Here is a 1,153,433-nt window from a genome sequence, read left to right as displayed (position 1 = left end):
AAGCCTTATGAGGAACGTTTAAGGGAGCTGGGTATATATTTAGCCTGGAGAAGACTGAGAGGCCTTTGGCCAAGGCACAGTCTGACCCCCTCCTTTGGTAGTCCTCATAGAGCTCTGGCCCAATGGTTGCCATTAATTTGATTCTGATTTGATTTTAAAATGAATTGATTTAGAATGCTGTGTTACTTTTATGGTTGTTGGCTGCTCTGAGCCCGGCTTCGGCTGGGGAGAGCAGGATATAAATAATTTATTTATTTATTTATTTATTTATTATTATTATTATTAGTAGTAGTATTCTTCCAGTATCTGAACGGCTGCCACATGGAAGATGGAGGGAGCTTGTTTTCTGCTCCCCCAGAGGGTGAGACCCAAACCAAGGGATTCAAATGACAAGAAAGGAGATTCTGCCTAAACCTTAGGAAAAACATTCTGACGGTAAGAGCTATTGGACAGTGGAACAGACTCTCACGAGAGGTGATGGACTCTCCTTCCTTGGAGGTTTTTAAAGAGAGGTTGGATGGCCATCTCTGCTTTAGCTGAGATTCCTGCATTGCAGGGGGTTGGACTAGGGATTCAAGCTACACAGCTGCAAATAAAACGTTTTAAATGTGTTGCAAAGTGCAATATACAAATGTGACACAAGATGGCGACAGTGAGCTATGCAAAATTCAATGTATTCTTCAAAACATTTTAAAATAAAACATTTTCACAGCATTTTTAAAATATGTGTGTAGCTTCCACCTAGATTCCATTCTATGATTCTATGACAGATGGCCACCCAACCTCTGTTTAAAAACCTCCAGTGAAGGGGAGTCCGTCACCTCTCATGGGAGTCTGTTCCACTGCTGAAGTGCTCTCCCTGTCAGAAAGTTTTTCCAAATGTTTAGTCGGAATCTCTTTTGCAACCTGAAGCCATTGATACCCTCTGTCAGGCGGCAGTGGATCCAATCCCCACGGCAGGTCACCAGGAACAGATAAGACAAGGAAAAGTTCTTACCAACTGCTTTTTATTCAATATTCACAGAGAGAGGCCCGGAAATGAAGCCTCTTGGAATAATGGTGTTGCCCCGAGTGAGTCTCCACCCTCTCCCTCTTTCCCTTCATGCATCATCCCTATCAGTGTTGATAAGTGCGCTCTGCCTCTGAACTCTCTGCTCTCCTACTTTCAATGCTCGACAGGTTCTGCGAGAGGTGGGTCTGGAATGCTTTCTAAAGACACTGTGTCCATCAGCTTTCCTCCCTCTGGTGCTTCTCTCCCATTATTTCCCAGTTTCCCCCCTCATCTGCCTCTGAGCTGTGATCTTCCTCACGCCCCTGTTGTAGTTCTGTACTGTTTTCTTCTTCTCTGGAAGGGTCAGGTTGGGGAGGTGGTCTCCACCAATCCTCCTCTCTCCAGTCCCAGAGCAGGAGGGATTATTTAGCTGGTGTAGTGGTTAAGAGTGGAGCCAGCATGGTGTAGTTGTTAAGAGTGGTGGACTCGTAATCTGGTGAACCGGGTTCGCTTCCCCGCTTCTCCACATGCAGCTGCTGGGTGACCTTGGGCTAGTCACACTTCTCTGAAGTCTCTCAGCCCCACTCACCCCACTCACTCGCCCCACTCACCTCACAGAGTGTTTGTTGTGGGGGAGGAAGGGAAAGGAGAATGTTAGCCGCTTTGAGACTCCTTCGGGTAGTGATAAAGCGGGATATCAAATCCAAAGCCCTGCTTGTTATGTGGTCCTAGTATGGTGGCAACTCAGGGCTTATCTACATTGCAGACTCTCAATAAGCATTGCATCTCCCTCAGGGACCACCAGAACAGAAGCTTGCTGAGAGGGACTAGGGATCTTTCCCAGAGAATTCCCAGCACATCCTCAGCAAACTACAATTCCCAATATGCTCTGAGGGGAAACAAAGGAAAGTTAAAACACTTACAAAGTTGGCATAGCATGCACCTGGAAGCTTAATTTGGATTTCCTGCACGTGCCAGCAAATGTCCGCATGACACTGTCCTCACCAAAATGCCATCCCATAATTCAGTTCAGAGGGATTCCTTCCTCATAATTTATTTATTAATCAGAATTTCTGCTGAAATAATAAATCCAGATTTAAACACATGCAGACTATACATTTAAAACACCACCCAAAAGAATCCTTGGAAGTATGGTTTGTTAGGTGTGCTGGGAAATGTAGCGCTGTGAGGGGTAAACTACAGTTCCCATGATTCTATTTTCGGGGTGGGGTGTGTGCTTTAAATGTATGGTGTTTATGCAGCCCCTATGGGTAAATAATATGGGTGGCATCTCTAGGTAAGGGTAGGGATATCCCCTATCTGAAACCCTATAGAGCTGCTGCCAGTCAGTGCAGACAGTACTGACCAATGGCCTGACTCTGTAAAAGGCAGCACCTTGTGTTTCTGTCTCCCAACTTCAGTTTCTCACATCCCCAAAATGTGGAATTGTGGGAATGAACATAACCAACCTACCTTACAGGGTTGTTGTAATGATTACTTAGATGACCAGTGCTCTCATTCCCTGCTTTAGAGCTTTGCAGAAGACTCTGGCTCTCTTCCAGATGTTCAGGTCAGGTCTTTTGGCCTGATTCTGGAAGGCAGCATCTTACAACCATAAGGATAATGTGGTTCAAAAGTGACAAGGGGCATTGAGCATGCAGAAACTGATCTTTCATTTTTGGATGCACTAAAGATTTTTATTTTTTAATCCAGAAAAAAAAATATTGAAAAAGGTTCAAGTAAACTATATTCCACTTTTGCTAGATGCAAATCTCTGGAAAACACTGTTATTCACCCAGTGGGATTTTTAAAAGAAAAAGAAAGAAGGGGGGGTTGGAGCCCCTAAGGTTGGTTTTACATAAAAGTTAACCTGTCAAATCAATCAGCGTTGCAAAAATAATTATGATGATGCTGTGCGACTCCAGCAGTGGGGGTTTGGCTTAATCATCTTTCCGTTCCAACTGCACCATTCCAGTTCTGCATGAGTAAGGCAGCAGACTGCTCAGTAACGAGCATTATTATCTCCCTTCCCCACCACTGGGGCTGAGGGAGCCTTGCAAGGCCGGCAAATGGCTGTTTCCAAAAGGGCGAAGGCTGAAATCCAAACCCCGGGCATGTGACGGAGCTCTCTCAAATGCCAAGCAGGCAGAGGCCCCCTCGAGGGTGGAAAATCCTGCTCTCAGAAACATTCGGATGCTTTTGCCTCAGCCCAGAGAGCCTGGCGTGCTCTCCGTCGCTCCCCCAGGAGCAAGCAGCCCGCTTTGTGGCATGGGGCAGGGAGAACATGGCACACATGCCTGCAGCTCCCATTCCTGCAGAAAATCAACCTAGGGAACATGCACACCTCATACATTTAAAGCACGTGGCTTTCCCCGCCAGAGAATCCTGGGGAGTTGTAGTTCATTCAGGGTGCTGGGAACTGTAGCTCTGTGTTGGTTGGGTACTGGGAGGACAGGATGCTGGGCTAGATAGGCCATTGGCCTGATCCAGGAGCCAGGCTGTTTTTCAGTTCTTATGGTCTGACTCTGTTTAAGGCGGCTCCCCCTGTTCCAGTGCAAAGTATACCTCGCGGAATCATGTACACAGAAGTTTCTGGGGCTCACCCAGGTCACACGAGGACACTTTCTCTTTGCCTTTTTAGGGCAGCAGAAAGACAAGGTCTGGCCTTGTCCAGCTCAAACTGAATCCTGAAATCCAGCGCTTTCATCTTGCCATTGCCTTCGGCCTTTGCCAGAGACTTTGAGATAACATAGGTAGGCTGAGCATTGCCGCCCCCTTCTCTGCACATGTGCACAGCCTTGCTCTTTGCACAAAGAGAGGCCTCACAGAGGGGTACAGTTTCAGAGTCAGCCTCCAGAAGCTTTGAAGAGGCAGGGTGGGGACGGAGTGTGTTGCATTTGCAGGGGGGGCGTTTTCACTGGCATCTTGGGATGGGCAAATCTCGCAATTTCAGTTCCTTCTTTTTCCATTCTTAAGTTCCATTCTCTACATTTCCTCCTCAGTTTGTGAATCTTTTGTCGTCGTTGAGGTTACCAAGAAAATTCACCGGCATTTTAGTGCAAATTTCTTCTGATACGTACAGGTTTTTGCACACACTTTTGCCCAATACATTATGACAAAGGAATTGTCCCCGGTACGTTGCATTTTGCATATGTTGTTTTCACTAATCTATGCATTTAGGTGCACACTTTATCCCCAGACTATGCATTTTTGTAAACAGTACAGTGGTACCTCAGGTTAAGTACTTAATTTGTTCCGGAGGTCCGTACTTAACCTGAAACTGTTCTTAACCTAAAGCACCACTTTAGCTAATCGGCAGCTGCTGTGCCGCTGGAGCACGATTTCTGTTCTCATCCTGAAGCAAAGTTCTTAACCTGAAGCACTATTTCTGGGTTAGCGGAGTCTGTAACCTGAAGTGTATGTAACCTGAAACATATGTAACCCGAGGTACCACTGTACTTGGCTGGAGAACTGCATTGCAAAATTCAGAGAAGTGCAAATCTTGAAAGATGGCTGCGTTTCGGTTCACATCTTGCTTCAGAAAAGTTTCAGATATGAATGAATTTTATTATTTCGGTCACAGACCAGCTCCAGCCCACATACAATATCAAGGAAGTCATAAAACACGATAGGGATACATTTGAATTTGCAATTAGGTATAACAGCCAGCTCCCTTGGCCAATAAAGCGAGATGAGCGCCACAACCCCAGAGTCGGTCACGACTGGACCTAATGGTCAGGGTTCCCTTTACCTTTACCTTTACCTATAACAGGGACAGACAATATTTCACCCGAGCTTCTTAAGGCCAATGTTGATTGGTGGGCCCCAGTGCTTGCTGCCTTGTTCACAAGCATAGATCAATCGGCTACCATCCCAGAGGATTGGGGACTAGCAATCATCATCCCAATATACAAGAAAGGGAGCAGATCAGACCCTGCTAATTACAGGCCAATTAGTCTCCTAAGCATTATCAGTAAACTATATGCTGCCCACTTATGTAATAAACCTGAGGATTGGATGGAGCGAGAACATGTCCTTAAAGAAGGACAAACTGGTTTCAGGGCAAATCGGTCAACTTTAGACCAAGGCCTAGTACTACAACATCTTGCAGAGAAATATACCTCAAGAAAAGGAGGATCTCTCTACGCAGCTTTCATAGACAGATAAGATCACCTTCATGGGCAAACTGCATCAAGAGACAGCTTCTGCTCGTGACGACCCAACGCAGCCAGCGGCAGCTCCACTCCCAGGTCAGGTGTGACCCAGAGGTGCACCGGGCTCCCTCCATGCCCTGCTCCCCTTGGGGGGGGCTCCTCATGTACCAACCCCAGGCGGTGGTAGCATATGCTCCACTACTGGTTAAAGTTTTGGACTATGACCATGGAGACCAGTGTTCAAACCCCCTCAGCCATGAAGTTCACTGGGTGACCTTGGGCCAATCACTCACTCTCAGACTGACCTACCTCATAGGGTTTGTTGTGAGGATAAAATGAGAAGTATACACACCACACTGAACTCCTTGGAGGAAAGGTTATACAGTGGTACCTCGGGTTGCATACGCTTCAGGTTACATACGCTTCAGGTTACAGACTCTGCTAACCCAGAAATAGTACCTCGGGTTAAGAACTTTGCTTCAGGATGAGAACAGAAATCATGCTCCGGCGGCGCGGTGGCAGCAGGAGGCCCCATTAGCTAAAGTGGTGCCTCAGGTTAAGAACAGTTTCAGGTTAAGAACGGACCTACGGAACGAATTAAGTACTTAACTCGAGGCACCACTGTATAAACCGTCTGTCGCCCACCCTCTCCCTTTATAACAGGGTTGCAATGGCTATGTTGTTGCTGGATCAATGTTGTTTGATCAACGTCTTCACTCATGTAGCCGCGTGGGGCACCTGCTGTGCCCTTGATCAGTGTTTTGCCTATGTACCGACCTGAGCATTAAAGAGTTCAGTAGAAAATGCACCTTGAGCTTGTTAGCTCAGAGATGGAAAGAAGATAAAGTACCTACCAGAGAAGAATGGCAAATGAGGTTGTTGGATTATGCCGAAATGACAAAAACTGACCGGAAAGCTCAGGAACCAGGAAGACCAAAACTTTAACAGGGATTGGGGGGAATTTACAATCTACCTTTAAGACCACTGTAAGCAGCTGAAAACATTAGCAGGATTGCAATGACACTTGTAATGTAACAATAACTGTGGATACAATGGAGTTATTAAAAAAAAATGGGTTTGTTTTTAAAAAGATGCAGTTGAAAAAGGTTTAATAACTGAACCCATCGAGGGGAAGGTGGGAAGTCCAGAGATTGGGGAGGACGTTGTAACTATGGATGTGTGGTGGTAGGATTGTAAACTTAAATATGTAAAACCAAATGAAAGTTATTATGGGGAAAAAATGCACCTTGAGTTTGAGTTCTTCATTGAATGGGAGCCGGGACACAAGGCTGCCCTTGCAAAACCTGGCAGGGAGGACAATGGAGATCTTCTAGATGGTTCTACTTGGCATTGGTGCTGCCTGCATTTTCTGTTGGGTCTCCCTGCGCTTCACCCAGCCAATCCTGAGAGGCCCCACCAGGCACCACTACTCAGAAACAAGTGAAAACTGTTGGTCCAGGCAGAGGTGGTTTTTTTTTTTTTTTTTTGCAAAGCCTTCTACGGTTATGACGCAAACTAATCATTTCCCTCTCTGTAATTATCTTATTGCGTTGATCCAAGCCGCATGACAATTATATATTCTCCAACAGGGCCAGCCCTACTATTTGGGAGAGTGAACCTGCTGCCTCAGTCGGCAGTAATCTGACCTCCACCCACCCCCCACAGTTGTGTCCCATAAGCTAGCTTGCTGCTCTCAGGTACAGTGGGGTATACTGCCCTACAACTGGCATTCAAGTACTGTAAGATTAAACTGCAAGTCTGGTCAGATTCTGTACACGGAATGTGAAAGGTCGCTATCTTGGCTTTCACCTCAGGCAGGAAAATGCCTTGGCTCTGCTCTGCTCTCTGAAGCCATTTTGACTCTTGTTAAGATAAAATGGATTTCTTTTGGACCCAAACTGGGGTCACATCCGCACCTTACATTAAAAGTCGTATTCTACGACTTTAAAAGTCATGGTCCCCCCCCCCTAATATTATGGGAACTGTAGTTTGTTAAGGGAGCTAAGACTTGTGAGGAGACCCCAATTCCCCTCACAGAGCTACAATTTCCAGAGCTCCCTTGGGAGAGGGATTGATTGTTAAACCACTCTAGGAATTGTATTTTTCTGAGGGAAAAGGGAGCTCTCCTAACAAGTCTACCCCTCTAACAAACTATAGTTCTCGTGGTGTTTGAGGGAAACATGGCTGTTTAAAGTGGCCGGATAGTGCTTTAAATGTAAAGTGTGGACGTAGCCTGAGAGTCCGTGGTCCTTACTAGTTCCCTAGTATTTGGAATACAGTGCATGATGTGCCAAGTCTTTGGGCTCAACATCTCAGGACGCCATGCATGATAAAGCATGTTACATGCATGTCAAAGTATGACATGCAATCAAGGGCACATACAGGGCCGGTAACACTGGGGAATGTCACTGCATGGCCCTCAGAGACCCAGAGCTGGGTTTACAAGTCCTGCTTTTGCTTCCTTGCCATCAAAGGGGAATCGAGGTTTGTGGCTGTGCAAGTCGGGACTTGGCAGAGTGTGTTTTCGTTTATATTTCACAAGAAGTATGGGAGGTTAGAAGGGCATTCTTTTTCTTTTAAAAATCAGATGTGCTTTTGAAATCGGATGCTTATTTTTGTTAGAATGATCTGCCAGGGGCGTGGGGGTGGTTGGTTGGGAGGCGGGACCCCACCCCCCCAATTGCAGAGGATGTGAGAAGGGAAGTGTTTTTCTTATTGCCTTTCTATGCAGGAATGGAGGTGGTTGGATACATCGGACACACCAAAAAGAAAAAAAGGAAAGAGAGAGTTTGTGTTTTGCTATGATGAAGAAGCTCTTTTTTCCTTGAACGCACAAATGCAGTCTCCTCCCATAGCACTGAGATCCTGCAGTGGTGTGCACTGTTACTGCACTGTTTCTTCATGGGTGAAACCTATTTTATTATTTTTTTAATTGCTTCTTTAATGGTATTTCTATACTGCTTACATGGGGGGCGGGGGGCGGAATCTGAGGTATACATAAGTAAAAATACACACTGGGCAACATCAGGCTGTCACTATTTTACACAGGGAGTTCAAGTACGTACCTTAACTTTAGTATTCCCCCATTCAGTGTAGATGAAAGCGTCCAGTCGTCCTAGAGCAACGAATCCACTCCCCCCCTTCCCCGCTTTTTTCTTTATTTTTAAAAAAGCTTCCAAACCCTGGAGCTGTTCCAACAACAGCAACAGCATTACATTCCAAACTTCCAGAAATTGCATTGCCTTTTTTAAAAAAAATGCAATTAAGAAAATAAGCACACTGGGTTTTTTTGTTTTCTGTTTTCCTCACTCACCTCTCTAGGGTTCCCAAGCTCAAAACAAACTCCTGTGATGTGATTAAACTTAGCAACCTGGAAATAGGGAGAGTATCAGAGCGACCTTTTGTTATGACACAGTGCTGATGATCTGAAAGCTCATCACCCTGAAAGTGGCCAACCAGAAGCCTACAGGAAGCTTACAAGTGGAATAACAACAATAACAACAACGACAACAACAACAATAGTAATAACTTTATTATTTATGCCCTGCCCATCTGGCTGGGTTTCCCTAGCTCCTCTGGGCAGCACCAGCCACTCTAGGAATGTATTCTAAGTGACTGGTTGGGAGGCAAAGGGGCTTTGATCCTGGAGGTGACATGTAGCCACTGCTTTGTTTCTGGGGGGGTGGCGCATTTGTGAATCTAACGGGAGAAGAAACTATTGTGAATCTAACATTTTGTGAATCTAACGGGAGAAGAAACTATTTTTTAAGAATTGTTAGTTTCTTCTCTAGCACGGTGAATCGTCAAAATGAGAGCACACCTAAACATTTTTATTTTTTAGAAAAAAGAGCACTACCAGCAAAGCGCCTGCTTTGGCCTTCAAAGCCTTAAAGTATCAGGACCTCAATACCTCAAGGACCAGGACCAGGACCCTGTGGTCATCACCTGAAGCCCTTCTTTGCATGCCTCCTTCATGAGAGGTCCAAAGGGTTGCAGCATGAGAATGGGCCTTTTCTGTGGTGGCTCCCCTTTGTGGAATGCTCTCCCCAGGGATGCTCATCAGGCGCCTTCCTCACATATCTTTAGGCACCAGGCAAAAATGTTTCTCTATGATAGGGGTGCCATATGCCCAGAATTTCCAGGACATAGCCAATATTAAGCCCTCGTAAACAGTGTCCCAAGTATCTCCTTCTCACTCATGGATGGCTGCCTGCTGCGTTTGTGGTCTCTGCTGGCACCAGGTATGAAACCTCTACTCCTCTGACCTCCACACAGGTCCCCCTGTTTGCATTTCCCTCAGTGAAGGTTGCTTTCAAGGGGTCCTTGTTTAACACACCTTGCCCTCTGGAGCTTCGGGCTCAGGGGACAGTCAAGGACCAAGAACACCCACTTGCTGGTGAGCAGTATCAAAAGACTCCCTGTGGAGATTTTGCTCTAAGGAACACCTTAGATTCAACCCACATTTAAAGACGAGCCTCCTAATTTGCACTTTACAGAACAACATGTGAGCAAAAGAACAACAATTCTTCAAAATTCGCACTTCTCCAAATTTTGCAATGCAGTTCTCTTGCCAAGTGATGTGAACCAGAATGCATATATTAGGGTACGTGTGCATAAAAACGCATGTGTGAAAAACACGTAACAAAAATGTGTTATATTAAGGGAAATTGGTTGGGGGTGGGGAATGTGCGTATTAGGAAAAATCACCTACAAATGTGTTTATCAGGAGAAATTTGCACTAAAAATCTGATGAATTTTCATGAAGAGAGAGAGCACGCAAACTGATGTGGAAATGTGGAGAAGTGAATTTAAGATTGGAAAAATGAGAAGCTGAAACTGATAACTTGAGGGAGGCTTACATGCCTGTGGAGTAGAATTCAGCTGGAGACCTTCCAATAGGCGCTGTGTGGGCCTCTTGTCAGGAACCTTGAAGAATCTCCTGAAAACCCAAGAAAGCTGCTGGGTACGTTTACAGAACTATCCAGACCAGCCTTCTTAAATCCAGCAGTGCTCCCCTCAGCTCCATCGCCTCTGTGAATATAAGAGATTGCTGGTGGAATGCACCCTTTGCTCTAATGGGCTAATCTGCACTCTATGGGCTAGGCAGTAAATGTGCACACACACACTTTTGTACATATGCATGTGTACATATATCCATGTACATCTGTTTTACTTCAAGGATGAAGACACAAAATCCACCATTCAGCTCATGCTTGCATCTTGGGTTTCATTTCCGCAGCTGTTGGATAATCCCCAGCCTGGGAGACTGAAGACTGGAGCAGCCCTAGCAGATATCCTGCCCTTAAGCAGCAAAATCATCCTCTCACTCTTATCAAGGGATACCTTCCTCCCCATTTCTCTGCTGCTCTGTTTCTCTAAACGGCACTGCCAAGGCTGGCAAAACCAATGTTCGATTCCAGAGATTAGCAATGTACCCTCCAACCGTCCCAATTTTCCTGGGATGGTCCCAGAATTACAAAATGCTGCCTTCTGATTAGACCCCCAAATGCCCCAATTTCCCCCTCCAGCGCCACTGCTGAGCTTGGGGAAGAGGATGAGCCAGTGCGGCTGCTGCTGCAAAGGAACATCCCATTGCCTCTCCATGGTCACCTCTGGCCTCCTCCCTTAGGCAGCTCGACCTCCCTGCAAAAAACCCACAGACTCCAGAAAGAGTTGACATGGGTGTGCGATTCTTTTCCTAAGCAACGCAGGAGCAGACCTCACAGCCAACCCGAAACTACAAATCCCAGCAGCCTATGCGAAAGTGGAGTTTCCCGTTTCCAACTACACTTCCCAGCAGGAGGGTGGGGACCAGGCGTGAAGACGATAATAAATAATACCCAGGAATATAATGTATTATGCACATTTCTTCTCAAATTCCGTCAATTTCATTTATATTTTGAAAGTGCTATACAGACATATCTTGGATCTCAAATGCCTTGGCTCCTGAACAAATCGGCTCCCGAATGATCGAAACCCGGAAGTGAGTGTTCCGGTTTTCGAACAATTTTCAGAAGCTGAACATCCGACATGGCTTACGCGGCTTCCAATTGGCTGCAGGACATATTCAGGCCAATACAGTAAGACCTGATGATGAGGGAATAAACATTGTGTGTGTGTGTGCACATGCAAAATGGATCTTCAGTGGAGAGTGTGTGTGTGTAACAAAGCTGCAACTGGTGTTCTTGTATGGGTGTGATGGAGCTGCAGCTGGAAAATGTATGTGTTTACGTGTCTATGATCACATGCACACTATGTTGAGGATGGTGTGGGAGATTAAAATGGCATCTCCTAGATACCTGGAAGAAGAAGAAGAAGAAGAAGAAGAAGAAGAAGAAGAAGAAGAGGAGGAGGAGGAGGAGGAGGAGGAGGAGGAGGAGGAGGTGGTGGTGTTTGGACTTGATATTCCACCTTTCACTCCCCTTAAGGAGTCTCAAAGCAACTAACATTCTCCTTTCCCTTCCTCCCCCACAACAAACATTCTGTGAGGTGAGTGAGGCAGAGACTTCAGAGAAGTGTGACTAGCCCAAGGTCACCCAGCAGCTGCATGAGGAGGAGCGGGGGAGCGAACCCGGTTCACCAGATTACGAGTCCACCGCTCTTAACCACTACACTATGCTGGAGCGAAAAGGGTGACTGGGAGCAGACCAGGTCACTGCGACATGCTGACATTAGACTTGAAGCCAGTTCCCCACTTCCACACCATGCAATTAAAGCACATGGATGCCACTTTAATAGCTTCCCCAATGGATCCTGGGAACTACAGTTTACCCCGCACAGAGCTACAATTCCCAGCATCCTTAACAGACTACAGTCATTTACTTTAAACGTGCTTAAATGCACATAGCATGGATGTGACCTGTGTGTGTGAAATGATGCTGCAATGGAGGCAGGAGGGGCACATCCACAATATACATCCAACACACATTTAAAGAACATGAATCACCTCAAAGAAGTGTGGGAACTGTAGTTCATTAAGGGCTGCTGGAAATGGTAGCTGTGTGAAGGAGAAACTAAAGTTCTCAGGATTCTGAGGGGGACGAGTCATGTGCTTTAAATGTATTCCTTCGTTGTGCAACATTTGAATTCCTCCATCCACTAAGCACAAGGGGTCCTGCTTTAGCAGACTGAGAATGTTGGATGTGCGCTTATTTCTGGAGGGTATTTTGGTTCTCGTATCTCACTAAAGTAGCAAACGGCAAAGAGATAAAGAGATCAGCAAAAATTCTTCCTTTGTTTGACAGGCATAAATATAACAGAAAAATGCCTCCGAGCTCATGCATAGTTGTTGCATTAAATGTACATTTATGAGTCAAAATAAGTTTGATTTAATTTACATGTAATATCCTCCTTTTGCAGGAAGTACAAGTGTTGGGGGGGGCAGGGGGGCGGGAGGTGAAGGGGTTGACAAATTAATGTATTTTGGATCAGCCACTCCTTGGAATTTATCTTGGCTGCTTCTTTCCTGTTTGGCAGGCAAGAGGGAGAAACGCCAAGAGATCTCTGATGAATCCCAGGGCCGTTTGTCTCACGGACATATGCAAATTGTTACAGCAGCCGTGTTGCAACTCACCCACGCAGGCAAACAGATTTTACTCACCACCTGATGAAGCCAGAATGAGTCACAGGTGGCTCTTTTCAACAATACCTGCCGGATGGGCCTCTGAACATATGGCTCAAATACCATTATTAATAGCAGAAATCAGAGGTTTCCCATTAGTCACATGGGAAAGAACCAGACGGAACAGGGGGGAAACACACCTTTGCTGAAAAATACCTGATACACACCAGCCCCCATGATTCACCTGAAATCAGGACACTGCACCCCTGCTTCAACTTTCTTGCTCAGTTATGAGGCTAAAGTTGTTTTTTCCTTTGCAAAGGCTGGGCTGGACAAAGGCCAGGCCATAGGCTCACCAGAGCCAAGTTCCTGTCGGGCATGCCTGGAGGCTACAGGTAGGGGAGGAGGCACGTTTTCATGCTCCTTTAGCTTCAGGGCCAGTCCTGCCATTAGGCAGAGTGAGCAAGCCTCCTCAGGCTGCCGTTGCTAAGAGAGTGGCAGAGGGATTCTGAAGGAGAGGATGGTGTGCCTGGGCCACTTTAGTAGCATCTCAGAATTGTAGAGTTGGAAGGAACCCTGAGGGTCATCTCGTCCAACCCCCCTGCAACAATATTTTGCCCAATGTGGGGCTCCAACCCACAACCCTGTGATTAAGAGTCCCGTGTGTTACCGACTGAGCTAGAAGGGTGGTAGGTGGGTGGGTGGGTTGCTGTCTTGGCCTTTGGATTGGGCAGCAAAATGCATTGGATGAGCCTTAGGTCTGAAGGTACATTCAGACATGGGAAGTACTGTGTTGGTTTCCCCGATTATAACACTGGTGCCACTATCCCATTTCCTGTTGTTGCTTTCTCGCTGCAGTGCCTGTTGCATTATGGAACTGTAGCTTTTGGGCTGACCTACCAGCAGATTGCATTAAATTTCATGCACACCAGTGGGGTGGGGTGTGACGCAACAATGAACATCACTGGACAGGGTTGCTACTCCCCAACTCTTTCTGCACGTGCCTGTTTCCTGGTATGATTCCCCTAAAAAAACAGAAGGGAAGAACTGTATGTCAGTATCCAGCTCCAGATTTTGTCACTTTACTCCCACAATTGCCCAGGTAAAAAGGTCTGTAAACGGATTTTTTTCCTGGAACCAACTGACGTGGAAACAAGTTCTAAACTTCTAAACTAATTCCATTAGTTTTCCAGAAGTGACTTTTACGTCAACTGAAAGCTCAAACTAATGCAGAATCAACACTTAGGAAAATGGAATAAACGGCTGTGTGAATTCAGCCTTAGATAGCATTTTTCACATGTCGCTCCTATGAAGGGGCAAAACATGGAGGAAGGTTCTTCAGCAGGCAGGGCACAGGGGCACTGGATCTGAGCTGCAGGAAAGATCTTCGTCTCTTTCCCCCATCCCTTGCTGGCGACGTTTGACAGGCCATTCACCTGTCAATCGCTTGACGTCACAATGATGTCAGATGACTCTTTATCCCTGAACTTGTCTTGAGAAACCCCTTATAAAGCACTCTGCAAGACGCTCTTGAGATGCCCCTTGAGAAGCACTTGCAAAACCTCCTTGAGAAGAACTGCAAGACCTCCTTGAGAAGACCCTTGAAAAGCACTCTGCAAGACCCACTTGAGAAGCACTCTGCAAGACAGCTTATTAAGGCCCGACAACCAGCTCATCATTACCTTGCTCAGCATTACCTCAGTGCTTTCAGGGAGAGGGGTTTTCAGACCCTACCCATCAGCTGATTGGCAATGTCTGGAAAATGCCTTTAGGTGGAGCTAGGTTTGTACCTGCCCCACACCTGATGTGCTGCCTCACACTTGTGCTATGCCATCTATTTATTTGTTATTACTTTTAGATCCAATTCCCCCCCCCCCCCAGAGAGCTCAAGGCTCTCCCCCTCCTCATTTAATTCTCTCAGCAACCCTGTGAGGTAGGTTAGACTGAGAGGCCCTGACCGTCCTAAAGTCACCCAGAGAGCCATATGATTCAATGGGGATTTGAACCCTAGTCTCCCAGGTCCTAGTCAGACACTAACCACTAGACTGTGCTGGTCATTGGGGCACAGCTTAGTCAAAAGGGGTTTAACAAGGTAAAAATGCAACTTTAAAATTTAAAATCACTTAAAACCATGGTTCAAAACTGACTCGGTAATGGAGCTCACTAGGGGACCTTAGGCTGCTCACCGATTCTCAACCGAACCTACGCACAGGGTTATTGTGAGAATGAAATGTGAAGTGGGAAACACTTGGTAGGGACACAGGAGAGAGCCTTCTCGGGAGCTGCTCCCATACATTGGAGCTCCCTCCCTAGAGAAGCTAGACTGTCTCCTTCCTTGCCATAGCTGCCAACTTTTCCCTTTTCTTGCGAGGAATCCTATTGGGAATGAGGGAATTTCCCTTAAAAAAAGGGGAAAGTTGACAGCTATGCTCCTTGCTGCCCTTCTGACGGCAGGTGAACACTTTCCTGTTCTAACAGGCTTTGGGAAACCGACTGCTTTTGATGTAAAGGCTGGTGCTGTGTTGTTTTTATTGTAATCATTCGTATGGTTTTAATAGATTTTATATATGCATGTAGTTCAAATTTTATCTCGGTTTACTTGTTTTTTAATGTTTCTCCCCCCCCCCCCGTTTTTACCAGTTCTTAATTTTATCTGTAAGCCACCTGGAGTCTTGTCAGGGAAAAAGGAGAGTTATACATAAATTTATAATATAAAATAATAATAATGAGGAGGAGGAGGAGGAGAACCATGGATACCACCTTGAGCTCCTCGGAGGAAGGGTGGCAAATGATAACAACAAGAAGAATGTCTTAGAAACATGTATCTCAAGTGCCAGAGGCAAAAAGAGATTGGGGATCTTTTGTTACCAGTCATCTACAGATGAACCGGAAGTGAGTCAAGTCTCTCCTAATAAACTGAGGCCTCTCTGCTGCTCTGAGCTGGCTTTGGCCTCAGCTGGCGATGCCTCATGACGGACTCCACCGAGAGGGGCAAGGCGTGAGCAATTGTGTTTGCTCAGGATAACTGACAGTGTAAACAAGGCCTCAGTCACCGGCTTCCTCTCCTATCCCCGCCATCCCTACACACTTCCTACATCTCAAAGGCTTCCCTTATTATTCTCTCCAATGATAACCGCATATTTTGCCCCCTGGGGTCCTGGGTAAGAGATCAAAGCAGCAGCAGGAGCAACGATGGGAGGTTGGGGCAGCGGGGATGTTTCACGCAAAAGCAAACCCCGGAGCTGGGCCAAGGAGGGAGGAAGGAACAGCCCGCTGTCTTCAGCAAGCTGGGGCTGGACATCAAACAGGCCGTCAGGGTGGAGAGTCCTGCCGGAATCTTGCTTGCAACAAGCCTGCGCATCACACTCTTTCTTATCTTCTCCATCCAAGTGGATGCCGAGAAGTGGACAGTCTCATGAGCAATTTTCAGCTGGCTGGGCATTTCTTTCCTCCCCGTGGGACAAGACCCGAGATCTGTATCAGCTGGTTTTCAGATGTTAAGGAGGATGCATGCCTTATGCAGAGTCAGAAGCTGCAATAGATTTGAGTCAGACCGTTGTTCCATCTGGCTCAACGTTGTCTACGGGGTAGACTTTATACCAGGGGTCAGCAACCTTTTTCAGCCATGGGCCGGTCCACCATCCCTCAGACCATGTGGTGGGCTGGACTATATTTTTTTTGGGGGGGGGAGGAATGAACGAATTCCTATGCCCCACAAATAATCCAGAGATGCATTTTAAATAAAAGCACACATTCTACTCATGTAAAAACACGCTTATTCACTGACCGTCTGCAGGCTGGATTGAGAAGGTGCGGGCCTTAGGTTGCCTACCCCTGCTTTACACTGATCAGCAGCAGCTCTCCTGCCCCCCCCCCAAATAAACAAATGAATGTTCTGGGAATCTGGGATGTCTTCTTATTTAGCAGAGGTCCCCGATTCTCACTGCTCTGCCATGGGGGCAGAGAGGGCAGCCAATAACCCCAACCTCCCAGGAGAACAGAAGGTCTATCTAGCCCTGCTTCCTGGTCTCATGGTAGCAAACCAGATGCATGTGGGAAGCCTGTAAGGTGGATGTGAAGCAATCCGCACTCTGCCTGCCTGCATTTCCCACCAGCAACTGGTCTCCACAGGATCTGACAGTGGAGCCCAAGCGTAGCCATTCTGGCTAGTTGCCATTGTTTGCATTGCCCTCTACGGATTAGTCCAAACCTCTTTTCATGCCATCCAAGTTGTTGGCCATTACTCCCTCCTGCAGGGGTGAGTCCCATCGTTTAACTGTGCATCAGCTAGGGTTGTTGCCCCGCAATTTATTTATTTGCAAAAGTGGTTCCTTGGCGGGGGGGCGGGGCGGGGTATATATTCATATTGGGTTGCCATATGTCCGGAATTTTCCCCAGACATAGCTGGTATTCAGCCCTGTTAAGCAGCGTCTGGGCAGAAATTGCTGAAATGTATGGGAAAATCTGGACATATGGCAGCCCATGTCAGTTGTGTAGATTTTGTCAATTTTCATTAAAAATAGCTCAATTTTTTGTTGTATACAGATATACCTACAAGTAATATATAAAAAAAAATTGTGTCTTTTTCTTCTGTCAAATTAATGAGAATTATAGTTACCTTTTCTTCTTATTCTCTTATTATATAGGGAGTTTTATTCTATTTTATTTTATGCACAGCATGAGGAATGGTTTTCTTTTATCTGCCTGGAATCTTCCAACATCCAGCTACATTAAATGTCTATGAGTTCTAGTGTTGTGAGAGAGGGAGAAAACCTTTCCTGCATCTATTTTCTCTTTGCTGTGCATAGCCAGGGGCATTTTACCCATAGAGGCTAGTGGCGCGGGGCACCAGGGCGCCAAGTTCTGGAGGGCACCAGGGAAGAGGTGGAGGCTGGACGTGGTGCCTCCCGGCATCAGCTTGCCACCCTTGTCCGCCATGCCGTGCTGCAGCAGCGCTTCACCCGGAGCCTCCGTCTGCCGTGGCCATTGCGGCACAAAGCGGCCAGCTGAAGCAGGAGGCGCCGCGTCCAGCCACTGCCCCTTCCCCACCGAACCACTGACAGCACTGTCCTCCTAAAAAAAGGTTGACAACTCTGGGAAATGGGGGGGGGGGAGCTTTGCACCACAGCGCTGAATATGCTTAAGATGGCCCTGTGCATAACTTTATAATCTTCTATCATGTCACCCCTTACTCACATTTTCTCTTAATGAAAACTCCTAAATGCTGCAACCTTCCTTCATCATAGCGTATTCGCTCCATCCCTTTAATCATTTTGGTTGCTCTTTTCTATGCACTGTGAGAAGATTGGTCGTGGTGGGTAAGCTGAGTTCCAGGGATGCTTACCATCCAGTTAACTGTTCTCAAGGTGCGATTTAGTTTGAACACCATTGATCAGTGTCATCCAAGAGAAAACAAGAAGACAGGCGGACATCAGCTTCGGTGTGGATTCCAACCCTGGCAAGTATGGATGGAGGACCAATTTGGGTTGGTTCGCACTGTAATGTGAAACCTACCTCATTCATGCTTCCCAAACCGACCCAGGAACCAATAACACAGCTATCCTTTGAAACTTGCACTTCTCCAAATTTTGTGATACAGTTATTCAATCAGAAAATGTGCAGAAAAATGCAAATATTATGAAAAAGCATGTTCAATATGTACACATTGAAAAACAGCATACAAAGCTGAGTTGAGTTTGGTAAAATTGCTTAGAAAAATGTGTATAATAGGATAAAGGCACACTTAAACACTAGTGGATTTTCATGAGGATTCCAGAAATAAAAATTGCAATCTGAGGTAGAAATGAGGAACTGAAAGAAACTGAAATTTACAATTCATCCATTCACTCTGAACACACAGATACTTCTGAACAGATATCAACAGGTATGTTTCAACAGTAAGGTGAGCATCTTACTATCACCTCAAAGAGTGAGTTACCTTCCAGGGAAAACTGGCTGGGATGGTTATCTGTAAGCAAAGCAGCAACAGTGCAAACTTCCATCCCCCAAAATAACCATAATAACAAACGGGGGGAAAACCCTTCCAAAATAACAGATGCTTTTGTTCTTTTAAGTCTTTGTGCACCCTCTTGTGGCAATGGAAGTACATTGCTGAGATGCATTTCTATACGAAAACACTGAAAGGTTGTGCAGCTGCTCAGGATCCAAACATCCCTTGATTGCCATGTATTTACTGTGATAGATGCAGACGTCTTTTCCTCACATACCTCTTCTCTTGCAGGAAAGTCACATTTCCCAATGAAAACCCCACTACTGTATTTTCAGGTTTGCTTTGTGTCAGCGAGAGGTTTGGTGCCCTCTGAGCATCTGTCGCATTGCCGGAACAGGGGCATTTACTAGCCATTGTTAAATTAAGCCTGGCTGGCATTATGATGAGCCGATGGAGTGGGGAGAACAGGCTTGTTCTTTTCCAGCAGCAGCTTCACACACAAAGACCATCCACCCTGCTGGATTGTGTACCACACACATCCCCATGATGGTATGGAGAAAGTGGGTAGAGAAAGTTCTTGTTCCTCTTTCATAACACTAGAACTCACCTGCATCTTATGAAGTTGAAGGCTGGAAGATTCAGGATGGAGAAAGCAAAGTCCTTCTTCACACAGCGCATAGCTGAACGATAGAACTTGCTCCCACACGAGGCAGCGATGGTCATCGACTTGGATGGCTTTGAAAGAGGATTAGACAAATTCATGGAGGAGAGGGCTATTGATGGCTACTAGTCATGATGGCACGATGCTCTGCCTCCACAGTCAAAGGCAGTAATGTTTCTGGGTACCAGTTGCTGGAAACCACTAGAGGGAGAGGGCTCTTGTGCTTGCAGATTATCCACGGGCATCTAATGAGCCACTGTGAGAACAGGATCCCAGGCTAGACTTGGCTTGATCCAGCCGGGCTCTTCTGATGTTTCTACTATTATACAGACAGTGCCGTCTGTCTATAAGTCTGATTTTGTTGTTGGGTATCACTTTCACAACCATAATTATTTGAGTGTGTGTGTGTTTTTAAAAAGTAAGCTTGCATACCCTCCAACATTCCTCAGGAGAAAATAGGGACAAGGCTCACTCCCACCCCTCAACTGACCCTCCTCAATGCTCCCATTTTGGGTCCGTCTCCCCAAAGCATGTGGGGGGGGGGTGAGTGCTGCCACCACCACCTCACCAACAGCACACAGCACACATGCCCCCCACCGTCCTCAGAAAACCCTTAAATCCTGATTTTATTTTATTCTTTGGTAGATTTATAGAAAAGAAAAAAACACACCAATAACTAAATTTTGGAAAGCGGCAAGATTAGACATGGAAGCAACAAAGCATTAAAATAAAATAAAATCAAGACCCCTTGTGCTCTGCTCTGCTTCCCCTTTCTTCCCACCCAGGGCTTTCTGTGGGACATTTCTCCTGTGACTTTAACAGCAGCTTGAGCTGCAAACATTAGCAAGTGAGCATGCTTATCTTTTTCTGGGCAGTTGGCAACCCTTCCCACAAGGAGGAATGACGTTAGTGCAGCCATGTGGGGATGTCCCACAGGTCTCTTCAGCTCTGCTTTTAAGAGAGGATGTGTTCCCTCATCTGTGGAAAGTAAATGAGGGACAAACTCTGCTAACATTCCCCACGGAAACGTCAGAGCAGAGGAATGCCTTCGTTTTTAAAAGAGGTGCCCATATTCCTCAGACTGGAACCAATGCTGCTGTAAGTGTGAGCAGCACCAGCAGGAATGGCCCAAGACCTTTTGCTGGTGAGCTGCTGCCAGTCAGTGTAGACAATACTGAGGTAGTTGGGCTAATGGTCTGACTCAGTGTAACACAGATTCCTATGTTCGTATGTAAGGATGGTGTCCTCCACTGTTCCTGAGGCCAGTACGCTAGCTCAGGAGACGTAGGGCATCCCGCAACTCTGATTTCCAACCCCTCATTGCCATTCCCCCCAGCATCTGAGATAGGTGGTGCATTCTGTCTAATGGTACGGCCTGCCTTGAGCACCAACCTTAGTTTAAATCAGAGGGACCAATCCAGCAGATGTTGTTGCACTCCAGCTCCCATCATCCCAGATCATAGGTCATGCTGGCTGGGGCTGATGGAAGTTAGGCTCCAGCAACATCTACCAGGCACCATGTAGGCTACGTTTAAATTCTTTGGAGCCCAAATGGAGATGTCTCAGGAAGCAAGGGTTACCAGTATATGTTGGAAGCTGCCCAGAGTGGCTGGGGCAACCCAGTCAAATGGGTGGGATATAAATAATAAAATTATGATGGGATGTCCCTATTTTCATCAGAGAAGGGTTGGAGGGTATGGGACTGTAAAGTATGCTAAAGCAGCCCCCCGCGACCCTCTCCCGGCTGGAGAGGTGAGGCGCGCCTATGGAGGCTCCTGCCATAGGCGCGCGTCACCTCTCCACCTCTCCAGCCGGGAGAGGGTCGCGGGGGGCTGCTTTAGCCCCGCGCGCGCTCTCCCGGGTGGAGAGGTGACGCGCGCCTATGGAGGCTCCTGCCATAGGCGCGCGTCACCTCTCCACCTCTCCAGCCGGGAGAGGGTCGCGGGGGGCTGCTTTAGCCCCGCGCGCGCTCTCCCGGGTGGAGAGGTGACGCGCGCCTATGGAGGCTCCTGCCATAGGCGCGCGTCACCTCTCCACCCGGGAGAGGGTCGCGGGGGGCTGCTTTAGCCCCGCGCGCGCTCTCCCGGGTGGAGAGGTGACGCGCGCCTATGGAGGCTCCTGCCATAGGCGCGCGTCACCTCTCCAGCCGGGAGAGGGTCGCGGGGGACTGCTTTAGCCCCCCGCGCGCTCTCCCGGGTGGAGAGGTGACGCGCGCCTATGGAGGCTCCTGCCATAGGCGCGCGTCACCTCTCCACCCGGGAGAGGGTCGTGGGGGGTTGCTTTAGCCCCGCGCACGCTCTCCCGGGTGGAGAGGTAACGCGCGGCTATGGAGGCTCCTGCCATAGCTGCGCGTCACCTCTCCACCCGGGAGAGGGTTGCAGGGCTATGGCGTCTTCGCTCCATAGGACGCACACACATTTCCCCTTCATTTTTGAAGGGGAAAAAGTGCGTCCTATAGAGCGAAAAATATGGTAATTCTGGATGCCATGGAAGAGGATGCTCAAGTACGGGTGCCAGAAAGGTGCCTCTGCAGCGGCTTGCTTTCCAACACAATTAAACCAATCGACTACTTATTTCCTTTCTTAAAAAACAAAACCCCGTCCGCACATCTGTTCTTGATTTCCAATGTGGCGTTGCTGGGCTGGTTGTGAGCAGCAGGTGCTGTGAGTATCTGGTGAACATTAGGGAAGAGTCAGTTCGGAGGCAGAGGCGGCGCCAGGAAAGGCTGCCGATTGGACAGATGTTAGTTCATTACTGCTAACTTGGAGCCTCGGATATTTCAGGGAACAGTTGTTTGTTGGGGAAACACAGCTGTCAACGGGGGGCGATTTTGACAGAGGGGGAAAAAAGAAAAGCAAATTTCTTCTGCTGGCCAAAGGACACAGAAAGGCAAAGCTATGAAGGACACACACACAAACACACACACAGTGCCCTCACAAAATCAAATGGGCATTCCCTGCACCCCCAAGAAGCACAAATTAGGCAAAAGGTAAAGGTAAAAGGACCCCCTGACAGTTGTCCAGTCGTGAACGACTCTGGGGTTGCGGCACTCATCTTGCTTTACAGGCCGAGGGAGCCGGAGTTTGTCCGCAGACAGTTTCTGGGTCATGTGGCTGGCATGACTAAACCACTTCTGGTGAACTAGAGCAGTGCACGGAAACGCCATTTACCTTCACGCCACAGCGGTACCTATTTATCTACTTGACTTTGATGTGCTTTTGAACTGCTAGGTTGGCAGGAGCTGGGACTGAACAATGGGAGCTCACCCCGTCGCGGGGATTTGAACCGCTGGCTTTTGATCGGCAAATCCAGGCAGCACAGTGGTTTAACCCACAGCACCACCCGCATCTCTACAAATTAGGTAGGTTCCCGTTAAACTGTGACTTTTCTCCCTTGTCCTGTGACTTTTCTCCCTTGTCCTGAATGCACATTCTTTAAACATCTGTGTCCGTGCATCTGGGAAACCTTTAAAGTCACATTTTCACAGGATGTCCTTCAAAGGCAGTTTGGTGCTACTGCTGTGATTTTTGAATCTCAATTTCTGGACTTCACATTTTCACAAAACTGTAGAGTTGGAAGGGACACCCCAAAAGTCATCTAGTCCGATCCCCTGCAATGCAGGAATGCACACATGCATCACATCCACACTTGAAGCGATTGCTGTTGAAAATGCTCAGGATACAGCACTGGCAACATGTCTCAGGGTCGAGGAGACAAATTTTGGTACCTGCTCCACCTGGCACCCTGTGGGAAAGGTGGGACAGGGTGGCCCACTCCAATGCTCCAACTGCACTGGGAGCAAACTATCACGACCTGCCTCCTCAGTGATCTGCTCATGATGTAACTGGGAACTTTTGATACCTGGGATTTGCTTTCCTTCTTTTTGCAACATACCATATTTTTTGCTCTATAAGACTCACTTTTTCCCTCCTAAAAAGTAAGGGGAAATGTGTGTGCGTCTTACAGAGCGAATGCAGGCTGCGCAGCTATCCGAGAAGCCAGAACAGCAAGAGGGACTGCTGCTTTCACTGCGCAGCGATCCCTCTTGCTGTTCTGGCTTCTGAGATTCAGAATATTTTTTTCTTGTTTTCCTCCTCCAAAAACTAGGTGCGTTTTGTGGTCTGGTGCATCTTATAGAGCGAAAAATACGGTACTAGGTAGATTGGAAGCTTGCAGGCAGAACATACGTTGTGCGTTTGTGCTTTAAAATAGCTTATTGCAAAGTTTTACAGTTTTAGTTATTATCCTGAAATTTGTGTACAGCACCTGAAATATTTCAGGCACTTTATAAATTTGTATGTAGGCAGGAAGTTACTTAACTTCTCATTCATGGTAGATATTTCCCAGTGATGGAGAGACTGACAGCAGGAGCGTAACAGGATGTCCTTCAAAGGCAGTTTGATGCTATTGCTGTGATTTTTGTATCTCAGTTTCTGGACTTCACTGGCTGATCTTGCCTGCTGGTTTGGATCACCAAAGGATGGAACGGGGTGGAACGATTATGAAGGATGGGCAATCAGGTGTGCTGACCCCATTAGGGAATCTGTCAGTTTTGATTTCTCTCTCATTATTCTAGTCTTGTGTTCAGTTTGCCACATTTCCACATCAATCTACTTAAAAAAAAAAAGTCATCATGAAACCTGGATTTATATATTTATTTTAACAGGATTTATATACCACTTCATTCTCAAAACCTCTAAGTGGTATACATAGTATGTTTTAGTGTGCCTTTCTCATAAAATGTGGATTTTTGTATGCAAGTTTGCCTAATATACACATTTTTGCAAACTATGTTCCCCGATACAATGTGTTTCTAATATGTAATTTTCAGTATATTATTATTTATATCTATGAGTCACCTGACGTATAAGGAGTCTCCAAGCAACTTACAAAATGCAAAATAATTGCATTTTACGTGCAATTTCCTTTAACATATGCTTTTTTTGGTACATATTATTTGGTTGCTGAAATTGTATGACAAAATTCAGAGAAGTGCAACTTTCTAACTCTAGCCACAAGAGCAAATTGGGTAGGTTTGCATTAAATTGTGAACTGAACCCAACTCCTTCACCATTCCTACCTGATATTTGCCTTCTGGAAGCGGCCTTAGATACTCTTTAGTGAGCATTGTTTCTCAGTTTGAAACAGGACCAGCAAGCCTGTATATTGTACAAGGATGAGAATTCGGAACACAGGCTTTATGAGATACCTCCTCTTGAATTTAAACTTGAGACCTGCTCTATCAAAAGCCAAGAGTTCTGAGCTGCTACCTTCAGAGGTGGTAGGCAAAGATCTCCACAGCCTTTAGTGGAACTGCTAGATATAAATATATATTGGTAAGTTAAGCAAAATTAAAGAAATGTTAAGAATTAACTAAGGGCAAGCAAGACTGAACGGATAATAAGATACCTCCGGATGTTCATCATAGTGGATTTCCAGACAGTTAAATTGTTTAATGTGTTTCCTTTGGTTCGCCTATCAATCTCCCGGCCTGTCTGAAAGGCCCTCCTAATATTCTTCCCCCTTTGACGTGATTATCGCTTAAATGCCTCAGTGGCACAACAGCGGTGGCTCTCCCACCAGGTAGGGCCTGTGATTCATTGATGGCACTCGGGTGTGGAAAATTGATTGCTAGCTATTGTCAGCAGGCTCCGATTAACTCGCCAGGGTTGTCTCTGCGACACAAATTAATAGTGGGGAGAATAAAAGCTGGGAGAATAATTTTATTAATTAATCACTTCCTGTAAATAAATGAATCGAGATTTTTGGTAAAAAAAAAAACTTTACATATTAAAAAGTCAAACCATTCAGTTTGTTTCTAAAAATGGGAGCACCCTCCCTCTGGGGCCCACCACATGTTCGCATAAGAAAGGAGCTGGAGGAAATATGAATGTTGAAGGCACGATATTCTTTTCAAAACTTTCAAAACAAGTAAAGACGAGGTCCAGCTCTGAGGGCCTTTTGTCGGTTCCCTCGCTGCGAGAAGAGAGGTTACAGGGAACCAGGCAGAGGGCCTTCTCGGTAGTGGCACCTGCCCTGTGGAACGCCCTCCCCCAGGCAGATGTTGAGGCAATAAACAACTATTTTACTTTTAAAAGACAACTGAAGGCTTCCCTGTTTAGGGAAGTTTTTAATGTCTGATGCTGTATTGTTTTTAATATTCGGTTGGAAGCCGCCCAGAGTGGCTGGGGAAACCCAGCCAGATGGGCGGGGTATAAATAATAATTATATTATATTATATTATATTATATTATATTATATTATATTATATTATTATATTATATTATATTATATTATATTATATTATATTATATTATATTATATTATATTATTATATATCAAGTCACCCTGAGTCGATCAAGAGATTATTCCAGTAGCCTTTGAGAACCAGTGAAAACGTACGATGGTGGGGCTGATGGAAGCTGTATTCCAAAACATCTGGAGGACACCAGGCTGGTGAAATCTGCTGTGGGGCACTGCTTGTGCTCTGACATCATGTGTTCCTATATTCTGCCATCCATTTTGCTTAATGTGAAGATAAATTCTAAGTGACCCATTTCCAAATGATTGATTGATTGATTGATTGATTAAATATCCCACCCTTCCTTCAAGGAGCTCAAGGTGGCATGATGTCATGGACTGGTTGGACGTAGAGAAATGGCGGGAAGAACAGGCTGGGGAAGCACCAAGGCAGGAAGGCTCAGAGCCTGGGGATTGGTGGTGGGACAATGATGAGTGGTCAGAGGGAGCAGACTGGAAAGTGTCAAAAGCTGAAGGGGTAGAATAACAGAATCTTAGAGTTGGAAGGGACCCAAGGGTCATCTAGTCCAACCCCTGCAATGCAGGAATCTTAACTAAAGCATCCACAACAGATGGCCATCCAACCTCTGCTTAAAAAACGGCCAAGTCCACCACTACAAAACAAAGGCCAGGGAAAAACCAATGCTGTCCAGGGTTGTAAAGACTGCAGAGAGAATAAGTGGGTGCATTCTTCCCACCTTAGATCAAACCTATGCTGTCAGGTGCCGTAAGAAAGCTGCAGAGATAGTGCAGGATAGTACGAACCCCGGAAATGATCTCTTTCAGCTTCTGCCTTCTGGAAGAAGGTATAGGGTTATAAAGACCAGGACTAGCCACCTGAGAAACAGTTTCTACACAAATGCAGTTCTGGTTCTAAACGCAGCTTGTATTTTAAAATGGGGTTTCAGAATTTTTAGGGGGTTTTGAATGTTTTATGTAGATTTTCAATTTCATTGTTCTGTATGGGACAATGACAATAAAGATATCGAAATCGAGATCGAAATCGAAATCGAAACCTTTCGTGGGAGTCTGTTCCACTGCCAAACAGCTCTTACTGCCAGAAAGTTTTTCCAAATGTTTAGTCGGGATCTCCTGTCTTGTAACTTGAAGCCATTGCCTCTAGTCCTACCCTCAAGAGGAGGAGAAAACAAGCATGCTCCCTCTTCCTTGTGACAGCCCTCAAGATGTCTGAAGATGTCTATCCTCTCAGTCTCCTCTTTTCCAGGCTAGTTACCAGACCCTTGATCATCTTGGTTGCCCTCTTCTGCACACATTCCAGCTTGCCAACATCCTTCTTATATTGTGGTGCTCAGAATTGGACACAGTATTCCAGGTGTGGTCTGACCAAGGCAGAATAGAGTGGTGTTATTACTTCCCTTGATCTGGACACTATACGTCTGCTGATGCAGCCTAGAATAGCATTAGCTTTTTTTTTGCTGCTGCATCGCACTGTTGACTCATGTTAAGCTTGTGGTCCACCAAGACCCCATTACTTACATGTATATCTGTATATGTGACTATATGAATATATTATTCCCCAAACCACTTCAGTCCTTTTACAAATAAATAAATTCAGTTGACTATATAGCATCACTTTAAATAATAATAATAATAATAATAATAATAATAATAATAATAATAGTAATAACAATTTATTATTTACACCCCGCCCATATGGCTGGGCTTCCCCAGCCACTCTGGGCGGCTTCCAACAAAATATTAAAATACCGCAATACATCAAACATTAAAAGCTTCCCTAAACAGGGCTGCCTTCAGATGTCTTCTAAAAGTCTGGTAGTTGTTGCTCTCCTTGACATCTGGTGGGAGGGCGTTCCACAGGGCGGGTGCCACTACCGAGAACGCCCTCTGTCTGGTTCCCTGTAACTTGGCTTCTCGCAGTGAGGAAACCACCAGAAGGCCCTCGGTGCTGGACCAACTTTACATGTTTTCAGATGTTTTCAATTGTTTTTTCAATTGTGTTTTTTATTTTTAATTGTATAGATTTTTCACGGATGTGTTTGCTGCCCTGGGCTCCTTTGGGAGGAAGGGTGAGATATATATTTAATCCATCAATCAAGTGAAAACCCTTTAGCAGTGGAGTGGGGTGGATTTTGGGATGACACACTTTGCGGGAACTCCAATATTGTTAGACCAGAATTCTAAGTTCCAATGGGGCCTCATTTTGCATTACTGAAACTCTCTGTTCAGGCCTACAGTCCCTCCACCAGGATCTTGCTGCAGTTGGACAACAGAAACCCACTTGCAGCGTTTGTCTGTAGAAGAGTGCTCTGAGCAGGACAAAGAATCTTTTTTGTAAGTTCTGGAAACAGCCTATTGTGCTCTCTCTCTCTTTCTGTTTCCAAGTTGTGCGCCTGAACCTGAACCTGGTCTTTTCCAAGTCTTGAGGCTCCAGGCAATCTCCGATTGATCGTTGAGACAAGAAAATTAAATTTGCATTTTAAACTGACAGCAGCTGTTCCTCTAGTAATGTTTCAAAAATGCCTTGGAGGGCAGATTATCCCAGGCAAAAAAATGCACACTTGTGGGGTTTCTTTCTGTCTGTTGGACTCTGTGGCACAGCACACCCTCGGCACACAGGCACACCTATGCCTGCACGCTGCTTGGAAAGGGTGGCCATTTGACCTTGACACACTTCCTCCGTCCTCTAGCCCATTCCGGGGCAAATGGTTGCTGGAGGCCAGGGTGGTGAATCCATTTTGGGTAGAAATAAAGAAAGGGGTAGAAGAAGAAACCACATTCCATTTCCAATGCAGCCCCAACCCAGATCAGGGATGAGGAGTTAAAAAGAGGGAGAGGGAGAGGGAGAGGGAGAGGGAGAGGGAGAGGGAGAGGGGGAGAGAGAGAGAGAGAGAGAGAGAGAGAGAGAGAGAGAGAGAACTAGTTCTAAGTAGGGGAACCATTCTCAGCCCAAGAAGAACATTCCCCTTTGGGCAACCTTCTGGCAGTCACATGACATTGGTGGGCGGGACCAGAGGAGAACATCAGCAGAGTAATGCATGTAAATTTTACCTTTGTAAAGGTAAAGGGACCCCTGACCGTAGGTCCAGTCGCGGACAACTCTGGGGTTGCGGCGCTCATCTTGCTTTATTGGCCAAGGGAGCCGGCGTACAGCTTCCGGGTCATGTGGCCAGCATGACTAAGCCGCTTCTGGCGAACCAGCGCAGCGCATGGAAACGCCGTTTACCTTCCAGCCGGAGCGGTACCTATTTATTTACTTGCACTTTGATGTGCTTTCGAGTTAGAGTTCTTTAAGAGTGACAGCAAGCCTGTAGATAGAAGAGATGTACCGTATTTTTTGCTCTATAACACGCACCCGACCATAACTCACACGTAGTTTTTAGAGGAGGGAAAAAAAATATATATTCTAAACGAAACAGTGGATGTATGATTTTTGTGGTTCATGCTGTGGCCACAGACATGCGATCTGACAGTGAGTTTGGAGTAGCCCAATACAAAAATCCTGAGGATCCATGTGGATCCGTGCTTTGTAACCACGTTTTAAGTGGGGAGGGAAGGAAAAGCACTCAAGGGACAAGGAGCACGCGTGGGGTGTGTGGAGAAGGATGCTGTTAATAATGCAGAAGAGGGGTTTAAGGGGAGAAGGAACACACGTGGGGTGTGTGGAGAAGGATGGTGCTAATAATGCAGAAGAGGGGTTTAAGGGGAGAAGGAACACGCGTGGGGTGGGTGAAGAAGGATGCTGCTAATAATGCAGGAGAGGGGTTTAAGGGGAGAAGGAACACGCGTGGGGTGGGTGAAGAAGGATGCTGCTAATAATGCAGAAGAGGGGTTTAAGGGGAGAAGGAGCACGCATGGGGTGGGTGGAGAAGGATGCTGCTAATAATAATGAAGAAGAGGGGGAGAAGGGGAGAAGGCTCCTCTCCTCTCCCACTTTGCTCCTTTAAAGCAAGCAGGCTCTCTGTCCCTCTCTCCTCCCCACTCAGTGGCTCTTCTCCCGCTTTGCTGTTTCAAAGCGAGCCACGGAGGAGGGAAGGAAGGGGAACCATGGATCCTCTGCTCACGACTGCAGCAGATCCCCCCCGCCACCCGTAGGCATTCCCTCCATAACATGCACAGACATTTCCCCTTACTTTCTAGGAGGAAAAAAGTGAGTGTTATGGTGCAAAAAATACAGTAGTTTACATTATGCACTTGGACTTTTGAAAAGCTTTTGACGTGGAACATCACCAAGGACTCGTGAGCAAGCATAGCAGTCATGGGATAAGAGGAGAAGCCAGGACCAGGAACTCATTATGAAAAGAAAACAGAGAGTAGGACTAAATGGACAGTTCCCCCAATGAAAGGATGTAGAAAGTGGAATCCCTCAAGGATCAGCATTGGGACTTGTACTTTTTAACATGTTCATAAACAGTCTAGAGTTAGAGGCAAGCAGCCAGGTGGCCAAGTATGCTGGCGATGCTCTGTTGTTCAAGGTGGTTAAAACAATAAACGGATTGCTAAGAGCTCCAGAAAGGCATCTCCAAACTGAGTGAAAGGTGGTACATTGATAAATGCAATTCAGTGTAAGCAAGTATAAAGTGATGCATGTCAGGGCAAAAATAATCTTAATTTCGCATATATACTCATGAGGTCTCAGCTGGCAGTGACTAACCAGGAACAAGACCTTGGAGTCGTAGCAGATGGCTCAATGAAGATGCTGACCCAGTGAATTCTACACTAGAGATCACAGGACATAAATTGACATTAAAACTGCCAACATCATAATGTCATTATGCCAATTTATGGTGCAATTTCACTCGTGTGTTCTGGTTTGGAGCCTCACCTCAAAAAAGATATTGTAGAGTTGGAAAGGTTTCAGAAAATGGCAACAAAAATGATCAAGGGGATGCAGTGACCCCTCCTATGAAGAAAGGTTGCAGCATTTGAGACTTTTTGATTTAGAGAAAAAGTGAGCAAGCTGTGTATAAATTTATGCAAGGTGTGAAGGAAGTAGATAGGTAAATTTTTCTTCTGCCAGGGCTTCCAACAAACCTGAATGCTGGACAGATTCAGGACAGACGAAAGAAATAACTTTTTCACATGTTGCTGAATTCTGGAATTTGCTCCCATGGAAGGTAGCGATGGCCAACAACTTGGATGGCTTGAAAAGGGGATTAGACAAATTCATGGAGAATAAGGCTTTGCTGTGGCTCCACTTTTAGAGGCAGGAATGTGTCTGAATACCAGGAGGAGAGGAGAGTGCTGTTGCACTTAGGTCCTGCTTGCCCCCTTCCCAAAAGCTTCTGGTCAGCCACTGTGAGAATAGGATACCAGACTAGATTGGACATTTGCCTGATCCAGTAGGTTGTTCTTATATTCTTGTGAATGGAATAGCAGCTTTCCACACTTCTTGATCCCAGCAACTGGCATTCAGAGGCATCCTGCCTTTGACAGAAACCTGACATCTAGCTCCCCATCTTCAGCTTGCTCCACCTCCCTTGGTTTTGCTAGTACAGAGGTACCTTGTGTTACAGATGCTTCAGGTTACAGACTCTGCTAACCCAGAAATAGTACCTCGGGTTAAGAACTTTGCTTCAGGATGAGAACAGAAATCGTGCGGAGTGAGGCCCCATTAGCTAAAGTGGTACCTCAGGTTAAGAACAGTTTCAGGTTAAGAACAGACCTCCAGAATGAATTAAGTTCTTAACCCGAGGTACCACTGTACTCAATTTGGCAAGGCAATCTCTCCAGGACTCCAGTCCAGCCATGGTCAGTTCCTTATTGGAGAGCCCCTCTCACCTGATCGTTGTAATATTTGCTTCACCTTATCATTTCAGATCACAGATATTCCTTTTGACTTTCACATGGTGATGCTGAGTTTCTTATCACACCAGATCTATGTTTGTAAAGTTTACAAGTTCCCCGACATTTATGGTAAATAACTGGGCACATGGAGATGTCTTCAAAGGAATGCCAACCATCAGAATCCAAAAGGGCAACTTTGTTCTGTCAGAAACCACACATGAATTTCTGCTCGGGAAAGGTTTTGGCCCACACCAAATCCAGTATGAAATGGAAAATGGGTTGGACTTTAATATAAATACAGAACATTAAAGATGCATCTCCTGGTCATCAATAAATAACCTAGAGCGGAAAAACAAACAAGATTTGTCACCGAACGGGAGTATGTTACAAACAACGAAAGTTTCCAAAATTAATTTTCCTCATTTTAGTTTATTAAAATTGCTTTCATCCATCTCCCATGTTAAATATTTTATTTTTCCATATTAATGGCTGCAATTTCGACCGTGGCTTCCTTCTGTCATTAACACTGTACAAACTTAATATCATTAGTAGTTTTTTCCTTTAATTATGTGACTGGAAGAAGAAAAACATCAAAGTTTCCGTGAAATTGGAATAGTATATCTAAATTGCCTCATGTTTATTTTAACATTAACAGTAAATGAAGCTAATGGGCTTCTATATTATTAAAAGCAGCCATTTGTGTCCTGCCTGCTTTAAAAGATGTTAAATAATTAGTTATTTAATAGAGAGGTGCAAAATAAATCAAACAAGCAGAAAAACTTCCATGTGAGCCGTGGTGCTCCTTCCTTCCGGAGCCCTTGGAGAGGGTGTGCAGATTGAAGACGGCGCCCCAAGCAATGTCCCCCCACACCCTACTGCGAATCTGATAGCTCTAATTTAATAACAAGCCCTGAGGGCCTCCCTGCCACCTCTGAGATGTAAAGGAGCTGCATATCTGGAAATGATCTCTGGAAATCATTTAATGAGTTTTGATTGGGTTCCTTCGCTCCTCCAGTTCCTTCACTCAGCAGCAGGAAAGTGCTGACCCACAGTCCCAGCTCAGCACCCGAGCTGGATGTGTTGGTTGGGGACGACGGGTACTGTAGTTTGAAGCAGCTGGAGAGGGCACCAGGTTGGGGAAGGCTCCTGCGTGAGTCATGAGCAAAGGAAAAGGTAAAGGGACCCCTGACCATTAGGTCCAGTTGTGGCCGACTCTGGAGTTGCGGCGCTCATCTCGCTTTATTGGTTGAGGGAGCCGCGTACAGCTTCCGGGTCATGTGGCCAGCATGACTAAGCCGCTTCTGGCGAACCAGAGCAGCGCACGGAAATGCCGTTTACCTTCCTGCCAGAGCAGTACCTATTTATCTACTTGCACTTTGAGGTGCTTTCAGACTGCTAGGTTGGCAGGAGCAGGGACCGAGCAACGGGAGCTCACCCCATCGCAGGGATTCGAACCACTGACCTTCTGATTGGCAAGTCCTAGGCTCTGTGGTTTAACCCACAGTGCCACCCGCGTCCCACCTGAGCAAAGGTAGCAACCCCATTGTCCCTGATCTGTTCCCAACAGGGTCTCTCGGTTACAGAGATGGCAGGACGGCAGGCCACCTTTGCTCTCCCAGCACTGCAAACGCCTGCCAGTTTCATACCACATTAGCAGTCGCGGCTTGCCCCAGAGCATCCTGGGAACTGTAGTTTGGGAGGGCATTTGGAATCAGTTTGGAGGGAAATGGAGCTACCCAGAATTAATGGCTTTTACAGGTTCAGGAGATTCCCTAGGTAGCTGAAGTTCCATAAGTTTATACATTAAAAGAATCAATTTTCAAATAGGCTAACTAGACCTGTGAGATCGCAAGACATAAGGACACTCCTGATGACCTGTTTATTGAGCATTCATCCTGATTTGCTTGCACAAAGTTTATGCAGAGGTCTGCTCATATCCTGTCTTCACTAAGCAGGATGGCTGCATGATAATAAGCATCGATCCTAATTTGCTTGCACATCTTCCCCTTAGTAATTCATTCACCCCTCACTATTCAGTGCCTTTCCCATTGCTTTCCAAAGTTCCAGAGACAAGAAATTCTGGAGTGACTCACCTCAATGTCTGGAGATGGCGCTCCCAGATTCATGGGGCTCCTGGCTCATCTGCGATGTTCTGCTTGTGTGTAGCGCAGGGGGGATAATCTTCTGTCCGCTCAGAGCTGTGTTAACATCTTTCATTAACCTCCTGTTTTCTGTGGGCAGTTTCGCCTTCTGCCCTGCAGTGAGAAAATAAGCAGGGACCAGGAATCGGGTGGAGTCTGTAAATCTGAAAATTCAGTCTCTGAAGAGTAGTAGAGACACAGAGAATGCTAAGGTTTCAGTTGAGGGTGGGGAGTAAGAATAAAGGAAATTCGGAAGCAGGAGAAGGGAGGGGATTGAACCACTCAAGCCCCTAACCTAACACAGTCTTCTACAATGTGGTGCCCTTTGAGTGTTTTAGACTACAACTGCCATCAGGCCAGGGAGTTACTTTTACGTATTTCTTCCCTGAGTTGGCGAAGTTCATCTGACAACGAGAAACTGAGCCTTTAGTGTCATCGACCCGATCTTGTGGAACACTCTGCCACAAGAGATTGAACACGTCCACCTTCTGTTTCAACTTTAAACACCTGCTGAAAACTTCTTCTTTAGTCTACCAGGCCTGTGTGGGCTATTAAGAATGCATCCTTCCACAATGGTTAATTAATGTCCATTTTAAACTTTTTGTGTGTGTGTGTGTGGCAAAGGTGATTTTATTTATTTATTGAGCGGCTCGACCGGAATGGTGAGGGAGAATGCACTGCAGGTTGATAACAGGTTGAGAGGAATGTGGAATCCGGAACAAGCCTCCCCAACTCTGCACCCCGTCCCCCAACCCCAAACACTGCAAACCGGCTGTAGACCTTCCTCCTTGTTGCAATGCATCGTTTCAGTTCCAAAGGAAAAAGCCCCACACTTCCATGAGGCAAGGGGGAGAGAAGACAGATCACCCTGTTCAGTCCAGCGTCCCTCAGAAGTGGCCAACAGCTCAAGGGACAGAGAGCGGGGAGGAAATCGGTTAGGGGGTCTCACAAGAGGAGGCAGGGAGGGAGAGATCTGGTTCTTGGCAGCAGGTAGAGGAAGACTGTCACGGCTGTAAATTGGGAGGTCCAGAAAAGATCCCACAGTTCCCTGAGAGGAGGATTGGTGGCGGCGGTTGGAAAAGCATCCCATCTTCTCCCCATTAACCTCCAAGTCGAATGCTCTGGATAATCTGGAAGATGGCTGATCCGCAGATCACAAAGACGAAGAGGACCAGGAGCCAGGGGCCAATGGGAGATTTTTCCTCTTGGGGTATCGGGGCCCGATGGAGGCCCCCCTCTGAGTGATGCTCTTGATGTGCCTCACATTGGCCACTTTCATACATTGCACCCCAGACATGGCGGCGAGTTGGGGGAGCTGGTCAAGGTGGGGGTGGGTGGGTACCGACCACCACCTCTGGAGCAGCTGCTGCTGTTGCCATGGCACCTTTGGTGGGGTGCCGCCTCCTTTCCCGCCCCCACCCCCCACATCGGCTCCTCTCCATTTTTAACTTTTAATAGTTTTTATTGTTGTGTGGTTTTATGTTTTTATTGCTGTAAACTGCTTTGCTATATATATATATATTTAATGACACAGCAGTACACAAGCAATTTTTATAAATAAATTAATAATAATAAAAGATTCCTAAGCTGGGACACAGGAAAGGGGCTCTTTAAATATACCCCTGGTACTGGTGGAGCCATTTGCCCTTATTCTTTGCTTGGCTGCTCATTCTTATGCATGTGCCAGAATACAAGGCAATGGCAAGGAGTGGGCAGCCAAGGATGAGTGAGCAGCCAAAGTGTCTGGGCTCGAGTGACTGTGCCCAAGCCTCTTTTACTGTTCCTATCGAGGGTGGAAAGGGGTTAAAGAGCCCTTTATCTGAGATGACTTCTTCACTCTGCCTAATATATGACCTCCTCTGCCTGCCTTCTCAGACATTTGTTTTACCTCTGCCCAGAATCCAAGACAGCTAAATGTAACTTCTAAAAGCTGACAGTTTTTGAGAGAAGGGGCCTCTCACTCGCTCAAGTTCCAGGGCCATAGTAATTGTAATTAGTAATAATACTATTATTACTAATACTAATATACCAGAATCCACATTTTTGTTTTTGGGTTCCATATGATAATGGTCGCTTGAAGCCTTGGATGGGAAGTAGAAAAAAATTAATTTTAGCCCATCCTGCTTGCCAGTGTTGTACCCCCCAAAAAAACCCACCCCCAGCACACACACACACACACACACACACACACACACACACATCCAATTCTATACCAGAAGAGGCCTCTGAAGCCTGAACACACACAATCCTAGCTGGGTGAAGCATCCTCAAGTTAAGAAGGGGAAAGTAGGTAAGGAAGCCACTGGATATGATGATCTAGGCCAGCTGCAGGGAACCTTAATCAGCCCAAGGGCCACATTCCAACCTTCTGGGGGCCATGGCTAGAGGCTCTCTGAATCTCTCTCCAGCTTGCTGCTTTTTCCTCTAGGTTGCCAAATCCTAACTGTAAACTCAGGTTTTGTCCTTCTAACTATCTCTGAGCTGTTGTCTCACAAAGAGTACCCTTTCCTTCATTCTCCTAATGGCCCATCACCCAGGTGATCACCTCAACATAGGAAGCTAGCCTGGCTTATATTTTAACACCCGCTCCAGGGGTTAGAAGGCTCCTGCATAGAGCCTGCCCACCAAACTCATAACAATATCAAGCTTTCATCTGGGGCTGTCCTTGAGCACTTTTATGTCCAAAATTAATGGGATTTTTAAAAGCTTTACATTCATGCCCTTTATTCTTTTTTTCACAAGAACAACAACAGCAGCATCTTCCGAAGAGGTGCATGAAGTAGTGTCCGATTCAATATTGGACAGCAAAGCTACATTTGATAATAGTTGGGAAGAGGTTGGTGATGCCCCTTCTCTTGTGATAGGAGAAACTGTGCCAGTCCTTGCTATTAAAAAACCACCAAGCGGAGGGGGCTGTGCCCTGCAATGACCAACTGAGGTTTCTCAGACTTGATTGGAGGAAACAGTAAAGGCTTCTAGTGCCTTTAAGGGAGTCTGAATGATCACTCCCATTTCTGTCTGCGAATTATTATTTAAAAATGCGACTGAGGCTGCATGGAACGACTGTCAGATGTGCAATAAGGAGATTCAGAAGGCATCCAGAAATCGCCAAATACCTTGTCAGAATCCAGCTCTTTGAATATCCATCACGCAGTCCTTAAGACATATTAAAGCGGATTTAAAAGACATGCGTTTTCTCTCTTTAAAGGAATACATTACTGCTACGTAGGCCTTTGTTTTAATTAAAATAGGTATTGAAATCCTCGACGCAGCTCTAGCAGGATTGTTAAAAGGGGACCAATCCATTTGCTTATCTGCAGCACAGCCAAAAAATATCCTTGTAATTGTCATTTTCCAATGCAGCAGAAGGCTTAATTTAGTTCAATCAAATCAAAAAAGCAGCTTTAATTTACGGAGCAATAAAATCCACAAGCATCACTTTCGATCAAAGAACTAAAAAACAGTCCAGAGCGCAAGTGGAATGTTTATTTTGTACAATGGCCCATAACTGCATTTATGTGATTTAAAAGCTTTTTGAACCATAGGGTAATATTACATGCATATAGAATTGAGCACTTGTTATGGCTCATTTCTCCCCGCAGAGACCAAAAATCATTTGCTACTCGATTCCTACCTAAAATATTTCTTTTTACATATAATTCTCACCGCTTACTTTAAATGGGATCTTTGTATTAAGAATTCCAACCCCACTCCCCTCACAGCAGATACAAAGTCAGTTAGCGAAAGGGTGCTTAATGTCTCTCAAAATATTGGCCAACATTTCCATGTGGTCTGGAAAACAGACATAAGAACGTAAGATGAGCCTGCTGGATCAGGCCAATGGCCCATCTAGGCCAGCATCCTGTTCTCACAGTAGCCACCCAGATCCTTGTGGGAAACCCACAAACAGGAGCAGTGCACAAGAGCTGTTTCTCCTCACATGTTTTCCAGCAACTGGTACTATAGTCAGAAGCATTACTGCCTCCTGATCATGGATCACCTTCTCCTCCATGAATTTGTCCTTTAAAGCCATCCAAGTTGGTGGCCATCTCTGTTTTCTGTGGGAGCGAGTTTCTTTTCTCTGCCCTGAGTCTTCCACCATTCAGCTTAATGGAGTTCTAGAATTAGGAGAAAGGAAGAAAAAACTTGTTTCTATCCACTTTCTCTGTGCCCGGCATAATTTCAAACACTTATACACATGTCCTCCAATACTTTGAAGCCAAAATCTGGGACACCATCTTCCCGTTCGTTATTGTGAGAACACAATGGCCATTTTAGCTTTCATGACCTCACGCAATTTCGCACTGCAGTTCCCCGCCTCCAAAAAGCACTTTTTATCAGGTGCAACACCCAAAAACATGCATTTTGGGCACCGTGTGAACTCACCGCTCTGAAAAAAAATGCTTTTTCAGGGCGGAATCAAATGGAGAAATCATGAGAGATAACAGCAACCAAAATGGCTGCTATTCTCTCTCAATAAAAAAATGGGATGTCTTGGTTTTTCCCTGGAAACTTTCAGGATATATTATATCATGTCACCTCACAAAGCTGCAATTTTGGGTTCAACAGAAGCTTCCTAAGGGAACCACCCCTTGGCCTAGCATGGACTGAAACATACCTTCACCCCATTTCTCTCAGCAATGAGGATTCAGGGGTGCAGGGTGTAGGCAGGTTTCAAAATTCATTTGAATCACCTCAACAAAAGGATATTGTAGGGTTGGATTCAGAAGCTCAGAAAAGGGCAACTGAAATGATAAAGGCGCTGGACAACTCCCCCATGAAGAAAAGTTGCAGCGCTTGGGACTTTCTAGTTTTGAGAAAAAGCAAGGAAGAGGTGAAACGATAGCGGATTACAGAATGGATGGATTTGAAAGAGGATTGGGCAAATTCATGGAGGCGAAGGCTACCCATTACTTGTAGCCATGATGACTACGCTGTGCCTTCACTGCCAGAGGTAGCAGTGCTTCTGAATACCAGTTTCTGGAAAATGCAAGAGGAGCCGGTGCTCTTGCGCTCGGGACCTGCTTGCTCCTTTCCTACAGGCATCTGGTTGGCCCCTGTGAGAACAGGATTGTGGGTGCGATGGGCCATGGGCCTGATCCAGCAGGGTCTTCTGAGGATCTTCTGAGGTCCCTGGAGATTTACGGGCATTTTTGCAAGAAGATCCCTGTTTATTTACAAACATTCAGGCTGAGCATAGGCAAGAGGTACGCAATGTCACACAGTCACATATGTCTCTTAGTTCACCACTCCCCTCAACAGATTTTGAGGAGTGAGGGATGAGAAACTGGTGCCATTTGACTCTTGCAAATTGCATGTGTATCTCCCAGTCTGGTTCCAATCTAAACTGAAGCCTGAGTGTTACACCTAGGCCTTGGATTGCAAGGCTACTTAGCACGGAGGGAAAAGAGGCCTCCTGTTCAGAGGTTTGCTGGCCATCAGTTTACTATATTTATGTTATTTATCCTATTATATTTATTAGTCAATTCCTCACCCCCGCCGCGAAAAGTAAAACACAAAGCACACAAACACACACCCGCAAAAGGAACTGGCACTGTTATAGGTGCCATGTAATATTTGTTCTGCACTTGTAAGAACTCGATATTTTAATGTGACAGCACCTACACTTTGGAACTCCCTGCCCCATAACATAAGGCAGGTGCCTTCACTGTACTTTTTTTGGCCCCTGCTAAAAACATGTTTGTTTAGGCAAACCTATCCAGGTATGGAGAGTGTTGACATGGTTTTTAGCTCATTGCTGATTTTAATTATTTTTTTGAATGTTTTAAATGGTTGTTTTAAACACCTTTTACTGAAAATTTAACTACTTTATTCTTTTTTGTAAACTTTTTGGGGGTTTTGTTTTAAAGAAGAAATCAACCAGTGTATAATTTTTTAACGATAATAATAAAAAAAGCCTGCCAATGGATGTAGTTGGGTGGAACCCGCTGGCTAGGTTTCAATTCTCCCTCCTAGAATTCAGAACGATTAGGTTGAAAGGGACTCTGCAAGGTCATTCAGACCAACCCCATCCCCGTCTCATAACAATGTATGCACACCTGAGCAACAACCAATATAGGTGCTGCTCTCCACTGCAGAAAGAAAAGAAATAATAAAAATCAAGGTTGCTTAATATTCTCCATGCTGGTTCAGCTTGGTATCAGCCTCGGAAGTCAGCACGCTGAGACTCTCAGGCCCCGCTTGATATAATATTTAAATATGTTTTGTGAATCAACAACTGAACCAATAGGCTTGTAGTCTTCTTGGGCATGGTGAAGAAGCATATAAAATATATGGGCAGCAAGATCTTCAATGGACTTGGGGCCAGGGCTTGCATGCTCTCCTTCAGTGGAGGTTTTTAAAGAGCAGTTGAGTGGCCATCTCTTAGGGCTTCTTTAGTTGCGCTTCCTGGACTAGAAGACTCTTTGGGTCCCTTCCAATCCTACAGTTCTATGATTTTATGCACAGATCTTGCTCCTCCCCAGGACTATCTGAAGCAGGAGAGATTGGGCAAAGCAGCAGTGGGCACCACTCCATTTGGGCAGATGGGGCACTGTTTCACTCTCCACAGCCTGCCCTCAGCCAGCTACCAGCTGCCTGCCTTTTTACTTAAAACCAGGGGGTGGCCCTGAGATAGCTAGCTAACTAGCTAGATATAGATATCTCAAAAAAATCTATACTGCCCTTCATCCAATGGTTAAATTCTGTTTCAGAAAGAGTTTTGCCAAGGGCTACAGAACCAAAAGCTTGTTGCCATGATTCTACACAAAGCAAGCACACTATACGGCAAGGACCCTTTTGTGGCTTGAGGGCCACATGACCTTCCGAACATTTTTCCGGGGGCCACCTGCCAGGGATTGGCAGGACCAGGGGCAAAAGTGGGCAGAGCAACCCGTGCAAATGTTGCCTTTGTCCAGCAGGTTAGTTCTGACATGGCCTTGCAACGCCCCTCTCCACCCTCCACCCAGAGAAGCCAATTTCTCTGTGGAGGGGCATGGATGGGGAGAGTGCCGAGGGCCAGGGAAAGAGGCTACATTTGGCTCCTGGGCTTCAGTTTCCAAACCTCTGCTGGATGCAAAGGAGCTCATTAGACGCTTGAAACCTCTCCTTGTGGACCCTTTATAAGCTGGGCTGCAGTGGGAGCTCCTCCTCCGGCGGGTCTGCGTCGAATAAGGCCTCAGCTTGTGCCACTGCAGCCAGCCCCCTCCTCCTCCTCCTCCTCCTTATTTTGAAAAGCCGCCAGGATCCGGGCAGCCTCTTTTCTCCCTCCCCAGCCCGGTCCCCCTCCTGTCCCAATTGTTTCCGAATCTGCTCTTTTCCTTGTTGCTTTTGAAGATGGCTTTATAGAGAAAGGGAAGCTTCAATAGCAGCAGATGGCAGATAAGTAGGAATGGTAAATAGTTTTAATTACTGCATAATGTAAGTGAGACAATAAAGGGGAAGAGTGTTGGAGCAAGCTGCTGCTGCCACGGAGCGCGATAGAAGTGTTACGGGACCCAATTTGTCTGGGAGGCAGCATGTGTTGCTCCGAGTCTTTGGAGGGCTTTAAAAGAGAACGCCGAAAGAAATATTAATTGCACGGTTGGTCTGCCCATCCATCTTCCCCACCGAAAGTCGCAGGCTTCCTTTAATTTCAGGGGAATGGTTTTCAAATGGGAATCATGCAAATGAGTATCTTAGCTATTCATTTGTTTTACTGCAAGCGTTTTGTGAGCAAATGGCCTACAGCCTGCAATGAATTAAAAGACACTGGCACTGGAGACCGATTTTTAATACAAAGTCCTGACACGAAGACGACCCCGACCGACTGTGCCGAAAATGTTGGCATAGCAACTTTGGGCATTTTCATGCAAATTGGCTCCTATATAGATGATACGAGTGCAATGATTTCCTTCAACTAATCATCATAAAATTAGTTTCACTATATTTAAATGCCTCTACTTAATGCATTATATCCATATGCATGAAATTGCCTTGGCTAATGCAGTACATAAAATGCCAAAGACACAATGAATAGCCAAATTGCAAACAGTTATGCTCTCTCCCATTAAAAAAAACAACAACAACCCTCCTTTTTGCCCAATTTTTTTGGGGAGGAAAGGCGGGGGAGTGTTGTTATTGAATGCGTGGTTCCCCAAAGGCATCTATCACCCATTGCTAACAACGCGCACAAACACTCAGCCTTCGTTTAAGTAACGATAAGGTTGGAACAAAATCCAGCCTAACCCAAGGAAGACACTGAAGAATGCTGCTATTTCAATCCCTAGATATTGGCGAGAACAGAGACAAGGCATTTGGGAGGTGCGTCCTTGACGTGGAACCTGGCAGGCTGAGTAGAAATCGCACGAATCTCAGTGTTCCATTTTTAACAGAAGAAGGTGAGTCTGGGGCTAATCAAAAGATCATTGCCTGCACCAACACATCTGATCCAAAATTGGTCTTGCCAGACACATCATTGTAGCCTTGGCCAGATATGGCCAATAATGGCAGAAGGGTCATCACTATCCATGACCATCACCTCCACAAGGACCACCTCCTTCCATATGAACCTACCTGGACCCTGAGATCATCTTCTGAGGCCCTTCTTTGTGTGCCTGCTCCACATGAGGTCCAGAAGGTGGCGACACAAGAATGGGTCTTCTCTGCAGTGGCTCTCCATTTGTGGAATGCTTTCCCCAGGGAGGCTCACCTGCAGTGGCGGAGCTTCATGCTCTGGCACTGGGGACAGAGAGTAGGTGGGGGTGGGGCTGGCACGCGTTCTGGGGGCGTGGTGTGCCGCCTGCGGGGGCGTGGTGCCCAGCGTGGGTGGGGCAGGGGTAGCTGCGATGGCACCCTAGGGATCGCACTGCTGGGGGCAGTGCGCTCCCCCCCACTCCTCTTCCTCCACCAGTGCTCACCTGGCGCCTTCATTATACACCTTTAGGCGCCAGGCAAAAACATTCATCTTTAACCAGGCCTTTGGCTGATTGACATCTAATGCCCTTTTAAAATGTGTTTGGGGGAGGGGGTTATTGGGTTGGTTTTGTTTTTATTTTGATTATGTATTTCGTGTTTCTATATTCTGATTTTATCCTGTAAACTGCCCTGAAGCCTGCAGGTATAGGGTGGTATAGAAATTTAATAAATAATAAGATTACCGTATTTTTCGCTCTATAAGACGCACCAGACCACAAGACGCACCTAGTTTTTGGAGGAGGAAAACAAGAAAAAAAATATTCTGAATCTCAGAAGCCAGAACAGCCAGAGGGATCGCTGCGCAGTGAAAGCAGCAATTCCTCTCGCTGTTCTGGCTTCTGGGATAGCTGCGCAGCCTGCATTCGCTCCATAAGACGCACACACATTTCCTCTTACTTTTTAGGAAGGAAAAAGTGAGTCTTATAGAGCAAAAAATACAGTAATCATCACTGTATTTGCAAGTGGTGACCATTTGCACAGCAAAGGAACACCCATTATACAGAAAAGAAAGGATTAGACACATTCGTGGAGGGTAGGTCTAGCCATGGCAGATAAAAATGGAACTTCTGTGCTCAGAACAGTACAGCTCAGACACCCTGATACTGGAGGGCGACAACTAAAACGGTTCCCACACTGCTGAAGTAAAGAAAACTTATGGGAGTGGGGGACCAGGTGTGGATTTTTTTGTGGATGAACTGTGTATGATCAGGGACACCTTGTTCTTTGATTCTAAGCTTAGGTCTGCCTGTGGGTGTCACTGTTTCACACTTGGACCTAGATTGGTTGGCCTTCCAGATGTTGCTGAACTACAACTCCCATCAGCTTTGACCACTGGCCATGGTGGCTGAGGCTGATGGGAGCTGTAGTTCAGCAGTATCTGGAGGGCCACAGATTGCCCATCCCCGACCTAAGGTTCTTATTTAAACAAAGAAGATTGTGTAGAGTCTGAAATCTGCTCATCCAAGCAGTCAGCGGTTATCTCTATCTAATCCTGGTGGAAATTTGGCAGATGACACTAGGAAGCTGCAGAAGTTGTCAGGAGCAGCCGAGATCCCATGCAGCTACTGAGAACATCGAAAGCTACCTTATACTGAGTTGCACCATTGGTCCATGCAGGTAAGTAGCATCTACACTGACTTGCAGCAACTCTACAGGGTTTCCAGCAGGGGTCTTCCCCAGCCCTATTTGCTGAGGATTGAACCTGGGACCTTCTGCATGCAAACAGGCACTCTACAACCCTTCCCCATTTAAGAAGATTTACAGGAGGCAGATGTCATGTATAATTGACCATTGCAACACTAGCAGGATGCAGAAGAAAGCAAAAGAGGAACAATGGAGGATGGTCCATTTGAATGAATGGGTCACTGCCATATTACTCACAGCCTGCCTTCATCCAGCCATCACCTGCCTGCCTGTCCAGAGGGTGGTGGCAGGGGCCATCAGCTTCCTCCCCCTTAGACTCATTGCTACCACTGTATAAACTTAGCACAGAGGAGGTTGGGAACAAAACTAGACTGAGTTGGCTCTGTCTGCCATTGGCTGTGGTGCCATCTACTGTTGGCCTCCCTCCTTCCCACCCTACCAGTTCTGATGGGCATCAAACACGGCTGAAAAGGAATGGTGGTGGTGTTTGTGTGTGTGTGTGTTATATCCCCCAGAGGTGAGGAAGGCGCTGAGCTTTTTTTCAAACTGTGTAGACTCCATAACACCACCTCCCCACCCGCTAGGATTGCCCAGATTTGCCATGCAAACTCCCGGGGAGTCATCATGAGCCTAGGCTCCAAGGATCATAGTTTTACCCAGCAACACTCAAGGTTAGACAGGAAGCCCATCAAGAACTTACCCCGCTCTTTCACCAGCAGCAAAACAACAGCAATTGATGGGTGGCCCACAACTGCCCAAGCAAGTTGCGTTCCACCACTACGACGGGGTCTTCCATAGCTGTAATCTTAAAAGCTGGTGCATCTTGAGACATGAAATGATTTCTAATGGAGGGCCATTAAACACTCCTTGAGATTAAGCTTGCAATGCAATGCCACATAGTACATGCCCACTGAGTATCGGTGCCAAGAAATTCAAGAAATGTGTAGAACAAACACAGGCTTTCTGGGAAGAAGGGCTCTTGGGCGTGTTTTGCAAAAAAAAATAAAATAAATCCTCATATGAAAGGCTCTTGGTCTTCCTCAGATCTGCTTCCACAAGCAAGGCCAGCCAGGTCTGCCATAACGACACAAACCGCAACTCAGATGCTGGCTGGCCTCCTCCTCTCAGCAATGTCTCTTGAGCAAAGGCAACCGAGTCAAAGTTCTCATTGTGTTCAAATTATGTTCTTATTGTGTTTTTGTGGGTGTGTTATAAGTTTGTTTCTGCCCCACAACGTCAGCTATAGATACCAGAGCTTCCTTTTCTACATGGCTAAGTGTGGAAGGAGAGGCTGCGTTCTCTGGTCACTTTAAACCAGTGTTTCCTGAATGTCAGAAGGGAGCCGGTCTGGCTTCTCCATGCAGGGAGTTAGAGTCTGGGAGCAGCCACCAAGAAGGCCCTTTCCTGCATTTATATTGAGCGTTTGATAACGAGAGCATTGTTCTCTGCTCAGTTCACAGCATAAAACAATTAAATGCAATTAAAATCTCAACATTCTAACGTAAAAGTTTCCCGTCAAAGTGAAGAATAAGGGCAGGCAGCAAATATGCTTGAAACAGCGGTTCACAACACTAAAAGTAGCAATTTTTTTTAAAAAAAGGACTTGCAGAAGAAAAGTGTTCACTTGGTGCTGAAACGACCCTAAAGAAGGCTCCAGGAGGGCCTCTCTGTGGGGGATGGTCTATAACCTGAGGGGCCACTGCAGGGCAGGCGCTGTCCATGGTAATAAACCTTTTCACTTCACTTAGCAGGAAACCTCTGAAGAGGATCTCAGGCTATATAAGGGGATATTTTCTAGATATATAGAGATTGTTAAATCCAGCACTTTGAGGGAGGCCCAGAAACATCATTTGGTCAGAACGTTCTTAAAAATGAAGGGAATGCATTCTACATTTAGATGCAAAACATTTTATGACGAGGGTGTTGAAGGGTATCTGCCCCCTGAGGAGTCTATTTTACCCCTTGTGGGTCAGTGTTCTGAGCAAACTTCCTGACTAGAAGGAGGCCAGCCCACAGCAGTGGCTCATACAGAGAGACAGCGGGGCAGGCTCCTACGGGAGCAGGTAATTTTGCTTCCATCTCAGGAGGTATCAATTCTTCCTTGATGCAAAGAGATGGCTGGAGCACAACTCTGCTGCAGAGGCAGACTGGAAGGAGGCCAAGCCAGAGCAGTAAATCATACAGAGAGGCACTGAGCAGCCTCCTTCTTCGGGAGTGGGGGCTTGGGTTCCCAAGAGACCATCCTTTTTATGTTGCCATTTGTCACAGGCACCTTGCAGCTTGGGAGCAAGAGGTGTAAGCAAAAGAAACTCAAGCAGGCAGCCACTCACGTTAACATTTTTTTCTTTGCTCTTGCGAATCTTCTTGGCGGCTTGATTCCAAGGATGGCAAAAGGTCCATAACTCATCTCTCAAATACTAATTGCAAAACTACTTAATTAAGGCAGACTCTATTCCCCCCATGTTAGCTGTATTTTTCTATTGCTCTAGCCGGAGTAATTTGCTGAAATGAAGAGTTTGCAAGTTACTGCAAAGTCGCACAGGTGCAACTGAACAGAACCTGACTCAGCTCCAGGAAGGAAGCGGCAGTGGAAGAGATGAAAGCATCTGCAACAAAAACTGCATCGCAGCACGTGCCTCCCTCCTTCCGCTCCATGTATGCAATATCAGTGCAAATAGGAGCACAGGGAACTAACTTGTACCAAGTCTGACTCCTGGTCCATCCAGGGCTGGCCCAAGACATTTTGCTGCCTGAGGCAAAATAATAAAATGGCGCACACATACATGGGAATTGTAGCTGAGCAGCAGCAGCAGGCAAGTCCCTTGCCTGGCTCTGGGGGGAACAACCCCACAGAAGTGCAGTAAAAAGGGGGGGGACAGCAACTCCAGTTGATGCCAAGCCACGCTTTCCGAATACCTGACTAGAGGACCTGCTGTGAACACTGACATCCTGACTGAAGGATGGCGAATATTGGCTGTACCATATTAAAAAAAAAGAAAGTCAAGAAAATTTGTGGTTATCTGTAATTTCAGAATGAATATTTTATGCCTTTATATTGTATTCCCTATTTTCAAGTTCAGCTCTGTTGACACGTAATGTTCTGCAAGCACAGGATAGCTCCCAGAATGATTCCTGGGGGTGAATTCATGCGGAAACAGAGGGAGGTGTCTCTTGGCTCTCAGCACAAGGGACACAGCTTTTGTCCTGTAAGCAAGAGGCACAAGGTTTGAGAGCTGTAGACTGAGCTAGCAGCTGGCTTACATGTAAGTTCCCACTGATAGCTTGCTCTTGCAAGAGGCAGCGATGGCCACCATCTTGGATGAGGGTAAGACAAATTCATGGAGGCGAAGGCTATCAATGGCTGCTGATCATGATACCTATTTCCTCCCTCCACCGTCAATGTGCTTCTGAATATCAGTTACTGCAAACCACAGAATGGGAAAGCGCTCTTATGCTCAGGTCCTGCTTGTGGGCTTCCCTTTGGGGAATCTGGTTGGCCATTGTGAAAACAAGTTATTGGGCTAGACGGGCCACTGGCTGTGCCTAGAAGGGCTCCTCTTATGCTCTGACCTGCACTGCTCTGGCACTGATATTCCTAAATTGACTACCAGACCAAACTCCCTCCCAGACAACCTGTTTATTGAGCATTCGACCTGATTCGTCTGTACAAAGTTTGCACACAGCCGTTTGCTAACACCAACTATTTATTGAGCATTCATTCTGATTTGTTTGCAGGGAGGTTAGATGGTGGTTGTGACAAAGCAAGGGTTATCCCACACTTTTCGGTGCATTTCCCCATTACTAACCTTATCATTAAAAAATACCAGTTTTGCAGGGGGGTGGGTATTTTTGTGCAGGAGACCAAATCAACTTTAACTGCACAACCTGAACTTGCCAGTCTGCGATCGAATCCCACCTGAAAATGGTGACAGTCTGAATGCACCCTGAGATATTTGCTTACTCTGGTATATAACACAACCTTAATCCAAGGATCTCTGGCATCATGCATGTGAACCCTGCTGAGATCCACAGGTATAGGGCAGTATACAAATTTAATTAATAAATAATAATAATAATGCATGGTTGGTCCTTCTTTTCACCTTCTCCCATTTGATCTGCTCAAGAACCTTGCAAGGTATTGCAGCCCACCCAATCACTTGCTGGTTTTGAGCAAGCCACTCTTCCCTCAGCCCTCATTCTCCCACCTGCAACATGGGGATAATAATACTGACTTGCCTTATGGGGTTGTTGTGTGGACAGCAAATAAATAATGCTCCGGACACTTGAAAGGGCTTCCCACCCTGGGCCAGCAGAGGGATACTGTAGATAGTTTTCACTCAGGTCCACATATGCAAATAAGGAATTGAAAGTGATGTTCAGTGATTGGATAGTTACAGAAAGTGGTTACAGTTGCGTTGTAGTGGAGCTCTAGATAAGCAGGCTGGCTGAACCCTTCAGTTCAGTTCTGTTCTGGCCTGTGAATAAACAAGAGCTGCTTGAAGAATCGCTGTGTTGTCTGATATGTTCACCCACAACTTAACACTTACCAAATGTTCAGCAGGATGCAGTGGTGGTGATGGGCCAGGGAGATGCCTCCAATTCTTCTAGAACGGGGATGGAAAAACTGTTTCAGCTTGTGGGGCCACCTTCCCTTCTGGGAAACTTCTGAAGGCCATGTGGCAGTGGTTGGTAGGCCCAGAGGCAAAAGTGGGGGTAAAATTGTACAGCAGACTGATTTCTACAGGCACTCACACATCCCTCTCTATCTTCCATCCATGTAACCAGAGGCATTTGGGAGTTCAAGGATGCATTTCAGTCAGGCAAAAGCAGCAAAAAAGCACCAGTGAAGGTTGTGGCCTAGGAAGTGTTCTGAACGCCAGGTAGCGATATCTGAAAGGTCCAGTATCTGTCCCCGGGGCCTGAGATTCCACCTGTCCCCTTGCCTCACAGCAAAGAGATTTGGACTTCACTCGTTTTTGCTGAGAGATGGAAGCGGGAGCCAAGTTTCTTGCGGGTGCTCAGCAGGAGCCCTCTCCCTTTTCTGAGCTGCCTGCCCACAAACCACGGCCCTGTCACGGAGGAAATAATCCGAACATTTACAACATTGCTCTCTTCCCCTCGCCGACAATTTTTCAAGCTGTTAATTCACTTCATCTTACTATTCAGGAGGCAGTGCCTGCGAGATATTGGCAATCATAATTTTTATGACTTGTTATTGTAACGCTGGAGTCAAATTTGTCTCCATGTCACCCCAGAGAATAACAGAGCATCAAATTAGCATGGTAAGCAAAGTGGGGGAGAGGGAGAGAGAGAAAGAGAGAGAGAGAGAGAGAGAAAGAGAGAGAGAGAGAGAGAGAGAGAGAGAGAGAGAGAGAGAGCACGCATCGTGGTGGGTGGGTGGGAGTCACAAACACAGTTTGAGGAAAGAGCCCTTTAGACATCTGGTGTGGCTGAAAACCAACACTTAGACTTTGGTCACACTGGGTGTCAGCAAGAGTCAATATGTCTCTGTTTTCTTTCTAATTGGAAGGGTGGTGGAGCTCAGTGGGTGTTTGCCAAGGAGGAAGGGCCACAGCTCAGTGGTAGAGCATCTGCCTTGCATGCTGAAGGTCCAGTTTCAATCCCCAGCATCTATGTCTGCAATCCTGGAGAGCCGCTTCCAGACAGTGCAGATAATCCAGGGCTAGACAGACCACTGATTGAACTCACCATAAGGCAGCTTCCTTTGTTCCCGAGTATCGTGGGATCTTCATCGCTTGATGACATTGCACCGGTGGAGTCATCACTTGGTGACGGCAGAAGCAGGGGTCAAGTTGGATGTGCGAATGAGAAGACCCTCATATTATCTCAGAGATCAAGCAGAATAAATTTGCTACTGATAGTTAGGGAAGACACAGAAAGAGGCAAGATGGTAGCTGGGCAGCTATCGTGAAGCTGTGTGGCTTGAGAACTAGGCCAGGCCTCCCCAACCTGGTGCCTTCCAGATGTTTTTTTACTATAAAAACAGCCAGCACAGCCATATGATGCTGGGGCTGATGGGGTTTTTTTTAGTCTGAAACAGCTGGAGGGAACCTGGCTGGGGAAGGCAAACCTAGTAGAATCTGTGTCCTTAGTGTGTCTGAGACTTTGAGACCCACCAGGGCCACCGTACCAAGCTGATCTGCTTTGGTCAATTTGTGCCTGCCTTGGCTGATCCTCTCATTTCAAATGCAACTGTGCTTGTTTCCTTTCTTTTCCTTGGGCCTCAACCCTCCAGAAAATTAACCCTTCACTACTTCATCTTCAGTCTACTTTCAGTTCTAGCGATGGGTAAACAGAGATGAGTATTTGTGAAGAAGCAAGCTACTACTGCAGCCTTCAGCAGCCTGGCACCTTTCCGGAGTTCTGGGCTACAACTCCCATCAGGCCCAGCATCATTAGTGGGTGGGGCTGATGGGAGTTGTAGTCCAAAACATTTGGAGGGCACCAGGTTGGCAAAAGCTGCCCTATGGATTCCTGCAGCCACATTATCATCCGGCCCTACGGAACATCTTGCCAAGCCAAGAGAATAAATCCTAAGTCCACCTTCCACCTTCCCCCCCCTTCCCACCCAGTTTTTGGCTAGCCACAGAAATTGTTAAATTTCCCAAACCAAGTGGCAGGACAATGCATGTAGCCAGCTTGTCAAGCAACTATGAGCACACTGTGGTTAGTTACCACTCAGCAAATGGCAGTTTTATCCTTTCATTCTGATGAAAGTTAAAGAATTAAGCCCCCTCACCCTACTGCCAGATAGTGAATATTTCTGCCTTATAGCGTTACTTAAGGCAAATTCTATATCTAGTACTTCATTAATTTCTTTTCTTTTCTCCCTGCCCCCTTTGAAAATCAAAATGGAAGTCATTTGTGCTTATCTTCTGCTAAACAATCTGGGTCATAAAAGGTAAAACCATGGGTAGCAGAATGTAAACACACACATTTTTCCTCAATAAACATGCTAATTTCTAGCTATAATATTCACAAGTAAAATATCCATCACACAGACCCTATTTGGCAAAGGCAGAAGCCCTCATCAGTCAATGAAGGAGGTTCCTGCCAGTTCACCGCAGGAGGCAAATAGTACAACTTAACTCACTTGATGATGCCCTCGAGGGAAAAACATGAGCCTCATAAATGAGTCTGGAAATGTGATAAAAGGATAATCTTGCATAAATGAGACTATATCATCATTACCTGCACAAACATAACTAAAAAAAAAAAGGAAAAAGGAAGCATTATTTGAACTACGTATTCAGTATAAATTAAAACAGAGGGAAAGGCAAAGAGATGGATCTGCACTGGTGAAGTGAGTTGACTTCTAGCCCAGAACAGCTGAGAAAGTCACAGAATAATACTCATCCCCAGGGAGGGACGAACTAGTCCATTTCAGTTTTTCCTTTCATCACATTTCCATCTCCTTTTGCGATTTTTTTTTTAAAGCCAGCACCAAAAAAATGCAGCAATTTTCATGCACAATACTCTAAATTGTAGATGATTTCCTACCAGTCTTTGTGTTTTTGTGCACACCTTCTGGGAAGTGCAAATCTGGTTTGTCCTGCTTGTGGGTTTCTCATAAGGGACATCTGGTTGGCCACTGTGAGAGCAGGATACTGGATTAGAGGGCCCCCCTTTGGCCAGATCCTGTGGGTTCCTCTTATGTCAGTGTTCAGTAAAGTCTGGACATAGTCTAGCCTCCACCAAAGCTTTGTGCAAGCAGATCAGGATGAATGATGCTCAGTAAACAGGTCATCGAGGGGAGCCCCTAGCTAGTGTCAGTCCTGAACTGTTTTTTTGGATCTGTGTGGACATATAGGCCTCATCTCCAATTATTTTACATTCTGCTAAGATAAATTAGGGTCCTAATTGGAATTTTTGATTTAGTAAACCTTCCTATCCCTCACCCCCCCCCCCCCGCCCTGCCTACTTTCCTGTCTAAACATCCCACACCGCTTATCTCCTCCCCTTACGCAAACCTCATTATATTTTCCCACCAAGGGAATATTTATCATAATTTTATCCCATCTGTCAAATGAATCCTCCTTGAGGAAATCGGGTTATTCGGAGACTTGATATGCAGAAGGTCCTTCACTTTCTCCTTTGATACTGACTTCCTCCAGCCTCTGGTGGGACAGCATTAGGCCCCGAGGGTAAAGAGACACAGTTGCTCTCTAGCATTTGACGGGAAATGCAAAATCTCTATTAATTACCATGCAAATCACTGGGTGAAAAGAGTGCTGCCCTCCCTCTCTCTCTGAGCGGGACAGAAACTCAGTCTGGATCCAAGCTGGGGGTGGGAGAGATAACTCACAATCTGCGTTTGCCTCATAGTTTTGGCAAAGGGCCCTTGTAACTTAGCCAGCCCCCGCCAAGGGATTGCAAACTTCCTCCTGCCTCACACAAAAAGCCATTCCTGACTATGTTGCAGGTTCCACAGCCAGGGTGGGGAATCTCAGACCTATGGCCCTTGGGGCCTCTTTGCCTGGCCCTCAATACTGTTTCCCTAGGTCCAGTGCTTTTCCCCCTGGAGGTACGCAGGGGTACGCATACCCCTAAACATTATGTGAATCTAAGTCTGGCCTCAATGAGGGGCAGTATTTCAATATGAGTAGGAAAATGAGAGTACCCCTAAACATTTTCTAAGGGAAAAAAGCACTGCCTAGGCCACACCCCTTTCCAGCCCTGTTTCTAACATCCTCGGAGGAGCATCTTTTCTTGGTCCTATCAACACCATGGGCATGGTTGGTGGTCACATGACACGGGGCCTTTTCTGTGGCTGCTCCTGTATTGTGGAACTCCCTCCCAAGAGAGGTCAGACTGGCTCCCTCTTTGCTTTCCTTTTGCCAACAGACTAAGACCTTCCTGTTCAGGCAGACCTTTGGAAACTAAGGTGCAGATAAGGCTGATCACGGGGCTGCCATCGTGGCAGACTGAATTTTCAATCAATATTATCGTGCTCACAAATCAGCCACCAACTGTATTTAATTGCTGGTTCTAAATGTGTTCTGATGTATTTTAATTATTGTTTTTAACTGGTTTGTTTTCATTGCTCTGTATTTTATAACGTTGTTATTAAATGTCATAAGCCGCCTTAAATCCCAACTTGGGAGAAAGGCAGGATATAAATGCTTCAATAATAATAATAATAATAATAATAATAATAAGGCTGCACGGCTTGGCCTTTTCGAAAGGAGGCAAAACACAAAGGATTTCCAAGGTGGGCTGTCAGTGGAGGCTTTTGGGTGGCAGCCAACTCAATCGCAGCTGGAGAAAAAGAAAAGGAATTTACCTAATGACGTCCTTTGACCTGCGCCTCTCCCATCATTGTTACAAATAAAACTGTTCTTGTGTTGCTTAAATACTCTGCTGTCAGAAAAATGGGATGATGGCAGAACAGGAATGACCTCCAAGAGACACAGACCCGGCTGGAAAAATCTTGGCCTGAGTCCTGGGCGTAATTAATGGTCCTGTTCCCAGGGAGAGACAATGATGGATCTCTGTATGCGCCAGGCCGCCAGGCCGGGTCTAATTCAACACTTGTCACCCGCACTTCGGGCTGTATCAACAAGCCCCCTGGACTAATGAGCTAAGCTCAAACAGAAAATGACCTCATGTGGGCTGGGATTCCAGCCACAAATCTCCTCGGCAGTGTTTCGACAGCCTCACTTTTGACATGTTGCGGTTCGGCCTGGGCGTCACAATTGTTTGGGGTTCTGCAGGCTGCCACTCGGGGCATCTGTTTGCTTATTGAGCAGCCAGGCTGGCCCAGGGCTGGAGGTCCACACGGCTGGGAGCAGAGGAGCACTTGCAAAAACAAAATGCCTCTAATTGCATTATGGAAACGCGGAGAAATGCAAGAGGGCAATGGCGAAAGATGCTTGCCTTTATAACAGCGGAATGCTCAGGAACAGAACTGACATGCATGGTCTCACCAGCTATACTTTGCTCATTTGCCTACCCTGGTTTTCCCAAGGCTGAACACAATAACCAACATTTGCTTGTCTAAAGTAAAGGTAAAGGTAAAGGGACCCCTGACCATTAGGTCCAGTCGTGACCGACTCTGGGGTTGCGGCACTCATCTCGCTTTATTGGGCGAGGGAGCCGGCGTACAGCTTCCGGGTCATGTGGCCAGCATGACTAAGCCACTTCTGGCGAACCAGAGCAGCGCACGGAAACGCCGTTTACCTTCCCGCCAGAGCGGTACCTATTTATCTACTTGCACTTTGATGTGCTTTCGAACTGCAAGGTTGGCAGGAGCAGGGACTGAGCAACGGGAGCTCATTCAGTCGCAGGGATTCGAACCACCGACCTTCTGATCAGCAAGTCCTAGGCTCTGTGGTTTAACCCACAGCGCCACCCGCGTCCCCCCTGTCTAAAGTAGTGGTTCCCAAATTTGGGGGGGCCACTGCCCTCTTGGTTCTATAAGCTCATCCCCATTGCCCACTACCCCACCCTATAAAAACAGAAAACCTGACCCACGAAGGAAGATAACAACACAATACAATTCAAAACAGTAACAAATAATTTCACATTTATTCAAAATCCAATTAAAGCAATTTAGTTTGATTAATTCAACCAAATTGTTGAGCTTGATCCAGTATTACCAGCTTTACAATGTCATTCAGCACCTCCAGCCCCACATCACCCCCTTGCCTCTCAGTAGCCCCCCTAGGTAATCCCACTGACCCTCAGGGGGTAGTACCACCCTCTTTGGGAACCACTGGTCTATAAGATCTGGGTTGATGTGAGTGGAAGGCTCAGGGTAGTTTTTCAGGCCTTTGGCCGACACATGTTGCAACTGTAGAAAGACAGGTGCTTTTTATGTTAAGGTGGAACACCAACTTTAAAAAAATTAATTAGATAGGAATATAGGGAGCTGACGTATATCAAGTCAGGCAATTGGTTCCTCAAGCTCAACATTGTCTGCACTGACTGGCAGTGGCTCTCCAGGATTTCAGGTGGGGGACACTTCCCAGCCCTGCCTGGAGATACTGGGGATTGAACCTGGGACCATCTACGTGTAAAGCAGATGCTCTACCACTGAGCTATGGTGATAGCCAAGGGAGTAGAGAATCAAGTGAGTAATACATAAGCAAAAATATGTCATTGATTGGCTGGTGGGTGGCTTACAGAAAGTTAAAAGTGTGATAAAAGAAAAGAAAAGAAAAACCCCATTAGAATACCACAATGCAAAGTAAAAATATAAAAACAGAAATAAATACAAAATAGCATAAATACAATTCACAGAGGCCTAAGAATTTTGGAGAAATAAAAAGACGACATCAAGATTGGCCCAGGTAAGCCTTCCTTGGGAGAGCATTCTACAACTGCAGGTGCCACCTGCATTTACCTAATGACGTCCTTTGACCTGCGCCTCTCCCATCATTGTTACAAATAAAACTGTTCATGGCAGCCAGTGTGGTGTAGTGGTTAAGAGCGGTGGACTCGTAATCTGGGGAACTGGGTTCGCTTCCCTGCTCCTCCACATGCAGCTGCTGGGTGACCTTGGGCCAGTCACACTTCTTTGAAGTCTCTCAACCCCACTCACCTCACAGAGTGTTTGTTGTGGGGGAGGAAGGGAAAGGAGAATGTTAGCCGCTTTAAGACTCCTTCGGGTAGTGATAAAGTGGGATATCAAATCCAAACTACTCCTCCTCCTCCTCTACCACTAAGTGGGTCCTTTCCCATTACAGCTCAGATTATATGGGCATCCCTGTTGAACATGGGGAGATAGTTGGTCCTTCAGGGATGTTGGTCCCAGATTGTGAAGGGCTTCGAAGGTCAAACATTGCATCTGACTAGGTCAAATATTCCTTCTTTCATTGGGACTGTTATAAGTCTCTCCTCATAGGCATAAAAGCATAAGAAGAGTCAGGTCTAATGGGGCCCATCTAGTCCTGTTCTCACGTTGTCCATCCAGATTGCTGTTTCCAGCAACGGGTATCAAAAGCACTACTATCTCTGAGAGTGGAGGCAGAGCATAGCCATCATGGCTAGGAGCCATTGCTATCTCTCTCCTCCATGAATTCGTCTCATCCTCTTTGGTCATCACTGCCTCTTGTGGGAGCAAGTTCCACAGTTTAACTATGTGCCATTTGAAGAAGTCATTCCCTTTCTGCGTCCTGAATCTTTCAACATTCAGCTTCATTAGAGGTCCCCAAGTTACGTGTTACGAGAGAGGGAGAGAAGCGTTTCTCTATCCACCTCACAGGAAAGAGGCTGATTCCTGGCTCCACTGCTCATGTTAATCAGATCTCTCCCTTGAGGGATGAGCTCCACGCATGCAGTGGAGTGTGTGAGCCACTTTAGTTCAAGGAATTATACCAATCAGAGTAAATCTTGGAGACTGCTGGCCAGTTCCCTTCAAGGGAAATTTTGCCTGGTTCACTTCTTCATGAAGGATCTGCAAAATTCATTCCAAGACTCTCCTTCCCTCGGCAACTGAAAATAGGATTTCTTGGAAGAAGCAACCCTGCCATTATGTGTGATGCCTTTTCCTCTCTCCCAGGCCCTCACTTATAATCTGAGTGCTCCAGATGAAAATGACAGACCCTGCCCAAAAGGGAACTCATTTCTGCTACGCCGGCCCTCTGTTAAAGGAGTCAAGGGTGATGGTTTTGGCTTGGAAGGACTAGGGGTTTTTCGCATCAAAAATCCGATAAGTGATATAGTTTCAGGACTCTCAAAAACACCCCCTTAGATGTTCAGACGGGCTGTAATTTAAGCCACCAGGCGCTGACTTTTTGACCAAGAGAATGTGCAACTTAGCTGGATGCTCCGTGGAGACGGAACATTCCACGATCTTTGTAGCCAAGCCCATAATAACCAGCCCCTGTTTCTTCTCCAGGCCATTCCAGTCAGTCTAAATCAGGCATCCCCAACCTTCGGCCCTCCAGATGTTTAGGACTACAGTTCCCACCATCCCTGACCACTGGTCCTGTTATCTAGGGATCATGGGAGTTGAAGGCCAAAACACCTGGAGGGCCGCAGGTGGGGGATGCCTGGTCTAAATGGTATGGCTCAAGGAGAGGTGGGTTCTGCTCCTCTTTGTAACACTTAAGCTAAAGTAGCCATTTATTCTGTTTCTATTTTGTCCATTTTTCTGTTTATACAGAAATGAGTTTCTATAACCAGTTTTGTATGCACAACGCAGTTCCCACAGGTCTCTGCTCTGGAGAGTTCAGAGTGCTTCACCTACCTTATCTCAGTAAACCCTACAGCAATCCTGCAAAGTAGGTCTTTCCTCTTCCTCTTCCTCTTCCTCTTCCTCTTCCTCTCTCTGCTGAAGGACAAATAAGCTTCTGACCAGTTTATGGAGTACAGTGGTACCTCACGTTATAGGCACTTCAGGTTACAGACACTTCAGGTTACAGACTCCGCTAACCCAGAAATAGTACCTTGGGTTAAGAACTTTGCTTCAGGATGAGAACAGAAATTGCATGGCAGCGGCGCAGCGGCAGTGGGAGGCCCCATTAGCTAAAGTGGTGCCTCAGTTGCAGAACAGCTTCAGGTTAAGAATGGACCTCCAGAACAAATTAAGTTCTTAACCCGAGGTTGTTGTTGTTTAGTCGTTTAGTCGTGTCCGACTCTTTGTGACCCCATGGACCAGAGCACGCCAGGCACTCCTGTCTTCCACTGCCTCCCACAGTTTGGTCAGACTCATGTTTGTAACTTCGAGAACACTGTCCAACCATCTCGTCCTCTGTCGTCCCCTTCTCCTTGTGCCTTCCATCTTTCCCAACATCAGGGTCTTTTCCAGGGAGTCTTCTCTTCTCATGAGGTGGCCAAAGTATTGGAGCCTCAGCTTCACGATCTGTCCTTCCAGTGAGCACTCAGGGCTGATTTCCTTAAGAATGGATACATTTGATCTTCTTGCAGTCCATGGGACTCTCAAGAGTCTCCTCCAGCACCATAATTCAAAAGCATCAATTCTTCAGCGATCAGCCTTCTTTATGGTCCAGCTCTCACTTCCATACATCACTACTGGGAAAACCATGGCTTTAACTACCGTATTTTTCGCTCGATAACACGCACCTGACCATAACACGCACATCGTTTTTAGAGGAGGAAAACAAGGGAAAAAACATTCTGAATGAAACAGTGGATGTATCATTTTTGTGCTTCATGCTGTGGCCACAGACATGTGATCTGATGGTGAATTTGGGGTGACCCAATGCAAAAATCCTGAGAATCCCTGTGGATCCATGCTTTGTAACCACGTTTTTGCACCATTGCAGCCCCAGGCAACAGTGGGTGTGTGATTTTGGGGGGGGCAGGCTGTAGCCATGGACATGCTATGTGCTCTGATGGTGAATTTGGGGTGACCCAATGCAAAGATCCTGAGGATCCATGTTTTGTAACCACGTTTTTGCACCATTGCAGCCCCAGGCAACAGTGGGTGCGTGATTTTGGGGGGGGCAGGCTGTAGCCATGGACATGCTATGTGCTCTGATGGTGAATTTGGGGTGACCCAATGCAAAGATCCTGAGGATCCATGTTTTGTAACCACGTTTTTGCACCATTGCAGCCCCAGGCAACAGTGGGTGCGTGATTTGGGGGGGGCAGGCTGTAGCCATGGACATGCTATGTGCTCTGATGGTGAATTTGGGGTGACCCAATGCAAAGATCCTGAGGATCCATGTGGATCCATGCTTTTTAACCACATTTTTGCACCATTGCAGCCCCAGGCAACAGTGCGTGTGTGATTTTTGGGGGGCAGGCTGTAGCCATGGACATGCTATGTGATCTGATGGTGAATTTGGGGTGACCCAATGCAAAGATCCTGAGGATCCATGTGGATCCATGCTTTTTAACCACATTTTAAGTGGGGAAGGAAGGAAAAATACAGAATGGACAAGGAGCACGAGAGGGGTGTGCAGAGAAGCAGCTGGCTAAGAATGCAGGAGAGGGGTATAACGGGAGGGAGGAAAGGAAGGCAAAAGTTTTCCCTCACCTACCCACCCAAGCCAGCCAGCTCTCTCTCTCTCTCTCTCTCTCTCTCTCTCTCTCTCCCTCCTGCATGTTTTCAGCAGCACGGGAGCACAGAGACGACACTCTGCTTGCCTGGAGGGGAGGGGCTTTCTCTACTCTTTGTTCCGTTTGAGCAAACACAGCAAGGAAACAGAGGAGGGTGGGCAGTAAGACCCTGAGGCAGAATGCAGGAAAGCAGCCACTTCCTCTTTTCAGGTTTCCCTTCTCCGAGACGCGCGATTTGATTTTTGCCTGATTTTTTTTGCCATTTGGCTCCAGGGACCACACATTCGCTCAATAACACGCACAGACATTTCCCCTTCCTTTTTAGGAGAAAAAATCTGCGTGTTATAGAGGGAAAAATACGGTATATGGACCTTTGTTGGCAAGGTGATGTCTCTGCTTTTTAAGATGCTGTCTAGGTTTGCCATCGCCTTTCTCCCAAGGAGCAGTTGCCTTTTAATTTCGTGACTGCTTTCACCATCTGCAGAGATCATGGAGCCCAAGAAAGTAAAATCTCTCACTGCCTCCATTTCTTCCCCTTCTGTTTGCCAGGAGGTGATGGGCCCAGTGGCCATGATCTTCGTTTTTTTGATGTTGAGCTTCAGACCATATTTTGCGCTCTCCTCTTTCACCCTCATTAAAAGGTTCTTTAATTCCTCCTCACTTTCTGCCATCAAGGTTGTGTCATCTGCATATCTGAGGTTGTTCTTCCTGTGATCCTAATTCCGGCTTGGGATTCATCTAGCCCAGCCTTTCGAATGATGAGAATTCATCATGCGAAAGGCTGGGCTGGATGAATCCCAAGCCGGAATTAACCTGAGGTACTACTGTATAAAAACCAAGTGCACAGACTTTAAAACTATTTCATTAAAACATTAAATATAAACATCCATCCTTAAAATAAACAATAAAACAATCCCATAAAAACCATTAATTACCCCCATATTGGTGGGATGGAGGGCTGAAAATAAGAAGCAGAGCGTGGAAGAAGCTTTGGAAAGTATCATTTCCAAATGGGTCCATCTAGCTCAGTATAGTCTACACCAACTGGCAGCAGCACTCCAAGGTAGGGGTAGGGGATAAATTCGAATGAGTTTGCTTTTAAAGCTTAACCTAATCAAACCCACACATTCCAAACCAATACATGTACCAAAACATAGCCATCCTTAAAAATTATCTGAATATTGTTATTTTGTCAATTATAATTACTACTAATACTACTACTATTATTACAATTTATTACTCACGCGTCACCCTAAGGTCCAAAGGTGGGGTACAATAATTGTTTTTCCAGACAATGTACCAATTGCCAAGTGGTTTGCTTCTGCTCTGATCATTAATGAAAATAATGCATTGTATTAGAGGGGAATGCTTGGGGGAAAATGTGCAAGGCAAAATTGCCCAGGAAAATGTGTTGATTAGGATAAATTTGCACTAAATATTGATGAAAGTTCCTGAGTATTATTTAAAGAAATAAAAATCACAACTTGCCACAGTAATGTGGAGAACTGAATTTAAGATTGGAAAATGTCCACAAGGAAATGCAGCCTGGGCTAAAAAAAAAAATGTTATCCACCCTGATCTAGCCACCCAGGCACTCCTGCAGAGCTCCCCTAGTTTATCCTAAATTACCGCAAACATTCCAGAATGACCCACAAAAGCATTTGACAGTGCTTGAAACTGATCAGAGCAGAAGCAAACCACTTGGCAATGGGTACATTGTCTGGAAGAAGAGCTGCTTGTTCGCCTGTACTAGCAAAAACAGTCAAGAGCCTTTTCATCATAAAGTTCAGCACAAACAAGAACCACCACAAGGATACTACCATAGTCTTCCACAGCTCCTGCTCATGTGAATAGGTTACTCAAGAGTAAGCCCATTGACTTGATTAACTTAAGTCCACTGATGTCAATGGCTCTACTCCAGGGATCAGGGAAAAATTAGGTTCAGATCATATTTTAAAGCAAACTTCCCTCATTCACGCTCCCCAAAACAATAACACCAGCCCAAATAGAACCATGATTCAGAAAGCTCACTTCTCTGAATTTTGCAATTCAGTTCTATGTCCAAAAACTGTACAAAAGTGTTATGATGATGAAATTTAATACCTGTCCTTCACGCGCAGGTTTTAGGGCAGGTGGAAAAAAAATTCAATTCAGTGTTAAAAACAAATTACAGTCACAGGGATGGGGTGGGTCCTGAAAACACACATCTCAATTGTCAAAAGCCAGGAGAAAGTAAAGCCTAGATGAATTGGAATAAGGGGAGAAATTGAATCCAGTTTACATGTTAAAAGTAAACCAGCCTATGTAATTGGCACTTTCCAAAACAATATGCGAAGCAAAACACAGCTATCCACCAAAATTGGCACTTCTCTGAATTTTGCAGAGTAGTTCTCCAACCAAGTGACATATACAAAAATGCATCTACCAGGACAAAGTCTGCATAAAATGCATACATTGGTGGAAATTACAAAAAGACATTATATTTGGTGAAATTGATTGCAAAAAAGTGTTTATTAGGGGAAACGGCATACAAAAGTGTGCATATTAAGTGCAATGTGTACTACAATACTGATGAATTTTCATGAAGGTTTTTTTTGTTTCAAATCAGACTGAAGGAGAGAAATGAAGAGACCCTGAAATTGTCACATTCTTCCCCTCTTACTTCTAGTCTCAGGATGATTTAGTTGGATACACCCCAAAGAGATTTGCACAGGAGAGCGCCCTCATGGCTTGTGTGCTTGCAAATTGCTCACGGCACAAGTTTCTATAGGCAAAATAGGTCTGCTTCATTTGGCAGCAAATGAATAGGAGACAGGTGAGGAGATTTGTTGTTATCATGGCCACAGTTTCTGGTTAAAAGCACCAAAAGCATTGAATGACAGGCTAAAATATATTTCTCGTAATTGCTCCTCTAGCTCCACCTCTGTAACGCCACTAGATGGCAGAGGCCATTGCAAAATGCTGTGCTATGCAGATGATGTTGGCACATATCAGTGGCAGCACAAATGGGGCTCCATGCTGCTGGGTTCGGGTCTGAGAAGCAGCAGGGCACTGGGAGAGCACACTGAGGAGCTTCTGGGGTGGGGTGGGGATCCTGCCTAAAGAGACACACATCACAGTCATCAACAAGCCTACTCTCTATTTACTCTGCAGTCGGTTTGTTTTGCCAGTTCCATAATGTGGGGTTAGTTATGGCGGCTAATGACAGGGTGGGTCCGGTTTGTGCCTTCCAACTCTTGCAAGATGAAGGCAAATAGTTTGCAACTCAGAAAGGAGAAATCGAAATCGAGAGGCCAGGCAACCTTTTGGCCCTTCGTCACATCTGGAGGTGTGGGTTTGCGCCTATGGTTGCGAGCATACACCCGTGAGCATCTGGGGTGTGAGTTGGTGTGGTCCACTGCACTTCCATGCTTGAACTGTGACATCCAAATGGCACTTTCACGGCTGCTCAGTCCCATGAGGCACAAACTACTGAGAAACTGTGTGGATTTGGACGGGGGGGGGGTATCATAGAGCTGAATCACTGAACCCGGGGCCTGTCTTGCACTCTTTCTCCATTATGCCAATTCCATTGCAGCAAGCATCCTAGCAGCAACAGATGTTCACTTGCGGACACATGGGAAGCATGGAGGCAAACTTTGAAATTCTCTCTAGTCAGAGGTACTGACTCCTGGGGACAGAGGAACTTTGCCCTCTCCCCCAGTTTTTAAGGAGTGGGCTGAACTCCCTCAATATCCAGTGGAGACGTCACAAAGTTGCACGATGATGCACAAGGGACGTCACAATATTGCGCACAACGGTGGCCTGGCCAGGGCAAAGGCCCCTTAGATTTAGAGGCCCGAGTTGCCCTGCCCTCGCATGAAGTCTTGGGTTTTCAATTTTGGGAGAGGGGAGGTTTCCCACTGGGGAGTGGGTGGGCTGGTGAGGCCTCCTCGATTTAGAGGCCCGAGTTGCCCTGCCCTGGCATGAAGTCTTGGGTTTGCAATTTTGGGAGAGGGGAGACTGCGGCACTAGGGAGCAGACAGGCTGGCGAGGCCTCCTCGATTTAGAGGCCCTAGGCTTCAGCCTACTTAGCCTATACATAAATCCGGCACTGCATGGTGCTTACCTCCTCCCTGTGAAAATTTTTACCTGGCTATTTCTACAGATTAAGGAGATTTCCAAGGCACAGGGTCAGAATTGTCATGGCGCTGTCAGGCATGGAATGTCCAGAGTGAGGAATTAACTCTTTGTTGTCAAAAGTACACTTACATGTTAGGGAAAGGCATGTGCATCGGTCCTATGTCTCTCAACTACTCCTAGGTGTTCACCCAATGAGGCAGTTGCTGCAACAGAGAGGCCTCACCCTTGACCGCAGCTTATGTATCTCCTCTACCCGAGCTGCGTGCAAGCACGTGAATACTCTGCCTGCATGTAACCTGTTTCTGCTCCTCCTGCTTCAATCCTCTTCTGGTCCTGGGAGACAAGAGAGCAGGAAAGGTGGGGCCAGGAGGAGGAGGTGTGGAAGTCCTTGACTGTACACCACTGTCCTTCTCCTGCCTCTGTCTCTCGTCTCCTGGCTGTTACAGGTTCCCCTAGTTCACTGACCCCTTCTTCCAAGTCAGCCTCCAACCTCCACTTCTCCCGCTGCCCACTCCTTTCCTCAGTATCCAGCCAGCCCCGGACAAGATTAGGCTGGGTATTTTTCCTGGTCATTTGGCAACTTTGTAGGTAACAGACTACTAAACCCAATGTAGCATCCTCCCCTGCGTAGGCATCTTTCATGGGCATTGCAAAATGCTTTGCATTCTTTACTCACTGGTATATCGCTTAATGTAAGGTAATATACAAGCAGGAAAATGCTATATAATTTATGGCAAGCTGCGAGCTCGAGGGACCACTCAGGTTTACATTTGATGTCAAGCAAACTAGCCGTGGATGTATTGCTAATGTCAGAGAAAGCTACACACCCACTTCCTCTTTGAGCTGTGCCAAATGTGTGCTCATCTGAAAATAAGCTGCATTCTTAATGGAGAAAAGTCAGGAGATTCTGGGCCCACTCTGCGGAGCATCTAAAAGGTAAAGTTATAGTAACAGAGGGATGCAAATGACGGCTGCCTCCAATGTGAGGTGTGTGTTTTTTAAGTTGACTCATCACCAGCTTTTTAACTTTTACATTTGCATACATTTGCATGTCATCAAAACCTCCACAGAGGTGTGTTTCTGATTATCCCATTTGACTCTATATTTAGGGTCAGATTATCCGTTTCACATACCAGTGGGAAACCTCTGGCACTAGGGCAAGCTTCCTCAACCTTGGACCTCCAGATGTTTTGAGACTACAATTCCCAGCATCCCTGACCACTGGTCCTGTTAGCTAGGGATCAAGGGAGTTGTAGGCCAAAAACATCTGGAGGGCCAAGATTGAGGAAGCCTGCACTAGGGCCACATATGGCCCTCTGAACCCCTCTATGTGGCCCTTGGGATTGTCATCCAGCCAGCAGACCAGCCCTGCTTCACACCCTTCTGGAGTGCTTTTGCCTAGCTGGAATTTGTCCTTGAGCTCTTGCTTATCTTTTTCTTGGGCTGCAGCATGTCAAGGTGTCCGTGGGGTGGGTGGCTTGCATGCTTGACTACTTCCTCATGAAGCAAACCAGCAAACAAAAGCAAAAGTCTTAACTAAATCCATCTTTATCTGGCATTGGTCAGAAACCATCAGGTTGGTTTGTCTTTCAGAGTGGTTCACTCGCACATTCTTTCTGATTTTGTTGGGGCGCTCCCATGTTGGGATAGGGGAGACATTTGATTAGGTTTGCATTTAAAAGACAAACTTATTTACTCTTTTTGAAACAATACGTGAACCAAAACAAAGCCATTCTTCAGAATTCTCACCTCCCCAAATTTTGCAATGCACCTCTTCAGCCGAGGTGCAATGAAAATGCACAACACTTACAAAAAAGGTGTTAGATTAGAGGAAATCTATTCTCAGAAATTGCGCACATCAGGCAGAATTGCATAGGAAAATGTGCCCTTTAGGAGAAATTCGCACTAAAATGCTGCTGAGTTTTCAACAAGAAAAAATGAGAAAATGAGAGAAATCGAAATTGACATATTTGCTCATCCTCATTCCCATATCACAGTGCATCCCTAGAGAACCTTAAAGCACCTGGAGATGTCAGGAAACAGTTTATTCACCCTTGTTCACATATGAGGTGAAACAGACTTGCACGGAATATCTATAGACAAGATGATGTAGATTAATTATAGGGTCTCCCATCTTTTTAAATGTTTGTAAAAACAGCAAAAGCGGGGTAGATGCCTGAAATTAGGAGAGGGGGCTTACCTCTTTCCCCTTGGATCTTTTCTGTGTTCCAAAGGAAATTCTCCCACAAAAGACCTGATAATTTGCCTGTTCATGAAGGTACCGTATTTTTCGCTCTATAGGATGCACTTTTTCCCCTCCAAAAATTAAGGGGAAATGTGTGTGCGTCCTATGGAGCGAATGCAGGCTCCTTGGCTTCAGCGATAGCAACACGAAGCCTCCGAAGCGCAGAGGGAGAGCTTCCTCCGCACTCCGGAGGCTTTGCGTTGGTTTCGCTGAAGCCTGGAGAGCGAGAGGGGTCGGTGTGCACCGACCCCTCTCGCTCTCCAGGCTTCAGGGATAGCCGCCTGAAGCCTCCAGAGCGCAGCAGGAGGTCCCACTGTGCTCCGGAGGCTTTGGGTTCCTTTTGCTGAAGCCAGAAGAGCAAGACTCTCCTGGCTTCAGCAGAGAGGTAGAGCTGCGCAGCGCCCCTTCAGCGAAGCGGTAGGAGAAATGGAAGGGGCTCCGTTTCTCCTGCCATTTCGCTGAAGGGGCGCTGAGCAGAGAGGGGGAGAATTTTTTTCCCCTTGTTCTCCCCCTCTAAAACAAGGTGCGTCCTATGGTCGGGTGCGTCCTATAGAGCGAAAAATACAGTAACTCATGATATCATACCAGGTGAACCAATAGCAAGGGGCAGAGCAAGCCTTGCAGGTTATGATGTGATTGTCATGGGGGTTATTGTTTTCCTTTGTTCCTATAGGATGCGATTGGCGCTTCGGTCTAAACCACTGAGCCTCTTGGACTTGCCGATCAGAAGGTTGGTGGTTTAAATCCCTGCAATGGGGGGAGCTCCCCTATGTTATGTAATTTTGTATTTGTACATTGTAAACCACCCTGTGGTCCTCGGATGAAGGGCAGTATAGAAATTTAATAAAGGACAACATTCATTTGCAACATTACGCATGAGGTGAGTGCACCATTGCAGTAACAACATTACCCCAACAGAAGCTTCTTCAGAGGATTGAACAGAAGTCAGGAGAGGAGCCTTAGCTGTCAGCAGGTTTTTTTTACACCACAGGAAAGCAGTATAAAAGAGCCATAGAGTTGGAAGGGTACCTGTGCGGTCATCTAGCCTAACCTCCCCTGCTCAATGAAGGATCTGCAATGCAGGGATCTCGCAACTGCTGCAAGGCTGATAGGCATCCGCCCAGCCTCTTCTTAAGACAATTCCAGCAAAGGAGAGCTCCTACTATTTGCACGATGCGGGCGCCATAAAAGCATGCAATAGTATGGATGTTTGCTGAAGATTCTCCTGCAGGCTTAGGTCAATCCTGAGCCACACACCAAATGTCCCTGCAGGCGCCGAAGAGCAGATGGACCTGCAATCTCCAAGCTGGGAGCCACTCGGCTTCCTGCCTGTTTTCACTTTGTTTAACAGCTGCCCTTTGTTCTCTCGCTTCTTTGCAGACAGCAGATGGATGGAGACGTTTCATGGACCGTCCCCAAATCTTCAAACTTGCTTTCCTCTGTTTCAAAGCACCTTGGCTGAGAAAAGGCACCAGAGCCAGCAGGAATGTCCTCAAGCCACAAATGTTATTTTTATTTTAATGTTATTACAATTATAGGCCACCTTTCCTTCATGGAGCTTATGGTGGCATACCTGGTTCTCCTCACAACAGCCCTGTGAGGTAGGCTGGGCTGAGAGACAGTGACTGGTCCAAGATCAGCCAGACTGTGTACGCACCATGTATATTTAAAGCACATGGCTTCCACCAAAGAATCATGGGAACTATAGTTTGTTAAGGGTGCCGGGAGTTATAGTCCTGTGAGGGGAAGACTTCAGTTCCTGGGATTCCTTTGGGTTTTAGGTATTTGTGGCCTTTTCTAGTGGGGTGAGATGGGCTAGACCTGGCTTTTTCTATCTGTTTGGATGTGTTTCTATTCTGTTGGGAGTTTTACACTTGGTTTTAACCTTTGCACCATTTACTAAGTTATATTGGGTCACTTTTTGTGAAAAAGTGACTATTAAGTGCAATTATTACAGTGGTACCTCGGGTTACATATGCTTCAGGTTACAGCCTCCGCTAACTCTGAAATAGTGCTTCAGGTTAAGAACTTTGCTTCAGGATGAGAACAGAAATTGTGCTCCGGCGGCGCAGCAGCAGCAGGAGGCCACATTAGCTAAAGTGGTGCTTCAGGTTAAGAACAGTTTCAGGTTAAGTACAGACCTCCGGAACGAATTAAGTACTTAACCCGAGGTACCACTGTATTATTAAGAGTAGTGATAATAATAAGGTAAAGGTAAATGACCCCTGGACAGTTAAAGTCCAATCAAAGGTGACTATCTCAGAGCTCAAAGCTCATCTCTGCTTTCAGGCCAAGGGAGCAGGCATTTGTCCACAGACAGCTTTCTGGGTCATGTGGCCAGCATGACTAAACCACTTCTGGCACAATGGGACACCGTGATGGAAGCAAGAGAGCACATGGAAATGTCATTTACCTTCCCACCGCAGTGGTACCTATTTATCTACTTGCACTGGTGTGATTTTGAACTGCTAGGTTGGCAGAAGCTGGGACAGAGCAACGGGAGCTCACCCCACCGTGGGGATTCAAACCACTGACCTTCATATCAGCAAGCCCAAGAGGCTTAGTGGTTTAGCAGCCTGTTCTCCAGCAGAATAGAGCCAGGGTCCCAGTGGGAAATGGTTTGCTTAGCATATTTCTGTACTGAATTCCCCACCGGTTATTCATTGACGTTCCTTTGTGTTCCTTTGTAACTTTCCGTTTTCATCTTCATTTATTGCGTTTGTTGCCTGCCTTTTCTCCCAGGAGCTCAAAGTGGCTCTCCTCTCCCTCATTTTTTTTATCCTCAGCACAACCCTGTGAGGTAGCTCAGACGGAGAGACTGTGATTGGATCGCACATTGAGCTTCATGGCCAAGTCAGGATTTGAACCCAGGTCATGCAAGTCCTAGTGCCACTGCCACACCTTCTGATACTGAAGGAAAATTCCTTTTCCTCCTCAAATCGATGCCTGCGCTCAGACAGTACTCAATGTGTATTTGCCCAGTATTTATTTGCACCTCATCCATGGAAGCAATCTCTCACAAGTAGCAAATTTATGTTGCCTTGTCAGTAGCCAGAACCCAGGCTTAGGCACCAGGATTGAAGAGTGGGAAATAAAGGAAACTGGATTCATTAACACCTGTCAGGCGAGTGCCCAACGACTTCCTTATTGTCCGTTCGCAATCGTTTGAAGTCCCAGCGGTTGGCAGCCTTCCAGTGTGTTGCAGCAGAGTCCCTCCTCTGTCCCCTGCAACATGCCTCTGTTACTCATCGGGGTTGTCTGATAGACCCATCCTTGCTGGCCTCCATCCTTATGGACCCAGAAAGAGTAAGAGAAGAGACACTGGGGCTTTGCACCGTGAGAAATCCACCGTGGTTAAGAGCTCTGTTCGCCTGACACGTGTAGACAGTCATTCTTGCCTTCTGAAAGAGCACACGGCTTGAGCAGAGTAGAGCAGGGGGAGCCCACACAGGGCCCCCAGATGTTTTGGACTATGATATCCACCAGCCCCAGTTGCTGGAGAAGGCAGAGGGCCCATCTGGATGAGCCCCACAGCTGGACAGAGCTCAAATCACTGTTCCCTCTATGGGAGAATACTAGAGCGGTAGTTGAGAAGCAGGAGGATTCTCAGGCTCATCGTAATATCTGCCTGGCATTGCCCAATGATGAGGCTCACCCATATTTATATCACATCTAGAGCAGGGTTGGGGAAACTTTTCAAGCCTGGGGGGCTAATTCATTTCTGGGCAGCCTTCCAGGGGTCACATGCCAGTGGAGGACAGGGCCAGAGGAAAATGGGGCAATCATCATCATCATCATCATAAATTTCTTGTGCCCTGCCCATCTGGCTGGGTTGCCCCAGCCACTCTGGGTGGCTTCCAACAAAATATAAAGGAAAACAATGAAACATTAAGCATTAATAGCTTCCCCAAACAGGGCTGCCTTCAGATGTCTACGAAAATTGATGTGATTGTTTATCTCTTTGACATCTGATGTGGAGGGTGTTCCACAAGGTGGGGGCCACTACCATGAAGGCCCTCTGCTTGGTTCCCTATAACTTTACTTCTTGCCATGAGGGAACAGCCAGAAGGCCCTCGGGGCTGGATCTCAGAATAATGGGGCTGGAGGTACACAAGACTGAAGCCGTTTGGGGCTTTAAAGGTCAGCACTAACACTTTGAATTGTGGTCGGAAACGTACTTGGAAAAGGTGAATTTTACCTTTGGGCAGTAGGCTGGTTTCTACGTACACTCCTCATTCGCCTCCATCCAGGGAAGCAAGAGGCTTTGTCGGAGTTCAAGGATACATCCCATTCAGGCTGAAGCCCCCAAAGAGGTATTAAAGCATGTCCAGTGAAGGGCAAGGGCTGGGGAGAGTCTTGAGGACCAGATACAAAGGCCGAGTGTTGATTCCTGCATTGCAAGGGCTTGGATAGGATGACCCTTTGGGTCCCTTCCAGCTCTTCTATATGAAAACCATTTAGATATGCTGTTTTATTATAACACAGTTTGCTCTGTAGGGTTTTCCGATGCTGATTCTACGGTGATTAAATGATACCCCTCAATCGCACAGAGAGTTCTGGAGAGATACATTTCGCACCTAGGACTGAGGTTCCCCACTCCTGGCTCAGAGGAAGCCAGACAAGAACTTGGTTCTCGTTCCTAAACATAATCTGAATAGCGGCAGGAAACTCTGGACTCCACCCAGATACAACTCAGTCTAGTGCCACCTAGTGGCCTAGCCCTGTAATGACACTACATAGGCAACCATTGACTTGAAATTGTCCTTTGGTTCTTGGCGTAGAGAAACGATTTGTTTTGGTTCGGACTTGGAAATAAAAGCGCTTTCTGAGCTGTGTTATATGAACCCGAGACCTCAGACTGGTAGCCAGAGACAGGTCCTTCCTTCCAAAATCAGAGATTTAAACAGACGTGAATGCTGGACTCTGTTCTTTCTGGTGGGTTGAAAGGATTGGGATGGGATGAAGCTAGCTCGGTGCAAGATTGGGTCCAGAACGGTAGCCAGGAATGTTCTGGAGGGGCTGGCTGGCTGGAGAGTTGTGGGAGAGGTCAGAAAGCCAAGAGCTGGGAGAGAAAGCCAAAGTGGAAATGGAAGGCTGGGAGGAATTGCGCTGCAAGGCCCGTGGAGTTCCGGACGAAGGAAGGCAGGAAACCATTTCACCAGGGCCAAAAGGCAGGAAGGAGAGGAAGAGGAGAGTGGGAGGTAGGTCAGGAAAGGATCTAGAGAAGGAAGGAACAAAAGCAAATAAGTCAAGATTGCATGTGTCCCAAAAGGAAGCCCAATATGGCCATGGCGGGATCCTACGCACAGCCCCGTTTCTATCAGTGGTCATCAGATAATCAGACTGGGTGCAAAAACTGACATTCCCAACATGCTCCATTCTCAGGGACCCAACCCTAGTTCTTGAGAATGTGGTTGCAGACCAATTCTATGTCTTCAAAGCAGTTTCAGAAGCTGGAACAAAATGAAACTAGGGACTAGCTGCGGGGAGATGCATCCCTGTTGGTTCTGTATTGCTCAGTATTGTCTACACTGACTGGCAGTAGCTCTCCAAGGTTTCGGTGGAAATGCTAGGTCGTGGGCCTTAGAGCTTCTGCGTGACACCATTGGTTCAAGGATTGCCCACAGATTTAGGAACAAAACAAGCTGCCTTGTTTTGACTCTTCTAGCTGTGTATTCTTGACACTGACTGGCAGCTGCTCTCCAGAGTTTCAGGCAGGGGGCATTTCCTGCCTGGCCTGGAGATGCTGCGGTTTGGACCTGGAACCGTCCACATGCTCTTCTGCAGAGCGATAGTCCTCCAACCTCTGTGACTCTATCCCAAAACATTGTGCGATGTGCTGAGGGCTTTGCAGAAAGCCAGAAAAGAGGCCACCGGCCTTCATTTCAGTGCCGGAGAACAAACATTTGACATGCTTTCCCCTAGCTCATTCCCATGGAACAACACACTGCCGATTGTTCCCCAAACAAGACGGTCAGTGTTCAGGTTCTCTGACATTTCCAAGTGGGATTTGGATTTTCTTTTAGTGGCACCCCTTGGGCGCCTCGTCCGATACTGGGTGGCATTGTCGCCGGCGGGACATGGCTAGCGGACAGGCCCCTGTTACATCACTGCATGTGTGCGGCAGAGGCATCTGAACCAATCCGAGATGGAAAAAGGCCTCTCTTTGGAGCCTGTTATCAGGCCGCAGACCTCCTGTCGCCAAGCTGGGAGAGCATGTTGCCAGGCAGGGTGAGCGTGGGGACGAGCCGAGGAAGGAGCGAGGCCTCAATGCCCTTCGGAAAGAAAGACGTGCCCACAAGTCTGCCTGTGAGAAGGGGCTGACAAGGCCTCCATAGAACCTCTTGTTCCCGAGCATAACAGCTCCGTTCAGTGTGTGTGTGTGTGTGTGTGTGTGTGTGTGTGTGTGTGTGTGTGCAGGAGGGGAGAAGCCCTTTGCGAAGAGCTCCAGTTAACAGATTAAACTGTTCCCTTTTTTTTTTTTTTTTAGTGGGGAGGGAGGTTATTATGCACCAAGATAAAACTGGCGACAGCTGTTGATAAAGCGTCTGGCACCGTCGTTTTTGGCACTCGGTGGCTGCTTCTGTCTCAAGCCATTCCCAACGGGGGAGAGAATGACCCCAGAATTTAAAGGGAAACATTCTCTAGATGTTTGTATCTTGTGAGGCTACGGCAGGGAGGCTGGTGGAAGGAACAATCGCTCTCCTCTGTGGATGCTGAAACCTAAGTCCTAGGTTCATCCGACCTTCCCCAGCAGTATTCGAAGCACATTTTGAAAAACGGCCGCCTCAGATGTCTCAATGGAGACGTTTTGAAACCAAACCGCATTTCTTCTGGTCTTTTTCCAGGAAGACCCCCTTCCCGCTAATCTGGATCTGCCACTTGTGGCCACATCCACAACTTGTGGCGTCCAGGTTTGTTTATAGGTCCAGTTCAAGGAGCTCACATTAGTGTTTGAAGGCCTAAATTACCTAGGCCCCAAATATCCAAAAAGGCCATCTCCATCCCTACTGACCTGTTGTTGTCGTTTAGTCGTTTAGTCGTGTCCGACTCTTCGTGACCCCATGGACCAGAGCACGCCAGGCACTCCTATCTTCCACTGCCTCCCGCAGTTTGGTCAAACTCATGCTGGTAGCTTCGAGAACACTGTCCAACCATCTCGTCCTCTGTCGTCCCCTTCCCCTTGTGCCCTCCATCTTTCCCAACATCAGGGTCTTTTCCAGGGAGTCTTCTGTTCTCATGAGGTGGCGAAAGTATTGGAGCCTCAGCTTCACGATCTGTCCTTCCAGTGAGCACTCAGGGCTGATTTCCTTAAGAATGGATAGGTTTGATCTTCTTGCAGGCCATGGGACTCTCAAGAGTTTCCTCCAGCACCATAATTCAAAAGCATCAATTCTTCGGCGATCAGCCTTCTTTATGGTCCAGCTCTCACTTCCATACATCACTACTGGGAAAACCACAGCTTTAACTATACGGACCTTTGTTGGCAAGGTGATGTCTCTGCTTTTTAACATGCTGTCTAGGTTTGTCATTGCTTTTCTCCCAAGAGAAAAGGTCAAGAAACAGTGCTTTCTTTGGTAGTTCCACCACCCTCAGAAGAGAATGGCAGCCTAGGTGGAGATGGTTTTCACAGGGGCAGCCCCTAAACTGTGGGACTCCCTCTTCCACAGAAGACTCTTGTACAGCTTTCACTGTATGCCAAAGAATAAGGCTGCTGGATGTCAGGCAAAAATGGAAAAGGAAGAGGAAGAGGAAGAGGAAGAAGAAGAGGAACAAGAGGAGGAGGAGGAGGAGGAGTTTGGATTTGATATCCTGCTTTATAGTGAGTCTCAAAGTGGCTAACAATCTCCTTTCCCTTCCTCCCCCACAACAAACACTGTGAGGTGAGTGAGGCTGAGAGACTTCAGAGAAGTGTGACTAGCCCAAGGTCACCCAGCAGCTGCATGTGGAGGAGCGGAGATGCGAAAAGGAAGGGGAAATTGTTGCAGTTTCAAATTGTTGAAATTGTAGTGAGGAATGGAAATGTCAAGTGAATATAACTGGTATTTTTTTTAGTTTGCAGATGACACATAATTAATTACTTTTGTACATTGTTTTGACATTCTTTACATTGACATGAGTGTAAGTTAGGTAAGTTAGGTAAATAGTTAGATAACATGTAACTTAACATAAATTAGCGCACAGCGAGACAATTAGTAGCATTTGGCAGAAAGAGAACGGCAGGTCAGGATGGAAATTGCTGCCTTCTTGCATCCCTGCTGAAGACACACATCTTGTTCTGGCCCTTGAGACCTAAGATATTTTGTTTTGTGGGGCCCACCTCTTTTGGTAAAGTTATTTTAATCTCTTCCACTTGGAACAGTTTTACTTAAAGAAAAAAAATCATTGTATGAGTTTTATCTGCTTTTATAACAGTACTAGGGACTCCCACTCTGCTAACCAACTCTGCCTCCCCACCAACTGTTTGTTTGTTTGTTTATGAAACCAGAGGTCTCAGGGCGTTTCACAGAAAAGATTACAATATATAAAATCAAATAAGAACAATGACCCAATAACACTGCCCCCCCAAGAGCCACATTTTAAAAGGGTATAGGATGTTGGATGTCAATCTGGTCAACCAAAGGCCTGGTTAAAAAGGAACGTTTTTGCCTGGTGCCTAAAGGCATATAATGAAGGTGCCAGGCGAACTTCTCTGGGGAGAGCATTCCACAGATAGGGAGCCACTGCAGAGAAGGCCCCGTTCTTGTGTTGCCACCCTCAGGACCTCTCGAGGAGCAGGCACACTAAGGAGGGCCTCAGAAGGTGATCTCGGGGTCTGGGTAGGTTCATATGGAAAGAACCCCATCACAGGTCACTTCACCCTCCCTCATTTTTTTTTCATAAGATTTTTATTGAAGTTTTACAAAAAAGAAAAGTAGAAATTCACAGAATAAAAACCATAGATTACAGAAAAAAGAAACACACAAGAGAAAAAAAATACAGAAAGAAAAACACAACTAATTAAAAAAGATTAAATTTAAACAAAGAAAAAATAAAACCAATCCATTTTTCCAATAACCTCAATTTCATATGCTTATGTTCTTGACCTCCTCACACCTTCCCCTTTTTGTATTCCCATTCAAATATTTAATTCAGCAAATTCTTACCCTTTATCAAATGTTTAAACTTTATACCATAACATATACTATGTCCATATTTTCAACCAATTATCATACCTTTTTTGCATAATCTTAATAACTTTTATCACTAATTACCACTTATTACCAATCCAAGCACAATTTTAACACTCATTAATTTTATAGTATTTCTGAAGATAGTCTTTGAATTTCTTCCAGTCTTCTTCCACCAACTCTTCTCCCAGGTCTCGGATTCTGCCAGTCATTTCCGCCAGTTCCATATAGTCTATCAGCTTCATCTGCCATTCTTCCAGGGTGGGTAGCTCTTGTGTCTTCCAATACTTTGCGATAAGAGTTCTTGCTGCTGTTGTTGCATACATAAAGAAATTTCTGTCTTTCTTTGGCACCAATTGGCCCACTTCACCCTCCCTCATAGCTCCCCCCAGCTCCTCTCCTTGACAGCTCTCCCCAAACCACCCCCTTCCCTCACAGCTGCCCCCAGCCCTCGCCCCTTTAAAGGAGGAGGAGAGGCGCTTCAGAAACTGATTAAGCAAACTGCTCTCTGAAGCACCTCCTTTAAATGCCATAGCAGCTTTGGCTTGGAGGTGCAAGTCCCACAACCTCAGCTATCTGTTGAAAGTTCAGAGGTTAGATTATTCCAGGGGAGTGCAAAAGACCAAGCCTCTACAGCTGTGGCCTTGAGCCTCTTTCCTGGGATCTCTTAAACGAGGTCTGCCAGGGACCAAACTTGAGGCCTTTCAATTGCAGGGCAGGGACTACATATACCAGGGAGAGCCCAGCCTTTCAGAGTGTTGGTTTCCAGCTCCCAGAAGGCTTGACCCCTGGCTATGATGCATGAGACCGAGGGAAATTGTAGTCCAGTGGGTTCAGGAGAGCACCACGCTCTCTGCTACTGGGCTGTACTGCGCAATGGGCCTTCCTGTGCCCACCCTGACAGCCCAGGTCATGTGGGAGAAGCCCAGGGCATTGCTCCATCTTACTTGCACTCCTTTGGAATTGCCCCTTTGAAATGCTGCCTGTGATTTTTGTGCCTCCAATAAATCATATTCAAAGCAGCCAGGGAGCTGAAAGACGCCCCTCTGCTCCACTCCCTGCAGGAAAGCAGGCTGCAATGGAAGCAATTAATGGTTGACAAACACCTTTTCTAAACAAGCAGGGCATGGCAAGCCTTAAAAACAGCTACCTCCATCTGGCTGCTCAGGCCCTCCTTGCAGTTCATTCGAGGTCACCCCAAATTTATGGCCAGTATGGTCTTAAGAGCCACTTTATAGAGTGTGAGAAGCTGGCGGGCTGTCACTGCAGCTCCTCTGAAATGGCATATTCTGGGATTAATATTGTTTTACGTCCCTTTCTGCAGAGTGGCAGGAAGCTGGGGCTGCCTAATGCCAGCTTCTTTGAGAAAAGAGGGGCAGTTGAGCATTACAGCATCTTTCTGGTAATCCATTTAATCTACTTTTAAAAAAAAATGTTGAGAAGCAGCAACCAGCTTTTGAGCGTCACTAAAGCCCACCTTTTGCTTGATGAAGAGTCTTGTGAAATTTAAAAGCCTGCACACTCCAAAGTTGGTATCAGGTAAAATATTTTAGTTCTTCTGTATCTCTTAAAAACATTGCACTGACAGCTATATGCACACACGGGCAAAGCCAGGGAAATTCCATTGCTCCACTTACCCTAATGGCCAAACAAGCAACATAAGACATTTTACATATTCTTTAGCAGTGATTTCTGCACTGCAGGGGTTAGACTAGATGACCCACTGTGGTCCCTTCGAACTCTACCATTCTATGACTCTATATCCAGGTTAGTGGTAAAACAGGTCACTGGCTGGTTTTGGAAGGAACAGGAGGAGGATTGAAAGGGGGAGGGAGGAAAGGACCTACAATAAGAAAGGACTGCAAGGGGAAAGAAACCTCGTATTGTCAAGAGTGACCTAATCTGGCCTGACAGCAATTCCTCCCAATTATTTCTAATCCTTCTCAAACTTAAGTGGCAGGAACGGAACTCAAAAATGTACAAACAAGAGGGGGGAATTTGGCAGAAGAGAAGCGAGCGAGCCGGAGAAGGCAGGGGGAGCAGCAGATCGAGCAAGTGGCGGAAGGCACTGCAAGGAGAATCATGGAGGACTGTAGAGTTGGAAGGGACCCCAAGGGCCATCTAGTCCAGCCCCCTGCAATGCAGGAACCACAGCTAAAGAATTCATAGCAGCTGGCCATCCAAACTCTGCTTAAAAACCTCCCATGAAGGAGAGCCCCACGACCTTCTGAGGCTGTCAATCAGCTCTTAGGGCTCATCCATACTTCTGCTTCTCCTGTGCTGAGAAAGCACAAAATGGAGTGATTTTCTGCTTATCCCATGTTTTCTAGGGATGGGTCTGAGCGGTTTATAGAAGTATAATCAATCGTAAAAGGTAAAGGGACCCCTGACCATTAGGTCCAGTCGTGGCCGACTCTGGAGTTGCAGCGCTCATCTTGCTTTACTGGCTGAGGGAGCCGGCGTACAGCTTCCGGGTCATGTGGCCAGCATGAATAAGCCTCTTCTGGCAAACCAGAGCAGTGCACGGAAATGCCGTTTACCCTCCCACCAGAGCAGTACCTATTTATCTACTTGCACTTTGATGTGCTTTCGAACTGCTAGGTTGGCAGGAGCAGGGACCGAGCAACAGGAGCTCACCCCGTTGCGGGGATTAGAAGCACCGACCTTCTGATCGGCAAGTCCTAGGCTCTGTGGTTTAACCCACAGCGCCACCCACGTCCCATAATCAATTGTACCAACAGGCTAAAAAACAGTTTCTATCCGTGGGCTGTTAGGCTGCTGAACGAAAAATAATATAGTGCAACTGACTTTCGGGGTTGGTGTGTTGTGCAACAAGCACACAGAGTGCAATGAGATTGAGTGTTTGTGGGGGAGAGAGGCTCAGTTCATTTCATTGTACACAGGTTGTACATTGATAATAAAGGTATTATTATTATTATTATTATTATTATTATTATTATTATCATCATCATCATCATTTCCGGATTGCACCTTCACTTTCCCCAGGAAGGTTTTTCTTAGTCTTTAGTCAGAATCTCCTTTCTTGGAATTGAATCCATTGGTTCAGGTCCCACCCTCTGGAGCAAGAGAAAACATCTTCCATGGGACATGGAATCAATCTGCCAGCTGCCATGAACACCACCCTGTTCACAGGATGATGGCAATTTGAACACTGCACGGTGGTGCCCTTTACATTCCTTCAAAGCCCATCCTCAAAACCTCCTTTCCCCAAAACGCCGTTGGAACAGGACCCACCCACCCCCCACCTTAAGAAGGTGGACCCTATGAATGACAGACCTGACCTGAAAGCCCTTTCTTTCCCCCTTCCCCATCACCTCTTTGCTCCTCCTTGGGATAAGACCCACTTGGGGATGCTCAATGGTAGAGTGTCTGCCTTGCATGTTGGAGGTCCCTGGTTGAATCGCCAATGGCATATCCAGGTAGGAGTGGGAGAGCATCCCTGTCTAAAACTCTCTCTAGGTAGCCCTGGGAGAGAATGCATCTCTGAAATCCTGGTGAACAGTGTGGACAATACTGAGATAGATGGACCAATGGCCTGATTCAGTGTAAGGCAGCTTCCTGTGCTCCTATTCCCCTTCCACTCCTTGTTTATATATCACATTTTTTTGGACCATAAAGTCCTTTGGGACAGAGGCTTCTTTCTGTTGTTGTCCTTCATCTGTAAAGTGCCATCTACACTGGTGGTGCTAAATCCATAAACATTACTAGCAATATCGGCTCGCGATCAAATTGCGTGTTTGCATTCCCCTTTGCTCCCCCGAGTTTGCACAGAAAGATGGAGGTGGGGAGACACCGCTTTAAGCACCACCATTTAAGAAGGATGTTGGCAATCTGGAATGCGTGCAGAGGAGGGCAACCAAGATGATCAAACTAAGCTTTGTGAGGAACAGTCGAAGAAGCTGGGTATGTTTAGACTGGGGGAAAAAGGAGACTGAGAGGAGCCATCTTCAAATATCTCAAGGGACATGGAAGATGGAGCGAGGCTGGTTTCTACTGCTCTGGAGGGTAGGACTCACACCAATGGCTTCAAGTTACAAGAAAGGAGATTCCCACTAAACATAGGGAAGAACTTTCTGGCAGTAAGAGCTGTTCAACAGTGGAACAGTCTCCCTCAGGAGGTGGTGGACTCTCTTTCCTCCCTTTCAAGCAGAGGTTAGATAGCCATCTATCTGTCTTGGATGCTTTAGCTGAGATCCCAGCAGTGCAGGGGGTTGGACTAGATGACTCTACAATTCCATGATTCTATGTTTTTCACTGTAATTGTTTTTAAAATATTTCAATCTCAGTTTTATAACGTTTTTGCTTTTTTATTTTTAAATTGTATGTCTGTTTCCCACCCTGAGTTCCTTAGGGAAGAAGGACGGGATATAAACTCAGTTAATAATAGTAAATATCATCATCATAATCATCATCCTTATATGACTTAGGGATTTTTAATTATTAAGTGGTTCAGAAATGTCAGAAATGCCTTATCTAGTGGTTCCCAGTTAGCTAAGTACTGCAGACCCCGTTTGTCAAAAGCCAAGCAATGGACCACCTACTTTTGAAAATGTTGATATATCTGTCGTAGTTTTTGTTATGCGAATGGTGCCACGGACACCCTGGGTTGGTTACAGGGACCTCTTGGGGTCTGGGGACCACCAGTTGGAAATCACTGCCTTAAATAAAGAAAGAATACTGCAAGGAGACAGCTGCAGGAGAACCAGTGCAGTGCAGTGTAGTGGTTAGAGTGCTAGACTAAGGCCTGGGGTTCTAGCCAGCACTCAGCCATGAAGCTCACTGGGTGACCTTGGGGCAATCATAGTCTCTCAGCCTCACCTACCTCACAGGGTTGTTGTGAGGATGAAACAGAAAGGGGGGATAACTATGCATGACAGCTTGAGTTCTCTGGGGGAAAGGTGGTATATAAGTGTATTAAATATTGGCTCCTGGTGCGATTTAGGGCCTAATTCAAGATACTGGCTTTGACCTGTAATCGTTCAGGGAGCATGTGGTCCCTCGCAAACCTCTGAGGCCAACCAGCAGAGCCTGGATTCAAATTGCAAACTTATTTTCAAGCTGGATTAACTTCTACAAGTTAGAAGGGGGCTCCCCCACCCCCACAGGGAGACTTCTCCAGCAGCTTCGTCCTCATGGCATTCTGTAAACAGGCAAAGACAAGTTTTTGTTTCATTGTGCTTTTTGGGCGTTTGCCATTGTTGTGTTTCACATTCTCCCCTCCAGCCCAGCTTCTTCTGCAGAAAAAAAAGCTTGGTTATTTTGTGTTATTTCTTTTCAAACAGATTGCTGTCGTTTCAGCGACACCTTTCATTGTTTCGCACGGTAAGTTTGTACTCCGCTTGGAGAGGAGCAGCTGAGAGGAGCAGCCCCGAATTTCTGCAAATAAGGAAAAGCAAAAAGGAAAGGAGGAATGTCAGAAACCATAATGGGGCAGAAACATTTCCTGAGGTTCCTTTTTGGCTTGAAATGTGGAACCTATTAGTGGCTAAATCCACCCCTTCCACACACTCCAGCAGCCCTAATTGTGCTTTTCACTAGCATTTAACACACAGAAGAAAGCTTTGTTGGATGTCACTCCCCCATGCTAGTATCTCTTACCCACAGGAAATTAAATAAAGTAGCCTTTTCAAATGGCTGTCAAAACAAGCAAGGCTGCTGTGCTTTCCATGACTTCACTTCTAAGCCCTTATTTTTACTTCTGGGCTAACTTTGATCTAATTTAATCCAGAGTCAGGGTTCTCCAGACAGATGGCCGCTATGCTTTGCGGTAAAACTCTGCAGATGTATGGCGGTGTGTCCTCTCCCATTAGGAGCACGGGGGAAGACAAAACTGGGGTGCTGTGAGCATCGCATGAGAAGGAGGCTTCGGAGTTGATTGGAATCATATCCCTTTGTGTCTTATAAGGGGCATAAAAAAAGGATTTTGTTCTGTTCACTTGACTGTCCCATGTCCAACCCAAGCCTCTGGGATTGGGCAGGGTGCAGGTTTAAACAGAGGGGGGTGGGAAACGACTCACCATTCTGATCCTGTTGCTTAAATGACACAGGAGGGAACCTGAGGTTTCGTTTCAGGTGGAGTGCAACACTCAGTTCGTGTTCAGATGCACGCGGACAAATGAGGCTGCTAGGAAAGGGAGGGCACTGAGATTCAGTTCACATTTAAAGGTGAATCTATCTACCTGCTCCCTACATCAATATAAGAACTGTATCGCCACCATCCTTTGAAATTGACTCTTCTCTAAATTTTGCAGTACAGGTTTCCAACCAAGTAAAGCGCAATGTAATGAGCCAGTGTAGTGTGGTGGTTAGAGTAGTGGACTAGGATCTGGGAGACCAGGGTTCAAGTCTCTCTCTGCAGCCATGAAGCTTGCTGGGAAATCTTGGGCTGGTCTCAGTCTCTCAGCCTAACCTACCTCACAGGGTTGTTGTGAAGATAAAATGGAGAAGAAGCAAACTCATGTATGCCACCTTGAACTCCTTGGACGAAGGTGGGCTATAAATGTAAATAATAATAATAATAATGCACAAATATGCATATATTAGGTAAAAGTGTGTATACAAATGCATATATTAATGAAAATAACATACAAAAATGCATTAGATTGGGGAGAATGGCTTACAAAAACCCACATACTGTATTAGTTAAAAGTGCATACAATATTGTTCTCCGATATCAGGAGAAATTTCCATTGAAATGCTGGCAGCTTTTCATGAGAATTTTTAATAATGACTAATTGCTGCAGAAATGTGGAGAATTGAATGTAAGACTGGAACGGATGGATTCATCCAGCCTTATTTACACCAAAGCCACAACTGACCTGGGAATGCATTTTAGAAACCACAAATCCGAAATTTTGACTGAAAAGTGGCACAATGGTTTACTAAACCGTTCGGTTCTGAGAACCGTAGCTTGCCAAGACTTTTCCATATGGCAAAAGACATGCCCACTGTTTGTGCTATGTTAGCAATGAGGGAGACCTTCTGCATGTCCACACTGGTCACATGGACACCACATGGCCTGGAGGGTAGGACCAACTTCGCTGAGCTTCACGAAAGCCCTTCTGAACACTCCATCCTCATAGCTCTATAGCTGCCACCTTGGAAACAGCATCTGATGGAGCTGAAAGCCGAAGCATTATGCCACCTGAATAAAAATCTGTTTTGTTAATCACAGAATGTAAGAACATAAAAAGAGCCTGCTGGATTAAGCCAATGGCCCACCAGCATCTTGTTCTCACAGTGGCCACCCAGATGCTTGTGGGAAACCAGCAAGCAGGATTCGAGCACAAGAGCCCTCTCTCCTCTTGCAGTTTCCAGCAACTGGGATTCAGAACATGGCTAAGACCATGGAGGAAGAGCACAACCATCACGACTGGTAGCTGCCGCTAGCCCTCCCCTTCATGAATTTGTCTAATCCCATTGCTCGGTCCCTGCTCCTGCCAACCTAGCAGTTCAAAAGCACATCAAAAGTGCAAGTAGATAAATAGGTACCACTCCAGCGGGAAGGTAAACAGCGTTTCCGTGCGCTGCTCTGGTTTTGGTGTTCCGCTGCGTCAGAAGCAGCTTAGTCATGCTGGCCACATGACCCGGAAGCTGTACGCCGATAAAGAGAGATGAGCGCTGCAACCCCAGAGTCGGTCATTCAATTTCATTGGATGTCTGTGAGTCCTAATGTTATGAGACAGAGACAGAGACAGAGACAGAGACAGAGAGAGAGAGAGAGAGAGAGAGAGAGAGAGAGAGATTTCTCTATCACAGTGAGGGCTGTGTGTACACACATATGAATGAAATCTCAGTTGACAAGTTCTGGCCAATTGCTACTGAAACCAAAGGAAGGACAGGAGAAGGACAATCCTCTGGCCAAGCCCGAGGCCAGATAAGCAGTCGTTCACAGAGGCTGGGCTTTTTTGTGAGCCAGTCATTGTGAAATGGGAACACTTTTCGGTTTCCTTTCCAAGCTATCTGTATTTACCTTGGGAGCTAAACCACCATATCCTGTTTGAAAGGAGAAGGGTCAACAGGATTTCAAGGCAAACATTACCACGGGCCAAGTACCTCATCAAAAAACAAAAAACAGAAAAGGCATGCTTGCACTTAACACTCTCCCCTGACTCTGGATACTGCTAATTTGCTCCTGCCATGGCAAAGACCACCCAGGAGGGATGTTCAGCCTCCTCTGTCATCAAGAGAACTGCTTCCTGGCCTGGCTTTCAAACCTCCCAAACCCACCACTCCCTTTGTTATCAGGGTATTTATCTCCTGAAAGACCTGAAATACCACCTCCTTCCCTATAGACCCTCCTGAGTGTTAAGGTCAACAGAGGGATGCCCTCTTGGTAGTTTGGGGGGTGGGATGCCCAGGAGAGGACATTCTCTGTGGCAGCCCCTAAGTTGTGGGACTCCTTACCCACCAAAGTGCATCTGGTTGTTTACAGTTTTAGGTGAATGCTGAACATTTGCCTCTTTCCCCCGACTTTTGACACCCGAGAGATGTGTTTACAGAGCCCACCCTTTTCCTTTGATCGGTTTTGATAGGTCTTGAATTTTTAATTGTTGTAAGCCACCCTGGGAGCTGCTGGTGAAAGGTGGGTACTAAACTGAATGATCACCATTGTCTTAGAACTGTCAACGAATTATTTCCCACTGCCTCCACTTCCCACCGTCCCCAAACGCATGAGTGACCTTGGACCAGCCACTGCCTCTCAGCCTAACCTCCCCCTCCTCCTCCTCCTCCTCCTCCTCCTCCTCCTCCTCCTCCTCCTCCTCCTCCTCCTTTGGCAATCACTCGTAGCCAAGTGAGATTGTCTTCCATAAACACAGTTTATGTGACTGTGGAGGCCAATTCTGGATTCACACTTCCTTCCACAGTGTGGACATAGATTTCCGGGCTGGAGTTGATCATTGTGAACGTTTGTTAGCATGCCTTCTTCCTCTTAGCACGTTTGTCTCTTTCATCCTGAGTTCAAGCGCCTTCAAAGCCTATGACACCTTTGGTAAAGGCTGCTCTCCAACTGGAGTGCTCACAGGCCAATGTTTCCCAGTTGTCGGTGTTCATACTACATTTCTTTAGAATTGCTTTGAGAGAGTTTTTAAGCCTCTTTTGTTGACCACCAGCATTATGCTTTCCATTTTTAAGTTCAGAATACTGTAGAGTAGTTGCTTTGGAAGATGATAATCAGGCATCCACACAACATGACCAGTCCAACGAAGTTGATGTTGAAGAATCATTGCCTTGACACTGGTGACCTTTGCTTCTTTCAGTACACTGGCATTAGATCGCCTGTCTTCCCAAGTGATATGTAAAAATTTTCAGAGACACCATTTTGAGGAGTTGGAGACGATGTTTATAAGTGGTCCATGTTTCACAAGCATACAATAATGTTGGTAATACAATAGCTTTGTAAACAAGCTAACCTACATTACAGGGTTGTTATGCAGGTAAAATCAAAAGGGAGCATAAATGCCACCTTAAGCTCCTTGCAGGAAAGGTAGGATATAGAAAAGTTCGCTTTTCACCTTGCTCAATGTACATCAAGGGTGTGCTGGTTGAAGCACAGGGCACTGGTACCCAATTGATGCTCCAGTCACTTCCAGAAGAGATGGGGATGCAGTTTTTGCCTGTTCTCCCTCCCCGCTTAAAGCACCCCCAAAAAAATCTGTTCTGGAGGTTTGGGAGATCCTCCAGGATGGCGTTCTAAGGAGCTCTGGGACCTGTTGCGAGAGGAAGGATAACTGGCAAACACTTCCTCCCCTGAGCGAAGGGCACCTTCCAGTAGCTCATAAGGCCTTGCAGTGGCACCAATTGACTCTCTCTCACCCTCAGTCCCTTGAAGTCCAAGCTTCTTATGTGTTGGACTGCCATACATCCGGATTTTCCCGGACATTACAGCAGGGATTTAAAAGTGTGATCCAGGAGGAATTTCTGGAATGAGGCTGTTTGTCTTAAAAAAGTTGCCTTTCCTTAAAAAAAGCGCTCCACAATTTTTGGGGTGTCCTGGTTTTGTACTTTATGAAATATGGCGACCTTGCTATGGGCACCTAGTGCTTCCTCATTCATGCAGGGCCTCATTCATGCATCACATTTTCCAGCGGCAGAAAACTCTGCTGTGCGCCGCATCGTTTTCATTTCAGCAGCCTGCTAAATCTATGCAAAAGCCTGGGTCAGAGAGAAGCTTGAAAGAGATGACATCATGCACATTACCACTAAACCTGAGTTGAATATTATCCAGGAGTGAGTAATTTTTAATGAGGCCTTCTGGTATGTCTTGTTTAAACTTGCACATATCTTCAACTTGGAGCCTGCCGAAAAGAAAAACAATACCATTTGGCTCTGTAATTTTTTTAAAAAATTTTTAAAGCACACCAGAAAAGTGCTAAGAGCCTCATATCTTACCTCTTTTTATCCTCAGGTTTACTCAGTCGACGTGCAAACAGAAAAGGCCAGGGGATTGTTACATTAGGACGCACCTAAGAATAACTTTAGCATTCCTCCAGCAAGTTATCTCAGGAACGTTTCAGCATCCCTGGTGGCGGTTGGAGGATGCCCTTCAGATAAGGGCTGTGGCCGCCTCCCCACCATAAGTACAAATTCCATCGGGTGTAAAGAGGATCCTATTTCATCAAGGGGTATTAATGAGCTCTTAAAGAAAGTGGCATGCCGCATTCTGGGGTCCCCCCCCCCAAGGCCATGAGAGATGGCTAGATTGTTTGTCTGAAAAGAAAGCATTTTAGAAACAGATGCTAAAGGTCTGCACTGGAAATGTAATGGGTCACCGAGGGAGGAAGCACAGATTTGTGCCCTCTTATTAATTAATTAATTGCAGGGATGTGATGTTGATTGGTATTACTTCATGTGTCTTGCAAGCAGAAGGTCCGAGATGTTGGAAGTGCAACAGCAGTGTTCATTCAGTTTGCAAGTTAAGCGTTAACTCTGTTAGTATTAAGGTCAGTTAACCAAGAGGGGTGTGTGTGTGTGTGTGTGTGTGTGGAGGTGTTGCTTAGCAACCAGTCAAAATGCCATGATCCTCACAGAGTATCAAGTGCTCTGATTGACTGTGTAGTTCTGAGGGAGCTTCTCTTCTGAATGTATGGTTGAATGTCTCCCCGCTGTATACAAGGCCCAAACTAAGGAAGACAAAAGCTCTCTTCGTTCTTCCTCAGGTTATACACTGTTTTGTTCAGTTTTGCTTAGTAAAGTGTCATCAAGACTTTTGTCTCTGAACTTTGGTGTTACTCGAGAGATTTTGCTAACACCAGGTTCATTCCCCAGAATTTCTAAGCAGGGCTGGGAAAGAGACCCCTGCCTGAAACCACAGTGAGCCCTGTCAGTCATTGTAGACAATACTGCACTTAGATGGACCAGTGAGTCTGACTTGTAGAAAGCTTATTGTTGGCATCCATGTGTCTCAAGCGACAAAGGAGTGTGCCTCTGGGGTTAAGTCAAACCACTGTGTTAGCAGCACTGAAGTGACCTGTGTATGGAGGTTCTGGGCTGCCCAGATGACATCGCTGATGTCATCCAAAGGAAAGCAAGATGTTTGGCACCACCTTGGCTGCAGGAGTTGTCAAAAGGAGGCGTACAAGGCACCATCAAACCATCTTAGGGACTCTACTCCGGATTGGGGTAGGGTTTACTCCTTAGCCTTTTCTTCTCCCAAATATATTTCATGAAGCAGCAGAGGTTAGGATCAGAGTTTTCCTTCACCTACATGGGCTACCTTCCCAGGCTGATGAGCCCCATCTGCCCCTCACTTCCCTCTACAGTAGATGCAGAAACTGCCTTCTTGACCATTGGAGCCACTACTGGTCTCATACACTCAATCTGCTGGAGCCTGTTTTCACATGCAGAGGAAGTCCCTAACTTACTGATGGTTTTATACCCATTGGCTACCCTCATCTGGTTGAGTTGGCCAGTCGAAGCCATTCCCTGGTGTGGCTGCTGTCGCTTGCTGACAGCTTCTAGGAGCCACAGGTGACAACTGAGTGCAGAGTGGGGACCAGATGTGGACAAGCTACCCCAGAAGGAGCACAATGTGTCCCCCACCAGAGGTACCCCCCTCCCCTAAACCCCCGCACACCACTGGTATACAGAAGCTTTCTATATAATTATTTTTAAATGAATTTGCATGCTATGCAAACCTCCACTGTTTTGAGAGACTGAAGAAAGGGCAAGATAATGTTCCTTTTAAGGACCAAAGGAAGAATGTCCTGGCTGGGGCTGCAGGTCTAGATGTACTCACCTTGTGGGAATGTAAAAAAGTGAAAAAGTTATGGGAAATGATATGGGAAAAGATGTTGAAAGATACATTTATTAAGAAACCAGAAGCATTTTTACTTGGCATTGTAGGAGATGGTGTTAATAGGCAGGATTGCAAGTTGTTTTTATATGCAATGACAGCAGCAAGAATATTATTGGCATAAAAATGGAAGCAAGAAGAATTACTGACGAAAGAAGAATGGCAGACGAAATTGCTGGACTATACTGAATTTGATAAATTAACAGGAAGGATTCGAAACCTGCGGGACCAGAGATTCTTAGAAGATTGGCGTAAATATATGAACTATATGAAAAGTAATGGTAATGAACAGATCACACTAGTAGGATTGCAAGAAGCTTTGTAAGGAGGACTATTTGAAATACTGCAAGAAAGACTTTGACAAGAATTGTTAGTTAATGATAATTAAGAGTAATAGAGAAATTAAGAAATGCAGAATAAGTGATAAAGAATGAAAAATCATCAGAGGTGTTGACGGAAGTCTAAAATATTGTATAAGATAAGAAGTTACGTTATATGATTGTTGGAAATGATATGTTAAAAAAACCAATAAGGTAAAGATAAAGGGACCCCTGACCATTAGGTCCAGTCGTGGCCGACTCTGGGGTTGCGGCACTCATCTCGCTTTATTGGCCGAGGGAGCTGGCATACAGCTTCTGGGTCATGTGGCCAGCATGACTAAGCCGCTTCTGGCGAACCAGAGCAGCGCACGGAAACGCCGTTTACCTTCCCGCTGGAGCAGTACCTATTTATCTACTTGCACTTTGATGTGTTTTCGAACTACCATGTTGGCAGGAGGAGGGACCAAGCAACAGGAGCTCACCCCATTGCGGGGATTCGAACTGCCAACCTTCTGATCGGCAAGTCCTAGGCTCTGTGGTTTAACCTGCGTCCCTAAAAACCCCCAATAAAAATGTAAAAAAAAAATGTACTCACCTTGGTCTGATCCAGTTATGGGGCTCCTCTTATGTCCTGAGGAGCTTTCAAAGACCGCACAGATGCTTTCCAATTCCATAGGCCAAGAATAACTCAAAACTTCAGACAGTGTATACTCATCACGTGAGACAGAGTTCAGAAACACTATCTGGATTAGGCTATCAGAGAAGCCGTATCTCTGAGAAAGCTTAAATTAGCAGGACTTTATTCAGGGAATTCTTTGCAAGGCAGGAACAAGAGGCCACTGTTATTGCAAAGATTGCTTTGCATTACCTCTTTCACTTTTAGTCTGCCCCTGAAAAGTAGATAGGGACACAGTGAAAACAGCCTCGAGGAGAGGACCAAGCTTCGACACAGATCAAAGTTGTGTACTAATTTCTCCCTGAATTTCTCTCTGTGTGTTTGATAATGAAAAGCAGCCACAGGAGGCTACATGCTTGTTGTTGTTTAGTCGTTTAGTCGTGTCCGACTCTTCGTGACCCCATGGACCAGAGCACGCCAGGCACTTCTGTCTTCCACTGCCTCCCGCAGTTTGGTCAAACTCGTTTTAGTAGCTTCGAGAACACTGTCCAACCTATTTGGCTATTTCGCAGTTCAGAATGGACTCCTGTGGCTGCAGAAGATGAAAGAAGTTGTGGTTTCGGTGACTGGTGGTTTAATGTGTTGTTTGACCATGAGAGTTTAAAGTGTATTGGCTTTCTTAAACCTGTTGCCACAGAGCGAGCAGGACCCATTCTTTTGGGTCAGGATGGTTCTGGGCATTTTGCAGCGGGGCGGGGGCTACGGAACAATAGGGTTGCCATATTGTGGACTTGCAAATTCTGGTGCCTGGGTGGTGTCAGAAGATGGAGACCAGAGCAGATCTGGTGTGGAGCTAAAAGAGCCAAGCCTAGTAGGTCATGGCAGCTCCTAGACTGCGGCACTGTGGTCTACACCACTAAGCCTCTTGGGCTTGCCGATTGGAAGGTCGGCGATTTTAATCCTGTGACGGAGTGAGCTCCCATTGCTCTGTCCCACCTCCTGCCAACCTAGCAGTTCGAAAGCACACCAGTGCAAGTAGATAAATAGGTACCACTCCGGTGGAAAGGTAAATGGCATTTCCATGTGCTCTGGCTTCCGTCACGGTGTTCCATTGCACCAGAAGCAGTTTAGCCTTGCTGGCCACATGACCCGGAAAGCTGTCCATGGACAAACGCTGGCTCCCTCAGCCTGAAGCAAGAGGAGCACCCCATAGTCGCCTTTGACTGGACTTAACCGTCCAGGGGTCCATCACCTTTTACCTTTTACCTTATTTACCCAGTATGTACAGCAGTAATATAATGGAGCTGGAAGGGGCAGGAATGAAATACCATCACTTATTTCACAGGTACTTTATATCAAGTAGATAATTCCATTCAAGCAGGGATTCCATTCCAAAAATGCACAAAAATTGTATATACCAAACCCTTGGAACTGCCCTATAGCTGGCGGGTGAGGAGAAGAAAGAGGGAATCCCCAGTACTTCCAGAGCCCACATGCTGAGCAGGCCTTGTCCCCCAACCAAGTCAGAGAGCTTTAAAGCTTTTTCCATCCTCGGTAGGCTCATGCACAAAAAGAGCTTTTAATCTGTCTGCCTCACCTGGATTTAAGCTGCACATTTTCAAGCAGTCTGCCTTCAACCGAGCATGGTTGAAATTGTGCAATATACAAAAGATGCAATCATACTGTATCACAAAACGGAACACTTCCTCAGGCTGGGTGCTAAGCAAAATGGCAGGGTGTGTGGAAGAAGAAGAAGAGGAGGAGGAGGAGGAGGAGGAGGAGGAGGAGGAGGAGGAGGAGGAGGAGGAGGAGGAAGCCAGCTTGATATTGAAGCCAAAAGGTCTTCACTGGTCAAAAATGCATTTTTGTCTCGCCAGATACACCTCTCTGGGGAGGGAGTTCCACAACGTGATAAAAATGAGCCATTTCCCTCCCCCATGTCCCAGATCAGCCTTTCCCAACCCCGTGCCCTCCAGATGTTTTGGAGCATCGTCCCCATCAGCATGGCTGTGCTGGCTGGGCCTGATCGGGGTTGTAGTCTCTAACATCTGGAGCACACGAGGCTGGGGGAAGTCTGTTGTAAGGTAAAAGGTTATTATGAAGCAGCTATAATCATTTTAAGAAATGAATTATCTGCTGGTGCAGATAAGAGCATTACATAAGCGAGATATCGCGAGCTGCCAGTACGAGGAGAGTTGGCAAAAAGATTTGGCCCGGGGCAATTTGCCGATCGGATCCCATCTGTAGTGCCAGAAGAAGAAGAAAATCGTTTCCTAATGAATTTGAATGGAATTCCACAACAGTGGCAGCGCTCCAAAGCTAATAGGTTGATCGCTTGGTTTGAATAATGTACGTAAAGGAGCACCTGCCATTCTAATTTGGGAATAGGGCATGGCTGGTGGAGGAAATGAACATGAGAATGAAACATGGGAGAAGCCCTGCTGAATCAGGCCAGAGGCCCATTAGTCCAGCATCCTGTTCTCACTGTGGCCAGCCAGATGTGCATGGGAAGCCCGCAAGCAGAGCATGAGCACGAGCACAGCAGCACTGTGAATACGAGTATCTGTGATATTCAGAGGCAGAGTATAGCCATTGTGGCTAGCAGTCATGGACAGCTGTGTCCTCCTTGAATTTGTCCAATCATCTTTTAAGCTATTGAAGTCGGTGGCCATGACTGCCTCTTGTGTACGAGCAAAGTCCATCATTTATACATGGCGTGAAGAAGTACCTTATTTCGTCTGTCCTGTATCTTCCAGATCTAACCTGAATCATGTTCTGATTCTACCCACACTCTCCAGGCATAATTTTATAAACTTCTATCATGTCACCATCTAGACAGCATCTTAAAAAGTAGAGACATCACCTTGCCAACAAAGGTCCGTATAGTTAAAGCTATGGTTTTCCCAGTAGTGATGTATGGAAGTGAGACCTGGACCATAAAGAAGGCTGATCGCCGAAGAATTGATGCTTTTGAATTATGGTGCTGGAGGAGACTCTTGAGTCCCATGGACTGCAAGAAGATCAAACCTATCCATTCTTAAGGAAATCAGCCCTGAGTGCTCACTGGAAGGACAGATCCTGAAGCTGAGGCTCTAGTACTTTGGCCACCTCATGAGAAGAGAAGACTCCCTGGAAAAGACCCTGATGTTGGGAAAGATGGAGGGCACAAGGAGAAGGGGATGACAGAGGACGAGATGGTTGGACAGTGTTCTCGAAGCTACCAGCATGAGTTTGACCAAGCTGCAGGAGGCAGTGGAAGACAGGGGTGCCTGGCGTGCTCTGGTCCATGGGGTCAGGAAGAGTCGGACACGACTAAACAACTAAACAACAACAACAACATCATGTCTCCTCTTCCTTGCCTTTTCACTAGACTAAAACCTCCCAGATGCTGCAGCCTTTCATTGCCCTTCTCTGCATCTTTTCCAACTTTACAATATCCTTTCTGAGCCGAGGTGACCAAAATGGTACACCGTATTCCAAATGCACCCTAGATTTGTATAACAGCCTTGGGAAAGGGGCAGTTTTACTTTCAGTCCTTTTCTTAACCACCCCTAGCATGGATTCGCCTTTTCCACCGCTGTTGCAAACTGAGTCAAAGCTTCATGAATGCATGACCCCGAAATTCTGCATCCCCCTCAAACTGATGCCAAAGCTTAGTGATAGCTTTGTGCTGTTTTGTGCCACAAACCCTGCGTTTCGTGCCACCCCCTCCCAAAGTGAGTAATTGATGTAGCAAATCAGGGTCACAAGTTAATGCCAAAAAATCCAACCTCGTCCGATTAACTATGGGTCACCATTTTCCTTGAACTATCTGCTGTGGCCCCAAGGTCTTGTTCCCCACCAGTGTTCCTAGTCAGTATGGATAATAGTACAGATGAGAGAGTATCTGGAAGATACCGTCCTATGACAGGTCCATTCCACACTATTTTGGAACGGGGCCTTTACTGTGATGGCCCCCACACTTCCGAACTCCCTCCATTGCACACCAGACAAGCACCTTCTCTGCCGTCTTCTTTGGCATGTGCTCACGACATTCCTCTCTCCACAAGCCTTTAAAATCTTTAACCCAGTTGGTATCTGTCCCGGATCTGAACTGATTTAATGTATATGCTGCTGTTGCTTTAAAACTGTTTTCATATATGTAATCGTTATATATTAAAATGTTGTTGTCAATCGCTTTGGGAAGTGATTCATAAATAACAGCAGCTACATTTACGTGATCCTATTGCAAGTGGATGTCAGCTTGGTTGAAAGTAGGCATAGGCTGAGCAGGTTAATTTCATCTAGTTTTAGTATCTCTGGTGCTCTGTCCCAAGTCTCTCTCAGCCCTTCTAAAATATTTATCCCATTTAGTATCTGTCTTGGATTTGAACTGATTTTATGCACCAGCTGGTGTTGTTTTAAACTGTTTTTATATTTATAGTTGGTTCCTTAAAACTGTTTTTATATATGTAATTGTTTTAACTGTTCACTTTGAGATACGCCACACGGAAAATGATTCCTAAATGAAACAAAGTTATTATTATTATTATTATTGCTACTACTGCTACTATTATTATTTTTTAAAAAACTGTGTGTGCCACCATCCTGCTTGCTTTGAGTTGGGCTGAAATTGCCGAAAGGAGAGCCTCAGGCCTTCTCTACCATGTTAGCCTGTCTTTGTATTTCTGGCCACAAACCTTGGCTGGAAGTCGGATGTGGAGAATCTGTACCAAGGAACAGGCGACGCCATTTGCTGAACTTTTGCTAACCCCCCCAAAAGGAGAGCAAAGGGGGATTCCGCTCTTCCTTCCTTGTCCGGCCTTCTGCGTTGCCTATCCCTAATTAGTATCTCAGAGGTATCCATGTCAGTATTTTGTAACCTTATTAGAACAGGGAGAGCTTAGCCAGAAGTTCTCGGTGTTCCAGAAATTTTATCGTTTACTCTCCCATCCTGTCCGTAACACAACTGCCTTCTGAGCCAAGCTGCCTGGGTGTTCTGAGGAGAAGGGGCCAAACTCCATTCTCTGGAGTTATACAGACATAACCCACTTTAAAAGTTGGCCTATGAAGACACAGAGGAAAGCGCCTGAAGGTGTTGGTGTTTTTGGGTGGGGTGAGGGGATGACTACGTAGCCTAAACTGGCTATAAGCAATGGTGGCTGCTGCCCATTGAGACTCCATCATAGCACACAGAAAGTGGATTAAGATTTTCCTCTCTCTCTCTCAACACAAGAACCTGGGGACATTCAGTGAAGCCAAATTACAGATTAAAAAAGAAAGGACTTATTCACATAGTGCCTCATTAAACTATGGAACTCACTCCCACAACAGATATGGCCACTAACCTGGATGGCTTGAAAAGAGCAAATTCAGGGAGGAAAAGGATATCACTGGCTGCTAGTGACTACGGTGATTGTGTTCTGCCTCCGTGGCTGGAGGCTGGATTCATGCTTCTGAATACCAGTTGCTGGTAGCTCAGTTAGTGAGAGCATGGTGCTGGTAACACAAAGGTTGCAGGTTTGACCCCCATATGGGACAGGTGCATATTCCTGCATTGCAGGGGGTGATCCTCAGGGTCCCTTCCAACTCCATGATTCTATGGTATCTATGCGGCAGCCAGACTGGTGACTGGGAGCGGTCCTTAAAGACCGGTCCTTAAAGACCTTCATTGGCTCCCAGTACATTTCCAAGCACAATTCAAAGTGTTGGTGCTGACCTTTAAAGCCCTAAACGGCCTCGGCCCAGTATACCTGAAGGAGGTCTCCACCACCATTGTTCAACCCAGACACTGAGATCCAGCTCCAAGGGCCTTCTGGTGGTTCCCTCACTGCGAGAAGTGAGATTACAGGGAACCAGGCAGAGGGCCTTGTCAGTAGTGGCATCCACCCTGTGGAACGTCCTCCCATCATATGTCAAGGAAATAAACAACTACCTGACTTTTAGAAGACATCTGAAGGCAGCCCTGTTTAGGGAAGTTTTTTAAGTTTTATGGTGGTACCTCAGGTTACAGACACTTCAGGTTACAGACTCCACTAACCCAGAAGTACTACCTCAGGTTAAGAACTTTACTTCAAGATGAGAACAGAAATCACGCGGTGGCGGTGCAGCAGCAGCAGGAGGCCCTATTAGCTAAAGTGGTACCTCAAGTTAAGAACAGTTTCAGGTTAAGAACGGACCTCAGGAACAAATTAAGTTCTTAACCCGAGGTACCACTGTATTCTGTTTTTAGTGTTCTGTTGGAAGCTGCCCAGAGTGACTTGGGAAACCCAGCCAGATGGGCGGGGTATACATATTACTACTACTACTACTACTACTATTATTATTATTATTATTATTATTATTATTATTATTATTATTAAACCACAGGCATTGGAGAGTGCTCTTGTGCTCGAGTTCTGTTTGTGGCATTCCCACAGGTATCTGGCTGGCTACTGTGAGAACAAGGTGCTGGACAGAATGGGCCAAACCTTGATCCAACAGGCTCTTCTTAGGTTCTTGGGCTCTTACTGGTAGAGTGGAAGGAAAGGAGACCCACAGTAGGCAGAGCCAGGGCAAGTGACAGGTTGACTCAGAACTGTCAGGGACTGGGCAGAGGAGAAACGGTGGAGACTGCCTCCCCATCCTGACCCTTCCAGGGAGGAGGAGCAGGAAGACAGTATGGATTTACAACAGGGGTTTGAGGGAGGTAGCAGCTCAAAGGCAGATGAGGGGAAAAGCTGTGAAATCATGGGAGAGCCAGGACAACGCCCAGCATTCCAGACCGCCCCATCTCCCAGAACCCTGCAAGCCTTAAAAGTAGGAGAGCAAAGAGCTCAAAGGCAGAGGGCACGTAGCAGCTCCTGTAGAAGTGTCGATTGAGGAAGTGGGAGATGGTGGGAGTAGAGATTCACTCGGGACAACGCCATTATCCAAGAGGCTGGGTTCTATAGCCTCTCTCTGTAATATTGAAATAAAAAAGGGCAGTAAGAAACTTTTTTTTTTTTAATAATATTTTTATTTTTTCCATATACACACAACACAACAAACATAAACATACAAAGACAAAAACAGAACAAAAAACATGTATCATTTCATATCCTAATTTCATATACCTTTCTTCCCCGACTTCCTCATGCCTCCCCTTTCTGTATTCCAAATTCTTATCGATTGTTCAGCAAATCTTCCCTTATTTTAATTTAAATTTAGACTATTCTTCCTTATTCTCCTTGTCTTAACCATTGCTAATAGTAACCATTTACTTTCCAGTCCAACATCATTCTAACTTTCATTAACTTTGTAATATTTCTTTAAATAGTCCTTGAATTTTTTCCATTCTTCTTGCGCTGCCTCTCTTCCCTGGTTTCGGATTCTGCTCGTCATTTCTGCCAAGCCCATGTAGTCTATCACCTTCATCTGCCATTCTTCCAGTGTGGGTAGCTCTTGCGTCTTCCAGTACTTCGCAATGAGTATTCTAGCTGCTGTTGTAGCATACATAAAGAAAGTTATATCCGTCTTTAACACCCCTTGGCCGACAATACCCAAGAGAAAGGCCTCTGGTTTCTTGGGGAAAGTATATTTAAATACCTTTTTAAGTTCATTATAGATCATTTCCCAGAATGCCTTAATCTTCGGGCAAGTCCACCAAAGATGAAAAAATGTACCTTCAGTTTCTTTACATTTCCAACATTTATTGTCAGGCACATGGTAAATCTTTGCAAGCTTGACTGGGGTTATGTACCACCTATATATCATTTTCATAATGTTTTCTCTTAAGGCATTACATGCCGTAAATTTCATCCCGGTGGTCCACAACTTTTCCCAATCAGCAAACAAAATATTATGACCAATGTCCTGAGCCCATTTAATCATGACCGATTTAACCGTTTCATCTTGTGTATTCCATTTCAGCAGTAAATTGTACATTTTAGACAAATTCTTAGTACTGGGTTCTAACAATTCTGTCTCTAATTTTGATTTTTCCACCTGGAAGCCAATTTTACTGTCCAATTTAAATGCTTCGTTTATTTGGTGATAGTGCAACCAATCTCTCACCTTCCCTTTTAATTTCTCAAAACTCTGCAATCTCAGTTTGTCCCCCTCCTTTTCCAAGATTTCCCAGTATCTTGGCCACTTGGACTCCATATTTAACTTTTTAACTGCCTTAGCTTCCATTGGCGACAGCCACCTTGGAGTTTTATTTTCCAGCAAGTCTTTATATCTGACCCAGACATTTAATAGTGCTTTTCTGACAATATGATTTTTGAAACTTTTATGTGCTTTAACCTTGTCATACCACAAATATGCATGCCACCCAAAAATGTTATTAAAACCTTCCAAATCCAAAATGTCTGTGTTTTCAAGAAGTAGCCATTCTTTCAGCCAGCAGAAAGCTGCCGCTTCATAGTAAAGTTTAAAGTCTGGCAGGGCAAACCCCCCTCTTTCCTTTGAATCCGTTAATATCTTAAATTTAATTCTGGGCTTTTTGCCCTGCCAGACAAATTTAGATATGTCTTTTTGCCACCTCTTGAAACAATCCATTTTATCAATTATTTGCAATGCTTGGAACAAAAACAACATTCTTGGCAATACATTCATCTTTATAGCTGCAATACGGCCTAACAAGGAAAGCTTTAAGTTGGACCAAATCTCCAAATCTTTTTTCACTTCTCTCCAAGTTTTTTCATAATTATCTTTAAACAAATTCACATTTTTAGCTGTCATATTTATACCCAAGTATTTCACTTTTTTAACCACAGTTAACCCTGTCTCATTCTGAAACCTTTCCTTTTCTATCTGTGTCAAATTTTTCTCCAAAACCTTTGTCTTAGACTTATTCAATTTAAATCCTGCCATTTGACCAAACTCTTGAATTATTTCCAAAACTCTTTTCGTGCTAGCTTCTGGCTCTTGTAATGTAAGTACTAAGTCATCTGCAAATGCTCTCAGTCGCAAATGCTCTCAGTAGCACGTAGCAGCTCCTGTAGAAGTGTCGATTGAGGAAGTGGGAGATGGTGGGAGTAGAGATTCACTCGGGACAACGCCATTATCCAAGAGGCTGGGTTCTATAGCCTCTCTCTGTAATATTGAAATAAAAAAGGGCAGTAAGAAACTTTTCCTTGTCTTTATACTTTCATGGGCAACCAGCCGGCAGCCACTGAAAGCATCCTGAAAAGAACCAAAGAGAGATGGAGCGGGGTAATTTTACTCCCCGCCCCCCCATCCGCCTCCTTGTGGAGTACCAGCACTAAGGCAATGCCCAAACTAAGAAGCTGATAGACAGTGCTACCCTTCTCCCTGCTTCCTCCTCCTCCATCTCAGGCAGGATGAGGACAAAAAGACATACCGCTTTGTAAGCAGTTTCCTGGAAAGAGGGCTTGATTGGTAAACCACCCTGGCAAGGGCATAGGGGTCTCCTAACAACTCTTAGCACCCTGAAAGAACTACACTTCCCAGGATTCTTTGGGGGGAGGCCATGGTACAATAGAACGTTACAGTAGAACCCTTGAAAATGCATGGATGTGTGCGAGTTCCACTGAAATGAATGGAAGCAGTGCACCAACGCAGCTCAATGCAATTGTGCAAGGTCCATCCATTTCAGCAGACCTCATGCCAGAGGGATTCCTAGGGGATTGCATCCAACAAAAGTGGTAACTTCAGGCTAAAGCCAAAGAACAGCCACAACACTTGTGGCAAACGACTCCAGAATTTCCCAGGCTGCACCTGATATCCTGAGATCCCTGGTCATCATCCCATCATGTTTCATATTAAGCCCAAGTGTGGATTACCCTGTCATAAAAAAAAAGGATCTCTGCAATTGTTACAGTGGACCAGCTGGTTTTTAGCTCTCTTTTTTTCCACGTGTGATCTACTGTTCAGCTAAGCTCCTGGCTCACAGTCTTTCTTTTTTGCTTGTAACTGATGGACAGACTGCTTTGAGAATAATAACTCCATAAATCAGACTGACACATCCTCCATTTCACAATAAATCTTAAAATAATTCAGAATCGAGGGAAGAAGGCGGCCATGGTGAGAGTTTGGTGATGAAGAAGAAGATTATAAATCGTTAAATATATATATATAAATAAATTAGACTCTTGCATAATCCACAAGGGGTCACTCACTCTCTTGGCAGAAATAATCTCATTGAAACAGATTTTAAAAAAACAACAACGTTAAACCAGGATTCATCTCAATGGTTTTAGAGAGAAGTAAGTACATTTCTGGCCTCAGAGCGCTTGGATTAATCTTAAAGCCAAACATCCCGCCTCCAGGACCAAGAACGAAACTCCTGTTTCATGTGCAAAAATAAAAACTAAGCAGCTCAGGTTTAATGGGACGCAACACCCAGGCCACCCGGTATAAAGATATCATGGCAAAAAGATCTCCAGAGAATAGCAATTCAGACACAGTAGGTATTTTAATAACCTTGGTCTCAGTGTTGGAACTAAAATTAACAGAAGCTTATGGGTTCTCAAAATGTTGAATTAAAAAAACAAACAAACCTTTGGCTACTCTATTGGATGCCTCCCAAATAATTTTAATGCCCTGGGTTTATTTCCTGGCCATTTTATTTCAGCCTTGATTATTATCCCCCTGTTGCTGACGGGATCTGAGGCAGAGATAGCAGCTTACCTTCAGCCACTACTGCAGGGGTCACCAATGTTTTTAGACCTGTGGGCATCTTTGGATTTTGGAGCAAGTGCCATAGCTAGTCTCCATCCCCCGATTACCCTGCAATTCACTGGAGAAATAGTGGAGAGTATGCCACCCTAGTGACTTCTCTCCCCCAAACAAGAGGGGGCAGATACACTTTGCTTTTCCAAGGGATCTGGGTAAAAGTCAAACCCAGTAGAATCAATCTGAGCCTTGGAAAGCCCATAGAGCTGAAAAGGAAGTGGGGAAGAGCGGCCACTCTTTCAACTTCCTGCTTCTGCTCTATATATTTCTCATGACCAAGGGAGCAACTGAGTAGTGCTGGTGAATTCAGAGGCTTCTCTGGCACCAGGGGAAGACCTTGGTGGCACCATTGAGCCCCAGAGCACCACACTGAAAACCTCTGCACATGGTTGTGGTGAGATTGGAACCATGGATCTCTCCGTTAGCTGCTGCCCGGTCTCAAAAGTGGGGCAGTTTCATGCCTAGAGAGGGAGGTACTTCCCCTTCCCTGCCTCTCTTTTTCAGGGTCTGATGAAAGACTAGAGCCAAAATAAGGTAGTGGCAGACAAATGAGCTTGCATTCCCAGGCAGGGTGGGGCTGAGGAACGATCCCTGATGCTTCTTTCAACTCCCAACATGAAAAAAAACAACAAAAAAGGGCTTACAAACATTGGGTGAAATACGGGATTTGCCTTGGTAAAGAATTGTCAGCATTGTCAAGGTGGAAGTCTTTGAAGCCCTTCTCCTTGCTGGACAAAGACATTGAAAAGGGAAGCAAGCTTTTAAGTTCTTGATTTAGCAAAGCATCTTTGCAATTAGCCTGGTTCTATGATGTATGAAACTGCAAACATGAGTAAGAGACATGCAGACAAAAGTTTTCCAGGTTACCTTGGAGGGATCACAGTTATCTCTTCGCTTCATCTTCACCTTATGTTTACTGAAATGGTTTGTCGCAGAACTGACTCAATGTTTCCCTCCACTGAGTCAGCCTGGGACTGTTGCCCAGCCTTTGACAACCTGGTATCTTCCAGGTGTTTTGAACTACAATCAGCCCCAGCCAACACTCCTGTTCTGGCTGGAGCTGTATTCCAAAACATCTGGAGGGCACCCGGTTGGCAAAGTTTAAATAAGAGGAGGGTTTGGCCAAGTCAGACCCCTCAACCACTATCATGGACTGGCTGGGCACAGAGGAATGGTGGGGGACACCAGCTGGGGAACCCCCATGGGACAAAGGCTCAGAGCCTGGGGATTGGTGGTGGGATGACAAGAATGGTCAGAGGCAGAGGAGGAAGAAGCCTGGGAGGAGGATGTGTCAGAAGCTAAAGAGATAACAGGTTTGGGTGAGCAAGGAGAGTCTGAGGCAGAGAGAAGTTCAGAATCAGAGATGGAAGCAGGAGAAGAGGGAGGCCAAGCAGTAGAGATGAGTCAAGCTGGGGAGGGAACTGACCATTGCAAATGCTTAGGCCAGCCTTCAGCAGCAAGTTATGCCCCACATGTTTTGGACTCTAATGCCCATCTGCACCAACCATCATGGCAGCCAATATGAAACCTTCCAGATCATAGCTGCCAACCGTCCCTTATTTGGCGGGAAACTCCCTTATCCTAGTGCCGTGTCCCGCTGCTGTCCCTTACCTAATGATGTCCCTTAAATTTCCCGGGTTTCAAAGGAAGCAGCTCCTCTCCCTCCCTCCCTGCCGGCCAGTGTTGCTTGGCTGCGTTGCTCACCCAATAAGGAGTCTAAGAACGACCGGTGGGTGGAGCTTGCATGCCTTGTGCCGATCAAATCGGCTGCGTTGCCTGGGGACTCGCCTTTGCTCAGCACTTCCCAGCGGAGAGGTGATGGTGGTTTTGCTTGCTGCATCCCCTTTGCTAGGTTGCTGCGCTGTGGGAACCACGAAGCTTGAGGCTTCGTTTGGCTGCTGGCTGGGCTTTCTGCCTTTGGCTCGGAGGGGCTCAGAAGTTGAACATACCTGTGCCCGGAAAATCCCTTATTTTGGCTGCTGATCCCTTATTTTCGAGGCTGCTGGTCCCTTATTTTCAAATCTGTAAGTTGACAGCTATGTTCCAGGTGTCGTTGGACAGAGGTTGCCATTATCCCTGACCTAGGGTGGATGTACTGTGAAGCTAACGAAGCTTAAGCTTCAGGGTCCCTAATCTTGGAGGCGACCCAGAAACAACTTTTGTCTACATTGCTTTAAAAAAAAAAAATGGGTCGAGTAGATGCTATTTGAGTTACACTGTTCAAATTGGCGGTATATTTTTCAACAGCCCCAAAGTTTTGAGAGTCAGTAGCACAGATGTTGGAAAGATGTGGTGATCTGTCTTGGAACAACACTGTTGAAGAAGATAACCTTGGTTACCCAGACCTTGTTGCTGGTTGCAAAGGGGCTCCCATGACAGTTCAAGCTTCAGGGGCCCCCAAATGTAGGTTTGACGTTGCCCTGACCATTGGCGATGCTGGCTGGGGCTGACGGGAACTGGAGGCCAGCAACATTGGGAGGGCACCACATTACTTATCCCTAGATTAAAGAATTGTGGGAGGAGTAAATTGGTCATAGAAGTATAGAATTGTAGAGTTGGAAGGGACCCAACGGGTCATCTAGCTCAACCCCAGCAATGGTGGGTTTAAAAACAAAACAAAACAAGAGTACCTTTCATGACAGGCAGAAATCCAACAGGCACAGAACTTGAAGGATGAGGGGGGAAACTGCTTTTGCCACTGTGGCTGTGTGCAGTTTTTTTCAGCAAACAGGTTCAGAATGCCTGCTTTCTTAATATTCTCCAGCATTCGGCTCTCAACTGTCACCCCCGATTACCAGTTTTGCCTCTAAGTCCATTTCCAGGGGCAGCCATGCTGAGAGGCACTTCTTATCTTATGAACTTGACACTGAGCAAACCAGCGGAGGGGTATGAGCAAGCTAAACATATGGACTTGGGGGTCCCTGTTCATTTTTGCAGGCAGCTAGGATTGCCTGGGGTAAGGTGGGCAACTCTGGGCGACTTTGATCACAGAGGTCCACGTTGTGCAGCTCTTTTAAGGAAACGGCGATACGCTGCACAACACAGATTTGATGGAAGGGCGGAAGTGATGCAATGACCTTCAGGCTGTGAGGCACTGCTTGATACTTAAAACTGGGGTGTGCGGAGGTTTTTGTGCGTGACACTTCCCAATGTTCCTGTATTGTTGCTCTCTGGACAGGCACTGTTATGCTATAGTGCAGCTAAAGCAGGGCAATAGCACTACCATCCTAAAACATTGCAGGGGTGGACTAGAGGACCCTTGGGGGGGCCTCCCCCAGCCAACTCTCTGATTTAGGATATAAAAAGTTACAGGGCAGAAAGTTATGGGAAATGCACTGATTGGAAATGAAGCAGTGAGAGCCCCTCCAGACATCCTTTCTATTGCATTTTCATGAGGAACTGTGTTCATGATGCTGTTTCAGGGGTTGAACATAATTCCGCTTTCGATATTGCAAAAGTTTGGGGCTGGTCACGTCCTTTCTTTTTCTTCTTTCTTTCTTTCTTTTTAAAATAATTTTTATTACGTTTTACATTTTTATCATAGTAACCACATATCAAATAACAAAAAGGAAGTCCAACCCCCCAATTTTCCCCTCCCCCCCGACTTCCCTCAATTTCCTCTTTTGGTTTTTTACATATTAACTTCTCCTGCTTGCTTTATTATATCTTAATACAGTGGTACCTTGGGTTACATACGCTTCAGGTTACACCCTCCGCTAACCTAGAAATAGTGCTTCAGGTTAAGAACTTTGCTTCAGGATAAGAACAGAAATCGGGCTCCAGTGGCGTGGTGGCAGCAGGAGGCCCCATTAGCTAAAGTGGTGCTTCAGGTTAAGAACAGTTTCAGGTTAAGTACAGACCTCCGGAACGAATTAAGTACTTAACCCGAGGTACCACTGTATTCAATTCTTTATATTAAATGCTGTTATGTTCTTATCATTTTAACATCCTCCTTGTAATTTCCATATTTGTTCTGTTAATTGTAAGTGTTTACTCAAACCCTGCTAGTGAGTCCATTTCTTTACACTGCTTCTGTAGGTACAACATAAGTTGTTCCCAATCTTTTTTAAAGTCTCTATTGCCTTTTTCTCTAAGTCTTTCTGTTAGCTTCACCATTTCAGCATATTTCATCAGTTTTTCTTGCCATTCTTCTTTAGTTGGTATTTCATCGCTTTTCCATCAATATCCTAGCTGCAGTTGTAGCATACATAAAAAGTTTAATCTTTTCTTTTGGCAAGTCTTGACCTGTAATGCTGAATAAAAAAGCTTCTGGTCTTTTAACAAAGGTTATCTTAAGCATTTTTTGGATTCCATTATAAATGGTCACTTCATTTCTAATCAGGGCATACCACATAACTTCCTGCTGAAATCCCATTAACTTTTTATATACCACAAATGTTCTGGTTTATTTTTTGTCCTGCTTTCATTGCACTACAGCCGCTCCGGACAGCAATAGTGTGATATCATTGGAGAAACATAAAAAAACTAACTAAAACGTATTAAATCTGCTACTGGTGTACTCTTTTTGTTACAATAACATGTTGCCGAGTACACCCCGATAAAACACCAGTCTGGAGGGGAATGTCCGCCCTGCAGGATTGAAAGTAAGATCGTGTATAACTGCCCTGATACCAACATGAAAACAAAGAATCACAAATGCACAATGAAAAAAGAACATCACCCTGAAGGGGGCTCGAATTGCACTGGGCAAACCCAAGTTACACACCAAGAGAGGGTCCCAGGAGCAAAATTCAAACCCCATTAAGGGGTTCCTTTAGTCTCCGTTGCTCAGTGCACATCAGAAGCAAATTGGTTGATGAAATGGGATCCTGGATCTTGCAGAATCAGGCTCCTTTCTACACATTTCGGAAGACAGCATCTCCCTCACTGCTTCCATAAATCGGCAGTTTTCTTCATCTTGACAACAACATGCCTTTGGGGTAATAACTCACAGTTAAGGGGACTCCAAGCCTACCCATAATTTCAAAAAACCTGATGTGTTCAAATTCAGCTGTGTACACACCAGACGTTTAAAACTCACGCACCCTAAGACTCCTGGAAGCTGCAGTCTATTAAGGGTGCTGGGAACTGTAGCTCTGTGAGAGATAAACTACAACTCCTGGGATTATTTGGGTGGGTGTGCTTTAAATGCATTGTGTGTATGTGGTCTGGCGGCAGCTGATGTCTCTGTGATACTAGCAGTTCGAAAGCACCCCCGGGTGCAAGTAGATAAATAGGAACCGCTTACCAGCGGGAAGGTAAACGGCGTTCCGTGTGCTGCGCTGGCTCGCCAGATGCAGCTTGTCATGCTGGCCACGTGACCCGGAAGTGTCTGCGGACAGCGCTGGCTCCCGGCCTATAGAGTGAGATGAGCGCACAACCCTAGAGTCTGGCAAGACTGGCCCGTACGGGCAGGGGTACCTTTACCTTACCTAATTGCCTTCTTGGTGCAGGGCAAAAAAAGAGAGAAGAAACAGAGTTCTGGGCACCACAATTTAAGAAGGATATTGATAAGCTGTGCAGGGGAAGGGATCAAGGGTCTGGAAACCAAGCCTTATGAGGAATGGTGGAGAGAGTTTGGGGTGTTTAGCCTGGAGAAGAGAAGGCTGAGAGATGGTATGATAGCTGTCTTCAAATATCTGAACGGCTGCCACATGGAAGATGGAGCGAGCTTGTTTTCTGCTGTTGCACAGGGCGGGACCCAAACCAATGGATTCAAAGGACAAGAAAGAAGATTCAGACTAAGTATTTAGAAGAACATCCTGACAGTAAGAGCGGAACGGATTCGCTTGGACAGTGGTGGACACCAGAGGTTTTTAAGCAGAGGTTGGATGGCCGTCTGTTGGGGGTTGGACTAGATGACCCTTGGTGTCCAATTTATTTCTGCAATGCTATGATTCCAGGAAGGAAGCCTATTTTTAGAAAGCTGATCTATCTCCCTCTGCCCTCTGGCAAATCCAGAAAGGAGTTCTCATTCCCTTACAAATGATCTGGTGTGCAACCTTCATAACTGGGTTGCGGTTTCCACACGAAAGCAAACTTTCACTACAGTATCAAATAGCCCTCAAACCCCACGAAGCAACGGAGTGTGCATGTTTGCTCCGGGGTGGGAGAGGAGGGGGAGAGGCACGAAGCCCAAAAGCTTTCAAATGTTGCACATGGACCAGCCAGAGAAGCTCAGTTCTTCTGATTGGGCAGCGAGACAAAAATTTCTCAGCCATCCTCTTAGAAATGTGATTTTGACAGAGTCATGCTCACAAACGAAATGTGGCAACCAAACAAAATGATTTTCTGGTGTGTGGTGAAAGTCCAAGGGGATTTCTCTTAAAACTGAACACCAGGCCCCCTCTCATTGACCTCCCCCCCATCATTAAAATGTCATGACTTACAGATATATTACAACCCAGTGGACATAAGACAAGCATGCTGAATAAGCAAATAAATCTTCAGTCTGGGCCAAGACATCCCAAACTACATTGCAAGAGGAGCAGAGAAAATTATGCAGATTAAGCAAATGTATAACGTTTCCAACAGAGCTGGGTCAAGACATATTGCTGCTGAAGGCAAATATGGCACTTCCACCCCTTTCTCCATCTGGTGGAATCTTAATTCCCCTGCCACCACACCACCTCGAGCATCGCCTCCTGAGGCCATCACTTCAATCTGCCTTAGGGTAGGGCCGGCCCTGGATTTCCCGCCCATAACTATGCAGTGTTTGCAATTTTGCATAATATATTCTGCTCCTCCTCCTAATTGTAGAGAAGGGAGAGGCCTACACAAGCACCTTGCGGGGGCTAAACATATTATTCTGCAGCTCCTCTGGATTTAGAAGAAGAAAAAGAAGAGTTTGGATTTGATATTCTGCTTTATCATTACCCGAAGGAGTCTCAAAGCGGCTAACATTCTCCTTTCCCTTCCTCCCCCACAACAAACACTCTGTGAGGTGAGTGGGGCTGAGAGACTTCAAAGAAGTGTGACTCGCCCAAGGTCACTCAGCAGCTGCATGTGGAGGAGCGGGGACACGAACCCGGTTCACCAGATTACGAGTCCACCCCTCTTAACCACTACACCACGCTGGCTTAGCAAGGTTACCAGGCAGAACCATGCCCATTAAGGACTAGAAACTTGTCTTTCGATTTAAAAAGAAAGCTGATATTATTGGGAGGCAGAATTCTGCCCCGAGTGCTACATTTTGCAGCTTTCCTGTTTATTCGTTTGGCACACGCAGCTCTATGAATCGTAGGGGTGGGAAGACACCCCCCCATCCCTATGATCCCCCCCCCACACTTTCGATTTTCAACCCTATCTCAAGTAACGACTATTCATCTGTAAGTTATGGCATGAACTGAACTGAGCTCCCTTGAAAGGTGGTGGACTCTCCTCCACTGGAGGATTTTAAAAAGAGAGGTTGGATGGCCACCTGTCAACCCAAATTACATTGCAGGAGAAGCAGAAAAATAATAATATGCAGATTAAGCAAATCTTCTTTAGCTGTGATTCCCGCATTGCAAGGGGCTGGGCTCTATGATTCTGTGGTTTCCAGCAACTCGCATTCGGAAGCGTTCTTGCCTCCGACCGTGGAGTCACCCGCACGATGCCAAGACTCTTGCCTTCGGTTTAGCTTCTTCCTTCTAATCCCAAAGTTATGTAGCCTGGGTCTCATTTTATTATTTAAGTAGCCGAGCAAAATAGAAGTTAGAAAGTAAGCTGGTGAGTCATATTTCCTCAAGGATTCTGGGAAATGCCAGGCTGCTCCTTAATGAGCAGGAGGGTTTTGCTAAGGCCGTCCCCAGCCAAACTAATAAAAATGGGAAGGAGAGTTTTAAAAATTAAATTAAATAAAAAGCATTCAAACGGTCGATGAAGAGAGGTAGAGGATCTCCTGTGTTTACTATCATCTTGAGTGTGAGGGAAGATCTGGAAAGGACCAGCCTGGGAAAGAAAAGAGTTGTGTGTATTTATATTACACAAATCAAAGCCCATGCAGTTCTGGGGAATACACACTTTAAAAGAGTCTGCCAAATATGCTTGTCCCCCCCCCCCTTTCGTTTTATTAAAAAAAGGACTTGGCTTCACAAAGGCACAACTGTAAGAAAGCTTGTAATTTGCCCAAATAAAACTTAATTCGAGCCATGAAATAGCTGTGGTTTATTGTGTAATATATGTGCTATGTATTTTAATTTAATCGAACCCAATATAATTGGAAGCCAGTGGTTTTTTTTATTATTATTTTAATTTATTCTTCTTCTGCAGAGCAACCCCAAAGCTGTTCCCACAGCAGAAGGCACTGTGTTTGCAAAGCGGACAGCTCAGAGTGAAGCGTAAATCAAGTCGCAAAACTCGAGATTGGCAAGCGATGTGTGAAATGACTTAGGAGAGATTCCTGCATTGCAGGGGGTTGGACTAGACAGCCCTTGGGGGTCCCTTTCAACTATACAATTCCATGATTCCATGACTCTCACACAGGTCAACAGGAGCCTGGAACAGTCCCTAAAGGGCTGCAGAGATTCTCAGCCTAGGACCCAGAAAGGTGCTGAGCAGTGCTGAATTATCCAGTTGGCAGACTAAGCAAGTGCTTAAGGCACCTGCAAAGGGCACAAAAAGAAAATAGGGTTTTTTGGTTAAAGAATTTGATTTAAAAAAGAGGAAAAGTATTGAGGCATTTGGGTAGGACCCGACCCAATGGATTCAAATTACAAGAGAAGAGATTCCAACTAAACATTAGGAATCACTTTCTGAGGGTAAGATCTGCTTGAAAGAAGAAGAGGAGGAGTTTGGATTTGATATCCCGCTTTATCACTAGCCTAAGGAGTCTCAAAGCGGCTAACAATCTCCTTTCCCTCCCTCCCCCACAACAAACACTCTGTGAGGTGAGTGGCGCTGAGTGACTTCAAAGAAGTGTGACTGGCCCAAGGTCACCTAGCAGCTGCATGTGGAGGAGCGGAGATGCGAACCCGGTTTACCAGATTATGAGTCCACCGCTCTTAACCACTACACCACACTGGCAAGTGTGTTGGACAAGGGGTTGGACTAGATGACCCTACAACTCTACAATTCTAAGATCAAAGTAGTCCGCATGGGATAAATCAGAACTTACACTCTACACTCTCTCCCCATTCTTATTGTCTTTTCTTATTACTTATCCCCAGCTCAACCAGGAGACATCCTATTAATGTAGATCAAAATCATAGGAGGACAGCAGAACCTGCCATGCGTTGCACATGGCAGACAAACATGTCCATTTGGGCACACATGTAAATTTTGTGACATTTGGGGGGGAAACCCATTGTTTAGGGTTTAGTCTTGTTTTTATTTTGCACCATATATGGGGGTACCATGATCTTTTCAGCGCTTAGGCTGGCCTCCAAAGGTCTGGCCCTGGAGTTGAGGAAGGGATGTCGAGCTGGATGAAGAGGGTTGTAGCACCAACAGAGGCAGAAACACGAGAGGCTCCTTCATGGAGACACTAGGGAGTTCTTTCATCCAGGGACAGGCAATGTGACACCTTCCAAATGGCGTTAAGACTCCAACTCCCATCAGCCCCAGCCAGCACGACCAATGGATAGGGATGATGGGAGTTGCAGAAGAAGAAAAAGAGTTTGGATTTGATATCCCGCTTTATCACTACCCGAAGGAGTCTCAAAGCGGTTAACGTTCTCCTTTCCCTTCCTCCCCCACAACAAACACTCTGTGAGGTGAGTGGGGCTGAGAGACTTCAGAGGAGTGTGACTAGCCCAAGGTCACCCAGCAGCTGCGTGTGGAGGAGCGGAGACGCGAACCCGGTTCACCAGATTATGAGTCTATCGCTCCTAACCACTACACCACACTGGCTCTCAGTTGTAGTCCAGCAACACTTGGGGAGGCCACCACTTGGCTGGTCCAGGCCTCGCACTCCAACTTGGCTTTGATGGGTTTTTACCTTGCAGCCTCCCCTGGGGTCTCTGCCACGGGAGGGCCGTGGCTCTGTGGCAGCGCCCTCACCTAGCCTGTCAAAATATCCGAGTTCAGTCTCCAGCACCTCCAGTCAAAAGGATTAGGGGATGGCACAAACCTCTCAGCCACACACTCGGAGACAGCAATGGCCAATGGTGGCACCCTCTGGGTTTCATTATACTACAACTCCCGTCGTACCTGACCTTTGGCCGTGTTGGCTGGGGCTGAAGGGAGATGGGAGTCCAAAACATTGAGATGATGCTATGCGGCTGTGGCTCTCCATGATTTCGCACCAGGGCCTTTGGGCAGCCTTACGTGGAGAGCTGCTGCTTGTTACAGGAGAATATGGCAAGAGGGACCAGCGTGATGATGCAACAGAAGGGACGCTACTTGCTTCGTGTTAGGGACTTGAACGCTGTTTGCTTCAGCTGCAGAGAAACACAGGCTATTGCCTTACACGGAGTCAGACTACTGGTCTGTCTAGCTCAGTACTGTCGGCACTAACTGGCAGCAGCTCTTAAGGGTTTCAGGCAGGGGGCATCCTGAACTACAGCCCTTCCAAGAGGAACAAGTATCTGAGCAGAAAGTGGTACCTGGATGGGAGATCCTTCTTACCAGAGTAGTGTAAGGGGACCTCGCTTTCTGCAACCCATCTGGCTGCACAATTATGTAGCGAGTAGAACAGAAAAGGCATCGTTTAAGAACATAAGGAGAGCCTGCTGGATCAGGCCAATGGCCCATCAGGGCCAGCATCCTGTCCTCACAGTGGCCAGCCGGATACCCATTCTGGGAACCCCACAAGCAGGACCCAAGCCCAAGCACCCTCCCCTCCTGTGGTTTCCAGCAACTGGTATTCAGCAACATTTCTGCCTTCAACCCTGGAGCCAGATCGTAGCCGTGGTGGCTAGCAGCCCTCTCTCCTCCTCGAGAGTTGCTTCTTGAATTGCAGCATTCCAAAGAGGAGTGCTGTGTGCCCTCTCCGTCAAATAGGTTGCTATAAACAAGCAGCTGGGATTAGCATCTCCACGGAGCGCCTTGGAAGTTCAGGATTTGGTAATGTGTTTCAGATGCTGCGTTAAAGCCTTCATTAAAAGGGGATTTGGTGGACTCGCTCATGGAAGTGGTAGGGGTGGGGGGTTTGCAGGGAGAGAGAGAAATGCTGCCTTTTGTAATTAAATTTTTTTCTAAGGCTGGACCAAGGTTGGGGGATGGGGGGGAAGAGGGAGGGAGCCTGCAGAACCAGTCAGGCAAAAGAGGGTGACATTCTTGATAGTTGATGACCCAGAACAGGAAGCATGGGGGTGTGGGAGGGGAAGAGAGAGAGCGCACTAATTGTTTAAAATGAGAGCGCGGGGAAATACAAATGCTGGTAATGCTAGACCCAAGTTCACCTACCAGTTCAGCGGCGTTTATCCAGAACAGCTGCTGTCCAGCACAGCCTGCTTCATTAGCTATCGCAAGAAAATACAGGTGCTGGGTTTTCTGGGCTCGCCTACCAATTTTGTAGCACTTTCCACACAGCTCCTGTCTTGCAAAGGCTGCTTCCTTGGCTACAATGTCAAAATGCAGTTGCCAGCAGTGCTGGCATCTGTGAACTCGCTTGCTCCAAAGCAAGAAACATACACAAAAATCCAACGGCCAGGGAGAAAGCTTGGCACTAAGCCCCTCCTTCATTGGTTCTTGTTTTCATTTTCGGTTGTCTCATTGTTACCCAAATGAGCACCATAAGCCCCCCCCAAAAAAAGCAAACCGACAACAAAAAAACAAACCGTTGTGTTGTCTGTACAGTCATACCTTGGGTTACAGATGCTTCAGGTTGTGTTTTTTCGGATTATGGACCCGCTGAAACCCAGAAGTACTGGAACAGGTTACTTCTGGGTTTGGAGGTTTTGCGCATGCACAGAAGTGCTAAATCTCGCTTTGCGCATGCACACCAAATTGCAACCTGCACATGCGCAGATGCGCCACTGCGGGTTGCGAACATACATCCCGCACTGATCACGTTCGCAACCCGAACGTCCACTGTACAGTGGTACCTCAGGTTATATACGCTTCAGGTTATATACGCTTCAGGTTACAGACTCCGCTAACCCAGATACAGTGCTTCAGGTTAAGAACTTTGCTTTGGGATGAGAACAGAAATCGTGCTCCGGCGGCGCGGCAGCAGTAGGAGGCCCCATTAGCTAAAGTGGTTCTTCAGATTAAGAACAGTTTCAGGTTAAGAACGGACCTCCGAAACGAATTAAGTACTTAACCCGAGGTACCACTGTATAGGCTTTTCTCAAGTAGAAATTTGCTTACCTACGAAGCTGGCTCAATATAAATATTTGCAGTTTCTTTGAATGGAGATAATGTAAGGCCCCCCGCAAGGATCCTGAAATCATAGAGGCGAGTCCTCGCAAGAAACGTCTAGACCAGTCCCTGCCCAAAGGAACATGCCCTCCTGAAACCCCACTCCACATGCAAATCTATGCAAAAGCACTTACAGAGCAAAGGGCTGGATACCCACATCCCAGAATCCTTGGTAGTTTTTTTATCTTGGCAAAACTCTGTATTAGGGGGAGTCATTCAGAAGTTCATCACACCGAAAAGAAAACTACCCTGCAGTGTCTTTTATCCAGGACTGTTGTCCCTTTCCTGCAGTTGTGCAATTTTGCCCTGAGTGGTCAGTTGAACTCCTTGGGAGTCTTGCATTTAAAAAGAGAGAGAAAAGAGATATGTAGTCCTTAAGGCTGTAAGACTAAGCTGGAGTGTGTGTGTGCATGTAAAAAGCTGTAGATGGCAGGAAGCTCAGAGTGCCTAACAGATCTTGCTGCCTTTCCCCACAGCCATGAAAGGTAGAATTAACAATGCACAGTGCTGAAAGATATGCTGATTGGCTGCATATTATGGCTTCCCCCCACTGCTCCTGTTTAGCAAAGGCTGGTTCTTTAGCTGTGGTGACAAAAGTGAAAATTTGTGCCATAAGTCCTCTTGAGTCACTTGAGAACAAACACTTGGGAGAGGCTCATTTTGGCACATTTAAAAACATTTAAGGGAAATTTTACGGAAGGGCTGTGTGGATCAGTGGTAAGCAGCTGTTCTGCATGCAAAAAGCCTCAGGTTTAATCGCCAGGCAGAGCTGGGAGAAACTCTTGCCTGAAGCCTGGGAGAGCAGCTTAGTATCAACAGCACTGAGCTAATGATCTGGCATGATATGACACAACTACCTATTTAAATCAGCCCCTTAATTTCAAACCATGTGGACTACAGCCTTACTTTATTTAGAGGGGGAAACCAAAGCTCAGTGGTGGACCACATGGTTTAACATGCAAAAAGTCCCAGGTTTAGGCCCCAGTGTGGGAGGGACCCTGCCTGAAACCCTGGGGAGCTGCTGCCAGCCAGTGTAGACAATACTGAGCTACACCAACCAATGGTCTGAGTAGGTATATGGTACCTTTTACCTACTGGGAAAATCCATGATCTGTAGCAGGGGTAGGCAACCTAAGGCCCGTGGGCCGGATGAGGCCCAATCGCCTTCTTAATCCAGCCTGCCGACGATCCGGGAATCAGCGTGTTTTTACATGAGTAGAATGTGTGCTTTTATTTAAAATGCAGCTCTGCGTTATTTGTGGGGCACAGGAATTCGTTCATTATTTTTTTCAAAATATAGTCCGGCCCCCCACATGGTCTGAGGGACAGTGGACCGGCCCACGGCTGAAAAAGATTGCTGACCCCTGATCTGCAGGCTGCAACACGACAAGAGGCTGGGTTCTGTATGACTGTATACAGCAAAATTGTCCGTGTTCTTGATTATCATTGTTTAAGGGTAACTAAGGCCACCCAGGTAAAACAACTGTTAGGTTTGGGGAGTGGAGAGAGAAAACTTGCAGGCGCAAACTTCTCAGCTCCATTTTGGACTTCAAAATCCCTTTTTGTTCATATCCTAGAAGTACGTTTCCTTACATATTCTTCCTTTGTTTTAAAAATTAGACACTTTGGGGCAGGGGGGCAAAACCTATAATGCAAATACTTTATTATCAACGAGTGTCTGGTATTAGCTTTTTTTTTTTCCTGGGTATTACTATTTTTTTTAATATAAAAAACTATACAGCCCAAACATGGCGCTACTTCCAATTTTTGCTGTATAATTTTTTTCCTCCTTAAAAACAAACACAACTGTATTGAAAGACCTCTAAGCCAAAGTGCATTTTCCTTTTTTTGTCCATATACACATTGCACCATACATAAATAATTACATTGTAAAAATGACTCCATAATTACAAGTATAATATATATTTTCATATAATATATAAAACTTTATATTAAATCTAGGTAGATGATATTTGGGGATAAGTCTCGTGTCCCGCTCGGCTCTCCTCCTCCTCCTCCTCCTCCTCCAAGGCTGGAGCGGCTATCTGTGGTTGTTGAGCAAAATCTCCAGCCAGCAAGGGCAGGAGGTGATGAACTGTCTGGAGTAGGAAGGGCCCCAGCCTTTTGCAAAGCTGATCCGGACACTGTTAGGGTCGAAAGGCCCGTCGGGGTACCCCAAGTCCGTGGCGTGCTGCAAGAGGCAAGACTTCTCGTAGTCGAAGACCTTGATCGAGTAGCCGGGCATCACTTTGCGCACGATGAGAGTCCGGCAATTGGGAATGTCCAGTGTCGGGGAGTTGATGAAGATGGGGTGCTCGCTGCGGTTGTAGGCCCACACGCCGTCCTGCTCCTTGCTGAGCAAAATCCCATATCCAATCTTACTTCGAGTCCGGCGGACAGTCTCGTTCCTGTTCTCCAGCTGCAGCTGTCCCAGGCAGAAGCCGTTTCCTTGAGGTAGGTCATAGAAAATACTGACGGACTGTTCGTACACGGTGTAGAGGCGCCCGACGCGCGTCCGGTGCTCCCAGTAGGCGACGTTGCACCAATGGCTTTGCTTAATGGCGTCAGGGGACATGCTGGCATCTAAGGAGAAGAGGAGATGCAGAAAGGGCAGGTTAGTTTCCAAAGCAGCAAACCTCATGTTGCGTGTTCAACTGGCGTCAGAAGTGGACCTCCGTCACCCAAATGCAGCTTATCCCAAAGGCGCTCGGGATTTTGTGTGTGCGATTTGCAAACCAGTTCAACTGGACTTTCAACAGGGCTGCGTTAGTGACATAGTGACAATCAAAGATTTAGGGCTTAGAAAGGAGCATCGGGAAAATCCCCCCCCCCCAGTTCCTTTCCCTGCCCCTATTCCACGGCCCCAGGAAACAGGCAGAGCGATAACCCAAGGGTTGCCTCCCGTTGCCCCACTTGCAAAACTGTGCAGCCCAGGAATTGACATCCTTGAAAGGGGCCCTGGAAAGGTGAAGCTGCTTTCAAAACATGTAATCTGGAGAGCTCAGCAGGCTCTTTTCCAAAAAAAACCATTCGGGGGATTCCAAGGATGACCGTAAAATAAACAGAAAGTCCTCCTGCAAGCACCCTATCTGCGTCAATTCCCTGGCTGCCCCGCCTTTCGCTCGGCTCTTTTCTGCTGCCACAGCTGAACCACACTCAAGTTCTGCACACGCCCAGCATCTCCTGCCTCTCAAGTGCTCAGAGGATTTATTTCCCCGACTCTGTTAAGGAGGCTTAAGGCTGCCCACCCCCACTCCACCCCCCTGTGCCAAACATTGCAGTTCCTAGCTCAGGAAGAGCCACGCAGATAAGTCACAGCATCTCCAGCTAGGACTGAGAAATATCCCTTGTCTGGGAATCCCAGAGAGCTTCTGCCAGTGTAGACAATGCTGAACTAGATGGACTCAGTAAAAGGCAGCTTCTTGTGTTCCTCTGTGTCCAAGAGTCTGCAAGCTTGTAGATGCCACAAGAAGCTTACTCTAGTCAGCAGTGAAAACTTGGAAGACAGGAGACCTGGCTCCATTAACCAGGTGTGGGTGGAAGTCCAGCACAATCCAGAGGTTTTACATGGCTAGCCACTGCAGTGGTCAATATTGCACACATCTTCATAGCCCCAAGACAGCTCAGTTGGAACTTAATCTTAGGGTCAGGGGTTTGAGCTCCACGTTGGGCAAAAAGGTCCCTACATTGCAGAGGGTTGGACTAGATGGCCCTTAAAGTCCCTTCCAACTCTACAACTCTACTTTGATTCATTCTTTGCTCCCCATGCTTGATCTGGAGTGTGGGAGAACACCTATACTGTTCCAGGGCAGTTACTGTACATACACAGAATCCCAGGCTCTGTGCCCCACAGCCCTGGGTAACCCAGTTCGTAAATGGGATCCCTTTTTTTTTCTTTTGTTCTTCTTCAGAGAATGGCAGTGTTGGAAGGGTTCCAAAGGATCATCCAGCCAACCCCCTGCGATGCAGGAATCACAGCTAATCCCAAGAGTCTTCAGGCATCCAACCTGGTGGGCACAAGGCTGGCAAAGATTGATCCAAGGTCCTTGGTACCTTCCAGATGTTTTGGAATCTGCCTCCCACCAGCCCCAGCCAGGATAGCTGTCAAGCGCTGACCAAGGCTGATGTGAGGCAGATTCCAAAACATCTGGATGGCACTAGGCTGGAAGGAGAGTCTGCCAGAGGGCAGTGGAAGGGCCAAGGCAAGTTCAAGCCACCATGACTCCTCTCGAGTCTCAAAGATTCTCACCCACTGCCACCAAAGTTCAGTGAAAATCCACAATCCCCGTCACTTTCTTCCCCGACCAAAAGAGCTGGATGTCGCCTTCTATTCTGCTTCAAACTACAGTTCAGAAAGAATGCCAGAGATAACCCTGGAGTCTGATAAATATTCCAACCCAAACGTTTTGGAGGATTCCTATGGAAACATTTTCCCGGAACTCTCCAAAATGCTTTCCCTCCTCCTCCAAGGAACTCTGTCGAAGAGATGGGAGCCCCTTCCTTTCTGAAAGCGTCCCCCCCCCCGCCATTTCCCTGGCCAAATGGGGCTCAGCCACTTAGAAATGTCAGGCTTCGATTGGTAAGCAAACAGAGAATCAGAAGGCAAACAATGATTCTCTGCCTGCTCCTGCGTGTGGGGACTGGTCTCTCCAGCTCTGGCCGGACTTGGCTCCACCACTGTGGCTGTGCAGCACCAGGCCAGGATTCTCGGTTCAGGGCGGAGCTACGGACCTGGCAAGGAGCTGGTATTCAGCTCCCTGACAATCTATCATGAGACGGCGGCCTCCTGACCCCTCTGCCTTCATACCTTCAAGTCCGATTAACTCGCACACAGGCTGATGCCATCATTTTGCTTGAGAGATTCCATTGACTCACCGGATTTCAAAAACAGGGGCCTAGTGCCCCTGCCCCGCCCCACTCCACACTGCCCCCACCTTCCCCTTTCATTCTCAAATTTCACTGGCAGGGGAAATATAGACCCCGCTTGCCTGGAGAACAATCTCTGGAACTGTGCAGCTTTGTTAAAAGAGAGTTTTAACTTGAGAGTTGTAACTCTACAATTTTAAAAGGGGAGAAAGGGAAGGGGGGTGGAGATAAGGCTGCTTTCCCCACCTCTCAGCCAGACAATGCAACAGGCTTAATAATCCGGCTGGTGCAAGAAAATGGTTTCATGTTTTGTCAATCAACCAAGCCCTTGGGGATTCTCAAGAGTAGCAGTCGCAGGGGGGGAAATGCTCTTTTTTTTTTTTTAAGTGCATACATGAAAACAGCTTTTCTTCTTTGGCTCATTTGCTTGTGTTAATAATTTCCCAATCGTCTGGTAGATCAGTTTGCCCTGAGCTGTGATCCCTTTGACGTGGGATTTATTTGGACAGTTTATGATAAACAAGTGAAACAACAACAAACAAATGGAACACAAAGAAAAATGGAAAATGATTTTGTGGGGGTGGGGAACTGCAGAAACACAACAAAGCAGGCTTGGCAGCAACTCCCAAAATTAAATGCATTTAAAAGACAGAGGCTTGGGTGACCTAATTGATTAAAAAGACCTGGGTGACCAGAAAGGGTGAACGAAAAGATGGAAAGTTGGCCCCAGGAGAACCTCCCTGCACAGGCTATTCCAACTGGGGTGCCATTGCTGACGGTTGCCCAGCTGGCTTCATTTGGTGGGGGCACCCAAAGGTTTGGGTAGCCTAACTATGGCAGAAAGTGACTTTGGCCTGCTCCCAAGTTACCAACAGCAGTGGTTCTCTAAGTGGGTGGTACTGCTCCCTGAGGGGTAGGGTACTGAGGACGGCACTAAGATGCAAGGGGCTGGCAGGGGGGCACCGGGGGTGTAAATGACTACCAAGACTTCTAAAAGCTGGCATCACTGGACCAAGTTCAACCACGTTGTTGGATTAATTCAATTAAATAGTTTTAACTGGATTTTGAATAAATGCGCAATTCACTGCTGCTGTTTTGAATGTTATTGTGTTGTTATCTTCCTTAGTGAGTCGTGCAGACCACTATTGTGAATAATGCTCTTTATAGGGTACAGCGGCAGACAGTGGGGATGGGTTTAGGGAACCAAGCATTTGAGAACCACTGGCTTATAGCTTTAAATGAGATAAAGCCAGCACTTTAAAATGATGAGCTGGAAACAGACTGAGGTGGTGACGGGGAGAGAGCAGAGCTGGCGAAACACAGGTGCTATAAGGTCGACCCACTTAATCTCACATCCCTGCTCTGGACCCCTTGCAGTCTCCGGACCTTTCTTAAAGGCTGCCCCATGTATAATGCAACAGTCTAAACGGGACGTTATCAGAACATGAGGAATAGGAGCCAAGGTATCACCATCCAGGTAAGATGACAGCTTGCAGATCAGCTGATAAAAGCCACGCTGAGCCACAGAGGTCACTTGAGCTACTAATTCCGTTGCTGTATCAATAAACACCTCAAGATGGCAAAGCCAATGTTTTTTGGGGGGGGAATGCAACCCCCATCTAGAACAGGCTGTTCACCTGTATATGTGCGCATATATATATATATATATATATATATATATATATATCTGTGTGCATGTGTTGATAGATATAATTGTGGAATCTAGAGGTAATAAAAATATATTCTTTCTAGAAGGAAGGAAAACAAAAGCACCTCAGATTTCAGATTTTCCAGTTTTCCAAAGGAGGTGTCCCTTTGAGACCCAGCACTTAGCCTCCGCTCTGAGGGGAAGGATTCAAAAACCCGAAGGCAGCTTAATTGCCCAACCTTGTGGAGGAAGATGCAGTTCCTGTTGAACTCTGAAACCCATTCAAGGGAAATAACATTGACTGGAGGGATGGGGTGGGGGCGGCGGAAGAGACATGGATGTCACGTAACTTAGGGCTTCCAGCCAGACCCCTGGAACTCAGCCACCTGCCTCCAACCGGTTTGCTTGGGCCCAGAAAGCAACAAGTGGCTTTGTGGTCCTTGCAAAAAATTCCACGGGCAACTTCCTTGTGGGGGGAAAAGGATGTCATTCAGAGTCACCTGATGATAATAAATGCTGAGACTGTTGGCCAAAAAAAAGGGGGCTTCTCTCCACTTTGACAAACGGTAGCCTTTTCATCCCTGAAAACTGTGCAGGATATAAGGGTTGCTTGCAACCTGCCTGGAATAGGACAACTCCCTCGCTCAACTGACAGGAAGATCTGGGATGAAGGACATGACTTCCCAGTGTTGTGTAGTTGCTACAGTGCTCTACTAGGACCAGAGTTTATATCTCCACTCTGCCATGAAGCTCACTGGCTGGCCTCGGGCCAGACACCCGCTCTCAACCTAACCGAAGAAGAAGAAGAAGAAGAAGAAGAAGAAGAAGAAGAAGAAGAAGAAGAAATTATTTATACCCTGCCCTCCCCAGCCAAGACCGGGAAGAAGAAGAAGAAGAAGAAGAAGAAGAAGAAGAAGAAGAAGAAGAAGAAGAAGAAGAAGAAGAAGAAATTATTTATACCCCGCCCTCCCCAGCCAAGACCAGGCTCAGGGCGGCTAACAGTCAATAATAAAAACAAGTTGATTAAAATAAAATTTAAAAGACTAAGATACAACATTAAAACATTAGGATGCAGCCTCTTCACAGGAGGAGAAAGGAAAAAGAAAGAAAGGGAGGGAATCAAACTTATTCTAAGCCAAAGGCCAGGTGGAACAACTCTGTCTTATAGGCCCTGCAGAAAGAAATCAGATCCCGCAGGGCCCTGGTCTCATGAGACAGAGCGTTCCAGCAGGCTGGAGCCAGTGTTGAGAAGGCCCAATACGGATGGCATTAAAGGAAGTTTGGACAAATTCATTGAGGAGGAGGCTATCAATGGCTACCAGCCACGATGGCTCTATGCTCTGCACCAGGGATAGTAATGTTTATGAATACCTGTTGCTGGAAACCACAGGGGCAGAGGGTGTTCCTGTGTTCAGGTTCTGCTTGCGTGTTTCCCACAGCTATCTGGCTGGCCACCGTGAGAACAGGATGCTGGACTAGCTCAGCCTTGGTCTAAATCCAGCAAGGCTCTTCTTATGTTCTTACTGTTTTTAAAAATAGTAGAGCAGCTCTCAGAGGTATCCTCCAGATTGGACTTCTTACTGTCCGACTCCCCTTTTAATTGACACCACGCACAATCCTTGCTTCTTTATTTAATTTTACCCTGCATTTAGACAACTCCAATTCTCCGCAAAGGTAAGTGGGATTCTGGGAACGACTGAGACCCACACACAGATTACTCAGGTGGAGCAAATCTGAATGCTTTGCCTTTCCCTGACCTATTCTGCGTTTCTTTAAACTACAAAACTTTTGCACAGTGTATTCTGATTTTGCTCGCCATAGGGTGAATCAAGGGACTATGCAGGGCATCACATCCCTGAATCCAACCACTCCGAAATTTGTTCTGTGACCCTTCTTTTGCTCTAGAGACCATGCTGCATATTTTCTCATTCATAAGGCTCAGCCCACGACGAATATTCTCAGTAAGAAGTAGCTGAGTAAGGGAGAAGTAAAATTCCCCCTGCAGAAAATGGTACTTTAAAGCCAGAAAATGTAGTCGTCAACCTCCGCTGCCCCCCTCCCGCATCCTGCCCCAACACTGCTTCGAATCATTTTCATCAAGCCAGTATACTTAAAATACCTCAGCCTTACAAGTTTCAGCTGGAATGCATCACTATAAAACAGAGCTAAACCCTGCCTCCAGAACTATCCCATTACATTAAGAGCTCCAATGGAGAACAAGGGACTTATCTGGTGGTGGAAAACTTGCAAGAGGCATGGCCTGCAACCAACTCCGCCAGCTCCCTCCCTCCCTCCTCAAAAGCTTTCCCTCCCTCTTTATTTCATTATTATGCAGGAGGCGAGATTGGCGGGTCCCAAGACAGGCGATCCGTGACAGGTTGGGGGGGGCATTGTTGGAGCAGCGCTTTCACAGCCCCAAACTGCTTGTTTGTACAAGCCAACTCTTCAGAGACATACCTTCGGAGTTAAGTCAGCCGTCAGCTCGCTTTACTCCCTACACCCCTCCCTCGAAAGACCCCTCCCCGCCTCTTTATGTTGCTCCTTGAGGTTGAGTGCATGGGCGGAGGACACACACAGAGAGGGCCCACGGCAAATCGTGGTTTCCGTAAGAGCTGCCCCCCGAATTTTGTCAAAAGAAGAAAGTCAAAAGGACTTTAGAGGTACCTCTTGTGGGGCGGGGGGGAAACTCAGGGATTATAGGGAAGCCAGAAAGCAAATCTCCTGGGGGTAGGGCTGTCCACACACCCCTAGTTTCAGAAGTGTGGTTACAGGATGGTTTGGCAATGCTGAGAGGGTTTGCAAGGCTTCGCATCACTATTCCATTTAAGATCATTGGGGCTTCCACCAAGAGACCAGCGCTCTGACAGTACAGAGACAAGCAACATGTGACTAGAACAGCCTTCACCAACCTGGTGCCCTCCAGTCTATAACTTCCATCATCCCCAGCCAGCTGTATGGCACGGGAACTGATGGGAACAGAGCCACATTGGCCCCTGGGGGCTGATGGGAGTTGTAGTCTGAGACATCCAGGTGATATCATCTTGGCGAAGGTTGGATTAAACTGTGAGCCTCGGCTGATTGCAGAGGACCCCTTAGCCACAGGAGGGTGTCCCCGACACAATGGATCTCTGCAAACGTTTTATCCTCTGGCCTCAGAGCCGAAGTGCAAAATAACATGCAGCGGTTCTGCAAAAACTAAGCACTGCCGTGCTATTTCATTTTTAAAAGACAGAACTCACCAGCTCCTTTTTTAAATGCCCTTCTTAGAAAAGCATTCCCCTGCCTGCCCCCTTTTGCTGGCTTTATCTCTCCCTGATCCTTGGAGCGTGGCCCAAAGCCAGCGCTGGTTATTAATTAATCTTGAGGGTGCAAGTTACATTCCTGGCAAGTCTCACCACTTCCTGCACTGGCTGAGGCAGTGGGCATCGGTTGCCCTGCGCTTCTGATAGTAATGCAACCGCAAGACCTAGCTGAGAACGTTCACAGCTTGTTACCCACAACAAAGAAACCCCAAACTCTACAGACGTTTTTTCCCCCCTTTTGCATTTTCTGATGGAAAGCACACAGTTAAAAACAGGGGAAGGGGGAGAAGCCTTGAAGAGAGGCGTGAGGTTTTACCAGGAATGCCAAAATGTCCTGTGACCACCTGGCGCCCCCCAGACGGTTTAAACTACAACTCCCATAAGTCCCAGTCTGTTTGGGAGCTATAGCCCTAAACATCTGGGAGGCATCACGTGGAGTAAGGCTGGCCTTGAGAGGTTAGAACAGGATGAGGGAAGACAGAGCCTGGAATCAAATCTCCTTTTGGCTGTGGATCTCTCCGGAGGATACAAGCAACACTCTTAGGCAGGGGTCAGCAACCTTTTTCAGCTGTGGGCCGGTCCACTGTCCCTCAGACCATGTGGTGGGCCAGACTATATTTTGGAAAAAAATATGAACAATTTCCTATGCCCCCCACATAACCCAGAGATGCATTTTAAATAAACGGACACATTCTGCTCATGTAAAAACACGCCAATTCCCGGACCCTCCATGGGCCAGATTGAGAAGGCGATTGGGCCGCATCCGGCCCACGGGCCTTAGGTTGCCTACCCCTGCTCTTAGGCTTTATACTACACCGGCTCACCCTGGAAAATAGCCCACTATTACAAAAATCCCATCTTCTGCTTGACTGGCTTTTTGCCTCTGGTCCTGTCCACTGCTATTCACATGCGGCCCCCAGAAACTTGCCTGCAAGGGAGTGCGGCCCTCAGGCTGACAGAAGTTCCCCGCCCCCGTAACAGACAAAACACCTCCACAGGCAACCCAGCAAACAGGGAGCCAAGCCACCCCACTGCCAGGATGAAGCTGGGTAGCTGAGATTGTCCAAAAAACTGGCACAACCATCATTACTGAAAAGGTAGACAGACAACATGGAAGCTTGCTGCTCTGAAGAGCTTGTGACATGGTTGTGAGAGGCAGCTAGGATTTCAATAGCCCCGTAGTCTTGAAAGATCTACATCTGTGGTACAAGACTTTGGCTACTGCGGAAAAAGTAACACATAAACTGCACATCTCCAGAGAGATGAAGGATCCAGGCTGCTTTTATGTCATCCGGTGGGCAATGTTAGAAACTCAGGTATATAAGCTAGGTGCCAAATGGCAGCTCAAATCTCGGTTACAATCGCCACACAACGGAATGCCTATTCGCCAGGCGGTTTGACTAAATGACCCCTGGGATCCCTTTCCAAAGCTACAATTCTGAGATTCTATTATCTCAGCCACATTGTTTGAGTGTAACTTGCTCTTACAATAATTCACTTGTCCCAGTATGCAAGGAGAAACACACACACAGTGGAGGTGGAAATGGTATAGACTAAGGCAGAGGTTTTTAAACTGTGGTTGCCAACCTGGTGCCCAGAAAGCTCCACCAAGTCGTAACTGGACCTGTGTTAGTAGCAGCGGGAGCGGGAGGCCCCATTAGCTAAAGTGGTGCTTCAGGTTAAGAACAGTTTCAGGTTAAGAACGAACCTCCAGAATGAATTAAGTACTTAACCAGAGGTACCACTGTAATGGCGATTAAAGAAATTTTAAAAAGGAATGACGACGACAACAACAACAACAATGCAGTGCTATTTTGGATGAGGGCTTTTGCAGGGCTGTGATCCTGTGACCTCAGTGCAGCCTTTGGCAGAGGAAGAGGGGTGAGCCAAAGGCCTAAGTAAAACAATCCCCTCCCGCACCAAAACCAACACCAGAGGCAGAGGAAAATCAGAAAAGGGGTGTGTGAGAGATCTGATCCGTTTGGCCATTACAAATCGGCAGGGTACATAAAGATCTGTGACGGCATATGTCAAAGTTCTTATTCTCTAAGGTTTATTTCCTTAAGAGGTCCTATCAAATTTTTTTTGGGGGGGGAGCAAGAGAAGAGAAGCTAGGCAGGACGTGACAGCCACTTTCTCCCCCCGCACACGGACAGAGTTGGTGGCGGCCATCGCAACACTGTTAGGAACAAAACAAAGCCGGAAACAAAACTGCACGGTTCACATTTTTTAAAAACAGTGCAAGAGGGGGGGGGGGAAGCACACACAAACATGGGATTAAATCAGCCCATCTCTAAACTGGCACCCTCCAGATGTTTTGGGCTGTGATTCCCATCAACCCCCTCAACATCACGGCAGTGGTGGCAGCGGGGGCTGATGGGAGTCGTGGTCTGAAACATCAGGAGGGCACCAGCTTGGGGAAGGTCTGCGTCGAGTCAACATCTGCAAAAGATATCCCCGCCGAACCAAAGAGCAGGATTTCATTAAGTAAATTGCAACTTGGCACAAATTCTGAAAGAAAAAAAGGGGTGGGGGGAAGCCACAGTCAAGCCTGTAATTTAAGCCCCGCTTTCAGGGTGATGGCATGACTGCAACAGACTCCGGCTTCCAAGCTGACTTGAAATAAAATAACCGCCTGCCGCCCCCCCCCCCCCTGGCTCCTGCAAGCTCCACCTCAACGAACCACAATGTTTGCAGGTAATTATAACATTAGGAAGAGCCTCCCTGCTGGGGAGATAAAAAAGAGAGACCGGAAAGCAAAGAGAGAGGATGGAGGTCCCGTCTCTCCAAAGCCGCCATTGTCATCTGAAACAAATTTACCAAGTGACCAGGAGTGTAACTCTCTGGGGAGAAGCTTTTGACCACAGGGGTGAGCTCCAGAGTTGCTCAGCTCAGCAGCCTGCCGTGCTGGCACACCTACCCAAAGCACACAAAAACTGAGTGTGCAAAAGAGAGTCAGCAAGGGCTGAAACGGTAGTCCAGGAGCCAGAAGCAGGTGTGCAAACAGGACATTGAAGCCCAGGTTCAATTACTCTCCTCAAGCCCCAACCACACTGGAAACAGAATTAGTTTGCTGCAAGCCGAGAAGGCAGTTTGATAATGCTTTCCATCAGTCTGGTTGCTTCTTTCAAGGCAGTTGTGCGAAAACTGGATGCAATCCGTTCCAGTGACTCAGCAGTGTGCAAATGCTCCCCACCAAAGGACCAGGAGGAACCTCACCAAAGGAAAATCACACACACAAACACACAAAACAATGCCACCTAAAAATAAACCAACTCGCTATCAGCTCGCTGCCTGCTGCTCATGGGCATGCTTTTTTGCTTCAACCCTGGCAGAAGATTTCAGCTCTCCCAAAGTTAACAAAAACAACCTTCCAACTTTCTGAGTTAAATGCAAAATTGGTAGGGGAAAAAGAAGGAGCAGCAGCAGCCCACATCACCAATTATTTGCTTAGACTGGGCTTGGCTTCTTGCAATTTTCCTGGCACTTAAGACTACAGTCTGTTATTTTGGAAGGCTCTCCACTGTATACAGAGCTCAGAAACCAGCAAGCTGACTTCCTCCGTGGTCTAAACATCCGCATGCCGTCCCTAGCTGGATAAAACTGTGCACTTCAGGAAACAGCACAAGAACCCTCAGTAATTCTGTGTGTGGAGAACAAACAGGCATCACCAAGAAAGCAAAAAAGCAAAAGCAAGATTTCTAAAGCAGAGCCTTTCTGTGATCCAATCAACGGGGGGTTGTGATTGCAACACAAGCCATTTTATCCGGCTTCCATAATATTATCTAATGCACCCACTAGATGCCTGAGGATCTCAGCATCACTCCTCAAATGAACAAGCACCTGACCCTTATGATTGCAGAGATGAGCTTGTCAGGTGGGGTGGCCCAAGGAGCCTGAGTCCTGGATCTTTTGCTCTGGGCCCTAGATGTGTTGCCTCTTCCTACTTTCGGGAGGGGGGGGAGCCTCTACCTAAACATCTTATTGGGACATCCAATGAAGCTGAATGTTGGAAGATTCAGAGCATAGAGAAAGGGGGGGGGGACTTCATCACACAGAGCATAGCTCAGCTATGGAACTTGCTCCCAAAGGAGGCAATGAAGGCCACACCTTGCACTGCTTGAAAACAGGGTTAGATGGATTCTCAGAGGATAAGGGAATCAATGGTTACTAGCCATGGTGTCTATGCTCTCCCTTCACTATCTGAGGAGGTGTGCCTCTGAATGCCAGTTCCTGGGAAATTCAGGTGGGGAGAGTGGCTGTTGCACTCAGGTCCCGCTTGCAAGCTTCTCACTGGAGTATTGGGTTGGCCATTGTGTGAACAGGATGCTGGACTAGACAGGCCATTGGCCTGATACCGCAGGGGTCCCCTTACGTTCTTAAAGGCTACTGGGTAACCCACACAGCTCAATCACAGAGCCCATACTTTGCAGAGTCCCCTTTTAATTTGCATTCTCTTCCATTTCCTAAGGAAATTAGAAGGCAATTTCAAACATTTACAGGACTCACGGCTTGAACCGGACTTTTGGAGATTCATCCAAGGGACCGATGATTCTTCTCTTTTAACAGCTTTTCCTCTCCTTCTTAGACTCATCAGCCCATCATTATCCTCCAAATTCCCCTCCTCTTCTTCTGATGTGCCACTTTGCAACAGAAGGTGTTCTCCATAAATCAATAAAGTGCTAACGTTTTCCGCCAATGCCAAATGAGATCTTAAGTCTAATAAAACACAGCTGAGTGTTTTATTTGATCTGACCAATTTCTCCACACTTGCTCTTGTGGAAAGTAATGTTCAGGGTTACTAAATTTTGGGTTGGTACTGATGAAACTATTGCCCCTGGCTGGGGCTGGTGGGAGTTCTGGTGCAAAACATCTGGAGGGCACTAGGTTGGGAGATGCTGTTGTGACAGGAAAGAATGGAGCATGCTTAATGGATAGGGAAAATGGAGACCATTTCATAAAGCGAAGAGAAGAGAACTCTTAACTCCTAATCTGAATTTGCATGGTACAAGTCCAAATACAGTGGTACCTCGGGTTACAGACGCTTCAGGTTACGTGATTTCGAGTTGCACACCGCGCTGAACCTGGAAGTACCAGAATGGGTTACTTCTGGGTTTCAGTGCTCACGCAGAAGCACTAAATCGCGCTTTGCGCGTGCACAGAAGCGCCGAATCGCAGCCTGCTCGTGCGCAGATGCGGTGCTGTGGTCTGCAAACGTGCCTCCCATACGGATCACGTTCGCAACCTGAGGTTCTACTGTATGCAACGTGCAGCTGACTGAGCATCATTCATGGAACAGATCTTTGGTGATAGGCAATCTGCAAGTATGAAGGATCCTTTTGCCTATAAATGTGAAAGGCAAAGCCTGTTTGGATGTTCCTTTTTTGCTCTGTGACCTTAAAAAACAAACCCTCTCATCAGGGCTAATACTATGTTCTGTCACTAGATGTCACTATTCTTAGTTTATAATTTGTCTACGCTTTTCTCTAGCACAGAAACAGAAGGAAAATGTACAGCAAAGCCTTGATACACTAGCATAAATTTATTCCATTTGCAGAAATTCTGCAGGTAGCAGAATTTGGACTTTGGTATGGATTGAGAGAATATTTAATAAGCAGGGATAACTGAATGGAAAAATCAGACTCTTATTTCAATGGTCCTTTAATTTTTACATTCCGTGTTGTGTTTGCCCTCACAACTAGCCCTGTGAGGTAGGTCATGGCTACTTGGGTTCCCCATCCCCCAATAAGGAACTGATGCTAAAATATACAGTGACCTGCGTAAAGCCACATAGCAAGACTACTGCGGGTGTAAGACTTGCATTGCAGTCTGTCAGATGTGTCCATCACATCAGGGTACTGGCCAGCTATCATTTTCTGCCTGGTTGATAAACAGTGTGAGTCCCAATTTAGGTCCAACGTTTCTCAAGTCACTCAACCTATTTCTTTGTGAGCTTGCCAGAGGCATCTGGTTGGCCACTGTGGGAACAGGGTGCCGGACTAGATGAGTCTTTGGCCTGATTCAGCAACCAGCCTCTTATGTTCATTTATACCACCATCTGAGAGGGCAGGAATTGGGTCCTCTGTTTGCAGAGCAATTTCAACAGGACTGGAAAATGTAACTGGCTGTTTGCAAAGGAAAACACCCACCCACACCCACACACCCGCACACCGCACAGCCTCTTCCTCCAACTCAGACTAGAGAACCTCTGAATGTCCCAAAACAGTTTCCAAAACCGGGTAGCTTCCAAAGAAAACCATTCAGATGCAGCAGGGGGCATGAGGTTACCACAATATATTAAAAATAACAACAACTAGCAGTGCCCTGAGAAATGCAAGGAATGCAGGAACATTGGAATGATTTAGCAGGAGAAAACATTATGGGAGTGCAGGACTTAAATGCAGCCTTCCCTCCGCAGAGCCCATGCGTTTGAAATGGCTTCCAAATCGCCACTTACATTCCTCATGCACCATCATCTCACAGCGATACAAAGTCATATTCTGCAGGGCAAATAAACACGTTTCCTCTCTCCCCTCAACCCCTTTCCTCAATCTCAGCTTTTAAAATAAAATAAAAAGGCTCATTTCTTAAGCTTTATGACTCTGCTCCACTTGCAAGAAAGGAACAGTCCTTGGTGCCCCTGCTCAGAACTGCTGACATTTCAGGGGAATGAAGTGACCGAGCAAATTACTGCGAAGTCCCCAGGGCTTTCCAGATGGAAACTGCACTCGTTGCCGACGTGTTTGGAGGTGCAGAGTCTTTTTTCCCGTTTGACGCAAGCGAGGGCTCCCGGTAATGGAAAAAAGGAGTCCGGTCTGTCACTTCGTCACTTCACGGTCCTGTGGCAAAGTGCAGGGGGGCTGTGGCCACCTAGGGCTGGTGGGGAAGGAGAGGGGCACTGGAAATTGCCTGAAACCAATTCCTGCACAAGGAAACTTCCAGAGGGGGCGAGAGCTGTGTGTCAAATATAATGAAGGGGCTTGCAAGCACACGTTCCTTGAGCACTTTGGCCTGGCAAAATGCGTCCTTGGAAAGTGAAAATGCCTCTCATTTTCCTGGATGGAAGTTGGAGAGGTGTGTTTGTGGCTTGTGCAGAAAGCACTGGCCTTTGCGTGCCTGCAATCCAGCCTATTATGCAAAGGGCAGGGGGCACATCCATGGATAAACCCACTTTCGCCAATGACATGTCGCCCCCCAAAAGTTCCCTATGAAGAGATGTGGCCCTTCCCGTCCCCTGGGAGATGCTTTCATGGTGCCCAGAGTCCAGTTCAGCAGCTGCAACGCTTACACAGAAGGTAACTTAAAACGTACGGAGACCCCAAACCCCACCACTGCCGGGTCAAAGGCAGCACAGCTATGGAAGGGTGAAGGGGAACCAGTGGAGTTTATTCCCTGTGAACTCCAGTAAGCAATGGCAGAGGCACTGGGCTGGGCTGGTGGGGCAGAAGACAGGGAGCCTGCGAGTAGGTAGCACCAGAGCAACTAAGTCCAGTTTTGTCCTCACTGTTAAAATCTACAAGTGCGACACCTGGAATGAAGAGGGAGGAACAGGGCTGAGCGATATCAGGTTTTCAATGTTGTGAAGCATCACCAGCTAATCATTGCAATACATCACCATGTTGAAAAGGAAAGAACACTTCCGCTGGCCTTGAAAGGCACCAGGGTGAAGTCACTGCTGCCAACGCTTGGCACAGGGATGAAGGAGGCAGCTCGCCCACTCGGTCGGAGAAGCTAAGGCAACAGCTGGCAAGTCCCACTCGCAATATACTGCTGGGTCAAAATACCATTGCGATCTGGCCCTCAAACCTGGATGATGTATCAATACATTGCCCAAGCCTAGGGAGGAAACTGGCAGACAGGGCCACCCCCTGGTCAGTAAGTGAGTGGCTGGCTGAGGGCAGGCTGAGGTCAGTGGGGCAGGGCCCCCATTTGCCCCAGTGGACCTGCCTCCACGATGCACAGTGAATATGCGAGCACAAGAGTTCCCTGCCAAATGTTAGCACAAGCTAATCAAGAGCACCAGACCCCTGGAGTCCTTATGGCCTTGAGGCAGGCCTCTCCAAGGTTGCTTTGTCCCAATACGGGCAAGAAAGGTTCTCAGAGAATGTGTAGTCTATTGGGTCCAAAATTAGCCTCTGGAAAGATCTGTGTTTGGGTTGTTCCCAAAACTACTCAGCCTGTCCTGAAAAGATAGCTGAGCTAACAGCTCCGACCATGACTGAAGGCCTACCAAGTGCGTTTGTATAAATTTCAGGAAGTACTTTAAACATTTACACAACAAGTCATTTAAAGAGAAACCTGTTATGTCTCAAAAATGCAACCGCTAATCATTCTGGAGTTACCATCGGTCATTTCAGGCTTGCTTCCCCCGGAATATCTCCTTTTCAAGGACAGAAAATAAAGAATTGCTAAGGAATCTTCCTTTCTGGGCTTGAAACCTAACAATCTATATTCACAATGAGCCCTATAGGAGCCTCCAAGACAGATTTTGCCAACCTGTTGCCCTCTATGTGTTTTGGATGACACCTCCCATCACAACAACAGCTGGGTCTGGTGGAAGCTGTGGTCCAGAACATCTGGAAGGCACCAGAGTGCTAAGAACAGCTGCTCCTTGGAATCAAGAAACATCAAAACCTGCTTGTGGGTTCCTGTTTCTCTGGCCCCGGAGACTATATCAGAGAAGGGCATTCATCCATTCTTGCACGCTTTATAGAATTCGCAACCTATTCAATCTCCTGCTTCTTTCCACAGGAGGGGAGCAGCCTGGGATGCTGCAATTTGACCAGAATACTGCAAAGAAAAGAAGATGGACAGAGAGGAGGACCAACGGTCTGGATGCTGGGTAAAGGCAAAAAATAGCCCCGTTTTACGATTTCCTTAGAAACTAAGAAACGTATGTGGCTGCAGGTTCCAAGCTTCTAGCAGGGCCCAATGTGTGGCAAGAGAATGTGAGAAAAGCCTTAGTGCTGGATCAGGCCAAGAACCCCTTCACAGTCCAGCATCCTGTTCTCACAGTGGCCAACTAGGTGCCCCAATGGGAAGCCCCCACTGTACTTTCCAGAACCTCCAGGCCTGCCGGTTACTGGGCCTAGCAGAGTCTGACTGGGCAAGGAATGGGCTCTCCTCTTTGGGGTCACGACTTCCTATCTGCTAGGCCCATCTGTCCTGACAGTGGAGGTACAGCCACCGATGATAAAATTTTGTTTCATCCTTTAAAGCTATTCCCATTTGCTACCATCACTACAACATCCAGGAGTGAATTCTGTACATAGCATAACAACCAATTTACTAGGATCTACTGACAGTCATCGAGTAGATGTTTATAGGATGAATTCCACCGGGAAACCCCATTAAGCCTTAACCAGAGAGCTTCAGCTGGCCGTAATGCAACCTTCAGCTTTTAACAGGGAATACGGAGCATCTCGCAAAGTGGTGCCGCCAAGGAAATGGCTAGACCTGAAGTAAGAACCTCATCAAAGAAAAGGAAATGCGTGCCCAGCCTCTGCTTGATGATTTGCCTAACTCTCTTGACTTCCACCTGCAGTACTCTTCCCAAAAAAATGAGCAAAACTTGAAAGCCTCCGCATCACATCATCGTAAAAGGAAGAAATCTGATTTCCACCAGGGGGGAAACTAAGCAATTCTCAAAATAATCATCTGCACCCCAACTTTTAGGCAGCTGTTCTGCTTCCTCCATCAGGCTGTGTCTCAGGACAGTGTTCATTAACAGGGTGCCCTTCACGTGCAGAACCAACCAAAATGTCACAAAGTAAGTGAGCATGCTTTTGAGATCTCCAGAACCCTTCATCAGGCCGGATTCTGAACAAAGCAGTTTTCAGTATCAAAACTGGTGAAATAGGGGTGGGTGGGTCCCAAAGCAAGTTTTTAGTATTTAAAAGAGGAGCAAGAGTGATGACAGCGAAACGAACTACCTCGCAAGGTAGCCGGGCTCTCCTTCATTGGAGGTTTTTAAACAGAGGCTGGACAGCCATTTGTCAGGGATTCTTCAGCTGTGATTCCTGTATTGCAGGGGGTTGGACTAGATGACCTTTGGGGGTCCCCCTCCATCTCTTACGATTCCTAGTTTCCACTACCGGAAGACAGGACACAAATCAACCAAGGAAACAAACATTTCTGCATAAAGCAACTTGTCATCCAGGAGTGCCGTCTCCCAAAATGATGCTAAGGAATTTTAGCATCTCATTGCTCCACCGGGGCTTGCTCTTCAAAATCTGGTGCCACTTCTAAATATTTCAGATATTCTTCCAGCCATGGAAATTAGGGTTGTTGATGGAGGTGCCAGACTTGGGGTGGGGGGAGAGCATACAAACACCAACTCAGCATGCCAACATACAAATAACGCACCCTGGACCTTACAGATTTCCCGTTAAAAATATGAACCAAATCTTTGGACACAGAGATGCTGGGGGGCTGGCTATACTCCAGCCCCACCAATATACGCCCAATGTTTATGATGTGCAACAGGGAAATGGAAAGACCCACAGAGAGTTCACGTTATCAATGCACAGCCAAAAACATGAGACAGGTAATCCTCTTCTGATGAACGAAGCTCGATTAGAGATAATGAAATATAGAAACGCACATCCTCCTCCAAGTATTACATCACCATCGATTTCTAGATAGCTGGAATCTCCCGCTGATGGATTCATAGCCAGCTCCTCCCTACCAATCAATTTACAACTGCTGCAAGGTTGCTGAAACGCTGCCTCGTTTCTACTTTTTTTTCCCCTTTTATGAAGCCAGGATGGCTGCTCGTATATGCAAATGCGGTGCCGAAATCCACAAAAGATTCCAGCGCGCGCAAAATACCGCTTTGGGAATTCACGTTACGCCCCAGGCAACATGTGTTTACATTAATGTGAATGGGGGAAAGGCGCTCACAGAGGGGAGGGAGGGGAGGAGAGAGCATGAAAACAGTGAGCATTTCAAAAGCAACAGACCCAGGAGCAGAGAGCCGAGGAGGCTAGGAGCGCCGAAAAAGGCCGCCGGGCAGCATTAAGGAACAAGCGAGGAACATGCAGCAGCAGAAACAAATGCCAATTCCAACTCCGCCAGGCCCCTCTCTGCGCGCAGAGTTTTGCTCCTGCCTTCGAGGGGAAAACTCATTTTCATAACCAGCTGTTTTTAATTGTGCATTCTTCGCAGCATGCCTAAATAAGTTGGGGGGGGAATGGAAAGAACGCAGGGCTGACGGGGGTTTGCAGGGTTGGCGGGAGGGTGGGGGAAGAAGAAAGATCAGGGCTTTAAATAATTCTGGGCCGACTTAGACAAAAGTTGAGTGGGCTAGAACGACGCAGAATTTGCCACTCCGGCCCTGTGAAAAGAAATATCCCATTCTGCAAGCTCCTTTCTGGCAGTCTTGGCACAATTATCCTCACTTAAGAAGAAGAGAGGGCTCAGCGTCAGCATATTTAAGAACATGAGCAGCAACACAGTTATAGGACTCAACTCACTCCCTCCAGAGCCCCAGAACACAAAATGGCTGCCACTGGAGGAGCAGAAGGTCTTGCCCATGGGTAGGCAAACTAAGGCCCAGGGGCCGGATCTGGCCCAATCGCCTTCTAAATCCGGCCTGCAGATGGTCCAGTGTGTTTTCACATGAGTAGAATGTGCCCTTTTATTTAAAATGCATCTCTGGGTTATTTGTGGGGCATAGTTTATTCCCCCCCCAAAAAAAAATATAGTCCGGCCCCCACAAGGTCCCCTGCTGAAAAAGTTTGCTGACCCCTGGTCTTGCCAATACTGGCTGCCTCCTATACCCAAGAGAAAAGGACAACCGAATTGATCAAGAGGATTGTGAGACTGTCCTATGAGGAAAGGTTGCAGTATTCGGGACTTTTTTACTTTAGAGAAAAACATGAGGAAGACACAACACAAGCTTACAAAATTATACCTGGTATGGCGAAAGTGGGCCGAGAAAATTTTTGTCCCTCTCTCCTAACGTTTCATTACATTACACAACATTACAGCTCATGAGAATCCAATGAAGCTAAATGTTGGACAATCCAGGGCAGGAAAAAGATCGTTAAACTATGGAACTCTCTCCCACAAGAGGCAAGGATGGCCACCAGCTTGGATGGCTTTAAAAAAGGAGTAGGCAAATTCATGGAGGACAAGACTATCAATGGCTGCCAATAACAATATGGCTGCCAATAACAATATGGCTATGCTTTGCCTTCACAGTCAGAGGCAGCATTGCTTCTGAATCCCAGTAGCTGGAAACGCCAGGAGGAGAAAGCTCAGGTCCTGCTTGCGAGTTTCACATAGACATCTGGTTGGCCGCTGTAAGAACAGGATGCTGGACTAGAAGGGCCACTGGCCAGGTCCAGAAGGCTCTTCTCATGTACAGTGGTACCTCAGGTTACAGACGCTTCAGGTTACAGACTCCGCTAACCCAGAAATAGTACCTCAGGTTAAGAACTTTGCTTCAGGATGAGAACAGAAATAGTGCAGCGGCAACAGCAAGAGGCCCCATTAGCTAAAGTGGTGCCTCAGGTTAAGAACAGTTTCAGGTTAAGAACGGACCTCCAGAACGAATTAAGTTCTTAACCCGAGGTACCACTGTACTTATGACTTTGCACCAATCCATTAGCAACAAGAACCGGGAAGAACCACAGAGGGCACGTAACAGTCTGAGTCACATTTCTTAGAGCTAATGGCTCCCAGTTGTGGCATCTGGTTGGAGTAGGGGGAAAATAACCAACAACTTGATGACAGGAGTCACCAGGAAGTCAGAACATCCTGGCCAATAACATTATTTTATTTTGTACATTTATCACCCACCTATCTAATGTCAAGAAACCCCCCCCCCTGGGGGGGGAGGTGAGCCCATGGGGTTGCCCATCCAACCACTGAGCAGGCCCAGACCTGCTTAGCTTCACCAAGGTGGTGGCTTCATGAGCCTTCAGACCACATCCTGGGGCTCTATCCTAGGGTGGGGGAGCAAAGAAGCAAGGAGTTTGGAAAGGGTTTCAGTCCAGAGACTGGCCAGCTAACAAAAATAATGCTGGATGATTTCAAAATGGATCCCTATGTTTTCTTAGACACTCATAAATCTTTCGGTATCTGCCGCCAAAGCCACCTCCTTTGGGATAATCTCAACTTCCCTGAGAAGAGATGTGAGTGGCTAACCCAGATTTCACCAACCTGGCACCTTTCCTGATGTTGCTGAACTACAATTCCCATCAGCCCCAGCCAGCACAGCCAATGGCCAGGGGTGATGGGAGTTGTAGTCCAAAACTGCCTGGCGAGCACCAGATTTGTCGCCTGCATAACAGTGATTTGCGAAAGGCCAGTTTGTGAACCCACAACCCAAGATAGCCTTCACAAGGAACAACTCTTAAGAACATAGAAGCCCTACGTCTTGGAAGCAAGAAGGAGCACCTCTCTCAAGCCACGGAGGCTCTTGCACAAATCTAGCCAGTCGAGCGCCAGGCACCTCTGCCCAGATTGCTTTGCATTCAAATAGGAGCCTTGGCTGTTCCAAGCACAGCTGAATCCAATTTCAGATCACCAGATTCATATCGGTGGCGCTGAAATGGAAAACACTAAGGGCATTCTCAAGTATGTGTGGCTGCAACAATCTGAAAACTTTTATATATATATAAAGGGGGGGGGGACGTATCCAGAGGAATTGCATGAAATGTTTATACCAATAAACAAGCCAAGTACTTTCGCATACCTCTGTTGAGGTTGGCCTTTGGTGACAGGGAGAAGGCTGAGAGAGACATGGGAGGGGGGACACACTTAGAATGGGGGTCTTGGAAAATAAATCCGAACAGCTGGAAGGCATCGATGCAAAGGATTCTGCACTTCCAAAACCCACGCAAATGCACTTGTTGCAGAATTCCAGAAAAGCACCTCCGCTGTCCTTTTCTGAGTTTTCTAATGACTGAAAAGAACATGCTTCTAGATGTTGTTCCTACATGTGCAAAGGACACATTAAAACAGGGGTCGGGAAGGTTTACCTCGCCTGGGCCGGTTCACTCCTGCAGAGATCACTCTGTGGGTCGGAGCGCGTCTGTGCAGATGCAATTTCTGGAGCTGTGGAGGAGAGTCCCTGCTCCACGCTGCACCACTTTAACACAGCACACGGGGACTCACTTTAGCACAGCGCACAGGGACTCGGCTTGGGGGCAGCTCATGGGCCATTTAAACGACCCCCATGGGCCGGTGGGCCGCAGGTTGCCGACCCCTGCATTAAAACCTCAGAAGCAAAAGTTTAACGATTTCTTCGTAGCTCTAGTTGGAGGCTCCCCAAGTTCCGCTCTACCCATAACTCCCACTACTCAGCACCCCTCCCAAGACTGAAGAACAGAAGATGTGCCTGCTGGATCTAGTCCATCATCCTGTTCTTGTAGTGGCCTTCCAGATGCCCATTATGGGAAACCTACAAGCAGACCTGAGTACAAGAGGAGTCTCCCCTCCTGCTCTTCCCAGCAGCTGGTATTCAGAAGCATTCCTGATTTTAAGCACTGGCAGCAGAGCATAGTCTTCATGGCTAGTAGCCATCGATAACCTTCTCCTCAATGAATTTGTCTAATCCTCTTTGAAAGCCACCCAAGTTGCTGGCCCTCTCACTGCCTCCTTTGGGAGTGAATACCGTAGTTTATAACTATGTGCTGCAGGAAGTACAGTGGTGCCTCGCAAGACGAAATTAATTCGTTCCGCAAGTTTTTTCTTCTTGCGAGTTTTTCGTCTTGCGAAGCACAGTTTCCCATAGGAATGCATTGCAAATCAATTAATGCGTTCCTATGGAGACCGCCTTCAGACCAGGTCCGAGGACAGTCTGTCCCCGGACCTCTTCTGAAGGCTGGCGGGGGGAGAAGGACTTTTCTCCCCACCGCCATCCTTCAGAACAGCCTTCTGAAGGCTGGCGGTGGGAAGAAAAGCCCTTCTCCCGCCGCCAGCCTTCAGAAGAGTTCCCGCAGGGCTGCCTAGGCTGCGGATAGCAGCCTGCTGCCCGGCGCGAGGGGCGCTCTGAAGCAGAGCGCCCCTCGCGCGGGGCAGACATTCGCAGCTTGGGGAGCCCTGCAGGACTTCCCTTTCGTCTTGCGGGTTTTTCGTTTAGCGAGGCATTCGTCTTACGGGGCACCACTGTGGTCATTTCTGAAACTTCCAACTTTGCTGGATGTCCACTTCCCAGCCTGATCCACAGTTTCCTTTCACTTAACCCCTGCACTCACTGGCAAAGGACACATGACCCTAGGTGGATTGGGCAACACAGTCAAGATAGGTGGGGTACAAATATGATGACGAGACCCCAAGTACTGTAATCAGGAGAAAGCTGAGTGTTTTTTGATTTCCCCTTTTAATTTTTGCAATTCTATACTACAGTTACCAGATTTTTTTCAATGAATTCAGGGACACTTTTCAATTTCAATAGGAATGATAGGATTTTGTCAGGGGACTGATTTGTAAATCTGGGGACTGTCCCCAGGAAACAGGGATGTCTGGTAACCTTATTCTATAAAGCCTATCTGGGATGTAAAATTGGGGGTGTCTTAACAGGGAATGCTTAATCAGTGTTTCCAAGGAAAATACTGTGACTGTTTTCAGACAAGTGCCATTTGTGTCGCGATACCCATAACAACTGTGGTGCTTAACAGTGCTTTCACTGCTGTCCGTGAGCTACCAGTGGTCCACAAACAGGAAACAAGGGGCGAGGGGACACCAGTGGAGAAGAGCAAGAAGGGAAGACACCGAGACATCAAAGTCTGGAGAGAAGCATAAGTTAGGCAAACATTCCTCATGCCTTATCTAAGAGACCTTTGTTGAGAATGACATCCATCCAACTCTGGAGGAAGAACCATCCATACCTTTGCATGCAGAAACCTTTTGGAACCTCCAGGCAGGGCTGGGAATACTACTTGCCTGAACCCACCAAAGTTAATGCCGGCCAGCTAATGGGGTGCCCTCCAGTTCTTATTGGACTACAACTCCCATCATCCCTGACCATGCTGGCTAAGGCTGATGGGAGTTGTAGTCCAACAATATCTGGAGGGTGCAATGTTGGCTACCTCTGCTGTAGACAATATTGTGCTAGGTGCTTTGTATGAAGAAGTCCTCAGGTCAGTACCAAGCATCTTCTGGTATGCTGGGATCCATTTCATCTGAAAGTCTGCTTCCAGTCAGCATGGACTTTATTCAGCTAGATGGACCAATGGCCTGCCTTGATATAAGGCAGCTCTCTAGGTTCCTAGCTCTAAGGGCAGCTCTTGCCCCAACCATGTCATGGGCATGGTGGCATGGGGATACAGAAATTGCATGTGCTGTCACCCGGGGATAAGGAAGATCCGAGTCTTGGAAACCATTCCTGGAAAACAGTGAGCCCATTGCCCCCAACATTTTCCACAACAATGGCGTTTGCTAAATAAAAAAGCAAACCGAAAGGGGAAAACACACCCTGCTCTGAGGCGGAAAGGCAAGCTACAGCCAACAGCATTTCCCAACTGTAAAACAAGGTTCACTTTATTTATTATTTTGAAAACACAAATTACTTCCAAAAGCAAGAAAGCGGAAGGACACAGCCTGCCGGAGCTGGCCAATTGGCCGGCGCTGGGCCAATCCCATAAATGTTTGGCAGTCAGCAGAATACAGAGCCCTCTTCTATTGAAAAGGGGGCTAGTGACTGCTATCCTCCTCTCCCCCCCGCTTTGCATTCCCAGCGGATTCATAAAACACTTTTCAGATTTCAGAATGCACTTCCTCAGCCTGTCCAAGTTTGAAAGCAAAGCCTGGAGGAAGTGGTTGGTCTTAACCTTTTTTTGCTATGGAGAGAGGTTGGGGGGGGGGTTGAACTTCTTCCACCAGCTATCACAGAATCTCATTGGAAAGCATCTTCAGACTGGGCATGAAACTCTAACCAACAGGGTGAAGGTCCGTAGCTCAGTGGTGGGGCATCAGCCTTGCATGCAAAAGGTCCCAGATTCCACCCCACACAGCATCTCCAGGTAGGGCTGGGAAAGACTAAGGACTGAAAACCCTGGAGAGTTGCTGCTGGTCAAAACTGACAACAGCAACTACAGGGATCCATGGTCTGACTGGTGCCTCTGTCCACACTAGACACTTAAAGCATTATTATACCACATTAAACCATGGTGTCTTCCACCAAAGCTTCCACCCAGGAGCTGTAGTTTGCTAAGGGGTAGTTAGGAGACTTAGTCCTCTCCCAGAGCTAAAATTCCCAGGAGGAGGATTGATCGCTATACCACTCGGGGAATCATAGCTTGGTGAGGGGCTCTCCTAACAGCTCTCCGCACCCCTAACCAATTACAGTTCCCAGGATTCCTTGGGGGAAGCCATAACTGTTTCAAGTGGTATGATGTAAAGTGCAGATGGGACCCAAGCAGAGGGCAGCTTCTTATGTTCCTAACACCAGGAGTTTCCACCCATGCTTTTCTGGGCACAACCCTCCCTTTTGCTCATCTGCAGCTTCCGCCATTTCCTACATAAAGATGTAGATTTCTACGCCTAACTTAAGAGCCCCAGGTGTGCACCAAGGTAAGCTTGCCAATGGAAGGAGTCACTCCCTTGCACATCCCTTTCATCAGTTGAATCAAAACTGCCCACAGCAAAAAAAATTTGCTTTCAAGTGAGATGTGTTAGAAGGGTGCAAGCAGTGGCCTGGCTCACACTTATGGCTTTCTCCTCTTGGAGAGTCAATAAAGTTGAGGTGCATAACATCCAGGGACTACAAGGTTGGTGAAGGCTGCATTCAACTGTGTGCCAGGGAGGCAAGTGTGCAACGCAACCCAATGTATGTGCCCTCAGACCACATGACAGGATGCCGGGGGGCAAGTGCCTGTGTGCCATGTTTAAGGTTTTGATTTATTTTTCATAAAATTTATACACCATTTGATTGTTTAAAGAAAAGAAACATGACAGTGGTTTACAAAAAGAATAAAGCAATAATATTATCAGCAAAGGCAGTTAAAAGCAATAATTTAAAACATTTATGTGTGTAGAATTTTGTAAGTGTGTATATATATATATAGATATATATAGATATATATATATAGATATATATATATAGATATATATATATAAAATTAAAAGCAACTTTGAAGAGCAATGAAAACGCAAGTCTACATTCTACGTATCTGGGTAAGTTATGGGTAAATAAGATAGGCTGCCACCGCTCAAGAGATGCCAAGGGGAGTGTGGATCCAGGACAGGTGGACAGAGGGTTCTTGGCTGAATAAGGCTCAAGATCTGAACACAAGCCCAGCCTCTGGGCCTTCAGAGGCAGGGTTCCATTGGTTGCCAAACCAGCTAAAAACAAAGAGCCACGGGAAAGACTACAGCCAGCCACTGTGCCAACATCATCCCAAACTTGATGCAAATTCTCCTTGATGCAAATTAGGCATGAACCATCTGCCTCCAGATCTTGGGCCTGGCTTGGCACACTGCCACTTCTAATACCCGGGTGTGCCAAAATGCCACGGACTTCAAAGTCCTTGCTTCAAAGTCCAAGTGGCAAACCCAGCCAAGACAACAGGAGGCATGGCGAAAGTCGCGGAAGGCAAACAGCCCCCTTGAGCTCGATTGAGGTGGCCAATGCATCGCATTCCTCCAAATCCCATCAGCACCAGCCAGCATGGCCAATGGGAAGGGATATTGGGAGGTGCAGTCCAAACATCTGGAGGGCACAAGAATTGTAGAATTTTAGAGTCATCTAGTCCAGCCACCCTGTAACGCAGGAACCTTTTTGCCCAACATGGGGTTCAAACCCATGAGATTAAGAGTCTCATAGTTGTGGGGAAGGCTGACCTAGATGGACCAATCGTCTGACTTGGTCTAAGGCAGCTTCCTTCATAACTTCCACAATGGCTGCATTCCTTCCTCTGAATCAAATCCAGGAAAGCAATGCACAGTACAGCATCTCAGCACAGTACGACCAGACATTACATGGGGGGGGTGTTTCCGTTCCAAGTGTTCTATATATACACAAAAACGCGCATACTCAAAGGCCTAGTAACCCAAACCCCATGCAAACATCTGGGGGCTTTCGGAACTGGCACACCGGCTCCAGAAACCCTAGGATGCTCTTGTGAAATTGCACAGGGCTGCCCACATCCATGCAAAATTTTGCAGGAGCATCCCAAACCCAGCAAGAGGTGAGAGAGCAAAGCCATCTCCATGGACTGGCTGGTCGTGGGATTTCAAGCAGCCTTCAACTGCGCAAGTGGAATGAGTGTAAGACGTCATGGTAAAACATGGTAAAACTTCTTTGCATTACCAATGGGCACGCAAAAATGCTTGTTTCCCAAACAAGAGACTGCTATGGCCATTCAGATCCAGACATTTGTAAGAGGGCGGGGAGGGAGTCTAAGAAAGGCTTTCTATGCAAAGTACTTTTGTCCTGACACAAAAGCTAAACATCAGTTTGACACATTTCTATCCATCAAACCACCACCCTCAGAACTGGAATTTTTCCTCATCTGGAAAAGGTTAAAGCAGACCTCCCTCCTTCTCATGCTCTCTTTAGGTATATACCTTTTTTCAGATGAGCCATTCTCTGATTCTTTATTTAAAAAACTGAAATAACGAAGTGTGTGTGTGTGAATACAGCCAATGGAAATGCAGGGTTGATGGTGGGCTGGTGTCCTGGGGTCTGGCTGAAGGCTGTGTTCCTCCATCTATATATTCTTCCCTTCCTTTTATCACAACAAATCTGACCGTCCCCATAAATCTGCAAAATGCAAATGGCAGGTTGCTCTGTACATTTTATAGATTTGCATAACACATTTCTAGCTTGGAAATGCAAATTATCTCATTGCAAACACTTCAGCTTCTTTGTGTTTCCTCTCTCTCTGAAGGGCTGTCATGAGGAGTATGGGGCAAGCTTGTTTTCTGCTACTCTGGAGGGCAGGAACCAAAACAACGAATTCAAATGGAAAGATAGGAGATTCCAACTCAACCTTAGGAGGAGCTTTCTGATAGTAGGAGCTGTTCCAATAGTGGAATGGACTCTCTCAGGATTCCTTAGCTGCGATTCCTACATTGCTGGGGTTGGACTAGATGACCCTTGGACCCTTTTCCAACTCTTGTGATTTCCTATTCTATGGTTTTACATCTGATTAGAAAGGAGGGGGGATGAGAAAAGAATCGGAACAGTTTCAGGCCAGGTTCCAGAATAGTTCAAAGCTGTCGGCAGCTGAACCAGGAACGGCCAACGCTGTATTCTCAAGAGCCGAATCGACACAAATGCCCAGTGTTCCAGGGCAGCAGGATTCAACCGCCAGAAATTCTTTGAAATTATGGGTGTTTCTCTGAAGTTCTCTCCCTTCAGTTTGTTTTGGGAGGGTTTTGATTTTCTGCCTTTTTTTTTTAAAGGTATTCTTCCGCCATCTCTGACTCTCCAACCAGGGGGCCCCCTCCTCCCTTCTGAGACCCAAGCTTTCTCCAAAAAAGCAAATTGCTGAGTTTGGATTTGGCACCTCCAGGAAGAGGAGGCACCTTTGATGAATACCAAGCGGGCAGACTTCAATCGCTTCAATGAGAGCCGTGCGTTTAATAAGTTATTTCCGTGGAAAAACCTTGGTCACAAAGTTTGGAGGGAAGGCTTATAAACGCCTCCCCCTCATCAAAGCGGCAAAGGGATGGGGCGGAATGGGGGGGGGAGGAGAGTTACTGTAACTCTAAATAACTTCTCTCCACAGGTTTCCAGAAGAACTCAAGAGTTTCTCCTATATTACTGACCTGGTTCTTAAGCACTATAAAAGAAAACAAACTTGGACCAGCAAACACGTATATACCCCTAGGACAAGGGTGGAGGGACCTCAGATGCAGGAACTGAATGTGGTCCCCAGGCATTTCTATCTGGCCCTCGGAACTTCCGTCATGCCACCCCCTCACTGTGACCCCACTTTTCACCCTGGGTGCTTTGTCCTAGCAGAATATACGTCCTTCAGCTCCCATATTGCCCATTGGTTGTCCGGATGGAGAAGAGAGGAATGACTGTGTGTACAATCACAGAAGTAGAATAACAGAAACACAGAATTGTAGAATTGGAAGGGACTTCAAAGGTCATCAAGCTCAACCCCTTGTGATGCAGGACTCTTTCACCCAACATGGGGCACGAACCCACAACCCTGAGATTGGAAGTCTCTTGTTCCGTTGTCTGCTCCAAGCACTTTAGCCTCTGGCTCTACTCACTACTAGCTTGCATGTGGCCCCTGGAAGGCTGGCCAGAAAGGAACGTTCCCCAGCCTTTACTTGCCTAAAAGCATGGGGTAGGGAGTTGGCCTGGGACGGCACCATTTATTCTACTAAAGTTTTTTTTTTTTAGTATTTCTCATAGTCTGCTCAAGCTTCTAGTCCTCAAGGACGTGGGATCCATGATTAATGAAAGCACCTTTTAACACACTCTCTTGGCAAAGGGCCTCTCCTAGCCCTCCTATGCGGTGATCTTGCCAGCTAGCATGGATTTGACTGCTGATTGGTTTATGCTGAGGTTTTAAGATGCAGTTCACTGGCTTTGGGATTATGGGGTCAGCAGAAGCTGCACTATGCTGAATCAGGCCCATTGGTTATCAGCTCTGCCAAGTTTCAGACAAGGGGTAATTCCCAGATCCACCTGAAGGTGGCAGAGGTCCTTCTGCATGCAAAACAGATGCTCCAGCCATGAGCTGCAGCCCTTACTGCTTGGAGAGCCTTCAGACAAAAAAATCAGTGTAGAAACAGGCTTTTGCCATCATCATCATCATTCTCCCCCACCCCAAAAAGCAAACCAATGTGGTTCCAGGCAAATTCATCTTCCCAAGTGACCACCTTTATAAACTACCTTTCTGATAGGAGATTGATCCACTTCATAAGCAAAAGCATGATCCCCTATTGTGGGTGGTGGCCTCCCCTGCTGGTCCAATTCACCAATGCATCACCACCCCCAGCCCCCAAACCTGGTGCCCTCCGGATGGGCCTGATCCAGCCGGGCTCTTGTAATGTTCTTAGGGTATGTTCCAAAGCCCCCTGCCTCATCAGTGGAGCTTGGAGCACAACATCTAAGAGAGGGTCCAGTGGCGGCTCTACCTCCTAGGTCTGCCTTCCCCAACCTGGTGCCTGGAGGACACACAGCCAAGAGAACGCTATTCTAGGGCAAGTCACATTTGGCTTTTTGCTCTAGACCAGCTCTTCATTGTTGATGGGACAGGAGTTCCGGACACTGAGATCCAGCGCCAAACACTGAGATCCAGTGCTGAGGGCCTTCTAGCTGTTCCCTCATTGCGAGAAGTGAGGTTACTGAGAACCAGACAGAGGGCCTTCTCGGTAGTGGTGCCTGCCCTGTCAAACGCCCTCCTAGCAGATGTCAAGGAAATAAACAACTATTTTACCTTTCAAATACAACTGAAGGTAGCCCTGTTTAGGGAAGTTTTTAATGTCTGACGCTGCATTGTTTTTAACACTCGACTGGGAGCCGCCCAGAGTGGTTGGGGAAACTCAGCCAGATGGGCGGGGTATAAATAATATATTATTATATCATCATCATCATCATCATCATTATCATCATCATCAATCCCAGACAGCTCTGGGTTGATGGGATGCTGCCATCCACCAACATCTTGAAGGCCGCAGGTAAGCCCACGTGTGGCCCAGACAATCTTTTGTTGTTCTTGCTTGAGAAGGAAGTGTGCAAACATCGTCTGATCATGGAGGAGAGGTGGACTATTGACTACTTGCCACGATGGCTCCACAATCGGAGGCAACCGAATACCAGTTGCCAGAAACTTCAGGAGGGGAGAGGGCTCTACTGCTCGGGTCCTGTTTGCAGGTTTCCTACAGGTATCTGGTTGGCCACTGTGAGAACAGGATGTTGGACTAGATGGGCCACTGGTCTGGTCCAGCAGGAACATCTTATGTTCTTCTGGCTCCACACTTTTCAGGATTCTGGGAAAGCTTACACCACAATAACAGATTTTTGTTTTTGTTTTGAACCGCAAGAATAAAAACAGCAACCCTCTTGGAAATTAACACTTTTCCCCACTGCCTTGGTTGAATTTTTTTCTCACCAGGGAGAAAAGACTTTGGAGGTCTGAGAAGTCACTTTTGCCCGGAGCTCCAAAGAGGGTTAAAAGTTCTGTGAAAACAAAGGGAAGGAATGTATTCTTGGAGGGGAGGGGAAGGAGATTCTCCCCCTCCTTTATTATTATTTTTTATAAAGCAACAAAATTGCTCAGTCATGCTGTCGCTCTACGATTTTCATCCAAAAAGGTTTATGGAATCGTTCGGGCCATATGGGGAAAGCGCCCACAAGGGGCAAAGAATTTTTACTTTTTTTGGAAGCGTACTGGAAAAGAAATGCCCTTTTATTTCCCATCGGCAAAATAGGTCCATAGAGGGAAAAATGTTTAATATAAAAACATCTGAACGAAGTATCCCCAGCTACTTTCTTTGCTTACTCTTCCCTCTTCCCCCACCACCATGCCTTTTTTTTTTTTTGCTTCTAAGTACTACTTTTTGGCAACGGACACGTTACCTTGTCAAGAAGACTTTTTAGCCTGATTGTAACAGGGCACGCAGAGAGAGAAAGGCCAAATAACATGAAATGAAGGGGAAGCCCAAGGAGGGAAATCTACATCCTTTAAATGAGCATCGGGCAGAGATGCAACCGCTTGTAACAAAGAGGCCTCCTTCCTCCTCTCATAAAGGCCCTTTCATATTGTGTCATCGTTACGGGACTTCTCCTTTTGAGACAGGGGCTTCTATGTGATTGATTTATTTAACTTATTTATTAAATTTGTCAGTTCTGCTTTGCCACCCAAAGCGACTTACATTACAACCATACATCAACGGACAATAAACCCCACAGACATACATTAAAACCAAGAGGAAAGAGAAGTACTTTAAAAGCATCCCATCCACTGGAACATCTATGAAACGAGCTCCCTCCCTCTTATAATATGTGGTTGGCACAGCTGTTATTCAACGCCAGTTAAAGACATACAGTGGTACCTCTGGTTATGGACAGGATCCATTCTGGAGGCCCGGCCGTATCATGAAAAGTCTGTAACCAGAGGCGCCCTTCTGCGCATGCGCGCACGGCAAAACCCAGAAGTATACACTTCCGGGTTTGCCACGTTCGCAACCCAAAGTTTACGTATCCAGGGATACATAAGCAGAGGTACGACTGTATTTATTTATCTGACCAGGCTTTCGGAAGGGGTCGACAGGAGGGGGCCTGCTGCACATGGATTAACACAAGAACAGCCCTGCTGGATCACACCAGTCCAGCATCCTGATCTCCCAGTAGCCAACCAGATGTCTGTGGGGAACCTGCAGGCAGCATCTAAGAGTAAGAGCCCTATCCCCTCCTGTGGTTTCCAGAAGTTGGGTTGATGGTCATTCTGCTGCAGCACTGTGCTCTGGTTTCGTACAGTTCCTTTTTCAATCATTTTCATATTCATGCTATTGCTGTGAGCTGCCTGAACCAATAGAGCAGTTGTTCTCGACCAGTGGGTCCCCAGATGTTGTTGGACTACAACTCCCATCATCCCTGAGCTCTGGCCTTGCTAGCTAGGGGTGATGGGAGTTGTAGTTCAACAACATCTGGGGACCCACAAGTTGAGAAAGGCTGCAATAGAGGATAGGCCAGAAATCTATATAATAGGTCATGTTCTTTGGAATGGAACCTTGGGCCTGGGTTCTGAATGTGGCCCTCAACGCCATTCCATCTGGCCCTCAGAACTCTTTGGGGGGCCACACACCCTCCCCAGCCTTGTATCACACCATCCTTAACTGCTTTTTCCCAGGCTGGAATGTGTCCTACAGGCGAAAATTTACATCCATAGCCCCACCCACTTTGCCACTCCCCCCCCCCACCGGCATGTGATTTCTCCATGCCTGAAGCATGCCCAGAAGAGAATGCACCTCTCAGGCTTAAAAAGGCTCCCCTCTCCCTCAATCTGGTTTGGGAACGCATGACCTTGCTGAACTTAAACCAGTGCTTGGATGGAGGACCTGCTAGCAGCCTGTCCCGCCTGAAAGCCAGTAGTTGGGAGTGTCAAGACTAGGACACAGAGGATTGGGGTTCAAATCCCCACCATGCCAGGAAGCTCACTGGGCGTGACCCCTAAGGTCACTGCCTCTCAACCTAACCTACCTCGTAGGGTTGTTGCGGGGATTAAATGAGGAGGGAGGGGAAGAAATCACGTGCACCACTGTGAGCTCCTGGGAGAAAAGGTGAAATTATAAATGCAACCAACAACTAATAATAACAATAATTTATTATTTATACCCCACCCATATGGCTGGGTTTCCCCAGCCACTCTGGGCGGCTTCCAAAATAGTACTAAAATACAGTAGTCTAAAAGCTTCCCTAAACAGGGCTGCCTTCAGATGTCTTCTAAAAGTCTGCTAGTTGTTCTTTCTCTTTGACATCTGGTGGGAGGGCGTTCCACAGGGAGGGTGCCACTACCAAGAAGGCCCTCTGCCTGGTTCCCTGTAACTTGGCTTCTCGCAGTGAGGGAACCACCAGAAGGCCCTCGGCGCTAGACCTCAGTGTCCGGGTAGAACGATGGGGGTGGAGACACTCCAAATAAATAAATAAATTCATTGGATTTCATGATGCCATGCTATTGTTGGGGCTACTAGCCACGATGGCTATTGCTCTGCCTCCACAGTTAGAGGCAGCAATGTTTATGAATACCGGTTGCTGGAAACCACAGGTGGGGAGAGGGATCTTGGGCTCAGATTCTGCCTGTGGGCTTCCTTTTCGGGCTTCTGGTCAGCCACTGTGAGAACAGGATGCTGGACTAGATGGGCCACTAGCCTGATCCCACAGGGCTTGTATCCCAAGTTCTTAAAGGGGCATCCACGGGGCCACACCAGGCCAGGCACTCCTGCCAGAGACTGAACTCCACTGACGTTGCTCAAGTATGGCACGCTCAGGGTTAACTTCAGCTTGTCTCTTATCCTATATATATGTAATCCTCCCCACTGGGGAAAAGATAAATAGCCCACATTACACTCTTATGAAGAGTTGCGCCACTTGAAATTCCACAGTAGGAGATGGGAATATCCAGTTACACTACAATCTTGGTCACAAAGTGATCGTTATTTTGTTCCCAAAGAAAAGTTTAAACCCGCTTTCTTCTCCCGTCAACAACGCAGGGCTCAGATACCACAGAATCTAATCCACCACCTTCCCCCTGGAAGCTCACAGCTATTGTGTGTTTTCATCTGCGGTTTATTTAAAGAGGGGGCTGTATGTGGAAATGGATCATTCCAAGACATTATTTTAGAACTGAAAGCGCTGAAGTTTTCATGCTGAAAATTCATATGAGAGCCTTTGGCCCGGTGGTCAGAAGCTATATTTACTGAAGTTCCACATCTGAGTCACAAGCCAATATAGGCCAAGCCCCGATCCAAATGCCAGCTCTCCTTCCTGGGTTGTGGGGCTGGAGAAATATCTCAAATTCCTGCATGTCAGAATCAAATTTGTCCGTGCTCTCCCAACACTTCCTCCCCGCTCTCAGATTTAGCATCAAGAGGACAAAGAGGGCAGAGGGAAACCCTGGATTTCCTGGGTTGTTTCCTGACAGAATCATAGAATAGGAAGGGACCCAAGGGTCATCTAGTCCAACCCCCTGCAGTGCAGGAATCGCAGCTAAAGAATCCCTAGCAGATGACTATTCAACCTCTACTTAAAAACTTCCAATGAAGGAGTGTCCACCATTTTCTCACGGAGTCCGTTCCACTGTCGAACAGCTCTCACCCTCAGAAAGCTCTTCCAAAGTTTATTCAGAATCTCCTTTGTGGTCATTTGAATCCCTCTGGAGCAGCGGAAAACAAGCTTGCTCCATCTTCTACATGACAGTCCTTTAGGGTATTCGAAGATGGCTGTCGTATCCTATACTGCTGAATCATGAGGGAACCGCGCAAGTGAAACCTTAGTCGGTTCCATCTTCAGGTTTTCTCCTTGTCCAGAATAGGCCTCAAACTCTGCCAGCAGCAAGGTGGGTGTGGTGGGGCAGAGGCACTTTCCTGATGCTGGCAATGTGGCTCCTGACCTAGATGGTGCCAAGGAGGTCAGTACTGCGGTGTCGGGAGTCATCCAGTGCTCCAACTGGTGTACCCACACAGCCCCTAACTCACTGCCACCCTGCCTAGCCCAGGGAAGTAATGGTAACACTGGTGTCCGGAAGACAGCTCCATCCCACAGCATGGATGCCTGAGACCTTTTGCTCTAACATAGTGATTCCCAAATTGGGTGGCACTCCCCCCGAGGCAGGGTTTACCTAGCAGGGCACTAAGAGGCAAGGAGGTGGCAGGGGGGCTCTGGAGGTACAAATGACCACCAGACTTTGAAAAGCTGATATAGCATTGGATCAAGTTATTAATTTTGCTGGCCTAGTTAAGCAAACTAAATAGTTAATCGGACTTCGAATAAATGTGCAATTATTTGTTACTGCTTTGCATTTCATTGTGCTGTTATCTTCCTTAGTGGATTGTGCAAACCACTATTCTGAAAGCTTTTTTATAGGGTAGAGCAGGGAACCAAGGGGGTGGTGGCCCCAAAAAGGTAAAGGGACCCCAGACCATTAGGTCCAGTCGTGACAAACTCTGGGGTTGCGGCGCTCATCTCGCTTTACTGGCCGAGGGAGCCGGCGTACAGCTTCCGGGTCATGCGGCCAGCATGACTAAGCCGCTTCTGGCGAAACCAGAGCAGTGTACGGAAACGCCGTTTACCTTCCCGCCGGAGCAGTACCTATTTATCTACTTGCACTTTGACGTGCTTTCGAACTGCTAGGTTGGCAGGAGCAGGGACCGAGCAACGGGAGCTCACCCCGTCACAGGGATTCGAACCGCTGACCTTCTGATTGGCAAGTCCTAGGCTCTGTGGTTTAACCCACAGCGCCACCCGCGTCCCTTGATCTAACAGGTTACAAAGCGGCAATTGGAAGTCTCAAGTCTAGCCAAATCTGCTTCACAAGTAACAAGATGTCAGTTACTCAACCACAGCTTTGAGGGGGACACAGCTGAAAAACAGCCACAACACCAGCAGCATTTGAGGAGAGGACATTTGCCACCATCAAGCCCCTCTCTGCAAAACATCTTCAAGTCACTACTGTCCCTGGTCAAGGTTCCTTGCATGTTTCAAAAGGAAGATGGAGGAGAAGTCGAAATTTTCAACCCCAGCTATGGGGTTCATTGAATTGTGTTAATTGCTTTGACCAATTTGACGCTGTCATTTGCTTTACTTACATGCTACTGTGTTTAATATCATAGTGATTGCCTTGCTTGTTGCTGTTTTAATGCCACCGTGGTTGTTGCAAGTTCAACACTTGTTGTTGGAAAAGCAGAACACAAACATTAAATCAAACCAAACCAAAATTAAACCAGTTGGGTATTCGACAACAAGCCACAGTAGCCAGGAGAAGGTCCGTGGCCAGTGAGTAAAACCTGGCCATAAGGACTGCCATTTGTCAACTACTCGGATGTGATTATCATCTTTTTTCTGCCTGCCTTGAGAGAAAGCAGGATGTGCGCATTTCTGAATAAACAAATCTTCAGAAGAAAATGATGGGAGTCTTCCAAAAAGCCCACTGTTGTCAATCTGGTCTGATTACAACCATGCCACCATGGCCACCCTATTTTCCTTTGCTTCTTTCGAAACAGGTCTCTAAATCATGCTCCCTCAGCTTGGTGCCCTCCATATACTTTGGTCTGCAGCTGCCACGAGTCCCACCCAGCACAGACAACTGTCAGGGATACAAGGAGTTGTAGCCTAAAACATCTGTAGGGCATCAGGCTGGAAGAAGGCAAACTCCCACCTACCACATTAGGAAGGCAACCAAGAAATACTATACTTCCTGGTCTCAGCAAACTTGTTTATGGCTTGCTGTTGGCTCAAAAAACTATGGGAAATTGAAAGAGTGGGCAATGTATGAAGCACATTTTCAAAAGCAGTAGCCAGGACTAATTAAAACGTGAAACTTGGAGTTCCACAACAAATAGCAAGAGGAGTATGAGAACTTGATTATCCAAGTTTCCCTTGGGCAAACCAAGTCCTGCAAAACAGGAGAGATCATTTGCAAAGGGAACAACCAGTTGCCTGATGGAGCAGACAGACTGTCCCAGAGACCGCATGTTCTCTTTCTTCTTTTCCCCCAAGCCAGCAATATGGTGCAAGAGAAACTTTCAACTGACACCAAATTAGGAAAATATAACAGCAATTCACATGGCAGGGACATTTTTTTTGTTACAGCAACACAGAACTCCATCGTGCTCCATGGAAAACTAGATCATTTCCACTTTAAAATTCGAGCCAAGATTAGTTCCCAATATTTATGACAATTTTTTTGAAGAAACAGATAATCAGATAAATGGAAACATACACACAAAGCTCCATTTGCAGAGATACTTGGAGGGCATGCACTGATTATGAAACAAAACTGGGTAGATAAAGGATTCTCAACTCTAGATTAACTGCCCCACCCCCAGTAAATACTCATATTAGCAACTCTGTGGCCTTCCATGTGTGATTAGAACCAGCTGCACAAATATAAGATGGGGGACACCTGGATTGCCAATAGTACTTATGAAAAGGATCTAGGGATCTTAGTGGACCACAACCGTAACATGAGCCAGCAGTGTGATGCAGCAGCGGAAAAAGCTAATGCTATTCTGGGTTGCATCAACAGATGCATAGTGTCCAGATCAAGGAAAGTCGTAGTCCTGGCTCTGGTCTGCCTTGGTCAGACTTCACTTGGAGTACTGAGTCCAGTTCTGGGCACTACAATTTTAAAAGGATATGGACAATCTGGAACGTGTGCAGAGATGGGTGACCAAGATGATCAAGGGTCTGGAAACTAAGCCTTATGAGGAACCACTGAGGGAGTTGGGCATGTTTAGCCTGAAAATGAGTAGACTGAGGGAGATAACGATAGCAGTCTTCAAATATCTAAAGGGCTGTCACATGGAGAATGGAGCAAGCTTGTTTTCTCCTGCTCCAAAGGCTAGGACCCAAACCAAGGTCTTCAAGTTACACTAAAGGAGATTCTCTAAACATCAGGGAAAACTTTCTGATACTAAGAACTGTTCGACAGTGGAACAGACTCTCTTGGAAGGCAGTGAAAGGAGGAAGACCTCCTTGGAGGTTTTTAAGCAGAGGCTGGATGACCATCTGCCATGTATGATCTAACTGAGATTTCTGCACTGCAGAGGGTCAGACTAGATGAACCTTGGGATCCCTTCCAACTCTACAATTCTGTAATTCTATAGGATGGCCAATGGTCAGAAATAATGCAAATGGCCCAGCAACAGCTGGAGGGCCACAGGTTCACGGACACTGGCCTACACTGCAAGAGTAAACTGCTTTTAAACCATTTTAAGTGCCACAACATCCCATAGGGAGCCCCGGGGCCAGAGGTTTAGTGATGGGGTTCAAACCCATATTAAAGAGATCCTGAGCCGCCGCCCCCATAACTGCAATTCATGGAGCCTCCTACACTACTTTTAGGTGTGTACCATACCTACGCCTTAATTTTCTCTTTCTATTCCATGGCAAGCAAAACCATTACCGAATATCTTGGATAAAAGTCTGAGGCTACGAAGCCCTGGGAAAGGTCCCTTTGATATACACGACCATTACCCCTTTGTTTCCCATATTCAAATGAGCATTTCAACTTCCTGGATTATATTTCCCAGGAGAGAGTCAGTTTCTAACACTGAGTCTGACAAAGTTGTCCCAAAGAGTCCCTGGATTTCAACATACTGAAAAATCTGCTAACCTGAAAATTCTCCAGGGGTGACATTGGGCGAGTTTGTAGCCTCTGTTTCAGTGTACGACAAGGTGGAATCTGAAAGATCTAGAAGCAAAAGTAAGAGAGAAGACAAGGGTTATTTCCTAGAAGACAGGCATCGTATTTGCAAAGACTCTGAAACCCAAGTTGCTGCTCACTCAAAACACAAAATACGCTGGCACACAAAAAAACTTTCATTTAAAAACCAAATCCTTATCGCCCTTTAAAGTCCTGCCATGCCCTTTCTAGGGGGTCAATGTACATGTTGCCCTCTTGGTGAAGCCACACAAGCAAGCAAATCCCACTACACAACCCACCTGGAGCAAAAATGGAGAAGGTTCCTTGCGCAGGCCGGGGCTGGAAGGTGGAGACGGATGACCAGTTTGCTCCAGAGAAATCAGTCCCCAAGCGGGAAAGGTGAAAGAGGGGTTAAGGGACAAGTGGAAAATGGCAACAACAACTGGGAAGCATGGAGTTAGGAGGTTGTTCTTGGGAGCACTCGATAGGATGGCTTGCTGGATCAAGGAAGCTGGCTCAAATCTCCCAGAATGTTGAAAAGCAGACTGGTTAAGCACGCTGGAACGGGATATGGCAGGAATTGGGAAACATAGGGGCAAATGAGGCCCCCAGGCCTCTCTCATTGGTCCTCAGAACTCTCCCTAGGCCACACCCCCTCGCTCAGGCCACGCCCCTCAGCAGCACAGCTCCACAACCCATTATTTTGCCCTTGAACTGAGATGATGGAGAAGTAGAGAGAGCCTGCTTAGCCAGAAGCCCTAATGGGAGATGCACAAACAGGACCTGAGCGCAAGGACCCCTCCTGTGGTTTCCAGCAACCATAGGAGCCAACTCCTAGGCGCCGAGGTCCCTTCAGCCCTCCCCATAAAATGTTTGAGGGGGCTGCCCCCCCTAGTTGATGGACATTGCCATTCAATTGGGGGGAGTGTGCCACGTCTTGTGATCAATTATGCGGGGCAGGGCTTACCAATGCCACCGCCCCATAGTTTATTCAAGCTGCCACCCCTGCCAGCATTCGGAAGCAATAATGTAAAGGCAGAAAATTGCCATCATAGCTAGTAGCTACTGATAGCCTTCCCCTCCATGAATATGCCCAATCCCCTTTTCAAGCCATTCAAGTTGGTTTGCCATCACAGCCTCCTGTGGAAGAGAGTTCCATAGGTTACCTATGTGCTGTGGTTGGCCCCTGTGAGAACAGGATGCTGTACTAGATGGGCCATTGGCCTGATTCAGGAGGCCTCTTCTTATGTTCTTATATTCTCCATGAATTTGTCTAAGAGGCACCCACGTTGGTGACCCTCCCTACCATAAACCTTTTCATCAACTAAAAAAAGAAATCTGGCTGTGCCAGAGGTTGAACCTGTGGGATCTTCTGCTTCCAAGGCCTCTTGAGATATGGTGGCCCCTCACCAAACTTCACACTAGCCCAATTTCCCTTTGTTTCATGTCCTTGCAGATCCAAGCGCCATTCACTGCTCCCCTTCCCTTTCCTGAAACACCGAAACTGCCCTCAAAAATAACCCAAGGTTGAGTGGATCAAATCAAACAAGTAGGAACTTGGGAGCGCCGCGGATAAGGTTACACTAAGCCTCCAAACAATTCATCGTTACTATACTTAATTATCACTATTAAAATTCTTGAAGCTGTTTATTCTTGTTTCCTTCCTCCCTTCCTTCCTCCCCTGCTGAAACCAAGGAAACTTTGTTTTAACAAGTTAAAAGTCTTTGTTGATCTTTCTCCCTCTCTCCTCCACCCACCCCCACTTTGCTTGCACCCCTTTAATTAAAAAGGTGCTCTAAATGTTTGCTCCAAGATCAACTCCGTGTGTGCGTCTCCCTCCCCCATCCCTTTTCTTTTCAGTCAAACCAGCTTGAAAAGCAAAGCTTCACTTCGCGTTGTGTCACTCAAAGTTCTCCGTCTAGGGAACGCAACTCAACTTGGTGCACTGCGTAGGTGCTCTGAACTACAACTCCCATCAGCCGCAGTCAGCACCTGGAGGGCACCAGGTTGGGGAAGGTATGAAGAAATTATGACACCTCCAGTGCAGAAATATGCAGGTGGCCCATATGAGGATAGAACCCACAACCTTGGCATTATCAGCACCACGCTCTAAACAACTGAGCTAGTTCTCCTCCATCTCATTTAATCCTCACAACAACCCTGTGAGGTGGGTTAGGCTGAGAGGCAGTGACTGGTCCAAGGTCTCCCAATGAGCTTCATGGTCAAGTGGAGATTTGAACTCTGGTCTGCCAGATCCTAGCCCAATACAGTGGTACCTTGGGTTAAGTACTTAATTTGTTCCGGAGGTATGTTCTCAACCTGAAACTGTTCTTAACCTGAAGCACCACTTTAGCTAATGGGGCCTCCCGCTGCCGCCGCGCCACCGGAACACAATTTCTGTTCTCATCCTGAAGCAAAGTTCTTAACCCGAGGTACTATTTCTGGGTTAGCGGAGTCTGTAACCTGAAGCGTATGTAACCCGAGGTACCACTGTACTCTAACCACTACACCACACTGGCTCTCATACTTCCTTTAAGCAACTGATGTGCATTGTTATAGTTTTATTGCTTTTGTTATTGTATTCCATAATATGTACTATGCAACAAATCTTTAAAATAATCAGTTAATTATTTTTTTAAGTCTAAACAGTGCTACCTCAGGTTAAGTATTTAATTCGTTCCGGAGGTCCGTACTTAATCTGAAACTGTTCTTAACCTGAAACACTATTTCTGGGTTAGCGGAGTCTGTAAACTGAAGCGTATGTAACCTGATGCATATGTAACCTGAGGTACCACTGTATTGGTCAAATACACATTTTCCTTGTTATGTTCTTAGGAGGGTTCTCGTGAAGAGCCCTGAACTTTAAAATGTACCACTATACCATTGCATTTGGTGACTGCTTATTGGCAAGGGGTGTGGGGTGGGCTGCACATGACCCGAATTCATGATTCTTGACTTTGCATTCCCACCTAACTGACCAGCCTACCAACCCCAAAAAGCCAGAGGCAGAATCGGGCACTCCATCCACTGAGGTCTGTGCTTTAATTCCTCAGAGGCAATATATACTTTGGAAGGCCACTCCTTTTGGATTTCACCAGCTTTTAAAGTAGGTCAATTTCTTCCCCCAGTTCCCAGCTTCTTTGACAATTTTTCCTTTGCTTGATTTAGGGGAAGAGGGAACAAGGAGAGAAATTAAATCCAAAGCATCTCACATTGCTGTGTTTAAGGGAGGCTTGTCACCTTTGCTGTGGCCAGATTCTTTTAGCAGACTCAGTTTTCCCTTAGTCGACAGAGCACGAGACTCTATCAATCTCAGAGTCGTGGGTTTGAGCTCTATGTTGGGCAAAAGATTCCTGCATCGCTGGTGGCTGGTCTAGATGATCCTCAGGGTCCCTTCCAACTCTACAATTCTATGATTCCCCTACTGCTGCACTGATCTGCGGGTGGCAGACAGACAAAAGGCAACCCGCCTGCAACTGCTGGACTTTCTGGCTACTGTACGGTTGCCAATAGCTCAGGTGCCCTATCAGTGAAAAATGTGGTAACCAAAGATTATAAAGAGAGGTTGGGGCGGGGGGAGGACATTAGCTCAGTAGCAGAACGTCTGCTTTGCATGCAGAAGGTCCCACACAGTTTCAATCTCCAGAATCTCAAAGCAGGGCTAAGAATGCTCTTTGTCTGAAACCCCGAAGAGTCTCTGTCCCTGTACATCCCCAAAAGCGTTCCTGGGATCTTCTAGGGAAGCACTTGGCCCAGAAGCACAACTCATGCCAACAAGTCATTGTGCCTTCAGGGTGCGACCCTGTGGAACTTCCTCCCACCAGAAGTCAGAAAGGCACAGTCCCTGCTGAGTTTCAAAAGCCTGGTTAGAACAATTTCATTTCAGGAGGCCTTTGCACCACAGACGCTTCCCTTTTGTCCCAAAACATTCTGACGCTCTTTTTCGTTTCTGAGATTTTAAATTTAGGGAGTTTCGTCTGTGTTTGGGATTTTGTCAATCGTCTTTTTGTTGTTGTTGCAAGCCACACTTTGTGAGGCCTAAATGGCGGAAAGCAGGATTTAAAAGAAATGAATGAGATGGGCTTGGCCTGCAGCAGCTTTTGAACGTTTCGCGTGAAATCACAGCGAGACACACAAGTCCAGGATTCCAGCAATGTGCAGGGAAAAAGAGAGATACTTACCCAGTGGCTTTTGCTCGTCATTTGGAGACAGCCGGGAGTAAGGAGGGGGTGGAGATTCTGAAAAGCAAGGAAGACACTGATTAACAACCCCTGGAAGTTTAGGTTACAGAAACATTTGCCCCCACACCAAGGAAGGAACCATTTGGCTGAACTTATGGTGGAAATCTCTCTCTCTCCTTGTTTTTATGGAGACACTGGGCACCATTACTCACTCCTAAAACCATAGGCAGGCAAACTAAGGCCAAGGGGCCGGATCCGGCCCAATTGCCTTTTAAATCCGGCCCGCGGATGGTCCAGGAATCAGCGTGTTTTTGCATGAGTAGAATGTGTCCTTTTATTTAAAATGCATCTCTGGGTTATTTGTGGGGTATAGGAATTCGTTCATCCCCCCCCCAATATAGTCCAGCCCCCCAGGGACAGTAGACCAGCCCCCTGCTGAAAAAGTTTGCTGACCCCTGCCTAAGACAAAGCATTCATAAGCACATCACAAAGTATAGTTATTTAGCAACACATTACCCTTCAAGGTGCTGGGTGTATGCTATAAAATGGGGAGAAGTGCTTTCATGGACCACAATGAACTAGAATTGGGTCTTAAGGAAGCCACTGGCTACAGTCCTTAATCCAATTTACTCTGCTGTAGTCCCATCAAAGACAAGGAGGGTACTCTGGCCAGGTTCACTGGGAATACGATGCACTTCGTGGCTAGCAAACTCCTGCTCCTAAAAAGGCACAAAACGCCTGTTTGCTTGGGAATAGGCATCACTGCTTTTTCAAGTTCCAGAACTTCCTCATTAGGGCTGGCCGATATATCGTCCAAAAGTTTGACGTTCACATCGTGATAATTGTTTCATAATATTTTAGCTGGCAATATATCGCGAATCACAATGTGTGTAGGGGCTAGGTCAGGCATCCCCAGCCTTCAGCCCTCCAGATGTTTTGGACTACAATTCCCATCATCCCTGACCACTGGTCCTGTTAGCTAGGGATCATTTAAAAGAAATGAATGAGATGGGCTTGGCCTGCAGCAGCTTTTGAAGGTAGACTGGGGATGCCTGGGCTAGGTGATAGGTGGTTTTTCAACATTGCAATAACTCACTTATCACGTGCTAAATGTCGCCATCTACCACAATGTCTGAAATAAGGATAGAACTATACAGAGGTGAACAGGACAATGTCCTGGCAACTGCTACTACTTAGGGGTCTAAAACGGATAAATGACAATAGTACTAATACTCAAACACTCGGTTTCATCAGAAGGCATGCAAAAATGCATCCCAACAGGACTTTGGGTTTTGGGCTTGGCTACCAAATGGTGGTATACAGGACAATCCAAAGTACAGCGATGAGTCATAGTGAATACATATAATCTGGGGCTGCGAAACTGCCAGCAGGCCTACTAGGTGGCAGAAGCGGCAGTGGCAGAAACAGCTTGCCATGACCGCGGTACGTGGCAGCAGCAGCGACAACCTGCAAGGCGTGGTGAGACAATCAGTGGCAGCCTGCAAGTCCTCGTGGCGGTGATGGGAGTTGGTGGCAGTAGCAGTAGCAGCTTGCAAGGCCTCATGACAGCAGCACAAACAGTAGTAGCAGTTACCAGGATATTGTCCTGTTCGCCTCTGTATATTTCCTTTCTTATTTCAGATATTGTGATATATTGATATATCGTGATGCTTAGCTGGTGATATATCGCGATACAGTGGTACCTCAGGTTACATACGCTTCAGGTTACATACTCTGCTAACTGAGAAATATTACCTCGGGTTAAGAACTTTGCTTCAGGATGAGAACAGAAACCGTGCGGCAGCGGCGCAGCAGCAGCAGGAGGCCCCATTGGCTAAAGTGGTCTTCAGGTTAAGAACAGTTTCAGGTTAAGAACGGACCTCAGGAATGAATTAAGTACTTAACCCGAGGTACCACTGTACTGAAAACCCATTACTGTATTGTCCAGCCCTATTCCTTATCAGTGTACAATGAGAACTGAGTGTTTACTTGAAATTTCAGGGCAACTAACTCTCAACATTGGTGCTCCAAACAAGACTGCAAGCTGAGGGAACCAAACTATGGAAGGGCATCAACACTTCAAATTTTTAAAAGAAATTTTCAACCAGTTTATTTCAGTTTCAACTCATCCTACCAGCCCAAAGGAAACCTGGGAACTATAGTTTTCAGAGGTGCCTGAAAATACCCTGTTCCAAGATCCAAAGGGTGAGAAATTATGGGGTTTCTCTAGGAGTCAAGAAAGTCATCTGTAGAGTTTTGACACTGCTGTGGAAAGAATCCAGAACAACACTGTCACATTTTTTTAAAAGCTGCATTTTGGGGGTTCTCTTTCTTGGGAGGTGTTCAACAACGGCTGCTTCCATCCAAAACCCTCGACACAAAGTCAGTGCACATTTGTTACAAAGAACACGGTACTCCGTGTTCCAGGGATATTGGAGAGAATATTCGAGAGAAAGAAATTCCATCACTCCCTGTAGGAAAGATCCAAAGTGAATGGGGATTGCAAAACAAAGAGAATTAAGGAAATTAAGGAAAGCTGACTTGCCAAAAAAAGGGGGGAGATTCCCCGCTCCCCTTGCAGCAACACAACAGAATTAAGAGAGAGCAAAGCGCACACACAGAGATAGAGAGACTCCTGTCAACCAAAGAACAAGATCTAGGATCCTTTTCCAAGTCAAGTTTCTTAGACAATTTAATTTCTACGTGAACTGAATTCTATAGTTAGGGCAACAGAAAATTCAGGTTCGTAGAGCTGGTTTTTCCTTCTCTTAAGGAGTTTCAACAGGAAGGCAGGTTTTGCTGCTTTTTAAAAAAATGGAAAAAACCCAACTTGCAATAATAATAAAAAAACCCCAGAAGTTAGGAAAAGGGGCACTGCAGCTTTAAGAGAGGCAGTCAGATAAATTGCCAGTCAGGCTGGCGCCAGCAAAATGCAAACTGCATATTATCACCACTTCTTCACCTAAATAGCAAGAGGGGGGAACCTGCTAAGGAAAAGAAGGGAGGGAGGGGGGAAGGAAGGGGGTGCTTTTTAAGAACAACTTGAAACTGATCTCGGTTGAAAGGGGATAATGCCAGGCCAAAAGAAAAAGAGACTTGTGTGTTTGTGCATTTCTCTTTAACTCCCATTTTCTTTTGCCTGAAGAAAACCAGTGATTTTCTATACATCCCCTCCAAAAAGGTTAAGTCTCCTTCGGCATTGCCGAAAGGGCAGTAATTTTGTGGATACGGTTACTACCACCGAAAACAAAAAATGCAAAAACAGGCAAGGCAAAATTTGCCTTTCTAAAGAGAAGGAGCCTGCGAGTTAAGCACACTTCCTTGTGTGGTGGCTCTTACTCCTGTGCAAATTTACTTAGGGCTGTCTTGGGAAAACAAGTCCAAAGCCTTTTCTTCCCACAGAGTTTTGCTTAATTTAACACGTGTTCGTGGAAGCCCCTCTGGGAATCAAACTCAAACAAAGTGGATCTATATTTTTTTTAAAATGCCACCAAGCTGTTTGTTTGCTTTTGCTGGTCTTGATTTCTACATTTCCAGCGCCTGCTGTCAAGAGCAGAGGAATGAGATAAGGGAGAATCTTGGATGTCCTTCTTCCCAAATGCTTTGGTGAACACTTAACTATTCCTCTGATGGAAGCAGAAATGGATGGTGGCGTTTGTGTGTGAATTTGGTCCAATGGCAACAGAAGAGGGGAAAGGATCCTGGATGTTAAAAACAACAACACTGATGGTAACTGTACTTCAAAACATCTGGGGGGGGGCACCAGGTTGTAGAAGGTGCCATCCTGCCAAACTTTGTCTAACACGGCCCTTTTCAAAAACACACAGTAAGAATGTGCAGAAGATGGTGTTTAGGGATGAAGGGAGAAATCTCATTTGTACTACTCTGTATTAAGTTACAGGGAGTACAAGGGCTGCCTACTGTTACTTCACCCTCCTGGCATCCTATAGACCCCATGGCCACAGGGAGTGAAGGGGGCCAGCCAAGGGAAGCCAGCCTCTCTTTCCCCCCCCCAACCCCACCTCAAATTGCAGCCCCTGATGCAAAACGTTAACCCCCTTGCTGCCTGGAGCACACCACCCATTGACGTGCTCTGCTGGGATCAACAGGTGTTGCTGGTGTTAAGCGGTGGGGAAATCTGCACTCTCTTGATGCCTCAAGACTTCCACTAAAGGAAACTGGGAGAACTGTGCAAAGGTGAGGGTGACCGCAGCCTGCTTCATCTGGGATACCCAGGAACCCACCCTGGGGTGCAGGTAAAAATATGGGCATAGGAAACGGCCTCAAACCAGTCAGACCACTGATCCGTCTAGCTCAGTACAGTGGTACCTCAGGTTAAGAACTTAATTAGTCCTGGAGGTCCGTACTTAACCTGAAACTGTTCTTAACCTGAGGTACCACTTTAGCTAATGGGGCCTCCCGCTGCCACATGATTTCTGTTCTCATCCTGAAGCAAAGTTCTTAACCCAAGGTACTATTTCTGGATTAGCAGAGTCTGTAACCTGAAGCGTCTGTAACCCGAGGTACCACTGTAATGTCTACTCTGACTGGCAGGGAATCACCAGGGTTACAAATATGGGTCTTTCCCAGTCCTACCTGGAGATAGCGAGGAGTGAACCTGGGACTTCCAGCTGCTAAGCTAGTGTTCAGCCACTAAGGTACAGACAGCCCACCTCACAGCCCACGAAGCAGAAGAATGGGTTACTGTCTCCTGCCTTGAAGGAAATTAATACCATGTTTTGTCTAGCTGATTGTCCAGATTTTCTATGATTTTTATTACATTTACATCCCATCCTTCCTCCAAGGAGCTCACGGTGATATATAGTGGTACCTCGGGTTAAGTACTTAATTCGTTCCGGAGGTCCATACTTAACCTGAAACTGTTCTTAACCTGAAGCACCACTTTAGCTAATGGGGCCTCCTGCTGCTGCCGTGCTGCCAGACCACGATTTCTGTTCTCATCCTGAAGTAAAGTTCTTAACCTGAAGCACTATTTCTGGGTTAGCGGAGTCTGTAACCTGAAGCGTATGTAACCTGAGGTACCACTGTACATGGCTCTTGCAGTCGTCCTCACAACCACTCTGCGAGGTAGGTTACACTGACAGATAGTGACTGGCCCAAGGTCACCCAGTGAGCTTCACAGGCAAAAGTGAATGTGAACCCTGGTCTCCCAGGTCCTATTCCAACACCCCACTTGCACTCATTCTGCATTAGTGGCAAGAGGGTTCCCACACCTGGGGCTTCACAGAAAAGGCGCGGAATTTGGGTCTGGATGCAGAATTCAGCATCCGTGTTTCTGACCCTGAACACTCTGAAAATAATAATCATAAACAGCACGTCTATTCTCTGGAGCTCCATCCATTGCCATGTTATAATCCTCACGACAACCCTGTAGGGTAGGCCTCCATTTGCATTTTACAGTTCTGAGGCTGACAAGAGAAGAACTTGCCAGGTGCAGAATTCATAGCAGGAGGGATCTGAATGGAGACTGGATTCATTGGTTACACTAGCTTGACAGTTTGTAGAGGACCATACTGGGAAATGTCTGCAGCCAGATGGGGGGCTGAACAGGATTCCCGTCAGCTGTTTGACACAGCATCTGCTTTGCATGCGGAAGGTTGCAGGTTCAATCCCCCAACAGCATCTCCAGTTAGGACTGGGAGAGAACCCTTCCTTAAACCCTGGAGAGCCATTGCTGCCAATCAGTGCAGACAATATAGAGCTTGGTGGACTAATGTGTCTGATAGCTTCCCTACGTCAGGTCACAATTCCTTGTTTAGAGTCAAGCAATGAGTGGAGCATTGATCGGGATGACAGCGATCTTGAGAGGAGAGGAAAACGCCTCACTTCCTCCAGGTCAAATATCACTGTGACCAACATCACTGTGACCAACATTACCTCTTGTCACACAGGGAAGGGTCCAGGAGAGCCCTCATCCCTAATACAACCATGAAGATGTAGGCAGGCTTCAATTTTCACCATACATTTTTGAGCTATTCTTACCCCTTGTGAAATACAGTGGTACCTCGGGTTAAGTACTTAATTCGTTCCAGAGGTCCGTTCTTAACCTGAAACTGTTCTTAACCTGAAGCACCACTTTAGCTAATGGGGTCTCCCATTGCTGCTGCGCCACCGCCACACTATTTCTGTTCTCATCCTGAAACAAAGTTCTTAACCTGAGGTACTATTTCTGGGTTAGCGGAGTCTGTAACCTGAAGCGTATGTAACCTGAAGCGTATGTAACCTGAGGTACCACTGTAAACTTTGTCCCAGTTTTTGTAAAAAGGAGGTGAGGAGGTAGACCTTAATTGCACCACTTTAGAGTGGAGGTTTACCATACAAAATGATCCTTGCGTTTGGTTTACATGCAGAAGGTCCTAGGTTCAATCTCTCTAGGTAGGGCCGGAAATGTCCCTAACCTGAACCATGAAAAGCAGCTGCCAGTCAGTGTAGACAATACTGAACTAGATGGACCAATGGCCTGACCCAGTACAAGGCAGCAATTTTCTTTGTTCCTTAACAAAAAAAAAACATAGACTCTGTTATGTACTGAGTTGAATAGGATCCAAACTGCAGCAGTCTGATTGGTCCTAGAACAATAGGATCCAAAAGGCAGCAGTCTGATTGGTCCTAGAACAATAGGATTCAGAATGCAGCAGTCTGATTGGTCCTAGAACAATGCAGCAGTATGATTGGTTGGCAGGAACCACCCAATCATGCTCCAGATAGAAGTGAATCCACAACCTGATTGGCTTACAGTAGAATTCCGGAATTAGCCAATCATGTGCAGCCCATTGTGTAAATAATGTATATAATGCAGGTGCTTTGAGGGGACATCCATTCATTCCTCCTCATCACTATGAGCTGAATAAAGAGCATGAAATCACTTTGCGACTCTGAGTATATTTCAGACTCCCTGGAGATACAAAGGAAGCCAAGACGGGAACTCTTTCCCCTGACATCTAGGGTTTTTTTGTGGGCAAGGAATCTTTTTTTTCAATCATGCAAGCCCCACCCTGCAATCTGAGGAGGGACAACTCTTACCAAGCTCATCAGCTGCTTGTGAGAACGAAGTCTCCCTTGCAACCGGATAACCAATGCCGATTTCATTCGTCACTTTGAATACGGCCACTGAGTGGCAAGATATGCATTTCATACATGCAATAACTATAAGTAACATATAAAGTTTAAACTGAGCAAACAGGTTTCCAGTGCAGCCTTTGATCCAGGGAGATGATGCAGCTTTCTAAGTGGGCCAAGAATCAGGTGTCCTGTGCGTGCGCATGTGAATGGGCGACCCAGGGACTTTTTCATCTACTCAGATACAAGGCTTCACACGAAATCTGCCCGAGTCAGCAAATGCACAGCAAAGATGCATGAATCAGAGAAGTCAAGGGATGCACATGCATGTGTGAAACAGCCCTCACTCGAACAATGCTTGACATCAGTCTTCAGCAAACCCTTGAGGAAGACAGAGCCCAGAACAAACACTACACTAGGGTGCTATTCAATAAAGGCCTGTGTTTTAGTACGGCATTACCACCTGCTGTCCAACACACCTGGTTTTAGACATGCGTAAAGTAAAGCAGTATTTTAATTTAAGAAAACAAGAATGTGCCAAATGTGTGTCCGTGTGTGTATAATACTATATAAGAGATCCCTGTGTATATAAATAGACCCTGAGTGCTTTCCCTAATTTAAGCTACGATCTATTCCAAAAGAGGGAGGAATTGAAATATGAGCAAAGGTGCTCTGTTGCCAGTTTTGCTTTGCTCCAGGGCTTTTTGGCTGTAGACCTTAAAGCATCTCTGCATTTATATATATATTTTTAAAAGCCCCAGCTAGCATGGCCAATGGTCAGGGATGGTGAGAGTTGTAGTTGAAAACATCTGGAACATTGAGCCCAACCCACTTCCCTCCTTGGTACTCACAACAGGAGGAACCAACCACAATCCCTGGCTTTAGTGTGATGGCAGAACTTGGGACCATGGTTTGTTGTACCCCAGGCAAACCATAATGATAAACCAAAGTTTGCTCTTGCCATACCAGTCATGGTTTACTTGAGCTAAACAAACTATGATCCCTGTGAGAAGAGGATGCTGGACTAGATGGGCCATTGGCCTGATCCAGCAGGCTCTTCATATGTTCTTACAGTTCAGATGTAGTTTCAGGAATCATGCTTTGTTTCCTTCCAACATGAATGGGGAGGATCAGAGCAGGCACAATGTTCTTGTGTAAACCTAGGTTTCCAGCTAAACATGATGTGTCACCTTGGCCACCATCTTCAGCTGGCCTTTTCCCCTAGTAACGTGTTTGGTATCGTTGAAGTGGATTGTCCTCCTATATTCTCAAGGAGCGTCTCCACCCCCATTGTTCAGCCCGGACACTGAGGTCCAGCACCGAGGGCCTTCTGGCGGTTCCCTCGCTGCGGGAAGTGAGGTTATAGAGAACCAGGCAGAGGGCCTTTTTGGTAGTGGCACCTGCCCTGTGCAACGCCCTCCCAGCAGATGTCAAGGCAATAAACAACTATTTTACTTTTAAAAGACAACTGAAGGCGGCCCTGTTTACGGAAGTTTTTAATGTCTGATGCTGTATTGTTTTTAATATTTGGTTGGAAGCAGCCCGGAGTGGCTGGGGAAACACAGCCAGATGGGTGGGGTATAAATATTAAATTATTATTATTATTATTATTATTATTATTATTATTAGGCTGGCCACCAACATGGATGGCTTTAAAAGAGGATTAGACAAATTCATGGAGTTTGAGGCTATCAGTGAATGTCAAAGGTAGTTTGCCTCTGTATGCCACTTGCTGGAATCACAGATGGGGAGAATGCTGTTGTGGGCTTTCCACAGGTATCTGGTTGGCCACTGTGAGAGCAGGATGCTATGTTAGATGGGCCTCTGGCCTGATCAAACAGGGCTATACTTATGTTTTTATCTCTCACTCTCAAAAGTTGGGATACGGGCCTGGGCACAGCATGACGTCTCTGGCTTAAATTCTTTAACTATGTTGGACCAAAAATACTCTAACCAGTGCGCTTTCCACACTGCGCCTGTCAAAATTGCACAACAGCCCTGTCAACACTGAAAAGGAAAATCAGTTCAACTTCCAAGGGCCGAGCACCAAACATCAACAGATCTGGGCCACACAGAACCTGCAAGCTGCTCTGCTCTGGTAGTAAATAGCCACTTGCCACAGGTGGTGCAATAAATAAGGACCACTTCAGACAAGCATGTACATCACTTGATTTCTCAACACTGGATCACCCTCAGCTGGAATACTGGAAGCTGAAGATGCCCACTGACTTCCGCAAGCCTCTGGCGAAATTTTACAGTTCTCTTGAGGGCCCCTGGAACTGTGATGGTGCATCCACACATGCCGGTTGTTTTATCTGATGCCTGCGGTTTCTAAGTGAACCAGGTCTTGATGAGTGGCAGTGGGATGTGTCCACCAACTTGGTATGGGAAGCCCTGGGTCTGAGGGGAACAGGAAGCTCCTGTGATGCTTCCTTCACGGATGCAGGCCACCGTTGGGTGCTGCAGTTTTCAAGTGCAGGACCTGCACATGTGAATCAGCCCTAGGGTGGGAAGGCGGAGAGGTCTCTGGTTCCATGCATTTGCGTGAACCATCACCATTCCAAACCTATCATCCCCAAAGTGGCCTGCAACTTGTACTGCTCATGCAGTGGACAAAATAAGTTAGGATCAACATTCCTGGCTTAAGAAGGAAATGGCTAGAAGTTGTTAACCATAAACAGAGAGGTACTGTGTGGCTCTAGGCGTCCTGGAGGTCACACCCTATGACTTCAACACGATGCACCAGAATCCCAGAATCCATTCTGCACATGCTCAGATATGCAGGGGAGGGCTGTAGCTCAGTGATAAAGTATCTGCTTTGCACGCAGGTCCCATGTTTAATCTCCAGGTAGGGCAGGGAGAAAGACTGAAATCATGGAGAACCACTGCCAGCCAGTGTAGACAGTAGTGAGCTAGAGGAACCAGTTTGCGATGTTCCTTCCTATGCTGCTACGATTAGCTACATATACAAGATTATCACTAGACATGGCACTTTGCAGAGTTTCTCACACACAAAAATCCAGGTCCTTGCCCCAAGGAGGTTCCCATCATGTCATATGTGCCAAGCCTGAGATCTGGCACTGAAAACTTGTTTTCAAAGCAGGCTGAGCACCTCTCAAATAAACAGGGTGAGAAAGAGATACAAAGGCACCAGAATTCTGCAGCACCTTCCAAGACTAACAAGGATTCTTGTGCACCAACTTCCACAGGACAGTCGTTACATCTGGCAGTTTGAGCCAACAGCCGTCGTCATGCTCTCCAAATGCTGTCAGACCCAAACTCCAATCATCCCTGACCCTGACCACTGGGCATGCTGGCTGGGAGTTGTAGTTCAACAACCATAGCCCTATGAAAGGGATGGAGCTCAGGGGTAGAACACCTGTTTTGCATGCAGAAGGTTCCAGGCCCAATCCCTGGCATCTCCAGGAAGCCAGGTGTTGTTGGACAACAGCTCTCATCATCCCTGGCCACTGGAACTGATGGGAGTTGTAGTACACCAGCATCTGGAGGGGACCACATGGGCTACACTGAGGCAGATGGACACAGGTCTAACTCAGAAGAAGGGAGCTTCCTATGTACATCTGAAGGGCATCAAACTACATCTGCTCACCTTTGAGATGCCTCCTATGACAAACTATTCTGGAAGTTGCTTCTGCCACTCCAGGCAAACTTTTACACTTGCAAAAACATCATTCCCTCTTGGTTCAGACCAAAGATTCATCTGACTTAGAGATGGGGAACCGCTGGTCTTGCAGACACTGTTCAACTGCAGATCCTGTGATCCATGGGAGCGGGGAACCCAACAGCATCTAAGGGCCACAGGTCCCCTATCTCTGATCTAGGCCAGCATTATGGATCCCATAATGCAGCAATCCCCTTGATTTCTGCCACACAGGTGATAAGATTCTCCCCATGTCGTTTGCCCCCAGCAACTGAATTCAGAAATACAGTGGCTCTATCTATGGTGCTCCTATTCAGCCACCATGGTCAAAGTGAGAGAATTTTCACCAAGATGCCTGTGCATGTTGATTTTCAGCACTGAATACTTCAAATGGGAGGGGGTGTAACTGTGGATTCTTTATGAAGATGCACCTTCCCCAATACTCGAGTCCCCCTCCCTGAATTGCCTCAGGACATCCCAGCTGCCCAGCCCTCCCGTGCTCCAGGTGGCCCCGAGGCAATCGACGGTGCTACTAACCTGGCCCGCACAGCCTGCTGAAGTGATAGGGGTTGCAGCACACCGTGGGGCCGTCGGGGAGGCCGAAGCTGCCGCACTCGCACAGGGGCTTCAGCTCGGCCGGGTGCTGGAGGTCCGGCCAGCGGAAGAGCTTCCCCAGCAGGAGGTGCGGAGGCGCCGCTTGACCGCCCAGGCGCACCTCGGCGCGGGAGACGAGGACACAGTCACTGGGCATCCCGCCGCGGGACTCGACGGCTTCGAGGAGGCTGTCGAGGGAGCGCTCCTTGAGGCGCTTCAGGAGTGAGTACGTGACGGCCTTGAGCTCCTGCTCCAGCAGAGAGAGCCTGGAGCGCCCTTCCCGGGCTGGCAGCTCCCGGGGCCGGGGCGAGACGGCGTCAGCGTCGGCGTCCCTCTCCTTGAAGAGGCAGCAGGTGACGGTCATGCCGTCGCTCTCCTGCGCCCACCACGGGCTGTCCCTTTCGAGGCCGCCGTCGGAGCCGCCATCCTCGGCGTCCTCCCGCGCTGCTGCTACGGCCGCTGCCTCCTCTTCCACCTCGGGGGGCGCCGGAGGGTCGCCCTCGCCGTGCGCCATGGACCTCTCCAAAGCGCACGGCTCCTCGACGGCGCCTCCGCCGGTCACCGCTCGCCTGCCGCTCGCAGGGGGCTTCTCCGGGCTCCTGCCGTCGCTGCCCCCTCGCTCATGGCTCTTCCTGAGGCTGCCGGTGCTACTGCCGGTGGAGCCGCCGCCACCACCATCTCCTCCTCCTCCCCCTCCTCCGACGCCTTCTCTGTCGGGGAGGACCCGGCTTCTCCAAAGTCGCCGCACAAGCCCTGCCCGTTTGGACCTGAACATACGCTTCGCCCGGCCGCGGAGCTGCTGGCCTTTCCTGGCTCCGGGTCAGATCCTCCCAAACGAGGGCCGCATGAAGGAGACCCAGCAACGACGGCAGCGGCGCCGGCGCCCGGAGCAACCGCGGGGGCTCCTCGCCCGCCCGGCCCAGCCACTCGCCCAGAAGCGCCGGCCGGGCAGCCACATGGGGGAAGGAGGCAGCAATGGCATAGAGCGGAGCCCCGCAGGCCGGCGTCCTGGCGAGCGGGGGATCAGCCGCAGCCCGCCCCCTCGGCCCTACATGGAGCCCCGAGAGCCAGGAGGGGACGGGGAAGGCTTGCCGGCCCCCCTCCTTGCGAGGGAGTCCTTCCACGAACAAGCGCGCAAGCAAACAAAACAACAAAACTCCCCCAGGCTTTTTCCTCTTCGCCCTGGCAAACCCTCGACGCCGCGGTCCTTCCTTTGCGTCTGGCTGGGGCGCCTTTTAAAAAGTTGCCCCGACGCCTTCCCAAGTTAGAGGCTGGCCGCCCCCCGGGGCAAGGAGCAGGCTGGCGGCGCCGCGCATGGCTTGGCTCGGTACTCAAGATCCCAGCCCGAGAGAAACGCGGCGGCGGCGGCAGTAGAGGCAGCACTGCAGCAGGCGCATGAGAAGAAGCGCCGTCGTCGCCGCCGCCGCTCGGGGAGAAAAGGCGCCCCAAATCCTCCTCGGCGGTCCGGAGCAGCCTCAGCAAATCCACGCCAAGCGAAGCCCTCGGTGCTTGCAGAAGGGCCGGCGAGGCTCCTGGGGGCAGAGGCGTCCACCCAGGGTAGAGCCCCCCGACTTCACTCCTCCTTCTTCTTCCGCCCCCCGGGCTTGGGGGGCCGCCGAGATCTGCCTCCCGAGCAGCGGAGACCCTCGTCGCCTCTCCCTCCCTCTCTCTGTCCCCCCCACTTCTTCCCTCTCTCTCTTTTTTGTTCTTCTAAAACACACACGCAGGGCCCCCTAGGAGAGCGCTGGAGTCATTGGCTCCCTCCCATCATGTGCCAGTCTAGACACTTTGGCGGCGCGGAGCTGCACTGATGGTTGCGCAAACAAGGTTTCAAGTTTCTTAACTCTTAAAGGAAAACGCCTCCCGGTTCTCGCTCGCCTCTCCTGGCTTCTCGCTCCCCCTTCGCTCTCTCCCTCCGCGCTCCTGGTTTTGGGGCACCCTCTTGGCCCCCACCCCTAAAATAATAATTAAGGGAAGGGAAGGAGCTTCTGTGAGGAAGACGATTCGCAAAAGAACTAATAAGAACAACAATAAAAAGAGGCTGGGAAATGGGAGCGAATTATAATAAGTTCCCGTGCCCTTTTGCTTCCTATCTGCTGTGTGCAAATGGCCAAAGTGTTTATTTGTTTATTGGAGGCATTTTTTATCCCACCTCTTCCAAGGAGCTCCAGGTGGGGTCCACGGGTCTCCCCCTCCTCATTTAATCCCACAACAACAACCCTGTGAGGTAGGTTAGTGGGCCAAGAGGCAGTGATTCTAAGAATGTCCTCTTTTATTCAGTAATAATATTGATAACAATAATATTAATGAACTGGCTGATTCTACAGCAAGTCTTCATTGACCTCCAGCATTTGAAGCCCCATAGAATGTTCATCCTTTTTCAATAAATCCCATGGTGATGAGTGAGACCTAGTCCCAAGTAAGCATGCAAAATTAATAACCGCAGTGGGAGTTAACTTCTGGGCAGACCTGCATGAGATCAGGCTACAAGTGCACTAAGTGGGTGTCTACCAGGATGGGGAACCTGCTCCCATCAGTCCCTTCTGGACTTGTATTCTGCTCATGCTCTCAAGTGCAGTATGTCAGTTGTGGCAACTCAATCCCCTGTCTAGTAGGTACCAGTATAAATGTTATATTTTGCGCCCCCTTGGTTCAGTTCCTTTTGTGGAGGAAATGCCCACACTGCCCTAATTCCAGCACTGGTGGGAGTTGTAGTTCAGTAAGATCTGGAAGGCTGCAAGTTCTACATCCTTGGGACACAGCCTTCAAGGCTGCCCAAAACACTGAAGCTGCATGGCAGGTTCTGGGAAACATATACCTCGGGAAGAAAGTGTGCAGATTTGCAAGGGGTGCTGGGGTATAGCTTCCAAATTGCATTTTCCTGCATGGGATCCCAGCCACTGCACACTGCAAGGCAGGGACCCTGGCACATACCTCTTGGGTTGCATACTCCACTGGCGCCCCCAAGCAGCATCACCTTGTGATGTAGGCGGCTGTTCGTCCCATTTTAACACAGGGGAAAACTGAAGCCGAAAATTAGCATCTCACATAGGTTTGGCTGGGACATTGAGGCTGCAGTAGGGCAACTTCTTACCCATTGGTTACCTGCAGTTTAGGGCAAGTTTCTACACTACACCTGATCTTAGCAAAAAGGCCAAGAAGCAAGTTTCATTCTTAAGGAAAGTGCTGGGACAGAAAACACCTGCTTGCAAATTGTTTGGGTGCAAACAGTTCAGAAGGAATCTGAATCCCCATTGCAGAAGTAGATGCAACCACAGGCTCACCTTTAATTATTTAGCGAAAGTCCAAGAAGAGCAGGGGATAAAGCTAAACATGGCTGCCACATTTGGAATCACAATTTCCTTTAAAAGAACAGAAGGGCTGAAGCTCAGAGATAGAGCATATGCCTTGCATACAGAAGATCTCCCATTTTACTCCCCAGCATCTTGAGGTATGGCTGGGAGAAACCCCTGCCCGAAACCCTGAAGAGGCAAGCTGCTGCCAGTCAGTGTAGACAATACTGAGCTAGATGGACCAGTGGCCTGACTCAGTATTAGGCCGTTTCCTGTGTTTGCTAGCTGATAAAGACTATGGAAGGGCATTTCTGTCCTCCAAGAATCACACCCTTAATTCAACTCCCTAGATCTCCCTGGGACACACACATCACAACACCACACCCCTTGTTTTGCAAAGACTCATCTGCACACCCCAAACTGCCCTGCAGCAGTGTACAGTGGCTGCAGTTCTCCCTGTGCTTCATCTCATTAATGCAGGGTTGCTGTATGTTTTTTAATAGCAGCACCCACAACATATCATTTCAAAGATTGCCTTTTGTTGTGTGTTGTTGGTTTTTTTTAAAAAAGTCTGCTCCACGAGGCCCATCTTCATAAAAAATTGAGGCCCTGGACTGCATGAAACGAGAAGCTAAAGGGCACTATCACCAATGTCCCGTAACACAAAGTTTAAGTACAGAAATAATCTCGAAATGCAAATTTGGGGGTTTAGATTGCTCCAGAAAGGAGTTGCTTTCGCTTTGTTTTTGAAGCTGTTACCTTGTTTGGATGCAAACTCTCCCAAGCCCAACCCTGCTTGACTCTGAACCCAGGACAGAAGTGTCTGCCGCATTGTTGGGGCTAAATAATGCTGGACAGTGCTCATAATATGCAACAGTGCTTGGTATTTCCAAGATTATCTGATGTGCACAGAATAGTCTTATCAAATGCATCGGGGATATTTGCTGTATAAACACACATACATTTCTTTCTGTTTGTTGTGTCCTCCTTAGTTTATTATATAAAATAATAAAATTGTTATTGTATAAATTTCTCAAATGCCAAAGAAATTGTGGGTTTGCAGGAGACCCAAGCATTGTACTTTCAGAGGTAGTAAGGACCAGATGGGTTTCCAGGAGAATCCTCAAGCCTTGCTTGTGAAATTTGCAGAGATATTCAATTAGTTGCTGGGTATGTGGACTTTTTATCTTATTCATTCTTTCCTCCATCATATCTTGCAAAGTTGTTCTACAGTTGCACGAGTATGGAAGAGAGAGAAAGGATGAGGTCTTGAAATCTCTGGATGGGCTGACAGTTCTCCCCCCTCCTGCTCCCTAGCTTCTAATACCAGGGTAGCCAACTGACCATGATGACCACAAATACCTGCTCCTGTCAGCTGGCTCTGCAGAAAGCAAGCAGTGAAGCCTTTCACAGTATTCAGATTAACTGTTCTTTTAAGGCACAGGAACAGGACCCAGCAAACATATTTGGCAACGCCATTCAGCATCAGCAATTACCCTAAGCAAGTGAAGATATTTCCTGGCTTGTCTATAAGCGTGCTGGGAATCGCTTCGCCTGCTTTATTTATCCCGCCGCCGCCGCCGCCCCCCCCCCCGCCTGCTGTTCAAGACAGAGGAGCAGGGCCAAGGCAGGCAAGTTGGCAACCCCCTGCTTTAAAAGGGTAGGCTTTGGAAAGACGTTCTCCTCCGGTGCGCCAAGGGTTAACGCGCCTCTCCTCCGCCGGAGTCAGAGAGGCTGGGCCACGCCTCCGGGATGTATTAACTTGTTCAGGGTGGCAAAAGTTCAGGCTCCGAAAGCCCTGGTTGGCCTTTGGCAGAGGGACACCCCGCCTCCGCAGCGCGTCCATTGGCTCGGCTGGCCGGGGGGGTCTCCGCCTCCTCCAGATCACAGATTGTCCCTGAATGAAATAAATTCCGTTGCTCTCATTGGCTGCTCGCCGCAATATTTATGCAACATTCCTTTCTCTCCCTGTCGGCCGCTGTTTTGAATGAAGTGGCTGCGCAGGCAGCCGAGGCAGCGCCGCCCTGCGCGGCTCAGCTTTTGCCTGCGTGGGGCTTACTCCCAAGTAAAGCGACCCGAGCAGCGATGCGACCCGAGCCTCCGTGCACGTTTACGCTGCAGGAGAAGATGCGTTTTGGGAAAGGCCATAGCTCAGCGGTAGAGCAGTTGCCTTGCATACTGTTGAAATCCTGCCAGTCCGTGCAAACAATATAGAGCTAGATAGGCCCTTGGTCAGACTGTATAAGATCATTTCCGTGCATAGGATCAAACCCCTGTTCCATGCCCTTCAGGCAGAGTTCCCGAAATTCCTGACAGATGAGCCCTACCTTTTTTTGAAAAGTCTGATGATTCGTACACCCCAATGTAAAAACTATTTCTTTGAGGGTGGGTAGGTTTACCCAATCCCCCAGAGAGCGTAACCACCAGAGCTGGCCCACCCGTGAGGAGAGGGGGGTGTCTGCTGGCTGAGGAAGTGGCGGGAGCGGGGATGTCACATCTGAAAGCGTTGTTGATCAGGGATTGGGAGATGTGTCTCGACCAGCAATTCATTCAGAGATATAGTGGGAAGTTGCCTCTTCTGAGGTTGAGTGATTCTGTTGCAACCCTGCAATGGGAGCAGTTGGATAATTCAATCGCATGGTAGAATGGTTCACCGCCCCCCCCCCCAAATGTGGACTGGAGCAAGCAAGGCTAGAGTAGGGAATCATGGAGAGAGGCTGGAGACAGCCTCCTCTCTGTTTGGCTGCTTTGGATTTTCATTAATTGGGTAGCACAATCAATGTATAACTTTCACGGTAAGAGATTTAGGGTGAATTAGTACCATTTATGTTTTTTGACAGATACGCAAACAAAGCATAGTACAGTGGTACCTCGGGTTAAGTACTTAATTCGTTCCGGAGGTCCGTTCTTAACCTGAAACTGTTCTTAACCTAAAGCACCACTTTAGCTAATGGGGCCTCCTGCTGCTGCTGCGCCGCCGAGCACAATTTCTGTTCTCATCCTGAAGCAAAGTTCTTAACCTGAAGCACTATTTCTGGGTTAGCGGAGTCTGTAACCTGAAGCGTATGTAACCTGAAGCGTATGTAACCCGAGGTACCACTGTACAAAGAAATAAGCACTGGCAACAGGTAGCACAACCAGGGATCCTGCCTCAGTTTTCCAGAAAGTCACTTTTCTACACATGCACCCAGTGCATTTTTTTCCTAAAAAAATGTTTAGGGGTACTCTCACTTTGACTTAAGAAAGCCACCATTTTATAGTTCGAATCGGGGAAAATAAATACAGTAAATGGACAAAGTACATAGATTCACAAAATGTTTAGGGGTATGCGTCCCCCCCCAGAAAAAAAGCACTACATGTAATTCAGTGTTGCACACCAGTTTTACTTTTTACAAAGATCTATGTCCACCTCTCTAAACTTAAACTGCAAAACTGTTTCCTATCCCACTAACTGAAGGGTCTAAACTTCCTTAGCTCTGATGGGACAGTGCTTTCCAAAGGCTGGAAAGCGATTCCCAGCTATCAAGATACATCTGAAGGCAGCCCTGTTCAGGGAAGTTTTTAATATTTAGCGCTGTACTGTTTTTAACACTTGACTGGGAGCCGCCCAGAGTGGCTGGGGAAACTCAGCCAGATGGGTGGGGTATAAATAATAAATATTATTATTATTATTATTATTATTATTATTATTATTATCACAGTTCTTTTGTTAAAATCTGAAATCGGTTGCCCATTCAGATTAATTAGACAGCCAAAACCCAAACCACCCATTTACACTTCAACCACCCTCTGTTTAAAACTGGTTCCAGCTGAGCTTTTATGTGGAGAACTACAGCTATGTAAATGTATGATAAATACCAGTGATACATTGAATTACTAGACTGCAATTTAGTAATCTATTGTAATGACTATGCAGGGATAATCAACATGGTGCATTCTGGAAGGGTTTGGACTACAACTCCCATCACCCCTGACCATTGGCCATGCTGGCTGGGGCTGATGGGAGTTGGAGTCTACAACATCTGGATGGCGATCCCTGGGTTACAGCTTTTGTCTATGTGAGATGGGCAAGTTCTGCATTACCATCTCTGCTCGCTAGGAGGTAGATGAGCAGCTCATCCTCATACAATGTTTTTGAGGAATCCTCGAAATGTGTTTTAAAACCTTTGATACAAATGTCTTTTTCTAAACAACAACTACAACCATCCCAAACTAAATTTGATACTTAAAGCCATCAAGGCTTGCATAAAATTTAAGCAATTTGTTCCACACAAGCAACAGGGAAATCAAACACTTGATTTTCGCCCCCCTCAGTTGTGTAACATTTTGTACTATTGATTATAAGATTCTATCAGACACTTGAGCAACAGACATTGACGGTTTCCTTTGCAAGATTTCCCTCAAAAACCAGAAAGACAAGCTAGTGTTACGGAAGTAGAAATAGCTTGCCTAATTTTAAAAAAAATGTTATATCGATAACTTGACATATTTCCTGGCAGCACTTTAAAGACTTGTGGGCTGATTTTCTTTCATTTTTAAAATCAAACTTGAGACACATACATAGGAAGAAGGCATGCCAGAACTAGCTATCCACATAAAATTGGTTTGTTAAGTTAAATTTATATCCCACCCTTCCTCCCAAAGGAGCAGCAAACATCAAATGATTAAAATCAAATGCCTGGTTAAAGTGGAATACCGGGGAGGGCACTCCACAAACAGAACCACCACCAAGAAGGCCCTGTGTACTGTGCAGTGGTTAGAGTGCTGTACTAGGATCTGGGAGACCAGGGTTCAAATCCCCACTCAGTCATGAAGCTCACTGGGTGTCCTTGGGCTAGTCGCTGCCTCTTAGCCTAACTCACCCCACAGGGTTGTTATGGGGATTAAATGAGCAGGGAGAACCATATACACCACCTGAAGCTCCTTGGAGAAAGAGGTGCAATATAAATGCAATAAATAATAGAATTGTGGAATTGGAAGGGACCCTGAGGATCATCCAATCCAGCCCCCTGCAATATGCAGCTGTCCCAAACAGGGATTGAACCTGCAACCTTGGCGTTATCAGCACCACGCTCTAACCAATTGAGCTATCCAATAAATAAAATAAAGAAACAAATCAAGCAGCAGTCAGAGGCACCCCACCCATCAGGGCCTCCTCTGCTGTTTGTAGGGCGTGAGATATGGTTTGGGGATTGAATAAATGTATCTGACCCAAAAGGGATCTAAAGTCGTAACTGGTGTGATCAGTGATGCTGAGCATCACGGACGATCAGCTGTGGTGACTGAAAACACTTCCTCACACTTCCCAGGTGGCAGGAGGTTCCAAGAGCTGCCTTTCAGTTTCGTGCAGAAACAGTGCTATGTAGAGGGGCCACAGCCCAGTGGTAGAGCATCTGTCTTGCATGCAGAAGGCTCCAGACTGAGTCCCTGGCATCTGCAGGGAGAACTGCGAATGCACCCTGCCTGACACCCTGGAGAGCCACTGCCGGTCAGTGTAGACCATGGGTCGACAAACTAAGGCCCGGGGGCCGGATCCAGCCCAATTGCCTTCTGGATCCAGCCCACAGATGGTCCGGGAATCGCCACGTAGATTGGCATGGGGATTCTGATTGTTTGGGCTCCCTCACACACACCGCAGTGGCGCCTCCTCCCTCCCTCCTCCTGGATTCTCCCTGCCGTGCCTAGAGGAGGAAGGGGGCTGGGCTTTGTTGAGCCATGGTTGGCTGAGCGCCATTTTAAGCAGCCCTTCTCCGGAGCCAGCCCTTTTGCGCCACTCATTGTCCCGCCACCACCGCCAGCCCCTGCCACTCGCAAGGCCACTCGCAAGGTAAGCAGCCACCAGGGCTCATCCGGTGCAGTGGAGAAGGGAGGGGAGAGTCAGTGGGGGGATTTCCCCCCCAAAAAAATATAGTCCGGCCCCCCACAAGGTCTGAGGGACAGTGGACCAGCCCCCTGCGAGAAAGGTTGCTGACCTCTGGTGTAGACCATACTGAGTTAGATGGACCAGTGATTTGACAGTGTAAGGCAGCATCCTACTTGAATCTGCTGGCCCTAACCATGTATTTGCAGGGGCCGAGGGTTGGAATATGAACCAAGGGCCTTGTTTAAATAAATTATCTGTTATTGTTTTGGCAGGCAAAGCATAAAGCTTCTTCAACACCGTATAATCACCCAGCATGCAAGAAGGCATTGTGGAAGACAATGGAGCTTTCATAGCAATGCAGGCCCACTATCACAGTTAGAAGAGATACGCTATGCAGAAGATGTCCTAGAGATGTGCAACTCTATATAAAGCATCCCAGGACAAAATCAGGATATATTTAAAGGATCTAGCAGAGGATATATTTAAAATGAATCTTAACTCTTACAGATGCATTTTGAATTCAGTAACATTTAGTGCCAATTTGCCAAATTAATTATTACACCCTTGTTTGTGGGTTGGTTTTTCCACTTCGCCTCTAAGGCTGCTATCCTGTGCAACCTTACGGTACTTGGGAAGAACCCCAACTGAAACACGGTGCAACTTATTTCCCAGTAATCATCAAGCATAGGATCGGGTTGCCCAGAGACAGCCATTATGTGGGGGAGGTCAGGGCAACTTAGAGGCATCAGATTAGAATGCAAGTTCCCATTTTTGCAAGCAAAAGCAATGTGCAAGAATGTCTCACACAAATTAATTTTGTCTCCTGCAGAAATGTCCCTCTGTCTTCTTAACGTAAAAGCTTATTCATGCATTATGATGGAATTTGCTTAGAGGAGCTGATCGGAGCCAGCTATAGCAGGCATGCTTTGTAGAAAAAAGAAAAAAACAATTCCTCCCTTGGAAAATACAAAGGCAGGCAGACAGGCTGGCCTGGCGGCTTCCCTCCCTCCTTTGCCTCTCATATCAGCTGCCTTGGGCAATAAGTTCTGTTGTGGCAGCTCTCGCTGAAGAGGTTGGCGTCTGGTACATTTCAGAGCAGACGCCAGTCACTCCAAGCGAGAGCCACTTATACCAACTCAGTAAATATTTTGTGCAGTGCTGTTGCTGCTGCAGTCTTAAAGGGAGGGAGGAAGGGGTTGGGGTCGCAGTGGGGGTTGCTTCACAACAGGGAATCTCCTGGAGCAGAGAGCACCTTGATAAGGCAGGTGCTGGGAAAAGCTGTACTCAGCAAAGCAGGGTGGGCGAGTCGCAGAAGCTCAAGATCGATTTCTCCGCCCTCCTGGACTGCAAACTTTTTGTATGACCTTGGGCAAGGTCACACGGGCCTCAGAGTATTCAGAGAGGAGCACATGTCAGCAGCACATATGGCTTCGGTGCTGCTCAGGGGATAGACGGGTAATAGCACCAATCCTAGGCATAGCTTGTCAGAAGCAAGTGCTTCCAAGTTCTGCGGCACGTACTCCTGAGAAAACATGCATAATAGGAGCCCTACCAAAAGGCTCTGTCATAGCTTCTGTGGTGCAACTAGGAATGGGCAAATGTTGGTGGCTCTCATTTTGTAATCTGAAGTTCAGTTGTCTACATTTCCATATCAGTTTGTGAATTTTTATTAAAACTCACCAGGGTTCTAGCGCAAAGTTCCCCTAATACAGTGGTACCTCTGGTTAAAAACTTAATTCGTTTCTGAGGTCCATTCTTAACCTGAAACTGTTCTTAACCTGAGATACCACTTTAGCTAATGGGGCCTTCCACTGCTGCCGCGCAATTTCTGTTCTCATCCTGAAGTAAAGTTCTTAACCCGAGGTACTACTTCCGGGTTAGCGGAGTCTGTAACCTGATGTGTTTGTAACCCAAAGCATTTGTAACCCGAGGTAGCACTGTATACACATTTTTGTAATGTGTTTTGGCATGTTATTTTCACAAATACATGCATCTTCATGCCCCCTCTTGCCTCATTATGTGCATCTCTCTACATGTGACTTGGCTGGAGAATTGCAACATTGAAGAAGCCGGTTTCGCTTTCTGCCCTGTTACAGGAAATGCGAATTAGATAGGTTTGCCTTCCAATGAGGACTGGATTGATTTCTCCCCCTAGCCCTTAGGTGTGACTATGTTGGAATAAGCTGCATCATATGGTAATGAGGGATTTCAAGATGTCACTACGGGTGGATTATGCCTGGTATTAAGAACATGATTGAGCAGGACAGAAGGTATCAAGCATCATCAGCATAAACCCTGTTCACCCAGGGTGGTGAGGGGAGAAGAAGAAACCAATACAAGCTGACGAAGGCAAAAAAGGGACCTATCCCCCTTTTCAGTTTCCAGCCCAAGAGCCACTTTCCAGGGGCCATATGCTGGGAAGTGCCAGCAGCAAAATCAGTTGTTCGGGGGATGCAACTCTCTATTATTTTGCTCTAGGCTGCATTCCAGCAAAAGTCAAAGGTCCCTACACACTGACTCCCCAAGTATCTTTCCATCCAGAGAAGCAACGCTGTGGTCACACACCAGGCCTGAGGCACCCCTGCTTTATGCCATAAGGCAAGGAATGGGGAATCTCAGGTTCAGGGACCAAACACAACCTTCTAAAGCCTCTCCATTTTGACCCATAGAACTCTCCTATGGGACGCCCCCTCCCCTGGCCACCAACCCCTGAGTGCCTTAGCCTGGCTGAAATGTGTGTGTGTACATAAAATACAATAAGAATCAAAATAATAATCAAAATATTTATACCCTGCCCATCTGGCTGGGTTTCCCCAGCCACTCTGAGTGGCTTCTACATATAAAAAAATAATAAAACATCAGACATTAAAAACTACCTAATACAGGGCTGCCTTCAGGTGTCTTCTAAAGGTTTTGTAGTTCTTTATCTCCTTGACATCTTGATGGGAGGGCATTCCACAGGGCAAGTACCGCTGCTGGCTCCCTGTAACCTTACTTCTCTCAGTGAGGGAACTGCCAGAAGACCCTCAGGGGAGGACCCCAGTGTCTGGGCTGAACGATGGGGGTGGAGACGCTCCTTCAGGTATACTGGGCTGAGGCAGTTTAGGGCTTTAAAGGTCAGCACCAACCTAGTCTACAGAACAAGACTAATAAAAAGAAAAAACCCAAAAATAAGGAGAGAAAGAGAGAGAATATAACCATAAAACCCTTTATCATACAGTGGTACCTCGGGTTAAGAACTGGAGGTCTGTTCTTAACCTGAAACTGTTCTTAACCTGAAGCACCACTTTAGCTAATGGGGCCTCCTCCTGCTGCTGCTGCGCCGCTGGAGCCCGATTTCTGTTCTCATCCTGAAGCAAAGTTCTTTACCCGAGGTACTATTTCTGGGTTAGCAGAGTCTGTAACCTGAAGCATCTGTAAACTGAAGTGTCTGTAACCCGAGGTACCACTGTATTTACCGTATTTGTCGCCCTATAGGACGCTCTTTTCCCCCTCCAAAAATGAAGGGGAAATGTGTGTGCGTCCTATGGGGCGAATGCAGGCTTTCGCTGAAGCCTGGAGAGCAAGAGGGGTCGGTACACACTGACCTCTATCGCTCTCCAGGCTTCAGGAAGCTATCCGCAAGCCTTGGGAGCCTGCGGGAGTTCCCGTCGGTCTCCCAAGGCTTGCGGAGAGCTGCCTGCACCCCGAAGCCCGGGGCGCGCTGAGAAGTGCGTCCCGGGCTTCGGGCAGCTCTCCGCAAGCCGTGGGAGACCCTAGGCTTGCGGATAGCAGCCTGTTCTGGGGGCTGGGGTCAGGGAAAGCTCGGGCTTCCCCAGCCCCACGCCTGGGCGGGAATTTTTTTTCTTTATTCCCCCCCCCCAAAAAAAAACTAGGTGCGCCCTATGGGCCGGTGCGCCCTATGGGGCGAAAAATACGGTATATCTCATATATCCTATCCTTTATCCACACACGGTGAAGTAGACCCTCCCATCTTCCACCTAGGAGCTTACTTCTTCTTCAAGTTTCTCACCCAGGGAGACTCTTTTTGCCCTGCCTTTTATGCAGGGGCCTTCCTCCTCCGACTGTCCCCTTCCTGCCTGTGAACTCCTCAATCCAAGATAAAGGACTGCTCAAATGTCTGACGATGTCTCTCACTCGCCCGGACGGAGAGGTGTGTCTGTGTGCAAACCTCTGACTTCCATACGGCTGGAATGCAGCCCATTGTAAGAGTCACGCACATGGTTCCACCCACAGTTGGCATGTGGCCTCTGGAAGCTTGTCCGTGAGGGAATGCGGCCCTCGGGCTGAATAAGTTTCCCCACCTGAGCCATAAAGGAAGGGGAGTGCCCGCCTTTCTCTTCTTCTTCTCAGTCTTCATAACGTTGCTGGCATTGTCCGCTGTCAAAATTCAGCTTGTAAGCTCCTGAGGGCAGGAAGTAATCTCACCTTTCCTTACATTGTTCTGCAAAGCTCCAGCTATATCAACGCTACTATAGAAAGTTGATTAGGATGATTAATAATAATAATAATTGTAGTGCCAACAGAAACAGAGCAAACGTGTTTTACGTGAGGCCTGTCCGTGGCGGGGCCTCTCCGGTTTCATGTGACGCCAGACACCTGCAGAGTTCCTCATTCACACAAACGTATTCATCGCTTGATAGCTGCAGCATCGTGGCTTGGACCGTGTCTGCTACCTATCTTCTTGGTCACCCCAAATGCAGGTCTCTTTCCACAGTCTGTTTACACCAGCTTTTGCCAACCCAGGGCCCACCAGAAGTTTTAGACTACGACTCCCATCAGCCCTGCCCCAGTCAGGGCTGCCATACAATGCTGGGGCTGATGGGAGTTGTGGTCCAAAACATCTGAACCCCTGGAGATCTCCTGCCACTTAGTACAAAGATACAGTGGTACCTCGGGTTACATACGCTTCAGTTTACATACACTTCAGGTTACAGACTCCGCTAACCCAGAAATATTACCTCAGGTTAAGAGTTTTGCTTCAGGATGAGAGCAGAAATTGTGCTCCGGTGGCGCAGCGGCAGCAGGAGGCCCCATTAGCTAAAATGGTGCTTCAGGTTAAGAACAGTTTCAGGTTAAGAACAGACCTCCGGAACGAATTAAGTACTTATCCCGAGGTACCACTGTACTGAGCATGGGGTTAGTCAACTAAATGTGTGCCTCAGAATGCTGAGCGCTGCTCCCTCCACGGAGTTACAATTCCCAGAGTTCCCTGGGAAGAGGGACTGATGGTGAAACCGCTCTGAAAATTGTAGTTCTGTGCGGGGGAAAGGGGCCTCCTCAGCACCTTTAACAAACCCGAGTTCCCAGGATTATTTGGGGGGAGCCATGTGAGCTAAAGTGGTATGATACTGCTTTAAATGTAAAACGCAGGTGAGGCCTAAAGCAGGTTCCTAGAAAGCAAGGAGAAAACTGAGTGGTGTGTGTATCAATACCGATATTGTTATTGATATCTTGGAGGCACAGCTGGATTGCTCAGTCGATAGAGCATGAGACTTAATCTCAGGGCTGTGGGTTCAAGCTCCACTTTGGGCAAAAGATTCCTGCATTGTAGGGGGTTGGACTAGATGATCCTTGAGGTCCCAACTCTACAATTCTATGATTCAATTATTCTATACTGTGGTACCTCGGGTTAAGTACTTAATTCGTTCTGGAGGTCCGTACTTAACCTGAATCTGTTCTTAACCTGAAGCACCACTTTAGCTAATGGGGCCTCCTGCTGCTGCCGCGCCACCAGAGCACGATTTCTGTTCTCATCCTGAAGCAAAGTTCTTAACCTGAAGCACTATTTCTGGGTTAGCGGAGTCTGTAACCTGAAGCGTATGTAACCTGAAGTGTATGTAACCTGAGGTACCACTGTATCTGTGATTCTTGTATTGCAGGACTAGATGACCCTTTAGGTCACTTCCAACTCTACAACACACACACACACACATTCATGCTTGAACCAGTCCAGTACTGGACATCAAGCAGACATTTCTTCATCCACCTCCATCTTCACTCTCCCCTCTTGTTAACCCAAGGCCAGCCTGTTGCAAAGAGCTAAAGTCTCATCGTCTGCCTGTTTGACTTTCTCTCCACATGTCAGCGCCTGCCCTTTATTTAGTCGATTGAGCCTGTCCGAGGGATGGAGACAGGCTGGGTTAGTCACTCTGACCACGGGTCGCCAGCCACTGAGAACCGCCTTAGGTCATTTCCAAAATGCACCACTCACAATGAGAGGGAATCGAGCCCCAGGAGACCTGCAGGAAATGGAGTGGAGATGGAAGAGACAGATACCGTCCTTCACAAAGGAACACAGAAAGAATGTCCCCCGTGTGTTTCGTCGGGCAAAAGAGTTTCTTCCTCACCAGGGCCGCTCCATCTATTTTAAGTTTGTTTGCAGACCAAAAATGGTCATTCAAAGTGCTGAGTGGTTCTCGATCCAAGAGCCATCCAAGGAAATGCAACCCCTTTCGGCTGACTTTTGTGAGTGGAATTCCTTTCAGCAGTTCCTGGTTGCAGAAGGAAATGGTTTGCGACGACCTTTTTTTGTCCGCTTGGCACTCAAGTCGGGCTGGAGGGGCTCTGGCCCGGGACGGCAGGAAACTGAATGAGAGCTGGTGATTTGCGCCAGCCGAAGCTCTGGGGTGGCTCTGAGGCCTCAACGCACTTCTTCGTGCAGCAGGCGAAGAGAAGGGAAGGACTCAAGTTCTCTGACAGGGATGGGGGAATTGTAGGCATGTGGACCAAATTTGGCCCTCTGCAATTCTCTATCTGGCCTGCAGGACTCTTCCCAAGCCCCTCCCTTCCCCAGACCACACCCCTCACTTGCCATGCTCCCCGCTCTCCTTGAGGGCTCTTGTTTGGCTGGAAAGAGTCCTTGAGCTGTGCCCATGCTTTTTGCTTGCCCAGAAGGAGGGCAGTGAGCTATGTACATGTGCATACCCTCTAACATTCTCCAATGTAAATAGGGACGTCCCATTCCACCACCATCATCATTTTATTATTTATACCCCGCTCATCTGACTGGGGGATGCGGGTGGCGCTGTGGGTTAAACCACAGAGCCTAGGACTTGCCGATCAGAAGATCGGCGGTTTGAATCCCCGTGATGGGGTGAGCTCCCGTTGCTTGGTCCCTGCTCTTGCCAACCTAGCAGTTCGAAAGCACATCAAAGTGCAAGTAGATAAATAGGTACCGCTCTGGCGGGAAGGTAAACGGCGTTTCCGTGCGCTGCTGTGGTTCGCCAGAAGCGGCTTAGTCATGCTGGCCACATGACCCAGAAGCTGTACGCCGGCTCCCTCGGCCAATAAAGCAAGATGAGCACTGCAACCCCAGAGTCGGTAACGACTGGACCTAGTGGTCAGGGGTCCCTTTACCTTTATCATCTGACTGGGTTGCTCCAGCCACTCTGGGCGGCTTCCAACATATATAAAAACATAATGAAACATTAAAGATTTAAAAAACTTCTCTATACAGGAACTGCCTTCAGATGTCTTCTAAAGGTTGTATAGATACTTATCTCCTTGACTTGGGGGGCTCGCAACATTTCTCCGATGAAAATAGGCATGTCCTGTAGAAACCTCGGCCTTTTGTTTGGCTGGAAGGCAGTCTATTCTGCAAGTCACCTCCATTGCTCAGCCCTTTTTTTGCCTCTGGTCCCCCCTACCACCAGCATGTGGCCCCTGCAGGGTTGCCCACAAGGGATTGTGGCCCTCAGACTGAAAATGGTCCCCTGCCTCTCTGAGGGATCCTGCTGCTGATGCCAAATGAAAAGGGAAGTCCCAGCTCACACTTTAAAACAGAGGTTCTTAACCTGTGGTCCATGGACCACTGGGGGGGCGTGTCTGTGGATGGGGCTTGAGGGTTCATGAACCAGACCAGGGTGGGGAATGTTTTTTTCTTTGATTTCCTTCCTGTTACTTTGACAACTGTCTTTTGGGGGGGGGGGATTCTGAGAAGGGGGTCCAAAGCTTTCATCAGATTCTGAAAGGAGTCTGCGACCCTGCTTTATTTAATTTTTTATTTTTATTTTTTAACAGCAGACACAATCATTTTTACTTCCAAGCCAAACAGACACACACACACACACACACACACACACACACACCCTTAAACCACTTTCAAAGCTACTCTTCCAGCAACCAAGTTCACTACACTGTCATTTAGCTCCAAGCAGCTCAATTTCTGTGCCTTATATATCCCCAGTTCAAGGAAGCGCAGAATGGTTCCCAGACATTCTAAGCGTAATGGCTCTCGCTCATTCGCTGTCACAAATTATTGGCTCCTTTTCCATGAGTGAGAGCTTGTTGTTAAAATAAGGGAAGATTTGCTGAGTAATTGATAAGAATTTGGAATACAGAAAAGGGAGGCATGAGGAAGTCGGGGAAGAAAGGTATAAGAAATTAAGATATGAAATGGTACATGTTTTTTGTTTTGTTTTTGTTTTTGTCTGTTTATGTATTTGTTATATGTTTGTTATTGTTATAAAAACCTTTAATAAAAAATTATTTAAAAAAAAAAAAGAGAGAGAGAGCTTGTTGAACCAATCTAGAAGTATTCGTCTTTAGAAAGACATTTATAAGGCAAACCTCAAAACTCAGATTTTTTAAAAAATATTATTATTTCACTTTAATATGTCACAAAAAATGGGAAATACAAAAATAAACAAATATCCATCACCACCAAACATCAACAAAAAAACCAACACATTAAATCCTGCTTTAAAAGATGGCAGAACGACCATTTGGATGCAACCACCTAACACTGGCAACATTCACCATATATTTAAAGCGCTATGATACCACTTTAAGGAGACATGGCTTCTCCCCACAAAGTTCTGGGAGATGTAGTTTGCAAACAGTGCTGAGAGTTGTTAGAATACTACTGTTCCCGGAGTGGTTTAGCAATCAATCTCTCTTCCCAAAGGAACTCTGAGAATTGCCGCTCTGAGACAGGAACAGGGGGATCTCAGGACCCTTAACAAACTACAGTTCCCATAATTCTTTGGGGGGAGCCATGAGTGTTTAAAGTGGTATAATACTGCTTTAAATGTACGGCTATTGAGATGCAGCCAACAGCTTGCTGTAAACCGTCCAAAAAGTCAGGAGCAAGATGAGATGAGCCCTATAGAACCAGCCAGGATTTGTGATGTGTACAACTGCTAGCCGTTTGCCTAAGATTGCGGCTGGATCGAGGTCACCGACTGAGAGAGAAGGAAAAAATAGTGGACTTGTACCCGTAGAACACATTGCCCTCCGTTTGAAAAGCCACAGAGCTGCAATGAAATGCTCACTCCAGGAACATCAGTGCCGTTTGGTGTGTGGGTACATTCCAGGGTTTTACAGTGTGCAGAGAAATGGCTGAGTGGGTCAGGATTAGGAGTCCCTCCACCACCCTGCTGCTCTTTAATATCTGATGGAAAGATCACTCTAGCGTGTCGTTTTGCTCCAGCCACGGACTGAAAAACGTCTCTCTTCTGGAGCAGTTTTCTGTAGCTTTCCTTTGCTGGCCTGGGCAGGGAGGGGTGGAGGAGCTGTAAGCACAGGACAAACTGGCTATTGACTTCAGTTTGGGTGCGTGTATTAAAAAGCTGTACATTCTGATGCTCATTTTTTGCTCAGGGTAGAAGGGAGGGGGGAAATCTACAACCCTAAAAGCAGAGGTGCAAGGAAGGGACACACCAACAAGCAGGGTGGCCTGGCAGATAAAGAGGTTTAGTCCTGGAACTAAGGTGAGATTGAGGACAACCATCTTATTTGCTGCACTACGGAATGGGTGCAATTGCCTGATTACCCTGCTGTCAACATTCTCAGTTACACACATCCTCTGTTAAACTTCGCAGATCTTTGTACTATATATTTAAAGCAATATTCTACCACTTTGCAGTCATGCCTTCACCCAGACAACCATGGGAACTATAGTTTGTTGAGAGTTGTTTGTTGTTGTTGTTTAGTCGTGTCCGACTCTTCGTGACCCCATGGACCAGAGCACGCCAGGCACTCCTGTCTTCCAATGCCTCCCGCAGTTGGGTCAAACTCATGCTGGTAGCTTCGAGAATACTGTCCAACCATCTCGTCCTCTGTTATCCCCTTCTCCTTGTGCCCTCCATCTTTCCCAACATCAGGGTCTTTTCCAGGGAGTCTTCTTCTCTTCTCATGAGGTGGCCAAAGTATTGGAGCCTCAGCTTCACGACCTGTCCTTCCAGTGAGCACTCAGGGCTGATTTCCTTAAGAATGGAGAGGTTTGATCTTCTTGCAGTCAATGGGACTCTCAAGAGTCTCCTCCAGCACCATAATTCAAAAGCATCAATTCTTCAGCGATCAGCCTTCTTTATGGTCCAGCTCTCACTTCCATACATCACTACTGGGAAAACCATAGCTTTAACTATACGGACCTTTGTTGGCAAGGTGATGTCTCTGCTTTTTAGGATGCTGTCTAGGTTTGTCTGAGAGTTGTTAGGAAACCCCTATTCCCCTGACAGAGCTACAATTCCCAGAGTGGTTTAACAATTAGTTCCTCTTCCCTGGGAACTGTAGCTCTGGGAGGGGAATGGGGGTCTCCTAACAACTCTCCGCACCCTTAAGAAACTAAAGTTTCCCACCCAGTATTCTTTGCGGAAGCTGTGACTGTGAAAGTGGTCTCATGGCACTTTAAATGTATGGTGTGCTTGTAGCCGCAGCAAAGGCACCTGCCTGAAGTCAACTGCAGCATGTTCAGGCATTTCCCTGGGAAGATGGGTTGATTGTTGAAACACTCTGGGATGGGGCCATAGTTGTAGAAATAGGCATAACACCAGCCTGGTTCATCCATAACACTAAGCAATGGTTTGTTTAGCAAAAGTGTAGTTTGTGTGAATGTCTGAATTTAGTCCAACAGACTAACCATGGCTTGTTTTATGGGAACAGATCGTGATATTGGCCTATAAACTGTGGCTTGTTTTAACTCTGGTTTGGTTTCAACCTTGGTTTGTTTGAGGCCGATGACCTTGCTTACCCATGAAACCATGGCCACCCCAGAAGTTTGCCAAGCTAGAAAAGCCTTGAGGAGCAAGCTGATGAAAGCCAAGCCAAGCTTCGGAGGAAACAACCGTGGTTTGTTTGCTTATCGGTGAGGCAACTGCTGGGTTGTTGGACAAACCATGGGTTAGTGTCATGTGCAAATGCAGACACTGTAGATGTATGGGCAAAATAAAACCCAGCCCCACATCTCAGAGTGGCAACCAACAGAATAACTTGCATGACTTTTATAGTTGCTTTTGTTGGCACAAGATTCTGATTTTAAGTACAATGGACGCTCGGGTTGTGAACGTGATCTGTGTGGGATGCACGTTCGCAACCCACAGCATTTGCAACCTGCGTCTGCGCACATGCGGGTTGCGATTCGGCGCTTCTGCGCATGCACAAAGCGCGATTTAGTGCTTCTATGCATGCGCGACCGCTGAAACCCGGAAGTAACCCGTTCCGGTACTTCTGGGTTTCTGCGGTCCGTAACCTGAAAAAACACAACCTGAAGTCTCTGTAACCTCAGGTATGACTGTACTTTTAAAGCCCTGTTTAATCAAGCCAGGAAAGCTCTACTGAATTCAACATACTGTTTCCAACAAAGTTCCAGCAGCAGTTTTGCACAGGTATGCATGTGAAGGCAACAGCCCTTTGCTTATTATCCACTGCCAGCTTCTGGTATACTGCTTCTTTATCTGGAGGTTCAACTGAGTTATCAGAACTAATAACTCTTGATAGGCCTACTCTTTATTTATTTGTCCATTCCTTCTTGAAAACCATCTCAATTCCTGGCATAAAAGGAGCCTTGCGAATGAGAGCAAATGCCCATTCATTCCAGCATCCTGTTCTCACAGGGGCAACTAGATGCCTATGAGAAGACCACAATCAGGACATCTGTGTGATAGCACCATCACTAGCTCTTGTGGTAGTGAGCTTCATAAGCTAGTCATGGCCCGTGTAAATGTGTTTGTGGATGTTTCTGTACAGAGCACATTCTCTTTGCATGTCAAAAGAGGCTTTGCAAATGTTCTGAGTCCTGGTAGAGCTTCATTTCCCCCCACTTAAAATCATTTCGTCTGTCATCACAATAATTAATTCCTCTGCACAATTGTTGGCATGTAGATAGTCTATTGAAACAGCAACAATAACAAATAGAGGAAGGCCTCTTTTTGCAAGAGAAAGGATAAGGAAGAACAAGACATAATTATAGAATGAGCACATCACAATGGAGAGAGAGAAAGTTAGGAGATAATTCCTTAATTGCCGCGGTTGCTCATTCTTCTGGTGCTGGTTTTATCCATTCGAAACAAGGAACTTTAAATTATTATTTTTAAATTATTATTATCTATTTATAGCCTATTTATATAAAAGGGAAATCAAAACATGTCGTCTCTTTTTACAGTGGATTCAACCATATCTCTGGCAACACATTTTCTTGAACTTTGCTGCATCAGTAATACATAACAAACACACTCCATTTTTCTATATAAAGATGATTTGTCTTCCCACCCATAGCCAAAACATATTAAGTTTATTTCACCATGTATACTGTATCCCAAACCTTTAACATCTGGTCCTCGGAAGCTGAGTTTTTACTCCCCCTCCCCCAATTTGAACTCACTGCCATTTATTTGCACAGCGGTCAAAAGACGGAACATTGCTTTCCTCCTTTCAGGTAAAACAGGTAAATCTAACAAATAACTAGCAGTAGCCATATCCTGTTATTATTTCAATTTTAGCTAATACCCCAAAAATATTATTTTAGGACAGCTTCTGTCTTTTAATTTACAGCTTTAGTTAATTTGAAGAGGGTGGTTTGTTGATTTGCCTTGAGGGCTAGCCCTTACTGATCTGCCACTGACTTAGTAGGAATTCATGAAAGGCTTTCTCAAATAATTCTGGGAGCTGTAGTTTGTTAAGGGTGCTGAGAGCTGTCAGGAGACACCCTCCCCTTCCCCTCCCAGCACTACAATTCCCAGAGTGGTTTAACTGCCAATCCCTCTTCCCAGGAAACTCTGGGAATTGTAGCTCTGGGAGGGGAACTTGCAGCGCCCTTAATTCTTTGAGGGCAGCCATGTCTCCTAAAAACAGCATCACAGCACTTCAAATGTATGGGGTGAAGGAGTGCATGCAGGAGAGTCCTCTGCAGTTTCACCAAGGGGCTTTTCCAGCAAAGGAAGGGATTAAATGCTCGCCACTGTTCTGGATCTCCCTTTGCTTGTGCATTTATGCTCAGTTCTTGCTCAAGAGAAGCAGTTAACAGGATCCTGGGAAAAATAAGCTTGTGCTGCTTGCAACTGGGGCAGATTCTGAAGCGGGGCAGTGGGGTGGAATAGGCGCAGGGTTGAATGCCTTGAAGTCGCAACCATATATTATACATTCCATTATCCCCTCCTTGGTTCCACTGGATGTCTGCGAGAAACCACGGCCAGAAACCAGCAGAGGTCACCCCTTTGGAGACGAAGGGTTTGCTGTGTGAAAGGAGTGTAACTTTGGGTGCCTTATCTGCTGCTGGCTGGTTTGACGAAGAGGGTTGGCGTCTGTCTGGTTAAGCTCGATGGCTCCCATTTAACCCCGGCAAAGGCTGCATCAGCGGAATGCAGGGGGAGATAGCTGGGCCTGCTATCTAATCGCAGGCCTTTCTAGCATTCAGGAGGGCCTCTGGCTTTCCGTTTTGCCAGGCTGGCAGTTCCAGACTCCCCGAATTTTCACAGGGAGGGAAAAACAACAACACCAAACACCCTGTCAACAGCTACCCTTTCAAGACTTCCCCAGCCAGCGGTGAAAATCAAGATGGGCAGTGAGGCATTTTATCAACCAAACTGGCAGACTTCTGTTCTCCGGCTTCCAGGTATTGGGCCGGCCAACCTCAACTCCCTTCTGAAGCCCCTGCGAGCGAGACATCGAGGAGACCTTTTTGAGATAACAGCTTTCCCCTTGGCTCTCTCTTTTCCACACAGTCCCTCACGAGGACAGCCCCTTCCATGGGAGCCTCATTTCCCAGCTGGCTCCGTCTGAGTAGTTTTAACTTTCCCAAGAATGAAGGAGGCCTGCCTCCACAGAGATTGCAAATTTCAAGGCACTGCAGGGTTTTGCAAACAAGCCGGTGAAAATTCAAAGCACAGAACAATGAAATGTGACCTTCAGAGATTTCCTAACCAGGTCTCTCATACTTGTTCTAAAGATCCCATTTCCTCTGTCAGGTTCAAGGACCAGCTATAGCAAGGACCATGGCTCAGTGGGAGAGCACCTGACTTTCATGCAGAGCTGCTGACAGTCAGTGTAGACAATACTGTTCTAGACAGACCAATGGTCTGGCTCAGCGTAAGACAGCTTCCCATGTTCCTTTGCTCTTCAATAACTCCAGCTGTGTGGCAGATTAGCAGATAAACCTAACAAATGCCTATTCTTGCTAGTTAGCATTAGAAGGGACTAATACCACAGAGCTGTACTGCTGATAGGCAGATACTCAGACCAGAGAAATATAATTGGCAGAGAGGGCTCTGTGTGATGTCATTTCCCCTCCTCTGCTGGAGAGGAAGGAATATATAGTATTTCCTGTTCCTCTCTCTCTTCCTTTGACCAGCATTGGATGCAGACGTTCCTTCACTTTCTCCAGCTTTAGGCACACGCCTGAAGTTGTTATACTCCAAATATAAGCATGGTTTTTACTACTGCCATTGCTGTGAACCAATGAAGGATTATAAGTAAAAAAAATTAACTTCCTTCCCAAGTTCTTGCCTGATATTTTGTTAATTGGGGAAGAAAGGAAGAGTCACCTTACTTCATAGCTAGACTTGCTCAAAACAAAGCTTTGCAGCCTAATTCCTATGCTTTTAATTTTGCTGCCAAGGATGGTATTTTGAAACTCTGTTCAACCCACACAGGTGGCTGCCTGGAGGAATAAAATGCAAACCCACCCACTAGTTGCACCCTCTTTAGAAACCTAGGAAGCTGCTTAATCTGGAGTCTGACCCCTGATCCACCTTGTTCAGTAATTTTTACAACAGGGACAGTCAGCAAAAGGGCCCTCCCGATGTTCTTGAAATACAACTCCCATCATCCTTGCTGGCCATGCTGGCTGGGGCTGATGGGACTTGCAGGGAAGCAAAGTGTCAACACCCAGTGCTGCCTCAATACAGCTGTGTGCTTCCGTCGCTGCGGTTCATTGAAAACGGCTTCTCCGTGCAAACCAGGAAGTGACCTCTCAAGATAACAGAATGACTCTTCTTATCTTTGCGGCTGCAATCTCCTGATGTCAAGGACTGGGCAGAGGAGGAATGGTGGAGACAGCCTCCCCAGCCTGACCCTTCCAGAGAAGACAGTTCAGAATTACAACAGGGGTTGGAGGGAGGTCACAGCTCAGAGGAAGATGAGGGGGAAAGCTGGGAAATAATGGGAGAGGAGGAAGCACCAGCAGGGCGACAGCTGATGGACACAGTGTCTTTAGAAAGCATTGCAGACCCCACCCGCTCTCCCAGAACCCGGCGAGCCTTGAAAGTAGTAGAGCAAAGAGCTCAGAAGCAAAGGGCCCTCAGCACCACCCATAAGGGAGATGATGACAATGACGAATGAGGAAGTGGGAGAAAGGGGGGTGGAGAGTCACTCTGGACAATGCCATTATCCCAAGAGCCTGTGTTCCAATCCTCTCTCTCTAAATATTGAATAAAAAGCAGATGGTAAGAAGTTTTCCTTGTCTTACACGTTCCTGGCAACCGGCCTTGGGAGGTGCTTACTGCCACCTGACACCTGGGTGATGCAGACGCTGTTAGGCAGTTGAATGCACATGTGCACTCTGTCTGTTTCCCTCCCTCCCACCCTCATGTGGCCCCGGGAGCTGGCAACCCACGCTACACCACTGGGACAGACAACCGAAAGTACCTCTCCATGCAGCGCATAGTTTTATAGATTATGGAGTGACATCCCTCCTCTTTCTCTCTACACATTTTTTTTTCATACTGACCCTCCTGCCTCTGCTGTTGACAACAACAAGGAGTGCTGAATATTTCCATTCTTGTTGCAGCCACTATCGTTGCCATTCCAACATCAGCTGCAAGCACTTCTAGAGTCAAAGAATTCAAATTATGTTTTCAGATGGTGTTCTCGCCAACAGTGGGAAAGTCCCTTAAAGCGCACGCAAAGACAGCAAGTTGGCTCCGGAGTGCCACTGATAATTTGCCTGGTGCAGTTTCTGCCCGTTTGCAGGGCAGAGGGGAAAGGAGGAGGGCATTAAGTTACACAAACGTATTATCTGGAGAAATTGGGAGAACAAAGTGTTCAATGATTGTGCCAGTCTGTTCCACGGTGTGCCAATTACAGAGCCAAAGTATTTAAAACATCCTGACAGTGCAGCAAGAAAATAACCTATACAAACTTGAGCACACTGGTGAAAAACATTTCTTTCTACCACAAGAAACCAACAATGGAGCACATTCTGTGACTTGCCTTACGTATAAACCCCCTCGTTTATAAATTAATGAGTACTTTATATAGATATATGTATAGGAACTCTCCCTTTCAGTGCTTCTCTAATTAATTTGCTCTCCCGCTGCCACAACCAAAGAGCTATAGAGTATTTTATTTCTTCTCTGAAGTATCTTAAATAATGCTGTGCATATATGAAGCTTTGCAAGAGTTCATCTCCCAGATCAAGCATGTTAAGCTTTGCAAGAGCGAATCTGCCAGGTCAAGCAAGAACGAAATTTGTGAATAGTGGCTACATTCACACTATACTACTTCAAACAGTCACAGCTACAGAGCTACAATTCTCAGAGTTCCCCTGGGAAGGGGCATTGATTCTGCAAATTATAACTCTGTGAGGGGTGTAGAGGTCGCATATCAGCTCTTACCACCCTTTCCAAACTACAGCTCCTAGGACCATTTGGGAGAAGCCATGACGGTTTAAAGTGCTATCATAGTGCATTAAATATATAGTGTGAATGTGGCCAGTTACTGTACATAAGCAAACATGAGGTTGTACTGTCTTTTTTTTAACTACGGCTCCCTAATAAATAAATAACACATACATTCAAGCCAGCTTAAAAACAAAACAGAGAGAAATCTAAAACTTACAGGTCTTTCCAGTGCTATTTTTCTACAAGAAGGTGTCAGAACTCACCATGCCTCCCTTGTTGTCTTATAAGAGGTGCTGGAACTGAGTTCTGGTGAGTAGTTGAAAAAAAGCCCTGGGTCTTTTTAAAAGGCAATATGAAAACATTACACCCACTGAAGGAGGCTTTTGGCTGACCCCTAAAGATAAGTACAGCGGTACCTCGATTTTCGAGCATCTTGGAAGCTGAACATTTCAGTTTTTGAACGCTGAAAAGCCGGAAGAATAGCTTCCATTTTTGAATGCGCCTCGGAAGTTGAACGGCTTCCACTGCGTGTTTTTCCATTTTTCCAATTGAATTTGCAGCCGGCCCTTGCACCTCGGTTTTCGAATGTTTCGGAAGTTGAACGGTTTTCTGCAACGGATTACGTTCGAGAACCGAGGTACCACTGTAATGATGATGCCACACATATCTCTCTGGGGAGAACATTCCACAGTCAGGCGAGTCTCCCCAAGGAGAGCATTCCACAAGCAGGGAGCCACCCCTGAAAAGGCCCGTTCTCATGTTGCCACCCTCTGGAGGGGGCACAGGGGGAAGGGCCTCAGAAAACAATCACAGGGTCACATGATGAAGAGTTCTGGAGAACTTGAAAGCTTGCACACCTTTTGGTGATATTTTAGCTGGCTGGGTAAAGGTTTTGCCCTTATATAAATTCTATTCTGGGCAAAGGCAGCTACCTGGGCTTTCTGTCTGAGTGCCCTTGCTCCTGATCCCAGCCGTGTGAGTGACTTCTCTGCTCCATGTGTGTGGTTTTGGCTGGTTCAGCGTGACTGGAGGTTCCTCCTCCTTGAATTGTTCTCTTCAACTCCAATGAAAACACCTCTCTCTCTTTTTTTCACTCCTCCTAATGTGCCGCAGTCCTGCCTCGCATTCCAAGGGCAACAAATTAGAGCATTTGCAAAAGCTGGAAAGATGCTTTCAATGCTGGGACAAGCATTGCTTTAAAAAGCCTCACGTGGACTCTAGGCTTTGTTGGAAAGGAATTTGTAAGGGCTACTGTCATTTCTTCTTCTTCTTAATTTGCAGGCAACTTCAGTTGGGAAAGGAGCCTAGAAACCTCCACCCTGCTGCTGCATTTAGGATGATTCGAGGGCAACTCATTCTGTATAACAATGAACTAGAGGACAACACAGTGGAAGAACGTGGGTACAAACCACTAGGGGAGACTTCCCCCACCCTGGCACTGTTTTGGACCGCAACTCCCATGCTGGCTGGGGCTGATGGGATCTGTAGTCCAAAGCATCTGGGCAGCACCATGAATGGGGGAGCCTGCACCAGAAAGTTCTCAAGGTAAGACCCACTAAAGAAAAGACTGAGAGGTGATCAGATAGCCACCTGCAAATGCCTGTCACATGGAAGGTGCAACAAGCTTGTTTTCTGGTGCTCCAGAGGGCAGGACCCAAACCGATGAATTCAAATTACAAGAAAGGGATTCCTTCATTGCAGGTTTTTAAACAGGGTTTGAATGGCCATCTGTCAAGGCTTCTTTAGCTGTGATTCCTGCACTGCAGGGGGTTGGCCTTTCTCAACCTGTGGGTCCCCAGATGTTGATGAACTACAACTCCCATCACCCCTAGCTAGCAAGGCCAGAGCTCAGGGATGATGGGAGTTGTAGTCCAACAGCATCTGGGAACCCACAGGTTGAGAACCGCTGGCCTAGATGATCCTTTGGATTCCTTCCAACTCTACAATTCTATGAAATAAATGGGAGGCACAAGATAATTTCATTTGTATAGGGAGCACTTTTGGGTGGACTGTGCCCTTTTGTGCCCAAGAGAGCCCTGCAGGATCACGCCAATGGCCCAACTAGGCCAGCATCCTTTCTTGCAGTGGCCAACCAGATGCCTGGAGAAACCTGCAAGCGGGTCCTGAGTACCACAACTCTCTCCCGACTTGTGATTCCCAGCAACTAGTAGTGAGAGACAATACTGCCTCAGACATTGGAGTTTGTACACAGGCATCATGCCTATAGCCATTGAGAGCCTCATTCTCCATGACTTTGCCTAACACCCTTCTAAAGCCGTCCAAAATAAACCTGCTTGTTTTGCCAAGGCAGGACAGCTGCTTTGAAAGCTTTATTTGGGGGGGGGCAGATTTTCCCCAGCTCTGATTCAAGTTATGGGTTGGATGCCCTAAAGGGGGAATCTCTTGGTTTTATGGCTGGAGTACATAAGGCATGCCTTGACCACTTGGAAGGGTGAATCTGTCAATTTAAGTTTCTCTGTTTCTAATTTTTCCAATCCTAAATTCATTTCTTCACATTTACACATCAGTTTGTGTTTTTTTGTGTGTGTTTCTTTAAGGAAAAGTCCTTTTAGTCCACCTGCAACTTTTCCCTAATATGCACATCTTTTATGCAATTTCGCCTAACTTTTTTTGTTTTTTTGCAAGCAATTACCCCAACTATTGTGCTTTTTTTTTGTAGTTTAACTAGTCTGTGCTTTTTGAAACACATTTTTTTTGTACTAACCATCTTGACCAAAAAACAGCTGGTGAGACCTTGTGGTGATTCCACTATCAGGGACAGAGACCCATGAAACATAGGGCATGTCATTTTAAGGGGTGAAATTTCTATGCAATTTTACACACATTTTACTTACCAAGCAAACCTGAATTATATTACAGTAATTTAACCAAAATATCCTTTGAATTTGAGAGCCAGCATGGTGTAATGGTTAAGAGCGGTGGACTCGTAATCTGGTGAACCTGCTCCTCCACATGCAGCTGCTGGGTGACCTTGGGCTAGTCACACTTCTCTGAAGTCTCAGCCTCACTCACCTCACAGAGTGTTTGTTGTGAGGGAGGAAGGGAAAGGAGATTGTTAGCCGTTTTGAGACTCCTTAAGGGGAGTGAAAGGTGGGATATTAAGTCCAAACTCCTCCTCCTCCTCCTCTTCTTCTTCTTTGAATTCCCAACTCACATTACACCTTTTTATCACCTCTCATTTTTGTAATTTGAAAGTTGGAAAAGTCAACATTCACTACTATGATAGGGCCTCTTCAGTGGTAGTTCCCTGGTTGTGAAATGCCCTCCCACACGAGATGCATCTGTCTGTCTCCATCTTTATGCACTTTCAGGAAGAATTTGAAAGCATTCTGGTTTAACCAGGCATTGGTGGCAACCCCAAGATGGAAGTATCTTTTAACTGTAATTGCTTTTAGTTGTTTTTAATTGTATTTGTTTCTAGAATCTTTTAATCTGTTTTAGAATCTTATTGTTTTTACATTGTTTGCTGCCCTGGACTCCCTGTGAAGGAAGGGATATAAATTCAATAAATAAACAAATTCAGTAAATAAATAACTTGCAGGGCCAAATTTTGAATTGTGAATGTAAAAGCATGGCTGCTTTATTTTGTGTATTGTTTTGGGACAGGCAAATCACCTTTAAATGTGAACGGAACCAAATTTCTTCTCGTTCCTTCTTTACAGATGTTATGGATTACAACTCCTATCATTCATTGGAAGTGTCGGGTATGGCTGATGGGAGTTGGAGTTGTAGTCTACAACATCTGGAGGTCACCACATTATTTACCCCAGATTTAAGACCAGATTCAATGCTTGTAATATTCCCCTGATACGTCTCTATATCTAGGAACCAGGCTGTTTCAGTGTACCTTTTCTGTAGCCCCAAAGCGTTGCCTAGAACAAAGCCAAACAATTTCTTTGCCGCAAGGATGTCTTCCATTCTTCCAGATTCTCTCGCCTCTGGCCCCGCCTGTACACACTTTCTGAGTCTATTTTTTCGGTACAGCTGCCAAAAGGTTCAGCTCAGCATGCCACTAAAAATGCAGACTTCTGAATTCCAAACTTTCGCTTGAAGAATAATTTATGTTTGGGTGGTGGAAAGTACATTTTCCCACTGCCAATGGAGACAAAAAGAATATCTTTGCAAAAATACATTGGGAGCGCAAGAGAGCCTGCAAGTCCTGCGCCTGTTGTTATTTTCATAGGACAGGAATCTTGGCCCTGGGCTAGTTTAACAATGTGAATACAATGATATGGGACTATTTTCTGGAAATCCAGTGAGCTCATTCAGGGCATCAGATTCCCAATCTCACACGGGTTTCCTGATCCACCTGTCGCGCAAATGAAGATGTGTCAGTCCTATGTTCATGGACTGCATTAGGACTTCATACATTATCCAAACTGCCCCTGCCATTGTACAATGAATTATTTCAGAAGCTCTTGTGTAAAGACCGGACTGGTTGGCTGCTAACTGTCCACTGTTTAGTGGTGGTTAGAGCATCTAACTACTACACACTAGAGAAGGGTCTTAGCTCAGTGGTAGAGTATCTGCCTTGCAAGCAGAAGGCCCAGTTCCCAGCAGCATATCCAAGTAGGGTCAGGGGTGATTCCCTGCCTGAAATCTTAGGAAAGCCACCCCAGACAATACTGAGCTGAATAGACCAAAGGTCTAACTCCTTATAAGGTAACCTCCTATGTTTCTAGTGTTGGACTACAACATGGGAGACCATGGTTTGAATCTCCACTTGGCCACTAGGTGACCTTGGGCCAGTCACTGCCTCTCAGCCTAGCCTACCTAACAGGGTTGTTGTGGGGATTCAATGAGGAAGTGGGGAGAACCGTGCATGTCACCTTGAGCTCCCTGGAGAGAAAGGTGGGATATAAAAGTTTGGGTATTCTCCCTGCCTATGCAGAAAATAAAGTGAGAATTAGGAACAGAGCCTGGGCTTCATCAACAAAGCTCAGGCTTGTCAAGAATTTATTGATATGTATAGACTGATTTCACAAAGTTAAGTTAAGCTAAGCTAAGCTAAGCAGATATATAAGACTGAATGTTTACTGCAATACCAGGTTGATGCATGGAGTGGATGGAGCAAGCCCCTGTTTAATTATTAAGATACAAAATTACAATCTCAATAAGAAAGTTACAAAATAATAACAAGGAAGTCACGCACGGGTGGAGGGAAGACACAGGGCAAGAAATAAGAAATGGATAAATGTCGGTATATAATGAAATGTGAAAATGTGAATTTACGAATATAATGTATATGTATCAATATGTAAAGATTTCATATATGTATTGCAACATTAATAATAAATAAATTAAGTGCAAAAATTAAAAAAAGAAAAAGAAAAAGGCAAAGCTCAGGCTTAACTCCCAGTCACTGAAATAGGATTCCCCAATAGATCGCACCCAGAGAAGGAATAAATAATATTTAACAGATAACATGCTGCATAATCTTCGGAACTCTCTCCCACAGGAGGCAGCGATGGCCGCCAGCTTTAAAAGAGGAGTGGACAAATTCATGGAGGGGAGGGCTAACAGTGGCTTCCAGCCACAGTGGGCATCCTCTGCCTTCATAGCTGGAGGCAGTGGTGTTCCTGAATCCCAGTTGCTGGAAACCACAGGAAGGGGGGGTGCTCTTGTGCTCGGATAAAGCTTGTGGGCTTCCCATTGGGGCATCTGGTTGGCCACTGGGAGAACAGGATGCTGGACTAGATGGGCCATGGGCCAGATGCAAAAGACTCTTCTTTACTGGTATTAAGAAACCAAATTCAGGGATGGCCATCCAAACAAACAGAAGTGCAAGTGGGAGAAAGAGGACCTTGCTGGTGTCTGACGTCAGCCTGGTTCTCTGGCTGATGAGGAATAAAAGTGGAAACAACGGGGAAGGAAAAAGGAAAAAAACACACACACACAAAGGGGGAGGGGGTGGAATCAGAAGTCAGAATCTTAAACAGGAAAAGCCCGGCGTCAGGACTGGCTGGCGATAACAGGGAACTCCACCGAATACACAAACAAACAGGGTTTCAGCAGAGGCGACCTGGCAAAAGCAGCCCTTGCACGGATGCAACCAAGAACACAGAGCATCGGAAGCTTATACAGAATCAGGCCATTGATCCATTCAGCTCACTACTGTCTACACGGACTGGCAGTGGCTTTCCAGAGTCTTTAGCAGGATTCTCTCCCAGTCTTAACTGAGACGCCCTTCAGGTGGAGCTAAATGGAGGCAACCCTTCTGAAGTCGGATTGCAGCCATCATGCCCATGCCACTAAGTTTAAAAGGGAGGTTGGGATGTGGTTATGTGTTTGGCATCCCCAGCTCCAACCGAAGACTATTCTCCCATCCATCCAGGAAGAAGTTAAATGCTTCTGCCCAGCTAAAATTTCAACAAATACTGAAAGCTTCCTTGCTTCACTGCCCGACATCACTGCAACATCCATGCTGTAATCAAAAGCACATTTTTATTTTATTTTTTGCAATTGTGAGGACATTTTGCCAAACCAACAAAAAGCATCAAACTCTACCAACTCGTCCAAAAATAACCGATGTGTAATTTATGCAAAATCAGCAAAACTCATCTTTTACCCATCCACCCCCCCCCACCGGCCACTTCAAAGCGGGGGCCTTGAAGAAGGGCAAATGTGAAAAGTTCAGAAGGAGAGGCAAAGTCTGTTCTGCAAAGTCCCGTTTGTGAGAGTGAAACAGACAAGCATTACCCAGTGCCATTTCTGACTACAGGTGAGCATATTCTAAGGAAACAAACAAACAAACAAAAATAATAATTTGCCTCTTTCCCACTGGGAAAAGTAGATTAACTATTTTGGCCGTTGCAGCAAATTAAACCAAGATTCAAAGTTGGGAGGATGCATGAAGCCAGATTCACACTTGCACATGAGTAACTATGATCTGGGAGATGTGTACTCAGCCATGAAGCGCATTGGGTGACCTAGGGCCAGTCACTGTCTCTTAGCCCACAGGGTTGTTGTGGAGATTAAATGAGGGGAGCCATGTACACTATCTTGAGCACCTTAGAGGGAAAGGTGAGATATAAATGAAATAAATAAATCAACAAATATTGGCAAGTATCCAAAGAAAGGATGCGAAGAGGGAATGGCACACACAGATGGGTCTGGATTTTGCTGTACAATACTAATTCCTCCGGGATGCGGGTGGTGCTGTGGGTTAAACCACAGAGCCTAGGACTTGCTAATCAGAAGGTCGGCAGTTTGAATCCCCGCGACGGGGTGAGCTCCCGTTGCTCGGTCCCTGCTCCTGCCAACCTAGCAGTTCGAAAGCACGTCAAAGTGCAAGTAGATAAATAGGTACCGCTCCGGCGGGAAGGTAAACGCCGTTTCCGTGCACTGCTCTGGTTCACCAGAAGCGGCTTAGTCATGCTGGCCACATGACTCGGAACCTGTAATCCGGCTCCCTCGGCCAATAAAGCGAGATGAGAGCCGCAACCCCAGAGTCGGTCACGACTGGACCTAATGGTCAGGGGTCCCTTTACCCTTTACCTTTACTAATTCCTCCAGCCAAGGAGGCAAGCCTCTTTACAAACTGAGCATTGCCTTGCCTCTTCTTCCACAGCAAATTCTGTTGCAGAGAAATCAAAAGGCCACGAGCACATTCGTCCTTTGGAGCTCAGCCGCAGGCTACCATAAAACACCAATCCTGTCAAAATAATGAGAATTTACTCAGGATCGCGCCCAAGGAGTCCTATGGCACCTTAAGGATGAATACAGCTCAGGGGTTGCCAAGAAGGGACCCTCCAGAAGTCCAGCCCCCATCGGCCCCAGCCTGCCAGGCCAGTGCACAGGAATGAGGAGGGCTATCTTCCAATGTGGTGGGCACCACGTTGACTATGTGGCTGTGCACCTGTTTCCAATCCTTACACACCAGAGTCTGCTTCATCGAATGGAAATGCAATTGCCACTGGATTCTGTTTCCCCAGCCCAGACCCCTAAGCATGCTCCAAAGTATGCATGGTGGTTTTGAAGAACACCAGCTATTCTGCTCAGTTTCAGCATAGGCAACATATCCTTGCGCATGGGCCCATGCCCATCTCTTTCCTCTGGTTGGTGGGGTTTGCTGCATACACTCATCAGAACTCCTTCACCCGTATAATTTGGAGCACTGTTTTCTTTTGAGCAATTTCCTGGGGCTTGTGTTTTCTTCCCTCCCCCTTGCCCCCGCTGCAGCTGACTTAGCTGCTGGAATGAACAGGGACCAAACTATGCATCTGCAGCAGATGCTATAAAACAGATCAACCAAGAGCCCATGGAAAACCCAACTTTCTACTCTTCTGCAGTCAGGTCTTGCTTGTACCCTTCCTAGCTGGCTAGCTCCACTGTGAAGGGCAGGAAGCTGGACTACATGGGCCTCTGGCCTGATCCAGCAGCCAGGTTCTTCTTATGGACTAGAGCAACTCCCAGAGGGAACGCTGCTTTAGGACACAGGAAACTGACCTATGACGAGTCCATATAGCTCAGGATTACTGCTGTATGCCAGTTCCTGGGAATCATCACAGGGGCAAAAGCACTGTTGCACTGTGGTCCTTCTTTTGGGCTTCTCATTACGGCATGTGGTTGGCCACTGCAAACAGGATGCCGGACTAGATGGGCCCCCTTTGGGATGGACCCCCTCTAGCCGGCCTCTTCTTATATTGACACGATCCTTGCTGAGCTCCAAAACAGCAAACGAGAAAATGTTTGGGATCTCCACGGCCAAGAGTCCCGCCTTTCCCAGCCCGAAGAAGAACATTTTTAATTAGAAGTTCCAGCATTTGGTTTTAATTCAGCCCAGTGAACAGGATGGTTTATTTCCACACACAGCATATTTTCATAGACTCATGAAACACTGTGCCACTAGGAGGTCGTTACGGGCTGTGATTATAGCTTTTTACATTAAGTAATTACGGCGGGAGGAGCAAAATGTTGACTTGATCTGCTTCAGGAGAATGGATCTATCATCCGTGTGCAGTTAATTAAGCATTCCTGGCACAAGTCAATTAGCGAGCAGATGAAACAAAACAATAACACCAATAATATATGCAGTGGTATATATTATTGGTGTTTGCTTTGCTTTGGGCATATTGAGCACAAGAAATACACATTCTGCTGATGTTACGGACAGAACAGAAGTTAATGCGGAAAGCCTTTTAATGGCATGTCTAGTGGATAGGACGACGGACAGTTTTGCATATTAGGTAGGGGGCAAAAAAACCCTGTTTGCTTCCAATGATACATCCAATGCCACGGAGCAGCTGGTGAAGGATATCTCTGTACAAGGTCTACTGTCAGAGACAGGATGCCCCTGAATATCAGTAGCTTAAGAACCATTAGCGGGTGGAGGGCTTTTGCATTAAAATCCTGCTCGTGGGCTTCATATTAGGGCATCTGGTTGGTCGCTGTGAGTACAGGATGCTGGAGTAGATGGCCTGATCCAGTAGGGCTCTTCTTATGGTCTTGTAGAATACAACAACACAACACCCATGGTTTACTGTTTACTGTTTTTCTCTTTACTGTTTTTCATATATATATATATATATATATATATATATATGTGTGTGTGTGTGTGTGTGTGTGTGTGTGTGTATATATATATATATATATATACACACGGTATATGTTTTTTAACATATCATTTTCAACAGTAACTAAACATACTTTTACATCTTATACATTTTTTTGACTTCCATCAATCCTGTCTGAAAATTTTCCAATCTAATCTCTTAATAAACATCTCTTACTTCCCCTATTACATTTAAATCTCATAACTGATATCTTTTTCTACTTTGTAACATTTCATATTTTTCTCCTTACAGAACTTCTTGTAGTCCTACTAGCGTAATTTGTTGATTACAATTGCTCTTCAAATAGTTTGTACACTTCTTCCAATCTTCTGTAAATCTCTGGTCCCGCAGGTTTCGAATCCTTCCTGTCATTTTGTCCAGTTCTGCATAGTCCATTAATTTTATCTGCCATTCTTCTTTCGCCGGAATTTCCTCTTTACTGTTTTTCATTCCCCAATGCCATCAGATGCTTGGGGCCATAAAGCCCACTAGCTGTGGCTCTCATGGCCAATGGTCAGGGTGATGAGAGTTCTTGTCCCAAACTTCTGGAAGGCACCCAGCCAGGGGAGGCTGCCCTTTACCAATCATGCATAACCTCAAAAATAATCAGTACACTATAAGTGATTATAATTTCCTTTCAGCAATTAAAATGGACTCCAAGTGATTAATTGGTTGACTAATCTACCAATTAGGGACGCGGGTGGCGCTGTGGGTTAAACCACAGAGCCTAGGACTTACTGATCAAAAGGTCGGCGGTTCGAATCCCCCCAACGGGGTGAGCTCCCATTGCTCGGTCCCTGCTCCTGCCAACCTAGCAGTTTGAAAGCACGTCGAAGTGCAAGTAGATAAATAGGTACCGCTCTGGCGGGAAGGTAAACGGCGTTTCCGTGTGCTGCTCTGGTTCGCCAGAAGCAGCTAAGTCATGCTGGCCACATGACTCGGAAGCTGTACGCCGGCTCCCTCGGCCAATAAAGCGAGATGAGCGCCGCAACCCCAGAGTCGGTCATGACTGGACCTAATGGTCAGGGGTCCCTTTACCTTTTAATCTACCAATTGCAGGTTACAGCCCTAGTGAAATGAAACCAATGTAGTGTTCTTGGGCTCGGGGGAGTACAGTTGGGGAATCTGTTTACACACATGGATTTGCAAATGGATCTGGAAGGAGGTGGGAACATAGGAAGCTCCCTTATACATCTAGCTCAGTATCGTCTTCACTGATCGGCAGCAGCACTCTCCAGGATTTCAGGCATGGGGATGTCTCTCCCAGCCTTCCCTGGAGATGCCAAGGATTGGACCCAAAACCTTCTACATGCAAAGCAGATGCTCTACCACTGAGCTATGGCCCTTTCCTAGACTACGCAGGCATAAATTCTATTTGCAGAGAAAGCAACTGGGTTTTGGCCACAAAATGCCAGCATTTTAGGCACAGATGACTTTCTAGGTGGCCTTTCAAGATTGTTTATCCTGGCTATGCCCTCACTCCCCCTGGCTTCTTGTACCAGCAGCCTCCACTGTGTGCAAGAACAGCAGCCTCCACTGCTGACGCAGCCTGCTTGCTCACGGGCAATCTTAACTCCATTCCTCCTCCACCCCCCCTCCCCAAAGGTCTTTGTCCCGTCTTGGGCCTTATACTGTCAAAACAACGTCACCAGGAAGATAAGAGAGCTCCAGATATTAAGAGGCTCCTTCCTGCAAACCGCCGTCTATCTCCAAGAAACTCTCATCTCGGAAGGGCAACAGACACACATGGAAACCGGGATGTGTGTGTCTTCCAGTTGCATTGCCAGAAATATTCCGAACCACTCTTGACCTCCAGATTTTCATTTTCTGCTGGTTTTTTTGGTTTTGGGTTTTTTTTTTTTGGGTGGTGGTTGAAGCACAGCAACACAATTTTCACGTACAGAAGAATCTGTGTTTTCCAGGAGTCACTGAGGCTGGTCTCCCATTGGGGAGAGGACAGTCATCCAGGAAAACACACATTCTTTGGGGCTGGTTTTATCTCTGCCTTTTTGTTTTTTTGGCATCCACCCCCACCCCACCCCTGCTCTCCCCCCAGCCTAGTTAGGATCCCTGGAGCCTCCTCCTCCTGAATCGAATTAATCTGAGGCTTTGGACTCGGCCCAAAACCTGCCCCACACAGATATCCAAGAGGAAATAAGATTATAAAGGGATGTGATTCGTTTCGTTAAGTTTCCCCTTTTCAATTACTAAGCTCTTCCTTTGAGAAAAGTCATCTTCAGTCCAGAGCGAGCAAGTAATTTATTTATTTCCCAGTGTGTGTGTGGGAGGGGTGTTGGTGGAAAATTCAGAAGCCTCCCCCTGGTAGCTTTAGCATTTGATTGAACGAAAAATGGGGAATTGCTTTATTTTATATTTATTTATTATATTTGTATCCTGCCCTTGCTATCAAAGGAGCCGACGTTAAAACAGAACAATGTAAAATAAAAGAAAAACACGTTTAAAACATTTTTAAAAACAATTTGAAAAATATGAACTTTTAAAAACAATCACATACTCTCACTGTTATTACTTTCAGTTACCATGGCCAGTCTCTATCAGCCATCAAATGCCTAGGTAAATAGGAATGTTTTGAAGTTTCTGCTGAAAGTGAGCAATGAGGGAGACAGGAACTCCTCACCAGGGAGGGCATAGGGGCTCCTCTGTTGCCCCCTCCCAATTTTGATTCCCCCCTAAACCTCCAAAGCCATTGTCCAATCTTTCTCCCCACTTCCGCCAGCATTTTCCACTGAGTGAGAGGCTTCCTAGATGAATCTGCCCGTCTCCTCTGCTTAGTCAATCAAAATATAATTATTTACTAGTAGGTCCCATCCATGTCTCCAGTATCTCCCTCCCAGACAAATGGCTTAGGCAGGGTGGTGAAGTATTCTGCTCATTTCCCTATCATTTTTCTTTCTCCATAAGCAGAAAAGGCTTTTATTTTTCCAGCTGGAACTCGCTGGAACTCAGTTCCAGCACCTCACAGGTGGGCGCCACTGCCATTATAACAGAACAAGGGATGTGTTCGTGGTAAGTTCCGGCATCTCTTTTTTCTAGAAAAATACTACTGTCTGTAAGAATCCGTGGAGAGAAAGTGGGTTGGGGGGACAAGTTAAGGTTTAGAAGGAGGTGGGATTGGGGTGGGGGACACTGGTAGCCCTACCTGTCAATTAGTTCACGCTAAGCCAATCAGAACCATGCATTCTTCCTGAGGCATCTTCTTCAGGTCTGCAGTTTATGCCACAAAGAGAGAGAGAGATTTTTTACTCATAGCAGGAGCCTTGTTTACTGATAGTTTTCTAATCTGCAGTATATAAATTACCTAACACTTACGATGTCTTCAAAAATGTGCTACTATCTTTTCTGGTTTTTCAAGATGTTGCTTTATCTGGTATTATAGTTTTTCAGTTTCCTATAGAAATAAATATAGATATAGATATGAAAAATTGCAATATATGTACAACTACAATATTTTATACTTATATACATATGGTGTCACTTTTGTAAACTGCTTAGAGACACTCTATCTATTAAGCAGTACATAAATATATGAAACAAATAAACATGAAACTATTTTTTTAAAAGGTGACTATTTCTGCATTTACAACTATAAATATAAACTGGCAAATGCAAAATTGTACCCTCTTTAAGCTGAGGCTGAAGCGTCCGCCCTGCGTACTGAGCAGAGGAGAGATAAAAATTAGGAACATAGATGGGTTCATATCCAACGTAGTGTTCAGTCTCTTGTTCCACTGGAACTAGAATTTATCATTGCACAGCAGAACTCATCCCCCTCCTTTCCCTGCCCCCCTAAATTTGTTCTGGGGGCTCTACAACCCCCATCAACCATGCTGGCTGGGGCCAAGGATGGGGCAAAAAATTGATTCAGTTTCTCTTTAAGGGCAAACCTACCTAATTCACACTTTCTGAACCAAAACATGGCCATCCTTCAAAATTTGCATTTCTCCGAATTTTGCAGTTCAGTTCTGCACCCAAGTAATGTGTACATAAATGAATTTACTAGGGTAATGTGTGCATAAAAAGGAATATATTCATGACAATAACATGCAGAGACACATTATGTTGAGGAAAATATAAACATTAGGGAGCAAATGCTTTGCCAAAAAGGATGTGCATATTCGGTACAATTGCATACAAAATTGTGGATATTAGGAGGGATTCGCAGTAAAGTACAGATGTGTTTTCCCGAGGACCATCAACATTATTTTCAAAAGTTGCAAAAGAACATGGAAATGTAGAGAACTGAACAAGAACCCAAGAGAAACAAAAATTGGCATGTTTTCCCATCCCTGGCCAGGGCTAACGAAAATTGCAGTTTGAAACATCTGGAGGGCACCAGGTTAGGGAAGGCTGATCTGCAGGAATCCTACATGCATAAGAACATGGGGACCAGAATCCAGCTCCCCCTCTTCCGCTTTGCAACAGTTTCTTGAGAGCAGCGCATCCCTCGCCCCTTGAGATTAACCCGGCTTTGGAGATCTGGGTCTGGGATCCCAGGCCTTGTTCTTGGTGACTTTCCCTCCCGGCACCTCTTTGTTAAGGCCGGGCGGGCCTCCCTTTCCCATGCCAGGGAGAGATTTGCCTGGTGCCGGCCAGCTCTTTGTCCCAGAGCGCAATTGATACAGCTTCCCCCAGATAAACACAAGCTTGTTTAACTATGTCTGTTGATAAGTCCCAGCAAGACTTGATAATGTGGCCGGTCGGATGTTGTCAGGACGAAGGAGTCAGACATGCTGGCAACAACCTTTTCCCTTTCAAAGCACATATGTTTAGAGAAGAGAAGGGGCCGAGGCTGGTGCCTCTGAAGCACCACTGGAGGCTATCAGAAGCATCAAAACACAGAGCGGAATGCTGTCGCCCAGCCTGTGAGCGCAGTCACCCCTTCCCTCCCAGGCCCGGATCATGAAATAAAGATCACACACTTACAAAAACGAACAGGTCTCGGTGAAATGGCTCGTGGGCACATAAGGGGGTGCGGGCTGCATCCCACGTAGTGCTGCGCGAAAATTCTGTCGGTGCAGGATTCCTGCGTGTGCACTGGAACATAAGAAGAGCCTGCTGGTCAGGCCAGCGGCCCATCTAGCCCAGCACCCTGTTCTCACAGTGGCCACCAAGATCCCCTAAAGCAGCGTTTCCCAACCTGTGGGTCCCCAGATGTTGATGGACTACAACTCCCATCATCCCTGGCCTTGCTAGCTAGGGGTGATGGGAGTTGTAGTTCAACAACATCTGGGGACCCACAGGTTGAGAAAGGCTGCCTTAAAGGGAAGCCTACAACTCCCATCACCCCTAGCTAGCAAGGCCAGAGCTCAGGGATGATGGGAGTTGTAGTCCAACAACATCTGGGGACCCACAGGTTGAGAACCACTGCCCTAAAGGGAAGCCCATTAGCAGGATCTGAGCACAAGAGCACTTCCTCCCTGCCTCAGTTTCCAGCAGATGGTATCACTCTGTACACTAACGACACAACCCCTAAATCTGTTCTAGGGGTTTCCCCAACACTCTGGAGAAGATTTGGGGAGGGCACACACACACACACACACACAAAGGGAGAAGCCCCATTGTGCCAGCAGAAATCCTTACACTGATGGGGCAAGTTCACTGAATACCACTCCAGGTATGCAGCACTGTGCATGTGTGTTTGTATGCAAATATGTGTCTGTGTGCACATTCAACAGTTCTCTGGATATAATATGTTGGCTGTTCAGGCCATTGCTGCTTTCTAGCGCTGCACTGACAAATTTTATCTTCTGCCTCCTCCCAATCGTTCTCAATCGTGTACTAAGAGAAGAAGTTGCATTCGAAAATTATCAAAGGGGAGAGGAAAATTGGTAAAATGTTTGTGTGCAGACTTTTTGTTGTGCTTTCCTTACTTTTGAGGTGGTGTTTATGGGACTGTCCTGTATTTCATTCTACAAATAATCTCGCCAGTGGTCTGCACTCTACAGCCTTCCCTGGCTTCCCGCCCATCAATCAAAGCCCAGGGGAAGATGTTGTGATGCAACTCTTCCCCCGGGGCTTTTTTTGGACCAGGAAATGTGGACAGCCAGGGAGGCTGGATAAATGTTTACTGGAAAGAAGGGAAACACACACATGCATACAACCCATAGGCACTTCACAGGAACAAGGTAAGCTCAAAACCCCAGACCTTCTTAAATTCTTAAAACCACAATCTAAAGGGTCCTAAGCATGAAGTCAAAAATGGAAGCCTCTTTTGCATAGGAGGCAACCCTGCAAGGAACTGCAGGACAGATCTGGGCAAAACAATGCTGTTGTGTTGGATCCTCAACCTACTTACAGCGATTTCATGACTGATTCATCTGGTTTTCATCATTGCAATAACATGTATGTGCAATGCTCTATTTTCCTTTGTTTGATGCCTACACACTGGGGCCAAATGGTAGGGCATTTATGGTGCTCAGAACTGGTCGTCACTACTTGCTGTGGACCCTCCATTGCAACCTATTGAATCTGTGCATTTCTAAAGCAAGGGTAGGGGAACCTGTGGCCCTCCAGATGTTGCAGGACTACAACTCCCATCGTCCCTGACCATCAGTCATTTGGGTCGGGATTGATGGCAGCTAGAATCCGACCCGCATGTGCGAATGGACGACCACCACAGCAAACTTCACTGTCACCTTTGGTGGACCCAGATCACACATTCGGCCTGCAAGGGTGCCTGTCTCTGGGATGCAGCCACATGTTTTCCCACCCCTGTTCTAAAGAAAGACCTTTGTGGGTAAGGGCTGTAGCTCAGTGGCCTTGCATGCAGAAAGTCCAGGAATATCCCAATGGCATCTCCGGGTAGGGCTGGCAGAGGACCCTGGAAAGATGCTGCCAGTCAGTGCAGACAATACTGAGTAAGATGGACCAATAGTCTGATTCAGTATAAATGGCTCACATATGTTGACTTATTAAAGGACCATGATGGAAAATGGAAATTTAGAGATTATGATGACATCAAAGACCACTTTCAGAGTTGGTTGCATTATCGACAATTATATGAAACACATAAAGAAGACAGAAAGAAAGGATTTAGTTATACAAGATCTAGGTTTCAAATGGAAGTGATTGAAGGGAAAGGGAAATTATTGAAGGCCGCATATAGCATACTATTAGAATGGGAGACGAAAGATGAAGAGGTAAAATCAGTTATGATTAAATGGGCACAAGATGTAGGTCACAACATTATGATGGAAGATTGGGAAAAATAATGGAAACTGATTTACGGGACAAGGATAACTGTGACTTTAAAGATGAATGGGAACCCTTTACAAAGTATTTGAAGACGCAACAAAGCGAACTGGACTCCTTAGCTGGCTTTGAATAAACATTCACAAACATTTTATTGATAATAATCAGCTAAATAGTTTTATACAACTGTGTAACATGCAGAAAACAGCATTCTTAGAGAAATCAAAGACTGGAACTGAGGGAAGTTGGGGGGTGGGGGGTTGTGTGGGAGGGTGGGGGGAGGGAGGAAAAATGGGTGGGGGGAAATAAGGATGATATGTTTCTGGATAATATGTTTTGTTTTAATTTTGAATAAAAAAGTTTAAAAAATAATAATAGTCTGATTCAGTATAAGACATCTTCCTATGCTTCCCTCTCTTCTCTCTGTCTTAAAGGGAGTCCAGTCTGAAAAAGCTCAGAGCCCTTGCAAAGTCTCCACGAATAAAATCAGAGAGCATTGAACCTGACAAACAGGATCTGTGCACGGAAAGACCCCATGCTGGATTCCAAGCCAAGCGGCCTGCCAGAGGCATCCACCCGCCTGTCATCCCTCTCTTGAGATGGAAAACTTTCCTGGCCAAAGGGAACTCTTCCCTTTGATACACTCTCTCTTCCAGTGTTGAGGAAGAACCCACAACACAACCGGCACCTGAAAAGAAAGGCACTCTCATGCCAGGAGGCACGTCTGTCTTTTCTTATTTCAAACGTTTGGTGTTTTAGAGTGTAATGAACAGATTAAACAAGCTCACACCTACAATTTGCAGCAGATGCGGTCAGCGGTAGCACCGAAGTTACGAAATTTAAAACCCTGTGAACGACGTACCAAAAAAACCCCAGCAACAACACCCGCAAAGCAGGACCGCACCTGACACTGAACAAAGGGGGAAATAGTGCAGACAACTTTCCCTGGACTGGGCTGGTGAAAGCGGGTTAAGCAAGCTGCCCTGAGGACAGCATTCCAGAGACAGGCTGGCAGCTGCATGTATGAACTGACACCACTGGAGGTGACAAGAAAGTTTGCTGTGGGAGGGAAGGTCTGCAGTAGTGGCCCAAATGCTGCAGCTATCAAGCAGTGAGTATGGTGGACATGGGAGACTGTTTGATTGATTTTTATACCACCCTTCATCAAAAGATCTCTGGGTGGTTCACAATACAAAAGACATGAGATAAAAGCACAAATACAGTGGCAAAGGTAAAGGTAAAGGTACCCCTGCCCGTACGGGCCAGTCGTGTCCGACTCTAGGGTTGCGTGCCCATCTCGCTTAAGAGGCCGGGGACCAGCGCTGTCCGAAGACACTTCCGGGTCACGAGGCCAGCGTGACGAAGCTGCATCTGGCGAGCCAGCGCAGCACACGGAAACGCCGTTTACCTTCCCGCTAGTAAGCGGTCCCTATTTATCTACTTGCACCCGGGGGTGCTTTCGAACTGCTAGGTTGGCAGGCGCTGGGACCGAGCAACGGGAGCTCACCCCGCCGCGGGGATTCGAACCGTCGACCTGACGATCGGCAAGTCCTAGGCGCTGAGGTTTTACCCACAGCGCCACCCGCGTCCCCTAAAGGTAAAGGTAAAGGTACCCCTGACCGTACGGGCCAGTTGTGTCCGACTCTGGGGTTGTGCACCCATCTCGCTTAAGAGGCCGGGGGCCAGCGCTGTCTGAAGACACTTCTGGGTCACTTCTGGCGAGCCAGTGCAGCACACGGAAACGCCGTTTAACTTCCCGCTAGTAAGCGGTCCCTATTTATGTACCTCAGGTTAAGTACTTAATTCGTTACGGAGGTTCATTCTTAACCTGAAACTGTTCTTAACCTGAAGCACCACTTCAGCTAATGGGGCCTCCAGCTGCTGCCGCGCCGCAGGAACACGATTTCTGTTCTCATCCTGAAGCAAAGTTCTTAACCTGAAGCACTATTTCTCGGTTAGCGGAGTCTGTAACCTGAAGCATATGTAACCCGAGGTACCACTGTAAATAGCTAAAACAGATTTCAGGACCACCACGGAATGCAACTCTTTGGATGCTGACACTATATTCCCATTATAAAAAGACGAACTTTGCTGAACCTGAACTGCAGGAAAGTTCTTGTAAGACCTGGGTTGCTTTGCAAGCTAGGTGGCCCCATTAAAAGTGAGCTGCCTGATGACAAGCTGACGAGGTTTCCTTCCCCAGCAGACTTAATCAGCGAGAGTCAAAGGGCCAAACCTAACGGGATGGTAAACGCATTATTGCTACTCCTGTCAGAGCTTTTAAAATTAATAGCAGGCATGGTGAGGGGGGGGGGTGGTGGTACTGATTTTCATCAAGAGCATAGCATACAGAGGAGGGGAGGTTTAAGCAATGGAAGCTTTGCTCCCAGGTCTCCTAGTAACTTGGAGGGGGGCAATTTTCATTAGGAGTTAGGAAGGGTTTAACATTCCTACTTGACAGGGATAACAGATATATGGGGCGGAAGGGGCTCCAGTCATCCCCCCGCCCAATATTTTGGGGCAGGAGGCTGTCCCCCCAATATTGAGGGGGTTACCACCTCCCGCCACCGGGCATCCTCTGCATGCCCCAACTCCAGCCTCCTCCCGGCAGCCAGGAGGCAGCTGGGACAAGCGAGGGCCATCAGCTGGGATGAGCAGAGGCATTGTCAGCCCACAAATCTGAAATCCAAGATGCTCCGTTGTGGACTTTTAAAGCTTCCAAAAATATACTTGGATTCGGGGCCAAGGTCAATACAATCTTCCTTCACATCCACACACCAGTTTAAAACCCACACAAAAATATGGCAATCTGCCCTTCCCTCTTTTTTCTCACAGGGAAGCTCACAAGCAGTCTTTCTTTTTATCACTTCAAAAGGTTAGCATTTATAACCACATCAGCTCCCAAGTAAACCTCTTAGTTATTACAAGAAACGACTTAGGAGAGGTCTGTAGGTTTATGCAAAAGGTTGTACATCAAGGAGCCCGCCTTTAGATTTAAATTCTTTGCGAGTTCTCTTCTCTTAGGTATTTTAAAAACATCTTTAATAGAATCCCATTATTTTGACCGACTTTATCCTCCCAAATCAAGCAGGTCCTGTTTAAAATCTGGAGAAATCTGCCTCTAACTATCCAGAACCCAAGAGTTCTGGGCTCATTTTTTATATTAAAAAATATATATAGCTGCCCATCCAACTGAGTTCTAAGTTGTAAACACCTGAAGTAATTATTTCCATAAGCTGAGCCACTGTGGGCCTCACTTGCTCATCACACATAAATCTTCAGAAGTATCTTTATGATGCGCAACTGTGTAAACACGTGTGAGCCAATGAAGCACCAGAGCTTTAATTGCAGAAGAAGAAGAAGAAGAGGAGGAGGAGGAGGAGGAGGAGGAGGAGGAGGGGACGTTAATGGCACAGACTTCAAATCCACCAGGGTGCAATTCTTTCTAGCTCTGCTATTCTCAAGCCATTGCAACCAAACACATATAGGACTTCTTGTAAGGTGGGGCAAATTTTCATAGACGGAAGGAAAGCTATACCTGAATATAGTCATGGGAATAAGAACAGTACTCAGCATTTAATCGAATCTTCGCCAGCCTGCTGCCTTTCAGATGCTTTGGACTACAATTTCCATCAACCCTAGCCAGCATAAGGTTCCCAAAAGCCATTGCTTTTTGAGTGTTTTAAAAAAATTATTTATGATTTTCAGTTGTATACATTTCAACAGTTTTACAGTAATTCTAACATTTCAAAACTTGACTTCCTTCCTCCTCTTTCTGCAGTTCCTTAAATTTATTTTTATCATTTACTGCATATTCTAAATTAACTTATTCTTTTATTCACCTACTTTAATCATATACTCTTATGAAACTGCAGGTTATTACAATAATCCTGCCAATGTCCTTATCTGTTTACAATTTGTTTCAATAAACCATTTCCATTCTTTTATTAAAAGTTCTTATTTTTCCAGTAAAATTCACCATTTCTGCATAGTTCATAAGTTTTTGTATCCATTCTTCTTTCATCAGGACTTCTTTTTCCTTCCATTTTTGAGCAAATAACATTCTTGCCGCTGTAGTCACATACTGTACATGAATAAATTTCTATACCATTTAGGTAGTTCTACCCCTATAATTCCTAGAAGGAAAGCTCCTAGGTTGTTTTTTTTACAAATGTTATTTTAAACGTCTTTTTCCATTCATTATATATCATTTCTCAGTAAGCTTTAACCCTACTACAAGACCACCACAGGCTTCAAACATATCTCAAAAATCCTCTGACACCCAGGTTGAGGGGGAGACTGCTGCCACATTGCAGATGTTGACAGAATGGCTGTTGGAAATGCAGCAGGAGGGATCATCCACATTGTTACTTAAGAGTTAATTCTATTCACATTGAAGTCAAGTAGCCAAGAGGAGAATGGGTGGAGGTGTTGCTTAGCAACCAGGCAGTTACATGATCTTCACTTAGATAGCACATGCACTGATTGACCGTGTGGTTCTAAGTTTTCCTTTGTATATCTCTGTGCTATGTACAAGGCCTGAACTAAGAAAAACAAAACCTCTCTGTTTCTTTCTCCTCAAATTATGCACTGTTTTTGTTCAGTTTGGTCAGTCCAGTGTTAACAGGACTTTTCTTTTTTATTATTATTAAATCGTTATTGGTTTAAAATACAAAGATACAAACATACAACAAAGGTAAGTATTTCAGATTTAAATACAAAAAAGAAAAAAGAAAAGAAAGGGGGGGGAGAAGAATTTTGAAACAAAGACCAAAAAAATGATATAAAGAAAAAAGAAAAGACCAAAGATTTATACAACATTATATCTATCATATACATTTTTTTTGCAAAAAACTTCCAATCTTTCTCGTTATACTTTTTCTGTTGTCTCAATATTATCGTGCAGTTTTGTTTTATATCCCTTTTCATAAATTCCACTATAATGTTTATATAATTTATCTATTATTCGCAAGTATCATTCCAATTCTGCTAAGGGGAGTTTTAAACCAGAAAACATACAGAGAATGGAAAATATTTAAAGAATATATAAGATTATATTGCAAAAAAAAAATTGTTAACAGGACTTTTCTGCCTGGACTCCATCTGCATTATTTGAGTAACTGAGACTACACTCTCTAACAGGACTAACCAGGAAGTCCTGTGGGAATGGAACATGCTACATGACAAGAGAGAGAGAGAGAGAGAGAGACGGGGTGGGGTGGGGGGAACAGACAACTTTCCTTCCCTCAAGCACTGTGCCAAATTGGCATTAACTTGCTTAAGCTGCCAGCTACCAGGCATAGTTCATTAACATTCTGCCCATTTGCCATGGCGTTACTATCGTGTTGATCTGCTTGAGATATTTTTTTAACAAACCTCAGCTTCATCCAGGCAGCCAATTAAGAGGGCTCTTTGAACTCACACTAATGAATGCATTATGGTATCATTCGAGGCTCATAGCAAGAGGAGGCATGTTTGGCAAGAGAAGACCAACCCCTCTTTCCACCCCTCTCAAACGCAGACACACAAGCACACAAGCGTTTCACAAAACAGGAGGTGTGGCTGGGTCAAATCCCACAAGATGGTACCCTGAGCCACCTCTGGGGAGACTGATCTTGTTCTCGGGTCCTGCTTGTGGACTTCCCATTGGGGCACCTGGGTAGCCCACTGTGGGAAGAGGATGCTAGACTAGATGGACCATTGGCTTGATCCAGCAGGCTCGTCTTTTGTTGTTAGTCTGAAATGTCAATGACCAAACAGCCAAGACTTGAGCTGCTTCTGCGCCTGATAGTCTTATCTTGTGCGCCGCCATTGCCAAGGCTCTCAGTCAAGCCGTTCAGTCAAGCAACCTGTGATGGTCGTGCAAGTTGCAATTTGTTTATAAGCTCGTGTTTGTAATGAATCATGCAAGGAAGTGTTCACCGCATGGAGACAAAAGTCTGGAGTTGCTAAATCAAAAGGGAAATGTAACGACGCAGTTTGCCTCTCCCCTTGGCACAGAATATCTTTCAGGGTTTTAAAAAAACCACGCATACATACACGTGTGTGTGTGTGTGTGTGTGATTTTCTGCTTATTTCAGCTGTTTCTTTTTGTCTCGTTTTTATATAGCAAAAACTAGGCACGGTATCTGATTTTAAATAAGAAAGGCTTCGGACATTTTTTTAAAAAATTGTACACTTATTCAGAGTGGAAAGAACAGCCCAGTTCCCCTCTGGAACTCCTTTTCAATGCTAAAATCTCTCTTTTTTTTACAGAAATAAGTAAGCAACAATGTAGAACAGAGTTTGGAGAGGGAAAACTTCCATACTGCAGTTGTTTGCAAATCAAGAGGAGGGGAGGATTCTCAGCAACTCACAGGCAAAGAATCAACATTCCCATCCTATCCACCACTAATAAAATTATTAAAATAAGTACACAGATTCAGGGCGCCTCCCTCGACTGGGGAGCTGCGGGGCTGTTGCAGGGGTGAGCAACCAGGTCACTTCCAGATGTTGCTGGACTACAACTCCCATCATTCCTATCCATTGGTCATGATGGGTGGAGCTGATGGAAATTGGAGCCCAACCACATCTGGGTGTTAGGGGTTTAAATCATTGATTACTCAGAACTACAAAGGGGCCACAGCTCACAAACAACCCACCACTCCCCAATCCTGTAGGTGGGATTATTAAGCATGAGAATAATCAACCACAGTGTAACCAGGAGGGTGGGGGCTTCCAGCAGTATTATTACCCTCCTAATGGTATTTCCCTTTTAAAAAAAAACTTTCAAGGCCACCCAGCCCCTAAGAATCCTAGTATAGTCCAAGGCAGAGCCATGACTTGCTGAATGCTAGGAGTGGACAAGAGAGGATGGAGTGCTCGCTTGGTGCCCTCTGCTGTAATCCCAAAGCATGAAAGGCTAGAAGTTGGAAAACGAGGAGCTGAAGGAAGGGCCAGAGGTGAGATACAGCAGGGAGCTTGGGTGAATCGGTCAATTTCAGTTTCTTAGTTTCCAGTTTACCACACTTCCACATCAGTTTGCATCTTTAAAAAAAATAGGACTCATGAAAATGCACAAGCATTTTGGTGCAGATTTCTCCTTAAATTCGCATTTTTGCAAAGCAATTTCCCCTACTATAATGTGTTTCTGTATGCCATTTTCACTAATATAGGTAAAGGTAAAGAGACCCCTGACCATTAGGTCCAGTCGTGACCGACTCGGGGGTTGCAGCGCTCATCTCGCTTTACTGGCCGAGGGAGCCGGTGTACAGCTTCTGGGTCATGTGGCCAGCATGACTAAGCAGCTTCTGGCGAACCAGAGCAGCGCACGGAAATGCCGTTTACCTTCCCGCCAGAGTGGTACCTATTTATCTACTTGCACTTTGGCGTGCTTTCGAACTGCTAGTGGGCATGAGCTGGGACTGAGCAAAGGGAGCTCACCCCGTCACAGGGATTCGAACCGCCGACCTTCTGATTGGCAAGTCCTAGGCTCTGTGGTTTAACCCACAGCGCCACCCGCGTTTGGCGTTTCATTAATATAGGTACGTTTTAATGCACACTTCACCCTAGCACATGCATTTGTGTGCGCATTGCTTGGCTGGAGAGCTGCACTGCAAAATTCAGAGAAGTGTGGATTTTGAGGGATGGCTGTGCTCATGTATAGTTTCATAAAGTGTGGATTAGGGAGGCTCACCATTAAATGCAGACTGGATCAAATTCCATTCGTAATGCCACACATTGCGTTTTGCATGTGTGTTGCTGCAGGTTGAGATCATGGAGATATTTTCACATCACAACCTGGCTTCTTGCATGCCAGGCTGTCCCTGGGAAGTTGTCAACAAGCTGCTTAGTGATTGGTTGGCGGTGTCGCCATGGAAACGGGGGGGGGGTACAGTTGGTGTGGTTGTTCCATTCTGTGCTTTGGGCTTTTTTGTGTGCTGGGGGGTGCCTAGGATCCTGACTAAATTGTGCCAAAAGGAATGAGTTGCCAACTTGCCAAACTACAGGGATTGCTCAGTTACTCTGCCCAGCTAATAGACAGGTTTCCTCTAAGACAGCCTTCCCCAACCAATCAGTTGCAGTCATCACAGCCCACAGTCAGGGATGATGGGAGTTGTAGTTGAAATCATCTGGAGGGCACTAGCTTGGGGAAGACTGCCCCACCATAGAAAAATAAAAATTCAGCCCTGGAGAAATATATACCACCAAAGAGCATAAACCACAAGGGGGTTAGATGTGGCATGACTCAAGTCCTTGAAGATGAAAGATTGGCATTTATCAAAATGTGACAGTATAAATATCTTAATTACATTAGGGCAACTGCCAGAACGTAATTGCCTGAATGGTACAGACAAGTATGCTAAATCTTCTCCAAGTGGTAGCCAGGTAAGGATGATTATGCATCATTACACTTTTATCTCTGCAAAAGCAGTTGGGGGGGGCCTGCTTCTTCTTTTTGTGATCTCTTGGGTACAATTAAGTGTTTGCTTCTTCTCCAGGAGAAGACTGAGAAGGTGAGACAGGAGGGGGAGTCATCCTGCTCCAAGTTGTGAGGGGTGGAATCTCTCACTCTTGCCAGCAGTGAGGCTGACATATTCCCATCAGCTTCTTTTAATCATCCTGCCCCCAGAAACCTTTGCAAGGCAAGGCAGGAGAACAGCAAGCTGCCATTTATGCTTGTTTGACACGTGTGTGTCCCGAACCAATGGATTCAAATGACAAGAAATGAGATAAGGAAGAACTTATTGATGGTAAGAGCTGTTCAGCCACGGAAGGGACAACCTGGGAAGGTGATGGACTCTCCTTCACTGGAGGTTCTTCAACACAGGTTGGATGACCATCATTCAAGGATTCTTTGGCTGTGATTTCTGAATTGCAGGAGGTTGTACCAGATAACGTTCGGGCACCTTCCAACTCTACAGTTCTATGATTTTATGACATCTTTTTCTGTTCAAGTAAGTTTCTAGATTGGGAATGACTGGAGCAACCTATCTCTGTCCCATTTCATTTTCACTGGTGCTCAACTATAAATCCATTTCATCTCACTTTGTGTGGATCTTCTTCTTTTTTTAATAGCAGACAGATTCCCAGTCTGTAAATTGTACATATTTAATGGACTTTTGATGTATGGCAGTGAGAGCTGGACCATAAAGAAGGCTGATCACCGAATAATTGATGCTTTTGAATTATGGTGCTGGAGGAGACTCTTGAGAGTCCCATGGACTGCAAGGAGATCAAACCTATCCATTCTGAAGGAAATCACCCCAGAGTGCTCACTGGAAGGACAGATCCTGAAGCTGAGGCTCTAGTACTTTGGCCACCTCATGAGAAGAGAAGACTCCCTGGAAAAGACCCTGATGTTGGGAAAGATTGGGGGCACAAGGAGAAGGGGACGTCAGAGGACGAGATGGTTGGACAGTGTTCTCGAAGCTACCAGCATGAGTCTCACCAAACTGCGGGAGGCAGTGGAAGACAGGAGTGCCTGGCGTGCTCTGGTCCATGGGGTCATGAAGAGTCGGACACGACTAAACAACAACAACAACAAATGGACTTTTTGCATCAAAACCACAATTTTTTCATACCTTTTATGTATGCATTTTTCTGTGAAATGTGCATATTTTTAATATAAAATATGTACTTTTCTGTGCACTTTCTGCACACCCAAATGACGCTGCAAGATCTGCAGCACAGTGGAATCAGACTAGGAGTTTCATTCTGATCTGCAAGCAACCAATGGCACTTCAGACAAAAAAGGAGTGTCTTGGTCTAGTTCAACAGTTGTGGAATCCAAAGTTTAGAGAAGCTCTTAATTTACCCAGCTACGTAGGAAAATGCCCCAAAGATCTTGGTCCCCACAAGCAAAACTAGCTCACCCATATTCCAAATAGTCAGGACACAATATACAAAGTGAAATTTGTAACGCAAGTATGCAAGAACACCCATTAAACTTTTGAAATGCAGACCTCATTGGGGCAGACACAACAAAGGGTTAACATGCAGCATGGCCATGAGGTCAGGAGTCCCCTTTGCATTGCTTGAAATCCTTAAGCTCTCTCATAAGATCACCCACAGGCTGCGTCAGACCCTCAAGAAGATCAGATTTGCCTGCTGTTGCAACACATTTGTCCGCACGCCAGGTCTCCATTCACTACCATAAACCAAATCTCTAACCCTTCCCCCTCCATGCTCCATATTTTCTGATAATCCTTCATTCATCCTAACTGCAACATTTCATTGGACAGAGAATCATTCTGGGGCAAAGCACCGAAAGGCACTTACCAAGCCCTGACCAACAGCTAATGGTTTGTGGGGTTTGGAAACCACCCGCAGAGCGGGGGTTTGCAATCACAAAATCATAGAAATGTAGAGTTGGAAGGAACCCCAAGGGTCATCTTGTCCAACCCCCTGAGATGCAGGAATCTTAACTAAAGCATCCACGACAAGGAAGGAGAGTTCACCACCTCTCGTGCAAGTCCGTTCCACTGCCAAACAGCTCTTATGGAAGATGTTTTCACCAGATTGCACAAGTCCACTGGCAATGGGAAGACCAATACCCTTCCCCCAATGGGTCTGCAAGAAGACTGGAGCATAAGAGGTGGCCTTATTTGGAACCAGACCCATTGAGCCACCTACGTAGCTTACTATTGTCTACATTGGAAGACAATGGCACTGCAGGGTTTCAGTCTGAATTTCTCCCAGCCTTACCTGGAGATGCAGAGGATTGGACACGGGGCCTTCTGCATGCCACGCAAATGCTCTAACCACTCAGCCTCGATCCTTACCTAAGGGGAGGAGAAGTGCATTTGTTTTTTCCCCCACCTCCCGTGAACTCTGAAGTTCTCTAATTTTCACTCCTCTGTCTAATCCCCTCCCTCCAGCCTGCACTCTCAGAAAGTTGCAAATAATATAAAACCATAATAATTCTTATGCATGTCATGGCATAAAAGAAAGGAGATTTGCAGAGGCCTGATGAAAGCAGAGAGTTCAGCCAGCAAACTCTGAGAGATTGTTGGCAAATTTGTGAATTGGCCTCTCCCCATCTTCTACAACCCGTAGAAAGTAGCTGCACTCAGGATATAAACAGAGCAGTAAGGCCACTTCATGGTGCCTCAGCACTAGCCAGGAGTTTGGGCAGGTGGCGAGGAGCAGGGGCCGTCAGAAAGGTGACAGAATATCCAGCCCATGTCTTTGTGTAGTGTCTGACACACGTTGAGGATTATCGCATTCAGAAATACAAAGCAGTTCCAACATCTGAAGTGCCAAAAGCAACCTCGGCTAATGGAAAACTTTGCAGGGTATTTAACAACTGTTGTGTTTGTCCAGGCTTTTTTACATGTTAGTGAAGGAAGTCGGCTTTTAACACTGACACTTTGGTTGCTCTGTCCTTTCGTAACTATTCGCGGATTTTGGGATGTTGTTGCTTTTGAATTTTTTCCTGGAAACTCTCTGGACTGAGGAGCGGGATGCATTCCAAGCAAATAATTAATAGGCAAACTTGGCACTGACCTTTCAGCAAGCAATCGCCAGTGATTTCAGCCTCTGGGTTTTGTGGCTGCACTTAAGTTAGTCAGTTCAATTCATTTCATATTTAAAGGTGACCCTACCTAATATGTGAACTGTGGGGGAAAGCCACCCTTTGGAATTCACACTTCTCTGAATTTTGCAATGAAGTTTTCCAGTTAAGTCATGTTTACAGATATGCATACATATGCATATATTAGTGAAAACAACATACAAAAATGTGTTATATTGGGGGAAATTGTCTATATTAGGCAATACTGAATGCAAACATGTGCATATTAGGATAAATTCACAGTAAAATGCTGGTGAATATTCATGAGGACTTAAGAAAACTGATGTGGAAAACTTAAGGCTGGAAATTTTAGAAAATGAGAGAAACCAAAATTGAAGGATTTACCCATCCTTCGCTTTCATGCATTACAATGCCATTGGCAACTTTAAGTAAAGCACTGGGCTGATTTGGGCAATTATAGCTGAATAAGCCAAGATATGAACATGCCTCTGGGGTGCCTGTGCCACCCCCGTGCTTCTTCCTTTGTGCTGGGAGCAAAGGAACCAGAAAGTTTTCTGTAGAGTTTTTTGTTCCATCCAAACCAAGAAACTATGTTTAACGTAACACAGGATATTAAGCAAACTTCATCATCCATAATCACTTCACATATTAGGTTTTTTTTTAAGCCATTAAACCATAGTTTCCTGGTCTGGATTAAATTGGAAACTGTAGTTAATGAGAAACCTCCTGGTTTCTTAGCTCACTTGCACAAATGGAGGAGGGAAGCAGCTGCAAGCTCCACCCAGAAGTTTGCTCATAGCCTACTGAGCTGAGAATGAACATCAAAATGCAGCCATGTTCACTCACTGCAACCCCCACCCCCAATCTGCCACAGAGGGATAATATAATATATATCTTTGCACCCTGTTTGCAAAGATTACAGGGTGAATATATGAAATGCATTGAGGTCTCAGGAAGAGCCAGTGTGGTGTAGCGATTAGAGTGTTCAAATCCCCACTTGTCCATGAAGTTCACTGGGCGACCTTGAACCAGTTACTGCCTCTCGGCCTCACCTACCTCACTGGGTTGTTGTGGGGATTAAATGAGGAGGGGGAGAACCATGTCCACCACCTCGAGCTCATTGGAGAATATGGTGGGATACAACTGCAAGAAATAAATAGGTACACTTCATGAAATCTAAAGGGCTCTTACCAAACTTTTCACAGAGGAATTGTTTTTCTTCCTGTTGCTTTTTCATTTTCAAATTAAAACAACAACATACTTGAAGTTCGAACCTTAACATCACTTCTCATCTCTTTCAATAGCCAGTGGATGAAGTCACGAGAGGGAATACAGGTCTTTTATCCATCAAAAAGATTGGCACCTCAGTCAAACTAGAACACCCTCCCAGTGGCGCTGCCCCATCAATCATGCTGCCCCCTCACCTCTTTCCTCTCCATTTCCAGTAGGAAATTTTGCACCTTTTACAAGCAGTAGCTCCTCCAGAATCTCAGCAAGTTGGTTAGGAGCCTGGTATACTCATGTCATCCTGCCTGGCTCTCGTCCCATCCTGGCTTTATTTATCGAGACCCTTTGCTTCTCGTTCTGAATTCACAACAAAGGTGTCAGAAGGTGGTGCATACACATCATCAGGTGAACAGGACATTTGATGCATCAGAGTTAGGTGCACTTTTCGCTTCTGCTTTACTGTGCCAGTATGGCCAATGATCATGGAAATTAAGAGTTGTACTTGAACGGCTTCTAGAGAGCCACAGGTTAGCTACTCATTTTTATCCTGCTCTTCAGGCAAAAGAAAAAGGGGGGAGGGCTTCCAAAGATCAGTACTGAAAAAAGTACCTGCCTGCAGACTTATGTTTTTGAAGACGTGGCACGCAAGAAAAGGAAGATGGGGAGGGAGGAGGAAAAAAGCAAGCTCAGACACCAACATTGTGTGGAACCACCCTTGTTTCTCAAGTGTCTTGTTGTGGCTACGTGGTTATTATAACTTAGCACCTGTATTTGCTGTTTGAATATGTATGAAAACAAGCAAATAGTTTGTATCAGTTCTTAATTCCTTTCTGTGTCTGTGAAAACAAATCTCTAAAGCCACACACACATCACTCTTTTTTTTTTTTAAGAAACCTGGGCAGCAAAAGTGAAGGAATCACCTCAAGACATTCCTCAGCAGCTCTTATCTGATGAAAGATCTCTGCAAATGCGCCCAGGCAGCAAAAGAAACGCTCCTTTGTTAGGCCTTAACATTACCTCATAATCCAGGCTGGACTGCTTACGGAAGTCCAGATGGTCCATTTAAAATAAAATAAAAAATGAGCATGTTGCCCCTTCTGGTTCGCCCAGTTTGAGGAAGAAGCCATTTGCTGCTAGAAGTTATTGCGACACCGAAACACGATTCATGCCTCCCTGATCTCCCACTCATTCCATAGGCTTCAGAGCAGACGGCAAACTGGGGGAGCGAGAGGAAAAGGCAACAGAAAGAGCCCCACATCGCAGCTCAAGTTTTAGCAATATCCTTCAGCAGGGCTGTAATTAGATAGCGCACTGCATTAATCTGCCACATTGCCTGCAGGCCGCTGTTGGCCTCCAGCAAAACCTCCCTTAATGAGAGAAGATTCCAAAGATTCCAGGATGGGAAACGGTACATGAGAAACCCTGGGCCCTTCTGGGTTCTCCTCCCAGTCAGCTAACCCAGGAGTTGGCTAACTGACTGAGATGCATCAACCGGCAGGTCATGAGGAGGCCTATGTCAAAAGTAAAAGGAGGGATCCAGTTCAGTTTGTATCTTAAGGTGAACCCACCCGACTCACGTTTCCTGGAGCAATACAGTGGTACTTCAGGTTACAGACGCTTCAGGTTACAGGCACTTCAGGTTACAGACTCCACTAACCCAGAAATAGTACCTCGGGTTAAGAACTTTGCTTCAGGATAAGAACAGAAATCGTGCAGCAGCAGCGGGAGGCCCCATTAGTTAAAGTGGTACCTCAGGTTAAGAACAGCTTCAGGTTAAGAATTAAGTTCTGAGGTACCACTGTACGCAAAATCAAAGCACCACCACCCTTCAAAATCTGCACGGATCTGAATTTCGCAATGTGGTTCTCCTACCGAAAGGAATGCATGAAATTATGTATATTTATTTTGTTTACAAATTTGTACACCACTTGGTTGTTTTTAATATTAAAAAGTCCTCAAAGCAATTCAGGACAGATTGAAAGGAAGGACTTAATTCATGCAGCACATGGTTAAACTATGGAAACTCGCTCCCACAGGAGGCAGAGATGGCCAACTTGGATGGCTTTCAAAGAGGATGAAACACATTCATGGAGGAGAGGGCTACTAGATGACTATGCTGTGCCTGTACAGCTGGAGGCAGCGCTTCTGAATCCCAGTGGCTGGAAGCCACAGGAAGGGAGAAGGCTCTTGTGTTTACATGCTGCTTGCTGGTTTCCACAGAGGCATCTGGTTGGCCACTCTGAGAACAGGAGGATTAGATGGGCCACCAGCAGGTTCTTCTTATGTATGGAGAAAATACCTATACACAGAGAGACAGACAGAGCTTTTTCTCCCTCTCAAATAATAATAGAACCTGGGGAACTCTCTCATCAGGGAGTCAGGCCTGGCACCATCACCACCAGTGTTTTTGGCACCAGCCTCAGGCGTTTCAGTTTCCTGAAGATTTTTTGGCTCTTAATCATGGATCCGACCTCAGCAGGATTCTGGCTTCTGTTCATTGTTTAGTGAGGTGGAGTCAGATTTTATAGGAGGACTAGATCAGCACAGCGGGAATTTTGCTAGCTTTGTTTTGTTTGTTTTTCTTGCTGTTTGTTTTTTAACTGATTTTAGCTGTCTTTGTATTTTATTGGGTTGAAAGTCATTTTGACGCTCTTTTATTGTATAAAGCCACAGATAAAGGACCGGCAAAGCAACCTGTAATTAGCTGGCGGAATGCACAGCATTTCAACTCACTAAAAAGCACTGAAAAATGCATATTTTGCATCAATCGTGCGTGCAAAAATCCCTACTTTATGCAAAAAGCGCATACGAAATGTGTATAATTTAAATGTAATTTTTTCATGCTATTCTGAAAAACCCACATAAAGTGAGATGAAATTGACCTGTAACTGAGCACCAGCAAAACTGAAACAGGATGGAATTTGGCCACTCAGCCCATCATACCTGCCAGCATTCATCCCTTCAAGAGGTCTGTTGCCTTTGCTAGTTCTCGGTTGTTGTTTGTACTGATTAAGACTCTCACGCTCTACTGACTGAGCTATGTGAATTAATACGTGCGTTTTAAGTAAGCAAGTCAGAGCATCTGGTGCTAGTAACCCACCTCCCCAGAAAGAACGCCTTTAAAAAGTACCTATAAACTGCAAGTTTGCTTTTCATTAGAAGCAGAAAATGCGCCCAAGCCAAAGGGATTCCCTCCATCAACCTAACTGGAGTGGCTTATCTTGAAAATCAAGCCCAAATTCTCCAAGGCAGGACCAGGGCTTTGAAACCTGATCCTCAGATGCCTCAAAGAGGGCCAAGGCACCTTGCTCTGAGCCCCAGAGCCTCTAACCAAGACTCCAATCGAATCGGCTGGGGGGGGGGTCAGAGGTGGGGGGGTGTATCACTCTGTTGCAAGACATTTTGGCACCTGAGGCAAACCACAAAATGGCACCCCACCCCTCCCCACCAGGGAAGAAGAGATGAGTGCAGAACTACATCAGGAACAAGGGGGGAATGAAGATCTACATTGGGATCTGCTGACCCAGTCGATCCTGCCGTCTGAGGCAGTCGCCTCACGGGAAAAATAAGTCTCAGCAATGAAGTGCTTATTGGTGACAATTTAAACAAGAAAGAGAGGCCAAAGAAGAAACATCTTGGATGTTATGCTTAGGTTTTGCTCCCCAAGACCCAGAATAAATCTAAGCAAGGGTTTTAAAAGGAGGGTGAGATGATGCAGTTGCATCTTCCTTTGTGACAAAAATCAGCTTCCAAAGGTGATGTGTCCCTTGGATGTCTATGAGGAAAGGTGTTGATGATCATTTTACTTTATGTTATTTTTTTATCCAACTTAATGCATTCTGTTTTATTCTATCATACACATTTGAATAATGTGTTTTATGCGCTTCCTATTTCGTCTCCCTGGTGCTGGTCAGTGAAGGTTTGCTTTCTTGAAGCAGCAACACTTAGCTGAGGACATGAATAAATACTGCACCGCTGTCAGGAGGTGCTCACATTGGCACCTGAGAGCACAGTGAAGTAGTGCATTTCACAACAGTCTCTCTCTCTCCCCCCCCCCCCGCTATTCCCCATCAGCACAGCTTCATTCATGTCAGAACCAAATTCCCGACCAAGATTTATTGGGTTTTCCTTGAAGCAGGGAGTGTGAGGATTTCAGAGCCCACGTGGTATGAAAATCCTAACGACATATATGAATTCCTTGGTGTGATCAGCATGTGCTTCTCCACCATGCTTGGTGGTCACACAATGCCAGCAAATGTGTCCTGCCATCGTTCTTTCACTCTCTATCAACTCTGCCAGCCCTCCAGTTTGCAGAAAGTTGCATGCTTTGCATGCAGGAGGTCCCAGGTACAATTCCCTGTAGATCTGGGACAAAGTCCTCCCTGACACCCTAGGGAGCTGCTGCCAGTCAGTGCAGACAATACTGCACTAGATAGACCAAGGGCCAAACTCTGGATAAAGTAGCTTCCTATGTTCCTGTAAAGCTACCATTTCCTTGCAACCCCCGTGGCTTCATCCTCTGTTTTCCGTCTTCCTTTGCAGGCTGAGGAATGCAGAGCAATGAGGGGGGTGGGGAATCCTCAGGAACATGCCCTGGAGAAGTTCTCTGTTGGGACAAGCGTCCCTCAGCCTTCCTTGTCTCCCACCTGTGCCCACGTCTCGGAGCCAGATTTCCTGGGAGATCCTTGTAGCTGATATGCCAGGGTGTTGCTGCTTATCAGTCAACGGCAAAGCAGGAGGAGTGAGATGGAGCCTCTCCTTTTTATACCCATCTCACATTCGCCTTTAGGACAAAGTGTTATCTAAATAATACTGTGTGCCAAGCTATCTTTCTTTCTCCAGAAATTGCACGTATTCCTCTGGTTCAGAACGGTCCCTCTTTGAATGGCCTTCTAGCAGAAGCAGTGCATCCCACATGCCTGAGTTCTGTGGGAAGGAGCCTCCTGCCTTCGCTTGAGGCCTTGAACACCAGGCACCTCTGCTCTTTCTGCAGAGAAACACTTTCCACGGGGTCCCAAACATCTTAAGAACGTAAGAAGAGCCTGCTGGATCAGACCAATGGCCCATCTAGTCTAGCATCCCATTCTCACAGTGGCTAACCAGGTGCCCATGGGAAAACCACAAGCAGGACCCAAACACAAGAGCACTTTCCCCTCCTGTAGTTTCCATCCTAAAAAGCAGAGATCCTAAAAAGCAGAGACATCACCTTGCCAACAAAGGTCCGTATAGTTAAAGCTATGGTTTTCCCAGTAGTGATGTATGGAAGTGAGAGCTGGACCATCAAGAAGGCTGATTGCCGAAGAATTGATGCTTTTGAATTATGGTGTTGGAGGAGACTCTTGAGAGTCCCATGGACTGCAAGAAGATCAAACCTCTCCATTCTTAAGGAAATCAGCCCTGAGTGCTCACTGGAAGGACAGATCCTGAAGCTGAGGCTCCAGTACTTTGGCCACCTCATGAGAAGACACCCTGGAAAAGACCCTGATGTTGGGAAAGATGGGGGGCACAAGGAGAAGGGGACGACAGAGGAAGAGATGGTTGGACAGTGTTCTCGAAGCTACCAGCATGAGTTTGACCAAACTGCGGGAGGCAGTGGAAGACAGGAGTGCCTGGCGTGCTCTGGTCCATGGGGTCACGAAGAGTCGGACACGACTAAACGACTAAACAACAACAACAAAGTTTCCAGCAGCTGGCATTACTGCCTTTGACAATAGAGGCAGAACATAGCCATAGTAGCCACTGGCAGCCTTATTCTCTTTGAATCTGTCCAGTCCTCTTTCATAGCCATCTAATCTGGTGGCCATCACTGCCTCCTCTGGAAGCAAGTTCCATAGTTTAAATATGTGATGTGTAAAGATGTCCATGAATTCTAGTGTAATGAGAGAGGAAAAAAAATCTCCATCCACTCTCTCCATGCCATGCAGAAATGTATAAACTTCGATCATGTTGCCTCTTACTCACATTTTGCCTCTTACTCACATTTTCCAAGGGATGCGGGTGGAGCTGTGGGTTAAACCACAGAGCCTAGGACTTGCCGATCAGAAGGTCTGTGGTTCGAATCCCCATGACGGGGTGAGCTTCTGTTGCTTGGTCCCTGCTCCTGCCAACCTAGCAGTTTGAAAGCACATCAAAAAGCAAGTAGATAAATAGGTACCGCTCCGGCGGGAAGGTAAATGGCATTTCCATGCGCTGCTCTGGTTTGCCAGAAGTGGCTTAGTCATGCTGGCCACATGACCCAACCCAGAAGCTGTACACCAGCTCCCTTGGCCAATAAAGCGAGATGAGCGCCGCAACCCCAGAGTTGGCCACAACTGGACCTAATGGTCAGGGGTCCCTTTACCTTTACCTTTACCTTTAAACAGCTCCAAATGCTCCAACCCTTTTCTTATTGGGCTTTCGCTCCAACCCCTTGATCATTTTGGCTGCCTTTTTGCCTTTTTGATCCTGAAAGCAAGGGCTCCAATTCAGGACACCCTATACCTTGTACATTATACTTGGGGTCATCAATTGGACGCCTGTGGGCAAATGGCGCCCTCGAGAACTTCCCTTGGTGCTCAGGAAGCTTCTGAACTGCCCCTGCCATGATCACAGCTTGCTTTGTCAAGAGGGGGTGAGCATGGCTACCTTTTCCTTCCTTGAAAAGCACTTAAAAGTGAAAGGGGAAGTTGAAAGAGTGACACTCTTTCCCACTTCCTCTTGCCACTCTGTGTGCTTTCCAAGGCTCCGATTGGCACCTGAGCATCTGAACAGAAAGTGGAGTGACTGAGAGAGTATGAAGGGAAGGGGAGAGATCTGGGAGGCTGAGGGAGGAAAACAGAGCAAAGTGGGGGTGGAGGGCGCAGAAGTCAGGAGAGAGAATGCCAGAAAGAGAAGTTGTGTGCTCTCACACACAGGCTGAATCCAGTAAAATGGGTGCTCTTGAAATTACGTATTTATTTAATGGGTTCTCCCATGTCCCCAGCCACTATCAAATCACAGATCTCATCTGTCTGCATTGCCTCAGCTGCAAAAAAAGTGGACCCAGTGTTTTCCAGCACTGCCATAGCACAAAAGGATGGATTTTTATGGATTCACATTTCCTCCGCCCACAAGAGATCCCTTCGAAATCACCATCAAATCATAGGTAGCATCTGTGCTCACAGTTGTGTTCTGTGATTTGTGGTTGTCATCCTTTTTTAAAAAAACAAAAACCACCATGATGATCTGTGCCTTGGTGCTGGCAAGCTCCAGATCTATCGTTTTTATTGTTCAGCCATACAGCAACATACAGTTTAATTTGATGGTAGTTTTTTGGGTGGACCTCATGTAAAGCTCTGCAAATTCAATATGGATCTGTTCAAATTCTGCCCAGGCCTGTAGAAAAATGAAGTCCTGGTGCCTAAGTACTGGAAAGGTAAACAAATACCCACCAGGGAAGAATACTTATGCAAACTTTGCGAATACATGGAACTAACAATGCTGATGGACATTATAAGACATAAACCAAAAAATACAGATAAGAAGGAATGGGACTGTCTGAATGAGTATTTTGAAAGACAAGGTTCAAGGGTAAAAATCTGGCTGTGCTTAGAATGATCTCATGAATGGAAAGGAAAATGTACACACACACACACACACACACACACACACACAAAGATATGACTAATAATGAAATACAGATAGGCATATTAAGTACGAAAGGAAGTGCTGTGAGATTGGTGGAAGTCTATTATTTATTATTTATGTAAAAAAAGGTGTTAAGGGTTTTTGAAGTATTTTTTCTTTATTCATTTCTCTATTTTTTATCTCTTTTCTACTTTCTTTTTTTACCTTCATTACTTTTTTCTTTCTTTCTTCATCTTTTATTCATTTCTATGCATTATCTGTTATTATTTTTTATGTATTGCTTTGTTTCAATGTAGTTACTTTGTAAGAAAAATAAAAATTATAAAAAGAAAAAAATGAAGTTTGTGTGGCCCCAAAGAGTAGGTGACCACTGATGCTTCCTTAAAGCAGGGAGTGCTGCTGATATAAGTCCATCTTGAGGACTGACGCCTTGCAAAGATGGCTCACACACCCACCCTGGATATTTTAGGCTTAAAACCCAAACACGTAAAGCGGGAAAAGGAGTTCTCTCCAAAAGACCACAGTCTGAAAACGAAATGAAATCACATGAGCTGTATGGAGTTCAAGGCATCTTGGGAGCCAATGGTTTCTTATCAGCCAGATAAATGTGAGGAAGGAGAAGCCTGATGGCAGGAGGCAATTGTACAGCTGAACACTGCATATGGATACAACAAAGCGCATTTTTGAGCCACGGTGCCCCAGAATAATAAAGGCAGTGTTGACAGGCGGATCGGACGTTGGTCTTCTGTAGTGAAAGAGGGATGGGATTCCAGTGGCAACCTTGCACCTCCTTTAGAGAAGTCTGAGTCCAACTAGCTGGAGCAGACACATCAAAAGCCAGTATAAAAAAGGGTTCTCTGTGGCACATGGAAGAATTATTTAGTTTTATCAGTTATTTGTTCTCAGTGTTCTGTCCTGGACCCATTGTTGTTCAACATCTTTATACAGTTGGACCTTGGAAGTCGAACGGAATCCGTTTCGGAAGTCTGTTCGACTTCCAAAACGTTCGGAAACCAAAGCACGGCTTCTGATTGGCTGCAGGAAGCTCCGTCGGACGTTTGGCTTCCAAAAATAGTTTGCAAACCAGAACAGTCACTTCTGGGTTTGCAGCGTTCAGGAGCCAAAACGTTTGGGAACCAAGCTGTTCCAAAACCAAGGTATGACTGTACTGTAAATGACTTGGATGAAGGTATTGAGGGGATGCTTATTTAATCTGTAGATGACACCAAACTGGGAGGGGTGGCCAGTGCCACTGAACTGGGATTCAATATGACCTTAACAGATTGGAGAACTGAGTTCCAGTTGAAAAAAAGCCCTGGCTTCAGGAATCACAGCTGCCGTCAGGGGTGCTGGCTGGGGTATCTAGGAGCTGTGGAAGAGCCCCAGATAGGTTAAGTCCAATGCATGGCAAGTTAAATTCAAGGGTCATGGAAAAAAGACTTTTGGGATGAAGACTCAGGAGCCAACTGTCAGCCCACCACTGCAAGATATGAACAAATTACAGCCTTCACCACTACTACAGAAAGGCCACACCTACTCTCTTCACAGCCATCCTCTGTTTGGGTGTTTTTGCCAGGTTGGACTGTGCCTTTGCACACTGAGAGTGCCTCTTGCTTGTCTGGATGGAGGCTAGAGACCAGTGTGTGAATGTGTGTAAAAACTAGCCTACAGTAAAAAGGTACAATTTGTTGATCCACCCACTTTGCCTTTGGCCACACCCATCACTGGCATATGGCCCTTGGGAGGTTGCCCAGAAGAGAACATGGCCTTCAGGTGGAAAATAGTTCCCCAGCTCTGCCAAGGTGGAAGATAGAGAGAGGTGTGCTTGCGTAGAAACTCCCCTACTGTCCAAAGGTTAAATTTGCATTTGTTGCTCCACCCACCTTTACCTCTGGCCCCTCCCACCACTGGCACCATGCAGCCCCTGGGAGGTTGCCCAGAGGGGAATTTGGCCATCAGACTGAAAAATGGTTTTCTGCCCGAGATGTAAGTGAAGCCAGTTGGCAAAACAAAGCACATACTCTCAACACCTATCTACTGCCCTCCATGTGACATCTAAGAAAGCCATCCAAATACAGAATTTTGCCCCGTTCCTCCACGGTCATGCCACCCAGATTTCTAGGTTGGCTGGCCATCATACCATTTTATTTAGGCTAAGATACCGAAACCACAAGGACGGCCCTCCAGTGGAGGGAGCCCTGTTGCATAAACAATACTTTCGAGAGAATAAGCAAGGTTCTGTGTTGCCGTGACCCACTCCAGAGCCAATAAATTACATCTACGCTAATAAATCGCTCAAGAAAGAACACTCTTGTTCCATTAGAAGAATGGCGCTCAACTCTGACCCCAAAAGGAGTAATCGTATTACAGTATTAATAAAACAAACTCCATCCGATATGTTATTTTCCTTCCAGGAGAACATGCACTCTCGGTCCTTCACGGAGGGGAGGAAGGAGTAACAATTCCCCAGTTAGCCGCGTCAGGAAAAATGCATAAAATGCACCACTACAGCTGACAGGGAGAGCAGAGAAAATGATTTATAGGGTAAACTCGTAACGCTTTCAAGTCACATTCCTCCTGCCCACACAGCCCTGCTCTCCTTGCTGCAAGAGAGCCCGTTTCTCAGGGTGTACGATGAAATTTAAGATTACTTTTAATTACAGAGGGTGTGGGAGAATGTTTTCATGGGAGACAAATGCATCTTCTGCTTCTGAACTCTGTTGATTTAAGAGGCTCACAGCAAAACACAAATAAACCAATTTATTGGCATGGGGGCATAACACAGCAGACGGCCTCAGCGCTTCAGATTTACATATATTTTCTTTAGGAGTTTGGCCTCTGGGCTCATTATAATTGGGCACTGTGGAGTGCTTGTAGAAGAAAGGTTATTTTGACTTTTCTCCTTCGAAACCCCGGTTTATGGATCCGACACTGCAAATGGGATGCAGGTGAGATGGCCAACTTGCCTTTCCCCATTCCACAAGCTGACAGAAGATCCAGGGCCCCTCCAGACATCCTCTTTACGGCCCATTCATGTTGATTTCTGCTCACGGTGCTCTTGAGGCAGTCAAACAAGACCCCCTTTTCAACACTGTTTGCCCTTGCAAAAGTTCTGGGGTGGTCGCATAACTTCCTGCTGAAATCCTGTAACTTTTTGTACTGTGCATGTTCTGGTTTAGTTTTGTCCGGATAGCAGTAATGTGACAGAAGTGGGGCAGCATCACAGGACAATGAATAAAGCAGTATAAGCCCACCAGTTTATTGCATCAAGACTGTTATGTACTGAAGTTCTCACCCTGGGCCAGCAGGGGGATACTGTAGATAGTTTTCACTCAGGTCCACATATGCAAATAACGGATTGAAAGTGATGTTCAGTGATTGGATAGTTACAGAAAGTTGTTCCTGTTGCGTTGTAGTGGAGCTCTATATAAGCAGGCTGGCTGAACCCTTCAGTTCAGTTCTGTTCTGGGTCTGTGAATAAATAAGAGCTGTTTGAAGAATCGCTGTGTCGTCTGATATGTTCACCCACAACTTAACAAAGACTATGTTGAATAAACTAATGGAAGAGCCCTCCCTGTACACATCCTTCTTTGATAGTGGTAGAGCACCTTCTTTGCATGCAGAAGGTCCCAGGTCCAATCCCCAGCATCTCCAGGTAAAGTTGGGAGAGACCCCAGTCTGACACCCAGGAGGCCTGCTGCCAGTCAGTGTGGACAGTACTGATTAGCTAAGAAGAAGGCCTAGCTAAGAATAAGGCAGCTTCCTATGTCCCACTTACAGAGCAACAGAAAAGAGGAAGCACATCACCAGGTACAGGTCTGTATAACATTTTCATATGCTAATGTATGTGCAAATATAGATATATAGCTATATATCTGAAAGCAACATAAATAAATAATACAAATAAGGACTATCATTGAGATAGAAATACCAAAAATACGTCAGCAGGGTGTGGAGGCAGACTTTAACCAGATGATGTGTCTGCTGCCCAAGTGGCCACTGTTCACTGTATGCAATGCTGTTTCTGTTCTGCTGCAGTTCATCTCTCACCAAAAACTATGCCATCCGTCTCGCTTCTCACTGTGGCAAAATTACATTGTTTGTATAATTTACGTTTATCGGGACATGGGATGAATAAGCGAGCGTTGGCAATTGCTGCTCCCATTTCCCCTTCCACAGGGAATTCTCTGACCTCTCCGTCACTGATAACAACTTCAAACCCACACCCACCTCTCTGCTGGTCTCCCTTCTTAATGTTCATTGTCCTTGAAGTGGGCTTGGACCACACACTTTGGAGTACAGTGGTACCTCGGGTTACAGACACTTCAGGTTACAGACTCCACTAACCCAGAAATAGTACCTCGGGTTAAGAACTTTGCTTCAGGGTGAGAACAGAAATCGCACGGCAGTGGCACGGCGCAGCAGCAGCGGGAGGCCCCATTAGCTAAAGTTGTACCTCAGGTTAAGAACAGTTTCAGGTTAAGAATGGACCTCCTGAACGAATTAAGTTCTTAACCCGAGGTACCACTGTATATGGAACAAATCCTCCTTGGTGTTCTTCCTGCTTGCCTTCTCCAGAGTGACCCTGGGAGCCAATCCTCCAAGGCTGAATCCCCTCTTTTCACTCAGATTGGCTCCAATCAGCACAAAGGGCAAGAAGACTTCTTCTTAGTCTTCTGCTGATTGAGTGACTCTAGGATGCTGGATGACAAGAGACCCTGCTGCAGAAATAGTAATAGGTGTCTGCTCCCCACCCCCGTATCCTTGGGCCACTAAATATTGGGTACTGGACCACCCAGGTTTGGTATTTGTTCCTTACAAATGGCATTCTGGTGTTCTCTTGAACAAAGGCTCCATGCCATGGAAACATTGCTTCCCTTGTTCTTCTTAAGGCCAAGTTCATCTACAAGTCAGGGTGAAGGCGGCTTTGGCCATCGAAAGCCAAGACACTCTGACGATGCTCTGGATGACCCAAAGGACCTTCTCTTCCTTGCCAAACAACCTGCCAAGTCAACACCACATCTCTGTGAGAAAGCTGCCATTTCCCATGATATACAGGCAACGATTCTCTCTCTTACTGGCAAGATCACTGGAAAATTGCAAAACATTTTCACTTAAAAGAGGCGTTTCAGCCTGCTTCTTTACAGGAATGTGTGGGGGAAAGACCCAAAAAAACAGCTGGAAAGATTCCGTGGACCTTTTGTGTTCATAATGCCATTTAAAAAAGGAAGATATATCTAAAGTATAAGGAGATAAGGAAGAGGCACAGTTACATTCTAATGTGATCTGCATAAGTAGGGAAAGTGGGAGCTTTCAGGACCTTAAGGGGGGCGGGAATCCCTGGCCACAGTCAAATGAGTGGGAGCTGCATTAAAGCACTGACACTCAGGGATTGTTTATTATTTCCCTTGCGCAATCAGCATGCATGACAGAATGATAAGGGAAGGACACAGATTCCCTGCCTCAGGGACCTTACAATCAAAATCTCAGCAGAAAGGAAGGCAAAGGGAAGAAAGGAAGAGGCAAGGGTATAAAGGGCAGGTCAATATGTACCAATCCAGCTTCAGCCAGCATGGCCCAGCGGTCAGGTACAACAGGGACTGCGGTGCAGCAACATGTCATGGGGAACAGATTGGGTATCCCTGCACGAGCCCATGACAAGTTGGCCATGTGCACACAACAATTTGTTGATGGTGTGTGAGAAAGGTCGTGAGTGGCAGAAAGGCACGGCAAAGAGTGTGTGTGTAATAAGGAAGCCGCAGAAGGCGGCTCACATTATAAGTCTTGTACATTTTTATATCAGCTTAACTGTTGTGCATTCTCCCAAAGGATCCTGGGAACTGTCATTTGGCAAAGGTGCCGAGAATTTATCTGCTGGCGATCCCTGGCTTCCCTCCGCTTTGGAGAACTACAGCTCCCAGGGTGCCCTGGGGTGGCCATTAAAGCCTGTGAGCCAGTGTGGTGTAGTGGTTAAGAGCGGTAGTCTTGTAATCTGGGGGACTGGGTTCGCGTCTCCGCTCCTCCACATGCAGCTGCTGGGTGACCTTGGGCTAGTCACACTTCTCTGAAGTCTCTCAGCCTCACTCACCTCACAGAGTGTTTGTTGTGGGGGAGGAAGGGAAAGGAGAATGTTAGCCGCTTTGAGACTCCTTCAGGTAGTGATAAAGCGGGATATCAAATCCAAACTCTTCTTCTTCTCTTCTTAAGTAGTGCTATGCAGATATGCCCATGAAAGTGTTACACACAGAGAGAGACACACACACACACACACACTGGATCTGTAGAGTGGAAGGTGCCAGCTGGCCACCCTCCAGATTCTTACAACGCAAAGCCCTTTAAATTGTGCTTGGCTGTGGTTTTTAGGAGGGTGCCTTGTCTTGAACAATCAGAGGATGGTGAAGGATCCACCATCCCTCTTGGCAGCCTTCCCCCTCTCCTCCAGGACTTATCACCCGTGTATGATTAATTGTGTTTTCTTTTTATGTCTGATTTGCATTTTTCCAACTTTGACTTCCTGCCGTGGTTGATCCCGCCCCGCCCAAGGGTAGGCCTCTCACTGATCAGGTGTAAACCTTAAGAGTGTTAAGAAAAAGAAGTCCCTGCTTATAATAGCATGTTACTTCTGCTGGGGACGAGCTGGATGGATCATACATGATGACTAGGCATTTAAGCTTAAATCTAAGCTACAAACTGATTTCAGTTTTAATTCAGTGTCATTTTCACGGCTTCCCCTAAAGCATCCTGGATACTGTCATTAAAGAATGATAAAGAGCAATACATAGTAAAAAGGCTTGACAGTGATAGCTACCATATTTTTCTGTGTATAAGACACCCTCATATATAAGATGCCCATTTTTTTAAAATCAAAATTAAGAAAATGCACTATGCACTATCCATGTATAAGACAACACCTTATTTTAAACTTCAAAAATTTAGGAAAAAATATAGTCTTATACACTGAAAAATAAAGCATATGGCTAGTGTGAGTTTTGGGGCTTTGTTCACAGACACAAATGGAGGACTCAGTGCATTCAACAACATCCAAGTGTTGGCAGAAATTGTTCTCTCCACCTCAGAAAGACTTGTTTGTAACTATCACAACAAACTGGGTGAAGTCATGCCAAAGTCACATTTCGGTTTGCCTTCTTGGTTCAAAATGGCAACTGGAATCCCAATGTCAATGAACACTGCTGTCCGCACCTTGGAAACTCTTGTGCCAAGTTTGAAACTGGAACAGTTTGGATCCGTCACACCAAAAATTGGACAACATCATGCTAAAGTCACGTTTCAGAGCACCATCTTGATTCAAAATGGCAGCCAGCATCCCAACATCAATGAAAACCGCCACCTCCCATTTCAGGAACCGCTGTGCCAAGTTTGGTGATGATATCCTGAGACACATCCAAATGCAGAGCGAACGATCGGTTTCTCAAAATAAACAGTCGATTTTGAGGGGTCAGCAAGAAGAAGACTGATGGCATTTCCCCAGTCTTTACTTCCCATTTGCCTTATCTGCCGGGGGGGGGGGGAGAACACCCTATCTTTTGCATGTCCTCAACATGCTACCTTTCCTCTTTATGGTTTTTTCCGCAGGTGTTTTGTGGCTCTCAACAGATCATTAACAAAGTCATCTCACTTGATAACGTCAAGAGCCAGCCAGATCAAAGCCGCAGCTGATCTTGCAACCAGTAAACTTGACTTTCTCCACTGTAATTTCTCTAATGGCTCAGCAAGAAGCTCCGAGGGTTGATTGCTTTCCAGCCGTGGCGCCAGATTCTGAGCCCTCATTAACTTCTGCACCAAGGTTTGTGCAACCCAGGAGTTAATAATGACTCTGAATTAACATGGGCTTGGCATTGCTCCAGGTGAGATGTTGCGGTGTGATGGGCTGCACCCAGCCACACAATGGCTGCAGTGCATTTTTAAAGGAATCTTCTGAATGCCCTGCAAGCCCCACCCTAACCCCTTTGGCCATCCTGCAATTGCAGGGTGATTTGGAGTTATCCCTAAGCAGGGCAATAGAATCTGCACCAGGTTTCCCCCTGGTGGCTTGGAAGGAGGCGAGAGATTCCTGTGCGGAAATCCAAAGCACATTTTAAAAATAAATGCAGATGTTTGTCTGAAGTTTCCCCCATGCAAGTTTTTACGCAGCTTTTCATTCTTGGAGCTGCTTTTGTATGCTGCTTTTTGGGCTGGAGGAAGGGGAGTTCGTGCTTTTATTCTAGGCTGTATCTGCATTTTATTGCTTATGCAAACCACTCAAAATATATGGCTGGATGAGGGTGTGTGTATATATAACTGTAGTAAACAAATTTGACTCGTGGCACCACACCCTACAGGAGGAATGGGGAACCTCTGGCCTTCCAGAAAGGTTCTGAACTCCATCCCCCATCAGTCCCAGCAGGCATGGCCAATGGCAAGGGATGATGGGATCTGCAGTCTTCCAACTTCTGGAGGGCCAAAGATTACCTCAACCCATGCCCTACAGAATATCACAGGGCGACAATCTGAAAATGGGTATTTTCTGCTATTACATTGGTATCTTAGGTTACCAACTTCAGAGAAGAAGAAGAAGAAGAAGAAGAAGAAGAAGAAGAAGAAGAAGAGGAGGAGGAGGAGGAGGAGTTTGGATTTGATATCCCGCCTTTCACTCCCCTTCAGGAGTCTCAAAGCGGCTAACATTCTCCTTTCCCTTCCTCCCCCACAACAAACTCTCTGTGAGGTGAGTGGGGCTGAGAGACTTCAAAGAAGTGTGACTGGCCCAAGGTCACCCAGCAGCTGCAGGTGGAGGAGCGGAGACGCGAACCCAGTCCCCCAGATTACAAGACTACCGCTCTTAACCACTACACCACACAGAGGAGGGATTTGCTCAGAAGTTGACCAGCCAAGTGGGGCAGAGGCATCATGCTAGCTTCCAGGCAGGTGAGCAGCTGTTGCTTCCTGAGATGGTGAGGGATGACACCACATGGGAGGTCAGCATGGTACAAACAAGCCAACAGGAGCACCATGCTGGCTACGCTGCTGAGTTTGCACTGCACCAACCTCCTCACCACAACGCCCCTCCCTTCTCCCTCCCAGTGAGCAGCAGTGACCTGCCTGCTGAGAAGCAAGAGCAGCATACTGGGAAGTGTAGTTTGTTAAGGGTACTGAGAGTTGTTCTTCACAGAGCTACAATTCCCAGAGTGATTTAACAGTCATTTCTTGTTGTAGGGCAATGTAGCTATGCAAAGGGAATAGGAATGTCTTAACAACTCTACACCCTTAAACTATACTTCCTAGGAAGGCATGACTGTTCAAAGTGTTGTAATAGTGCTTTAAGTTTATGGTGCAGACGGGGCCCAAGGTATTGGCACCCATTGTCGCGCACCAGCTTTCCTCATGACTTCTTGACAACGGGTGCTCTCACCAGCCCTTTGCGGCCCTGCCAGGGTGGCGGTGGTGCCCGCTGCCTCTTTATTTGGGGCGAGGCTGACTCCGAGGGCAGTGCTCTGTTTCCTCAGCTGGAGAGAGCATTGTGTGGAAAATGTCACACAACCGCTCTCCTGCGCAACCGAGCAAGCGGCGGCTTCATTAAGATCCATGCGTAATGAGCACATCGTTCCCGTAGGACCTGCCCAACGTAGGAGAGGCTGCCAGGCAAAACCCTCCTTGAAGGAAACCAGACTTGACTGTAATTTAATGGAGTAGCAGCTTTGCATTCTTGGAGCGTTAAATAACCAGGAGAAATGATCATAAATTGATCAAGCCGGAGTGTGTAGATTTTCCCCTCCCCTTTTAAGCGCTTTATGGTGCCAGAGCTGCTTATAGAGTGAGCAGAACAAGATCTCCGGGAATGGTAGAATGCAGCGAAGCCCAGGAGTTTACATAATCCTAAATGTCAGATGGAAAATCAGTTAAAGGAGGAGGGACCCTCCGCCTCACACATGCAAGCGCGCGCGCACACACACACACACACACACACACACACACAGTGGAGATTCCATTTGGCCCAACTACCACTCCTTTTAAGGAATGTATGGGAGGCAATAGCCCTGGGGCAAGGTATCAAGGCTACAAGTGCGAGCTGGAAAGGCCCCACTTCAAATTTCTTCTCAGGCCATAAACTCACTAGGTTTCAGATGGGAAACCTAAGCCCCAGGGGCCATTTATGACCCTCCATGCCTCTCATCCCTCTTCCCAGACACACCCACTTTTCACAGGCTGCCCCCTCACTAGCCCTGCTTTGTACTTCAAGTATTGCTTGCCTGGATGGAGGACAGAGAGGGTGTGTTGTGTGTTTGTTTAAAAAACTCTGGCGTGTGGGCTGGAATTGTTGGGATGCGATTAGATGCTCAGACAGGATATGTTTATTAGATGTTATCTTTCCTCCCTCAGGTTTGCGAGTCCAGCAGAGTGCATCCCTTTGCAGCTTAAAATGGAAGCTAAGATAGGCTAGTTTCGTTTATCCAGGATGTTTTCGGACAGACTGTATTTTCCTGGTATTCCTCATCCCCCCCCCCCGTAAAATAATAACCAACAACCAGAATTGTTAAAAGGTAAAAATAACATATACTCACTCACAATGCTTCTTGAAGAGTAACAGAAGCAGCAGCTGTGTTCAGACAGGCTTAAAACATTAATTCGGTTACAAAGACTTACTTAAGTCTGGCTTAAAAATGAAGTTTGGGCCTGGAGCTCAGACACATAGATGCATCCACACTGCTAGCATGGTGCATAAGAGCAGAAAAAGGATGTGCTCAGGCAGGAAGAAGCATATATAGTGACAATCACTTCCTGTCAGGGCAACGAGGGGAGTGTTCTCATCGGGTTCTCTCTAGGAAGCTTACAGGAAAACTCTGTGAGCCTCAGCCCCTTAATGCACCTATCTGGCAAAACATGAATTGTTGGTTTGACTGCCTTTAAACATCCCACAGGAATGTGACCTACTGTACCAAGGCAAACAGAACTTCACTCTGTCCCCTTTTCTTCCAGCCCCACCCACAACTGGCATGTGGCCCCCAGAAGGGAGGGAATGTGGCCTTTGAACAGAAAATGGATCCCCAACTTGGAATTTCAAGGGCCACTTGGGCAAATTGGTTAACCTTTCCTGGAGTTTAACCACCCTTTTGTTTGTTGACTTACAAAAACCCTAGCATTATTATTATTATTATTATTATTTGTTACATTTATATACTGTCCTTCATCATTAGATCTCAGGGCGGTTCACAGAAGAACATACAAAATTAAAAAAAAATCAATTAAATAATTAGAATAAAACAGCAAAGCAATAACCACCACCACCCTTCCCACTCACACATTTAAAAGGTTGTAGAATTTTAATCAGCCAAAGGCCTGGTTGAAGAGGAATGCTTTTGCCCGGCGCCTAAAAATATATAATGAAGGCACCAGGTGAACCTCCCTGGAGAGAGCATTCCACAAATGGGGAGCCACTGCAGAAAAGGCCCGTTCTTTGGTTGCTATCTTCATGTGAAGGGCCTCAAATGATGAACGCAGAGTCCAGGGCGGTTTGTATGGGAGAGTGGTCCTTGAGGGAGGGAGATCAGACGCTACCTGGCTTCCCTCCCTGCCCCACCTCTCCTGTTTCTTTGTAGATGGAGGAATAGTTTTCCATAATCTGAAGTAAATGGCAAGCAGTTTGTATCATGGTGTGTGTGTGTCAGAGGGGTGAGAGTGCATGTAGAAACGAGATCACCCTACAAAAGGTCGCATTCACACTCATTGTTCTGTCCATTTTTTGCCTCTGCCCCCACCCTCCACTGGAAAGCAACCTGTCCAAAAGGAATGCAAGCCCACAACCTGGGGTGTGGGGAGATTCCTCACATCTGGCTTCCTGGAAGGTGAAGGAAGGAGCAGCTGCAGCAATCAGAGGACGAGCAGATGGCTGTTTATTGCCTCTATCTAGGTAGGTCTGCATATATATTTACAGGGAACTGTATTCAAATTTGAACATTTGCATGATTTGAAATGGTGCGGGCAGGTTTGCTTTGCACAAACTTTTGCATTTTCTTTCTGCACGATGTACAGAATGAGCATACTGCCGTTGAATGTTGTCTGAATGCGCTTGGCATCCCACACGTCTGAATTTGCATGGTGTCCTCAGCAGTGCCAAAGCCTGAAGAATATGCCTCTTTTCCCCATTTTGAAACTTAATGGCCTGTGGACTGTGTTTTCTCCAAAGGAGAGCATCCATCGCAGCGCACTAAATCTCTGCCACACAACTGGAAAGCTGCCTTTCGCTCAAGCCTGGCTCTAGAATGGGAATTATTTAGGTCAAAGTCAAAGTGTATTTTAACTTGCTAACTCTATTTCTTCCTTAATTAGTGGCAAGAGCCATGCTGATCCAAAGCAATAAACTTCTCTCCCATGGTTTATCTATCCCAAATACATCTCCTTCCCATTTTTATGGGTGCTCTGTTGCACGTGTGAAGCTGAAGAGGGAACGGAGTATTCCCTTCTGGCCATTAATGGAAGACACTAAATATCCTTTTCAGCCTGATTTCAACAGTTTTGCAGTCCATTTGCATGGTAAATTTTGCCAGCGTTAAGAACATTCTTGCTTCAAAGAGCTGGGACTGGAGAAAGATACAGTCTATATACTTCATTTGGTGGATGTAATGACACTTCTCCCCCATTTCCCCACAACTTTGAGAATGCTCAGAGGCATTTTGTGGTTTGCCTTCTGGGACTCAAGAGTGGTTCACACAACCCACTTCTTTTGTTTTGGGTTAGAATAATAGAATTGTAGCGCTGGAAGGGACCCCAAGGGTCATCTAGTCCAATGCCCTGCAATGCAGGAATCTCAGCTAAAGCATCCATGGCAGATGGCCATCTAACCTCTGCTTAAAAACCTCCAAAGAAGGAGAGTCCATAACCTCCCGAATGAGTCCGTTCCACTGTCAAACAGTTCTTGCAGTCAGAAAGTTCTTCCTGAGGTTTAGTCAGAATCTCCTTTCTTTGTAACTTGAAGCCTTCTATTGTTTTAAAAGGTTGGATCATTCTCCCTGCAACTTTGCACCCTCCAGATCTTTTGGACTACAAATCCCATCAGTACTAGCCAGCAAGTACAGGTCATCACATTTGCACATCAGCTTGTGTGCGTGTGTGTTATGTACTGAGCTGAATCCTAGAACAATAGGATCCATAATGCAGCAGTCTGATTTGTCCGCAGGAGCCACCCAATCCAGCTGCAGGTGGAAGTGAATCAGCAACCTGACTGGCCTACAGGAGCAGCCCGGAATTAGCCAATCACGCGGGGCCCATTGTGTAAATAATGTATATATAACTAGAAGTTTTGGGGAAAGTTTCATTCATTGCTACTATGAGCTGAATAAAGAGCATAAAATTCACACTCGACTCCGAGTATATTTCAGTGTGTTTTAAGTCCTCACATTCTGTCTGATTTACCATTTGGCCTTTAAGCTTATTTCCTGATCAAGTCCCTCCTTTTTTGCAAACAGTTTCCCCTAATATAATGCAGTTCATATGTTATTTTCACTACCACGTGGTATTTTGGCTTTGTCCTAATATATACATTTTTGCACACGTCTCAAAATTCAGAGAAACGCAAATTTTGAAGGGCAGCTTTCTTTCAATTTTGTACATATTGTTCTCAGCATTGTAAAATGAGGCAGTTTGCGAATTGAACTAAATTGCCTCCCCATCAGTGCACAAGAATCTACCCCATGAAGTATAAGAACTGGTCTGCCTGAAGGAAAGGAAAAAAGCACTGCTGTGAAGTTGTTGGGAGATGGGGAAAGCAGGTCACTGATCTCCCTGAATTAAACAGTTGATTATCCACAACAAGAACCAGTGTGGTGTGGTGGTTAGAGTGTCAGACTAGGACTTGCAAGATCTGGCTTCAAATCCCTCCTTGACCATGAAGTTGCTGGGTAACCTTGAGCCGATCGCTGCCTAATCTACCTCACAGGGTTGTTTTGGGGATTAAGTGAGGAGGGAGAGAACCCTGTAGGCCACCTTAAGCTCCTTGGAGGAACGGTGGGATAGAAATACAGTGAAATGAATAAAGGCAGTGAAATTAACCAGAGGACTCATCTCTATGTGGCAGTCAGATAGAGCTATGAGCAGATATCAAAAGAGAGTTCTCTTTTTCCTATGAAGAAGTGGGGCGGTGGCTGGGGGAGGTAAAACTTTAAAATGTGAAGCCAGAACTTGACCTCAGAAGGCAAGACGGTAAGGAAACATCACATTATGTGGAAAGAAAACCTCCCCTCTGCTGACGTTAAAGCCACTCAGTATTTATCACCAAGTTGCCGTGTCATAGCAACTTGCAAAAGACAACACATCATGCAGGGTGACTTTTCCCCCCTTTGAAATAATTAATGAGCGGAGAGCCGTCATCTTGGTGTCCTGATTCAAGGAGGAGAGAAGTCATAATTCAGAAGGAGGGCAAACTGGATATATACAGTTCCCTTCACTCACTGCTGACATCCATAAATGACAGCATTAATTGCTCATCAAACATACAGAATATCTTACTGTGTGCATTTTGGACAGCCCTCAGCTGTCAGAAATTGACACCTGCCAGGATTGGTTCCCTGAACTCCATGCTTATTTTTTTCCTGAGGTGACAGGAGTCCGTGAAATTGACTAAGCCGGGCTGATGGTTATACATGAGAATGGAATGCTCTGAACAGAGGATGGTGTGTGATAGGTAACAGGTTGCAATTGCCACATAACTTTGGAACTCCCTTCCTGAAGAAGTTAAGCCGTCAGGTGATGACATTTCTATTCCGACAGGCCTTTGGGAACTGACAGTTTTTGAGGAAAGGGCTGGTGCTGTGATGCTTTAATTGCTATTGTCTGTGTTTTAAATGGACCTTCTAAATATTATTTTAATTCTATTAGTGTTTAATTACATTTTAATCATGGGCTTTTCTATGTTTTTAGCTCGTTCTATTTTATCTGTGTAAGCCGCCTTGAGTCCTGGACTGGGGACAGGGCAGCATATAAATAATATAAATATAAATATAAATATAAATATAAATATAAATATAAATATAAATATAAATATAAATATACTGTAATAGAAGTTTTGGGTGGTTAACCAAATAAAGTGAGAATTGGCAAAAGGTATAGCTTAAAATATAACGTAAGAATAGCCCTGCTGGGTCAGGCCAGTGGCCCATCTAGGCCAGCATCCTGTTCTCACAGTGACCAACCAGATGGCTGAGCACAGTTTCTCTACTTGTGATTCACAGCAACTGGAATTCACAGACATACTGCTTCTGACAGTGTAGGTTAGAGTTACCAGACGTCCCCAGTTCCCGGGGACAGTCCCTGGATTCACCAATCTGTCCCTGGACAAAATCTGTCCCCGGAATGTCCCCGGATTTATGCCTGGGGACCTCCGGCGAGGCAACATGGTGGGCGCCATGGCTGTGAGCAGCACCGGATGTCCCGGCCACGTCAAAGTTCCAGCCAGCCAGTCCACTGGCTGGGGGGGGGGGCTATTTAAACCGAGGCACAAGCCAGAGAGCTTCTTTCTGGCTCGCTTCCTCAATCAACGCTCACCCGAAACTCGTGCAGAGCTGCCCGCAGCAGAAGAGCCCATGTTTGTGTGTTTGTAAATGGGGTTCTCCACCTGCCTTGTGTCGAGGTGTGCACCTGACAACCTTTGGGTTCCCCCCACCTAAAAAAAGGTCAAGAACTCTGAAATATACTCAGAGTCGAGTGTGGATTTCATGCTCTTTATTCAGCTCATAGTGATGAGGAGGTAAGACCAATCAGACAGCTGCATTTTGGATCCTATTGTTCTAGAACCAATAAAACTGCTGCATTTTGGATCCTATTCAACTCAGTACATAACAGCAACCCTTTCCTAAAATAAAGCATGAAATCCCCCCCCACCTCCAAAAAAGTGTCCCCAGATTCCTTGAAAAAAATCTGCTAACCATAGTGTAGGTACAACATCCTCCATGATTCTAAAGCTCCTTTAAAGCCATCCAAGTTGATGGCCATCACTGCTTATCATGGGAGCAGATTTTCAAAGTTCCCTGTGAAGAGGGATCAAATATCAAACCACTTTGAGAATTGTAGCTCTGAGAGGTGAACAGGAGTCTCTTGGCACCTTTAACAAACTACAGCTCCGAGGATTATTTGGGGGAAGCTATGACTCTTAAGTGGTATAACAGTGCTTTAAACATATGGCTTGGAGGGTCTCTAGCTAAATTGCTCTTGGATTGTTTTACAGCCTTAATTAATGTGCTATACCAGCTTACTTAACGGTGCTCTGAGGATTGGTTTTGCAAATATCAAAGGGCATCTAGCAAACTCAGAAGACTGTATGGGAGCATTCCCAGGGAAGTCAGATTTTGTTCCTTGATTGGCCTGAATTAACTCTCCTCTTCCCACTCCTAACTCCCAGATTATCACTCACTCTTCTTTTTTCTTTGATAAATGGTGTCCCCTGCTGGTTTGATAAAACATATATAAATCACTAGACTCCTGGGGACTTTCTGCAGGATCCTGAAAGTGCACTGCTACTGGCTGCCTAGGGGGCACCTGTTTTGTAGAACCCACCTTCAGTCCCAACCTTCAAAAAAGGAACATAGTTTTCTTTCCTGCTACTCCTTTTTCTTTCTCATACAGCTGACCTTGGTAGTACATTGTGCAGCTGCCTCGCAAACAGCTACATCCATTTTAGACCCCCCGTTCTTATAATTCCTTCTAGATCTTTATTCTTTTCATTGTTTGCATCCCTCACAATCGGCAACAAATGGTGGCAGAAGTATGGGTTACATAAGGTTACCACCTCATGGAATCGTAGAGTCATCTCATCCAACCCTCTTTAATGCAGGAATCACAGCTAAAGAATCCCGGAGCGATGACCACCCAACCTCTTTTTTAAAAACCTGCAATGAAGGAGAGTCCACCATCTGTTCCATCTCACCCCATATAAAAGGTAAGGGGACCCCTGACCATTAGGTCCAGTCGTGGCCAACTCTGGGGTTGCGGCGCTCATCTCGCTTTATTGGCCGAGGGAGCCAGTGTACAGCTTCCAGGTCATGTGGCCAGCATGACTAAGCCACTTCTGGCGAACCAGAGCAGTGCACAGAAACACCGTTTACCTTCCTGCTGGAGCGGTACCTATTTATCTACTTGCACTTTGACGTGTTTTCGAACTGCTAGGTTGGCAGGAGCAGGGACTGAGCAACGGGAGCTCACCCGGTCGCAGGGATTCGAACTGCCAATCTTCTGATCGGCAAGTCCTAGGCTCTGTGGTTTAACCCACAGCGCCACCCACGTCCCTTTTCACCCCATATAACCCTGCCCAAAAACTGTGCTCCTCAGATGTGACAGTGCTAAGGGATGCACTAGGAACCGGTCATTTAACTGTTATAGCTGCAGCACTCTGGAATTAGTTGCCAATTGAACTTAGACTAGCATCTTTATTGAATACAGTCATACCTCAGGTTACAGATGCTTCAGGTTGTGCGTTTTTGGGTTGTGCACCGCGCCGAACCTGGAAGTACCGGAACGGGTTACTTCCGGGTTTCAGCGCTTGCGCATGTACAGAAACACCAAATCACAACCCCGTGTGCGCAGATGCGGCGCTGCGGGTTGCGAACTTGCCTCCTGCACTGATCATGTTCGCAACCCAAGTGTCCACTGCAGTTAGTTAGTTATTTTCTATACTGCCCTTCATCCAAGGATCATGGGGCAGTTTACAATATGAAAACACATAACACAGCAACAAACTAAACAATACCCTCCCCGCAGTTTAAAAGGCCATAGAGATTGTTGAATTAGCCAAGACCTGGGAGAAGAGGAAAGTTTTTGCCTGGTGCCTAAAAATATGTAAGACTCCAGGTGAGCCTCCCCGGGGAGAGCATTCCTCAAGCAGGGAGCCACCACAGAAAAGACCCGTTCTCGTGCTGCCACCCTCCGGACCTCTTATGGAGGAGGCACATGAAGAAAGCCCTCCAACGATGATTGCAGGGTCTGGGGCAGTTCATATGGAGAGAGGTGGCCCTTGAGGAAGTGCAGTCCTGAACTGTTTATAGCTATTAAAGCCATTTTACCTGAAAGACTGTCTTCCTGAGAGCCAATGTGGTGTAGTGGTTAAGAGCAGTGGACTCGTAATCTGGTGAACTGGGTTCGCGTCTCCGCTCCTCCACATGCAGCTGCTGGGTGACCTTGGGCTAGTCACACTTCTCTGAAGTCTCTCAGCCCCACTCACCTCACAGAGTGTTTGTTGTTGGGGAGGAAGGGAAAGGAGATTGTTAGCTGCTTTGAGACTCCTTAGGGTAGTGATAAAGCGGGATATCAAGTCCAGACGCTGCTGCTGCTGCTGCTGCTTCTTCTTCTTCTTCTTCCTTTCCACTACCTGGTAACAAGTGGATGATTATGATTATCAGGTGCCTTTTTCACTGGTAGCACCAAGGTTGTGGAATGCTCTCTCTGCTGAAATACAAAAGGCGCCATTGGTATTAGTGTTCTGCCAGTTCTTAAAGATGCACTTGTTTAGGCAAGCATTCCCCTGATCTTCTGACCCCAACCTCCTGTTTTAATGCCTGTTTTAATTGCTGTTTTAATTGTGCTCTTTTAATGGCCTTGTTTTATGGCACATTTTAATTGTGGATGTTTATTTTCATGTTTCAACAGAATTTTGATTTATTGTGTATTTTAATTATGTGTATTTTTTTCTCGTAATTGGATTTATACTTGTAAATTGCTCAGAAGCCACTTTGGAAATTAAGAACCAAATAAATTTAACAATCACCACTGTCATATTTTTTGGTTCAAGAAGAATTTCCCTGAAGTGTGACTCGGTCATGTTATGGAATAACAATTGTACAGTTGTAGAAATTGTTTTTTTGGTTTCAGTTTACTGAGTTTGTAACCTTTTAAAATTTAGTTTAATTGTATTGCACTCTGTGTCAGTAACCTTTGGTGGTGAAGTGGTTTATAAATCCGCAACCGAATCAATAAAATAAGTGTGTTCCATCTTAGGTTAGGCTGAGATACTCTGATGGACACCTACCAGCTGATGGCCATTATGCAAGCACATTTTAAAACATTTCACAGTACCACCACCCTACACAAGTGACTTTTCAGATAAATAGCACACAACAGGTAAACAGCTAGGGCAAGTAGCCTTGTTCAGGGGGCAGGAAACATGTTGCTGTTCTCTAGAATGCCACATGACACTATGTAGTAGTCAAAACTGCATACAAACAATCTGTATTTTGGGAGAAATTCACACAAAAATGCTGATAAGGATTTTTAAATTTTATTTTAAAACAACAAGATTAAAAATCGCAAATGTGAAGAACCAACGTTAAGACTGTAAAAATGGGAAACTTCAGTTGACAGATTTGTCCATCCGTCATTGCCATGTGGAATAAGCTCTAATAGTTAACATTTTCCACACAGTTACGTTCTCAGGTTTGCAGTTGTGGAGAGAAAGGGCTGTTTATACATGTGAACTGTGAGGAAATTCAGGGTTCTCTTACTTGTAAAAGGAACGTGTAGGGAATGTGTGGACCTCAATCCAAGAGGCAAACGTAGATGTAGTGATTCTGTTGAAAACTTTCTTCCGCCCCATTCAAAGGAGGCCCACTTCAGAAACCAGTTTGGCAGGAATGCTGGCGAGGAAAGATCAAGCAGTCCTGCAAACATGTTTGATTTCCTCCAAGTAAATCCATCTGGGATAGAATCTTAGGTGGAGGGTTTTTTGCTTAGATCTTGTTCTTAAGCCATTTTGCTTCTCAGATCATTCTCATTTATCAAATTGCAACAGAACCCCCTCCAAAGAATCCCAGAGAAAGTCCTGGGTGCAGATTCCCAAAGACAATAATAGTTCAAAACTGTAATGTGGATTTTTAAATCTCTCATCAGGCTCAGGGACATTACTCAATGATTGCAACCACTTTCCAGAAACAGTTGGGAGACATTTTTGTTCCAACCAGTTCCCCAGATGAATGACTATATCTGTGCTGTGGGTGTCCATTTTCTGTTTTTGAATTAGTTCAGTGAATTAGTGAATCTGTTCACTCCAAGCACTGCATTTATTATACAGGTCACATTAAGGAAAGACATAACAGGAGTCTTTTGAAGAGGTACTACTGGATAATAATTTATCCCGAAAGGGAAGTTGGGAGCAAAAAAAGAGAGAGAGAGGCAGGCAGGAAGTAGCCCAGCATTCAAGCTGGTTCACCCGGCCAAAGTCCTCTGCCTTTTCAGCAACGCCAAAGTCCCCCTCGAAAAGCCATTCACGTTAATTAGAGTTTTGTAAAAGGAGAAATCCCCACCCCCCAAAAAAGATGTCAAATTTTATCTGGAGTGTTAGTGATGGATGGATGGAGTGAGGCTTTTGGGCCTCTTAATTGGGCCTGTTTGCTCAAGCGCCACAAACGCTTTTGACACGAAATGTTCTAATAACCCGGCAGCACAGGTGGCCCACGTTCCTGACAGGCCCGGTCTTCATGTCTGTTCCGTTCAGGGTCCGCACGACTGAACAGACGGCTTTGGGCCTTACAGTCATTAACCCTCATGTTCTCAGCCGGTCGCCTAGCAACCAATTTAAGTAGCCGGGATCTGTTAACATCCGTACCAGAAATCCACACAAATAAAAAAGCGGTTCTGGGGTAGACTGGATTTTATCGACATAGATCTCATGAGGGTTTGGTGTGGCTTTTTTTCTTCCTGATTAACAATGTGGGCTGAGTAAGAGACAGTCAGCAAAAACCTCCCACTTTTGACACACATTCAAACACTACTGAAGATCTCTGCACATGTTTCTAGAAGTTCAGTTTGGTTTAGCTGGTCTAAACATCAAGAATGCAGTGTAAAGGTTATCAGGGCAACCTTTAAAACAAAGATACCCACAATTTGCATTCACACAAGTTGTGGTGCTTTCATTTTTTTTTTTTTACTTCATAAAATTTGTGTGCTGCTTGATTGTATAATACACAAAAAAAAATCTAAGCAGTTTACAAAAAAGATAAAACAATAAAAGTATCGCTAAGAGAAATCAACAACAATAACTGGGTCATTCCATATCAAGTGATCCAACTTTTTTTACCCCATGTCATCCAATTTTCTTAATATTTTGTACACTTGTTGAATGATCAAAACTAAGTTTAAATCTGAATTTTTTATCTCATCCTGTTTGTGAGTTATGAGGATTTGAAATTTTTAAAAATTTGACAATTTTGTCCTCGCCAGAGTAAATAAATACCTTAAAAGCTCAGCCCAGAATTGAGATACGTCAAAACTAAAGACACCAATTTCTTCTGAACTTCATGGGCTTTAATATTATATGCCAAATTTTAAAATTTAAGTTACAAAATTTAAAAAGTGATTTTTTAAAAATGTATTGATTATTTAATATTTCTAAGAGCTATCTGCAAAATTTCATCTTGGAATCTCAATAGAATCACATTTTTAAAACATATTTTGTACATACACGTCTGCCTTATTGGGTTCTATTTAGGATAAATGGGTCTTCTTGGAGTAAAATAGAATAAACAAGACTTCAAACTATAATATCAGTTACTTCAGGCATTTCTTCAAAAAGTCCTTCAAACGTATCTGAAAAGCTAGTCAGGCTTTTCTTTCAAAAATGTGTTCCAAAGCCGAGTGATAGCTTGCTACTGCATGTTAAAATTAATGCTTTGAAATAATTATTGTTAATCTACCTATTACCTCATGAACATTACAACAAAATACATATCAAACAAAAGTATGACACTGCAGAAACTCTTTAACTGGTGCCAAGATAACATCCTTTCTATCCAGTTCTTATTTTCAACAAATTTGGAGTACAAAAAAGAAGAGGGAAAGTGATGAAGGGAAAACAAGGATTTCAATGCTTTGTTCCATTTAAAGGTAAAGGGACCCCTGACCATCAGGTCCAGTCGTGGCCGACTCTGGGGTTGCGGCGCTCATCTCCCTTTACTAGCCGAGGGAGCCGGCGTACAGCTTCCGGGTCATGTGGCCAGCATGACTAAGCCGCTTCTGGTGAACCAGAGCAGTGCACAGAAATGCTGTTTACCTTCCCGCCGGAGCGGTGCCTATTTATCTACTTGCACTTTGATGTGCTTTTGAACTCGTAGGTTGGCAGGAGCTGGGGCTGAGCAACGGGAGCTCACCCCATTGCGGGAATTTGAACCACCAACCTTCTGATCGCCAAGTCCTAGGCTCTGTGGTTTAACCCACAGCACCACCCACGTCCCCTTGTTCCATCTACAGCCATTCTAACAGAAAATGTGATCATTTCCTACCTCCCCACTCCTATAAACCTCAGCCTCTTGAAGACATGGGGTCGACTTAGTAGAGACAGCTTTGCTGCATGCCTTCCACGTGCAACCTCTCAGGACCTGCAAGGCTTCCTCTCATTGTCTTTGGCTCTCCTCAAAGCAAGGGAGAGATGATTGATGGTTCGGAGACATTTCCATGTTATGTATTATTGACACTTTTAAACCTTGGCTTTATTGCTAACTCTTAAATTGTAGTTGTTTTTCGTTGGCCGTGCAATAAACGAGAAGGCAAAGCAGCGAGATCGCACCGATTAGGAGCAGATAGCAGCTTGTATTACACATGCAAATAGGGGTGTTAATCGTTCATTAAGCAACCCTAAATTAAATATATATTTATTTTGTTGGGACAAGCTGTACCCTGAATTGCAAAAGAAGCGAGCGAGATAACAATCTTGGAACAGCATCTGGAAGGGGGGAGGGGAGGGAAGAAAGTTGCTGTTTTATCTAATCTGATGTTTTGCAACCTGTTACCTCACTCGCTGCCAAAGCTGGCTGCTCATAGAAAGCAGGCAATTAATCATCCAGGGCTGATTGTTTCTGAATAGCAGTCTCTGATGCTTTGGGAAATGAGGAAAGCCCGCTTGTGAATTTGTCACCTTTGTAACCCAGCTATTTCTTCACCAAGCATTGGTGATTGGGATGTTGCTGCACTTCATTCTGACAACAAGCCTGAGAGGTAGGCTAGGCTTGGAGATGATGATTGGCCAACATCACCCCAGGGCCGGGCCAGGAGCACTTAGAACTACAAATGATTAATTGGTATATAAAGGATCGAAATAAAATAAATAAAATAAAGAGGCAAATGTCAAGATAACATCCCCACTCCCAAACCTGAGGAGCAGCTGAACCTTCCTTCAACACGGAGGACAGAATATCTTCCACTGTACCTGAGAACTACAGGCTAGTTAGAAGGTGCATGATAGGGTATTTATTACAGTGGTACCTCGGGTTAAGAACTTAATTTGTTCTGGAGGTCTGAAACTGTTCTTAACCCGAAGCACCACTTTAGCTAATGAGGCCTCCCGCTGCCGCCGCGCAATTTCTGTTCTCATCCTGAAGCAAAGTTCTTAACGCGAGGTACTATTTCTGGGTTAGCAGAGTCTGTAACCTGAAGCGTCTGTAACATGAAGCGTCTGTAACCTGAGGTACCACTGTATTATAAATCAGGGGTCAGCAAACTTTTTCAGCAGGGGGCCGCTCCACTGTCCCTCAGACCTTGTGGGGGGCCGGACTAGATTTTGGAAAAAAATAATGAACGAATTCCTATGCCCCACAAATAACCCAGAGATGTATTTTAAATAAAAGCACACATTCTACTCATGTAAAAACACCAGGCAGGCCCCACAAATAACCCAGAGATGCATTTTAAATAAAATGACACATCCTACCCATGTAAAAACACGCTGATTCCCGGAACGTCCGCAGGCTGGATTTAGGAGGCGACTGGGCTGGATCCGGCCCCCGGGCCTTAGTTTGCCTACCCATGTTATAAATAATAAAGCTGGATAATGAAGCTGGATAATGAAGTCCCTCACCCCTGCTCTACAATGACTATTGCTCCAACTCCTGGGAAAGTGAGGACTTTTAACTAACTGCCTTCTTTTCCCACTAACATTCAAGGCCGGACCTATCATTAAGCAGAGTGAAGCAACTGCCTCAGGTGGCAGATGCTCAGGGGCAGCCCCTGACTCTTCCTCCTGAGCCCCCGGTAATTGCCTTCTGATGCCAGATGGCCTCTTCTACACCCTCCCCCCCAATTCAGCCTGCTGCCTCCAGTGTTTTGGAGGATGTTACCATATCACAAGCATTAGATTCAACAGCTGGCCCAGGCAGCTTCTGTGTGTAGACTTGGTAAGGAGCACTGTAAGTAGGTCCTTAAATTTTGCTCCATGGAGCTACTGTTGGCAAGTGGAAACAGACCAGAGTCGCATCAGAAGTAAAATAAAGTGGAAGATTTGTTTAAATTGAAACAAAGAAATGGTGAAAATATATAATCTCTTCCATTACTAAAAAAAAAACATTAAAAAATGCATGAATGAAATGTAAGAGTGCATATTATAAATGGAAAATGAGATCAGATTGGCGAATAAAAATAATTAACCCTTAAGTAAGTAAGTAACCCAACAGTTGCCAATAAAGCATGCATATTCCTAAGCCCTAAATTGCATCCTCCAAAAACTTCCACCAGTCCAAACTAGTTGAAAGCTTACTAAATTCCAGCCTTATAGCAATTTAACAAAGATCAGGAGTGGGAGTGGATTATAACTGCCAATCCAAGCAGGGATCTGAGGAACTGGCTTCTGTGGGCTCAAAGGGAAAGTTGGGAATGAATCATCCAGGATCCATTGTAAAGGATCCAGAAGGATCCGAGAGGAAAATAAGTTCAGTTTAAAAATAAGGAGAAATGTTTAAAACTGGATGTCTGAACCTCAGAAGGGAATAAACAGAAAGTAAAATGGAAAAATTAAAAATGATTTTAGGGTTTAAAAATATATAAAATTTCAAAACTGAATCAATTCAAAACGGTTCATGAGCCAAATATCCAGACCCGAAAAAGCTGGCTCAAAGCAGCTTCAAAAGCTGAAGGAGAGACATGCTCAAAGCATATTCTCTCAAAGGAAAGACAAAAAGGCATGTCACATTCAAAAAGCCCCCAAAACAAGCATTAATCTGTTAGCAAAACTTGGAGCTAAACATTTTTTAAAAAATGCAAAGCACATGTGAGTTCTAGCACTGAGAGCAGTCTTTTTTTGGCACTCCAAATTTCCTACATTCTGATTTGTCCTTTTTTCTCACCCCACATTTTTCTCACCAAAATTCAGTTTTGTATTTTTAAACATTGAACACCAGTAGAAACCGTATAATTCCAAGCTGTATGGGGGTACGAAGAACACTGCTAGCGGCCACACATGGAATAACAAATCCTGTGTCTTCTTCACACAGATGCATGGTCTTGACTTGACAATGGCCTTATCTGCCTCTCACATTCCAGACAGAAAAGCATTTCTGCCCTCAAGACAGGCATTCAGGACTACTACAGCCATGAGCCAAAGCTTCTTGGTTCAACATTTCTCTTCCATTCTACTCCACAGCTTTGTAGGGTGATTATCTTCACCCCGTGTGCAGATTCCCCCCCAAAACTGACCTCCCTGAAAGGCTCCACCTCCTCATTTGTCTCAGGTAACAAAATGTCCTGGGCCAGCCCTCTTGACACGGCACCTGGGACAGTATCTCAGTGTCCTTCATTCAGTCCCATCAAGGTGAATTGAACACACACTTTGCTCTCTTCATCGGAAACTAACAGGACTTAAAAGTGGACAAATGAAACTTTTTTTATTCTCTCTCTCTCTCTCTCTCTGTTATGTATTTAAGTTCTCACCCTGGCCATCAGGGGTATTGTGTATATAGTTTTCACTCAGGTCCATGTCAGTTAAATTAGGCGGGAAACCCTGGGATGTTGTTGTTACAGTGTTGACAGCCGGTGTTATGTACTGAGTTGAATAGGATCCAAAATGCAGCAGTCCGATTGGTCCTAGAACAATAGGATTCAGAATGCAGCAGTCTGATTGGTCCTAGAACAATAGGATCCAGAATGCAGCAGTCTGATTGGTCCACAGGAGCCACCCAATCCAGCTCCAGGTGGAAGTGAATCCGCAACCTGATTGGCCTACAAGTGAATCCCGGAATTAGCCAGTCACGTGGGGCCCATTGTGTAAATAATGTATATAAAACAGACATTCTGGGGGAACTTCCATTCCTCCTCACCACTATGAGCTGAATAAAGAGCATGAAATCCACTCTCGACTCCGAGTATATTTCAGCCGGCTGCCTATAAAAGCAGGCCGGCTGAGCTGTTCAGTTCAGTTCCAGCTCACTATAAAGAACCACTTGGAGAAATCTCTGTGTCATCTGCTTTGTCAACCCACTACCTAATACCCTCATAACCCTAGAACTCATGGACATCCAATGAAGCTGAATGTTGGAAGATTCAGGACAGACAAAAGGAAGTACTTCTTCATTGAACTGTGTAATTGAACTGTGGAACTCATTTCCACAGGAGGCAGTGATGGCCACCAACCTAGATGGCTTTAAAAGTGGATTGGAAAATTTAATGAAGAAGAGGGCCGTCGATGGCTACCAGCCACAATGGTCACAGTTAGAGGCAGCAGTGCTCCTGAATACCAGCTTCTGGAAGCTACAGGAGGGGAGAGAGCTCTTGTGCTGCTTGCTGGTTTCCCACAGGCATGTGGTCGGCTGCTGTGAAAAGAGGGTGCTGGATTAGATGAGCCATTGGCCTGATCCAGCTGCCTCATCATATGGTCTTTTCTTCCTATAATATTGTTAATAGAAGCCAAAAAAACTTTGCAGCCAGGAACTAAAGGCAGTTTACTCTCCAAAACCCAGAGAAAGGCTTTAGCCGAAACATGGCAGGGTTAGCGGAGCGAGTGCCTGCAAAGTCACGCGTTAAATAAAGCTGTTCCTTTTCATTCAAGGTAGCTAGTGTCTAACAGTACATAATTAATATCGACTTGAAAGGCAGACTTCCCAAGGGAACCTAAACAAGTGCTGATGCTACACGCCGATAAAAGGAACAATCTGGGTATCTGATGGTCTGTTTATGCCATAACCTAAATGAATATTTGTCAGTTCCAGTTGGAATCTCAGTTCTGTCTTCTGCACAAACTCTTGGCCTTGGAATAAGGGGGAACCTATGGAAGATGGAACAGGAAACTCTGCTGGGTTGGAACAAATCCAGCCCACAGAAGAAACAGATGGTACCTGCTATTAAACCTTTGTCTTATTTATTGATAGTATTTCTATACCATTTTTCATAGGAAAGTTTGCACAATGGTTTACAAGCAAGGTGCGGTGTCAAATCAACAAAATTAACAGTACAAAACTGCACCAGATGAAAACGTCGTAAAACATCAAAACCTATGCAACAGAACAGCATAATCTTCCCATAATTCAGAGTAGGGTAACTAAAGGTACCCTAAGCCTGGCAGAGTAAAAATGTAAAGATGTCTTAGCAATGATGCAACCAAGTATCCCAAATGGTATATGTACCAAATTGCCCAATAACAGGGAAGGAGAAAAGATGATGGGCAAGTCCACTGGAGAACATAAGAATGCAAAGTAAAGAAAAGCTTTGATTATCAGCCTTGATCATAAAATGAAGAATGTTATTATGTCTTATTGTTTTCATTTTTAGCTTTGTAAAACTAGAGAATCCAATAAAAATATTTAATATGAATAAAATGGATAATGGCTACAGAGCAACTTTGAACTGCACTGTTGTAAGGTGCATGAAGTCCCTATTTGGGCTGACAGAGAAATTGGCAGTGGAATGCCTGCTGCAAGGGGGGGCTGGTCAGGAGCCCAGCAACTCTGAACACCAGCACCCCACAACAACCAGGGTCATTCCTCCTTCCAGGGAAGTCTAAGAAATATACTGGGTGAGGAAAACACAATGGACCTCTAACAGAAATCTCATCACTTCATCAGTCTCAGAGGTAGTCATAGGAGCTATGTAAAGGGGTACAAAGTAAAGCTATGTTTACAGGGTAAAGAGGATCTGAAACTCAGTAGGTAACAGTGCAGGAATCCTGTTGACTTCACAAACCCAGCCAAATGAGGAAAGAACATGTTTTAATTAGCTGTCGGCTGTAACGATAACAATGGAATCAAGTAAATGTTCTTAATTCCTAGCTTTTAATAAATTTAAATACAAAATTTACATGTTGCATCGCTGGCTAGCAAGCAAACTGGCGGAGCATTAAAGGGTTACAAATTTAGCTGGAATGAGCACAAATCCGATTTTTTTTTGTTTTATGATTACAGCTAAGTAATAATCCCACAGGAGACAAAGTTCTTTTCTTCAAACTATGCCAACAAAGTTAGCTGGAGAAAACACACACACACACACACACACACACACACACACACATGCGAGCCCTTAAGAAACTTAAGAATATATTTGAAATTTTAAGTATTCTTTTTTTTAAATAATAATAATAATAATGAATTCACCCCACGACACAGGAAACAATAATCAGATGACCTCAGCTCCAAAAATATTCCACTGTAGTGGCTATGCCAGGTTGGAGAGTTCATGTGGAAAATAAAAAGCTTTTTAATGTCTCCAAGTATCAGTCATCACTTCCAGATACCTCTAAATACAGCCATTCATTTCACGCTGCAGGATATTGTATCGAAAAGCAAGGCAAGGCACAGCCAATCGAGCACCTTCCACTGCTAACTCACACACACACAGCACACACAAGGACCTCTGGCTAAGTGTGTTTTTCCTATTTGGAACAGGGCTTCTTCAGTGCTGGAGAAAGATTTGTGGAGCGAGCGCTCCTCTTGGATAGGGAAATTATTCACAGCCCTCTGCAATGCAGTCCTAACATTCCATGAGAGCTACATGGCAGAGATGCTCCTAGTGATTCAGCAACCGCTTCCTTCTGTGATATGCATCAATCTTTTATGGATCAAAGCGATGCATAGCAATAGAGCCGGCCCTACCATTAGGCAGAGTGAGGAAGATGCTAGGGAGAAGGGCATGGCAGCAAGGTGTTGGGAAACAGAGCGGTGTGTGCCAGCACTCCCTAGGCTAGTGTGCTGCCCCCACAGGTGCAGTGGAAAACACTGACCCCCCCCCAGGGTAAAATATAATTCAGTAGAGAGGGGGGAGGTATTTGATTCAGTTCACATTTAAAGGCAAAACTACCAAATTCATACTTTCTTGAAACAATGCAGTTCTCTAGCTAAGCAATGTGTACAAAAAATGCTCAGCTCTCACCTGTGGCTCCTAGAAGCTGTCAGCAGGTGACAGCAGCCACATCCCAGGAACGGCTATGACTGGCTGGCTAAACCAGGAGAGGCTAGTTGATGGGTCTCAAACCCTCAGTGAGTTAGGGACTTCCACTGCATGTGAAGACAGGCTCTGGCAGATTGAGGCAACGGTCCAACGGTCAAGGTCAAGGTAGCCCATCTAGGAGAAGGAGAACTCTGGTCCTAAACCTTGAAGGATATATTCGGGAGAAGAAACGGAGTGGAGACCCTAAGATGGTTGGATGGTGCTTTGCATGCCTCCTTCCGGCAACTCCTGCAGCCAAGCTGGTTCCAAACGTATTGCTCGGCTTTCCTTTGGACCACATCAGCAAGTTTGAGGGTGTGGTTTTGTCATCTGGGCAGCCCAGGACCTCCATACACACTCAGACCCTCCAAGTGCCCCTATTTTCCAAGGACGTCCCTGATTTAGAGAAGCCGCCCCAGTTTCTGATTTGATCCCGTAATGTCCCACTTTTCCTTAGGATGTCCCTATTTTCACTGGAGAAATGTTGGAGGGTATTGTAGAATGTCCCTATTTTCATCGGAGAAATGTTGGAGGGTATGCATACTGCCCAGGTTTTCACCTCAGGGAGGTCACTTCACTGCTGCTAACACCCTGGCGTTCGACTTCACCACCAGAGGCGCACTCCATTGTCTTTCAAGACAGACAAATGCCAACAACATAAGGAGCGTGAGGCATGGCAATGGTTGGGACATCTTCACTGCTTCCATTCAGTCCTGCAGCTCTTGTACCTTGGAATCACTGTACTGCCATTAGCCTGAAAAAAGATCTCTTCTTTTGGGACATGAGAGTGGCAGGAACTTCTGGCCGGTGGGCCAGTACTGGTCCAGCAGGAGTTCTGATTTGGCACATGAAGTTTTGTTAAACCATGTCCACCTGTCAGTTAGAGGTGTGCGCACCTTGATGGGCCGGTTTGATATGCACAATGGAGCCCTGCCCTGAGCAGGATTGAACCCCAGCTTACCACCTGACGGGTAGGAAATTGAGTCCTGCTTTCGGCTGCATGTGCAGCTGATCCCTTCACTGAGCAGGACTGAACTCTCCTCACCCATCAGCTGAGCCCAAGGCAGTTCTTTCCTGCCTTGGTTTGGCTGCATGTGCCAGTTCTCCATAGGGAACTGGCTCACATAGTCAATCCCTGCGCCAAACAGGGCCAATCAATCCCTGTGCATGCCAGTCAATTTCTGCAGAAAGCACAACTGAACTCCCGCTCAGCTGATGCACAGAGAATTTAATACTGCTCAGTTTAGCTGCGGGCACAATGAAAAATGTTGGAAGGCGTGCTCATCTTCCTCAGCCCCCCATGCGCATTGGGACAAGAACAATTGTGGCCTACTTTACAAGGCTGCTATTAAGGGTTGCTGCAAAAATGTGTGCGAGGCACTTTGAACTCTCCCCAAACACTATATAAACTACCCCCCCTCCACTAGGTAATAAAATCCAGCCACCGAAATCCAAATCTTTGGGAAAGGTGCTGAGTTGCAGATGTTTGCTTCCTCCGTGACATAAATGCTCATGTTTTAAAGTCTAGTTTACACAAGATAAGAGAGCGAACTTGGGCTGATGTCGCCGAATTGTTGCCTGAGGCGCTGCGTGGATGTCAGAGCGCTACCAACTAGCCCTGGAAGCATTAGTTGATTACTCAGTGTGATTAACCAATTAATAGCTTGATTACAGAGTAAATATACAGCTCTGGCTAATTGGAACTGACAACCCACTGGGGGTCTTCGACTTCCACTGCTGGGGCTGACATGTTGCTTAATGCTCCACTTTCGTACTGTGCTGCCTCCCACAGCCCGACTTGCACCCCTAACCTTTCTCCACCCCCTAATGAATAATTGTTTGTCTCCTAACATCTCTGAACATTCTTCACTGTAGCCTGCCTTGCTTCCACTAACGCCACTCTTTGGTTTCCGGAGTTTGTGAGCATGGAAGGGTTGAACAAGAAGCCTCAACAGTCAGGAAAGTATAACGTCAAGACCAAATATCACCAGATAATCTCACCTGACCACACTGGCCTAATTTGAGCCTTGATTTTCCCTGTCTTTTAAGAAAGGCAGCTCAGAGCTTGCACTAGAGGAACGAAAAGAGGAAGGCAAGTGGAAGTGTTATTCTAATGCTGCCATCTTGTGGGGGGAATGGAACATGGAACCGCCTGGCATCTGTGGTTTGTCTTCTTGCGAATTTTAGTGCCTGGTTGCTGCAAAAGTGTCTCTATCACTACAGTTTTGCCTGAAGGGGCTGCTCATCAGAGTCGGGGATTTGCAAAAGAACCGTAATGGCATTTTAATGGCTGTGAAAGTTACCCAAGGGCAATTCACCTGTGGTGTGTGTATCAGATGAAGCTATCTGTGCCCTACAGATGGGCTACTCCAAAGCCCTGTCTGTGTGGCTGCCTTCACTGCGTTGGGCCCAGGAGGCAGGGCTCTCTTCAAATTCTGTTGTGAATAGATTTGACTTTTGTAAAAGGTAGTGGGTGGCTGGATGGGTAGTGAGAGAGCATCAACTGGTGCAATTATCCAAAGCTCTAACAACACTCAGCTTATGCTGGCTCTGGTCTTATCAAATGCTGATGATGGCCTAGCTTAAATTGAGATGCGTTCTGGGTGGATAGTGGAGATGATGTCACCATTTGAATTCAATTGTTTGGAGGCCAGTCATCAAGCATTAGAGCAGCAACTATTAATTTTAAGGAGAGAATGCCAATATTTGAAAAGTGAACTACTCACTAAAAAACTTCCTCGCCAGTCGTCATACTCCAAGTTGAAAACTCTGAGTTTTGGGATAACCTCATTCCTTCTTGCTTTGATATGTGATCTCCTCATTCTGTCCTCATTCTGATCAGTTTCATGGGATTCCCCCTCCCCATTGGGTGCTTCCAGATGAGTGTTGATTGAGGAAAGGCAGCTTCTCAAGCATGTAATTTTTTTTTGCAGAGCCTGTATTCCCCCCTCCCTTTGCAAAATCTCAGCGACCCATTTGCAATTTAAGCTTGCACCTGGAAACACTCATTAGTAGTCAATAAAATTCTTCAGTAGGTGCTCTTGCTCAATTGAAAGATGAAAAACTGCTTTTGCTGGACAGCTCTTGTCATGTCCTTTGCATTGCACTTGGCAAAACCGCTTTTTGCGGTCCAACAAGTTTCTTGCAGAACCCCCCAGGAAATGAACAAAGCCTTGGCAGAAAGAGCATGAAAGTGACCAAGTCCCATTTGGTTCAAGGAAGATTCCACACTAAAAATTCCCACGGATGGTGATGGGGCTCATCCTTCATTATGAAGCTGTGCTTACCAAGTCCTTTGCGAAAAAGAAAAAAAAGGAGGCGAAGGGGAAACTATTTGTATAGTTAAGCTAAATCCTTTGCTGCACCAATGGCTGCAGACAAAATAGAAGGATTGTTCTGTATTGTTGTAGGGCGTTTTTTTGTTGCTGTCGTTCTTGTTTTAACCAATAGAACATAGATGGGGAGGCGCTCTACCTAGAAGTTTCTACCATATGTATGAGGCAATCTGTAAAGTAATGTAAAGGTGAATTTGTTGTTCATGCTCTGGTAGTTTTCCAGCTGCGATGTGAAAGCCTCCCCCCATCAGAGCACCACGCAAGGAAAACTAGCAGGTAAGAGCAAGCAAAGAGAACAGTAACTGAATGAGGGGGGCAGTGGCTATTTTAATTAGCAGGTAGTATATAAGGTTATTTATAAATATGCCTCCAGATCAAGTGAGTACAAGAGTGTGTCATTATAAATCAGAATTTTCAGACTGACTCTCACACATCTTAGCACTGATTGATTGATTGATTGATTGATTGATTTAATCTAAAATTTTGTGCCTTTTTTGGAAGGAAAAAAAAATCTGGTGGGCTGGGAAATGTGGCTAATGTGGCTGTTCGTTTTGGGACTTGTTTCCAAACAGGTAGATTTAGTTCGGGGCTGGAGATAACAGCAAATGAACCAATGTTGCCAAAATCCAGTGCCAAAAATGTTCAATGTGCCAACCCTCATAAACGCAAGCTTGAGAATACTTTGACATAAACAGCTAAAGATTTTCTTTAAAACATCTCTTTCTCAAATACCTTTTTCCTTTCTCTCTCCTCCCCCTTCTGCAGAGCACACCAGAAACTGTAATAACCTAAGCCAGATTAAAGAATTGGGCACAAACATGCCAGTGCACATAAGGGAATTATTGAGCAACTACAATACGCTGCATAGACAGAGAGCAGTTCCCTGGGCGTCAATATAAACAGCAGTTTGCTATCTGATTGTGGTTTCATACATGCCATCCATTTGAAGAACGTGACTTCCCCCAAAGAATCCTGGGAACTGTAGTTTAACCCTCACAGAGCTACCATTCCCAGCACCCTTACCAAACTACAGTTCCCAGAATTCTTTGGGGGAAGTCATGTACACCATGGGGGAAATGTGCTATAAATAGAAATGAAATAGTTTGGTGGGACTCCTGTTTGCTGACTTGTTTTTTTCCTGTGCTCATTTGTCGATATCTTCAGGGTTCCTCTGGGGCGTTGGCAGTTCTGCCTGCCAAACCGAAGGCGCCTGGGACAAGGATGGAAAAGGCCCAAGTATCTGGGACTCTTTCTGGCACCAAGCAGGGAAGGTCTTTATGAACCACACAGCAGATTTGTCATGCAAAGGCTACTATACTGTTAAAGTAAGATTCCTCCCCAACCCTCCAAATTTTCAGGACTGAATTCAGTAAGCAGGATGCTGTTGGATGGCTCACTAACCTAACTCAGCCTTGCAAATCTCCAATTTGTAGCAAGACCTGTAGGATGTTTTTAAAGACGTGAGCAAAACTAATTTATTTCACCCTCTTTTCCCCTCTGCTTGTAAGATGACATTCAGCTATTGAAAGAACTGAAGGTTAATCACTACTTGTTCTCAATTTCCTGGCCTCGTATTTTGCCCACAGGGATTAGATGTAAGCCTAATGTTTTGGGGTTACACATCAATATTTTCCTACAATATGGCAACTAACTGATGGTGTGGGATTTGGTGGTGATCCCCCCTCTCCATACATGTATCGTACTAGACCAAGAGGGAGCTTTCAGTTTTTGTTTTTGCTGCATGATAAACCACTCTTGAAACTGAAAGAAGTTTCAGGAATACAGTGGTACCTCGGGTTAAGTACTTAACTCGTTCCGGACGTCCGTTCTTAACCTGAAACTGTTCTTAACCTGAGACACCACTTTAGCTAATGGGGCCTCCTGCTGCCCCATTTCTGCCACGCGATTTCTGTTCTCATCCTGAAGCAAAGTTCTTAACCCGAGGTACTATTTCTGGGTTAGCAGAGTCTGTAACCTGAAGCGTCTGTAACCTGAAGCGTATGTAAGCCAAGGTACCACGGTAGTTTGTGATAGAACATGTAAGTTTTTGTTTTGTTTTGTTTTGAAAGCAATTTAACACATTCCATTGGGTGACTGCAAACACTTATGTGGGCCAAAAAAGTTCTTCTGCCCCATATATCAGGGTCAGTTTATGTATTTTCCCCTGAATTACACCTTAATATTGAGATCCTCTCTTATTCTCCCCCACCCCATCCCACCTATTCACAGCTCAAGTGAATGAGAAAGGCATACACTTCTACAATGATACCATCAATGCACTCTTGGAAAACAGGATTGTTCCCTTTGTAACACTCTACTACTGGGATCTGCCTCAGGTTTGAAGGAGGATACTTTGATAATGTGGGTTGGGTTGGGGAATGACAACTAACATTTAAAAATGTATTTTTTTATTGACCCATCCCAGTGAATTGTAAGTTATATAAAGGAAAAATAAAAGTACTGTACATGGGTATATAAAAGCATCTTGGAGTTTACTGTTGCAATTATTTTCCCCATTTCTTTGCAAATGCATTTGTTACTTGCTTATTAATAAATTGATGGTGGTGGTGGTAATAATAATAATAATAATAATAATAATAATAATAATAATAATAATTTAATTATTACCAACCATTCAACCCTGAGGTCCCAGATAAGTTACAGCATTAAAAACAAAAGCAACGTACAACCCTAAGGATAAGATGGGTCCCAAAAACATGCCCTCCCATCAGATGTCAAAGAAATAAACAACTACAGTGGTACCTCGGGTTAAGAACTTAATTCGTTCTGGAGGTCCGTTCTTAACCTGAAACTGTTCTTAACCTGAGGTACCACTTTAGCTAATGGGGCCTCCCGCTGCCGCTATGTGATTTCTCTTCTCATCCTGAAGCAAACTTCTTAACCTGAAGCACTATTTCTGGGTTAGTGGAGTGTGTAACCTGAAGCATATGTAACCTGAAGCGTATGTAACCTGAGGTACCACTGTATTAATCTTGCATTTATTAAATCAAGAGAGAATGTTGGACACTTTCAAAACTTTTAGCGATTAAAAAATTTCTTGCACACATGCAGGTACTTCAAGAAAAACACGGAGGGTGGCAGAATGCGAGCATGGCAAGTTATTTTAAGGATTATGCAGATTTGTGTTTTGAGAGTTTTCGGGACCGGGTGAAGCACTGGATTACTTTTAACAACCCCATGGTAAGTGCCAACTTCATCCAGAAAGAATGCTACGTTAAAGCCAAACATCTGTATAACACTGAAACTTAAGACAAGGATCCAAAGATCCACACAACCAGTGCAGTGCCGTAGCAGCAAGGATGGAGGTTTCTCTGACAGCAATATGGGGCATAATGGCCAGAGCTTGGAGACAGAGGAGAGCTTAAACATTGTGGCATCAAGTTTTCTGAGTGTGAAGAAGTTTGTGGCTTTTTTAAATAAATAAATAAGGTTAATATTTCACTAGGACTCAAAGATTATAGATGCATAGTTGTTAAGTGCACCTCAATCTCTGAGCGCTAAGCGATCGCAGAGGTCTCTGGGCATATGGTCTCTTGGGTTATGGTTTCCTTAGAATGATCACTGGAAGCTTGTGGTGGTCTTTGTGATACATGGCTTTATTTGTACATGCATACAGGCTGAGCTGAAGGTGAAAGGTCTCCACAGATCTTGCTTCCCCCTCAAACCATTCCTTTATGCCTCTTCCAATCCCACTTCAACACTGCCTGTTCTTTGTTCTCTTTCAAACACAAAGACCTTGATACCACCTTCAGCCAGGGAAGGGGAAAGGAATAGCTTCCCTTCTGCATATCTCATGTAATTCCCATGGCCACCACTTACGTGTATTCCTTACAGTTGCAAAGAGACCATCTTAAGCCATTAACCTGCAGTACTTTTTCTCTGCAGGAAACCCTGAAACCCTAAAGCTATAACATCACAGGCTCGGAGGTGACGAGTTTCCCAATGTAAAGGCTGCAGTCTTAAGCACATATATATGTGATTAAAGCTAAGTGAATACAGTGGAGCTTTCCTTCAGAGTAAATATGCAGAATGTTATATAGAGAAGCGAAAACATATTGTGTGTGGGCTATGTGGCCAATTACTGGCCAGGGCGCAGTTTAATTTGACAGTGCCAGTTCTTATGTACTTTCCCTGCCTCTGCACCCTAAGTGAAACAAATGTTGTGTTTCCAGGCAATCGCAGTGGAAGGCTATGAGACAGGACAGCATGCGCCAGGCCTCAAACTAGGCTCGGATGGAGCTTACAAAGCAGCGCATCATATAATTAAGGTAAGATGGGCAGAACACTGAATCCAATTCATGTTAGTATTGGATTCCTGTGTGACCAGAACAGTGAAGACACCACTTTCCCCCTTCTCCTCAACTTCATATCATTCCAGTCACATTTATAAACACACCCAAGAGCCTTGTTAGATCAGAGTGTCCCGTTTTCACAGTGGCCAGCTTGGTATCTCTGGGACATGAATGCAAAGGCGCTATCCCTGCTTGCAATTCCTACCAACTTCGCTGTGAGTCCCAGAAGATCTGCTCCCTGCCTTGCAGGCCTTTTCCTACTTGGCCTGGGAGGATGGGGGCCCTGGCTGACTCAGCTACAAAAGTTGAGACTGCTGAACAGACTCTTGGACTGGGATATTGTTGCTGCTGGTCTTTTGTATCTTTATGTTAGATCCTGTTGGGATTTATGTAGAAATTGTTCAGTTTGGTTTTGTGTGTTTTAATGGTTTTTAAAAAAATTTCTTGACTACTTTTGTTTGAACTGTTGAAAGGTGGCTTACCAAAAAAAATTATGTATGTATATATACTGGTATTCAGAGGCACAATACAGCCATCATGACTAGTAGCCATGGGTAGAATTTGTCTAATCCTTTGTCTGGCTCACAGCTTTGCCCATCTTTGCCTTCATCTGCCCCACCTAAAATAAAACATGTCTCTCCCAAACCAGTCTCTACAGCCATAGAGCTGTAACTCTCAAAACAGTTTGACTTTATCCCCAAAGGTGTTCTCTTTCATTGTCTCTTGAGACAGATGAATGCCAACAAGTAGCTCCAGCAACTTCTGGAGGATACTATATTCCCACCTGTGCTTGCAAATATAACATCCCTGATATAGACTCAGACCTTAGCAGAGCTGCTTCTTTTCACCAAAGGCTCATGCAGAGGTGTGACATTCTTACAACAAGAAATGGCGCGGGGAACAGAGAGGTAATAAGCAGAGCTGCTATAAATAAACAGCTATTTGGAGGTATGAGTCCTAGAGGCTAGAGAATAACTGCAGCACTGTCCCTTCTCTTTTAAGGCACTGTTGCTGTTAACTAGCACCTGGGGCGAACCTATAGATTTAAGCAAAAAGAAAGATACAGAAGCAGCTGAGAGGTACCTGCAGTTTTCTCCGGGATGGTTTGCCAACCCAATTTACCATGGAGACTACCCTGAAATTATGAAGGATTACACTGGTAAGTCACACTGGTTCACTTTTTACCTTACTTATTTTCACAAAGTGAATTTTGGGAGGCTTGCCCATGTGATGTATTTAAGCTCAGTGTTAACTACCAATTGGGAGGTTCCTACAGTGACAGGTGAACCAAATAGAAACCCGGACCTTTTTCTCCAAATCCAACTATTTTACCCCTTTAATGATTCTCATACCAAATTTGCTGCTGCTTTAACCAGTGTTTCTGATGGCAGCCAAGGCAAGAGAGGCATCCTGGTGAAGGAGCTCATGCCATCTGCTCCTGAAGAGACCAAGCAGTCATAATAACACTGCCTTATTATAATTAGTCTTTTGTTTCTTTTAAAGTATTTGCAAACCACCTTGAGGGTAGTGTGATACAGTGGCTACAGTATCAGACTAGGACCTAAACCAGGGTGCAAATCCCCACATGGCCAGGAAGCTCACTGCTGACCCTGGACTACCCACTGCCTCTCAGCCTAGCTTACCTCACAGGGTTGTTGTGGGGCTTGAGGAGGGGGAGAACCTTGCACACCACCTTGAACTGCCTGGAGGACAAGGTGGGACATAAATGCAATGAATATACAGCAGTGGAGCCTGGTCCATTAAGATGAACAGGCCACTCCCCCACCTGCCTGCCTCATTACATGGAGTGGCTTTGCCAGCTTCTTCCTCCTTGGTCTCCATTCTGCCCTTGCAGAAGACAGCAGGGAGGAAGATGGGGACTAAACTGTGTTGGCTCTTCTTTTCCTATCGGTCCCAGGCACCAACTACTAGAGATACAGTTGGCGTGGATGCAATGAGCTGTATTGCATCCATTAATATCACTTCATTTCATAATTTCAACTCTGAATAGGATTGGCATTGGCTACAACCTAATGCACTTCTATTGAGCTTATCCCACTGTAATCAGGAAGAGGGTCTAATTGAGGCATTAATGATTACAGAAATACAGCCAGAGACTGCTAAAGAGAGCTTCACTGCTTGGATGTTGTAGCCAGCATATGTGCTCTTTCTAAAACAGGCAAAGGTAAGAAAGCTTCAGTCCTACACATACCTACACAGACTGCTTTTCCTTCTTCATGCTTGCCTTGAAAGGTAGAAAAAGTGCCAAGCAAGGACTGGCATCAAGACTGCCAGTTTTCTCAGCACAAGAGAAGAGCTACATTAAGGGTGCAGCAGACTTCCTAGGAATAAGCCATTTCACCACCCATTACATTTCACAAAAGAACTATCCGTCGGAAGAGCTAAGTTATTTCACTGACAGAGATTTGATTGAATTGGTGGATCCCAAGTGGCCAAATGTAGGGTCCCAGTGGGTATATGCTGTGCCTTGGGGCTTCCGAAGACTACTCAACTTTATCAAGGTAATGTGTGCTTCCTTAAAGAGTCTTCCTTTTTGCAAGATGTGTGTTATTCTATCAAGTTGGGAGCACTGTAAAACATTATAAGCACATCAGAGTTTGTCTTTTGCTGGTTCACATGTGCATGTATGACCTCCAGCATCAACTGATTTGCATCAGAGAACAAGAATCACCAGGTCACTAAAAACAACTTTTCTATCAAGATAAACGCAATGCTTTTCAACTGAAAGAGCTCCCTAGAGTCAGCTGCAAGTTATCCAGTGTGATGAAATCAAGAAATTACATATACCTATGTGAAAGCTAGGGATGCAGGTGGCGCTGTGGGTTGAACCACAGAGCCTAGGACTTGCCGATCAGAAGGTTGGCGGTTCAAATCCCTGCGACGGGGTGAGCTCCCATTGCTTGGTCCCACCTCCTGCCAACCTAGCAGTTCATTTCCGTGCGCTGCTCTCGCGGTTCGCCAGAAGCGGCTTAGTCATGCTGGCCACATGACCCGGAAGCTGTCTGTGGACAAACGCTGGCTCCCTCGGCCTATAGAGCGAGATGAGCGGTCAACCCCAGAGTCGGTCATGACTGGACCAAATGGTCAGGGGTCTTTTATGTGAAAGCTAACTACCAAACAATGGATGAATGCATACAGGCATGACATTTGGTTTACACCAGGGATGGAGAATCCCTGCCCTCCGAGTGTTCTTAGGAATACAACTCCCATTATCCTTAGCTGTGTGCTAGCTAAAACTGATGGAAGCTAGTCCAACGTCTACATGGCCACAGGTTCACTATCCCTGGGTTTTTAATAAACCTTAACTGGAACTAGCTGCAGCTAGAAGTGCCATTGTATCAAACAAGGGTTTAAAGGAGACCCCATGGGTATGTGTTGGTTTGGGCTCCAGTGCTCAACAGAACTTGCAATCAAATAGTTTCCAGCCTTTTAACATACTAGCACTGCATTCTATAACCACAAATATTTGAATTATCTTGGATCACTCCAGCTACCCTTAAAATATGTACGTTGGCTGTTGGTTTTTGTTGCCTTAGGAACCCAGCTCCAATTTCAGTGCAGCAAAATGTACCCATGGCTCTTGGAACAAGGGCAGCTCTGCCTTTGATATACATATCAATGAAGACTTTCTCTTTTTGTTTATAGGCACAATATGGAAACCCACTCATTTATGTGACTGAGAATGGCATTTCAGAAAAGCTACTGTACGCTCAGCTGTGTGATGAATGGAGAATCAATTATCTTAAGGGGTATATTAATGAGATGCTAAAAGGTGAAGTTTAAGTCAAATAATCACGTAAAGCAAATCAAGAACAGGTATCAAGTCTCACACTTAACAAAACCATGTGGTCCTTTCTTTTAGCTACTAAGGATGGTGTTAACATACAAGGTTACACTGTCTGGTCTCTACTGGATAAATTCGAATGGGAACAAGGTTATTCTGAGAGATTTGGACTCTACTATGTTGACTTTCAATATCAGAACAAACCTCGGTACCCAAAAGCTTCAGTTCACTATTATAAGGCAATAGTTGAAGCACATGGATTTCCTAACCCAAGGGAGGTAAGGCCACTTTCTGCTAATTTTTGCTTCATGGGGAAAGGCAAAATTGATCAGATCTGAAGCATCAAACAAGCATCACTTGGCTTGGAGTTTGGCAACCATGTTTCTTTCTAAGGAAAGAGCATAAGAGCACTGCTGGATCAAACAAAAAACCTTTTATGTTCCAAAAAGAATGAAGTCTCAAGGCTGCTCTCCAGTGTGATGTAGGGAACTTCATCTGCTTAACTTTGGTTTTTTGTTGGGACTCCCATCAGCCCCAGCCAGCATGGCCAATTGTCGTATGTAAGAGCTGGAGTCCCAGCAAACACCCAGAGGGCCAACAGTTCCCCATCCCTCACTTGGGCAGACTAAGAACGTTTCCCTGTATCACAATGGAGAGCAGCCTTGAGTATTGCCTTTTCACACATCACAGCAGGGAGAGCCAATGTTGTACACTCCAGACTTTTGGACTACATTTCCTGACATTCCATGCAGGATGAGGATGGTGGAATTTGTAGTCCAAAACCTTTGTAGACCTCCATCCATGCTGGTTATTCTCTGCACTCATGGTTTCCTTCAGTGTTAGAAACTGAGATATGAAAGCTAGGAGCTAAATGGCACCTTAAACCTAGGTTATGGATGCAGCAATGGAATGTCTAGGAACACTTTTTTATAACAAGAATACAAAGCTGAAAATGAACTGCAGCTAAAACCTTTTACTCATTTTTCACATGGTCTAGTCCTCATCTGAAGACTGCAAAAAACAAAGCCTTACGTCCCCTGCCTGCCCCCCTAATATTCTTATAAGGGTCCCTCAAAACGGTGCCTTTCTATAAGGCCGGCTGAGAGGCATAACCTTTTAGTTTGCCTGATGCTGTGGTGATTTCTTGGAAGTTGAGCAGGGAGGAATTTCTCCTCCCACACCCTCAGCACCAGCAGTGGCAGTTTTAATCTGGAATCTTAAGTGCGGTACTGTGCCCCATGCTCAGAAATTGCTTGCACTATTGAAATTCCCAGTCGCAAAATGAGCCTAGAACAATGGGAGTTTCGAACACTGGTTTCCTTCAAGCACAGTAGTTAGTTCCTCACCTAGCAGGTGTTTTTTTATAGCACATTGATGTGGACTAATCTTTAAAGAGCACACTGCTCCTTTCCAGCTCTATTACTTTATAGCTAACAGCAATTTGATTTGGCAGGTGGAGAACTGGCACCAGAAGGCCACTTAAGTCTGCTCAGTCATGAACCAACTCCTTAGTGCAGGTAACTCGTTTGAACTGCCCAATGATTATTCTTCCAGATCACAAAGACTGAGTTGTAGCAGTAAAGGTAAAGGTACCCCTGCCCATATGGGCCAGTCGTGTCCGACTCTAGGGTTGTGCGCCCATCTCACTTAAGAGGCCGGGGGCCAGCGCTGTCTGGAGACACTTCCGGGTCACGTGGCCAGCGTGACGAAGCTGCTCTGGCGAGCCAGCACCAGCGCAGCACACGGAAACGCCGTTTACCTTCTTCCAGATCACAAAGTCTGAGTTGTAGCAGTAATATAGATCAATACACTTAAGTTTCAGTTTTGCCATTAGAACTTTGCTCACTTCAGAAATTATAACATATGTTTAAGAGAGTCTTAAGTCTCTTAAGTCAAGTAGGGAAATACAATGTAGAATGATTGTGGTTGTGCACTCTTACCTTTAAGGGCTAGTACAGAAAAAGTCATGGGTGCAGCCGTCTTGGTGTAACATTTTTTCCTCGCTAGAGACACATCACACAGCACTATGGAAGCTGCCTCCCAGCACTGAGCAGGCACGGCTTGAGGATAATTAGTAGTGATGGGGGAGAGGATGCTCTGCTATGTGTGCACCAGAATGGCAAATGGTGAAGCTGCTTCAAAGATTGACAACTCTTTCTTTCCCTTTCTTTAAAAATTAAGAGTAACAGCAGAATACTGTTGCTAATATACTCGGACTAATTCACAGTAATGGGCACAACCCATTTTTGTTATCATCTGAGCATTAACATGCTTGTAGATTCTGTTAAAAGGGGGAAAGACAGGAATCTAGAATTGGGCTTCCTTTTGTTTCAAAGTTCTTATGGGAGTTGTTGACATTTGCTCATAATTCTAACTTAGTGCAGAATGACAGCAATGCTGCTCAAAAGTAGTTTTTGATGAAAATGCACAGCTGTACTTATCTAGCCCCCACTCTTTCCTCAAATTTCAGAGCCTTTGACAACTCATTTGGAAATGGTGACTGAGATTGTTGTGCCAACAGTTTTCACTCTCTGCATTCTCATAAGTGCTGTTCTGCTGCTGATTCTACTCAGGAAACATCATTAACAAGCTTTTCATAAAACATCTTCATTTGAAAAATGTTCCTACCCATTTACTTCTCCATCTATTGGCTAACCAAAGTTCATCTTTTTGCTGACTTTATCAGTCATCTTTTAAATCAACACTTCCTTTGGGTCAATCGCGAGCGAAATAGCTGTACCCATTAATTCAGTGAGAACACTTTATAACAAAGTAGCAAATTTTTATTTGACATTCATAACCTATCTTTTTTCCAATATGGAACTCAAGCACCTTTGGCAAGGTGGCTGCATCATGTGCCTTCAGACTATGCTGTGGGACTTAACTAGGCACAGCAATCTCTGATCTAAATTAGGAGAGGAATTTAGCATATCATTTGTCTGCTTCTGAAGTAAAAAGTGGCCTTCAAAAATTAAGAAAGGCTACATAAAAATGGCCCTTCTGGAATATATAAATAATATCCAAGAAGAGTTCAATGTTGAAAATCCCACACTAAACCTCACTTGCTGCTGCCCAAAATTTCAGCTTGTAAAAGAAAGAACTTGGCTTGAATTTTAACATCAATTAGACTGATTGGATGACAGTTGTTGGGTTGTTGTTTTTAAACCTTTCTTAGAGATCAGGACAATACTTGTGGTCCAATCCTGTGATAGGCTTCTGGAATGATGTAAAATTTGAAAAGTGCAACAAACACTGGGATCCACCAGCCTAAAGTCTTTTCTGATTAATTTAGCAAAATTACAACCCTTTGCTGAGGCTTTCATTAAGAAAATGTTATTTGAATTATAGAGAATGAGGTGTCAACTGGTTCAGGGTTACTCAATAGCTAAAATGAGCATTTTTTTAAGTAGGTTACCTGTCAATAGAAGTGTCTTGCTTTTCAATACAGTCCTCACTACCTCATTTTTCACTGCCACTCTCCCCGACATCCCCACTTTTCCTTTGCTAGCCCACAACCCTCCTCACTTCCTCTCAGTCCCATCTACCTAACATAAATTCCAAGTATTGTGGACAAATGAGTATATTAACTTCTGGCACACTGTAGACACTACATAAATGTTTACCAGGAGCAAAGAATAAACCTTAAACTTTAAGGCTGCAGCTCTGCTTCGTGTATTGACTTTGGTACAAAGCTGGAGTGGAGTCCAACAGTCCACTTATCAGGAACATCATCACCATCATTTATTTATTATTTCTACCCTGCCCATCTGGCTGGGTTTCCCCAGCCACTCTGGTGGAGGGCTTCCAATAAAAGATTAAAAATACATTAAAACATCAGGCACTAAAAGCTTCCCTAAACATAAGGAAGTTGTCTTATATAGAGTCAGAATGTACTATCTCAGTACTATCTACAAATCTTCAATGGATCTATTGGCGGTTACTAGACATAAGCACAATTTCAGTGTCAAGAGGCCTGCGACTACTAAATTTCAGGAACACAGAAAGCTGCCTGGTTCTGGGGTCAGATTATTGATCCATCTAGCTCAGCATTATCTATACTGATTAGCAGTAATCTCTCTCAAAACTTTCTGCATGCAAAATAGATCTTCCTCCTGCTATCTGCTCAACTGCATTTTTACTATTATATTGGTTTTAATAACTGTCTTATGTAGATTTTATATTTGGCTATCGTTAGATGCCCTAGGTTCTTATGGGAAGAACAGGAAATACTGCCAATATTTTATGTAAAGTACACCTGAGAGCAGTCGGTGAAGGTAATAAAAGACATTTCTTTACTGCCACCATCTTCAGTATCATCCAGAAGACCTGCAAGACCAAAGAAAAGTGGTGACAGGTAGAGAAACCACAACAAGTGGATCATGAGGTGCTACACTGGGTGTTAAGAGCAAAACATTGGACTTATCCATTAAGCTTTTTCTGGTTAAGTAAAAGTGAAGGCTTCTGTGTTTTCCATGGGGGGGGGGGGGAGAAACTTTCTCAGGTTTGAAGCTCCCACAGTGAAGGAATAAGCTGAACTATGCAATTCAAGAAACCCGGAAACTCACTGACATGGAACACTTTCTTGCACAGAAAAAGAGGACAGAAGCCCATCCACAGGATCTTAGACAAAAACACATAGTCCCTAGGTAGAATGTGGAGATCTGGTTTACCTAGGATGTTCTTTCCAGTAGCAAAACATCCAATGTTTTTTCAGAGAATCTCTGAACAGTTTGGGATGAAATCTGGATCTGACATCTACATTCTGGTGCTAACCTTCATCTTAACATCTGACCTCCACTACATCAACCATAGCTGGAAGTGGAAAGGTGGTATTTCTCCCTTTCTGAAGACCTCAAAGCAAAGCCATCAAAATTAATCAACCCATCAGCTGCATGGCCCTGACTGTAACCAATAAGGAACTTGTTTCCAAACTCACTGAAAAACTATAATGCCTCTCTACAAACTAGTTTGGGGAGTTATTTAAGCCAGCGCCCTTGTTGTTTACCTTTCCTCAGTATCACACACATACTTCATAGAAGAAACCCATCTTCTTCTCTTTCTAGAAACCGACACTCCTGTAAGCTACACCCCAGAAATTCCCTTCATTTTTGGAGGCCAAAAGGAACTGTAATCAGTGATCTCTCGTACATATAAATAGCCTCTCCCTTGCTGATATGCAAGCCTTCACACATGCCTCAGGTCTACCCATTTAAACCAGATGTAAGATGCATATGCATTGGCAATCACCAGTCTGCCATCAGCTCCAGTACTGGAAAATATGATTCCCAATAATAAGACATTTACAAGGCAGGCTACAGGAAGTGGAAGGAGGCAGAGTGCGGAGGGACAAAGAAGCAAATACAAACACTGAAATTCAGATCATAGAGACCCACTCACCTACACTGCTTGAGTTCATGTGTTCAGCTGGCACTGTGGTGCTCAGTTGCCATATTGTTTTCACTTTTTTCTCTCCTTGCCCACTGCTGATTTCCACTCTCCATACTTGAGGATTCGCACTGAAGGACAGTCAAGAAGAAAGCCAATTATAAGATAAGTTAACGCTTATCTTATAAATTTAAATTCCAGGGTTCAAATACTGAGGCCTAGCTTACTTTTGGTAGAACTCCTTCACAAAAGTTGTCCTGACTGGTAGCTGAAATACATTATTTTCATTCAGGGGGTTTTCCTTGTAGTAATTTATACAGGACCTAGGAAAAGAGAATTTTTTTGAATATCAGCACCCTGAAGAGATACCCAGGGAATGTTAACTATTGATCCCTACAAAGTAATTCCAAACCAGCCACATCCTTAATCTTTACAGTGATCAGCTGGCAAAAAGGTATGAGATACACTCAGGCAAAGCACAACCTATTTGGAAGGTATTTTCATAAGTGCCAGAGTGAACAGGAGTTGTGCAAAGAGCTCATTCATGCTGAAAAACTGAGGGGCCTTTACAGGAAATAGCAAAATCCCTTCAAGTGATTTTTGATTTCTTAAATAGGAGCAGAGAGACACTTTAATTTAGAGCTGTGGTTCTCAAAGTGGCTAGTACTGTCCTCTAGAGGGCGCTAAAAGGCAAGGGGGCAGCAGGGGGCCAGCGGAAGCGTAAATGGTCACCAGACTTTGAAAAGCTGGTATCCTCAATATAGTTGAATTAACTGAACTAAATCGTTTTATTGGATTTTGAATAAATGTGCAATTAATTGTTATTGTTTTGAATTTTATTGTGCTGTTATCTTCCTTAGTAGGTTGTACAAGCCACTATTCCGAATAATGGTTTTTATAGAGTAGGCGGCACTGGGTATTAATTTATGTAAACATGGTGTTGGTGGCATGAAAAAAAATTGGTAGCCACTGATTTAGAGCTTAGCTGTTAAGAATTAAACAGTACTCCCCTCCCCCTTAGAAGTATATTCTATGGCCAAAAACTTGACACACAGCAACTTGGGTGTCCAAGAGTAAGAGCTCAATAATCCAATCATTATTATATATTTGTCCCCAAATTGTATTTTTGTGAAAGCTGCACTTCTCTTAAAACCACTTACAAATGGAGAAAGGAGTTAGCAGCAGTACACACTATGATACACAGGAAAATAAAAGAAGGGTATTATTATTATTATTATTATTATTATTATTATTATTATTATTATTTATTTCTACCCCATCCATAGTGGGGATTGGGATTACAGTCTCCACCCTCAATTAAGATGGCTATTTTCCCTTTCCACATATCGGTATTCCAGAGAATTCACTTGTCCTTGCTATTGAGATTTGCTGGTAAACAATTACTGTGTCAAGAAGATGAGGTTCTCTTGCTCAAGTTTAAGAAGTTCTACACAATTGTCCACGATCTCTAGCATATGGTGGAGTTTCTGGATGCGCTGAACCTGCTCCTGCAGATCTACTGAAGTTGACATGAAGTAGTCCTTTAAGACAAAGAGGCGGCAAAGAACAAAAACCAATAGCTTTTAAGAGAGACACCAAATATATATAAGTTGCTGGGTTAAGACAGAATGCAATGCAAATACTTCAATACCTGCAAGACAGTGCTCACCCCTACTTTACTCAAGAAAGACTAAGCCAAAAGAATTGCTGCAGTTCCGCTCATAAAAGGTCTAGTTTGCTCATCATAGTAAACCATAGTTAATGGTTTACTGTGAACAGGTGCTTTGCTCCCCCCGTTATCATGTGGAAACAAACCATGATTCTTGGCCTAGTGTTCTGTCCAAACTAGGGATCATGGTCTGCCCCACTCCCTTAAACCCCTGAACTATAAGCAACATTTGTTTTTGGCTCACTGACTATAGTCTGTTGGGAATGAAACAAACCACCATCTCCTGTTTGGAAACTATGCTAATCCGGGGATTATGGTTTACTGCTTCTTGATAAAGCACAAGGGGAAACAAAATAGCCAAGATCAGCAAGTTGTATCAAATGCTAGTTCTGCTCAGAGCAGACCCATTGAAATGGATGGAAATGACTAACATAGGTCCATTAATTCCAGTTGGTTTACTCAGAGTAGAACTAGCACTGTGCAGGCTGGGCCAGTCACTGACTACTGTTTTGAACAGAGGAAAATTGGAAGTCTCTTACCAAGTGAGTACGGGTTGCAAATTCCTTGCCTGAAACAAAGATAGTTCTACTTAGCATAATTTTAAATACAAGGGAAATTTTCATTTATATAAAAAAACCGAATGGGGATATTACACAGAAAGTCACAAGCCTTCCTCCAAGTTTGCTCTGCAAAGAACCCAAGACTAATGAGAAAACTTGAGATGAAACCCAGATGAGTAAGAGACCTTGCAAGTTGGCCACAGCAGAGTTTTAACTTCTTAACAAATTAAAAACACTTTTTTTTTTATCCCAGCATTTGGTTGACTTCTTACTGGAGAATTCTACTGGATCTCTGTGTTTTGTTGCTGTTTAAAAGTTCTATTTGCTAATATAATTTATGCTTTATTGTGCTTATTATATTGTACCCCACTCTGGGATTATTTTTTATTGAAGAGTGGTTCAGAAAACTTTTTTTAAAAGAGGGCAGTTTTGCAACCACTAATATTTACAGGCAGCAGAAGGCTCCTGTCTTAGTGGCACTGCTATATACAATGTATTGATAATATCAATTAGGTCAGCAAAATAACCCCTGAATAAATGGATCTAGGAGCATGACTATGAGTCTAGACCACCAAGTGCAATCAGAGAGTCATTAAGGTATGTAAACAATGTAGAAGGAAATTGGTACTAAAACTATTGCCTAGTAACACATATAAAAAGACAGATGTACAGTGGCAAAAATGTTGGTTCAACCAATAATTTTAGTTGCTAAATATGCTAATATAATGCTAATTTTAGTTGGGGAAAATAATAAATTCCATCTGTAAGATTCTAGTGCATAAATTGCATGTTATTAACAAATATGGGAAGGAACATTAGATTTTTTTTGCAAAGTTTCCCTTAAATCTTGGCACACATTCATATTTCATTAGTAGTAGTAGTAGTAGTAGTAGTAGTAGTAGTAGTAATAATAATAATAATAATAATAATAATAATAATGTATTAATTATATGCCGCCCATCTGACTGTTACCCCAGCCACTCTGGATGGCTTCCAAAACAAACAAGGACAGTAAGACATAATAGTGTAATAAAGCCAAACATTTGGGTCAATAGCTCTCTGTATGGGAGGTGATTTAATAAATGTGCTGAAGGCAATATTGAAAACTTAGTTTGTACATAAACGGTACTCATCATTGTACCCCCTTCCAATGGATCTCTAACGATTCTCTCTCTTCTCTCTTCTTTGTACTTTGTTTTAAATGCAAACCTCCTCCTCATTCATTTATTTATATTCCACCATTCCCACTGAAAGGGACTTATGAACACTTTCTGCTCCTAAAAAATTATCTGCAACCCCCCCCCAAAATAAGTCTTTTTAAAAGAGAAATCTTCTAAATATTATGTGAAGATAATGTAGAAAAGCAACGTAAGGACAAGGACCATCTGGAAAACTCAGCTGATAGTTTGTTGAGTAAGACAGTCACTTTTGTTGGTTTATATCCAAAAGTAGCATTCATGGAAACAGTCCTAACATGTAATTAAGTAATTTGCCCAATAGAACTTCAAATCCTTTTTCATGACATGCCCGTCTAGATTTTTTAATTGAAAGAGATTGATTTCAAAAGTGATGGATTGTTTGGACGCAGTCACCCAATATCATGATGGCTGTGCAAAACAGACTTACCTACAAAATAGCTAACATAATCTCTCTTCATCTTATCCACACCAATTTCTAGGAGCATTTGAATTGGAGTATCTCCACTAAGAGAAAGTGATTCTATGCTTCCATTATAAGATTGCTTAATCAGTTTGCTCAGTAAGCTGTTACTTCCTTGATGAACCTACAGAGACATAATCCGTATAAATAAATGTACACATCCTGTCTACTGATAAGATATAGTGAAGTACAATTACAGCACAATGAGTAGTTTTAAGAGAGCCCATTTCTGAAGGCTATACGAGTCAGTTCATCCCTAATCATTCAACCAAATACATTCACTGATACTCATTCCCTCAATTAGGCAAAGTCAGGTAGTAGAATACCTCTTAGTTTGGAAATAAAGCAGGGTCACTCAAAAGTAATAATAGTGGTTTCATAGTTGGGCCTATATAGTGCCCTCCAGATGTTAGTGGACTACAACTCCCATCAGACCCAACCAGCACCGCAAATTGTCAGATTTGTTGTAACCCAGCAACATCTGCAGAGCAACCCCTGCCCTGGGTACAAAGAAATACAATAGTTTGTAAATTAATTTATTATTATTAAATTCACAGAGAGCATGACATGCAAGTTTCCAGCATTTATGGAATATTGAGGGGTATAATTATAGTTAAAGTTATGGTTTTCCCAGTAGTGATGTATGGAAGTGAGAGCTGGACCATAAAGAAGGCTGATCGCCGAAGAATTGATGCTTTCGAATTATGGTGCTGGAGGAGACTCTTGAGAGTCCCATGGACTGCAAGAAGATCAAACCTATCCATGCTGAAGGAAATCAGCCCTGAGTGCTCACTGGAAGGACAGATCCTGAAGCTGAGGCTCCAATACTTTGGCCACCTCATGAGAAGAGAAGATTCCCTGGAAAAGACCCTGATGTTGGGAAAGATGGAGGGCACAAGGAGAAGGGGACGACAGAGGACGAGATGGTTGGGCAGTGTTCTCAAAGCTACCAGCATGAGTTTGACCAAACTGCGGGAGGCAGTGGAAGACAGGAGTGCCTGGCGTGCTCTGGTCCATGGGCTCACGAAGAGTTGGACATGACTAAAAAACAACAAATAAAGGGAAATTGTGGGGTGGGGGAGAAAACTGGCCTCTGCAAACCCCTAAGATAGTTAGTAACCTGACAGAAAGGGATTAAGGTGGGGGCAGGTGTATGACATGAAATTAAAAAGCCCACCTACCTTCTCTGCACTGTATTTCAGGAGCAAGGAAAGGAAAACACAGATTTTCTCTTTCCCATTCTCCAGAACCCTCCCACCATGCTGGCTACTTAGGTTTCAGATGCTTGGTTTCATGGGTACCAGCCTTAAAACAGAGCCCACTGAGAATATAAGAAGCTGCTTTTTACCACAACAGGCTGTTTGTCTGTCTCACCCACTGTTGCCTAATTTTGACTGGCAGTGTTATTTCAGAGAATCGGGCAGAGATATACCATATGGATGCATTATCTTATCGTCAGCACAGCTGGGAAAGGTATCATAGGGGTGGGGGGGAAAAATAGGTGGTCTATTTATTCTCCGTGAAACTCTGCCTGCCCCTACCCGCACTCACAAAGCCTGAATAGGACTGGCTGAACTAAAGCATTCCTCTTAGGGGCTGGAAGCACACCTGCCATAAAGAAGTTTCCTGGTCACCACTGGCAACTAGAAATTGCTGCCAGGCAACCAGGCAGTGACTCAAGACTCCTCAATATGCAGCACATTCCCTAGCACGAGCCTAGTCCTTAAAAAAAACAAAGTAAATTCACTGGATATGCTCCGTTCAGTGCCAATTATATCAAACTAGAACTTTGTCCCAGAAGCCTCCTGCGTGACTTTGCGGGGAGCACTGTCATTTCACGATCAAGACTCCATAAGCTGAGATGAAGACTAAGGGTGAGCAGATTGTTCATGGTCTTTGGAAGGATCTTTAGCACCTTCTGTTTGCTTTTGCCTTGAGGCTGATTCATTAGGAAGGTGTAAAGAGAGCTCCAATAAGCCATTTACTTTTGTAGAAGCTGCAGCTGCCTTAAAATAACATGGAAACTGCTTTGATAGGAATTCTGCAAGGGCTATACAAGACTGCTTACAGTTACTCAGCAAGTAAAGAAAAAACATATCACTTAATCTATGGTTTCTAGGCATTAGTTACGTCAACCTGTTTGTGAGCTGAGTCCTGGCAGTAAAAAACAAACTTTGGTCCAAGTTCTAGTGAACACCAACTCAAATTGAAAATGAGATCTGCCAGAGAGGTGCACCTGCAGTTGTGTTGTAAAGAGGTGCCGGTTTGGGGCAGCGGGGGAGATTTCTTTTGCTTTGTCTGCCCAGCAAGGAGAAGTTCCTCTGCAACTCTGTCCAATATTTTAAGAACAATATTCCTGTGCTCCTTTGGAGATTCATCAAGGTAAATCCAAAACCAAAACCACCTTCTCTATTTCCCCCCTCGAGTTTTCTTTGTCTTGAGACTTTACTTCTGTAATTCCAGAGCAGCTGGTTTAAAAACAAAGCAAACCGGCCCCCCCTTCTCTTAAATCTGAGGTGAGAGAATTGACAAGAAGTGCTTTAAAAAAAGACTCACATCAATATGGAAGGAATTAAAATACAATGAGCCAGAGGCAAGGGAAAGAGGGATTCTAATCTATGTACTCAGCATTTAATTAAAAAGGTATTTATTTCCCACCCACTTTAGCAGGTAGCCCCCTGGAGAGCTGGCTAAGGGTCAATGAGGTCCTCGGCCTGAAAAAGGTTAGCCACTGCTGACTTAAGGGAACAATCCTATATTGTAGTTCCTCTGGCAGGGGGTTTACAAGATTTGGTGGAAGCCCAGCATGAAAAATGGCTGCAATGTAGGCATCCTCTCCAAAGCAGCCCGATTGGTGGACTGTAGCACCAAGGAATGCCGAGGGAGCTAGTCATTTTTTTAGCTATCTGGTTGTGCTTCTCCCCATCCCAGTCCCAGACCAAATACTCCCAGGATACCTCAGCTGCTCAGCTAGCCTAGTAGCTGTGCATCTTGTCTCCCTGCCTACTTCCCAGTAACATAATTACTATACAGCAGGGGTGGTCAGAAGGTGGACTGGGATCTACTGGTAGATCTCTGGGAGATTTGCAGTAGATTAACAATTGGGAATGAAATTCTTGGTGAACAATAGAAAAACCTTCTTGTTTTCCAAAACGAAACAAAGAAAGTGGTGGGCTGGAGGAATGGATTTTTCAACAGAACAAAAACGAGCTCAGGTTCTGGCATTGAAAACAAATTCCTGGGCACCAACGTATGCCCTGTTCCTTAACTCTAAGGATATACCTGCTCCACTTTCTAAGACAGTACTTTGCACATGGTTCCAGTTTGCAGACAGCAGGATTACAGGAAAAAAGCAGATCCCACAAGCTTGAAGTCTGACCATCCCTAGATAGGATTGGTTTGCCCAAGATGTAAGCTTTATTAATCATTACATACCCAGGTCTTCAATTCACCATGCTGGAGAGCTTTCATTATCAATGTGAAACACTTCACCAATTCTTCATATGAAGTAACATCTTTGGGGGAGGGGGAGCAAAGCATTAAATAAAACCAGTGTTAATTAAAAGTGGCTCAAATGAAAAACAAACAAATAAACAGGACAGTGCATAAACCTTCAGCCATTTCTCTTACAGGCTAAAAATCTTAAAATAAAAGATACCTAGGGTCATCTAGAAGCATACTTACTCTTCCATATTTTAGACCAGAACTGCTCAACAAAATCAATGTCTCTTCTCCTGCTAAAATGAGTTTTCATGGTGCCATAAACTGCAGCAGTGTCATCCTGGAGATTCGGAAAATAATTTTTAAAATCATCCTTCAAAATAAAGGCATGGATTTAATATTATTTTAGTTATTTATATGTTGCTCTTCAAATAAATCTATCACTGTGCATTTACAATAAAAAAGCAAAAAACACTACACCTTTTTTTAACCAAGAGCAGTAGCAAATAAAAAGGTCAAATAGTTAAATATGGAAGAGTTCCTTTGGATCACACAATGTTAGGTTGGTAATGGCACCAGGTTGGAGAAGGCTGAACAAAGGGAATCAACAGGAGCAGACATGCCACCCCAAACCCATCAGACTCTGTGTTAGACTAGTTTAATAGGTCCCCATCACTGAAATGAGCTGCACTAGTGCACCCCAGGACCTGAGAAACTGCCCCAATATAGACCTGTAAGGTAACTTTGATCATCTGGAGAAATTCTACTCATTGCATCACGCTCTATTATATTTTTACCATAGGGTGGTGACCTGAAAACATGCATTTCTGCCACTGCCCATTCGGTGGCATGCCTTTTTCTGTTTGCCCCATGTGAGAGCAGCAGCCATCATATGCTTCTGATGTCTTGTAGAGACATCTTTTTGCCCAGGCTTTTCTTGACCCAGAAGATCAGACTCTTGTTTTATGTGTTCGAATCCCCCAATTCCTATTGTATGTTTTATATGCTTTTATATTGCTCTTTTATCTTATTTAGTCTGCATTTTAAATGACATTTAAAAATAATTGCACACCACTTAGTGAGCACTTTTAAATAAATAAATGGAAGTGGCCGGTGCCAATCTGAATTGCAACAGGATATGACCCAACCATAACAAGGGACTGCTTCAGTATTTTATAAATATAAAGGTATTTAAGTTTAAAAAGTAACAAAAAGCAGTTGCACTGGAAGAGAGTTTGAATAGCACAGTCCCTCCTATACACACCTATGAGGCATAAAATCATGTTACCAAACAATGAACAGCCAACACATATCCAGCAACTACAGATTGAAACTGCCCTGGCAATGATGAACAATGAAAAATTTCACAGCTCTGAATACCTCAGCATCACTACTGTTTGGCATCTTCAAACCGTCCATCATGTCCTTTAAATCTAAAGTGGGAGAGAGGATGACAGTACAGATCTATTGGCAAGGTACACATAGCAGAGTATCAATACATAATGCAAATACCATTGATGTAATGCAAATAGTTTTGCTAAAAAGTTTGGCTGCAATGGACATTTACTGAGCACAACAAATTTACCTCTACTTCTATTGGAAGCACAAGAAGTTGCCTTACGACAAGTCTGACAATTGGGTCTATCTAGCTCAGTATTGTCTACACTGACTGGCAGAGGCTCGCCAGGGTTTCAGGTAGAGGGCATTCCCAGCTCTACCTGCAAATGTCATAGTTTGAACATGGGACCTTCTGTATGCAAAACAAATGCTCTACAACTGAGCTATGGTCATGTCCAGCTTTTCACAGCAAACATTTCCAGAATACTACAAAGTTACCTTTCAAAAGTTTCTGTACTAGTTCAACAGCTGGTTTCCCCCCCACAAGTTTAGGCCAGTCAGCCATGCCAGTCTTCAAGCTCTCAGCCAAACTCTTGACAGCGCCGTGTAAACAAAACAAAAAGATCACTATTCAAGAGCTTTGTATTGGTTATGGTAGAGTACACAGGAGTTAAGTTTATTTTTGGGGGAACCACTGTTTTAAATGTATAGTGGATCCGTCTCTAGAAAAAACATGTGTAAATTCTGCCAAAAAAATGTACTCAGGGTAGGATATGGGTCCAACTAAGAATCAGTTATGTTTAATCAGACAAGACCCACTGAGATCATTGACCTTACTCCTTGGTAAGTGCGCTTAGGATTGCACTTGGGACTTCATACTTTGTTCCATTTCTTAAGAAAGAAAAGAAAAGAATTACCACTCGAACTACCATGATCTTTACTGAGTGAGCTGACTATCAAAACATTTTTTTAAAATTTGAAGTATTCTTACAAATATTAATTTGATTTAAGGCAGCTGTTTAAAACCGCACAACCATCCTTGTTACTATATGGCCAATAGTTCTCTTCTGAAATGCGATTTTCATAGCTATACTTACAAGAAGGAACTGCAGTTCCCTATTCAGTTCATACACAGAACTCAAGGGGCTCCCAGTTGCCATCTGAATCTTCTGAAAGTTCAAAAAAAAGCATAATTCTTGATGTGGATCCTTGCTAGAGCCCAGGAAGACTAATAAATCATTTAATGCACTATCACTAGTTAAACTACCTAACATTAGTTTGTCAGTTTACACTATTCATAGTTAAGTCAGCACAGTTTTACTCTGCTACAATAATATGTTAAGAGAAGTGATTTCCTTACCAGTGTGGCAGTAGAAGTCAGGGGAGGGGCCTCCACCATCTTCTTTACAGAGTTCCAAGAAAAATCAGCGAATATATTTCTCTCCAATGGAATAAGGGTGTCCTCCAGTGAGAGGGAGTCTAATGAAGTAGTTTCAAGCAACTTGTAACGGGCAAAACCCTTTATTGTCAACTATAATGATAATAATGATAATGATAATGATAATAATAAAATTATTTATACCCTGCCCAACTGGCTGGGTTTCCCTGGCCATTCTGGGCAACTCCCAACAAAACACTAAAAACAGAATAAAACATCAGACATTAAAAACTTCCCTAAACAGGGCTGCCTTCAGATGTCTTCTAAAAGTCAGATAGTTGTTTATTTCCTTGACATCTGATGGGAGGGCATTCCACAGGGCAGGTGCCACTAGCAAGAAGGCCCTCTGCCTGGTTCCCTGTAACCTCACTTCTCACAGTGAGGGAGCCACCAGAAGGCCCTTGGCGCTGGACCTCAGTGTCCGGGCTGAACGATTGGGTGGAGATGCTGCTTCAGGTATACTGGGCCGAGGCCGTTAACTAGAATTAACAGTTTACAGTTGCAGAATGCTGTTGCAAAGGTGACCTTCCAGAGCATATTTCTGAGGGAGAAGGAACCTGGGGGGGCAGGTAAGGAAGCTTATCTAACATTGGATGTCACCCATAGTTTAGAAGAAGACAAACACCGAATTAAAAAGTGGTTAACATAAAAATCCCATACAAGAACTAGACCCAGATTGTTTAGGCTCTAGCCCTACAGAGGCCATGTCCTAAGACTAAATATCAGTATTTTAGGGGTCTAGGCAGTAAGGGACTTGAGGTTTCACCAGTTGTGTGCATTTGAAAATTAAAGTAGTTCCAATATTTGTATAGGTGTGAATAATAATAATAATAATAATAATAATAATAATAAACTAGAGAAACCTACGTCAGAAGAGTGATTCCTCATTCTGTGAGTATCTTTTAGTTCTTGCAAGTCTGCTGAATAATTTTTATTTGATATTGGACCTGAATAAAAAAACACCTGAATTTAGTAGACAATTTCTAACTTTTGAAGAACAACATGTCAGTTTCCTCTTGGAATTTGCTTGCATCAGAAGATTCCCCTCATATCAGTATCCTACTGCCTCTCCCAACATTGAGAAGCTATGAAAAGAATCTAGATTATGGGTTTCTCCAAGACAAAAATTATTACTGGCAACCAGTAATACACACCCGCTTGTCCACATCTCTTTAAAACAGCAAGTAAAGTACACCCCCCCCCCCGACCATCAAGATTAAATAGGTACTTTTCCAGGTAATACCACCTGAATTAAGAAAAACCCAACTTGTTTACTGTACTACATGCTGTATTAACCAATATAGTCAACAACCACTTTCTGAAAAACATCTTCGGGACTAGAGGTGATGAAACTAAGACTTTGATTATGGACCAGAAATGCACTTTAAAGACTAAAAAACAACAACGAGGGGGTTGAAGAGGTTGCTGACAAGTAAGGTATCCAGGGAAAATCTTACCATTGCAGGTAACTGTATATAGATGGATCCCTGTAATCTTGTTTCCAGTGCAGAAAGGTTCAGCTCCTAGCCAGACAGTTTGTTTGGGGTCGGAGTGATCACATCGCACCCACAGTGGAGGAAGCGGTGCTGACTCGTTTATGTTGGGGTGGGCCATATTTGGATTTTGAGACATTGTGTAGAATGAAATCAACTGCCTGGAAACAAACTTAAAGACATCAGAAATGTTCAATAACTGTCAGGAGTGTATTATGAGGGGGATAATGCTTAATTCCTTTCTATGCCACAGTGGCCTGATTTAGAAGATAACCTCTTCAGTTAATAAACCAAGAAATGCACGTGCTATCCTAAGAAAACACAACGGTGGTGTACAATAAAAGCATTAAAACGCCACAGAGTACAGAATAAATGATAAACACTGACTCAAATTAATTCTATGAAAATGCTTAGCGAAGCAGAACTGTTTTCAGCAGGTGATGAAACATCAAAACTGCAGGTGCCTGACTTGATAGGAAGGAACATCTGCTCTGTTCCTGGCTCAACCCTTCTTCCTTTTTGCTGGCATGCTGTGGCACATCTTAAATTAACTGCAGTTTCCTGCAATGTCCAAACTGAGAAGCTATAATTACCGGTATGACTACCAGATTCAGAATGAGCAAGCATCTTAAACCAACTTCAAACCATGAAATGTAATTACAGTTGCCTTGTTCAGACATCATTGGAAATGATGATTAACTGAAGACTTCCTGGCTAATCACATTGCACCGAGAAAGAGGAGCATAAGGATGGGGTTGACAGGGGAAGTCTAGTACACATCTCATCTTAAGAAGTTGAGCTACGACAATCCAAACCAAGCCACTAGCTTCTGGGCTGGATCGTTTGATCTTACAATTCAGCATGCAATAGCAAGCTATCCCAAATCAAAGAAAGCTAATTTATGTCTCACATGTAATAAAAGCTATTATCTTCATGCAAATTTAACATAGGCTCCTCTTAGAGGAGTTACAGGTGGCTGCCTGCCTACTAAGGCCATCATGAAACATTTGTTTCCAGCATTTCTCAGAAGTTTACACATTCAATTACAGTAGTTGACTTGCATAATAAACAATTAGTCTTCTGTTAGTGGTTAAGAAAGTGCATTCTTTTCAATAAAAATATAAAAATTAGGATTCACACACCTTGCTCTTGGAAGGGGTAAAGCAAGTGCTGAAGAATTCTCTTTCGGGAAAGTCCTAGAAATAGAAGGGTCATCTATCTGCTGCTCTTCCAGTTCTGGCATTTCTTCACAAGGTCTCTATAAGAATAAGCAATTGTGTTAGAATGATTACCACTCAGACAAAAGCAAGCTCAATGTTTGTTTTAAAATAAAGACAGTAAACATACTACTTTCTCCATGATGAACATTGTATCACTCCTGTCCCAGAAGCTCTCCAAGGGATTTATACATCCTTCCTGAATCAAATAGACTTGCACATCAGCCTGGAAGAACAAACAGTTTAATTTCTGCAGCACAGCTTTGGGAAGCATTTAAATGACACTTGAGGAATGGAACATTATCCGCTATAATAAATTTAGAGCATCAATACATGAAGCAAATCTATATGAAGTGACACTAAGAATGAGTTTTCTTCTGTCAATTTCCATCTCCCCTGACTAAAAGCTAATCTCCAGATCACAGGCATACCCCCCCCATCTCTTCAGTGGTGATCCAGAGTTGGACTTTTCACATTTGATTAAGGTTATCTCCTACTGAACTACATTGCAGCCTTAATCTACATAGCAGCATACACATACTTAAAAAATTAGGCTGATCAATGTCAAGGAAGCATCTCTTTAAGGCAAAAGCACCAAAGCTACATCAAAAATCTTGAGATAAGGGTCTACGATATGGCAAAAATGAGATCTCTATATTTTCCTTACAAAAAAACTGTTAAGAGTTCGTTACAACATCTCAACTTCCAAGGCACAGAATGAAATTTACTCAATAGCTGTTCTTATAGCATGAGTTGATTTGCCATTTCAAATCAATCAGATGAATTTCTCAGATTCAGAAATACTACAATTTTAAAGTTTGTCAATCAGATTAATCCACAGATTTCTCCTCCTCCTCCTTTTCTGAATGTAGATCTAAATTAGGACCCCCACAAGTGCAGAACTATACATTTTCATCTACTGTTGTAAAACACAATGGGTGTTTTTGGGAGAAATTATACATTCTTACCTCAAAGGTAAGTGGTCCTTGATTGATATTCTTTTTTCCTTCCTCATATACTCTGTAACATAAGTAATTTATAGTATTTGGTTTTCTGAATTAATGAACAGACTTCAACGGAAATATTTTGCAGGCCAACCCTAATAATCTTCTGGTAACACTGTCAGTAAACTGTACAAATACTGCTAAAATCACCATCTGTCCTAAGGTTGCTATTCCACTCCCACCTCCAATCATTAAACATTAATTAAGCAGCAGTACAAAAATGCTCACATCCATTTAATTTTTGCCTGCCAAGCTGTTACTAAAAGTTCAGGACAAGACTCCTTGCCAACAGTGTCCCCAAGCGAGTGCAGCATTTTGCAGTTTCCCTTAAGCCAGAATGGCACCCATCCACTGCAGGAGAAAATAAAAAGAAACCTTTGGCACAGTTAAACTATGGAACTCACTCCCACAGGAGGCAGTGAGGGCCAGCAATCTATAAGGCTACCAACGGCTACTAGCCACAATGGCTATGTTCTACCTCCATTCACGGTAGAACCTCCACAAAATACCTCTGAATGCCAGTTGCTGAGAATTGCTGTTGAGCTCATATTCAGCTTGTGGGTTCCCCATAGGCATCTGGGTGGCCACTGTGAAACCAGGATATTGGACTAGATGGGTCATTGGCCTGATCCAGCAGGTTCTTCTTATGTTCTCATGGCAGCATTATGTGGGCTCCCACTGATTAAGAATCAAGCCTGTTTTGCACAGCCTTATCCCTTTGTGGGCCTGACCCCAACCTGTGCCTTGTATCTTGGTTAATTAGGGGCAAGCAGGAGGTAGAAAGAGCCAAACGTTAATTTCTAGGGAACCACCTGCAGGTTCCAAGGAACTGTCACAGGTATCCCAGAAGGCCCATTCCACAGAAGGAACTTGCAACAAAATTAAATGCTGTAAGCTTATTTGATAAGTTGCAGACCTGGTAGCAATATATAAATAGATACATTTTTATTAAACAGTGTACTGTATCATCCTTGGTGCATGATTATGAAGACAAAGCCTTGACACCTGCCCATGCCTGCTCTTCTTCCACCCTTGTCCTAGTGCTGGACTTTAGCCAGAGAGCTCAAGGTTCCAATTCTCTCTCATTGCTTGACCCAAAACCACCACTCTGGAGCAGATTCACCTGTTCCTTATTTAACTTGCAAGATGCACCATAACTGCAAGAGGCAAATTTTTAACACGTAATGCGTTACCAGGGCATTATATTTCATTATTTTTAAAACCCAAAGTTTCTGCACCATTTGACATTAAGAAATGCACCGCAGTAGCCCCAAAATGGAAAATGAGTGAGGTCTCAACTAAAGAAAAATGGCAACTTAAACCGATGGAATATGTGCAACGTGCGGACCTAACATATAGAATAAGAACAAGAAGAACATACGTTTAAAGAAGACTGGAAAATGTTTATTGAATATATGGGGGGAAATTCTGCACACTTGAAAATGTTGCCAGCATTAGGATAAATTCAACAGTGTAAACAAGTTTTGAGGAATGTATTAATGGAATACTGAATGGTTTAGTTTATGTAAAATATACAGGGATTTACAATATCCAAATTGAACCATGGAAAGAGAAGAATGGAAGTCACTGACATTTAAGGTTGTTTAATGAATATTTTAAATTGTAAAATAGAAAACTTAAAAATTATACACACAAAAAAAGAAATGCACCACAGCATGACATGAGAACATTCAATTATTTATTGCACCCCCACCTTTCCTCCAAAGAGAGATACTGGATTCTTGTCTCATTACATATGCTAAAGCTATTTTTGGTCATCCTGCATACCATCCCTTGCTTTTTCCTGTAGGACTAAATGCTGTAGTCGTCAACAGGTTTACCATACCCATTGAGTCACCCACCCCTCTCCTACTACCCTTCTGAGAAAAACCCCATCCCACTCTCCAACTATATATATATATATACACACACACACACACACACACATATATATATATATATATATATATATATATATATATGGGTCTGGTGACTTCAGTATACAGTGGTACCTCGGGTTACGTACTTAATTCGTTCCGGAGGTCCGTACTTAACCTGAAACTGTTCTTAACCTGAAGCACCACTTTAGCTAATGGGGCCTCCTGCTGCTGCCGCGCCGCCGGAGCCCGATTTCTGTTCTTATCCTGAAGCAAAGTTCTTAACCTGAAGCACTATTTCTGGGTTAGCGGAGTCTGTAACCTGAAGCGTATGTAACCTGAAGCGTATGTAACCTGAGGTACCACTGCATCTGAAGAAGTGTGCATGCACACGAAAGCTTATACCCAGAACAAACTTAGTTGGTCTCTAAAGTGCTACTGGACAATTCTTTATTTTTCCCCCAAGGTGAAGCACATTACATAGCTCTCTTTCTCCCCATTTCCTCCTCGCTCCTGCGAGAGACTGTGGTTGGCCAGCAGACTTCATAGTTGTTTCCTCGCGAATGGTGCAAAAGCGAATTACAACAACTGAACAAAGTGTCCCCATAACGAGTAGCACTAAGATCACCACGCGTTCCTTGTGCTGGAAACTATTACTCAGCAGCAGCCCTACCTTACAGGGTTGTTGTGAAGGTAAGTGGCGAAGGCACCCCGCCCTCCAGACACTTGCAGCGTGTCATGAGGGGCAGTGGGGGGAGAGAGAAGTCAAAGGAAAAAGGTGTGAAGAGGAAAACACTGACTCACCGCAGGAGGAGGCTGTGGAACCGAAGGAGCGACTCCTGCCTCTGCCGGGAGCCCATCGCCGGTTCTCCCGGGCTACTCCCGCAAATGTGCAGCAGCTCCCGCCGCTTCCTTTCACTCGAGCGACAAACGAACTGCGCGCCAGAACTTCTTCCTTACAAATCGGCCTCGAAAAAGTCTCCGGTAGGAATCCCTCCGCCGAAGTGAGGAGGTTTCCTCTCCGCCGCCCACACACACACACACAAAAATAATCCGTAGCATTTCTGAGGCGAACTCATGCCAAGAAAGGGAATCGGAGACGCTCTTTCCTCGGTTAGTTTTCATCAAAGAAAGCGGAAGAAAAAAGAGGGCGCTGTGCGCGCGCGCCGAGAGTTCAATCCGCTGGGCGGGGAGGAGGGGGAGAGGAGGGCGGAGCTGTGAGCGGAAAGGTGCGCAAGAAGCAAAAGAGGAGCGGCCGCGAGCAGTCCTTCCTTTTCCGGCTGGGGCCGAGTTGGTGAGAGAAGCCAGCGTGAGGGGCTCCTCCGCTAGTCGCCATCATGGTGAGCAGGGAAGGGGCCGGGGGCTCTGCTGGAGGTGAGGTTGGGGAGGCAGAGTGGTCGCGGGGAGGCCGCCATGGCGGGGGGAAAGGAGGAGGAAGAGAAGGAGAATGGGAATAAGCCGGGCTGTGCGGAGGGGAGAAACGGCGTTACAGGCCGGCCGGGCGCCATTTTGGAGCGGAGAAGCCGCCGCGTGGAGGCCTGGCTGACTGGGGAGGGCAGGCCCAGTGCCCGCTCCGGTGGCTGCCTGGCTCGCTTGTCTTTCTCCCCGCTCGCACCGACCGCGACCTGAGGGAGGGCCTTTAGCTACGAAAGGGGGACGCAGCCTGGAGCCGATAGCGCTGGGGATGCGGAGATTCCCCCCCCCCTTGGCTCCTCGTTTTTCCCTCTCCCATCCACCGCTCATTGGATTGAGTGACTTTAATTTTAAGTCACACAAAGGAAGAGTCAGTGGCCGGCCTAGTCCGGCATCCTGTTCCCACAGCGGAAAACTCGCGATCAGCACCCGAGTTCAAGAGACATGGCTTTCATCGCTTAAAGATGCGCGGCAAGGCGGGTCTACGGCAGCAGAAGAGGGTCGTGCTGGAGTCCTTTCCTGACTATTCACCACGTTGGCTGGGATTTGGGGCCCGGCGGCAACTGGAGAGGGACACATTCCGCCCCCTCCCGTCTGCTGTAGACCTATATACAGTATTTCTAGTCCCAAGATGCTTCTGAGCTCCCCAAAGGTGCTGCCGTCTTCGTGAGAGGGGTGTTTCAGTAATGCATTTTTTTAACTCTCTGAAATTTCTGGGTTTTATATCAATTTACAATCACCACCCGCCTCTCAGATGACAAGTTATCCTATGCTTGTAGGATAGAGTGCAGCATTGAGTATTTTGCTGGAAATTTGCATTTACCAAGCCAGCATGTTTATACTTGGGCTTTCATTCTATACGTGCTTACCTGTGAGTAAACTGCACTAAATCCAATAAATATGCATAGAATTGCTACATGCTTTCATTATAAATATTTCAAAAAGCGTATAAAATTAATTGCACTGAGTTACATATGATACATTGTAGCTGAAACAGTAAAATAAGTATTGCCTATTTTCCAGTTTTCCCCAAAATTTTCCATTTTTCTAACTTTCCCATTGGCCTCGTGTCTAGAAACCATACACGTAACTTACAATGATGTAAATATTTATTAAAATGGTTAATAGCAACAGTAGTATAGAACTTCCAAGTGCAGCTGATGTTGAGAGTGTTGCAGCTTCCCTAAGACTACTTAGTGAGTTGAGAGCAGAAACAAGATTTGCACCAGGACTCTATAGTTCAGTCTCTTTGCTGCTGCTCTACATTACTTGTTAGAGGCTAAAAGACTTATAGGCTTATCAATGCTGTGTGTTAAATACCTATATTCTTGATGGCTAAATTGAACATGTTCAGACAGAATATGTCTGAATACCAGTTGCATGTGGCAGGGCAGGATAAAAAGTGCAGTAGCTGTTTTTTAACTTTGTTTGTCAGGCTTTCAGAGGCATGCATTTGGCAACTGAGGGAAACTGGATGCTGAAATTATAATAGAAAACTTTTTAAAAAGATTAAAAACAAACCACAAATCGTCTAAAACTACAAAATGATTATATCATAAATAACCTTTAAAAATCAGATGAGAAAACAAGATGATCCATGGCAGCTTGACTTTTGTTTGTTCAAAGTAGTATATGTATTTGGAATGTGGAGGAAAGCTGCCTACAGACAGTGGTCAGCAGATTCAACAGTTTCATGGCAGTGCAGTAGAAGACCTGAGTAGCGGACAGGAATTGCATTGTATGGACGATATAGAGGGCTGCAGGTTCTCAATCCCTGACATCTGAGAGTCTAAAAAATAAGCCAAAATACTTATATTGTATGTTCATTCTTTATTTAACGTAACAATCATTTTTATGTTAGGTGCAAGAATGCATTACATTGCATGAGTGCACATATTGCTGTGATGTTGTAATTTGCGTCCTATCCGGTCTTCAGGGGCAGTAGCCTGCTGTCCACTTGCTGTTGCCGTTGAGCTGACGAATTTCTGAAACTGAGCAATATTTGTGCTGTCGCTGAACTGCAATAACACCAGTTGCCTTGTATTTGAGAATTTGCTTCTCTCCCCATCCCCAGGCTTGTACTCGTCCTTTGGTTTCGGTATATTCCGAAAAGGGGGAAGTTTCGGGTAAAAATGTCACTATGCCTGCTGTGTTCAAAGCTCCAATTCGTCCAGATATTGTGAACTTTGTTCATACCAACTTGCGGAAAAACAACAGGCAACCCTATGCTGTCAGCGAACTTGCAGGTAAGAGTTGTGCCAGTACCACTGGAATTACTTATGGATTGAAAAAAGTTTTTGGGATATAATTTCTGAAAACCTGACTGAATAAAAGTCTTGGCTTGTTACTTCAAGTCAGTTTAAAAAGTCATCTGTATAGCATAAAAATAAATATATACCTTGCTGAAATGATGAAATTCCACTTCATTGGTCCGTGTTTTTGAGCTCTGTGATATTAGTGGAAGTTCTGATCTTGGCTTGGCTGTTAACACCTTCAGGAAAATGACATCGAACATGATGATCAGTAATTATTTAATGGCATGCTTCTTTTCTTTTCAGGTCATCAGACCAGTGCTGAATCTTGGGGTACTGGAAGAGCTGTTGCTCGTATCCCAAGGGTTCGTGGAGGTGGAACTCATCGATCTGGCCAGGGTGCTTTTGGCAATGTATCCTTGACTCTGGCTGCCCTTTCTGATTATGTCCTTAAGAGCAAAGCTAATCAATTGAAATACAGTGGTACCTCGGATTAAGAACTTAATTCGTTCTGGGGGTCCATTCTTAACCTGAAACTGTTCTTAACTTGAAGTACCACTTTAGCTAATGGGGCCTCCTGCGCCGCTGGAGCACGATTTCTGTTTTCATTCTGAAGCAAAGTTCTTAACCTGAGGTCATATTTATGGGTTAGCAGAGTCTGTAACCTGAAGCGTATGTAACCTGAGGTACCACTGTATAATGATTTATTACCAGCATTGTGATAGTATGTATTGTGTGTCTAGAAACTGGTTAGAAATAGAGGGATCGTACTTGCCATGATGTCGTAATTTGCGCCTTACTCTGTATACAGTGACAGTTGCCTGCTGTCATTAGGCTGGTACAGATGGTTGATGATCAGCTAACTCTGAGCAAGACTGAAAAAGGGGGTGGATCTTCCACAAGAATATACTTTGGTTCCATCCTTTACACTTGACAAATAGATGTGTCGTGGAGGTCGCATGTTTGCCCCAACCAAGACTTGGCGACGCTGGCATCGTAGGGTGAACGTACCTCAGAAGCGCTATGCCATCTGCTCTGCTCTGGCAGCTTCATCCCTTCCGGCACTTGTTCTGTCCAAAGGCAAGTATGTTGTTTTATGTAGGGCCATTCGTATACTTATTAAATGTGACATAGTTGTAATTGTGGGACAGTTTGTATTTGTAGCCCACGTTTATAGGAAGTAGAGCACCTTTTACAGAGCCTGTGACTCCAGATGTTGCAGACCAACTCCGGTCGGCCTCAGCCAGCACAGCCAGTGGTCAGGAATGATGACTTGTAGTCCAACAACTTTTGCAGTTTAACCACCCTGGGAATAGAAGGTGACTGATGAGTCTGGAGGACAGTTTAGAGTACTTACGGAGACATTGGGGTGTTATAAGTGGGTTTTCAGGTGAACAGGCTTAGAGTGCAGGTTTTTTGCTATCCTGGTGTTCGTTAATGAACCCAGACATTTAGTGGTGCTGGTTGTTTATTTGCCATTGTAGTCAGTGTGCACTAAAATCTAAAATGTGCTATCTTAACAGGCCATCGCATTGAGGAGATTCCAGAACTTCCTCTAGTGGTTGAAGACAAAGTTGAGGGCTACAAGAAAACAAAGGAAGCTGTTCTACTGCTTAAGAAGCTGAAGGCCTGGAATGATATCAAAAAGGTGTGCTGAGTATTGACTGCAAAAATCAGGAGTGGTAGATGAGTGTGTGTGTGTTTAACTAATCCAAGAACTTTTTTTAAAGCTTCATATAGATAAAAGCATTCAGCAATCTGATTACTGTTGCTTCTGCAAAATGATGAATTTTTCACTGGTCCGTGTTTCAGATGAACACTGATGATTGTGAAGTTCTGAGTTGCAGAAGCACAGTTGTTAACCCTGAAAGTGGTTACTTGGTTTTTACACAAAATGTTTGTTTCCACCCAGGTCTATGCCTCCCAGCGTATGCGTGCAGGCAAGGGAAAAATGAGGAACCGCCGCCGCATCCAGCGCAGGGGACCCTGCATTATTTACAATGAGGACAATGGCATCATAAAAGCTTTCAGGAACATCCCAGGTAGCTTTTGAATTACAGTGCAAGATGCATGAGGGAGGTTATAGGCTGGAGGGGTGTAAAAAATGATGATATTCCACTTCATTGGTCCGTGTTTATGAAACACATGATTTGGTGGAGGTTCTGACTAAATACCCAGATTGGGGTGAATGTTTAGGTGGGAATATGGTTAAGAGCCACATCGTGTTCCCTTTTATCTTCTAGGTCCAATGTTTTAGGCAGTAAGAAAGCAATTCATTAATCGGAATAGTGAACATGTGTACTTAAAACACGTACACTGTGCTTTTATCTAACAGGGATTACCCTTCTTGATGTCAACAAGTTGAACCTTTTAAGACTTGCTCCTGGTGGCCATGTTGGACGTTTCTGCATTTGGACTGAAAGTGCTTTCCGCAAGTTGGATGACTTGTATGGCACCTGGCGTAAGCCAGCCACCCTGAAGAGTAACTACAAGTAAGCTTGTTTTTAGGTTCTGGTTGGGTTTGCTTTAGCCTCACTAGTGGTTAGAAGTATTGCTTGCCCTACAAATAAATTGGGAGTTTCAAGTATTGTAGTAGGTTTGGTGACTGTTCAGTATGCTCACTGGAAAATCCCATAATAGTTGCCATTCCTCCTTAATGCCTCCTTTTCAGGCTGAAAAACACCTTATCAAGGAGGAGAGGGTGGCAGACAGTGGATGGCTCCCACTTCTCCAAGGCATTGGCTTGAGTGAGGAAGGGCTGTAGGAAATAGTGGAGATGGGTTCAAATCCCAGTTGGGACAGGGGATGGTAGAAGCATGGTTGTGCATGACTGAGGTTGCCCTATTTGAATGAGAAATTGTCACATTTTGTACTCTGCCATTTGGAATTCTGCCCAGGCCTACTTAATGACAAATGGAAGGGTGCTCATGCAAATAATGAGTACTACTTGTAATATCTACTCATCAATAACTAAAAGGAGATGAAATGTATTTGTGTGAGAGAGTTCAGTGCTAAAACTGTAACATGCCTGTATTTCAATGCAGCCTGCCAATGCACAAGATGACCAATACAGATCTTGGAAGAATCTTGAAAAGCCAAGAGATCCAGAAGGCCCTCCGTGCACCAAAGTTAGTGTTTGTTTTAAATTTTCAACTTAAAATAGTAGTCCTTAAGTAGTGCTGTAAGTGAGATACACTGGATGTGTTCTGGAACAGAGATAAGGGGAAATGAAGCTTCAAGAGGGAATTTTAGATTTGAATCTTGAATTTCTGTCATATTGTGTAGCAGTATTTTTCTAGTTGTGCACAGATTCTCTCCCTAGTATCTGTGTTTGACATCCTAACAGAGCTTAGGAATTCCTTTTTTCTTTTTCTTCTTTTTGTTGTTGTTATTGAGCTGTATATAATCTAACCCATCTGCACTGCATGATGGTGATGACTAGGCTATAAATAAAAGGGCTATGTACTCATACAACTACCTTTTGCAGGAAAAAGATTCACCGCAGAGTTCTTAAGAAGAATCCACTGAAGAATTTGAGAGTTATGATTAAACTGAATCCATATGCCAAGACTATGAGACGCAACACCATTTTGCGCCATGCTAAGAATGTAAGTGGGGTAAAGATTGGATTGAAATTAGATTTCCTGTTTTCAAAACATTGCGGAGTATAACCATCTTAATTTTTCCCTACAGCACAAGCTCAGAGAAGAGAAAGCGGCAAAGGGCAAAGCAAAGGTTGAGGCTGCAGCTGCAGCTAAAAAGACAGAAATTGCAGCTAAAAAGAAGGAAACTGCAGCTAAAAAGACGGAAACTGCAGCTAAAAAGAAGGAAACTGCAGCATAAATAAGACAAGCATTGGCACTTCTCTGCTTCAGTGCTGAAAAGGGCTGTACTGTGGATTACAGTTAATAAAAAACAAATCTATCCAGAGTGCTGTCTTTACTAATCATTTGCACTGATGCCCTTCAGTCCTGAAAGAATGGAATGGAAATTCAGGAGCCAGTAAATACATTTTTATGGAATGGTTTAGCCAGAGGCCTAAGATTATTTGCATGTGTTATAAAGACATATCAAAGCATATTTTTTGGATACCATGTTATTTATAGTACCCCATAAACTACTCTGAAGTGGAGTGATAGAACTTGTGAGTTACTCTTCAGAAGAATTCTGACACACAAAACCAAGTTAGAACAGATAGAATTTGGAGTCGGAACAAAATTAGAGGGGAAGGAGAGATGTTTTGAGGTGATGGATTTAATTAGGATGCAAACTCATTAAAACTTTCATCAGTAATGTGGAATGGGCATTGGAGGGAGTTCTAGGGATAAAATATTGAAAAGGGCTTTTAAATGGGCATAAGTGGAAATACAACTTGCAGTTAATGTGATATCACAAAACACTTGACTAAAGACTGCTTTCAAAGTTGCTGATTCTGCATCAGATTTCCTTTTATGTACATGATGCAGAGCGGGTTGCAGTTGACATGCAGTTGTGATTCTGCATGTTCTGGGAATAATTGTAGATGGCCCCTGGCCACTGAATATATAGAATGGAAGGATGGCCTATAAATCCTTTTTAAAGTTAAGTGAGGAGAGCTCATTGCTATAGAAATAGTACCAATAGTAAATATGAAGGAATACACAAAGTAGTTAAGCACTCAGCCAGTTCTGGGATTTTTTTTCTAGTAGAGGTTCAGTTTGCAACTTCTGACATGTCCAATCTTTTGAACTGCTGCTTAGAAAGTGTAGGAGGGTAGCTGTGCAGTCCCAGCAAAAGGAAGCCTGTACCTTAAGCCAAGAGGCAGTGCTCAGCTATGAAAACTTGTGTCTACAGAATGGAGGTGGTGCAGTGGGGTAGGAGAGCTGAAAATAATGCCAATATATTTCACATATGGCATCGAGGTGTAGTTTGGTCAGAATTGAGTATACACTAAATACATTACATCTGGTAAAAACCACCATAGCCACTAGAGGGGCATGGAAAATTGTGCCGGGATTTTTAGACTACCCAAGTACTATCTGAAACCAAAGGAGCACATTGGTTGCCAGATGTGAAATAAATTGGCAATATATTGAGCTCTTCTACCCCACTAGCAGACCCTGAGCTACATAAGGGCTACTACAACTGCAGGTTTGCTGTTTTAAATACGAGAAAGGATAGCAGAATTGGAAACATTCTAGCTAAATCTGTTCCGCTATGCGCCACTTCTCATCCTGACGCAGGAGAGGATCCAGAAAAGAAATTTCTTTCCCTCGCTTCCCTTTGCAATGAGAAATTATGCCGCTGCAATGGGTAAACCGGTCCGCTAAAGTAGAAGCAGGCGTAACTCCCTGCCCGCGCCCTCCCCGAAATGCAGAATGGGAGATCCCGTAGGCGGGCCTCCCCTTTCTGTCGGAAAGCGGAGCGGCCAATAGAAAGGGGTCGGCGAAAAGGATTGCCGCGCCAGCCATCCGGCGGAACTTTGAGCACTTCCGCCCTCAAGCAAGATGGCGCTACCTCCTTCCGGGTAGGCGAGCGGCCGCGACAAAGGTAGCGTCATCACTCCACGCGGCCTGAAGTGGTGGCGGCGGCGGCAGCAGAAGCAGGATGCTGAGCCGCCTGCAGGAGCTGCGCAAGGAGGAGGAGACGCTGCTGCGGGTCAAGGCGGCACTGCACGATCAGCTCAACCGGCTCAAGGTCCGCGGGCGGGGGGGGGCGGTTTGAAAGAACATGAGCTGGAGGGGGGAGAGGAGAGAGGCTTTCTGGGCCCGTCTCTATGGATGGGGTGGGGAAGGGGGTTCATTTGCATATGCAATTTAGGCCGTTGGGTGTGTGCGTCTGCAGGTGCACGTGTGCACGCGTTTCCTCAACCCGTGTTTGAGTTGCGCTTGGTGCAAACGCCTGGCGAGTGCAGCCCGTCAGCAGGGGTGGAGGGACGTGCTGTCAGCGAGTTCAGGGCGGTGGGTTTCTTGATCCCCTCCCATGCAAAATGAGGCTTATTTGGGGACCACGGCTGTGGGTTTGCTGGCAGAACCCAGGCTTTGGTTGCAACGGGTCAGCGCCGTGGTAGAGAATCTGCCTTGCAGCGTCCTTTATTACCCTTGGGTGCAGCCCATCAGGCCCAGAAATTCGAATTCATTTAATGTAGCCAGGTGTTCTCTTAACACCTCTTTTCCTATCTTGAGCTGCAGCTCCCTCCTTAACATTGCTCATTTGGTCATCACCAGGTTAGGCACTGCTTTCCTTTTGGGTGAAAATATATTAGATTTTATTATGCATCTTATTGGAATTATTTCAGGTACAGGGTGGGGAATATGTAGCCCTCCCAGATGCTGGATGTCCCCATCAGCACCACCCAATGGTCAGGGATGATGTGAGGTGAAGGCTGATGTCAGCTGGAGGGTTGCAGTTCTCCATCCCTAGGACAGACAGTACAGTACTGAGCTGGGATCCCATGCTTGAGAAAGTTGCAGTCTACACAACTGGAGGGCACCAGATTGGCATATGCTGGGTTAGGTGGAGGTTCTTTGACTAACACAGGAGGGCTCTTTATATGTTTTTATGTGGGTCCATTTTATGTTCCTGGATGCTCTCATTTGCCTCTGTAGCACGCATGTGTTTATGCAAGTAAGGACATATCCACACCATAGATTTCAGGTACATGGCTTCCCCCAAAGAATTCTGGGAATTTACAGAGCTACAATTCCTAGCGCCCTTAAACTATAGTTCCCAAGAATATTTGGGAGAAGTCATGTGCTTGAAATGTACGGTATGGATGTGACTTAAGAATCAAACCCTTTCCTTCCTCTTCTCTTTATTCAGCTGTTTTCACAATAGTAGGCCTCTATTTTTTCCTCATTTCAATAGAGCCCTTAGGCCTGCCTTCTCCTCAGCTCTTGTGCACTATCCATCCTCTTCCTGCAACAATTCCTTTTTGTCATACTCAAGAGTAGACCCATTGAAATGAATGAACTTGAGTTCCTTAAGTTTACTGATTTCTGTGGCTTTATTTTGTGTACAGCTCACATTGAATATCACTCATTCTCTCTCCCACCTGAAGCTCACTCTTCAAAGAAAATTCCCGTATTGCTCAATATGACTTGCTAGGCAATATTTGAATGGGTCCTATCCAACATTACACCTATTCACAGCAGACCACACTTAGCCTGAGTGTGACTCAACTGGAGATCACCCAATATGAAAAGGTAACAGCCATATCAGAAAGCTGTATTGGCATACATAATTTAGACATTTACATATTTATATCCTGTCTTTGAGTCTCTCAAAGAGCCCCAAAAGGGCAGGGGGGTGGAGGAAGAAAGAGAAACAGTAATATTCATCTTGAAGCTCCCCCAAAGAAGAAATCCCATAAGGAAGTTACTGTAAATTAGGCAGCCTTGCTCCTTACAGTAACCAACCTAACATCAAAAGTTAGGGGGAACTTGGATCACAGCTTCCCTTAAAGCTCTGAACACACAGCTTTGTGTGCGTAGCCCTGGAGTAAGGAAGCTTTGGCTCTCCAGATGTTCCTGGGGGGAAGCGCCATAGCTTTGTGGTAGAATTTTGCATTCAGGTTCAATCCCCAGTATCTCCAGGTAGGACTGAGAGAGACTCCTGGCTATTGGCCATGCTAGCCAGGGCTGGTGGGAGTTGTCATCCAACAGCAGCTGGAGGGCTACAGGTTTCCCCAAACCTGGTGTAGTCTTTTAAGCCCCTTGAGCTTTTCCTCAATCTTCCAAACAAAGGTCAGATGAAGAGTTCTTATTCAAAGGTGCAATTTCTCCATAGACCAAGCAGTTTGCTTCCTCTTCTGCAACTTGTAGCTATAAAAGGGTCGGCCAGTGTTGCACCAGAGCAGTTGTTTGCAGTGTTTTGCTTTAAATGCCACAAGGTTTTGGGAGCATTAGTACAACTTTCAGCTGAGTGCTAAGGCTCTGGTATGGAGAAGGGAAAAAACAACACACACACACACACACACACACGGCAGTGTTATAAATAGAGTGCTAGGGAATGCACTTTCCGGAAGAGATTAGAGCTTAAGCTTCCTGGCATGTGCAGAGTGCTAGATGCTATGCTGATGCTTGCTCGCCATTGTTTTGGCACCGACAGAGCTGGCTTCATTCCATGTGCCTCGTAAGCATGGAATTCAGCTTTCTTTTAAAAGTAGTTATTTTAAAAAAATCCCTTCCAACACTACAATTCTACGACCCTAAATTTCTAATCCTTGTGATGCGATCATTTTGTAAATCTGGGCAATGCTGTCTCCGCATCCATCCCTGTGGACTTTTTTTTTTTAAAAAAATGAAACTCTAATGCTTTTGAAGTGGGAATTTTAATTTTGTTTACAGCTACCCGTCTTCCTGTTATCTCAGTTCGTTCCTGTCCAAGCTCTTTCTCTCCACCTGCTGAAACCCACTACTTCTGTTCTTCATTCTAACATGTCAATATGACTTTATATTCAAAAGAGCAGGACTAACTAACTCCGTGCACCTGAATATGTTTGCTGTAAGGTGTTTCTTGTTCTGCTGTTTCTTGACAATCCTACCTTCTAGTGAATCCAGTCAAGTTTTTTTTTATTGGGGTGGGGAATTGCATAACTTACCCACAAGGAAATGTGCTGGATCTCACTGGTAGAACATCTGCTTTGCATGCAGAAGGTTCCAGGTACAGCTGGGAAAGACTCCTTACCTGAAATTCTGGAGAGCCGCTGCCATTCCGTGTAGGCAATACTGAGCTAGGTGGACCAATGGTCTGACTTGGTGTACGGCAGCTTTTTACACTCCCAAGAGCTTAGAGGATTTGAATTTTGGTGTTCATAGAATCATAGATTTGTAGAGTTGGAAGGGACCACAAGGGCCATCTAGTCCAACCCCCTGCAATGCAGGAATCTTTTGGCTAATGTGTGGTTTGAACCCACAACCCTGAAATTAGGAGTCTCATGCTCTACCGACTGAGCTATTTCACCAGCATCATGCTAATTTCCCCTGACATTGGGTGGTGAACGAGAACAGACTTTGCCATCCTGGTGCCCTCCAGATGTTTTGGACTGCCAACTTCTATTGGTGCCAGCTGAAGAGCGCACCAGGTTGCCGAAGGGTGAACTTGTCAGTTTTAACATTTTGGCTGTGCTGCTTTAACTGTTCTTTAAAACGTTTCTAGGTGGAAGAGTTGGCCCTTCAATCCATGATCAGCGCCAGGGAAGGAAAAATGACCGTACCTCCTGATACCGAGATGGAGGAACATCAGAACGTAAGTTCCCGCTCCCCGCTGTTCTCTTTTGGGAGGAAGGCAGTGTCAGGTTGCCAAGAGAGACAACTGGCCCTGATCGAATGCTGGTGAGGAGGTGCAACATACCATCCGCTAATCCTTTTAGTGTTTATTTCCCCCTGCCTGGAAAGGAGGCTGTCTCCTGTGCCAAAATGGATTTGAGCCAGCTGAATGGTCCCTGTAGCATTGCTGACACGCTAAGAGTGGGGGGTGGGGAGTAGCACCAGGAGAGAGGCAGGAAAAAACATGTCTTTTTCTTTAAAGAACTGTCCCTTTTCAATTTCGGCCATCGCCTGGTGACCCCAGGGAGTCAAAGGTAGTCATTGCTGCCACACAAAACAAGTGTGGAACGAGTATTTTGTGGCACCAGTGTCTGTTCCACAAATCGAAACAGCCAAGCAGGAAGCTATGAGCTTTGGCAACCCTGCAAGTAAACTGGAAAGATGTATCTGGGGGTGTTTATGCACGTTGTTGCATCTCTCAAATAGGAGGGTGCTTCTGGTTTACGTTCTTTGTCCTGAAGTAACTGGGGTTTTTATTTTATGCATGCTGACGGGACAGATGGACAACGAAGCTGCTATCAATCAAACTAAATTGCAGTTGCAAATGCATGTCAGTGAAGAGGAAGAGGAGGAGGAGGAAGAGGAGGAGGAATCTGATTCATGAAGTGGAGCATGCAGCAGCCTGACAGCCTTTTCCTCCCAAACTCAGGAACCTCCCTGTCCACCACCATTCAAGCAAATTACTTCATTGGACTTTGCTTGGTGCTACAGAGACCAAACAGTATTCACAAGTGCATCTGGGTTTCCCAAAGGCTTCCAGAGGTGGTGATGAACTGTGGCGGGTGTTGGGAGAATGCAGTGTCGATGCATCACTATGTAGCATGATTCCTTTTAAACACAAACACACTCTTTGAGCCAAGTAGCATTTGGGAAAAGTCCAACACGCAACTCCTCCCAAAGCAATAATCTACCCTTGGCAGCATCTGCTGCTGGTGAAAATAAGATGAAAAAGCATCAAGTCTAAGCCAATGGCACTATCCAACCTCAAATACTACAAACGGAAACGGTACTTTGGGACTTTTCTTGCATGTAGCATTTGCTGTGGCATTCACAAAAAGCAACAATTTCCTTTGATTCCAACCCATGGTATGAAACTTTGAACATTTTATGTATTGTCTACAAGTAATAATGGGGAACATTTTGAGACAGGAGCTTTTACTTCTGAAGTGGGCATATGGAACGGTGTTCCTTTCAGCAAAAGTCAGCGGATCGTATTTGTGTACAAAATAGAGAGGAGTCTGTTGATCGTCCTAAAATCAGGGGTTTCTTGCCTTGAATGAGGTGCCCAGGTATCCCTCCCCCTTACTGCTTAGTTTAGCTACCACAGGCTTGATTGCAACAAGCCCATCTTCTGGAGTGTGTCTAAAATACCTTGGGCTTCTACCTAAGGGTTTTTAAGATAGGTCCTGCTGGAAACAAGTGCTGTACTTGTGATCAAGGGTGCTGAGTGCCTGCAGTGGCTGCTGGTCCTCAGAGCTGAAGTGCTTCTCTTTCTAGCCTCCCTTAGCTCTGTGCTGCTATGGCAGAAGAAGCTGATTCTTCTTACCTGCCAACCCAGCAGTGCTGCTTCCTCTTAGGGAAGTGAAGCTGGTTGTGCTCCTGGATGTTTTTCTTCTAAGTCCTTTTCAGCCCCAGGTGCTTTCCCCTGCTCTTCCTCTTCCCAGGTGCAGGCAAAAAAGTGGGCTTAGGCAAGACCAGTGAGGGGCCTGAGGGGTTTTGGTTCTCTGTTTCATGTGTCTGTGATCCAGTGTCAGGATTTCACATGTGCTGGTTTACGGTGCAATAGCTGAACATCACCCAAGGGAGTGGGGCTAAACCCAGATGTATGACCATACAGATGTGTGCAAACAGCTGGGGGGTCTCCTTATCTGTCACAGGCTTTGAGGTGGAGTGAACAACTCAAGCCGCACATATACTCCCAACTAATAGTCGGGTGGGTGGGTGTGTAGCTTTATAAATTGCCCCACTCTCCCCACTTGCAATTGCTAGTCACTGGCATGCACGGATACTGGGAGTTGTAATATATTACCATTGTGGCTGATAAGACATTGATAGCCTTATCCTACATGAATTTGTCTAGTCCTCTTTTCAAGCCACCCAAGTCAGTGGTGATTGCTACACCTTGCGGTAGCGAATTCTATCGCTTAGCTATGTGCTGAAGAGGTTAGCTTGATGTGCCACAAGGAAGAATGGAAGGAAATCTACAAATTGAATGCGTGACAATGTGCCCAGGAGGAGGAGGGTGTGCAGATCTCAAAGGGCAGCATTGGAGTAGCAAACCTCTCCTTCCCCCCCCCCCCTTTGCCCAAACGCCTTGAATCCGTCTTGATACCAACAAACCACAACTAATAACCCACTCCCTGAAGTAATTTCATGACATTTATTAGTGTAAGATGAAACACCTGAAATAATAAAAATGATTAAAAGAATTTTCAAACACTTAAGTATGCACAATTTGTCATATCAAACATCAGCTGACCTAGAAGGGAAACCATTCTGATGTGTATTATTATTATCATTTATTACTCATTCTTCAAAAAGTCTTTGATTCTGGCTGAGAGCAATAGTTCTTTCATCACCTGTTCTCAAAATACAGATGCAGGCAGCCCACCCATTTACACGGGGGTTATGTTCCGAGGCACCGTGCGCATCAGTGAAATTGCGCATAATCGAAACCCATTGAAAAAGCCCACAAACACCGTTCTGCCCTTTTAAAATGATGTTTCAGTGGTGTCTTTAGGACATTTCCAGGTCACTTCCAGGTTTGGTCTCACACATATTGAATGTGCATAAACGGGCAGCTGCCTGTACCAAATTAACCGGAAGGGGACAGATGTATACCACTAAGCAAATCCCAAACATATGCAACAAGACACTTAAAAATAAATAGAAGTGCCAACAGATTTCTATGTGTTGACCTGGGGGAGGGTGGCAGCAGTCTACGGCACGGGGTCCTACTCACATTTACCAAGAGTCTGTTATACAAACCAAAATATCAGAGCCATTATTCATAACTTCAATCTCAGATTAGCAGCAGCAAAGACATGCTTCAGGGGAGGCTGGACTTGGGGCATCTCTGAACTGTTCTGCCCGCAACACTGGCTAAGCAAGGCTTGGGGGAAAGTACCACCAAAGTCACAAAAGGCTCACGGTCAAAACAACCCAGCAGAGGTGAGAAGGAAGCAGCTCCAGCAGGATTTCCTACTTGTTGAAAGGATATCCCAACATCCAGTGCCAAATTTGCCATATCGCTATCACTTAAAGCATCACATGTTTGGTCAGTTAACAAATAAGGAATCAAACACAACAGCTGTTAATTTAGAACCCTAAAGAGGAAATAAAAGAGACGGGGAGTGGGGGAGAGAATTTGGCACATGCTAAAATTAGGGAGACACTTTTAAAGGGGAAGTTTATGGGCTGGGGAATAGACTTCTTTTTTAGTAGACAGAAGCTCTGAGAAACAGGACCAAAACAGCTTTAAACAGTTGGAACAGGAAGTAGCTTGGAACACAAATCCACCAGGCGCCATTCCAGTTTGCTTTCAGTGGGTCTTGCAGGGGGAAGTCCTGGTCAGACTCCACTTGGAATGAAGGTGGCGCGGGAAGAGCAGGAGCAGAAGGAATCGGCCGCAGGAGCTCTTGGTGTGTTGTTTGCCCTGGAGACTCCAAATTCAGACTCCTCCCATGTGGGTCGGGGTGCTAGGCTGGTTAAGGCCTATGGTGGCACACAGCCAGCCTGCAAAATCCACTTCCTCGGCTTCTGATCTCTTTATGAATGTGTGGACCTAGAGGATGCAAAAGGGGGGGCGGGTTACAACAAAGAAAGCCCAACTTTGAGGCTTCCATGGGGGTTGTTACATAATTAGCATGGAGCAGATTAAGGCAGGAAAATGTATTTTCATTGCACGGGTAGAGGCCAGAGGGGACTCTTTTTATACCAGCTTCCCTAAGACCGTGACTTCGATCCAACCTCCAGATATCAAAAGCTGGCAGAAGGCATCTTGGAAAGCCCCAGAATACTGTTAGCAGAGAAAGGAGTTTCCACTCACCACCAGCTGCTTCAGATCTGCCCTCTCTGCTGGATTCTTGACCAAGCTGCATAAAAGGAAAGAGTGTCATACTCCTCTTGCCACTTCAATACACTCTGCATCGCAGAACGGACAATGCCAATCATTGCTAACCATTTGGCCGGCTTTAGATGGTGATACGGCACCGAATGACAACTCTTGTGTGGATCCTGAATATTTCAACAGGGCTTGTGCAAGAGAACTTCACCCTGGCTTGTGCTGTGGGCTGAATCTGGGGTGGGGAACTGGATCCTGACCAGTGGAGCAGATCCTTCACACACCCACAGGCCAGGCTTGACAACTGGGAGTCAAATGACCTGTTTTTGCCACGCTGCTGGAAACCAAACCGTGAGGGCAAAGAAGTATGTACAGCATTTCCCTTCTGCCGACAATCAGCTGACTGCTAGCGCTAGGTTCTGTGTGCAGCTCTACCCAAGCAGCAACAATCAGCTGATAGCCAGCGCTTGGGAAACATGGTGCAAAGTGCTTTGCAGCCACAGCTGAATACAGGCATTGCCTAAGTCCTTTTTGTCCATGCCCTGCCTTTACCGGTCCAACAGCTGATGTCATATACGGTGGCAGGGGGGTATGGTTTGGCCAAAATGGCCTCATTGAGTCAAATGTGGGTGGGGCTTGGGAGGGCCTCATTAGGCCTACAGCCAGAGGTTCCCCACCCATGTTAAATTAAGGAGAATGAGGACTGGCATTTGGGAGACCCAGAAGCATTTTCACCCTGTCTGCTTAGGATCCTTTCCAAAAAGCAAAACCACACTTTTCATTTACTAGTGTACCCCAAACAGACTTTGAAAAACACACGTAAAAAACATTTCCTCTGAAAATAAGCTGCTCAAGAACTGAACTCACCACTTGTTCACAAAGTCCTGGAATTCTGGACTGAAGACTCCACTGGGAAGCTTTGGAGGAGGCTGGGGGTGTGTGGCAAAGAGATGAAAGCAAAAAAGAATAAACATTGCAACAGTATAACTCCCAAAACTTGCAGTTTATTTAATGGTTCTTTAGGAAGGCATAAAAAGGATGCAATTGAGTTGAAGGGGTTTTAAGCACTCTCTTGACAAATAAGGCATTCACGTGTGACATCAGAGAAAGGTCCAAGCGGCATTTTGCGTGGTGTGAAGGGGCTGACAAAATCAGTTTGTTCAAAACTCCACCCACATACAAACATTAGCTGCCTTTTGAGACCGGAAGCACAGATTTAGTGTTGGCAGGCAAACGGGGGTGGTGTTTTTTTTGGGGGGGGGGCGTGTAGACATGTTGACAATGTCAAAGGATATGATCATGGCAGCAAGTGTCTAAAAGACAGGGTTTTACTTTTAAATTGCACACAAGAGCACATTTGTGAGTCACCAAAAGAAGTGCATAAAAGCTTTGTGTGCATCATGCAATGTGTACAGTGACTCCAAGCCCCAGAGTATCAGGGCTGGAAATCAGGACTCTGAAAGGGGGAATAAAACACCGATCCTAATGCAGTGGTGCTTTTGCATGACAAGGTATTAAAACAAGAGAGGGCAATGTACAGCCCTCTCGCATTTGCAATCCCTGGGATGGTCTCTCTTGGATGCTGCATCCTGGGAAGGCAGTGTTTCAATATCTTGCAGCCCTTGCTTTGTTTCAGGCTTGCCAAATGATTGTGGGTCCAAAAGTGCAATCTTTTAGGCTCCACATGACTCAAGCATGTTAGGCTTGGGATTGGCGCCCTCCCCTCTTCCCCAGGGGAAAGGGAAGAGCACCACAACTGGAGGAGGATGGAGGATCAGGTGAGAGCCTTCCTGGAGGGGGTGCTGCAAGGGGTTCCCTCTCGGCCCCCAAATTGGCACAGATTGCAGGGAAGAAGCCCCCGCAAGCAGCTTGTCTCGCTTGAGTTAGCTGGATTCTAAAGCAGGGGTGGGGAAAGCTGTTCAGCCAGAGGGCCACATTCACTTCTGGGCAATCTCCTGAGGGCCACACTAGAGTGAAGGGCAGGGCAAAAGTGGGCAGAGCAACAGATGTGGATTTTGCCCAGGTATGGGTAGGCAAACGAGAAGCATAATTGGAGTTCAAGGACACATCCCAGCAGGGCAAGAACACCCAGCATGTGAAGTAGAGCCCAGATATGAGTGGTGCCTATGGCCTGGAGAGTTCCAAGGGCCAGATAGAATGGCCAGGGGACCACATCTGGCCCCTGAGCCTGAGCTTCCCCCCTTCTTGTCCTAACACGTTCTTGAACTGTGTGCAGTACAGGGGAGTTTGCACCCACTGCACCAACATCCAGGGTGAGGCAAGCTACCTTTACATTTTGAAGGATCCATATGCTGGAATGGGGCGAGGTCTAAACCCTCCTTACAGCACATTTCCAGGCACATTTCCTCCTTGCAAAACTCGCCAAAACGCAAAATACAGAGTGATAGCAGCTGGCTTACCTCGTTGACAATATAGTCTAGGAGTTCAAATATAGCCATTGGTGGTCTGCTGTCTGAGCCATAAGCTGAAAAGTCACAACAGAGGTTGGAAGTTAATGAGACAACTCATTTCTCATTCTAACTTTTTGTTCTTGTTCCTACTTTTTCTAGTAAGTTCTGTTACCCCCAAAGCCATCTCCAAATGGTGGTTTTCAAATGCTCGCATGAAGTCCAGATATTCACATGCTTACAAAATGAGCACTGAGGTTTTGTTATTCATTGCTGCTTTGTTTCTTTTTAAAAAAATGCTGTCTGGCAGAAACATTTGGCAGTAGCTAGGTACCTCATTTCCTTAATTCAGCCTTCTCCAACCTGGTGCTTTGCAGCTTTTTTGGAACTACAACTCCCAACAACCCCAGCCAGCATTTGCTGGCTGAGAACGATGGGTGTTGTAGCCCAAAACAGCTGGAGGGCACCAGGTTGGAGAAGGCTGCTTTAGTTACAGTGAGCCCCTTGTGAAATGGGATGCAGTCAGGAAAAGATTCCATCAATAATCTGAAAATAACCATGTCTGCAGAAGCAGCTCTGAATTGGAAAAAAGTATTCCAAGCGCCTCATTTTGTCATAATTACTCTTGAGGAGAAGTTTTTGCAGCCTCAATTTATTTATTTATGTCTATTTCTCTAACAAGGTTTATATACAGCTTGGACGACTAAAACCAGCTTAACATGAAGCAATGCAAAATACTGATTAAAAAAAATACTGATAAAAACCCAGTGTTAAGAACAAGCAGGCATAAAATTTATCTAAGTAAATAGATAAACACCAGCAGTTTTTAAAATAAAATATATACATACATACATAATAATGGGTAGGTTTGCCTTAAAAGGGGGGGCAGGCGCTGAAAATAATAAGGCACCGAGCTAGGAAGCTGCATGATGACGGATTGCTGAACCACCATCCAGCAGAAGAAAATTATTCCCCAAAGGTGTATTCAATTCACCATTGCACAAATGGCTACTTTATAAATGAGTCTCAACTCCTACCCTCAGGAGAGTATAATTACACTTTGGGGAAGGGCCATAGCTCAGTGGCAGAGCATTTGCCTTGCATGCAGAAGGTCCCAGGTTCAATCCCAAATGGCAGCTCCAGGCAGGACTGGGAAGTGTCCCCACCTGCAGTCCTGGAGAGCCACTGCCAGTCAGTGTAGACTGAGTTAACTGGACCCATGGTCTGATGCGGTATAAGCAGCTTCCTTTATTCCTAGGTATATTGTCTTCATCAACCCCAAGAAGGCCTCCGTACAGAGACCAGCCCTGGGACGGCATCATACGTCTTCGCTGACATGGTCCTCCTCCCTGTGTTAAACTGGGCAACCTACACCGTGGGCACGAAGAGGGCAAGTTTGCTACAGAAAGCAGGATTTTGGGTTTAGAGAGGAAAAGACAGCATAAATGACACCGACTTGCTGACCACAAGACTGCCGCAATGTGGACTCGCCTGTTGCCTTTGTAGAGCTTTCCCTGTAGGCAGCAGAACCTTGGGATTTGGGTGGGTTTAGGCAGATTTCCAGGCCTTGGGCACAAAATGCATCAGCCAATACAGTGGTACCTCTAGTTGCGGACATGATCCGTTCTGGGGAGCCGTTTGCACCCCGAAAAGTCCGCAACTAGAGCGGCACTTCTGTGCAAGCATAGAGCACTTCTGCGCATGTGCGGAGCGCACAGAACGCTTCTGCGCATGTGGCGATCACAACCCAAAAAGCCACAACATGAAGCAAACGCAACAAGAGGTATGGCTATTATCTTACCGCTCATCGGCCGGCTGGGTGTTCTTTGCCTTGGGGATGCCTCAGAGACAGGTGAGTCGCCCCCTATGGGGCAGCCAAACATGAGTTCCAGCTCCTTCGAATCAGGTGGGGGGATTGGATACCTGCCGATGGCCATCTCGACCAGGGAGAGCCCCATGCTCCAGATGTCTGACTGGACCGAATAGTGAGTCCCTTGTAGTCTTTCTGGCTACATGCACAAAAAACCACAAAAGATAGAACAGAAATAAATCTAAAGGCCCGAGACAGCGGAAATTTGCAATGTAAAAGAGAGCAAACCCCTGGCGAGTGTGGCGAAGAAAACAAAATGGAGGAAGGCGGTTTAATTCTGCTTAGTCCAAGGAGTGTGGTGGAGTCTCCTTCTTTGGAGGTCTTTAAGCAGAGGCTTGACAACCATATGTCAGGAGTGCTCTGATGGTGTTTCCTGCTTGGCAGGGGGTTGGACTCGATGACCCTTGTGGTCTCTTCCAACTCTATGATTCTATGATTCTATGATTCTAGTCAGGCAGACCCCTTTTCTTTTTGCTTTCCTTTCCCCTACAGCAGGAGAACTTGGAAGCCTGTGGGACCTTCAGAAGCCTTCAGGAATGCTGCACTGCTGAAGCCTTCATAAATATCAAAGAGAACTGCCAATTTTTAGTTGTAGTTTGTGCTGCTCGGCCTGCGACCTGTTGTTAAGCCTCTGTGCCACAGGAAATTACGTGACGCTCAACTTGAAACGAGCACGACTCCTCCACTAGCCCTCTCTGAAGCTGATCCTGGGAATAACACCAGCCACCAGTAATGAGAGAGGCAAGTCAGGTCCGGCTCTGAGGAAAGGGTCAAGTTCCTAATCTCCTGCCTCAACTGCATCTGAAGTTCATGAGCCACAAAATCCTGGCCAGGTTTGATTCTAGCAATGTCTGTCGTAACTGCATCCCTTTCCAGTAATGCAAATGGCTCACACGTAATTCTGTGGCACGTACACAACTGCAAAGCACACCAACGTGCAACTGTCACACATGGGAAAAAGCACACCAAACGAGGACATGGAGGCACTCTCAGCACATGGCCATTTTGTCCTGAGTAAACTGGACCATCACAGTTTCATCATCATCATCGTCGTCGTCTGTACTTACGGACATGTAGGACCTTGTGCCCACAAAGGAGTTAGCCATTGAATCTATCAGCTGTCCACTGACACCAAAATCACAAAGCTTGATCTCCCCTCTAGAGTTTACCAAAATGTTGGATGGTTTAACATCTGGGAGGGGGAAAAAAAAGATGAATGGACGATATTTTAATTACTTGTTTTCATTCAGGCATTTCTGCCTTGCTTTTTTAATCTCTGGTGCTCAGTATGTATTAAAATGAAATGAGAGGGTGGTTCGAAAACAGATCATGAAAGTAACAAACCAAAAAGTGAAAGGGAGAAATGCTTCCTTAATACAGTCCTTTCCTTTTTATAGCGCAACAGGAAAAATTAATAATAATTCCTTTGGTAGGCCTTCTATTTACCTCATGACATACAGGAGACAAGATACTTTGACCTTCCACACCAGCCTTCCCCAACCGGGTGCCCTCCAGATGTTTTGGACAACAATTCCTGTCAGCCCCAGCTCACATGTCTATGCCAGCTGGGACCGTTGGGAGTTGTAGCCCAAGTCTTCTGGAGGGCACCAGGTTGGTGAAACACCAGCTGTGGTTGCAAGTTGTCCAATTCAGAGTTCACTGGCCTGTCCAATTCAGAGTTCACTCGCATTCCATTCTGGGCAACCTTCCAGGGGCCGCAAGGCAGTGGTGGGCAGGGCCAGAAGCAACAGTGGGCGAGGCAACCAATGACATTTTACCTTTGTACTGTACAGTGGTACCTCGGGTTAAGTACTTAATTCGTTCCAGAGGTCTGTGCTTAACCTGAAACTGTTCTTAACCTGAAGCACCACTTTAGCTAATGGGGCCTCCTGCTGCTGCCGTGCCCCCGGAGTACGATTTCTGTTCTCATCCTGAAGCAAAGTTCTTAACCCGAGGTACTATTTCTGGGTTAGCAAAGTCTGTAACCTGAAGCGTATGTAGCCTGAAGTGTATGTAACCTGAGGTACCACTGTAGTTTCATTTCTACATGCACTCACAACACCCATCTCATCCTTCATCCAGACAAGCAAGAGGCATCATCACATTTCAAGGGCACTTTCCAGTCAGGCAAAAAGAGGGCCAAGTGTCTTGGGGGCAGTTCCAAGGGCTGGATAGAGAGCCCTGAAGCCCCCCATTTGGCTGGCAGGTCTGAGTTTTCCCTTCCCTGCTTTACATGGTCAGGAGTTTTGCTACAGACCAAGAATCGTTCCTGGGGTGGTGCAAGCTGATCTGGTCCAAACATATCCCAAACTCAGTCCAATGATGCAATACAGGCTCCTTGTGGATTGCTCCCCAAGGATGACTGAACCCAACAGCTTGTTCATGTAAAGAAGAAACACGACTTTGAAAAGAGTGTCCTGTGGCACATTGCAGACCAACAGTCAGATCACAAAGGACTTGGCTTCTACAGAATTTTATCTGTTTATCTAAATTTGCACTGTCCAATCAGAGCAGAGAGGAAGATGCTTTCCCTGGTCCTGGGACTTGACAGCCTTTGTATGGGAGATCCCAAAGGCTGAGCAGAGGGGGTCTTCTGCAAACAATGCCAAGTGTTCCACACAAACACTACACACACACACACACACACACACACACACACACACACACACACAGAGTGAGTGAGTCCCGGACTCTCTGCCCATGGCACCCCGCTGACATAAGCATTTGCAAGCTACAGCTGCTTAGACAGATGGCACAGTCAGGACACAGAATACGTCCTCCGAAACGCCAGCCTCACTGCCTGTTCTCTGCCTGTCAACAGACTTCCTCTACTCATGAGGCTTCACATGTTTTCATTCCCTCCCAAACAGTTTCCTTGGATCAAAAGCAAGAATTCCCAGCTGAATTCCTACAGTCTTTTATCACGCAGGCATGCATGGGGGGGGGACGGGGGACAAGGCTCTTTGATTTCACAACCCCAGAGTGGTGTTATGGGACAAAAGTCACAACCTCAGAGTATCACTCAACTGGGGTTCACAACCCTGTTGAGCCACACAGCTTCTCTCTTTCTCTCTGTCTAAGCTACCCCACAAGGATGCTGTGAAAGGACTAAGGGAGAGAAATTATGAGTGCTTGCCTTAGGTCTTTGGAGGAAAGCTGGGATTAAAAAACAGGGTTGTATTCAACCAGATGGGTGGGATATAAATAATGAAATTATTGATAATATCATAAGTCACTAGATGAGCCGAACGGCTTCCCATGAGTTCAATGTAACTCCTTTCTCTCTTCTTTCTGGATGCTCCCCAAATCTGTTCTAGGGGTTCCTCCAACCCTCTGGGGCAGATTTGGGATTCTGTTGCACTTTTGGAAGCCGTTCCACACATGCAGAAATCAATAAAGCAGTGACTGTTTGCAAACCAACAGGCAGGTGGCGAGATTATGGTCAACCACCTCCCACTTCAAATTCAGTCTTGATCTACCTTTCAACATACACAAAGCATCAAAAATAGAGGAAACTACACCCTGATCTACCTGGCATATGGATGGCTGAGTCAACAGCGGTAGTAAATAAATGTCAGGTGGACTCTGGAAAACTTGCCCCCCCCCCACTGCACAAATAAGTGATAAAACTTTTGCAAAAGACCAAGTTATGGGATGAAAAAGCAAAACTTGATTGTGCAAAGGGATCCAAAGCAAGAAGCTCTTCAAACCATCATCTTTGGACAAAAATCAGAAAACATGGTGGCTGCTGGAGCCCATCGCTCATCGGACCACTTTGATCCACCACACTTTTCCAACAAAACCATAAGAACCAAAAGCAATCAGTGAGTCTTTGGTTTTGCAGAAATCAAGGCTCGCTGGAGAAAAACGTGGTTGTCTGAACCAAGCCACCACCAGCTTACATATGCAGCCCTGCTTCCTTAAATAAAGGCTGTCTGTAACTAGGCAACTGAAAACTATTTATGAATGCTCAGGCACTGGAAGCGATTCTTTTCTGCTGTAGGCGGAGGACACCACTGTAGAATAGAGCACTTATCCAGTCATTAGCAATGCATTAAGCCTTATGAAATAAGCAGGCATCTCTGCAATCAATTCTTCTGCTAAGGAGGAAAAATGGAGCAGCTGAAAAGTGGTGGAGGTTCAAGGAAGCAGCAGCAGCAGCAGCCTTTCACGATTTCTACTTGCAGGGTGGGGAAAGTCAAGAGCCCAGAGTTCCTTCCTCACTACTTCTTTTAAGAAACCTTACAGTGGATAAGAGAAAACATCACTGATGTTTCCAGTGGGTTAGCTGTGCTAAGTCTTTTGCATCTACTGGGCTTCTATGGTGGATAGGTAAACAGTAAATCTCCTGAGTCAAAGCCCATCTCCGTGGTATAGATGCCGCATAGGAATATCTAAGTATGTTAAACCTATGTGGATGTTCATACTTGTTGAGTGGTGGGAGACTGGGATCATGCCAGCTCACCCTGATCCCTTTGGCGCACCATCAAACCTTTAATCCTCAACTAATTTGCACATTTCAGCACAGAAGACTCCCACCCTCATTGGACATCAATGTCTCGTGCTACCATTATCTAGTGCTGAGTAACACACTTCCAGGGCAGTGTAGAGGGGTGTGTGTGTGTGTGTGTGTGTGTGTGTGTGTGTGTTCTTCTGCTATGGCCTCACTCCCTGTGACATAGGAGCACAAAGGATGGAAGGAGGAGTTTCCACATGCCTCCAGCACTTCCAACAGCCTCACCTGCCACCTGGAGTTCTGAGAGCCAGAACATCATTTGCCGAAGGAGCCCCTCAAGAAAGGGTGCAGATGAAAACCGACCTGCATGTTTTGCACACCTTGGGTGATGCTCAGAGCAGAAATCAATAGATGCAAGTCCATTCGTTTCAGTGGATCTAATCAGAGTACTGGCTGCACAGGCTATCGCTCCTTGAGTTTTCAGGGCACAGATAGCTGATTTGCTCCCTGAGACATATAGGACTTATACAAACGGTAACTCTAAGATGTGAAGCACAGATGAAGCCGGTGGTGGGGTGGGTGCCCGATATGGCTGGGCTGGCTTGGTCCATTCCCTTACTGTACAGGAAGATGCTGTATCAGCCTGCTTCATCATAATATTGTGGTTCTCCATGACACCACTGCATGTTCCTGCAGAGTTCTGGCACCAGAATGGAGACTTCCCACAATGGAGCAGTAGGGCCAAACCATCATGTGGGAAGACTTAAAAATTATGCGACCTCTGAGCCAAGGAGATAAGTAGCTATACAACCTTTAGAAGACATCTGAAGGCAGCCCTGCATAGGGAAGTTTTTTAATGTTTCATTATGTTTTTATATATGTTGTAAGCTGCCCAGAGTTGCTGGGGCAATCCAGTCAGATGGGCAAGGTAAAAATATATTATTATTATTATTATTACTACTACTACTATGGAATAGGTCGTCCCTATTTTCATCGGATAAATGTTGGAGGGTATGGTAGAATGTTTGATGTGTATAGCAGCTCTCACCCTCAGCTTTCAAAGGAATCTCTGGAGGCACCCAGCTGCAATCTCTTATCTCCACTGGTCTGGTACGTGTTGAAGCTTTCATTTGAATGGTCATTACAGCCAAGAGAAGAGGCAGCCCTCTTGATCATGGTAGATCTTCACCGGTACAGTCTGCATCTACGCCTTCCCGGATGAAATATTTAGCACCTGCTTCTCTGAACCTCACATCCCTGCATCTTGGCTGCCATAACAACCCAGTGCTTTACAGCTGCAGGAGGAGCCAGCTAAGAGCCTAAGTAAATGCAGTCAATTAGACTAATGCAAGGGTACAGTGCTAGTTCTTTATCACTCCCCTGCCAGCACCAGGACCCAAAGGCTCTTCAGCATATTTAAGTCAGGATCTCCAGTCCTCTGCCGTGCCTTTCCCTTTGCGGGGCTGGGCAAGTCATTCCCCCCCTAAGGGGAGAGCCATACTTTGTGGTAGAGAGTCTGTTTTGCATGCAGAAGGTCTCAAGTTTGATCCCCAGCATCTCCAAGTAGGACTGGAAAAGACTCCTGTCTGAAAGTCTAGAGCAGGGCTTCCCAAACTTGGGTCTGCAGCTGTTTTTGGACTATAAGACCCATCATGCCTAGCTAGCAGGACCAGCCGTCAGGAATGATGTGAACTGTAGTCCAAAACCAGCTGGAGACCCAAGTTTGGACTAGAGTCACTGTCGGTCAGAGTGAATGATACTGAGCAAAATGGACCAATAGGCTGACTCTGAATTAGGCAGCTTCTAATGTTCACCTTTTTGCTTTCATGTTAGGAGGTGTCTGAGTGAAACACACCACACTTAGAAAATGTGAACTGTATTATCCTATATTCTAGGATATCGAAATGAGTGTCTTGCCCCTTATATTCATAACTGGGCTCTATAGGATACCATCTCACCAGGAGGTCCACGCAGTTCCATACAATGCAGGAACTGGACCTTTAATGGGGTGGCACCTCCCTTCTGAAACTCCCTCCCATTAAAAGGTAAGAAGGTAAAGGACCCCTGGATGGTTAAGTCCAGTCAAACTGGTTAAGTCCAGTTATTGTCTTTTCAGTGCCTACTGAAGTCTTCCAGTGTCGACTGCTAGGAGCTTGTAGCCCAACAACATCCAGAGGGCAAAAGGTTGGCCAAGGCTGGGTTTCCTGCACCATCACCCAGTGCTTGTAACAAGGCAAAAGGAAAACAGAATAAAAACCTACAAATTCCAGTTTCTTTGGGGGCAGAATGCACAGAATCACCTCCCCCCCCCCCCGCCAGCTGGGTATGTGTCCTGCATGGGCAGCCTAATCCACAGGAAAGGAGATACACAAGTGCACTTTTCAACTTGAAGCATTCAACTTCAACCAGGCCTTTGGCTGACTGACATCCTGCATCCTTTTAAATGTGTTTGTGGGGAGATGGAAGGAAGAAAGAATCCCTACCAGAGAGGAATGGCAAATCAAGCTCTTGAACTACGCCAAAATGGCAAAACTGACCGGAAAGCTCAGGGACCAAGAAGACAAAAACTTCAAGAAAGAAGTAAGCAGATGAAAACACTAGCAGGATTTTAATCTCACTTGTAATGTAACAAATACTTTGCACAATATGGATAGATATAAAATATAGGCTATGATATGATATGCAGCTGAAAACATTGACATTAGGACCCATGGAGGGGATGGGGGAAGACTTGAGAGTCAGAGAAATTTCTTTATATTGATATGTATTTGGTTTTGTTATAAATTTATATCTGTAAAATCAAATAAAAATGATTAAATAATAATAATGTGTTTGCGGGGGGAAGGGGAGTTATTGATGTTTTTGTTTTGTTCTTGTTTTTATTACATATTTTGTGTTTTTATCTTGTATTTTTATTCTGTGAACCGCCCTGAGATATTTGGATGACGGGTGGCATACAAATTTAATAAGTAAATAAATGCAAAGATCATCTCAGGGTAAAGATGATCAGGGTAAAGGCCCTGCTGACCAGAATCAAGCAGCCCAACATGACTGTTCTAGCAGTTTCATACAATTCTTTTTTCTTAGCCTTTTAATCTCCTATTTATCTGAGCTCTCTGGTTTTATTGATTTCCACCGCCCGAACATCCAATAATGTCTGTCAGGAAGAGAATAAGTTGACACAAACACACCTTTGGAATATTGGCTTTTGAAAACAGCCTCCTCCAGGTTTATAAACCCCCCAGGGGTGATTGGCTGCAGAGGATCTATGGAAGGAGGGGTTATGTTGGGACACGGACACTATTAAGGAACTGGGGAGCTGACAAAGGAGGCAAAATTCACACTGCATTTGAAGGTGAGAATTGGTTTTTTAAAATGCGTACAATGTACAGTAGGTACCTTTTTAACCTTGAAAGGATGAAGCAGCAAGTTGGCCTTGGAAATAATAAAATGATCCAAAGCCCCAGTCTCCTCACCCTCTCCACTGACCATGCGAACAACTCTGCAAACAAGTGTTTCTGGAACAATCCGCACTATGCATTTAAATCACTATCATAGAGACTTCAAACAGTCATGCTTCCCTCCAAAGAATGATGGGTGGGAATGGTAGTTTGCTAAGGGTGTAAGAGTTGGTTCAGAGACCCCTCAAAGAGCAGCAATTCCCAGAGTTCCCTGGGAAGAGGGATTGATTGTTGAACCACTCTAAGAATGGTAGCTCTGTGAGGGGAGTTAGGTAAAGGTAAAGGGACCCCTGACAGGTCCAGTCGCAGACGGCTCTGGGGTTGCGCGCTCATCTCGCTCTATAGGACGAGGGAGCCGGCGTTTGTCCACAGACAGCTTCCGGGTCATGTGGCCAGCATGACTAAGCCGCTTCTGGTGAACCAGAGAAGCACGAAAACACCGTTTACCTTCCCGCCAGAGTCGTAACTATTTATCTACTTGCACTTGACGGGCTTTCAAACTACTAGGTGGGCAGGAGCAGGGACCGAACAATGGGAGCTCATCCCATCGCGGGGATTTGAACTGCCGACCGTCCAATCGGCAAGCCCTAGGCTCTGTGGTTTAGACCACAGCGCCACCCGCATGAGGGAATCATGTCTGCCAGCAGATCTAATAATGGTCACTGATTGCATTACCTGGGCAATCTGGCCATTCTTTTGTGAAGGTTAATACTTTAGTTCCTGAATCCAGGTCACAGGCTCATCCTATTCATACACAAAAACGCCCTTAAAGACAGGATTTGAAAGCGAAAAGACAATGGGAAGGCTTTCCATATTTGCCTCTCTTACTGCAGAGGAATATTTGAGGTTATTGGGAGAGTCAAAATGGCTTCAGGATTGCTCTCCCATACTATTTCAGACACATGGTTCATATATTTAGATATGTGTGCGCTTATGAATATTTATTCTATATTTGAGAGACCTTAAAATTCTTTTAACACTCCACCGAATGGGCTGAGCTCAACGCTAGTTGTCCTCAGAGTAGACCCACTGAAAATTAATGGGCCTAACTTAGTCATGTTCATTAATTTCAGTGGGTCTTCTCTTAGACGAGTATCATCCTATGAGCTGACCTCACAGACACCTACAGGGAAAGGCAGCTAAAATTCATAGACAAAGGAATGCAGAATATGCTTGATCATGAAGAAGCAAGATTGCATCCTTACCTCTGTGCATGATCTTATGCTTCTCTCTCAAGTATGTTAGACCTTTTATGACCTGCATCCAAAACCAAAAGTTTAAATTAAAACAAAAAAAAAATAGCAAAGGAAATGAAAAGCCATATATTGCATAAAATACAAGGGGAAATGGCCTTATTTCTCCTTGATTGGGGAGCAGCAATGCTCTTCCTCCATGTACGAATTGTGCTTTAAATGAATTTAGAATTGCAAGACAACTCCTCAAATTTGGCTCCACTTGCTTGTAGAATACAGCAGAATTTAATTTTAAAATTTAACTTAATTTTTTAAAAAGCAACACGCACGCCCCAATTTAAAATCACACAAGTTAAGAAGCAGTTAAAAACCAGCTGAAAGCATTTTAAACAAGTAGGGCAATAATAATAGCAATGGAACCTCCTAAACAATACCACAACCCAAAAATCTGTTCAGCCACCTTGGCTTTCGTAGATTAAATCAGTCAGGGCCCTGCCCTCCCAGGCCAGGTGGAATGGGAGCAGGGAGCAAGTGGTCTTTGGATGAAGGGCGATATACAAATTTAATTAATAAATAAGAATAAGCAAAATAAACTTTAGGGAGGTTTGGGAAGCTGTTTTATTAAGTGGGTTGGTAACATCCAAGGTTGAAGCAGAGGAGACAGATGCAGAGACAGCAAGGAGCAAGGGGAGAGTCTCTCCTTGCATCACATACTTCTCTCTCTCTCCCATCTGCCTGCCCTCTGACCCCAAGTTGCATCACATGCTGGGGAAGAGGAAGGACATACTAGACCACAACAAATGAGTTCTCTGTGGGTGACTGTAGTGGCTGTCCCACCCAAAAGCTGCTGCAGTCAACTAAAGGCTTCTGGTGACAATGGGACTTCTATATGGGCTATATTTCCTGTGCCAAGTGTGTCTTTCTAAAGACAGTCTATTTAAAAGGGGGAGAGCAATACATTTAGAAGCACGAGTCATAGCTGTCCATCTCATTTCAGTTTGCCTCAAGCAGAAACTTTCAACCAGCTGTCTCTGCCTTCTGGACTTGACCTGCCATCACCAACTACATTTCGATTCCACTTGCTTGAATGCCAAAGCAACATACTTACAGCAATGCTAACTTTGCCCAGAATCTGTTCGGGGATTCTGCCAGCCTTTTTCAGGACTTGATCCAAGGAGCCGCCGTCCTATTAAGAAAAAAAAATGTTTAAACATTCAGAGCGTTAATCATGTTTATCCTCAAAGTGTCAAAGACACTCTGAAAGGCCCGAAGGGGGCAGGAAAAAAGGCAGCTTGACATCTGATAGCAGAAAAGGAACAGCTGGACCATGTTTTTGATGAAATCAAATGGCAAATCGTTCTGCAAAAGGAGAGAACAAAGGAAGGCCACACAGAGCAATTTCTTACCCACAACTTGAGGACGTAAAGGGCACACAACTTCCTGTAACTCATCCCATTAACCCCTGAATTCAGATGACACATTTAAGGTTCATAAGTGGTGATGGCAAGCTGAGAAACCCCTTCCCACCAGCATGTTTCTGTGCCATGAAGCCATTATTTACCCAAGTGTGGACATTGGCAGGTGTGTCCCTCTTGTTACCCGCACACCCTCTAGAATTTGCACTGCATAAGATTACAGCTGAATTAACAACACATTATCTTACTTCCACATTTCAAAACAAATTAATCAGCAGGTTACTGGTCATCACACAGCTTGAGAATGCAAGAGCCCTGCCGAATCAAAATGGGGCAGGGGCCTAACATCCTCTAACATCCTTTTCCCAACGGCATGCCAGCCTGTTGGGTTTTCCAGAGGCAGGGGCACCGACTTGCCCCCCCACCCCTGAGGTGGTGCCATCGCGCTTGCTTGTCCCAGCCCTGGGTCGGCTCCTGAGTTGCCAGGCGGGGGCTGTGGCATGTGGAAGGATGCCCAGCGGCAGTGGTTGAGGGGTTGGCCCCCGCAAAATAGGGGGGTCAGCCCCCTGCCCCCAAATATTGGGGGACTGGAGCCCCTTGAGCCCCATAGACCTGGCACCCCTGTCCAGAGGTCCAAGCAGGTCACAAAAGCAGGAGCCCTTCCCCACTGGTCCTCAGCATTTCCAGGGTATACTGCCTTTGAACATGGAAGTTCTATACAGCTGTGAGCAGAGCACACCTTTTTCCGTCAGGCAGAATTAGTTAGGTAAGGAGTGGGACACCCATGACCTGACAAAACATGGGGGGTTTTTTGGGGGGGGGGTGGAGCAAGGAAGGCAAGCAAGACATAACCAAGCAGCACAGAAAGCCTGCTACCCTTAGACATCAGTCTTTAAAAGAAAATATCTTCCCTTGCTTATTGGGGCCTGTTACAGAACACAAACACACCCTTTCCAAGTTAAATATATACTGCTGTTGCTAAGAGCTGGAGGCAGAAGGGGAGAGGAACGGTGTAAGTCACATTAATTTATTTATTTTTTGCAAAGCACAACCACTTTGAGGAAAGAACAGGCTTTAAAAAGAGCCCACCTCTCTTCCAAAACACAAAAAAACCCCAATCAAAATCTTTATTTTAATTGTTTTCACAAATAGAGCCGGGAAGCGTCTGTTTCCAGGGTGGTGGAGAGGTTCGTGCTGTTCCAGACTTCCTGAAATGCTTGATTAACAAGGGACAAACAGTCTCTGCAGTTAATTTATTTACTAAGCCTCTAACTTTCCTCTAAGGAAGAGACAGTGTGGGTGAGACGCAGGGATAAAAAAAAGCTGCCCAAGCAAGGAGCAAGCTGGGTGGTCTGGGACACTTTAAAGTTCCTCATCTGGATAGTGTCATTGTGAACGGAATGGTAAAGTTATTTCATAGAAGAGGATCACAGAATTGTAGAGTTGGAAGGGACCCCATCATCATCATCATCATCATCATCATTATTATTCTGCAATACTAGATATGCTTTTTATATCGTTTTGATTTCATGGCTAGTTTAATTACTTAAGCTTTTTATGTTTTTAGCTATGTTTATTTCATGTGTATTTGTTTTAATTTTTGTAAGCCCACTTGAGTTCTGGCTCTGGGGAAAAAGGTAGGATATAGATAAGGCCAGGGTTTTCTAAACTTGGGTCTCCAGCTGTTTTTGGACTACAGTTCCCACCATCCCTGACCGCTGCTCCTGCTAGCTAAGGGATGATGGGAGTTGTAGTCCAATGACAGCTGGAGACTCATGTTTGGGAAACCCTAAGTAGATAGGTAGCTGTAGGATACATCTGCAACCCCCCCCCAAAAAAACCCCCAAACCCCACCAGCCTGAAAGGGTCCTTTTTACCTCCTGCCCTCTTTCTCATATACCTCTACAGTGGTACCTCTGGATGCGAATGGGATCCGTTCCGGATCCCCGTTTGCATCCTGAGTGGGAAGCAACACGCGACTGCACATTTGCGCGTTTCGCCGCTTCTGCGCATGCGCGTGACGTCATTTTGAGCGTCTACGCATGCGCAAGCGGCAAAACCCAGAAGTAACGCGTTCCGTTACTTCCGGGTCGCCGCGGAGTGTAACCTGAAAACGCTCAACCTGAAGCATATTTTAACCCAAGGTATGACTGTATTTTAAGTTATTCACTGCTCTTCCTGTACATTTTCTGTGAATATAGAATTAAAAAAACCCCTCATGTCCTTCTCATTTCATAAGAAACATTAGCAACAGAAAGGGCAAATAAAACAAAGACTTCTGTTAAGAATAGGACAGAAATAATGATGCATCATGGTGCTCAGAATGCCAGCTATTTTTGTAGGCACCATTTCATTTAGCCCCAAAGCTGGGACTTTGGTTTTTTGGGGGAGGGAGGGGGGGTATTGCACAACAACATTTGGCCACACATGTGAAATTGTTCAACGCCTCCGCTGGGGTTGAAGAAAGGGAGGGTTTTGACTGACCTTTAATTGGGGGGGGGAACTAGTGCTCTAAAACTAGGGGTTCCATCTGGCTCGACAAAGGCTGACAGATGTCGAGAGCAAAGTGTCATATTTTTCTATCAGAGTGAAAATAAATGTTAAATCATGTTAAACCTGAAACATTAGGGGGAGAGAGGGAGGGAGGGAGGGAGGGAGGGAGGGAGGGAGAGAGAGGGGGAGAGAGAGAGAGAGAGAGAGAGAGAGAGAGAGAGAGAGAGAGAATGAATGGAGGGAGAACTTTCTAGTTTTGTTAAAAAATGGAAGACGGGAGCAACCCCAGGCAGCCCATAAAGGTAAAGGGACCCCTGACCATTAGGTCCAGTCGTGACCGACTCTGGGGTTGCGGCGCTCATCCCACTTAATTGGCCAAGGGAGCCGGCGTACAGCTTCCAGGTCATGTGGCCAGCATGACTAAGCCGCTTCTGGCGAACCAGAGAAGCGCACGGAAACGCTGTTTACCTTCCCGCCAGAGTGGTCCCTATTTATCTACTTGCACTTTGACCTGCTTTCGAACTTCTAGGTTGGCAGGAGCAGGGACCGAACAACAGGCGCTCACCCCGTGGCGCGGATTCGAACCGCCGACCTTCGGATTGGCAAGTCCTAGGCTCTGTGGTTTAACCCACAGCGCCACCTGCGTCCCCAGGCAGCCCATGCTCACTGTTTATTTCCCTATAGGTGAGAATGGCAAATGCAGCAGTGAATACCAAATAAAAATACGAGGTGAAGTGGAGCAGTATGGAAGAGATACTACGTAGATTTGTATTTAGGGTGAAGCTCATACTTTATATTTTTCTGTTTGGGTAGGGTACATGCAAGGAAGAACTCGTCTTAAAAAGAGCAGTAAATCCTACAACTGTCTCTACAGGTGTGGCCATAGCTCAGTAACAGAGCACTTGCGCTGCATGCAGAAGGCTCCAGGTTCAATCCCCAGGGAGGACAGGAGAAGACTCATGTCTGAAATTCTGGAGAATAGCTGCCAATCAGAGCTGACAAGAGTGAGGTAAGAAGGACCAATGGCCTGAGTCAGATTCCTGTACAGTGGTACCTCGGGTTAAGTACTTAATTCGTTCCGGAGGTCCGTACTTAACCTGAAACTGTTCTTAACCTGAAGCACCACTTTAGCTAATGGGGCCTCCTGCTGCTGCCGCGCCGCCAGAGTCTCATTTCTGTTCTCATCCTGAAGCAAAGTTCTTAACCTGAGGTACTATTTCTGAGTTAGCGGAGTCTGTAACCTGAAGCGTATGTAACCTGAAGCGTATATAACCCGAGGTACCACTGTATTTCTACCTCTTAGTCACAGGTCCGTCCATATACAAGCTGTGCTTCTGTCTAATAGCCACCAAGAGATCTGATGAAGCTCTTGAGCAGGACACACAGTTAAAGCACTCCTTGGATGACTATCAGAAGTAATTAGACAAATCCATGGAAGAGGAAGCTTTAGGGATTCACCCAGTGCTAGTCCTACTCAAGAGCAGATCCTGACATTCATCCCCCCCCCCCACGTTTGTCATGTTAATTCATTTCAATGGGTCTATGCTGAGTAGGTTTAGAAGTGGATATGGCCTACAAGTCATGATGGCTCTGTTCCGTCTCTACTGTCAGAAGCATACACCAAATGCTGGCATTCACAAGTTGGGGAAATGCTGTTGCACTTGGATCCTGTTTGTCTGCTTCGCTTTGGGGTATCTGGTTGACCACTGCAAGAACTGGATTCTGGGCTATGTGAGCCTCCTTGGACCTGATCCAGCAGGGCTGTTCTTACCTGCCTCTGATTAACCAAAGCCGTTCGGTGTTCGGTGTAAATGAGTTCTATGAGTTAATCACTCAAAGCACCATGTTGTGTGCCTTAACCTTGACTCGTGAGGACCCAAAATTCTGGTACTTTGAGAATGCACAAAGAGCTTTTCGGTATTCCACCTCATGGAATTGTACAGTTGGAAGGGACCATGAGGGTCATTCAAGTCCAATGCCCTGCAATGTAGGAATCTTTCGCCCAATGTGGGGCTCAAACCCACGACCCTGAGCTTAAAGAGTCTCATGCTTTACCAACTGAGCTATCCACCTCTCCATGAAGACACACAATGGGGAAGCCATAATCAAGGAACAAACCCAAAGGCAGGGAGTGGGGGGAGGAGAAAAGGCATACTTACCATGTGTTCCATGCAGATGCTGATCTCGCCATCGCTGTAAAATGCTCCATAAAAGCCCACAATATAGGGAGAATTACATTCATGCAAGACTTGTAGCTCACGAATGATCTGGTTCCGGATTGCCGGCTTGATCTCCAGGTGAATTAACTGCAAAATGATAATTGCCATAAGTTTCAGGGGCGTTTAAAAGAAAATAGGCATACCCCAGATGCAGGGTGTGCTGCACGAAGGCAGAAAAGTCATGACATACGAAACACAGATTGACCCTAAGAGCTACAAAGCTGCGTTTCATGGAGGAATCCCTTGCGAAGTCCGAATGTTAGAAGCCACAGACAATAACACCTGTGATCTGAACATCCTCCTCCCAGAATTATGGGCTGTACTGACTGATCTCTGTGGATGCGTACCAAAAACATACTAGACTTTTACTCAAGAATTTTCCAGCTGGTAGAAACTGGCTATGGCAACTGAAAAATAAGTAACTATGTGGGTATTTGATTGCTTTTTACATGCATTTATTTTAAGTTTGTACTGAACAACAACAACAACAATAATAAATGTTTTGATATATTGCTGTCCCAGGCTCCTTTGGGATTCCTAGTTTTTATTTGTTTCATTTCCCCAAATTCCCGATTTTATTTGGTTTAAACTAAATTTGTACTACTCTTTTACTGGTTTTATGTTGTATTTTTGTTTTAGTCATACTGTTTATTGTTTTTATACGTTACTTAGAGATTTTTAAATATTAATCAGTTTATACGTAGGTGCTTTTAAATAAAATAAATTATAAATAAGACTACAGAATGGATCAACAGGGAGAGACACAGGGCAAATTTGTCAATGAGAAGCTAGCCAAAACAGCTTTCCTCATCCTGTGCTGGATATGCTGGGACTGATGGGAGTTGTAGTCCAAAAACAGCTGGAGGGCACCAGGTTGGGGAAGGGCTAGCCTATAAGGTCAGTAACAATGCTCACCTTCCTTGCCATAATGAGGCCAGAAGGTTTGTGCGAGACTTTGAAGACCACCCCGCCATTTCCTGCACCCAGCTCACTTATTTTCTCAAAATCATCGTCCTTTAGCTCCCCAACTTTTTGTTTCTGGGTAAGGAAGGCCTCAAGGCGTTTTCGCTGCTGCTCATCAAGTTCTAACTCTTCCAACTTTTTTTGGAGGGCTTCCAAATTTGTCCTGGAAGGAGAAAGAGAGAGAAAGCAAAGAAATAGCCATTAACTGAACTCGAGTCACCTTCACAGACACTGCTAAATGAGAAAGTGGAGAAGGAGGAGCCAACGCAATTCAGCAGGGCCAGCTCTACCATTAGGAAGAGTGAGGCAATTGCCTCTAGTGGCAGTTGCTGTAGAACAGAAGCATTAGCAGTACCCCCTGATCTGTGGCTCAGAACCAATCCCACTCCTCCTTAGCACAGTATTGCAAAATATACACTGCACCAGTCTCAGAATGGCTCAGGGAAATGCTGAGGTTGGGACTTGGATGAATCCTCATCTCAAGGGAAAGACACTCCACAATTGTGGCACAGCCACAGAGAAGGCATTCCACGAGCCCTTGGAACAAGGTATGCAGGGCTCCAACTGTTTAGGATTCTAAGTCAAAATGAGAGCTGTGTAGATTCCTTGCCAGAAACATCAACATTCTAAGCCAGGTCATCTGAATTCTGCACCACAGGAAGTGCAATTCTGTTTCTCTCGTCATGTGTGCCATGGAAATCGGCACAATTTCTCTGATTTTATACATTTGTTACTCAGTTTTACTGTTTTGCAGAATGTATTGTGATTTTGCTAGTCACAGGGAGGGGCAAATATCTTAGTGGGATACTGAAAACACACACATTCTAGAAATCCTCTTTAGTCACCTCACTCCCTGCAAGTTTCAGAGATTTCGGAAGCTCTTGCCAACGCGCTTCCAAGCACCTATCTGCAACCATAAGACCCGGAGACTTTACCTCTCTTTTTAACCGAAAGTTGAAATTGTCAGGAATCTGAAAACCAGCTGAACCCAATACCGCATTCTGCTTGCCTCCTTTCCCCTCCCCAGAACTGGAGCACATGCAGAACTTGCATGTTTGGTGGTGGTGGATGCAACATGAACAGGAAAAGGAAATGTCTGTGCATAAGAACATCTAGCTGGATTCAAGCCCTTTGGGACAGGAAACCAAGTTAATCTTTGACTCAACACTTCCATTGTCCATGTGGCCCCATTGACTCAGCAGTGCTAACTCATGTTCCAGTGAGCAATCACTACCTCTGCAGAAAGGATTCCCGGATTGAGTGAGGGGGACGGCTAGAACGTGCAATCATACCCTGCAGAGCTTGTGTAAATATTTCAGATGCATATCTGTGCCAATTCAAAGGCAATTACATAACCATGGGCACGCTGCATGGAAGCTTCTTGCTTGCGCTTCTCCCTCGCACACCCTTCCCACATAAATAAAACGTGTCTGTTCACTGAAAGGAAAGGAAAACCAAGGAAACACGAGAGGGCAGCTTCCCTTCCAGAGTCCACACCGATTGCTGATACCTCTGGTTGCTTCAAGTCATTTCCTGCCGAATTTGAACTGACTCCCTTTTACCAAGTACAACACTGATCTAAAAGCCACTTGATTTGCTAAGCAGCCAAGTGAGTCCTACCAGCAACGAAACAGCGGCCAGCTTGCATTTCCCTTCCTCCATGAAGTTTGGAGGATGTATCAACAAAGAACTATGCTCAAATGAAGAGGATGTGGCTAAGCAAGGGCTGAATCTGTCTACACGTGCGGAACTATCAGTGTTAGAAACTCAGATATATAAGCTAATTGCCAAAAGGCATCTTAAACCTGGGTTATGGCCACCAGAATGGAATGTCTAGGCGCCATTTATTTTTACAATGAAATATGATTGTTCTTGTTGTTGTTTTATTATTATTATTATTATTATTATTGTTATTATTAATTTCATTTCTATACCGCTTTATGTTTTAAAGAAAAAATCTCAAAGTGGTTTACAACACACTAAAACATCAGATAAAACAATCCAGAATAAAACAAATTCCAGCTTCAAGGAAAATATTTCAGATCCTTCTCTAAGTGACATTTTGTTTTCCCCATATTTCATTACCTACTTAATTTATATAGCTGCTCCATAGCAAAAGTACTATGGGAAGCCAATGTGGTGTAGTGGTTAGAGTGTTGGACTAGGACCTGGGAGATCAGGGTTCAAATCCCCATTCAGGAAGCTCACTGGGTGGCCTTGGAGTCAGTCACAGCCTCTTAATCTACCTTCTAGATCAAGCCAAAGCCCATCTAGTCCAGCATCCTGTTCCTACAGTGGCCAACCAGATGCCCCAATGGGAGAAACCTGCAGGCAGGACCAGAGTCCAACAGCATTCTCCCCAATTGTGAAACCCAGCAAATGGGCTTCCTCACTGTGGTCTGCAAGAGAGCTTCTCCTTTTTGTAAGCTGCTTTGAGGTTTTATTACAGGTTGTGAAATAAAATAAATAAATAAAAGTCCCAAAGATCTCAGAAACCCGATCCACAATAACTCCGAGCAGGGCTTTCAGTGTGGCTGTCCCTGTTCAGTTGTCGTGACTAGCTAACTTCTGGTCAGAAGCATAGCTGTCAACCGTCCCTTATTTGGCGAGAAAGTCCCTTATCCCAGCGCCATGTCCCGCTGCTGTCCCTTATTGATGATGTCCCTTAATTTCCCCGGGTTTCATGCTCGCCCAGCTCGGGAGGGAAGCAGCGGCTTGGGGTCCTCCGCCGCGTGAGAGCGCGCGCGCACGAGCTGCCGCGTCTCTGTCTCTGCCTTTCCCCCCTCAGAGTGCATCGTGAGGAGCCCGGTAAGCAAAATCCCTTATTTGGGCTGCTGATCCCTTATTTTCAAATCTGTAAGTTGACAGCTATGGTCAGAAGTGAACCCAGTAGCGGCAAATCGGTTGTAAGCTACAACGGCCAACATGTGTTTCCCAAGTTTGCAGACCAGCACATTTCACAAACAAAAAGGGAGTAACTGCATTCTACGCAATAGCATAGAATGGTAGGGTTTATACAACATATATGAAATGCCTATAATAGCCTTGTTCCACCTGCCACATGCTTCTCCTCCTGTTACAACAGAAAGACGGGAAACCGAACATCTCCTGAAACAGGAAATCTGCATCTGTTTCAGGCCTGGGACACAAAGAATGCAAGAGGATTGTGTTTTCCTAGCCAGCCAAACCCCCCCCCCCCATTAAAACAAAGAAACAGAGTTCCTCTCTCACAGCCCCTGCAAAACAACTGATCAGCTAAAAACAAGAAGAGGCACAGGTGGAAACAGCTGCCTTCTGCCCCTTTATGCCAACAGTCAGAAAACAAAATTAGAAGCTGCTCTCATTAAGAGGAGGAGCAGAGCACTTGCCTTATCGCAGGGCAGTAAATATTTGCATGTCAGTGCAATCTGATTATTCACTTCCTGCCCTGGAAGTTTTCTGACAGGGCAGGAGAGCAGAATAAGCAGCTCACGCTTCTGAAAGAGCATCTGCTGGCAGGGCCCACCTGGTCAGCTGAACTCCTTGGCTCAGAGCCAGCTGAGCTAGGACCCGGGAGCTTCCACAGCAAAAGATCAGGTGGTGCCAGAGACAGAATATCCTGGACAAATGACAAGAGCCATGCAAGAAAAACTGCCAGCACCATTCGCAATTCCAGGTCAGAATGTGAATTTATTTACAGATAATATGTGCACTCATGAAATCAAACAAACTGTAAGTTATTGGGGGGGGGGGGAACAGCCACGTGGTTCTTGTGCTGAACCTGCATTCCACAAATTCCGCAATTAAACAAACCCTTCTAAGGGCCTAAGCAGATTACTGCCCACCCGCTCCAGATAAGAAGCAAAACAGGCCTTTCCCATTAATGCCTTTGTTATTCAACAGTTAGAACAACATGCTAGGCCATGGGTGGGGACCCTCAGGGATCAAATCCTGGTCCCTAGAACTCTCTCTGGACCACACTTCTCCCTAACCACAAACCCTTTCCCCTGGCTTCCATAAGATACCCCCCTTGAGTGGCCATACAAGCAGGTGGCCATCACTGCCTCTTGTGGTCAATTTTACATCATGCCTGCAGTTTGCTCTTTAAAGATACGGTATATATAACCATTGTCATGGTTAATTGCATGAATCGTATCATGTCTAGCTGCGTTTCACATCTACTGACACAGATTCGGGGGTACAGGTGCAAAGGCACGAGTGCTCATCTAAAGCACCTACGCACCTGTCTGTTTTTGAAAAGGTAGGAGGTGTTTGACAGTACAATTTGCATGAACAATTGCAACTGGGGGAATTGCTGGTGCGGGAGAGTGAAAACTGAAATTCTGCAGACAGCTCCATACATCTTGAAAAGCAATACATGCTCACTTCCACATGGTGGCTGAAACAAGAGGGTAAAGTAATTTTTTTAATTGCTTTTCAAGAGCAGCATCCCAAGAAATAACAGAAGGCAGCTCAGCCTTGAGGAGCCTGGGAAACTCCTTTATACCAGGGTACTATCTGACTGGCAGCAGCCCTCAAGGATCTCAGACACAGATGGATCTTTCGCTTCCTAGTCCTCTTCACTGGCATTCCTGGCACCCTTGACAAGGAGCTGTACTGGCACCACTACCTGAAAAAAAATCACTTTACAGAATAGCCACCAGCTGAGCAAGTCCCACATAAGCACCAAAGCTCTGCTGGGACCACCTCCTCCTCCTCCAGGGTCCTCTCCCCCCATCCATCTGGGTGCACACAGCAGCAACGCAGCCCCCTAGGCTGTGCTATCACCTAGAAGCAAGCAGGGGCAGGCAGGCAGGCAAGCAGGGCCTACTCAGGCTCTGACATTTTTGATGCTAGTGCAGTACAGTGGTACCTCAGGTTAAGTACTTAATTCGTTCCAGAGGTCCGTTCTTAACCAGAAACTGTTCTTAACCTGAAGCACCACTTTAGCTAATGGGGCCTCCTGCTGCCGCCGCGCCGCCAGAGCACGATTTTTGTTCTTATCCTGATGCAAAGTTCTTAACCTATTTCTGGGTACTATTTCTGGGTTAACGGATTCTGTAACCTGAAGCGTATGTAACCTGAAGCGTATGTAACCCGAGGTACCACTGTATTGTTGAACACATTGATGGGTTTAAAGACTGTCTCAAGGCAAATCTTAAAAAATGTAGTATAAACACCGACAACTGGGAAAAACTCGCCTGCGAGTGCTCCAGTTGGAAAACAGCCTTTACCAAAGGTGTCATGGACTTTGAAGACACTCAAACTCAGAACGCAAGGGAGAAATGTGCTAAGAGGAAGGCATGCTTGGCAAATCCACACCGTGATCAACTCCCACCTGGAAACCAATGTCCCTACTGTGGAAGGACGTGTGGGTCCAGAATTGGCCTCCACAGTCACTTATGGACTCATTGTTAAAACCGTGTTTATGGAAGACAATCTTACTCAGCTACAAGTAATCACCAAAGAAGAAGAAGAAGACCACCTGTAAAAAGACTGTGTGAAAGGATATTGTTAGGAGAATCTGCTTATTGTAAGTGTCAAGAAGGTTTGTGCAGGAAAAATCTCAGGCTTGGACCAGCTTGATAGAAAGCAGACACTGAATTCTTTCTGCTGAATCAGGCACCCAAGCTCTGATAATGCAGGCATGCTTTCCCTCCAAGAATATTGCTTAATTTCTACACCTGCATCAAGCTAAGGCAAGGGAATGGAATGCCTCTATATGAGCCTTTATAAATTATAGGCCTGTGGACTCAACTCTTGTTGATTCCCCAGCAACCACTGTTGCGACCAAATAAAAGCTGTCTTGAACATTACCATCTGGACAGCTCCGTTGGTTAGAGCGTGGTGCTGATAACGCCAAGGTTGCAGGTTCGGTCCCGGCTGCATATTCCTACATTGCCGGGGACTGGACTAGACAGTCCTCAGGATCCCTTCCAACTCTACAATTCTATCACAACTGTAGTGTTTAACTGCAGAAAATCCACTACACTAGCATGTAAGCATTTAAATGTCTTCTCTGACGATATACAGCTGACTCTTTAACGTTTTCATTTTGGTTCCTAGGAATTTGAAGCATTTCCCGCCCCCCCCCCAAGACCTGTTTCGCAGGAGAATCTCCTCCAGAGATTGAAGATTAAGCTAATCAGCTTCCTGGAGCCCTCCTTGCCCCTGACATTAGTGCGTGCGCACACACACTCCTGATGGAATGTCTAAGAAGTGATGAAATCTCTCAGAGAGGCCATAAATCGTGTCACAGTCACTGAGGAATGCCAGCCAACAACGTTCCAAAGGAATTTGCTCTTTTCCTGTTCAGACAGGGATGTGAGTAGGAGAGAGACCTTCCGTCCATCCGAGAGCAGATGTTTGCTAAGAATTTCTGAGCGGCAAATGGTCCGTTTCACCCTTCGAACAGCTGCTGCTTTGCTGCAGGGTAACAGCCAGCAAAGACTTTTGGCATGCGGTTCTCGGAGTCAACGTGTCCTCGGATGCAACCCTTTTGCGGCTGGGGTGAGGAAGGAAGGGGAATTTGCCCGCTTGGAAGGCAGGGGGAAAGTTCACCATTCAGTTCCAATAATAACATTAATCGGAAAGCACTTGCACAAGGAATGATTCCCTTCCTGACAGACTCAGCCAAAGTCTTTGGTGCTGCCTTTTGCCAACCTGGTACCCCCCAGGTGTTTGGGATTCCAACTTCCATCAGCCCCAAACATCTGAGGGGCACCAGGTTGGCAAGGCTGCCTTAGCATATCAATAAAAACGGAACGGAATCTTCTGGAGCTGACAGAAGCCAGAAGGGGTTTTGCCAAAGGAAAGTGGTTTCTGACCAGAGAAATTAGCCACAAGAGAAACCACTGTATACCAGATGTCAGGAAAATACCACCAGCAATGGGGAGGTTGCTGCTTTGGGGTCCTGCTGTGAAGTTTCCAGAAACATCTGTCTGTCTGCTGTCAGGAGTGGAAGAGAATCCTGGACCTACCACTCTCTCTCTCTCTCTCTCTCTCTCTCTCTCTCTCTCTCTGTGTGTGTGTGTGTGTGTGTGTGTGTGTGTGAGAGAGAGAGAGAGAGAGAGAGAGAGATGTGTGAGTAAAAGAAAAATGACAACAAAGACACATACTGCAGGATTGCACTTGCAACTTTCTGCAGCTCCCCACACTTGCAACACTCTTTAAAAACTCCAAATGTGCCCTCACATCCCTGGAGGGTCAGCTGACCCCTGCTCTTTGCACTGCCTCTTCCTGAGTCAAACTGTTTTGCTACCTGGCCCAGCACTGCCTACACTGGCCCTTCAAGGGTTCAGACCTTCCCAGTCCTACCTGGAGATACTGGGGTGAAATCTCACGAATGCAAAGCATGTGCTATATCAGGATGCTGTGACGCTTCCTAAAAGGTCCTCTGCAATGTTCAAAACTCCCATTGTTCTAGGCGTATTTTGCGACAGGCAATTTCATTAGCTTGAGTAGTTTCTGAGCTCAGGGCGCAGTACTGCACCTAAGATTTCAGATTAAGACTGCAGAGTGGAAGGAAAGGAGGATTTTTTTCTGCTCCCCATTTCCAGCTACTCTCTGAAGACTGGAGAAGGGACCCTCATAATATTATAAGGGGGTGGGGCAGGGGAAGAACTAGACCATGTGAAAAATGAACATAATATTTCAGTTGCAGTTCATTCATTTTCAGCTTTGCATTCTTGTTATAAAAAAGGTGTGCCTAGACATTCCGTTGCTGCACCCATAACCTAGGTTTAAGGTGCCATTTAGCTCCTAGCTTTCATATCTCAGTTTCTAACACTGGTCCTCTGTATCTAAAAATGTGCACTTTTCTCCCATCAGTGGATTTCCTTCCAGTGCAATTTAACAACATGAAAACACATCAAAATGGTTCGTGTTATCACACAGCATCATTTTATATCCAAATATCAAAACACAAATCTTTTCTCAGTCTGTACAGCGTGAGACACTTAATCTCAGGGTCATGGGTTCGAGCCCTGGGTAAAAGATTCCTGCACTGCAGGGGGTTGGACTAGATGACCCTTGTGGTCCCTTCCAAATCTACAATTCAATTATTCCATGAATGGCCTTGCCTGCAGGTTGAACACAGGAACCCTTGCACCCAAGGGAAGCAACATGCTCCCAGAATCCAGAACTTGTCTTAGAGGTTACCTTGGTGAATGATGCCTGGAGGTGATTACCCCTCCTTTTTTCTTTTCTTTTCTTTTTTTGCATCATCACCAACATACAGTAATTAATTGCTTATAAATTTCATTTTTAAAGACTCTCATGTGGCAACACATACAAGGCTTAAGAAACGCTGCCTACACACTTTCCCTTGTACATTTCTACCTAGCTCTTTATAATTAAAATGGACACTGATGAGAGTATTTTATTTCTCCTGGGGGTAGATTGGAAAGCTGGCCTGTCAATCTGTGCTTGGAACTGAATAGGGATTTAAGGTGGATTTGAAAAGTGCATTTAATAACAAACAGTTCCACCATTAGCTTGGAATTATGCTAAATTCATAATGCCCTGCTCGCAAAGTACACCCTTTCACAACCAGGGTGGACTGGTTAACATATTATCAGTAGGGAAGGGAAAAGGAGACTGTTTTAAACAAACTAGATGGATTTCCCCCCCAAAGCAATAAGCACTTAGAAGACAAAAACGTAAGTGAGGCCATTTTAGAGACAGGAGATGTAAAAAGAGAGAGACTGTCATTTTACTAAATGGACTCATTTGGCACCTGAAGAATTAACCAATGTATTATAAGCATAAGCTTTCTATGAACTAAAGTACATTCTATCAGATGCACGGTGTGTTAACCTCAGGTCAGGTATCTCTCTCTCTCTCTCTCTCTCTCTCTCTTTCTCTCTTTCTCTCTTTCTCTCTTTCTCTCTCTACTCTCCCCTCACTAGGGATTAAGAAGACCCATGTTCACACAGCCACAAAGCCCACTAAGCAGCTATAGCAGCTATGGGTGGATCACAATCTCTCAGCATGTCCAGCCTCACAGGGGTGTTGTGAGGATAAAAAGCTAAGGGAACCTTATAGCTTCTTCTTCTTTTTTTAAAAAAACAACAACTGTGTTGATGCTACTTAGGAGGATTTGTATGCTGGCATAAATAACTGTGATAAAATGATTTGTACTTTTCTGGAGGAAAGACACAATATAAATGAAAGATACACATGCATACATAATTGCCTATATATATCGTTATCCGTGCACAAAAGGACAGGTCAGTGCCCCAAGGGGATTACAGTCTAGAAACAGACACAACGGACAAAACAGGGAGGAAATGGAGGCAGGGCATAAACAGAGTGAGAATGTGTGGCTATTGCAGTTATACAGGCTTTGTTACAGTATGAGGGGTGATGCCCAAGGCTTTGCACACAAACGTGGGTTTTCAGGGTAGATTTGAAGAAAGTGAAATTGACAGCCTGAGAGAGGCATTCCAGAGGGGGAGCTGCATTAATAGATCATTGGAACAATGCTTTATGCCGAAGTAGCCAAAGCTGTGTTCACTAGATGTAACTCAATCGCGATTCCCATCAGCACCAGCCACCTTCCCAGGGGCAGGAGCTAACCCACAGCTCAGTGACAGAGTGTCTGCTTTGCAAGCAGAAGGTCCCAGGTTCAATCCTCACCATTTCCAGATAAAGCTGGGAGTGTCTCCTGCCTGAAACCCTGGAGAGATGCTGCCAGTCAGTGTGTATGTTACTGAGCTAGATCAGGTACCGTATCACCAACCTTTTCATACCCAGGACCCACTTTTAACCCATATCTTAATCTTCTACCATGTACTCACGGGGAGGTAGTGTGCTCTTGTGGTGATCTGGCTGGGAACAAGTTGCAACCAATGTTTTAAATTAGCCAGGTGATGGGTGACTAACATGGGTCCAGTTGCAACCATGTGGAGATCTCTGGATGCCAGGTTTGCGACTGACATCTCCATCTGGCTGGCCACTCCCACCTTCTTAAGCAGGTAAACAGAGTAGCTTATTTATTGCATTGATAGCCCACCTTTTTTTCCAAGGAGTACATGGTTCACCCCCCTCCTCAGTTAATCCCTACAACGACCCTTTGAGGTAGGTTAAGGGACTGTGACTGACTCCAAGGTCACCCAGTGAGCTTCCAGACTGAGTGGGGATTTGAACCCTGATCTCCCAGGTCCTAGTACGACACACTAACCACTACACCACATTGGCTTCCCATTGCACTTCTGCTATGGGGCAGCTATATAAATTAAGTAGGTAACAAAATATGGGGAAAGCAAAATGTCATTTAGAGAAGGATCTGAAATATTTTCCTTGAACCTTGAATTTGTTTTGTTCTGGATTGTTTCATTTGATGTTTCAATGTGTTGTGAACCACTTTGAGATGTTTTTCTTTAAAGTATAAAGCAGTACATAAATGAAATAAATAAATATAAAAAATTTCATTGTAAAAATAAATGGCGCCTAGACATTCTGCTTTGGCAAATGTAACCCAGGTTTAAGGTGCCTTTTGGCAATTAGCTTATATATCTGAGTTTCTAACACTGATTGCAACCAACTAGTGGGTCCAGACCCACCAGCTGAAGACCAATGAGCTAGACTGATCAGTGATCTGACCTGGCAGAAAACAACTTCTTATAGTCCTATGTACCATGGTTAGTAGGGACACGGGTGGTGCTGTGGGTTAAACCACAGAGCCTAGGACTTGCTGATCAGAAGGTCGGCGGTTCAAATCCCTGCGATGGGGTGAGCTCCCGTTGCTCGGTCCCTGCTCCTGCCAACCTAGCAGTTCGAAAGCACATCAAAGTGCAAGTAGATAAATAGGTACCGCTCTGGCGGGAAGGTAAACGGCGTTTCCGTGCGCTGCTCTGGTTCGCCAGAAGCGGCTTAGTCATGCTGGCCACATGACCCAGAAGCTGTACGCCGACTCCCTCGGCCAATAAAGCGAGATGAGCGCCACAACCCCAGAGTCGGCCACGACTGGACCTAATGGTCAGGGGTCCCTTTACCTTTACCTTACCATGGTTAGTGGTCCAGGATGCTTGGAATTGCAGTCCAATTACATCTGGAAGGCACCAGGTTGGCCACCTTGCTTACACCCAAGTCCCCTGCCCTTCGCCGGAAGCACAAGGCCTCTTCTAAAGCAATAGCTGCCTCTCTGAGAGCTGCTTGCAAGGCACATACTTCCCATCTAAGACAAAATTATATTTATGGTGGAACAGAAGAACAGACGTGCATAGCAAAAGCATTAAGAACAAAATGATGTTGAGAGCAACAACGAAAAGGTTATATAATAGAGCAGTACCAACACAGAAAGGAGACGTTAGGAGCTGGCCTCGTTTTATCTCTGGCGTTACCAACTCTGAGTTGCATAATTAAAGCTCTCCAAATAAAATCAACATATTCCTATCCAATGTCTACACTAAGCAGCCTTCCCCAACCTGGTGCCCTTCAGACGTTTTGGACTACAACTCCCAGCACCCACTGCACACCAGATTGGGAAAGGCTGGTTTAAAGAACGAAAAATACTTTCTTTCCCTCCTGAATGAAGCATACGATGAAAATGATTTTTAAAAGGCAGCATTGGTGTGGCGGTCACAAATTTGGCAAGTTAAAATGCAGGGCCAGCCCTCCAACATCTTCACACCAGAAGCAAAAAAGCATTTACCTCCTCTGATTGTTAACCTGGCGCTGGCTAATTTTATCAGCTAGGAAAGGTAGGGATCCAACAAGCAAGCATGATGTCTCAACCCTCTAAGCAACTTATCAACATCCTCAGGCTGTTCAAGCTAAAAATAATTCATAACAGGGCCAGACAGTGTTCTAGCTGTATCTTTCTCAGATTCTGTCAAAACTATGCCAGAGCTGACATGAATGATCTCATCTGCAGAAGGCACCTATGGGCCTTTGAGAGTTAAACAGGTTGATCCATTGGGCCTCTGCAGCACAGGCCTTTCACCACTGAGAAGAGCTGCATTTGCTGGCATTGTGCAGAATCAATGGTGGTGGTGAAGTGAGCTTTCTTCACAACAGTAGTATAAGCTCTAAAATGGGCTCCAATCTATGCTTGATCATATTCCCTTTGAGTTTTCCACCATCTGCTCTCCAACAGTCAACCTTGCAGTTTCATTGATATGGTGCAGAGCTAAAACCCAAAAAGCTAAATTGACTCTATGGCTTGGCCAATAACATTAGGAAGCAGTCATCTCAATGGCCCAGGTCACCTCCTGATTCAGGGGTAGGCTACAGCCTCGGTAAAACTGCTGGCCCAATCTGTGGGAAGTTCTGAGGGTCTACCAGTCGTCTTCAAGGTCAAACTATCAAAACTGGTCCTCCACATCTATGGAGCTTAATTGCAGCAGACAGCCCAGACCTGATCTAATAGTGATTTGTCCATGACAACAGTCATTACTAGTACCCACAGACTGCCACGCCTGGTAGGGACGCGGAAAAGGGCTTTCTTGGTGGCTGCTCCCAGACTCTGGAACTAGAGAGTCCTGCAAAAGCTAGACTGGCTCCCTCCTTGTTCTCCTTCCACCAGCAAGTGAAAACCCCCTTGTTCCCACAGACTTTTGGAATTGACTGCTTTTAATGAAACGGCTTCTGACGTGCTATTTTTATTGTAACCGTTTGTAAGTTCTAATCACAATTTTATATATGTACGGTATATAGTTTTAATTCTGTTATTAATTACTTTTTAATTATTGTTTTCCTATGTTTTTAGTGACTCTACCTTTTATCCCCCCATCAGGGGGAAAGGTGGGGTACAAATAAATATGTAACAACGACGACAGTTACAGACACTCAGAACCAAACAATTCCTGAAGTGGGTATCCAACAAAGGAGATGGGCTACAGAAACCCCACCTCTTCAACACTCAAACAAAGGCTCATGTGGCACCCCAATCTGAGAGGCTCAGCCTGAACCCCTTAAACAAACCAGGTCTCTGTTATACATTCTGCACCAGCATTTTCCAGGTAGACATAACACATTATATGAAGAATTTTTTAAAAAGATACTATATATCAGCAATGTCCAACCGGTTGGCCGCAATCAACAGGTAGATCGCAGGATATTTGAAAGTGTTCACCCGGTTGCTCCTGAGCGATCTCCACCACCACCACCACCACCCCAACCCTAATTAGCATCGCTGCTGAGACAGCTTATTTCCTTGGTCAACATGTGTGGTATTCCCCTCCTTAAAAAAACTCAACAACTCTGGTCCCCCCCCCCCAAAAAAAGCTCAAGAACTATTGGCAATGACAATGGGTAGATCACTGCCAGTTTTACTACACTGGGAGTAGATTGCATTCTCTAGAGAGTTGGACGTGCCTGCTATATATGCTATATATCATTTGCACTGGGTGGCTAAAAGTTCTAAAGTTCTGAGAAATTGAGAAAAGTGTTTCTCTATCCACTCCATGTATCTACCTAGTCTATCCTACGCAATACATCATTTTATAAACCTCTCTTATTACTTCTGTTTAGTTTCCCCCCAAATTAATATGTCCAACATTATTTAGCCCTTCTGCACTGGAAAAGTGCTCCAACCTCTTGATGGTGTTGGCTGCCCTCTTTTCCACCTTTTTCTAGAACTAAGGTACCCCTTTTGAGAGCAGGCAACCAGAACTGAACACAGAATTCCGAACACAGCTGCGCCATAGATTTACATCAAGGCAGAGTGACACCGGGTGTGTTTTCATCCCGCTTCCTAATACTTCCGAGCACAGAATTTGTCTCACTCATTTCAGCTGGGTACCAAATTGACACTCACACTGAGCTATCCACCGTGTCCCCAATATATCTTTCAAGGTCAGGCACCACCAGAGCCCATCAGTGTATCTGAACGCGCATCACTTTGCAATTAACTTACACTTAACCTCATTTGCCATTTTGTTACCCACTCATACAATATAGGCAGATCATCCTGGAGCTTTCCAGATTCCGCTTGGGTTTTCACCATCCTGAACAATTTGCTGACATTTGCAAACTTGGCCATCCCAAACACCTCCCATGACTACAGACCATTTAAGAATGTTAAATTAGCACCAGCTTCTTACAGAAGCTCAGCACTTCCTTCCTTCATTGTGAAACCTACTTTTGCCTTCTACTTCCTCATCCTACCCTAGCAACTAACTGATAAGAAGTCCTAGCCTTTTTACCTCAGGTCTGCTAAGCTTACTTAGCAGCCTGAGTCTGCACACAGGTTGAGTCAGAACCTATGTTCAATTCTCAATAGCATTTAACCATTTCCAGAAGACTGATTCATTGTTCCATTGACCTTAGCACAATTTTTGCCACTGCGATTGCTTGTGGAAGTATTCTGAAGGGGGAATTGGCACACCAGAAAAGGTCTATCCATCCATCCATGTGGATTTTTAGAGGAAATATTGTTATTTGCAGCAGTTTAATTTTTATTTTGAATAGCCAGTCACCTTGATGAATCTCTCTCTCTCTTATTTTAAAATGGTATTGTATGTTTTCACATTGAAAAATGCTTGGGTAGTTTATGATATGGTGATACAAATAAATAAGAAATTAAAAAAATCTACCCTGCCTTTTTGAGGGGAGCCTCTCACTTCAAAGAGTCGTGTGGATATCCAATGGAAAACATTTTTCTACATATACAGGAATCATAAAAAAAATGGACTCGTGAACGTAAAAACATTATGTGGGTGGTTATGACCAACAACAATTCATCTACACGTATGAAAAACGGAAAAGGATTACAGGACCCTGACAAACCAACAGCAGAACTCTCACTTTAGGAAAGGAAGAATCAATCCATTTCTGGGCAGTGTCACTTTTGCATGGTTCTGTTGTGTACGGTTTCTACATCAATCTGCGATTAAGAAAAACTAAAGGAAAACTGTATAAAAGTACATACTTTCAAAATTGCGTTTTTACTTTTAACCTTGCATTTCTAAATGTAGGTTCATAAGCTTTTTGACCCTGGGACTATGAGAGAGCATTCCGAAAGTACAAAAGTCAGCTGATAAATTCCAATTAGCACTCCCCCAAAAATTTCCTGTCGGTTCTGAAAGTGTCAGTTTGTATCTGACTTTGGAAATACAATATCGGATTCCATGAATTCCATCGTGTACATCTCAGCATTGCAATGGAGAGGAAATTAGGGACCTGCTTGTACTATTCATCCCCCCACCCTTCACTAGGCAGAAGGCTTCAATATAGAACTTTCCAGGCACTTAGAGTTGTCAATTCACAGGTAATCCTGACAATCAAAGGCAATCATTTTGATTAATGCAAACATCTTGGTACCATTTCAAATGAGAGCCTAAGGCAATGAGCTGCTTGCTGTTTCATCCCGCACTCCACCCTTCATCCCCAGCGCCCAGACTGTGATGTGCAAACAGAAGAACATCTTCAGTTCTGTTATCTGGAGATGTCAGAGAACATCCACTTTGCTGGAATAGCCTGTAGTCAGCATAGCAACAGCACAGTATGGCGATTCTGTGGGGTTATGCAAACATGTTATTGCAGGTGTCTTACTTGCGTGTTTAAGTAGCATTTCCTGCAAACAATTAATGCAGTTTTGGCAGCCACAAAACTGTCACTGCAGACTGGAGCCGGAGGGTGCGGAAAGGCTCTGCCAACTCACAAATAATTTTTTTAAAGTGTCTCTTTTTCACAGGCGCTGCTTTTAGCGATGCAGCAGCTACAAAACATTCGGGGAAGTCCTCTACAACGGTCTTCAGCAGAGAAACCTGTAGCTAGCGAGTCCTTGCACTAGGGCAGTTTACAACTTAACCTCCAGCCATAATTTTATCTTTGGCGGGGAGAAGTGGTTTAATAAGCGCAGATTCCGAGTCTCAGTAGTCCATTCACTCATTTCCTCCCTTTCTTTGTAAATATCCCTACACACGAGCCTGAACCCACAAGAATATTCCTGTGCTCTTCAGCTACAGTTTCGAACAACCACTTTAAAAGCAACTAAGAATGCGAAGAATTGATGCTTTTGAATTATGGTGCTGGAGGAGACTCTTGAGAGTCCCATGGACTGCAAGAAGATCAAACCTATCCATTCTGAAGGAAATCAGCCCTGAGTGCTCACTGGAAGCACAGATCGTGAAGCTGAGGCTCTAGTACTTTGGCCACCTCATGAGAAGAGAAGACTCCCTGGAAAAGACCCTGATGCTGGGAAAGATTGAGGACACAAGGAGAAGGGGACGACAGAGGACGAGATGGTTGGGCAGTGTTCTCGAAGCTACCAGCATGAGTTTGACCAAGCTGTGGGAGGCAGTGGAAGACAGGAGTGCCTGGCGTGCTCTGGTCCATGGAGTCAAGAAGAGTCGGACACGACTAAACGACTAAACAACAACAACAACAAAGGGAAACGAGGGGCTCCGTCTTTTCCCACCCCTCCAAGTCCCCCCCGCGCCCCCATCTTCCCCCGAAGTCCGGGGAAAGAAGTCCTGCGCTCCGAGGGCAGGAAAGCGCCAGGGCGGCCCGGCGAGGGACCCCAGCCCGGCCCCGCTCCGTTTGCCTCCCCCTCCGTCCCCACAGCCTGACTCACTCGGCCGCGCTGGTCCCGTTGATGGCGGAGCCGTCGGGCGCGGGGTGGAGCTGGATGGGCATGGGCTTCTTCTTCGGCATGGTCTCTCTGGCGCGCTCCGAGGAGGCTGCCCGCCAAAGCGCCGCGCTGCCTCCGCCCGCCGAGCCCCGCGCTCTGCCCTCTAGTCCTGCGGCGCTGGGCGCGCTCCCTCCTCGAAGCTCGGAAGCCGAGCGGAGGAGCCCGGGGCGAAGCAGGCGCCGGCTCGCTTTGCGCCTTCCGGGCTTCGCCTGGGCGCTCCGCCACCTTCTGGGCGGCGTTTACTGCGGCCGCTGCTTCTGCTCCTGTGCCGAGGCGAGCTCTCGCCTCCTGCGCGCTTTAAAGAACAAGGCGGGGAGAGAAGCGCCTCAGCGGCGCGAAAGGGCGGAGGGTCCTCCCCCAACAAGCGAAGGGGTCCGGCTTAGCGCAGGGCGCATGTGCTCAGAACCGCGCGCATGGACGTTGTGGAGGGGTGAAGCCTCCGCCAAGCTGCCCTGCCCTTACTTTGCCCGGAATGCGTGGGAAATTGCGGCAGGGAGGGGCCGCGAAAGGCGCGCTCCGGGGCCAGAGCAGCCCGGGAAGAGCCGGTGCAGCTGAGCGGCAGATCTCGCATGCAAAATGGGGCACAGGTTCAATTCCCTCCCCATCCCCATCTCCTGGGGTGCTTCCTATCGTTCCAGGAATCAGCGTTGACAATACTGAGTTAATGAATGAATGAATGTATACTGAGTTACAAGCAACTTGTTTCGGGGACAAGAACAGCGGCACAAAGTCTCAGGTTCAATCCCCGGCGTGCCCAGGAAGGGTTTGGAAAACCCTCGTGCCTGAAACCCTAGAGCAGCGGTTCTCAACCTGTGGGCCCCCCCCCCCCGATGTTGTTGGACTACAACTCCCATCATTCCTGAGCTCTGGCCTTGCTAGCTAGCAGTGATGGGAGTTGTAGTTCGACAAGATCTGGGGACCCGCAGGTTGAGAAAGGCTGCCCTAGAGTTATCTGCCAGCCAGTCTAGACAGTACTGCGCTGTATGGACCACTGATCTGGCTCGTTTCTCAGGCAGATTCTTGGGTTCCTATAATTTCCTTTATTATAGAAGACTTAAAGGAAGGCGCATCAGCTGTGCTTCTTTGCTGTTGTGTCGTCTTCGGTGGCACAAATTGACTTGGCACCACTCACAGCTCCAGAACATTACTGTACATGGACTCAGGGCCAGATTTAGATGAAGAAAGGCCACTTGTGAGGCTCCTCCCCATCCCCCACCCTCACAACTAGAAGAAAATGGAAGAGTGTTATGAACAAAATTGAGTGAAGCCAAGGATGAGGACGGGTGTTTAAAATTCTACAATTCACAATTTCTCCTCTAAAGGACATAAAATATTATTGTTAAATACCCTGGGCAGGCCGCAGGCCAGGTCGTCCTCTTATATACCTGCTGGGATTGACAAGGCATCTGACCCTCACCTGAATCTCATTAGCATCACATGTCATGTTCATGGAAGTTGCCGAACCAATTAATCAACTTGAAGGATTACTGTTAATAGCACCAGTTTTCCTATAACTTGATATTGCTGGATAGTTTTTATGAACTGCAAAAGCATTTTTAGTTTGCTTTCTGTTGCCACCCTGGAACTTTTCTTTATTAGTGCCACTTTGTTTTGTACGATTCCTTGCAAATGAAGGAAAACAACTTTTCTCCCTCCTTGTGTTATCCTCACAAAAATTCTGTAAAGTAGATTAGGATGAGAGACAGTCACCGGCCCAAGGCCAGCCAGTGAACTTCATAACCAAATGGAGATTGAACCCTGGTCTCCCAAGTCCTAGTCCAACACTCTTAACCAGTATATTGCTGTAAGCTGCCTTGACCCTATAGGATACAGCAATGTGTGTGCACCTGAACGTATAGGACAGAGTGTGTGTAGATATGTAAGAGTGGGTGCTCTTACATATACTTCTTTTTCCAGTACTTCTTTTTCCAATGTTTTCTAACGTGAAACTTTTTGTTTAATATTTGGTATACAGTGGTACCTCGGGTTATGTTTCAGGTTACATACGCTTCACGTTACAGACTCCGCTAACCCAGAAATAGTACCTTGGGTTAAGAACTTTGCTTCAGGATGAGAACAGAAATCGTGCTCTGGCAGCGCAGCGGCAGCTAGAGACCCCATTAGCTAAAGTGGTGCTTCAGTTTAAGAACAGTTTCAGGTTAAGAACAGACCTCTGGAACAAATTAAGTACTTAACCCGAGGTACCACTGGACCTACTTTTTAACTACAAAAAGCATAATGAACTGCAGAAATTTGATATAAGATTTAGGATGAGCATTGCTTTTCTATTTTCTAGATTAATCTTGACAATAAATAAAGGTCCCATAAAAGCATCAACCTAATTAAATTAAAAACATTGCACAAATGCTAGAAGCAAATTGTGATTGCCGTGGAAGTTTTGCAGTAGCGTCCTATCCAGAGCCAAATGTCATGCCAGAACAATTAAGAAGGAAGAGAAGTAATGAAAGTAGCTGGGAGAACCTCAAAGGAACAAATTCAGACTGCGTGCGTATTTCTGTTTACTCTGCATCCAGTGTGCTCCCACTGCTGGTCTGGAAAGTGGTGCACACATTATATAAGCTACAATCCGTGTCTATATTGCATCCTGTTCTCTTGGGGTTTGTTTTTGTTTTTTTTAATATATACCAGTATACTGCATTTTGCTGCATTTCCCCCTCAAACCAGCTTCCTAGTTCTGCTGGATCTCTCAGCGGCCTTTGATACAATCGACCATAACATCCTTCTGGACCGTCTAGAGGGGCTGGGAGCTGGGGGCACTGTTATGCAGTGGTTTCGCTCCTTCCTCCTGGGCCGTGTTCAGAAAGTGGTGGTGGGGGATGAGTGTTCAGACCCCTGGGCCCTCACTTGTGGGGTGCCTCAGGGTTCCGTCCTCTCCCCCATGCTTTTTAACATCTATATGAAGCCACTGGGAGAGATCATCAGGGGGTTTGGACTGGGTGTCCATCAATATGCAGATGATACCCAGCTCTACCTCTCTTTCAAATCAGAACCAGTGAAGGCGGTGAAGGTTCTGTGTGAGTGCCTGGAGGCAGTTGGAGGATGGATGGCGGCTAATGGATTGAGGCTGAATCCTGACAAGACAGAAGTACTGTTCTTGGGGGACAGGGGGCGGGCTGGTGTGGAGGACTCCCTGGTCCTGAATAGGGTAACTGTGCCCCTGAAGGACCAGGTGCGCAGCCTGGGAGTCATTTTGGACTCACAGCTGTCCATGGAGGCGCAGGTCAATTCTGTGTCCAGGGCAGCTGTCTACCAACTCCACCTGGTACGCAGGCTGAGACCCTACCTGCCCGCGGACTGTCTCGCCAGAGTGGTGCATGCTCTGGTTATCTCCTGCTTGGACTACTGCAATGCGCTCTACGTGGGGCTACCTTTGAAGGTGACTCGGAAACTACAACTAATCCAGAATGCGGCAGCTAGACTGGTGACTGGGGGCGGCCGCCGAGACCACATAACACCGGTCTTGAAAGACCTACATTGGCTCCCAGTAAGTTTCCGAGCACAATTCAAAGTGCTGGTGTTGACCTTTAAAGCCCTAAACGGCCTCGGCCCAGTATACCTGAAGGAGCGTCTCCACCCCCATCGTTCTGCCCGGATGCTGAGGTCCAGCGCCGAGGGCCTTCTGGCGGTTCCCTCATTGCGAGAAGCAAAGCTACAGGGAACCAGGCAGAGGGCCTTCTCGGTAGTGGCGCCTGCCCTGTGGAACACCCTCCCATCAGATGTCAAAGCGATAAATAACTACCTGACATTCAGAAGACATCTTAAGGCAGCCCTGTTCAGGGAAGTTTTTAATCTGTGATATTTTAGTGTATTTTTGGTTTCTATGGAAGCCGCCCAGAGTGGCTGGGGAAACCCAGCCAGATGGGCGGGGTACAAATAATAAATTATTATTATTATTATTCAATCCAAATTGAGGAAAAAGAGCAACCTAGCTAGCTGAGTTTTAACCTGGTAATGTGTATAAAGCCAGTGTAATAAGGAATACAGTATAGGCACTTGTCTCTCATGGTATAATTCACTTTGCACTCTGGAGGCCAAATTGGGTGAACAGATTCTTGGAATGATTGCTCCTCTTGAGTCGTGCTGATCCTGAATCTTGTCGTAGATAATTTCTGCCTGCCATGGACTTTTTAAAAGACACAAGCTCCCTGCCAATAAAAGGGGGGGGGGAGTAGAAACTGTGTGTTGTATTTACTCCAAGTAAAAGAGGTGCGACAGAGCAAAAGTGAGGACTTGTGGGTCAGAAATGGCAGTCCCTTGACTTGCACAGCTTGAGCCCAAAGCGTACAGTCTGACAGCCGCAATCCTAACACCACTTACACGTAAGTAAACCACAACAAATAAAGTAAGATTTGCTTCTGCACTCAGCACTTAGGTAAACTACAGAATTTGCTTGGATGGTATTAAGAAGATTAGACAAATTCATGGGGAATAAGGTTATCAATAGCCATGAGCCATTATTACATTTATATCTCATACTTCTTTCCACTTTTTGTTTTTATTTTATTATTATTATTATTATTATTATTATTATTATTATTATTATTATTTGTATACTGCCCTATACCTGCAGGTCTCAGTTTTACAACATAAAATCACAATATAAAAACACAAAATACATAATAATAATAAAAACAACCTGCTAAACCCCCCTCCTCAACCCAACACATTTTAAAAGGGTATTGGAGGTAGGTTGGGCTGAGATGCAGTGGCTGGTCCAAAAACACCCTGTGAGCTTCGTGGCTGAGTGGGGATTCGAACCCTGGTCTCCCAGGTCCTAGCCCAGCACTCTAACCACTACAGAACATACCTCCGCTGTTATATATGTGCTCCGGGATCTTCTGCAACATTCTTGAAAGGCAATAAGGCTATCAATGGCTATTGTACTTCTCTTGTCTGAATGCCAGACGCTGGGAAACACAGATGAGGAGAGGGCTGTCGCATAGGGCTGAGCAATGTCTGGTTTTCAACATCGTGATATATCACAATATATTGATAATTCATGATGTCTGAAATAAGGATGGAACGATGTAGAGTGAACAGGGTAATGCCCTGGCAACTGCCACTACTTTGGGATCTTAAAAGAAAACATTTTTACTTATATTTTCCATATTGTTATAACTGTTGCTTTATAGTACAGAACAACGGGGATGGCAGGAATCTTCACAGACGCGATGACCAGCTTCACAGGTTTTCCCACATCACAATTTTTTACATAGCACACATACACATCACAATTCTCGATATAGCACCACGTCGAATATTAGGAAACCGTGACCATGGTGTGGATTTCAAACCGATTTTGGACGATGTATCGATACATCACCCAGCCCGGCTGTTGTGCTCATGTGCCGCTTTTGACTAAATGGGCCTTTGCCCTGGTCTAATGGGGCCCTTGTTATGTTCTGAGGATTCTGGGGCACAAATTCAAGACTGCACAACACACCCATGCAATGGGAAGTACAGTGGAACCTTGGTTCTCAAAAGGCTTAGTTGACTAACAAATCGGCTCCTGAACAAAAACCCGAAAGTAAGTGTTCTAGTTTTCAAACATTCTTCAGAAGTCAAATGTCTGATGCGACTGTCGGCTATTGCTTCTTGGGCACCTGCGCCAATCGGAAGCCACGCCTTGTTTTTTGAACGTTTCAGTAGGTGAACGGACTTCCAGAATGGATTACATTCGGGAACCAAGGTACCACTGTATCAAAATACTTACTGTAATCCAGGGCAAAGCCCTCACACTGAAATCTGAACCCCTACCTATGCCATTTATTTAATTACTTGTTACGTTCATCATACCTGGTCTCCATCCACTCCTGTTTTATCCTCACAACAACCCTATGAGGTAGGTTAAACTGAAAAAATGGCTGGTCCAATTCAGCCAGTGAGCTTCATGGCTGTGTGGAAATTTGAACCCTGGTCTCCTAACTAACCACTACACCACACTGGCTTTCATATTGTTCAATTTTCTAGTGTTCATTACAAGATATAATGATTATTCATTAAATTTGCGTGTCACTTAGCACACAAAGGTAAGCGACTTACATATATGTGTATGTGTATACTTCAATCAACTTATATTGTTTAAATGTAGCTATCCTTTTCCATATATTAAGAATGGAAATTTTTATTATATTTATGAACAATGTCATCCTGTAAAAGATTATCTAAAAGAAAATAACAATACTTCAAATAATATAATGCATATAAATATCTGGACATCAGATGGCACAATTTATACTGTGGGGGGGGGGTTAGAGGAGAAAGGGTTGGTGCAACTGTGTTCAGGTTACAATTATTCTTATTTTTTGACTATTAGTTTCCTCTCAGGCACAGTTTACCACTAGTTGGCCACTGGGGTAAAAGCGTGCTCCAAGCAACTGCCTAGCAACAACAGAAAGGGGCCAAAGTAACAGGTATTAAAGAATCCAAATGAGGCGACCAAGTATGTGTGTGCAGACAAATGGGTAGGGTGGAGCAAAGCAAGTACCGTTACTCAGTACAGGAGATATTGTGGGTTCATTTCCAGACCACTGCAATTAAGCAAATAATCGCAGTAAATTAAGTCACACTTTTTTTTTGTTTCAGAGTGCATATAAAACTTACGTTAACACTATACTGTAGTCTACTAAGTGTGCAATACAGTGGTACCTCGGGTTAAGTACTTAATTCGTTCTGGAAGTCCGTACTTAACCTGAATCTGTTCTTAACCTGAAGCACCACTTTAGCTAATGGGGCCTCCTGCTCCCGCCGCGCCACCGGAGTACGATTTCTGTTCTCATCCTGAAGCAAAGTTCTTAACCTGAAGCACTATTTCTGGGTTAGCAGAGTCTGTAACCTGAAGCGTATGTAACCTGAAGCGTATGTAACCTGAGGTACCACTGTAGTGTGTGTTTTTTAAAAAAAATCAAACAAACATCAATGTACATACCTTAATTAAAAAATACTTTATTGCTAAAAAATGCTAACCATCATCTGAGCCTTCAGTGAGTCGTAATCTTTTTGGTGATGGAGGGTCATGCCTCAATGTTGATGGTTGCTGACGGATCACCTTGGTGATCACTGAAGCCTGGGGTGGCTGTGGCAATTTCTTAAAATAAGACAACAGTGAAGTTTGCCGCATTGATTGTCTCTTCCTTTCACGAAAGATTTCTCTGTAGCATCCAATGCTGTTTGATAGCATCTTACGCACGGTGGAACTTCTTTCAAAACTGGGGTCAATCCTCTCAAAGCCTGCTGCTGCTTTATCAACTAAGTTTATGTAATATTCTAAATCCTTTGTTGTCATTTCAGCAATGTTCACAGCATCTTTGCCAGGGGGAGATTTCATCTCAAGGAACCCCTTTCTTTGCTCACCCGTAAGGAGCAACTCCTGTTGTTTGGCGTCACGACCTCCATCCATAATCTTAGCTAGAACGTCTGGATAGCTTGCTGCAACCTCTACATCAGCACTTGGTGTTTCATCTTGCCCTTTTGTGTTATGGAGGCGGCTTCTTTCCTTAAACCTCATGAACCAACCTCTGCTAGCTTCAAACTTGTCTTCCGCAGCTTCCTCGCCTCTCTCGGCCTTCATGGAATTGAAGAGAGCGAGGGCTTTGCTCTGGATTAGGTTTTGGCTTAAGCAAACGTTGCGGCGGGTTTGATCTTCTATCCAGACCACTAAGACTTTCTCCATATCAGCAATAAGGCTGTTCCGCTTCCTTATCACTCGTGTGTTCACCGGGGTAGCACTTTGAATTTCCTTCAGGAACTTCTCCTTTGCATTCACAACTTGGCTGACCGTTTGGCGCAAGAGGCCTAGCCTTCGGCCGATCTCAGCTTTCGACATGCCTTCCTCGCTCAGCTTAATCATTTCTAGCTTTTGGTGCAAAGTGAGGGACGTGCGACTCTTCCTTTCACTTGAATGCTTGGAGGCCATCATAGGGCTATTAAGTGATTTCAATATTGTGGTGTCTCAGGGAACTCAAACTCCCAAGGAAAGGACGGAAGAGGGTCTAGGGGCTTAGTCCATCCCCTGGCCCTCTTGGCTGCAGGGGCAAGAGGGGGGAAACCCGGCTCCAGCCCTAGCCAGCTCCACCAGGGCTGCACCCACGTCCAGGCTCCTGCAGCCTCATCTGCAACCCAGCAGCAGCAGCAGCTCCTGCAGTTCTTCACATTGTCAAAAACGCAATATATGCGAAGCGCAACAAAGCGAAGCGCAACAAAGCGAGCCGTGACGTTTACAGTCCTGTGTCGCAATAGGGGAAAAGTAGAGGCGTGGAAAAGAAGGAGGGAAGCGAGAACACAGAGCTAGGACCTCAAGAGGCAGCACATCGCTTCGCTTGTGTTATAGGCGATTTTCGGGTTCAGATAAAAAAAAAAGATATTTTAAAGTGCCGCTTTCGGATGGAAGAAGTAAAACCTAGGCGGAGAAATAAACATGGAAATTCAAGGTAATTGGAAGTTGGGCGCAGACTGCTCCCCCGCCCCTCAGAACAGAAGGGCACCAAGAAATCGAGAAGTCCTTGTTTTCTAACTCTTGCTTCTTTTGAAACATTTGATTTCTACTCAGATGGAAGCCTCGTCGAGTTTAATGGGACTTATTTCTGAGCAGAGGCATGCACAGAATTGCATTGCTAATTAGCTCCTGAAGCGTGTGTGTTTTTTTAAAATAGCTTAACCTATGCAAAATGTCAGTGCCGATATGCTCTACTATCTTCCACAATGGAAACTGGGGCAGTTGAAGAGAGAAGAGAGTTGAGTTCTCAGCCAGGGGCGAGCACGATCGAGCCGGGATTTTTATTGGGGGGGGGGCAGGTTTTTTTTTTAAGGAAATCAAAGTTGTTTCTTAGGAAATTAAAGTTGGGGAGGCTTCTGCTGGGGGTGGCAGAACCTTAGATTATTTAGAGCTTTAAATGTTTTTGGAAAATATTTGTGGATTCCCCCAACCCCACACCTCCATGCCATCGACTTCCTTCTTCAGAACCGGGTTGCGCTGTAATGTTGCACGTGGAGGCCGGGTCAGGCTCAAGTGGTGGTTTTACAACAGCCTTGCAGCCCCCCGATGCCGAGGAGAGTCTCACACTACACTCTCGCCATGGGAGCCACCGCCGCCCATACTTCATGCCAAAGAGCGCTTGGGTCTCCCATCCCCAAATACCCCAGGTAAATCTATTTTTTTATCCATACCAAGTATGTCTTATCATCAATCTTTTTTCTTTTCTTTTTCATTTGGTGAAAACGAAACAAAAAAATGAACCCGGAAACTGCCTCTGCCACCTTCTGCCTGTTAGGTCTACTGTGGTCTGAAGTCTATGGGAGAGGAGCGCGTGTCGCTGCTCTCGCGAGATGACGCGGCTTCCGCCTCCAAACCCCAAACCCCTCCCCCCGCAGCGCTTTGGCGCGTTTTCTGCTCGGCGGGAGCGGAGGGCCGGTTTCTGAGGGAAGTTGTCCCTGAGGTAAGCGAAGCCATTCCGTTGGTATTGTCCGGTAGGGAGGGGGCTTCCTCTCCTCGGAGGGTGTGCGTGGAGGCGGCTCGAGGCCCAGGTTGGCTGGACTAGGAAGAGGAGCGGCGGTGGCTCCCCTTCACCTGCCCTGCAGGAGGACCTGGGCGAGGCCCAGAAAAGGGCTCCCAAAATCATGGTCAAGGGGATGAAGGAACAGCTTTTCCCCTCTGAGGGGAGGTTGCAGCTTTCAGAAGGAGGGAGGGTAAGAGACGACATGAAATCACTCGAGGTGGGGGGAAAGCGGAAAGGAATAATAATAATAATAATAATAATAATAATATTTACACCCCGCCCATCTGGCTGGGTTTCTCCAGCCACTCTGGGCGGCTTCCAGCAAAATATTAAAATACAATAAAACATCAAATATTAAAAGCTTCCCTCCACAGGGGAAAGAGGCTCCCCCCCCAAAAAAAACCTCTGAAGCTCAGGGACATCCCATAAAGTTGAGTGTTGGAAGATTCGGGGCAGATAAATAAAAAGGAAATCCTTTCGCTCAGCGCATCGTGAAGCTGTGGAACTCCCTCCCACAGGAGGTTTTTTAATGGCCACCAACTTGGGACGGTTTTAAAAGAGGATAGGGTAAATTCATGGAGGAGAGGGGCTATCCATGGCTGTGAGCGAGGAGGGTTATTTTATTTATTGCCTGCCTTTTGCCCTAAGGTCCCAGGGTGGGTTACAACAGCATTAAAAGCCGTATTTATAACAAACTTGGATGGTTATGCTCTCCCTTCACACTTGGAGGCGATGATGCTTTTGGTTACCAGTTGCTGGAAACCCGAGAGGGTGGAGAGCGATCTTGCTCTCAAATACTAAGTGGACACCTATAGTCTATTCATCCTGCTGGGAAAGCTCTCTTCAGAACAGAAAAAAACCCCCACGTCTTCAGTTGTTTCTGCAAAGTGAAGATAGTGTGGTATCTCGACAGGAATGCCGTTCCATTGAACAGGGATGACTGCACTGAAAGCCCTGCTTGGAGTTACTGTGGAGCAGGGTTTCTGAGATCTTTTCTGAGATCCTTTCATTTATTTATTTTTTTGCAACATGTAATAAGTACCTCTGAAGCCCGGTTGCTGGGTTTCCAAGTGGGAAGAGTGCTGTTGCACTCTGGTCCTGCCTTGGGGCTTCTGGTTGGCCACTGTAGGAAAAGGATGCTGGACTAGATGGGCTTTTCACTTGATTCAGCAGGGCTTTTATTAAGTTCAGCCAGAATGATCATGGGGGCTGGAGCACCTTCCCTATGAGGAAAGGTTACAGTGCAGTGTTCTCAGGAATATGAGGTGATAATGCACAACCTTCTGAATGAAAGCTGTGTTGCTCTATACTTGATTCCAAGACAGGCGTGTCATTTTCTAACATATAAAACTTATAACGTATAACTTTTATAATCTGTCTTTTTTGTTGTTGTTACCTCATCTGCCCTTTGTCTGAACGTTATCCATGACTACCTTATCCCTTCTTCATCTTTTAACCAAAATTTCACAATTTTGCATTGCTACTTTTCCAGGATAGAGTGCTTTGGATCGCAAGATGATAGATCCAATAGATGGCAATTTGTTTGATCTTCCTGAATATGAACAAATCCAGGATGAGACGTTTCTACCTCTACCACCTCCAGACTCTCCAGGAGATGTTGAAGGCAACTTAGTGAATGGAGGTGACTGTTCACTTGAACTAAATGTTCTCATTTTGAACCCTGATAGCACATTCTATGCACGTTTACTTGGATGTAAATCCCACTGTGTTCAGGGTTTTACTCTGAGGTAAGTGTGCATAGCTTTGCGCCTTGAATCCATGAAACTACATTTGCTTCTAATACTAGACTTTACGAGGAGAGAATTTATTTTATGCCCATAGTAGGTTTTTTTAAACAACAACAACAACCCCTATTTAAATTATATCTGGTTTGGTTTTTTTTTTTAAAAAAGACTGGTTGAAAGTTACTTTGCACACTTACTCCTTAAGGTGGTTTAGCTTTGATACAACAGGCTGTAACATATAGCATGTGGACTATAGCCTCAGGGTTCTCCCTAGGCCATGCCCCTCTCCCAAAGCCATGCCCCTTGCCTGCTTTGCTCCAAAGCACTCATTGGGTGCTTTTACCTCACTGGAATGTGCCCTTGAACTGTAATAGCCACTTATCTGCCAGGATGGGGTCTGGCATGGCAGGAATGTAACCCATCATTCAAAGGTAAGACTCCTAACTGTTGCCCCTCCCAATTTATGTTATGAATTTGCCACTACTGTCATGTACCCCTGGAGGTTTGCCCATGAGGGAATGTGGCCTTGAGGCTGAAGGTTTCCTATCCCTGTTTAGCAGCAGGGGGATAGGACACCAAATATAAGACACCATTGCATGAATAAATACCTTTCCTGGAATATGCCTGTATGACTGTTACAGCATTCATATATGTTATATAAAAATATATGGGAATGTTTATTACTATGGATGTTTCACTCAGTAAATCTAATCCCATTCTCAGTTTTAGCATATGTTGTTTTTCATTTGTCAGAATCAGAAGAAAACAAATTGTCACAAGCCAAGGATTCTTCTAGGACTACAAGGCGATCTGTTAAAAGGCCGGTGCCTAAACTAGATGCTGACAGGTATTTAGAAAAAAATTCCTAACCCTATGTGTGCCTCTATTTACTCTGTTGCATATTATTGCTCTTAATCCTTTTAATTGATGCCAAACTTCTAGAATTTGGATCTTTGAGATGCATCCCAATATACATAAGTTTTTACCTTTTGTTGACCTGTATGGTGTTCTCTTATGGTTACTAGAGTGGAACTTCCTTAGAGATCCTCTTTCACATAGAGGTCCAGTTGGCTAGGACATGGGACAGTGTCCTTTCAGTTACAGTGTCCAGGTCATGGAACTCTATTTTCAGGACCCCAGGGTGGGTTCCAACCATAAATACATAATCCCTTCTTTACCGGCACTTCAACATGCTGCCAAAACCTTTTTGTCCCACCATAGCTTTGGTTTGGTTTGGTTTAGTTTCCCATTGTCTCTTCAGTGACTTTAGTATCTGGCTTCTGGTATTTAGCCCCAGTTTTAGGAAATTTATATTATGTTAATCATGTGAGCCATCTTATGATGACTGTTGTGAGGGGCCCAAAGGCAGGACATATGAATATTTAAATAAATGAATAAATTGGTGATTTTGTAGATCAGCCTAGGCAATGGGTTGTGCTATACCTTTGCCATTGTTGTGTTGCAGTGTCACATCATTTGCTTGGCAGTGAGTGAGAAGAATAAAATGCAACTGAGCAGAAAACATTTGGAGACTTGCTTAATCAAGGGGCCTCTTCCCAACACAGTACTCAAATGGGTGCCAAAACCCATCCAAATAATGGCTTGGCAACTCTATTTGTAAATGGTTTGTTTTAAGGAGGTTCAATTCAGTTTTGTTGGCTTAAGAAATATGTGTATACTATTGTATATATGTGTGTTTGTGTAGGTATATGTATATATGTATTATAGATTCTGCTGGAACAAATTGTCTATAGCATGGATAGCCAATATCATGTCCTCCAGACTACAGCTCCCATCACCCCTGACTATTGGTGGTACTGACTCGAGCTGAAGGGAATTGTAGTACAAGAACACTATGTTGGCTATCCCTGAAGAGTTTGATAGCATTTTGATACCTCTTCAGAACTGGAAACATTTTCTTACATGAAAATTATGTGCATCATCAAAAGCCATAACAGACTGTATACCATGCCTCTTGTACACATTGGCATCGTATTTCAGAGTTTTGGGTGGAATACCTGTTATTGAAAAAGAAAATTTCAAGTAACTGGAGACACTTCTAACATTCACAGGTTAGTTTCAGAGCGAGGACTTCCAGCTTTGCGGAATATGTTTGATAATGTAAAATTCAAAGGTAAAGGTTATGAGGTAAGCAATGCTGAGAAGTCTTCTCTTGATTTTTGTGGCCATTGTATGCATATTATGTATTCTGTGGAACTGTGTAAGCTGTGTGGAACATACGAACATGAAGTTTTTCAGCAAAGGATTAGATTAAATGTTAGGGGTTCTAATACTAACATGTTTAGTTTTGTTGATCAGTTGTGAATTGCCACTCTGTCATGATGATAATGGCACAAAATTGACTATTTTGGGTAATTTACGTTTAACATTAGCCTTCCTTAATAGTATAAGGGAAGCCAAAGCAAGGAGAAAGATTTGCCTCATTGTTGAAAAGATAGTTGTGTAGGCTCACTTAACTAATACATTCATCAAAACAAACCCTTTCCAGACAAGATACTGTTTTACAATATCTTAAAGACTGGAGGGGAGAAGCAATGCAAGTACAATTAAAAACCAGTAGGAATATTTAATGTGATGGATATGCCATCTCCAGTCTTCAACCACAAATCCACACCTGAATGGACGATCTCAGTTGGTGGAGCTCCTGTTCTTAAACCTCTGGAGACACAAGACTGAGTAACACTGGTCTACAGTGGCTCTCCAGGATTTTAGACAGGGAACAGTCTCTGCCTTAACCTGGAGATGTAGGTGTTTGGGATTTTTTTTGCATGCAGAACAAATGCTCTATAACTGAGCCACAGCAACTCCCCAAGCATCTTCAAGAAAGGGCCTTTAATCTGTTTTTTTTAAAGCTAATAACAATTACTTTTGTCAGTTGGATACACTTTTACACCCCAAATGTACAACTTCAGTATTTAAGGCTTTGTAAAATAAAGCTTCAAATACTTTCTCAATGTGAGCATGCCCAATGTTTAAATTGTATCTTGTTCTTTATGTTCAGGAAGCAGACCTGAAGGCACTTGTGAGGCATATGGAGCACTGGGCTCACAGGCTATTCCCTAAACTTCCATTTGAGGATTTTGTTGACAAAGTAGAGAGTTTAGGAGGTAAACAACCAGTCCAGGTAAGTGTCAACCAATCTGAGTAAAAGTAATGCTTAACTGAAAGCAACAAATACAACTCGGATCTGTAACATATGGCACATCTTCTCATTCTAGGCATGCTTGAAGCGAATTAGACTTGACCTGCCCATGTTGCATGAAGAATTCACAAGTAATGAAGGCATGTATGCATTGAAAATATTAGCACTGCATCCTTTTCTCTTTTGATGGTCAGACATTTAGGTGCTACTGAGAACTGACAGCAAAATTGATGTCCCTTAGGATTGAGCTGACCATAGAATCATAGAGTTGGAAGAGATCACAAGGGCCATCGAGTCCAACCCCCTGCCAAGCAGGAAACACCATCAGAGCACTCCTGACATATGGTTGTCAAGCCTCTGCTTAAAGACCTCCAAAGAAGGAGACTCCACCACACTCCTTAGCAGCAAATTCCACTGTCGAACAGCTCTTGCTGTCAGGAAGTTCTTCCTAATGTTTAGGTAGAATCTTCTTTCTTGTAGTTTGGATCCATTGCTCCGTGTCCGCTTCTCTGGAGCAGCAGAAAACAACCTTTCTCCCTCCTCTATGTGACATCCTTTTATATATTTGAACATGGCTATCATATCACCCCTTAACCTCCTCTTCTCCAGGCTAAACATGCCCAGCTCCCTTAGCCGTTCCTCATAAGGCATCATTTCTAGGCCTTTGACCATTTTGGTTGCCCTCCTCTGGATACGTTCCAGTTTGTCAGTGTCCTTCTTGAACTTTGGTGCCCAGAACTGGACACAGTACTCCAGGTGAGGTCTGACCAGAGCAGAATACAGTGGCACTATTACTTCCCTTGATCTAGATGCTATACTCCTATTGATGCAGCCCAGAATTGCATTGGCTTTTTTAGCTGCCGCGTCACACTGTTGGCTCATGTCAAGTTTGTGGTCAACCAAGACTCCTAGATCCTTTTCACATGTACTGCTCTCAAGCCAGGTGTCACCCATCTTATATTTGTGCCTCTCATTTTTTGACCAGTCTTGCATGGTCTCATTTTAAAAACTTGAATCCATGTGTCTGCTGCTAAAATGACAATGCCATAGTGCATCGCAGGAAGTCTTTAACAGTTGAGGGATAACTTGTTGGTATTGAGTGCTCCTGAACTTGCACTTTTGCTTAAAGACATAAGAAGTGCCTTTCTAGATCTAAAGAGCTACCTAAACAAGCACTCTGTGCAGCAGATTCCAGTAGCAGGTCCTAGACGCACTGGAAATTAGCTAGAGAACTACTATGTACTTTCAGCTCCTCCCTAGAACAATGTATTTAATCTTTTTTTAAAAAAATAAGGAACATATGTCAGTTCCATAAGTTTGTGTATTTGTTGGTATCCATCTGGATTGCACATTGTGCTTAGGACACAATAAATTTAGTTTCCAGAATACAGGATTTAATCTGAACAGTCTCCCTAAGTTCTGTGCATTTTGCTAAGCCCTTTGATTATACATTAATTGTAAACTTTTGTGGTGTCTTGGGAAGCTTGGACTCATAGAGGAGCTAGGTAGAAATTTTGGCAATTGCTGCAACAGTGCTGAAGTTTAATGACAATCTTTCCTAAAAGATTAGCAGAAAGCTACCACTGACTTGACTTTAAAAGTGTAAACCATTAATATGCTGTTTTGCCTTCCTCTCCTGGGATATCAGAACAATTAGATAATTGTGGATGCAATGAATATTGGTTGCATTTGTTAGCTATACAATGCAGCCCTAGGCAGCCACATATATTAACAAAATGGATCCTGCCGACAGCCTCTGTCCAGTTACCAGATTTCTGTGCGATGGTTCCATACATATATGTTGAGTGGCAGACAACACAGTTTTGGTTTAAGGAAATATGAATGGCATTTTTGTTTCAGGAATTAGATACCTTTTTGATTTTGACTGCTTTCTAATTAATAAGACACAGGAATTAACACTTCTGTATCATTGGACAAATAGCTTTCCTTCTATAATTTGCTACACTGTTGAATGAGGGAATATTATTGTAGTTCCAGCAATATGATGATAAATCTGTTTACTTTTTTTAAAGCAGCCTAGCTTAGTGTAGATTTTGCCTGGAAACTTCTGATAGCCTTTTCCATTCAATATAGGTGAGGATGGGGGAAGCAATGGACCTAATCCAGCCACTGAAGAATTAGATTTATTTTCTGAAATCCAAAATGCACGAGAAGACTTTGGTTTGCCCCCAAATAGCACACTAACAGAGGAGCAGCTGCAGAGAATTGAAAGGAATAGACAACTAGCCATGGAAAGAAGACAAGCAAAAACACAGTTCAACAGTCAGTCACAAGAAGGTAAATTCTAAAGTATGAATAGAGGCTATTCATGGTGATACTTTGGGATACTTGAATTCAAACATCCTGCTAAAAATCAGCATCTGGTTCTGTTTTGACAATTGCAAATATAAAAATTGAGGTTTTCTTTAAATTTGTTTGTAAATGATTTCTTCCCCTTCAAAATAGTTTCCCTCTCAATAGGTGAGCTGTGGTGTGCAAGGTATAAGGGAATCAAATCTACATGGGGGTTAGGTTCCAAAGCCTGTGCATTAGGCAAAATTCATGTATAATCCAATTTACCTTAAATTACCTCCCCAGTCTGGCTTCAAGGCATCTGAGGAGTCTCCTTTGGTCCCTGTGCTTTCCCTGAGGAGTTGGATCAGTGGAGGTGGAAGAGGGGCTTTCCAACCTTCTCCATGCTTGTTGCTGGCCAGCAGGACTGCCTTTCCCCAAATGGCAGGAGGGAGGGGGGCAGACAGGCAGGCAGGCAAAAGGAAAGGGAGGCAGAAAGAGAAAAAAGCTAGAACGAATCTTTACAGTTGCAGATGGGGTCCTAGTAGCAGCTTTTGCAGGAGCTTGCTGCCAATCTATAATTGAATTTGTGTTATTTGTGTGTGTGTGTGTGTGTGTGTGTGTGTGATGTGATTCCATTATACTTTCAGATTAGCAGGAAGTTCATGTGATGACTGGTTTATTGCTAGTTCTATATATGCACTGCCCTTTTACACTAAAACCTTCCAACTTGACATAAACAGGGAAATTAAATCAAACAGCTGGTCTTTGTCTTCACCTGAACAAGATTCAGGTTACCTTGTTACTAGGTGGATGAGCTACCAAGGATTGCCATAAGAGCGGAATAGTTATTAGCAGGAATTTTTCTTCTCCACCCCCCTTCTTCAACTTAGTAGTGAGACTTATTGTGGTGGAGATTCACCAAGTGGCCTGAACCACGTTTCTTCATGAAGGTGTACCACACTATGACAAAACCAAAGAGAAGGAGAGTTTATGTAGGAACAAATGTCACAATTTGTTCTTTCCATACATTTGATGACTGAACTAAAGTGTTTTTGGCTCTATTACAATATTCTGTGGAAAGCTAGCAGCCAGAACATTCCTCTCCTTGCATTTCGAATTCATGTTTTTCAGTTTTAAATTTAACTATTTCCTTCAGATTGACCCCTGCCTTGTGATAATTGCTTCATTTTTCTTACTAATAAAAGTTTGGTTTAAAGAAATTGATTGCTTCTCTCACCTCATAAAACTTCAAGTTATTGACTGGGCTAGGGAGTATGAGCCTAAGCAATTACATTAGAGGAAATGAGTTAATGCAAGAATGGTGACAGCCAGTATTTTTTTTGTTTCTAATAGAGCTGCAAGTGACCCAGGCAGATTAAGAATGTAACATTGTTGTGGCTCAGGAACAAGATGACCTGCCTATGGTGGAAGGAGGAAATGTACCTTTTCAGACTGTCGAGAAGAAGGAAATTGGAAGTATAGAAGTCAAATGACCTTTAACTTTTGTATCAAGTGACCAAGGACCAACATCTTGAATTATACGTCACATATTCCTGTTATTTCTTCCTCTTGAAAGTGGTTTTTTTAATGGATTTTTTTTCCTACTGGAACAACTGATCATTCTTCCCAGTTCCACTGGTCTTACTTACATGTAAAGATGAGCAAAACCATGGCTAGGCATGAATGAGCAAGTGTCCTGTTAAGAGGTGGAAACTGTGGCTGCTTGACTCCACCCCTGTAGTGCTATCCATGGTTTGTCTTAATGTTCTGTGCAAACCTAGACTTGTGGTTTGTCTTCTCCGATCAAACCATGAGCAGTAAGCTAAGAACAAGCTTTAGTTACAGCTTGCGGCTTGTTTCTAGTGAGACATACAAGTCTAGGAGCAAATGGGTTAGTGCTGTAGCAGGACTCAGGGAGGAGTAAAGTGGCTGTGATTTTCACTCTGTGCCACTATGCTTGCTTGCTCACGCTAAGCTATAGTTTGGCTTAATGTTGCATGCTAACTTGGCCTTTCAGTGAGAGGTCTGTAATTCAGATTTTTTTCTCCTTTATCCACCACTTTGGAAATGATGTTTCTCAGTTTAAAGTGAGACGAGTTGAAGCTTGAATTAAAAGTAATGGCTGCTAATCCTTCAATGAGAAAGCACCATTCTCACAGTAGATGTTATAAAATGTTACATATAGAAAGCAGACCAAAGCAATGATAGTTCTGCCATTAAAATCTTTTATAGCTTTCACATTGTGAAATACTTGTGCTATGTGTCCATATTTTACACTGGAAATGAAGATGTTGGAAATCTGCTGTGAAACAGGAGATTTTGGTCTGCTACCAGAAGCAGCAACTAATATACTGCATAGGTAAATATTGTATAGGTTGATCTTGCAGAACAGAGGTAATGTTCAGTGGCATAGCATGCAAATTAGGGGATATCTATGTGCAAGCTTTTAGACACGCTACTTATAAAAGTAGTGCTCATTAAAGGAGCATGGTTTGGGATATCTGGAAGGTTACTTTGCAGTGTAACAAAATGGCACGATCCAGTGTTAGAATGAGAACTGAGTTGATTCAGATAAGCCTTTCCTGCCACCTTATCCCATCCTGAATTCCTGCACAGAGCTTGGATGGTTTCCACATGGCAGGTAGGAAACCCTAGTCTGAACTGAGAGGCTGAAGAAAGAAAAATACAAAATCTCAACTAAACTTAGTTCTTATATGCTTCATTGCTAAAGTTGTTACTCAAGAGTTTTGATAATGGTTTCGTAATTCGGAGGTACATTTGAGTACAACTCAATGGTGGTGAAAACCAAAACAACCCAAATGCTAAATACTGGATATAAATTGATGGGAAGCGCTTAACATTCTTTTGCTGTATAGTCACTTCCATTATCAGAGAGTAAAATTTTAAAGAGCTACTTGGTTGTCATATCAAATTATTGTTTATTCCCTGAGGTGCTTGAAATATTTGCCATTTTATGTACTCAATTCACAGAAGGCAAAGTGCTATTTCATTACCGTCCATGACTACAAGTGTGTTTTACTGTATAGCTGCCTATTTTCATAGAGATACTGTATTATACCATGTTTTACCAAAAGCCGAGCCAACTGAAATAATGTAACACATTTAGAAATATTACAAATTTTTTTTTAGGACAGGCCAAAGGAACAGCACTTGCACGAGAGCTTTCATGCTCCACTATCTGCAGATACATCCAATAAGGCCAATTCCTTGATTTCCTCCAACAAGTGATACAGGCTCACACCCTGAGTCTGGCGATACTCCTCATATTCTTCCTCTATCATCTTTGTTTTGGCCTTGTCATGAGCAAGCTGGGCCTCCTCCACAGTCTTCGTTACTTCCCGTACCAAATCTGTTCTAGATATGTGGGGACTTTGAGACAGTTCCAACTCTGGTGTCTTGTAAGGTTTGCAGCTTGTTATATGCAACTGAATGCGATCGGTATGGCAACGAGAACTCTGTACGGAAATTTTTACCTGTGGGTGGAAAAAGCACACAGTAAGATTCTATTTTGCCTCCTTGTGTTACAGGAGAGTAATTTCAATGCAGATACGTTACATACCGCCACATGGTCAAACAGGTTCAGAGTAACAGAATCCTCAGCTGTGGGAGCAGAGATAATTTTGCTAGGAAAGCGCTGGAGACAACCAGGTTTCCATTTGCAGCTCCCATCGGCTTGACAAGAGAGGACCAACCCTTCCTTATTTTTCAGATAGGCTGCCCCTTTAATTCCATACCTGTGACAGAAAGAGATTAGGTTCCCAAAAAAATATCCAGTTGCTAGTGAACTTTATCGTTGAAAAAGCCTGAGGCAATTAATTGATTAAAGTAAGTACCTCTTTTTAGAAAAGTCTATAAAACTATTAGTAAAAAACAAAAATAAATGTAAAATAAGTATCAATTAGTATTACAAAACATGCTTTTTTAACAAACGGGAAGACTGGGCAGTCTCTGTTACAGGAGAACTTATTCAGAGGAGCTCTGTCCCACCCTATGCCAGAGTCTCAAATCATTGTCACATGGGGGCTGTAAGTAGTGAATAGGCTCTGAACAGAGAAGGTCCCAGGTTCAATCCAGCATCTCCAATTGGATCTGGGAAAAACTCCTGTCTGAAACGTTGGAGAGCTGCTACCAACATTTGGTTAGAAAGACAAGTGGTTTGACTGAATAGGGCAGCTTCCTAGGTTCCCGAATTCAAATTCCCCTCCTCCCAACTTCATTTGAGAAAAATGTCCCTACCAAATCCCACAGGGTTAAAAGCTGCTATGCTGTAATCCTTCCCATGTGTTCTAGATTGCCCAGAAATAGGCAACTTGCCATGTGGACTTGCTTGTCTGGCTTCAAGCTACAGTTGCCTTACCTTGGCACAAAGACAAGCACGCCATTCGTTCGGATTGAATAGATAATCCCATCTGCTGTGCACTGCTCATCTCCATCAAGACTCTTATCTCTGAAGTACATACACTGGAAAAGTTCGGTGGACTGCTTCTGGGCATGCTGAGCAGCCTATCCAAAGAAAGCCATTTAGATTAGAAATGAGGGATTCCACTATGTTGGTGCCACTACCAAAAAGGCCCTGCCTATGATGTTTTGATATCTGGTCAACCAGACAGCATAGCTCAAGACAATGACCTTAAAACCTATGTAGGTTCATATGGATGGAGGCAGTTCTTCAGGCAGCCGGGTCCCAGAACATTTAAGGTTGGAAATGATTTCCTGTCTTGTCCATTCTCTTCCTTTTCTTTATGTTCTTTAGGTTAATGTACCGTATTTTTCGCTCGATAACACGCACCTGACCATAACACGCACATAGTTTTTAGAGGAGGAAAACAAGAAAAAAAATTCTGAATGAAACAGTGGATGTATCATTTTTGTGCTTCATGCTGCGGCCACAGACATGTGATTTGACGGTGAGTTTGGGGTAGCCCAATGCAAAGATCCTGAGGATCCATGTGGATCCATGCTTTGTAACCACGTTTTTGCACCATTGCAGCCCCAGGCAAGAGTGGGTGCGTGATTTTTTTGGTGCAGGCTGTAGCCATGGACATGCTATGTGATCTGATGGTGAATTTGGGGTGACCCAATGCAAAGATCCTGAGGATCCATGTGGATCCGTGCTTTGTAACCACGTTTTTGCACCATTGCAGCCCCAGGCAACAGTGGGTGCGTGATTTTTTTGGTGCAGGCTGTAGCCATGGACATGCTATGTGATCTGATGGTGAATTTGGGGTGACCCAATGCAAAGATCCTGAGGATCCATGTGGATCCATGCTTTGTAACCACGTTTTTGCACCATTGCAGCCCCAGGCAACAGTGGGTGCGTGATTTTTTTGGTGCAGGCTGTAGCCATGGACATGCTATGTGATCTGATGGTGAATTTGGGGTGACCCAATGCAAAGATCCTGAGGATCCATGTGGATCCGTGCTTTGTAACCATGTTTTTGCACCATTGCAGCCCTGTTTTTGCATCAGATCATTGCTATGTGATCTGATGGTGAATTTGGGGTGACTCAATGCAAAGATCCTGAGGATCCATGTGGATCCGTGATTGGAACCACATTTTAAGTAGGGAGGGAAGGAAAAACATAGAAGCGACAAGGAGAGGGGTGTGCAGAGAAGCAGCTGGCTAAGAATGCAGGAGAGGGGTTTTACCGGAGGGAGGAAAGGAAGGCAAAAGTCCCCCCCCCCACAAGCCAGCCAGCTCTCTCTCCCCCCCCCCCCAACCTGCATGTTGCCTTCGAGTCCCAGACGCACGGAGAGGAGCTTTCCACTCTGCTTGCCTGGAGGGGAGGGGTTTTCTCTGCTCTTTGTTCCGTTTGAGCAAACACAGTAAGGAAACAGAAGCGGGTGGGCAGTAAGACCCTGAGGCAGAATGCAGGAAAGCAGCAACTTCCTCCTTTCCTCCCTTCTCCGGACGATTTGATATTTGCCTGATTTTTGCCTTCACTCCCGCTTGTCAGCTCCAGGGACCACACATTCGCTCGATAACACGCACAGACATTTCCCCTTACTTTTTAGGAGAAAAAATCTGCGTGTAATAGAGGGAAAAATACGGTAATTAAATATTTGCATAAATTGTGATTTATTTGCACTGGCTGCTTCCAAAGCAAGTGGGATGACGAACCTCCCCCAAAATAACTTCCCATCTTCACTGCAGTGAATCAACCTTCACAGTAAGTCCACATTCATACTACACATTTAAAGCACTCATCATGATTTCCCCAAAGGAGTCTAGGAGCTGCCTTTTGTGATGGGTGTTAAGAATTGTTCACAGACCCCTAATCCCATCCCACTGCTACAATTCCCAGAGTTCCCTGTGAAGAGGGATAGTTTTTAAATTACTCTGAGAGGGGAATAGGCACCTCCGAACAACTCTCTGCACCCTTAACAAACCACAGCTCCCATAATTCTTAGGGGGAAAGCCATGATTTTTTAAAAAGCGGTATCATAGTGTTTTAAATGTATGGCGGCCTAAGTCAAATGTGCCTCTCTGAGAATCTATTGCATAAACACACCCAAATGCAGGCTCACTAGTCGCCTTACCCTGTTTCTGTTGTTGATGTGTCTACATAGCTCTTCAAGTTCTTTGTTGCTAAGCAAGTTCTCCTTGGTGCCTGATTTATCTCCTTTCGAAGTGGCCACCAACAGCAGCCGGTGGACTATTATATCAGCATATCTTCTAATTGGTGAAGTGAAGTGGGTGTATTTATCCAGAGCAAGACCTGCCGCAAAATAGGATGCAAGAATGGACACAAAGGCCATGAAGACAATCGTGGAGGAGTTGGAGCTGGGATTTTAAAAACACACAAAGAAAGAAACAACAGCAGTTACCATAGTGAAAGAACTCTTCTTTGGGGCAAGAGCCAGTTGAAAAATACAAGGCGTTAGACATTGCCTGTGTGGCCATAGATCTCAGCAGCCTGTTCACCAGAGGATCAGATGGGTCAACTGCCTTATCCAGGGAGTCAGCTAATGCTTTGTTCGACCTATCAAAATGAATAGATTAATGATAACAGAAAATCAATTTATTTGAACTTTTCAGTAATGTAGATGTTTCTTGTTACAACTTTCACAAATGAACCTACGCCACCAACCTATCCTAAAACTAGTCTTGGACTTACCTGAACAGACAAACTCGGAGGAATTCCAGTTCTACACCAGTTGTTAAGGGGTCTAGCTCTAAGTTTTTAAAGATGCAGTGGATAGCGGATGGAGAATAGTTTCCAAGCCACTCTCCTCCCCTACCTTTGAAACTGCACTTCCGTCCAAAACTCAAGTTGCTGCAACAGACCTCTTCTATGGCAAGCTCCATCTGGCTGCCTTCTAACCCTGCAACCAGACTACTCTGAATACAGAGGGGTAGAGCAGCTGGAGAGATCGTAATAGCCTTTTTCCTAGCCCAAAGTGCCTTATCTGTAAATATACAACAATGAAAATGCTGCCAGAAGATAACTCAGGTTCTGGAGTAGCATATCAATGCCATAATTGTAAAATACGTTCTTAATGTTTCTATATTGCCCTGGAATCTTTTGATAAACGGTGGTATATAAATATATAAATTAATTAAATAAACAACGCATAAGCCCAGCCTGTTTCTGAAAATGCAGATAATTTGGGCATCCAGAGCCGCATTGTACTTTGAGATATTTTGGAAAACAACTACTCTGCAGCTTAAAGAAGGCCTGGACTGGTAAGCCCCGATTCTACTTGCCGTGTATCTATGAAGAAGCCTTTTGTTCCAGCACATTCTCGGAGCTCTGAAAAAAACTCCTGCCGTGGGGGTGGGTGTTGGCGCAGGAGGGCTTGGTGAGGGAAAGTCTCCCATATCTTCTTGGCCACCCAATGGTTTGCAAGAATCATACATTCGGCAATTGTTTCGTGGACTTCCAGCGGCTGCCGAGGGATGAGGTCATCGATGTTCTTTTTGTCATCCAGTAGCACTCTGACCTCGACCCCTTCCAATTCCAGGGCTCCGCAGCTGTCCCTCTTAGCTCGAATATGCCGGGCGACATCGGTCAGCTTCCCTATGGCCCAGGTCAGCTGGTCTAACTTCTGCTTCCTCGTATCTTCGCCCATATCTTTGAGCTCCAGAATTTCATCGGCCACTGTCAAGTCTCCATCCAGCAATGCCTGGGCCGCCTCATAAAACAGTTTGTAGGAAGAGCGAATGATGGTTCTGTGGTACCAAACCTCCTTTATTTCATAGGAAGTTTTTTCAAGTTCCCAAATGACACTCACAGCATACCTTGAAAATAAAACAACATTGCCGATTTATAAATGGCAACGCTGACCATCATGTAGCCTCTTTCCATATGAACCTACCTGTACTCAGACACTGAGATCATCTTCTGAGGCCCTTCTTCGTATGCCTGCTCCTCGAGAGGTCCGGAGGGTGGCAACACGAGAACAGGCCTTCTCTGCAGTGGCTCCTCGTCTGTGGAATGCTCTCCCCAGGGAAGTCCACCTGACGCCTTCATTATACACCTTTAGGCGCCAGGCAGAAACATTTTTAACCAGGCCTTTGGTTGATCTGATTATGCCCTTTTGAATATTTTTTTGGGGGGGCTATTGGGTTTTTGTTTTTATTTTTATTATGTATTTTGTGGTTTTATATCTTGATTTTATTCTGTGAACCGCCTGAGACCCCCAGGTATAGGGAGATATATAACTTCAATAAATAATAATGGTTTCGAGCAAGAGAGAAACAGAGTTCAGTTGGTTTGACATTCATAACATGGGTTGCTTTTATGAATCATAAACAGCTGTGTTAGCAAAATCCACTTGTTAGTCATTGGAAAAAACATGAAGTTCACCCCTAGTTTCCACCCTTTCAATTTTCAGTACAGGGGAGAAAAGACAATGGCTAATGACAGAGAAATTGATTTAATACGGTAGTTATATTTTAAGTACGTGCAGTTTAATAGATTCTAATAATGGCCAAACTTCTGTGCTTGCAAAACACGCTAGAATGTTTTGTGTATGAAACTTTTCTCATAAACTGAGAAAAATTGCAGAATATTAGAATGCTACAAGAGGTTATTTTTGTCTCCCAAAGAGCCAGGGCTAGGAAGAAGCAAAACACCAAGAACTTGTCTTAATACCTGAGATACTAGGGTAAGTCAGTGCTAAGAGCTCACCTGTCAACATTCCCAAGAAGAGAACATAAGTTGGCACTCAAGACGGCTGGCAGCATGTCGTAACGCCGATCTGCTAAGTAGTAAGTAGTAGCCCTGAGAAATTGGAGAAATGATTATTATAATGCTCCTACTGCACATCTTTAAAGTTTCAGAACATTTGGACGCATATTGCAACACGGTTGGTTTATCTAATGCGAATGCTAAACAATTTAGGACGGGCCATTTATAATGTAGACAAGAGACATTTGTTTCAGTGACACTAGTATATGCGTAAAATAGCCATCCTTTAATCCCTTTTGCTGTGGGGCGACTTATATTGATATCTACTGTTAATTCAGAATAAGAGCAGTTGGCAGCTGTAAGAAACAAACACCCCAAGCATACATGTTAAGATTAGTTTCAGCCTAAAACAGCAGCAAAAATATTAAAATCAATTTTGGGCAATTGTACATCTAAATAGAGCTTTCACAGTTACAAGAAAAGATTTCCCTCTGATGACACGAGTGACTGATTCTGCCATCTCCTATGCAGCAGTATTTAGTCACTACTGTTCGTTACATTCTTGGTATTGGTTATTGAAATCACTATCAAAAGAACAATCATTCATTTCCCCCCCTTGCAGATAATACAATATACAGGTCCATACCATACATTTATAGCACTTTAACAGTCATGACCTCCCCTTCATGGAAAGTAGTTTGTTAAGTCTGCTGGGAACTGCAGCTCAGCAAGGGGTAAACTATAATTCCCAGGACTCTTTGGGGGAAGCTATGACTGTCAAAGTGCTTTAATTCTATGTTGTGGATGTGATCATAATGAAGTACTATTATTATGCTTCACAATCTTGTTTTCAAATTGATTTTCCTATGTTATTTTATATAACCTTGTTCACTTAGGTACTTTGTTTTAACTGGTTTATATATACAGTGGTACATCTACTTACGTGCCCCTCTTGTTATGTATATGAAGTATCTTTCCGGTTTTGCCGCATGCGCAGAAGCGCTCTATCACACTGTGTGCATGCGCAGAACAGGCACCTCTAGTTGTGGAAACTTCGGGATCCGACCGGAGCTCCGGAACAGATCCCATCTGCAACCAGAGGTACCACTGTATTACGACAATAAATATTAAAGCTTCCAGCTTCTACCCCAGAATCAAACCCACCTTGCTCTTGCCTCAATATCCGTGTAAGAATTTGCAGCCACAAAGTGAGTCACGTCTGCAATGTGAACCCCTAGCTCCAGGTTTCCATTAGGCAGGGTTCTAATGGACAGGGCGTCGTCCACATCTTCACAGCCTTTTGGATCAATGCTGAAGACTAAGTGGGTATCCCTCAGATCCACACGCTTGAGCTCTTCTTCTGGAGCCACTTTCCATGGCTTCTCTGGGATAACAACTGGCATCTCACACATCTGCAGGAGGAAAGTCCTGCCCGTCACAGATTTTAGATTGAAAAAAATAACATTTCATTTGTATTCTCTCTAAGAGTCAGCGGGTAAAATCTGCTGGAGGCAGCTTTGCCCCCTGTTTATACTGAAATCACAGTACAGTGTGGTGTAGTGGTTAAGAGCGGTAGTCTCATAATCTGGTGAACCGGGTTTGATTCCCCGCTCCTCCACCTGCAGCTGCTGGGTGACCTTGGGCTAGTCACACTTCTCTGAAGTCTCTCAGCCCCACTCACCTCACAGAGTTGTTGTGGGGGAGGAAGGGAAAGGAGAATGTTAGCTGCTTTGAGACTCCTTCGGGTAGTGATAAAGCAGGATATCAAATCCAAACAACTCTTCTTCTTCTCCTTCTCCTTCTTCTTCTACATCAGACCCCTTCAGTGCAAGGGGCAGAGTTTGCTTTTCTAACATGACACCTTAAATTCACTGCTCTAACACAACTCTGCAGTGCTTACTACAGTCGTACCTCGGAAGTTGAATGGAATCCGTTTCGGAAGTCCATTCAACTTCCAAAACGTTTGGAAACCAAGGCGTGGCTTCCAATTGGCTGCAGGAAGGTCCTGCAGTCAATCGGAAGCCATGGCGGATGTTCGGGTTCCAAAAAGCATTCACAAACTGGAACACTCACTTCTGGGTTTGCGGCATTCGGGAGCCAAAAGGCAGGAGTGCCAAGGCGTTCATCAACCAAGGTATGACTGTACTGTATAATAATAATAATTGTATTATTTGTACCCCACCCATTTGACTGGGTTGCCCCAGTCCCTCTGGGTGGCTATAGCTGTTATAGTGTCTGACTAGGACCCTGGAGACCAGGGTTCAAATCCCCACTCAGCCAGGAAGGTCATTGGGTGACCTTGAGCCAGTCATCATCTCTCAGCCTAACCTACCCTGTGAGGATAAAATGGAGAGGAGGAGAACCACATATGTCACCTTTCCAAGAGGAAAGCCAGGATATATGTATAATAAACAAATAAATAAAAGCTGCTTTTACCTCAAACCGCTAAAAGCAAGAGAGCCATAAACAGGCCTGCTACATCAAGCAAATGTGGAACTTGCAGAATTCAGCACCCTGAGAGCATAGAGTTTTATTTATTGATTTTAAAAGCAGGTTTCCAGCCCTCAGCTGTAGCGATAGGTTTGAAAGGGAGCAGGCGAAACCTGTTGAATGCCAGCTGGTAGTGGTTAGGCAGCACTGGCAAAGGTCTTGCAGACCTTTTTGAGCCTCTCCATGCCAGGTTCAGTTATAGTTTACTTCTATGCCACTTTTCATCACAGGTCAGCTCCCGAAGGTTAAAACACAAAGACATCATTCAAACAATACAATAAAATGTAATTTACAGCAAATTAATTTGAAACAGACATGCATCAATCACATCTATTTAACAGTGTGTGAATTCTTGGGAAGAGGTCTGTCTTTGTTTGGTGGGCAATCCTTAAGCTGCAAAGCCTCTCTCAAGAATCTCCACTTTCACTACGAAATACATTCCGCTGTAGAGCTCTTGCAAATTCCATGACTAACAGAAGCAGAACAGTTTCCCCCTCCCAAAAAATAAGCAAATAATAATAATAATAATAATAATAATAATAATAATAATAATAAAAAACATTCGCATAGACCATCACCCACAGTATCTATTACCTGAAATAGTATGGCATTTCTCCAGTACACCTAGTACGTGTTTCATGCAATTGAACAGACTACACTGTACCAATTGATGTTATTACCAAACCACTGGGAACAAGTATACAATTACCACTTACCAGCTGAAGTATTAAAAGCAAATGCAGACCAACCTGCGCTTCGGAGAAAGGGCTCACAGAGATGCTGTTTTCCACCAGGATAGTCTGAATTTCTCCCTCAAGATCTCCTATCCGCCCTAAAACACGAACAAAATGCCCATTTGGATACACCGATGTCGACTCCCAAGAATCGATACGCACGATAACCCGGAAGTCCTGTTGTGAAATACCAAGTCAACAGAAAACTCATGATTAGCAAATGCAGATTGGAACTTGGTTGATATTTATGCACCAAGGAACCGTTTTACCTGTAGAGCCTCAGCTTGCTGCGTGCTAATTCTGATCTTGGGGATTCTGTAATCCCAAGGTGTCACAAGGACTTTCTGTGCATTTTTGCCGTGTGACTGGCTCTCTTCTTTGGATGGAAAAGTGACCACATAATCACGCCAGTTCTTCTGTACGATGCCAACGACTTTACCTTTGAAAGTGGAATAATGCTGTGATTATACATCAATCCTTGGAAGCAGAAGCAAAGCGCATGATAAGGAAGATATTATAGATAAATCCATTTACAGGAAGATCTATCATGCCCAAGAGGCAATAAGGGAATTGATAAAATGATACAGTAGGTCTGCAAAGTGTTCTTACAGGACTAGCCTGCCACTTTACAATGCTACAGTGCATTTCAGACAAGATCAATAATTTCTTCTTCTTAAATATGAGCTTGTTTTTACAATGGCCCTTCCTAGCAAGATTGGAATAACAATCTCAGGCCCAAGGGACACCACTACGATTTACAAACTTCAACACACCCCAAGTAAACCAAATACAACTAAAAAGTTGTCAGCTGAGCAGCCGCTAAAGCTTGAACAGGGTAGCAATGCGTATTAACATGATGTCAGTGACAACTTGCTCAGAATTTGTTCTGCAAAGCACAAACCATGGAAATGTAGGGGGAAATGCCTGTTTCCAGGTCACAGCCCTATGATGTTCTGTAGGGTGCGATGTCACAGGTAGAATTTCCCCAGGTGACTAAAGTGCTTTTACACGTCTTTACAGAGGCAAACAGTCTTTCAGGTAACTTGCTCTCTACACTTACCTGTGGGCATAGGTTCACCGTAAACCTCCCCAGAAGTCTTCTCTTCGGTCTCGTTCTCACAAAGGGCGGCAGTCCGTCCCTTCCACTCACTCTTGGGGAGTAATTCAACCGCTACCACATCACCATGAATTGCTCTGTTCCGAGCTTTGGTGCCGTAAATGAGGACATCATTTTTGAGATCTGGGTGCAAAGAAAGGAGGAATGACTCAGTGGAACCTAGAGCAAACAGCAGATTCCTATTTCTCGAAGTCCAGTTCTTTTTTTTTTTTTGGCATTTTCTTATATAAAAAGGGGTGGGGTGGGACTTAGCTGGCCTCACAGATAAATAAATTTTAAGAATGCACACAGCTTCCAAGCCACACTGCCTGTTTCCTAATCACTGCTGTTCATCTATATACAAGATGAACCTCTGAAACTCATAAAGCCACTCTCATAACTAAATGTGAAAAACCACATATAAAGATTTATAGGGCCAAACTCCACCATGTAAAAAGATGTATACATAAATTCTATGTCAAGAGAATAACTGGATTACTATACATAATATGATGGTTGCCAAGTGTCCTTTACTTTCAAAGAACTGTCCCATATTGCAGGACATCCCCTTATTCATTTTGAGCACAATCCAATCCTTTCCTGTTGAAATATTGATCTGATCATTTAAGGGGGAATCATTTGAAGGGGGCTTTCCTGGCAAAGGGAGAACCCTAGGAAATAAATCACATTATTTATTTCCTCTCCCCACTGTTCTGTGGCAAGTGGTAAATAGATCTAGCCCTGAGAATCTGTAAAACCTGATTGCAGAGGACAGCTGAAACCCAAGAGAAGACCTCCTCTAAAGCAGAATTGCAGCAGTGTGAGGGATGAAGAAATTACTCAGTATGAGGTAGCTACTGCCCTTTAGTCAGCTCTCATTATGAGGCAACCTGTTCAGTCTAGACCAGACACAGGCAAACTCAGCTCTCCAGAAGTTTTGGGACTACAACTCCCATCATCCCTGACCACTGGTCCTGTTAGCTAGGGGTGATGGGAGTTGTAGTCCCAAAACATCTGGAGGGTCGAGTTTGCCTATTCCTGGTCTAGACCATGAGGAACCTCAGAGAGAGAGAGGATTCCAGAAAAGTAATTGCCTGCATGGCAAAGTAGACCCAGATGACTCAGCAAAGTAAGCCAAGCGGTACTTTGCAGAAGGAAAAACATAGCAAAACCCAGTTTACTAGCCAAACTGAAAGCATGGAATCTGTTCTCACCTTTCTCTTTGTTGCTGGCTCCGTGAAGTCGCACAAATGCTTCAACCTGCGCTCTGTGCTTATTCACATTCAGGACCCCCTAGAATAAATTAAAATTCACAACCAATACAAATATACAAGGCTATGTTAAATTTGGCTCTGTAGTACAGTAACTTGCTAATGACACCCAGCTCTCTCTCTCTCTGCTCCCTGCCTACACTTTCTATATAGTTCCAGGGAGACAGGAGAAAGTTTGAACCGTTGTCTGGAATCAGTGAGCCCAGGATGTTGGCTAATAAACTGAAACTTAACCTGGACAAGACAGAGGTGTTCCTGCCCAGAAAGAACGCCAACCATGAGAATTGCTGCTGCCTGTTTTGGATGGAGTTGCACTCCATCTAAAAAATCCTTTTTAAAGTTTGGGAGTGCTCTTGGAGCCAGAATTGCTGCTTGAGGTTCCAGGTGGTGGATGTAGTTTGGAATGCCTTCGCCCAGTCAAGTTAACCTGCCAGATTATGCCTGGAGAAGGTGGATTTGGTCATAGTGATGCTCACTTTAGTTATCTCTTGTCTGGATTAGCTTAACGCACCACCTGTGGAACTGTCCCAAGAAAGCGTTCAGAAACCTCCCTGGCTCAAAACGCTGCTGCAAAAGTTCTGACGGGGACCATCTTGCTGGGCCATGCGGCTGTCCTGTTGTTTTGGCTGCAATGCCTACCACGTTGTCCAGGTTATCAGCATCAAAGCTCTGTTTGTTTAGGGACTTGGAAACTTTTTAAGGGCTACCAATTCCTTGAAGAGCCTGCCAATCCCGTTAACGCAGTGGAAGAAACTCTCTAGGGTCTTTTTACACCAGAAGAAACATTTGGATTTTTGAGCAAGTGCTGTGGGCATTAACCCCTCTGATCACTTTTCTCGCCACACTCCCAGATCAGCACCCAAGAGACAGGAAAAGAGAAAGTGCATATGCACACACTTCACTTTTTCGGGGCACACTGTTAAAAGTCAGATCCAATGGGATTAATCTGAGCCTTGAAAAATGCATAGAGCTGAAAGAGGAAGTGGCAAGGAGGGTCACTCTTCCCACTTTCTTTTTCAGCTCTGTGTACTTTTCAATGGAGAAAAAAGTCATCGTTCTCACCACCTCAGGACCAAGGGGGCAGTGAGCGAGGCAGGGCAGGGGGGAGCTCAAAGGCCTGAAGGGAAGACCTCAAGGGTGCCATTTCACCCATGGGTGCCACAATGGGAACTCCAGCTCTAGTGTATTCTGCCTATGTCCAAGGCACAGTATGTGGGAAGATGGGGAAGCTGTCTTGGTGGGAGTACAGTGGTACCTCGGGTTAAGTACTTAATTCATTCCGGAGGTCCGTTCTTAACCTGCAACTGGTCTTAACCTGAAGACCACTTTAGCTAATGGGGCCTCCCGCTGCCACTGCGCAATTTCTGTTCTCATCCTGAAGCAAAGTTCTTAACCCGAGGTACTATTTCTGGGTTAACGGAGTCTGTAACCTGAAGCGTATGTAACCCGAGGTACCACTGTACCTGGGTTACAGAACTCACCTACCCCAGGAGATCCATTTGGATCCTTGTTAGCAACTTTTTGTCACTTCCTGGACTTGTTTGCTCTAGCAAATATATGTACAGCCATCTGGCTGGGTTATTACTATTTTCTTCTTCTTTAAAATTTGTAACATTCTGTCCACTGTGCTCATTTTATTAACAATGTGATTCTGAGTGTTTTTATATTTTGTCTTGTTAGCTGCTCTGGCATCTTTGATGCGGAGAGCAGGATTCAAATTAACTGAAATAAATACTTTCTGTACACAATGCCAGATCTTGCAACTGATCTTGCTTCTTTCCCCATCAACACTGTAATGAGCTATAAAGGCCACTGCCGACATTTCAGCAAAAGACTCCAGTCTATCTTTTCCCACAGAGACACTGTCCATTATGGGGCAAAAGGGCAAGGGGGAAACCATGCCAACTGATATCGAAGGGAGCTTATTTGCAGGAACAAAGTTTCCCAGTGTTGTCTGTTTTATATCCCTACTCTAATCATTATCCTCTGAACATTTTACAGAAATGTTATGAAAACTGACCTCCTTGCTTGCTGTTTCACTGTTCCAGCGTCAATTTTGGATTTAGTACCTTTTTGTGACAGAAACAGCCCATAAAACTTTCCATTTCAAAGTCCAGCCTCCAAACTTTTAAAAACGTTGTGTTAGAAATATTGCAAAATTGCTTATTATTCTTATTGCTATTACTGCAGCGTGTACAATTTGCTTCATCTATTTTTCTTCTCGTATCCCTGGGTGCTTTCACCCTGCCAAGATCACATGGGGCAACTTCAAAAAGATGGAAAGTTCTGAGTGTTTGAGCTCACACCATTGGAGGCAATGTTCTGCCACCATACTGGCAAGCAGTACGCTATGATTACCAGTTGCTGGGAAAGCACAGGAGCTCTTGTGCTCAGGTTCTGCTTGTGGGTTTCCCAGAAGCATCTGGTTGGTGTGATAGGAATTTTGAGGTCTTAGATATATGGTAATGTTCATAAGCGTACCAACCAAGCACGTACATAGATCAGCACAGGAATACCGACCCAGAACCATTTTGATTCCTAAACTCAGCAAATGTTTTCTCTGCAAGGTCAAAGTGGGAAACCTCCCCATTGTCTCTTTCCTTACAAATCCTGTCTTAAGGGCACATTTAAGATATGAAAAGGGTGTGAGCCTGTGACCTGGCTCAGGAACTAAGTATTTATCATTACAAAAGACTGGCCAGGCTCCCCAGGCAATCCAATCAAGTAACCTGCCAGACAGGAGATAAACAATGACAGGAGAAAAACAACATTCAAATTTCTGTTTTAGATCACCTTTTTTGTGATGTAGGTGTGATGTATCTGGAGGGTGGTCTTAGGTTACACCCCTTCTGTGATGTATGTATGATGTTTCTGGGGGTGGTCTTGATCTACAGGGTGGCAATTTCAAAAGTCTTTATAAGGCATTGCATGCCATTTTTCTAGGTTCCTCCTCCTCTCCTGCGGGTGAGGGGAGCATCCTGTTGCAACAGATCAATAAAGATCAAGCTTACTAGCTGCTTTGCTTTTCAATATTCTCTGGTTGGCCTCTGTTATTTTCTCCTACCAATAGGGAACCTATGTAAGGACTCTATATGGGCTCTTGGATACCCCATAAGGGAAAAGGGCAATTTTTCTTTACAACATTGGTCATTGTGAAAATAGGATGCTGCACTAGATGAGTCACTGGCCTGATCCAGTAGGCTCTTCTTATGTTCGCTAAGTGTTGTGTTGGTGGAGTTAACAGCCATGAAACCAACTGTCCATCAGACTGATCTGGAAAGGTTTTGGCTCCGCGAAAAAATACTCAGTTATTTAATGGCAGGCTTTCATTTTCCTATGCACATCTCCCTAGCCTGCTCGCTTAGATCTGTGGATGAAGATCTCTTGCTGGTGCCTCTGCAGTAAAGCATGGTGGGACTCAGGCATGTGCTTTGAGCAAGTAGGCACCAGTTCTCTTAAATTCTCTTCCATTAGAAGTGAAACAAGCCCCAACATTGCTCCATTTTCTATGACTGCTGAGAACTTTTCTTCTCAAATCAGCCTATTTCAAATCTGCAGATTTTAACTCTTGTTGGCTTTTATGCCTTAAAGCTGGTTTTTATGATCTGCCTTATGTTTGATATTAATACACTCTTCTTTTCATACTGGTTTATTGTTTAGCTGTACCATATTCTGTATTTTCATGTTTTACTGTCATGCGAACTTGTTTTTTTTATTGGCGATTGTATGCTGCCTTGTGAAGGAAGTTCCTCAAAAAGCAGGGAATACTTTAAAAAATGAAATAAAGAAATAAAACAGAACCTGTATGTATCTCCCTGATTTGATCCCTGCTTCCAGCATTTCCACAGGGACATGTTCAGGATACTCCCTTCCGTGATTCTCTTGACTTTCATTCTCCCGTTCGCGCCGTGAGTGGACTATAGACTCAAAAAGCTCGTGAGCAGCTTTCAAGTCAGGCCAAAAGTTGTCCAGATAATTCTGTGCGCAGACAGACAAAGAGGAAGGAGATTATTCCTGTAATTCGTAAACGGGCAATTCATAACAGGACCAGTCCATGTTGGAAGCCCTAATAAATAAGGCAGAAATAGTAATCCTAAAGTGAAATTAGTGAAATTACTGGGTCATCCTGCTGCTCCATGTTCAGCCTTAACCATGTACCACAATGGATCTCTCAATAAAGACGGCAACTGTACCTGCTAAAATACAGGGATGCAAAGAGCTAAGTCATCCCTCTGAAGAGCCACATACATAGTATTTGCCAATCCCAAGAAATGGAGCAGGAGCAAGATGAAATAATTTGGTCTCTTAAAGGTATGTGACTATATAAGGCTTTAGGAAGAACTAAGCTGTGTTAAGAGAACATTTATGTCCATCTCTTTGGAAGGAACGTTTACTTTTCCATGCCTTGTGTGTTACTGAACAGTTCTGATGTTTTACTACAAAACGGGTCCATTCCATCCATGTCGCTTTAATGCAAACAAGCGAATAAAAGGCACAGAGGCATTTCTGCAGGCAAACATCAAGGACATCAGAGTACTGAACTGTTTCATTTGCCATTACAGTACAGAAAGATTACCTTGAATGAAATCACAAAAACACCTTCCGTTTCACTTCCAAGTTGCTGGATGGAATCTTCATCATCTGTTACCATGACGATGGGCATCTGACCCGCAAAGTGATTATAGTACCAAACGGATGCATTGTAAATACTCCTAGGAGAGCAAACCTTCACAATTACCACTCCATGTCCTGTTACATTTTTGCCTTGACTTCATAAATGTATAACACCGAGTCATTATAAGGGCTTTTTATTTTAGTGTAATTAACAAGCTTGTTATAGGTCAGTCACCCACTGGCCAGGGCTGAACCTCAAGGGTGGAGAGTTGCTGAACACAGTTTTTTTTTTTAAAAAATAACTTTTATTCAAAATTAAAACAAAACATATTATCCAGAAACATATCATCCTTATTTTCCCATTTTTCCTCCCTCCCCCTCCCTCCCCCCACAGAACCCCCCCACCCCCCGACTTCCCTCAGTTCCAGTCTTTGATTTCTCTAAAAATGCTATTTTCTGCATGTTACACAGTTGTATAAATCCTCAAACTATTTAGCTGATTATTATCAATAAAAAAGTTTGTGAATGTTTATTCAAAACCAGCCAAGGAGTCCAGTTCGCTTTGTTGTGTCTTCAAATACTTTGTAAAGGGTTCCATTCATTTTTAAAGTTACAGTTATCCTTGTCCTGTAGCTGGACACAGTTTTCTAATAATTTTACTGATGCTTTTAAACTGCCGACACAACCTCATATTCAGCACATACCTTGTCTGCCACTTCTCCAAAGATTCTCCCCTCTCTCTTGGCAAGTAAGAAAGCAGCTGGAATTCATTAAAAAACATAATGCAATCATGGCGGGCATCCCTCACCAAATTTCGCAGTTTATTGTACTGTCTGTGAAAGAAAGAAGTAAAATGTCACTCTGCCAAAGCATTACAGCTCTATTATTTATAAATGGTAACATTCATTTTAACAAAGGATCATTAATCCACAGACCGTCTTGTGCATGTAGTTAGCACCCAGAGGTAGTCCTATTGCTGCCAAACAACTCATTGTTAAGTATCTAAATATTCATCCATATTGTATTCTAATTTAGTACTACTGTAACAATACCATTATAACTTTTATGTGATCAGAAAATTTTATATCCATTATAGTATAAATTAAGAAAATATCTCTATTTTTATTATTGGTACGTTTTATTAAAGGGTGGGTAAGGAATCAAATAAATACAATTTTCTTTCTTTCTTCATTCCTCCCCGCTCCTTTTCTATTGTGCTTTTTACATTCTGATCCTGTGGGGCAGGGAATGTATGATATTTTAATCTACGCACCGTGTTTAGAAAGTTATAGGTCCTTTAAAAGCAGTAACTCACAATAACATTGACGATGAATCAACTTTTCAATCTGATCCAATCTTTAAATGCATCCCTATACAATTAATATCCACTAAAATGATTTAAACAAAAGTGCAATTTATGTTTATTAATTTTAAAATTATAATGAATTATGAATTGTTACAATTTAAAATACACGGCTTGGGCAGCCCACAGTATGATCCTTTAAAAACATTTCCTTTTAAGAGCGTGTATAAAAACTGCCATTCCATGCATAACTGAGTCCTTATCAAAACTTAACAAAAATGAAATTAATGGATTAAAAAATGGATGGATTTATTTATTTTATTTTTAAAAATCCTCTTCTTTATGTTTAATGATTAACCACCAACCCCCTCTGTGTTAGACTTATTGCTCTACCAAACAGGGCCAATGCAAGGACATGCACAGAGAGATTTCAGACTCTGGAGTTGCCTCCTTACCCTGCAAATACAAGAAGCTGCTGATGAGGAGAGTACCAGGGACCAGGAATCAGATTCCTCTTCACTGGGTGATCAAGGGAGGATTCTGAACCAGAAGGGGAGGGGGAGGCAGGGCCAGCCCTGGAAGTACTGCTATCTGAAGAAAATGCATAATGCTTTTTTTGCCGCAGCCTGAGGATGTGGCACTGCTCTGACTCAGAGGACTCCATTGCAGAAGACCCAGGAAAGCCTGAGACTCACCTTACTTAGGTCGCAGTAGGAGACTATTGGAGAAGGCTGGGCCCCTTTTAAGTCAATAATCATCTTGCAGCACAGGGGGTGCTAACCATCAGGCAGCACTGCCTGCTATTACAGTTTAAAGACTTAATTTCAGCTTTTCCCTCGCTGGGGCAACTTCAGAGCATTGTGTTCCCAACAGCACTGCCTGAGCTGCGCCTGAGCTGTCCAGCCTGTTTGCTGCTTTCCCTTATTGCAATGCAGAGCAGGATAGAATGGGGTGATCCAGAGACAGAATCATAGAACTGCAGAGCTGGAAGGGACCAGGAGGGTCATTCTGTCCAACCCCCTGCAATGCAGGAATTATTATGATATGTTAAATTTGTATACTGTCCTATACCCGCAGTGCACAGGAATCACAGCTAAAGAATCCCTGACAGATAGCCATTCAACCTCAGCTTAAAAACCTCCAAGGAAGGAGAGTGCACCACCAAGATTCACATGTAAGGTAAAGGTAAAGGGACCCCTGACCGTTAGGTCCAGTCATGGCCGACTCTGGGGTTGCGGCACTCATCTCGCTTTATTGGCCGAGGGAGCCGGCGTACAGCTTCCGGGTCATGTGGCCAGCATGACTAAGCCGCTTCTGGCGAACCAGAGCAGCGCATGGAAACGCTGTTTACCTTCCCGCCATTACCTTCCCTATTTATCTTCTTGCACTTTGACATGCTTTCGAACTGCTAGGTTGGCAGGAGCAGGTACCAAGCAATGGGAGCTCACCCCGTTGCGGGGATTCGAACCACCAACCTTCTGATCAGCAAGTCCTAGGCTCTGTGGTTTAACCCACAGCGCCACCCACGTCCCAGTAGATTCATATGTACTGCTCTGCTTATGCCCCCATGTTCTATACCCCTTCGGGAAAGACTCAAAACAAATGTGTCCCCTTCCTATCCCTACTGATCATTTAAGGAAGAAACTGCACCATTCCTGCTATACTTCCCGACATCTGAATTGGGCCGTACAACTCTATCAGTAAAAAATATGATGAATATGATCACAGATCCTAGCCACAGATCTATATATCAAGCCTCACAAAAGTGCAATGCTGAAAACAAAGCCTGCAATGTTGGGGGGGTGGAGGTGAAACTTGAAGCATTAAACATTGAAAAATATGCATAACCATTGGTATAATAAAGGTGGCAGCTAAGTAATTAATGCACAATGAAGAAATGGCTGGCTGGGATTTAAAAAATGAATAGCCACTCTGCAGATATGTGAACCTCATCTCGCGGATGCCAAATTAGCTCCATCAAATAAAGTGACTGATGTTGGACCAGCAGCTTGTAGGCTGCAGCTTTCCCCCCCACCTAAGACCCCCGCCCCCTCTCAAATCCCAGAATTTAAAAAAGGCCATGCAGAAAGACAAGGGCCAGACCCTGTGTCACAATCAGAAATATTTTTAAAAGAGACCCACATGAAAACTTTATCTCAACCTGGGGAGTGGCCGAAGGTCAAAAAAATAGAATAAAAAATGCTGGCGGGAAGAAAGCATTATGTATTTTCATTAAATTGCCTTGTTATGACTGAGGATTAGAATACTGCCATTACCTCTGAAATATATTCATAGATAATAATGCTATAATTAATGTCAGTGAGAGAAATCCCTGATTAACCTTTGGGGTCCCAAGGGCATCTGAAATACAGATGTGCTCACAAAATTGCTGTAGCATAATATTAACCTTTGTAAGTCTAAAAAAAGGAAGGGGAGTAAAAGACATTTCACAGTTCGGTTCTATTATTTCTTGGCATTTACAGTGTCATTGTGAAGCTGAAATAAATCTGCCATATGTATTGTTTATAGAGAGCCATCTAAGGATATGGCGCTTTTGACAAAAAAAGAGGCATGGCCAATCTCTACCCAAAGGGCTCGCCATCTAAGAAAGACACAGGAGGCTGTATCCAATGTAGCACTTAGTTAAAGTTATTTAGTGGAACGCTGGTTCCACTGGAGAAATGTTTTGTGCCAATGGATGGTTGTCGCACAAGAGAATGTATAAGCAGTTCAGCTTTGTTGTGCAACGGGTTGCACAATGCAGAGTCTGTTGGGTGCTGAGTTTCCACCAGTGCAACAGGACCCTCCAACAGATCTCTACCCCATCACTGACCACAAAGAGCCATTGGATTCACCCATCTCCAACACAGAACCAGGGGAAACAGTGATCCAGGCAGCAATTTCATGTGCTAGCTGCAAATAAGGCTACTCGGGAAGACAGAGAAATATGGGAGAATCACCTGCCCAGGTCAGGACCTGGCTGAGAGCCAGGAAGGAGAGGAGCCTGCAGTTCCTATAAAAGTAACAGTGCTCCTCTTAAGATTATCTGCCGAGTCTTCCTGGCCTGGGGTAATGCAGAGCAGGACTGAATGCTCAAATATTTATCATTTTATTTTTGGAGGAACCTGAAGCATGCAGGAGGCTCCGTGAAAAATCAAGATACCTGCGCCCTCTCTGATGCTGCATTGCTTGACATGCTGTTTGCATGAAAACAATCCCCCTGAGTTCCAGGAACTCCAGTATCTCCAGATAATCCTGGACAACCTTCCAGTCAGGTACAACATAGTGGGTCAGATCGTCGGACAATAATTTCTCACCTGAAACAGAATTCAAAGTGTTACTGTTTGCTTATTTATTTATGGCCTCTAAGAATTATGGTGCTGGAGGAGACTCTTGAGAGTCCTATGGACTGCAAGAAGATCAAACCTCTCCATTCTGAAGGAAATCAGCCCTAAGTGCTCACTGGAAGGACAGATCCTGAAGCTGAGGCTCCAATACTTTGGCCACCTTATGAGAAGAGAAGACTCCCTGGAAAAGACCCTGATGTTGGGAAGGATGGAGGGCACAAGGAGAAGGGGACAACAGAGGACGAGATGGTTGGACGGTGTTCTCGAAGCTACCAGCATGAGTCTGACCAAACTGCGGGAGGCAGTGGAAAACAGGAGTGCCTGGAGTGCTCTGGTCCATGGGGTCACGAAGAGTCGGACACAATTAAACGACTAAACAACAACAACAAGACTGTGTTGTGCTTTACAGAGCACGTGTCCCCACACTGAGGAGCGTACAGTCTTGTAGACTATAGGGGAAAACCTACAATGGAGAGGGGTGGAGTATGGGAAACAAGGGAACAACATGCGTTCATATTTCAGTTATACCTGCGTACTGCAGATTACAGCTTTAGTTGCAGTAGGCAAGGTGGAGAGGGGGAAGCTGGTGCCTTTCAGATGTTGCCCTCCAACTCCCATGAGCCCCAGCCAGGAGGACAAGGGTCACATGTTATGGGATTTATAGTTCAAAAGCATCTAGAGGTCGGACAAGGTGGGTTTTCTGAAAGGATTGGAAAGAAGGGAGGAAAAAAATAGTGCTGGCTCACTAATTTTACTCTGTACCACCCTTGGTCCACCTCTTGGCCTCCAGATTTTTGGATTACAATTCCCAGCAGGCTGATGAGGGTTGCAGTTCAAAACATCTGGACACCAACAGGTTGGCGAAAGCTGCTCTGTACATACTAAAAATTATACGGTCCCAGAGAGCCTCAAATCCATCCTTCTAATGGACAGATAGTCCTAGATGGCATTAAGTCTTTCTCACTTTATGAATGGTGATTGAGGTCAAAAAGAGGGCACATTGCAGTAACAACCTGGCAACAAGGACAGAAACCTTATTTGAATAGTAAAGGCATATGCTACTTCAAAGTAAAGGCTACCAATCAATTTACTTTCAGGAGAAAGGGCAAAAGGGTTTATTCTACTTGGTATAAACCATTTGACCTTAAATTCTGATGGAAAATAATGTAAGAGAGATGTTGGAGCTTCTGTGCATTTCTGCACAGCATTTCTGATTTTCCAACACCCACTTGCTACAACAAAGTTAGCAACGAGCCTCAAAAAATATACGAGAATTCCTAAATTCGTACTGGAAGAGTTTTATTCTTGGAACATCCAATGATTCATTCCTATGATAAAAATTACAATGGGCAGATAGGTACAGTCTGATTCAATCAATGGATTGTGTTTGTACAGAAACGTAATCAGACAAGATGGAAATACTGTGGGAGAGAAAATCTGTTGATCTGGAGGGAGCTGTGTGCCCAGTACTGGATAGGGATGCATTCCCCCAGAAAGACCAAGTCTGAACTTTGGGCTGGGGTGTCCTCCTGGATCTAGTGCTATCACTAGAGACATAGGTGCTATCTGCTACCAGCAGTGCTTTTTATCACCTTTGCCTGATTTGCCAGCTTCAGTCCTATCTCAAGAAAGCAAACCTTGCATCATTCATGCCCTGGTTATGTCTAGATTAGACTACTACTGTATAATGCACTCTACATGGGACTGCATTTGAAGATGGTTCAGAAGCTAAAACAGGTGTAAAATTCAGCTGCCCAGATATTTTGAGGGCCAAGCAGCTGGAGCGCCTAATACTCATTCTGTACCAGCTACACTGGGCGCTTACGCATTTCTGGGCCCAATTTAAAGTGCTGGTGGTTACCCTTTAAAGCTCCAGAAGTTTGGAAGCAGTTATTCAAAGGACTGCCTGCAGTTGTGTGAATCTGCCTGGGCTTGAAGTTCATCCACAGGGGCCCCATTTGGAAGCCCTGCCATTAAGCTCAAGCAAATTCCCAGGCACAAAAGACAGAGCCTTTTCTGTGTTGCCCCTCTCCCAGTCTTGGTGGTATGTACAATTGGTTTCCTTTCTAGTGGATACTAACAGATCTTATTGCTGCTTTTAAATGCTGGACCAGGCGTGGAGTTTTAAAACAATCATTGCTTTGGGTTTTCTCTTTGATGATCTGGCTTGGGGTTTTTTGTTTGTTTATTGCTGCCTTGTTTGATGTTTGTTTTTATGAAGATTCTTTATGCTGTTGTTTAGTAAATGTATTTAGTAAATATAACCACCTTGGTAATATTTGTGAACTACTTTGCATTGCCTGGAGAAGCAGGATACAAATAAATAAACAAATCCTTCCTCCTGCTTGTTTGGGCCCTGCTTCTTTAGCACCAACATGAAATCCAAAACCAATCCCACTGAAAGGCACAGGAGCTGCTTCAGAGTGCTACTACAGTTGATGTGAGGAGTCACAATGGCTCCATGGAACATCCATGGACAAGGGGTCCAGTTTGTCTGTAGACTTCCCAAAGGCATTTCCCGGTCATTACAGAAAGCAGGATGTTGGAGGAGATGGGCCTTCTGACCCAATCCTGCAGGATGGTTCTTATGTTCTCCTTACTAGGATAGCCAATGTGGTGCCCTCCCGATTCTAGAATATGCCAACGTGGCAATAGTCAGAGATCCTGGGAGCTGTAGTTCAAAACATCCAGAGGCCACCACATCAGCTGCCCCTGTTCTAGTAGTATAATTTTGTGTGTATATGTTGACAATCATGCTCCTCTCCTCCTGAGTTGTCCTCATCCCGGACAACAACCACATCCCCAGTTATGTACTCACGAGTTCTGTTGGAATTGGCAGTCTACAGCTTCCTAAAAGAAATGAAATAAAGCACCACAGACACTTTCCTCCCACCCTAGTGAATGCCCACAGAAGGACAACTAAGCCATGTGCATGGAACTGAAATATACCAATGCAGGAAGATTATACCAAGTCAGGTATCTGGTCAATCTAGCTCAGTACGGCCCACACTGACTCTTTCAAGTTTCAGACAGGAAGCCTTTCCCAAAGCTACTTGGAGATGCCAGGCCCTCAACCAGGGAGCTCTGGCCATTCATGTATGTACATGTAGAATAAGCAATTGTGTGTCTTACACAGAAGCACCCCCACTCCTTTTCCCATTCACATCTACTAAAGTTGAACCCTTCCTAAGTAATAATAATTTTATATAATACCCTGCCTATCTGGCTGGATTGCCCCAGCCACTCTGGGCAGCTTCCAACACATATAAAAATAAAATGCCAAACACTTTCCTGCTCTGCTCAATAGGGAGCAAGGAAAACACTTTGCATATGCCCGGTGACCTCTTTTCCTGCATTAGCCAGTTTGGCGTAGTTTAGGAGGACAGGGTTCAAATTCCTGCTCAGCCATGAAACTCACTGTGTCTCTCAGCAAAAACCTGCCTCACAGGGTTGCTGTTAGGACAAAATGGGGAGGGAGAGACTCATGCAGACCACCCAGAGCTCCACCCAGACCACGCTCCGCCCCAATGGCCAAGCCCCACCTCCTTTAAGCTTACAGACCGGTGCCCCGCCCACCCTCCTTCGCACCGCCCACCTACCGCGGGGACAGTCCGCCCGGCAGAGGGCGCTGCCGCAAGGCACGTCGGGCCTCAGGTAATGCTCGCGCACCACCCGCACGGAGCGGCCCAGTAGGCCCCGCAGCTGGAGCACCTTCTCCGTCCGCTGCATCTGGAGAGGGAGGGAGGGGCGCGCGCGCGCGAGAGAGAGAGAGCCTGCGGGGAGCGGGCTCGAGCGGGAAAGCCACACCTCCAAACGACCGCGCTCCGCCGTCCCACCGCTCTGATTCGTCGCCGCCGCCGCCCGTCCTGAGAGGAACGTGGAGGCGTGCTAGGGGCAAACGGGGAGGCTGGAAAGAAGAGGCGGGGCCACCTCTGAGAGAAACAGGGAGGCGGGGCCGCGGCGCGAGACCAGAAAGGGGCGGAGCCGCCTTAAAATGGCGGGCATGATTTCCTGCGGGGAGAAATTCCCTGAGGGGATGAGGCCGTTTGCTTTGGTGAGGGGGCAGGCGAAGGAACCTCGTAAGGGTGGATCTGCGTCCATTCGTTTTTCCACCCTCACGGTTACAGGCCTTGGGCAGTTTAGTAAATCCCATCGTCAGAATAGAATAATAATAATAATAATAATAATAATAATAATAATAATAATATAGTTATACCCCCGCCCATCTGGCTGGCTTTCCCCAGCCACTCTGGGCGGCTCCCAGTAGAAGAAGAATAATTAAAAAATGTGATAAAATATCAAACTTTAAAAACTTCCCTAAAGAGGGCTTCCTGTTAATTGGCATGGTTAATTTCTCCCCATTTCTCCTCATGGCTCTACTCTGAGAATAATTAAGTTACATCACATTACGTTTCTACCAAGCCTTTTCTTTAAGGGACTGAAAGTGACCTACTCAGTTCTCCCACGACTTAAATTTCAACAACCACCCTGTGTGGCGGGTTAGGCTGAGAGACGGTGACTGGTATTTTGCCAGCCTTGCGTTTCTCTGCAAAAATCAAGGCCTCTGAGGTGGCAGGCAATGATAATAAAGCAAGCTATTGAGCAAAAAAAAAAAAAAAAGGTGGTGGGGAAAACGGGATTAAAAATTAATGTGTAAATCAAGACATAAATTTATAAATCCAATGCAGTGCACAAAACCAAAGCGACTAAAAGCCAGAGGCAGCAGTTCTGGTCTATTTAAATAAAGAAGAAATCCATTAACATGCAATCTCTTTATTAGGAGCATCTGAAAATAAGTTTTCCAAGTTCATTGGATTCTGTTAGGCAAACAGAGTTCAAAAGGGAAAGAATTGAAGACTGTGATTTGGTCCCCTGGCAGAGGTGGTTTTAGGAGTGATCTTGTCCCAACCCATCAGGAGTAACTTGAGAATTGGATCTGTTAGTTGTTGAAAAATGGAAGCAGGAGACTGACATTGCAGCTAGCTGTCCGGCTCAGAGGAGACGGGAATAGACAAAACGCTGTCATTTGTTACTTGATTAGTATCTTGATTTTGGATGGCATGCCAGAGCCGTTATCAATTATTAAATAAAGAAGAGAAATAAATTGACAGAGATATACACAACACCGCTTTCCCACATAAATACAGCTGTAATGTATCATCTTTTGACATTTTAATGACAACTCTGTTGCACTTTATGTCATCCACGTATTACAGAAGTTCCCCTCCCAACCTCTCTCCATCAGGCAAGACTAATGCCTTTCATCACATATGGAAAATTAAAACAACCAAATGCAGCTAGTCTCCAGAAACGTGTTGCCAATGGCAAAAGGAACTGCTCTAGTTGGTTTCAGGGTTGAAACGACAATCTTAGGAATTGTGCAATGCAATCCTATGAATGTTCATTCAGGAGTAAGCCCCACTGGGTTTAGTGAGGCTTGCTCCAAGTTAAGTGTTTTAGGATTTCAGCCAAAGATTCACCAAACCCCAATTCTGGAAATCCAAGAACCCTTTGCTCTGAAGATAATTTAGCAGAATGTCCTGGTGCCTGTCTGCAAGTCATCATGGTGCATTTTCCATTTTTGTCGCTAGGAGTCACTGTTTCACTAATACAGTAAAGATAAGCTATATGATGGGGAGTTTCCTTTGCCCAGATGCAACAGACACAAATCCACTCAAGTCCGTGATAACAACATAAGCAGATTGTCTTCAAAATAAACAAGAAATTAAGTGTTTCCCTACAAAACAACAACGTAAACAAATCCCTCAATTTATTGGAAGGATTCAAGTAGTGGAACATGAAATTACAAGAGCAGCTTATGAACATTACTGGTTGTATAGAAATATTTTGCTTGCCATAGCTCTTTGTTTTTGCTGCCATGTGTTTAAGAGTCAACTTTACACTTTATCTCTGGATTAAATTGTTTTACTGTCAAACCAAGCTGCATATTACTTTCATTTTAATTGCAGCCTGACCCTGACACATGCTTAAGCCCTTGGAAATCAATGGTCTTGGGCATAGGTAAGTCTGCCTAGAATTGCAGCCTTAAGCTCCAGTTCTATGCATATGTGCTAGAGGATAAACCCCATTGCATTAAATAGGACCTACTTCTGAGTAAACTGTCTGGAACTGAGCTGTTGATTTTTTTAAATTTTAGTTTCCCAAACTGCCATTAAGATCAGGAAGTTTGATAGATGGTTTAATATTACTTTCTTCTATTACCAACAGCAAATCAGAATGTTGGAGGCACTGCATGGATGGAGCTTTTATTTTTATAGGATTTTTTAAAAAAATCTCTTTCTCCTAAGTAGTCCAGGGTAGTTTATGTGGTTCTAATCCCCTCATTTATTCTGCACAACAACCTTGTTTGGTAGATTTGGCTCAGAGAAGGTGCTTGGTCCAAGATTGCCCTGTGAGCATTGGGGCTGAGCAGGAAATGGAACCAGAATCTTTCCTGTTCTAGTCAAACTACTATGTCCCACTGGCCCTCACAGCCTTTGTACCTCAGTTGTTCCAAACACAGCAGCCAACAACTCGGGTGGATGGACTGGCTATAATATGGGAAATGAATCCAGATAGTGTGCTTTAACTCATGTATCTCCTCACAAGGGCCTTTACCTTTTTCCAGGCAATGCCTGACTATTCATGTAAACCACTTCAGAATTAGGTCCACCTTAGTTAGGAGGAGAAAGTGCTGGTTGATTATCACACCCGCCCCCCTGGGACCTTTCTCTCTTGAATTTTAATGCACATCCTTGAGCCTCTAAGGAAAACGCTTCTTATCTCATTTGTACCGCAAATGACAACTGGAAAGAGTTCAATGGAGGTCGATTGCCTCCTCATTTAATTTCTCATGATCGGTGGCTAAAAAGGAATCCATCAATTTCACCTCAACATCACAGCTCAAGAATGTGAGGGCAAGGGAGCATTCTTCCATTTGTAGGTGGACTTTTATATACTCAGCAAAGCAACCAAACCTATTCGGGAAACAGCCATGGCCCAGCCTGTCAGGAATGGGTGTGCAGACCTTTAAATTTTGGAACTTCTCCGTTGTACTGTTGGTCAAATATGGGCCTATCTGAACTAGATGTGAAACCCAGATTCCCCCTCTTCTGCTGATGTTTTGGTAATGAGCACAATGAAACACTCCTCAGATTTCAGTACAAGGCTACCCTCTCCTTCCAAGTTACAGCCTTTTTTAAATGCTGTCCTTAATACCTTAGAAGCTATAACTTGCTTTTATGGGAAACCATAGTGAAATGAGCATTATAAACTACAGGAGCAAATAAAATAAAATCTGAATGGCAGGTGATATTCATGCCTCTTTATCTAAGACTATAGAAATAGAAAAAATATTTCATGGACCCTAGAAAAAAAAGAGAGAAAGCAATGAGCAAGCTTTTAAAATAAAATAATTTATAACAGCTATAACACATAAATCACTCTTGGTTGGCATGGAATAGTTGTTAAATTGTGGTGGCTTGGTGTAAAATGGAGAGTGAATGGGGAATTGCATTTGTGTGATTTCTTATTTTTTAAAAATGCAACACCTGAAGGCTCTTAGCTGACTAAACATGTAACTATGGGTAGGGGTGGGGACAACTCCCATGCACTGTTGGTTATGTGTGTGAACTGCTGCTTTTTCCATGGTGTGGTTAATGCACTGTGCTTCAGCACCCTGGATAGTTCATTATACCTCTGCTAATGCTGGCTGCTGTTCCTCCTTTGCCTCACCTATTCCAAGTTGTATCCAGTGTTAGTCATACTCAGAGTAGACCCATTGAAATTAAAGACCATTACTTACTTTGGTCCATGAACTTTAATGGGTGTACTTTAAGCAGAGGCGGTTGGCTAGAACCTTATATCTATCTCATCTCTTTTCTAAGCCCATTCTAAACCATCTCCCAATTCCTTTCAAAACCCGCTTCTTGGATAAATAGTAAGTTATGCAAAACAAATGCATGTCAATATGACTAATTCTACATGTGCATCTCATTTCCAGAATTTGGATTTTCGTGGTGAATATTTTTTTATTTTTGCACAGTACATACAGCCTCCATCTGTTCTTTGTGTTTTCTTCCAGAGAGGCATAAAAACATAGTTTATGCTGACAAACCTCTAAGCATGCCGGTGAAAACTATGATGCAGTCACCCATCACGAGGATGAAGCTTACAGAAGCAAGTTGATAGATTTATTTGCTGATCACTCAAGAAAAGGAAGGAATGAACTGTGTCATCCTGCTTGCATTTTTACAGAAGGCGTTTGCTCATGCAGAAAGACGATCGGCATTACACCAAGGTGCTCTGCGTTTTTTTGTTCTGTTTTTTTGCAGACTCCTGGTTGAACTGGCAAAGGCACATGAAGGTCAAATGACTTGCCGGAGGTTATCCATTGATCTGAGTGTTTTGGGCAGGATGGCAGCCAAATCTTCATGCTCATCCTGGTGCATTGCCCATCAGCTGTCAGTGCAGGATTCTGTTCTCTTCAGTCTGTATTTCATTTGTAAAACAAAATGGGCTTCACACCATTTGGTAATAATTTAATAGACTGCACATTAAAAATCCAGAGGACATGTGTTTGATTGCTTTACAGCACATCAGCAAAATGCCACTATCATGCACAGGAAATGCAGTGTTTGGAGTAAAGCTGAGATTCAACACATTCATTCAAGCATCAATCTCAAGCAGAGGCAAGGCAGAACAAGCAGAGGCAAGACAGTTCCTTGGACAGCTCCATGCAGGGCTCAGGGACTGCTCAGATGTTGCTTCAGCACCAGTTATTTAGATTAAGCCTCAGACTGCAGCTCCCTCTCAGTAGTTAGCTCTGCCTTCACTTCAAGGGGCCTAGATTTCTCTAGCAACCTTTGAATCCGACAAGGTGAGTGAGACTCTGGGACTCCTGTGATGGAGCCCTTTGAGTCAGATGAGGGTCTTCAGGTCAGAGGGGAACTGGGTCCACAGATTTTACTTGCAGAAGTGATTTCAGTAGGTTAGGGGCTTCTGGAACTGATCAGAGGGCAGTTCCCTCTCCCACTCTGAATCCCATTTCCCAAAGAAGGTGAATCTGACCCCAAGGTCAGATTTCATCCTCTTGAAAAGCTATTTCTTCTTTCATTGTCGTCGTCTTCTTTGGTGATCACTCATAGCTGAGTAAGATTCTAGAAACTTCTATAAACACGGTTTTAACAGTGGGTTCGTAAGTGACTGTGGAGGCCAATTCTGGATCCACACGTCCTTCCACAGTGGGAACATAGGTTTCTGGATGGGAGTTGATCATGGTGAGGGTTTGCCTAGCGTGCCTTCCTCTTATCGCGTCTCTCCCCTTAATCCTGAGTTTGAGCATCTTCAAAGCCCATGACACCTTCCATAAACATGTTGAAAACAGAGGTATGAGCATCCTTCCTTTTATTACAGTTTAATTATGCTGAATAAAAACACTGTTTGTGATCATAACCTGTCAGTGGCCAACAACTAACTGAAAGGGTGGTATTTATACTGGAGTAATGATATCAAGATGAAACAATTAATTAAATCAACTAAGGAGTGATTTAATTCTGAACAGAACATAAATTATTTTAAACAAAGAAACAGAAGTGTGAAATCCTCAGCTCTCTGTACATCCTGCTGCACAAGTCCTGTTGAAATAAATGGGAGCTGTGCAAGAGTCCTGCTTTCCAAATATATTTTGCTTGCCTTTTTCACTCTGTGGCTTATCTTCCAAGGATTTTAAGAACGTTCCTCCATCTTTTGTTTCCCTTCATCCTATTGAGTTGTCTTTTTCTCCTCCCCACTCACCCTGTTCTCCACCGCGTGGCTCCCCATGTGTCAGATAATTAAAAAAAATGGAAATTGCAAAACACAAGGCTGGAGAAGGTAGCAGAAATCCATACTGGTTGAGGCCCTCTTGAATATTAAAATGACTTTACTTTTGAGAGCATAGCAAATTCCAGCCTTGACAATTTCATTTTCAAAACTGTTTATGCTCACAAAAGTCCATAACAACAACATTTCCATTATGTTCTTGCAGGATTTTCTTGTGGTCTTTACTTTTGTGAGTCAGCTTTTATTATTGTTCAGCACTGATGTCGAGCAATGCAAATGCAAAACAGGAAGAGCTTTGCGGTAAAGATATTGCTGTTTTCTCAAAGTACAAAGGTGTCTCTCGGCCTGCAGCCCTGATGTTTTCTCCTCCCGACCTGCCTCAATAATGCAAACTAACAGCAGTGGAATTTATTCTCCTGAGACCGTAATCTTCATTTACCTGCTACCAAGGTACTCTACCTGACTATATTTAGATTTCTTTTGAATGTTATCTCAAGAGTCTAGAGCAGATTATAGTATATCATCATCTCTTTTTATCTTCACAAAGGCTGTGGGAGGGAGAGGTAGTGGTTTGCCAGAATCCATGCAAATCAGCTGCATCTCCCATGTCCAGACTAGCCAGGGCACCACAATGTCTCTGCAGGGCAATTAGTGAATTCCCATCTCTGATTTCTGTCCCTCTCTTTGGACTTTCTCTGTAGAAGCTGGGTGCATTCAAACAATCTCCCCCTCCATTGATCTTGCATTAGGAACAGCTATTTTCATTTAAACAGCTGCGGGGAGTCTGGAACACTGACCTAAAAGGAAGTCAAATTTATTTGAGGCTGATTTTGTTCTCATGCTTTATTGTCCCATTGAACATTAAGTGGAAGGGATACATGCAGGCATGCATGCACGGACACACACATTCTGCCATTGGGATAAGTAATGCAAATGAATTATATAAACAATTTTTCATACGTAGAATAATTTATCATTTCCCCAAGATCTAGGTTTTCAAATAATTTAGGCCTTTTGGAAGGAAATAAGGTAGGCAAAATTACACCACAGGGTCTGAAAACAAGGAGAATGCAGAAAAGGCAAGGACCTATGAGAAGGAGAGGGCTTTTTCTGTGGCAGCTCCTAAACTGTGGAACCTCCACTCCACAAAGATGCACCTAGCACTTTTGTTACCCACTTTCCACTGTGTGCTTTCTAACCTGACGTTTGACGGTAAAGGTATTATTGGGCGACCCACCTCTTCTGTTTTGCTTAGCTTATATTGTGCTGCATTTGTTTGGAATTGCTTTACTTGTTTTTAATTTTACGATTATGAAACCCATCTTATGGTGAAATAAGAAATCTAATAAATAAATATGAGACCACCAACAGGAAGGTGCCATATACTGAAAGACACCATTGTCCCTCTAACTCAGTGTATTGTCCACACTGGCAGTGGCTATCTAGGGTTTTAGGCAGGGTACTTTCCTTCCTGGAGATGCCTGGGATTGTACCTGGAACCCCCTGCATGCACGGTGAATACTCTCTTACCGCTGAGCCACAGCACTTCCCCTTAAGCTGCAGCCTTTCCACCGAGCCTATAGGGCAGGCATGGCCAAACTTGGCCCTCCAGCTGCTTTGGGACTACAACTCCCATCATCCCTAGCTAACAGGACCAGTGGTCAGGGATGATGGGAATTGTAGTCCTAAAACAGCTGGAGGGCCAAGGTTGGCCATGCCTGCTCTAGGGCTTACCAATCAAGGTTGGCAGTTCGAAACCCTGTGACGAGGTGAGCTCCCATTGCTCCGTCCCAGCTCCTGCCAACCTAGCAGTTCGAAAGCATGCTAGTGCAAGTAGATAAATAGGTACCACTGTGGAGGGAAGGTAAACGGCATTTCCATGTGCTCTGGCTTCCATCACAACGTTCCATTGTGCCAGAAGTGGTTTAGTTATGCTGGCCACATGATGCAGAAAGCTGTCTGCAGACAAACGCCGACTGAAAGCAAGATGAGCGCCGCAACTCCATAGTTGCCTTTGGCTGCACTTAACCGTCCAGGGGTCCTTTACCTTTACACTTCCAGATCACCTGAAATCCTCTTCACCTCCCTTGCTGTAAACTCCGTGATAATTTTGCATACAGTTAGAACAATCTCCCCACCCCCCACCCCCCATGTAGATCTTTTTTTCCAGTGGCATATTCTTCTACAGAGGAAAAGCACGACACTGGAATCCATTGCACTTCTTAATGAAGACAGATGGTTTACCTGGCAGCTCCCCTTCGCGCCTTCTGTCTCAGGGCAAGCAGATTGAAAGGGAGGAGGGGCAGAACCAGGGGGTCACATGGAACCCACAGTCGGACCGAAGATCCACAGAGGATGGCGCCCTGGAGGAGCAAAAATAAAATAAAGAGAAGAAAAAAGAACTTACCAGAAATAAAGGTAACCATGAACCATTGTTCTGACACAGGCAGCCTCAGACTATTCTCACATGCTTCTTCTTTTCAAGCAACCTGTCTGCTTTCAAGAGCAGGCAATCTGCTCTTCTCTCTGTGTGTAGGAGGAGGAAGCATGCTTCGAAACCGTCTAAATGCAGCTGCTTCTTATATAAAACTCAAAACATGCAGTTTAAAGACTTTGACAAAAGTGACAACGTAAGTAGAGCAGCAGTGTTCCCGAGAGAGGGGGAAGTGAACCCCAAAATGTCCCAGTTGACTAACTGCCAGGGGACCCTTGTTCCTTTAGCTGCCACAAAAAATGTGAAATTCTCCTGCCTTTCCCCCACTTTGTTTGCATTTGCTGAGACCGGGGGTCACATGGAAACCTACGCCTGGAAAGTGGAGCTGGAGACAGATGCAGAGCATAGTTTCAAGAAGGTGGAGACCCTCTGAAGCAGAATCAGTTCTACTCAGTTGATTAGGCATTAGCATCAGGCCTGGCCCATCCAGCAATTGCACCCCACTGAATTCCCTTCTGTGCCTGAAGAGGACCCTGAGGCCTGACCAGTTCTGCAAGTTTCCAACTCCAGGAATGAATCTTCATGCTAGACAGTGAGTAAAACTACTGTTATTTTCAGGGCATGACTTGAACATTTTCAACTGCCATGGCTTTGCTCAGGGAGTCTGTCAGAGTCTTAATCTGAGGCAGGCTGGTTTTTATTGGGGGGGGGGTGGGTTGTTGGCTGAAACACTGAGGTCAGACTCAAAAGGCTAAAAGGTTTCTCAGGAAGTCAGAGACACACAGATATCCATCCTCACAAAAAGCATAAAGTGCACCTCCAGAAAGAAAGTGTCACACCTCTGTCCTGCGCATGGGCCTCCCCCATAGGCATCAAGTTGGTCACTGTGCGAAGAGCAGGCTGGACTACATAGGTATTTAGCAGAACTCTTCTTAGGACACCTTTGCATAAGATTTGCTTATGCTGATTTATAAGAGCAGATAGGGAACAAGACTGTGACCAGGTGTCAGCTAGATTGGTAAAGAAAAAGTGTTTTATATGTGTTGTATGTGCGATATAACACTTTTGACACTAGATGGCGCTGTGGAGTCCTGCCTTTCCCTACCGGATTTCCCTTTATGAGTTCGCAACATGTAACTGAATCTCTCCTTTGACGTGTCTAGATCCAGCCCTGGTGATCTGTGTGCCTGCTTAGTCTGCTGTCAGGTGCTAATTAAATGGGAAACTCCTGCTCTCCCTTCTTAGGGCTTTTAAATCTTTAAACTGGGCAGCCTTCAAATTTATATTTCTTCAAAATAGTATTAAGTAGTAGAACCAGGAGGCAGGGGGCGGCTGCTACCTTTCTGCATATCACTGAATCTATTATTCAGGTTGAGAACTTCCAAGATGCTGAAGCAGGTGTATTCCTAATCCTTTGCTCTGGATAACAACCTTCCCACGGGGACTTTCTTCAAGGGCATCTCTCTCTTAGACCTCAGCAGCTGGCCTTCTTTGATTCTCCTCTATACTTTCAACAATCACTCTTCACAGCCACCGTTCTCTGTTACCTGTTCCGAGTGCTTCAGAGGGAAGAAAGTCTCACTTATGCTCACACTCAACAAGAGAGCATGAACAGTATCTGGAAAGGCAGCCAGGTAGGTAGAATGAGAACATAAGATGAGCCTGCTGGATCAGGCCAATGGCCCATCTAGTCCAGCATCCTGTTTTCACAATGGCCAACCAGATGCCTGTGGGAATTACTAATAGCTTCCTCTTACATTTCCCCCGTGGCGGCTTGTACCTGCACAACTGGCAGGGTGGAAAGCGGAGACGGGTGGGTAGTCAAAGCCAGAGCCAGTAATGGGCGGAGCCACTGCCTGGCTGCTTGTAAGAAGGCAGGCAGGTGGGGACTAACTGGGAGCTTTTTGAGATGGGTGGGGCAATGCCCAGTTCACCCTAATGAACAAGCCTCAACTGCCATTTCCTATGCTCATTCATGTACTTAATCTCCACAGCACATGGTCCTGACTGTGCACCTTTGGTCTGAAATATACAGATGAAGACCTTGTTTTTTTGCTTGAGCAAAAACTCTGCGTAAAGTCAGCCACAGTGTGTTTGAAAGGGGGACAGCGTTTTATTTTGTTTCCTTTGGTCTCAGCGCCTAAATCTAATATATGTTATTTGATTTGGATCCTTTGGATTAGTAAAAGGGGATTGGCTATAAAGGGGGCCGGCATCATTATTCAGCGTTATTAATGATGTTGTCAACCCTTAGATTTCCCCAAACTAGAAAACTCATAAATTTTACTTATGGGGGGAGTGGGTGGAATCTCAGAATGATCTAACAAATATATAAATTCTTTAAAGTATTTAATATGTGTTAAGAGGACAGCATGATAAATTCAGTATTGAAAACCAATATCAGGTTTACAATTATTTGCCATTTATCATCCCTGATTGCGCAGACAGTATCTTATTGAAAAGAATAAAGTGATTCATAAAGAGAGTTCTATTACAGAAGAAAGGAACCAAAAAGAGAGACGGGAGGAACAGTCAAAAATATCTTGTTTTCCTCTCCTACCATTATTGTCAGCTGCTATTTGCTCTTTTGAGAAAGGAACCGTGTGAGCTTAATCGCCTGCACTTTGATATTAGAGATACGATAAATTTATAAAGGGAGGAACCATCTCATTTTCTGAACAGCATTCTGACAGCACATTTTTCTTTAAATATCTGATTTTCTACTTACGGAGGAAAACAGACAGCTCTGTGCCATCTTTGTCTTTACAAGCTTGAGTTATTTGAAGTTTAGTACATTTGTGGGGGGCCTTGTTTCCCTTCCCCGCCTGCCCCATGAGATTGTCATTCTGTTACTGGTGGAATATGTGGAAGAAACCAAACTCCAGCAGTTAAATCACACATGATAAGACAAGAGAGGGTACCATTGGGGGAGGGCAGGGCACCCCATCCTTGTGTTTCAGAGACCACATCTGGTAATTTCTGGAGTACAGCTATTGCCTACTGTCTCACTGATCTACACTTTGGATGAATGCTAACAATGGCATTGGCCTATGCACCAGGTATGTATGCCAAAGGTGTAAACACCTTCCCTTCATATATTAAGATTTGCAGAGGGGGCATTGTGTATGTAATGGTGCCCAGGAGAGGACTTTCTCTGTGGCACCCCTTAAATTGTCAAACTTCCTCCCCACAGTGCTGTGTCTAGCAGCTTTCAACACATTGTTTGTTATGTGTTGGGGTGCCAGAGTTTTGTGGGTGCAAGGCACCCATAATCCTTAGAATTCATAAAAGTCAGAATTAATCAAGGTTTGATTAAATGGTGCCAAGCACAGAAATTCCTGGGTTTAGCTTCTGCTAACGAGCCAGACTAGCCTAGACACAGAGCATGGCTTTTTGCTGTTCTTTGAATCCAGTGCTATGCTTACATAGGAGGGCAAACCCCCTTGAAATGTGAATGTTCTGAATTCTCCCCATCTAGGTTCAGGTTATCTATCTGTGTAAATAAACCATGTACCATAAAGATACAACAGTTTCTGCTGTGCCTTATTCCCAAAAGGAAACACAGGCCCTGGGTAAGCACCCAGAACCCCTGAAGTCTCTTGCATCACCCTTTGGAGATTGGGGCGGCTTATAACAATATGCTGAACAGCGAAAGGTGGACAACATGGCTCCTTCTATTGGCCAGAGAAGGAGCAGCTGCAAAGAGCTTGCTTTTTCCTACCCCACCTGCCTGAATGACCACTCAGTTACCTCTGGCTGTTGCCCTGGGACTGCAGAAACAATACACAAATAAATAATGCACCCTGCCATAGTCCCTATTCAAAGGTAGTGGGCTGTTAGGAAGGTCCCCCTGTGAGAGCAGGACTCAATTCTGTATTCCAGGTGAGAGCAGGCTACAATTTGGGGCATGATTTATTGGTCCTGAAAGAAGTGATTCTGCGCAGGTGAGATCTGGGCTCACAAGCAGAATGTGTTTGGAGACAGTGAATAATTGCGTGTAATTTTTTTTGCTGCAGTTAATATGTTTTGCTCTTTGGCAGTTTAAATTAGGGTTATCAGCTCTAACACTCCTGGTACTGCAGGCCTTTAAATAGGAAATTGATTTGAAACCTTTTGAAACCTTTTCTGTCTTAATTCTGCTATTAGCAAGCGTTCTATCATTTGTTGGTTAGTGCATGTCTCTATGGCAGTATGGATGGAGGTGTCCCAGTTGTCAGCGTAAGTGGTAGGGTATGTTACAGTGATGGGAGGATGATGTTCAGAATAGATACTTAAGAATTTCCCTCCTCTCATCTAAGGGAACCTCAGTTGCCCTGTCAATGGACCACTGAAATTGCTGCTGCTAAATGACAGGTCAGTGAAAGGGAAATGTAGCTTCCAGGACTTGTTCCTGAATCGGGACCAACCTGGTCTACATAATTAAGATATGGTACAGTGAGACTGGCAGGTAGGCTCGTCCCTAGACATTTTGCTGACTGAGGTGAACGACAGGATGGCATCCACTTCCACATTCCACTTAAAGAAGTAGACTGGATTGGCAACTGAAGATTGCTTCAATGTGTGCCTCTAGCACACCTGAGAACAGCAAACTCTTTTAGGAGATGCAAGGCAAGTTGTGTGGCACATGCAGTTTTGTCCCCCAATAGTTGGGAACACCTAGAGACTCAGGAGGAACAACCAGAAGACTGCCACCGTCTTCAGCATCTGCCACCTGAGGCAGTCGCTTCACTCTGTCTAATGGTAGGGCCAGGCCTGCAGGAAGGGTTGGCCTGTCTCAGTCATAGTTTTTCAGTGTCCTGTCAGCACAGCATCAGCATAGGTAGGGAGTCAAGGAAGCAGAGTTTCTGTCTTTTATCTGAGCTCCATCTTCTACAGGTTCAGCATGGATCCAATTTTAAGAGACCGTGTTGTACCTCCTACCCTGCTTCCTAACAGACTTCCCTGCCTAAGCAGGTGGAGGAGGTCTTGAAGATCTTCAAGCCTTCAGTGTTGGGCAATTAAAACATCAGTGGTAGAGCATTTCGTGCTACCTGTATGGTGGACCACGTGCTTGACATGCTGGCACATGTGTGGGTGAAAATTCCCTTACCAGGAAGAGCTAGACTTAAGCTTATACAGGCTTCTCTGCAGCCATAGGGGATCAATTAACCACTAGAGGGTGGAAGTGTCATCAATATATTGATAACACCCATCTCTATTTCTCTTTTCTAACTTAACCAGGTAAGGAAGCTGACACTCTGAACAGGTATTTGTGATCAGTAGTGGACTGGGTGAGGAGGCTAGCAAACCAAAGCGAATTCCGGACAATATGGCGTTCTCGCTGGTTGGCAGCTCAGTTGATCCTGGAGTTAATGTCTGGCAGCATTTGAAATCGAGTTTGTATTAATTGGTGTACTTTGGTAGTATGATATGTATACTGATACGTTGCAACCTGTCCTGTGACCATGTGGTGAAGGGTGGGAAATAAATAAATAAATGAAATTACCACTGCAATCAAATTCCCTCCCTCCACAAGCTAGGACTTCCCTCTGACGGTCCCAAAGTAGTAAAATAAGAAGCTGCATTTTACTAAGCCAAACAGTGGTCCATGTAGCTCAGTGTTGTTGAAGCTCAGGATGTTTTGAACTCCTATCAGCCCCAGCCAGAATTTTGAATGGTCAGGGATGACCTGAGTTGCAGTTCAACACATCTGAAGGGCAACAGGTGGGCGAAGGCTGCTGTGCATTGACTGGCAGCACCTCTCCAGAGTCTTTCCCTGTCCTACTTGGAGATGCTGAGGATTGAACCTGGGACCTGTGCATGAATAAGCTGATGTCCTGATCATGGAGCTGGATGAATCATGGCTCTCCTAAGATGTGTGGCTAAGATGTGTAGTCAGTGTGTAGCTGACTCTTTGATATGCCTTTTAATGAGTGCCATTGTGTGTTTGTTTGATCCCCTGCTTCTTTATTTTTAATGGGTCTTTTATGGTTTGGTGGGGTTTTTAAAAATGATTTCAAGAGTTTTTATTATTTGGAACTGATTTTGTTTGCCAAAATCATTGGATCTCTTTCTTAGTGGAAAGGCATAATATAAACACTTAAATAATTAAAAACAAACAAACAAACAAACAAACAGCATCCTCCCTGCCTTGGTGGTGGTCATCTTCTTCTAGGGCAGGATGTAAGTAACTTAAGACGGAAATACACAAATCACGAGTTTGTTGTTGCTGTAGGTCTTCCTTTGTTTTTAATATTCTTAAGCAAATAATAAAAAAGCAATTAAGTTTATTCTTATTTATTCAATAAAGCCATTGCTAAATTTCAATCAATATGCAATGGCGTTCAATCATCCCCTAATTTAATCAACAATTGCTAATTTATTATTAATGTTGTGAGTTAATAAGAGGTTTGTAAAAAAAAAAAAAAGGAGAAAATAATTAAAAATAGACCGGCGTGCTGAGCATAAAACTGATGTGAGAATGCACCACCCCCGTGCTGAAATGTACGGGGCAGTTGCAGTGTTAGGCAGATACGTGGCAGAGGTTGCTGCAACCTTGCGTGATGAGGAAGGCAGGGAAATAGTTTTCTGTAGTGACAAAGGGATTATGGAAATGGGTTTTCATAGAAAAGTGGACCAGAAGCCAGCAGCAGCTGCAAACGTGCATATAATCCTCTGCTCTTGTCTTGACGCAAGTGGTTGATAGCAAATTCAGGTAATGCTGACTGCTGAATTTGTATCCTATTTATTTAGTAGATTAATATCCTGCCTTTTCGTCTGTCATGCAATTGAAAGTTGGCAGATATGGTGGCTTTCCAAGCAGCCCTCCATCCAGGGTGCTGGTTAGGGCCAGACCTTGCTGAATACACACACACACACACACATATATACACACAGTTACAGTTTCCTGCACCCCGAACAAAACTACAATTCCCTGGATTCTTTAGGGTAAAAAATGTGCTTTAAATGAATTACATGTACACAGTCTGGTGGGCTTGTTTGTTTAACAAAATTTATATACTGCTTGATTGCAAGAAAAGATCTTACTAGTTTACAAAAATATGGAATAAACCATTGAAATTCTTGTTTTAAAAACTACTAAAAAGCAAGTGTTTAAAAACACCGAAAAGATGATAAAAACCAACAGTAGCTAGCAAGAGATGAAATAGGTTTAACATGCTTGCCTAAACAAAATTGCTTACAGCAGGACCCAGAAAGAATGAGTGGAGGTGCCTGCTTAATAGGCAGGGAGTTCCAAAGTGTAGCTGCCGCCACCCTAAAATGTTCATTACAAGTGCAGAAAAAGTGCTGTGTGGCACCTGCAACAGTATTGGTTCAGACTGAAGAGGCATCCAAGGGGTAAAGGCTGCATCCAACATTACTTCTACTCAGAGTAGACCCAGTGAAATGAATGGATGCAAGTGCAATTCTAACCCTGCTTACCTGGGCATAAGCTTCGTTGAATGCAACAGGACTTCCTTTCGAGTAGACTGGTCAGGACTGCATACCCATTGATTTCAATTGGTCTACTTTGAGTAGGCCAAGCGTTGGCTACAACCCAATATAGTCTTACTGGGGTGGAGGCGGCTGTTTGGATGGGGATGCGTATTGCTTTACCTCCTCCAAAATTTGGTCCCCTAGCCCTGCTGTGTATAGTGTGGGTCCTGCTTGTTCCGATGAACGGGGTCATGGACTTCTGACCCCAAAGTCCTGCCCTGACGGCACCCCCTCGCCCCGTTTCCAACAGAGCCGGCCAGGTGCCCCGCTTTCCCCAGCAGTACCTGAAATTCTGGGGTAGACTGCCCCTTTCCGAGGAGGCTTCATACATATCCAAGCTGCATTTAGCTACCACGTGAACCTTGACACGTGCAGGAAAGATGCTGACACACACACACCCCGGGAAAAAAAAACATGGGCCGCGTTTCTGCTCGGTCGGTAGAGTGGACCTCTCGTCATTCTGAGGCCCTGCCCGAGAGGTTTACATTAGCATCATCATCAGGGTTGTGCTGCGAGGTTACTGCCCAGCGGGACCGGAAATGCACTCTGCACATGCTCAGAGGCGCCCCGCTTTCTCTTCTCGACTCCCAACGGAGAAGCAGCCAGCAGGCGGGGACCCAGCCAACGTCTAAGAATATCCCGCCGCCGATCCCAGAAGGTTTTGCTGTGGGGGTTGCTGGCCGGTTGGGAGAAAGAGGCGCTCTGCACTTGCTCAGAGGCGCCGGAGCCTGGCGTCCCCTCGCCTCCCGCGGGGGCGGGGCGGGGCGGAGGGGAGGTCCGGCTCTGAGTCTCCGCCCTCCGGGCCGCCCCGTCTTGCTGAGAGGCGGGTTTAAGGCGCTCGTGCGGCCGCGGCAACTTTCCCAACAGAGCCAAAGAGCCGCCGGGAAGGAGCGCGGAGCCCCGGCCAGCCAGCGAGCCAGCGAGCCGGTCCCAGCCCGGGCTGCGGCTCCTCTCTCCCGGCCGCCTCCTCCGCTCCAGGCAGACGCTCTCTTCTCCTCAGGTAGGTGCCGCCGAGGCGGGCTTGGCGTCGCTGCTGCTCCGCTCCGGCACCCGGCGAAGGAGGACGCGAACAACAAGCGTGCTCCTGAGCGCATGCAGACTTCCGTTCCTCTCGCCTCCTCTCTGCGTGCGCTGGGCAGGCTAGGCGCCATGGCTGCCTCCGGGTGGTCGCTCGGCGTTTGAGGGGCGAGTGGAGCAGTTGCTGGATGTCAACGGCTGTGTGGGGGGTGGCCGTGGGTCCTTCGTTGCGTCCCCCTCCCCTCACCCCAGGGACAATAGGGTTATATGGAGAAATACTTTGTGGAGAAATACTAACCCTAACCCGAGTTAGCGAGTCCCGCCCCCAACTGGTTTCCAAGTTCCTAGCCCCTATGAGGGCTGCTTTTATTGCAAGCTGTTTGTGTGACTGACCGCGAGCAAGAAGCCAAAAATCTTTTCCCTTGCCCCCCCCCTCTCTCTTTGGAAGCGTACGTGGCCAACAGGATAACTCGTCGGTCGATGGTGCAGGGCGAGCGCCTCTCACTAGGCAGCACGTTTTCTGCACTAGGGTCTTCGTTTCGTGTGCGGGAATGTAATCCTGTTTACCAGGAATTCGAGGATGGAGTTGGCTATTTCTCCTGTGGCATACCCCCCAACCCTAAGCATAACATAAGGATGCAAAGTGTGTGTGGGGGGGAGAGAGAAGCCCCTCTTTTCTCCCATCCAGAAGACCGCTCCCCTATTCCATTCATCCCAGTCCTAGGTCTGCTCCCAAGGACCCCCCCCCAAAAAAAACCCAGCTTTGGGGATATGTGTGAGATGGGTTTTAGCTTTCCAGAAAATTGTGTCTTTCCCTGTATGCAAAAGAACAGTTTCAACGACCCCCCTTTGCATCTCACAATATTCTTGCTGCTAGTTAAAGATCAACTTCTGATCTCTCACACCCCCCCTCCGCCACTCCAACATGCTCCAAAGCCCTGCAGTTTTTCCCTGCTCCACATTCACTCCACGAATCAGCCCTAGCGCTTGATGAATGGGGTTTCCCTGGGGGTGACTGAGTAGGAGGGACATTGCGGGCCAGGCCTGTGGTGGGGAGGGGGGAATTGGGTGGCAATACTGATGGAAAAGGGGAGGAGGAGGTGGGGGTCTTGGCAAATTGGAGCTTGCTGGCTGGAGCCTGTCCAAACCCAGCCTGCTGCCTCTTCAAGCCTGCAGAGCATAGCTCATATCTGGGAGGAACGATAGCCTCTCTCTTTGGGTGGTTTTTTCCCTTCCCTTTTGCAGTAGTTGATTGCAATAATCTATTAACGTGTTACTTGCGAGGTGGCAGCTGAGAGAGAGCGAAGCCGGTTTTGAGGGAGAGGAGGGCTGTTGACGTAGCAAGAGAGGGGATCCATTTCGAAACTGATCCCCCCCCCTTTAACGAGGCTCTCCTTGAAGTCTGCTCTGGAGCTGTGGTGGAGGATGATGCAAAAGGATTTCTCGAGGCAGCCAGCCAAAGATGTAAGGAAACTCTTGATTTAACTTTTTTTCACCCTGCTGCCCCTTTGCTTTTGACAGCTGTAGGAAGGCAGCTGTTTGCATCCTGAACTCTTGAAGGGGGAAAAGATCACCAGCCCAGTTCCCAAAGCTGGAGGTAGAGTGGGGAGAGTTGCACTTAGAAGTGAACTAGGTCAGCGAAATCACTTGAGCCTGCATGTCTGTGCCTTTGGTTTGCTTCCAGCAAGGATAGTCCCGCAAATGTAGACGGAACTCCCACGGACTTCCCTAGATGTCCCAGGAAGAGCGCTAACTTGAGGCTTAATTCCTTGCAGTGAAACCTCTTGGCACAAAGGAGATGGTATGCTTTCGTTGGTTTGCTGTTTCTTTGGGGGGGGGGAGATAAGAGTGCCTACTCAAGATCACACAAACCTTTGCCCCCGCCACCCGCACTCAATCCCTGTTGTATGATAGTCGGGCTTGATTTGCCCATCTCTGGATATGGAGCTGTATTTTACTTTCAGTGACTAGATGATGCTAGTTAGATGAAGCTTGCGATCTTATGCATGGGGCATGTTTAAGTCTTCTTATGGGACTGTATCACCATCAAAAGTGTATATTAGCGGAGAAATCAATGGAGCGAATGCATCGACGGAAGCTTCGTCGTATTGAGTTGGAAGGAATGTGTTGCATGTTGAGTGCCGTTCACCTGCTGTGTAGTTGGATATTAGCACGGATAAGTAATTTATGGAGCAGACGATTCTGGTGGTAGGCAGGTGAAAGTGGGGTCTATTATGTACCTCTGAGGTTTTTCTTCCTCCTTGCATCTCTCCTGGATATAAGAGGCTGTACTTCAAAATGCAAGTTTCATTTACCCCCTCCCCACCCCAAAAAAGCACTCCCTACTAACTTTTTCGCAAAGGTGCTTTGTGAAAGTTGTTTGCTCATCTTCTGTTCACATTCAGAGATTAACTTTGCAAATAGATTGGAGGAGGCAATTTTTGTCTCCCTATATTTCAGAATGGAATGGAATGTGATGGTTTTGATTGCCCCGGGGAAAATCAGATAGCTGAATGCTGTTTTATAAATTTAAATAAGTTTTAAGAGATTTTGCTGATACAAAGGTGGAAAGCAAATAATAGTTTTTCTTTTCTTTTTCTGAACACCCACCTGCTTCACTCGGGGACATTTTCAGCTACTTCTAAAACAAAAGCCACATGCACAAAGCCCAAATGGGCTTGTTGTACAAATTTGTCTTCATTGTGCTTTAAGCGACCATTATCGTTCTATGTCTTAAAGCAAATGTGCTACTCAGCAAAATTATGATTCCTTGAAACTAGGCAGTTCCTAATGGAATTCTGAATCGAGCTTTTAAAAGCCGTTTGCACAAACTGCCGTTCTCTGTTAGGAGCACAGCTCCTCCTAACCTCTCATCTAAATGTGTGAAATTGTTCCCATGCCTTTGCTGCTACAAAATGAGTGTCTGGCTGTGGCTTGAGCTGCTGTTTTTAAATATAATATTTAGAGTGCTCCTAGGTTGCTTTGAAAAAAAGAAGAAGTCAGGAGGAGGCAAAAGGGTGTGGGAGAAAGGCTGCTTGCTGAATATTCCTACATAATTGCTACTTCTGGCTTCAGAGCTCTCAAAATCTCTGGGGCGGCTTCTCAAATGGTAGCAGTCCTGTATAGCTCAGTTGCTTCTTATAGCTGGGCTAGTTCGTATGATGAAAGCTGTGAGTTGGGTACACTTTCCCTGTGTGTGTTTGGCCAGAATACCAGAGCTTTAAATACAGTGATACCTCAGGTTAAGTACTTAATTCGTTTCGGAGGTCCGTTCTTAACCTGAAACTGTTCTTAACCTGAAGCACCACTTTAGCTAATGGGGCCTCCTGCTGCCACCGTGCCGCCAGAGCCCGATTTCTGTTCTTATCCTGAAGCAAAGTTCTTAACCTGAAGCACTATTTCTGGGTTAGCGGAGTCTGTAACCTGAAGTGTATGTAACCTGAAGCGTATGTAACCCGAGGTACCACTGTAGTGTGGAATTACAAAGTGAGCAGGTACCTCCAGGCTTCCTTGTAGTGTGGGCAAGCCAGAACTTCACTGCACCACGCCAGCCATGGACTATGATGGTTAAGGCATGATGGGCACCCCCGCTCCGGAAACTTTTCCTTCTGTTGTCTTGTACTGTAGGTCAGAAGGTTGATGGACATCTCTGGTTGATCTGCAGTAGATTTCTGACTCCCAGTTGTCTAACAATAGCATCAGCTAAAAAGTTCCTGAAATTCACATGGAAGAATGTTCGTTTTTGGTTGCTGGTGCTGATCACGGACTCCTGAGCAGACCCTGTGCCTGGATTCTTATTGTAAGTCTGCCCTGCTTGAGCTGCTATTTTGCACCTGGCTCAGGCTGGTGGACTTTATGGTATAAAAAAGAGAGAAGCTGGTCCTGCAAGCCTGAAGTCTGCCCTCTCTGCATGCATGTGAGGCATGTGGTGGACCTGACCATAGGCTTTCGGTAGCCCCTTATGCAAAAGGTACAGTGGTACCTCGGGTTACATACGCTTCAGGTTACAGACTCTGCTAACCCAGAAATAGTGCCTCAGATTAAGAACTTTGCTTCAGGATAAGAACAGAAATCGTGCTCCGGCGGTGCAGTGACAGCGGGAGGCCCCATTAGCTAAAGTGGTGCTTCAGGTTAAGAACAGTTTCAGGTTAAGAACAGACCTCCAGAACGAATTAAGTACTTAACCTGAGGTACCACTGTACTTTGGAGCACCCTCTTGCAGACAGTCTTCCCATCAAATCCAGATTAAATTTGAAAGTTATTGCATCCTTGCATGCAGGGGGAGGAGCTAGCTGGGGCCACAGCTAGAGGAACCTGGTTGCCTTGGAAGTCTCTCCAGCTTCTTCTCAGCTTCTCTCTGGTCCTTGCAATTCCAGGTGTGGAAGTACAAACTTGTTTCTCAGTTGCTTCCTGTTTTTCAGGTCAATTTGTTGCAAGCTATCTGGCGTGGCCGATGAACACTAAGACATCTGCCGCATTTTAAAGCTCTATCAAATGTAATGAATTAAACCACTTTTCCATTGTAATTAGATTATTACTATTTAGGCTGCGTTGACTTTGCCGAGGCCCCTCCCATGTATCCGTTTCTTCACCCCCTCCTTCCCAGTTTCATACTGCGAGTGCAGAACAGGAAAATGTGTGGCTCTCCACATGTTTGATGAGCTTCATCTCCCCATCAGCCTTGACCGCTGCTCTGAATGCAGAGTCCAGCAACAACTAGAAAGCTACAAGCTCCTCACCTGTAGAGAGGACTCTGCATAAGGTCTGAGTAGCTTCCAGCCATGTGACGGGCAACTTTTCCTGCTAAAGTGTCTGAATTAATCACAGCCTGCAATTTGAACAGTCCTTGGAGCTGTGTCCTTAGTTCAGATTTGCTGTTCGTAGAGCCTCCTTGCCGGTGTTAGAAACTCAGATATTTAAGCTAGATGCCAAATGGCACCTTAAACCTAGGTTTGCGGTTGCCATGGAAGAATGTCTATTCACCGGGGAGTTGGGCTAGAGTTGCGCTATGAAAGAATGTATATTCACCAGGGAGTTGCGCTACAATACTATGATCTCAACTACATTTCTTGACTGTAGCTTGCTCTTAACTATTCACTTATCCCAGTATGCGAGGAGGAGAAGCACACACAGTGGAAAGGGAATTAACTATGGACTATGGCAGAGGTTTTCAAAGTGTGGTTGCCCGTGTGGTGCCCAGAAATCTCCACGTAGTTGCAGTTGGACCTGCTCCGGTAGCAAAATGCACCTTGCACCCAGGTAATTTTGAACTTCTCCTTGCTACCATGCTGTGGCCTCTCATTTTGGGGTCCAGGATGGTGTAGGGCTGTACTTGATGGTAGAGCGCTTGGTATTTCTCGGCACCGGGGGACAGACAATGCTCTTGTCTGAAGCCCTGGAGAGCTGCTGCCAGTCAGTGTAGACCGTACTGAGCTTGATTGACCAATGGTTTGATGGATGTGTGAAGGATGTCCCCCTACATTCCCAATGCTTCTTGACTTGCCAGAGGATTTGGGGTATGTGCGAGAGGGTCTCATGTTGTGCTCAGCTTTGGGGTGGCCAGAAATCTCTCTGAAGTGCAGGGTAGCCTTAAATGCTTTTTTATAGTTAGTTATCTCCTGAAGCTTCCTAAAAACGGTGACTGGCCCAATCTCATTTGCAGAGATTAAACATGTTGCTGTATGCTGAGTGCCATAGAGAATGGATGGTGTAGGAATGTAACTGACTAATACTTTTAGCAGAAGACAGGGGTGTCAGGGAGAGAGGAAATGTTGGCATGTGCTTAATCTTGAATGGAAATCTGGGATGGGGAAGTGAAATCCTCTGCTTCCAAGGCAGATAACTCTAAAGGGCACTGACCTTGTCAAGGTCATTGAGTCTGTGGGTGGTCTAGTGGATGTGCCATTCCTTATCAGTGTGAATTCAAAAGCCCTCTTTCTGTCATTTGCCAACCTGGTGCCCTCCAGATGCTTCGGACTGCAGCTTTGGTCAGCCCCATGGGAGTGGCTTTCCAAAACCTTGGGAGGGAACCAGGTTGGTTAAAGTTGCCCTAGTCTCCTTTCCACCTGTGTTCTGCAATCATCACTGCGGTCTAATTCAGAGGTGTACCTAGGGTTCCTTACACCCCTGGCAAGGAGCTGTATCAATTCCTACCCCCGAAGAAAAAGTACATTTTATGTGACCCAAGTACTTAAAGCATCCAGAGTGAGCTTGAGGCATGAAGGAAGGGCAAAAAATAAAAATAAAAATTGCATGCCTTGGTGCCATGGTACAAGAAGGAAGGGCAGCTTCTGTGTTTGATCTCACGACGACAGCAGTCGCAATCACATCATACATTCCATAGTTCTAGAGGTGGTTTTTGCACATATACACACTGGCCTGTGCTCCCGGTGGGGTCTGGTGTCGCCAATCCCTGAGTACACCTCTGGTATGCAAGGATAAGAGCTTCTTTCCAAAGGATGCTATGCCCATCTCGGTGTGATTGGCATTGGGGATTCCACTAGAATGTTGACTAAACTGAGATGGGCCCCTTCTAGGTACCAGAGCAGAACATCTATTTGGATCTGCATCGTGGTCTAAACTCTCTTCATGCTGTTTTCAAATGGAAGTAGAGGCACCTTTTAGTCTTTCCTTAGTTCTGTGCTGGTGGCTTTCCCTTTTGTGCTGGACTTTGAGATCTAGAAACATTCCAAATTTATTTCTAAGATGGTGTGGGGGCACAGCCATTGCTCTTTTTCTGTCAGGTACACATGGAATTGCAGTTGACTTTCCACGCTGTGGGTTTTTGCCTTTTTTATTTTTTAAAGGTGTTCTGTTCATCCCACTGGGTGGTACATGTGGACAGGGAAGTTACAATTCACACTCCAGCCATTTTTAAAACACTTCTTTGTATCAGTTGAAGGTAACTTAAGTCAAGCTTTTTTAAAAGTATAAAATATCATCATTTCCCACTACTGTACATCACATGTTTTATGAACTATTGCTCAATTGCTTTATGTACAAAAAGTCAAACAGTTTTAGGGACATCTTTGAAAAGAATAATAGAAATTTGTTTTGTTTAATTGCTCAGCATATTAAAATTAAATGATATAATAAAAGCCACATGCAAAAAGTGAATACAGAGTCTTTCTAAAGCAATTAAGAATAGGATAGACTGAAAGGTTTATGGCTGACAAGGCTGTCTATAACTGATGACATGTTGATGACTTGCCACATTTTTTAGCATTCATACTTAACCTGTTTTCACAAAGTTTGTGCAGAGGTTAAACAATGCCTGATGTTTACGGAGCATTCATTCTGAATTGTTTGCGCAAAGGTTATACTATACCATGTCAAGCAATTCTTCTTCCACGTTTTCTGGTACATTTCCCCATTACTTTCCTTACAGAAAGAAGACTGGTTGGTTTTTTTGTGTGGAAGTGGGATTGTTTTGCAAGAGGACCACATTCACTTTAATTGTACAACCCAAATGCATTGATACATCACTAAATTTCATCTGTAAAATAGCAGCAGCCTGGAAGTGGCTGAGTTCAATCCTGAGTTACTTAAGCCTGAAGAAGAACCATGTTTCTAGGAAAATCTGTAGATCCGATAAAAACAAACAAACATTAATTGCTGCCACCAGAAAGGGTGATAGCTAGTAGTAAATCATTTTTAAAAAACAGCCTATGGGGGCTATTATACAAATGTGTTAATAAAAGCATAGCCAAAAAAGCATTCTAACTTTAATTAAAAGAGTGGGGTTTTTGTTTAATGGTACCAAGCGAAAAGCTAATAGTGACGACCTGTCAGTGATTCTAGCTTCACCTACCTGACAACTTGCTGCATATATAAAATCCTGCCTTTTGAAAAAAAGATAAAGGATAATGTGAAGAGGTTTTACACCTGTGGAGATTGTGCTACTCTTCCCTAAAAATTAAAAATAAATAAATGGAGGTTTGAAAAGGAATCATTTTAGGGAAAATAGCAGGACGATGGGGATTTGGGTGATCATGTTGTTGCCCTGTAGAAAGCAGGTGAATGAAGTGTGACAGTTATTTCTGTGTTAAATACCTGGTGTTTGTGAAATTCCTGGAAGTGGGGTAGAATGTTGCCGAAGGTATGTGAGCATAATATGGGCACAAAGGCAGCAAAATATACATAGACAAACACACTACACCAGGGGTGCCCAAACTTTTTCCAAAGACGGCCAGATTTTTTAAAGGATTTAACCCCAAGGCTGTTGGGCTTTTTTTAGGGTTTTACCCCAGAACATATACTGCTACGGGGGCTGGATTAAATCCCCGAAACGGACTTTTGACATGCCTGCGCTACACACTGGAATTGATTGGTATTTCAAATAGTGTTAGGCTTGTCATTCCCCGGTTGAGCCTCAGTGGGTGTTTTTTTAAATAAAAAATAAATTGTTCAAATTGTTAAGATCAGGTACAAGAAAAATCCTTCACAGACCATCCAAACATTAACAAAGAAGAGAAATGAAATGAAAGAAAATGTATTAAACCCGAAATGTATTTGCCTGTGTTTGTTCCAGAGTCCTCCGATAAGTGCCACTTGAATGTAATTTATGCTTTGACGTAAGTGCTGTAGTTGGCTTACCAACTTTAAAAATCCAGCTAAAACAATGATAAGAAATCTCGGGTGATATCCAGCATCCTTCATATTTAGAGCAGACCCATTGTAGCTTAAGCCTAGTGAGCCTCCTCTGAATATATGCAATAATTCTGGAAAATCTCCCACTGATAGTGGGAGTCTAGAAAATAGGATTTCACAAGTGATGGTTTGCAAATAACGTATCTCGACGGAATTGCTTGCACTGCATGTCAAAGGTAGAAATTTGCCTGAAAATGAAACTTGCAGCATAAATTTAATCTCTCTTCCCTCCTGCCACCCCCCACCCCAGTAGCCTGTGGGGTCTTGTGAGGAGAAACACAAGATGTCACAGCGTGGAGAGTGAGATGGTTAATGATTTAATAACTTGGGGTTTTCATCTTAAGTCATTGCGATAAGAAGGTGGGAGGTGAATTATTTAGTAAGGTTGAAGACCATTAACTTGATCAGTTTAAGGTGGATTATTCTTTGTTGTTGGAATGGATTGTTTATACTTTGGGAGTAGCTTACCTTTGGTGGTGGTGGGGAGAAGGAAGCAGAAATAAATATGAGGTAACCTTCATAAAAATGCTGGCAGCCAAGGAAAACACCCTATACACAAAAATGGGATGTGCCTTGATTTGGCACCCTGGACACCTTTTTCAAGAATTATTTATTCCAAAGAGCTCAAGGGAGTGTACATGGTTTCCCCCCTCATCGCTTAATCCCCATAACAACCCTGTGAGGTAGGTTAGATGGAGAGGCAGTGACTGGCCCAGGTCACCCACTGAGTGACTGAGTGGGGATTTGAGCTCTGGTCTCCCAGCTCCTAACCACTCTAACCACTACACTGTTAAGTTGTGGGTGAACATATCAGACGACACAGCAATTCTTCAAACAGCTCTGGTTTATTCACAGGCCAGAACTGAACTGAACTGAAGGGTTCAGCCAGCCTGCTTATATAGAGCTCCACTACAACGCAACAGTAACCACTTTCTGTAACTATCCAATCACTGAACGTCACTTTCAATCCCTTATTTGCATATGTGGACCTGAGTGAAAACTATCTACAGTATCCCCCTGCTGGCCCAGGGTGAGAACTTCAGTACATAACATACACCACACTGCCTTTTCTGCTGCGCCTCTTCCTTCTGCAAGGTGTGGTGCAGGAGATTGACTCAACTTCTGCCTTGCTGTGAATCCAGAAGAAAGGGGAATGGCTTTTCATCTCCAGTTCTGCCTTGTCCTATGAGGAGAGACTGGGGCGGCCCCAAGATTTCCGTAGATTCTGGTGTGTTTTAGAATTTTCTGTATACTGTGTACAGCCAAAGACATTTTGCTACCTGAGGCAAGGGACTCGCCAGGCCCTCAGTTCAGCCTACAAAAGCTGGCCGTTGAAGCAGCGCTTCACTTTGCCTATTGGTAGGGCTGGCAACAGTTGTACCCCTGGCCGTTTTGCCAAATGCATTTTAAGCATGCAGCTAAAAGTGAGACAAATGTACATTTTGTAAAGCTTGTCCAATTGACTGTCTGTAGTTCTGCTGGGTGTAGAATAAACAGTGTGGGCAGCTTGGGCTTATCTTTGTCATGAAATGGCATGAAATGGTCTCTGGTTTAGCAGGTGATGGGGCCCTTGCTGTGGCCGAGGCAGGTAGAGGCAACCTCTTTCCTTGGCATTGTGGCACAGCACATCCTTTGTTTTTTGTTTGCTCAGCATGTCTTGGGTTCAGTCCCCCATGTTTGTAGGCAGGGCTGGGCCTATCCTCTGTCTGGAACCCTGAGAGCCATTGCCAGCCAGGGTAGGCTCTGACCTATCTGGGTCAACAGTCTGACTCTGTATAAGTTTGCTTCCTGTGTTCATGGGGTTGACTGGCCAAGACAGGACTCAGTGTCCATCCTAGATGGAAAGGATAAAAAAAAAGGATAGCAAGCTGGGTTTTGTTTTGTTTTTTAATTTCATTGCATCTGTAGTTGGACTTAAATAAAGTGCCCACGGCTGTGGTTTGCTGAAATAAAAATATTTGGATTGCTTTGAGGAACTTGGTTTTTGGTGCCTACAGATGGAAGTCACAGCAAAAGGTGTCAGCATGGAGTACTCCTGTTCAGGCTTCTACTCAGCCAGCCATACCCTCTCCTGAACACTCCATTCCACTCCTCCTCCAACAGCCAGTCAGCATTCCTTGCTCACCAAGCATGTTGAGTCGTCCTTGCACTGGTTTTTTTTTTGTTTGTTTGTTTTGCAGCGGTGTGTGTGAAATTTTGTAAACCTTAGAATTCCCCTAAAGATCTCCTTTCGGAGAACTGGGTTCACTGGTAATATATAGAGCAGGGGTAGGCAACCTAAGGCCCTTGGGCCAGATGCGGCCCAATCGCCTTCTCAATCCGGCCCGTGGACGGTCTGGGAATCAGCATGTTTTTACATGAGTAGAGTGTGTGCTTTTATTTAAAATGCATCTCTGGATTATTTGTGGGGCATAGGAATTCATTCTCTCCCCCCCAAAAAAATATAGTCCAGCCCACCACATGGTCTGAGGGATGGTGGACTGGCCCACGGCTGAAAAAGGTTGCTGACCCCTGATATAGAGAATGCCAAAGGATGCCGTATTATAGCTCTTGGAGTTTGTGAAAGTCTACAGCTCCCCAGAGAATCTTCCGTTGTATTTCGGGGTGGGGGAGAAAGAGAGAGAGAGGGCATTTCACTTAATCACTTGCTCCTAAAAACTCTCGGATGAGGTCTCGGCGTAATTTCCAGTCACGTTAAGGGAGCTGTCCATGTGCATTAAGAGGAAAATAGACTCATTGACGTCTGGTGTCAAGTAATGGCAAAACTATCAATGCTCTCAGACAAAGACGGCCTGTCAAAACAGGATATGTTTGCATCTTGGGATTGAAAGGGCTTTTTTATCTGTTCGCTACAGCTAGCTTACCATGTAGTCAAATTAAGACAATGCTGTAGCATTGTAGCAGTAAATGTAGCATTAATTAGTCTTTTGATTGCCTTTATCTTAAAATGCAAGAGATGTAAAATATCTCACTTTTAAGAAATGTGTGGGCAATTAATTTTAAATTGCATGTACCCTCCACTTGTAGAAGATAAGGATGATCAAAAACTGTGATTAGATCTACATTTTCTCTCTGCCCGCCCTCCCCAGATGGGAAGGAAACTAACCAAAGTATTCATGTTCTTTCTCCTCCAATCTGTGTTCTCTTTCTTCCTTCCCCTCCCAGGTCAGATGGACCTTTGGCAGGGAAGGTTTGAGGGGGATAGGAAAAAGGAATAGCCTGATTCTGCAAGGGATCCAATACAGCTCAGCACCTTTTGAAAACCTGGGCATAGCAGGCATCAGCACAGAAAAGTTTTCTACACTGCTTTTAGTTTTATGAAAAGGAATACCAGACAGATATGACACCAGGGAACCTGTGGCCCTTCGAATGCTGCTGGAATACAGTTCCCATCATCCTTTGCCACTGGTCCTGCTGGCAGGGACTGATGGGATTTGGAGTCCAACAACACCTGGAGAGCCCCAGGAACTCCATCCTGGCACTATAATAAAACATAGCAATATCCCACTCAAGGTCTCCTCCCTTTTCCTGTGTTTCAGGACCAGGCATTTATTTCCAAAGCCGCCTCCTCCTCCAGCTTCTCACAGCTTCACATCTCACAGAACATCCGAATCGTAAATATCCCATAAAACCAACCATCAGTAAAATCAGAGAAATCATCACTGCTGTCGAGCACACCAGGAGCTTGTATTAATATTACATCCTATAATAATGCTAATAATGTTACCATTAATTAATGTTAATTATTAATAATGAAGCCATTAGTAAAAGGGTCGGGGACAGCCTGGATGAACAGGTGGTACATCTTGAATTGCAGGGGTTGGGGCTTGCCTGACCTCAACGTGAGAGGTCACCAGGCCAGTCACTCACAGGATAGTGAAAAGAATTGTGCCTCCTTAATTCTCTAGTGGGGCAACGGTGGTGGTGCAGGATCCACCCTTACAAAATGAAGTTTACTTTTTTTAAAAAATAGTCAAACGCTATACAAATTTCATGAAATAATGAAATGAGTACGTAAGTGTCTAAAGACTGGCAGAATCCTGGATCTGCTTTCTGCCCTCCAAACTCCATAACGCTGGACTCAGGGCTTGGAGTGTGAAAAATGGGGGGGGGGGAGTCAGTGGGAGGGCTCACCTTTTTTTGTATGAGAATTTTGTACCTTCACAACAGAGAATCTCCTCTTGCCCTTTCCAGACTGAAAGAAAGCGACTTCTTCTTTTCAGTTTAGATTCTTCACTGAAGATGCCAGGAGAGGGTTTTGTTTTTGAAAGATATTATGGATATTGGGAGGGAATACCGTATTTTTTGCTCTATAAGACTCACCTTTTCCCTCCTAAAAAGTAAGGGGAAATGTGTGTGCGTCTTATGGAGCGAATACAGGCTGCGCAGCTATCCCAGAAGCCAGAACAGAAAGAGGGATCGCTGCTTTCGCTGCGCAGTGATCCCTCTTGTTTTTTCTGGCTTCTGAGATTCAGAATATTTTTTTTCTTCTTTTCCTCCTCCAAAAACTAGGTGCGTCTTATGGTCTGATGCGTCTTATAGAGCAAAAAATATGGTGATTTACTGCTTGTGAGCTTAGTCTCTGCAAGCTTGGTGCCCTCCAGATGTTTTGGACAATGTCTGTAGGGCACCAGGTTGGTGAAGGCTGGTTTGGATTTTGTACTGTCATTCTGTCCTGTGCAAGACCATCCAAGGCACTCTGGCGATGAAGGTATTTTTAAACCAATGTTGCCTGAACAAAGAACGTTACCAAGCCTTTTCTTTCTTTTTTTTCTTTTCTTCTTTTTTTTGTAGATGCTTTTCGGAATAATTCTTGCAGAGTGCCTATCCATCAAGGCTGACTTTGCTGCAAGAGGCAGTTAAAACGCTGGCTTGTAAAATGCTCATTCACTTAACCCAGAAACTGATCATCTATAGAACATTGTGACTCCACTTAATCGGAAATGGAGTTTTGAAAATAGCATTCTCCTGGCCCATGGAGCCTCGGGTTCCTCTGTGTTGGAAGAGGAGGAACTTTTTGTTAATTGAGTTTCCCAAATTTCTCTATTTGAGGCTTTCAGAAGATGCAAAATAATATTAAGAGTAATAATAATTGTGCTTATGTGTGGGGGATTTGCTATTGTGAAAGCAGGGAGTAGAAACTAATAAAAAACCCAGCACTAAGATGAGGTCCGTTCGTTCAGCTCTTGCTAAAACTTAATGGGGTGTGAAATTCTGCTGTATCTCAGAAGGGTGGGTCTTGGCAAATTTATTTAGGAATATATATTTTGGGGATTAAAGTTTGCTTCTGTAAGTAGGATGTATAAAGGGACTTTATTGCTAAGCCCCAAGAGAAGGAGCAAGGGATTCCCTCTTATTGAGGTCTCCTGGCCCCTGCATCTTAAATGATCCCAGGGCCAAATCCAAACCCCTGAAGAGCATTGGCTGATTCCCAGGTTACAAATGTGGAAACCAGAAGCGAGAAGTGGGAGGAGAACAAGGGTGGCAGATTTCAGGCCCTGGGGACAAATTCTGTGTTCCAGGCCTCCCTGTTCAGTGCTTGGTACTCTCAGGAGGAGAAAACCTCCTTTGATGCTCTCTCTGCGTTCCTTTGGACGTGGGTGATGCTGTGGGTTAAACCACAGAGCCTAGGACTTGCTGATCAGAAGGTCGGCGGTTCGAATCCCCACGACGGGGTGAGCTCCCGTTACTCGGTCCCTGCTCCTGCCCACCTAGCAGTTCAAAAGCACATCAAAGTGCAAGTAGATAAATAGGTACCGCTCCGGCGGGAAGGTAAACGGCATTTCCGTGCGCTGCTCTGGTTCGCCAGAAGCGGCTTAGTCATGCTGGCCACATGACCCGGAAGCTGTACGCCGGCTCCCTCAGCCAAGAAAGCGAGATGAATGCCGCAACCCCAGAGTCAGTCACGACTAGACCTAATGGTCAGAGGTCCCTTTACCTTTACCTGAGTTCCTTTGCCTGACTGGAATGTGCCCCTGAACTCTGATAAGGCCTCTTGCATGGAGAGAGGTGCAACATGCCTTTTCTTTTCACACCAAAACACAGGATCAGTTTTTAAGCACAGCATTGGTGAGAGCAGAAGGTTCAGTGGGTACCCAGGCCCCAAGCAGTCGGGGCTTGAAAGCTACTTGGTCATTCTCCTCCATCAACCTGTCTTGAAGTGTCTTGCCTGTCCTCAGTCTTGGGGGACTTGCCTCCTTCCTGCTAGTGGGAGACCTGGAACTGGGTTTTGCTTGAGCTGCTGCTCCCTCTTGCCATGATTCCCCAGCCCACCCAGACAGGCCGTTCCCCCCCACTTCATGACCTCTGGTGTGCCTGTCCCTGCCCCCTGGTGGGGAGCCCTCTGAAGGCATGCAGTCTCGCGGCGAGTTGTACTGAGGAAGCGAGAAGCAGAAACAGGCTCCAGCTTGCAATGTTTTGGCTGCTGTTTGTGCATCTCCAACCTTCTCTGGGCAGGATTTCAAGGGAGTAAATGAGAGACAGAGTACGAGACCCTGCCAAGGACTTGGCACTGTCTTGCTTTTTTACGCTGGTGTTCCTGTCTTCTCCTGGGTGGGAACAAACTGAGCTGTTTGTTCCAGTTTTTCCTTTCCCCTTTTTGCTTCTACCCAGGTAGTGACTTCTTAAAACAGGGTTGGGGAACTGGATCTGACCAGTGAGCCCAGGTCCTTCTTCCCCTGCCCCGCCTGGAGCCAGGTTTGATAAGTGGGTGGTGCCACCTGACTGCCAATCACCTGATGTCACAATGTTAATAGGTGACTCCTTTGCAAATCTACACTTGGAAAGGCATTTTCACAGGACTTTGCGGTCACAGCTGGCAGGTGCTGCCTGCAAATCCCCTTATGTCCAAGCCCTACTTTTGCCTACCCTATGCCAGGAATCATAATTCATTTATATGTTTATTAATTAGTTATATTTGTTGCTTTTCTCACAGATTGACCCAAAAGTGACTTGCATTAAAATTAATTAAGAGCAACCAAGTAAAAACCTAAAATGACAGCTAAACAGATGAAAGAAGCCTTTGCTTTGGTGCCCAAAACCAGATAGAGATGGTGCCAGGCATTGCCTCCATTCCACAAATGGGGAGCCACCACTGAAAAGGCCAGTTCTCATGTGTTTATGAGTATGACTTACCCAAAATGTCCTCACGGGCCAAATGGGGAGGCCTGGTTAGGGCCCATGGGATGGAGGTTCCTTACCCCTGCTTTAGAAAAGATCTCCATCTCCATTTCCTGACTTTGTTCTGCAGATCTCAGGACACGGGGGCCAGAAATGTGGCTCTGTTGCTGCTGGTAGGAGTTTGCAGGATGCTTAAATAAAATTGCAGTGCCCATCACTTTCAGCTGTAAAAATGGGAAAAGGAAGAAGTAGTTCACTGGGTGGTTGTTAGAACTGACTTTAGTTCTGTATTGAGTTTATTTGGGGAAAAGAGAGGTAACTCTGCAAATCCCTAGGATGGATTTACATAGTAATTGATTTGGATTCATTCGACACAATATCTATACCATGTGGGACAGCTGGGAAATAAGATGCAAAAGACTTCACAGAAGAAATATACTTAGCAGACCAAACACAGTTTGCAAATAACAGGACATGTTCTTGTATGTTGCAGACTCCCAAGACACACAAATGTTCTCTGCAATCCTGTGCATATGCTGTGTAGCATAAAAAAATAAATCTGCTTGCAGGTAATTCAAATTCTGCAACCTGTATAAAATATGCTTTTCTAAGCATGTGGGCAAAGCCTTCTCAACTTTTGGAAGCCTGTGATGTGCCGCTGAGTAAGGCTCCCAGTGGTTGGGGAGCAGAGTGTAAGTCCCTGTGCAGATCTCTTTATCCTTTCTCCATGCAAGAAATTGTTCAAATTCGCATCATTTATACATGCTGCAGAATTGAGGTAGTTGCACAGCTTGGATTTCAAGTTTGGTTTTGTGGGGAGTATGCACACCCCAGAAGCTTACCGTGCGTTGTTGGAAACTGTGTATGCACACAAGCCCTCTGTGGCTATTCTGTGGGAAGCTTTGCCTAAGTTGCAAAGGTGATTCTCAAGGAATGAGCTAAGCCCCTTCTGCTGGAGATTCAGAGCATCTGTTCCGCCAAAGCATTCATGGGCCGCAGGGCGAGGAGTGAATCTCAAATGCCTGCTTAGTTCAAATCCCACTCTGGCAAATGCTGAATTAGAAGCATTGATCCTTCCCCCAAACAGGGTGGTGCGCGGGAAGCCTGTTGTTTGGCGAGTCCTTTTAAAGCCGCAGCTCTTGGGGTAGGCAGGCTCATTCCACTCCTTTCCCAGAGCTGAAGATGCTCCATTGCATACAGCCAAAACTGTGTAAATTGATAAGCATTGTGTCCAAATGCTGCGAAGGGGTCTGTCCAAGGGCTACAAGTAGTGGGTCACTGGGCTTACCCAATGCCACCGTTCCCTCTAGGTGGGAATAAGATGGATTTGGCATAATTGCACACAGACAGTGTTTAATCTGGGAAAGGCCATAGCTCAGTGGCAGAGCATCTGCCTTGCATGCAGAACATCACAGGTTCAATCCCCAACATCTCCAGACTGAGCTATGCCAAAAACTGCCAGCTAGATAGACCGATACCTTGACTTGGAGAAAGGCAGTTTTCTCTGTTTCCCTAAAAGCCCTGCCTGAGTAACAGAAGGTGTCTAAAAATGAACAGGGATGGCTGGGACCGAACCTCTGTTGGCAAGGAGTTCCACAGGCTGCCTGCCACACTAAAGGCTTGGTCCTTGGCAAAGGTTTGCTGAATATCAGGGGTGTGGCGAACCCCCAAGGCTTGCCATCAGAAGGCCTCTGAGCTCATAAGGAGGAGCACAAAGAATCTTAAGGGCTTTGTGAATTAAATTGTGTAGGGCTTTGTGATGAACCTTGGACGTGACCTGGTAGCAGAATTAGTAACCAGCATTTCTGCTCTCAGGAGCCGTCATAGAGTGACGAAGTCAGAAGTCCATCATAGTTGTAGCCATGCGCTTCTAAGATTTCACATATTTTTTTAAGATTATGCAGCAATAATTAGGGATTCATCACAATGATTAGTGCAGATCTCCATGTGTTGTCTTTCAGCTAGATGTAAAAAAATGGATCAGGAGGGTTTATCTTCTTTTGGAGTGACTTAACTGTCCCATTGTGCATAGCAGAACTTGCGTATCGTTCTCTTGAAAAGGAAGCAGCTTGTGTATTCTGGTGTTCCTAAGTGCTTCACTTCCGGCCACGCAGTGGTCCCCTTTCATGCTGTTTGGGCAGCTCTTGGGTGCTGGAGATCCAGCTGCAGAAGTAGGAACAGCATTAGAAACTCATATATAAGCTAGGTGCCAAATGGCTCCTTAAATTCAGTTGCCAAAATGGAATGTCTAGTTGCCATTTTGGGGGCAAGACGACTCCAAAGTCTTATTTTTCAAATGATGGACTGGCTGTGAATGATTCCCAGTTAAACATCTGGCTAGTTCAGATGACAACCTTGAGCTAGGTTAAGTGTTTTGAGAACTTAAGAAAAGTCTCTTGATCCAGGGACAGTCCACATATGTATTGGCCCATTTCGACCTCTTTTTTGTAATGGTGACTACTCCTGCTCAGTCTGCGCAGAAGAAGCATCTTGGCTCCTGAAATTCATTCTGATTGTGCCGATAAAATATAACTGAAAGAATTCTACAGGATGGCGTTATTACTGTGTGAAAGCAGTCCAGATCCAATGATCCCCAGATGGTGGAGATATCAGGTGCCATCCTAGTCTCAGGCATCTTTGATTGGATGCAAGGGGTTGAAAGCTAGGTGCAAAATGTGCCTGGCACTTGGCTAGTTTCAAACACCGAATAGAAATGGGTCTTTGATTCCCCACAACCCTGGACTGCTACTCTGCTTCTCAGAGGAGGATTAACATGTTGCCAGTAACCTGCTCCTGTGAGCTGTCTGGCTATTTGTGGTTAAAAGCAAGCGGGAGGCACCAGGCTGGCAGAGGCTGGCATATTGTGTATTGCTGCTAAGAGGCTACGAGCGTTGAAGCTGCCTTATAGCCAGGCTTGGTTTTGTTTGAGTGCCCTTTTGCTTATTCCTGACAGGCTGCAGCTTCCTCCACAGTCTTTCCCCCTGCTCTTTATATTGGAAATGCTGGGGATGAAACCTGGCACTTTTATATATGCTGAGCACCTGTGCTACCAACCGAGCTGCGGTCCCTTCCCTAGCGAAAGAAGATTGCTGGGCACTAAAAAGTGCATCTACAGTGTGTCGTCTTAATTATTGTCTTCCACTCTGGCTCTTTCCAGCCCTCTGGTTCCCCCCACCCCTCGTTGATCCCCAAGATTGCCACGGAAGAAATCAAAGCAACCTAATTGCCATTCCCGAATCCATTTTTCAACGGTGCCAATTAGGAGTAGTTTATTAGCGACCGGCTTGAAAAGCGTCAGGGAGGCTAATTTACCATAGGAGGCTTTTCATGCACTTTGAAATCCAGGCTCTGTATCCAGGTTCCAAATGAGATCAGCAGAGGAATGAACCTGCTATTTAAAAGCTAATTTGTACACAGGAAATTTAAGTTCTTGAATATTCCTAGTGATGAAAAATGCATTATTTGGTCTTGTTAAGGCGCCTGGCTGCTTTTTGTGTGTGTGTGTGTGTGTGTGTGTGTGTGTGTGAAAATGAAGCCCTGATCTTAGTCTTTGCACTAAAAATATAAGCAGTGGGCTATTAAGTGGGGAGGAGGTTTGGGTCAATGGGGGCATGTTTTCCCCCTCCTACACTAGTGGCTATATAAGAAACACCAACATCTCAAGCTGAGGAGTTGAGGTCAACACAAGAGGCTTTGTCCAGAGCTCAGTGGCTTGTCTTTGAACCAAGTGCTCTCCTGCTGGGACCTGGGCATTCTGAGGCAGGCTGGGTATAGGATCTCCCCCATATCCTGATACTGCTGACCCCAACCCCAAATCACTGTAGCAGCTTTCCCAGAACAGGATGCTTGGGTCACTGGCCTCATCCAGCAATGCTCTTACATTCTGTAAGTCTGTGGGTTTTGTGCATGTGAATAATTTTGCTTCTATTAGTTGCTTGCTCTACTTATGGCTATGAAGAAACCCTAAAAAACTAGACACCCCCCTTCTTCTGAGTATTGTCATACATTTTAGAACCCCACAAGGAGTAGAAACCTAGATTCCACACACCTCTTTCTTCACGGGCCCATTTAGAGCGATAAGCTGTGGCTTCCCCATGAAAATCTTGCAACGTGACAATCCAGTTTCAGGTTCCCTGCTGGAGACTGGAATTTCGTACCATTTGACACCAGCATTTTAGTTCTATAGATTGTGTTTAATGAGCCATTTTTTCTCTGAGAGGTTCTGGCCCACTGTTTATTTGCCAGAGTTTTATATGCCTTGTTGTTTAGTTACAGTGCCAAGGCAACAATGCTAAATTAAATCTTTATGTTGACAGCCCGTCATATTCTGCAGCAAGGGTACATTAGCAGAAACCGAGTTGCTTAGAACCTCACATTAAAATACTCCTGGTACTTTGGACCATTTCGGTACACTTTTAAACATTGGTTTCATTGTAATGCAGAGGGCTTTTTTCTGTTGCTGCTGTTCTGTTTTGCTTTAGGAACCATCACTGCAAGAATGAAAGAAAGCTCTTAGCTTAATTGAACCGGGTGTCTTAATACAGCAACTCATCAGTCAACAGCCAGAGTTCGTTCCTTCTGTTATGGTTAATTGTATTTCTCTCTGGGGGCTTTGCAAGATCAATGCTTCTGATAGAAGATGCTCAGCATTCTGTCTTCCCCCCGCCCCCGCCCCAGTAGTTATGCAGATAAACAATTGGTCATAATAAACTGCTTAAGAACAGTAAGAATACATATTTTGAGAGGTGTGGAAGAAAACAGCCTTCTGGTGCATGGCATCAGTGACTCGTGAGTTGGTAGGAAGCTGCGCCTTTGAACGTGGAAAGGGCCACACTGGAAGAAAAGGAGGGGCCATTGGTAGCCAATCAAATGCCTCTCTGTAGCTCACCATCTGGACATGAAGGCAATGACCATTCCTGTCGCTTAATTAGGTGGGTTCTGCAGGAAACCGGCACACAGGAACAGCACTCCTCCGACAATCAGCACCATGGTCAGTGGCAGGGGCGGCTGCTTTGCATGCAGAAAGTCCCAGATTCATTCCCCTGCATCTCCAGGTAGTGCCTGCTAGCAGCTTTCCAAGGTTTCGGTCAGTGTAGACGATATTGAGCCAGGTGAGGCAATGGTTTGACTGTATAGAACAGCTTTTTATGCTCATCACCCCTTTGCTCAGAACCCGGAGGCCAGAGATCTATCTTCATTTTTACATCATGAGCTGCAGTTGTAGTGCTTTGCACGCAGAAGGTCCCATTCTCTGGGATCTCCAGATGGAGCTGGGAACATCCCTTTCAGAAACCTGGAGAGCTGCTGCCAGTCAGGGTCAGCAGGACTGAGCTAGATGACCCAACAGTCTGACTTAAGGCAACTTCCTGTGTTCCTATATAATGCTGGCCTGGAAGCATTCTAGTGCTGTGCTGCTTTTTAAAAATCAAGGCATCTTGTGTAGGATGTTGAAAGCAGGTGGTGTTGGGCTGTGAGATACAGCTTGAAAGGCTGTGTGGCGTAGTGGCTAGAGCTTCAGACTAGGACCTGGAAGACCAGGGTTCAAATCCTCATTTGGCCATGAATTTTCACAGGGTGGCCTTGGGCCACTTGCTATCTTGCATCATAAACCCTACCTCACAGGGTTGTTGTGAAGATTAAAACCATATACACTACCTTGAGCTGCTTGGAGAAAAGGGTGGGATATAAATGCAAGTAATAATAACAACTTCATAGCAAGTGAGCTCAATCCAGCACAAATGAACCACTTTTGTTCCATTTGTTTCTGTGCATGAACTTGCACCGTCTTCCTTGTAATTGATGCAACTTTGACTTCCCTTTGGGCTGCTCTGCTTTTGCTGGAGCGGGTCTAAAGCACTAAAGATATTGACTTTCCTTTTGGGTGGCACAGAATCCTGGATTTCTTCTCTGGGACAGCCTGCCAAGTTGGGGGGGGGGGAGAGACACCACTTGTTCTTCACTGCAGATTGAGTCACCAAGGATGTCTGTGCCTTGCCAAGCCAAGAGAGCATCACTTGGTGTTTGAAAACAACCTGCGTCATCTTCTGTCAATTTATCCTAAGCAGAACTGTGTTGGGGAAATATTAGAGGCAGGTTTCGGACGAATACAGTAATGCTTGATTCAATATGGGCAAAGCAAGCCAATTCCACCTGAAGCCTAGCACTGATTTTAGTGATGGGAAAGACCAGGGTGTGACGCTTGGTCTTACATATTTAAAACCATTTAATACATTTCTAAAAAGCTCCTTAAGAGGTGAACATCCTATATATGTGAGAAAACAGATTTGGGGGATTCATACATGTCAACCAAAGGGACACGGGTAGTGCTGTGGATTAAACCACAGAGCCTAGAACTTGCCGATCATTCATTTCCCCCCCTTGCAGATAATACAATATACAGGTCCCTACCATATATTTGGGGATGCGGGTGGCGCTGTGGGTTAAACCACAGAGCCTAGGACTTGCTGATCAGAAGGTCGGCGGTTCGAATCCCTGTGATGGGGTGAGCTGCCGTTGCTCGGTCCCTGCTCCTGCCAACCTAGCAGTTCGAAAGCACCTCAAAGTGCAGGTAGATAAATAGGTACCACTCTGGCAGGATGGTAAACGGTGTTTCCGTGCGCTGCTCTGGTTCGCCAGAAGCGGCTTAGTCATGCTGGCCACTTGACCTGGAAGCTGTACGCCGGCTCCCTTGGCCAATAAAGCGAGCTGAGCGCCGCAACCCCAGAGTCGGTCACGACTGGACCTAATGGTCAGGGGTCCCTTTACCTTTACTTTACATGTCAACCAGGGTCCAATCTGATGGGTTGGGGAAGGGCCACGGGAGAGCCCTTGCTTTGCATGCAGAAGGTCCGGGGTTCAATCTCTGGCAGCATCTCCAGCTAGAGCCGCAGCAGCTCCTTATCTGAAAGCCCAAGAGTCTCTACCAGTCAGTGTAGACAGTGCTGAGCTAGATGGACTGATGGCCTGACTTGGCGTAAGGCAGTGTCTTGTGTTTCTATGTCAGAGAAATCCGGGGTGTGAAAAATGTAGTTATTGAATGCATTTATATCCCTCCTATTTCTCCAGGCATCTCAGGGTGGCCTTCATGGTTCTGACCCCTCCATATTTAATCCCCACAACAACCTTCTGAAGTAGGTTAGGCAGAGAGGCTGTGACTGGCCCAAGGTCCTACCTTAGTGGGAATTTGAACCCTGGTCTCCCAGGTCATAGTCTGATGGTTGCTGCTTTGCGTATGGCAGAGGCCATCTGCAGACTATTTGCCTATGCTCCCTGTGTGGTGTGTGTGTGTGTGTGTGTGTGTGTGTGTGTGTGTGTGTCTGGAGAAGGCAGGGCTAGGCTTATGACTGAATGTAAAATAGGAAAGCTGCCTTATACTCAGCCAGATGATGGGTCCATCTATGTCAGTATTGTCTGCCCTGGCTGGCAGCAGCTTTCCAGGGTTTCAGGCAGGGAGTCCTTCCCAGCCCTATTTGAAGATACTACGCTAAACCTGGGTCCTTCTGTGCACCTTTATGATACAGGGGCAGGTGACTATTCTGGTAACCAAGTCCTGAGTTGATTCAGGCCTTTATATGTTAAACGCTATGCATTTCATCCAGAGCAATTTGGATGAAGGGCAATGATAAAAGAGAATAAATCTCCTTGGACCTCTTACACTTCTGCCTGTTTCTGCACTTTTTCTGTCTCGTTATGCCTCCCTATTAATCTCTCTCTTGCAATATTTTAGCTCTCATTTAACCTCTTTTAGGATCACTCCTTGTGACCTTGTGTGGGGATCTGTTACAGATGAGAGAGTATCCATTGCCCAGGCATTGCGGGGAGCCTTGGTGCTGTCTCCGTTGGAAAAGGAAATTATATTTAAATGGGAATATTAAAGCCCTTGTTAAACTGACTTCAGGTCTTGCAAACGTCACTTTGGGGAAAAAAGAAGAAAAACGACTCCCTTGCTCTGTTGCAAAGATTAAACTGAGTGTAAAGCACAGCTCTGATATATCAGGGTTTTGGGCTCTGGTATGTGAAGTAAGCCCAAATAAGGGCCCTTTTGTGCATGGACAGAATGCTTTTTTATATTAGCACAGAGGAGTCTCACCAGCTGCGAGTTGTCTCTGATGGTGGCAAGGGACTTTGTCAGTTACAGGTGGTTGAACTGCCACTGACTGGCTTTCTGCATGGCTATACAGGTGAAACAGCCAGAACTTCTCAAGCAGAGCTCAGTCATGGATCTCTCAAGTTTACATGAAATCCATCCTTTGGTTTCCGTTTTCCTACATTGCTGTAGTCAGTCATTTGGGACCATGGACAGCTCCTTTTTCTAAGTGATGAGGACTGGACTGATGAATCAATTCTATGGCTCTCTGTGTGGACATATGAACAGATAAGGGGTTGGAAGGTGGGGAGATGTGGCTGGAGCTAGGGTTGCCATACGTCCGCAGTTTTGCAGACATCGCCGGTATTTGGTTCTAGTAAACAGCATCTGGGCGGAAAACGATGAAATGTCCGGGGAAATTTTGACGTTTTAACACTCACAAAACACCCCTTGGCTCTCCAAAAAATGCTCAGCAACTTTTGTGTTCGGATTTTCACTTTTTGAAATTTGGCAAGCCTGCTGGAGCATCATGCCCAAGTCCCTCCCCAAAACCTCACCCCATGCCTGCCATAAAAGGGTAGATGCAGGCTGATAGTCTAAAGGCAAGTGGCAATAAGGGGAGTAGGGTTCAGTTTTACAGTTCAGGGTTCTCACTTCTGGGCTGCAGTGGGGGGCAGCCTGCTGATCTTGCATTGGTTGCAATTCATGCTTCACAGCAACTTTGCCTCTCTCCAGCCACGGCCCTGAGCGAGAGCCGGCGATGCTCGATGGCTGCACATTAATGCGCCAGAGCAGCCGCAGCTTGTGGTGAAAAGGCCGATTTGTCTATTGTGCTCCCTGAAGATGGGAAGCAGGAAGTGGCAGGACAGAGCGATGAATGTTGCCTTCCCAAATGGGCTGCTTTTGATCTCGGGAGCCTTTGCCGATTGGGCTTTTCATTAGCTGCCTTTTTGGCCTCCCCCAACTGCAGCGTCTCCTCTGAGCCTTTTTTGTGCGTTCCGGTGAATGATCCTCTTGTTTGCAGCGGAAAAGCATGGCTGTCTGGGGACTTTTGGAAAAGCTTCAGGAATGCATCTGGGGCAGAGTTCACACCTCTGAAAACGACAGTTCCAAGCAGGGGGTTAGCCAAGGGACTTCCGTGTGGCCCCTGTGAGGCTGGTTTTACATGATCCGGGGTTTACTCCCTCACTTTGTGGCTGAAATCCTTTCCAGCTGTTTGAAAGTATCCTATGGTAGGTTGGCTATGGACCGTGTAGCCATCTCTAACAACAGCCCCATTAAGATGGGCAGAGAAGCAGCGGCATAGGAAGCTACCTTAAGCCCAGTTGGACCAGTAATCTGCCTGGCTTAATGTTGTTGACACCAGCCTTCCTTCTGCACAGCCTGATGGTTGGGATTACAATAGGGCTGGGCAATATACCAATACATCGCCAAAGCTGGTTTGAAATCTATATCGTTATATCTGTTTCAAAAATTTTGACCTGGCAATATATTGCAAATTGTGATGTGCGTGCTATGCAAAAATCACAATGTAGGAAAAACCATGCAGCCAACCAATGCTTCTCTTGATTGCTGCAGTCCCTGTTAACTCTGCTGGCTCAGCTCTCCCTTGCCTCATATGGGGGGCAGCAGATCACAAGAGCAGGCGCCAGCAAAAATCACGATGCAGGAAAAACCGTGAAGCCAACCAATGCCTCTACATAGCTCCATCCTTATTTCAGATATTGTGATATACTGGTATATCGCAATGTTTAAAGGTAAAGGTACCCCTGACTGTTAGGTCCAGTCATGGACGACTCTGGGGTTGCGTGCTCATCTTCCTCTATAGGCTGAGGGAGCCGTCGTTTGTCCGCAGACAGCTTTTGGGTCATGTGCCCAGCATGACTAAGCCGCTTCTCGCGAACCAGAGCAGCACACAGAAATGCCGTTTACCTTCCCGCCAGAGCGGTATCTATTTATCTACTTGCACTTGACATGCTTTCGAACTGCTAGGTGGGCAAGAGCAGGGACCGAGCAACGGGAGCTCACCCCATCGCGGGGATTTGAACCGCCAACCTTCCTATTGGCAAGCCCTAGGCTGTGTGGTTTAGACCACAGCGCCACCCGCGTCCCCTATCACAATGTTTAGCTGGTGATATATCACAATGCTGAAAAACCAGATATCGCCTAGCCTAGACTACAACTGCCCTAGGCAGCACACTCAATTGTCAGGGTGTTGTAATCCAAAACAGCTGGAGGTCACCAGGTAGGGCAGGACTGGTCCATACTGAATGGCAGTGCCTTTCCAGGGTTTCAGAAAGGGGGCTATTTTGCAGCCCTTCCTGGAGATGCCAGGGATTGAAACCAGTACCTTCTGCATGCAAAACAGGTGCCCTATGTCTGAGTGCTTTCCAAGCAGTTTGGGACATAGGAAGCTGGCTTATACCCCATCAGCCCATTGGTCCATTGAGCTCAGTACTGTTTACTCGGATGGGCAGTAGTTTTTTTCCTAGCCCTATGGGGAGATGTTGGGATTTGAACCTGGGACCTTCTGCATGTGAGGCAGATGCTCTGCCACTGAACCTTTTGCCGCATGCCAGCTTTCAATCAACAGAAGCTCAACCCCTTTTTAAAGATTTCAACTCCAAAGCAAAGTAGCCTTCTGCCTATTTTGTTTTTCCATCTTTCAGCGGCACCAACAAAGCACCTATTCCCTAAAGCTATTTCGAGGAGGCCGCATTATTTTATGTAATAAAATTGCTGCTCGTGGACCGCGTGTGCTGGTATTCCTGGCCTTGAGAATCAATGAAGTTAATTAGCAGTGATTAATGAGAGAGTGCTGATTGTTGACTGTAGCCATTAGGGTCGCAAGCGGTCAAGCCATTGGCAAGGAGGTGCCGGCAGTCCCGCTGCAAAGCCAATTTAGACTTTTATATTTTCTGCACTGTTTGCAGCTTGGTGTTTAAATATAACCCACTCCAAATGAAAACGGGAGGAAAACACCGGGGGGGGGGGCAGGAAGAAAAGGGGAATTCTCTTTGGTTCCAGATCTATAAACTCTCTCCCATCCAACAGAGTCAGAGTTTGTTCTCTGGTACCGGAATTGTAGGACGCGGGTGGCGCTGTGGGTTAAACCACAGAGCCTAGGACTTGCTGATCAGAAGGTCGGCGGTTCGAATCCCCGTGTCGGGTTCAGCTCCTGTTGCTTGGTCCCTGCTCCTGCCAACCTAGCAGTTCTAAAGCACGTCGAAGTGCAAGTAGCTAAATAGGTACCACTCCGGTGGGAAGGTAAATGGCGTTTCTGTGTGCTGCTCTGGTTCGCCAGAAGTGGCTTAGTCATGCTGGCCACATGACCTGGAAGCTGTATGCCGGCTCCCTCGGCCAATAAAGCAAGATGAGCGATGCAACCCCAGAGTCGGCCACGACTGGACCTAATGGTCAGGGGTCCCTTTACGTACTGGAATTGTACAGAAAGCTACATTATCCCACATCAGACCATGGGTCCATCTAGCCCCACATTGTTTACACTGATTGAGAGAGGCTCTCCAGGGGTTCAGGCAGGGGACGTTCCCCCAGCCCTACCTGGAGATGCTGAGGATTGAACCTGTGACCTTCTGCATTCAAAGCTGATGCTCTACCACTGAGCTACAGCTCTTCCCCAGATACGTATCCAAGAAAGAACCTGACACAGGGATTTAGGAAGCTCCTGTATATGAATTGGTCCACCCACTCAGCGTCTTCTACACTGGTCAGAGGCTGCACTTCCTGAGCTGAAAAAGCCCCAAGGCAGGAGTGAGAATGTCAGAAGAGCTGGCATTGATCAGGCCAGTGGCTCACCTAGTCTAGCATCCTGTCCTCACAGTGGCCAACCAGAAGCTTGTGGGAAACCACCAAGCAGGAGTAACCACATGATCTCTTCCCCTGGGCTCTAATTGAAGTGTGGGCACCCAGGAAGGCAGACCCCTGGTGTGAATGAAAAAAATAACAGTCACAAAAACACCCCATGGCCACCTCAAAAGTAAGGTAAGCACCCACCTTGTGCTCCACCAAAATGTTTTCTCCCCCTTGATGGTATTCAAATGCAATTTATTTTCTCATTTGTTCATTCATGGAGAATGGGAGGAATCTTTGGTGGGACCCTTGCTCATACTGATACATCTGCCCACATCCTCCTTCAGCTTCCAGGGCTGAATTTCCTTGCAGAAGTTGGTCAGAGGCCCAGGAACTCCTGGAGTCATCAACCCTCTCTCCTTTTATTATTTTGTTCCTCCTGAGTCAGCTCTTAATTGCTCTTCAGGTTAACCAGGTCTCCTATATATTCTCCCACCTTAATTATCCTTGCGTTCTCCTCTCTCCGCTGCACATTATTTAAATTCAGCTTGCTAAGTGTGGATGTCGACAATGAACATTGAACTGCTGTCAACAGTTTTTGTGCGTGTGTTGGGGACTCGGCCGCTCAGCCTTGTAAGCACTCAAGTCTGCCCAGAGAGTGCCTCTCTGTTCCCTTATTGTTCAGGCCAACACAGCACCTGTGGGCCCTGAGATACCACCAGAGCTCCTTTTGGCACCCAGGGAAGACCCCTGCCAGTGTGGTGTAGTGGTTAGCGTGTCTCACTATGACCTGGGAAAGCAGGGTTTGAATCCCCTGCTTCATGAATAAATAAATAATGAAATAAATCTTGGGGTGTGATTGAGCCAGTTCAGTTAGGGGTTTTTATGTGTGTGTGGCTTTGCATGGTGATGGATGTGTTTCTTGGAGCATTGGCTATTTTCCTTCTGTGAAATGGGTGCCTTTTTGGGGTCTGTGTGCACTAATGTGCAGGTCAGTATCTGAGGCTCAGACCCAACATTTATTTACTACATGTATATCCCATCTTTCCTCCAAGAAGCTCATACTTCTCCTCCCCAACAACTCTGTGAGGTAGATTAGACTGAGAATGAATGATTGACCCAAGGTCACTCAGTGAACTTCACGGCCAGGTGGGTATTTGAGCCCTGATCTCCCTGTGACAAGGTGGGTGATCTTGGCAGTATTTCTGAGATTTGGCTGGCCCTTTCTGGCAGCCATTTTGTGGTGGTGCCCACAGCAGGGTTCCAACTCCTCCCCCCCAATTTCCAAATGTGCCCCTGGACCAAAAAAAGGTTGGAGATGTGAACCCTGTCTTTTTCTAAGGGAAAATTCTTATGTACAAATCCCCCCACCTCAGTATAGCTTGTAAATGGCAACAAGCCATGAATGCAGTGAGATACAACTTTGTATGGTGCACCCTGATGTCTCCCAGCCTGCTCCCCTCCATATGCTTTGGACTAAATGGTTGTGTTGGTTGTGGGGTATGGGAGTTGGAGTCCATAACACCTGGCGGGCATCAGCTTGAGGAAGGTTAGTGAAGAAGAAGAAGAAGAACAAGAAGAGTTTGGATTTGAAATCCCACTTTATCACTACCCAAAGGAGTCTCAAAGCGGCTAACATTCTCCTTTCCCTTCCTCCCCCACAACAAACACTCTGTGAGGTGAGTGGGGCTGAGAGACTTCAAAGAAGTGTGACTGGCCCAAGGTAACCCAGCAGCTGCATGTGGAGGAGCGGGGACGCGAACCCGGTTCCCCAGATTATGAGTCTACCGCTCTTAACCGCTACACCACACTGGCTCTGCATACCACCACCACCAACCTTTCTCAAGCCCACTTGAGTGGCTTTTGCAGTCTCCTTGCATTCCTAAGGACTGGAAATCACACAAGCTCTCCTCCTCCTTTAATGTACAAGTGGGGGACCAAAATATGGACCTCCAGCTCTCTCTCTCTCTGGGTCTTGGGTCTCTTCCTAGGCCACTCCCCTCCTTGACCACACCCACGCTCCTGGCCACACCCCTCACCAGCTCTACTCCTCCCTCTCTCCTTGAGTATGAAATGTGTCTCTTAGACTCTGGTAATGCAGAGAACAGACTGACTGTGTGTGCAGAAACCACCTCACTGTATGAAGATGAAATGATCATTCGTTTCTCCACCCACTTTTCCCTCAAGGCAGAATGTGGCCCTCAGTTTGAAAAGTGCTACCTGCTTCTGCTTTGAATGCTAAAGCTTTCGGTATGCCACCAGCTTCCACGTGGAATAAGTGACATTGTGGAAAGTAAGCTCTAGCGTGGTTTGACTCTATGGAATCATAGAAATGTAGAGTTGGAAGGGACCTTGGGGGTCATCTAGTCCAGCCCCCTGCAATGCAGTGATCTCAGCTAAAACACCCATGACAGATGGCAATCCAACCTCTGCTTGAAAACCTCCATGGAAGGAGATTCCACAACCTCCCGAGGGAGACTGTTCCACTGTTGAGCAGCTTTTACTGTCAGAAAGCTGTTTCTGATGTTTAGCCGGAATCTCCTTTCCTGTAACTTGAAGCCATTGGTTCGGGTCCTGCCCTCCGGGGCAGCAGAAGTTTGCCCCGTCATCCACATGGCAACCCTTCAGATATTGAAGATGCCTCTCAGTTTTCTCTTCTGCAGGCTGAACATACACAACTTCCTCAAATGTTCCTCATAAGGCTTGGTTTCCAAAATGACTGCTTTTCATTTTGGTTGCCTTCCTCTGCACACTACAGTGGTACTACAGTGGTACTTAATCTGTCTGGGAGTCCATTTGACTCCTGAAACGGTTCCAAAACCAAGGCGCGGCTTCCGATGGGTTGCAGGAACTTCCTGCACTCAATTGGAAGCCACAGAAGCAGCGTTGGATGTTCGGTTTCCTAAAAATGTTCGCAAACCAGAACACTTACTTCTGGGTTTGCGGCGTTCGGGAGCTGATTTGTTCGGGAGCCAAGCTGTTCAAGTACCAAGGTGTACTTGGATGAAGTCGTCGCGGTGTTAGACAGTCATCATATTGCATTGCTCAGGAATCCCAGTGATAGCCTGGTCGACTGTTGTATACACAGCCGCCGGCTTCTGGGCCAGCCATGTGGACCTCGCAAATTTCAAGCGCTCCATTTCTCGGGGAATGTTCTCTTGCAAATAACCTTGTATTCTTTTCAGCCTGGCTTTCTCTCTCTCTTAGCAGAGTGTATAATGCCATGGCACGAATTGCAGGCTATTGAATCTCTACTACCAGCACCCGCATTTAGCCTTTGGCTTCCTTTTAAAGTGTGGAGTAGGAACCAGAGAACAAAACCCGACACAAATGCAAGGAATGTCTCCTCCTGGCAGGGGCGGCTATTAACGGGCTCTGCGTCGGGCCGAGCCTTTTTTTGACTCAACGGCTCGGCAGTTCTTTTATGCACCCAACAGAGGGCTTTTTCTTCTTCGTTTGTTCACCACGCTTTCCTGCATATAAACAAGAAAATGAATAAACTTGCGCTCGCATGATGAGGCTCAAGACTCTTCCCCCCCCCCTTTTTTTTCTTTTCAATGGAGTCTCGGCACTCCTGGTGGGTCGTGCACAGTCAAACCTCCCTAATTGAGAGCAGATTGCTGGGCCACATTCAAGCACATGGATGAAGCCAAATGGCTTGTTTTCTGCTCCTGATGTGCCTCCAGGGAGAAGAATATGTGTGTGTGGGGGGATTGACCAAGTTAAAAACCACATGCCTTGAGATCTTCTCTTTTCCAGGAATCTTTGCTTAGACGGAGATCATATCCGTGCCATACATTTACAGCACATTTAATAAACATCTAAAGAACATGGTGCCTCAAAGAATGCTGGGAACCGTAGTTTATTCCTTGCAGAACTACAGTTCCCAGCATCCTTCACAAACTACAGTTCCCAGAAATCTTTGGGGGAAGCTGTGTGCCTTAAATAGATGGTGTGGATATGTGACCTGAGTGAGTTCTTCTGCCACAGGTCTGAGGAGAACCTGGTACACACACAGACAAAGCCTCAACCAGCCTGGCAAGAACTTCCCCATTCTTTCTGCATTAAGCTCTTGAGTACACAGGGACTACTTTCCACTGAAATGATTGCAGAACCCCATAATAATTAATAAGGAGAATAATTTATTTTTAGTACCCCACCCATCTGACTGGGTTGCCCCAGCCACTCTGGGCAGATTCCAACAGGCAATGCTTTTTTCCTAAAAAAAATGTTTAGGGGTGCTTTCATTTTCCTACTCACATTGAAATACTGCCCCTCAATGAGGCCAAACTTAGATTCACAAAATGTTTAGGGGTATGCGTACTCCTGCGTCACCCCAACAGGGTGCCAACAGGGTATACAAAACAACAACATCACACAATAAAGTGTCCCATGGCCAGGAAAGCTCCACTTTCCCTTGGTATTTCTACAGAGCTCTGAGAGTGTCACATAGTCAAAGGGCAGCTATTCATAGACTTTGTAGTGAGCTTTCCTGAGATGAGACATCTGAGGTCCTGCTAACACAAGTTGAGGTTGTGATGTTGATGCTCTGGAGTGTCTTTCTCAAAAGGCCTGCCATACATCCAGATTTTTCTGGACATTACTGGGATTTCAAAGGCGGAATTGCCATCCGGGGGGAATTTCCAAAAGTCGGCACGTTGTCCTGGATCTTAGGCAAGTCAGTCGAAAAATTGCATTCTTTTGGTGGTTTTTAGGGGGTTTCCTAAAAAATACCCTCAAGTTTTGTGGTGTCCTGGTTTTTACTTTTTGAAACATGGCAACCCTACTTATGACCCCATCACTGTATGTGGTGCCAACACAAATTAGGCCCTGTCCCTGGTCAATTACGCGGTTCAATCCCTTATAAACTAACCCAACATATTTAATTCCCCACTCTGCCAGGCATCTTGACCACCAGCTTCTTTACATGGTCTGTTAGCGTGACTAATTTTTTTTTGGGGGGGTGAGGCATTTACCCCACCACTACTATATATTGAGTTGGTGGGGCTAACCAACAGAGACGAAGTTTCTTTCTTATGAAGTGAATCCTGTGCTCTTGAGTCCAGGTGTCGAAACAATGGTCAAAGGGTATTCCCCCTGCTACGTTCCACCTCTGCACTCTGCGTAAATATCATGCATTTTTAATGGCTTAAAAGGTCACTGGACTCCTCTCTGTGCTCCTCCCTGCTCTTCTCCCCCTTCCCCAACTGTCCACAAAGGATGTATACAGTCTGCTTGGAAAATATTATGCAAATTTTGCCCATCTGCATTATCTTTTTATTCTGTTCAATATCATTAGATAGATAGATAGATAGATAGATAGATAGATAGATGATAGATAGATGGATGTGTGTGTGTGTGTGTGGTGATTAAGTACGTGTGGAATAGCAGTTTGGATCCTTCTTCAAATAGATTCTGGGCTGGCTGGATTTCTTGGTGGAATTGACTTTTCTTGCCTTCTTTTTTTTAAAGGATTGTAAGTAAATGACATTTAATCTTTGGTGCAATAGACCTTGTCTGAAACTGTTCTCTAAGTTTTTATAATAAATTAATTAAAGTGGACATTTTTAAACTAATCAATTTTGATGTAATTATTGTGGTGGGGTTCAGTGTTTAGTGACGAGAACAATGAATCTTAAGCAGTACAGCCCCCGCCCCAGCCATCCCACCCCCACACTTTGTTTGCCAATATCTTATCCAGGGAGGCAGCCAGTCCCAGGGGCTGGGTGGTTCATTTCTGTCGCAGGAGACCTTTGCAAACTCCCTCTGTGACCTTCATGTCTCTCCCCTGCCCAGCTCCACTTTCTGCTTTATTCCTGGGAGTTTGCTTGCAGGTTATTTGGCTGAATCTTGTTTTGGAACTGGTCTGGAGTCTTAACCTTGAAAAACTGTTATGGCTTTATTTTGCCTTATAAGCAGCGGTCTGAAAGTATTTTTAAATAAAGAGTTAATCCTTTCTAAGGCTTTGCAAAGGAATCCACAACACTCATTAGTCCATCTGCCCACAAGGGTGTGGGAAAAGCATGAGAAAAAGCCCCCTGGTTTTTTAAAATGCTTCTGGTCAAAATGTTACCCCAACAGGTATGGGCGTATATGTCAACATCAGTGCCTCATTTTCCACACCTTAAGTCCTGTTATGCAAACTGCTAGCAAACTTTGCTAAGCAGAGTCTGGTATGGTTTGAGATTGGATAGGGGACCGTGTGTTGAGATTCCTGCACTGCAGGGGGTTGGACTGGATGACCCTCAGGGTCCCTTCCAGTTCTATGATTCATATTCTGCTGCAGTTTCAAGTTTTTTTTTAGTTCCTCATGAAACTTTTTGGCATTTTAATGTGTGTTCTACTGTACATATTTTGCTATGAAATATTGCCATATACATAGATATACAGTATTTTTTATTGTTATTTTCACTGATGCATGCACTTACGCCCACTTTACCCTAGTGTATACATTTTTGTACACATTACTTACTTGCTTGGAGAACTGCAGTGCAAATTAAGTGCAGCTTTTGAAGGATAGTTGTGCTCAGCTTGGGTATTGTTTCGGAAAGCGTGAATTGTGTAGGCTTGCCTTTAAAAGCGAACTGAATCGAGTTTCTCCTCTATTCCTAACTTCAACATTGGTTGGGGGCAGGGAGAGAGCATCCTTCTGCCACACGTGAGGATAGCTAACTTAAGGCCACGTGTACACTATACCTCTAAGGTGCTATCATACCACTTCAAGCTGAACAAAATAACACAGCACAATGGCCAATAACAATGGCACTAAACACTATGTAATACAAATGATCAGAAATTACAACCAAAGTCTCTAGATCTTCTTTACCAGTCATGGTAGAATAATTCAAAAGCTCAATATTTACATAATCTGTCACCAAATATCAGTAACTACAGTATCATATGAGCACTGATCCAGAGCATATTTTCTACAGCGTTTATATTTACTTACATCTTGTTAAGAAACTGAGCTGCATCCTTCTCATATCAGTTCTTACAAGTCTGGCTGATGAAGAATTGATCAAGATTGGCTGATGAAGCATTGAACGAAACAGATTGGTTATCCGGAAACTCTGTTCTGGCGATATTTGGTGATAGATTATGTATATATTGAACTTTTGAATTATTCTACCGTGACTGGTGAAGAAGATCTAGAGACTTTGGTTGTAATTTCTGATCATTTGTATTACATAGTGTTTAGTGCCATTGTTATTGGCCATCGTGTTGTGTTATTTTGTTCAGCTTGTCTATTTTGCAACACAGGGATCATACCACTTCAAGCAGTCATGGCTTCCACCAGAGAACCCTGGGAGTTGTAGTTTGTTAGGGGTCCTGAGAGATGACCTCTATTCTCCTCACAGAGTTACAGTTCCCAGAGTGGTTTAACTGTTAGGCCCTCTTCCCAGGGAACGGTAGCTGGTAGGGGTCTCCTCCCAGCTCCCAGCACTTTTAACAAATGACAGTACCCAGGATGCTTTGGGGAAAGCCATGACACTTTAAAGTGGTAAAATATTGCTTCGAATGTATGTTGTGGTTGTCACATAACTTAGGTGGCTTAGGGCAGGCTCTGCCATCTAGCACTTTGGCATTCATCATCTTCAGCTGCCTCACTCTGCCCAATGAGAAGACAGGTGGCTTTTGAAATTAGACCAAGGGCCACAGGTTGTACTACCTGTCCTCTAGGCTTTTGTTTAGTTAATAAGCCACCTCTTTTTTGCTTCACTTGACCGATAATACTGTAAAGCTGCGTGCAAGTGAAATAAACAGTGTTCAGTGGCAAAGGTTCACAGAATGTTAGAGACTTTCCCAGCTTTGACTGCTTCTAATCAGATCAGTAGAGACATCACCTTGCCAACAAAGGTCCATATAGTAAAAGCTATGGTTTTCCCAGTAGTGATGTATGGAAGTGAGAGCTTGGACCATAAAGAAGGCTGATCGCCGAAGAATTGATGCTTTTGAATTCTGGTGCTGGAGGAGACTCTTGAGAGTCCCATGGACTGCAAGGAGATCAAACGTATCCATTCTTAAGGAAATCAGCCCTGAGTGCTCACTGGAAGCACAGATTGTGAAGCTGAGGCTCCAATACTTTGGCCACCTCATGGGAAGAGAAGACTCCCTGGAAAAGACCCTGATGTTGGGAAAGATGAAGGGCACAAGGAGAAGGGGACGGCAGAGGACGAGATGGTTGGATAGTGTTCTCGAAGCTACCAGCATGAGTTTGACCAAACTGCGGGAGGCAGTGGAAGACAGGAGTGCCTGGCGTGCTCTGGTCCATGGGGTCATGAAAAGTGGGACACGACTAAACAACTAAACAACAACAATCAGATCAGGCAGATCCAAAGCACATTGAATGCACATTTAAAGCCCATGACTTCAATCTGAGTAGTTCTGGGGAACTGTAGTTGAGCTCTGCCATGGGGAAACAATAGTTCCCGAGATTCTTCCAGGGAAGTTGCATGCTTTAAGTGTGCATTGAATGGGCTTTAATTGTACAGGCTGGGTCTGCCCTCGGGCATGGCGATTGCTTGGAAGACATCCCATCCCATGCTAAAAGCATTTTTTCCCTGTCTGCCTACCACCACCGAGAAATCGTTTTTCAAGTTCAGATGAAGATTTTTGGTTTTCCTCTGTGAGGGATGCGGATGAGCTTTCCCCCTTCCTGCAAAGCTCAAAGCTCAATGCTGTTTTGACAGAATTATGCATGGGAATCTGAGGTTTCCCGGAACACCTGAATCACCTGTCAGGGAGCCATGATTAGGTGTATTCCCCTCTGACACACACACACACACACACACACACACACGAAACATGCAACATGCATCCTCGGTTTTGCTGATGCGTAATGTGCAAAGCAGCCTTTGGTCTGCCTGCTATATTCTCTGTGCGTGCGGAAGGGCTGACTTCGCTCCTGTGGCAGTGGGCCAGACTTGCTAAATAAAGAAAATGGAAAAAGAAAAGAAAAGAAAAAGACTGTAAGCTGTTGGCTGGCAGCAAATTCTGCTGACCCAGGAAAATGGTGTTGCAGAAACTCTTGACTTTCGAGGGAGGGTGCAAAAGAAAAAGTGTCGGGGCTCCCCGTTGTTGTGAATTAATCTAGACATCGCTGAGCTGGTGGTGTTGCTGGCCTCCAAATCCTTTTTTTTTTTCCAGAGGAAGCCGACATAAGACGGTGTGAATGGCAAATGCCTTTGAAAAGGGGATTTGGAGAAGAAATTGACTCAGCTGCGATAAAAGGGAAACCTAGTTAGATCTGATAGAGAGCAGTGAGTAGGGAGATTCTGAAATGCTTTTTGATTTAAAAAGACAGCTTCATTAAAATGGTTTGGGTTTAAAATTTTGGTTTTTGATCTGCAACAAAATGCTACAGCGTGGTCCTTTCTGTTCTGGATCCCAACTGTTCCATTCCATTCCCCCCTCGGTTTCCTATTCCCCCTCTCCAATAGTTCATCAGCATTCCACACCCACAGGGCATGCTCAGTCTTCATTGACTTTTGGTTTCTTTTGCCAACTCCAAAGATCACCTGTTTCCACTCTGCCCTAAACTTGCTGTGTCCTCCCTGCTCCTGTGTATAGGTGGTGCTGTTTGGACTACAGAAGGATTCTTCAGACCTGAGGTAATTACTAGTAAGGTTGGGGGAGCTGGGGATGTTTAGCCTGGAAAAGAGAAGGCTGAGAGGTGATATCTGAAGGAAGATGGAAGATGGAGCAAGCTTGTTTTCTGCTGCTCCAGAGGGTAGCACCAGAACCAATGGATTCAAATGACAAGAAAGGGAATTCCAACTAAGCATTAGGAAGAACTTTCTGACGGTAAGAGCTGTCCAACAGTGGAACACACTGGAGTGCAGATTTACAGCACCTGACTTCCCCCAAAGAATTCTGGGAACTGTAGGTTACTCCTCAGAGAGCTACAATTCCCAGCAGCCTTAAGAAACTGCAGCTTCCAGGACTCATTGGGGCAAGTTGGGTACTTATAATGTGCCTTGGGTGTGCTTGAAATGCATGTTGCAGACCTGCCCCGGCCTGGCCTCAGTTCACAGTACGGTCCACTTGTTGCTCTGTGCCTGATCTGCAGACTTGCAGAAATTGCTTCCCTTAACATGCCGTTGCTACGTTTGAACCTTGCTTAGCCGCTCAAACGAGCGCATGGCATGGCATAAACCTCGGGTGAAAAGGGATCAGAAAGTGAGTGAGGGGTTTGGGTTTTTAACTTGGTAATTTTTTTCAGTCGGAGGCAGCAGAAGCGTAGCTTGTAAAACTGGCGTCCAGGGTTTTCCCCGTGACTCTGAATCATTTTCTTTTCCTGTCTTCCTTATCACCTCTTGGGAAAAGCACAAAGAGAAATGCCCAGCCTGTTTTTCGAGAGAGTGATTCATGTGTTGCTGGGGTTATAATTTTGACTCCTTTTATGGGTCAGAAGAGATCTGTTCCTGGAGCGTGGTTTTCTCCCCCCCCCACCTCCAGGCTACTCTTTCTAATGTTTAGGGAGGGCAAGAAAATGTACTTGCAGTCAGTGCAGCTGTTATAACTGTGTTCAGCGTTGGTGGTCTGAGGTTTTTGTGGGATATAATAGCTGTTCCTGTTGTTACTCTTCCTGCTGTTATTATTACACTTGTGGTAGCCCACAAATTTCCTTCAAGGGAATATGACCTTTGACCTAAAAGAAGGTTGCCCACCCATGGCCTACACTGGCTGGCAGCAGCTCTTGAGAGTTTCAGCCAGTGGTCTTTCCCAGTCCCACCTGGTGATGCTGGTTATCAGATATGGGATCTTCATCATGTAGAGCATGTGTTCCTGCCTTTGGAACTGCAACCCTTCCATCCCTCCATCTTAAGGACTAGAAACTTATTTAAAAAGCGGAGACCATCACAAATCTGACAATTTTTAGGTCCCTAGATGAACTGGATGTTGCAAGAACAGCTTCCTTCCCTGCCATTTTGTTCTTTGCCATGCGAAGAGATGCCATGGTGCTGAAAGAGCCAGCCCACATTCTGTCGCTGCCCATCTGCCTCTTACCCTTCCTCTCAAGGGCAGTTTTATCCTACGCATCCAAGTGCGAATGGATTTTTCTTCTCCCCTGGGTCTGTTTTGAAAACCAAATTCTGCAAACAGTGTTGAAGGGGGGTGACAGAATCCTGCCACTGCGTAATCATTTATGGATCTGGTAGCGATTTCCCCCCTGTTCTGTGACTTAATGACATCTCTGTGCTCTGGGGAGCTGAGCTCCCTTTGTCAAATATTGCTGATACACCCACTTACGTCTGCCAATGCTGATCAAAGCTAACTGCCTTATTTTATATGTACCCGAGTCGCTCAGTTTGCAAAGGAATTAGGAAGTGTTGCACAAGGCACTTCTGCTGTCCTCTTCTTCTTCTTCTTTTTATATTGCAAAAGTGAATAAGGACTGCAGCTGGTATATGGGGTTGGTGGGTAGTTTGCTAGCTGAATCTTCCTTGGAGCTGCAGTTAGAAGAAGAGTGAGGTGATGGGGCTCATTCCTGCATGTAGCCAAGATGACACACCCATGACTGAATGGGCCACTGGTGGGGTCAAGTACCGTATTTTTCACTCTATAGGGCGCACCTAGTTTTTTTTTGGGGGGTGAAATAAAGGAAAAAAAATTATTTCCCCCCCCCAGGCGCGGGGCTGGGGCAAGGGAAGCCCGAGCTTCCCCCGACCCCAGCCCCCAGAACAGGCTGCTATCCGCAAGCCTTGGGAGCCCGGCGGGAGTTCCCGCCGGGCTCCCAAGGCTTGCTGAGAGCTTCCTGAAGCCTGGAGAGCGAGAGGGGTCGGTGCGCACCGACCCCTCTCGCTCTCCAGGCTTCAGCAAAAGCCTGCATTCGCCCCATAGGACACACACACATTTCCCCTTCATTTTTGGAGGGGAAAAAGAGCGTCCTATAGGGCGACAAATATGGTACTTCATCCAGAGGGTGATATTCAACTTGGTCCTACTTTGAGTAGACCCATTAAGAACTTACGTCAGATCAGGCCATTGCCCCATATCTAGTCCAGCATCCTGTTCTCACAGTGGCCACCCAGATGCCTCAATGGGAAGCTCCAGAACAGGATCTTAGCACAACAACACTTTCCCCACTTTTGATTCCCCACCAACTTTCTCTGACGGTGGGCCAGAGTGGCTTCTGAGTGTGACTCACAATGGATATTGTGTGTACGTGTGTCTGATGCTTGTTCTGTGTCTTAAGCAATGAAATGTTTTTAGGCAGCTAACCCTTTCATGTAGGTAGATATAAAGAAAGAAAGAACACTGAATTTTTTTATTGAGAGAGCAATGATGGGCAAGAGATTCGTTGGTGTTGTGTCATGCAGTATTCTTCAGTCATCATCTTCAATTGTACGAAATAGGTTTATTGGATAATTAGACTGTCCGTATCATGGAGATGTAATTAAAATCCTAAGGAAGCTAATTAATTTCCGCAAAAATAAGTTTCTTTGAAACCACATTATAGTTGCTTAAAATAGGTTTCTTTTATTATTATTTTAAAAAAGCAAGGAGCTATTCCTGGGCACTGACTTTCCCCTCGCATATATAAAATAGCTTAAAAAACAGTGTTTTGCCCATTATTCATTTTTTGCAAGCCCTGGTCTTTATTTTCCTGTTGCCTCCCACAGTGTTGATGCAAAGCATTAAAAGTTCTTATTCATCACATCATTGCACTGGCTAATTGTTTTCTGATTACCCAGAGAATGTGGGAGAGAACCCGTTCTATCCAGCCTTTTCAGTTGCCTGTGGCTGAGGACAAGGGCTTGTGTGGGCAACTTTTGGTCCCCCAGATGTTGCTGAACTACAACTCCCATAAACCCCAGCAAGCCAACAGTCAGGGATGATGAGAGTTGTAGTTCAGCAACATCTGGAAGGCCAAAGGTTCTCCTTACCTGGAGGGATGGTGCCCTCTTCCTGTTCTACATTGTCCCTCTTCCTGTTCCACCTTAGAAGGGGCTTGGGGCCGGCCCTAAGATTAGGCAGAGTAGGGTAGCTGCCTCAGCCGGCAGATGCTGGGAGACAGCAAAAAGTGATGGAGAAGTATAGGGGAACAGAGCTGTGTGTATATGCTATACAGCCTGCCTTGGACCTCCTAAGATAGCCTGATGTTCACAAGTGGGCTGCAGGAAGCTGTCTTCTTGCCAGCATTGTATTAAAACCAGCTGCTAGTCAATGCCCCTGTACTTCTCCATCACTTTTTGCTGCCTCCCAGCATTTGCTGGCTGAGGCAGCTGCCTCACTGCCTAATCTTAGGGCCGGCTCCGAGTCACTTCTAAGGTTTGGTGGATGCAAGCTTCCAGCAGTGCAAGCTTCTTGGCTCTTTTCTAAATTTCTTTCTAATGCTGATTTTGGGAGAAGAGCTGAAACCAGCACCTTTTACCTATAACTGCAAAAGCCAGGCAGCTTTGAGAACAATCTGACCTCCACGAACAGTGCCTAACCCAATCAACAGACACGGATCTGTCTGGGATGGCTCAGCAGAGCCTCCACATGCAGGAGCAGTATACCTGTGAATGATGAGAAACAACACAGACTTATTGTCCCCATACCCAGCTGGTGGGGATCCTTTTCAGCCCAAGAGCTGCAGTTCTTCATAGGCGACCATGCTGGGGGTGGGGGCTGCCTGCCAGTTGATGGGGAGGCAGAGGCAGAAGTGGGTAGAGGAAAGGATACAATGCTTACCTTTGCACAGGAGACTCCATCACAGCCATGCAGATGCTTGAGGTTTCTACACATACTACACCCCTCCAACCCCCCCTCCCTCCCTCTCCTCCTCTCTTTCTCGCTTCTGACTATGAAGGCAGAGCATGGCAGTGAAGGCCAGCAGCTGTTGATAAGTCTTCTCCATGAATTTATCAAATCCTCTTTTAAAGCCATCCAAGTTGGTGGCCATCGCTGCCTCCTGCAGCAGAGAGTTCCATAGTTTAACAACATGCCTGTTTTTACACACACCTAGAACAAGACTTCTGGGACGCGGGTGGCGCTGTGGGTTAAACCACTGAGCCTAGGACTTGCCGATCAGAAGGTCGGCGGTTCGAATCCCCGCGACGGGGTGAGCTCCCGTTGCTGGGTCCCTGCTCCTGCCAACCTAACAGTTTGAAAGCACGCCAAAGTGCAAGTAGATAAATAGGTACTGCTCCGGCGGGAAGGTAAACAGCATTTCTGTGCGCTGCTCTGGTTCGTCAGAAGCGGCTTAGTCATGCTGGCCACATGACCCAGAAGCTGTACGCCAGCTCCCTCAGCCAGTAAAGCGAGATGAGCGCCACAACCCCGGAGTCGGTCACAACTGGACCTAATGGTCAGGGGTCCCTTTACCTTTACCTAGAACAAGACTTAGCCTCAGGAGCTTGCCCTTAAATATATTTTGGGCACACACACACACACACACACACACACTTCGGTGGGGAATATATAATTGACAGTGTGACTTGGGAGAGAATGCATGCTTACAAAATGTGTGGGGAAAGGCGTATGTTACGGGGGGAACAGCAAATACAGATTTTTGTTGGAAAGTAACTGTTAACTCATAAGGGGATATTGCCGGGTTGACAAGCTGTAAATAGTCACTGCTGGTGGAATTTAATATCCTCCTGACTTCTGACAGAGATGTTTCGATGAGTCTCCTGCCATCTCTGCAGCCGCTCAGAGCTGCTCTGTCTCCGACTGCCTTGTCAGATTCCTCCTTTAGCCAAGGCAGGGAACAAGTCCCTCCACAACCCCCTTTTGTTTCCAGGAAGGAGAGAGCCTTGCAGAAGAACTCCCTCTTTTCTCCCTTATTTCTCAAGGTTCTTCTCCCTCTTCATAAACCTCTTGGCTGTCATGGTTTATGACATCAGCCCAGCCGCCCGCATGAATTACGGTTGCGTTCAGTTCAGCGTTGCTGGATTTACAAGGTGAAGGTATTAAGGGGAAAGTCTGCGTTAAATTAGCAGACTTTGGGTTTTGTTGAAATTGTTGCTACCACACGGTGCATCTCAAGGACCCTATTCAGACCCCAGAACGCTGAATGGAACTCTGAGGGTTGGTTGGTTTAAAGCAATCTAGGGCTCTCCGGAGAGTTTGAACTATAACTCCCATCAGCGCCTGGCCGTCTTGAGTGACTTGTAAAAAAAAAAAAAAATCAGAGATCCGGTGCTGACCAGCATTTCTTTGACACAAAGACATGGATCTGAGACAGGGATCCTTGTATGTTTTGTTAAGGGATCCCCTCAAAAGCACCATCAAATCATAGGTCGTCTTTGTCCACAGATGCATTCTGTGATTTGTTGCTGGTTTAGTTGTCCTTTGTAAAAAAATAAAGATCATGAATATCCATGAGGATCTGTGCCTTGGAGCAATGTATTTTGTGACTACCCCCCTTTCTTTGTGTGCAGTCTACCCGATGTATGCTTGAATTTGATGGTGATATATAGAGAGGAGGGAGGCAGTGTAGAATTGTGTAAATTCAAGAGGACCAGTTTTTCTTACCCAAAGAAAAGCAAAGTGTGTGTTGTGTGTATGCAGTGCACACACATGCTTTCTCTCTGTCTGTCACGCCCCTTGGCACATGCCCAAATTAAAAAAAAAACCCAAATTCCACATGGGTTCATGGGCTCTGAAAGGTTGATGACCCCTCAAACACAACAGAACTCGGGCATGGTATAAGGCAGCTTTCTACACTTGAGTCAGACTATTGGTCCATCTAGCTTAGTGTTGTCTACACTGGCTAGCAGCAGCAGCAGCAGCAGCAGCAGCAGCAGCAGCAGCAGCAGCACTCCAGTGCTGCAGACAGGGCTCTTTCCCAGCCCTACCACAAAATGCCAGGGATGGAACCTGCGATTTTCTGCATGCAAAGCAGATTCTTTGCCACTGCAATGAGAGCATGGAAGTGGCGAAACCTGAGGAAGCTTCTTTCTGTCTCCCAGGATGGTCAGCTGCTGACCTGAAGGTGACCAGAGGTCAAGAAAGAAAACTTCAGAGTTGAGACTCCAGCATGAAATGCATCACTAAATTAGATTCTGTTCAGTATGGACCTAATTGGGATTGTGGGTGTCTTTCCCACTACAGTTATTAAGATACGATGCCTACAACGGCTGTTGGGAATGTGTTACTTTGTTTTTACAGTATTCTGCTTAGACCAGGCATCCCCAACCTTCGGCCCTCCAGATGTTTTGGACTACAGTTCCCATCATCCCTGACCACTGGTCCTGTTAGCTAGGGATCATGGGAGTTGTAGGCCAAAACATCTGGAGGGCCACAGGTTGGGGATGCCTGGCTTAGAGCATGGTGCGGACAACACCAAGGTTACAGTCTGAGCCCCATATGGTACAGCTGCATTGCAGGGGGTTGGACTAGATGATCCTCAGGGTCTCTTCCCACTCTGCAATTCTATGGTTCTATGAAGTTATTTGCTGGTGCAGGGGGGTATGTAAAAATATCACGGACTTATTAAAAATGCCTTGCATTTTGTAGAATTCTGCTCCCACTGCAAATTAAGTTTTGTATTCCTTTGTGTCTGTGTGCGTGTTTATAGATAATACGTATTTGCCAACAGAGACTGGCTTCCTCTGCGTCTTCTGAAGTGGGCTGTGAAGTTTTCAAGGTGCTGCAAGGCTCTTTCTCCCTCCCTCCCTCCCTCCCTCCCACTTGCTAATTTGTTCTGGGGCTGTTTTAGCATGGAGATTTGCAGTGTGATCAAACACTATGTAGATTTCCAGCCTCCCCGGATAAAAATCTTGACAGGAACTGAGATGCATTTGGGAAAAGCTGCTGTAACAGGACAAAAGTAGTTGGGGGGGGAGGGAGGGGAGCTGTGGGTTATTAGAACAGACTTTGTCACGTCAGTGAACCTGGAAATCTGCATCTCTCGGCTTGTCACTATTACTTTGTGACCTTATGGATCTTAATGTTGCCCATCTGTTATTGGTGAAGCCGCCGATGTGTCATGCCGTTAATAGGGTAGCTTATTCAGCAAGAGCGCTTGACCCGTAATCAATGGTGGAGGCCAGGGGCTGTAAATTAAACAACATCTGACTATTGCCTGATATGCTTTTGGTGCAGTCCTGGGACTGAGAGTTGCAAGCGCCGGTGAAGGGCACCTCCCTGATGAAGGGCCTTCGCTCAGTGCCAGAGCACCTGCCTTGCATGCAGAAGGTCCCAGGCTCAGTCCTCAGGTGGCATCTCCAGGTGGGGCTGCGGGGAAAGGCCCCGGACCTGAAAGCTTGGAGAGATGCTGCCAGCCAGTGTGGGCAGTACAGTGGTACCTCGGACTATGAGCAGTCCTGCTAACGAACACTGCGGACAGCGACCTCCGCAAAATCGAAAGTAGGTGTTCTGGTTAGCGCACTTTGCCCTAGAAGACGAATGGAAGACGAAAACCCACGGCGGGAGGTGTCATTAGGGAAAGCGTGTGCCTCTGTTTAAAAGCGCTTTGGTCTAAGAATGGACCTCTGGAATGGATTAAGATCGAAACCCGAGGTACCACTGTACTGAGCTAAATGGATCCAGTGGTCTGGCTCAGGAGAAGGCAGCTCCCTATGTTCCTATTTCAACCAGCTCTTTCATTCAGAAACATGAGGACCTGAATCTCGGGGAAGGGGCATCGCTAAGTGGTAGAAGCATCTGCTTTGCATGTAGAAGGTCCCAATTCCCAGCACCATCTCCGGGTAGGGATGTGGAAGAGACCCCTGCCTGAAACCCTGGAGAGATGCTGCCAGCCAGTGTGGGCAATACTGAGCTAGATGGACCCAATGGTCTGACTCAAGAGATGGCACCTTCATCCTCATCTCTGCACATGAAGGCACAGGGACTATGTGTTTATGCCATTTTCTGGAATGTGTGGGGGGAATGATTTTTACATACTCTCCAACATTTCTGCGATGAAAATAGGGATGTCCTGTTTAATAAAAATAATAGTAATAGTAGTAGTAGTAGTAGTAGTAGTATGTAGTAGTAGTAGTAATACCCCACCTATCTGACTGGGTTTCTCCAGCCACTCTCAGAGGCTTCCAACATGTATAGAAACATAAGTAAATATTAAACATTAAAAAACTATACAGGGCTACCTTCAAATGTGTTCTAAAGGATGTACAGTGGTACCTCGGGTTACATACGCTTCAGGTTACATACGCTTCAGGTTACAGACTCCACTAACCCAGAAATAGTACCTCGGATTAAGAACTTTGCTTCAGGATGAGAACAGAAATTGTGCTCCGGCGGCGCGGTGACAGCGGGAGGCCCCATTAGCTAAAGTGGTGCTTCAGGTTAAGAACAGTTTCAGGTTAAGAACGGACCTCCGGAACAAATTAAGTTCTTAACCTGAGGTACCACTGTATCTCCTTGACTTGGGGGGACGTCCCATAACTCCACACCCTCCAACATTTCTCAGATAAAAATAGGGATGTCCTCTGTTCCTGCATTGCAGTGGGTTGGACTGGATGACCCTTGAGGTCCCTTCCAACTTATGATTCTATGTTACCATACCCTCCACCATAAATCTGATGAAAACAGGACGTCGTAAGGAAAAGCAGGGCGTTCTGGGATCAGATCAGAAAACAGGAGTGCTTTTGTAAATCTGGGACTGTCCGTGGGAAATAGGGACACTTGGAGGGTCTGCTTTTAAAGCAGCCTTCGCCAACTTGGTGCCCTCCAGGTGTTTTGGACAGCAACCCCCGCCTACTCAAACCACCGCAGGTGTGGATGCTGTACCAGAGCAGGCTTGGGGGGGGGCTTCATCCGTCCAAGTGTTGCTCGACTCTCCGCTGCCATCATCCCCCCCACCCCGACCCAACCAGTGTGACCAGTTTTCAGGGATGCTGGAAAAGTTGGAGTCCAGCTGCACCTGCAGGGCCACAGGTTTCCCATCCCTGCTGCAGAGGCTCAGGTGTTGTGCCAGGCTTGCATCTTGAAAGTAAGCCCAGGAGCGTATGATTTTTAGCGGGCCTTTTCTGACACATCTGCGCTCCCAGATGGCTCAAAAGCCATCCCGTGGGCATCTCTGCATGGAAATGAGTCATTCAACTTTTTCTGGAGCTGCATCTGTTACCAGGAGCAGTCAGAACTCTAGGAACTTGCTCACTCGGGGTTTGCGTGGGAAGTACTAGCACATGGCCCACATGGGGGGGGGGGCGGGATTAGCTATGTTAGGAACAGAGGAAGCTGCCTTATTCCAAGTCAGATCCTTGGGTCCATCCAGCTCAGTGTTGTCTATTCATCTGCAGCAGCAATCCAGGGTCTTCAGGGTCTTCTATCTGGAGATGCTGAGGATTGAACCAGGGACCTTCTGGATGCAAAGCAGATGCTCTGCCACTGAGCCCACAGCCCCATCCTCTTGCAACCTCATGACTAATAGCTGATGAAAGGAACAGAGGAAGCTGCCTTGTACAGATTCAGACCACTGGTCAATCTCACTCAGGGTTTTCTACACCAGAGTTTCCCAAGCTTGGGTCTCCAGCTGTTGTTGGACTACAACCTCCCATGATGCCTAGCTATCAAGACCAGTGGTTGGGGATGATGAGAACAGCTGGGGGCCCAAGTCTGAGAAACATTGGTTTATACAGTCAGGCAGCAGCTCTCCAGGGTTTCAGATATGGGACAATTCCAGCCGTACCTGGAGATCCCTGGGATCAAAACTTGGACCTTCTGCTTGCAAAGCTGATGTTCTGCTGCTAAGCTACGGCCCTTTGCCTATGTTGAATAATAGAATCAGAGAATCTTAAGAGTTGGAGGGGACCCCAAGAGTCATCTAGTCCAACCCCCTGCAATGCAGGAATCTTCTCCCCAACATGGGACTAGAAGCCACAACCCTGAGATTAAGCACATTAGTATTTAGGAAGTATGAGAACAATCTGGGAAGGTAGACTGGTATTGCCGTCTTAGTATTCCAGAGAGCGGCTCTCAATTGGAGCTGTGCTCTTAGTCCCCATGCTGCCCCAGCTCAGGACCGGGACTGACTTAGGGTGGTGCTTATGGGAAGGTGGGCATCCTTTAGCATCCTGCTGATCTATGCGCCTTACCCCACTGCTATCTTGTTGCTTACCTTAATTGCTTTCATTAAGCTGGCAAAATTCATTACAGCACTCCAGATTTCTTGGCTTTCCATGCTTTGAGTGTCGGGGGTGGGGGTGGGGGAGCCATTCAGACTCGTCAATAGTAAATCTTATTAATGTTCTTGTCATCTGTTAGGATGTGCCTTAATGAAAATATAATGTGCATTTGAGAGAGCTAGCAGAAGTCTTTGCATCTGCTACCCTAAACAATTGGTGCAAGAGAGTTTCTTCCCCCACCCGTTTTCTGCCAGCCGCTCCTCTTGTGCTTCTGATCATTCCCAGCTTATTAGTTCAAGGAGCTTTAAGCAAACATACTGGGTAGCAGCAGCTCCTGCCTGTGGGACCCTCCAGGCTGCTGCTATTTTGCTGGTGTCTTCTGCAGCATGTCACGGGCACAATAATAGCGTATTAGTGCTGGATTTATATATGACCTTCTACACTTCATTCTGCTTTATTAGTTGTTCTGCGATGCTTCTGCAATGTTAACGCCTGATTGCTGTCTACAGGGGCACTTTTATGCTATAGCTCAACAAAAGTGTGTGCGTGGGGGAACACCCAGAATATCTGCGGCATGGCAAGTTGCAGGATTTCAGCGGGAAGTTTCTTATAGTATTGGCTACCAACTTGGATGGGTTTAAAAGATGGGTCAATTTATGGAAGAGAAAGCTATCAGTGGTTGTTAGCTGCCTCCACTGACAGAGGCATTATGCCTCTAAATCACTGTTACAAACTCAGATATACATATAAACTGGGTGCCAAATGGCTCCTTAAACCAGGATTACAGTCACCAAAACGGAACTCCTAGTTGCTATTTTTGAGCCAGATGGCTTGGAAGTCTTATTTTTCAAAGGAAGAGCTGACTGTGAATGATTCTCAGTTAAACGTCTGGCTAGTTCATATGACAGGGATGCGGGTAGCACTGTGGGTTAAACCACAGAGTCTAGCACTTGCCGATCAGAAGGTCGGCGGTTCGAATCCCCGCAACGGGGTGAGTTCCTGTTGTTCGGTCCCTGCTTTTGCCAACCTAGCAGTTTGAAAGCACATCAAAAGTGCAAGTAGATAAATAGGTACCGCTCTGGCGGAAAGGTAAACGGCGTTTCCGTGCGCTGCTCTGGTTCGCCAGAAGAGGCTTAGTCATGCTGGCCACATGACCCGGAAGCTGTACGCCAGCTCCCTCGACCAGTAAAGCGAGATGAGCACCGCAACCCCAGAGTCGGTCAAGACTGGACCTAATGGTCAGGGGTCCCTTTACCTTTACCTAGTTCATATGGCAACCTTGAGCTAGGTTAAGAAGATTGAAAATTTTTTGGTTCCTGAAATTCGTTCTGATTGTGCAGATAAAATATAATGGAGAGAATTCCATGGGATGTGTTGCTAGTGTGTGAAAACAGGCAAGACCCAAGGATCCCCAAGCATGCACCTCCAGATGGTAGAGACATCAGCTGCCCTCCTGGCACCTGGGCATCTTCACTTGGTTGCAAGTGAACAATAGCCAGGTGCAAAGTGCAAAGTGAATTCTGAATACCAGCTGCTGCAAATCACAGATGGGCAGAGTGCAGTTGAGCGCTGGTCCTGCTTCTGGGTCTCTTGGACTAGATGGGCCATGGGCCCGATCCTGCAGGCCCTCCTTACGTTCTTATTGTCAGGAATAATTTTCACGGTCAGCCTCTTGGTGACTGTATTGCTGGACCTCTGCCTTTCTGCTGCAAGTGCCAGTGTTTTCCAGCTCTGAGTACCGTGGCTGGATTATCTCGGTCTGCTCTGTTTTGGGCTCTAACATTGTGGGAGTTCTTCCCTCCATCCTCGGTCCTGTTCCGCGCCCCCCCCCCCATGAGCCCTGCTAGGTGCCCTGCTGGCTCCTTGCGCTGTTGAGAGAGGCTCTTTTGCCCTGCCTGCCCGCAGTGATTACTCGGCATGGCTTGTGGTGATGTGCTAATGGCAGTTCAATTAATATGATAAGATCTTAATTGGCTGTGTAGAATATTGTCCTTTCTAATCTATGCAGAAACTCCATGGCTACCAAGAGTGAGGCTCTTGTAATTCTCCCTGAGTCATAATAAAATGGGGACATCAAAGCTCCTGTCTGCCTGGTGATGAACACCAGGGTGGAGTGAACAGAAGGTTGATTGCCAGTGTCACTCACTGGGTTCTTAATTCTTCTTGCCTGAGATTGCAGCAGTACTTGCTGTCCAGCGGTAAGGGTTGTTGGATAGGAGTGAGTCTCTATACAACTTGAGTCCAGGTCTCAGGAAAAGGTGGGATATAGCTAAATAGCTAAATAATTTCCATTTTTTTAAACATTTCCATTTTTAAAAAAATGGCGTCATTGAAATTCATCAGTAGTATTTTTTTAATTCAGTTTTGCCTGATAGACCCATTTTTGCAAAGCAGTTTTGCTTAATTTAATGCATTTTTGGATGTTCACTAATATATATACGATTTGGGTGGTAGTCAACTAAGTTCTTGTCCTTGAAATGAGCAAGCATGACTGAGTTAGGTCTAGCCTCAGACTCTAAATACCTTCTATGAAATGTAGTAGATAGAGGCTACTAGCAAACATGTCTGGCTTAGAGGACACGGCAGGCAGGCAGCTGGCCAATGGCTTTATTGTCTCCAGCAGCAGGACTCTGCTCCCTCTGCCTAAGTACAACTAAGTCTACTACCACCTAGTGGCTAAATGATATATGACACTATCCACCCAGCTTTCATTCTCAGCTCAATATATGGTGCATCATTTTTTATACTTAATTGTCGTATGAAAGCCATCTATTTCTAAGAGAACAAAGAGGGGAAACAGTCCTTTTAATCATCTTCAACATATGTTCCCTCTGTGAGAGAGACATTCTGTCTTCATTCTGCCATCCTCCTTTCTGCTTTGCTTCCTTTAGAAGAAGACTGGTAATCTCTTTTCGCACCATACTTCGCAGCGACAGTGGAGTTCTGTTTTGGGGGCTGGAATCTGAACAGAATGGAATCTAAGTTTCCTTTTGGATATATATTTAAAATTTTTGGTCGATGTACTTCATTTGACAACCTGAAATAACTTCTAACTGTGATTTATGTCTCTCTTCCCCGCAAAGCTTTGGCTCATCTGATTGAATGGCAACAGAAAGACAACTAATTCTTTAATAAAAAAGATTGAGGCAACTTGCCTGGCATATGCAGCTGTTGAATTTTGTGTGGGTGGGTGGCAGGGAGCAGGGATAAGGCATTTGCTAGATGCCAAATAAACACTTCAAATGAGGGATGGGGCAAGAAGTCCTTTCAGCTTAGAGTACACAAAAATGCATTCTGTTACTGGAAATCAGCTAGCAGAAATGCATGTTCCATTATTGCTATTTATTTGATTTATATTTCACTTCCTCCTGAAGGATCCCAGGGTGGCAAAGCTGCAGACAGAAGTGTGTGCATTGGGAGAAATGCACACACAAATTAGTACAAATGCAGCTTTTGTGTAAGCTTGCCATGGACTGAAGTGTCCTCCTTCACAGACTCCTGGCCCCATACTGCTGGAGGATGATAGTGATGAAACAGGAGTACTGACCAAAGAATGGGTGTTTGGTGCCAGTGCTAGAATCATAGAACATTTGGAACTGGGTGCTTGATGAACAGCTCTGCTTCCTGCTTTGTCTTTTTGAAAAGCAAGTGGCCAGTCCTTCACACGGGGCAAAGAAGAAAAAGAAGAGTTTGGATTTGATATCCCGCTTTATCACTACCCGAAGGAGTCTCAAAGCGGCCAACAATCTCCTTTCCCTTCCTCCCCCACAACAAACACTCTGTGAGGTGAGTGGGGCTGAGAGACTTCAGAGAGAAGTGTGAGTCACCAAGGTCACCCAGCAGCTGCATGTGGAAGAGCAGAGACACGAACCCGTTTCACCAGATTACGAGTCCACCGCTCTTAACCACTACACCACACTGGAAGCAGTGATGGCCACCAACCTAGATGGTTTTAAAAGAAGATTAGACAAATTCGTGGAGGGGGAGGGCTATTGATGGCGACTAACCACAACCACTGTGCTCTGCCTTCACAGTTGGAGACAGTAATGCTTCTGAATACCAGTTGCCAGAAACCAGAGGAGGAGAGAGCCCTTGTGGGTTTCCATGAGAATGGGATGCTGGACTAGATGGGCCATTGGCCTGATCCAACGGGCTCTTCCTACAAGGTTTTACTATTTGTTTTGTGTTTCCTAATTCTTTGTTGCTTTTGCTTCTTAGTTACCTTGATGGTTCTTTTGGACCCAAGGTGCAGATTATAAATTTAAGCAGATGCGGGGGGGGGGGGACAGATGAAATAAATGCAAATATACCCACAGCCTTTTTGCAGACTGGTGTTGCATTGTGCAGAATATAAGGACAATTGTCCAAACCAACCCTGCAGAGAAGAGGGTTGTGTCTAATGTTAGTCCTACTCCGAACAGCTGGCATCCGTCTTTCTCAAGAGACAGTGGAGTGTGCCTCCAAGGGTGAAGTCAAACCACTGCGTAAGAAGCACTGAAGCGACTTCCCAGGAGAGCAAGCCTGGGCAGTGTGTTTGGAGGTCCTGGGCTGTCCAGATTACAGGACCTCACTCGTGGACTTGCTTGGGAGCCAGTGTGGTGTAGTGGTTAAGAGCGGTGGACTCGTGATCAAGGTGTCTCCCCTGATCAATTTGGTAAGGTAGCCGGGTTTAAATTAAATAAGAAAAAAACCAAAGTACTGGTGAAGAATATGGATCAGACTTTGGTAGAAGAAATGCAAAGAGAAACAGAAATTGAAGTGGCTAAGAAGGTAAAATACCTGGGAATATGGTTAACCACAAAAAATATTGACTTATTCCAAAATAATTATGTACCGGTGTGGAATGGAATCAAGCGAGATTTGGAAGTTTGGAGCAGGATGAAACTTTCCTTCTGGGGTAGAATTTCAACAATTAAAATGAGCGTGCTTCCAAAGATGTTATTTTTGTTCCAGATGATTCCTATAATTAAGGGGACAAAGATCTTCATGGAGTGGCAAAGAATGATTTCAAGATATATCTGGCAGGGCAAGAAGCCAAGAATAAAATTTAAGTTGTTAACTGATGCGAAAGAAAGAGGAGGTTTTGCCCTGCCAGATTTGAAACTATACTATGAAGCGTCTTGTCTTTGTTGGTTAAGGGATTGGATAAAATTAAAAAATACTAAATTACTAGATTTGGAAGGTCATGATAACAGATTCGGATGGCGTGCATATTTATGGTTGGAGAAGAAGAAAAGTCATAAAGGGTTTGTGAATCATATTTTTAGGAGTTCTATATTGGAAATTTGGGATAGGTACAAGAATATATTGGAACCCAAAGTTCCACACTGGTTGTCACCGCTTGAGGTAATGACCGTAAAGAAAATTAATATGAGAGGAAATTGGATCACCTATGGAGACCTGATAACCAAAGTGGGGGAGAAATGGAAAATGAAGCCATTTGAACAAGTTAAAGATCATGTGTTTGACTGGTTGCATTATTTCCAGGTAAACGAAATGTTTAAAAAGGACCTTAAAGAGAGAGGATATATAGAAAAAGAATCAAAATTCCAAACAGAGATAATAAATAATGATGTGAAGATAATGTCAAAAATGTATAAAATTTTATTGGAATGGCAAACGAAGGATGAGGAGATTAAGTCGGTTATGATACACTGGGCAAGAGATTTGGGTTACAATATACAACTAGCTGATTGGGAAAAAGTGTGGAATGAAAATATGAAATTTACTGCATGTTCGGCGATAAAGGAAAATATTATGAAAATGGTTTATAGATGGTACATTACACCGGTCAAGTTAGCAAAAATGTATAAAACATGTAATAAGTGTTGGAAATGTAAAGAAAAAGAAGGATCTTTCTTTCACATGTGGTGGGAATGTAAGAAGGTTAAGGGTTTCTGGGAAATGATATATAATGAGTTGAAAAAGATGTTTAAATACACATTTGTAAAGAAACCAGAAGCCTTTTTGTTAGGGATAACAGGAAGAGAGATCAACAGAAAGGACTATAAACTTTTTCAATATGCAGTAACAGCGGCAAGAACATTAATGGCCCAAAAATGGAAACAACAAGAACTACCGACACTCGAAGAGTGGAGAATGAAACTTATGGACTACGCAGAACTGGACAAAATGACTGCGAAAATTAGATATCAAAAGGATCACAAATTCATCGAGGACTGGGGAAAGTACACGGACTATCTGAAAAGTATATGTGATGTACAGACAACGTTAGTGGGTTTTAAAGAAGCTTTGTGAATGTTAAAGACGTACTGTAAAAGAAAAAATAATCTGATAAGTGAGCACTAACCGGCAGTATGAGAAATGGAAAATGTGTAATGAATAGATAATGTGGATGATTGGTGGAGGAGCTGGTGGAAGTACAAAAAATGTGAAACATGAGATTAGGATGTGCTGAATAATTTGTAAAAGAAAATTTAATAAAAATTTATATATATATATATATATATATATATATATATATATATATATATATATATAAAAAGAGCGGTGGACTCGTAATCTGGTGAACCGGGTTCGCGTCCCCACTCCTCCACATGCAGCTGCTGGGTGACCTTGGGCTAGTCACACTTCTCTGAAGTCTCTCAGCCCCACTCACCTCACAGAGTGTTTGTTGTGGGGGAGGAAGGGAAAGGAGAATGTTAGCCGCTTTGAGACTCCTTCGGGTAGTGATAAAGCGGGATATCAAATCCAAATCCAAACTCTTCTTCTGATGTGGTCCAAAGGAAAGCAGAGCAATACACCAACTTGGCTGCAGGAGTTGCCAGAAGGAGGTGTACAAGGCATCAACCAACCATCTTAGGGACTCCACTCAGAGTAGACCTACTGAAATTAATGTCTATATGCTAGCCATTTCCAATGACATCAATGGGTGTATTCAGAGTAGATTCAGCATTGAATGCAACTCAAAGCTTCCAGCAAGGAAGGGGTGGTCCCTCTTAGGCAAATAGGAGGTTGCCCAATTTTGCTTTATCCTGTTCTATTTTAAGGTGTTGACTCCTGCCCTGCCTGTCACTCACCCCTTGATAGGAAAATGGTTTTGGGGGGGCAGGGAAGAATGGTTTGGGCATAAAAATCCTAACCAAGGACATGGCCTCTTTGAAAGCTTTCCCTAAGGGGAAGCTGAAGTGAACAGAGAAACCGGGATTTGCTTTAGCTATTACTATGAATGAATAATTATGTTCAATTCAGCCAGTGATATGGGTTCACAGCAGGTTAATTGGTAATAATGGCCTTCATTCCAAACAGTGAGGGAAAATGAAATTTCCATGGAAAAATAGGCTGCCCCTAAAATGTCCTTGTACTTGGTGTTACACATTCATAAATATTGGCAGCCGGAGAAATGGGGATCATGTCTTCTGCAATGAGCTGCACAGAGAGAGAGAGAGACAGACAGAATTCAGGGCTCCAGACATGATGGGGAAGGTGCTCTGAGGAGGCAGGACCAGTTGTGCAAGAGATGCTCCAACTCCTCCTCCAACTCGAGGAATGTATTGGAGAACATAAGACGAGCCTGCTGGATCAGGCCAGGTGCCCAACTTGACCAGCAACCTGTCCAGACGCCCATCGGAGACCCACAAGCAGCACCTGAGCACCAGAGAACACTCCTCTCCTGTGGTTTCAGCAACTGGTATTTAGAAACATCCCTGCCTCCGACTGTGGAGGGCAGAGCACAGCCACTGACGCTAGTATCAATTGATAGCTTCATCCACCATGAATTTGCCCAATCCTATTGGAGCCAGTGCATGGAAAGGTATTTTATTCAACTAACGTTAACCATTTTATTTGCACCATGCGCTTTCCCCCTAACAACTTCTTAAATTGGGGGCTCTTCCTGATGCTCGTTCATCATGACTGAGAATCTACATGCAGCCCCTCAACATCTGGATGCCTGTCACCATTTGTTTGTAGAGGTCAGCCAGGGTGACCACTTGTGTTTTGGAATCTTGCCCCTCTTGGCTGATAAAAGCTAGCAGGGAAGCGACAGCTGGCTCCTATAGTACTAATGCCTCCTTATGAGAGGGGGTGGTCCCTGTGGCTTGACGAAGGTAACATCCGATACCTTTTAAAATGTGTGTATTATTTATTAATTAAATTTGAATACCTATACCCGTAGGTCTCAGGGCAGTTCACAACATAAAATCACAATATAAAAACACAAAATTATTATTATTGTTATTATTATTAATAATAATAATAGACAACCCAATAAACACCCCCAACACATTTTCAAAGGGCTTAGGATGTCAATCAGCCAAAGGATTGGTTAAAGAGGAATGTTTTGCTTGGCAGCTAAAAGTGTCTGATGAAGGCACCAGCCAAACCTCCCTGGGGACAGCATTTCACAAATGGGGAGCCACTGCAGAAAAGGCCTGTTCTCGTGTTGCCACCCTCCTGACCTCTTGTGGAGGAGGCACACAAAGAAGGCTCTCTGAAGATCATCTTATGGTCTGGATATGGAGGAAGGGGGGGTTGTGTTGTGGAAGGGTGGGTTATTGGTTTGATTTGTCCATATTTTTATTATGTGTGCTGTGTTTTTATGTGAACCACCCTGAGATCTATGGATGAAGGGCAGTATACAGATTAAATGAGGCATAGGCAAACTCCAGCCCTCCAGATGTTTTGAGACTACAATTCTCATCATCCCGGACCACTGGTCCTGTTAGCTAGGGATGATGGGAATTGTAGTTCCAAAACATCTGGAGGGCCGGAGTTTGCCTATGCCTGGATTAAATGAATGAATGAGAGTAGGTCATGGGGATGTTTGCAGAAGGGCCTAGATGGTGGCGGGGGCGGAAAATCCCTTTGGCTCTTGGGGGCTTCAGTTGATGTAGGCTGTGGCTGAATTCTTCTCAAACATTCAATCCAAGACTATGCTTGTATTGACTAGGATAACTTATTTCTGACTCTAAGGAGCTATTGATTGCTATCTTGATTGATCATTGCCCACTGATCACTGCCTATTTGTTGCTAGCATGCGGGCAAGTTTGGGGCTGGCGCCATTGGTGCTTTGTTGACGCTTGTACAGCTTGAGAAGAGCTTGGAGGAGCAAGTGCTGTAAATAAGAATTAATTCATTGCAATGATACTTCAGGGCATATTAGATGTATCCTAAATCTTTTCCTTTGGAAAAGATAGATGCTCTTGTCTCTAAATGGAAGCCGGCTCTTCATGTACTCTTGAGGGCTTCCCCCGCCCCCAAAAACCCTCATAATGTGTAAATATAATGTGGAGGTCACTTGCTCCTTGAAATTGGTTTTTCATAAGAAACAGACCCTGTCTGTGGGTGTGATAGGGGTTAGGCACTGCTCACATAACTGTTGCCTTTGATTGAGCAAGACTTGTAGCTTTTCTCCGGAGTGGTACAGTGGTACCTTGGTAGTCAAATGGCTTGGCTCCCAAACAAATTGGCTCCCGAATACCGCAAACCCAGAATTAAGTGTTCCAGTTCGCGAACGTTTTTCAGAAGCTGAACGTCCAACGCAGTTTCCGCGGCTTCTGATTGAGTGCAGGAAGCTCCTGTAGCCAATCTAAAGCTGCACCTTGGTTTTCGAACAGTTTCGGGAGTCCAACGGACTTCTGGAATGGATTAAACTTGAGCACCAAGATACCACTGTACTCTGGATTTTTTGCTTTTCAACAGAGTTTCACATTTGAATATCAAGTCAGATACAGATAGAATGTACACATTAGTTTTTTTAAAACAGCTCTGTTCAGTTTTTCTGTCCTATCATAACATGCTTGCAAATGGCCCATTACTGAATAAATTTATAGATTGTAAGCTCTGTGGGGCAAGGTCTTAATCGCCTGCCCTGTCTTTGCTTTTGCTGCTTAGTGCCTTATACACAGAAGTATTAGCATGAAGCAGTAAAAACTTGTCTTTAAAGTGAGGTGATGTAGCACAGCAGCAAGGAAGTCCTTGATCATAATCTAAGTGTTTATTAATATATTTATAGCCTACTCTGTGTCAAATGAGCTCTCAGTGGGCGGCACCAATCATTAAAACAACGAACCCAATTACAAACCGGGAGTAGCTAAAACAATAAGCAATTCTAAACCACCAGTCACAGTCACTACAAAAATTAAGCTGTGAGAATGAGGGATGGGTGAATATTTCAATTTCTCTCCTTTTCTCTTTTGCTCCATTCTTGAGTTCAGTTCTTCACATTTGCATATCTCTTTGTGATTTTTTTAAAAAGACCTTATAAGAATTCATTGGTATTTTAGTGATATTTTCTCCTGATAGCTGCATGTTTTTATGCAGTTTTGCCTAACACATGCATTTTTGCACAGCCATTTCCCTACTGTAATGAATTTTTGCGTGCTATTTTCACAAACGCATACATTTATATGCACACTTTTTACCCAGACTTTTCCATACCCGTAAGATCAGACCCTGTCTATACTACTGTTTCCCAGAAAATTTGTGTTGTATTTTTGTTTTAATTAGTCTACCTTATGTTGCACCACTACTTAGGGATTTTTTTTAAAAAACGATTAAGCACTTTATAAATGCTTTAAATAAATAAATGCATTCTTGAAATAAATGATACATCAGGTCATTTGCAATTCTCTCAGCATTTGGATCTCCATTTTCAAGGCGAGGGATTGTCACCCCGATCGTAATTTAGAGCGGCGTCATTAGGATTTCCTAGAAGTGCCCAAAGCCAGGGCCGGCCCAGTATATCCAAGCACCTGAGGCACACCCCAAAATGACTCCCCCCTCCTGCCAGGAAAGAAGGGGTGAGTGAAGATCTACATCGGGAACAAGCAAGGAAGAAAGTTTGACATCAGAATCTGCTGCCCCTGTGGATTCTGCCGCCTGAGGCAATTGCCTCAGTTTGCCTCATGGGTGGGCCGACTGCGCCCAGAGCACTTAAAGGCCTTCTTCTCTCTAAACACCCAACATCTATTGAAGGAGGGGAGGGAAATCCCTGCTATGTCAGGCTTCTGTTTGCTCCAGCTATAAATTCATCTAAAAGGTCACTATTGCTCCCTCCAATTTCTCAGGCTCAGCTGGGAGTTGATTAAAACTGCCAGCAAAGGCATGTCAAGGGGTTGTCAGAGAGACAACTATATCAACACTTTTCTTTTCGTCATCCACCCTGCTGGATGGTATAAACATAGTTATCTTTTGAGTTGCTGACGGGCTGAGTGCTGGAACATCAGCAAAGCTCAGGCGTTCATTATTGGGGCATCATCAGGAGGGCAGTTTTTGTCTTGGAGCTAATCAGCTTTATTTATCTTAGCAAGATCCTGAGTCACGCTGAATATTGTTATTGTGGGAGCTAGTCACTGTGTTTGTGTGATGTGTGTAATCCACTCGCCTCCAAAATGTTGCTGTTATTATTCAAACTACGTAGTTTTTTACAGTGGGGTTGGAAACCTCAGGGCTGGTGGGTTCACTGAATCTGGCCCTCTAGCCCTCTCTACCTGACTCCTCGGGACTATGGAGGGATGAATCTGTCAATTCTGGTGTCTCTCAGTTTCTCATTTTTATCCATTCTTAAGTTCTGTCCTCTGCATTTCCACCTCGGAGTCCTCATGAAAATTTGCTGGCATTGTTGTGAAAATTTCTCCCTAACAGACACATTTTAAATGCAATTTTGCCTAATACATGCGTTTTTTGCAAAGCAACTTTCCCTTACATTTTTGAAGGCTGGTACTACATGCATTTCTATGCACATTTTACCTCAGCACAGACAATTTTGTTCTATTAAGCAGCTGGAGAACTGCACTGCAAAGTGAAGAAAAGAATGGTTCAATTTCAAGTATTGTTTCAGAAAGTGCAAATTAGGGAGGTTTGCCTTTAAATGGAAACTGAATTGAATTTCCTCCCTCCCCATCTCTACTTGGGATTCTCCCTAAGAACATGCGTCTCAGGCCATGCCCCTCACCAGCAGGACTGCCAATTTTAATAAAATATGGGGGGGGGAGGGCAGGTAGTCACTGCCTTGCATAATCGATCACAAGATGCGGAGCACACACACCATTTGAATGGTAATGTCCATCAAGTTTTTGGGGGCCTGACCCCCTAAAATATTTTATGGGTGGGGGCTTAAGGGGTTTCGGCCCCCAGGAGTTGGCTCCTATGCTAACCAGCCTTGCTCCACACCCACCTCGAGGGTTTTTGCCTGGCTGGACTATGTCCTTGAACTCTGATTGGGCCTCCTGGCTGCCTGAATAGAGGATAGGGAGGAACGTGAGCAGAAACTAGCCTACTGGAGAAAGGTAAAATTTGCATTTGACCTTCAGCAGGTTCCCCAGATGGGAACATGGCCCTCAGGCTGAGGAAGCTGCTCCAAAAGTGGTGGCTTAGAAGATGTTCTATAATTCACACATAGATTCTTCAGTGTGAACCCGCCTCATACTGATGGAGGGCCGTGTGAAGGAGGAGGGTATGCCTTGCTTAGGCAGATTGTTTTAATCTTTGCTATGGAAAAGGATGTCGCTAGCTTCTGGGTTAAACCCTTGATTCAATAAGATGTATTCTGGCCAATTTACACTTTGTGGAGGTGACGTCGTCCAGACTTTGGTGTACCGGAGAACTGGAATAGTGCAGGTACGCCTGTGTCTTCCAGGGGAGCCAAGCATGGAGTGTGCAGTGCACATTACTTTAATGTATGGATTTTTGGCGAAATTAAGATTTCTGCACTACAGCCGCTGACGGCAACAGAAAGCGGAGCTGTCCCTAAACATAATTATTAATCACTTTAATAAATGCAGCGGCACTCTTCGTACCTAGCTCCTCTTGGATGAAATTAGATGCTGCAAAGCTGTATGTTGGGTTTCTGGAATGGGGGTCCCCCTAGCTGGGATCATTCCTCCCCCCATCACATGGACGCACAGAACTGGTCCCAGTCTGCAGCACTGACCACAGAAATTCAGCAGGGAAGCTTTCCAGGAGATGGGGTGATGGCAAAACCTCACCCGCTTATTCTCTGCATATGAGTTTGGCGTGTAAGACACACAAGACCCATCAGAAGAACTGTTGGCCACCTAAAGCTAAAGAGGGTTGTGTTGGTTTTCCCTGGCCCTTCGGTGGCTGCATTGTCCTTTTAAACTCTGCAAAGTTTTACACGTGTGGGAAAGGTTTTGCTTGAGATGACGACCCGTTTGAAAGCAGCGGCGTTAATGGAGCAGCTCGCGAGAGGCTGTGGTGGTATTGCTGCATTTCCCCTCTCCTGGAGCAAGGGGGAGATGCGGCATTTGGCTCTGCTTGGTCTCGCAGGCAACATGAATTTAACAGTTTTACCAAATTCCCTGCTGTCTGTTCCTTCATCAGCGCAACTGATGTGTACAAGCTTGAACATGCACTCTTGTACAGTGGAAAGGCAATCTGTTGCACAGAGAAACAAGTGGCAGGCAGAAGAAGGGGGGTGTTCCTTCCACGGTGCCTTAAGCACTACGACTCCCGGTAGCGCCAGTATGCTTGTAGAAATCTGCCCCTGGTTCCCCTTTAAATGCTCAAGTAGTGATTGTAATCGCAAGGGGAAAATAATCTGGGGAAGGCTTCCCAGTGGGAGGAGAAAGACAAGAACGAGTCCTGACAATGGCTCTTAAGGGATAGCTAAACGACCTCAAATGAAACGTAGCGTTGGAAGGTTCAGATAAAAGAAAACATTTCTCCATGCAGCACATAGTTAAACGATGCCTCTGCCTCCCACAGGAAGCAGTGATCGCTACCAACTTGGCTGGCTTTCAAAAGAGGATTGGAAAGGTTCGTGGAGGAGAAGGCCATTAATGGATACTAGCCATGAATACTATGCTCTGCTTCCATGGCCAGAGGCAGTAATCCTTCTGAATACCAATTGCTGGAAACTGCAGGAGGAGAGAGTGCTGTTGTGCTCAGGTCCACCTTGAGGGTTTCCGATTGGGACATCTGGTTGGCCACTGTGAGATCAGGATGTTGGCTAGATGGGCCTTTCGGTCTCATCCGGCAGGGCTCTGAGCTTCTCATGTCCTTACCCATCCAGATGTGTGGAAGTGAGGAACAATTCTCATTTTCCTGCACGTAGGCACACACCGAAGAATTGATGCTTCTGAATTATGGTGCTGGAGGAGACTCTTGAGAGTCCCATGGACTGCAAGAAGATCAAACCTATCTATGCTTAAGGAAATCAGCCCTGAGTGGAAGGACAGATCCTGGAAGGACAGATCCTGAAGCTGAGGCTTCAATACTTTGGCCACCTCATGAGAAGAGAAGACTCCCTGGAAAAGACCCTGATGTTGGGAAAGATGGAGGGCACAAGGAGAAGGGGAAGACAGAGGACGAGATGGTTGGATAGTGTTCTCGAAGCTACCAGCATGAGTTTGACCAAACTGCGGGAGGCAGTGGAAGACAGGAGTGCCTGGCGTGCTCTGGTCCATGGGGTCACGAAGAGTCGGACACGACTAAACGACTAAACAACAACAACAAGGCACACACATTCAGACTCTGACTTGCAGGTTTGCCGCTGTGACTGGGTGGTAGGAAATCTCTTTGTGGGTAGTAGTGATTTAATACTTTTTGCAAGCCACAATCTATGGTGCAGCTATAGAGTAAACATTCCTCAGGACCTTTCTTTGAGGGAAGCTCAGAGAGGGAGAGGTGGTGGCCAGGAAAAGGAGGCCTTTTCAGTTGTGGCTTCCTATCCGTAGAATGGTCTCTGCCACGAGGCCCATCTGGCACCTTCACTGACATCTGTTGATGGTGATGACTTTGCTGTTGTATGATTTCCTGTGACTGTTATGGGGTAGGGGTTGTTCTGTATATATTTACCAATGGTGTGTGCTTTTGTATGAATGTGTCTGTACCTATGTAATCAATGTTCATGGTTTTAGACGTGTTGCAAATTGCTTGGAGGCTTTTGTGTAAAAAGACACTGACAAGTTACTGTAAATAACAACAACAACAAACCAACATGGATTATGGGAAAGTTGCACAGAGTGTTCATAGAAGTAAAACATTTGATCTGGGATGTCTCTACTTCTGTGACAGCCTCTGCTACAGACTTGCAATATTGCCTCAGACAAATTGCCTATGCCCCCCCTTTCCTCCCCCCATTTCCCTGACTTGAAACTTGCCTCACAGGTGGCTGTGAGAGGCAACAGACAACAGTGAAATGACAGTCACAGTTGAAAATTCCCAAAATAACCCTAATCAGGGAGCGTGCTCTCAAACACTGACAGAGCTCTGCGATTTCCATAGGAGGACTTTATTCACGTATTAATTTCCTTATTAATGAATCTTCTGATCTGATATTTATTTACCAACATGTATGCTTTGGGATTCAAATGAAGATACAACGATTAGGATGGTGGTGTGTTTTTGTGTATGTGCAGGAGTTGCCATTGATTATCAATACATTGATTATTAGCTTTCAGTATACTTTTTGAAAACCATCTGGAGGTCTCTAGGTTGTGGAAAGGCTGGTTTATAGACTTGTATACTGTCTAAATTGCATCGAAAGGCAAAAATGAGCACTTACATCCTCTTGGAAGTGCTTATGGTGTGAAAATATTATCTTCTGGTTTTTTAACACTGCCTGGTAATGGACGCCTGAGATTTATCCCCTTGTGCAAAAGAGAAATACAGCCTGAGCAAATTAAAGTTAATAACTCCATCTTTATGATGTTGAGTTGGAGGCGGCATTAATGTTAAGGTGGCGGTAAAACTGGCAATGAGTTACAGCCCAGATGTTTACAGAAAATGAAACCAGAATTTGAGCCAATCAGTGTGTGCATGTGTGTTTCTTCGTTCCCTATAGTAGCATCTATTTTATTCCAGCTTTCACCAAATTGGCCAAACATTTGTAAGCCAAACATTTTTTTTAATGTGTCTTGGAATAGGTGCTCCCGAGCAGAACAGGTATGCAGCAGGGGGGAGTTTGCTTGCAAAAATATGCAGCCATTTGAGTATTAGGTTACTGATGTGGAAAATTGCTCTGACAGTTATGATATTGTGCCTTTTCTTTTATTAAGGTTTAAAACTGTTGTTAGCTTCCGACATGTCCCCCTCCTCATCCTGTTCCAACTTGTGCTTGGCTTAGCCTGGGATTATAATTGGCTGATTTCAGACTGTTGTCTGTACCCCTTCAGATGGCAGTGCCATTTCTGTGAAGAATGCACATTTTCTGATACTTTCTCTTTTGGGCAATGTGCAGGTCACCACTCAAGAGAGCTAACAACATGACACCTTGGACCTCGCTTCGCATTAAAGGACAAAATACAGTCTCAACCCCTGTGAGATGTATAAAAAATGTGGAGCTTTTGAGTGGATGACTGACTATCCATTTATGTAAAACTCAAATCTGAAAAACAAATCTGAAAAGCCTTCCTTTCATTAAAGGATGATATCTTAAGCTAAAGAGTTGCCTTATGCAATGCTTGGCTAATAAATCCCACTTTCTTTCTACCCTGCCAGAGAGGATACTTTTGTCTCAAAAGATATTCCCCATAAATTACATCTGATTCTGTATACCTCCCCGCTGAATAAGAAAAAGAAATGAACTGCGGATCACATTGCCGAGAGTGATTCTTGAAGACCTTTGGCTGCTGCAGTTGTCTTCCTAAATAATAGTTACTGAAATAATTCCTAAATTACAAATACTTTTAAAAAATGAAGCGCAATTAGCTCATTCTCTATGGACCCTTTTACCACGTGCGCTGTCATTAATTAACATTAGATGTCATTAATGATCAGTCAACTTATGCAGATCAAAGTAAATGTCTGTTGTAGCAGAAATTGAGAAATAAGCGCACGGTTACTAATTATGATGTTGGATCTTTTTTCATAGTTTGGAAACTTTAATTATAAGTGATACGAAGTGGACTTCATAGAGTCTGCTGTGGGTGCTTTGAACACGAACATTTGCTGGCATTTTCTTGCAACCCTTACATAAATCACATCTGAGGCTAATTGAGTATCTCCTTTCAAAAGGTGATGTTTTAACGGACTTTGAAACCTGAAAAGAGTGAGTTCTGTCTGGTGCCAGATGAAAGAGGCAAGAGATTTGGGATTTGCCTCCCCTGTTTGTTTCACTTCTGATTTTTTTTCTTAACAGCCCTGTGGAAAAAAAATATGTTTCAGATCTCTAGGCGGGATACATTTGTGCAGCAGAAATGTATAAGGCAACTCTTCCTTTTAATTAGCAGGCTGTTCTAATACACCTTTTCCCCCAAGCTCCCCTCAGCTCTGAGCTCTGAAATTCCTAAAGTTCACAATACTTTTTTGGTTTCTGAAAGTTCTCAGTGAGGGCTTAGGGAGGAAGAGGGGATTGAGAAGGAAGCAGAATAGGAAAACTGTTAGACACACAAAACCCTGAAGCGTTGTAAGAGACATTAATGATGATTCTTCTTTATCACGTGTGAAGAATGTTTTCATAGTGAAGTAGGAAAGGGTATAAGATCAATAGCATAATTACAAATGCTATTCTCTTTCCCCCACTCCCTGCCTTAATTGCTTTACTTACAAACACAAAAGCTGCATTTTGAAAGTGTGTGTGTCTAATTAACTGTGCCGTTCCGTGACACTGAATTTGCGCCCTCTTCATGGTATTAACGGGAGGGGGGGGAAAGCTACCCAAAACATCTATTTAAACTGCAAAGCAAAGGTATTTTGCTCCTCTTTACCTACCACTTGATCTCCAATTTTCCATCTGTCACTGATTACCCTGCTTTCTGCTTGACTTCGCTTCTTGGAAAGCAGGGGAGAGATTCATCATGCAAAGTTGAGAGGTAAATGGGCAACAGGGCACTGGCTTTGCAGCCTCAGGATGGCAGAAGGAAGAGCAGTTTTATCTAGCCGCTTGGGCTAACAATGGCTGGTTTCCAGTGTTAGCCCTGCTCGGGGTAGAGCCATTGAAATCAATGCCTCTCCAAGCTCTGCCAGGTATTCCAAAGCAGGCACACTTCCCAGTCTGTCTTTGCAGCCAGAGCTTATCATTAAAAATAAAATCTAAGATGCTAGATTCTGTACCAACATTGGGCTCTGGGTCTTCTGCAGTTGCTATGCAAATGGAAGCTTTTGGGGGCTTTCCCCCATCACTGTCCAAGCTACTGTTGTTGTTGTTTAGTCGTTTAGTCATGTCCGACTCTTCATGACCCCATGGACCAGAGCACACCAGGCACTCCTGTCTTCCACTGCCTCCCGCAGTTTGGTCAAACTCATGCTGGTAGCTTCGAGAACACTATCCAACCATCTTGTCCTCTGTCATCCCCTTCTCCTTGTGCCCTCGATCTTTCCCAACATCAGGTTCTTTTCCAGGGAGTCTTCTCTTCTCATGAGGTGGCCAAAGTATTGGAGTCTCAGCTTCAGGATCTGTCCTTCCAGTGAGCACTCAGGGGTGATTTCCTTACGAATGGATAGGTTTGATCTTCTTGCAGTCCAAGGGACTCTCTTCTACCCAGGAGCATAGTTAGGGGTTGGTGAGATTGGCTCCAATTAAGGGTGCATGCCCAGTGGGGCACAAAAACCATGCCTCTTCACTCTGGTGGCTTAGAGCCCATCTGCTCATCTGTGCACTCACTGGGCCACCTGTACGCTGCTTTGGGTGGCTGGATGAGGTGTGCAGGCTCCTCTGGGCACCTTGGCAGAAGAATCTGATTGCTGGCATGGGCCATTGCAGCAGTCCTGTGCAAGGGACAGGGGGCGCAAATACAGCTCCTTGCCAAGGCTGCAAGGTTCGCCTCTTCCAATACCTCCTCTGGGAACTGCTGTGGATCAGCAATCCAAACATTTGTGACCGGAGATCCTGCCTCTCGATAAATGTATTTTATATTTTCTAAGGAAATGTCGGGATTTGTGTTATTTCCATTTTAATTTTTTATGTCATGGAGGTTTCCAAGGCACCTAACACATACAAAAAATGGGTATAATATCACAAAAAAGAGCCACCTAATAACCGAAGAGGAGCCCTGTTCCCACACTGGCCAACTAATGGGAAGCCTGTAAGCACTTTTGTGTTTCCAAGCGATACACAAAAGTGCAACCCTTAATTGTTTCCAAGTGATAGGTGGTCAGAGGTATGCTGCCTTGGGATACTGGAGATACTTAGTACTCTGTCTCACAGTGGCTAACCAGATGCCCGTGGGAAGCCCACAAGCAGAACATGAGCACAACAGCATCTCTCCCCACCTGCCATTTCCAGGAACTGGCTTTCAGAGGCATATTGGCTCTGATAGTGGAGGTAGAACATAGCTATTCTGGTGCTTAGCCATTGACAGCGTTATCCTCCACGACTTCATCTAATCTTTGTTTAAAGCCATCCAAGTTGGCGATTGTCACTGCTTCCAGAGGGAGGGACTCTCATAGTGTAACTATGCACAGACCACACCTGGAATATCGTGTCCAGTTTTGGGCGCCACAGTTTAAGAAGGATGTTGACAAGTTGGAACATTTGCAGAGGGAGGGGGACCAAGATGATCAAGGCTCTGGAAACCAAGCCTTATGGGGAATGGTTGAGGGAGGCAGGTATGTTTAGCCTGGGAAAGAGGAGAGTGAGAGGAGATATGATAGCCATCTTCAAATGTCTAAAGGGCTGGCACATGGAAGATGGAGCAAGCTTGTTTTCTCCTGCTCTGGACGGCAGGACCCAAATCAGTGGATTCAAGTTCTAATCAAGGAGATTCTGACTAAACATCAGTTTTCTGACAATAGAAGCTGTTTGAAAGTGGAACAGTTTCCCTTGGAGGTTGTGGATTTCTCCTTCATTGAAGGTTTTTAAGCAGAGGTTGGATGGTCATCTGCCATGGCTGCTTTAGCTGAGATTCCTGCTTTGCAGGGGGTTGGACTACATGACCTGAGCTTCCAACTCTGCAATTCTATGATTATATTGTTTTGTTCTGTCCTGAATCTTCCAACATCCAGCTTCATCAGTTGCCTTTGAGTTCTAATGTTATGAGAGAAAGAGAAAAAACTCTGTACACTTTCTCTATGCCATGCATCTATTATTCACCTTTTCTCTAAACTAAAAAGCCCCCAATGTTGTAACTTTTTCTGATTGGGGAATTGCAGCAGGAATTCAACCAACCAATCAACTTCAGTTCACAAAATAACTTCATCATTCAGCCTTATTAATACTGGAAGTGAAAAAAGACCATCTTCAGGTTACAGGTCACAATCACTTGGAGACCTATGGAAAAGCAATCTAGCTACTTACTGGGTTTCTGTTGAGGCAGTCTTCAGTTTCTGTCCTTTTGAGCCTATCTTCTTTGAACCACCTGTGCTCTTATATAGCTACAGTACATTTGTAGCACCCAGAGAGTATTTTTCAAGAGTGCCTCAGGGCAAAGTTGGCAAATCTGAAATGGACTAATGATCAGTTTGCTTCTGACTGGCATAATTGAGAAAGCCAATTTGCCCCCAGCTTATTTACTTGTGCTTTCCACCCTCCATCCCCACAGGAAACAGTTTGGGGGGAATATTGCATTCAGATTTCTCTGAATCATTGCAGAGAACTTTCATGTTTGGAGCCTGCTGAAATGAAGAAGGCTTGAGGTAAACAGGAATGGATTTTTGTGTGAGGAAGCACTAAGAGCTCAGTACTCACATTCAAAACAAGATCTCTCTGCACAGAAACTGCTCAAAAGCACCAAGTCCTTTCATGTGAAGTGCAAGTCTTTCGCACATGCCTCCAGTTGGTGGACCTCAGTATTCTAAGAAAGCACAAAGTCAAAAAAAGAAAAAGAAAGCACAAAGTCTGACGCTTCCAAGTTGCAAGATGCTTTGCATAATTCAATAGGAGTGATGCAAGCACATTCTAAAAAACGGGGACACGCCATTTCCTTGTTGGGATGACTCTGATATTGTCATAGACATGACTTCCGACAGTTAAGATGAGAGTGGAGGGATAGTCAGTCAGAAGAGGAAGAAAGAGACTTGCCTCTTTATCAGCCAGCCAAAGGCAGTGGGCTACAACATCCCCTTCTCAGAAGTAGGAGAGACTGCACATTATCAGTACATTGAGAGCAGGCTGGAAGGAGGCCACTTCTCTGAGGAGCAGCCGTTAGTCACCTCACAGGGGAGGGGGAATCTTCGTCAAAGGAAGAGGTGGGATACGACCCCAAGAGTCCCAAGGCTCGCAGAAAAACAAAGGTCAAGGAAAGGCGTCAATCAAAGAAGAAGAGGGTGGGTGCTTTCGTGTTTCCTTGGACTACTGCAATGCACTCTATGTGGGGCTACCTTTGAAGATGACCCGGAAACTACAACTAATCCAGAATTTGGCAGCTAGACTGGTGACTGGGAGCGGCCGCCAAAACCACATAACAGCGGTCTTGAAAGACCTACACTGGCTCCCAGTACGTTTCCGAGCACAATTCAGAGTGTTGATGCTGACCTTTAAAGCCCTAAATGGCCTCAGTCCAGTATACCTGAAGGAGCGTCTCCACCCCCATCGTTCAGCCCGGACACTGAGGTCCAGAGCCGAGGGCCTTCTGGCAGTTCCCTCACTGTGAGAAGCCAAGTTACAGGGAACCAGGCAGGGGGTCTTCTTGGTAGTGGCACCCGCCCTGTGGAATGCCCTCCCACCAGATGTCAAAGAGAAAAACAACTAGCAGACTTTTAGAAGACATCTGAAGGCAGCCCTGTTTAGGGAAGCTTTTAATGTTTAATAGACTATTGTATTTTAATATTCTGTTGGAAGCCGCCCAGAGTTGCTGGGGAAACCCAGCCAGATAGGCAAGGTATAAATAATAAATTATATTATTATTATTATTATTATTTTCACAAACACATACATTTATATGCACACTTTTTACCCAGACTTTCCCTGACCCATAAGGTCAGACTACTGTTTTCCAGGAAGCTTTTAATGTTTAATAGACTATTGTATTTTAATATTCTGTTGGAAGCCACCCAGAGTATCTGGGGAAATCCAGCTACATGGGAGGGGTATAAATAATAAATAATAATGATAATTATTATTATTTCCTGTTGGAGGCGCAATTTGAGCTGAGATGCCTCAACTTCATCTTGATGGATGGTCGCTTGTGTGAGCGGCTCTGAGGTTAATAACTGTATACAATAAATCTTCTTGTAAATACAACTATTGTGTGCTGATTATCCAAGCCAACAGCCTGTCAGATCCTGCCAGATATCCTTTTGGAATGTGTAGAACAGAGGTGGGCAACCTGTGACTTTCCAGCCTTTTCTGCCATCATCCCTGGTCACTGGACCATGGGCCTCTAGAGAGCCACAGGTCCCTCACGCAGCAATGTAGAAAGAGATGGAAAAAAATATTATTTTTCTGGGTCCATCCATCCATTCCAGAATCAACCCCCCCCCAGAGGAGATATAGCTAACGTGGCACCCTCCAGCTGTTGTTTGACTCCATCTCCCATCAGCTCCAGCCAGCATGGCCAATGGTCAAGGATGATGGGAGTTTGTAGTCGAAAACACCTAGAGGTAAGTGGTAGGCACTTCAAGGTAGTGTTTGGTTTCATTGTAATTTGTTTTATTGTTACATATTTTGTATGGTTTGTTTCTATGAACACCACTTAGAAATGTGAATGACTACATGGTATAGAAATGCCTTAAATGAAATAAATACATCAGGCTGGAGGAGGCTGCTTTATGGTCTGGGAACATGATCAAAAGTTAATATGTGTGTGTGTACACACACCTACACAAACACACACATACACAGACACTCACATGCACAAACCCTGAGCTTCCTGCTGTGCTTTCTGGCCCTTGACTTTTTTCAAAGCAATCCTCCTGCTCCCCTACCAACAGAAACCTAGAGAAAATCCAAGCTGCATCTCTTCACAGTTTCATTTCCATTTTCCTTCTTAGGGCCATTATTGATGTGAGAGGCGAACTGAAGGGAAAGTGCCCAGAGGTTGCTTCTTTCCCTTTCCCTTTTGTAACGAATGTTTCTTTCTCTTGAAGGAGGACAGTTAGTCTTTAGTGTGTTTTATGGACGAGAGCTGGGCGGATGATAAAGCATAGGCTTGGCATATGACCCTGGTTGCTTTTTCAGCTTGGCAGAAGGAACGACCCTTTTCTAAGGCAGCGCAGCAGAGAGGAATTTCTCCGAAGCCCAGACAGAAGAGGGAGGTGGGAAGGGGGGCTGAGAACGATATTAATTTTTTAAATATTGTGTGCTGTCTGCCCCTATGAATGTTTGCATGGAAGTGAAGATGGTTTTCACAACTAGATAAGCCTCTCTAGGGGATGCGTGTGGCACTGTGGGTTAAACCACAGAGCCTAGGACTTGCCGATCAGAAGGTCGGCGGTTCGAATCCCCGCAACAGGGCTCCCATTGCTTCGACCCTGCTCCTGCCAACCTAGCAGTTCAAAAGCACGTCAGAGTGCAAGTAGATAAACGGATACTGCTCTGGCGGGAAGGTAAGCAGCGTTTCTGTGCACTGCTCTGGTTCGCCAGAAGCAGCTTAGTCATGCTGGCCACATGACCCGGAAGCTGGCTCCCTTGGCCAATAAAGCGAGATGAGCGCCGCAACCCGCAACCCCAGAGTCGGCCACAACTGGACCTAATGGTCAGGGGTCCCTTTAAGCCTCTGAAGAATTGCAGTCTTATTTAGAAGATCTTGCACACTGCCTCCCTGATCGATCATATTTCCTACAGTCCCCCTGGTCAAAGTTTTCCACAAAGTGGTTCTGTCACCTGGGCAGTCCACACCATTCAGCTATCAGGGCCATGCTGTGATGCCAAAGTAAACCAGGGGCAGCCAATATGACAGTCTCTAGATTTCGTGGGGTTACAACTTCCATCAGTCCCAGCCAGCATAAGAACATATGAAGATTCTGATAGATCATATCAAAGGGGGGCTATCTAGTCCAGCATCCTGTTCTCCCAGTGGCCAACCCAGATGCCTATGAGAGGCACCAATGCAGAACCTGCATGGCCCAGAAGGCAGGGATGATGGGAGTTGTAGTCTACTCCTGCATTAAACAATGGTTTTTAGCACCAAGTGTTCATATTGCAGAAGTGATGGTCCCTCAAGACAACTTTTAAATGGAGCCGGTACACACATTAAGCTGCCCACCATCAGGCAATTGGAGCACCCATGGAAGGGAAGATTCCCTTTGTGTAGGAAAGCAGCATGTCAAGGGGAAAGCGCAGTCGAAGCCTGCAGCTATTGGGTGTGCAGGGAATCTCTTAGGGGAGAAATGAAACTTGGAGGGTGGGGGGTAGGAGGAAGGAAGGACTATCCCACTTGCAGCTGTAATGGCAGTATAGGAATGGCATTCGAGGAAATCAAATCAAGTTCTACCTTGTTTTGAAGACTGATAAGTCTGGAGATCTTCTTGCTACTGAGATCTGCTGATATTCCACCTAGCAGGGCTAATGTTAGTGTCTGGTCCAACAGTCTTGAGGTGTTTTGCAACAGGGCCCTGTTCATCTCCCTCTTCCCCTCTATTTCTTAAGCGTTTGCTTTTATTCTCCGTACAGAGTGTCTTTCCCTCTGAGAGGTCGTAAATTCGCACCTGTATGTATAGGTTAGTTTATAGAATTTTTTAAAATTTAAATTTGTGCCATTCTATGGATCTAGGAATGCCCTTGCCACTTATAAACCGTTTCCTAAAAAATATGGGCAAAAACATTGTCAAGTCAAGGGGAAGAATCAGTCGTATTTATAAGTTCTTGACCCTCTTTCTGCACAACACAGATGGTGTCCCAGGAGGCCTAGCAGATGCTAAGAGTTGTCACTCTGAACCTGCAGACGGCTTCTGAACCCTCCACGGACCACCGTAATTAAATCTGAACACACCCACCGGGAATTGGAAGTCACCTGGAATGAATCCCATGCTGTGCGGCTGTTTGCTTTTGAAAGATATCTGCAGGGCAGTTGTAAAGATGGTTTTCTGCCAAGGTTTTGCCAGGCAGGGAGGTGCTTTGGGGAGCTGGGGGGGCATATGGGGGATTAAAACGTACTGCCTTGGGGGAGAAGGTCTGCTGGCAGTTTGAAAACGCAGCGCCAACGGAAGCACTGAGATCATAAATCCAGAAATAATAAAACCAGTAGGGTGGCAACCTGTCTTGTTTTAGATTGGACCAGGCTGATTTTTGTGCCAGCTGACTTGCTGCTAACTGCTCTGGTTTATTTTTAAGGTTAGAACTCCTTGTGAGGGAAACGGGAACATATTTGATTAATATAATTCACATTCAGCAGAATATTGGATGTATTTCTCCTTCAGAAGAGGTCAGGGACCAGCAGTAGAATTATCATCCTGTGATCTGTGCTTCCCTTTGAAAAGTACCTGGGAGTTCCCTTAGGGATTTCCCACAATGCCTCAGAGTGATGCTGCAGCAAGGGGGCATTTTGGAAAATTGTAAGGGTTATTTCCCCCTGGGCACTTTCCCATTTCACAGAAGAAAACTGTGAAGAAAACTTCTAAGACTCTCCCCGCTCCTACAGAAAATAAGCAAAACACTTTTACATACCTACAAAGCAGCACAGATTTTAAAAGAAACAAAACAAACAGGCAACACACCCTAAAAACAGGCATCCCCTCAACAAAATAACCACAGGCACAAAACCATAACCCTCAACTTAAATAAATAGGAGGGGCAGGAGCCCTTGACAGGCACCAGAGGGCACAGGGGTATCTATGAACATCACATTAGGGATGCCAGGTTATATACCACCAGTTCATGTTCAACAAAACACAGTGGTGCAGAGCACAGTATATTCAATAAAATATCAGACTGCATAGGAACACATGAAGCTGCCTTATTGCTGACTCAAAGCATTGGTCCCTCTAGTTCAGTATTGTCCACACTGACTGGCAGTGGCTCTCCAGGGTTTTAGGCAGGAGTCTCTCCTAGCCCTACCTAAAGATGCAGCTCGGGGTCAAACTTGGGATCTTCTGCATGCACAGCATGTGTTCCACCACAGAGCTATGGCCTCATAGAAACAGTAGGAAATGATTCAAACTGAGTGTCTGATCCAAAGAATAAAAACCCTAAACAAGTGCATTGTCCTATCCTTATGAAAAGGTCTCCAAGAGACACCCAAAAGTCAGGAGCTAGCAAGGATTCACTCATTCATGTTATTTGTATGCCACTTTTCCACACACAAGGGACACAGGTGGCGCTGTGGGTTAAACCACAGAGCCTAGGACTTGCCAGTCAGAAGGTCGGCGGTTCGAATCCCTGCGATGGGGTGAGCTCCCGTTGCTTGGTCCCTGCTTCTGCCAACCTAGCAGTTCGAAAGCACGTCAAAGTGGAAGTAGATAAATAGGTACTGCTCCGGTGGGAAGGTAAACGGCATTTCCGTGTGCTGCTCTGGTTCGCCAGAAGCGGCTTAGTCATGCTGGTCACATGACCCGGAAGCTGTACGCCGGCTCCCTGGGCCAATAAAGCAAGATGAATGCCGCAACCCCAGAGTCGGCCACACTGGACCTATGGTCAGGGGTCCCCTTTACCCTTTACCCTTTCCACACACACATACACACACACTCTCTCTCAAAGCGGCTTACAACAAAGACACAAGGATGCATTTCAAACAAACACTACAAAACAATTACATGATAACATAACAGAGCAATGACATAGTAACAATTTCATAATGATCTAGCACACAAAAATCTAACAACATACAAAAATCTATATTTCAGTACTATAAATATAGTAAGATTACCTAAGCTGCCTGTGGCATAATAGCAGAAATAACAAGGGAGGATGTCTGCTGAATCTCTGCAGCACTAAATGCCCATCTTCTAGTGAAAGCCAGTAGGTCCTCTGTAACATGGGGTACAAGTAACAGCACTCCTCTGGATGATCTCAGTGATCCAGCTGCAAAACAAAGGCTCAGGCTTCAGCATTCACTGGGAATGGTTTAGGTTAGTCTGCATCTCTCACTACTCTGACTGCTTCCTGCTTCTTGATATTTTTGACATATTAATTCGAAGGAACTTGCCCACCAATTTTTCTGATGGATTGTTGTCACCCTGCCCTGTTACTGGAAAACTAGGTGCTTTTGCTAATAATTTCCTGGAAAGAAGCCCCGCCTTTGGGAGAAACAATGGATAATAAATGAGTTAGACGTTACCGGAGATGAAAGATGAGTGAAATTATGCAAAATTAAATTGCAATAGGTGTCGGATCCAGTTGTGTTTCTATTTGTCATTGCATCCCTGGAGTAGCTTATGAAAATTAAAGGCTGGTTCTTGGAAAGGGGAGACCGCCATAAGGTGTTGACAATGAATGTCAAAATTCAAAAGCTTCAGTGTGATCCAGAGGTAACAACTGGAGCCAGTTCAACACTGGAGCTTTCATCAGTGGCTTGCCTAATCAGGTATAGGGACCCTCAGGCCTTCCAGGACTCTCTGTCTAGCCCCGTCAGGAATGAGCCAGCTCCAAGCGAAGGTTTGCAGCCAAATGCAGAAAGCAGCCAGGAACAGGGAGGCTTTGATGTTGGTCAGGCAGGAGAGAGCTGGCAGCTGTAGAATTCGGCTCTTCCTGACCTTGACGGGCGGGCTGATAAGACAGTAGCTGAGAGCAGGCTAGAACACAGCCAAAGCTCACCGGAAGCTCAAATAGGCATGAATAGACAAGGAGACAGTTCGTCAGAAAAGGGAGAGGCTGGAGCTAATCTAATAAGTCCGAGGAGTCAGTGAATGGGAGGGCTTCTAGATAGGAAGCAAAACAAGAGATACAAGGGGCGTTGGTTCAATATATTCTGTAGACACTGGAAGGAATCTTCAGAAGGGTCATCTTGAGTAATGATGCTGGAGGCTTTGTTAGAGCTGTCCGGAGCTATCTGTTTGTTTTTGCAATAAATCCTCCTTTTTAATTACCTACACTTACTGTGTTATCAAGCTGGGAAGCTGGACTCCTGTCAGGCCCTCAGGACCCTCCCTAGGCCCCCTCCCTAGGCCATAACTCTCTGGCCACACCACCTGCTCTCCATGGCATGCCCCTCATCAGCCCTGCTTTGCACCCTCCTTGAGTGCTTGTACTTGGCTGGAATGTGTCCTTGAACTCTGATAATGCTTCCTGCTTGCCTAGATGTGTGTGTGTGTGTGTGTGTGTGTGTGTGTGTGTGTGTGTGTGTGTAAACAACCCTACTGTAAAAGGTAAAATTAGCATTAATTGCTAAGCCTACGTCTGCTGCTGGTCCCACCCGCTAATAGCATGTGGCCCGTAGAAGGTTGCACAGGAAATAATGTGGTCCACCATTTAAATAGTATTATAACTTATCCCACAGACTTAAAAGTAGGTGCAAAAATGCCCACGTTGGCCCATCCACACTATCATTTGTCCTGTGATTTCTAGTATTTTGTATCGCTCTGTTACCATGGGTCTGAGAAAGGTGGGGTTTTTCAGTTGCTCTGCTTTCCCTGGGAAAGCCTGCTGAATTGTGACAAATTTCAATCCGCAACAAACCCGAAGAAAAATTTGTCCCTCTTCTGAACTGGTCTTGAAATAGTTCCTGAACTGACTTCTGTGTGCTTTTCCGTGAGTGTCATTGGGGACGGTCTGCTTCCATCTCCTTTCCCATGCTACCCCTGCAGAATACTTTTTCCAGCATCAAGCACTTCTGGTTTTCTCAGCATGCTCATTTTTTAATTTTTAAAAAAATTCCCCCTGTTTAGCGCTCGTATTATAAAAAATTCTGATCAAACAATATACGTGCAAAATATGTGTGCTCCCACTTGTTTGTTTTGATTGGTTTTGATGCTTCTAATCACGACTCACTCATCTTAGGAGTCTCATAATAACAGAATCCAGCTTGTCTCCCTTTTGAAGAGAGCCAGTTCACAATAATGTTGTTTTGAGTAAATGGGGTTAAAGTGAAAGTTCAAAGACAGCCCTGGGTTGCTGTAGGAAACCCTCCCAGCCTCTGGTTGAGGAAAGAGGTCATTAGTGAGCAGTAAGCTATGCTGTGATTCGGCGGTTCATTATCTCATATACAGAAACCTTGAGAGAGGATGAGTATTTAAGACTCTCTTGCACAACTCTGTGGTTTTCTTGGTCATTAGTCTTTGAGCTTGAGTTTGGTTTTAATGTATTCTTTCCTCCACGGACAACTCGGTGCACCTGTACTCTGTTTCTCCAGCAGCAATTTCTTTGAAATTGGGCAAGGAGGAGGATTATGTCTCCCACTCCATCCGAAAGAATCTCACATTCCTGATCCATTTTCATAAAATGTCTTTGGGAATTTAGTGCTTAATGTCCAGAAATCTTGATCTGATTTAAATTACAATCTTGGGAGTTCCTCTTGAAGAGTCGAATGAATTCATTAGCATTAAAAGTCAGGGAAGAAAAATATTAATTTGTACTTCTTTAATGCAGTGTCTACTCGCACACCCTCCAGACTTACATATTCCCCCAGTATCCTTTGACATTTTTGGGATAAGTAGAAATATGCATCTCCTACTGAATCATGCAAGCATCTGAACGCAGGGACTGTTGTGGATCGGCAGCCAAAAGTTGGGTTTTAATTCACTTGCTTTTCTTGCCTACCTGTGGCTTTAAAACAAGTAACTACTTTAAAATATTTATTTAAATATTTATTTATCATGTGTATTCCCTGTTCTTTAGCTTCCAAACTTCTTAGTATACTGTACTACATTGGATACAACCCAATGAAACTAAGGGCTTGTCCATACTTTGTTTGCTCCTCTGCTTCACCCCAGGAAAACTGATGGTTTAGCACTGAATCGGAGCAAACAGCATATAGATTTTCCCAAGGATTGCCATTTGTTCTGATTTATTGCCAAAGAGCAGGTTTTCCAAGGGAAGGCAATAGGGCAAAGACAAAACTGCTCGGATCTGTGATGTCCAGGCACGGGACAAACAGAGGTATGGTTGAGCTCTAAGTTAAAGTCACTTAGCAGTGTATGGGTTGTTTTGGTGGAATATTGCACAAGGGAAAAGACTAACCAGATATTGTTGTGCAGTTGAGTTATTGTTGGAACGTGCAAGAGAGCAACCCTGACATATGATGGGACAAGGGAGAAATTTGACTCAGTTCACATTTAAAGACAAATCGCCTAATCTGTGCCTTCTGAAACAACACACGAACCAAAATGCAGCTGTCTTCTGAAATTCACACATCTCCAAATTTTGCAGTGCAGTTCTCTAGCCAAGTACAAAAATGCATATAGACTGGGGTAAAGTGTTCATATGAATGTATATATTAGTGAAGACAACATACAAAACTGTGTTATGTGCTGGGCAAAATGGTTTTGAAAACCTGTGCATATTAGGGAAAATTGCATACAAATATTAGGAGAGATACACACTATCTATTAACTTTCTATACCCTCCTTCATTTGAGGATTACAGAGCAGTTTACAATATAAAAAACTTAAATGCATAACATAGTAACAAAACCAATACTGCCCCGCAGTTTAAAAGGCCATTTATTATTTAATTAACCAAAGGTCTAGGAGGCTAGAAAGTTACTGGCTGATTTTCAGAGAGAGCCATGTGGTCTAGTCTAACCCATCTCTTAAGGGATTGAAATGAGAACAGAATGTGGGGACTGGGAACTCCTCTATGCTTTCCTGTAGTCCTTGGATGGGCTACAAAGATCCGCAAACAGTCAGTTCTTTGCTTTATGCGTATAGTCCCCCTTCTCCATTCTACAATAACTAATATATCCTAGTTCTGTGTGGAAAGTTGGTTTAAAAGGTTTGAAATAAATAAATAACTGGGAATGTGGCTCACCATTGCTTCTTTCAACCTGAACCTTAAAGTCACTCTTCAGTCTATATAGGGCTCTTCCAGATGTCTCTTTCAGTATGCATTCATGATGATTTGTGCTTGTGATGGTACTGGGAAGTTCCTACACTATTTCAATTTCAACACTGTTTGTGCCTGCAAAAGTTCTGAGGCAGACATACTGCTTCATTTCCATTTTCTGCATGTCCCATAATTTCTTGCTGAAATCTTTTAACTTCTTATACCACAAAATGTTCTGGTTTATTTTTTGTTCTGCTTTTGTTGGGCAGCAGCCCGCAAGTGTCCCTTCAGACAGCAGTAATGTAATAGCACTGGGAAAGCATGGCAAAACATCTAATAAAACAGAATGATGTGTGGACAGTCCAGTATAAACCCATCACTAATGCAGTATTATTACATTAATGACATGTTGCAGAATATCCTCCAACAGCCTCCCTCTAATTTGGAGAGAGCCCTAAATGTCTGTCCTGATCTTCCTTATTCTTGTTTCCTAGCTTTATTCCCCATTCCTTACTCCCCCACTTTTTAAATATTTAACCTGAATGTGATAGGAAATGCTGATTAGCTTTTGCATTTGAAAAATCCTCATTTTGGTCATCTGGTCGCTGGTACATCCAGCATAATTTCACTCTGGCATTACTTGAGCAAATATTTGCAAGTAGGGATTTCCTCCGTCAAGACACCTATCTACACCTGTTTTTTAATTCACTTCTTCTCCTTCCCTTTGTTCAGCTGTGTATTTCTCTCTCTGCAGTTTCTGAAGGACGTCTGAAAAGCCTGCAGAGTGGTTCTTTTTCTTGCCAATGAACTCTGAATACTTGATGGATTCATAGCCACAAGGGATTTACAGCACACTGAGGTGAGACTGTTAAAAACTTGCAAATTCAACTTTTAGTTTGCTTTTTGTTTTGTTTCAGTTAAACAACATAAACAGAGCTTACTTTGGACATATTTGACAGGTGGCCAATCTTTCCATTACAGGGGTTATTACAATAACACTATAACAATGAACTAGTGCTTGAGTTAGCTGTTTATTGTTACCCTTCTTCTCTGTGAATCCTTTCCCTTTTTTGTCATGTCTTTTAGATTTTAAGTTCATTAGCAAGGACTGGGTTTTTTCCAATGTAAATTCCCCCCCCCCAAAAAAACCCCTTTCAATAAATAAAGTGAAACAAAGTAAGGCACAATCAGATTTCGGCTGCGATTCAGGAGAAAAAAAAGGCCTTGTTTTCACTGAGGTGGTAAACCTTAGGACGGTGGCTAGGCTGAGGCCCATGGAAAACCCTGACATACTGATTTTCTATATCCAAGGAATCTTTTTGTATGAAGTCTTTTTAACCCCAGCCCGCCATCTGAAGTGACAACAGCCTGACAAGAGGTTGACCACTTCAGGTCAAAACTGGGCCAAAGGATGGGCCAGAGTGAAGCAGTGCCTGAGAGAAAAGTCTTGTTCTGAGGAAAAAAATTCACAACATGATGTGTTTTTGTTAATTATAGCTGATTGGGTTGTGTGTTCCCATTATCCATCACATCACTTCCAAATGGTTAGGCCTCCTTTCTCTCTCTTTTAACTTTATTACCTCAGCTTTCTCACTGACACCAAGCCATTCATTGCCAGTTTCATTATAACGGGATGAAAATACCTTCTCTCCACTAACCCACTAATCTTAGTGTTCATCTTAACATTTCTACTAAGTTACCATCCTTTCCTCCCTCCCTTAGGATTGATTTTATTTTATTTTTTTGCTCATGCCTCTTCTTGCTACAAAGTGCTTTGTGCATGAAATGGCAGCCGCTCTGGATTTTAGCTTTCTGAAGTTTCTTGACAGAGAGAGACTTGGTCATTTTTGCCTTACTTTGTTATTGATTTTAATAATATTTCATAACTGATCAACTTAGCATACCCCAAGCAAGGCAGCTCCTATACCGTTATAAGCATGAGGAATAATTACACTTGACATTAACTCGAGACAACCGTGTTTCTTGACATCACTCTGGGAGTGATTGTTGCATATCCATATCTGAAACAGAAGAAATAAAATCCCACCAAACAGAATTGAAATGTTCAGGGCCCTCTTTTCCCTTGGAAGCATGTAGTTATGTGTTATTTTTCCTGCAATGGCAGGAGCCCATAAGGAAATATTCAAATTATGTAGTGCTTTCCAACGTTGCACTATGGAAATCTAGGCAGCTACCAGCATCCATGTAAGAAGATCTTTGGTTTAAAAAAAAAAAGGCCTTTGGTCAGTCTACATGTTCAACAAAGAAAACTGAGGGAAAGCATGTATAGGTGTTTTAATTATTTTAGTTATTTCTTGGTGCCATTTATGCATTGCTGACATGGTATCTGGCGTCAAAACATAGACTTGCTGCATTTTTTGACTAGCTCCTCCAGCTGCCTCTGTTGACCTGGTGCCCTGCAAATGTTTTGGACTCCAACTTGCATCAACTTCAACATTATGTTAGCTTTGGCTGATTGGAGTTGTAGGCTAAGACATCTGGAGGGTCGCAAGTTGTGGAAGGCTTGTTGAAGTAATACAATGCTTTTCTATGGTGAACATATTTATTTATTTATTTATTTATTTATTTAGACTATTTCTATAAAAGGTAAAAAAAAAAGGGTAAAGGACCCCTGGACGGTTAAGTCCAGTCAAAGGTGACTATGGGGTTGTGGCACTCATCTCGCTTTCAGGCTGAGGGAGCTGGCGTTTGTCCACAGACAACTTTCCAGGTCATGTGGCCAGCATGACTAAACCGCTTCTGGTGCAACAGAACACCGTGATGGAAACCAGAGCACACAGAAACACCGTTTACTTTCCTGCCACAGCAGTACCTATTTATCTACTTGCACTGGTGTGCTTTCAAACTGCTAGGTAGGCTGGAGCTGGGGTCACAGGAACTCACCCCGTTGTGTGGATTTGAACTGCCAACCCTCTGATCGGCAAGCCCAAATTCTAAGCAGCGTATACAAAAGTAAAACAACAACAGATGTTACAAAATGTGCAGCAAAACTCTTAATGCAAGCTACTAATAAAATAGACAATCTCAATTCCTTCTCTGTCCGCTTTCTCCATGCCACACATAATTTTATAGACCTCTGCCATATCACCTGTTCCTCGCTTTTTCTCTGCACTAAAAATTCTCAAGTGCTACAGTCTTTCCTCATAGGGGAATTGCTCTAAGGACAGTCCTGCCACATTGCATCCTAAACACCAAAGATGTGTAAGGACCTTAAAGGGTTGCATGCATCCCCTGCAAAAACCTGTGAGGCTCTGGCTTGTCCTCCAGAAGGAGGGAAACTCTATCCCTGGGGGCACCATCAACCATGCCGTTTGTCATTTGTATTTTGTATTTTGTGAATGTAGAACATCATCGAGATCCCTGGGAGTGAATGACTACAGAAAAGGGAGAAACCCAGTTCTTGTTTTGATATGAACCTACCTAATTCACACTTTCAAAAAAACTACCCCAAGCACCACACCATTTCTCTGAAATTTTGCAGTGTAGTTCTTCAACCAACAATGTGTTTATCAGGGGAAAGTGTTCATAAAGTGCATGTATATATGTGAATATAACTTTAACTTGCATAAGGGAAAATTGCATACAAAAATGTGTATAATAGGAGGAAAAAATAGTATATATATTTTTAATTGCAAGCTAATGGGGGAAATGTAACAAACTAAACTTAAAACATAGGGGGAAATGAGAAATGGAGGGCAACTTGTAACTGGCAGATTCAGCCATCATTAATTGCAATGGCAGGGAGCTGCAGTCTATCTCTCAGGTACAGTATATGATAGCCCTTAAAGCTTTATGTCGAACGAGAACTTTCTAAAATGGTGCCTCAAAAGCAAATGGATTTCTTCTCTGAACTCCGTAATAAGTCCTGAAAATTCAATTGATTTTCTGTCAATCAATCATAATCTGTAGTAGCCATGTTTTGGAGGCAGATTTGGCAGCCTTGTGCTTGACACTTGCAAACTCCGTTCAAATTAACAAGAGCTGGTTTCTGTCTTGGGTGAGTGTAGAAGTAAGCTATTAAAATGCCTCAGTGGTTCACTTTAAGGAAATCTTTTTTTTTTAAAAAAAAAATGAGCATAGGAATTGCGGAAAGAACACATTGCTAATGGAGAAAATTAATGCCAACAGATGCTTTGGCCTTCAGTTTTCTCTTTTCTTTTTTTTTAAAGCTTTGATTCCTGACGTGCTGGGTAGCACATCTTTTAGGCCGAGAGATGATAACACTCCAACTCCAATACTCTAACCACTACACCAGACTGGCATAAAATGTACCAGAAGCTATAACTGGTTAATTATGATACTAGGAAGCAATTGTTTGTCTTAATGCTTTTCTCTCCTTTGCTTAGAAGCAGCGATGATGTTCTGCCTCCTCCTGTGGTGGAATCTCAAAGTCCTTGCCCTGTCTCTCCTTCTGAAAACCACCATCTCCTTAAATCCAGATGACCCAAATGTTTGCAGCCATTGGGAAAGGTAAAATGTTGCTCCCTCGCAGATTTAAAAACCTCTGTATACCACTTCATTTGTAGAGCAGTTCTCAACATAGTTCGATACAAAACTGGAATAAAAATGTTGTCAAGACACACTGAGCCTTCCTTGGGCAGAGAATTCCACAGACCCACAGTTGAGGACCCCCTTCTCAGTCACAATCCACCTCATTTTTGAGGAGGACCTTGAGAGCAGATCTCCCATTGTAGAACAGTGTCCTCTTATGAACAGTGCTGCAAGATTGGAGGCATGCCTGGAGGAGTTTAGTTTGAGTTCTCTCTTGTGTGTGCACTACCTGCCTTCAGAGGAGTCTCATTTCCCCAGCTGTGGTTGTGCTGTTGTCCCCCTGGTCAAAATGCTGATAGAGATCTTGATATGAGGAATGCAGTCAAGGAACTGTTATCATTGTGGGTGACTTCAACAATCCTCCTATAGACCAGCTACATAAGTGTTCCAGTCATGACAAAGAGGTAACATTTCTGAATACCTGAAATGACTTGTGCCAGACATTACTGACTTGTTAAGCTGAGGTTGCTGCTCATGTGGTCATAACTTCCAAAAGGGGAGGAATATGAGGCATCCATCTTCTTCATCCAAAGCCGGGTAACCTTTAGATGTTGTAGGGCAAACTATCTGACTGATTTGTCACCTTTGGAATTTCTGCTTTGCGTGAAAGTCCCAGTTTCAGTGCCTAGCATTTCCAGGTAGAGCTGGGAATTGACCTCTGCCTGAAACCATGGATAGCTGCTGCCAGTCAGTGTAGACAACAATGAGCCAGATGGGCCATTTGTCTGACTCTGTATAAAGCAACTTCCTACGTAGGTCCCACTTTTCTGCCGTAAGGCTCTTAAGCTAAGCACAGTCTTGCTTGTTTTATCCAAGAACAGGCTCTTTAAAATGTGTTTCACCTTATGCTATAATGAATATGAATCTTCTTTAAGTAACGTAAACAGCTCTTAGTGGCATTCTGAAGTTCATTATGCTTAGATTTATTAAGGTGTTGTGTGCACGCATTTTTAAAATTTTTTTTTAAGGATGTTGATCACGCAGCACAACAGGCTTTGAGGGCAAACGTGGGTGGAGATGGAGCCTGTGATTTGGTATTGTTTGCAGTTGCACAGCAAAGTACATTTCAAGCCCAGGAATACAGTATTGATTTTGTGTGAAGGGAGTCAGCAACCCAGAGACCCAATCAAGGAGAAACAAAAATTAAATACCAGAATTGATTGGCTGCCCCGGCCAAGATGACTGTGATACTTAGATGGTAATAAATCAGCCCAAAGAGATTGAGTTAGGGTGAGGTCAAGAGGAGCAAACAGGATCATAAAATAATAATCAAGATGACGAGGGGGTTTATGTTAATAAAAGAGTAGTCTAAATACATTCCGCTTTGGCATATTTGCCAGCAGGATATCTCATTGCCCCGCGCAGACAAAAGAGAGGTCAGCTCTTAGGGCTGACATTTTGTTGGCTGACAAAACCAGGTGCTTAAAGCCCTGTGCCCAAAGCACTGTAGGGTATACTCCTGCACACACACAGGTTTTCCAGTAGGAGTGGGGGAGAAATACATTTTGGCATGAAACTCTCTAACTTGCACTTCCTGAAACAAGGTGGGAACCAATGTACTTAACCCTTTGGCATTTGCATTTCTCTGAATTTTGCACTGCCATTCTCCAACCAAATAAGGCCAACCAAATAAGGTGGATTAAAATGTGTATATTGGGGGAACCCAGGGCTATTTTTCTAGAAAAATGGTGCTGAAGCTCACCATGAACCTTGTTCTCTTAGAATGGCGATGGAACCCACCTGAGAGGTGCTGGAGCTGAGCTCTGATGAGTTCTGGCTGGGGGGAAAAAGCCCAGGGCGAAACTATGCATATATTAGTAAAAAAATGCATTGTATTGGGAGATAGTCCTTGGCAAAAATGGTGTATATCAGGAGAAATTCTCACTAAAACACTGGCGGATTTTCTTGAGGACTTCCAAAAAAAAAATGTGGAAATGTGGAGAACTGAACTTAAGAATGGGAAAATGAGAAGACTGAAATTGACAGATTTGTCCCTGCTTAAAATGTGGCCACAATCATTTCTGATGTTGGCTATCACGGTAAGGCCTCTGAATCCAAAGAGCTTCTGCTCTCAGGCAAATGGCAGGTTCGGACTAAGCGTTAACCCTTGGATTGTCTTCATTTAGGCCCCCCATGTTGCAGAGCTCAGGTACTGTAAAGGGAATTGGGGGTTGCTCGTGCGTAAGGGGGCTGCTGCTCTAGGCAACGTTGTCTGGCTAAACTTTTCCCTGGCTGGACAGCCCTTTCTCCGTGGCTGTGTCAGTCACTGGCAGAATCCGTCAGTGGGCGTTTCCTGAACTTCTTCCAACATAAAAGCTCTTTGACACCAAGTCTCCGCCTAGCCTCCCTGCGCGGAAGTCTTCTGCGCAGAGTGGGCGTGGCCAGCGGAGGTCCTGGGCTCTCCCCGCTGGTCTCTGTGGAAGAGTCTTGGAGCCATCTCTCCGAAGTCCTTCCCTGCTCCCCTTTCTTCCTGGTGTCACGCCGATTTCCTTCCCCAAAGGAAGTGTTCTCTCTCTCCCTGCTGGTCCCTTCTCCTGCATCGTTGGGGAGCCTTACCTCCACTCTTGGCTCCGATGGCAGTTCCCTGACAGGTACATATCAATCCTCTTAACTAAGTGAGTTTCAGGACCCTGGAGGTAATACTTTTGAACCCTGACAGCAGAGCAATCAATAGAAACAGACTGACAGGCATTGAAGGTGATCTCCAAACCTACTCTGTCTCGACACAGCGTGCTTAACCCCCACAAAGGCTGCTGTTTTATAAAGCAAGACACTGTATTAATAAGTAGTAATAGGATTTACTAAATATGGGTTTTTAAAAAAATAATCTACAGTGCTTAACCCCCACAAAGGCTGCTGTTTTATAAAGCAAGACACTGTATTAATAAGTAGTAATAGGATTTACTAAATATGGGTTTTTAAAAAAATAATCTACAGTGTTTTACATCCTTACAACAACCCCTTAAACTAAGGAAAGCGTGTAAGGGAAGTGCTGTGTAGGGCTATTGGTGAAAAAAGTGTGAACAAAAATACAAATTTTGCTTTGAAATGCATATTTTAGGGAGGAGCTGTATTGAAAAAATTTGGAAAGCTTTGAAAAAAATGTGCGTTTTATGGCCAAAATGTATAGGAAAATGTGTACAACTTACATGCAGATTTCTTGCATGTTCTTTCAAAACCCAGGATGGAGCAGACCCATGATTGAGTGCTTGCTGAACCCACATGCAATAGGCTTAGGTTAGACTAATAGAACCATAGAATTGTAGAGTTGGAAGGGATCCCAAGGGTCATCTAGTTCAACCCCCTGCAATGCAGGAATCTCAACTAAAGCATCCATGACACATGGCCACCCAACCTCATCCGTTCCTCATAAGGCTTGGTTTCCAGTCCTTCGATCATCTCAGTCGCCCTCCTCTGCACATACTCCAACTTGTCAACATCCTTCTTAAAGTGTGGTACCCAGAATTAGACACAGTATTCCAGGTGTGGTCTGAGCAAGGCGGAACAGAGCAGGACTATTACTTCCTTTGATCAGAACAATATACTTCTGTTGGTGCTGCCTAGAATAGCATTAGCTTTTTTTGCTGCTGCATCACACTGTTACCTCATGTTAAGCTTGTAGTCTACTGAGATTCCTAGGTCCTTTTCATATGTACTACTGGCAATCCAGGTGTCTCCCATCTCATATTTGTGCAACTGGTTCTTCCTGCCTAAGTGCAGACCCTTACATTTGTCCCTGTTGGAAGTCATTTTGTTATTTTTGGCCTAGTTCTCCAGCCTGTTAAGATCATACTGAATCCCGATTTTGTCTTCTGTGGCATTGGCTACCCCTCCCATTTTACTGGTTGACGCAATGCTAAAGTTTTTCAGGGAATAAACAAACAAACAGAGAACCCGCTGCTTAACTCACAATTTATGGTTCTCAATTACTGGTTAATTTCTGCTACAAATTATCTTGGATTAAAATAGGTTCTGTTTAAAATGAGCAAAAGTGAAAAATCAAGCCCCAGAGACCTCTTTCCTGTTTCTAATATAAAAAAGCCTTGTGTTTGATTGGTGTGCCCATCATTTTGCGGTGCTTGTGCCTTCATCATCAGAATGAAGTGCCGGGAAGCCTCGACAGCATTATGTTAATATGTGCTTTTAATTAGCCTTTTTTGTACACAAGTAAAAGCTGAACAGTCCCAGGAGGAAGAATATCTGATATGGTTTTATGTGAGGGCATAGAACTCCCTCCCCCCCCCCCAATCCCTCTTCCTTTCTTTTTTATTAATGGTGGCAAGCTTCAATCAGTTTACATTTTTCCATTGCTCTTTACAAGATTTCCTTTTTTCTTGGTTCAGAAGCTCCGTGTCAGAGACAAAGCTTTGAAAATCACTTGCCTGTTCTTTCAGTGTTCCACATCGTGAGGGCAGTTTGTGACTTGTCCAGTACTTGGAACCTGATGTCTCCCCCAACACAGCCCCCACTTCCACAGCTCGTAGCCATCAGTAAGCCCAGAAATGAATACTGGTTTAACTGGATGGCGGCCAGTTTCAGCCTGCAGGCCTGCAAATTAAGGACACACATTGTTTTTGGTGGGGTGGGGGCTGCTGCTTTGGTTCTGATGTCTCAGTATTTATTTATTATTCATTATTCATTATCATTCATTTATTATTCATTATTCATTAAGAAATAATACCTGAGTGGCGTACAATATAACAAACATAATAACAATAAGTTATGTTAACGCAAATAAAACACATTGATCCAGTGGGGCAGGCATGCCAAACTTCACCAAAAGCAAGGTGACTGAAGGCATGGTTGCAAAAAAATGTTTTTTGAACTTGTTTTTAATAGCCCACCAGGGTCCTTCGTACTTAAAAATGGAGTGATTTCTTTAAATTAAAGATGGCCTTTCTAGCAATCTATGGCAGCTAATATGAGAAGTAATTCATCAGGAGCCAGAGTCAGGGGCAGGTCAGCAATAATACACCTGGTGTCAGTGAAGTTAATTCTTTTTCAAAGGAACCAAAACAGCACAGGGCTGGTGATCACAGTAACACTTCCCAGGAGGTCTTGTCCCAATGAGGCAGTTGCGAAGACTGAAGGTCCCTGCTTTCCCACAGCTCCCTAAGGCTCCTCCCCCTGTTCCTTCCCCAGCAGCCTAAGGCTCCTTCATCTTGTCTCTCTTTGCTCTGCTCACTTCATTTCTCTGCATGTTATGGAAGACCAGAAGGGAGAAGGGCTTGTCGCAGGAGGAGCCGGAGACCCCCTGGCTTCTTCAGTAGCCTTCCACATCTCAATCTCCGAGCCTCCCTCCTCTCCAAGCTTCTGTTTCTGTCTCTGATTCTGGACTGCTCTCTGCTGCAGCCTCTTCCTGCTCACTAAAACCTGTTGCCTCTTCAGCTTCCTCCTCCCAGTCTTCTCCCTCTTACCACTCTTCATTGTCCGACCACCAGTCCCCTGGCTCTGAGCTGTCTTTCCCCAGCAGTTCCCTTGGGGGTTCCCCAGCTGGTGTCTCCTACCACTCCTGTGCACTCAGCCAGTCCATGACATAATCTTTCACTTATTTCTTGATCTGAAAAAGCTTTGGCCAATGTGAGCATCTATCTAGCTTTCATGTGTTATTAGACCAATTAGCTCAGTATCAACTTTTTAAAAACCCTGGACAGCCTTACCTTTGCTGGTGGTTGACCATTGTTTGGTGCCTCGGAGAACCTAAAACAATTAAAGTAGGTCATTCGGGATTTGATTTGGGGAAGTCCTCTTCTGATGCAGGCTACAATCTACCAAAACCACCTTTCCCCGCTCCACCTCTTTCCCCCCTTTCTTCCTAATGTCTCAACAAGTGAAACTGATCTGTAAAAAATGTTACTTGGGGGAAAAAGAGAGAGAGAGAGATTGCACATACTTTTGTAAACCAAGAAAATCTTTAATAAAAATACATTAACAACCACCACCACCACCACCTCACGGGTATCTACCATTAGATCACGATCGACCTGTTGGACATTCCTGCTATATGCCACTGCTGCAGCTAGAACCTTATTGGCACAAAGGTGGAGAACAAGTATAGTACCCACTAAGGAAGAATGGCAGTGTAAAATGTTTGAACATGTTGAACTGGCTGGTCTGACAAACAAGTATAAGAGAAAATGGAGATAAGGAATACAAGGAGGAACGGATCATGTTTATTGAATATTTCAAGAGCCAGTATGAACAAATACATAGCCTAGCAGGTCTCAGGTAAATCCAGCAGAGTTGAAAGAGATAGAGGTTTTTAATAGATAACAAATTGGATGATTAAAAAGATGTGGATTATGCAGAGCAGTAGAAAAGCAAAGGAAGCAGGAAAAGGGTGGAAGGAAAGTCATACGGTATATGTATACATGCTGTATTTGGTACGCAGTTGTAAGTGGGACAAGGGGAGCAGGGTTAAGTATGCTCTCTGTTCCTGTTTTTGCAAGTAAAAAAAGGATAAATATTCCAAACAAATACATGCTGGGTCTTTGGGAGACCTTGGAGGGGCAGAGTGATTTGCTGTGACTTGTAACCTTCACATGTTGCGGAGAGCAGGAGCTTTAATATATGAGCGAGAGAGAGGGGCAGGGGGAGCTTTTACAAGCTAATGACCCACCTTTTCTCCCCCTTTCATTGTCTGCTTCCAGCTATGCCGTGACTGTTCAGGAATCGTACTCACATCCCTTTGATCAGATCTATTACACAAGATGCACGGATATCCTGAACTGGTTCAAGTGCACTCGACACAGGTAAGTGGCGATCGGAAGATATTTCAATCTCCCTCTACCGTTTCATCTTCTCCACATTGCCTTCTTTTTATCTAAGCCTCGGTGATGCTCTCAAGATGCTGAGGATAAATATAGACCTCTCTTTGCCAGAATCCTCCTGCAAAATTAAAGAGGCTGAAATGGAATTTTTTTTTTCCAGAGAACTTGCTCTTTTTTTCTTTTTCTTTTTTGTTGTTGAAAACATGACCAATTTGGTATTGTAAATCTGCAGCTAATTTGGGTTTATTATTATTATTTTACCTTTTTTGGAACAAAACATAAAATTTGGATTTAAACTTAAGTCACCCAATTCAGAAGGAATGAAATGTAAATATCCTGGGGGGAAAGTGCAGAGAAGAAGAACTCAAAAGAGCACCTTCCTCTGTGAGGAAAGGTTACATTTGAGGGTTTTTAGTTTAGAAAAAAAGGTGAGTAAGGAAGGGGTGTGGGGAGAGAAATGATAGAGTTGTTTAAAATGATGCATTATGCATGGTGATTAAGAAAGTGGACAGGGAAGGTTTTCTCCTAGAACCAAGGGCCATCTAGTGACGCTGAATGTTGTGAGGTTTAGGGTAGACAAATGAAGCAATACTTCACACACCACAAGTTAAACTTTGGGAGTTGCTACAGTAAGATGTGGTGACATTTGCTGACTTGGCCTGATACACTGGGGCTCTTCCTGTGTTCTTAACTGAGCCCTGAATCACACATGTGCATGCATAACTTAGGTTTGGTTTTTTTTACTACTGATGGAAGTATACGTGTTGGATGACTGCAGCTATGAATCATTGACTTCAGTGAAAAACTTGGTTCTTTGAGATGCTACAGCAAGAATGTCTGTTCAAATGGAAGCCATCACTTGATAATTGCAGTCATCAAACGATGAGCATACATTCACGGATTATCTGTAATATAAAACAGACTAGTTTTCTGCATTGTAGCAGCAATATATTTAATTTCAAGTTCAAATATGAGTTGCACTACAGTTCACAGATGGGTTCAGGAAGTGCAAAGCAGGCAGGTTCACATTAAAATGTGGACAGGAACCAAATTTCACTCCTGTTCCTTTTTAGAGGCAGGCAATGGATTTTGACATTCTTATTTCCACAGAGAGAGACACACAGAGAAAATTGTTTTAGAGTATGAACTGTAGAGTTTGAAATCTGTATTGATCACATACACACACACACACACACACACAAAATATATATATCAAAAAACATTTGAAAGTAATTATTGAACATACCCTCCAGGCAGTAACACAGTGCAAATAGTATTCTGAGTGTGAGCATTGATTTCCAATGTGTTCTTTCTATCTCACAATTTAGAATAAGTTATAAGACAGCATATCGGAGGGGACTGAGGACTATGTATCGGCGACGATCGCAGTGCTGCCCAGGATATTACGAGAGCGGAGACTTCTGCATCCGTATGTACATGAGTTTTGCTGGGTTGGTAGGGATGTGGTGCTGGCACTGGACCATTTTATACAGTTGTTGCCCAACTTTCCAGGTGTGTGAATTGAAATTTAAATTACAGCTTGCATTGCTGTGCAGGCAGTGAGTTTGTGGTACCAGCAGGCCAGCAGTACTGGGCAGCAGGGAAGGGGCACTGGCATTGTGCACCATCTCTTCTTTCTGCAGTGCAAGGTCTGGGGTAACCCACCTGGAGTAGTGGAAGGAAGCAGGAAACAGCTTGTCAGCTGAGGGTACTTTCAGGACTCTGGACAGCTCCCTAGGATGCTGACCTGCCCAAACCCAACTGAGTCAGGATATCCAGCTCACCTGCTTATTTTATTTATTTCAGCAATATATATACTGCTTAATTACAAAAATCTTTAAGTTGTGTAGAATTAATTCAATGAAGGAAAGGTTTAAAAAATCAGTTAAAACTATAAAAAAACCCAGAGTTCAGTCAAAATAGCTGCTGAATTTTTTTTATTTTTTTTTAAGTACTCAGTTCAAGTTCAACAGAAAGAGAGGCCTTTTTGAACAACTGGAAGGGAGTTCCGTAAAAGTGAGCTCATAATCCTGAACACATGGTCCCTGGTGGATATGAATGAGTCATGCATCTGAACCATGGGAGACCACTGACAGTGACTCCCCCGAAGACCACAGTGATCAGGCAGGGATAGAAGGGAGTGATGTGGTCCTTAAGGTATCCTGGAACCAAGTTGTTGAGGGCCTTGTAAATTAATACAAGAGCCTTGAACCTGACTTGGTAGTGTATGGTCAGCCAGTGCAAGCTTTTAAGCCCAGGAGTGATGTGCTAGTCTTTCTCCACCGGCAGTCTGACTGCAGGATTTTGCACCAGCTGAAGCCGCTGGATCAGGCCCAAGGGTAGATTCACATATAGTGTGCTTAAAAGCTCTTGGCGTGACAACCAAGAATTGCAAGAGATCTTCAGAGAGTTGTGCCTGCAGTTCTAGACCTGGTGGTGGTTTTGAAGGAAGGCATCCCAGTAGATGACCCTGTCATTGGAGTGGTCTGGGATCTACGTGGGTCACCTCTGAAGCATGAATGGCAAATGTGCATGTGAGCATTGGCCCTTGCAGATTGGGGAAAGAGATGGAAATGGGGAGTCTTTATTCCCCAGATGGGCTGGTGAGTTGTGAGTGGTTCCTTGAAGTTCCAGGTCTCCACTTTGATGCTATCTGTAGATACAATTTGTGTGGGTTCTTTGGTGATAAATCCTCTCTGACAACAACCCACACAGCTAGGGCTGATGGGAATTTGAAGTCCAAAATATCTGGAGGGCACTGGAATGGGAAAGGCTGAGCTGCCTGGTTATTTCACTGTGTTACCTCGGAAGATACTGATTTCATTTTAATATTTTTGGGCCCTGCTTGAAATAACAAGTGTGAAATTTGCATCCCAGGGAATTGCAAGTATTACAGAGAGAGCCTCCTGTAAATAGCACATTAAAATGTAGTTTGAAAATTGCTTTTCATAGAATTAATAGTTGGTTATGCTGCCACAATTCCCAGGCCTGTTTTCCTGATAAGGAATGATGGATGTTTCATGCCGGAAACGGTTCGCTTAAATGTAGCAAAGTCAGTCGGACAGCGGTTGCACGCTTGAGTTATGTGGCTAATTATATCGCTAACTACATGCACACAGTAATTTTAAATTCTCCGGGTTGCCAACTCCTGTGACTTTGTCTTGTTGCTTTTTTAAAGTCGCGTTCTTAAAGTGTCAGTATTATTTTTTACGGGAAAGATTCTAGCCCTCATGGTTTATGGATGCAAAGTCTCTAAAATCTCATTGTCATACAGGTTGGAATTCTGAAAAGCCAACTGCTTCGCTCCTCATCTCTGATGTGTAAACACAATGTTGATTCCTGCAATAAGATGAGATAAACAAAACCCTTTATTCTGGATGGAGCAAAGTCTATTCTCTGCCAGTGGATGTTCAGTTGCAAGTTCATACCCAGAAAGGTCCTTTTAATCTCTTCTGTCCCCACCCCACCAAGTACCAGTCATTTCCTGTATATCTGAAAGGAGATTTTGCTGCCAATGTTTCCTCTTATGGGTGGTGGTGACAGCTCTCTGGGCTCTCAGCTGAAGGCCTCCCCAGTTTTGAGGCCCTCTTTAATTTGGAGAAGACAGGGATTGAGCCCAGAGGCTTACCTAGGCTCCCTTGCACCCTTGTAAAAAAGTTGTATCAGCACCTCCAAAGCTGGGAAAGACCATGGACCAGAAACTAAAAAAGTTTGCTTTTCATCACCAGTGACTTCCTCTGATGCCATTGGAGTCAGATCTGCTTTCCTCCTCCTCCATTATCATCAATCTGTCTGTCTACCTCCCTCCCTCCCTCCGCCACTCTACATGGCAGCTTGGTTCCAAGAATTCAGTGTATACACGAAAACGCATATATCCAAACTGCCCCTGCATAAGCTTCCCTAGCCTTCTGAATCTGGTGCATTCAGCAGGCCTTGTCACCCTAGCAATACACAGACTTTAAAAGCCAGTCTTTCCCTGCCTGGAAAGAGCTTTTCAGCTTTCTTCCTTGCCTGCAGAATTTCAACCAACTGGCTTTCGACTGTCTATGGTTGAAATCACGCAAATTAAATGCACAGCTGAAGTCCGGCAGAGGCGTTCTATCATAAGGTGGCCATTCATAGGACTGGGCGTTCTCCCTTCACTTGACCTTGTAAAGCCACTTTTGTTGGCGCTAACTGGAGTTAATAGTGTGTGACGAGGGGATACCAAATCTCATGGAGCATAAAATGATCAAAAGTGCTTACTTTTTAAAAAAAGTTTCCATTTTTTTGAAGTTTTAGATTAAAGACTAATTGGTTCTTCTTTCATTAGTAGTAGCCTTGCTTTCTTGTAAAAGTTTTTTTGGGTTTTTTAAAGATGGCTTTCTAATTAAGTGCAACACATTTGGATGACTGAGGACCAAGCTGCTGTTTCTTTATAATAATAAAAATTATCTCTATTCATAGTTTTTTTTCTGGTAGCACAAAGTCAGGATTCCTTGCTGCGGTCTCCTAATCTTACCCCTTTTTTCATCTGTGCTCTACAAAAGGCAGGCTTCTGTGACTGTTCTTTATAGTGAAGGCTGTATATTCTGGCCCGGGTGGGGAAAAAGATTATTATTCAACGCTTATAAAGTGCCTAATATTTCCTAAGGGCTGTACATATAAGACAGTCCCTGTCGGCAGGCCCATTATCTAATAGACAGGATACGAAAGGAAAAACGAATGGGGAGGGGAAAGGAAAGCAAGCACTGGAGCAGCTAAGAAGAGCCTGCCGGACCAGGAGAATGGCCCACCTAGTTCAGCATCCTGTTCTCACAATGGCCAACCTGATGCCCCAGTGGGAAATCCATAAGCACAGCTAGCGTGCAATAGCATTCTTCCCACCTGTGTTTCCCAGCGACTGGCATTCAGGGGCATGCTATCTCTGACAGCTGACCTTCTCTGGTTGATGGAAGAGGCCAGGTTGTTGCCTTCCCTGCTTGCCCTGGTGTTCTTTCTGAGAGATAGAGAGTGGAACCTTGTCTCTCTGTCTGCAAACCTACATAATATTTCTTTAAAATACAGTTAATTCTAGATTTTGGAAGTAACTGAGTGGGTGGGGTGAGTGTTTTGTAAGTGATTGAAGCCCTACTGTTCGGACTTCTGGAAATTCTTGGATAACCCTCTGGCTTTTAGAATTTTGCCAGGCATTGCTCACATGTTTTAAATTCTATCTTCCTTCACAGCATGGTGCTGGGATGGTGGGAAGGTCTAAGTTTTTATTTCACTTTAAGCACATTCTGTGTCTGGTTGCTCTTGGCTACAGCGTGTATTTTTCCCTGTATTGCTTTTGAGCTTTTCGTTCTTGTCGATTAGGTTCCATCCCCATTGGCAGACATAGACACACACACACACACACAAACACACACACACCCTCTTACCTGACTGGGCTGGAGGACATGCTGCCTGGTGTGAAGTCCTGAAAGATTTAAAAGCAACGCTTTTGAGATCATAGCCGAATGCTACAACCTCTTTGCAACCACCCCACATTCCTTTGCTCCTGTTGGGCTTGGCTGTATTTTAGCCGTGCCTGTGGCCGTGCTGGAGGTTCTTTTCCTGGGACAGGGCTCTTCCATTATGGATGAGTGCTCTCCCCCCCACCTCCCCATTACATGGAGACCATCAATCTCATTTTACTACGACATGATGGATGGAAGTTGGTGGCTAGAGGTGAAAGGAGTTCAGTGAATGAAAGTGCTTTGGTAGCTCGGACACAAGAGATGTGAAACTAGGAACTAAAGAAGTTTGATATCCCCCCTTTTGTCTCTTGAATGGGAGATCTCAAGTAATCACCAAGCATGAAATCGCAGCTTTGTCACTCACACTATCGACCAAATAGTCGAAGCAGGGTGGGGGGTGGGGATGAATTATTTTGGCTGACTTTTCGCTCTTTAACAATTCCAGTTTGCATGTCAGAGAATATCCGGAATTAAGGATTCATGTTTTGGACGAATGCTTGAGTTGATCTTTGCTGCCACGCATTTGATAATTGGGCACTTAGGTATTTGGATGTCTGTGAAGACTGATGCTGTTTGGCAGGACAATCTATCCTTTGGAGGAAGGCACTGACTAATTTGGTGAGCAGCTAGTCCTTATGATTTCACTGGGAAGACAAGGGCTGCAGGGGAATATTGCTTGCTGGCCATTGAGCCTCTGAGTTGGGTATGCAACAGAGGTGGGTATTAGACAACCTCTCCCTCCAGGGGACCTTAGGGACCATAGTTCTGTGAGAGATGCTTATTGATTATCCCTCTAGAAAGTATTGATTATTGTGCTCCTTGGATACAGTAAGATAAAAGGGTCATGGATTCATCTCTGCTTATGGATGTCTGTAATAACCAATTAAATGTGACATAGTGGGCTGCATGGTAGGCTCTGCTAACACCTTTCTTGGCTTAGCAGTAGCTATTGGGGCTGAGTATGGGCAGAGGTGAATTTAGGGCAGCACAACCGGTTCCACCGTACTGGGCGCTGAACCTAAGGGGTGCAGGGCATCTCAACTATGACCTAGTGAATTGAGCAGAACAGAAGGCCAGAGACGTGTGAGTGTGAGTGTGTCAAATTTTGGGCTTGCACAGGGCGCCATTGAAATTTGAAAGACCAAAATCTGTCACTGGCAGGAGTTGAATTAGGCTGTAGTAGGTAAATGGGATGGAGACTTAAGCTTTCCACATCGCTTCCACCCCATGTGAGTGGTTCAGCAATAAAGCTGCCGGCACATTTGCAAACTAAGCAGGGTCCAGTATGGTTTCAAATGGGATGGGGGACAGTGCAGGAAGTAGGGCTAGAGCAGGCATCCCCAACCTGCAGCTCTCCAGATGTTTTGGCCTACAACTCCCATGAGCCCTAGCTAACAGGACCAGTGGTCAGGGATGATGGGAATTGTAGTCCAAAACATCTGGAGGGCGAAAGGTTGGGGATGCCTGGGCTAGAAGTTCTTTGGGGTTCCTTCCGACTCTACAATTCCATGGTGATATGATTTTAATGGCCTCTTGAAACTACTGTTGGTGCTGGGGAGTCAGGCAACCACACCACACCTGCCTCTCTGTGCCCCTCCTCCACATTACAGTAATAGCAATTCAGAGATGGGTAGTGGAATTTTGATTGCGGAAATGATTAACAAAGGAACAGCTTAAAAATAAATAATGATGTGTGTAGTGAGTTTTCAGAAACAGCATACAAAGACTAAAGAAACAAAACCGCCACAACTGTGGCAGTTAGAATAAAATAAAATAAACAGCAGGCTCAGTACAGTTTTGCAGACAGCATAATAAAATAGTTTCCGTGAAGGGACATTTTGTAAGTAAGAGTTACATATTGATAATGCAGCCTCGCCGCATAGAGGCATGTGTCTTTGGGGAGACTATGCAGTGCAGTATTTTTATTTATAAAGCTTATTCTAGAGGCTTTTGAGACCTGACTGCTTTTAATGAAAGGGGTGGTGCTGTGCTGTATTTGTTGTAATTATTTGTATGTTTCAAAAGATCTGAGAGGGATCTTCAATTGTTGAATTATTTTTCTTAATGATTACTTTCTTCTTCTTCTTCTTCTTCTTCTTCTTCTTCTTCTTCTTCTTCTTCTTCTTCTTCTTCCAACAACAACACCACCACCACCACCACTCTGGGTGAATAAAACTTCAAACATTTAAAACTTCCCGAAACAGTGCTGCCTTCAGATGTCTTCTAAAAGTCAGATAGTTGTTTATTTCCTTGACATCTGTTGGGAGGGCGTTCCACAGGGCTGGCGCCACTACCAAGAAGGTCCTCTGCCTGGTGCCTGGTGCCTGGTGCCTGGTGCCTGGTGCCTGGTGCCTGGTGCCTGGTGCCTGTTTCTTCTTCTTCTTCTTCTTCTTCTTCTTCTTCTTCTTCTTCTTCTTCTTCTTCTTCTTCATGTTTTAGCTCTTCCTGTTTTATATGCAAGTTGCCTTGAGTCCCTTGAGGGTAAAAGGCAGGATATAAATAAATATATAATAAAAATATATAGAGACCATACAACACCAAAATGCCCTCATTTCATAGCTTCTCTTTTCACATGAACTCCTATAGGAGGTCTCCTAACATCTTCCAGCACCCATTACAAACTACAGTCCCCAGGATTCTTTGGAGGAACTCACGACTGTTAAGGTGGTATCATAGTGCTTTAAAGGTTATGAGCCATAATGGCTATACTGTATTCTGTCTCCACAGCTGGAGGCAGCAATGCTTCTGAACACCAGTTGCTGGAAACCACAGGAGGACACAGTGCTCTTCGGTTCAGATCCTGCTCACAGGTTTCCCGTTGGAGCATCTCATTGACCGTTGTGAGAACAGGATGATGGAGTAGATGGGCCACTAGACTGACCCTGCAGGCTCTTCTTGAGCTTTAAATGTCTGGTGTGGATGGACTTCGTTGCTGGTGTAAAAGAATTAGGTGTCAGGAATCCTCACTGATCTCTTGCAAATCATCCAGAGAGCATACCTGTAGAGCCTGATCTACCATCAGCCTATGACAGGTGGCAGAGCCCGTGCAGGTGAGCCTGGCAGGGTCTAGAGTAGGTTAGTTTTTCCACATCCTGATGCCACCATGGGTGGTAACCCTAGATGTCACTTAGTTCTGCAAATGCAGAATACTGGAACCCTTGCTATGATGGTGATGATAATTTTATTAATTATACCCTCCCTTCTGGCTGGGTTTCCCCAGCCTCTGTGGGCAGCTTCTGGCACATATAAAAACATAATAAAATGTCAAACATTAGAATCTTCCCGATACAGGGTTACCTTCAGATGTCTTCTAAAAGTTGTGTAGTTCTTTATCTTCTGGACATCTGATGGGAGGGCGTTCCACAGGGCAGGTGCCACTACCAAGAAGGCCCTCTGTCTGGTTCCCTGTAACTTCACTTCTCGGAGTGAGGGAACCACCAGAAAGCCCTTGGAGCTGGACCTCAGTGTGGAGACGCTCCTTCAGGTATACTGGGCCGAGGCTGCTTTGCTCATGTAACCATATACATCCCTCTGAACAATGCTGGCTGCTCAGGAGGGACCCTGTTTTCTGGAAAGAATGAGCTATGTGTTAGTTTCTGTTTCTCACTGTGCAGCTGCTGCGTGGAGTCACAGGACTCTGTTTACATTCCTGGGATTCCATACTATTGGAGTCTCACGGGAAAGGGAGACTGGATGTGACGTTAGTGGTTTCCTGTTTCCTTTGTTCCTTTGTTCAGTTGCTCTCTGCTTTCATAGAGAGAGGATGTCTTTTCTGTTCTGCGTAGTTTAGAAAGAAAACTCTTTACAATGTGGCCAAACCTCTCGTCTCTTCCCTGTGCTGGGAACCCTGCTGGATAGAATGTGCTTGAGGCCTTATCAAAGGCTAAGGTCATTAAACACATTGGAGGCGATTTCATAGGCTCGGCTCGGAGGAAGATGAGGCCCTATCGGCTTGGCCGAGCGGAGTTCCGACACTATGTCTCTCCTCCTGTTCTCCAGCTCCCCATGATTATGCTTTCTCTAGTAACACAGCAAACTGCCTTATACTGTTCCATCTATCTCATCACTGTCCACACACTGACTGGCAGCTGCTCTCCAGAGCTTCAAACTGGGGTCTTTACCAGCCCTACGTGGAGATGTCAGGGATTGAACTTCCTACAAGCAGATTAGATGCTGTGCCACTAAGCCGCAGTCCTTCCCTGTGAAGTTATCCAGAGTTGTATTTGAAAACAAACCACACACCACAGGCCATTAATTTGCACACAAACATGATTTAGTGTATTCAGTTTGCAAAGGTAAGCCTTTTGGCAAAGCAAATGCATAAATTGCAGAAAAATCTCCTCCCCCCCCCCATTCTCCGCCTCCAATACACAACAATTGTCCTCTTTTTAAAGGCTTTTAAAATTATTTAGACTAGATTAGAGCTCAGGGTAGCTTTTTGATTTCTTCCTTGATGCTTAAAAAAAACCCACATCCTGGAGCTCTTTTGTCCTGTGTTGCCCTCTGAGCAGAGACACTAATTGAAGATCTCCTTCTTCTTTTTTTGTAAAGAAGAAAGAAAAAGGGAGGAAAGAGCCTCCAATTTACTAAATGGATCTCTTTTTGTTCTGAGGACCAAGCCTTTGTTAATCCTGTCCTTTTCAATCTTTGCACCCTATCAGGTTTATATAAAGCGTCTGCAGAGAACTGGTAGCTGAGTTTGTGTTGGACAACAGGAGTGGCAATGATCTAGGCACCAAAAGAGGAGGGGATGGCTTGGTAGGAAATAACTTCTGCAAAATTAAAGGAGGTAGTGGACTAATAATAATAATAATAATAATAATAATAATAATAATAATAATAATATATTTATTAGACTTATTAGTCATGTGTCAGACAAAGGTCTCCAAGCGACTTATGACATATTTTAAAACATCAGCATAAGTAAGTAAAAATGCACTTTTGTGTGAACACATTCACACAAAAACACATAGAATTCATTAAAAAGCATACACAAAGAGAGAAGCAGGGTGGGTGGGGAGGCACCTTCATTATTCTGCTTTCGGCAAATACTGAAGACACACCTTTTCTCTCTGACTTTTGACTCTTGAGATATATATTTTTAGGATCCACTTTATTTTTGTAGTTTTAAATTGTTTTAAACTGTTTTTAATAATGCATAATATTGTGTTTTAATTGTTGTAACCCACCCTGGGACCTTAGGATGAGGGGATGGTAATAAAGTGTAGTAGTAGTAGTAGTAGTAGTAGTAGTAGTAATAATAATAATAATAATAATAATAATAATAATAATAATAATAATAGATGTTGGTAGGGATAGGCTCAGTCAGCAGAGCACGAGACTCATAATCTTAGGGTCGTGGGTTCAGGCCCCACGTTTGGGCAACAAGATTCCTGCATTGCAAGGGGTTGGACTAGATGACCCCTGTGGTCCCTTCCAGCTCTACAATTCTATGATTCTATTATTCTTAGTAATAAATTTCAAATGTAGAAAAGCAAGGTGGTGCTTGGAACACGGCACAGGTGACTGTCTGGAACCCTGAACAGAGAGGAGTACCATATTTTAAATTGCAATGGTTTACAGATCCTGCTTCCATTGTTGAATTTCCTAAGCACCCCCCCACACATGTTTCCGGTCTGGGACCCTGTCAAATACCTTCCATGGTCCTCTGCATTGCCAGTCAGCATTGCTGTAGTGCATTTACACCTCACTCTTCGCTACCTGAAGTAGACAAGGTGGCGTAAGTAATGCATTATTTGGGTTTTAAAAAATCCCACCGGGAGGCTCTCTCAATGAAGCCATATGGCCTAATTGTTAAACAGCTGGACTGTCGAAATAACCATTCCACAAGCCTCCCACCATCTGCACAAATTTAATTTTCTTTCTGTTTGGGGAATAGGTTGGTATAATACAGCAACAGGACGGTCAAGCTATCTTCTGATTTGGAAAGTGAAATAAGGCTGAGCCTTCCCTGATCAGTGTAAAAACTGCCTGGATGTGAGAAATGCCAGCTCAGCGTTTTCTGAATTTTCTGTATCTTATTTCCACCCCACAATCCTGTTAGAAAACATTTGGGAAAGGGGCAAAAAAAATAACCACCACACATCTTTGATCGTAAGGGGAACGTTAAAAACTTCCAGCATTTTAGCAATTTAAACACGTTTCACTGTGTAATGTCTTTTTTTAAACCTCCTGGAGAAGTGCCCATTAAAAGTTTGCATCAGTTGCCTTTGTGCAGAATGCATCTGGGTGTGTCAATCAGCACTCGTGTCTTCTCAGCACTGCTATTTAAATTAACAGAAACAAGACATTTCATTATTTGGAAGCATTCCACACATGCAAAATAATAATAATAATAAAATTCCTGGACTGCTTAGGCAGATGCGCAAAACGATTTCAAGGCTAAGGCAGACTGAAGACTCACAGATCTAAGAACATGGGGATGTGGGAGACTGCCACACACCAAATCTGAAATTGTTCAGTATTGTGTGTGCTTGCTTTATTCAACTTGGTGTCCTTTGGGTGTTTTGAACTAAAATTCCCATCAGGCTTAGTCAGTGGAATGGAACTGTCTACTCCAGTACAGCCATACTGTTTAAAACAATTCTTTATTGCTTAATTGTTTGCATTTCTAAGTCATGTACATAAAAGCGGTCCACAGAAAATGGGACAATAAAAAAACATACAAGTAAACCAAACACTACCTTAAAATGCTTGCTGGAACAAGAAAACCTGAGCCATGTACCTGAAGTTCAGCAAAGAGTGTACCTGTCTAGTCTCAGTTCACAGGCTTGGGACCACTGCACTGAATGCATGGCTTCTGGTAGTTATGAGCAGTGCATCTGAGCCATGAGGGACTGCCAACAGAGACTCCCATTAATTGGGCATGTATAATCCCATGACGGGGTGAGCTCTCGTTGCTCGGTCCCAGCTCCTGCCAACCTAGCAGTTCGAAAGCACGTCAAAGTGCAAGTAGATAAATAGGTACCGCTCCGGCGGGAAGGTAAACAGCGTTTCCGTGCACTGCTCTGGTTTGCCAGAAGCGGCTTTGTCATGCTGGCCACATGACCCGGAAGCTGTACACTGACTCCCTCGGCCAGTAAAGCGAGATGAGCGCCGCAACCCCAGAGTCGGCCACGACTGGACCTAATGGTCAGGGGTCCCTTTACCTTTATGAGGGATCAAGTGGTCCTTAAGATATCCTGGACCCTCCTTGCTAGAAAGAACTATTTGTAACTGAGAACAGATAGCTGGGGTTTGCTCTCCCCTCCCCCTTTCTTCCCAATCCCTTTTGCTTTTGTGTTGTGTCTTTCAAATTGTAATCCTAAGGGCAGGAGCTGTCATTGGAAGCTGCTCTGGGAGCCTTTTGGGAGAGGGAGTGTTGACATGCTGGTGTCGGCATTTTTAAAACTATAAAGGCAGGGAATGTTTGTCCTTCCAAATGTTGCTAGACTACAGCTGTCGCCACCCTAGGTTGGCCTGATTTGAGTTGGAGTCCAACTGAACGGGGGGCAGGGGGCGGGGGGGGACACAGCAGGGCTGCATTTAGGTTTGATGAGGCCCTAAGCTGCTGAAGGTAATGGGGCCCTTTATATGTCCAGCTGTCCTTTGTCAACAACAAATTGCCGCTGTTTTTGTGTTGGATATATGCTATATGGTAATTTATAGACCTAATAGGTATCTAAAGCCATTTGCACATGTTGCCATGTAACCAGTCCATGCAGAATGTAGGCACCCTATATATAGAAATGAGCAAACCAGTGACATTTTAGGGAGCAAGCTAGCAGGCAGGGCCCATTACTTACATCATAGGAGCCTACACAACACAAAACACTGTTGCTGTATGTAGGTTTTTGTTTTTTTATCTTATATTTTGGAAATGTACATCCAGTTTTTTTCCCTTTAAAATTTTTGGGGACCCACCCTAAGCTATAGCTTGTTTAGCTTATACGTAAATCTGGCACTGGGAGGGGTGTGTGTCTCAGGTTCCCCATCCCTGTTACATCAGAGTCAAGCTCCTGTAACTTTAAGGATGCTCCTGATCCTGCAGTTTGGTGCTAAAGGTGGACAAAAAAGGCTCTGTGTCTCTGCTCTGTATAGGTTCTGCTTTCTTTCATTCTGTGTGCTCAGGGTCTGTTCCCGCCCCCCTTGTTTCCCCAAAAGATCCTGCAGGCTTCATTGCTAGTCTGCATTGCTAGTCTGGGGCAACCATGTTGACATCGCGGAGATCAATAAGGTCACGTGAAGCAGAAATGACACTGTGAGAAATAAAACACATGCTTACAATTAAAGGTGGGGTTCTTCCTCCCGCCCAGCACCCCTTTCCCTCTGTCCATCTCTCTCAACCTCAATAGATTTATTTCTGCTTTTTCTGTTCCGGCAAACTTCTTTGTCATCCTCTCTTAACAAAAAGAAAAAGAAAACACAGGAGCTGCCTAAATCAAGATGACCTTTAAAAAAAAAAAGGCTCGATGTGCACGGTCAAATTTTGAGATACCATCTTTCCCACTTTGTCCTTTTGTATTCCCTACCAGCTGTGCCCCTCTTTAAACCTGTCCCCTTGTTCTCCACCCGCTTTCACCAGCCATACAATAGCCCTGAACTTCAGGGAGGCTGAAAAAGAACAAATCACCCCCAAACATTCCCTCATTGATTCCAGAGGGGCAGCTGCTCAAAGCTGTTCCTCTCCCCTCCCCACCATCCAGTTTTTAACAGAAATGAAAATGAATCAATATCGCAACAAGAGGGCTGGAAGTGCCTTTGAAGAATCCCGATAAATAAAAGCCTACGACGGCAAAGCTGGCTCATTGGTCACAACCTAATTAAACTCCCAGATGTTAATTGAGTCTTTTGGAGCTTGTCTGGAGCTTCAGCAGTTGCAGAGAACTGAGTGGAGGATTGTTCTTGCGATTTAAACTTCCGGAGAGTAAATGGGGCCGTTTCCCAGCTAAATAATCTGTTGTGGAACGAGGTCTGGTCACAAGGCATGCATGTTGCAGGCTTTCCAAAGCTGGGGCCCTCCAGATGTTTGGGTGTCTAGGGCTATGTCAACAAATTATGATAAGACTCCCATGCATCCAATGTATGGTGCAGGGTTTTGTGGCGCTTGCTTTACTTTTGAGGTGTGGCCTTTTTCTTTATCCTGCAAAACATCTCACTGGCTGGTGCAAAGGTCTCAGGGCCACATGTCTTCCTAGGACTGAAAGAGAAGGCTCTTAAGTGGTCTGTGTTATAATCTCTCATTTGCTTAATAGCCCACTTTATTTTGGCAAGGCCCCACTTCATTCCACTTATCGCCTTTTTAAATCAAGCCAGCTCTGGGCTGCTAAACAGTCTCTGTGTTGTCCCAGTGATGCATTATGGCCAAGAGAAAACGTATTGGCACCTTCTTGGGAGCCAAAACTAAGGATGTGCATTTAAAAATAGCTCCTGTTAAAATTTGCTTGCAACAGCTGCCCACACCAGGTGAAGGGTTCCGTATGGCCCTCTCTGTACTTGATAAGAGCAATGCCTCTTTCGTCTCCCATCTGGAACATAACTCTGTGAGTTCTGAGAGCGTTGCTATGTGTTAAATATGCCTGATTTCTTTTGGATGTCTTCCATATTTTGAATCTATGATGCCTATGAGAAAGAAGGATGCAAGGAAGCTGAGGATCTCAGGGCTGGACAGTTTCTTCCTGTGATCTTATCCTAAGTACTAGGAACACAGGAGGCTGCTTGAACTGAGTCAGAACATTGGTCCATCTAGCTCAATATTGACTGGCATCAGCTCTCCAGGTTTTCCAACAGGAGTCTTTTCCCAGCCCTACCTGGAGATGCTCAGGGTTGACCCTTCTGCATGTCTAGTAGGTGCTCTGCCCCTGAGCTACGGCTCTTCTATTCAGGAGGGAGGTGCAGAATGGTGGGCACCAACATATTGTGTGAGATGAGAGACTCCTTTATCATTTACAGAAACCCAACAGCATGCTGATCTGTGCTCTGCTCATCCAGAGGAGTGATACAGGCCATGTCCAGAGTGCTTATAGTTCATTGTGGATAGACAGTGGGGAAGCACCAGAGCTCAGAGGTAGGTGACTACCCTTGAGGTCCTCCAATAGTCTACTTGATGTGGCTATGTGTAGGGCAGCTGTGCTGGCTGGGGCTGATTAGAATTGCAGTCAGAGTTATAGTGGTTCAGGGTTCTGAGGCTTTAGGGGGCGGACAAAGACTGGTTACTAATTTTGCAGCAGGGCCCCAGCAGAGTCACTCTCCCTAGCATCCCTAGTGCCTCCCAGTCAGCATGAAAGATGAGCTTTTTAGCCACTGAGACGTAGTCTTCTCACCCTTTGTTCTGAGTAGAACCAGTCCCAGTGAAAGGAGGTGTTACGGTCCAGTTTATGGGTGGTCGAAGTCCCGGCTGAGGACGTCGGGACCGGGGGCAAGATGACGGGGTGGGAGCAGGAACAGAGTCTGAAGGCCAGGAGTCCAGAAGTCAAGGATCTGAGGGTCAGAGAGCCAGGAGTCAAGAAGCCAAGGATCCGAGGATCAGGAAGCAAGGAGTCAAGAAACCAAATGCAGGAAGCTTGTTGCTGTGGCAAAGAGCCAAAGGGAAATGCTGACCTTGTATCCCTTCCCAGCTCTTGCCACCAGGTGCTGTGAGTTACCAATCGGCCTCACCTGTGTGGCCATGCCTTGCCTCTTCAGAACAAACTTAGGAAAGCCCCAGTCCTGCGAAGCCCTGCTGGTCACAGGGCCTGGCTCCGGCACGCAGTTCTGACTGAAGGTGAGTCAGTCATTAAGGGTTAGCTCCTAGGGTCAATCTGGAGAAGGCACATAGGAAGAACATTAAGGGTGAATTGTTCTGTATGCCCCAAAGCTAAGCATTTTGGAATAATGAAAATGCAAGGTGCTTCCGATTCAAGAGAATGGTGTGCAAGTTTTGTTACGTACAATGGAACTTCAAGCAAAAGGCAAATTAAGCCACTTCAAAGGGAAGGTACTGGAACACCCCAAATTATTTGCCTATATATGGGCCCAAATAATAGTTCTTCTAGCTGAAAGGCAGCACGTGGAGATCTGCATTGACCATTGCAATATATCTCTAATTATTATCATTGTTTAATAATATCATGATTGTGTAATCTTAGAAGGGGCCGTGGCTGTGAGTATTGTTCTGAAATTCCACTACGCTAGTAGTTGTAGTCTAAAGCATATAGAGGACATCAGGATGGGGTAGGAAGAGGGAAGAGTATGTCAATATTGCTTTCTTTCAGTTTTATCTTTTTGAATTTTAAGTTCAGTTTGCGCCGTCTCTGCAAATACTTGCAATTCTTTTTAAAGTCTGCATTTAAGCTTGTACTCATTTTCAGCCACATTTCATCCATAATAATTTGTGTGCATATTTCTTGCAATATATACACAACTTTGTCTACTATATGCACTTTTGCAAGCTATTTCCCCTGACATAATTCATTTTTGCATGCTAATAAACACTTCTTTTTTGGTGCACTTTTCAACAAGGTGCACATTCATTGGTTGGAGAAATGTAAATTTCACAGAAATTTTGTGTTTTGGTTCAGGAAGTACAAATTTGGTATCAAAATGCAAACTTGGGCCAAATGCTTTGCCCACCACTTCCTACACCAGCACCAGCTCCATATGTGGATGAATCCTTTAAAAAATAATAATTTCCTGTTCTGTTCTCATGGTTTGGAAGGAGGAGAGTAAAGTTAGGTGAGTTGTTGCAAAGGACTCTGCCAAAATGCGGAGTTTATGGCCTCTTGGCACACGCATGCACACACAGGATATGGAATGAGGCCTTGCTTCCAAAAGGAAGTGAAATGACTGAAAAACTTTATAAATGATAATATTGGTGAACTGCAGGGAAAGAACAGAACAGAGGAAAAGGTTTAAGCACATGGATTCTTGAGTCACGTGCTGTGCTGATTCAGCAGGTATGTTAACTACATTATCCCATTGAAGACGTTCGTAATTCATCGCTAAGTGTACTAATGGCAGTTTAGGGCCATGTGGCCAGTAAGTTGGCCATCTCTTGGCGGATATTAAACGCTGGGAATAATAAAGGGGAATGTTATTGTATTAACTTTATTGATTTAGCAGGATTGATTGAGCCTGTCTCCCTGCGGAAGAGGGAGGGGATTTGCTTTTTTGCTGGAATGGCATCATTTTTTCCCTTTCTTTGCTTCTTTAAGCCAGTGGCTTAGAACCCTGGCTGTGCTCACATCCAAAAGTTGCGCTATTTGCATATCTCATTTACTGTGTCATTAGCAAGGCGTTGTAGCTCTGCACATGAGGGAGTTGGAGTGTGTGGTTCCTTCACTCTTTATGTCTGTATTCGATTCCCCACTCTTTCCTTTCATAATTGGAACTCTGTGTCTTTTTGACAGCCCACTCATAGACGCATAGAATTGTACCTTTGGAAGAGACCACAAGGGTCATGTAGCTGAACCCCCTGCAATGCAGGAGTCTTTTCCCCAACGTGTACTTTCACATTTAAAAGTTCTGCACCCGTGCTAAGTATTATTACTATGATTATATTATGCAGCTGTATGTATATGTACATAAGAGTTGTTTTAAACTGCTTTTAATATTGTGCCTTAATGCTGTAACCCAGGCATCCCCAAACTTGGCCCTCCAGCTGTTTTGGGACTACAAATCCCATCATCCCTAGCTAACAGGACTAGTGGTCAGGGATGGTGGGAACTGTAGTCCCAAAACAGCTGGAGGGCCAAGTTTGGCGATGCCTGCTGTAACCCATCCTGGGACCTTTGGGTGAATGGTTGTGTAATAGATAAATAATAGTCATATTTGAAGCACTTTAAAGCTCCATATAAATGCTTAGTAATGATGCCACCACTGTGGCTGCCCCCCCTTAAGAAGTTGCCTTAAAGCAAGTCCATCTAGCTCACTGACTGGCAGCAGCTATCTGGGGTATTAGGCAGGGAGCCTCTCCATGCCCTACCTGGAGAACCTGGGGATTGAACCTGGAACCTTCTGCATACAAATCAGGTGCTCTTAGCTATGGATGTTTCTCCTGAACACTGAAAGCTGCTTTCCACCAAATCGTATCAAGCACCCAGCATTGTCTGTATTGTCTAGCAGTGGCTCCCCAGAATTCCAGACACCCCTGCCTCAAGTTGCTGGGGATCGGACCTTTGACCTTCTATATGCAAAGCGTTTAGCTACTCATGCAGGCCTGCAGAAAACCCTGTTCCTGAGCAGTTGCTTTAGCAATCTTTGGATTTGAAAATTGGCACCAGGGTTTGGAGGGTTGGAGATTAAGATGTGTTAAGAGTTGGATTTAGTCCGCCGGCATGTTTCACTGTGGCTTGAGCTGGAGCCAAACTGGCGACTGCAATTAAAAAAGGCAAGAAGCAATAAACATCGAGTGGATCTGTTTTCCCAGCTCCCATCTGTAGGCTTCCTCCCCCCCACCCTCGTTTCTTTTTAAATTCCATGCTGAGGAATGATTGCCGCATGACCTTGAACGCGGCCCAATATCTCATGCTAAACGCATTTGCAACCAAGTTGGCTGTTTTGGCAGGGCTTTGATGTAGGTCGTTTTATTACCAGGCTGAATCCAACTCCATACTAATCTTCTACTCATGCCAAGAATGCTAATAATAAACTAATCAATGAGGTGCTGGATTGTTCTTGTGAAATGGTCCGTCATGATGGGGCAGGGTGGGGGAGAGATGCAAAAGTGGTGGAACAGTCTGCTCACAAGAAGGACTGGCTGTTGCCCTGGGTGGTGAAAACGATGTTACCTTTGCTTGCTTGCTTGCAAGAGAGAGTTTTCTTTACCCCTGGGGTCTCTGGCAGTATGCAGAATAGGGCAGTGCCTAAGAGCGCAGGCTCATCTTTATTTTAGTTTGACCTTTTGGTACAAGTAATTTTTATAGTTCCATTAAATGGCGAGATCGTTTGCAAAAGTACATTAGGAAGAGTGCCGTGGGGACCACTATCCTATTATGTGGAATGTTAATAGAATGAAAAATTAATTAAATGCTAAAGATTACAGCAGGACACATTCTTTTCTCTCTTTCTCTCTCTCCCACCCCACCAAAAAATACTAATTCATGGGACAGATATAGAAACTTGCAGTAACTGCAACTCAATTTTCAAGTGGGAGGGTAGATTTGATGTATTGAACCCAAAGCTGCCATTTTCAGTGTAGGCAGTTAATCAAAACTTCTTCTCTTCAGAGGTGCAAAGCATCTTTCAAACCCTCTAGCTCATTTGTCTTCCGAACTCTGCCTAGTAAGTCTTTCTATTTCCATTTTGCAGCGAGAATAATTGAGGCCACTCAAGATTATCGGGTAAAGTCAGGACTTTTCAGAATTCAGATTCCTCTTCATAATTGCTTGGGTCCAATTCTTGTCTACCACTGGCTTGTGCTGTAGGAAGGGATGGGACTCAATGGTAGAACATCTACTCTGCATGCAGAATGTCTGGGTTGGACTGATAGACTGGTTATAGAGCTGCTGCCAGTCAGTGCAGTCATTACTGAGCTACATGGACCAATGGCCTGAGTCTGTATAAGGCAACTTCCCATATTCTTAGGTTTCTTTTTTAATGCCCAGGTTTCTGTGCAAGAGATATTTTAAGGATTATTGAGATAAAGTCTGCAAAGCTCTTTAAATGCTAAGGAAAAGCACAATGTAAGACTTGGATTTTTAAGTGCTCAGTAGAGTTGTGGCAACAGGGTGTCTGGCTGCTAATTACAGTCTGATGCTGCACTGTAAAATCCAGCCATTAAAACTGACTATTGGATAACATTGTGTGTGTGTGTGTGTGTGTGTGTGTGTGTGTACTCTTTTTAGTATAGCTCTCCAATCAGGAGGAGGTGGGAATGACACTGTAACAAATGTCTTATTTTCTGATATCTTACAAATTTGGTTGAATACAATACAATACAATACAATACAATACAATACAATACTGATTTGCTGTTTTTGTTGCACCAAAGTAACAAAATATTGTTCACACATTTAGCAATTTTGTGAATTACTTTCTTTTTCAAACGTCAGACGTGGGCCCCCAGATTCAGACTGGGATCCTGGTAGTGATGGTGGGGGTGTTTGTGGCTTTAACCCTTTAATTCTCCCCCAGACTGTAATTCTGATTCATCCCAGTCTCCTTGCACCCACAATTACACTAGGAGGGGAAAGCTTCCAGTGGCACAAAGATACCCCTCCAATGTAAATAGTAGGTTGGAACTTCCAGCCTGGATTGGTATGGCGGCAGCAGGGGGAGGGTTAATGCTCTCTAAATCTGCATCAGGATCCTCACAGAGATCAGGTCTTCTGATTGTGTGAATGCCACATCGTCTGGTTAACTCTGAGCTTATATCTTGATCAAAGCAACATCTATCTTTCAGATCCTGCAAGGTTTGACCTCTCCCTGCTGTATCTGAATCCAGTGAATAGCCTAGTTCGGACATAACACTAAACCATTGTCTTATATTGCTGGAACAAGCTGCAGGGGAGCCTCAGACTTACGCACCCTCCCCCCTCTTCCAGTGCAGCTGTAAGGAGGGGCTAAGGCTCATTCTGGTAACACTAAACCATGGTTTAGCATTACATCCGAACAAACCATTATGCCTTAATAGCTCTTGAGCAGAGCCAGGTGAGATGGTGAAGTCCTCATTCAAGGCCTGTTCAGTGCCCTGTGGAGGCTCAGCCCAGATGGTTTGGGTTCATTGTTTTTGTGTGTGTGTGTGAAAAATATATTGCCATACGTTATAAAACCCTTAAGGATGCAGACAAGTACAAAAATCTCTGCTGGTAATCTACACAAATCATACCCCTGCTCCCCTTACATTGCAACATAACAAATATATGATTTTCTTCCCTGTTTCCAGCTCTCTGCACAGAAGAATGTGTCCATGGAAGGTGTGTTTCTCCCGACACGTGTCATTGTGAACCTGGATGGGGGGGCCCAGATTGTTCCAGCGGTGAGTAGAAAAAACAGCATTGATTCTCCATAGCCTTTCTACATAGACATCCCAAGAGGACAGTGCCTTATGGCAAATCTTTTGGTTTCATTTGTCTATCCTGAGATGAGAACAATGCAAACGAAGCAGCAAATCTGTTACTGTTTTTATCCTGTTATTTATTTATTTATTTTGGTCAGTTTGTTTTGATAATGTCATGAATGCACTATGACTCATTTGTTGCTCGCTGTCCAAGCATATAAGCATCTTCCGTTGAGGTTGAACTTCTGTAGGGAGGTTATTCCATTTCCCCATTACTGGGCTCTTTCTGCTATATGGGGGGGGGGGAATGTGATTCTTCTCTCCACCCACCCGCCTTGGCACCCAGAGATAAAAGCTGTGGTGGTTGCTGAACGGAACGTGGTTGTGCAAGTGCTGCAGACCCTTTCTGGTTTGACGTCTATGTCATCGTTACTGGTAAGCTTTGCAGAGCTTCCCTCTCCTCCTGGCTTCATGCTATCTTGCTCTTTCCTCCTTCTTTTTAACCGTTGCAAACAAAGCCATGACTTGCACTGGGTCTGGTCCCAGGGCTCAGGTGACCCATGGCAAACATCTGTCCTATGGGACTGCCTCCCACTCCTGATGCCTACTCTGAGTTTTTAATTAGCATTATCTTCCCCACCCTGTCTCCTAGCACTATAGCATCTAATGGCTTCTGGATATCATATTGGATTTGGCCCACACCCCAAAAGCCTTGAAAGTTGAGTCATTCCAGAGCGGTGTGTGTATGTGTATGTAGGACTATGGATGCCACTGATGCTTTCATCCTCAAGGACAATTTCTAGGACCTTAGAGGCAAACCCAAAGTTCATTTTTTTAAATAAATAAATATTATTATTTAGTAATGTTAGCAGGAGTTAGTAGTGGGATCTCTCAGGGCACTTGTGCCCCAGTACCTATTTGAATTTGCCTCGTTTTTGTGCTGGGCCTCCTAAATATACAGGTAGACTCTTGGCCCCTCCCAGTTCAGCCTTTGACCTGCCTGGTGCTCTCTGGATATTTGGGGCCACAGTGCCCCATCAGCTCCAGCCATGATGGCCTTCGTGGGAAGGTTGGCCTAGTCCATTGTCATTTACTGCCAGGGACTTCAACATTGCACAGCCTAACATTTTTTTTGATCCTAGCATATCTGAACTTCTGTGGTCCCCTGGTGTACATTAAGTTTTATGAAACAGCTGAGTATACTTGTTTTATGATTTGTGCGTTTAATTTTTTTTGTTTGTTAGGGCATCATTTTGTTCATGAAGAACATGGTATTTAATTATTTGATTACTAATAAGATGCCCTTATAATGAGGATGATTAACATTGAGGCATAACTAATGTCTTAAGGCATTAATTTCTTTAAAGAGGGTATGCTCTGAATAACATAATAAGCTAAGGAATTTCTTGCTGGGTCAGATGAAGAGCCACCTAGCACAACATGGATAGATAGATGGTGATAGATAGATAGATGATAGATAGATAGATAGATAGATAGATAGATAGATAGATATCTCTACCAGAATTCTAATAACCGGTAGTGTTGAGAATAGGTCCTATTCTATGGATGGATCACTGTCCATCTTCCTCTCCATTTCTAGACTGGCAGTGGCTCCCCAAGGTCTCCCTCTGTCTCTGCAGTTTGAAGTCTCTTTAAGTGGTGACCCCAGGGACTGAACTTGGGGCTTCCTGCATACGAAACAAGTGCTGAGTCACCGCTGAGCTCCATCATCGTGCAGCTCACGTACTGGTTATTGTGTTTTACATAAGAAACTCAAGTCACAGCAAGGTTACGCTCTCCCCTTGTTCTGCTCTACCACTTTAGGAGCCCACTTTCTAAAAAAAAAACAACCACAACATTGTTCTCAGGAAGCTTGTCTATGAAACAAGAGTAAAAGGTGCTTTAGAACCATTCTCTTTAATCTTTAAAGGAACAGTCAAATGGGGCATATAGTTAAGGTTTTTCAAATACATTTTTGGTGCTATAGCTTTGGACGTTTATCTGTTTTGCTCGGGGGAACTGGGGCAGTTAATATCAGCAAAACTCGTTATGGCTTTATCCTCTCGGAAGGATAACTTCTGTGCACCTGCATCCCAACTGACAAAAGAAGGCCAAATTTGTCTGATCTTCTGCTAATTTGGCAAATTACCCCATTTGCTGGCTTGGCAGACTCATTCTAGAACGTGTACTTGAAAGTAAACATCAGAGTTACGCAATATAAGGTGACACATCTATTTCTCCAAATAATGGTAATAATCTTGTTAACTCTGCTGGAACAGATGGGTAAATAATAGAGCTCTGTCCAATAAACATATTGTAGTTAACTGAGTGGGCGGCCTCCCTTCTATTCTTGGTATCGATTGGACATTTCAACAAACATCTGTGGAGATGAAGATGATGATGGAATGGTATTTTGGTTCTTTCTGTTGGAAGGCTGGAACACTCCCTCTTCTGCATCACAGATTTGGGTTTGAAGGATTATGGAAGCACATTGACTAACAAGAAGCATTTTCTCTCCCCTCCCAAGTCCATACGGCTATATGGGTAGCTGAAAGTGTTGGTTAAGGAGGATGGGATTACAGTAGTTGAAGAGTGAGAGTGTAGTTTATGGCTACATCCAGAGAATTCCTAAAGGGTTACACTGATCCTGAGGAAAGAAAGGGATGTGTTTGGGGGAACTCAAAGAGCAGGTGGAACGCCTTGTTTGAACAGGAAGCAAAAGAGGGTGTGCATGAGGAATGGGTTGCCTAATTGCCCAGGCAAGGGATTTCCTAGCACAGGCTCCCAGTGAGTGGCCAGAACTGAGTGTGGATCACACCCAATAGAGACTGCTCTGAAGTGGACAAAAACTAGTTGAACTGGAAGTGCCAGGGATTGAACCTGGGACCTCCTGCGTGCAAAGCAGGTGCTTTACCCCTGAGCCACACCATACCCGCTCTAGGCATGGGCACTCACAGCTGCCAATAAGTGGTGTACGGTTCCACTTAAGGATGTTAAATTCCCTTGTCTTAAGACAGGGGAATCTTTTCCTCAGAAGGCAGGCTGATAAGAGCTAGCAAGTCTGGATGAAATACTGAGTGGCTATTAATAGAAAAGCTTTTTAAAAGCCCTTGGTAAAAATGATTGTGAAATATTGCCCAGAAGTCATATTATTCTGGATTAGTCTTTTTATCATCTTCTTTTCCTCTTTTTTTTGCCCACAGACACAATGCATACTTCTGTAATACGTATGGTTTGGGGGCAAATGGCAGGGTGGGGCAATGGCAGAGCCGTAAAAACTCCAGTTGGTGTAACAAAGACAAGGCATGGATAAGGTTCCAGCCTCTATATAGGTATTTGCACCCTTGTGCAGACATTCTGCATTGTTCCTCTTTACGCTTGTTGTTTATTATTTTATCATTTCTTGAATCTCTATCCCATCCCTCCTTCCCCTTGAAGGAGCTCAGGGTGGTGGTGATGATGGATTGTGATGGTGGCAGCAGTCCCTGTTCCCTCCATGAACCCACAAAGATGTATGTCCACATTTGCATAATCTGCATACTGAAAAATGCAGTCCACACTGAATATCCGTACAGGGCTTTGGACAAATACCATTATGTGAATCACAAAAGGCCACTAATTTGGGAAGGGGATTTCTCTCTTTAAAGTGGAACCCTCTTTACATTAAATATTCCAGCTTTTAAAAATAATTAGGAATATTAAAGCACTGACAATGATGGAGAAGGAAGCATTATTCATAACTTTTATTTCCGCTCACTGGGCAAAGATCCAGCATATTTCATTTGCAAGAGGGTTTTTTTGGAGGCTGTAGGGAGAGGGATGTTAGCCAACTCCTAAATTAACTATTCTCTGGTAGCCTTTGCAAACGTTACCCCAGGATTAGCCTTGATATCTCAGTGTACTCTTTTCATTAAATATAATTACTGCATTTGTTAGTCTTGGAGATTTGGATGTCTTCATAGCCCACTGGTGAATTCTGGAGAACTTGGGTTGTGAGCCTTAGAACAGTTTCCTCCTCCCCAATCTGGTACCAGATGTTTTGGACGATAGCAGGCATTCCCCCACCCCCATCCCCGCAGCACCATCTGTCTAACGCAGATTCTGGCTTCCACAATCTAGGGATGGGGTTAGCTCAGTGGTAGAGCATCTGCTTTGCATCCAGGAGGTTTTGGGTTCAATTCCTGGCATCTCCAGATAGGGCTGGGAATGCCTCCTGCCTGAAACCCTGAAGAGCTGCTGCCTGTCAGAGCCGTGGCCTGTTCTGCCTTGATCCTTCCTGGCAACTTCCTATGTTTCTGTGCCACTCTTCTGAGCTCTTTCCCCATCTGCATCAGAGTTTTTATCCACCCCCCTTCCTTTCTGACTTTCTCCTCTAAACACCAAACTCCAAACATGGCAACATAGAAAGCTGCCTTGTTCTGAACCAGACCATGGGTCTATTGAGCTCAGTATTGTCAACCCTGACAGGCAGCAGCTCTCCAGGGTTTCAGGCAGGGGTATCCCCCAGCCCCACCTGGAGATGCCATTGGGGAGTGCACCTGGCACCTTCTGCATGCAAGCCACTGGGACATTGCCCATCCCTCATAAACTGGTGGTGGTGCCCTCATACCACCAACGTTTGGGGCATGGCCTACTTGTTGAAGACGAACGATCCACAATCCCGTCCTCCAAACTGCTGGTCTCTTGTAGCCCTTATGATGGACCATAAATCTCATTAAAGAGTTTGGTGCTTGTCAAGGTTGAAGTGACTTTTAGAGACAGTTTATCAATAGGGAAAGGGAGTCTGTGCCATATTTGACTCGGCATGGCGTCTTGCCTACATTGTATGCTGGCTGGCAGGCAGCTGCCTGTGCCTCCAGGCCTTGCTTTGATTTCATATCAGAAATCAGTAATATATAGAGGCTTGATTACCATACCAATGAAAAACAGAAGTGGCGAGGTTCATCTGTTTTATATATAACAAAGACAACTGTTGAAATGAATTGTTTCCAAGGTCTTAATAATGTTAAAGGGGAATCATATCTAGCCAGTAAGAAGTTTCCAGCCCTCCCTCTCTCTTTTTTTTAAATGGCTTTTAAGTCTCACCCCCCTCCACCCTGGTGACATTTTAATTCATTCAACCTGAGCTTTGGTTGTTCAGATGCAGAAGAAAAGTGGCAAATGCTCAGTGCAAACCTTTCCTGCTCACCTGCTCGATGATTTCAAAGCAATTAACTTCAAACAGCAGCAGCAGGCTGGTTTGGGGCTTCCTGTGGAGCAGCGCAAAGCCGTTGGGGATATACCTGGCTTTAAGCAGAGGCCCTCGTGGCTATGAGTGGCGGACATCCAGATTGATCAGTGTTCAGTACGACAAGTACATAAGCATGGCATTAGAGTACTCTTCAGCAAATGTCCTTCATACACAAGAGTGGCCTTTGGTATGTGGAAAGCTGCGCTGTCACATTTGAAATGATCCACATCATTTCAGAGGGAGGACATCAGAGGGAGGACATCAGACATGGGCACCAAATACAGCCCTCTGAGACTTTCCCTAGCTAGTCTACAACCCACACCGCCTCTGTTTCACCTTAGTGCTTAAAGCCCTAAAATGATTTAGACCCCAAATATCTGAGAGAGCACTTCCTTCCCTACAGATCCTCCCAAGTGTTAAGATCAGTTGAGGGGGCCCTTTTGACAGTTCCACCCCCCTCAGAAGTTTTGGAGTGGTGATGGCTCTGGAAAGGGTATTCACTGTGGCAGCCCCAACGGTGTGAAATTCCCTCCCCACAGACATCTATCTGCCACCTTCATTATATAGTTCTGTCATGTGCTGAAGATGCTCCTCTTTACTACTACTACAACAACATTTTATTATTTATACCCCACACATCTGGCTGGGTTGCCCCAGCCACTCTGGGCGACTTACATCACATATAAAAACATAATAAAACACGAAACATTAAAAACTTCCTGATACAGGGCTGCCTTCAGATGTCTTCTAAAAGTTGTGTAGTTATTTGTCTCCTTGACATCTGATGGGAGGGCGTTCCACAGGGTGGGCATTGCTACTGAAAAGGCCTTCTGCCTGGTTCCCCACAACTTCACTTCTTGAGGGAATAGTCCCTCAGTGGTGGACCTCAGTGTCCAGGCTGAACGATGGGGGTGGAGACACTCCTTCAGGTTCCTTGAGATATATACTTTTAGGGCTCACCCTATTATTGTGACTGTTACTTCTTTTGAACTGCATTTAATTCTGTATTTTGAAATTGCAGTCACCGGCCCTGGGGCCTTCTAGTGAAGGGTGGGTCATAAATCAACTAAATAACAAAAATAAACACTAGGGGAAATTACATTATTTAAGCTAACTTGAAAAACTGCATAAAAGGCTGTTGTTTGTTTGTTGTTTCAAAATTGGTCTCTTCAGAGTGTTTGTGTGGCTCTAAGCTATACAGTGGCACCTCAGGTTAAGTACTTAATTCGTTCCAGAGGTCCGTTCTTAACCTGAAACTGTTCTTAACCTGAAGCACCACTTTAGCTAATGGGGCCGCCGCACCGCTGGAGCCCGATTTCTGTTCTTATCCTGGAGCAAAGTTCTTAACCTGAAGCACTATTTCTGGGTTAGCAGAGTCTGTAACCTGAAGTGTATGTAACCTGAAGCGTATGTAACCCAAGGTACCACTGTATTCCAGATCAGATTCCACACCTTAAAGGAACATTTCCAAAAAAGCCTTTGGTAGTGCTTAAGGACCACAACTCTGACCTAGACCTAATTTCCTTTTTCATATGTAACTTTTTCATTGAATTTTTGAAGAAACAGTCCATTGTCAAAGCACTGTAATTACCTAGACCTAATTTTGAGATTGCTGGCAACTCTTGACATTGGGGGCACTTCACTGTAAGACATAGTCCTGATATCTGCAGCCTTTTGCAAAAGGGAAAGGGTGATTAAAAAAAAAATCTAAACTCTGAAGGTGATACATGAAAAGCAAAGTAAATTTTCCAGCTGGTTGACCTGTATCCACAGGAAACCACAGGAGGGGCGAGTGCGCTTGTGCTCAAATCCTGCTTGCTGGTTTCCCAGAGGCAACTGTTCAGCCACTGTGAGGACAGGATGCTGGACTAGATGGGCCATTGACCTGGTCCAGCAAGCTCTTTTTATGTTATTATGTTCTTATTCCCCTTGGGCTGCAAACCTAGTTTTCGTACCAAGATCTTTAATTTAGCGATACTCTCGCTTGTTGTTGCTGTGGGAGGAAGAGGAGGAGAAAGCACCCACAATAATTTTTCATCTGAGAGAGGGGGAGGCTAGAGAGTGTGTACAAAGAATTATAGTACCAGCCACGGTGACAGGTTGGTCAGTAATCTGCACAGATAGTGTAGTTTTCATCACACTTCTCAGGACAAACTGTCATTAGAAGAGGAACCTATTTCATCTTTATCTCTGTCAAGAAAGAAAATAGCCAAGGTCATAACAGGCAAGTGTAATGTCTCAGCAAGATTCCTTTGAAGGTATATTCCTTGAGCAGCTGGGTGCTTGAACACTTGGAGATTTTCATGAATGAGAAGCACAGCTGGAAGATGGTTTTACAGAAGGCCGCATGTGGCTTGTTCCTACACACATGTATTTTCCATGCGGGGGGGGGGGGAGTTAACATATGGCACAGATCTTGGTCACTTAGAACCAACCTGAAACATTTGCTCGATCATTTGCTCTAGCCTTATCCCAGGCATAGGCAAACTCAGCCCTCCAGATGTTTTGGGACTACAACTCCCATCATCCCTAGCTAACAGGACCAGTGGTCAGGGATGATGGGAGTTGTAGTCACAAAACATCTGGAGGGCTGAGTTTGCCTATGCCTGCCTTATCCAGTCTGGAAATGATAGGCTAATAGAACATTTGAATGGGAGGTTTTCATACACCTCTAATTTAGGGCTCAGTATATTTTAGAGGATGGGGGCATAAGGTGGAGTCATGTGCAGCTATTCTTACTCCTCACTGAATAAAGTTTTATGTTCATTGATTAGAAGCATTTGCTTGAGGTTGTGCTGTTTACTCCCCCAGAAGCTATGATCTGAGTCAAAGATGATTTGGCTCATCAAACTCTTGACAGGTAACAGAGGCCTTTGGAATGGGTTTGAGGAACACAGCAAGTCAGATTCATCAAGTTCTGGTCCATCAAGTTCTGTATTCTCTGCACTGACTGGTAGCAACATTCCAGGGTTTCTAACAAGAGTCCTATTTGGAGGTGTCATGGATTGAACTTGTAGTTGTATGCTTGAAAAACAGTCTTCCCCAACCTGGATACCTCCAGATCTTTAGGACTGCAGCTCTCAATGATCTTTTTAGTGTAGAAAAATGGCGAGAAAGAGGTAACACTTCGGAATATCAGTTTCTGGAAATGGTGGGAAATGCCCAGGTCCTGCTTGCAAGTTTCCTCACCTGTTTGGTGACTGTGAGAACAGGATGCTAGACTAGATGGGCCATTGGCTTGATCCAGCAAGCTTTTCTTGTGTTCTTATCTCCTCTGCCACACTGCAGTGATCTATCCACTGCCAAGATAGTGAAAAAGAAAAAGAGAGCAAGAGGCAAGCAGCAGGCCAGATAGAAAGCCAACATTAATTGTTGTTGTTGTTGTTGTTAGTGTTATTCATTAGTTTTCTTACGCATCCTTCACCATAAGGTCTCAGGGTTGTAACAAAACAAAGAAACAAACCAACCCACAAGCAGTTGCAATTTAATACAAAGTAAAACCATCAATATGCCAATCCTATATCTAAACCTGGGGCCGTGGTTTGTTTCACTCAAACCATGGTCAGTAAGCCAAGAACAAACCTTGGCTATCAGGTTTGGGCACAATGCCAAGCCAGGGATTGTGGTTTGTTTCTCCCATGCTTTGGCAAGGAGGAGCAAAGCAGCCCAGATGAGCATGTTGATGGTAAACAAAGTATGGGGAACCTTTAGCTCTCTGGTTGTTGATGCACGTCATTTTCCATCCTTCCCAGCCATTGGCCATGCTTGCTGGGACTGTTGGGAGTTGCAGTTCAGCAACATCTGGAGGCTCAGAGGTTCCCCACACCTGCAGCAAGCCTTCCCCTTTAGTTTACTATGGCAGTATTTTTGCAATGGAAGATTGGTTACATCTTCGTTGTTGTCAAATGCAGCATCATTTTTTTTGAAAGCTGCAAGTGGTTTTAAGATATGAATATGTGTGTAAAGCGTGGAGTGGGTGAGACTTGCATGCAAACAGCCTCCTGCATTAAAAGCAATCTGTCAGAAAACTGCCGGGTTTTACTGGTTTGATTGTGATGTCTTGTTTTCCAGCAGAGAAATCTGCTCCTCACCTGGTCCAATCATGTCCATTTATGGGTGAGCACCTTTTATCTCCTCTGTGTGAGAAGGGGCATACACAGAAATAAAGATGATTAGGTTTGTGGCATTTATGAGGCAGGCAGAGCAGCTGAAAGGAAGAGAAGAGCAATTTGGGGGCAGGTTGGGGATTTTCAGAGTGACTTTCATTAACAGCAGGCAACATGTGAAATGCTGTGTGATGTGGTGAATGCGTTCTTAGACTAAGGCAGCACTTCCCCAGCTTGCTGCCTTCCAGATGCTTGGAACTACAACTCCCATGAACCCTAGTCCACATGTCATGTGGGCTAGGGTTGATGGGGGCTGTAGTTCAAAGATTGGGCACCAGATTGGGGTAGATGGGTTCAAATCTTGCTAAGCCAGGAAGCTTGCCTTTCTCAGTCTCTTCAACTGCATGTGATAGTGAGGATTACAGTTAATTTTTTTAATCACTACCTAAACCACAGACTGAAGGCAATTCATACGTACGTAAGATAATTAAAAACAATGAATATGTTTAAAACAAGACAGGAGGGGGAAAAATCTCTTTACAATAAGCCTTCAACTTACCAGAGGGTTTGGTTCCCATGAACTGCATGCAGATAAAGAAAGAAATGTATAGTAAGCTAAGAAGGTTGCTTTAAAAAGGTGTAAAAAGGTCAGTGTAAAAAAACAACAACAAGCAGTTAACAGCAAATGGTGGCTGCATTGCTTAGTCTTCCTCTTCTGAGTTTGATGTTGCTTCAGGAAATGAAATCACAAAAAGGGGTGCGGGGGTAGGGTTGACCGGTAGCCAGATGAAGATGATGAGCTTGGTCGTGGTTCAACTTCAGAGGTGTTGCTTCTTAAGAAACATGGTGATTGGCAACTGCCGCTGTTGCCTCTTGAGCTCATCACACATTTCTTTGTAGGGTCTCAAAGTGTCTGTAATCCCATGGGTGATTTTTCAGGCTGCGTTCCATGGAGGGATCATATCATTCACGTGCTTAATTGCACAGAAGATTTTTGCAGGTTCCAGCTTGCTGCCTCATGCTCAGCATCAACAACACCATCTTCACCCTTGGTGTCTGTGCATGATTTCACCGGTTTCTCAAGCTCTTCATCAGTCAGTGTTTGTGCATAGCCCTCGATGGACTATCCCACTTCTTCCTGGAGAAGGTAAACAAAGCCATCACCACCCACTTAACTTGCCGTGTGCACAATGTCTCCCACTTCATTGTCCACCCTGGGAAATCAAGTGAAATTGTGCACATGTTCCTTCCGTAAGTTCTCCCTGCGTTCATTCAGTGTTGCAGATTTGATTAGATCCATTGCTTGCTTGATGTAAGTGATACAATGGGCAATGTTGAAGGACTTCCAACATGCCATGAGATATAGACCAGCAGTCATTATATTAAGGATTCATGAGAAGGTGGACTTTGTGTGATTGCCTTGAAGCAGTGAGTCCAGAGGGAGGTTGTGTTGGGGGTGGGCTTACTGTAGTTGTTTTCAGAAAGTGCAGGTAATGGGCATCTGTCAGATCTTGACAGGGATGTTACTCAGCAGAACAGGGCCAGCCACACTAAAAGCCCTGCTCCGAGTTACTGTGTAGTGGGCTTCTGATATCTCCTTTTGCATGCACACACACCCAGAGCCTAATCTCCTACAGAGATTTGCAGGGATAAAAAATGAATGCATTTTTCCGTAGAGGTATTGGTATCTCATACTTACTTGTTTCATTAATTGCATTATAAGCAAACAAACAAAACTTCCGCTAAATTTGCCTGGGATACATCCCTTCCCATTTGGGGGGGGGCCTGCACCTTATTTAGCTCTCGCCATTCCTGTCCTATTTAATCGCATTCCTGAGTACTGTTCAGAAAACTAGGACCCAGAGCCGTACCCTCTTGAAAACGGATGGCTAGCTTCATGGCAGAGAGAGGGGGGCAGGGTGCTGACTCTGCAGTTATCAATGAAATTCAGAGCATTGTGATGGTTCAGCTTTTCACTTGCAAGTTTTGTATAGGGCACAACCAGGTTAAACCTGTTTGACTTCAAATATGGCTGAGAGTGCACCCAACTTTGGAAATAAAGACCAATCAATTAAGAGAAGTTTGCTGGTGCTGGGGCCCCTTAAATCCAGGAAATGGAGAGGCTCCCTCCAGCAGGTAGGCAAATAGATTCCTTTCCTTTCCCTTCTCCTCTGGCCACTCTCATCTACCTTTTAAAAAGTGTTGTTGTTTTTTTTAATTCCACAAATGATCTCCAGCTGCTGCCAAGCTGCCTATTAATCACAACAAACCCAGCAGATTGTGTTTATCCTTCATTCTCCAAGGGGTGTTGAGGACATGCGTGTTGGCCGTGTGAGTCCATCCATGTTTTTAAAGGTCCCAGGGTGTTCAAGACAGCCTGAGCAAGGGCAGTCTGTGTCTAGCAGCAGGAAAACATAATAGGAAAACATATATAAACACTTACATAAATAAACAAAGAGGAATCCCATCATAAAATATTGTATGCCTTTTGAAAGCAAATTATGAATTTTGTCAGACTAGATGAATTCATATATCAATGACGGAGACTTTATCTGGGTTAATGAAAATGTGATTTACTGTTCTACAATTCATTTCATGATCATTGGCTGGATTCTGCCCCACATTCTGATTTTTCAGGGTGATCTCTTCTCTTCCACCCTTGTCCCAAATGGATAGGGTGACAGTGCACCCTACTTTATAGGGGATGTCTCTCTGTCAAAGCTCAGTTTTTTTATTCAGAATTCATGGTGAAAATATATATGTTTTCACATGTGAGGCCCTTCATTTAGAGCTATCAGGATTGCCCTGAAAGTTTTATTTTAGATAATGGAGTTTCTAAAGGGAAAGAGGGGCTAGGGTGGGGAAAATCTACTATATAGCACTTCTGAATGTCCAACTTTTCAGACGTTGACTCCTCACCGTATTCTTCTAAGACTGCAAGGTTGCCTGAGAGCAAGCTCTATTGACCTCAGTGGGACTCAGAATTAAGTGTGCATAGGAATAAACTGTAAATCAGAGATGCCTAACCTTTTTGGCCCAAGTACCACATTCACCCATGACTATCTATTTGAAGGCTGCATGGCAGCAGTTGGTGTGGCTGTCCCACACTCCTTCATGCAAGCACACACAGAGCCCCTCAGCAAATGTGTACAATCTGAGAGGTGGGGTTATTGCTTCCTCTCCACTCATCAAACGGTTAATCCAATGTCCAGGTTCACCCTAGTGCTGTGCCTACTTTCTTCTCTTTTCATTTTGTCATTGCTGCCCAAACTGGTAGGGTCTTGGGCCTTGCCCGAAAAGTTTACTGGGCAGTCAGATTTGGTTCCCAAGCTTGGAGGTAAGCCTCCCCTGCTGTAGATCACTCTGAGCATTTGCTCATGATAGACCCTCCTGCCAGCAGTAATGCAACCGCTGCATTTCTTAGCAGGCTAAATGATGCTGCAAACAACTCTCGCAGTCTCAGAATGTTTGCTCTCTTCCTCTGAAGTGCTTAAATTGCTAGTCTGAGCTGGGAGCCCCATCAAAGAGAAATATCCAGCCCTAACCTGTGCAATTCTTTTCTTCACTCCTCCGGATTTTTTGGGGTCTGCAAACCATCAGTCATGGTTCCGACTGAGCGAACGCTTTCAATTCTAACACTGCACATTGCTAGCCTGAGCTGTGGGGGAGCTGAATCCCAGAACAACAAAACTCCCCCTCTCCAAGCTAGACTCAGCCTGCCATGCATCCCTCTGGTCTGGAATTCCTGCTAGCTTCAATGAGCAACGATGAGGTGACTTGACCCTATGATCCCTACATGCCTAATCCAGTCAAGAGCGGAAATTGCCCCAGAAACCATGCCTGTCTACTGCTCACATGATCCCTCACTTGGATGATTGTGGGGGTGAAGCCCCCAATTTACCAACAGTAGCTACTTCTATTCCACGAATAAACCTCTTTTTTTAAAAAAAAAAAGGTGTTGATTTATTTTTGCAAATATGCAGAGATTTCATTTGCTTAATTCAGTTTACAGAATTTGGATTTTTTTTTTTTACCCAGCTGTGCCTTGTTTTGGACTGTGATTTTAAAGGTTACACTTGAAAGCGAATAATTAATTGAAAGGGTTCGTTTAAAGGAAAGCTTCTGAAGTTCCTACACTGATCATCCTCCCCCCCCCACCCCTTTACTGAATTTTACCTGCTGGAGGCTTACTCATTCATCACCCAGCATTAGGCATTTTGAACAGATGGCTTCTTGGAAAATGTGAAGGCTGATGGGGGGCTCTTTTGAGTTCATCCACATCTGGGCCTCTAAATCCAGCAGTTAGCAATGTTCTTTTCTAGTGCAACAAGGTCGTCACAAAGTAGGTTTGTGTCACCTTGCTATACGGTTGAAGGTGTAAATGTTTGCATTAGTGACTGGTACCCTTTGGGACTGGTGAGGCAGAAGACAGGGAGCCCAACAGTAGGTGGAGACAGAGCCAATGGCAAGTAGAACCATCTCATTCTAGTTCTGTCCTCATGCACCTCCCTGCAGCGTTCTGCAAGTGCAACACTGAGACCGAGGAAGAGAAGGAAGCTGGCAGCCCGTGCCACCCCCTAAACTGATTGTAAGACAGGAGAACATAAGAAGAGCCTGCTGGATCAGGCCAATGGCCCATCTAGTCCAACACTGTGTTTCCACAATGGTTAACTAGATGTCTGTGGGAATCCAGCAAGCAGGATCCGACCGCACCTCTGTGCAGGATCCAACCTCACCTCTGTGGCTTCCAGCGACTGGTATTCATAGAAGCATAGGATTGTAGAGTTGGAAAGGACCCCAAGAGCCATCTAGTCCAACCCTCTGCAATGCAGGGATCCTGCCCACAGTCTGGGTGGGCTTGAACCACCAACCTTCTGGTTAACAGTCAATATTCAGAAGCATTTCTCCCTCTGATTGTGGAGGCAGAGCATCATGGCTAGTAGCAATCAACAGCCCTCTCCTCCATGAATTTGTCCAGTCCTGCTTTAAAGCCATTCGGGTTGGTAGGCATTAATATTTCCTGTGGGGAGAGTTCCATAGTTTAACTATAAGCTGTATGAAGAAGTCATTTCTTTTATCATTCCTGAATCAGCACCCATTCTGCTTCCTTGGATGTCCATGAGTTCTGGAGTTATGAGAGAGGGAGCAAAACTTGTTTCTCTACCCACTTCACATAATTTTATAAACTTCTATCAGAGGGGTCAGCAAACTTTTTCAGCAGGTGGCCGGTCCACTGTCCCTCAGACCTTGTGGGGAGGCCGGACTATATTTCTTTTTGGGGGGAGGGGGAAAGAACAAATTCCTATGTCCCACAAATAACCCAGAGATGCATTTTAAATAAAAGCACACATTCTACTCATGTAAAAACATGCTGATTCCCGGACCATCCACGGTCCAGATTTAGAAGGCGATTGGGCCGGATCCGGGCCCCCGGCCTTAGTTTGCCTACCCATGTTCTATCACTTCACTTCTTACTTGCCTTTTCGCTAAACTAAACAAGTCCCAAATGCTGCAGACTTAGTCTTTCAAGCCCCAAAGTCTTGGAAACAGACGATCAGGGGAACAGCTGCAGAGGTCAGAGAGACGAGCAGAGAGGCCTCCAGGAACACAGCACATCACTTCTGGGAGAGCAAGGGGGGAATGGGCAGACGCTTGAGCTATCAGCAGGAAGCAGGTGTTGCAGCTTTCTCTTGGAAGGTGCAGAAAAGTAGAAAGAGGCAGCGAGGCAAGAGTAGAAAGGAGAAACGACAGAGCTATCAGTGGTTGGCAAGAAGACAAGTTGTGTCCCCTGACTTTTTAAAAGACTTCAGAAAAAGAGAAGAAAATCCCTTATGTGCAAGGCAAAACACCTCAGACCTCACACGGGGGAAAGGAGCTGGAATGCCTTTTTATCATCCAAACCATTTAACGTTGAAGTGAGGAACGGGCCTCATGATTGTAAACTGGTGGTAATAATCTGACAGTGGAAGGGAGATAGAGATGAGTGTTACCTCTCAAGAGGCATTCATCTGCACGCTGCCCCCCCACCTCCAACCAGCCTGCGAAGGTATCCGCTAAAGTGTTTATGAAGGGTGTAAAGATCTATTTTATCGGCATTGTCGGTGCTAGAGGCTCAATAAACATTGTTTAATGTTTAAACACAATCTACTGGAAGCGATTTTGTGTTAGCTGCCGAAACGGCTGCTTTCTGCTGTGGAAAATGTATGAAGGTGGGGGGGAGGGGAAGAAGGGGGGAGAGAGTAATGCCACCTTTCTGCATTGCACCTTTTTCTGGTTCATTTCAGACAAAGTATCAGAAACTGAGCCCTCCGAGGAAATTGGTCCCGGCCTTGTGAAACCAAGGACCCTGTTCTTGTATTGGGATGGATGACTCTTGTCAATTTCAGTTTCTCTCAGTTTCCCAGTTTCCCAGCCTGAAATTCAGTTCACCCCATTTTCACTTCAGTTCGTAATTAAAAAAAAAAGTTATCACAAACGTTCCTCAGTATTTTATTGTGCCTTCTCCTAATACGCACAGTTCGCATGTAATGCTTCCTTTTGCAAGGAACTTTTTCCTAACAGAATGCATTATTATGTGTTGTTTTTAAAAATATAAATGCACTTTATTTTTTGACACATATTTTGAGTAGATAACTACATCACAGAATTTGGAGAAACGTGAATGTCAAAAGATACCTTCACTTCAGTTTGTGTATTTTGTTAGGCATGGGCAAATTAGGCAGCTTCTCATTCAGATGTGAGCCAAGTTAAATCACTCCTCTGTCCCTCTTCAAGTGTTAACGCTTCCTGGATGTTTTTTGGTAGTTGCATGTCTTTTTCTGCAGTGCCTGAGTGGGAGCGCTTTCATGCTACTTTCCCGCAGAGTCTGATTGCTTGCTTTGTAGACAAGAAATTGATGGTTTGCTAGGCGCAGCAAAATATCAAAAACTTTGGAGGTGGTGGAACGGAAAACAGCTGGAAGAGTGGTGAGGGAAATGTTAAAGAGCATGTGGAAAGTCTCTGTCTGAGTGTAGCGCAGCCCTCATGGGAATTCAGAAACAAAGTCTGATCCTATTGAGCTATATCACGCACATGACCTCGTGAGCAGGGAGTGAGGGAGAGATTCATTCAGTTCCCTTTAAATGCAAACTTAACAAATTTGCACTCCCCAAGCAGTGCATAAAGCAAAATACAAAACTCCTTTCTGTTTTGCAGCTCTCTGATCGAAGAAGGCATACAGATGCCTGCGCTAGTGAAAAGCACACACAAAAAGGTGTATATTAATAAATGTAATGTGCAAAAGTTCATTTTATTAGGAAAAAATGCTTGCAAAATGAATATATTAGGCAAACCTGTCTGCAAAAATAAAATCATATAATGGATGTGAAAATATGTATGAACTTTCATGCCACCTTAAAAAAACCACAAACGTCACAAATGCATATGAAATTGGAGTTAACTGAACTTACAGAAATATATCCATCCTTCATGCCCCAGGAGTCTTCTAATATTTTCTGGTGTGACACAATCATGTATGTAATTTCTGCAATGGTGTAAATTAGATTTATGTCAGTACAAGATGCTAAGGGGGGAAGAGCAAGAAAGAAATGCAACCTTTTGTGGAAAGACAGGGTGTAAATTTAAATAATAAACAGTGCTTTTCTGCAAGAGGGGTGGGCACCTAGCCAATTTCAGCCCTTTGCTACATATCCACATCCCCAGTTGTAGGAACTGCATCCATTGGAGCAGAGAGGGGTAGGGAGGCAGCCTGTGTGACTCTTGCATAAAAATGAGAACTCAGTATATACCCACAAAACCATTCAGTGTAGTGCCAAGCCACAAATGCTGGTGAGCCTTCCTGGCAACTGACTGTGGGTGTCCCATTGTCAGGTACCTGTTCCATTTGCATTAGAAAATTGCTATACACAGTAGGAGTTGTGCCTCTGCAATGGAAGATAGAACTTGCACAGAGCACATCCTTCAGGTTTTGCTTTGATGTCACCCTAATAGTTGTCCAGTGGAGTTTGTTTTGTCTGCCTCCCTCCTGCTGTAACGGGCAACTACATTCACGAACTTCTTAATCTGAAGAAGTGAAAATTGAAAGTCAACAGAAGCTTTGATGTTTCTCAAGATACAGCCTTTGAAAGCAATTGCACATGGAGCAAAAGGAACCTTTTAGCGTGTTATCTGTGTCCCCATCCTGAATTTTGTGATGAGCGAGCATGTGCAGTGGTAGAATGTAATTGCTTTTAAAGCAGGGGAACAGGCTTGGCCTTAGTCACTGCAAGTGTTTGTTTTTGCCGTAATTAGGTAAATTCATCACTCTGTTAGCTTTTTAATTCGGAGCATGGGATGCTTACTGCCTCTTGTAGCTTTACAGCTGGGCTCTGGTCTGATGCCAGACCCTACAGGTAAAGCGGCATGTCTCATGACCATGGACAGCTCCAAGTGAGCAACTTGCTCCATGAAAGGAGCAGACTGGGACCTTTTATGCCTCTGTCTCCCATCTACCTCCTCCAGGCTCCATCCAGTTGTAGAGATTGTCAGCTCCTTGATGGACCAACCCCCTGGCCTGAAGACAAACACTCCTTCTCTTTTCCACAGCCTCCCTACAGGTGTGCTTCTAACATAGCTGAACTGATGATGTTTTGCTGGGAGCCATCTGCTTCTTCAGGCTCAGGGGACGGTGTCCGTGAGGGTCCAGGTTCTGATCCTATAGGTCCCTGGCAGTCTTGGAAGTTCTTCTATGAGTTGTTGTCAACTGCCTCAGGTGTGGTGGTCTTCATATTTTCCTCAGTCAGCTTTCAGCCCTGACTCAGATCCAGCTTCCTTTCTGGTGCTCCTGCAGCCTCTGATTCCCAGCCCTACCTGAAGATTCCTTTGGGGATTGAACCTGAGACCTTCTGCTTGCTCTGCTATGGCCTTTCCCCAGGAGGTGAAGATATCCATGCCAGTAGGAGGTGGAGCCAACCACACAACATGCATTTGGATGTCACTCTGTGATCCCTGATGTTTCCTTACCATAGCCCTTGTATGGATTCATTAGACCGTCAGTTTTTGAAAGCCAGCTTGGAGGCTCTTTGGTCCTGAGATCACAGGCAAAGAGGATAAAGGCTGCTTGGATTCACTTTGTGTGTTGGAGTGACTGTCCTGGCAACCATGCCTGCACCGATTAACCAGACGCCTTTTCTTTAATTGAAATCATTAAAATGCCATTAGTGGAATTAGTGTTCTCTCTCTTGGCTTTACGATACTGAGCACTTGAAAGTAGCTTCTGCTGGTGAAGCAGTTTGCAGGAAAACTTAAGTTGTACGTAGAAGGGTAAGTGTGGGGTGGAGTTCAAAGTGCTCCAAGTCCCCCATCTTGCAACATTTGGAGTTTATCTGGGATTTGGGTTGTGGTGTAGCCTTCCAGGTTTCACCAAGTTGTTGCAAGAACTGGAACATACCAGCATGAAAATGGCAGGTCTCTTCACATGCTAGCTTTTCCTAAATGGAAAAGTTACTGTACACTATATCAGTGAACTTACGTGACTCCTCTATGAGGAAAGGGTCACCTTTTGGGACTTTCTAGTTTAGAGAAAGGTGAGTGAGGGGCAGCATGACAGAAGTTTATAAAGTTATGCACAGCATGAAGAAAGTAGGTAGAGGAAAGTTTTATCCTCTCATAAGACTAGAACTAATGGACATCCCACGATGCTGAATGTTGGAAGGTTCTGGACACCTTGAAGAAATGTACTTTTCCCATAGTTAAACTATGGAACTTGTTCCCCCAGGAGGCAGTGGTGGCTTAAAAAAAGGATTAGTCAGAATCATGGAGAATGCTACCCATGGCTACTAGCCATGATGGCTATTCTCTGCCTCCATGGTGGCAGGCAGTAATGCTTCTGGATGCTGGAAACCATGGGGGTGGAGAGTGCTTCTGTGCTTGGGTCCTTCTTGTGCATTTCCCTTTGGGGCATCTGGTTGGCCACTGTGAAAACAGGATGCTGGATCCTTTGGCCTGATCCAAGATGGGCGTCTTATGTTCTTAACTAAAGGTGGTGCATTGTACCTTTGCAACATGGAATGGGTAGCTGGCTACCCTGAGCTGAATAAGGGGGACTAAGTCAGTGCCTGAGCTTGGTTTCGTTGGGAACTCCTTCCTGCCAAGTGAGATGATTGGTCCACCTAGCTCAGTAATGTCTGCACTGACTGGCAGTGGCTCTCCGGGATTTCAGGCAAGGATCTTTCGCATCTGTTACTGGAGCTGCCGTGGATCAAAGCTGGGGCCTTGTGCATGAGAATCATGTGCTGCACCCCTTTCTCAATTCTGCCACAATTACTTGTGTGTTTCAGAGCTGAGAACTATTTGCATATCCTAGAAACTAATACAAATTATCTGCAAAAAAGAGAGAACATAATAATCCCTAACCAGCCAATGGCCCCCTGGATTATACACATGCAGTTCCTCCAGAATGGGTCTGCTTGGGGTTCTTGCTGTGGCCACCATGTTTTAAGGCAATAGGAAAGAAGTCCAAAATCACAGCATAAACAGAGCAAGCATAATTTAACATGGTTGGCCTTCACAAGCAGTGGGTGTTGGATTGAGGGTGGAATTTGACATTCTGTTTGGACATCTTTCTGTTAGTACAAGTATCTCAACTTGCCTAGTGGAATGATCTCCCCCTTTCTCCTCCCGTGGGCTGTTCTGGGGGTTTCCCTTACCTTCTAGAATCAATGTGGGGAGGGGGGGGAGCCCCATTGTTCTAGCAGGAGTCCTTGTTCTGGCTTCTGCCAATGGAATGGGTTAGTTGAACCCGGTCCTGAGTTTCAAAAAGTAGACAGAGAATCTTTGCTGTTGGGTGTATTTAAAATATGCTAGGATTCTTGAACAGGGATTAATATTGTTATTAAGCTGGGTTGGTCTAGCACCTTGACAACCTTCTGAATCACCCTTGATCAGGATTTCTTGATTAGGGATAGTTTAAGAAGCATTAATGCTGCTATTAAGCTGGGTTGGTGGGTTGGTCTGGCACCTTGACAACCTTCTGAATCCCCCTTGAGGCTCTCGTCCTCCTGATGGTTAAGAAAGCAAATGGCAACTGGAAGGGGAGCCCTTTGAAGTCTTACTGTACGCCTTTGCTCACATTACTCTTAAGTACTGCCTGGGGGGGAAAAAAATCAGCCCAAAGGGTTGTCTTTCAATTAAGCTCATTAAATGTAGCTTGAGCAAAGGGAATTATGCAAATATCCTTTTAAGCTTGTAGAAAATTGAATTATTTTGGGTTCTGGCATTATTTTTATTCCCCCTCCTTTTGTCGAGCAATTAATATTTAACTCCTTTGAAATAAAACTGACACACAATATGGCCTTTACAATATAGGCTTAAAATACCTACCTATTCTTTTATATACTGTGGTTATAAAGCATCGACATGGTGATATTGAGTGGCAGTTTAATTTTGCTTTTTATTAATTCAGATCCCGAGTTGGGTTTAATAACTCTCTTTATTTCATTCCATTTAATTTTCTTTCTATTTGTGCAAGCGAACTTTAAAAAGCGGGGGCATAAAAAAAGGAGGATGGCTTTTTAAATAGGCCTCGTTCTCCGTCCCTCATAAACATTTTGTGGGCTACCTAGAAATGTACCTCAACTTTAATTCTCTTAGTTACAAGCAATTTGCAACTTGAGTCATAATCTTCCTAACCTTTGCGATGCTGCCATGTCCTTCAGGTAATGGAGAAGGTTAGAGTAACACATTAGTAGTCTCTTACTGAGCTCCGGCTGTACCTGTGATCTAATGATATTTAACTCTCCACCTAATATGAGCTTACGAGTGATTACAAGCTGTCCTTTGGGATGTGGCTGTGGGAGAATTTCCAAATAAGTTGCAAAACAGCGATGAATTAACTTGTAGGCCTGTCAAAACCAATTATCTCCCTTGACAACTCAACTCCGCTTCCCCCCCACCCACTGGGTGTTTTTGCTGCGATGAAACTTAACAACAACAAAAAACACACACGGTGCATGGAGGCTCCATAAGCGCCCCCTCCCCCCACCCATTTTGGTTTTTGTAGAGGATGGACATTTCACATCTACGAGGTTCCCATCCATCGTCAAGTCTAATCAAATGGCATGCTTCTGACAGACCTCTGGGTCATATATTCTGTATTGATTTATGGGTGCTGCATCTAGCTCTTATAATTAAAGGCCGCTTTTAATTAAGCCTTTGGGGCTAGAGGATGAGCAATGGCAGAACAATCACCCACACCCCTTTATGTTTTATCAGAGAGTGTATTTTGGATCAGTGGAGCCTATTTGATACTTCTAGGCCAACTTTTTTAAAGTGTTGTTCAGAAACCAGTCTGGTTCGTTGAGTATGATGTACAGTCTATCTGTTCTTTTGGAAGATAGGAATCTATCACTTGGACCACTATTGTCCACACTGACTCACAGTAACTCTCAGGGGTTGTCAATGGAGGGTCATTCCCAACCAGGGGTTGAACCAGGGGCCATATGCATGCAGAGCAAATGTTCTGGCACTGAGCTACGGCTTCCACCCCACCCCACCCCACCCCACCCATCTATTCTGGTACGCAGGCTGAGACCCTACCTGCCCACAGACAGTCTCGCCAGAGTGGTGCATGCTCTAGTTATTTCTCGCTTGGACTACTGCAATATGCTCTATGTGGGGCTACCTTTGAAGGTGACCCAGAAACTACAACTAATCCAGAATGCGGCAGCTAGACTGGTGACTGGGAGCAGCCACCAAGACCATATAACACCGGTCTTGAAAGACCTACGCTGGCTCCCAGTACGTTTCGGAGCACAATTCAAAGTGTTGGTGCTGGCCTTTAAAGCCCTAAACGGCCTTGGTCCAGTATACCTGAAGGAGCGTCTTCACCTCCATCATTCTGCCCGGACACTGAGGTCCAGCGCCGAGGACCTTCTGGCGGTTCCCTTGCTACGAGAAGCCACGTTACAGGGAACCAGGCAGAGGGCCTTCTCGGTAGTGGCTCCTGCCCTATGGAACACCCTCCCACCAGATGTCAAAGAGAAAAATAACTACCAAACTTTTAGAAGACATCTGAAGGCAGCCCTGTTTAGGGAAGCTTTTAATGTTTAATAGGTTATTGTATTTTAGTGTTCTGTTGGAAGCCGCCCAGAGTGGCTGGGGAAACCCAGCCAGATGGGCGGGGTATAAATAATAAAATATTATTATTATTATTATTATTATTATTATTATTATTATTATTGCCTCTTTTCCTTCCACAACAATTTCAAGACTAGTTTAGTGCCTTTTAGCAATCTCATTATGCTCATTCTATAGCCTTCAACCTCCTCTTAAAACCCGGGAGCAACCTATCGCCCAAGCTTAACATGGGACACGTTTCTAATTTTGCAGCATTATATGCCAGTCAGGATGAGTGAGCTTGCATCTGCCTCAGCATCATATGGGCTGTGCTTGCTGGTTTCTGATGAGCGTTGCAGTCCAAAATATATGGAGGGAAGGTTGGGGAAGGTTGGTTAAGAATCATGAGAGCCTTTCAAGCATTGTCCTCCATGGTGTTGGCTGACCCAAATTGTCTCTGGGTCAGGAAGGCCACATTCACACCATATATTTAAAGCACTGTGATACCACTTTGAACTGCCATGGCTTCCACCTGAAGAGTCCTGGGAGTTGTAGTTTATTAAGGGTGCAGAAATGAATTTAGGAGACCCCCCCCCATTTCAGCCCTCCAGAGTTCCTTGAGAAGAGGGATCGATTGTCAAACCACTCTGGGAATTTTAACCGAGGACAAGTGGTGTTGTGAAAGTGAGCCCGTGGCAAATCCTCAGTCTGTTTGCTGAAACTCTGTGCTTTGCAGAGAAGATGGAACATTTTCCTCTTCTCTTCAAAATGCAAACAAGATTTGTTTCTCTCCCTCATCCCCCTCTACTTTCCTTCTTTCTCAAGATAGACAAACATAAATACAGCCAGCACAAAGTTACCTGGCAGCAATTTTTCTGTGCCTTATATTCTAAATATCTACTTGCGCATGACATTTACTGAGGAAAAACATTTGCAAATTACCTGTTTGATTAACACCCCCGTCTTCTACAGTTTCGAAAGGGTAAGGTAATTGAATGCTGAGTTGAGTTTAAAAACATGAACTTTTATGTGAGCGGCAGTCCCAGACTGCAAATTGCCCTGCCTTTTCTGTTTTGAGTGCCCCATATGTCAGGGTGCTGAATATGTTTGCACTTTGCAGCAGGATCACTCTGCCTTTAGATGGATTGATACGAATGGGGTCTTGGTTGCCGCTGCTGGAGCACAGCAGTAAGTAGAATCACGAGAACTGAAATGCTGAAACAGAATCCTAATATTTGTAATGTGAAGCAGGACATGAGGCCACAAGTCCTGGCCAGAACTTCCATCTAAACCCTGCATGCGTTCCAGAAGATAAACAATATCCAATGTAGCACCAAGTTAAACTCACTTGGCAGTATACTTCTTCTGCTGGCAAAATGCTTTGCACCAGTGGAACGTTGATGCGCAAGAAAATGCATAAGCAGGTTGCTGGTGACTTTGTTGCACAATAGATTTTGCAGTCTGATGTGCATTGAGTTTCTCTTAGTGCAGCTGGTGCATTGGATTCCTCTGTTGTGCAACATTAGAACTCACCTGTCCACTAGTGTAAGAGCCCTTGCACTAGCAGACAGAAGATGCTGGGTATACAGCCCTCTGTTCAGAATCCACTTTAGTGCAACAGGGCTTCTATGGCAGACATTATTATTGGTAAGGTAAAGGAAAAGGAACCCCTGACCATTAGGTCCAGTTGCGGACGACTCTGGGGTTGCGGTGCTCATCTTGCTTTACTTGCCGAGGGAGCCGGCGTACAGCTTCCGGGTCATGTGGCCAGCATGACTAAGCCGCTTCTGGTGAACTAGAGCAGCCAAGGAAACGCCATTTACCTTCCCGCTGAAGTGGTACCTATTTATCTACTTTCACTTTGATGTGCTTTCGAACTGCTAGGTTAGCAGGAGCAGGGACTGAGCAATGGGAGCTCATCCCGTCATGGGGATTCGAACTTTCTATATTTTGCAGCAGCTGCAACTAACAGACTGTCTTCAAGGCCAGCCCTGAGTAGAGTGAGTGCACTGCAGTAGTCCAGGCAGGAGGTCACCTGTGGATGGGCAACTGATGCCAGGCCTTACCCTTGGGATTGCAGTCTAGGGTTGCCATACATCTGGGATTTCCCAGACATATCTGGAATGCTGCAGATGGCAGCAGTGTCCGGGCGAAAATCGGTTTTAAAAAGTCCAGGAAAATCTGGATGTATGGCATCCCATGTTGGCAGTGTTATTTTTGCTGATTTTCCATAAAAATAGCTCAAAAATGGCGATTTTGCCCAAAGAGCTCAACAACTTTGGCCAAAAAGTTTGGCGAACAGATTTTCACTGTTTGAAATATGGCAGTCCTAGCAGTGACAGGTTGGAACCTAGGCGTTCTTTGGCAGAGGAAGGTTTTCCTCAGGGTAGGAAGTCTGAAAATGCTTACATTAAAAAATAATAATAAAAGAAATGGAGGTCAGGATGATATGCAAGAGGGCCTTAAAAACATGGTTACAAGTAAAGGCTGAAAAAGAGAAGGCACATTTAATATAAAAAAGAAAGTTTTAAGAGGTAAGGAAATTGTGCATTGTTTACTCGAGGTCTGTCAACAATTTAGCTGTGATGAGTGAGAGTATCTATCAAGGTGATCAGGTTGGGAATGGTTAAAAAAAGAAGGGGGGAGATTTCATTCTTCTTTTCTGGCAGTTGGTATTCTAGAAATGACTAACATAGATACATGCAAGCCAGATTTATGTCCACAGTAAGGGTAACAGTAATCTTAAATATTAGAATAAACCTTCCTAGTTGGAATTGCAGGTAGGGCCCAGATATCAAAAAGAGAGCATGCAGATCTTCTTCACTCAGTTTTCAGAGTAAGATTGGATTAAAATGTCAGAGGCATTTTAGGTGTAATGGATGTCTGTTCAGACTAGAAGATGTTTGGAGTTAACTTCAGGTTCTACGATTTTCTAGCTTTGAAGGAGAGCCATAGAGCATGTCGCTGCAAATGATTAATGTGGCCCATGTCTTAATATTCACTTCTAGATCTAGTCGCCACACTGTCTTTGGATTAATACATTTCCCACATGTCCCAGCAGAACCCTGGTTTCACCTCAGGATAAGTTAGCCTTTTTGAACCTGTTGCACTCCAGGTGTTTTGAACTGCAACTCTCATGAGGCCCAGAAAGCACAGCCTGATGGGAATTGTAGTCCAAAACTCTACCCAGCAGCAGCAGCAGCAGCAGCAGCAGAGATCCTTAGGACAAGCTTGGGTGAAAGAGACGAGTGGAGGAAGACCCAGAAATGAGACATTTTTGAAGAAATGCCCAGGAAGAGGGGATAAGAACATACAAAGAGCCTACATGATCAGACTAATTGCTCATGTAGTTCACCATCCGCTTCTCACAGTAGCCAGCCAGATGCCTTAACAGGAAGGCCACAAGTAGGAAGACCTAAGCCATCAATCTTGGTAGCCATCAGTGTCCCGAATCTTTCAACAGTGCCATCCTTGTGACTGTTGCTACCAAACTGTATCCTTTTTAGTTTAGACAAAAGGCGACCAAGAGGTGGCATGATAGAGGTGTGTAAAATTAGGCATGGTTTGGGGGGGGGAGAAGTTTTTCTCTCATTAACACTAGAATTTGGGGGCATCCAGTGAAGCTGAATGTTGAAAGAACATCTTCAAATAGCTCAAGGGCTGCCACATGGAAGATGGAGCAAGCTTGTTTTCTCCTGTTCTGGAGGGTAGGACTCGAACCAATGGCTTCAAATTATAAGGAAGGGGATTCCGACTAAACCTCAGGAAGAACTTTTTGACAGTAAGGTCTGTTTGACAGTGGAATGGTCTCCCTTGGCAGATTGTGGACTCTCCTTCCTTGGAGGCTTTTAAGCAGAGGTTGGATGGCCATCTGTCATGGATGCTTTAGTTGAGATTCCTGCATTGCAGGGTAGTTGGGCTAGATGACCCTCAGGGTCCCTTCCAACTCTTCAATTCTATGATTCAGGGCAGGCAAAAGAAAGTACTACTTCATACAGTGCATGGTGGAATTCATTCCCACAAGAGGCAAGGATGGCCACCGACTTGCATGGCTTAGGTCCCTCTTCTGGCTGCCCCCTGTGAGACAGAGGATGGTGTACTGATCATGCATGTTCTTCTGTATGTTGGTATCCTCTCTTCTTGAGCATTTCTTCAAAAATGGCTCATTTCTGGATCTTCTTCCACTCACACCTCTCTTCTAAGGTTCTCTGCTGCTGCTGCTGTTGCTGCTGCTTCTGTGAGGGTAGTGTGGAGAGTATGACTCACACAAAGTGTGTTCATACATACATTCAAGATGCATGGATGCATCCACTTCTCAAAGGTGGAAGGGGCTGGCCCCTGCAGGGTGTGTTTCAAAAACAGTGAAATGCAAGTTGTAAATGAAGGCATTTTTGAAGTCATCCTGTAAATGGATTGAGCAAAACCTACATTTTCTCTAAGACTGTTTATAAGTATGGAACTTTTTTTCTCAGCTGCATTGAGCTTCTTTAAAACCTCCATTTTGCAGATTTAATTTGGTTCTGCATCAGCTGTGCAACGCTGGAAAGGAGTAAATTAGAAGTCCCTTATGAACTGTAGGATGCAATTTTTAAAATAGATTTATGAACTACAGGATGGGCATGTTTTGGGGGTTTTTTTATTCCCCCCATAAACAATGCCATTATATCTGCTATTATTCTTGTTTACTTGACTTACAGGCTGCTGGCAATAGCGCAGGAATAGATTTAGAGAATTTATACATTATATGCATCATGAGAAGGCAACACGGGAGCAGCAGCAAGATTGATTTGGGTAAGAGCTAGCATTGATCATATTGTCTTCCTGCCTCCCCAAAAGCAGGGAGGGGGGTAGAATAATGTGGTAGTTCGCAGTTTCTCTGAGTACCAGCTGCATCCCTTATGTTGATGGGGGAGGGAGAGGCATGAATGAGCCACCCCCCACCTTAAGCGAATGTATTTGGTCCAATAATGGAATATTTACCCACCTACCCCCGGCAATACACACACAGCTCCCTTCAGACATGCAAGGACAAGAGTGTGTAGAGATCTAGGAACATTTCTGCACTAGCAATTTTCCTGTGCAAACTGGCTCCACCCCTTCCACTCCCAGGCATCATATGTTTAGCACAGAAGTCTGCAAGGCGCTTCTAAGCCTGTTTGATTGAATGTGATCTACCAAAGACCCCTGAGTAAGCTTAGCAGTAATAAGCAAAGAAGATAGGTCCTCATATGGCTAAAGTATAGGAATAAATGGACAGTTCTCATAATGGAGGCAAGTAAGAAGAGGATCTGCTTTGAGGATGTGTGATTTTTAACTTGCTTATAAATGAGCTGGAGTTAGGAGTGAACAGTAAGGTGACCAAATTTGCTGATGACACCAAATTGTCCAAGATGGTTAAAACAAACAGGCAGACAGACAGACAGACAGACAGACAGACAGACAAACGGATTGCAAGTAACTCCAACAAGGATCTCTCCAAAAATGGGAGAATGAGCATTAAAACTGCAAATGTGGCAGGCATAAAATGATGCTCACTGGGGCAAAAGATCCCAGCTTCATATATACACTTAAAGGGTTTTAATTGGTTCTGCCTGAGCAGGAACGAGATGTTGAGGTTATGGTGGATAGCTCGATGAAAAGGTTAGTCCTGTGTGCAAGAGCTTTTTGTCCTCCTATGCTTTGGCTGAATGCTTAGAAAAGGCTTGCTTTCATGAGCGCATGTTCCAGGATGAAATAGCTTTGCTGGCATGATTAAAGTAATCTTAGGGAGCAACCCAAACCCAAAATCCACCAGGATGAGCAGAATTTGGAACAGGCTTACCCCCAGCTGAGCTGGCTGAGACTGGGTTCACACAGGGCTGTGTTGAGTGAAGTCCCTCAGTCTGCCTCAGCCAGAGATACGCTGGCATAAGTCCTCCATCGCAGCTCAGCATGTGCTCAGCTGAAGTTGACTGACCAAAGGCTGGGGTGAGTCCTGAAAAAAGGGTGTTCTGTGGGAGTGGTGAGCATGTGGCAGGGATAGAGCAAAGGGAGACTTACTCCCATTTAGCTTGGTCATGTGACCTAGCAACCCAGCAGATGTTACACTGGCAAAAAGTGTGGTGTCAGTCAAACTCTGCTTTCAAGGCTTGTTTTCCTACTGGCAGGTTAAAACCAACTCAGCTGGCAGCAGCTCCTGAGGGTAGTAGGGGTAAGTTACCCCAGCATAATTTACCCCAGTACAATTTATACTGGCTTCCAATATCTTGGATTGCTCTGCCTGTCCATCAGTCATAGGAGTTCTAGCTCAAGTTGATTTGCTCATGGGTAAAAACTATTCAGGGGGAATGCATCCGCTAAAATGGTGCTTCCCCCTTGCCGTTTCCCCAAGCACTTATGTTAAAAACAATAACTTCAAAATCTGCTGGCTGTTTAATCCTGGGCACCTTCTTCAACCATCAAAATGACATTTTAATCTATTAATCTAATTTCTCAGCTTGAATGTATCAGAACAACCTGCCTTTTCTGAATCAAGGAAGGCTCTTCATCTGCGTTTGGGAGGAAGACAACAAACCGCCTGCATTTTTAGAAATCATCCCCAGATGCCACCCTTCCAATTTATCTCTATTACAGTTCAGGAAGAACTGCCATATCATTTTTACTTTTGATTTGGTCTGTTACAAGGGAGACAAATTGCCCACAAATAGCATGATATTGCTGCATCCCTGGCTTATACACTCCTTAGTGATTTCCATGGGAAATCTACAATGCGTTTATTATTTTGACACAAGTCAGATACGCTGATAGCTTTAACAATTGCAAACTGAGTCAAATGGTGGTACCCTACTGTGTTTTTCCAAAACATAGAAGTTTTGCAGAGAAGTAGACAAGAGGATGGGCAAAACAGGCTGTATGGTTGGGAATGTTCTCAACTGGTGATCTCTCCTGTCTTTCTAATATGGGATGGCTCAAAGGATTTTATAATTTTATAATTGGAACCAGGAGTGTGGTTCCCTGCTATGCATTTGTGTGGCGTAATTTGGAACACATCGGTATCTCTCTGTTTGCATAAGGATATGCAGAATAATGGCAGTCTACTCACTAAGCAAAGTATTGTATGGAGTAGGGTTGTGTTTATGGTTTAATTCCTCTAGAGCTTCCCAGTGAGACATGTCTGCTCAGCTTGCTCCCTTGGGGGATGACTCCCAAGTACCCTCAGATAGAGAATCTTCCGCAACATCAATTCTGCATCCATTATGGATGTCTGCACCTAGAGAACATTGACTTACATGAGCTTTGAGTGTGCATAAGGTATGAAGTTTAGGGTCTCGGGCTGCTTTGAGAACAAACCTATCACAAGTGCCGAACCTGTTCTGGATTGGCGCTCACTGCTTTTAGTCCAGACAAAGAGATTTCCCAAAGAAAATCTGTGTTTGGGGCAACTGATCCTTCCTGTTTTCCATAGAAGCTGGCTGTGCAGAGTGTTGATGGGCAAAATCTTGATCTGATTGTGATACTATCTCCCTCTCCAAGGACAGGGTTTCAAGTTAACAACAACAAGGAATTGCTTGGCTGAAATATGGCAGGTAAACATTTGGCCAGTTCAATATGCTAAGTGCCAAAAGACTTTAAAAAAATAAAAAAATAGGAAACCCTTCACTGATTTAGAGCCAGGTTCATGTGTCAGAAGAGGAGCAAAAGGCAAGGGGAAGCGTTGCTTGTCATACAGCAGGAAAAAAATCTACGTTTTCTCCTGGATATAGGGGTGTTGGTACAGATACAAAGACCTCTCTGTTAAAATTAGGAAAGGGAAGGGAACTCTGGTCAGAGTTAGCTCAGCAGTTCTATCAGCCCAGATGTGATAGAAGCTTATAAAACTACACATGCCACAGAGAAAGTGGGTGGGAAACCCTTTCTGCCTCTCTCATAACACTAGAACACATGGACATGCAATGAAGCTTGATTCAGGCAGATAGAAGAAATATTTCTTCATGTAGCACATACAGGAGACAATGAGGGCCACCAACTTGGATTGATTGATTGATTGATTGATTGGGTGGCTTTAAAAGAGGATTAGTCAGATTCATCAAAGACAAGGCTACTAGTGACTACTAGCAATGGTGACTATGCTCTGCAACCACGGCTGGAGGCAGCAATTCTTCTGGATACCAGTCGCTGGAAACTACAGGAGAGGACAGAGCTCTTGTGCTCAGGTTGTCTGGTTGGCCACTGTGATAACAGCATGCTGGACTGGATGGGCCATTCGCCTGTTTCCAGCAGGCTCTTCTTACGTGCTTGCATTCCTTTTCCTTCCTATGGAGCATCCAGCTGAAGATTGTGCGCTGTATCTAATGCTAGTCATAACCAGAATAGACCCGCTGAAATTAATGGACATGCCTAATTCAGGATCGTTAATGTCAACGGTTTTACCCTGAGTAAAACATAGGTACAGCCCTGTGTACTTCGCCCTTAGCAACAGTGCTAATGTTTGTTGAATCCAAGGGTAACTTTTTGGCTCCTCTACCCAACATCTCGTCTTTCAACAGAATTAAAGTTATCCTCATTGCATTTTTTATTTCTGTTCCGTGGGGGGGGGGGGAATGCAATAAAGAAATCCTGACTTCTCTTAGCATAAAAATGCATTTGATTCTTGGCAAAGCCCATTGTATCCAGCAAACCTCTCATCCATTGTTCATTTAAACAGTGTCATTTCTTTGCTCCTGTTAACCTTTTTTCTTTTAATACTTCCACTTTAATACTTATGGTTTATCACCAATATCCATTTGTTACTGCTCCACTTCCAGACAAGAACAGAAAACATCAGTAAGTGATGATTCTTCCTACAGACTTGAGATCATTTCAAGCATCTATTAATAAACTGTTGTAGTGGCTGGGGTGCGGGGGGAGGAGGGGGGGAAGATATCTTTGTGACTAATGCAGTACCTCCTTAGGAACATGGCTTAATTTCTGGCAATGATGGAACACCAACACAAAGCAGGAGACTGTTTATTCGGGATATCATGGCAAAGCTTTAGAATTGTAGGGTCCTTGTTCTTCTTTGAAGATTAAAGGAAGGGTCAGTGCATGCTTCCTAATTTGCTGGTGATGATTAACTTTTGAAATCTGCTAACCTTTCAGCAGTGAAAGAAATTTTCATTTGTTGCAATTGTTATATATTGTGCTTTCTTTTTATTGGGGTCTCTTGGGAAGGGAAAGGAGCTGCTGGCGCAGCCTAGATGAATTAGAATTAGGAATGGGGGAGAAACTAGATTCAGTTTACTTTTAAAAGGAAAACCTACCTAATGCACACTTTCCAAAGCAATGTGTGTAGCTAAACACAGCTATCCTTCAAAATTCACAATGCAGTTCTTCAGTATAAAAGGCCATCTACTGGGGCAAAGTGTACTTAAAAATGCAAATAATAGTGAAAATTACAAAAGTGCATTATACCAAGGGAAATTGTTTTGCAAAAATGTGTATATTAGGAATCATTTCTACTAAGATGCTGCTGAAATTTCATGAGGCCTTTTTTTATTGAAAAAGGGAAAAAAAGAAATGTGGAGAAATAATAATATTATAATAATTTATTATTTATACCCCAGCCACTCTGGGCAGCTTCCAACAAAATATTAAAATACAATGGTCTGTTAAACACTAAAAGCTTCCCTAAACAGGGCTGCCTTCAGATGTCTTCTAAAAGTCTGGTAGTTGTTTTTCTCTTTGACATCTGGTGGGAGGGCGTTCCACAGGGCGGGTGCTACTACCGAGAAGGCCCTTTGCCTGGTATAAATAAATTTACCATTGGGAAACTGAGAGAAACTGACAGATTTGCCTATGCCTAACTGAAAGAGATTTGCAGAATGACGGTCTCATTTGGGGAGACAATCAATGCACACAGATTTCTTGGCCCGCTGTGCCATTTGTCTGTATTACCTGCAGCATGGTTGAGCATAGGTGCTCTTTCTGGAATTTCCCAATCCTCACTGTGTAATTCTGATGGTGCTGGTTGATTTCACACCAATGCGTATCTTAACTGTTGCCGTTTAGTGGTCTAATTCAATTTAGATATACCACTCATCTGCTGCTGCTTCACAGTCTCCCACCCAGACAGCTAATCAGGCCAGACCTGCTAAGGTGAGGCAGTAGGAACTGTCGTATCTTGTGAGGCAATGCCTCAGCTGGCTAGCATATCAGACACCCACCTGTGCTAAGCCTAAACAGAGTGATGGGGGATCCAATATATCCCTTGTGTTTTCCTTCATCCATTGCCATCCTACCAGGTGATTGAATGAGCTCCCACTGGATCAGCAATTCATTAAAATCTGCCCATAACCCTTCCACAGATCTTGAGGTTTTCCCCACTCTCTCTTTATGCCCCTCTGTGAGTTTCTTTACTACTTCCTTTAGAAAGCAAAAATTAGGATGTGGTGAGTGTGTATTAGATTATCTTCCACTGAAGGCTTAATTTGTCCCTGGTGGCATCTTTGCAGTCATTAGCCCAGAACTCCTGGGAGTTTGTGTCACCTCTGCTCTCCCACCTCCACCTCTTCACATGGAGGCAAGACTGATTAGCTGTGAAGCAATCTCTGGCACTTAAGTGCCTATGCAGCTTATCTTTAAAATCCTCCAGTGACTGGGGCTCCCCTTGCAGCAATTAATGAGCACCTTTAGGGACACCCCTGACCTATGGCTCTGCTTTAGGGGTTTACGTTCTCCCCTTGGGGATATCAGGATGCAGAGATACTAGAGAAGGGATTGGGAAACGCCATAATGCTTGGATTGCTTTTCTGGTTTGAAAGAACACAGTGTTGTCCACATGGGGTTCCTGAATGGTAGGGAGACTTTTTATTTAATTGGTTGTGGGTTGCAATGATTGCATTGTTTCCTGTTGGTCTACAACAGGCTTCCTCAAACTCAGCCCTCCAGATGTTTTTGGCTTACAACTCCCATGATCCCTAGCTAGCAGGACCAGTGGTCTGGGATGATGGGAATTGTAGTCTCAAAACATCTGGAGGGCTGAGGTTGAGGAAGCCAGGTCTACAATGTTGGCTTGCCTTTTTAGGGAAGGAAAGGATACTAGGAAGGGGCCCGTACTCTTGTGGGAGGATTCCAGGTATAATTGGTAGCAAGGAAGAATGGGCAGAGTAGTTTGGGAGCAGCCAGTCCCCTATGACTTCTCCATCTTCTTGCTTCAACCAAGGGGATGCATAGGTATGCTCACACTTTGTGGGACCCAGGATGTAATTGCTGCGCAGGCAGCCATCACCAGCCCAGCTACAGTCTCTGACTACTGGGGAAGGATGTGTGTGGAAGTCTAGAAGTGCTGTGGCTTCCACTTCTAAACTGCCTGAAAGTAAAGGTAATGGGACCCCTGACAGGTCCAGTCGCAGATGACTCTGGGGTTGTGGCGCTCATCTCGCTTTATTGGCCGAGGGAGCCGGCGTACAGCTTCCAGGTCATGTGGCCAGCATGACTAAGCCACTTCTGGCAAACCAGAGCAGTGCACGGAAATGCCGTTTACCTTCCTGCTGGAGTGGTACCTATTTATCTACTTGCACTCTGACCTGCTTTCGAACTGCGAGTTGGGCAAGTGCAGGGACCGAGCAATGGGAGCTCACCCCATCACGGGGATTCAAACCACCGACCTTCCAATCGGTAAGCCCTAGGCTCTGTGGTTAAATGCGTCCTCCTCGTTCTTCCCTCTGCCCTGATGGCCCTTATGCAGGCATGCAGCAGAAGGCAATGGGAGTCGGTAGGAGTTTAGTTTCGCCTGTTGCCTCCCAGCATGAAAACTAAGGTTGGCTGCCATTAGGTGGCCACTGAACTGAAACCCATTTTCGGGAAAGGATGTGGCCAGAGGGGGAATTTCCTTTGCCATTGGCTCCCTGGTTGTTTATTTTCACACACAAAAAGGCATGGCTGCTCTCTCCAAGTCATTAGCTCTTGTCCTCCAGACTGCATTCAGGCTCGGGTTGTCTGACCTTGGTGTACCTGCATGGAAAAAAATCTGAAACAACATTGAAATCCACTTTAGGCAACAGACCATATTTATTTATTTATTTATTTATTTATTTATTTATTTATTCATTCGTTCATTCATAACAAATATTTTCATAACACCCCCTCTCACGAAACATCAGGGTGGTGTATAGCAACATATAAATAAACATTTAAAAGCAGTACAGAACAATCATGAAATTACTGGTTACTCAAGAAAAAACTGTAAATAACTGCATAGGCCTGTTGGCATAAAAATAAGCTTTCAAAAGATGCCTTAAAGCCAAAAGCAAGGATGCCTGTTGAATCTCTGTTGGAAAAGTGTTCGACAGCATGACAAAGGCAATACGGTACTAAAATTTATTTTGTGCTGATTTTTTGTATTCCATTTACTATATGTAATTTTATACATTTCCCAAGATACATTATAACAAATAAACAAAAAAAAAATCATGAATTGTTGAACAAACCATGGTTCAAGCAAACCATTGCTTAGTGTTATGTATGATGCAGCCGCTGTCGTTTTCTCCCACAGTTTTTTGTGGGTTTTGAAATCCTACAAAATCTATTTTTCCAGGTTTAAAACCTAAAGCCTTCACAGTTTGATGATCGTAGCTTGGTAGAACCCATGTTTGTGTCTTGGAACCAGAGGTCATTATATATATATATATATATATATATATATATATATATATATATATTCTAAATTATTTATACTCCGGTCCATTTGGGGGGGGGGGACTATAGCGGAATATAATATAAAATTATAAAACAAAATAAACCCAATAAATCAGAACAAAACAGTAATGCATATATGATCCAATCTGGTGCTTGTGTGTATAAGCAGCATCACTGATACTGTGTGAACAAGTACTTTGTAAGTATGCAGCTGAAAGCTAGTACAGTTTGCCAGTAATGTTAAAGATCACTTGTGGGTGAATAAAAGATGGAACACCACTTGCTGGTGATGATACCACAAAGAGGCCCTTGTCTGCAGATCTCAGTGAGCAGCTGGGTCTACAGGGGAGCAGGTGCTCTTTCAGATAGACGGATCCCAAGTTGTTGAGGGTTGTAAATGCGTACTGCAAAACTCTAAACCTGCACTGGAAGCAAATTGGCAGCAAAGTGTTATATGCTCTCTTTATGTCACACCAGTGATCACATTCTAATCCATAATAGCTGTAAAACAGCCTGGTTGCTCCACACAGAGCACATTGCAGTCCTCCAGTCTTGAGGTTATTAGTGCATGGGTTACTATGGCCAAGCTGTCCGTCTTGTGTGATAGAGACACCCAGGAAGTCACAGGGGACCCAACAAACTCAAGTGAGATGTGAATTAGTTGACAGTACAGCGGGAACGTGTTGTCTGTTTAGAATCTCATTTTGGTGGTTCCAGCAGCAATAATTAGTGTGTACTTTTGAACAACTGAACCCCTGAGGAGGGTGAAACCTTGCTAATAGGAAAGGAGGAGGGGCGCTGGATCAGATTTGCATGATAAATGAACCATAAATCCATGTTTAATCAAAGGTGAAGCAACAAACTAATTTGACATAATTTTTCAGCCCCATAAAAGGGCTGTGCAGAGTCTAAGCAAGCATGTGATCTTGCCTGAACTGATTCCTTGTCCCCTGTCTGGGGCTAAACTCTCCAAGCCCACCAACGCATCAGGCTCTGGGTTTACGCTGCTTTCATGAAAGGTTACCTGGAGAGAGCATCTCCCATTCGTTGCAAAATTTATTTCCTGATGAATCCAATTTACATTAATGTGGGCTCATTAAAAGATAATTATTGTGCCACGGAGAGGGCCGCAGCATCCATCAATGGAATGTCTCTAATTGTTTTAGTCATATGATAAAGAGATAATCTTGCACCAAGCTTTTTCATTAATGCCACTCATATAAATGTCAAAACTGAATTTTTTTAAAAAAAACCCTTAACTGCCTGCCAAAACATAATTGTCTCATTATTCTTGTAGCTATTGTTATCAAAATCTGGACACCTGGTACCTGGTTCCCTTTTGCACAGTCTTGCACACCGCTGGCATTTTGCATCTGACGGATTTCTTAGAGCATCTATAAAAAATGCAAATGTGACTGAAAATGTTTACCTTTTTGAATCAAGATCAGAGTGGAATGTTCCCAGCACAATCCTATGCACGCTTGCTTGACAATAAAGCCAGTTGGACACAGTGGCTTGGGTCCAAAGAGCTGTGAGTGAAAGGTGAAAATGCATTCGTGCTGTTTTGTAAACTCTTGTATAAGTGAAAAACTTCTTGCTGTACAGCACCAATAGTCCACCAGAGGTTGTGCTACAGTCAGAACACACTGGCTTTCTATGGAGTGAGACTAATGGTGTCTGTCCTGGCTCCCACTCCTGGACGTAGTAATTGGGCTCTTGACTGGGTTATTATTATTATTGAAGGCTTTATTCCAGAATTCACTACTGTGCCAGAACATTGATCCAGTAACAAATTAAGTATTTTATTGCATGGCTTCCATGGCAGAGGGCAACTTAGCTTACTTTCACAAGGCCTCTAGTGCTCTTCTGCCAATTGCTGCTGTCTGTTTCTAGCACATCTTTTTGGTCTGGACTGTGTGCATTGAAATACATGGGTGGTGTCTAGTGTGCTCCTGCCACCTTTGGGCAGCACAGGTCAGACAGTGTCACCTTTTGGGACCCTGCAACTATGATTCTCCTAGTAACATCTAGGGTGCTCAATGAATCAGTATTATCTGATTATCCGTTTCTTTCTTTTTACTGATTAAATGCATTTAGATGCACTTGCATGTTACCAAAATGTGGAAAGAGAGAGAGAAAGAGCGATTTTGATTTAGTAAGTAATCAATTATTGGAAGGAAAGTTTGTATTTTAGTAGTTTAATTCCTATGCACAGCAACCTACCAGACTATAGGGGGAAGCAGTGTGGGGCGGTGAATTGGATTGCCTCTTGTGTTTGGTCTTGGAGGTCTGGATTCAAATCCCTGCTTAGCCATGGACCTCACTTGGGTGACCATGGGCTAGTCTCTTGGCTTAACCTATTGTCATAATCTATGACCCAGCGATTTTGCAGTGTGCAGCAGAGGATACCGAGGTAGTCAAGGTTCAGGTCACTTCCTTGGAATGGGAATCATTAAAATAAGGCTTCAGGCCCCTTCTGGCCAAAGGACACACCTCTGCCACTATCCTCTGATTCAAGAGGTTGAGTTCCTGCAGCATCTGTTTCCCAAGCCTTTCAGGCATCAAAGCCTACAAAGCAAGATGAGGGCTCTTTAACCAGCCAGCCTAGCACACTCTAGATCTGATGAGCCTGCATAAGGCTTCAGCTGGCTGAAGCACCCAGCAGATACAACATCAAGGCCTCTTGGAACTGTCCAGGGTCCTGTTCTTTTCTGCTTCCCAGGGCTCTTCACTCTCAATTTCTCCTGTGGGCATCGAATTCCCAAGAATCAAGACATGTATCTCACACAGTTATTGAGAAGATAAAACAGGATGGTTTCCTTATATAAGTGCCACCATGGCTTTTATTTGTGCCCAGCCCTTCAATCAAGTTATCAGTGCAGCTGACAATAAAATTCCAAAAGTACAATAAAGCTAACTAATACATAAAAATAAGCTTCACATGGAAATCTATAAAAGCAGTGCTCTCCCCCTCTTCCTGGGATAGTATAAATAATAAAGTTTGCTCTTAACTCACAGCCTGGTAGATATTCAGTTGGGGCCCAATTTTAATCAATTGGCTAAATCTTATAGCACTCATAACTTCCAGCATTTTCTCATGTAGTTCTGCCAGGAAAGAAAAGGAGAGTGTTTAGGGTTATATCAATAGATCAGCTGAACTAAACAGCCATTGTCAGGCTTAGACCTTATAGGGCTAGAAATGTATTATCAGTGCCTGGTTTTGTTAGCTGAATCCCATTGCTTGTTAGGCATTGCATAAGAACGTCTGAATGAAGATGTTCAACGCCCTTTTGCATTCACTGTTCTCCTGCAAACACTGGGGAACAAAGTATTTCACATGGCTAGCTAGGGTAAAAATCATGGCAGGGCAGGTCACACTGCCTGAGCTTGTAATTGTAGGACAAAGGAATAACAACTTATTCACTGTTGAGGCTGACAAGTACCTTATTGCATGAAAGAGTAAATAAAGAGGAGGGAGTGCGTTGGCTTGAGTTTGCTGACATCTTATTCAGTGTTGGGAAGAGCAGGATGAGTCTGGTTGAAATCAGCTAGAATGCAAAACTGAAGTTCCACTGATTATTAGAGAAGTTAGAAAGATACAGATTCCACATTGAATCCTTCTCTTGATCCCTCTCAGGCGCATTTGGTGGAGACGCCAGAAGGGGCCTTACTTGGTGGCTGCTGCCAGACTTTGGAATTCCCTCCCTAGAGAAATTAAACCAGCCCCCTCCTAGTTGTCCTTCCGCCAGCTGGTGAAGATCTCCTTATTCCAACAGGCTCTTGGGAACCGACTGCTTTTAATGAAATGCCTGGTGCTGTGCTGTTTTTTATTGTAATTATCCGTTTGTTTTTAATTGTGTGTGTATATATAATCTTTAATTGTTTTTTAATGATTGTTTTCTTGCTATGTTTTAAGCTGCTCTTATTTTATCTGTAAGCTGCCTTGAGTCCCTGTCAGGGGGGAAAGGTGGGGAATAAGTAAATATAATAATAACAATAACCCCTCTATTCCATCCCTTTTTCTTTCTTTCTTTTTTGGTCAAGAACGATGGGAATTATAGTCTAATGGAACCTATCAACCGATAGGTGCACTCTAAATTTTGAGAAGTCTTGGGCAACAAGGAGGAGGAGAAGGAGTCCCAGAAATAGGTTTTTTATTTCATGCAAGTTAATCACATTCCCCCACCCCACCCCACTCTCTGCATCTGGATCACTGAGCATGCTTGTATTTACGCATTCCAAGGAAACTTAAGATGTTATAAGCGATCGATAAAGAGGTTTTCATTTGCAGACTGCACATTTTGAAATATCATCATCCCATCCCATTGATTTTTGAAGTAAAACTTAACCAGGGATCCTCACAGGAATTGTGGAGATTGATTTGTTCACGAAGATACCCTCTGGAAAGAAAACTGATGTTAAAAGTCAAAACAGTTTTGAAGATGTGGGTCTGAATTCAAAAGTTCTCATCTCCTTTTCAATAAATATGCATGCGGGATATTCAGAATGCTTGGTCCCTTTTGGCTTTCTGAGCTCGGCTTTGGATGGTCACCTCATGAACAAAGCAAGATTTCTCACAAACTCCAAACCATGAAAGGTCCAAGAAGCATGAGACAAGTTTTTGTCAGGCTGGCATTTTTATTTTTATTTTATTTATTTTTTTATAAATAGCTAGGAATCTTGTAGATCAGTTCCAATGATATGTACTGTACAATGGTTTGGTCTTATTAAAGAGAAAATAAGCTTAACTGAAGAAGGGTTAGATGAATTAAGGAAAAATGAAATGTGGATCTAATTAATGGAGTAATTTGTTATAGGTTAAAGTACTTCCCCTGTGTGAAACCCTGAGTAGCTTTTGCCAGTCACTGGGTGGGGTTCATACTGAGCTAGATGGACCAATGATCTGAATGGATAGAAAGCAGTTTCCTATTTGTGCATGTGTGTTCCAGAGTAGGCAACCTGCATAAGAGTGAAGTCTAAAGGGGGCTTAGTCCCCGTGATGTAAATGTGGAAGGTCAGGGCTTTCCCCCACAGTAGCTGCATAGGACAGCACCACGTGGCCATTTACATTACCTCTAATGAGGCAATTTGTATCACCAAAGTAAGAGGGCAAATGACAGGGCCGGCCCAATATATTTTACTGCCTGAACACAGCAAGTTATCCCAAAGTATTTAATATCCAGAGCTGGTCTATTTATTTAGGCACCTGAGGCAGAAAATCCCAGAAGTTCTTCCCCTCAAGCAGTAAAAATGCAATACTAATAAATTTTGCTATTTGCTGCCCTTTCACGACACTCCAGATCTGTTGCCTGAGTCAGCCACCTTGTTCTGTCTAATGGTAGGACCAGCCCTAATGAAAGAGAACACTGATTTGCATTCAGTTTGCATGTGTTAATTCATAGGCATCGATGCAAATTTGGAAATAATTACTATAATTGAAATAGAGCCTAAGCACATCTCACTGTAGAGGGGAAGACTATGATCAGGTGACCTGTATGTGCCTGGGTAAGTTTTTGGGTTTTTTTTTAAGCAGACTTGGATCATACAAACCTACAAATAGCAGATGCCTTCAAACAAAGGAGTTTGTAAAGTTGGGCACTTGACCATCCTAAGGCAGCATCTTACTGAGAGCAGCATTTTTGCGTTGGCAATGCGTGGAAAGGAACCCCCTCTCCCCCAGTATTCTGCTTCGGCAGATACAGTTTATCCCTCCTCCAGCTGCCTCCGTCTTTTATTTTTGCACTTCTTCCTTTTTAATTGATTTTTGTCCTGAAAACTTTGCACTCTGTAGAATCTCTCTCTTGGTCTTTCCCCTATTGATTCTGTCTTGTGGATATGAAAAGATGGAAAGAGATGTGCAGATCCTTTTGTAGTAATTACTCACCACCGCTTCTAAGAAGAGCTCGTGAACTTGAAGTGAATAACCTGCTGAGCTGCGATGAGTGCCAAGGGATTCGGAAGCCACCCAGGTGCCGTCACCTTTAGCTGTGATAATGTTCTCCCTTCTCCCACTGCCTCCCTTTGCCTGTCCGTTCTCTCGCTGCCTGCACTGCTTGCGACTCAACTGCCAGATAGTCCAAAGTCAATTTAGTCCAATGGATAATCCATCTTGCTTCTGTTGCACGTGCAAGAAGAGCTGGCAAGTTCTGGCACACTTTTATTATGCTGATTCATCACACTCTGCTTGGGGTTGCCTGAGAGGTCTGGCAGACCTTGAATCAGCAACAGCAGCTCTTGAGGGTTATTTTTCATTAATAATAAAGGATGCGACCTTCTGCTGTTCCTCGTCATTGATTTGTGATTGGGGAAGAAGTGATTGGCAGAGTTTCAATGGCAGCCTGTGGCCCAAGAGACACCCTCCTCATTATGCGTTAACATTGTCATAAAGCTCGTTGCAAGGTTCTCTGAAGCAATCTGGAGTGCAAGAAGTTTAATTTCTCCCCTGCTAGGGATGGGGTGGGGGAGAAATACAATTACCTACCTAATTCGCACCTTCCCCAAATCAATAAGCAAAATGCAACTGTGCTTTGAAGTGTACATGTCTCTGAACTTTGCTGTGCAGTTCCCCAACCAAAAGTGGACAGCAAAATGTGTTTGCTGGAGAAAAGTGTGCGTAAAATGTGCATATCAGTGAAAACAACACAAAACACCTTGTATTAAGGAACATTGCTTGCAAATTATATATTGGAAAAAACGTACACTTAACAAGTGCTGAGAAGTATCCCTCCAACTAGGGATGTGGGAGAAATTTGGTTCACTTTGAACTTTAATGCAGATTTACATAATCTGCAGTTCCAAAAACAATACACAAACTGAACTGCAACTGTTCTTCAAAATTTGCTCTTTTCTGAAAATGCTGCTGAATTTTTGTAAGCATTTTTTAAAAGTGCAAACTGATATAGAAATAATTGGAAAAATGAGAGAAACTAAAATTGCCAATTCATCCATCTCTTGCACCCCTGAAACTGTTGTTGGAGCACAAAGCTTCATCCTGTGGAATCCTTAGCAAGGTTTATCTGCTCATAACTACCACCATCAGCTCCTGCCCACCACCACCTGGTGCAGGAAGACAGGATCTAGAAATGATCTAGAAACTGCTTTGTCAGTTTCTAAGCAAGGTGAAAGTAAGTTCAGCTCCATCTCCTTCAATATCAGATCTAGAGGGGGCAAAAGGAGGAGAGTATGGGGTTCCTCTGCTCCTGCTCTCTTTTTCCCCGAGCACAACTGGAAACCAACGGTTTCATGTCTCAATTAGTGATCTTAACATTTATGTATTTATTCATTTGATTGGTTGATTTATAGCCCCACCTTTCCTCTAAGGAGTTCAAGGTAGCATACATTGCTTTCCTCTCCCCATTTTATCTTCACAACAACCCTGTGAGGTAAGTTAGAGTAAGAGACAATAAATGGTCCAAGGTCACTCAGTGAGCTTCATGGCTGGGTGGGGATATGAACTATGGTCTTCAGGGTCCAAGTCTAACACTCTAACCATTACATCATACCAGGACCAGCCCAAGACATATTGCTGCCTGAGGCAAAGGATAAGATATTCCCTCTCACCTTATTCCATGTGCAGAAGCCAACCAATCACCACCTTACTTCAGCGCTATAAAGGGGGTAGTATCCTCCATTAAACCCGAGAGACTCTGGCTAGATTAGGTTACAGATAGGTAGCCGTGTTGGTCTGCCATAGTCAAAACAAAAAAAATTTTTTCCTTCCAGTAGCACCTTAAAGACCAACTAAGTTAGTTCTTGGTATGAGCTTTCGTGTGCATGCACACGAAAGCTCATACCAAGAACTAACTTAGTTGGTCTTTAAGGTGCTACTGGAAGGAAAAAAAATTTTTTGTTTTGGCTAGATTAGGGCAGGCCGTGTGACATATGCTCAGACACTTCCCCATTGCTGCCTGCCCTGCAGCATCTGCCACCTGAGGCGGCTGCCTTAGCTCTGGCTAATGGTAGGGCCAGCCTTGCGCCGTACTATTTCTCACATTCTGCTTCTCCCTTATTTACTCTAGGCAAGAGGTTCAGGACGCATTAATGGCTCAAGACACTCAGAATAATGAGAGACACAGAAGAGCCTACATTCCTTGCACAAGTGTTCAGTGTAAAGAAGAGCTGTGTGATGTCTCAATTGTTGTTGTTGTTTAGTCGTTTAGTCGTGTCCGACTCTTCATGACCCCATGGACCAGAGCACGCCAGGCACTCCTGTCTTCCACTGCCTCCCGCAGTTTGGTCAAACTCATGCTGGTAGCTTCGAGAACACTGTCCAACCATCTCGTCCTCTGTCGTCCCCTTCTCCTTGTGCCCTCCATCTTTCCCAACATCAGGGTCTTTTCCAGGGAGTCTTCTCTTCTCATGAGGTGGCCAAAGTATTGGAGCCTCAGCTTCACGATCTGTCCTTCCAGTGAGCACTCAGGGCTGATGTCTCAATTAGACTTTCACAAAGGCCCAAATTTGCAAGGTCGTTCACACACTTTTTGTTAAGAAGAGGCAACCATATGTTTCTCATCTTAATTGCCCTTCCTTATCCTCCCTCTCTTTCTTGCCTTCTCCCTGAAAAAAAGAAGATGGTAGTAAAGAAGGTTTATTACACATTAAATTAGTTTCAGTAAGTGTGATCATTAACTAGGTCGTAAAAAGCGGTATTGGAATGTTGCAAAAGAGTGCTTTAAAAGAAAACAAAAAAGGAAACCTCACCCTGAGATACTCATTAAAGGCCACTGCCTCTGCTGATACATTTCCAAGGGGCTTGCAATACAGTTGCCCACCTCAACCTAGACTCCCACTTGACGTGTAGGGTGACAGCCATTTCCCACCTGCTGCCCTCTGGACTACAACTGCCTACAGCTCCAGACAGGGGGAGTTGTAGTCCAAAACATCTGGAGGGGTCCATACACGGTCCCTTCCCCCCAATTTCCACAATTCACTTGGTTTAATTATGGTGGAGCTCCTTGAGGAGTGACTGCTAGCCATGATGGCTATGCTCTGTCTCCACAATTGAAGGCAGCAATGCTTCTGAGTACCAATTTCTGGAAACTACAGAGGGGAGAGTGCTCTTGTGCTCAAGTCCTGCTTTATGGGTTTCCCACAGGCATGTGGTTCACCACTGTGAGAACAGGGTGCTGTACTAGATGGGCCATTGGTCTGATCCAGCAGAGCTCTTCTTATGAGGGTTTGGCTCCTGGGCTTCTAAGCAGACCCAACTACTTCTGGCAGTTATTTGCCCTCTGCTGCTTTGAGTTGCCCTCCTGCTTCCCAAAAGTCTCACATTAGAATCTAAGGAACTACTTTTGGTGCAGACTAATGGGATCCTCCCCTCCCCTTCCTCCTCTCCCCCATCCTGTTTTCTGTGTACAGCAGCACCCATCATTACATTGATGCCATTGCACCACAGGATGCAAGTTCTTCCTTGCAGCATAAACCATTTGTGTGGTCCTTAGGACTCAGGCCCCACTATGGCAGTGTGTGTGTGTGTGTACTTGGCAGCAATTCCTGTTGGCACAGAGGACAAACTTTGAAGGACTTGTGGGAAACTGAATATTTTGATTACTATTTACGTGCCTCTTTCTGTCTTTGTATTGCTGTTTCCTAAATTCAGAGCCATTCTGGAGAGCAGGAGCAAAGCCCCATCTAAGTGAGAATATTTTAAATGAAACAGCCCAAATAAACTTCATTTTCTCCCAAAACCGGATGCTGGTAATGACGTTTTATGATCTGTTAGCTTAATGTTCAGGCTTATTACAGCCAGATGCTTTCCAGACTGCTGTGCTATCTTAACTCCATTCCCATTAGCAAGAGCAGAGATTCTGTTTTAGCAAATCATACACCAAGGCCACTCTTAAAAGCATGATAAGAGTCAACGATGGAAGGTCTATCTAGAGCAGGGATGGGAAATCTTTTTCAGCCCGAGGGCCACATTCTCTTCTGGGGAATCTTCCAGGGGCCACATGCATGTACATTTTACCTTAATACTGTAGACTAGTTTCTACAAACACACAAACACCCCCCCTCTTTCCATGCAAGTAAGAGGCATTGTCAGAGTTCAATGATGCACTCCACCCCAGGAGGGGTGTAGCCTGCAAAGAGTTCTGAGGGCCAGATGGAAAGTCCCGAAGGGCTACGTTTGGCTCATGGGCCAGAGGTTCCCTCATATAGAGCAGCATTCATTTCCCATAGTAGCCATCCCATTGCTTCTCAGAAACTCACAAGATGTAGTGATGGCCACCAACTGGACTGCTTTAAAACGGGAATTAGGCAAATTCATGGAGGATAAAGCTACCATTGGTCATGACACTAGTCATGATGGTCACATAATACCTTGTGTGTGTGTATTGCCTCCAGTTTCTAGGAGGCAACAAGGGAAAGGGTTATCATGCCCATAGCCTGATGGGCAGGATTTTAATCTGGAACAGTGTTTGATTCCCTCTGCCTCCTGATGGGAGGAATAATGCTCCCCCAGGGTCAGGGGGAAGATAGTATATCCACTCCTCACTTTGTTTTTTGATTAACACTGAGTGGTTGCACACAGAGTCTCCCCTCTGAGGACAGAGGCATTGCACATTTCCATTCCAGGCCCTATATGCTGAGTTTTTGGGCATGGGATTTCAAAATGCTTGCAACCCTTGCCCTGACGTCTGAATGAGCCTTAAAACAGCTTGAAACATTCTCAACCAACATTTTTATTAATTTGCTTCATGAACTGTGATGGAGGAAATGTGTGCTCCTTCTGCCCGAGTCTCAGTGTGCCCAAAGTAATACTGTCCCAGCCCATCAGCAATATTCTTCGTGTGACACTATTTACAAATGCTACTGTGGTTCTTAAAAATGATTTATGCAATTGTGTACCTGGGGAACCTCCTGCATTACCCTGAGAGTTCTCTGTGTTACAGGATTTAGATGAGGCATGAAAACACCCCAAAGAATAAAACAAGCTCTCTCTTTATGCTAATTTTTGTCTTTCCAGACAAGAAATAGGCCAAATTCTGCCTCTGGGTATCAGCAGCCAATTCCCAATTTAGTCTGACTCAACAGCGTCTGATTGTGGGGGTGGTGTTAGGAGATTCATCTGCCCCAAGTTTGTGGGGTTGGATGGAATGCCGCCTGAACTGATACTAAGTGTGGGAATGGTTGGCTGCTTGCCGCACAACTTCAAACGATGAGAGTCTTTGTGAGCCAGTGTGGTGTAGTGGTTAAGAGCGGGGGACACGTAATCTGGTGAACCGGGTTCGCTTCCCCACTCCCCCACATGCAGCTGCTGGGTGACCTTGGGCTAGTCACACTTCTCTGAAGTCTCTCAGCCCCATTCACCTCACAGAGTGTTTGTTGTGGGGGAGGAAGGGAAAGGAGAATGTTAGCCGCTTTGAGACTCCTTAGGATATCAAATCCAAACTCCTCCTCTTCTTCTTCTGTAACCACACTTCAGTCAGCAAGTGGTTGTCATGCTCCTGTAGAGCACTTGGAAATCCCTAAGAAGCGTGTCCTAGTCATGGGTTACTTCCCTTAGTTCCTCCATTGTCCTGTTGTTTTATTAGCTCTCTGTCCCAGTAGTGATTGCTTAGGAAAGAGATTTTGGGTTTGAGGTGGATAATGCAACAGAAATGTTTACCCATCACACGGCAGCTAGTGAAAAAGGGAAATTCCAGGCTACAGATAATTGGGAAAGGGATCAAAAATAAAACCACTAGCTTTGTAATGTGTTTAAACAAGGGATGAGAAGCTTTCTTTGCAGCCCAAGGGCTATGTCCTGTCTTGGGCCACATGCCAATGTTGGGCGGGGCCAGATGGAAAAGTGGGTGGAGCAATAGGTGTGACTCTTAACTTTGTACAGTAGGCTGCATTCCAACCATGCAGAAGTCAGTGGTTTCTACACATACAATACACATCTCTGCACCCTGGCCATCAAGAGGCATTGTCACAGTTTATGGATACATCCATTCAGCCATATCCATCTCTCAGCCATGAGGTTCCTCACTCCAGCTTTATACAAATCTCCGGTACTAATACACTTGGAATACTGCATCTCAAAAAGGACATTGTAGCACTTGAAAACGTGTAATAAAGTGCAAACAGAATGAACAAGTGGCTAGAGAGAGCTTTTTCCTCCCCCATGAGAAAAGGGTACAACATTGGGGGCATATTTGGGTTGGGAAAAGAACAAGAGAGAGGGGACAGGGTTGAGGTTTGTGAAATCATGCATGGTACATGAGAAAAACAGACGGAACCCAGAGGTGTCATCCAATGAAATTGAATGTTTGGAGATACGAGACTGGCAAAAAGAGGTGCTTTGTCACAACACATAATTAAACTGTGGAATTTGTTTCCATAAGAGGTAGTGAAGGGCACTGACGGGCGGCATTAGAAAAGGATTAATGTTCAACAACCATGATGGTGATGTTCTTCCTTTCATCTTGGAGGAACTATGCCTCTGAATGCCAGTTGCTGGGGATCATAAGTGAAGAGAGGGCTGTTGTTTTACATGCTTTTGGGCTTCCATAGAAGCATCTGGCTGACCAAACAAGTTGCTGGACTAGATAATCTCAAAAGGCTGTTTTCACTTTGCTCTGTCCATTCTCAAAGTCTCCTGCTGTCTCCCACACACCAATTTCATATGTGCCCCCTTGAAGCATTTGTGGACTCCCTCCCCCTTCAGCTGTTGGGCATGTTGGGCATTTCCTGACTCTTGACATCAAATTCTGGATGCCATAGTTCTTGAAATTGTATGACTAGCTGGATGTTTTAACTGTTGTGTTATATATTGATTTGTCTTATGTATGGATTGTGAACAGCTTTGAGATTTATAAATGAAAAGTGGTATCTTAAGTTTATAAAACAAATAAATAATATTCATGTATAGGGAAGTAATGTAATGTTTGGTCTGTAATGTTTCGTTTTGCTTCCCCCACCTATTTTCTGATACAGTATTTAAATAGGGAGCATCTGTTTTCTCTGTTTTGCTCCAGAAGGCAAATGATGCTTGGAGGATCTCCAGCTGTTGAGGAGGAGGAAGAGGAGGTTTGTGACTCGTCCTCCAATCACACACAGCTGTACTCTTAAGTGTCGGACTAACATTTCAGAAGTCCTTGGAAGCCATGAAACCTAGTGCTTGGGTTTAATTCAGCTACTTTCAGGGCTTCCTTCCAGCCATACAATTATGTAAACTTATAAGACAGTCAAGTGTTCATTGCACATATAGTGAATATGCTCCTCTGTTGCATTTGACACAACCTCCCTAGTAGTCTAGTTGAAAACAAAATATCTTAAGTTGTTCTTGATGTACTTAGCTTTGGAACATTGAGTATCCGGGGGAGAGAAAAGAGCGGGGGGGTGGGGGTGGGAGAGAAACAAATGGCCACTGATTTTCAAAGCAATGCAAATAACTTTGTGGTGTGCCATATGCAAGTCTTCAATCATTTCTCGTGCCCAAGAAATGAAATATGTGTTTGGAAAAATCAGATTGGCAAATAGAGAAATGCTTTGCATATTAATTTGATGTACTTGTTGAGCATTGGCTGTTCCTTAAGACATTGTAAAGGGAGAGGTTAGAGCTATTCCATCTAGAACCAGTTATTCACGTGGGATGTTTAAATCCAGGCTTTTATTGATGCTTGCAGCAAGGAGATAATAAATGCTTAACAAAAATCTCATCAGCATCCTTTAGCAGCCTCCAGTAGGGTCATGACTCTTCCCAGTGCTTCCTTATTTCTCTCTCAAGCTATCAGAAACCGGCAAGTATCACTCACTGCTCTTTCTCAGAGCTGTTTAGCTCTCCCTGGGAAATGGAACCAGCTTGGGACGAGCTGTGGCTCTAATTAGAAGACATTGGACATTTATGGCTCCGGAGGCATCAAATGGGGTCAAGAATAATCTTTTGATCAACTAATAGAGGCATCTGCAGATGGAAGTCACCTAGTCAAAAGCCCTGCTTTGGAAGCAGGTCCTGAAATTAGAAGCAAGAGCTTTGAGGAGCTGAGATTAAGAGAGGAATTGTTTGAGTGGGTGTTTTCGATCAACGCGCGGCAGTTGTTGTTCTCAGGCTCTTGAATTCTCTTTGGCAAATTCGGGTAGCAATGGTGACACTGCATGGCATGTGATGCTATTTGGTGTTGCTATTAATGAGTTAGTTATGGCACATGTGTGGTAGCCTGATTCTAGAGGCAGAACTTGGAGCAAACTCTGCAGCAAGAAAAGTCAGTTTATATGAATGATGCAAAGTGAAGTACTAAGTGGCTTGCTTTGCACCATTGTTGTCTGCCTCTGCTAGCCATTGGGAGGCCAAAGGACACCACCCAGAGATCCCATAATGGTCTTGAAGTAACTGATCAGTAATGGCATAGAAATGGTAGCAGCTACTAGCAATGGATGCATCTGTCAGTGTTGGTTTCTCAGTTTCTCTTTTTTTCATTCTTAAGTTCCATTTTTTTTACATCCCACATTTCTACTCATTTCTCCTAATATACATATTCGTTGACTCAGTTTTGTCTTATATGTGTGCTTTTGCAAATACTTTCCCCCCCAACAGACTGCATTTTTGTATTTTATGTTCACTTAGGTGCATTTTGGGTGCGCTTTTAATTAATATATACATTTTTGCAATTCAATAATTAATAATAATAATGACTGTGGTGGTGGAGTTATTGGTTTTATTTTTTGCTATGTTATATATCTGCCCTGTGATATTCTGATGAAGGAAAATAATAATAATAATAATAATAATAATAATAATAATAATAATAATAATAATAGCTATTATTATTCTTTGACTGGGCAACTGCATTGCAAAATTTGGAGAAATGCAAATTCCGAATGACATCTGTGTTTCAGTTTGCATATTGGTTTGGGAGGTGTCAATTTAGCAGGGTCTTTATAAACTGTGGCAAGTTCCAGGAATCACAGACATTGCACTCATGGGAAGGAAAGTGACACTCAGCTGGAGTCCTTCTAGGGATGCTAGGGATGTATGACGGCATTTCCCCCCCATTCTGCCCTGTTTTCATCAAATGCAGCATTGTTCCTGTTCCACTACAGTTCATCTTCTGCCAAAAATGGCATTATTCGTCTTGCTGTCTGCTGTGGCAAAATTACATAATGTATGTAATTTAAAGAATTAGTTACGTAAATTAATGTGCCATAACATTATTCCACCCCATTCATTTCAGTGCAAAGAAAACAGTATGCAAATAGGGGAGGGACATAATCAGTCACACATCGTTTGCGGACTGAAAGCAGCGACAACCATGAATAGCTTTCACTAAATTGATTTCCATTCTGAATATAGGATGAGTAAGCAAGCACAAGCAGTTTCTGGTCTTGTTTCTCTTTCCTTTGGAATCCTCTGACTTCTCTAGCGGAAGCAGGCCAGGTAACTGCTTAAGCCCAGCTGTTGTTAGAAGGACTTTTAAAGGGGCAGCACCTTGTTTCCTGCTTCAGGTGTGTCTGGTGTTGTCTCAGGTTGAGGTTTAAAGAACTAGCTTTGAAGATAAAATTAGAAAAGCAATTCATTAGCTTAATAACAAGAGTTCTGAAATCCAGTTACCTTTGCTGCAAGTGAAGTCCTGCTAAAAATCACAAATGGAATTAGATTCCACCACCTTCCTTCTTCTGTCCTGGAAGTCTGTCCAGACTGAGCGGGTGAATATTTTGCCTTCTGGAGGTTGTTGAACTATGCTGGCTGAGGCTGATGAGGGTTGGAGTTGAACAACATCTGGAGGGCATTACATTGGCTACTCCTGACCTAGAGTAAAATCACAAGTGGAATTGTAACCAATACAGATTAGACTCCCCCTCCTACTACACCTATCTTGGATATCTGTCCAGACTTGGGTAGCCAATGATGGGCCCTTTGGATGTTGTTGGAACTTCAGCTCCCGGCATCATCTCCTGAACATTGGCTGTTGCAAGTTGTATTCCAACATCAACTGGAAGCCATTACATTGACTACCCCAGCCTAGATTTGGTATTTCAAAGGTGGAGAAGCAGAATCTGAACCAGCAGTTGAATGCACATATTCTGCAGCTGCTCAACGGGCTTTTTTTGATCCTGAGGACAGTCTCTCTTTGCCACTGGAATTTCATTTGTCTTTATTAGGCAGTGATCGGAGCCCTCTGAACAGTGGGCTTTGATCCTGCCTCATGTATCACATTTGCCACTTGCAGGTGCACACCCCCCCCATTTTGCATCTAAACTGTCATCTAAGTGAGTGTCTTATCACTTTGCTTCCATTCAAGGCAAGAGTAATGAAATGGAACATGCTATCCTATAGACCAGAGGTGCAAAAAGCTGATGTCATTCCCCTCCTTTAGGAGCATAAAAAGATGCTTATCGTTGCTGCTAAAAAGAGATCTATGAGGAATAATTGCAAATGTGCTGTGAGAAATTGGCTCAACGGCAAGACAATTTCAGAGAAACAGCAGGTAGCTTTTAAAAAGCTATATCATGTAATAAACATCTTGCTGTGTTATTAGGCTTTTGTTTTAAGGTTTTTTTTTAAAGGATATCTATATCTATCATCTAGCTATCATCTATCTACCACAGTGTACAGAAGCTGCTGTTTTGAAAAAGTGCCTTGTTTGGTCCATTGGGTTACGGCTGGAATTCCACCCAAGGTCTTCCTGGCTTGAGGCCATTTGGCTGCTGAGATGTTGCAAGGAATGAGAAGCTTTGGGGCTAAAGGAGCTCCCAGATCTTTACATGCAGTTCTGTGCCAAATAATGTGAGGGATCTGGCACTGTACTTAAATTCCTGAGAATCACTGTCTCCTCCACTTGCCTTATGGATGTGGAGGTCAAGTCTTTGTAAGAAGAATCCTTCATGATTTGATCAAAGGTCCATCTGATGCACTTGTGTCCCAAACATCTGAAGGACACAGAGTTTGGAAAGGTTGTCCATGGCTTTTATATTCCAGAGGTGGAAGAAGAATCTGACTTGGCAATTGTATTTGTTTAAAGCTGTGTTTTTTACTTCAGTTATTTGTTTAGGTGTTTTAAAAATGTATTTTTATTTCTTATGTTCTCTGCTGCCTTTTAATCTCACAACAGCTCTGTGAGGTAGATGAAGCTGAGAGATAATGGCTGATCCAATGAGCATTGTGGCTCAGTGGGATTTTGAACACAAGTCCTAGTGCAGCATCCTGACCACATTGGCTTTACCCTCCATTTCCCCTCAGTAGCCAGCTAGGTGCGTCTGGGACGCTTACAAGCATAGTGCGAAAGTTATGGCTTCCCCTTGTTGCTTGCTCTTATCAGATATACTACCAATGGACATGGGTGTTCCATTGTACTGTAGATGTACAGGGTTGCATCTTTCAAAAGTATCCTGAAGGGTGAGGAGCTTCTGTGACCTGCTTGTATGGCTACATGATTTCCTCACCTGCCTCTACCTTCCTCAGTACCTTTCCCAGTCTTGCTTCTTGTGTTAAAAGGTATAATAATCTCCACACAGTTTAAGACACATTGGATGATTCACTAGGCTGGGCCCAATGTCAAATAACTCACGATGATCTTCCTCTTCTATGCAGCTCCTTTGTTAAAACGGGAGGGTGAATTAACCCTGATACCGGGGATAGCCGCATGGTCAACCAGCAGCTTTTTGAGGGCACAACTCCCATCAGCTTTGACTATTGGCCTTTCTGGTTGGAATTGTTGGGAGCTGAAGTCCACCCACATTTGGCTGCCTTGCCTTACACTCATGCAACAAAAGCTCCATTAAGGAAATGATGCAAACTTGCTTCATTTGCCTACAGAATTTAGAGTGGCTGGATGCAGAGGATGATGATGAAGAAGAATATTGTATTGCATAAACATAGCCTGGACCATCTTCTTCAAAGGATGACATGTGGTGCATCCTGGCTAGTCAGGCATTTAATATATATTATTATTTTGCTGTCTCCATCTTTTTACTGCCAACCTCTATCATTTCCGCCCCAGAATAAAGACTTATGAGATACTTCTAGTTTTGAATACAAATAGGGTAGGGAAATACTGTGGCGAAACCTAGGAAGTTAACCATTATGAATTAACCCAAACTGTTCGTTTTAGTAAAGGTTCTTTGAAGCATCTCAATACGTTCTGCAGCATAAGCTCCCTGGCAGATATTCTTGCGCCCAGCTTGCTATTAATTTGTATTTCAACAGGGCCTGTATATGCACACAGCTGAAGGCACCATAGATGCAGCTGGTCTTCTGTGAATGGGGATCCTTCTATATACTGCTGGCTGGCCTGAAATTATTCCCTTTGAGGTGGCTTTGTCACACTGGCACCTCTATTGTCCTTTTCTGGGCATTAGATCTTGGAAAAGATTGCAGGCAGTTTGTCATTTCCATCTCTCCATAGATTGAATGAAAAACCAGACACAATGATCTCTCGTGGGGGATTTTAGCCACACGCAGAAGCCTTTCCAGCGCCTTTCCGTGTGTGTGTGTGTGTGTGTGTGTGTGTGTGTTTATACCACTTTCATCTGAAGATTTCATGGCAGTTCACTGCATATATATCTTCTATGAAAACCTTACCCAAACCTGATACTCTCCAAATGTTATGTTGTTCCGTTCCTATCAGTCTCAAAAAGGGATGGGGAAGATATTTAATATTGTTTGTGATTAAAGGCAAATCTACCTAATTCACACTTTCCAAAACAGTACATGAATCACAACACAGCAATCCTTCAAAATGTGCATTTCTCTGAATTTTGCAATGCCATTTCCCAGCCAAGTAACAAGTACTAAAATGCATATACTAAGGTAAAATGTGCATATAAAGGTGTGTATTGGTGGAAAATGACATATGAAAATGTGTTATACTATGGAGAATATAAAAATTAGAGAATAAATGCTTTGCAAAAATTCATGGATTGGGTAGAATGGCAAAGAAAAAAGTGTGCAGTAAGAGAAATTTCCACTAAAATGCTGGTTAATTTTCATGAGGTTTTTCTTAATGAACTGATATGGAAATATGGAAAACTGAATTTAAGACTGGAAAAATGAGGAAACTGGCTCTCTAGAGCTGATGGAATTAGGGAAATCCAAAATTCCCAGAGGGCACCAGGTTGGGGAAGACTTCTTTATGAAACTGGGTTTTTTGGGGGGGGGAGTTGCAAGAATTTTGGCTTAGGTGTCTCATTTTGCCCCAGTCTTCACCTCCCTGTGTGGTTCTTATATTGCAAAACAAAACCATGAAACTGGCATTTATCCACAGCCCATTTTTGTTATGTTGGTGCTCATTGTCCATATCACCAGCAAACCTACAGCTGATGGGGAGGTTGGACTAGGTTCCATTCATTCATTCCAAAACATTTTAGCTTGCTTTTCTCAGAAGAAGAAAAAAAACCCATCCACCACCCCACGCAAAATGTGATTATAAACTACATTCAGAAGACTTGTGTTGAAAAAGCAGTATAGATATTTATTAGATTAATTTGATTCAGTGAATAACCCATTAGCAGCCTATTTTCTGCATCATGCTTAATAAGGATTGCTTTGGCTTAGTATTTGGGGTTTCTGTTTAACATTGTTGTTTTTCTTCTTAAATATTTCTGTAAGATTCCTCCCCGCCCCCCTTAGGGCTGTATCCAACATTATCTGTCCTCTAGTGTGAGAGCAGATAAAGGTAAAGGTAAAGGGACCCCTGACCATTAGGTCCAATCGTGACCGACTCTGGGGTTGCAGCACTCATCTCGCTTTATTGGCCGAGGGAGCTGGCATACAGCTTCCGGGTCATGCGACCAGCATGACTAAGCCGCTTCTGGTGAACCAGAACAGCGCACGGAAACGCCATTTACCTTCCCGCCGAAGCGATACCTATTTATCTACTTGCACTTTGACGTGCTTTCGAACTGCTAGGTTGGCAGGAGCAGGGACTGAGAAACGGGAGCTCACCCCGTCGCGGGGATTTGAACTGCCAACCTTCTGATCGGCAAGTCCTAGGCTCTGTGGTTTAACCCACAGCTCTACCCACGTCCCGTGAGAGCAGATAGGTGAGCTTTAATATGACACAACAGAGGCCACAACACCAGTTGCACAACACAATAGTTCTGCTAGTGGAAACTCATTGTGCAACATATGGTTGTACAATAGACTGCAAAGTTACCAGTAACTTGCTTTTATACATTCTCTTGTGTAATAACGTTCCACCGGTGCAAAAACCAGTGGGACAAATATAAAACTAAGTGACTTTAACTTAATGCCCTGTTGGATAAAAAAACAACAATGAAGGTTTGTAAGCATCTGTTTAAATAATAATAAAAAAGGGTTACCCATTTTGGGCCTTCAGGTGAGGGCAAGCTGAGATTGAAACAATCAGAATAATGAAATAGAAGCAACTGATTGTATGAGTATCCAACAGGTGCCAAAAAGAAATCCGTCCAGACAGTACATTGCAAAATATAAACCATTGGACATTTGTGCTCTAAGTCATTGCAGGGGCTTTTTTTTGTAGATTTGTCTTAATGCTTGAAATATAAATCAGTAGGATGGCTGTCTCTTTCTGACACCTGACCTGTGCCATGGGGGTCACTGGAGTCTTTCTCTGAAAGCCTTGCTGCCTATGTTTTTGCCTGCGGCAGGAGGAGAGGCCTCCAGTAATGAGAGAGGGTTCCAAGGCAGATGGGTGCCTAACAATAGAACCAACTGCTGTCTCATTTTGCCCCAAGTTCAGTATTTATTGTGGTTTTGGTTGCATCATTTTCTCTTCACTGCCCTTCTTAACTTTTGAAGAATAAGAGAGGTTTTTTTAAAAATAAAATAAAGAAGAAGAAGAAGAAGAATGATGGGCACCCGTCAAGTGACTGTCTATGTTCCTGTCAGCAATATTTCCCCCATCTTGTCTTTTCCTGCCTAAGGAAGCTTTTAAGTTCTAAAAATGTTCTGGCCTTAATTTGTCTAGAGGTTGACTGAAGTGATGTGCATCTGTCTCTCTCTCTCTCTCCCTCCCTTTCTCCCTGCTAAACCTGTCCCTCCACCATCAGCAACCTGCAGTGTTTCTGGCATTACAAGCTACCTTTTCTGAGTACAACCTAATCCGAATTGGTTAGTTCAAGATTGTTAAGGCAGAACATCCCCCTCCCTGGCTGCAGTCCTAGGTCACATCCGCACCAAACCATACGCCCTTATACTATGTGAACAGCCATGGCTTACCCCATGGGTAGGCAAACTAAGGCCTGGATCTGGCCCAATCGCCTTCTCAATCCGGCCCGCAGACGGTCTGGGAATCAGCGTGTTTTACATGAGTTATTTGTGGGGCATAGGAATTTGTTCATCCCCCCCCAAAAAAAATAGACCAGCCCCCCCACCAGGTCTGAGGGACAGTGGACCGGCTCCCTGCTGAAAAAGTTTGCTGACCCCTGGCTTACCCAAAGAATCCTGGGAACTTGTTAAATGTGCAAAGATCTACAGATCTGAGGAGGAGTCCTGGAACAAACAAAAATGCAGGGAGCCAGCTTACTGAGTTTCCCAGAATGGTTCTTCAGGTTCCTTTGATAAGCAAAACAGGGAATGGGAGGGAGAAAATACCCAAGTTATTGCTCTTTTTTTCTAAATGGGCAGGGTGAGTGTGTGTGTAACTCTTTCTTTTGCCCTAGCAGCCTCTGCATCCTGAAACCATTTTGCACCTAGGAAAAACTAATGCAGTTAGGTTTGCCTAACATCACCTGCATCCCATCTCAAGACTTTACAGTCTCCAGACTTTGCAGTGACTCCATTGTGCCTTGTTCTCTCTCCACATCCATCCTTCTGACTGGAACCATAGCTCACTATTCTGCAGTATTGCAGGTGTCCTAAAGGAATTAGAATTACCTAACTGTGACGTTTGTCCCCCCCCGCCAATGGATCAACACAGCTCCCTACATCTTTCGAGTGCTACCATTGTTGCTATGGAAATTGCATTGCTTGATCTTAGGTATAGGAGGCCAAGCAGCTTAACTGGCTATGCGAACGTGGAAGATGATTAAGATATATATTTAAATAAATCACTGGGGCTCTCAAATTCGTGTGCATTAAAAAAAAAAAAGGCACAAAGCCCCCCACAATTCCAAACGTGTGGAAAGATGTTAATTGAGGCTTCTTTGGACTTTGTGTTTTTAAATGGCCTGTCTTGGTGTAACTATTTATGAACTGAATTGCAAGGCAGGAATTGGAAATCCAAAGGGCATAACAAATAATGCATTGGCCCCAAAGTTTAATCACTGCTAGTCAAGGAAGACGGAAAAGCCAGCTTTGCTTGGCCCGCAGACACGGCTTGTAATATAGGGCATTGGAATGTCACTGTTCCCTGCGAGTCGAGGGGTGCCCTTGCATTTTAAAAAGGCCGCTTTGAAAGCACCGAGGAGGACTTGAAAGAGCATCTGCCCTCGGCGGTCTGTGCAGGTTGTGTGTAAATGGGGCTCTGCGGTGTTAACGGAGCTAAGCCTGGATTACTGCCTCCATATCGAGATCAAGGCAGCACTGTATGGAGATATTTACAATAAAATATGGATTTATATAGTGCCTGTCTGAAGCGGCACTGCAGCCCGTTGCTCAGGTGACAGAAAGATGTTCCAACTGCTGGTGTTATATGGTGCCAAAATGATGAGGTCTGTGGCAATAGCAGGGTCCTCTGCAAAGAGAGATATGGCTCTGGTGGCATACAGAACAGTGCCCCCAAAGCAGGGCATAGTTCCCCAACCCAGATTTAATGATTCATAACAATCAATGTAAAAGTCTGTAGAGCTGCTGGTTGGCAGCCCTGCAATAGCCACCTTAGCTCATTAGAGAATGCTTGTTGCTGAGGTTGTTGCACATTCTGCCCTTCCAGAGCCACATCACAGAAGCATATGTGAAGATTACAGGTAGACTTAGTAACTTCTTCACCAACATGCTTACATTTAGGGAAACTTTCCTATCTGAAGTGTTGAAGCTCTGTTGTCTGTCAGCTACACTTAAGCCTCCCTCCCCCGGGAGTTATGATACTCATGGACATTCTGTGACATCACAGAAGCTCATTGTGTTTCCGTGCAAGCAGGAGCAACAGCAATAGGCTTACTGCTTCCCCCAATCATGCCAAGAATTAGCTGTGTGGAGCTGAAATAAATATAAAAATGCACGTTTCAAGAGGTTGCCTTTCCTCTGATACTTCCAGCTCACTTTGTGGCTTGCTAAATTTCTGTGCCATTACCTCAGCACTGTGGGAACCTGTGTCAATTAGGCCCAACCAAGCCTCTGGATTTGGCCTGCCATGTTGAACCATGTCCAGCATGTAATGTCAGGGCTGGGGAAATTCAAGCCTTCAGTGCCAAGGAAGAATTGGGGCATCTGCAACCATAGCTTCAATTCAGTGCTGTTTTTGAACTTGGTGCCTTTGTCTGTCACCCTGCATTGCAGGGGACTGAACTAGATGACCCTTGGGGTCATTTCCAACTCTGCAATTCAATGATTCTTGAATACAAGCTGCAGCTGCAAAGGAAGATGGCAATTTGTTTATTTTTTTAAAAGAAAAATACTGGATTATGTGAAAACTTTGACTGGACTAGCATAAGACTGATGTCCAGAAATATTCTGTGTCTTGTTCCAACGATGGGGAAAAAGGGAAGTTATTTCTTAACAATCAAATGTAGTTTAGTTTCAGTTTGTTCTGTTTTGGGATCTCAGGCCCTTCTGTATTCTTAACTGTGTGTTCTTGTTATGCTGTTAGTGTTCAGTTAAAGATGCTCCCTTTCCTTTCTCTTGCCATCTTTTGCTCTCGCCCTCCCTTCCACCTCGCCTTCCCCACCTTCTTTTCTCTGCATCCTTCCTTTTCGTTTTCCCATTCAATGTCAGGAAGGGCCACCTCTGAAGGGGCACCCGAGCACACGGCAGCACCAGCGGGGAGTAGCAGGAACCACACCGCCAACAGTGAGTGGGTCCAAAACGCAATCTCTAGTGGTGGTGATGGTCTGTCTTTTCTTGTTCTTTGCAAGCGTGTGTTGGCTGGGCTGGGGTGGTGGTGGTGGAAGTGGTTCTGTCCATTCTGTTCACTGTGCATGCTTTTTCTTTCCTTTCTCAGCTCTTCTGTGCCATGCATGTCACGCGGCACTCCGTGCTGCGTTCTGTGTGTTTATGTCAGGCTGTGTGTGTGTGTTTCTTTTTATTTATTCAGTCATTTGTAAACTGCACTTTTGGTATGCAACAATAAAACAAAAACACAATACCACAGTGACAGCAGGAAAGACCTGGATAACATAGCAGTAAAAACAGGTTGATGGGGTTTTTTTTAATAATAAAAAGTGCCAAAGGCCTCTCTGAACAATGCAGCTTGAAAGAAAGTAGGCATGACTCTTGCTGAAATTGTATTTGGCATAGAGTTCCACAGGGCAGGGCCTGCCACAGTCATGTCTCAGTTTGTGGCCAACTGAACTGCAGGGGAATAGGGGACCACTAGAAAAGCCCTATCAGAAAGTCTCTGGGCTTAAGGAATGAAGCAGTCCTCAAGGCCTTACTTTGGGCGCAGGTTGTCTAGGGCTTTGTGAATTAACAAAATAAACTTGATTCTGACCTGGTAGCAAATTGGCAACCAATGCATCTCTCTTGGTAAAGAAGTGACTTGCTGCCGGTAACCTGCTCCTGTGAGGAATCTGGCTGCTACATTCTGCAGGAAGTTGCAGCTTTTGGACTGGATGCAAGGACAGCCCCACATAAGGCATGTGTCAGTAATCAAGTCTTCAGGTTACCCAAGCATGGTAGACAAGTCTGGTCTAGGGATGTTTGCAGCTGCTGTGTACCAGTTGAAGCTGGTGGAAAGTATATGTCATTCATATATACGATCTGAAATGTGATCCGTAACTCTCTGTGTATAAATAATGGAACTTTACTCACGTGGGGAAGTTGCCACAGTGTTCATTTGGCTTAGACTGGTGAATAGGGTGATATTCTTCCAGTGGCTTTCCTCCTTTTTTGTTTTGCCTGGAAAACTCTAGGAAGCAATTCAGAAATGGAATCAAATGGATAAATAGATGGGGAGCCTGCTCAATATGTTTTGCTATCTGAAGATGCAGAGCAGGAAGTCACCCATCCCTAGTTCGCCTTCAGAAGCCTGGTGATCAGATTGCATCCTCCCCCACCAGTGGTTTCAGTTCACACTGCTCGGTGACACTGGAGCAGCAAAGTTATTGTGTTGTGGTTACCAAACACCTGTTGGCTGCCAGGTTTTTGGGAAGCTCTGCCCAATACAGTTTGACAGGTGAGTGGAACAGCTCTCCTGTCAGTCAGCCATCTGATGTCCTAATGATGCTGGGTGATTGAGAGGTGGAATGTCCCACCTACCTGTCAAAGTTGACCCACGGATGTAGGGCCTTATAAGGAACTGACCCACTGAGTCAGAATCAACCCCCCCCCCACCTTGGCTTTAATGCTGCTGTCTATCAAATTAGTCTAGTCTATGTATACAAAACTAAAAAAAATAAAATGCTAGTAGACCATAGGATAAATTTAAATAATTTATCCTATTTCTGTCGGTGTAACCTGCGATTGCCTTGGCAGGGTCTCGGCTGGCTAAACCGCTCAGGCAGAGTCAAGCAACAGTTCCCTCCATTTACAGTCTCTGTGGGTTTGAATTTGCAGGGAACTGTTTGTTAAAAATCCTCATTAGAAGAAAATGCGGAAGCTTTTTTTTTTATATAAAGAAAAATAGAATGTGCATTTGGCATTTTATTGCTTGTTGCCCCCAAATAATTTCCTCGTTAGGCAAAAGCGGGTGACATCACACTTGCTAACTACTAGTGAGAACTTCCCAAATCTTTATTATTGTTGGGACAAATCCATTTATGCATAAAAGCTTCTGGGCATTGCCAAAATAACATGATCTGATTGGAATCAGGCACGCGTTCTGCACTGCAGTCTTGGGCTGGTGCCAACAGCTATACAAAGTGAGAAGGAGGATAAGCTGGAGAGCCAGTAATTCTTTCTCTCCTGGTCTTGCACACGCACAAGATGACACCCTATTTCTCTCTCTCTCTCTCTCTCTCTCTCTCTCTCTCTCTCTCTCTCTCTGCTCTGGATTAATTAATCTCTTCTCAAATAGTCAGAAACTCAGTTTAGAGTTCATGCACACCTTATTTTTGAAACCTGGATGCAAAAAAACAAACAAACGGTTTTGGGTTTAAATTATAAAGTACATGCATCATCCTGAAAGCTGCATGTGCATTTAAATGTCCGGGCTACTCTGCAGTAAACACTGAAGCCAGTTCCTTTCCCAGCCACAAGTTTGATGCTTAATGGAGGGAAACCCAGTCACTTAAATACTGGCATGCTATGCACCATTGGCAATACTGCTTGCTTGTTTTGCTACTTAAACACCGGTATATTGTATATGTAGATATAAAACATAATGTAGGAATTGCATCCTTAACTCTACACTGAGAGCCAGTGTGGTGTAGTGGTTAAGAGCGGTAGTCTCGTAATCTGGGCAACTGTGTTCGTGTCTCCGCTCCTCCACATGCAGCTGCTGGGTGACCTTGGGCTAGTCACACTTCTCTGAAGTCTCTCAGCCCCACTCACCTCACAGAGTGTTTGTTGTGGGGGAGGAAGGGAAAGGAGAATGTTAGCCACTTTGAAACTCCTTAGGGTAGTGATAAAGCGGGATATCAAATCCAAATCCAAACTGTGCTCATAAGTGGAGGAGGACTGTAGCTCCGTGGTAGAGCACCTGTTTGGCATACAGAAGGTTCCATGTTCAATCCCCATTGGACTCCAACTCCCATCACCTCTGACCTTTGCCTGGTGTAGGTGGGAAGCTGCTAGTGGATGGCTATAAAAGAAGAGTGGACCAATTTATGGAGAAGGCTCCAATGTCTACTAACTTCAATGGCTGTGGTCTGCCTCCACAGTCAGAGGCAATAATGCTACCAGATGTTGGAAATCACAAGTGGGGAGAGTGCTCTTGTGCTCAGGTCCTGCTTGCATGCTTCCCACAGGGTTCTGGTTGACCAGTGTAAGAACAGAATGCTGGACTAAATAGACCATTGGCCTGATCCAGCAGGCTCTTCTGATGTTCTTATGAGTTGGAGTCCAGCAACAGCTGGAGAGTGGTTAGCCCATGCCTTGGGCAATAGACACTACTAGATAATACTGATTTAGGAGGACTAATGTTCCAATGCCTTTTAATAAGACAGATTCTTATGTGTGCTTTGAAAGAAATGCTCTTTAACCATCCTGGATGTGCAGAAAATCTGTGGACAAAGTAGGAAGGAACAGATAGGTGTAGAGAGGGGGAAAGCAGTGCAGATTTTTGGCAAAAGATTTTGTTTTGTGTTCCATTGCTAAGTTCCAGGCAGCATGAGACTTGAGTCAGAATTTTGGTTCATCTAGTTCAGTGTTTTGATTGGGTGAGGCTGTGCAAGGTCTGAGGCTGAAGCCTTAGCCTTGATCAAGACCCAAAATGAATCAGAGATGCTGGGGATTGAACATTCACAGCCACACACCCTCCTGAGCAAAACAGTCAAGTCCTGTGAGGGATATCTCCATTGTCAGGACTTCTGTACATCTGCAGTCACAGCAGACGAGCAAAGAATCAAGTACAGCCTAGAGCAGCTGGAATATCTTTTGCTCCTGAGAAGGATCTTGGGATTCTATGGGCAACAGAATTTAAAAAGTGGGTACCGCAAAAAAATAAAATAAACAACCCTGCAAATTCAATTTGTGGGGTGTTCTTGTGTTCCTGTTGATGCCATTTTGGATGCAAGTGTGTGAGAGGCTAGACTCCTTCTGGGTGCTTTAATTTCAGCAAATAACCATGTGAAGCATTTCCACTGCCAGAGTTGCTTAATAGGGATGATTAAAGGCCTTCCCGTTTTTAGTGCTGTCTGTCTATGTACTTGCTTCCTTGCAAATCTTAAATTCACTTTTTAAAAGAATGAAAGAAGTTCAACAAAAAATGGGGGAAGGAAAAAAAAAGTATGAGTCTGCTCATAAAAGAATGTGAATTTTTAGGAGGAAAGTAGCTATAAATGGCCCTTAGTTTATGGACTTTTCACATTGTAAAAAGCCATCTGCTATAACCATAGCCAGCTTAATTGGAATACGCTGTTCTATTAACGGGTACATGAGAGGTCTGTCAGGAAGAACTGCAAATCACCCCGCTCTTATATCTTTCCCCTTCTCCTAAGGTTTTGGGGGGGAAGAAACTCTCTTTGCAAGTGTTACATTCAGAGATGTGTTTGCATCGGTGATTTCTTGAAGGAGAAGGAAGGATCTGTTCTTAAAGACGGCCAAGGTGCAGTCTGTGGAAGCCCCTGGTGTCAAGCTTTTAAAATCAAGGAAAGTTATTCTCACCAACTGTTGCCTTTCTTTTGCTCTGGGTGCTTAGTTTTCTCAGGCGCACCAACTCCTATGCGCGGAGGTGTCTTTGGCCCCCTAAATATCTGCTGGCAGGGGGCCGGGCCCCCTCGGTGTTGAGGGGATGGAGGAGGCTGAACACGGTTCAGTTCAGTAGTTGGCTTCTCCTGAGTGTGAGAGAGGGAGCTGCAGCGTGCTGGATTCTGCGCTCGGCCTCCTCCCGATGATGCGATGTGTGTGTCATGCGTTGCATGCATGACATCACACACGTGCGACACACACTAGGCGCATGACATCACATGCTGTGCGCCAGGCCCCGCCAATCTTGGTCACAAGACGGTGCTTCTGGTTTTGCTGGAATTAAGGACAGAAATACCGTATCTGTCAGTTTTGATTTCTCTCAGTTTCTTGCTTTTCTAACCTTAAGTTCAATTTTTCCCAATGCAATGCATTTTCGTGCATTATTCTCACTGATATATGCATTTTTATGCACATTTCCCCCTAATGCACACATTTTTATGAACACTGTTGGTTAGAGAACTGCACTGCAGAACTTGAAGAAGTAGGGAAGGTTATTGCTACATTTTGTTTCACATGTTGTGTTAGGAAGTGCAGATCATGCAAGTTCATGTTAAAATACAAACCAAACCAAATTTCTTCCCCATCTCTGGCTGGAGGTAGCACTTCTCAGTTGCTGAATGGTGCTTTCTCCCATGTTTAAAATTGCACAGAGCGGTTTAATGTGCTCAAGACTTAGAAAGTTCCTTTCCTCGCCCCCCACCCCCACTGAAGGGTGAGCCTTTGGGGAGAGCACTGTTAGGCCATGTCTCTGCAGCTGGCTGGACTGGGAGATGGCAAAACAGATGTTACAATGATTTGTATTTAAAGGGAAATTAGTAGCTTAAGACAGCCTTCCATCACCCAGTGCCCTCCACATGTTTTGGACTATAACTCCCACCATCCCTGACCACCAGGCCTGCATACTGGGGCTGATGGGAGTTTAAGCCTTCAACATCTGTAAGGTCCCAGGTTGGAGAAGGATGGTCTAGCCCTAGGCCATGGAAAAGAATCCTCCTTTACTGGAGCATTTGGGTTTTTGTATGCTAGTTTATCTGGCTGATGACATTGGTTGTTCTCAGAAAGCCCATCTCTGTTTAACTCTCACTTTTATACATGTATTTATATAAATCAGTTTCTTAACATCTTTATAAATAATATATTACTAAACCCTTTAGCTTGGTGATTATAGGATAGGGTTGCCATATGTCTGGAATTTCCTGGACATAGCTGGAATACTGCAGTTGGAAGCAGTGTCTGGGTGGAAATTGCAAAAATGTCTGGGAAAATATGGATGTATGGCAACCCATATCTGCAGTGTTGGGTTTTTTTGGGTTTTTTTTAGATTTCCCTTTAAAATAGATTTACAAATTCTTTTTCTTTTTTCCATCTTCAGTTTTGCTCAACAACTTTTATGTCCGGATTTTCACTTTTTGAAATATGACAACCCTATTATAGAAACATGGAGGGTGGATGAAACCTGACATGAAGTAGATCAAATCTTCCTGCTAATAAATCAAAACACCGCCCTCCTTCTTTTGCCCTTTGATTTTTATGTCACAATTTTTCTCCTGAATTTTGGTTTTGCGATGGGCTGGCTGTAGGTTATCCCTTTTCCACTTCCAAGTTAAATGAACCTTAGAAAGTGTACTTCCTAAGAATTAGAGAGGGAATGTATTTATTTGGAATAATTATATCCTGCCTTTTGATTGAATGATACTCAAGGTGGCTTGCAGCAGATTGTAGTAATATATGCAAGCCAACAGAACCATCCATCTTTAGTCCCCTGGCTGATAGGTGGGGCCCAGAGTGTCCTTTCTGTCTAAAGTTCAACAGCAGGGATCATCCAGTGTCCAACTTAAGGGGTTAATTCTGTTTGTGTTAAAAGTCGACTAGCCAAGACGTATTGCTTAGCAACCGGTCAGGGTGGCATGATCTTTCCAGAGGTAGCACATACTCTGATTGGTGGTACCATTCTGAGGGAGATTTCCTTTGTAAGTTTGAGTGTCTTCTTGTTATGTACTAGGCATGGACTAAAAAACCCCCAAAACATATCTGTTCCTTTCCCCTCAAATTATACACTGATACATATTTTTCAATGTTGATTTATGCTGCTTTCCTTCTAATAGTCTCAGAATTGATAGGTTTGAGTCCAGCTCCTACAACAAATTTAGATAGGATGTTTGCTTATATCACACAAATTGGATTGTGCATGGTGCAGGTTCACCTCATTGTCTTTTCCCCTTGTGCCAGAGGTGGCTTGTCAACAGGAAGAAGGCTTGCTAGTGATTAGGACATAGGTGACCAATGTGATTCCCTCCAGATGTTGTTGGACTACAGTTCCCATAATGCCTCATCGCTGGTCACACTGGCTGAGGCTGACAGGAATTGGAATCCAGCAACATTGGCTGGTCCTAAATTAAGGCGACTTATTAACTAGCTGTAAATGCCTACTTGCCTTTTCATTCTTGATCGTGATTGTGGTTGGTGAGGAAGAGCATAGATTGAGTGACATAGTAAATGGTGCTTTCATATTCTTGGGAGAAACACAGTGTGTATAGCTGGAGGGAGTGCATGACAATTAAATTCTGAGGGTCATATTAAACAAATTTGTGGAGAAGGGAAGTAATAGAACCACTGTCTTCTCCCTTGGAAGGGACCCCGATGGCCATCTAGTTCAACCCCTTGCAATGCAGGAATCAGCAAAATAATCACTGACAGGTGGCTATCCAACCTCTGTTTAAAACCTCCAATGAAGGACAGTTCCACACCTTCCTAGGTAGTCCATTCCAGAGTCAAACAGCCCTTGTTGTCAGAACGTTCTTCCTGATGTTTACTTGCAATCTCCTTCCTTGTCATTTGAATCCATTGGTTTTGGTCCAACCCGATGGAGCAGCAGGAAACAAGATTGCTCCATCTTTCATGTGACAGCCCATGTGACAGATATTTGAAGATGACAACCACCCACCTCTCAATCTCTTCTTCTCCAGGCTAAGCATCCCCAACTCCCTCAACCATTTCCCCCATTTTAATTTGGGACAGGTTGAGTTATTTGCTCTTCATGCCAGATTTTTCTGAAATGGGATTTAAGCAGAATTCCTCTAATCAGAGGAACACCTAATTTGTGTATATGTTTTTTGTTCCTTTTGCCTTTTGGGAAACATCTGTGATAAAATTTAATTTTGTTGTATTTACAGCAAGATCAGTTCCCTGATTAAAAAGCAATGGTTCCCACTGACTGACCTTGTGGAATGTCAGCTCTGGAACTCTGGATATCTGTTGGAAGATTGTTATGGCATAACTCTCTCTGCTGGTGTATGACGGTCTATTGATTGAAATAACCTTACATACAAATGAGTCTATAACTGGAGTTCTCGATGATTTTTTTCTGCTGGATTTTTATTTGATACCCTTCAATGTCAGGCAAGGAGCACTTTGGCGTGGAGAGTTGCATATAGCGAAAGCTTGTCTTGTGTGAAAAATTCCAACGTCAATGCCTGTGGTGAATGGACCATTTCTGAAAAATCCCCTTGCCCTACAGTAGAGATTCAACGATAAGAGAGTCATTGTCATCAGTTATGGTCCACCCCCGAGATCTCACATCCCCATAATAGCTTCTTCAAGCCTTATTGGCTGATCAGTTTTTCGGAAACTGCATTAGTTGAGGAGAGAAGGCATGTTTTCCCTTTCCGGCAGTGCATCATCCTTTATCTGGGGAAGGAGATAAAGGATGGTGTTAAGCACTGAGGTTTTATTCTAACTAAATGAGCAAGATAGCTCTGCTTCCCCCCCTTAGGTATAGCAATTAAGAATTTATATAGCTATTCATTCTAGATAATAATGTACAGAAACTGTTTTGTGCACTCTCGCCCTTTGCTGTTAGATGGGAATAAAAGAGCAGCATTGTCTGTTGCAAGATAGCTCTTCTTTGCATGGTTGATGCCAGCAGTGGCAAGTCACTCACACACTGACCTTGGCACCTTCCTCTCACATGTGCTCTGTGACAGCTTAAGGACATGAGAACAAGCTGCTGGGTCAGGGACAAAGGCCCATCTAGTCCAGCATCCTGTTCTCATGATGGCCAACCCAATGCCTGTTGGAAAGCACTCTGCTCACCACCTGTTTGCAACAACTGGTATTCAGAGGCATACTGGTATTCAGAGACAGACTGCCTCTGACAGTGGGAGTAGAACATAGCCATTGTGGTTAGTATCCAATGGGAGGATTATCATTTATCTAACCCTCTTTTTAATACCATCCAAGTTGATGGCCATTCCTTCATCTTGTGGGAGACAATTCCATGGTTTAGACATTGTGCAGGTGTGTTCTGTATTCCTGGCATCATAAAAAGGCATTAGTGGTGGATCTGTTCTGCTTTATCAGTTGTTCTGCAGTGCTTCCCCAGTGTTACCACATTATGGCCATCTGGAGGGGCAACTCTTGAACTAGAGTGGAAGGGAAGAAAAGAACTTCAAAACATTTGTGGTATGAAAAATAATGGGATTTCAGCAGGAAGTTACAGGAAGCGCACTGCTTGGAAATGGAGCAGTATGACCACCCTGAAATCTTTGAAGGTGTAAATAGTATAGAAAGCGGGATTGCATCTAGCATTATGAGCACAAATCATCCTCAGTGCAGAAGGAAGGACATTTGGAGGGGCCTAGAGAGTCTTGTGGAATCTTAAAGACTAACACGCTTGTTATGGGGCAGATCTTTGCGGACTACGGTTGGCTGCAGCGGATGAGCTCTGTGAACAGACTACAATCCACTCTGCTGCTTCTCTGCATCTAATCTACAGATCAATTTGCACATTTCTTGTATATGTGGCAGTTAATTTTCCAGTGTCAGCCCTGATAAGGATGTGTGACACAGATACCAAGAAATTTCACCAGACCGGTGTTACTTTGGATACCCAAGACACAATTATTTTTAATAGGAATACTAAAATGAGAGGCATGTTTTTTCTTCTTCTCTCTCTCTCTCTCTTTCTTTAGCATTGGTTGAAGACTATTTTGATCAGATCCCAAGTGAGCAATAAGCAGGCATCCTGTTTGCAATTGTAGGGTAAATAAGTTCATATTGATTGGAAATCCCGCCCTCCGCCTTGGCAAGTTTATTTATTTATTTATTTATACCCCACCTTTCCTCCAAGGAGCTCAATGTGGCATATATAGTTCTCCTCCTCCCCGTTTTATCCTCACAGCAACCCTGTCAGGTAGGCTAGGCTAAAAGACAGTGAGTGGTCCAAGGTCACCCAATAAACTTCATAGTTGAGTGGGGATTCGAACCCTGGTCTCCCAGGTCCTGGTCCAACACTCTAACCACTGCACCACACTGGCTCTTTTGTGATGGAACTGTATTTTAGAGAGTGGTAGAGCTCTCCTGAGCCAGGCAGCAGTAGAGTGGGGTGCATCCTCCCTCTCCTTCTAGAATATAAGAAGAGACCAGCTGCTGGATCAAGCCAAAGGTCCGTCTAGTCGAGCATCCAGTTCTCACAGTGGCCCACCAGGTGTCTCTGGGAAACCTGCAAGCAGGGCATGAGCACAACAGCATTTTCCCCATCTAAGATTGCCAACAGCTGGTATTCATTGTGTGTCAAGGCCCCTTGACAACCTCATTCCCTAGGTATTAAATAACTAGACAATACACAGAATACAGTGGTACCTCAGGTTAAGTACTTAATTCGTTCCGGAGGTCTGTACTTAACCTGAAACTGTTCTTAACCTGAAGCACCACTTTAGCTAATGGGGCCTCCTGCTGCTGCCACACCACCGGAGCACGATTTCTGTTCTCATCCTGAAGCAAAGTTCTTAACCTGAAGCACTATTTCTGGGTTAGCGGAGTCTGTAACCTGAAGCGTATGTAACCTGAAGTGTATGTAACCCGAGGTACCACTGTATTGGTTTTATGGGATTAAATAAGGCCACAGCTTTATTGGTTACAGTTGTGAAGGTTTTGGCCATAGGCATTGGGGTAAGCAGCCCTGTACACCACTCTAGCCCATCTGCTGGCATTTTCTCTAAGGGCAAAGGCAACTGGGAGGGATGCCCTGTGACCTATATCAAATCGGGCATCCCCCAAGTGGTCCCCATTGGAGGAGTGGTAAGTCACTAGCATCGGACAGGAGCCACTCCTCCTGGATCCTTTTAACAGTATACCCTTACCCATAGAGGGGCAGGCGGAGACTACAACCTCCCCTCCACCCAAGATCCAAGCTCACCCAATGACTATCCACTTTACAAAGTTGTGTCGATTGCTATGAGGTAGGTGAAAACCAAATGGCCAGTGCCAATTTGCCCATGTGGGAAAATTCCTGCCCAGCCCTGAATACAACAATCGACATTGTCCATAGCAAGGTTGTAGCATCTGCAAAAACACTGGTGGGTGAGAGAACTGGCGAAACAAAAGAGGCCAAACGGCCTGGCAGGCCCACAATATATCCTGGCCTTGGGTACGGTGCCAAGTGCTGCCATTAGACAGTTGGTCCTGACCCCAGGGGAATGCCCACAAAGTCCTGCTGCCATTGGCCAATTTGGTGGCAGGCAGACTATCTGGCCTGCCACTAGCTGGTTCACTAAGGAGGCCCGGGGCCTGCCCACAAAGCCACCCACCCTAGAAGGCGAATGGACCTGCCTCTGAAAGTGAAGGTAGAAAATGAGGCATCGTGGCTAATTTAGGAACTGAGCCCTCAGACTCACTATGGCTTTACTAACTGAAGTGTGATTAACAAGTATATTATGTGAATGTGTATGGTAACTATTCACTGGTTTGCTTCTATTATTTTTTCATTTATCAGCAGGGTAAGTAACTCCAGTTAGTCTCATTTTGCTTAAACAGATATAGTTTAGTAGCCAATTGCAGTCTACTTTACCCTTCAGAAAATACCACTGCTGCTAGAAATCTTTCTCATTAGAATAAAAAATGGATGCTTGGTGGGTAGCTTATATTTTTTGCTATTATAAAGCTATAATTCCCAGGCTGTAACGTTTTGCAGCAAGTTTCGTATAGGAGAAAAAGCAGTTGTTGTTGTTGTTGTTGTTGTTGTTGTTGTTGTTAGTTAGTCACTTAATCTTGCCCAAAATGACTTACAACAGTTACTTTCATTATCTCTTGGCTGTCTGTGCCGAGATTTTCATTAACTAAGCAGCATAAATAGACCTAAGTCACACACTCCTGCGTCATTTATTGGTACCAGCTCGGTTACAGTTAGCAAATGGAGGGTTATGTTTAATAAGCGTTCAAGGAATTTAAATAGATGTTTAACGGCCACCTGAATAATTCCTTGTATCTACTGTTGTATGATTGGTTCAGTTGCAATGTGTGGGCAAACTAGGCGCATTATAATGAGATACAGGGAGTCCTGGGTAGCTCTGTCAGTTTCTGCTTGCAGAAAAACACACATGTGTGCAAGGGAGAGTAAGGAGATGGTAGTTGGGATTCTATCACCCCTTGGTGCAGCTTCAGGTGGGCCAACTCCAGGGCCAAGTGCTTAAGAACATAAGAAGAGCCTGCTGGGCCAGGCCATTGGCCCATCTAGTCCAGCATCTTGTTTTCACAGCGGCTGAGGAGATGCAATGGGACCTGAATGCAAGAGCACTCTCCCCTTCTGCGGTTTCCAGCAACTGATATTCAGAAGCACTGCTGCCTTCGACCGTGTAGGCAGAGCATAGCTGTTACATAACTTGTTGTTGTTGTTGTTGTTGTTGTTGTTGTTTAGTCGTTTAGTCATGTCTGACTCTTCGTGATCCCATGGACCAGAGCACGCCAGGCACTCCTGTCTTCCACTGCCTCCCATCTCGTCCTCTGTTGTCTCCTTCTCCTTGTGCCCTCAATCTTTCCCAACATCAGGGTCTTTTCCAGGGACTCTTCTCATCTCATGAGATGGCCAAAGTATTGGAGCCTCAGCTTCAGGATCTGTCCTTCCAGTGAGCACTCAGGGCTGATTTCCTTAAGAATGGATAGGTTTGATCTTCTTGCAGTCCATGGGACTCTCAAGAGTCTCCTCCAGCACCAGAATTCAAAAGCATCAATTCTTCGGCGAACAGCCTTCTTTATGGTCCAGCTCTCACTTCCATACATCACTACTTGGAAAACCATAGCTTTAACAATACGGACCTTTGTTGGCAAGGTGATGTCTCTGCTTTTTAAGATGCTGTCTAGGTAACTAGTAGTCATATAGTTCCTTGTCACCCATGAAACTAAGGTGGCCCAAAACAGGTGAAAGCTCCAAATGCTCTTTCTGGGTCTTATTCTGCATGATATATATGTGCGTTGATTACCAGACTCATCCCATGTGCTCTGGGCAGGTTGCGCCAGTGTCGTTAAAAAAATGGCCAGGCCCATCATTGTTTCCAGCGGGTCCAAATCTAAGCAGGTAACAGAAACTGGTTTGGGGAATGAATGACAACTGGACCAACTCAAAAGTTTCTTGCTGTCTTTGGTAGGGCAGAGCAGGAGTCGATTATGTGCAACCAAATGTGTGTGGTGATTATGAAAGACATCCATCAGCTAATGAGATCATCAACATCATCATTTCTTTGAGCAAGACATTCCCCATGGAACGTTGCAGATTGGTTTTGAAACTTCCCTTGGTTCCAAAAGCAGTTTGGCATACAGATGTTCAAGAAACAAAAGCAAGATGCATTTTCCTTTGGATCTTGGCCCTAATCTGTTTTGTAACCCTTACTTCTGAAAATTAGATCTGACAAGTCCCCCGCGCTCATTCACGCTGGCCTGTCTTTGCTCCCTCTGAGGCTGGTCTCATTGGTAGGGCTCGCTAATTTGTATCATAACAAGTCTGCGGAATTCAATTTGGGAAGCGCCAAAGCCGCAGATAATGCTCTGGCTTTTTATTTGTTAAGGTCGGATGCATCAGTTCGTAGCATTGAGTTTTGCCGGTGCGCAAACGACTGCCGAGGGTGTCAGTCCCGTTATTGTTTTCTTCTCCTCCCCAACAGGAAATCGATGGTGTCAGGAATGTGCGGATCAGTCTGCAGTTTGCAATCAATGAGCTCTGATTAAAGTGGTTGTGTCTGTTGGGTAAATTTGCTGCATCATAATTAGAATTATTAATTAAAAATAGGAAATCAATTGACACAAATTAAACCACAAAGAAATTTTGTTTTATTGCTTTGACATTGTCATCTCCAGAGGCCCCAATAACTGTGGCAACCAGAGACGTGACTGCAGCCAAATGTCATTTAAAAAAAAAGAAAAAGACAACCTTAAACAATGCTAAAGTTTTTTTCTTTTTCTTTATAATAGCTTGGCACGGAGCCACTGTTCCAACATATGAAAAGCTTGCTGCTGATTAAGTCCCACATCTCCCAAAAGTACAAGAATTGGGTCTGGAAGCTTTAGTTAATTTAATTATGATATTTAGTTTAATTTGGGATAGGGAAGCTGTGGCCCTCCAGGTGCTTTTAAACTACAGCTCCCATCATCCCTTACCATTGGTTGTGCTTGCTGAGGCAGATGGGAGTTGGAGTTCAACAAAAATCTGGAGGACCACAGGTTCCCCATCCCTGCGTTGGTTGACTGATCAACACGGTGAACCAATTTTAAGAGAGTGCAAACTTTAAATAGTGGTGCTTCAAGGACCCCCTTGTTTGATTCTGAAGGGTGTTTTGTTTTTGATGAAAAATAATATGTGGAAGGTGACCTCCTAGGCATGAATGGTAGCTAAATCATAGAGGGTTTTACAATTTCTTTACCATGAGTCTTTGGAAATGGGTTTTTGCCATGTATATCTATTTGGTATGGTTTTAGTAAGGGTTTTTTTTCAGTCAGAACTGACTAGAGTTGAGCTCCAGCACCTCTCAGGTGGGTGCCATTGCCATTCTAAGAGAACAAGGGAAAGTTCATGGTGAGCTCCGGCACCTCTTTTTCTAGAAAAATAGCACTAGTTTTAGGCATGCTTTAAATGTATTTCCTGTTTTTGTGTTTTTAACTGTTTTAAATAGTCTATTGGACATTAGCTTAAGATGGTTGTATAGAAGGTGATGAATGCATCTATAGTGATGATGATGGTGTTGATAATAATAGTAGTAGTAGTAGTAATTTCGAAAGTATCTCAAAATGGTATGGGCTATATTCAATGTAGCACTAAGTTAAAATCGCATAGTAATATACTTGATCCTCTGGTGAAATATTTTGTGCCCATGGAACATTGATGCTCAAGGTTGCTGGCTACTTTGTTGCACCATCAGTTGCACAATCTGTTGTGCAATGATTTTCTGCTCATTGTGCATTGGATGCTTCTGTTGCATACCATTAAAACTCAGCTACCCAGTAGCGCAAAAGCCCTTGCACTAGTGGATAGCAAATGTTGGACTGAAATTGCTAAGACGGGAAATAAATTCATTTCAACTGAATACTACCATCTCCTGAAAAATGACCATTCCCCTTCTAAATGATGCAGTCACCGTAATTTGTAATTCGAATGTTCAGGGCCACATGTGTGAATTGAATGGTCGTGAGCCATTATTAAAAATGAGCGTGGCAAGATTTGAAGGATCAAGGGTGCAAGTATTCCACAAAGACCAGCCTTATGACTCTTTTGCTATATTAATGACTCTCTTGCTATATTGCTGTTTGTAATGCCATTTAGTGCTTTCCAGCCTTCTGCTGTGGAGTTTCATTAGCCTGTGTTGTATTGCACAGAGTTTCTCAAACAATTTTCTTTTGTGTATTTGTCCCCCCACCCCACCTCTTGCAACAGATTTGTGTCGGTATTAGAAACTCTCAATTTCAGTCACATTCTTTCTCATTTTTTAGTCTTCAGTTTGGTTCACGCCCTTTCTGCACCTGCTGGTGGTGTATGTGTGTGTGTGTGTGTGTGTGTGTGTGTCTGTCTGTCTGAAAGTTTCTTCTAATATACATATTTCTCTTAGCAATTTCCCCTAATAATTCATTCAAGCGATTTTCCTGTGCACCTGGTATTCTGGGGTATACTACCTCTGATAGCAGAGTTAGCATAGAGTACATAAAGAGCTCCTTTGTAGGTCATTGGCCCATCTAGCCCAGCATCCTGTTCTCCCAGGTGCCCCAATGGGAAGCTCACAAGCAGGACCTGAGCTCAACAGCACTCTGTACACTTAGGTAAAGGGTAAAGGGACCCCTGACCATTAGGTCCAATCATGACTGACTCTGGGGTTGCAGCTCTCATCTACAGGCCAAGGGAGCCTGTGTTTGTCCGCAGACAAACTAAGCCAGCATGACTAAGCCACTTCTGGCGAACCAGAGCAGCACACGGAAACGCTGTTTACCTTCCTGCCTGGAGCGGTACCTATTTATCTACTTGCACTTTGATGTGCTTTCAAACTGCTAGGTTGGCAGGAGCAGGGACCAAGGAGCAGGAGCTCACCCCGTCACAGGGATCCGAACCGCCAACCTTCTGATCGGCAAGCCCTAGGCTCTGTGGTTTAACCCACAGAGCCACCCGCGTCCCTTAATATGCACCAAAACAATACAATGAGGGTGCTGTTAATGTCAGTGGGTGGGGGTAGGTGCTTCCATACTAAAAGTGTGGAGGTACATGTTATGTGGCACTTGATGTTTATTCCACTGTAACACGTGTGGTCTCCAGAAAATATGTATATGTTTGTCCAGCCATCCTTTCTCCCATATACCTGTTTTATAAAGTTCTGTATTATTTGGGGATGAAATGTTAAAGATGTCTGGTGATGTTTACTACTTTCGCTTCCCACGGAAGAGAAGTGGGATTCAAACCTACAGCCTCCGTAACACGTTCCAGATGTGTAAACTTTGCTTAACCCATTGAGCCACAGACGCAGTCTTTGCAAGCTCATGGGGGTTGATTTTGGCTCTTGTCTGGGTAGCTTGTTGTTTGCTGTGCACATTTGTTCAATTAAAAGGAAATCATAGAAATATAGAACTGGAAGGGGCCCCAGGGGCCATCTAGTCCAACTTCCTGCAATGCAGGAATCGCAATTAAAGCATTCCCGACAAGTGGCCATCCATCCTCTACTTAAAAACCTCCAAGGAAGGAGAGTCCACCACCTTCTGAGGGTGTTCATTCCATTGTCAAACAGCGCTTACTGTTAGAAAGTTTTTCCTTAAAAAAGGAGCAATGAAGACATCTTCGGTTTAAACACTGAAAGGCACCGAGCTGCTGGCGTGCAAATGAGGAAGTGGAAATATTTTAAATCCTGCATTCTGACAGGTTTAAATGGCTATATCATGGGGTGGTTGAGCAGGGCTTTCTGTTAAGACCTCGGTGGTGACTGAGAACATATGGAGACCAAAGGAGAGCTCTTTCAGACATGTTTGATCGCAACTGTTGAGTGCCTCAGAATTAATCTGCAAAGCTTTGGCTCTGTGTGAGAAATTTATACTGAGCCCAATGTAAATAGTGTGAAATGTGGCAGATCAGCTGCAGTTGACTGAGGGATGGAGGCAGCGGCAGCAATAGCCTGAGCAAAACAAGCCCCGCAAGAGACATAATTTGGAGTGCTCCCGCAATGAGGAAGGCTCCAAAAAATTCATTAAGCCTTGAGAAAATAAGGACTTTTACTGTGCCAAATGATTCATGCTTAGTAAAAGAATTGGCCTGTCATCCCTGTTTCAGGGAAGGGCCATAGCTCATTGGCAGTGTGTCTGCTTTGCAAGCAGAGGGTTCCAGGTTCAGTCTCTGACAGATTTGGGAGAGGCTTCTGCTGGAAACCCTGGAGAGCTGCTGCCAGTCAGTGTAAACAATACTGAGCTAGATGGACCAAAGGCCTAACTCAGTATAAGGCAGCTTCCCATGTTCCTACAGTGGTTGTGCTCCTAGCACAGTCGACAGGCAATGACCTGCAAGGAAAACCTCAAGAGAAGCACCACTTTCTCTTCTGAGAGTGGAAAGCTCAGGGAAGTTTTTGTAGGACACATTTCCTATTGAGGAGATTGGGGGGGGTTCTGTTTCTGGGGAAATAAATTAGCATTTTCAATATTCATTGGGCTGTTTTGGAGCTCCAGCCCCTTAGAATGTTCCTCCCAGAGATATGTTTGTTTCTGTAAACCTGGAGCTCCCCCAGGCCTGCTGATACTTCCCCTCTTGCGTAGATGACATAATTTGGGGCTACATAAGGACCCACCATTGTAGAATGAGTTGGTCCTTATTAGTAGAGCATGCTGATTCCTTCATGAACTATATCACAGCTCAGGGGTAGCCAACATGGTGTAATGCAGATATTGTTAGATTCAAACTCTTGTCAGTCCTGGTTAGTGGTTGGGGATGATGGGAATGATAGTGCCAATAGCATCTCTTGTAGGTTCCCTCTGCTGTAGCTGAAGGTGGGGCTGTAAGCTGCATCTCTGAGATCCACATGCAGTGACTGCCTCTGACTTAGCATTAAGTAGGCGTTATTGGTGGTCCTAGTTTTCCTTCAGGCATCAGCTTCAGGATTCATGACAGATCAACACTTGCATTTTCTGAGAAGATTTGTTATCTCTGTTTCTTGAATTGTGTTTCTGGGTTGCTTCTGATTCAGGTTGAGGAGTCAGTTCCTGTGTTTATTTACTTGCTAATTAGATATGGTAGCATCTGCTGGGGTGGCTGGCTTATTAGGTTTAACAAACTACTCCATTATGGGCAGGGATCAGCGCTGTTTCCTTTCCACCACAGTTTGGTTTCTGCCAGAAACACCTCCATCGCCTCATCCACCCTTACGTAGCCATCTGCATGACTCGCATACAATTTAATGTGAAGGAAATGTCAAAACAGTCATTCGTTACAATCCATTTGTACACTGTAGAAAACAACCACAATGTCAAGGATTACTGATCCTATTCATTTAACTGATTTCCATTCTTGCTTCTTGTCTTTGTGATTTTTTTGTTACCGTATTGGCCCGAATTCAAAGGGGGGGGGGGGAGAAGAGAGACAATACCCAAATATAAGCTGCTCCCTTAAAATTCCACAAGCACTCACACCCATTCGGTTTCACCATATGTCTGTTTCAGCAGTGATATCATAAAAGCCAGTTTTTGTAAGGTCGCAAATTTAAGCCGCACTTTAACTTTTCACTGTCATAATTTGGGGGGGGGGGGGAGTGTGAGGCTTATATTCAAGCTAATACGGTATTTTGATTGAATAGTACAAACAGCACATGTAAACACACAAAGTTCTATCGGTTACAAGCCTGTACAAGGCAAAGCACAGAACAGAAGCAAGGAAAGGATCCATCAATTCTACTGAGTTCCATTCCTGGCTGCAGACGATCACACGGATTGCATCAATTTCCACTTCCTTTTCCATATTCCCTGGAATTCTCCAACATCTTTAGTTCTGGGGGCCACCTCAAACAATGGGTTGTTGTCTTTACTCTCAGGCCTCAGGGTGGAGTTTCCTCCCTTTTCCTATTGGCTTAATGCCGAAATAAAAGGTATATAAATGAAATAAAGGTCGCTTAGCCGTTCCTGGACTCTCATAACTTTTAAGCTTATAATGAACACCGTCCTCTTACATCTTTTACATCCATCCAGGCTCTGTGGTTTCCACCACATTCGTGGGAGCTCTGAAAAGCAGTTTTCTGTACATCATTAAAGCGGAACAGAATGAGTCTTGGGCTCACAAGGCTGGCTTTCAAATCTTCTTTATTTGAGGCCTGTGGGGGGTGATTAATTTTTTTTAAAGGCGGTAGTTAAAACGTTGGCAAAGCATCCACGGGCCTAACAAGTAGGAATTCAACAGTCCCTTTCAGAAAATCCAAGGAAATCATTCTTGAAAATTATTCTAGAAGGGCACCTGTGGGTTGCTTTTATTTGGTTAGTTGAAGAACAACAAAGCAATATGGTTCTAGCAAAACCAGAAAAAACAATGTAAACAACGTGTTCCATTTCATGTGAAATCTAAACCACTGAGCCTCTTGTGCTTGCTAATCAGAAGGTCGGCGTTTCAAATCCCTGTGACGTGGTGAGCTCCCGTTGCTCTGGACCAGCTCCTGCCAACCTAGCAGTTCAAAAGCACGCCAGTGCAAGTAGATAAATAGGTACCACTGCAGTGGGAAGGTAAACGGTGTTTCTGGTTTTCATCACAGTGTTCCGTTGCGCCAGAAGCGGTTTAGTCCTGCTGGCCATATGACCTGGAAAGCTGTCCGTGGACAAACGGTGGCTCCCTCGGCCTGAAAGCGAGATGAGCACCACAACCCCATAGTTTCCTTTGACTGGATTTTACTGTCCAGTGGTCCTTTACCTTTCTTACCTTACAAAACAAAATTAAAGTGTGCACCTGTGGATTCCAGCAGGAGAATTCAAACCAGAGCTGTGGGATCTTTTGCATCCTGAAGGCTGCATTCCATTCTGGGTAAGCTTCTGAGGAGTAATTGCCAGTTAGTGGGCAGGGCTAGAGGCAAAAGTGGGTGGAGCAAGAAAAGATTTACCTTTGTACAGTGGGCAACTTTCTGCATCCACTCTCATGCACTTCTTTATCCTCCATCCATATAAGCAAAAGGCATGGTCAGAGTTCAAGGACACATTCCAGCCAGCTGAAAACACCCCAGGGGTGAAGCAAGGCCAATGAGGGATGTGGTGTGAGAAATGGCCTTATGACCTGGGAGAGTTCAGAGGGCCAGACAGAGAGAGCTGGAGGGCCACATTCACCCCCTGGGCCAAAGGCTACCCACTCCTGGCTCAAACTTTCATTTACAAGATGTTTGTCAGTGAGGAATTAATTAAGGAAAACCATTCCTTAATGCAGTGCTTCTCAGACTGAGTGCTGAGAGAGAACAGCTGCAAGAAATATTTGTTTGTGACAGATTAGTATATAGGAAATTGGGGAAATGATTCAGCAAAGCCTAGATACTCCTTCCCTTTTCTTTGATCAGGTCCATACTTCATGCCAGCAGTTTAAATATAGGGGTATTTATTTGCATCAGCCACCAACCATTGTGGTTTGTGCTCCAAGTTCAGGAATATATAAACACAACTAAACAGATAAAATTGCCAAGTTAAATAGAAAATTAGACAGTTTAAAGGATCTAAGCATCATCGTGGCCTTTATTTTGATGGCAGACGCTAGCATCGTTGTGGTCTTTCCAATCACCAACTTACCTTAAGCCTGTAAGATGAATCTATGCAGTCAGAAGTAAGTGCCAAAGACTTCCGTGGAGCTGACTCCTAGGAAACTATGCATAGGTCTGCATTCATACTGACCCTAATAAGCTGGGTATTATGCTGTGTAGTGCTGTTCTCTGTGTATGCATGCATATGAATGGATCAGCACAATTGCCAGCATTTTTCAAACTTTTCTTGGTGGCCTGGTTTCAGGGCCTGTTATGAAGAGCTCCTTCATTTCAGAGTTTACTACTATACCACCACTGATCAGGAGAACCAGACAGCACAGTGACTCATAAAGAAACACAAGCTCCAGGTATTCTGAGGATGATCCTTACATCCTTACATGCTGAAAGTAAAACTTTTTTTGGGGGGGGGAGATTACACTGTGCCCCTAATGTTAATTCAGGAAGAAAAACTGTCTACATCTATTGAATATTGCTTTAAAAGCATTGCAACTCTTCCTGAATGTGAATTAAAATCATTTTGGAAATGATCTGCTATAGAGTAGCAATGTATTTTTGAAATATTTCCCTTGTTTGCCAGCTGTAATGCCAATTAGATGGGTCAAGGTCCCAGGAAATCAGATTTCAAGAGAGCTGACCCAGGCAGTGGACGTTCCTTGGCGATACGTTTCAATTTCCTTTTGTTTTGTGTGAATATCATTCCAATGTTCCCAGAACCCTCGCAGCTCCCCTGCCAGAGTGCATCTTCTTTTTAAAAATTATTTGAAAAGAATTGAACAAGTCAATTATCTGATAATTAAGTACCTTTGAAGCAATTCAGCAAATTAGAAGTGGCGGCTGAGCTTGATAGAATGTATCAGAGAAAACTGCTGGAGTCGGTACATAAAATAATGAAGATAAGAAGCCGCCACAAAGCTTGGCTGTCATTGAGATGGCTGATGCTTAAGACTTCTTTTCATTATTGTTTTCTAAATGAATCAAGATAGAGACAGACAGCATTGCCCTCCCCCTTGTATAAAACCAACTGTTTACATCAGAGGTCAGGAACATTTTTCAACTAGGGGCCGTATACCCTTCTGGGCAGCCTCCCAGGGGCCACATGCCAGTGGTGGGCGGGGCCAGAGGCAAAAGTGGGTGGAGCAATTAATGTTGTTGTTGTTTAGTCGTTTAGTCGTGTCCAGCTCTTTGTGACCCCATGGACCAGAGCAGACCAGGCACTCCTGTCTTCCACTGCCTCCCGCAGTTTGGTCAAACTCATTCTGGTAGCTTCGAGAACACTGTCCAACCATCTTGTCCTCCATCGTCCCCCTCTCCTTGTGCCCTCCATCTTTCCCAACATCAGGGTCTTTTCCAGGGAGTCTTCTCTTCTCATGAGGTGGCCAAAGTATTGGAGCCTCAGCTTCACGATCTGTCCTTCCAGTGAGCACTCAGGGCTGATTTCCTTCAGAATGGATAGGTTTGATCTTCTTGCAGTCCATGGGACTCTCAAGAGTCTCCTCCATCCAGCACCATAATTCAAAATCATCAATTCTTCGGCGATCAGCCTTCTTTATGGTCCAGCTCTCACTTCCATACATCACTACTGGGAAAACCATAGCTTTAACTATACGGACCTTTGTTGGCAAGGTGATGTCTCTGCTTTTTAAGATGCTGTCTAGGTTTGTCATTGCTTTTCTCCCAAGAAGCAGGCGTCTTTTAATTTCGTGACTGCGTCACCATCTGCAGTTAATGTAAATGTTACCTTTGTACAGTAGGCTAGATTCTACACAAACATGTACCACCCTCTCTGTCCTCCACCTATCCAGGCAAGCAAGAAGCATTATTCAAGGACACTTTTTGCCCAGCTTGAGTATGTCCTTGAACTCTGATGATGCTTCTCAAGGAGGGTGCAAATCAGGGCTGGTGAAGGGTGTGGCTTGGGGAGGTGTATGGCCCTTGGACAGTTGCAAGGGCCAAACGGAGTAGACTGGAAGGTTGCATTTGGCCCCCAGGACTGAGGTTTGTTGGTTGTTTACTGCATTTATATCCCACCTCCCACCTGTTTCTCCAATGAGCTCAAGGTGGGTCTCCCCATTCCTCGTTTAATCTCCACAACAGCCCTCATCCCTGGAATACATTTGATATTTTTGTCATTGTCTTCTTTTAAAATAATAATAATAATTTCTTATTTATACCCCGCGCATCTGACTGGGTTTCCCCAGCCACTCTGGGCAGCTCCCAACAGAATTAAAAGCACAATAATACATCAGGCATTAAAAACTTCCCTAAACAGAGCTGCCTTCAGATGTCTTCTTAAAGTCAGATAGTTTTTTATTTCCTTGACATCTGATGGGTGGGCGTTCCACAGGGTGGGCACCACTACCGAGAAGAAGAAGAAGAAGAAGAAGAAGAAGAAGAAGAAGAAGAAGAGTAGTAGTAGTTTGGATTTGATATCCCGCCTTTCACTCCCTTTAAGGAGTCTCAAAGCGGCTAACATTCTCCTTTCCCTTCCTCCCCCACAACAAACACTCTGTGAGGTGAGTGGGGCTGAGAGACTTCAAGGAAGTGTGACTGGCCCAAGGTCACCCAGCAGCTGCATGTGGAGGAGCGGGGACGCGAACCCGGTTCCCCAGATTACGAGACTACCGCTCTTAACCACTACACCACGCTGGCTCTCAGAAGGTCCTTTAGCAGTTCCAGAGCAGGGCGGTACAATAACTAAGGGCAGTTTTACAGCATTTCCAATAATTGGGTTTGTGTCCCTAATAGTAGCTGGTTGTTTTAGTCTTCTACTGCTCTGACAGCTCCTGAACCTCACTGTGGGATGCCCCAGAGGGGTGTGTTTTTTCTGTCTTGCTAGGCTCCTGGCAAATGCCTTGCAGGTGGTGCTGGTGGTGGGACTCTGGCATGTTTTCTATTCATTTAGCTAGCCATTTGAAGTATATCCCACCCTTTCTCCTAAAGGAACTCAGAGCAGCAAACACGCCAGCCTCAAAAAATGTAATAAACACCATATCTAGTAAACATTGCAGAATATTTGACCTCATCCAGTCAGTCTTTAATGTGAACGTAGGCATCTAATTCACTGGTAACTGACAAGAAACAAATTTGGTTTGGAAATGGAATAGCTTCAGCTAGAACTGATCCAAATCCTGGGCAAGCCCAGAATGTTTTTCTGTCTGAGGCAAAGGTAGGAAAAGATCGCAGCTTCCCTTCCCTTTCCATATACAGAAGCTGACCAGAGTGCCGTGGAGTCTGGTCAATTAGGGCTAATGGGGCACTGCTCCACCAACCTGATCCTGCCTTCAGCCTGCCATCTTACATACATCATCTGGTCCAAAGGAGCTGGTTCTGACTGCCACCTTCTTCTTCCTCCCCCCTCTCAGCATTGTGCCTTATAGAACTCTGTAGGGAGGAGGAGGAGGATAAAACTAGAATTAATTGGCACTGCTAATCATTGGCTCTGTCTCCCCCTACTGTTGGCCTCCTGCCTTACACTCATCTTGTCCCAATGGACACCAGTTACCTGAACTCTGGTGTCCTCCACTGCACCTGTGGCAGCAGACATTGCAGACAGAGCTGGGTAACATACCCAGCTCTGTCCTCCAGCAGATGGGAGTGTCTAGCTAAGGAGCTATGACTGCTGCCTGAGGCAGCTGCCTCACTTTTCCCAGTGGTAGAGCTGTCCCTGCCTAAATGCTCCTCCACCTGATCTTGTAAGCAGTTCTATTCTACGTGGGCAGAATCTAGCAGTAGAAGGAAATGGATGCATCATCATCATCATCATCATCATCATCATCACCTCCCTTCTAGCCTGTTAGGTAGTCTGTGGCTTTTTGAAAAGAAGTCATCCCGTTTTTCTTACATGTGTGAGGTTTTCCTCTTTTTACAAAAAGTGTGTGTGGATTCTAATGGTGTATTGGCTGAGAAAAGGAACAGAGCATTTAAAGCGTCCTGCACTCCTTTTCCAAATATTAAAAGGACATCAGAAGGTTTAAATGCACCAAGAAGAAAAGAGAGCAGCAAGGAGATACATGTAGATATCTGGAAACAAGCCTTTGAAGTGTTTTGAGAAAATGAAAGGGAGCTACATTTCAAAGACAAAAATGGGACTGTTCCTTCATTCATCCGCTTCTGAAATTTTTAGAGAACCTAATTGTTTTATATTTCCAATCTGGGGTGGCAGTGGGTAGGGAGTGGAGGAGGGACGATAATTTAGCCTTAGGATCCATGAAATAAAGACCCAGTGTTCTTTCTCCACCAGCTCCAGCTGTTTCTTAGCCAAGGTTGTGGTTCCCTAGGGATGGGTGCCTCTGCCAGTTTTGGTTTCTCTCAGTTTCTCATCCTCCTCCAAATCTTGATTTCATTTCTCCATACTTTCACATCAGTTTCTGAGTTCTCAAAAGTCACCCTAACAATTCTTCAGACTTTTAGAGCGAATTTATATACTCATTTTTGTGTGCAATTTTGCTTCATATAGTCATTTCTGCAAAGCAGCTTCCCCTAAAATAATGTGTTTTTGTATGCTGCCTGATTGAAGAGAAATGTTTTTGTCTGGCATCTAAAGGTATGTAATGAAGGCCCCAGGTGAGTCTCCCTGGGGAGAGCATTCCCCAAACACGGAGCCACCACTGAAAAGCCCTGCTCTTGTCTTTCCACCCTCTGGACCTCTCATGGAGAAGGAACACAAAGAAAGGCCTTTGTGCAAGGGCTTCAGATGGCATGCAATTCCATCCTGAACAGGTAACCTGCCAATTTCCCAAACATGGGAACCATAACCATCCACCCATAGAGCCTTCATCTTCCTAGGATCAAGCACAGTTTATTGTCCCTTATCCAGTCCATGTGGTTCCATGGTAGAGCAGCACCATGCAGAAAGCCCTGCGTTCAGCTCTGGCTGCACCTGTTGAAGTTCTTAGGTAGAAGAGATGGGAAGGATCCTTGACTGAGAATCCAGAAAGCTGTTGATAATATTAGTCTATACAATGAGTCAGTGATCTGATTCATGGAAATTGTAGAATTGTAACGTTGAAGGGACCCCGGGAGTCATCTGGTCTAATCTCCTGCAATCCAAGAATCTCAACATGCAGGCCCCCGTCCAGTTTGAAACAATACCAGATTCTGCTTAGCTTTGCAAATGTGTGAGCAGCTTTATTGCTTCACTACTAAGACAATGCTCAAAAAAGCACCAAGAAACATTCATGAAACAGAACTAGCAAAAGAGGTGCTGCTCTTGATAATGATGATGATGATGATGATGTTATTTTATGAGCCCAACCCCCTTCAGGTGCCACTACATTTCCCGCTGATGATTGGCATGCCCATTGGTGGCCTGATGTCAGGGACTGGGCAGAGGAGGAATGGCAGAGACCGCCTCCCCAGCCTGACCCTTCCAGAGAAGAGGAAGACAGTTCAGAATTGCAACGGGGGTTTGAGGGAGGTCATAGCTCAGAGGCGGATGAGGGGAATAGTTGCAAAATAATGGGAGAGGAGAAGGAGGAAGAGGAAGCACCAGGGAGGTGACAGCTGATGGACACAGTGTCTTTAGAAAGCATTCCAAACCCCCACCCCCACCCCGGTGAGCCTTGGAAGTAGGAGAGCAAAGAGCTCAAAGGCAGAGGGCGCTTGTCAGCACCTGTAGGGATGACACATGAGGGAGTGGGAGAGACGGAGAGGGTGGAGATTCACTCGGGACAACGCCATTATCCAAGAGGCTGTGTTCCAAAGCCTCTCCCTGTAAATGCTGAATAAAAAGCTGGTGGTAAGAAACTTCCTTGTCTTTGTATGTTCCTAGGCAACTGGCCATGGGAGTTGCTTGCAGCTACCTGACACCTCATTCTGGGTTTTTTTGTTTAAAAAAGATTTCCACAAACTATTAAGAACATATGAAGCTGCATTATTAGAGTTAGACTAGTGGTCCATGTAGCCCAGTACTCCCAGGTTACATGCACTTCAGGTTACAGACACTTCAGGTTACAGACTCTGCTAACCCAGAAATAGTACCTCGGGTTAAGAACTTTGCTTCAGGATGAGAACAGAAATCGCACGGCGGCACAGCAGCAGCGGGAGGCCCCATTAGCTAAAGTGGTATATCAGGTTCAGGTTAAGAATGGACCTCCAGAACGAATTAAGTTCTTAACCCGAGGTACCACTCTACTGGGAGTGGCTCTTCAGGGTTTCAGGCAGGAGACATTCTCAGCCTGACCTGGAGATTTGTGGAGTTGAACCTGGGTCCTTCTGCATGCTAAGCATGTATTCTGCTGCTTGGTTATGAGGCAAGGGCTTCTGTTCTCACAGTAGCCAACCAGATACCTGTGAGAAGCTCGCAAGGAGGACGAGCATTCTCCACACTTGTGATTCTCAGTAACTGATATTCAGATACACATGGCCTCTAGGTCTAGGGGGTGGTGGTCCTCTTTTAAAGCCATGGAAATGCATAACAGCTACCCCTCTGCACTCAAGTGGATTTTGCAGTTGTAGAGAAGCATCTCCTCCAAATAGGGCCTTAAGAATTGCTCTGCAGAATCAGATCAAAGGCCCCATTAATCCAGCAGCCAACCAGATGTTTTTAGGAGTCCTGCAGGAAGGACCTGAGTACGAAAGCGCTCTCTCTCCCTCTCCACTTGTGATTCCTGGCAACAGGTATTTGGAGACTTACTGCCTCCAGTACTAGAAAGCAGTACCGGAAATTCACAATACAATTATCCTCCATGTTTCCTGCTCTTCGTGTGAGTTTGTTCACCTCAGCTGACCTTGAGGATCCCTTTGAAATTAACAGCCCCCTTGATCCTCAGCAGGATATATCCCTCTCCACAGCCCAGAGCAAAGCTCATTTTGTGGAGGCTGGGTGTGGGGCAATTGCCTTTTGAATTGGGGTTGGGAATAGATACCCTGCAGGAGCCGCAGTATGAGATGGGAGGGGGGCAGCCTTTGAAGTAATCCGCTGGATAAGCAACTGGAAACTCGTTCAGCAGGGCAGTAATGTCTACAAAAGTCATAGAAAGCTTTTAAAAGAGAGGTAGGGATTTCAGATATTCCTTTCCCCACCATAATGCTCAAAGTGGCCATTGATTAAAAAATATCTTTTTTAAGAAACCTGTTTGATGTGTTTCGGTCGTTTTCTTTCCATCACTGGTTTTTTTTGCTCATCTTTTATGTGTCTCCTATGACAAGTTCTTTTCGAGAATTGGCCAGCGGGATCTGCATGCGTTCCCAAACTTTGTTTCTATCAATTAGAGGCACACACACAAAAAACCCTTCAATTTTTTTTTACATTTTTTTTTTTTGCCATTTGCATTATTAGACCAAGAACAAAAATTAATACCGCTGAAGGGAATTGGCTAGAACATTATTTTAAATGGAACGCTGCAGGACAGACCTTTGTCAGAGAGAAGTCTCTTCCAAATGGCACAGAAAGAAAAGGAACTGTGAGGTTTTGGATGTTCCACAATTGAATTAAGCAACTGCATTCAGTAGAGTTGGTGGCTAATGAGATGGCTCTTCAAGATTAAATCGTGACTGTATTAGCCATGTGTGTTATCAGATAGAGACTGCCTGGCTGTGATACAATCAGTGGGATCGTTCCCTCAAGGATCCAAGGACATCCTTGTGTCTCTTTAGAAAAATGAAGATGGCATTAACTTCCTCTGCTGTGTGATCATCTATCTTTTCGCAGGGAGCTGGCAAATACTGATGATTTCCTCCCCTCCCCCCCCAGTTACATTGTTTACTTCTTATAAGCCCAAGGAAAGAACTCCAAAAGAGAGGACAGATAATCCCAACATACTCTCAGAGGAGTATGGTAGCTGGTTCTGCTTACTTTCATTATATAGAGAAGAACCGTTTGGGTCTCCAGGACCCAAGGAGAGGGGCAAACTTAGAATGGGGAGTTAATAAGCTAGAAAAATAGAAATGCAGAGTTGAATGGGACTCCAAGGGTCATCTAGTCCAACCCTCTGCAGTGCAAGAATCACAGCTAAAGGATCCCTGGCAGATGGCCAGCCAACCTCTGCTTAAAAACCTCCCATGAAGAAAAGTCCAGTACCTTCCAAGGGAGTCGGTTCCACTGTCAAACAGCTGTTACTGTCAGAAAGTTCTTCCTAATGTTGGGTAAAGTAGAGACATCACCTTGCCAACAAAGGTCCATACAGTAAAAGCTATGGTTTTCCCAGTAGTGATGTATGGAAGTGAAAGCTGGACCATAAAGAAGGCTGATCGCCGAAGAATGGATGCTTTTGAATTATGGTGCTGGAGGAGACTCTTGAGAGTCCCATGGACTGCAAGAAGATCAAACCTATCCATTCTTAAGGAAATCAGCCCTGAGTGCGCACTGGAAGGACAGATCGTGAAGCTGAGGCTCTAATACTTTGGCCACCTCATGAGAAGAGAAGACTCCCTGGAAAAGACCCTGATGTTGGGGAAGATGGAGGGCACAAGGAGAAGGGGACGACAGAGGATGAGATGGTTGGACAGTGTTCTTGAAGCTACCAGCATGAGTTTGACCAAACTGCGGGAGGCAGTGGAAGACAGACGTGCCTGGTGTGCTCTGGTCCATGGGGTCACGAAGAGTCGGACACGACTAAATGACTAAACAACAACAATGTTGGGTCAGAATCTCTTTTCTTGTAACTTGAAGTCCTTGGATTGGGTCCTCCCCTCTGGAGTGGCAGAAAACAAGCTTGCACCATCTTCCATGTGAATCGCCTTCATAAGGATATTGCTCAGCATAAGAGTATCTGCTTTGCATACAGAAGGTCCCAGGTTCAGTCCCCAGCATCTCCAGGTAGGCGATGTCTGGATGTCCCACATCAGAAACACACTGCCTGTCAGTGTCAGCAATATAGTGCTAGATGGACCAACTGTCTACTCTGTGAAGGGCAGATTCCTACAGTTTTTTGGGATTGCAACTCCCTGCGGGGGGTAAATATTTGAGAGTACCTGGTAGACATTCATTGGATGGATGGATGGTGTGTGCAAATACGATTCAAAGAGTGTGGGTGGGTGATGATGACCTTAAGAGAGAAAGAGAATGTGGGGCGGTGAAGACCTCAAGAGAGAGATGGAGGTGGCTCTAGCCCTGCCCATCTCTGACATCTGGCTCCCAACAGATTATCCCCAAGGGCACGTGGACCTCAACAGAAAAAGTTCATCGCCCATAATTTGTACATTTTGCCATAACTCTGGGTCTCTTGAGAAGATACTGAGAAGGCACATCAGGCTCATTGGAAGGGCTTGAAGACCATTTGGGTCCCTTCCAACTCTGCAAGTCTATGATACATGTGGAAAGCTTGTTTGAATAAGCAGTTGTGTTGTTGCCGTTTTATCATGATAAGCTTTGGGGGCTGAGTTTCAGCTGCATAAAGATAACCAGTGCATTACTCCAACCAAAAAAAGTAACTGGTGTGATTTTGATGCATCTTATGAAGGGAACAAGTCATTTCATAGACTTGGCTGGAGCCCACAGTGGAGTGGGAGGAACAGCCTGCATGGAAGTGGGTTTCTCAGCCTCTTGTTATTGCAACTTGTTTAAGCAGTCCCCTGTCCTGTGTTTCTCTTGCCAACGGTGTTCAATGGAGCCAAGCTGAACTGTGGCTGTGAAGTGGACCGCAGCCAACGTCGCCCTGCGATGCAACTGAAGCTGCTATGCTGTCTTGCTCTAACGTGGGAGTTGAAATGTTGACAGATGCTTCCCACATGCGATAGGGGTGATGGGAGGAAGCTTCTCATTCCCCGCGTTTCGTTTTGCAGGTTCAGTGCTAGCCGCACGTGCTTTGTGCAAATGCTGTTCTCACGGGTGTGAACTCCCAACAGGGATTACAGAAAGCAAATGTGGAAAAGCACCATCGGAATAATTGTTTCAAGTTTTGAAATGCCTCTCTAATGACCCCATTTCAGCATTGGTGGTGGTGGCGACGGAACCCTCCTTTCAGTGTTTTTCCTCAGCACTCAGCAAAGGGGGTGGCCCAGGGAGCAATTGTGGCCTTGTGAGATAAGGAAGGGCCATTGCTGAGTGGCAGATTGCATGCAGAAATGCCCAAGGCCCCAGCAGCTCCAAGTAGGGCTGTGAGAGACTGGCTGAAACCCCGGGAGCTTCTGCCAGCTAGTGCAGGCAATACTTAGCTGGATGGACCAGTGGCCTGACTCAGTGTACGGCACATTCCTGTGTTCCTAGAAGAGGTGGAATGCACACCCATGGCTCGTTCAGAGCAATCCAGAATGAAAGCATCTTTTACAAATTTGTTCAATGTGTTTCCTGTTTGTTTGGGGTAAGAGCCATAGTTCAGGGATAAGAGTACATGCTCTGAGTGCAGAAAGTCACAGTTCAATTCCCAGCAACTCCAGGTAGAACTGGGAGAGACCACTTCTTGGGACAGCCACTGCCAGTCAGTGTAGACAACAATAGATGGACTGATAGTCTGGATCGTTATAGAGTAGCTTTCTTTGTTCCTGTGCTAAAAGCGAAATTTAGAATAGGAAGAAAGAGTAGGCCTGGTTTTCATAGCTGGGCAAGACTTCAGCATCTTGTAACTTTATTGGATGTTTGCTTTTAACACAGAGGGCGGGGAGCGGCCTTATACAGAGTCAAAACCACTCAGTAGTGTCTGCACTGACTGACAGCAGCTCCTCAGGGTTTCCAGGGGTCTCTCCAGTTGTACCTGGAAATGCTGTCTGGGATTGAACCCAGGACTTTCTGCAGACAAAGTGGGTGTTCTTCCACCGAGCTGCAGCTCTTCCTCAAAGAGAGAGATATGATGGCTGTCCCCAAGTGCTCTGCTCCTGGCATCTCCTCTTCTCCGGTTCAACTTCCTCCGTTCAATTCATTATCTCCCTTCCTTACAAGATTAGTATTTTATTTAAATGATAAAAAATGCATGTTCCAAATGTTCTGGAATGGTTTATTATTCTGGCCGAATCCTCTCCTTTCTACCTCCTGCTCATCTGGATGTAAATTAGAAATAAATCGGGCAGCTTCAGGGTGGCTTGTGGTGCAAAAGGAGGAGAGGATTTGGCTCTCTTGGCTTTCAGGTTGAGCCAAGAATTCTCCCTTCCTTCTCTTTACCTTTGATGGAATATTTATAATGCTCCCCTGACACATCATATAAAGAGTATGGATTTTGTCACGTGCAGAGAGGGAGAGAGACCCTGAAATAAGGTCAAATTAAGCCAGAGCCTTTAAAGATACTCAGATTTGGTTTTGCTGTAGTGAATGTTGCTTCCTTATTTACATGGTCTCTGGAGGAAGAATTCTGGTGGTGTGTTTTTTCTTTTCTTTTAAGAGTGCTAATGATGCTATCTCACTGGGTTAACTCAATTGATTGAAAGATTTGTCCAGATGTCTGATAAGGGGTCCGGCACCAATGTTTAGTTTCTGAATGCAGAGATGTTGAGACTCAAGATGTCCTGGGAGCCTGTGGCTGCTTGTGGTCATTCCCTGGCAAGTCACTTTGCTTATGCTCAGAGGCACCACCTCCCTTACTGCTGTTTCCTGTGCCCAGCCTTAACATAAGAAGAGCCTGCTGGATTAGGCCAATGACCCATTAAGCCCAGAATCCTGTTCTCACAGTGGTCAGCCAGATGCCCCAATAGGAAATTTTCTAGCAGGACCCAAGCACAAGAGCACTCTCTCCTCCTCCATAAATTCAGAAGCATTGCTGCCTCCAATTGTGGAGGCAGAGCATAGACCTTGTGGCTAGTAACCATTGATTACTTTCTCCATGGATTTGGCTAAACCCCTTTTAAAGCCATCCAAGTCAGTGCCATCGCTGTCTCCTGGGGAAGACAGTTGTCTCCTGGGTAAGTGAGTTGTATGGTTTGACTATGTGCTATGTGAATAAATACTTACCGTATTTTTCGCTCTATAAGACACACCAGACCATAAGACGCACCTAGTTTTTGGAAGAAGAAAACAAGAAAACAAATATTCTGAATCCTGCTGGCTGTCCTGGCTTCTGGCTTAACCGTGCACAGCCTCTCCCGGGCAGGGGATGAAGGCTCCCCTTGCCCGGGAGAGGCTGCGCACGACTAAGGCTCCCCCAAGAGCCGCGCTCCCTTTAAAGAGCGCCCAGAGTATGTGTGCAGCTCTTCGGGGCTTTTAGCCCCGAAGAGCCGCACACACACTCCACGCGGCTCTTTAAAGGGAGCGCTGAGCAGAGCCTCCCGCCTGCATTCGCTCCATAAGACGCACACACATTTCCCCTTACTTTTTAGGAGGGGGAAAGTGCGTCTTATAGAGCGAAAAATACGGTAATTTTATCTGTCCTAAATCTTCCAACATTCAGGTTCATTGGATGTCCATGAGTTCTAACATTATGAGAGGGGGAAACAGCCTTTTTCCTGGCAAAAACAGGCCTAGGGGACAAGAGTCTTGGTCAACCTGGCTGCATACCAAGCCCTGTTCAAGAGACAAGTCTATTTTTCAGAGAGAGCATCTGAAATTGGCAGACAACAGCTCCTCTCTCTCTCATCCCTGTATCCCCTTCCATAGGGAAAAGAGATAAATCCATCCCTGTTTACTATGCAGTAAAAACAATGCATGATGTAGTGGGTGTATTGCCAGGACTTGTTCCTTTTTTTTCTGTTGCTGTAAATCCAGGGGACACGATCGCCCTGAGAGCCAGTCAGAGATTGGAGTGCCCTATCATCTCTGCCAACACAACTCCAGTCCATGATCTAAAGGCCTACTTTAGACATACCCAAATGCCTATCATTCTCTGTGAGCTTTTCAATATATTTTCTCCCTTTGAGGGTGTGTGTGTGTGTGTGTGTGTGTGTGTGTGTGTGATGAGCCCCTCAATCCTGATTGGCACAGTGCTGGGGTGGCAGCCGCTCTCAGATGATGAGGAGGGGGCACAAAGGATGCCTTTGGTGGGGAGCAGCCTGTGAGGGAGGGAGGGAGGGCCCCCACTCCCTTGCCTTTAGAGACTGGGGAAGGGAGATGGACAGGGCCACTGACTCCATGTCCTGCCCCATCCATGGAGTGGAGATATTCCCCAGGAACAGGGAAAGACATTGACCATCTAGAAGGTGGGGGGGCCTGGATAACTGCAGAGGAGGAGGAGGAGGAAGAAGAGCCAGGGTGCATGACCTTCATCCCATCACCAAGAACTCAGCACCACATTTGCTGTTCGCAACAGACCCATGCCATTTAAGAGAAGCCTGTATCTCCAAGTGCACCAGTCCCACAGGGAGACTCTCTCAAGGGAGCACACCATGCCTTGCTTTTAAAGGATACTCCAAATCTGCCATCATTCCAAGGCATTTGTGTGGGTGGGGGCACTACAAAAAAAAAAGAGAAAAGGAATAGTGGAGAAAATGAAGATGAAATTCTGCAAAGGAAGGTTGAGAGAGGGGAAAAAAACATTCATGCTATTTATTAAATGTATGCAGATACCCATCTAAAGTATTTCCTCAGTGATTTGCAACATAACATAAAAAAGTACAGCTTATAATAGTGAAAAACAGCCATAAAAAACAGCCAAAAAACCTTTTCTTACAACAGCTAAAAAGCTCAGGAAATACCTTCTGAAGAATTTCGGCTATAATTTCTACATATGTGTATGTGTGTGTTTGATGTGGGGAGTGCTTCAACTTTTCTTCTGTTCCTAACCTTCCAAGGGATCACGTGAAGTGCCACTAATGTGATGTGTTCTTCAGCTAAATGAGCATGTGTTTCTCCTTCTGCTTCCAGGCTGTGATAGTGACCACTGGGGTCCTCACTGCAGCAACCGCTGCCAGTGCCAGAACGAAGCGCTTTGCAACCCCATCACTGGCGCCTGCGTCTGTGCGACTGGATACAAAGGATGGCGCTGCGAGGACTTGTGCGACCCAGGAAGTTACGGCAAAGGCTGCCAGCTGAAGTGCCAGTGTCACAATGGGGCCACCTGTGACCATAAGACCGGGGAGTGCCACTGTGCTCCTGGATACACAGGTGTCTTGTAAGTTGAGTGCTGGGTACCTTTTACATGCGGGCTTTGCGGCAGTTGCTTTCTCTTAGGACCACATTCACACCGTACATTTGAAGCACTATGATGCCACTTTAAGCAGCCATGGCTTGCCCCAAGGAATTCTGGGAGCTGTAGTTTGAGAGTTGTTAGGAGGCCTCTGTTCCCCCTCCCAGAGCTACAGTTTGGAGAGTAGTCAAACCATTGACCCCTCTTTGCAGAGAACTTTGGGAATTGTAGTTCTGTGGGGAGAAGAGGGGCCTCCTAGCAACTCTCTGCACCCTTGGCAAATTACAGCTCCCAGAATTGTTTCTGGGAAGCCATGACTGTTTGAAGTGGCATCATAATGCTTTAAATATTAGTGTTACAGTCATCTGAAATGTGCCCAGTTAGGATTCCTTCTTTTTGAGAGAAGCCCTGTGTAACTTTTGACCCACCAAGGAAGCAAAGCTCACCATCACATAGTGAATATGTTTGCCTCACAGACCATCTGTGTGGCATGCACGATTTTCATGTATACATGGGAACCCTTTGAACCAAACCTTGTGTAAGAGGCGATCATAAGGTAAAGGTCAGGGGGACCCCTGACCATTAGCTCCAGTCGTGACCGACTCTGGGGTTGCGGCGCTCATCTCGCTTTATTGGCCGAGGGAGCCAGTGTACAGCTTCCGGGTCATGTGGCCAGCATGACTAAACCGCTTCTGGTGAACCAGAGCAGTGCACGGAAACACCGTTTACCTTCCCACCGGAGCGGTACCTATTTATCTACTTGCACTTTGACGTGCTTTCGAACTGCTAGGTTGGCAGGAGCAGGGACCGAGCAACAGGAGCTCACCCCATCGCAGGGATTCAAATCGACAACCTTCTATCGGCAATCCCTAGGCTCTGTGGTTTAACCCACAGCACCACCCACGTCCCCTGTATTGCATCATACTGTATTGCAAATGTTTGTTGAGTTTGGGGAGTTCAGCACATACCTTCCACCCAGCTTGCCATACCGCTTGCCCAGTGTACAACTGAATCTTCCCCTTGTGGAAATACTTTTATCTCCCATGAACCAGAGGTTATCTTTCTGAGTGAAGGGCTCTTAAAATGAATAAAGGATCTGAAACAAAAGCAATGCTGTTTGGAGCAATAAATATTGGATAGCTACGTTTTACCACTGATGCCGTCAATCGGAATTTGCTGAGTGTTTGATTATTTGTGTAGGCGCTCCTGCAACAGCCCTGTAGTGGGCTGCCCTCTTGTAGCTTCCTGATGTAAATTGTTTCCGTGTCTGTTTTGTGTTTCATTTTGGTGTCCGTCCCTCCTCGCTTCCGACAACACCTGCGAAGCTGCGAAGAGCATTGTCCTCCCGGTAGCCATGGAGCGCAGTGTGAGCAGCGGTGCCCATGCCAGAATGGGGGCACCTGCCACCACGTCACTGGAGAGTGTGCCTGTCCCCCAGGATGGATGGTATGTAACATTGGACTACAGCTGCAGTCATGCACCCCTTGGAACATACTTTAGTGCACATAAATGTCGGTGGGGTTAAGCTTTGCATAACGCCTCTCCAAGCCATTTGCACAAGACAGATTCAGTAAGTGCCTTTTAAAATATGGCATCCAGCCTCATATTCTAATAGGCAGTGCTCCCCAGAGATCTGTTGGACTGTTTTCCAGGATGAGCAGCAGACTCACTGAACTGACAGTGAGGCTCAAGAGATGTGCTGAGTGGCTAGCGTGAGCTGAGGCTGCATCCACGCCATACATTTAAAGCAGCATGATGCCACTTTAACAGTCATGGCTTCCCCCAAAGAACCCTGGGAGCTGTAGTTTGTTAAGGGTGCTGAGAGTTGTTAGGAGGCCCCTGTTCCCCTCATAGAACTTCAATTCCCTGAGTGGCTTAAAAGACTGTATTTCCCAGAGTATGCTGGGAAATGTAGTTCTCTGAAGGGAAAAGGGGCCTTCTAACAACTATTACAGTGGTACCTCAGGTTAAGTACTTAATGCGTTCCAGAGGTCCGTACTTTAGACAGAGGTCTAAAGCACCACTTTAGATAATGGGGCCTCCTGCTGCTACTGCTGCGCCGCTGGAGCACGATTTCTGTTCTCATCCTGAAGCAAAGTTCTTAACCCAAGGTAATATTTCTGGGTTAGCGGAGTCTGTAACCTGAAGCGTATGTAACCTAAAGCATATGTAACCTGAGGTACCACTGTATCATCATCATCATCATCATCATCATCAATAGTTGGGGCTGAGTTCCATGTCATTGCAGGGGTTTGCAGTAATGACCCTTTGGACGCCTTCCAACTCTACAATTTTGTCATTCTATGATTTATGAGAAAGATAAACTAATCACACTTTTTGCTTCTACCTGAGCCTAACAATGAGATGAAGCATGTGGCTCTTTATCAGGGAGATCTGGCTTCCATTTGCCCTCAGCCATGAAGCTCCCCAGGTGATCCTACCGCAGCCCATAATCTCTTAGCCTAACTATAAAACGTGGTCTGTGCATAAAACGTGGTCAGTGTGGGGTGGAGGCTCTCAGGCCACCAATGAGCTCCTGGGAGGAAGAGCAAGATTCAAATGAGATGGATGAGAACAAGAGGCGTCCAAAGTCACAGAAAGGAAAGGCATGAATGCTGCAACTCAGAGACTCTGGGGAGTGTTTGCACTGTGTCAGAGAGAGGTCTGCTACAGAGGTCAATGCAATTCTTTCCCTCCCGCTCGCGTAATCTTGCTCATTTCTGGCATAATTTTACTTGTGTTAAGAGGGGCTGCCGGGGATTGGTTTTGAGGCAGCGCATTATTACTCGCACCTTTAATTCTGTGTGTCAAGGGAGGGGGTGGGGAAAGGCTGCGCTCTTTTTTCTCTCCCCCTTTTCCAAATCTAAATCTGTATCAATAATGTGATAATTAACTCCCTCTGGATTTGCCAAGGCTTCATTCAGCTGCGCGCCGTTCCCTGGCATCATTCCATCATTTGACAATTAGCCTGTTGGCAAGTCCCGCTGCTGAAATCGGGCAGAGAAAGGGAAAGGCAGGGGAAGGGGTGTCAGACAGACTCTGGGGATCCTTCCTGGTTAATACCATGTAAGGCTATGAAGATGGCTGGAAGCTGTGGATTACATGGGGGTGGGGAGTGAGGAGCCACCAGGTCCATGCTGGAACAATCGTGACAAACTCTGAGCTATGGCAGGAATGTGCTGAACTGCACACTCTTCTTCTCCCCATGAATCCCCTGGTGAATTTTGGAAGGGTGGAGAGAGTGCTGAATGGCAGGACTACCACTGTTACAATTAGGGTTGCTCCCCAGGATGCAAGGCTAGTAGAGAAGCATTGGGTTGTGTTTAGTGTTAGCCATAGAATCATAAACTCATAGAGTCATAGAATTTTAAAGTTGGAAGGGACCGCAAGGGTTATTTAGGCCAACCCCCTGAAATGCAGGAATCTTTTGCCCAATGTGGCACTCAAACCCATGGCCCTGAGATTAAGTGTCTCATGCTTTACTGACTGAGCTATTCAGAATCCTATTCACAGTAGATCCACTGAAATGAATGGTCTAATTTAGCCCCCTTAATGTCAGTGGGACTACTCTAAGCAGAACCTTGCTGGACCCAACCCATTGGTTACGTTCTGTTGTGTTTTGCCACCATCACAAAGTTGGTTTCATAATAAGCTCTCAGCTGTGTTCAGTCAGATCCATATCACCACCGTCATCATTGCAGGATCACAGAATGAAAGAGTTGGAACAGACCCAAAATGTCTTCTAGCCCAATCCTCTGCAATGCTGGCATCACCACCTCCATCGTCGGTTTGTTTGTCTGACACCTTCCCACAACATGGTGCCCAAAGTGAACAATTAAGTATAGCCACTCAAAAAAGTGCAGATGAGAAACAGTTGGAAATAAATGCAAACAACAACAACAACCCCCCAATCCAAACACATTTGTATAAAACAATAGAAATGAACCAATCCAACTTGAACACCTTAAAACTGAACAGGAGATAGAATAATGCCTAATACAGATATCAAAAAAGTAGTATGAAAAACATCCCCATGCTCCAGATGTTTCATTTGTTTCTAGTAGTTTGGATCGAAATCCCCATCTCCAGGCGCCCTGCCCCATCTCTCTTGGTATAAGGCAGCTTCCTATGTTTCTGTGTTCACAATCAAGTTTCGGGTAGCAATTGTTTTCTTTTGTACAGACACTGAGTAACAGCACCTCATTGCCAGAGGGCAAATTGCCAGGACAGCTTAGGTTATTTGGGTTGGAAGATGAACTGGAGCAGGGGTGGATTTTAAATGTCTGACCCTTCCTGTTCCCTCACCTGACACCATCACATTTTCCCATGCCTGTAACTGCTGTAACCCCAAGGAAACTACAATAATCCCCAGGCAAATTTCTTGCAATATTTTTAAATGATATTAAACAGCAGCGTAATAATACAAACGACAGAGTTGCAATTAAAAAAGTGCAGGAAGAAGGTGCATAACAACTGGAGGCAGTGTTTCTTTTCTTTCTTTATTAAATTCATATAGGTATGTATATCCCACACTTCCCCACAAAGGAGCATAGGGGGGCAATACAGCTTACAGAAGGGCATTGTTGAGGCTGTGTCATAAACTGCTAAATACAGAAAGCAAGTGGGTACTGAATAATTGAATCCAGCACAACTGATGATGCAAGCCTGTGGTCTGGATTCTGTGGCTTGCCTGAGCATGGATGTTAAGCCATGCACAGTGGACCTATGGTGCCGTACCATCAAGCAGATAAGCTGCACATCACCCTGAAGCTGGTGGTGCAATATGACCTGCTGGTGTGTGCCTGCACAAGTACAGCCAGAGAGACTGTCAAAAGTGCACTACCGTGTGGGTGGGGGTGTGTAAGCTGTAGAAATTCTATTCTACTCAGTTAGTGGGTGGACCGTAAATGAGGCTGTCTGCACTGATGCTGCCTGGAAGAAACAGAGAGATGCATTCCAAAGGCCAGGGGTGCTTCTTGAAAACCCTATCCTTGGCTGTTCTGTTCCCCAGGGACAAACCTGCAGTTAACTGTGCCTGCTTTTGAACTGAGCTGAGTTTAAAACACACATACACAGACATGCACACTCTGAAAGAGGCAGAGCCGGAGCTCTGGGGGAAGCAGAGGCAGTTAGAAGCAAAAGCACTCCACTTGCAAATGTTGGGATTTTAAGTTTAAAGGGCCTCTCCAGGGCTTTCATGAAAGAGGAAAAAGATTCTGCACAGCCACTGTGTGTGTCTGTGTGAGGGAGAGAAACTTTTTGCTTATTCTTTTCTTGCTTTGTGTTTTTAACCCTTGATGTTTGGAGGACAGTTCTGGCTCTAGCAAGCCAGGAATGGAGAAACGGAAAGAAGGTGCTACTGTCCTCGTGGCCTTCTGTTCTGCAGAAGGCCTGTTTTTGGCTGTAGACATTTTGAATGCACGTTTAGTGTGCTTTGGGCATATGTATAATATACGCTATGCACGCACCAGTATTCCTTGAAGACATTTGCAACTTCAGGTTTATTAATATACATCGACTCCAACTTGATTTCACCTGGGACCAGAAACCATCGCAAGAGAACAGCAGTTTCTACGCTCCCCTGGGGTGCGTATGATGAAATGCAGCTCTGCCAAGAGATTTGCTCCCTGAGGAATCAGGTTCCCAGTTGAAGCAGGAGATTGAAAAGGAAGATCGGCGTGCGCTCTCTGTCTCTTTCCTCCTCCCTACCCTTCAGTTCCCTCCTTTTAAAGATAGCATTGCTCCTGTTCTCAGATAGTATGCCTGCTCGGTAGGATGAAGAATCTAACAGGAAATCCAGCTTTGCAGCAATAGCAGGCAGCGTGGTGGAAACAAGAGCCACTCTGTCTGGCACAGGGATCACTGCAGCTACCCCAGATGGAGCCGAGCAGGATTTGAATCGGATGCAGCAACAGAGCCAATCTGACACTGCGGCTGGTGTGTCTGCACAGCCACAATCTTGTCTCCCCACCAAACCCCACCCAGGAGAGATGCGACAATGCTCTGTGCCTCTGCCCCACTAAGCTGGCCACTACTGCTTTACTATAATCTGTCACTGTTAACTGTAATGATCTATTGCAATGGCATGCAAGGAGAAGGCTACCAGTGGCCACCAGCCACAATGACTATGCTCTGCCCCACGGTCAAAGGCAATGATGCTTCTGAAAACCAGTTGCTGGAAGCTACAGGAGGAAAGAGCCCCGTTGCACTCGGGTCCTGCTTATTTGCTTCCCAGAGGCATCTGGTTGGCCACTGTGAGAACAGGATGCTGGACTAGATGGGCCATCAGGCTCTTCTTATTTCTTAGAGCCTTTGCCAACTTGGCATCCTGTGGAATAGCTCAGTTGGTGGAGCACAAGACTCTTAATCTCAGGGTTGTAGGTTCAAGCCCCATGCCAGACAACAAGACTCCTGGATTGCTGGGGGATGGACTAGGTGACGCTTCCAACTCTACAATTCTGATGTGGGTGGCGCTGTGGGTTAAACCACAGAGCCTAGGACTTGCCAATCAGAAGGTTGGCAGTTCGAATCCCCGTGACGGGGTGAGCTCCTGTTGTTCGGTCCCTGCTCCTGCCAACCTAGCAGTTCGAAAGCACGTCAAAGTGCAAGTAGATAAATAGGTACCACTCTGGCAGGAAGGTAAACGGCGTTTCCGTGCGCTGCTCTGGTTCGCCATAAGTGGCTTAGTAATGCTTGCCACATGACCCAGAAGCTGTACGCCGGCTCCCTCGGCCAATAAAGCGAGATGAGCACCGCAACCCCATAGTTGGCCACGGCTGGACCTAATGGTAAGGGGTCCCCCTTACCTTTACCTTTATATGATTTGGAGGATCAGCCCCCACCAGCTTCAACCAGCATGGACTGTGCCAGCTCTGGCTGATGGCGGTGTGCTCCAAAACATCTAAAGTGCACCTGGTTGACAAAGGCTGCTCTAAGTTGAGGCATGTTCTGGCTAAGTTGGACTCTGCCTAGAGTGCAAGCATCCCCTTTGTTAATTCCCTCTGTTCATGTCCATTGTCAGGCAACTCTGTCTCCAACTCTCCGCAGAACAGTTATGGGGCTCTCTCCGGCTGCATTGCTTGGGGCTACCCTCAAAAACTAAGTCCCTACTGACTCTCCTTGTCTGTGACAGCATTATTAGGCTTATCTCAAAGGGAGCACAAGAAAAAGGGGGAAGGCATCTCAAATGAACAAAACAAGGCTCACTGAGGCAAAACTTTGTCGTAGTTCAATGCATTTCCACAAAAGATACTCCTCCTTCAGGACCTTGAAACCCCCCCCACACACACACTCTGCTCTCTCCCCATCTTATTTGCAGAGGTTCAAAATGGATGAATGAGGGAGAAGAATTGCTTTGTTTTTCACGCTGATTCCTGAGTTGTTCAGGTTTTGAAAAGCGCTTCCTAAAGAAAGATTGTTCCACTCTAAAACACACTGAACTACAGTAAGGAGCCTTATATCAGTGAGCACCAGAGCCTGTTCTCCTTTAGGTTTTGCAATCTCAAATGGAGCCAAGATTTCATGCCAAACATATGAATGGTACCCCTGCCCGTTTTCATGCTTTTTGTGTTTGGCATCTACCCCAGAGGAAGGTCTTTCAGTTCTGTTTTCACAGTCACTCGTGTGAAGTGGAATCCTTGGTCATCTCCAGAGTGTCGCTCTTTTGGCGTGGGATTCAATCACATACTAGAAAGTTCAGGTGGCGCAACCGCAGTTGATTGGGAGCTCTTGCACAACACCTGCCTCCCTCAAAGATAAGACTTTTGCAATAAGAAATGTGATCGGAAGATGCACAGGAAAATGTGGAATGTTTGGTGCAGCACTGTCTAACCTCCCAACAAACAAATGAGATGAATGCTAAATAAACACATTGTCTGGGAGAGCCCCTTCCCTCCACTGCCCCCCTGCACTTCTGTGGTGCATTGTGTCACAGTCCGGTCTACAGGCGGTCGAAGTCCCGGCTGAGGACATCGGGACCAGGGACAAGATGGCAGGGTGGGAGCAGGAACGAGAGTCCAGAAGCCAGGGATCCGAGGGTGAGGAAGCAGGGAGTCACGAAGTCAAGGATCCGAGGATCGAGAAGCAAGGAGTCAAGAAGCCGAGGTCCGAGGATCAGGAAGCAAGAAGCCAAACACAGCAAGGCAGGAAATGTGTTGCTGTGGCAAAGAGCCAAAGGGAAATGCTGACCTTATATCCCTTCCCGGCTCTTGCCACCAGGTGCTGTGAGTTACGCAGCTGCGCCTTGCCTCTTCAGAACAAATTTAGGAAGGCCCCAGTCCTGCAAAGTCCTATTGGTCACAGGGCCTGGCTCCTGCAAGGACTCCTGACACATTGAAAGGTCTGAAAAGAGCCAATGGCCCATCTAGTCCAGCATCCTGTTCTCACAGAGGCTGCCTGTGGTATTTCCACCAGCAGGACCCAAGCACAGGAGCACTCTCCCCTCCTGCAGTCTCCAGCAACTGGTATTTAAACGTATTACTGCCTCTTGTTGCAGCTACTAAGCATTGATAGGCTTATCCTCCATATGTTTGTCCAACCCTAGTTTAAAGCCATCCAAGCTGGTGGCCATCACTGCCTTCTGTGGGAGCAAGTTCTGAAGTTCAGCTGTGCACTGCATGATGGAAGTGATTATCTGACACCCTGGTTATGAATAGAAGAGAGTGGTTGAAAGTTTGAAGTTGTACCTAATCTTCATTCAGGCTCTGCTGTGTATTCAAGATCATGTTTGATTGCCCCAAAGTCCTTGCAGCGCACATGTTCTGTTGGAGAGGAGAATGCCTTTTGATCCTTGTTCTGACTTAAATGAAGTGTTGGGAGGGGGGGGTGCTGGGACCATCTTTTGCTTTCCTCGGCAGCAGTTGATGACATTGGGGAAGGGCGCTGAAGAACGCACAAGCCTGAAGTCTTTGCAAAGTTGCTGATGGAACAAACTGTGTTGATGAGATGCATAAAATTGCTTGCAACTTTGCTCTGACATTTGATCCTCCGGAGATGGGCATTTTGTATTCCCTAAATGCATGTTTGTGCCGAAAGATTCACACCTCTCTTGAGGGGATGCATCTCGGAGCACTGCTTCCTCATCATTTGCTGATAGAAATCCTCTCCTCTTTGAAACCATGATGAGAAAAGGCATTTATTATCATGATCATTGGGCAACTTGCCTTCCTGGAGAGAGATTCAAAATATCACTCCTTGCTCAAGCCTAGAGACACAAATGATTATGGCAGGGCCCGGATGCTCTTGAACTGAGGCCAAGCTATCCCTTCCACAGCTGAAGAGGCAGCAATCATACAGGTTAGGATAGGCTTTCAGAGTCCTTCTTCATAATTAGTGAGATCCACTGTGTTCCATTCTGGTGTTGTTGGTATTGCCAAATCTTCCTGGCCTGTGAGTGAAGAAACTGTCAGAAGAAGGCAAATATGAAGCTGCTCCTATTCTCGTTTTGAGATGTGCTGTGTTTTTTATTTGCCCTGAGAACTGTTCATTGTTTCCTCTTCAACTACCACCCTCTCCCACCTAAAATGCTTTAAGGTGCTTGGCTGAGAGGCAGGGCCGGTCCTACTGTTGAGCCGAGTGAGGCAAGTGCCTCAGGTAACAGATACTACCAGAGGGGAAATGGCAGTAAGTTGTGGGAGGACAAAGTTTTGTATGTGCCACACAACGTGCCCTATAACCCCTACGCTGGCCCCTTACCATAAGGTATGGTGGAAGACACTGTCCTGTTGCAAATATTGAACTGAGATTCATCTGCTATTATTATTATTACCATTTATTCAATTTGTATACTACCCTTCATCCTCAAATCCATATCTTACAATGTAAAAATACAAAATGAGAATACACAATACATGGTGCCTAAAGGTATATAATGAAGGCACCAGATGAGCCTCCCTGGGGAGAGCATTCCACAAATGGGGAGTCACCACAGAAAAGGCCCATTCTCATGTTGCCACCCTCTGGATCTCTCATGGAGAAGGCACATGAGAAAGGGCCTCAGATTATGATTGCAGGGTTCTGGTTGGTTCATATGGGGAGAGGTAGTTCTTGAGGTATTGCAGTCCTCAGCCATTTAAGGCTTTATAAGTGAAACCAGCACTATGAATTGGGCCAGGAAAGGAATGGACAGCCAGAATCAGTGTAATATGCTCAAAGTGTCTTGCCCCGGTGAGCAACCTGGCCACTTAATTTTGCACTAGCTGAAGTTTCGGAGCCATCTTCAGAGGCAGCCCCACGTATAATGTGTTGCGGTAGAGGTTACCAGAGCATAGACAACAGAAGTTAGGTTATCTTTGTCTAGATAGGGGTGTCAATGGGTCACCAGCTGTGGCTAATGGAAGGCAGTGTGCATCAGTGTGCTTTCTGAGTGGTTGTGTACACCTAGGGTGATTCCCTCTCCCACTCAGAACCCCTGGCCTCATCCAATGAAGAGGGGGAACCTGACCCGAGGGTTGTGGCAGTCACAACATGGCTTGGCAGGGTTTCCAAGCAGGATTGAACCCATAGCTTCTCAATGGTAGCAACTACAGGTAGAAATTGGATGGATTGTGTGGCATATGAATGGAAGGCTCAGTATGTTTTCATGTCCTCTTGCATTCATTCATAAGTCCATTCTGTACCATTACTGCATGAATCTGCAATTTTTAAAATGCACATTACTTTGTATTACTTTGCATTAAAATTCACATTACTTTCTATATATTACTTGGCAGAACAGACATTTATGAACACAGTTTACCCTAACATGGTCATTTTGTACACATTTTGTCCTAAAGTCCACATTCTCATATGACTTCCAAACTAAAATATGCATTTAATATACGTACATACTGGTAAAGTGGCAAGCACTTTATTAAATGGCATGACATGCAAAACACATCCTTTAATGCACATCTAAATGCAATGTGTTTGTTTGTTTGTTTTTCTCCATGTTAACCTGAAATGATGTTAACCTGAAATGACTGTTTTTTTCTCTCTCTGTCTCCTCCTACCTAGGGCTTTGTATGTGCCCAGCCGTGTCCATCAGGAACATACGGGGTTAACTGCAGCCAGGATTGCCCATGTCATAATGGAGGGCAATGCGATCATGTGACGGGGGTTTGCCTATGCACTGCAGGCTATATGGGAGACAGGTAGGTATGGAGGTGGCAGGTGAAAAACTTCATTCTCCTGTGTGTGGATTGCCAGTTAAAACTCTTTCAACCCAATGAAACTTCAATTAGCAAAGTCCCATTGTCAGAGATGGTGAACCTCAGGTCCGGAGGGGATGGCAAATGTGGCCCTCAAGGCCTTTCTATCTGGCCCTCGGGCTCCTCCCCAGGTTACACCACACCTTGGCCCTGTTTGCAGTTTCCTTTATGTCTGGATGGAATGTGTCCTTGCATCCTGCTAATGCTTCTTGCTTACCTGGATGAAGGATGCAGAGAGGTATGTGAGTGTGAGCCTACTGCTTACAGGTAAGATAAAGGTAAAGGGACCCCTGACCACTAGGTCCAGTCGTTACCGACTCTGGGGTTGCGGCGCTCATCTCGCTTTACTGGCCGAGGGAGCCGGCGTACAGCTTCCGGGTCATGTGGCCAGCATGACAAAGCCGCTTCTGGGAAACCAGAGCAGCACACGGAAACGGCGTTTACCTTCCCACCAGAGCGGTACCTATTTATTTACTTGCAGTTTGACGTGCTTTCGAACTGCTAGGTTGGCAGGAGCAGGGACCGAGCAACGGGAGCTCACCCCGTCACGGGGATTCGAACCGCCAACCTTCTGATTGGCAAGTCCTAGGCTCTGTGGTTTAACCCACAGCGCCACCCGCGTCCCTATGCTCATAGGTAAAATTGGCATTAATTGCTGCACCTACTTTTGCTCCTGGCAAGATGTATGAACCCTTCCCCTGCCCCCAAAAAGTCTAACGAATACAGAGAGATGCACTATTTAAATCAATAAAAAGAGAAAGCAAACATTTAGCAGTATTTGAGTTATTTTAAACTTTTACATTTATTTCCCACCTTTCCTCCAAGGATCTCAGGGTGGCATACACACCTTAACCACCTCTCCACTTTATCCTCACAACAACCCTGTGAGGTAGGTTAGGTTGAGAAAGTGTGACTGGCCCAAGATCACCCAGCAAGCTTCATGGCCAAGTGAGGATTTGAACCCTGGTCTCTCAGGTGCTAGTCTGACACTCTAACCACTAAACCTCACACCACACACATATTTTAAGCACACGCCATACGTAACTTGATAAGAAAACAATGCAAAAAGAAAACCTGCAAATCCTCCCAGATGTTAAGAGCACTAAGGCTCCTGGGCTTTGTTCAAGCCTTATTCGTTTTGACAGAAGGAGCTTCAGATCCCATACAGAAGTAAAAAGTCCTAGCTGGAGACATTTACATATATCTCTTGAAGTCCTTGCAAACACATGAATCAGGTCTGGCCCAATAGGTGTCAAATATAATTCTTCACACTAAAGCTATTTCAAGAAAACTATTTTAAAAGGGGATTGAGAAGATTTTCCTTTGAAAGTGTCAGTAATGGAATCCGATAATAAAGAGCTCCTTTTCCTCAGAGGATAAGGCTTTGATCCTGTGTACGTTTACCTGGGAGTAAGTTCCACTGAACTGAACAAGGATTACTTTTTAGCAGACACATATATTTATTTATTCATTTATTTATTAACAGGTAACTGTTAGGTGGATTTGTAGCTGACTGGCTGAACCCAAAGAGTACTCATTAATTGCTCCTCGTCATCCTAGGGAAAAGTGGCAGGTGGGGAGCTATTTTTTCTAGAAAAAGAGGTGCTGGAACTCACGATGAATGCCTCTCTCTTTCTCTTATAATGGCAATGGCGCCCACCTGAGAGGTGCCGGAACTGAGTTTATATTTCTGTTTTGGGTTGTACCCAATGTTCGTCCTACTCATGTGAGTAGGCCTATTTAAATTAAAGGACATGATAAATTTATCACCCTTAATTTCAGTGGGGCTACTCAGAGTAGGATTTAGTCAGCTACAACCCACTGTTTTTATATTGGGGGGGCCCTGTGCTCCTTTTCACTCGACTCACCACCCTACCCATATAATCCCCACATTAACTCCTAGAGCCTCCCCTTCCTAGGATTCTGACGAGACACTACAAATCCTCCAATGGGGACTATAAGATGACAGCCTTACATTTTTATGTATATAGGAAGACATGGTGTACACTGTAGATTGGGATTTTTTGAAATAGTAAGCTGTTTAGAAATGCTTTTAATTAATTAAATAAATAGTCATGCACCCCATTGCTTTTGCTGAAATGAGACACATTCTTTTTTTTATAGCTAGATCTTATCACTTCTATAATTTTTTTTGGCAAAGCTCCTCCATTTTTATTATAGCTAGGATGGTGTGGTTTTCCTTTTTTTTTAATGTCCCTTATAAAACATAATGGATTAAATTTAATTTAATTTAGATATTTGCAGCAATAAACTTGAACGGGGAGATCTCTCCGTGTTTACAAGATATGCAAATGAAACACATTTATACCAATTAATCCCCTCAAGAGTAAGCACTGCATTTCTCCATTTCCCATACCGCACTCCAGCATTTCTAGATGAGAGAGTGGAAAGACTGTTCAAAGCACCTGAGAGTCCCAAATGATATATTTCTGTAGACCAGCAATCCCTGACTTTGTGTCTTCCAGGTGATTAGTGGACTACAACTCCCATCATCCCTGTGTATTCGCCATGCTGACTGGGGCTGATGGAAGTTGTAGTCCCACAACATCTGAAGGGTACCAGGCTGGGGACAGCTGTTGTAGACTGACATCAACCTTTCATGGATCTATGAGTGAAGGTCCCCAATAGGACCACTATAATTATCAAGGGCAATGGCAAAACTCTTATCTTTTCCCCAAAGAGAAACATAAGCTCTATTCATGCTTTCAAAATGATACTTGAATGCGTAAACTAGGATGTGGGAGTGGGTGTACCCACTTCGCCCCCAACTTTCTACGCTGAGCAGGCTAATGTCTTCAGGCTGGTCTGATCCACTTATGTAAAGATGGTCATTCGTTGGCCTAGTAAAGGATTGACTGACCAGGTGTTCTGTGGTGATTTCAGCCAGTGTGGAGCTTTCAGCCAGTCTAGGAGGTGAAAGACCAGGATTCAAATCCCCACTCAGCTGGGATGCTTACTGGGTGCCTCTTGGGAGAAGAATTTAGGGGCTCAGAAGTTTGCTTCTCCTTTGAGATGGGGTTTTACGAACTACTGAAGATTGTATTTGTCCTTGGATAACTCTTGTCTGGCCCCTAGAACTCTTCCCAAGCCAAACTTCTTGCTGCCTCTGCTTTGCACCCCAAGTGTGTATGCCTGGCTAGAACGTGTCTCTAAACTCCATTAATGTTTCCTCCTTGACTGAATGGCAGCATAGAGAGGGGCATGTCAAGCATGTGTAGAAACTAGCCAACTGTTCAAAGGTCTAACAATTGCTCCACCCACCACCGGCAGGTTGTCCAGAAGGGAATGAAAAAAATTCTCCATCCCTGAGTTCACCCTGGATCCCAAAACGGTGCTGAAGCCAAGCCCATTGTAATTGCAGCTTTCAATCCTAGTTCAGCTCATGATGGGCTGCTGGTTCACTTTTAGGACCAAATAAATAAATAAATCCTTTCTTTGTTCCTAAAGTTGCGACTAAACCGTTCTCAATTAATTTGAACAATGGGACCAACCAGCCAATTTCATTTCTGTCCCTATTGCTCCCTGGGCTTGATGGGCTGCAATAAGATTCCTTTCCCCCATCCCCCATTCTGGGTGAAATAACGTGCGGGTGACCTTTTAAATAAATCAAGGAAATGTTCCTGTTAATGGGTGCTCTTTTACAACAATCCCTTCCGGATCCCCTTTCTAATACTCTTCAAAGGTAATCTGTATTAGCCTACAGCATACAGTCCTGCAGAAGAGATAATAAAACATGTATTTTTCGATAAATATTTGTGGGGAAATAGCTCAGTCACAAAAGCCTGTGGGAGCTGAATAGCTCCCTTTTCTTTCTCACTTTTTTCTGGTTCGTGGAGCGTGCCTGTGCATTCTGAATAACTCAACAAACGCCAAGTTGATAGCGCCAGATAACTTCCCTGCTGCACTGAAATTTACGTGAGCTGAGCATCCAATGCAAATGCTTTCATTGTGGACCCCAATTATTGGAAGCCACAGTTCTGGTAGAAATACAGCTTGGGAAATCAGTTCCCAAGTCTTGCAGCCAGCAAGAAACTGTATTTGAGCTGCGGAATTGCAAGATTAGAATCTTTTATGCAGGGAGGACAATTCCCCCAAATCTCACCAATTACAGCGAACAAGTTTATTTTCCTTGCTGTTTTGTTACCCGTGAGTACGCCATTATGATATTTATGAAAACATGATCACCCGAGTTTTTAAATGCTTGCGGTTTTTTGGGTGCCATTTCGATTCTTTCCATTGGACAAAACTATTATCACTGATGAGAGAATGGGTTGGCAGCACAATATAGCTCCTCTTGTGACATCCTTAGATCAGGGGGTTGGGAAAGTGTGGTCCTCCATCTGGGTTCCACTGCCACCATGGCCGGTGCTTAGTGCATATGAGAGTTGTCCTTCCCCCACAGGATATCTGAAGGGCCACAGATTCCTCACTCTTGCTTCAGAACAGGCCTGGGGAACTTTCAGCCTGCAAGCCAATCTTGGCCCTCCAGGAGATCCAGTCTGGCCCACAAAGCCATTCACACACCCCCATGCCTATCTGTCAATCAGTGGGTGACACTTATGCCATCAGCTGGTAGGAGTGGAGTTCCCAAAGTGGCTGTTGGCCAGTTGGGAACTCTGCTTAATGGATTTTGATAGGTGGGTGGGGCAAACCACCTGCCCAGGTTTGCCCATGGGGCACAACCAGGTAAAGATATCAATTCCCTCCCCCCCAGTCAGAAAGTCCCCCCACCCTTGTTATGGAAGAAACAAATATTGTTTTGTGCATGTAACGTGTTTAACAGGGCATCATAATGTTTAATACGTTGTGAAATTGTAGCCATTAATTCTACAGCTGGCACATATATTAACCCAACCCCAAATAATTGTACACTTATTAAACTTCAATGGCACTTATAATAATGCGGCTCTTCCCAGATAAGAAGGAAGCCATGTAAAATAGAACAAGAAACATGACGATGGTCTAGTCGCTTGTTGAGTAATTTAATTGAGCAATGCATCTGGCTGCTAATGGTGTTGCAGGCCCATTAGATTGATACGTTGCAAAGTGATGACATTTTCTGCAGCAAGTTAATTCCTACAGCGATGATCCTTACATTCCAAAGGAGCCATTATTGGTTTCTTGTGGCATAAAATTCATTTGCAGGGGGTTGCTTGATCTCCAGATAAATAAGTTGGTTAAACAGTTAGGAGAGCGGTTGGGTTGGGGGCAAGAGGGTAGCTAATTATGTAAATAGATTAGGTCATCGATGTTTCATTTCTAGATGCTCTTTTCCACTTGGTTTCATCTATAAATATAGGATGATATAGTATGGTATTGACTACTCTATTCATCTTGCGGAGTATTTTACATTTCTGCTCAAATCTGTAGGCTGCACTTGGAAAGCAAGCTCTCCAGACATCTCACCATGCTTTCGGGCCTGCCAATAAGATCTGCAAACAGAAAGCAGGCATCTGTGCTTTTAAATACCAGTGTGGCAGGGGAAATAGTTCTTTGCCTGCCTTTAGTGTCATAAAGCTGTATATGCTTTCTAGACTACGCAGGCAGGGAAGCTCCGTCCTGCCTCAGCGTTAGCTGAAGCAGCACACGGCAAACTTTGCAGCAAGGAATGTCTCAGTGGTAGACAGAAGGGATGCAAATCAACCGGCATCAAGTGGTAACCCAGGGGGTTGGCAAGCTTTGGGGGCACATGGGCACATTTGCAAACCAGAGAAATTGTGGCGGTCACCTCACACATACAGACTGCACCCTCAGCCAACGGCTCCTTTCGGCAATAGAATGCTTCTTTCAAACTTAACTTCAGGTCTCATCCACAATATACATTTAAAGCACTACGATAAAACTATAAACAGTCATGGCTTCCCCACAAAGAACCCTGGGGGCTGCAGTTTGTTAAGGGTGCTGAGAGTTGCTAGGAGACCTCTATTCCCCTCCCAGAGTTACAGTTCCCAACATGGTTTAGCAATCCTCCTTCTCAGGAAACTCCGTGGATTGTACATTGGTAAGGGGGTCTCCGGGATGCGGGTGGCGCTGTGGGTTAAACCACTGAGCCTAGGACTTGCCGATCAGAAGGTCGGCGGTTCGAATCCCCGCAACGGGGTGAGCTCCCGTTGCTCGGTCCCAGCTCCTGCCAACCTAGCAGTTAGAAAGCACGTCAAAGTGCGAGTAGATAAATAGGTACCGCTGTGGCGGGAAGGTAAACGGCATTTCCATGTGCTGTTCTGGCTCGCCAGACGCAGCTTCGTCATGCTGGCCACATGATCTGGAAGCTGTATGCAGGCTCCCTTGGCCAATAAAGCGAGATGAGCACCGCAACCCCAGAGTCGTCCGCGACTGGACCTAATGGTCAGGGGTCCCTTTACCTTTACCTAAGGGGGTCTCCTAGCAACTATCAGCATGTGTAAGAAACTACAGCTCCCAGGATTCTGTGGCGGAAGCAATGACAGCTGATGTGGCATAGTAGTAGTATGTTATATTAGGAGAACTTTCAAAACTGTGTGCATGAAAATGTAAATATTAGGAGAAAAGCACTGTAAAGTGCTGGTGAATTTCCAACAAGCTGATGCTGAAATGTGGCAAACTGAACTTAAGCCTGGAAAAATAAGGCATCAAGAGAAACTGAAATTTTTTGCACGTCCCTAACTACGGATGTGTTGCAATAGCTGTTCCACTGAAAATACCTGAGAATCATTGCCTTGTAAAATCTGATGTAAGAATATACAGCAATGGGACATGTTGTTTGTTTCAGGGGGGGAAACATATTCAGTGGAGCCAGCAGCTGCAATAGCACTTTTCCTCTTGCATCAACCAATTTCATTGCCATTCCCCTCCCGCTTTCCCAGGCAAGCATTGCGTGTTTAAATCCTTTCTCCCTGATCATCATATTTTAACTCTCTCCGGTGCCGTCTGCGAAATGACCCACAAAAGGCATTTAACAATCTCCTCTCTGCGTGGAGGTTACAGTAAACATTTTAATCAATGGCAGGATTAAATGAATGCTGATTGGGCAATTTCCAGTCCCTGCTGCCCATGCGATAAGACTTTATTAATAATACGACATAGTGGTCCTTCAAGGCAGATCATTTCAGATGAAGATGTGAGCTTCTTGCAGGGTAGGGCAAGTTTCAGAACTCAGGAGGTGGCTTAGGCACCGATCCCTTGCGTGGCTGTGTTGCAACTTCTCGAGTAGGAGCCTGGCTTTACTGCTGGAGGAACCAGTAAATTTGTGCTGCCTTTTATCAAGATCATGGTTATTAGTGGCAAAATGGGGGGGGGGGGCTGCAGAAAAATGCTTTGGCATGTAATGTCACTATTCAATGTTCTAGGCTGCCAACTAGACCATTTCTACATTAATCTATGACATTTTCTTTTCATCCTCTCAAAATATGCACCGTATTTTTCGCCCTATAGGACGCACTTTTTCCCCTCCAAAAATGAAGGGGAAATCTGGGTGCGTCCTATGGGGCGAATGCAGGCTTTCGCTGAAGCTTGGAGCCGAAAGGGGTCGGTGCGCACCGACCCCTCTCGCTCTCCAGGCTTCAGGAACACATCTGCAGCCTAGGCAGCCCTGTGGGAGTTCCCGCAGGGCTCCCTACACTGCGGATAGCAGCCTGCCGCCCGGCGCGAGGGGCACCCTGAAGCAGAGCGCCCCGCCCGCCGGGCAGACATCCGCAGCGTGTTGGAGCCCTGCGGGAGTTCCCTGCAGGGCTCCCCATGCTGCGGATAGCAGCCTGCCGCCTGGCGCGCCCCGCACGCCGGACAGACATTGGCCAGCCCCACAAGCTCGCGGGACAGCAAGGAGGCGCAGCGCCGCCATCCCGCTGTTCCTCGACCTGGTTCGGTTTCCCCGACCTGGTTTTGGGGGGGGGAATAAAGGGGAAAAAATCTCCCTTTATTTCCCCCCCAAAAAACTAGGTGCGTCCTATGGGACGAAAAATACGGTATTTAAAAAGTATATTTTTATAAATTCAAATGCTGAGACCCATAATGCAATATTTGAAGAAGTGTGAACTCCTGTACGTTGCTGTGTTCCAATCTGCACATTTGTCTGAATAGGTCATTTTGTTTGGGAATTTGAAAAGATAACAGTCCTCCAGCTTTCCTAGCCTCAGTTTGGACAGAGGGGAGCTCTCAGAGGAGAGCATTGGCATATGATTTTAGCTACTAGCTATGGTGGCTATGTTCTGCCTCCACTGGTAAAGGTAAAGGGACCCCTGACCGTTAGGTCCAGTCGCAGACGACTCTGGGGTTGCGGCGCTCATCTCGCTTTACTGGCCGAGGGAGCCGGCGTACAGCTTCCGGGTCATGTGGCCAGCATGACTAAGCCGCTTCTGGCGAACCAGAGCAGCACACGGAAACGCAATTTACCTTCCCACTGGAGCGGTACCTATTTATCTACTTGCACTTTGACGTGCTTTCGAATTGCTAGGTTGGCAGGTGCAGGGTCCGAGCAGCGGGAGCTCACCCCGTCGCGGGGATTCGAACCGCCAACCTTCTGATCGGCAAGCCCTAGACTACCAAAAGCCAGTTGCTGGGAATCACAAGTGGGGAGAGTGCTGTCTGCTGTTACACTCAGCACGTTCTTTTGGGCTTTCCATGGGCATCTCATTGGCATAGGACAATGGGCATCTGATTGGCCACAGTGAGAGCAGGACACTGGGTTGATAAGCCTTTGGCCTGATCCAGCAGGGCTCTTCATTTTTTCACATATACAGGTTTTCCTTCAGCCATTTTTATGCCATTCTTATGAGCTTCCGGGTGCATCAGGTTGGTGCATCAAGCTAGCTTGATGGCTACCAAAAATATAGCAAGACCTTCTTGCCTGATCCAGCAAGCCAATTCTCATGTTCTAGTTCTGTGCAGGTGTGGGTGTTGACAAGGAACAGACTGGATCCAGAGCAACAGGCCAGCAAGGAACAGCAAGCTTTCTTAAGCCGCCTTGTACCATTGGCCCATCTAACTCAAAACTGCACACCTTGACCAGTGTTGGCTCTCCAGAGTTTCAGGCAGGGCTCATTGCTGGTCCTATATGGAGATGCTGGGACATTTTGCATGCAAACTGCCACTGAGCTACAGATTTTTATTGGGCCGGGTGCTGTTTAAACTTGAGTGGTTTGCTAGAAGCTCTCCCACGTCTCCAGTTTACATTGAGCCTCTGCCTGCCACTGCTTCTTCTCCTTTGCAGATGCCAGGAGGAGTGCCCTGTTGGGACATATGGCTTTCAGTGCATGCAGAAATGCAACTGCGAGAACCGAGCCAAGTGCTACCACATCAACGGGGCCTGCCTGTGCGACCCAGGCTTCAAAGGGATCCATTGCCAGGAGCGGATGTGCCCTGAGGGATACTATGGGCTGAAATGCAATAAGCGATGTCCTTGCCATGTTCCAAACACAGTCAGGTATGTGCGTCATGTCTCTTGCTAGCTGTGAGAGTGATAGCTAAGAAGCAAGAAAGCTTCTTTTAGGAAGAGAGTGGGAAGGAAAAGCTGGAAGAGTGGATTTTTTCTGGGCAAGTCCAGTGACTCCCTCTCCAGCATGGAGCAACTTCTGAACTTGGTACAAGCAGTGATGCATATTTGTTGAATGTGGGCAGTGGAAGAGCCCATTGCTGGGCTGGGGAACAAAATGAGGAATTGGCGGTATGTACCGCCCACCTGTGATGTCCAGATCCTGAACATCAGAGAAGATAATGGGTGAAAGTGTTTTAAAAGTTGATTAATTGATTGATTTGTAAGCTGTCCCATAGCACAGTTATGTATGGCTTACAACATTATTATTATTATTATACTCTGCCTGTCTGACTGGGTTTCCCCAGCCACGCTGGGTGGCTTCCAGAACATATAAAAACATAATAAAACATCAAACATCAAAACCTTCCCAATACAAGGAAGCTAACCAAAACATACATTAAAAGCATAACTTCCAAATTAAATAAATGCTACAAAAACAGAGCACACAGATTAAAGCCACAGGTTTGAAAACTGAGTAGACAGCGCAAGTGCTTTTTTTAAAAAGAAAACTTGGCTGAACAGAGGTGTCTTCACCTTGGGATGAAAGGACTACAAGAATGGTGCGAAGCAAGCTTCCTTGGGAAGGCTGTTCCATAACCCTCTCCTTGCTGACTACTCTGTAGAGGTAACTTGGTAGTCTTAGCTCTGCTGTTCTCTTCTTTTGCTATGGCTCCTAGCAGTGCTATTTTCTAGAAAAAGAGGTGCCAGAACTCACCATGAACACAACACCCCCCAGTTCCCTTAGAATGGCAATGGCACCCATCTGAGAAGTGCCGGAACTGAGTTCCCCCGAGTTCCGGCTAAAAATAGTTCTGGCTCCAGTGCCATCATCTGCCCTTCTGGGGAAATATTAAAGTTTTTGCATAGTGCAAAAGAACCCACGTGGCAGGCTGTAAGTCTTCTAAACAAACAGACTGTAGTGTCGTATGCACCAGAGCTTGGACTTCAGAGCTCATTCCAGGCACAAACTCTGTATCAGCTCTCACGTGAGGCTAATATTGTCCTGCTCAAATACTTAGCATTTATATAAAAGTATTAATATTGGTGCCAAACCTCTATAGAATAGATACTGTGTCTTTGGCCTTTCTGCCCATTTAAAGTCATCTGATAAGACTGCCATCTAGATGGATAGAGACTGAGCTTTTTCAAAGCAAGACTTTAAATTTAATGGGGGAAATGCCCCTCTGAACATTTACTCTCCCAGGAGAATATTTGCACCTTGCACTGCTTCTGAGCTGGCCAGGTTGCTTCTTCGCCTTGGTTTTCTTTTCCCCCATCCCATCTGTTTGTACTGTCTTCAAGCATTCTTGTCTCCAGATGGTATCTGCTCCTCTTAATAAATGAGTCTAGTCTCTCCCCGTTGATAAAAATCTGTCATTCTACTTGGTCTTATCTCAACCACGGTGGAACAAAAGAGATAGCGGCAGGCAGAGATCCGTAGATGTTATTTTCATTCATCCCATTGGCATTTCAGCTTTTGACTTTCCAAGCAACTCTTCAGCAGCTTGTCAAAGTTTCGAGACAAAGGGGGCACCTAAGCTGAGAAAGGGGAGCTCACCTTCTCTGAAAACAGCCTTGTGGCTATTAAAATGTAGGGATTTAATCAATCAATCATTTAGTTATACCGCCCTTCATCCGAAGATCTCAGGGCAATTTACAGCATAAAAATGCAAAATAAAAACACAAAATGCATAATAAAAACAAGAACAAAACAAACCCATAAGCCCCTCCAACTCCCACATGCATTCAGTTCCATCCATGAAGTTGTACAGTACTAGCATTCCCACCTAATTATGTACAACCAGTTCCCAGGGTTCTGGCACATTCTAGCCATCATGGCACCCTCCAAATGCTCTTGCACAACAACTTCCATTGGGGATCTTGAGAGCTGTAGTCCAAGAATATGATTCCTGGATCAGGATAGCTTGAGCACAATTGATCGTGCATTGGTAACTTCACAGCTGGGTTACTGCAACGCACTCTGTGTAGGGATAGCCTTGGGGTTGGTCCAGAGGCTGCAGCTGATGTAGAATGTGGCATCTAGGTTGTTTGTGGGGGCAAAGTACCACCAGTGTATATCACTTTGTTTGCAGGAATTGCATTGGCTTCCAGTCTGCTACTGGACAAAGTTCAGTGTGTTGATGCTAACATAGAAGTCCTTATACAGCTTGGGACCAGCTTGCTTGAGAGACTGCCTTACCCCTTCCATGCCCGATAGATTGCTGCAGTCTGTGGGAGACTTTCTCCTGTAAGTTCCAAAGATTTCAGAAGCCCTTTCCACAGTAATGTGAAAGAGCAGGGTTTTTAGTGTGGCTCACCCTGTTCTGGGGAATAGCATTCCTGTCGAGATATGACAGAAACTCACTATATGCACTTTCCAGAAACAGTTGAAGACATTTTTGTTCTGAGAGGCTTTCCCAGCAGATACATGGGTCTTTGCAGAGAGTGTCTTATTTTAAACATATTTGCTGTTTTTGTGTTTTTAGCTGTTTTTAATTATCTTATGCGCAAATCACCTTGAGACAGTGGTTTAGAAGACGATTAATAAATACATCATCAACAACTGCTTCATTGCTTTCCGGTGGTGGTTTAATAAATCAATAATAATAGTAATCGTAATAACAGTAATAGTAATCACAATAATAAACAGCTGGAGGGCACTACATCAGCTGTCCCTCCTGTGGTGTGGCCAAACAATATAGGATCAAGATCCACAGACAGGAGCAAACACGGCTTTCAGTAGCTCTCCTGCTATATCAGTGATAGGCAGATGTTGGAATAAAGGCAAAGCAAAGAGAAGGTTGCATTAAGTAAATAGCACATGAAATCGCAAACATAAAATCTCCCTGGGAAGCGAGTTTGTGCAGGAGAGAGTGAGAAACAAGAGACATGGGGATATCACCGGACGTAGAGTGGACTTGAAATGGGAGAGGGACCCTCGGCCTGTTTCTGAATGCAGTCAGTTTGCTTTAACTCTATTTTCCTTGCAGTTTGCATCTCATGCAGCCCTTGTTTTGGTTGGGACATATCTTTTACCATTCATGAAGTGTTCATATTTCATGAGGAGATTTGGGGGGGGGGACCTACCCCTCTTTTTTTATTTATAAAAGACTCCGCCTTGCGGTTGAAATGCTTACCGGATGCCGTATTTTTCAATTGAATTGTAACAGGCCAATTCAGATTGCTGGGAACATATATTAGTTTTGAAAGATTTAATTTAGCTTTCCGATGCAAAGCTGGTTGGAAATGTACGGTTCTGCGCGCCAGGAGGAAAAACGCAAAACGAGGGAAACTAAACTATTTCTGTGCTGTTTAGTTTTCTGTTCCCATTACCTGAAGATTAATAGATGCAGAGATGGGGGGGGGGTTGCAGTTCCAGCTTTTTTTATTACTTTTTCATCTAAATGTTAAGAGGTGTGAACCGAGCAGCGTATAATTCCAAGGAGTGCTTTGTCAAGCGGAAACCTGGTGATTTTTTTTATTAAGCTGATGAATTGTTTTAATTAGTTACCAGAATCCTCCGAAGAAGCACATGACAGCTACAGAACTTGGCAATTTTTAGTCACAACATTGTGCACTAATCGCTTCTGCTGATAACAAAACAAAGGCGGTGAGGGAGGGAGGGAAAATTAGGAAAGGCAAATAAATGTTTTTTTGTGAGGATTCCACATTGTACTTCTGTCCCAGATTGTCAAGGAGGGTCTCTACCAACAGAGAGGGTGTGGGCGAGACAGTCTGTGTACATAAAGCAAGGGTGGAGAATTTCAGACCCAGGGAAACGATGCGGCCCTTAAGGTTTGTCTATCAGGCCCTCAGGAAGCTTGCTTAGGCTGAAACCTGCCACCAGCCCTGCTCTGCACCCTCCTTCAGTACTTTTGCCTGACTGAAATGTGTATTTGGACTTAATCGTGCCTCTTGCTTGTCTCAATGGAGATATGGGCAGGATATAGAAACCTCTGGATTCTTCATGACTGTAATATAGCCTGCAGTCCAAAGCTAAAAGCCACATCCATTGCCCAGCCATCTTTTTTCCATGGCATGTGGCCTCTAGAAGTCTGCCTGAGATGGAATGTGGCCCTCAGACTGAAAAGGTTCCTTACTGCTGATATAAAGGATGTGCACATATCATGTTGTTGTTGTTTAGTCGTTTAGTCGGTCCGACTCTTTGTGACTCCATGGACCAGAGCACGCCAGGCACTTCTGTCTTCCACTGCCTCCCACTGTTTGGTCAAACTCATGCTGGTAGCTTCGAGAACACTGTCCAACCATCTCATCCTCCATCGTCCCCTTCTCCTTGTGCCCTCAATCTTTCCCAACATCAGAGTCTTTTCCAGGAAGTCTTCTCTTCTCATGAGGTGGCCAACGTATTGGAGCCTCAGCTTCAGGATTTGTCCTTCCAGTGAGCACTCAGGGCTGATTTCCTTAAGAATGGATAAGGTTGATCTTCTTGCAGTCCATGGGACTGTCAAGAGTCTCCTCCAGCACCATAATTCAAAAGCATCAATTCTTCGGCAATCAGCCCTCTTTATGGTCCAGCTCTCACTTCCGTACATCACTACTGGGAAAACCATAGCTTTAACTATACGGACCTTTGTTGGCAAGGTGATGTCTCTGCTTTTTAAGAGGCTGTCTAGTTTTTTTAAGATGTTGTCTAGGTATGCTGTCTATGCACATAGCATACCCTCCGATGAAAATAGGGACATCCTATTCCAATAATGATAATTTGACTATGTATACCTCTGAGTGGGTTGCCCCAGCCACTCTGGGCTGATTCCAACATATATACAAAACATAATAAAACATTAAACATTAAAAAAACCACCCCTATACAGGGCTGCCTTCAGATGGCTTGGGGATTGGATAACTCCATACTCTCCAACAGAAAATAGGGACGTCCTAAGGAAAAACAGGACAATCAGGGATCAAATCAGAAACCGGGACAGCTTCTGTAAATCTGGGACTGTTCCTGGAAAATAGGAACACTTGGAGGGTCTGATATAGGGATTACCTGGTAGAGCCACTATCTCCTACCCATCTTCTGCCCAGGCCCCTACTTCTTTGACCGCTTTATCTATGCTGCTTTTGTGGTCTCTGCTTGTGTGTCTGCCCAGCCCTTAGCTTTCCTGTGTGCCAAGCACAATGGTCTCTCGCCTTCCATTTCCAGCCAATAGCACAGAGACCCTCTTACCCCTCCCCTCACTCCCTCAACAGTGTCTGAGGTTTTGTCCAGCCAAAGTGGCCTTTCACTTCCACTGTGGAAACAGTCAGCACTCTGTTGTGGGCAGATATCCTCTCATCTCCCATGTAGCAGAAATGTTTGTGAGCATTCTGTGGCATCAGACAAGCTCAACTACCAGCTGTAGGGGATTTGGCGTTGGGAATGCAGATAAGAGGCGTCTTGAGAGTGTGTGTGTTTCACTCGGTTATCTGTGCCCTGAAATGATGCGGTTTAATAATCAGATGCCTTCTCTTTCCCCTTCCCACTGGTGCTTCTCATTAATACCTGTCTCTCCTCTTGTCAGCTGTCACCCTCTGTCTGGAGAATGCAACTGCAAAGCCGGCTGGGCAGGACTCTACTGCAATGACACCTGTCCTCCGGGATACTACGGCGAAAGCTGCCAGCTTGCCTGCCGCTGCCAGAATGGAGCAGATTGTGATAGTATTACAGGGAAGTGCTCCTGTGGCCCGGGATATATGGTAAGCCCTGGGGGTGCACATTTCGATTAAGTGATCAGAACACTGGAGAACTTTCCCCTGATATTGTCAATATTTTTTATTCCAGCTCAGAGTTCTATCTGAGCCCCTTTGGAAAGGAGAGGGTGATAAATATGGAAAGCTAGTAATGGCAGGAGCAACTGTAGAAGCAGCCTTGTACTATTGGTCCCTCTAAGTTAGTATTGTCTACACTGGCTGGCAGCAGCTCTCCATCTTTTCAGACCTTCCTGGAAATGCCAGGGATTGAGCTAGAGACCTTCTGCATTCAAAGCGGGTGCTCTCCCACTGAGCTATGGCCCTTCCTTGTGGTGTATTTCAAAACGTAGGAATCTAACTTCTACCAAGTCAAAGCATTGGTCCATCTAGCTCAGTATTGTCAGCACTGACTGGCAGCAGCTTTACAGGGCTTCAAAGAGAATCCTCATCCTGGAAATACCAGCGACTTTCTGCCACTTAACTGCAGCCTTTCCCCAAAGCTCTGCTTGTGTTTTCTATGTTTGTCTGTTGCTGTTTTAAATCAGTAATCAGTATTTTTACTTACATGTTGGCATCCGTCTCTCTAGGGAGACAATGGAGGAGCGCGCCTTTGGGGGTGAGGTTAGACTGTTGGGCGGTTGCAGCGCCTGCTGTGGCTGTAGAGACCAATGCAGGAGAGACATGTATTGTTGCAGCTGGGGCAGATGAAGGCGTCCAGTTGTGCTGCTGCAGATGCACCATGGCATTTCTTCTCTCTGTGCTCTGCCCAGTGGTCATTCCTCCTCTGATCACTGCTTCGGATACTTGCAATAATAGCAATAATAGAAATAAAGGAGAAGGGTTTTAAACTGAAATTAGAACAAAAACTTGAAAAAGTTTTTGGGGACACACAAAAATATGTTGTGCTTTGGGTAAAATAATTATTGGGGAGGAAAGAGGTTTCTGATTATTAAATTGAATTGTGCTGTTATATCTGTGGGGCCTCTGCAAAATTCTGGATCTCTGGTCTCCTGTTTTCAATCAAAGCAGATAGAAGAAGATGGAAACTGGGTGGGAAGGACGAGGTGTGTTTTTTGGGGGGTATATAATTTTTTTGTGCCTGTTAGCTGGGCTAGAAGTGAGCTCATGCAGTCACAGCACATAATGTTCCTTTGTGGGGATTGGGGAGGCAATGTTGTTTTAGTGAAAGCATTCAAGCCATCCTATATGCTATTGAATATGTGCAAGGGTACCCCTCCATATATATGTCGCTCCCTCTTGAGATACCAGTTCTAGGGGGTTCCGCTACCCACTTCTCAGCAGCATCAGGTGGCAATCCCATAATGCCGGTTGCTTAGCAACTCAGACTGCACATCAAATCCAAGCCACGTGCATCACTGGGCCGGAACATAACCAAGCACCAACTGAACAAATGAGAATGATTGTCTGCTGCTTAAGATCTTTCCCAGAACCACGAATTACCTTTCAGCTCCAATACACCAGGTGTAAGAGAAGCTTCTAACTCTCCACATCTCCAGAAAGGAGAGCTGTCAGAAGAGTCTGACTACCAAGGAGAGGGACCAATGTTTACTTTTATTGGGTCTGTCCCATTTCTTTACTGTTCATATTTTAAACAGGGACCTGGCCCATAGGGCGGTGACATGCTGCAGGACATTCTCAGTGGTGGCCCCCCAGCCGCAGAACTCCTTCTTGATGGAGATCCAGTTGTCCCCCATGTATGTTACTTTAGGTGGCTGCTTAAGACCTTTTGTTCAGGCCTTTGGGACATGTCTGGATGGGAGAGCCTTCTATCTGCTGCCCATCATGTTGCATTTTATTGTTTTTCTGTATTGTTGCTTTTATGCTATTTTTTCCTGGATTAGCTGCCTTGGGCTCTATTTGGGAGGTGGGATATGAGAATCAAATAACAGCAAAAATAACAACTTGTTATATGAAAAGTGGAGGGGCATGGATGTTAGAAGCTGACACACACATACCCTGCTACCTAGGCTGCCCATGCTCCACCGCTTATATGTCTGTGTTACCAGGATCACTTCTGGTATCTAGATGGCATGCGGGAAAGGAGATGGGGTGATCAGCTGCTAGGAGGAGAGGTACTGTATGGTGGAGCCAGATGTCAAAGAGAACAACAACTACCAAACTTTTAGAAGACATCTGAAGGCAGCCCTGTTTAGGGAAGCTTTTAATGTTTGATGCATTACTGTATTTTAATATTTGGTTGGAAGCTGCCCAGAGTGGCTGGGGAAGCCCAGCCAGATGGGCGGGGTATAAATAATAATAATTATTATTATTATTATCATCATCATCTCCCTTCTGGTGTTAAATGTAAGTGTTGCTCATAGAACCTCCCACTTTGGTTCTTTTTGCATATGTTTATCAGATAGTCAAAATAACAACACGTTTGTTTCAAGGCAACATTCTTGAAAAGGTTGATTAGGCTCTTCTGGCCCATTTTGAAAATAACGTTTCATCTCCCGCTAAAGAGCTTTCTCCGCACTGACATTTAAACAGCTTGGTTATTGAAGATAGCACCATAATCACTGGAGCATATTTAGGCATTAGTATCATTGCGCTCTCATAATATACAATAATCTCTGGCAATTAGTCCAGGAGGGGTTGTTAAGCCTGGGAATTGCTAATTTATTGTGGTGGAAGTGTGTTTGTCATGCATAGGATGAGTCGGAACACAAGACATCATCTTACACAGAGTTACTGAGCTGTCAGGAACTGCTAACTCTCAGAGCTAGAATTAGCCACGGCCTCTGAATCAGAGGGGACCCCCAACATTTCCCATGACCAGGGGGAGACAGAGGGAAACCTCGAGATTATTCCCCAGGACAGTGTGCCACCCAGGGAACTGGTGGAATTGGGGAACATTAAGGGCCCTGAGTGCACTCACCTGACAACTCTGCATCTCCCCGCAGCCACCACCATGTCTTCAAGAACAGTGGTGGCAATGAGCCCCAAAATGAAGTTCGGTCTCAAGGGCAGCACAAGGCATTCCATCCCAGAGATGGTTGGGATTAGGGCTCCATAACTACACTAGGAAGGATAGGGCAGCCAGGCTGAGTTCTTGAACCCTAGGTTGTTGCCTGAAAGCCACTGTTACAGCAGCTTCCATAGGCCTGCTCCTAGCCCAACAGTCTTGGTCCATAGCTCCTTCCATCACTACTAAAAGGCAACAACCCAGACAAGACGATGGAAGCAGGCTGAAGACTGCCCCAACCAGCTCTGTGCTGGATCAATGTCAGGACTTGGTTGGAGCCCGGGAAGCTGCATCAGAGCACAGAAGCAATAGTTCAGGACCATGGACAACAATCTTGTAGCTGGGAGCAAGTTGTCTCGGCACTGGCTTTCTGCAACGACCAGAGCTTTATATACTGGACTTGGATGACCCAGACTGAATTACAGTGGTACCTCTGGTTACGTACTTAATTCGTTCCAGAGGTCCGTTCTTAAACTGAAACTGTTCTTAACCTGAAGCACCACTTTAGCTAATGGGGCCTCTCGCTGCTGCCGCGCTGCCACCACGCAATTTCTGTTCTCATCCTGAAGCAAAGTTCTTAACCCGAGGTACTATTTCTGGGTTAGCGGAGTCTGTAACCTGAAGCGTATGTAACCTGAAGCGTATGTAACCCGAGGTACCGCTGTACCACCTTTTGGTTGATTCAGACCTGCTAGTTAAAGTGCCAGTGTCCTTTGCAGCCATTGGCTTCTCCTAGATGGTGTGCTTTTGGCAGTGAAGACTTGATCTTTGGATGCTCTTCAGGGCTTTCTTGATCCTCTGTAATATCCAAGTCCGTAGGCCAGGGGACAGGGAGCTAGGTGCAGAATATGGTGCTGGTAGGTCTATACAGGATAGAGCTGGGGAGGGGATTCATCCCCTCTTCTGAGGTACTAATGATTGGAGACTCTGAGACTGATGACTCAGAGTTCAGGACCACGGTACCAGCAATCTGCTGGACAGCTTCCCTGGCTAAGGTGATTGGAACAAGACAAGATTGCTGCAAAAATAAGAAGAAGGAAAAAAATATGTAAATGTTACAGAAGACTCAAAGTGTTGGCTCCCCAAAATGGTTGCTTTTCATTACCATTTTTGAAAGTCATCCCACTGCTAAAGTTGTAATAATCCCCATTGATTGCAGTGGATTTGCAATCCAAATGCCCATGCATCTCTTTCCAACATCCTGGAAAAGGGCATGGGTGAGTGGCCAGCTGGAATCCTGAATAGGAGCACTCTGTGCTGCAACATTTTGTTGCAGGTCCTACTTGTGAGAGCCTACCAGCCCAATCCTTTTATATCCCACCAGCCGGATGAAGTGGTACAATCCACTATATCACCTCGTTCTGCTGCATGTACGGGCTTGCACCTTTCAGCTGAAATCAACACACCTCTCAGCCCAAATCCTCAAAGTATTTATTGACTTCCCTTCAGCTTTCCCAGTTAGGTTCTTGCTCTTCATCTACTGTGTTTCTAGTATTTGAAAATAGCTGCCCAACCCAACTGAGCTGTTTCCCCCCCAGTAGCAGTTGGCTTGGGGCAGCAACATGCACTTAACCTCCCAACAGTTGCATCACTGCTACTTACTGGGAAGGAGAAGGGGAGGAACAAGGCTGTGGGGAGGTTGGCACAGTTTAACACAATGCATTTGCATCATGCCAACCTCCCTGGCACCTCCACCTTTTCCTTCCTGGTAAGTATCCGTAACTTGTTTATCCCAAGCTCAGGTGAGCATCACTGCTCCACCGCAGTCTGCTGTGGCTTTTTCCAAAGAAACAGAGTGTTTGCTTTCTTCCTTCTCTAATTGTGGTGTTATCCAAGAAGCTGCCAACATTTCAGTGGCCATGACATGCAACTGTTGAAAAAATAAAATAATGAGAGAGAAATAAAATAATCAGGTCCTATGCAGCAGGCTGACCTGAAAGAGGATCTTGTTTGACCATTTCTTTCAGGAGTGTGACACCAAAGTCACAAAGCACATCTCAGAGTGTGTGGGAGTTTATAAAGGGGGATAGTGCAGAAGGGTAGCCTTGAGCATTTCATATCCTGGGTAACTTATCTACAAAAGGGCCATCGCCCCAACGTATGACCGAGCAGAGTTGGATTCTGCTGTCAGCAAAGCCAAGACGACTGTGAATGGTACCAAGAGAAAAGAGGGGTCGGAGGGCAATGCAGCCTTTTTGTTCAACGGACCAGCATCTATTTTAAAATAGAAGAAGGTGAAGAAGATGCAGCTGCGAGGGGCGGAAAGTGATTACAAGCAGATTTGCACCTTTATCAAACACACACAGCCTTCTGTGCAGATCCTTCCTTAGTTTCCTGACCAAAGCATTTAGGGTGAAATGGGGTTCTTAATAGGCACAAATATGCCTTCGGAAGAGGCATTTGGAGAGCAAAACATCCTTGGTCTCCAGATGGCTCTGCATTCCTAAGTGTGCCTGAGCTGAGTTTAGCAATGAGAGGTCAGGAAGTTCAAATGCTTCTTTTCTTTAATTTTGCCCTTGCCAGGTAAAGTTCAGGTTTATGCTGAAATGAGGTCAGAATCTGCCTTCCTGCTAGAATAAATTCCAATTATTTTCCTATTGTACTTTTTAAACAGGGAGGGTGCAGCATCTTTTGACTGCCATAATTGAGGGGGGAAGAGAGTGAGAGAGCAGCCTCTGCATGACAATGGGGTCACCTGTAATTCAATTCACAAGTTTAGATTTTAAAAACAACAGTCCCTGATAAACATTCTGGAGGACTTGGGGGAGGGCCATAGCTCAGGGGGTAAAGACTCGACCTTGCAAGCAGAAGGTCCCAGGTTCAATCACCCGCAAATCCAGGTAGGGTTGGGGGAGAATGCTGCCTGAAACCCTGGTTTCCTGCTGCCAGGCAGAGTAGTCAAAACTGAGCTCAGTTGACTGGTAGGCTGGCTAAGTATAAGGCAGCTTCCTCTATTAATGATGCTACTTGGGTTTCAGTCCCACAGACCTATCATATAGCCTTGGGAAAGTCTTTAGTCTGGTTATACATGGCATAAACCTTGGCTCATGGTTAGGGAAGAGAAAGCGTAACCACAAGCCCTGGTTTGGACAACATGCTAAGCCAAACTGTGACTTAGCTCAGTGCAGAATAATAATAATAATAAAAGGACCAGGGAGGAAAGCAGCAGCTGCTAGCTCCTCTCTAGGAACCCACACATTCATGAGGTCCCAGTAAACCATGGCTTAAATTTATATGTTGTCCAAACCAGACCATTATAACTCAGCCTCAGCTCCCTGCACTGATAAAAGGGGAGCTGAGTGCCTCCTTGCCTGAGAAATGAAGTTGAAAGCAGTCAAAATTTCTCAAGAGCTTTTAAGAATTAAAAGTACTTTTTTTTCTTAAATAAGGAATACTTGAAAGAGTGTCTCTACACATATCTACTAGCTCTGTAACTGAGATTGCTGCTGTGCGGTGGGTTAGGGGTGGACCTTTGGGGTTCCACCAACAGGGGCTGCCCAGATGGCTGCGACCTCTGAGAGGACTTTCTCTGTTGTGGTGGAACTCTGTGGAACCTCTTAACCCTGTAGCTGCATTCAGGCATCTTCAGTGTGGCGTTTTCAGTGTCAGCTGAAAATGCGTTTGGGACATCTTGATCACAGGTGTTTGCTGTCTGTCCAAAGTTCATAGGAGCTAACATAAGTTTTCAAATTTTGGAAGCAGGAGTTTCCAAGTAAACCAAGCAGATCAGCATTAACTGAGATGCTGAAGAACAAGTTGGATGCTGTGTAACTTTAAGGAGCATCTCAGTTTTTCATGATTTATTTATTTATTTATTTTAAAGCATTTCTATAAATTGCTTAATGATAGTTAGTCTGGTAGATGATTGGCAGCCAGTGCATCCTGGTACTGGCTGTAACATTCTGCACCAGCTGCAGCTTCCAGACCAATCCCAAGGGAGGCCCCACATAGCCAATGTTACAGTAGTTCAGCCATGAGGTTACCATAGCACAAATCACCATGGCCAAGCTATAGATGCTATTAAGCAGACTTGGACCAAAGTCCAAGAGTCAGGAGCAGAGCTGCTGCAGAAACCTGCTGTATTGTCTTTTCCAGGATTATAATGTCTTTCCATCAGAGCAGGAAAAAACCTCCAAACCCATGAATACTGGAGTTACATGCTCATTTATGCCACTGCAAAGCAACAGAAATATATTGTTTGAAGGTTTTCAGAATACATCACCAGCAAGACCTTAGGTCTGGGATTTTCTGTTTGCTTCTGATTTTCATTCCTGTAATTCTGTAAAATGTCAAAAGGGAGGGTCTGGTTCATTAATTAAGCATAGCATGAGACTGTGGGATTCTTGACCTGCCTTGCAGGAAAGTTTGCAAAGAACCTCCAGCGCTCACTTGTTAGCTCAGAGCATCATTAGATGTGCCCTTGAAACATGGCTGGTGTGTTTTCACTGCTCAGCCCACAACTAATTGCAACTTTCTCAGAGAGGATCATTAGTAAGATGCTGAGTCAACATTCACTGATGGCTCTTTGTTGCTTTTTCAGGACAGGGGAGCCTCAGGCCCCTCTCATTGTGTTTTTCTTTTGCAGAACGCACCTGGTTTTGGATTCCTTGGTTCTGCTAGGTGTTAAGGAAAGATAGAAGTAGGGACTAATTCATCCTATGATGGTCTCAGCCTACTCAGGACTTAGCATTGATAAATATCACTAATTGGGTCTTTGTACCTTCCCAATTATTTTGAGAGTCAGTGTGGTGTGTTGGTTAGAGATGAGAGCAGCCAATATGGTGCCCTTCCGTTGCTGTTGGTGCGCTACAACTCCCATCAGTCCCTCACATCATGGTGATGATGATGATTTAATTTCTATACCGCTCAATATGTTTAAAATATCTATAAGCGGTGTGCAGAAAACTAAAGCAACAACAAAAAATATTACCAAAATACAGTTACATATAAAAACATGATATTAATGCAAAGTTACTAATATCATCAACCCCAGCCAGCAAAGTCCAGGAATTATGGAGATTAGTCTAGCAGAGTTCATGGCTGAGGTGAGGTTTGAACCAGAAACTTCCCATACCACGTCTAGTTCTTAAGCCACTCTGCTACCTGTTGTTGTTGTTCAGTCATTTAGTCGTGTCCGACTCTTTGTGACGCCATAGACCAGAGCACGCCAGGCACTCCTGTCTTCCACTGCCTCCCACAGTTTGGTAAAACTCATGCTGGTAGCTTCAAGAACACTATCCAACCATCTCATCCTCTGTCGTCCCCTTCTCCTTGTGCCCTCCATCTTTCCCAACATCAGGGTCTTTTCCAGGGAGTCTTCTCTTCTCATGAGGTGGCCAAAGTATTGGAGTCTCAGCTTCAGGATCTGTCCTTCCAGTGAGCACTCAGGGCTGATTTCCTTCAGAATGGATAGGTTTGATCTTCTTGCAGTCCATGGGACTCTCAAGAGTCTCCTCCAGCACCATAATTCAAAAGCATCAATTTTTCGACGATCAGCCTTCTTTATGGTCCAGCTCTCACTTCCATACATCACTAATGGGAAAACCATAACTTTAACTATACGGACCTCCAAATGAGATGCCTCCTCTCAGTTCCAGAATTATAGAGTTATTTCTCCCTCTCTCACAAGGGGGAAATAAACCTTGGTGACTCAGAATGTACCATGCATACTTTTAAGCTGGCTGTCAAATGAGGTGCCAACATGAATAAAATATGGGGGGGACAGGTAAGCCCTGCCCCATGTGCCCATCAACTGGGGGGGGGGCTCAAATATTTAGTTGTGGGGGCCAAAGGGACCTTGGCCTCTAGGAGTTAGCTCCTGTGTTGTCTTGCCTTAGTTAGTGCTGATTGGCTTTGGTGGTTTTACCTGTATTTGCAGGTAACTCTAACCATGATAGCTAACATGGTGCCCTCCAGGTATTTTGGACTGCAACTTCCATCCACTCCTGCCAGCATGTCAATGGGAAGGAATGGTGGAAACTGTATTCCAGAACACCTGGACAGCCCCAGGTTGACTACCTCTGCTCTAAACCATTGGAATAGCTTTCACTAACCTCGTGCCCTTCAGCTGTTTTGGACTGCAAGCCCCATCAGCCCTGGCCTGCATGAGGGCACAACTGGAGTGCATGGAGTTGGCAAAGACTGTGTTAGAGCAACCTGTGCCACCAGCTATACCTAGTTAAACCACTTTAGCTGTGGGAAGCTTGTAATGCAGTTGAGTTCTTGGTTGACATGATGTCCTTCCAGCGATTGCCACCTCGGTGAGCCCTCGTGTCGATACATCATAGCGAGGTGACAGAACTTCTATTGCTTTAACGAGTTCATCTCTTTAAGCTCCAATTTGTTGAGGACCTGTCCACTTTTATCGAACTCAGAGTGGTGTCGAGCAAAACTAGCACTTCATCACCAATACGAAAGGATTTGATATGAAAGGAGTCAACCTGACTTTCTCTCCCCTCCACACACACACACACACCTGTTTTGACAGTTTGGGGAGATTGCTCTTGTACAATATGAGGATAAAAATGTATTTTCCAGGACAGAATAATTCCATTCCCATCCCCCTGCCGTGTTCAGACAGCAAAGCCATATGTCACAGATGTCCAATAATAAGATTATCTATGATCCAGAGGGGATTTGAAAGGAGCAAGGTTTTCAGGAGAGGAGTGAACTTCTAGCTCTTGAACCTAGTCTGAATGTTCTCTGGTGGACAGGGGAAAGAAAGTCTTCGGGACACAGTATGCCAGAGGTGGGTGTGGCCAGAGGCAAAAGTGGGTGGGGCAAAGCAGAAATCTTTTTTCCTTTGGTGTACAGCCGGGCCCCATCCATGAAGCAGTCAGAAGCAAGCTGCACCCTGAGAGGAGGAGAAGAAGCTGCCACCCAAAGTGGCAAGAGGTTAGTTGGGAGGCTGCACCTCCCACCACCTTGCCAGCAGCACTGCCAAGACTCCCCACACCATCATGCCTCCCCCACTCAGATTGAGGCAGTGCCCATGCTACCGCCTCCTGCCCTTCACCCCTGCAAGTGCCTGGCACTCAGCACTCACCACTGCCTGGTGCTTGCTGCCTCCTGGTCCCTAACCCTGAATGCCCTATGGCATACTTTTGTTCTCCCAAAGTCACCCTCCTTGACTAGAATTTACATAGCTTATAGAATCATAGAATTGTAGAGTTGGAAGGGACCCTGAGGGTCATCTGGTCCAGCCTCCTGCAATGCAGGAATCTCAACTAAAGCATCCAGGAAAGAAACTTTAGCTTAAGTGGATGGTGCATATTCTGCTTTTTTATATAAATAAATATGGTGAACTACATATTCTGCGGCCTGTAAACATTTTGCAGATTAAAGATATCTGCATGTATTTCCTTAGGTTTCATCATTCTGTGCCTGCCAGTTACTCAGGGGGTCAATGAACTGTGTCATCAACCGCCACCGTATCCTTCTGGTCACCTTGCAGGAATCGTCCAATGGGGTTACTATGCTCCAGTTGGCTCTGGCCATTCCTAAAAGACAGGTCTCAGAAGGTGGTGCTGCAAGACCATTGCTTTTAAGCAAGGATCAGCTATGCTCCAGAGTGCCTGACCTCAATGAGGCTTGAAGTCAATCAGCTGGTCATGAGTGATGACTTCAAGCTTTGCTTCCAGCATGGATGAGTTGCGCTCAGGACTTCATAATCAGAAACTCTGGAGTGCAACTGATCTGTGTTTGTCTTGCATTTGAAAGCTGAATGCAAGGACCACTTGCTGAGGAACAAGTGGGAATGCACCTTAAGGCTCCAAATTTGTTATTTTGCAGCCATATATTTATCTGCCCAGATGCCATTTTATACATCAGATGTAGGGCAGGTGGATGCAGCTTGGGGGAACCAGCACTGTGGAGCAAATTAGGATTCCTGGAGGGTCTAATCTGGCCCATAGGCCAGAGGTTATGAAGTTGCCTTTTACTGAATCAGGCCATTATTCTGTCTAGCTCACTATTGTCTACACTGACTGGCAGTGGATCTCCAGGATCTCAGATGTGGAGTTTCTCCCAGCCAAGGCTGAGGATTCCCAGTGTTGATACTGGGACCTTCTTCATGCAAAGCAGCTGCTCTACTACTGAGCTACAAAACTATAATCAAAACTATAACCTTCCAAAACTATAACCCACACCTGCTTTGATCACTACACCACACTGCCTCTCACATCTCAACCTTCCAGGGGACCATATTCAGCATATTTTTATCATCCATATTACAATTGCACAATGTACCCGTGTTCTTCACATAATGAACAAAACTTCCCTTGGCCTTAAGCTATTGATTAGAGAATGCGGGGAAAGGGAGTTTATAAAATTTGCAAAAAAGGCTTCTCCTTTTAATGTCAGAAATGAACCTGGAGCTGAGACTGTCGGATCCATTGAGGGGCTGTGATGGCAATTTAACTCATTTAAATGATCGGTTTCCCTTTGATATGATTCCAGATGTACTTTTAGTGCGGGGGGGGGGGACTATTTTCGTCTGAAGTTTCTGGAAGAAGAAAACTCGGGAGGGGGTGACGTTCAATGGAGCTCCTGTCCTTTTATCCTTGATTTAGTGAGCATATCAGATGCTCCGCTTTGTTAACAGCCCTTTTCATTTGTAAAATAAATCCAGCTATTTTATTGGGCTGTTTTTGTTAGCGATCACCAGCATAAATTTTGCGCTATGTGAGATTGGGGTAGGTATTACGGCACAGCAGTTGTCCAATTAAGTGGAGCATCGCTGGCAAAAAAAGCCAGCTTTTCATTTTGCAAGTTATCTATGGGCGCAAGAGGACTTTGTGTGTGTGCGTGTGTGATTTTCATTTTGCACATTATCTATGGGCGCAAGTGGACATACAGTGTGATTCCTCCCCCCCCCCATTGTACTAGGAACATCTTCTATCCTGTGCTATTTAACCAGCTGTGGATCTCTTACTGCTGGCAACACAGAAGATAAAAGGCACCTGTTTTCTCCTAAAGAAAGGTGCCTTTTCCTCCGCAACATTCCAGAAAGCCAGTGGCGTAGCGTGGGGGGTGCAGGGGGGGCCGGCCGCACCGGGCGCAACATCTGGGGGTTAGGGCAAATCCATGGGTTAGGGGGCGCAAATCCACGGGTTAGGGGGTGCAAATCCACGGGTTAGGGGGCGCAAATTACTTGCCTTGCCCCGGGTGCTGACAACCCACGCTACACCACTGCAGAAAGCCAAACATTCATACAGGGTTTTTGGTTTTTTTTGTTTTTTTTAAAAGAGTTAGAAGATACCAGTAGCAGAGAGCTACTTTTGTAGAATCTGTTTTCACACCCATCAGGGAGAATTCAAACTGGATTTCCCATAGATCATTGAAAAAGATCCCAGAGAAGTTTACAATAAATACACAATATGCATTAAAACACACACACAAGAAAACAGCACAAAAGTTTAAAAGAGCAGGATGAGAGCTAAAATGCTTCAAGGGTGTGGGAGGATGAAACACTGTTTGCCTAGTGCCCATTAGATGACAAGGTCAAGTGTGTACTTGGCCCTGTTTAGAAAATAGAAGTGATGGGGTGTCAGGACTGGTGGTCTGGAGAGGGGGGAAATATTCACTGGAAATAATCTGCAATTAGGAAGGGTTTGAAGATACAGCCGGAGGAGTAACCATTACAGCTCTGTCATACGGAGGCTCCACGTTCAAATCAATGGGTGTTAGAATTCTATATGAAGGGAGAGGGCAAGTATATTCCTGGGAAGATAACCTTTTATTATGTCTGGTAATCAAGATACTCTCAGTTCATCTGATCTTGAGCTTAGGATGGAAAAAGATCATTTCATGTATTGCTTGTGTCCTGTTTCTTTCTGTATGTGACATTCCGAGTTGTTCAGGGTTTGTTGCTCCAGTTTCATTTCGCAATGATTCAGGAACTGCCCTGGGACTTTAGGGTGAAGGCTGGATAATAAATTGTAGCCATAGTAATCATCACCATCATAATGCTTCACCCTGCGCATACTATGGAACTTGCTCCCACAGCTTTCCGACAGGTGTCTGGGTGGCCACTGTGAGAACAGGATGATGATGATGATGGATTAGATGGGTCATTGGCTCCTCTTATGTTCTTTAATTTGAGGTTCCTTCCTTAGCCTGAATAAATCTGGTGCAGAGGGGAAAGCATCTGAGTCTCACTGCTGATGGCTGTGCTTGAGACCACATTTGACACATGCCCAGAGGGTTGCTACCAAGCAACCCAAAAGTACTTTGCCACAGTTTTGTTAGGACCTTTTTCAAAAAACTAACTATCTCCCTTTTAACAATGTCTGCATACTTCCCCTGGTACCTAGGGAAAGAATGGAACTGTCGCTTTGGGTCCTCCAAGTTCCTCATTCTTCAAGTCTTAAATCCAGCTCTCCACATTTTTGCAGCAATTTGTGAATTTATTTGTTAACCCCCCATGAAAACTTGTCAGCATTTCAGTGACCATTTCTTCTAATAAACACATGCTGTCTTGATTAATGTACTGTACACATTTCCCCTAAAATAATGCATTTTTTGTAAACATTGGTTAGAGTTCTTCCTTGAGGAAGGGTGCATTTCAGAGGGTGGCAGCAGTATTTGGGTTCTCACATTGTTTCAGAAAGTGAGAGATAGATAAGGTCACCTTTGAATGTGAACAGAACTGAATTTCTCCCCCATCCCTACTCATGTCAAACTATCTGTATTTTTAGACCCAGACCCTGACTGTATCCTCCTGCTGCTTCTTGACCTCCCATATCTCATTCAGTTACACAGAATATTTAAAAGTCACTGGAGGGAGAGGACGCTTTCAGCCCTTTGCTTCTCCTCCTCCTTGTCCTTCCTCTGCATCTCCCCTGTGTTCATATTTGTGGCAGTCTGGTGGGATTTTGCAGTGACGTCCCTGGGTTTCGGCTTTGTGCCAGGGCCTCTTTGCAACTTGTTGACATGTCTCTTCCATTTGGCTCCCTTAATTGGCAATGTGGGCATGTCGCATTGCATTTCCGTTGCCGCTGCCTTTCGGTACCGCAGGGGCCCAGTACCTTAACTTTAGACTTCAGACTGAGTTTATTTCATCTCCATTTCACAGAGCAATCTAGCCTTCACCAATCTCCTTCCTTCCTTTTCATCCACTTTTAACACTTAGGAATTTTTATATTGCTTTGTCAAAGGCACCTGCTTAGAGACCCGTCTGGCTCTGCATATCAAGAGCAGGGAGCTGGTTTCGTTTGTGGTTCAGATTCCAAATTGGGAATGGGAGGGGGGTAACGACCTGAGAAATGATTGAAAACCTCTACAATAGAATTAAAGCCTTTTATTTCAGTTTCTATTTAACTGCATTCCTCAGGGGCCCTTGGAAAGAAATGTATGCAAATCTTAGAACTTAATTCCATGCCTCACAAATAGCCTCAAAGCAGCCTTCTGACCACTACAGGGGGGAGAGAGAGAGAGTAAAGAATAACATGTGAACAGGGTTTGCATGGATGCTGTCCTGCTGTAGGTACAGACAAATCTGCCACTCTCGCTTTCTCAATCTTCCAGTCTTAAATTCAGCTCTCCCAACTTCCACCTCCACTTCCCAGTCCTAGCTGGGATTGAAACTGGGACCTTCTGCATGCAAAGCAGGTGTCCCATCACTTAGCTTGAACCTTCGCCTAAGTGTTGATAATAGTCTGTTAGATCATTAAAAGCAACAACAACAAATGCTCTTAGAGTATAATCCAATTGGCACGAGGTTTCGTTTGTTTGTCATTGTTAATCTAGAATGCTTCCAGGAGCAGATCTTTAAACTTTGCTGAGATGTGCTTGGGCATCTATGGAGCTTCTTCTCTTAGGTTATCTCCATGGCCTCTGGAAGGACTCAAAAAACTTGTATTAATCGTAAGTTGCAGAAATGTTTTCTTTCCTCTCTCATAATGCTAGAATTGGGGGGTATCCAATGAGACTGAATGTTGGAAGATTTGAGACAGGCAATAGAAAGTACCGTATTTTTCGCCCCATAGGACGCACCGGCCCATAGGACGCATCAAGTTTTTTGGGGGGGAAATAAAGGAAAAAAAATTTATTTCCCCCCCAGGCGCTTGTGGTGCCGGCAGTGGGGAGAAACGCTCTTCTCCCCGCAGCCCGCCTTCAAACCAGGTCTGGGGACAGCGGGAAGACGCGCTGCGCCTCCCAGCTGTCCCCGGAGCTTGTGGAGCAGGCAGCGGGGAGAAGCGCTCTTCTCCCTGCCGCCCGCCCTCAGACCAGGTCCGGGGACAGCGGGGAGACGCGCTGCGCCTCCCCACTGTCCCCGGAGCTTGCGGGGCTGGCGGCGGGGTCTCCCCTCTCACTCTGCAGGCTTCAGCGAAAGCCTGCATTCGCCCTATAGGACGCACACACATTTCCCCTTCATTTTTGGAGGGGGAAAAGTGTGTCCTATAGAGCGAAAAATACGGTACTTTCTACACACAGCACATAGTTAGAATATGGAACTCATCCCCACCAGAGATAGTGTTGACCACCAAGTTGGATTACTTTGCAAGATGATGGCTACCAGCCACAATGGTTAGGTTTTACCTCCATTGTTGGGCTTCGGGTTGACCACTGTGAGAGCAGGACGCTAGGCTAGATGGACCTTTGACTTGATCAAGCAGAACTCTTCTTATGTTCATAGCAGTGGAAAGTGGATGGTGATTCTTATCCAGCCCTTGAAGTTCGCTACGCCCTGGGAATAATTTACAACAGGGCATTCAGCAATTCAGTAATTTAGGGCAGCCACAAAGCACCTACACCTGCATGCAAAACAGGGCCCCTTTTGCCCTGTTACCTGGTACCTGGATAGTTGCAGTCCATCCTTTTCCTACTAAATATTCATGGCATAAACAAAGTCGCCGGTTTTCTGTTTGAACAACTCAATGAGTTTGTTTTACCGCTTTGACCTTAAATAACAAACTGATCTTACATGGCAAGGAGTCTGAATAACAATGCGGTTCAGTCAAACGCTTGACTGCACTCTCGCTCCTCCTCACCCTTTCCTTTATGAATGTTTTCATGGCTGAAATGGTTGGGTCCACCCAGGTCCTCCTGCCAGGGCACACTAAAAGAGAGTTTTAATCAGAGGAGATATTTCCAGCTAAACTCATTCCACTGGAAATAGGAAGCTGCCTTATACTGAGCCAGATCATTGAATCCATCTAGTTCCACACTGAGTGGCAGCAGCTCTCCTGGGTTACAGACAAGGAGTGTCTCCCAACCCTAGTTGGAGATGCCTGAGATTGAACCTGGAACCTTCTGCATGCAGGGCAGATGCTCTAACCGCTGACCTATGTCCATTCCCTGCTATTGCCCTGAGAAAAAAATAACCCTCCTGGGGAAAAAACCTGTTTTGCATTGCTCAAGTGTCTGTGCTCACGTTGATCTCCATGGGCTCTGTGGTTTTTATCTGCCAGACTGCCAAGCATTTTCTTGAGTGGCCTCTTGAGTGCCCAACCCTATCAACAGGCAGGGTGAGGCAGCTGCTTCAGATGAGAGATTCCAAGTGGCAGGCAACAGCAGCTAGTCTGCTGCCCCATGTCAGCTTCTGGACACACAGTATGAGACAGTTAGGCAACAGCACAGTTCTTTGCACTGTGCAAATGTTTGCCAGGGAGGGGACATTTGCAGGGGAGTACAGTGGTACCTCGGGTTAAGAACTTAATTCGTTCTGGAGGTCCGTTCTTAACCTGAAACTGTTCTTAACCTGAGGTACCACTTTAGCTAATGTGGCCTTCCGCTGCCGCCACACGATTTCTGTTCTCACCCTGAAGCAAAGTTCTTAACCCGAGGTACTATTTCTGGGTTAGCGGAGCCTGTAACCTGAAGCGTCTGTAACCTGAAGCGCCTGTAACTTAAGGTACCACTGTATTGCCAGCCAGGATGGGGTGCTTATTACCCCTTCCCCTCCCGGCTCCCACCCATGGAGTCTCCCCTGCAAATGCCCCTCTGACTGCGCTTAACTTGCTTTCTGCCCACTAAGCTTTGAGGGAACGGGCTGGGGAGGTGGGCATTTGCAAGGAGAAATCAGCAAGTATAGAAAGGATAAATTATCGCTTCTCTTGCCTGGCTACCTTCTCCTACAAATGGGCCCATTCTCTCTTCCCACTTCCCACCCCGCCGAATGTTCCCACATTTGCATTATCTCAGCATGTTCAAGTTTGCTGAGATCTCACGTAGTTCCTCCCTCAGCAGACCTGCAAGTTCTCATCCATGCAACAGGATCCCTGGGGCTGTTTATCTCACATCATGACCCGTCCTCCCTGCCCAGTATTTTATCATTAGCACCAATAACAGCACCTGCAGAGAGCTATTAGCAGCGCTCCAAGAGGAAACTCATCCTTCCAGAGATCATCGTTCTTTTTGGAAGGCTAAAGACATGACTGTCCTGCCTGGGGCTGATGGGCGTTGCAGTCCAAAAACATCTGAGGGAAGGCTGATTCAGAGTTTTAGATCTGCTGTGTATGTACCTGAGAAACACCCCTCTTAATTTCCACAGGAACCCAATTAGGGAACTCAGTCTGTTCTCCCCACTTTGATATGGGAAGCCATATGTTCCCCTTGCGGGGGATTGCTTGTCAGGAGCTGAGGTGGGTTAATTGTAAATGTTGCCCTTAAGTTAGCAAATACACACATCCATATCTAGGATCTGCATCAGTGCACTGGAATGTTTGAGGAGGACATCCCGCAGCATTTAAATACATCCACGGTTTATGAAATAAATCTGCTTATCTGGCATAGCAGATTCTGGGATCAAGCAACCCCTGTATTTTTGTCACTCAGACCTGCAGAGATAAAGGTGTCTATTGGTACCTTTCACCTACTCTCTGGATTTTATAAACATCTGTGGCCCCTGCAAATTGTACATTTCCTACAACACCCTCCCTTGATGGGGGAGCAATGGCTTTTGTTTCACCAAATTCCCTCTGTGTCTCTTTTAATGTACTCTGCTTCATACCCTTGCCTTACTCATGATGCTGGGGGGGGGGGCACACGAGAAAAAAATGTACATTTTACATTTTTGAAAGAGAAACAGGAAAAGAAGAAATAAACACAACCTTCTCCCTAAATCAGTAGTGGGTGACCATTTTTTTTCCTGTTGAGGGCCACATTCCCTTGGGAGTTATCTGTTGGGGGCCACATCATGGGCAGCGGGTGGGGCCTGAGCCCAAGGTGGGGGAGGCAACCCCATTTTCTCTCTCTTTTTTGCAACCCTTTTGAGACCCTAGGAGCCCATCCTCTGTAGCTAACTCATCTTCGTTTACTCTTCTTAACACCAGTCAGCACAAGGGGTAAGAAGACTGCTTCTCCGTGACTAAAAAGTTCACCTTTCATGCTGATTGGGCATTTCTAGGATGTTGGATACTGGGACTCTGTTGTAGAAACACAAACGGGTCTTTATCCCCTACTCCCCGTGACCCTTGACCACTACACCTCTGCAGGGGACCCCTCAAATGTGCAGCTGTCTCACCTGAAGCCTGACGCAGTCCATGCAAGCTGCCATTCACCATGAAGGGTGGAAAGAGTCAGGTATCCATATTGTGTCTGCCCCCACCCTGCTAATATGACAATTTCCATTATTTCAATGAGAAAATACATGGATAAAACCACAGCAAAAAAAAAAAATCAATGAGAGAGAGAGAGGGCAGTGGTTCATTCTGGGATTGATCAAAGTTTCATTCTTTGGCTAAAATCAGCCAGCGGAGTGGGAGCGAGAATTAGATCCAGAATCCAGCTTTTGGTGGGAGAGTAACCTTTTTGTCTTATGATATCTTTCTCATGGAAATTACATTATGGAAATCTCCATAACAGCCAGGGGAGGAGAGTCAGATACAATACAGATACCTGTCCTCATCTTCCCCCCCAACATTGTGGCGAAGAGCAGCTTGCATGGGGGGGGCGGTGTTAACGTGGGGAGAAGGAAGCAAGCATTTCCATTGAGCTCAGGAACGGAGAACAGCCCTTTCAAATCAGCCCTTTAAGCTGAAATCCCACAGCAAACAATTAACTGCCGATGAATCTTCACGTGGTCCATATGGAATCCTCAGCTGTGGGGAAAAGAGGCATTAAATATCAGTCTATTTATGGCAAGATTCCTTAATATAGCCATAACACCTTTCCCCCACTTCCCGTGGGGTGGGTGGGTTATACATTTTGAATTTAATTCACTATCCTTTCTCGTTTCATGCTGCCTCCAGTGGTACCCTTTCCGCTGGAATGTTCCGTACTGATTAAGTTGCCAAACTGCCCAGAAGGAAAAGGGTGGGAGAGAAGGGAGGGAGAGAACGGTCACCATATGGAGCCCAGATGTTGATTAATTTCGGTAAATGGGATAGGAATCTGAAACACCATATTGCAAGAGAAAAGATCCGCTAACACTTGATCCCCAGCCTAATAGAATATATACTCATTAATGACTGGCAAGGAAGAGAGCCTGTTGCAATCATCGTCAGAGGTGGGGAGGTTGCGGGTGCGTCAATTGGATAGAAGTGCCCACGTGCATCTCATTCCGTGAGCCAGGCTCCCCAAATTGAGGTGAAAATGTTAATGATTTTTGCATTTAGAATTAATCCCTGCTTGGAGTGGCTGCAGCTGGTTTGAGTCATATGTTTTCTGGTATAGAAGCTAACAGGGCAATCCTATGTCTGTCTACTTAGAAGTAAGCCCCACTGTGTTCAGTAGGCCTTGCAGTCTGGCAACTGTGCATAGGATTGAAGCCCTCTTAGCAGTCCCACCACCCTAAAAATCTCTGTGGGATGGTGGCCTGGGAGAGGGCATTCTCTGTGGCCACCTCTAAGGAGATGTGTGTGGCACCTTCATTATGCAGTTTTCAGCAGATGTCGAAGACACACATCCTCATCCTGGCCTTCCACCATACCTGAGGGCAGCAGACTAGCTTAGAGGAGGCAGCACATGCTGCTGCTGCTTGCCTCACACAATCCCTCACCTCACGTTGCCTAGTGGTAGGGCCGGCCCTTTCAGAGGAAATGATTGGCAGTCTGCCTGATAAAAAGCCATAGTGGCCATGGAATATCACCATATTTTGAACTGCTTCATCTTAATGCTAAACAGTTGGGACAAATAGCAGTTGTGGCGGGTGGCAGGAAACCAGGGAGGGACCCTGATCAGATCAAGAGTACACTCCAGAATGGTGGGGACACGACTGTTTTCTTTCTTCAAAACAAAAGTGACCGGTTTAAGCACACTTTAAAAATATGTGTGTTTATCACAAAGCCATGTAGTGTTGACCTTAGAGGGGAAGTTCCCTTATCCCTCATTTCTTGCTCAGTGAATGACAAGCTCTTCTGTCTCTGAACTAAAGGAGTGGCCTTGAGGATTATTATCATGCGAAGGTTGATGGAACCTTTCTTCCCCCCCCCCCCCCTGAAGTTTCTCCACACACCCCTTGACCTTAACATTTCCTACCACACATTCCTTTGGGCACCATCCTTCTCAACGAAAAAGGTCCACCCGTGTACAAGTTTTCCCTGGCCGCTGTGAGAAAAAGATGCTGGACTAGATGGGCCCCTGGCCTGATCCAGTATGTTCGCTGATTTCCATTGTTAGCTCAGTGCTTCAGTCCAGGTTCAGTAGACGAATGCAATAGTGTAACTGTCTGACTTAATGTTTTGAGATTCCGTAAAGCATATATATTCCGGCCTTTCCATTGCACAGATGAACTTCAGTTTTGCAACTTTCTTAGGGCACAGGCATTTCCCCTCCCTTTTATTTGTGCTAATTTGCAGAGCATCTGATACATTGATTTTGCAATATAAATAATACATCATTATGTATGCTCAGCAGTTTCTCTGGGATTTGAAAATATCACTTCTTTGGGGCCTTGTTTGTTTGTTTGTTTGCTTATTTTGCCTCTGCGAGGAGACCAAGCTTCGCATGACATTAAGCCCTTGTCGTCTTTTGTGATTAGCGCTTTGTCCGTGATGTTTTTCTTAATGAGCAAACAGCTGTTCAGAGAGATTTGCCATTTTACCTTTCCTACCTCCCGCTGTACGGCTGCCAATAATTTGTCCCTGTTCTCCTTTTGCGCCAATCCAAAAGAAACCATTGTGATGCTGTCAGTTCCTGGGAAACAATGGACATTGTGTAGAAGGACTTTGTCTAAACTGGAGATGGCAAGGGCTGGATAGCCCAGGCTGCTTTTCAGACCCGGAGATGCTTCCTTAGAATGCTGAGAATCTCAGCTTTGCTGCTATGATGATTCAACCTTTCAAGGATAACTTTAAATGTGATGCAAAACCTGAAAGGGGTTTCAACAAGATTCATAGCAGTTTCCCACTTCTGCAGTATTTCAGGGTCACTTAAGAACATCATAAGAGCCTGCTGGGTCAAAGCAACAGGCTATTTAGTCCAGCATCCTATTCTCACATTGGCCAACCAGATGCCTGTGGGAAGCTCACAAACATAATTCAAGCACAATAACACGCGCCACACTCCTGCATTCTCCAGAAACCAGTATTCAGAAAAACTGACTGTGTAGGCAGAGCAACAGCCATCATGACTAGTAGCCATTGGCAACCTTCTTCTCCATGAATTGGTCCAATCCTCTTTTAAAATCATCCAAATTGGTGGCTATCCCAGTTTCATGTGGGAGTGAGTTCCATGGATTAACTGTGTACTGTTTAACTTCTGATGTGATTCATTTCCTACACAGGATGCTGGAAGCTACATGCAGATTGTTCTGTGTATTTTTTTCTCTGTGTCCATTTACATGTTTTGAGATGCTGCAGGCCACTGTGTTGTTCTGTTATACTTTAGGGACAGCCTGAACCAAGCTTACCAGTGTGGTGTAGTGGTTAAGAGTGGTAGACTCATAATCTGGTGAACCGGGTTCGCGTCTCCGCTCCTCCACATGCAGCTGCTGGGTGACCTTGGGCTAGTCACACTTCTCTGAAGTCTCTCAGCCCCACTCACCTCACAGAGTGTTTGTTGTGGGGGAGGAAGGGAAAGGAGAATGTTAGCCGCTTTGAGACTCCTTCGGGTAGTGATAAAGCAGGATATCAAATCCAAACTCCTCCTCCTCCTCCTCCTCCTCTTCTTCTTCTTCTTCTTCTTCTTCTTCTTCTTCTTCTTCTTCCTCCTCCTCCTCCTCCTGCTCCTGCTCCTGCTCCTCCTCCTCCCTCTAGTTGCTTTGAACTACAGCTCTCATCAGCCCCAGCGTTACCGTATATGGCCATGCTGCCTGGGGCTAATGCAAGTGGTGGTCAAAACATCTGGAAGTTACCAAGCTGAAGAAGGCTACCTTAGCAAATTACTCTTTCTGAGCATTCTTCCAGATGCCCTCAGGGATTCAGCTGTATCATCCTTGAGGGAAGTGCAAGGAGTTTGGGCCTTCTCAGTAGAGATGGGCAAGTTCTACGATCCTCTTATTAGCTTCTGAGCTGGCCACGATTACCTGGAGCCCATACTTCTCCTTCTTCCTCAGCTTGGTTTCATTTTGGTTTGCAGGGAGAAGACTGCTCTGTCGTTTGTGCAGCCGGAACATACGGAGGCAACTGCTCATTGGTTTGCAACTGCAGAAACGACGGCGGGTGCTCCCCAGTGGACGGTTCGTGCTTTTGCAGAGAAGGTAAAGGTTGTCCTGCTTCAAGGGCTACCATGAGGTAGCATAAATCATACTCTCCTGTGCTAAAATGTTCACCAAATGGCTCCAGGCTGTGAAGCAGGTCAGGATCTCTCAAGTTGGTAGTAAATCATAACATGGAGTGCTATGCTGCCCTTCGGGGTCGATGCTTGTGTTTTTCCAGCAATCAGGTAACATTGGTGTACTCCTGCTACTATGTGTATCTGAAGAAGTGTGCATGCACACAAGAGCTCATACCAATAACAAACTTAGTTGGTCTCTAAGGTGCTACTGGAAGGAATTCTTTTATCCTGCTACTATGGTATAGTTGACACATGCATGTCTGTCAGTTGACAATAAGTGATGGCTTTCGCATGTTGATGGGCTGTCATAGAGCAAATGCCTGAGTCACTGTGTTTTTACTTCCAAATACTTGTGTGTGTGTGTGTGTGCACTGAACACCTAAAAATGTTAACAATATTTCATTTTGTATGTTATTATTAGTAGCAGTATTTATTATTTAACATTGTGACCTCTGATCACACAGTAAATTGTGTATTACTCTGCATATCATGTAGGTACAAGTATCAGGGATGGCTGCAGTTCTCTAAGTGAATGCTCAGCAGCACACAGGAACAATGCGAGGATGACATAGGCTATGAGATTAACCCCACCCAGTGGACCAGAATATGGTCTAAACCCCCCCCCCTTTAAATCCATATCAACGAAAAGGAAAGAACTCACTCTGAAACTCACCTACAAGTGGTACCTAACACTAAGAAAACTAGTGCTAATGCGCCCAGGAACTTCACCTAAATGCTGAAGAGGGTGCACAGGCACATACCTCCACATATGGTGGGAATGCCCCCAAATCCAACTATTCTGGACAACAGCCATATGAGAAATATGTAGAATAACTAAGCAAGTATTAGGAATCACCCCAGAATTAGCCCTACTAAACATCTTCCAAGACAATAACGCCCATTTACATCACAAAGAACTCATAACCCACCTACTTTCAGCAGCCAGAAACATCATAACCAGACATCATAACCTGTCAGTAAGGAGTAAGCATGGAGCAATGGTACCAAATTGTATGGGAAACGGCCCTCCTAGAAAAAAATAACCAATAAACTGAAACTGACACGGGGACAAATAGAAGAAGACGCCTTCATCCCGGTATGGCTCCCCTTTATCACATACGCAGCCCAACAAGACTACAAGAATCCACCAACAGCATACAAATCAATATGGCTAACCTGATCCAAAACACCCACCTACCCCATTCACATATGAAAACAAAGCTCACCACAGCCAATCACAAACGAACAACCACACCCTAGGCCACCTGCAACCTCCCTCACCACCAAAGGAGCACAAGCGAATAGCAGAGAACCTGCACAAGTGACGCTGAAACAAAACCCCACACATACATTAAGTAAAATAGAAACATCGCCACCCGACCCAACTCCCACCTCTCTCCCCCTTTTCTTCTGAATGTAACACTAATGTCTCAACAAATGAAACTGATCTGTAAAAATGTTACTTGGAATAAAAATTTACACAAAAAAGGAAAAAAGATTGGCATTGTCTACACTGACTCTGCACAAATCTATGGCACTTAGGTAGAAATTTCATGTCCCCTCAGACCACGAAGATTTTCAATTGAATGTTCTCACACACTTCACTTCTGAAAGTTGAATTCCGATGGCTTGATTCCCGTGCTTTTTTTCGGCTTGGCCATTCCTGTGTGGTTAACACAGCCTTCCCCAAAACACCAACCCTCACCATACGTTCCAAAGCGCATTCTGCCCTACTGATTGGAAACACGACAAGAAATCTAGATGGCACAGTTGCTGTGGGTGCGTGACACGCACAACTGTTGCCATTTCTAAATTGGGTGCCTTCTCCAAGAAAGATATGCAGGGCAGGGTAGCCAAGATGACCCAGTTTTCTAGGGCAAAGGATAAGATGGTGCCGCCTATTCCATGCACTGAATAACTGGCAATTGACTCCTATTTCAGCACTGGTGACTGGACAGCGTACTGTACTTCACTTGAGCCACATACACACCCCTGTCTGCTCCACACCCCTCAGCTTCTGCCACCTGAGGCAGCTTCCTTGTCCTTCCTAATAGCAGGGTCTGCTCTAATGGGGGTAATGGTTGGCACATCTGACTTGTGCTGTGTCTTGTTCCAGGGTGGCAGGGAGCAGATTGTTCCATTCCATGTCCAAGTGGCACTTGGGGTCTCAACTGCAACCAGTCATGTTACTGTGCCAATGGAGCCGCCTGCAACCCTGTGGATGGATTCTGCCTTTGCTCTCCTGGCTGGCAAGGGGATTTCTGTGACCAGCCCTGCCCTGTAAGTCTACTTTTGATCCTTATCCAGGTCAGTAATTAGGGTGCCATTGACCTAAGAACAACATCCAAATGAAGGGAACAAAACGTGTTTTCAGTGTTGCGCATGAAAATGCCCAGATCAGTGGTTAACATCTATGCTAGGACATCCACCCCACCCCGCCTCATGAAGGCTGCAAGGTCCCTCCAACTTTTGCAGAAGAAGACATCTGTACACAGAACAACTCTGTTTTTGCTTTGCTTTTCATCTAAAAACTATTACAGTTCAAACATTCTAAAAGCAATGTTATCATTAAAAACATTATTGCATCCAATGATCATGTGGTTGCCAAGAACACTTTTCTCTAGCCACCAAATTCCTGGGCAAACAGGAAAGGTTTCAAATTCCTCCTGAAAGTTAATAATGATGGAGAAGCACTTTACTAGGGAGGGCATTCCACAACCATGGAGCCACCCCTGAAAAGGCCCTGCCATGAGTGAGCGCCAACCAGGCAGGCTCTGGTGGCAGAACCACCAACAAGGCCTCGTCTGCTGATTGTAGGGTCTGAGATGATTGGTACTTGGAAAAGGCAGTCGTTTAGGTCTAATTACAATCACAACTACCAGAGTGGCTGGTAGGAAAATGCAGTTATATATATATATATATATAACTAAGAACCTTTCCCATTTTCTCTTTCTTTTTCTGGAAGGACGGGACATATGGCCTGAACTGCAGCGAACACTGTGATTGTAGCCATGCAGATGGATGTGATCCGGTTACAGGTTATTGCTGCTGTCTTGCTGGTTGGACAGGTAAAAATGGCAAGCTGACAAGTATGTTATCCTTCAGCTCTATTCATGACCAGTTCAAGTGCCACACTTTGCCTTTAAACCTTTTTTAAAAATCCCATTGAGGCCAGTGAGATCTTCAATGATCCCTTAAGGGCCCCTCCAGACTGCTGGTGGGTTGTGTATGTGTATGTGTGAGTGTGTGTTTTGTTTTGTTTTTTGCAAGTGCCTTCTGGAACATGTCATTGATGCAGTAATAGTGTATTAGTGATGGATTTGTATGGGATCAACCACAGATCATTCTGCTTTATCAGATGCTCTGTGGTGCTTCCCAAATGATACAGCATCATATTTGTCACACACATCCTGGACCATTTGCGCCATAAAGGGTTACAGGACTTCAGTAGCAACTGGTGGCACATGCACTGATTAGATATGTCCTGAAACATTTGCAAGCACAAACAATACTGAAAGCATGTCACCCCACAGAGGCCTGGGCAGAAGGTGATCCCAACAGAGACTGGCCAAATGTGAATGTGAGGCCAGGATCTTACCTTGAGAGGCAGCAGTGGCAGCAGCAGGGATGCTGCAACAAACAGCTGTGCAAGCCTTTGGGAGGCAGAGATGTGAGAGGGCATCAGAGGAGGGAGGGAAGAAAAAACAGACAGAGGCCAGTGTTGCCCATGGCACCCCTGACCTTCATTCAAGTCACCCCAGGGTGCCATGGTACACTGGCTGAAAAGCACTGGTCTAGAGTAAAGCCCAGAATTCTCCCAGATGCTGCCCTCCTGTTTTGATTGCCACTGTTACACATGGACAAATATTGCAGCACACTTTATTATTCACATTTTACTGAGGCTGAAGCTGAGAGGCAGAGTAAGGTTGCCCATTTAAGACTGTGTCTGAGGTGGGAATCACTTGCCAACAATGGCTCTGTTTAATTCAAACAGCCAGCGGTTTCTGCCACTAATGGCATTATTTTTAGAAATGCAGCTTCAACGTTGCCGCTGTGACTGCAGAATCACACTGAGCAACAGCTGTGGCTCTGAAGATACATTAGTGATAGGATTTCTTGGGAAATTTTGCTGCTCCCCTCAACAGGAGAGATCTGGACCAGCATTAAAACCAGCTACCAAGTTTTGGGTTCTGGAGCGCCGAGCCTTAATTACTGGCGATGGACAACTTTTGCCGCCTTCTCTCTGTCGAGCTGTGTCATCATCACAGCAGCAAGCCCTCCCAAGAAAACAATGGGGTTGCAGAGGAAGCGATGTGAAGGGCTCCCAAATCAAAAGGCAACTTTTTATAATTAAACAGCATGGAAGGAAGGAAGCAAGGAGGGAAGGAAAGGAGAGTGAGAGATGGGAGTTGCGTTGCTTAGGAACCATTTGTAGCGGGGCCTCGGCGGTGCACAGTTCCATCCGCTGGCCAAGCTCCCCCACTGTTCTTTTGATTGACGGCCCTTGCAGTCATCCCTCTGAGGTGCCAGGTGCTCACTGACCTCTTGCTGTCAGGGGTGAACTCCATAAGGGCAACTGCACAAGGTTGTTGTCACGAAAACAACAAAGAGCCTTGCTGCACTATTACTAAATTTATTGTGACATAAACAGGGACTGTCAGCAAAATAGGGCCAGAAGATCTAGACCCATAAGAGGAATCTGCTGCATCAGGCAAGTGGCCCTTCTAGTCCAGATTCCTGTTCTCACATTGGCCAGTCAGATGCCTGTGGGAAATGGAGGAGCGGTCATGCTTAGACCACCTGTTTCTTAAACTGGTGAAGTTCTTGCGGATGCTTCCTTGCCTACTTAGAGAAGAGATCATGTGGCTCCCGATTAAAGAGGATCGTTCATGTGACCAGTCCAACAAGTATTGCTGTCTAGACCACATTTGCCCTCTGTGACATCGTTCCAAAATCTCTATGGAGTCTGTGGTTGGCTGGGATCACTCCAAAGGAGCAAGATCAGTGAAGGGAAAATGGCATCCACCATGAGAAATTAATGACAATAAATAGCAGTGAATGTGGCCTTTGAAAAAGACCAAAGCGAGGGTGTTTGGGTGGTTATTTTGAACTCCTTAAAGCTGGCTTAGTCAACCTGGTGCATCTAAATCTTCGACTACAATTCAAGTTGACCCCAGATGGTATAACCATATGTATTGGGGCTGTAGTTCAGCACATTAGGCTGGCGAAGGCTACCTTAAAAGCATAATGTTCATCCTGAAACTATTTGCAGATGAACACTGGTTAAAAAAACAAGCAAGCAAGCAAGCAAACTTCCTGTATGTAGAAAATCAGCATCTATAGGGGAATGCTAGCCCAGCTGGGATTTTTGTTTTTTTAATTGGGAAACATTATTTTAAACCTGCGCTTTCCAGTCCTTGCACTCTGAAGTGGTGTGTTGCTAGTAGCACATAATATTTGTGAATTGCAATATTTCTGGCTTTGAAGTTTGTGTATTAGTGTGCTTGGAGAAACATCTTTACACTTTTAAAATCCCGTTAGGAACATAGGAAGCTGCATTATATTGAATCAGACCATGGGTCCATCTAGCTCAGTATTGCCTGCACTGACTGGCAGCAGCTCTCCAGGTTTTACGTTTCCCATCCCTGCTTGGTGAATCTGGGGTTTGAACCTGGGACTGTCTACATGCAAAGCAGATGCTTTGCCACTGAACAACTCTTGATGGTTTGCTGTTTGTCGCGATGCTTTTGGCGTGCTGTGAAATTTCCTCTTCCTATTTACAAAGCTTGAAACTGAGCAAGACCCTTGTAAGAAATTATACTTGCAGTTTCAAGTCACAGGGATCAGGGATCAGATTCTTGTGGCTTTCATGTTATTGTTTGAAGTTGTGAACTGTATCATGTTGTCTGTTTTGCAAACATGACATTATCAATAATAGAGTGCCAAACTTGTTGGGGGTGGGGAGGGGGAAAATTGCTGTCCTGATTTTTTTACTAATTAGAGATGGCCTAGAAAAGATCAGAAAAGTTCAGGAATTTCTGAAGGTTTTGCTCTCTGCAGCTCATGAGGGTAAGCCAATTCAAATGACTCTCTGATGCTAATGGCCAACGAAAGTCTGATCTAAAAAAAGTTATTCTGTATGTTCACCCCCCCCCAAAAAAAGGAATTTGCATTGATGTCAGGAGCTGAGTGCAAGAGATCAATGGGAGGGGAAATAACTGGGTTTTCTTTCCTCTTTAAAGTGGGTTCTCAAGATACTACTCATTAAAAAAAAACCCCTCCCAGAAACTAATAATAAGAGTGAGGCAGACAGGAAGCACAGGGGAGAGAACTTGGATAAAAGTCTTCAAGGAGTTTGTACAGGACTTCTGTGTCTTAATTTTTTCCTTAACATTTGTCATCCATCTTATCAAGTCAGGTAACAGCAACATACAGTACTGAACAACCCCACCCTGTGATAAATAACCGACATCCATACTGGTAGCAACCACAGAACAAGCAAGCACAGACAGATACAGTAGTAGAGAACAAACATCAACATCACGCCTATGGGGACACCAAATGGTCACCATGACCTCTGGGAAGCCCACAAGCAGGAAGTGAGCACAACAGCATTCTCTCCACTTGTGATTTCCAGAAAGTATTCAGAGGCACCCCTGTGGGTGTGTTGAACATATCGCTATCTCACATTTGCCCTTACTTCCTAAAGCTTTGTGTGACCTCCTGCCTCACTGTTCACTTAACATAAGAGCACAATAAGAGCAGCATTCCGTTCTCACAGTGGTCACTGATATCCCTGTAGAAAGTCTTCAAGCTGGACATGCATCCAGTAGCACTCTCCCCTACTGTGGCCTCCAGCAACTGGTATTCAGAAGCATTCTTGCCTTCAACATTACTGAAGAAGAAGAGTTTGGATTTGATATCCCACTTTATCACTACCATAAGGAGTCTCAAAGCAGCTAACAATCTCCTTTCCCTTCCTCCCCCACAACAAACACTCTGTGAGGTGAGTGAGGCTGAGAGACTTCAGAGAAGTGTGACTGGCCCAAGGTCACCCAGCAGCTGCATGTGGAGAAGCGGGGACGCGAACCTGGTTCACCAGATTACGAGTCCGCCGCTCTTAACCACTACACCACACATGACTGCACAGCCTTGATCTTCATGAATTTGTCTGATCCTCTTTTGAAGTCATCCAAGTTGGTGGCCATCGAAAGGTTCTGTGGTTGCACAGCGAACAAGGAGAGCACCAGGCAAGACTCAAGCTGTTTATACCAGGGCTGGTTAACCCAGAAACTTCATACTGCCTATCACAGCTGGAACCTGCCAGGGAAGTTCAGGGGACAAGCAGATCAAGCCAAGCCAGACAGTGTTAAGGCAGGTCTCTCTAAGGAATTATGGACTCTGATCAGCTTCCAGTGGATCCTGATGGCTGGAAGATGTTATCTCAGCCAAAACCTGGAGGCAACTGAGGCCTTATGGAGGCTGGCAAGGCTAGTATTACAGTTGACCCCACCACCACCAGGAGCCAGCATTGCTGACTTCAAGGGTCCTTGTCTAACTCAGCAGTCACTGACATCTACACTGTGAAAGTGGTGTTAATCCCCTGAGTAAGGTGAGAAAGGGATGCAGGTGGCGCTGTGGGTTAAACCACAGAGCCTAGGACTTGCCGATCGGAAGGTCGGCGGTTCGAATCCCCGCAACGGAGTGAGCTCCTGTTGCTCGGTCCCTGCTGCTGCCACCCTAGCAGTTCGAAAGCACATCAAAGTGCAAGTAGATAAATAGGTACCACTCCAGCGGGAAGGTAAACGGCGTTTCCGTGCACTGCTCTGGTTCACCAGAAGCTGCTTTGTCATGCTGGCCACATGACCCGGAAGCTGTATGCCAGCTCCCTCGGCCAATAAAGCGAGATGAGCGCCGCAACCCCAGAGTCGGCCACGACTGGACCTAATGGTTAGGGGTCCCTTTACCTTTACCTTTAAGGTGAGAAGACCAGAAGGATCCAAGGGGAGCTGCTGAGGGGCCCCCTCCAAGTGAAGCAGCTTGTTATTGCCTCCTCATAATATTGCCTTCTTCAAGGTAGAGTGAGTGGCTTGATTCGGGACTCATAAAACAACCTTGCTCACCCCTTCCCTTCTGCGTTGAGTTTACATTTTTCATGGTAGCCTTGGATCCTCAGGTATTTCTGTAGTTTTTGGTAACAGTGTGGACTTCCCTCTGCCTTTGCTAAGTCAGTGTTCAGAGATGCTACCCCAGAGTTGCAGCTGCCTCTTCTCCTGCCCTCTTTCTACCTCCTGCCTGATCCACCAGGTGATGAAGAAATAGTGCTGGCAGCAAGTACCACTAAAAATGTCATGGATGTAAACATGCCCATAAATCTTCAGTGGGGTTAAGCTGGGGCTAAGCTGGGGCTATGACTTTCCGGTGTCCAAAACAGAGCAGTCGTGGTAGATTTGAACTTTTTGTGAGAGCCTCTGTGCCCCTGGCGAAGGGAGTTAATGGTGTAGAGAAACGAGTAACTGGCTGGGCACAGATAAGCTTAGCTTTGAGAAAGGGAAATTCGAGTGCGGGGAGGCGCTTTGGGAAGCAGAGAGCAACATCCTTTACTGTCACTCAAACAGTGAATCCTGTTTCTTCTCTCCTGTGGACACATTAATTCAGGAGAACTGATAAGGTGCATACACACACACATACACACTCAGGGGAAGGCCTTTTCTAATTCTGAGGGAAGCAGTCCCTTTGACTGTGAGCTAGGAGGTATTTTTAACTTTGGATTTGTGAACAGTTGATAAAGGAGAGAAAGCCAAAAGAGAGTCATTTTTGATCGGCTTTGTGAGAAACAAAGTTATTCTATAACATCATTGTTTTACTAATTTGAATCTGTCCCCCTCAGCTGTTGTAGTACTTAGCTTGAGGTAGTTAGTATTGTGTTCAGAGCTGGCATATGGTTGGCACTTAATTAATGTTAAATAGTCGGGGATGTGTTTTATTCTGGGATTATTGTGTAGCACAGAAGTTAGTACGAGGCATGGAGTTCAGCCTCCTAACAATTGCAGCTTTCATTGTATGATTTGTTGTTTTTTTTGTGTGCAAAATGCAAGTTTCTAACCCTTATGGCAAAGGCAGCATGTGGGCACTGCCTTGTGAAGACACATGTGTGGGGACTATGTTATTGCTTCTGTGGTCAGCCACTGCAAATCAAACAACTTGTAAGGGGTTAGCATGATCACCTCCCTGTGCTTGAAACCTAATGCATTTTGGTGGAACCACCTGACATGTTCCATTGTGAATTGCCAAGTGTTGGTTCCCATTCCATCATTTGATGGGATGGCAACATGAAGTGGTGGCTTGCTCATGGACCCATCACAGATTTAGCATAGCAATGGAGGAAGTTGCTTCCTGCCAAGTCAGATCATTGGTCCATCTAACCCAGCTAACCTCTGCTACTTTGCTTTCCAAGGGCTTTGACATGAACTAAAAGCAGAGCCCTGTCCCCAGTGCTCTGAGGGACAGAGAAGAGCTCCATGATTCAGAGGCTCCTCCTGCATTTTGTTGACTGTCCTGATCAGAGGGCAGGAGGACTTGGTGGAAGAAGGCAGCAAAGAACGTGGGGAAGGATTGTAGCTTGGTAGCAGAGCATCTGTTTCGCATGCAGAAGGTCCCAGATTCAGTCCTCAATGGCATCCCCAGATGCCTGGGATAGACTCCATGCCTGAAACCCTGGACTGCCAATCAGTGTAGACAAGATGGGCCAATGGTCTGACTCAGTATAAGGCAGCTGCCTATGTTCCTATGTGTACTCCTAGCTACAAATCTCCTGCCAACCTAGCAGTTCAAAAGCACGTCAAAGTGCAAGTAGATAAATAGGTACCACTCCTGCGGGAAGGTAAATGGCGTTTCCGTGCACTGCTCTGGTTCGCCAGAAGCGGCTTAGTCATGCTGGCCACATGACCCAGAAGCTGTATGCCGGATCCCTCGGCCAATAAAGCGAGATGAGCACCGCAACCCCAGAGTCAGCCACGACTGGACCTAATGGTCAGAGGTCCCTTTACCTTTACCTAGCTACAAATAGAATGCTCAGGTCACATTGGGTGCAGGGCTGTTCAGCGGAACCAGTTTTGCTCATTTGCATGCCTGTCCACAGAGGTAGAGAACTCAGGTAATGTCCATTCATGTGTAAACCGACCTATGGAATTAGTGTGTATGCATGCACATGAGTCGAGCGTAATTTCCAGGGGCAGGGTTTCAATGCCCTTTAGTTAGTTAGTGAAGTTATTTATTTATTAGAAAATTTGTTAACAAAGATATCCCCCCACCAAGAATATACTATTGGAATATAATTAGGAAATATTGATTTAGAAACGTCCTGGTGGATTTATGAGCTGTCCTTTGGTATAAATTTCTTAAGGCAGCATGTGTATAAGAGCGCTTGCCTCCATGTGGCTAGCTGAATAAATATCGCAAAACATAAGCAAGTATATGCAAATGTTCTGAATGTGTGGCACTCGTGGAGAAGGTTGGATTCTGCTGCTCCTGCTGCAAAGTTTAGACTACCTTGGCACACAACTTACTTTTCTTTTAAGGGCAGAGTATAAACAGCTTCATTTCTAGGGGACTTTCCCTCATCTTTTGGGATATAGCGAGCCCTTTCAAACAAGCGATATCTTTCCTGAACGTTAAGCAAAGGGCTCTTCCAACCTGTCACTATTTACAGGTGGGATTCTATCACATACTGGCTAATTTAGGTTGTTCCTTTGGGTGGTCTTGTGTGACAAATCCCCTTCCCCAAAAAGATTGTACTATTTAGGATCAGGAAAGTGTTGGGGGGGGGGGATGTACTAGAAAGTGTGAGATAACAGTTGCTTTGACATAACATCATCTAACCTGACTGCAAACAAATCAGGCTAAATGTTCAATAAACAGACTTCCAGGCAGCGTGCTGAGAGTTTCACAGTGCATCTTAGTGCATTGTTGCGTGCATGTTTAAAAGGACCTTTATCCCTCGCCAATTCCTTTTTGTCCTCTGCTGCTATGCTACGTAGAAAACATTAGATAGAAACATTCCTGCGTTCACATTAGCTTGCCATCTTCTGGCTGGCTGTTCCCGTTATCTCCGCCATAATTTCCGTTTAATCACTTTTAGTTACTGTATCCTAGCTCTTGAAGTTAATAATTTATTTGTGTGATATTCCTGCATCCTTACATTGTCTTTAAAGGAAGGATGGAACGGGGACATTTCAGCAGGATGGGTAAGTTATCACAACCCCCTTTTACCTGCCTCCACTGGGCGTTTTTGAAAAGGGAAATGTCTTTTCCCATCTGAAAGGGGAGCACTTAGCTTTCTGGCTTCTATCAGTGCCCTCTAAGCCTTTAAAAATGTACCATAAGCCTATTAGAAATCAGCTTTAATTTTTCATTGGCTTAATTTCAAGTGAGATGATAAGATTTTAATGTCCTCCTTTTGCTTAAAAATTCTCTCTTTTGATGGGGAACCTTTCAGGATGGCTCCTGCTGATAGCAGGCTATTTTTTAAAGAAAAAAACTAATCTGCATTTGCTAAGTTATCAAAGGCTCCACTGATGTCCTCATATTAATTGAGCCTCTGGAACTTATTGATGAGGTGCCCAACTCAGTAGAACTAGATCAGTATCTTAGTCAAGTTTATTTTTTTGTTTACCCAAAAGATAGTCCAAGAAGATGTTTTTAGGGCATGAACCGGAATTTTATTTTTTATTTTTTAAAGGAGAAGGAAGATTTAATATATATATATATACCATATCTTCTCAAATAAATGGACAAAAATGGGAGTGGGATGAAGGTGGAAGTGTTATACTTTATAAGTCTGCTTACACCTTAACATAGTGATGAGGCACCTGTGGTCCTGCAGTTGTTTCTAGACTCCAGTTCTTATCAGCCCCAGCCAGCTTGAGGTGTGATGGTTAGCACCGCAGCCCAACAACATCTGGAGGGCCACAGATGTCCCAACTCTGGCATGGAGCACAGCCCTTCCTCATGCTTGAGTCGCCCCAGATATTCTGGATTGCAGCCACCATCAGCCCCAGCTGACACAACCTTCCTTCCATGTTGGGGAAGGCTCGTACTACAAATCAGTAAGCAAGGGATGGAAGATAAGTGTTCCCGGTTCAAATCTCACCTCCACCATGAACTCATTTGGCCAGTAACATATTCAAAAGTGCTAGGTACCTTCATGAGTCTCACAGCCATGCCCCTTGCAAGGTGAGGCAACTTTCCAAGGTCACAGTAACCTTAGAATTATACAGTAATAATAATAATAATTAGGGATGCTTGCAACAATAAATGGCCTTTATTTCTGGCCTTTCAGCTAGATCTGCTCTTTTCTGTGCATATACATGGGCAAATGATTTGGAGTGCTCCAATACCTTCTATCTCCTGCCAACCTAGCAGTTCGAAAGCACGTCAAGTGCAAGTAGATAAATAGGTACCGCTCTGGCGGGAAGGTAAACGGCGTTTCCGTGTGCTGCTCTGGTTCACCAGAAGTGGCTTAGTCATGCTGGCCACATGACCCGGAAGCTGTAGGCCGGCTCCCTCGGTCAATAAAGCAAGATGAGCGCCGCAACCCCAGAGTCGGTCACGACTGGGCCTAATGGTCGGGGGTCCCTTTACCTTTATCCTTTACCTTTAATACCTTCTATCAGAGTGGCTTAAGTTGTGTTTTTCCTTGAAGTTCCATTGTACGTAGCAGAACTTGCACATCATTCTCCTGAAACGGAAGCACCTTGTGTTTTCGGTGTTGCTAAATGCTCATCTTTGAAGCATACAGCAGCTAAAAAGGTCCCCTTTCATACTGATTGGGTGGCTGTAGGTTACTGGAGACAGGGACCGAGCTGCAGAAATAGTAATGCGACTTCAATCCCAGACTGTTGCACTACTGCATTTGGTGATGAAGATAATATGTGAGTGTGTTTGGCGTCTACACTGACTGGCAGTGGTTCTACAGGAGATGTCTGGGGTTGCACCAAAGACCTTTTGCAGGTAAAGCAAATGCTCAGCCACTGAGCTACACAGTCACAGTCGGAGGCCATGACTCAATGCAGGCCGATAGACACTCCCCGGACTTCTACACGCATGCCAGAAAGAGCTAGGAACCTAGAAAAGGTACACCATCCATGTAACCAGCTGCCAGACAATGATATTCTAAGAAGGCACAAGGCATAGGCAGAGCACAGCATGCAGTACGTTAGGGGGCACACAAACCTGCTCCACCTTATGGAGAAGACACCAATGGCTTGAGATAGTTGCACCAAAGCACCCCTAACAAGGGGTGCATGGGCCTTTCTCCTGAATCTCACCCAACTCCAAAGCACATAGAGCAAGCAAGGGCCCAGGCCAGCATTTCACGCACTCGCACAGGGCTGCCAACAATAAACCACCCTATAGGAAGCCCCCCTCCCAATGTTTCTATTCTGTGCATGACTCGTAATTGGACAGAGGCCAGAACCGTGATGCAAACAAAGCCTCAGCAGGCAGATTCCTCTGCCATCTGCTCTCATGTCTGCTTCACAGGTGATCTAATGATCCAACAGCACCCGGTGCTAAGATGTGGCAGAATTAAGTTTCCTCTGCCACCAAACAAGAGCTGATAACATGGAAGTCCAGTGGCTTGTTCAGAGAAAACAGCAAGCCCCTCCTCTGTGTGTGGGTTCTCTGGGGCCCTTTAATTATTTTCTCGCACTACCCTAATGTGCCCCAGCACTAAGTTCAGGAATGACAGCTTTACTATGCCTCCACTCCCATCTGTTCCTCCTGGGCAGCTGAGATGAAGCTAATCAGATGCTATTCCTTCAAACGGCCCTGCTGTATTCCCCTTTATCCAGCCCGGAATGGATGCAGTGGCATGCTAGGTACACACACAACCGAGCGTGCCTCTGTAATTGCTAATGAGTAGATTAAAGTACAAGCTGTTAGGCACTAAGAGGACAGTGCGACGGTAGAGGTAAAAGAGCAGAGTCATTGGGAAGGACAAACAGATCACCAGGCACCGGATTATAAGATATAAGTAAGCCCCCATGCCATCCTGCATTGGCATCTCTGCAGAATAATCTCTTCTAGGCACTTAGGAAGCTGCCTTATGCTGAGTTAGATCACCCATCTAGCTCAGTGATTCCACACTAGCTGGCAGTGGTCAGAGGCGTAGGAAGGGGGGTGCGGTGGGGGCGGGTCACCCGGGTGTCATCCCAGGCAGTGCTGCACTGCGATCAGACCCCTGCCAGGAGGATTGTGCCAACACACCGTGATGGCCCCCCACCGGGAAGATTGCACGGCCATGCCGTAATTGGCCCTCCCGCTGGGAGGATTGTGTGGCCACGCTGCAATTGGACCCCCACTGGGAGGATCACGCAGCCGCACCAATCACCCTGTCCTCGTGGGCAGATCGCCCCATCCCTGTGGGCGGATCCTCACTCTGGGTACCCAAGCGGCTAGCTCCGCCGCTGGCAGTGGCTCCCCAAGGTTTCAGGCAGGGGTCTCTCCCATTACTACCTAGAGATGCCATTGGTGATTGAATCTTGGCCCTTACGCATGCAAAAGAGATGGCCCTTCCCCATCAAGGCAGGTAAAGGTAAAGGACCCCAGGACAGTTAAGTCCAGCCACATTTGGCAATGTCAGGCCAAGGGAGCCGGCATTTGTCCACAGACAGCTTTTCCGGGTCATGTGGCCTGCATGACTAAACCGCTTCTGGCGCACAGAATACCGTGACAGAAGTCATAGCGCACGGAAATGCTGTTTATCTTCCCACCGCAGTGGTACCCGTGTATCTACTCGTGCTGGTATGCTTTCGAGAGGCTTGGTGGTTTCATGAGAAGATCAGAGTATGTAAGGGAACAAGGTCACTACCCCAAAGGAGCTTACAATTTCAATTCCCCTTCAACTGAGGAAGGGGAAGATACTTGGAGGTGAATGCCATCTGGGAAGAAATTTGGGCTGTTTCAGTTGCACATCCTTCAGTTTGGGAGTTCCAATTTGAGACTTCCCATGGTGAAGATGGAAGCAGGGTGGTGGTTATTCTGGATAAATCAGTCTGGCACACTTTAGTCTCTGCCTGGTTCTGCCCAGAGCTGCAATGGATTTTCCCAAGGGGGGAAAAGGTTGTCTACCCCTGCATGCAAAACAAATGTTCTACCACTGAGCTTATAGTCTTTTCCCAGTAGCAGTGGTACAGTCATTGTTCTGTTGGGCTGGTTCCTGACTCTGGTCCTGGCTCTGGTTCTGTAGGCCCAGGTGCTGTGGCATCTGGTTCAGTGAGTTCCTGCCTCAAGTTCAATGATCCCCTGATCACCAACATCTGACTCAGAGCCAGGACCCAGTCCAGCTCCTTAGCTGGCAATAAGAGCATAAGAAGCGCATGCTGGAACTCAGAAGCATTAACTGGAATCATAGAATTGTAGAGTGGGATGGGACCCCAAGGGTCATCGAGTTCAACCCCCTACAAAGCATGAGTCACTACTAAAGAATCCCTAACTGATGGCCATCCAACCTCTGCTTTAAAAACTCCCATTAAGGAGACTCCACCACCTTCCAAGGTGGTTTGTTCCACTGTTCAACAGCTCTTACACCAGAAAATTCTTCCTCGTGTTTAGTCAGAATCTCCTTTCTTGTGATTTGACTTGATTGGTTTGAGTCCTACCATCTGGAGCAGCAGAAAACAAGCTTGCTCCATCTTCCATGTGACAGTCCTTCAGATATTTAAAGATGGCCATCCTATCACCTCTCAGTCTCCTCTTTCCCAGGCAAAACGTACCCAACTCCCTCAACCATTCTTCATAAGGCTTGGTTCCCAGACCTTTGACCATCTTGGCCACCCTCCTCTGTACGCATCCCAGCTCATCAATATCCTTCTTACTACCTTTGAGGTAGAGCTTAGCTATCATGACTAGTAGCCATTGACAATGTTCTCCCTGAATTTATCCAGTCCTCTTTTAAAGCTACCCAAATTAGTGGCCATCACTGCCTCCTGCAGGAGCAAGTTCCATAGTTGAACTCTGCAACGTGAAGAAGCCCTTTTAAAAATTTATCCTGAATCTTCCAACATTCGACTCCACTGGAGGCCCACCAGTTCTAGTATTACGACAGAAGACAGAAAACTTTTCTTCTCTCCATTTTACTCTCTGTTGTTCCTGACTCAGTGTCCTGGCCGCTGCTGGGTTTTCGGGGTCACAGCAAACAGAAGGATTGCCTTCCCTTTTGTCTGGGTGCTGGTCTGGCTGAGCTAGGGAGCTCCCAGGTGCCTCAAAATCTCCTTGATACCCAGCACCAATTCTGCAGCTTTTGACAGGCTCACATGGCCTGCAGTGAATCAGACCTAATCTCTCTCTGCACTCCAGGAACTGCTATCCAAATGTCAGAGACAAGTGGCTGTTATGACTTTGTGCCATGCTGAGAAGACAGAGGAGAGTAGCAGGGTGTTTAGTGTCAGATCCACCATGTCTATTGAAGTCCTGTCAAAACTAATTTCTGTGGAATGTACTTTGAGATGGTGATTAATGTGTGGTGTGTTGTTTTTTTTTAATGTGCAGAGAGAGAGAGAGCACGCTCCAATAATAAAATAATTACAGCGTATACATTGATCTATCCATCTCCCCACAGATCCTTCTTTCCTTTCCCCCACTTTGAAACAAGAGGAAAGGAAGCTACATCCTGTAATTTCTCCAGGTCTTACATCCCTGAGAAAATAATTAGATTCCGTTCAGTAGCAAGACCCCCCCCCAAGACTCTGCCACAGTCAAGGGGATAGGAGGAGCAGATCCAGGCCGAAGCCTCCAGCTCTCATTTATTCCAATCCACCTTCTTCCTTCCTTTCTTCCTGCAATTTGGAGAAGTGTGGTTGTATTGTCTAGAGGCACGAACAACCGGTTTCATTAGGAGCAGGAGCTGCAGTTCAGCCAAGTTGGATGGAAACACAGCAAGGGCCGAAACCAGGGGGCAGTTTCCTTTCTCCTCGACAAGAGAAATTTCGTGCCGTAGGCAGAGCGGAGAAATGGCAGAGCACAAAACTGTTAACATCCTTTGTGATGATGATTATTTGTCAGTTTGTATTATACTGCTCAATTATACCATCATTATACCAAAATAGGTGTCTCTGTGGTTTACAAAATGTAAAAAAAAATTCCAAAAAATACACAACATTACTAAATTAAAATACACCTTAAAGCAATCCCATTGCACATAGGACCAGGACTTTTTTTCCGTTCTGGCACCTCTCAGGTGGGCGCCATTGCCATTATAAGAGAACAAGGGTGGCGTTCATGGTGAGTTCCGGCACCTCTTTTTCTAGAAAAATATAGCACTGCAAAGGACTCACAGTTTCTCTCTTGGGACTTGTTGGCTTGTGTGAGTTGAGACTATGGTGGTCCCAGGAAGAGATCCAGAATCTTTCCAAACACAAGGGTGAAAATGCCATGCTTTATTTACTCGATCCCCCCCCCCCACAGGGCATATCCATGATGCCATCAATTCATTGTCCTCTTTCATTTCCCCATGTACCTTCTCTCTCTTTTAAATCTAATTTTTTTTAGAAAGAATGGGGATGTTTGCTACAGCTGTAGATTGCCTTAGTGCTGCCCTTCCTTGCTTTCTAAGAGGCACACTTTTGACATGTTCATGGTGGAATAAGGCAGTTGAAAATATCGCCCCTGTATACCTTCCTGGTTGGTGTCATTTTATCAGCATTTTTGTTTTTTCTCTATCCATCTATCCAGCCATCTGTCTTTTAATGAGCACCATAACTGTTCTTTGCCTACATTTCTAAAAGAAGATATTAAAATTTAGTTTGAAAGCACTTAAATGAAAGAGTGTTGTAGAGCTAATTAAAAATTGATTTAATGTAACAGAGCAAAAGAACCCACTTCATTTTCTGTTGCTGTCGTTTGTTTCAGATTTCAGGTAAAACAGTTTGTTTAAAATAAATATGTGTGTATATGAGAGAGAGAGGAGAGAGGTGTAATTGTCATGTCAAATAGATACAACTGAGTTCTGCCTTTATCATATTACAAGTAAACATGGAGAGTTGTGCAACTGAAAAGCTTCTATTAAGGGCCACTCCATGTATTTGCTATCTATCTCTCTTTGCTAACCTTTGGAATCTAAACATGCTTAAAAGGTGTGATCCTGCTCTCATGTGTTAGATGTGATTAAGGCTTCCCTTCCACCACCTCTGCGTTGTGCTAAGTCAGTATCCCCATCAGGAATCATCTTGCCTTTATTTAGTCCTGGGAAGATACTGCCTCATTAGTCTTCAGCTAGAGGTGACTTCTCTGCCGGGGGAAACGGAGATGCATTTTAATGCTCCTGCCTTTTTAAAAGAAAGGAGCTGGTGTCATTCTCTGAAAAACTCAAGACAAGAAATAATGTTCCTTAATTGTCTCCATTTATAAATAGCCCGGTTTACAGTGAAAGAATTCTAGTCCAAATATTGCTGTCAAAATGGAGGAAGCAACGTGACAACTCTTCCCTTAATCCCCGTTTGCACTTAATTCCAGGAGTCTGGGTTGGCAGTATTTAAAATGAGGGGAGACAATCCATCATTAGGTTATGCATTCTAATTGCGCAAGTAGGTCCATGGTGGGTTAAGCCACTTGGTGCCCTCCCCCCGTCATTTATTGCCTGCTGGGTTTTTATGGGTGCTGCCAAACAGCTTCTCCCAGGGAATCAAGACCCCTAACACAACTGAAATGTAGCAAGCATGGTTAGCAAAAGTCTCCCAAATCATATTGTTGCACACACCCCAATCTCCAAGTGGCAGGAAACTCCAGAGGCTATAGCGCTTTGCCCAGAGTTGGTTTCCTTAGAATAAAGGTCAATGGAGAATGTGGTGTCTTTAGGATATATGGTTTTATTTACACATATATACAACCTGAGTATAGCTTGGAGGGTCTCAGTCACAGCATTAACACTCAATGAATCTTGCCTCTCCACTAAATTCCCAGGGAGTTCTCCAAACCATATCTATGGGTCTTGCACAGAACAAGACCAGCTTCTGTGTCTCTAGCCTGCAGCATCAGCCAAACTCTCCTTCCAGCACTAACTCTCCTGGCCTATTGTTCTCCATCTTGGTGATCTGGCATCCAGCCAGGTGAGGTGGGGAAAGGCCCACCCATTTGTCTCTATGGCAACAAATGGACTTTTCCACCTGGCCCAGTAGAGCAATTCTGATATTCTGTTATTGTTACTTATTATTTTCTTTCCTATTTTATTTTACTCACCTTTTATTTATTTTTAGGTTTGTGGTTGAATTGAAAGGGAATTGATTTATGGTGCCTTGTTTCCTTATAGTGTACGTTTATATCAGTAATAATTTCCAGGGGGAGTAGCTGTGTTGCGCTAATACAGCCAAAAGAAAGAGAGTTTTGTTGCACCTTAAAGACTAATAATTTTATTGGGGCAGTAAGCTTTCATGAACCAACGTCCACTTCATCAGGAGCTTATCAGTAATGTGTCAGTAATATAGTCAGTCCATGATATAATGCAATATAAAGCTGTGCTTTTCTTTACTTTCAACATGCTTCTGAACCTCATGTTAAGATGCCTCTGGCTTTGGTACAACATCCCTTCTGAAATGTGTAATTATTTCTGAACTTGAATAGAGGTGGGTGGAGGGATGAGTCCTGCTATGATCCTTTAGTGCACTATCCACATATATTTTTGAAAACTGCCCTGCACGTATGCTCGACAGTGATCGTTCTGTCAGTTTTAATAATCCTCCAAGCAGGATGTCCGAGTGGGTGGCAAGTCCACCAACATGGCATGTTCCTCATGGCAGCCTAATGAAGCCATCAAAAAGCAGGAAATGAGCTGAAATGAAGCTTATCCATGGCAGCACATATAATCCAAACTCTGGCTGAGTTCAGGTATTTTGGAGTCATCGCCCACGCTTATCCTTTTATCCGCAAGAAACATGCGCTTGGCTGATAAAGAACTTCCGGATGGTGTAGGGATTGCTGGCTTAAATGAGGTCTGTATCAGATCTCAAGGCACACTGAGGCAGCAAACTCCTGAGCTCTCAGTCTGATGCTCATGTGCTTTAACAGGACCTGCGCAGCATGTGACCTGTGGAGCCAAACGCAGCTGCCGCCTCCTGGCATGTAGTGTGTGGCCTGTCAGTGCAATGACAACCCTTCTGGTTTTGCAGGGCCAGGCAGACATTAAAAACCGGAAGTTTATCAGCCCCTGGCTGGGTTGCCATACATAGCTGGTGGGGTGCATTCTGCTTTGCTGGTACTGAGCTAAAATATGCAGAAGGCAGTGGAGAAGAAGTTTTGCAAAATATATGATTAATTATTTCCTTGCACAATATACATCTCCCAACCCTTTTTCTTCCTTTTCTTTCCCATGCCTTTAGCCACATGGAATGCACTAAGTGGTGGTTAGTGTTCATCAAAAGTGTAGACTCAGAGCGTAAACTTGCTACTTGTTCAAAGCAGAACAGCCAGTGGCAGAGCTGGCTGCATGGGTGCCTGGAGCAGCGCCCATGTCGTGCACCTGGGGGAGGGGTGATCCACCGTGCAGTAATGGTGTAATCCTTCACATGCAGCTGCAGCTGCGGTAACGATCCTCCACGTGCAGCTACGGTGCAGCTTGCACTGCCGCACCCTGGGGTGACAGGCCTAGCCCCCAGCGATGTGCCTTTTTGTCACCCTCCTCAGAGATGGCACCTGGGGCAGACCACCCCCACTGCACACACCCCCACGCCCCTGAGAACAGCATTATCAAACTACGGGCTGATTTTCTTTCCAAATCTGCCTTGCCAATGTCAAGGTCCCAGTGCATCCATCAAGAAAGTGTTGTGGTGTTTTCGGTCATGTTTAAACCCAACCGTGTGAAAAATGCTGTTTCTTCCATGCTGGTTTGGGCAAGGGCAAGCCCACAGACATTCACACGTAGCAGGTTCAGCGACTAAACTGCAAACATAATTCAGCTGGCTGCAGCCCCATAATGCAGTTCAGAGAGTACCAAGAGCACTGCACTTGCACAGTCTGAAAGACCAAAACCCTACCGCACATCACAACTGTGATTAAAAGCCATTCCACAAAACAAACTTTATGGAGTTGAATTAGTTCAGATGCATGCCCTCTACCATTCCTCAGATGAAAATAGGGACATTTTATTCTACATCAGTATCACTGCTTAAGCATTTCCTCCTGGTCAAGTAAAAAAGTTATTAGAGGAAGCACACAAAATGGCAGTATTTTAAGCACAGAAATCTTTGAATGTATGTATTGCCTGGGGAGGAAAGAAAACCCCAAATCAATAAATACAACTAACTTTTAGGTGTGTGTGTGAAAACTGTGCATTATCATCATGTGTTTACAAGTATTTTGGAAGGATGATATCTTTGAACAACTATTATTGTTGCAATTGTGCAGGTGTATCCTATGGGGTATTCTAATGTTTTGGGGTCCAGGGACATATAACTGTTTGATTTGGGGGATACATAAACTTCCTTTTTTAGTGTTTCAAACTTCTAAACAAATTGTGAATGAGTTAGCAACTGCAGCACCCTGGAGCTGCGGTGAATCCTGGATGGCTCAGCTGCACAGACACCCCCCCCACCTCAGGCATCCCCTCCTGCAGCTGCCCTGGGACTCCCCTTCACTCAAACGCAAAAAATGAGGAGACTCATCACATTTCAGAAGGTGCCACCAATTCAGCTCATGGGAGAGATCAATGCCTTTTTCCTGTCCACATGAGAATCCCCCTCTTTTGCAACTGTTAAAGGCACAGACACCCTTGCTCCAGCTCAAATCTGATCAGGTTATATGATTCTCAGGAGTACTCCCATTAACTTGAGTAAAATAAAGTCTTGCCCTCGTGAGTCTTACACAGATGAGTGACAGCTCCTTAGAGACCCCCGTGGGCTTGCAGGATTGGGCCCTGGTTTATTTTAATTCATTTGTTGACAAGTGAAAGAGCAGGAGCCCTTATTTAAATGTCACTAATTAGAATACTGGAGGACAGAGCCTTTAAATCACCTGCTAAGAGTCTCTGCACACACAGAGTGCACTTTGGTAGATTTGAACGTCATAATAAATGCCAAACTATTGTCCTGGGAGCCATTTGGTGCCTGGATTTGCATCTCTGCACGTTTGCAGAGCATACAAATTTATGTGAATAAAGAGAGAGTCCAGGGTAGGATCTACCCGCTATGCTAAGTGCTCTGCAGAGCGGGGACATAACCTGTGTCCTAATAATCAGAGAACATTTATTTTTCCATTTCGTCCATGTATGAAGGGCGGTATACAATTTAAGCACCCAAATCACAGATTTAAGCTCCTCACCACAGATGAACATGCAAACTGCAACAATTCCCACTTCCTTTTCTATCTCCGGTGCAATTCTTTTGACATTCCTACCTGGAAGCTTATTTCCTGAAAGCCCACACTGCAGCTACAAATTCAGGGGAAGGGTCGCTGCCATTCTCCATCCCCACCCTCTTGCAGCTTCTGACATATGTCTCCCAAAGTGCATGAAGCAGCCTGGGTGCCAAGACAAAGGGTGCAACCATCACGGCAGCCATGCCCATCACCCTATTAGACTCTACCCTGTATGACTTAACATAAATAATATCAGGCATTTTATTATTTTGCCAGTTTTATTGTGAATTTAAAATGTAATGCTAGCCTTAAAATGAATTGCTATATTTTAAAATTAAATGGTATGAGACAACTTATTGCAATGATGTCCTTCTGCTCGTATTTTATTATCATGCCTGTTATGCAGTGCTTTTTCCTGGGGGGACGCATACCCTTAAACATTTTGTGACTCTAAGTTTGGCCTCCTCGCTTTGGCAGCACATATACTAAAATTAGAACGATACAGAGAAGATGTATTCAGTGGTCTGTGTTTGCCTAAGTCTGGACTAAGGAATCTGAGCCCCTGTGTTCTGATTCGATACATGATATCCAATCACAGAACATTTCAGGATCTGGACCTCTGTCATTGGCCCTTAAATTCTGAGTCATGATTCGCCGCTGGGAAGTTTAGACAGCCAATTACGTTGGGAGTGGGAGTGGCCCAGGCCTTTGGAAATGTATATAAGCAGTTGCCCAGTTCTGTTAGTTCAATAAAGGTTCTTGTTGTTATCACCGTGTGTGATAACCTCCTGGGAACCCACCTACACCTCAATGCCTTCACCCTAAGGCTCCGGGCAGTTAACAACAATTAAGATGAAGCCTTAGTTCCGGCTGTTCAGCTGTCCCTCAACCCCCAAGACCTCAGGGGAAGAAATGACTCCAGAGACTTCTTGGTCGAAGAAAAGAGATTTATTCAGTAGCTCTGCATGCAGGGGCAACCAGCAGAATAAGTTCTGCAAAAATGGCTGCGCCACATAGTATCAAAACAGTGATATTTATACCTTTACTTCCCCTAGCTACGTACCCCTCCCCAGTACCCCTCCCCAGCCCTGTACAACGCGTGATCAGCTCGTATGCTATACATTCATTGGTTAAATGTTACATACCTGTGCTCGTGATTATTACGTGTGCTGCTAGCTGCCTGGTACCTTTCTTATCTTGTTTTTCCTCTTTCCCTCTGAACATTCCTTTCCTTATTTAGTCATATTTTCAGCCACCATTAGTTGGTTAGCTAATGCAGCCCCCCCCTTAGCTATATGCAGCTGCCTGCTCACTATAAAGGCACAATATGAAAAACAGTTTAAAACAATTTACAGTCACAAAAAGACGTCACTTGTGAAGCATTTTCGATTTGCATCTCTGCTCTTCTCCAGGCATCCATTGCGACAGTGTCTGTCCAGAAGGGCGATGGGGACCCAACTGCTCCATCACCTGCAACTGTGAAAACGGAGGGTCCTGCTCTCCAGAGGATGGGACCTGTGAGTGTGCACCAGGCTACCGAGGACCCCTGTGCCAAAGAAGTAAGTTCTCCCCCCAACCTACGTACTTTCCTCTGTGGATCCCATTGACCAAATACCCGTCTCATCCCATCCCTAATTCCTCCTCAGCCATTACGTGGAGAGGAGACCACAGGGAAGCAGATGGCCATAAGAGCCAACTCCTAGGGGCTGAGGTGTCTCAGACACCCCAATAAAATATTTGAGGGGGCTGGGGGGAAGGCGAAGTTGATGGGCATTGCCGTTCAAATGGTGTCGACACACCAATTATTCAGGGCAGGGCTTACCCCCCTCCCCAACCAATATTTTATTTAAGTTAGTCCCTTTCCTTGCAAAAAAAAAAAAAAGACCTGGATGAGGGATCCACAACAGAGGTTGTGGAACTGAGCTTGACCCAGTTATCCCATCCTCAGGTTTGCAGTTTGTATGGCGGGAACACCCAAACACAATTACTGAGTCTACACTGGAATTGTGCGATTAAACTCAGAATGGCTCTTTACAGAACCAGTGTCTTTAACTCTGCAAATAACTTTTGCACACACAGAAAATTCCCAGTTCACTTCTCGTTCCCCAGCCCCGAATTTCGCAGGTCAGCCTTGGCACAGGCAAAAGCTCCTTTCCCCCCAAATAACTTGCAGCTGCTGTTTTTCTTTTTTATTTAAAGCCATTACGGCGCTGACCTGGGCCAGGGCTGCCATCCACGGCCTTTGTGCATTTCAATTACAAAACCCCTCTTTCCCTGTGAGTTCACGGCAATTCTCTCTCTGGCTGTAAAACTGCTCTCCAGACCCACAAAAGAGGCCCTCAAAGAGTCGGGGAACCAAGGGGGGGTTTCTTCCTCTCTCTTTTTGCAAACTTTATATCCCCAGGGTTTAGAATGTGACAAGAGGAAATTGAAACTTTTCCAGAGAGAGGAGAGAAATAACAGGTTAGCTCTATCAGTCGGTGGTGCGCAGGCCGGGAGGGCATCTGAGTGCCTTCATCTTATCCATGTAATCAGGCTGTATAGCCCAAGGTGGTCTGCTTGGAGCTTGGCTTCCTTCCTCCATTATCGGCGGCCTCATTATGCCAGGAGTTGCACCTGCCCCCTAAGTATCCCTCGTTATCAGATCCGTCCCTGAACTGAACTTGCATATTTCAAGTTGCTGCTTCTCCTCACTAGGCCTGACAGGTATGGAGGGTCTTGTTGCTTTTGTTCCTTTCTTTGCTTCTGATTGTTTGTGTCTTGAATATAGAGGTGGCGGAGAAATTCGATTCTGTTTCCAACTATTATTATTATTATTATTATTATATTTATTATTATTATTTATTTTAATTATTTGAATTTATATAAAGCCCTATACCCGCAGGTCTCAGGATGGTTCACAGAATAAAACCAGAATATAAAAACCACAAAATACATAATCAGAATAAAAACAACAACAACAACCTAATACCCCCCCCTCACACACATTTTAAAAGGGCATAGGATTTAAATGCAAACCCCCTCCTAATTTGTGCTTTCCGAAACAATACACAAACTGAAACACAGCCATCCTTTGGAATCCAAATTTTAAATTGCAGTTCTCCAGACAAATAATGTGAAAATATATAGGCTTAGGAAGGTGTGCATTGAAAGGATATATTCATGAAAACAACATATAAAAATGCATTCAGTTAAGAAAAAATGTAGTCAAGTGGTTAAACTGTATGGTGCTTTCTTCGTAAACTGCATGCATTGTTGCAAATAACTGTAGCAATGATGAGGACTAGTGTCTTGTTTCTGCCTTCTCTACAGTTGTAGTACAGCTTTTGTTATTTATTTTAGTTTGTCCACCTGGTTTCTACGGACATCAATGCAGCCAGCCGTGTCCCCAGTGCATTCACAGCACTGTCCCCTGTCATCACGTTACAGGACATTGTGACTGCCTCCCAGGATTTTTTGGCCCACTCTGCAATCAAGGTATGAAGACACTTGGTGGTTCTCGCTGGTTGTATTTATTTATGAGCAATTGATAGAAGCCAATGGAAAAGTTTCTGGGCAAAGCTCGCCTTTTTGTACTATTATTCTTGTAAGCCTTTGAGGTTCTAGATAGCAGCAGGGGAAAGAAAACCTGTTTTCCTTTGTAGGCAGAAATGCAAATAAGCACTTAGTCTCCCCTTTGTAAATAAGTTGTATGCTAACATGCTTAAGTAAGGCAATTCCTTAGTTTTGGACAGAAGTGCAAATAAAATGTGGCAGATGTTGCAAATGCAGCCGGCTACTCAAGGCTCACATCTCTTTACTGTCAGAACCTACAGCATCTCAGGCACACAGTGGCACTTGTAAGTTGTGCTGTTAATTAAATGTAAAAGGTACTTGTCAGTTAGTACAGACTGCACACATAGGCAAGTACATATTGCCGGCAGGAACTTTTTAAAATGAAATTCTGAAATCTTGTTTGAGTTGGCCAATAGCTGAGAGATGAGCATTGTGAATGAACTCTTGCTGTCCACACTGAAAGTCCCAGGTTTCACCCCAGGCTAGGAAAGACCTCAGGGGTGGGGCTGGGGGTGGGGTGGGGCAGTCAACATTGGACAAGATGGACCCAAGGGCCTTTCGCAGCAAAAAAGCAACTTCATGTGGCCATATATTTAAGGGCTGGGGCCGTAGCTTATAATAATAATAATTCTAAACCATATAATAATTATAATAATTTATTATTTATACCCCGCCCATCTGTGCAGCTTCCAACAGAATATTAAAATACAATAACCTATTAAACATTAAAAGCTTCCCTAAACAGGGCTGCCTTCAGGTATACTGGACCGAGGCCGTTTAGGGCTTTAAAGGTCAGCACCAACGCTTTGAATTGTGCTTGGAAACGTACTGAGAGCCAGTGTAGGTCTTTCAAGACCGGTGCGGCTTACCGATAGAACACCTGCATTTGCAATATCAGAATGTCCTAGGTTCAATCCCCAGCATGGAAAAGACTGCAGCTTGAAACCCTGGAGAATGGCTGCCAGCCAGTGTGGACCAGCACTGTTGGGCTACAAGTCCCACCATTGTTGTCAAACGCTTTGGAAGCCGAACAATTTGGAACCCAAACACTGACAACCCAGAAGTGAATGCTTCCGTTTTCAAACGCGCCTTGGAAGTCGAATGGCTTCCGAGGTGCATCTCTCCATTTTTTCCCCAATGTATTTTGCCAAACAGCAATTGCGCCTCGGTTGTTGAACGTTTTAGAACTCAAACGGTCTTCCGCAACGGATTATGTTCGACAACCAAGGTTCCACTGTATATCGGAAAGTTTAGCTGGTGATATATCGCAGTGTTGAAAACCAGATATCGCCCAGCCCTAGTAAATGTATATTTCTTATTTGGGTGTCATCTTCAATGTTTTATTTTAATATTTCATAATGATTCCTTTGATGTTTTCAGTTAGGTTGCAAACCGCTGTGGGATTTGTTTATTCTCAAAATGCAAAGTGGCATGGACAAATGGGAGACCAAGGCCACCCTGGACCACAGTTCCCATCAGCCCTCAGGCAGCATGCTGACTGAAGGGAGTTGTGGCCTAAAACATCTGGAGGACACCAGGTTGTGTAGATTTAACAGATAATATGCTGCATGGCATTTGCCTGTTCGGTCATCATCTTTTGTTTCATTGGGGGGTTTTTAAAGGAAAAAATAGAACTCACTCTTTTTTTAATGCCGTGCTTTTCCGCAAGGTACAAATTAAAGGCAGTACTTAGGCAAAAATAATTAAACATAGATTAAGTAGAAACATATGTTTTCTTTTCTCCTTGCCACTTTCACCACCAAGATGTAGAGCAATTAATATGAGAGCAAGCACTTTACTTTCCCCTTTTCGGCGAATGTGTCTGTCTCAATGCAAAAACCCCAGCTTAGTTTTCACAGTCTGAAGCAGGCCTAATTATCTCATTAAGCAAAACCCTGTTTTCTTGATTTCAATCTGTTGAGCGTCCCTGCCTTCCCTTTGAAATGTTGATCCACCCAGCAGAATTGCCATAAAATATTCATGTTCTAATTAAAGGCAGTCGGTGTTGCAATTTGTCATAATGTTGCAAGCATATGATATGATATATATGCTTTTCTTTAATATAAAAAATGAGAAAGAAGAGAAGAAGGATGCATTTTAATAATTTATTTTAGGCTAACTCGGTGCAAATATTGCTGTTTTCAAAATGCAGCTATTATTGCAGGTGCTTTACTTTTTCGCTAAGTAGAAAGATTATTTAGAGCTAATCAGAGAGGAAGAAAACTCCTCTCTGTGCTAGCAGCCCTAGAGTGAGAGCCTTTACAGAGGGTTGTCCTATGGCCCATAGCTGTGTCCTGGGTCACACCTCCTCAATCCATTTTCTTGGGGAGGGAGAAAACAAGAGAAGAAGAGGAAAGGACCCATCTAAATGGTGTATGTGAGTAAAGGGGGGGGGACAATATCTTGGATTGGAAGATGGGCCCTGCGTTGTACTATGGGGTCAAATGGTTTCTGGGCTCTTGAAAAATTGATGGCCACAGGGTGGTCCAAAGGGATGTTGTGGTTCGCCAGCCATCTTCCAGCGGACCACCTAATTCCTGCTTCTGGCTGATAGGATTCTAGCAGGGATTTCATCTCCTCTTCTTTTATTTATTGATTTTTAAAATATTTATTTCCTAGGGCGGCTCGGAGTATGAAATTTAAAACAAGTTATTGCAACCGTAGCATAACAAAGTAAACAAGTAAAACTACATGAATCGGGGCTGCAATTTTTAATCGATTAACCGGTGAGATCAGTCAGCCTTAAAAACGTTTTTAATCAACTGACTAGGCACCCCTGAGATACATGCAGAAATAATGTTTAGAAGCACTGATAAAAACTGTCAGCGGCAAGCAACATCTTCAGTGGGTCTTTCTCCTTTTTCCCTTCCTTATTATTATTTTATGATTCCTAGCAATGGCGGTGGATGGCTGGTTTTTGTTTGTTTGTTTGTTTAAACAAGTTATGTGCTGCTTAACTACAGTAGTCTCTAAGTGGTTTACAAAGCTACAATACGAAGAAAGGCAATTGGTTAAAATTATAAAATCAAACTTCAATTAAAGTGGCTGCAGGAACGAAAATTAAATGGTATTGAGTAGGAGCCAGAAATTCAGCAGTGGGGGGGGGGGGGAGAGACCTGTGAACACAGCAGGGGCTCCTTCCTGGCGGGTACAATCCATGCACCCGATCCATGCAGGACCCCTGATGGTGACTTCCCCAAAGACTTGGGTGATTGGGCATAGATATAAGCGATTACGCAGTCCTTTTTAAGTATCCTGGACCCTGGTAAAGGTAAAGGTACCCCTGACTATTAGGTCCAGTCGCGGACGACTCTGGGGTTGCACACCCATCCTGCTCTATAGGCCGTGGGAGCCGGCATTTGTCCTCAGACAGCTTCCGGGTCACGTGGCCAGCATGACGAAGCCGCTTCTGGTGAACCAGAGCAGCGCACGGAAACGCCGTTTACCTTCTCGCTGGAGCGGTACCTATTTATCTACTTGCACTTTGACGTGCTTTCGAACTGCTAGATGGGCAGGAGCTGGGACTGAACAACGGGAGTTCACTCCGTCACGGGGATTCGAACTGCCGACCTTCCGATCGGCAAGCCCTAGGCTCTGTGGTTTAGACCACAGCGCCACCCGCGTTCCACTAAGGGCCTTGTACACTAATACAAAAACCTTGAACCTGGCCCAGTAATGTATAGGCAGCCAGTGCAGATTTTGAACACTGGAGTTGATTATATATTGATTTCTCTTGATAGAGGGCTTGCCCACACTTCCGCTTCTCCCATAACTAGAAAGCACATGTCTGAGCAGTTTTCTGCTTTTCCTGTGCTTTCTAGGCATGGGTCCGAGCAATTTTCTGTTTGCCCCACCACTTTCCCTGGGAAAACTTGCTCTTTAGCGCTGAATCAGTGCAAACATCAATTGAGGTTTGTTCCAATTCAGCTATAAAGATTGAGATTTCCCAGCAGAAAGCAGCAGGAAGAGAGGAAGTCTGGATGCACCCTTAGTTCCGTTTACATTCCTAAGAATTTGGGTTGTGGTCAATGACAACTTTATAAGCTCAACGGGGGGGGGGGTCATTGAACCCTAATCTGGATTTATGCAATGGGAGGCCAAAGCCAAGCTAAGGATCCCCTACCATTAATAGGAATACAAGCAGCTTGGATTGATAACGAATTATAGCTGCCAGAAAACAGCTGATATCTCAGCAGGGGTTTGGAGTAGTCCCCCTTCAGAGCTCTAATAACTAATTAACATGGCAATTACATCCTTGTATTCCTAATACAGAAAGCATTATTACCCTTTTCTGTATTCAAAATGTCTCAGATCCATTTAACTATTGTTTGTGCGTAATGCATGCAGCTTCAGTGAAGATCTTAATAGGCTCTAAGAAGGGTAAACAACTCACTTTTGGAAAAGGTTCTAGTGGGTTCTTTCCCCCCTTCATGGTTCAGAGAATCTTGGAAAATGAAGATATATAGTAAACATTTTACAGGCAAATATACCTCACAATACCATATATATCCCATTATATGATTGAGTTGATTTGTTTTCCAAATTGCTCAGCCTTTGGCTTCATAGGTAATGAAATGTGCAACAGTGTGTTGTTCATCTGAGGCCGACTTGCATCAGAACCAGACCAACCAAACTACCAGGTTCTGGTCTACCAGGTTCCCAATGGATTTGCTGGGTTGCTGTTTTTTTACCAGCCAGAAGGGCATTGCAGTTCATGTCAGTCTAATGACAGCATTTGCATGTTGTGGTCAACACTATTTATTATATTTATTTATCCCATGTGTGAATCATCACCTATGAAACGTCTCAAGGTGATTGACGATAATAACATCAACAATTTAAATAATTTATTATGTTAAAACTATTCAAATCCAATGCAGATAACAGACTGGGTTTTTTTTAAAAAAAATCCACTTAGAAGGTTTGTTGAAGAAAAACTATAGGTCATGGCTTAGTGTGAACGCAGAAAATATCCATGCTTTCCCAGCAGGAGCAACAAAGCCGCATTCCCTATTTTAGTGTTACATCCAAACTGAGGACTGTGTCTGTTTTGATCCAAACAGGGGAGAAATTCAACTCAGTTCACATTTAAAGCTGAATTTCTCAAATTTGCACTTTCTGAAAGAAGCCTGCGAATGGAAAAGCTTCCATCCTCCAGAATTTGCCTGTATTTGAATTTTGCTGGTATTTGGTTTACCATGATGTGCAAACTGGGCCATTGTCAAGTCAGCAGCAAGTCAGTTTGCTATCATAAAATGATGTGTGGATATTGAGTACAGATCCATATGCCCTGCTTGGACTACTGCAATGCACTCTACGTGGGGCTACCTTTGAAGGTGACTCGGAAACTACAACTAATCCAGAATGCGGCAGCTAGACTAGTGACTGGGGGCGGCCGCCGAGACCATATAACACCGGTCTTGAAAGACCTACATTGACTCCCAGTACGTTTCCGAGCACAATTCAAAGTGTTGGTGCTGACCTTTAAAGCCCTAAACGGCCTCGGTCCAGTATACCTGAAGGAGCGTCTCCACCCCCATCATTCTGCCCGGACGCTGAGGTCCAGCGCCGAGGGCCTTCTGGCGGTTCCCTCATTGCGAGAAGCAAAGCTACAGGGAACCAGGCAGAGGGCCTTCTCGGTAGTGGCGCCCGCCCTGTGGAACGCCCTTCCAGCAGATGTCAAAGCGATAAACAACTACCTGACATTCAGAAGACATCTTAAGGCAGCCCTGTTCAGGGAAGTTTTTAACGTGTGATATTTTACTGTATTTTTGGTTTTTATGGAAGCCGCCCAGAGTGGCTGGGGAGGCCCAGCGAGATGGGCGGGGTATAAATAATAAATTATTATTATTATATTATTATTATAAACAGATCATCCATTCTCGGTTAACCCATCAAAAGCAGGTGTAGCCAATTGTGCCTCTGCACTTGTGCCTCTGTTTTAAAAAAGAAAGAGAGAAAGTTAATGTTTATTATTAAGAATAATCAACAAATGAATTGGGAATAGAAAGGAAGGAGATAAGAGAAGAAAGCTGTTATAGCAACAAGAAGTAAATGTAAAATGACCAGAGAGGACAGATGAAAGAAACTGGCACTTAAGGGGGTAGGGATGGGAATAAGGTCCATACTAAGTATGAAAGGAGAATGAGAGAAATGAGAGGAGATGGCTAACAAAAAATACTTTGAGAGGCTTGCGGAGATGGGAAGCGGGAAACGTCAGAGGAAAAATCTTCCTCACTTAGAGCCTCTGGGTCAACAAATTCAGCCTGAAATGGGGAGGCTGTGTCACAAAACCGCCAGAGCAAACACCTTGAGGAATGCTGACCTATGGAACTCTTTGCCACAAGGAAACTGCTGTGAAGGGGGTGGGGGGAAACAGCCATTTCTGAATATGTATTGGATATTCATAGAAAGCGATGCCAATAAATGTCAGCTGACCATGCCAAACTCCGACTCTGTCAGTGCCACCATTTTGTGACTGGGCGTGGGGTCGCCTTTTTAATTTTCAGCTGCCTTAAGTGGGCCCCGGCAGTAGAAAGATCGAGAAGCCCTGTCTGAGAGTATATGTGATTACCCAGCAGCCCAACTTCTGTCGCAGTCCGATAAGGGCCGTATAACATCATCGCCTTCTTTTTATTTTATGTAAATTGGCTTTCTAAAACCAGGCTGTTGGGAACGTCCTCTTGATGGGATTATGTTTCTGCCAAGGATGCCTGTCACAGAATCCATCTTTTTTTCCCCCTCGATAACAAAATTGTGTTATAATATTGCTGAGATCTGTTAGAACAATGGGCCTGTGCATGAGGGAAGACAGGTGGACAGATTGTTTCGGTGTTTCGTCCTTTCTCTCTAGTGTGAATATTTCTCCCTTCTCTTCCCGCCTGCTACGTTTTCTCTCATTTCAGTGAGAAAACTGTTCCGTTTAGCATTTAACTTCAAAGTCAACTTTATCTAGTCTGGGAGGGAGATAAGTGTGTTTTGAGACTGTATGTGATTGTCTTCCGGCCTATTCTTACCGTCCCTGTCATGGCGGGAGTTGGAACTGGCAGATGATTCCCAGCTCCAGATTTTAATCTCGGACTGAAGCACTTTGGGAATAGATTGAGGTCATCTCCTGTGAATGTGAATCAGGAAGCATGAATTGTCGAAATGCTAAAGTAGGGAAATAATGCCAAAACAAAAACAAAATACCTCTACCTATTTGCAAGGATATGAGTCCAGTTATGTTTGTGTGCCTTTCGTTGCACTGATGGACTGGGTGAGCTGGTTTTATCTGTTTAGTGAGCGTGGTTATAAGATGCCTGCTTTTGTCAGGGAGAGAATCCAGCAGCCAGTAAGAACAATTTGACAATGCTTCCATTGTCATGCTAGAAAACAGGGACTACGCACTGGTTTTCCATCAGTATTCTGTAGTTACGTTGGAACCTAAGGATATAACTTGTCTGTATAGAAGAGTTTAATTCAATACCCTCAAGACCTGCTACGGTTACAGCGTTCCTTCACCAACCTGGGGCATGCTGTATGTTTTAGACCAGTCAAGGCTGCGATGGCTGGTGCTAATTGGAGTTGAATTCCAAAACATCTGCAGGGCACCAGATTGGCTTTAGAATAAAATTAAAGGGTTTTTTCCTCCCCTGTCTTATGGACTAAGCAGTGCTAGGTGAAAAACTTAATACTGATCCTCCCTCCCTCCCTCCCTCACTCTCTCTCTCTCTCCCTCTCTCTCTCTCTCTCTGTTTTCTTTTGAAATGACATGTGTCCTAATCAATGGATGGATTTACAGTGGTACCTCAGGTTACATATGCTTCAGGTTACATACGCTTCAGGTTACAGACTCCGCTAACTCAGAAATATTACCTCGGGTTAAGAACTTTGCTTCAGGATGAGAACAGAGATTGTGCTACGGCGGCACGGCGGCAGCAGGAGACCCCATTAGCTAAAGTGGTGCTGCAGGTTAAGAACAGTTTCAGGTTAAGAATGGACCTCCAGAACAAATTAAGTACTTAACCCAAGGTACCACTGTATTTCATCCATCTGTAGATGGATGGATTTCTATGGATATATACTTATTGAAAGCCATGCATAGCAACCTGTGGCCACAGAGGGGAATAGGCATCCTTTTTGTCACCAGAAAACTCATTCAATGGGTCTCAGTTTAGCATTGTGATTTGTGTTTCACGATGTGTTTCCAGAATTTCACTAGCCACCTGGCCATGTGCCTCCTTGGCTTCAGCAGCTGAACCACATCTTTTACCTTCAGGGCATTCTCTCTACACACATCAACATACATGCACACAGGCACACACCACAGTCCAGTGACCAATAATGAAGCTCAGTGGAACTCAAGACAAGGTTATCTTTGGGTCAGTGCGACTGGCTGTTAACTAGAAGGTTGGTGTCCACCCTGGGACGGCTGTGGGCAGGATTCTTGCATTGCAGCGGGTTGGACTAGATGAGCCTTGGCATCCCTTCCAACTCTACAATCCTATGATTCTGTGTGCATTTCTGTTTCTATACAGTGTGTCCAAGCGGAAGATATGGGAAGGATTGTGCCGAAGTGTGTGTGTGCACCAACAACGGGACATGTAACCCCCTGGATGGGTCTTGCCAGTGCTACCCTGGTTGGATAGGCAAAGACTGTTCCCAGAGTAAGGAGCAATTTATTTTTCTGTCTTTCATAGCAATAGGTCTGCCTTATTTTCATGTGAAAAACACATTTGCTTGTCCTTCACCCTGATTTGCGGTATAGCCACCATGAGACGGAGCAGAGCTAGAAAAGATCTATCTGCACAGTTTGCAATCCTGCTGGAGAAACCCCCTTTTCACAGTCTCACCTCCACGGATAGCAAAGAGGGTGGGGTCGTCCCAAGGGCTTGATCTGTGGCAGCACCCCATCTCTGAAATGCCCTCCTGGGGAAAATCAGATGACCCCCTTCCTTGAAAATTTGAATACATTTCTTTTGTCATCCAGGCTTTTGGAACTGTCATTTTTTAAAGTATATTTAACATAGTTTTATCAGATTTTATGTTGAGCTATCCTAGTCACTCTTCAGGAAGGAAAGGTGAGATAATAAAATATTTGAATGGAGCAAAAAGGGGAAGGGGAAGAATCCAGAAGCAGAAAGAAGCACCAAGTCCCGTGTAATCAGTGACATTAAAAAAAAACATTGTTGAAGAAAGGCAGATTGGAACAAATGAATCTTCAGGAAATGCCTGTATTGAAGGTGCCTCTCATAGGTGTGAGAAGAGAGGTCCACAAATGTGGAGCCACCATCAAGAAGGCCCTATTCCTTGTGTTCACTAATCTAATATACCATATTTGTGGGCAGTCTGTATCTGATCTTATAAGTAGACTAGGTTTGTATAGGCAAAGCTGAGTGTCCTTTAGATAAGCCAGCACCATTTAGGGCTAACACCAGTTCTCGGCTGTCACATTGAAACCCTTTATCCATGTCTCTTTTCATCTCTGTCATTAGTTTGGGAAAACATGGTTCATTCTGTGTAAAGTCTCACATAGTAAAGGATGGCTCTTTGTCCAGTTAATAGCCATTAATCAAATCAAAATGACTCCTCCAGGATAGCTCAGGTAAGGAAGCAGCCCTAGTTCAGAATAGTAAATTCAGCAACAAAGATTTTAAAAACACTTATGCACAAACCTATCTACTAGGAACTCTGTCCCTGAACCAACCTTGCTACAAGGTTTTCTACTTAGTATTCTTGTTTGTTTGCATACGTGAATTTGTATTGAACTGCGAAGCAAATGCACCCTTTTGTATTGCTAGAGGAGGCTTTGCCAACCTGGAACCCTACAGATGTTTTGATCTGGAGGGCACTGAGTTGGCGAAGGCTGTGCTAAAGGAAGGTCTGTTCATTCTTTTCAACACTTTCCTTTAGAAATCATTAAGTGATCAACAATTCTGTGTTGCAAGGTCCATATGGCTGAGAAAATTAGAGAGATGAGATATTCCTATTACACATAATTTAGTTGTTAAAATCAGTGCTTTCTGGAGGGACGTGTGGTGACTTCTCTGAAATTGCCTAGGTAGAAGATTGACATTTGAGGATCCAAAAACTGGCATTTCCCTAATGAATCCTTAATTGGAGGCGGATCATCTCTGGGAAGACCCAGCCTGTCGTTCAGAAATGTTACTTCATATTCACAGTGCAATGAAGGTATTAGACAGCACTTGCAGTAAAACATATTAAACCTCCAGTGATAAAGGAGGGATCGGATAAAAACAGACAGCTGTAATTTTGCTTTTATTGTGCTTCTTCCGCAGGCCAAATATATCTGTCACTCAAAACAGAAATTAGGAAGCCTGTCAATTTCAAATATAGTTCATTATATTTAGAAAGTAATTGGGAAACTGCTGTTCACTTCTGCTTGACTTCAGGTGATGGGCGCACATTTTCTTTTTCTCTTTTTTCCCCTTAAAAAGTGATTGTGGCTACACATGACAACTGCCTTTAACAAAAGCCGCAATTCTTGCTGGATTCCTTGCGTATTTACTGAAATTTCCAGAAGAGCGCAGCGGTGAACATCTTTCCTGCCTCTTTCCTTCCTTTCCATTTTTGTAAACATCCTCCATTAATTAATGATAAAAGAAATTCAATTCGAGAATAAGGATCAAAGGGGAAATAAAATCTGGTTTATTCTCACGGGTGGGGCGCAGGGTCTGTGAGGTGCCTACCCGTAATTTTGGGGTGGCCAAGGGTGTTTGTGAACAGGGAAGTAAGGAAGCACCGTTCTCCATTCTGCCCTCTCACAAGCAGCGCTGTTTCCAGTCCACTGCAGTTCATCTTCTACCAGAAATGGCAGTATTTGTGTCGCCATCCGCTATGGCGAAATTGCAAAACTTACTGCGTAATTTACATTGCCATTATGCCTTTCCACGCCATTCATTTCAGTGTAAAGGAAACCCAACGCGAATGGGGTGAGTTGAGGGAACGTAATCAGCTACCTATCATTTGCGACCTGAAAGCAGAAGCAAGAGTGTATAGAGATTGTATGCACCGAATTGGTTTCCATTTCAGACCTGGGGCGAATATGTGGGCATCGTCATTTTCTGCTTCCCTTTCAGCCGGACTTCTCTGTCAGCCCTGTTTGTGAGGGCTGTTTCTTACGTGGGACAACTGTCCTCACCAGTGTTCTGCACTCTGCAGCCTTCTTGACTTCCCAGGCTGTAACTAAAGCCCAAGAAAGATGCCATGAGGAGGAGAAGGTTGTTAAACAGAGCTTGGATAGCCATCTCTCAGGGATTCTTTAGCTGTGATTCCTGCATTGCAGGGGCTTGGACTTGATGCCTCTTTTTGTCCCTTCCCACTATGATTGTATAATTCTGTGAACTCATCTCATGGGGGCTTTTCAATCAGGAAAGACGGGAGGTTGCAAAGAGAGTGGATAAACGTTTGGGGGGCGGGTTGGAGAACACCATTCCCCTTGGCCTCCTCATGACAGTAATAATAATAATAAATAATTTTATTTATACCCCGCCCTTCCCAGTTCAGAAAACCGGGCTCAGGGCGGCTAACAACAAATTTAAAACACTTAATTGTAAAAGCAGCATAAAATACAGTATACAAACATGAATAACAATAAAATTCAAAGTTCAGAAATCAATTTGGGGTAAATCCACCTAATAAGCATTAGATAGTCACTAGGGCTAGCTGGCTAAATTAGACCTACTTGGGCCAGCATGGAGGCCAGAGGAGAATTAGCTGTGGGGTCTCAGAGCGGGTGATCTTCATAAAAGGGGAGGGGGAGGGAAGAGAAGGGAAATAAAAGATCAGGCTGAATTCAAATTAAAGGCCAGGCGGAATAGCTCTGTCTTACAGGCCCGACAGAAGGAGGTTAAATCCTGAAGGAAGACAGAGCATTCCACCAGGTCGGAGCCATCACTGAAAAGTCCCTGGCCCTGGTGGAGGATAGTCTGACTTCCTTAGGGCCTGGGACCTCTAAACTATGGTTATTCATGGACCTTAAGGTCCTCTGTGGGGCATACCAGGAGAGGCTGTCCCGTAAATACGAGGGCCCTAAGCCACAAAGGGCTTTAAAGGTCAAAACCAGCACCTTGAACCTGACCCTATACTCCACCGGGAGCCAGTGCAACTGGTAAAGCACTGGGTGAATATGCTCCCATGGCAGGGACCCCGTGAAGAGCCTCTCTGCAGCATTCTGCACCCGCTGGAGTTTGTGGGACAGTAAGGGAAGCTCAATACACTCTGTTCTCACCAATATGCTAAAACGCCCCGAGAATGAAGCAGAAAAACACTGAATCTTTTTTTCACCGGGGGGGCGGGGAGAGACTTTTGAGAAATTTGAGGAGAAATGTTGGCATACCACTAGGCATCATGCCCCCATCACCCCCTTGTTCTTTTCGAGTGTGAGGGGAGAGACTCCATCAGGCAAGGCCTCCTTCCACCTGCCTTGCTCTACCCTCTGCTTCTCAATGTGTATTGTATTGTTTTATGTACTGTGGCTTGCTGTTGTTTTATTGATTATAGTTTAGATATTATTGTAACTGTTGAGTGGATTTCTGTTTAACTTTTATATGTTGATATTATTATTTTATACTATTCTAATGATTGTTGAATGTTACTTTTTTGATGGAGGTTGCCTATTTTAAAATTATGTTTTATTATCACATTTTTGTATTGCGTTAGATTCTTAAAAGATGTACATTTTTTGTTTCTTCAGCTTGAGTATTGTAAGATAGAAAGGCGGTATACAAATTAAAAATGATGATGATGAGAGCACACTCAGAGCTCCCCATTCACTTCTGTGCAATATGCAATTCCATTTTGGATATCTGGTGACAGGTGTATTCGGACGTGTGAAGTGTTGCATCTGTTTTCCCAGTTATGATGCTAGCACTTCTACTCTGCTTTTCTAATGTTCCTTTCACCCTGTTGCATTATGAAACAGTGGCCTTTTGGGCCAATATATTGGCATGTCCTGCTAAATTTCACTCACACCCTACCCTTTCTGCACAGCCCACATCTCTTCCCCCATGTTTCCCCCATGAAAACAGCAGGAAAGAACTGCGTGCCAATATGCCTCCCCAGATTTTGTCACTTTGCTCCCGCAATTTTCCAGGTAAAGGGAAGGCTGCAAACAGGATTTTTTCTAGAATCAAATAACATGGAAAGGAGCACTAAGCATGCACTATATTCCATTCATTTTCTGGAAATGGGTTTTATATTGTGTGAAAATTTAATAAAAAACAGAAATTAACAGTTGGGGAAACATTGGGGGGAATGGAGTAAACTGCTGTGTGAATGCAGCCGAAGTGGCTGGCCTTTCAAAAACAGAGATATATGGAAGTATTGTATAATTGTTTTATCTATCTCTTTCTTTCTCTCCAGCATGCCCTGTTGGCTTTTGGGGTGCAGACTGTTTTCATTCTTGCAGTTGTCATAATGGTGCAGTATGCAGCCCTCACGATGGAGAATGCAGGTGCACCCCTGGCTGGACGGGTCCCTACTGTACACAACGTAAGATTTACAGCTTTAAATGATGGTGGTGGTGGTGTTTAGTGGAAATGTGTCTGTTTTAAAAAAGCATGCACTGCCCCCTTGCGGGAGCTTCCTGCATTGCATCCGGGGGGGGGGGCGTTTTGCTAATGCACACTTAATCGCTGCCAAAAAACAAAGCAAAGAAACAAATGTTCCTAGTAAAAAGAGATGTTAACCAAAAGAGAAAAAAAGAGGAGTAAAACTTGATTTATCTATTTGTGTACATAACATCTTAATTCCCCAGCACTTACTTCCAAGGCAGACACGTCAACATTTTTGCAGTGCACTTAATTTGTTCTGAGACAAAGCCAAACAAGACCACCAGATTTATTTTGAAATTAGGAGATCATTTACCTGTGTCCTTCCAGGGGAACTGCAGTTTTTAGAACCTGAACATTTGGAATTAGGAGACTTTTTAAATGCAATCTTCATCATTAGCAGCCAAGCATTCTAAATTAAATAGTTGAAATTGGGGAAGGGCTGTTGATCAGCGGTGAAGCATCTGCTTTGCATGTAGAAGGTCCCAGTGGCATCTCAAGGTAAAGCTGGGAATGTCCCCTGCCTGAAGCCCTGGAGAACAACTGCTGACAGTCAGTGCAGGCAGTACTGAGCTTGATAGACCAATGTTCTGGTTCAGTATAAGGCAGCGTCCTATGTCACTGCGTAAGAGTCACACTTTAACATCTTTACAAGGCTGACTCACACATTTAAAGAAAACATATTGATTTCCTTCCTTCCACCCATGCTGTACCTGCAAGTCATAGGAACATAGGAAGTGGCCTTATACTGAGACAATTGGTCCACCCAGTTCAATATTGTCTACACTGACTGGCAGCGGTTTTCCAGAGTTTCAGACTGGGGTCTTTCCCAGCCTTACCTGGAGATGCCAGGATTTGATCCTGAGACCATCTGCATGCAAGGTCAGATGCTCTGCCGCTGAGCTACCGTCCCCATGCTGCTGTTCTCCCCTAGTCTACATACTCTGGGGTTGCCTCTTTTCCCCATCATAGCTCTTCTGCTACAGAGCAGCTAGCAGCCACCCTCAGACGTCCCTGCATTTCCCCTTTTCCCACATTAGGTGTGTTCAGACTTTACATTCAACAAGTATGCAGTCTGTGTACCTGTGTAGACAATAGCTGAGCTGTACCTTTGTACATAAAGAAGGCTGATCGCCGAAGAATTGATGCTTTTGAATTATGGAGCTGGAGGAGACTCTTGAGAGTCCCATGGACTGCAAGAAGAACAAACCTCTCCATTCTTAAGGAAATCAGCCCTGAGTGCTCACTGGAAGGACAGATCCTGAAGCTGAGGCTCCAATACTTTGGCCACTTCATGAGAAGAGAAGACTCCCTGGAAAAGACCCTGATGTTGGGAAAGATGGAGGGCACAAGGAGAAGGGGACGACAGAGGACGAGATGGGTGGACAGTGTTCGCGAAGCTACGAACATGAGTTTGACCAAACTGCGGGAGGCAGTGGAAAACAGGAGTGCCTGGCGTGCTCTGGTCCATGGGGTCACGAAGAGTTGGACATGATAAAACAACTGAACAACAACAACCCTTGTACATGCAACGAGAGTGCAGTCTGTGTGCCTGTGTACACAGTAATTTGTACAAATTGACATGTGCACACACTTGCACACAAACAAGGGGCAGCTTGTACCTGTGTTCTCTGTAACTTGTGAACAAGCCTCCTGTGATTTGGTCATGGGCATGGCATGCAGGAGCCAAAAGAGAGCTTCAGTCACTTGAGCAATTTTGAAACTGTTTTTTTTTTAAGCTGTTGTTGTTTTATTTCCAAGCAGCTTAAGGCAGCGCACAGGTTCTCCCTGCCACACCCAACCTTTTTAACCTCAGAACAAGCCTGCAAAGTAGGTTAGACTGAAATAAGTTGACTGACCCAGGGTTGCCCAGTGAGCTCCATAGCTAGGTGGGGACTTGACTCTTGGCTTTGCAGGTCCCCTGGCTAATAATAATAATAATAATAATAATAATAATTTATACCCCGCCCATCTAGCTGCGTTTCCCCAGCCACTCTGGGTGGCTTCCAACAAAATATTAAAATACAATGGTCTGTTAAACATTAAAAGCTTCCCTTTTCTACTTATTTACCTTTTCTTCTTTCTCTATTTCTACCCCCCACCCCAGGATGTCCAGCTGCTTTCTATGGGAAAAGCTGTGCCAACGTCTGCCAGTGTCAGAATGGAGCGGATTGTGACCACATTACTGGGCAGTGCACATGCAGGACGGGCTTTACGGGGAAGCAGTGTGAGCAAAGTAAGTTGTTATTGTTTCTGACCTTCTCCCCTTCGTCCTAGGGGGGTCTTTTCCCTTTGTCTGTGTTCACAATTGGAAATGAATATGTGTGTGTGTCCTCACATCCTATGCTCTGTTTCAAGTTGTGGGAGGCAGTTGTTGCAGCTAATTGCAAAACACCCTTCCACTTTCTGCTACAGCAGCAGTGAGGAACCTTTTTAAGAACATAAGAAGAACCTTTTTAAGAACATAAGAAGAGCCAGCACCCTGATCTCACATTGGTCATTCTAATATCGAACAACTCTTACCACCAGAAAGTTCTTCCTAATGTTTAGTTGGAATCTCCTTTCTTTTAACTTGAATCCATTGGTTTGGGTCCTACACTCTGGAGCAAGGAGGAAACAAGCTTGCTCCATCTTCCAGCCCTCTTCTTCTCCAGGCTAAACATACCCAACTCCCTCAACCGTTCCTCATAAGGCTTGGTTTCCAGACCCTTGATCATCTTGGTTGCCCTCATCTGCACATGTACCAGCTTGTCAATATCCTCCTTAAATTGTGGTGTCCAGAACTGGACACAGTACTCCACAGAGTAGTCCAGGTATGGCAGAATAGAGGGGGGCAATTCTATTTTTCTTGATCGTGACACTATACTTGTGTTGATGCAGTCTAGAATAGCATTAGCTTTTTTTGCTGCTTCATCCCACTGTGGACTCATGTTCAGCTTGTGGTCTGCCAAGACCCTCTCAATCCTTTTCCCATGTGCTACTGGCAAGCCAGGTGTCCCCCATCTTATAAATGTGCTGGTGGTTCTTCCTGCCAAAGTGTAGAACTACAGTGGTACCTCGGGTTACAGACGCTTCAGGTTACAGATGCTTCAGGTTACAGACTCTGCTAACCCAGAAATAGTACCTTGGGTTAAGAACTTTGCTTCAGGGTGAGAACAGAAATCGTGCAGCAGCAGCAGGAGGACCCATTAGCTAAAGTGGTACCTCAGGTTAAGAACAGTTTCAGGTTAAGAACAGACCTCCGGAACGAATTAAGTTCTTAACCCAAGGTACCACTGTACTGAAATTCATTTCATTAGTTTGAGCCCAGTTCTCCAACCCGTTCAGTGCTCTCACACCAACTGCTTAATTATCTGTTCTAGGAACTTTCCTTGTATCGATGTCAAGCTCACCGGTTGGTAGTTACCTGGGTCTTCTCCCCACCCCCCACTCTTCCAACTCCCACTTTTTGAAGGTGGGGACAATATTACTGCCTCTGAATGTGGAGACAGACCATAGCCATTTTGGATAGCAGCATTTGATAGCTTTTTCCTCACCCCCACAGGAGTCAAGCTGGATGGCGTTAAAAGAGGATTGGACAAAATCATGGAGGCAGAGGCTATCAATGTTTACTAGCCACAGTGGCTAAGCTTTTGCCCATGGTCAAAAGCAGCAATGCTTCTGAATACCAGTTGCTGGAAACCACATGAGGAGAGGATGGTTTTGCACGTGGGTCCTCCTTGCAGACTTCTCCTGGGTGGTCACTGTGGAAACAAAAGTGTAGACTATATGGGCCACTGGCCTAATCCAGCAGGCTCTTCTTATGTTCTCATGATCCTATCTCCTAGCAGAGGCTAATCCAATTAAGGTAGCACACAGCAACTCCTAGAATCCACCTTCAGACGTTTACAAAGTATAGGTGGTGTGACTTTAATATCACGTCAGCTTTTGCTGGGTCCTGTTGTGCTTATTTATTTCTTCAGGGTCAGGAGACAAAAGGAAGTCCTCTTTCACATGGTGCATAGTTCAACAGTGGCATCTGCTCCCACAAACATGCAGTGATGGCCGCCAACTTGGATGGCTTTGAAATGATGGAGGAGAAGGCCATCAATGATGATGGCTGTGTTCTGCCTCCAGCGCTGGACACAGTGTGCCTGTTGCTGGGAATCACAGATGGGGATAATGCTGTTCAGCTCCAATCCTGCTTTCAGCCTTCCCAGTGGGGCATCTGATTGGCCACTGTGAGAACAGGCTGCTGGATTAGATGGGCCCCTGTTGGCCTGATGCAGCTGCAGGGTTCTTATTTATCTGTCTCTTTTATTTGGGGCATTTTTATACTGCCCAATTAACCATGCTCTCTCTGGACAGTTCACAAATTTTAAAAATCAATGCATGGCAAATATAGTCAAAGCTAAAAACAAGCAATACGGAAGCAAAAAAAAACTACTGGCACAATGATCGGCATCAATGCCACATAAAACCATCAAGAAGCCACAGCGCAAAATCAATAAAAACTATTTAAAAACCACTAAATCCAACAAAGGAGGAAATGAAATAGTCCTAAGTGCTAAAATACACAAAACCTCAGTGATTAAAAGACCCAAGAGAAGTGCTTACTTATCCATTCTGATGAAGAGCTCTAGAGAACTCCAAAGCTTTGCTCACTATTTGTGGCAGGTAGGTTGCCCTGTCATGGATTTTAGGCTCCCCACTCCACCCATGGATCAGCAAGAACATAAAAGAGCCTGATAGATGAGGCCATAGGGGCCCACTCTACTCCAGCATCTCCTGGGTCTCCTACCAACTCTCAGCATCCTTAACTACAGCTCCCAGAATTCTTTGGGGGAAGCTGTGGCTGTTTAAAGTGGTATCATAGTGCTTTAAATGTGTGGTGTGAACATGACTATGGCCTTACATGATAAAAACAACTCTCCCTGAAATTTAAGACAGAAAACAATGTTGAGAGCTTAGAACGGGTCATTTGGAGCCAGCTTCCTTGTCCCATATTCACATTCAGGGCTTTAATGATGGTTTTTGGAAGGAGAGAGTTGCCTTCCTCCAGTGGACTTTATGAAAGTGTTGCTGCTGGGCAGCCTGTGTCTGATGGGACCAAGGAGGTGGTCATCTTGAAGGAGCTTTGCTGGTTTAGGGCGAATAAATAGTACAGTTGACTAGCGCTTCCTGTAGAACTCCCCCTACTTCTCTCTTTCTCCAAAGTCTCAGGAGTTTCCAGGCCGCTTTGCAGCCTTCCTTTCTATTTATTACAGAAAGTTGCCCAACAATACATTATAAGCAGCCTCTGGATTTATTGTCCTAGGCCATCATGGTAATTGCTTGAATAAATTATGTCATTGGACATTCAATCATTTTGCCTCTGGTCGAAATACAGGACAACCAAACTTTCAGCATCCAGGAGGAGAAAAAAAGGGAGGAAGAATGCAGAGCTAAATCATGGATACTTTTGTTGTCAGGGCTGGCTTGGGGCCCCTACCCCTTCCAGGGAAAGTGTCCTTTAGTGGACTCCTTCCATTGTTTGTGGACCTTAGGCAAATTATTTAGCTGTGGTGGAAGCAGTCCAGGCAGTGCTCAGCCACCCTTTAGGTTTCCCACAATTGCCCAGTGGTGACACTAGATGAGGGGCATTGTGGGGAATCTTAAGGGTGTCTACACCCAGACACCTGGTGCTCCTTGGGAGTGCTAGGGCAGAAAATATTGGGGGGGGGCATCAGCAGCAGACCCCTGTAGCTGCCCAATGATGCCAAGCGCTGGCGCCATCCCAGGATATTGTTGCTGCTGTCACTGACGCATCAGAGCCAACAAGGCACACTGGCACAATTTAATGAAGTATAAACTTGCTTTATTTTAGTGGTCCCTGCAGATTTATGAAATGGTGTTTTATGGTTGCTGTTGTTTTTACAGTTTATAAATATTCATAAACAAATTAAATAAATGCAGAAGAATAGATGGCAAGAGCTCTGCTGTCTTTCTGCCCAAGTCATAGGTGGGCAAACCTATGGGCTGCGTTCAACCTGCAGCCCCTTGGCCTCACTCCCCCACCCCACCTTCCCAGCCTCTCCTGCTCCTTCCCTGCTGGAAGAGATTCCCTGCCTTAAACCCTGGAGAGCTATTGCTAGCCAGTGGAGGCAATACTGAACTGGATGGACCAGTGGTCTGGCTTGGTATAAGGAAATTTCCTCTGTTCTTGTGTACCATGGAGATTGCCATTACGGTTAGCTGCCTTGAGTAATAGATGCATGTTAGAAGAGCAGGATATATGAATCATTATACTAACAAATCCTCCATTTAAAAATATGCCATATTTTTCCGTGTATAAGACTATATTTTTTCCTAAATTGTTGAAGTTTAAAATAAGGGGTCGTCTTATACACAGATAGTGCATAGTGCATTTTCTTAATTTTGGGTTAAAAAAATAGGGGTCATCTTATACATGGGGACGTCTTATACACAGAAAAATGCGGTATATGTAAAAATGGTCTCTTCCTGTCAAAGTTCTCACCGACCATTTCACCCTTTTTACACACGCACACACACACAGCTTTCTTGCGGTCCATAGACCCATAATTTTTCACCCTTTTTGAATTTGCAGAATGCCCCCCAGGAACATTTGGTTACGGTTGCCAGCAGCTGTGCGAATGCATGAACAACGCGACCTGCGACTACGTTACGGGCACCTGCTACTGCAGCCCTGGCTTCAAAGGAATCAGGTGTGACCAAGGTGAGACAAAATCCCTTTGCCTTTTCTTTCAAACTGAGTGCCCAAGTATCTCTTTCGGCAGCCTCTCAGCGATGGGTGAACCCAAGCATGGGACTGGCAAGATGAGAAACTAAAATTGACATTTTTGCCCATCCTTTTGCCCCGGTGTAGGGAGGAAAAACCCTTGGATAGGGGCAGCGAGTTACAAAATATTTTGCTGGTGTTGCAAATGTTTCCATCCAGTATTTGTAGTCCAGAGATTCCAAAGAGCCGGGAGGGAGGGAGGGAAGGAGAGATAAACGCCTCTCCTTGCAAAATGGGTTTCTGCCACTCAATTTAACAGCACATTGTGAATTATTTTTAACAGCGGCTCTCATGATGGAAGAATTAAACCCCTATACTAAAATTAGTCCCGCTCTTGGATCGGAGAGGCATTCAGTGGGAGCCATCATTGGGATTATTATCCTCCTGCTAATTATTATGGTTCTGCTGGCACTCTTCGTGTGGTATCGACGGAAGCAGAAGAAAGGCCACGACATGCCAAGCGTCTCGTACACGCCAGCCATGCGGATGACAAACACCGATTACTCACTCTCTGGTAAGGGACACTTCCTTTCCTTATGGTGATGCGATGCGGGCTCTGACGCTTTTACGAGGGAAGGGAAATAAATGTCAGTTTCTTTTTGGCACAAAGGACTTCTTCGTTTTCCTCTTGGACGCTGCCATTCCCCAAAGTCTTACCTTGGATATGTAGGGAAGCCAGGACAGACAGAGGCTAGTGGGTGGAGCAGAGAAAATAGCCTTGCTCCTCCGCCCCCCAAAAAGCAGCAGCGAGAGAAGGGCCATAGCTCAGTGGTAGAGCAACTGTCTTCCATGCAGAAGGACCCAAGTTCATTCCTCAATGGAATATCCAGATAGGACTGGGAGGTAACCTTGCCTGAAACTGTGCTGCTGCCAGTCCGTGTAGACAACACTTGGGTTAGATGGGCTGGCGGTCTGCCTATGCCCTGTGTTGCAATGAGAGGCAGAGAGACCGAGTTTCTCTAACAGCCTTTGCCGACAGCTGTGCTAGCTGGGAGCTGGAGTTCCAAACATCTGGAAGGTGCTAGGTTGGTAAAGGCTGAACTGCAACATTCCAAGGCTTGGTTCTCTAGAGGGATATTCCCATAGAAGTCAGTGGGAGTTCAGTAGCAAAACTATACACACACATACACAAAATGCACAGGTTATTTGTGTTCTGGATGGAGTTGCGCTCCCCCTAAAAAAAACAAAACCAAGTTTGAGATTTCACGGCACTTTGGGGCCCAACTCTGTCATCTGAGGGGCGCAAGTGGCCTTGATGGCGCGGACCGCTCTTTGCCATCCTGGGCTGCTGGATCATCACCCATGACCCCTTTCCAGACAGAGATGCCCTAACTTCAGTCATCCATGCTGGGGTAGCTTCTCAGTTGGGCTACTGCAATGCATTGTACACAGAGCTGCCCAAAAACTGTGGAGAGTGAAGAATGCTAGGGTGCTACCTAGGAACACCCAACTTGCCGGTGCAGAGAAGGCTGGGGTGGATCCTGGTCCATTTCTGGGACCAGTTCAAAGTGTTTGCACTCCCTGCTATAGCCCAGGATAACTGGCAGGTCCGTCCGCCAGCCCATCTCTACAGGGGTCTGCCCCAAGCTGTGGGGTCCTCTTCAGAAGCCTCTCCCTGGGAATGCGTGCTCTTCCCATGTGTGATGGGTAGCAATCGGAGAAAGATGCTTCTGGGTGCTGGTGGTGGGGATGCCTCTATTGCAGAATGCCCTCCCTAGAGTGGCTTGCCTGGCAACAGCCGGGTTGTCGTTTCTTTGACATCAGCTGCTTTGGTGTCATTTTCACACCAGATGGAAAGCTTAATAATAATAATAATAATAATAATAATAATAATAATAATTTATTCATTTAATTTTATTTGGAAGATTGATATCAGACAGTTTGATCAAAGAGCTGTCTTAAAGTAGGGTACATAATCATAAAACTGTACATAAGACGCAGCTAAAATCCGCAAAACTTTTTTTTAGAAAAAATATACACATAAAATAATCATCACTAAGACACAGATAAAAGCACTAAAACTTTTAATAGTGAATAAAGATAGCTGCGTTTATATTTTCTTCTCTCCCATTTTCATCTTCAGCGTTTTGTTCTCATGCTTCTCTTTTATTTACTAATTCAGATTTGCACTGTTATTTTATCGCTTTTATTTTAATATGCTTTTTTCATGGTGCATGGTTGTATTTTTATCTTTATTGTGAGCTTTCCTGGGAAAGTTTCTTTAAGGGGGGGGGTGTATGTGTGTGCGCGCACAGAACTACCAACCAATTTCAGTAACCCTGACAACAACCTTGTAAGGTTGGCCAGTCATTAATATGACTCTCAGGTTGCAGATGGATGACTGAAACTGGGAGTCGTTTGCCTCGGGTCACTTAGTGTGTCCCTGTAACATTTGAACTCGGTGCTTCTGGCTCATAGCTCAGGGCCCCTCTAGACTGATGAAGGGTAGGGTTTGCAAATATCTTCTTCAGCATGTCATTGATTTAATAATAGTTCACTAGTGGTGCATTTACACTGTCTGCACATCAGTCTGCTTTATTAACTGGTTTGTGATGCTTCCTCACTGTTACCGGATTATTACCATCCTCAAGGGGCTCTCAAGCTCTAGCACAACGAAAGTGGTACCCCAAAAAGCACATCTGGGTTATTTAAAGATACAGGATTTCAGCAGGAAGTTGTGGGATATGCACTATTTGGAAACGAAGCGGTGTGCCCACCTCGAAACGTTTGCAAGTGGAAATGGAGTTGAAAGCTAGGCTCATGCATAACTGCCCTAATATCGTCGTGAGCGCATGAATGCACAATAAAAACACAAAGTCTGGAAGGGCTCTCGGGTGCAGCCCAACATTCTCTGCTGCCATCCACAGGCACCGTTCCGGATACTGTTTTATGCTCCAAAGCATAAATTGGTTTTGAAGAGCTCCAGTTGCTGCAGCTCCCTCAATTTTACGATTTTGTGAGATTGTCAGGGAGTCCACAGAGCTATAGTCCTTGGGATTACTTGGATCAAAACTGTGATGGATAAGCCACCCAGCTTGCAAGGAGGAGAGGCAAAGAAGGGGCTATATATCCTCTTCTTCCAAACTACCCAGATAGTCTTTTGCCAGCATCCCTGGGGGAAACAGCCATAAACTTTCTCCAGCAGTAATGCTGCAGAAAACTCCATTTTGATGAAATGCATCCTCCGTGCAGAGAGGGTCGTATCCATCCGTAATTCCAGTGGTAAATTGCTTGCTGTCTGTGGAGAGTACATCTAAATTCCCAGAAGCCACAACGTTCCCTGGAGAGAGAGCCAGTGAGAGTGAAAACAGAGGTTGGGGGGGTCCCAATTCCATTCTCCCAAATTATCCCTTCCTACCCTGTGGCCAAGCCCTCTTGCCATGGTGTCCAACCCCTCTTCACAGTCACCTTTCGACCATGCAGTGTACTGACTATGACAGTTGTGTCACTGCCAGCCTTTGCGTGGCAAGTTCCCGACCCCCCCCCCGGTGGAAATAATGACACATGACACAATTATTAAGGTTAATGGGCTAAAAAAGGCCACAACTTTCTTGGTTACAGGTGAAGAGCGGTATTGGCTTAGGCATTAGTCCTAACCGACTATCCAACTCCAGCCCATCTGCTCGAAGTCTGGGAAGGGTTAACCACCAATAGGGGGGAGTCCTGCTGATGCACATCAACTAGGAACTCCCCTGGGGTCACCGCTAGGGGGCGTGCCTTGGGCCCTAACCTCCTTAGGCTTCGGACAGGGCCACGCCCCCTGGAATCCTTTAACGGACTACCCTTCAATATGCGGGGCAGGTGATGGCGCTACCTCCCCTCTTCCATCTACAGAACAAATACCAATGCCTAACCGCCAATACCCAGAAAGTTGTGACGATTTGCTATGAGGTAGGCGAAAACCAAGTGGCTGGTGCCAATTTGCCAAGTGGAAAAATTCCTACCAGGCCCCTCAGCGGCGACCAACCAAGGTCCATAGCAAGGTCAAGAAACGAAAACCTTATAGGGCAGGAGGGTGAGGAAAAAGCAGGAACAGCTGACAGGCGGCAAAGAGGGGGAGGGGCAGAATTTTTGTTGTGCTTACCTTCCTTTTGAGGTAACCCAAGGGCTGTTTGCGAGTGTCTTGTCTTTCATCCTACAAGTCATATTGTGCATTCTGCTTGTCTGCACTTCCTGGAAATTCTATTACATCCTTGGGTGGGCTTTGCTCGAATCGCAGGAAGCGGTGAGAAGGCTGCCCACTGTACTCCTGTCGGCTGTTCATTAAAAAGGAAAAATGGATAGGTGGGGTACTGTTTTTTCACAGCAAGGGCCACATTCCCTTCTGGGCAGCCTCATGCAACTGATGGAAGGGGCACAGGTGGGTTGAGCAAGGAATGCAGTGTGCCTTTGTGCACTAGGCTACTTCCTATAAATGCTCGCACACACACCCTCTGCTTGCCATCCAGACAGGCAAGAGGCATTATGAGAGTTCAAGGACACTTTCCAGTAAGGCAAAAACCCTCAAGGAGGATGGAAAACAGGGCCTAGAGCAGCGGTTCTCAACCTGTGGGTCCCCAGATGTTGTTGGACTACAACTCCCATCATCCCTGAGCTCTGACCTTGCTAGCTAGGGATGATGGGAGTTGTAGTCCAACAACATCTGGGGACCCACAGGTTGAGAACCGCTGGCCTAGAAGGTGTGTGGTCTTGGGAAAGCCCTGGGGTCCAGATAGAGAGGCTTGGGGCCACATGCTTCCTCCAGGCTTGATGTCCCCCACCCCTGTTTTAAATGAAGTCCCTTCAGCAGTTGAGGGAACTGCGTCACCTGGAGAAGAGAAGACTGAGAATGGATGTGATAGCCTTCTTCAAATAACTGAAAGGCTGACACACAGAGGGTGGAGCAAGCTTGTTTCTGCTGCTCCAGAGGGCAGGACTCGAACCAATGGATTCAAATGACAAGAGACAAGATTCCACCTGGGCATTAGGAAGAACTTTCTGGCAGCAAAAGCTGTTCAGCAGTGGAATGGCCTGCCTCAGAAGGTGGTAGACTCTCCTTCCATGGAGGTTTTCCTACAGATGTTGGCTGGCCATCTGTCAGGGATTCTTTAGCTGTGATTTCTGGCAGTCCAGGGAGTTGGATTAGATGGTACATAGGGCCCTTTCCAACTCTACAATTCTATGACTTTTAAAAAAAACAGTGCAGTGAGCTTTGTTGTGAGGAAAAAGGGAAGGACTTCACCTAAAGACAAAATCTCGAGGGCTTGGTATCCAGCCTCCCCCTGTCCCATGGCCCAATGTAAGCCCATCACAAGGTCATCTCCATGGGGCAAGTCAGGAAGCAAAGGGCAGATGCGGACACACCATCGTTGTCCCCTGCACAACGAGATGGCAACCCCAGTTTCACACACACTGAAATCAAAAGACCTTCTTAAGCAGATGAGGCAGGGGAAGGGGAAGAAAAATTTTGAGTAATCGGAGGGTGGATTTTGGCACAGCGCTAATCTATTCATTCCAAGTCTGCTCTTCTCCATCTGACAATTAAAGTTTGATTCCAGCCTTTCATTAACCAGAGGGATCCTGCGGAGGTACTGCACTCCCACCCCCAAACCTATATATTATTTGTATCCTTGAATCATGAAGTTTTCACTTAACAAAGGAAGCACCCAAGTGTGCCGGTGAATTTTCCAGTCCAGTTACCAATGTTTTTGTTTTATCGGTAGAGGTCTCCCCCAAATTAAGATTTTTAATTAATACAAGGTAAATGAGAGCCTGCCTGCTTCTTTTTCTTGTTCTTGCTTTCCAAAGCTGCTTGCTGTTCCCTGCATCCTTATCGGTCTTTTAATTCATCTGGGAGTGGTTTAATTGCTAAATTGAGTTTGTTTCACTCTTCCGAAGGAAGTGTTGCTATTTTGATCTTTATGGGGTGGCGGTTTTTGTTCAATGGCAAGGCAAATGGATTGCCAACAGATGGTCGTTAAAGTTGGCAGCTCTGCATCCCTTAAATAGTTGGCATTCCTCTCTGGGTCGTCATAGACTTTGGCCGAGGAGAAGGTAAAGAACTGTCACTGATTCATGGATGTTGTTATCCTCAGGGATGTGTCTCTGCAGAACGAGGCCCCAGGAGAGCTGCTCTGTTCCCTCCTATGTGCCTGTCACAATTTTTGCTGGCTCTCCCTCAGGAAGGCGCTGCCTTTTCCATGTTGCACCAAGGGATCAGGATCTCTCCGAGCTCTGTTGTGAATAGATTTCACTTTTGTACTTTAAAAAAAAGTGTCAATTAAAAACTCTAGACATCCTGCATGCATTGTGCAGGTTTGCATGGTTATTATTTATATTATTTTTTGCATACTTTGGTTCTGAGGGGGAAGGAGGGGCTATTAAGAACATAAAGAGAGCTCAGTTGGATCAGGCCAAGGAGGTGGAACATGCCTATTGTGGCTAGTAGCTATTGAGAGCCTAATTCTGATGAATCTGCCTAAACCCCTTTTAAAGCCACCGTAGTTGATGGCCATCACTGTCTCCTGTGGAAAGCAGAGCAATGCATTTGGCACCAGTTGGGCTACAGGAGTTGCCAGAAGGAGGCATGCAAAGCGCGATCCAAAGGTCTTAGAGACTCTACTCCAGATTTGTGTAGCATTTACTCTTTAGCCTTTTCTTCTCCCAAATATATCTGGCAAGGCAGCCAACAGAGGTTGAGGATCAGAGCTTTTCTTCTCCTAAATGGGCTACCTTCCCAGATTGATGAGCCCCATCTGCCCCTCACATCCCTCTACAGCACATGTAGAAGTACAAAATAAAATCGTTCTTTAAACAAATTTAAGGGGCAACCCACACTGGTCAGTTGGGCAGGGGGAATGGGAAATGGAGGAGAGGAGATGGAATGGATTGCTGGGAAGATGGTGTGGCTGATTGGCTGGCTGGCACCAACCCTGAACAGGAGTACTTCTGCTAGGAGGTGCAAATGCAATGCAACTGTTTGTTGTAGGTCCCACTTGCATACATCTTAATTACAAGGTGGGGTTTAAACATGCTAGACATGATCTCTGTGTTTGGATGGTCTTGCACATAGAGCTTCATATTTTTATGCATCCTCCAGGCTGCATTCAAATTTATTCTTTGCACTGTACCAGAGACTGAGTCTTCCATGGTCCCTGTCTTCCACAATGGTTGGTGCAGGGCTGTGACTGAAGGGAGGGGGGCGTAGCAAGGCAAAAATATTCCTGGCTTGACAGATCGGAAGTGGTGGTGTGGTTTTGTAGCCTAACCTGCCCATGTGTGTGTGTGTGTTTTAGCACATAGGAGTGTGCACATAACACTCTCTCCCTCTCTTCCCCTCCTTCCTCTCGTGCAGCTCCAAAAGAGTGTTGTGATGACTTGTTTTCTTCCCAGATATATCTCAAGGTAACAGCAATGCACACTGTTTTTCCAACCCAAGCTACCACACCCTGCCATGTGGTGTGACTTCACGGTTCTTTCCCAGTAATCTGGATGGAAACCTCTCCAGTAAGGTAGATATGACCCTTGTCTTGCCCTCCATTCCTGGCACCGTTCTCCCCGGTTCAAGGAAATGTGCCATAATGGTTCTGTTTAGTTGTCATGGCTGAATAAGCCTGGGGTAGGCAAAGTGGCACCCTCCAGATGGAATACAACTCCCATCATGCCTGATCATTGGCCATGTTGGCTGGGGCTGGTGGAAGCTGGAGGTCAACAACATCTGGAGGGCACCATGTTGGCTGTCTCTGGAATAAGCTACCCAGCTCAAGGACAACCAATAAGGTGCTTTCTAGATGCTGTTGGACTACAGCTCCCACCAGTCCCCAGCTAGTATGGACAGTGGTTAGGGTTGAGGGGAGTTGTGGTTCAAGATCTGGAGATCACCATCTTGTCTGCCCCTGGAATAAGCTACTCAGCCCATTGACAGCCAACGTGGTGCTTTCTAGATGGTGTTGGACTACAGCTCCCATCAGTCCCCAGATAACACAGTCAATGATCAGGGATAATGGGAGTTAAGAAGAGACTGCTGGATCAGGTAAATGGTCCATGTAGTCCAGCATCCTGTTCTCACGGTGGCCACCCAGTTGGAAGCTCACAAGCAGGACCTGAGTAGCACAGCAACTCTGGTCACCTGTGTTTCCCAGTAACTGGAATTCAGAAGCATTACTGCCTCCAACCATGGAGGCTTGAAGCCATTGATAGCCTCCATGAATTTCTCCATTCATCTTGTAGTCCAACAACATCTGGATGGTGCCACATTGGCTAACCCTGACTTAAGTTGGTGAAACTGATCATGCTGTTGCAGTCCTCAGCTTTCACAGGTGGATTGAAAGAAGAGTCAGATCAGGTGAAAAACGACAAGGATCTTCCTTATTGTGGCTTGAGGCAACAACAGCTTTCTCCAACCTAGTGCCCCCCAGATGTTCAGGGCAGCAATTCTTATCAGCCCCATACTAGGGCTGATGGTAGGTGTAGTTCCAAAACGTCTGGAAGGCATCAGGTTGGGGAAGGTTGGGGTACAGCCGCCTCTATGATGCACACCTTTTGTAGGGTATTGCAGCAACCCAACATGGCTGCCTTTCTGGAATTTGTCTCTTTCAAAAGTAACTCCTCTGTTGTGCATCTAACGAAGTAGACTAAGACTCTAAGAGAGCTCTCATGGCAACAAAACTCGTTAGCTTTTAAGGTGCCGTAAGACGTCCGATCTGCTGCAACGGATTGAGGTGCTCACTCTTTATAGAAGATTTGGGTTCTTTCTGGTCACAGGTGGACCCATTCTTGCTCCCTTCTAATTGCATAGTTAGCTTATTGTCTCTTGCAATGGTGTTCTCTGACAAGGGTGCAGTTCCCTGTTGCAGGACTGGCTAAGGGATTGGCTGTAGCTCAGTGGCAGAGTATCTGTTTGGCATGCAGAAGGTTACAGGTTACCCCAGCATCTCCAGGTAGGGCTGGGGAAATCCCCTGTACAAAATCCTGGAGAACTGCTGGCAGTCAGTGTAGACAATATTGAGCTAGACGGACCAATGGCCTGGCTTAGTATAAGGCAGCTTCCTATTTCCTTGTGTCTTAAGGGAAGGACCATAGCTCAGCAGTAGAGCATCTGCTTTGCATGCAGGTCCCAGATTCAACCCCCAGAATCTCCAGCTAGGACAGGGAATGTCCCCCAAATGAGGACAGCCGCTTACAGTTACTGCATAGACAATACTGAGCTAGATGGAGCAACGGTCTGGTTTGGTATAAGGCAGCATCCTATATATAGGAATAATGCTTCCACCCTAGGATTGGCTGGCTGGAAAGTCACATGCTAGAGCACTTCTTCATTGAACTCCCACTCAATATACTTTCACCACCCACAACCAGGTTCTTTGTAACTTCAGTTCCCTGTTCTCATCCAGCAGCACCTTAGCCTCCATTCATCCCCAAATGATGGTGGGAAGAGGAGCTCAGAACAGCTTGCCATAGCTCCTTAGGGGAAATCTGCCAGGTGAATTGTGAGTGATGTGTCTTTCAGATGCCACTCACAATAGAGAGCCTTTCCCCCATCCTTATCATGAGACTGGGAACATGGGAAGAATTAACCCTTTCCAAACAATATGCAAACAAACACAGCTATCCTCCAAAATTTGTTGATCTCCAGTTTTTGTGATGCAGCCCACAAAATGTATAGAAGTGCACATATTAGCAGAACTTATTCATAAGAAGGCATGTATTAGTAAATAAAAATTTAAAAATACAGAAATGCATTATATTAAGAGGAGACACTTGCAAAAAAAAAGTGTATATTGATGAGGAAATTTGCATACAAATATTGGAGGGAGGGAGAAAGGCACACTATAATACTGATGAATTTTTGCAAGGACTTTTTTTGTTAAAATTGCAAACTGATAAGAAAATGTGCTGAACTGAAGACGAGAAAAATGAGGAATTGAGGGTAACCAAAAATTGACAGATTTCCCATCCCTACTTGAGATGCTGAGCGAATCCCAGTTGCAACAGACTGAATTGTTTCTGCAACTACCTCCTGAAACTCTGTTTGGATTTTGCTGGTGGATCTGTTTTGAGCATAGTGATCTCCTCCAAGCTTGCTGATTTTTTCCCTTGAATTGGAAGAATTCCTCTCCACTATGTTGATTAAGTGAACCTCCCTCTTTTCCGACTAGTTTTGTGACTGCATGCTAGTATCATTTTGTGGTGGTGGTAGTTTTTTAATATATATATAAGCTCCTTCCCCCTTCACTGTTTTCTCCGGGTTGTGTCTTAATTTGTAAGTCATTTGCACAAGCACCTGAATATTCTCTTGGGGGGGAGGCAGTTGTGGCTCCCCTGTCCTTCTCAGCATGCTGTGGTGTAGCCAAGCTCATCTCCTTCTCATCGCATCTTCTCTGTCCTGCCAGTTTCCAGAGTTCCCAGTGAGTCTAACTAGCTTGTTCCAAGGAAAGACTCTCAGCTTCACTTCCCCACCTGCCTATTTCAATTTCATTTTTCAACCCCCCTTGGCTTTGTTGGTGGGGCTCTTTAATTGCTTCTGCATTAACTCCTTGCTGTCGTGACTCTTTGAACAGCTCAGTAATAAAATCCTTGACAGACGCACTGCACACTGGAGAGCTTACGGCTATCTGAGTGATCTAGGTCAGTAATTTTCATCCATTAAGTCATTTGAAGTCCCAGGTCCACTTAAAATATGAGTTTATGCAATCAAAAGACCCTTGCTTCCTTTAAACAGTCCGTTGTAGGTTTTCTAAAAACCTACCCAGGTGGGTTATGTCCTACCACAAATAAGTCTGTTGGAAGTCCTAGACTTTTGTTTTGTATAATGCTGAACTTCACAGGTGAAGAGAGTTTTGTCCAGGCTTGGGAGAGTGCCTGATTGGTCAGTTCTCTTTATTTAGTGGATGGCTTAATTCTATGAGGACTTTGGGCTCTTCCACACTTCCTCATGTCTTGCTGCTTTCCCCTGGGGAAAACCACTCTTCAGTGCTCAGTCAGAGCAAATGGAAATAGGATTGCTGTTTGTTCCAATTTAAAGCTAGAGTGACTTTTCCCTGGGAAAGGAGCAGGGCAAAGGGGGAAACTGCTTGGACCCATGCTTTCTAGGCATGAGACAAGAGGAAGTGTGGACAAGCCCTTTGTTTCAGTGCTGCTTTCTGTCATAGAGGTGGCACTATAGCACTGTTTGATATATGGAGTCTGATGGTGAAAATCTCATACAGAGATAGCCAACAGCACTGTAGCGGCATCTAGTGGTAGAACATGTGCAGTACAGTGCAGTGCAGTACAATGCAATGCAATGCAATCCAATGCAATATTAGAACATCCAAGGAAGAAAAAGCACTTTGATTCCAATCTAACCACAGAAATACTCTTCTTCTTCTTCTTCTACTCTCTCTCTCTATATATAAACATTTTGCAAGTTGTCTAGCAAGGCATAAGCAGTGTATCAAACTGATATTGTCAGGCTGCATTTATATTTATATATTTTCTGTTCCTGATTCCTGGCTTTATTTACATACAATCATTATTAATTGTCATTCTTAGTGAATCACTATCAGGTTTCATGACCATGAAATGGTATATAAATTTTGTGAAATAAAATAATTGCAGTATTAATTTTTAATTGTTTTATTAGATACTTTTTTATTTCTCTTCATTATTTATGCACTCACAAGGCACCTAAAATTTACTAAGCACTGTGTAGAGATTTATTCAGCGCTGTATGCAAGCTCACAGTCTACTAGACATGATACAAAAGGGGGGAAAGAGTGAGAAAGGAAGAGGAAAATCAAGCAAATTCAAATGCCAGTTCTTTAAGTTGCGTAATTGATCGACTAGCTTGAATGGCCAGTGAGAAGGAGGTGGTTCTGGGAGAAAAGATCAAATGGCAGCTGGTCCCAGATAACCTGATGGAATGGGCTTGGCTACCATGTCCTCTTCCACAGATGCAGCCAGATAGAAGTGGGAGATGTGGAGCCAACACCAGCATTAACAGTTTCAAGAGTAACTACTTTCTGCCTGGTTTTCCTCTAAATTCTCCCGCCCTGATGCAGTTCATACTGAGAAGTTCATACTGGCCATGATCGCTGAGCATTCAGGAAACATTAGGGCCAAACGGAGACCACCTGTTGTTTCCTGGGCGCTGAAAGTTCAGAATGACACTCCCTCATCCACATATATACACAGAATGGCGAATGCCACCACTGATAAATTTCATTGTGGGATGGTTGAGCATTGGAAAAGACTTAGCAGGCCAGATCAGGCCAACAGTTTGTTACCTCTAGACTAAGTCCTTCCTCTTGTTACCTCTAGACTAAGTCCTTCCTCTTGTTACCTCTAGACTAAGTCCTTCCTCTAGATTTATGGCCTTTGTTGTGAGCTTGGGTTTAAGTTCATCACAATTCTTTTTCTTTCCAATTTAATGACCCATTCAGCTAGATTATCCATCTTTAATTGCTTTGGGGTGGATATAGCGCTGGCGCAGGTTTGCAAACAGCAAAGAAACAGGGAGAATTTGGGTGTGTATGTACATTTCTCCCTCCCACAGAGAGTTCTAGCAAAGTTAGCTGGGTTGCAAGGACATACCACTTTCCTGCGTTTTCTAAACTACCACTTTTTTTCAATTCAGAGACTATAACAGGAGTGCAGAACTTGTGGCCCTCCAAATGTTGTTAGATTCCAGATCTTGCTATTCCTCAGTTCCCATCATTCCTGGCCATAGGTCATGTTGTCTGAGGTTGAAGGGCACTGGAATCCAACAGCTGGAAGCCTGCACTACAGGCTTGTCCAGTTAGTGATTTCCCAATATCTTTGTTTGATGGCTTGATCAGTGTGTGTGTGTGTGTGTGTGTGTGTGTGTGTGTGTGTGTGTGTGAGAGAGAGAGAGAGAGAGAGAGAGAGAGAGAGAGAGAGACTGTAGAGAGTCCAGATATTTTTCTTTTGGGCTGCCCATTGTAGCCCTATCACCTTTCTTCTTTGGCGATCACTCGTAGCCAAGTAAGATTGTCTTCCATGAAAACAGTCTTAACCCTGAGTCCGTAAGTGACTGTGGAGGTCCAATTCTGGATCCACACGTCCATCCACAGGTTTCCGGGCTGGAGTTGATCACGGTGAGGGCTTGTCAAACGTGCCTTCCCTTTAGTTCGTTTCTCCCTTTTGTCTTGAGTCTGTGCTTCTTCAAAGTCCATGACACCTTTCGTAACAACGGTTCTCCAATTGGAGCGCTCATAGGCCAGTGTTCATATATGAATACCAGTATATAATTTTCCACACACAAAAAAGCACTGGCTTTGATGCAGGCCATAGCTGAAAGACTGGCGCCTTCAAGGTGGCTGATCTAGGGAATGAATGCAGCCCAAACCACAGCAGCATGGGCATACAAATCAATACAAAACTGAACTGGACCTTCTGCCAAGCTGTGCCAAGCAGATGATAAAGGGTCTGGAAACCAAGCCTTATGAGGAATGGTTGAGGGACTTGGGTATGTTTAGCCTGGAGAAGAGAAGGCTGAGAGGCGGTATGATAGCCATCTTCAGATATCTGAAGGGATGTCACACAAAATATGTTTTCTGCCATTCTCAAGGGTAGGCACAAAACCAGTGGATTTAAAGGACAAGAACAGAGATTCTGACTAAACATTAGGAAGAAAGTTCTGCTGGTAAGAGCTGTTCCTCAGTGGGATGGACCACGGCAGAAGATGAACTCTTCTTCATTGGAAGTTTTTAAATAGAAGTTGGATGGCCATCTGTCAGGGATTCTTTAGCTGTGATTCCTGCATGGCAGGGGCTTGGACTAGACGATCCTTGTAGACCCTTCCAATTCTACCATTCCATCACCCATCAACACGAGTCTTGCATATGGTTGCACCAGCTTCTATTGCTTTATAAAAATAGTGGGCAGTGGTGGCTTGTGCCCATTGGGACTGGTGGGGGGGGGAGGCAGGGAAGCCAACTGTAGGTGGGACCAGAGTCAATGGGTGGTGGAACCAACTTATTCTAGTTTTGTCCCCATCCTGCTTCCCCCCTCATTGACTTCTATAGGGGCAAAACTGAGACTAAGGACAAGCAAGCTGACAGCCAGAGCCACCCCCTGGGATGGTTGTTAAGGAAGAAGGCAGGCAAGTGGCTGAGGGCAGACTGAGGTTGCTGGGGCAGCCTCTGTTGATAGTGGTCTTTGTGTGAGAAAGGGGCAAGGAGGAAACCCTGAAGAAGCCTTATCCTACTCCACATGCACCATCTCTCTCAGGCCTCTGCAAGTGAGCCTATTCCATGCCAGGGGGGTTGAGCATGGTGCATGTGCACCAGTCATAGAGCACTGGGATTACTATAAAACCAGCACACCTGTGTGTGGCCAGTCCCCTTCATAGCAAATGTGGGTGCTGACCATCAACAGAATTGGGAGCCAAAGTGGAGCCACTGGGGGAAAGGTGTAGGCATCAGCAAGCTCAGGAAACCCTATGTCAGGCATAGGCAAACTCGGCCCTCCAGATGTTTTGGGACTACAACTCCCATCATCCCTGACCACTGGCCTGTTAGCTAGGGATGATGGGAGTTGTAGTCCCAAAACATCTAGAGGGCCAAGTTTGCCTATGCCTGCCCTATGTTTTGCAGAAGTAATTTTTAAAAAATCATCCCCCCATTGAGATTTTTTATTATTATTATTTTAATGGTCCTCTGAGGGCTGGGCACATTTAATAGTCATGGAGTGTTGAATCAGGAGGAAAAGGGGGGGGGAGTGGGAGTGGAGTAGAGTAAAAATCCTTTTTTTGTTGTTACCACCCCAGATTTTGCAAGGGAAACATTTTGAAGTTGAATGTCAACTGCAGACGGGTGTCCTCAAAGCCAGGCCGGGGTGGGGGGTGGGGAATTTCCCATCCGCCTCATTGAATCTGTGCAAATTTTAAGTGGCTTGCAAAATGCCCCCACGTTGCATCATATAATAAGGCATCTCATTTTGAAGGGACTAACCTTCAAATCCACCAGCGACAGAGGGCTTCAAAGTAAGTGCTGCAGATGCATATTTATACCTCCATTGTGTTAGATCGCTCCCTAATTTAGCTGAGTCCCCAGCAGGAGATTTTCCCACTTTTCTCCTGATGAGGAGATTTCCTTGCCAAGGGTTTCCAGCTGTAAGAGAGTGCATTGAAAATAGAAACCCATCCATGCTATCTCCATCTGCAAACAGGTGCAGAGGTAGCGGGATTATGGGGTAGAGGCAGCCCAGCTCCTTTGAAATCAGAAGAAGTTTTGCCATTGAATGTGAACACCCCCCATTTCCCCCTTTGCTTGGAAGAATTTAATGGACTAGATTTTTCATATGAATGTTTGCACCACACAGAGTGGCCTGAACAAATTTTACATGCCAGGCAATTTTTGCATATACTTAAAAAAATTAAAAAAAAATATCCAGCTAATGATACCAGTAAGGGAGGGATCCATAGCTCTCCAGAGCACTGAAGGCACCCTTCTTGACCACTGCACAGCTCTCTAGAATGGCTTTGACCGCTCTGCACAGGTGTAGTGACAGCAGGAAGAACAAACCTCTGTACTTCCTGTCTCATACGAAATAAATCTTTTGCAGCCTCTCTAATGGGGAAGATGCTTGCACCAGGGACACATTTAAAGCTCTTTTAGTACCGCTTCTTCACCCCCGGTTTCTGAAATTTCACCAGGGGGTCAAGTGTTCTCAAGAATGCCTTTGGGCACCATGAGGCCTAGAAACTTGCCTTTTTTCAAAATGCACCCAAATTGGATTAAGTCCTTGCATATTGTCTCAAACTGGGTCTGCTTTCAGTAGTGGGAGTTAGTGGCATGCCAGATGAAAATCCTCCTCCCCAAGTGCCCTGAGACTTGGGGTGGGGGGGGGGAGGAATTCTACTCACTTCACATATGTAAAACTTACCTAATTTGCACTTTGGGAAGCAAGATGAGAAACTGTCATTCACCCACCCTTCGAAATCTGCAGTTCTCCAGCCAAGTCATGTGTATGTAAATGCACATGCTAGGATAAAGTGTGCATATGCATGCATATATTAGGGGGAATTGTTTTGTAGAAGAAAAAAAGTGCATTTTTGCCCACACACAAATCAGTGAACTGCAAAATTTTGAAGGATGGTGGTGGGCCAGTCCACGGATTGTTTCAGAAAGTGAAAATTAGGTAGATCTGCCTTAAAATGCGAAGAGAAACTCATTTCTCTGCTAAAGCGACTTCTGGAGAGAGATCCAGACATCCTCCCATCCACATGCCACTTGATCTTTGCAAGATGATTCAACACACTTCTCCCTCCCTCTGCTTATTCCCCCCCCCCACTCAAAAAAATAATATCCCTTGTGTCAGCCAGCAGAGAGCATTGGGCTCCCCCCCCCCCCCCCCGTGGTCAAGCACTCACTTTTCCCTGACTCTGCATCACAGTGAGCCAAAGGAGACACATCTTTCTGCTGCACAAGTCCAGTTTGCATAAAGTTATTTATGCATTTTCCATTGTATATTATTTTTGTGCAGGTGCTTATGGGATGAATAGACGTCAGAACACATACATTATGGAAAAAGGCTTCAAAGGTATAGTATCTGATGCTGGCAAGTGACCCCATAGTGGCCAGTTTGGGTAAGGCAGGAGAGGTGAGCTCGCCAGCCCCAAACATCTGCAAAGTGGTTGCTGGTCGGTCTGCAAGCAGGCAGGCAAGCCGGCACGTTTTTTGAGACCTCTGGCGACAGCCCAGCTTTGACTTGGAGCTTTGCCATGCCTGTTGATCTCTGCCCTACATTCCTGCCGTTATTGCCTTCCTCCTCCATTGGCCAAACGAATTAGAACTGAGCTCTCTGTTTAGGAAAGCCAATGGAAGGAGCACTTGGTAGATGTGGGTCCACAGCCCACCTCTGATGTGGACTTGCCATGTGGTTTTGAGGCAACTCGTCCCCTGTGCCTCAGTTTCCCTACTCCCAAGGGCGGCAGGCCTTCAGCCTGAGGGCCGCATTCCTTCTGAGCAACATTCCGGGGGCCAGTGGTGGGCGGAGCCAGAAGCAAAGCTGGGCAGAAGAACGAATGTAAATGTTGCCTTTGTACGGTAGGATAGAATCTGCATATGCTGAACACACTCATCCTCTGGAAAACATCTGGTTTCAAGGACATGTTCCAGTCAGGCCAAAGCACTCGAGGAGTGTGTGTCCTGAGAAGAGCTCCAAGGGCCAGATAGTGAGGCCTGGGCGGCCATATTTGGCCCCTAGGCCTGAGGTTCCCCATCCCCGCCCTACCCTGAAAATGGAAAGAGTGGTGGCTTACTTGGAGGGTTGCTGTTAAAATATCTGCTCGAGAAATAAATGTTTTCCCTGAGCCTTAGAAAGACTAGATTATAAGAGCACTGCACTGAACTTTTGTGGATTTAAGGGCTAAAGAGCAGGGATCAAAAATGGTGGCATGAAGAGGGTTTTCCTTCTCTTAAGAAATGTTTTCTTTTCTTTGCTGCTTACTTACTTGCTGCATTTATATCTCATATTCCATCATGGTGCTCAAGGCAACTCAGAACTGGGCTCCAGGCACTAGCCAGGCTCCGACTAGCAGAAGAAATGTTTTTAATTTCTCTCTGCAAGCTGCCCAGACAATCTCTGGTTATAGGGTGGCAGATATACGCTGAAAATAAACAAGGTCCCTGTATCATATGCTTTCAGACCCGAGCACCAAAATCAGGGCCAGCGCCAGAAATAGTCATGGAGTGGATCTACACAAAGCGGTGGGGGTGGACCGGGACCACTAAATTTATGTCAGGAATTAGATCATTATAACAAAATAAAATAAAACCATTGGGAAAAGGCATATAAAAATTTTCTGCTTTCTAGCGCCATCTGGTGTTGCATGTTTATAGCACCTTCAAATCGCTGTTTCTTTACTAGTGTAGCTGAGTCCATGGTTGGTCATATTAGCAAGGCCCCTCGGCCCAGTGACAAAGTTCCCCTGGACCTGTTCCGCCTCTCAACAAAAGAGCATAAGAAGAAGAGCTCTGATGGATCAGGCCATTCTGATCCAGCATCCTCTTCTCACAGTGCCCCACCAGGTGCCTGTAGGAAACTAAGGAGCAGAACATGAACACAAGAGCCCTAATCTCCTGTGTCTTCCAGCAACTGGTATTCAGAAGCATCCTGGCTAGTCGCCATCCTTTGTGAACTTCTCCAATCCTCTTCCTAAAGCTTTACAAGTTGGTGGCCATCGCATTCCCATAGTTCAGCTATTTCCCCTCCCCTCTTTGTCCTGAATCTTGCAACACTTAAACCATTGCAACCAGCTTGCTGGTTTACATGCCTCTTAATCTGGCTCAAGAGAAAGCTTATGGGGAGAAGGAGGAGCAGGAGTGGCTGTGGTTAAAAATTCTGCATTAAGAAAACAACCATATATTTGTGGGGGACTATGATGTCTGATTGTATGCTATCAGGTGATTGACAGGTGGAGGCCAGTCTTGAAGGGTGAGTCACATCCGGATCCACCTCCAGATCTGAGTAAATTAAGGTCTTAATTTAGCACCAAAACTGATAATGATGGAAATAGGTGTGTTTCCATGGTAGAGCATCTCATGAACTTTGTTGGGGAGCCACCACTGAAAAGGCCCATTCGCACTTTGCCACCCACCACACCACCCTCAAATGAAAGCTCTGAAGGAGACCACAGGGTTGGGCTGATTCATATTGAGGCAGAGACAGCCCGTACAGCATTCTGGTCCTGAGCAATTTAAGCTTTTATGGGCCCAAACTGGAGCTTTGACGTGACCCCAGAAACTAATCCGTAGCCAATGCAGTCAGGCCACAATTGGGCTAATAAGCTCAGGTCTTTTGGTTTCAGTCCGTAATTCGGCTGCTGAATTCTCCACTAGGTGCAGTGTCTGAATTATCTTCAAAGGCAGCCCCATGTATAATGCATTATAGTAATCTAAGAGATGCTGAAGTGTGTCTAACTCCCCTCCCCCCCAAAAAAAAGAAAAGGGAAAGAACTTTTGAGGTGGGATTGTGAAGTTTGGAGCCAAAACTGCAATGGGACTTGGAAGATCTGATTTCCCCGTGTGTGTCCTTTTTCTCATTTAAAACCCACGTACAAGAGCCCCCTTGTTTATGGACAATTGAAGCAGTGCCGCAGCAATAGGAGAAGTGGGAGAAGGAGTATTGGTTAACTCCAGGCACACAGTAATATCAGCTGCTGGAAACCACAGGAGGAGAGAATGCCTTTGCTCTCTAGTCCTGCTTGCGGACTTACCACTGGGGCATCTGGTTGGCCACTGTGAGAACAGGATGCTGGACAGGATGGGCCATGGGCCTGATCCAGCAAGCACCTCTTATGTTCTCAGAGGGGGTTACATAGCATAGCATAGCATAGCATTTATTATTTATACCCCGCCCATCTGGCTGGGCTTCCCCAGCCACTCTGGGCGGCTTCCAACAGAACACTAAAATACAATAACCTATTAAACATTAAAAGCTTCCCTAAACAGGGCTGCCTTCAGATGTCTTCTAAAAGTTTGGTAGTTATTTTGCTCAGCATCCGGGCAGAACAATGGGGGTGGAGACGCTCCTTCAGGTATACTGGACCGAGGCCCTTTAGGGCTTTAAAGGTCAGCACCAACACTTTGAATAGGGAAAGGGGGTTTGAATAATTGTAAGAAAGAAAGAAAGAATCTCAGTCGCTAGAGCATGAGACTCTTAATCTCAGGGTGGTGGGTTCAATCCCCACCTTGGGCAAAAGATTCCTACATTGCAGGGAGTTTGACTCAATGAGCCTCAGGGTCCTTTCCATCTCTACAATTCTACGATTCGTATGCTTGCAAAAGCCCGTGGTACAGTTTGCATGAAATTTGCACGTGATAATTTCTATGTATAGATATTTCAGGGCAAAGTAAGATGGTGGTTGGGGAGGTGTCACTACATTTCACAGTGCACCCCACTTTTTTTGGCCCAAACAGCCCAGAAATGAATTCAGTAGTAAAGTGGAAGCTTTGCGCTGTGAGGCTCTGTTAACAGTAAGAAATAAATGGGCCTCTCTTATGAATAAATAAGAAAGAAATAATATATTCAGTTTACATCATGCCCTTCTTCCTGAAGGAGCCGAGGGCAGCAGACGCAGCAATGATAAAGCACCAACAAAAATTAAATCCAATAGCAATCAGTTTTAAAGTCTCATAAGGTAGTTAGGAACATTCTAAAAAAATGTGTATCTGTGAGTTATTGGTAAGACAGAGTATTTTTGTTGTTAGTATGACCAGCCCTTCCCCAGCGGGTCCCAGGGCAGGTTACAACAATTTAAAATTCAGAACTAAAGAGTTAAAATAGATTGCAGTCACAGGATGAGCACTGAAAATGCACATCTCAGGTGTCAAAGGCCAGGGTGGAAGTGCATCTTCAGCATTCGCTGAAAGATGTATAGAGAAGAAGCCAGATGCACTTTAACCAATCAGGACGAGAGGCTCCCGCTCTCAGAAGGGCAAATGCAAATAGAAGTTATGACTCTGTATGCAAATATGTGACCTCACCTGTGAATTCCTGCGTGAGGAAGGAAATGCAAACATTCATCGCTCAGCAAGCAGTGAATAGTGGAGTCAGAAAGAGACCCTGGAGGCATTTTGTAATTTCCAAAGGCCATGGCAAGCACAGCCAGGCCAAAATGGCAGCCAGTGTTGTGTAGCCGTTGGACTAGGACATTTCCCCCCAATTCCTACTTAGTCATAAAGCTCACTGGGGCTGTTCACTGGGGCCCTTCGCTGCCTCTCAGGGTTTTTCTGAGCAAAGAAAATGCCAACTTGAGCTCCTTGCAGGAAAGGTGGGATATAAATGTAACAGTCATTAAAAAAAAAGCAGGCTGTTCCCAAAAGAGAACATAAGCATCCAATATGGAGCTCGTTCACCAACCTTGTAAAAACTCAGGTACTTTCCATCATGAGAGATTTTTAATCCTTTCTCACTCTCCAAGCCAGTTCCCTGGTGAATTGTCTCTCGCCCTCCTTCACACCTTGAAGCTGATCTTAGCTGGAAGCAGGGAGATGGGTGCCAATATCATGCCTTTCCCCACCTTCACAGCCCATTCCTGCTTCAGAGCAAGGCGAGTTGTGTCAGCCTCGTGCCACCGTCCCCAGCCTGGTTTCCTCCAGATGTTACGAACTACAGCTGGGGCTGATGGGAATTGTAGTCCAAAACATCTGGAGTGTGGCAGGTTGGGGAAGGCTGAGTGTGTTGCGGGATGGGTGCAGTAACTAACTAGGATTGGGAAGAGCCAGGTTCAAATCCCCACTCATCCACAAAGCTCGCTGTGTGACCTTCAGACGGTCATTTCTCCCAGGTCAAAAATAACTTCTGGTGTTAAATGCATGCAGATGGTTAAGAAATGCAGATATCATCAGAAGCAGAGAAAGAGAGAGAGCTATCAAGATGGCAGCAAGTGTGGCAGTGGAATGCCTGTATTTTCAGCAAGAAAACCCAGAGATCACAAGGACGTAAGGGTAGCCCTGCTCTCAGAGCGAGATGCCTCAATGGGAAACCCGCAAGCAGAACCTGAGCACAAGCGCCTCCTCCCCTCCTCCTGTGGCTTCTAGAAGTTGTACTCAGTAGCATCGCTGCCTCTGACTACAGAGGCAGAGTTAGAGCCATCCAGGGTGGGGTAGACTTTGGGTCACATGACATAATTCCTCTGGATCCTCCTTAAGAAATCTGAGAGGTGGGGAGGGAACCCCAGCTAATATCCTTAAAGTGACAGGTAAGTGACCATCATCCGATTCCCTCTTTGTATCCACAATAGAGCCAACCAAGCTTTTTTTTTTTACCTGGTGGTCTGAGGCTCTCTGCAAGATTGCAGAGCAGGCATTCTCCTTCGCACCTGAGATGAATGTTTCCTGTGTTACGATAAGATGGTGGTGTCAGCCTTATAAATGATGTTGCCGTGTATAATGTCAGTGGTGATTTGCAGGACCGCAGAAGCAAAACAGAAATGTCAGGTCCCTGCCCCACAGAGCTTCCAACATTCCCAGTCGGGAAGTCAATGAGGGGAGGGAGAAGCAGAGATATCAATGGTTTTATTTCACATTTTGGGGGGGAAATGCTGTTTGTCTGAAAAAAAGGCAGAGGAGGAAGGGGAGAGAAGAGGGAGCAATGTGCAAACTGGATTTTACCTTCCCGTAGAGATCACAGAATTTCGCTGCTAGCAAGCAATCTTCCTTCTAAACCTATTTTAACATGAAAATCTAATCATGCCATTCTGGACTTTTCCCTGTAAAGCAATTAAAAGAAACAAACAAACAAACCCATGTTGCATTAAATGTGGTGCGGGATTTCCGGGTGCCACCCCTGAAACAGGTATTATACCCAGTATGCCAAAAGACTTTGCTTGCTAGCATGGTTCTCTCTGCCAGGGAGGAGGGTGGGACTTGTGCATGATCTCTTGGTATGGAAAGGGGGATCTTAACCAGTGTTATCTTTTAAGGCAGGGGTCGCTGGTTCATGGCCCTCCAAGCATTATTGGACTACAGTTCCCATCAGCCCCAGCCAGCATTACCAAAGGCCAAGGATTTATGGGAGCTGTACCCCACAACATCTAGAAGGCTGCGGATTGTTCCAGCCCTGCTTTGAGGGATGTGGGGAATGGTGGCATGGGGTGGTTGTGTGTGTACATACTGATGTTCTTAATGTAGCAAATGAGACCCTTTTGACCGCAGAGTCCGTGGCACTGAAGGGCTGTTTTCTTTCCTACTGAATGTTCAGGAAATGACTTGCGAATGAGTTTGGATGAGCAGATGGTTTGGAGAGACAGTGGTTCGGAGATCCCTGAGGCGTAACTGGTGGGTCCCTGTGCTGTGCGCTCTGAGGGCTAGAAACCCCCTCCTCCCCTCCCCCTTCTCCTCGAGGTCCGGTCGCATGTGTGCTAAGAGGCCGGCCCGGCTCTTGTCTTGCAGACTATATGAAGGGATCTGCCTGCAGCTCCAGCACCTGTTCCCTCAACAGCAGCGAAAACCCCTACGCCACCATCAAAGACCCCCCCATCATGGCATGCAAACATTCCGAGAGCAGCTATGTGGAAATGAAATCTCCCGTTCACCGGGACGCATCCTATTCTGACACACCAGCCTTGTCAGCAGCTAATAAAAACATATACGATGTTGGTAAGTATCTCTGGTGATCCAGCTGCAAGCAGGGAGGTCCAGCCGGTGCCGGGTCATCAGCGGTGGTGCAGTCCAAGTGTTGCTGCGTTAATACTCCCCGTGGCCCCCTGCCCATTCATTGGCCACACTGGCGGAGGCCGATGGGAGCTCAGCAACATCTAGCAGGGGAACCACACTGACGACCCCTGGCAAATGGGCAGGCCCAAAAATATACACCGACAGCTCATTGCCCATTGAGTTGGTGCGAAGTTACTACTGTTTCCTTTGCAAACTGGCAAAGGGCTTTCCCAAAGTGTGGTTAACTAGCAGTGGTGTAGCGTGGGGGGCGGTGGGCCGTAGCCCTGGGCACAAATTTCCGAGGGGATGCAATGAGACGCCCCCATGACAGGCTCCTTCATCAAGCCTGGGGCTGCAGGGAGGTAAGCGGTGCCAGGGCAGGACCTTTGGGGCTGGGGTGGCGGTGGCGGTGCTTTCACCTCACAGCCAGCAAAGGGACCCCCACTTTTGCCCCGCCCCTGGACCAGCCAAGTGGGAGGGTGCTGCCACCACCACCCACCAAGGAGGGAGGGAGGAAGAGGAAGGCAGGAAAGCACTGCCAGAGCCATGCTCAGAGCAACACAGCTGCGCTCCTGCCTTTGTGTTTCGCTGCCTTATCCATGCTTCCGGGTTGGGGCTGGTTTGGAAGGAGAGGCTCGCTTTATTAGATGCTGGCCAGTGAAGGGACTGACCCCTACCCAGTCCACCAGGGGGGCCAACACTTAGTGAGCCCTGGGCACCGGTAACCCACGCTATGCCCCTATTAACTAGGGCTATGTGGCTTCTTCGTCCAAGAATAATTATTTCAAGTTCCACATCCCAGCAATCCAAATTGCATGACGTGCCAAATTTTGCGCCAGTATGCTTAATTTGTTTTTATGCACATGCCTGTGTTTTCCTAATGTTTTCACTGTTCTGCATAATTTATTTGGGGCCTCCTTAGCCATGGGAGGGACCAGTGTAAGGCTGCTGAAGCCTCTCTTCCTAGATTGCTGTCAGGGGTGGATGGAGCAGCCTGGTTCTGGTCTGTGTCACTTTTCGCCTGCGTTCATTCCTAAGTCTGTTTGGTCCTGATTCCAAATTAATCTGCAATTAAATAATAATAATGATTCACCTGGGAATTGGTATAGGAAGAGCATGTTTCATCTCGGTGTATGCATTTTTAAACAGATTTGAGCCTAATGCATTTCGTACTTTGAGCTGAGAACTATATTGCAAACTCTGGGAAAGTTTGGAAGCCAAAGGATACTTAAGTTCCGATTCAAACATCGGTTGTGTCAGTGTACACCAGAATTCACTAAAAGAGAATTCCTCCAGCTTCCATAAATATTGGTAATCACCTAGAAGCTTGTGTGTGGCTTTTGCTCATGCACTTTTGGCTGGAGGCACTAGAAACATGGTACACCACCAGTGTGGTGTAGTGGTTAAGAGCGGTAGTCACGTAATCTGGGGAACCGGGTTTGCGTCTCCGCTCCTCCACATGCAGCTGCTGGGTGACCTTGGGCTAGTCACACTTCTCTGAAGTCTCTCAGCCCCACTCACCTCACAGAGTGTTTGTTGTGGGGGAGGAAGGGAAAGGAGAATGTTAGCCGCTTTGAGACTCCTGAAGGGGAGTGAAAGGCGGGATATCAAATCCAAACTCTTCTTCTTCTTCTATATTTGGGATTTTAGAGACAGGGGAGGGGGAGAAAAAATAGGGGTTCTGAGTAACCTGAGCTTTACATCCATTACCACATTTGCTGTGTGTACGTTTTTCTTAGAGATGGGTGTTTCTGTCAATTTTGGTTTTATTTTTCTAGACTTAAGTACATTTTGGCACACTTCTACATCAGTTTGAAATCTTTTTAAAGTTTTTAATTTTGCCAGCATTTTTGTGTGCATTTCTAACATAACTGTGATAAATTTCTTCTCAGATAATGCATTTGATATATTATTTTCTCTTTAACATTATTATTAATTTTCTTGCTTCGGGATTTTATTTTAGTATTTGCCCTAATCTGGGGAGACCCATTGAAAGCAATGGACCTTGCTCACTAGGTCCATTAATTTCAGTGAATATATTATAATCCAGTTGGCTACAACCCAAAGCTTTAATACTAATGATCTGTGTTATGCTTTTATATTCTGTTTTCGTATGCCACTCTTGGCTATTCTCGGATTTTGGAGCAGTTAAATAAATATAAGCATATTTATGCTCACTTTCACCTACTAGTTTATTGGAGAAGAAAAACAAATAGAACAATTAACAACAATATCAGGGAAATAACAAACATCCACTTCCAATACTGGGTAAATCAGAGGTACAGAATGAAATGTAAACAGTCAAAAAGAGGTAGCAAACAAGATCTACAGAAAATAAAGATCAGAAATAAGTTTTTTTTTTAATGTGATATAGTACGTATGGGAGCCCTCAGAAAGTAACATATAAGCCCAATAGTGTGTAACTATTTCCAAATAAAGTCATACACAGTAGACACTAAATCTCTTAAACACAAAAATGCCGCAGGATATCTATAAAACATGTTTAAACCATTAATAGTGGTATTTTTCCATCTCTGTGGTGGAAAAGTTCAACGGGAGTCTGTGTGGTACTCTCTGGATGGTGCTGGATTTCATCTCAGCAGTCCTAGGAAGCATGGCCAATGCACAGGGGATGGTATGAGCTAAACATCTAGGCAACACTATGCCAGCTACCTATGGGGGAGAGAACAGACATTGATATGCTTTTACTGCCAAAGTTAACGTAGAAAGAAGCTTTTGCTAAGGGAATAATTGTCTGAAGCAGCTGATGGTAGAGGTAGCCAATGTGTTGCTCTGCAGGTGATGTTGGACTACAACTCCCATCCCTCTTGTCTGTTGGCCATACTGTCTGAGCCTGGTGGGAGCTGGAGTCCAGTAACATCTGCAAGGCACCATATTAGCTACCCCAAAGCTTGGTAGCAGAGCTAAGGAGCCTCGGCTCATTACTAGAACAACCCATCCCAGAATTCCTTGTTTAGAGCTAACAAGCTTTGGAATGGATCATTCTCACAGTGTTTGCAGAGACATCTTTTGTCTTTAGCGTCTTTCCCCGAGTCTTTTGTTTCTGAAGAGGCGGCTGCTTAGAGGAGGCTATTCAACAGGCCCCTGTTTGTCTTTGCAGAGCCCACCATCAGCGTCATCCAAGAGGCTCGTCTCCGCAATGCTGTCTACATCCAAAACCCATACGACATGCCCAGGAACAGTCACATCCCCTGTCACTATGACGTTCTCCCTGTAAGACACAGCCCAACGCATGGGACACTTTGGGACAAGCAGTCTTAGAGGGCTGTGTGTGCTGCTGCTGCTGCACTCATGAACTTTGTTCCCCGATGCAATGACCGAAGAGAAGACAATCCTTTCTGTTTTGTTCTGCTACATGCTGGATAAACAACAACAACAACACAACAACGCAAGGAACCCGAAGGCGAGACTTGTATTGGGCCAACTTCCTTCTGCATGAAACACTTTCTTTTTACAAGACAGTTTTATACCGATCACAGGAGAAACCAAGAAAAACTGCTCTATGTACAAACTGGGAGGGGGGGAAGGCTCCCAGAAGCAGTTTCTCATGCAAGTCTAGTGTTGGACAAAGTGTATCTTACTGACTTGACTTTGCTTTTTAAATTGGAGGGGGGGGGTGGAGGGGAGAAAGAGACAAAGATCCCTTGCTGTAAGTTCTTAGAGCTGTATGTACTATACTATCACTTGCTGAAAAAGAGGGGTTTAAAAAAAGAACTTTTAAAGACAAGACGGTGGAGGAGAAATAAGCTCTGCACTGAAGAACCACAGGAGGAAGCAGGGCTCAGGTTGCTTCTGCCATCCTGGCTAGACAACGTGCTTGAGCTCTGCTTAGTTCCTCAGCGTTCGTTTTGAGTGTGCACCTGCTATTCTGCAACTGTGCGTGGAAGAACCAAACTATCTGGTGCTCATGCGCTTCCACTACTGCTTCAAAAATGCTTCTTGCTTGCAGCGGTGGAGAGTGCCAAAGAGGTGAATTTCAAGTAGAGAAGAAACGAGGGTACTCCCTTGAGGTGCTTCTGTTCTCCTTTCCCACACTTCAGCATTCCACTATAAACAAGGTTCAGAGGCAGAGAGATACTCAGCCACATAAAGAAATGCCAGAGTTGGCAGGATAGGTGGAAACATAGGAAACTGTTCTATATTGTATCAGAACATCTAGCTTGGTACAGTTGATGGTGACTGACTGACTGCAGCTCTCTCCAGGGTTTCAGGAAAAGGTTTTCCCAGCCTACCTGGGGATTGAACCTGGGAGTTTCTGTATGCCAAGCAGCTGCACTTAACACTGATCTACGCCCTCCCTTCAAGCCATGCCACCTAATACAGTCAAATCAACAACATACAATTTCCAAATTTATTTATTTTTTACAGGCACTCTCCCCACCAGGCAACTGCTCATTCTATAAACAGTATTTTGCTGCGGTGTTTCCTTTTGCACATAAGATGTGCCATGGCAGCAGACATAGAAATTGTCACTGTTCAAGACTTCCATTTTTTCCTGTAGATTGTTTTGAGCGTGACCTAATGTTGGGACTCAATGTATTTATTTATTTTTTAGGGCACGTGCAAAGAGAGGTTGCCAAGAGGAGGCTGCTTCACCAGGAAATACCAATTTAACAGTATTACAGTTAGGTAGGAACCAGATATGTGGGGGAAATGAAAGGAGTTTCTAGAAGAGGACTGAGTAAAACGACAGGCCCAGGAAGACTTGGGTCTGCGAGAATTCCCACACTCCAGCTAGCTGTATTTTCCCAAAGAGCATGGTGCTGCAGTAAGCCAACGCTGCTTAATAAGGAACATGTGCATGCCAGGTGTGCAGTTACGTTATAAAACATGGCCATGGATGCTATTTATTTATAACACTGTTCCTAGGAACAGAGTGTGGAACGGCTGCAGCTCAGTGGTAAGAGTACTTGCTTCACATGCAGAAAGTCCCGGGTTCAGTCCCTGGCATCTCCTGGTATGGCTGGAAATGTCCTCTGTCTGAAACTCTGGAGACCTGCTGCCAGCAAGTGTAGGCAATACTGAACTAGGTGGCCAATCATCTGACTCAGAACGTGGCAGCTTCTCACACCCTCATTCTGAGAGCTTCAAGCGAGTCCCCAGCTGGAGTAGTAATTTGAGAACAAATAGTTCTTGTTGTAGAAAGACAATTAGTGACCCACCACACTCATTTAGGAAGTCTTCCTGTAATAGCTAACAGGCTCCCCTTATGAAGACAATTGCTTCTGATTTTTGGAGATGGGCAATGCTGACGAGATCCCTCTTTGTTGCCTTCAGTGTGTGAGCAAACTGTGCGTTACCTGTCCATGGCTGTAGGTATGTGCTAGCATGGAAACAGTGGGAGAGCATCTCCTTGGGTTGCAAAATCCTAGGCTGAATCAGCAGCATCTCGGTCACCAGCAACTAGGAAATACCTCTCTGAAGCCCTGCAAAACCAGGGACTTCAGTAGAAGGCAAATCCCTATGTTCCTAGTGCAAAAATGCAGGACAGAAGAATGCACTTCCTATTTGGTGAACACAGATGTACTGATCTTCTACAGGCAAAATGGAATGCCAGACTCTTTCTAAGCCAGGCCCAAATGCATTTGAGGAGGATGGAGTAGATGTTATTTGCACATAAGGGGTAAAGTTGCCAGGAAGAGCTGCAGCCTAAGCAAACACACCGTTCTCTTAAAACTGGGGCACCTTTTGTTTTCAGTGTTCCTGAATGCTTATCTTTGGAGCACAGTGGCCAAAAACATCCCCTTTCATGCTGATTGGGCGGCTCGAGGATGCTGGAGACAGTGACCCTGCTCCAGAAATAGTAAGGGGTCTTTGACCCTCTGTGACCTCAGACCACCACACTACTGAGGTACAGGATCGGTTTCAGCCAAGTAGCAGACTTGGGTAGACTTGTTGCTGGGTGTAAAGCTCAGCTGAGTCAGTGCCAGACTTTAGCCCAAGAGTGGGGGACCTTATTGAGGCTGAAAAGTTTTCTGAGGGCCACAGGGCAGTAGCAGATGTGGCCAGAGGCGAAAGTGTGCAGAGCAATGAATGTCAATTTTGCCTTTGTGCCATTGGCTAGATTCTGCTCTGTCATTCATTTGGACAAGCAAGAGGCATTACTCAAGTTCAAGGACACATCCTAGCCAAGCAATATTAATCTAGGTGGAAAGCAGGGGCACCGAGGGTTCTGGGCCCCGGGGAGGGAGCTAAAGGCCAGAGGCAGAGGCCTACATTTCACCTGAGGTTCCCCACCCGTTCAGCCCATTGAACTGTTCAACATCCACCGGTAAGTTGAGATAACTAATGGCAGCTTAATCCCTCTCTAGAAGCGGCGATGAAGTACTGAAGGCCTCTCTCTCCTAAAGCAGGGAGGGGGATATCTTACGAAAGAGAGCAAGGATGTTCCCCAGGAAGGATGACAAGATTTATCCACAGCACAGGAGGAAATGTAGTTATTTACCCGAATGCTGCATGTGTGCATGAGGGGTGGGGGTGGGGTGGGGGAGGCAAATGAGCCATTTTACTTTCCAGGAAAGCCTTATGCAGATGACGAAAAGTAGCAGAACCTTATTTTGTAGGGCCAGTGGGGATATATATTTTAATTACGTGTATAGAAAGAAAAAAGTCTTACCTCAGAGTTAAGCGATGGGAAAAGTCCTCCATGAAGGCCTTTTTTCAGACAGGGTAACTTCCCAGCTGTGTTCATGTCTCACTTGGAAGTTAACACATTTAACCCAGATGGAGCAAGGAAACCGCTGCACAAATTTGGAGGGACGTCATCCTGCCTCTGCGCCGCATCCTGGATTGTAGCAACGCGCGTTGACTGGTGAAATTGTCCCCACCAGCGGTTTGGGCACAATGGAGGCCTAGATGGGGGTGGGGGGAAGGCAACCCAGTGCTACCCCATCAGAAGGTGCAAGCTTTCAGATCACACAACTCTCCCTCTAGTAGCCACATGCGTCATGTTGCTGCACAGTTGAGCCTGCACCAGGTAGCTGAACGTCCTTTGGCTTTTAAAAAACTGGATGGTTAAACCAAATTGAGGGTTGGGGGGAGGGAGAAGAATACTACTAAATCCAGCAGGAGACAGTGAAAAGCAAATCCAGTTCCACATACAAACACACACACATATATATACATATAAATATTATATATATATACATACATATATATATATATATAGCATTCCTTTAAAAAGGAATCTAGACACTGTAATGGCAATACTTTTTTTAAAGCAAGACAGATTTGTAATATTTGTTGACCGTATGACGGTGGTCTACCTTGTAAAAAATAAACTGAATTTCTCTCAGCTGTGTACTTCTGTAACACAATCCTTTGTGAACCTTGCACTGTCGCTAAAGCTATTGTCATTCATGAAAAGCTTACTGTGTCAACTGGGAAAAACTGATTTGAGCCTCCCTTCTTCCTAGTGTTCTGGAACTGAGAACAGGTATGTTTAAAAGCAAGTGAGAAGTATTTTGTTGGCAGTCATCAACCCAGCAGATCTCACTCCTGGGAGGAAAGGAAAACTAAGACCAGTGGTAAGCTTTCACTCCACTCTCAAAACAAACAAAAAATAATTCTGTGCATGCGCACTCAATCTCTGGCTTATGTACTGGGCCCCCAACAAGCCTGGCCAGCTGAATTTTCTCATTCAACCTTTTCTCGCTAGTGACTGTCAAAAACTTTCAGCACCTGCAAGAGAGTTTCAATGTGTTCAGGGGGAAGAAAATTTTTGTTCAGTGCCTGACTTTCACCCTCCTTTGTGATCTTACATACAGACCCATAATGCATGACGATCCAAAACACACGTTTTCACACACACACACACACACACACTCACAATGTAGCATGCAAACTGAAATAGCAAACAGATTCAGATTTGCATCTCAAATTGATTTGCATAATTTATTCCGAGTAATATCTGCACTGCATATAACGTTCAGGTTAATCATCTTCATATACTTAAGTGCCATGTTTTAAATACCAGAATGCCCACAGCAGCATAATTCCAAAGAAGTCCACTCAACAACAGCTGAACAGTCCCCCTGTGATTCTTTTATTAGAATTCCAATAATGAATAATTTCAAATCAATCATAAAAAAATATTTGAGGTACAGAATGTGCATACAGTACAAAGCAAATTTACAAAAAGATCGGGGGGGGGGGGGAGTTTGTGGAACAAAAGATCAACAACTACAGGAGAGAAAGACACAAACATGAAGGGACTACAGCAATGCCTTCTGTGCTCCTCACACGTCATGAGCACCGCAAGACCAACAGGCTGGCTGAGAGATTCAGCACTCTGTACGTGCCCTCGTGGGGGGTGGGAGCAGCAGGAAGGAAAGGACACCATATGGGTCTATGGCATCTTTGTGATAAGCCTCTTTCCTTCCTGTCCACTCCCCCCTAACTATTTCCTGGAGCCATTTCCTCTTCTGGTTGCAAATGGGCTTTCCAAATACCACAGAATTCCATGCGTGCTTGTATGTGTAGATATAAAAAACACTGCTTGTTTGAACAGTGCTTTAGAAGTAGAACAGTGCTTTAGAAGTAGGGACATCCACAGTTGGCTTAAAAACTGCAAGAATCTAAGAACAAATATTCTGGCATGTATTTCTGGATCTCTTCAGCAGGGCTCATGTGCATGGCCTGAGCTTCTCTAAATAAACGAGGAAGGGCAAGGAAGAGGCCAAGCACACTCCCTGGCCAGTAACAGGAAGGTGCAACAGAGGCCTCCTGCCAAAACTGCAGACTAGATTTAATCCCATCCTGTGCCTTGAGTGGTTGCTGGAATCAAACGCCGCTTTCACAAGGACTCGGGACTTAAAGAGGAGGAGGTGCAATGATGTCCCCATCCTGCAAATATTCTCCATGCCTTTTTGAGAATGACAGCAAGCATTGCTGCACAGACCAAGGTGCAAAATGGACCAGCGGCCCAGGGGTGCATGAAACGAAGTACTGCAAGCCATAGGCACTTGCAAGAAAAGCAGATGGGCTACTGAGCTACGACTTACTGCTTCTTCTACAGAAGGCACCCATCACCAACTCTTTGGGCCTTAAGACAAATGGTACTGCATTGGCTCAGTATAAAACTACACCCACCCTCCCCAACATGCAAAGCGACTAATCCCCCACTTGCTTGCACAAAGATGATTATTTGAATGCTGTGACTGGATAAACATTTACCTCGCTCCAACTAGCCATCTTCATGGAGTGGCACTATTGGCTATTTGGGGACACAGTAGGAAGGAGGAGTGAGCAGTTTCTTCTGGGAACGCTACGTACATACAACTCTAATTCATTATATCAGCCTCCCCATACCTGGTAATCCAGATGTTTTGAACTACAACCCCCATCAGCATTAGTTTTGGCTGGGGCTCATGGGAGATGTAGCCCCAAAACATCTGGAGGGCACCAGGTTGCTCAGAATGGGTGCACCCACCGATATGACTATAAGGAACTGAGAAAACTCAGCCTCCTGGGCCAGGATCCCTCCTCTTAGCAATAAATTAGTGTAGTTCCTGCGTACTGTTAACTGTGGGATACTGCTGGGAGCCACAGGATAAGCCACACAAGGTGCTCATTCGATGAGATGCAACATCTAATATTGAGGCTGAAAGGAGGTTTAAAAGGTTCCGTCAGACTCTCAGGAGTATCAGAATTGCAAAGACTTAAGCTGCAGCAATCTAGTTCTTTGCTGAATGAGCCAACCTGTTTGGAAAAGAGATCAGTCATGATTTTTTAAAAACTGCCCTGCCGGGACTAGCATTCTGATAATGCTGCAGCCACATGCAAACAAACTGATGATTTGTAATACTGAAATAAAGAGGAAGGGGAAGAGTTAAGACATGGAGAAATCCAAAGAGAATAAAAATAAGGTTTCATGGAGAGGGAGAGGGAGAGAGAGAGAGAGAGAGAACTAAAAAGAGGACAATGTGAACTCAGAATCTATTTCCATCTTAGACCTGGGGAAATATACACAGCTTTCGAGGAATGGAACCTGCTATATATTTTGACAACACTGCATCTTTGGTTTATTTTCCGTGGTCGGGGGGACGTGGATAGGGACCACATTGTTGCTTGGTGACATGTCGTTCTCGCGTCTGTCAGACATTTGCTTCTGAGACACGATGCGATAGATTTCTGAAAGAGGAGGAAAGGTGTCACTAACAGAGGCAGCACCTGCCCTGTGGCTGAAGCCCCTCCATCCCTCCCATGGCAAGCTGGGCAGTCCTGGATTGCAACATGCTGCCACCTCCCCTCACTCCCAACTCTGACCATTTTTGTGGGCAAGCAACCCAACATTCCCACTTGCAGAATTTGGGCATAACGTATGCAAGTTGTCCCCAATTCAACTCGTGCAGTAATGAGTTCTCTCTTTTGTAGAATTTGGAATGTATTTTAAGGTGTGCTTTAAAAGCAAAAAACAAAAAGGGTTGGTAAAACCAAGTACTATAACAGTGACGGGAAGCTTGCAGCCCTCCAGATATGACCAGACTTCCATCAGCCCCTGCAGTCAACTTGGCCAATGGTCAGGGATGATGGGCACTGGAGTCCAGCAACAGATGAGGGGCTGCAGGTTTCGCACCTTGCACATCCACTACAGATAAGACTGCCTCCATTGGGCAACTTTCACCTGGGACGGCACTCCTATTCAGCTGCCCCACAGGGAGTGAGAAGAAACAGGACCACTCTGTTGGCTGTGTCGAGACCCCCAGCTCAACAGGGATCCTCCTTTCCCTGAACGGTCACTTGGCAGTTGCCATGCCACCAACTGACAGCAGAAGGAGAGGAGAAAAGCAGGACAGCTCCATCGGCTCTGCTGAGATACGAGCTGCCACTGGTACCCAGTTGCCACCTATCAGCAGCCGTTCTATGAGGCTGCAGAACAGAGAAATAGATGAGAAAGCAGGGCCACTCCACTGGACTCACAGAGGAAACCAGCTGCCTTCAACTCCTCCTCTCCTTCAACTGCTTCCATCCCAGCTGGTCATTATGAGAACTGTGTAACCTAAAGGATGGGTGCCCAAGTCTGCTTGTTTTCCTCTTCCCTCCCCACCTCTTTCATTTTGTGTTGCGTCTTTTAAGATCGTTAGCCTGAGGCTGAAGACTGCTTTTATTATTGTTGTTGATCTGGGAGCCTCTGGGGATAAAATGCATTAAACAGAGTCATTTATTCCCTGGCCTATCTGCCAAAACATGCCTGCATTAAGGACATGGGGAACAAATTGTACACTGCAGCTTCTGTACAATCTGGCACTAGCTGCGATGGGTAGGATAAGGGGACAGAGAAACACTTCCCTGCCTCATTATTAGGTTTTGTAGTTTTCTGGATATACCCAGGTGTGAGGACATGGCTGGATAGCTAGTTTTAGAAACACATTTAAATAATTTGGTCAATGGAGTCTCTTCCCACCGTAAACTTGTAAACACCATAATAAATGCTCATTTCTAATAAGCTGTACTTGTCCACAGCTTCTTTCAATTAAAGTGGACACATAATTAAATTTGATCCGCTGAAGGATTGCTTTCTAACATTCCACTGAGGATACTTTGCTGGTAGCTGAATAGTTTGTGCAGGAAAGACCCGCTTGGTACTGCTATTCAGTGCCTTTGGCAAAATGAAGAAGAATCATAGCTCAGTGGCAGAAGTTTATATGCAGAAGGAAGGCTCCTGCTTCAATCCCTGGCTGATCTAACTGAAAAGAGATCTTGGAATAACTGTTGGCGTTAACTTTCACTGCAATGAATGTAGACACCACTTGGCTCGAAAGGCCAAGGGTCTAATATCAGGCAACTTCCTATGTCTGCTCATTTCCACACAGAGGAACTGAGCAAATCTAGTGTGATGGCAGGAAGCAGAGGATGTGCTGTTCCACACAGAGAACAAGTGGCTCTGCGGTGATCTCAGCACCGAGGGGGCCAGGAAAATGTTGCTGCCAACAGAGATGAGCAGCCTCCCTTGTTCCTCCACCTCTCAGCGACAGGACACAAAAGGTGGCCAGTTAAGAGGTGACTGCCAGGGGCCCAAGAAGACATCAATAGCTGTCTATCAGCAGGGCTGCTGTGTACTCTGTGTGCTTAAAGAAAATTCTGTGCCCAGGAAACCCCAGATGCTGTAAACGAACTGGATTCTGCAACTAGTTTCCATTATGTTTCTTCTCAGTTGCTTGCTTACTCTGCATAATTTATCCTGCTTTTCTAGATATGGAAAAGGAGAGCACCTGCTTTGCATGCAGAAGGTCCCAGGTACAATCCCTGGCACCTCAAGATAGGGCTGGGAACACCTCCTGCCTAAAACCCAAGAGAGCCTCTGCCAGTCAGTGCAGACAACAACACTGAGCTAGTTGGACCAAGGGCCAGACTCCGTATAAGGCAGCTTCCTCTGTTCCAAAGAAGTACCGCTCCTTAACTGCTGGAAATCAGTTTATGGCTTCCACTATTTTGGCAGGCGTTGCCCACCCCAGCCTTCCCCAAGCTGGTGCCCTCCGGGTGTTGTTGAGATGACAAGTCCCATTCTACTTGATCACTGGGCCACGGGGCTGATGGGAGCTGGAACCCTAAACATCTGAAGGGCAGCAGATTGGGCAAGACCAGCCTGCACACTTCCAGACATGCCTGTTAAGGGAGAGAAAGCAAATTCTGGTGACAGGCCAGGGAAGGGGAGTGCTCGGAACAAAGTAAGATCTAGGGAAGAAGTGACGAATTTGCTTCAAAACGCAAGATTATCAAAAATGTTGCCACAACAATCTTTCCCACCAAATAGGTGCATAACCAATCTTGCAAAGAAAAGACTCAGTCCTGGGGTAGGACTTTCCTGGAAGAGCCTCTCTAATCTACACACATATTATGTGCCCCAACAGGGAATGAAGGCATGGAAGAAGATCCCAAAATCCTCCTCTGTTCCCTAGAGAAAAAAACAGCCCTAAGGTACTGCCTCTTTGTTTGCTTCCAGCATCGAAGACTCTGAGGTTTCCCAATTCCCAGCTCCGTATTTCGTTCTCGTGGCCCACACAGCTCTCCCACATCAGTGCCAAGTCACCTGTCAGAATGGTCTGGAAAGCAGCTTCCACATTCGTCGAGTCCAAAGCCGAAGTCTCAATAAAGGAAAGGCCGTTCTTTTCTGTGAGAAAGAGCGGGAAGTTGATTAGATCTGCCACTCCAGTGAAGAGGCCTGAATAAAAGGCTGCCTTGCTTCAAGCTCAAGAGCTTCACAGCTTCCCATCGCAGCCACAGAAACCAGGAGCCCAACTTCACACCCATTTTTGTGCCTTTGGCTGTGCTGCGTGTGGCCTCCCTAACGCTATGTCTCCCTCTTCCTCCAAAATGCTCCGTAAGCCTTGTGTTCCCCCATATTTTCTGCCCTGCCATCTGCCACTTTCAAAACTTTGCACAAACTCAAAAACCTCAAATTACGAAAATATACTTTTGTCACAGTGCAAGCTGGTCCTCTTTATTAGCAAAACATGATCTTCCCAGACTTGGATGAGTGTCAGACGTAATGAGCATAGCAGCTCAAGCCCTGTGGGTCATAACATCAGTTGCTGAGACTAAAAATCCTTGCCTTCTCACAGCAGCCTATGTCTCCGCCTCTCCAGGGCTTCTTGCAAGCAATCAGAGTGCAGCTTGTTTTTGCTCCTCCTGTTTCATACATCTCCTAGTTCTGGAGTCGGGGGTGGAGAGCCTATTGCAGCAGGAGGGGGAGACCCCCTGGCTTCTTCACCAGCCTGACTCATCGCTGCCTCTTGACCTCCCTCCTCCCACTCGCCTGCTTCAGCTTGCTCAACTCCCTAAGCCCTGTTACCCCTTCAGCTTCCAACACCTCCTCTTCCGAGTCTTCTCCCTGTCCCAGCACCACTCCCCGGGCTCTGAACCTTCTTCCTTTGGTGGTTCGCAAGCTGGTTCCTCCCATCATTCCTCTGTTCCCAACCAGGCCATGATAACTATATTGTACTCAAGAAACATATACGAAACAAAATACAGTGGTACCTTGGGTTACAGATGCTTCAGTTTACCCAGAAATAGTACCTTGGGTTAAGAACTTTGCTTCAGGATAAGAACAGAAATCATGCTCCGGCGGCACGGCAGCAGTGGGAGGCCCCATTAGCTAAAGTGGTGCTTCAGGTTAAGAACAGTTTCAGGTTAAGAACGGACCTCCGGAACGAATTAACCCGAGGTACCACTGTACACAAATAGGATACTAAGTAATGCACAATGGAAGACAGGTTGTGAACCTGTTTCGACTGTTAAGTCTTTTCCCATCCTGTCACAATAATCTTAACTCCTTGGGAACAGCAGCATGAAATGCTTGGCTGTCTCCCTCTCACACAGCACAGATTTTTTTTGTCATATGCTAGAGGTCAGGGTCAGCCTCTGTTAAGTGGGTTTACGAAGAATTTAGATGAGGGTGCTGTGTAAAACAGTATTGAACCCCATGAATTTTGTGCATATTTTAAAAAGCTTCTTCCATCACATGGATGAGAGGGCTTTCAAACACTCCTCAGAGAGAAGAAAGAATAAAGCTGGCTCAGGTTCAAGGTTTCTCTGTAGATCCTCTCTCGCTTCCTTAAGTGATTAGCAAAGTGTCACCTGACCAAAGAGGAGGAAGTCTTGCAACCATCAGAAAATTGCACCTTAGCTGCAAGATATTTAATGACTCCCAGCGAAGAGGAGGGGAGCCGTTTCTCTGGGACTGAGGCCATGAAAACCCCAGCTGCCAACTTTTCCCTCCTCCTGAAAAATTCCTCTCTGAACTGCATGTGGCATAAATCAAGCATTTTTAATCATGATTAGTGCAGAGGACTCAAAGCCACATTCCAGAGTGGAATGAACTTATCCCGAAAACCAACCAGATTTATGAACAAGTCAATGTCTTGAGGTCACAGCAGATGCCTCCACATTGTTAATTGCTCCTAGCCTTGGGGGAGTGAAGGTGAAGGGAGAGAAGAGGGGGCACTCTCATTTAATTAAAGAAGAGGCCAAGATGCTGCTTAGACTGCTCGCTGCCCCTGCCTCACATTCCTACAAGTTACACACAAGCATAAAAATCCACAGATGGCATCTGTCAAAGGAAAACAGATGTCAGGAACTCACAAACTCGACTGGTACCAGTCACCGTTGCCGGGCAGCCCGAATCCAATAGCCAGGAGACAGTGAGTGGGATGGGGTGCAAAGCGGTCATGCGAAACTCCAAAGCTATTGCCTCCTGCTTCTAACTAGAGGACATCTAGAAGCAGGAACGTGGAAGAAGATAGGAAGCTGCCCGATACCCAAGGGCAATGGGTACCTTATTGTTGCTGCCATGAGTGCTGGAAGGAAGATCTGCTCCCTGCTGCAAGGCCTTGGCCTAGGAGGCAGGGCCCAGACTCACCCTGAACAGCTAAAAGGCTCCTGGGAGGCCACTGGGACATTGATACAACACTTGGGTTGGGGCAACAGGCTAAAATGTTTTAAATGGTTCCAATTTTGGTTCCTCTGTTTCATTTTTGTCAGGTTGGTGTGGGTTAAATGTTTAGTTGGGGTTGGTGGTTCCTTTAATTTGGGTATAACTGTAAACTGTTTTATTATTATTGTTGTTGTTGTTGTTGTTGTTGTTGTTGTTGTTGTTGTTATTGGTTTTTATTGATTTATTGGTTTGTTTGTTGCTTGTATGGGATATCTTTTTTTTAATATTTGATGTTTCGTTTTGTTGTAAGCCAGAGTGGATGGGGAAACCCAGCCAGATGGGTGGGATATAAACAAATTATTATTATTATTATTATTATTATTATTATTATTATTATTAAGCTCTAAGCTCCCTGCCAGTTCTGCTACTCTTTGTCTATGGACTGGACCTTGGGCCTCTCATATGAAAAGCACATCTTCATGACTAAGCTTTGCACAGGACAGGCTGAGGAGGAAAGGTACTTTAGATAGTTTGACTTAAGAGCAGCAAGTACTGACACGACCTGGGAGACCAGAGTTGAAATCTGACTGGATGACCTTGGACCAGTCACTCGCTCTCAGTCTAACCTACCTCACAGAATTGTTGTGGGCATTAATTAAGGAGGAGGAGGAAAACTATGTGTGCCATCTTGAGCTTCTTGGAGAAAAGGTGGGATAACAATGCAATAAATAAATTTTAGACAAACATTATCCTGCCAAGATGGAGGTTATCCTATAAAAGATACACATGGAAAGAAGTTGTAGGGTATGGTTGAAAGGTGCATAAGGACACCTCCTTGCAGGTCTCAGCCTGGCCAGATAACCCTGGATTCAATGATGGCGGGGGCGGGGGAGAGCAGGAAATAAATGAAAGCAAAAACCATCCAGACTTCTAACATACCAAGAAGACTGCATCATCTTCCTCTTCCCACACTGATGCCTAGGAGCTGATGACCCAACAATTAGCAAGCGGCAGGGGGAAGAAGCGACAAAATCTCTGGAACCTCAATAACCGCTTCCCACCACACAGTTACAGAGAAATGCCTCTGAGTCACCTGTTTGAGTTTTTCCAGCGGAGAAGTGACCATGATGCAGGACAGGGCCTTTTCAGTTGTGGCACCCGACTCCGGAATGCCCTCCCCAAGGAGGCTTGTCTGGTGCAGAGGCTGGAGCCTCTTGGGCTCCAGGTGACAAGCTCCGTTTCCACATTTCAAAAAACCTGGGAAGTTTTACAAAGTTTCAAACTGGCTCTGCTGCTGTTGTTTTAGTATTGCTTTCCATTTATTGTTAGCTTTAAATTTTCGGCAGCTGCTCGAAGTGGTTTTGCAAGAAAAACAGAAACTGAACAAAACAAAGCAAAGAAGCATTCCAGCCGCAACACACTGGGGCCCCCGACCCACTCACCTGCAAAGGCTCGGGCCTCATCCGTCGGAACAGCCCTCAGGTGGCGCAAGTCGCTCTTGTTGCCCACCAGCATGATGACGATGTTGCTGTCGGCGTGGTCTCGCAGCTCCTTCAGCCACCGCTCCACGTTTTCATAGGTGAGGTGCTTGGCGATGTCATAAACCAGCAAGGCCCCCACGGCACCTCGGTAATAGCTGCAGGCAGAAGCACACAACCCACATGAGCCCACAGCAAGCACAGAAAGGGGGCAGGGGAAAGAGAGCTCAGACCTCACCAGGCTGCTCAGTGGGGCATCACGACACTCTCCAGAGAGCCAGTGTGCTGCAGTGGTTAAGAGGGCTGGGTCCTAGGACCTGAGAAACCAGGGTTCAAATCCTTACTCAGTCAGGAAGCTCACTGGAGGACCTGGACCAGCCACTCACTCTCAGCTTACCCAACCTCGCAGGGTTGATGTGAAGATAAAATTGAGATAGCGAGAACTATGCAGGCCACCTTGAGCTGCTTGGAGGAGAGATGGGATATAAAGCAATACATACATTTTAAAAATTGGCTCCACTTCGTACAGGCTGCATGTGTTTCACAACTGCCCCAGGACCACCCCAGCCCTCCCCTAACCTGGGGGCTTCCAGATGCTCTGGGCTACCAACTCCCATCATCCTTGACCAGATGTCAGGCTGGCCGGGACTGCTTAATGATGTAAAGTTGTTGGATATTTTAATTTTACCAACTGGTGAGGATTTGCTGCCCTTAAAACACTGATGTATCACTGGGAAACCCAGCCAGATGGGTGGGGTATAAATAAATTATTATTATTATTATTATTAATTATCAACATCGCAGTACATCGCCAAAGCGCAATGTTTGGCTGGTGATACATCGCCAGCCCTAGTCAGGGCTGCCTTCGCCCACGTGCGAAGTTGCTTGTGCTGAATTTACACTGCTTCTTACGTGAACTGCTCTGAGAACAAGCATATCTGTGGGAAATGCAGCAGATAAATAAACTGACTATGGTGAAATTGACTAGGACAGGAGTTGATGTCCAAAACATCTGGAGGACACGAGGGCGGGAGGGGCTGGCACAGCCTCTTGCCTAATGCATAATTTGGCCTTCCGATAACCCCAAGTTATTTCCAGTTTTTCATCCTGTCGTGACTTGGTTTTATAAGTCGCCCTGTTACAGTCATTTAGAGAGAGAGAAGTAAATGTGATTATATGCATCATCACTACAGTTGACCTAAAATTTAAAAAGTGGTTAAAGCTCTTCCAACAGCAGCTGCTGGAAAAAACACATCCCTAGCTGGCCTGATTTTGGAGCCAGTTTTGGACTCAGTGATCCTCAGTTTGGACTCAGTTTTGGACTCAGTTATCCTACAGCAGGGATGGAGAACCTCCAACCCATGGGCCTACTCAGGCCTAATCAGGCCTGCCAAGTCTCTCCCCATTTTGGCCAAGCCATGCTCACCTGCCTCCATCATATATGAAGTCACGTACAGGGCAGATGAGGGAGGGACTTGGCTAAAAGGACCCTCTCATAGGGCGGTTTTGGGCAGCCCTTACAGAGGGGCTGCTTTTTCGGATCCTCATAAGCATTGCTCAAAGTGCTGCGCAAAACAGCAGACAGAAAAGGTCACCTGATGTCATCGTAAAGTCAGGTGATTTGACTGGTGGATGGTGGCTCTGCCTGCCAGGTGGAGGCAGATATCAATCTGGCCTGCCAGGCTAGGAGGCTATTGATTTTCAGCTGGTGGGTCACATGATTCCTGTATTGCAGGGGGTTGGACTAGCTGGCCATTTGAGTCCTTCCAACGCTACAATTCTATGAACATTGAAGACTAGCAACTTAAAGAATGCAATGGGATTCTTGAATGCTGTTCAATCTGAAAAGCAGTCTCTTTTTTTGCTGCAAACACGATGTCTGCAAGGGCCATCACATAGAAGACACACACACACTTGCAGTTCTCCTGCGTCCTGTTCCCATAAACTCCCCCACAATCCCCGGGAAGGCTCTGGCGCTGGTCCACTTACGCCGACGTGATCGCCCTGTATCGCTCCTGCCCTGCCGTGTCCCAGATCTGAGCCTTTATTGTCTTGCCGTCCACTTGGATGCTCCGTGTGGCAAACTCCACGCCAATGGTGCTTTTGCTTTCCAGGTTGAACTCGTTGCGAGTGAAGCGGGAAAGGAGGTTGCTCTTGCCAACTCCGGAGTCTCCAATGAGAACAACTGGGAAGGGAAGAAAGGGAGGAGATTCAGAGAGGAACCCAACACACTCTCTGCTCTGACACTCTGATTCACCGGGACCTCTGTGTAGAGAAACTGCCCAGCTAAACATTTAAGGGAACCAAGTGAAGGGGGGTGGGGGTTGTTACCAGAGGGAAATTACATTTTTAAGCTCCATATACTCATACTCATACACACGCGCGCACGCACACGCACGCACACACACACACACACACACACACACACTCAAAATACTGGCTCTTGAACTAAATGGCCAAAGAAAGCAGAGGCTAAATGTGATCCTGAAATTTAGCGTTCCTAATTAATCAAACATTGCTCATCTCTACATCTCCTGCATCAGCAGAAGGTTAGACTGGATGGCCTTTGAAGCCTCCTTTCACCTCTATTGCCTTTTGCTCATCCACCATGCTGCCTTCTCAGGTCTATATATATGTAGTTGATATTGACAGCCACAATATCCCCAACTGCATAAAGCTAGAATGTTAGCCTTCTTTCAGAAATAAGACATTTTAGCTGCTGTTAACATTGCAATACTAAAGTTCTTGTTACTCAATAAAATTAACTGTTAGATCTGGCTCCACCCAAGCAGCAACTGCAGAGAGCTCGCTTCTTTTCTCCCTGCCAGAAAGGCTACTCTGCTCCAGGTGCTCTGCAGCTGGGACTGCAGAGCTGAAGAGAAGGGCCATAGTTCAGTGACACCTGCTCTGCTTGCAGAAGGTCGCAGGTTCGATCCCTAGCAGCATCTCTAGGTAGGGCTGGGAGAAACGCCCTGCCTGAAATTCTGGAGAGCTACTGATGGTCAGTGTAGACAATACTGAGCTAGATGGACTTGGAAAAAGGCAGCTTCCCATCTTCCTACGCTCTGGCCTTTGCCAGCAGCCAGAGAAAAAGGGGACTCTGGGCTCTCTCTCTCACTCTCTCTTTCTCTCTCTGTGTGTGTGTGTGTGTGCATGCCAGCCAGTTTTTATATTACCACAAGCTGTTAAACAGCAACCTTGAGAACCATACAATTGCAAGCCAGGATGTAAATCTTCAAATTTTTCTGGCTGCCTCTCGCATCCCATTTTATCTGAAAATATACACCTATGTTTACATGGTTACCATCTGAATGCTCATTTTGGTCTATGCATGCCAGAAAAGGATCCAAAGCAGAGTCTCATTCTTTTATAGGTCAAACCAAAGACTCTCCATCTGCATCACTTAAGAAGGGGGGTGGGCAGCTTGATCCAGAAAACTAACATGACCCGGGTATTTATCCTGCAGCAATCAATGGCTTCATCCTTCCAAGACTGGCATATTTGCTTCTCAATCCTTTCCTCCACTCTGAAATTACGATAAAACAATCACATCTGGGATTTCATTTTAATTAATTACTGCACAAATCTCACTGTGCGGACAAAAACAACCAACCCTTTTTGTTGTCTCTCCCCTTTCAGCTGATTCAGCAAAGCAGGAGCCAAAACTACAAAAAAAACAACAGGAAGAGGCTTGTTAACTATTCATGCCCATCAGGAGTTTGATGCCAGACTAAAAGGCATCAAACCTTCCCCAACCTGGTGCCCTCTTGATGTTTTATTTGAACTACAACTGGCTGGGGCTGATAGAAGTTGTAGTCTAAAATATCTGGAAGGCATCATTTTGGGAAAATTCAGCTTCAGGGGTTTCTCTGTTAATTCAGAGTAAGCCCATCAGAGCTCGCACTCTCTGACACACACACATCGGAAATTAAATCCTATCACAAGGTGTTGTTATCCAACCAAAGTCAGGCAAAAGAGAAACTGTGAAGTCCAGAAGAGAACCTGGCATTTAGATGCTTCCTTTTTTTGAACAGAAAAATCCCTAAAGTTTTTCTCATGGCCACTGAAGCCACATCTCAGCAACTCGCCAACTATACTTGTCTACTCAAGCAGGACCTGCAAACCTCCCGTTTCTGCTTCCTGTGCCTGTGAAAGTGTGTGCATGGAGATGGGGGTTAAAATACTGACCAACCCACCATACATAGCCACTGGTTCAATGTTTATGTGTCCCCTGCCCTGCCAAGGTCAACAAGTGCATTTCATGGCTGAGTGGAGATTTGAACCGCAATCTCCCTGCTCCTGGTCAAGCACGAAACACCCTAACCACTATGCCACCCTTAACAAGCTGGTGGGTGGCATTCACCTTGGGAAGGCAGTTTTCAACCCTTTATTGCTCCTACAAAGTGGATGCTGAGGGAGGGAGGATGTTAGTGAAAGTTGAGTGGCTCTTAACCCAAACCTATGCCATAACATCACAATTCTGCAGGCCAAGCTGGGAAATTTTAAAGGTAAAGGTAAAGGGACCCCTGACCATTAGGTCCAGTCGTGACCGACTCTGGGGCTGCGGCACTCATCTCGCTTTACTGGCCGAGGGAGCCGGCGTACAGCTTCCGGGTCATGTGGCCAGCATGACTAAGCTACTTCTGGAGAACCAGAGCAGCGCACGGAAACGCCGTTTACCTTCCCGCCGGAGCAGTACCTATTTATCTACTTGGACTTTGATGTGCTTTCAAACTGCTAGGTTGGCAGGAGCAGGGACCCAGCAACGGGAGCTCACCCCGTCGCGGGGATTCGAACCGCCAACCTTCTGATCGGCAAGTCCTAGGCTCTGTGGTTTAACCCACAGCACCACCCGTGTCCTGGAAAATGTTAAGTGGGTGCGAATTCAGAAGAGCTCTCTGAGACACTTTTCCCCACTTTTCTGTGTTTGTTAATATTATGAAATTCATTTTTTTTAAAAAAAAATGTTAGAGAAGAGCTGTCTGAGTACCTTAAGAAAACATTTTATGTCTTTTCTTTGGTTTCATGGAGCAAAGAGAAGAGTGCCCTTGCTTCCAACTTGAGTTTCACTGTTAAGTGTAATGCATGATTTAACTTCCTCGAGCAGGTGACAGGAATTTCCAGGGTGCTGTTTGCTTCCAGGGGTGGGAAATGAGGCCCCTTGCAGCAGCCAAGGGACAGCAAGGGCAGGCAGAGATTTGGTTGGGCATCCTCTCACTGGTAAAGAGAGGGAGGACGCTACAGAAGGCTTTGGAATGCAAAGATGCCAGCAAGTAAAAATAAGAAACCTAAGCCAATGGTATGGCTAGAACTTATCCAAGGACACTGATAAGACAAGCCACATGTGAAAGCTCCTGTTCATAAAAGGAAAGGAAACCAGCTTCCCCAAAGAGGAGTGTAAAAAGCATATGAGAAGGTTTACAGCATTTCTAGGTGCACAACTCACAGGACTTGCGGAAGCCCTGAAAGCCAGACTAACCAGATTGCCCAGTCCTTGTGGTTTTTATTTGTTAACAATAAAGCTGGGGAAAGCAAAGAGTCCAGGGTACACTGGTAATCAGCTGGTCTCAGCAACACCCAAGGACAAGCAGGGAAGAGACAAACTGAATTACCTCACCTCAGTGCAGTCAGGTGGCTCAAAGATCTGCAAATACAAGCAGCTACATCAGCCCCAATGTGTGCAGCACCTCTCCTCTTCTACACAAACTTTCTCCAACTCCAAAACATCTGCAGGACACAACTCTCCGATCGGCAAAGCCATGCTGGCTGGAGCTGCTGGGAGTTGTAGCACAAAACATCAGGATGGCTGATGTCAGCCATTCTGAATAGGCCAGGGCTATACAAAGACCCACAAGGGAAAAGGAAGAAACTGGAGCAACCCTGAATCAGTATGAAAGCAGGGACATAACGGAGGAGCTGTAGCCAATCAGATTTTAAAATGCTCAGTGGGAAACCTTTGTCCCTCCAGATGTGCTGAACTACAGCTTCTATAAGCCCCAGAGATCATGGTCAATGGTCATGGAGGAAGCTACAGTTCAGCAACATCTGGAGGGTCAAAGGTTATTTGCACCTGCCATAAATGAACTGATGAATGGTGGGGAAGATTGCCAGGCTCAGCTGCCAGTGTAGACCCGCATCTGTAGTATTGCAGCTTATAAACTCTTGGGGCTTGGCTTCTGTTCTTGCTGAAACGGATTAAAACAAGATGGGGAAATGAGAGCCTGCAACAGCAAAGCTATTCTCAAACTGTTTGTTCATGTGCATATTGCCAGAGTGGGGTCTGTACTATGGCCTTTCCTAAGGCCCCATTAGAGAGCAGAAGAGCATCCTCTCCAGAACACAGAAGAGAACTCTTGGACTTCAATGACCACAAGTCACGCACAGAGAGATAAGGATGCTGAGATCACTTTCCATACCTTCTTTCATTTTCTCCCTCTGACCTCACTATTTACAATCCCCTCCCTCCAACCATCTGTGTTTGTGTGTGTGTATACACATGCCTGAGTCACAGAGGTGTGGACATACACAAACACACACACACCTACCTCAGGATAGCACTTCCATGTATCGAAGAAGTGAGCTCAAGTCCACAAAAGCTTACACCACAGCAAATATGTTAGCCTTTAAGGTGCCACAGAACAAAGGCCATCCTGCAGCTAACCAAGTCCTAGGCCAATTAGGGCTTTAAAGATCAAACCCAGAACCGTGGTTCAGAACCAAATTGGTAGAACAGTATAACGGGGGGGGGGGGGATTGCCATTCATTCATTTATTTGCTTACATTACTGTTCCACCTTTCCTCAAAGGAGCTCAAGGTGGAATACATGGTTCTTCTCCTCCCCAGTTTTATCCTGACAACAAACCTATGTGGCAGGTTAGGCTGAGAGGCACCATGACGGGTCCAGGGTCACCCTCTTAAGCTTGATAGCTGAGTGAGGATTTGAATTCTGTTCTCCTGGGCCCCAGTCCAGCACTCTAACCACTACACTACACTGTGAGAGCAATTTACTGGCTCTCACAGTAAATCAGGGTGCTACGGAAGAGATTTCTCATCACCCCTCTTACAGAACTACAATTCCCAGAATTCCTTGGAAGAAAGTTAAACTATGTTTGCAATACAGGCTGCACCCTGCTAACATCGTAAGGATAGGAGTAAAACTCAGATGTGGAAGAGGGCTCTAGAAGCTACTGTTAGGATGAAATTAACCAGATTGTTGCAGATGTTGCATATCAACATAATGCTTGTGAAATGTACTAGAAAGTACAGTATTGAATGATTCTATGCAATTACCATGCAAGTGTTTAAACCTAAAAAATGCGGATACTTGCAATACATGCCACAGGTCCTGGACTACAGAGGGTTATTATTGGGACTAGTCTGTAGAGAAGTGAGCAAGGAGGGCAGGAAGCTGGGCTGCCACATTAGCTGCTTCACTGGCCTTTCCTGCTGTCTGAAGATGTCAGGAGAAGGTACACATGGTCAAGTATGTGACATGTCTAGCTGCTGCCTCAGCAGAAACTGCTGTTCACAATGAAAACCTGGCACACCTAAGCATTTACAGGCCAGACAGTACAGAAAGCTGGCCCCAAAAAGCAAGGAAACAGTTCAATGTGTGTTCCCTGTCATGCAGCCTTTGTCTCTAAAACCCAGATTTATAACCTCTGCAACATTCCCTCTCTGCCCTGTTATCTATGCAGCCAAGCATGTTATTTCCCAACACATCCTGCTCACTATCAGGGAGGGAACTCTGTTGGGAAGAATGCCTGCACATCCAGGAGGAGGAGGAGTAATGCTCTAATGGGCTGGTAATTGTTATGTAGTAACAGCAAGACCGGAAGTGAGGTCAGTGGAGGGATGCAAGTTCCCTGTTGCCTAAAAAGTGGAGGGATGCAAGTTCCCTGTTGCTACTCAAGGAGGGTACAGTTGCAAGCAGCAAGGAACAGCCAGTCTTATTTATGCCCTGATCAGGAGTTTCACACAGCAACAAGGCTAGATCTTGCTGCTGCTGCTAACTAATCTCTGTTGAAAAACCTGTTAATAAGTCCCTTAACTCTTCACATTCAGCAGATTCTAGGCAATTAACCACCATCACCCTGCAAGCTCAGCCTAGCTAAAGCATGCCAGGGCTTACATTCTTTTGTGTGATAAGAACCAGACAACCCACACCACCAGCACCACCGCCCCAGAAAGACAGATAAACATTCCAAACTGAAACAGTTGGCTGTTTTTTGCCTGGTTTATCCTTACAGGAAAATGCACTGCATTAAAAAACAAACAAGCTCAATCTATAATACATTTTTAAAAATCCCACGCTTGCAACATTCACCAGTTAACCCTCTCCGTTTGCCACCCCTGCCCCCGCAAGCTGGAAGTTGAGGTTTCAACATTAAATCACTTGCTCTCTGGTTGCCATGCCTTCCCCAGTCACTTCCTTTATCTCAAAGTAAAAAGAGGGAGGGAGGGAAAGCAAAATTCCAGAGGAAAACCACACCAGGACCACAAAGCAGTGGGTCAGGGTGATACTTTTACAAAGATTTCACACAAAAGCAGCGGAACACAGAGAGTAAACCAAGTTATCAAAGGGAAAGTTCATCTCGAGACAGTAGACATTCTTTCTGAAAGGGAAGCGGCTCTCCCTGTACTGTATTAAGTAAAAAGCCCACAAAGTTACTAACTAGCATTATTCATCACCACAGTGACTGGAGGCCACCCCCACCGAAGAGCTAAGTGCTGATCAAAAGTCCAGCCTCACCCCTGAAGAGCTCTTTCCTAAGCAACTGCAGCAGCCAAGTAGGGCAGAAATGCTGAACACACACAGCAAGAAGGATGACAGATTTTTAACAGAACTTGGGAGATCAGACATGCAAAGGTGAACTCCAGGGGAGGCACCAGAAGGGCCTGGCCATTGGTTTCTATGAGAAAAGTCTCAAGAAAGGGATAGGGAATAGGACTATTACTACAAAACAATAGGGGGGGGGTTAGGGCGGGGAATATAATAAAAAAGGAATGCAGAGAAAACAATTTGTTCAAAGTTACTTGGCTTCGCAACAATAAAAGGGCCAGATTCTACAGTAGCCAACAGATATTGCCACCAGTCCCTTTTTGCTTTGTGTCACCTTTTCACTTCCTGGGGGAATCTGATATAGTAGCCCCAAGTTATGCCTTTCCCACTTCTTTTTTTTTTTTAAGGTTTTCCAACTGCACTGCCCTCTTTTTATGGTGGGTGGGTGCAGTGGCGTAGCGTGGGGGGTGCAGGGGGGGCCGGCCGCACCGGGCGCAACATCTGGGGTTAGGGCAAATCCACGGGTTAGGGGGCGCAAATCCACAGGTTAGGGGGCGCAAATTACTTGCCTTGCCCCGGGTGCTGACAACCCACGCTACGCCACTGGGTGGGTGTGTTCTGGGGTATGCAGAGAGAGGGGGTAGGAAAGAAGTAAACAGAGGCACACACAATAAGAAGAGCCTATTATGGCACTGGTCTTTATTGGATAAGTCGGAACCCATCACTGGTCCACCTAACTCTGTACTGTCTGCAATGACTGGCAGTGGCTCTCCAGTGTTTCAGGCAGGGAGTCTTGCCCAGCCCTACCTGGAGATGCTAGGGGTTGAACCTGGGTGGTTCTGCATGCCAAGCAGGTGCTCTGCTGCTCAATTACAGGAAGAGAGGTTATGGGACTGGATCTCCTGTTTAGACTGGTGTTCTTCCCTATATTTCTGCTCCAATCAGCTGCTGTGCTCATTTGGTGTTGAGGCAGATATCCCCCCTTTTAGCCTTTTGTTGGCCATCACAACTAAATAGAGCCTCCATGTCCCAATGTATCATACCTCTCTGAGTATGACTTGAAGCATTCCTTGGCTTTCCAGAGACCTCTGGCCAGCAGCTAGAGCAAACTAGAGGATGGGGACTAGAGGGATCCTTATGGTTTGATCTAACCAGGGTCTTTCTTATGTTTAACACATACCTGCCCATGTCTTTTACTGGATGTTGAACAACCCACTGATTTAGCACACATACGGACATCTATTTTAACTTCACTTCTGGGAAGATGCCATTTTCCAGACTTTCTCTTTAGTTGCACTCCGAATGAAAGAAGGGATGGAGGAAAACTGGTTCAGGGTTCTCTTTGTTGCCCAGCCCAGTAACCCCACTGTGCTGACTAAGCCTGATGTTTTGTAGCCCAAACCTCTGAAGAACACAAGGTTGAGGAAGGCTGTTTTAGTCAATAATACACTGTGTCCTGCAAGATGTCCAGTCTTCCCCAACCACCCCTCTATGTTGTTGCTGCCATCACTGGGCAACGCAGCATGTCAGTCTCATTAAGCAACTGCTGGTGTTGAAAGGCTAATCTTAAGCAAGAGTGCAAATTCAGGATCACACAGATTAATTACACTGTGACAGTTAGGATTTCTTAAATCTACATTCTTATTTTATATCCCACTCCCTCACCCAAGGAGATAAAAGTAGCACATATGGTCCTTCTCCACATCCTCTCCTTTTATTCTCACAATAGCCCTCTGTGGTAGGTTAGACTGAGAAATCATAACTGGGTCAAGGTCACCCAGCAAGCTTCATGGTCAAGTGGAGATTTCAGCCTGGTCCTTTTAAGCCATGTCTGACACTTTAAACTTGGGCATATAAAAAAGAGAACAGGATCACATGTGCTGCCCTGACCTCCTTGGGGTAAAAGTGGGATATAATAATGCAAACTGAAGAAATCCTAACAGTTACCCTGTGTGTAGCAAAAAGAATCTGGTAGCTTTTAACCAAAGTGTCAAAACTGTCTTCACCCCACTTTAGAGACATCCCAAATTTCAAAGCCCAAACACAATTCAGCCAACAAAACACAACAGACATTTCACAACACTCCATTGCAAAGTCCCAATACAAAGCCCGTTCACTAGTCTGGTGAAACAAGCATTAAGTATGAAAATCATTAAACGATTTTTTTTTTAAAAAAACAACCCTGTCCAGCACATAGCAAAGGGTGGGTAGGCTTTCTGATGTGCCAACAAGGCCTGAGATACTTTATTGAGAAGGACTGGGGGAAGGGGAGCCAAGGCTGTGGACTGTATCCAACCACATTAGACTCGGAGTAGGCCCACTACAATTAATGGGCCTATGCTAAGCGCGTTCCTTAATGGGTCTACCCTTGAGGAGGACTAGCACTGGATACCACCCAAAGGGCTGGGGCGAGGGAGAGGCAAGGGGGTCGGCTTCAACCAACTGCATTTCACTCATAGAGGAGGCCCCTGGGAATTAATGGACCTTAGTCAGTGGTGCTCCTTAATTGTCTATCGGCCTCCTCTCGAGTAGGGCCGGAAACCATCCAAGGAATCCTGATCGGGAACCGGGGGGAGGGGTGGGGGGATGGGGGGGGTCTGAAGCAGCCCCCAGGGAGCGGGGGGAAGAGGCGCGGCGGGGGACAAGGGATGCAGGCCCACCTTTGAAGAGATAGTCGTACTCGTCGTCGCGGGAGCCCCCCATGATGACGGCGGCAGCGGCGCCTCCTCCGGCTTCTCAGCTAACAAGGAAGCGACAGCCAGAGAGCCCCTCCCTGCGCCTCCTCTTGCTACTGCTGCTGCTGCTGCTGCTGCTTCCTCAGGATCAGCCGCACTCCGGTTCCGCCCACTAGCCGGCCCTTCCTTCCTTCCTCCTCGCTCGCTCGCCGACCAGATACAGCTTCCGGGGGCAGCGGCTTCCGGCTTCCGGTTCGCATGAGAGGGAGGCCATTTTCCGCAGAGGGACCGCTCCGTAGACACGTATGACGATACTTCCGGGCACTCAGGGCACCAACGGAGGGACCGGGAGAACGACTTGAAAAACGGACGGAGCGCAATTATGTTTAGGGGGGGAAGGAAATCGGAGACTGGCGGGTTTCTAAATACACTTCCGGTTTTAAACTCGGGCTTGTTTTCTGAGGCAAAGCCTGTTTTATCGCAGAGTTTACAGATTCCTAGAGCGGCGCCACACGAAGGCCAGAGAGAATGCGGGCTTTTCGTTTCTGTGCCGGAAATTATCTGTAGCCTTCATCTCCCACTTTAGACGCTTTTCGTCTCTGTATTCTTTCCCAGCCAATGAAGGCGACCGAATGGAAACCGGAATCGATACCTGAGTGCGGCACCTCTTGACGTTTTCATCTCTATTGTTGTGGAGGGCAGAGCGAAGCGGGCCGTGGATCAGCCTTCGCCCGTCTGGACCCCCTAGAAATTTCGCACTACAACTCCCATCAGCTCCAGCGAGCGCGACAGGCTGATGCTGGGGCTGCTGGGAGTTGTAGTCCAGGCTGGACCGCAGAGGCCTCTGGGAAGAGTGGTGGTGCGTATGTTCCCCATCGGGAAAAGCTTGCCTCTGAGCACGTGCAGAGTGTTTCTCCCTCCACCTCCCTTTTCTGCTTCTCCGTGTCGTTTTCCTCCTCTGCCTGCCACAGTGCTTTGACCTGGATTTCAACTCACGCCTGGGATGTGGGAAGGGGAGCCCTTCTCAGCCTTGGGCCCCCAGATGTTCTTGAGCTACAACTCCTATCATTCCTGACCACTGGCCATGCTGGCTAGGAATGATGAGAGTTTTAGTCCAACAGCATCTAACGACCAAGGTTGATGCAGTATTAAAAGAAGAGGATGCCTAGAGGCATGTGCAAAGTGCCATTCGCTCAATGCCTCCTTTCTTCCTGGACTGCGGCGCGCGAACCGAGAGCGGGCCCCGGATCCTACCTTCTGAGGAATGCAGCTCCGCCTGCACGTCTGCATGCCTCCCCCGACTGAATGCATGTCAAGCGTCCTTGGTAGTGCAGTCAGGTATTCACACATAATATAACCAGCAGCTTGTTGCTCAGACGTTCAAAAGGCAGAGACGTTCCAGGCTTAGGGCGGTATAATAATAATAATACTGTAACCATATTTCCATATTGGAACCTTCCACCCACATCGCTCTGGCACCTTCATTGCAGACAGTCAAGTTCACTTAAAAAGAGTCCCCTGCCGCCTTGGCATGTGAGAGAGACACGGAGCATGTGCAGAAGAGTTAGTTGTCAAATGCACTCTGTATATGTTCACGGGCACCCTTGCGCCCGTCGCAATAGAAGCTGCAAATAGGTTCTGGGGCTAAACTTTAGCCTCGACACCTGCTCGCCCCACTCCAAATGCACGTGCAGTGGCAACGGGTACGCGTCCTCTAGCGCCATCGTCCTGCTTTCGCATGCCAGGCTCTGCCAGACCCCTAAGTGCGCACGTGCAAACGCAGTCGCTCCCCGAACCTATTGCTGCTCCAAGCCGGAGAAACAGAAGCTGGAGGGGAACATCCGATCCGGGCTTGCAAAAGCAAAGGGCGTCGCTTGGGAGCGCCGTGGGGGCGCTGGAAGTCAGCGCAGAAGAACTGCAAGGCTTTAGTGGGAGCTGCTGCAATATATCGTCAGGGCGGTTCCATGGTGTAATGGTTAGCACTCTGGACTCTGAATCCAGCGATCCGAGTTCAAATCTCGGTGGAACCTGCAACGATCCTTCCTTGTTTTTCTCTTTAAGGCTATTTTTATTTTATTTCTCAAAAGCAAAGGTTTCGTGAACGCAAGTTATTTTCAAGTGCTCAAAACAATTCAAAGCGAAACTCCCATCTCCGAGATCTTTGAAATGCTTTTAGAACTACAGCGACTGGACTGCTGAGTTTTAAGGGACCGCCTTTTCTTTCACACATGGGAAAGTATGATCCGCCAACCTGAATAGTCCTTGCGGCGCACTGAGATGGGCTGGATCCTGTACCCTGGGCTGCAATAAATGCTCTGGGTGAAAATGAAATCAAATCAAATCGGAAACATATGAATAAGTATTTCCTGAAATACACTGGGTTAGGATGATGCAGCCTCTTGAGTCATGCACCAAGATGGGTCGTATCCTGCACTCTGCTCTGCAAATAACCATCGGAAATGAATGCAGATCCTGTTCTCTAATAAAAAGCATACCGACAAGCCAGAGTGCTTATTAGGAGCTCAAGTGCAAAGTGGTATGCTTTCTTTTTATTATTATTACATTGCATTCAAATCTCACCTTTTCTCGAAGGAGTTCAAGGTGGTGTACAGAGTCCACCTCACTTAATCCCCCACAACAACCCTGTGAGGTAGGTTAGGCTGCAAGGAAGTGACTGGCCCAACTCACCCCAGCATTGGATTTAGGGCGGGGCAAGCAATTTCCCCGGACAAGGTGCCTCGCGGAGGGGTTGCAAAATAATAATTAATGAATTATTGTGAAAATAATAAATATTTAGGGGGCATGCCAAATTTTGTCCTTGCTCAGGGCTCCCCTGCTTACTCTGCAGTCACTGTGGATAGTCATGATGGCCCTTAATTCAAGAGTACCTTCGACCACCAATGGTCCATCACCAGTTTCATTCAGGAGATCCACAGCATATTTGTGGTTGAAGAGGGGAGACAGCACATCCATTTAAAGTGGGTTTCTTTGTGTTATTACAGCGAAGTGGAACCAAAACTGACAGAGTAGCACATTTCTTAACACTGCAACATGATGTTGTGGATATTACTCATGTGTTCACAGTGGTGAACTGTATACCTTGCGAGATCCTACAGCTAGCAGATGAAGTTAAAGAGGAGTTCAGGGAGGGAAACTTAGATGTCAAGAGGCCTATAGGAGCCAACTCCTAGGAGACAAGGTCCCGTCGCATCTCCCCAATATATATATATATAAGGGGGCCAGCCGCCCCAAAGTTGATGGGCATTGTCATTCAAATTGTGTGTGTGTGTGTGTGTGTGTGCGCGCGTGCCTGCCTGCCTGCCTGCCTGCCTGTCTTTTGATTGATTATGCAGGGCTGGGTGAGGCGGGGCTTATCTGCTCCCCACCCCCACCCCATATTTTACTCAAATTAACACCCCTGCAGGCAGGATCAGATCACAGGTGTGATTGCTTAAACATAGACACACACAAAAGGGGAGCCCACTGACATCACCAAAACAAACCACATTTAGCAGATGAACAATGAAATGGCTCAGATTATTAGTGGTACAATATCATTATCTCTAGCAGATCACAGTGATCTCACACACAGTCAATCAACCACTTGAAAGAGAGGCAGATCTGTCCTGCAAAGAACTAGACAGAGTTACTAGCTGTTTTACTCTGTCCATGGAAATGAGCTAGAGTTTTCTAATAATAAAAAGAGGGGTTGGCAAAGCTCTGCTTGACACAGGGAGCTATATTTTTTAAATTCCCGTTATTTTTGGGTGGGGGTGGGGGTTGGAAGCCATGACTGCTAAAGGTAGTATCACAGTGCTTTAAAGGTAAGGAGCAGATGTTGCCTCTTTGCCACACAAGACTCTTCTAATGTTTTCTTGGCAACTAACACAACTACCTCTGGTAATGGATATTTGACCTTTCATCTGCCACAAGGCTCCAGCTTTCCTACAGAATGTGAAAAAAACAAAACAGGACTTAGCAACAAACCTTTGCAGCTATTCCTATCTGAGTCCTGAATGGTTGAGCACTCAGATAGGAATAGCTGCAAAAGTTTGTCAAAATTGATCAGGCTACGCTACGGCAACCTCAAGATTCACAAATCAGCGAGGAAAAACAGTGTCTTGGCCTTTAGTTCATTGTATGCTGTCAATGTGACATTCAGATGTTGCTAATAGATCATTGGCAAGATATATATATAATTAAACTCATTAGGCTTTCTGAGGAAAAGGGAAATGGGATTAATAGGGCACAGGCCCACGAGTCTTCTTACTTGCAACCAGCCCCAAAGGTAGATCACATGCCTGGCATGCAAAAGAATCTGGAGATCCACTGCTGGTCAGTCAGCTGGATGGACCAACGGTTTGACTTGGTATAAGGCTGCTTCCTCTATTAGAAAAGAAGAATTACACATGCGCAGAATACAACATTTGATTTGATTTTGATTCATTATATTGCTATGCTGTTTTTCATTCAATAGAATCACAAAGCGGCTTACAAACAGTAAGTAACAATCACATAAGAGAACTTCACAAATACAGCGTAAATCATATAGAATAATTAACAAATAATAAACAAAACAATTACAATCTATTAAAAAACAACTAAAACAAATAAGCTAAGCAGCACAACTACAACAAAAGTCATATTATAGGATTCACAAAGTACTACAGCATTCGTAATCTATAAAATATCGTAATGCCGGCATTATAAATTGTACAGATTTCGTGTTTGTTTTTCCTTTTGTTCCGGGGGAATGCTTTGATGCTCCATAACGATTCTGCAGCAAGCAACACGTCTGATTGTTGATGATAGTGATGGTTTGTCAGCAAGGTAACAGCATGTGGCTGGAAGGGATTTGGGATGGTGCAAAGTCTCACCTAAGACAGGTACACATCTGTTCCCCCAGAAAACGAATTAATGAGGTTTCAGGGAACCAGCAGCAGTTTCATTGTTCCATGATGACAATTCTGATGACAGATTGTTTCAGAAGCCTGGCTTTCTTCCTAGGCATGTTGATGAGATATACACAGGCTAGGATGGGTCAAGTATTGAGAAAGATGCAGACTCTTAGCAGCAGATGTTTCATTGTGAAATTTGGGGCGGACGACATTTCTCTGGACACCTTTGCTAAGTTACCCTCCACTTCCCCCTTGTGGGCTGGATTGAAAGGGGAAAAGAAAGAGTTCAGTCCTAAGGAACCCAACTTGTTCTTGTTGTCTCAGCAAAGCTTCATAAAAATGCTCTCTTTGCTGCAGTTTGGTTTCCCAGACCAGTTGACAAAGCAACTATTGTTTACCATTCCTTTGCATGGGAGAAATGCAGTTCATTTCAGATGGCTTTCAACCACCCGTCGCCAACCTTGCACCCTCCAGATGTTTTGGACTTCAACTCCCATCAACTCCAGCCCTGAATGGCTGGGATTGATGGGAGTTATAGTCCAACATCTAGATGGTGCTAGGACCTGGTTGGCAAAGGCTGGTTGAAAGCCATTTGAAATGAACTGCATTTCTCCCATATCAGTGGTTTAAAGCTCAATAGATTTAGGTGCAGATAGAAGACCATAGCATACTCCCTTATATAGGTGTTAGACTTTTCTAGTTTATGTGCTGAACCAGTTTAACAGCTTTCTGCGTACTGTACTTGACTAAACCGAGTATATGGTTAGTTCTTGGCTGGCATAATTGTGTGAATGCCAATTAACATGCATGTTTTTGTTATGTAAATAGCAATTCTTGGGAAACCTGACTAGATTTAGGATTATGGGATGGAGAGAGTTTGATTCCTGCTATCCCTGCCAAGTTCCCAGGGCAGGGAGGGGAGATTACCTCTCTGAAGGCATTATTTGCTATTGTCAACATCATCCTCAACACTGAGGGAAATTGTACTTAAAATCAAATTATATACATTACACACAGTAACCTGTACTTGATGTATATGACCAAGAGTCTTGTGCTACCTTAAAGCCCTAGTTATTTACTATGACATAACCTTTTATGGACAATGACTAACCTGTTGTGGATTATTATTATTATTATTATTGCTTTATTGTCTTCTAAACCACCATCTCAATGTGATTCACACGAAATATAATTTTGAAAAGTTAGAAAAACACAAAAAAGTAAATTTATAACAAGACTAAAACTCAAAAAATGGACACTCGTGTTAAAGACCCATTTACCCATCTGGGAAAGCCTGCAGGAGCAACAGTGCCTTTGGCTGCTTCTGAAAATTGCAGGTGGTAGATGCTTGTCATACATAAAGAAAAAAAGAAAAAGTATTGTCCAAGTCATCTTGGAATTCACTGTTCCAAAACACTGCAAACAAATTCCATATTCCAGTAAACTTGTTTGTCTATTCATTTCCACAGCAGGTTAATTTGGATAAAATTGCCCTGTTCCGTCTTCCCTGATGCCATTCAGACATCAACAGAACAAGTGCTTTCTTCCAATTTGCTGCTGTAAACATGTTGGCAGCCGTAAAGTAGGTTTACAACCATTTCAAGATCAACATCATTAATCAAATCCTTAAGATAACTCAGAAACTATTTAGGGATTTTGTGGTATGAAACAGCCAGCCGTTTTATCAATCACATTTGGAATCAGAGCCCAAAAGGGTTGTATCGCTGAACAGGGCCACAAAACTTGCATAAAATGTAATATTAATTATGTGAATGCAAATTTACCAAGCACGTTGTTGTTGTTGTTGTGTAAATAGTTGCCCTGGAGAAGCCTGATCAACACTGGAACTGCTGGGGAGTAGAAGTTCAGTTATTTCTACCGCTGTCACAATCCTTCCCACACACTTCTCTGAAGCTGTTATTTGGTCTGACTCAGTGCAAGTCCGCTTCCTATTTTCCTGTGTCTTAAGGGAAGGACCAAAGCTCAGTGGCAGAGCATTTGCCCAACACTTTCTTAGATGCAAGGAAATTCTCACCTCTCCAGACAGGAGTGGGAAGCCCGTTACTGGATTTACACATACAATCTGAATTATCTGTGACAATTAATATTACAAAACCACAGGGAAATGTATTGTCAAAAAAATTGGTGCTATCACGTTGCACAAATATCCTCTTGAGGGCCCCCATGCCCTTGAGGTTCAGTTGTCCTTCAGCAGAGATTTGGCAGGAGTCTCCACTCTCTCCTTTTAAACATCCTTTGGAAGATACATGCTCTGTTGATATTTTTCATGATGTTTTATGGATGCTTTATTGTAACATTGTATGCTGTATACCGCCTTGATATAAATTTATGAAACTGTGGGTTATGAATACTTAAATAAATAAATAATGATATTTTAATTTGGATGTTCTACTAGTACTTGTCTCCGCTTTGCCTTGCAAATATGAATCCTCATACTGGTAGCGCGTGCTGGAAATCTGGTGCAAGGAAAGCAGCCTTTATACTTTATACATGTACGATGGATTTGTGCAAAAATCAGTAGTTTGTGGGGCATTATTAACATTATACAAAATATGCTAGGCTATAATTTACTGCCACTGAGGCCATTACAATTCCTTTTAGAGTATCTTAAAAATGATATACATCTGGAATGCCATAATTTGGTGGGAAATATGTTAACCAAAGCAAAAAAAATTTTTTAGCAACACTCAAATAGCATACGCCAGCAATTCCAACGGAACAAAAGTGGATTAATAAAACATGGAACGCTGCCATGAGATCTAAGCTGACTGAGATGGCACAATTACGAGTAGAATGACAGAATGAAGAACAGTTTGAGAGAGGTTTATGCCTCTTCAGTGATTATAATATGGAGCTATTTAAAATACAGGTGGGAAACCTCTAGGCTGGGTCTCCCCTTCAAATGTGCCCCCTCCACCTCACTTGCTGATCCTCAGGACAGTGGTGTTGCATCTTTTGTTGGTGTCTGTGTGCACACCAGGTGGGACCAAGGGGTGGGTGTGGAAGGTGAACAATTCAGGAGATGACAAAGAGTGATCAGGAGCCAGTCTTCTTACATAAAACCAGGCGCCATCTCTGCACATAGGAGCAGACACTCCCCCTGGAGAGCACATTTGCAGTCCCGACATTTCCACATAACAAGCAAGTGAATGTGTTGTGCCTTATCTTTAAAAGCTTGGCATGTGTGGAAGCTGTTGGGACATCTTTGTTGCTTCTGTCCAGTTCTGAATATTTCGCCCGTTTACTGAATCCCTAAATCATGACTCCCGAACTCTGTCTGCTGCCAAGCCTGTGCTGTTACTTTCCTGAATTAAGATCTCTTTCTTACTTAAGATCCTCTGTCTGCATTTGCTGGGCCTGAAGCAGGACACTTACTCACGGGAATCCCATTAATAGGATAATTAAACACACATGTAATCCAATTGCAGTAAATAAAGAGTTGGCAATTCGTCAGACTAGTTTTCACTTAAGAAACAGTTTACGACTTTGCAGTTATTCCACAGGGCTGTTGTGAATCAAAATAAGAATAGCAAAGCATTTAGTTCTTTGAAAAGGTGCTATTAAAACAATCAATTTCAAGAACACATTTCTAATATCCAGTGATCAGAAGCAGGGAAACCTTAATACTGAAAACTTGCTTGACATTTAAAGCTTAAAAATAAGTACATTTGCATGTACAGAAGGTGTTAACACCCAACGGTCTGGAAAGCAAGATATGAAGAACAGTCACCATGAAGTAAGATCCTCTTTTTTTAACGTCACGCTTGGTAACTTCTTCCTGTACGTTTATTGGCCCCTTGCAGAGATGTTTTTCTGTGTTGCAGTAACACAGGACATCACCATGGAGACCCAACACAAATCTACGCAACACGAAGAGAATCTGAACATTTTCTGTGTGATGCTACTTATAATAAACCATCTCCATTCTACTGCCTCTGCTTCTCTGGACATTTTGAAGAAATGCATGTCTTTATTCTATTTAATCTGTCTATTTAGTTAACAAAATTTATATACTGCTCAATGGCACAAGGTCACTCAACAAGTTTCACAGCTGAGTATCTGAACCCTGATCTCTCAGTTCCTAATCCAACACACTATCCGCTACTACACCATATTGCTGCAGTCCACCCAGCTGGCCCCATACATTTTGCTGCCTGAGCTGCAGGACAAGATGTTGCCCCCTCACAAATCCAAGTTCAGAAGCTGACTGCACTGGCAACTGAGTCTTACTTCAACACTTCTGATCGGGTAACATCCTGCACCATACCTGAAGCAGCAGTCCCAAAAGGGACCACGTGGCAGCCGAAGGGGAGTCAATAGGAAATTCTGGAGGCCAATACTGCTGTCCCTGAACAGCTGCTACCTAAGGCAGTTACCTCACTGTTAAATTTAGGATTGGCCTTGCAACCCTACAATGCTGAAGGTATTAGAATCATATGCTAAGAGTCTAATCCAGAATGCTGAATGAAATGGATCTTAGTCTGACTAGTCCAGCCAGGGCAGTTCCTGCCAAATGAGTAAAACGCAGGAGTTGGTAATTTTGTTCTTGTCACGATGCAAGAACTACATTAATTTTACAGGTTTTATTAGATTCTCATGGTGGGGGATAACAGTCTGAGGGGCAGATTGCAGCCTGGAACATGTGTCCATATGGTGGGGTGCAAGTGAACAACTCAAGTGGAGTGTCCCCCACTCCCCAGATTCAATGGGATTTTCCTTAAAAGAGGTAGACTTGATTATTTATTCCCCTTTTCACATTCTTTCCCCTGTATGCCACACATTTCTGAAAAGTTGCTACTCCCCAGGGCCCCGGTTTTGTGTTTTAGCAGCTGTTTCCTATTGTTTTCTCAGACTGGGGCCAGCAGCCGCATGGAACACATTACTTGTGCCCAGGAGTGTTTCCTAAACTATTATTTAGTCAAAGATGCAAGGCAAACTGTGATTTTGAAAAGCCTGACAACTTGCAGAGCTACTTTGCCTCTTTCCAGGGCTGGATTAACTGTTAGCTAGGTACACTTTAGTGTAGCGCTCCAGGCAAATTTGGACCCTTGCTATGGTCCATAGCTATTTAGAAATTTCCTCTGCAATCAACCAAATACCATCTTTTCCATGCTGAGTTCTCATAAATTCCTGGGGCTGTTTGTATATGGAAAGAGTGGGTATTATTCCAGACGTATTGACACTTTAAACACCTGCACACCCTTGTGCAGAAGAAATGTCTATCCTTTTTTTAGCAGCTGCACAACAGGCAGGGACTGAGAGGTGATATTTCCTTAGGTCTGGAAAAGCAGGTACAATTTATTGGCAAATACTAGGTCTTCAGCTTGAGATGGGCTTAAGTTCAAAATCAAGGAAGGGGCCAGTGAATGCCACAAAACTCCTTTCCCATTACATAACTTATCAATAGCCCTTAATTTTATGCAGAAATGAAAGAGAAACTGATCCTACCAAAATTCTCTCCTTTGCTACACTTGTAGTCACAGGAAATCTGTATCGCGAATGCTATCTGTGGTTTCATCTGATGCCCATTACTTTGATTCTAGAATATGTCACAAATGCCGAAGTGTTCATTTGTGATCATTAGAATAATTATAGGGAAAGCATGTGGATCTGGGGTTGAGCGTGCCATGAGAGACACAGCTTTGAAAACCTTCCCAAATGATTAGTCAGAGTACCTGGTGTTTTCTCCAATATACAAAGCTAGTTCTGAGATGTCACTTGGATCTAGTATTGTTTGTCTTTACAGTGGGGTGTCTTGACTGAACTTGGGGGGGTGTTACCCAAACATAAACCTCTTTCCCTCCCTCTGGGAACAGCTGCAAACAGTTAACCCACATCAGCTTCTACTGCTTCAGAACTCTTGGTTGAGTCCTGACAACTCTGTCTATAGGTCTTGCGTGTTTCATTTTGTGTGTAGCCTAAGATTTTAATTTATTTTGTTTCTCCCCCATACCTCCACCCAACTAATGGATGTGAAAAGAAATCAGATGGTTTCCCCAGATAAATAAGGGCCTTGGTCCTACAGAGTATTCATTAGAGGCTTTGTAGAAAGAAAGAAAAGTGGATTAATCAAGAGCAGCTGGTGATGTGGGTGGCCTCATTGGTGCTGCATTTGTAGCTGAATTTCAAGTTCTGAATTATCTTAATGCATGCTCCATTCCTGGAGAATATTATAATAATTTAAGGGAAAATATGCTTTTAGTAATTGAGACCAAACACAAGCATCACATAAAACCGGTTAATGGTAACAGTAAGGCAGACACTGATTCACTTGTTGCCCTTTTCGAGATGGTAAAAACCACATTGCAAGAGTATTTGAATATTTATTTCAAGTGTTTATAGCCAACCCTTTCCTAGACAGTCACAGAGCAGGAAATACATATATATTAAATACTGTGGCCAGCTCTCTCTGTCCAGGAAAGACTATATTCAGTAAAGCAGCTACAGCTGGGAAGATATTCCCAGCCCTGAATCCACCTGGGCTTAATGTGACAAATGTGGCCTCAGGAGCACCCCAAAGGTGATCTTTCAAATCCTGGACCAAGAACCCATCAAGTCACAATACATCAGTGTTGTCTGGATTCAGTTTCATGGCCTACATGCAACCTATTATCACCACCACACCTCAGTTCAGCACCTGCATCTGGGCATCTTCTGTATATTGATGACACCTCATTCCAATTCCCCTGATGCTACATGCATAAACTAGGGTCACAGTTCTACATCTGCACACAAGATTTGTTGTAACTGCTTAGAGAAAAGCGATTGAGAGTTCTAGTTTAAGGGCTTGGTTGCATTGCACCTCCACTCCCAAATGCAAAGATATGCTGGACTTGCTGGTCTGTGCTATTCACTTGCTAACCCACAGGGTTGATAGTAGGCATGGACGAATCTGTCAATTTCATTTACTCATTTTTGGCATTTTCAATTTTTGCATCTTTAAATGCACTTGATAATTTGCAAAAAGTAAGGATTGCTGTGGAGTTTGGACATCTTCAAATAAGGTGCTCATTTACGCAGAGATTGGACTTCCCAATCCTTTAAAGTGAGAGAGAGGGTTTCTCACTACCCCAAATATTAATAAAAACAGTCTGAGCACTTATTCCACATTTGAGCACATTTCCATGTTTACATAAGCCCACAACTAAAAGCAGATTAGCAGCACAGTGAGAACACACTTAACAATGCACAGAGCTGGTCTAACTATAGAAGCAAACTAGGCAACTGCCTGGAATGCCAAAATCCCAGTGGCACCTGCATCTGCTGTGCAAATGGCTTAGCAAACGAACAGCTGTTTGCATGGTTCAGTTTATCTGGGTTTTTTTAATGGACGCTTATCTGTGAAATAGGGAAACTAATTCATTAATGAACTGAACCACTTTTTATTTTTAATTTATAAAATAGGGTTTCCAAGTGCCCAACAGCCAGCTGGCTGTTGAGCACTTGGGAATCTGCAACAGCTTCAAAGGCAAACCCCACACTTCCACATGAGCTCCGAGGAACAGGGGGTGTCGGTGTCTGAAAGCCCTTTGCAAAAGTTATTTCAAGCAGCCCCTCCTACTTATAACATCACTATTTTAAAGGCAGTGGGGAGAGTGCTTAAAGTGCTTTGCAAAATCTATTTTAAGCCATCTCTCCCCTTTAAATATTTCTCAAGTGGTGTTTGAAGGAAGAGCGGGAAGCTGCTTCAAAGAACAAATTTGCAAAGTGCTTGAGGACAGTCCTCCTGCTTCCATTCTATAGTCTCAGATGGGAGAACAGGGACTGTGTTAAGCGCTTTGCAGAAGTGCTTTTTGAAGCAGTGCTCAAGCAATGTTGGGGTAGGGAGGCTACTTCAAAGAGCACTTTTGCTTTACGATTCTCTGTACATTTTACAAGCTCCTTTACCCTCCTGTCTGCCCAACTATTTAAAGAAGGTGGTCAGCTGGGAGTGTGTGGGCATGGTTTAGGGAAAATTACCTAGAATGTCAAATTGGACCCTCTGGCAGACCAAGATTGACCTACAGGCTGGATGTTCCCTACCCCTGATCTAAGATAAGACATGTGAACAACAGCTTCTCATAATGCAAATAGCAGTTTTGGGAAGGCAGGTGTGACATACAGCTCAGAGCTTAATAAATCTCCTTCTCCCCTCACTTGTCCTGACTCTTATTGAGATCTCATGCTGCTGCTATTTAGAGATTATAAAAAAACCATGCAGCATCAAAATATGTGTTTATAACATACAGCTTTGCTCTGAACTTTATCCATTGTCCTCTGAAATCAGAACAACTTTCCCACTGGTTTCTTTGGTCTGTTGTATGAAAATACTTTGGTTGGTGGGAGCCCAGGATTATTTTTTTCTTTCTTGCAATTTTTGTCGCTTTAGTAAGTGCCTTCTACAGAGAATTCATCACCACTGCCATCCATGATATTCAGTTTCCTCTTTTATAATTTACAGACAGCATGGGTCCCTGGAGTAAGAAATTCCTTTCCAAGACCTGCTTTGAAAGCAAAGGCAAGAAAGGCAAACACAATGTTCTACCGCTGCCTCACCATCATTGTTGCATTTAAATATGCTGCTTCTTAAGTTTAATCAATCCCTTTCAGACATCATTCCTCTAAGCACAAAGGGATCAATACTAAATTTCCTAATGAACAAATCAAAAGCTTCTGGCTTCGCTGTCTAACTTTTAATAAGAACATACCATGCCAAAAGCACCATTTTGTTTAAGATGTAGAGACATTACTGCATCATAAGTAAGCTGGACGAAAGGATAGGGTGATTTGTCTTTTGGAATGAGAACTATTTTGTTTCCTATCAGTTTCAGTACCTGTTTCTGTTATTCCCAGACAGGATAAACAGATACCATACTTGAAAGAAACAAATCAAAACTGCAAGGGTTAAAAATGAAATTTTGGATGGAGGAAAGTAGTAGTATGTTAAACCTAATCACGTAGAGTTTTAAGGCAAGCTTCAATTGCATCTCTCCCCACTCCCTACTAAAACAGAATTAGCTTGCCTCAAGTCAGGTACGCTGTACACTACACTATGTTTATGAGCTGGTGGTAGCAATGGGAGAGATAGTTAATTCAGTTCACATTTAAAGGCGAACCTACCTAATCTGCACTCTCAAAAGCAATACGCCAACTGAAAACACAGCTATCTCACAAAATATGCAAAATTCAGAGTAATTTTGCAACGCAGTTCTTCAGTAATATGTACAAAATGCATACAATGTGACAAAAGTGTGCATAAAAAAGAGTTTGTTATCAACAATAAAATACAAAAATGCATTGCATTAGGGGAAGCTGCTCTAGAAAAAGGCAAAACGGCAAACATGTATGACAAAAAATTCACACGAAACTCATGACTTTTTGACTCCCCCCCCCTTAAATCGCCAACAGAAATGCGGGAAACTGAATTTAAGTTCTGAAAAACGAGGAAATGAAGAAAACCTAGGAGGACAGATTCGCCCATCCCTAGCTGGCAGTAATGTGGGTGAGTCAAGCAGCAGAAACATTTTACAAAACAATAAAATTGGTATGTCCATCCCAACCCCAAGAATCACAGAACTGTAGAGTTGGCCCATCCTTCCCTCAGCAGCAAATCCCTGGGCCAAGAGACCCCAACCCACTTGGGACCCCCCTCAGAGGTCAGGGGTGCTGGACGGATGAGACACCCCACTTGGGACCCCCTTCAGAAGTCTGGGGTGCTGGATAGACAAGGGACCTCACTTGGGACCCCCTCAGACGTCAGGGGTGCTGGACGGACAAGAGACCCCACTTGGGCCCCCCCTCAGAAGTCAGGGGTGCTGGATGGTTGAGACACCCCACATGGCACCCCCTTCAGAAGTCTGGGGTGCTGGACGGATGAGACACCCCACTTGGGGCCCCCTTCAGAAGTCAGGGGTGCTGGATGGTTGAGACACCCCACTTGGCACCCCCTTCAGAAGTCTGGGGTGCTGGACAGACAAGAGACCTCACTTGGGACCCCCTCAGAAGTCAGGGGTGCTGGACGGACAAGAGACCCCACTTGGGACCCCCCTCAGAAGTCAGGGGTGCTGGACGGACAAGAGACCCCACATGGGCGCTGGCTTTCTACACAGCCAAGAGGTATACTATACTGTATAAACCTTGTGAAATAAAAGGAACATAAATAAGCTAAAACAACACACCCATCCCATCATCCCACACTGGAAATCCCGCTAAAACCCACAACCCTCGAAGGAGTCCTGAGAGCTGGCCACCAGGCCGTCGAGGGACCCCCGCTTGGCTCCCTTCCCCGCGCGCGCCCCTCAGCCTCCCTCCTCCTCCTCCTCCTCCTCTTCCGTCCGTCCCCCGCCAGAGAGCCAAGATGGCGGCGGCTGAGGGGAGGCGGGGAGGGAATCCCGCCTGAGGCACCCACACGGCGAGGGAGGAGGCGGCGCTGTTGCTGCTGCCGCCGCCGCGCGCGAGGGGAAGGAGGATGCCACAAGAGGCGATGCTGTCTTCGTGATCGGCCGCGCGTCGGCGAGGGAAAAGCGCTTCGGGACCTCGAGGGGACCCCCCTCTCTCCGTGTCTCCCCTCCATTCATGCTGCCGCTGGGGAGCAGCGCCCCCGCCTGAGGTGAGGTCGCTGGGGCGAGAGATGGCGGGCTGCCTCTGTCTTTCGGGGGCGCTGCTGCTGTTATGGATGCGCGCCTCTCTCTCACCCCCACCACCAAATAACGGAGCCGAGGGAAGAAGGCGGCCGTTGCTGCTCTTCAACTGGGATATTTGGGGCAGCGGGTTGGCGATGGCAAGGCGGGGGGGGGGGAGAGAATAATACGCAATTTCGGGGCATCTCTCTGGCGTGTTGTGCGTGTGTGGTTTTAGGATGGGGGGACGGACGGACGACGAAATGATGCAACTGGCGCGTGTGAGACATGACGGCGGGTGATGCCAGATGCTGGAGTATATAATATTCAAAAGAAAGAAAAGAAATGGGTTAGCAGCCCTACTCGGAGTAGACCTTTTGGAATGAATGGGCTCAGGCCCATGAGTTCCCGTGGGTCTCTTCCCGAGCACGACGTGGCTGGAGACAACCCGGTGTCATCGGTGGTTTTAATCTGTTACATAGGAATGAAGCTGAAGTATTTTAACAGAAGGGGGGGGTGTCATGTGTGCATTCCCCCCATCTATCTATTTAAAAGAAAGGGATAATCCATTCAATTGTTTCTGGCTAGTCTTATTTATTTATGTTCAAAATTTGGCGAATGTTGGTGTTACGTGTGAATGTCGACTGTGCCTCAGGAATGTATGAAATGTATGTTTCCTTCTGTGGTTTTGGGGTTTTTTTGGACCTCGGTATATTCTGATGCTCTCTGCCCCGTGGTGAGCTGACCCGCCAATGTTCACCAGCCTGTCCCTTGAGTTTGGAGGACTTGGGAAGCGTCTTCTTGTGAATGCCGAAGTACACCAGAATTTGAACATTCACTTGCATGTAACAGATGTCAGAGCAGCTCCCCCCCCCCCCAGTCACGCTCTAGTGTAACCAAGCGGCTGATGCTAAGATGTGATGAGGCAGATGGGGTTGGTTTGACCCCATGGCTGGGCTCATCAAGAGCAAAGGTGATAGTTTAGTTTCCTAGCGCAACGGGTCTCTCAAGAGCATGTCTTTGCCTTTCTCCATATGAGCGAGTAGCTGACATTCATTCCTATGGAGAAAAGCAAAATGAACACAGTAAAATGACTCACTGCAAGTCAGACCATTGGTTCATCTAACTTAGAATTGTCAACACTGACTGACAGCAGCTCTCCAAGCTTCAGGCAGGCATCTTTCTCAGGAGATGCTTGGATTGAAACTGGGACCTGCTTCATTCAAGGCATAGGCTATACCACAGAGCTATGGCCATTTAAACTTAAGTAAGTACTGCGCTCAAAGACCAAACACACCTCAGTAAAAAGGAAGGAAAGGGGTCAGGCAATCAGGGACCTAATACAAATTCAGGTTCAGATTTCCTGCACCACCCCATAACAACAGCCCTGAAAGGCAGGCCAGCAGTTATTACTCCACTGTGAAAGCAGCTTGACTCAAAGGAGATAAAGAAAAAACAGAGGTTTGGGCTTGGTATTTCCTCTTCTTTTGGATTTCTTCTGTAGAAATGATACCTTGACATGTGGGATAATGCAACTGGGAATGATTTCTAGGTTTAAATTGTGAGGGTTGTTGTGAATGTGCAAACAGCCCAAGCTTGAGGCTCCTTTATTTATAGCTTGGTCCATTACTACAAAATCCATAGGGCCATTAAGATACTACCTTTATGGGACTAACCAATTTCTGTGGAAAGCCCCTGAACTTTAAAGGTAAACAGAGCTCTTCTTCAGCAGAGATGAATTAATTTTATTCTTGTTTAATTTGGGGAAATGTGTATAGATACATGCTATTACAGTGGTACCTCGGGTTACATACGCTTCAGGTTACATACGCTTCAGGTTACAGACTCTGCTAACCCAGAAATAGTACCTCAGGTTAAGAACTTTGCTTCAGGATGAGAACAGAAATTGTGCTCTGGCGGCGCAGCAGCAGCAGGAGGCCCCATTAGCTAAAGTGGTTCTACAGGTTAAGAACAGTTTCAGGTTGAGAACGGACCTCCGGAACGAATTAACTACTTAACCCGAGGTACCACTGTATATAGAAGCATATTTTGGCTTGAAATTATTTTTAAATATTCAGTTGTTTTTATAAATGCAGTTGTTTGTGTTGTGAAATTGCTTTGAGATGCTTCATAGGAAGTGATTCATAACTGAATTAAATTATAATGATGAGGATGTATGTGGGGCTGACTACTATTAGTGTGTGTGTGTATGTGAAGAGGAAGAGATGGGTGCTATTTGACAAAGATGACACTGGTACATTGGAAGGCAGGTTAATGATAGAAGCCAGGCTGATCTTTGAGAGGGGGGAAAGAGGGAAAATACTGGGGTGTTGGAAAAGGTGGTTTTATAGTTGAAATGTTTGGGGAACCAGGTTAGAAAGTAAGCTTCATTTGTGTACTTCTTGAAAAATCACTGTTGAGTACATATTAGTGAAGGAATTGGGGTATGGCAAAGGAAATGCTGGGGTAAATTTTACAAAGTGTTGTAGCAATTCTGGTGTTTCCAGGTGGCCACCTGCTAAAATGTTAGGTAGTCTTTATAACTAACTTTCATCATGCACCAGCGATGTGGAACTTTTGGAAACTTTTGAATTGGAAAAACTTTCTGCGAAGTTTTCATTTGCAAGTTAGGGTAATTTATATGAGGAAGTTTTCTGTTGCCCTAGAGAGTGGTTTAATTTAGCATGTTTATTTTATTTGCATTTAGTAAACAAAGCTAAAAACTTTCAAACTGCCAAACCTTCCTAATATTAATTTGCAGTTGGCATCCATTAAGTGTTTTTAATGAATTTATGAAATGCAACATTTTCTATGGGGGAAGAAAAGCACTGCAATTTTTTCTGCACCACATCATAGTCACACATTCGAATTACTCTTCACTCTGGGTGTTGGGTAGTTTGTGCGTCCATTATTTTCTATGAGTTGGATTCTTTGGAGGAGGCATTATGCCCCCATCTTTATTTAGACACCTGGGATTTGTTTTATTTAGGAAAAAGTGGTTAGGTAATTTTGTCCCGCCACCTTTCCTGTTTCTAATTGAAATGATAGCTTTGCTTTATAATAGCAGAGTACTTGATATGAGAGGGAACTCTTTTGATTAAAAAAAAATTAGACTGTTGCCAGTAATGGTTAGGTGATTCTGGTGTTTAATACATTTCCTCAGTTATGGATGACTAATAATGTTTTCTTGCATGACAATAGTAATAGACCTCTGTAGTGGTAGAAACAGAACTTTGGGGTTCTATTACCATATATTTATACTAAAGTTTTCACATCTACCCATCTGTCTGTCTCTGTCTAGCAAGCCTCTTTTTTAAGGCTTCTGGTGCCTTGAACTGACTTGAAGATGAAGCAAGGCAGTGACTTGCCTACAGCTATAAATCTTTTGCAGACACTGATTTTGGGCAAGATTCTAATGACCCTGCCATGTTACAAACATGGCAAAGAGCTGGCCTGACCGCTCTGAATGAAGGAATAAATTCAGGTTTGTGTCCAGAAAACATTCAGTTGATCTCAAACAGTACATAAACTGCCATCCAGGATGAATTGGTGATGTCCATTCTGGGTTAGCCCAACACAGCATGGTGATGCAGATGGGAAATTCAAATGTCACCCAACTTTCTGCTAAGTAGCAAGTATCACAATCCACCTGGAAATTCTCTTACACCTAATCAAAATGAGCAGGAGCTATAGAAAGATGTGGTAGGTCAGGCACGTCCAACTCACAAGAGACTGTGAGCTACTCCCAGTAAAAAAATTCTGGAAGTGATCTACCCATGAAAGGAAGGTGGGAAGCCAAGGTTGTTGACCTTTCTTTAGGGGGGGGGGCAAGCCAAAGTTGCTGGGCTTTTTTTTAAAAAGGAATGTGGAAGACAAAGTTGTTGAGTTTTTTTAGGGGGTAATCACAGCGGTAACGTCTATTTTAGTTTCATAACAACAAAATAGAACTAAAGAACACTCATTTGACGCAACGGAGGAACACAGCAACGGAGGGGGGGCAGGGACTTTCACTGCATTGCTTTTCACTACTGACAATCGGGAGGGGGTCCCATGAGCAACAGCGATCAACAGTGAACATCCGGGGATCGACCTGTCAATCGCGGTCGACCAGTTGGACATCCCTGTGGTAGGGGACGGGCTGGAGCATCTGGCGCATAGACCCATGCAGAAGGTCCCAGGTTCAAGCCCTGGCATCTCCAGGTAGGGCTGGGAGAAATTCCTGTCTGAAATCCTGAAGAGCTGCTGCCAGTCAGTGTAGACAATACTAAACTAGACAGATCAGTGGCCCTACTCTGTATAAGGCAGCTTCTTATAATAGTGCTCTGTGCAACAGATCCATTCGCCTCTCACTCTGCTGCCCCTAAGAGCACTCAGGTTGTGCCAGTTTATGCCGATCTCTTCTTGCTTCATGGCAGGTCCGTCTTGGCTCACCCTATTGTGTGTGTGTGTGTGTGTGTGTGTGTGTGTTTTGTTATGCATTTCTCTTGGTTACATACAGCAGGTGACCTTAAAAATGGATGGATTAGTGTACTGTACCTCAACTAACATAGCAACAGTTTATGCTCTGGAGGCTGAGGCTTTTTGTTGCTGTCCTGTCTCTAATAACTAGAAAAGTCAGCAGGCTAGATACTAATAACACTTAACAGCTTGTTAATTATGTTGGTGGCCTTGGGCCTCTGCTAATCTCATGTTCTATTTAAAGAATGCACAAATGTGTATCTGACCCACTCTCAACCAAGATGCATGTTGATGTGTAAGTTGGAAAGTGGGTTTTTGTATGTGACTATTCAAACTGAACATTTAAAGAAAGCGCAGTTTGCTTTTTAGTAAGTTTCACGTTTCCCTTACACTCTCTGTCAGTCTGCACTTAAATATTTCACTTTCTAGATGATTAAATGCAGAACTAATCTGCACAATCCTAGTACTTACTACCTAACTGCAGTCCTGTCTACTCAGAAGTAAGTCCTATTGAATTCAGTCATGGGCCTTACTCTTAGGTAAGGGGGGTTAGAATTGCAGCTTCTGGCAAATACTGAAAGGACAAGATTCCAAGTGAGAGGTGGAAAATTGATTTCAGTATTGGGCAGATAACTCATTTATAACTTTATATTTTTAATTTACATGAAGATTCAGAACTGTAGTGCTAAATATAATCATTAATCATAGGAATTATTTCTATCATCCCTCTAAAGTAGTTGTCAGCAACTGGCAGCTCTTGAGTCAAATCTAGCTCCCTTAGGAGGCATTTTAGACCCCCAGTTACAAACTCAAAGCCAGCAGAGGTGTGTGTGTGTGTGTTATGGAAAGAACAGTGGTTGTGGTTGCAGGGTTTTATAAATGTGGGGAGTCAGTTGAAGCTTTTACATGGTACTGTCAATAAGTCACCTTCTGGCAAAGCTAGTTGCAGACTGGAGCCCTATATAATGAGAGGTTTCCTTGGGATCACTGTAATTTATTATCAAGTCAGATTTATTTATAGGAAATAGAGCAAAAAATCTTTGTGTCAAAGTAAAACTAAGGGCAACGAAGATTGACTGCCCTGTCCCACTTCTGGGCACAAATCATTTGTTTTGCTGGTTTCCCCCCAAATTGATAGACTGGGCTCTTGCGCTTTATAAAATCTAACTATCCTGAACTAGGACTAGCTGGGTCCTATGCATGCTTGCTGACGAGTTTGATCCACACAGTACATTTAAAGCACATCCAGTGCACATTTAAAATACATAACTTCCTCAAAAGATTATTTGGAGCTGTAGTTTGCCTTACAGAGCCATCGTTCCCTGCGACCTTAACAAACTGCAGTTCCCCTTACTCTTTGAGGGAAGTTATGTTGTTGTTTAGTGCTCTGGTCCATGGGGTCACGAAGAGTCGGACACGATTAAATGACTAAACAACAACAACATGTGATTTAAATGTGCATCAGATGTGCTTTAAATGTATGGTGTAGAACTGCTCTGAGTCCCACAGGCAGAACAATTTTATGAAGGTCCTTGGGGTGAATGGGGGGGGGGGGGAGAGTGTCAGTGATGGAGGCAACACCACTCCCTCAGTTCTGCTAGGCTTGTGGCAGCCTGGATGGAAGCTGGGGGACAGCTTATTCCTCCTGTCCTCCACTTTAAAGAGTTTTACTTTCTTAAAAATGTTTATCCCATTGGTTTTTATGGGAGGGAAAATAACTATATGGTTGGAATGCTATTCTTTCTGAAGACCCCAAGGCCTTCTCAGAGTTCATGACATACTCCCTTTCAAACCATGCCACCATCTGAGCACTGATGATGGCGGAATAACAGTGGCAGACTTTGCTGCCACCATGACAAGCCCTCTGGCATCAGACTTGCCTCTTCACTGGCAGAAGGGCAGGTTTGCAACATCCAACAGCCCATCAGAGGGTAGGACCCAAACCAGTGGATTCAGATTACAAGAACATGCTGAATGGAAGAACTTTCTGATGGCAAGAGCTGTTTGACAGTGGAATGGACTACTTTGGGAGGTGGTGGACTCTCCTTCATTGGAGGTTTTTAAGCAGAGGTTGGATGGCCAACTCATGGATTATTTAAGCTGTGATTCCTGCATTGCAGGGGGTTGGGCTAAATTACCTTTTGGGTCCATTCCAACTTGGAAGTCCTGTGATTTGGGCCCCGTGTCTGGGAGCTTAGGCTTGCTCCCTAAATTCAGCAGGACTTATCTGCAAATATGGGTTCATTCGCATAGCTAAATGCGACTCCAACTCTACCATTCTATGAAAAGAGGGCATTGATGGAATGTTTGATTTAAACATATTGCTTCAGTTTTCCAGAAATGAAATCAGAGGTTCTTGAGCAACAATCATATGACATAGCAGGAGGCTGAAATGACCCAATCTTAAGTAGTTTTTGGAACGTTGAGTCTTGTAGCTGGAAATGGGACTTGTAGGATGTTTTGACATTCCACAGGAGAGGAAAGAAAAACATTTATTTTTATCTTTAATACTGTAAAAGTGCTAAGATTAGGTAAAACTATAATTTTTCGGAAATGGACTCTATAATAATTGCAAGTTTAGTCAGTAAGAAACTAGCTTAAGTGGGAGACCTCATTAAATTCTGTTTTCAAAACCTGCAATTCACTAATATCCTAGCCTGCCTCATCTTTGAGAATTAAAAATTTAGAAGAAGGATTAGCTTGTTTTATAGAGATTGGATGGAGAGGACTGCACTTTTCAGCTTGGGGATGAGTCATCTCTGTTTTCTTTTCTCTGTTCTGCCAGAGTGTCTGGTTGGCTTTATACAACTGGGCAACCTCCATGCATCTGCTTAAAATGGTGAGTGGGAGGGGGAGACTACTTTTCAGAGGAGTAATTAAATTTCGAGGGAAAGCATTTGAAATTGTATTGATTTATTTCAATTAAAAACAAATCTCTTGACCCTTTTTATACATAAGCTAACACTCGCATTAAGGGTTTGTGTGTGTCTGTGGAAACAGGAAAAATATATCCCTGAGCAGATGCAGGAAGATTTTGTACAAGCTCATCCGCCCTGTTTCAGGCCAGTCTCTCTGTGTTGTTTTGTCCAGAGCCCAAGTATTCTGTTATCTATCTCCACCTAATCAATATAATATTGACACTGATGGATGTGGCATGTGCTGTTATGTTGACAGAAAGTATCTCCTCTTGTGTATCCACATGAACTTTCCTTTAGTGGCCATAAAGTGTGCCATGAATCTATGTTGACTTTCCATTTCAGTACATCCATACTGTACTACAGACTTTTAAAAAAGTCATTCAGTCTCCCAAGGGGACCTTGTGAATCATAGTTCTGTGCAATGGCTAGGAATCTCTTAAGATAAATCTGTTAGCGAAAGGAAAAATAAGAGCCATAATGTCAATACGTTTATATCCAGTGCCTGGATATAAACTGCTGCTGAATTCTGCTGTCAGTAACAAATTCTGCAGTTATTTTATGCTTGCACAGAATCTGTATCAAAGTAACAAAAGCTGTCTGTTGGTAAATTGACCATATTATTAGTAGCATGTGTTTTCCTGTTTTAACCTGTAGGATTTCTTAGATGATTACGTGGTAGAACACATGTTCTCAGCTGGGTTTGAACTAGAAGGATAATAGACAATAGGTAACCCTGATCTAAATGCTACAATAAGCCAAAATGAGTTGCTGCTCTTTGTGGTTAGTGACGTTTCGGAAGTCCAAAAAGGGAAGGAAGTTTCCTGTGATGAGGCAGGATGGATATCTGAGAGACTTCAGCATTGCTCAACTGATAATGTGATGAGTGTCTTTTTTAAGAGTTTGTGTTGGGCCGTCTGTCTTCTATTGTTGGCTTTCCAAAACTTCACCATTGGGTTTTGCATGCACCCACAAAATAAATCTGAGTGAGCAGGGGGGGAAAAGAAGTTTATACTGGTGCTTGAATAATTTATTGATTCAAGTATGCTTGCCAACAGGTTAAAAAAAAAGAGGTCTTCTGCAATGTAATAACTATCAGTAAATGCAGAATAAAATCAATCAGACAATAACAATGCCATCACTGAATGGCTGGGATAACAGCTATTAGGCCATTAGAGTACAAAGTGGATAAAATGATGAGTGACTGTTATGCAATATATGTCAATAATATAAATAAAACATCAAGGCTGCCCTGATAGAGCCATCATAGCCTATCCTGTATACACGCATTTTCTTGTTCTATTTTAGTCAATGTTCACACAGTGCTGCAGGGTTTTGAGGTACCACAAAAGCCTGGCAAACTGTTTAATCAGATCAGATGGTGAGATGAGGGTGTGTACCATGAGTGATAGTGCCTTTCTCGTGCTACTTTCAGCTCTGAAAAATCTACTGCCTATTTCCAGCTCCAGTCTGTCTCCAAGCTGTCTTCACGCACTGGTAATTCGTAGTCTAACCCAGTTATTTCTCCCTTGGTTCTTCAGAACAGCCTGTTTACCATTTAAAGAATGCTTTGTGTTTGTCCATTATACACTCTGATATTTCCATGAGGAAGACGTTTGTGTTGTTCGCTCTGCTTTTACCCACTGCTCTAAAAAAAAAAAGGGGGGGGGACACTGGGCAAGTGACTAAGCTCTGTTGCATCATTTAAGCTGTTAAGAGCAGATGCTTATATAATGCCCTGTAGCTTTAGGAGTGTTTCGTTTCATTGGCCCAAGACACTTGTGATAGTTGAGGATAGGTTTTCATTTGAATTAACATTTAATATACAGAAGGTGTGCTCCCGAAGATGTTGGTGCTGGAAAATATTCCGTTCCTTTATTTTGATAAGTAATGCAGTTTATTACAAAGATAACTCATTACCGTGGCAAGTGTGTGAGCTTGTGGGCCTCACATCTGTGCAAGCACATTAAACTCAACAAGCTGTTCATAAGCTAGCACATTTGTGCTGACATTATTGAAACTGGAACTTGGGTATGTAAGCCATGTGCTTATTTCATTATAAAGGAGAGAGAAAAGTCTGTTTTACATAGAACAAAACTTGGCAGTGGCATCAGAGAAAAATGTAATGCTTTTCAGTGTACTCTTAAAGGTTGGTGGTTTTCAGAGACCTTTCAGTTTTACCATATCCCACATTTCTTTCATCCCTTGCTAGCCAGATCGTTCTGTGATGGAAGATGGAAGACAGAGGGGCCCGTGTTGCTGACTACTTTGTTGTGGCAGGATTGACTGATATTTCAAAACCACTAGAGGAGGAAATCCACTTCAACGATGCTTGTCACAAGCTTGCAAAGCCAAAAGAGCCAATCACAGATGTGGCGGTGATAATTAAATCTCTGGGGGAGGAGGTGCCTCATGGATACAAATGCATAGATGTTACTCCATCAGGACTGTCAGCAGATCTCAACAATGGCAGCCTTGTGGGACCACAAATATATCTATGCTACAGGAGAGGGAGAAACAAGCCCCCACTTACTGACTTGGGGTGAGTAAATTTTATTAACGTTGCTTTAATATATATATATATATATATATATATATATATATATATATATATATACACAAGTTGCACTACTAAGGAATAGAGCTGCTAACTTTTTATTTAAAAAACATTGGTCCGTTAGGTTTTGTTTGGAGGCAGAGTTGGGGAAGAACCTGATGGATATAGAATCATAGAATCGTAGAATTGTAGAGCTGGCAATTCAGGGGAGAAACTGGAGTGGGGTCTGCTCTGAGGTGGGGTGCAGGTGGGACAGTGTTGCTGAGCTTCCTTCCCAGTGCCATGTGTCACTGCCACTTACCGAGATGTGGAAGTGAAAGAGCAAGGCAGCAGGAGCTTGGCGCACTGCCGGTTCAGTGCAGACACAGTGTCAGAAGCCTTGGATTGGTTCTGCAGTTGCACCTGTGCTGAGCATGTCATTCATGCAACCCAACCCTTGCTGCTTCATGAATGGAGCATAGTTGACTGTGGTCTATTATGGGCAGAGCCTAGCAGGATTCCTTCCCACTCCCCGCAATACTCCTTACCTGTTGTTTCTAAAAACCTGTCCTTGTGTTTTTGGGTATGTCTTCTGTCTAGGGTTTTATATGATGGGAAAGAGAGATTAAAACAGGGTTGTGAAATCATCCAAGCCACTCCGCATGGCCGCCCTGCAAATATCAGCGGTGGTGCTTCATCGCAAAAAGTATACATCACATTCCGAAGAGCCTTGGAGAACATGACTCAGAATACCTTGGCTGTCACAGATATATGCATAATTATACCAAGTAAGGGAGAAACCCCACCACACACATTCTGCAAGGTTGACAAGAATCTGAACAGCAGTATGGTAAGGTGGACTTCTGGATTTGTAGAAAATACTGTTTAATGGATTTATAATGCTTACAATATAGTTGTTATTATTTAATTTATATACCTGTTAAGGACAAAATAGGCTTTTAAGTGATTTACAAAGCATAACATTCAGTTATCAGTTGGCATTAAAAAAAAACCAGGTTGGAGTAGACATATATATATTTTTAATTAATCCTACTCTCCTGTAAGATTCCAGAGGATCTGTGCCAGTTTCTTCTTCATGTCTCAACAATGTCAACTTCTCATGAGCAATCCGTAATCCCTTGAAGGGTTCTCTGCTGTGTTGCAGTGTTATCTGCTCTTTGCCCTATGGACAATGGTATAAATTAAATGCTGCAAGCAGCTTTTTATGAAGTTATCTGTGCAGTCCTAAGGCAAGTACTTAAAAAAAAGTAAGAATTGCTTTGCTGGATAGACTAAGACATACCTAGGTGGAATCTACACGCATATAAAAACACTGTGAAAATGCTTTTTTAAAAAGTGTTTTGAAAAATACATTGAATTTTGCATAGCTCACTGTCGCTATCTACTGTCACATTTGTATATTGCACTTTACAACACATTTAAAGTTTTATTTGCAGCTGTGTAGCTGAGTCCCTAGTTAATTCACCTCCGCCAACCATATACTTCTGGAAGCTCAGTAGGGAGACACAAAACTGCAAAATAGTTTCCCCCTCTTCTTTACTCCCAGCATCTGATAATGAGACGTAGGCTGCCCATGAATATGGAGGCTCAGTTGTTGTTGAATAATATATCGAATAGATTATTTTTGTCACATCAACATGATTGAAGAGTTCTTTCTTTAAGCCTTCCTGCTACTCATTATCAAAGTAATAATTGTTGGCATACTCTATAAAAGTCCCCTCAAGTCCTCTTTGCTGTCACAATGTTAACGAATCCAATCTACTCCACCATCTTCTGATGCCTGTTAGTTACACATAACACTGGGAAAGCACTTCTTGCAGACCTTCTAAATGAATAGTCAATTGCACAAAAAGTATATGAGATACCATTACTTGGTTTTCAGTAGAATATTTTAAATGCAAGTTAAATTGAATGGATTTCTGGTGATAGCATTTGTTCAATAGGAACAGTATGATTCAGGTGCACTGTGGCATGAAAGCCTGTGGCTAATGCACTGCTGTTTTCCATCATTTTTGCTTTTGTGTGATCAAATCATTGTCAAGTGATTTGATTTTTTTAAAGCCCCTTTTATTTATTTTTTTGCAAGCCCTTCTCATGTGTATTTAAACTGAAAATTTTTATTTATCTCACTGGGCCATAGTGCTATTTTTCAATGATAAATTGTCGTTATGCCACTTTCTAGGATAAAAGAAAAGGCAGAGAATCATGTGTATGTTGGAGGGGTAGGAGGAACTATGATATACACAGGGTAGCTTAGAAGACAGTTCTTAAAATGCTTCAAATTATGGACTCAGTTAAAACACATTCCAGAATTCATGGGTATTTGAAGTAGGAATGTATGCTGTTTTCTGAGCAAGCCTCTGGAATAGGGCTTTTACATCTTTCATGATTTTCACTTATGGCACATAATCATTTGTTTTGCAGTAAGTAGGAGCTGCACAAGATTTTTTTATAAACTGAAGTTATTAAAATGCTACTGAAATCAGTGGGAATGGAATATTTGCTTCTCATTTCTCTGGTATGAATGCTGTCTGAGCTACTCCAAAACATATACAAAACCTGAGCAAACTACAAAATCAAGTGTATTTCATTTGTAGTACCCATTATGGCTTATGTAGTGCATGAAAGAACTCATTTTACATTCCAAAAGTGTTTATGTGCTGCAGACATTTGCTGGTAGCCCCCTCTTTTTTAGTCAGTCTTCTTTTGGGTTTACCAATGGACACAAAATTTAGCAGAATACTATAAATTTCTGTTTACCTTGACACATTGCCAGCAGCAGAGAGAAGTTGGTACTGTTCAAAAATTATGAAATTGTATGAGATTTTGTGCTAAAAATGAGTCATAGAGTGAAAAATTACAGGTTAAGAGACTCAAGCATGGTTATAGAATACTTAAACATCAGCATGAATCAAGTGAAAGGGATTGCCCAGGAAAATAGTTTGTGTGTTTTTTACCTTAAGTCGGGTTCTTTAATCTGACACACAAGAGTGCTTCCATTATTCATTACAATCATTGAATTGATTTTAAAGGAGTATAATTTGACCTTTTACAAGTTGCCTGATCAGGCTTGTTTATCCTTCCCACTTGTGGCATTGTACTTTTGTCTTTCTACATTGCCTAGTCAACTAATTCACCCTGTTCTGCACTTCTCTTGCAGTGGGGCTCAGCAGTATACTTGTGCTATAAGAAGTCTGTGGCAAAAACAAACACCATATCATACAAAGCTGGTAAGTCATCTGTAGGTTTTATTTATTTATAATACAGTAATGCTTATTGGCTGCATATAGTAGACCAATTTTATTTATGGATTAATTCTTTTATGTAAGCTTAGACTGGATTTGCACTGACGTGGGAAAATTCTGTAATATCAAGAAGACCAAGAATGTTATGTCACTTTGAGAGGCAGGCAGCCTACGCACTATGCATTTAAAGCACGCGCGCACGCACGCACGCGCGCACACACACACACACACACACACACAGAATCCTTGGAATTTTAGTTTACCTGAAACAGACCTACAATTTCCATCACCCTTAACAAACTACAGTTCCAAGGATTTAGGGTGTGTGTGTTGTGGAGTGTGAGGAAGAAGACATGCTTTAAATGTGTGGTGTGTACACATTTTCATTTATGACAAACAGGATAAAGACTTGGTTCTGTGGGCCTGGAGGGACTTCGGAGGTTGCTTATTTATTATATTTTTATTCCATTTTCTGGACCATTCTTGACTTCTAAAGTAGCTCATATTAATGACATTTTTAAAAAAATGAGAGACAGGCCCTGTCACCAAGCTTACAAACTAAACAGATGAGATGCAAACAAAGAGAAGGGAAGGGAAGGGGAGCAGAAGTAAAAGGCAGAGGAGGGAGGTCCAATTTTCAAGGCCAAAATGAAGTGGTGAGCTATACGTGGGCCATGCTGCCCACATTCTTCTTCCCTCATTGGGGAATTTGACTTGCGGTTACTTTTCATGAAAAGCTTTCTCTTCCCCCACTTCTCTGCGTAGCAAACCACTTTTGGCATTAATGGGAGGTCCAGTAATGGTTTTTGATACGGCATAATGGGTGGTCTGTCGTTGCTATGCTTTTGTAAAACAAAATGAGGGGGAATGCACAACCCTGATTCACTTTAATTGGGATATTTTGGAAGCACACAGGTACATTTGCCAAGTACAGAGGCTCATCCTCTCTCTAGAGCTTGCCTGGGCAAGCCCAGTTGAAATGAATGCAGCATAGCTTAGGAGGCTTTTATCCAGTATGCCTTCTATTGAATAAGCAGAATGAAATGTTGAGTTATTTTGATTTCATTGCTGGGAAATTGGATTGCATTGACTGGAGGAGCTGTGAAACCAGTTCAAGTGGCAATGCTGTCTGTAATAGGACCAATGTGGTTCAGCAGATAGAACAGGGGTTGTCAGTGTGTTTCCCATGGCACAAATCCTTCTCAGACCATGTTTTTGTTTTTAATTTTCTTTTTTGTTAACTTACCAACTCATATTCTTCTGCATGTCTGCAGAGTCCACCTAGTATGCAGAGGCTCCAGATTTCTTTCTGAGAGGCCCTGTGTTGCTGCCAAACTTGTAGGAACCCAAGTTCAGTATTATAGGAGCAAGTGGGGACTTGCAACAGTCCTCAACCCTAAAAGGAGTGTTCCTATTCAGGACTTTTGGCATTCTGGAAAAGGATCCTCAATGATCCCTTCAGGGCTTGCAGAAAGCTAGAAGGAAGGATTCAGGAGCAGAAAGGGAGAAAGGACACCTTTTAATTTCTTCCCATTTGAAAATGTCTCCTCGTGGCTGGCCCTGCCATAGGACAGAGTTCAAAATATACGAATAAGCCACTTCAAAATGTATGTATATATCATACAACACATCTCACAAAATATACAAGTAACTACAAGTTGTCATATGCATCAGAGTCAAACAAAGAATCAAACAAATCAATGAATAGCGAGGAACGCCAAGCCATCTCTTAAAGGAAGCCGTTTCACAAAAGTCTCAAAGGAAGACGTCTCTCTGAAGTCTCAAAAGGACAGTATATCAAGAATAGTTCAACTGTTTCAGAATAAAGTCTTCATCAGCGAATAATGAAATATTCATACTAGTGGGGAATCATGCTAGTGGATCAATGATCACCGGATAGTGTAGCTGCAACACAGGGGTTTGTGTTTGTTCATAGGGCAGAGTTTGACAGCCACCTCAGGTGGCAGATGTTAGTAGGGGCAGGGAATGTGGCAACATGTTGGAGGATTGAGCTTTGGACACCCCACAGCCAGCCCCATACTCCCTAAGCTAGCCTGCTGGCCTCAGATGTGGTGGAGGATGCTTTGTGTTTGAAGTAATATTCAGCTGTTGGCCTGGTTGGTACATAGAATGGGGGAAGGGGCATCATTGTGTTTTTTGCCTCAGGCAGCAAAACTTATTGGGTCAACCCTGCTTCTCCTATTGCGTTATGTAGTGCTAAAGGACATAGTCTTGGGACTGCCAGCCAGCCCCAAACATGAGAGTATTTGTCAGGGAAGAGTTAGAAGTTTCCAGTTTATCAGAGGGAGAAAGCATTCCCCAAAGGGGGAAGGAGAGCAGTGAATCTAATAGAAAAGAGCAACAGGAACAACAGGGAGGGACCGGCTGTTCACAGGAAAGGCAAGGGTTAAGTTCTAGCTCAGATTCGGAGGAGGGGAGATACAAGCCAGCTCTAGCCAGGAGGTTAGAAAAAAGAGCGGGAAAGGGAAAGGAAGGGGGCCTTCGCCATTTTGAGAGTGGCTGGTCACGGAGAAGCGGAGCTTAGAAGGTATCTGAAATAAGTGACTCTGAGGAATAATAGTTAAGAACCGTTTATAAGATTGTTTTGTTAATACGCAATAAAAAGTTATAAAAGAACAAGAAGCGTTTGTGTGGTGATCTGAAGAGGACAACGACCAGTCCTGACAGTATTAATGCTATATACCAAAAGAAAATGTTTCCGTTTTTTCCTGCCTCCTTTGCAACCTTGTGATACGCACCTGCCACCCCACCTGCTTTACTCCGAGCCAAGGATGCTATAAGCCAGGGGACAGCAAACATTTTCAGCAGAGGGCTGGTCCACTGTCCCTCAGACCTTGTGGGGGGCTGGACTATATTTTTTTTTGGGGGGGGATGAACAAATTCCTATGCCCCACAAATAACCCAGAGATGCATTTTAAATAAAAGCACACATTCTACTCATGTAAAAATATGCTGATTCCTGGACCGTCCGCGGGCCAGATTTAAAAGGCAGTTGGGCCGGATCTGGCCCCCGTGCCTTAGTTTGCCTACCCATGCTATAAGCTATTTGGCAAATTCCCTCTATTTATATTCCTTTCCCTCCCCACCCACCTAACAGACTTGCAACCTTCTGTGTCTCAACTATCCTCTACGTTTTATAAGTCTTGGAAGCCACTGTGTGTTGGCCCCCATCCAGCTGTTTGTTGCTGTTTTTAAAAGTATTTTTCTTTTATAAACTAATATTCCTGGGAGCATGAAGAAGCTATTATCTTTCTTTCTTTCTTTCTTTCTTTCTTTCTTTCTTTAGCTAGCTAGCTAGCTAGCAGCCCTGTTTTCCTTTCAAATGGATAGGCATTGGACCACCCAAGTTTGGTATTAGAAGGGATGGTGATGATGCAGAAATTATACATGTCAAAACAAGAAACAGTGAAGCTGTAGTCCTAAAAGACACAAAAAAATTCCAAATACAAATCAAGCAACATCATTAAAAACTAGATTGCACTCCACAGCCCAAAGCTTTCCTGAATAAAGTGTTTATTTTACATTCTCACTGGATCATTTGATGATGGCTAAAGACGATATTCCTTGATTTGTCAACAAGGTCAGAAATAAATGAGGTATATTGAAATTACCTCAAGCAAAATTTTTTATTGAAAGATATCAACAGTGGATAGATGGCAGTTTGACAATATAAGAGCTTTGAATCTTGAGCTTTGAATCTTGATAGATGGCAGTTTGAAAATCTTGAGCTTTGAATTTTCCTTATTTGCTCTAATTGGGGCAATTTAAATTTCTGCTGTGTTGCTTGATTTAAAAGATGAAGGGTTTTTAATAATTTTTTGTATATTTTTGGAATGCTCAATATGGTGCTAATGTTCAACTGAGAGCTTAATTCCGTTTTAGACTGATACGTGTAGTTTTTCTTTAATTTTGTGGTGTTGGCCTTAATAATTTTTCAGGAGTATGGTTAAACTGGATCTCATGTGACTTGGAAGTAAATACCATAGAATTAAATGGTCTTATTCCCAAGTAGATGTGTGTAGGATTGTGCCCTTAGCTGGAAGTAAGACCTGTTTAATTCAGACTTGTTTGTGAGTAGGCATGCAAAGGATTGCATTTGTTGTGCAGGGAAGCATAGAAGTTGGGAAAATAAACTCTTAGCATGCTTCTTAATAGTTCGGTGTGTTACATAAGGAATGGTTTTTCTAGTATGCTCAGTGGAGTTCAGGTCTATCAGTAATATAAAAAATGGTTTCTCCAGGTCTAATATGCAGATATCCAGAAGACGACTACGATTCATTTCCCTTACCGGAATCAGTACCTCTTTTTTGCCTCCCAATGGGGGCAACAATTGAATGTTGGCCGTCTAATAGCAAGTATCCCCTCCCAGTGTTTTCTACATTTGTACTAACTGGAGCTTCAGCTGAAAAGGTAAGGATAAGTTTGTCAGCAAGTATAATTTTCCAAGTACAGCTTGTTCTTTTATTTTATTTTGTTGCTGTTGTTCTTTCATTTTTCTGAGTCTGAGGAATTAATCAGAAAATGTTTGAAAGCTTGAAAATTCTTCCTGCAATGACTTCACATGGTGATTAATGCTAGACTTAAACTGATTTGATCATTATTCCTTCTCCATGAGGAGCTCTGGAAGCTGTAGTTCTGTGATGGGGAGATCCCTATCTAACAGAGCAGGGTCAGCTGCAGAACAGAGGAGCCCCAGGCAAAGAGACCTTGGGAGGCCCCCTCCTCTCTTGGTAGAACAGGATGGGCTTACCTGGCAACACTGCTGTGTTGGGTGGATGGAGACAAGATTTACATCTCCCATAATGCCTCTCAGCAAAATACTTTGGAGGCATTGGGAGAAATTATAATGGCCACTAGACCTTAAGTGCCATATCTGATGTGGCATTAATGCCCCTCATCATGCCACCTGCCCAGGAACACATTGCGACCCAGCTATTGAGACATACATTTTAAGAAGTTGTTCATTAACCTTAAACTGCTTATAGTGCTGCATGCATGCACAAAACAACTTTTTATTGCACCTTTACTTACATTTTTAGTTCTCTGAGTTGCTTAAATTGTTTTCATAATATTTCCAGAAGTGCAGTACATTTAAGTAAACTATTTGATAAATGTACATATTCTGGAGTCCTTTGCCTTTGGTCTGAAGCAAACGCATGGAGAACCAGCATGTTCATTAAATCACATATTTTGTTGTTTGCAGGTCTATGGTGCTGCGATACAGTTCTATGAAACCTATTCTGAAGAGAATCTCACAGAAAAGCAGAAATCTCAGTTGGGTTTAGTGGCTACTCCTGATGGGAAGTCTGCTAGCTCCAAAACAGTCCAGACGAATAAATGCATCTGCCTTCTTTCTCACTGGCCATTCTTCGATGCTTTCAAGAAATTTCTTACTTTTCTATATCGTTATTCCATCTCTGGTCCACATGTCCTGCCCATTGAGAAGTAAGTTCTGTAGGATATTTTGTACATTTCACATCAGTGCTATTGTAGAACAATTTTATTAATTGAGACTGGCCACTGGTCACAGCTGAGAGTGCATTCTGCCTAGCCAGTAGCCAGCTGGGCTCATTGCTAGCTTGAGTCAGACCTTGCACCAAACCTGTTTTAAGTAATCTTAACTATGGATTGATTTAGATATAATGCCAAATCATGGTTTGATGATACAGGAACAAACTTGGAATAAGGAGATACTCCCAACAAGAAACTTCCTGAGTGGGGCGGAGTCACTATGCTTGTTTCTCAGCAGGTGGGTCATTGTTGCTTACTGGGAAGGGGGTGAGCAAGGCAGTGGTAAGGTCAGTGCAGTGCAAATACACCAGCAGATCCAATCTGGTGCTGCCTGGTGGTGCGTTGCACCCCACCAACCTCTCTGCCACCTCTTCTCTCCTGCTAATCAGTAGTGACCCACCTGCTGGAAAGCTAGCAGAGCTACTTCTGTTCCCAGCAGGTTGCTAAATTGTTCCCCATAGCTTGCCCCTACTCTTTGTGCCTCCGTGGAACACACAGGTCATTATGGAAAACTCTGCACTGATTTAAACAAACACAATTGAATAGAGCCTATCTGCTAAAAAATGTTTTAATGTTTTTTGTATGCTATATGTACACTGGCATCCTGTATTTTGTAAACGGATTAAATTTATTAAACTGAAATAATTATTTCTTCTTTCACAGGCATATTTCCCACTTTATGCACAAAGTTCCTTTTCCATCCCCTCAGAGGCCAAGAATTTTAGTCCAGGCAAGTGTAAATTTGCCCTTTACTGTCCACATGTTGTTCTAGTTTCAGCAGGTTCATGCATGTATACGCATCACTAGATTACATGAAGGTTTTGTAGGTGACTGTGTAAACTCATTCAGTTGAAAAGCAATGTGCCAGTGACACAATGGGTCAGTGCGTCTTGCTGTTAAGGTCGGTGGTTCGAGCTCATCCAGGGACGGCTGTGGGCCGGATTCCTGCATTGCAGGGAGTTGGACTAGATGACCCTTGGGTTTCCTTCCAACTCTACAATTCTATGATTCTCTGAGATGAAAGCTCCATTTTTGGTGTTTGATCTGTGATGGCTCATTCAGATATGCAATTCATTGTTGGTTGTTGCAGCCTTTAATGTTTAAGAGATATGTGTGACCCATATATATGTATTTTGATATTTGCTTTTTTGTACTTGTATATAAGTCTTATTGTTGATAATATTGCACATTCATATATTATCATTGCTAGCCACCCTAGATTTCTTGTGCGGAAAGGCAGAGTATAAATTTTAATAATAATAAAAATAGATAAGCCAGCACATAGTGCTGGCATCTTTTTATTACATAGTAGTTGTAGAGCAGAGATGGGGAACCTGTGGCCCCCCCAACTGTTGTTGGACTTCAGCTCCCATCAGTGGCTAGGGAAACCCAGCAAGATAGGCGGGGTATAAATAATAAATTATTGTTGTTGTTATTATCTCTGACCACTGACCGTGCTGGCTGGGTCTGATGGGGTTTGGAGTTCTACAATGGTTGGAGGGCTACAGCTTCCCCATCTTTGCTGTCAAGGTAAAAGTTGAGAAAATTCTAAACTCAAGCACCCACCTGCGTGCAGCTGTGATATTACTGCCCTTTCTGTACCAAATAACCTAAACTTCTGAGGGCTGTTTCTTGTGTGTTAAGATCTGGAGGTCCTGCACCCTTTTCTTCGATACCAGTCAAAATCCTGGTTAAGGGACACAGTGTTGTATTTTCATGTGTAGAGATCTTTTTCAAAGTGCCAACCCCGTGATTTATAGCCACAAGAGCAGCTATATATTTAAGGAAGCAGACTTTTACAGTGTTTTACCATTATAAAGCACGAACACTGTAAAAGTCTGCTTCCTTAAATATACAGCTGCTCTTGTGGCTATAAAATTGATTATACAGATCTGCCACCACAGTATCTTTGGTCTTGATCCTGGTATTTCATTTGGGGTCAGGTGGAACAAATGTGAGGTTTCTATATAGATTGAATTTTGTTGGACATGTGCCAAGTTGTATGTTTATTTGTTGTTGTTGTTGGTTTAAGAGATCTACCCTTGTTGTATTTGTATGTATGTTTTGGAATACTCAGTAAACAATGATATTCACAATTTTTAAAAAATCTATTGTGTGCTCCAAAATTTAAGAGGTTTCAGTAGGCCATACTTGATGCAATGTAGGAGGTTGGTGTGGTCTGCAGTTTTTCAAAGTGTTCATACCAGCCAGGGTGGGGGCAGTTAAAAACTGCATTATTGTGGGAAGAATGTAAATCTTCTCCACTGAGTATTTCCTCCATTAAAGCCCCACCACCACCAACTAAAGCTGCTGCTTGATTCTATGCTATTTTATACCTGACAAGAGAAAGTGGATTTACACAGAAGCAAACTTGCAAGCGAGCACAGTATGTAAGGCTATAGAATGCATTTATTGTTTACAGAGTCTGAAAGTTAATTTGCTATTTGTTTGCCACTCAGTGCATGAGTGTATATGTGAACTCTTAACCCTTCTCTTAAAAGGAGAAGTTTTCCTGTCTTATAATTCTGATACTTTTGTGGACTTCCTCAAGTGTGTTTTTGAAGAAATCTTTGGGAAGATGATACCTATATTAAATAATTTAGCTAGCTTGCAAGTAAACAGACCAGTGCTAGGTTAAACTGCTTCAGACTTTGAAGTTGAGCCATAACCTCTTTTTCAATTGAAGCTTACTTAAAAATATTAACATTGAGGGTATGCATACTTTAAAACCAGCTTGCTATGGATGGGACAACAGTATTAATTCTGCGAGGGTAATTAATGTTTACTAAAATAGCATGTAGTTAAGACTGTTAGACCTGTCAACAGTGTTTTCCAAATATATGGTGAAGTCTTTAATTTTTGTGTAAATGAAATAAATAGTAGGGATCCCTTCTATGAACTAATGACTATTTCCTGTGTATACTTATGTGATCACCACAATACTGTTACTTTTTTCATGTATGGTTTAGAAGTCCAATACCAGACAGTGATCTGAAATTGCTTCTTTTCTTAAACTTTTATTTAGTAATGTATTATCTGATGTCTAAAATATCATGTAAATATAAAAATCTACCTTTATGTTATGTTTTTATAGCTGTCGCCTCATGACAGTCTGATTCTTAGTCAGCCCATATCATCACCTCTACCACTGAGGCAAGTAAAAATAACATTTTAAAAGTAATGCATTATCTGAAGGATGGGAAGAGGGGTTGATTGAAAAATTACTGATTGTGAGACAAGAAGACTATAAATATTTGGAGTAATAGAAATGAGTTTCTTCCCTTGTTTCTTTAACATTTTGCTGAAAAACACTGAAAGTTTTTGAAATACTTTTTTTCAATAATTTAGTGAGAACTAATTCACTTGGAACTATAAACAGCTTGTCCCATCTTGTTTCTGCTGCCCTTCAGTTCATCACAATAACTTTCTCCTGTTGTGTACTGTACTACAATGCATGTATTTACTTAAAAAGAGAAGAAAGGAAGACTTGTGGCAGTGCCAAATCCAAAACATCTGCTTTTCTGTATTTTCAGCTCTGTCTTATTCTTACATTACTTGCAATAATTATTTAATAGCCACTGAGGTTTTGTGATTAGGGCCAAAGTAACCAACCTTCCTGATGATTTGAACTACAGCTCCCATCAACCACATCCAGCATGGTTAGCGGACAGGGGGGTGCGAGCTGTAATCCACAGCTGTAATCCACAGCATTTGGAAATGCGCCATGTTGACTGTCCTTTGGTTAGGCTGTTGGACTTAAACCACAGGGTCTTGGATTCAAATCCTTGCTGAGCTGCAGGGCTGAATAGTGGAGGACCTTGCTCTAGTAAAATGGTGCTGGCGTATTGTGTTGTTGTAAAGACGAAATAGCACCTAGGAGGAAGGGTAGCATTGTAATCAATAAATAATATTTATCAGTCCATTTTATTGTCTTTGTCTGACAGTGGTGGCAAGTTTTCTGCTCTTCTGCAGAACCTTGGACCAGAGAATGCAGTAACTCTCCTTGTATTTGCGGTGACGGAGCATAAAATCCTTATCCATTCTTTACGACCGTCAGTCCTTACCAGTGTAACAGAAGCACTTGTCTCTGTAAGTAGCACTTGTTTTTATCCAGTTAAATGGCTATAGGGTGTCCTGGTCCTAGGAACTTAATACTTTCCCCGGTATTTATTGGTAACATTCCCTATTTGCTCAAGTGTAAAATGAACTGGTATGTATCTTTTATCTTTGCCACAATGACCAGGATCCACAGCTGCATAGAAATGGTTCTGTGGACCCAGGGGCTTTAGACTGTTTTTGCTTGAACACCAGCTGCATGTCAAACCGAGGGGGTGTTTCAAACGCTGTTTATCACACAGCATGAAGGTCAATTGTTCAAAGAAATAAAGTCAAAAATTCCTCTGAGCTAGCACAAGCCCCATGCATAAGGCTTTGTCATCCTTTGGGTCCTGGCCTCTGCTCCGTGCTGGGGGTCATGTGTTAAATATTTAGCTTTTTGTCGTGGTGGTAGTGGGTTTTTTTTTTAACCTTCCAATGATGTTTATACAGATGGGCTGCTGCGAGTGTTTGCCATCTTCATCTCTGTGTCCCGTTGCTTGCTTCTCACCCAGTTTTAGATTGTTGTAACAATCCTTGGGCACAGTCCTTCAGGAAGTTATTCTGTACAAGTTCCATTGAAGTAAATCAGAGTCCTCTCCCATTCATTTCAACAGGGCTTGCACAGGAAAGCTCCCTGAAGGCAGTGGTCCATTAGGGCGAATGGGGCACAGCCCTTCTGACCTCAGTGTGCAGTGATTTGTGTCACATCTGTAAATGTTTTGTACACTGCAGTGGGGGAAGGGCCCTGGGGAGCTGCTGCCTGTCAATTTAGACAGTGCAGAGCTAGGCAGACCCATTGGTCTGATTCAGTATAAGACTGCTTCGTCTATTCCTGTACCCCTCTCCCCTCCTTATACATAAGAAAGTAAGTAAGAGGGTGGCACTGACTGTCAGCATTCCTCCTACTTAGTCTCAGTGTTGCCTTTGTACAACTCATCAGTGAAGAGGTTGGGGATGGCACAAGAGTTAGTTGGCTGCCTGTCATTGGCTCTGGGCTCCACCTACTGTTTGGACTCCCTGCTTTCCACCCTACCCATCCCAATGTGCCCCAGCCATCACTGCCTGGAGGATTGTCCCTTTGTCTGTCTCCTAGTAGTGAGCATTTTAAAGTACAGGAGTTGCTGCATTTTCCCTACAACATTGCACTGACATTAATTGAAATCTGAAGGAAATGTTCATGGTGAAAGTGCTTCATATGGGGAAAATGGTCTGTGATTGTTGTCTTAACTTGAAGCACATCTGTTTACTTATATACAATGCATACATTCTTTTCTCTTTTTTAAAGATGATATTTCCTTTCCACTGGCCCTGCCCGTACATTCCTCTCTGCCCTCTAGCCCTGGCAGATGTTTTGAGTGCGCCGTGTCCATTCATAGTAGGAATTGACTCAAGATACTTTGATCTCTATGACCCTCCACCAGATGTTAGCTGCGTTGACCTAGATACCAACACCATTTCACAGTAAGCATTGAGAACTTTTCTGTATGATTTTGTAATAGTTCAGCAGAAGGCACAGTGGTGAATTCTTGTATCCTACCTCATCTAGTTCTGCTTACCAAAAACTGCAAGCCCATTCATATTTGCATCACTTGATTACACAGCACCGGATGACTTGCAGCTGAACTTGTGATCTGATTCCTCTGAAAATCATTGTGTCAGAGGTGATGATCTATGGCATTAAATTTATGATGGCTCATTGAGGCATACAAGTCACACTTAATGGTTACGGTTACCTAGCATGTACATAGTGCATTTCAAGTGTCTACGTGTATTTTATCTCAGGGACCCTTACAATAGCCCAGTAATGTAAACCAGTACAATAATACCTTCATATTGGGACTGAGGCTGGGAGTATAAAGCCATGTATTGAACTCCACACATTCCAGCTGTTGATTCACTTGTTTTACCACTATACCAGCTACAATGGTGCTACAGTTATGAAGGAATAAGCCTGCAAGTGCAGACTAACCTTGTCACCCTAAGTTTTTCTTCTCGTAACTCCTTGCTGTAGAAATCATGTGTTAGTAGATCACACAGACAAATTGGGTACCTCAGCACTTTGACTTTGCCAGTACATGAAACACATTCTAAGTAATTTGCAAATAGTCTCACTAATAGTACTGTGGAAAGCAGTTAGCTTTCCTAAAAACAATACTTAAAGCTCATGTGAACAAAGGGTGCTTCTTAAAGACCACACAGTCTGAAAGCTGCAAAAACAAAAACGCAAAATAAATAGCAAAAACAGACAGACCTCAGCGTAATACTCAAAACAGAAGTGTCACACTCAAAATGAAGCAGATTTGGCTTCCAAAAAAAGTTCACAAACCAGAACATTTACTTCCGGGTTTACGGTTCCAAGTTGTTTGAGTACCAAGGCATTTGAGAACCAAGGTACCACTGCATAAGCCTTATATAACTGATTTCCCTTAAAGTACATGTAAGGAATTAGTGGGCTTCCAAATGTTGTTGGACCCCAGGTCCCAATGTCTTTGGCCATTGACCATGTTGACTGGGGCTTATGGGAGCTGGAGTCCAACAAAATTTGAAGGGCCACTGGCTCCCCTGACTGTTGCCTTAAAGGATCTTGAGAACTTTTGTTGGGTGAAGAATCACTGAAATGCACACCAAGAGTTGGGTATAGAGCAGGCCACAACTTTCCCATTATTTAGCAGAGAAGAGACGGACAAGACAGTTGTTGCCGACAGTCCATATTCTCCACCCACCTTACTGCTGGGTAATCCTGAGGGGAAAGAGTGGCCATTCTGAGAACAGAATGCTGGACTCACCGCCTGGTCCTGCAAGCAAATTTTTAGGTTCTCATGTTAACTGCAGATGATGACCTGGATCAAGCCCAAAGTCCCCACAGTGCGGGGATATGGCTGACAACTGGTAATTGCAGTGGATTGGTTGTTGTGCCATTTCTTGAGTTCCTTTTATGGCCTCCCCAGAATGGTTTGTGGGGAGCCTGCCTTTCCTTATCCCTGCACCAGTTGGGACATTAATCCACCATCAGTGCCAAAAGCAACTGCTTGCAAACCTTTGCTGGTAGAAAAGTGAACTCTTGCCCCCTGCCTGATCAGTCTGGGAGGGAAGTTCAGTTACTTCCTGGCCCTGTCATCTTAAGTTCATGGCAAAATTTATGTAGCTGTATTGCAAGAAACCCTAATGAGACCAGGCAGAGCATTACTATAAACCAGGTACAGCTAGATAGCCACAGCAGTTGCATAAAGAAGTATCAAACTAAGCTGCTTTTTGGGCTCCTCTCGCCTATATTAGGCAGGAGTAGGGCTGTTCCTACTCCACCACCCACATGAGCTGCCCTCTTCCTAGCCACTGTGATTGGCCAAATTGTGGGGCTAGGAGAAAGGCAACCCAGCTCATTCACAGCCAGCCATTCTGGCCACACAGCCAGCCTGAGGCACACCCTAGTCATTATTCTGTAGTAGTGTCCAAACTTTTTTCAAAGAGGGCCAGATTTGATGAAGTGAAGGGCTGTGAGGGCCGACCAAAGTTGTTAACCTTTTTTTAGGATTGAAGTTGTTGTTTTTATGATGATTTTACCCCAGAGTTACCTCAGGATTAGACAGAAGATTGCCGGCGGGGCTGAATTAGGCCCCCAAGATGGACTTTGGACATGTCTGCTATAGAACAATTGCAGCTGTAGAAAGGAGAGCAGGAGTGGTTTTTAACTTTACTCGTGTCCAAGCCAAAATATTAGTAAACTGTTATGAGTGTGCCATACAGGTGTCAGGGTATCAGATATTTAGGACTCTCACATGCTTCAAGGAAATACTGAAACGAAACCATCAGCCGAGGCAACAAGGCTGGGAATTGAGAGATGAGAAGCTGAATCAATTAGTATGGAAGCAGAGGACCAGATAAGATTTAAAATATTAATAGAAACAAACAGCATGTTGGGTGCTTCCCACAGAAAGAAGTGAGGGGGAGGGAAATGATGCTTGCAAGGTTTCCAACAGCAACAGAGGAGAGCAGAAGCTTGAATAATCTGAGTGCAGTGAAGGACACTTTGCCAGATGTCATCTTTTCACAGGCATATTTAAAAATACACTGCCATCTATAAATAAAGATTTCCATACCTAGATAACCGTTTATGTGTACACTTTTTAGCTGCTGCTTTGTATTTTCAAAATACCATGTTTTGCATAATACCGCTGTTTTTATTCCAGACCAGGAGATAAGAGAAATATTGCATGGAAGATCTTGCCAAAGAAACCCTGTAAAAACCTGATGAACACTCTAAATAACTTGTATCAGCAGCTAGCAGAATGTAAGTGGGGGAAATGACACAGAGATTGGCATATGCAGTGGCTTGTTGCAGTTGTTCATGCTTTAAAGATGGTTAAGCTGTTGTGCTACTTAGCAGGAGTGGACTTCAGGGAATCCAGTGAAAAAGCTGTCTTTGAAGAGGGGAGGAACATATGGTGTTCCTTATTCTATGCAGATGGAACAGATAGTGATTTGGGAAAGGACCGTAGCTCAGTTTAGCGCTCAGCCAGCCATCCTTGCCTAGAGGAACCCAGACAAAATCACAATAGGTTTTTCATTATTTTGAAATTTTCCAATGATTTTTGACAAAATTAGACTAAGAGACTTGTGGCATCTTAAATGCTAAACAAATCATTATGCCATAATAAATCTGTTAGTCTTTAAAGTCCCACAAAAGTCTGTTGCAGCACAAACAACAAACAAGGCTACCTTTCTGAAACTTCTGTGAATTACTGTTTAATAGGTTGCATAAATGTTAAGTATTTGAAAAGCTGGGCTTGTTAAAATGTCCAGCTTTGAAAATCAAATAAAAATTATTTACAAAAATTAAAAATGTCATGTGCCTGACACCTTTTTATTCACCCAGGCATTTAAATTGTGCTTTAAATACATTCTGTTTTATGCTACCTCTGCTACAATGAACATTTTTGCTGCTTTATATTTTATTTTTGTTTCATATTTATTGATAAACATAAATAAATGCATTTAGAAAGCCAGTATGTTGTACTGGTCAAAGTGCTGGACTAGTACCAGAGGGACCACATTTGAAATCCCTATTCAGCCGTGAAGCACCATGGGTGACTTTGGGCCAGTTGATATCTGTCAGCCTGACCTACCGTACCTCACAGGGACAATGTGGTGATAAAATTGGGGGAGGGGAGAACCATGTACCCAGTTTTTGTTGTTTTGGAGGAACTATAACATATTGATATAATAGATAGATTCATAAGATCTGTTAGACTCTTGCTCGGAGCAGAGCTATCAACAGTGGTTTCCTTTATTAAAAATGTTATTTCTCTTGAGCCCTTTATTATTCCACTGAGATGATATAAGTGTGCATCAAGAGCCACATGCAAATTCCACTGAAATAACCAGGAGTCACATAGGAGCAGTCCTTGGCAGATTTCACCCCGGGGGCTTAAGCTATATCACTAACTGATGTATGCATTTCAAAAGCTTACATAAATTGTCTTTTTCTATGTGCATATCACTGTGTTTTCACCCAGACTAATTCTGTCATAGTTTCCATAGCGACGCCTTTTCTGCAAAAAGTAAATGTGCTCGTCTGAGTCTTTTGTCTATCTTGGAGACTAGTGATTTGCATCCTTCTCTGCCATAGCTAATAGCTGTATCCCACTATTTAAACAAGATCTAGGGAACTAGTGATGAGGCCACCAGTAAGATGGGATATTAGTATTGCCAAACCTCCCTCCTGGTTGCTCTGCATTCCCTACCTTATGCTTGCTTCCTCTGTGTCTCTCCCTTCTGCTTTCCCAGCCTCTCTTAGTACCATTGGTTGATGTGCTCTGATGTCAAGGTGGGCCATGTTAGCGTGGCCGCTGTTCTAATGTCACAGAGAGGCTGTCCAGACAGCCAATATAAGTGTTTGGTAGTCATTGGGGATGGTAGGATATGCATTCTTTGGTGTCTCAGTGCTTGAAGCAAAATTACACTTGCCTCCATTTGTGACTGTATGCTACACACTTCTGAATAACACATTGAGGATGCAAATAAGTTTATTGGTCTTGAAACATCTTGACAGAAAGAGACATGCAATGCTTGCCACTTATAAGTAGCATAAGTAACTTAGCAAGGTGGGATAATGAAGTAAGCCCTGTGGAGCAGAAAGGAAATGCTAACTCAATACTGGGAACGTTTTCATATTTTGTCCTTTTATTCACAGTGCAGCAAAGACCAAGAGATGACGCACTGATGGAGCTGGCTATGAATGACTATGATTTCCATTCAGGGGAGAAGCTGCATCTGTTAGATGTGGAAATCCAGGAGGCGTTTCTCTGTTTCATGGCCTCTATCCTAAAAGGTTACAGGTCATATCTAAGACCCATTACCCAAGCACCTTCTGAAACAGCAACAGATGCAAGTTCCCTATTTGAGCTGCAAGGTAAAGGAGCAGACTGTTATACCTTCTTCCAGTTTGTAGATTGGTTTAAATGACTGGCAAGGGGAAAGCTGTAAAGGGATTGCATCCAACTAAGTTTTACTCAGAGTAGACCCATTGAAAGTAACACTTAGTTGAATTGCAGGTGTTTAAACAGGTTGGATGGCCTTCTGTCACAGATTCTTTAGCTGTGATTCCTGCATTGTAGAGGGTTGGACTAGATGATCCTTCCAGCCCCATAATTCTATGACTCTGTGAATACATACCTGTCTGTTTTAGGCGCAGGCAGTATTTCAGTATCTTCCTGCAGTTCATTTAACATCCCTTGGAATTCCTGCCATGGTTTCACCTGGGCTCAAGTACTTAAGCTTGAGGCTAAATTCAGTGTCTAGTTTTTGGAGGTTTTTCAACATGACATTCAGACTTTGAGTTTCTTGCACTTTTGTGGCTCCTGATGATGGTAGCGGGGACCCCATATGGAATGTTTATTTAATTTCCTTTTCTTAGTGGAGTATATGTTCTTTGCTTTCCCTGCCAACCACGTTTATAACATCAAATGTTGGGTTTTTGTTTTAACTTTATAGGATTCTTAAAAAGCCGTGACCGTTCACATCAGAAGTTTTACACTATGATGACCAAGACACAAATGTTCATTCGCTTCATTGAAGAATGCTCCTTTGTCAGTGATAAAGATGCAAGTCTTGCATTTTTTGATGACTGTGTAAATAAAGTAAGTGTGGCTGGCATACTTCTCCATTGAACCATGTCTGACAACACACACTCTGCTAACATAGGATTTGGCAACTCTAGGTGATTTAGAGTGGCTCTCATGGCCCCACACTGCCCACTGTTGCTGATGGGAGTTGTTGATCAGCAGCCTTTGGAGAGCACGATGTTGACAAAGACTGATCTAATTGGCTCTGATATCAAAGATTTTATTAAATCCGTCAGTGTCCATATAGTTGACATCTTCACAGCTGACACTCAGTCTGGCACTAATGTGCCCCTAAAATTTCTGAAAACTGCAAAACGTTCTGAAGATGGTGGCTTTTGTTTTTTCGCAGGTGTACCCTTGACTTAATTGTTGCAACATAAAGTGCATGTCACACACCTGAGAGAAATTCAGCAACTATGGAAATTGGCCATTTCTTTCCTGCCATATGCTAGAAAGATGGCCAGCTCAAGTGCCATTTTATTGATTACAGACAATTCTGCTGCAAGAAGGGGGGGGGGAGCTCCTCGGCAGTAGACAGCCTTCCCTGACATAGGATCCTGTGAGGAAATTGGCTTTTTACAAAGGGAGCAGTGGTTTTGCTATGCAGAGCAAGGAAACAGGACTAGCTTGGTTAAGTATGTTCATTGTGTGTCATGCCAATGTATTTATTACATAAACACACATTCACACTGAAACATGCTTAACCAAGCTAGTCCTGTCTCCTTGTTCTACATATAGCATAAAATGAGCAGCTGAAAAATATCACTTTTTGTGAGAAGCTGACTGCTGGAATCACTTTCAAGATAAACAAGGCATGACAATATTCTATGAAAGGGATATGACTTGAGACCAACAAACCTTTGAAAGCAGTATGCGGAAAACAACGCTCTCATCTTTATACTGAATTGCTAAATTTCTTCAAAGGAAGTCCAAGATGCAGCCTTTTTCTTTCCTTTTTCTTTTTTAAAAGAGATTGGAGACCGAAGGTGGAGGAATTGCAAATAATGACAGTAAAACACAGGAAACATTATCTAAATGTTTCATAAAAATTTCATTCCACTTGATTGTAAAAACCCTAATGTTACTGTATCATTGGCAACAGTTTTTTCTACACACCATTGTATGAACAATACCCTGCTTCCAAAATGTGAACATATGTTGTACTTGAGATAAAATACATTTTAAAACTATTTTATGCAGGTAGATATGGATAGGACGGGTGACACGCGGCTTATAGAACTGGATGAATCATACAAGAGTGAGCACACGGTTTTCATAACTCCCCCAGAGATCCCCCACCTTCCCAATGGAGAAGAGGTTCCATCACAGTACAGGTAACCCTTTGGAATGTGGCAAGAATCCAGGCAAAATGCTGGTCCCTAAGTTGTGCTGGCTGCAAAGTATTTTATGTGTCAAACCTGCTGTACCAGTAGAGGGTAATAGCTGTACCTGGCCTAAACAATATATATATATATATATATATATATATATATATATATATCACCCACCATCCACTCCCCAGATTGAAAACCAGACCTTTGCTTATTTTGACAACCACCAATTGGTGGTTGGTGGGTTTGTTTGTTTATTTTGGTCATCCTGAAAGTCCTTTTTTAAAAAATCCAGCAATCTGATTTTCTCTTTCAAATGAGTTTGCAGGTCAGTATTGATTTTTATGGGCTTCTGCTCTTTCTTTGTTCGTTAGAAACTAAATAAGCTTTTCAGATGTTCATGGCATAAATGCAGTCAATACTAATGAAGTTGTCACTCTAATTGAATAGCACACTAAAAAAAATTAAAATCCTTACTTAAATACTCAGCCTTAAGTGAGTATATAGATCTCTGCTCAGGAAAGAGTTTTCCTGAAGGGTCATACAGAGAAGAGGGGGCCCAGGTTAACCTGTCATTTAGTCCATTTGTCATGGCAATTTCATAGTTTGGTGGCAGAGCACATGCTTTGTGTGCAGAAGGTTCTATCTCCAAGGACCAGGCAACACATGACTGGAAAGATCCTTCTCTGCCTAAGACACACACACACCCCAGAGACCCAGAGCCAGTAAGAGTAATGACTATAGCCCAGACTCAGTACCAGGCCACTTTGTAAGTCCCTCCATTCATCCCTCCTCATCTCTTTGTTGTCTCAATTATGAAGATGGACAGCAATTGTCAGAGGGCCAAATTTGGTCAGTTACTAAACCATTATATGCTGATTCTGCTCAGTAAATAAATGCTTGAAGGATGTCTTTTTCTTTCTGCCTCCCCCCACCCCCCAGCCAGGGTTTTTACTTGAAAAAACAAAGTAAGTACAGCAAGCTTGTGTGTTCTCTATTGAATTTTTTACTCCTATAGTAGAACTGTAGCCCATGAAAATATCAGTTGTACTCAGAAGGAACCCAAAGTAGCATCATGGCTCAAAGCCCTCTTTATGGTGTTGGGGCATAAGTAAATAAAATAAGATGGCGTCTCCCTTCTTTTTCAGTTATAGTGGATTTCCTGTGCTGCAGCAAGATCTGTTTGAGCGGCCTAAGGCACTCCTGACAATACAGAACAGCAGATTGTCTTCAAAAGCCAGCAGTCCCAACAGCCCGTTGCCAATGTTCAGGAGAACAAAACAGGTACTTAGTAAGCATGCGGCACCCTTTGGTGTTCTGTGTATCCTGGTTTCACTGTTTCTCCCAAGGAGTTTGCTGCAGTGCTTTTTACAGTCTCTTCAAGCTTGGGGCGAGTTACAGCAAATTGCTGCTGGTTGCCATGGACAGTTGAGAGAGCGCAGTTAATTCATTCATTCCCATTTATTAAATTTGTACACTCCCATTCATCCATAGATCTCAGGGTGGTTCACAACATAAAATTACAATATAAAACACATAACAAAAGTTATGTGGTTTGGAACAGGCTGCAGCAAGAGTTATTGAATACCTACACATAGTTCAGTGTATAATTTACCTAAAAGAAATGCATTCCAGTATAGTATTAAATGTGAAAGAACATTTTTTTTTATTTTTACGGTAATGTTACTTTACTTTTTAGATCAGCCTTTATTAGCCTTGGGAGGCAGGGACAGGGTCTCCAGATGCTGCTGGAACACAACTCCCATCATCCTTGACTGCTGGTCCTGCTGGCTAGGGACAATGGCAGTTGTAGTCCAACATCATATTGGGATACCCACCCACTCTGATGTTGGGCTGAGGTTCGGCTTGTGGGCTTCCCAGAGGTATCTGGTTGACCACTGTAAGAACAGGACAAGATGGGCCTTTGGCCTGCTCCATCTGGGCTGGGTCACATATGTAACAAGCTTGTGCCCTTTGGGACTTTGAACTAGATTATCTCTTAAACAGCAGCTTCCCCATACTTCCTCGTAAGCTGCTTTTGAGAAAAACTCAGGAAATTTAAAGAGCAAGTGTGGTGTTTGCCTCCTAGGATGGGTCAAGGAAAGGGTTAAAATGGGTGTGATGTGATTGGCCAGTGAGAATGCAAGGGGGTAGTAAAAGATAGAGTGGGAGGTTTTGAAAGTCAGTTGGGAGTTGGGAGTTGAGGTTTTGTCAGTTGGGAGTTGCATTCTCACTGGCCAATCACATCACACCCATTTTAACCTTTTCCTTGACCCATCCTAGGAGGCAAATGCCACAGCAAGCTAAAGTGCTTTGTAAACTGTTTCCATTGAAGAGTTAAAGAGGCAGACATCCCAGCAACACCACTATAATGAAAATAAGTGCAGGCATTGTGTAAAATTGGGTATGTTATGGGATGTATTCTCATAGCAATGGGCTTTTGAAAAGAAAAAGAAGTAAAAGGAGTGGCAGCCTTGTGGCAATCCAGAAATGCACATTTGTGTGTTATACGGGAATAATTTATTCCAGCTTTTGGGTGCTCTATAAACCTCTGCTTGTCAATGATATGAACTTAGTTTGAGTGCCTCTACTGAATTGTAACGAGGATCTCAGCCTCCCTAGGGACTCCATGCTATAATTTAATCTCACATTTCCTTTTTCTTTCCCTCTGCTATCCACAGCAGCTGTTGCACAGAAGTGCTTGTGGGTAGAATTAGGCATAATAAACCACTTTTAAAACAACATTTCCTTCACAGTTTGTATCTTTTTTTCATAGTAAGTTTTCTCAGATAACCTTCCTCTGTCCTTCTGAACAATGTTTTTCCATTTTCTTTTGCTCCTCACCTTCCTTGCTGGTTTTATTTAGTCACTATTACTAGCAGCGAACCACAGTTATGGTATTTGAAGCATTTGTCAATCTATTAATTAATTATTTTTTAACTGTCTAGTCTTGTTTTAAATTGCTTTGAACTGTTTTCATCTATTTTATGTGTACTGTAAATCACATTGAGATAGTAGTTTGGAAGGTGGCTACTAAATTATATGCAGTATTAGAAACAAACCAAAATTCTGGTATTTGGGGGACTTAATCCATCAATTTGTTGGTGAATAACCCATTAATAATTTTCAATCACCTTGGCCCAGGGCAGGTTACAACATTTTAAAATACAATTACAAAAAACACCACCACAAAAAAAACCTAATAAAAAGTATCAAAATTCATACAATGCTTATATTAGATTTAGAATTCCAATCTTTCTGCGTTAGGAATCCTCAAGGCTGCTTTCTAAAAAGAGTTTCTTTTCCCATCTCACGGGATTCATCCAATAAGACACCCTCTCATACCGTTTTCAAGTCCCAACTATTGAGCAGAAGTGTGCTTTCAAAATGGCGGGAAGGACAAGGCTGGCCTCTGTTAGAAACTGGGCATTTAGTGTCCCCAGTCCCATGCTGTGGAACACTCTTCCAGCAGTGATTCGGCAGGCATCCCCTCTTTTCAGTTTCTGGCATCTAAAACTAGCCTGTGAAACTGGCCTTTAAAAACATTTTGATTAGCCTGTCCTTTTAATGATTATTCTGTACTGTTTGTAGGTTGTTGTACTGTTTGTAAAGTTTTATTTTATACATATATTGCTATACACTCTTTGTAGTGTTTTACGAGATGACAGTATATAAATAAATAAGAACTGTAGAGTTAGACATGAAGCAGATAATCACGGGCTTCTTCCTTGTATGGGAGGCATCTCCTTTGTTATTGGTGTCTGCAGTCTGCTGGAAGCAGGTTTAATATCTAATTTGGATAGTTAAGTCACTTAACCTTGTTTGCCTCTTGTTCTTGTGAGCACTGTTTGGCATGTAAAAATACAGTGATATGCCCAACTCATGCTTTAACTAATGAAAATTCTTTTGAGCACCTGCTGGTTGTACAGCAAGGGTAATGACCGAGTTATCCCAGTAATTATTTTTCTACTGTGCTGCTCTTGTTCAACATTCAGATAACGACACCTCGACTTCTATTATCTATCTCTCTATCTGTCTTGTGGTTTGAGCGACCATTTAAGGAGCTTATTTTCCCCTCTAATGCACTCCACGTTCTGTTGCATTTCAGATGAATATGTATGTTCTATTGCGGTGATGCTGGCATGCTGTCACCCTCAAATGATTTCACTAGATAATAGTTTGCATTTCAAACAAATTAAGTGTATTAGTCATCCTTGTGTCTCCTCAGTTATGAACTAGAAACACCAGTTTTCTGATTTTAGAAATGAAGCAACAGTGGAATTAATGAGGGTGTCAGAGCTCACCAGCCAGGCATAGCCTTTGCTGAATTAGGCCACCAAATCCTGCACATCAGGAGATAAGCAGGCTGCAGAAGCCAAAGTAAAACATAGTACTGAACACCTTCCAGGAAACCCACAAATTTGGTGAGCGATTGAGCCAGCATAGGCCAATAATAGCTTGTCTTCAGTCTGAAGACTAAGATGTAGAAGAACCAGACCAGAGTTGAGGGCCAGGCTTGATGAAACACAGAAGATCCGTGGCTCGATTATTTGACATAATTTTTTTAGAGAAAAATATTAGCCACCACAGACTGATGATTTGATTGGCATATCAGTGGTGGCTCCACTTTTTGGAATGCTCTCCCCCGGTAGGCACACTTGGCACCATCATTGTCTGTTTTTAGGTGCCAGGCCAAAATTTTCTTGTTCTCCTACGCTTTTGGATCTAAATTTTCTGCTTATCATTTAGTCAAGCGGGGCCGAGTTGGATTTGCTCTTTTAAATAAATTAATGTTGGTTTTCTTATTTTTATGCTTGTTTTTGATATTTTTTATAAGTGGCTTTAAGTTCCCTTTTCTGAAAAAAGTGAGTAATAAATATAAACCCACTTCTCTAGCACTATAGTCCTGATCCAATTTGCACTCACCTCCCCCTAGCAGCTGAATTTAAGCTTAGAAGAAAACACTGGGAGACCTGATCACAGATCCCTTGTGTATCATCTAATTTGGCCCTGAGGTTCTCTGTGACCACGTGAAAAGCTGCTAGTTGTTTGTATTGCCAGACAACCACTGAGTCTCGCAGACCAATTGAATTTGTTCCACAAGTCAGTGGCCTCCAGCGAAGAATGTGCAGCAGTCGATAGTTGCAGAGCTGTTACTGAAATAATTCAAGTGAGGATCTGCCTCATGCTTATCTCCCTTCTGTGGATGTGAAGAGGATTTAAAAAGTGTAACATACCTAAAACACAATATTTTCAATGTGTCTTTGCAGGAAATCAAGTCGGCCCACAAGATAGCCAAGAGGTATTCCTCCATCCCTCAGATGTGGTCTAGGTGCTTGCTACGCCACTGCTATGGCCTCTGGTTTATTTGCCTTCCTGCCTATGTCAAGGTGTGCCATTCCAAAGTGAGGGCTTTGAGGACGGCCTATGATGTGCTGCGGAAAATGCACTCGAAAAAGATTGATCCACCTGACGAGGTAAATTGCCTACGTCCAGTACCTGGTGTGGAAACTGGAGCTTTGATTCAGGAGCTGTGTTAGGGAGTTCTGGAGCTGGTGACTTGATGAGTTCGAAAGGGACAGAAAGATGATTTATAGTCACCGCCAGTATTTCCTCTTCCTGGACCTCTGCTGGGTTATTGCTTGCAGCTTGCCTCCCAAGTAGATTCCTCATAATACAGCTGTCTGGCAGTGAAACAGGTGCTTCTCTAGCAACTCTGAACTTTCTCTTGAATCTGGTGCCACCTTTGCTTCCAAGACCTGTGGGATGGTGGGGGAGAGTTGGGGATGAAGGAAAGGCTCAGAATGGGGTTGGAGGGGTTCTTGTGGGAGCCCAGGAATTCCTAATATGGGTCTCTTCTGGCCACCTCTGCAATGCTGCAAGTTCCTCCAGGTTTTGAGGGTTCTCTATGAGGCCCCAAGCCTTTCCTTTGAAGAGGTCTCTCCAGTGTCTAGGTTAGATGGGATCCTGACATAAATGGATGTCCTTTCTGAAATATGATGATGGCCCTAAATTGACAAGTTTCTTGAGAATGAATTTGTATTGTGCTTTTATTATTTTTTGTTAGCAGCTGCCCAGAGTCGCTGGGGCAACCCAGTCAGATGGGCGGCATATAAATAATGCATTATTATTATTATTATTATTATTATTATTATTATTTTATCTGACAAGGAGAATATTGTTTTTTCCCCCAGGTATGCTACCGGGTGTTGATGCAGTTATGTGGACAATATGGCCAGCCTGTGCTAGCAGTGAGAGTCCTTTTTGAAATGAAAAAAGCTGGAGTTGACCCCAATGCCATTACATATGGTTATTATAATAAGGTAAATATTTGTTAATTATTTGAAAGCCTTGCATTTTAGTACTGGAAGAATAATTCTTTGTAAAGATAATGATCAACTGGCCAATGTCTGATTTCAGCAAACTATAGTATATGCAGTGCTTTTTTTCTGGGGGGACGCAGGGGTACGCTTACCTCTAAACATTTTGTGAATCTAAGTTTGGCCTCATTGAGGGGCAGTATTTCAATATGAGAAGGACAATGAGAGTACCCCTAAACATTTTTTTAGAAAAAAAAGTGCTGAGTATATGTATGCATGACTACAGACATGGTTAGGATTTTTATCCATCTGTTCTCTGTTTTTAACACAGTTCTCAGAGTGGTTTAACAATCAAAATGTCTCTTCCCAGTAAACTTTGAAAATAGTAGCTCCATGAGGGAAATAGAGGTCACCTAATAATTCTCAGCATTCTTAACAAACTATGGTTTCCAGAATTCTTAGGAGAAAGCTGTGACTGTTTAAAGTGACACAATACTGATTTAAATGTATAGTGCAGGTGGTCTTGCCCAGAATGAGACCAGGGAAACCTAGGTTTCAGAATCCTATTTAGCCATGACATTTTTGGAACAGGTTGATCACTGGATTGCTTTAATATAGAATGGGATAACTGAAAGTGCACTACTCCAAGATCCTTAGGTTGTGTGATTTAAATAATCTCCTTTACTGTTATTACAGGCTGTTTTGGAAAGTACTTGGCCGTCAAGCAATCGAAGTGGCTATTTTCTGTGGACGAAGATAAGAAACGTTGTCTTAGGAATAGCTCAGTTTAAAAGAGTTCTAAGGAAGCAACCTGCAAATGGCATCCACAAAGTTCTTTCTGGTAGGAGTTTTTATGCGTCTTTTGGTTTGTAGCTCTGCAAATGTAACTTCTCTCAATAGGTAGAAATGCCCAGTTTTCAAAATCGGTCTTAATTTATGCAGCATATTCTATTCAGTGTTGTAATTGCTGTACAGTGGTACCTCGGGTTAAGAACTTAATTCTTTCCGGAGGTCTGTTCTTAACCTGAAACTGTTCTTAACCTGAGACACCACTTTAGCAAATGGGGCCTCCCGCTGCCACCAGAGCACGATTTCTGTTCTCATCCTGAAGCAAAGTTCTTAACCCAAGGCACTATTTCTGGGTTAGCAGAGTCTGTAACCTGAAGCGTCTGTAACCCAAGGTACCACTGTAATGGATGACACAAAGACCAGGGATGTCTTATCCATACTAACATGAATGATAGGGCTTCAGCTATGTAGCACATTCTGCTGCGTGTACCTCTTGAAAATATGATGAGCTACATGACACAATGAGGAAGAGACACTGATGGAAGAGGAATGGTCAGAATCCTGGGTCTCTCTGGAAAAACTGGGGGGGGGGAATATTTAAAGAATTATCGCATTGCTATCTTACTCCTCAAAATATTAGACATATAGGAAGCTGCATTGGTCCATTGAGGTCAGCACTAATCACACAGACCAGTAGCAACTCTCCATGGTTTCAGACACGGAATATTCTCAGCTCTGCTTGGAGATGGCGCAGGAGACCAAACCCAGGATCTTCAGCGTGCAAAGTAGATCCTCAACCACTGAACCATGCCTCTTCCCTGTACAAGTCACAGTGGTCCATAATACATAAATTCTAGACTGACATTTTGGCAGAGATTAAGTTACTGGCTGTCGTCTAGATTCATCTGGTAAGATAGTCTTACTCAGTGATTGAGTCCGCCCCCCCACCCCAAGCACTGGCCTTATTGAATTTCATAATTCAGAGGGGTAAAAATCCCTTTTCTCACAAACAGCTTTGTACATCCTTCCTAACTGCAGCCAGACAGGCACTGGAACCAAGGGTCTTCTTTCTAATAATCAGTGTCATGCAAAAAATACAGGCAGTCTCTAAAAGCAGAACAGCCCTATTAACTGAGGACAGGCTTTAGTCACCAAAAAGTCCCCCAAATTTCTGGAATTGTTCTACTGCTGAGTTTCCTCAGTCAAACAAATGGTCACTTTTACAAACAATGTCACCTTTATATGTATTTCATCGCAACAGCATCCCATTATTCCCTTTCTGCTTGGCATTCTTTTTAAAGTAAAAAATGTATTGTTAATTTTTTATCCTTTTTATTATGATAGGGGAACATTCAGATCTGTTATACAGGCTATCGAAAGCAGCAGCTAAACAAGGGAAAGCCACTGCTCAGAGGAATGGTGAGCAAAAGGAAGAGAAGAAAGAGAGTGACTCTAGTTCTTGTAAGTATCAAATATTGATACTTGTCATGTTGCCTGAATTCTGTTCTTTTGGGGTTGTGTTGATTCCAACTTTTATGCACTGCCTCTCTTTTGAATATCCCTTTACTGTTGTATTTCTGTGCCATGTTGCGTCATAGACTACCAGCAGCTTGGGAGAACTGTTGAAGCAGCTCCACCTTTTGGTGTCGGTATTTTTAATTGTTAGCCCCCTTGAGTGCCTTGGTTTATCAATGCACTAAAATGCAATACATAAAATTTTAATGAATACCTTCCACAAGCACTGCTGGGCAAATGCAAAGACAAGGAAGAGAGTCAATAAGAAAGAGTTTTCTTTCTTCACCATTATTCTCTCAGCCCTTTTTATTATTGGCTGAATGCTCACTGGAGCAAATGCATATGATGTAAAACTATAACAACCTCTATGGTTTCATAAAGTGAATTTATGCACATTTGAATTTAAGAGGTTTGAAAAGATGGTTATGCCTACAGGGGATTTTAATCCATTATGAGTCTTAAAACAGACATGAAAAACTTGGATTCTTGCCTCTGGTGAAAAGTACAGATTCCGCGTGCTTCTGGGAAGAGCGTAAAGACTTTGTAACTCAGTTACATAATGGATCAAAGAACCTAGATTTTTACAGGAATGTGTGTGCGTGCGCACATTTCTAAATCAATGTTAAATTGTGTGGTGGTGCTGCTTATTATTATTAGTAGTTGTAGTTGTAGTAGTAGTAGTAGTAGTAGTAGTAGTATTAAAATTTATACCCAGCACTTTCCTCCAAAGGAGCCCAGGGCAGCAAATATAACAGTGCAAAAGCAATGCAATTAAAACTTCTAAATCCAGTTAAGATCAACCTCTAACAACAGTTCAGAACTCCTAAAAGCTATCACCTCCTCTGACTAATAATTTCAGGGTTGCCACAGCCCAGGATTTTCAGCCATCCAATGCCTGGGTAAACAGGAATGTTTTAGAATTTCTCCTAAAAGTTAATAGTAAGGGAGATTGAAGCACCTCTCTAGGGAGGGCCTTCCACAGATGGGAAAGCCCCACTGAGATGGCACTGTCACACTTCACTGCCAACTGGGAAATCCCCTTGGCACTGTTTTGCTACTTGAGTTCAATGCCACTTTGGGTGTTAATACTAATACCTTGAATTGGGCCAAATAGCTCATTGACAGCCAGTGTTGTGTCTTAAGTACCTGTGACACCTAGTCCCATTAGGTTGCCCCACTTATTAACCTAGCAGCTGCATTCTGTATTAGCTGCAGCCTCAGGACTATCTTCAAGGGCAGCCTCACATAGATCACATTACAGTAGTCCAAGTGGGAGGCCACCAGAGTATGGGTAACTGAGGCTATCCCAGTCCAGGAATGACTGTAGTTGGAGAACCAGTCTAAGCTGGGAATAAGCGCATAAGCAATATCGCCTCCTGCCCCTGCCTTCCTCCCTGCACTATAGGGCAATCACTTGTCATGTGTACTTACTGCTAAGAGATTCTGCTGCTCAGGTTTCAGCTGCCATGTTCCCTTGTTGATAATGCACCATGCTAGCATCTGCACACATGCACAGTATCATATGGAAACATGTAATATATGTAAACCAGCCTGCCCTGCAAGCAGTAAAGAAGTGTGAGGGAGTCTGCATGGCATGCTAGTTTGACTTTTGAATACCTAACAACATGGGCAAATGGCTTATGGTTAATGCACATATTTTTTTAGAATTTACTAAGAGCAAGCTCAAATCTTAACAAGTGATATATGTCTATTGTCTGTGTATACAGTATCTGAAGTAGAAAGTGGAAAGGGAAGTGGTGACTGCCTTCCTTCATTAAATTATCAAAATTCGAATAGAGCTAAGCCTGTATCAAGGATTGTTCGCCTGAATGATAAAATTGGCAAAGTAGCAGATACGGCAGGAGAGATCGGCAGAGGTAAGCTGGTGCAGTTGATTCTTACGAATTGATGGTTTTGAATCATTTATTTTCTGTGAGACAACAATCCCATTGCATGCATTCATTCATAAGAGGGCTAGATATTTTTTTCCCCAGGACTGTTAACAGGATTCCCTATTAATATGGTCCCCATATTAATAAGGGTCCCCATCCTATCATAAAACATGTTAGAGATGTCTGTTTTATGGCAATTTCTGCACTGCTTTGCTTTGTGACTAAAGTAACCCCACTTCCCTGAATTTGTTTGTGTTCCCCCCTCACAGAAAGCTCTGCAGGATTGTTATTCTCTTGTTTTGAGGATATCAACAAAACAAGAGTTACTAAAGTTGAAAGCTTAAGAAATAGGCACTTAAATGCAGCTGAATTGGATCAGAAACGGATAGTTTGGAGAAACAGGAACCGTAATCTGAGTGGAGATGCTTTGATAGAACTCATGAAAAACCATATTAACCAGGAGGCAAGTCCAGAACAAATTGTTGAAAAACTAGGAGTGGATGCAAAAATTCTTTCCAAAGTGTTTGAGAAGAGAAAAAGGCCTAACACTCTCAACATCAGACAGTCTTCCTTGGGATCCAGTAAGAGAGGTAACTTGGAGAAAGAATCCAGTGATGAGGATGCTCCCTATGAGGACCGTTTTGTGGACAAAACAGAGTCTCCTGTCATATTTGATTTGGAAGATTTGGATAATGAACCTTTCTCAGTGAAGACTGTGAAGCTGTTACATAAAAGGCCAAAAAGGATTCAGCGAGCCATCAGCTTTCCAGTAAAGCTCGTTGAGAAAACTGGTGTTGAGATGGGATTTGATCCACTTTCCTTGCTGGCTGCTGAGACAGAACAACAGAAAGAGGAAGAGGATGACGATGAGGACAGAAGTGCCTCAACCCCTTCTGCAAGGCGAGATTTAGCTGAAGAAATAGAAATGTATATGAACAATATGAGCAGCCCCTTAACAAGCCGTACACCAAGCATAGATTTGCAAAAAGCCTACAGTGACAAGAACACCAACAAAAAGAGTCCAACGTTGGCTCAGCCATGCCGGAGATCTAGCCTTCCTCCAAACTCACCCAGACCGGCGAGCCTTACCAAATCCAAAAGCTACCACATAAAAAATGAAGAAAGGGGAAGGGACAGACTTTGGTCCTCTCCAGTATTTTCTCCTCATAGTCTGTCCAGGGGACAATCTCAGGATACAGCTGGCTCAGTAGCTCTTGCCTCTCCAACTGCGTTCAACTTGGATACACTGCTAACACCTACCTTTGACGTTCTAAAGACCAGCATGTTTTCTGCAGGGAAAGGGGTTGCTGAGAAGGCCAGCAAGTGGTACTCAAGGTTTACTACGTATGCGGCATCAGCAAAGGTAAGCATCTTAAAACATTGCTGGGTGCGAGGGGAGCCAAAATAGCTCTTGTAGTACAGCAGTTCTCAAACTGTGGTGTACAGCTCCTTTGTGCAGTGCAGGTGTGTGAGAAACTTTCCCTGTCACTGAAGATGATAAAAATGTTTTCAGCAAAGATTTTTGTATGCATACAAATCCTGTGATTTGAGAGCCAGGTGTATGTAAATCACGCTGAGACTGACAGACCTGGCTTTCCTCTGGGAGACTCCAAGAGGAAAGAAAATAATAGTTATGTCAAACACAGAGAAGGAAAATGGTTGCAAAATAAATAGATAGGGCTCTCTGTCTTCTTGCACTGTAGGGACAAGTAAATTGTTGTTGATCAAATTTTTCATCCTGAAAAAGGAAAAGAATTTTGCTCTCTACCAGCCAATAAATTTTGGAATGTGATGAGACATTGAAAGTGGCATCTGTATGATAACTATTGCAGGAGATATTCAGTCTTCATTTGTTAACTATATACATGAGTCAGGTTGCTTGGCACTCAGATTTTCACTACCAGTTAATAGAAGTCAACTTGGATGTTCAAAGCAGTTATTCTAGAAGAAGATCCAGCTTGGTTCTGTTGGTATTGATGGTGGTGTTTCTTCCAGATACTTTCTATGAGACCTTTAAGCACAGAAAACATTCCTATTCTTGTTTTCAGGATCAAAACTCAGACCGAGCAAGCATTTCATCCCTTGGGGCCCTTGATTCAGAAACTGCCTCCCTGACTGATGAGGACATCTGCAATGATCTTGAAAGCAACTCCTCTCCTCAAGAGAACGCCTCCTCTGTGTTAAAGGGAATTGGCTTGAGTAGGACAAGTCTTGAAAGTTCAGCTTCGAATAGTGGCACATCGAAGCGTTTTTCTCAGTCCGGTAAGAGTTCTCCTTAAATTTCTCAAATTTCCTTTCTTACCCTATTTATTTTATTTTAGTTATTTAGTAACAGGTGTATGGGGTATTAGGGGAGGGGTAGTACCTCTGGTGAGGGACACGTTATGCTCCTTCTGGGGTAGTTTGTCCAAATTTGGTTCCTACCCAGCACTCAGCTGTCACCTGCAGCTCCTAGAAGCTGGCAGCATGTGACAGCGACCACACCCCAGGAATGGCTTCGACTGGCCAGCTAAACCAGGTGAGGGTAGCCAATGGGTCTCATACCCTCAGTGGGTTAGGGACTTCCCCTGCATACAAAGACAGGCTCTGGCAGATTGGGTGGATGAGACCAATAGTGGGTCCAACGGTCAAGAAGGCAGTTTCTGCACATGCTGTGGGGGGAAGTGAGGGAAAGATGGGGCTCATTAACCTGGAAAGGCGGCCATTCTAAGAGAAGGAAAAATCTGATCCTAAACCTCTGCTTCTTTATGGGATAACTTTTGGAGAAGAAAACGCTAAGGAGTAAACCCTACATAGATCCGGAGTGGAGTCCCTAAGATGGTTGGGTGGCGCCTTGTACGCCTCCTTCCGGCAACTAGTTCAGCCAAGCTGGTGCCAAACGTATTGCTCTGCTTTCCTTTGGACTACATCAGTGAGGCGGAGAGCGGGGTCTTGCCATCTGGGCAGTCCAGGACCTCGGTACACGCTGTCCAGGGTTGCGCCATGTGGAGCTCACTTCGGTGCTGCTAATGCAGCGGTTTGATTTCGTCCCTGGAGATGCACTCCATTGTCTCTTGAGAGAGACAGATGTCAACAACAGTTATTTAGAATTGTGTACTGCTTTATGTCATGCAGGCCTCAAAGCATTTCCCATTAAAAATACACATCGCAAAAAACAAAATCAATAAAATCTCGTAAAATTCAAAACATATAATAACAGTTTAATTCTATTTAACAACAGCACAAGATAGTGGTAGGGAGAGAGAAAATTAAACTTATCCACAAAAAGCTACTCAAGATTTCCCCTGGCTATTACTTGCACAGTAACAACAGCAGTGTACTCATGCAACTAATGTCACATCATGTCTAATTTGCAATAACTTTTATTGTCTCTCTGTGGATGACTACCTCTCCTGTCATTCTCTTCTCTTCTGCTTTTTGTTAGTAATATTCCAAGTTCTAAGAGAGTGTTTCTGTTTTTATTATTTATTTTTATTTATAAAAGTACTTATATACCTCTATTCATAAAAAAATGACAGCTGTTTACAACAATTGTACTTTCCATGACAATGTAGGACCATCGTGGGTCAGTCTAACATTTCCTTCTGCAGTAACAAGTATCTATTTGCCTTTTAGGCTCTCTTTCAAAGTTTCCTTTGCCTGGCAGATCAGAGCTGGTATCATCTTGCAGTACAAGCAGCACCAGCGTGTTCCAGAATTACGCATTGGAGGTATAGCATTTCCCCTTTTTAAACCGCTTGTGTTCTACACTAGCAAAAAGGTGTGGAGGAGGTATCCAGATAACAGGTTGTCTCCTCCTTCTGGCTAGAAACAGACAAGGTACCGTGGGACCCAGATCTTTTGTTCTACATCTGATTTCCTGAGACTCCTGCCTCATCAAAGAGCTCTCTGCTCTATCCCCACTCATCTTTACTTTACATTTCCCTGCTTAAGTTAGTGTTAGTTCTGATGAAAAGGATGGTTCATATACTTCATAGTTTGCCCTGGGGAATGGCCATCACTTTAGGGCAGTTTCTAAAATCTAGGTGACCCTTCAGTTCAGAAATGTAGCTTTCTAATATTAATGGAAGATTTTCTGCCAGTTACTGCTAAGGGGACCTTCATTACTCTTTCAAATGAACCTTCAAAAGCCTCATTACTATCCAAATGAGCAATCGTTGATACCCACTGATAAGCTATTGATAGAAGAAGCCAGCAAATCAATCTAAAATGTATTTGTCAGCTCTAAAAATAGAGTGATTCAGCTGCTAATTTGTTGACACTGCAGTGCAGCAAAATCCTCCTAGCTGCTTTTTCTTCCATTGAGGCAACTAATTAAATTTTCGTGACAGGGAGGGGTGTCCTCAAGGGGATCGGCTGAATGTTGGAGAACTCCGTATTGCGCTCTATAAAAGGTCAGGACTAGATAATTAAATCTCAAAGGGTTTAAAACAGGTGGGGAACCTACAGCCCACAGGCCAGATCTGGCCTGCTGCTTGGTTTCATCTGGCCCACGGGCAAATATTTAGGAGATTTAAAAACCCTATATACAAATTGGTTCTTCCTCTTTTTCCTTCCATACAGTGGTACCTCAGGTTAAGTACTTAATTCGTTCCGGAGGTCCGTTCTTAACCTGAAACTGTTCTTAACCTGAAGCACCACTTTAGCTAATGGGGCCTCCCGCTGCCACTGCGCCGCTGGAGCCCGATTTCTGTTCTTACCCTGAAGCACTATTTCTAGGTTAGCAGAATATGTAACCTGAAGCGTATGTAACCCGAGGTACCACTGTATCTTGGTTTGGTATCTGTTATTTAGCATTGATAAGGGTGAGGGAGAGGGAATGAGAGTGAGCAGCGGGTGTTTTATTGACTGATGTGACATCACATACACAACGCTTGCACAGAGCCCAGCTGTTCCTCATCTCCCACCCTCACTTTGACCTACTTCCTTCCTTTGTGCTGGTAGAGACAGAACACTCTATCTGGGTCTACATGTGCCTATGGGGTGTGTGTGTGTGTGTGTGTGTGTGTGTGTGTGTGAGAGAGAGAGAGAGAGAGAGAGAGAGAGAGAGAGAGAGAGAGAGAAATGGTACATGCAAGTGAATGGTTGGTGTTATTCTTCCTTTCAAGAATGAACCAAACCAATAGAGAAGGGAAGTTCCACACTCCTTTTCACCTTCACACTTCACTGTCTGCCGTGACAGTGGTTCCTGGAGAATATTCCTGAGCCTGGCATATGACCTGCCTAAGAGGCTGCCTGAGCAGCAGCAATCCCTACACTACCATCAGCACCTTGTTCAGATCTTCGCAGCACCTCACCTTGTCAAACAAGTCTTGCGTACCTAGCTGAATTGTTAGCATCCTTTACAGGAAATGTGGTGATGATGGTGGTGTTCAGGGGCAGCCGAACATGGTGTAAAATGGTGTGAGGCTCAGTTAGCAGCCATACATTGTAGAGATGGGCCTGTGGCTCTTGTGGGGTGTGGAATTCCAACATCTCCCCCCCTCCACTGTGAACTTTTTCTTGGGGTCTCTTATGGAGTTTCTGCCCAGGAGCCCCAGACTGAAAGACTCCCCAAAAAGTCTCTGTATGCTGAGAGGTCAAGCAGGGTCGGTTTTGTTTTGTTTTTTAATTAACAGAGAATCAGGCTGTGTTGCTACTTGTGGTTCCATTATGCAGCCAGCTGAAGAGAATGCAGCCCAACATTCTTTGCTTTGAATTAACAAGCCGTGAGAGAGAAAAAAACATCCTGCCTGTCCAATTGAAGTCCCCAGAGGCAAACTGAATTTGGCTCACAGCATGCAAAGAGGTGTCTTTGCCCTCACTTCTCTGCTCATTCCTTCCCCCCCCCCCCCGCCCTTGGGCCAAAGGCCCTTGCAAGGCAGAAGCTTCCACATCCCTGGCTTAAAACAAGGTCACTAACAGAAAGAGGATATGCTGATGGTGGATTAGGTTGCTGATCTCCAAGTACCTTGAATTGAACATCTTCGTGCCTTGGTGGATTCATGTGTTGAAACTGAACTGCTGGCTGTTGTTTTTTTAGGCCTGCAATCTTTAATTAGCTTAATTAGTAGATTAGACAACTGACGTTTTAATTGGTTTAATTGGTATGAGGGCAGTTTTTGCTCAGGAAGACTGGGAGTTGAGAGCACATTTACTTATTTGCTCAGCCCCTTTTAGTTCCAGCCTGTAAATGTAAGGTCAGATGACAAAGAAATGGTTGAAGTTGCCTTGCAAACAAGTCCACAAGCAAGCATTTTTGTTAGCCAGCCTGCCAGTTAAGCTATAAGACTGCAGTTCTGTGCACGCTTAACTTAGAAATCAGCCACACTGAATTCAGATTTGCTTTCCAAAAAAACACATCTGGAATTGGACTGTTTTCATCTCCAAAACCTGAAAAACAGTGAAAATTTTACTTGATGTTTCACTGTAACCTATCAGAATGCAACATATTCAAACCCTGTGTACATCTGCATACATGATACATTATTTATTTTCAACTTCAATGAATGAATCTAAAATACCAAAACAAGTTTAATATTTACAAGCATTTCCTCCTGTATTTTAAGATTTCCTTTGGTGGTCAATTTGAAATGGGAATCTCCAGCCCCCCTGAAGTTTTCAGCCAGAGAATAGGATGCATAGCTGAGAGGCGCTTTCAGCCCAGCTCTAGGTTTTATGAATTCAGTTGGGTTTCTATTGCAGTTTGGTATGACTTGGGATTTCTCTTGTACTGGGGGCAAAAGCCGCACTGAGGGCTTTAATGAAATGCTTTCTGCAGGTCCTCATCTCAAGCTGTTCACGATGCCATACCTGTGACTGTCTTGTACATGATGAAGAAATCATGGCCGGCTGGACAGCAGATGATTCCAACCTTAACACCACATGCCCTTTCTGTGGAAACCAATTCTTGCCTTCCCTGAACATCGAAATCAGAGATCTACGGGGTCCTGGAAGGTAACTGATTATTTGCCATTGGATTCTTGCTTGCAGTATTTCCAAATGTGCGTTGTTTAAAAATCGTCTAATTGCAACATATTTCTTTTGTTCTTTTTATAGATATTTCCTGAAATCCAGTCCATCTTCAGAGAACATGCAGCTTCCATCATCTTTTTTCAACCAGGCAGCAAAGTCTTGCATCTCTGATCCCACATCAGGATTTTCAGCATCTCTAATACCTGCTCAGGATGACTTGCATTCAAATAGGTAAAATCATCACATTTTGACTCAGTCAAAGAAAAAACAACAACATGCCTGTGGGCATTTAATAATACTTTAATAAATGCTCACAGGCAAGTCATGGTTGCCCACTCCATCCTGACTGCTCAAAGTGGGTAAGAGGATGCTGACTTCAATGGTCCTTGGCCCGATTTAGCGATAAAAATAAAAACCATAAAGCAACATCAGAAAAGCAACAGTCTACCCAAAATACCCATTAGAAAGCCACAGTAAAATCAGCATGAATCATTATGCTAATTTTTATTAATAATCAACAGTGGCACTGTAATAATCTATGCCCATCAGTTAGATAAATTTTAGAAAATGCAGGGGAAATGGGGAGGAGGTTGTCATGAAATGGCTCAGATACATGAATAAGAAAAACTGTGTGTTCTGGCTTAGTGGTTAGACTGAAGTCTTATTTTCTGCCCACCTAAGAACTGGTTAGCAGTATGGCATATTTATCAGACAGCAGGCAAGCAACTTTATTGAAGGATGGATTCTATGTGCAGTGTGTTAGAACAGCAAATAACAGGACAGTGTTTGACCTTACCTTTTCTTTTTATTGTAGAGTTGGGGGGGGGAGAGGTAGATGTTGATTTTTTAAATGTGTGGTTTTAGGTAAAATTAAAAAATACAAATACAAATATTCTTTTGTTGGTAACAGATCCAAAGAGCCTGATAGCACCTGTGCCAGAAGCATTCAGATCCCTCCAAGAAGGCAAAATACTGCTGGGACTGAGCACACCAGTCATGCCTTGTCTCGAAGCATGAGTACCTTCAGTCCTCTGGAGGTGGAGGAAACAGAGCATCACAAGCACAGTCACATTGTTCCCACTGGGAGCTTGCCTACCACATTGCAGGGGACAGCTGTGAGTACTTAGGTCTTCTTTCTTGCCTTCCTAACTGGGATATTCAGAGCAATCAAAGATTCTGCAAAGCACAATTGCTTTTACCATGTTGGTGCTAATTGTCCTGCTTAAAAATTACCAAAGGGGGAATAATTGACCAATGATACAATCCCAGAAGTGTCACACAGAGTTAAACTATGAAGCTTGGTCCCACAAGAGGCAGTAATAGTCACCAATTTGAATGGCTTAGACAAATTCGTGGAGGATAAGGCTATCCAATGGCTACTAGCCACCATGTTCTCCCTCCACTTTTGGAGGCAGTATGTCTCTGAATACCAGTTGCTGAGAATCACAAGTGGAAAGAGCACTGTTGCACTTGGGTCCTGTTTGTGGGCTTCCCTTTGGGACTTTTGGTTGACTACTGGGAGAACATGATACTGGACTTAAAAGGGCATTTAGTCTGATCTGGCAGCCAGGCTCTTATGTTTTAATGATAATAAATCAATAGTCAAACAACAGCGGATGTTAGGAGCATAGGAAGCTCAATATTGTCTGCACTGACCAGCATTAGCTCTCCAGAGTTTCAGATTGGGATTTTTGCCCAGCCCTACCAGAAGATGCTAGGGATTTAACCTGGGAACTTCCTGCACGTAAAGCAGTTGCTCTTAACACTGAGCCATGGCCCTTCCCCAAATTAAAGCCCATCGGAGAATAAAAGGCTAGGAAAATGAAAAAGTCTTCTCCTAGCACCTAAAGGACATCACACTGATGGCCAGGATAAGTTCTCAAGGGAGTTGTGACTGAGAAGGCTGCCTCTTCTTCCCCACTTTAGTAGCTCCTGAAGAAGAACCTCTAAAATAGAGCTTAGCTAAAATGAGACCCAATGTGGGGTAGTGGTTAGAGTGTCAGCCTAGAACCTAGGAGACCAGGGTTCAAATCCCCACACATCCATGAAGCTCATTGGGTGACTTTAGGCCAGTCACAGTCTCTCAGCCTAACCTACCTCACAGGATTGCTGTGAGGCTAAAATGGGTAGGGTGGAGTTGGAGAGGACCATGTATGTCACTTTGAGCTCCTCAGAGAAAAGATGAAATAAATACAAAAAAGTTTCTTTTTATTTCTTTATATATCCAATAGGATCCTTTGGGGTTGGAGTGGCGTTTGCAGAGTCCAGAGCCCATAACTGTCCCATACCTGAGTCCTCTTGTTGTATGGAAGGAGCTTGAAAGTTTATTAGAAAACGAAGGGGATCATGTGATAACAGTGCCAGACTTTGTGGACCACCATCCCATTGTGTTCTGGAATCTAGTGTGGTATTTTCGACGCCTGGACTTACCCAGTAACTTACCAGGATTAATACTGTCCTCTGAGCATTGCAATAAGAATTCAAAGGTATGAAAAAATGGCTGTACATTTGTTTTAAGGGCTTGACAAATTATTATAAACCTTGTGCCTTCTGACTGCAGCTCTTCTCTGCTCCTACAGCTTCCCACCCCAGGGATTTTGGGACTGTGCATGCATGTGTTTTGGGGCGGGGAGAGAGAGAACTACCAATCTGTTTTAGACCTGTATTGAACGAGTTCTGAGATTGCTTCTGATTCTAGAGAGCCTGTTGATATCCTCATAATGAAAGCATGCTGGCTAGATCTCTGAAATTGAAGCCTGAGCAGTATTCTGCTCACCCTTGCAGAATGCTTCAAGAATGGAAAATAAGTGCATGTCTAGTCTCTGGACCAGACTAGCTGAGATGCCAGTAGCCAGTGCAGGGGACTGGCAGAGATGTAAATAGTAGGTGCCAGGGGACTGTACATAGTTTTTTGTTTTTCATTTTACCCCTCCTCCACTGTGTTTCAAATCGGGATCGAAGAGTCTGCTCCTTGCACTGGGGGGAAAAGTTCAATTTGTGACAATGGCACAGGAACAGGGGGCCATTCCAAATCCATACCACTGCAGGGAACAAAGAGCGAAAAATCACATTACACCTTCCTTCACAGGCTAGGGTCTCAATCCTGTTTACTTTTTTGCCTTTTGCCACACCCACTTTCACCTCTGGCCAGGGTATTCATAACTCTTCAGTGGGGCCCTAGCAGAGAAGAAGCTTACAATGCGATAGCCGAAAGTCAGAATTGTTATCCTTTCCCACTGTGTGTGTGGCATCAAGGAAGTTTGAAGCTGTTCTGTAATTTCCTACTATTATGTTCAGTCTTGTCTTTTGTGTTGTTATTGCTCAGATTCCCAGGAATTGCATCTTAGAGGACAGCAAGTACGTTCTAATTCAGATGCTGTGGGACAACATGAAATTGCATAAGGATCCAGGGCAGCCTCTCTATATTCTGTGGAATGCACAGAGTAAGTGATGACCGGCATGCAGCCTGGAAGCTGTTGTGTGCTGTTTTTAGAACAAATTCTTCACTACGACCACCAGTAACTTAAGCTGATAAGCAATGGGGATTTTGATTGTGCTAATCTGTTTGTCTTGCAGGTCAAAACCAAACACTTGTGTTTGAGAGTGAGTGTTACATTCTGTACTGTTCAGGTTGCTTTTTTATTTTGTTTGTTTTTTTAAAAAAATATTCCCCTTTTTAGTGTGTATGTGTGTATATTTTATACAGTAACTTTTTGGCTTACAGTGTACTGCCTTAGCACAAATTTATTTTCCAGCCTTTTTTCCATTCAATTGTTAAATTCCTATCCTTTTTTTTTTTTAAGATGAACCATTGGAGTTGTGTTGGTGATTTGCCTCGTAGGCAGAGGTGGCTGGTCCATTAAGACAAATGGAGACACTGTCCCATCACCCTCTGCCAGACCCAGCTAGCCTTCCCATCTACCTGCCTTATAGGTGGCTGTGGTCTAGGAGGTGGCTGTGGCTGCCAGCTTCCTCCTCCACCTTAGTCTCAGTGCTGTCATTGTGGAACTCTGCAGGGAAAAAGATGCAGGCTAAACTAGCATCTCTTGGCTCCACCTGTCATTGGTTCTGCGTCTCCTGCTTCTCTGCCTTCCTCCCCACCTGTCTCAATGGACACCAGCCACCACTACTTGCAGGGTCACCTGAGTAAAACCTTGCATTGGTCTCAATGCTTGTTTTTGAATTGGCTTTTAATACCCATTTGGTTGCAACTCTTATATGCTATTGGCCAGAACTTCCCTTTTATGGCTTGCTTTTTTGTGCTTTATTTTTGTACTCCCTTTATCCTGATTCTGTCTTTATATGACAAGTGTTGTTTTTTTGCAGAGCCAACTTAAAAGGTATCCTTGTTTTTACCTTTCAGCTGTTATTCCCCCTACCCCGTCACTCCTGCTTTTCATTTCCTTCTTAAATATTCCTTTTTATTCCTTCTCCCCAGCACAAAATTACCCAATGGTTCGCTTACTGCAGAACGATGACAGCTCATTTAACCAGGAGCTCTTAAGAAGCATGGTGAAGAGTATTAAGATGAATGATGTCTATGGGCCAATGAGCCAGATCCTAGAGAGACTGAACAAATGGCCACAGATAAAAAGGCAAAGGTAAATGAGCAGTTAAAAAGAAGCCTGTAGTATCATGTTGTAAGAGGAGGAAGTCATTCATCCCCTTGAGAGTATCAACGCTTTGATGTTCTGCATCTTGAAGAAGGATGCCTCTTGATAGGATGCCTTATGGGCTGTAACATCATTTTGTGCTATGTGTTTGATACCTGAATACTTCTTTAGAACAAACACTCTGCACTCTTTCTTGTAGAGGTGGTGGCAGTTATTATTTCACAGTGTTCACTGGAACGTAATCACCCACCCACCCACAAAAAAAGGCTTGCAGTATTTTTAAAAGAAAATGTTTTAAATGCATATCCAGTCCTGTGGGCTTTCCAGTGGTCTCCCACCCAAATCATGTCCATATCTGATAAGATTCAACAATGCTGCAGCTCCAGGTGATGCCAGACCAATTCACCGGACTCAACCTATGCCCTCAGTCCAAGCAGCCACAGTGCTCTGTGCTTGTGTGTATCCTATTTAGCAAAGCAGCAATGAGGATCACAAATGCACTATTAAACATCAAGGCTTTCTCACTCAGTGGAGGGTGGCAGTCAGAGTGGTTCATTCTTCTCATTTGTTATGGGGGAAGGGCCATAAAAATTATTCAGACAGGGACTCTCCCCCTCACATCCTGGCTGCTTCAAAGAGACAAGGTGTGTCAGAGCTTCTGCTCCACTTTCTTTGGATGTAGGTAGCTGGAATAGGAAGCAAGTTGGACCAGCTTTGCATTTTGATCATGCCTACTGCACTGTGCTCTCCTAAGTGGGTCACAATGCAAAACCACCATGGCTCACACAAAAATGTGGAAACATAGCAAAGTGGCGCCCTTCGCTCAACCCCAGAGGCAAAAACAGAACAAAGGGAAGCAATGTCAGGCATTACAAAACAGTGTTTATGTAGAGCCCAGGCAATTTTGGAGAAAAAATCTCTTTCTCAAGGGCACTGCAAAAGCATGTACTTAACGTGATTGCAGCTTCTGCAGATCACCTGACATAGATACAGGGTGAGTCCTTTAAAACAGGCCCCGTGGATACAGAGTACACATGTTCCACGGGGCCTCTTTTAAAAGACTCACCCTGTAGATAGATGGATAGATAGATAGATAGATAGATAGATAGATAGATAGAGGAGCAAGCTTGTTTATCAGGCTCTGGGAGTCTTCTCAAGAGCCTCCCAGAGCCTGTTAAGGCAGAGGGCTTAAAAATTATTTCCATGCCACAAAAATCCTTAACAGAAAGAGCTTTTAAACCCTCCACCCTGCTTACCAAGCTGTGGGAGACTCCCATGAGATCTCAGGCAGCCCCATTCTCAAAATCTTGGATGGCAGGGACAGTTCCCGGGCTTGTTCTGCCTTTGCGTGATTCTGCCTTTGCACGCAGTCTCTGGGAATGTAAACCTTGTGTCAATTGCAGTCCCACTATGTGGTATAAATAAGAAAAAGGGTACCGTATTTTTCGCCCTATAGGACACACCTTTTCCCCTCCAAAAATGAAGGGGAAATGTTTGTGTGTCCTATGGGGCGAATGCAGGCTTTCACTGAAGCCTGGAGAGCGAGAGGGGTCGGTGCGCACCGACCCCTCTCGCTCTCCAGGCTTCAGGAAGCTATCCCCCCAGCCCGGCAAGCTCCCAGAACGATGCCGAAACTGCGCGCAGCTTCGCCATCGCTCTGGTACCCGTTCTGGGGGCTGGGGTCGGGGGAAGCTCGGGCTTCCCCTGCCCCAGCCCTGCGCCTGGGGGGGGAATAATTTTTTTCCCCTTTATTCCCCCCCCCCCAATCTAGGTGCGTCCTATGGGCCAGTGCGTCCTATAGGGCGAAAAATACGGTAATTAGTACAAAGTAGAACAGCCTTCTCCAGCTTGGTGCCTCCCCCACCCCATATGTTTTGGAGTAGAGCTTTCATCTGGACCTAACCTCTATGCCCAGGTTGGCAAGGAGAGTAGGGTGCTGTGGCGATCACCCAGGGCCCCTGGACGTTTCACGGTCTATTGACCCTGTGCCACCACTGCGGTTGCTTTCTTCACTGCCACCACCCCGCTTCTCATGGGGACACATGGAGTCCAGACAGTTGTTAACATAAACAAATAATCAAGTTTATTTTTAAGTGCAGGAATAAGCGTATGGTTTCGGTTTATTTTTCTCTTGTCAGTTTCTTAAATCTTAGTTCCTAACTACTTCAAACTGAATTATTCCCAACTATCTATTTAACTCCCTAACAATTCCTCTCACTCTCTCACAATAACTCGACCAACCCACTGCCTATTCCACCCTCTTCCTTCACCAACACCCAAGCCTCAACTCCCAACTGACAAACCTCAACTCCCAACTGACAAACCTCAACTGACTTTTCAAAACCTCCCACTCTTTTACTCCCCCCTTGCATTCTCACTGGCCAATCACATCACACCCATTTTAACCCTTTCCTTGACCCATCCTAGGAGGCAAACGCCACAGGTGCAATCCAGTCTTCCAATCTCTTTTAACAGTGAGAACTCCCCTTCACCTCATGGTGTGTTTTCTAGACCTGGCAGGGCAATCATCATGACCCAGTTACAAATAATAATAACAATGCAAAAATCACTATTTTTTAATATATGTTGGAGAAGAATGTCCGGATTATATGAAGTATAGTAGGTTCATACAAGATTGTGGTTTTTAAAATAACACTTTCCAATGTATCTTTTTTAGGAGCCTTTATAGAGAAATACTATTTCTCTCTCTTGTTGCGCTTGGAAGGGATAACATTGATATAGGTAAGCCATCAAGTTGTGTTGTGTTGTGCTAAGTGCGCATAAAAGTAGTCATTGTAAACTGTTACTTCAAGAGTTAAAAGGATACTTTTTGTTTTAAAGCATCTTTCACAATCCTGTTTAGATGAAGTATAATAATTTAAACCTAGTTGCTTCTGTTCTGTAAAGCCAGACTCGTAAATAGCTATTTGCCTGTGTGCGGTGAAGATCACCTTCAGACAAACAAGAGTGGGGAAGATTTTATAAAGGGAATAAGAATGGGTTTATTCCTCTGACTCAGACTATTGATGGTCACTAAAACGTGACCAAGCCATTTTCAAACCATGGAATATGAAGAGAGCTTTTTTTTAACTAACCAGGGTTTGTTTTAAAACAATAATCTCTTATTCATATTCATTCATAACTCAGATTAATGAAAACTCAGAGTAAATGCTGCAGAAATTTTTATTCTGAGCTTAAGGTTTTGCTCTGGCTTAATTCTAATGCATGCACCCATGGTTTAGCATTATGTGCAAACCAGCCCAATTTGCAAGCAGCTACTATTTATCTGTTGCTGCCACTAAGTTGGAACACCACTAAGTTGGAAGCACAAGCCATTTGGGGGTCACCCATCAGCTCCCAATTGAGGTTATTGGTTCGTCTTGCTAATCTGGATATAACACATTTTTAAAAAGGAATTGTATGATGAAGTGCTTCAGGCAGGCTCTTTTGTGAAACATGAATGCAAAACTGTTGTCTAAAATGGCATCAGTCTCTTGAAAACACACACACACACACACACACACACACACACACACACACAGTATTACAGAAAAGAACCAGACACTAATATTAACAATAGTAATAATTCATACATCACAAAAGCATATAAAATATATCTGTGTGGTGTACAACCACCTAACATATAAAATCAAACCTTAAAGAAACAGAAATACAGGAATGGGTCATCTGACAAGAAGGTTATAAAAAGAGTAAATCATTTATATCAGGTTTGCTTCCTGAGTTGGTGCCTAAAGTCAGCTGTGGACAGAGTGCCTTTTTCAGAATCCCCTATCTGAGCAGAGTCCACTGGGAAATCCCCCTGCCCCAAGAAATGAATCGGAGCTGTGCAGAAAACACTCCTAGTTCATAGCTATCCCAAAGCTAAAGCATTTCTGGCACCTGCTCCATTGTTCTGGTATAACCTCCCCCCTCCTGTCGTTACAGATGCTTTTGACAGAGAATACAAAATGGCTTACGACCGCCTTACAGTAAATCAGGTGAAGAGCACCCACAACTGCGATAGGCCTCCAAGTACAGGAGTGATGGAATGTCGAAAGATTTTTGGGGAGCCGTACCTTTAAAAAAAGAAATATTGCACCTAATGAATTGCAGCAGGGTTTGTATGAAGAAACAGAAAAGACTTCAGAAAGACTCTCACCCTTCTCCATTTAAAAAAGCATCTTCAGCTTTGTTTTAAAATTAGGATTTCCAAGGGGGGAAATGTTGCTGGAATGACTTATGAGCCGTGGGCCAGAGTAGGCTCTCTTCGCTGTGGACAGTGTCTGCAAAACATGTAGGGGAGAAAACGGAATGGTCCATTGCAGAAAGCTTAAGCAGAGATGGACCAAAATCATGTACTGAAAGTTTGCATGAATGAAATAAGCTTTTCAGAACTGTTTACATAGAAAGTTAAAAATGTCACAGAGCTCATACCAGAGTTGTATAATAACAGATTTTAAATTATTTATAGCAAGTTCATATTTTTTTAACTTTTTAAATTACTATAGTGAATCAAGTGATCCTGTTGCAGAAGCAATACTTTTGTCCTCCCTCAGAATATTGCTGTTTATAGCAACTGGTCTTTTTTGCAGATAAAGCCCTTCTCTCTTTCATTTTTAAAAAAGTAGTGTGGAAATATCGATGCTGTTCTCAATCGCAGTGCAGGTTGTAGTATTTCCTGTCCCTCCCCATAAGTGCACACTTAAAAGATTGCAGACTTTAGCTGACAAGTATTTCAAACTTGTATGAAGCTTTCATAAGTTACGTGCATTTGTCACTTTTAAGAATCCGACATGGTTGGCTTTTGGGGAGCCACCGCTATACAGATAATCCATTGCAAAGCCTGCCATTTAAAGAGCTACTTTAGGCATTCCAATGGGTCAAGATTTGCCCTGTAGGGTTGTGGACCTTTCCTCATCAAAATAACAAGCTTTGCACCAGAGGTTGGGAACCCTTTTCAGTCTGAGAGTCACATTTCCTCATGGAAAACCTCCCAGGTGTTGGGCCAGGCCAGAGTCAAAATTGGACAAGGGATGTGACTCTTACCATTGTACAATAGGCTACATTCCAGCTATCCAAAACTCCGAGGTTTTGAAACACATAGCCCCACACCCTGCCCACCTCTCCATCCAGGCAAGCAGGAGGAATTGTCACAATTCTTTTTTTATATATATATATCTCTTCACAATGGTAAAAATATTTGCCGTTGGCAAATTCACTGCTTGCATTTATTTAATATTTGAAGATGCGGTTTTGAAACACATAGCCCCACACCCTGCCCACCTCTCCATCCAGGCAAGCAGGAGGAATTGTCACAATTCTTTTTTTTCCCCCTGGCAATTCACTGCTTGCATTTATTTAATATTTGAAGATGCCCTCTTCAAAGCACCACACTTTGAACAAGTACCTCTTCCTGGGGAAACACATAGCCCCACACCCTGCCCACCTCTCCATCCAGGCAAGCAGGAGGAATTGTCACAATTCATGTTTTCTGGGCTTGAACACATTGTACAGGGCAAATGATAGTAATACTAGGGCCACTAAATTCATAATGGAAGCTAATCCCATTGTACTGAGCCATAAAAATTTCTCTTGGGAGGGTTGGATATATATGTTTGATATCTTCACAATGCCGTAAGGTTTGCCGTTGCTAGAAGAGTGTTTCCAAAAACAGACTTTCCAGATCCTCTTGGCAGCTTCCAATCTGAGCTAGTGTTATTATTCAAGGCGGGCAAGCTCTTGTTCCACAGTGGCGGCTTTCCAGGGGTTTTAGTCTGTTGGTTGCTTCAAGATTCATAGGCAGAAGCCCTGGCCACCTGACACCCATTTGGCATCTGGGACATAGACAGGTGGCTGCTCTTCATCAGAAAGGCCCTTGCTCCCGCGAGCGGAATCCGCCATCTTGAAGCAACTCGGAATTATCACAATTCAAAGACACATTTCAGCCATACAAAAGCACCTGAGAGGGCACAGAGCCGAGTCAGTGAGGGAGTGGGCCCAGGTGGAATTCCAAGGGCCCAGGGCTATGATGTTCCCTACTTCTGCCCTATACCATATCAAAATCCATGGGCATAGCTAGGGGGGGCAGGGGGCAGTTGCCCCCCCCAGTCAATAAAAATACACAGCTAACTGAGCTTTTCCCCCCACCAAAAAAGCCAAAAATCCTGGCTACATCCATTTCACAATCTGCTTTCAAAAGTCCCTGCAGTTTCCAAAGTGGTGTGTCATGTATTTCTGCTTCCATGGGCTGCTGCCTAAGAAGGACAAGTCCAAAGCACCTCTGGGCACGTGGGAATGGGGGAATGGTGCTTTGGATCCCAGCCAAAGTGTACGGCAAGTCTCTTGGGGAAAATGCTTATATACAAACTGAAGGAAAGAACTGTATAATCTGTGGACCAAAATGTTCCAAAATGGAATTTAGGACAAGCTTGTCCAAACAGAAAATTTGGGTGCAATAGGATCATGTGGGTTGGGGAAGAGAATGTAATCTACTTTGAGATAAGATGTGTATCAGATATATTAGATATCATTGCTTGTTTGCTAATATGCAAACATCATAGCAACTTCTTATTTTTTGTTGCATGGCTTCACACTGCTTGTGTTTCAAACCCAGATACTTTAAAATTTTGAGAACTGGAGAACATTATAGTGTCTTCTCTAATTTGCACATACATGTAGAGTTCCTTGTTTACAGGAAGATGTGCTGCCTATTCTGTCACCTCCTCCCGGTTTTTCTCCAGCTAATAGGTTTGGTTGGAGGCAGTGTGCTTCTGAATACCAGTTGCAGGAAATCACAGGATGGGATAGTGCTCTTATGCTCAGGTCCTGCTTGCAGGTTTCTCACAGGCATCTGGTTGGCCACTGTGAGAACAGGATGCTGGACTAGATGGGCCATCGGCCTGATCCAGCAGGCTCCTCTTATGTTCTTAGTATGCTAATAGTCATTTTGCATGGGGATTATTAACCTATGCCTTAGCAACTTGGTCTTAGACCTGAAGCCAAAAAGCTACTTCAGGCATTTTGAATTTTTATTTGTCTTTGAACAGCAGGTCCCTTTTGCCATGTCTCAAACTGTTTTTGAATCTGCTCCTGGATTCAGACAGCATGTGGGCCTGCTGCTCAAAAAACATTTAAGGCTGAAGCCTCTTTGGGTGTGTTGAAAGTGTAGTCTCTAAGGACACAATGAACTAGGAATTTCTCTTGCATAAGTCCCCCCTGCATCCTCTTGCATAGCTTCCATTCAATTCTGCGGGCTTGCATAGGAGAATTTCCTCGTGCATTTCCACACATCAGTACTCACCTTGCAATTACAGACAAACACAGGTAACTTTAAGAGAATGTCATCTCCATGAATTTTGTGACAAAGCTATGCCTCCTGATATAGTGGGTATAGAACTTTGGAAGCCACATTGCTAAGTACCTAGTAACGTGGGTGGGTGTTAATTTCTGTGTACAGTATCTGTGCTATGTTGTATTCACACAGTTATGTTGTGTAAGGAAAAGATGTGCACTGTGGTTGCCACAAATGTAAATAAGTCATTTGGTATTTGTATTGTGTAGAAGAAAGTAGAGTGCTGGTCAGCCTTTGAACTGCAACTTCTTGCTTCTGTTAGCTGTGTAAAAGCCACTATTGTATAGCACTTTAGAGCTATGATGGAGAGCTGCTTCCTGAGCTCTGTCTGGTGTTTCTAGGGATACCAAGAAAGTGACAAATCAGATTCACTCATATATGGTATGTATAACCTGTTTGGGGGAATATGGTCTCACAAGGGTGTGTGTATGTGTGGGTGTGTCTACTGCTGTCTTAACATCAAAGTTTCAATTAACGTGACCGATAATTTTCCAGTTGCAGCCTTCCTAACAGCATAAGTGTGTATATACTAAAATCAAGCCCTCTAGGCTGGTGTGTTAGCTTGGTAAGAAAAAAGAATAGATATTGTCCTATTAACATGTTTGGCCAGAATTCAAGGAATTACTTCAAACATACTCAGTAGCTTGTGCACACCCAAAATATGTTTCAACGCCCCCCTTTTGAATGGCTGATCCCCATTCTTATCACAAATTGTGATAAGCGAAAATCACCACCATGCATCTCTCTAGTGAAAACCATCACCATGGACACAAAATTAAATCTGATATGTCTGAGGTGGCCCATACATTCACTTAAAAACAAACATGGATTGAGTTTACATTTTTAATCTTCGTTATTGAAAGGCAATTTTGAAATCTTTTTCCTTCTGTTTATAGTGAGTTGTCCTAATACTTAGGAACAGTTCTGTGTTTCCTACTGGTAATATAACAAAGCCTTTTATCCTTATGGTTCATGGTATCTGAAACATATTTGAGGCTTTTAAGTGCTTATTTTCTTCCTTTTTACTGTGTTCATAATCCTTGTAATGTTAGGTTTGCTCTTTGTACAGAAATGGATTTATCAAGTAGATGACTTTAGTATTTCAATAGGAAATGCTTTATCCCAAAGACAGAAAATGGATATTCATTACATGTAAATGTGTGTATATATGGCATAATAAAGCAGGAGGTACAGCTGGTGGATTAATTTGCTAAAGAGCACTTTTACAAATGAATGGTTGTAGATTTGTACATATGTAATGTTTACATTTTATTTACCAACAAAGAATATCAGTTTTAAGTGTTTATTTTTGTTTTGAATTTGTAGGTCAATTTTAAGGTGTAAATTTCCATGTTCACAATGGAAAAAGCTGTGTTTTCCCCCATGAAATGTCCTAGAAAAACAATTCTATTTAAAATTTTACAATGGCTCAATAAAGAAAAGTGAACATGATCTTTGTGCTCATTCTTTTGTCTTATGTTTATATTGAGGACAAGTAGTTGCAATGTTTCTCCATCATTTCCAAGATTCATAGGACTTCAGTAACCATAATAGCAGTTTCCACAGGGAGGTTCAGTGTCTTGCAGCGAAAATCAGAGTCTCGTGATACCTGAAAGCCTAAGAAACTTAGAGTAAGCACAAGCTTACTGTAGCATAAGCTTAGTATAGACCACAAATGCCTTATGTCAGAAATTTGTTAGTATTTAAAGTTCCACAAGTCTCTTAATATCAGTGGATTTTTTTATAAATATAGAAACTCATATTTGCAGCCTGAAAATGTCCTTTATTACACTGAAACTTGTGTGGGACTCCTTTGTGAATTGCATGTCACTAAGGCAGCTTCATGTACCGCAAGTATTTTTAAAAGCTCTAGTACCAGCAACATAATCTGATGATACTGGGTATCTTAAAATATTCAGTAGCAAATATCAGAAGGACAACCTGCACAGCCCAACATTTCCTAGTTGAAAAAAAGGGCCTGCCTTTAACACCCTGTATTCTCTTGCCAAGCACCACATAAAACTTACATTTTTCTGAAGTCACTACTCTGCCTGCTCCATTTATTTAAAAATTAGGTTTGTTTTCCCCACTTAAGAGCAGGCTTATGCTCAAGGAACTAGCACTGCACTGAGGCCACCAAAGCCTCAGGCAACAGCAAAGGATTCAGAAGTACAGTGGTACCTCAGGTTAAGTACTTAATTCGTTCCGGAGGTCCGTACTTAACCTGAAACTGTTCTTAACCTGAAGCAACACTTTAGCTAATGGGGCCTCCCACTGCCGCCACGCCACCGGAGCACAATTTCTGTTCTCATCCTGAAGCAAAGCTCTTAACCTGAAGCACTATTTCTGGATTAGCGGAGTCTGTAACCTGAAGCGTATGTAACCTGAGGTACCACTGTACCTGCAAGTTACTCCTCTGAATGAATGGAGAGTGAAAGATTACTGGGGCAACCCAGTCAGATGAGCAGCGTATATTACTATTACTGTTACTATTGGGCTGCCATACGTCCTGATTTTTGGAAATCAGGCAAATATCCTGGAAAACCGGCAACGGGGGTTAACTTGTGCCGAAAATGCCTTCAAAAGCTCCCAAACTCCAAAATTCTTGTGCCAATGTTTGCTGGCATATTTCGTGGATCTATGCGTGAATAGGAGGTTTCAAATGTGGTCAAGGCAAGTGGCATGCATATGTACATGGATGTGATGTGGATGTTGGCAAGCTGCACTTTGTGGATGAAGTCGCCAGGCAGAAGCTGGTGGAGGTACCTAGGTGATGCTGTTAGATGATGGGCATCCCACTAATTTTCCATTAAAAAAAACTTTCTAGGGATGTACGAAGGCAGTGAGGTTTCTCAAGACCACCGGTAAAAGCAATGAAAAGGAATGAAGGACTTAAATTTCTAAATAAATCTTTTAGTGTCCGTTCTGTCTTTTTCTTCTGAAAATGGGATATCAAATATCTAAGTTTTATGGTGCCCCCCCATCAGTACACATTAAGAGTGGACTGGGTGAGAAGCACATAAAAAATGAATCAATGACTCTTGAGATGCCCTCCACAAAAGACAAGCATGGCCAGCACATAATTTGAGATTTCAACAAGGGCTAGAACCTCTAAATTCTTTTTCTATGATTTCTTTTTCTTTTATGACATATGCAACAGAACCATCATTTTTAAGACAGCTCTTACCCTTGTCACAGGCCTGGCAAATCTGGAACCAAATTTAATAATCTGATAATGCTGATCATCTTAACTTGGATTTTGTACCTATTTTATAGTTTTGCTTTTTCACCTTTTAATTTTCATCTTTTGTTATAATTGACCTCTCTCTTTTATATACATGATAAAATGAAAATAATCTTTACAAAACAGGAAAAGCATGGACGCCCCCTCCCCAACCCGCAAACAAGGCTCTAGTTCCCCATTGCCAGACTCCCGTCATTAACACAGACTTTTAAAATTTATTATACGCAAGACACTCTGGGAGACATTTTGGCTGAAGAGTGGGATACAAATGCTCTAAACAAAATAAATAAATAAATAAATAAATAATCCATCCAGTGTATTTTGGAACATGCACATTCTTCTTTTTAAAAGAAAGTTAGTTAATTTTTTTTAAAAAAATTAAGGTTGCTTTTTTAAATTTTATTGTAGTATAGATCTGTAAGCTTACTCCCCCTCCCGCCCCCAAAAACACCCTTCTCTGCATTCTGGAGATGCAAGGAAACCTGATTCCTGTTTTCAAAACCAAAAGCCGTGCAGGGAAACAGCTCCCGCTATCGCGATTGGTAACATGCCCTTCTCCGCCCTCGAGCTTCACTTGCCTCAACTGAGCGTGCGCGAGGCCAACCGAACCGCGCGCGCCCAGTAAGTGCTTTTGTGAGGGCCGCTTTCTAAAGCCGGCCCCAAAGGCTGCGGTTAGAGTAGCAGCGGGGAAGGAATTACGGGGTGGCCCAACATGGCGGCGGTGCGCGGGTGAGGTCCCCATCCCGGATGGAAAGTACGATTTACATTCACACATCCCAACAGAGTGGGGCTGGGAGCTCCCCCTTCTCTAATTAGACGGGGACCCCAGTTCCTTTTCCAGCCCCCTTTTCTTTCCTACTTCCTACGTGCCCCCACATACTTTCCCTCTTTTCCTCATAATGGGCATGATGATGGCTGTTGTTTGTGTGCGGCTTCCTTCGTTAGAGCCAGGCAAGCCCCTTCCCCGAGCTGTTCACAGCCTAAAAGCAACTACCAGCCACCATGGCTATACGTTCCCTCCACTGTTGGGGAGGGACACACACGTGTTTGGCTCGGTGGTGGAGCACCTGCCTTGAGTTCTGGGGGGTCCCAGGCTCGGTCCTTTACATCCCCGGGTGTGGTTGTGGGGGTTTGGGAACGACTGCTGGCCCGAACCCCCCCCCCGGTAGGCTGCTGCCAGTCAGTGTAGGCAATGCAGAACTGGATGGACATTCATAGTGTGGCTCTGTGCATAAGGCAGCTTTCTTTTTTCTACGGCAGCATGCCTGATTCTGGGAATTGCATGTGGGGAAATAGTGCTGCTCTTGCACTCAGGTCCTGGTTAGGGGTGGGGTGTCCTTTTGGGGGGGTACCTTGGTTGGCCACTGTGAGAACGGGATGCTGGGTTAAATGGGCCACTGGTCTGATAGAACAGGGAAATTCTTAACGTTCACTTCTTTTGTTGTTAAAGCAGCCACAGCCGAGGGAGAGACAAAGGCAGCTAAGGGGCTAAATGTGAGCAAACGCACATAGGTTTGCTTCAGACTCAATCACACAGTTGGGATGCAGCCAGAAGGCACAGAGAAAAGGTGAGTTTGTGAGGGTTTTGACAAATGGGAGAGAGGTTGCAAGCTTCTCAGGACGTATTTTCTGCATATACCGGTATCGTTCCTCCTTCTTTTTGCCCACACTAATGTGGTGCTTTAAGGTGCTACAAAACCCCTTGTTGGCATTGCTGCAGCATGGCTACCCCTTTGGAATTCACTCTTGACCCTCATCTTAGATTCAGAATGTCACCAACTATTAGGTAATGCTCCACTGTTTCCACCAATTTGTCCTCTTCCCTCAGATTCTTCTTACCATCCCTTGCACTCCAAATAGGTGCTGCCTCTCTCCTTTTCTATGCATTTTTTGGCCTCTTTTATGCTATCCATTCCCTTATAGGTAATGTACTGCTCTTCCTTCACCAGTTTCCCCCTTCTCAGATTTCCTTTATTATCCTTAATTGGCTTGCTGTGCTTGTGTTGACCATCCCTCAACCACACAGTGCTAGCATGCATATTTGTAATTCTTCCCTAGGTTCCTTTTTCGTTTTGTTTTAATATTTGTTTTATTTATTATTATTACATTAATAGCTACTTAGCAGATGTTTTCTGGGGAGTTCACTCTCTGGTTCCATTTCTCTCCTTGCAACACCACCTGTTTATTTATATACCAGTTTTTGGCCCTGCCCTAGGTAATGAAAGTGGAATTAGTTGTTTCTAAGATTATTTTATTATCATTTATTTGGTGCATTAGTCTCCTACTAAAAGTTTAAGCAACTTACAAAAAGGCTAGAAGCCAAAAGGTCATAATATTTCAATAAAATTATTCCAACAATCTACAAGGAAAACCTCCTGATTTGCAGGAGGTGTTATTATATATTTAATTTGAAAAATGTTAAAACTGATGGGCATTTATTTCCATTTCTTCCTCCACAGCAATTTCCTCTTGCACATTTGATAGAACAAAGAAGGGGACACCATGCCGACTGTGGTGGTGATGGATGTGTCCCTCTCAATGACCCGGCCAGTCTCAATTGAGGGCTCTGAAGAATATCAGCGGAAACATCTTGCAGCTCATGGCCTGACCATGCTGTTTGAACACATGGCAACCAACTACAAACTGGAATTCACTGCTTTGGTTGTGTTTTCATCCCTCTGGGAACTGATGGTTCCCTTCACAAGAGACTACAATACGCTCCAGGTACAAAATATAAAGGCAGAGAAATGTTTTTGTTGCATTGTAAATATGAATTAGGACTGATTGTCATTCTCAAAACTCCAACTCAGTCCTGTATAATTGAGCAGCAAGTTGCATATAGAGTGTTTTTCTAACCCCAACCAACTAGTGTGTAACTTGTGTTGACAGGAAGCCCTGAGTAATATGGACGATTATGACAAAACATGCTTGGAGTCTGCTCTGCTCGGGGTTTGCAATATTGTGCAACAGGAATGGGGGGCTGCCATTCCCTGCCAGGTAAGATTTTAGACTATTCCAGATGATGACTGCTATAAATTAGGGTTCAGGACTGAGCAGACTACATACATCTGCAGGAAACAACTTCACATCCTGGTAAGGTGTACTAAGCATACCCTTTTTTGTGAGCAAGGAGTATCCTGTCAGAAAGTTATCCTTGCCACTCAGTACTTTCTGTTTGCCTCTTTTGCCTCAGGAGTATTAGTTGAAGGAGCGGGTTGTATCTCTGAGGTTTCCTTTTGGCCTAAGAGCTTCTAGTTTTTCGGCCCTTATTAAACACTGTCACATCCTGTATAATTCTAATGCATGGGAGCCTTCCTATAGAGGTTCACATAGAATCATGGAATCATAGAGTTGGAAGAGACCACAAGGGCCATCGAGTCCAACCCCCTGCCAAGCAGGAAACACAGTAGTAGTACATGATGTAGTACTAGCAAAGAGAGGCCTAAAGGCACATTCAAACCTCACATGGGAAAACACCCCAAGGACTTGGGAAAGAAATAATGATTTTGTAGGCTGGCCTTTCCAACAAGTCTTAGTTAAGCTGTTATAATTCCCATATTGCAGGTGGAAAACTGAGAATGTGAAATCTCAAACTGGTACTTCTATAATCGACAAGTGCTTGCAGCATGGGATAGTTTTTGGAGATCAACATTTTTGTTGGGTCACTGCTTCTCTTGTTCCCTCCTTGCTAGGTTGTCCTTGTTACTGATGGCAGCTTGGGCATTGGAAGGGGCTCTCTCCGACACTCTTTGGCTACTCTTGGCCAACGAACTGAAAGCAACCGGTTCCCTCTGCCTTTTCCTTTCCCATCAAAGCTATACGTCATGTGCATGGCCAATCTGGAGGAGGTGAGTCCCCTTTGGCTTTAAACAAGGTTTGCTCTTGGTTTGTCTGCAGAAGACAAACCACAAGCCTGAGTTTGGATTTTATGATGAGATAAATTATGGCTTAGCTCACAGCAGTGCAGCAGCAGCAAGACCAGAGAAGCAGAATGGGGCAATCGCCTCTCCAGGAAGCTGCCTGCTCGCACACAGCTATAGTTTGGCATTACATGCAACTGGGACACTGTGTGTGAAGTTGTGCTTTCTTTTGTTAAAGCTCCAGAGCTCAGATTCTTTAGATTGTCTTGAACGGCTCATAGACTTAAACAACGGAGAGGGCCAGATTTTTACTATTGATGGACCCCTTTGCTTGAAGAATGTGCAGTCCATGTTTGGGTGAGTACACCTGTGATCAGCATTGCTGTGTAAATGCTGTCCTTCAACATAGAGTCTTGTATGACATGGTGTGGGTTTGTTTCCTTCTCTTCCTACCTAGCACAGATAAGTTATTGGATAACTTTTCCACCAATATAATTCAGTCTTCTGATGCTAACGTGTCCTCTGCCTTTCAGTTGTGACTATTATCCCTTCTTGTTTGTCTGCAAGGTTAGTTTCCTCCACAGTCCTGCCCCCCCCAGTAATTACTAATATTTGGTGGTAATTATCATAGACACATAACGTTTGAAGGGACCCTGAGGGTCATTTAGTGCGCTCCCTTGAAATTCAGGAATCTCAACTAACGCATCCATGACAGATGGCCGTCCAAAATTAGTTCTATAAACATTGAGTTTCAAGGTTTTTTGAGGAGAAAATCAGGAATGGTCACAGACCAGCCACAGTTAAGTACAAAGTCTCACTAATGTTAATATTTCGATGAATTGGACTTTAAAATGCTTAACTTTGGCTGGCTGGTGCTCCAGTTGCCATGTTTGCTCCAAAGTACAAGATAGATAAAGTAAATGAAATGAACAGATAAGATAAGACATAAATTTTGGGAGGAAAAGATCATGAGTTGCACACAATTCTGTTGGCAGGATAGTAATTTAATCATATGAGCATTGCTACATAAATTGGCGTCTCTATGAATCCTCCATTCCCCTTGCTTCCAAAGCAGAGCTCTCCAAATTTGACAGATAAAACTCTTGGAATTGTGGTTTTCCATGTACTGCAGGAGATTTGTTGTCGTTGGCACTCTTAGAAACTACAGTGCCTGCTTCCTTAATGGAGTCTATGGCAGCTTAAGCTAGTTTAAGACCAGTTTAACTGTGTAGCTATGTCATAGAGAACTCCTAGGATCATAAGAAACTGCCTTATCCTTACACCATGTTTGCCTATCTAGCTCAGTATTGTTTACACCAGCCTTTCCCAGCCTTTGGTCTTCCAGATGTTGGACCACAGCTCCCATAATCTCTATTAGCTGTGGTGGCTAGAGTCTTTCCCTGCCTACCTAGAAGTGCCTTGGATTGAACCTGGGAGCTTTTACCACTGACCTATCTTTTAACTGCTCTCCCGGCATCATCTACAAAGGGCCTTATTTATCACTGATCTTATGGCCGCTTTCTTAGCTCTACTTTCTGATGAAAAAATTCCTGTTGCTTGAAAGCTCACATAGTTCTTTGCAACTAGAAATGAATGGTCAAGCAAAAGATGTATTGTCACCAGTCTTCCCACCCATTAAACATCATCCAAACAAGCTCCTTCTTGTTTGGATTTAACTTTTGGTTTTAATGATAAGCTCTCTTGTTCTAGAAAGCTAATAGACGTAGCTTATACCCCCTTCCATGCTGTTCTGAAATGCGGCCATTTGTCTTCGGACGTGCAAGCCTTTCCGAGGCCGGAGCCTTTCATTATAGATGAGGAAATTGATCCAATCCCTAAAACAATTAATACAGGTAAGTAGCTGCTTCTTTTCTGGCAACAACTTTGATTTAGCTCCTCCTCCTTGGCAGTTTCTTCCTCTGACTTGAGCTGTGGAATGTAGCCATCTGTCCCAATACTGACACTTAGTATTGAAAGCTCTAAATGACTCAGGTGACAAGGATGTGGAAGACTGCCTCCTTCCCTATAGACTCTCTCAGGGGTTGTGATAATCAGAGGGGGACTTCTTGGTTGTTCCACCACTCTCAGAAGCTTGAAGGAGGGTGTCCCAGGAGAGGGTATTCTCAGTGGCAGGCCCCAAGCCTGGGATTTGAAAGTGAGGGTAAACCACTGTGGTCTGGTTGGATTCCACATTGGAATGGTCCTGGTCTACTTTTGAGAGGGCCAGGGGCATCTGTGAGATGGTGTGTTCCTGTTTCGATATTATGTGGGTGTGTGGAAGAAATCCCCAGCTGACGTGTTTTTTGAAATCTGATCCCCTACCTTCTCTCTGTTTTCCCCCCTTTTAGATTTGGAAATAGTTGGGTTTATTGACATAGCAGATATCTCCAGTCCCCCCGTCCTATCTAGGCATTTGGTGTTGCCTATTGCTCTCAACAAAGGTGAGCCCTTCTGCTTTCTCCCTTCCCCACACCCAGCAGTGACAACTCTGTATTTTTAGTCTGTTGAGCACTGATCTGGGCAGTGTGTGGTGTGGTGTATTGGTTAGAGTCCTGGGCTAGGACCTGGGAGACAAGGATTCAAATCCCCACTTCACCATGATGCTCCCTGATTGACTTTGGGAGCCAGTCACGATCTCTCAACCTAGCCTATCTTGCAGGATTGATAAAGGGATGAAATGTGGAGGGGGAGAACACAAACTTGTGTTCCTTGGAGGAAAAAAGTGGGATATAAGCATAACAAAAAATGATATCTAAGCAGTAGTAGCAGTAGCAATAACCACCACCACCACCACCACCCCAGTGAGAGGGGGCAGGTTCTGATAGTGCCTTATTTTCCCTTTTCCCTAGAAGGAGATGAGGTGGGTCCTGGGATTGCTGATGAGGTTGAAGACGAGAATTCGGCTAATCAGATAGCGGGCAAGATCCCGAACTTCTGTGTGTTGCTTCATGGGAGCCTGAAAGTCGAAGGCATGGTGGCTATTGTGCAGTTAGGGTACGAAGGGTCCGGGGGATGGGGGGGAGGCTCGTGGTTCTGGAGAACAAAGATGTTATTGGCTAAAATTGTATGTATTTGGGGCCAGTGATTGATGTTCAGTTCATTTCGGTATTGGAAAAGGGAGACTGGATTTAACTACCAGATGTCCTTGATGGGCGACTTATGTCCGCCACAACAAGGCAGGGGTTCCAGAAGCTTCTGAAACAGGGGTGGGAAAGCCTTTGTACTGCCTGAGGGCCACATTCACTCCCAAGTAATCTTCCAGGGGCTGCATATCAGTGGTGGGCGGGGTCAAAGGCAAACAGAGGATGGAGCAAAACAGGCAGTTCTTGCAATTAAAGACAGGTAACATGCCAGCCACAGAAAACCCAAGAGGTTTCTACACTCACCCACATATCCCTGTAGCCAGGCAAAAGCCCTCAAGGAGGGGGTCACAGAGCAGGGCCAGCATGGGGACGAAACCTTGGTAAGAGTCACAAGGGCCATATTTGGAAACTTCCACAGCAGAGGCCCAGTCTTGGAACAAAGTGACCCTAAACATTTCCTGAAAATTAATAGAAGAAGAGGGCAGGTAGAAGTTTGTGAAATAATGCCTGGTATGGAGAAAGTGGATAGAGAAATGGTTTTCTCCCCTCTCTCATAACACCAGAATGCATGGACATCCAGTGACGCTGAATGCTGGATGATTCAGGTCAGATAAAATAAAGCACTTCATTCAGTGCATAGTTAAGCTATGGAAATTGCTCCCCTGGGAAGCAGTGATGGCCACCAACCAAGATTGTTTTAAAAGAGGACTGGACCAATTCATGGAGGAGAAGGCTGTCAATGGCTACTAGCCATTACGTTTATGCTCCGCCTCCACAGACAGAGGCAGTAATGCTTCTGAATACCAGTTGCTGGAAACCACAGGAGGGGAGAAAGCTCTTGTACTTGGGCCTGCTTGCAAGCTTCCCGTTGGAGCATCTGGGTGGCCACTGTGAGAACAGGACTGGATGGGCCATTGGCCTGATCCAGTAGGCTGTTCATATGACAGATCATTTGTGACTTCTGTCTGTTCTTGTAGTAGTGAGAAGCTGCGGGGAAAGGGAATCCCCAGCCCCAGATTGGCCAGGGTGTTTTCTTTGGAGCAAGAATGGTAGAACTGCTTGTGGATGTTCTGCTTTTCTTTTCAGCCCTGAATGGTATGGGATGCTGTATTCTCAGGCTGACAGCAAGAAGAAGTCCAACCTCATGATGTCTCTCTTTGAGCCGGGTCCGGAGCCTCTTCCTTGGCTGGGAAAGATGGCCCAACTTGGCCCCATCTCAGGTAGGGGTCATGCCTGTCTGAATGGTTCTAGCAATCCGTTCGGCGTTTGAGACACTAGTCTTCCCAAGCCCATTTCCTCCCCTGTTGGGTCCATGAGTTCTACACCACAGCTTCCCTGTTCATTTCAGTGAAGGCTCCAGATGTAGTTCCTTCTTTTTGCTCACAGAACTGTCCCAACCATTGGTGTGCAAATGGTGAGGTTCTGTGCACACAGGTGTGCATGTTCCACCTTGGATCAAGGGCTCTTGTGTCCTGTGTATCTCTCCACAATTTTTTAGAGTCCCCTTTTCAAGCATCCAGTCCATATGTTCAGTTGCTTTGCTTGCTTGGAAGTAGTCTCGTTCTTCAGCGATTCGTTTTCCTTTCAGATGCTAAAGAGAACCCATATGGCGAAGACGACAATAAGAGTCCCTTTCCGTTGCAACCCAAGAATAAACGCAGCTATGCACAAAATGTAACAGTGTGGATTAAACAAAATGGCCTCCAGGTGAGCAGAGGGCTGAATTCAAAGCCCACGGCAGGCATCCACTTTCTCTTGTGCTCCCAGGTCTGTGTGTGGGAGGCGATTCTCAAGAGGCTTTCAGTTTGATAGACACTCCACAGTGGGGGGGGGGGGGCGGGGAGCCCAGAAGGTTGGGCCCGTTTTCTTGAAAGGCCACTTTTTTGCCCCCACCCCTTCAATGTGCAGCCCCAGGGCACATGGAACAGGCTTTTACACCAACCTGCTGCTGGACAACGGCTGCGGGGAGTAGGACTTATGAGTGCTGAACCAGAACCTGAAAGACCAGGGTTCAAGTCCCTCAACATAACCTACCTCACAGACTGGTTGTGAGGATGAAATGGGGAGGGATAGAACCACATATGTCCCCTTCAGTTCCTGGGGGTGGGGGGAGAGGTAGGGCTGTAAATGCAGTAAGTGAAGCCTCGTGGAATTAGACGAGTAGACTCGGGCAAGATGTACTAATCTCTCTGCCTCAGTTCTCCAGCCATAATAAAAGAATGAAGACCGTCTGGAGGTTTCTGTTGGTGCAAAAAGCGGGTGGCTTGCTTCTGGGTGTGGGCAGATCACCTTGGTGCTCACAGCATTCATGTCAGCCTGCTGTCAACTTCTGGTACAGTTCCAAGGTTTCTGAGCAGTAAAGCGTATTCTCCATTAAGAATGCTACTGTGCGGGAAGGGGGCTTGAGGGTGTGTGTTGGTGAAGTTGTCCTTTTTTGTACCTGTAAGGGTGTGGGGGATGAAGTTTCAAGCTTCAGCAAGCTAGGCATATTTTCCTTTTCCTTTCCCCGCAGACAGATGTGCAGAAGATACTTAGGAATGCAAGGAAGCTCCCTGAAAAAACACAGACCTTCTACAAGGTGAGAGCGGCAGGCTCCCGTGGCACCCTGGTCTCCAGGGGCTCTCTCGCACAGGCGAATAAATTGCAACTCACCCAGTGCTTTTTCTTCCCTGGTAGAACAGAGAGAGCTAGTTGTGTCTTAGCAGCAGTGAGAGGTGGCATAGTTGGCTTAGAGCAGCTGTTCTCCAGCCCAGGGCTGGAGAGCCCTGGTTTGTACTTGGTTGGTTCAGAGGTTTCTCAGTGGAGGAGTCAGTAGCTGGAGGGAGACTTCCCAGAAAGAGGACAGTGTACACCCCCTTCCCGTGCTACGTGCAGTTGTGTGTGTTCTGAAGTGCACTCTTCGTTTACATACAAGGAAATAGCCAGTGCTCTGCTTAAATGAACTGTACACCTCCAGAGGTGCACTCCAGAATCCTTTGCAACATGCATGGATCCTTGGCAGACAACAGCAGCGTGTATGCTAGTACTACCCAGTGAGACAAAGTGTAGAAGCCTCCCGCCTTAATGCATTTAAAACAGGGATAAGGAATCTGTGGCTCTCCAGTTTGATTCAACACACCCACCCAGCAACATCCGGAGAGCCACACACATCCCCTATCCTTGATTTTAGAAGCACCCGTTTAGAGTGAATGATTAACTCATTCTACTTTAGTGTTGCACTAGACTTTTTATTTCCCCCCATTCAGATGACATTATAATTTTAAGACCTCCCAGTACTGCACAAGTGCTTGATTAGAAAGTGTTCTCTCTCCAGTGGAGGCTGGTCCACTAGGGAGAATGGGGAACAGTAGATCGCACTGGCTGTCAGCTTCCTCCTCCATTGTCTCAGTGTTGCACTTGTAGAAAGTTGGGGAGGAAGTGTGGGATAAAACTAGAGTTGACTCAGGCTCCACCTACTGTTGGCCTCCTGCATTACACCCCATCAGTCTCGACTGACACCAACACTGCTGTCTCTCTTAACTCCTTTCTAGGAGCTGAATCGCTTGCGAAAGGCAGCCTTAGCCCTTGGGTTTTGGGACCTGTTGAAAGGCGTAGCAGATATACTTGAAAGGGAATGCACCCTCCTGCCAGACACAGCCCATCCAGATGCCGCCTTCCAGCTTACCCACGCTGCTCAGCAGCTCAAAATGGCAGGCAGTGGCACCTCGGAATATGCCACCTATGACCACAACATCACACCTCTGCAGACAGACTTCTCCAGCAGTGGGACAGAGCGCCTGTGATGACCCTCTAAAGCGAAACTTTGACCATCTTTGATTGTTTTCTTAACTGTTGTATTCCAAGCTTGCTCTGTAAGAGCAGACTGGACTTTATTATTAAATTTGTTACATTTTCATCCCTCTTTCCTTCCTATCACAGGCCCTGAGGAAGGGAGAATTTAGAAATCCCTAAAACCAACACAGTACTCCTGAAATCCGTCATACCATTTCAAAGGTTTCCTGAACAAGGAATGTAAAAAGACATCAACAGTGGGGATTTCTGCACCATAGGGCTATTTAGGTAAACCACTGTCAGTTGCGGAGATAAATCTTTCCCTGCACTTTGGTTCTACAGCACTAAGATTTGACATAGCTCCCATGGCTTGAATAGTGAATCAGCTGGTGTCATTTTACATCAGGTGATTGACTGCTGGGCAGCCCTGCCCCCCATCAAAACAGCTTATAGAAGATGGTCTGGAACTGGCTAGATCAAGTCCCCCACCTCTGCTCTGGAGAGAAAGTTAGGACAACTATTTTTTCTGGAAGCTGGGCTGTGTAAAGAAAAAGTAAAAAACAACAACCCCTGCTGCTATTTAAACAGTGTGACTGGCATGCACATTTGATGCACATTTAAGAGTCTGGTTCTCAAATGGTAGCACTTTTTGAATTCCCCACTCTAGTCATTAATTTCACATTTTCACCAAGACTGAACTTGGGCATTGATGGTGAATTTCAACAGCCAGAGCTCAGAATTCTGCTTCTATTAACTGGCAGGTTGGAGGGGATATGAGTAATGTCATATGCTGTTGAACTGACTGGAAGCGATGACCACAAAGAAGAGTGTGAACCCCCTTGTAGATCAGGGGGTTCAAGAGATACATTATGCAGGTGTAAAGCTGTAAGGGAAAGCATTTCAATAGTGGGAAGGAGCAAAAGCACTCAAGCAGACCCTCCCCCGTTCTCTGGACATGGGTGGGGCATGAGGGGAAGGGGGTGCTGAGCCAGAGACCCGTGTTGTAAATTATTCCAGTATCACTTCAAGAGCCACTCAGGTTCTGCTTTGCTCCCCTCTGTTCTATCAAGGTCGTCCTTATTTATGACTAACAAACATACCAATACGCATATGTAAATAGGAGGCATAACTCACTCAAATGTTGACCATGGCAGAATATCTGCCATCGGCGTAACTTAAGCACTCTATTCACACCGAATCCTGTTTCGTTTTTTAAAGAAAAAAGAAAACGGCAATGAGTGCACAAAAGATGCTTTAAAATATTTATTATTAGAAATACACATTCTATTTGCCTCCCAAAAGACCAGCAAATACAGATTCATGACAAAAGTGCCTGCACCCTAGACTGTAATTTTAACAGATGGGACAGCAATGGAAAGGGCTAAGTAAGGTGCCCTGTGTGCTACGGTCGAAAGTCAGTGTCACTACTGGCAGATCAGGACTTGGGTCCCCCAAACCCCACCATTTACCTTCCTGGAGTAAATTAAGGTGAAAGTGTCACCTCCAAATTGGCCCTGAGGAGGGTGCCTGTGCCCAGTCTGGTGGATAAATAGTGTTTCTCCCCCCACCCCAATTCTAAAGGCAGGATGGTGCCTTTCCTAGACCCCACAAAGACAAAGCACGTCTAGAACCATGGAGCCACTCAAAAGCCTTCTTGCACCAGAAGAAGAATTGTGATATTGGGTGGTGAGCTGGAGGAGGTCCCATCAAGCCAACTCTAGAAACAACAGGTGTCTTTCTGCAGAAGTTCTGAATCAACAGGATGTCCTTCCACATCAAGGGGCTTAGAATATAGACGTAAGAAATAAATGAATCCAGGGATGGGGAAGCTGTGGTCCTCCAGATGTTGGGACTCCCAATTCCAATTGGTCCCTGCTTGCATGCCCAACTCACAGAATTAGTTGAAGTCCAGCAACATTTGGAGCAGTGTTTGGGTCTCCAAACACTACAACTCCCATCATCCCTGGCCACTGGTCCTGCTAGCGAGGGATGATGGGAGTGGACAGCTGGGGACCCAAGTTCGGGAAACACTAATCTAGAGGGTGGCAGGTGCCCCACTCCTGATGTGCATAGAAGGGCATGCCAGTAGCAATTCTGAGGGAGACTTACCTCACAGCTGGCCATCTCCACTGCAGGGAGAAGGAAAGAGAGGCAGGCCTCAATAAACCACCAGCACACCACTTTGGGCTAGAGGAAAGGGTGCTTAAGGTTACCACCCTGCTCAGGACTTTGGCTTGGGAGCCTCAGCAACAAGCAGTGACCAGCTAGCTTCCCTGCTCTGGGACCATTCCAAAGGTTTTGATACTGGGAAAACCCATAAAAATAAATAATTTTCTGCGTGGAGAAGCTCTTGCCTCCACCCGTGGACTTAGCCCAGCAAACACTGCTCAGCTCCTGGACGGCAGGGAGTTGTGTTCCCACCGAGGGGGTCAGTTTTATTTGCAGGTAGCACAGGGCACAAAGGCTACGACTATTGGCCCACCCTTTCAGGTTGACCAAAGAGTCGCTGGACCTAACTGGGAGGTGGGGAACGTCACCTGGATCCATCTTTGTGTGGGAGGGGAGATGCATGTTGGCTATAACTGTACAAAACTGGTTTTCCAGATCAACAGAGTAAGTAAAACCGTTAGAAGAGAGCCCTAATCCTGGCTTCAAGGTAGATTAGAAGAAGAAGAAGAAGAGAAAGGAACCATTCCAGGCTCCGGCCTAGTGCATTTTCCTCTTTTTGGGTCCAAGGTGTCTCTTCCGTTGCTTGTAGAGGTAGCGGAAATTCACAAACGGCCCTGGAGGAAGAAAAAAGTCTGAACTCCCAAGGCCAGCAGTGACAAGAAAGAGAGAGAGAGTACTGGTACTCAAGCTCCCCAAATTATCAGTCTAACATGCTAGTAGATGGTTTTAAATTGTAATGATTGAACTATTCAGTGTCTCCTGCCTTAGGTGCCGTTTGGAGAAAGGGCAGGATAGAGATTTAATAAATGAGTAACGTATCTCTGTGAATAGTGGCCTCTCACCATGCCCTTCTGGCCTTGTAAGGCCCCAAACTACCCCTCCCCCTTAAACAACTGCAGCAGGGGCTGTGTGCCAGTATTTATTCACTTGGTGTGGCTCTGTTCCTGCCTTAGTAAACAAAGATTGGAGAAGGGAGGGCAGGAAACGTCTGGACTTTGCCAGCAATTCTTTGGGGAGAAAAAGGAATGTAAAGCAAGGTGACAATTTATGATGACCCCTAACTCTGCAGAGCTTTGTGCAAAACCTTACCCTGGGAGGAGAGTTCCCTTCAGCAGGATACTATGATGATGATGATGATGATTACTACTACCACCACCACAAGTTATCCAAGAACAATTCTAGTCCTCATGAAGTCCATCCCAATCCCACATTACCTTGTTTGCAGACTTTAATCTGAAACTCACCTAGAAACAAGAAGACAAGGTAGAACTGGAGAAAAAGGGAGAAGGGAACGGTGATGTTCAGCGGGTAGGGAAGCATGAAGCTAAATCTCCCAGTGCTGCTGAAGACGGGAATAGCCTGAATCACGGAGACAGCTGGAAACAGAAGGAGATAGGGCTTGAGGTCAAGGCACCTTGCGGGGAAGAGCAAAGGGCTACAGTTTACATGCAGCTTCGTTCAGTCTTGTCTCCAGCAAAACACAAGAACAACATGTGAACAACAGGAGGCAGGGAGCTCATCATGTGAACAACAGGAGGCAGGGAGCTCAGGAAACCAGGCAAATGTACCGCAATCGAGGCTGGAAGAACTGCTTCCAATCTTCAGGCACCCAGGACTAGGGCAGCGCTGGAGTAAAGGTTACCCCTCCAGATACTGATAGACTCCAACTGCCATAAGCCTCAACCAACACAGCCAACGATCCAGGATGACGGAAGTTGGAGCCCACTCCTGGGATGGTGATGAAGATCAGATTTTCAGCATAGAGTTGGCGTTGGGGAACCTTTAACCTCCCAGATGTGGCTAAACTCCAACTCCCATCAACCCCAGCAAGCAGTGCCAAGGGCCAGGGCTGATGGGGCTTGTAGTTCAGTGACATCTGGAGGCCCACAGGTTCCCCACACCTGGCACAGGCTGCTTCTGAGCCCTGAGTGGCGTTGGGTGGAAAGTTTGCGGTGCTACATAACAGGTGTCGACACAGTCGCCTGTCTCTCCAGCATACCTTCTGCCAAGATCCCCAGAGGGTAGAGGGGCATCCAGATGCTGTATCGAATCCAGGTCAGGATCTTCCATTCTATATCGAGGCACGAGAGCATGTAGAACGGATACCTGGAAGGGAAGCCCTGCAAGTCAGTGGTTCATCAGGCTTAGCCACCAAATACCCCCCAGGAGGGAAAGGAAGGAGAAAGCATGAACAATGGCAGCGAGCTGAAAAGACGTAGCACAGCCAGGGTAGCGTAGTGGTTATAGTGTCGGACTAGCACCTGGGAGACCAGGGTTCAAATCCCTACCCAGCCTACAACTCCCAGGATCCCTAGCTAGCAGGACCAGTGGTCAGGAATTATGGGAATTGTAGTCTCAAAACACCTGGAGGGCTGAGTTTGAGGAAGCCTGGGTTAAGCTGAGCAGGCCAAAGCACAGACAGTGGCTTCCTTTCAGCTGAGATATAAATGAAAGGGTTAAGCCTGAGCTTCTCAGCTGTGTTCTATATTGAGGAAGGATTTGAATATGGAAGGGAGAGGTGGTGTCGGGGTGTGTGTCATAGAGGAAACCACAGAAGAGGAGGGTGCTCTTGTGCTTGGGTCCTGCTCACGGGCTTCCCAGAGGCATCTGGTTGGCCACTGTGAGAAATTGAACAGGAGGCTGCACTGGATGGGCCATTGCCTGGCTGGACAGAGCAGCCTGGGACTGCAAAGCAAGATTCCCCGATACCTGAAGATCTCCACCATGCTCCAAATATAGAAGATGAAGAAGACGACAGCTTTGCTCTGCATTTCTTCCACACCTCCAAGGACAAGTAACAACACAATGTTTCTCCCAAAGACCTGGGGCAGGAAGAGGGGAGAGAAAGACATAGAAACATTTGGAACAGAGAAATGGTATACACATAGCAAACTCTCTGTCTGCATCTCTCTAAGCCAGAGGTTAGGAGGGAGCTAGTACTGTATTCAACATGCTTCCAGATCATCAGAGCAATTGACCTCCATGTGATTTAGCTCCTCTTCCTGTGAAAAGGAGAACAGAAATTAATGTGTGAAAGGCTCTGCCAGACTGCCAATTAAGGCTGCCCACATGAACACAGGCCCAAGACTGGAGACAGGCAGGATCAAACCAGGGTGGTGTAGTGGTCAGAATGCCACACTAGGACCTATAAGCTCACAGGGCAACCCTGGGCCAGTCACTCTTCTCAGTTGAACCTACCTCGCAGGGTTGCTGTGGGGATAAAACTGGGGAGGACCACATAGGCTACCTTGAGCTCCCCAGAGGAATGATGAGGCTCAGTGTGGTGCAGTGGTTAGAGTGCTGGACTAGGACTTGGGAGACAGGGCTCAAATCCCACACTCGGTCATGAAGCCCTCTGGGTGACCTTCGCACAGTCACTGCCTCTCCAGGAGAGAGAAGCTAAGGTGCACAATTGAGGAGGGCTCTGCCACAGCCTCCCCATTCTGTTGGAACTCCAGCAGAGAAAGAGAGAGAGATAAAGGGCATTTGGCCGAGATGGGAGCCAGGAGGCCCTGGCCAATTTTGGAATATGGCCCCTGGAGTCACCAGAGAGGGGTTGCTGGCTCTCTAAGTGCAATTACCTGGAGGATGACAGGCATGAAAGGAGCCCGGACCAGACCAATCAGTGTGTTCACAATCTCAATGAGAGACAGCGTCTGGCAGAAGTACATCATGTCTGCCATCGTGTGGAAAGTATCAAAGAAAGAGTCTGTAAGAAAGAGGCAGACAAGAAGGTTATTCTTTGGAACTCCTTAAAAAAAAAAGAGTTGCACCTTGGAAATTGAAAAATGACCAGATCCAAAGAACAAGGGAACTTTGCAAGAGGAACTCTGGAGTCAGGCTTCTCAGAGAACGGATTCTTCAGCCACTCAAGTGTTTTCAAGTATGTTGGCTGGATAACAAACAACTAACATGTCTGATAACAAGAACAACAACAACAAAAGAACAAAATTTATGGCTGTCTTATATTGAGGCAAACCACTGAGTCCCATCTTGTCTATTCCAAACAGCAGCAGCCCCCAGGCCCTCCTTTCCAACCCCTTCCGTTCAAGATAAGAGTTGTAGTGGTCCAGAGTTTGGGAGTGGGTGGGTGTCGAAGATCTATTACTATTTTTGCTGTGCCCTTGAGTTGCCCAATCAGCATGAAAGGGAAACTATGTAAACACCAAGAAGCCTTCTAACTGCAGCCAATCCGAGTGAAAGGAAGTGAGTCAGCCACTGAGGATTGGCTCCTAGGATCACTCTGAAGAATGTGTGGGAAGATCCACGAAGAGTTGTTGTTCTGTATGCTTTAAAGCAAGAGTTTAAGAATGCTGCAAGCGACTTCCGCTTCAAAAGAACGTGCAAGTTCCATACAACAGAATTTCAAGTACAGTAGTACCTCGGGTTACATACACTTCAGGTTACAGACTCTGCTAACCCAGAAATAGTGCTTCAGGTTAAGAACTTTGCTTCAGGATGAGAACAGAAATCGTGCTCCAGCCGCGTGGCAGCAGTGGGAGGCCCCATTAGCTAAAGTGGTGCTTCAGGTTAAGAACAGTTTCAGGTTAAGAACAGACCTCCGGAACGAATTAAGTACTTAACCAGAGGTACCACTGTAAACACAACTTAAAGCCACTCTGAAAGACGACACTGGAGCACTCCAAATCATTTGCCCATTTATGTGCACAGAAAACAGCAGATCTAGCCCAAAGGCAACACATGGAGATCTGCACTGACCACTGCAATGCATCCCCATTTATTATTATTATTGCATAACTGCAAGATTATTGTATAATCTAAGAAGGGGGCATGGCTGTATCTATTGTGAAACGGCCCTGAACTTCTGCATGTGCCGCTCTACTGCTGCTCAAGGACCTTTTAAATGAGAGCAGCAAGGGATTGAACTTGGCAGCGGAGCACCAGCCGGCAGGGACAAGAGGGCAAAGAGGGTTACTTGCCTTTCCCCAGCATGAGGAGCCGAACTGTCATGTTCACGAAAATCCATGAGTAGCCCAGGAACTGCACAAGGTTGTACATGAAGAGGTAGCCTCTCTTCAGGTGCTGGAAAGCTGCAAGGCATTGCAGAACAACAGGGGCTAAATGGCAGAAGTCAGTGGAATGCAAGATCCTGTCTTTGGTCGGAGGCACGACGACAAAGGCTTTCTTTTATATACATTCATTTTTCACACCGCACATAAAACTGCATAACTAGGTTGCTTAAAAATATCAAATCAAATTCTTACAGTTCACACCAAAAAACCTTTCCACATATTACTGTGAGATCTCGGTGGGTTATGAACACAATCTTCTTGACACACATAATCAAAAAATGGTTGCCACACATTGGAGAAAAGATGGGGGTTAGAATTCCCTTTGTCACACGAATCTGGCATGCCAGGTTTTCAGCCAGGGCCATTGTCCATGCTCTGGAGCACCACGCTTCAATGTTGAAGCCCAAGGCAGTTCGCCATCATCGCATGACTATTTCCATATGTGTTGCTGCAAGGAGGAATGTTAAAAGGTCTTTATGAGCAGCTGCTGGAGCAGACGTGTCCTTTAATTCCAAGTAAATCAAGTTGGAGGGGAAGGCTGCAGCTCCAGTTTGTGTATTAAACTCAACTCTTTAAATACCAGAACCCAAAATGGGGAAACAGATTTGCAAAACCACCACATATGTCTGTAGGATCCAGTCTCTCCATATCCCCTCCAACAGGTTGATGTTGCCCCTGGTATCATGTGGGTTATTCACAAGGGGGAAAGGTGCCACCTATGTAAGAGTTTCAAAGAAGATTCCCTTAACTGGGCCAAAACTGTTTTAAAATGTGTTTTCCCCGCAAAGCAGGTTTCATTACTTGAAGGTCCGTTTCCCAGAATTCCCAAATTCTACCTCTATTAATATTTTGTGTATAGTTGATACTACACACTTTGATGTAGCAGGAACATTGACCATAAGTTTATAGAATCAAAGAATTGTAGAGTTGGAAGGGACCCATGAGGGCAATCTAGTCCAGCCCCTTGCAATGCAGGAATCTTTTGCCCAATGAAATCAAGAGTCTCATACTCTACCGACTGAGCTATCCCAGCACTTTTCATGTTTAATTGCTTAGTTGTTCTAAAGCGGCCAACTCGTGGTCTGACTGAATGGCTAGTACATGGTTTTAGCAGAAAGAAAAGCAACCAATTAAAATTAAACTGTAACCAAGTTGCATTTCAAATCTTAGCCAAAATCTGTTCTTCATGTAGGGAGAAAACATTTACACAAAAATCCCTAAGTCTATATAGACCTGCTTGTTCCCAGTCTTCCCAGTCCATCGTATCTCCAGCTTCACAAAATATGGGGTGGTATCTAAACGGGGAGATTGGAGGAGCGGTAAAGAAATCTTGCTGGCGCAGAAAGAAGGTTTACCAGACAAAAGTTACTGGCTACTTACGGTCTTTGGGGATGCGGTTCTCTATGCTGATTTTGTTAACCCTTTCTTCCTCCTAAAAAATGAGCAAGATGGGTTTTTAGCAAGTGTTAGTGCCATTGGGAAGCCGCCTGCTGATTTTTGGGACAGACCTTTGCCAAAAAACAAAACAGAAAAACCAACTCAACAACATCCAATGTGAGCTGATGTTGAGCCAGCGCGTTCTTGGGCGATGGTGTCTGTTGGACAATTCAGATGGCCTCCAGTTTCAGCTCTTTTTTTCCCCTCCAGCCCCCAACTTGCCTGGGGCATTCTCTTTCATTTTTGCTTTCATTTAAAATTGCCTCTCCTCCTCCTTTTCAAAAGTCCCTGCTAAGTATTGCCTTCCATTTGCAGTTGCTACTTAATCACCTCGCAGTCCTGTCTGCCTTTAACAAAAGCTGCCTTTGCAAAAAACAACACTACTTAGCATTTAAAATAGCACGGTTCAAAGTGCTTCGTACACTCACTGTAATGTTTAGACAACTTATTCTACCACTTCATTACAATGGCCTCTTAGGCAGAGTACAATAAACACAATCCAATGAAAATAAAAATGACTTCGAACGAACTATTACATCAGAATTAATCAGTTAAAATGCCTGCTGGAATTTTTTTTTTCATAAAAAGGTTTTCAGTAGGCAGAAGTTCAACAGGGAGGGAGCCTGTCTGGCCTCAGCTGGAAGGGAGTTCCATAGAACTAGCCCCACAATACTGGATGCACAGCTCCTGGTGGGCATTCTAGCCATGAGGTGCCAACAATTATTATATTATTAATTCTATTTATATACCACCCTCTATCAAAAGATTTCAAGGCAGTGTACAGCATTAAAAACACATTACAGAACATCACTGATTAAAAACATAATTAAAAACAGAGTAAAAAGCATACCGACAGCCTAATAATAAAACAATCATTCCACTCCCCCATACTTTTACAGGCCGTAGAATATTTAACAGCCATAGGCCTGGTTAAAGAGGAATATTTGTGCCTGGCACCTAAAAGACATGTAATGATGGCGCCAGGCGAGCCTCTCTGGGGAGAGCATTCCACAATCAGGGAGCTACCACAGAAAAGGCCCCATTCTCTTGTTGCCACATTTCTAGCATAGGGGACATAGAGAAGGGCCTCAGACGACAAATGCAGGGTCCGGGTCAGTTTGTATGAGGAGAGGCAATCCTTAAGGTCTTGAGGTCTTCAGCCATGTAAGGCTTCATAGGTCGATACCAGCCCTTTGAACTGGGCCTGGAAACTAACAGTGACTCCCCCCAAAGACTTCAGTAGTTGGACAGAGATGTATGATATAGTAGAGCCTTGAACCTGGCCTAGGAGAGCATAGGCAGCCAGTGCAAGTGTTTGAACACTGGAGCTGGCAATACAGTCGTACCTTGGTTCTCAAACGCCAAAAACCCAGAAATGTTCCAGTTTTCGAATGTTTTTCAGAAGCCGAACGTCCAATGCGGTTGTCGGCTATTGTTTCTGGGACGCCTGCACCGATCAGAAGCTGTGCCTTGGTTTTCGAACCTTTTGGAAGTCAAATGAACTTCCGGAATGGATTAAGTTTGGCGCTTTTGTTTTTGCTATTTATTTTGCGTTGTTTTTTTTTGAGGCTTTTCCGGTTAATTTGTTTTTGTGACTGTGTGGAACCCAGTTCAGCTACTGATTGATTGATTGTGTGACTGCAGAAATGGATAAAAGCCCCTCATCCAAACAATGACTATCATCAGTGCAGTTAAGAAATTATTATTTTTAATTTTTTTATCATCTACAGCACTGTCTTATTTATTTTATAGTACAGTACACTGATTATTGCTTTCATTTTATGAATCAATGGTCTCGTTAAATAGTAAAATTCATGTTAAATTTCTGTTTTGGGGGTTGTTTTTAAAAGTCTGGAACGGCTTAATTCGTTTTGCATTACTTTCTACAGGACAGCGCGCCTTGGTTTTGGAACACTTTGGTTTTGGAAGAGACTTCTGGAACGGATTAAGTTTGAGAACCAAGGTACCACTGTAGTCTGTTTCCACCATCAGCCAAGCAGACAGGATCACATGTCCTCATGGGGCAGGGATGGGGCAGAGCACACTGTGGATCACTGACTGGGCCTTACTTTGGCTTTCAGCTCCATCTCAGCATCCGACTCATCCAACCAACGATCAAAGTCCGGAGCAAGGAACAGCGGCCGCTTCTCCTGCTTGGTCAGCCGTTCCCACCACTGGCTTTCCTTCTTCGTTACGGTGATGTTCAGCTGCCTCTGTGTCATTTTATAGGCTGGCTGAAAGAAGACAACCACAGAGCACCGGTACTGAATCACACAGAACTCTGGAGTTGCAAGGGAGCCCCCAAGGCTCATCTAGTCCAAGCCCTGCAATGCAGGAATCACAGCTAAAGAGGCCCCGACAGACAGACCCCCCCAACCTCTGCTTGAAAACCTCCAATGGAGGAGAGTCCACCACCTTCCGAGGGAGACCGTTCCGTTACCAATCAGCTCTGATTGGAAGCTTGTTTTAAGCAGTGGGTTGGAAATGACTTCACCAAATCTCTCTCTCTCTCTCTCTCTCTCTCTCTCTCTCTCTCTCTCTCTCACACACACACACACACACACACACAAGCACTGTTGTGGATAACCTGCAGTGCTACTCAACACAGGCTATAAAGGGAAAGGGACCCCTGACCATTAGGTCCAGTCATGGCCGACTCTGGGGTTGCAGCGCTCATCTCACTTTATTGGCCAAGGGAGCCGGTGTACAGCTTCCGGGTCATGTGGCCAGCATGACAAAGCCACTTCTGGCGAACCAGAGCAGCACGCGGAAACACCATTTACCTTCCCGCTGGAGTGGTACCTATTTATCTACTTGCACTTTGACGTGCTTTCAAATTGCTAGGTTGGCAGGAGCAGGGACCGAGGAATGGGAGCTCACCCCGTCACGGGGATTTGAACCACTGACCTTCTGATCGGCAAGTCCTAGGCTCTGTGGTTTAACCCACAGCGCCACCCGCGTCCCTGGCCTTGCAAAAGCATCCACACCAAGCTACTAATTCGCAACTTTTAAAACTGAATGTTCAGATTTGTGACCCAAGCCATTACTGCACAGGTGAGAAACCTCCGCCTGCAGGCCAGCCTTGGCCCAACAGGATTCTTTTCACCTGACATCATGATGCAGGTAAGGACAAGCCTTCAAAGGTACATTCTAGAGCTGGAGGGCACTGGTGGGTGCTGGGTGCAGGAGCGGAGCATATGCCCGAGCTGTGCATGGCGTGCGCACTCCCGAGGCGGGCGTGGCGCAGAAGGTGCCCTCCCAGGCGCAGGATAGATAGCCGCTCGGGTGTTCGGAGGGGTGTGCGCGCCCTGCAGCTGGGGGCGGAGCGAGGCGCCTATGGCGTACATTCGGTGCGCTGCCCACCCGTGACTCCCAAGCCTCCCCCAAGCTGTCAAAACGATGGGGGAAGGGGGGAATGTCGCCGGCAAAGTGGCACAGCTCCCCTTATCTCAACGGCTCGGGGTAGGTTTGGGAGTCACAGGCGGGCAGCGCGCCGAATCTCACCCCCCTCAGTGAGGGCACCCGGGCGCTCCGCCCCCACCGCACCCCTTCCTATGCCCCTGGCTGGGTGTGCACCTTACTCCTGGAGGAGAAAGCAGTTTCCATTGCTAAAATGAAGGGTGCTCAAATATCCATTTTAGCAGTGGTTTAGAGAGACCCTGAGCCTCAAAACGGCCCCACGACGACTGTTGCAGGTAGCGTGTTCAGTGAATATTTTGCCATTAAGTGGCAAAAAATACCAAGGGCGCTGCGACCTTGAATGAACTTTCAGAGGGGTGTGGCCCTGCTCCTAGACATAAGGGGTAATACTAATGCCATTGCTGTAAGATATGTTTTGACATAAGTAACGACTTTGCAAAATACCCACAAAATTCATGACTATCGTGCACTCGTTTGTTGATTTGGCACAGAATTTCACACCAGAAGCAGCAAGGCTCTCTTCCTCTTAGGCCATCAGGATACTCCAAGTATGTGCCTGTCAGTTTGAGAGCCAAAACCATTCTTTATCAGACTATGATGGTTACAACTGAACAAGGCTACACAGTCAAGAATTATGGAGTCGTTTCTGTGCAGATTTCTGTAGCATGTCGACGTCTGTGACTACGACTGGGAAGCCATCCCTTCTCTTGCTTCACAGTAATTTGGTGCTATCCAGGATTAGTCGAAACAAACCCATTTTTCAATGGCTCTACTTTGAGCACGACTAACTTCCAATTTCCCCCACTGTCTTTCATAACTTGTTTGGGTTACTTTGTACAACCAGTTCTGTGTGCTCGACTGGGGTGAATTTCTTATCTCTTACTTGTCAGGGTTTGGAACTCTATAGTTGTGACTGAGCTTTTGGCACAGAAATCACAATTGCTCCAGCTTCTATGGGGGCTTTGACATTTCTGTTCCCTTGCAGGCAGGAGGATTGCAGAAATTAAGATCCAGGCAGGCAGTTTCCCCCATCCAAGTGGTTAGGTGAGCACTGCAGGAAACTTGAGCCAGGTATCTGATACTTAAGTGGCTCCAAGGAACTCTCTAGGATAAACAGAAGCAGGTAGCTCTAGGATGCTGGCATGTAGGCAGAGCAGGTTCTTGCCCAAGGAAGGAAGCATTAGCCAACTTCATTGGCTAATACCACAACCTACGCACAGGATTCTGGCTTATCACACAAACAGTGCTGACTGGAATTTCAGAGTTGCAAAAACCACTGAGCAATCCCACATGCTGATCTTATCTACATAGCTGCATGGCCACACCATCATTCTCTGAAACAGCAAACTCAAGATGGGAATCACTGAGAAACAAAAGAGGTATTGCAGTGCTGGAGGAGACTCTTGAGAGTCCCATGGACTGCAAGAAGATCAAACCTATCCATTCTTAAGGAAAACTGAGTGCTCACTGGAAGGGCAGATCGTGAAGCTGAGGCTCCAATACTTTGGCCACCTCATGAGAAGAGAAGACTTCCTGGGAAAGACCCTGATGTTGGGAAAGATGGAGGGTGCAAGGAGAAGGCGACGACAGAGGACTAGATGGTTGGACAGTGTTCTCGAAGCTACCAGCATGAGTTTGACCAAACTGCAGGAGGCAGTGGAAGACAGGAGTGCCTGGCGTGCTTTGGACCATGGGGTCACAAAGAGTCGGACATGACTAAACAACTAAACAACAACAACAACAGTGAAGTTGGGAAATCTTAGTATGTTAAACTTTGGTTCATGTAGGCGTGATGCATTGTGGGAGAGTTAAAACTGTGGATTTCTGGGAAATAGAGATCTGGTCTCTTTAATTGTAAAACTCCCTGTCTTTAGAAGTGTAGATCAAATTGCCTCCTGACTCCAGGCAGGATGCTATGTTATCTGGTTTGCAGATGGGCTTGAATGTGGATGGAGTGTGAAAAGTTGCAAAAGGCTATCAGGTAATTTACAGCTCAAGAGCCTGGTATGGATCAGAGAAGTCTGGGAATGAAGGGAGAGCCTTTTGATCTCAAGGTCTCTGAGAATAAACGAAGTTCAGCTGTGTGGGTCTTCTGACAATCAGGAGTTATTGTCTCATCATACAGCCATTGGCAAATTGGTAATTAACCCAAAGAAATGATTGGTTCCCAAACCTGCATTCCAAGGATAAAGGTTTGGGGAATTCAGACGCAAATTGCAGACTACCTTGCCCTGGTGTTCGCCTGAGGGCGTTTGACCAGAAGAACAGACTTTGACTTCTTACTATGCTTTGAACTACTGATTCTTTGTGAGTATGTTTTAGTTAGTGATATTATGCAATGTTGTTATTTTTCTTGTTTGTAACCTTTTAAGAAATGTGCAAGCTTTTACTCTTTGAGTAGCTTTTTCAATAAATCTGGAAAAGGACTTTTGCCTTTCTGTATTCTGTGCCTTTTGCCCAGAGAAGCTGAACTGGTGCTTGACCACTTAGTACACACTACCTGTTGGATTTCTGTCTGCGTCACAGTAAAGTGACACAGGGCTGGGCAACCTGGTAAATATTGAAGTGGGGTTCTCCTGCTCCTTGGACCCCATTTGAGGGTTGACCCAGGAGAGGAGGTGGTGGCACCTGACGATTTGTTTTGTGACCTCGCATAACTACCCTACCAGGTCTGGCCGGCGTTTGGAGAACTGGTCAAGGGGGGATGGATAGTTGCGTGAATGCTACAGGTATAAGCACTGTTTTTTAAGTTAAAAAATGAGGTCCTGATAAAATTGCTGTTGGTCCAGCACAAAATGGCTCCAATAAGCAGCAAAAAGAAGTGAGAGCCTCTGTCGTGTAATGGTTACAGTGCTGGACCGGGACCTGGGAGACCAGGGTTCAAATCCCTGCTCAGTCACTGTCTCTCTGCCTGATCTGCCTCACAGGGTTGCTGTGAGTATAAAATAGAAAGCAGAAGTCTGAGCTCCTTGGGATAAAAAGGTGGGATGTAAATGTAAGGGGGGAGGGAATAAAATTAATATTCTGTACCAGTGAGTACCGTCACAGAGTATATTCTGAGTATAAGCGTGCTCAGGGGAACTCTGAAGGTTGCAGAGGTATACGCAGAAAACCACCCATGAGAGACAAAACTCCAAAGCACCGTCCACCTGTTGGTCAGAGCACTGGCCTTGTAATTCAGCTGAAGGAAAACACCAGAAGCCGTTACCTTCGGGTCCACTGGTGCCAGGAACTCAATTTGAAATTCATACACGTTGTCTCCCTTGGCTCCATGGCCTTGAGCTAGGAAGGAAAACAAGCAGAAGTAAGAAATCTACTTGAGAATTGCAGGAAGTGGTACAACTCTGCAACTGAATGACAGCTCTGTTTCTCAGAAGGCTTTCCAGGTTAATTGTCCGTCTGTCCTTCCTGAATTTTTTTTTTTTAAAAAAGCAGGTAAAAGATAAATCAGAAACACCAGGACTTGGCCCTCTGCAGGGCATAGTGATGCATCCAGGCACAACCCGCCACATATCAAGTCTGGTGTCAAGGAACTGCTAAAATTGACAAGAGTTCACTTCTGTCCTCATCATGGCTAGCACCTTCATTGACATCTTTCAGAACCAGATAAAGGCTGCCCAAGCTTCTTGTCTTTGTTATGGGGGTCATTTTTGCTTTGTTTTAATTGTTTAATATAGTTTGTTTTTAAATGTGTTGTTAGTCACTTGGAGACCTTTGGGTAACAAGCAACTAACTAGTCCAATAAATATTAACAACAACAACAACAACAACAACAACAACAACAACAAATAATAATAATAATAATAATAATAATAATAATAATAATAATAATGCATTTTAATGTGGTAAGTGTGCCCCCCCACAGGCCATATTCTGGAAGCTGCAGTTAAGGGTTCTGAGAATGAGTAAAGGGGTAAAGGGGCCCCTGACCATTAGGTCCAGTCGCAGACTACTCTGGGGTTGCAGCGCTCATCTCGCTTTACTGGCCGAGGGAGCTGGCGTACAGCTTCCGGGTCATGTGGCCAGCATGACTAAGCCGCTTCTGGCGAACCAGAGCAGCGCACAGAAACGCCGTTTACCTTCCCACCGGAGCGGTACCTATTTATCTACTTGCACTTTGACGTGCTTTTGAACTGCTAGGTGGGCAGGAGCAGGGACCGAGCAACGGGAGCTCACCCCGTCGTGGGGATTCGAACCGCCGACCTTCTGATCGGCAAGTCCTAGGCTCTGTGGTTTAACCCACAGCGTCACCCGGGTCCCAGGCATGCACATAAAAGGTAAAGGTAAAGGGACCCCTGACCATTAGGTCCAGTCGTGACCGACTCTGGGGTTGCAGCACTCAACCCTTAACAAACTACTGCTCCCAGGATTCTTGGGGAGCAGCCATTAGTGTTTAAAGTGGTATCATAGTACTTCAAATGTATGGTGTGTAAGTGGACACCCCCCCATGTAATAATGAGTTCAAAGACAGGATTTGGGTTGGGGTTTTTTGGTTTTTTTTAAGTAATGCAATGCATTGCTCTTACAAGTTTTTAGACATAAGGCAAATCCATGATGAGGAATCAGAAGATCAAAATAAAAACCAAACAAACATTTGCATTGTATCCACTTATCTTTCAAATTTGAATGTCAGTTCCTTATGCAACAGCAACAGTACACAAGATGTTTTGGAAGAGAGAGACCATTATTAGCAGGGCTTACAGTCAACTCAATAGATCAGGGAAATTTCGCTGCTATATTCAAATAGGTTGAATTTTGTTTGAAATTATGGGACAGGTGTGGAAGGATGGAACGTAAGCCTCCAAAGTCATGTTAATTTTACAGATACAGTAGTGGCTTTTATGTCAAGAGCTCAGTTGTTTTAGGCCCTGTGACAAAAAAAAACAACGCTTTTAAAATGCAAACATGGCTTCCCCAGCCCCCAAAGCAAAAATCAGAAGGAAACAGTGATTTTAAAAAAGGATATTACATATTATTTATCAATTCTAAATTGCCATCTACTGCGTAAAATCTTGCCACAGCAAGATCCCAAAGCCATTTTCTTCCAGAAAGAATCGCGAAAACACAACAAAACTGACCTACCTTTGAAATGGAGCACATTGTCTGTAATTGTGATGTCAGGATCCTGCAGAGAAAGAGGAAAAAGAAAAAGAGCCGTATTGGATCTGATAAAGGTTTTCATTAGCCCATTTGCTTGTATTTAAATTACCCGAGGTGCCTTCAACAACCTTTTGTATCTTATTGCACCCCACTTTTGTAGCTCTTGCCTGTGAAGCGGCTTCATAAGCCTACAAATATATTTTAAAAAACCATTCACAGAATTGTTGTAGAAGGGGTGTTATCCGTTTGTGGTGGTTTTGTTCCTGGTTCTATCATGTATTTTGTGCTTTTATTTTGTATTTGCAGATGAAGGGCGGTATTTAATAATAATGATGATGATGATAATAATAATAATAATTAATAATAGGAGAAGCAGACTATCAGAGACAGGGATCTGCAGAGGATGGCATAATGGTAATTTTATCATGCTTTTATCCCAGCAGATTCTAAGCTGCTGTTCATCACGGCTTGGAGTGGGAAAGCACATACTTTTATTCAAATCCCCACTCAGCCATGAAGCTTGTGGGCATAGCTGTCAACTTTTCCCCTTTTTTAAAGGGAAATTCCCTTATTCCAAATAGGATTCCTCGCAAGAAAAGGGAAAAGTTGACAGCTATGCTTGTGGGGTGACTTTGGGCTTGCTCTCAGAATACCCTACTTCACAGGGTAGAGCTGGCTTAACATTGTGTATTTTATGTGTATTTTAACAAACTGAAAAATGTGAAAGAATGAGAGTCACGGGGGACATGGAAAGTGTATGTATGGACTTGTGCTTAGCGTATGTTTTTCATTAATGTTTTTAACATTGATTTATAGATTATAAATGCCGTACTGAATCACGGATCATGTACAGTAATAAAGAGGTTTTGCTGCAACCATGATGTTTAGCTTTTTTTTTTAGCTGCTGTTTCGTTAAGAGTGTTTTACAGATTGTAATTATTTTATTGATTTGTTTTATTTGTGCTGTATTTGGGATGTTCTCTTTCGTTTTATGTTTTTGTCAGCCGCTTTGAGATGCATTTTGAATGATTTTACAAATATAAATTAATTACAACACCAAATACATATTCATAAAATGAGATTTCTCTGAATGGAAAGCGGCATCGAAATGCAATAAATCGAATCAAATTAAAAGTTTTTAGCAATACCCTTATAGCGCCGGAGACCAGTGCAGGATTTACGGGGGAAACTTTCCTGTAGGAGAAGGGTTGTAAAAGGGAAAGGTGTGCCAAGGTGTGCAAAATCCTGAGAACTGTAGTCTTTAGTTCCTTGCACCCTGGGGGGACACTACAATTCCCAGGATTATTTTGCAGGGGAGAGGAATGTGTGTTAACTGTGTGCTGTGTCAAATGTAGGTGTGTGAAATGTAGGTGGTATGCACACATGCGCACAGGGAACCAACCAGATCGAATAGATAATAACCTGCTTTCTCCCTTCACCTTTGCACACCCACTTGCCCCTGTGGATCCCGCCGGGCAAAACCGGCACGCACACCATGTTACTAAAGAACGATGATTGCATTATTAACTTGCATGGCCCTGAAGCCTCCTCCGCAAACAGCCTGGGGCCTGCCCATGAAGATGCCCAATAAAGCACCCCCAAAACGCTCCTCGGCCAAGTGGGGATCGGTGGCGATCAAGGAGCACCAATGCCTCACCGTGGAAGCACCTGCAGGCGTACCTGTCGCTCTAAGGAATTTTTTTTGGGGGGTGCTTTATTGGGCATCAATAAAGCACCTGCGGCCCCCCGGGAAGTGGGGTATCTATAGGGCACCCGGGAGGGTGGGGAGAAGAGAGGCTGCCCCAGAATCCCTTGGGCAGGAGTGGGGGAGGGAAAGGCCGCAGGGGAGACTGCGTGTTGGGGGGGGGGGCGACCGACACCTACCTAACCCACCCCCCGGCTCCGCAGCCCACCGGGCCAGGCGCTCACCTGGACGTCGCTGAGCTCCACGCGCAGGTAGAGCTGATGGTGCCGCTGCGCCCAGTGCACCTGCGGGGTCAGGCTGGCGTCGGCGCTCGGCATCCTCTTCCTCGCGTCTTGTGCGGGAAGCGCCGGGAGGAGAAGGCAGAGAAGCAAGCGAAGGGGCGGCGCCAATGGTGCCTGCGCGGATCGGGAGCGCGCGGCCACGTGCGCGCGAGCCCGCCCCCCCTTCTCGGGGCGCGCGCGAGCCTAACAGACTCCGCCTCGCGCAGCAGCTTCCTGGGGGTGGGGGCGGCCGGGGAGGAAGCCAGGCCCGTCCCGCGCATGCAACGGACGCGACTCCCCGCAAGGAGAAAGCTAGCAAACCAGGCAGGAAGCGCCTGGCTCTGGGGGAGAATGAAAACAGCAGGGTTAGGATGCACAGTTTGCGGGGAGGCCTTGGTGGTTTCACCGCCCCCTCCCCACGCCAAATATCCAATGGAGCCCAAGTTCTGTATGCTAGCTTTCTCCTTGCAGAGAGTTGAGGCTAGAAGCTGGACCTCGACCATCCGGAGTCTTCTAAAACGGGCGCATGCACTGCATTGGATCCTCCTAAACTGGCTTTTTATGATAATAAAAATAATACAATTCAATTTAAAAACGATGCTGTAGATCTTCACTTGCAGTCTTATAAATTACTTAATGTGTTAACACGAATAGAAGTTATAAATATTGCAGCTGTTGTATAAGGGATTACTATCATGATGAGAATTTAATGAAATCAATAAGATTTTGGAATGCAGGAACAAAGTAAAGAAACCATCAATTCTAGCATGCCAGGGGGCCACCTAAATTTTATAATTTGGTATTTGAATGATTTGTATTAGGAATTGTATTATAATTTGGCATTGTTATAATGAGGCTATTATTGTAATTGAACACTAATAAAAATTATTTAAAAAGCAATTTAAAATTCAGGATTAGGAACAGTTAAAACATATTGCATTCACAAGAATACTGTGGTTCCTGAAAGAATGAAACACCATTCAAAAGAAATATTCCAGAACGTTTCATATGTGTGGTGGATAGGAGAGCCTTTTACCAACTGCTGCTGGTTCAACAGCAATGGCCATTCCTGGAGCGAGAGACCCTTCCCACAGTAGTTGCTTTGGCTACTTCAAGACTGGATGACTGCAATGCGCTCTATGAGCATTTGATCTGGAAACTGCAGTTCGCACAGACTGCTGCAGCACGATTGCTGACAGGAGAGAGGCCTTGTCAGCATAGGAAATCTATGCTCAGAGTCCTGCACTGATTTGCTACTGGGCCAAGTTCAAGGTATTACTCTTACAGGTGCCACATAATACCTGTTCTGTACTTGAAATAACTAGATCTCTTTGTGTGGCAGCATCTGCACTTTGGAACTCTCTGCCTCTTTTTAACTTATCAAAAGCCTCAAATCGTTTAAGAGCACAATTCAAAGAGTTGGTGCTGACCTTTATAGCCCTAAACGGCCTCAGCCCTGTATACCTACAAGAGCATCTCCACCCCCATTGCGGTTCCCTTACTGTGAGACATGAAGTTACAGGGAACCAGCCAGAGGGCCTTCTTGGTAGTGGCTCCTGCCCTGTAGAACGCACTCCCATCTATGTAACACATATAAACAGCTATTTGACTTTTAGAAGATATCTGAAGGCAGCCCTGATCAGGAAACCTTTTAATGGTTGATGTTTTACTGTGTGTTTTAATATTTTTGTTGGAAGCTGTCCAGAGTGGCTGTGGCAACCCAGTCAGATGGGTGGCATATAAAACAACAATAATTCCTTATGGATAATTTTATTTCTTTTTGTAAACGGCTTTGAGGTGATCAGCTCAGCTCAGAAGAATCTCTTCTTTGCATCAGCCACTAGCCACAGCAATAAAATAAAACGTACTGAAGATAAGAGGTAAAAACTTAACTATACAAAATACATTTTGGAGGTTTGCATTAATAATAAAATAATAGATCTTATTCTAAATGTCCCCACTAAAAACCTTGCAGTTTTTGCTGTCACCGGGCCTTTGAGTGTGTGTATGTGTGTGTGTGTGTGTTTGCAATCAAGCGGTGTATAAATTTTATGATTGAAATAAGATAGCATGCGCGCCCTGTATGCAAAATGCAAAATGGAAAAAAAAGCAGATGAAAGGAGTTTTATCCTGCTCTTCAGCTACCGGTGTGGAGGTGCACAGAAATAAGAAATAAAAAAACCCCTCTCTGCTGCAGCTTGGCTCTGGGTCTGTGGGGCTCGCCTTGCTCTCCTCTCCGGAGCGGTGGGCCGCAGCGTTCGCGGCTGCGCTGCGTCCGGATTGCGCACCCGTGCGCCGATCCCTGGCTCTCTCTCGTGGGCTCCGGGGCTTCCTCCGTGCCCGGCGGGGGCGGTGTGAGGAGCGCGCGGGCTCCGGCAGGGCGTGGGGCGCCGCTCCTGCCGCCGGAGGCAGACTAGGAAGCGGAAGCGCCGCTGCAACATCAGCAAAGCAGCAGCAAGAGGAGGAGGAGGAGGAGGAAGACGAGGAGGAGCCGGCCAGGGACGCGCCGCCCCCGGGAGTGAGTAAGGACGGAACCCCCCCCCCCCCAACACACACAAGCAACACCCCACCCCGGGGAGACGGGGAAGAGCAGCAGGCCTGACACCCAACCCCAACCCCGATTCGGACGCAGCAGGATCCACCAAGAGAGGGCGCCGCGCCCTGCGCAAGGCTGGAGTAGGTTGCGCCCGCGCGCCCCTCGCCGGCCAGGCCAGCGGGTCATTTGCGCGCCCCTCACCTCCGGTATACAGAGATCTCTCCTCTCCCCCCCCCCCCAGCCCTTCTGGCACAGAGAGCAGCGACGCCCCTCCGCCTCTAGCCTCCGTGGCCGGTGAAAGGGGGAGAGAGGGTGGGCAGCGGGGGCACTGGCCACCCAGGAGTAGAGGTGATCGTGTGTTTTTCCTACCCACCTCCCGGCAGGGGAAAGGCGGAAGCTCAGCAGCAGAACACCTGCTTGGCATGCAGAAGGTCCCAGGTTCAACCCCTCCACATTTCCAGGTAGGGCTGGGGGAGATTTCCGGCCTGAAACCCGGCAGATCTGCTGCCAGTCAGTGTAGGCAGCCTTGAGCTAGGCAGACCAATGATCTGACGCCCTATAAGGCACCTGTCAGTTTTTGTTAGGGGGAAGGGCTGGTGGTTCAGTGGCAAGAGCACCTGCTTGGCACGCAGAAGGTCCCGGGTTCAGTCATGGGCATCTGGAGGTGGGGTTGGGAGGGATCCAGAAAGCCTGAGGAGCTGCTGCCCATCTGGGTAGATGATGCTGAGCAAGATGGACCAATGGTTGGTACATGTTGGCTCCCTGTTTCCTTATGTTCAGGACATGAGCCCTGAAATCTCATTTTGTTTTTAGGGGAAGGGCTGTAGCTCGATGGTGGAGCATCTGCTTGGTATGTAGAAGTTTCCAGGCTCAAATTTCCAGCATCCCCAGGTGGGGCTGGGAAATAACATGGAAATAACCCCTGAGAATTGTGTAAACAATGTCAAAGGAACCAGATTGACTCTTGGTCCCATTCAGGCCCTATGTGCACAAAAACATTTAAAGCTTTACACAGTCACGGCATGACTCCTATTGCCTTCCAGAGCTACAACCCCCACAGTTCCCTGGGAAGAATGATTGACAGTCAAACCACTCTAGAAATGTTTAGCTCTGTGGGGGGAACAGGATCGCTCACTAAAACTTGGTACCCTTAACAAACTACAGCTCCCAGAATTCTTTGGGGTTATTCAAAGTAGTGTGTTACAGCTTTAAATATGCAATATAGATGGGGCATCAGCAAAAGGCAGATTCCAAGGCTGAGGAAGGGCTGTAGCTCAGTGGCAGAGCAAAGGATCACAGGATCATAGAATCAGAAGGGACCCTGAGGGTCATCTAGTCCAACCCCCTGCAATGCAGGAATCTCAGCTTGATAATGCACCCATCCTCTGCTTAAAAACTTCCAAGGAAGGAGAGCCCACCACCTTCTGAGAGAGTCTGTTTCACTGTCTGACTCTAACAGCTCTTAGTGTTAGAAAGTTTTTCCTGATGTTTTGTCGGAATCTCCTTTACTGTCATTAGAATCCATTGGTTTGTGTCCTACTTTCCAGAGCAGGAGAAAGCAAGCCATTTTCCATGTGACAGCTCTTGAGATAGTTGAAGATGGCCATCATATCTTCTCTTTCCCAGGCTAAACATACCCAACTCCCTCAGCTGTTCCTCACAAGTCTTGGTTTCCAGACCTTTGATCATCTCAGTTGCCCTGCTCTGCAGGTAGGGCTGGAAAGACGCCCTGTAAGTCAGCTGCAGAAGTGCATAAGAGGATCTCGCTGGAGCTGGCCAATGAGCCCACCAGGTGCCTGTGGGAAGCCTTCAAGCAGGACGGGAGCCCAAGTGCCCTCTCCCCTCCTGCCGTTTCCTGCAAGTGGCATTCAGGAGCATTGCTGCCTCCAAACATGCAAGCAGAGCATAGCTAGCAGGCTTTGATAGCCGTCTCCTCCATGAATTTGCCCAATCCTTTTTGAAGGCCTTCCTAGTTGGTAGCCATCACTGAGCAAGTTCCATAGTTTACCTGTGGGAGCAAGGACTTTACAGTGGTATCTTGGGTTACATACGCTTCAGGTTACAGACTCGGCTAACCCAGAAATAGTGCTTCAGGTTAAGAACTTTGCTTCAGGATGAGAACAGAAATCGTGCTCCGGCGGTGCGGCGGCAGCAGGTGGCCCCATTAGCTAAAGTGGTGCTTCAGGTTAAGAACAGTTTCAGGTTAAGTACGGACCTCCAGAACGAATGAAGTACTTAACCCGAGGTACCACTGTATTTTATCTGTCCTGAATCTTCCAACATTCACCTTCATTGGATAGCCATGAGTTCCAGAGTCACGAGAGGTGGAGAAAAACTTTTCTCTATCCGTTTTCTCCATGCCATGCATGTTTTATTTTAATAAACTATCATGTCACCTCTCAACTCTCCTTTCCTCGAAACCTAAAGGTCCCAAGCGCTGCAACATAAGGGAATCTCTCTACCCCCCTTGATCGTTTTGGTTCCCAACCTTTTCCAGCTCTGCAGTACCCCTTTTTTGAGGTGAGGTCTCAGGTTCAGTCGCCAGCATCTCCAGGTAGACTTGGAAAGTCTCCCTTCCTGAAACATCGGAGAACCTCTCCAGTCCATGTGTTGGCGCTTTGGCCCGTCTGCTGGGGAGAGGTTGCTGCAGCTCAAAGAGGTTTTGTGGGGTTTTCCCTTCCAGGAATCAACATGCAATATGGCAGCTGCAATGGAGACTGAGCAGCCAGGGCTCGAAATCTTTGAAACGGCCGAGCACAGGGAGAATGTGGCACCTGGGGAGAAGGCCAAGCTGGAACCGTACTACGTGGAGAGGTATTCCTGGAGCCACCTGAAGAAGCTACTGAATGACACCAGGAAGGACCACGGCTGCCTGATGGCCAAGGCACCCCACGACTTCACCTTTGTGAAGAGGACGGATGCAGAGAGCCCCCACTCGGACAGGGTCTATTACCTGGGTAAGTTTTGACAGCTTCCCACGCAGCATGGAGGATTTCCACTGTGTTTAGTGTTGCTTTCAAAGAATCTCAGCTAAGCAACGTGTATGAACCAGGGATCCTGGTTTGCAACAAACCATGGTTAGTTTGGTGGTGGTGTAGTAGTTAAGAGCGGTACACCAGAGTGGTGTAGTGGTTAAGAGCGGTAGTCTCGTAATCTGGGGAACCAGGTTCGCGTCTCCGCTCCTCCACATGCAGCTGCTGGGTGATCTTGGGCCAGTCACACTTCTCTGAAGTCTCTCAGCCCCACTCACCTCACAGAGTGATTGTTGTGAGGGAGGAAGGGAAAGGAGAATGTTAGCCGCTTTGAGACTCCTTAAAGGGAGTGAAAGGCGGGATATCAAATCCAAACTCTTCTTCTTCCCGGCAACCCAGCTTTAAATAATGGGTTATAAAGCTGGTATGTGTAACCCTTAAAAGTGAAAATAAACTCATCAGACGTCCTCCTGCGAGGAGGAGAGGGGACCTATGTTGGGTTCGCAGAGCAGTAAGCCATGGTTTAGTTCAAACCGAGCCTCTGTCTCTAAATACCAGTTATCGGGGTGGTGGAAATAATGCCATGTGAAGATTCTGGAGTAGATTCATCCTCAGTTTAAGCCAGGAAGGCTCATGTTATATTCTTATTTCCTTAAGATTTTAGGAAATGTGCAGATTTGTTTAAATTGAATTGGTTACGAGCCGAATCAGCTACTTGTTCTTAACTTTATTAGCTGAATAGTGAATTGTTAAAATAATACTGACCGAAAATAAAAATAAAAAGGCATCGAAAAGGGTTTATTTTATAAATCATGGTAGTTTTGGGTTTTAAAGCCTCCCAACAGGATTTGGTTTTTCTCTTGCTTGGTATTCTGCTAATGCAAAAATAAATAAATTGCAAACTGTGTTTTGTTTTTTAATACTCAGCAATGTCTGGTGAGAACAGAGAAAATACGCTTTTCTATTCTGAAGTTCCCAAAAACATAAACAAGGCTGCGATTCTTTTGCTCAGCTGGAAGCCACTCTTGGATCTTTTTCACGTAGGTGACTAGCCTGAATCTTACACATTTCATCCCCTCCCTTTCTCCTTTTCCAGTGGACAGTCTTCCAGGTAATGACACGCCCTGTTTGAGAGACTGGCAGCTGTCAAAGATGAAAACCCATTAGCAAAGGGAATCTTAGCAGCTCTAATGTTTGTTCCAGCTCTCCTTCTGCCTAGCTACACTCGTTGCCAATTAAAAATTCAAAGCATTTTCCATTTCTAATATTTTTTGCTTGTATGCATTTGGTGAACTGCCCTTTGTTGAGACAGCTCCTTCTTCCATTTAGCTAAAAAGCATTTAATACAGATTGCCTCAGCCTGGTTGCTGCAGTTTTCTTAAGGAAAAAGGCATGGCAGAGGTCTTTGGGCACAATTCAGCAAGTGTTTGTTTATTATGGGAGATGTCCACTGTTACTCCTACTCAAGAGTAAACCCACAGAAATTGTTGGGACTTCCATTGGTTTCAGTGGGTCTGCTCTTTAGCTGAATATCAACATATTTAATCTATATTTAATCTGCTTAATATATATTTTTTAAATATACAAAGTAGAAACCCTAAAGTGAAACTAAATGCATCCTGTCAATATTGCAGTTTTAAAAATTGAGAATAAAAATATTGAGTAGTGCATTCTAAAAATCAATGCCCCTATATAAGTGTCTAAAATAGGTCAGTTGACTCCTCTCCAGTTGCATGGGGGGGAAATCTGATCATTGTGATGTAAGCCCCCTTTGAAATCCATGGGATTTCATTCCTCATACTATGAGTATACAGAAGCAAGCCATAGACATAGGAAATACCGCATTTGTTTTCCTGATTATAATGTTAGTGCTTCTGTCTTGTTTCCTAATGTTCCATTTGCATTGCAGTACCTATTGTGCTATGGAACTGTGTTTTTTGGCCAATAATACTGGCATGTCATGCTACATTTCATACCATTGGGCCCAACAACAAATGCCATTGGACAATGACATTTTGACCCTTCCTGCACATGCGTGCTTGATTCCCCCATTAAAAAGGCAGGAAGGAACTGTTTGGTGGTATACCGTCCCAAGTTTTGTCACTTTACTCTTGCAATTACCTGGGTTAAGGGGGCCGCAAATGGATTATTTTTCTGGAATCAAGTAACATGGAAATGAGTGCTAAAATGCACTATACAGTAGTACCTCGGGTTAAGTAATTAATTCGTTCCGGAGGTCCATTCTTAAACCATTATCACTTTAGCTAATGAGGCCTTCCGCTGCTGCCATGGGATTAAAACCCACCTAAGTAAACACAGGATTGTGACCTTAAGGAGGTTGCAACTGAGCCCCACTGCTTTCTGTGTCACACACATCTTGCTCCTGTGCATGTCTGAAATTTTAAAAATACACGAGTCTTTAATGGTTGTGCAGTATTTTATCCAGTTCTGGGTTACCTTATCGATTTGTAATATTTGTATTTCCCCCTCCCCTCTTTTTGTAAGTGCTTTGGGAATTCCAGCTGGGGTTGGGTGGTGATAGGGAGGATATAGTAAACAATACAAATATATAAATGCTTAGAATTAATTCAGCAGATGTTATCCTCACATAATTCTGCATAGGATTGCAGCCATAATCATAAATTAAGTTTTGCTGAATCGTACTTTGGATTTTCTTTGACAATGTAAAACAAAAAAACCTCAGTGGCAGTGAAAAAACACCCTAACAACAAAAGAAAACACAGGCTGTGGGTTGTAGTTTTTCTCCCTCTTGCTTTCTCCCGGTCAGGCCAGCCTCGATTATGGGATGTACTCTCGGGAGGAGGAGCTGCTGCGGGAAAGGAAGCGGATCGGGACGGTTGGTATCGCCTCTTACGATTATCACCAAGAAAGTGGCACCTTCCTGTTCCAAGCCGGAAGTGGGATTTACCACGTGAAAGATGGAGGTCCCCACGGGTTCACGGTAATAAAAGACGGCAAGCTAGACTTTTGTGAACTGCTCTGTGCCCTGGGTTTTAGGTACATCGCCCTCTGGAGGGAGGAGGCTAAAGGGAAAGTGCAGCCTGACCTCAGTGCTGGAAGCGGGTTACAATTATTTGCTAGTCATCCAAACTTCCGGGGTTGATATTTATTTATTTATTTATTTAAGCATGTGTATATGTTGTCAATTCATACAGTATAGCAGGTGGGGGACAACAAAAAATAAAATAGCTGAAACATAAACCCCACAATAAAATATACAATGCAATATGCTATAAAATGCAAAACACCATGAAAACTAAAGGGGGGAAATGTCATCAAAATGATCAAAAAATGTAGACAGTTACATAGGCCTATCTACATTGAAAAAGGTCTCTAAGAGACAACTGAAAATCAAAGGTGTGTGTGACAGTTGCTGGAAACAGCAGGAGGGAGAGCTCTTGTGCTCAGGTCCTGCTTGGAGAGGGGGAGCAGGTGGCGCTGTGGTCTAAACCACTGAGCCTCTTGGGGTTGCCGATCGGAAGGTTGGCAGTTCGAGTCTGCACAATGAGGTGAGCTCCCGTTGCTCTGTCCCAACTCCTGCCAACCTAGCAGCTTGAAGGCATACCAGCACGAGTAGATAAATAGGTACCTCTGCAGCAGGAAGCTAAATGGCATTTCTGTGCACTCTGACACTCGTCACAGTGTCCCATTGCACCAGAAGCGGTTTAGTCCTGCTGGCCACTTGACCCAGAAAGCTGTCTGTGGACAAACGCCAGCTCCCTCGGCCTGAAAGCAAGATGAGTCGCCTTTGACTGGACTTAACCGTCCAGGGGTCCTTTACCTTTACCTACTTGGAGGTTTCACGTGGAGGCACCTAGCTGGCCAATGTGAGAACAGGATAATGGGCTAGAGGGGCTCCCTTTGGCCTGATCCTGCAGGCTCTTCTGAGGCTCTTAGGTGCTTGCCACATTCTTGTTGGAAGTGTGTTCCACAATGTGTAACCAGAGGTGCCTGACTGCTAGTGGAGGCCAGTTGGGCCTCTGTAACATGGGGGACAATTAGCCATGTGGTGCTGATCCTCCCCACCAACTGAGATCTTCTGGAGGAGTTTTCCTTCAGTCTCCTCTCTCATAGCACTGGAACTCTGGACCATCCAATGAAGCTGAGTATCAGAAGATTCTTGACTGGCAAAAGGAAGGAATTCTTCACACTGTGCATGGTGTGGGATTCACTCCTAGAAGAGGCTGTGCCTCTACTTCATCGGATGACCCATTGACTTCTAATATTCTTTATTTGAAAGTAGCATGCACTATTCTAAACGAACAAATGCTGCTTTTAATTGCTGTCTGCAGCATGGCTTATTTGTGTGATTTTCTTATTGTGTGATTTTCTTATTGTGGCCTCTTTTGGTGAAGGAAGGGCGAGTTATACGCATTTGAAATAAATGAATAATGAAATAATATTGCGAGAGAAGGTGAGAAACATCTCCCAGTCCATTTGATGCCCCTCCCTTTACTCTCCATTTTCCCTAAGCTAATAAAGTCCGTAAGACGATTCACTCTCACTGACTCTCACCGCATCCCAGACACTTTCTGCAAAAATTCCTTGAGCCCCATGGGAAGGATTCACTAGTTCAAAAGGGCTGTTTTCCAGTGTCTTTCTCTCCCGCGGTCATTTTTTTGCAGAAACAACCCTTGCAGCCCAATTTGGTAGAGACGAGCTGTCCAAACATACGGATGGATCCCAAGCTCTGCCCAGCAGATCCAAACTGGATTGCTTTTATCCATAGCAACGACATCTGGATCTCCAATCTAGCAACCAAAGAAGAACGGAGGTTGACATTTGTACACAAAGGTATGGTTACCTTTAGCATGGGACAAAAGCAGAAGAAAGTCGAGGGCAGCACGAGTGGGGCAGTGTGAGGAGGCAAAAGTGGCTTGGGAGTTACACGTGAGCCGACTGGGTGATGCATTCCTCACGGGCAAGGATGCCCCAACAGAGTAGGAGGCCCATCTGTCTCTGGCATGGGGTCTGTAGAGAATGTGCCCACTTCAGTTTGCAGAACTGGCACTGTTACAGGTGCCACATAATGCTAATTCTGCAGTTGGGAGAAATGGATCTTTTAGTGTAGTAGCCCCTACACTTCGGAATTCCCTGCTTGTTGACTTCAGGAAGGTGCCTTTGCTGAGCTCCTTTCAGCATCTGCTTGCAACATGTTTATTTAGGCAAGCCAGTCCATGCATGCAGATGTCGACGTGTTTTAATCCAGTGGTAGACAAATAAAATTTGGCTGCCACCATCCCACTCTCTTAAAAGAGAAGCAGAGTTGCTTCAAAGAGTGCTTTTGCAAAGCACAAGTCCTTTGCCAAAGCCCTCTTTGAAGCAGCCACTCATGCTCTTTTAAATATTGGTGCAGTTGGGCAGTTGGCAGGGGGCTTGTCTGTCAACCTACTCTGTCAGTCAGGTACTTAAGGGAGAAGGAGGTCGGCTGTTTCAAAGAGTGCTTTTGCAAAGAATGTTAAGACAACTCCCCTTGCTCCTGCTTGAGCCTCTGCAGTCCCCTTTTAAACCTCCGACATTAGAAGTTTAAAGCAAGATGGTGGAGACTTGCAAAGTTATCCAATGAATTTTGATAGGTCCACTCATCATATCTGGCCCGCAAAGCTGACCATCTTAAGGGCATGGTCCAGAGAGCCAGAGGGGTTCTCCATCCCCCCTGTGGGGTGGAGTCCTTGCCATTCCAGCTACAATAATGGACATTTTATGAGTCACAATGCATGTTTCAAGCTTTCCATGGGCATTCTTCTCTCTGAAAAATAATGTTTCTTGGCATTGCCTGCATAGAATTTGCCAACATTGAAGAGGACCCCAAGTCTGCTGGGGTTGCTACCTTTGTGCTACAGGAAGAGTTTGACAGATACTCTGGCTACTGGTGGTGTCCCGATTCAGAGATGAGTAAGTATGCAGATTAGCATTAACTCTTTTCACTGCTGCATAACACTGTTGACTCATGGTCTCCTAAGACCCCTAGATCCTTTTCACATGCCAGATGTCCCACATCTTATATTTGTGCAGCTGGTTATACCTGCCAATGCAGAACCTTGCATTTGTTCCAATTGAAATTCATTTTGCATCCATCTTTCTGGTAGCTGTAGGTGGAGGCAAAATCCTTAGAATTCTGTATGAAGAGAATGACGAGTCGGAGGTGGAGATAATTCATGTCACATCCCCCATGTTGGAGACAAGGAGGACAGATTCCTTTCGGTACCCCAAAACCGGTGAGATAGATTGTGCTATGGCTCAAATGGGGGCGGTTTAATCCTAGTGAAAGCCACCAGGAGTTCCTTTCCATTTCAGTGTGAAATTTATTTGCTTTGGGTTACAGTATATCCAACAAAGTGCTAGACCCGCTCACGTTTATGGGTCTGTGTTAGCAATGTCCGTTAATTTCAACAGGCCTACTCTGAGTAGGACTAGCATTGGGTTCACTCCTGGATTACTATTTCACTTAAAAAGTACAGTCATACCTCAGGATAAATACACTTCAGAATAAGTATTTTCGGGTTGCGCTCCGCGGCGACCCAGAAGTAACGGAGCGCGTTACTTCCAGGTTTCGCCGCTCACGCATGCGCAGACGGTCAAAATGACGTCACACGCATGTGGTGAAATGCGACACGTGCAGACGCGTAGTCGCGTCTTACGTTCTGTTCAGAATGTGAACGGGGCTCCAGAACGAATCCCATTCGCATCCCGAGGTACCACTGTGGTACCTCAGGTTAAGTACTTAATTCGTTCCGGGGGTTCGTACTTAACCTGAAACTGTTCTTAACCTGAAGCACCACTTTAGCTAATGGGGCCTCCTGCTGCCACCGCGCCGCCAGAGCACGATTTCTGTTCTCATCCTGAAGCAAAGTTCTTAACCTGAAGCACTATTTCTGGGTTAGCGGAGTCTGTAACCTGAAGCGTATGTAACCTGAAGCGTATGTAACCTGAGGTACCACTGTATTTCCAAATCACTTCAAGATTTTAAAACGTTCTGAGTGGTCAGATCAACATGAAACTCTCAAACAATATAGTAAAAAAACAGAGGGGGGGGGGAGCCATACAAAATTATCAATGTTACAGGATCCAACCTTATAGAATAAGGAAAGCTTGTGCAAAAAGATACATCTTTACAAGGTGTTGGAAGCAAATAATTGAAAAGCCATTTCCATGTGTAGGGGCAGCAGCAGAAAATGCCCTGAAATGCCCGGGACACTGCGCTGAAATAATTCTGCCATTCCTTAGTGACCATTGACTGCTGTCTTTTCTTTTTCAGGTACCGCTAACCCCAAAGTAACTTTCAAGCTGTCTGAAATAACCATCAATGCTGAGGGCAGAGTAAGTCTGATGTTCTGTTTCGCCTCATTTGAATCAGTTTGGTGACTTGTCTAGCCTGGTGGCAAATGGGGCAACTGCTGGAAAGCAAATGGGGCAAGAAACATGAGGCACCCCTTCAGACATGGGTGGCTAGCCATTCCCGTTCCGAGGGCCACATTGGCTTGTTTCAAATCCTCTGGGGGCCACATGCCCAAATGGCAGCGGGGGGGGGGGGCAAAGGTTTGGATTCTTGCACTGGAAAACGGGAGGTATATTTCACATGGTTTGCATTATAGCCATTTTAAAATCTTTTAAAACTAGTGTGGTGTTCTGGTTAGAGTGTCGGACTAAGGAGCTGGGGAAAACCAGGGTTCAAATTCTCACTCAGCCACGAAGCAGACCTTGAGCCTCTCAGCCCATCCTGTCTCCCAGGGTTGTTGTTGGGACTAATTGAGAAGGGGGCAAACACTGTATGCCCCCTTGTGCTCCTGGAGGAGGGGGATATCAGTGCAGCAAAATGAATAAATGAATGAATAAATAAATGATCATTGTGAATTGGTAGGATTAATGCCTATGTATTGCGGGGACACAGGTGGCGTTGTGGTCTAAACCACTGAGCCTCTTGGGCTTGCCGATCAGAAGGTTGGCAGTTCGAATCCCCATGACGGAGTGAGCTCCCTTTGCTCTGTCCCAGCTCCTGCCAACCTAGCAGTTCGAAAACATACCAGTGCAAGTAGATAAATAGGTACCGCTGCAGCGGGAAGGTAAACCGCGTTTCCGTGTGCTCTGGCTTGCTTCCGTCCCGGTGTTCCATTGCGCCAGAAGCGGTTTAGTCATGCTGGCCACATGACCCAGAAAGCTGTCTGTGGACAAACGCCAGCTCCCTCGGCCTGAAAGCAAGATGAGCGTCACAACCCCATAGTGGCCTTTGACTGGATGTAACTGTCCAGGGGTCCTTTACCTTTACCTTTTATTTTGGGGTTAATTTAACTAAGATGCATATTAACTGAAACAAGTCCATTAATGTGCAAACCATGCGTTAATGAATTACAATCACAGTAATTAGTGAAATTAGTAGCTTATATTTTTATTTTATGTATTAAATGCGTATGCCACCCATCCTCCCAGAGGAGCCCGGAGGGTACCAAACAACAATGGAGAAAACAATTTTTAAAAATTTATTTAAGACCTCTTAAAAGCAGTCCCAGAGCACACACTTTGGGAGAGCTTCTCTGAACAGTACTTCCCCACCCTTACCTCTCTTGGCAGATTTCCGATGTGGTTGACAAGGAACTCGTCCAGCCCTTCGAGATCTTGTTTGAAGGCGTGGAGTATATCACTCGAGCAGGATGGACCCGAGAGGGGAAATAGTGCGTGTTTTTATGGTTTCCTGCATTTCTCCAGCAGCTTTTGGCTGGAACTGGACTGTTCTGAGCAGGAGGCAAACTCCTTGTGTTGGAGGGCTTTGTTATTATTGGGTGTGGCGTAATGGTTAGAGGATCAGCCCAGGACCTGGGATCCCAGGGTTCGAATCCCCGCTTGGGTGTGACCTTGGGCCAGTTATTTTTTCTCAGCTTAACCTACCTTGCAGGGTTGTTATGAAGATAAAATGGGGAGTGGAGAACCATGTATGCCACCTTGAGCTCCTTGGAGGAAAGAAGGTGGTCAATAGATATAATAAACCCTTGGAGGTTCTTAAGCAGAGGTTGGATGGCCACCTATAATGGATGCTTTAGTTGTTCGATCTCTGTATGGACCAGCTGCGTATTCCTGCATTGCAGGGGGTTGGACTAGATGATCCTCAGGGTCCCTTCCAACTCTACAATGCTGTGATTCTATGAAAGAAATAAATGCTATTTTTTATTACGGTACATATGATATAGTTCCAACATATGCTTCTTTTTTTTAGTTTTTATTTATTTTAAATTTTAAATACATTTTTATTTAATAATAATAGTAATAAATAGTAATAATAATAATAAATAAAAATGTGCACCCTGAGACCACTCCATTGTAACTATCCAACCTCTCAAAATTTCAACACCTCTTGCGATGCTTTGATCCCTTTCCATTAACATGCTTCTAAGCAGTTTGCTGTATTGCTTTTGAGACCTGTCAGGTGCTGGTGGTGGTTGCTTGCGAGTAACCAGGCAGGACTCCGACCTGTCTTTTACAGGTTTTATTGGTGCAAACTATATACAGTGCAGAAACACAAAGTTCATGTCCATCCTAGTCGCTTGCAGATTCCGGGAGTGGCCCCTTCTGGTTTCTCTCCCAGCATAAGAACTTAGACACCCCAAATCTCCTCCTCCCCTCCTTACGTTTCACCCCTCTGCAGACGAGGCGCTGCTGCTCAACAGCTTTGGAGGCTCTCTGTATCCCCCTGCCTCCCTCCCCTGTTCCGATGGCAGTCCCCTGACAAGACCCGATTGAGGGGCATTCCAAAATAAATAATAACATTTATAATACAACATATTTGTGATTGATATGATATGAAATCAGCCTTGTTCAGTTGTTCCAAATGACCCTTGCATAGTCTATAGCTGTTTTTTGTTGAGCACAATGTCCAAATCTCTTCCTTGGATAATGATTATGATGATGATGATAATTTATTTATACCCCGCCCATCTGACTGGGTTTTCCCAGCCACTCTGGGTGGCTCCCAACAGAATATTAGTAATAAAAATAAAAAAGCGATAAAACATCAAACATTAAAATCTTCCCGATACAGGGTTCCCTTCAGATGTCTTTTAAAAGTTGTGTAGTTCTTTATCTTCTGGACATCTGATGGGAGGGCATTCCAGTACCAAGAAGGCCCTCTGTCTGGTTCCCTGTAACTTGGCTTCTCGCAGTGAGGGAACCACCAGAAGGCCCTCGGAGCTGGACCTCAGTGTCTGGGCTGAATGATGGAGATGGAAACACTCCTTCAGCTATACTGGGCTGAGGCCGTTTAGGGCTTTAAAGCTCAGCACTAACACTTGGAACTGTGCTCGGAAACGTGGAAGGAAGCCCCACTGGCATCCACAGGGACTTGGGTTCGGATCTCTCCAGCTGGGGTTGTGGGAGCTGGGGTTTCAACTGCAGCGCTCAGCCGTAGCTCTTGCCATGTTCCGAAGCTTTCCCCCTTCCGTCCACAGTGCTTGGGCCATCTTGCTTGATCGCTCTCAAACGCGGCTTCAAATTGTGCTCCTTCCCCCCGCTTTATTTATCCCCGTGGAAGAGGACGCCATGGAGAGGCAGAAGCTGATCGACGCAGTGCCCGACTCTGTCACGCCGCTGATTGTTTACGAGGAAACAACAGACATCTGGATAAATGTAAGAATGTTATCCCCTTGAGCGAAGTCCTGCTAGCAGCCCCTAGACCAGGAGCGGGGAGACTTTTTAGGCCTCCTGGGCGACAGTCCGGGGGCCGCAAGCTAGTGGTGGGTGGAGCAAGAGGCAAAAGTGGGCGGAGCAACAGGTGTGGCTCTTGCCTTTGTGCAACAGACTTAAGTTCAGGCCACACCCACGTCAGAGGATTCGCCTCTGCCCCACTTCAACATGTGATTTTCTTTCCAGGCAAGCAAGAAGCATTGCCACAGTCCAAGGAAACATTCAAGTCAGATACAAGCAGGGCTGATGAGGGGCGTAGCCTAGTGAAGGGGCGGATCCTACAGGAAGTCCTCAGGGCCGGATAGAGAGGCCTGAAGGGCCACGTTCAGTCCCTGGGTCTGAGGTTCTTCAGCCACGCCCTAGTGTGATGTCATAGTTTATTGACAACATTATAACTGCGTGGAGGGAAAGTGTCAGCTACAGAATCTCAATAACTATTGCAGCTTCTAAATGAAAGTGCGTGATCAGTTTGCCTGCCCTACAGGAAATAGCTCACACAGGCTCCAGGGGATGGTAGATGCTGATTGTGTCATCGGTAAGAAATGACTGGACAGGCAGGGGAATTTTGGAAGGAAGGCACTTCAAAGGTGATGGAGAGAGAAGGACTGAGTTGTTCAGGGTACGCTGATTTTGCTAGTGACCATATTTTCAGGTAACACTAAACTGTGCTCCATTGCACTGTGCTGGCCAGCCTTAATGCTTTGTGTCCAGGAGGAAGACTTTGAGTGTCCAGGAGGAAGACTTTGACAGAGCTTAGTTTCAGTTTTAAAGAATCCCAGCTTAGCTTTAATTGCTTGTACTAGGGATCCTGGTTTAAAACAAACAGATAAGTCTCACAGCAAGCCACCTCCAAACCTTAACTAAACAGATCTTGTGTTAAGCTAATTCTCACCTGGTTTCCTCACTGGCCCAAATAGGACTAATTTAGCCAGCTAGCCCTGGTGATCATCTAATCTTTATTGGATGGATTTCCCCCCTAAATTGATTTTTGAATTCTGAATTTATTGTTATTCACATTTTATACTGTATTTTAGGCTGTTTTTTGTTGCATCAATTAAGTGTTTTAAATTTGTTGTTAGCCGTCCTGAGCCCGGTTTTTTGAACCGGGAGGGGTGGGGTATGAATAAAAATTTGTTTGTTTGTTTGTTTGTTTGTTTATAAACCAAGATTCCTGGTTCAAACATAAAGCAGACAAAGCTGGCATTCCTTAAAAGTGAAAAAAGACTGCTATGACTGTGCTGGAAGAAGAAAGAAAGGGGTGCGGGAGGCAAATGCTTTGTTCTGCATTGACTAGGCTTGTCCGCATAATATTAAACCTCAGTTTACAGTTGCGTGCGAACGGGCCCAATCTCCATCCTTCGGTTCAACTTCCAACCCTCCTGTGTTCCAACAGGTCCACGATATCTTCCATGTTTTTCCCCAAACCAATGAGGATGAGATAGAGTTCATCTTTGCCTCCGAGTGCAAAACAGGATTCCGCCACCTGTACAGAATCACAACCGTTTTAAAGGAGAGCCGGTACAAGCGCTCGAGTGGAGGACTCCCTGCTCCAAGTAACCAGCTTTGGCCATTTTTTGCTCCTAAGTTCAAATGAAATAGAATAAACTGCATCAGGTGGTTGAGGGAATTCAATTTCTTAGGAGATTTCTTTCAGGCTGGCATCCCAGCATTGCAGTCGCCCGTTAGGCTTGGATTGGGGCTGTAAGCATCCTGCACTTCTGAAAGTCAGCTTGTGCCCCACTTTAAAATAAAAAAATTAAGCTGCTAGTCCTTATGATTCTAAAGATGAGTTTGAAGTATTGAAAGGAATCTCAGTAGCCCAAGAGGAAAGATGGAAAGTGCGGGTGCTTTGCTTTGTCTAGACCGGTACCCAACGTTTGTGGAATACAGTGTGCAAACGAAGCAACAATTTTCATTTTCTCTCTGTAATCTAGACTGGAGAACTTGACAGCCGAAACTGACTGGCTTGCCTTGTGCTGGGCAGGCAAGGATCCAAACTTCGGCTTGTAAAGCCCAGATTTCCCTTGCAGGGAGTTGGACTAGAGGAATCTTGGAGTCCCTGCCAACTCTGCAATTCTGTGATTCCTTACCAGCCTTCTTGCATGTCAAGATCAGCAGAGGGGGCCCTCTGTGTTGTTCCGTCGCCCTCAGAAGTGTGTGGGGTGACAGCCCAGGAGAGGGTCTTGTAGCAGCCCCATAAGCAGCCTTTGCCTGCTGTTGGACTACAGCTCCTATCAGCCCCTGCCACCGCGCAGGCATTCTGATAATTTTGATCTTGGTTTTTGCAGGTGATTTCCTGTGTCCCATCAAAGAAGAGGTGCCAATTACCAGTGGGGAATGGGAAGTTCTTGGCCGACACGGGTCCAACGTAAGACCCTTCAATTTTATTTTTAATCTGGCAAATGCATTCAGGAATTTTAAGTATGTGCTTGACCTCTCCCCACCCCCAAAAGCATGAGCTGAAACATGGGTTGGGGGGGACGCGGGTGGCGCTGTGGGTTAAACCACAGAGCCTAGAACTTGCTGATCAGAAAGTCGGCAGTTCGAATCCCCGCGACGGGGTGAGCTCCTGTTGCTCGGTCCCTGCTCCTGCCAACCTAGCAGTTCGAAAGCACGTCAAAGTACAAGTAGATAAATAGGTACCGCTCCGGCGGGAAGGTAAAAGGTGTTTCCGTGCGCTGCTCTGGTTCGCCAGAAGCGGCTTAGTCATGCTGACCACATGACCCGGAAGCTGTACGCCGGCTCCCTCGGCCAGTAAAGCGAGATGAGCGTCGCAACCCCAGAGTCAGTCACGACTGGACCTAATGATCAGGGGTACCTTTACCTTTACCTAAACATGGGTTGAGCATCAAGCTAGTCTGATCGGGGGGGGGGGGGGAGACTTAAATGCAACCTCAGTGCCCACATAGTGAAAAACAGAACAGACAATGCAGTCAGGGTTTTGTGTGGAATTATCGTTTAGGTTCATTCTTGCCGTTGTCATTTATTGATCACGTTCCGCATACATATCTTACATAAAATGTAGAAAACCTAACAGTGTAGAAAAGATAACAAAAACAACTAAAAACAGTATGTGATGGGGGGGGGAGGGTTGTTTTGTGTTTTTTGAACCGCAATGTAATGTGGACACTGATGGCAGCGACCAATTTGTCTGGTTAGGAAGGCTTGTCGTCAGAGAAATGTCTTCAGTTGTTTCCAGAAACTGCAGAAAATTGGTGCCTGTCGTATCTTGACTTGGCAGCTATTACAGTGGTACCTCAGGTTAAGTACTTAATTTGTTTTGGAAGTCCATTCTTAACCTGAAACTGTTCTTAACCTGAAGCACTACTTTAGCTAATGGGGCCTCGTGCTACCGCCATGCCACCAGAGCATGATTTCTGTTCTCATCCTGAAGCAAAGTTCTTAACCCGAGGTAATATTTCTGGGTTAGTGGAGTCTGTAACCTGAAACGTATGTAACCCAAGGTACCACTGTACACAGAACAGGGGCAGCCACACTAAAAGCCCTCCTCCGAGTTAGCTGCACAGCAGATCTCTCCAGTAACAAACAAGAGAGTGGCGTTCCTACCTGCGAAACGCCATCTTGCAGCTTGGTTCCATGGATCTGTGGCCCCTACAGAGTAACTGGACATGAAGAAGCAGCCACAGGGGTTATGCAACCCCACCACAGGCTCGGGAACCTGTACACAGCCCCTGTTTTCACGACCTGTTAGGGACATGCCCACAGAAATCCAAATAATCATGCAATTGAAGTTGTGTAATGGAGGGAAAACAGGCATTGCAGCTCTCGGAATTCCCACTCCTCCCCTGAGCAGGGGCATTGGTGTCCAAAGGGGTCTTTCTGGGGGTGGGAGCAAACAAGACATCGAAAGGGAGGGAAGTAGGCTAATTTCCCACAAAAACAGAAAACGAGAATAGCGTTTGTGTGTTTTCCTTCATATCTCAGGTTCTGCAGATGCTAGAAGCCTCTTTAAAAAAAGAAAGTTGGCAATATGGGTCTTAGTATTCATCCAGGGAGGGATACACATCTTTTGAATGCTCCCCGCTAGTTGAAATCAAACATAGTTGGCATAGTTTGTGCTGAGATAGGCCCCTTGTTCCTGATGTTTTAGTCTTCAGTTTGCAGGGATTTGCAGTCGGAAGTGGTATGTGCCCTGCAGTGAGTGGTATAGTCTGTCCTACCGCTTCATGCTCTGGCCAGCATCAAGATTCACCTGAGAGCTTTTTTCCTGAGCCAGGAGGCTGCAGTGGGGTGTAACTTCTTCCTTTAGGTATACCTGGGTTTTAAATTAGCTTTCCACATAGGCAGTTGAAATGAACTTAGAACTAAATCCACCCTGGGAATTGTTGATGGTACAAACTTGGGTCACTTCTGTGTGTTTTTTTGTGTGTGTGTGTTTGTTTTTTTTATCAGATCCGGGTGGATGAAGCTAAAAAACTGGTATATTTTGAAGGTACAAAGGATTCCCCCTTGGAACATCACTTGTATGTTGTTAACTACGAGAACCCTGGGGAGATCAAGCGGCTGACAGAAGCTGGTTTCTCCTACGCCTGCTGCGTCAGTCAGGTATTTCACCTCCTTCGCTGTGGTTTTGTTCTGTGCTGAGTTCCCACATGAAGATAGCAGGAAGGAACTGTGTGCTGATGCAGAACCCCGAATTTCATCACTTTACTCCTGCAATTTTATGGGTTAATTGGTTTGCAAACTGATTATTTCTGGAACCAATTAACACAGGCACGAGTACCAAACGTTTATGAGATTCCACAACATTTCTGGAGATGGCCTTTACATTGGGTGAAAGCTCAAATATAAAATGGAAACTAACAGGGAAATGGTATAAAACGCCGTGTGACGGCAGCATAAACCTTGAGGGAAATTGCCTGGTAGGCCCAAGCTGGTTTTCAGAGGTGGTCACTTATTTCTCCTCCTGCCCTCTAGAACTGCGACATGGTGATTTGTAAATTCAGCAACCAGAGGAACCCGCACGAGGTGTCTCTCTACAAGCTGACCGGCCTCGAAGATGACATTTCCAACAGGTCCAAGGAATTCTGGGCTACCATTTTAGATTCCGCAGGTATTTCAGATACGGTGCCAGGCTTTTAAGAAGGTGAAAAGACACCTGTCCCTGAGCCTTGTTTCATCCTTGCCCTCATGCATCCTCTTCCTTTATTTGTTGGTTCGTTTCATGTGTGAACCAAAGCTTACAAAGCATCCTAAAGGAATTTTGCAGTACTTCCTCATGTGAGGAAGCCACTTGAAAACTGGTGGGACTCTTGTGAGGTGGAGATGGGGAACCTTTTCCATCTCAATGGCCATATTCCCTCATGGGCAGCCTTCAGTGGGCCACATGGCCCTGGTGTGCAGAGCAACAGATGCTACTATGGCCTCTGTCTGGCAGGCCAAGCCAGAGTCAGAGGTTTCTACACACACACACACACACACACACACACCCCTCCACATTCCAGGCCAGGCAAAAGCATTTGAGGAGGGTGCCATGCAGGACTGGTTTTCTGGAGAGAGGAGGGTGGCCTAGGGAGGCTCCTGAGGGCTATGAGGCTTGGAGGGCCACTTCTGGCCCATGTGACTGGGGTTCCCCCTTTCCTGGTGAGAACCAATGTGGTGTAGTGGTTAAGAGCAGTAGACTCTTAATCTGGGGAACCAGGTTCGCATCTCCGCTCCTCAACATGCAGCTGCTGGGTGACCTTGGGCCAGTCACACTTCTCTGAAGTCTCTCAGCCCCACTCACCTCACAGAGTGTTTGTTGTGGGGGAGGAAGGGAAAGGAGAATGATAGCCGCTTTGAGACTCCTTAGGGTAGTGATAAAGCGGGATATCAAATCCAAACTCTTCTGGTGTAAGGATTGTGGTTGTGCAGTCAGAATCTGATTTTATGCAGGGGTGTACAGACTTAAACCCAAACGGCCTCAGCCCAGTATACCTGAAGGAGCGTCTTCACCCCCATTGTTCAGCCCAGACGCTGAGGTCCAGTGCCGAGGGCCTTCTGGCGGATCCCCCACTCTGAGAAGCAAAGCTACAGGGAACCAGGCAGAGGGCCTTCTCACTAGTGGCGCCCGCCCTGTGGAACACCCTCCCATCAGATGTCAAAGAGATAAACAACTACCTGACATTTAGAAAACATCTGAAGGCAGCCCTGTTCAGGGAAGTTTTTAATGTGTGACAATTTGATGTATTTTTAATCTTTGTTGGAAGCCACCCAGAGTGGCTGGGGATACCCAGCCAGATGGGCGGGGTACAAATAAATTATTATTATTATTATTATTATTATTAATAATAATAATAATAATAATAATAATATTTTTTAAAAAGATAAAGGAAGCAACGGATAGCAGTACAGTTTTGTAGCAGAGGGCAGAAACCTTCATCTAGGCTTTGTCATGGGAAAACAGTCATACCATGGATCCTGAACGCCTTGCAAGTCAAACGTTTTGGCTCCCGAACACCGCAAACCTGGAAGTGACTGTTCTGGTTTGCAAACGTTCTTTGGAAGCCAAACGTCCAACAGGGCTTCCGCAGTTCCCGATTGGCTGCAGGAGCTTCTTGCAGCCAATCAGAAGCTGTACTTGGGTTTCCGAACGTTTTGGAAGTCGAACAGACATCCGAAACAGATTCTGTTTGACTTCCAAGGTACGACTGTACAGCACTCAAGACTGCTTATTATTACAGTGGTACCTCAGGTTACGTACTTAGCTCGTTCCGGAGGTCCATTCTTAACCTGAAGACCACTTTAGCTAATGGGGCCTCCCACTGCTGCCACGCCACTGGAGCACAATTTCTGTTCTTATCCTGAAGCAAAGTTCTTAACCCGAGGTACTATTTCTAGGTTAGTGGAGTCTGTAACCTGAAGTGTATGTAACCTGAAGTGTATGTAACCCGAGGTACCACTGTATAACCATTTCAGGTAAAGCACCTATTGGCTAGTACTTGTGACATCTTGGATGCCAGTAGGGACACCCACACCCACCCATCTGAAGCTGTTCCTAAATACGCCTTGCTTTAAATTTGAGGCTTGTGGTTATTGAAATGGGTTGGGCTGAGGCGTTTGGGAACCTGTGGATGTTCAGCGTTGAGATGCAATGGCCAACTCCGCTCTGCCATGCCGAACGCAAACGACAGCTGTGCTTGCATCCTTGCAGGGCCTCTCCCAGATTACGTTCCGCCTGAGATCTTCTCTTTCGAGAGCTCCTCAGGGTTTTTGCTTTATGGGATGATCTACAAGCCCCACAACCTACAACTCGGGAAGAAGTACCCCACAGTACTCTTCATATATGGGGGCCCCCAGGTCAGTTGATAACATTGTTCCTGGAAGCTGTTGATTAAAAAAATGTTGTTTTTAATCAGCCCCCGCGTGTGCAGTGTAGAAGTTTAATCTGCGCTCCCTTCCAGGTGCAACTTGTGAACAACCGGTTTAAAGGGGTCAAATACTTCCGCCTGAACACCCTAGCATCCCTTGGTTATGTTGTGGTGGTGATTGACAACAGGGGATCCTGCCACCGCGGTCTGAAGTTTGAAGGTGCCTTTAAATATAAGATGGTAAGTTGCTCAATAGGTACAGAAGTCCTGACTCAGGTCTGAGTGCTGCGACCTTGCGTTTTTATTAAGAGATGAGATAATCTCATAGAATTCTGCCTTAGAGGCCTCATCCCTCCTTTCCCAGTTGCATTTAGATTCAGAAAAAGCACTGCGTTGGAGGTCATAGAAGGCTTTCCCCCCCAAGCCTAATTCTGATTTTTTGGGGGGGGAGGGGATAACAGCTACGGAGTGTAATGTTAACCCTTCCCTGTGCATGATGACACTTCCCCCCCCCCATTGTCCATGATGCCATTATTTTTCCAAGCCTAATATTATTTTTGGGGGGTGGGGGTTGGTTTCTTCCAACAGGGACAAATTGAAATAAGTGACCAAGTGGAAGGTTTGCAGTACTTGGCTTCCCGATATGAATTCATCGACTTGGACCGGGTTGGCATTCATGGCTGGTCCTACGGGGGATACCTCTCCCTTATGGCCTTGTTGCAGAAGCCAGAGATCTTCAAGGTAGGATAATGTGCAACAAGACAACCGGCTGTGTGTCTATGTGTGTGTGTGTGTTTGTGTTACGTGTTTCCATTTCCAACTTTTGCAAGATGTCCTGTTCATTTGACAGTGCAAGTCTTGTTAGGATTGATTGTGCCATCTGTAAATATAACACATAAGAAGATGCTTTATGCTGAGCCAGACCCGTTGGTCCATCTAGCTCAGTATTGTCAACACTGACTGGCAGCAGCTCTCCAGGGTTTCAGGCAGGGAATTTTTCCCAGCCCTACCTGCAGATGCTGCCAGGGATTGAACCTGGGACCTTCTGCAGGTGATCAACCCTTCTTGACCTATGGTCCTTCCCTCAAAGAATCCCATGTGCAAGCGGTCAAGTTTGTATGGAAAAATTCATTTTTCAGCCCCCAGTCAGGAGAAAACGAGTGCCTACCTCATAAAATGAAAAAGTTGGTCATCTCTGCCCATGGTGACCGAAAGGTATTGGTACCACTATATAAAGTTGCATAAAATTTGGAACTGGATAACTTGAAAGGTGGTCTTTTATATACTCAGCCCATTGGCTCCAACAGATACCATCTCATCAGCTGGTCCATTCTGTACAATGTCGCAATATGGCATGGGTAGGCAAACTAAGGCCTGGGGGCCGGATCCGGTCCAATCTCCTTCTAAATCCGGCCTGCGGACAGTCCGGGAATCAGCGTGTTTTTACATGAGTAGAATGTGTGCTTTTATTTAAAATGCATCTCTGGGTTATTTGTGGGGCATAGGAATTCGTTCATTTCTCCCCCCCCCAATATAGTCTGGCCCCCCACAAAGTCTGAGGGACAGTGGACCGGCCCCCTGCTAAAAAAGTTTGCTGACCCCTGCAATAGGGCCTTCAGAGTGGTGGCACCTCCTTCCCCCCTTTTTAAGGAGTCAAGTCATATCCACAGTTTATTTTTTCTGATAAAAGTCAATTTGATTTCTGTGTGGCCACAAATTCACACACAGACAGCTGCCGTCAGTGGCATCAATTGTGGAAGGGAGACATAAGCTATATGTCAAGTGAAGAAGGTCACATTACGGAAAAGGTTATTTATGTAAGCAGCAACTGCAGCCCGTGTTTTGTGAGCCCCAAAATGGAAAACGAGTGAGTTCCCAACCAAAGAAGATTGGCAACTTAAGTTGACAGAATATGCACAACTCGCAGACTTAACATGTAGAATAAGAGAACAAGAAGAACATAAAGTTTAGAGAAGAATGGAAACCGTTTATTGAATATATGGAAAATAATTGTGTACGGCTGAAAACGCTGGTAGCATTAAGATAAATTCAACAAGTTTTGATGGATGCAATAACGGAAAACCGATTGGCATAGTTTTTGTAAAATATGCAGGGATATAAGGTATGTCAAATAAACCATGGAAAGAGAAGAAGGGAAGTCATTGATATCTTAAGGATGTAAAATGTCTATTTGAAATTGCAAAACAGAAAAATTAATAAAAATGATATTAAAAAAAGAAAAAGTCACGTTGCACAAAAGCTACCATTGGGATTTTCAACTTTTTCTTTTTACTGTTAATTTCATTGTTTCATTCTTTTTGCAGACTGCTTTCATATCCCCCCCGAACAATCCAATGTTATATATGTACATTTTATGAAATAAATGCATTAATGAGAATAACACAACACTGAGCGTCTTCTTACCCATAGGTCGCCATTGCTGGTGCCCCAGTCACCCTCTGGCTCTTCTACGATACAGGGTACACCGAGCGCTACATGGGTCACCCAGATAATAACGAACAGGGCTATTACCTCGGCTCCGTGGCTATGCAAGCGGATAAGTTTCCTTCAGAGTAAGTGTGTTCCTGCCCCCCCTTCACCCCCAACTGTGCTAAATTCTGACCTAACACTGCTGTTTCTTGCCTAATTAAATGCTTAAATGGTTGCGTGGTAGTAAAGAACCACTTAATAAACTTGAATGGGCATTTACATAATCACGGCCCATTACGAGTAATCTGCTTTTCTAGCCTTGTTGTCATTAAAGTATTAACTTTTGCCTCAAGAAATTGCAGGCGGACCTCCCCCCTGCCTCAAATCACGCAATTAGCCCCAGTGCTAATTAAGTGCATTAATTAGACATACCACCCTAGTGGCTGGCTGTAGATCAGCCACAGTTGTTGTTAACAGGGCTTGAGAGGGAAGATTGTGTCTTCTATCCTAGAGCGGCCCTGTCAGCTCCTCCATACAGACACATACACCGTCTGCTTTTTCCGACTTAGGCTGGTATTCTGCCATCCGTTCCCACCTTTTCTCATTGGCCTGGGGTTTAAATTCTGTGTTTAAATCTTCCAGGACGGTGAATGGAGAGATGGGAGGCTGGAGGAAGTGTACAGTGGTACCTCGGGTTAAGTACGTAATTTGTTCCGGAGGTCCGTTCTTAACCTGAAACTGTTCTTGACCTGAAGCACCACTTTAGCTAATGGGGCCTCCTGCTGCCGCCGCGCCGCCAGAGCCCGATTTCTGTTCTTATCCTGAAGCAAAGTTCTTAACCTGAAGCACTATTTCTGGGTTAGCGGAGTGTGTAACCTGAAGCGTATGTAACCTGAAGCGTATGTAACCGAGGTACCACTGTATTGTTTTGGAGCCTTGGGATCAGCGATGTGGGTTTCCCAGAAAACTTAGAACACATTTCTGCTGTCCTAAATCAATGAGAGATCTGATTTCACACAGTTGTTTTGATTTGCTTTTATTTGATTTGCTTCACAGAGGTTTACCCCATATTTTATTCTTGGCATTTGTGCCAAAAAGTGGCATATTCTGTAGATATGGGAACCGTTAGCCCAATATCCGAAAGTAGTTAAATCGTTTTATTACAAGGGGGAAATCAGTTTAAGTGCATTTCAGCTGTGATCTTCTGTGCTGGGGGTGGCTGGCCTGTGGTCCTATAGTTGTTATGGTTCCCCAACATCCCTGACCATTGGTCATGCTGGCTGCAGGAGCCATTGGGAGTTGGGGTGCAGCAACTGGAAGGCCACAAATTCCCCATCCCTCCTATATGTGTTTCCCTGGGAGTAAGTTCCATTGAACTTAATAGGACATATAAGCAGCCATCAATAGGATTGTGATATTCACATGGTTTAGATGACCTAGCTAATTCAAAACTTTGTTTGGAACTTATTTTGTTGGAACCCTAAACATGGATGAAGTGATTATTGTTTATGTATAGTGGACAGACTAAGAATGGGAAGTTCTTTAATCTCTGAATTGCATGTTTTCTATGTCCTCTTGAAAGTTCTTTTCTATCTCTTCTTATCTCTTTTTTGTTATGTTTTTATTTTACTTAGAGTAATGTTGGACAAAAAGGATATTTGAGATTGTTTTGTATTTCTGTTTATAAACTCTATAAAAAAACCTTTTCTTTTTTAAAAAAGGAATCCCAAACATGTCAGCTTAAAGCTTCCCTTGCATTATTTAGATTTTAACTGGAGGGCTGAACGAAAAAACACTGGAAAAAGTTAACATAACCCATTTAGCAGGCCTAAAGGTCTTTCTGTGTCACTTCCTTGGGATAGTCAGCTGAAAAAAGAATTGCCACTCTGATTTTCAGATCCAGGTTTCTGTTGCCCAGTATGACTTGCATTTGTGCATTTTGTTACTAATTGGTTTTATGAATCTCTCTCTATTTCTGAATGATTAAAATGGACTGTCAGGAAAATAAAGCAGTGGGGGAAATTCCAATCCTGGGGGTCTGTTATTTCACGCTCCCCTTCCGGTATTAGCTACATAGGTATCTTCAGACGATACCAGGATTCGAAGAAATTCTAATTCAAACGATCTGAAGCTTTGCTTACTGTTTCTCCCCTCGTCCTTTCAGACCCAACCGGTTGTTACTCTTGCATGGATTCCTCGATGAAAATGTTCATTTTGCACATACCAGCATTTTGCTTAGTTTTCTGGTCCGGGCTGCGAAGCCTTATGATCTACAGGTAAGATGCTCTAGAACAGCCTTCACCAACCTGGTGCCCTCCCACCCATTTTGGACTACAACTCCCATCAGCCCCAGTCAGATACAAACATGCCTTTTGGTCACATGCACATCTCCTTCACAGTATAGCAAACAAACCAGGGAGTCTTCCATTAACTATAGTTTACCGTTTTGTCCCAACTGAGAAACCATGGTTAGTGCCTTCGGAGCAAGCTAGGATAAGCTTCATATCCACAAAGGCTTCATATCCTGGCCTTCTCCGAATCTCTTAACCATGGGTAGGCAAACTAAGGCCCACGGGCCAGATCAGACCCAATTGCCTTCTGGATCCAGCCCGCGGACGGTCTGGGAATCGCTGTGTGGATCGCCAGCACGCACATTCTTTCCCTCTCCCTCCCATGGTGGTGGCGGCGGCGGCTCCTCCCTCCCTCCTCCTGGCTTCTCCCTGCCCTGGCTAGAGGAGGAAGGGGGCTGGGCTTTGTTGGTGCCAGCAGCAGTACTTGAGCGGCTGCCATTTTAAGCAGCCCCTCTCCGGAGCCCTTTCGCGCGCCGTCCCTCCGCCAGCCCTTGCCACTCGCAAGACACAGGTAAGCAGCCACCGGGGCTCATGGTGCTCTTGCATCATTCCCCACCCCAAAATATAGTCTGGCCCCCCACAAGGTCTGAGGGACAGTGGACCAGCCCCCTGCTGAAAAAGTTTGCTGACCCCTGCTTTTAACCATTGTTTCTGCTGCCCACCAACCGCTCCTGGCCCTCCTAGTTTTTTAAATTTTTTATCAGATTTGGTTGGGGTGGGTGCCTACTTCTTCTTGTTGTCTGTGCTTTATTGGGCTTTTTGAGGGGTGTGTAGGTGTTTTGCTTGTTTTGTTATGGTTCTGAGCATTGCAAAAAAATAAAAACAAAAACTTTATCTTCTTAAATTACAAAATAGCAACCATAGCATTAGAACAAAGCTTACCCTTCCGGACTTTCTCAATATGTGAGGTTACATTACATCATTGCTTAGATCTCTTAAGTTGTTTTGTTTTTAGTGGTGTGGTAGTTCCAGTTACCACATGCAATCACAGTAACAAAACAAAAAAGGAATATTGTGGAAAAGGATTTTCCTCTTTAGCACTGTAGGAAAAGGATGCCAGTTCACCCCAAATGTGTCTTTTGGTTTAATTCCATTGGCTATATTTACTTTAGTAGTTATTTTTTTAAAACCAGTGATAATTGTGGGCGTTGCCAGTTTTTCTTCTCTTGAAATGGTTGCTTTGAGGTGCCAAGGGAAATTTCCAAATGTGCCCCCCGGGCCCAGAAAGTTTGAGGATTCCTGCTTCTTCTTCTATAAAAGCTTTTCTTTTAAAGTTTTTATTCAAGATTTTCTTGTGTAATAAAACCAACAAACCAACAAGGGAAAGTACGTAGAGCGTCTCCACTTTCAATTCATTGAGTCTTTCTCGCAGTTCGTTTACATTTGGTATGAAACACGATTGTTAAAGACATTGTGCGTTGAGGGGAAGAAGGAGAGAGGGAGAGAGAGATCGGTTGGGGGGGGATAATGATATTTTGTTCTGTTGCATAGTGTTTGTGCAGGGGTTTTGTGTCAGCATCACGTGGGTAGGTCCTTTATTTATACATATATATTTATTTTTATTGGCACTGCAAGAGAATGGAGGGTCCAGAGCTTGGTTGGTTGTGTTTGGTTGGTTTGCGGGGGGTGGGGTGGGGGTGGGCTGAGTGGGTCAGATGCTTTTGTGGGGGGATTTAGAAGACATCTGAAGGCAGCCCTGTTTAGGCAAACTTTTATCGTTTTATGGACTACTGTATTTTAATATTTTGTTGGAAGCCACCAGAGTGTCTGGGGAAACCAGCCAGATGGACAGGGTATAAATAAATAATAATAATAATAATAATAATTATTATTATTATTATTATTATTATTATTATTATTATTATTATTATCTGTTGTCGTGTTGTGCTGTATATGTGATAAAGGGGGGCATTTAGAGAAGCATTTGTAAACCTCTTAACCAGGCTTCCTCAGATTCGGCCCTCCAGATGCTTTTGAGACCACAATTCCCATCATCCCTGACCACTGGTCCTGCTAGCTAGGGATCATGGGAGTTGTAGGCCAAAAACATTCAGAATGATACCTAGCAACGCACGACACAAAAGCGATAATATCACTGCAACACTAATGCAGTGATAGAACTTAAAACCAGTAAAGCAGTAGTATAAAAGCATATTAAAAATAAGAATTCAGACAGCGAAGGCAGGGCCAAAGAAAGCCTGGGCAAAAGGCCTTACAAGACGTCTGAAGCAGCAGATTATGTGAAGGAAAATTGACTCCTTTCCTCCCCTTTCTTTAGATCTATCCACAAGAGAGGCACAGCATCAGGGTCCCTGAGTCTGGAGAACACTATGAACTGCACCTCCTGTATTATCTCCAGGAGAATCTGGGCTCACACATGGCCGTGCTGAAGGCAGAGCACTGATGACACCCCTCCTCCCTCCCGCCCACCCTTCCAGGAACTCTCAGCACAGACAAATACAGCTGCTTAACCAAACGCCTCGGAAAGGGGCGTCATGTTGTTGGTGCCTGCTTCCCACACAGATCAGTCGACACGTCCTCGGCCTTGCTTCGTTTTATTTCTCCTTATTTTTTTAAAAAAGTCAACCTGGTGCCATACAAGGAGACGACGCTGTACAGCAAATGAATACTTTTAAATGTAAATAAAGTCAACATCTGTGCTACTTGGCAGTCCAGAGGTTTTTTTTCTCTTTTAAGGGTGGTTCATGCACTCCAGAGTAAGTGGGCTTACTCTGTACTTACCCAAAGCTTTATACCATGGTTAGGCAAACTAAGGCCCGGGGCCAGATCCGGCCCAATCGCCTTCTAAGTCTGACCCACAGACGGTCCAGGAATCAGCATGTTTTTACATGAGTAGAATGTGTGCTTTTATTTAAAATGCACCTCTGGGTTATTTGTGGGGCCTGCCTGGTGTTTTTACATGAGTAGAATGTGTGCTTTTATTTAAAATGTATCTCTGGGTTATTTGTGGGGCATAGAAATTCATTCATTCCCCCCCCCATATAGTCCGGCCCCCCACAAGGTCTGAGGGACAGTGGACTGGCCCCCTGCTGAAAAAGTTTGCTGACCCCTGCTTTATACAGTCATACCTTGGTTCTCGAACAGAATGCGTTCTGGGAGTCCATTTGACTCCTGGAACTGTTAAAAAACCAAGGCATGGCTTCCGATTGCAGCCACCTGGAAGCCGCGTAAGCCATGCCAGACATTCAGTTTCCAAAATCGTTCCAAAAATCGTTCAGAAACTGGAGCACTCACTTCCGGGTTTCGATCATCTGGGAGCCGATTTGTTTGGGAGCCAAGGCGTTTGAGATCCAAGGTACGACTTTATCGCTTAATATCGTAAAGATTTCTTAAGCAGTTTACTCTGAAAAACAATGATATTACAACATTTATTATCCAGTAAAAGTTCCGAAAACAAGATAAAAACAAAAACTATGTATCACAGAAGTGCGCAGTGTGATAAGCTGTGATTCCTGCATTGCTGGCAGTTGAGCTAGATGACTCTTGGCTTCCCTTGCAGCTCTACAGCTCTGTGATTCTAGAATGAGCAGCAGCTGAACTCTTCTTGTCAAGTGCTGCATTTGCACAGCTTTTATTACTATTTGGGTTGCTTTGGCTCTTTTCCTATTCCTCCCCAGTTTCTTTGTTCTTTAAAAAACAGTAGCTTTGGACGTTCTGTCCACGTAATATGAACACTTTTATGGGTGGCTAATAATGGGGTGGTCAGTTGAGAGCTTTGTTGGCCGAGGAAGAAGCCCATTTGGTAGGAGAAGCTGTACAGTGGTGCCTCAGGTTAAGAACTTAATTCGTTCTGGAGGTCTGTTCTTAACCTGAAACTGTTCTTAACCTGAGGTACCACATTAGCTAATGGGGCTTCCTGTTGCTGCCGCACCGCCGGAGCACGATTTCTGTTCTCATCCTGAAGCAAAGTTCTTAACCCGAGGTACTATTGCTGGGTTAGTGGAGTCTGTAACCTGAAGCGTATGTAACCTGAAGCGTATGTAGCCCGAGGTACCACTGTACATCAACGGAGCAACTACAGTAAGCCCAGAACTTACGCGAATTTAACTTGTGCTCATTCAGCTTTACATGTGTGGCACAAAATTTTAAAAAACAGAATGGGAGCGGAGTTCCGGGGGGGGGGGGGAATGAATTGGACAATCCCACCCGCCACTGAACCAGATGTATTTTGACTATACACAAGGTACCACTGTCTTTTATAAATGGACTCGCTTTGCCGTAGTTCAGTGGCAGAGCACCCACTTAGAACTCAAAAGATCTCAGGTTGAATCCCCAGCATCTCCCAAGTAAGCTTGGGAGAGGCCCCTGCCTGAAACCCTGCCAGTCAGTGCTGACATTACTGAGCTTGATGCACCAATTTAGTGTAAGGCAGCTTCCGATGTCCCTATGAGCCACCCATTTCAAAGGGGCCAGCTGTCATCCTTCAGGCCCTGGGACCATTGCAGAGCCCGATTTTTCATGGGTGACCACCAGCCTAAGAGCTGATGGGAAGATTTCCTGATCTTTAAAAGTGTTGAGGTTCTCTTGAACGCTGCAGGTGCAGACTATAAGCAGCTTCAAAGGTCAGGGCTTTGTGTTCCCAAAGCCCCCTGAGATTCCGTGAGCTGTTTATCTCCTTGCCGCACCTTCCTTCAACAGCTGACCAGAGAGGGGGGTCTCTTCAGCTGCAAATGGAGATTGTTCTGCATTTTCAGCTAAAGCGGGGAAGGTTGTACTAAGGTAACTCGAGCATTTTGGCTTGGAACACCCACCCACACAGACACCTAAGCTCCTGTTCGCTTGGCTAACGAAAACTCGGCAAATTCACCCTGTGTCCCTGTACATGCATCCCCACCCCCTCCCTGTCAAGGATATCTCGACGCCTTGTTCACTTTGTTCTGCACCGGTAAGTAGACGTTCGGGTTTTCAGTTTCAGAACACACCGTCCTGCTGTTTCGAAACACCTGGCTCACAGTAACCAGGCTGCGCATCTCCGGTGTCGCGTCTGCACATCGATGTTCCTGATTATGCAAAGAGGAAGCGTCTAGTTAGCTTGTGTTTTCCTTCCTTTTGGAATCATACCGAACAGCCTGGTAGCCTTTCCTAAGAAGGTCTCGCCACCTCCCTCAGAAAATTAAGCTCTACTTACTGTATTTTTTGCTCTATAAGACACACCAGACCACAAGACGCACCTAGTTTTTGGAGGAGGAAAACAAGAAAAAAAAAATTCTGAATCTCAGAAGCCAGAACAGCAAGAGGGATTGCTGCGCAGTGAAAGCAGCAATCCCTCTTGCTGTTCTGGCTTCTGTGATAGCCACGCAGCCCACATTCGCTCCATAAGACGCACACACATTTCCCCTTACTTTTTAGGAGGGAAAAAGTGAGTCTTATAGAGCAAAAAATACGGTAATTTATCGGTCCCTCTACAAACTGGGAGGGGTAGCTAATATGTCACTGAACGAAATCAGGATTCAAGAGGACCTTAACAGGTTGGAGAACTGGGTCCAAAAATGAATTTCAGTAGGGGCAAATGACAGGTTTTGCACTTAGGCAGGAAGAACCAGCTGCACAAATATGAGGTGGGGGACACCTGGCTTGACAGCAGTCTATGTAAAAAAAAGATCTAGGTGTCAGAGTAGACCACAAGCTAAACACGAATCAATTCTAGGCTGCATCAACAAAAGTAGTGTCCAAATCAAGGGAAGTAATAATACCACTCTATTCTGCCATGGTCAGATCACACCTGGAGTACTGTGTCCTGTTCTGTGCAGAGGTGGGCAACAAATATGATAAAGGGTCTGGCAACCAAGCCTCATGAAGAACAGTTGAGGGAGTTGGGTATGTTCAGCCTGGAGAAGAGGAGGACTGAGAGTTGACATGAGAGCTATTTTCGAATGTCTGAAGTGTTGCCACATGGAAGATGGAGCACACTTGCTTTCTCCTGCTCCAGAGGGTGGGACTCGAACCAATTAATTCAAATGACAGTAAGGTAAAAGGTAAAGGACCCCTGGACGGTTAAGTCCAGTCAAAGGCGACTATGGGGTTGCGGTGCTCATCTCACTTTCAGGCCGAGGGAACTGGCATTTGTCCACAAACAGCTTTTCGGGTCATGTGGCCAGCACGACTAAACCGCTTCTGGTGCAGTGGGACACCGTGACAGAAGCCAGAGCACACAGAAATGCCGTTCACCTTCCTGCCACAGTGGTACCTATTTATCTACTTGCACTGGCGTGCTTTTGAACTGCTAGGTTGGCAGGAGCTGGGACAGAACCATGGGAGCTCCCCCCATCGTGGGGATTCAAAATGCCGACCTGATCGGCAAGCCCAAGAGGCTCAGTGGTTTAGACCACAGTGCCAAACATTAGGAATATCTTCCTGATGGTAGGTATTGTTGGACAGTGAAGCAGACTACCTTTGAAGGTGGACAATTCTCCTACATAGGAAGTTTTTTAAGACATTGGAGGGCCATCTGTCAGGGATTCTTTAGTTGTGATTCCTGCATTGCAGGGGGCTGGACTAGATGATCCTTGGGATCCCTTCCAGCCGTACAGCTCAGTGAATACCCACCTACCCCAGAAAATGCATCCCAGCCAATGTCCTTATTTAACTTTTATTTCCTAGTAACAGGGTTATATCCACTGTAGTGCTAAGTTTTAGTCACTTAGTGGCATAGTTGCTCTGCTAGTAAAATATTTGTTGCCTATTGGGATCAAGCACTCTTTTCAGCACCTGCTAAAGACATTCTTGCTTAGACAAGCCTACAGAGACGCCTGTAAAGTTGAGGTAATTTTAATCTCCTTTAGTATTTTAACTATTGTATGAGTTAAAGTATGGTTGTGATTTTTCTTCTTCTTGATTTTGTGGTTTTATCTTTTTGTTAACCGCTTTGAGGTGGTTTTGTTTTTTTAACCATCAAGCGGTATATAAATTTAATGAAATAATAAATAATAATAAGGTGCCCAAGCATGTAGCTGGTGATTTTATTTTTTTGCATGGGAGATTGTGCAACCTGTCAGACAAAAGTTTTCTTGGATTCCTCTGTGGCACAGTATTAAAACTTACTCATCAGCTCACACAAGATGGACAGAGAGCATTGGATACAGAGAAGAGAAGAGAAGAGAAGAGAAGAGAAGAGAAGAGAAGAGAAGAGAAGAAAAATGCACCAAAGGAAGAAACCATTCTTATTTTACTTGCTGAGCTAAGGCAATGCACAGTGAGGGGAGAACCTCTTTATATGCGAAGTCTGTGGAATTCGAACTCAACGTCAAAGCTTACAGGGTGGGGGGCAGAGGATTTCATATCTCAGTTCTGCTCCTTTAACTGAGTCAGGAACTGCAAGTAAGGAAGATGGGAGTGTTGTTGGCCTGCTACAATCAGAAATGGAAACTTTACATTTTTTGTCCCTTGTGGCTGTGAGGAATCATTAGATCAAATTATGCGAGGCTCTTCTACAACCAGCAGGCAGTGCTGTAACACAAGGCAACCTGCAAATTACATGTGGTTATGGAGGGAGCTGATGGAGATCATCATCCACAGCTTCAGGCTGAGTGTGTTTAAAGATGCTGCAGCCCAAAAGACCAACTTGTTTTATTGTCCAAGATGTCACAAGGCATCTTGGTGCCTCACCTGTATGTGATATATGAATGCAAGAAGAGCCCTGCTGGAAGAAGAAGAAGAGTTTGGATTTGATATACCTCTTTATTAATACCCATAGGAGTCTCAAAGCGGCTAACATTCTCCTTTCCCTTCCTCCCACACAACAAACACTCTGTGAGGTGAGTGGGGCTGAGAGACTTCAAAGAAGTGTGACTGGCCCAAGGTCACCCAGCAGCTACATGTGGAGGTGCGGAGACGTGAACCCGGTCCCCCAGATTACGAGTCCACCTCTCTTAACCACTACACCACACTGGCTCCCCAGTGGAGCAAAGATCCAGGAAGTTCAGCATCCTGTTCTCACTGTAGCAAACCAAATACAAACCCAATATCTACGGGAAGCCCCCAACAAAGTCCAGAGCCCAACAGCACTCCTCACGCTGGTGAAAACATAACCATAGTAGCCATTGATAGCCTTAATTCCCCATGAACTTGTCTAAAATTCTTTTTAAGCCACCCCTGTTGATGGCCGTGAAAACCTTTTGTGGGAGCAAATTCTATAGTTTAGGCATTTTGTGAATGGGTAATTTATTTCATCTGTTTGGAGTCTTCCGATATTCAGTTTCATTTAATGTCTGTGATTTGTAGCATTATTACAAGAGAGGGAGAAACACATTTTCACATTCATATTTTCTCCCCACCGTGAATAATTTTTAGACAGTTGTATCATGTCTCCCTTTCCTCTAAACTACGAAGACCCACAATGTGGCAACGTTTCCTCACTGGGGAGTTCCTCCATCCCTCTTGATATAATTTTGGCTGCCCTTTTCTGAACTTCTTCCAACTCGGCAATATCCTTCATGAGGTGAGGCCACCAGAACAGTTTGTCGTTTTCCAATTAACTGAGAACGGGCTGCCCTTTCCTGGGGCACAGCAGGGGCAACTCACCTGACATGGCTCATCTCCACCCTGCCTCAGAGTCTGTTTACTGCAGTGTGACCTTTTGTAAACAAGGCCTAATTAAAAAACCGAAAAAATGAATAAGTGGGTGGCTGTTCCCGAAAGGGAAGTGCGAGGTAGCTCCCTGGTTGCGGCACCCCACAATTATTTGAAACAGAAAGCTCTATTTGGGCAAGAATGGTAGAGCGTATAAATCAAGTGAACAAGACAGGCAGAAGATGAGCTTACAGCGAGTCTGTTTTCCTTGGCACCTGATTAATAGCTATTGCCGTTTCGACAGCGACACTGATGGAAAAATCCTGCCTTTATGTTAAAATGGATTATGAAATCAGCCTGGCTGAGAACACGAAGTGAGCTGTTTTCCAGGAAACATTTCATTTCTCATCAGTAAAGATGCATTTGCACCAGCCTTAGCCAAGCCGGTGCCCTCCAGATGTTTGAGAGGGCAACTCCCACCAGGCTGAGTCCAACACATCTTGGAGGGCCCTGAGTGGGCAAGGAGGGGAGTTCTTTTGAAGTTAACCCTGGGACTATCAGCCTTCGAAATGGCTGCTTCAAGGAGGATGACAATCCTGCAAGTTCTCTTCATAGGGAGGGCTTTAGCTCATAATAATAATAATAATAATAATAATAATAATAATAATAATTTATTATTTATACCCCGCCCATCTGGCTGGGCCTCCCCAGCCACTCTGGGCGGCTTCCATAGAAACCAAAAATACAGTAAAATATCACACGTTAAAAACTTCCCTGAACAGGGCTGCCTTAAGATGTCTTCTGAATGTCAGGTAGTTGTTTATCGCTTTGACATCTGCTGGAAGGGCGTTCCACAGGGCGGGCGCCACTACTGAGAAGGCCCTGTGCCTGGTTCCCTGTAGCTTTGCTTCTCGCAATGAGGGAACCGCCAGAAGGCCCTCGGCGCTGGACCTCAGCATCCGGGCAGAATGATGGGGGTGGAGACGCTTCTTCAGGTATACTGGACCGAGGCCGTTTAGGGCTTTAAAGGTCAGCACCAACACTTTGAATTGTGCTCGGAAACGTACTGGCAGCTCAGCAGCAAAGCACCTGCCTTGCAGGTCCCAGGTCCAATCCTGGAAATCTCCAGGTGCTCTTGGGAAAGAACCCCTGCCTGAAATACTGTAGAACCACTGCCAGCCAGTGCAGACAATACTGAGCTCGGTGGACCCACACTCTGATTCAGTGAAGGCAGCTGCTCAGCTCTTGGCTTTGTAGCACCTTTGCGAAGGGGAAAAAGAAGACACGATTTGGAATGGAGATGATGATAATAATTATTTGTACCCCACCCATCTGACTGGGTAACCCCAGCCACTCTGAATGGCTTCCACCAAATATAAAGGCATAATAAAACACCAGATATTAAACACTTTCCTCTACAGGGCTGCCTTCAGATGTCTTCCAAAAGATGCTGTGTATCTCCTTGACATCTGACAGGAGGGTGTTCCACAGGTCAAGCGTCACTACTGAGAATGCCGTCTGCCTGGTTCCCTGTAACTTCACTTCTCACAGTGAGGGAGCCATCAGAAGACCCTCGGAGGTGGACCTCAGTGTCCGGGCTGAACTGCCCTGAGACCTGCGGGTATAGGGTGGTATACAAATCCAACAAACAAACAAACAAATGATAGGGGAGATGATGCCCCTTCAGGTATACAGGTACAGGTCAGGTGTACTGTATAAAGAATAATACATTGCCTAAAAGAGTTGAGTAGACCAACTTCACAAAGCACCTCGTGTCTTTCAAAAGGCTGACCTTGCTCCATTCATAAAGCTCAAGTTGTGTCAGTGGGGATTTGTCAGCCTGCCGTTCTTAAACATCCAGGAGGTATGGGAGGGGATACTGGTCATGGGAGAGCATCTGCTTTGCATGCAGAAGGCCCCAGGTTTAAACCTTGGCATCTTCAGGAAGGGCTGCGAATGTTCCCTAGCCAAAACCCTGGAGAGCATGGACAATACTGAGTTAGAGGTAAAGGTAAAGGGACCCCTGACCATTAGGTCCAGTCATGACCAACTCTGGGGTTGCGCAGCTCATCTCGCTTTATTGGCCGAGGGAGCCGGCGTACAGCTTCCAGGTCATGTGGCCAGCATGACAAAGCCGCTTCTGGCGAACCAGAGCAGCGCACGGAAACACTGTTTACCTTCCCGCCGGAGTGGTACCTATTTATCTACTTGCACTTTGACGTGCTTTCAAACTGCTAGGTTGGCAGGAGCTGGGACCGAGCAACGGGAGCTCACCCCATCGCGGGGATTTGAACCACCGACCTTCTGATCTGCAAGCCCTAGGCTCTGAGGTTTAACCCACAGCGCCCCCCGCGTCCCTGAGTTAGAGGTACCATCTGCCTAATTTGGTTTAAAGCAGCTTCCTATTTAAATCTGCTCCCCCCCTGCCAGAACCATGAGGACTAGAATCTTACTTTAGTTTTAGAGGACAGGACCATGGCTCTGTGGCAAAGCATCTGCCTTGCATTCAGGTTCAATCCCTGGCATCTGCAAGTAGGGCTGGGAACCTCCCCATCCGGAAAGCCTGGAAAGCTGCTACCGGTCAGTGTAGGAAATACTGAGCGAGATGGGCTAACGGTCTGACCGTGTATAAGACAGCTCCCTACCTTCCTCTGTCGTCTCATTCTTTAATCCAGCTCAGTGCCTAAGGGGCAGTAGCCAAAATGAAGAACTTTCACAGCATGATAAAAATAAAAAAGAGAGAAGCACTCATAACTGCCCAGGAGCTTGTGGGATCAGTTTCCCTTCCTTACTTTGCAAATGGCTTGATAAATGGTTACTTAGCAGACCTCAACTTGTTTTCAAAATCATCCAGAGTTCTCGGGAAGCTGTATAAATGCTCATTTGTCAGAGGGGCTTGGAAATGAGACAAGCCACTCCATCATTTCTGAAGCCCAAGTGAAGGAAGTGGGGAAATGGAGGGTGGGGGGAGATTTCAGCTCAGAACTCTCTAGCAATCGACTCTGCAGACAAAGCAATCATTACTCAGGAGGAGAGAGAAATGACCCCTGTTCCTTCAGAGGGAAAGTTCTCCCTCTCCTTCTCCCTCTCTCGTACAGACTGTTGTTCAACTGGAAAATTATATATTTCACTTTGGAGGTATGAGGACTGTACTAAGGGCTAGGAATGCAAGAAGGCATCCTTTTCCATTCTGCAATGCATGCAGCTGTTTCCTTTCCATTGCAGTTCATCTTTCACCAAAATCTACATCCTTCGTCTTGCTGCCTGTGATGATGTGAATTGTGTTGCTCCACCCTGTTCATTTCAATGGAAAGGAAATGCAAAGTGGGGTTGTGATCAATTACACATCTGTAGACTGAAGGCTGAAATAACTAAGAACTTTAACTAAGAGCGTAAGAAAAGTCCAACCCCATGCCCCAATGCGAAGCCTGCAAGCTGTTCAAAAACTGGCGAGATATATTGTTACTGGTTGGTCTCTAAAAAGTGTCCCTGCGGCTACATTTTGAACCAAAGGAAATTTCCAAACAGTTTATGCAGTAACCCAGGTGGAAACTACACACGTATTAAAAAATCGTGAAAATGCTTTTTTAAAGAAACCGTTTAGAAAAATGTATTGAATTAGCCATAGCTTACCATCGCCATCTAGTGTCACATTTGTATAATGCACTTTACAACATGCTCAAAACAGTTTATTTGCAGCTGTATAGCTGAGTCCCCAATCTGGAGGTGACCAGAGCAATTAGTACTCATCACTACAGCTTCAGAAATGGGCCCGCAACCCTGCCTACCCATGGGTATAGCCTTGGGGATGAGGAGATGCTTCGTAAAACATATTACATGCAGAAGGCGTGTGTGTCTGGAAGTCTTAACTATGTGGTGCGTCCATACAGTTGCCCTATTTGTTGATGGGGCCCTCTTTCTAAACAGAGGGTCAAGAACCCAGTTCTAAGAATAGGATTCCTGGACCGCCAGGGCTTGCATTTCCCGGTCATGGCCTCAGGATGACGTGTTAGAGGGGGTCAACCACAGGTAGCCCAATATCCCCAGTGAGATGGAGTGTGTAGCTGCAGGAAATATGGTCTTGCCACAGAGACAGCGAGAGCTGTCCCATCACAGGACATTTGATGCGAGCTCTGCTGCTTTACCTTGTCACTAATAAACAGTGTTGATGCACATTCAGTTCACAGCTTCAACTGCCACATGTCTGGGTGGATGGTGTGAAAAGCCAAATCTAAGTTTCTTTACAAAGAGCAAAGGATCCATTATACGGAGCTACTTCAGCAAAGAAGTTTATTATGTTTTTATACGTGCTGGAAGCCACCCAGAGCGACTGGGGAAACCTAGCCAGATGGGCAGGGTATTATTATTATTATTATTATTATTATTATTATTATTATTATTATTATATCTTTATTATTATAATTGTATTATAATTGTATCCTTTATAATTGTATCTATTATTATTATTATCAAAGATCCAGAGGGTGAACACTCATCTTTTGCAAAAGTTGGTTGCTACACAAGGAACGGCTGTCATAAAAGAAAAGTTATAGAGCAGAAGCCCTCTTGTTTCCAGACACTTTTCTTTGCCTGCTGGCTGCTTATATTCAACAATAAATGCCTTATTCTAAAAGAAACATAGCTTATTTAATATACTGAGAGTAAGCTCAGGCTAGTGCAACTGTGGAAGACAGGAGTGCCTGGCGTGCTCTGCTCCATGGGGTCACAAAGAGTCAGACATGACTAAATGACAAAACAACAACAACAAGTGCAACTGTTGCATCAGATTCCTCTGTTGCACAATACCAAAACTCACCTGTCCGCTAAAGCAAAAGCCCTTGTGCTGGTGACACAAAACTTTGGATGGAGCCCTTAATTTTTGTTTAAAAAAGCCACGGCATGGCTCAGCTTTCCGAAGCGTGTTTTCGCAAAGTACCCAGTGAGAAAAATGCATATTGTGCCTCCTTAATGTGCATCCATGTTGCTGCATCTCTGTTCTCAGGTTGCTGAGTCACGATCTTGGGCAGCCAGGCAGGACAAAGGACAACAGTTTCCATTATGCTGACTTATGCGCTCTGGGAGGAGAGAAACCTAAGCCATCTCTGCCTACACAGCTTGGAAAGGTGAGGGGCTCACTTAATCTCTGCGAGGCTTTGTTGTCAAAGCCCCAGCTGACTTTCCCAGCCCAAAGGACGGTTATCACCTTGTTTTGCTAATCGGTTTGCATTGGTGTCCCAGCAGGGTGCAGGGGGGGCCTCTCAGAGACATAGTCCTGTTGGTTTGCAGGAGCAAAACCAGCAGAGAGTCCTGTGGCACCTACAAATTTATTGTGGCATAAGTTTTTTGTGGACTACAGTGCACTTCATCAGATGCATGAAAGGTTATCCTGAGTTGCAGGCACACGTATGCAAGGTGGGAGTTGTAAATGGTCAGGTCAAAGGCAAATGAAATTCAGATGCTACAGAGATGGTGATAATGACGGTACTGACAGCAGTAATTCACAAAAAGGTTGGCGATAGCGCAGGCACATTGGCATTGGTGTAAGCCACTTCACCCATGTGATGTTATAAATATCCGTTGTCTCTGTTTAGTCCGCAAGCAATAGCACCAAACCTCTTGCTAGCCCTGTTGGCATCTTTATTTTGGTATTCCTTGTGTTGCCATCACACTTCCAGATGAGCCTCTAATGGCTTTTAGGCTAGAAGGTGAGCACTTTTGTGTGAAAAACCCTTACCTGTCTCAGGACCTCAATACCTTAAGGACTGCTTTTCACATTTTTCCTTTCATCAGTATTATTATTGTCACTACTGTTATACAGTTGCATTATTTTATGTTATTGTCTTTTGTCTGCATCTGCTTTAAGTTTATGTGAGTTATAACTACTTTTAACTATTAGCTTTTATCCCTCTCCCTTCTAAGACTTATGTGCTTTATTTCATTCACATGTTTGTATCTCATGCTGGTCTGAGACTGTAATAAAGTTTGTTGTTGTTGTTATGTTATCGTTCTTAGCTGTCTCAAACGCTTCTGAGGAAAGGCGGGAAGGAAATATTTTAAATAAACCCCCAGGAAGGATTTAGGCCCAAACCCCACTGAAGATTAGCTACCAGCATCTCTCTGCATCCTCTGCCACTGCTTCTCCTGCCCAAAGTGGCAGCCCATTTGTGTGAGAATGGTAGGCATTTATCTTACTGTTGGTGTATCGATTTCCTGTGCTTTTGCTGTGGGGCTGACGGATGCTTTTGGGTAAGGGCAGCTGATTTGCTTGCTCCTGCAGTATTTCGTAGAGCGCGTCTCTGCAGAAAGAAACACCTTTAGAAAGGGAGAAACGATCTGAGCCAGAGGTAGCCAACCTGGGTCCCAGGTTTGCTCTCCAATGACACCTCCAGGTAGGGCTGGGAAGGTCCTCTGCCTGAAACCCTGGAGCCACTGCCAGTTAGTGCAGACAATACTGAGTTAGATGGATCAATTGCCTGATGATATAAGGAGCCTGAGGGGACGCGGGTGGCGCTGTGGGTTAAACCACAGAGCCTAGGACTTGCCGATCAGAAGGTTGGCGGTTCGAATCCCTGCGACGGGGTGAGCTCCCATTGCTCTGTCCCAGCTCCTGCCAACTTAGCAGTTTGAAAACATGTCAAAGTGCAAGTAGATAAATAGGTACCGCTCTGGCGGGAAGGTAAACGGCGTTTCCGTGCACTGCTCTGGTTCGCCAGAAGCGGCTTAGTCATGCTGGCCACATGACCCGGAAGCTGTACGCCGGATCCCTCAGCCAATAAAGAGAGATGAGCGCCGCAACCCCAGAGTCGGTCACGACTGGACCTAATGGTCAGGAGTCCCTTTACCTTTATAAGGAGCCTACAACTCCCATCATCCCTGACCGTTGGCCATACTAGCTAGGGCTGATGGGAGTTAGAGTCCAACAGCATCTGCAGGGCTGCATGATGACTAACCATGATCTGAGCAAGTCAGAAAGGTAGAGAGCCTGTGGCAGCAGGTTTTATAGAATCATCGAATTGTAGAGTTGGAAGGGACCCTGGCGGTCATCTAGTCCAACCCTTGCAATGCAGGAATCTCAACTAAAGCATCCATGACAGATGACCATTGTTGTTGTTGTTTTTCTGAAAAAGGGGGATGAATAAAGCAAGATGTATTGATTGATGGTTAAGCCACTCTCAGAACCTTATTACAGGGTATAGAACAAATGTTAAGGAATATGAATGTGCAACTGCAAGGCATGTGAATATGCACTGCAAGTTCTCAGCTCCTTGATGAAGGAGAATCACACTTGGGAGTCATATTTGCAGCACTTTGGGTTCTATGATAGAGTCATAGAACTGTTGGAAGGCTTCACAGGAGTGATCTAGTCCAAACCCGGCAATGCAGGAATCATAACTAAGGAAGCCCTGACAAGTGGCCATTCAAACTATGTTTTAAAAATGCCAATAAAGGACAGTCTGTTATAGTAATTTTATATTAAAAAACAAATTAAAAAATAAATACAAATCAAAATATTAATGCCAATGGAAGAGCACTGAAACAAGAAAATTTTGTGTGTAATAGATCAGATGGAGAGAAAGCATAATTCCAGCTCGGGATCAGTTTCTTGGCATAAAGGAGTTTGATGGTCTGTCTAAGCTGGGACCACTATTTAAGGAAGCCAGTCTATTTCAGACAGCTGTGGCAGGCCCAGAAATAAATGAGGTAATGTGAATTTATCATTGGCGGAACAAAATATCGCAATCTAAATTGGGAGCTGCTGGTCTGTATCTCGTGTCTCAGAACTCTGGCTGACCACAAACACAGCTGAGGTTTTTGTTTTTTTGGTCCTGAGCGCACCAGAGAGAGGGAGGCCCTTGGGAAAGAGAGAAGTAAGGTCACCATCCCATTCCCCCAAATTCTCTACATCCTTTTATATGAAGAGGGCTCAAACTGGAGGACTCTGATGGATCGGTAAGAGAAAGATGGAGCAGTTCAAATTATTCCACTCCAAAAAAGCAGAACACATTCCAGTGTCCACCTCCTCTAGGGATGAGTAAATCTGTCAATTTCAGTTCCTCTCAGTTTCTAATTTTTTTATGTTAGATTTGCCATATTTCCACACCAGACTGCAAATTTCTTTTTAAAAAAGAAAATTTATTGTGAAAATTCATCGTTTTCATGCAAATTTCTCCTAACATGCACATTTTATATGCATAATTACCTAACATATGTATTATTTCCCCCTAATATTCTCTATTCTCCCTAACACAATGCATTTTTAAAAGGTTAATTTCACCAGTGTGTGAGCTTTTATGCATATGTTACCTTGGTATATGCATTTTTGTGAGTCTTATTCGGCAGGAGGCCTGTGTTGCAAAATTCAGAGAAGAGCGAATTTAGATGGGCAGCTGTGCTTCAGTTCACATATTGATTCAGAAAGTGTTAATTAGGTGGGTACAAACTGAACCTAATTTCTTCCCCCATCCCTCCTGTCAGCAATAGGGCCCAAAGAGCCTGTGTGCTGACTCAGGCCAAAGGCCCAGCCCTCTGTTCCCTCAGTGGCCAACCAGATGCCTTGAGGGGAAGGCGGAAAGCAGGTCTGAGAGCAACTGCGACTCTCCCCACTGGTGATTCTCAGCAGCTTTCAAAGAAGGAGTGTGGGGTGAGGTGGAGGAGGCAGAGTTTTCCTCTCAGGAGGCTGCCAAGATGGGTAGCGACAGCAGCAGCAGCAGGCAGGCTGCAGTTTGCCCTTCCCTTTGCCAGGAGAAGCCAGCTTGCTTTTAGAGAGGCCGTTCTTTCTCCCTCCACTTTGTATTCTGTGTGTGATTCGCTTGCTCAGAAAGGCTTCTTGGCTCCTGTCACCAGGTTGTTTGTGATCATTAGCTCCCTGGTTCTTTTAGATTTCCTTAGCTTTTTATTTCATGTCAAGCAGACCAGTAAACAGCACCCAAAGAAGGCCTTTTTAGGAACAGAGGGTGCTCTTTTCCTATTAGCTCCCTCCTTTTTTATTTTTTGCTTTCTTTCTGTTGTGTTCCCATTTCTTCAGTCTGCTTTCCTCCCCGCCACCCTCCTTCCACTTGTTAATAAAAAAAAATCTGTTCCTTTCTCCCCCTCCTCCTCAGTCTTCCCCCTCCTCTCCATCCCAGCAGCTGTTGTTATCCATGAACACCCCCCCCCCATTTCCCCATGTGGCTCCTGTTCTCAAATCTGTTTCCATTCATCGATTTGTTGAGTGAAAACTATGACCCTCGGCTCACCAGCAACATGCAAAAGTTTGAAAACTTTTGAAAGAGGGGTGAGGTGAGGAGGCAGGCTTTAAAAAACCTCAAAAAGCACCCCACACCCCAACAAACACACTTTTCAGCAGCTGTGAGGGGAGCTGATCAGGGCAATAAGAACAGCCTACACACACACGAGAGAGAGAGAGAGAGAGAAAGAGAGAGAGAGAGAGAGAGAGAGAGAGAGAGAGAAAACCTTCCTTTTCACAAAACTGCAACCCTCCTTTTCCCAACAGGTTTTCCTCTAGCCCTTTTGGACGCAAGATTTGCTTTGCAAGATGACTGCTTGGGGAAGGGCGCAGGCCAGCCCAAAGTCCTGCCCCTATTCCACACCTGGTGTGTCGAAGCTAATGACAGATGGATAGACAGACGTTTTCCTTCCTCTCTCACAATTCTAGGCCACATACAGTGGTACCTCGGGATGCGAACAGGATCCGTTCCGGAGCCCCATTCGTGTCCTGAATGGAACGTAAGACGTGACGGCGCGTCTGCGGGTTGTGTTTTGCCGCTTCCGCACATGCACGTGACATCATTTTGAGCATCTGCGCATGCGCGAGCGGCGAAACCCGGAAGTAACGCGCCCCATTATTTCCGGGTTGCCACGGAGCGCAACACGAAAGCGCTCAACCTGAAGCCCATTCAACTCGAGGTATGACTGTACATTTAAAAGCACTATGATACCACTTTAAATAATCATGGGTTCCCCCAAAGAATTCTGGGAGCTGTGGTTTGTGAAAGGGTTGTTTGTGAAAGAGCTGTTGGGACATCCCCGTTCTCCTTCCAGAGAAGTTTAACAACCCATCCCACTTCACAGGGAATTCTGGGAATTGTAGTTTGGGGAGGGAGTCTCCTAACAGCTCTCCAGATAACTACAACTCCCAGAATCCTTTGCAGGTAGGCACGGCTGTTCCAAGTGGTATCATAATGCTTTAAATGTGTGATGTAAATATGCCTCAGGAACCCAGGGTCATCCAATGAAGCTGAATGGTTGGGAGATGCAGGGGGAGGGGCCATGGTTCATTGGTGGAACACCTGCTTTGCATGCAGAAGGTTTCAGGTTCAATCCCCGGCATCTCCAGGTAGGGCTGAGAGAGACTCCTGCCTGAAACAGTAGAGAGCAGCTGTCAGTCAATGTAGACAACTGGTTCCCAAACTTTTTCCCACCCTACCCCCACCCACCTGGACCACTTGAAAATTGCGTAGGGTCTTGGCAGACCATTTAATGATTTTTCTACCCACTGTAGCAGTTGTACTGCATGCTGCTAGATGCTTTATGGTTTGTAATTGTGCCTTTATTGCGTCTTTAATTACACATTGCATTTTCTTGTATTCCATAGCATTCAGATTAGCAATACAATCAAATACAACGTGCGATGTAAGAGTAGCAACGAAAACGCAATTGAATTTTGTTATGGATAGTTCATGCCTTCCCCCATGGAATGAAGTTTGCAGACCGCTTGTGTTCCACAGACCTCAGTTTGAGAACCCCTAGTAAAAGTCCTTGTGCATCACAAACACACCATGTGAATGGCAATGCCCCTCACCTTGGGGGTGAGGTGTTCGTTCCTATGATCCCAAGGATTCCTTGGAGAAAGTCATGCATTCGAAATGTACAGTGTGCGCACGGTGTGTGTGTGTGCAGGTGTGAGCTGGAAAACCCCATCCTTCTTGTGTCATGAATTGACAAGAACTTCCCCAGGCAGACGGGACAGAGTTTACTGGAAGGGAGGCCATATCGTTCTGATGACCCCCCCACTTTTTCTCACAGTACATTAGGTGGCCTTTCTCCTTGGACAATGCGCCCGCCCCTGCCTCCCTTTCTTCCTCTTGTTTGCTTTCCCACATTCTCTTCGCACCTTCATGAATATTCAGCGGCGCCTGGCTGCTTTGGAGGCTATTGAGAGCTCTTGTTAACACTTCGGCTAATGGCGGGCACCTTCAGTTGGAAACAAAAGCAAAGATAAGAGCTTGTTAGCAGGGGATCCTTGTTTCCCACCTAACAAGGTTCCCATTCACTTGGACACTTGCGGCGGCGCGCGGCTTCCTCTGAGAGGCATCTCTTCGGACGGGGGGCTAGCTGTTCCTGAGAGGGGTCTCCTCTCTTCATAATGCTCCAACACACACATACACTGCAGTCTGAAACTCATTAGCGCAGGGGACCCCAAATGGCTCTTATTGGGAACGATGAGCTAACCACAATGGGCGCACAAACCTTGGGGCAAGTGGACAATAACAGAAGTTGCAAAGCTTTGTCTCTAATAATAATAATAATAATAATAATAATAATAATAATAATAATAATAATTTTATTATTTATTCCCCCTCCCATCTGGCTGGGTTTCCCCAGCCACTCCAGGCATCTCCCAACAGAATATTAAAAGCATGATAAAGCATCAAACATTAAAAACTTCCCTAAACAGGGCTGCCTTCAGATGTCTTCTCAAAGTCAGATAGTTGTTTACAGTGGTACCTCGGGATGCGAACGGGATCCGTTCCGGAGCCCCATTCGCATCCTGAATAGAACGTAAGACGCGATGGCGTGTCTGCGTGCGCGCGGGTCGCGTTTTGCCGCTTCCGCGTGTGCGCGTGACGTCATTTTGAGCGTCTGCGCATGCGCGAGCAGCGAAACCCAGAATTAATGCACTCCGTTACTTCTGGGTTGCCGCGGAGCGCAACCCAAAAGCACTCAACCTGAAGCACATTCAACCTGAGGTATGACTGTATTTCCTTGACATCTGATGGGAGGGCGTTCCACAGAGCGGGTGCCACTACCGAGGAGGCCCTCTGTCTGGTTCCCTGTAACCTCACTTCTCACAGTGAGGGAACTGCCAGAAGACCCTCAGAACTGGACCTCAGTGTCCGGGCTAAACAATGGGGGTGGAGACGCTCCTTCATGGGGTTTGGCCCATCTCCTCTGTGGCCTCGCTGCCCGCTGAGGTTCCTGAGCTCCCATAGCATCTGAAGCCAAGTGTTCCATTTTCTACTGCAGAGTACAGGTATATAGCAGATGCAGAAGAGATTTCAGTATTGTGCAGGGGGTGGGGTGCAGAGATGGAGGCAATGTCTCAGGTAAACTGGCCGTAATAAACTTTAATGTGGGAATAGGGGAGCTGTACATAGGGATGGGTGGATCTGTTAATCTCAGTTCTCCCTATTTCTCCTTTTCCTGGTTTTAAACTCAGTTTCCTGCATTTTGGCAGCAATTTGCATTAAAAAAAAAAAGTCGTGAAAATTCACCAGTATTTAATGCAAATAGTGCCTAATAAGCACATGTTTGTTTGCCGTTTTGAGAACATAAGGGATAGCCTTGCAGGATCAGACCAGTGGCCCATCTTGTTCACTATCCTGATACCCAGCAACTGGGGTTCAGAGGGATACTAGCCTTCATGGCTAGTAGCCTTTGCTAGCCTTATGCACTGTTAAGAGTGGCTTGGCTGCCATTTCAACCTTAAGAAATATTCTAGCAATCCCTCATAACTCCTCAGGATTCACAATGACGAATTTTGGCCCCTCTTTTCCCCAAATCTCACAAGAAGCTTCTTGCTCATTCTTTGCAGAGACCCTGTGAATCCCAGCTTCTCAAGGATCTGACTGCATTTTTTGTCACCATCTCATCAAGGTGCCTTGGTTTCTATGGCTACAGCTTAATTATATTCCAGCTTTCCTAAGTGGCCATGCTGCCAATTAAGATGGCTGAGTGTTGAAGGAGGAACTTCAGTTTGAAGTTCATACTACACCCCCCCCAAGTGAGGGCAAGGGCAGTCCATCACACACACACACACACACACACACACACACACACACACACACCAAACAACCTGTTCAGCCTATTGCTTGCTCTTTTATCAAAATAAACATTCACAGGCTATGCCAACCTTCTCCAGCCCAGGTTCCTGAAGATATTTTTGGACCAAAACGCAAGTTCTGGCCAGGAGAGCTGTATCACGCTGGGGCAGAAAGGGCACAACCACACTGGCTGGAGCCAATGAGTGTTGTTGTTTGGATTTATATTCCACTTTTCTTCCCCAGGGTGGCAAAGAGGTATACAATTTTAAAACAAAGCAAAAAAAAAAAAAAAAAAAATCCCAAATAGATTAAAACATTCTGAAGACAATTACAGTATAAAACCTCTCAATTCAGTTACCATCAACACCATTATTCCATCCTATGATCTCCACGCTGCCAGGAGAAGTATTCTTCAGCCACCAAATGCCCGGGTAAACAGGAATGTTTTCAAACAACTGTCCCTGAAAGTTAATAAAGATGGAGACAGGTGAACCTCCCTAGGGAGGGATTTCCACAAATGGGAAGCCAATACTGCAAAAGGCCCTGTCACGAGTCAACACCAACTGGATAGTAAAACCAAGAAGTACAAAACATCTGGAGGGCACCAGTATGGCAAAGACTGAGCTGATGTATCCAGAATGAAATGCAGTCCTGACTGGAGAAAGAGAGAGACAGACAGACAGAGAGAGACAGTGAGAGAGAAAGAAAGCACACACACACCAAAGAGTAACAGGGGACTCAGCTATACAGCAGCAAATAAAATGTTTTGTGTGTTGTAAAGTGTATTATACAAATGTGACACTAGATGGTGGTGATGAGCTCTGGCAAATTCAATATATTTTTCAAAACGATTTTTTTTAAAAAGCATTTTCACAATGTTTTTTTATATGTGTGTAGATTCCACCCAGGTCAGTGGGATATCTATCCCACAAAGGCAGGTTTTTCAAAACCACGTTAGATGCTTCTTGTTCATTTGTTTCCCACCCAGAGGCAATATTTAAAGGTCAGCCTTTCTAGCAAGGAAAAATAAAACATCCAACAGAAATTAATCAAACAATTGACAAGAGCAACAGGAAAACAAGACCCTGTAAAAATAGAGACGGGCGTAGCAGATTAAAACAAACAAAGCCAGGGGCCAAATCAGCAAAGGATTTTCTACTTGACAGTCCAAATCCCTACTGGCTAAGGAGCAAAAAGCAAAACAAGTGAGGAGGTTAAAGGGAGCTCCAGACTTTCAACATCTAGGTGCAGCCATAGAGAAGACTCTCTCTCTCCCCCTCTCAAACTTGCTGGCTGACCTTGGGCCAGTCACTATCTCTCAGCCTTGCTTACCTCACAGGGCTGTTGTGAGGATAAAACAGGAAGTGAGTTCTTTAGAGGACAGAAAGGGTTTAAAATGGCATACAATGAACAAATGTGCCTCTACTCCCTGCTATGTGCCATTGAGATGTCTAAAATTGCTGGGTGAGCCTTTTAAACACACCCAGATGAGGACTCAAGTGGAGAAAGACAGAATCTCCCTCCAAGGACACCCTGCAAAAATCAATAATAATAATAAGAGTTTGGATTTGATATCCCGCTTTATCACTACCCTAAGGAGTCTCAAAGCGGCTAACAATCTCCTTTTCCCTTCCTCCCCCACAACAAACACTCTGTGAGGTGAGTAGGGCTGAGAGACTTCAGAGAAGTGTGACTAGCCCAAGGTCACCCAACAGCTGCATGTGGAGGAGCGGGGAATCAAACCCTGTTCACCAGATTATGAGTCCACCGCTCTTAACCACTACACCACACTGGCTTTGTATGGATTTGTGCATGGGCGTTAGTCTTTGAAATGCCCCAACCAGAACAGATTGGGCAGAAATTCACACTTTCTGGAACAATACGCAAACCAAAATACAGCTGCCCTTTGAAATTTGCACTTCTCTGAATTTTGCAATGCAGTTCTTCAGTCAGGTAATGTGTACCAAAAAGTATATATTATGGGGAAATGAATATCTCAATGAATATATGCATAAATTGCATATACAGTGGTACCTTGGGTTACATACGCTTCAGGTTACAGACTCCGCTAACCCAGAAATAGTATCTCGGGTTAAGAACTTTGCTTCAGGATGAGAACAGAAAACACGTGGCAGTGGCACGGCAGCAGCAAAAGGCCCCATTAGCTAAAGTGGTACCTAAGGTTAAGAACAGTTTCAGGTTAAGAACGGACCTCCGGAACGAATTAAGTACGTAACCAGAGGTACCACTGTATTCTTGAAGATAACATGCAAAACGCATCATAGTAAGGGAAATTGCATGGCAAAACTGCATACAAAAATGGATTTCTTAGGAGAAATTTGCACTAAAATGGTGGTGAATTTTCATGAGGATTTCTTTAAAATTGCAAACTGATGTGGGAATATCAAGAACGGATCTTAAGATTGGAAAAACGAGAAACTGAGACTGCACACGCACTTACATTTAAAGCACATTACTTCCCCCAAAGAATCCTGGGATTTGTAGTTGGAGTTGGGTGCTCAGAATTGTACCCCAGTGAGCAGTAAACTACAGTTCCCAGGATTCTTTCCAGGCAGCCATGTGCTTCTGATGCACTTTAAAGGCACGGTGCATCTGCAGCATGAGAGAAACCGAAATCCACAGATTCCTCTCTGGCTCCCAACCAGCGAATTGCTCAACGCACCATGTCCAAAGCCTTTGGGAAACTGATTGATTTACTAGCTGGGAACACCTAGTGGGACTTAAGCTGCCTCTCCCGCTCTTTCTTTGGGAGCTTAAGGACAGCTGGGTTTGTGGAACGGACTTCCCATACTCCACCTCGCAGCAGCAACTTGCAAGGGGTGGGTGGGAGAGGGAGAGCAGGGCTGGAAGGAGCAAGCATAATCTCCATGATTTACAGGCTGTCTCTCGAGTTTAAGAAACATTCAGCTCAAGCTATTAAATTACGAGGTGGTGCCACCTCCTCTTCGGCAAGAACCAGTTGGTTGCTCCTGCTAATGGCCACATTTATCTTTAGCTTTATCTGCCCCAGCTGGCAACCTGCTTTGCCAGCACTGTAGCTCAGAGGCAGAGTGCCTCCCTTGCATGCAGAAGGTCCCAGGTTCAGAAGGTCCTTCACATGCAGGAGGTCCTCTGTTTCCTCCCTGAAGCCCTGGAGAACTGCTGCAGGCCAGTGTTGGAGCACTGGGCTGAATACACCCAATGGTCTGGCTTGGTAAAAGGGCAGCTTTCTATGTTCCTGGTGTGTGTGTGTGTGTGTGTGTGTGTGTGTGTGTGTGTGTGTGTGACGGGGGGGGAAGCCCATAGCTCAGTGGTAGAGCATCTCCTTTCCATGCAGAAGGTTCCAGGTTCAAATCATAGCATCTCCAGGTGGGGGCTGGTAGAGCATGTTTCCTGCCTGAAACCCTGGAGAGAAATGCTGCTAGCTGGACCAGAGGTTCAGATTAAGGCAGCTTGCTCCGCTCCAAAGTCATTTTTGTCAGCCAGCCAAAAGCTCAAACCACAACAGCAGCTGCAGACCCAAGACACACGAATCTTTCCCTGTTTCCTCAGGGAATGGTGCGTTCTCCTGTTAGTTAAAGCAAAAAGTTCACTAGTGTTTGGCAACTGTCAATGGTTGCTGGAGAATTTTATTTCATAGAATCATAGAGTTCGAAGGGACCCTGAGGATCATTGAGTCGAACCCCCTGCAATGCAGGAATATGCAGGGATCATACCCTCAACCTTGGCGCTCTAACAGCTGGGCTACCCAGACTGCTGTCTCTCTATTCCACCTTTCCACAAAGGAGCTCAAGGTGGTGTATGTGGTTCTCTTCCTCCTCGTTCTATCATCACAGCAACCCTGTGAGGTAGGCTAGGCTGAGAGACTGTGCCTGGTCCAAGGTGACTTTCATGTCCAAGCACAGAGTTGAACTCTGCTCTCCTTGGTCTCCAGCTTTCAACCTCCCCTTGCTCTCTTGAAATGCCAAGTGTGCTTAAGATGCAACTAGAGCCAGGGCTTTTTCAGCTGTGGCCCCGATCTGGTGGAACACTCTGTCACAAGAGACTAGGGCCCTGCGGGACTTGACATCTTTCCGCAGGGCCTGCAAGACAGAGCTGTTCCACCAGGCCTTTGGCCCAAGGCACAGACTGACCCCCTCCTTTGGTAATCCTCACAGAACTCTAGCCCAATGGTTGCCATTAATTTGATTTTGAACTGATTTTAGAATGAATTGATTTTAGAATGCTGTGTTACGTTTATTGTTGTTAGCTGCTCTGAGCCCGGCTTCGGCGAGGGAGGGTGGGATATAAATTTTTAAAAATTATTATTATTATTATTATACATATTTTATTTCAAAAGTCTGCAAAATCGGATGTGGCAAGGTGATGAACTGAACTTGGTTTTGGAAACAAAGCCGGAAACAGAGAAAAGCCAAAACTGACAGGGGCGTCCATCCCTTCCAACAGTGCAGCATCCAAAAACCGAGATCCTTTTATCTTCTATTTCCCATGGATGGGACAAACCTGTTTTGCTGCCTTCAGGTATCTTGTTCTTCCTGATCAACCACTTTCCTTGAATTCTCTCAATAATCTTCCCGGCTCAAATCAGCAAGAGTGAGAGGAAACGGAATGAGATCGGGGGTCCTGCAACACAGAGAGAGTACGGAGAGTGAACACAAACCCCTCAGGGGGTGATGCCAGCTGCCCTGCCCCCCACGTGGATAGGTGCCACCCACATCTAGGAATAGGAGAATAATTTGAATCAGGCCACATTTAAAGGCAAATCAACTAATCCACACTTCCCAAAACACTTTGCGAAGTGAAACTTTGAAAATTGCCTTTCTCAGAATGTTGCAGTGTATGGTTCTTCCACCGTGGAGGGTAAACAAAGGGGCATATACTGGGGTAAAATGTCCCTATAATGGGGGAAATAACATACAAAATGCAATGTATTGGAGAAAATATGAATATAAGGGACAATATGCTTTGCAAAATGGTGTATCGTAGGCAAAATGGCACACAAAATGTCATATGAGGATAAATGCACACCAAAAAGCTTTTTAGTTTTCAAGATAATTTTTTATTAAAAGGAATTCACAAGAGGATGTGGAAATGTGGAGAAATGAACTTAAGATTCAAAAAATGAGAAACTGAAGCAAACCAAAATGCACAGATTAGTGTGTCCATAGCCACACTTAGCAATGAGTAGGGTTGCCATATTTTGAAGAGCAAAAAAGAGGACACATTGGCTGACTTCTACTTTTAACTATGGATCGCTATGATGACTCCCATTTCACATGCCCATAAAAAAGAGGACGTGCCCTGGAAAAAGAGGACATATGGCAACACCGGTGATGATGCTCCTCACAAGCCATGTGTTTTATGGCAATGTGAGAAGGACAAACATGTGGCTGATTTGTGGGGAAGGAATGGCTAGTTAGCAATGCCACACAACTGTCTCCTGTGAGCTTTCTGTGTCTGGTGGGGTTTGCATGAACTCCCCCCTCTTCCCTGAGATGATAAAACTCTGAATGAAGGCACTCCAGCTGCAGAAAACAAAGATTTATAGGGATATTTTGGAGACAGACACAGACGTTAGTTTCTTGGCAGGGTCCTGGGAGTTTAGTGGAGAAGTCTGTGGGCCTATTCTGCAACTGAATTTTTCACATAGGGGAGTCCAGTGCTTGGAAAGTTCATTTTAAAAGAGAATTGCTCTGCTGAAGTTGCTCTCCTTAGGTATGAAATATATACACAAGAAGGCTAGAAAGAAATCAACACACACACACATTGTGATATGAACAATTGCTTTCTTTATTTCCCCCAACAATTATGATATTTAAGCTTAGACAGCATCAACATTTTTCAGATAGGTAAAAATGGTAAATGCAATGGCCGCAGTCAAGCACAGAGCTAAGTGCAATTATAAAAATTATATTAAAAATATAGAATTAAAATGAGAATGGAATGGAATTAAATTAAATTTGCGTTCATTTCACCCAGAAATTCTGGGAACTGTTAGCAGACTTTGCATCTTGGGTGAATTACATTGGGACAATCACTTACAGGTTTCTGGAGTTCAAAGGCTTTATTCATGCAGGCTTTATTCATTTACAGGGTGAGTGGAGATGAGTAAAAGTAGCAGACATAGCGTCTGGAGAGAGCAACAGACAAAATGGCTCAGCTTTTAAGGGTGGTGTTAATTCAGATTGCTATACGAAGTGCAGCTAGATTGCTATACAAACAGTATCCTTGTGTAGTAGTAGTAGTAGTAGTACTAGTAATAATAATAATAATAATAATAATAATAATAATAATAATAATAATAATAGTAGTAGTAGTAGTTTATTATTTATACCCCGCCCATCTGGCTGGGCCTCCCCAGCCACTCTGGGCGGCTTCCATAGAAACCAAAAATACAGTAAAATATCACACGTTAAAAACTTCCCTGAACAGGGCTGCCTTAAGATGTCTTCTGAATGTCAGGTAGTTGTTTATCGCTTTGACATCTGCTGGAAGGGCGTTCCACAGGGCGGGCGCCACTACCGAGAAGGCCCTCTGCCTGGTTCCCTGTAGCTTTGCTTCTCGCAATGAGGGAACCACCAGAAGGCCCTCGGTGCTGGACCTCAGCGTCCGGGCAGAACGATGGGGGTGGAGACGCTCCTTCAGGTATACTGGACCGAGGCCGTTTAGGGCTTTAAAGGTCAGCACCAACACTAGTTCCTGAGCTGGTGCCTCCTACCACTCCACTTTGTCCAGCCAGTCCCTGACAGCATGTGTGGAAAACAGGGCTGGTCTTGCCATGCCCCAGATTGAAATGATCTGCTTCACTTGGCACCAGGTGTGCATGAAGATAGATGCAGACGGGAATGGATGTCTATTGCATGAAGCAAGCCTTTGAAAGCATTGACTTTCATGAGAGAGGGGTACCATTTGGGCAGCCAAATGTGCCATCACTCTCCAAAAGCCACAAAGCTTTTTTTTTTGAGAGAACCTATTTCTCCATCAGTTGACTGAAGCCCTTGTATACTAGAAGAAACACATTTCACAAATATGAAAACCTTTGCTGAATATAACTACAGGCATTAGAAACATCAAGCGTGTAAGTTGATGTAAGATAAAACTATGTTGTTGAGTTTTGGGGGTCCCCCCCCGCTTTGATTTCAAGAGACGTTGGCATTTAATTAGTCTGAGACAGACCTTCAATCGTTCGGTTTGGATAAGCCCTCTGATCACTGCAATTTTAAATGAACGCAGCCACAGATTAATTAATTAGAAGGAACAGTGAGCTGAGTAGTGCATGGCTGATGCCACAGTGGAGAGCTAGCATCACAAGAGAAAAGGATTGTTCAGAGGCTTTCAGATCTGCTTTGATGGCAGCAATCAGATTGGGGAATCAGGTGCAAAGGTGGGGAAGTGAGCAGACAAGTTGTGTTGGCATCAGGTTCAAGAATGGCCATGGAGGTCAGGTGCTTATTGGGACTGGTAGGGCACAAGGTAGGGAGCCCAACAGTAGGTGGCGCCAGAGCCAATGACAGCCAGAGCCCACTCAATCTAGTTTTGTCCCCATCCCTTGCCAGGGAGGAGGAGGAGGAAGTTGACAGGAAGTTCTGTCCTCTGGACTGGTTCAAAGTAAGTGGGGACTGGCTGGGGCAGACGGAAGGAAGTGGGGCAGTATCCCATTTGTCCTAAGGGATCAGCCTCAACTGCCAGAGTTGAAGCAGAAGCTCTGTTCTATTTACTTATGAAGGGGAAGGAAAGGTCATCACCCTCACAAAGGGGACTGTGAGTTGCTCAGAGATTTTGCAGGCACAGGAACACTATTGCATCAGCAAGCACCATGAACAAGTAGTCTGTCTTGGGGGGTTTAGATCTGCAAGACTCTCTGTGTCCAGCACCTGGCATGGCGGTTGGAGCTGGATTCAAAGTTGTAGCTGGGGCTGAGCCAAGGATTTCTGTAGCAAGTGATTCAAGTGGTTAGAAAGGGTCTGTCAACCCAGCAAAGGTCCAGAGGAGACTGAGAGACTGAATACACCTGCAGTTAAGAGGTGTGCGAATATGTCAATTTTAGGTTCTCTCGGTTTCTCATTTTCTGAATCTAAAATTCAGTCCTCCACATTTGCATTAAAAAAAATAAAAGTCTTCATGGAAATCTATCAGCATCTTAGCGCAAATTTCTTCTAATATACACATTTTGTACGCAATTTTGCCCAATATACACTATTTTTGCAAGGCATTTCCCCCCTAATACAATGCATTTTTGTATGTTATTTTCAGAGATATAGGCATTGTTATGCATGTTTTGCTATGTGAATTATTGTAGCAGAGCATCTGCTTTACATGCAGAAGGTTCAACCTCTGGCATCTCCAGGTAGGACTGGGAGAAATCCCCTCCATCTAAAATCCTGGTGAGCCCCTGCCAGTCAGTGTAGACTGTACTGAGCTAGATAGACCAGGTTGCCTGCCAGTATCCAATGTTCTGGTAAACAGACTGGGCAGGTTTTAATATTCAAAAGCCTACCAAATCTGCTGGATTAGCAGTAACAGTGAGACAAAAGAGGGAGACCAGTATACTGTTTGATGTTGTTGTTGTTTAGTTGTTTAGTCATGTCCAACTCTTCGTGACCCCATGGATCAGAGCACACCAGGCCCTCCTGCCTTCCACCGCCTCCCGCAGTTTGGTCAAACTCATGCTGGTAGCTTCAAGAACACTGTCCAACCATCTCGTCCTCTGTCGTCCCCTTCCCCTTGTGCCCTCCATCTTTCCCAACATCAGGGTCTTTTCCAGGGAGTCTTCTCTTCTTATCAGGTGGCCAAAGTATTGGAGCCTCAGCTTCAGGATCTGTCCTTCCAGTGAGCACTCAGGGCTGATTTCCCTAAGAATGGAGAGGTTTGATCTTCTTGCAGGCCATGGGACTCTCAAGAGTCTCCTCCAACACCATAATTCAAAAGCATCAATTCTTTGGCGATCAGCCTTCTTTAAATCTTCATAAAGCTATCAATCATCTCCTGCCTTGCTTTTCTGGATTCTTATTCCAGTCTTTAGAAGAAAACTAATGGGCTCGCAGGACTTGGTCATGTTTTGTCTCCATGACCCATCTTCACTATCTCCTACAGTGATCTTCCACACCATACATTTAAAGCACATGACTTCCTCCAATGAATACTGGAAACAGTCTATCCCTCACAAAACTACAATTCACAGCACTTTTAGGAAACTATAACTCCCAGGATTTTTTGGGGGAAAACATGTGTTTTAAATGTGTTTTAACGGTAAGGTGTGGACGGTGAAATAAACTTCACAAACCCACTTACCATCACTCCCTGCTCCTTTAATCCTCCTCTTCTCTCTCTCTCCCCCCCTCTCCCATTTTACTCTTTTTTTAAAATGTAAAGTTGTCTTCAGTTGGGAAAAGTTAAGGGGGAGTGCACAACAGACCAATTAGCAGCGATGATCTCGTTAGCAATTCTCCTCCATCACTTCCCAGGGCAAGGCAGCTGTAAGACAATAGCTTTGTTTATGACAAATTTAATTGGACAGTTCAAAGGGAAGCTGATGAGCTTCTCGTAATTGCTCGGATGCCATGGGAACTTGGAGGGTGAGAAGGGTTTTTGTGTGTGTCTATGTGTTGAAAGCCACATGAAATGTTGTTTGAAAAGCTCTGAAATTATTTAATGGTGCTGTTCTGTTGCAGTCTTAACCTCTGGCGGTATTTACTGGTTGGAACCAAATGACTGAGTGCAGCAAGGGACACTCTTTGTGGTATGGGAATAGAAGGGCATACAGTATTTCACTAAATCAGTGCATGAGCAGAATGACTTCCACATCTGCAGTGGGACTTCTGCCCCATCTCCTTCCAATGCATCTCCCCCTAATTTGCTCCAGAGAGTTGGGGGGAAACCCAGAATAGATTTAGGGGCAGGGGGAAAAGGGGTGGAAATAGCCCTGTTGCACAAGCCCCATTACACAAGTCCTTCTGCTTGGTACCTAGTGCTACTTAGCACTATCTTTAATACCGACCCATCTCTTTCTGCCCTGCCAACAATGTGAGAACACCTGCTAAGTCTGAGCTCCAGCTCAGACACCATTTTAAGCTACACTTAAGTTAAGTCTTTGTAACTGAAATACCATATTAAGCCTGCCTGAACAAAGCTGCTGTATCTGTTGCTCTTCAACAAGTATTCTGAGTGAGTATATAGTGGTACCTTGGTTTTCAAACGTCTCCGTTTTTGAACTTTTCGGTTTTCGGATGCCGTGAACCCAGAACTAAATGCTTTGGTTTTCGAACTTGCCTCAGAAGTCGAACGTGCCATGAGGCTTCCATACTGAGTTTTCTGTATTGAGTTTTCCGTACTGAGCAGGGGTCAGCAAACTAAGGTCCGCTGGCCAGATCAGACCCAATTGCCTTCAGGATCCGGCCCATGAAGTGTCTGTGGATTGGTGTTCATTCGGGCTGTGCCATTTCCCCTCCTGCGCCATTCCATTCCCCCCCCTCACACACACCGTGGCAGCGCCTCCTCCCTCCCTCCACTGGCGGAGGAAGAGGGGGCAGGGGGAGCACACCACCCCTGGCACCACAATCCCAGTGGGGTGCCACACCCCTGGGACGCGCACCAGCCACGCCCCTGCCTGCTCTCTGCCCTCGGTGCTGGAGCATGAAGCTCCACTACTGCCTCCCTCCTCCTGACTTCTCCCCGCCCTGCCTAGAGGAAGAAGGGGACTGGGCTGAGCTGGCTGAGCGCCATTTTAAACAGCCCTTCTCCAGAGCCAGCCCTTACATGCTGTTCATCTTCCCTCCGCCGCTGCCACCATGGTGTTCCTGTGGGCCAGAGAGCAGAGCGGACAAGCTTGCTCTGCCTACCTACGAGAAGCAGCAGCAACAATGGCGGTGGTAGTGGCGGTGGCGGCCGCTTCAGGGAAGGTAAGCGCAGCGGCTGGGGTTGGGGTTGGGGCTGGGGAGTGGGGAGGAGGACTACTTGCTCCCCTTGCCTCTTCTGCCAACCCCCCCCCCCCGGTGCTGCTTTCCCGGCCCACCACAAGGTCTGAGGGACAGTGGACTGGCCCTCAGTTAATTTTTTTTTGCTGTTATTGAGGCTTCCCTACAGAGTTTTCAGTTTTCAAATGTTTCAGAACTTGAATGGATTACGTTTGAAAGCTGAGGTACCACTGTATGTTTGTGGGATTATGGTTTTAAGGGGGAGAAAAGGGAGAGATACCAGGAGAATCCAGTCTGCCTTAAAGCATCCTGGATTACTTCAACAAAAAGGCTAACACTAGCCTATCTAAAAATGTAAAGAGACCCCTGACCATTAGGTCCAGTCGTGGCCGACTCTGGGGTTGCGGCGCTCATCTCGCTTTATTGGCTGAGGGAGCCAACGTACAGCTTCCGGGTCATGTGGCCAGCATGACTAAGCCGCTTCTGGCGAACCAGAGCAGCGCACGGAAACGCCGTTTACCTTCCCGCCAGAGCGGTACCTATTTATCTACTTGCACTTTGATGTGCTTTCGAACTGCTAGGTTGGTAGGAGCAGGGACCAAGCAATGGGAGCTCACCCTGTCGTGGGGATTCGAACCACCGACCTTCTGATCGGCAAGCCCTAGGCTCTGTGGTTTAACCACAGCGCCACCCGCGTCACTACTAGCCTATCTAAGCTTCCCTTTAAGCTGCAAAGGGTTGACACTCTGCTGGACTCACAAATGTGAGGAAGGAAGGATAATATCTTAATAAATATATCCTCTCCTAGCATCTATTCACATCTCACATCTGGACCTTGTGCCTGACATTCCCAACTGCTGGTTCTATCACTTTGCCAAACTGACTATGATGAAAAGCCCCACCTATCTATTTCTCAGCTTCCCATGCAGGAAAGGACAACTGTGTCTTTTTAAAGCTTGGGGCGGGTGGGGGGGGGGCGGCGAATAGCGGGGAAGAAACGCAGAAGTGAGATAAGAACACCGCTTTTGATTGAAGAGCAGCGATTTACATGGAATCCCTCCAGCAGCGAGGTTTCAAAACAAAATGCTCCTGTGTGTGTGTGTGTGTGTGTGTGAGGGAGCTGGTGGCAATGGGAACCAGGCATGCAAAATAAAGGAAAGTCCTGTTTTCGAAGCGCCAGCAGTTTGGGATGTGTTTATTTCCTCTCGTCACTGTAGGACTCTTCGCCACTGTAAAAAGAAAGAGCTCCTCGTGTCTGGACTTCTCAATGTGCTGCTGTTTTCAAAAGCAGAAGCCCAAGCACTTAATGCTGTCTGTCCTTGCCATGCCTTAATTTGAACTCTCATTTTTCTCTAATGCCAAGGTCTCAGCCTTGACATATTAGAAATCATGAGGCAGTCTCTGAGCTGGCACAGATATTCTGGTAACCTGTTACTCAGCAGCACTGTGAGCTGGTCCTGCCTCAAGGCAGAGCGAGATGCTTGCTTCCAGGGGCTGATTTTGAGTCTTCAGGTTAAGAACGGACCTCCGGAACGAATTAAGTACTTAACCTGAGGTACCACTGTATTTAAAATGCATCTCTGGTTAATAGTAATAATGATGATGATAATAATACCTTTCTTGTCAATGTACAATGAATTATTTGTGGGGCATAGGAATTCGTTCATTTCCCCCCAAAAATATAGTCTGCCCCCCCCAAGGTCTGAGGGACAGTGGACCGGCCCCCTGCTGAAAAAGTTTGCTGACCCCTGTGATAGGGCACCCAACGGTTAGCTATTTAACCTGAGTATTATTATTGTATTTTATTTTTTTTACTCCCCAAGAAAGAGGTGCTTGTGGGGTTTTCTGACTCAGGTGCCAAAATAACGCGAATAGCCATGGGTGCTGTGCAGAAAGGGGCAAGCCAAATTGTTGTGGAGGGAGAGGGGTAAAAGCACTTTCCCTAGGAGAAAAGGTTACAACATTTCAGGGAAGGGCCGTACACGACAGAGCACCTGCTTGGCTCTTGGTATGGCTCCTAGTCTTTAACCCTATAGAGCTGCTGCCAGTCCGAGAAGACAGTACAGAGTTAGATGGATAGGAGAAAAAACTCTGTCGTGGCCCTAGAACTCAGAATGGTGGGAGAGTCAGGACAGGCAAAAGGAAAGACATTTAAAATTGTATACTCCATGGGAGCAGAGAGCTCTCTGCGTCACTCTGCAAGGCACCAGGCACTCCAGGCCATTCAAGGGTGGCTCAGCTCAATGGCAGAGTTTTTGCTGTGCATGGAGAAGGTCCCAGGTTAAATCTCCAGAGACTTCTGGAGAGACCTCTGCCTGAAACCCTGGAGGGCTGCTGCCAGTCAGTGCAGACAATACTGAGTTAAATGGGGCAATGGTCAAACTCAGCATAAGGCAGCTTCCTATGTAGTGTATTCTTTGTTTGCTTTGGGGAAGCTGAGGGCAGTGGCACAGGGAAGCAGGGACGAATCGCCACCCCTTGTTTAATTTACTTCACCGCTATTTGCCAATCCTTTGCATGCCAAATAAGTGAGCTTTTCACAAAGAGAAACCTACCCAATAAGCAAAGCAGAAGAAGGGGAGGTTGCATTATTTACATGCATGGCTAAAGGTTAAAACTGCCCCTTTTGTTTTTCAGAACTACCAGAAAATCAAAACGCCACAAAATAATGAGCAGGCTTTTGAGTCTGGCAGAACTCTTCGTCATCAGGCTGGATGTTAAGCAAAGAGTGTGTGTGTGTGCGCGCGCGCGCAAGAGAGGAGAAGAAGAAGAAGAAGAAGAAGAAGAAGAAGAAGAAGAAGAAGAAGAAGAAGAAGAAGACGAAGAAGAAGAAGACGACGACAGAGGGTGGGCTTGGTATTGAAACCATAATGTCTTCACTGGTCAAAATTTCATTTTGTACTACAGCTGTAGAAGGGGCATGGTTATGGGGTTGTCATAAAAAAATCAGAATTCACCACCACCACTGGCCCAGAGTGCAAGCCACCCTGCATATCATAGCTGCTTTCTATCAAATCAGACCATTGGTCCACCTACCCCAGTATTGTTGACACTGACTGGCAGCAGCTCTGCAGGAGCTCCCCTGCAGGAGACATTTTCGCAACCCTACTTGGAGATTCTGGGGATTGAACCTGGAACTTTCTGCACACAAAGCAGATGCTCTACCACTGAACCTTCCCTTTAAGAGTCAGGCGCATAGGAACCATAGAAGCATAGAACCTGAGAGTTGGAAGACCTGCTGCAATGCAGGAATCTTTTGCCCAGTGTGGGGCTTGAACCCATGGCCCTGAGATTAAGCATCTCACGCTCCACTGACAGAGCTATCCATCAGGAGTCCTACACAGGAAGCTGTGTCAGACCATGAGTCAGACCATGAGCTCATCTAGATCAGTATTGCCTACACTGACTGGCAGTAGCTCTGCAGGGTTTCAGGCAGAGGAAGGTCCCAGCCCTACCTGGAGATGCTTCTGGGGTTTGAACCTGTGATCTCCTGGATTCATTTTTTTTTTTATAAAATTTTTATTGGTTTTTTAACACATAATAATAGACAATACAAAACAATACAAAAACAAACAAACATATAAACACGTATAATTTCTTCACATTTTTTCTTAGACCTTCTTTCATCGACTTCCTCATACCTCCCTTTTCTGCATCCCTACTTTAAAGTTTTCCAGCAAGCCCCAATGTCAACTTATAACACTTTTTTTTCCCTTTAAATCCTTTTTCTCATATCCAATTGTTTGTCCCCGCAATTCTGTTTTACCTGACCCAAAACATTTTAACACTCATTAATTTTGCAACAGTTCTTGAGATAAACTTTAAATTTCTTCCAATCTTCTTCCACCGTCTCTCTCCCTTGGTCACGGATTCTGCCAGTCATCTCCGCCAGTCCCATGTAGTCAATCACCTTGGTCTGCCATTCTTCCAGTGTGGGTAGTTCTTGTGTCTTCCAGTACTTTGCCAGAAGTACTCTTGCTGCTGTTGTAGCATACATAAAAAACGTCCTATCTTTCTTTGAGACCAATTGGCCCACCATGCCCAGGAGAAAGGCCTCTGGTTTCTTCACAAATGTGCATTTAAGCACCTTCTTCATTTCATTATAAATCATTTCCCAGAAGACCTTAATCCTTGGGCACATCCACCAAAGGTGGTAAAAGGTACCTTCAGTTTCCTTACATTTCCAGCATTTATTATTGGGCGTGTGGTAAATTTTTGCAAGCTTGACTGGAGTCATGTACCACCTATAGATCATTTTCATAATGTTTTCTCTTAAGGCATTACATGCCGTAAACTTTATACCGGTGGTCCATAACTGTTCCCAGTCAGCAAACATAATGTCGTGACCAATATCTTGTGCCCATTTAATCATAGCTGATTTAACCGTCTCATCCTGTGTATTCCATTTCAGCAACAAGTTATACATTCTAGACAGATTTTTAGTGCTGGGTTCCAAAAGCTCTGTTTCTAATTTTGACCTCTCCACCTGGAAGCCAATTTTCCTGTCCTGTTTAAAAACTTCATTTATCTGGTAGTAATGTAGCCAGTCTCTTACTTTAAAGTGATCTCCTGGATTCAAAGCAGATGCTCTGCCCCTGTCCTATGGCTGTTGCCAAATAAGAATATACAATTGCTACCTTAAAGGTAAAGGTAAAGGGACCCCGACCATTAGGTCCAGTTGTGACTGACTCTGGGGTTGCGGCGCTCATCTTGCTTTATTGGCCAAGGGAGCTGGCGTACAGCTTCCGGGTCATGTGGCCAGCATGACTAAGCCGCTTCTGGTGAACCAGAGCAGCGCATGGAAATGACGTTTACTTTCCTGCCGGAGTGGTACCTATTTATCTACTTGCACTTTGACGTGCTTCCGAACTGCTAGGTTGGCAGGAGCAGGGACCGAGCAACGGGAGCTCACCCCGTCGTGGGGATTCGAACCACCGACCTTCTGATCAGCAAGTCCTAGGCTCTGTGGTTTAACCCACAACGCCACCCACGTCCCTAGATTGCTACCTTAGCTTTGGCAATTCCTTTAAACATAACACTCCATTCCTCATGGTTCTGAATAAAGGACTGATTTATATAGGAGTCTAGGAAGCTGCCATATCCTGGGTCAGACTGTTGGCCCATCTAGCTCAGTATTGTTGATACTGACTGGGAGCCTGCTCTCTGGGGTTTCAGATGGGAGTCCCCCCCACCCCACCTAGAGAATCTGGGGGTTGGACCTGGGGCCTTCAGATGCTCTGCTGCTGAGTTAGGACCCCTTTATGGAACGGAATCTGTCTCTTGTCTTCTCCAGTTTTTGCTGCCACCCTTACCCTCTCACTCCCATAAAGCCTCTTGTCCAAACAGACTTCTCTGCACAGCTTGCAGGGAGGCCAGACTGAGAGGGGGCTGGGCGGTGGCGGCAGAGGGAGGAGGAAACCTTCATGCCTAAGAATAATGCATCCACCACCCATCCTCAGAAGAGCAATGAGAGGTGGTTGTGCATGCAATAAATATTTATGAGAGCCAGCATAATGAAATGAACTTATTATACATAAGCTCCCGGAGGGCATGAGCATCTAAAGGGCTGCTTCCCCTCCCTTTTCGCTGTACAGAATTGCCCTGATATCTCTTGAGTTGTTGAGCAAATTGCGTATTTTGTTGTTCACTTACATTATGCCTATTAAATGCAGCCAGCTGCTGCTCTTTGGCACGGCTGATCCAGACAAGACTTGTGGCTGCTGCTTGGTGTGTGTGTGTGTTTGCCAGAAGACAGAGTCTTTGGTGGTTTGCTTCACCCACACACCCACACACCCACACACCCACACACCCACACACCCACACACCCACACACCCCTGCCCATTGGACCCAGTTGGGTTGGTAGGGTAGCAAGCTGTCAGATCACACAGACATCTTCTTCATTCAAGAGAACTTTTCTGCTATTTCAGAAAGGGCTAGTTGCACCTTTTTCACATGTGTATGTGTGCCCAATGGACCCAGTTGGGTTGGCAGAGTAACAAGCTTTCAGATCACACAGGCATCTTCCTCACTCAATAACACTTCCCTACTATTTCAGACAGGGCTGGTTCTACCTTCGTGCGTGCGTGCGTGCGTGTTTGCTTGCAGTCTGGGTCAGTGATGGCTCACTGTATCCTCTCCCTTCCTCACCATAGGTCCAGTTGTGTTGGCAAGGTGGCAGGCTTTCAGATCACACAGGCATCTTCTTCTCTCAGAACACTTGTCTGTTTCCCACCCCCCTCCATTTTCCAATAGGCTGTTAAAACTTACCAAGTTACCAATTAGCAACCAATGGAGTCCTGCTGAGCTGTATAGATTCCACATTGAGTAGACATTTACGCCAGGCACAGAACTATGCAGTTATCAGCTTCAAAACACTTCTCTCCCTGACCTGATGTGAATTTAAAGGTGCAGTTCTTGTTAAGCCTGTGCCAATAGGCTTGGAAGCATGTGAGGAGTCTATGGCAGAATCAGAAGTCGGAGTGTCCATCAGACTTCCTAGGGCCCTACACTCTTTTCATATACTTGTGATTCCTGCATTGCAGAGGGTTAAATAAGATGACCTTTAGGATCCATTCCAGACCTGCCATTATATGGTCCATATATCACTGTGCTATGTAAGAACGTAAGAGCCCATTGGATCAGGCCAATGGCCTATCCAGTCCAGCATGCTGTTCTCACAGTGGGCGAACTCATGCTTAACTGGGAAACTGGCAAGCAGGACTCAAACATAACAGCCTCCTCTCCTCCTGTGGCTTCCAGCAACTGGTATTCGGAATCATAGAGCTGTAGAGTTGGGAGGTACCCCGAGGGTCATCTAGTCCAACCCCCTGCAATGCAGGAATCTTTCACTCCACTCAGTGTGGGGCTCAAACCCACAACCCTGAGATTAAGAGTTGAAGCCTTGCTGGCTGCCTCTGACTGTGGGGGCAGACGACAGTCGTCGCGGGGAGAAGCCACTGGTAGCTTCGTCCTCCATGGATTTGTTCAATCCTCTGTTTAAGACTACCAAGTTGATGACCATCCCTTGCCTCTTGCGGGAGCGAGTTCCAGAGGTTAACCACGCGCTGCCTAAAGTTCTTGTCCCTGTCGCGACTCTTCCATCATGCAGCTCATGCGTTCTAGTGCTCTGAGAGAGGGAGAAAAACTTTTCTCTCTCTCCTTTCTGAATGCCCTGCATGATTTTTATCTCTGGGTGCAAAAAGAAAGCAAGGACGGGGCGAGGAGAGAGAGAGGGAGAGATTCATTCCTCCTCTCTCGCCCGGCCAGCAAAAGCAGGGGGGAAAGCAAGGCTCCCTTTTGCCTTCTCCGTCCCCTTGTTTTGCGCTGGCAGAGAGACCACCCCCTTCCCCTTCCCAGGAGAGAGAGAGAAAGAGAGAGACCCATCTGTCTGGGCTCAGCAGCCTAGAAAAGAAAGCCAAGGGGGCGCGCGCGCGCGAGGGGCAGTCCAGGGGGAGCGGCCGGCGGGAGGTGGCGCCCGGGGCGTCTCCCTCGGGCACCAAAAGGGGGACTCGGCTCGGGCCGGGCGCGCGTGGTTGCGCGTGTGTGCCTTGCAACTCCCAGAGTCACCTCTTCTCCTTTTTTTTCTTTTCCTTTTTTTTTGCATTCACACAAGATGGCGATGGAGGAGGGGAGGCAGCAGCGGCAGCAGCCCTTCGCTCGCGCGCGCGTCTAACCCTCGCGCGCCAGACCCAACAGGCGAGCCGCGGAGCAGACTCCGGCCGCCGGGGTTGCTGCCTCGCTCGCTCGCCGCCACCACCTCCTCCTCCCGGCGCCCCCTTTCGCACACCCGGAGCTCCGAAGGGCTTACATGGCGCTAGAGGGACTGTTTGGCCTCGCGATTCTTGCCTTGACCTTGACCGTGGAAGGTAAAGACCCAAACCCAGGAGAGGGGTCCGGGGAGGGGGGCTGAGGGCGCTTGGCGTGGCTGGGCGCTCTTTTTTCTTCGTGGGATGGGGATTTGTGGTTGTATTTCCTACCTCCCCTCCAGCCTTGCTAGTCGGTCGGTGCAAAGAACCGGGCGCGGTGGAGCGCAGAGCGGGAGCTGGGCAGGGCGCGCGGGACCCCTCGGCCTGGGGCCACGGAAAAAGAAACGCGCAAATAATGGTTTGTGTGTATACGTGAAGAGGTCAGGGTCGCCGCTGCGTGGTTCCATCTCAGCCTCCAATCTTCGCTGGCGCGTCCACAATGGGCAACGTGGTGGTGGTGGCCCTGGCGAGGGGGGAGGGTGCGCGCCGCGGGGCTCCGGCCGTCCCGTTGCTCGTCAGGGTGACGAGCGCAAACAGGTGTGTGCGCGTTTGCACGTGCAATCCGCGCGCCGAATCCCAGGGCGGCCTCGCCTCGCCTCTTGCGACTGGTCGCCGGGCTGGCGTGGCCGGAGCTGCCCGCGCCCCACGCGGGGTGGGTTTGTTTGCTGGCTTACGAGGCGTCGTGGAAGCGGGACGCGCGCGGCGGGGAAAGGCTCCGCGCAAACGGACCTTCCTCTGGAGATCGGATGGTGCCCTCTTTGCGATGGCCTTGGTTTTTCGACAGTGCCCCCCACCCCCTCCAAAAACACACACACCCGTCCTGCATACTGGGGTGGGGGTGTAAAGAAAGCCTTGCAAAAAATGCGAGCTGGAGAGGGGAGTTTCAGGTACTTCCATGGCGACGTTTCCAGCGTTCAATGAGATTTGCGCGGGGGGTGGGGGATCAACAAACAAAGACCGCCATGCTCTCCAAGCGGGCTTTGGAACGGGGTCTTCCCGGCTGTCCAACAGATAAAGGATCTGTTGGCAAGGAGAGAAAATCACACCCAAATTAGCCAGCTGTCTTGTTTGCAAGATGGCATTGGTGTTCACCGCCCGCCACCCTTTCCCATTCAGTCTTTGTCCAGGGTTATGATCGTGTTCGCCCTCCCCACGTCCCTCAAAAGTTCTTTTCCTAGGGAACTTCTCGCCCCTGCCTGGCAAAACTGTCTCGGGGGCTGCTGTGAGACATCTCACCAAAGATGAGTGAAGAGCCTTCCCAGGCGAGTAACTCTGAAGAACCGCTGCAATGAGCCACTTGTAAGACTTAGGGAAAAGGCAGCAGGTTGGTGGTAGCCAGGCAGCTGCTTTCCTGATACTTTCAGATAGGGCTGGGTATGTCCCCTGGCTGAAACCCGGCTGGTCAGTATGGACAGTGCTAAGCTAGATAGACCAATGGGCTGTACCAGGCAAATTCCTGTGCTCCTGAGACACGGCAGGTGCAGGCAAGCTGGCTGGCGACTTAACCCAAATCTTCCCCTGGTTTTCTACAAGACTTTCATAGAGCCAGAGTTGCAACTACTGCAGCTGCTAGTTGAGTTGAGTTGGAAAGCAGAATAGAGCAGCTTTTCGTGCGATGGGTACCCTCCGTGATGTTTTCAGGCTGATGGGAGTTGCAGTCCAAGATTTCTGGAGGGCACCTTCTGCGGAAGACAATTCCTAAAGTACTGTAGACTTTCTGGCCAGGATGGAATGGGCAGAAGGTAGCCATGGCTGCTTCTGAAAACCTCAGGTGGCTGGCCAGTGGAGTGTCATTTGTGACACCTTTGTTCCAAAATCCATGCAGTATAGAGCACGCGGCTGGGCTCACTGGCATGAGCGGCCTGGAAAGTATTTGCTTTGCCAACGGATGAAAAGGGAACATTCTTCCATTCCTTTTTTCCTGCTCTGTAACTGGATTAGTTTTGAAACAGCTGTATTAAAAATCCAGAGAATGTAATAAAGTGTCACTTAATATTTGGTTGAACGATTATTTCATACAATCATAGAATTGTAGAATGGGAAGGGAACCTGAGGGTCATCTAGTCCAACCCCCTGCAATGCAGGGATCCTGCTCATAGGTGTGAGCCATCCCTGGGTGGGCTCGAACCACCAGTCTTGTGGTTAACAGCCAGATGCACTGACCCATCAAACTGTAAAGAGCAACTGATTCTTATTATTAAACAATTCCTGCAACTGACATACAGTTCAGGTAGTGGCTCCCCACCTCCCATAAGCTATCTCTGTGCTGTGAAAAAAACCCACTACAGTATTGTGTGTTAATTTCTACCATGCCAGACTGTTGCTCAAAGGAGCAGGAGTGGTGAAAGAAGTTTGCAACCTTGATTTCATATGAAAACAGCTGTCTGGCAAACTACTTTCTGAAGCACTTTCCCCCTCTTTTGAAAGGGCTTGAGGCTTGGGCCAAGCAGGGAGGGGAGGGGCTTCAGGCAGGGAAATGGGTGAGGGACTGGGTGAGGTGCAAAGAGAGGTGGATTCGGTCAGGTGAAAAGGGGGCAGGTTTTGGTGAGCTGTGGGGGAAATGGGGTTGGGAAAGGGACTAGCGAGTGGAGCAAGCAGGGGTGGCACCCCCTACTGTACAGGATCAGGGGCTTACATCTAGGCATGCTAGGAAGCCGCTGCCCCTTTGGGCAGAGTTGGGAATGGAGTTGGGGAACCCCCTGGGAAGAAGACACTAGGGAGAATGGTGTGTTCTTTAGAGACTGCTGGATCAGGCCAATGGCCCGTCTAGTCCAGCATTCTGTTCTCACAGTGGCCAACCAGGTGCCTGTGGGAAACCCACAAGCAAGACATGAGCACAAGAGCTCCTGAGTTTTCCAGCAGCTGATATTCAGGAACAATGCCAGAGCATAGCCTTTGCGGCTTGTAGCAATTAATAGCCTTCTACTCCATGAATTTGTCTTTTAAAGCCATCTGCGTTGCTGGCCATCACTGCCTCCTGTCAGAGAGAGTTCCGTAGGTTAACTGTGTACTGCTTGAAGAAGTCCTTTCTTTCAGCTCTCATATCTGGTGCACTTGCATTTAGAGTATTAAAGAGCAAATTTTCAAATGATTCTCAAACGAATGATGTTCAAATTCTCAAATGAAATACCTCCTCTCCACTGTTAAAACTTTGCTGCAGTTGCATTTAGTGGGGGCGGGGGCGGGGCGACTTCAGAGATGTGATTGCCAAATGTCTCTTTGACCTCATCCCTCTATTAAACAGCTCACCTGGACCACCTGCTACCTGCTTGCTTGCTTGCCTGCCTGCCTGCCATCATACTGCTGGTGGTGTGGCCACCTATTAGCAGCCATGTGTACTGCAGCATGACAACAGCCTTATGTTTTTATGTATATAGGAAGACGTGTGCCTATAGTAGAGGGGATTTCAGGGCAGAGATGAATTGCCCCTTGTTGACATTCCCCCTTGCACACATATATGAACTGTCCAGGAGCTCTTTGGCTTCTTTTTCTGCTGCCTCTGGATTATTAAAGGGTGTTAAATGTGACCAAATGGGAGCCCCGCTTTCCAGATCAAACTGATTTGCAGCTCCCTCAAACTTTGCTCCTGCTGCTGTTTTGGTTAATGAAAAGTTCTGCTGTGGCTTTAGCTTAATGCAGGTCTGTAAATTGTTAACACGTTCTGTACATTATTCAGCTAGAGTTCCTTTAAAGAAACCCTTCTCTCATTTTCCAAGGGGTGCAGTATAAGGCTTGCAAAACAGCAGGTTTTTTTGCTTGATTTGACTAGGCTCCATTCTTCAAGCAGATAGGAAAGAACTTTCCCCATCGAGACAGGCAACCCATCAAACACAGCATCTCACTGCTGTACCCCCCCCAATTCCACTGGAGATGTACACAGTCTTTCCTCATCCAAATTTCTGTTCGTGTAGGGGTGTGCAAGTTTTTGGATGCCACAGGAGTCTTCCTCAAGCAGGATGGAAAGAGGGGCAGTAGCTTGGGGGTGTGGAGAGCAAAGCCCAGCTGTAAAAGTTTCTAAGCCTCATAATTGTAGCCCATCAAACAGCCTGATTGTGCATCTGCTTAATCAGAGGCAAGCCCCAGTAATTTCAATGGGACTTTCCTTTCAATAGGACCGCAGTCATATTCCTTGCCCACCCTCTCCCCTAAACAAAATCTTGTCTTAGCGTTCTGCATCTCTGTGGCTTGGTTTGCTTGCAGTTTTTAAGGCTTGCGCACATCTCAATAAAAGGCGACGGAGAAATTTTGGCAGATGTCACTTGTCATGCAATTTTTTTCTCTGTTGCACAAGAGGTCGTTAATGCAGAAGCCCATAATCTCCTTTGTCTCAGGATTATTCAGATAAAAATCAGGCAAGCCACGTTATGTGCTGAAAATGTAAAACCTTTAAGAAGTGGATGGGAAAAGGCAGCTGAGGAAATATGGCTTTCGTTGTTTTCTAAAAATGCTTTCGGGGGATGGCTTTTCACAACTTGTTTCTGGATAAATATGATGATACTAGAAATGCATTTATAAAAATTATAATGACTTGCTAATAATCGGAACAATAGCATAGAGCTATACATCGTATTACATTACAGTTTCAAGCATCTTTCTTTCTTTCTTTCTTTCTTTCTTTCTTTCTTTCTTTTCATGTCTTTCACTTTCTTTGCCCACTGAACTTTTTCAATAAAATATAAATATTTTTAAAAAAACTTTTCCAGGGGGAAGTGATCACTCAGAAGAAACACTATAAAAGATCATGTACCCCTTTCCCTCCCCTAAAAGTTCCCAGCGTGTTCCCCTGGCACACAGAAATTAAGCAGGTTCTCTTTCCCCCATTACTCTCCCCTCTGTACAAGGGAGGAAACCCCACTAAATTTTGCTGTGCCTCTCTTAAAAGCACAGGACTAGAGCCAGTGAAAAACCTGGCAACCCCCCTTTCTCTTTTGTCATTCTTTTGTCATGTTTGCTCTCCCTAAGAGGGTCCCTCTCCACCGTGCTTGAAAGCCTGAACCATATTGCTCTAACAGACTATGCAAAACTCTGGGTGTGTATTGCAAACATATAGTATTCACCTTTTCTCTGCTCAGTGCAGACTTTTCTGACTATAGCAAGGTCTCTTCTGTTGTGGATTTTCCCTGAAGAACTTGCAGAAGCACTTTAGAAAAAGAAAAGAGAGCGACATGCCCCGTTGGTTTCTGTTATGGCAGTGCGCGTTGCTTGCTTTGTGGTGGGGCTCCCGAAAGGGACAGAACCAGCTCTGGGAACGGAGAGGTGAAAGAAAGAAGCTTTTTCCCACTAGCTCGACAATCGGATTATATAATCCTCAATTTAGGCAGTTTGTATCAGGTTCCTTTTGTGAATTTCCTCCCTTGACTTTAAGGCTTTTTTTGTTCCCGGCGGATGCTTTTTCTCCCTTTCTCTTCACTCCCCACCCCACCCCTCCCCACACCAGAAGCTGTTGGCGTCTGAATAGACTTAGGACCCTTTCCCTGAGAATTTGGGTCTCCCATTGTCTTGGCAGTCACATGCCTCTTGCTCGTTTTCCCCCGAATGGTCACCTGCATGCAGATTTCATTCAGCTCCTTGCACAATATCATTTTGCAAAGGCACACAGGCCTGCTTAAAATGCGGTTGGCTTTTTCGGGACCAAGTTTCTATAGAGAGATGGGCTGGCAGGGAAGGGGAAGTTTGGGGTTGGTGGCTTTCAGTGCCGGCTGGGAATCAAATTGGCTTGAGGGGGCAGTGGATGAAAATACTCTTTTTAAATTGTAAAAATTATTTATTATTTATTTATTTTTTATTTTTATTTTTATTTGTTGTTGTTGTTGCTGTTAGCCCCAGCCACTCTGGGCAGCTTCCAACAAATTATAAAGCCACAGCAAAACATTTTGGATGCTGTTTGTTCAGAAGAAGACAAAACGTGGGACTTCACATTCTCAGAATTAATTCATTGAATTTGCTGCCCCCCCCCCCCGGGTAGGCTGATAGATTAGCCTTTCCTAACCCATTGTCCTCTCGACATTTTAGACTACACCTCCCATGGCTGGGCCTGATAGGAGTTGTAGTCCAAAACATCTCGAAGGCAGCGGGTTAGAAAAAGGTACATCAATTTTGGCTTGATGGATTCTTGAAGGCAAGCTCAATATGCTTTGCTTGGTAAGTAGAGACTCCATGCTCAGAGGCAATGTACCTTGGGATACCAGTTGCTGCAGGTGATGCACCTGTGCACAGAGGAACATCCTAGGTTGCCTTACACCAAGTCAGACCTATTGGTCCAGCTAGATCAGTGTTGTCGACGCTGACTGGCAGCAGCTCTCCAGGGTTTCAGACCAGGAGCTCCTCCCAGCCCTTCCTGGTGCCCTCAGTGGCCAGTGTGGTGCCTGTTGAGGCTGCTCCAGCCTGCTTACAGTCTCCTTCCCTGCTCTTGACGTTTCCCACAGCAGTGAGCCCAGCCGCCCTGGTTCATATAATTAAGCAAGTATTTAATTGCACAGTAATTTGTCTCTGGCCTGCATCCCAACGTTTTTCCTTACTCCATATTTGCATTACAGAGGGAGAACGCAGCAACTTAACGAGAGCATTGTTGTTTGGGTAGCGAGTTAATTTTGCGCTTTGGGAATAGAAAGAGGCTATTTGGAGAACTGAAATGCAACTTAGGCAAAAATGCCCAGGAGAGGAGACTCCGGAGGAGACCTAGGTTGCATTTCTGCCTAAGTATTCAGTGATATACTTCCTTTGAATATGGAGGTTCTCCATGCTCACACACAAAGTACCCAAATGAATGCATCATCCATGGGATTCCCCAACTCCCTTCCTTCTTTCCTTCCTTCTTTCCTTCTCCCTTTATTTAAAGGTTTGTTTTTCCTCTATTACAACTATTCCAAATCTATGTTTTGGTCCCAACAGGGGCTCCCAAGTCAGTTTGAAAATAGAGATTTCTGTCCTGCCAATATGTACGGTATGTATGTAAACAAATTTGTTAAACGCACGCCCCCTGCAAAAAAGCCCTCTAAGTAGTTTACAAAGAATATATAATAAAACATTTACATTATCAATTAAACAAGTTAAAAACAGGTGTTTAAAAATGTCCAGAAGACAATCAAAAATCAATAGCAGCAAAAAAATAAATATATGTAACTTCTCTGTGTCTGGAGAGGCTTTCCTGAACACAAATGCTTTAAGCAGGTGATAGAAAGAGTGCATTGAAGGTGCCTCCCTGGTGTCAATAGGCTGGGAGTTCCAAAGTGTAGAGATGCTGCTGCACTAAAGATGGATTTATTACCAGTTTTGAAAAATTCCAAGTTGGTTTAAGATGAAATAGTGCCTCACAATTGCCCCTTGCACCAGATCTGCCTCTTAGCACCACCAGGTGTTCAACGCTGCTTGAAATCTTACAGAATCCTCATACAGAACTATCTAGACAGCACTTTGCTTCCAGGAACTTGGCTGAAGGCAATCTGTCCAAATTACACCCAGCAGAAGGTGTGTTGGGATCTACTGGTAGAATTTTTGAATACAATTCCTTTTCTCATTAATTGATGGAGAATGGTTAACCTTCATTCCCCCCCCCCTCCAAAATATGTCAGAGAAATTTTCAGCATAGTACTAACTGGACAAGAATTATATGGAAAAGAAGACTGCCGTACAAAGGATTGGACTACGAGGACCTGTGGGAGGGATTCCCGGCGGGGTAGCTGTGCTAGCAAAAATGGCAGTCTTGCAGCACCTTAAAGACTAACACGGCATTCTTGTTGATACGCAACAGTGCTCAAAGCTTAGGCAAAAATAAGTGTAAACACGCCTGAGACAAGCGCTATGGCAGATGGCAGTAGTTCCACTTGTTTTGGGTACAGAAATGTTGTCTGTTTGAAACGGAAATAAAAGTACATTTTATTTAGATGAACGCATTGATTATGACATAAGCTTCTGCCCACCAAAGCTTATATCTTTCTATATGCATAAAAATGTAAGGCTGTCATCACGCAGCCCACATTAGAGGATTCACAGTGCCTCATGACAATCCTGGATTTGCATGAGGTCAGGTTAAGGGAGGGAGCAAAAGAGAAGGTAGTTTTTCATACCTTCCAACATTTCTCTGATGAAAATAGGGATGTCCAGTGCTGTTTTTTTTAGAAAAAGAGGTGCCAGAACTCACCATGAACGCCTCCCTTGCTCTCTTATAATGGCAATGGTGCCCACCTGAGAGATTCTGGAACTGAGTTCTGGCAAGTTCTAGCTGAAAAGAAAGCCCTGGGGATGTCCTATTCCATACCCTCCATCATTTCTCCGATGAAAATAGGGACATCATATAGACCAGTTCTAGTTGTTTTGTACTGTCCCCCCACCATCCCTGACCATTGGCCATGCTTGCTGGGACCACTGGGACTTGGAGTTCAGCAACATCTGCACAGCCACAGCTTACCAACCTGACTGTGACTTATCTAAGATCTTTCTCTCTCTCCATTGTGTAGTTGTATCATTTAAAAAACAAAACAAATTACTTTTTAAAGAAAAAACCCCCCAGGATTCTCCTACAGACCTTGGACTTCTGCTACGTCTCCAGGGACCCCTATCCCTGCTCCTTTTCTGGATGATTCTAAGGCACATCACAACTGTGCAGTAAGATTAGTGACAGTGCATGGAGCATAGAAAGGGTGGGTGGGTGGGAATCTTTTCTGTGGCTTTTAGACACCTTTGGAAGGCAGGTGTGCCTGTGTGCAACTCTGTGCTATTTCTCCCACGCCTAGGGGATTTCCGCCTTCTAGCTGATCTTTAAATAGGCAGTCAATAAATAATTAAGTTAATTGGTGTGGCCAAACAGGCCATTAGCTGCCTTAGCAGATTGTTTATTTTTATTTATTTGCAAACCGGCTCTTGAGATTTCGTGTGCAGAGAGTAAAGGGCACGATTTGGGGGTGGCGAAGGAGATGTGCCCTTATGACAAGCTGTGGGAGGCAGGGCACCTGCTTGGCATGCAGAAGGCCCCAGGTTCAATCCCCAATATCTCCGGAAAGGCTCCTTTTCTGAAATCCCAGAGAGCCTCTGCCAGTCCTTGTGGACAATACCGAGCTAGATGGAAAAGGGTTCTCTCTCTGGTTCCAAGCAATGATTAGATGACGCTGGCACCAATTTGAAATTCACTTTGTTGCATTACTTTCATGGTGTTTCGGTTGGATTTAGAGTCCTCAGCCAGATGACTTTGTCTGTTGCCAAAGTGGCCTGTATGGCAAGCGAACCAAACACAGCCCACTAGCCAGGCATGGGAAGAACCCCTGTGCCTCTTCTGAGGCTTCAGAGTGAAGCTGATTGCTCAGAGATATAGTGGTACCTCAGGTTTCAAAACTTTGGGTTACAAACTCCACTAACCTGGAAGTAGTACCTCGGGTTGAGAACTTTGCCCAGGATGAGAATGGAAATTGCGCAGGAGGCCCCATTAGCAAAAGCGCAACTCAGGTTAAGAACAGTTTTGGGTTAAGAACGGACCTCTGGAATGAATTAAGTTTGTAACCCGAGGTATCACTGTAGTGCTTGTAAAAGCAGTGGTGGAGGGGAGAGTCTGGCTTTTTAAAAGAGCTCTCAGGCCTCTCCCAGGCAGAATTGTCACTCACGTTCCTACTTGTTTCCCAAATCGATTTATTATCCCTTTATTGGTGCCCATTTCTGTTTGGCTTCCGCAGTAAGAAGATCCTAATATGTTGGAGAAGGTGGTGCTTTAGATTTCATAATTGGGGGGGGACCCTGAAGTCTACAGATCACTCCCTCCCCCCATTTGCTGCAAGTTCCTTCATCTGGAGCAGGGCTTTCCAAACTTGGGTCTCCAGCTGTTTTTGGACTACAACTCCCATCATCCATAGCTAGCAGGACCAGTGGCCAGGAATGATGGGAATTGTAGTCCAAAAACAGCTGGCAACCCAAGTTTGGAAAACACTGGTCTGGATGGTTTGAAAACATGGGCACAGCCAGGATTTTTGTTAAGGGGGCAGGACTTTTGTGGGGGGTGGCAGAGCTGACGTGATTGGTCAGTTTGTTAAGTATTTCTGTTGTTTAACTTGATCAGGGGGACAGCTGCCCCCCTTGGCTAAGCCCATGTTTAAAAAGGAGGCTAAAACCTTGAATTGCCAGATCAAACCCCAAGATCCGATGGTGTGGATAGTGTCATTATATGGTTTAGTCACTAGGTGGCAGTGGACTCAATTGTGTTTGGGTGGAGTCAGGACTTGCCTGTTTGGTTTCGTTAGGGAGATACCATAAAGTTGTTGTCTAGGTTATTGTTTGTTGTTCTTCAACCTAGGATCCCCAGCTGTGGTTAAACTCCAACTCCCATCATCCCCAGCCAAGCTTAGTGCAATTGTCAAGGGAGATGGGAGTTGGAGTCCACCAACATCTGCAGGGCCAGAGGTTCCCCACCCCTGCCTTTGAGAGATGTAAATTTTGAAGCAAAACAAACCAACTTGTGTGCATTTTTACATTTCAGACACATGCAGTACTGTAGTGTGCTAGAAAACAGATCCAGTGGAGCTTGGTAGAGGCTTCAAATTTCACAGTATCATTTTTTTTATGGCGTTGGCAAAGCTGAACTAATAGGATATTTGGGAAAGAGCAGAGGATTGGTTGTGGGGATTGTTGGGTTTTTTTGCATGAAGAATTTGCAAGAAAGAAAAAAGAAGATGTGATTTGGATTGTCCCGGTGATCCGAGCAAGACTTGTAATTCTCTCAGTTTTGGAAAACGAGAGTGCTTATAGACCAGCAACTAAGAAATAATCCGGAGCTAATAAACTGTAAGCTCAATTAATGGTAATCCCTTTCCAGCGGCAGTGACAGTCTGATGAGCTCAGGGCATCCCCCAAATCTTGTTTGGATGGGGCAGGGACTAAGTAGTCACTAAAGCTCCAGGAAGGGAAGCAGTTTGGATGTCTATTTATTTATTAAAATGTATACCACTATTGATTAAAAAAAATAGAGCATCTTACAACAATTGTACATCAAATCATACAATAATTTAAAATCAGAAATTGTTATGGAAAGATGTCTTTTTTACTTGACTGCATAAGCCTAATGGGGATATAAAAGTTTTTAGCAGGTGCTTAAAAGTTGGCATGGGAGACCTCTGCTGAATCTCTGTTGGCAGAATGTTCCACAAGTCTGGCCTGGTGACACAACAGGCTCAGTTTCTTGTTGTTGTCAAGTGACTCTTCTCCACTTCGAGGATGACCCATGACACTCCTGCAGATGATGTCAGTGACTGAGCTGGGGTAAGAGGGTCAAAGAAGATCAAACGCATCCATTCTTAAGGAAATTAGCCCTGAGTGCTCACTGGAAGGACAGATCCCGAAGCTGAGGCTCCAATACTTTGGCCACCTCATGAGAAGAGAAGACTCCTGGAAAAGACCCTGATATTGGGAAAGATTGAGAGCACAAGGAGAAGGGGATGACAGAGGACGAGATGGTTGGGCAGTGTTCTCGAAGCTACCAGCATGAGTTTGACCAAACTGCGGGAGGCGGTGGAAGACAGGAGGGCCTGGTGTGCTCTGATCCATGGGGTCACGAAGAGTCGGACACGACTAAACAACAACAAGAGGGTCAGGCAGTCCCTGAGGTCCTCTGGGCGTATGTCTACTTCATCCTATGTGGTCATTGGTAACAGATTCAAAATGGCCATGGAGCAGTTTTCCCATGGGGGATGGTTAGGGAATGAATTCTTGATTCAAACCCCTGTCAAGTTGTTCAGTCACTCTGGGTGTGGAGCCTCGGGGGCACGGCAGGGGATCACAGAATTTTAGAGATGGAAGAGACCACAAGGATATAATCTAGTCCAACTCCCTGCAAAGCAGGAAGCTTTCACCCAAAGTGAGGCTCAAACCCACAACCCTGAGATTAAGAGCTTCCTCATCTACCAACTGAGCTATCTGGCTAGAATGGAGTACGAGTGTTGGGGTGGGAGTGACAAATCTTAGCGTTGCACAGGTCACTGCTGAAATTTGAGACCTGCTTAAGGAAGCTGGATGGGCCAGCCAGGTGAAGATGTCAGTTGCCAACCTGACCGCCAGAGATCTCCATGTGGTCGCAGTTGGACCCCCGCCAGTTGCAGAACACGCCTGGTGTCGGGGGTTTCCTGAATGCTGGTTCAAGGTTCTTGTGTTGATACACAAAGCCCTAAATAACTTGGCTGCAGGATACCTGCACATAACAGCAGTCCTGAAAGACCTACATTGGCTCCCAGTACGTTTCCGAGCACAATTCAAAGTGTTGGTGCTGAGCTTTAAAGCCCTAAACGGCATCGGTCCAGTATGCCTGAAGGAGTGTCTCCATGCCCATTGTTCAGCCTGAGGTCCAGTGTCAAGGGCCTTCTGGTGGTTCCCTCACTGCAAGAAGTGAGGTGACAAGGAACCAGGCAGAGGGCCATTTCAGTAGTGGCACCCACCTTGTAGAACACCCTCCCATCAGATGTCAACAAGATAAAGAACTATCTGACTTTTGGAGGACATCTGAAGGCAACCTTGTTTAGGGAAGTTTTTAACGTTTGATGTTTTATTGTGTTTTTAATATTCTGTTGGGAGCCGCCCAGAGTGGCTGGGGAAACCCAGCCAGAAGGGCAGGTATAAATAATAAATTATTATTCTTATTACCTCAAGGAAGGCCCGAGTCTTCATGTCCCAGCCCCATTGTGGAGAGCATGGAGAGGAGTGGTGTTTGTTGTCCCCGTGTTACAGATACCCAACTGGACTCAACGAAAAATCAGGCTTTTAACGTCACCAGTCCTATGCCTGTGGAATGCTCTTCCAGCAGAGTTGCAGCAGGCACGTCCTCGCTTTTGACTTTTGAGAATTTCCTCAAAAAGTTGAGCCTTTTTATACTTTGCGGCTTTTAGATCCCCCCCCCTTTCAATTATCCAGGCACCTTAACGATTATCTGCAATTATTTTTTTTTAAATGGTGTTTGATGCCTTACCATTCTACACCCCCTGATATTTTATGACCAAGAAATGCTTTTTAAATATAAATAAATAAGAATGCCCCTGTGTGTCCCTAGTAAAAAACAACAACACACCAAATCTCCAAATTCTTAAATGTAGGCAATATATTGGTCCGAAGGGAGGCTTACTTAGTTTATAAAGCAGGTTCTTTTGCAGAGCTGAGTAGTGTGCATTGCATAGACTTATTTTCATGGGTTGTCAAGGGGGTGTGTGGGGGCATTTCCCAGCAAGGAAGAGATTAGGATCTCACGAAATCAGGCCTTGGGAGCTCCAGGGAGGGAAGTAAAAATACCCTTATCTCTGTTCTGCAATTGGAGCTGGAAGAGGCAAAAGTCAGCTTTTGGGAGATTCACAAGGCCACAAGATGTGCTTGGTGGAAATGGCTGGGATGGGAGTGAATGCTCCTCTTTGGTCAGGTCACCTGCCTTCGCCCTGTAGTTGCTGATTAATGAGGACTTGGCAGATTTCGCTCTGTGCCCTTGATGGCATGTTCCATGACCTGGAATGACCTGGAGAATCTTGACGGCTGAGCTTCCAGAAGGAATGGGGAAGAGGGAATGCCTGTGACTCAGAGGCAGAGCAGCTGCTTTGCATGCAGAAGGACCCGGGTTCAAACCCCAATGGCACCTCCAGGTAGGACTGGGAAAAAGCTCCAGCCTGAAACCCTGGAGGCCTTGATTGAACCTGGGACCTTCTGCATGCCAAGCAGGTGTTTCGCCACTGAGTTCTGCTCCAGAGGTTACTCTGCAGTTTCTCATCAGGTGGGCAATCCATTGTAAGATGAATGTGAATAGCTTCTTAAAATAATCAGGTTGCCAATGGGCTGGATATGCCATTTCTTGTGCTGCCTGCCTGAGATGGCAACAACAAGGTCTTTGTCCCCAACTGGGGGCTTCCGCACGGCTGTCATGTAGGTCAGAAGTTGCTGTTATTGTTATCATGGTTCATTTGATTTTTATCCTGCCCAAAGGAACCCAGGATGGGCATAAGGCATATTTTTATTTTATTTTGTTCTATGATTTTGAACAGAATTTGTATACTCCTTAAGGACTCCTGACCATTAGGTCCAGTCGTGGCCGACTCTGGGGTTGCGGCGCTCATCTCGCTTTACTGGCCGAGGGAGCTGGCGTACAGCTTCCGGGTCATGTGGCCAGCATGACTAAGCCACTTTTGGCGAACCGGAGCAGCGCACGGAAGCGCCGTTTACCTTCCTGCCGCAGCGGTACCTATTTATCTACTTGCACTTTGATGTGCTTTTGAACTGCTAGGTTAGCAGGAGCAGGGACTGAGCAACGGGAGCTCACCCCGTCGCGGGGATTCAAACCGCCAACCTTCTGATCGGCAAGTCCTAGGCTCTGTGGTTTAACCCACAGCGCCACCCACGTCCCTTTGTATACTCCTTAGCTGTGAGTAAAACCTCGAAGCATTTGACAAAAAACAAACAATAAAATGTGCGTTAAAATGATAATTAACAGTCAAAGTTAAGAGGAAGTTTTTAAAACATCAAGCTGTAATTAAAATCAGCATAATTAAAATTTCAGATCAAAACGCCTGCTAGTGTTTACATAGATTCCTAGGATTTGTTGCAAAAATGTTTTTAGCAGGTTTCATAAAATGCACAACAGAGGTGCCAGTCCGTTGTCAATAGGCTGGGAGTTCCGGGGTGTAGGTGCTGCCACACCAAAAACTGTGGCACGAATATTAATAGCGTGGAATGAATATTATGTGGCGCGTGTAAAAGTGCCGCAGATCAAAGCGGTCAAGTTGGCATATATGGGGTAAGATGATCCCGCAAGTAAACTGGTCTCAAGCTGCTTTATGTATATTAACAGCAACACATTGAACTTGGCCCAGTAAGAGATTTGCAACCAGTGCACGGGCAGGGGTGTCGTATGTTGACAAGGTCTCACTTCTGTCGGCAACCTTGCTGCAGCATTCTGCACTAACGGCAGCTTCCACATCGAGCGCAAGGCAGGCCCCACAAAATAAATAATGCCACATAATTAAAAACCTTGCAAAAATGTAACACCAATTAAAAACACATTTTCAGTGTTGTACACAACTACTTAGGGAACTGTAGCCTGGCTCTTCCTAATGGCAAATCTGCTGTTGAGCCAGCAGCCTTTGAAGATAGTGGCGGAAGTTTCCTCGGGCAGGTAAGTAGCCACAGCCCAGCTGCAACGCTGACCGAACCCCTCCAGGCTTTGAAGTCATAAGCAACTGGTTAATTTTTTAAAAGCCTTCAGTTCCTGCTAATCCAAATCAATTTTCATTTCTTTCATAAAGCTCAGGCTTTTGCGTTGGGCACCCGCAAATAATTGCAGCTAATATGTTTTATTTTTATAACACCCATAATTGGGGGGGGGTGGTTTGATGTCCTGGCAGCCATGTTCCCTTTAGTGAGTTCTTAATGGAAAGATCCATTAAAGTCGAAATGGTTCTGGGCACCGGTTCAAAAGCCAGATGTCTCTGTGTGTTCTCGAAGAGGGTTTCAGGCCATCTGCTGATCTTACATATGTCACCCAAACAAGTGATGCTGTCATTGGATTGGGGGAAAGGCTTGAGCTGCCCCCACCCAACATATATTTTCTGTGCCTGTCAGACCCCCTGGGAATTCAAGTATAGACCAAAATGACAAAAGCTCGCTTGCCTCACCCCAATTCCAACTATTTAGAGCAAGGTTTCCCAAACTTAAGGGATGCGGGTGGCGCTGTGGGTTAAACCACAGCCTAGGGCTCGCTGATCAGAAGGTTGGCAGTTCGAATCCCCGCGATGGGGTGAGCTCCCATTGCTTGGTCCCTGCTCCTGCCAACCTAGCAGTTAGAAAGCATGTCAAAGTGCAAGTAGATAAATAGGTACCGCTCCGGCGGGAAGGTAAACAGCATTTCCGTGCGCTGCTCTGGTTTGGTCCTGCTGGCCACATGACCCGGAAGCTGTACGCCGGCTCCCTCGGCCAATAAAGCGAGATGAGCACCGCAACCCCAGAGCTGGTCACGACTGGACCTAACGGTCAGGGGTCATTTACCTTTACCTTTTCCCAAACTTGGGTTTGCAGTTGTTTTTGGACTACAGTTTCCACCATCCCTGAACACTGGTCCCGCTAGCTAGGGATGATGGGAGTTGTAGTCCAAAAACAGCTGGAGACCCAAGTTTGGGAAACCCTGATTTAGAGTCACGGACCCCTCCACAAAGTGCAGGCAGGCACACGTGGTTTCGCTGGCTGGGGCTGATGGGATTTGTAGTCCCGCCACATCTGGAGGGCACCAGGTTGGCAAACGGCTTCTTTAGGGTCTCTAGCAGAGAGGGTGACTGAAGGGCGGAGCTAGCTTGCTCACCCCGCCCCCTTCATGTTGATTTAACTCAGAACTCGGCTATGGAATGTGCAAGCAATATCCAGCCCATTATTCAGCAGAAGACACACTGGCACTCTCAGCTCTCCTGCGCATTATGTCACTTGTTTGACCCTTGCACCACAGAGGCTTCTACAGAGCTCCGGTTTGAAAAATTAGCCACACGGCATGTAAGGAGTGCAGTGATTAAATGCCCCCGGTGATCTCTGGCATCTGTAACCGTGAGGCGTCCTTTCACACCACTGATTCAACACAAGCTGAAATACCTCATGGCTGTGCATGCAGTAAGAGAAAATCCATGGGCCTCTAATGTGCCTGAAGGCACTTTGTGGCCAGGGTTCGGCCAGACCAGAGGGCCTCCCGAGGAACCCCCATGCAGCACGATAATTTGGGTCATCAGTTGAGGCCATGAAACTCCTTAGCAAATGGGGCTTTTAACAATGCGTTCATCAGATTTTTATAGAGCACGATTCACTTGACGGGTCTTTGCTCTTTAAAGTCATTGGCATCATTTGCAGGTGTTTGAGGCTTGGCCCACTTGATTCTTGTAGATGATTGGCGCCTATTAACACACTGGCTTCCTGGTCTGCTGCTGTTTTGGTAATAGGCCTCGCTGGGTGCCTAACTTTTGGCTACCGGACACCACCTCTTTGCCAAAATCTCAGAGTCCAGTGCCGATGTCTGTGCTCCTCGGAATGCACACAGTCCTGCCTAAAATGATCTGATCCAGGCTTCTGCATAAGCTGCATACCTGTCTGTCTGTGGTGAAAGAGGGTCACTGCCAGTCGGAAGCTTTCATGTGCTGTGCATGCTCTGATGCTGTCTTGGAGTGGTTCCTGACACTTTCCCCCAGTTCAGTAGGCTAGAGGCAAACTGGTGAGATTAGGGCACATTATGTGGTGGACAAAATTTGTAGTCAGTCCCTTAGTTGGATCCCAGATACACCACTGGAAGTATCTTCATCTTACTTGGAATTGGGTCACCCTTGCTGAAACCTGAGGCACTCCCAGACGTTTGTTGTTGGGTTCTACAAGGTGCACATACGTGGTTTTCTCCAGGGAGGCTGACGTGCCCAAAAGCAGGAATGGAGCTGGCTGGCTGGCTGGCATCCAGGCCCAGCGAGAGGGACCTGCCTGCGCAGTAGCAGCAGGAGCTGTCCAGGAAAACTCCTTGACTAGTGCCAAGGATTGGAAAGTGATGTCAGCGTTGGAAGGAGGACAGGCTAGCCAGCCCTTCTGCTTCTGCTCTCTGGGGAGTGCAAAGTGTCTGAGGGGGTCTGCTTAGCCTCTGCCCCTCTTTTTCGTTCCTTTTTGCTGAGTAGATATTCCAGGTTCGATGGGTTGCTTCTCTCAGCCATGGAAGAATGCCTTGGTGCTGGATTTTGCAAGCACTGTGAGGAGCAAGGATTAGCCAGGTTTTATATACATTGGATGCCTTTACATACATGCAGGTCAATTGTAGAACTGGAAGGGATTCCTAAGGGTAATCTAGTACAACCCCCTGCAATACAGAAGGGGTTTTTCCCCATTTTTAAAAATTATTGCATTTATATACCACAAGGACTCTGTCAGGTAGGTTGGGCTGAACAAATGGGACAGGTTCAAGATCACCCATTTATGCCCCCATCTTCCTTCAAGGTGCTCACAGTGGCATTTGTCGTTCTCCCACTCCTAATTTCACCTTCACAACAGCCCTGCGATGTAGGACAGGCTGAGAGATGGTGACCGGCGGTCCAAGGTCTGAATGGGGATTTGAATCTTGGTCTCCCAGATCCTCCTAAAGCAGAGACATCACCTTGCCAACAAAGGTCCGTATAGTTAAAGCTTTGGTTTTCCCAGTAGTGATGTATGGAAGTGAGAGCTGGACCATAAAGAAGGCTGATCGCCAAAGAATTGATGCTTTTGAATTATGGTGCTGGAGGAGACTCTTGAGAGTCCCATGGACTGCAAGAAGATCAAACCTATCCATCCTTAAGGAAATCAGCCCTGAGTGCTCACTGGAAGGACAGATCGTGAAGCTGAGGCTCCAATACTTTGGCCACCTCATGAGAAGAGAAGACTCCCTGGAAAAGACCCTGATGTTGGGAAAGATGGAGGGCACAATGAGAAGGGGACGACAGAGGACGAGATGGTTGGATAGTGTTCTCGAAGCTACCAGCATGAGTTTGACCAAACTGCGAGAGGCATTGGAAGACAGGAGTGCCTGGTGTGCTCTGGTCCATGGGGTCATGAAAAGTGGGACACGACTAAACGACTAAACAACAACTCCCAGGTCCTCCTAGTCCAACACTCTGACCGCTACACCATACTGTCTATGTTTGGTTTAGACCTTTGTGATCAGATGGAATAGATTCTAGGGATGGGGCACCTTTTTGGAACAGTGACAACGTATCTACAAGATCCAGGTCCTTCAACCTGAATATCTTGTGCAGAAAGAGGGTAAGGCTATGGGGGGGGGGGGGGAGAAGTGCAGCACAGCTTCTCACACCAAAAGTCTGCAGCGAGAAGATCGCAACACTCACCTCTGAAATAATGGCCGCTATGATGGATTGCAGGCCGAGGAAGGAGGGTGAATTAAATTAACTGACCATTTAGCCATTTCACTTGCCAAGAATGCAATTTTTTTCCAGCTTTCTTTGCACATCTTTGAAGAATGCAATTTAACTGTGTTAATGTTGGGCATCGCTGCAATTAATTGCATGCTCTGGAGTGAGCTCTTCTCCACCCCCGCCCCCGAGAAAGGTGGCCCTTTTTATCATCCGTAGGTAGCAGAAGGTTTAATTGGGTGCTTGAATAGCTATAAAATTAATCTGCGATAGGCACTGGGCACCCAGCCATGTGGTTCCCAGGCCATGCTGATAAACTTGTTATGGAACCAGGAAATATTTTCAGTTGGAATGGTAACAAAATTATTTGGCGCAGGGTTGTAAAAGGAGCTGGCTTGCGGAGGGTTTCCTCACGGAGGAGGCTGAGATAGCCGTGCAAATTCCTGTTGGCCACCGTATTTCTCAAGGACATTTGCAGATAATGGCCAAACACATTCAGGAAATACTACGGCTCTCTTGCAAGTGGGCACTTTGGGGGTTAGTGTGGCCTACATCAGGCTCTCTCTGCACATGCTCAACAAACCACCAAACATCAGCGCTTGTTGTTATTATATGTTGGTTGTCCTGCCCTTTTTGTCAATGACGATGACAACTTTGGGTGCACAGACTAGTAGGAAGGGCCAGGTTCTGACTCTCACTCAGCCATGACACACTCACTAGGTGGCCTTGAGGCCTGTCCCTCTCTCTCTCTTTCAGCCTAACCTACCTCAGACGGTTGTTGTGGGGATAAAATGCGGGGAGAGAGAACCACGTACGCCACCTTGAGCTCCTTGGAGAAAAGGCGGGATAGAAATGTAATAAATAAATAGTTGTATCAGTGTGTGGAATTGTCAGACCCTCCCAGTGTCCCTATTTTCCAGGGACAGTCCCGGATTTACAGAAGCCATCCCAATTTCTGATTTGATCCCAGAATGTCCTTTTCCCTAGGATGTCCCTATTTTCATCAGAGAAATATTGGAAGGTAGGGAGTTATGCAAACCCCGAGCAAAGGAGATAAGTAACTATGCAACCTTTAGAAGACATCTGAAGGCAGCCCTGTATAGGGAAGTTTTTAAATGTTTAATGTTTCATTGTTTTTATATATGTTGGAAGCTGCCCAGAGTGGCTGGGGCAACCTAGTCAGATGTGTGGGGTATAAATGTTGTTGTTGTTGTTGTTGTTGTTTATAAATGTAGTAGTAGTAGTAGTAGTGGTTGTTATCAGAGTACAGTGGTACCTCGGGTTACATAGGCTTCAGGTTACAGACTCCGCTAACCCAGAAATAGTACCTCAGGTTAAGAACTTTGCTTCAGGATGAGAACAGGAATTGTGTGGCGGCAGCAGGAGGCCCCATTAGCTAAAGTGGTGCTTCATGTTAAGAACAGTTTCAGGTTAAGAACGGACCTCCGGAACGAATTAAGTACTTAACCCGAGGTACCACTCTAATGTTGTGGGGTTTGTATTGTTGTTGTTATATTCCTGTGGTTGATATGACCATGATTTGTCAAAACAACAACAATAGAAAAGTTGCATAAGTAAATAAAATAATTTTAAAGGAGTCCTACCGTAGTTCCTCCAACAAGCCAACCTTCTGTTTTGCTTTGCTGCAGGGGAACCATCTCCAAGGCCTTCTCTGGAGCTGACCTGCGGGCCGGGCCCAGGCCGAGTGACCTTAGAGCCAAACCAAACCCTGGAGCTGCGCTGCAACTTAGCTCCCGTTGAGGAGCTCCTCAACATTACCTGGAAGAAGAATGGGCTCCCACTAGCAGAAAAAGACAACTTCCGCCTCCTCCCCAATGGATCTTTGCTCATTTCGTCACCAGGGGCGTCGCCTTCAGTGGAGGGAACCTTCCCAGGAGGGTCCAGCGCAGAGGGAAATTACTCCTGTGTTTCCCATGGAACTTTTGGCTCAGTCGCTGGCCAGACCGTTGTACTCCGTGCACCAAGTGAGTATCCGGGTTTTTGTGCCCACCTCCTTTTAGCATTAAAAACAACTCCTTCTGAAAACAAGGGGAAGAAGCAGGTTTTATTTACTGTTTTCTAAAAACAATTTCAAGTAGGCAAGTTCTGTATTGCTTTTAAAGGGGTGTTGTTTTAACACCGCAGTACTTAATGTTTTGTGAGAGGGCTCAGAATATAGATAAATAAATTGAAATAAGCAATGCCAGTAAAAATGAAAGCCCAGTCATTGATGAATCCCAGTCAGGGAATCCTTTAAAATAATCTTTTAAAAGATTCCCTGACTGAGATTTAAAGAATATTTAAGTACCGGTAGCTCTTTCTTAAAACAAGGGGAAGAAGCAAGTTTTATTTACTGTTTTCTAAAAAAAGAGAAATGGGGTAGGCAAGTCATTTTTATGATTGTTTTGTATTGGTTTTAAAGGTATGTTTTTTTAATGCAAACATCGCTGTACTTGATGTTTTGTGAGAGGGGTCAGTATATAGATAAATAAATTTAAATAAGCATTGCCAGTTAAAATGAAACCCCAGTCACTGATGAACCAGGGAATATCTTGTTTGAACCTTGCCTCTGCCACAGACTTCATTCAGTGTTCTTTGGCAAACCTCTCTCTCTTTTTCTCTGCCCCAACCTTCCTATCTTAGGCTTGCCGTATTTCAAAAAGTGAAAATCCAGACAAAAAGGTTGATGAGCTTCTTTTGGCCAAGTTGTTGTTTGGCCAAATTTTTTAGCTATTTTTTAAAAGGAAATTAGCAAAAAAAATCAACACTTCTGACATGGGTTGCCACACGCATTTTTACCGAACTTCAGAAATTCTGCCTGGACCCTGTTTCTGACAGATGACTCCTGGATATGTCTGGGAAATTCCGGATGTATGGCAATATATGCAATATTGAGAGAGTAACATTGACCTACCTTGTAGGGTTGTTGTAATGGCTGTGGGGGAAAAGAAAGAAAAAGTCCATAAAGCACTTTGAGTCATCTAATAAGGCTGCATGGCTCCTAAAGATTATTCGATGGCTCATGCAGAAGAGGCAGGGAATCTCCCTGATGAGCTTTCGCTCCTGGTGCCGCTCAGTATCTTCTGAACCAGAGGGGGAAATATGCCCATTGTGATGGATGAAAGTCGCCTGCTGGGTTGTTTTGACCATGAGCTCTTTGTGTGCTCCATTTAGCATTCAGCCTGTGTGAGCGGAGAAAGGATCCCAGAGAAATCCATCTTGCAGCAAGTGGGACGTAATGTTGTGTTCGATCAGAGGACTTGTTTACATGCAGAAGGGTTCATTCCTCATGCTGGGGGTAGGGAGGGCTGATTAATATTTGGCAATATATCATTAATGTCTGCGAAGGTGTGTATAATAAAATATATGGAGAATGGCCCTGCATTTTGCAAGCAAAAGGTCCCAGGTTCAAGACCCAGCACAGTGGGCAAATATGCTCACCTGGTTTGAGGCAGCTTCCTGTGTTGGGGAGAGGCTGTATCTCAGTGGTAGAGCACCTGCTGGGCTTGCAGAAAGACCCAGGTTCAATCCCTGTTATCTCATAATATGCCTGGGAATGTCCCTGTACGGGTGCTGCCAATCAGTGTAGATGTACCAAGGGTCTGGCTTTGTGTAGGGTAGCTTCTTCTGTTCCAGGGGCTGTAGCTAAGAGGTGGAGCATGTTCTTTGTAAGGTCCCTTTTGATATAGGTTCAGTCCCTGATGTCTCCACTTAGGGTTGGGGAAGACCTGCCAGTCAGTGTTGACACTACTCCGCTTAGGTGGACAAGACTGTGTTTAAGGCAACTTCCTCCATTCCAGGAGAAGGGTCAGCAGCAGAAGGTGCAGGCAGAAGGTCCAGGTTCATCCAGCATTTCCAGGGCAGGTGGGAAGGACTTCAAGCATCCCGTCCTGAAACTGTGCAGATCTGCTCCCAGTATTGATCTAGATAGACCAGTAAAGCAGCTTTTCATGCTTTTTGGGGGGAAGGACTCAGCATCAGGGCCTTTGCTTTGCATGCACAAGGTCTGAGGTTGAATCCTAGGCATCTCCAGGTAGAGCTGCTTTTTTTTTGTCTGCACAGTTTGAAATCAATCCATGCAGGCAAGGCACAGCCTGTAAGGCACTGATGGTCAGCAGAGTGCTAAGCACCAGGCAGTAATCAGCTGATTGCCAGGCCTTGCACAGCACTTTGCAAGGCCCGCCCATTTGCTGAGCAGCTCTGCAACCCCTGACAATCAGCTGGTTGCCAGAGCCTGCAAAGCCATTTGCACAGCACGGCCCCTTTGGACCGACCTGCATCTTTACCTGTTCCACACCTGACATCATGAATGGTATCAGGTGCTCAATAGGTGGGGGAAGCCAGGTGGGCCTCACAAAGCCCATAGGCTGGAGGCTCCCTACTACAAAGCAATGTAGTTCCACTTCACCACCAAGACCTTGGCATTGATGCCCATGGGGCAGAGTGAGGAGAAAAATTGAGCAGGCTTTATTGTACAATGGACATGATTCTTTGGGAGGGAGTTCCCAGACTGGCCCATTCCCTGGGGGCACGCCTTTGTTTGGGATGACCCCTAGCTGGATGGTAGAGCACAGACTCGGAAAGTATAAAGCCCCAAATCCAAATCTCCAGCTCTCAAAGCAGCAGGATGGAAAAGAACGCTTTCTGACAAGACCCTAGACAGCCACTTCAGTACTCAGTGGTTGGGCTCTGACATTACCCTAACTGGTTTAGCATCAGATGCATGTCCTGTTTCAGTCGATTTCCAGAACCCATGGGGAAAGCACCAAGGCTGGTCCAGTGTTGCTGGACCATGGACAGCTCCAAGTGAGAAAACTACTCTGATAAAGGTTGTGATCAGGCTGAGGCCTTTTAGGTCTCTGTCTTTGGACTACCTCCTCCAGACTTTGTCCCAGGCAACCAATGCCCCTCCCTTCCACAGCCTTTGTCCTAGTGCGCTCTCAGCACTGCTGGGATGATGATGATGATGATGTGCAGTGGGAACAAGCATCTTGCTTCTTCTGGCTTAGGAGGTGTCCTTGACAGGCTCTGACCCTAACACCTGGGAGTTGTTCTGGGAGTTCTTGCCCAACTCACAGTGGTCTTTATGCTTTCCGTAGTCAGCTTTGAGTCTTGACCCAGACCTGGCTCCCCTTCTGGTGCCTCTGCAGCCTCTGACTCTGTGTCCAGATCAGTGCTGGATAAACAGATCATGGTAGTGCATGGGCCTTGGGCTCACAAGCTCCCTTTCCCTTCTCCACTGAAGTTGCATCAAGGAGATGGGAAGCGTCTGCTTCTGTTTTTCACTAACCATGATTTGCTGACATGTGCAAACTCAGAACGGTGTTTAGTCTTGACTACAGTTCAGGGGAAAGAGCCGGGATCAGAAACTGTGGTTTGAAGTTGGCTGGTTTCTCTGAACCATGGTTAAGAATAAACACTGCAGTTTGTTGAAAATGGGGATGTCAGCTTCTAATCTCCTTGTGGCTGTGTCGAAGGGAGGGAGAGCTCACCAGTCTGTTCACATAATGCTAAACTATGGATTAGTGTCACCTCCAAACACAGCCAATTCTGGGAAGGGCCACAGCTCAGTGGCAGAGCATCTATTTTGTGTCCCAGGTTCAATCCTTGGCAGCACCTGTCCCCTGAAACCCTTGAGCGTTATTGTCAATCAGTGTCAACGATAGTGAACTGGATTGTGAATGGTCTGACTCAGTATTAGGCTTCTGTGGGCTAGATAGACCTGGGGTCAGATTTGGCAGAAGGTAGTTTTCTATGTTGCGTATGAATAATAACGCTCAGATCTTTCTTTGTTGGCCCCTGTTGGCCACTACGGAATCAATGGAGTAAAACTTAGAGGAAATTATCCAGCAATTGCTCCAACTTTTCCTTGAGCACAGATGTTCCCTCTTCTGTCCTTGTTTGCCATTCAGGCTGCAGAGGCAGAACTGGCTCTTAGATGTGCTCACCCTCCCTCTCAGGCCTTGCCTCTTGGCCTTTGGACAAAAGAATGTGGTCTCTAGAAGCCATCCGGGAGGTTTAGAAATTCCTTTCCCTCTCTCTCTGGAAGCAGATCTGTTCACACTTTCAGCTGAGCCAAGGAAGGGGAGTCATGTTGACACCTGTTATGATGTGCAAATGGGGTTTTAGTGTGTGTGTGCTGTTCATGTGATGTTGACATGAAATAAGACATGTATGATTAATTGTTAAAATAATATTTAATTATCCTACCTGGCTTTTCCTCTAATCAGCTCAGGGCTGCAAGGAGTACAGGGAAGTTGTCCCATTTTATTGTCATTAGAGGTGGATAGATCCGCTTGTTTCTTCTCTTTGCCAGTTTCACACATGATCATTTGTGAGTCCGTTCAGTTCCACATTAATCTGAATTTTTGAATGTATTTTCTTACAAAGTGACCCTCAGGGATCCTTCCAGCTCGACAATTCTATGAAAATGCACACTCCTTTCTTTCAGAGTATGCATTTCTAAACATATTTTATCCTAAAATACACACATTACCGTATATGCCTTCGGGCACTTTTTTAAAGCTGAAAACTGCATTACAACATTTAGGAAGAAGTGTGGAGGGTGGCAGCATTCGCACCTGCACATTCATCCAGGAGTAGCAGATCAGATCAGTTCATATGAGAATTCAGGAAGAGTGAACTCTTCAAGCACCCCTAATCCTTACAACAACTCTTCAAGGTAGATTAGGCTGAAAGAGAGGTGGTTGAGCAACATCACCCAGTGGCCAGTTAAGAGATCCAAGTGCGCGTTGTGCCTGGCTAGCCTGCCTGGTCAAATATTGCCTAATTTGTCATCTGTTGACTGTGATCAAATATTACCCAGTTGTTTCTGAAACCAAACACTATTTTGTAGGTGGCAGTTTGCCTTTCTCCTTTCTTAGCAAGGGCAGGAGTGAGGGGGATTGCCTTCCCTGTACTTTTGCCCCAGTCATGGGCAAACCAAGCAGCATAGCAAAGAATTTCCTTTGTCCTCCAAGCCACCGACTGCATGAATACCAATGGAAGCAGCCATTAGTAGCCAAAATCACTGCCCAGGACTACCCAGGACTCCACTTTGCTTGCTGCAGGCAACTAGGAGTGCCTGCTCCATATCTTATCTGTCTACCTGTGCTCTAAAGCACCTGTGAAGGACTCTAGCGGTGACTAGGAACCCATGGTGCTCCAGATGTTGTTGGACTACAACTCCCATGATCCCTGGTAATCCTGGCTGTGGATGATGGGAAATGGAGTCCAACGACACTTGGGGGACCACAGATTCGCCATGCCTGGATTTTAGATTCAGATACAGAAACTTAATTCCCCCCCCCAAAGTTAATCTTGTTGCACAATAACTATTCCATAATTTTGGTTTTTGTGCATGATTCGCATATGTGGCATCAAACATATGTGCATCAAAACATGTTGATGATTAAAGTACCCCCTTGGTTCTAATAAAATGAATGTTTTAACCAGGGTTTCCCAAACTTGGGTCTCCAGCTGTTTTTGGACTACAAATCCCATCATCCCTAGCTAGCAGGACCAGTGGTCAGGGATGATGGGGGCTGTAGTCCAAAACCATCTGGAGGCTGAAAGCTTAACGGGTCATTGATCAGATTTGTTAACAACCAGTTCGGTACCTAATCCAAGACCCCATCCTTGACCAAACACAAAACTCCTTCCACTGTTTTAAAATACAAAATTTTGCCACTTTTACTTATGCGCACAATTGAACACATGTGTTGGTAAATAAACAGCACAGCTGGCACTTTTTAGTATTATTTCGTCCTTTGGGGGGAAAACCCCTCCCAAGTGTTCCCACGAGCTTTGATATAACCGAAGAAGAGAGAAATTGTAAGGAACTAAAACTTCTTCTGTTTCTCTGCCCCCTTTCCTGCCTCTCTTCCACTGCCACCCTTGACCTCCCACCTCCAGCTTTGTCTCAATTTTTTCAACATCCAGAATCCCAGACGGTGAAAGAAAATGGGATGGCCCGCTTTGAGTGTCGGATCAAAGGGCTGCCTCCTCCAGTGATCACCTGGGAGAAGGACCATGTGGCTGTGCCTCCAGAGGCCAGGTGAGCTGGGCTGGAGTTTGCAGCCTCCAGGTGGATAAAGACTGTTTTTTGGAGACATCAGCTCACATTGGCAATATAGATAATTCATCAGTCCAAATACAAATATTATCCTTATTGGCAATTATGACCTGCCCTTCACCCTAAGGTCTCAGGGTGGGTTACAACAGTAAGGAAACTGATAGAAACAGTTTAAACAACCTAAAATCACATCAATAATCTGGGTCCTAAAAATGTTAACAGTCCAGAAGATGTTATCCCAATGGTTGGGGAAGGGCTAAAGCTTAGTAGTGGAACATCTGCTTTGGATGAAGGTTCAGTCCTTGGCTGCATCTCCAGGTGGGGCTGGGAGAAACCCCCTCCCTGAAATCCTGGAGAACTGCTACAAGCCAGTGTAGGCAACACTAGCTGGACCAATGATATGATGCAGTATAAGGCAGCTTCCTATGTTCCTAAGTAATAACAGCTGAGAGGCCGCTCCTGCTTTTAAAGAGAGGGGTGCGGGGCAGGACCAGAAGCACAGAATAGTAGAATTGGAAGGGACCCTGAGGCTCATTTAGTCCACCCCCTGCAAGGCAAGAATATGCAGCTGTCCCACAGAGGGATCGAACTTACAACCTTGGCATTATCAGCACTATGCTCTAACCAACTGAGCTATCCAGGCCCTGTGTGGTTCTAGGGCGCAGGGGGTGGCACATCCTGAGCCCAGCTCTTCAACCCTCTTTCCACCCCCAACCTAGCCGGCTCTACTAATTGACCAGCTGCATCTTTGGTAACCCCGGGAGTCAACGCAGGATCTGGCCCAGCCAACTCCCACTCCAGCACAGAGGTGTCCAGCCAAAACAGTGTGGGACTCTCTCTCTCTCTCCCCACTCTCTGTGCTTTCCCCTGTCTTGGAGGTCCTCCTGCTCTGACAGATCCTGACATTCCCACCCCCATAACATCGAGAGATAACGCATTGTTACACGTGCATGTGAATCAGCCCCATGAGCTGTGCTATGTGGCTGATGTATTGGCTCGACCTAGCATGGCAGTCTATCTATATATCTATATATCTATATATCTATATATCTATATATCTATATATCTATATATCTATATATCTATATATCTATATATCTATATATCTATATATCTATATATCCCCCTGTCCTTTGATTCCCACAGGTTCATTGAACTCCCCAACGGGGTCCTCCAGATCATAGACGTGCAGGAGAGCGATGCTGGAATGTACCATTGTGTGGCAACCAACTGGGCAGGGCAACGCTACAGCTCTGGAGCAGTTCTCAGCATCTCGAAAGGTAGGGGTTATATGAGCTAAATCTTCTCTGTTCTTTTAATATCTAGATCTGTCAGCCTTAGTGACATGTGATTCTTTCTTCCATCCCTTTTTTATGGCCCAGCACCAATAAGAGTTAGGACGCGGGTGGCGCTGTGGGTTAAACCACAGAGCCTAGGACTTGCCGATCAGAAGGTCAGTGGTTTGAATCCCCACAACGGGGTGAGGTCCCGTTGTTCGGTCCCTGCTCCTGCCAACCTAGCAGTTCGAAAGCACGTCAAAGTGCAATTAGATAAATAGGTACCGCTCCGGCGGGAAGGTAAACGGTGTTTCCGTGTGCTGCTCTGGTTCGCCAGAAGCAGCTTAGTCATGCTGGCCACATGACCCGGAAGCTGTACGCCGGCTCCCTCGGCCAATAAAGAGAGATGAGCGCCGCAACCCCAGAGTTGGCCACGACTGGACCTAATGGTCAGGGGTCCCTTTACCTTTACCAATAAGAGTAACTCTGAGCTGGGTGTCTGCAGCCACCACAGTCTTTTACATCACTTCCAGTGACATCACCTAAGCAATGCTACATTGGGGCCCAGAGGCATTGTGGGAAAATAAAGATGGCGACAGATACAGTCACTTGACTTTGCATTTTGCCTGCTGTTTTTTTTAAATGCTGCCACCTGCAATTAACAATCCCTGCCACTACCAGATAGGCTTGTAGTGAGGAGGGGAATGGGGACCAACTCTTAGGATGGTGCTAGGAGAGTCACTAGGGCAGCGCTGAGGAACTTTATGGAAAATGCAATTTAAGTCACTCAGAAAGAAAATACTAAAACACTCAAAATCATTTGTACATGCATAGAAATGAGTAGATTTAGCTGAAAGGCAGCACATAGAGATCTGCATTGATGGTTGCAATGCATCCAGTATTATTCTTATTATTCTTATTCTTATTTTGTGAAATTATTGCATAATCTAAGAAGGGTGTGTGTCTGTGACTGTCATGAAGGTACCTTGCACTTCTGGGTTTGCCACTACACTGTTGAGGAGTACTCTTATGCGCAAAGGGCAAACTTCTCTGTCAGTGGAGCTTGTCTATTATTACTTGAGCCTTACATTGATGAATCCTAAGAATGTTCTCGATAAAAACTGAGGTTCTCCCAGGAACACTGTGTGGCATTCAGCATGGTTTTCAACAGTGAAATTAATGAACATGATTAAGTTCGGTCCATCAATTTAAGTAAGTCTACTCTAACTTCGAGTTACATACCACTCAGAGTTTGAAAACCACTGTTTTCAAGCAGTTGCCAGGCTATTTTTCTTCTCTTTTCTGAGGAGAATAAAACTCCCCACCCTGAGGCAGACAAAAGGCAGACATTACTGTGGGTGACAAAAACTCTTCTGTGGATGATGAATACGATGTTTTGTTTTTAATAAGAAACACCGCCCTCTGAAAGATCATTGACATCTCTGGCAGGTGGCTGATCCTTTGCTTCTCTCCTTATTTCCAAAGCAGTCAAGGAAGGCAAGTGGCGTCTGGTCAGAAACCATTTCTGTTGCTGTTGTTAAACAAAGCTTTATACATACATGCACTGGCAGCCTCATAACTGAAGCTGCTCAGGAATTCTATGAAACCTAAAAAAATTAGTGCAGCATAGAAATGTTCAGCCTGCCATCTTGATTCAAAAGAGCACCCAATCATATCCAAACATAGGCAAAAACTTGCTCCTCCATCTCAGGAACCATCAGGCAAAATTTGTTTGCAGTATCTATAGAGGTGTCTAAATGCATAGGAAACAAACCACTTTTCAAAACACATATGTTTGCCTCTGGGAACTACAATCCCCAGAGTTCGCTCTGAAGAGGGATTGATTGTTAAACTGCTCTGGGAATTCGAAGTTCTGTGAGAGGGGAATAGGAGTCTTCTAAAAATTCCAGTTTTTCTTTCCCTGGATGGAGAGGGGACCCCACCCCCTTGGCTGTTTCAAAGGCGAGCTCATCTCCGTCGAAGGTCACCGAAAGGGGTTTGCTACCCTGTTGGTGGCGGAGATGCAGGCAGCAACTGTGAGTCGGGGCTGTTGCCGTGCGAGCGGCAGATGTTTCAGGCCGGGCAGACGTCACGGTGTAAATTTCCAGACGCTCCTTGGGGAACTGCATTCCAAACGGGGAGAAGGATCTGGGGGCCTTTTACAAGCAGATCTCTTTCATGGCCCTGAAATGGAGAAGTTGTCGTCACTTAGAGGAAATATCTCCACAAAGAGAGAGAGAGAGAGAGAGAGAGAGAGAGAGAGAGAGAGAGAGAGAGAAGGGAGAGAAAGAGAGATAGCACAGCCCTGGTCATTTAAGTCCCTGTCCAGACCTCAGAGAGGGTGACCAAGAACTCCCCACCTTCTGCCCTCTCCAAAGTGGGATGCCAAATATAGTGGTACCTTGGGTTAAGAACTTAATTCGTTCTGGAGGTCCATTCTTAAGCTGAAACTGTTCTTAACCTGAGGTACCACTTTAGCTAATGGGGCCTCCTGCTGCCGCTGCTCTGCCACCGCACGATTTCTGTTCTCATCCTGAAGCAAAGTTCTTAACTTGAGGTACTATTTCTGGGTTAGCGGAATCTGTAACCTGAAGCGTCTGTAACCTGAAGTGCCTGTAACCCAAGGTAGCACTGTATGAGCCAGCCACAGACTCTCTTCTGAAAAGAAAACTGGTGAGCCAGTGTGGTGTAGTGGTTAAGAGTGATAGACTCGTAATCTGGTGAACTGGGTTCGCGTCTCCGCTCCTCCACATGCAGCTGCTGGGTGACCTTGGGCTAGTCACACTTCTTTGAAGTCTCTCAGCTCCACTCACCTCACAGAGTGTTTGTTGTGGGGGAGGAAGGGAAAGGAGAATGTTAGCCGCTTTGAGACTCCTTCGGGTAGTGATAAAGCGGGATATCAAATCCAAACTCCTCCTCCTCCTCTTCTTCTTCTTCTTCTTGTGTCGGACCCCAACTCAATAGGAAAGTGTGCATGTGTGGATTCAGCATAGAAACGAAGAGAGCAGGGGTAGGGAATGCGGCCCTCCAGTCCTCTCTGCCTGGCCCTTAGCGACACCCCTTACCACTCCTGCTTGAAGTGTTTTTGCCTGACCAGAATGTGTCTTTGAACTCTGATAGCGCCTCTCACTTGCTTAGGCAGAGGGTAGAGGGGTGGAGTGTTTTGAGCGTGTGTAGAAACTAGCTGACTGTACAAAGGTAGCATTTGTTTGTTGCCACGCCCACTTAAGCCTCTAGCCACACCCACCACTGGCATGTGCCCCCCCTCCATCCCAGGGTTGCCCAGAAGGAACCTCGACCCTCGCATCCTCCTCCTCCTCCTCCCCTGCCTTCTCTTCAATCTGCTGCTGCTTTGCTTTGTCCTGAGGGAAGAGAAGCTCTGCTGGGCTGACGCTGCTGGCTCTCTACCCTGCTGCTCATATCTTGTACAAATATTTGATGTTGGAAGCACGTTTTTAGTGGTGACAGAGCCACAGGAAGCGATTCTGCCAGCAGCAGCCTCCCAGCGTCTTCTCCAGTAATGGCAGGCTTACCCAGTTCTTTAGCTGCAAAGCCACGGCACCCACCCAACCCCAGTTGTTGCATCGGGGGGCCTACACCTTGGTAGTGGCACCCACCCTGTGGAATGCCTTCCCATCAGGTGTCAAGGAGATGAGTATCTACATAACCTTTAGAAGACATCTGAAGGCAGCCCTGTATAGGGAAGCCTTTCAATGTGTAATGTTTTATTATGTTTTATATATGTTGGAAGCCTCCCAGAGTGGCTGGGGCAGCCCAGTCAGGTGGGTAGGGTACAAATAAAATTATTATTATTATTATTATTATTATTATTATTATTATTATTATTATTATTGGATGTGGGAGACCCATGTATACCACCTTAAGCTCCTCAGAGATAAAGGTGAGATATAAATTAAGTAAGTAAGTTAGTAAGTAAATAAATAAGTAAATAAATAAGCAAATAAATAAATAGCACACAAGAAGGAATTGAGCACAACATTCTCCTCACTTGCAAATCCCAGCAGGGATTCTGCCTCCAGATCATTTTCTTCATATCAAACAGGGAGCTGTCCATGACTGCAAGCCAGAAATATAGGAATTTGCCTTATACTAAACCAGACAGTTGACTCAGTACTTGTCTGCACTGAGGGCTTATCCACACTTAACTTTTCCTTTGAGCTTTCTAGGCACAGCTTTCCTGGACCCCACCCCCCCGCTCCGCTTTTCATTGTAAAACCCGATCTTTACCACTAAGTCAGAGCAAACAGCAATTCGGGTTTTGTGTGGATTGCTGTTTGCTCCAATCCAGCAGTAAAGAGCAGGAATTCTCTCTGAGAATTCAGACAGGAGTCAATTCCCAGTCTTGTTTTGAGGTGCCGGCAATTGAACCCAGGACCTTCTGCATGCAAGGCAGATGCTCTGTCACTGGGCCACAGACCTTCCCCAAAATGCTCCTACCTGCACCTGTTTTGTAATTCCAGCAATACAAACATCTTCGTTCCACCCTTCTTCCACAGAGCTCAAGGCAGCTTGCAAGATTTTCCCCCAGTCCTCATTTTATCCTCAAAATCAACCCTGTGAGGTAGGTTAGGCTGAGGTCACTTACGGAGCTTCATAGCTGAGTTGAGGATCTGAAACCCTTTTATAAGTCAAGGCCGAAATTCTGTGAAAGGTAATTTGTTGGGAATTGCAGGCTTGGACAAAAGTGGACATTGTCTCTCTCCCTGCTGCCCTCTTCTCTCTCTTTCTCTGTTGCCCCCCTTTATCCCCATTTTTTCATCAAACCAGGGTTGCCCCCTGGTTCCTCTTTTCTTCCAACAACCCCACAGCACAGATGAATCTTGGAGTGGCCTTAAGACTCAGTTTTGAGGAACTGGCCCCGGCAGAGGCCTGCCCAGGCAGAAACGGATGGCTGCTGCCATTCCCTCTGCCCCCCAACCCCCGCATTTCGCAAATGCTCAGCCCCACACCACTTGCGTTCCAACATGGCTCGCTTGCTGGTGGGGAGGCCGGCGGCCGGCTTGGATCTCAGCTGTCAGCAGCAGCCTGAGACGGCGAGATATCAGACAACTGAGCCCTGCTCTGCTGTTTTGCCGTGAACTTTCTCACCCTTTTCCAGAGGAGGAGCTTGAAGTTTTATTCAGCCCCTGAGAACCTCCCCTGAGAATAGATTCAGGCTTTTGGAGCAGCTGTTCAATGGAGGGAAGGGGAGGGAAAAGGATCCGTCCGTGATTTTCTACCATTCTTCTGCAGATATCAAGAGACCCATTTTAAGGTTGCTGCAGAGGAGCTTTCAAAACTCAGCCTTTCTCCTCCCACTCTTTTCCAAGGGAGGGGGCACATTGTACAGTCCTTGTCCGTTGGGAAACAAAAGGAGATTTTACAGAAACCTTCATTCTTTATCACATAATTAGTTTTGCAAGTTTTAACCTGTTTAACCAGAAGATTAAGCAATGGAAACGTGGGAGCGATTTTGATCAACGAAAGGACGCTCTCAATTGGTGAGCCTGAGAATTAAGTGTCTGCTTCCCAAAGTAATGTTGACTCTGAATGGTCACTGTAGTAAGGAAAATGAGAAAGTGGGGGCAGCTTTTGTTGCTGGAAGGGTAAACCGTCTCACATGTCTCCTGGTATCTCAAACAAGACGCCAGTGTTGAGCTTGAGGTGACGGGCTGATTTGTTTAAACTGAGGTGAGTCCTGAATTAGGTGGCGCTGTGATCTAAACCACTGAGCCTAGGGGTTGCCGATTGGAAGGTCGGCGGTTAGAATCCCCACGATGGGGTGAGCTCCTGTTGTTCGGTCCCAGCTCCTGCCCACCTAACAGTTTGAAAGCACACCAGTGCAAGTAGATAAATAGGTACCGCTCTGGTGGGAAGGTAAACGGCGTTTCCGTGTGCTGCTCTGGTTCGCCAGAAGCGGCTTAGTCATGCCGGCCACATGACCCGGAAGCTGTCTGTGGACAAACGCTGGCTCCCTCAGCCTATAGAGCGAGATGAGCGCCGCAACCCCAGCGTCATCCGCGACTGGACCTAACGGTCAGGGGTCCCTTTACCTTTACTGAATTAGGAACCAAAGGAGAGTTTTGCTGGATTAGGCCAATGGCCCATCTAGTCCAACATCCTGTTCTCACAGTGGTTGAGGCCTCGTAACAGAGCAAGCACGCCGGTTTCTGTAACTTGGAAGGGTAAGCTGCTAGCCTATTGTTTGGTGCTTAAGGTAAAAAGGGGAGTGGAGCAGGCAGAATAAGGGCAACAGGCCCTTGGATCAGCAGCAGAGCTCATGTTTATATGCAGAAAGTCCCAGGTTTGATCCTTGGTACCGCAGACTAAAACTGTATGTGTGTGTGTGTGTTGAAGCCTTCCAGATGTTGCTGTACTCCAGCTCACATCATTCCTGACCATGCCAATGGGAGCTGGAGTCCAACAACATCAGGAAGGTGACAGTATTGTCCACACTGACTGGCAGCAGCTCTCTGGGGTTCCAGACAAGAGTCTTTCCCAGCCCTGCCAGGAGATGCAGCCAGGGATTGAACCTGGCACCTTCTGCATTCCAAGCAGATGCTCTGCCACTGAGCTGCAGTCCCTTTTCCTAAAAAATAAATCAATATTCCGGTTCTCATGATTTTGAATAACAGGATGATTCAATTAGGAACATAGGAAACTGCCTTGCACTGAGTCAGAGCGTTGGTCCATCTAACTCAGTATTGCCTACACTGACTGGCAATGATCCTCCAGGATTTCAGACAGGACACTGTCACAGCCCTACCTGGAGATGCCAGGGATTGAACTTAGGACCTTATGCATGCAGGCGCTCTGCTGTGGAGCTCCAGTCCTTTGCCATGAACAGGATAGTACTTCTCCCACTTGTGCTGTAGTCACCATACAAGCACCTCATTTGCTCATAGGCATCAAATTGAAATCAGCTCTGGGCCTGGAAGAACCAGATTATTTTCCTGAAAGCTTGGCTTGCTTAGATTTTTAATTTTTTTATTTACAGATATATACATTTCACTGATTTTACAATCATTTTGACATTTTAAAACTTGACTTCCTTCCCCCTCTTTCTGCGGTTCCTTAAATTTATTTTTAATACCTTCTGCGTATCCAAACTCACTTAACTTACTCATTTATTTTTATCTTCCTTAAATATATACTCTTTAAATATATGATCCTGCCAGTGTTTTTATCTGTTTACAATTGATCTGTAAATATTCAATAAACCATTTCCACTCTTTTATAATAAAAAGTTTGTTATCTTGATTTCTTATTCTTCTGGTAAGTTTCGCCATTTCTACATATTCCATAAGTTTTTGTATCCATTCTTCCTTTGCTGGGACTTCTTGTTCTTCTTCTTCCCTTGAAAGTTTGGCTTGCTTAGAATGCTTCGACTCCTTTATCTTGTTTTTTGGAAAGACTAAAAACCTGTACTTTATTCCGTTAGGGCACCAGCTGCCTGCGACAGGGGATGTTGCCATCGTCGCCGTGCCGGAAAACGCCACCGTCGTGGTTGGAGAGAGCGCCGTGATGGAGTGCATGGCATCTGCAAACCCCACGCCATTTGTTTCTTGGATACGGAATGGTAAGTGAAGACCGCCAGCCCTTTTGATGCCAAGAGGCGACGGTGGGACCCTTTGGTTTCTGAAAAACCCATCAGGAGAGGAATGCGCCCCGAGAAGCTTTGCAAAGTGCAACTGAATACAAGGCGGCCGAGCTCTCCGTGGCCGGGGAACGGCTCCCGAGTCGAGCTTGCCCATTAACGTGAACGCGATACAAAAGCATGCGGTTCATTTATGTTGTTTGATCTGTAAAAGATACGGAATTCTAGTTGCTGGATGCCTTTTGATCTAAATTGGACACGGCCAATATCGAATGACGCCCCCCAGCTCGAAAGGGCAGGGCAGGAGGGTCGGGCCTTTTGTAGACGTTTCGCGGGGCTGGGCGCATCTGTTGCTGCTTTGCAAAAATAACTCTCGGGTTATCTTTAGGATTATAAAAATGTGATAAAGATCGCTAAAGGCGCTGAGGATGGGGCAGGGCTGGGGCATGCGTCTCTTTTTAAGAAACGCGGCATTTCCCTGCGGGAGTGAAGGTGGTGTGTGAAAGTCACCAAAGCCCCAAATTCGATGCAGATCAAAGGATGCCCAAGCAAGAGCCAAACCACCTAATTTTGCAGGATTGGAGATTAGCAGGGCCTTTAACGTCAACCAACTGCCCTGCCCCCAAACTGACCAACATACAAGGCTGGGGGATTCTCAGGCCCAGGGTCCAAATGTGGCCCTCCAGGTCTCTCTGCCTGGCCCTCTGGCCCTCCCCCAGGCAACACCCCACTCCAGCCACCCTCTTTGCTGTGCCCAAGCCACACCCCACACCGATGCCACTTCACAGCTTCCTAGAGTGTTTCTGCCTGGGTTGAATGTGGCGTTGGGTAATGGCTGCTTGCCTGGGTGTAGGAAGATGCAGTGCTTTTTGTGTGCAATGGGAGTCCTTGGTCCAGAGTTTTGTGACTTCTTTTTTGGGGGGCTGCCCATGCCAGCCGTTATGAGCTGGCACCCACAGCCCTTTAAACAGTACCTCTTTGTGCAGTACACAGTTCAGCTATGGAACTCCCTCCTGTTGGGATGCGTCCGGGGAGACGGGGGCAATTGGCTGGCTTCAGCCCACCGGCCGGCAGCCAGGCGAACTCCGGTTCTCAGAGCAGCATCAAAACCGCGACTCAAGCCTCAGAGACCTTTAGAGACTGAGCACGCAAGCTAGCAGAGATAAGAACTCTTTGCAACAGAAGTAGCGGACAGAGCCATATGTAAGCATATTTACAAGCATTTATTCAGCACCAGGACAAAGCAAACACATGTCTGCTTCCCTTTGTGTCCAAGCAAACAGCATAGGGAAAAGCTATATACAACGGAAGTTCCCAGCAGACTGTGCTGGAAGTAAACAGACATGTGACATACAACAACTCCACATGCCTGTTCTAAAGGTGGAACGGAACTATATCCTAACACCTCCCACAGGAGGCAGTGATGGCCACCAACTTGGGTGGCTTCCGAAGAGGATTGGGCGAATTCATAAAAGAGAGGGCTGTCAATGCCTTCTAGCCACGATGGCTATGCTCTGCCTCTATGATCAGAGGCAGTAATGCTTCTGAATGCCAGTTCCTGGAAACCATGGGAGGGGAGAGCTCAGGTCCCACTTGTGGTTTTCTCACAGGCATCTGGTTGAGAAACAGGATGCTGTACAAAGAGGTAGAGGGATCATTCTTTCATATGTGGTGGACTTGTGAGAGGGTAAAAGAGTATTGGGAAATGATCCATAATGAATTGAACAAAAATGTTTAAAAGTACAGTGGTACCTCGGGTTAAGAACTTAATTCACTCTGGAGGTCCGTTCTTAACCTGAAACTGTTCTTAACCTGAGGTACCACTTTAGCTAATGGGGCCTCCTGCTGCTGCCGTGCCGCTACCATGCGATTCCTGTTCTCATCCTGAAGCAAAGTTCTTAACCCGAGGTACTATTTCTGGGTTAGCAGAGTCTGTAACCTGAAGTGTCTGTTACCTGAAGTGTCTCTAACCCAAGGTACCACTGAACTTCCCTCCCCAAACCCCCCAGAGTCCTTTCTGTTGGGGATAATTCTGACTGAAATTCCCAGGTGTCAAAAAAGGTTATTTATGTATGCCTGTCTTTTGTTAGCCCCCAAATGGAAAATGGGCGAGATCTCAACCAAAGAAGAATGGCAACTTAAGTTGATTGAATATGCACAGCTTGCAGACATAACTTACAGAATAAGAGAACAAGAAGAACTTGCTTTTAGAGAAGATTGGAAAACATTTATTGAATATATGGGAATATATGGGAAATAACTCTGTACAGCTGAAAACACTGTCTGCATTAAGATAAATTCAACAGTGCAAATAAGTTTTGATGGATTAATAACGGAATACTGAATGTTACAGATAGGTAGCCGTGTTGGTCTGCCATAGTCAAAACAAAAATTTTTTTTTCCTTCCAGTAGCACCTTAAAGACCAACTAAGTTAGTTCTTGGTATGAGCTTTCGTGTGCATGCACACTTCTTCAGATACACTGAAACAGAAGTTGCCAGATCCTTCTATATAGTGAGAAGGTGGGGAGGGGTATTACTCAGAAGGGTGGTGGGAATGGGTGATTGGCAGATAGCTGAGATGAGCCTGTTGACGACTCTTAACGACTGCAATAGGTCTTACAGGAAAAAGCAAGGGGTGAGAAGGTGAAAAATGGCTTTGTCATGTATAATGAGATAAGAATCCAATGTCTTTGTTCAGACCAGGTCTCTCCATGGTTTTAAGTTTGGTAATGAGTTGCAATTCAGCAGCTTCTCTTTCCAGTCTATTTCTGAAATTCCTTTGTAGTAATACAGCTACTTTGAGATCTTGTATAGAATGTCCTGGGAGATTGAAGTGTTCTCCTACTGGTTTCTCTGTCTTGTGATTCTTGATGTCCGATTTATGTCCGTTTATTCTTTGGCGTAAGGTTTGGCCTGTTTGTCCAATATAGAGAGCTGAGGGACACTGTTGGAATACTGAATGGTATATTTTTTTGTAAAATATGGAGGAATTTATGATATGTAAAATGAACCACGGAAGTCATTGATATCTTAAGGATTTTAAAAGGAGTACTTTAACTAAAGTACTAAAACAGAAAATTTAATAAAAATTATGTTTAAAAAAAAGAGAAACAGGATGCTGTACTAGATAGACCCTTGGTCTGATCCAGGAGGCTCTTCTTCCATTCTTAACAAGGCATGAGTACTGACACCTTATTTTTTAACCAAAAAAGCACTGAAGATATAGATGTGTGTATGTAGAAGCTAGCCAACTCTACAAAGGTAAAGTTTGCATTCACTGTTCTGATCCCTTTCGCTCTGGCCTTGTCCACCTCTGGCAGGTACCCCACACCAAAGGTTGACCAGAAGAAAATGTGGACCTTGCCCTGAAAAAGGGTCCCCCCTCTGCCTCTGTGCCATAAGAGAAACCAGTTTTGATGTAAAATTGCAACACCCCTCCCTTTTCTTCTAATTCATCAAGGACACAAGCATACATCCACTGGTCTTCATACATTCCAGTGCTGTGTGTCCCCTGATTCAGTAGGGGACACGACTGTACAGTCTTTCTTTGGCTGCTCTAAGCAATCGGTTGGAAATTAGAATGACTCCTTGCAAACTTGGTGCTTAATTATAGCAGAAACGTAAGGTTCTCAAAACTGAGTGCGAAAAGTCTGCCCAAAGGTCTGAAATATTAAGATCGTGATCCTGCCAGAGCGATGCACTTTTAAGATGATAATGTGCAGGGTTTCTCTCCCTCCCCCCATTATCTTCCTTAAGAATTTGATGCCTTGTTGTTCCTTTGCAGATGGGGACCCGATTTCCACAGATGTGATTGTGCTGGGACGGACCAACCTCCTGATTCCTCATGCCCAGCTCCATCACTCAGGGATCTATGTTTGCCGTGCCAATAAACCCCAGACCAGGCAGTTTGTAACAGCTGCGGCTGAGCTCAGAGTTCTTGGTGAGAATTATTATTATTATTATTATTATTATTATTATTATTATTATTATTAAAAAATTGTATACTGCCCTTCATCTGAAGATCTCAGGGTGGCTCACAGCATAAAAATACAAGATAAAAACACAAAATACATAATAAAAAGCTTTCTTCAAATAAATTTCAACACTGCACTGTAAAGGACTTAGAAGCTCAAAGCTGTAAGTTCCACCTTCCTGTGCTCTTTATGTTGTAAAAACTGCCTCAATATTTGGGGGCTATTATATCTGGGTCCTTGCAAAGCTGAATGCTGGGTATCTGCATGAACCAAGGTCTCCCCTGCTTGCTATGGGGCCCACTCACCACTTCCAGGCCCCCCTATCTATTCCAGCAGGAAGGACTAGAAGAAATGGTTTTGGTTAGCCTTCACTTTGTCGAAGGGAAGGTACATATTGCTCCTGCCTCAAAGACTGGGATAGAACAACTTTCCCCAACTGGGTGTTCTCCTGATGTTTTGGGCTACAGCTCTCACGAGCCTCAGTCAACCTATCTTAAGAGAAGCCCTTAAGCAAGTCTCAAACGCAACACTCTCTCCCTACTTCGGATTCGCAGCAGCTGATACTGAGAGGCATACTGACTCTGACAGTGAAGGGAGAACAAGTAGCAACTCCTTATCTTTAAGGTAAAGGTAAAGGGACCCCTGACCATTAGGGCCAGTTGTGGCCGACTCTGGGGTTGCAGCGCTCATCTCACTTTATTGGCCGAGGGAGCCGGCGTACAGCTTCCGGGTCATGTGGCCAGCATGACTAAGCTGCTTCAGGCGAGCCAGAGCAGCACACAGAAATGCCGTTTACCTTCCCGCTGGAGCAGTACCTATTTATCTACTTGCACTCTGATGTGCTTTCGAACTGCTAGGTGGGCAGGAGCAGGGACCGAGCAACGGGAGCTCACCCCGTCGCAGGGATTTGAACCGCCGACCTTCTGATCGGCAAGTCCTAGGCTCTGTGGTTTAACCCACAGCACCACCCGCGTCCCTTATCCTTATCCTTATCCTTTTCCTCCATTAATTTGCCTGCCCTGAGTCTTTCAACATTCAGCTTCATTGGCTGTCCCTGGGTTCTAGTGTTATCCATCACCATTCATGATTTTATGCTGCTCTATCGTGTCACTTCTTCCTTGCCTTTCCTCTGAATGAAATAGCCCCTTTCCTAACCTTTAGAAGCTAATTTTCTTCTTCTGCCTCTTAAGCTCCCCCTGTCATCTCCCAGGCTCCGGAGACCATTTCTCGGACGCGTGCCAGTACTGCCAGGTTTGTGTGCAAAGCAGAAGGAGAGCCGTCTCCCAGCATCCACTGGATGAAGAACGGAGAGCCTCTTTTGTCCAAAGGGCGGGTGAAGATGCAAAGTAGTGGCACCCTGGTGATCAACCAGATCGGGCTGGACGACGCCGGCTATTACCAATGCGTGGCAGAGAATCACCTGGGCATGGCGTGTGCTGGGGCCAGGCTGGTGGTGATCGTGCGGGAAGGTTTGCCCAGTGCCCCTAAGAGGGTGTCTGCCAGTTCTCTCTCCAGCACGACTGTCTTGGTATCCTGGGAACGTCCAGAGTTCAACAGCGAGCGGATCATTGGCTTCTCACTCCATTACCAGAAGGCTTCAGGTATGTCCCTTGAATGGTTGTTTTGTCATCATAGTTTGTATCATGGCATATCGACTTTGTATCGACTTTTAGAAGACATCCGAAGGCAGCACTGTTTAGGGAAGTTTTTACTGTTTGAAGTTTTATTCTGTTTTTAATGTTCTGTTGAAAGCTGCCCAGAGTTGCTGGGGAAACCCAGCCAGATGGGTGGAGTAGAAATAATAATTTGTTATTGTTATTGTTATTGCTATTGTTATTATTATTATTATTGGGCAGGTGGCCTCCTGGCCTCCTCCGACTTGAAGGTCAAACTAGCTAGCCTTCTAATGCTGTTTGGGCCTCTCTTAAAAGTCTGAGTTTCTGTTTCAGCTGTAAGTTAATTGGTGCAGAATTGACTACCCTGTTGTTCTTTAGGCCACACCTGCACCATAAATTTAAAGCACATGTATTCCACTTCGAGAAGTCATGGCTCCCTCCCCAAGAATTATGGGAGCTATAGTTTGTTAAGGCTCCTGAGAGTTCTTCACAGACCCCTGTTCCCTTCACAGAGCTACAATTTTCAGAGTGGTTTAACAGTCAGTCCCTCTTTGCACAGAACTTTTGGGAATTGTAGCCTGGGAGGAGGTCACTGCTGAGGTCAAAGCTCAGTATGAAGTCCGTCCCTCCTCCCCCTCCTTCTCCTGAAGGACTTGCTCACAAATTTATTGACAGCTGCACGAATTATGATATCTAGGAAGTGGAAGGGGCAAGCAGAATATAAAATGGAAGAATGGTATAAAAAGGTGTAGGATATAACGATCAATGATAAATTAACATGTGCCATTAAGCTAAGATGGGGAATATACAGGAGAAATGATTTTAAGGAGATATGGAGGGTGTTTGTAGAATTTGTACTGTTAAAACGGAAAGGGGTCAAACCATCACAAAAGGTGTTGAAATTTTGGAAGGTTGGATAGTTGCAATGGAATGGTCTTGGTGGTGGGGTGCACATTTTTATTCTTATTTATTTATGATTATGACTTTGTCTAAATAAATAAATAAATAAACAAATAAATAAATAAATAAATAAATAGCTAGCTAGCACAGTATGAAGGGGGTGGATGTAGCCCTGAAAAGAGGGAATTGTTGCTAAAAACCACCATGGGAACTGTAGCGCTATGAGAGGAGTAGCTGTCTCGTAACAACTCTCTTAACATATTCTTAAAACTCTCAACACACTGCAAGTCCCAGGAGTCTTTGAGAGAAGCCATGACTGTGTAATAGCGCTTTCAATGTTTGGTGCAGATATCACCTAACTTGTTGCCAGAAATGTGGGTTTGAAACCCTGATTGTGTTCAAAAGGTGGGATCAGCCCCAGCTTAAAAACCAAACTGCGTGCCGTGAAAGGCACACTGGACCTTTTCTGCGAGCTGCTTGCAAGAAGCCGCTCTGAAGAAAGGACAAAACACGTTCTTCTTTTTCTTTTCTTCTTTTTCGTCTGACAGCGTTGTGTACCCTCTCTAGGCGCTGACAACGTGGAGTACCAGTTCGCGGTGAACAACGACACGACAGAGTTCCAGGTCAAAGATCTGGAGCCCAGCACCAACTATGTTTTCTATGTGGTGGCGTATTCGCAGCTCGGAGCCAGCCGAACCTCCTCTTCCATCAACGTACAGACACTGGAGGATGGTTCGTAGACTTGGAGGGGAAGGGACTGTTCCCCACCCCCATGCTTCCTGGAAGAAATAAATCACATAGCGGGCCCCATTATTTGTGTGTGTGCAGCAGTGAGAAGTATTTTGAACTGAAGGGGTGACCTGCATTTGTGTTTGTAATTAGATGAGGTTAACACAATTTGCTGACTCAAGCCTTCCCTTCCCCCCTTGCAAAAGCTGCGTCAGGGAGAGCTGGGTTTAAGGCGAGTTCACACACTCTGCTGGACCCCTAGAGTCCCCACTTGCCCATGGGGTTTTTTCGGGGGGTCGCCTAGCCCTGACGTTTACCCCCAGAGCCCTGAAAGCCAGAACCATGTCGTCCTTTACTCGGATGACAAGGAGCGTGCCGCCATTCCCTCTGCAGCAGACCGGAAGACAAAATAATTTTAAAGACGACAAATTTGTTCAGCAATCCTCCCTTCTTTGCCAGGTACAACAGTGAGACATTTAATTTCTAAATGGCCTGTCTGGTCAGCATTCTGTTCTCACAGGAAGCCCAAAAGCAGGATATTGAGTGCAACAACACTCTTCCCATTTGTGGTTCCTAACAATTGGTATTTAGAGGCACGCTGCCATGGTTTAACTTAGGCATTGTGGCTAGTAGCCATCCCTGTGCCATTTAGGCAACCTGATGATAATGCAGGTGCATTATCAAAAATAAAGAAATTGCCCTGAGATCAGTTCAGCTTGGCGGTTCTCATGCTGTGCAGTCCTGGTGTTCTGGTATCTCCAGCCTTCCCCCTTGGAAATGTCTCTTTGCATTGGTGTTAGAAAACACTACTGCATGAAAGAAAAACAGCCAGATTTCCTTTCCTAGAGGAAATAAGTTGGCTAAGTGAATTGCAGAGTGTGTTTCTGAATGTTCTCTTATTTATTATCCTTATTATATATTATTACAGTTATTTGTCGCCTGCTACCAAAATGTCTCAAAGACACTTACAATTATAAAAGCAGGCATAAAACAAAATTTGAAATAAATAAATAAAAGAACATAAATTAACGAAAAGTGCTTATCTTGCAATAACATAAAATAGTCAGCCTCTATCCTGCCCTACTGAAGATGAACATCAATACAGACTTGGGTATAAATCATACCCTATCATCCAGTTAAGACCCAAATTATTGGGTGAACAGGAATGTCTTTGTCTGGTGCCTAGAAGTTTGTAATGATGGTGCCAGGCATATCTCTTTGGGGACAGTGTTTCATAGTTGGGGAGCCACCACTAGAAAGGCCTGACCTTGTGTTGCTTCCCTGTGAGGGGGCACACAAAGAAGGCCCTCAGGTGATGAACACAGGGTCCATGTAGGTTCATGTGGGGAGAGGTGGTTCCTAAGGTACTGTGGGGTTCTGGGCCATTTAAGGCTTTAAAGGTCAAAACAAACACTTCAAATTGAGCCTGGAAACCAATCTGCAGCCAATCAATGAAGCCCTCCAGGTTCGTGTGTGTGTGTGTGTGTGTGTGTGTGTGTGTGTGTGTTTTCACCCACCAAATGGGTGTTTTGCTCGTTTCCTTTGTGACGAGGTGGAGTCATCGCTTTTATCCTTTCACTCCCCAGTTCCCAGCGCAGCTCCTCAGCTGTCTCTTTCTAGCACAACACCAATGGACATCAAGGTGACTTGGCTGCCTCTCCTTCCGGAACTCAGCAATGGCAGAATCACCAAGTACAAAATTGACTACGCTCCCCTCAAGGAAGGTAAGGAAGAGATGGTTCTGGTGCCAGAAACTGGGGCACGATTAGGGATGTAGCGAAGCAGTGATTTTCACCCTGTCCTGGGTTCATCGCAATCAGTGCTGTTTCCATTCTGCTACAGTTCAACTTCCAGCAAAACTGATGTTGTTTACTCACTCTAAGCTTTGACCAAAACCAGTGTTTTTTTTCCAGGGGGTACTGAGTACCAGCACCTATTTTTCGAGAAAAATAGCACTGGCCAAAACTAATATAATTAATTACACAATCAAATTCAGTGGAAGGGAAACATCAAAAACAGTGCAGAAAGTAACGTAATTATTTATGTAAAACAATAGCTTGTACTCACTGGTGTTCTTTCTGTTTCTGACCTCAGATGTACATGTGAACTGTGGCAATTTCTGCTCCCATTTCTGTTTCTGATGGAATTCTCTAGTACCCACCAGCATGTTAGATTCAGCATGTTGGGCTCTGTTTTTCTAACAGATCTGATTTCCTCAACCGAGGTTGGTGCGAATGAGACCCAACTCACTCTTCATGGCCTGCACCCTAATAAAGTCTACAAAGTGCGCATTGCTGCGAGTACAAGCGTGGGCTATGGGGCCCCTTCAGAATGGACACAGCACCGTACCCCGGATAGAGACAACCAAACTCATGGTAGGTCAGCCCACTGCCCACGAGGATCATGTCCGCTGCTCTCAGGGCATAGTAGGACATGGAGAGTTTTGTGTCTGCAAATGGAATTCGGATCCAAGATAAGTATGTGGAAGCTTTAATCAAAGATAGGAAGCATAATAGTCAAGGAGAGCAAGCCTGAGATCAAGGTGGCAATGAAATGCTGGTTCCTTTATTTGATTTTTAATGTATATGTAGCACCCTTCATCAGAATGGATCCAGAGTGTTTTCTTCCTATATAAATAAAAATGTAAGGCTGTCATCACGCAGCAGTTCATGACCACACCAACTCCAGCAGGAACAGGTGGCAAGTGAGTGAGCAAGCAGCGCGGGTGACAGTTGGCCCAGGCAAACTGTTTAACAGAGTGGGGGAGGCACTGGGAAACCTGGTGCCCCCCAGTGTTGTTGGGCTCTGGCTCCCATTGGCTCCAGCCATCTTGGTCAATGGTTGGGGATGAGGAAAGTTGTTTTCCAAAACATCTGGAGAGTACCGCACTGCTTACCCTGATTTAGTACAACCCTGTATGGTACCTTCTTGTATTTTTATCCTACTCTTCCTCCAAGGAGCCGAGAATAGTACATTTGTTATTATTTTATTTTACACCCTGTGAAATATACTCAGAGTCAAGAGTGGATTTCATGCTCTTTATTCAGTTCATAGTGGTGAGGAGGAATGGAAGTTCCCCCAGAATGTCTGCTTTATATACATTATTTACACAATGGGCCCCATGTGATTAGCTAATTCCGGGATTCACCTGTAGGCCAATCAGGTTGCGGATTCACTTCCACCTGGAGCTGGATAGGGTGGCTCCTGTGGACGAATCAGACTGCTGCATTCTGAATCCTATTGTTCTAGGACCAATCAGACTGCTGCCTTTTGGATCCTATTCAGCTCAGTACATAACACCCTGCCTTCCTCTCAAAGGAGCCATGGGCAGCAAACAAAAAGCTGATAAAACAACAACAAAAGCAATTAAAACAATTCCAGTACAGATACAGACTGGGAGAGAGCTCTACTTGAAAGGCTTGTTGAAGGAGGAAGGTTTTCGGCAGGCACCAAAAACGACAACAGAGTCGGTGCCTTTCTAATGGGTAAAGGGAGAGAATTCCAAAGGTTCCACAACACTTAAGACCCAATTCCTGTATTGTGTGGAGTGGGCCTTCTGATAAGACAATATCTACACGAGGTCCTCACCTGCAGAGCAGCTGGGGTGTATAAGGGGTGAGACAATCCTTCAGGTTTCCTGGTCCCAAGTTGAGTAGGGCTTTATACACCAAAAACAAACAAACAAACAAACAAAACCTAGCACCTTGATTCTTGAGGCAACCACTGTTGATGTTTCTTCCTTGCTTCCCCTAGTTCCATTTGCCCCGACTGAGTTAAAAGTCCGAGCGAAAATGGAGTCCCTACTGGTGAGTTGGCAACCTCCAGCAAACCACGCCCAGATTTCAGGCTACAAACTTTACTACCGCGAAGTGGCCACAGAGGAGACGAGTGAGGAGAACCTCTCCGAAGGTCCTGGGGATGGCGCTTGGGATGTTGGGCCGATAAAGCTGAAGAAGAAGGTCAAGCAGCATGAACTGACAGAGTTAAGTAAGTTCATTTGTTTGTTGAATTTATATCCCACCTTTTTTTTGTCCAAGGATGTCAAGGTGGCGTACATGGTTCTCCTCCTCCTCCCTTTAATCCTCACAACAACCCTGTGAGGTAGGTTAGGTCAGGAGGCAGTGACTGGCCCAAGGTCACCCAGTGAGCTTCATGATCAAGTGGGGATTTGAATCCAGGTCTCTGACACTCTAACCACTACACCACGTTCGCTCTCGGAAAAGGTTTCCTGTGCCCTGCTTGTTCCCGTAAACTGGCCATGGAGGTTGTTTGTGGCAAGGAGCCCACCAATCAGAACATTCTCCGATCTGTGTGGACCCAAACTTTCTAAAACTTGGGTGATCAGCCTGAGGGCCGTGGTTCTCAACCTGATTTCGTGTGGGTAGCGAGGAAGGAGAAAACAGAGAGGCGGGATGAGAGAGAAAAGCAAGTGTCCCATTGGCTCCACCCTCTGTTGGCTTGCGGCCCTCAACAGATTACCCTGAAAGGAATGTGGCCCTCAACCTCATTCTAAATGCCATGCCAAAGAAATACAGCTTTTCCAGCTGGGATAAATGTTGCTACTTAACCCAACTTTTGCAAACTTCCAGACACATAGAAGTTAAATCTGTTTCATTTCTTCTTAGTTCCTGCTGATTTTAACCATCTTGAATGTTCTTAAATACCCATTTTTACCAATAATTTTAATGGGGTTTTTTGTTTGTTTGTTTGTAAGCTGCTTAGAGTTTTCTTTACAGTTATGCAGTATACACATTTTGTTAAATGAATAAAATAAATGGCATGCACTGCTTGTGAGGGCCATCTCATATGCTGACATTTCAAGACAGGGTTCAGACAGAGCACCCCTAACCTGTTGCCCTTCCAGATGTTTGGGGCTACAATTCCGTGCTGGCTGGGACTGAAGGGAGTTGTAGTCAGAAAAATCTGGAGGGCATGAGATCTGGCAAAGGTTAGTCCAGAGGTATAGAACTGTGAGGAAGGGGGGAGATTCTGAAATTTTGGGAAGAGTGGGCCATGGAGTCTGGAGAGTGAGGAATCTAGATAGCTGTGGGTAGAGGAAACAGGACTTCTTCCAGGCACTAGAACCACTTGCAGTTTTTTTTTTTTGCAATCAAGCAGTGTATAAATTTTATGAAGTAAATAGATAAAATCACTACCCGAAACTCCCTGCATTAGTCATGCTAGCATAATTCCAAAGCTTGTATCTGATGCTAGTCCTATTCAGAGTAGACCCATTAAAATTAGTAGGCATGCCTAATGCTTTCAACATGCCTGCCCTGAACCGTGCCAGATTTAGGGCAGTGCAGGCGGTTCCCCTGCCCAGGGCACCAAGCCAAGGGGGCACAAAACTGAGAAGATCTATAATTGAGAAGATCCAGTTGGGCGTGCAAAATTTTGGCCTCACTCAGGGCTTTATCCTACCAAAGATTACCAAATTCTGCCCCTGCTCTAAGTAGCACTTAGACCGCATTTGCACCAGACACTGAAAGCCTCACAATAACTGCTTTCAACAATCCTGGTTTCCCCAAAGATTTCTGGCAGCTGTCATTTTTAAAAGGGTGCTGAGGGCTGTTAGGAGACCCCTGTTCCTCTTCACAGAACTGCAATTCCCAGAGGGATATATTGTTAAGCCACTCTAAGAACTGTGGCTCTGTGGGGGGAATTTGGGATCTCCTAACAACCCTTGGCACCCGTAACAATCTACAGCTCCCAGAATTCTTTGGGGGAAGCCATAGCTGTTTAAGCTGACATCTCATAGTGCTTTAAAAACATGGTGCAAATGTGGCATTAGTTGGATACAACCTCAGTTGTACAGTTTGTTGTGCTATGGATTGGGTAGGTAGAAATCCATGCCTGAAAGAGGAGGAAGTTGAGTTGGCGGTTGTCTAACAACCATAGAAGATTTATTCTATGCGCTGTTGCCTGAACCAGGCCTGAGGTCTACCTCCATTACATTTGGGCTGTGACTGGAGAGAGAGGGCACCCTGTGTGGGGAGATGTTTGGCTGTGGGTCCCTCTTTTAAGCCTTTGCTCCATGCTGAGACACTCCTCAGCCAACACACACACACAGCCACTCTGCAGTTTGGACCATCTCCAGGCCGACTCTGTTCTGCCTGCTGCCAAGATTTTCAGAGCAGACAAAAAAACCTTTTTGCTGTGGCGTTCTTAGGGAGGCTGGCAAAAAAAAAAAAAAAAAGGAGCTAAAATGTTTTCTCTCTCTTCTAGATGCAAATGTGTGTTGCACAAGTGTAAGGCTTTTCTGATCCTTGCCATCCATGTGCTTTTCCTTGTGTGGGGGGGAGTGGCACCACTCTCTCTCCCCCTCCATACACACTTGCACAATCAAAAGAAGAGTGATACACTGGCATAGCCAAAATTTTGTACAGGCCGTATTGTGGTGGCGAAAGGAGCTGGCCATCTTCTTCACAGCAGGCCCTGAATAGGCACATCCTTAATTAGCAGAGCTTCGTCAATGAAACCAACAAGAAGTGGGGGGAGGGAGGCCATTTGGGGAGGAACAAGGAGCTGGGTGTCCAAAGAGAGAATTGCCCCATTTTCCCTCTATTTGTAAACTTTGAGATGCTCAAGCAGTTCCCTTGAATAAGCAGATCTTACAAAAGAGGGGCAAAGAAAGAAGCAGGCGAGCTTTAGAACAGCCCTCTTGGCTTGCTCTCTCTGCAGCTTGGCTTGGATTGCAGCACAGCCAAAAAGGTTGGCTGCATCTGGCGCTAACACAGAATTCACATTGCCGGAAAGCTCTGCTTTGGTTGCAAGGCTATGGTCTGCCCTGGATGGCCTTCAACAATATAGCAGGTCCATGCACTCATTTAATGGGTTAAAAAAATGCCCTATTTATATTTTGGCAGCATCCAATAAAAATGCTTAAACAGCCTGTTCCTGGTTTGCTCTATTCAAGAGGTAGGGTCAATGGGAGCGTGGAGTAGAGTCGCTGTACAACCCCCCCATAGTGATGAAATGCCAAAGGACAATTGCCTGGAGGAGGTTACTAAAGACTCACCCGGCACTTGATTCTAGTTGGGCAAAGGGAGATGGATTTGGGATGCCAAGTTTTTCTCTTAATTTTAAATGTATTCATTACATTTATATCCCACTTTTCTTCTAAGGAACTCAAGAGGGCATACACACTTACTCCCCTTGCCCTTTTTATCCTCACAGCAACCCTGTGAAGTAGGTTATGGTCTGAGGGTTGCGTTCAACCTAACTTTTACTCAGAATAGACCCACTGAAATTCAAAATTAATGGGCCTAAGTCAGCTTTTACTTAGAATAGACCCATTGAAATTAATGGGCCTAAGTTAGAGTCATTTATTTCAGTGGGTCTCCTATAAGTAAAAGTTAGTTGAATACAACTCTGAGAGACTGTGATTGGCCCAAGGCCCCTCACTGAACTTCATGGCTAATTGGGTATTTGAACCCTCGTCTTAGTCCGGCGCTCTGACCATTAAACCAAACTAAATCATCCAGATTTTTGCTGCTAATTGCCCTTGTTTCTTGCTTTTCAGTTTTTGGAGTTTTCTCTGATTCATTCTCTTCTTTGTTTTAAAAAGATACACCCGTTAATGATAGAACTCATGATCACCAAAATAAGTCCACGGGACACAAGGTACAGGTGGTTTAAGAAAGGGTAATAGGAGGTGTTGTCCAAAACATCTAGAGAACAACAGGCTGGGGAAGTCTGGACTAGAACAGCAGAATGCCACTAAAAACTACGCCAAATGAGAGAGAAGAGAGTTTGCCTTCTCGCTCTGCTTCCCAAACTTGTTTGTCTCTCCACTGTTGGAAACAGAGATGCTGAACTAGGCAGAACTTTTGCCTCATCTTGCAAACCTCTTACTATGTGAGGCACACATTTAATTATTATGAATGGGTTGTATCTGGTGCAGTGCTAAGTTGAAGTCACTTAGCAGCATACTTGTGCTGGTTCATTACCACAGATGGTTGTGTAATGGATTGTGCGGCATGAACCAGCTGTTGTGCAACAAGCTTCCGCTAGTGCAATTGTTGCATTGGTTTCCTTCAAACTCTTCCATCTGCTAGCCCAAGAGTTCCTCCACTGGCGGAGAGAGAACGTTGGATACGGCCCTTTGCTGAAATGGAGATGGTAGCCATGATTTTGCTCTTCTAAGCCATGCTGCTCTTTTTGTTGCTTGACCCACTCTTCCATTCCTCTGCTTATTCTCTCCAGTTCCTGGGAGACTCTACGAAGTGAAGCTGGTGGCGTTCAACAAGCATGAAGATGGCTACGCGGCAGTTTGGAAGGGAAGGACCGAGAGGGCGCCTGTAACTGTAGCAGGTAGATGCTGCTGCTGCTGCTGCAAGGCCTTGACTCCTGGCTCATGTTTGTGGATGGCTTTCCCACAAAGCAATATGATAAGGCAGCCTTTGCCAACCTGGTGCCTCCAGGTGTTAAGACAAAGGCAGCCAAAATGATCAAGGGAATGCAGTGCCGGATTCACGTATAAGCTAAACAAGCTATAGCTTAGGGCCCCACTCTCTTGGGGGCCCCAAAAATTTTTAAAGGGAAAAAACTGGATGTACATTTCCAAAATATAAGATAAAAAACAAATAAAATAAAACCTACATACAGCAAAAGTGTTTTGAGTTGTTTATGGACCTATTAGGTCCGTCAATTACCATATAGCATATATTCAACACAAGAAACAGCGACAATTTGTTGTTGACAAAGGACAGCTGGACATATAAAGGGCCCCATTACCTTCAGTAGCTTAGGGCCTCATCAAACCTAAATCCAGCCCTGAGGGGATGGAAAAACTCCTCTATGAGGAAATGTTGCAGTATTGGAGACTTTTAGATGAGAGATAAGTAAAACAACAACAACAATTCATTATGTATATGCCAACCATCTAACTGGGTTGCTCCCAACAGAATACAGTGGAACCTCGGTTGTCGAATGTAAACCATTCCAGAAGGCTGTTCGACTTCCAAAATGTTCGACAACCGAGGCTCAGTGGACGGTTGGCAAAATCCATTGAAAAAATGGAGAAACGCGCCTCAGAAGCCATTTGACTTCCGAGGCATGTTCGAAAATAGGAGCATTCACTTCCGGGTTGTCGGCATTCGAAAGCCGAAACGTCCGACAATCGAGATTCCACTGTACTTAAAAACAACAACAAGAAGAAGAAAACATCAAATATTTAAAAATTCCCTTTAGATGCAGTTTGTATGACATAGAAAAGGAGAGAGAAGTTTTTCTCCTTCTCTCGTAACCCTAGAACTTGTGGACATCCGTTGAAGCCAAATGTTGGACAACCCAGGACCGTTAAAAGAAATGACTTCTTTAAGCAGAGCATAAGGGACATGGGTGGCGCTGTGGGTTAAACCACAGAGCCTAGGACTTGCCGATCAGAAGGTCGGCGGTTTGAATCCCTGTGACAGGGTGAGCTCCCGTTGCTCGGTCCCTGCTCCTGCCAACCTAGCAGTTTGAAAGCACGTCAAAGTGCAAGTAGATAAATAGGTACCGCTCCAGCGGGAAGGTAAATGGCGTTTCCGTGCGTTGCTCTGGTTCGCCAGAAGCGGCTTAGTCATGCTGGCCACATGACCCGGAAGCTGTATGCCGGCTCCCTCGGCCAATAAAGCGAGATGAGCGCTGCAACCCCAGAGTCGGCCATGACTGGACCTAATGGTCAGGAGTCCCTTTACCTTTACCTTAAGCAGAGCATAGACTATGAAAGATGCTTCCATAGGAGGCAGTGATGGCCCCCAACTGGAATGGCTTTAAAAGAGGGTTGGACAAGTTCATGAAGGAGAAGGCTCTGCTCTGCTTCCATGGTCAGAGGCAGTCATGCTCCTGAATGCCAGTTGCCGGACACCACAGGACGAGAAACAGCTCTTGTGCTCAGGTCCTGCTTGTTTGTTTCATAGGCTTTTTGGGCTGGCAGCTGTGAAAACAGGATGCTGAATTAGAAGGGCTGTTGGCCTGATCTAGCATGTTCTCCTGAGGTTCTTATGGACCACAGCTCAAGTCAGCCCCATTTGACTTCTTCCACGTTCTGTGGCTCATCTGACCACAACATTTCACCCTGCCTTGTTCCTCTGTAATTTCTGCTGCTGTTCCTTTGCAAGCTGGTCCAGGAGTCATCTTCCGTGTGCCTGATTCTGCATTTCTTCTCTTCTCTTGATCATCCTTTCAGACCCTCCACTTCAGAAGGGCCCACCACTGCCCCCGGCCCACGTCTACGTGGAATCCAACAGTTCCACGTCAATTTGGTTGAGGTGGAAGAAGCCGGATTTCACCACGGTGAAGATCGTCAATTACACCGTGCGGTTCAGTCCCTGGGGGCTGAAAAACGCCTCGCTTGTGACTTACTACACAAGGTAAGAGGGTGACTAGCAAAGCTAACGGGAAAAGTCAGGGGAGCCTTAAACCAGAAAACACATGAAGAATGGAAAATATTTAAGGGATATATATAAGATTATATTGTAAAAGTGATACCATCTTAGCAGAAGTGGAATGATACTTGTGAACAATAGATAAATGAAATAAATATCATAGTGGAATGTAAGAAAAGGGATATAAAACAAAACTGTGCGATAATACCATGACAATAGAAAAAGTATAACGAGAATGATTGGAAGTTTCTTGCAAAAAAAAATTATTTGATAGATATGAAATTCTTGTGTTTTTTTCTTTTTTTCTTGTTCTTAAAATTTTTGTTGTTGTTTTTATGTTGTGAGGTCCCCCCCTTTTCATTATTTACTTCTGTAAAATAAAAGAAAGGGCTTCTTCACGTAGCCCATAGTTAAACTATGTGACTCATTCCTACAGGAGGCAGTGATGGCCACTAATTTGGAAGGCTTTTAAAGAGGATTGGGCAAATCCATGAAGAATAAGGCTATCATGGCTACTAGCCGTGATGGCTATGGTCTGCCACTATGGTTGGAGGCAGTACTGCTTCTGAATACCAGCTGCTGGAGACCACAGGAGGGGAAAGAGCTCTTGTGCTCAGGTCCTGCTTGAAGGTTTCCTACAGGCATCTGGGTGGCCACTGTGAGAACAGGATGCTGGTCTAGCATTGGTCTGATCCAGCAAGATCTTCTTAATATTTAGAAAGCTCTCTTGCGCACTGCAGCCAGCTGTGTCTCAGAAGACAATTGCACACGTGAATTTGCCTCAACAGATCATCTGGGGGAAAAGTTAACCAACAAACTTAACCCAGGGAGAAGCAAAGGAGGATGCCTTCACCCCAGTGTAGCTCCCCTTTATCACATATACAACCCAACAAGACCTATCCCCCCCCCACCAGCATATGAAATGATTTGGCCAGTCTGATCCGACAACGCCCCACGCATAAAAACAAACCATACTGCAACCAAACGAACACAACCAAGCAAGCTCTGTACCCTATAATCTCTCGCAAAGCCAATAAAAATGAATAAATATATAAAGGACCCATCCACATGATGCTGACACAAAAACCCTGCGCAAATACTGTGCAACAGAATTAAAGATCATATTTCTCCCCCATCTCTCTCCCTCCCCCCCTCTTTCTCCCCAACTGCACAATGTCTATGACAATAGTGTTTCATACTGGATGTAAATGAACTGTAAGAAGACTTTATGAATTGAAAGTGGAGACGCTCTATGTACTTTTCCTTGTTTTGTAACACAAGAAAATATTTAAGAAAAACTTTTTTTTTTTAAAAAAGAGCTCATATTAAAGGACAGGCAGGTTGACATGTACGGAGATGGCCCATTATTGGCAGCTTCTGCTGCGACTCATGAGAAGGGCCAATGAATGTGCATGTTACCTTTGTACACTAGGCTAGTTTCTACGCAGACTCTTACTGTCCTCCCTGCTCTCTATCCTAGCAGGCAAGACTCCTAATGGGAGTTCAAGGACACATTCCAGCAGGGCAAAAACATTCAAGGAGGGTGCAAAGCAGGGCTGATGAGGGGAAGTGCAGCCTGAGGAAAGCCTTGAAGGACCACATTCAGCCTCTGGGCCTGAAGTTCTCCAGCCCTGTACCTAATCCATGACTTAATAAACCATATATTGGCAATCCATGGGTCATTAAGGCCAGTGAGTTCTGCATCCATCAGTTTCCTGTCCTATCACAGAGAAGCCCATGACTTCTCTGAATGAATTCTTTGCTTCAAGTGGGGCTGCTATTAGGTAAGAATCTCAAATATCAAATGAAGCACTATGAAACCACAAGACCTGCCATCTCTTCTGTTTTGACAGCTGCCAGTCTTCTTATGGGGGTACACAGATTGCAGATGGCGTCATAATATTTTCTCCCTTGTGGGCATTCTTCCTTCCATAGCTCTGACGAAGACATCCTCATCAGTGGGCTGAAGCCGTTCACCAGATACGAATTTGCTGTGCAGTCGAATGGCGTCGGCGTCGATGGGCCATTCGGGAATGCTGTGGAGTGGTTCACCCTTCCGGACAGTGAGTACACAACAGAGTGCTTGATAAATAAATGTCTGCAGGTTTGGGGCGAAAGATTTGGATGGGGGAGTGCAGGCTACCTTACCTAACTGAACAATAGCACATGTGTTCCATGAAGGGCCGGCCCTATCGTTAGGCAGAGCAAGGCAGCGTTAGGCAGAGTCTCAGGCAGCAGATGCGGGATGGAGCCATTGACGGAAAAGGTGTTGGGCAGAACAGAGCTGGGTGTATCACCTGCTAAGACCGATGGCTGCTTCTCTCCCAACCCTAGGACCAATGGCTTCTTCACACAGCTCATAGTTAAATTGTGGCTCTCTCTCCCACAGGTGATAGTGATGGCCACTAACTTAGTTGGCTTTAAAAGAGGATTAGACAAACTGAAGGCTGCTGCTGCGTTCTAGCTCCACTGTCACATTCAGCTGCCATTTCCTTGGCTTCTGCATGTGGAATGATGGGAACAGAGGAGGCTCCACCTTTCCCTTTGCCTCAAGCAGCAAAATGACTTGGGTTCTTACCCAGGTTCTTGCAGTGCTTAGTTTTCAGAATGAGAGTTTTAAATGTAAGTTTTTAGCCCCTATAACTGCTTATTCAAAAATATTCTGCTGTTCATTTTAAAAAAATTATCAGTAAAGATAGAAATCTCCAATACAGGCAAAAGCAAATAAAAATTTATGATAATAACTAATATTTGCTCTGCAAAGAAATCAATTTTTCAGCGTGTTAGAACTCATACTTAGGAACTCCCTGCCTAGTGACAACAGGCAGGTGACTTCGCTATACTCCTTTTGATGCCTGCTCGTAACTTTTTTTTTTTGGCAAGCCTATCCACACATGCAGAACGTTGACATGTGTTTTAATCTGGTTTTTAGCTTATCGTTGATTTTAATTATTCGTAAAGGTTTTTAAATAGTTGTTTATTGTTTTATTCTTTTTGTTAACCACTTTGAGAGGTTTGGCTTTTTAAATAGAATCATGCAGAATATAAATTTTGTGAAATAAACAAAAAAACAAAAAACGAAGACACAGCAGCAGCCTCGACCAGAAAAAATCAAAATTAAGAGCGAAAAATCCCAATGTGCTCCCGTGGGCCTTGTCATCAGACAGCCATGCTGGCTGGCGGTGCTGATGGACCTTGAAGTCCCAAACATCCAGGGGGCACCAGGTTGGGGAAGGCTGGAGTAAGCCATAAGAAGTTGGTTTTCTACTGAGTCTCACAAGAAGCTGCCTTATACCAATAGACCGTTGATCCACTTAGCTCTGTAATGTCTGCACTGACATTACAGCCCTACCAGGAGGCACCAGGGATTGAACCTGGAACCTAGTGCATACAAAGTACCGTATTTTTCGCTCTATAGGACGCACCTTGTTTTAGAGGGGGAGAACAAGAAAAAAAAATTCTCCCCCTCTCGTGCTGCGCTCCGAAGGCTTCAGGCAGCTATCCCTGAAGCCTGGAGAGCGAGAGGGGTCGGTGCACACCGACCCCTCTCGCTCTCCAGGCTTCAGCGAAAGCAACGCGAAGACTCCGGAGTGCGGAGGGAGCGCTCCCTCTGCACTTCGGAGGCTTCACATTGCTATCGCTGAAGCCAAGGAGCCTGCATTCGCTCCATAGGACGCACACACTTTGCCCCTTAATTTTTGGAGGGGAAAAAGTACGTCCTATAGAGCGAAAAATACGGTACATGCTTTGCCATTGATCATTGGTCCTTCTAGCTGAGCATTATCTGCACCAGTACCCTTCTTCAACCTTGAAGTCCCTCGTGGTTGTTGGAGTCCAACTCCCAACATCTACAGGCAGCTTAGCTAAAGGTCAGGGAAGACAGGAGTTATAGCCCATCAACATCTGAGGATCCAAGGTTCAAGAAGACCACTGCGGCAGTGGCTCCCCAGGTTTCTAGACAAGGGACATAGCAGGTTGGTGTCAGGCAGCACAGGATCCAACCCCCCACAGCAGGTTGCCAGGAATGAATAAGACAAGGAAAAGTTCTTACCAACTGCTTCTGATTCAATATTCACAGAGAGAGGCTGAGAAATGCAGCCTCTTGGATAATGGCTTTGCTCTGCGTGAGTCTCCACTCCTCCCTCTCTCCCTTCATGTGTCATCACTACAGGTGCTGACAAGCGCCCTCTGCCTTTGAGCTCTTTGCTCTCCTACTTTCAAGGCTCGCCGGGTTTTGGGGGGGGGGCTGGAATGCTTTGTAAAGACGCTGTGTCTGTCAGCTGTCGCCCCCTAGTGCTTCTTCTTCCTCCTCTCCCATTATTTCCCAGCTTTCCCCCTCATCTGCCTCTGAGCTGTGATCTCCCTCAACCCCCTGTTGTAATTCTGAACTATTTTCTTCTTCTCTGGAATGGTCTGGCTGGGGAGGTGGTCTCTACCGTACCTCCTCTGCCCAGTGACTGACATCTGGAGATGGCTGCCTTAACGGTTGCTCGATAAACCCCCTTCTCCCTTTTTGCGTTCTGTCCTCCCCTTCCTGCAGGGCCGTCAACGCCTCCCTCTGACTTGCGGCTTCACCCCATCAACCCATATGCTGTCCAGGTTCACTGGTGCCCCCCCTCTGAGCCAAATGGCATCATCGTGGAGTACCTCATCCTGTACAATGCCAATCACACTCAACCTGATGAGATGTGGACTCTACTGACAAAAGAAGGTAAAAAAAATGCATAGAGGAAACTTTTGCGCAGGAGTACGGGAGTAGTTTCGTTTTTCAACTTTCCCTCAGGGGTCATCTGCCAGGGGCCAAATGCCAGGGTGAGCAGGGATGGCAGTGAATAGGTCTTTTCTTCTTCTGCCACCCTCTCTCCCCCTCTTTGCCATCCACATGAAATTGGACTGAGAGTTTCCCCACCCCTGTGGATGTATGAAGAAGAAGAAGCTATCTTCCTCAGCCTCAGCCCAGTACAGTGGTACCTCGGATTACATACGCTTCAGGTTACATACGCTTCAGGTTACACACTCCACTAACCCAGAAATAGTGCTTCAGGTTAAGAACTTTGCTTCTGGATGAGAACAGAAATCGTGCTCTGGCGGTGCGGCAGCAGCAGGAGGCCCCATTAGCTAAAGTGGTGCTTCAGGTTAAGAACAGTTTCAGGTTACCGTATTTTTCGCTCTATAAGACACACCAGACCACAAGACGCACCTAGCTTTGGGAGGAGGAAAACAAGAAAAAAAATATTCTGCATCTCAGAAGCCAGAACTGCAAGAGGGATCGCTGCGCAGCGAAAGTAGCAATCCCTCTTGCTGTTCTGGCTTCTGGGATAGCTGCGCAGCCTGCATTCGCTCCATAAGACGCACACACATTTCCCCTTACTTTTTAGGAGGGAAAAAGTGAGTCTTATAGAGCAAAAAATACAGTAAGTACGGACCTCTGGAACGAATTAAGTACTTAATCCGAGGTACCACTGTATACCTGAAGGAGCATCTACACCCTCATTGATGTTTTAATGTATTTTTAATCTTTCGTTGGAAGCTGCCCAGAGTGGGCGGGGTATAAATAATAATAATATTATTATTATTATTATTATTATTATTATTATTATTATTATTACTACATGGGAGCCACAGAACATCCGCTGTGTTTTTAACCAGTCTGCAACACTTGAGCACCTGCTGGGTTTGCTCTCTTGCTCAGGCAATACGTTCAGCACCGAAGTCCACGGGCTGGAGAGCGACACCCGGTATTTCTTCAAGATGGGAGCCAAGACGGTGGTTGGGTCAGGGCCGTACTCCAACGTCAAGGACGTGCAGACCTTGCAGGAGAAGTTCTCAGGTACACACAGCAACGCACACAGTGCAAAGTGGGGTTCGCCTTGACAGGCCGTGGCATCACCCTCTTCTCTTTGACTGCTCCCCTGTGTCCCTCAGATATGCTGGACGTTCACTCTGTCACGGGGATCATCGTGGGAATCTGCCTAGGCTTGCTGTGTGTCCTCTTCTGCATGTGCGCCAGCTTTCGCAACAACAAGCCAAGGTAGGTTTCTGCCTTGCCTTGGCCCAAAGTACTTCAGACCAAACTGAAGTCTGTCCGTTCGGCCATGAGCCTGCCATATCTGTATCGCAGCCTCTGTTCTGTGTCTTTTGTCCGAAGCCCTGGAAGGCCACTGCCAGTCAGTGCAGTGAGCGAGATGTGTCAATAGTCTGACTCAGTCAAAGGCTGTTTCCTATGGTGCTAGAGAAAGCATCGTCTCAGACACACGTAGCAGGATAATCTCAGTATAATACAAAAGTAGCTGCAACTCTAAAGTGTACCATAGCATATGTTTTTTGTATTGGCTGACTAACACAGCTGCCTTGCTGGAATTAGGAAGGCAGTGCCGCAGTTTTTGAAAGTAAAGGTCTCAGGTGCTGTCCCTGGCTGCATCTCCAGGCAGGACTGAAAAGAAAACCTGCTTGAAATCTTGGAGATCTTCTACCTGCCATTGTGGACAATAATGACCTAGATCAAGGTTTCCCAAACTGGGGTTTTCAGCTGTTTTTGGACTACAGTTCCCATCATCCCTGACCACTGGTCCTGCTAGTTGGGGATGATGGGAGTTGTAGTCCAAAAACAGCTGGAGACCTAAGTTTGGGAAACCCTGACCTCGATGGACCAGGGGTCTAACTCTGTATAAGGTAGCTTTCTGTTCCATATATCATCCCACTGCAAATAAATCAGCAATTGGTCACTTAATAACCTGCTGCTATTGGCCAAGAATGAGTCCTATGCCTAGCACTGGTTCAGTCTGCTGGGAAATCTCCAGCATTCATTGAGCTGCAGGGGAAGTTTCGTTACTGGTTGGTGAGCGCTTAGTCTTTTGTTCATTCACTCCTGCAGGGAGTCTGTGGCAGGCCTGGTTTCCCAAGCAGCCGGGAACCACACCTACTATCACCGGAGCCGGCAAACACCGTCCCTTCCTGTGGCCCCCTCCAACTCTCATGAACTGGAGTCCCTGATGACCCCGCTCTCTGATGATGCTCCCTCACCACCGGCGGACATCATGGAGCTGACTGAAGTGCAGGGCCTCATTCGTGGTTGCCCCCTGGATGACAGCACAGGCCACATCAAAAGAAAGGTATTTTATTTGGTCCTATGGTCCTATTTCATGGGGATCCCCTTGCCACTTTGAAGGGAAACAAGCAGTCATCAGATAACCTGCTCCCAAGGTGGGTTGGATATTTTGGGGGAGGTTACATCTTACAGTTTGAATTGCGCCTCAAAATGTTGAAGGCAGTGAAGATATTTTAATGCTGGCAGATTATGTTCCTGGCGATCCTGAAAACTCAAATTAGATTGCTTGGAAGGGGAAGGGGGACATGAAAGACAGGACCTTCAAGGTGGCTTTCTCTGAAATGCTACCTGTTCCACACGCAGGGCCAGCTAGACAATGCATGGATGAGACTTTGGGAAGAGGGGGTTTGGATTTATTAGGCACTGGGAGACATTTTGGGACATGCTGAGAATGTGCAAAAGTTCCCAGGCACCACTTCCACCAAGATGGAAGCAGGTTGCTAGAGCTTAAAATAAAAACAATTGCCGAGCAGCCTTTAACGTGATTGCTGGGGGTGGGGTAAAACTGAAAAGAGCCAAGAAGTGTCTGGTTTGGGGTGAAAATGATTATGACTATCCAGGTGGGGCCAGATAATTTCTGCAAAGAAAGTACATGATAGCCAATTGCAAGGCACACTTTGATTTTTTGGCTGAGTTCAGTAAGCATCTCTTCACCCACCCCCATTCAGTTCTCTCCCATGGATCAGGCCTCTGCCCCACTGCCTTGTACCGCCAATAGAGAAAACGTTTGCTGGGATCACAGGATCTGGGCAAAAGTGAGCTTGAGCAAAAATAACCTGAACCTTGAAGAGCACATAGAGCTGAAGGAGGAAGTGGGGAAGAGAGTCGCTTTTCCAGCTTTCTCCTTCAGCTGTATGTACTTTGCAAGGGAGGAAAAGGGAGCAGCGAAGAGGAGCAGGAGGCTGGTTCACAGATACCATAGGAAGACCTCAGTGGAGGACTTGCTGGCAACCAGTGCCCTCGGGCTTAGAAAACGCAACGGGCCCCTGAGCTAAGCCATCCCTGTGCTAAGGTAGTGTAAAATAATAATTGCTAAACCTGGAGTACCAGAGAGAACTTCTGCAGTACAGAACCAAGCCAAATCATGTGTCTTAAGAGATGTCAGTGGCTCCCACTTATTGCTTCCCAAGATGTTCTGCATGTGTATTTAGCCCATTCCCCTTTGCTGGTTGGGGCTTGGTGTCAGCAAACTGCATGCCAGAGTGCAAGATATGGTCATGGATTTGAGCACCATTCTTCTTCCTCTGAGGGACGCGGGTGGCGCTGTGGGTTAAACCACAAAGCCTAGGACTTGCCGATCAGAAGGTCAGCAGTTTGAATCCCTGCGACGGGGTGAGCTCCCGTTGTTCGGTTCCTTCTCCTGCCAACCTAGCAGTTCGAAAGCACGTCAAAGCGCAAGTAGATAAATAGGTACCGCTCTGGCGGGAAGGTAAACGGTGTTTCCGTGCGCTGCTCTGGTTCGCCAGAAGTGGCTTAGTCATGCTGGCCACATGACCCGGAAGCTGTACGCTGGCACCCTCGGCCAATAAAGTGAGATGAGTGCCGTAACCCCAGAGTCGGTCACGACTGGACCTAATGGTCAGGGGTCCCTTTACCTTCTTCCTTCTGTGGCCAGATGTTACCCCATGCACAGATTTGCATCATAAGGTTCTGGAGGTTGGTGTGTTTTATGGACAGGCAGAAGGGGGGGGGCTGCACCCGTGCATTGTCCACACTCCCACTCCACCCCCCAAGTCTTGCTGTCATGGCAGTTTCTGCTCCAAGATCCCTTTATAACTTTTTCTTTCTTTCGCGGCAACTTATTTTGCCTGCCAATTGTGCCGCCTTTGCTTTTCCTCCCCACTTCGCTTGCCCCTCCCCGCCCACCCTTTTTCTTTAAAGCTTCCCAGAGTTTGTCTGGAGCATTTCATTTCATTAGGGAATGTTTAATTGGCCTAATTTAGCTAATCAGTTTATTCCTGTCTTTGTAGCCTGTGGAGAATGTGTAAGGTAATTAGGAGATTGACTGAAACAAGTGTGTGGCGAGCGCGTGGGATTTCGCGTTGGCGTTAATCATGACATTTTTTGCGGGTCCCCAGCCCTGAAGAGAAAGCAGCCATCAAGCTGGAGACGGGAAGGAGGGCAAAGTGCAGTCGGGTGGCAAGAGCTTTAGCTGGGCAGGGTAGAGTTTCTTTACAGCCAGAGGTTTTAACCTCTTTGTGGGTGGAGAAATGGAGGTGGACCTGGGTTCATGTTCTCTGTCTCCGCCAAGGACTCACCACATGGCCCTGGGGCAATTCACCCTCTCTTATCTTCCATTCCCTGTACAGTGGTACCTCGGGTTACAGACGCTTCAGGTTACAGACTCCGCTAACCCAGAAATAGTGCTTCAGGTTAAGAACTTTGCTTCAGGATGAGAACAGAAATTGTGCTCCAGCGGTGCGGTGGCAGCAGGAGGCCCCATTAGCTAAAGTGGTGCTTCAGGTTAAGAACAGTTTCAGGTTAAGAACAGACCTCCGGAACGAATTAAATACTTAACCTGAGGTACCACTGTGTTTAAAAAGGGAATACAGTGGTACCTTGGGTTAAGTATTTCATTTGTTCCGCAGGTCCGTTCTTAACCTGAAACTGTTCTTAACTTGAAGCACCACTTTAGCTAATGGGGCCTCCTGCTGCTGCCGCGCCGCTGAAGCACGATTTCTGTTCTCAACCTGAAGCAAAGTTCTTAACCTGAGGTAAAATTTCTGAGTTAGCGGAGTCTGTAACCTGAAGTGTCTGTAACCTGAAGCGCATGTAACCCGAGGTACCACTGTAATAGCTCCAGCTCAGCTGCTTGTAAACCGCTTACATAAGAACATAAAAAGAGCCTGGCTGCAGGATCAGGCCAAAGGGAGCCTATCTAGCTCAGCGTCCTGTTCTCACAGTGGCCAACCTGATGCCTCTGGGAAGCCCAGGAGGAGGACCTCAGCCCAGCAGCGCTCGTCCTGTGATTCCCAGCAACTGGTATTCATAGGCTTCTGGCGGCAAAAGCAAAACACCACCACTGATAGCCCTCTCCTCCATGACTTTGTCCAGTCTTCTTTTCAAGCTATCCAAAGTGGTGGTCATCACTCCCTCTTGTGGGATTGATCTCCATAGTTTGTTGGGGCTGCCATATGTCCGGAATTTCCCGGACATAGCTGGTATTCGGTCCTCATAAACAGCTCCTATGTCGGAAGTGTAGATTGAGCTATTAAAAATAGTTCAGAACGTCACATTTAAGTTCAATGAGTTTGAGCAAAAATAATTTTTAAAAACTCAACAACTTTTGTGTCAGGATTTTCACTTTTTGAAATACAGTAACCTTAAACTATATGTTGCGTGAAGAAGTATTCGCCCTGAATTTTCGACCATTCGGCTTCAATGGATGTCTGGAGTGACAATCTGATGAGAGAGGGAGAAAAAGGCTCTGTATCTACCGTGTCCCCCTTTACACACCTGTACAGCAGGTCAGGTTGCCAGGAGGAGTCATATCTGAGACCTTGTGAGGCTTGTCTGAGGAAGCAGAAGTATAAGATCTCCTAAGAAATGCAACACATGGTCTTTCCTTTCCTTTCAGACTCGATATTATCTTCAGTAGGCAAATGCAGACTCTAAACATCAGAGCCAGCCCTGCCACTTGCCAGAGTGGGGCAGCTGCCTCAGGTGCCAGATGCTGGAGGTGTAACCCACCCCATCCTCCTGAGTCCCCAAAGCTAGTCTGTGCCCCCTAAGCTAGCCTTCTGCCCTCTAGTCTTGCGGGACGGAGAGGGAAGTTGTCCCACAACCACTGTTGAAATAAGATTCAGCTGCCAGTCTGCTCAGATTTTGTTCATCGGGGCCTCTTACCTTTTTCGGTTTGAGGGCTGCAATGAGCCCTTGGGGGGGTCACATGCCACCCCACACTCCCATGCACCCATTCACAGGAAAGCATGGAGACTCACAACCCCCCTACAGCGGTTGTGTGCAGATTTGCTGAGGAAAGGTGAAGAGTTGCCACCTCTGCTTCACTCATCAAACAATGTACCTGATGACTGGGAAAGGGGTGATTTGCACCCCCACCACTGGTCTCTGCCCACCCTAGCACCCTGTTTGCTTAATTTCTCCCCTCCTTGCCACCACTGCCAACATCAGACAAGCTGATTTTTTTGGATCGTCCTTCGAGGGCAGCCCCACTGAGAGCGTATTGTGGTAGTCCAGTCTGGAGAGCGTGAAGTTCAGTGGCCAAGTCCTCCCATGACAGCCCTTCAGGAAAGGAAAGGGACAAACCAGAGCCCCGCAGGGCCTTTGCCAGGCAGGGAGGGACCTGGGCATGGGTGCCCTGAGCACAGCAGCTGTGAGTGTTTTGTTTCAGCCTTGAGTTGGGCAGGGAGACATCTTCCGCCTGGTCTCCACGCCCCTGGCTGGCCACTAGAGGGGAGCAAAGACAATCTATGTTGAAGCCTGCCCTGCAGAGGGGTGTGTGTGTGTGTGTGTGTGTGTGTGTGTGTGTGTTCTGCCACTACTGTCAGCATTTGGTGGGGGAAGGAAAGATGCCTGCCCTCCTTCGAAGAGTCTCCATGTAAGAGAGTCTCCATGTGGCTTCATCATCCATTGAGAACCCGAGTTATCTTGGAAAACGTGGATGAACGCAACTCTTCTTCGCTGTTCCATCTGAGCTGTTTGGGGTTTGAGCAAGTGATGGGGAAGGGGTGTTTATCCATTTATCTCGAAGTCCTCACCCACCCCCCTCTTTTCACACCCACTGAGAGGCCCCTGCTGGCTAATCCTGCTGCTGCAAACTCATTTCCTTTGTCCTGGTGGCTTTGATGTCTGTGCTAACCCACCAGCCCAGCCTGGGTTAGGTTTTTAATGTAGCTGCTGGTCAGTTTCAGCTACAAGGAACAGCTGAAACTCCACAGTTTTCTGGTTTCCCAACCATCAGTTGGCCCAATAAAAAGATGCAGCTTTCATCTTTGTCTTTCATTTTCTTCTACGCAAACCATTATTGACAGGTGCCAGTTGTTCCCCGACCTTATTTTGAGACAGATTTTGGGGTGTGATTTCCACTTTATATCTCTACAAAAAAGGGGGAGGGTTGGGAAGCTCAGGGTCTGTGTTGTTATTTTTCTAAAAGCAAATCTATGAGGTTTTTTTTGGGGGGGGGAGGAAATGTGGCTGCCTAACCAAGACCTGGCCCATACAGTCAAACCTTGGTTCCCGAACGCCTCCGTTTTGGAACGTTTTGGTTCCTGGATGCTGAAAACCCAGAAGTAACTGCTCTGGTTCTTGAACGATTTTCGGAAGCCAAATGGCTGCTGAGCCATGTTTTTAATCCCCCCCCCCAATTGACTTTGCAGCCAGCCCATTGATCCTCGGTTTTCAAACTTTTTGGAAGCCGAACGGTCTTCTGGAACGGATTAAGTAGTAGCATCTGATCCAAACTCAGCCTGCCCTCAGCCAGCCCCAATCGGCCTACCTTCTTATTCCTGCCCCCTCCTGTGAAGCTTCCCTTCACAGCTGAGAGATCCCTGCCCCACTCCTGCTTGCACGCAAGTAGGAGTTGGGAGATGCTCCGATAGGCATCATGAAGCCTCTCTTCACAGCTTAGTTGCTGGGGTCAAGGAAGGTGGAGGCAGCCCGGAAGCTGCATCTTAGAGCCCCTGCACCACCATCATATGGGGACTTCCAAGCAGCTCCTGAAGCCAGCCAGGGCTAACTGTTCCGGGCTGCTGAGACCGCCGCTGCTGCGTTTCCCAGGGACATTAGATGAAATCCGGGGACATTCCGGAGATGGAATTTGTCCAAGGACTTATTCACAAATTCAGGGACTGTCCCCGAGAAACGGGGACGTCTGGTAACCCTAATTTAGCCATGCAGGCACCCAGGCCTCCCCTCCAAGGTGAGAAGTATTTCTATTGAATGTTTAGCAATTGTTTCTAAATTTCCCTCCATGCCTATAAATCTGGATATGTTTACTTGTGTCCCCTTTGGTCCTACTTTTTGGTGGTGTATTTTTGGTGGGCGTTGTGCGGAGTTAGACATACTGTGAGTTGAAGAGTGAGAAGGACCCTGAGGGGCTAGTCTTAAGAGTCTTAGGCGCTCTGATTTAGTCTTGGCTTGGAAGGTGTCCTTGCCCAAGAGATTGGCCCAGCTGCCCTGGCCATAAGATTGGCACAAGGAGGCTCTTTAACGTGCCCAGCTCACCCTTCCTTGTCCCTTCCCATCTGGATTATTAACAACGGCATGCCATGGAAAGGTCACGGCACGAGAGAAACATACAACATCTGGTGTGCTCCCCTCCACCTTTTGACGTGGAAACGAGGTCAGCTCGACTTGAGCCAAGGTCAACCTCGTGTTAGGAAGCATCACACTCTGATTTCTTACCCGCTCCACTGTTTCCGTGCCAGAACAGCAGCATGCTAAGCAGATGTCAGGGAAGGTCCCTCTACTCTAATCCTTCCTCCTGTTTCATCTTATTTTTCCCCCCAGAGGAAAAAAACATGATTGCATTTCTCTTTATAATCCAGTGTTAGAATCTGAAGGTCTGTAGCTCAGTGGCTAGAACACAGGTCCTGAGTTCAATGTACAGCATCTTCAGGCAGGACTGGGAGAGCATCCCTGTCTGAGAGCTGCTGCCAGTCAGTGTAGACAGCTCTGAGAGAATAATAATAATAATAATAATAATAATAATAATAATAATAATAATAATAATAATTTATACCCCGCCCTTCCTGGTTCAGGAAACCAGGCTCAGGGCAGCTAACAACAAAATTTAGAACACTTAATTGATGCTAAAAAAAACCACAACAGCATAAAATATGGTATAAAGTGTAAATAACAATAAAATCAAAAATCAATTTGGGGGGAAATCCATCCAATAAACATTAAATGATCACCAGGGCTAGCTGGCTAAATTAGTCCCACTTGGGCCAGTGAGGAGACCAGGGGAGAACCAGCTGTGGGATCCCAGAGAGGGCAATCTTCACAAAAAGGGGAGGGGAAGGGAAGGAAGGGGAACAAAAGATCAGGCCAGGTTCAAACTGAAAGCCAGGTGAAATAGTTCTGTCTTACAGGCCCTGTGGAAGGAAGTTAAATTCCGCAGGGCCCTGGTCTCATGGGACAGAGCATTCCACCAGGTCGGAGCCATCACTGAGAAGGCCCTGGACCTTAGATAGATGGACCAAGGCTCTAATTTGGTATAAGGCAGCCTTAGACTAAGGATCATAGGTCAGCTTTAGAGCATCTGCTTTGCATGCGGAAGCCCCGGGTTCAGTCCCCAATGGCTGGGGGAATCTCCTTCCCAGAATCCCTGAAGAGAAGCTTCTGCCAGTCATTGTAGACAATTTTGAGTTAGATAGACCAATGGTCTGACTTTGGATAAGACAGATTCCTATGGTCCTCCTCTAAGACATGAAATAGGGCTGGGGGTACTGAGAGCAGGACCTGGCATGCTTTGGGGTGGGAGGGAAGGCGAGACAACACCCTGACATTTCCAGTGGATATGGAGGCCTCCCTTGGTCCTCCTTGCAAGACTCGGAGGGCTGTGGTATGCCATTTTCAATTTCCCACTCGCGGGAAGGTTGGGGAGTGGGTGGGTGGGTGGGAACAGCAGCCTCTGTACCTTTCGAAACACCTGAGAACAAGTCCCTTTGCCCCAGCTGGGGGCACCCAGAGAAACCGTCCCACTCTGGGATCTGGAAAAGGCCAACTTGAGAGCTAACCAGCTCAAGCTCTGAAAGGCCAGGCAAAGGCCCAAAGTGTTGTGCGTGGTAGTTTTTATGGCAAACCGGAGAGGAGGAGAGGATAAAGGAGCCTTGACAAGTTCTCTTCTAGCTGTATAATTTAATTAGACTTGCAAACAGAGTAACACTTGTGGCCCACGGGACTGGAGAACGCCGCAGAGGAGCAGGTTTTGGCCTGGTTTATGAAGCAATAGTTTTTGAGTCTGGGATCAGGGGCTGGAGGGAGTGAGCAGGATTTGGCCATGCAGCTGAAACCTCTTGAAGGAGATCATCCAATGCAAGATAAACCACAGGACTGTCAGCCTCCCATTTTAAAATGTCTTAGCATCACTGCTGCCTGATTCTTTCTCTCACATGCCTGTGGTTCGTTCTCTCTGTCTCTCTCTCTCTCCTGCTATGTTAACAGCCCAATTCACTTCTTCATTTCCCATCTTTCTGCCTTCCTCTTCCTCCTCCTCTAGTCAGGTTTTGGCTGTGTCTCCACACAAGGGAACCTCTTTGCAAAGACAGGGGCCCATCCCTAGCTGATGTTGTTTTCCTTTTGGCGATTTTGAGAGGAGAAGAAAACCCATGGCCTTTTGAAACACATACATCATGTATCAACCCTCCTTGTGAATGAATTTACTTGGTCCAAACTAGTCCAAAGCTGAGCACCTAGAGGCAGAAAGACAAGAAACTCATTCTTCCATCCTGCCCGCTCCCACAAACAAACAAGCAAGTTAGTTCCCTTAAGTCTGCAAAGGCAGACTTGAAACATGTGAGCCAAAGCCAGAGAAATTCAGAACCTAGCAGGGGAAGAAATGATGTAAAGCTGAATAAATTTGTCTAACTTCAGAAGACTGCAAAATTCTGTTTCTGTTGCTTTTTTTTTTAAAGCAATTAACCCAGCTGTCTTTAATATTTTTATTTTGTTACAAGTCACTAAGCGGTAAGAAACTCATTAAAGAGTAGAACGCTTTGCAAGAGTTCATATACACTTTGTTGAGGCCCTTTTTGCCCTCATTCTCACTAGAGTGCTAGACTGCAGATGAGGGCTCACATCACTGAATACTCCTCTGTACCAAAAAAAAAAGTTTTAATCCCCTCACCTAGAAAGCTAGCATGTCATGCAGCTGTTGACTACCTTTCTCCCTGACATACTAATTATGTGCTGGGATTAAGTCCTTATTGCATTTGGCTACCTTAAGTCCAAAGTGGCTCAGCCAAGACTCACCTGAGTGGAAACAAAGCCTTTATTTGATTATTTCACCATGGCTTCAAACTGGTTGGAGAAGAGCAGCCTTACGGGTTCCCTCCAGATGCTTTAGAGAGCTGTGCTGGCTGGGACTGACAGGAGTTGCGGTCTGAAACATCTGGGAAAGGCCGGTGGGGAACAGCCTTTTCCTTTTTTACATTATTAGAAAGTTCATTTTGTTTACCTTTGTTTATTCCCACTGCTTCCATTTGCCTTGCAAATCCCAGCAGCAAAGTGTCCCCAAAACCCTTAGGCTTCATTTCCACCCACAGACCTTGGATCTTCCTGTGTGGCACCAGAGATAATGTACCTTCCTTTCCTTACAATTCTGTAGCCTCCCTGGGAGAAATCGCTGAGCAGCTGGGCAAACAGCATCGCTGGCTATGGAGACACAGCTCCCAAAGATCCCACCATGGCTTTGAACGGATCGTTGAAGATGGCGTCCAACGGAGGGCAAAAGGTCTTGCTGCAAGCGCTGGTCTATGAGGTTGTTACGGTGTGTATTCCCAGCAGGGGGGTTCTTGCTGTTTGGAACAAGAAGGAAAAGATTTGTTTGCAGGGCTCACATAACACTGGGGACTGCGAAGTTACATTTAAATTCCTGGCTTCTCCTCAGAATGCCTGGTTGACTAGTTTACCAGGAGAAAGTGCATTCTGTCAACAGAGCACCTATAGGAATTTCCCCAGGTTGGTGCCAGGGGTCAGCATAATTGGGCTGGATAGCTACTCAGACTCTAGTGACTTCCCTTGATCTGGACATTATACTTTTTTTGTGTGTGGACATCACCAGATCTTAACCTATTACAGTATTTGTAAGACTGGATTCCAGATATCATTGAATTTGCCCATTGCAACTCTGTGTTTATATGGAAGTTGTTCATATGTTTGTATAAGTTTTCAATCTAATCGTAGAAGGGAGCCACATTTTTATTTTTCCAACTCATCAGTATCAGTCTTCTTGCTGTGGTAAGGGCACAGAGAGTCCACCCCCATTGTCCTTTTGCAAGGTTCCATGTGCTGCAAATATAATTCAAGAGGATATTTTGCTCTGTAAATGCAAGGTTGTTCCATATAGTTCTGTTGATAGTTTCAGTTAGCTTCTGCCAAAAATCTTTCAATATAGGACAATGAAAAAACACATATTTTAGAGAAGCATTATCCCTGCTGCATCTCCAGCAGTTAGATATCTTAGATAGCGCTTTTTTAAACAAACGCTGCTCTGGTTCGTCAGAAGCAGCTTAGTCAGCTGGCCACATGACCCGGAAGCTGTACGCCGGCTCCCTTGGCCAATAAAGCGAGATAAGCGCCGCAACCCCAGAGTCAGTCACGACTGGACCTAATGGTCAGGAGTCCCTTTACCTTTCCTTTAATGGGGTCCAGTATATTCTAAATATTGTTTTTTGTTATATGAGCCTCAATTTAAGGCCCAGAGACATTATACAGTGGTACCTCGGGTTACACATGCTTCAGGTTACAGACTTCGCTAACCCAGAAATAGTACCTCGGGTTAAGAACTTTGCTTCAGGATGAGAACAGAAATCGTGCTCCGGCAGCACAGCAGCAGCAGGAGGCCCCATTAGCTAAAGTGGTGCTTCAGGTTAATAACAGTTTCAGGTTAAGACCGGACCTCCAGAGCGAATTATGTACTTAACCTGAGGTACCACTGTACTTTTTTCCTCTTGCATCACACTGTTGACTCATGTTAAGCTTGTGTTCACTAAGACCTGCAGATCCTTTTCATATGTTCTGCTGTCAAGCCAGGTGTTCCTCATCCTACGTTTGTTCAAGATGCACCTCCTGCTTTTTGATAAGCACACCTTGCAGTATTTCACTGCTGTTCCTACTCTTTGCTTGTCTCTTTCATAATACAGAACGACGTGAACAAGGAACGTGTCCCCACCAACTTCAACCAGATGGAAGCAGAGGTCATTGTCCACTCCGACTTCTCAGCCTCTGACCGAGATTTTGACTCCCAGCTTTGTGTGCTGGACGGGGAACCTGTTCTCTCTGAGGACTGCGAACGGGAACACCTCCATGCGAAGGACTCGTCACGGCAGGCGTCCCCCAGCCTGAGCCTCACCAAAGTGTCCCAGGACCAAGAAAACGAGAGTGACCCTGAGGCCCACAGTGTGTTGCTCAGGATAGATGGGCAGGCCCACAAGATGGCCGCTGAATTTCTTGAGACAGACACTGGCTTCCCCAGGCCTGGCCAAAGCCTGGACTCGGCCGAGAGCGGGGACTCTGACTCCCTTCCAGAAGGGGGAGAAGATGCGCAAGCCAACCTGCGCAAGGCTTTCCCCACAGGCCAGTCGCAGGCCCTCTTGTGTAGCAGCCTCTCTAGTATAATCAATTCACCCTCAGTGTTTGAGAGTGTGGCCTGCGTCCACCATCTTTGAAGAGGGTGTTGACTATAAACCTTTGACCAGAGCAGAGCTTAGAAGTAACGTAATACCTATGAAATAAGGCTTAGCCCTCGATGGTACTAAATAGCCTTACAGTTCCTGGTTTGGAGGAGGAGGAGGGCCTGGAAACCCCCAGAGAGCCACTGCTGCCAGACAGAGTAGACAATACCAAGCTAGATGGACTCGTATAAGGCAGCTTCCTGTGTTCCTCTAAGAAGGTACAGCAGTGCCTCCCAAACGTTTTTACTATGGAGACCTCCTCCCAACCCCACAAGTATTTTGCCTTTGCGTTAGGACCCCAGAAGCTGCTGCCTGTCTTATTTTGTGAGCAGTTCTCCTGCAGCATCCACTTTGGAAACGTTTATGTAGCTGCTGGGGACGCGGGTGGCGCTGTGGGTTAAATCACAGAGCCTAGGACTTGCTGATCAGAAGGTTGGCGGCTCGAATCCCCGCGACCAGGTGAGTGCCTGTTGTTCGGTCCCTGCTCCTGCCAACCTAGCAGTTCAAAAGCACGTCAAAGTTCAAGTAGATAAATAGGTACCACTCCAGCGGGAAGGTAAACGGTGTTTCCATGCACTGCTCTGGTTTGCCAGAAGCAGCTTAGCCATGCTGGCCACATGACCCGGAAGCTGTATGCCGGCTCCCTCGGCCAATAAAGCAAGATGAGCGCCGCAACCCCAGAGTCGTCTGCGACTGGACCTAATGGTCAGGGGTCCCTTTACCTTTATGTGGCTGCTGAGGGTTAAGAAGGTGCCATGGACTGGTATTCTGGGGTCACAAAGGGCCAGTGTGGGCCACACAAGGCCCTCAGGGTGTTTTCATCCCACCAGGGTTTCCCCCCTCCAGCCCACACAACCCCATAGTGCCACCTTTTGGTGGTTGCCATGCAGCCAGGAGGAGCCTTGGCACAATGGAATGAGCGCTGCTCCCTTCTGACGTTGGCACCAGTGTCAGGTTTGAACCTCTGTAGGGCGCAGAGTAAGCAGGTCTTTGGGTCCAGCTTTTACGAGGCCTTTTGGCAATCTGGCCTTGCAGAGGAGCAGTAGGCTGTGTGACTTGTGAAACCGACCCAGAATCTCTTGTGTCAACACAGGACCCTATGGAAGGGTCTCCCTTTGCTGATATAGGGCCTAAACAGGTGGGGTGCACTGGCTCTCATCTGGCTGAGCCGTTCCCTCAACCCCCCACCCTGTGCAAGGATGGTTGTATTGGTTTGTAGCTGCTGAGCCCTTTAACTGGGGGGGGGCAGGGATACCTTTGCCAACACCTGGCACCAATTCAGCTTATTTCATATGCAAGATTAGGAGGAAAGGGACACTTTCCACATTCAGCCTCGAGGGGGATGCTTTTTACAAGTCTTAAAGACTATGTGATGAGGGTTGGTTTTTTTTTACCCCAATAGGAATATTTTAATTATATTAAATATCAACTATCCAGAATTAATGCTTTTACCCCTACTTTTAAAAACAGGAAAGAGAATCCCCGTGCCTAATGGCATCCGTAACTGGAAATGCCAAAAATGAATTTGCATTAGCATAACATAAATGCACATTTTGTTCAAACAGATCTCAGTTGAAATAACACAGTTAGAGAAATCCGACCGCCTTCCTCCATGTGCATGTCTTGTTTTGAACTCTACTTAAAAACACAGGTAGAGAGAAGTCACCACTGCAGACAGAGGGATGAGAGCTGATTCAGTATGGAAGGCCGTTCGAATGGTCGCCTCTCTCAACCTACTTTCAGCTTAAAACTTTTGTCTGTCTCCAGTCTAACACCGAACCAGGTGACACTTTCCAAGTGTGTGATACACAGCAATCAGGATGGTTAAAGCTGCAGTCCTGCAGTTTCTGGAAGGCTGTTGGATCTCCCTCTCTGAAGTAGGAGCGGAAACTGTGTTGTGCATCAAGTGTGCATTAGATGCTAAAGATATTCCTTTATCAACCCCCTGCCCCAAAAGCAGAATAAAAGTTAACCACCTTTGTAAAAAGGGCCTGTAAAAGGGCCCAGGGAACAATATGGCGATCCTTTCCCTGTTGCCATTGGTCCAAGGACTCCAGTAACCTGTTTCTACTACCAGCACGCAGAATTCAGTCTGCAGGTATTCCGAGTGCACTGCAGCTCATCTGGTGTTCTTCCGGTGCTTAAAAGGAGCCCCAACCAACCTGGCCCTCAACATCCAGCAGCAGGAAAGCATTGGGGGGGGGGCACAGTGGGGCTGTGGAACTGTTCCGAAACGCTCAACCTATTCCTTGAAATTTCCCTCCACCTCCCAGGCAGGCATCCTATTGGGTTGCGTCCTCTACTGATGCTGACTTTTCTGATTGAATAGAGGGTCACCCCTGTCCCCTTTGCAATGCTGCTGTGACATCCCTGCTCCCTCACCTTATGTGAGAGTTGCAGTATTTAGGGCCGGCTTATACGCTCAGCTGAATCAAGCGGAATGAAGGTTTTATTGGCCCGGACAACAGTTTCACTTTAGCCTTCACCCTGACGTGCTCACGACCACAGGTCAGCTTTTCCTCCCCTGCAATGAAAGCCTTTCCACGGGGGTGGAGAGCCTCAGTCCTGGGGGGTCAAAGATGCACACACCTCCATGGGCCTCTTGATCTGGCAATGCAGACCTCCTAGGTGCTGGGCTGTGTCCCTGAACTGCAATACTGCCTCCTGTTTGTGTCATAGAGAATGCGGAGGGGCAGGTGGGGCTGTAGGAACCTCTTAAGTTGGCACACCTCTAAATCTAGCCTACTTCACCGCCATTGCTTCTGCCTATGGCCCCCATGCAGCACTGGCATGCGGCCCCCAGGAGGTTACCCACAGGTGAATGTGGCCCTGGGGCTGAGAAAGCTCCCCACTCCCGTCCTTTCCCCATGTTTTCTGTGTTCATCATCAGCAGGAAAGCAGCCTTCCCCCTACCCCCATGTTTCTGGTGGATGCTGGCCCTTTCTTTGCAGGCAGGTGTTGCCGCCACTTATTACACACTCTGCGAGTGCTTCTAACAACTTGTTCCGAAAATAGAGAACCACCTCCAGCAACTGGGTCACCTCACTAGCCTGGATGTTTGTGTTAACACAGGCCGCTTTCCAGGCAGGAAGCCCTCCTGCCTCAGCCCCACTGAAAGGATCGGGGGTCCATTTAGGGCTCTTGTTAATTTCACTGTGGGCTCGGTGAGGAATTCCTGCTGCGATGGGGCCCTCTAGGTTCTTGTACCTAATATTTTAGGTATTGGCCTCTCTCTTTTTTCTCCTTTTTAATGTATGACAATGTATTTTTTATTTCCTCAGAGCATCTTTATATTATTTAATTTTTATATGAAAAAGGAAAAAAAATCTAGTAGTGTGTGTCTCTAGTGTAGCATTTGTACTGCTATTTCTCTATGGTGTTTTTCCCCCCTCCTTAACACAACAACTACCTCATGCTTGTTTTTTTTTTATTAAAAAAAGGAAGAATAAAAGCAGTAGATTTTTGCTCCTTTGCTGTGTTTGTTCTTATTCTTTTGTAAAAAAATATAAGTTAACTAAGTATCTATGAGTCGTAGCCAAGGCTTAACCCACTCAGAACAGGTGCATTGAACATGGCTACTTTTCATTTCAACGGGTGGGTAGGATTAGCACTGGACACTGAGGTCCAGCTCTGAGGGCCTTCTGGTGGTTCCCTCACTGCGAGAAGTGAGGTTACAGGGAACCAGGCAGAGGGCCTTCTCGGTAGTGGTGCCCGCCCTGTGGAACGCCCTCCCATCAGATGTCAAGGAAATAAACAACTATCTGACTTTTAGAAGACATCTGAATGCAGCCCTGATTAGGGAAGTTTTTAATGTTTGATGTTTTATCGCTTTATTATTATTATTATTATTATTATTATTATTATTATTCTGTTGGGAGCCACCCAGTGTGGCTGGGGAAACCCAGCCAGATGGGCGGGGTATAAATCATCATCATCATCATCATACAATTCACTTTTACAAAGTGTGCCTGCAGCTGCTGGCTTGGAGGCTTTAAAAAGGGTTCAGACAAACCCATAGTGCCCTCGGGCCCCTGCCCATTGACCAAGGAACCATGTCTCCTGGGGGGTTCCACCCTCTGCCTCCCAGAAAGAACATGGCAAGGAGGAGACTCAACCTGGTATCACTTCCTCTGCCTTCTTCTTTGCTTTTCCCTGTCACTTGATTGAAGGGGAAATAAGCAAAACCAGAGATTTTGAGGGTTTCATTAGATCTGGGGATATTAAATCAGGTCTGGCTTTAGAAGCCGCCCCTCCACCCTGTCGCCGGACCTGCCAATCACAGATTAATGAACTCCATCATGCCCATTGGTTATTTACATACATGTTGATAGGTTTTAAATGAACTGGAACCACTCAGGAAATAGATTTACATGCTGGTGTGGCCATCAGGATGAAAACATCTGCTCTGTGTGCAGCAACAGTTAGGGAAGAAAGTAAACCAGATGTTGGACTTAATTACAAAAAGCAGAGTGAGAAAGGGGGGGCATTCTACTGAGAGTTACTGGGGTGGTGAGGGGGTGTTCACAGGATGTACTCCTCTTCGAAATAGCCAGGTCCGATTTCCTGCCAGCATTAGACATGGTCAGGGAGGTATAAATTCTGGGGGGGGGACAGCAGGGGGGTAGGGTGCTACATCCTTCTCCTGACCACCACCTCCCCCCTGGAAATCTCACATCTCAATCTATTTTTAATATTTCTTCTTTCCCAGATGGGCTCCCAAATTGGAAGTCTTGGGAGAAGCATCAGTGGCAGTTGTGCAGTGTTCTGGGTGAAAGCGGGTGGTGGAGAGAGGCTGGTGTTTCAGTTGTTGTTTTTTTAAAGTAATATTTATTAAAAGTTTAAGAATAACAGAAAGAAGAAAGAAAACAAAGTTAAACAAAACAAAACAATACATTACAATACATAAAAAAACAACAAAAAACACTACTTATCTTAACAAAACAGAAACAAAAACAGAAAAAATTAAAAACACATCCAATATTTCCATATCTTATCCTTCATTTACTTGTTTCATCGACCTCCTCGCACCTCCCTTTTTTGTATTCTAGTTCAGTTAGCTATTTCAGCAAATCCTTTCCATCGTTCTCAGTTTTTGTCCTATAATTTATCTTAACACAATCTAACCTTACTTTTTCCCCCTTTGACCCATTAACAATCTATTTTTACTTAATTCTTTATAACATTTCTGCTAAAGCCATATAACTTCATTCCAGCATCCTTCTAACATTCATTAATTTTACAATGTTTCTGTAAATAGTCTTTAAATTTTTTCCAATCTTCTTCCACCGACTCTTCTCCCTGGTCTCGGATTCTGGTGTTTCTGCAGCAAGGTTCTTTGCAGAGTCCCCGTCTTCAGTGTCCTAGTCATTAAAAATGGCATTAAATATTTATATATCTAAAAGACAATCCTATTTTAAAAAAGCTAGATGAAAACATTCCACCCACACAAAAAGACCAAAGAGCTGATGAAAAAGAAGTTTTTGCCTGGCACCTAAAAGATGTATAATGATGGCACCAGGTGAGCCTCTTTGGGGAGAGAATTCCACTAATGGGGGGCCATCACTGAAAAGGTGTGTTCTTGTGTTGCCACCCTCCAGACCTCCATGAAGGGGGCCCATCTACAGATGACAATCACAGGGTCCAAGCTGGTTCGTATGGGGAGAGGCGGCCCTTGAGACATTGGGGTACTGAGCTGCACAAGACTTTATCAGTCAAAACCAGCACTTTGAATTGCGTCCAGACGTTGCAAAGTGAAGGAACACTGAAAACACAACGTGCTTCCTTTTCAAGAGAATGATGTGCAACTTCTGCTACATGCAATGGAACTTGATGGAAAACACAACTTAAGTCACTCCCCCCCCAAAAGGGAGCTCTCCTATACCCACGTATGCGCACAGAAAAGAGCAGAGCTAGTTGAAAGGCAACACATGGAGATCTGCACTGATCCTTGCAATGCATCCCTAGTTATTATTACTGTATAATTATAAGATCTTTGTATAATCGTGGATGGTTGCATAATTTTAGAGGGGAATTGGCGGTGACTATCATGGAGCAACCCTGCACCTCTGAATTTGCAACTACATTGGGGATCAGTGGGGATGATTTGATGGGACAGGTTGGCAGCCACCGGCATGTGCCCCCCCGAAGGTTCCCCACCAAGGAAAGTGGCCCTCGCATTGAACAACAGCAGCAAAAGGTTTGCAATATGTCTCTGCGCGATGCAGTTTTGGCCTTGCCAAAGACGCAGACCCCCAAACACTGGTCTTTTCCCCAGAACAGCGAAAGCCTCGTTTCGCCCGCGTCTCCCTCCCTCTTTTCTCCTCCTAATTATCCACGAAAGTGAGATTGCTCCCGATGCAGCTGGGATTGTTTTTGCAAAGGCCCGTCTAATCTGCTCGCGACGGCTGTGGAATTCAGTAGCTGCTCCGGCGAAGTGAGAGCCGCCCTCGTCTGCTCTTCCCTTGCAAGGGGCGCCCGCTCACTGTTTGGTAATACAATCTAGTCCGGCTAGAGGTGATTCAGAGGAACTGGAGAGAGAGGGGGGACGGGGGACGGGACAGGGTGGCATATAGGGAGCCGGAGCCCAGCTTGGGTACGTTCCCCAGGCTCCGCAGCTCGGGCGCTTCTGGCTCCGGAGGAGAAAGGAGATCTTTCTTACAGCGCAGCAGTAAAACTGCTCGCACGCTTCCGAAGCTAAGCAGGGTCCGGCACGGTTTCAAATTGGATGGGATACCATGTATCACAGGGGGTTGGACTAGATGACCCTTGGGGTTCCTCCCAGCAATACAATCCTATGAAAATAGCGCTGAAGGTTTCTGAAACTTAGGGGTGCTTAGAAAGAAGCATGCCTGCCTCTCTCATCAGGCAAGGAGTCGGGTTCAGCCGATTTAAGTGGCAGACGACCCCAGACTTCATTAGAAATAAGGGGAGCGGCCTGCCCTGCACGGATGTTGTTAGCAGGCCTTACAAGCAGTCCCAGGTCTTTTGCACAGGAACTCCGGCATCTGTCTCCCCACCCTGCTTTAAAACTTAGTTTTATATATTTGTTGACTTTGCTTCGATGGCAGCTTTCCCTTTGAAAACGACATACAATATCGGCACATGAGCACATGCAACATGACTCCTAGCCCTGACCTGGTAACTGTCACCGAGTCCTCACAGAATCATAGCATTGTAGAGTTGGAAGAGACCCCAAGGGTCATCTAGTCCAACCCCCTGCAATGCAGGAATCTCAACTAAAGCATCCATGACAGATGGCCATCCAACCTCTGCTTAAAAACCTTCCGTGAAAGAGAACCCACAACCTTCCAATGTAGTCTGTTTCACCGTCGAACAGCTCTTACTGTCAGAAAATTCTTCCAGATGCTTAGCTGGAATATCCTCTTTTGTCATTAGAATCCGTTGGTTCTGGGTCCTATCTTCCGGAGCAAGAGAGAAGAAGCTTGCTCCCTCTTCCATGTGACAGCCCTTGAAATATTTTAAGAAGGCTATCAGATCTCCTCACTGTCTCCTCTGTTCCCGGCTAAGCATACCCAACTCCCTCAACTGTTATTCACAAGGCTTGGTTTCCAGAGCCTTGATCATCTTGGTCACCCTCCTCTGCACACGTTCCACCTTGTCAATATCCTTCTTAAATTATGCTGCCCAGAACTGGACACAATACTCCTAGTACTGGGACATTTTAGCCCCCGAGAGCGCCCCCTGTAGGCTGCCACAGAACCTGACTTTTTAGGCTCTAAGTAACGCCTCTGTTGGCTTTACACTGTCAGACCATTGGTCCTTCTGCACTGACCTGAAGTGACTCTTCAGGTTTCCGAACGGGAGCGAGGGAGACCATAAACAGGACAGGAGTACAGCAGTTCTCTAGGGCAGAACCTGGGGCCTTCTGCACGCCAAACATGTGCTCTGTCAATGAACCACAGTTTGCCCCCGCTCCAAACAGAGTCTTCGGCAAAGGCGGGCCTTCGGTCCATATGGCTTAGCACTGCCTGCACTGACTGGCAGCAGCTCTCCGGAGGTTCAGCCTAGAGCTTTTCCCCAGCCTTACTTGAAGATTGAACGTGGGGCGTTTTCTCAAGGTACAGGAGATGCTCTGCTACTGAGCTGTGGTCCTTCTTAAAGATAAAAGGCTCCAGACCTCATGAATGTAAAAGAGGAGCGGATTTAAACACTGGAAGCGGCCTTCGTTCTGTTCAGTACTGAACAGTGTACGGGGCGGGGGGGGGGGGCAACCAACATGCAAAAGTACCCCTACTTTACACCCCCGCGACAACCATCTTCTTTTTCAAGCCGGGCTGCAGCGCAACGTCTGAATGTCAAGCGAGCATCTTTTGTTTCTCTCGCGCTCTCTCAACCCCCTGAATCCTAGCTCAGCACCTGCTCTCCGCTGACCGCTACTCTACTCTCGCCCGTCTCTAGTACCAGGTCTTGTGGGACGCCCGGGCTCAGTTTCGGGGCGCAGAGGTCCTCGTCTGCCCCTGCCCGTGGGAGGAGCGTAAGGGAGTCCCTGGGAAAATGTAGAAGGGTTTTCATCCTTTATCAAGCTCTCTGTCTTTGCAACCCCACTGCCCGGCCACACCTCTTCAGCGGTGTGGATTTTTTGACACCGTCCAGTTCCCAACACCACCGCAGTTGCTACTTTCGACAGCGCTGCTGATCCGGAGGAGAAATTTCCCCCCTTAAGGGAATCTCCAACCCAGCGCAACTCATCGCCGCCGCCACCCCCTGGTGCAAAATCTCCTCGACCGCCCCAACTAACTTTTCCACCCCAAAATAATCATCTCTCTCCCCTCCCCACCTCAAACAAAACCCCCCACTGCCTCACATTTGCCCCGCGGGCCACGAAATCCCTGCGTGTGTTTTCACGGGGCCGGGGGTGGAATCTGTGCATTTATTTAGGGGTGGGCTCTTTTTTGAGGGGAGGGGGCGCAGACATTGCAGACCCACAAAGAGGGGCAACCCCATTACCGGTCGTAGCTTTTTATTTGCAACGGGAGCGGGGGGGGGGAGAGAGAAAGGCTTTTCAAGCCTTTGCAAAGCTGCGCTGGGGAGGGCAGAGACCCTCAGCCCCCCCAACCCCCCCCCCCCGCTTTGATTCCTAGCAGAATTTAAAGGAAACCCCCTCCCTCGGCCAAAAAAAAAGGGAAGTCATTGGGGGAGCTTTATTTGGCCGTGCGCGCTGGCCGGCGGGGTCCGTCCCGTCGCAGGAGCGAGGGAAGCCGGAGCGCGCCGGCCGGCCGGCCGTTGGCTCGCCTTTTGTTCTGCCCCCTTTGCTGGGGACTCCCAGGGGAGGGGAGGGGCGGGGCGGGAGGAGGAGGAGGGTTGGGGGGCTCGAAGGCGGCGGCGCTGCTGTTGCTGCTACTGCTGGGGCGCCGCCTGGCAGGCAGGAGAGGCGAGCCGGGCGCTGGGAGAGCCGCCGCGCCAGAGCGCACGCCGGCGAAGAGGCAGGCAGGCAGGCCGGCTGCCCGTCCGGCAAGATGGCGCAAGGCGGTCCTCGCCGCCGCGCAGGCTCCTCCCGCCCTCGCTGCCGCCGCTACTGCTTCTCCTCGAGGCGAAGGTTGAGGCGTTAGGCTCGGCCTGCCCCACGGACGGACGGATCCCCGCACCTACCGCCGGCCCGGCCTGGCTCCGAGGGCGCTCGTATTTGGGCCCGGCGGCGGGCGCACGTGCGCGGCCGCTGCTTTGTGCGGCTCCGTGGGCTCCTCGCCACGCCTGCTTCGCTCGGGAGAGAAGCGAGGCAGCCGCGCCGGACGGGGCTTCGTCGACGAGAGAAGGATTCGGGGGAACCCGCCCGCGGGGAAAAGAAAGAGGACCTCTCCAATCTTCCCGGAGCTAATGGCTCCCCGCGGCTGGCCCTTGCCGCCGCTTTGCTCGCTCGCCTGCCTCCTGGTCGCCGCCGCCCTGGCAGCAGGTAGGCACGCGGGGTTCCCTTCGGAGGGGCAGGGGGACGAGGGGGGCACCGATTCTCCAGGAAGGGTAGGGAGCCCCCTCCTCTGACTAGCTGAGATTTCAACTTTTGGGCGTGCGCCCTTTTCAGACTTTGTTTTTCTTCGACGGGGCGGGGGAGCCCTTTTCTTGGGGTCTGTATTATGTGTGTGTATGGAAATGGCAATCGCACCCCGAAGCTCCGGACTGGGCTGTTGCCGCGCGATCCCCTCCCCGGCTTCTCTCCGGCTGCGTTTGGGTGCGCGCGTGGTTCTCCCCTTCTTTCCTCCCCTTCTCTGGAAAGCACATGGGTCTGTCAACAAGTCCTCTTCCAAGGAGGGAAACGTGCCAAGTCGCAGTAAATAAACCGACGACCGCGATCCGCCTGTTCTCTCCGCCTCCCTCGCCTCCTTCAGAGGCACAACGGAGAGGCTGAGAGAGAGGCGCTTCTGGGCAAAGCACCAGCTCTTGCAAGGAAGGAGCTGCGCTCGCCCTTCTGCCTCGGATAAAGGCTTCTGCACATGATAAAAATCACTCTCGCCTTCCTCCGCACCCTCTTTGTTTAAGAGCATCAGGAGCGCTGTGCTTCGGACCAGACCGAAATCGCGCCCTGGTGCTCTGATTCCAGCGCTGCCTAACGAGCGAGAGATGCCTCTGCAGGGCTCAGAAAGGCATCTTTCCCCAGCGCCTGGGCTCCAGGGGTCTAGTTCCTCTTCGCAGTGACTGGTACCTATTGCCTGACCCGTCTTTGGTGTATTTATTTAATCTCCTTTACCAAAAAAAGATAGTGGTTGTAGTAGCTCAGTATAGTACAGTGATCATCTGTTTTGCATGCAGAAGGATCCCAGATTCAAATCCTGGTTACCTCTCCAGGTAGCGCAGGGAGAACCTTTCTCTAGGGTTTCAGCTGGGACGCTGCCAGCCAGTGTAGACAGTACAGACCCAGGTGGAGCAATGGTCTGACTCACTGTAAGTTCCCTTTCTCTGTTCCTAGGTCCTGTTGGGTCTTAGGGTAAGGAGCAGTTTACATTGTTAATGCAGGGTTGAGCCATGGTTTTGCAGTTGCGTCCATGTGTTGTGTGTTAAGAATAGGCCATGTGCAGAGTGAGATTTCTCCCTGCACCAGTGCTGTGGTGAGGCAGGACGCCTCTGATTCCCAGAAACAGGGTGCCTCTGATTGCCACCAGGTCTTGGGGTTCGGCAGTTGGGGGTGGCTCTCTCTCTGTCTTGTCCCGGTGGGCGTTCCCAGCATGTGATCGGCACTGTTGGGGACAGATTAAATGGACATTTGGTATGGTCCGATTTTGGTCGGTCCTTACGATCATGGGCTAGAAGGGTTTTGTGGAGTATGGAGGTTGAGATACCATTTTAGTATGAAGTGGGGTGCAAGCAGGGCGTGCGTGTCTTCAGTTTGCTGGAGGGAAAGTCCAGAGAATCCGATGAGTATGGAGGAGTCAGTGGGTCTCACGAGTCCCGCTCTCCCTGCTCCTTTCAAAACACAGAATTGCTGAAATGGTTGTGGGACCCACTCTTGGGTTTCAGGGACAAAGTCAATGGGGATGTGCTGGCTTTTTCTTCTTCTTACTGTTCTTATCTGGGATGGCAACATCCCAGTACATATAGGGAGGTATCCATAGGAGCACAATGGATGGTTAACATTAAAGCATAAAGGAAACTTAAATGCACAAGGGGCAAATGCACCAAGAGTGTTTCCTGAGTAAGGAAAGTGGCTTGAGACAGCAGAACTGGAAGGCAAAGCAAGGTGAGCTCTTGAGATTACCCCAGCATGGACCTTCATAAAGCCTCTTAGCTGGCTTTCAAGCTTGCCATCTAAACAGGATACTTCTCTCACTCCAGCTAATGTATATGGGTAATAGCAAACGGAGCAAGCTGGAATAACAGGGTATGCTTTTGTTTATGTAAAAGGTATTGGTCATGAGAACTCCCAGGTTCATATGCTGAGCTGAACTATTTTTTCTTACGTTTATTATATCCCACATCTCTCCTCCAAGGCTTGTAAGGTGGGGCACATGGTTCTCCCCCCTCTCCTGTTTTATCCTTACAACGATCCTGTGAGTTGGATTTGGCTGAGAGGCAGTGACTGGCCCAAGGTCATGCAGCGAGCTTCATGGCCAAATGCGGGATTTGAACCCTGGTTTCCCAGGCCCTAGACCTGCACTCTTACCACTATGCCACAATGGCATGCAGGGAGAGAGGGGCCGTTGTCTTTGTGTGCTGCTTTGCGGAGGTCTCTGGTTGGTTACTCTTGGAAAGATGCTAGGCTGTGCTGGCCTTTTTCTAGAGTCAGGAAGACCTTTTCTCCGTCAAAGTTGATGTGCTTGAAAAGATGCCGATGAGAAGACGAGGCATCTTGGAGAAAAGCCTCTACTACACATAATAGGACTTTTAAATGTTTTTTTCCTACCAGTTTCCAGAAGGATGTTCACTAACGTGTCTGCAGAAAAGCCACCTTTAAATTCACATTTTAAAAAAACACAGTTGCAAAATGTTCTCCCAAGTGGGCCATGGGGGATAAAAATGCCTCGCCTGCTCAGATGCACTCTCTTTCTGCGTTGTTCCTTTGCATGCACCAGGGACGGGAAGGAGGATGAAGGCTGCAATTTTGTGCATGCTTACCTGTGATTAAATCCATTGGACTTGGAGGGGCTTTCTTCTGAGCCAAGCAGGCATGGCACAGAGCCACTGATAGAGAAGGCAGCAAAATCACAAGCCGTTGCACAAACGCGATTGGGAGAAACAGCCTTCTTAAAACAGCCGCAAGAGAAGCAGGATGGAAAGTTGGGCATGAGATTAGTGTTCTTTTCCTGATCCTCGAAAGCAGGAGGCTTTATTGCAATGTGTGGTTTTTACCTTTCAAGAAATGCAGGAACTTGTTAGTTAACACCACCCACCGGATTGAAGCAGAACAGCAAAAACATCACAGGGATTTCCCCCTTGGAACTACTGAGCTGAAACCTTTGCCAATGATTGCAAGCATTTGCTCCTCCTGTTTGCCATCATTCCCCCCACACACCCCACTTTTTTATGCTCAGCCTCCAAATTTATGTGAATTGAATAGCCAGGAGGAAGGGGGCATTTAGGTCAGAAACGGGGAAAGTGGGAGGTTGCTGTGTCCCTTCTCCAACCCCACCCCACCCCACTGCTTCTTTTGGGAACTCCTACAGCAGAATCAGGATGTGGGTGGCCCTGTGGGTTAAACCACAGAGCCTAGGACTTGCCGATCAGAAGGTCAGCGGTTTGAATCCCCACGACGGGGTGAGCTCCCGTTGCTCGGTCCCTGCTCCTGCCAACCTAGCAGTTCGAAAGCACATCAAAGTGCAAGTAGAAAAATAGGTACCGCTCTGGTGGGAAGGTAAACGGTGTTTCTGTGCGCTGCTCTGGTTCGCCAGAAGTGGCTTAGTCATGCTGGCCACATGACCCGGACGCTGTACGCCGGCTCCCTCGGCCAATAAAGCGAGATGAGCGCTGCAACCCCAGAGTCGGTCACGACTGGACCTAATGGTCAGGGGTCCCTTTACCTTTTCCAGCACAATCATCACATGCTCCATTGTTGCTGGTGGCTGTTCATACAGGAGGACAAGGCTACCAGTGGCTACTAGTCACCTTGGCCACTAGCCACAATGGCAATGTTCTTCCTCCACTGCCAGAGGCATTATGCAGGAGATCACAAGTGGGCAGAGTGCCCTTGTGCTCAGGTTCTGCTTGCAGGCTTCCCAAAGGCCTCTGGTCAGCCACTGTGGGAACAAGATGCTGGACTAGATGGGCCAGTGGCCTGATCCAGCAGGCTCTTAACTTTCCGAGAGCATGATCTGTGTACATGGACAGTTGTTCACACTGCAGATCAGGGGCAGAGCAGATGCTTAGCATACGCAAGGTCTGGATTCACGCTCTGGGATCTGTAGTTAAAAGGGTCACAGCTGCTGCCTGCTGGAGTCTGCAATACTAGCCTAGGTGGGCAAATTGACAGAGCAGTTTCCTCTGGTCTCCTGTAATGCTTTCCATGGTCTCTGCCTGCTAGCAGCTGGCAATCTAAATTCCAACAGTAGTAGTTGGGGGGTGGAATGGGGAAGAGCAGAAGAAAGGAAGAGGCAAGGGATGCCTTGCCTCGAACAGGAGTGGAGAGCCTTTTCCAGCCTAAGGGCCGCATTCCCCCCTGAATAGCTTTCCAAGGGCCACATGCCATTGATAGGGAGGCTAAAGTGTGCAGAGCATTGAATGTGAATATTACTACTGTAGAGCAAGCTAGTTCCTACACACAAGGAGCATGATCAGAGTCCAAGGACAAATTCCAGCCAGGCAAAGACTCTGGGGGTGCAGGGCAGGGCCAGTGAGGGGTGTGGCCTGGGAAGAGTTCAAAGGGCTAGATAGAGAGGCCCAGAGGAGAGCTGCCTTTGACCTCTGAGCTCCCACTTCTGGTCCAAAAGAGACCAAGAGGGAAAGGAGGGTATTTTGTTCACTGGAGGTGAGATGCCTCTTAGGAACTGAATAATGAGAGGGATGAGGCTGTGGGTTTCAGCAAAGGAAGGTCCCTAACACTTGCACCTCCAGCAGTCAAAGGTGAGCAGAGTGTGTATTGTGGCCCTTGTGAAGTACAAAGCGCTGATTAACTAAATGCAATTAGGGAGCTCTGCTTATTAGCACGTGCCTGTCATGATGTCAGGGCGGATAATAGTATGCAATTAAGATGATTGAAATAATGCTGATTCTTTTCTCTCTCTCCCCCCCATCTGACAATCTCTTGAAAGCTGAACCCTTCATAAATGCAAACCACCAGACAGCTAGATGGGTATTAGGAAGAGCAGAAAAACAACAGACAAACAATCCTGATTTTTGCAGGGCATGGTTTTGCTTTCTGATCTTCCTGAAGATTTTATCTCTTGTGGCTTAAGGGAATCGAGTTATCCCTGGAGCTCATCTCCCAGTCCTCTTTGTATGAAATATTATTAATTTGTTGTGTGAAACTTAAAACACCAATGCCAGTTATACTCAAACCAGTTACTGTGGAAGTTAAATGGGCATTACTAACCTGCTTCTACTAGTTTTAATGGGTCTACTCTTGAGTTAAATGTGGTCTTTTAGTTGGTCTAGCCAACTAAAAGGTGCACTTTTAGCACTCCTCTTTCCACCAGCTTGTGAAAGTAGATCTTTAATGACCCCATTTTGCAGAAGAGACTGAACACTTGTCCATTGCATATTCTTGTGAATGCAGCATTTAAATGTCCTGTGTCCTGATCAAGCTTTAACACTTGCCTTCGCTGGTTGTTGTGGCACTGAACTGGTATGTGTGCCTGAAGGAGGGAAATCTGTGTGGTTGAACTGCATTATTATTGCATTATTCTCCTCCCACATTTGATCTGTGATTCATGCAGGTCTCAGAACTCCACTGCTGGCAGCTCTAAGGTATTCCAAGTTGTTCCACCGGTGAATCAAGTTGTTTCATTCACGATTTTATTTGCATGCCATTTTTTCTGCAAAAAAGAATCCTGCTCAAAGCGGATTACAACAAAGAAAACAGGAATGCATCTCAAAATCAACCGTTGCGAGAAAAATTTCATGATAACGTAATAAAACAACAGCGTCACGGCAAATATAACAATACAGTGATACCTCGGGTTAAGTACTTAATTCGTTCCGGACGTCCATACCTAACCTGAAACTGTTCTTAACCTGAAGCACCACTTTAGCTAATGGGGCCTCCTGCTGCTGCTGTGCTGCCGGAGCACAATTTCTGTTCTCATCCTAAAGCAAAGTTCTTAACCTGAAGCACTATTTTTGGGTTAGCGGAGTCTGTAACCTGAAGCGTACGTAACCTGAAGCGTATGTAACCCGAGGTACCACTGAATACAAAACCTCCCAGCGTTTCAGTACTGGAAATAAAACAATATTGCATTAACAGCATTTTACCTCTTGGTGAAAAGGAAACAGTAACAGGGAAGCTTGACAGTTTCAGCTTGGTCCTAGAAATGTTTCCAGTCTTCTGTTGCTCACAGCCCTTCTCCAGCAATGACTTACAAGGCTTCCAAAGGCAGGGAGGGTGGGATAGCTGGATCAGAGTCTGGCATCCTGCTGTCACAGCGGCAAACCAGATCCCTGTGGATCCTAGCAGCTGGGATTCAAATTTGGAAGGGAACTGGGAGCCATTTTGTGGTTCGCCTCAGGTGTCAACATGTTTTGGGTTGGCCCTGCTGCTGAGTCTCCACTGGCAGTGAGTTCCACAGGACAGGGCCTGCCACACAAAAGACTCAGTCCCTAGTAAAGGTTGATCAAATCTCAGGGGCCTTGTGAGGAGCCTCCAGAAGTGCCCCATCAGAGGATCTCAGTAATTGAGTTGAAGGATAAAGGATCAGGAACGGGTAACTTGAAACACTAGGTTTACAACAGCTTGCAAGCCTTGACGCTATATATTTAAAAAATAAATCCAAAAAATTGTCTTTGTCTTGAGTGATGGACAGCTTTTGTCTGCTGCCACAGAGCCCAGTTTTCAGGGACCAGAACAGGATATGAGCTGCAGACCCTGCTCGGTCAGAGCCCTAGAATTAAATCTTGTCATTTATATTTAACCAGGGCTTCACTTTTTAAATTATTCAAGGGTCTAAGCTTTCATTAATTCCTCTGCCTACATGGGTTTAGTTTTGTTTTTAATGTGGAATGGGATTGCTTTCACCTAAATTGGTGTAATACCCCCATATATATCTCCCCTTCTCCCTGCTTAAACCGCACGCCGGGTATCATTTAACGAATAAAAAACGTTGACATGATATATGAAATTAAAGCTGGCGTTGGGCATAGAAATGCATTTGAAAGTGCTGAGATTGGATCCGCTCTCATTTCTAATCAAAACAGCCAGCTTAACAAAAGGAAGGAGCAGATTGGTTCTCCGGCGTGTGAACCGAGCTGCGCTGGAAGCGAAAGAAAGGTGGATGGGAATGGGGTCAGGGGGGTCAGCTGATTATTTACAGCAGCTGTCCCCCAACCTGGTGCCCTCTGGATGTTTGGGGCTACAGTTTCCATCAGCTGGGGCCATAGGAGTTGTACTTCAAAACTTCCTGAGGGTACCTGGTTGAGGGAAGACTGATCTACATGTTAACATTCCAGGGTTCAATTGCAGCTGTCTGTTAGGTGCAGCTGCTCTGCTGACTTCCTGGAAACAGATCTAGTCCTCCTTTGGGTTTGAGTATGTGGGCATGCTTTTGAATTATGGTGCTGGAAGTGACTCTTGAGAGTCCCATGGACTGCAAAAAGATCAAACCTATCCATTCTTAAGGAAATCAGCCCGGAGTGCTCACTGGAAGGACAGATCCTGAAGCTGAGGCTCCAATACTTTGGCCACCTCATGAGAAGAGAAGACTCCCTGGAAAAGACCCTGATGTTGGGAAAGATGGAGGGCACAAGGAGAAGGGGACGACAGAGGACGAGATGGTTGGACAGTGTTCTCGAAGCTATCAGCATGAGTTTGACCAAACTGCGGGAGGCAGTGGAAGACAGGAGTGCCTGGCGTGCTCTGGTCCATGGGGTCACGAAGAGTCGGACACGACTAAATGACTAAACAACAACAACATGTGGGCATGCAGTGAATGAGTGAGCCAAAGTGCTGCTTTTGGGGTTGCTTTTCTGGTGCATCTTGGAGGAACAAAATTCCCATTCCGCGTTTCTCTCTTTCTAGTCTTTCTTTACTCCTGCTTTTGTTCTCATGAGCCTCTTTTGTCCTTTCCCCTTGGAACCCAGAGTCAACTCAGCTGTCCTCCATGCTGCCTTTGGAAGTGGCTGTCCATCAAGACTGTCTTCTTTTATGCCATCCCCACCAGGCTTTCTGATCCACACCCGCTCCTTTGTGTGGCATGGAGAGATCAAGGGAAGCTGGCTTTATTGCCATGCCACAGTGGCTGCTGTTGGGATGGTCTGGCTCTTGTTCACATGGTAGCCACTGCTGGGTTGGGCCTCCCCCATTCTACCAGCTCCGAGGAACAGCTTGTCCAAGCAGATCCACGTGGCGGGTTTTCCTTGAGCGAAGCCCCCGGCGTCCAGCGAAGTTGAAGGTTGGAAGCTGCAGGTCAGATGTTCAAGAAAGCCTCCGAAAGAGAACCATAAAAGAAATATAAAACAGACCAGAAACATCAGAAACGAAAGCAATTATTGTAGCAACAGTAAAACTAGCAGTAGATATAAAATCAGTCAGCGGGACGCGAGGCTGACTGCTAAGTCTGGCAGCTTTAACAGAGGATTAGATTAATTCTTGAAGGACATGGCTATCAGTGGCTACTAGCCACAATCATTATTCTCTGTTACCTCTACTCTCGGAGATACTAGGCCTCTGAATATCAGTTGCTGGGAATCTCAGGTGGGGAGAGGAGCATTTGAAGTTCACCAGGCACATTTTGCACCAGGCGATGGACCGCTTGCAACCAAGGGAAGATGCCTGGGTGGCAGGATGACGTGGGACGTCTCCACCGTCTGGAGGTGCATGCCTGGGGATCCTTGGACCTTGACTGTTTTCACACACGTGCAACACATCTTGTAGAATCCTAGCCATTGCAGTTTATCTGCACAATCAGAATGAATGTCAGGAACCCAAAAAGTCTTATTGAAAAATATGACTTTCGAACCATCTGAACCCAACATGGCAATGAAGAATTCCCTCTTGGTGACTGTAACCCTGGTTTAAGGAGCCGTTTGGTGCCTAGTTTATATATCTGAGCTTCTAACACTGGCCAGGGAGAGTGGCCTGCATATCTCTGCAGATACATTGGGATGGTCATTGTGAGAACAGGACTCTGGGGCGCTGGCCTGACTTCGCAGCCAGCTCACCTTATGTTCTTCCCATCTTTGCAGTCTCTAGTAGGACTTTCCTAGTGTGTTTGGTGTTTCCACTGCAACTTGAAGTTAATTATTGGACTGGTTGTTGGGGTGTGTGTGTGATGGTGCCTTTTAAATACATAGTGTAGTGGTTAGAGTGTCTGACTAGGACCCGGGAGACCAGGGATCAAATGACTGCTTGGTCACAAAGTTCGCTGGGTGACCTTGGGCCTGTCACTGTGTCTCAGCCTCACCTACCTCACAGGGTTGTTGTGGGGATTAAATGAGGAGGGGGAGAACCATGTATGTTGCCCTGAGCAACTTGGAGGAAAAGGTGGTATATAAATGCAATCAATATACGGTGGTACCTCGGGTTAAGAACTTAATTTGTTCTGGAGGTCTGTTCTTAACCTGAAACTGTTCTTAACCTGAAGCACCACTTGAGCTAATGGGGCCTCCTGCTGCCACCGCGCCGCCAGAGCACAATTTCTGTTCTTAACCTGAAGAAGCAAAGTTCTTAACCTGAGGTAATATTTCTGGGTTAGCGGAGTCTGTAACCTGAAGCGTCTGTAACCTGAAGCGTATGTAACCCGAGGTACCACTGTATAAGCTTTAGTTTGGAAGGGGACAGAACTATGCAAGCCCTAACTGCTATTTCCTCTTCACACTATTATTTCCATTTTCTGAACAATCCCATTGTTCGTATCCTGTAGCAAGTCAAGTTCTCTATGGACTATAAACATCTGTTAAGTCCAAATGATTAGGGGGTTTGTGCATGAAAGAGTCAGTTCGGAATTACTTCAGTCTCACGAATTGGTCTGAACTTTACTGGAGTTCTTTTTTTCTTCCTTAAAAAACTTTACAGAGTTTTAAAAAAAACCAATAAATTATGTAGCATGGCTCGTGAAAAAGCCTGTCCTTGGCCAGTCAACCCAAAAGAGTCTAGAAAGTTTGGGTTTTGCAGGAGGATAAAAATAATTGTTTTCATGTGTTTCGCGAGCCCATAAAAGCAACAGGGCAGGAAGTGAGCGGGCCCATAATTGCACTTTCAAAGAAAGAGAGGCAGAGAGGGACTGGCCAATGGCCCCTCGTGGAGGAGGCTCAGCCATGCTCCCCAGGGCAGCCTCAGCCTAAGAGAGCTCCGTGGTAGCTTCAGTGCAGGTTTCCAACAGAATATCTTGGGAAGCATTAATGCTATGCAGCTTAGTGCTAGTGTGTCCTTTGTTTGGAGTGTGGAAGGGTCTTTGATGCAGCCCTTTGAGTGCAAAAATTCTCTGGTTGAATCCTTGGTCTCTCCAAGTAGGAAAGACCCCTTCCCCAAACCTTGGAGATTCAGGAAGGGGTTTAGGTTGCGGCCATCTGCTAAAATGGAGTTTCTCTTCCATTGTTTCCATAGAGGTTTCCATCGAAACCTGCTATGGATTCCCTGCTAACAAACCTCCTCCCTTTTATCCTGATGCACACCCCTTCCTGGATCAGGAAGGGCTGTGCATTGGAATCCCCTGCTAAAGGGGAGGATTTCCCTCCCCCATTATAATTTTAGCAGAGGATCCTTGCCAGCGGCGTAGCGTGGGTTGTCAGCACCCGGGGCAAGGCAAGTAATTTGCGCCCCCTAACCCGGGGCAAGGCAAGTAATTTGCGCCCCCTAACCCTACAAATCTATGCCTATGAATGATGGTCCCTCTCTCTCTTTCTCATATTCCAATTGATTCCCATTTCCGCCGATCGATCCCCGAAGCTCTCACCCAGCGAAATTCGTGCGTAATTACGCTTCGCCATCCCTAATTCTGCCGCTTCCACCAGGAAATCATGACGGTGCGTTTCTCCTCTCCAAACTTTCCCCGGCCCTTTGCCGGCCGGCGCAGCCCTTTTGGCTACGAGCTCCCCTCCTTCTCTGCCCGCTTCCGACCCCACCTCCCCGTCCAGCCTCCCTACCTCCTGAAAAAAGGCGCCGGCGCCGAGCAGGACACCCCCGCGGCCATCGGAGAGAGGCGGGGCCGAGGGAGGCAAGCCAATGGGCGAGGCGAGGGTAGGTGGCCACGGGGGCGGGCGCTGCCGCAGTCCTCGGGTGGGCAAGGTAGGAGCAGGCGGAGGCTGGCCGGCCGCTCTGACAATAGGGGCGGGCCGAGGGCACGACGCGGCTGGGCCCTCTGGACTCGCGCCCCCCCCAGATGTTGCGCCCGGTGCGGCCGGCACCCCTGGCACCCCCCACGCTACGCCACTGATCCTTGCAACCCACTGCCAAATCAAGGGGAGAAACTCTCTCCTTTAGAAGCTTCAAAGTATCTTGCATGTACTTCAAAGTATCTTGCATGTAACATCACTGTGATGTCATGGAACTGATAGGTGGGCAGCCTCACCCACCTGTCCGATTTGGCTCCACAAGGCTGATCCTAACGAAGATGTGGAGATGAAAAGGTTTCCTACCCGTACTGTAAAGCAAGGCCCTCGAAGAGGGTTGCTCACAGCAAACCCAACCCCAAAGGCCTTCAAGCGTGTCTTCAGAACATGGATTAGATATTAGACCAAGGATGGCAGACTTCAGGCATGCAGGATCTCCTTGGTTTGCTTGTTTCTCACTAGAATCCGGAGGCCACCGATCACAGCCAGGTGCAAAAAGGCCAATGTGGTGTAGTGGTTAAGAGTGTTTTGTGACTATGACCTGGGAGACCAGAATTCAAATTCCCACTTGGCCATCAAGCTTGCTGGGTGACCTTTGGCCGGGCAAGCCTCTTAGTCTGAGCTCCCTCATAGGGTGGTTGTGAGAGTAAAAGAGGGGATGGGGAGAGCCATGAACACTATCTTGAGCTCCTAGGTGGAAAGTAAATGTAGTAATAAGGAAAGAAAGAAAGAAAGAAAGAAAGAAAGAAAGAAAGAAAGAAAGAAAGAAAGAAAGTGGTTTAGTTAAGAATTAAGGAGTTTGTGACGGTGATGATGATAATTTTATTATTTATATGCCATCCACCTGAATGGGTTGCCCCAGCCATTCTGGGTGGCTCCCAACAAAATATTAAAAACACTATAAAACCACAAACGTTAAAAACTTCCCTGTACAGGGCTGCCTTCAGATGTCTTCTAAAAGTCATACAGCTGTGTATTTCTTTGACATCTGATGGGAGGGCGTTCCATAGGATGGGATAATGATATAATAACAGTTATTATGACCAGAACCAAGCACACAGGTCCTTTTGAACCTAAACTCATGTTCTTCTCCCTCTCCTCACCACCCTGTGCTTTTTGAAAAGAAATAAAGAAGCTTTCTAGTTGCAATCGCTAGAAGATTAGGAGTCAGAACCACATGCCGATCTACTGTGAATCATTCGGCGATCTCCCAGTAGATCCCAATATGCTCCCTGCTCATTCCCCACCTCCCCATGTTAGACAGTGCAAGGACTGATCCCTTACGGTAGCTGTAAATAGATTTCATATGACCAAACCTCTCACGGTGCCCCTCTGTGGAATCCCTGATTGAGCCTCCTGTAGCTTTGCAGAAAAAAAAGAGAAAGGGTCAGAGCTAGTTTGATCTCTTTCTGGCTGTCTCCTTAGAGGCTCCCCCCCCAAATTCCTTCCTGTTTCCCCTTAGCAATTGTATTTGGAGTGCTAACACCTGGGAAGGCTTCAGTTTAGTTTTGGAGCATCTGAAAAATATTAGTAGGGGTTGGTTTTGTTTTTTAAAAAATGCAGTGGTGGGTTCTGCATTTATGGTGGCTTCCCTCCTGAAGCAAAACCCCCATTGCCATTGTGGGGGAGGAGATAAGATTCCGGGAGTCTGGGAACCCATTCACAACACAACCCTTGGCAAGTTTACTCAGAAGTAAGCCCCTACCATGTTCAATGGGGCTTACTCCCAGATGTGGGTACACAGACTGCAACCTTGATACTGTGCAATGGTAGTTCAGGTTGTGGAAAGGAACGGCAGATGCCCAGTTAAAAGCGAGGGTTGGAAGATGGGGAAAACAATAATTAAATCAACTTCAGAGTGCATTGAAAAGCTCTCATTCACCCCCCAAGCCTCCTCCCCCCCTTTCCCTCTCTCTGCAAGATAAATCTGGGAGTTCAGCCTTTCCCCTGCTAATTGTTTTCCTCTCTGATCAAATATTGGGTGATATTTTTTGGTTAAATAACTGTTTGTGTCGCCACACATCATATTGTTGGGGAAGATATGAAATGTTTCTCGTAGGAGAACTGGCAGAGAGGGGGAGTTTTCTGTCTTGAAGTTTTCCCTCCTCCATTGTGACATTGTCAATTACATTTTGCTCGCTCCCACCCTCCTTTCCTTTGCCATAATAAAAGGTAAAAGCGATTTAAAAGGAGGGAGAGAAAATTCCCCTGACAAAGCCCCAGCTGGAGTGGAGATGAGCAAGCACTTAATTGACTGATGAAGAATCTCCCAGTTATTTAAGAAGCTAACTTGGCATAGGAGGCTACAGCCCTGGGTCAGAGTTAGACCCATTTAAACTTGCTTGGGCTTACCTCTGAGCCCAGCTGTTTTGGGCTCAGAAGTATATAGCACAACTGTATATAACACAACTGTATGATATTATTGCAGTGTTGCACATCCTGATGTGAAAAGGCTTCCTTCAAATCTGTCTTCCCACCCACTGGCCTCAGGGCTCTGGTACCATGATATTAGATTTGATAGGCATCCAAGATGTGAATAGGGCTATATTAGGAAATTAGCCGCAATTATTTTCTTTCCCCCTCCAGCGAAGTGAATGGAGGCCTTTTCCTCCTTCTCCATTAATTGTGTAATCTTATTTACAATTGCCTTAAACAAAGAAGAAGAGAAGGAAAATGGAGTTGAAATCCACCTCCAAAACCACTTTTAACCTTTTGCCTCTGGCCTGGGGTGATATTTCAGTTATTCAAGGGCAAAAGACGAAACATCTCATCCATATCCGAAATTGCCTTCATTTCAATTGAGGCCACTCTTTTGCCAGCGAATCCAAGCTGACCTCTAAACCAAACATTCCTTATTTTATTTTAAAGAGTTTTCACTCTTCCCCCTCTGTGGCTACCTCCAGGGCTTAGCAAAGTGTCGCTCAGAGACAGAGCAACTGCCTTGCGCTCAGAAGGCCTGAGGTTCAAACTTCTGCACCTCCAGGAAGGGTTGCAAATTTCCCCTGCCTGAAACCCTGGAGAGCTGCTGCCAGCCAGGGTAGGCAGTACTGAGCTACATGAACCAATAGGCCTGACTTGGTGTAAGGAAGCTTCCTGTGTTCCGTCACAACTGTGAGTGGGGCAGTGAGTGGGGCAGTGGGGTGGGGTGAAGACAAGCTACAACAATTAACTATATTAACATTGTTCACTGTTCCTGCTCAGGCTGCCCAGGAAAAGCATTTTGGTTCCTGAAATTCATTTTGATTGTGTAGATAAAAAAGAAGTGATAGAATTCTACAGGATGTGGTATTAGTGTGGGGGAAACAGGTAAGATACAAGGATCCCCTGGCATGCACCCAGATGGTGAAGATGCCAGGTGCCATCCTAGTGCCCAGGCAACTTCACTTGGTCGCAAGTGGTTGAAAGCCTGGTGCAAATTGTGCCTGGTGCCTGGCTAATTTCAAACACTTATAAGTGGTGACTAAGGTAGCAGGGGGACACGGGTGGTGCTGTGGTCTAAACCACAGAGCCTAGGGCTTGCCGATCGTAAGGTCGGCGGTTCGAATCCCCAAGACGGGGTGAGCTCTCGTTGCTCAGTCCCTGCTCCTGCCAACCTAGCAGTTTGAAAACACGTCAAAGTGCAAGTAGATAAATAGGTACCGCTCTGGCGGGAAGGTAAATGGCGTTTCCGTGCGCTGCTCTGGTTCACCAGAAGCGGCTTAGTCATGCTGGCCACATGACCCGGAAGCTGTATGCCGGCTCCCTCGGCCAATAAAGCGAGATGAGCGCCGCAACCCCAGAGTTGGCCACGAATGGATCTAATGGTCAGGGGTCCCTTTACCTTTAAGGTAGCAGAACCTGGCTCTTTTCTGGTTTTGACAGTACTATCTGTGTCAGCAGTAATGCCCCCCCTCAACTGAGCCCTTAACTGTCAAGCAGAGGCTTGACAACCATATGTCAGGAGTGCTTTGATGGTGTTTCCTGCTTGGCAGGGGGTTGGACTTGATGGCCCTTGTGGTCTCTTCCAACTCTATGATTCTATGATTCTATGAGCCTGAGTATCTCTGTTGGCAGGGGCAGACTTTGGTCTTTCAAATTTCAGCGGCGCCCTGTGCCAGCCCCAAATTCAGCATCCCCACGTCTCACCTTCCATTCTGCTCAATTCGTTGTGTCATAGTTTCGGCGCCCAGTGTGGCAGAACTGGTTGCACTGCCCAAATCCACCTCTGCCTTGGGTCCGTGCTGACTAAGGCCTGGCTGCTCCCCAGCCCTCAACTTAGCCTGCTTGTCAAAGGATGGAATTGCTCGCACCTTTCCCCACAAACACTATTCTGCATTGAAAGGAACTAGTCGCTTCTCTTTTGCAAAAATGAGAACCCATCTACTTTGGGAGACTTGGGCACTTTCAGAATTCCCCCTCTCGCCTTATATATGGCAACTTAAATTGGATTACGAGGGGATCAGCATGGAGTGAAACCTGAGATGAGGCAGATGGACTTGGGCAGACAAAGATGCGGGTTTGGGTTACCGAGCTGCATGTCAGAGGTGAGGCTGCAGGAACTTTTCCAAATGGCGACTCCATTTGAGCGGTGGAGGCTGAGAATAAACATGGCCTTTGTCCGCCTCCTTTTATTAACCCATTAAGCATCTTAAAACATCAGGCTTCATCCTGTCGCGGAAAGACTCATCTAAGATTTCCCTCCCTCCCTCTGCTCCCCCTCTTTAAAGAGCTGCCTGTCTTGTAAACAGGAAGGTTAGTACTTCTAAACATTGAGGCATATAGGTGCTGTGGAGCAGGGCTGAATTGATCCAAGGGAACCGTATTTCTTGCTGGGCTGTGGGAATTAAGTTTGGATTCCATTTAGAGGGGAATCCATCTAATTTGCACTTTCTGAAACTTAATGCGAACCCCAATACAGCCATCCTTTCAAATTTCATCCTGCAATGCAGTTCTCTGTGTGTACAAAAATGCATCTACTGAGGTAAAGTTTGCACATATTGGTGAAACCGACAGTCAAAAATGCTTTATATCAGTCAGAGTTACATATGCAAATGGCCAAATTGTATACTCGAATGAATTTGCACTGAATTCATGCGGCTAGGTTTTAACGAGGACTCTTGGAAACAAAAATTCACATGGAAATGTGGAAAACTGAATTTAAAGATGGGGGAAATGTGGGAAACGGAAACTGACCTATCTCTAACCTAGAGGAGGGAAGCCTGGGGGTGGTTGCAATAGCACTCTTTCCAAACTTGAGGGGTTCCCCACAGGAGAGCATAAAAACATGTTCTCTGCTCTTGTGAAGGACTGGGCTAGACCGACTGGATTTAAGCTACAAGAGGGCAGGTTTCAATTGAACATTAGGAGGAAATCTCTAACTCTGGATTTCCTGCCTCAAGCAGGTGATTGAACTAGATGACCCCCCCCCCCCAGCTGCAGGATTCTGTGTCCTGTGATCTGCAGGTCACATACACATTTTTAGCATTCCCAGGTGCAAACCTTGAAAGTTGGCTTTCTGGCTTCCTTGCAAGTTAGTCCCACGACAGACCTGAGTAACTCTTACCTGTGCATCTTATTCTGTTTATAGACAGCACTGAGCTATGTGGACCAATGGGTGACTCAATGATCACATAGCTTCCAGTATTTGAAATTAGCCAGGAGCCAGGCACATTTTGTGCCTAACATGGGTCCAGTTGCGACCATGTGGAGATCTTTGGATGCCAGGTTGGTGACTGACATCTCCATCTGGCTGGCCTCTCCAGCCTTCTTAAGCAGGTAAACAGCTTACTTATATTATATACAACAGCGTATTTATATTCTACCTTTTTCTCCAAGGAGTACATGGTTCATTCCCCTCCCCAGTTAATCCCTACAACGACCCTGTGAGGTAGGGGCTGTGACTGACTCCAAGTGACTCACCCAGTGAGCTTCCAGACTGAGTGGGGATTTGAACCCTGATCTCCCAGGTCCTAGCCTGTCACTCTCACCACTACACCACACTGACTTCCTAGAGTACTTCTGCTGTGGGGCAGCTATATATATTAAGCAGGTAACAAAATACGGAGACAGCAAAATGTCACTTAGAGAAAAATGTGAAATATTGTCCTTGAAGCTTGAATTTGTATTATTCTGGATTGTTCTATTTGATGTTTTAATGTGTTGCAAACCACTTTGAGATATTTTCTTTAAAATAGAAAGGAGAATAGAAATGAAAATTAATAATAATAAATAAATAATAAATAAATAAATAAATAACAAATCTCCTTGGAAAAAAGGCACCTAGAGTCTCCATTGTAACCAAGCCTGTAACCAAGGCTTAAGGTGCCATTTGGCGATTAGCTTATATATCTGAGTTGCTAACACTGGACTAGCTTCCTATGTTGACATTTAAATTAGCTCTCTGTTATGAACCATGAGGAATCTTTATCACTAAGAGAAGGACCACAGCTTGATGGCTCCATCTTCAATCCTTTGGCGTTTCCAACTAGGTTTGGGGAAGAGCCTGCCTGAGATCTTTGGAGTACCACACGGCCAATCACTGTAGTCGATGCTAAGCAAGACGGACCAGTGGTCTGACCCACTTGACAAGGCAGCTTCCTGGTTGGTGATCCCTGCCATGGCGGGAAGACTGTGTCTCTGTGGCCCTGGAGATGACCTCTCCTTCCCCTTCCCTCCTCTCTGTGTTTCAGACTTGAGCCGCTCCACGGAACTCTCCTTTGCCATCGAGCCCAGTGACCACATAGCTGTGCAGGAGCAGCCGCTGGTGCTGTACTGCCAGGTGGAAGGGATCCAGCCCATCAGCATCACGTGGCGCAAGAACGGGGTGCTGGTGGTGGACAAAGAGGACTCCTTCACACTCGCCAACGGCTCGCTGTACTTCTCCCACTTCCAGAAACTGAAGGGCGATGGGTCCTCGGACGAAGGCGAGTACGACTGCATGGCTCAGAATCGCTTTGGGATGGTGGTGAGCCGCAAAGCCAGGATTCAAGCAGCAAGTAAGTTGAGGAGGTTCCTCCATCTTGCAAATCCTTTATTTTGCCTTTGTTGACTGTTTGACATTTAATGGATATGCAGTAGCTAAGATGGCTGGATGGTGTTGATGGAGCACAGGTTATAATTGCTAGAATGGGCAGGTTTTTAAATGGTGATCAGAATATTTCTAAGTATTTGGGTGACAGTAAGCAGGATGATGCGGGTGGCGCTGTGGGTTAAACCACAGAGCCTAGGACTTGCCGATCAGAAGGTCGACGGTTTGAATCCCTGCGACGGGGTGAGCTCCCGTTGCTCGGTCCCTGCTCCTGCCAACCTAGCAGTTCGAAAGCACGCCAGAGCAAGTAGATAAATAGGTACCGCTCCAGGGGGGAAGATAATCGGCGTTTCCCTGCGCTGCTCTGGTTCGCCAGAAGTGGCTTAGTCATGCTGGCCACATGACCCGGAAGCTGTATGCCGGCTCCCTCGGCCAATAAAGCGAGATGAGCGCCATAACCCCAGAGTCAGCCACGACTGGAACAAATGGTCAGGGGTCCCTTTACCTTTAAGCATGATGAGGGGCTCTACACCTGAAGCTCCTTTTTCTTTCTCAAAGATTGGAGTGGGGAATCCCATAGTCTGCAGTTAGGGCTGCAGTGCAGAAGGAAAGTTGCTTTTTCTTATTCATTTTATTTTGCAGGATATATATTTTTTTTAAATGGAAGAAAATCTACATTTAAATGTGTGTTTTCAAGGAAAGTATTTTATGTCAATACAAGTGGTACCTTGGTTTAAGAACAGTCCTGTTTAAGAACGATTCGGTTTACAAACTCCGCAAAACCGGAAGTAGTGTCCCGGTTTGAGAACTTTACCTCGGATTAAGAATGGAATCCGAACAGTGGAAGGGCACTGGCAGTGGGAGACCTCATTAGGGAAAGCGTGCCTTGGTTTAAGAACAGTTTCAATTTAAGAACTGACTTCCAGAACAGATTAAGTTCATAAACCGAGGTACCACTGTACACATTTTTAGATAATGTTTTTGTTGGTGAGAACTGTGCTGGAACATTGGGGAAGTCCAAAGGTCCACAGATGCCACATTCACAGATACATTTATATCCCTTTGAAAAATGTAGCTCTGTGCAGGGGGTGGGGGGGAGATATCTCCTGGAGCTCTCAGCATCCTTGACAAGCTACAGCTCCCAGAATTCTTTGGAGTAAGCAATGACTTTTTAAAGTGATGGATACTGTTTTGTCTGCGTGGTATGAATATGGCCTTAAATATGCCCCGCTGTGTTCAGATTTGCACATTAAACGCAGGAGGCAGGGATCCGGTCAGTTTTCTATTGCATTTCTCAATGATTGGATTCCTTGATTCCTTAAATTAAGGGATTCCCTCTTTCTCTTTCCCCTCCCACCCCCTTTAATATGTGTTGTATCTCTGGACTGAATGGGGTGGTAGTGGTGGTGACAGAAACAGATCACAGTGGATTGCAGGAAAGCCACATGCTGTAATAAACATTGTCCAGCCACACAGTGATTTTCTATTTTTTTTTATCTTCGTGGTGAAAAATGGGGAGGAGGGAGGGTGTGAGAAGCTGGGATGCTTACTAGGCTGGAATTTTGCCCTGGAAAGAGACTCTGGAGAAGTATGCTATTGGGTGAGATCAGTGTGAATGACCTGATCTTGATTGGAATCAGGCTGCTTGGAGAAGGCCAGGTTGGGTCAGGATCAAAGGGGGGTAGTGGTCCAGGGTTGCAGGGGGCAGAAGACCCATTAATGTTTCTGCAGCTGGGTCCATGCAAGGTCCCTATCCCTAGTGTCCTAGAGCCACCGCATCAGACTGAAAGGGGAGGGGTTTTTTAGTCGCTGCGCTCCAAAGTATTTAGGAACACCAAAAACAAGAGGTGCTTCAATTTCAAGAGAATGGGGTGCACGTTCTGTTATGTGCAGTGGAACTACAACTAATCCAGAATGTGGCAGCTAGACTGGTGAGTGGGAGTGGCCGCCAAGACCACATAACACCAGTCCTGAAAGACCTACATTGGCTCCCAGTACGTTTCCGAGCACAATTCAAAGTGTTGGTGCTGACCTTCAAAGCCCTAAATAGCCTCGGCCCAGTATACCCAAAGGAGCATCTCCACCCCCATCCTTCAGCCCGGACACTGAGGTCCAGCTCCGAGGTTGCGAGAGGTGAGGTTACAGGGAACCAGGCAGAGGGCCTTCTCAGTGGTGGTGCCCGCCCTGTGGAACGCCCTCCACCAGATGTCAAGGAAATAAACAACGATCTGACTTTTAGAAGACATCTGAAGGCAACCCTGTTTAGGGAAGTTTTTCATTTCTGATGTTTCATTCTGTTTTTAGTGTTCTGTTGGGAGCCGCCCAGAATGGCTGGGGAAACCCAGCCAGATGGGTGGGGTATAAATAATAATAAAATTATTATTATTACTACTACTACTACTACTTCATGGAAAACACACCTTTGGTCATTCCAAAAGAAGATACATACTAGAGAGCACTCCAAATGATTTCTCAAGTACCGTATTTTTTGCTCTATAAGACTCACTTTTTCCCTCCTAAAAAGTAATGGGAAATGTGTGTGCGTCTTATGGAGCAAATGCAGGCTGCGCAGCTATCCCAGAAGCCAGAACAGCAAGAGCGATTGCTGATTTCACTGCGCAGCGATCCCTCTTGCTCGTCTGGCTTCTGAGATTCAGAATATTTTTTTTCCTGTTCTCCTCCTCCAAAAACTAGGTGCGTCTTGTGGTCTGGTGCGTCTTATAGAGCGAAAAATACGGTACGTGGACAGAAAATAGTAGATCTCGCTGAAAGGCAAGACATGGAAATCTGCACTGATCATTGCAATGCATCCCTGATTGTTATTGTATAATTATAAGATTACTGTATAATCTTGGAAGGTTGTATTATCTTAGAGGGATTCCATACTCAAACACAGCCAGCTGCACTGCATGGGCTCTGGGACTGTAATCATGCAAGGTATGTTAAAAATTGACCTCCCTCTCTTACGCGATGGGGATAAGTTGCTTGCTGGCTTTTCCTATTCGCCTGCTGCAGGTAGGAGCATCACCCAGTGGTTTGCAGGAGGCTCAGGGGAAATTTATCCAAGGCATTGCACTAATGGCGAATCCTGTTGAGCAATTTATCATCTTTAACTTGTCTTGCAAAACCGAGAAGGCTTCGGCATTGCTACAGCCATCAAGTCTCAGCACATAGAAATCGTAAGGGGGTTCCTAGCAATTGCCCAAGGACATCTTTGGAATAATTGTATGTTTGCATTGTAAGGATGTAGGAAGAGCCAGTGGCCCAGAGAGCCCAGTGGCCAACCAAATGCCTGTGGGAAACCCACAAGCAGGACCTGAATGAAATAACACTTCCCCCCCTCCAGAGGTTTTCAGCAACTGATCTTCAGCAGCATTGCTGCCTCTTGTGGCTAGTGTTGTTGTTGTTTAGTCGTTTAGTCGTGTCCGACTCTTCGTGACCCCATGGACCAGAGCACGCCAGGCACTTCTGTCTTCCACCGCCTCCCGCAGTTTGGTCAGGCTCATGTTTGTAGCTTCGAGAACACTGTCCAACCACCTCGTCCTTTGTCGTCCCCTTCTCCTTGTGCCCTCCATCTTTCCCAACATCAGGGTCTTTTCCAGGGAGTCTTCTCTTCTCATGAGGTGGCCAAAGTATTGGAGCCTCAGCTTCAGGATCTGTCCTTCCAGTGAGCACTCAGGGCTGATTTCCTTAAGAATGGAGAGGTTTGATCTTCTTGCAGTCCATGGGACTCTCAAGAGTCTCCTCCAGCACCATAATTCAAAAGCATCAAAACTTATGGCTAGTAGCCATTCATTTATGTGTCCCGAATCTCCAGCATTCACCTTCGTTGGATGTCTATGAGTTTTAGCATTGTAAGAAATGGAGAAAAACTTTTCTCTATCCACTTCATCTGTGCCATGTGTAATTTTATAAATTTCTTTCATGTCACCCTCTATCATCTTGCATGGTTCTCTGGATTGGACGTGCTCCATGTATAGTTTATCTCTCTGGGTGTTTTCTTCACGGCAGGCTCCAGGTTGTTGGCCAATCCTTTGCCATCCCCAGGGTCAGGGTGGCTGAACCTGCCAATTCCAGTTTCTCAATCTTCCATTCTTAAGCTCAGCTTGCCACATTTCTGCACCAGTTTGCGATTTTCAAGAAGCCCTCATGACATTCACCAGCAGGTTAATGCAATTTTGCTGAATGGACACGTTTTCCCAAGCCACTTTTGCATAGCAGTAAAGTAGCAGCAACAGCAGCAGCAGCAAACAACATTATGGGGAAACCTGACGCATTAAACAAGTTTTAGCCAGAAACTAAAACTCAGCAAGGTGGATGCTAGACAGGCACCTCTCCGGAGGATACTTCAAACCCAGAGAGTTATCAAGGAAAAAGGCCCTTTCTCCTTATTTGGAGAAGGGCTTCTGTACAGTGGTACCTTGGGTTACATACGCTTCAGGTTAAAGACTCTGCTAACCCAGAAATAGTACCTCGGGTTAAGAACTTTGCTTCAGGATGAGAACAGAAATCGTGCTCTGGCGGCGTGGCGGCAGCAGGAGGCCCCATTAGCTAAAGTGGTGCTTCAGGTTAAGAACAGTTTCAGGTTAAGAACGGTCCTCCGGAACAAATTAAGTACTTAACCCGAGGTACCACTGTATATTATTTAGCCATCAGGCAGGGTAACCCAGAACGTGGGGAACCGAACTGGCCCTTTGAATTCTCCCCAAGCCTTCCCACTGGCCCTGCATAATATTGGGAGTGTTTTTGCCTTGCTGGGACGTGTTCTCTTGCTTGCCTGTATGCAGGATAGAGAAGGGGGTGTGACTGTGTGCAGAAACTAGCCAGCTGAAATTGACAGCTGTCGCTCCGCCCGCTTTCACCTCTGGCTCCACCTACCAGTGATATGCGGCCCTCGGAAGGTTGCCCAGAGTGGCATGTGGCCCTTGGGTTGGAAAGGGTAGCCCTGCCACTGCTTAGGCATTTCTGCCTTCCCGGCTGCTCAACCCCAGATGTAGCATCTTGGCTTTTTAAAGGGAGGCTCCTTCTTTAAACTTGATTTTCAGCAGCTGGCTTGGCGGCGGCAAAGGCGGGGTCAGCCGGCTTTGCCTAAGGACCGCTTGCGAAGTGGCTGGGATGAAGGCTGAACCTGGGAGCTTCCCTGGTTCCCAGCCTTGGCCGTGACGTCTGGAGCAGATGGCCTCTTGAATGCAGCTCAAAGACGGCCACCCTTTCCCCTCCGCCTATTGTCCCTCATTGTTCGGAGCTGAATGGGGCGCTGCTGAAAGCGAAAGTCTGCTTGCTTTGCGGAGCCTGGGAGATGCGGCCCAAGCGATGTGGATTCTCGAGAGGGATTGAAAAAGAGGCCTCCTTCCTCGCTGGGCTTGCATCCTTAAGAGGACTGGGAAATGTTCTCAGAGCACACACAACTGCCACCTTCTTTCACATCTACCTCTCAGATTTTTTGGGGAGGGGGTGTGAGTGGGAGAGGACTCTCCCCCCCTCCTCTCTTTTCTTCTGCCACCTCCTTGCAATTTTCCTGCTTGGAGAGGGTGCTCAGCCACAGACAATTGGCCATTTTCATTCTTTGCTCTTTCCCAGGGCGTTGAATACTTGCACACTGCTAGATGTAGGCAGGAGGAGGGCCCTGTGCAAGCTCAAGTGCAGGCAGCTCCTTCCCCTCTTGCCTTGGGAGAAGGCGGCAGAACGGACAAAGCCCCATCCCTGGTAAACAGCTCCAGAGACAGGAATGGTCCCTGCAAGAAAGATGAACAGGTGTAGCCCAAAAGGCTAGCGGCCTTTTATCTGCATAATGCATTCTTAGCTAAGTTGCGGTGGGAAAGAGGCTGAGCTCTGCACTTGAGTTCCTTGCAGAGCGGACCGACTTTCAAATGCCATATGGCTGGGCGGGGGGGGGGCAAAGAAAAACCCGTTGGGGAAAAGTGCTGGAGCCCCTTCCTAGGGAGGGACAGCTACAAAGTTGTGTGGGGGGGTTAGTTTAGAAAAGCTAAGGTTGCCTTCTCCCCATTGGGTGCTATGTGATCCCCACTGGCCATCAGTCTCTTCCAATGATCAGGGATGGTGGGAGTTATAGCCCATTTTTGGGGAGGGAGGGGGATCAGGTTGGAGACTGTTGTGGTAGGGAGGGCTCTATTCCATTTTGCTGTAGTTCGGTGGCAGAGCATCTGCTTGGCATGCAGAAGGTCCCGGGTTCGATTCCCAACAGCTCCAGGTCAGACTTTGAAACCCTGGAGAGCCTCTTCCAGAAGGTGTAGACCAGAGCTTTCCAAACTGTGTGTTGCAACACGTTAGTGTGTTGGCTGCAGTGTGTAGCTGTCCCCGTACTCCTCCAAGGGCTGGAAAGAGGTTCATTTAACCTCCAGTTTCCTAGCAAAACTGGTCGCGAAATGTCGCATTTCCAACAAGTGTCACCAACAGGAAAAGTTTGGAAAGCTCTGGTGTAGACAGTACTGAACTAGAGAGACTAATGCAGGGGTCAGCAAACTTTTTAAGCAGAAGGCCAATCCATTGTCCCTCAGACCTTGTGGGGGGCTGGAATATATTTTGGGGAAAAAAGAACGAATTCCTATAGCCCACAAATAACCCAGAGATGCATTTTAAATAAAAGGACACATTCTACTCATGTAAAAACACGCTGATTCCCAGACCGTCCGCAGGCCAGATTGAGAAGGCGATTGGGCCAGATCCGGCCCCTGGGCCTTAGTTTGCCTACCCATGGATTAATGGTTTGACATAACTTTGGTTTAACATAGCTAGCACTGCAGGAGCAAGGGCAGTGCAGGAGGGGGAGAAGTGAAACTCACAGGAAGAACCCTAACTCTCTTTCCCAGCTTCCTAAACAACGAATGCAGCCAGGCACCAGAGTTTAACACAATCAGGATTGTAGCATCGAATCCAGCAAAAGCAGAGGTTGTCTGGGTGCTTGTTCCTGGCTCGATAAAATTAGGGTTGCTTATGCTTGGAATGTGTGTCTGAATTGACCATTAGTCTGGAGCCTAAAAGGTTTCTGCTGATCATCTTATGGCATCCCCCTTCTCGGTTTGGGAGCAGCCGCTTGGCCTCTCGACTCTCTTCCCCCGCCCCCCAATCCTTTCTGAAGAGGAGCCACAGCTAAATAAGCTGGCACCTCCTTGAGCTCTCGCTTGATTAACAGCAGCGCTTTGTCAAGGCCAAGATCAGGCCCCAGCCCCCTCCTCTGCTAGCGTCCCTTTGATGCCGTCTCTTGCGCCCACCACCCTCGCTGAGCTCAGTGGCTCGGCTTTCACAGGTCACAGGAAGGGAACAATGGAGGCAAGAGGCCTTGGTGGAAAGAAGGCAGGAGGAGCAGCAAGCGGGATTTTGCTGCGAGGCGAGGCTCCAGAAAGGAAGCAAGGACCGCCTTCTGATGCACAGAGGGGGCAAAGGGCTGGTGGCAGCATCCAGGTGGCATGCAGAGGAGTGGTGGTGCTCAGTCCTGCCTCCACTGTCAGAGGGAACAATGCTTCTGATTGCCCTTTGTTGGAAATGGCAGGAGGGGAGAGGGCTCTTGTGTTTGGGTCCCACATGCGGGCTTCCCACAGGCGTCTGGCTGGCCACTGTGAGAACAGGATGCTGGACTAGATGGGCCTTTGGCCTGGTGTAGTGGTTAAGAGCAGTGGACTCGTAATCTGGTGAACCAGGTTCAATTCCCTGCTCCTCCACATGCAGCTGCTGGGTGACCTTGGGGTAGTTACACTTCTTTGAAGTCTCAGCCCCACTCACCTCACAGAGTGTTTGTTGTGGGGGAGGAAGGGAAAGGAGAATGTTAGCCGCTTTGAGACTCCTTAGGGTTGTGATAAAGCAGGATATCAAATCCAAACTCCTCCTCCTCTACTACTTCTCCTTCTTCTTCTTCTTCTTCTTCTTCTTCTTCTTCTTCTTCTTCTTCTTCTTCTTCTTTATAAAATAATAAATTTTATTAGTGTTTTCCACACAACAAACAACAACACGAAAAATATCAAAAAATAACAATACACAAAACACAAAAACCAGCATAGAAAAAAAATCCATATCTTTCAATTTAATAATATAAACACTAAAAAACAACAACAACATTTACTTCCACCAGTCCCACAGCACCTCCTTTACCTCTCATTGTATCTTCCTGTTTTCTTGTTTTCCTTATCATCTCTATCCTAGCATCTAGATATAAATCCTTCTTTCTTATCCTTTCACTTCACAAGGTTATTCCAGACTTGGCTAGATTTTCGTCCTCGAACCTTGGCTTTTAAGGTATTCATTTAGGCACTCCCATTCCTTTTTCACTTCACTTTTTGATTTTTGTCTTATTATATCTGTCAATTTGGCTAATTCTAAATATTCTGAAAGCTTACATAACCATTCTCCCCTAGTGGGTAACTGATTCCCTTTCCAATACTTGGCCACCAGGATTCTTGCTGCAGACATCGCGTATAAGACTGTAAACAGGGTTTCTTCTAATGTTCTTATGGACTAGAACAACTCCTGTGGATGATTTAGGACAAAGCAAGCCACAGGCCCTTCTAGCTCAGGATGGCCTCCGAACCCATTGCCAAGAATTGCAAGTGGGGAGACGGCTGTTGTTTTCCGGCCCTTCTTTGGGGCTTCGCATTGAGGCATCTGGTTGGCTGCTGTGAGAACAGGTCTAGATGGGTCCCCTTTGACCATCAGGTTCTTTTAATGCTCCTTGCCAAAGGCTGGAGGTGGGTTGGGGAATCTTTAGTCCTCCAGATAATAATAATAATAATAATAATAATAATAATAATAATAATAATAATAATTTATTATTTATACCCCGCCCATCTGGCTGGGCCTCCCCAGCCACTCTGGGCGGCTTCCATAAAAACCAAAAATACAATAAAAGATATGGCTGAACTCCCAATTCCTATGGTCCTTGTGGTCAGGGATGGTGGGGGGTGGGGTCCAATGACACCTGGAGAGCATGTGATTGCCTCTTCTGGTGCAGAGAATGCTGAGGTAGTTGGATCAGTGACAGCATCCTTTCTTTGTAGGAGCTCAAAGCGCCTGAGTCTCTGTGTTGTCAGTTTCTCCTTCCACTCAGCCTCTGCTGCTGCGGCCAGCAGTTCTTCCATGTCTTGGCAGTGGGTGGGGTTGGTTCATTCCGTCACCCCCCACTGCAGAGTCTTGGCTGCATCTGAATGAGTTTTCTGGGAGGAAACTCGCTTAATATTTTATTTCATTTCAAGATTCAAAGTTACACTTTGCCACTCAACGGTAATAATCCTGTTCTGGAATACTAATGACTTCCTGCTCACCCATCCTCAGTATTTATAATCATGATTACACACAATTGCGTTTTTAAATTCCATCGCATCCAGTTTCATCTTTAACAGGTTTCTTAACGATGTTCTGCTATTTCTTTTTCTCAAACTTCAAACCCCACTGTGGACTTTGCATATGAAAAGGTATTTTTAAATAGACGAGAAAAGGTTTCCAGTCCTTGAAAGATACTAAACTCGTGCCTCTTATCAGCGCCGTCAGTTTTGCCATCTCTGCGTATTCCATGATTTTCATCAGGTATTTTTCCTTTGAGGGTATTCGTTCCTCCTTCTGTTTCCGTGCATAATGATTCCTTGCCGCTGTGGTTAAATAAACATAAATACAGTTGAAGCTTTCTTTGGAATTTCTCTGTCCAGAAAACTCCAGGTGCTTAGAAATAATGTTTATTTTTCTGAGCCCAATGCATTTCAGGGCACCGGCAGCGGGAGTGGGGTGGGCAGAAGGGAAGAAATCTTTTTGCAAAGGTACCAACCCCCTTCGCATCAGGGATACTGCAGCAAGTCCCACAATATCTTCTGGTGCGTTAGAAAAATGTTGCTAAAAGGTGGCCTTTGGGAACAGGCTGGGCTTACAGTAAAAAGAGTTTTGTAGTACAGTGGTACCTCAGGTTAAGAACTTAATTCGTTCCGGAGGTCCGTTCTTAACCTGAAACTGTTCTTAACCTGAGGTACCACTTTAGCTAATGGGGCCTCCCGCTGCCACCACCGCGTGATTTTTGTTCTCATCCTGAAGCGAAGTTCTTAACCCGAGGTACTATTTCTGGGTTAGCGGAGTCTGTAACCTGAAGCGTCTGTGACCTGAAGCATCTGTAACCCGAGGTACCACTGTACTTGGGAATTCCCTCTCCCTCCTCTTTTTAACTGCCTGGGGCTTCTACCCATTTTTGTGTTTGGATTTTATGCTCTGGAGGGTGCTATGGACCTCACTCAGACCTCACATGGGCAAGGGAGGTTCTCTTACTCTCCTGTCTGCTTTAAAAGGAAACTTGCCCCCCACCAGACCGAGGAAAGCCTGGGGTGGGGAGGGGAAGTTTGAGTGTGTGCTGGGCAGTCGGTAATTTGAGAAAGAGTGATTTAAGGCTTCCAGACATCCCGAGGCAGACTTAGCCGGATGTTGGGCCCGATCCCTGGCCATGGTGAGCATGAGGCCATCCACAAGAATCTCCAGGAGAAGTGGGCAGAGCTCAGTGCTTCTGCCACTGCCTGTCCATTCAGAGCTGGGCTGTGCGCATTTGAGCTCCTGCCATGGCAACAAGTTCATCCTCAGGCCAACGCGACGGTGGATGGCAGTGAGGGGTGTGAGCAAAGCAGTGTTATGAGGAGGCAGGCGGTGGAGGGTGTGTTTGTGTGCTCTAGCTGCCGGAGCAAGTGAGAGGACCATCCATCCCGGGAGACCCGGTGGAAGGCAAAATGCAATTACTGAGCCCGAGGTCCTCTTCTCCTCTTCCTGGTATGCTTTGCAATTGGCAAAGAGGCCCAGGGCCATCGTCTCAAGAGGCCACGGCTTTGCAGAAAAGCACGAACTTTGGGCAGGCGTGGGGAATCTAGCTTAGCCCAAGGCCCGCATTTCCCCATGGGGAACTTTCCAGGGTCCGCAAGCCAGTGGGGGCTAGAGGTGAAGGTGGATGGGGCAGCAGGTGTGCTTCTTACCTTGTACAGTAGTTTGCATTCCAGGCTTGTGAAAGTCAGGAGTTTCCACCACTTCCCCACCCAAAACACATTTCTCCAACTCTACCCAGCTTATTCATATATTTGAAGGGGCTATAGCAGGGGTCAGCAAACTACGGCTCCCAGGCTGGATCAGGCCTACCTGGGTCCTAAATCCGTCCCGCACCATGAAGCCGGAACCCGCCACAAAGCCGAGACTCCTGGCAATGGCAACAAAAGGAAGAGGCCGAATGGCGGAGGCTCTGCCACTCAAACGCTGCGCCTGGTTTACCTCAGTGGCGTTTGATGGGTAGAGATGTCTCTGCGCCACACTGAGGTAAACCAGGGGTGGCGTTTGATTGGTAGAGCTGCCGCCGCTTGGCCTCTTCCTTCCGTTGCCGCTCGGCCTCTTCCTCCCACCACCGTCGCCACCCTGGTGCTCCTGTGGCCCAGAGAGCAGAGTGGACGAGCTTGCTGGGGAGGAGGACTACTTTCCTCCCTCACCTCTTCTTCCAGCTCCCCCCCCCGTGCTGTTTCTCTGGCCCACCACAAGGTCTGAGGGACAGTGGGCCGGCCCACTGTTAAAAAAATTTGCCAACCCCTGGGCTATAGCATTGCCTCTTAGGAGCATAGGAAGCTGCCTTAAACTGACTCGGACAATTGGCCCATTTGGTTCAGTATTGTCTACGCTGACTGGCAGCAGCTCTCCGGGGCTTCAGGGAGGGGGATCTCTCCCAGCCATAGCTAGAGATGTCAGAGATTGGGCCTGGGGCCTCCTGCATGTATTGCTTCAGGCACAGAGATCTCACAGAGGGACAGTTCCCAGAGTGGTTTAGCTGTCAATCCCTCTTCCTAGGGAGCTCTGGGTATTGTGGCTGTGTGAGGAGAAGGGGGGGTGTATTAACAACTCTCAGCACCCTTAACAAATCATGCTTCTCAGGATACTGTGTTCCTGCTACAAATTGTGTAGTGCGAATGGTGCCTTAGCTGTGTGATGCAGCTCCCTCGCTCTGCCTCATGGGAAGGCGGGTGCCTGCCCTGTGCCCCTAAATACATGGGGATGACATCATGCTGGGGAGCAGCCAATCACAGTTAGGGATCAGAGGCACTGCCTGCTTTGCATAGTTTACATGTCCGTTGAGGGAACCAGCAGTGCCATCTTGTTGCCTCGTAACCTGTGAAAAATCTATTAAGGGGGTGGGGAGGGAGCCCTAGAAGTAAGGAGCATCTGCTAAGGGTTCAGCTATGTGGGTGCTTTCCTTTTTGAAAGATGGAAGCCCCTTGGCAAGCCCTTGGCATTGTCTTACTTGGGCCTGATGCTGGATCTCACTGGACAAAGTGGGTCAGGCGTTTCAGGACCACGGAGAACTCCAGGTGAGCCTCTGTGCTCTGAGGAAAGCTGAGGAAGACTGAGCCTTTTAAAACTACTCCTAAGCTCTGCACCCCCATGTGGATAGCTTCAGCTTCTTAAAGGGCCAACTCTCTCACCTGAAGATGGGCTGGCCTCCTCTATTCCATAACCCACCACCTGGTGAGCTCCCTTTGCTGCCCGGTCAATGAGGTCCTGTGGGAGGTGAAGGTGCCCAAGACGACCTGAGCTCTGACTCTACTGGCCCTGGAGGTATGAGAGTTTTTTATCGTGGCGGGTAAGGCTCCATGATCCTCTTGCCCAAAGCTTTGCCCAAAGCTTTGAACCTGGCCTCAGACTCTGAAGTCTTGCTTGATGCTGGGTTCTGAGATCATGACAAGGCCAGCAGCTGCGATGCAGCAGAAAGATGGAAATATAGTATACTTCAAGAAAGAAAGCCATCTAAGAGAGGGCCTTGAACTTAGAATAGCTCAGTCAGTAGAGCACGAGACGCTTTTTCTTAGGGTCATGGGTTCAAGCAAAAGATTCCTGCTTGGCAGGGGGTTGGACTAGATGACCCTTGTGGTCCCTTCCAGCTGTACAGTTCTATGATTCTCTGGTAGTGGTCAATAGTCTGCCTCATAGAAATAAGGGATGTACCAGCATCAACACAGTTTTGGTGCTTGCGGGGGGTGGGGGGTGCAATTCTCCTCACTGTGGCTTTTGCTGGCTCTTGATGTCTGTCACTGTAGAACTTTTAAGGATTATTTTTGGATTGTTGATTGATGGTTGTTCGTTGTATTTTGGTGATTTTTGATCACATTGGAGGGTTTTATATCGTGTTTGCTATACATTGCCATGAGACGCCCACATAACAGATGGGGTATAAATATTTCAATAAAGCAAATAATAAGGAGAAATCCGCACATATATATTTTTTCCCCGCAAGGTTTTGTGTTTAGAATTTTTATTTATTTATTTAATGGATCTGGCAGCAGTACATCAACGAAAACTCTGGCACAAAATTGTTGCAAAGTTTGGCTCCTTGCCAGGGACGATAATGGCCCGGGTGCTGGATTTAGCAGACAAATAACACTTTCTTAACCACTGCCGCATAATTATGAGACACTCTTTTAATGCAGCTCTTTCTCTCCAATCTCTCCCCCCCCCCCGCCGCCGCCTTCGGCAAGGCCACCCCCCCCCCATAAGAGCTGCCGAGTGAGCTGGGAGGTGGTGTTTTAAGGAAAACAAGAGTGACGTTTTGACAGCGTGACTCCAGGTACTTTTGGCAAATGTAAAATACTTCATTTAAATCTAATTTAGACAAACCAGACCACTTACAGTTGAAAAAAAAGGATGGAGGATGGCTTAATGGTGGCTTTTTTATTTTTATTGTGAAGTGTTAAGTGGTTCCCAGTTTCTGAAAGCTCATTGTCGTCATCTCCCACCTCCCAAAAAGGAAATTAGTTTGGGTGAAGCTGGAATACTCCATTAAAGGACCAACGTTGTTCACACTACTAACTGTGTCTAACAGGGGGTTTGCAAAACATTTTTGTACATTAAAATACACATATAGTATAAAACTTTTAAAACAAGTAGACATGATTCCCCCCTTCCCAAGTATAGATTAAAACCTTTCAAGGACACGTACATGTCTGGGTAAGATAAAGGTAAAGGGGTCCCTGACCATTAGGTCCAGTCGTGGCCGACTCTGGGGTTGCGGTGCTCATCTCGCTTTATTGGCCAAGGGAGCCGGCGTACAGCTTCTGGGTCATGTGGCCAGCATGATTAAGCCACTTCTGGCAAACCAGAGCAATGCATGGAAATGCTGTTTACCTTCCCGCCAGAGCGGTACCTATTTATCTACTTGTACTTCATGCTTTCGAACTGCTAGGTTGGCAGGAGCAGGGACCGAGCAACGGGAGCTCACCCCGTTGTGGGGATTCGAACCACCAACCTTCTGATTGGCAAGTCCTAGGCTCTGTGGTTTAACCCACAGTGCCACCCACGTCCTGACATGTCTGGGTAGGCTCCCCTAAAAAAAGTTTTTAATAGATGTGGAAAACAGCACAATGAAGGTTCCTGCCTAATACTAGTAAGCTGCAAGTTCAGGAAGTAGATCATAGAATCATAGAGCTGTCGTGGTGGAAGGGACCCCAAGGATCATCTAGTTGAACGCCCTGCAATGCAGGAATCTCAACTATATTGTACATGACAGATGGCCATCCAACCTCTGCATCCAAAAACCTCCAGGGAAGGAGAGTCCACCACCTCTTGTGAGAGTCTGTTCCACTGCCAAACAGCTCTTCCTGTCAGTGGTTTCTTCCTAATGTTTAGTCGGAATCTCACTTCTTGTAACTGGAAGCTGTTGGTTTGAGTCCTGCTTTCCAGAGCAGGAGAAAACAAGCTTGGTCCCTCTTCCCTGTAAAAACCCTTGAGATATTTGAGGATGGCCATCATATCTCCTTTCGGTTGCCTCTTTTCCAGGCTGAACATACCCAGCTCCTTCAACCATTCCTCATAAGATCCACTTCACTCTAGCAGTCTAGATGCTGCTAGACTCAAGCACTTGCAAGTCCTCTAAAATGTTTTTTTTTTTTTTAAGCAGAACCTATCACTCTGCATGTAGAAACATAGCACATTAGGGGGGAAATGAAGCCAAACCTTTTTCCGGCGAGTTAGCTGGATCAGGGGCCAGTCAGTGTCCCTAGTAAAGGTAAAAAGATAAAGGTAAAGGACCCCTGGATGGTTAAGTCCAGTCAAAGGCGACTATGGGGTTGCGGCGCTCATCTTGCTTTCAGGCCGATGGAGCTGGCGTTTGTCCGCAGACAGCTTTCCGGCTCATGTGGCCAGCATGACTAAACCACTTCTGCTGCAACGGGACACCGGGACGGAAACCAGAGCGCAAAGAAACACCGTTTACCTTCCCACCGCAGCGGTACCTATTTATCTACTTGCACTGGCTTGCTTTCAAACTGCTGGGTTGGCAGGAGCTGGGACAGAGCAACGGGAGCTCACTTCATCATGGGGGTTCGAACTGCCGACCTTCTGATTGGCAAGCCCAAGAAGCTCAGTGGTTTAGACCACTGCCCCACCCGTGTCCCAATTGCATCTAGTAGCCACTGATGGCCTTGTCCTCCATGAATTTGTCCAATCCTTTTTTAAAATCCATCCAAATCTATCACTGCTTCTATGGGAGTGAGTTCCCTAGTTTAACTATGTGCTCTATGAAGAAGTCCTTTCTTTTATCTACGCTGAATCTCCTAACATGCAGTTTCATTGAAATTTTTTTTTTTGGAAAAGGAAATGAACCCAACAACTTGCAGAAAACATTTTGAATAGTGGAATATTGGTTAAGCAAACCCACTGGAAGTTTGTTTAAAAATTGTATCATGCATACTCCCCTCCCTGCATTAAAAATCTCCTTACCACCCACAGCTTCTAGTTCTCACAGAATTAAAGATTTTCAAACGTCTTTCATCCATTGTTGGCCACCTCTCCCTCCCTTCCACCCTCCCTCCTTCCTGCCATCTTCTTTCAGGGCTTCCACTTTGGGGGGGGGGGGGAAGCACCAGGAAGCAGATGTCCAAAAAGAGCATTTTTTCTTTCTTTTTTCCTCCTCCCCAAGTTCTCACACCACTAGAAACCTTCTCAAGAGGGGAGCACTTCATTTTTATAATGTAGATGAATCCTTTTCCACCCCACCCCAGTCTTATACTGCCTTGAAATCCTGGGCTGGGAACATGCTAAGCCAGCAAATTCACAAAGCTTATTAGAGTCCTCTGGCCTTCAGGAACAAGAGGGGGATTTGCAATTTTAAGCTGAGAGGGATAATTATGATAATCATCATAATTTTGGGAATGGGGGCAGAAAGAGTCTTTTCCTCACCAATGAATTCTGGGGTTGCTTTTTTTGTAGGGGGTGGGAGAGGGAGTGGGGGAAGGGTCCGGATGTCGCAGACCACCCTGCCCTGAGCAAACAAATGATTTTGAAGGTCCATAATTGCAAGCCTGTCTTTTAAGGAATCCTCTGGAGGATTCCTGAGTAATGGAGGTCACGCAAGGTCAGCGAGGAGCACAGGAGGATAAATCTGAAAGCATGAAGTCTCTCTCCCCTTTTTAAAGCCCATGCATAAAGGATTTATTTTCTAGAAAGGACAACTTGGGAACAATACCCTGCTGTGTGTGTGCTTGCACGTGCACGCACACACATTCACACCAACACACATGCACACACCTCACCTAAAGGCTGAAGAATACATAACAGAGCCCAGGCTAGCTCCCCTGTAAAGCATCATTGTCATTACAGGATGGGTGGGAAGAAAGAAACGGTTCTTTGAAGAAAGAGCCCCCCAAGCCTGTGGGCAGATTCTTAAGCCAAAGCGTATCTTAAGTCAGCGGTTGGTTCACGAGATCAGGGTTTTAGAGATGAGCAAAGCAGAGGTGAGAAAATCAGAAAGTCAGATTTGGATTCATGGTACAAAATGTTCTCTCAGCAGTTGCCCAGTAGAAGTCAGTTGTGTGGACTCATCTGGCAAATTGGCATCTTAACATCCCTCAAAACATGCTCGCCAGACTGCTCCAAAGCTTGCAAAACCACCAAATGGAAAGCCGACCCAAATTGTGGATTTGCACAAACGGACCTCTTCCTTCTACACCCTCACCAGCTATCTTTAACAAAACTCCCCATTAACAAAACAGCTCTGAAGTTTGGTCTGGAAAGGGTTAGGCCATAAAAAGCCGAGGAATATTGATGACTGATGAAAAAGGTGAAACGCCAGCAGTTGCTAAACAGTCTCAAAATAAACTGTGCTACCACCGTTCAAAGATCTTTTTGCCTTTTTAAAATCAAAAATCCAACCCACATTCATTCACATCACAGGCAGATTATATTCACCAGGTGAAATCCAGCCCACTGGTGGCTATTAAACTCGACAGTGTAATAAGTCCAATATGTATTTCAATTTACTTTGCAGCAACTACATTTAATTTACTCACTGCGGGGTTTGGAATGTAATCTTCTCCATTCCTAGTATTTGTCGAATGCATTATACATAAAGTCGGAAGAGGAACAGAGCACAGCTACCTCATGATTTGCTGCCTGGATGAGATGGCGAATGTGAGCCAATTAACGATGAAATCTTAGCAGTGCATAGTTTAATTATATTTGCAGATGAATTAAATGCATTTCCTCCCATTCCAGGTTTCCTGTGAAGCTTGATTAAAGTGGTTAAAAAAAAAAAAGTGTTGAAAACATCACACTCGGCAATCTTGGAGAAGATCTGGAGTTCTGCCGCTTGAATAAAAAAGTAGCTTGTTGAACTGTGCTGATACTGAATACTATTTTCCAAAAAATGGCACATTTCTGCTTCCAAATTGAAATTAGAGAGATACTTCTCTCTGACACTCCCAAATATTTCCTTACTAGGGCAGGGGAAACTGAGAGCAGCTATGATGTTTCCCCCTGTGGTTCCTGATTGTAAGGAAGCCAAGCCAGACCTCATGACTCATGCAGAGACACAACAGCCAACATCTTTCAAGCATGGATGTCTTTGCCTCAGGAGTGACTGAGCGATCAAGTCACCTCCAGTGCAGGGGGGCAGCAGAATGACTTGCCTCCAGCCGAGGCCCATTGGTAGGTGAAGCTAAAGCAGTGAAACATACAGAGGCACAGCAGGGAGACTCTTCTCCAACACTTAGGTTTAGGTAAAGGGACCCCTGACCGTTAGGTCCAGTCGCGGATGACTCTGGGGTTGCGGTGCTCATCTTGCTCTATAGGCTGAGGGAGCCGGCGTTTGTCCGCAGACAGCTTCTGGGTCATGTGGCCTCATGACTAAGCCGCTTCTGGGGAACCAGAGCAGTACATGGAAACACCGTTTACCTTCCCGCTGGAGCAGTACCTATTTATCTACTTGTACTTTGACGGGCTTTTGAACTGCTAGGTTGGCAGGAGCAGGGACTGAGCAATGGGAGCTCACCCCGTCACGGGGTTTTGAACCGCTGACCTTCTGATCGGCAAGCCCTAGGCTCTGTGTTTTAGACCACAGCGCCACCCACACCCCTACACTCAGGTTTACTAACGTCATCTTATTCATTTCTGTTTTCTGGTAGATTCCTGTTAAGTCACTACAGTTTATTTTTTGCATGTTCTCTTTTCAGCAAATAGTGTGTATGTATGCCAGCTGCAAAGGCTGTGTTGTGCATTTGGAAATTGTGCTTTTGGAGTTAGGCACAAAATTTGTTGTGCTGAGGATCTCAGTCACCTCTTGTTGTTGTTTAGTCGTTTAGTCGTGTCCGACTCTTCGTGACCCCATGGAACAGAGCACGCCAGGCACACCTGTCTTCCACTGCCTGCTGATGTTTGGTCAAACTCATGCTGATAGCTTCGAGAACACTGTCCAACCATCTCGTCCTCTGTCGTCCCCTTCTCCTTGTGCCCTCAATCTTTCTCAACATCAGGGTCTTTTCCAGGGAGTCTTCTCTTCTCACGAGGTGGCCAAAGTATTGGAGCCTCAGCTTCACGATCTGTCCTTCCAGTGAGCACTCAGGGCTGATTTCCTTAAGAAGGGATAGGTTTGATCTTCTTGCAGTCCATGGGACTCTCAAGAGTCTCCTCCAACACCATAATTCAGAAGCATCAATTTTTCGGCGATCAGCCTTCTTTATGGTCCAGCTCTCACTTCCATACATCACTACTGGGAAAACCATAGCTTTAACTATATGGACCTCTGTTGGCAAGGTGATGTCTCTGCTTTTTAAGATGCTGTCTAGGTTTGTCATTGCTTTTCTCCCAAGCGGTCACCCCTTAAAGCCTGGTAAATCTGCATAATGCTGAGTGAAATCTCAAGGCCTCAGTGGGAGAGCATCTTGGTTTTGGACACCCGAGTTGCATATTTTTAGGACTTGCCCTATTTCTCTGACTGTTTTAAACTGTTGTGTTTAAATTGTTGTAAACACAATTGTTGTAGGGGGAGGCGGGGCTTAGGGCAAAAGGCGAGAAACTAATAATGTTAAGTTTTTCATACCCAGTCACACTCCCCTTCTTGATGGCAGCAGGCCTCTTCCTATGACTCAAGTAACTTAAGGCCATTCCTTTCAAGGGTTTTGCTTTGAGTCTGCCTAATATCAGATATCACACATTGTGTTTGATTGCCCTGTGTAAGCTGCCTTGGGAATCCTTCTGGACTGAAAGATGGGCTAGAAATGAAAAACAAATCAATTTTGATGAAAAGTAAAATGCCGCTTGAGAATGGCCGGCTGTCTGCTTTCTGAAAACAGTCTGATACGCGGGGTGAACCTCTGATCTGAAATCAGCCTGGTTCAAGGTTCTTATCTTAACTCACAAAGACTCAAACAATTTAGGCCCCAACGTGCATTAAGGATCACCCTTCTGCTTCACCTCAGTCACAGAGATCCTCTGATGGGGCACTTCTGTGGTTCCCCACCAGGCCTCTGAGGTTCAGTCAGCCTCTACTAGGGATAGACCTTTTGGTGCAGTAGCCGCTGCCTGTGGAACTCCCGGCCACTAGAGGCACCAGCAGGAGCCCTCCCTGCCTGCTTTTAGACATCTGCCAAAAGCCTTGAAACGTGACTTTCTTTCATCAATGCTTTTGATGTAGCTGTCATTTTGTATACTGTGCTTTTATAATAAGTGCTGTCCATAAATATATCAAGAAAGAAAAAAATCCAGCAGGGCAGCTGCTTCACCATACATTGAAAACACGTATATATAAAGAATCCTGCGCCCTGCAGTTTTTAAAGGGTGTTGGGAGTTGTTATGAGATTCCCCCCTGTCCCCCGTCGCAGAGCTACAATTCCCACAGTTTTCCAGGGAAAAGGGATTGGTTGCTAAACCATTCTGGAAACCGTAGCTCTGTGAGGGGAAAGGGGGGAGGGTCAACTCTCTGCACCCTTAGCAAACTACAATCCCCATGGGGGGAGCCCATGGCTGTTCAAAGTGGTATAAAAGTACAGTGGTACTTTGGGTTAAGTACTTAATTCGTTCCGGAGGTCCGTTCTTAACCTGAGACTGTTCTTAACCTGAAGCACCACTTTAGCTAATGGGGCCTCCTGCTGCCGGTGCACCGCCAGAGCACGATTTCTGTTCTCATCCTGAAGCAAAGTTCTTAACCCGAGGTACTATTTCTGGGTTAGCAGAGTCTGTAACCTGAAGCGTATGTAACCCGAGGTACCACTGTACTTTAAATGTCTGGTCTCTGAGAGAAGAAGGTGAGATTAAAAGTAAAAAAAAGTATCTAATCCCTTCAGTTCTGGTGGAATTCAGTTTTAAGGAAAGGGAAGCTTTTAAAGCAGCGCTGCACCTTTAAGAGTGTGGCGCTCCCGGCTGTTTCCACTTAGTCTCCTCTGGCCAGCTTGTCTCCGTGCATCAGGGCTTGGCTTTCATCATGCTTATCTCCCCCCTCCCCACCTCCCTTCGGGGGCCCTGGGAGCCAAAGGCTAGAGGGGCTGTGTGACAGGGAGCAATGACCTCTGCATAAGTAGTCCAGCAGATGGCCACACCCCCTTCCTTCGCTGGCTTTTCTCTCATAGCCCCTGGGGGCACAGGCCCCTGACCTCTGCCTCCGCAGAATACCAGAGACCTTCGAACGTGACTCTGGTATGCTCAGTAACAGGCATAACATTATCCTCCCCTTCCATGGGGCGGGGGGGGGGGTTGGTGTTGGTGGCAGAGGCGAGGCATGCCGGCAAGCGGGCGGAAATTCGTTATGGCGGCCTCTTCGGGGCACCCGCCACCAGCCTGCTCCCTGCACCCTTCCCCACATGTTTTTGGACTGATTCCACAAGAACAGCCTCCCTGGGTCAGGCTCATTGAGCTCAGCATCCTGGTCTTGCAGTAGCCAACCCCTGGGAAGCCCATAAGCAGGTCCTGAGCACAGGACCCCCTCTCCCCTCCTGTGGCTTCCAGCAGCTGGCATTCGGAGGTAATCCTGAGCTAGATTGACTAATAATAATAATAATTTGTTATTTGTACCCCGCCCATCTGGCTGGGTTTCCCCAGCCACTCTGGGCAGCTTCCAACAAAGATTAAAAATGCATTAAAATGTCACATATTAAAAGCTTCCCTAAACAGGGCTGCCTTCAGATGTCTTCTGAAAGTCTGGTAGTTGTTTTTCTCTTTGACATCTGATGGGAGGGCCTTCCACAGGGCAGGTGCCACTACCGAGAAGGCCCTCTGCATGGTTCCCTGTAGCTTTGCTCCTCGCTGTGAGGGAACCGCCAGAAGGCCCTCAGTGCTGGACCTCAGCGTCCGGGCAGAATGATGGGGGTGGAGATGCTCCTTCAGGTATACTGGTCTGAGGCCGTTTAGGGCTTTAAAGGTCAACACCAACACTTTGAATGGTGCTCGGAAACGTAATGGCTTGACTCGGCACAAGGCCGTTTCCATAGGCCTATGTCAGCCTTTCTTTCCCATTGCAGTTATTGTAGTCCATAAGAACATTAGAGTTTCCCTGCTGGATCGTGGATAGCTCAGTCGGTTAGGGCATGCTGCTAATAATGCCAAGGTTGCAGGTTTGATTCCTATATGGGACAGCTGCATATTACTGCACTGCAAGGCGGGTTGGGATAGATGATTCTTAGGGTCCCTTTCCAACTCTACGATTCTGTGGTTCATCTAGTCCAGAAGCCAATCATATACCTAGGAGAATGCCAGAAGCAGGAGCTGAGCACAACATCACTCTCCTCTCTAGTGGTTTCCAGAAACTCGCATTCAGAGCATGCTATCTCCCAACAGTGGAGGGGTCAGCAACCTTTTTGAGCTGTGGGCCGGTCCACCGTCCATCAGACCATGTGGTGGGCCGGACTACATTTTGAAAAAAAATATGTACGAATTCCTATGCCCCACAAATAACCCAGAGATGCATTTTAAATAAAAGCACACATTCTACTCATGTAAAAACACCAGGCAGGCCCCACAAATAACCCAGAGATGCATTTTAAATAAAAGGGCACATTCTACTCATGTAAGAACACGCTGATTCCCGGACCGTCCACAGGCCGGATTGAGAAGGCGATTGGGCCGCCTTTGGCCCATGGGCCTTAGGTTGCCTACCCCTGAGGTAGAGCATAGTTATGTGGCAGAATAGGAGCTGATTTGCAAGACAGTGGCAAGCCCAGCCCAGCTGTGTCTCCAGTAAAAGGACAGTTGGCTCACCTGCTCTTACCTGTGTTCCTCGTTTATCCTTCAGAGGGAATCTGCCAGGCCCATCCTGCCACAGCCCTTGCAAAGCAGTAAGGTTGCTTGCGGGCTGCCGTACTGTTAATTACGTTCCCCTCTGTTTAAAAGAGGATGCATTGTGAATGAATTGGCCCATCAGTTGGTTAATAACACCTCCTTATCAAGCCTGCTTATCGGTATTAGTTATGCCCTATAAAATTCATACAAGGCCCCTTGGGGGAAATCACTTAAATTGTGGGCCGTGGGGGTGGAGGGACTGAAACCCTGCTGTGTATGTATGGATGTGTTTTGCAAAACTGTAGAGACACGTGGAGGCAAGCTGGCATCCCGAGCAGCGGAACAAGAGCTAAGACGACCTACCAGCTTGTGTTTTAATAATTCTGGATTAAGCACTTGCCTTTCTGCCTTTCCACCTTCTCTCCCTGCCAAATAATAGAACAAGCAGACCATAAATTTGCTGATTATATGCATTTGGGCCGACTCTTTCCCTTAACGACCCTTTCTGATGATTGCAATTCTTAGTGATGGAGAGTAATTTCTCTCTCCCCCCCCCCCCCGCCTCTCTCCTCATCCCTTCTTTGTTTCAAGTAACATCTTTTGCTTTCATGAATGTGGAATGCGTAGTGTGGGCCAATAGCGAAGCTAAAAGAAAGACACACATATTCAACATCCTGGGGGACTGTCCTGTAAAGTGGTCAAGCTCAGAGAGAACGATTCATCACCCAAGAGCAGGGGTAGGCAACTTAGGACCCATGGGCCGTTTAACCCATGAGCTGCCCCCGAACTGAGCTGCCCACTCAGCAAGTCCCCGTGCCGTGCTGTGCCAGTTTAGCACAGCACGCGGGGACTTGCTTCCGTGGCGCTGAAATTCGTGTCTGCACAGATGCTGGAAATCGCGTCTGCGCAGATCTGGCCCACAGAGGGATCTCCGCTGGAGTGAACCGGCCCAGGCGAGGTAAACCTTGCTGAGCAGGACTCCAGATCTGCTTAAGAACGTAAGAAGAGCCCATTGGATCAGGCCAGCATCCTGTTCTTCCGGTGGCCAGCAAGATCCCTGTGGAAAGCAGGCAGGCAATACCTGAGCACAACAGCAACACAACAACCCACTGCGGTTTCCAGCAATTGGTATTCAGAAGCATTTCTGCCTCTGACTATGGAGGTAGAGCATAGCCCCCATGGCTAGTAGCCATTGATAGAATTATCATTTGTCTAATCCTCTTCTCAAGCCATCCAAAAGCCATCACAGCCTCCTGTGGAACTGAGTTCCCATATGTGTTGCATGAAGAAATCCTTTCTTTTTATGCTTTCTCTACCTTTGCAAAAGCCAGCACTGCGCGGCACATTGCATCACACGGGTTTATGGGTTTATTTTCTCAGAAAATGAGAAGACAAGAGTCCCGTCCTACGACTGGATTTGTTTAATTGATTAATCAACCAAAAGCAGCACCAGTTTAAAACAGAGAAGGAAGTATCCCTTTACTTTCAGGCTGTGTTTGTGTGTGTTAAGATCAGTATAAATGCTCCGTTTCTTGGGAGCTGCGGCTTAGAGCTGGGAAGCAGAAACACCTTAAGGTCAGGGTGAGGGGCCCCTCTTAATGGGCAAAGGGGGAGGATTGGGGTGGGGTGGGGAGGGGGTGCAGGATGTCATTTTGTCATTAGCTGAGCTTCAAAGGGAAATGGGCAGTGGGCTGGAAGGAGGGGAGGGTGTCAGAGGGCTGGGAGCCAATTAGAAGTGGCCCAGGGTAGTTTCGACCCTTGATTCTTTTCACCTGGTACGCAGCTGCCTCTGAAGGGGGGCAGTGAAAGGAAGCTGCAAGAGGGGAGGGGGGAAGGTATGCACTGGGGTCCCATTGAGGGAATCCGTACTTGGGCAATGGCTCGCCTTCTGCTCTGCTGCTGTTGTTTATTCCTGCTTCTGAACCAAAGAATTCACTGCTTTCTTCAAATTCCACCACTTGCAGTGGTATCACAGGAATTTAGGAAGTTGCCGTCTACTGAGCCAGGCCACTCGTCCATCTAGATCAGTAATGCCCACACTGACTGGCAGCAGTGGGTCTTTAGAGTCTTCGGCACAGAGTCCCTCCCAGCCTTACCTGGAGATGCTGGGGATCAAACCTGGGACTTTCTGCAGGCAAAGCAGATACTCAGCCACTGAGCTACAGCACATGTATAAAAAGAAAAGGGATGGAGTTTGGTGTTGCTGCATGGTTCTAAGATTGCTCTTAAAAGTGCATTTTGCTCTCTGTACCGGTGGTTTCCACACTTACCCTCCAACCCCCAATTCCTTCAAGTTGCAAGAGCGATGCATCAGAGGCAGCCCAAGACGTTTTGGTGCCCTGAGTCACAGAAATAATAATAATAATAATAATAATAATAATAATAATAATAATAATAATGGTAATAATTGACAGTTTTCTGCCCTTTAATGGCTCCCCATAAGCTGCTGCTTGAAACAAACCCTACCTCACCCTGGCAATTGGAGGCTGGTCACGAAATTAAAAGACCCCTGCTTCTTGGGAGAAAAGCAATGACAAACCTAGGCAGCATCTTAAAAAGCAGAAACATCACCTTCCTGACAAAGGTCCATATAGTTAAAGCTGTGGTTTTCCCAGTAGTGATGTATGGAAGTGAGAGCTGGACCATAAAGAAGGCTGATCGCCGAAGAATTGATGCTTTTGAATTATGGTGCTGGAGGAGACTCTTGAGAGTCCCATGGACTGCAAGAAGATCAAACCTATCCATTCTTAGGGAAATCAGCCCTGAATGAGCACCATAATTCAAAAGCATCACTGGAAGGGCAGATCCTGAAGCTGAGGCTCCAATACTTTGTCTACCTCATGAGAAGAGAAGACTCCCTGGAAAAGACCCTGATGTTGGGAAAGATTGAGGGCACAAGGAGAAGGGGACGACAGAGTACGAGATGGTTGGACAGTGTTTGAAGTGACCAGCATGAGTTTGACCAAACTGCGGGAGGCAGTGGAAGACAGGAGTGCCTGGCGTGCTCTGGTCCATGGTGTCACAAAGAGTCGGATACGACTAAACGACTAAACAACAACAACAAACTCAAGTACAATGGAATTTGAAATGGTGTGTTACAGCAAACAAGATGTTTGCGGCATGGGGGGTTGGAGGTGGTAGTGAGGAGAGTGGAAGTCACTCCCTGCCTCATGCAAAAGGCCATCCATTGGCTTCCTTGGTGCATTGTTTACATGTCCCTGTGAAGCTTCCCCAGCCATTATTGGTCGTCCATTGATGTGGCATACTTTCTCCCTTGGAGGATTGGTTACCATATGGCCATTGGGAGCTGCCTTGTCGAGTGAGCCAGACCACAAGTCCATTTTAGCGCAGCATGGTCTGTATTCTGTTGATTGGTGGTGCCTCTCCAGGGGTTTCAGGCTTTCCCAATCCTGCTTGAAGATGTTGGGGTTGCACCTGGGATCTTTTGCATGCACACAGCCTGTACTCTGCCATGGAGCTGCAGCCCTTTGTCTTAAAGATTCTAGTCCTCATGGTTCAGAATGAGGGAATGGAGAACTGCAGCCTCCCAGATGTTGGTGGACTGCATCTCTCACTAGGCCCATCCAGCATGACCAATGGTTAAGGGCTATGTTTGCTGTAGTCACAACAGTGCTCCAAGGGTCGCAGGTTCCTCCCACATGTTCTACATGAAGAGCCACAGAAACATGGGAAGCTGCCTTATTGCTGACTCAGCCCACTGGTCTACCTATTCAGCATTGTCAGCACAGGCTGGCAGCAGCTTTCCAGGTGCTCTGCTGCTGGTCAGAATTTTTATTTATGTATTATATTTTTTTACATTTATTTCCCACCCTTTTCTCCAAGAGCTCAGGGTGGCCTACATGGTTCTTCCCATCATTAAATCTCCACAACAGCTCTGTGTGGTAGGTTAGGCTCTCTCAGTTCCTAGTCTGACACCCTAACCATTCTTATCATGCCAGCTCTATGGAGCTGTTCCTGACTTTCCTCTTCTTGGAAATGTGCAACTTGCAGTTGAAATGGGAGTAGAACCTCAGCTGGAAACAGCAAAAGGGGTGGATTTTGATGGAGATGGCTATGGAGAGCAGGAATGGGCAAGCAAAGGCACCCATCAGTTTTCTTTGCCTTTGATGGGCTTCTCAGTGCCAACTCCCCATATGGCAGCGTCCTGTTACCAAAAGAGAAATACATTTAAAACAGCCCAACAACAACAAAAATATGTAAAACGAGAAAGCCACAGCCTCCCGCCAGCAGTAGCTTAACAATGCCTCTGAGTATTGCTTCAAATACACCTAATAAATCTGGGCTAATAACACCAGGAGTTTACAAGCTTTTTAGAGATTTTATGGGATAAATTGTGCTCCCCAGCAGCTCGATTCGATTTCTTAATATGAGCGGCATATTTAGCCAAGTCTCTTAAAACAGATAGGTAGGGTAGAGAGATGCCTGTCCTGCCATTAACGGCATGGAATTGTGGCGTGCGATTTATATTCCTGCCACCGGTGGGCTGGAAAAAGTTCATTATCCGTGGGCCTTGCAAACCCAGTTATAGCAGAGGATCAGGAGGAGGATGAATTAGTTTAAAAAGAAGCTCGGGAAAGCTGCTCAAGGAGGTATACAGAGCGGGTGCAGAGGAGTGCAATCACCTTTTGTTGCCCCCAAACACAGCAATAATAATAATAATAATAATAATAATAATAATAATAATAGTAATAATAATTTATTATTTATACCCTGCCCATCTGGCTGGGGTTCCGCAGCCACTCTGGGCGGCTTCCAACAAAATGTTAAAATATAATAGTCCATGAAACATTAAAAGCTTCCCTAAACAGGGCTGCCTTCAGATGTCTTCTGAAAGTCTGGTAGTTGTTTTTCTCTTTGACATCTGGTGGGAGGGTGTTCTACAGGGTGGGTGCCACTACCGAGAAGGCCCCCTGCCTGGTTCCCTGTAAGTTCGCTTCTCGCAGTGAAGGAACCGCCAGAAGGCCCTCAGCACTAGACCTCAGTGTCCGGGCAGAACGATGGAGGTGGAGATGCTCCTTCAGGTATACTGGACTGAGGCTGTTTAGGGCTTTGAAGCTCAGCACCAACACTTTGAATTGTGCCCGGAAACGTACTGGGAGCCAATGTAGGCCTTTCAGTAATGGTGTTATGTGGTCTTGGCGGCCGCTCCCAGTCACCAGCCTAGCTGCTGCATTCTGCATTAGTTGTAGTTTCCAGGTCACCTTCAAGCATGTTTTCTGGGGAAAGAAACTCAGAAGGCACAAACCCAACACCCAAGTTGTAGGGCTGGTGGTGAGGGGCAGCAAGGGCAGGCATCTGTTGAGGGCTACCTGGGGGGAAGGGGGTCTCATGTACCAAGGGCCTCCAAAACCTATGGTCGACACTGCCCAGCTACTGCTAAACCCCTCTGAGCTGAAGGAATATGCATTTCCAAACAGGTGCATCACACATGCGTGCTTGTAAAGAAGCCAGAATTTTATTTATATCTTATTGATTGATTGAATTTATTTATACCCCACCCTTCCTCCCCAGGGAGCCCAGGCTGGCAAACAAATGCGCAATTTAAAAACAAGCAAAGCAAAAACTTTAAAAAGTGGTTACAAATATCCTAAAAACAATTACGCTGAAAATCAGCTACAGTTGAAACATTCAATTAAAACAAGCAGTTAAAAAATTCTTCTATCCAATGTTCTCAGGGTTGCCAGGATCAGTATTCTTCTGCCCCCAGGAATGTTTGTTTTTTAATGGTTTTTCAATGATATGCATACAGTGGTACCTCTGGTTACGTACTTAATTCGTTCCGGAGGTCCGTTCTTAACTTGAAACAATGTTCTTAACCTGAAGCACCACTTTAGCTAATGGGGCCTCCCGCTGCCACCGCACTGCTGGAGCACGATTTCTGTTCTCATCCTGAAGCAAAGTTCTTAACCGGAAGTAATATTTCTGGGTTAGCGGAGTCTGTAACCTGAGGCATATGTAACCCAAGGTACCACTGTATTGTATAAAGTTACAAAATAGAAATTGAATGTAACAAGAAATATAAAAACGAACAACAGGAATGTTTATAAATATCTCCTGAAGGTTAATGATGATGAAGACAGGTATGCCTCATTAGGGAGGGCATTCTGCAACTGGGGAACCACCCCTGAAAAGGCCCTGCCTTGGGTCAGCACCAATCAGGCAGTCCTCAACAAGGTGCCATCTGCCAATTGTAGGGTCCAAAGATGGTTGATATTGGGGAAGGCATTCTTTTGAATTTTTGAGTCCCCGGCCATTTGGGACTTTATATGCTAGAACTAACAGCTTGCATTTGGCCTGGTAACTCATTGGCTGGGTGGTTCTCTCTGTGTATAATATGTGGGATAGCCCATAGCCTCATTATTTTACTGCCCTTGTGGTCCAAGTTTGTGGTCCAAATCTCAGCATTTGTTCCTTTGGATATTGAGTCCGACTACTTGTCCAGCAGCAAAGTTGGGATGCGAATGGGCGCCACTCAGCCTCATTTTATCCGTCATCAACAAAGCATGAAATTGCACTAGAAATGCTGATAGTTTTCCCAACAACATAAGATCTGCTTTGGTGAAACAGTAATTTGTTGACTAATTAGGAAAGTAATTGTTCTAGGCTTCTTTTGGAGCTCAAGGGTTTCATGAGTGTGTGTGTGTTTCTGGTGATTTTTTTTTTTTTTTTAGAGTATTCCTTCTCCCTCCCAATTTGGGTCTGGGTCTTTTCAGCACTGCAAGATAGCTGGCTTTCCATTCTTCATCTTTTAGGCAGCAATATGCCTAAAAATCTTCTGTAGAAGGGTATCCAGTGTTTTATTTTTCTATTCATTAGCAATGATGGGTTGACCTACTCAGAGTAGATCCATTAAAATGTATGGATATATATGTCTGGTATATGGTTTTTTAAAAAATAATAAAATAAAATACAAAATGAACTCAGATGGGTCCAAATGGGTAAGAAATCTGGGGTGGGGGTGGGGGTGGAACCATAATGCATAATGAAACATGGAACCTTCTTTATTTTCTGGGTTTTGTTGGTTTGAAGTGGCAGCCATAGCCTGGCTCCCAAAATTGGCTGCACGTGGTTTCTGGTTTGGATGCAGGATGAGGAGGGAAATAGATGTGGCCATAGATAGGCTGGAGGTCAGGAACCAGATCAAGCAGGCGAGGATCAAAGTGCCAGGGACAAGAGCAGAGTCAGAGGCAGGCAGAAGGTCGAGTTCCAAAGTGGCAGGGAGAGGATTGATGGGGCCAGAAGGGCGTGCAAGGTCAAAGGCAGGCAGGGGTCACAATCTTGAGGAAGAGAAAGCAGAAGGGCAGGCAAAACCCCACCAAGTCAAGACAAGTGGCTCAGGCTGATAAACTGGCTTGGTTTCAAATGCTTTTTTTTTTTTTTTTTTAGGGTCTGATGTGTCCTCGTTGGTTTGGGGAGTTGGCTGACGTTATGGGTGGCCATCTCTACAGGCAGTCGAGAGGGTACTCTATTCCATAAGGCAGGGGTTGGGAAGCTGTGCAACGGGGGTCAAATGTGGCCCTCAAGACCTTTCCACCTGGCCCTCAGAACTCTCCCCAGACCACCCCCTGGCTTTGGCCAGTTGTACAGTACTTTGGTTTTCAAGAAGATCTTACGCACCTCTGGTTGAAAAGGAAAACTAACTAGGGAACTGTTCAAGCTTATCAGAGCAGGAAACTTGTCGGCTTGTGAATGCTGAAGATTTAATTCATTCATCCTAAAGGAGAGCTGCAGATACTAATTATGTGCCTATTTAACCGTAAACGCAAGACTTGCCTCCCCTTTTTGCTCACTGATCTGTGCTGCCTTGTGATGATGCAGCTATGCGAGTGTGTGTCTTCCCCCAGGCTTTTCTGTCCCTTGCAGACCTCCCCTCTCTATCCCCAAACATTGGGGAAATAAGAAGCTGCCTTATCTGAGTCAGATCATTGGCTGTCTTGCGGATTTCAGACAAGTGTGTCTCCCAGCCCTACCTGGAGATGCCAGGGATTGAACCTGGGACCTTTTGCATGCAAAGCAGATGCTCTAACACTGAGCTAAGGCTTTTCCTCATGTTAATGAATGCTGTTATCTCTAGCACAAAGGAAAGTGTATAAAGAAAGCAGAGGCTTAGGGTGCAGATACTGTCCTCTTTCTCCTAGTGTCCTAAACTTTTGTGTGTGTCCCCCCCCCCCCGACCAACCGAGGAAGAGGACTGGAAATAGAAGACCAAGTCAAAGTGTGATACATGGAGATACAAGTGAACCTCTTTGCTGTTTACACGGCACAGATACTCTTCCCAGATGTCTTTGCTTGCAATTTCCATGCTTTATTGTTCATGAGTGAAATTGTAAGAGACTGAACTCTTCTCTAAAACCGATGGTTTTAAAATATTGCAGCACCGACAAATGGGTGTAAATGTGTAAAAAATGTGTAAAAAGAGTGGCTGGGGAAAGCCAGCTAGATGGGCGGGGTATAAATAATAATAATTATTAATGTGTAGGGATTCTGACTGATGGGTATAGAGTACTTGCTATCAAACTCTTCACCCCCTACTTGAAATTGTTCGGGGTCTCAGCAGACCACTTAATAAACTTTCTGTTGTTTTACAAATCAATGCACATATGTAATTCATATTTTAAAAGCATATTTTCTGCAACACTGCCATCATAGGCAAATGCAGCACTGTGCTATGAAAATCATAGCCCAGGTGTCAGAGCCTTGTTAGCCTGTTAGATAATACAGCCCTGGTCAAAATGACCTCCATCTCTGTTGTCAGGGAAGAAAAGATGCGATCGAGTACAGGGCCAGGTACTGATTCCCTCAGGTCTGCCCAGGAAATGTTCAGTTTGCATTGGGAAAACTGCCAAATTTGCCTGGTACTTGCGGGATATGTTTGGGAGAAGAAAAGGCTGAAGAGTAAACCCTACACAAATCTGGAGTGGTGTCCCTAAGACGGTTGGATGGTGCCTTGTACATCTCCTTTCGGTAACTCCTGCCTCCAAGCCGTTGCCAAATGTATTGCTCTGCTTTCCTTTGGACCACAACAGTGAAGCTGAGAGGAAGATCTTGTAGTCCGGGCAGCCCAGGATCTCCATACCCACTGTCCAGGCTTGCGCCCTGGGGAGGTCACTTCTGTGCTGCTAACATAGCAGTTTGGCTTCACCCAGTTAACGGCAAATCTATACCTTACATTTAAAACACATGACTTCCCCCAAGTGAACTATAGTTTGTGAAGGGTATTGGGAATTATGCCTCTGTGAGGGGAATACTACAGTTCCCAAAATGTGTGTTAAATGCGCTGCCTTAAATGTGCAGTGTAGATCTGCCTTTCGAGATGCTAAGTGTGCTTCTACATTGTTTTAGTGTCCATGGTATTTCCAGGCTGGTGCCCTCTTTCCACCAGGGAGGAGGATGGGGAGAAAACCAGAACAAGTTGGGTTCCACCACCACCACCTCTGGTAACCTCCTTGGCCCCATCTGTATGCTAGCTCCATTAGGTGTGGTGGTTGCCAGCCACCACTTGGGGGGCGCATGGCCTCATGGAGACCTAGGCAAACTCATTCCATCCAGGCCCCCGACATCAGGACAATCCAAATGTCAGTTAGACGCTGGGGAGCAAAACCATTCATCTGAATGGAGGTGGAATGGCTAAACTTTGGAATCTGGGCTTTCCATCCGAGGACTGTGAGGACCGGGGCATTGTTTCCGTTCCTAGCCTGGCAAAAAACAAAGGAAGAAAAGGCTACAATTCTCATCCCAGCCCCACTAATTAAAGCCATGCCTGACGTTTAAAGCATCCTGCTGAAAGAAAGGGAAGGGGAAAAAAAACCCCTCACCTCTTTTCCTGCAGCGCCTGATGTGAGTGTACCTTAATTTAGGCCTCACTTCGCTGGGCCTCCCCCTCCCTCCTTTTTTCCTTGGGTTTGACTTATGGGTCTTCTCTCTCTCTCTCTCTCTCTCTCTCTCTCTCTCTCTCTCTCTCTCTCTCTGTCATTTTGGGGTGTTGCTGGTTTTTTGTGTGCTCTTGGAGCTATAACCGTTTCCTGTGCTCTGATTGCTTTCTTCCTTTGCTCACAGGCTCCCTGCAGCAGCGGGGATTGCGGGGTAGGGAGGGGGAGGTTGTCCTTTTCCACCATTGACTTCTTGGAACCTGAACGGTGGTAGCAATTGAGAAATAATTGCAGGCGGTTGTGGGAACAAGGCATCATCACTGGGCTCAGTTTCACCGAGGCTCCATAAGGGATGTTGCTCCAGCATTTCGGTCATTATTCAGTATCGAAGCATGTGCAGGAAGGCCAAAGAAACGTGCCGCTCATGTGTACACCCCGATAACCCGCTCAGACAAGGCAAAAATGGGTTATGCATGGCATTGAGAAAGTGCCGAGAGGAAAGTTTTTCTGCCTTTCATAACTATTGGACATCCTATGAAGATGAACGTTGGAAGGAGGCAGAGACAGCCACTGACTTGGATTTCTTGGACAAATTTGTGGAGGAGAAGCCTGTCAAGGGTTTTTAGCCGTGATGGCTATGCTCTGCTTCCATAGTTGGAGGTAGTAATGCATCCGAGTACCACTGGCTGGAAACCACAGCAGGGAGTGTTCTTATGCTCTGGCTCTGCTTGCGAATTTCCTGCAGGCATCTGGCTGGCTTCTGTGAGAACAGGAATGCCGACTAGGTGGGCCATTGGCCTGATCCAGAAGGTTCTTCTCACACACTTACTGGATTAATTAACATTGACAGTGCAGGGGGGGGGGTTATTTTGAGTCACATGGAACTTTTCTTTAAGCTTAGGTGCACTGTGTGTGGGTGGGTGTACAATGGTACCTCAGGTTAAGAACTTAATTTGTTCTGGAGGTCCGTTCTTAACCTGAAACTGTTCTTAACCTGAGGTACTACTTTAGCTAATGGGGCCTCCCGCTGCTGCCACGCGATTTCTGTTCTCATCCTGAAGCAAAGTTCTTAACCCAAGGTACTATTTCTGGGTTAGCGGAGTCTGTAACCTGAAGCATCTGTAACCTGAAGCATCTGTAACCCGAGGTACCGCTGTATTTAAATACCATTGTTATAAAACAGCCTTCTGTGACCTGGGGTCCTCCATGGGCCAAAAGCTTTTGGGATTTGTAGTCCAAAACATCTGAAGGGTACCAGGATGCAGAAGGCTGTTTTAAAAAGCATGCCGAGGTTTCTCTGGTAGCACTGAGCAAGAAAATGGGAAACCCTTCTTAATGGGATTACAAATTATCTGGCTCTGCTGGAATGATAATCTTTTCCAGCTCACCCCTGCCAACTGCCAATCTAAAGTGTGATAGAGGTTTTTTGGGTTTTTTTGTAAGATACGAGGAAAACCTCAGCTGTGAAATATGATGAGTCAGGGTTGTCTCCAGTGCTGACCATACTCGGAGAAGAAGAGGGAATTGGAGAGGTCAAAGGTCCGTTAATTTCAATAGGTCTATTAGTGTACAGTCTAAGGGGTTGCATCCAACTAACTCTCCATCTCACAGAATTCCTGTGATGTGTAGCTTTAAAAATGTACCCTTGCACGTTCAATGAACACATGGGGCAGGGGAAGAAAGGGATCATGCCCAAAGTCCAGCTCCTTTGGTTTAAAACATCCCACCCACTAAAGGAGGCCACAGAAAGCCAAAGGCCTAGTGGAAAAGAAATGTTTTTGCCAGGCACTTAAAAGTATGTAATGAAAGTTCCCTTTCTCGGGAGAGTATTCCGCAGGTGGAAAGCCATCACTAAAAAGACCAGTTCTCATGTTGCCACCCTCTGAACTTCCTGTGGAGTGGACACACAGAGAAGGGACTCCCTTTACCCTTTACCTAGTCAGTTCATATGGGGAGATGGCATTCTTCTGAGCAGCCCAAAACAAAACAAAACAAAGCATGTGGTTTGAAGACTTTCAAGGTTCTGTTTGATTGGCTGTGTTCTCTCTCTCTCTCAAGTAGCCAGTGGCCAAAATTCTATGTTCCTTGGCCCAGCCTTTCCTTAGCACAACCTTTGCCAGCCTGGAGTCCTCCTGGTGTTTTAAACTACAACTCCCATCAATCCTCAGCTATGTTATCATCCAAAACACCGGAAGGGACCTCAGGATAGTGAAGGCGACCTTAGCATATTGAGAGATGGGTCTAACTTTGGAAGCCGGAGTGTGTGTGGCTCTGACCCTGCAGCTGCAGAAGAATGCTCAGATATCCTCTGGCATGTGTAGAGCCTTGCATGTTTTTGCCAGATCCCTCTCATAGGAAATAGCTACCCTGACGCTCCCCGGCAATGCTATTAAGTGAGAAGCTGTGAGCCTCCTACTCCTCTCGGTCCCTCCCCTTCCTCCTGTCTCCCCTCTCTTTTTAGTGCCTCATGGTCAGACGTCTCTCGACAGGCAGGTCACCAGTGCTGGCCCCATCCAAGTGGTGATCCATCTGCATTTGAACCATCTGCATTAATTTATATATATAGCTCAAAGCATCGGTCTTGGCTGGGCTTGATTTCCCCTGTGGCTTCCCTACCCAGCTGAATTGCTGTGGGCGTGCATTAGCCAGCCGGCCAGATGGCGGATTGTAGAGTCAGAGCAGGCTCACGGTTCTGTTGACACAAGCATTGTGCCTCCTGACAAAGGAGAGAGGGGCTGCCTGCAGTCTTCGCCTTTCCTTTCTTTAGCCTGAGTGTGGCTGCCATTTTGGAATGCCTCAGCTCCTTGCAAACTGTGCCATGTGATTTTTTTTGCTCCTTCTCCATATACTTTTGAGATGGGGCAGCAAAGGTTGCTTTCTGCCTCTAGGCACCACGCAGCCTGGGCTTCAGCCCATGGGCTGCCCTCTGCTGCCAGTGTCATGGCATAAACAAGTTAACTAAAGTGTCTCTGTGGGTGTCCCAGGGAGCTATTATAGGCAAACTTCTGTTCAGATAGCCTTCATAAGAGTCATGCAGCCTTCTGGAACCACATGCTGGCCAGATGTTTTGGGCGACAGCTTTGGGAGTTGTCCAAAACATCTGGAGGGCACCAGCTTGGTGAAGGCTGTGGGAATGGAATTTTTGTTGTTGCTGTTGCTTGCATGGATTAACAAAGCAAGTTACTGTCATTGTTTACTTAAAAAAAACCAGTGTTCTTGGTTTTTTTTGAAAATAACGCCTCACCCTTACCAAAAGAAATATTGAGGTATGTGGTGAAAATACAGCATAAGAATACCCAGCAGTCCAAAGTGCATACCCTCCACCATTTCTCAGATGAAAATAAGGATATTTTTCACTCCCCAAAACTGACCCTCCTCTCCAACATTTCTCCAATGAAAATAGGGACGTCCTATTATTATTATTATTATTATTATTATTATTATTATTACCCTGCTCATTGGCCTGGGTTGCCAAGACACTCTGGGCAGCTTCCAATATATATAAAAACATAAGAAAACATTAAACATTTAAAAAACTTCCCCGTTGTATAGGTTGTGTTGTTACTTATCTCCTTGGCTCGGGGGTCGCATAACTCCATACACTGCAACATTTCTCTGATGAAAATAGGGATGTCCTACCATACCCGTCAACATTTCTCCAATAAAAATAGGGACATCCTAAGGAAAAGTGGGACATTCTGGGATCAAATCAGAATCTGGAACGGCTTCTGTAAATCTGGGACTGTCCCTGCGAAATAGGGACACTTGGAGGGTCTGAAAGTGTAGACTATGATTTAACCTGGAGCAACCCAAAAAGTCTGGCTGTCTGGGAAAGTTTAGCATTTTTTTTTTCTTATTCATGCAAAACCGTTCCAGTCAGTTGTAAATCAGGCTTTGTGTCTCGGTCCTTTTGTTAGTCATATTTTGTTGGCCAGTTTCTCTTATTAGGGCCAGTTGTCAAGCTTTATTAAGCCAATTTGATAAGGATGCTCCTTGCAAGTCTTTTCAAAATTGGGCTATAACAAGTCTAGCTGCTAACAATGGAGAACCAATAGGAGATTTAAGTGAAGTGATCTGTATTCTGACCCTGAAATATATTCAGTAAAGCTAACTCTGGGAACTGAATGATTTGTTGACCGATGATATTACATCTCTCTAAAAAAACTGTCCTCAACACAATGCCTCCACATCGTTTGCTGACTATACATTTGCTGGAAGAACATCTTTTCAACTGGAGGTTCCTCACTACCAAATAGATATGTGAGCCTCTAGTGCATGGGTAGGCAAACTAAGGCCCGGGGGTGTGTGGATCCGGCCCAATTGCCTTTTAAATCTGGCCCGCGGATGGTCCGGGAATCAGTGTGTTTTTACATGAGTAGAATGTGTCCTTTTATTTAAAATGCATCTCTGGGTTATTTGTGGGGCATAGGAATTCGTTCATTCCCCCCCCTCAAAAAAATATAGTCCGGCCCCCCACAAGGTCTGAGGGACAGTGGACCAGCCCCCTGCTGAAAAAGTTTGCTGACCCCTGCTCTAGTGAGGTGTAGCTCATTTCCATAAGCATGATGTTGTATGAGGCAAGCAATTTGCACCAGAGGTTCCCTGCAGAATAGAAATATGAGGACCCCATTCCCTGCCCCCTATAAACCTTCCCATGGAAAAATCACAGCAAAGTTCATATATAGAGCAGTCTCCTTTACATGCTTTTGAAATCTGCCTTAGTTGGAGGAGGGGGGTGCCAAATTAACAGAGGGGGCGCTAACACACTGGGCAGCTAACTGCTGCTGTTTGTTTTTGGCGGGGTTGTGAGATTTGATCACTGGCTTAAAGTATATGCAGCCTGGCTTAATTTAGCATCTAGGCAAAAGGCTTGTTCCAGTAGTTATAGCAGTGACGCTGATGATTTAATAGTCTATGACATATTCCATCCAAAGCACTCCCAACCGAAGATCAGAAATGGGTTGGTTTCAAAAGTCATATTTCACAGAAGCACAGACCAGAGAGAGATCAGTGAAAACATCAAAATGCATTTACCATCATAACAGCTGAGCTTGCATGCTGGAGAGCTACGAAACCTCTTCGTTCAGGCAGACCAGGATTTGGCCATCGGCCAACCGAAGCATAAGGCAGCCAGCACAGGCGGAAGAGGGAGCTTCTAGTGACAAGCTATTTTCAACCAACAGGGCTTTTCCCAGTGAATAAATAGAACAGGATGCCCTCCCCCTCCCCCAACGTATGGAGTCATATGACCTATTTCCAGGGATATGCTGTATATTCTGAGGAACAGCTGATTCAACCTCCCTTGAATTTTTGCCAGAAAAATGCAGGAGTAGTTACAGGTGCCAAAGAGAGTGGACATGCACGGCTTAGCTACGAGAAAGTAATTGCAGCTCTTCATAGAGGGAGAAAGCAAGAAATACTCAACCTGTAAAAATAAGATTAGCAATATCAGGAGATGTTGGATTACATATTCTCCCTCTTAATATAATTCAGTGGACTGGGCCGTGGGAGGGGAACCTCAAGGCCCTCAATGTTCTCTGTCTGGCCCTTGGAATCTTCCCCAGCCACACACCTATGAATGGAATCATAGAATTGTAGAATTGGAAGGGACCCTGGGGATAATCTAGTTCAACCCCCTGCAATGTAGGACTGTGCAGCTGCACCATATGGGAATCGAACCTGCAACCTTTGTGTATTCAGCACCATGCTCTTATCAGCTGAGCTATCTTGAAGAATCTGTCAATTTCAGTTCTTGTTTAATGTAGCTGTTAAATCCAGCTTTTGGCTTTAAATGCAAACTGGACTGAATTCCTCTTCCATCCCTATTGCCCCTCAGTAGACCTGTTTCACATCCCCCTTTCCTAGTATGAGTCACTGAACTCTGAGGGATGTAGAGGGGAGGGGAGCACTGGTGTAGCAGGGGCGGGGTAGCTGCCCCCCCAACAAGTAAATAAATAAAAATACTTAACTAACTGACCAATTGAATCACATTGGTTCTGCCCCCCTTAACATAAAGCCTGCCCTCCCCCAAACAAATCCTGGCTATGCCCATGGAAGGGGAAGGTGGAACACCTGCTTTGCATTCCTGGTTCTATTCCTGTGGTGCCTCCAGGTATTTTCAATTTTTTTATTTCTGTATTTCTATATTTCTTTATTTATTACATCGCCCTTCATCCGTAGACCTTAGGGCAGTTCATGACATAGGGTAGGACTGACAAAGGCTCCCACCTGAAAAGTCACTGCCGATCCGTGTTGACAGTACTGAGCTAAGTGGACCAGTGAACTGGCTTGACTGTCCTCTCTGTATGTCCCTCCAACCTTATTCTTTGCCTTGCCCCATCAGTCTGATGCCTTGGCCCAACCTGTTCTCAGCAAAACTCCCTACCCTGCCAAGGTCCACTGTACCCTTTTCCCACTTGACCTTGTGGGCAGGGGGTGGGCAGACCCTTCTGGTATATGACAGCACCCACCTCCTAGGAAATCTGATCGAACCAAGCCTTAGTCTTTATTGGAGGCAGAGCAGAACAAAGATGACGTCTGCGATTGTCGAGGGGAAAAAACGGAAGGCAATTAACTCTGGCGACGCCATTGGCTGTTCGCCTGATGAAAATGGCACCTTGCCCGAGCGTTCTATAAATCACAGGTTCCATTTGGGAAGGAGCTTTCCGTGGTAATTAATGAGCCAGTATGAAGACATTAAATGTGGAGTGTGCGGTGATAGACTGGCTTGTCATTCATCGGTGTGTCATCTTCCTCTTACTTGGATATCCACCAAAGAACAAAGGGCAAAATCCTTGTAGACCCCGGAGCAAGGCTGCTATCTCTGATAGCAGCGAATGAAGCAATTCTTGGAAAATAACAAAGCTGGTTTAGACATTTAGTGAGCTAATTTCAAGGATGCCGTCGCAAACGCACTCTGAAAGCTTGCGGTCTATTATTGGAAATGATTGCTTTGTGGACTTGTGAGGATTGACAATGTAAAGTTAATTTCCCCCTCCCATTTAAAATTCATTAGGCTTGATTGGGAACCAGGAAGGGTTTTGATGGTGTTATCGATGGGCATGTGCGAAATTAAATGGGTCTTTCCTGGAGGTGCTGTGCCTTGTAATCGCTATGGAAACCTTTGCCAAGCTGGTGCCCTTTGGATATTTGGGGCTGCAAATTCCATTGGGTCCAGGCAACAAGAAGTTGTAGGAATCAGGTCCACACTGATGGGCAGCACCTCTCTAAAGTTTAACAAATGCAAGAGCTCTCTGGCAGAGCGTATGCTTTGTACGCAGAAGGTCCCAGGTTCAAAACTTGGCATCTCTAGTTGGGCTGGGAGAGATCCTGGGGAGCCACCGATACTGAGCTAGATGGAACAATGGCAAGACTTGGAATAAGGTATCTTCCCATGTTCCTAATCTAATATCAGAATAAGAGCCTGGTTCATCAGACCAGTGACCCACCTAGTCCTGTTTTTAGTAAGGTTGTCTGCTGACTGATAACACTGCTTGAATAATTTTGTTGGGGTGGTATTTTTAATGGCATTTATTGTAAACTGCCTTCAGATGCTTTTGTAATAGGTAAAGGTAAAGGGACCCCTGACCATTAGGTCCAGTCGTGACCGACTCTGGGGTTGCGGTGCTTATCTTGCTTTATTGGCCGAGGGAGCTGGCGTACAGCTTCCGGGTCATGTGGCCAGCATGATTAAGCCGCTTCTGGCGAACCAGAGCAGCGCACAAAAACGCTGTTTACCTTCCCGCCGGAGTGGTACCTATTTACCTACTTGCACTTTGACGTGCTTTCGAACTGCTAGGTTGGCAGGAGCAGGGACCGAGCAATGGGAGTTTACCCCGTCACGGGGATTCGAACCGCTGATAGGTGATGATATATAAATATTTCAATAAATATGCTCGTATTATAAAAATGGCAAAAGCAGCCTTTTAAGCCTGTTTTGCTCAGGTCATGGACCTCGTCTTGATGATGTTGAAGAAGAAGACGATGAAGATGAAGAAATGTTAGCATTTCAACCCCTCTTGGAAAACATGCAAAGGCATGTTTTCTTTGCGTGGAAGGACAAAGAACAGCAAAAGGAGCCTAGATGGCTTAATAAAAATAAAATCCCGCCATTTTATTATATTCAAATCCTTCTTTTCTCTTCCCTTTCAGCACTAGGGAGTCCGGCCTGCACCCTCCCCCCTCCCCCTATTCCTCGGACTCTGGGAGAATAAATGGGCGGCGCTGTCGTTCACACTTGGCTACGCATAGAGAAGGGAGTATTCAGAGCCGGGCTCTGGGGTCTGGCAGTGGCAGCTTTGGACAATAGCATCATTAGACACGGAGAGCGAGTCTCCAGTTTGCCGCCACTGAGCTTCCCTGAATAGCCAGCAGCCCCTTGTTCTGGGAGTGGAGCCTTTTGGTGGGGGGAGGGGGTTGAGTGATGGAGGAGAGGGTCTTTTTTATCAAAGGGGGGGGATGCAAAAGGAAGATGCAATGTCACTTTCTGAATGCCCTCAAAGCTTTGTAAAAACCATTGGGATTGTCAAAGCAGAGGGTCGCAGAAGGAAGAAGACAAAGCCTCTCTGCTCCCTTCTCCTCCGTCCCCAAACTCTTTCCCTCCCTTTCATCTCCCAACTGCTTTCACATCCTAAGGTTCCAGAGTGTGAAGGGAGGGGGGACTGTATTAAATCACTTCTTCCCCCACCTTCCTCCGATAAGGGGTGCGTACAAACCATATATTTAAAGCACATTACCCCCCAGTAATTCCGTAATTCACCCCTAAGAGAGCTACAGCTCCCAGCACCCTTAGCAAACTAAAGTTCTTGGGATTTTTGAGTGGGTGTGCTTTGCCTGAAGCCCTGGATAGCCGCTGCCAGTCAGTGTAAACAATAGTGAACTTGATGTATAAGGCAGTCAATGTCCAGACTCTCCATAGCTTGGGTTGACCTTGTGGCTCAGGCTGCAAGATTCATGGCATGGCCGGCTCTACTGTTAGGCAGACTGAGGCAGTCACCTCATGTGACAGAAACTGGGGCTGGGGCAGCACTCTTCTCCTACCTGCTATTCCTCTTAACCCCCTGATCATGCTTGTCTATTGGAGATCAGAGCTATGTGGGCCTGTCATGGACCCTCTTGGGCCACATTTGCACCATGCATTTCAAGCTCTATGATGCCACTTTAAATAGTCATGGCTTCCCCCCAAAGAATTCTGGGAGCTGTGGTTTGTTAAGGGTGCTGAGAGTTGTGAGAAAACGCTTATTACCCTTGCAGACCTTCAGTTCCCTAAGTGGTTTGATGGTTCAATCTCTCTACATGAGGAACTTTGGGAATTGTAGCCCTGTGAAGGGATTAGAGGTCGACTAAAAACTCTCAGCACCCATAACAAGGTGCACCTCCCAGGATCCTTTGGGGGAAGCCATGGCTGTTAAAAATGGTGTCAGGGTGCTTTGAACATATGCTGTGATAGCGGCCTAAATTAGCATCCTGGCTTCAGGTGCATTGAAGGGATGTTATCAACGCTGACAGGGTTTGGAAACAAGATTCAATGGTTTATTCAGTCAAATTCAGTACATGAAGAGGGGACGCCATTTTGTCTGTTGCCTCAGGCAGCAAAATGTACTGGGCCAGCCTTGGTTCATGCTGTTATAATGTGTGTATTTGTGGCATTTTGCTATTTGAACTCAGGTCAGTTGAGGGGTGAGTCTTGTTGAGTGTGAGAATGCCAACAATTTAAGGAGCCTAATGGACTCTGGAGGTTGTGTTTCGCATCTTCTACTTTCAAGCATGTGTTTGAAAGGCTCCCATGTCTGTTTAATTGGCATATTGTATAATGACGCCTTCTGCAGAAAGGAGTTTCTCCACACACAAACACCCCTGACCAATTCTGCCATCTGGAAGGATTCCAGAGCAAATGATGCTCAGCCTCTGATCTTATAATGCTGCTAATTTAATACGACTGCAGACAAAAGTTTCCCTCCACTCGCCCTACCCTGCCCTCTACAGGAAGGCTGCATTCTCATGAACCATGAATGGCCAAGGGAGTCAGAGAGAGAGCACACCTTTCTCCTTTGCTGTTCACACACAACTATTAAACATGACATTAATTCTGCTGCATTTTCCAGGGTCCCCTTGGCTTCCTTGGTGGAAGAAAGGTGGGATATTACTGAAAATTGGGCTCACTGGACAGTAACGAGATTTCAAAGGCAGAAATGATGCCCGGGATGGGGGTGGGGCATGGGATTTCCGAAATGTGGCGCTTTGTCCTGGATCTTAGGCAAGCCAATAGAAAAGTGGTGGGTTTTTTGGCTCAACAACTTTCGGGGTGTCCTGGTTTTTACTTTTTGAAATATGGCAACCCTACTGAAAAAGATGTAAGTAGGTATGTAAGTAAGTAAGTAAGTAAGTAAGTAAGTAAGTAAATGCATAAATAAGACATTTACCGTATACTCCTCTTTTTGAGGAGGTTGGAATTATGAGAGCTAGCATGGCATCACAATTAAAGTGTTGGTCCAGGGTTCGAATTCCCACTCAGCCATGAAGCTCACTGGGTGACCTTGGGTCGGTCAGTGTCTCTCATCCTAACCTACCTCACAGGGTTGTTGTGAGGATATGATGGGTTGGAGGAGAACCACAAGCTCCTTGGAGGAAAAGGGGGCCTATAAATGTAAGAAATAATAAACCAAAATAAAAATGGTTCAGATTGGTCTGAGCCACAAGCACATGTTTGCAGCCACAGCACAAAGTTAATGGCTGAACATTTTGGTAAACCTGGATGTAAGACCAGATCAGTGTTCTCCAATCTGGTGCCCTCAAAACTATTTTAGACTACAGCTTCCATCAGCCCCATGGGAGTTGTAGTCCAAAACATCTGGAGGGCATCGGATTGGGAGATGCTGGACTAAGGGTAGCCAATTTGGTGCTTTCCAGATGTTGATGGACTCCCCAACTCCCATCAGCCCCGACAGCCAGCATGGCCGATGGCCACAGGATGATGAGAAAGCACCATATTGGCTACCCAAAGATAGACCTTTGTTCTCCGCAACTATGACGGTTCTTACATTCACTATCCGTGGTTTTATATTGTGTTTCAGAGGACCCTCAGGGAAGGTAATTAATGGTTGGGCAAGCTTCCCTGACAGATATATTCCTCATCACAGACAATCTTCTACTGGGCTGCATGCTGGCAAGGGGGTGTTGTCAGATGCCCTCTCAATTAATGAAAAGTGATTATGAAATCAATGGTCAGAGGCTGCAATGCCTCTGAATACCAGTTGCTGGAGACTACAGGAGGGGAGAGGGCGCTTGTGCTCAGGTCTTGCTTGCGGGTTTCCTACAGGCCACTGTGAGAACAGGATGCTGGACTAGACAGGCCATAGGCCTGATCCAGCAGGGTTTTCTTATGTTCTATGTTGTGAGGGTGCCTAGTGCCCCTGGGGGACTTAAAGGGTCACTTAGCCCAGAGACCCCTGTAACCTGGTGTCAGTTCTGTCTCTTCATTCCTCCTCTGCTGCACACATGCGCGCACACACCCACCCACACACCCCACTTTCCGTTGCTTGCAGTTGATCCCAGGGCCTGTGCTTTAATGATCCTAACAGGCCTTGGATTTACTGTGACATATTGAGTTAATGTTTCCCTTTTCCCACACCAAATCGAGGCCAGCCTCCTCCTTATCGCTAATGCTCCGCTGAGCGAAAACGGATTGCCTCCTAATGGCTTCAATTTAGTTTTTCGTGGAGTAAAGAAAATTTTATTCAATACCTGTTTTCATCTTTATTATATCAGATTTGCCGCCGCTGTCATCAGGCTCATGAGCTGGCTTGTGGTTCGATTAAGGGGGATCCGACCAAGCTGTTTGCCTGAATAAACCTCTCATGAATACGGATGGAGCTGTGACCTGGCCCTTAAACGGGAGAGGATAGAAGGGTTTATTGCTCTGTTCTTAAGCCTTTGCATCTGTAGTGAAGGAAACCAGTCCGCCGGAACCCACTGATATGCTCAGTGATCAGAAAGCACTGGGCACCGTATATGCCAGAGCCAGTTTAGATCCTAGGAAGCCTCCTGGATCAGACCAATGCTACACCAGCATCCTGTTCTCACAGTGGCCATCCAGATGCCTGTAGGAAACGTTCAAGCAGGACCTGAGCACAAGAGCTTTTTTCCCTCCTGTGGTTTCCAGCAACTGGTATTCAGGAGCATAGCTGCCTCCAACCATGGAAGCAGAGCACAGCCATCATGGCTAGTAGCCATTGATTTGCCTCTCCCCTGTTTGACAGACATTGCGTGAGTTACTTTTATGGTGTGGAAAGAGAACCACACAAGGTAGCATTTCTGCGGTATGACATTGAATTGGTTTAATCTTTGGGTCAGCTCCAATCAGCTCCAATCCAAGTGGGTGGCGCTGTGGGTTAAACCACAGAGCCTAGGACTTGCCGATCAGAAGGTCGGCAGTTCAAATCCGCGCAATGGGGTGAGCTCCTGTTGCTCGGTCCCTGCTCCTGCCAACCTAGCAGTTCGAAAGCACCTCAAAGTGCAAGTAGATAAATAGGTACCGCTCTGGCGGGAAGGTAAACAGCGTTGCCGTGCGCTGCTCTGGTTCGCCAGAAGCGGCTTAGTCATGCTGGCCACAAGACCCGGAAGCTGTACGCCGGCTCCCTCGGCCAATAAAGCTGAGATGAGCGCCGCAACCCCAGAGTCCGTCACAACTGGACCTCATGGTCAGGGGTCCCTTTACCTTCTCCAATCTGGTACCCTCGGGATGTTTTGAACTATAGTTTCCATCAGCTCCTGCAGTCCAAAGCCTATGAAGAGTGTCAGCTTGAGGAAGGCTACTTTCATTGATCAGTCAGTAGAGAAGTTCCGTAGCTTAGTGGAAGAGCATCTGCCTTGCAAGCAGGAGGTCTCAGGTTCAATCTCCAGTTGCATCTCTAGGTAGGGCTGGGAGAGGCTCTGCGTCCAAAATGCTAGAGAGTCTACGCTTCTAGTTAGTATAAACAACCCTGAGCTAGATGGACCAGCGCTCAGTATAAGGCAGCTTCCTATGTTCCTGAGAATTTAAATGGAGATGTGAGCAATTAGCGAACACCATTGTTTTGGCTTGTTTCCAGTGCATTTCTGACACAGCCATACTGGAAATCTCACGGTAACGGCAGTGATGGGACCACCACCCACCCGCCATTCAGAATCTACCAGCGATGGATTGCTGCTGGAGCCTGGGGCTGAGCTGCAGGACAGTTGCTCAGAACGGCTGCCTGTGCAGCTGTAAATAAAATTTGCCAAACCCATGTTTTTAAAAACAAGGAGAAGAACATTTTGTAGCATGGGGCATGATTTATTTATTTGAAAACACAAATTATCAAAAAACAAAACACCCAATCACTTTGGCGAGGCTTGTGGCTTTCCCCCTGCATCCGACACAAAACCGTGCTTTAAAGCCACATTATAGGGTCACTGCAGAGCCTTATTTTACTTAACATCCTCATCAATGAATTATTTATGCCCTCCCGATGTTTTATTCATGGTAAATATTAATACCAGTGTCTTTAAGAGGAGAGGTTATTGCTGCAATTTTACCTGGAAGAGATGATATTATTGAAATAAAGTGACAGAGATCCCATTTCTTCGCTTGGGGGCTGTTTTTGTTGACAAAGCTCTCCTTCCGGTTAACCCTTTGCCGGCTGGAGGACCTCTATCCTGGGGATTCCTAGAGAGCAGTTATGCCTTCTGAACTTGAATGGTTTCGGGGTGGTTGAGGTTTGTTTTTGTTTTGCTTTGGTCCCTGCAAATCATTAAGGGGGGGGGGGGCTTTTTCTGGCATGCCTGCTTTGTGTTAGGACCTGGAGTCAAACCATTTAGTTCATGGAAGTCTTTAAGCTCTGTGATGGTTATTCATTCCTCATATGAATATAACTAATAGCAGTGGTGTTCAATCTTCTAGTGGTGTTCAGTGTTCTAGGGTGCCAACACAATTAACATGGGGCATCGTTTGGGGCCTCCGTGTTACCCTGCTTGAATATGAATGGGGTCCTTATCAAGGACACACTCAGCCCCAATGGCCCTTGCTCATAGATACAGCATCTCTGCTTTGCATGCAAAAGGTCCCAGGTTCAGTCCCCAGCATCTCCAGGCAGAGCTAGGTGAGAACGCAGCCTGAGAGCTGCTGCCAGTCCGTGTAGACAATACAGAGCTAGAGAGACTCAGAGTAAGGCAGTTTCCTAGGTTCCATTCCTAAACTTCCATTCGCAAAGCCCTGATCAGCTTCCACGCAACTCTGGGGTTACCCAAACAATTCAGAAATCATTGCTAGGGCCCCTAACCCAGAAAACACTTCACCGAAATGTGTAGCACAATGGAAAAAAGCTTGAGGATAAAACTATGTCCTGGCAGATCAGTTCCACCTACCCTTACAACTTAGATTGTAGAATTTAACAAAAACATTTACTAAGAGCACTGCTAAAAATAGAGTGATGTTTCTTATGAGCCTCGCTATTGTATAGTAGTATTGAGCGCTAATACAATAAGTATGTTCCGATTCTACCTCCACTTTGGTTGGTTGCTGCTCAAAGCCCTTTTCTTAGCACAATAAAATGTAATTAGTGCTCAAGAAGCTTACATAATTTAATAAAATGCTCTCAGATGGCATTAAAATCCAGTTGAAACCAGGGTTGTTTTTTGGTTTTTTCCCCCGTTGTTAAAAGATGGAGAGGAACAACGGTGGATCCCTTAAAAGCACAATCAGCATGTTGTATTTTCTAAACCCTCCCTATTTAGTGAGCTGAAGCTTATGACAGAGGGGCGTGAGAGGAGGGTGATATGGCCCATGTTTAATGTATGAAGCGGAATAAGAAGTCTCCCATCTGTCGGAGCCCAATGGGAGTCTGGAGATGAATGATGGATCCTTCCTGACATGTCTTTGGTTCTTTCCCTTAAAGAGATGCACATGTATTATCTTTGATGTGTGTTGAAGGAAGGAGATTGAGGTGTGTGTGTGTGTGTGTGTGTGTGTGTTAATGTGCAGCCAGGAGGCATTTTGTGTTAAGGGGAGGCTGGCAGGGGGGTGAGGATAAGGCACAGTTTAAAGATGGGATTTTTGGTTTTGGAGTTACGAGCACGGATGGAAATATCCTGGAAAAAGGATATTGTGGAGTTGGAAAAGGTTCAGGAAAAAGAGCAACCAGAATGATCAAGGAGATGGAGCGACTTCGCTATGAGGTTGCAACGTTTGGGGCTTTTCAGCTTAGGGGAAATTGAGCAACAGGAGACATCATAGTGATGCATGAATTGATGTGTGGTGTAGAGAAAGTGGATAGAGACAAGTACCCCCCCTTCTCTCATCGTACTTGAACTTGGGGACATCCAATGAAGCTGAATGTTGAAGGACTGAGAGCAAACGAAAGAACTCATTTGCACACCACGTTGTTAAACTGTGGAACTCATTCCCGCAGTAGGCCGTAATGGCCACCAACTTGGAACAGCTTTAAATGAGGATTAGACAAATTCCTGGAGGAGGAGAGGGCTATCGATGGCTGCTAGCCATGATTGCTACGCTCTTCCTCCATGGTTGGAGGCGGTAATGCTTCTGCGAATCACAAGAGGTGAAATTGCTCTTGTGATTGATTCCTGCTTGCTGGCTTCTTACTGTTGGGCTGCTGTGAGAACAGGTTGTGGGCCTAAATGGGCCACTGGCCTGATCCAGCAGGCTCTTTTTATGTTCCATGTCCTGGCCCCAGAGCAGGTATATTCTGAGAATCCCCATAGCAGGAATCCCTGAGGAGATTTAACTGTTGGTAACATCTGGAGGGCAGCAGCTTGGCAAAGATGGACATAGGCTGCATTTTTTGGAATCTTGGGTTGCTCTTGACAGTAGCTGTGCCAGAATTTGAAAGACAGAATTAACTATCAGTTCACATTTCTTAGTGTAGACAGTATTAATCTGATGCATAGAGATCTTTCCTGTTCTACTTAATTCCAGAAGAGAGGCTTCTGGAAGCTTCTCTGTGTGAAGGATACAAGCAGAAGGTTCATTATATTTGGGTTATTCCTTCAGAGAAGCTGAGTAAAGCCAGCTTAAACTGGTTCTGTTATCTCTTTCAGTCAAGGTCATGCTGACTATAAAAGTAGGGCCAGAAGGAGCCTAGGTTTCACTTTCTCTTTCTGTCTCTCTTCTTTCTGGTGTGGTGCTCTGTACATGGTTAAGGTTTAGACTTATTATAAGTTATTGTAAGTTTAAGTTAAGTCTGCTGCAACTGGATTTCTTATGGACAGTGCCAATCCTGAATGTATTGGATTTGTGTCCATTTGCCTTCAGTAGCAGTAAAGCTCTGCTGGATGAAATACAATTGCCTCTTATCTGCTTTTTTGGGAATCCTACAAAGTTTTTACTCTGCTAACTATACATTGGAGTTCTGCTCTGGATCAATATTGAGTGGAATTCCACGACATTTCCCCCCATATTTTCCTTTCAACTTTTCCCTTCCTTTTCCCTTTCAGCTATGTCTGACTTCCACATCCACCCCCAGAGTGCAGTGGTGGAAGAAGGTGGTGTGGCCAGGTTTCAGTGCCAGATCCATGGCTTGCCAGAGCCTGTGATCATGTGGCAGAAGAACCATCTCCCCATCAATACAGAAAACGACAGGTAAGGACAGTGGGCTCCCTCCAAATAGGGCTGCGAGTGCTGCAGGAGGGGTGTTTTTCAAACTCTGCACTATTCAGAAACACCTTGCAGGTGGAAAGTTCTTCATATCTACTGCGGAACCCGTCGTTTATTTATATCACAAGATTTATATACCGCTTGATTGTAATGAAACCTCAAGGGGGCTTACAAAAAGGATAAAACAACTGAATTATCAGTAAAATAAATGCAGTTAGAAACAGCTATCGAAAGTATAAAAAAATTAATTGAAATTCACAATAAACTGAAATCCAGATTAAAACACATGCCAACATTCTCCATGTCTGGATAGGCTTGCCTGAACTAAAATGTTCTCAGCAGGTCCTCAAAAGGGTACAGTGAAGGCATTTGCCTGACGTCAATCGGCAGGGAGTTCCAAAGTGGGGCTGCTGCCACACTAAAATATAGATTTCTTAAAACCCTTCCAAGTAGTTGGGGCCAACTGGGGGAGGTAGATCCAATTGGCCTGGTCCTTGACCTCAAAGGGGGCCTCCGATTTAGACACCGAATAATCTTTTGGCATCTGATAAGCTTCCCAAATTTTTTCATGTGCATTGGACCAAAATGTGACAAAACCCTCTCAGCCTAGAGCTACAAATTTACACAAGTAAGAGATGTGGTTTGTTTAAAAGGATTTCTTTTTGTTACCTGTTAATAGATTTTAAAGAGTTAAAATTAAAATGTTCATGAAAACCAATAGAAATATATTTGATGGCACAAGATTAGACCATGATGAAGGTGTACTCTCAGATCAGCTGATTATAAAAACAAACCAGTCACCCTTGTTCTTTTTTTTGGAGGGAGGTGTGCCTTATTTTGTTTTCATGGGTTGTCCTTTTAAAAAATTTTTTTAGTGTAGCTAGGGTTCCCAAAAGCTGGATGTGAGATGAGCCTCTCTGGACCCATGACAAGGCCTGGATGCAGCAGAGGAAATGTTTTTGGGAACCCTGTGCTTGCCATTGTGTGGACAGATTGGACCTCAACACTGAACTGAGACTGTGCTCCAGAACATGCCTGGCACCCCCCCTGTTGCCGAGTCTTTCAAGAAAATTCTGCGGTCGGCAAGCTGACTTTCAAGGAAGATAGACAGCTATTACTAATCTGGCAAACCCCTGATAAGCTTCTCCAAAGCTGCAGGCTTTGAAAACCAGTGTTCCAGAATAATAGCTGCGCTAAGCTTGATATTATAAATAAGCAAAGGAACTTTCCAATTCATAACCCACCTTCATTCACCTGTCCCCCAACCAATCGCAGAGGCAATTAAACTGGTCAGTGAAAAACATCCCGTGATAATCCCAGGGTGTGTGTCTGCGCATTTGAAATGAGGCTGATTTGGAGCAGAGAAAAATAAGTAACTTCTTCGCACAGCACAAAGTGGAATTTGCTCCCCAAAGAGGCAGCGAGGTTCACCGAACTGGATGGCTTGAAAAGGGGGTTAAGACCATTCCCTGAAGGAGAATTAGTCCACAATGGCTATGTTCTGCCTCCCCTGTCAGAGGCAGCCAGCCTCTTGAATGCCCATCGCTGAGAATCGCAGGTGACAGGCAGTGCTGTGGTGCTCAGGTCTTGCCTACAGCCTTCCCATGGGCCTCTGGTGTGCTGCCACGAGAACAGAATGCTGGACTAGATGAGACTTCCACCTGATCTGGCAAGGCTCATTTTGTGCTCATAGAATCAAGTGTCCTCATTTGATGCATGTTCACAGAACAAATTTTGCAATTCAGGTTTATGTTTGTTGGCTTGGTACGGCTGCAGGCTCGCACCATTGCCTGCTTGCCTTTCCCCCACTTATCACAAATCAATAAGGATTATTCATTCCTTAGTTATTTGTTAATTTTTCAATCCATTTATTTCCACCCACCCCCCAATCATGGGTGTATCCAAGGGGGGGAGCAGGGGGCAGCTGCTGCCCCCCCAAATCAGTAAAATTACATAGCTAATTGAGGTTCTGTCCCACCCTGACAAAAATCCTGACTACGCCCATGCCCCAAATTGATTGCTTTATAGCAGCGCCTTCAAAGTAGCTTGCAAATATTAAAATGTTGCTGCTGCTGCTGTTTACCTGCCCTTTACTCTTAAGGTTCCAGGGCAGTTCATAGCAATTAAAATACAATATTAAAAACAATTCAAATAGTTCACAGACATAAGGTGGATCCTAAAAATATGCATATTGGGTGTCAAAAGCCAGAGTGAGCTGCATCTATAAAATACATACACAGATGCACGGAGTATCATCAAAACAATCCGTTTTTCATTCGGCTAATGCTTACCACATACAAAAAAATAGTATTTTAGTTCAGTTCTGAAGGGGGAAAACTATTTACTTCCATCAACTGAATACTGAAATGCTAGAAAAGTGGAGAATCATAAAACCATCTATGAGATCAGGCATACCATCTGATTGTTCATCTCTCTCTTTCGCTGATCATTTATCAGTATGCCCCTCAGGCAACTGCTTGGAAGCAGAGTTCGATCTATCCTGCATATGCAGGCGAATAGTGGGCAGGATGCTGAGGTGGCAGAATGGACCACAGCACTACATTCTGCAGGTGTTGGATGCCAACTCTGAATGGTCCACTATGTGAAAACAAAAGAAAATAAATCCCCTTGCAGTCAGAAAACTAACATAATAGGGTGCTGGATGTGCTAGATTTCTACTTGCAAGGAGCCTTAACAAAAACATGAAGAATTCAAAGCATCACCAGCCACCTGCAGTTTGGAGTGGCATGCTTTGCCCCCTCATTCTGGAGCAGGCCTTTACCCCTCTAAATACCCATGTACCTGCTACTATGCCGAAAACCCCCCTCACTTTCTTTCCCTTGCGTTTTCCTGCTCCTTTAGGTACACGCTGTTGCCCAAGGGTGTTTTGCAGATTACTGGCCTGCGAGCTGAAGACACTGGGATCTTCCACTGTGTTGCCACCAACATTGCCAATGTGAAGTTCAGCAGGGGAGCCAGGCTCACTGTGTCAGGTTGGTGTGTTTGTGGGACAGAGGGGGGCAGAAGCAGGTGGTCCGTCCTACTTATTTCCTACCAGGCCAGTCTATTAATGTGACTCATTTGGCTGCAGTTAAGACCGGTGCTTGGAATAGTGTTGGACGCCATGTGCTGGCTGGGGCTGTTGGGAAAGCAAAACACCTGGAGCTCACTGGTTAGGAGACTACTGAGAAGATAGAGCTTACCTTCACAAAGCCCCCTTTTTTTACCCTCCCTGCCCACTGTGCCCACTGTGCTTGTCAACCTGTCAAAAGTCTTGAAACAACAACCGTGTCCGGATTCTGCAGTGCAGGTGCATAGAGCTGTTTTGCCAGGGGCAAGTGGTAGATGGTTGACATTCCTTGAACACATTGCTCCGTAAAGCCGGCTGCTTCTCAACAGGGGATGTGAAATTCTGCAGCCAGAATCCTACCCGAGAGCCCTGAACTTGTGCAAAGTGCTTCGATGGAAATTAAGAATCCATTTCCTCAAGTGGAATAGAAGGGAGAAGGGAGCAAAGTGGTTGGGGTGGCCCATGTTTTTTCTCATACCCAAACACTGCAGAAGGCCACTTCTCTGCAGAATCCAACAGTCCCGGCTCCTGCTCAGCACACATAGACAAAGGCTCTTAACATACAAGAAAGATACCTTAATTCGGGCAAGTAAAAGGTACAGGTTCAGCAGCAGACACAGAGTCCCGGAGTTCAGAGTATTTAAAGGTAAAGGGACCCCTGACTGTTAGGTCCAGTGGTGACCGACTCTGGGATTGCGGCGCTCATCTCGCTTTATTGGCCGAGGGAGCCGGCGTACAGCTTCCGGGTCATGTGGCCAACATGACTAAACCACTTCTGGTGAACCAGAGCAGTGCACGGAAACGCCGTTTACCTTCCCGCCAGAGCGGTACCTATTTATCTACTTGCACTTTGACGTGCTTTTGAACTGCTAGGTTGGCAGGAGCAGGGATCGAGCAACGGGAGCTCACCCTGTTGCAGGGATTCGAACCGCTGACCTTCTGATCGGCAAGTCCTAGGCTCTGTGGTTTAACCCACAGCGCCAACCGCGTCCCTTACTTACTTACTTACTTACTTACTTACTTACTTATTGCATTTAAACACCACCTTTGTCTTCCAAGGATCTAAAAGGTGGTTACATGGTTCTTCCTTCCCATTTCATCACCTTAACAACCCTATAAGGTAGGTTAGGCTAAGAGATGGGATGTTGAGTGGCCCAGAGTCACTCACTGAGCTTCATGGCTGAGTGGGAATTCGAACCCAGCTCTCCCCTTGTCCCACTCCAACACTAACTTTATTATACCACACTGACTCTTTTAAAAGATTGTATAATAAACCAGTCGTGCCTCGTGGCTTTACCTTGGAACTCTTGTGGACATCTGCGCAAGGGAGCCAAGCCTAGTGAACTAGGGTGTTGTGGGTGTTTCAGCTTCCAGATCATTGCTGTTTTAGGGTGACATCGAATCGCATCCCAGCAAATTCAGGTTGCCCAATTATATTTGACTGGGAGGTCTTGTGCAACAAACCTTCTTCCCCAAATTATCAGGCTTTTTACAGCGAGGAAAGCAACAGGGCAGTTCATTGAAAATTGTGGAATTACACTTGCTTTGATGCAAGGTTGTGTAACCTCCCCACAAACAAATCAGAATCATTAAATAGCCAGCGTTGTCTAATTTCCCTGCAAACCAACAGTGTTGTCTAATTTCCCTGCTCAATGAACAGGTTGCCTAGAAGCGCCCCCTTCAGCTGTAGAAGGGAATAGCATGATGCAGCATCTGCTCCTGTGACTGGCAGGCAGCATGAAGCTTCCTGATTGGCCAAGCCTGGTATAAATTCCAGGAGTCAGCGCCTTGTGCTCTTTCCTGGTCAAGAGAACCTCCTCCCTGCAGCATTTCAGCCTCTGCAGTGAGTGGGAAGGCAGGCAAGTTTGTGTCATGGCTGCCTTCTCATACGAACACTAGGAACTGCCTGCCATTGAGTCAGGCCATTGGCTCAGCTCATTCAGTACTGTGCCTACAATGACCGGCAGAAGCACGCCATGGTTTCAGGCAGGGAACTCTCCCATCCCTACCTGGGGATCGAACCTGGGACCTTCTGCACGCAAAGCAGATCCTTTACCACTGAGCTGCGGCTCTGCTCTAGCCTTGACGTGACACAGCACTTCTGAAACCTTACACTCAGAGCACCTGCCCCAGGAATGAGGTGTATATATACACATACAGATGCACCTTCTCGATTTCAGAATGTCTCATGTTAATGCTTGGTCTGCCATGCACAGGTTCTCATTCTCCCGTGTACAAGGATCCCATGATTCTCGTGGGGCCAGAGAACCTGACCTTAACTGTGCACCAGACTGCCATCCTGGAATGCATTGCAACCGGAAACCCCAGGCCTATCGTCTCCTGGAGTCGACTTGGTAAGTAATCAGAGGTTACCCTCGTGTCAGAATCCATACACAAGAAAGGAGAGCGTTGCTATTACTTCAGTGCGGGCAAAGTTAGTGTATTTTTCACTGTATAAGACGCACCTTTCCCTTACTAAAAATTAAGGGGGAATGTGTGTGTGTCTTATGGAGCGAATGCGGGCGGGAGGTTCTGCTCAGCGCTCCCTTTAAAGAGTGCACGGAGCGTGTGTGCAGTTAAATTACGTTGCTTCCCCCAGGGAATCCTGGGAAATGTAGTTTACCGCTCACACAAGCATACAATTCTGAGCACCCTTAAAAAACCACAGTTCCCAGGATTCTTTGAGGAAAGCCATGTTCCTTAAACGTAGCATAACATGTTCCTCGGAGCCAGCAGGATCAGATGTTTCTTGGCTCTCCATAGGAGAGCGAATTCACCCTTTCATTTTCAGTGCTAAAGCTCTCTCTGCTAGTTAATGAGATTCTAGCTTCTAATCCCTCACGGCTGGTTGGTGAGCTATGGAGGCCCTGCTGATCCCAGGACTGCTGGAGCAGAGTGGGGTCACTGCCTCTGTCAACCATAGCCAAGCTAGAAGCTTTAAACACACACACACACACACACACACACACACACACGCCAGGCCACATCAATGTGCTCTGTTTGTTGTGGTTTGCTGCCCTGACCACACTAATGCAGCTTGCTTTAAATACCTTTTGCCACCTTGACTGCACCATACAAATATGAAACACCTTCTTTCTCTACAACTGCATTAAAAAAAATATTATGATGTATATATCTGAAGTTGAGAGAAGGAACTACTGCAAAAGTTGTGAGAGGCAGACTGAGATTATTAAATGGACAGCATTTTTGAAGGATGCTATTAATTGCAAAAAGAACTTAATAGAAATGGAACCAGTAGTTAGGTTTCAGCAAAAGGCCTTCTTTTTTTCCCAGCCTGAGGGTGCAATCCCCCATGGGCAACCTCCCAGGAGCCACATTTATATAAGTTTAATATGAAAGAAAAATCTCCAAGAGGTGTATGAAACCCAGTATATAAAACCAGCCATATAAACTGTGGGTTTTTTAATGTTGTATTAATAAGCAATATAGAAGTGCTCATCCTCACATCGTTCTAATAATAGGTAAAAGCGTCCAGTGTGACCAAATTCAGTGGTCACGGTAAACCTGGGCATATAACTATACCTTTAAAATACAGGTAATGACCAATTTATGTGCATCCAATGGATGGAACTTAAGTTTGTGCCTGTATTATATTTGTTTATTTATCTTGAATCAGGAAGAATGTTACATACTTGCTGAGATTTGTACATATGAGTAATTCTCATATCTCAACAGTATAAATTATTGTGCACTCTTATCTTGTTCATGTGGCATTAGAATAAAATTTATTAATGATTTAAAAAAAAAAACACAACTGAAGTTGAAAGCTAAAATATGTTCAGGGCTCTCTTGAAAGAGAGTTTGGGTTTGGCATAAGAGAAGCATATCTCCTCATCCCATTTCTGGTCCCTTAGAGTGAGCCTGGTTGTTCTAGGAGAAATGTTGCCTTATAGATTGAGAGAGAGTTCCAGGCTCCTTCGCACCGTAAATACCAGACAGACCCAGAGTGTAATTTGCTCTTGTGTTTCTCCAACCCAGATGGCCGACCGATTGGCGTTGAAGGAATTCAGGTCCTTGGGACAGGAAACCTGATGATCTCTGACCTCACTGTGCAGCATTCTGGGATATATGTGTGCGCAGCCAATAAACCCGGCACGAGGGTGAGGCGGACAGCCCAAGGAAGGTTGGTGGTGCAAGGTAAGGCAGTCAGGATCAGGATCCCTCAATTGCTAAGACACCAAATGGCTGTTTTCACAAGTGAAGCAAAGTGTAAATGGTGCCCTTGGATTTCCTTCAACTAGAACAGAAGAGTGACATTGACTAGCATGTACACTCAGTTTTTTAAAATGGTCTCTTTCACTTCCTATACCTCCTCAGCAATATTTTACAAGTAGCGCATTTCAAGTTAAGAGTGTTCCTGGCATCACATGAGGAAATGTCCAGTGTCTACTTCCTCATCATGAATGGATTTTTCATTTTTAAAAACAGTATAACTGTGTCCTGGAAATTTCCTCTTCTGATCACCTAAACAGGGTTGCAGCTGAAAATGTGGTGATAGTAACAAGGGAGTGATGAGGGAGCCTAAATATATTTATTATTTTTGTTTTGTTGAAAAGATCATTTATATACCGCTTATTAATCGTTAAAACCTCTAAGTAGTTTTGCACAAAATTAAAATTACTTATAAAAATAGCCAGTAAAAAACCTTAGCCTAAGATTTATTTTTCGAAATAAAATCAGTTTTAAAACCTACATTATAAAATAAAACTACACAGTAAAATTCATGCCAAATTTACATGTCTGGGTCGGCTTGCTTTAAAGAAATGTTTGTGGCAGGTGTTGAAAATGTGCCTCCCTTCAATGTAAATGGGCAGGGAGTTCCAACATTCATGGCGTGCCACAGTGAAAGATTGCTTGCTTGCAAGTGCAAGAGCAAACATTATGTGGCACTTGAAAAATGCCAGTTCCACAGACCAAAACAGTTAAGTGGACAAGGCGATCCTTCAAGCAAACTGTTCCCAAGCTGTTATATACTAAGAGTAACACCTTGAATTACACCTAGTAACAAATCAGTGGGCAGTGCAACTCTCTGAACAGAAGTCTAACACACTGACAGGGCCTCACTTTTGTCAGCAATCGTGTTGCAGCATTTGGCACTGACTGCAATTTCAGGACCAAGAGCCCCATCCCTTGCCCCATCCCTTAAACTACAAGATTTGACTTGGCCAAATACCTTCAGCAGTCTGGCATTGTTCTGTACTCTTTGACCAGAGAGCACTGAGTTTGATGTTCTGCAGAGCAATTGGATAGAAAAGGACAACCAAAATGATTGAGGGGAGGGAACGATATCGCTATGAAGAAAGCTTGCAGCATTTGGTACTTTTTAGGTTCAAGAAAAGGCAAATGAGGCATGACAGTTTGTTTGTTTTAAAAAATCTTGCATGGCATGAAGAAAGCAGAGATAGAAAAGTTTTTCTCCCTCTCTCATAATGCTAGAACTCAGTCAGGGGCATCTAATGTTGGAAGATTCAGGACAGAATCTCAGATTAACTCAGATTAGACAAATTCATAGAGGAGAAAGGTACCAATGGCTACTGGCCATGATGACTGTTCTCTACCTCCACATTTAGAGCCAGTAATGTTTCTGAATACCAGTTTCTGGGAACCTCAGCGGGGGGAATATGCTACAGTGCTCAAATCCTGCTTGCAGGTTTCTGACTGACCACTGTGAGAACAGGAGGCTGGACTAGATGGGCTTTTCTTAGATTCTTAATGCTGCCTGCCCTTACCTCCTTCCTTCTCCCTATGTGAAGGGGCTAGAAGCTTATTTTTTTCCTTTTGTTTTGGGGAAAGGAAAAAGAAGAAAAGGAAGCTGAAAACTTAGTGAGAGAGCTCAGTTCCATGCTCTCCTGTAGCTGCAGTCCTGCAACTAAACCCCTCTGCTGTGCACCAGGGAAATGTGGGGGCTTTTCTCTCCCCCCCAAAGGCAAAATCCTCCTAACGGTGGACCTGAAAAGCTATTTTTAATGACCTTGGCCAATGCTGCCCCAAAAGGACTTTCTCAAATGTTTGCTGTGCGTCCAGTCTCCATGGTGAAGTTTTTGCACAGAGGACGCCTTTTCCAGGGTTTGAGGGGGGGGATGGGGAGAGAAAAGGGGAGCAACACAGCTGGCAGCGCAGAGCTTGAATGCTGTTAATCCTTTCCCTGATTACGAGCCCTCGGCTTCGCCTTTGAAGTAGCCCGTTTCCAGCGGCCCGCATTCTCATCAGCTCCCCTCGTTAACTGCTCGGTTTGATGAGCCTCTGAATTTCAAATTATCTCTCTCCCACCTGAGCAGCCTAATTGGCCATTTTCACAGGGATGGCCAGGCAAGAGGGTTTTTTTCCCCTTTGGGGCAATGGGGAAGGAGATCTCTTTCTGCTAACACCCTTGCCTCCAAACGACATTGTTATAGCCCTCGTTATAGCCAGACCCATTGGCCCGAAAGACCCCCTTCCATGGGCACCAGTAACTTGGTGCCCTCCTGTGCGCGTTCGCAAATGATTCCTCCAAACCACCATTCCCAAGTCAGTTGCAGCCTAGAAAGAAAACAAACATAGGAACAAACAGAGAGCACATGACATGTGCAGAAGGCCTGGCAGGGCTGGGAACAACCCTTCTCTAAAAGCCAGGAGAGATGCCGCCACTGTAGATCCACTGTTGAGCCAAATTCCCTTGGGAGGAAGAGCAGGATACAAATTTAATATATAAGCAGTTCTATTTTTCTAGAAAAAGAGGTGCTGGAACTCACCATGAATGCCTCCCATAGTTCTCTTATCATAGCCATGGCACCCACCTGAGAGGTGCTGGAACCCCATATAGAAGTAAACAAAAACAATTTGACCCAAGCGCCCCATTTCCACCTGGGCAACCTTCTGGGGCCCACATGCCAGTGGTGGGTGAGGCCAGAGCCAAAATTGGATGGAGCAATTCCTGTCAATTTCACCTTTGTATGGTAGGCTGGTGTCCATTCATATTTGCACACACCTCTAAGAACAGCCCTGGTGGATCTGGCCAATGGTCCATCTAGGCCAGCATCCTGCTCTCGCAGCGGCAGACCAGATGCCCTTGGGAAGCTCGTGAGTTGGAAATGGGTGCAACAGCACTCTGCCCACCTGCATGTTGCCTCTGAAGTAGAGGTAAGCCTAGCCATTGTGGTTAGTAGCCATTGATCGGCTTGTTCCACATGGATTTGTCTAATCCTCTTTGAAAGCTCTATCCTCCCATCTAGGGAAGGGTAAGGCATCACAAAAATTCTAGGACAAAATTCCAGCCAGGCAAAGACACTCAAGGAGAGGGTGCAAAACAGAGATAGAGAGCCTTGGAGGGTACATCCAGTCCCTGGGCCTGAGGTTCCTCATCCCCTATGTAGACAAGCCTGAGCTTGCATGGGTTGACATAATATGAGGCAGCTCCCCACGTCCCTTGGAGAGTTAAGCTGCAGGCACACCATACATTTAAAGCACATGGCTTCCCGCAAAGAATCCTGGGAACTGTAGTTTGTTGAGGGGCTGGGAATTGTGGGTCTGTGATAACTATAGTTCCCAAGAGCCTTTGAGGGAAGGCATGTGTTTATGTGTGTGTGTGCAGCTGCAGTCTTGCTCGTTGCGGTTGACCAGGTGAGCGAAAGGTCGGCCATCCTCTGCAACACAGCTCTCAAAGCAGTTGGGCTGGAGGAGCCATTATGCAACGAAAGAAGCAGAGTGTGAGGAGGAGGAGGAGGAACGGCTGCTGCTGACAGAGGATGACCCGTTCAGCAGCCTTGATATTAGGATGTCCTCCTCCTCCTCCTTCACCCTTTCCCAGACATTCAGAATAATTTATTTCTGCAGCAGTGAGTGGGCTGCTGATTTGAAGGCACCACAGGGTCTGGGGCGTGCCCATCTGCTGGTTTTCGTCAGCTCACACACTACGTTCTCAGGTAGACACAAACGACATCCTGAAAGCAAAAGGTGTTAAACAAAATGCTTGTTAATAACTCATGCCGCAAGTGGGCTTCTTGAAGGTTTGGGGCAGTAAATCAGGGAGTGTCTGGAACATATTCAGAAGCTGCTGGCGTAATGCAAAAGCCTCAGGACTGCAGAGAAGTGGGAGAGAGTGAGGAAAGAAAGGGGAGAAGGGCCTTGCATGAAGGTCTCAGGTTCAATTCCTAGCGTCTCCAGTTAAGGCTTGAAATATCCCCTACCTGAAAAACCTCAGAGAGTCACTGCCAGTCAGTGTGGGCAGTCCTGAGCTACGTGTGGCACATACTTCCATGTTCCTAAGAAGGGCTGGGGGTCTCAAACAAAGAATCCCTCCTCTGTTCTTGTTGCAGTAGCTGCTGCTTTCTGTATCCACATTGTGAAAATCGCTCATTCCAGTTGTTAACTACTTATTGTGATCTACTCATTCTCTTCCTTGCATCAGATGATACCAGACTCCTTCTACACTTTCAGTAAGCTTAGGTGCTTCCTTTGCAAAATTGGCATTCTTTCCTAAATTATAAAGAATTGTTCTTTTGACAGTAGCATACAACTAGCCTGGCAAAGGAGTTCATTCATTCATTCATTCCATTTGAATCTTGCCCATCCAACTAAGGCTACAACTATACCATACATTTAAAGTGCTATGATACTGCTTTAAGCAGTCATGGCTCCCTGCAAAGAATCCTGGGAGATGTAGTTTGCCAAGGGTGCTGAGAGTGGTTTGGAATCCTCTATTGCCCGCTCAGAGCTACAATGTCCAGAGTTCCCAGGGAAGGTTTGATTGTTAAAGCACCTTCAAAATGCTTATTTATTCCAAGCAATCATTATCTTTTAAGCCAATTTAACACAGTGGTATTATAATCAAGTTCAGTTGGGGGCGGGGGGACAGGAACATCTCCCTGTACTAAATGTTAAACCAGCTTCTTCTGTCTCCCTTCTCTGACCCTCTCAGAGAGTCCTTTTGATCTCCTTCCTTTGATCCCTGCAGCAGACAAGTTTCCTATATTCCTCTCGGTTCTCTGACCTCAGATGTTGGGAGTCTCATTTTCATCCCTTGTCACAAATGAACAAGCTCCGTATAGGAGAATGGTTAACAACTTAAGACATACAACGACAAAATGAAGAGGGTGTTTCTTTTTGAGGCAGGGAGAAAAAAGAACAGATTGCAAAGAAACAGGGATCCCTCCCAGCCACCCATCCTTTCTGTTGTTTCCAATTAGCCATTTGGTGTCATAAGAGACCGGACAGGCTGGTGAATATCCAGATGGGCACCAGCACCCTCTGACCGAAACAGAGGGGGGTGGGCAGAAATGCTGGTCCTCCACAAGTATGCTGATACCTTCCTCTTGTTTCTCAGTTGCCCCTTTTTGTCAACAGTGCCGTGAGCCCTCTAGGGAGGCCAAATGTAAAAGAAGGCAAGTCTTTAGTAGCTGGGTAGAAGAAGGGGTTGTTGTTTTTTGAGAGGTGTACTTTGCACAACTAACTCTACCTGCTGAAATTCCCTTTTCTGTACACCACTAGCTGGACCCCCTACATCACTCCCTGCCTGAGTTAATAGGAGGGGTGGTGCTGGTTTTAAATTCACTTCCTTCTGCTCTGGGGATTACAGGACTGGGCATTCCTTTCCAGATCATGCCATTCATTCATTGGTAATTTTGTTCATACAATGCTTTCCCACAAATGGTGAAAATGGGTTGCAATAGAGAAAAAGGGGAACGCTTCTCAAAATCAGCCATCACAAGAACACACTGTTTTTTGTGTGTGGCCACTGTCTATTTCCCCACTGAGTGCTCCAGGTCATTGATGGCAGAGCCAAGACTGGCTGGAAGTCATGCTGTGCCAGTCCCTCTAGCTCTTTATGCAGTTTTCTATGTGTGTGTATTTGAAGGCACAATGTTCTTCATAAAGGGAGACCAATGCAGGCCCCTCCCAGGGCACTTAGGACATGGCATCTTCCTGGGCATCATGGTGATGCCAGTTCCAGCAGCTCCCATTCATTTATCTGGGTCTAGCACAGATAAGCAATAAGCTTAGTTTTCTGCCTACCCCACCCCTAGATAGATAGATAGATAGATAGATAGATAGATAGATAGATAGGATAGATAAGATAGATAGATAGATAGATAGATAGATAGATAGATAGATAGATGATATAGATAGACAGATGACAGATAGATATAAATAGATGATAGAAATGGAACCCATGTTTTCCTTTGTCTTTGCAGCTCCTGCAGAATTTGTACAGCACCCGCAGTCTATTTCCAGGCCCGTGGGGACCACCGCCATCTTTACCTGCTTGGCACAGGGGGAACCTCCTCCGCAGATAACGTGGCTGAAGAACGGGCAGATTTTAGAACCTACGGACCACATTAAGCTAAAGAACAACAACAGGTAAATTGCCTATGTGTAGATCTTAAGATTCTCTGGGTGGGGGACGCCAAGCAGACTGAATGGGCTGGGTCCAGTGTTCTCTGTCTGCTAGTACAAGGGTCCTTGTCCTAGGGAACAGGTGAATACCTGCTTATTCCAACAGGCTTCTGGGAACTGATTTCTTTTAAAGAAAGGGCTGCTGTTGTGCTGTTTTTATTGTTATTATCTGTATGTTTTTAATAGACATATTATTATTATTATTATTATTATTATTATTATTATTATTATTATTATTATTAAGCTTTGCAGCTCTGACCTACCGAAACCCATTTTCTGGCCTTAAAGCTCAGTCTGCCTCACCCCCAGCAGCAAACCCAGGAGTGTAAGAGCTGGCTGTGATAACCCTTGTGGGTACAGTGGTACCTCAGGTTACATACGCTTCAGGTTACAGACTCCGCTAACCTGGAAATAGTACCTTGGGTTAAGAACTTTGCTTCAGGATGAGAACAGAAATCGTGCAGCAGCAGCAGCAGCAGGAGGCCCCATTAGCTAAAGTGGTGCTTCAGATTAAGAACAGTTTCAGGTTAAGAACGGACCTCCGGAACGAATTAAGTACTTAACCCAAGGTACCACTGTACAGGGTAGGCACTCTCTACATGCTCAGAAGCCCTTTAATTTAGTAGCACTTCACCATATGGCTGGCAGAACTTATGTTTTCAGTCAATGTCCTCTGTACCTCAGAGGAAACTCCACATGCTTGTAGGCCCAACAGGACCCCGGAGGAGCTTTGGATCATGACAACAATTATTATTATTATTTTCTTGAAGCTCATACACATCTGTTAATATACTTAACGCTGTTATATCACGTTAAGGAGATTATATGAAGCTACAGCGTTTATCTCTCCAGCTCTGTTATTTCTCTCTGTATTGTTGCCTGTTATTTCCATAGAAACCGAAACCCACTGACCAGTAATTTTCACACTAGGCTCACCCAGGCCTGCTATTTCCACCACACAAATACCACTCTGTACTACGGCATAAAAATGTGGTTCTTTGGTCTTTTTTTTTTCTTTCCCTGGCGAGATAAGAGGCCCGGATTCAGAGAAAGTCGGTCACAAGGACACTTATTACCTCAAAGTGCAGGGAAGGGAGGTCAATTTGACCCACAGTTGGGAAGCAAACTGTTAAACCCCTGTTGGAAAACAGTTCTGCAAAAACCAATGCCACTCATTGCAGCTTCCAGCATAGATTAATGCAGTTTTCCTCAAACTGGTACCCTCCAGGTTTTTTGTACCTGCAACTCCTTGCAGGTGCATTCTGCAGAGAAAGAGATGACAGAAAAATTTGTTGCCAGTTTATTTCTGGGTCCAAGTCAAGGTGCTCATGCTAGTATTTAAAGTCCTGTAAATGACTCAGGTGTATTCATGGGAGCCAGCGTAACAAGTCCTGCTAGCGCAATGGGACTTCTGCCCTCTTTTCCATGGATGAGCTAGACTTTGAACCCAAGTCTATCCACTCCTGTTCTTGACACCTTAACCACTATGCAACATGACAAAGTTCTGTTTCTTTCAGACAGTGCTGGAGCACGTTGTAGGGCCCCATGTCTATTCAAGAAGAGCTTATAGGCCTCTTGTAACCCCTCCCCCTTCCCCACCCTATGGTGAACTGGGAAAATACCCTGGAAAACACCCAGTAGTCCTCTGTGGCATTGAGTTGTTGCAATACATAAGCATTATCTTTTCATGGAGGAGCGCCTTAAATATATTTCCAAGAGACACTTTGGTTTTGCAGAATGCAATTTGAAAATGACTGGTATAAGAAAATAGGAGGAGTCTATTGGATCAGGCCCATCTAGTCCAGCATCCTGTTTTCACAATTTGTCCACTCCTCTTTTAAAGCCATCCATGTTGGTGGCCACCATTGCCTCCTGTGAGAACAAGCTCCATTGTTTAGCTATGTGCGGCCTAAAGAAGGACTTCCTTTTGATTTGTCCAGAATCCTCCATCATTGAGCTTCATTGGATGTCCCCAAGTCTGAGAGCTATGAGAGAGGTTGAGTGTTATGAGAAGGGAGCAAACCTTACCTCTTCCCACTTTCTCCATACCAAAAAGGGCCTAGATGAACCAAGCGTTTTTACTAGGATGCGGGTGGTGCTGTGGTCTAAACCACTGAGCCTCTTGGGCTTGTTGATCAGAAGGTCGGCGGTTCGAATCCCCATGATGGAGTGAGCTCCTGTTGCTCTGTCCCAGCTCCTTCTAACCTAGCAGTTCAAAAGCATGCCAGTGCAAGTAGATAAATAGGTACCACTGCGGCGGGAAGGTAAATGGCGTTTCCATGCGCTCTGGTTTCCACCACAGTGTTCCATTGCACCAGAAGCAGTTTAGTCATGCTGGCCACATGACCCGGAAAGCTGTCTGCAGACAAAAGCTGACTCACTCGGCCTGAAAGCAAGATGAGCGCCACAACCTCATAGTCACCTTTAACTGGATTTAACCGTCCAGGGGTCCTTTACCTTTACCTTTTTTATATATATACTAGGGGTAAGTTTCTTACAACCAATACGTCCATGTTCTTGGTGATTCCTAAACCCATGATACCGAGAAGTCCTTTTTAACTGTTTTTGAGGTGCTGGATGTTATTGGAAAGGAGGAGTTGCAGAAAGAAGCCAGATTTCCTGGGATGCTTTCCTCATCCTTTCTCTCCCCCTCTCTCAATCTCTCTCTCCCTCTCCCCTAAATCCCTTTGTTTCATGCTTGTGTGCATGACTAAACGGTATAGCCCCGTTTGTTCCAAGCAGAATCAGTTTGCATAGTGGCCTTCGGATGTGCACTTGAGGGGGGGGGCACTATTTGTCTCTGTAATGATGGGATCTCTTATCTTGCAGTTAATGAGTCCAGCTAAACTGCAGCCTGAGTCTCTTAATTAGATTACATGCTTTCCCCTACTGAAAATTTCATTGGATTAAAACTCATCATATAGTAATAAAAAGACTGAATGCCCCTGAAGGATTTTCCTTTTCCCTTTTTTTTTTTTTTTTGGTTGATTAGAAGAGTGCAGGGGAAAGACCTATGAAAATTGGGGGGAAGTAATCTACCCCAGATTGAACTGTTTACTAATTAATTGGCAGTATTATCTAAACGATCTCCTCCTCACTTGTTGGATAACACATAGAAGAAAATAAAACTAAATGAAAAGTGTTGGGTCACAAGCAATGGCTTTCCTTTTCCGTGGACGCGTCCCAAAATTCTAACTGGAGCTTTCCCCATAATTGCTATAAGAACTTAAGGAGAGCCCACATGAATGACATATTGTAAGCCTACCCAGTCCAGAATCCCTTTCCCACAATGGCGAACCAGATGGCCCAATGGGGAATCCACAACCAGAACCTTGAACACAACAGTGCTCTCATGTGAGCCAGGAAGCTTCCAGCTTCTATATAATTCTGAGCATCATCTCACTCCCAAACTCCAGCCTTCCTGACCTGGGGGAAAGGGAGGGTTTCTCCATGAGAGAAAGAACAAGGAAGCCTGAACTTCCAACTGTAGTTGGCCTCTCCAGCACCCATTGACCAAGGATGTTGGGGAAAGTTTGTTTGTTTTTTGGACAAGAGGTTCAGAGCAGCCTTCTGCAATGTGTTAACCTGCCAGAGTTGCGGATGACAACTCTCACCAGCTTCAGCCAGCATGGCTGTGAGCTTGTATGGGGTGTGAGGTGAGAAAATGTAACAGAATGAAGGTGCATTGCTTGACTTTGGCCTGCTCTGTCTCTGTGTGTCTCTGCTTAGAGCGGTGGTGGTGAGTCATCTGTAGGGAAGAAATAAATTATCTTAAAGGGTCTATATTGCCAAGATGCATTTACCACAATGGCATGTAGCAGAGGCCAACCATCTCGATGCAAAGATATTGATTTTTGTGTGTGTGTGTTTCTTGTATTTACAAAATGGTAATTAAGTGGGTATTATTTATTAATTCTGCCAAAAAGCAACGCTGAGCCCTGGCCAAGGACTTGCTCTCCTCCATAAACTTGCATCTTATGAACAATTTTTCCCCATCCCCACCTCTCCCCTATTAACTCTCTGCTTCCCCAGTCATTGTAATGTTCACTGGTCGCTTCTTGAATGCTTTCTTTGAGATCACTCAGCACCAGAGGCAACACACCTGATGGAAGTCGTCATCCATCAACACCTGAAGGGCACCACATTATCTCTTGCTGCTTTAGCCATCATGGTCCATGATGCTGTAATCAAAGGGTGGGCAGTCACTAGCTTTCCAGATATTACTGGACCCAAAATGCCATCAGTCACAGCCAGCTTGGCCAGTGGACAGCAATGATGGGAGTTTAGCAACCCCTGGAGGACACCAAGCTGGTTCCCCTGACTTTAGGTGGAAAAGGGTCATCTAGTCCAACCCCTTGCAAAGCAAGAGTAGGACTAGCATTGGGTACAACCTATGGCATTGTGGCTCTGCCAGGCGTGGCAGTGAACATTTCCTAGGGGACTTCAGCCATACAAATCTTCTTCTTCTTTTTATGCCATTGCTTGCCATAACCAGTGAAGGATTCCTTATATGCATCAAGTCACCCTCAGATCCTGTAAGGTCAATTAATAATAATAATAATAATAATAATAATAATAATAATAATAGTAATAGTAAAGAGAGCTTTGGTTTTGCATGACAGAAGAAGTTACAGGATACAGCTTCCTCAGAATCTTGACTTTTGCTTTTTACAATGGGCAAGTTTCTAGCTCTTCTGGTTGCAATAATAATAATAATTTATTTATATCCCGCCCTCCCCAGCCGAAGCCGGGCTCAGGGTGGCTAAAAACAATAAAATAATACAACATTCTAAATACAACATGCAAAAAGAGACTTGGAAAAACATGGTGAGTATTCAAGTGCTGGAGCAGGAAGAACAAGCTGGATAAGATGTCCTGGGGGTGGGGTGGCGGTGGGGCCTCAGTGCCCTCTGCAGCTCCCGCCCTCTTTCCATGACAAGCAAAACTAGAATAAATTATGCAAAGTAGCAAAGGTGGCATAGTTATGCAAAATCTGGGGATCGTGCTGATTTGCAAGGTTTGCATAATATATGCACGTTGCAGAAGCCAGCTTTCCCCGAAGGGATAGGATTTCTTTTTTTCATTTCATGCAGCGTACGCACAGCCCCATCTTCAACCCGCTAGGCTGCCCTTTCGGCATGAAACTTGGCTCGCTAGCATGAGCCAGTTGGACTGCACCTTCTGGGGCACCTCTCTGTCCACGGCCCCCTGTGTTTTTCACAGCTTGGCAGGTGGGCCTGTTTGCTCCATCGGTTGTGCTGCTGAACCCTTGTCCTTCTGGTTCAGCCTTGCGTTCTTTCCTTGGCTTCCTCTCCCTTGCGGTGCCTCCGAAAGTTCATCTCTGGTCCGCTGACCTTTGATGAGATCAGTCATCTTGATTGCCTGCGGGCTGAAGCGACAGCTTGTGAATAGGCCTCTCTTTGAATGGCTGGAGACACCCGTTCTCTCCCCCTCTCTATTCTCTCTCTTGGGGCTGCGGCCCCCACCTTCGTGGAGCCAAGTGTGAATCTCCAAAAGCCTCCTCTCCCTCTTTGGTCCCTGCCTGTCAGAGTCATTGTGCAAAGGTTTGATTGACATCACTGCAGCTCCCTGAATGTGTCTTCAGTATAGGCAGGCTGTGAATGCCACTACCTGCCTGGCTCTTCGAGAGAGCAGATGTCCCAGAGTGATGGGCTTTGCTTCAAAGGGGAGCAATTACTCATTTTGGATAGCTGTAGCAAAGGGGATCTCCCTCTCCTCTGTGTGAAAAATGCATCAACCAGCATCAAGCCTTCCTTTCCTCCCTGGCCCAGATGGAGGAGGCAGTAGCTGGTTCTTCCACAGAACAGCAGGGCTGGTGGGGGCATGGCTTGTGAAGAGCCCCAAGGGCCTGATAGAAAGATATGGAGGGCCACATTTGGACACTGGATCAGAATTTCCTCGCCACTCACTTATGGGTTTCTTGGTACTCGAAACTGGACATCCAAAGCGGTTTTGAAGCATCTTTAAGAGAGTTTTGTGGTTTCAGATTGTGCAATTGCGTTGAGTTTCAGCTATTCCATGCTCTCCCCTGCTTCTGTTTCTTCATAATGTGTGAAGCTGCTTTTTAAGCAGCAACATTTCCTTTGTTGGGGGGGGGGTGACAGCTGACAATGACAGAGGAGGCTGCCCCCCCTCCTTGACAGCCTCAGGGCACCTCTTTGCTCTATCATGTCTGTCACACCTAGCAACCCCCCCCCCCACCCCAAACATGAAGGCTGGTCGTCTTTACATGGAGACAGTTTCACACACACGCCAGATGGTGCCTGAGCATAAATTAGAACCTGACTGATTTGCAAAAAGGCTTGGCGTAATGTCTGTGATTCCATCCCCTCCCCCTTAGGCCTTCTGCACCTCCCCACAAAAGAGAATTAATGTTTGTTGTTGAAGTGGGGGAGGGGAGTGACCCCCGCATGGAAATGGCAAGTTTCTTGCAGTGCTTCTTGTGTCTGGGAAGCCCTTTAGGGGGCGCCCTTGGGATGAAGGTGATACCCCGCTCTTTTCTCTCTTTTTTGGAGCCCTGCCGCCTGCCCGTCTCTTCCAAACGCTCATATTATTTGTGCCTGTTCTACCGCAGCTTGCAATTTTACAAGTGCCACACAGTGTTCGTTCCACATTTGTGAATATTTGGTCTTCTAGTGTTGCAGGTCTTGCGCTTGAGAGCTCCCTTCCTCCTGAACGGAAACTTAGAGTGCTGCTGGTGGTGCATTTCTGTTACGCAGCCCCCTGGAACCTGCTTATGGTTTGTGCAACCATGTTCCACAGGCACAAAACATTTCGCTAGCGGAACAAGGATTCTCCTAAGTGACTTTAGCTTAGAGCTGTGCTGGATACAGCCCCGCTGTGGTTCCCAGCTCTCCAGAGCAGGTTTTTGAGGGGCAAAAGGAATGCAGGGAGGAAGAGAGATAAATGAAAATGCCCACCCCCATTCTGAAGTAGCATCCCACAAGCAGAACTCTGCTCACAGGACACTCCCAATGGAAGCTGAGTTAGGGTGCGGGCTGAAGTTGGGAGCCTCCCCATATACAACCCTCCTGACCTCTCTATCTGCCACTCACAACTGTCTTAGGCTGCACCCCTTGGCAGCCCTCCCCACCCCCTCGAGGGCTTTTGGTGACAACTGTGCATTTAAAGGTGAACCAACCTAACTTTTTTTCTTTGGGAGAAGTGGGTGGCGCTGTGGGTTAAACCACAGAGCCCAGGGCTTGCCAATCAGAAGGTCGGCGGTTTGAATCCCCGCGACAGGGTGAGCTCCTGTTACTCGGACCCTGCTCCTGCCCACCTAGCAGTTCGAAAGCACATCAGAGTGCAAGTAGATAAATAGGTACCGCTCCGGCGGGAATGCTGTTCGCTGCTCTGGTTCGCAAACCGAAACATAGCTATACTCCGACTTTTGGAGTGATGTTCTCTTGCCAAGTAATGTGCACAAAAACGCACCTGAATTCTAAGGTAAAATGCACAAGCATGCATATATTAGTGAAAAAAATATTCAGAAATGAATTACATTTGGAGGAAGTTATGTTGCCAAAATATGTATTTTAGGAGAACTTCTCACTAAAATGCAGATGGATTTTCATGCAGATTATTTATATATATATGATTCTGTGATTCCATCCCCTCCCCCTTAGGCCTTCTGCACCTCCCCACAAAAGAGAATTAATGTTTGTTGTTGAAGCAAACTGATATGAACATGCGGAGAACTAAATGTAAGATTAGAGAAACTGAAATTGACAGATTCCTCCATCCCTCCATCTGTCCCTGAGTGAAGAAGAGGCTTAGGGACCTCCTGTCCCCAACCTCATCCCTCAGCCTCTGATAACCTTTCTTTCCTTCTTGTCTTCTTGGCAACTTAATCAGATATGTTGAATCTGTGGCAACGGGGAGAGCTTATGGCCAGTCCACCGAAATCGCCCCCATCAGCCAAACCTCTTGCTAACGTTTCCAAGGAAACATGGACTCTTGGCACATGGGAGGGGGTTAGAATAAGCATCTGTTTGTTGGTCATTGAGGTTCTGGGCATTTGCAGAGCAGGAGAGAATGGACCAGCAGGCAGAAAGGTCCAAATTTTGGCCCCAGTGACAAGGAAGCATTTGTGGGGACAAATTGCCTCTTTTCATCCTACAATGTGTAGCCAGGAAATGGCTGCAAAGGGGCATGTGCAGTGCGAGATCAGTGGGAGAACATCTGCTTGGCATGCAGAAGGTGCCAGGTTCAATTCCTAGCATCTCCAGGTAGGGCTGGGGAAGAGTTATTTGCCCGAAACCCTGGGGAGCTGCTGCCAGTCAGTGTAGACCATATTGAGCAAGATGTTCTGAGGGCCGGACTTGGTATAAGGCAGCTTCCCCTGTGGGATAGCTCAGTTCGTAGAACATGAGACCCTCAATTTCACATTGAGCGAAAAGGTTCCCGCATTGCAGGGGGTTGGGCTAGATGACCCACGAGGTCCCTTCCAACTCTACAATTTTGTGATTCTATGATTCTAAGTATGCTCATTTTAATCCAGTAGCAATTACGCTGTGACGTGAGTAGATTGAGCAAATTTAAATGTGCAGCTTTCCTTGAGCTGCCACACTGGGGTCTGAGCAAGCTCAGCATCATTTAATTCTAGCTTCAGAAGCTGCCTGCTCCTTGCAATCAGAATATAGGGAATGACACGGTGTGGATAAAGGGGCTCGGAGACCTTTGGGAGATCAAGTATTGGAAAGTCACTTGTGATTTCTTGCATTGCGTTTGATCACAGTCGTTCGAACCTCTTTGTTCTGAGCCCGATTTTTTCAAAGCAAGCATGTCAGAGCTTGCAAAAAAGCAGAGCGGTTTCTGACTGGCTCACTCTTCCCATGCCTGAAAGCGGACAGTCATTGGAAAATGTGTTTTTAAACATGCAGTGGCTGGCAAGGAGGGCATAGTCTTGTTCAGGCTTTCATCAATAGTCAAGTGTGGTGCTGATTTTTGTGAAGCTTGGTTTAATTATTCCTCCCACTGGGATGGAAGCAGTGGCAAAGCAGGCAGTTCCCTTCAGTCAGCTCAGGTAATGGAGTGTTTGAGAGCACGAGTGTTGAGCTGAAAGCCTCTACTTCCAACCCCAGGACAGGCACGAACCCCTGATCACTGGACTCTCTCCACTGCTGTCTCTAGACTTCAATGCAATGGTTCCCAATTAGCTACGTACTTCGGACCCCCTCTTTTTCAAAAGTCAAACCAAGGACCCCTCTGCTTTTGAAAGATTTGATATCTCTATAGGAGTTTCTATTATGTGAATAGTGCCACAGGACCCCCCCCCCGGGTGGATTACATGGACCCCAATGGGGAACCTCTGTACAACGGGGGGGGGGATCTGTGCGCCTCCAGATGTTGCTGTTCTCCATCTCCCATTGTCCATGCTGGCTCCTGAGGCTGATGTGAGCTAGGATCCAATATGGAAGAATGATGTGAGCTGGAAGCAATATATTGGTGAGCCTAATGTTCTCACCCTTGCTGTAAAGGTTGTTGAGGCAATGTACGTGAGGTGTTTTGCACACTTAGGAACACAAAGGAAAGCCATGCGTGCCACTTTGAGCACCTTGGAGGAAAAGTGGGATACAAATGTAATACTGTGATCATGATTTTAAATTGGGGGGGGGATGTGTGGGCCTACCTGCATCAGTGCACATGTGATGCAACATCTGAATTGGCTATATATGTTCTTTTATGTGTATACTAGGGGCTGTGCCCCTGCTTGCTCTGCTTGCCATCACCCCCCCCTTCCTCCCACAGCTTCCCCTTCCCACCCCATGCAACTACTGAGCTTGCTTTTCTTGACCTTTCGGGCTTCTCTTAATTCAAATCGAGGATTGCAATGCAGCACTGCAAATCCTCCAACGGGGGCTGTGCGACGACAGCCTTGCATTTCTATGTATATAGGAAGAGATGCCTGATGTAGATGTCATGGTGTCTCTCTGTGCATATGTATGCTGCATGTGCACTCTGCTGCACTGTAGGCACATCCACCAAGTGCAAAACACAATCGCATGAATGGACACTTTCCTATTTTTCCTCTGGGAATCTGCCCTTTCCCCTTGAGATTTTAAATGCTTGTGGCTCTAGTCTCTTTAATGCAAGGCAGAGCTGAGCTGTGTGATTATCAGAGCTGGATAATGCCGCCACCAATATCACCTCCTCATTCCCCCCCCCCCCGGCCTTTAACATAATCCATATGGTACTTCCCGACTGGGTTGCAGGTTTCCATCCCAGGCAACAATCCTCTACATTTTCTCCTGTCCTGCCAGAGCCAAAAGAGGGAGGAGCTGTAGTGAAATTCCCACTAAGCAGCCTTAGCCTTTCATTACATCCTCTTCAGACACATCAGGATTAACCTAGATATGGCTGGCCAAAGGAGGGAGGGAAGGAGAAAGGGCTGGGGGATTTCTAGGTTCGTTGCTGGAAAGCGCTAATCCCAATGGCCTTGCTGGGTTTCCCCACAGCACGCTGACGATCTACAGCATCGGCCAGGCGGATGAGGCCATCTACCAGTGCATTGCGGAGAACAGTGCTGGCTCCACCCAAGCCAGTGCCAGGCTGACGGTGCTGTGGGCCGACGGGCTGCCTGGCCCGCCCCAGAAGGTGAGAGCCACGACCGTCTCGGCCACCACCATCCAAGTGCTGTGGAGTGAGCCTCTGCAGAACACCAAGGAGATCATTGGCTACGTCCTACACATCAGGAGAGCAGCAGGTGAGGCGGCAACAGTCCATTGGGCATTGATACGAGTGCTGTGCTGAAAAAAATCTTCCGCAATGTCCTGTCATGGCAGGGGTGGCGGTGAGGGGGCGGGGAGCTGTATAGTGCCCAACCTTGGTGGGTTGCTCAGTGGGAGGGGGAAGGGGAAGGACGCTGATGATCACCGCCAATGAGGAATTATAGGCAGGAGTGGTGGCAATGAGCTCAGAAGTAGCCGCAAGGCTTGTTCTTTCAGTCTTTAGGGTAAAGGTGGTCTCTGTGGCACTGGGCACCTGCGTAGTTTGGGGGCCTACGAGGGCCATCCTGATTGGTGGAAAGTGTGAGGCTCAGCCTCCATAGTTACTGCTCTCTTGTAGGCCACACCTTCCCCCCAGCTGTCAGGGCCTCCAAGATGGAACAATAGGCAAAGAAATGCTCTTTGACATTGGTCCTCCATGGAAGCTGCCTTCAAAAATTGTCAAAGGGGAGGTAAAATGTCGGTGAAATTCTCACGGGGCAGGATGCAGGGCTGTGGTTTTGTTTTGTTTAATATTTGCATGTCTCTTTTCCAACAACAATATTGAGTTCAGTGCAGCTCACAGCTATAGCAATAGTGTTAAAAATGTGACATAATTGTTAGAGTGTAGGACTGTGACCTGGGAGAGCAGGGTTCAAATCTCCTCTTGTCCATTAAGCTCACTGCGTGACTTCGGCCAGTCACTGCCTCTCAGCCTAACCTACCTCACAGGGTTGTTGTGGGGATTGGATGAGGAGGAGGAGAATCATGCATGCCACCGCGAGCTCCTTGGAGAAAAAGGTGGGATGTAAATGCAATAATTATAATAAACAAGTAATCAATATAATCATACTGGGTTGTAGCCAGTGCCAGTGCTACTCAGAGTAGACCCATTCAATCCCCACAGCAACACTATGAAATAGGTTAGGCCTGGGAGTTGGGTGACTGGTTTAAGGTCACCGATTTACATTTCAGGGGCATGTGTGCATTGTTTTATATATTACATTTATATCCTGCCTTTCCCCCAAAGAGGAGGCACAAATGGTTCTCTTCCTCCTCCTCCTCCTCCTTACAATAACCCTGTGAAGTAGGGTGGGGTTGCAAGTGACTGATTGACCCAGGGTCACCCAGTGAGCTTCATGGCTGAGTGAGGATTCAAACCCCGATCTCTCAGGTTCTACTCTGACCCTCTAACCATTGAACATTGGCTCTCCTGTGCCTTTCTTATTTTTATCACGCTGGCATCATTTGTAAGCTGACATTGCTAAGGGTGGGAAGTGGGGAGAGAGAGAGAGAAAGGAAATAAAGTAAATAAATAAATACCCATGATTGTAGTGTAGACATGCCCTGACATCTAGTGGCCAGGTCCAGCACCCCACAGCCTGTGACACAGTGACTCCCTCCAAGCAGAAGACAACAGTCCAGCTTTCTGGGAGCTCAGATGGAGACTTTTCCTCCACGACTAGCTTCCCAGATCTTGAGTTTGGCACCAGGCGACCTTCCTGGATCGCTTGTCTCCTGGGAAGAGACTAGGTCTGTGGCTTGGAACTGCCAGGATGCCTTGTTTGGTGACGCAGGAAGCAAGGGAGGAGAGCCAACTCCTGACGGTGAACAGAGTGGCATCAGGCACACCTCTGCTATCGTGCCACATCCTGAGCTGGCAAGCCATGACTGGAACATGGCCTCACTCTCTGTAGCTAGATTTTTGAGAGCTGCGAACAGTGCCAGATGGAGAGGAGGGTGCTCTTATGCTCCGGATCTGGACGGCTGGACGGCAGGAGGAAATCCAGATGGATTTCAGAGATGTCAAAAAGGCAGTCTGCCCTGAAGGAAAGTCTCTAGGAATCACAAGTCTTGCTTTCCCAATATCTGAAATAGAAATCATGCTTGCTTTGATCAGTGGATAGAATAAGAGTCTTGCAACCTAGGAACAGATTGCTTTTAGAAGCTGACCGTGCTTTATTGACAGCTGCACGAATTATTATAGCTAGGTAGGAAGTGGAAGGGGCAAGCAGAATATAAAATGGAAGAATGGTATAAAGAGTTGTGGGATACAGCTATTAATGATAAATTAACATGTGCCATTAAGGTAAGACAGGGAATATGCAGGAGAAATGGTTTTGAGGAGATATGGAAGGTGTTTGTAGAATATGTACTGTTAAAACGGAAAGGGGTCAAACCATCGCAAGAGGTGTTGAAATTTTGGGGGGTTGGGTAGTTACAATGGAACAGTCTCGGTGGTGGGGTGCACATTTTTATTCTTACTTATTTATGATTATTACTTTGTCAAAATAAAATAAAAAAATTAAAAGAAGAAGAAGAAGCTGATCGTGCATGGATAAATATCACGATATTTGGAATGCATTTATAAAAATTATAGAGGCGTGTTAATGATTGCATACGCTTTGTAATAATAACCAAACTTACATATCGTATTGTATTCCAGTTCCAAGCACATTTTCATTTTCATTTCTTTCACTTTATTTGTCCACTGAAATTCTTCAGTAAAATATAAGTATATACAAAAGTCTTGCTTCCTGGCTTCCCAGAGGCATCTGGTTGGTCAGTGTGAGAACCGGATGCTGATCTAGATCCTGCTTGGCCTGATCCTGCAGGCTCCGCTTATGTTCTTACGCCTTCCCCTTGCATTTCAGACCCTGTGGAGATGGAGTACCAGGAAGCTGTCAGCAAAAATACATTCCAGCAGCTTGTGACTGACTTGGAGCCCTCCATGAGCTACAGCTTCTATATAAAGGCTTATACCTCTCGGGGGGCAAGCAAGGCCTCTGACGTCGTGGTGGTGAGCACGCTAGGAGAAGGTAAGGATGAATAAAAGGGCCAAAGAGAAATGGAAGTTCAAGCTCAACATCCTGCTAGGCTATAGAAGGGAACTCAGATCAGTGGCAGAGGACCCAATTTGCATTTGGAAGGTCCCAGGTCCAATCGAGACACCTCTCGATAAAAGCCTCTTATGAGCAAGGCCAGGAAATCCCCTTGCCTGAGCTCTCAGGGATCTCAGAGAGCCAGTGTGGTGTAGTGGTTAAGAGTGGTAGTCTCATAATCTGGTGAACCAGGTTCGCGTCTCCGCTCCTCCACCTGCAGCTGCTGGGTGACCTTGGGCTAGTCACACTTCTCTGAAGTCTCTCAGCCGCACTCACATCACAGAGTGTTTGTTGTGGGGGAGGAAGGGAAAAGGAAATTGTTAGCTGCTTTGAGAGTCCTTAGGGTAGTGATAAAGCGGGATATCAAATCCAAACTCTTCTTCTTCTCCTGCAAGTCAGAGCAGACAGCATTTAGCAAGATGGGTCAATGGTCTGATTGGGTATAAAGCATTTTCATGTGTGACTAGCTCGTCCCATGGTTCAATTTATTTCCATTGCCTATCAATTTCACACCCCAAACTCATGTCAGTTTCTGATGTGTTTATTATTCCTATCCCTTTTCTAAAGTAACCTGCTAATTTTTGTTTTATGTGGCCCAAGTTTTTTTTTATTAATAGCAACATACAATCTATTATATTATAGAGAGCCAGTGCAATGTAGTGGTTAGTGTGTTGGACAAGGACCTGGGAATCCAAGACTCCTCTCCCTACTTTGTGTGTCTCAGTCCAACCTACTTCACAGGGTTGTTGTGGGGATTAAATGAGGAGGGGGAGAACCATGTATGCCACCTTGGAGAACAAGAAAAAGGCGTGATATAAATGCAGTGCAGTAAATCATAAATAAATAGATAATTACAGTACATTTCTTGCCTGCCTATCAAACTCCTCACAGCTCGTGCTCCTGATATCTGCACAGCTGGTAAGTTGCTCCTGTGTGGAGCAGCTGTATGTTCAGTCTTTATGGATGTTGCACTGAACACACAGGAGGTTCAGTGGCATAGCCAGAGCCTGTAGGGGCAATCTGGTAGCTGCTGTGTGCTACCTAGGACCTTTGTGAAAAGGGCTGCACTCACCTGCTGGACACGTGGAAGGGTGAGGTGCTCTCCAGGGTGCTGAAACTCCAGGGTGCTGAAACAGGGTGCAAAGCAGACACTGCGCTGCTGAACTACAGCCCTTCTCTTATTTGGAACTTCAGAAATTTTTGTCTCCTTTACTACCACCAGCACAAGTTTCTTCCTTTGCAACCTTAACAACTAGAAATTTGTTTGCTGGTTGTTGTCTGCTTTTAAATGACAGCAGGGGATCACAGATTGGTGACTGCTGTATCTGATGCCAGGTTCTGAGACTGCATGGAATTACAAAGCATGCAGATTCACTAGTGAACTCAGAGGGCAGGAGTTAGCAATCTATGTGGCAGCGAGGAGCAGAGCATAGTGCCCCAAATGGCTCGAGCAAGTGAACCAAGTTGCATGAGCCATCACAAGGAAAGAATACATGCAACCAAAATGGCTAGGATTTCTGCAGGAAGTCTGCCTGGGTCCTTCCATCATAGGTCACGGGTGTCAGTAGGATGCAAAATAGCTGCCACATTATTAAGCTACTGTAGCAGCAGCTTGTGACATTTTTGTTATTTCCTTTTTCAATTATTTTGGCATTTCAGTCATGCCACACAGCCCCCAAAGGAGCCCTCGGCTTACAATATATGATCCAAACATACACAAACACAACAATAAACCTGTAGTACAACAAGACCTCGTAAAACCAAAGTCCTAAAAATTCCTATAATGGCATAAAAGCCAACAGAGCTTGACCTTCTTTGTAATGCAAGGGTTGCACAGAAGCCCTGCCAGCTGTGGATGACGAGCAAAGAGCCCACAAAACCCTTGAGATGGTTGGCACCCAGCAATGGCCACATCTTTCCAGATCCCTTCACTCAGCATTCTAGGATAGAACCACCCATTAACCTGGCCTCCTCCTTTTTCAAGCGGAGAGATTGACAAGGCTTAAAACCTTTAAAAACCTTGACCTAAAACCTTGCAGTTCAAGGCAGTAGCTTTCTGCCTCATAAAGTTCATGTTTTTCTGGAGCTTTGAGAAGTCAGGGCACTGTGTTTCCTGTGAGTTAAGGGCTGCAGGTCTTGTCGCACGCTAATAAATTACAGATACCTCTTCGATGCTCGACACCATCCCACCACACAAAGCTCTAAAGTGTGTGTGGGTGTGTTTTGAAAAACAACAACTTGGCTTCCACGGAACAAAAGTTTAGACCTTAAGCTCCATCTCTTGTCATGGATGAGCAGGTGCTGTTAATCATTAGCTCAGCCCCTCTGTCCCGGTTTGATTTACAAGTCAGTCTCTTTGCTGGATCTGCCCCTGTGTTTAGAAAACCCCTTTGAGCTCCATAGTGTGTCCAAAACACAGTTTTGACGGCCGCTCCCCACATTTGAAGGGATGCAGGTGGCACTGTGGGTTAAACCACAGTGCCTAGGACTTGCCGATCAGAAGGTCGGCGGTTCGAATCCCCACGACGGGGTGAGCTCCCGTTGCTCGGTCCCTGCTCCTGCCAACCTAGCAGTTCAAAAGCACATCAAAGTGCAAGTAGATAAATAGGTACCGCTCCGGCGGGAAGGTAAACGGCGTTTCCGTGCACTGCTCTGGTTCGCCAGAAGCGGCTTAGTCATGCTGGCCACATGACCCGGAAGCTGTACGCCGGCTCCCTCGGTCAATAAAGCGAGATGAGCGCCGCAACCCCAGAGTCGGTCACGACTGGACCTAATAGTCAGGGATCCCTTCACCTTTACCTTTACCCCACATTTGAGGGTCACTGGTTCAGAATAAACCATGCCTGACTACAGTAAGAAACACCACAAGGCCAGTGGTTGATTTATGTAGCCTTCTTCAAGCTGGTACCCTCCAGATTTTTGAGCTACAACTCCCATCAGCCTCAGCCTTCATCTTTTTTAAAACCAAAGCACGAGGGGCTTTGACAATGGCTCATCCGGCTTATAAGGAATCCAAGGGAAGGGAACCAAAGGGGTAAAAAAAGGAATCAAAGGGCAAAACCAACCTTATCTCTTTCTGTGACTTTGTTCCAGTGCCAGCCATGCCATCTCTCTTCATCAAAGTCCTCAACAGCACCACCATCCAGGCCACGTGGGAGCCCTCCATCAAACTGGGCCAGCACGAAGGGTTCAAGCTCTACTACCGCAAAGTCCACCTTCCTCACTTTACTGGGCCCATGTTTTTGGCCAGCAACATCACATCCTGCAACATTACTCAGCTCGGTGAGCGTCATTTCCATTATTACAATTATTCGTTAAATTTATGTACCGCCCTTCGTCAAAAGGCTACAAGGTGGTTTGTGACGTAGAACGAAAACGTCAATACGTAGCATAATAGCTGTGCAAAGCAAGCGTCAAAACAGTTAGATAAATACGTAATCAAGAATACGTAACAGAATACAGATTCTCATAAAATACAGAGGGAGTGTGATAACATAAAAGACACAAGGGGTCAAGCAACTAGTCCCTAGCGCTGCTGAGAAAATGTTAGAACCCTGCGCCTCAGGGTTCCTTGGGGAAGGATAGAATACACATTTAATTAATAGATTAAACGAAGGCCCACTGGAGTTGCCAAACCCACCTCTTCCTTCTCCACTCCTGTCAGTATTGCGTTCTCCAGTTCCCTGTTCCTCATCACCATTCGGAGCTGCCAACATCTGACTTGCCTTCCTTAGAGAGGACTCTTTCTTTTTGCACCGTCAATAAAAAATTTTTATTAAGACTTTTCATAATACAATAAAAAAACTAATCTAAACAAAAAATAATAAACCGAAGAAGGAAAGAAAGAAAAGGGGAAGGATAAAAGAATGCAAAGTCCTGCCTCACAGATGTATCTTAAGTTTTGTCCCATACGGAAAAGGTTGTACCCTCCGAACTCTCACCTGGGAGCATCTTAGATGTTCCCAAGTGGCCCTCCCAACCTCTCTATCTAGCCTTTGGGACTCTCCCCAGACCACATCCCTCTCCCCATTCTGCACCAGCCCTGCTTCATATCCTTTGAACATTTTTGAGCTCCTGCTTCGCTGGATAGAAGCTTGAGGGTAGCGCTTACGAACGTTTGTAGAAACCAGCCTCCTGTACCAAAGGTAACATTTACATCTGGTGCCCTGTCCACTTTTGCCTCTGGACCAGCCTATTGCTGGCATGTAGCCCTTGGAATGCTGCCCAATTGGGAAGGTGGCCCTCTGGCTGTAAAAAGGCTCCCCCAACCTGCTTTTAATGTAATAATAATTTATTACTTATACCCGCCATCTGGCTGGGTTTCCCCAGCCACTCTGGATGGCTTCCAGCAAGAGATTAAAAATACATTAAAACATCAGTCTTTAAAAACTTCCCTAAACAGGGCTGCCTTCAGATGTCTTCTAAACATCAGATAGTTGTTTATTTCCTTGACATCTGATAGGAGGGCATTCCACAGGGTAGGTGCCACTACCAAGAAGGCCCTCTGCCTGGTTCCCAGTAGCTTCACTTCTCGCAGTGAGGGAACCACCAGAAGGCCCTCGGAGCTGGACCTCAGTGTCCGGGCTGAACGATAGGGGTGGAGACACTCCTTCAGGTATACTTGGCTAAGGCCATTTAGGGCCTAGGTCAGCACCAACACTTTGAATTGTGCTCAGAAATATACTGGGAGCCAATGTCTCGGCGGCTGCTCCCAGTCACCAGTCTAGCTGGTGCACAGCAAGCGAGCACAGCAGGTCTAACCAAATTTAGGCACAAGTTGACATCTATTCTTTCCTTTTCCTCCCAGACCCATCAGTAGTCTACGAAGTCAAGCTCCTCGCCTACAACCAGCATGGTGATGGGAATGCCACTGTTCGCTTTGTGTCCCTTCGAGAGACTGTCGAAAGAACAGGTGAGTGGGCAGGTGGCCCTGAGCAGCCTTGAGGGAGATGGTCTTTGAAGACAGTTGGAGAGGCTCTGGCTGAGGGGGGTTGGTCAGAAAAGAAAGTTGTTTTACAGAGAGACACACAGAGAGGGAGATCAGTATGTTGAAAGTTTCCCCACGTTGCTGCTCTGATGCAAGTTATCAATGGGTTTAATTAGTTTGCAAGCCACTTTGAGTTACTTTTGAAGAAGAAGAAAATGCTAATGGGTTTAATTAGTAATAATAAAATAAATAAATAATAGATGTTTAGATGTTTTACCCAAACAGGATCATCCAAATTCCCCTCTAAATCTTGCTTTAGGTAAAACTCTGTGGCTCTGTTCAAGCGCTGCTTTTGTTCTGGGACACATCTTCTAAAGGTGGTTTATGTTTGAGAACCATCTTACTTATCCTTCTAGGGACAACATCCCCCTTGTGATCAGGTTCCTTTTTTCTTTTCACAATAAATGTTAATCTCAGCTGGAAATTGCAGCGGATCCCTGACAAAGCTTCCTTCCTTCCTTCCTTTCTTTCTTTCTTTCTTTCTTTCTTTCTTTCTTTCTTTCTTTCTTTCTGGTCTGGAATTGGTTTAGCGGCACCATTACAACGAAGTGGGAGGGGGATGTTGCTGGAGTTGAAAGTGAGAGCTGGTTTCCCTTTCATCTATACCTTACTGACAGCGGCAGGAAAGAGAATGTGGAGTTTGCAAATCACTAGGTGGAGGAGAAGGCTCTATAACAGCAGGCTATCCTTCCTTCCTCCTCTCTCCTGCCCCATGGAGTGATACCTTTTCACCAGAGTGCTGCAGCTATTGCTAACCTGGTGCCCTCCAGATGTTGTGGACTACAACTCCCATCAGCAGACCCATTGGTTGCCAGGGAGCTTGGCTGGAGCGTTCTCCATTGAGCCACTTTCTGTTGTGAAAAACAAAGGGCCCAAATGGCGGGTGCCTAGCCTTTTGCTGTGCTTCACCTCCTGCTCACTGATAGGAGCCTGACTTTTCCTGGCTGTGTTTAAACTTCTCCTGGGCAGTTAATCACCTCTCTACTCACCAGTTTTGCTTCTCTCTGTGTCCCTGACTGTTCCCTTCCCTTCCCACACCTTGATTCCCCCCCTCTCTGCCCCTGTGTGAACTGCCTCAACTCATTTCTCCATCCTATGTTTTTGTCCTGCTCCTGGGTTCAAAGCCTTTCCCTGACCAGCTCACTGCAAGAGGCCAAACCCACCGGAATTCCAGATCCCACCACCCTCTTGCTCAGAGGTCCTCACTCTGCAGGATGGCTGTTGCAAAAGATGAGGTCCAGCATTTGGCAGCTTGCATAGAATGAAGGGGGCCATAGCTCACTGGTAGATCACCTGTATTGCATGCAGAAGGTCCCTGGTTCCATCCCCAAGGTAGGGCTGGGAAAGACTCCAGCCTGAATCTCTGGAGAGCTCTTGCTGGTCAATGTGGACACTACTGAGCTTGATGGATCTCTGGTTGGACTCAGTATAATGCAGCTTCCTATTTAATTCAGGTTGTTTTTTTAATAGAACTATAAGGACTAGCATCTTTGATTTATTTTTAGGGGAAGGGCTTTAACTCAGTGGTAGAGCATCTCCTTTGTGTGCAGAAGGTCCCTGATTCAATCTTCAATGATCGGGAGAGACTCTTTCTCTCTCTCTCTGAAACCCAGAGGGCCACCACCAGCCAGCCTAGACAGTCCTGTACTGACAACTTTCCATGCCTAATGGAGCCCTGCCTCCCATTTACACCTTTCCTTTTCATCCCAGGGCTGAACCCACCGTGCAACTGCATGAAGGACGGGCAAACCAATAAGACGTCGGCCACTGGGATAATCATTGGGATCCACATTGGAGTCACCTGCATCATCTTCTGTGTCCTCTTCCTCATGTTTGGGTACCGAGGAAGGTATGGCTCTCTCCACTGAATGCGTTTGGAGTGGGTGGACTGCTTTCATATTCCAGAGCAGCAGGACAAGCATTCTTTAAGCCAACCTCACCCAGTCCGGTGCCCTCTAGAGATTGTTGGACTACAACTCCCATCAGCCCTAGCCAGCATGTTTGGTGGTCAGGGATGATGGGAGTTGTGGTCCAAAACATCTGCAGGGCACTTGATGGGAGATGGATGCCTTGGGAGTCTCACGTTTCTTATGAAATTCCCAGGTCCCCACACATTATAAATCAGCTGGGGAGGTTTGCATGTTTGGGTTGCCCCACTAAGCTTTGCAATGAGAGGGAGTTTGGAAGGAAAACTCAGAACCTGGGGTCGGGGTGGAGGCAGAGAGATAAAACATAGGTCTGCAACACCCATCATCACTTCTTTGTTATTACTAATATTTTATCAAAAGAATTTCAGTTATAGAAAAGAAAAAAAAGAGGGAGGAGAAAAGTGCAAAAAATACAGTAAGAAAGATATAATATGATACAGTAACTACAATCTGCTACATTTCCATACATTATTATATAGAGTAATATTATTGTTCTAATACATAAATAGTTATTAATAACCTATATTCTGTATAGACATCTTCCAAATGTCAATATATTTATCCAAACAAAGTCTCCATCTATAAGCATCCCAGTCATATGACGTCCATAGCACTCTGTTCGAACCATGTTGTGTGTAGGGAGAGGACGAAACTCAGATTTGGAAGGTCTGTAGCTCAGAGCTAGAGGACATCTCTTACATGCTTACGGTCTTCCTGGGCTTTCCAAGCTGGGCTGAGAAATTCTTTTGCCTGAAACCCAGAAGACTCTACCCGGAGGCACAATGAATTGATCCTGGGAGTTGTTGCATGTGAAACAGACACTCTACCTTTCTCGTGGACGTCTAGTGTGGTGACTTCTTGTTCATATGATGGTACATTGCTAGAGAGGGTTTTATTGTTCTTCTTTTGCTTATTTGCACAGGCTGCTGGTGTGCAAAGATGTCCAGGAGCAGCTGTCAACCCCACAGGTCCCAAGAAGCCAGAGGAATGCTGCAGGCCTTACCTCGAACGGATCTGCTCAGAGGGACAGGGAGAACCCAGATGCAAACGGGAAGCAACTGGATTTGAATGAACTGGAAAGGCTCTTTCCAGCCTCGCCTCCCCCGCCTGATCAACACAACAAGGAGATTGTGGTAAGGAAGGGACACTGGGGGCTTTTGTTTTTTTGCCACACTTTCAAACTACAGCAGTGAACCTCGGGGCTAGGGAGCAAATGGGGCCCTGCACACCTTTTAGCCTGGCCCTTGGAACACCCCGCCAGCCCTGCTTTGCACCCTCCTTGAATGTCTTAGTCTGGCTGAGATGTGTCCTTGGCCTCTTTTTTGCCTGGAGGATAGAGAGAGGCGTGTGTAGAAAAGCGAGGCTGCTGTACCAAGGTAAAATTGGCACTCTGTGCTCCACCCACTTTTACCTCTGGCCCCGCCCACCACAGGCATGTGACTCTCTGGGATTTTAGTCGGGGGCACTTCCTGTAGAGGCCAGAGATGGAATGTGAGGCCTTCTGCATGCAGAACAGGTGCCCCACCACTGAGCCACAGCCTTTCATAATGTCCATTACTTTCATAGGAAGCTACAGTCTAGCTCAGTATTGCCTACACGGACTGGCAGCAACTTTCCAGACTTCCAGCCAAGTGACTCTCCCAGTCCTACCAGGAGATGCTGGGGATTAAACCTGAGACCTTCCGCATGTAAAGCATGTACAGTGGTACCTCGGGATCCATACGCTTCAGGTTACAGACTCCGCTAACCCAGAAATAGTACCTTGGGTTAAGAACTTTGCTTCAGGATGAGAACAGAAATCGTGCGGCGGCAGCAGGAGGCCCAATTAGCTAAAGTGGTGCTTCAGGTTAAGAACAGTTTCAGGTTAAGAACGGACCTCTGGAACGAATTAAGTACAGTGGTACCTCGGGTTAAGTACTTAATTCGTTCCGGAGGTCCGTTCTTAACCTGAAACTGTTCTTAACCTGAAGCACCACCTTAGCTAATGGGGCCTCCTGCTGCCGCCACGCCGCCGCAGCCCGATTTCTGTTCTTATCCTGAAGCAAAGTTCTTAACCCAAGGTACTGTTTCTGGGTTAGCGGAGTCTGTAACCTGAAGCGTATGTAACCTGAAGCGTATGTAACCCGAGGTACCATTGTATTTAAGCTGAGCTACCACTGTATTCTATCACAAAGCCATGCCCCTTGATGATTTCCATTTGTTCTGGGATAGGGAACTCCTGCTATTATTATTATTATTATTATTATTATTATTATTATTATTATTATTATTATATTTCAAGAGGACAGTCAGTCTTCTTCTTGGGCATTCAAATAGCCATTTTTTCACTCTCCTTTCCCAGCTGGACCATATTCCTCCTACCTCACATGACGAAACCCAGACATCCATGCTTCCGCCGGATGACTTCAGCATCATCGAAGAGGAGAGCGACACCCTCTTCCAGCCCCCGCACTCGGGGGCCCCCGGCAGGCCCCTCCTCAACGCCAGCCAAGATGAGCCAGCTTTGAACCAAGCTCCAACCAATGAAGGATAATTGCCAAGACTTTGAAGACTCTTAACGGGACCTCGCCAGCCACCAACTCCCCACCCCCCCCAACCCTACCCCTGGCGATGTCTTTAAACCGACTCATCGATCTCAGGTCAATTTTAAGATTTCTGCGATATGTTTCTTAATTTTTTTATTACATATATATATAAATATATATATATCTATATCGGTAGGCAGCCTTGCGGAAGCTCCATGAAGTTTTTTCTTCCTGACTTGTCTCAGGCCTCCTGGTACATTCCTTTCCAGCTGTTCGCTCTACAGCTGCTGCGTTTGTGGCTTCTCAAGGCGCCTTCCTTGGCCAACTCCATAAGACACCGAGATGGGAACCTCTTATCGTCTTGGTTCACCAACGTTCAGTCCCTCGTTGGCAGCTTTAGGATGACTCTCCTCCCACAGATCTGCCATTGTGAAATGTGTTGAGAAAACAGATTGGAACGGGACCCTCCTCTCTAACCTAGCTCCGGGAGAGGAAGAAAAAAAACGTTCAGGTGCTAAGTTGGTTGGCCAAACTTCTGGGTGCATTTGACGACATTTTTTGTCGGATGTGTTTCAAGTCTCTCTGTCTCTAATTCTCAGGATGTTTTGTTGCCGATGAACTATTTTAAAGGCAAAGCGAGTGTGTCAAAAAGAAAAAGGAGAAAATAAAAAAAACCCAGGCCTACAAGAAGGTCTACTGAAAAAAAAGAAAGAAAAAGAAAATACTTGGACTAACATCTCGAGTAAATTCAGAACCTACCTCAACCGGAATTGAATGTCTTTGGGGAAGAAGCAAAGTACCTTGTGTCTTCCTTTTGTTTTCAAAACAAAGTAGAGTAGCACTTGGTCAGTACAAGCTGTGGTACTACCTCAGAAGTTCATACTCCATGTCTACCATGTTGGTTGTTGGTTACCTTTTTATTATTTTTTATTTTAAAGTATTCCTTTATTGTCACCATCGTTCCAATGTAAAGCACTTCCAAAACCTTGAAAGCAATGTTCTACCTCAAGAAGCTTTTTTGTAGAAGAACCATGTTGTTGTGTCGTCAGACCACCTCGCCCTCCTTCGCCTCTCTTCCTTCGCTTGGCCCCGAGATTCCAAAAGAGGAATGACGATGAGCAGGCATGGATTCGTCCCCAGTAGTGGTTGTCGATGACATTCCCCCCCCCCTTAGTGTTATAAACTTGACTTTTAGGCAAGTTGCTAGTTAACTTGTGTAGAGGTTTACTGTGTCAAGAGTTGTTTTTATATCATGTTTGTTTGGTTGCTGTTTTTTTAAAAGGAACTTTAAAGATTGTTAGGGTTGTAGCAAAAAAAAAGGCAGAGCCACCGGTCACCTAAAGATGAAACTTTTGCCCGTAAGCGACTACTTAACTACTGGTCACGGGTTACTACTGAAGAGCTGCTCTCTTTCCAGTTTTATCACTCAGAGCTGGTTCACCACATCTGTGCATACTTGATGACTGAAACATCAAGTGATGATTGAAAACATCACGTGATGATTGCATGTGCAAATGATTTCATCACAGAGAGGAGAGTCCTATCACTTTGTACATAAGGCTGGTCAGTGAAATCCACACTCCCAATGTCCAGTTCTTGCCTTATGCCGAGTACGACCAGTGATCCATCTAGCCCAGTATTTCTCAGCTGACTGGCAGTGGCTCTCAGGTGTACCAGACAGAGGTCACTCCCAGACCTACCTGGGGATGCCAGGGATTAAACCTTTTACCTTCTGCATGCAGAGCAGATGCTCCACCACTGAGCCATGACCCTTTCCCTTTGTCTTGGAGCAACTCCTCAGGGTCTCAGGTGGAGAAGAGTCTTTCTCCTGGTACCAGAGATCCTTCATGGTGGGAGATTGAACGTGGGGCTGAACGTGGGGCTTCCTGCATGCGTAACAAGGGCTCTGCAACTGAACAAAGGGCCTGTAAAATATAGAAATAGAAGGAGCTACCTTATACCAAGTCAGGCCATTGGTCCGTCTTGCTCAGCTTTGTCAACACGTGACTGGCAGCAGTTTCCAACCCTACCTGAAAAGGCCTGCGATTGAACCTGGAACCTTCTGCATGCAAATTCAATGCCCTTCCACTAAACTACTGCCCTTAAATATATTATACAGAAGAGGAAAGTATTGTTTCAGTGGAATCTACTTCCAGGTAATGTAGGGAGATGCCTTAAACCGAGCCATACCCATTGGCTCATCCAGCCCAGCATTGTCCACAATAACAGGCAGGGACTCTCCAGGGTTTCAGACTCCCAAGTGAAACTGGAGGTGCTGGGGATTGAACCAGGGACCTTCTGCATGCAAGGCAAGTGCTCTGCTACTGAGCTATGGCCCTCCCCATACATGCTTGGGATGAGCTGTAGTTTCTCCCTTCTGTAAGCTATCAAGCCAAGGCCACTCTGCCCTGTCTGGCAGCATCTCTTGGAGATTGCAGGCAGAGAGGAGCCCTCCGGTTTGAGATATTTTTAACTGCAGATGCTAGAATTTGAGCAGGAGACTATATGCATGCAGAACTTTAGCGCTGACCATTTCTCACCCAAAATGTGGAATGCCGCACAGGTGTGTGTGTGTGTCAAATTTTTTGGGAGGGTGGGGGACAGAATTGAGGTGGTGCCAATCTGATTGGCCACTGTAAGAACAGGATGCTGGACTAGATGGGTCGTTGGCCTGATGCAGCAGGCTTGTTCTTCGTTCCAGTTTTAGCACACATGCTATCAAAAGTGTGTGTCCGTGTGAACCAGACCTGATTGCTAAAAGGTGGACATCTTCTGCCAAGCCTCAAAGCACTTGATGCTGCTGGCTGAGCTTCTCAGCAGCCAGCTTCTCTCCTTGTGGAGATGTCTTCTCCGAATCTGGCGGTTGCTCTTTAGGTCACCGGTGGTGGCACAGCTGGTTATAGACCTCATATCTGAAGCCTTAGAATGTAGCGTGTTTTCTCTCTAGGCTGGTGACCTACCTCAGTACAAGTAGTCGAAGCAGCCGTAAGGTTATGGAAGAAAGGATGAGGAGCCCCTCTGATGTGACCGTTGTCAGGAAGAGAGAGGAAGGGGAAAGATCTCCCTCTCCCCTAAGTCCATTGAGATGGGCGGAAGGACTCTGTGAAATGCCTATGGGGCTCCTTTGGGCTGTGGGAGCTCCCTGCATCTCTCTTCCATGGAAGGAGCAAACGATGTGTGCAGGAACCCTGTGGACTGCCTCCTTATCCTCCAGAGAAGCCACTTCCATTTTCATGTTTCGTTTCATTTTTTAAAAATAATTCCAATAGCTATTTTTATATATGGCGATGAAAAGAAGAATCGAAAAAAGGTTCTTTTGAAAATAATAATGATTTGTTTGAAAGAGAAGCAGAAGAAATCAAAGAGGGCCGTGTGGTGATGAGGGGAGGAAACCAGCTAACGGTGACAATGGGTATTTAAGGTCTTTTAAAATAAGCTGATTAACACAAAACAAAACCCCAAATTCTCCATTAGGAGTACCAGCACTAGGGGATCAGCTGGCAGCTCCCTCACTGCCCCCTACTTCCCATCCATCAACAGTTTTGCTTATGTACATTAAAAAGTGTAAATATCACCCTACGAGGACAGCACAAGCGTCAACTGTCCGTGAATAGGTCTGTTGCTTTTGTGAGCAGTTTATTCAGAACTGGGCAACAGGAGAGGAGGGCAAACCACTGCAGCGGTGGCAGGGTGCAGTAAGAGAGAGAGAGACTAGTGAGTGGAGAAAAGGGTGTCACTCCTCTTTCAAAAACAGGCTGGCCCGTCTAGCCCCAAGCAAGCATTTCACCCTCACAAAAAATAGAGAATGGTGGGTGTCGTTGTCGGAGAATATCTGCAGGGCACTGTTGTTGGCTATCCCAGATCCACCCAATAAATACATATCTAGCACCAACTGTGGTTCTTTCCCAGGGATCCTAGGACCATAGGAAGCTTCCTTCTCTCAAGTCGGACGCTTGGTCCATCTAGCTCACTATAGTCTACGCTGACTGTCAAGCAGCTGTCCAGGCTTCCAGAAAGAGGACATTTCTGGCCTGGAGAGGCCGCTGGGGACTGAACTTTGGCCCTTCTGAATGCAAGGCAGATGCTCTCCTGCTGTGTGAAAGCCCTTGTCTAAATGAGCCCTGGGAATTCCTCAGAAATCCTGGTTGTAGAAGCCCTTTTTAGGGATTATTCCTGAATAGGGAATGTAAGCACAAGTAGGGGATATTGGAGGGATGCATGGCAGAACTGCCACCAGCATGCCTGTGTGGAATGACCTCCGTGTGCTCCACACTGGCCTCCCCAGATATCCCTTAACTCAAGTTTGCATTCCCTATTATGGCACAGCACCTGCAGTGTGGTACAGCATAGTGACCAGATAGGAAGCCTGTGGCTCTCCAGGCAGTGCAGGACTCCAACTCCCAAGAGTCCCAGCCAGCATAACCAACGGTCAGTGGCAATGGGAGTTCGAGTCCAATAGCATCTGGGGGACAACAGTTTCCTCATCCTTGGACCAAAGTTGCAGAGAACCAAGTTCTAATATTTCTCCACCCACAAAGCTCACTGTGCGACCCTGGTCCAGCCCAACATCTCTCAGACTAACCTGGCTCTGTGCAAAAATGAAAAAGTGGACTGAACTCCCTGGAGGAAAGTGGGGATACAAGTTTAAAAAATGGTAGTCAATATGGTACCCTCCAGATGTTGTATGACTACAACTCCCATCAACCCTAGCCATTGGCCTCGTTTGTTGGGGCTGATGGGAATGTAGTCTGACAGCATCTGGAGGGCACCATGTTGACTACCCATAGTTTAAAACAATTATCGCAGTTCCCTTTTGCAGAACAGATTCCCTATTAAGAACACCCATTAAGTCTGCTTAAGACCATCATACATATACCCATGTCCCTTTAAAAAACTTTGATCCCCTTCACAACCCTTCAGAAGCAGTTTCTAGTGTTGTATCCTTGATGGAAGCAACTGCTGTTCAAAATAGAAGCTCTCCCCCCTCTTCTCCTGCTCTCTGAAGGCCCAGTTCCTACAGCCAGAAGAGGGGATAAGTGAATCCAATACGTTCTAGACTCAGTGCAGCCAGTATTTGGTGTTCCTCCATCTTGTCACCAGCACACTGTCAAACATGGCTTAGTTCACACTGTATAGCTAAGAAACACAAAGAAAATGAACATTTATTTTGATTGTACATCACTTGATGACATCTATGTCAGGGCGACCTCATCCAATGATTTATTTGTTGTTTTTTTAACACGATCTCTCTCTTCGTAAGCGATGTGAAGTCTCAGATTTAAATAAAGGATCATTGCCAAAGCAAAATACGTACTTTTTAGACTAGTTTTGGCTCCAAATCCCCAGGGCTGTATGAACCTGCTATTAATTTAATATCATGTTATTGTGATATTGTAAACAAATATTTGTCACTGCTTCCTTTGATTAAAAGGGAAAACGTTGTGCCATTTGATTAGTGCTATTACAGTAGCCTATCAAGTAGAAATTTCTTTCTTTCTTTCTTTCTTTCTTTCTTTCTTTCTTTCTTTCTTTCTCTTTCTTTCTTTCTTAAAAATTTGATGACTTAATCCAATGTGGACTTCCCATTGGTATGAAACAACGGATTCCTCATGGATGTGAACCCCTAAATAGTTTTAACATTATTATTATTATTATTATTATTATTATTATTATTATTATTATTACACTGTGTTTTGTTTTTAGATGGTTGGATTTTCCTTTTGTTTTGGGATTTCTTTAAGCATTTGAAAGTTCCATAGCAAAATAGCCACAGGAATTTATGACAGACAGAAGAGGGGCTGATTCTGCAAGCAAGGCATGAAATGGGGGCTTCCTTGTCATTTCAGGGCACCTTTGCCCAACCGAGTGCCTTCTGGGTGTTTTGGATTACAACTCCCACCAGCCCCATCCAGAAGGTCTGTGTTGGATGGCACTGATTAATATTTTAGTCCAAAAACATCTTTGGGCAATGGGTTGGGCAAGCCTGTTTAAGAGTATGGTGAATTCTGCTAAAAGCAGTCGTCTTGTCTCTTTATCAACTTCCACTTTCCAATCCAAATAGCCAGCAAATTGGCAACTGCGTTCACCAAACCACTGACAAAGTCCAAAATACCAAATGCAGCCGTGATGCTGCATCTTAGAGCACCCTCTTCTGCTTTAGATGTGATGCACATGAAACTTTTTGCCTGTTCAGCAGAGTCTTCAGCTACATATTCAGGGGCTCCTTTCATTGAAGTGAAGGGACGTTCCTTTGCAGCTGAAACATTTTGATCTTTAAATTATTATTTGAGGGGGGAGACAGCTATGAAAATGAGGGAATCTTCAAATGACCAGTATTTTTAAAAAGAAAAAGAAAATTGTTTCTGCAAAGGAAAGAACGCTACAGCTCCCATTTTATTTGGAAGAAAACACGATGCCAATGTGCAGGTCCAATTTTATGCCCTAATGAAGTCCCCCTGTGGGTCCATTAGTACAAATAGAGCCCTTCTAACCTTGGTCTGCCTTCAGGTAGCCTCCGGCTCCCCCTCCCCACCTGACTCTTTACTTACAAGTAGTCAGAGGTGGCTCTGCCTGCTGTTGGCTCTGGCTCCCCCTACTGTTGGTCTCCACACCTTTCACCCAATAAGCATCACTGCCCCTGTTCATGCAGAGGTGTGGCCCTGACCTATGGCAAGCCTGCTCATTTGGCCGCACTTCCCTAGCTGCGGCAAGAGGAAACTGCAGAGAAAAACTCAAGATAGTGTGTCACATGTTCATGCAAAGCCCCCAGTTCAAATCTCACCTTGGCCGCACATTTCTATGGCCTTACACAAGTCAATGAGATGGATAACATTGTCCCACTTTATAGGGGTATTTCAGCGAGTCCTGGGACAATATGTGTGTGAACTGCATTTGAACACTTGAAATGCCTTATATGAATGCTCTGTTATTATAATTACTCATAATTCTCTGGAGCACTTTTTCAGTCATTTTCTGTAAGGCATTCGAATGACTCTTGAGGATCAGCGTTCGAATTCACAGGAGACAGTTGGCTACCTTGGGGAGAAAAGGCAGGAGGGGAATCCACTTTGGCCACAACCCACAAGCAATCCATTATACACAACACCCTTTTGAAACAAGTGGGAGATTTGTGCTCTTGCAAACCTCTCACTTGCTTCAAAGGGGCAGAATTTGGGCACTGGCTCCAATCCATCTGAAATTCTGCCATGACCAAGCCTCATGAAAAGAACAAGTTAACCACGAGTGACTTTTACTTAGACTGGGGCCTACAGTCCTTCGTTCAACGGGGAGTAATTTGTCAACGGATGTTGCAATGTGGTTCTTTCATAATACCCAGGTCGAAAGTCTTTTCTTTGCCAAACGGTCATCTTTTTTGCTTTCTTTCCTGAAAAGTGCTGGAATGTATTCTGAAAACTGCCCTGGAAGATTTGAAATAGTCTATAAAAATGTGTATCTTAAGACAGCAATAATAAGTGATAAGGAACAACAACAAAGAGATCAAGATGTCATTCTCTATGTAGACCTGGTGTGTGTGTGCGTGTGCGCATGCTGATTTTTAAGTTAATGGGTTTCCATAAATCTGGTGTGCAGACAGCCACCCGAAGCTTCTCAAGTCTCTGGAGCTTTTCAGTTTGTTCTGTGACACGTTTATTGTGTCCACCCCTGTTTCTGAGAGCTCAATGTAGTTGCAATTCAGTATGGCATTCACAGGGTTTTGGGTTTATTTTTAAGGGCTTTTAAAGGGGCAGACATCCATAATGTGCTGCATTTGCTGGTGGTATTTCCCCCCTTCTTTTGGCGCACGCTTCATTCTGTTGTTGCATTCAGTGTCTAGGATGGTTTCAGAAAGCAAACATGTTTACAAGTCTTCTTCAATTTCATTGTTGATTTTTCCTTCTTCTCCCTGGTGAGAATGTTCCAGTGTTTATGGGGCTACCGGAATAGCCTTCCTCATCTGTGTCCTCTTAATAGCATTGCTTACACTGACTGTCAGAAGCTTTGCATGGTTTCAGGAACAGAGTTCCTGGAGGTGCCAGGGACTGAACTCTACAGCCCTTCCATAGAACCAGCAACAGGGATTTTCCTTTAAATGCACTTGGAAGGAGATCCATCCCACATCACCAGTGGAAAAACCTTCAGCCCTGTCTCATCCTCCCAGGTGTGGAGGAAAATGTGGTCTGATGTTAAGAAGTACATCAGCTGGTTCCGTGCATTGCTTTGAAGAGGAGGGGCTTGAAGTATTTTGAGATTTGGAGCAAAAGGATCTGGGAGACCTTAAAGAAAAGAATTGCACACACGGGACTTTAGTTGGTGGTCACAACCAGCATCTCTTTGTCCAGGCGTAGGCAAACTTGGCCCTCCAGATGTTTTGGGACTACAGTTCCCATCATCCCTGACCACTGGTCCTGTTAGCTAGGGATCATGGGAGTTGTAGTCCCAAAACATCTGGAGGGCTGAGTTTGCCTATGCCTGTCTTTGGCAAGGTATCCACCTGCTGTGGGTGAGGAACACACAGGGGTTTCCCCCATTTGGGGGGGCAGTGTTACTGTTTTAATAAGTGGGGAGGTATAATGTTAGGGAACAAAACTGGTTTTATTTTTTATGAAATGTTCTCTTAAGGTCAGAGTATTTCAGCTCGGAGACCCCACAGTTTGAAGGGCTTACTGATTTATTGCAGAATCCTACACATTCCTACTTAGAGGTCCCACTCTAAGTGGGGCTTACTCCCAGGGAAGTGGTATAGGACTGTAGCCTGAGACTGGGTATGGACAGTAAAGGCATCTGGGTTGTTGCTAAAACATGTTGCTACTGGGATAGCTCAGTTGGTAGAGCACACAACTCTTAATCTCAGGGCTTGTGGGTTTGAGCCCCACGTTGGGCAAAAGATTCCTGCATTGCAGGCAATTGGATGCGATGACCCCTCATGACCCCTTCCAATGCTTCAGTTCTGTGATTCTAGGCTTTTTTGCAAAACATCTCTGAATGGGCACAAAGCCGAGGGATCTCTAGCAGCAATGGAAAGATTAAAATCAGGCCAAAAGGTGTGTGCATGTATGAGAGTGAGGGGGTGGGTGGGGGTAGATTCACTCCCATTGCCTATATATTTCGCTCAACTCTTTGATAAGCATACAAGAAGACCCCAGCTGTACCAAAGCTGCCCACCATTGTGCAGCCCCTTTATTAGGACCAACCAAAATATCAGAAAATAGTGAGCGCACTTTCCAGTCCTCCAGGGTCCTTCATCAAGCTAGATGTTACACAAAGCAGTAACAAAAATAAGGATAACATTACAGCCAGAAAACCAGCATTTAGGCTCAGTCCAAGATGGAGATTGCAGATTGAGTTAGTCTCTATTGGGTCCTGAGGGCATCAGGTTACACCTAGAATTCCAAAATACATTTGTCCGGCCATCAACAAGCAAGCCAAGTAAAAAGGTAGCCCAGGAAGCATGGGTTGTAGATCTACATCAGCCTACATTATCTACATCAATCTGGTGCCAGCTGGGGCTGATGAAAGTCCAAAACATCTGGAGGGTATCAGGCTGGGGAAGAATAATCTAGATGAGCATTTCCCAAACTTGGGTCTCTAGCTGTTCTTGGATTACAACGACCATCATCCCTAGCTAGCAGGACCAGTGGTCAGGGATGATGGGACTCGTAGTCCGAAAACAGCTGGAGACCCGAGTTTGGGAAACCCTGGTCTAGACAATCCACATGACTGTGGCTTGCCTTTGCAACATGGAAACCTGGCCACAGGGAAACAATGGTCTGGTAGGAGCTATCTTGTTTGCTTATTAGACTTTGACATTCTCTCTCTCTTAGGGAGCTTGTCTGCCACCTTTCCCAACCCCCAAAAGCCTGGACCGTCTTACCATGCATGTTAGTGTTGATAACATAAAAGCAAATAAAATACTTTCTGTTTTGGCCCTCTTCAGGAATAACTGTGACTTGCAAAGCACTTCTCTGCCCTTTCTAACCACCATTTCTTGTTCTTTGAAATCTCACTGAATTTACGATTGTTAGCTCTGTATTTAAAAAGAAAGGGGAGAAATAAAATCTAGATTTTTTGAATTTTTTTTGGTAGGGTGTTCTGTTTAGCCTGTGGTTACTTTTACAGACAGACAAACACAAAATAGAATAAACTAGATCTGGTTCTTTACTTGGTGTATGGCTTCCTTATTTTGCTGCTTGCTCAAAATAACATCCTTGTTAGTGGAAAATAAACCCCATGTCCACATATTCTGTTTTCATATTGGGTAGACAAAGCAGGTGCAAGTAGCCTGATCTAGTAACACTCTACCACCTTGTGGCCCCCAAAGCCCTCTCCCCACTCTCTTAAATGGCTCTGCCTTATTCCCCTTGCTGTTCTTGATAGAAAACACCTCTACTGTGAAGTCTCAAAATTTTCATGGCTAGGCTACAGGGGTTCAGTTATGCTTGCCTTACATGCAGTGCAAAAGCAGCAACAGATAATCTTAGGAACATAGGACACTGCCTTACGGTGAGTCAGACCATTGGCCTACCTAGCTCAATAATGTCTGCACTAGGTGGCAGCAGCTCCTCCAGGGTTTCAGGCAAGAATCTCTCCCAGTCCTACCTGGAATGTTGTCAGGGACTGAACCTGGGTACCTTCTGCATCTGCAAGGAAGATGCTCTGCCATTGAGCCTTCCCTCTTGCGAGCTTAACTGCATCGAAAAGATAACTCAAGGCTGCCCCTTTATTCTGTCACACGGTTCTGAAGTGACAGAAACACCCAAGGAGACAGAGATGCTAAAAGCAGGTGCACAAAGGCTTTCTGAGAGAGGGTAATTGACTGGCGAACCTTGCTTGGAGCTAAGCAGAGAAGTGGCAATGTTGCCAGGCTGAAGTGCCTTTAGATCACACACAAGGGGACCCGAAACCTCTTGAAGGCTCTCGACGCACTTCAGAATCTACGTTCATTGGAGGCATTAAGGCTGTTGGTACATTTGGCAGAATCAACCAGGAAAGGTGCTTCTGGAAGGTTTCAAGCTGCAGGTGATGACACAGTTTCTCTGAATGTGTCAGTCCACCTGACTGAGCTCCTTGCAGATAGAGGAGATTGTAACAAACCCGTTTTCTACTCCAACTAGGTATATACAATAAAAAAATAGTCGGCCATTTCCAACCAAATCCCAACTGATTACAGTGGTACCTCGGGTTACATATGCTTCAGGTTACATACGCTTCAGGTTACATACGCTTCAGGTTACAGACTCCGCTAACCCAGAAATAGTACCTCAGGTTAAGAACTTTGCTTCAGGATGAGAACAGAAATCGTGCTCTTGTGGTGCGGGGGCAGCAGGAGGCCCCATTAGCTAAAGTGGTGCTTCAGGTTAAGAACAGTTTCAGGTTAAGTACGGACCTCCGGAACGAATTAAGTACTTAACCCGAGGTACCACAGTATTCAGTCAGCTCCAATACAATCCCTTATTAAAGGGCCCCTTTTAAGGACATAAAATCACCCTTCTGGATCAGGCCAGTGGCCCATCTAGTCCAGCATCCTGTTCTCCTAGCGGCCAATCAGATGCCCCCATGGAAAGCCCCCCAAGCAGGACTTGAGCACAACAGGGCTCTCCTCACTTGTGATCGCCATTCACTGGTATTCAGAGGCAATCCTGAGTTAGAAATAGACTGCTGGACTGACTCAGCAAACGGCAGCTTCCTAAATCAGCTCCCCTCCTGAGCACAACAATGCTCTCTGCACCTGCAACTGGTATTCAGTGGCATCTCCATTTAGCCTTCTTTGTCCATTTATTTATCCAATGCCTTCAAATAGGTGCAACAAAACTTGGCAGCCCTACCATTAGGCAAAGTGAAGCCGTTGCCTCAGGCAGCTAATTTCGAGTGTCAAGAAATGGCAGCAAATTGCTTTTAATTTAATACGCGGTCATTATATTTTTACTCCCACGAGAGGTGCTTTTTGGAATCTTTCTGCATATAGGTGCCAAAATAACTTGCCCAGCCTTGGGTAATACCGTATTTTTCTGTGTATAAGACAAGCTTTTTTGATCCAAAAATGAGGTTCAAAATTTAGGCTCGTCTTATTACATGGGTAGTGCTGAGGGGGGACGTGCGAATGGTTTTTTGGCGCGAGCCCGAGATTGTAAGCGGCAATTTGCCACTTGATTACTGGGGGGGGGGGATGCCGAAAATCGCTCACCCACCAGAGTGCAGCACACAACCCCTTGCGTTGCAGCTGCCGGATCGCTGCCATTAGCCCTCCTGTTTGCCACTGCAGCAACCAATACTGTAGACAACTGCAAGCGGGAGCGTGATTGGCGGCCACAGAGGCAAGCAGGGGGGCTAATGGCAATGATCAGGCAGCTGCGACGTGAGTGGTTGTGTGCTGTGTTCCGGCAGGTGAGCGATTTTTGGCATTCCCCCCAAATAATCCTCCCCAAAAGCTCAATCCCCCCTATTTTCTAAATTTTGAGGCCCCAAAATATGGGGCATCTTATAGACAGGAGCGTCTTATAGATGGAAAAATACGGTATGCCCTTTGACTTTGGAGGAGGGGAACCGTTTGCTGTTCCCCATCAGGCGGCAAAGCATTTTGGGCTGGTCCTCCAGCAGAATATTATTAAAAGACCCCCCCCCCCCAAAAAAAACCCCTGATGCCAAACTTACAGTGTGCTAGTGGAAAGCCTCTGAGGCTCGTCATTTTGGTATATCACACAGCTTCAGTCATATATCCTTCTTCTTTTAGCATTTTTTTAAAAAATAAATTATTTGCATTTTCTAAAACAGGAACAGAGCATATTTAACCCCCTCCCCTCCCCTTGTCCCACTTGCAACTTCGTACCAAATACCCTTCTTCTTTTTGCATTGAGGAACTTGAGGAGTGAAATTTGGGGGTGGGCAGGGAAGGAATTGTGAAATTATAGCTCGAAAGATGTCAGAAATCGCCCACAGCTTTAAAAAAATAAAAGTGTGAAAATAAATTCATTTGGTAGTCAAAAATAACTGCTGTAATTTTCTTGAGTGCATATTTTTATGGCTGTCTTGTGGGGCATGTCATAAAGAAGGAAGATTTATAAGATGGCGGTGAGTGAGAAAGGATGAACAGCCCCAAGCCAAAATTGCTCCAAAGAGAGGCAGTTACTGCTCTATAAATGGCTTTTAAACGTGGAGGTGCCATAATATGACATAAGGTTAGAATGTTGAGGAAAATTCAAATGCCAAAAAGGTTCCATTTGCCCCAGAAACCACATTTTACCCATGGCTTAAAATGTGCTCTCTCTCTGTGTGTGTATATATGCACTGCCCTAGAAAGTTAACTAATTACCTTATCCATTTATGAATACTTTTTTGGTTTCTAGGAATTCCTACTCAACACCAGATACTGTTTGCTAGCCTACCTCCAGTTTCACATTGGGCAGTCAACTTAGGCAAAATCCTGTGTGACACTTTCCTTGCCTAAGAAAAGGAGTCTGGAAACTCCTGGCTGTCGACAAACATTTTTAAATGCGCATCCTGCACCCCCCCCCCAGCAACCTCTGCTGCCAAAAGGCAAATTAAATGGGACAAAACAGGAATAGGGAAATGAAAACAAAGGAGCAGTTTGAGAGCACGGATGTTAACCTAATAACATGTGGCGTCTCAATCTTGGCTTATTAAAGGTTTCATGGCACACCATGCCTCTGCCAACGTATTGACAAAAGCAGTTTTGCACGTAATCAGTGCATGCAGCTGTGTGGCTTTGGCTTTCAGAAATTTGCACGGAATTGAAAAGAGAAGCCACGGCGTGACTTTCCCTAGGGATGGAGTTTCCCTCGCTGGAGCCCTAAGCAAATGCATTAGGCAGAAGGCAACGCTTCCTAGTGAATGTTTATTCAGGATTAACTGCTATCAGAAAGGCCAGTCCCACAGGGCATCGCTCCTCGGTTTAAATCTGCAACTAAGCTCGCAGGCTTCACTGTTCAACGTGTGTGATTCTCCCTGCGCGTTCTGCTTGGCTGGGTAGGAAAATCAACCAAGGCATATTCCGCAGCCCAAAGACCTGCCGCTTGGCTCTCGGAAGGCTGGGTGACAGCTGAAGTATATTCTAAACAAGTCGTATTAGATAGGGCTCCTATTTTAGCACCAACTTGCTTAAAAAAGGAAAGGAAACCACATTCGGAAGTGTGCTTCTCTTCTAACTCTTACCTGGTTTTCAAAATCTGGTTTTCCAATATTTATAGCAAGTATTGATTGATTGATTGATTGATTGATTGATTGATTGATGGCTCCACTTGGCTGGGTGGAGGCTTGAGTTTTTGTGAGTGGATTGGTGGGGTATCTCTGGCCACATCCACCACAGGTGTGCAGCCCCCCACAGAAGGTTTCCCATACGGGGATGTGGACCTCATACTGAAAAGGGTTCCTCGCTCCTGCTTCAAAGGCAGCTTCCCATACATTAGTCTATAACCTGGATACTGGTCCAGCGATGCGAAGCTTCCATTGTCTGTACTGGAATCAATGGATGGTTTTCCAAGTGATGCTATGAAAGCTTTTGGGGCTGCAGGCACCCTTGGGAGAGAGCCTTCAGTGGGGCTTACTTGAAAGTATAGATGCACAGGCTCGAGCGGCACGTAGCATTCCTGAATGTGTTATGAGAGATTGCATGCGACACGTCATAAGAACCTAAGATGAGCCTGCCGGATCAGGCCCATCTAGTCCAGCATCGTGTTCTAACAGTGGCCAACCAGGTGCCTCTGGGAAGCCAGCCAGCAAGACCCAAGCACAAGGGCACTCTCTCCTGTGGCTTCCAGCAACTCATCTCAGTCTGAAGCATCACTGTCTCTGACCATAGAGGCAGAACATAGCCATCATGGCTGGTAGCCATTGACTGCTTTGCCTTCCATGAATTGGTCTGATTCTCTCTTAAAGCCATCCAAGTTGGTAGCCATCACTACCTCCCATGGAAGCGAGTTCCATAGTTTACCTATGAAGAATTCCTTTCTTCTACCTGTCCTGAAGGGATGCGGGTGGTGCTGTGGGTTAAACCACAGAGCCTAGGGCTTGCCGATCAGAAGGTCGGCGGTTCGAATCCCCGCAACGGCGTGAGCTCCCGTTGCTCGGTCCCTGCTCCTGCCAACCTAGCAGTTCGAAAGCATGTCAAAGTGCAAGTAGATAAATAGGTACCACTCCGGCGGGAAGGTAAACGGCGTTTCCGTGCACTGCTCTGGTTCGCCACATGACCCGGAAGCTGTACGCCGGCTGCAACCCCAGAGTCGGCCACGACTGGACCTAATGGTCAGGGGTACCTTTACCTGCCCTGAATCTTCCAACATTCAGCTTCATTGAAGCACATCTGCACATAGCGCATCTGAAATCCGCATGTCCAGCTTCTTTCAAAGCTGCAGGGTATACAGGTGTGACCCACACTGTTCTCGGTGAATAGCGGTTACGCAGGCATTAGCAGGCAACCCTATATCTCTCCCTGTCCTGAAAAGATTCTCCCACTCAAAGCTGCTGTTCAAGGCAGAGGAGCAGGCCAGGCCCCTTTTGCTGAGTCCGTTGGCAACCACACAATCGCAAGACGAGAGAGAGAAAGGCTGGTCTGCTGAAGACGGGAGCAGGCTGCCCACACTCTCACTCCAACGCTGCTGGCAAATATATATTTTATAACACCCCATAAAAGTCAAGCTACCTGAAAGGTCATTTGGGTTCCTCTGAGATTGCATCGGGTCCTTTGGGCTCATTTGCTGACACTTTTATGAATCCATGCTTAATTTCAACCGAGAGGCTATAAAACCGTTTTTATAGTGATGTTTGCCATGCTGGAAAACGATCTGTAAAAATCAAGGGCTGGAACATCTTCATCAGCTGTATGCAGATTGGCAGGCTTCTCTCGACATCTGCCTTCCCCAACCCGGCGCCCCTCCAGAGGATGTTGGTCCATAGAGCTCAGTAGCAGAGCACATGCCTTGCAGACAGAACACCCCATGGTCCAGTTATGAGGATCTCCCTTTTTAAAAAAAAATCAGGGAGGGGGGGTGAGAAAAGCCATTGTGAAGAGCTGCTTCCAGTCAGAGTAGACAATATAAGAACAATGGTCCATCCAGTCCAGCATCCTGTTCACACAGTGGCCAACCAGAGGCCTGTGGGAAAACTGGAAGCAGCACCCAAGCACAAGAGTTTTTGGCAGCTGGTATTCAGAAGCATTACTGCAAATTTGTATTGGGTCACTGTTTTTTGGCAAGTGATGCATTTCCTTTCTGGGGACCAAAGATGAGAGGGTGCACAGACATTCCTTTCCCTGTACAGAAGCTGATTAAACTGGCAGCTGAATCTCAATCCAAGAATGATAGTGGGATAGCATCCTGCACCTAATAATAATAATAATAATAATAATAATAATTTATGCCCCACCCATCTAGCTAGGTTTCCCCAGCCACTCTGGGCAGCTCCCAACAGAATATTAAAAACACAATAAAACAACAAACATTAAAAGCTTCCCTAAACAGGGCTGCCTTCAGATGTCTTCTAAATGTCTGGTAGTTGTTGTTCTCTTTGACATCTGGTGGGAGGGTGTTCCACAGGGCAGGCGCCACTACCAAGAAGGCCCTCTGCCTGGTTCCCTGTAACATGGCTTCTTGCAGTGAAGGAACCGCCAGAAGGCCCTCGGCGCTGGACCTCAGTGTCCGGGCAGAATGATGGGGGTGGAGATGCTCCTTCAGATATACTGGACCGAGGCCATTTAGGGCTTTAAAGGTCAGCACCAACAGTATCTTCCACCTGAGGCAGTTGCTCCCCTCCGCCCACTGGCAGAGCTGGGCCATGTGCAATTCATGAGCCTGGCTCCTGATGGCCCCCAAATTTGCATTTATTTTTACCTTAGGCAAACCATCGCCAGCTGATTCTGCTTCTCAGGCTACCGGTGAAGGCAGTTCAGGCCCACTGGCAGCAGGGGACCTTGGGGTCTCCAATTTCAGTGGCACCCTGTGTGAAGTCAAAATCCCCCCCAGCCTCTTGTGCTCCGTTCTAAATAATGGTTGTGACACCCGCTATGGTGCCCTCAAGACTCTGTGACAGAACCAGTTGCACTCCCCTGAATCTTGCTTTGCCACTGGCCAGGATCAGCAAAAGAAAGGCTGTGCTGTTTATTGGGCTATAAATATAAAGCTATGGTGTCTTAATCCACCAGTTTTTAAATCGAGAGAAGCAGCTCCTGACATTTAATTGAGAATAGCACGAATTCTTCACAGGCTGGGTTCACCACCTCGGCCCCAAAGCCTTTGCTTTATCTTTTGAGCCAGGAAATTATTTTCTGCTTCTCAGCCTTTTGGATGTATTGGGGGGTGGGGGAGAGGGCTGTCATTATTCGGACCTGCAAATATTACACTCGACTTTCCCTAAGCCCATTTATATTGGCAGCCAGCTGTTTTAAGCCCCCCTCCCCTCCATAAATCACTTGTATGAATTCTAATAATCTGAAAGCACTTTCAAACATGTCCCATTAATATGCAACATACTATTACAGCTGGGCTATAGATTCAGAGGCCATGAACCTGGTGGGTATTATTATTAAGCACGGGAGATGAAGATGTATGGAGACTCGGTCCATTTCCAAATTACGCCAACAGTGGTTCTTATTCAAAACAGGTTATGAGCGTTGCAATTTAACGGAGTCATCATTACACTCTCTATCTCTCTCTTGCATGTTCCTGAATGTTCACAGATAGATTTAATTCCAGCTGCTGCTGGAAAAAAATGTGCCTGAACAGAATTCAGTTCTGAGCTCATCCGTCAGGTGATCCGTTAAAGCAAAATGCCTTATAGCAAAATGGCTATCAAGGATCAGTGGCCAAAAGCATCAGCCCAGCTTTCCCCAACTTGGTGCCCTTCACATGTTTTGGACTACAACTCCCATCAGTCCCAGGCAGTGTTAGAAACAGAGATATGAAAGCTAGGAGCTAAATGGCACCTTAGACCTAGGTCATGGGTGCCGCAATGGAGTGTCTAGAGTAGACACACTTTTTTTTCAATACAAGAATACAAAGCTGAAAATGAATGAGCTGCAGCTAAAACCTTATGTTTATTTTTCACATGGTCTAGTCCTCATCTTAAGACAAAGCCATACTCTCCCTGCCTGCCCCCCCTAATATTCTTATGGGGGTCGCTTCTCCAGTCTTCAGAGAGTGGCTAGAAGTGGGGAGGCATAAAAAGGTCCTCCTTTCCTTCCAGCACTGGCAGTTTTAATCTGAAATCTTAGGCACAAGCCAACTGGGGCTGCTGTGAGTTGCTGTCCAAAACACAGCGATACCCTGGGGAAGCTACCTTAGTCATCATAGATGCTTTATACCAGGGGTCAGCAAACTTTTTCAGCAGGGGGCCGGTCCACTATCCCTCAGACCTTGTGGGGGGGCCGGACTACATTTTGAAAAAGAAGAAGAATGAATGATTTCCTATGCCCCTCAAATAACCCAGAGATGCATTTTAAATAAAAGCACACATTCTACTCGTGTAAAAACATGACCGTCTGCAGGCTGAATTTAGAAGGCGATTGGGCTGGATCTGGCCCCCGGGTCTTAGTTTACCTACCCATGCATTATACCTCTAAAGCAAATCCAACACACATTTAATGCCCCTGACTTCCCCCAGAGAATACTGGGAACTGTAGTTTGTGAAGGGTGATGGGGGTTGTCGCTTCATAAGGGGAGGGAAACAGCAGTTCCCAGGATGTTGGGAGGAAGCCATGCACTTTAAATGTGCACTGGATGTGTGTTAGAGGGATGGTGCACATCTGCCCTGTGTCAAGATTACTGGTGCATCTAGCCTAGTGTAGCCTGCAAGGCATGGCAGGGGTTCTCTGGGTTTTCAGGTTTCTTCAGTCCTGCTTGCAGATATCATGGATTAAACCTGGAATTTTTTTCCATGCAAACTGTGTACAATGGTACCTTGGTTCTCAAACTTAATCTGCTCTGGAAGTCCATTCCAAAACCAAAGCGTTCCAAAACCAAGGTGCGCTCTTCCATAGAAAGTAACGCAAAATGGATTAATCCGTTCCAGACTTTTAAAAACAACCCCCAAAACAGCAATTTAATATGAATTTTGCTATCTAACGAGACCATTGATCCATAAAATGAAAGCAATAAACAATGTACTGCAGTCGCACAATCAGTCAATCAGTAGCTGAACTGAGTGCCCCACAGTCACTAAAACAAGACAAAAAAGAGCCACAAAAACAAAAACGCAAAATAAATAGGAAAAACAGACAGACCTCAGCGTAACACTCAAAACGGAAGTGTGGCACTCAAAACGGAGCATGTCCAGCTTCCGAAAAACGTTCTCAAACCGGAACACTTACTTCCTGGTTTGCAGTGTTTGGGTTCCAAGTTGTTTGAGTACCAAGGCATTTGAGAACCAAGGTACCACTGTAGTCTGCTATGGAGCTTTCCCCCTTATTGTTTGGAGAACACCAGTCTGGGGAAATGCTAGGTTACTTTACTAGCTGCCATGAACCAGCCTTCCCCAAACCTGGTCTTAGAAAGGCTGTGCCACAACCCCCCTAAAATCTAATAAAAATATAGACTGAAACCATATTTCTGAGGCTGTGGGGTTTGCCTACTTCAGAGGCTTTCTCTTAGCATGTCAGGGCACTGAGGGGAAAGTTACAGATGTCAAGGCATTTGATTGTCTTTGCTCAGTAACACGCTGCACTGTTTCCTCCTTCATTTACCCAGTTTTAACCCCATCTGACCTGGCCTAATTCTAATGGAAAGCGGCTGGTTTTTTGGTTTTTTTGCATTAATCCATTTTCTGCACAATCCATTTTCTGCACCATTTTCCTGCTAATGGTCAAGCCTAAATCATTTCCCACTCCTAAGTGTTGGGTGTCATCTGTCTTAGGGGGATTCGCCACAGATGATGAAAAGCAAGGGGGACCAAATTAAAATATATATGGAAACCCATAGGGGGAAAGTCCAAGTGAGCCTCCCCCAAACTGCCTTCTGAGACCCATCTGTAATGAAGGACCAGCACCACTGAGAAATGGCCACCCCCTTCGAAGATCACCACTGCAAGGAGGCTTAGAAGAAATGCAATGAAATGTATTGCAATGTAATTGAAAGAAGTGTATTGAAAGTCACTGAAACATTCAATGGCATTATACCGTATTTTATGCTGTTTTTTGTTGCATCAATTAAGTGTTTCAAATTTGTTGTTAGCCGCTTTGAGCCCGGTTTTTGAACTGGGAAGGGCGGGGTATAAATAAAAAAAATATTATTATTATTATTATTATTATTATTATTATTATTATTATTATCAACAGTGACACATTTCCACTGTCCAGCTCCCAGAGGAGGTACCAATCAGGGCAACCTAGGCCATTTCCATTCCCCAACGAGACCTGAACCCAGACTGAAATGGATCCAGACTATCAGTTTCATTCAGGAATTCTTGGGAGTTTGGTCAGCACAAATTGCCCCCAAATGCAGTGTTGGACACCTGCCAATCATTAGTCAAAAGAGCGGAATCAAACAACAGCTTTTCCATGGGGGGGGGGGATCTGACTAAAAAAAAGGCATTAAATGCAAACAAATTTGCATGGAGACTTTTAAGATAAACAAACCCATAAAAAACCAATGTGGGGATGTGGAGGATTGAACGCTGGGAAAACGAGAGAAACTGAAATTGAAAGATTCATCCATGGAGTCGGCGGAGTCGGTGATGAGCTGAATGAGGGTAAGCAAAACTGAAATTGAATCTAGACAAGGCAGAAATGCTAGCGTGAAGCTTGCTGGTTAAGGAATAGGATATCAGGAGATATCTAGGAGATCAGGTTTGTGGCTTGGGAGTACAACTGGACCAAGAATTGTTGCTAGATGCTCAGATGTTGCCTGTGGCCTGGAGCACCAGTAGCACCTCTTCCTGGTAGTGTTAGAGCTGACCATGGTCCTGAATGCATTAGTTCTATCTCAATTGGACTTCAGTGGTACCTGGGGTTAAGTACTTAATTCATTCCAGAGGTCTGTACTTAACCTGAAACTGTTCTTAACCTGAAGCACCACTTTAGCTAATGGGGCCTCCTGCTGCTGCCGCGCCGCCGGAGCCCGATTTCTGTTCTTATCCTGAAGCAAAGTTCTTAACCTGAAGCACTATTTCTGGCTTAGTGGAGTGTGTAACCTGAAGCGTATGTAACCCGAGGTACCACTGTACTGCAATGCACTCTTCACACACCTGCCCTTGAAAACAACTCAGACACTTCAACTGGTGCATAAAGCTGTCACTAAAATCTTGATGGGGCGCTTGGGGACAGGCAGTAGCTCAGTGGTAGAGCATTTGCTATGAGTGCAGAAGGCACCAGATTTAACCCTTGGCATCTCCAGATAGGCTATCCCATTTCTGAAACTCTAGAGAGTCGCTACCAGATAGTATTGACAATAGTGAGCTAGATGGACCAGCTTCCTACATTCCTTTGATCAAGTGATCTTCTTTGTATCAGCTGCACTGGCTGACAGTTCATGTTCAAGTGCAATTCAAGGTACTGTTTTTATCTATAGTGCTCTAAAGATCTTCGGATGGAGCCACATGAAAGACCATCTCCTTTTAAAACCAGCTGCTGTACTGGTGCCATTGCCTTCTGTGGTGAGATTGGTGGCAGAATGTGAGAGGATTTTTCTGTGGTGGCTTCTGATTTGTGGAACACCCTGCCCTGAGAGGTTAATAATAAATAATAATAATAAATTTTATTTATACCCCGCCCTCCCCAGCCAAGACCGGGCTCAGGGCGGCTAACAAGCAATAATAAAAACAAGTTGATTAAAATACAATTTAAAAAACAAGATTAAAATACAACATTAAAACATTAGGATGCAGCCTCTTCACAGGAGGAGAAAGGAAAAAGAAAGAGGGGGAGGGAATCAAACTGATTCTGAGCCAAAGGCCAGGTGGAACAACTCTGTCTTACAGGCCCTGCGGAAAGAAATCAGATCCCTCAGGGCCCTGGTCTCATGAGACAGAGCATTCCACCAGGCCGGAGCCAGTGCTGAGAAGGCCCTGGCTCTGGTTGAGGCTAATCTAACTTCTGTTTTCTGCCTGTAATTGACATTTAAAAAAACAACAAAACAAGCTTTTAATTCTGTTGCTGCTTCATGTATTGACTGCTGTTCCCTGCTCTTTGTGTTTTCAATTTTCACTGCTGTTTTTTCATTTTCGGTCATTTGTTGAGTCACTGTTGCTTTCTTGGGCTTCCTTTTCTGTTTATAAGCCACTCTGAGCAACTCCTTTGCAGAGGGAGAAAGCAGGATATCCCTTGACTAGAAAACAACAACAATTAATGTCATACTAACATTAAGGCTTTAAATAAAAAAGAAATTGCAAGACAATGAGCTGAGCTTTGCAACAAGCGATGGTTGGAAAATTAAACACCGAAGAGCACATCAACAAAGGGTTCAGACATGCTCACATGGTTCACCCATTAACTAAGGATTCTTACTTCAGGGAGCGTGAATCATTCATCATCCGTGATCAATACCTTTCCCTTCAGCTGAGGAGGAGGAGGGGCTGCTCCCCTGACATTGAAATGACCTTGGGGAAACAAAGCCAGCTCATCTGAACCAAGTCAAAAGAGAACCCCAAGGAGGAAAGTACAGCATACTTAGATATAGGCTTTATTCTAATTCATTTCTTAATTAAAGGTGAACCTACCTACCTAATTTGCACTATCAAAAACAATATGTGAACTGAAACACGGTCATTCTTTTAAATTCACACTTCTCTGAATTTCAAAGTGCAGTTCTTCAGCCTAGTAACATATATAAAAATGCAGATACTAGGGTAAATTGTGCATGAAAACACCCAATTTAGTGTAAATAAAATATGAATAACCCTCATTTGGGTTCAAAGAGATTCAATATCCTCCCCCCCCAAAAAACCCTTCCCAGCTTACTTTGTGTACTAAAGTCCTCTGCTAGGAGGTAACTAGCGGTCCTTCTGGACTATCTCTATTTTCAGGTGGGATCCAATCACATATCAGCAGATCTAGGTTGTGCAATTATAGTTGATCGGGAGGTCTTATTCAACAAACCTATTGTTAAGTTGTGGGCGAACATAGCAGACGACACAGCGATTTCTCCAGAGCAGCTCTTTACTTGTAAGCTGGACAGAACTGAACAGCAAACAGCTCAGCCGGCCTGCTTTTATAGGCAGCCGGCTGTCAACATTGTAGCAACAACAACCCAGGGTTTCCCGCCTAAAATAACTGACGTGGACCTGAGTGAAAACTATCTACAGTATCCCCCTGCTGGCCCAGGGTGAGAACTTCAATACATAACACCCCTCCCCACCAAGATAAGGCGTTAGTTACAATCGTAATGGTTTCCTTATATACAGCACTACACGTAATGGTTCAATTAGGCACGAAAGCATATCGGTTACATTTCCCATACTTAGACCAACAGTGATACATGTCCAACAACATAGTCCTTTAAATAAGTTGGGCGCTTGGAAACTCTGCCAGACCGCCGGGGACTGGTAGCCAAGTCCAGAGGGCCACACAATTCTTGCTGAGGCTGTGGTGCGACCCTAGGTGGCGTTGAAACCAAATCCCCTGGATCCACTGCTGTGGGTGGAGCCTCCGCAAGTGGAGTGGTCTGAGTCTGTGGTAAGTCTGGCAGACCCTCTGAAGTGGCTTGGTTCAGCTCCACGCTGGCAGTTTGCGAGGGAGGTGTAGGTGGAGCCTCACCACCTGTAAGTGTCTCTTCTGGAGCCACAAGCGCAGTTGGGGGCACCACGGTAGTGTCCAAGTCCCCAACCCTGCGCCTAAGCTGGTCTATGTGCCGGCGCCACAAGCGTCCGTCTTCGAGTGCCACCTGGTACGAGCGAGGTCCAGTGACTCCCACTACTGTGGCTGGCACCCAAGGAATGTCCCCCACATAGTTCCGGGCAAAGACCTGGTTTCCTGGAACAAATGACCGCGGCGCGTTGGCACAGCCTGGGGGTTCGGCCACGGCAAAGTCCGGGTGCAGCCGGTCGAGCGGTGACCTGAGGCGGCGGCCCACAAGCAGTTCAGCAGGACTCCGCCCTGTGGCCGCATGAGGGGTGATGTGTTGCACGAACAAGTATTCGGCGACCCGCTCGTGCTAGTCTCCCCGGTCCAGGCGCGCCAGTGCCTCTTTTGCCGAGCGCACCATTCTCTCCGCTTGCCCGTTGCTGGATGGATGAAATGGGGCCGTTAGGGCATGGCGGATGCCCAGTCCCAAAAGATACCGCTCAAAAGTGCCTGACGTGAACTGCAGTCCGTTGTCGGAGACAAGGACATCAGGACACCCATGCGTCGCAAACAGGCCTCGCAGCACCCGGATGACGGCCTCGGTAGTGGTGGAGGGCATCAGGGCCACCTCCAGCCATTTGGAATAGGCGTCCAGCACTACCATAAAGGTCCGGCCGTGAAAGGGGCCAGCCAGATCGATGTGCACCCTCGACCAGGGTGTCTTTGGCGTCTCCCAGGTGTGTCCCTTAGCTGCCAGTGGTGCAGGCCTTGACTCTTGGCACACTTGACAGGCAGACACCCAGGCAGTGATGGCATCGTCCATGTTAGGCCACCAGACGTAACACCGAGCCAACGCCTTCATTTTGACAATTCCCGGGTGGCCAACGTGCAGAGCCTCCAGGACGCGCTGACGGAGTCCCTGGGGAATCACGACACGGTCTCCCCACAGCAGACAGCCACGATGAGCCGAGAGTTCATGTTGTCTGGTTGCGAAGGGCTGGAACTCCGATGCAAAAGGCCCTTGTGGCCACCCCCTCCACACCCAGTTGAGCACCCGACTGATGGTGCGATCCTGGGCAGATGCGGAGGCCACAGTGGCAGCCGATACAGGCGCTGCCGGAAGATCCTCAATCAGGAGGAGCGATGAAGCTGGAGCCAGGTCTTCCACAAACGCTGGAAGAGGGCAACGGCTGAGGGCGTCGGCATGGCCCATCGATTTCCCCGGGCGATGGACGAGCCGGTAGTGGTAGGCAGCCAGGAAAACAGTCCATCGCAGCATGCGTGGCGAGAGGACCGGTGGAGTTGGACGATCACCGGCGAGGAGGCCCAGGAGTGGCTTGTGGTCAGTGATGAGGTCAAAAGTCCTGCCATAGAGGTACTCATGGAACCTCTTCACTCCAGCCACAAGTGCCAGTGCCTCCTTGTCGAGCTGGCTGTAATTCCGTTCTGTTGGAGATAGCGTCCTGGAAAAGTAGGCGAGCGGTGCTTCTCTTCCGTCTGGAAAACGGTGACTAAGGACAGCGCCGATGCCAAAAGGTGAGGCGTCGCAGGCAAGGACCAGCGGCCTGGATTCACTGTACTGTACCAGCACACGGTCCGATGAAAGGAGAGCCTTGACCGCGTTGAAGGCCGCCGTCTCCCGATGACCCCAGGCCCAAGGCGTCTTTGTGCTGAGGAGTCGGTGAAGAGGCTCAGCCACCGTGGCTTTGTGGGGCAGGAACATGTTATAAAAGTTCAGCAGCCCCAGGAACGCCTGCAACTCCGTCTTGTTCTTTGGGATGGGGGCCTGCTGGATAGCGCGGATCTTGGATGTGGTCGGGTGAAGGCCGGAGGCGTCGATAAGATAGCCCAGGAACTCTACCTGTGGAACGGCGATCTGGCACTTCTCCCTCTTTACCTTGAGCCCGGCCTCTTGGAACCTGGTCAGCACGGTACGGAGGCGCTCGAACAGCTGCTGGTGTGAGTCTGCGGACAGCAAGACGTCATCAAAATATGGTACCACGCCTGGAAGCCCTTGCAGGAGACGCTCCATAAGGCTTTGGAAGATGCCAGGAGCCACACTCACCCCGAACTGCAACCGGCGGCAACGGAATGCCCCTCGGTGGGTGACGATCGCCTGGGCTTCAGCAGTGGCATCATCGACGGGCAGTTGTTGATAGGCTTGGGCAAGGTCCAGCTTAGCGAAGACCTTACCCTCACCCAGGGAATGCAGCAGGTGTTGGACAACAGGAACCGGATAAGCGTGCTGCTGAAGTGCCTTGTTGATCGTGCACTTGTAGTCAGCGCAGATTCTCACCGACCCGTCTGGCTTGACAGGCGTGACGATGGGGGTTTCCCACTTGGCGTGGTCAACCGGCTCCAAAACTCCTTGGGCGATCAGCTTGTCCAGTTGTTCATCCACCTTAGCCTTGAGAGCAAAGGGAACCTGGCGTGGCTTTAGCTTGATGGGGGCGACTTGTGGATCAAGGCTAAAGGAGATGGGCGTACCTGTATACTGCCCCAAAGTGCCGTCAAAAACCTCGGCAAAGTCTTTGACCAGACCCTCAGTCTCTGCGTTAGAGATGCAGTTGATGCCGGTGACTTCCAGGCCGAGGGCATCAAACTAGTCTAGCCCTAGGAGACTTGGCCGCTGACCTTCGACCACCACCAACCGGAGCAGGCCCGAAAAATCCTTGAAGGCGATCCGGAACCGGCCAACGCCTACCACGGGAATGTCGTTTCCCTGGTAGTCTCTCAGGTGTACGCAGTGAGAGTCGAGTTGCCTTTTGGACATTCTGGGTACCAGTCTTTTGATGGTGCTCCAAGACACAATGGACAGGGCAGACCCAGTGTCGATCTCCATGTCACATGGAGCACCGTGACGTTCAGCTTGCGTCACATAGGCGAGTCGGTTTGGCCAATCGTGGTTCCAGACGGGCAGCGGCAGTTGGTGAGAGCGAAACAGCTTTCCTTGGCAGACTGGAGTGAAGACTTGGACTTGCGAGTCGGTGAAGGGGGGGTGTCAGACGGAGCCGATCAGCAGACCTTAGCGATGTGGCCCCTTCTGGAACACTTCCTACAGATGGCGTCTCTGAATCGACACTTGGCACGGGAATGGTTGCCTCCGCAGCCGGCACATTCCGGTTGGCCCTTGGACTTCTGTTGGAACTTCCTGCGCTCCCGCTTTGTCTGGTGCACGTCATCGTCTTCACTGGAGGATGCCTCATCACTGCTGGCCTCTTCATGATGCACTGGAACTGGCTTCCTAGCAAGACGCGGGCTGCTGGACTTGCGGATCTCCTGGGTGGAGCGTTCAGCAGCTTCTGAGGCCACAGCCTCCTCAATGGCTTTCTGTAGCGTGAGGTCTGGCTTGGCAAGGATACGCCGTTGCAGATGGATGTCCCGGACCCCGCAGACAATTCGATCCATCAGGGCATCGTCTAAGTCTCGGAACTCGCAGTGCATTGCAGCCTGTCGCAGGGCGGTGGTGTAGTTGTTGATTGACTCCCCCTCTGCCTGGTTCCGGTGGTAGAACGCATGGCGGGCAGCAATCTTGGATGGCTTTGGTGCGTAGTGGTTGCGGAGCTTCTCTTGGATCGTGTCCCACGGTGTTGCCTGGACTGCTTCAGGCACAACCAATGCTCGGGCCGTCTCAAACACCTCAGGCCCACAGAGGCTGAGGAATAGGCCCCGCTTACGCTCCTGTGATACTTGCGTCAGCTCGTTGGCTTGGAGGTAGCAGTCAAACCGAGCGAGGTAGGAGTCCCATGATTCAGAGGCTGGCGCAAACGGCGGTAGAGGCACAAGTGAAGCCATGATTCCGATGCCGGCGTGAAGGGCGATGGATGGAACACCGTGCTCTAGCCAGAACAGTCAGCTCTGAAATGGTTCTGTTCAGTGATTCAGCTCAGTGATTCAGCTCTGCTCAGAGGTGGCTGCATCTGGCTGTGCTCTGATGTCCATTGATCCCACCTTCGTCGCCAGTGTTAAGTTGTGGGCGAACATAGCAGACGACACAGCGATTTCTCCAGAGCAGCTCTTTACTTGTAAGCTGGACAGAACTGAACAGCAAGCAGCTCAGCCGGCCTGCTTTTATAGGCAGCCGGCTGTCAACATTGTAGCAACAACAACCCAGGGTTTCCCGCCTAAAATAACTGACGTGGACCTGAGTGAAAACTATCTACAGTATCCCCCTGCTGGCCCAGGGTGAGAACTTCAATACATAACACCTATTTTCTCAAGAGAGCAGGCATTTTGCAAGAAGGAAAGTGATGGGGGGAAAGTGCTTGGAAACGTGGGATAATGCTTGCTTTGATGCAACGCCATCTAGCCTCCTTGCAAGCAAATCAGAATGCTTGTTAAAAAACTAGCTTTGTATAATCACCCTGCAAACTACCAGTAATCGGGATAAATGCTCAATAAACTGATCATGTGGAAGCACCTAAAAAGTCACCTTTATGGAACCCCAAAGACCCGCTGCCAGTCACTGTAGACAACATGGCCGAATCCTGTGTTCCTGGGGCTGTCCCTGGTGAATTGGAAATATATGAATGGGTGCCACTTCCCATTTGCACAGTTCGTATTCAATTTAGTTCAATTGCATCTTCAAGACAATGTCCAAATTATCATTGCAAATTCCAGAGCTCTTCTATAAGTGTCTATTAAAGTTTTGCACCCAGAAGTATAATGGTATGGGGAGGGAGGGAGGGAGGCTATTGCACACCCATAATTCATAGCAGGCCTAATGACAGCAACAGCTACCCAAATAGTTTGGCGTCCCTGGGAAGATTCCACACCATTATAATGAGAATTGCTGCCTGCATTCCATTGCTGTGACATCCCCAATCTGGAAACGTTTATGCTGGGAACACCCACGTGGATCTGGTGCAGAGGGCATGGCCAGCTTCTGCTATTACATTCACAGCATCAACATTCGCCGTCTCTGCGCACTGCCAGCTCCATCTGCCTTCTTCAAAGTTTTTCTTTTTGAAAATTCAAATGGTGTTGAAATAAGCATTCTCACGGTGCCATTGATGAAAGGTCTTTTATTTCAGAAGCAAGGCAAGACCCTCAAAAGGGCAGGATCGTTTGACAGAGAGAGAGAGAGAGAGAGAGAGAGAGAGAGCACAAGCAGGGCATTGGGAAAGAACGCCCAAATTATAGGGGAAATGTGGGGGTGATAATTAAATCCATAACCCCCATCTCCTTCCCCATTTGCCCTCACAGACCAGCCTCCCTCCACTGAATGTTTCAACAAAATGCTTCGCTATTCCCAGCCACTTTACCCAGAATGCCTTGCTCTAATGACCCTTTTTGAGAGTGAGGCAGGAGAAGGTCCCTTTCAAAGGCTGGCAGAGGGGCAAGTGAGCAGAGGACTCTTTGCAATGGCCGCTGGCTGCCTCCCTGACCTGAGGCAATTGTCTCAACGCACCTCTGGTTGGGCCGGCCCAAACACCTCCCTTGTTCTCTTCAAATGGCAATGGCACCAGAGGTGCCGGAACTCAAATATCTTTTGGAAATGTAAAGAAAAAGAAGGCTTCTTTTATCATAAGGTAACAAAAGCATTCTGGGAAATGATATATAATGAATTGAAAAAATGTTTAAAATAATTTTTATTTTTTTAAAAACACCCAGAGGCTTTTTTTATTAGGAACTGTAGGTGCTGAAATTCCAAGGGAGCAGAAAATACTTTTTATGTATGTGATGACAGCTGCACGGATGTTGTTAGCCCAGAGATGGAAGGAAGATAAAGTCCCTACCAGATAAGAGTGGCAAATCAAGTTGCCAAAATGGCAAAACTGACTGGAAAGTTCAGGAACCAGGAAGAATAAAACTTTAATAAGGAATGGGATTTTTTAAAATAATTTACCTTAAAGACCACTGTAAGCAGTTGAAAACATTAGCAGGACTGCAATAACACTTGTAATGTAATGAGAACTATGGACATAATGCCATTTTTAAAAAGCTTGGATTATTGAAAAAAGATGCAGTAGAAAAGATTTAACAATAGAACTCATGGAGGAGAAGGTGGGAAGTCCAGAAATTTGGAGGGATATTTTAACTGTGGATATGTTGCGGTGTGATTATAATTTTAAATATGTAAAACCAAATATTGTGTGTGTGTGTGTGCCGGAACTGAGTTCCAGCGAGTTCCAGCTGGGGAAAAAGCCATAAATGCCACTGAGAATGAGGGGGATGTTTGGGCCGGCCCAATCCTGAGGCGCATTAAGACAATTGCCTCAGGTCGGGGAGGCAGCCAGCTGCAATTGCATATATATGTGCTAAAAGGAAGGAGGATTTTTCTGCATTTGGCTTCTCACCTTCCAGGCTACTGCCCTTCAGGATTCTCTGCAAGAAACTCTTTCCGCCTGCAGTGCAAAGCAATTCCTTCTATATTTCCTCTGCCTTGATAGAAGAGAGGGCAGTCAGCTCCCCCAGTTCTGCCTATGTAGTATGGAGAAAATCCCACTGCCTTTCCAGATCTATCCCACTGCCTTCCCAGATCTCTTCTCTCCCCAACACCTCAAAAGGAAATGAGGGATGCCCAACATACATAAGGATAGTTACCAAGATTAAGACTGAGTTGCATTATTCATTACCACTGTTAAATAATTCAGTGAGGGAGAGAGAGAATAAAAATCAGCACTGAATTCAGTTGTCATGAATATTCCTTCTTGGATCGGGGTGAGAAGGTTATGCACTTGATACTCTAAATACCATTGAAATATTGAATAATATCTGTATGGTGGTTTGATAATCCATGCATCCATCACGGAAAAGTGCTATATTTTCAATGCCTGCCTTAGTTATTCAATATATTCCCGGATCACTAGACCTTAACCCGTCTGCATTTTATGACCCTGTGTTTTAATTTTAGGTTTTTAAAAATGTTTTAGTGGCATAGTAGTAGTATATTTCTTTCGGTCAATGTGGTTTATATTGATGGCTTTATTGCATACTTGAGGTTCACTGCAATAAGATCTAAAAATGTTATTAAATAAAATTATTCTTTCTTCTTTGCCTTTTGCACAAACCCTCACAAGGCGGCATAAGATGAAAGTGTTGAAAAGAAAAACAGTTGAACAAACACGACACAACAAAACCCCTCAATTTGCCTTGGATTCCAAAACTGGCCATTCAGAGTTGAATGCGATGGGTTGGATTTCCATTGCAGAATCTCTCGCACAGAAACTCTTTTGACCCTGAAAAGTGGAATCTGGTTTCATGAATGAATGGCTATGTGCTATGTGTTACATGCTAATCAGCTGCCCAGAAATTGTTAATGGGGCACTATCTGGTGAAAGTTAGGTGCAGCCAATTCTCTGTGAAAATAAGCCGGGATTGTGGAGTCACCTCAGATTTAATGCTTTTCTGTGGAATCAGTTCACACAATCAGATTTTAGTCATTGTACTGAGTTGGGCTGGGCAGCCTGCGACCCTCCAGATGTTGAGCTACAGCTGTGCTCTAGGTATTCTGTCTTGGTTAGGAAGCCCCCAACCCTTGTCTTGCTCTTCTTGGAAGGAAGATCTGATACCCTCATGCAGAGGATATCATCTGCAAAGCTGCTGGATGCAAAACGGAGCCCACCATGTCTGCTACACTGATAAACCTTATCAAGAAGGCCTAGAAAAATGTGTGGGGATTAAAGAAGAGTGGAAAATATTTATTGGATATATGGAAAATAATTGTACACCGCTGAGAACACTGGCAGCATTGAGAGTAAATAATATTTGATTGATGTAAAAGTGGAAGATTGATTTGAATGGTTATAGTAAAATATGCAGGAAACGATGATATGTAATATGAACCATGGAAGGGGAAAGCCATTGGATATTTTAAAGTTTGTAAAAAGTTTAATTTCAAATGTAGAAAAATGAAAACTCAAGTGTGTGTGTGTGTAGAGAGAGAGAGCTTTGATTGGATCCTTCTTCTTACCACAGAGCTTACTTGTGTGATTGATATCATTGCAAAAACCTTTGTTTTTTCCTTTCCCACCCACGGTGAAAACTGCCCCTCTCCCTTCACTCTTGCCCTCTAGAGGGCAAGTTACCTGAACCACATCAACTAGCTAGCTGAAATTACTGACTTGTCCCAGATGCCGCCTCTTGTTGCCTTATTAACTTGCATTGCTCTATTTAGGGGAGGGGAAATCGGGGCAGATGTCAGCTAGGAAAAGAACCTTCTTGCTGCTATGGAAAGATGAAGACAAGAGCTGAATGCTCCATACTCTTCCTTCACCTTCCATTTCATTAGTTGCTTCTAACAAGGCAGGACCCGTTTGTCTTCCAAAGAGACTCTGCTGCCCTCAACAGGCAGAAACAGCACACAAGTTTGTTCTTACTACATCAGGAGCTGCCTCATTGAACCTGCATCATACATGTAAAGCACAATCTGGCAAACTGTAGTTTGCTACTCCCACCCTTAACAAACCTTAGTTGCCAGGATAAGAACATAAAAAGAGCCTGCCAGATTGGCCCAATAACCAATCTTTTAAAGCCATCCATTTTGGTGGCCATCATTGCCTCCTGTGGCAGTGAGTTCCAAAGGTGAACCATGCACAGCTTGAAGAAGTACCTTTCTTTTCTGTCCTGAATCTTCCAGCAAATCTTTTGCCACACTGTCCTTCTGGGATTCTATA

The 1,153,433-nt window shown here is 45.5% G+C and overlaps 17 protein-coding genes and 8 long non-coding RNA genes across 62 annotated transcripts; 14 read left to right on the top strand and 11 right to left on the bottom strand.

Moving 5' to 3' along the window:
* Positions 1 to 111,971: 111,971 nt before the first annotated feature.
* SMAD6 (SMAD family member 6) lies at positions 111,972 to 168,254 on the bottom strand. Its single transcript, XM_083586729.1, has 4 exons — positions 166,383 to 168,254; positions 155,105 to 155,161; positions 150,894 to 150,971; positions 111,972 to 112,908 (listed from the first exon to the last, which is right to left on the bottom strand). Exons 1-4 carry the CDS (start codon positions 167,212 to 167,214, stop codon positions 112,367 to 112,369), a joined length of 1,509 nt encoding a protein of 502 aa, XP_083442855.1. The 5' UTR covers positions 167,215 to 168,254; the 3' UTR covers positions 111,972 to 112,366.
* LOC310749792 lies at positions 135,495 to 140,890 on the top strand. Its single transcript, XR_014541788.1, has 2 exons — positions 135,495 to 140,670; positions 140,826 to 140,890. It is a non-coding gene; the product is annotated as an uncharacterized lncRNA (long non-coding RNA).
* Positions 168,255 to 232,312: 64,058 nt separating the features above from the next.
* On the bottom strand, positions 232,313 to 240,618 carry LOC310749809. Of its 2 annotated transcripts, none has more exons than XR_014541808.1 (2): positions 240,124 to 240,618; positions 232,313 to 233,647 (listed from the first exon to the last, which is right to left on the bottom strand). It is a non-coding gene; the product is annotated as an uncharacterized lncRNA (long non-coding RNA). The 2 variants fall into 2 exon arrangements; XR_014541809.1 differs by having other exon boundaries at positions 232,313 to 233,038.
* A 24,501-nt stretch (positions 240,619 to 265,119) lies between these two features.
* Positions 265,120 to 273,730, top strand: LCTL (lactase like). Its single transcript, XM_083587136.1, is given in 11 exon segments — positions 265,120 to 265,248; positions 266,241 to 266,336; positions 267,214 to 267,228; positions 267,232 to 267,268; positions 267,367 to 267,523; positions 268,618 to 268,882; positions 270,027 to 270,153; positions 270,244 to 270,443; positions 271,619 to 271,645; positions 271,649 to 271,682; positions 272,636 to 273,730. Coding segments are annotated over 11 exon segments (1,164 nt in total). The 5' UTR covers positions 265,120 to 265,158; the 3' UTR covers positions 272,752 to 273,730.
* A 141-nt stretch (positions 273,731 to 273,871) lies between these two features.
* ZWILCH (zwilch kinetochore protein) lies at positions 273,872 to 292,212 on the bottom strand. Its single transcript, XM_083586604.1, has 18 exons — positions 292,051 to 292,212; positions 289,334 to 289,385; positions 288,496 to 288,591; positions 288,291 to 288,406; positions 287,113 to 287,309; positions 286,523 to 286,602; positions 285,578 to 285,748; positions 285,315 to 285,386; positions 284,716 to 284,809; positions 284,260 to 284,312; positions 283,123 to 283,219; positions 282,874 to 282,953; positions 279,406 to 279,562; positions 277,759 to 277,787; positions 276,955 to 277,091; positions 275,778 to 275,873; positions 275,563 to 275,681; positions 273,872 to 274,491 (listed from the first exon to the last, which is right to left on the bottom strand). The coding sequence occupies exons 1-18, from the start codon at positions 292,104 to 292,106 to the stop codon at positions 274,406 to 274,408; spliced, it is 1,788 nt and encodes a 595-aa protein (XP_083442730.1). The 5' UTR covers positions 292,107 to 292,212; the 3' UTR covers positions 273,872 to 274,405.
* Positions 292,213 to 292,254: 42 nt separating this feature from the next.
* RPL4 (ribosomal protein L4) lies at positions 292,255 to 298,841 on the top strand. The gene is made up of 10 exons (XM_083586882.1): positions 292,255 to 292,586; positions 294,734 to 294,905; positions 295,218 to 295,324; positions 295,853 to 295,991; positions 296,435 to 296,559; positions 296,824 to 296,953; positions 297,247 to 297,403; positions 297,956 to 298,039; positions 298,399 to 298,519; positions 298,605 to 298,841. Exons 1-10 carry the CDS (start codon positions 292,584 to 292,586, stop codon positions 298,752 to 298,754), a joined length of 1,188 nt encoding a protein of 395 aa, XP_083443008.1. The 5' UTR covers positions 292,255 to 292,583; the 3' UTR covers positions 298,755 to 298,841.
* Positions 294,948 to 300,299, bottom strand: LOC310749804. The gene is made up of 2 exons (XR_014541803.1): positions 300,117 to 300,299; positions 294,948 to 295,135 (listed from the first exon to the last, which is right to left on the bottom strand). It is a non-coding gene; the product is annotated as an uncharacterized lncRNA (long non-coding RNA).
* Positions 300,300 to 300,379: 80 nt separating this feature from the next.
* Positions 300,380 to 306,663, top strand: SNAPC5 (small nuclear RNA activating complex polypeptide 5). Its single transcript, XM_083587122.1, has 3 exons — positions 300,380 to 300,587; positions 304,050 to 304,139; positions 304,719 to 306,663. The coding sequence occupies exons 1-3, from the start codon at positions 300,498 to 300,500 to the stop codon at positions 304,821 to 304,823; spliced, it is 285 nt and encodes a 94-aa protein (XP_083443248.1). The 5' UTR covers positions 300,380 to 300,497; the 3' UTR covers positions 304,824 to 306,663.
* Positions 306,586 to 345,714, bottom strand: MAP2K1 (mitogen-activated protein kinase kinase 1). The gene is made up of 11 exons (XM_083586883.1): positions 345,262 to 345,714; positions 328,713 to 328,923; positions 327,738 to 327,884; positions 322,779 to 322,856; positions 321,683 to 321,734; positions 313,628 to 313,752; positions 312,492 to 312,699; positions 310,703 to 310,767; positions 309,150 to 309,211; positions 308,268 to 308,313; positions 306,586 to 308,003 (listed from the first exon to the last, which is right to left on the bottom strand). The coding sequence occupies exons 1-11, from the start codon at positions 345,339 to 345,341 to the stop codon at positions 307,890 to 307,892; spliced, it is 1,188 nt and encodes a 395-aa protein (XP_083443009.1). The 5' UTR covers positions 345,342 to 345,714; the 3' UTR covers positions 306,586 to 307,889.
* A 3,665-nt stretch (positions 345,715 to 349,379) lies between these two features.
* Positions 349,380 to 812,341, bottom strand: LOC310749660 (tigger transposable element-derived protein 1-like). Of its 2 annotated transcripts, none has more exons than XM_083586990.1 (2): positions 352,268 to 353,504; positions 349,380 to 349,484 (listed from the first exon to the last, which is right to left on the bottom strand). In XM_083586990.1, exon 1 carries the CDS (start codon positions 353,255 to 353,257, stop codon positions 352,301 to 352,303), a length of 957 nt encoding a protein of 318 aa, XP_083443116.1. In that variant the 5' UTR covers positions 353,258 to 353,504; the 3' UTR covers positions 349,380 to 349,484; positions 352,268 to 352,300. The 2 variants fall into 2 exon arrangements, with proteins under 2 accessions (XP_083443116.1, XP_083443117.1); XM_083586991.1 differs by lacking the exon at positions 349,380 to 349,484 and adding an exon at positions 812,125 to 812,341 and having other exon boundaries at positions 352,264 to 353,289.
* On the top strand, positions 353,576 to 364,950 carry TIPIN (TIMELESS interacting protein). Of its 2 annotated transcripts, XM_083587047.1 has the most exons (10): positions 353,576 to 353,768; positions 354,299 to 354,480; positions 354,609 to 354,773; positions 356,326 to 356,475; positions 357,332 to 357,425; positions 358,651 to 358,726; positions 359,601 to 359,723; positions 359,818 to 359,881; positions 361,836 to 362,039; positions 363,390 to 364,274. In XM_083587047.1, exons 4-10 carry the CDS (start codon positions 356,349 to 356,351, stop codon positions 363,413 to 363,415), a joined length of 714 nt encoding a protein of 237 aa, XP_083443173.1. In that variant the 5' UTR covers positions 353,576 to 353,768; positions 354,299 to 354,480; positions 354,609 to 354,773; positions 356,326 to 356,348; the 3' UTR covers positions 363,416 to 364,274. The 2 variants fall into 2 exon arrangements, with proteins under 2 accessions (XP_083443173.1, XP_083443174.1); XM_083587048.1 differs by lacking the exons at positions 353,576 to 353,768; positions 354,299 to 354,480 and having other exon boundaries at positions 354,696 to 355,023; positions 363,390 to 364,950.
* DIS3L (DIS3 like exosome 3'-5' exoribonuclease) lies at positions 364,084 to 389,986 on the bottom strand. Of its 5 annotated transcripts, none has more exons than XM_083586341.1 (17): positions 389,646 to 389,986; positions 385,863 to 386,016; positions 382,101 to 382,229; positions 381,359 to 381,494; positions 380,584 to 380,760; positions 376,726 to 376,804; positions 375,476 to 375,655; positions 374,685 to 374,854; positions 374,431 to 374,592; positions 372,356 to 372,603; positions 371,192 to 371,284; positions 369,766 to 370,299; positions 368,886 to 369,040; positions 368,598 to 368,776; positions 366,415 to 366,560; positions 365,617 to 365,791; positions 364,084 to 365,530 (listed from the first exon to the last, which is right to left on the bottom strand). In XM_083586341.1, the coding sequence occupies exons 1-17, from the start codon at positions 389,773 to 389,775 to the stop codon at positions 365,222 to 365,224; spliced, it is 3,156 nt and encodes a 1,051-aa protein (XP_083442467.1). In that variant the 5' UTR covers positions 389,776 to 389,986; the 3' UTR covers positions 364,084 to 365,221. The 5 variants fall into 5 exon arrangements, with proteins under 5 accessions (XP_083442467.1, XP_083442469.1, XP_083442471.1 ...); XM_083586343.1 differs by having other exon boundaries at positions 382,101 to 382,156; positions 389,646 to 389,951; XM_083586345.1 differs by having other exon boundaries at positions 389,854 to 389,951.
* LOC310749750 lies at positions 389,635 to 403,782 on the top strand. 11 transcript variants are annotated; one of them, XR_014541714.1, is made up of 3 exons: positions 389,635 to 389,700; positions 394,130 to 396,318; positions 398,057 to 401,670. It is a non-coding gene; the product is annotated as an uncharacterized lncRNA (long non-coding RNA). The 11 variants fall into 11 exon arrangements; XR_014541715.1 differs by lacking the exon at positions 389,635 to 389,700 and adding an exon at positions 390,028 to 390,100; XR_014541716.1 differs by lacking the exon at positions 389,635 to 389,700 and adding an exon at positions 390,282 to 391,388.
* Positions 406,567 to 737,916, top strand: MEGF11 (multiple EGF like domains 11). 7 transcript variants are annotated; one of them, XM_083586291.1, is made up of 27 exons: positions 408,117 to 408,259; positions 485,893 to 485,997; positions 489,506 to 489,629; positions 496,361 to 496,462; positions 497,809 to 497,909; positions 517,823 to 517,915; positions 576,798 to 576,872; positions 611,034 to 611,280; positions 612,621 to 612,741; positions 622,288 to 622,424; positions 631,687 to 631,899; positions 637,533 to 637,707; positions 660,149 to 660,269; positions 662,463 to 662,626; positions 663,312 to 663,414; positions 684,103 to 684,249; positions 686,033 to 686,167; positions 694,765 to 694,893; positions 699,611 to 699,739; positions 701,906 to 702,034; positions 706,385 to 706,513; positions 706,860 to 707,090; positions 713,948 to 714,066; positions 717,115 to 717,181; positions 723,044 to 723,100; positions 729,457 to 729,663; positions 732,842 to 737,916. In XM_083586291.1, the coding sequence occupies exons 3-27, from the start codon at positions 489,514 to 489,516 to the stop codon at positions 733,000 to 733,002; spliced, it is 3,408 nt and encodes a 1,135-aa protein (XP_083442417.1). In that variant the 5' UTR covers positions 408,117 to 408,259; positions 485,893 to 485,997; positions 489,506 to 489,513; the 3' UTR covers positions 733,003 to 737,916. The 7 variants fall into 7 exon arrangements, with proteins under 7 accessions (XP_083442423.1, XP_083442422.1, XP_083442420.1 ...); XM_083586296.1 differs by lacking the exons at positions 408,117 to 408,259; positions 713,948 to 714,066; positions 717,115 to 717,181; positions 732,842 to 737,916 and adding exons at positions 406,568 to 406,778; positions 729,266 to 729,342 and having other exon boundaries at positions 729,457 to 729,598; XM_083586292.1 differs by lacking the exons at positions 408,117 to 408,259; positions 713,948 to 714,066; positions 717,115 to 717,181 and adding an exon at positions 406,655 to 406,778.
* On the top strand, positions 424,680 to 737,916 carry LOC310749843. Its single transcript, XR_014541842.1, has 2 exons — positions 424,680 to 424,711; positions 735,512 to 737,916. It is a non-coding gene; the product is annotated as an uncharacterized lncRNA (long non-coding RNA).
* Positions 737,765 to 758,777, bottom strand: RAB11A (RAB11A, member RAS oncogene family). The gene is made up of 5 exons (XM_083587062.1): positions 758,035 to 758,777; positions 748,582 to 748,777; positions 746,557 to 746,750; positions 742,772 to 742,852; positions 737,765 to 739,872 (listed from the first exon to the last, which is right to left on the bottom strand). The coding sequence occupies exons 1-5, from the start codon at positions 758,075 to 758,077 to the stop codon at positions 739,733 to 739,735; spliced, it is 654 nt and encodes a 217-aa protein (XP_083443188.1). The 5' UTR covers positions 758,078 to 758,777; the 3' UTR covers positions 737,765 to 739,732.
* On the top strand, positions 762,522 to 772,472 carry LOC310749797. Its single transcript, XR_014541793.1, has 2 exons — positions 762,522 to 762,879; positions 764,764 to 772,472. It is a non-coding gene; the product is annotated as an uncharacterized lncRNA (long non-coding RNA).
* On the top strand, positions 773,251 to 835,709 carry DENND4A (DENN domain containing 4A). 4 transcript variants are annotated; one of them, XR_014541589.1, is made up of 32 exons: positions 773,251 to 773,556; positions 783,156 to 783,481; positions 784,076 to 784,325; positions 786,657 to 786,726; positions 791,003 to 791,172; positions 791,966 to 792,207; positions 792,937 to 793,003; positions 795,368 to 795,426; positions 796,218 to 796,362; positions 797,657 to 797,832; positions 800,559 to 800,659; positions 802,562 to 802,780; positions 803,362 to 803,507; positions 804,693 to 804,826; positions 805,972 to 806,107; positions 810,094 to 810,300; positions 811,018 to 811,146; positions 811,840 to 811,984; positions 813,277 to 813,393; positions 815,175 to 815,324; positions 815,609 to 816,702; positions 817,388 to 817,601; positions 818,955 to 819,049; positions 822,100 to 822,275; positions 822,378 to 822,524; positions 823,204 to 823,408; positions 824,525 to 824,779; positions 825,619 to 825,736; positions 826,732 to 826,894; positions 829,584 to 829,648; positions 830,852 to 832,039; positions 832,202 to 835,709. XR_014541589.1 is itself a non-coding variant. In XM_083586135.1 (31 exons), exons 2-31 carry the CDS (start codon positions 783,174 to 783,176, stop codon positions 830,986 to 830,988), a joined length of 5,640 nt encoding a protein of 1,879 aa, XP_083442261.1. In that variant the 5' UTR covers positions 782,368 to 782,436; positions 783,152 to 783,173; the 3' UTR covers positions 830,989 to 831,013. The 4 variants fall into 4 exon arrangements, 1 of the variants encoding a protein (XP_083442261.1); XR_014541590.1 differs by having other exon boundaries at positions 830,852 to 832,055; positions 832,210 to 835,709; XR_014541591.1 differs by having other exon boundaries at positions 783,152 to 783,481; positions 830,852 to 832,055; positions 832,210 to 835,709.
* Positions 821,403 to 829,230, bottom strand: LOC310749803. The gene is made up of 3 exons (XR_014541802.1): positions 829,210 to 829,230; positions 828,163 to 828,279; positions 821,403 to 821,711 (listed from the first exon to the last, which is right to left on the bottom strand). It is a non-coding gene; the product is annotated as an uncharacterized lncRNA (long non-coding RNA).
* A 2,378-nt stretch (positions 835,710 to 838,087) lies between the features above and the next one.
* Positions 838,088 to 848,339, top strand: INTS14 (integrator complex subunit 14). 7 transcript variants are annotated; one of them, XM_083586696.1, is made up of 13 exons: positions 838,088 to 838,255; positions 838,952 to 839,069; positions 839,961 to 840,225; positions 840,391 to 840,498; positions 841,194 to 841,349; positions 841,600 to 841,718; positions 843,072 to 843,214; positions 843,710 to 843,802; positions 844,211 to 844,355; positions 845,531 to 845,664; positions 846,033 to 846,151; positions 846,957 to 847,022; positions 847,975 to 848,339. In XM_083586696.1, exons 3-13 carry the CDS (start codon positions 840,004 to 840,006, stop codon positions 848,224 to 848,226), a joined length of 1,557 nt encoding a protein of 518 aa, XP_083442822.1. In that variant the 5' UTR covers positions 838,088 to 838,255; positions 838,952 to 839,069; positions 839,961 to 840,003; the 3' UTR covers positions 848,227 to 848,339. The 7 variants fall into 7 exon arrangements, with proteins under 7 accessions (XP_083442822.1, XP_083442826.1, XP_083442827.1 ...); XM_083586700.1 differs by having other exon boundaries at positions 838,114 to 838,255; positions 844,214 to 844,355; XM_083586701.1 differs by having other exon boundaries at positions 838,123 to 838,230; positions 844,214 to 844,355.
* Positions 848,340 to 849,463: 1,124 nt separating this feature from the next.
* Positions 849,464 to 867,575, bottom strand: HACD3 (3-hydroxyacyl-CoA dehydratase 3). The gene is made up of 11 exons (XM_083586913.1): positions 867,304 to 867,575; positions 865,357 to 865,399; positions 863,483 to 863,556; positions 858,924 to 859,088; positions 856,798 to 856,849; positions 855,325 to 855,435; positions 853,966 to 854,093; positions 853,094 to 853,206; positions 852,384 to 852,490; positions 851,629 to 851,760; positions 849,464 to 850,998 (listed from the first exon to the last, which is right to left on the bottom strand). The coding sequence occupies exons 1-11, from the start codon at positions 867,394 to 867,396 to the stop codon at positions 850,922 to 850,924; spliced, it is 1,095 nt and encodes a 364-aa protein (XP_083443039.1). The 5' UTR covers positions 867,397 to 867,575; the 3' UTR covers positions 849,464 to 850,921.
* A 2,004-nt stretch (positions 867,576 to 869,579) lies between these two features.
* On the top strand, positions 869,580 to 898,293 carry DPP8 (dipeptidyl peptidase 8). Of its 5 annotated transcripts, none has more exons than XM_083586401.1 (21): positions 869,768 to 869,857; positions 870,259 to 870,336; positions 872,559 to 872,832; positions 873,775 to 873,887; positions 875,636 to 875,809; positions 877,494 to 877,662; positions 878,653 to 878,763; positions 878,958 to 879,086; positions 880,127 to 880,188; positions 881,437 to 881,537; positions 883,305 to 883,482; positions 884,933 to 885,092; positions 885,828 to 885,907; positions 887,953 to 888,105; positions 888,478 to 888,613; positions 890,693 to 890,838; positions 890,943 to 891,089; positions 891,438 to 891,590; positions 893,280 to 893,422; positions 895,444 to 895,555; positions 897,909 to 898,293. In XM_083586401.1, the coding sequence occupies exons 2-21, from the start codon at positions 870,298 to 870,300 to the stop codon at positions 898,032 to 898,034; spliced, it is 2,706 nt and encodes a 901-aa protein (XP_083442527.1). In that variant the 5' UTR covers positions 869,768 to 869,857; positions 870,259 to 870,297; the 3' UTR covers positions 898,035 to 898,293. The 5 variants fall into 5 exon arrangements, with proteins under 5 accessions (XP_083442529.1, XP_083442530.1, XP_083442527.1 ...); XM_083586402.1 differs by having other exon boundaries at positions 869,794 to 869,861; XM_083586405.1 differs by lacking the exon at positions 869,768 to 869,857 and adding an exon at positions 869,878 to 870,081.
* Positions 898,294 to 935,520: 37,227 nt separating this feature from the next.
* On the top strand, positions 935,521 to 1,011,186 carry IGDCC4 (immunoglobulin superfamily DCC subclass member 4). Of its 2 annotated transcripts, XM_083586263.1 has the most exons (20): positions 935,521 to 935,981; positions 956,365 to 956,700; positions 962,630 to 962,771; positions 963,936 to 964,069; positions 971,508 to 971,645; positions 975,449 to 975,604; positions 976,829 to 977,239; positions 978,722 to 978,886; positions 980,470 to 980,607; positions 981,088 to 981,258; positions 982,637 to 982,870; positions 987,089 to 987,196; positions 989,055 to 989,238; positions 991,189 to 991,316; positions 993,794 to 993,964; positions 994,946 to 995,083; positions 995,179 to 995,284; positions 996,128 to 996,365; positions 1,005,651 to 1,005,812; positions 1,007,188 to 1,011,186. In XM_083586263.1, the coding sequence occupies exons 1-20, from the start codon at positions 935,924 to 935,926 to the stop codon at positions 1,007,710 to 1,007,712; spliced, it is 3,843 nt and encodes a 1,280-aa protein (XP_083442389.1). In that variant the 5' UTR covers positions 935,521 to 935,923; the 3' UTR covers positions 1,007,713 to 1,011,186. The 2 variants fall into 2 exon arrangements, with proteins under 2 accessions (XP_083442389.1, XP_083442390.1); XM_083586264.1 differs by lacking the exon at positions 962,630 to 962,771 and having other exon boundaries at positions 935,650 to 935,981.
* Positions 1,011,187 to 1,017,085: 5,899 nt separating this feature from the next.
* IGDCC3 (immunoglobulin superfamily DCC subclass member 3) lies at positions 1,017,086 to 1,123,112 on the top strand. Its single transcript, XM_083586433.1, has 14 exons — positions 1,017,086 to 1,017,628; positions 1,035,246 to 1,035,551; positions 1,084,429 to 1,084,573; positions 1,087,451 to 1,087,581; positions 1,089,875 to 1,090,012; positions 1,091,658 to 1,091,816; positions 1,097,849 to 1,098,014; positions 1,108,529 to 1,108,776; positions 1,111,432 to 1,111,596; positions 1,114,753 to 1,114,941; positions 1,116,467 to 1,116,571; positions 1,118,357 to 1,118,495; positions 1,119,497 to 1,119,707; positions 1,120,916 to 1,123,112. Exons 1-14 carry the CDS (start codon positions 1,017,553 to 1,017,555, stop codon positions 1,121,105 to 1,121,107), a joined length of 2,370 nt encoding a protein of 789 aa, XP_083442559.1. The 5' UTR covers positions 1,017,086 to 1,017,552; the 3' UTR covers positions 1,121,108 to 1,123,112.
* A 243-nt stretch (positions 1,123,113 to 1,123,355) lies between these two features.
* LOC310749828 lies at positions 1,123,356 to 1,129,948 on the bottom strand. The gene is made up of 2 exons (XR_014541827.1): positions 1,129,563 to 1,129,948; positions 1,123,356 to 1,129,428 (listed from the first exon to the last, which is right to left on the bottom strand). It is a non-coding gene; the product is annotated as an uncharacterized lncRNA (long non-coding RNA).
* Positions 1,129,949 to 1,153,433: the final 23,485 nt, after the last annotated feature.

The sequence above is a fragment of the Podarcis filfolensis genome (assembly GCF_964270895.1).
Source record: "Podarcis filfolensis genome assembly, chromosome: 14".
Lineage (NCBI taxonomy): Eukaryota > Metazoa > Chordata > Lepidosauria > Squamata > Lacertidae > Podarcis > Podarcis filfolensis.
This window is presented reverse-complemented; position numbering and strand designations above follow the sequence as displayed.

Excerpts from the sequence above, each read along its gene's own strand:
- ZWILCH (XM_083586604.1), bottom strand. The coding sequence starts at position 292,106 with ATGGGCTCCCGGCAGAGGCAGGAGTCGCTCCTTCGGTTCCACAGCCTC. Across the intron at positions 287,310-288,290 it reads TTACCCCTTCCAAGAGCAAG|GCAGTTGATTTCATTCTACA; the intron begins GTGTGTGAATCC and ends GTTTGTTTCCAG. Across the intron at positions 277,788-279,405 it reads TTATGTTAGCTATTTTGTAG|GCAAGGAATTTGCAACCCGT; the intron begins GTAAGTCTGTTT and ends TCTTTGTTTCAG.
- INTS14 (XM_083586696.1), top strand. The coding sequence starts at position 840,004 with ATGCCGACTGTGGTGGTGATGGATGTGTCCCTCTCAATGACCCGGCCA. Across the intron at positions 840,499-841,193 it reads GGGCTGCCATTCCCTGCCAG|GTTGTCCTTGTTACTGATGG; the intron begins GTAAGATTTTAG and ends CCTCCTTGCTAG. Across the intron at positions 843,215-843,709 it reads CCCTAAAACAATTAATACAG|ATTTGGAAATAGTTGGGTTT; the intron begins GTAAGTAGCTGC and ends CCCCCCTTTTAG.
- SMAD6 (XM_083586729.1), bottom strand. The coding sequence starts at position 167,214 with ATGTTCAGGTCCAAACGGGCAGGGCTTGTGCGGCGACTTTGGAGAAGC. Across the intron at positions 150,972-155,104 it reads TGACGAGCAAAAGCCACTGG|ATCTTTCAGATTCCACCTTG; the intron begins GTAAGTATCTCT and ends TTTTGCTTCTAG. Across the intron at positions 112,909-150,893 it reads CACCCCTGGAGAATTTTCAG|ATGCCAGCATGTCCCCTGAC; the intron begins GTTAGCAGATTT and ends TCTTCTCCTTAG.
- DIS3L (XM_083586341.1), bottom strand. The coding sequence starts at position 389,775 with ATGCAGCGGACGGAGAAGGTGCTCCAGCTGCGGGGCCTACTGGGCCGC. Across the intron at positions 374,593-374,684 it reads AGCAAGCTGAGGCTCTACAG|GACTTCCGGGTTATCGTGCG; the intron begins GTAAAACGGTTC and ends ATTTCACAACAG. Across the intron at positions 365,792-366,414 it reads GTGCTTGTCTTTGTGCCAAG|GTATGGAATTAAAGGGGCAG; the intron begins GTAAGGCAACTG and ends TTTCTGTCACAG.
- SNAPC5 (XM_083587122.1), top strand. The coding sequence starts at position 300,498 with ATGCTGAGCCGCCTGCAGGAGCTGCGCAAGGAGGAGGAGACGCTGCTG. Across the intron at positions 300,588-304,049 it reads ATCAGCTCAACCGGCTCAAG|GTGGAAGAGTTGGCCCTTCA; the intron begins GTCCGCGGGCGG and ends AAACGTTTCTAG. Across the intron at positions 304,140-304,718 it reads AGATGGAGGAACATCAGAAC|ATGGACAACGAAGCTGCTAT; the intron begins GTAAGTTCCCGC and ends CTGACGGGACAG.
- IGDCC4 (XM_083586263.1), top strand. The coding sequence starts at position 935,924 with ATGGCGCTAGAGGGACTGTTTGGCCTCGCGATTCTTGCCTTGACCTTG. Across the intron at positions 956,701-962,629 it reads CGTTGTACTCCGTGCACCAA|CTTTGTCTCAATTTTTTCAA; the intron begins GTGAGTATCCGG and ends TCCCACCTCCAG. Across the intron at positions 977,240-978,721 it reads CCATTACCAGAAGGCTTCAG|GCGCTGACAACGTGGAGTAC; the intron begins GTATGTCCCTTG and ends TACCCTCTCTAG.
- RPL4 (XM_083586882.1), top strand. Across the intron at positions 296,560-296,823 it reads CCTGGAATGATATCAAAAAG|GTCTATGCCTCCCAGCGTAT; the intron begins GTGTGCTGAGTA and ends GTTTCCACCCAG. Across the intron at positions 296,954-297,246 it reads AGCTTTCAGGAACATCCCAG|GGATTACCCTTCTTGATGTC; the intron begins GTAGCTTTTGAA and ends TTTATCTAACAG.
- MAP2K1 (XM_083586883.1), bottom strand. The coding sequence starts at position 345,341 with ATGCCGAAGAAGAAGCCCATGCCCATCCAGCTCCACCCCGCGCCCGAC. Across the intron at positions 327,885-328,712 it reads GCCTCATTATGGCAAGGAAG|TTAATTCACCTGGAGATCAA; the intron begins GTGAGCATTGTT and ends ATCATTTTGCAG. Across the intron at positions 313,753-321,682 it reads GCATAAGATCATGCACAGAG|ATGTTAAACCATCCAACATT; the intron begins GTAAGGATGCAA and ends TCCCCCTCCCAG.
- DENND4A (XM_083586135.1), top strand. The coding sequence starts at position 783,174 with ATGGAAGACAGAGGGGCCCGTGTTGCTGACTACTTTGTTGTGGCAGGA. Across the intron at positions 795,427-796,217 it reads TCATCACCTCTACCACTGAG|TGGTGGCAAGTTTTCTGCTC; the intron begins GCAAGTAAAAAT and ends TTTGTCTGACAG. Across the intron at positions 800,660-802,561 it reads GTATCAGCAGCTAGCAGAAT|TGCAGCAAAGACCAAGAGAT; the intron begins GTAAGTGGGGGA and ends TTTTATTCACAG.
- DPP8 (XM_083586401.1), top strand. The coding sequence starts at position 870,298 with ATGCAGAAGGTCCCAGGTTCAACCCCTCCACATTTCCAG. Across the intron at positions 881,538-883,304 it reads TGGACCCGAGAGGGGAAATA|TGCTTGGGCCATCTTGCTTG; the intron begins GTGCGTGTTTTT and ends TTCCGTCCACAG. Across the intron at positions 883,483-884,932 it reads CAACAGACATCTGGATAAAT|GTCCACGATATCTTCCATGT; the intron begins GTAAGAATGTTA and ends GTGTTCCAACAG.
- IGDCC3 (XM_083586433.1), top strand. The coding sequence starts at position 1,017,553 with ATGGCTCCCCGCGGCTGGCCCTTGCCGCCGCTTTGCTCGCTCGCCTGC. Across the intron at positions 1,017,629-1,035,245 it reads CGCCGCCGCCCTGGCAGCAG|ACTTGAGCCGCTCCACGGAA; the intron begins GTAGGCACGCGG and ends TCTGTGTTTCAG. Across the intron at positions 1,111,597-1,114,752 it reads GGTGAGCACGCTAGGAGAAG|TGCCAGCCATGCCATCTCTC; the intron begins GTAAGGATGAAT and ends ACTTTGTTCCAG.
- RAB11A (XM_083587062.1), bottom strand. The coding sequence starts at position 758,077 with ATGGGGGGCTCCCGCGACGACGAGTACGACTATCTCTTCAAAG. Across the intron at positions 748,778-758,034 it reads GTACGACTATCTCTTCAAAG|TTGTTCTCATTGGAGACTCC; the intron begins GTGGGCCTGCAT and ends TTCCCTTCCCAG. Across the intron at positions 746,751-748,581 it reads TACAGGGCGATCACGTCGGC|CTATTACCGAGGTGCCGTGG; the intron begins GTAAGTGGACCA and ends TTCTGCCTGCAG.
- MEGF11 (XM_083586291.1), top strand. The coding sequence starts at position 489,514 with ATGATGTTCTGCCTCCTCCTGTGGTGGAATCTCAAAGTCCTTGCCCTG. Across the intron at positions 611,281-612,620 it reads CCTGGATACACAGGTGTCTT|CTGCGAAGAGCATTGTCCTC; the intron begins GTAAGTTGAGTG and ends ACACCTGCGAAG. Across the intron at positions 686,168-694,764 it reads TGGCCCACTCTGCAATCAAG|TGTGTCCAAGCGGAAGATAT; the intron begins GTATGAAGACAC and ends GTTTCTATACAG.
- HACD3 (XM_083586913.1), bottom strand. The coding sequence starts at position 867,396 with ATGCCGAGCGCCGACGCCAGCCTGACCCCGCAGGTGCACTGGGCGCAG. Across the intron at positions 856,850-858,923 it reads AGATGGAGCTGAAAGCCAAA|GAGGAAGAAAGGGTTAACAA; the intron begins GTAAGGCCCAGT and ends CTCATTTTTTAG. Across the intron at positions 850,999-851,628 it reads CCTTGTCTTCTTGTTTCTAG|GGCCGTTTGTGAATTTCCGC; the intron begins GTGAGTTTCAGA and ends TTCTTCCTCCAG.
- TIPIN (XM_083587048.1), top strand. The coding sequence starts at position 356,349 with ATGATAGATCCAATAGATGGCAATTTGTTTGATCTTCCTGAATATGAA. Across the intron at positions 357,426-358,650 it reads CCTAAACTAGATGCTGACAG|GTTAGTTTCAGAGCGAGGAC; the intron begins GTATTTAGAAAA and ends TAACATTCACAG. Across the intron at positions 358,727-359,600 it reads TCAAAGGTAAAGGTTATGAG|GAAGCAGACCTGAAGGCACT; the intron begins GTAAGCAATGCT and ends CTTTATGTTCAG.
- LOC310749660 (XM_083586991.1), bottom strand. The coding sequence starts at position 353,257 with ATGATGGCCTCCAAGCATTCAAGTGAAAGGAAGAGTCGCACGTCCCTC.